Source organism: Sus scrofa, chromosome 13, assembly GCF_000003025.6.
Source record: "Sus scrofa isolate TJ Tabasco breed Duroc chromosome 13, Sscrofa11.1, whole genome shotgun sequence".
In the NCBI taxonomy this organism is placed as follows: Eukaryota; Metazoa; Chordata; class Mammalia; order Artiodactyla; family Suidae; genus Sus; species Sus scrofa.
The window spans coordinates 182,133,273-183,286,705 of record NC_010455.5 but is presented as its reverse complement, the minus strand read 5'-3'; the positions used below and the strand labels follow the sequence as shown (position 1 = coordinate 183,286,705).

Below are 1,153,433 nucleotides of genomic sequence, written 5' to 3'. Positions count from 1 at the left end.
TGTTAACCCACAAATCATTAGCAGCCAAAACATCTAATCATTAGCAATTAATAAAATTAAAGTGATAGAAAAACAGTTAAAAGATGTCAACCAGCATTTTACAAATACATCCCTTATATAAGCTATAAAGATTTGTGTGAAGATGCTCAAACTCATTAGCTATTAGGAAAATTAAAATTAAAATTAAAATCTCAATTATAGACAATTTAGCCTTTGGCAGAATGGTAAAAAATGTAGAGGCCGAATAACTGTCAGAAGACATGTTTCTGCAATATTTTCTTAGCCTCTTTGTTTCTATTTTCTATGCTGAAAACTCCATCTTGTCCTGATTTACTTTACCCCATATTCCTGCTGGAAAAACAGTCACAGTGCTGGTAAGTAACTTAAGCTTAAGAACAAAGACCAAAAAGCATAAGTTATTCATGTGGACAACTGAATGAGGAAATAATGCGTTGGTCTAGGTATGCGGACCTGTGCAGATAGGCATGCCGTTTGCACAGGATGATATGTCCTCTAAAGAATAAGAGGAAGATGAGCCTCATGGCCCCAAGTGGTTTATGAGTGGTCATTAGCAGGATATGCATTAGCAAGGAGAAGCAAGGTGCAAACCTAGGCAGCTGGGTTGCCCCAGATAGGCACAGAGTCTATCTGTGACTATCTGGGCAAAAGCACAATGGTGATTCTCTAGATGCTATGCATAGATAGCTAACACCAAGCTTCCTCAATGCTAATGATTGTTAAAGGTCAGAGTAAAAGCTTAACCATCTACCAGCTATGTGACTTTTAAAATAATAATTAAAAAAACTATGTCCTGCACCTATAGCCCCCTCCTCACTTAACATAATCCTAAAGAGCACAATAAAAGCAATGTGGTTTCTTGAGGCAGGGCTCTTGGTCCCTGAGACTTTGAGTCCCCTGGTTCCCACATTTAATTAAGATAAATGTCTCTGTGTCTTGTTTTATGTTAATTTTTTCCTTAAGTTTCACATCACCCATTCTGCAGCCCTCACCTGCTGAGCTGGTCTCCGCAAATAACAACAAGGGTAAATTATGGTCTGGAGGCCCTATAGTTCATCTTCTAGAATGGAGGAGTTCATTCACAGAAATAATCTGGTAAACAATTTGGCATTTTCTGTAACATGGAGTATGTGAGTACTTTCACACAGCAATTTATAAATTATCATGAGTCATAATAAGATTTATCATGGCAGAATTGTTTGTAAATGCCAACATTCGTCAATTTTCAATCAAAAGTAGAATAGATAATTTGAGTTATTCATACAACTGTATGAGTACTATACAAGAACTGGACTGTGGCCACATGCATAAACAGAGATAACTACTACAATATAATATTGAGAAAGAAAAAGCAAGTTGGATAAGGGTTCACACAGTGTAATACCAGTTACTTATGAAAAGACAATCAAATAAGTATTTGCAAAGCTAGAGTGGAAAGCAAACTAAGAGTAAATAGAATATTCAGAAGTATGGATAACTCTAGGAGTTAGGCTTGGGATGCAATCATGGAGATGTTTCAAAAGTATCATAATACTTTGTATCTAAAACTATGTGATGATATAGAGTTATTTATTTATATTTTTCAAAAGTTCTCTGTTCATTTTCCATGTTGGGTATGTATGAAAAATATCGTAATAAGCATAGAGCAAAAGTAAACTAGCAACGTGTTGTAATTTTACAATCCCATACAATTCAGAAAGCCAAATATCTTAAGCAAAATGTAGAAGAGATAAGAAAATGTTCCTTTACACTGAAGATCAAAGATAGGAGGGATAATCAGTAACTGATTTATCAAGAAAACAAGATTCTTAGATCAGTCTTTTCTTCAAATGTGGAAATGAATCATTCCATAGCAGATACTGGTGATGTCAGTGAAATTTTATATCCCATAGCTATAGCTAAATTAGAAACAATCTCTCTTAAGGGTCCTTCTTAATCTGAAAAAGTATTTATTTATTTATTTATTTATTTATTTATTTATTTATTTATTTTTAGGGCCACACCCCCGCATAAGGAGGTTCCCTGCCTAGGGGTCTAATGGGAGCTATGGCAGCCAGCCTATGCCAGAGCCACAGCAGTGAGGGATCTGAGCCACATCTGTGACCTACACCACAGATTATGGCAGTGCCAGATCCTTAATCCACTGAGCGAGACCAAGGATCGAACCCACAACCTCATTTTTCCTAGTCGGTTTCATTTCCGCTGCACCACGACAGGAACTCCCAAGAAAGAAAGTCTTTAAATCATTTTCAGAAAGAAGGCAGTTTAAGAAAGAGGAATAGAAAAGTTTTTAAAAGTAGCACAGAAACAATCAATTAAAGTTTTATGCTTTGGGACCCAAAGAATTTCTCATGACCTACTATAGGTGACAGTAATAATAATAATAACTAGACCTCTATCCCTCTGGTAACTTCTTCAAGATGAGTGCCACCTAAAATATATGAGAACTTAGGTCTGCCATGTTAAATTTTTTAAATGTTATTCATTTGTTATACTGATATTGTTACAATGTGAATAGATGATCAGAGATTGGCCTGGACCAGATCACAGACAGCTTTGAAATAATGTCAAGTATATTTTTTTTTAAGGACACTGCAAAAGCTTCTTTAAAAGTTTGAGGCATGAGATACCATGGGCAGTCTTATAATTCATGGCTCCATCGAAGGTAAGTTGAAGAGGAATTTGCTAGCCATAGGCCAGCAAGAAATTAGGTTGGCCTGATCTAAGATGGTGGCAGTGGGCTAGAGAATTGCACAAATTCAAGAAATATTCAGAGAGTCAACTTGAGAAGACTTGGTCATTGACTATCTCTGTATGAAAAAATTTAAGAGTCAAAGAATATTCCAAGAATAATACTAGTTTATGTGACTAGGTTGACTAGTCATAGACTGCCTCAGATTGTGTGAAGAAGAGGAAATACCTTATTTTTAATATGTGGAGTATGAAGTGTCTAATGAAACATCTTTGTGGAAATATACAGAAAATAGTTAAGCATCTGGAAATAGAAAGGAGAATTATTGAAAATGAGAAATAAATATGGACCTCATCAGACTCTGAATTGTGTAACCACTGAAATTGATAAGATTGCTAAGGAAGAGAGTCTGGAGTGGGAAGAAAAGAGGATGAGATAGAGCCTGGAGACCAGCTTTTAGGGTGGGATAAGAGAAGCCTGAAATGATGAAGGGAGCACCAAACACTTCTGAAGGTAATTAACATATCCAGGTTAGAATATATTAAAGAGGAAGAAAGTATCAGATGTTTTCAGCAACTAAGCACAATTCTTATAATTCTATAATTTTTCCAGCAAAGAAGAAGAAATCTCAATGGAATGATGGGTTGTGAGTGGTTGAAATGAGCTGAAAATAAATGCAATATAAGCAGAACTTTCTGAGTATACAGAACTTTCATTTAAAATAATTCTTTGCAATTCCTGTTGTGACTCAGCAGATTAAGAACACAATATAGTGCCTGCGAGGATGTGGGTTCAAACCCCCAGCCTCATTCAATGGGTTAAGGATCCAGCATTGCTGCAAGCCACAATGTAGGTCTCAGATGTGGTTTGCATCTGGTGTTGCTGTGGCTGTGGTGTAGGTGGCAGCTGCAGCTAAGATTCTACCCTTAGCGTGGGAAATCCCATATGGAGCAGGTGAGGCCATAAAATGAAAAAAATAAAATAAAATAATATAAAAATAACTGTCTTCAAGAGAAAAGGGAATTTTGTCCTTCCTTAAGTCTTTGATTCAGAGGCCAGAAATTTAACCAATATTTTACCCTGAGATATTTGGGAAACTTTGAGTAAGAGACGGGAAAATAATTTGTAATGGACACAAAGTAGACTTCAGTATTTTTATACCAATCATTTATTTCACATTTCCTTTTAGCCCAAATGATTGGTTTGGAAGAAACAAATGTACTTGAGCTAGCTGTAGTCATTATCACATTAAAGCGTGTGAGAGTATTAAAATGTGAGTATAAAATAATTATTAAAAATAATTGTGCATACGACTTATATTTGTTGAGAATTTTGCAGTTTAATAGGACTACACAATAACAATTTTAGCAATATTTCAAACTGTATGCAGGCTTGGTTTGTGCCTCAGTAATACATTTTTGGGTAATACATTTATTCCCAAGCTCTTTTGGGTGGATTTTTATGTTCTTGCCTTGCCATGTAGTAGTTCATCTCAGTAAAAGTGACTTCACTTAAAACTGCATATTATTTTATAGATTTAAAAAGTGTTCTATTAGACATGCTAGGTAATTTTCAATAGATAAATGTGAGGAAATATTTGAGTGGTGATGATGAAGTTGAGGTTATTTTTCATGTTTCATGCCCTGAGTGCTTGTTTGCACAGTGAGGATTTTTCTATGTTTGTAGAGATTAATTTTTCAGCACAGAGGCTTTAGGGCAGTATTTTCTTGAACAAATCACTTCTAAAATTGAGAAATTCCTCCCCAGGTATATTTTAGTTCAACATGTGTGCATATGCCAATGATTGGCTGAAATCATCAATAACTACAGAGAGAGACCCTGGAGGAAATGTTAAACATATTCACTTCAAGATATAAATAACAATAGCAAACAAGGTACACCTGACCAATTCTTCACTCAAGAAGTGACTTATATGTAGCTTATTAGGAAGCAAAATATTGACTTCTATGCTATTCCATCATTCAGCTGGTTACACAGTTTAGATTTTTCAAGTATACATAGCTCAACAGAGCCTATATTTACTTAGGCCTCTGGTAAATTATGTAAGTAGTTAAAGATAAAATACTTTTTTTAAGGTGAAACTATTTTTAATTTTTGGTCTGCTAAAAACTGTTAGAAATATTTAGAAAATACTGTTCGATAAGGACAAATACTAGGTTATCTGTGTCCCATGCCCTCAAACAGAGGTAATCACCAAAACAGTGGATGATATTTTATTGGGTACATGTTTAATTATTTCAACAGCTTTATTTCAGCATTTTCTTATTTGTACATATGTGTGATATACATGTTTATGTAAAACATATGTATGCCTTACAAGGATACCATAAAGAAGGCAACATTTTGTAATTTGTTTTAGTATTTATTGTTATTTATTTTTTATTTTTTGCTTTTTAGGGCCACACCCAAGGCATATGGAAGTTCCCAGGCTAGGGGTTGAATCAGACCTACAGCTGCAAGCCTATGCCACAGCCACAGCAATGCCAGATCCAAGCCACCTCTGCAACATACACCACAGCTCACGGCAATGCTGGATCCTTAACCCACTGTGTAAGGCCAGGGATCAAACCCACATCCTCAAAGATACTACTCAGATTCCTTTCCACTGAGCCACCATAGGAACTCCCTATATTGTTACCTTAAAGAAAATAATAAGTATATTTTTCTAAAAAATAAACTAAAGCTAATAGAGTTGACCTTTGGATGATGTAGGGTTAGCAACACTGACACTCCCTGCAATCAAAGATCTACACATAATTTATAGTCAGCCCTCTGTCCTGGGATTCACCCAACTGCAGATTGTGTAGTTCTGTAACATTTACTATTGAAAAAAATCCACATTTATGTAGACCTATGTATTTTGAACTCATGTTGTTCAAGGGTCAACTGTATTAGGTTTTATTTTATCTGGATTCAGTAATACCAATAGGGAATTAGATACTACTATATTAGTGGATGGTAATACCATGATTAAAACTTTAAAAAATTTTTTAAAGCACTTTATTTTATTTTTTCTTTTTAGGGCTGCACCTGTGGCATTTGAAAGTTCCCAGGCTAGGGATTGAATCAGAGCTGCAGCTACCAGTCTACACCACAGCCCCAGCCATATCTGTGACCTACGCCAAAGCTTGTGGCAATACCAGATCCTTAAGCCACTGAGTAAAGCCAGGGATCAAACCCACATTCTAATGGATACTAGTCAGATTCTTAACCCATTAAACCACAACTCCTAAAAATGTTTTTATAGCTTGTGATTTTAAGGTACACAACATTTTGAGTGAAATAACATTTTCTTTCAAATAATGTGAGCATTTTATCAACCTCTGAGTAGATATCACTTGGTAGAACAATCCTGTATGCATTCTGTATACAAAGCAGTAGTGAAATATCACTCTAGCTGCTTAACAGTAATGGAAAATTATTATTTTATATTTTATTAATTAATAAAATACTATTAACTATGACATTAAAATGTTCCATGCTTCAGTCACTGCCCAACCTTCTAAGAACCTAGTCTTTTGTATTTGACAATGGTTAACTTGCTCAGATTATTCACAAATAAAATTCAAAACAGATATCATGGAAGGAGGCAAAATTGGTGGATTTTTCTCAAAATGATGGTTTAAGTACCTGGCCTTTGAAAGTCAAATTTTTGTCTGTTTTTTTTTTGTTTGTTTAATTCTGCTCAAAGTTCACACTCATTTTGGGGCTCTTTGTCCTCCATTCATTCCCTCCTTTGATGCTTATCCACAAAGAATATACCATGCAGTATTTGGAATATACTTAGATTAAACAATTCTTCATTCTGTATTTGAAATTTAAATGTAACTGTTCATCTTATATTTTATCTGGCAATCCTCCCCACAACCCACAATGAAGGAGCTTAAGAAATGGCTTCTCAGAGACATTATCATTTAAAACAAAGTCATAAGCATAAATCAAGAATTGAGGAAGGGCAAGTAGAAAGGGAAAAATGTCTAGATGGATGGCCTTAAGTTAGAGAAAGCATTGCATGTTTCTATACCTGAAATATGTTTGTAGTTTCTGTAACACGGATTGTGAGGCAAGGGTGCAGTAGAAAGATGTCAAGGGAGAAATCAAGATCTACAATATGCAAAGGCATCTTAAAGAAAAAAGAGTGGAAGAATAGCTAAGCTTATTAAAAAAGAGAGAATGAGAGAGGAGAAAGAGAAAGAAAGATAGACAGTATGGAGATACTTTAAAAAACTATGCATAGAACTATCATATGACCCAGAAGTCCAGACAAAACTTTCCTTAAAAAAGACACATGCACCCCCATGTTCACTGCAGCACTATTCACAATAGCCAAGACATGAAAACAACCCAATGTCCATTAACAGATGATTGGATTAGGAAGATGTGGTATATATACACAATGGAATACCTCTCAGCCATTAAAAAAGAATGAAATAATGCCATTTGCAGCAACATGGATGGAACTAGAGACTCTCATACTGGGTGAAGTCAGAAAGAGAAAGCCAAATACAATATGGAGTGGATTAGCAGTGAGATCCTGCTGTGTAGCACTGGAAACTATGTCTAGTCACTTACGACGGAGCATGATAATGTGAGAAAAAAGAATGTACACATATATGTGTAACTGGGTCACCATGCTGTATAGCAGGGAAAAAAAATAATATATTGGGGAAATAAAAAGAGAGAGAGAGAGAAAGGTAGAGACCTATAGCTAGAGGTGGTATTTCTCAATGTTCATTTGAAAACCATAGTTTACAATTTGTGTATGGGCCATTCTGTGTTAGGTCTCCTAAGAATATGGGTGCAAGATTTCATTTTCTTAAAGAATAAGTAAAGGATGAGGGATGCTGATGTTGAAATAGTAAGTAAAAGTACCTCAAAAAGTTTGTTTCTTCACTTAATTATTTGTATTAATGAAATTGTTTTCAAATTAACACATATATCCTCTCAGTGAATAAGTCTCATTCATGGTCTCCCATCAACCGGGTGACTAGAATTCCAGTTGCTTTCCATGATACTTTAAGAAAATAGGCTGCCTTTTAGTATGACAAACTGAAATTTTTTTTCGTGTTAAAAAACAAAAGAGTATTTGTACATCAGGCAGGGGCCATATTAAGGTGAAGTTATTCACAAATTTTAAATCTGTAGCAATATAGATTTATTTGAGCCATTTGCAGCAACATGAATGCAACTAAAGTTTCTCATACTAAGTAAGTCGAAAAAGAAAGACAAATACCATGTTATCACTTATATGTAGAATCTAAAATATTGCACAAATGTATCTATCTACAAAACGGAAACAGATTTACAGACATGGGGAACAGTCTTGGGGTTTCCTGGGGGAGGGAGAAAGTGGGATGGACTGGGAGTTTGGGGTTAACTGGTGCAAACTATGACATTTAGAATGGATAAGCAATGAGATCCTACTATACAGAACAAGGAACTATGTCCAATTTTTTGTAATAGAACACGAAGGAAGATAGTATGAGAAAAAGAACTATATATATATGTATGACTGGGTCTTTATGCTCTTTGGCAGAAATTTACACAACACTGTAAGTCAAGTAGACTCCTATTAAAAAAAGAGAGAGAATACAAATTTATCATCAGTTTGGGATAAGAATCTTGGGTTTTTTTGCATGTGTATTTGTGTGCCTAATTTAGACAAATGATGTAAATGTTATATGTGGGCTTTAGATAAATAAATTGCTATTGTTTTTCATTAAAATGATTTTGACAAACCTAGGTTCTTTAATGGAATCTACAATGAGCAGCAAATATTTTGCAAAGAACCTTCCAACTGAAAAAGAAGGGTGTTCCTTACGGTACTATAAGATTTTCTCTTGTAAATACTGATGCATCATTCTTTTCCTAATATAATAGTAGCTAGGTCCTATGTTAGTTAGATTTTGATTTACATAGAAAAGCAGAAGTAAAAATGGCAGTACAGCATATGCAATTCAGTTTGCACATTTGTTTTTATTAAATGTTTGATAGTTTTTCCTGATCAGGGAAAGACAAAATCATTTTATAGTCTAGTTTTGTTTGTATTTTGTATTCTCTTAAGCATTTTAACATTGGAAGTGCTTAGATCATAAATGTTGACTTCCTCCTTGTGTCAATATTGTATCTAATAAAATAGACTTTCCTGGCAACAGCAACAAAAAAAATCTAGAACTCATTAAAACAAATGAGCAAAACTTATTGAGCTACTCTTTGTGGCAGAACACTCTACCTGGTCCAAAAAAACAACAACAAAAAAAAGTCTTATCCAGTCTGAGAAAAGGTAAGGGAAGTTGATGACCAACTCCATGAGACATCCTGATTTTTAGCAAAGAAGTTTAATGAAATTGGCATTTATATTCTTAAGAATTATTAGTTAATTAAATCAGGAAGATTATGTGAACCTTTTTAGAAATTATATGAAAAGACATGATTGAAATTAAGTGGGAAATGTCTATTTCAAGAGTTTTTTTTTTTTTTTTTTTTTTTTTTTGCTTTTTAAGGCCACACCTGCAGTATATGGAAGTTCCCAGGCTAGGGGTTGAATTGGATCTGCAGTTGTCTGCCTACACCAGAGCTCAGAGTGACACTAGATCCTTAACCCACTGAGCAAGGCCAGGGATTGAACCTGTATCCTCCTGGATACTAGTCAGGTTCCTTACCACTGAGCCATGATGGGAATTCCTCAAGAGATTTTGAGAGTAATAATTGTCTAGACTTTTAAAGCAGTTACAAATTCCAAACAAGAGGTAAAATTTGAGGATCAGAGATGGATATCAAATATCAGCTATTATTAGTGAAACAGTACAGAATATGTCATAAACATGAGTCCTGTTAGGCTTCAAAATGACCTTCTCTGCCCCACTCCCTTAATTTTACTCATTCTGAGTGACAGAATAATCTGTACCCCTCCACACTGCGGTAAAGAGAGTTCATGTTTGAGCTCTGAACCCTGAAGTAGGTGATCCCATGCATGCTCAGTCCCCTCTCCCAAATAAAATAAATAGTCCTTTAGGAAAGAGTGAGTGGTGAGTGAGTGATGTGTAGACAAAGAATGGAAATGGTTTTCCCATACTTTCCTTCCTAAAGGGTAAACCCACAATGGCATGCTCAACTGTCCCAATAAAAATAAAAACAAAAAAGTTTGCTGTAGGTGTTCCCGCCCTAGCTCAGTGGTTAATGAATCGACTAGGAACCATGAGGTTGAGGGTTCGATCCCTGGCTTTGCTCAGTGGGTTAAGGATCCAGCGTTGCCGTGAGCTGTGGTGTGGGTCACAGATGCGGCTCAGATCCCGAGTTGCTGTGGCTGTGGTGTAGGCCAGCAGCTACAGCTCCGATTCGACCCGGAGCCTGGGAACCTCCATGTGCTGCAGAAGCGGCCCTAGAAAAAGGCAAAAAGACACACAAAAAAGTTTGGAGTTCCTGTCGTGATGCAGTGGTTAACAAATCTGACTAGGAACCATGAGGTTGTGGGTTCGATCCCTGGCTTTGCTCAGTGGGTTAAGGATTCAGCATTGCGGTGAGCTGTGGTGTAGTTTGCAGACACGGCTGGGATCCCGTGTTGCTGGGACTGTGGTGTAGGCTGGCAGCTACAGCTGCAATTCGACCCCTAGCCTGGGAACCTCCATATGCCACGGGAGCTGCCCTGGAAAAAGGCAAAAAAAGACAAAAAAAAAGGAAGTTTGCTGTGCACATCGCTAACCTTTAGAGACTTCTAGAAGGCTTGCTGATCCTCTAAAACATTAGAGGTTTACCAGAAGTCTCATTATCACCTTATTTGATGTTTAACCATTGTCTACATAATACTGTATTCCCTCAAGAATACAGAAGATTTAAGCCATGTGACCACTAACAATATTTGTTAATCAAGGGATTAAAATTTTTATTTAGGATCATCGAAATTGTATGTTTCAAATTATTTTATTAATTTGAAGAATAATTAATTTTATTAAAATAAACACACAATCTAGTACTTGCATGGGGTTATAGTTGCCAGACATTGTTCTCTCTTCTTTCCTTGACTATGTACTCATTCAGACACAGAAGACTGAATATTTTATAGGTCTCTTCAAAAGCACATTGACTGTTTTGGGAAATGGCACAATTTTTATTGATAATCCTTGATTCTGCTCATTTCTAAGTACTCTGCCCAGCAGATATTCCTGGATTTGCATTTTAGTGAGAACATGTCACCCGGTTATGGAAGCTTGGATGGAAATACCAGGAGTTTAAAGTTTGGGGAAAGGGTTTCCCAAATCCCAAGTGGTCTGGCCTATGAAATAGGAAACAGAATAGTGAGCAATAATGGAGATGTTACTGCAATATGTTTGCTCTTTTTAAGATCATTCCTCTTTACCTAGGAAATGCTTAGGTCTTCTGCCCCTTATAGGCATAGAAAATTTTTCATAGATTTAAAGAAAAATACAACTAAGATTTCCATGCACTTTTATGCTGCACAAATTTTATTCCTCTAAGCAGCTTTCAGCCAAAAGGCATGCATTCCATTCCTCAGTGATAAATTTCTACTCCACTGCCTTCAGCTAGTATTAGGGATGCTCTTTCTAAATTGGATACAGAGCTCAGTTATCAGAATCCCCAGATGTACAAAGCCCTTGAAAAATGATGAGAACCAGGGAAAAGGTTGCAGGAATTGACTCCTTCTCTGACTGGCTAATGAGTCTGGCTTCCAAATTCCTGAGAATGCCAAGCTTATTATACACTGCTCATTTAACTTTTCTCTACAATCATCATCCACCAGGAATTGCCATAATTCAGGTATTTTTTCATGTTTTTATTTCTAATAGTTATTAATTATGTTGCTAATAATCACAAAAAAATATATTTCATTTTGGACATTTTCATCCTTGGTTTATAAAACCAATGAGTACACCCAGGGCAGGATTTTAAAATAAATAAGCAATTTATTGCTTGCTATGTCTGTTGATGCTGAAGTATTTGTATGGTGTTGCTGAAAGTAAAGTCTTCAAAAGCTGGACAAAAGTATGTTTGTTTAGAATAATATATCAGTAAAAATTCTCTGTCTGTTGCTCCTATTTTTCCAAACATGATTTTTGTTAAATAAATTTTATTGGAGTATAGTTGACCTGGAAAATTGTGTTAGTTTCAGTGTACAGCAAAGTAAACCAGTTATACATATACATATATCTATTCTTTTTCAGATTATTTTCCCAGGTAGGTTATTTCACAGTGTTGAGTAGATGACCCTGTGCCAAAAAGTAGGTCCTAGTTATCTATCTATTTTATATATAGTAGTGTGTGTATGCCAATCCCAATCCCTAATTTATCCCACATTTCCCCTTTGGTAGCCATGAATTTGGTTTCAAAGTCTTTGAACCTCTTGCTGTTTTGTGAGCTCTTTTCTATCATTCTTTGTTAGATTCCACACATTAGTGATCTCATATGATATTCAAATGTAACACAGATGGAGCCAAGCTAGAGTGAGCCATGGTCCTAATGTATTGTGACTTCCCTAGTCTCTTCTTTCTATAATTTCTCCCTCAAGTGTACTTCAGATCATGTCCCCTTTCTGTCTCCTAAAATCACATTGTTTTAATGATTGTTTAACTATATTGAATAGGAAAGTGGATACAACTTTTCTCTTTTTTGCATATTGTCTGTTTATTTTTGTCAGCACAAAATTTCATAGTTTATGCCCCTCTCATGATTTTTACAATATTTTCCTAATCTTAATGCATCACTCTGGGACATTCTTCCCACCACCATCACTCCACCGCCCATACATTACACAGACCTTCTTGAAAGTCTTTTCTTGCTTTTCATGACACCAAATTGTCCTGGTTCTTCTCATACTCCTGCACTAATCACAATCTTGGCAAAAACCCCTGGCATGTTTTAAGGGGATAATAGAGAATAATTTAGCTATAAGGTCATGAAAAATACTGGGTAAAAAAGCTGGGAATGATAAGAAACTTACATGTCCCTCTTGTTCCCCACCAGTGTCTAGTGTCAGCTGGGGCAATAAGGTGAATAACTACCCACCTGATGTGAAAAGTCAAGGAAGGAATGCTACAAAAATAAAATTCCCTGTCCTCATTCTTCCCTCTCCATCTGATCCCCATTGGCTAAAGCCAAAAGGAAGGTAGAGGGTAAAAGAGTCCCCGTGAGGATTCAATTTTTAAGAGTGAATGAGTGTGTTGTTAAAAATTAAACTGATACATTAAGCATAAACTCATTCTCAGAGTTTGGTCCTGTGCATAAGGCAATGTGAAGCTGGATGCAAAGTGCACATGGAGGAACAAATAGAAAATATTCCGTTCAGTTTCTCTGCTCATCTCCCCAACTCCCCAAGGGTTCTTTTTCATATATGTATTCCTAGACTTTAATACCCAGAAATATTTCCCTGGCAAACTTGTCACCTAATTCTATCTGTACTACAGTGACTTAGATAGTTCACAGATGCCATCATATTTTGCAATGATCTTCAGACAATTTTTTTCCTGAGGTAAAAATAAGGAGGAAACAATAGAAAAAAATTTCAGTCAAAAGGAAGGAGATAAAATTAATGAGCAACTATCTGCACAATTGCATATTATTCTAAGATGTAGATTAAAACATACTTTATTTAGAAATTCCTTGATATTTTATATTTGAATATACACTGTGTTTATATGTTTATTTGTTTCTTTTTCATTTTTTGGAGTCATTATGGAAAACATAGCAATAAATACCCTTATACACAAAGCCTCAAATAAAAGTGAATTAAGCTACAAGAGATAGAGTCATAGAATATATTTGGTAGTTAAAAACATATATATATATATATATATGCCTTTCTAATTTTAGTATGTTTCTAAATGCTTTCAAAAGTTTAAAACCACTCACATTATTCATCCTACATAACTGAAACTCTATCTTTTCACCAACATCTCCTCATTTCCCCTAATCTCTAGCCCCTAGCAACACCATTCTACTCTTTGTTTTTATGAGTTTGACTTTTTTTAGATTCCACATACCTATGAGTGACACCATAGAATATTTACCTTTCTGTGTCTTTCTTATTTCTTTTAATATAAAGTCCTCCAATTTCATCTATGTTGGCTCAAAGGCAGGATTCTCTTCTTTTATAAAGCTAAATAACATTCTATTACATATATATATATATCTACACACCACATTTTTATTATCCATTCACCCAAACACTCACTATGCTTTCACTTGTAATAATAAACATAAAATTAAATCTATGTTTTCAGTACTCAACATAACTGATGTTTTATAGTAAATACTGGTTTTCAAGGAAATTCTATAGTTGTATTTTCTTTTATTTTTTCAAGAACTGAAATATTTGGCAAATGTAACTGTGCTAATGTTCCAAATAACAATGAAGTTTCAGTAATTTTGAAATATTTGTGCCCAGTAATTGACTTCTTGAAGTTGCATCTTTTTATATTATAATTAATATTCTCTAGTTTTTCTTCTTCTTTTGGAATTGCACAGTGTCAATGACCTGTGCTCAATTTTCTATTTCTCTGTTCATCTTTCTTCTTCACATATTAGAGATTTTAATACTATCATATGTTGTGAATAATTTTCTTTCTTTCCATTTTGTCTTTCAACCACTTCATGAAAGTTTTTTTTAACTATGTATAGATTTAGAGCCTGACCACTTTGATTCAAAATTTTCTCTCCCCCTTATTAGCCATGTGACCTTAAGAAAATTATTTAAGTTTTATGTATTTCAGTGACTTCAACTTTGATTAAAATATTTTGTCTTATTATACTTTCATCATGAGAATTAAAAATTACGATGTTAAAAGAACATTAAATTTGTTAAACAGGATAAATTAGATTGAATTTTCCTAGATTCGTGTAAATAATTTCATATTCCAAATAGTTATGTAGAAAAGTTATCATTCCAAAGTTACTTTATTTCAAATGACTTGGAAAGTACTCACTTCATTACAGTAAAGTTTGAAGTAGAAAGTATAAAGGAAAAAGGCAACCCATAAGCTGCTTTCTAAACATTACATGAGTAGTTAAAATAATTTGTAAGAGATGACAATAATTATAGTAATAATTGTTATAATTATTACATAAGATCAAAATTTTATTGTCATGATTATGTCACATTTACCTCTATATTCTCTAATTTCTGCTTAAATATAAGTGTAAAATCAATTAACTAATAACTAGTTTAGTGTTTTTGTCCTTAATTGCAACAAATACCAATATGGTCAAAATAGCTAAATTTAATTATCATTTAATTATCAGTTATTAAATGTACTTGTAATGTTTTCATAAACAGCATACAGACATAATATCACAAAAAAAGCACAGCAAACCATTGGAACTAAGTATATTTAAATTGCTATTTCGTATCATTATAAAGAATAGAACTTAAATATATGCAAAACACGAGCAAATTGGATAAAAAAAAGGCAGTGTCTCTAATATAGTAGGAAGAGAAAAAAGACAAACACATAAGTTCAGTGTAATCAGTTCTAATAAAGTCAGAGTGACTGTGGGTAGCACTTTGATTCTCCGGCTGGTTATGATCTTTGCATATTTTTTCACCTGATAAATAAAAATTTAAAGGGAAACCAGCCAATGATCAACTAGGATTTTTTAAAAATTGCAAATTCCTGTGTCGGAAACACAAACCTTGATAAATCAAGTAACATCCATCTAGAGCAGGGCTTCTCAACTTCAGCACTACTGAAAATGTTGGTCAAACAATATCATTTGGAGAGGCTTCCCAGTGAATATGGGAATGAATATATGGCCATATATATGACCCCCACCTTCTAGATGCTAACAGAACATCCAACAACCCCTATGAGAAGAAAAACTATCTCCAGATATTGCTAAATGTCCTCTGGGGAAAATCGCATCCTTTGTGATTAATTAAGGTAGACGATAGAGTTTTGTCATACTAAACAAAAACTTAGAATGAAAAGTATGACCTAATTCTATTAAATCAGAGGTTACTTACATAATTTATGCTATTATTTGCAGATTACTGAAAGTTAAAGCCAGAATGTCTTACTTCCTGGCATTGCTTTTAAAAAAATCTTATTAAATTTCAAAGGAATTATTGATTTTTAAATCTTGCTCTCTTGAATCTACATATTTGAGAGCTACTCTGGCTAGTTACAACATGATACACTTAGGAAAAAAATCATGTTCTGAAAATTTGAGGCAAGACTTTGTTTTAGCTTAAAAATGAGTGGTTATCAATGTTAATTATTCTAACACTGTAATTTGAAATACCTCTTTAAGGAAATAATAAATTATAATTTCACAAAACATAAAATAAACTTAAAGAAAAATGGTACCCATTTAAATAAAATTATTTGATTGTATTCACTGGATTTATTTTGGGTGGTAATGTATACTTTTCCTCTGAGACATGTTTTATTCCCAGAACTCTCCAAAGGGCCATATTCTTTCTCTTTTTATGTTTCATGTCATTCTTCCTCAGAGGACAAAAATGTGACTTCCTTAATCGGTAGGAAGGAACTGAGCCTGAGAAGACCAGCCCCTTCTCTCTCTGTATTCCTACCAGCAAGCATTGACTTTCTTCCTAAGAACATGAAATCTACAGAGTCAGGGGATAGATCCATGATTATCCAGCTGTGTAAATGACTGGCTGGATCTGTAACCAGTTCAGGGGTAACATATTTATAAGCAGAGACGTCCACCCAGAAAAAAAAAGCCAAAATTTCTGTCTCCATCTACTTGACATCTGTGTCTATCAATTGATGTTTGAATAGTAAACAGAGTGCTCTTTATTAAATTTCAAATGATTCTGATAAATCTTTTCATCTTAATAGAAGATACTGGATGGAAAACAGTCTTTTGTATTTTTCTTAATTTAAGGATCTAAAAAACAAGATTGCTTATTGGAGATAAGTGAAAATAACTTTTATATCGGTGTATCTTTGTGGGACTTAGAATTATGATCATTCAAGTAACAATGTGATAATATATGCTTTTATATTAAAATGAGTTATTTTTAATTTTTTTACCTTTTTTTAATATCTTTAGGGCCACACCTGTGACATATGGAAGTTCCCAGGCTTAGGGTTTGAATTGAAACTGTAGCTGCTGGCCTATGCCACAGCCACAGCAATGCTAGATCCAAGCCTCATCTGCAACTTACACCACAGCTCACGGCCATGCCGGATCCTTATAAAATAGGTTATTGTTTTAAATCAAGACAATTGCATATCAGCAATTATAAATCTTGCAGGCTGTTTTTAATAACAAATTTTCCATACAATTAAGCCTTTATTAGTTGAAATAAAAAAGAGGAAATACATATTTAGAATTCCATTGTCTTAGCTAATCAGTTCAAATAATACAAGCCTGAAACTCTTTGTGTTATAAAGTCATGTTTGTAGTTTGCATTTAATTTTACTGTCTTTTGGTATTTCCTTTATAATGACTATTAGTTGGTCGTTTTGTGGATAGAATAATAATAGCAATAATATTGACAATAAGAGCAGCTATGATGCCTTTACAGTGAGCTGGTCACAGCTGCACTCACTGAAATTCTATTTGCTCATTTAATATTTGCAGCAACCCTATGAAGTGAGTAGTGGAGTGATCTACACAAGATAACAGAGGCATTGAGAAAACATTGATAATCTAAACCTAGAACTATAAAGAAATGTGCTTCTCATCCAAAATAAAAGTATGCAAAACAAGATGGCAATGTGCTTAACTGTCTAATGGCCACAGACACAGATGAAATTATGCATTTCTTTGTTATAATTAAAAGCAAGCATTACTAAACAGAGTAAAAACCCTTCAGTCCTTCTAGTTGGAGGAGAAAACCACATAGTTCATGGCATCTTGCTGGCTTCCTACTCTTCATTAGCACAAAGTTACTTTTCTCTCCCTTTTTTATTAAGTGAAAGATGTGCTTGGGCTTTGCTGTCAGACACACTTAGATGAATTTATCACATCCCAGCCCCAGAATTATCCCTTACACGAATTTAAAGAAAACCAGTAGCTGAAAGATTTTAGTCTTGCAATTATGAAGACTTCAATTCTTTTCTCATGTTTACAAGTAGTAACTAATTGAAAATAGGGAATTTAAAATCTATCTGTGATAGTAAATGTGCATATTCATTGAAACTAAGAAAGTTTTTAATTAAAAGGAACTGCAATTTCCTGGAGAACATACAGACTAACTCTTCCTCCACATTATTAAATAGATGTGAATAATAGTTTATTACCAGTATAATTCAGCTTTTACACTTCTTCCCAAAGGAAAAGTTGTAAAAATGACAATTTTCATACCAACTAGCATATCATCAAGCTAAAACCACATTGAGAACTGGATTGAAACTATGATACAAAAATTATAAACTACAGTATTCATTCATATGTATTATCAAAACAATCCAAATTGATTTCTATACCATATTGATGTTAAGATGAATTCAAACTGTCCTTTAAATTTTTTCCCAGTAAAGATAAATTTATCTAATTTTTCACTATTTATCTCAAATTTGGTTGCATGAAGAAAAACATCCCAAACAGAAAGCAGAGTGTGCCTTAGTAACTATTTAAAGAAGACATATTCATATTAAATGGAGAATAAGTTTGACTAAGTTAATCATATTATGAATCAAAAATTGTGGATGTAATTATCTGCAGCCAAACTTTCTCCAATATCTACTTCTTCAAATCTTATTTAACAAAGAAATATTTTGGTTTAATAAAAGTAGTTATTACTAGCAGTTGTATTTGTAAAATCAGAAGCACGTACCTGCCATGCACTATCCCAAAAGCAGAGTGTCATGCATTATTCAAAGCATTTTACACAGTGTGTATGTGTGTGTGTGTGAGTGTGTTTAATTTAAAGTAACCATCTAAACAAGGTATTACTCTTTTATTTCCTGAACACCTGAAATTATTCTATTCCCTGAAGACTGGGAAATAACTGATATCTAAAGTTCAACCTGTTCAGCTCCACATCTGTATCTAAAGCTACTCACTGAACTTCATGGGCCATTGACTAGTAAACAAATCTAACTGGTATCCATGAGGATGCGGGTATCCAGAGTTGCGATGAGCTGTGAGTGTGGTGTAAGTCTAACACGGCTTGGATCCTGCATTGATGTGGCCATGTTGTAGGCTGGCAGCTGTAGCTCTGATTGGATAACTAGCCTGGGAGCATCCATATGGCCGAAAAGAAAAAAAAAACAAAAACAAAAAACTGTGAACAAACCAATTCATAATGGCCTTCTCAGCTGTGATTAATTTTGGAATTGCACTTCTTGGATGTATGTAAATGAGATGGAGTATCCCCCTTATTTCTATTCTTTTCTCATTTTGCCCCTTTGAGTTCACTAATTCTGTTATACTAACCAGAACTACATAAGAAATGAGGACTTGGGCAGCCATGGACAGAGTCTTGCTGACTGTCTGAAAATGTACGAGTAAATATCTAGAAACTTGGAATTTAAACACTCAGTTTGTGTGGAACATATTTCTTATGTGTTCTGTCTTAGTGAGTAGTGCACAAAGTAAGGACTAAATGATTTAAAAAAAAAAAGTGAATCTCTTTTTATTTTTTTTTATTTTTTTTTTTATTTTTCTATTTTTTATTTTTTTGTCTTTTTGTCTTTTTTTTTCTTTGTTGTTGTTGTTGTTGCTATTTCTTAGGCCGCTCCCGCGGCATATGGAGGTTCCCAGGCTAGGGGTTGAATCGGAGCTGTAGCCACTGGCCTACGCCAGAGCCACAGCAACGCGGGATCCGAGCCGCGTCTGCAACCTACACCGCGGCTCACGGCAACGCCGGATCGTTAACCCACTAAACAAGGGCAGGGACCGAACCCGCAACCTCATGGTTCCTAGTCGGATTCGTTAACCACTGCGCCACGACGGGAACTCCATGAATCTCTTTTTAATATCCGGTCCTGCCCTGGCTTTTTTATTTACACAGATTCAAGAGGCCTTTCATGCTGAGCAAGAATGAACTGATTCCACCAAAGCTACAAAGGAAAGAGCCAGCATTCAGAAGAAAAATATTATAACCTTGTGGACAAAAGTTTCACCATGTCTCTGTCTTGCTGTGGAATTCTAACTCCATCCAATATTTATTTTTAGTAGGTATGACTCCCAGGTCTCAAAACCAGGTGTGCAAAAATATCTTCTGTCTTTATCTTCCAAAAGTCAAATAGATTTCAACTTGGCAGCCTTATCTTGCTGGAGTCACAGAAAATTTGGGGGGTGGGGGGTGGAGGTGGGTGCTTTCTCTCTCAGCCTAGGATTTTCTGCAGTTGTGTGATTTGTAAAGCTCTAAGGCATTTGAAGAGAAGGCCTTCTTGCTATTTGTCATCCAATATCATAATGATAACTGGATTTTCCTCCTTGGCATATTTTCAACATTGCCACTTCCATCCTGCTTCTGGGCTATTCTCAGGACTCTAAATCTTTAGATTCTGGCTATGATTCTACTTCCAAGAAAAGCACATACCTCTCTCTTTCAGAGGCCTTGTCATTTCTTGGGAACTTGCAGGAACCAGCACTACTCCTTTAGGACCTCATCCTCTTTTTTCCAGCTTGGAGTCATATCTGCATAATACATGTGAAACCCCTACAATGAGAAACAGATAATTAAAAAGGTTTATGTGGATGTCTAAAACATTTCCCAGCTACATTTTATAATTACTATAAAACATTTATTTTCCTTTCAAATGGTTTTCAAGATGATTGGACTGAGATTTCTTCTTCTTCCTTTTTGCTTTTCTTGAGAGCTGCACTTTTGGCAGATGGGAGTTCTCAGGCTAGGGGTCAAATCAGAGCTGCAGCCACTGGCCTACACCACAGCCACAGCAATGCCATATCCAAGCTGCATCTGTGACCTTCACCAGAGCTCAAGGCAATGCCAGATCTTTAACCCACTGATTGAGGTCAGGGATGGATCCCATATCTTCCTGGATACCAGTCAGGTTTATTACCACTGAGCCACAATGGGAACTCCCACACTGAAATTTCTATGGTAAGTCAAATTTTCTGTAAAGGAAAAGTTTACCCGTATTGTATGCCTGCGTATTTGGGGCATGCCTGGTTTGGGGCAGATATTAAGACTGGCTATATCCTTACTGGTAAAAAATAGAATCAAAATACTAATGAAAGTGATTGGTGTTGATATAAACTATTTGAGGAGTGTTATGGACTAAATGTTTGTGTTTTCCCAAAATGCATATACTGAAATCTAGTCCCCAATGTAATGGTATTTGGAAGGAATGCCTTTGGGATATATTAGGTTTTGAGGGTAGTCCCCTCCTAAATGGGGTTAGTGCCCTTATCAGAAGAGGCCAATTGTTATATCTTCCTCTTTCTACCATTTCAGGATATAGTGAGAAATTGGCTGTCTGCAACCTGGAAGAGGGCTCTCACCAGAAACCAACCATACTGGCATCCTGATCTCAGGCTTCCATCCTTCCAAACTATGAGAAATAAATTTCTGTTATTTATACACTCCTAAGTCTATGGTTTTCCATTATTACATCCAAAAAAAAAAAAATGAAGACAGAGAACATACATTTTATTTAGATCAAAAAGGAAGTGGAGAGAGAGGAAAAGTCTGCACAATTATCAAATTTCTTTCAGCTATCAGCCATATATTGTGTGAACTATAATAATTCAGGATTAACTCCAAAATTTCATCACCTAAATCTTCAGATTTATGCTGTTTACTTTTGACTATTTTGTACCTTATAGTTAGAAAAGTATTTAGCCACATGTTGACTTTCAGGAATCTGTCAGGCAATAGCTTTTACACTGCCAGCCAGAAGGGTAAAACCTTTCTAGACGAACATTGGAGAAAAATTCTTCCCACTTGCACACATCTGTCCCTCCTTTTTATGAGGCTTTTGTCTTGCTTACATGAAAATTAATAGAGGGAAACCTCACTAAAATGGAGTTCAAAGGCCAGAAAAGGGAGCTCTCAGGCACATACTACTCCACATTAATACAGACCCCAAGGGGAAGAGGCATACTATGTATCTCCAGCAAGAAGTGACACTACTTAATACTGCCAGCCTAGCTGGAGGAAGATAGTATCCTTGCCTGACAACAGCTCAGCCAATCGGACTGTCACTATTCAGCCAATGAAGAGCCATTGTATTTCAAACTCTTGGTTTCCTCCAATTGACTTTCAGTTTATAACAGCCCCTTCCAGCTTCCCTATCTCCTCTATAGAAGAGTTTTCTCTCCAGTGTTTTACTTGGTTTAAATGGGGCTACCCAGAGTTGCATGTCCCAAATTGTAAATCTTTGCTGTTCCTGAATAAATCAATTTTGCTAGTTAAACAACAACGATAGCTGTTTTACTGTTTTCAGTTAACATCTAGAATGCTTTTAGCTCACTCTTTTTAGAATTCAGAGTTTTGCTTATATAAACTTGCAAGGACTTTCTGGAGAGGAGGATCTAAAATTAACCATATCCACAGACTAAAAAGGGGTTGCAAACCCTAACTTAGCTATTCAGAATTTTTCCATGTGAGGTTATAAACTGTTGTAAAGTAGAAGATGCGATTTTGGAGCTGGTAGAATTAAAGGAAATGGTAAGAAGAAATGGTATGAGAAAGATTAAAAAAAATGTTTTGTTTTTTTTTTTAATTTGCCATCTGGGTAGTCAGAGGCCATTTGAAATTTCAAAGGACTTGTTTTTATCTGAATTTCTATTTCATTTACTGTATTATTTCTTAGAATACTATATATATATACACACACCTATATAATTTTGCTACTTCCTTGGATAAATCTTATTCTCTTAGAAAATTAAATATGTTGGATAAATGGATCCAGACTTAACAATTAATTATTGGGTAAAATTCCTCCATGACAAGGTTTTTTGTCTACCTTTCCACTCTCACCTCACAGGAGAAAGAATCCCATCTTTAACATTACACGCTAAAAGAAAACAAGATTCTTGTAACTTTATACACAGCAGTACCATGCCTCTCATGTATCTATTCCATTTCTTCTTCCTAGAATGCCCTCTAGCTCCATCTTTCCCCTACTTCAAGCTTGAGTCTATTCATCCATCCTTCAGCTGCCAGAAAAGGTGATATTTCTCTGTGGCAGAGACCTTGAGTTGCTTCACTACATCGGCTAGCTGTAAAGAGATGCATAACTAGTCATGAGGCATGGTATTGGAAGATAGAAAACTAATGTCCTTTATATCTAAAAAAAAATGCTAAAAATGTTCCTTCAGATGTCTTAGAACATAAACCATGTATTGACCAAGGCCACAGTGTTTGAAAAAATGGCAGGAAATATTCAGAATATTGGAGTGTGTAGGCTGCTCTTGGGTACTGTGAAAAAAGCACTACATGAGAGAAGATACTTTTGATCTAAAGCAAAGGGAGATTGAGATACAAGAGCTTTGATAAAGAAAGCATTCTAAGTTGTCTGAACACCCTGTATATGGAGACTACATAGCAAGGTCGAAAAAGTTATGAGTTTCAAGTAGTCTTAGCAGGAAATAAGATTTAAGCCTATGAAACCCTCGAGTCTGGTAAAAGAGATTGGATTAAGGTTCTGTCCTTTAATCCCAGCCCATGGTTTTAGATGGCTTCAAGACCAAGAGGGACCTAGGAGATAAGGTGACCAGCCATGTCATCTTGCCCAGGATGGAGGGAGAGCCTGGGAGGCAACTTTTCCATTTAAAATCAGGCCAGCCTTGGCAAATGAGAGGGAACTAAAAATCCTATGCCATGAGCCAACAGGTTAGTTGATGGCTTCCTAATCCCTGGATTGCAGCTAAGGTTGTGTAATTCTAACATCAGAGCTGGCAAAGCATATCTCTGATACCTTAGCTCCTTGACTGTAACAGAAGTAAAAAAAAAACTTCTCTTGGTAAACCAGTTCTGAGTTGTTCTCTGGGAGTTGGTCTCGGAGAACCAACTTCCCCAGGTGCCACTGTCCAGTTTAATGTCAGGAGTCACGTGGAATTTTTGAGCACTTGAAATGTGGGTATTCCAAATTCAGACATACTATAAATGTAAAATACATGACAAATTTCAAAGAACTACAAAACAAGAATGTGAAATACATCATTCACATTTTTATATTGATTACATGTTGAAATAAATATTTTTGGTATACTGAGTTAAATACAAGAAACTAATGTTACCTATTCTTTTTATGCTTTAATGCAGTGACTAGACAATTCAAAATTTTATATGTGGCAAAATGTGCATTTCTATTGAACGACACTGCCCTAGACATTCTAAAGATTGTTTTTCAGTGCACAATCTCCTATTAAATTCTAAAATTTCTTTCTTTGCAATAGACAACTTTACACATGCTCTCTTAGAAAGGAGAAAAGCTATTTATCTCATTTAAAATCTGAAAATCCTTTCTTAAGCTTCTTCAAAGGAAATATAAATTGGAAAGAAATTCATTTCCAGTTTGAAAAAAAATAATTCTTAAAATATTATGCCAGTCATATCTCATTGCCTAAAATGTAAATAAAATGCCTCCATAGACGTAAAATTAAAATACACAGATTTTCAATACATATGTGAGTTCTGAAACCTCCTCGTAGGCTAAATAAATTACATAAATTAGTACTGTTAATTACTCTCCAAAGGGCAATGTCAAAATGATGGATGGATAATTCCAATTATTGAATGTTCTCTCTCAAGCATAGAAGAATAAATTTGATCAATACAACCAGAGTGATTTTTTGATGTACCAACGTTTTCATCAATATTTTTCTCTGGTCTTTTCCTTCTCTCTAAGGTTCCTTCTTATGATAACAATTAAAATAAATAGCTCACCATAATCTGCTAGCTGTTAAACTAGATTTTGGAATAATCTTCATAAAAAAAGAATGAACAGGTAATATCAATAATTGACATCATATTTATTCTACTATCATTATCCACAGCCTTTTTTCCTATTCATTCAACTCTTTCTTGTCTTTTAAGCACAGGAAACCACAAATAAAATGTTTGAACATAACAAATATGGATTAACTCTTTGCTTTTTCTGTATTTCTCAGAGAAATTTTTCAATCACTATTTCCTGAATACATTGCTTACCTTTTTAGGGAAGAGAATTTATGATCTTTAACTACTGAAAAAAAATCATGATACTAATGAATAACAAGTGGAAAAAAAAGGAGTTATCAGGTTTCTGGCTGGCTGGGAGAGGACGGGTACCCTAAGTGACAGCAGGGAAAATAAGAACTGACATATTTTCTCATAGTTGTGTAAACCCAAGTGTCTTAAACTAAGAAAATATAGCTCCAAAATTAAAACCAATGTGCAACATACTAACGAGGTAGTAACTCGGTCCAGAAGCTATGATGGCAATTATGAGTGATATATCTAGATGAAAAACCAATTCCAAAAAAATTTAATCATCATGGAAGCAGCAAGAGAGATGATTTGCAACATTCCATGAGATATTCTTGATTGGTAACTGGATTAAAGAATTATCTTTGCATTAAATCCCTGAAATTTTATTTGGAGGCATAAAGGGTGGTGTGAAATATTGCACTAGAAGATTGAAGAAACTTGAATAAAACAGGCAGGTTTTTACTAAGAGATGTCAAAAGGAAAAACTTCTGTTTCTCTTCTTTACTCTTCAGGCCACTCAGAGAACACTTCTTTTCTGATACTTCTATTGGGTTTATTTATTTACTTATTTCCTCATACCAAGCAATTCTTTGATTCCAGCTGGGTGTTCTGCAATTGAATTTAGTTCTGACACTATCTACATGGGGTTGGCATCAGATCCCATGCTTTAAGGGCAAACCCCCTTAAAGACTATCCACCCCACTACGCTCACTGGTTCATACTTCAGATGCCAATCTTGTGATGGCACTTACCCAGGCTGTTACCTGTGTGTCTCACAACTAAATGTAAATTAAAAGTTCCAGGACCTCCTCACTGGGTTCAATTACTTTGCTAGAGCTTCTCACAGATCTCAGGAAAACAGTTGACTTACTTGATTACCAGTTACTACAAAAGGATGTAACTCAGGAAGAGTTAGATGGAGAAGATGCACAAGGTATGTGGGAAAAGATTCCATGTCCTCTGCAGGCACACTACCCTCACAGCACTTCCAAGTGTTCATCAAGCCAGAAACTCTCTGAACCACACCTTAGTCCAGAAGCTTTATTGTGTAGGTATGTGTGATGAAGTCACTGGCCATTAGTGATTAAGTCAATCTCCAGCTGCTCCCCTCTCTCTGGAGGTCAGATGTGGGGCGAGGCTGAAAGTTTTTACCCTCTAATCATATGGCTGTTTCCCCTAGCAGAGTCTCTATCCTAAGAGAATTTGCCAAAGCCACCTCATTAACATAAATTCAAGTAGGGATGAAAAGGGCTTGCTATGAATAACAAAAGGCACCTTCATCTCTCTTATCACTTAGGAAATTCCAAGGGTCTAGGGAGATCTGTGCCAAGAAACAAGACTAAAAAAAAATATGTAGTCCATTCATCACTATAAATCACAGTATCACAGTCTGTCAGATGTGCAAAGCTGAAGAAAGCAGGAAAAGAATAGCGGTAGAAAGTAGAAGGAAGTTTAGACAAAGAAAGAAACTATAGCAAAGCTAATTATCTCATTGTCTTATATGAGTAAGTGCAGGAAGGAAGACTCTAAAAAGCAAGAGAACATCTTCTCTAGTATTAATGTAGTTTTCACATAATTCTTTGTAAAAATATATCAATTTATTAATTCAAGTCATGTTCGTTGAGCTTCTGTCATTGACCTCCCCCCACCACATTCATCTTAATGTTCTGGGGAATAAAATAATTCTGAGATAATTCCTGCCCTCTAGGAGCCTATGCTTTTATTGACTCACATTCAAAGAAACCACCATTTGTGCTCAGTTGTTAATTATTCATTTCCCTTGAGTAATTACTTATTTCAATTTCCCTATTTGTTTGGTTTAACGTCATGAAGTATTTGCTTGCTTTCAGCCCTTTTAAAATCTGCAGGATTGCACCAAATTGGGCCATGTCTAATGATGATAATGTGAAGGTCCTTATGTACTTCTGACTTGGTATTTGATTTTTCTCACCCAGCCTGTTGGTTCTAAGTTAGCACTAACTCTGTGTAAGTTAACTTCCTAAAAACTGTGAAATTTTGTTTAACTTGGCAATAGGCTAAACATATGAAGACACTTTACTATTTATATTTCAAATTAGATCCATCCTTCCTTCCTGTCTTCTGTCTTCCTTTCTTCCTTCTATTTAACTTTTAGAGGCTAATTCCACTTAGTTAGTTGATAAAATTAATGTAGGTTTTTAATGATAAAAAGAATCACATAAATGGTTTAAGTTAATAAACAGTAGTCCATTGATTGACAGTTGATTAGATAATGGCAAACATGTTTCTAATTTGGAGTAGTTTTTCATGTACAGTGTTAAAGATCCATTATCATTAGAGAATTTTTTTAAATTTTTCTTCTGAAATCTGATGACTGTTGATATTGCAGTCAAATGTTCTACCACTGAGCTATATCCCCTCTGCTTGACTGTTGATATTGTGTTGAACTTTGAATACACAATATTCCACTGAAACTCCTTTTTCTCTTTGACATACATACTTTCAAACATACACACAGAGACACACAACTTTTACAGTCTTCAGGAAATTCTACTCCTTTCTCTGAGTACTGAAAAACTGAATGATTTATGAACTCACTTTTGAGTAGTATTTTTTTCTTCCGACATCTACTGTGACGGAAAACTTTTTTTTTTTAGAATTAAAGTCTAAGATTTCTGACAAAATGTGAGATATTTTAAAATCATTTTTAGAAATTCTAGACCAAACTCTCTGTATGTGAAATTAATGAAGCTATTTGACTATTTGAAAGAATGTTTCCTCTAAATATTATATGTTTCTTTAGAGAAATAGAAATATTCTGTTGCCCTATTTGATCTTTTAAAGCATATTCTCTATGGCCCAATTGATTTCTCAAGATCCTTTCTTTTTTACAAGGATATGTCAGCTCTCAAGTGTCCACTACTTCTTTTTGTCTGATGTGGCCTCTTTAAAACCCACAAGCATGCTTGGGTTATCAGATCTACTTTAAAATGCTGCCATTCATCCCTTCAATTTAATGCTTGCTCAGGAGGAGCTGCTGTATTGACTAAAGGCTATGCCACAATGCAGCCTGGAAAATGAGAAAAGAAAGAAAGGCTAAGTATGAAGGCACATCAATAGGGCATTAGACCTAATGATGTTTTATACAGTCAGTCAACCACAGAAAAGAATAATCAGAGTTATTTATTCAGAGATATTTATTCATTTAGTCTTTTAAGCATTTGCTATTCTTTTCCCCCTTGAAAATGATGTGCAGTGATTAGTTTTCATCAAAGCACGCATTTTCTCTCTTAAAAATTAAAACATGTCCTACTCTAAAGAATAGAAAGCAAGAATAAATATGTAGATTTTGCCTTGTACAATGGATTCTTATTAAACAGAAAATAAATAGATGGAGGCCATTCTTGCTGGCAGATAATATTTTTGTGTTATATATTGACTGAGGAGGAATGAAATTGTGGTCCCTTTTCAATGTTCTACTGAATGGGTCTACTTTGTACTCATTAGCACATAGTTAAGTCTCAGAGCAGTAAAACTTGTATGTAATTTACAGTCAGCTGAGTAAACTACTATTGCTATTCTGTTGGTATTAGAAAATCATTTAACTTCCTTAAAAAAAGAGAGTTACATAATTAAAATTAGGAAAAAGAAAGGGGAGGGGAGGAAGAAAGAATGAAGGAAAGGAAGGAGGGGAGAAAAGAAGGAAGAAGGGATGGGAGAAAAGAAGGAAAGAAAAAAGGTTACCACTAGAAACCAGTGGTTTAGTGGAAAGGCCATGGAGTCTTCACTCAGGTCTGAATAATTTGTCTACTGTTCCCTGGGAGGACAATCTGAGAAAAGACACTTTCTTGTGCACTTTATATCATAGAAGGAATTTGCAGAAATAATTACATCAAAACATTGTTGTGAAGAACACAAAAAAAGATAATATGTCACATGTATTATAAGAAAGAGAATGTACATAAATGTATGACTAGGTCACTTAGCAGAAATTTGTGCAAGGTTGTAAGTCAACCATAATTTAAAAAATAATAAAATTTAAATGTGTGTATATGTACACGCACACACACAAACTGCTTATAAAGTATAAATTGCTGGGCAGGGACTCTCAATCACTGTTTCCAGAAAATACAGGTATCCTGTAAGCCAAGGTGGGTTATTCTCACTGAAATATTTTCCCAATTTTCAGAAGTAGCAATAAATATAATATTTTCCATTTTTAGCTTTTAAGTTATTTTTCCTACACTGTTGACAATTGCTACCGCTACCCAAGTAAATGACCAACTAATAGAATGCTTTGAAATTGACAGACTTAGAGCACACCACAACATTCTTTCCTACTATAAATAAATTGAAATTACAAAAACAATATAAGAAATGGTTTAACTTATTGCTGATGTTCTATGAGTATGGGCTGTACTGGAGCAGGAATCCTCCACTTGCTTCAGGAGCACACACACACACACAGAAATATACAGATGCACATACACATTTTAATACAAGGATAAAGTTAAACTTATAACTAGCAAAGGAAACATCAATGCAAGAGACAAAGAATGAATTCAAAATCATAAATCTCAAGAAGTGCTAAAGTCTAGGAACTCAGAAGGGAAGCAGAGATATATGCACAAGGTTAAGATTAAAACTTGGAGTATGCAGTTTAAAGCCTGCAGGGAAGAACTTGTGTAATGCTTGGAATAATGAAACAAAGCTACCTCAAATGGTAGAAAGTCTCCAAGGATGAGAAAAAAAAAAAAAAAAAAAGCAAAAAAAACCCTCTTCAAATAAGTTTAGAAAATCAGTAAGCATATTTGTCGTACATCCTCCAAAGAAGGGAAATCAGGGGAAAAAATGTCTGCAAGAATTAGGAAATGCTGGGAGTTCCCATAGCGACTCAATGGAAATGAATCTGACTAGCATCCATGAGGACACAGATGTGATCTCCTGCCTCACTCATTGGGTTAAGGATCCAGTGTGCCATGAGCTGTGGTGTAGGTCCCAGACACAGCTCAGATCTGGTGTTGCTGTGGCTGTAGCATATGTTGGCAGCTGTAGCTCTGATTCAACCCCTACCCTGGGGACCTCCATATGTTGTAGGTGTGGCCCTAAAAAGCCAAAAAAACAACAAAAACAAAAACAAAAAAGAATTAGAGAATACCTCTGAGTTGCCCCATAGGTGTGTGACCAGAATTGATGAGACTCCAGTTATAACAGAATTGTAATACATATGGAATTTATTTTTGATTATGATGAGACTTAGTGGATCCTATTTTTTTCGGCACATTTAGTCAGTTTGGCACCCCAGGTTAGGGGTTAAATCAGAGCTGCAGCTGCCAACCTATACCACAGCCATGCAGGATCCCAGCCACATCTGTGACTTACACCACAGCTCAGAGGAATGCTGGACCCTTAACCCACTGATTGAGGCTAGGGATAGAATCCACATCCTCATGGATACTGATCATCTTCACAACCCGCTGAGCCACAATGGGAATTCCAGCACCACAATTTTTTAAATCAGGTAACTTTTCTAAATAGAATGGAAATAGTTACTGAAATATATTATATTCCCTTTTTTCTCATTTATACTGGAAACTATTCCTGAGTTCTTACCTGTCTTCCATTTCTTTATTTAATTCTGTTCTCTTAACTTGTTATACTGATTATAGTGAACTTATAGTGCATTCTAGTATCTATAAATGAGTTTTCGGTTTATTCCTTTGGAGAACTATCTTTGTTGGACATTGTTCTTTATCTTCTTTTAGATCATTTTATTGGAATTAAAAACTCACATTTTCATTGGAATTACATTTCAATTATATTTTGTTTGTTAGAGAATTAGTATTTTTATTATATTAATTCTTCCCATCAAAGAACAAGGAATGTCTTTCCATTTGTTCAATTCGTACTTTGCATCTTTATCTTTTAAAACATTTCTCAACACTTTTGAGAACAAAATATTTTCCCTTTTCCAACTCTCAGTGTGTTTTTGCTGATATAAAGACAAGCTATGAGATGTCTATGTCTGTTTTAAAGACATCTTAATAAGTTTAATTCTTAATTCTATTAGGCAATTACTAGGATCTCTCAGAACTCCTGTGTATATATATAATTACATGATGAACATGAGATGATTTTATTCCTTTTTATATTACAAAATATAGAAAAACGTATTTTATCTTTACCTGCGTTTCCTCTGACTTCTGGAAAAAATATAATACAATTAAGCTGACATTAAGCAAAGGACTCATTTTTCAGACTTTATGAAAATTGTTTCAGAAGTTTGCTGTTTAGAATAAATCCTCCTATTGGTTTTGGCAAATTATGTGTACTTCTAAAGCTTTCTTTTATTTATAATTTTTATTTTAAAAGATTGTCAAATTTGATCAAATGTCTTTTATCATCAATTAATTTGATCATTTTCTTTTTCACTTTATTTTTGTATATTATATTAATGAATATACTGCATTTAAAAAATTCAGCCTCATAATCTCTGCTTTGTCAAACGAATAGTTTTGAGATGTTGAATGACTATTCAGTACTACGTGACAATATTTTATTTAGAATTTTCAAAATATGTATATTTTTTATGTATACTCAATAGTTATCATCTTTTGGTTACTTGATTTTAAAATATTTTCTCCCAGTTTTGGCTTATGTTTTCAATTTGCTTCATTGTCTGTGCCACTTAAATATGAAATAGTCAAAATTATTGGTCTTCTATTTTATGGATTATGCTTTTGTCTTCTTTCTTTTTTTTTTTTTTTTGTCTTTTGTCTTTTTTGTTGTTGTTGTTTTTGCTATTTCTGGGGCTGCTCCCGCGGCATATGGAGGTTCCCAGGCTAGGGGTTGAATCGGAGCTGTAGCCACCAGCCTACGCCAGAGCCACAGCAACGCGGGATCTGAGCCGCGTCTGCAACCTACACCACAGCTCAGGGCAACGCCGGATCGTTAACCCACTGACCAAGGGCAGGGATCGAACCCGCAACCTCATGGTTCCTAGTCGAATTTGTTAACCACTGCGCCACAACGGGAACTCCCTTTTGTCTTCTTTCAAACTTTCCCATACATCCAAAATATTTCTCATCAATATCTAGAAATATGACTTGAATAATAGTTTTATTTTTAATTTTTTTCACTGGAATATTTTTAAACTGACATGGAGAAATTTCCGTCACCATAGTTAGCCCTTTCATAAATATGTTCTAACTTTGCACTTATTCAAGTGTTCATGTCTTTTAATAAATTTTGTTATTTTTTTTCAAAATCAGAAAATATGATATATTCCTAGGTACCTTGTATGTAATGAGATGTTTGATAAGAAATTGGTTCACACAATTATGGAGGCTGGGAAATACAATATCTTCAGTGTGGACATCAAGCTGGAGGTTCAGGAGAGCTGGTGTTGCAGATGGAGTCTGAAGGCAGTATACTGAAGAATTTCCTCTCTCTTGTTTTGGAAGGCAAGGTGTTTCTTCTACTCAGGCCTTCAACTGACTGAATGAGGCCCACCCACAATGGAAAGGACAATCTGTTTACTCCGAGCCCACTGATTAATTTCTTCAAAATTCCCTCCAAATTAACATATAAAATTAACCATCACAATGAATAAAATTTTAATTATTTTTCTAATGCTTCTCTTTTTGTACTTAAGATTGCTAATATGCCCAGCAAATTTTTAAAATTTCTAAACAGTCCTAGTAGTTTGAAGATTGTCCTGGACTCTTTTTTATGAAGACAAACATAATTTTATGAAAATAAGAACACTTTTTCTTTTCAGTTTTGTATTATTTTTCTCTTTCTGGGAAACTAAAGAATACTTCCAAAAACTTTTGAATAAAATATATGATCATAGGAATTCTTAACTAGTACCTGAACTTAAATTTTACTATTAGGTTTACTATGTGCAATAAAATTTTCATTCTATTTCATTTTGTATATGCATGGGAATGTACACAATAGATATGTATACCTATGTGTATGTGTGCCAGAATGCAATTTCCTCAAGAAACCTCCCATGCTATGCTATATCTAAACCTTGTACACCAAATTGATCAGGTAAAGAAAGAAAAAAGGGCTGATTGTACTTCTATACAATATTAGAGTCTCTCTTTTTTACCTTTACACTTAACATTTATGTCTATTAGAATTACAAATATGTCTGGGACTGTTTCTATTATTTTTTTTTAATTTACTATACATTTTCATTATCATTCTAATCCCAGTTTTCTGCTTCATCTTATACTAATCAATTTGTTTTATTTTCCTTGAAGTTCTTTCTATGAATTTAAAAACTCATATATACTGTTTTATTGCTATAAGTAAGAAAAAATAGTTGAGATACAATTTAACAAGAGTGAAACAGATTTTTAAGATTATAGTCTAATGAGTTTTGATAGCCACACCATGTTACCAAAATTCCAATCAACATATAGAACACTGAGTTCCCTCACGCCCTCCTTCACTGGATTCCACCATCCATAGGCAACCATTGTTTAGATTTGTGCCACCATAAGATAATTTTTCTTTCCCTTGTATTTAATTTAAATTGTAATCAACAGGTTGTTGGACTGTTTGGGGCCTGACTTCTTTTCCTGGGGCAGTTGTACTGATCATGGCTGGCAACAGTCATACATTTGCAGGATGGCTGATCTTCACTGGTCCTTGCTAGGGTAACTCAGCTGCAGTGACTGCTCCAAATGCCTCTCATCCTCCTAACGGAACCTCTGGGATAGTCTCATCATGTTATCCTGAAAAAAAGGCACAGGAAGGTAAAAAAGACATAAAATCTCTTAAGTACAGTAATCAAAACCAGTACTTAATCCTTTCTGCCTAAGCAGGCCAAAATTGAGGACCTGAAGTCAAGAAATGTGAAATACATTTCATAGCTATACTGACAACTGCAGTCACTGAAGGATATCAGCAGCAAAATGTTGGCCAATGATGAATGTGCTAGAGTCTACCCTCTTGGCAATGCATGGGTTCTTAACACTTGCAAAATATGATCATTCCATTCCAGGATCCCAAAAGTTTTGTTCAATCATTATATCAATCTCTTGATCCAGAAATATATGAAATGAAGGCAAGTGACCTGTTTCTATTTTTAAGAAGCACACAGTGGGAGAGCATGGAAAGAGGTGCAATAAATAATCCCATTTGGAAAGAAGAAGAATAAAAAGCATATAGCAGTCACAGAATCATAGGACGGCTGAAATCTTTCTGGGAAAATACTGCTGATTTACAAGAAGTCAGCAGTTGAGCTGAGGGTGATTTGCTTTCCGAAGATTTGACAATGACTAGAGACATCTTTGACTGTCTAAAGTGAGACGTGTATGCTGCAAATATACAGTGTGTGGAGGACAGGGATGTTGCTAAACATCCTATAGTGAATAGAATATTTGCCCTCAACAAAAACTTACCCACCCCAAAATATCAATTGTGCTAAGGGTAAGAAACTCCACCCTCTACCAAATAATGATTCTTTATTAAGCCACTCTTCACCTCCCTGAAGATAACTACCTATCCATTGTTCTTCTTGGCTCTTGGTTCTATCCCCTCATAAGTATTTCTATTACTCTCACCCTCTGGCCATTTCTAAAGAGGACATTGTAACATAAACGCTTCTTAGCAGATAAGCAAATTTCTCAGGCTACTTAATGTGGAAAGCGGAGGTCTACAGATCATTTTACATTTTGACTATTCTGAGTTTCCTTTATGCCAGGCTGGCAGTACTTCTAACAATACAGCTGATTTCAATATTTTATATATTAAGTTCAATACACTTCATGTGATAAATGTCAAACTCACCAGGCTTAACATTCTTAAATATATAAAAATTATAATTTACTATCCTAATTGGTAGTATTTGGACAATATAACTGTATTTTTTTTTTTTTTTTCCTATTTAAGGCCTCGCCTGTAGCATATGGAAGTTTCCAGCCAGGGGTTGAATTGGAGCTGCAGTGGAGCCTATGCCACAGCCACAGCAACATGGTATCCAAGCTGCATCTGTGACCTATACCACAGCTTGCAGCAATGCTGGATCCTTAACCCACTAAGCAAGGCCAGGGATTGAACCTGCATCCTCAGGAACATTATGTAAGATTCTTAACCTGCTGAGCCACAATGAGGACTCCATATTTTAAGTCAAATAAAAATTTTTGGAAAGGAATCACACACACATGTATATCATATATCATTTATGATATCTATCTATCTATCTATCTAGATATCTTATGAGTACCCTTCTAGAAAAGTGTTAATATATTAAAAAGGCCAAAAAGAATCCCTCTTATATTTAAAACTTGTAAAAGTTTTATTAAAAAAAAAAGGAGTTCCTGTTGTGGCTCAGTGGTTGACGAATCTGCCTAGGAACCATGAGGTTCAGGTTCAATCCCTGGCCTTGCTCAGTGGGGTTAAGGATCTGGTGTTGCCATGAGCTGTGGTGTAGGTTGCTGACGTGGCTTGGATCCCGCATTGCTGTGGCCGTGGCCTAGTGGCTACAGCTCCAATTGGACCCCTAGCCTGGGAACCTCCATATGCCACAGGAGTGGCCCTAGAAAAGGCACAAAGACCAAAAAAAAAAAAAAGACAAAAAAAAAGAAAAAAACATGTATAGCGTAATCATCTGTTTGGATTACGGAGACTGCAAAATGTTTAATGTGCCTGTTATCTTATGGTGGGAATGGAGTCAATATCCTCACAGAGGTGGACTTTATCTCATCTGACAGAGAAAGATAGTAGGGGTATTGATTAGAAGAAGAGCTTGGGGGAGTGACATTTACAGTACAATAGATCAAGTTTAATGAGAGGGCTTACTACTTATCAATAGAAGGCTTAACCTTATCCCCAAATTAGTGAGGCAGTATTGTGCAAAATAATTTAAAGTAGATTAAATGATTTATCGACTACACATAAATGTCTGGAAGAAGATAAACATTAGTTTCCTCCCGATGTAGAATTGTTTTCAGGGTTTTGAACACATTTCTCTGTGCTTTTATCTTTCATACACTGTGAGGTTAAAAAAAATAAAACTGAAGTAAATTTTATTGTTATGTTAAAACTGAATTTTAATTTTAGGATAAAATACATCACAAACTGTACATCCATTTCTTAGATATGATATTAAAACGTGTTCCACAAGGAGTTCATCTTATATATTGTTGGAAAATTTGACAGAATAAATATATTTCAGAAAAACATTTTGAATATTGAGATGTAAGAAAATAAAATAACTAGCAAGGTGATTGTTCCTCTATACCCATTGTATTTGCAGATAATTCAAGTACAATCATTCTAGGCTTACATAGCCTCCAAATTAAAGAAAATTGGTAAAACCAATATCTCTCTTATCCAATCACTAAAATAACTTTAAAAATGGAATTATAGATAAAGATGAGTTCCAACTAGAGCAAAACCATTCAAATTTTAAATAAAATTAATATGCAAATAAGCTTCATCCTCAGTTATAGAAAGTATATAATTTCTTCCAGCGTAGTTTACATTAATCCAGATTACATGTTTTTAAAAAAACAAATTCCCTATTTCACATCCTTTTAAACATTCCTAACTCTCCCTAAGGCTGTAGAGGAAAACATTATCAGCCTCATTTGCAGTTCTGTAAATTAGGAGGAACTGACCTGTATTTGTAGAGTAGAGGCCTGAGCTCGGGAAACTAACTCACTAACTTTCTAACTCTAGGTCCTCAGTATCTCATTTCCCCTGCTAACAAGTTTTGTTTATTTTAATTTTTATTGAAAAAAAAATTACGCATAGAAAAATGCAAAGATCTTAACTGTAAAATGTGATGACTTGGCAAATATAATAAATATCCAAATAAAGGAATAAATTTTACTACTCCAGAAATTTCCTTCATTGTTCTTTCTAGTCTATACCCACCCCCTCATTTAGGCCAACTTTGTTCTGGTTTCCATCATCACAGACAAGTTTGTCAGGTTTTGAATCTTATCAAATTGGATCACACAGTATGCACAATTTTGGGTCTGGTTTATTATTCAACGATCAATCCAAATGGTTTCAAGTAGCAACTGTTTATCTTTTCTATTGATAGATTGATTCCTATTGTATAAATGCACTATTGTTTGTTTAGCAAAGTATGGACATTTCAATTGTTTTCAGTTTTGTCAATAACGTAGGTATCATTAAATGTTTGTATAATCATTTGTGGACCTATGATTAATTTTTGATGAGAAATTAACAGGTCATAAGATTTACGTTTTGCTTTTAAAGAAACTACAAAACTTTTTTCCAATGTGGCTACATTTCCACAAGCAACATAGAATAGTTTGATGGCTCCATAGCATTGCCAGTGGTTGATATTGTCTAGCCATTATAGTAGGTGTATAGTGGTATTTCATTTTGGTTTTTATTTGCATTATTGTAATAACTAATGATGCGGTGAATTTTTTCATGCATGTTGCTTTTATTGTTATTGTTTGCATTTACTCATCTTCCTTTGTAAAATATTCGTTCAATTATTTTACCCACTTTTTAATGTGTTCTTTATGTTTTTATTATTGAGTTAAACATTTATTTATGGATTCTTGATAGAAGTCCTTTTTCAGATATATATTTTGTAAACATTTTCTCATAGAAAGTGACTTTCCAATTCATTTTTTAATGCATAAAAATTCCATGTAGGTTAAAGAAGAGTTTATCAATTGTCTTTTTATGATTATTGCTATTTATTATCTGTTTAAAACATCAAAATGTTAAAGATATCTTGCTAAACTGTATTTGCAAGACTTATAGATTTAAATTTTTCATTAAATTCTATAATTTATCTTCATTCTTATCATGTGAGGTAATGGTCCAAAACATTATTAGCTAGATTGATATATGATAACTAAACATGTATACACACATACATGTTTACTTATTAAATTATTACAAATATATTCAATTGCTTCAGTAGCATTTGTTAAAGTGACTTTCCACTCCTCATTAAATTGAGTTTATTGAAGAGTGATTTGACTATGTAAGTTAGGATCTATTTCCAAGACCTCTTTTGTAATTGTATTTTCCATTTATATATACATGGATTCATCATGTATTTTTAATTTCCCTAAGAATATTTTATGATCATTTTATAATTGTCAGCATAGAAATTTACCAAATGATTTTTAAAAGTTATACTAAGAATTAATTTACTGATGCCTTTTTCTAATTTTACTTTTTTTTGTTTGGTTTTTGTCTTTTTAGGGCCGCACCCGTGGCATATGGAGGTTCCCAGGCTAGGGGTCAAATAGGAGCTATACACAACAGCCAAACTTAATGCGGGATCTGAGCCATGTCTGCCAGACACCACAGCTCTTGGCAATGCCGGATCCTTAACCCACTAAGAGAGACCAGGGATCGAACCCGTGTCCTGGACACTAGTCAGATTTGTTAACCACTGAGCCAAGACAGGAACTCCTAATTTTAGTTTTTCTTTATGCATTGACAATGTCTAGAAATACAGATGATTTAAAAATTTTTCCTTTTTTCTTCTGTATCTTGCTACATCTACTAGTTCTAGCTTTAATTTATGTGTATATTTAAAAGGTGTGTTTTTTTTTTTACATTTAAAACCATGTCTGCAAATTAAGACAATTTTACTTCTTTCTTTTCAATTGTCATGTCTTTTATTTATTTTTTTGCCTTCCTAGACTGAATAAGACTTGTACTATTTAATAGTGAATAGAATTGATGCATATAGTCATTTTGTTTCCAATCCGAGGGCTGATAGATAGTATTTCGTGTTTCACCATTAACTATGATATCAACTGTAAGCTTTTCATAAATACATTTATTTTCTTAGTTTTTTAGTTTTTATCATGCATGTTGATGTTTGTGAGATGTTTTTACTGCCTGAATTGATAGATTGTTTAGATTCTTCTATTCTCACAATAACAACCTAATACCAATCTGCTCTCCAAAAGAATCCACACCAAGTCATGATGCATTATCATATTTTTATATATTGTTGGATCCCATTGATCTTTTGTTTTCTTTTCTTTTTCTTTTTACAGTGTCTTTATACATTTTTTAGATCAGGGATACAATGTTTCACAAAAATGGCTGGAAAGTCATCCTCCTTCTATATGTTCTGGGAGACTTTCATAGAGTTGGTACTATTTTTTCATTGTTAAGTTTGATAAATTCCTAAGCAAAATCATATGGGCCTGTGTATTTCTTTGTGAGAAAATTTTTAGATACAAAATCATGTTTTTAACAGATAGAGAGTTCTCCAAATTTTATTTTTCTTTACCTGTTTGTTTTAATTTGTTAATCTTAGAGAAATTCTCAATTTTATCCTTTATCAAATGTATAAGCATTAAGTTGATCACAATACTTTTATTATCCTTTTAATATCTTAGCAGAGCAGAAGAGAAAGGATAGTCTTTTCAGTAAATAGTTCTGAAACAACTGGATATCGCAATGGGAAAATGAATGTTGACTCCTACTACAAATCATGCACAATAATCATGAAGAGGAGCCTATTCCTTAATTTAACAGGTAAAATACTAAAGCATTTCAAAGAAACAACTTTATGTCCAAAGAGTAAGGTAAAGATTTCTTAAACAGAATACACATGAAGCCATAAGTATAAAATCAAAGATTGAAAAAGTAGACTTTATTAAAATTAAAAATTTCAGTTTATCAAAAGATTCCATTAAGGGAGTAAAAAGAGAAAACTCCAAAATGGTAGAAAATATTCATAAAACAATCTTACAAAGAGCTCACGTCCACAATATCTAAAGAACTTTATTAAACCAAAAAGAAAAAAAAATCAGTCAACCAAACTAAAGCAAATTGGAAAAGTTTTAATCAGGCACTTCTCAAAATAGAATATACAAAGGGCCAATAAATTCCTGAGATAATGCTCGAAATCAAAGAAATGTAACTGACAACCAAGATGGAATAGAGGTATAAAGTCACCAGAATGGGTAAAATGACAAGAAGAATTGAAACCACTATTCGCTAGAAAGGATGTGTGGTCACAAACGATTGGCCACCAGTGGTGGAATGTTTATTGTTATAACCACTTGGGAAAATATCTGACATTATGTACTGACACTAAGTTTAAACTTAACTTATAAAGCAATGTTTCCAGGTATATAATGAAGAGAAATAAGTGCATTTTTCCACCAATACAAGTACAAAAATGTTTATAACAGCATGGTTTATAATTTCTCTAAGTGACAATAATACAAACATCCATTAGCAGTACAGTGGATTAAAATTGTTTGGTATTTTCACATAATGAAATGTGACACAACCACACAGCAGTACAAATGAACTACTTCTATACACAACAGTGTAGGTTATTCTCACCAGCTATATGATTCCATTTCAAGAAATTAAAAAATGGGCAACATTAATTGGTAATAGAAGTTTTAATAGTGGTTGCTTCAAGTTGGGGATAGTTATTAAAGGCTCAAGTTTGGGAAGAATGATCAAGGTCTTCTGTGATGTTGAAAACATAATATCTTTATCTCGGGGGTAATTAAATTCACACAATCACACACATAGACATATGTATACACATATGAGCTATCAAGACTTCTGCATTTGATGTCTAGAATTATTTTCATCAATAAAAATTACTGGAAAATAAAATGCTTTAAAATGGAATATAAAGGACTTTATACAATGGAATATCAAGGATTTTATGTAATAGAATTATTTGCATAATTGCTGATAGAATAAAAGTTGGTTCAAGTACTCTGAAAAACAATGACACCAAATTCAATAAAAGATATTCCAGCCCTAATCAGCAATTCCAGGTTAATCTCAGTGAAACGCCGATTCAAATACACTAGGATGCATATATAATAATGATCAGTAATCATTATAAAAAATATTAAAAATGACAGAGATGATTGCATGCCTCTGAGTGAACACTGTGAGAAATAACAGTTAAGTTCATTAGCACTTGTCTGACGCTGGATATGTTTCATAGTTCCGTAACTAACATATAAATAAAAAACTGTATTTCTTTGCTGAAATATGGTTTAACACTGGCACATTTATTGAACGCAGTCACAATGACAGCAGAGAGAATGAGTGATGTTGATCTGATTATCTCATTATATGCATATCATGTGTGAAGGGAAGCAGAATGCTCATTTTCCTAGTTATTAATCCAGATCAACTAAGAAAACTGGAGAATGCAAAAGTCTTACATTTTCTTTAGTGGTTGAAATTGATGAAATATATGTGTGGAGAATCAAGAGCTTTTGTGGAATTTTTATTCAAAGGCTGTGCTCAGCTTCTTTATAAGAAAAAGGAACAAAGTCAATTAAAGACAAGCACTTGTTGGAAGAACTAAAACAACTCTTTTGAGAATCACGAGGGTGATTAAAAACATTGGCAAGTACATAGATAAATTATAGGAGAAAATGAAGTTATGAATGCTGTACTTGATAGCTTAGTATATCAGTGGAAATTTTTCTGGTTTCCTCCATACACAGGTGTTTTTATCTGTTTCTTAGCATTCAGAAATCCAGGTTGCCTTCTCATTAAGCTGTTTCTCTGTTCCTGGCTGACTCTCCACGGGCTCTTTCTCTATCCCAAGGTTGCAGTCTGCCTTAGTTCTCACAGTACTTATTTCCATCTACTCTCTTCTAAAGCTTGTCAGGAAAAACTGAAGGTGGAGTATATGAGTATATTCACCCCCATGTTTCTTTTTTTGTGAACATTAAAGTAAGCTCCTAAGCTCTTTGTTATTTAATGAGAAAAGCTCCTAATTACAGTAGGAATATCTCCAATGAAAAGGAAAGAACATGTCTTAGCTTGGGTTGTTATATCAAAAATATCATAGATTAAATGGCTTAAACAACAAATGTTTGTTTCTTTTTAAATTTTTTCCCCTGGTTCTCTTTCTTTTATTTATTTATTTATTTTTATTTTTATTTAGTTGAAGTATAGTTGATTCACAATGTTGTGTTAATTTCTACCGTATAGAAAAGTGATTCAGTTATACATTCTTTCTTTAATATTCTGTTTCATTATGGTTTATCATAGGACATTGAATATAGTTTTCTATGCTATACGATAGGACCTTGTTATTGATTCCCTCCATGTATAAAACCTTACAGCCGCTAATTCTAACCTCCCACTCCATCCCTCCTCCACCTTTTGTTACTCATAGTTACAGAGGCTGAGAAGCCCAAGATCAAGGTGCTGGCAGATGTAGTTCCTGGTAAGAAAGCTCTTCCTGACTTTCAGCCTTCTAGCTACATTTTCTCATGACAGAAAAGAGGGAGAGAGGAAAGTGAGAGAGAGAACTCTGGTCTCTCTTCCTCTTCTTTTAAGGACACAAATCCCATTATGGGGTTTCTACCCTTATCGCCTCATTTATACGTAATTATTTCCCAAAGACCCCACCTCTAAATACCATCACATTGAGGATGAGGGATTCAACGTATGAATTTAGGGGAGACATAAACATTCAGTCTATAATAGCACACAAATTCTAGGCATATTTACATGTAATAGTAATCTATTCCTCATCCAGATTCTTGACTTTTTCTCATAAGGATCTGGAAACTTCACCCAACACTATTGCCACTTGTCCCCTGCTTCCCTAGTATTCAATTATTCTCATTACTTTTAGCTTTCACAACCAATGCTAAAAGCTCCCACTGTCATTTCTCTTCTACAGACAAGAACAACAATGGAACCCTTCAAGGAAATGGAAATACACTAACAAATTTATTTTTAATAGTCATCAAGAAAGATGTGTCTCCCGGAAATTCCCAGAATAGGTGAGCAGATCTTACATGGTAAATACTTTCAAACATTTCAATCTCTCTAAAACTGTGCATCTACTCATCTACAGCACACCAAGCCAATCTGGAGTTTCATCTTAATTTAGTGTCTTAGTTAGCTTTGGATCTATGTTTTAGTTAACCAACCAAACTGTTAGAGCCCTTCTAACACTTCATTCTGTGACATTAATACAAAATCTCTGCCTGACCTAACTTTATGTTCTTTCCACCACCATCCATCACTCACCTACATTAATATCCATTCCCTACAACTCAGCCATAAAAAAGAAGGAAATAATGCCATTTGCACCAATATGGATGGAAGTAGAGACTCTCATACTAAGTGCAGTCAGAAAGAGAAAGATACCATGTGATACCACTTATATCTGGAATTGAATATATAGTACAAATGAGCCTTTCCACAGAAAAGAAACTTATGGACTTAAAGAACAGACTTGTGGTTGCCAAGGTGGAGGGAGTGGGATGGACTGGAAACCTGGGGTTAATAGATGCAAACTATTACATTTGTAATGGAAGAGCAATGAGATCCTGCTATATAGCACTGGGAACTATATCTGGTCACTTGTGATGGAGCATGATAATGTGAGAAAAATAATGTATATACATATATACACACATACATATATATGTATATATTCTGGGTCAGAATGGGTCACTTTGCTGTACAGTATAAAATTGACAGAACACTGTAAACCAACTATAATGGAAAAATAAAATTCATTAAATAAAATATCCACTCCCACACATGAGCTCAGGATTTCCATATGTATAAATTGGAAGAATCTTGTAGTTGTTTTGGAGTGTAATGTATCTCCTTATGGATCACACTGTCTACTTCACAGCCAGTGTCTTGTTACATATCCTGAACAAAAGAAGGCTAGTAGAGGTGGGTTTTGAGAAAAACCATACTGTTTTGGACATCCTGTTGTGGCACAGCAGAAACGAATCCGACTAGTAACCGTGGGGTTGCGGTTTTGATCCCTGGCCTCGCTCTGTGGGGTAAGAATCCAGCATTGCCATGAGCTACGGTGTAGGTTGCAGACGTGGATTGGATCCTGCATCACTGTGGCTATGGGGTAGGCCGAGCAGCCAAAGCTCTGATTCTGTCCCTAGCCTGGGAACCTCCATATGCTGTGGGTGCAGCCCTAAAAAGCAACAAAACAAAACTAAAACAAACAGTACTGTTTTGAAAGGCACCTACCTTAGGAGAGGTCTTTATACCCTCCTCAGGCTAAACAGGATTAATCTCTACAGATGGAGATGAACACAATGTTTCTCCTGCAATAAGATTCAGTAGAATTTAAGGGTTCAATGTCTCTACTTCATCAGAACCAAATGTCCCATTTCAATATCCAGGACCCCATTCCTTCTCAGCCAATACCCTCATTTTAACACCAGTGAGATTGGGAACTCAATTTGTGTTGTTTCTCAATTGTAGGATGAAGCTCTGGGTTTTGCTTACAGTAATCTCAGCTCTGCAGCTACGGGATAAAAGGTTTTCTTTCAGAGCAGACATAGAAAATTTTCAGGTCTTTTATGATTTATGCAGAACTCAAGATTGGAGTTTGAATCCCTGAGCTGATCTTCTCCTTTCCCTCCTACAACCAGTGAAGTTCAGAACAATCTATCAATCTCATTATACTCCCAGTTTGACAAAAATGTTCTGAGGTGTCAAATATATGGTTACACAGAAACTTGCCTCTTAGAAGTCTTTGATTAAGAGTATCCAACAAAATGATATTTTATGTGTCTCTGTTGCTTGACTTCAAGCCTTGGCCATCAGAACTGTCTCTACTACTAGAAGAAAGTTATTGATTCCTTTAAATCTAATCAGATTAAAGAATCAGTCCCAGAAACCTAAGAACCAGTCCTCCAAAGTCATCATGAAGATTCTTTTCCTTTAGAACTACTCTTGGTAACAAAATCTATATTTATTTAGTCAGAGTTCTCTGAAGAAACAAATTAGAAACAGACGGAAAGACATAGAGACACAGAGAGACATACAGAAAAAGAGAGTAATTTATTCTAAGGAATTGCCTCAAGTGACTATGATTGTGAGAGCTGGCAATTCTGAAATCCATAGGGTAGGTTAGGCCCTGAAACTCAGACAGTGTTTCTGTTACAGTCTTGAGGTAGTATTCTTTCCTCATAATACCTCAATCTTTGCTCATAAGGCCTTGAATGAGGTCCAGCCATATTTTAGAGGGTAACCTGCTTTGCTTGAAGTCTTTCGATCATCAGTATTTTATTTATATCAATTTTATCAAAGTATAGTTGACTTACACTGTTGTGTTAGTTTCAGGTGCCCAGCAAAGTGAATCAGTTATACATATACGTATATCCATTCATTCATACTCTTTTCCATATAGTTATTACAGAGTATTGAGTAGATTTCCCTGTGCTATACATCAGGTCCTTGTTATTATCTATTTTATACATAGTAGTGTGTTTATGTCAATCCCCGATTCCTAATTTATCCTTCCTCAGCTACCTTTCCCCTTTAGTAACCATTAGTTTAATTTCAAAATCTGTAAGTCTGTTTCTGTTTTATAAATAAGTTCTTTTGTACCATTTTAAACTAGATTCTGTATACAAGTGATATCATATGATATACGTCTTTGTCTGACTTACTTCACTTAGTATGAAAATCTCTAAGTCCATCCATGTTGCTGCAAATGGCACCATCTAATCAGACAGTTACCTCTGGACTAGTAGTTTGACCTATCAACTGAGGGCACACTAGCCTAACCAAGTTCACACAGAAAATTAACCATCATAATGTACAAAACATTCAATAAGAATGTCTGTTCCTGTCTTTTTTAACAGTAATTCTTAAATTTAGAGACATGTCATGAGACATGTTTCTACAATATTTTCTTAGCTTCTTTGCTAAAAACTCCATCTTGTCCTGCTTTACTTTACCCTATATTCCTGCTTAAAACACAGTCCTAGTGCTGGTAAATGACTTAAGCTTAAGAACAAAGACCTAAAAACACAAGTTATTCATATAGTCAGCTGAATGAGGACATAATATGTTGGTCTAGGCACTCCGGACTTGTGCAGATTGGCCCGCCTTTGCACAGAATGATATGTCCTCTTAAGAATAAGAGAAAAAGGAATCTCATGTTCCCCAGGGGCTTATGAGGGGTCATTAGCAGAATATACACTAGCAAAGAGAACCAAGGTGCAAACCTAGGTTGCCCCAGATAGGCATGCCTTTGCTGAAGAACAGTGATGATTCTCTAAAAGCTATGCATAGATAGCTAACACCAAACTTCCTCGAATGCTAATGATTGTTAAATCCCTAAAGGTCAGAGTAAAAGCTTAACCATCTACCAGCTATGTGACTTTTAAAATAATAAAAGAACATTTAAAATAATAATAAAAAAAATCTATATCCTGTACCTATAGCCCCCTCCTCACTTGACATAATCCTAAAGAGCACAATAAAAGCAGTGTGATTTCTTGAGGCAGGGTTCTTGGTCCTTGAGACCTTGAGTCCCCTGGTTCCCACCTTTAATTAAGATAAGTGTCTCTGTGTCTTGTTTTATGTTAACTTTCTCCTTAAGTCTCCCAGCACCCATTCTTCAGCCCTCACCCGCTGAGCGGGTCTTGGCAGTTTATAATTTTGCATTTGAAAATATTTTAACGATTTTATATTTATAAAAAACCCTTTCTTTGATTCTCTACTATAAACCCTATTAAAGTTGTATCCTTTTCCTCACCTTTCCCAATAATCATACCATCACCCACATTTAGCACATATTAAGAGCTTTCATTTATCTTTGTTTTTTATATATGTTTCACTTTTTCACTGTTTTATTTATTACTCTTAAATAATCCTCTTTGACACACAGCAATTGCATGCAGCCATCCAGGTTTCCCAGCAATACTTGCTGAAAAGACTGTCTTTTTCCCATTTTATTCTCTTGCCTCCTTTGTCAAAGATTAATTGACTATGGGTGTCTGGGTTTATTTCCTGGTTCTCTATTCTGTTCCTTTGGTCTGTATGTCTGTTTTGGTACCAGTACCACACTGTCTTGATGACTGTGGCTTTGTAATAGTGCCTGAAGTCTGGGAGAATTATGCCTCCTGCTTGGTCTTTGATCCTCAGAATTGCTTTGGCAATTCTGGGTCTTTTGTAGTTCCACATAAATTTTTGGATTGTTTGTTCTAGTTCTATGAAAAATGTCGTGGGTAATTTGATAGGGTTTGCATTGACTCTGTAGATTTCTTTGAGTAGTATGGCCATTTTTACAATATTAATTTTTCCAACCCAGAAGCATGGAATATCTTTCCATTTCTTTAATTTCCTTGATTAATGTTTTATAGTTCGTGGCATATAAGTTCTTAACCTCTTTGGTCAGGTGTATTCCCAGGTATATGATTTTTGGGGGTTCAATTTTAAAAGGTATTGTATATTTGTATTCCTTTTCTAATATTTCATTGTTTGTATACAGGAATGTGATTTCTGAATATTAATCTTATATACTGCTACTTTACAGAATTTGTTGGTCAGTCCAAGCAGTTTTGGGGTTGAGTCCTTAGGTTTTCTATGTATAGTATCATGTCATCTGCATACAGTGACAGTTTTACCTCTTCTCTTTCCATTTGGATGCCTTTGATTTCTTTTGTTTGTCTGATTGCTGTTGCTAGGACTTCCAAAACTATGTTGAATAACATAGTGGTGAGAGTGGACATCCTGGTCTTGTTCCAGATTTTAGTGTGAAGGCTTTCAGCTTTTCTCCATTGAATATTATATTTGCTATGGGTTTGTCCTAAATGGCTTTGATTATGTTAAGGTATGTTCCCCTATACCCACTTTGGTAAGAGTTTTTATCATGAATGGATGTTGGACTTTGTCAAATGCTTTTTCTGCATCTATTGAGATATTCATGTGGTTTTTGACTTTTCTTTTGTTAGTATGGTATATGACATTGATTTGCGTATATTGAACCACCCTTGTGCATCTGGGATGAATCCCACCTAGTGGTGGTGTATGATCTTTTTTATATGTTGTTGGATTTGGATGGCTATAATTTTGTTGAGAATTTTTGTGACTATATTCATCAAAATATCAGCCCATAGTTTTCTTTTTTGGTGGTATCTTTGTCTGGTTTTGGAATAGGGTGATGGTGGCAACATAGAATGTCTTTGGAAGTGTTCCTTCTTCTTCAGCCTTTTGAAAAAGCTTAAGGAGGATGGGTATAAGTTCCTCTTTGAAACTAGAACACACCCTCACCCCATGCACAAAAATAAACTCAAAATAGCTTAAAGACTTAAATATAAGACAAGATACCATCAAACTCCTGGAAGAGAACATAGGCAAAACATTCTCTGACAACAACCTTATGAATATTTTCTTAGGTAAGTCTCTCAAAGCAACAGAAATAAGAGCAAAAATAAACCAAGGGGACCTAATCAAACTGACAAGCTTTTGCACAACAAAGGAAAACAAAAAGACAACTTACAGAATGGGAGAGAATAGTTTCAAATGATGCAACCGACAAGGGCTTAATCTCTAGGATATACAAACAACTTATAGAACTCAACAGCAAAAAAAGCCAACAACCCAATGGCAAAATGGGCAAAAGACCTGAAGAGACATTTTTCCAAGGAAGATATACAGAAGCCCAACAAGGACATGAAAAAAAAATGCTGAACATCTCTGATTATTAGAGAAACACAAATCAAAACTACCACAAGATACCACCTCACACCAGTCAGAATGGCCATCATTAAGAAGTCCACAAATAACAAATGCTGGAGGGGTTGTGGAGAAAAGGGAACCCTCCTGCACTGTTGGTGGGAATGTAAGCTCATACAACCATGATGGAGGTTAATATGGAGATACCTTAGAAATATATACATAGAACTACCACATGATGCAGCAATCCCACTCTTGGGCATATATCCAGACAAAGCTTTCCTTAAAAAACTCAAATGCACCCGCATGTTCATTGAAGCTCTATTCACAATAGCTAAGACATGGAAAAAACCCAAATGTCCATCAACAGATGACTGGATTAGGAAGAAGTGGTATATATAACAATGGAATACTACTCAGCCATAAAAAAGAATGAAATAATGCCATTTTCAGCAACATGGATAGAAGTAGAGACTCTCATCCTGAGTGAAGTAAGTAAGAAAGAGAAAGACAAACACCATATGGTGTTACTTATATCTGGAATCTAATATAAGGCACAAATGAACCTTTCCACAGAAAAGAAAATCACGAACTTAGAGAATAGACTTGTGGTTGCCAACAGGAGGGGGAGGGAGTGGGGTGGTTAGGGAGCTTGGGGTTAATAGATACAAACTATTGCCTTTGGAATGGATTAGCAATGAGGTCCTGCGGTGTAGCACTGGGAACTATGTCTAGTCACTTATGATGGAGTATGATAATGTGTGAAAATAGAATGTGTACATGTATGTGTAACTGTGTCACCATGCTGTACAATAGAAAAAAAATGTATTGGGGAAATAGCTATTAAAAAATAAATAAATAGATAAACAGCAATTGCAATGAGGCAGTCAGCAAACTAATTTTACTTGCTAGCTACTTACCAAACATATCTGCTCCCATTTTGAGTTAGACAAATGATTTCCACATTGTCAGAGCATATACAATTTATGATACATTTTTTAGATCAGCAATTACTCTTTTGACCTGGAGTTCACACTTTTATAACATTCTCAAGGAGGCTGTTGCAAAGAATATTCACTCTCCTGTGTGTTCAAAATGTGGTTTTTGTTTTCAAACTTCAAAGTCAATTTACCTTTCCACACACTTCCTTTCCTATAGTATCTTATAGATTTTCTATACTTTCTCTTCAGGGTAAAATGTGATTGTGGCTGTCATAATTTTTCATTATAAAATGCTGATCATATATATGTTACCATATAAACTGGAAGAGTTCTAAGAGTAAAATGGGACTATGTAATGGAATAATAATTCTATTGAGATCATAGACATAAAAATCAAGATTACTGAAATTTTGTCCAGTGACAAATGTGATTTATTATTACATAGTCTCAGGAAAAATCCATAGATATTTGAGAAAAAGAGACAGAAAGTGAAAGTGAGATATTTGAAAAAGCCCACATAGAGTGTAGCTCAATCCTCCAAAGATGCTCTGTGGAAAGTTTGACCAAAACCTTAGATTAAAGGTAAGGAGCTTGGAGTCTTTATACCTCCATGAATGTTTATGATTGGCAAATAGCTGATTTCGGGAGGACAAAACTTCAGAGACAATTGCTGTTCTCTTCTTGTGCAGACAAATCAGGTCCTGTCTACCTGTGTATAGTGATCTGATAGAGTTGCTGATGGGAATGGAAACATATATGGAGTCTTAATGCAAACAAATGATAAATGGTCTGGATAGAATATGAATGAAGCACTAACAAGATGCTATCTTCTAATTTGGGGGGGACTCTTCATAAATCTCTCAAGTCTTCAAATTGTAGTTAGTTACAATTTCTGGGGGCAGGGGAGGGTTAATTACAAGGAAAGAGATAGTGGCAAGAAATACAATTTCCACTGATGCAATTGTTCTCTAGGACATATTCAATGTTTTCATTGTCTTTTTCTTCCATGTGTTCTTGTGTGTTTGTGTGTGCATGTTAATGCATTCTGTAAGATAAGGATTTTCCCCTACTACCTGCAAGCATGTTTATGTTTGTTCCAGGACAAGTTGTTAAAAATAGAATTCCCATCCTGGCTAGGTCGTTAACAAATCCGACTAGGAACCATGAGGTTGCAGGTTTGATCCTTGGCCGGTTGAGGATCCGGTGTGGCCATGAGCTGTGGTGCAGGTCAGAGACGCAGTTCAGATCCCGCCGTTGCTGTGGCTCTGGCATAGACTGGAAGCTACAGCGCCAATTAAACCCCTAGAAAATACAAAAAGACAAAACTAACTAACTAAGTAACTAAATAAATAAATAAATACGTTACCATTTTCTGGCACTTCCCATTGTGGCATGGTGGAAATGAATCCAACTAGTATCCATGAGGATGCAGGTTCCATCCCTGGCTTCATTCAGTGGGTCAGGGATCCAGAATTGCCAAGAGCTCTGGGGGCAGTAGGTCTCAGACATAGCTCAGATCCCACAGGTTGTGGCTATGGCTGTATGTTCGTTGCTCTAGCTCCACTTGGATCCTGGCCTGGGAAGTTCCATATGCCATAGGTGTGGCCCTAAAAACAATAACAAAAATCTCTATTTTCTTATTGAATAATTATGACAATAGTGTCAAAAATTAAAAATATCACTCAGAACCTATTTCTGGATTTTCTCTTCTTTTCCATTATTTATATGTCCATTTGCCCACAAATTTAAGTGTCCACCTATGCCATACTGCCTTGAAGACTGATGGCTAAAAAGACGATCTAGTGAATCTTGAAATAAAAAGTTACCGCTCCTCTGGTTTTGTTCTTTAATCATTTTGGATGAAATAAGTTATTTGAGTTTTTATATAAAATTTTATTTTTTTGTCTTTTTTTTTAGGACCACACCTGGGGCATTATATAAAATTAGCTTGATAATTTTTGCAAGGAACACTGTTAGGATTTTGATTGTGTTTGCATTGAATCTGTATATCAGTTTGGGGGGAATTAATATCATATCCTCCTCCAAATCTATGAGCTTGCTGTAAGTTTTAATTTGGTTATACACTTCTCTCAGCAAAGTTGTGAAGGTATCAGTGAACAGATATACCATATATTATGCTAAATTTATTCCTAAATGTTAATATTTTTAATGTTGTACCTTGTATGATTTTTTTTTTCTTTTCATATTGTGTGGGCTAGAACTTCTACACAATATTGAATTACAATTGTTAGAATGGGGGTCTCTGTCTTGAGCCAGAATTTAGAGGGAAGGAATTCTCTTTCTATGATCAATACCATGCCTTCGTGACCTGTGCAGTCACACAGGGACCTTCACTCAGCAGGGCCTTTAATGCTCTTCTGTCACTGCCTTGAAATTTTTCCTTTTTTTTTTTTTTTGTCTTTTTGCCTTTTTAGGACTGCACTCACAGCATATGGAGGTTCTCAGACTAGGGGTTAAATCAGAGCTGTAGCTGGAGGTCTACAGCACAGCCACAGCAACATAGGATCTGAGCTGCATCTGTAACCTATACCACAGCTCACGGCAATGCCAGATTCCCCAGCTCACTGAGCGAGGCCAGGGATTGAACCTGCATCCTCATGGATGCTAGTCAGGTTCATTAATTGCTGGGCCATGACAGGAACTCCTAGAAATTCTTACTAATTTAATCTTTATATTTGTTTTTTATAAGTTGAGCTCTACTCAGACACAGGAACATGAGAGCAAGCAGAGGAGATGTGTATTACATGAGTCCACTGTTCCTCATTGCTTTATTCACTGTTTTATATCATGTTTGCAGTATCTCAGGAGCACAGAATTCCCATGGACCCACAATATAGTCAGCCTTTTTGATCGAGTATTTTTTAATTTCATTTTCATTTCTGCTGTTAACTACTCAACTATAATTATCTTATGGTTATTTTGGTGCTCACAATATGCATCCTTACATTATTAGTTTGCTTTCACATAATATAGTACCACATAAGCATTTTACCATGTCCTGACAATAGTTTAAAAGCAAAAGGAACTTCTATATTGGTAATCATTATTCCTCTTTGTACATCTTAGTTTCCATCTGATAGCATTTGCTTTCCTTGAAGAACTTTAATATTTCATCTAGTTTAGTTTAGTTGGTGACAAATTCTCCCAACTTTTTGTCTGTAAAATATATTTATCTTACTTTGATTTATTATGAATATTTTACTTGGTATAAAATTCTGTATCGACTGTTAATCCTCTTCCTTCCACACTTTAAAAATATTCTATTGTCTAGAAGCTTTCAACATTTTTAGAGGGAAATCCATGAATATTGATATCTTTGATCTTCTATTCACTGAATAACCCTGCACTCTAGGTAAAGGTGGTTTGTAGTTTATAGCAGCCTGAGATATGTAAAGGCTCATCCCTTCTCCTTTAACTATGCAACATCTTAGCTCCGATACTATACTCTTCATATTTTCTCCAAAATTTCACTATCCAATACATTTTTAAATTTTCCCTCTATACTGGATCTTTATTATCAGCCCATAAATACATCATTGTATCTATACTCTTTAAAAAAATGTTCTCTTAATTCCAATTCTACCCTCAGCTACTGCTCTGTTGCTTTTTAATTTCTTTTTACAGGAACATACTTTGAAATAGTGGTTTATACCAAAATTTCTTACTGTCCCTTTATCTCTTGAACCCCCTTTATTAATCTTTCATCATCTCCCCACCACAGTCCTTTTATGAAGTTGCCAATTAATTTCCCATTGTTATATTTAATGATTAATACTCTCTCTTTAACCTGACCTATCAATAGCATATAGCATATTTATTGTGCTAACATAACACAGTAGTATGTATCAACACATTATTAATATTTATATGTCCAAAGAGCATAATACATCCCCTCTTTCTTGGAAGAAAGTTTTCATTTGGCTTCCAGTCATCTATTTTTATCTGAATTCTATTCTTTAGTTTTCTACACTGGTTTAGCCCCATTTTCTGACCTGTAAGTATACAGCACTATTATTCAGTGAATTAGTGTTGGATACCACAGAACTAAGTCTTTGGTATTCTTTTTTTCTCAAGCCATAAAACCCCCATTTGATCTCATGTAATTATATGGCTTTAATCATTGTCTGTATGCCAAGTGGATTGTTACATCCAGGGCAGACCTCTCTGTTGAACTGCAGCTATGTAAATCCAACTAACTACAAGGTTTAACACAAATTTGATGTCTATTAATTTGTAACATTGTAATGCATAGACAGTATAATGAGTAATGTTTAGCCCTGTATCTAAAAGCCAAACTGGACTACTTCATATACTATTTGTATAAATTGTTTAACCATTGCTTTACATATATATAAATATATATGTAACTATATATATATCCCAAGATAAATTAAATTTAATAGATTTCTCTAGAAATGTGAAAAGGGGTTTACTATTTTATATACACATATATTCGCATATACATTTATATTAATATATACTCATATATAGCATATGCAATATATTTATCCCATGTGCTATTATATGATGTATTCATGAATATAAGTATTTATACACTTGTATATATATTTACATATTTTCATATATAAAAGTATATGCATATATATTATATGTACACACATAATTATTCATATTTCAGTGGGTTCTAATAATTGGATATATCCTTTTATAGAATTAATCCCAACACAGAAGGAGAAATGCTTGCATTCTTTTTCCTTGTCATACAATGGAAGGAAGATTAGGACAGGAAAAGTTACAAATGACCTCAATGCTGAAATAGCATGTATATGAAAACAAGCGGATTATAAACTTGTAATACCATAATAAGTAAAATGTATACTTTTTAATGACCATTAGCCCTAAAAATTGTTTCACTTTCAAGCAGTTGTCTATATTTGTATAATTACATCCTCCAGAATTTGAAATTTGACTAATGAAATGTCTATATCTCACAAAAAAAGAGCAATTTCAATTTTATGAATTAAAGTGCATCACAAATGCACTTTAGGCCTGAACATCTTTCCATAAAGCTCATGAATGACGCTTCACTGGCCAAAAATAATGATCTCTGTTTCATGAGAAAATTGTGATGACTTTACTATAACATGTAGATTTTGGGGGTCATTTTAAAGAATTTTAAGCATCTGAGAAAAGATGTAGCCAACTAGTTACACATGGTGAGAAATAGTAGTCCTCTGTTAAAATTAACAGGATTATTCTAAAAACTTGGAAACTGACTCATCACCAACAACTTACAATGAAAAACTCTCTATAATTGTACTTTTTTTTTAGTTTCCTAGCAACATATCCAAACTATAACAGTGAATTAAAGTAAAATACATTTTAATTCTGCCTAGCACAGAAACTGTTCCTCTAGAATATACCTGGAATTGTGAGAAGATATGGCTTTTCAGTATTACATTTTTGTACTGTGGTGACAGGTATGTCATAGACCTCTGAAGGAAATTAGAAAAACAAGCATTAAAATTATTTTCTTCCTGTACTAAATCCATTGAGTATTGTGTATATGCTTCACTAATAAATTTTAAGCTGTGTATTCAAACGGATAGCTCCGTTACTCCTATATGTTAACTGTTGTCTCTTGAAATAATTACTATTTAGGTTTTTTAAGTATTCATTAAATGTCTGCCAAATTACTTAAAAATCATAATAGACATTTAATGGGTGCTTTAAAACCAAAATAGAAATTACATTTGATTATAAGTAAATGTAAGTTTATAAAGCTATCATTATATGTCTATTAAGACCATTTAACTTAAGTGTTACATAATTAGAGAAGAGCTAGGATTTTAATTGCACATTTGCAAACTGCTAGCTTGCTTTGCTAAATATTCATTTTATCCACAGAAGAAGAGTGTGAGTGAGGTATGAAGATTTTGCCATTTTTTTTTCCTTAAACAATCTGTGGGACTGGGTGATCTAACAATCATATATCACATGCAGTAATTAGGCCAAATGCAAAAAAAAAAAAAAACAACAGAGAGATTTATACTCTGTGGGACTGGGTGATCTAACAATCACATATCACATGCAGTAATGAGGCCAAATGCAAAAAAAAAAAAAAAAAAAAAGACAGAGAGATTTATATTGAACATATATCTTCAAAAGTAGGGTACATTTCACTTATGTGAAAATAAAAGCTCTTGATGGGCCAAGAGATATTTCTTTTATCGCCTTTCAGATAACTGATTAATACTAGTCCTGCAACCAAATAGCTGAGATAGAAAATAATTGGTATCAAACCATAATTTAGCACTCACTGTCTAGGTCCTGGAAAGTACATCCCCAGTTGCCAATAAAAAAGCATAATTTCCCATTAATTACCTCCCTAAGCAGTTGCTTGTTATCACAGAAGTTAAGTGGGAATTAAAAGAGAGACTAAATTACACTTTTATGCCTTGAAGTGCCAACTCATCTTGAAGTCAAGATTAGTATACAAAATGCAAAGAGAGAAAGATTGTAATTTGGTTGCAGGTTCAATTCAGGAGATAAATAAAGTGCCTCCAACAGCAGGCTTTTAGAGGCACTAAAACTCCTTTCGCAAAGGTATCCACTTTTAGTTCTTCAGTATATCTCCATTAGACACCTGAGGTTGCCTCTTGTAAACGTGAAGAAGAAAACATTCTGCTGAGAGGGAGTTTATTTATATATCATTTCTTTTCTGAATGTTTTTTTCTTCCGGAAACATTTGCATTTAAACAAGCTTTTGATTTCTTTGGAATCCATCCGCCTACACTTACCCTATTTTTTACCCCTGAAGAAACATCACCTGTGAAGTGTGTTGTAAATACTGTTGCTACTTCATTTTCTTAACATTTTTCAGATCTACTTAAACTCATGGTATAGCTTGACCCATTTAACCTGGAACATGGAGGTCGGATTTTTCAGTCTTTCCATGTGTTCTTAGTTATTAAAGGTAACCTGACTGAGATAGTAGAATTCCTAACCCATTTTCTATCTTTGGATCCATTTTTAGGAAAACTAACAAAGGTGAAAAGAGCTTAGACCAAAGGCTATTATAAACCTGAATTTTCATGGCAACCCGCTGGGTTTTCACCATCCCAGCAGATCTTAACAAGTCCTCTACTTTTTCTGGTTTTTCTTTTTGGCTATCTTCTCATTAAAAAAAAAAAAAAAAAAATATTTAAAAATAAAGTAAAACATTTAGGGCCAATTTACTACTTATTTTTATCTTCAACCATTGGTTGGGAATAGTCGTAAGGTCACATTTGGTGAGTTCTGTTAAGCTTCCTGTGCGTTAGACTTGGTGAAGTTCAATATTCAAAAGGATAAATTTTTCTGTGGAAAATAATTTGAATTTGTTGTTTGTTTGTTTGTTTGTTTTGTCTTTTTGTCCTTTTAGGGCCGCACCTGAGGCATATGGAGGTTTCCGGGTCAGGGGTTGGAGCTACAGCTGCCGGCCTACACCACAGCCACAGCAGTGTGGGCTCTGAGCCATGTCTGTGACCTACACCACACCTCACAGCAACACCAGATCCTCAATCCACTGAGCAAGGCCAGGGATCGAACCCACAACCTCATGGTTCCTAATCAGATTTGTTTCCATTGTGCCAGGACAGGAACTCTTATTGCTAATATTTTTAAATGAAACTTTATAATAAACTCTAGATCCCTTTGAATTGTTCAATACAGGGAAATTAAGTAACAGTCAACTCTGCATAAGAATTTGAGTCAGTTTGTCTACTAGGCAGAGTGTCAAAGTCACATCATTCCTACTATCACTTCAATGACAATGAGTCTGCAAGTTGTCATTTGCAATTACACTTGCACTATTGTTCAGTTTACAGAGATCATTTCATTTATGTACACAGCTCTTTCTTCCCTCGAGGTATCCTCACTTTGATAACTGCCTTAAGTGATAATCTCTCCTATGCTGAGTTCAGAAACCTATTTGCCATGAAACAGAAGCTTCCTATAACTTGTACCAGCTTCCAGGAAGGGGCGGATGTTATCATGTGTTCCTATAAAATTTGAGTGAATTTGAATGTAATAAAATTTGAATGAATAAGATATCTTCATAGGCTTTTTTTTTGATAAAGACTGAATAATATGTAGGCTTCAGTCCTCACAAAACCTGGATCCATGCTGTCTGTGTGAAAATGAAATTCTAATCAGTTATACATAGAATGGAGTAAAAATTTCTAATGACAGCTTTTTAAACAAATCTCCCAGGAAACCGTCTTTGATAAAGCTGATAAATTAACAACATGATGTTTTCATGGAAGAATTTGAAGAACAATAAAATGAAGGTATCCTTTGTTCATAGGACATGTTATTTCTTACTGCAGACATAAAAAGGTTAGCCTTGACTTCCTTGTCACTAACAAGTCAGAAATAAGGTCTCATAGAAATTAATCATTAGGTTTGGGTATGAAAGTAAAATTCTAATGAATCTGGGATAGATGCATTCAGTTTCCACTTTTATCTGACTTCCATTAGAATTAGTTTTTGTGAACACAGTTTGGTAGGCAACTGAGTTTAAAGCAGATAGATGTTTGCGTTTTTTTTAAGCTACAGGAGGGGATGAGTGAAGGGAGATATCTATATAAAGCTAAACAGCATCGTTCAGCCCAGTCAGTTTTAGAAATGATTTTTTAGCAGTTACTGATATTCACTCCTATAATGATTCAAAGATATTCATTCCTTTTGAAGCAGAGCATTGATATTTCCGTGGTGTTGAAAAACAAGCTGTAAAAGAAAGAACTGAGGATGAAGTTAAATAACTGAGAAACTTGCTTTATATTAAGTACTTTTAAACTTCTTCATTATAACATATATAGAGGGAAGTACAAAATAATGTATGGCTCATTGATTTATCATAAAGTTCACACACTATATGTAACTGCCATATAGTTCAAAAGGTGGAACTTACTGGTTCCTAGAGGCCCACTTCCTGCCCCTTTGGAATTCTCCTTTGCCCATGGTAGCCACCATGCTGACTTAACAGCATGGAATTCTTTTTGCTTATTTGAACTTCATTGAAGTTGAATTATAGCACTGTGTATTTGGGGGGTATGACTACAACAAACAGTCTTGCATATATGCACTTTCTTATACATGTAATTTGGGTGCACATATGAGGATTCTTGTAAAGAACATATATATTTTAGTTATTCTAGTGGAGATATGGTATTAAAATGAACTTCTATAATTACTAATAAAATTGATTCCATTGCCAGGTTTTTTAAGCATTTGAAATATAATATTTTGTATGTGACCATTAGTTCTTTATAGCCCATTTTCACTTAGCATTGCCTATCTTTTGAAATGATTTTGAAATAATTTTAAATTTACAAAATAATTTCAAAAAGGGTACAGAAGAGGGAGTTTCCTTACACCTTTCCCTCAACTTTCCCCCAAATTAGTATGTGATATAATCATAGTATGTTTATCAAAACTAAGAAATTAATATTTATATAATAATATTAACTATGAAGCAAATGTTATTCAGTTGTCAGGAGTTTTCCCACTAATGAATATTTAATTCTCTACCAATGATTCATGAATTGTGCAGTTTTCAATGCAATTGGTAGAAACAGGTCCTATCTCCTGTTCTGTAGGAGCCATGGGTACTGTTCTCTGTCACCCTTTCAAGTGTTTCTCCTCCTTCACCCATCCCAGCCTTGAGTAGTTTTCCCACATACAGGTCATGATCTGTATTCCCCTGAATACTTTAGGTGACTCCTTACCTAGCTCCAGTGTTCCTCTATCTCTCTACCCTTCACCCTTCATCCTCAATCATTCATATATTCTCTCTCTCTCTTTCAATATACCTTTGATAAATTCACAGCGCCAGTATTCGGCTTTGTGAACTCCAGCCACTGCTGTCTCTCTTATGTCTCAGCTTTAGGTCTCAAACTCAGGACATCTTCTAAGTTCTGTCTTTGTTCCACCTTCTTGAAAGTGTACTAGAAACACTATCAAGGCAGTAACACAGTAATCACAGGGTTCCACTCATTTCTTTCCTGTTTCTCAAAATCATTGTGTCCAGTTGACTGACACCCAATGTCTTAAAAACTGATTTAACATATACTTTGTAATTGATTAGAAGAAATATAAATCTATTTCCTGTTCCACCATCTTGGCTAGAAGCAGAATGTCATTATCTCTTAATTGAGATCTCTTTTATTATTGGAATATTCAATTGAGTAAATATTTTGAAAATGAAACTTTAGCTTTTCTCTGAAAATATCAGTTGAAGAGTATGGTAGTTCTTATTTTGGGTAAATAAAATTTGATGAAGATCTACAGATGGGATACTGATTGTCACTCAGTTAGATATGTTAAATTCAGGTATCTATTAGTACGATGGAACAATTTTAAACCACATTAATTTTTCTGAAAAGGCTTTCTGAAAATTGTGATGGTTTAGCTAAAATTTGAAGGGTATTTAAAAGTGAACCAGACAAAGAAAAGAGACCAATAAATTAAGTTGAGAGAATAGCATATAAGATTTATATAGTACATTTGATAAGAGACTATTACAAGTAGTTTAATAGAATTGCAATAATAAATATCCAGAAAACGGCGACAGAGAATGCTTCAGGTATGCAAATAAGCTAGTTAAAAACATCAGTAGAGAAGATAAATTCATTGTTGGACAGAGAGTATGTACACATTTAAAATCTCATCCAGGAGTTCCTGTTGTGGCTCAGTGGTTAACGAATACGACTAGGAACCATGAGGTTGCGGGTTCTATCCCTGGCCTCACTCAGTGGGTTAAGGATCCGGCGTTGCTGTGAGCTGTAGTGTATGTCCACAGACATGGCTTGGATCCTGCGTTGCGGTGGCTCAGGTGTAGGCTGGCAGCTACAGCTCTGATTTGACCCCTGGCCTGGGAACCTACGTATGCCACCAGTGTGGCCCTAGAAAAGACCAAAAAAAAAATCTCATCCAGCTCTGCTTCACCCTTCATGTTAATTTATCTGATTGAATTACATCCGATAAGTACTCCTGGACTATTGTCATTCAAATACTTTTCTATATAAGCTAATATATTTATCCTAAGAAACACTGAAAAGTTTCTTGGCCCTTAAATATAGAGAACATTGTGTTCTATACCCTTAATGAAGAACATAGGAAAGCCCACATTTTTCCTAAATATTAGAGGAAGAAAGTTTAGCATAAGTAGATGTTTTAGTGTCAAGGTATTTAGGTATGTACTTCATTGAATTCTCTGGGAATTACCTGCTTTAAGTCTTTAAAAAGCAAAATGAAGAAGAGGGGAGGGAGTGGAATGGACTCGAATCTGGGGTTAATAGATGCAAACTATTGCCTTTGGAATGGATAAGCAATGAGATCCTGCTGTATAGCACTGGGAACTGTATCTAGTCACTTATGATGGAGGATAATGTGAGGAAAAGAATGTATATTCATGTATGTGACTGGGTCACTTTGCTGTACAGTAGAAAACTTACCGAACACTATAAACCAGCTATAACAGAAAAATAAAATAAAATAAAATAAAACAATATAAAATAATGTTCACTCAAAAAAAAGAGTTAACTGAAAGAAAATTTTTAAAAATAAAAAGTAAAATGAGTAAGAAGTTGTAATGTATTAGTGGTTTTAGTACAATCTAAAATTTAAAGAAATAAAATCATTGAATTTCCCCTCAGATGTTTTCAACCATCTTCCAGTAATTTAATTGCTTTATTTTAAGTTGATTACTGTTTATTTTTTAAACCCATGAGCTCATTTTGCATGTCTCCACAAATGGGAATTGATTGCACTATTCAGGAATCATTTTAAAGTGATAAGTCTAGTATTATTTATCATGATCTTAGTTTTTATAACTTCTTTAAAGATAGCCTAGGTTAGGAACATGACTTCTGACAGTTATACTTGAATTGACACAAAGAATACAAGACATTTACTTTTATAGTGAATTGTGCAACGTTTCCTTTTAACATATCAACTCCTCTCTTTAATACTGTAATTTATCCATCAGATCCAGTTCATAAGAAGAAAAATAAGTTTTACATAAAACTACAGTGGGGTTTAAAATTCACTTGTTGAATATATCTATATTTTAAAGGAGGATAAGAAAATATAGATTTGGAATATAAAATTAAGTCTCATTGCTAGTGATAATTGCTGATAAAGAGGTAATGTGTGTGTGTGTGTGTAGTGCTGTTGTTTTGCTATTCTTCACCACACCTCTGCCACATTTTAAAATATCATCACCGGAGTTCCTGTCATGGCGCTGCAGAAATGAATCCGACTAGGAACCATGAGGTTGCAGGTTCGATCCCTGGCCTCGCTCAGTTGGGTTAAGGATTTGGCGTTGCTGTGAGCTGTGGTGCAAGTTGGCAGCAACAGCTCTGATTAGATTCCCAGCCCAGGAACCTCTATATGCCACAGGTGCGGCCCTAAGAAAGACAAAAGACAAAAATATATATATATATATCATTGCCAAATAAAAGTAATGAAAAAAGAGCAAGAAAACTATGTGAAAATTTTGGATAGAATTGTCTTCTGAATCATGGACTCAGTTGTTCTCTTAAATCTCATTGTGACTTGGTCATATTCAGAAATGTAGTAGGAAGGACAGCAACACCAGCCTACATTTCTTGTCATATACCTTTTGTGATTCTGTGATCCTTCTCAATGTCCAATTTTCCAGACAAAATGGTTTCTGGGACTTTTAAATTAGAAATTCAAATCTATTTATAGATTACTTGAAAAGGAATCCCTAGTCACAGATACATCCTGATATATTAGTCACTTTTGCTGGTATAACAAATATACTCCCCAAATCTACATCTAACAATAAACATTTATTTCTTGATTATATGACTTAAAGATAGTTGGTCAATGCTGCTATCCTTCAGGCCATGGTCAACAGCGTGCTATTCCAAATAGCCTCTCACCCTGGGACAAAAGTTTTAAAAGCAGTTCTTATGAACTTACCTGAAAATTACTGTGCAATTCTTTATTTAGAATACCAAGAAAATCATAGCATTACTTTTGTGGTATTCCTGTTAAAAATGCACAATAAATTTATGAACAAACACAAGATATTGAGGAATATTCTATAAAATACCTCGTCAATTTTCTTCAAAAGCTTCAATAGCATTAAAAAACAAACAGAAAACGGACTGGGAAACTATTTTAGATCAAAGGAGACTACAAAGAAATAATGATTGAATGCAATGTGTGAGCCTGGGCTGAATATTGCTCTAAAAAAGAACATCGTTTGGGCAAATGCTAAATTTTGAATAAGACTGGTAGAGTTGAGAATGTTTTTATGTCATTGTGAATGTCCCAGTTTTGATCACTTTGCTGTGACTATTAACATTGTTAACATTTGGGAAGCCCTATGCAGTGCATTTGGAAATTCTTTGTACTGCCTCTACTTTGTATACATTCTTTTGTGTGCATATTGAATTATTTCAATATGGAAATTCAAATAGAAAAAAAAGAGCTAAAAAGTGAACTATTCCAATATAAACTGAAGCTACAAAAGGAGACCATATCCAGAGACATTGGGTTATTCTTGTGGCATATTCCTGAAAGCACCAGTTACGGTGCTGACAATTTTGCTAACGCCTCGGGACATGGCTACAACCTGCTCATTCCTTATTCTGCCGACTTTTCTCTTCCACTTCAGTGTCTTATATACTCTCATACTTCTTATCTTTTGTGTTAAGTTGCAATCTAGAATTTTAAAGCCATACTTGCAAGGCTGACAGTTATCACAGTCAGTTCTGTCTGACTTAAGAAGACAGTTTATTCTCAATGCAGAAGGAGTATCTTTCATATATTCCTGTATTTTATCCTTCTTTCAATCATAACTAATTTTGTTAGTTAAAATAACCTAAGGTAAAAAAAAAATTTTCAAGATTAAATATGATACATTCACTCTCTACCATTAAAGTAACATTTCCAGTGTGTATATACATACTGTAAAGAAAGGTATTTGCCATGAACAAAATGCTACTTAGAGAGCAATGCCAAATGCCTCTTTATTACGATACAGTTTTCAAAGGTTTTGCTTACTGCATTAGCTTTAAGTTGAACTCTGAGCTACAGAAGGACTTACAGATGTTAGAAATATTATAATTGTTTCTCCTTCTAACAATCTTGGTAGTACAGGGCACGGATTGCAGTTTTACAATCATCAGTGACCCCATTCATGTTGTTACTCAGCCATCTTCAAATCTTTAGCTTTCACTCGGTGGTCCAAAGTGACTGCTTTAATGCTAGTCACCATGATAGTATCCTAGATTTCAGGAAAACATGCATAAGAAAAGAAGGTTACTCCTTTATAGAAATTGCTTACATAATATCTGTTTGTGTCCCATTAGCCAAAAATTAACTATAGGGTTACAGACATAAATGAAGGAGCATGGAAGGGCAGTCTATTTGGAGCAGCCAGATATATGTGATCTATTATTCTATAAAAGTAGCACAGATATTGGGCAACAGCTAGTGATTTTGTAAAAATTACTTAATGGATAAATAGAAAGGAAAAAGTACCTGTAAACTATCCAGATAAGAGCCTCTATTTCACAGATAATTTCAAATAATTTCCTACTTAAAATGTTGCATAACAATAGCCATTCCTTTTATATAAAATGGCAAATTATTGTCACTTACTGATAGTGTTTTAATCATCTCTCTGCTTAAGATGTTTATTCACTTAAAATATAAATCAGTAAAACAATTAAAAATAAGTATTGTCTTCCATAATTTTGGAACTTAACACAGTCCTAAGGACAGAAAAACAGTTATTATAAACATTTGACTAACCATTGAATGTGTCCAAAATGTATTGTGCTGAACACATTTATTCAGGACTCTTATTTGTAGAACATTGTGCATGTATCATATTTATCCTACCCTTTCGTCTCTTGGACACCTTCTCAGTATCTGCCATAGAAATATGTCATTATAGACTTTAATTGCAAGCATTTTATAGCTACTGCCAACAGAAGGGTAAAAAGATTAATCACTTGTGCACTTAGTGAACATACTAGGGCCTTTTAAATATTTCAGTCTTGTTCATATTTCCAAAAGGTTCATTTGAATGCAGAGAAGCACATTTTGATTGACTACCTTTCCCATTATTTTGGTGGTCAAACTAAAAGCCAAGACATTTATCAACAAGGAGAAAAACCCACTTGGAATACAGCCACCAGGAAGTAACACCATGGACTAAATTAGCAGTTTTATTTGAAAGACTTGCATTGTTTTATATAAAATGGCAAAGAGATATCCTATATTAAGTAAGATAAACCTCTATTTTTCCAAAATGACACAGATATATATGTTTAGAAATAAAAGCTGTGAGGGCATTAGAGGATGCTGTGTACTTTTAAGATGTCCTAGACAAAAGTGCAATTCAACTTTCTATCAAAAGTTGAATTGAGCAGTAAGCAGAACTTTCAGTAGATATGAGAAAAAATTGTTCTGTGCTCAATTCTCTGCTGGCATCTCTGACCTCTGGTTAACTTTTATGCTTTCAATTTAACTTTGTTCTGGAACATTTTTTCCTACACTACTTAAAGTACTTTGTTACTCTGGAGGGAAAAAATTGTATTAGCAGAAGCAATGGCTGTCTGTCCATGATACTACTTTGAGAATCTTAGTCAAAGCCTGACAACTAGTCTTAGATGCTTCCCATTTATTTATTTATTTACTTGCTCTTTTTTTTTTTTTTTTTTTTTGGCCATGTCATGACATGCAGAAGTTCGCAGGGTCCTTAATCGGCTGCACTGCCAGAGAACTCCTGATTCCTGCCATTTAAAATAGATTAGGATTTCATTTTTGCAATGTCCGGTCATGCTAAATCATGCTTGTTAGCTTGCTGAATGGAATAGATTGAATAGTTTACAACACTGATTGACCTCTGACTGGGAAATGCTATCCTATGAATAGAGGAAACAATCAAATGACAATCAGGCATAAATCGTACCTCTCTGGATCACACTGTCATACTCACCATATGGTAAAACCTCTACATTTTTAGCATTGCTGTTCCGAGTAACACCTGAGAAAAAAGGACACCAAAATTTCAAATAGCACCTCAGATTATCTAGCCTCATTCCCACAGAGCTTTGGTGATTCTTTAATGCTTATTACACACCCATATTTAGAAAGACAGCATCAATTTTAGCCAAGAGTATCTGAATATATATGTATTAAGAATTCAAGATAGTTTATCACTCTATTAGTTTATATAAGTGTAGTCACAATTGTATTAATGCATTATTGCTGCCATAACAAATTACTACAAATTTAGTAGCTTAAAACATCAAATGTATTATCTTTCATGTTTGTAGGTCAGAAATACAACATGGATCTCACTGGGGTAAAATCAAGGTTGTAGCAGACCTGTGTTTCTTTCTGGAGGTTCTAGAGGAGGATCCATTTCCTTTCCTCTTCCAGCTTCTAGAATTTGCTTGCGTTCCTTCATTCCTGGAACACTCTTTCCACCTTCAAGTCATCCACATTACAATGGTCTCTGACAATTATTCCTCTTTTGCATCTCCCTCTTACCATAATTGGGAAAGTTCCTCCTTTTTTAAGGACTCACATAACTTGATTGGTCCACCCAAATAATTCAGGTTGATCTGCCTTTCTCCAGGTCCATAACCTTAGTCATATCTGCAAATTCCTTTATGCCATCCATGTAACGTAATATAGTAACAGGTATTAGAGATTAGGATATAGTCATCCTGAAGAAGTATCATTATTCTACCTGTCACAGAAAAAAAAATACAATCATTATGCATCTAAGATAAAGACTGAGTAAAGTGGATTTCTCTCCCATATGTACACGGGTATCATCCAATACTTTGAGAGTCATAAATGAACATAAAGGTGAAGGATGGATGAATTTATTCCCACTCCTTAAACTGGGACATCCATCTTCTCCCAACCCTGGGTATTGGTGGTCCTATTTCTTAAGCTTTTGAACTCAAACTGAGATTTGCAAAGTTGGCTCCCCTGGTTCTCAGGCCTTCATCTTTGGACTGGAGCTACACTGCTGCTTTCCTAAGTCTACAGTTTGCAGGTGGTAGGATGATTATAGGAATTTGCACTTTCTGCAATCAAGTGAGACAATCCTTCATAATAAATCTCTTTCTATATGCCTATCTCTCTATATATAGATATCCTGCTGAATCTGTTTCTCTGGATAACCCTGACAAATAAACTCTTTAATAGGCAACATACTAAGCAATAGAGATATAGCAAAACATAGCAGACTGTCTGCTCTCTTGGCACTCTAAGTTTAATTTTCAGTATCTCCTAGCATGGTCTGTTTACAATGCAACTAGAGAGACCCCAAGAAGAATATCATTGATATGATGGAGAAGAAAATACAGTCATCCCTCCATATACTTAGGTTTTACATTCACAAATTTAACCAACACAAATTTAAAAAATTTGGAAAAAATGTTCCAGAAAATTCTGAAAAGCAAAACTTGAAATTGCCGCTTGTCAACAATAATTTACAGAGCATATCTGTTGTATTTACAATTATTTACATAACATTTACATTGGATCAGTTATTATAAATAATCTACACATGATTAGAAGTATCTGTGGGAACCAATCCCGAGGCCTAGTGCATGGTCCAAGTTGAACAAAAATACGTCTATACCATACAATCCCCAAATTCAGAGGAGTAGAACAAATCAACTAATACTTAGACTAATACCCTTATGGAAAGCAAAGTTAGTTAACTTATGGAACAATGATTGCTTATAGGATTTATGTTCCTCATCATATGTAATTTCTTATTTAAATTTATTTAAGAATAATATCACAAAGTTTAAAAATATTTAAGGTTAATATAAATTTTAAGAATCTCATATTAGCTGTTTGGTTCATACTTGTTTTTTCTTATTTTTTTCCTTCTTTTTTTTTTTTATCTGTAAAATTCTCTGCTAATAGGGACTTCTATTTCTGCCCAAAATGAAGAGAACTGGGCCAAAATTACCTTCCTGCCTGAAACAACAACAAAAATGAGCAAAACACATCAAACAGCCTTTTTTAAGGAAATTATCAATTCACAAGAAGATATGACTTTAAAATAGCTGATCCCACCAAGTACTGATGAACATGTGAAGGAACTGTAATTTTCGTACGCTGCTAATGGGAATATAAAATAGCACAACCACTTTGGAAAACCTTTTGGAAGATTCTTTTAAAGCTGTATCTACCATATCACACAGCCATTCCATTCCTTAGCATTTATCTGACAGACATGAAAGCATATGCTGTACAAAGAGTTGAAATGGATGTTCACAGCACCATTATGTATTATAGCCCCAAATGAAAATGACTCAAGTTTCTATCAACAAGTGAAGACATAAACATATTATAACATAATTATAAAAGAGTGCACTACACATCGGGGGGAAAAAAGAATTATATAACGTACTATAATATGAATGTGTCTCAAATGATTACTCTGAGTAAAAGAAACCAGTCCAAAAAAAAGATCTATACTGTTCGATTCCATTTGTATAAAAATCATAGAAAATTAGAACTAATCCAAGTGACAAAACGCTGACCAGTGACTGGCTGAGGTCAAGGGGGCATGGAATGGAGATAGGCAAGAATGAAAGATTACTTAGCGACACACAAATTTCTGCAGGTGACGGGCATCTCATATTAATTATCTTGAGATTGCAGGATATTTCCATAGGAGTAAAAATCCGTAGAATATCTTCAAATTGACATTTAAACACATGAATTCTATTTCTATGCCAGTTGCATCTCAATCCAAACCAATAAAAATCCTGGTAATAAATGATACATAGATGTCTCACTTAGGAAGCAGGATGCTTTTATATGATCTTGAATGAAATATTAACTGTAAAAGTACTTGCTCTCTACAGTAAAAAACACATTTTGCTTTAGGCAAATAAGCTTTGTGTAGGTGATGTCTTGAATTTCCATTGACTGTTTTAGGATGCTACGCAGAATTTTAAAATTGTCAGTAGACTATAGGTAAAATACTTAATAGTTCCTTGGCTGAAATCTCTAGTGAATGTTGAGAGCAGAAAAGTATATATTGCACTTTTTTTATTCCAGAGACAGTTATATTTTGATGATGAGTGAGGTGTATATTTAGAAGTCTATGGGACTCCATAGAATTTTTCAGTTTAGGGTTTCAATCCAATGACTCAAATTTATTTTTCCAAGGAGACATTTGCAATTGGCCATTTCTACACACTGACATAAGAACTTGGAAATTCATGTATTTATGAATTTCGGAAAGAATTAACTAGATATATAATTTCAGAAAGTATATTATTTTGTATTTTCTAACAACAAAATTTGAATGGACTTTTGGAACTGCTTATTTAAAAAGTAACACACAGTTGCATAGTTTATTTCATATAAACTATTATAAATACATGGACATAATGTAAAATAATACAAAAAGTATATTTTAAACACAAGGGAAGTTCTCTGAAGTATAGTATTTCCAGTGTTTGAAATTTACCAAGTTGTATTGACAAATATCACTAAAAATCTCACCTTCTTAGTTACAAATTAACAGAAGTACTCATAAAATAATAACCACATACACTTAGATATTAAGTACTCCTCAAAAATATTGAAAAAAGGTTCAAAACAACATATTCTAAGTCTCTGGAATTCTATAAAATCTACATAGGTAGAATCTTTTTCCAATTTCACCATAGTTTCATACATATGTGTGAAAGGTTTACTTCAAATTTTAACAAGTTCTATTGGAATCAAAATAAGTTTTGAAAAAAGAAAAGAATACTGTTTATTTTGCAACTATTTTCTAAAGTGGACCTAACCTCTGCATATAAAAATGACTTATCTAATTGAATACATTATTTACATCAAATATCCACTATTTTGAAGGACTTAGATAAACCCTTATCTAATGAAAGATAGACATACATAAAGCAAATTGGAATATAACATGAAGACTATATACAATGCATGTCTTCAGTAAAAATGAAATATTGATGTACTTGTAACCAAATATATATGGAAAAATCGTGGTGGAGTGCCCAGAGGAAAGAATACTTGAATCAAAACAGAGAATGAATAAAAGCTTTTCAAGCAACCCACCATAAGTATGATATCCTGGAAAGACATCAAGAATTGCCTACGGCTCCCTCAGAGATGAGGAATGGTGAAACAGACATTGGGAGAAAGAGAAGGTCGAGGAGGAGACTCACCAGGCTAAAGGTTCATGGTGAGATTGCAAATTACATATAAGATTTTAGATTCTTATCTCACATACTAAGAGAAATTATGGGAATAAGCGGGAAAATATCATAATCATATTAATGCCCAGTCATATTCCAAAGTCTGAGAGATGAGTGTGACAGAACTAGAATATGTGAAATTGAACTAAAGTGTGCTTGCTGGCAAGGAAATCTGTGAGAAAGAAGTTGAGATTGACACATCACACTACTACATATAACACAGACAATCAGCAAGGACCTACTGTACAGCATGGGGAAATCTACTCAAGAATCCGTAATAGCCTATATAGGTGTGTGTATAACTGAATCACTTTGCTATACACCAGAAATTAACACAACATTGTCAATCAACTACACCTCAATATAAAATAAAAATTAAATTAATTTGAAAAATAGAGAAAACATGGGAATCTAATGCGAGAAAGTAGAAATGAGAATGTGAATAATGAATAGTTGCGGGGGATACTAGCAGAAGAACATTTTGGAATGCAAATGTGGAAACTTAACAAGCAGGGATTTGGAAGAAAATTGAGATTTCCTGTTTCTTGAAACAGGAGAAATGGTGGTTTTATTCTGAGGAATAGAATTGGAAAGGGTTATCAGTTAGAAAAAGTAAGAAATTATTAGGTTAAATTTTAAGCTTACAGACTTTAAAGTGTTAAAAACCTAAAATAAGGATGAGGGAGAATGATGAGGATTTGGGGAAACAGCTCCAATAAATGAGTTTAAGGCACAAAATTACATTGCTCATACAGAATATGCAGAATAAGGAAACATCTAAGTACAAGTCTTATAGAAGGCTAGAGATTACAGGGTACGTTTTGATGTCTGGTTTTGCATGATGAAGGAAGAAGTCAGTAGGTGGATTGAAGGCATATGAAATTGAGCCATACCCCCAGGGAAAGGGCAGAAGACCAAGTCTCATATCAAGTAAGTGGAAAAGAGGGAAGCTTTCCTTTGAGACTGGCAGAAAGGAGGCATGCCAAGGTGCCAGTGCAAATATTTGTCAGGGGAGGATTAAAGAAAGTCCGTCCTGATAAATTTCATTTTCCTGTAGAAAGGAAAGGTAAATGTGAAGAGACAGCATTCAAACTATACGCTTTAATAACACAGACATTGTAAATAGTTGCTGAAGGTAGTAAGATAGGAGACTTTCCAGAAACATGTAACAGAATGATCTGGCAATGTTGAAGACTCAGGAAAGGTCATAATTTTCATATATTTAATGACAAATGTATCTATAATGCTATCATTATCTTCAGTAGCACTTAGCTATTTAGTTGTGAGGTTTTGAAAGACAGACATTTGCTGGAGCAGGGCAGGGGGCAATGGAACCACATCTTCATGGACAGGAAAACTTTATTTGGACATGTCATCTACCATACTATCTTCACCAGCGTCCAAGTGCCATCCATTCCTTGTTATATACGAGACATCACCTCCTCATCTTTTCATGAGTTTCCTGCTATAACTGAATTAAGACCCATTGCCTACCTCTACTCGAAGGATGACCAGCTTTAAAATCACAGCAGTTCCCTCTTCATGAAAAATATTTCCCCAAATATTCCAAGATTGTCTGAGCCTCTCTTTGAAATGTTGCACATAAAATCAATACTTATATTTAGTTTCTTAACTGTTCTCACTGGTTTAATTTATGTTGGTCTTGTGGCATAATTCAATGTCAATGCCCAGGTATTTGTCTTTGATTGTAAGTCTTCAAGTTCTTTTAACTATAAATATTACATATGAACAAAATAAAAATTTATTAAAATTATTGATTCAATGTAAACTTTTTCCTGGTAAGTAAAATAGACTGAGGATCAGTAGAATTTTTCTTAAAACACAACATCGTAAATATTTTCATTTCTGTGGGTCAAATGTCTCCTTTGCAAATATGCAACTAGCCATTGCAGTGTGAAAATACTCATAAACAATACATAAACTAACAGGCTTGGCTGTATTCCAGTAAAACTTTATTTATGGATATACATATTGGCCTTTCAGATATATTTGTCAAGATATATTATTCTTCTTTTGATTACTTTCCAAGCATTGAAAAATGCAGAAAAAAAAGAAAAGAAAAAAAAATGTTCTTGTGTGTGAATCATACAAAAACAGACTGCAGGTGACACTTGGCCTATGAGCTATAGTTAAGTGATTCATGCTATCGATCAAAATTGCTAATGTACAAAGGTTTTTCACCTGCTAAGCAGTAAATCCTTATATGTGTTTGAGATCCAATTTTTTGTTTTCAATTTTAAAACTAAAACATAGCTTAAGTATTTTTCAGTCTTTGGTTTATGAGGCAACAGCATGGGTGCCCTGGCACATGAGTATTGAGGCATAAGTCTTACCTGTTCTGAGTCTAAGGCAGGTTATGTGATATCTCCAATCCTCAGTATCCTCAATCATGTCATAACACGTAGCTATCTAAGAGGGTTCCTGTGAACATTCAATAAGTTAGTAATGAATCATTTTGTGTAGCTGAATGTCTACACATAATAATAATAAAATTAATAAATATTAGCTTTTAAAACACTTGGTATTATTCAACTTTTTTCCCAAAAGATTAAAACGGCATTGCTAAGAAATATCTTTCACCACTTATTTAGCTATAGAATTCATGCTAAAAAATAGACTTCCCGAATTTAAAAATCAATGCTTCACCTCACTCCACAATAAGAAGGAATTCATGAGTTTAGCTCTAAATGAAATATTAAGTTGTCATAAAATATAAAATATCTTTGGCTTCACTGCATTCCAGAAAAATACCATTTGCTTTGGATTTTTTTGTTTATTTTGTTTTGGTGGGTTTTTTTTGGGGGGAGGGCAGTTGAGACATGCTACTACTCAGCACACAGAAAGTCCTAGATTTAGTAAATCCATCTCAGGCAGAAAAAAGCCGAAATATATTTGGTCTGGCTAGAGAAAATGAAAAGATAAGAACTTTAATTTTCAGTATTAAATATAGTAAAACCCTAACTTTTAGAAGATTAAATATTTGTTTCCCATTAAACCTTAAGTAATAATATAGACACTAAAGTAATTGTGTTATAAAATCTCTTTTAAATTATTTTGATTAATTAAAGTGATTTATAAGAAATGAATTGCCTCAAGTTCTTTTCATTAAAAGGTGATAGATCTTCATATAGATTCTAGAAAAGTAGATAGGTAAAGATAGTTAATAGAGAGTCTTAATAAAGGCATCAGACTATGTAGTCAGATATAAATATTTGGTAAAGTTAACTTTACAACTGGTAATATTAGCATGTATTCTGTAGTTCTCAAATCTTATGTCTGGGAAAACATGTCTTTATATAAATACTTAAATTTGTTTTAAGTAAAGAGAAAACAAAGCAGTCATGGGAAATAACATATTGCGTTTAATATGATGCTGAGCTCTGTCACTGACTATATCTGTCACTGAATTATGAAATGTTAGAAATAATGTCAAGGAACTTGGCATATAAAATTTTGATATAAACTACTCAAGACACAAACATAAATGATGTTTTTTCAGTGATGCCAAAATACACAAACCAGGGAGTATCTGATACTGTAATTTTAAATTGAAGAAGTAGGAAAAATATGTTCAAGTCTGTAGCTGATTCTGTATAAATAAATCATATTTCTATGAATAATCTTATGGACAGATCATTTTATGTAGCATAAAATATAAAAAGACAGTTTGAAGGGTTTGTATCTATTTTATAAAACATCCTTCTTGCCAAATCTGTGCAGTTACTCACTTTTTAAATCATCTGTAATAAAAGTTGTATATATTCCAAGGAAGCATATATGACCTCGGACCTTCCTACCTCAACATAGTTGAACAGAGGTGAGAGGAGACCGATGGCTGCTGTACAGTCAAAAACCATGATTTTGCTAAAAGGAAGATAAAAAAACTGAGGAGAAAAGCAATCATTTTTCCTTTAGCAACTGGACAATGTCAGATCTAGGACTAAAACTCAGATCCTACAATTTCACACTACATAAGCTTCTTTTTTGAAATATTCTGCTTAAAGTAGATAAATGTATTATGGGTTCTCAATGGGCATCACGAACATGGCCACATTGTGTTGTTAAGAGGTCTAGAGAAACCAGGGGTTGAGAAGAGTTAGGAGAAGAAATGCGTTCCACAGTTGGGCCCATAGCTACTGAACCAAGAGTAAGAAAGTAGAGATATTTTTATGGTAACATGTTTCAAAATGCATCAAAATTTACCACATGCAAACTCACAATAAATGTGTTTTAAATTCATATTAAAAGATGAGTGAATAGATGCTACAGGATCACCTCACAAAAGAGCACCATCTACCTCCTGATAAATTACTTTCATAGGTTCCAAAGATATTACTATGAAAATCACTGAAAATACTCCAATGCTCCCCCATCATTGCAAATGTTAATGCAGGAAGATCTAAAGATCTGCATTTAATATGGATGACAAGATTTGGTTAGATCAATAGCTACTGAAAAGTGACTTTACCTTTCATTGTGTGCTTACTTGATTCACTTTTAAAATTAGATCTGAGCTATTTACACAAGGTCATCATTTTCACAAAATCAGTTTCAAAAAGCAAGTTAGACTTGCTTTCATCTGAAGCAGATTCAAGTGAGACTTCTCCTAGGAACCAGTTAAAATAGAAGTTTATCTTCAGTGACAGTTGACAATAATTTCCCATGGGGAGGTACCAGCCATGTGGTTACATGCCAAGGGAATTAGAAAACTCACATAATTTTAATATGGTAAGAAAGACATGTTCTGCCAGTAACTGTGGGATAATAAGCTTCTGAGGGTTCATGTTAAACACTACTTTTAACTCTTGTTCTTTGACTTTGAAGAAAACAAATCAGAAAGTAAAACCCCTTTATGGAAGAGCACAGACAAAAATCAAAGAGGTTCTGATATTCAAGCGATAAGAGTAAAACGGTCAGGTTGAGACCTGTACTGCCGTGATGAGGTGGTCAAAGAAAACACAGTCACATGTGAACATACAGTGAACTGTTTTGTTTATTTGTATACTGAACCACAAAGTAAAAATATTACCCTCAGTGTGTATCTATCTGTCCATCCATTAGAGCAAATGTGAAAATACTGGAGAAATGTCTACATCTTTATTTGCAGTTAATTTAATTTCATAATTTCTTTGTTGTGCATGATTTATAATGTTCAAAGCCAAGCAGTATATATGCATGTGCACACACCCAATCATATAAAAAGGCATTAACTAGTAATTGTTTTTCAGATATAGTAATTGATCACAAATACTCAGACACTCTGGCTTTAGAAGTAAAATGTGAAGCTTTCCCTAGGGTGTAGGAAATGTAGGAGTTCTAAAAAGCTAAATAGGAGTTTCCATTGTGGCTTAGTGGGTTAAGGACCCAACGTTGTCTCTGAGGATGTGGGTTCCATCCCTGGCCTCGCTAAGTGGGTTAAGGATCTGGCTTTGCCATAGCTGTGGCATAGGTTGCAGAAGCATCTTGGAGCTGACACTGCTGTGGTGATAGTGTAGGCCTCAGCTGCAGCTCCAATTTGATCCCTAGCCTGGGAATTTCCATATGCTGCAGGTGTTGCCATAGAAAGGAAAAAAAAAAATCTATAAAAATAAATAAATAAATAAATGCAAAAAGCTAAATAAATAGAGCCCAGGAAATAGGCTTCTGCACAGAATAAGGCCTTGACGGGACATAAGCTCCAACAAGTGAAAGGTAAAGCCAGATTTTTTTCCAAAATAGATGAGAAATTCATTTCATAGCAAGATGCCGTTAGAAGTAAACCACAGAACAATAGAGTAAATTTACGGCAAAGAAATAGCAGCTTCTGAACCAGCACAAGAGAAAAACTAGTACATGGTGTACAGATCCAACATAAATGCAGAAAAAAGCTCTTACCAGCCTCTCTCAAGATAATTCAAAATGAAGTGCAAAGCTGAATGCAGAAATACAGCATAGTGGTTAAGAACTCCTTGTAAACAGAAAAATGGGCTGCATATTTCAGTTCTCTCTCTTACTGACTGAGACCTCAAATTTTTCACAAAATCTCTCTCAATATCTCAGCATGAGTCCTTACATCTGTGAAGTGGGTATGTTTCTGGTTTTTTATAAAGATGTAATAAAATAATGGGTGTGATGTGTTTAGCTCATTGCCTGAGATATTGCACGTGCTCAATAGAGTAGCCGGTAGGAGCAGTAGATTTACTGAAACACATACACAGCTACATCTGTTGTCAGAAATGATCGAGATGAAAAATAAGAGAAAAGGCAAAAATACATTTGAAAAATTAAGATGTCTACAGGATCAAGTTTAGGAAAGCTACCTGATATCAAGTAATCCATCACTAGTACAGTGGGTTGAATGGTAGTCCCTTAACAAATATTTGTCCACATTATAATTCCCAGAACCAATGTATGTAATTTTATTTGGGAAAAAATAAAAGCTTTTGGTGGATGCATTTAAGTTAAATATCTCAAGATGAGATAATCCTGGGTTATCCACTAAACCCAAGTGTCCTTAGAGAGACACACAAAGAAAGACAGAGGAGAAGACCATGTGAAGGAGAAATTCATGACTGGAGTTTTTCAGCCACAAGCCAAAGAACATACAGGGCCACTTGAAGCTGAAAGAGGCACGGAGAGAAAGCCACCCTAGAGCCTCTAATGGGATTACACCATCCAGAACTGTGAGAGAATAAATTTCTGTTGTTTTATATTACCAAGTTTGTGGTGATTTGTTATGGCAGCCTTAGGATACTAATAAAATTGCTGAAAAAAAAATAAAGAATTAGTAGTTAAAAGAGAAGATGGGACATTGCAAATATTAATACATTTATCAAGCAAGTGTGCTTGCTCTGCATAAAAACTGTTAGGACCCATAGAGGGTACAAAGATGAATAGCTCTTAGTAATTAGAAATATTTGAGACACAGGTAATTCTGGAAGAATTTTGTTTTTTTAAACTTTTTTTTTCCTTTAACTTTTTTTTCTGGACTTTTTTTTTTAAATCTCATTCTTAGTAGAGATACACATAAAGTAAAAATCTCATTCTTAGTGAAGATACACATTATTAAAGTAAAAATGTTGAGTAGAAATACATATTATTAAAGTAAAAAGATAGCAGAGATACACATTATTAAAGTAAAAATTAAGAGTTCTGTAGGGATGAAAACCTGCCTTCTACCCTTTGGGGCTCATTGTCTGGGAGCATATGAATTAAATAAATTAAAGATAGATTAACAGAAGGCATATGATTTTTGTTGATATTCACATGCGTTGAGTGTTCACAGAAAATTGAAACTCAAAAAAGTGGTTAGACATGAGGGCCTCTATGTATCTTAACAAAGGAAAAATTGCTTGGGCTTCAAAAACCTATAAACAGGTGAAGCAACTAGGAACCGTGTGAATAAACTAAAATAAACTAATGGAAGTTAAGGGTTACTTAGCAATGTTTGTGCAATCATCTTTTCCCAACTCTTTTTCCACTGATGAGTCACTCTCTTCCTCCAGGTAAGGGAGACAGGAACACATTCAAAGAGGAAAATTGTGCTGCCTTCACAAAGGAAAACTATGCCCATGTTTTAAGCAGAAAAGGGAAGGTCGGAGAACTCTTGCTGCCTCTTCTCATTCTCAATTGCTTTCAAGCTCAAAATAATCCTCGGTTAAGTGGCATATTTTGAGGTGGCATATTCTGGACCCTTTCAGTCTTAAACACTATCATACTCAAATTTTGTTGTCCATGGAGAAATTAACCAAGTATATAAATATGCATACATTTGCTACCATGGTTTATAAAATTGCTATTATTATTCACTAATTATGATGAAAAACTATGGCTTCCCAGGCGTCTAAGGTAACAATGGTATTTAAAGTTATGGGCAACACTCAAACTGGCACCTGTCTGAATGAAGCTTGCCCACTGCTTCACTCTTCTGTTGCCTTATAACCTTGTCTCACATTTGCATAGCTCATTGTAATACGAGATGTAATGAATCTGGCAAAGAAATCATTTACATTTTCATTGTGTTTTTCTCATATTTAGTTTTCATTTATTGCCTTATGCACTCAACTATAATTTTTGTTGTTACAAGGTTTAAATGCCAGAAACCAGATAAGTGATAAACAAGTTGGCACAAGATTATCATTTTCTCTAGAAAGATATTCCTTAAAAATATTCCCTAGATGTTTAGGCAGCAGATGGTATCTAATAAGTTAAATTCCGATGGCAGTCATGAGTGAACGATGATTAAATTTTAAATCAAATTATGTTCTCCGAAGTATCTTGATATCTCGCTTTATTCGTTAATTGCACTCTGAATTGTTCAAGTCTTAGAAGTAATCAATGCTATTCCAAGTGTCTAAATTTAGTATGAAATGTTCATTTGGAAGCTTTTACAGATAATCTGGAAGGAATAGATTTATAAAATTCTGTTTACTATTTCATTTAAACTATATTGAGCTCTTCCTATGTGTCGAGCTCTGAGGCAGGTGAAAAGGATAAATAATACATGATTCTTTCTACAGGAAATAGCTAATCTAACAAGAAGGACTAAAATATAAGGACATAGGATCTCAGAACATGAGGAACAAATAGTCATTGAACAAAGACAGAGGTGAAATATATCTAGGGGTAGGTCAGAAATTGATCATGGAAGGTGAGTAGGAATTACTGGGCAGACAAAGCAAGCACAGACATTTAAGGCAATGAGAATTCCAAAAGCCTTATCGGAACTGCAGAATAGCTAAACTTGAACATGAGCAAGCTGCTCTTCTTAGCAAGCATAACCTAACATTTGCTATACACTTACTATAATGTGAAGATGTGGAGGCACTAGTGTTTTCACACATTATTTATGGGTATACAAAATGGGATGGTCACTTTTTAATTCAGTTGACAGTTTCTTAAAAAGTTAAATCTATGCCCAAAATATATCTAGCCATTCAAATCCTTGGTACTCACCCAAAGAAATGAGAACATATATCAAAGCATAGACTTTTATACAAACACAAAAGACTTATTTGTAATAGTCTGAAACTGGAAACACCTCAGATGTCCCTCTAGGTGGATGGATAAACAAATTTTGGAATATTCATACAATGGAATACTACTCAGTAATAAAAGCAACATGCCTGTCACACACACAGCAACATGGATAAATCTCAAAACAGTCATGCAGAATCAAAGAAAAATAGCACCTATTATATGATTTAATTTATATAAAATTATGGGGAATCCTAGCTAATCAGTTTTGAAAGATGTTGCTCAATTTTTGCCTGGGAATAATATGAGAATTCACAAAATTGGGTGAGAAAAATAGATCACAAAGAAGCACTAGGACTGTTTATAGACCTAGTGGATCTGTTCATTGTCTTGATTACGGTGGTGGTTTCATACATATATAAATTTGTCAGTATACCTCAAATTTTCACATTAAATATATGCACTTAATTTTATATAAATCATACCATAATAAAGTCAAAATAAATACTCAAAAGTTGACAGCAGGAAGAGAAATTTACAAATCTATGAACTTATTTATACATTATGAAAAATTCTCTGTAATTGAAAAAAAAGAAACAGACAAAAATCAGTAAGGAAATAGAAGACTTGAAACATTGTGCCTAACAAAACTTTAATTCACATGCATATAACAATGCAAGTAACTGATAGAACACATATTTATTGAATTTATTACAATAAAAACTTGAGGATGGGGTAATAATGCAGTAAAAATACATCTGATACGATTCAAATAATACAATATATGGCATCTAACTATAGTGGCATTAAGCTAAAATAAATAATCAGTTAATAACTAAAAAATCCTCAATTGTTTGGAAGTTCAGCAGCACACATCTAAGCTTACCTTGGGTCAAAGAAAATATCCTAATGGAAACTATAAAAAGCTTTTATTTAAATAATGGGAAAATAATATAAAACAAAACTTATAGGATGCACTTTATGTTTACTAGGAAATTTGCAATTCTAAATTTATATATTAAAAAATGAAGGAGTTCCCATTGTGGCTCAGTGGGTTAAGGACCCAACATTGTCTCTGTGAGGATGTGGATTCATTCTTTGGCCTCAATCAGTAGGTTAAGGATCCAGCATTGCCACAAGCTACAATGTAGGTTAAAGATGTGGCTCAGGAGTTCCCATCGTGGCGCAGTGGTTAACGAATCCGACTAAGAACCATGAGGTTGTGGGTTCAATCCCTGGCCTTGCTCAGTGGGTTAAGGATCCGGCGTTGCTGTGATCTGTGGTGTAGGTTGCAGATGCAGCTTGGATCCCGCGTTGCTGTGGCTGTGGCGTAGGCCGGTGGCTCAGGCTCCGATTCGACCCCTAGCCTGGGAACCTCCATATGCCGCAGAAGCGGCCCTAGAAAAGGCAAAAAGACCAAAAAAAAAAAAAAAAAAAAAAGTGGCTCAGATCCAATGTTGTGGCTATGGTATAGGCTGTAACTGAAGCTCCGATTACGATTAGACCCCTAGCCTGAGAATTTCCATATGCTACAGATGTGGCTATAAAAAGGGGGGAGGGGAATGAAGAATACCTGACAGTGATATAAGCATCAATATCAAATATAAAATAAAAACAGCTAACTTAACAAAAAAAGAAATAAAAGCAAGCTACTATGATAGAAAACAAAGGAAATTAGGGATATGAAAATACAGTATAAGTAATTTAAAAAGTCTAAAAGCTGATTATTTGGGGGAAAAAAAAAAACCCTAATATCTCAGTATGTATTTCACTGAAAATAGACCTTAGTACAAGAACTGTTATGCAAGATAGTGTATTTGGGAAGTTATCCCAAGAAACAGGGAATAGGGTACTAGACATTGAAACAGGGAATAGGGTACTAGACATTGAAAGAGAAAGTGGGAAAATCAATATAAAGAGTATATTATCAAGTTAATCATCATTATGTTCAAATAAGTTTCAAGGCTGTTTATATTTATCAGTGCTTCTCAGGATCTTTGACTAGAAGATTGAAAATATATATTTATTCATAAGGCTTTCATCGCTTATGTTTGCGAGTTCCCTAGGGTCAAGCCATCCCAAGTATATGTATCTCTCAATAGTCTCCTTCCTTAAGCTCATACATCAGCATTGTAAAAAATACTGAAAGAATAAGGAAAAGTGTAATTGAGGGCTTGAGTAAGACACAGCAGAAAGTGAATTGAAGAATGAAGGTTTACTGTAGATATGGAGATGAAGCCAACTAAAACACATTAATAAACTTGCCACATTGATCAAGAAAAAATTATCACAAATGACTAATATCAGAAATAAAAAGGTAAATAATTTCAGAGCAGATAGATTTTAAAAACATAAGATATTGTAAATAACTATATGCCAATAAACTCTTTAAAATTGACATGGAAAGTAATACAAAATCCAGACGATTTATATTACCAATATGCAAATGTATACTGTACAGTAGTTAATACGTACATGTATATGCACGAAGATGGAGAAATAAACCAAAAAAACCCATTTACCTCATACATATAACCCTGTAGTGTTGTGAATAAAGAAACTTCGTTTGAATTAATGGTGATAGCTCAATAATATATACATAAGGGGGAAAAAGGCATCTTGAACTCTACCACATACTTTTATTTTCAGATCAATAGTTTTGTTTAAATTCAAAAAGACAAACAATAAAGACATTAGGCTAAAATATTAGAGTTTATCTTCAGACTTATAGAAAAGATTTCTTAAACAAGACAAAAAAGATTAAAAACAAAACAAAAAAAACCACTGATCATATAGGAAACTTTGATGAACTTGAATACAATTGATTAAGAACATTGGAGTTCCCCTTGTGGCTCAGTGGAGATGAATCTGACTAGCATCCATGAAAAGGCAGGTTCAATCCCTGGCCTTGTTCAGTGGGTTAAGGACCTGGTGTTGCCATGAGCTGTGGTACAATTCAAAAATTCAGCTTGGATCTGGCATTACTGTGTCTGTGGTGTAGGCCAGCAGCTCCAATTTGACCCCTAGCCTGGGAACCTTCACATGCCATGGGCACAGCCCTAAAAAGACAAAAAAAAAAAAAAAAAAAAGAATTGCTAACAAAAAGATATTTTAGGAGTTCCCATCATCACACAACAGAAATGAATCCAACTAGGAACCAAGAGGTTGGTTCAATGCCTGGCCTCGCTCAGTGGCTTAAGGATCCAGCATTACTATGAGCTGTGGTATAGTTCACAGATGCTACTCCAGTACCAAAAATGCTATCCAAATTATCAATATTTGTTTAAAAATGATTCTCAAGAAAGGAAAATCTGTTCTATTTTTATTCAGTATGATACTAAAGAACCTAGCAAGTTAGATAAGAGAAGGAAAATGAAACAATTGAAAATAACTTAAAAATAAGAATTTTAAAAGAAGTAATTCTATCACTATTTTGTAGACGTTATTATATACACAAATAATTTACAAGAATATAATTACTTATGAGATTTTATGAGTACCTTTAGCAATATCGATTGCCATTAGGTTAATATACAAAAAAAAAAAAAAAAGTCAGTCTATGCTCACGAAAAAATAGAAAATAGGAAGTTCCCAGGCTAGGGGTCAAATTGGAGCTGTAGCTGCCAGCCTATGCCACAGTCACATCAGCGCCAGATCCTTAACCCACTGAGAGAGGCCAGAGATCAAACCCGCATCCTCATGGATGATAGTTAGGTTTGTTACCATTGAGCCACAGTGGAAAACACCCAGCAATCCCACTCTTGGGCATATATCTGGACAAAACTTTCCTTAAAAAAGACACATGCACCTGCATGTTCATTGCAGCTCTATTCACAATAGCCAAGACATGTAAACAACCCAAATGTCCACTGATAAATGATTAGATTAGGAAGATGTGGTATATATACACAATGGAATACTACTTGGCCATAAAGAAGAACAAAATAATGCCATTTGCAGCAACATGGATGGAACTAGAGAATCTCATACTGAGTGAAATGAGCCAGAAAGACAAAGATAAATACCATATGATATCACTTATAACTGGAATCTAATATCCAGCACAAATGAACATCTCCTCAGAAAAGAAAATCATGGACTTGGAGAAGAGACTTGTGGTTGCCAAGGGGTAAGGGGAGGGAGTGGGAGGGACTGGGAGCTTGGGGTTAATAGATACAAACCATTGCCTTTGAAATGGATTAGCAATGGGATCCCACTGTGTAGCACTGGGAACTTTGTCTAGTCACTTATGATGGAATACTAAATGTGAGAAAAAGGAATGTATACATGTATGTGTAACTGGGCCACCATGCTGTACAGTAGAAAAAAATATATAAATAAATGATAAAAAATTTTTTGAATGGTATTATCTACAAAAAATGTTGAAACCACCTAAAGTTTAGGAATAAATCTAGCAATGTTTGTGTATTAGCTCCCACACAAAAAAACTATATTAAATGAAATAAGTGCACTATATTAATATACTGGAAGATTCTATCCTGCAATGATGTCAATTATTCTAAAATAGATCTATAATTCAATGAAATCCCAATCCAAATTCCAGAAGTTTTTGGTTTAATATATGTTAGTTCTATATTAGATATGAAAATAGAAATTGCTAAGAATAATCAAAAAAATTGGACCCTGAATTGAAATTCTTTGCTAATCCTGAATTAATTCATCTTTGCAGGAGAACTATCTGGCAGTCTATTTGTTTTAGGTCTGCATTCTACAACTCTATACATCACCTAGCATAATACTGGGCATTTAGCAGGCAAAATGTTTCACTTTTATTCCATTATCTTCAAGGGTTATATTAATGGTCACAGTAAATGTGGAAGGCAAATTTTAAGCAATGTATTCACTCTTGCTTATTACCTAGGTTTGAAGGCTTATATTTTTCCATTTAAATGGATTTATAATTATATGTATAATCAGAATTTCTTGTTGGAACTTAAACCCAATATAGATTTTGATATAACTCTAAACATCTACATGAAAATAAATACCAGCAATTGTGAAAGAGATTTCCTAGTGGTTGATAACATACTTTATCTCTTTGTTCTAGAGTCATTGAAATTACTGACATAACTTTCAAGTATATATTCCAAACCATAGGTTTATGTTGTAAAGTGCATGCTTAGGAGAATAAGGTAGATATGTCTATCATTTCTGATAAGAAATATCAATTGTCACTTCAAAAGTCACATTTATAAATTTCAACACTCTAATACAAGTCCTCTTGTGTTTGAGGTGACAGAGTATTAGCAGATCAGTTAATTTCATCCAAAAACCCTGCAGCCCAATTCCTCAGTGAAAGTAAGTATCATAAGACTTTAGGAGAACTAAAGGCAACAGGATTATATAGACAAGAATATGAAAGATATGAAATAGCCAATCTAAAAAGAATTTTCAGACATTAAAATCTCTTCTACATGACAACGCAGACAGGGGATTATATATATATATATAGAGAGAGAGTTTTCCCTTGGTATCTTTGGGGGATTTGTTCCAGGTCTCCAGTAAACACCAAAACCTGCAGATGCTCAAGTTCCTTAAATAAAATGTATATAATTATGAACATTCTTTCACATATTTTAAATCATGTCTGGATTACTTATAATACCTAATAGAATGTAAATGTCATGTAAATAGTTGTACATACAATGTAAATGCTGTGTGAAAAGTCATCAGAGCAAGGCAAATTTAAGTTTTGTTTCTGGAATTTCTGGAATTCGTTTTCAAATATTTTCAAACCTTGGTTGATTGAGTCTGAATATAAAACCTGAGAATATGGAGAGGTGATTATACACACACACACACACACACACACACACACACACATATGTAGCCAGGAATGGTATAATTTATAATTTAGCTTTTCTCTAAGCAATGAGTGGCAGTCAGATTGTGTGTATATATTTTGGATATTAACCACTTGTCAGATACAATGTGTAAATATTTTTTCCTCTTCTGTGGGTTGTCTTTTCATTTTGTTGATAGTTTCCTTTTCTGCGCAGAGCTTTTTAGTTTCACATAGTCCTATTTGATGGGATTCTTAATCCTAAAGCATAATAACAACTGTAAATAATCACTTTATTTTATTTTATCCACATCACTCATCAACTAAGACCTCCAGTTTTTGTGTTACTGTTTTTGTTTTGTTTTCTTTTTGTTGTCTTTGTCTGTTTATTTGTGTTCTTTTTGTTGTCTTTGTCTGTTTATTTGTGTTCTAGACTGCTAAATTGAGAGAGCATGTGCTACAGGTTATTGGCTCTGTGCAACACTGCATGAGATCTGGGGAGACCCTTTTGTTATTTCTTTCTTGAATCAGTTTCAGTCTCCTTTGGTGGATTTAATCACTTCTTGGCACTCTGTATTAATTGTGACAGCTGTTTCTCTTTTGCGTTTCTCTGTTAAGATTATGACTTTATAAGAATTTAATGCTTTGTAAAAATGTCTGATGAACAGATTGATATGTGACTTCACAGTAGTTTATAAAAACATATTATGCAAAATTTTCCATAGGTTGATTCATTTCTTATGTAATCATGCCACTCTACTGCTATATGGAAAATCTTTATACTATCTGCTAACATGGAAAACTTTTGTTACCCATTGATATGTAGGAAGCTTTTATGTTACCCATTAGCTAAAAGAAAATGTTAATTTCTAGAAAGTTTTTTTCTTCCTCCTTAGTAAATCTGTTATAGAATTATATAAAAACAAGGAATTAAAAATCGGTCATATTTATAGAGTCCATGTTATTTTCTATAAGGTAAAACCTCACTAAATTTTACTGCTAGAAGAAAAGGAACTTCTACCATAGGAAAAAGCAGAAAATTTTCACACTTTTTAACAAAAATTTAGTTTTTAGTATAATGGGTATCAATTTTTTTTAAATTGAAAATTTGCCTAAAACAAGACTAAAATGGATATGCTCAGAAAAAGAAAAATAAAGCTGTTCTCAGCTGCAATTTTAAGCAAAATGTTAAAAAACAAAAATGATTTAAAATAATAAATATAAACTTTAATTCCAAAAATATAGGTGTAATACAATAACTTGACTATGAAGAAAAAGCTTAGGAGAATGTAAGTCAAAATATATATGCATTAGAAAAAAAAGCACAATGACATGTTCTTTAAACTAATTTGTCTAAAAAAATTAGACAAACCACTATCAAATTCAAGCAAGAGAAAACACAGAATTCATAAAAAAGAAACTGATAACTATAAAAACAATATACTAAGATAACATAGCATTATAGCCTTGAAAGGAAGAAAGAAATATTGAGAGAACTGTACCTTCACAATGCATTGCAAAGACTGTTAAAGAATAACTAACTGTCATGAAAGGTATGCAATTAATACTTTGTTTGTTTGTTTTGTTTTACATCTTCTTTCTTTCTTTTTTCTTCCTTTCTTTTTTTTTTTTTCTTTTTTTCTTTTCTGGCTGCCCCTTGGCATTGGGAGTTCCTGGACCAGGGATCAGATCTAAGGCAAGCTCCAAACTACCCCACAGCTCTGGCAACTCTAGATCCCTAACCCACTGTGCCAGGCCAGGGATTGAACCTGCTTCCCAGCACTCCGGGATGTGGCCAATCCTATTGTGGCACAGCAGGAACTCCTGGTTTACATTTTCTATCAGGCAATCACATAAAAATAAATATCCAAATGATCTTAAGAATGTAAAGAACATTTGGAAAACTTCCCAGGTCATTTTATTAGGTTATCAAAATCTTAACTCCAAAACCTTATAAAATAGCTCCAAATGAAAAAACACTGCACAATATTTTTTTTTTAAAATGTATCTTGTGTGGTAGATAATGTTATCCTTAACAAAGATGATTTATTCCAGAAACAAAAAGTAGTTATATAGAAAACTATTTCTGAAGTGCATCACACTAATTACTAAAAAACAAAGTCAAATAGGTAAAACATCACAAGAAGAAAAATATAAGGCTTTTTTCAAAAATTCAACATCAGTTTCGTATATGTTAACTTATTACGTGGGAAAAATGTCATTTCTTTATAAGATATTGAGAAAGCATCATTGTTAATCAAAGAGATTAAAATATCCATAAAAAATTTTAAATATCCAGACATTTACTTAAGAATAGATGTGTATGAAGAACTGAATAAAGAACTGAAATAAAGGAACAAAAATAGGAGTTCCTGTCATGGCGCAGTGGTTAATGAATCCGGCTAGGAACCATGAGGTTTCCAGTTCAATCCCTGGCCTTTTCAGTGGGTTAAGGATCCGGCGTTGCCATGAGCTGTGGTGTAGGTCACAGATGCGGCTCGGATCCCATGTTGCTGTGGCTCTGGCGTAGGCCGGTGGCTACAGCTCCGATTCGACCCCTAGCCTGGGAACCTTCATATGCCACGGGAGCAGCTCTAGAAAAGGCAAAAAGACAAAAAAAAAAAAAAAAAAAAAGGAGCAAAAATAAATCTTAAATAAACAAAGAGAAGCACCAGGTTGGATGGCAATTGTCAGTAATCCAAAATTCATCTATAAGTTTATCTTCCACCAAAATAAATTCTAAATGAAGAAAAATATAATTTAAGGTAATCATTAAGGCCCATGATGGAATAAAAGGATTAGACAGAACTTCTCCTATAAACAACAACAACAAAAAAACCTGCAAAACATTTGAAACAACTGATCTTCAATATTGTACACCAGCCACATAATGCTAGGATTCCTAGGAAAGAAAAATCAGTGAGGAGACCCCGGTGTTATTTCAGCCTTCTGCCTGCAGGTAATTAATGGTCTGCAAGTACAGGGAAACTGCACAAAGCTAGGGAAATAAGGAAAGAAGAGTTGGAAAACTCATAATTCCCAGAGCTTGCACAGGATGGGAGACATTTGAGCTCAAATCAGTGAAGAGTGAACGTACTATAGTGCTTTTTCCCCAATAAAGAATTTTCTCGTTTCTTTCTTTTTTTAGTGTCTTCTCATTTATTTATTTTGATTCAGTTCACACAATTTGAATTTGCCTCCGTGGCTTAGAGATTCAGATAATTTAACTTGCCACCATCATCTGTGAACAAACTGACGGAAAAGAAAAAAAATCCCAAACACTTTCCACTGGAATATTGTTTCTTTGTTAAATAAAACATTTCCTCTTTCTAATGATGGCCATTTAGATAGTTCCTTTGTTATAAAAGTCCATATATCAGGGCAAAAGCCTAGGTTTATATTCATGATGAGGATAAAGAAGACCAAAATTCAGCTTTGTGTCTGCATGCATGTCTTCCTGTTAGTGTAAGTGCTGAAACTAGCCACTCTGCCACTGAATTCATGAAGAGTATATTGGCTTTTTAAAAGTACTATGTAGCCCCATAATGTAACTTTAGTAAAGATAAAAAGGCTCTGTGAATATTGACTTTCAAAAGTGCTCAAGATTTAAAGTGAAAAATGAAGTTTGAAGTTCCCATTGTGGTTCAATGGTAACAAATCTGATTAGCATCCATGAGGATGCAGGTTTGATCCCTGGCTCCGCTCAGCTCAGTGGGTTAAGGATCTGGCATTGCCATGAGCTATAGTGTAGGTCACAGATACATCTCAGATTTAGCATTGCTGTGGCTGTGGCTATGGGCCAGCAGCTGTAGCTCCCATTTGGCCCATAGCCTGGGAATTTCCATGCCATAGGTGTGGCCCTAAAAAGCAAAAAAAAAGAAGAAATATGGGATATAAAAATAGCATCTTTAACATGAAACCAAATGTGGGATAAACTATATTTTAATATTTATACCCCCAAATACTAACAGATGGAAGATTTTATGGGATGATAACTTTTTTCCTCATGCACCCCTATTTCTTTTTAGATTTTATATTATATACATATAATTATTTTCATATTTATTATATAAAAAATTTTCAGTAGTACACTACCATTATTGGTTTACATCATCTTCTTATTACAACAACCAAGTGAATCGCATACTTATAACAAACCTCTTCTCTCTCTTCCCATAATTATCCATTTAATGAATCTATTCTTTAATCATTAAGCATTATGTTTTTTTAGCTATTATGGCATCTCAATGCATAGCAACATTCCTATCAGGGAAAAACAGAGAAGCCCTATTTGATACATGTAGGTATAGGGGTGTATACGTGTGTGTGTGCACACACGAGTTAATATTAGGGGATTTATAAGCCAAATGGGATGTGAAGGACCAAGAGCCCTTAAAGAAGGAATTATGATGGGATAAGCATACATTTTGCTATAATTTTCCTCAAGAGATTTTCCTATACTCCCCAGAGATGGGGTAGGAGTTGAGAATGTAGTGGTCCTGAACACAAGGCTACAGCTAAGTGACAGAGAATCATTAGAAAATTGGGAATTTCATGGGACTTGGGAGAGACAAATTGAACCTTAGAACTGTGGAGACAGCCAGAATTTGGGAAGGTGAATTGTGTCCTTTCAATATTAATATATTGAAGTCTTAACCATCCACACCTCAGAATAGACTATTTGGAGATAGGGTCCTAAAAGAAGTATTTAAGGTGAAATAAGGTACATGGGTGGGCCGTAATCCAACATGACTAGTATCCTCCATAGGGGAAAAGGAGATCAGGACAGATACACAGAGAAGACCACATGAAGACACTGGAAACCAGGTGGAAAAAATTCTATTAAAACAATAACCCAGGCTTGAATGACCCTTTGGCTCAAATGACAAAAAAGTGATGCATCACTTCTTTTGTGCCTATGCAGAGTAAAGTGAACTCTCCATGGTGGGACATGACATTATCCATTTCCTCCATAGAGTGTTAGCCATGTAAACAGTTATTTCCAGTCATATGGAGGGGAAAAAAAGACACAAAAAATTTAGACCCTAGAAATTTTGGAGAGATGGCTCAGATTGTCATTGTCAGAAAATGAGGCACATGAACACAGGGAGTTCTTGACAAGGCTCTTTATTTCTGCAGAAGGGCACGGGTACTCAAAAAGCACGTGCAAAGAAGAAAAGACCCTCCCTACTTATCCCTAATGCAGGTGATGTACCTGTCCCCTTCCCATTGGTCAGGTCAGGGTGCATATTCTTCTTGGTTGGCTAATTTGAAACAAACTGTTACTGGGAGAAGAGGGAACGAGAAGGGGACTCACAGGAAGGCATTTCAGCTGAAACCAGAGCAAAATGGAGTAACCAAGATTTCCTTTGATAGAAAAGACATTACATTACTTTCCACAATTCCCCCCCCTTTCATTTTTTATCAAATATTCTTTTCTTCGAACTCTGAGCATGGTTTGGCTCTCATGCTCCATTGTGCCCATCAGGAGTACATTGGCTTGGTGGGGAAGGGTTCCAGTTGCTTTGTTAGGGCAGTTTCTATTAATCTTTGAATAAGTCCCCTGGTACAAGGAATTATACAACATGCAGCTAAGACAGCCTTTTGTCCCTCCTAAAATGTTAGGGGGTGGGGCTGAAAGTTCTAATCCACTAAATCTAGTTGTAGTTACTGGGGACCAGCTTTACACTGAAGGTATCTAGACCTCACCTCAGAGTTACCTTATTAGCATAAGTTACCTTATTAGCATAAATTACCTTATTAGAACAAGGAATTTAAAGGCAGTCCTTATGCATAACAAAAGATAATCCTATCACTCAGAAAATTCCAAGGATTTTAGGAGATCTGTGCCAGGGAACTAAGAATAAATATCAAATATACTTTTAAGTTTATCACATTTCTGGCCTGAACACCTGAAAAGATAGATTTGTTATTGATTGAAAATAGAAAAAATTCAGGTAGCTTAGTTTTGAAAGGAAACAATGATTTAGTTTTTAACAGATTAAATTTGAAATGTCAATTTGTTAGCAACAATAACAACAACAACAACAACAACAACAAAAAAGACAAAAGACAAAAAAATAAATAAAATAAAATAAAAAATGAAATGTCAATTTGTTTTCCAAGAGGAGATGTTGAAGTGGTTATATCTAGAGCCATAAATTGAATTAAAATTTGATGAAATATTGCCACAATCATTAACAAATTGCAATAATATATTTATTTAAAATAAGCTCATACTAATAAATAAGAAAAAGACCAACATTACAATAGAAACATAATATAAATTTGCTATGCCAATAATTACAAAAGAAACAAAAAAGCCTGTTGAATAACACATTACTTAATATGTCAAATTAGTGTTAAAATTGGCAAAAGTGGGACAATTACAATAATAAACCGTTGATGAGATACGTGTAGTGTCATTGGTTATACTAGTATACATTATCTGGAAAGGAACTCAGTATGCGTTATGGCAGCTACCCAGCAGCCCTGTGCCACAGCGTATCAGCTCTGTGGCTGTGGCGTACTAGCTCCAGCAGCTCTGTGGCTGCAGTGCAACCAAGCAAGCACTCAGAGTTGGAGAAGTCAGGTTTATTACGCAGGTGGGCTCAGAGGAGATGGATCTCCAGAGTCTGAGCCCTAAAGAAGGGTTTCACAGGCTTTTATGGGCTACCTCTTCTGGGTCCATGCTTGGCTAGTTGGACCGGAGTGACGTCAGGCAAAGTAGTAGATGCGGAAACAAATTTACAGAAGCAGACGTGTGGGGTTGGGGTGGTTGGGGCAGTTGACTAGACTTTGCTTAGTCATCATGGCCGGGGTCTCTCCTTTCTACATTTTTATTGGGATATTTTCTCTTACATATGGAAGACCCAAAATAGATTCATTCACATCTATATAATAATTTGTTTTATACTTTTATTCTAAGAAAAAAAAGAATTTTATAGGAAATACATTTGGAGTGTTATGATTTGTTTTTGTGTTTTGTTTTGTTCTTCCTTCTAAATGAATTGAAAGAAACTATAATTATCTTCAGTACAAGAACATGTCTTAATCCTTTTTTTCTTTGCTTGGTATTCATTAACTCTTGTCTAAATCAATTTGAATTTACTAAAAGCCTATGCTCTAAATACAGTGGTTGGAATAAATAAATGCTTCCTAGGGCCATGGTAACATATTATCGCAAACTCACTCAGAAGCTTGAAAAAACAAGTTTATTCTCTCACAGTTCAGAAGCTCAGAAGTCTAAAATGCTATTATCAGTGGGTTTGGTTCCTTATAAGTTTCTGAGACAAACTGTCCCACACATCTCTTAAAAGATTAGCTGAAGCTTATTAGATTTTTAAAAATTTATTTAAGGGGTTCCCATTGTGGATCAGTGATAATGAACCCCACTAGTGTTACTGGAAAGATGTTACCAGAATTTGGGTTCTTGTTCATGAAGTGAAAGGATGAACTTCACAAATGCACAGGCATCAAGCAAGCCAAAGTCTTTATTACAGGAAAGCAAATAGCTCCCAGCACAGACACCAGAAGCAGAGGAAGAGACCCCCTATCTATTGTTCTATGGAGGTTTTTATCTCTTAAAGACAGGAGTAATAACCTGCGGTCCAGATATCAGTTCTTTATTCCCCTTGGCTTTGCCCAGTTTACCTATATCAGTCCTTGTCCAACAGCGGTCTCAGAGGTGGATATAACCCATACATTTAATGGTTCCTTTGTTCATCTCTTCCATAGACAGGGAGTCATCATTCCACTCATTCCTTTTCTATCAGTTGAGGAGTGGGTTAGAGATTAACATCCATCTGGAATCTGGAAGTAAAACAGATATATTCCCTGTAGTAAACAAAGCCAGTGGAGATGTTACTCCCTGGAACTCTTAAATCACAAATGTTAATCAATGACCATATCAAAGAATATATCAAAGCCCGAGTTCCTATGCTAACTACCTAAATTATTATTCTGCCTCATTAGTATCCATGAGGATGCAGGTTCAATCCCTGGCCTCGCTCAGTGGGTTAAGGATCCGGCATTGCCATAAGCTATGGTGTAGGTCACAGATGCAGCTCAGATCTGGCATTGCTATAGCTGTGGTGTAAGCCAGCAGCTGTAGCTCCAATTTGCTCCCTAGCCTGGGATCTGCCATATGCCATGGGTGTGGCCCTAAAAAGACAAAAACATTTAAATTTTTTTTTAAATAATAGTTTATTTGAGCAAAAATCTTTCTATCAGGCAATTCCAAAACCAGAAGTAATTAGGGGATTTCCACCAAAAGGAGTTAGGGGCAAGGCATTTATAGTGAAATCACAAAAGCAACACAAGGAAATTATTTGATCAACAATAGCTCAAGTGGCTACCTTCTTTGGGAAAGCATAGTTGACCTTTGTGTGTGGGTGTTTTTAGGTTTTGATTTCTTAACCTTAAGGCATTTACAGGCTTAGGTTTTGGTTTGCTTATCTAGGCTACTAAGGCCTTAGAGCTACCTCAGTCTCCTAGTCTTTTTATTTAATTTTACATTTCTCTCCTAGGTTTTGGTAGTTGCAGGCAATCCTTGGCAATCTTAGTTTGCAGATGCATCACCTCAACCCCTGTCTCAGATTTTGCATGGTATTCTCTTTGTGTGTGACTTCACATGGCCTTCTTATAAGCATTCTAGTCATTGAATTTAAGCCCCATTGAAATCCAATATGACCTTTTCATAACCTAATTATTTACACATGCAAAGACCCTATTTCCAAAGAGGGCCACATTCTTATTTATTTTAATTACTTAAATAATTTTATTACATTTATAGGTGTACAACAGTCATCACAACCAAATTTTACATTTCAATCCCAAACCCTCAGTGTATCCCCCCACCCCCTAACCTGTCTCATTTGGAAACCAAAAGTTTTTCAAAGCCTGTGAGTCAGTGTCTGTTCTGTAAAGAAGTTCATTGTGTCCTTTTTTAGATTACACATGTAAATGATAGCATATGATGTTGGTGTCTCATTGTCTGACTGACTTCACTTAGCATGATAATTTCTATGTCCATCCATGTTGCTGCAAATGCCGTAATTTCTTTCCTTTTAATGGCTAAGTAGTATTCAATTGTGTATATATACACCACATCTTCTTCATCCACTCCATCAATGGGCACTTAGGTTGCTTCCATGTCTTGGCTATTGCATATAGTGCTGCAATGAAAATATTTGCAAATGAATCGACTGACAAGGGATTAATCTCCAAAATTTATAAACACCACCTACAGCTCAATACCAAAAAAACAAACAACCCCATCAAAAAATGGGCAGAAGATCTAAACAGACAATTCTCCAAAGAAGACATACAGGTGGCCAAAAAGACACATGAAAAGATGATCACCATCACTCATCATTAGAGAGATGCAAGTCAAAACCACTTATGAGGTACCATCTTAATACCAAACAGAATGGCCATCATCAAAAGGTCTACAAACAATAAATGCTGAAGAGGGTGTGGAGAAGAAGGAACCGTATTACACTGTTGGTGGGAATGTAAATTGGTGCAACCACTGTGGAAAACAATATGGAGATTCCTCAGAAAACTAAATACAGAACTACTCTTTGATCCAGCATGTACTCCATTGTTCAAAGAGGATCACATTCAGAAGCTCCAGATGGACATAAATTTTAAGGGTACACTATATAAACCAGTAGACAATGTAAGTATATATTAATATAGATAATGTGGTTTATTGCACATTTAAGATAGGAAATTAGTGACATGACGTTGTCCTTCTCTGTCCCATTATTTATTCTATAAAGTGACATTTTATAAGCCTAAGTACATGTTTATTATAAATCTTATTTATAAAAACCACTCAGTGGATCTGAGTGCAATTTATTGTTGGGAGTTTTCAATCATCAAAATCCAAGATGTCTGTTAGTCAATTCAGAAAATGCTGATTTGGGAGTTCTCATCATGGCTCAGTGGATAACAAACTTGACCAGTATCCATGAGGACACAGGTTTGATCCCTGGCCTTTTCAGTGGGTTAAGAATCTGGCATTGCCTTGAGCTGTGGTGTAGATTACAGATGCAGCTCTGATCTTATGTTGCTGTGGCTGTGAGATAGGCCAGAAGCTGCAGCTTCAATTCAGCCCCTAGCCTGGGAACCTTCATATGCCATGGGTGTGGCCCTAAGAGGATGAAAGAAAGAAAGAGAGAGAGAGAGAGAGAAAGAGAGAGAGAAAGAAAGAAAGAAAGAGAGAAAGAGAGAGAGAGAAAGAGAGAAAGAGAGAAAGAAAGCAAGAAAGCAAGCAAGCAAGCAAGAAAGAAAGAAAGAGAAAATGCTGATTTGTTTAATCATCTGGCAAGGTGTTATGTCATCTATATATTCGTTCTCATGAACAACTACTCAATTTTATTTTGTAATCCAGATTTGAAATTGAGAATTTATCAAGATTATAAAACTTAATGGTAGACAAATATGATTTATTTTTACAAATGTGGTTATTTACTTTGAAACAAGTCTCAAGTTAAAGAAACAATTTTTTTTTTGATTCTTATGTCTTACTTTCAAAACTTTATTCATAGGGACAGATATTATTATTTTTTTAAAACATTTAACTCATTAAACAGGGTATCTCTAAGATAACTGCTTAGGAAAATAGCTTTGTTTTTGTGCTAATCTTCAGTTATTTCTGGACTCCAGAAAATTAATGAAGTATTAAAATAAATTGACTTATATGTTTTTTCTAGTCTCTGTAGTAATTTAGTTTATTCCTCATGTATATACAATATGTCATATTATCAGAGATTTAACTCCACAACTACAATCTTTTCGGGGTTTTAATTATTTTAAATAATTTTTGTTTTCAAACTGCTATTTATATAGTAATATGAAAAATTTGTTATTAAGTTATTTTAGAGTACTCTAAGTATTTCTGCAGAGATGATTCTCACTTAAATTCTAGGCCCATATGAATAGAAAATTAGCCTATTCATTTACCATTCTGAATGGATAGGAAATTAGTATAATAATATTTCTAGTTTATTGGAGATAGAGGAACATTGATTAGCTGGGCCAAGTCCTTTTTGTATTCAAATATAATATCCCTGTAGTTGTTTTGCACAGTTGTTTAGCTATTAGGTGTGATAGTAACATTTGCTATGTTAGGTGCCATACATGCCTATTTTCGTGGGTCAGTGCAGGTATATAACTAATATTCCTAAGTAAGCATTAGTCATGTTTCCACCTTCATTCTAAAAAATGTCATGGTTTGGACAATAAATTCCATGACTACCTAGTGATAATGTATATTTTCCTTTGCCCATAATTATATGCCAAGAACTATTCCTTTCACATCTGGAGGGATGAATCCATAATGAATTCTGTTTACCAAAAAGAATCCTGAGTTATAGTTCATGGTAAACTACATCTTCATCCATTTCTGTCAAAAAGTACAAATTCCAAACTAGTTACTTGAGTAATACTAAAGAGAAATGCATTTTATCCAACTAAAATGTCAATCCAATTCAATATCTTTTTAAATTTAAGAATAACTATTGCCTATTGATAACATAAACAAGAACAATTACATTATAAATACTTTGTATTTTAAAAATGTTCCTTCTAAGTGTCTCTCAAACTCACACACTACTACTACTGATTCCATCTGAGCCACCATAATTTTATCTGGAATACAGGACACACTACTAGTCTTTCGGCATCCATTATAGGCTTCCTCAAGCTTGTCCTTTCTGCTGCAATTAGAGTTAATTTCAAGATGAAATCTGATGATGTTGTGTTTCTTCTATACTGCACCCTACCCATGTCATATATTCCATCCCATTACTCTTCGTAATGAACAATTGATTCTTAGTAGTTTCCAAGTTCCACCTGATTCCATGCTTACCAACTCTCCAACTTTGTGTACCATACTATTCCTGCTGTCTGCTGTCCAACACTCCAGACTTCCTGCAGATGCTTGAGTTGTCATGCTGTGTTTTATCTTTCTCTTTATACATGCATTTGCCTAAACGTACATCTACTCAACACCTATTTAATCACCTCCAACCTATAGCTTATGTAATTGCTTTTATCCAGGTTCAACTCAATCCCTAAGAGAAGAACCTCCTGATCAGACAATACTGGATAGCCCTGGAGACTCATTTACTGCCCTCTTTTTGGTAATTGTACTAAAAGCTGATTCAGTTGACCTAAAAAATCTGTAGGGAGACACTGAGGCATTGGCTGATTTTGATGTATCTTGCATCAAGGATGTGCCCTAGTAAGAAGAATCTAGTGTGGGATGCATATTTTGGGCCTTGGGATGCTGTTTCTTGGCCTGGAAATTCCTTGACCTGTGACTTGTGTCTAGGTGTTCCTCTTCCCCCCTGAGCTACAGTATGTAACCAGGTTTGGGGTTTGGGGGTGAGGTTTATTCTCAGATTCAGAGTAATCTAGACTGATTTCCTTTCTACTATGCCTCAGCCAGAATGCTCACAAAACATCAGTTTTTGGCCTAGGCTGTGGAATAATGAGAATTCAGAGCACTCTCATTACTACTACTCTGCTTGCAAGTTTCCCCTAATATTCCTTAGATTACACCTGTAAATTATGGTACAAAAGTTGTGTGTCCAAGTTGCTTTCATCTATTTTGCATCCTCATGTCACTCGTCTTTATGTCATTTACTATAATATCAATTGCTGCATATGAGCAATTGTTTGATCAATGTCTGTCATCTTGATTTAATCTGTGTTCTATGAGGGACTGAAGACAGAGATTGTTTTATTCTGTTTTACTTGTAACACAAATTTCTGGCACTCTGCCTAGTACGTAGTAAATATTAATAAATACTCTTAAATGAACAAAATACTTGATAAATCATTTACCCCAATGTAATGGATGATGTAATAGATATTTGCGGATGAGATGACATTTCAACGTCTCTCAAGTTATCCTACAACAGTGATAAATTATTTGCTTCTGGCAAGAAAAAGGACAGGATTAAGCACTAGTTATATGAACTTTTTCTAATAAACTGATGTGACATAGATCATTTAAATTATCTAATTTATCAAGTAGAGCTATAAAGGAAGAGAAATGATGCAATATTTGTCTTTATTTGAGAGAGTGGCAATGGCATGAGTGAGAATATTAATGAATGATTTTAAGATATTTCAAAGAAAGAAGATGAGGGAAGCTTATATTTAAATACCACCACATCATAGACTCCATAAGGAATTCTTTGTATGGATTCTCCAAGTTATTTAAGTACCTATTCCAATAGGGCCTCAATGGATATTTATGGATTTATGTATCAATGAATAATGGCAGTTTAGAGGTAAGGTATTTTTAAGAAATCTAAAATGTTTGCATTTACTATATAAAAATGTTCCTGTTTTAAACTGATGCTGAAATGATGAGACATAGAAGTTATGGCATGATAAAATTTATTTTGATAGCCTTGCTATATATTAGAAATATATTGGCTATATAATAGTCAAAAGTCTGCAAGTATGAGTTTCTACACATTTCGCAAAATGGTTATTTATGTTATTGTAAGACCTTTATGTTCCTTTGAATTTATTAATCAACCATTAAATATTCTTGTTGCTTCAGTCAACCTCCTTTTTATCAAAGTGATTATATATGGAATAATATTATATTATGTCATAATTTATAATGTTGATAATGTAGAATATACGTGAAATGTTCAAACTCCTTATTAACCAGAGAGATATAAATTAAAACCAAAGAGAGATGCCTCAACCTATCTACAGAGTATCTAAAACATGAGTTGAAGTGCTTTATGTTGTTGACAAAGTAGAGTCCTAGAAATTTGCATATAGTGTTGAGCATAATATATACTGATACGTCCACTGTTATAAACTCTTTGGTAATATTACTAAAAACTGGACTATGATGTTTACAGCAACATTTATTTTGGGCAAATTTATTCTTGGTCAACAAGTGGCCTAGTGTTTTATTTGGAAATAAGGGCTGATTACAGCCTGAGTAATTCCTCCTGTTTAAGGCCACTGAGAAAATTTTTATAGCTGATGAAATAGATTCAAGAAAGTGGAAATATGATGACCTAAGCTAGCATAGTGTAATACAGTGAAATATAATCAAGGGATTTAAATTTCTAACAACACATGAACTTGGCCATTTCCGAATCTGTCTCATACACAGAATGTTTTTGGTCTGCAACATTTTTATTATTTTTTTTATTTTTTGGCCAATTTTTCACTTAGTTGTATATTCATCTTCAGCTATCTTGTGCTAGTTTTGTCAAAAGAAAACAAATGTGTCAACATCATAACTCCTGTGCTAGATTATACATGCCTTTGAATCCTGGATTCCAAAGAAGAGGTTGTGTAGAGATGCTGTTGTGCCACAGTCATACTCCTCAAGACCTATCATTTCCAAGCATTCCAGATCCACTAGCAACTTTGCCTGAGGTGTTCCTCTGGCCACAAAAGTTGGCCATCCATGCCTGTGTGTACTGCAAGTTGACAATGTGGGGCAATTAACACCCCCTTGGGGCAGCCCTCAGAAAAGTGTTGGTGAATAAATACCAAACTTATTTGTCCTTCAGGTCAGGAAATTCTGACACTTGTGTTCTATACTATCCCCTAGGTTTCCCCAGTGGAATTAGTTTCTAGTTGCCCCAAGTGGTAACTTGCTTAATAATGTATCCTTACTGTTAACATTTCTTTCTCTTTCTTATTTATACCTCCCTACCAGTGTTTCCTAGGATTACTTACCTCCCAAATAAAGTAATTACTCCTGAATTATTTTCTCAAGCAGTGCTTGTGTAAAACAAAAACTAAGATAGATAGGGTCTTTTTATTTTAAGACAGGATTTCAATTTTTTTTTTTTTTACTGAGGTATACTTGATTTATAATGTTTTATTAGTTTCTTCTGTATAGCAAAGTTATTCAGTTATATATATATGTATGTATAATCTTTAGTATATTCTTTTCCATTATGGTTTACCACAGGATATTAAATATAGTTCATATGTTATACAGTAGGACCTTGTTTTTTATCCATTCTACTTGTAGGAGTTTTTATCTACCAGCCTCAACCCCCAGCCCATCCCTATCTCATCCCTCTGCCCCTTGGCAACCACGAGTCTGTTCTCTATGTCTCTTAGGTTTCTGTTTCATAGATAGGTTCATTTGTGTCATATTTTATATTCCACATATAAGTTTTATCATATGGTATTTGTCTTTCTCTTTCTGACTTCACTTAGTGTGATAATCTCTAGGTCCACCCATGTTGCTGCAAATGGCATTATTTCATTATTTTTTAAGGCTGAGTAGTATTCCATGGTATGTATGTACCACATCTTCTTAATCCATTCATCTGTTGATGGACATTTATGTAGTTTCCATGTCTTGGTTATTGTGCATAGTATTGCAATAAATATAGGGGTGCATGTATTTTTTTGAATTTTGTCTGGACATGTGCCCAGGAATGGGATGGATGGATCATATGGTAGTTCTTTTTTTTTAGTTTTTTGAGGAGCCTTCATACTGTTTACCATAGTGGCTGCATCAACTTACATCCCCACCAATAGTGTAGGAGGGTGCCCACTTCTCCATTCTCTCTCAAGCATTTGTTATTTGTAGACTTTATAATGATGGCCATTCTGACCCATGTGAGGTGGTTATTTCTTTGCAGTTTTGATTTACATTTCTGTAATAGTTAGCAATTTTGAACATCTTTTCATGGCCACCTGTATGTTTTCTTTAGAAAAAAAATTTTCTTGACTTTTTATTTCTTGATTCTTGGCTATTAAAAAAATAACCCAGTAGAATATGTATATATAAATTCATAGGCCCTAGCAAGATGTAATTGTACTAACTTTATAGATATTTCTTCTGAAGTGATTCACCAGTATCATATTTGGATTTCTGAAATTAGGTTTTGCTTCCCAGAACTCTGAAATGATGTTAAAGTTAGAGATAGTCTTGTAGAGACTGTCTAGTAAGAAAAACTTCAAAGCAAAATTGTTGGTTATATTATTTTTTATTGCCTATAATTTTATGTTGTCAGTGAGTCAAGTAACCTCCTAAATATCCTCATGATTGTTTTGTTTTTTATATGAACATTCTCCAAGTTTGTCATTTGTTTGGTTTGGTTTGTCCCTCATATTCCTTAAGGTAAAAAATAAGGATTCAGGCCAATTTGAATATGTTTTGTGATATATTTTTTATCTGCTTTAAATTCCTTTGAACATTATTGTCATATTTTGAGGGTTATGAAGACAGCTGTAAAGATGTTTTAAAAAAAGAAAATCACTGATCTGTTTTCCTGCCCTTTCTAAGAAATGTTTTCCTCTGTCAGTGGCAATGGAAACAGGCAATTTCCCTTTAAAAAAATTAAACAAAAAAATTCCTTTGTAACTGTAAATACTAGCTCCTCTGAGAGTTAGGCAATCCTACAAAAAGGAAATAACATGCAAGCACTTGAAAATATTCATATAAATTTAGCTAGGGATATAGAATGAATCATGAATCTCATTAGGAGAAGCCAAGGGCTGTTCTCATTAACGGAATCATCTTAGTTGCCCCCTTGTGAATTGATAGATAGGACATCTAAAACCACAGTCTTGAGCAATTTGGATAGACTGGGGGGAGCCTTTGCTTCTTAATGTGATTTATCATATTTATCATTATTTTCCTTATGTAAGGCGTAGGACATGCAAACAAGATGGTGGAGAACCTGAGAGGGAAAGAGAGAACACCTGGGGTTTGAAACAGATTTATCTGCACTTAAACTAGGATTTGGGGCTAGTAAATTTGAGGCATTTCAAAGGAGATAGCAATTTTTGTTTTATTTAGATTTTTAATAAGCATGTGGACTCAGAAGATAAGTAAAAAGAATGTAAGTTGCTTCCTAGACCACAAAACCAGTCAATATATGTTTCCTTTGAGATCTTATAGTAATTTTTATAGAAATTCTCCTTTTACTTATATTTGGTCCACATATCTTGTAATTCTCATTATATTAGTACCAAAAATGCTTTCTGTTAGCATGAGAGCCGAGTATCACTTCAGAAGAAATTTTATCTCTGCAAGCCTTTAGCAGGATGTTCCTGGTTAAGAATACATTCAGGAAAAAGAGCCCAGGATATGTGAGCCATGGTTCCCTGGAAAATGTTTCATAAGCTTTGCAAATCCCTGGACTTATAATTGAAGAGTTTTCATAATTTAAACATGCTCAGTTGGAAAACACTGCAGGAAAATGACTGGGCTGAGGAATTTCATGAATAATTTGAAGAAATAGTATTATGAGTTTATTTTGGGAAAAGTTAAACAAATTTATGGTAAAGACTGCCATGAGATTTTCATATTTTTTTCTTATCCCATATCTTTGGTAGTCAATTATGGGCAAAGAAGGAGTTGGGGAATGAGGGAAAATAGTGCCACATTGTATAGGTACTGTTCTTTCCATTATAAAGGAACGGCCAAGAACAAATTCTCAGCATTAACAAAAATGATTAAGGGAAAATTGTTAGTACATTGAAATTTACTGGTACTTGGAGATAATAAGAAGCACTCCAACATAAAAGGGGCAGAAATTTCTATGCTTTTACTATAAGGGAGTGGAAGATTTACAGTAATAACTTTACATAATAATTTGTAGCTATTAAAATAAAACAGTTTTAGGTATTGATACTGAATATATTTAAATATTTCAGAATAAATTTAATTTGAGTCTATAAAACAAATACACTTAATCTTCATATGGAGCAGCCCCACTGACTAGCTATGTAATTTTCACTTTTTAAAAGAATGTCTATTTTGATACTAAAGAATCTTTAAAATTCATAAAATACATTTCTTCATTAAGTTACAACATTGAGTACTGTTACTGAACTCATAATTCTAAATAAAAATGAAAATAAAAAACCTCTTATCTGATAAAGCTATGCCAAACTTAACCAATATGAATATTTGAAACTTTTAGTGATTAAATTTGATTCTTTATTATATCATTTTTCCTGCTTGTATACACACACATAGATGCACAGAGAAGTACTGTATGGTTATTGACTTGCATCATTACTCTCTGATTTATTCAGTTATTTTTAATTTGGACTCCTTTCCCTTGTCCTTTTCACAGCGGCACCTGTGGAACATGGAAGTTCCCATGCTAGGGGTTGAGTTGGGGCTGCAGGTGAGGCCTGCACCACAGCCATGGCAACACCAGATCCAAGCTGCATTTGCAACCTACGCTGCAGCTTTCAGCAACACTGGATGCTTAACCCACTGAGTGAGGTCAGGGACCAAACCTGCATCTTCACTGAGACTATGTCAGGTCCTTAATCCACTGAGCTACAATAGGAGCTCTGATATTCTTAAGTATAGTGTTCCTATGCCTTTAACAGGAGACTGCCTTGTTTACATATTCCCCAGATTGCATTGTAATGATACACATTGATATTTAGTCAAGAAGTGCACTTTTATGTGCCGTATTCAGTAATAGGCAACCTTTATATAATTTTTTTTTAAAGAGTGAGTTCCCTTGTGACTCAGCAGGTTAAGGACCTGTGTAATGAATGCTACTTGGAATCTTCTTTTTCTTTCTTTTTGACTGCACTTGCAGCCTATGGAAGTTCCTAAGACAGGCTATTTGGAATTTTGAAAAAAAAAAAATTTTTTTATTTGAAAAGACTCAGTGTAGATGTGTTATTTCTTTTTTATTGAAGTATGGTTGATGTACAATATTATATGTCACGATGTACAATACAGTGATTCACAATATTAAAAAGTTATACTCCATGAATAGTTATTATAAAATATCAACTATATTCCCTGTGTTGTACAATATATTCTTATAGCTTAATGAATATCATAGTTTGTACCTCTTTTATTGAAGTTTCATGACGTTTTAAAAATCAGAAGTAAATAGAAGCATGAACCAAATTATTTTCTTTCATTGAATTTGCATGTATTAGAAGGTATAAAGTGTAGTCCCATTTTCCTAACTTTGCAATTGAAATCACATATTCTTAAACTGATTGAGGGAAAATATTGTCTTACAAATCTAGCTAACCAAACTCCCATAGGTTTCTTTTCTTAAAAACAAAAGGAACTAATTGTCCAAATACCTTCAACATATCAAAATTTTGAGATTTACTTCTAAAGTCCAGAATGGGTCCCAAATGCTGCTTGACATATAGAAACACATTTCTCCAAATCCAGCTGCTTACTTGAAAGAAAGAAAACAGATCATATGACGTTTTTTTTTTTTTTATCTGGTTCTTACAAGGATGCATTCTCTCTTAAAGGTCAAATGCCTGGAGCAACTTGGTTTCTGGTCAATAGGAATTGCTCTGTAAAGTATAAAGGGCAAATGGGCTACCCGAAATGAGCAGCCCCATTTGATTGCCAGCTGTGATGTGGATATGCGCTAATTGAAAAACAAAGACTGCAGAAGCTGAGCTCATTTTTCTCACTCAAGATCTGCTGTTGAGACAGCATCTGGCCCTTATCACTCCAGTAAGGTAGATCCACAATCTGCTTAGGAAATTCACAGTAGCTATTGACTTATAACTCTATGGTGAAGCAAAATTTAGCACAATTTTATCTGAGATTGGATACATTGAGATGCACATTTTTTTGTCTCTTCCTTTTTGTTTAAATTGTTAACCTTTTAAAAAATGGTCAAAGATTTTGGCCAACTCTGAATATCAAATGTAATATGAATGGGAATTATTTTCTATTTGATTTAAAAAGAAAATCTCAAATAGTACATTTGAACTCCAACTCAAGAATAATCAAGAGTGTAAGTATACACAAATATTCAGATAATTTTCTAGAAATACATATTTCTTAAGCATTAGATACCCAACCATAGGGGAAAATGTGATAAAAACTTTTATTTCCTTTAGGAAATTCTTATGATGTTTTAATATCTTTTGTTCTAAGTAATCATAGGTTCATGATTATTTAAATGGTTCTATTTCAGAGTGCTGGAGGCTAATATAAATATAAACTCAATAAAGAAAGTTTTATTAAACTTCCATATTATGTCTATTTAGAAATACTCATTGAATTCTCAAAATACAATTCGAAAAGGAGAATCAAGGAAAATAGGCTTTTCTGATTCCTTTATACTTCATTTTGTGATATGATTGAAAGCCATGAAAATGGGTAATCAACATCTAACAAGGTATTTTTTAAGAAATCAAAAAAGGAAAGAAAAATTTGAAACCGAGAGCACTATTGGCTTGAACCTAGCCAGAACCCAGATTGAGACTTGAACCCATAGTTTTTAAATTAGGGTCACTCATCCGGCATCTGGACTTAACTGAGGTTTTGGTTCTTTGGGCCTCCTCTCAGAAGAAATTCAGCAAGAGACAAAGTGATAGGCAAAAACCAAATTTTTAAGATAGGATGCTTGTGAGAAATGCAAGGGAGCAGGCTAGGAGACTCCTTCCCAAGATTAGGTGGGCTACAGTTTTATAGTCTAAGGGGAGTGGGGGTGGGAAAGACTGCTTCTTCCTTTTTCCTCAAGTAGTAGCTCCTCCATGGTATCCTGGTATCCGGTAAGAGAGTATTTAACCCTGAAGGTCAGATTAGGACTGTCATGGTGCTTATTCAAATCAGCAGAAGTGTGGTCCTTAAAATCCTGCCCTTGGTCTGAACCTGAATGCAGGCTTCACCCCATCCCCCACCCAATGACTTGAGCCGAATCTTGTCCCTCCACTAGTCAAGCAAGCCTGCCTTCCTCTGACGGTTTCTTGACCAGTTATTAACTTATGATGATCTCCCAAATTCAGGGTTCCCTCTCTATTATGGTCCCTTAATGGAACTTCTGCAACTACCTGTGTAACTATCCTACTCCATCCCTATCAAATTTATCATACTTGGTTAATTCATTAAAATACTAAATCCTGTCTCTGAACTGTACCCTAAATCAATGTCCATCTCATTTGCTGCCACCTGATATTCAGAAATCAGACTTAAAATTAAATATTGGTAGATTTTTTTTGAAATTTAGAAAAAATTTTTTAAATTATCATGAGGCTTGGTATTTCTACCACTTTTGAAATTAAATGCCTTAAATGTAGTATATATTTTATGTTATTTGAGAAAATCCATCAAATAGCCTTGCTTAGATAGGCGAACCAATTAGGGCATTTGACTTAATTATTTACAGCTTGAGGTAAGAAAACAAAGTGCAACTATAAATGGAACTTTCTAAGAAATCAAAATACATTTCTTAACATAGAATGTTACAGAAATACTATTCAAATAATTCATTATTTTACTTATTTGTCTTTTTATATGGATAAACTTTTCACCTAGAGATGAATCTCTTGACATCAAGCACTTTAATTGTTTTGGTAAGAAATGAAATTTCACTGAGTCCACAGTATAATCTGGGGCCAAATGCAAAACATATTAGTTAAAAGAAATCATGGAAATTTCTTTAGATCAGTCCCTCTTAGAACTTTTAATAAAGTGCATGATAAGTAAACCCATGAGATAAGCATGCAATAAGAAGTTTCCTAAGTTTACCTGAGAATAGAAAGTTTTTCCACCTATCAAGATACCTTATTAACATCATGTGGTTTTGACATTTAACACAGCACAATTTTAGTTACTGAAGCCTACTGTATGTGGGAAAACATCTTTCTTTTGTCTCTTAATCATATTCATACATTCCAGACTCTAAGACCCTGTTTTGACTCTTCTCCTCACTTTCTTTGATCTGTCCATATTTGAACTATATTCCAGCTTGACCGTAATTTGCATTTGGTCTTAATTTTAACCTATGTATTAAATATTATTATTAAAATTTATTATATATAAAATGTAAATGTGTATACAAAATGTGTATGTCTATACACATATATAATACATATATATTAATTGAAGTAAGTCAGATTAAAGGAAGACAGATATCAAAAATGAGAGATCATTAATATTTGGATTCTAATAAAAATGATGCAAAGGAAGTTATAAAGCAGAAACAGACTCAAATATTTTGTAACAAAATTTATGGTTACCAAAAGGGAAACTTGGAGGGGGGGATAAATTAGAGGATTGGGTTAACTTATACACATTACTACATATAAAAATAGATGGATAACAAGGACCTATTGCATCACATAAGGAAATCTACTCAATGCTATGTAATAACCTATATGGGAAAAGAATCTGAAAAGGATCAGATATATGTATACATGTAACTGATTTACTTTGCTATGTTCCTGAAACTAACACAACTTTGTAAGTCAACTTATTCCAATAAAATTTATTTAAAAATAGAATAAAAATAAACTGATACACATAGAAGTAGATCTTGTAGGAGCTGAATAGTCATGTAAAACATGAGACAAAGCCTAGAAAAATAAATTGTCATACAATGTAAGTGCTAAAATATTGCTTTGAGATTACATGTACCTATGCCCTTATTTTATAAACGAGTTCTATATGTGAGGCCAGGAAAGTTTAGGTATCTTAACCTTACATGGCAACACATTTATTTTATTATAGATAAAATATGTCAGGTGTTTTTGAAATGAAAACTAGTGGTGTTAATTTACCGGTGTAAACTCTAAACTGAGTTTGAATTTAGGATTACAATTAACATAAGAATACTATTATGTATGTGACTGGGGCAGATAAGGACAACGGTGATGATGAAGATACATTTTTACCAGAGCTTAATGTCTTTTCCCACTCATGAAATGATATTTTTATGGTACTGTAGTAATTTGCCTTTTGCAAAACTTCACGGCCATATGAGAAACTTAAAAGCCTTGCACATATTCTTGACAAGGTAGCAATTTAGTATCACAGTGGATCTGTAAAGGCAGAGGATTGAATAGGGAAAGAAATGAGGAGGTGTGAGAGTCACAATGCGGGAGAATCTGACTCACCGTGAAGCAGATTCACTGTACTGAAAGGATGAGGCCTAAGCCAATCCTTCCCGGCGTGTGCTGACATGATGACATGCCTTATTTCATGCTCCATTGAGAGAGAATGCAGGAGTTCAGCGTTAATGTTCATTGTCACTTTGCTCTCTCCTGCTGATATCAGAGCCTTCATTACTGGGTGTAAGTGCACTGCAGCATGCAAAGTAATATTCTGTGGGTCATATTTTCCTCTGTCATTATCTAGCCTCTAAAATGGGTGCACAGTTTTGCTACACAAGTTCACAACTGCTTTCCCATACTTCAAAAAATGTTTGAAAATTGGCAATAAATATGTGCAAAATAACTTCTTCCAGATATTCAAGTGCTGTGCATCGGTCAAATATTGCCAATATCAATGAATGAAATTTTTGCAATGAGACGCATAGTATAGTATAAAGTGACTGGTTGAAGCATAGGTCAAGACGCAAGACCTGGGCCTATTAAATATTGCACCTTTGGAAAGCAAGTTTTCTGCCTCCAAGTCTACCACCTCTAAATTGCAATAGCAATGCTTCTCCTAAAGAATTATCCTAAGGATTGGACATAATGAATGTTAAAGGCTTTTACACTGTCACATGGTAGGTATAACTAAAGAGTGTCTAACAGATTTACCAGTTGGGGCTCAATTAGAAATACAGAACCCATTTGAGTGGTGTAGAATGGTAGACTCACTACAGGGATTAGAATTAACTGTTGTGAGATTGATGGAGGTGAAATTCTAGTTAATGGCTCTAAGATTGGGAACACTAGAAGCATTATGAGAGAGAGAAAGGGAAAACTGGATTCCTTAAGCTCAAGTTGGAATTCACAAAGACAAGCTAGATTTTTAACTTATTTATCACCACTCGAAAACCTTGTAGGAGAAAATGGTACCCTTTGTCATAAAACAGCATCCACATGGCCTAGGACTTGGAGAAGAGACACGATTTGGTGGCAGCTGGAGGAGTTCCTGGCCCAGCTGCTACCATACTCCACCAAGCTAAATCAGCAGGCCAGCAACAACGTGTGCAAGCTGTAGTGGTGCCCCATGCCCTAGGCTGACTGCCGGTGCCTGCTGGCTGCAACCTTGCTGCTATCTTCTGAATCTCATGCATTTTCTTTTGTGTCCTATTCTAATCCCCAAACCATTCAGAGAAGAGTGTACTAATAGATCTAATTCTGGTGTCACTAAGTTGACAGTACAAAAATACTCTAAAAAGATAGGCTATGCTGTTTTGTTGTAATGGTTCCCAAACCTCAAAGGCTTAAGTCAACAAAAGTTTCTTATGAAAGTCATATGTTCAGAATGACACTGTGGTATCTCTGTCCTGTATCCTGTTTTCTGGACCCAGTCTGATAAAGCTGCCTCTAATTGGAACTTGATATTCATCATGGCAGAAGAAATATGAAACAATGCACTCGCTCATAAAGCTTTTGTGCGGAGGTGACATATTTTATTCCTCTTTACTAGCCATTGGTCAAAACAAGTCACAAAGGCCAAGTCTGATGTCAGCGATGCCAGGGAAATACAACCCTCCTTCAGGAAAAGTCTCCCACTGTCAACTTTTGTTATTTTTATTTTTGGCTGCAACAGTGGCATACGGAAGTTCCCAGGCCATGGAACAAACCCCCCCGGGCCACCGCAGATCCTTAACCTGCTGCATAGCTGCATGAAAAATATTTGATGCAATCTTTGTTCTGTATGCAAGTATACCCACAGACTTTCCAAGGAAGACCACAGAAAATGTACTTTAGTTATAGCATAATACTTAAATCCAGGTCTCTGTAAATTTTCTGGCTCCAGAGACCTTGCCAACAAAACAAAGCAAAATATAACAAAAAAATGAAGAATACAAACATAAAATCTACACAAATTATTTATGCCCCCTATACCTCATATATTATGGCAGACAAGGAAGAGAATAAACATGATAAGATGAGAAAAATAAAGATAAAGTAAGAATGGAAAGAATAGCACATTCACCACATCATGGCTGTTCTGAAGTTACAAAAGGGAAAATAGTAATTTTCACTATTAGCCTAGTTCTTTTTGCTGAGAGAAGTTCCCTTATTTGCAGTGTTCTAGTAGACACAGCTTCACCCTAAAGGTGAACATTCTCTGTCCACTGTCTTTTCAAGAGGACATGGGCAATATGTCCTCCTTAGTGGCTGAGCAATTTTCAAAGCCTTCCTCGGGCCAGAAGAAAGTCGGCAGTTCAGGGATAATTTCAGGGTTAGAACACTCAGACTTTCAGTCCAGGCTGGTGGGTTCCTGCAGAACAAACTCTGAAAACTTAGCTGCTTCTTCACTTGCTTTTTATCAATGCCAGGAGGCATATCCACAAATTGTTTTGGCTCTTTACACATTTTTGTGGACATTTTGAGACTTTTCATCTGCTGTCCAAGAGCCATGTATTTAATTTCTTTTCACCAAATCATTTCATTCAACTGAAAGACTTTGTTCCATACTGCCTGCCAACCAGACTATTAATTTGGTCTTTGATACAAAGCTGAGATTTATTTAGCCTTGTCACTCAAATATTCTCTCAATTTTATATTTTAATGTTTACAATTGATAGGAAGTTACCCCAAGGTCCCTGAATTTCTGGACCAACTTTTATTGGAATTCAGTTTTTCATGAGTCTATCACTTTTTGCACACCTCATGAGGGAGATACTGATTGCCCTTTATCTCTCCTTATTTTCTCAAGGATGTTCAAATAGCTAACTGCCTTCAAAGTTACTGTGTCTTCCCTCTGGAGCAAAGTGTAGATACACTTATTGTCCAGGATAATGAAGATGAAGTCTCCTCAAGGGCAAAGGACACATATGTTTACTGTCTATCATAAAATATTTGTGTTTCCTGAGCTCAGAGCTCCTCTCCTGTAATGCAACCCCTTGAATGTACTGATGCCATCTGGCCCTCTTCCCAGCACCCTCTGAGATTTGAGGCTCAGCAAACTGGCACAAAATCCTAACATTCTGGCTTTGACTACTTGTATAAGTTTGTCTCTGACCGAGAAGTCTCATGTTTCCTACCAAGAGCCACCCCTAAAAGCCTGTCAGATTAGCTAATTAGCTTGCAAATAGTATCAAATAATATGTAATCTCAGACTCCCCCCACCTTTTTTTTTTTTTTTTGATTTTTGGGGCTACACCTTCAAGCATATAGAGATTCCCAGGCTAGGGGTCAATTCAGAGCTGTAGCTGCCAGCCTATGCCACAGCCACAGCAATGCAGGGTCCAAGCTGCATCTGTGACTGACACCATAGCTCAGGGCAATGTTGGATCATTAACCCACTGAGAAAAGCCAGGGGTCAAACCCACATCATCATGGATACTAGTCAGGTTTGTTAGCACACACCCACAATGGGAACTCCTCCTTTTCTTTCTTAATAGTCCCCTGTTATTTCTGTTTGTAAGCTGGACATTATTTTAGTAAAGTCATCTGTTAAGAATTTTCTTGCCAGAAGTAGCCAGTAAAAACAAAGTACTTTACTAATATTTGTTTTTCAGTTTCTTATAAAGTTTGTCCAGTATATTGTTACCTTTTAAATTGTCACAAGTTTTTAACCAAATGACTCACAGTGGATTATGCACTTTCTGTCACCCAATTAGTTCTCTGGCTCCTAAACCAACGTCGTACTTTCTTTTTGTTATTGTCATTACATCAGAGATCCACCTCCAGTACTACCAGTTTCCTTATTTACGGAGTTAAGTTCTCATTTCACCATCCATTTTGCATCTACTAGAAAGTCTTAACATTTAAATTTCTATTTAAGATCTTCATTATTGTGTGTATATCCTATTTTAAATGACATTTTAGTGGGATTATAAAAGGGGAGAGATGATGAACACATTTTTTATAAAGTTTTGTCTTTATGAAACTTCTATCCTCCTCTCAAAAAACTATTCTGGTGCAGGATTCTTGGCTTGACTAGCATTGCTGAAAAGAAAGGAGGATAATGTCTAACGTATAAACATTTTATATTTTACTGTAATTCTCCAGTAGCAATTTTAGATTCAACTCTAATTATAGATAGCTCTGAACTTTTATGAAACTATACTAAGTAGCTCTTAGTAGCAAATAAATTCTAGTATTTGCATGATGCAATACTAATCTCTCTTGGTTACTTGAAATTGTATATTTTCAACTAGGAATTCACATTATTTCATTTTCCATTTAGCTGTACATATTCCATTCATTAAAAGTTTACTTGTCATTTCATAATTTATTTTAATTATAAATTCAAACCTTGTCTGAATGATGCAATTATAAAAATCACTTCAGTTAGTCCAAGCATTCCCAAATATAAATGCAATTATGAAATAAAAACTGAACTAGGCAAAACTATTGACTGTAAGGTCAAAAGAAAGAAACTTAGATTTAGTGCCAGCAACTTCTAAACCTCATTTTCTGTCATGTTTATACTGTAATATATGAATGTATACGTATATGTGCGTGTGAATATTTTACAATATTAAATAATTCTATTCATTTTATAAACAACTAAACTGTAGTTATATATTTTATTCAGCAAAACAGCTTTCTCTCTTCAAGTAGATTCTTTTAATATGGAGAAATAAGTACTAGTTATTTTCATTAAATTAAAGTAGAGGAATATAGACTGATAAACTGCATTATAGCATTAAAATTGATTAAAAGGGAAGAATGGTCACTTGTATTTTAAAAATCATTTAAACATGAATCCCAGTCATGACTCAGAGGTTAATGAACCTGACTAGTATCCATGAGGATGCAGAGTCAATCCATGGCCTCACTCAGTGAGTTAAGGATCTGGCATTGCCATGAGTTTTGGTGTAGGCCGAAGATGCAGCTCCAACCTGGCATTGCTGTAGCTTTTGGTGTAGGCTGGCGGCTACAGTTCTGATTTGATCCCTGGCCCTAACCTTGATGTGCCATGGGTACAGCCCCAAAAAACAAAAAAAAAGTTAAAAATCATTTACGTATACATCTTATATCTTAAGATATCTGTCAGTAATATTTGATTTTCTAAAAATGGTAGAAATGAACAAATCTGTCAATAATATTTGATTCTCTAAAAATGGTAGAAATCAGCAAATGGTACTGATTTTCTCATTTTTCTTTTTTTCAGATTTTTATAATAATTTTTATTCTTTCCATTGTAGCTGGTTCATGAGCTTGACACTCAAAGAAATACTTGCTTTTTCTTTGTATACAAATTGTATCACATGGCTAATTATCATTACTAGTTATTAACTCTACTTGCCTGAAACTTCCAGATCATGCTTCAAGCTGCTTTACCCACAAAGAAAAGTAACTCTCCAAATATTGATTGAATTTATGATATGTCCAGCTTTGTATGACTACAGAATTTCTTTCTTCCCACTGTCAAAATCTTAGATTCTTATACTAAAAGTAAATGTTTAATATTATCTGGCCAACCTCTTTTTAATTCTCCTGATGAAAGCAACACTAAGAAAATAATTTCCCAGTTAAAGTGAGAGCACGTATCTTCCTACAAGCTCTTCATCCCCTGTCAAACTTCCTCTAGGACTTTTTACCTTGTATTATTCATCATTTGAAAGTGAGCAGGAGGCTTAACTCTTCCAGACTTCAAGCAATATTACAAAGCCACAGTCACCAAAACAGTGTGGTACTGGTACCAAAAGAGACAGACAGACCAATGGAACAGAATAGAGAACCCAAAAACAAACCCTGACACCTATGGTCAATTAATCTTTGGCAAAGGAGACAAGAACATAAAATGGGGAAAAGAAGGTCTATTCAGCAAGCATTACTGGGAAACCTGAACAGCTGCATGCAAATCAATGAAACTAGAACACACCCTCACACCATGAACACAAATAAACTCAAAGTGGTTGAAAGACTTAAATATAAGACAAGACACCATCAAACTCCTGGAAGACAACATAGGCAAAACATTCTCTGACATCAACTGCATGAATATTTTCTCAGGCCAGTCTCCCAAAGCAACAGAAATAAGAGCAAAAATAAACCAAGGGACCTAATCAAACTGACAAGCTTTGGCACAACAAAGGAAACCAAAAAGAAAACAAAAAGACAGCTTACAGAATGGGAGAAAATAGTTTCAAATGATGCAATGGACAAGGGCTTAATCTCTAGCATATACAAGCAACTTATACAACTCAACACCAAAAAAGCCAATAACACAATGGAAAAATGGGAAAAAGACCTGAATAGACAATTCTCCAAGGAAGATATACAGATGGCCAACAAGCACATGAAAAAATGCTCAACATCCCTGATTATTAGAGAAACGCGAATCAAAACTACCATGACGTAACACCTCACACCAGTAAGAATGGCCATTATTAATAAGTCCACAAATAACAAGTGCTGGAGGGGCTGTGGAGAAAAGGGAACCCTCCTGCACTGTTGGTGGGAATGTAAGCTGATACAGCCACTATGGAGAACAGTATGGAGGTACCTTCGAAATCTATACATAGAACTACCACATGACCCATCAATCCCACTCTTGGACATATATCCAGACAAAACTTTCCTTAAAAAAGACACATGCACCCTCATGTTCATTGCAGCACTATTCACAATAGCCAAGACATAGAAATGTCCATCAACAGAGGATTGGATTAGGAATATGTGGTATAGATACACAATGGAATACTACTCAGCCATAAAAAAGAACGACATAATGCCACTTGCAGCAACATGGATGGAACTAGAGACTCTCATACTGAGTGAAAGTAAGTCAGAAAGAGAAAGACAAATACCATGTGATATCATTTACATCTGGAATCTAATATATGACACAAATGAAACTTTCCACAGAAAAGAAAACCATGGACTTGGAGAATAGACTTGTGGCTGCCTGGGGGGATAGGGAGGGAGTGGGAGGGATCAGGAGCTTGGGGTTAACAGATGCAAACTATTGCTCTTGGAATGGATTTACGATGAGATCCTGCTGTGTAGCATTGAGAACTATGTGTAGATACTTACATCGCAACACAACAATGGGAGAAAAAATTATGTATACATGTATGTGTAACTTGGTCCACATGTTGTACAGTGGAAAAATAAATAAAAATATATAAAAAAAGAAAGTGAGGATCATCAGAGAAACCCCTTCAGCGTAGAAGATCATCTTATATCACACATCAACTCCAGAAATTGTTTCTAATAAGTAAAGCTAATAATATCCACTGATTTTGTTGTAAATTTCCTGTTACAGGTCCCCTCCAAGGCCCACCTTCTAGAGAGAGGACCAGAAGAGAGGAGGTAAATGGAATTCCTTATATTCCTGTCTAATTTTCACCTCCAAGGACTGGGAATGTGGAAGTATATTCCTTCTTAATGGTCCATGCTAAGGCCACCTCTCAAAAAACTAAGAAGCTTATGCACAGAGCACTAAGTGTGCCAGCATTTGCCTTTTCTTATTTCAGAACTCCCACTGCTTACAAGACTTCAAACTGTTGCACATTGCTAACAGCTTTTTTTCTTTATTTTTCTCCCTGCAAGATCTGTCTGACCTATACACTGTCTCCTGAATGTACTGGCTTCTTTGATTTCTACAAGCTAAACTCAACACCTTCCCTTTCTACTGAGAGGCATTATAGGAAGAGTGATTAAAGAGATTCTAGAGCTAGCAAATGTAGGTCCTAATCCCATTTTTAGCAAATATGGGCTGTTTAAACTTTCCTCTGTTTCCTTATTCATAAAATGGAGAAAAATTATAAACTTAACCCCTAAGGGTTGGTGTGAGAACTGAGTGGCTGAATATAAAGTATTTAGAAAATTTGCTGAGGTTCAAAGTCAACAATGTAAAAGTTTAATGCATATTAAATTTTCTATAAAATAGTTCCAGTAATTTCTCCCTATGCCCAATAATTCCAACTTGAACATCTACATTTTCTCTCTTCTGCAATTTTTATATTATGAAAGTCTTTCTTCCTGACCCTGTAATATAACCTGGTTAGTTGTCCATTTTCAGAATCAGAAATTCACTAGGGTACAGTTTATTCAGGCTGAAATTATTCATGTTAAAACTGAAGCAAATGTTTGCTATTAGTTGGTAAAGATAAAAATTAAAACTTAAGAGAATGAAGAGCATGACATAATTAATTAAGGAAATACAGTTTTTCTGACTTAAGCTGCAAAGAATCATTAGGAAATAAATGGCCATGTGCTACCAGTTCAAATGAAGAAATCCTCTAATGGGTTATTTTATTTATTATATTTTTAAAATTTATCCGGAAGTCTCACTTATACTTTAAACTTCATGAACTTCTCACTCTCTTCATATTACCATAGCTGTTGTGACAGTTCTAGGAACTTTTTTTTTTAAGAAAGCAATTGCCACTTCTATTTATTTAGTTCTGGACTGTCTTCTTAAGATTGAGTCAACACTATTTTTATTTGGAATAATTTTGTGTCTCCCACAGTAAGGGAAATGTATAATATTTAAATCAATCAAGTCAGTCTTTTCAATATCAACGTTTGTATTTTAGAATAGTTTTATTTGTCCCCATTTATTCAATAGATGTTATTGTACATGCTATGTACCAGAGTTTGTTCTGGGTCCTGGGGACAGGAATAAGATTGAATGTGTTTCTAATTCAGAGAATGGATGACCTAGTAAGCACAGGAAGTTAAAATGTAAAAAATAAATGAAAATGAATTAGTGTGGCTAAGACTGTAATACAGATCTATACAAATATGTTGAAATAATAACTTTATAGAGGGAAATTGGGGAAGCCATTACTCAAAAAGTGTCACTTGAGCTGAGATTTGTCTATTTTCTATTTCCTAATCATTTATTTTTTACATATATTTTATAATTAAAAAAATCAATGGCGAACCACTCTAAAAACAGTCTATTTAAGAAAATAAAATCAATGGCTTTCTTTATAAGCATTATATTCCTAAGTGAAGAGATCGTTTTATTCAGCAAGATCTTCATCTTAGACTGGAAGTGGTAAATTCCGGGGCTCCCACCGTTTTAATTAATCACTTTCCAAAAGAAACAAATTGTATTTGATTTTTTCTTTCATGTCAGGAAATGTAGATAAGTCTTCATTATGCTTTCTACAGCCTTCACATCTCTGGTTCAGACTGGCTTCTTCTGTTCTTCTTCTGTTTCGTGCTTTCACTTAGTCCCTGGCATAGAATGAAAGCCATCAGCACTCCTTCCTAAAGCTTAGACTTTACATACATATCCCAATGCTGACTTTCTATCTTCATCTGTAAGCCTTCATTCCCATCAATCAAAGTCAAATTAGGGTCTGTAGACAAGAGATAGTGGATTGCACTCATATACAAATTCACAGTCAGTCTAAAAAGGAGCATATTTTGAAGTGTCTATGAAATAGATTTCTCTCCCTTGCCTCCAGTGGTTTAAGAGCCTCAAAATCAGGACTATGTCTTTTCTGCATTAATTTTCCTTGATGCATTTCTACATTCTCCATACCTAGTGTTGTGAATACCCATTAACACTAAGTTATATTCAGTGATGACCATGATGACAGCACTCCAAATGTCCTCAGAAAGTATTTGAACTATCTGAAGTTATTCTCTTACTGAATCCAGTTACATAAATACAAACTTATTTTAAATAGCCTTGGTTTTATGTATTGAAATTGTGATCGAGTCTCACTATCATGAAATCTGCATACCTTTATGCTTATCAGCCCATTACTGCATTTGATCAGATGCACTATATCAATAAATATGGATAATTTATACAAATTAAAAACAAATCAAGTGAATTTTTTGAACTCTTATCATATTGTACTTTTTAAAGAATAATCCATGAATCCGATGGAATCAAATTGCTCAAACATTTTCTATATTTTCACACATATTGTAGGACTTTGATTGATAGAAGTTTGAATACCTTCAAAATAGATTGAGCATTGTTTCCACTCATTTCTTAACACAATGGCAATCTTATGCTAGGGGAAGGTGGGTTTTTTCAAGAATATATAATAGCTATGGCTAAAATGAATAACCTGGAGTTCCCGTCGTGGCGCAGAGGTTAACGAATCCGACTAGGAACCACGAGGTTGCAGGTTCGATCCCTGCCCTTACTCAGTGGGTTAACGATCCGGCGTTGCCGTGAACTGTGGTGTAGGTTGCAGACGCGGCTCGGATCCCACGTTGCTGTGGCTCTGGCGTAGGCTGGTGGCTATAGCTCCGATTGGACCCCTAGCCTGGGAACCTCCATATGCCGCAGGAGCGGCCCAAGAAAAGGCAAAAAAAAAATAAATAAATAAAATAAAATAAAATAAAATGAATAACCTAAAGTGTTGTGCTTCATTTTTAATGTGTATATATCATTTTGAATGACATGCTTATTACTAAGGTTTCACAAATCTTTTTTCCCAAATATTATTTTGTGTTTATTATTTCTCAGAAGTACACAGCCTTAATCTTGGAAGGGCCATTGCAGTGTTCTAATAATAAAACTGTGGAAAGTTACAATAACTGGAGATGAGTCTATGGTTATTATTTGAATAGCAAATAAGAAACATGAAAAAATTGATTTTATTTGGCTCTTTGTTAAAATTCCCTTACATATTATTTCTGGAAAAAAATATTAAATGATTGATTCTTGCTTATCATTTTTGAAAAGGAAATTCTTAACTTTATTTCCTGATAAGCAATACAAAGTAAAACATAATATAAATGCTAGGGAAAAAATTACACTTGAGCATGGGATCGAAAGTCTAAGAAATACACACACAACACAGGAATTGCACATATTAAACTACAATTTGCTCACCATCTCTTTTTTAAGCTCATAAATTATATGCAGAAATCCAAACTCAGTATTTTGTTTACATATCTGGGATCCATAAAGCAACCAAGAAAAACGCAGTATTTAAGTGTCTATATTTCTAATATAACTTAGTTTTCAAAATTATTTCACTGCCTTTTTTACATAAGACAAAAGCTTTTTGGAAGAGCCACGATTATGGGACCCATATGCATTGCTTTTATGAGGCTGTGGGTGTAGAACTGACAAACACTCGGCAAACAGATGGCTAACCCTCTGAATGACATTATTCATGTTAAACAAAATGGCTTTTTGACGATCATAATGTAGCACCTGCTCTGGCGTTCTTCTTCTAAGGGCAGAGGAAATATGGGATTTGGTGAGACTGTCAAATGCAGTCTCAGGCTTATGTTTGCTGATGGCCTTTTAAGAAAGGGAATTGCTAATCAATTAGCCACAGCTCCTTATTTTGTAATGTTCATCACAAAGCTGGAATAAAATTTTATTTGTCAAATGATGCATAATATATTTGCTGATATCAATGAACAACAGGACTTTATGTATATATAAACCTTACGGAACAATTTTTTTTACCCAATGCACTAAAAAGCTAAACTGAATCAGTTACTACTAAAATTTTTAAGGAATAAACAAATACATATCACAATATTTAAATTCATCATTATATATTTGGTATTAATTTCAAATATCTCATCATTATATTTCACTATGTGTACTAGATGATTTTTACAAATCTAAATTTTTCATTACGAAAATATTCTTTGGATTAAATTATTTTCCCTCTACTTATTATAGAACTACATTTCTGAAGAGTCCCTTCAATTTACAAGTGTTCCCAATGAAATGTAAATCTATTTACTCAGAATTCATTATCAGTGGTCAATGAAATAAAGTTGGTCTCCACCCAAGATTTTATTTCTCTACACTAATTGATGTTTATTCTGACAGCATATTTTCATAGTTAATTTTCTCAAATTCTTTAATCATCATAGGACTGGCTACTCTACTAGTCCGTATTATCACTCAGATATATGGCTGCACCGTATATCTGCACCATCATGATCAATAATACTTCAGAAGGAAGAATTGTCATCAAAAACTTTGAAACTACTACTGTCACCAAAGGCTGAGTAAATTGACTAACACTAAGTATATCATTTATGTGCAGAACATAAAATAATTGCTAATCCAGTTTGAGTGCTTTCCTAAAAATGTAATTTTCACTTAAAAAATTATACTTGATGCACTTGCTTACTTCCGTAAACTATAGGCTATCAATAATTAACATAAATAAATTGTATTTTTGCTATTATATTGGTAATGCAAAGTTTATTTCATGATGTATTTTCCAAATGAAAAAGTATCCACTGAGCTTAGAAAGGTATTAGATTATGTGGTTTTTTTGCTTTTATACCTAGACCCATCGTAACATTTGAAGCCATATTTTGATATTCTATAAATAAGTGAAAATGTCAAAATGAGAAAAAAATAGTACTGAAAGTTACAGAAATTACTCACTTTAATAGAACTGTACATTTGTTTAAACTTAATTTCTAAAATAAAGACGAATTCTTAAGCATGTTTGTCTGCCTTGGGCAAAACAAAAATGTTACTTTCACATTCTAAAAGACTAAAAAGATGGAGGGTGAGTCATTCATAGTCCAGCTAAGATGAGGATTGGCCTATTTGTGATTGAGTGACAAAACTAAGAAAATGTTGAATGTCACTGAAATTCTATTGATGTTCTTCATCTCCTGTCCTTTAGGAAATTGATTTTCCAGTACCATTTACTTGCAGAACCTCAAAAAATTACCCATTTAGTTTAAGGGTGACTTCCTAAAAAAAAAAAAAAAAAGAGCTTTTCATTTAAAATTTTATAAAAATCATAATATTTGTGAGGAGTTATAAATAATATCTTGAAATTTAAGATTGGGGATGTTGGGGTGGATAGCACCTGCTCTAGGCAAACAGTTAAGAGTTTACTTAAATGCTTTGCTTTTATAAATAAAAAATTTATGGCTATCTAATATTGTAAGAAATAAAGAAAGAATGAGTACTTTTTTGACATATTCTGTAAAGTTTCCATGAAAATCTTAAATCAGGTAAATTAGAAAATATTTTGCTATTTTATATCTATATCTACAGCCACAGCTACATCTATACGTATATTTATTCAGATGTTTCTTGATACATAAGATACACTTCCGTTGACCTAGCTTCCTATGGAAAGTATAAACATCAGTGTATGTGTCTACTCAAATAACAAAGTTTTGAATTGAACAATGTGGAAGTGACCACAAATGAAAATCACTGTGGTTTGTAATTGATTGCAGATGCAAGTGGGCTTAAGCCCAATTTGGCTAATACATGCTCAAAACATTAACATAATTTTGGAAATTTTCAATCAACATTTCTTTGTGTTGGTCAGTGTTTTCTAAAAAAAAAAAAAAAAAAAAAAAAAAAAAAATTGAGTCCTACTTCACTAGTCTTGTGTTCTTTTTTAGGCAAAACTCTGTGTTGTGTCATTTTATTTACATTTTATTTAGTTCTGTTCTAAGATTTGAGATTTCATTAGTTATAAGTCCTACCTCCTTCTAGATTGATGATCAGAGCACATAGATGTACCTTTAATTTCCAATGCTTAAGATAATCTAAATTTTCCATGAAGATATCAAACTCTGTTTTAAACAAAAGCATTATCTCAAAAATATAGAAATGAGATTCCTTAAAATAGCATGTTTCCAAAAAGTGAGGTTATTCTTTAGAATGTATTTTTTGCCAGTATCAGTTAATACCATGGTAACCAGATGTGTATACATATATTTTTCTCAGCTATCTGACTTATAATATTTTTTGCTCTTTGGAAACATCTCAATTCATTTCCATATTCAGAGGAGTTATTTTGCTCCTTAAGATCTATGTTGCAAGCATTTCTTTTGTCTTTGTTTTCTGGGGGGTACAGTTTTTTTAATTAATTTTAACTTTCACCTTCCCTTAGCCTACTGATAAGCAAAACATTTAACTCTTCAAAAATATTGGAATTTGTACTCTTCAAGACTTTAAGCTCAGTGTCTAAAATATTCAAGTTGGTTTAGTTTATTCCTCCTTTTTTGATTAGGAATTTAGTTTAGATATCAAATAATATCAGACATAACACTACCAAAGACAAATACCCTTTATCAGATAGATCCTTGGCCATTGCCTTTACTTATAGTGTTTGAAATTATATTTTTATAACCTTTTTTAAAAATTGTATAAGTAAAATTTTAGAAGTAAAAATACTTTCACAAAGTCCAAACATGTGACAGCTGCTCTATCTCTTTCCTCCACTAATTTTGTAACTGTATTGAAATCTGTCAAGTGAGTCTGGAATGATTGATTCTTTAAATCTCATACTATTAATCGTGCCTTTATGTCCTTGACATTCATAACATTTATTTTAATATAAGCATATCTAATTATGAGAGAAAATTTATAAAAATGTGTTTTATGATACTGTTTCCCTGACTCTATTTACAATTCTTTACCTTTGTATTATTATACTGATTCTTCAGTAAAGGATTCAGAAGTTTCATATATTTGTAATTGTGTTAGCCAGTTATCACAACCTACATAATTAACAAAAGGATTGGAGCATTGGTTTATAATCCAGAATATCTAATGCTCCTAAATGATTTTACATGTAATTTTAATATTTCTATACATTTATAATAAGAACTTTACCATGAAATTTAGCATTAATCTTCATTCCTTAGTCTTCTCCATTTCCCACGTATATACTGTCTCAAACGTTTCTCTACTGTTTTCAGCTTTCTATATTCCTGAAACTACAATCATAGTTCAAATAATCATCATCTCTTGAAGTACAAAAAACACCCTGAATTGGCTTTTTCACCTCCTTTCTTGCTTCTCCATTACAATTAATTTCCTGCATAACATTCAGAATGATTAAACAATGCAAAGCAAAACAAAATGAAATAAACAGGAAAGGCATGAGTTGGGTCAGGTCAATGGCCTGTAAAGAGTGTTTTATTGACTTCCCTTTTTCTTTTTTTTCTTTTTTTTTTTTAATTAATTAATTTATTTATTTATTTGTCTTTTTGCTATCTCTTGGCCCGCTCCCGTGGCATATGGAGGTTCCCATGTTAGGGGTCGAATCGGAGCTGTACCCGCCGGCCTACGCCAGAGCCACAGCAACGCGGTATCCTAGCCGCGTCTGCAACCTACACCACAGCTCACGGCAATGCCGGATCGTTAACCCACTGAGCAAGGGCAGGGACCGAACCTACAACCTCATGGTTCCTAGTCGGATTCGTTAAGCACTGCGCCACGACAGGAACTCCTGACTTCCCTTTTTCTTCAGAGCCCTCCATTATCTATCCTAAATGTGTCTTAACCCTTATCTTGAACTACTCTACCCACAATATACATGCAGTTGTCTGCCCCTTGCACATGCAATGATTATCATTTAAAGCAAATGATAATCATTGCATGTGCTTTTCTCTATATTTGCAGTACATTGGCTTGATTTTTACTGTTTATTCATTTCTCAATTTAGGTGAGATTTCATGTCTCAGCACCTTGACAGGTGGTATAACACTGTGGTTATGGAACCAGATTACCTACAGTCTAATACAAGTTTAATCCTTCATTACCAGCATGGCCTTGGGCAGTTCATTCCATCTTTGTATTGCATTTTGCTCACTTGCAAAATGCAACTAATAACATCCCCCACTTCAGAGATTTGTGAAAAGGAATAATAACCTAATACATGTAAAGCACTTAAAAGACTGTATAGTATATTTTAAGCATTTAAGTCAATTATTAGAGTATCATCTTAATAAAATGTCCTTGATGTCTCCAATAGTAATATAATAATAATAATAATAATAATAATAATAATAAAAAGTATAGCAACCTCTTCAATACAATAATTTGCTAAGTTTCAGGGACAGTCCTCTGTAATTAGATTCTTTCTGTTAGTCTCTATCTCAACAATGATTTTTTTTAAATCATGTTAAAATTGTAAATATGTCTTTATCTACTTATGTGTGTATAATCTATGCAGTCCACTAAACTCTAAGCTCCAGGCAAGTAAATACTATGTCTGTTTTGCTTATCATAGTATAATTAGCTTCTATAACAGCCTAAAATAGAGACCAATAACTATTTTTGAATGAATTAATGCTACCACTGACAGAATTGAATTTCTTTGAGCACACAAGTTGGGCAAGCTTCTGAGACTAAACTGAGAAGCCCTGTTCATGATAAGAAAGGCAGTCTATATATATGTGTGTGACTGGGTCACTTTGCTGTACAGTAGACATTGACAAAACACTCTAAACCAACTATAATGGAAAAAACAAAAATCATTTTAAAAAGTAAATAAAGAAAAAGAAAAAGAAAGGCAATCTATGAACCAAATAGAAATGGCTAAAGAAAACAATATGGCAGGAGGCTCTCAGTAACACTTGAACATTCAGACAAAACAGCAACAAGTAGATTTAGTGAGAGGATCCAATAGGAATGATGGTGGATGAGTGGAGGTACTGTGGGAGACATCGGTCAGTATAAAGTAGGTAGAATACAGGTAGTACCTAAGTAGAGGTTCTCTGTCAATCACAAGTGTGGATATCTGATCATTTGAGCTGTTTGGTTTTGGGTCAGGTAAAGCACTCACAAGGAATCAGCCACAGACAAACCAGTTAGGAATTTGTATACCAGGTAGAAATTTTGCCATAAAAAGTGAAATAAAAGCTTATAGCTTAAAATATATTGTGATGATAGCATAACAATGACCAATGCAATCGAAGTCTTCTATATTTCTAAATAGTCATTGAATTTTTTTTCTTTTTAAATTTTCTTACGTCCTCATCAAGGGATATTTATTTAGGGATTTTTTTTGGGGGGGGGTATAAACTATACTAGCATTCTGGAAAGGAAATCAGACAAACTTTCCTTCTAAAATGAATGCAGTTACAATTAATGTGTATTTTGCATGATGATTTCATTGTGCTCCACTTTGTCTTTGATTTTCTCATTCCACTTAAATCATTGTAGCAATTTTTCTTTGCTCTGCCTCCTCTGCCAAACAGCTGATCTTATTTGAATTAAAAAATGCAGCTGTCTTCATCAATCTTTCATGATATATATGGATTTAAAAAATAAATGTCTAAGTACAAAAACTCATGACATTATTCAGCTTATGAGCTAATTCAAGTTCTGTTTGTCATGATGTAGCTGTTTCCATTCCTATGCAAATTCTGCTTTGTTCTGAACATTGACATTTTCCCCCATTTCACAGTTGGCAGAATCAAAACACAGACTAAAACATTGCAAGTAAACTCCCATTATATTAATATAAAAGCTCAAATCATCCTAATTATAACTATTAATATAATTAATCTACAAAAAAATGCTAATGTCATTGTTAGTTTGTGTGACATATCAATCATTTCAAATTACATACATATTTCTTTTTTGGCAATGATTTTTATTTTTTCCATTATAGCTGGTTTACAGGGTTCTGTCAATTTTCTACTATACAGCAAAGTAACCACATTGCCCATAAGGTATTAAAGATGAAATTTTAAATAATTAAGCTAATATTTGACATTCATTTTCTTCACAGATTTGAAAATTATTTTGGAACTAGAATATCTGAAATAGAATGTTTATTATTCTTTTTATACTGGAATCACATGTGAAGTTAGGAAGGAATGGAATTATTTTCTAGAATCAGTTCATTATATTTTATATTGCTGACAAGTTATTTTCAAAATAATGTACATCTAGATGAAAAAAATATTATTATACATTTGCAACTTGCAAACAGTACTGAATTTGTGAAGAAATACCTGCCTTGAGCATGTTCTTATTTTCAAGCTTCTAAACTAATCAGAATATGCCATTTTGTTAAGATCACAGCCCTCTCCTCTCTAAATGCATTCAATCATATCATTAATGCATATTAAATTAGCGTTAACCTTGTCTCCACTACATACGATTTTATAAAGAATGATATTCCTATCTGTCAACTAATGGCACCAATAAACTTCACTGCAGTGACATAATTAATAGACTATAATATTTAAGAAGGTGACATTTCTCATTTTTTTCGAACTCTCAACTTGGAATTTGAAAGCAATAAATTACTGGTATCAAGATTTTAATCCAGAGTAGTATCTAGTTGGCAGTTAACTGAAACAGCTTTCTTTCCCTTAACAGCAATGAAATAGAAAGGACTAATTACTCCTTTTATAGGTGCAATTGGAACCCAAGACTCTAGAGACAGCGTGAGCCATAAACCACTGATATGGTCTATTTCACCATCTGCCCCTCAAAACACAATGCTACCAAAACAACAAACAAAAGTCTCAATCATGAAATATATATATATAGATAATTTCCTAGCTTTTAAATAACATTTACATTATTCCAAGTTTTGAAATTGTTCATTAAAATTCTCTAGTGCCACTGAGTAGTTAAAACAGATATCCTTTTAAAAAATCACACTTTTAGTTCATATATATATTTTTAGATGAGGACCTTTAAAACTATATATTTAATAAGTCATAACCCTGCTGTAGAACTTTTAAAAAATATTTTAAAATATCTTTTAAAATGATTTTTTCCTAAGAACATTTACTTTAGCTGAATAATTAATATTATCTCAGCCATAAAAAAGAATGAAATAATTCCATTTGCAGCAACATGGATGGACCTAGATATTATCATACTAAGTGAAGTAAGTCAGAGAAAAATGAATACCGCATACTATCACATATGTATGGAATTTTAAAAAGGGTACAAATGAACTTACAGACACAGACTCACAGAGTTTGAAAACAAACTTATGGCTACCAAAGGGGAAGGGTTGTGGGGGAAGAGGGATGGATTAGGGTTTGAGACTGGCAAAGGCACATTTTTGCATATGGAATGGATGATCAAGAGAGATCCACTCTACAGCAGATATTATTTAATATTTAAGATATTATTTAATACTATACTATTTAAGCTAGTAGCAGAGGGAAGCCTATTCAGTGTTCTGTGATAACTTGTATACAAATGTATATGTGTATAACTGTGGCTGAGTCACTTTACTGTACATCAGAAATTAACACAACCTTGTAAATCAACTATACTTCATCAAAATTAAATTTTTCAAAATATTGTCTCTTCCCAAATCAGACCATTTAGAATGATTCTTTAGTATTTTTGATACATTATGCTCTTCAAAATAGAAGCCGAACTTGATAGTCAAAAGTGCATTCCTGTGTTGAGATATTCATCATCTTCAAACAAGATAATTTTAAATATATCCACAAACACAAGAATAAATATTATGAAATAATTCTCAAATGTGATGTGCCATTTAATGATTTCTGATATTACATATAAAATCACATTCAATTTGAAACCGCACAAGTTTTCAACATAACCTTTGAACAAAACTGAATTTAGCTAAAAAGACAGTTTTTTTCCTACTTAATTTGGGTCAGGAGCATGTAAAATAAGATTACACAAGGATAGGGTCTATGAATCTCTAAAATATCTTAAATAGTTCATTTTAAATTTCAAATTGGTGTGGCACCCTACTTAAAAATTTAATGGGAAGACTCCTTTCATCGTATGAAGCTACATTTTTCCAGAATCTAGTCATAATTTTGAAAATTAACATTAATTAAAAAAACACCATGCTACAAGATTCCCAGAAAATCCCTCCTCTATACTATTTCAAATATAAAAAATATATTCATTTATCATTCAGCAGAAATAATCTGACCTATATTTTACTTAAGTGAAATTAGACGCAGCACATTTATTGGAAGTCATGTTATCAGTTAGCTGAGCATGTTGAAATAGTCACCATTTTATATATGTTATATTATCACTGGATGAATGAATGTATATTCTTTTTTTTTTCCAAATTATACCATCCTGTCAACAAAGAGAAAGTCCAGAGTACCTGTTAGGATCTCTCTGAATTGCTGGAGACTTGACTTGGATTATTTAGCCCTGCTCTCTGGCCAGGTTTTTAATTAGGCATTGATATTCTCAGTGAGAAGAAAATAAAAATCCTGCTGTTTCTATTATGCCTACCAAATATTAGAGATGAGGAATTTTTTTTTTTTTTTTTGAGATGAAGAACTTTTAAAAGGAGCAGGAAATAGAAAAGAAATAGGAAGAATAAAATAGTAGGAAGAGTAGGAGGAGGAGGTGCAGACCTGGCTCACATCTAGGCAACACTGACCAAGTCACATGAACCATTTCACCAAAAGACAGCATCTGTGCCTATCTGAGATCACATTTTCCTAGGATAGGAATGGAGCTGTTTTCAAAACATACCGGCAAAGTTTTATTGTGATTATATTTGTGGTTTGACTCAACTTTAGATTCTAAAAAGCATCTTCTATCTTCCAAATATTAATTTCTCAAAAATAAAATTAAGTAATACTTCTTATAGAAACAAAGTCTCATATTAAAAAATACCACTTATAAGTGGAATAAAAAATATGGCACAAATGAACCTATCCACAAAACAGAAAGAGTCTTAACAGACAAATAGAACAAACTTGTGGTTGCCAAGGGGGAGGGGGAGGGAATGCTATGGACTGGGAGTTTGGAGTCAGTAGAAGATGCAAACTACTACTGCTGTATATCCCAAGAAAATATCTAATTTCTTGGGATAGACCATGATGGAAGATAGTAAAGAAAAAAATATATATGGAAGGGTCACTTTGCTGGGCCACTTTGCTGTACAACAGAAATTGGCATAATACTGTAAATCAACTATATTTTAATTAAAAAACTGAAAAAAAAGAAAAAGAACAATAGAGTGCCATAAACGTGGGTCACTTTGCTGTACAACAGAAATTGGCATAATACTGTAAATCAACTATATTTTAATTAAAAAACTGAAAAAAAAGAAAAAGAACAATAAAGTGCCATAACGTATGGAGAAAAACTTAAAAATGAAAAATAAAAGCTATATTCAATGCAGTGAAAGTCATGATTTACAGTATTTGAAACTGAAAACAAAATTAGAAGTTTACACACAATTGAGGACCTACTTTTATGACTTCCTTTTAGTAATTTTACTATCTCTGTTTCAACACCAAAATGGAGAATTCACAATATTTTGCCACAGCAGACCCCTCCAATTCAGATATATCTTTGTTAGAAGAATTGAATTTTTCTCCCTCTAACTCTTTCTAATTGCAACTCAAAGGCATGATTTGTGTTTAAACACCATTATAAATTAATAAATGTAATTTTTCCACACAATGATTTTTTTTGTGTATTGGAATATGACCATGAAGTTTATACCTTCCACCCAACTCTCACATGAATTCTTGACATTAATCACTCAATATGTCAAATGTTGGGCATAAACAGGCAATATTTTCTACCAATTCATCAATCAGAATATTCATATCCAGATGTGCTTCCTTTTGTTAACCTGCTATTTAAACTGTTCCATTTGGAGTTCCCGTGGTGGCTCAGTGGTTAACGAATCCGACTAGGAACCATGACGTTGTGGGTTGGATCCCTGGCCTCCCTCAGTAGGTTAAGGATCCAGCATTGCTGTGAGCTGTGGTGTAGGTCGCAGATGCAGCTCAGATCCCAAGTTGCTGTGGCTCTGACGTAGGCCTGCAGATACAGCTCTGATTACCTCTAGCCTGGGAATCTTCAAATGCCACAGGTGCGGCCCTTGAAAAAGATAAAAAAAAAATTAAAAATAAAAAAAATAAACTGTTCCAATTATACTCTAACTATGGCATAATTCTAGGCACAGTAGTTTTATTAATACTGAATACTGCTTTAAGCATTATCATATCACTGAACTAAGTGAGTTTTTTATAAGCAAAGTAATTAATTTTTTTTTGCTTTTTAGGGCCGCATCCACAGCATATGGAGGTTCCTAGGCTAGGGGTCAAATCAGAGCTGTAGCTGCTGGCCTACGCCACAGCCAGAGCAACATGGGATCTGAACCCCATCTGTGACCTACACCACAGCTCACGGCAACACCAGATCCCCAACCCACTGAGCGAAGCTAGGGATCCAACCCACAACCTCATGGTTCCTAGTCAGATTCATTTCCTCTGTGCCATGATGGGAACTCCAATTAATTTTTTTTTACATATTTAGCTATTTAGATAACATATATCCCTGTATTTTACTTGTTACTTGGGGTTGTTTTGGGATGCATAGTCATAATGTTTACAAGTGCACTTGTTAAATTGTCAAAGATAGCTTTCAGTACACTATTTTTTTCAAAAACACTAATTCTGCCACCTTATATTTTTCTAAGCATCCCATGTTCATGCTATGTTTGATTTTGATAAATATGCCATCAATATCTTCATTCCATCATTAATTTATGAACTGTTGTAAAGAACAAAGTTGAGAGTGGAGCCTTGTAGCATAAGACTGAAAACTGTCAAAAAGCATCAATAAGCACTGTTTTCTCACTGCCACAGTAAAAACACACATCTCTGATTTAAATTATCCCATATTTTTCCTTTTGAACCTAAACACATTATGAAAAATTTAATCAGATGATTGACCAACGGGGACCTGCTATATAGTACAAAAAACTCTACCCAATATTCTGTGATAATCTATGCAGGAAAATAATCTCTGAAAGAGAATAGAGGTATGTACATGTATAACTGAATCACTTTGTTGTACAGCAGAAATTATCACAAAGTTGTAAATCGACTATACTTCAATAAAATTTTAAAAAATGAAAGAAATCAAAACTGTCATTTAAAAAAATTGCCTTCCTAAAATGTTAATACACAGTTTTTATGCCCTTCTCTGTACCTATCAACTTATTATATCATAGACTTTATTGACACAAAAAAAAGTCCCACAGTTAGGTCTATTTTTTGACTGAAGTAACAGAAGTCTGAACAAAATTAAACAAAAATAAATGAAATTATTTTAAGGGTAGTGGAATGTATTATGGACTCTTATTCAAGATCTTGAGAATAAAACTGGAGAACTAGGTCTTCCAGGAAAAGAAGGGTGTCATTTAATTCTTTTTTTGGCTTGTCTCTGCACATTTTCTCCATCTTCACAACTTGCCCCCTATCTAAATGCCAAGACAAGACAACACAAAGCACACAAAATGTACATATTTCAGTGCATTTATAAAAAAAATAATTTTCTTTCACTAATTCCAGGTTTCAAATTCCCAGAAAAGAATCTGCAAATTATCCTGGGAGCCAATCATTAAACTATTATCGAATGGAAGGATAGGGTCTCGCAAAGAAATAATGGCTAGTTGAGACTTGTTCAATATCTCTCCCCTAAACCAATAACCAATAACGTGCAAAATTATCAGTTCTTATACTAACAATGTAAGTAGCAGCATGGTGAATCCTCTGAAAGTTAAGGAGGGAGAGATTCTCTAAATATGTTTGGAAAGGAAGTTGAGACATTTGGTTAAATTTTTTAGTAAAACCAACTATTTGGCGTCCACATATATACTTTTTTCTTCCAAGTATGAAAGTAACGAAATACTATCAGCTATCAGAATCAACTATCTTCTGTACAATTATAAACCAAGCCAATTCTTGACCAGCTCTAACATATAGAAATTGTGCCATAAATTCTCTCTTTTCTATCACTAGAGACTATTTATGTAGTATCTGGTCCTGTTCTGGTCCTGGTCTGCGTTAATCAGGGCTTTAAGGATTTTTTCTTCTGTGACAGCAACCTAACATAAACTTGAAATCCATTGGCACCATCAAATAAAAATTCAAAGAAGAATGGTTTAGAAAAAGTGACACCCAGATGCTCAAATAACACCCTCAGCAATATGTCTTCCTCTGCCTTTTATATTCAATGTTTTCATTACCAAGCCCACACAGGAGCAAAACTAACCATGAAAATACTCCAGACTAGCATGGTACCAGTTTGCCATCTTTAGTTTAAAAAAAAAAAAAAGTGTCCCTCTCTTCTGATTTTACCACTAAAATTATGAGACTGAATTTGGCTTTGTCCAAAACATGCTTTACTGTGATTACCTTTGTGGTCGGCCCAACCCAAGAAATGGACTGCCTGTGAAGCACTTTGTAAGGGAATCACCAAAAACAATAGCTGGATTTTGTAGTCCCAGAAAAGGATGGGGGAGGGGCTATAGATATAGCCACCTACCAATACAAAATCTGGCAAGCTTTTGTGGAAGAGACAAAGGAGAGTTTTACCTCTTCAATACATCTAGCAGTGATGCCTTTGCCTCTGAGCCAGTCTTTCTGGTTAATATTCAAAACTCTTCTAATTTTGCTTTAATGTTTCACACTGTGTGAACTTCCTGATCATTTTAAACATGCCCATAGCACCTAAAAGGGAAAGGAGCAAAGTACTATAAATTGCTCACTAGTTAAGATTAAGATTATCCTTCTGGGCTACTGCTGTAGAACTGATTTGACCCACAAAAAGAATGAGCATCAGTTGGTTATTTTCTTCTTTGCAAGTGGAGTAATGTCTGTTGTAATGTCTTTGCAAGTGTTATTAATGTCTGTTATGCCAGTGGGGTAATGGGTGTACTTTCTTGAGAAAAGAAATCATCAGCACGAGAGAGAGAGAGAAAGGGAGAGAGAGAGAAAGAGTGTTTCTAAGATACCATCCTTGAGAAGATGATAAAGAGTAGAATCTGTCCCAAACGAAGGTAAGTGTTGATCTTAAGAAAGAGCCAAGATAGTTCATCCAGGGAAAGAGAGTGGGAAAAATATATTGCATAGATTCAATTCATTGGGAAGATGTGAATATAGAAGGTTTCTTAAGCAACCTCCTCTGTATATTTTGCTTTTCTCAGTGTAAAAGGAAGCAAAATCATCAGATGTGATGATTTGGGGTAGGGTTGGAGGTTTAGAAATAGGAACAACAAAGTAGTTGTCTAGAAGACTAGAAGAATGTCTGCTGCAGGGAAATGCAATACCAAAAACAGGAGCCACTATGGTCCACCTGACATAAACAGTCAGCAAGGTAAAGTGAAGCCAGATAGCATTTTCATCTATATAGAAATAAATCGAGTTAGATTTTTGTCCAACATAAAAGAAAGAATAGAATGAGAGTTAAAGATTCAACTATAGCATTTATAGATGAATTCTGTGGTTTAACCTGTATGAGGAAAACAGGAGAGAACAAGTCTCAATGAAAATGTAGCAGAATCATTGAACTGTAGGTACAGAGTGAGTTTGAAAGATGGGGTATTGCAGAAAATGGTCTGGAAAGACAGGAGGTGGTGTTCAGAGAATGAATGCATGAACAGATACCGGGGCTGGGAAAGAGTTGTAGTTAATGCTGACAGCAATGCTCAGGCCAGTGTAAGAACAGGGGATGGACTGATGGGGATTAGAAAGCAATGCATGGAAGAAAAGTCAAGACATTGAGAATCCAAGTGATCCAAAGGATCACTGACGTGGAGTTATAAAATGGGAACTGTAAATTAGGAGATAGATGGCAGTGACTTAGGTTAAAAAATCAAGCCATGGGGTGTGTTTGTTAATGGGGTGTGATGACTAGGAAATGGGGCAATAACTGCAACAGAAGTTTGGGCCTGATGACTTGAGATTTAAAGCAGGAAGGAAGAAGAAAGACCTGCATGTTCAAGGAGAGATAATTTTTCTTTCTTTTAAAGACCTATGGTATAAGAATGTGGGAGGAAAAACACCACCACTTAAGAGCACTTGAAGGCAAGTGGGGTTCTCAGCAGAGCCAAAATTCTCTTAGAGCAAAATGTTCAATAGATATATAACATAATATGTATTAATTATCATCTGCATTTTTGAAATAGTAGGTTTGGGAATGATCTCATTTTGGATGGGTTTAGTGCATTTTATAGGAGAAAAAAACTCATTTTTACAAAGTAGATTCAAAGTCTATCAGAATGAAGGAGAAATGTAGGCATTAGCATCTAGGCTTATAAAAACATCTTTTTGTAATGATGTGTTTTGACATTTTCGAAAAATAAATTGCTCAAATTTCTCAACTGTTTTTTGTTACCTTTCAATTAAGGAATTCAAAAAGTAATTGAATAGACAGCAGGGAATAGAAATGAAATCTCACATAGACCCATCCTCAGTCCTCTGTGGTAGGGGTGGGAATAAATTAAAATGCTTATGAAATCTTAGATCTGAATGTTAACTTACAACACTTGAACTTATAATCATTATGCTTTCATAAAGAGGGGGGATTCAAAACTTATCATGTATTTTCTCTCTTTTGATTTCACCAATGAATACAGTTTGCTGAATAATTCAGAATAATCACTATCACTTTCTGTTTTTGTCTAGTTTAAATATAGACACTAACTTTTCTGAAATAAGCATCTCTTTATCTTTGGTCACATTGGTAAATGGCATTAAATATGAATATAGGAGTTCCCGTCGTGGCGCAGTGGTTAACGAATCCGACTAGGAACCATGAGGTTGCAGGTTCGATCCCTGCCCTTGCTCAGTGGGTTAACGATCCGGTGTTGCTGTGAACTGTGGTGTAGGTCCCAGACGCGGCTCGGATCCCGAGTTGCTGCGGCTCTGGTGTAGGCCGGTGGCTACAGCTCCGATTCAATTCCTAGCCTGGGAACCTCCATATGCCGCGGGAGCAGTCCAAGAAATGGCAAAAAGACAAAAAAAAAAAAAAAAAAAAAAATATATATATATATATATATATGAATGTAATGTATTTAGTAAATACCAAAGTTTAGAGAAATCGAGGCCAATATAAATTAATATTAACAGAATTACTTTGGCTAGCTTATATTTGTCTAAAAAAAACTAAACAAAATTAGCTATTTAGCAATACACTCAAGAAATGAATTTAATTATTTATTTTCCTACACAGATTATTGAACCATGCTATTATCTGCTTTTTATAAACAAGATTTTTTTAGGTTAAATAAGATACTTCTGCAAGACATTGACATGCAACTCTCTTTCCTTTAGACTAAGCACTTAGTGACCCATTTAACTATCTGAAAATTTCTTAAACAACTTGCTGTAAAAAATAGATAAATAATGGTCTCTGTGCATTAGCCTTGCAGAGAGGTTATGTTAGAGACGAACCAAATTAGAATTGAAAAAATACAGAATATAATAGCTTCTCTATGATCGTAAATGGATGGCAGTACTTACCTGTCTAGAAACTGAATCAATCAACTTGAGCGTGTTTGAAATTGTGAATGTTGTTCCCTTCAGTGTGGCCTCAGCACTTTTTTCAGGTTTTAGCATTGACATTTCTGACTCAGAGTTATTTAGCTCTAATTCTTGTTTTCAGTAAGAAATAAACACAAGAAAAAAATAACTTCATGGGCATCCAAATTAATTCAGTTACTCATTGTGTAAGGAAGTCTTTGTGGAATGTTTCTTGTAGATTTTTAAATTTTTTCAGAAAAATCCAATATGAGATCAATTCAGTAATTGTATACTGAGTGTCAGTTTTATTCGAGTCACAAGATACAGCAGGATAGCAAAAAGTCTATGGAAACATACTTGTGCTGTAAAAGAGTTGACAATCCCTCCCAGGAGATAAGAAATGCTTAAGTGTGATTCTTCTATCAGAAGAAATGCTTAAGTGTTATTTATCTGTGTGTTTAATTACTTGGTGCCTTTTGTATGCATGTTTCACTCATATCTCATCCTAGAATTTTGAGAGCAGGAGCAATTTCTGTTTCTTCTTTATTTCTTCCACAGCACTTAAAACTATGTCTTGCATACAAAGTGATAAATATTTGCCTTATGAATAGTTCAATACATATTTCAATGAATGAATGATGATAGAGTTTGAATTTCCCCAAGAAGCACATTGTGAGATAAAAGTAACTCACAGAGGATTTATTGGGGAAATTGGTAGGATTAACATCTATGGAAAAAAAGGGCAGGAAGCAGGATTAGGCACGGAGAGGAGTTGTTCTGTGATATAAACTCAAGGAAGTTCTCCACAGTTGATCTATAAGGAATCTTTCAAAGTGATCTGCATTTGGAGAAATTGGGCTGCTTTTCCTATTCATTTTTAATCAGTCATTGCTGTTGGTTTCCAGGAATGGAATGTGCTCTTGGGAGAGGCTCTGCTTCTTGAATAAAGCAATCTTATCATATCATTTTTTTTGCATATTTAAAGTTTTTTGTGGTAGATTTGATTTACAAGGTTGTGATAATTTCTGCTGTACAACAAAGTGATTCAATTATACATATACGCACTTCCATTCTCTTTCTGATGCTTTTCCCACATAGATTATGGTAGAATATTGGTTAGAGTTCTCTGTGCTATATAGCAGGTCCCTGTTGGCCAATCATTCCTTATACCACAGTGTGCTTATATCAATCCTAAAACCCTAGTCCATCCCACCCTCCCCTACTTGTCCTCTGTGGTAACTTTAAAGTTTTTCAAAGTCTGTGAGTCTGTTTCTATTCTGCCAATAAGATCATTTGATAAAGCATCAGATAAAGCAATCCTTAAAGCTGGATGACATCTGAGGACTGTCTACAGTCCCACTTCCAGAATCTGAAATAATGAAAATACTGAATGGGGCTCTAGGTGGTTCATTCATTTATCTCAAAATAATAAAAGATATCTTAGGTTCATGTCTTTAGCACACTCACAGGTATGCAAAGTGTTATGGAGAGTTAAAGGAAAGAAAAGTAGTATAGGGATGGGAATACTAAGAAAGTCTTCATGGGTCTTTAGTCACTCGATCTATATACATTACATTTGCCTATTGAATGACAAACATTAATCCAATGGGTAGATATCACAGAGAGAATGTTTTGATTAAGTTAATATCATGAGCCAAGGGGCAAAAGTGGGAATGAGAAGGAAAATCAAGAAAAGAATAGCTTAGTTGCTTTTTAAAGACTTTTTAGGGTGAAATAGTTCATATGAATAAGGGTTAAATAATAGAAATAAATGATTTCAGATTTATTCATCTCCCTTTTGTTTCGATTCTCTCATTATTTTAATGGAATAACAGTTGTATTGTATTTGTTTCTTTACAATAAGTTTGAGGTCAATAGACCATAAGTAGTAAACAAATTCCATGTGAGAATGGTAGTAATCAGATTAAATTGTTAGAGAACACTGGTGCCACTAGGAGAATAGTAACATCAGAATCTGAGTTCCAGGTCATATTTTCCAAAGGTCACTCTTTTACCTGAGGTTGCAACTGCTTCCAGCTCTGAGAGTTCTGGGAACTGTTGGATACTCTAGGACCAGAACTGAACCAAGACTTTGCAATACAGTAAGTCCAGGCCAAGCCTGATTCTGATAAGAATTTGATTCGTAGGAGATTCCGTCGTGGCGCAGTGCTTAACGAATCCGACCAGGAACCATGAGGTTGTGGGTTCGATCCCTGCCCTTGCTCAATGGGTTAAGGATCCGACGTTGCCCTGAGCTGTGGTGTAGGTTGCAGACGCGGCTCGTACCCAGCGTTGCTGTGGCTCTGGTGTAGACTGGCGGCTACAGCTCCCATTCGACCCCTAGACTGGGAACCTCCATATGCCGCAGGAGAGGCCCAAGAAATAGCAAAAAGACAAAAAAAAAAAAAAAAAAGAATTTGATTCCTAGATCTAAGTGTTCTAAAAATTTCTATATGTAAATATACCTCCCCTACTTGTTATGCCAGGTTCCTGCTCACAATTTAAGTCTTTTCTTCAATCCTTATTTTTATCTGAGCATCTTTACTCCTTACAAGTTTTCCAAATTTTCCTGATTTCTCATACCTTCTTTTGTGGGGATCCTTATAGCTTGGCAATATTTTTTCAGCTCAAATGGATCTTGACTTCAAAGTCCAAAATAGCTTCTTGGCTAAAAGAAGCAAGTAGGTGGAAGAGATTAAAATGACTCACATCCTTTTTAAATGGAGAAGGCAGCCCCATGTAAATAAATCCCCTTTATTTTTATTAATATGACTCCTTTACCATTTTCTAAATGCACTATTCTTCCTCTCCTCCATGCTTTCTCCTGAGCTATTTCTTTAACCACAAAACAAGCCAAAATTGGCCCTGTCCTGATTCTAACAAGATACTGAATTGTTTTTAAGAGACAATAGGACAAAACTACAAATCATACTGCTGAAGCATGGACAGAGGAGAAAACTGACCACAAGTAACAATCAGAATGAAAGTCCCACCCCCACCCCAAGGACCCAAGACATGACTGAAACCTGAAGGCAGAAACCTTTTCAGAAGCAAGAGTTCTGCTATCCAAGAAAATCCATTGCTGAAGCTCCTTCACCTTTCACTTTACCATAAATGGCCAATTTCCAAAGTTCTCCCATCACAACCTGTCCCCCTAACATTTCCACATACCAATCCCTCTCCCTTAACTCCCAGTTGGGGAGACAGATTTGAGAGTACAGCCTCCTGTCTCCTTATCATTGACCTTGCAATAAAGCTCTTTCTTTTCTCAAAAGCTGGTAGCATACTATTGGCTTCTATGCACCTTGGGCAGCAAACCCTTGCTTTGGAATATTTCCTCTACCAAAAGCTTTTCTCCATTCACCTGCCAGCTTCTCATTCCTTATATACTTTTTCATTCCTTCAGACTTAACTTTGATGGAGTCTCCTTTTGAGCATTTTACCTTATATCTCAGGGTTAAGCTTCCTTTCTACCTGGTTGGGAATAATACTCTATCAGCAGAGGAAGGCAACTTCATATAAACACATTTCTACAGCAGTATCTATAATACCATCTTTGATTGCCTGAGACACTAGTATACAAATCTGTGAATTAAAATTTTTTTGAACTGAATTCATACTTTAATTATGGTTTAAGATAGAGAAAATCTACCACTTTCCCACCCAACCCCAGGCCCCTCTGCTGAAGGGAACTTATGGTCACAGGCTGTACCATAAAGAAACAGCCCAGGATTTTACATACTACTTAAGATCTAGGATTGCATGTTGAATTAACTTCTGTGTTTGCACCAAATATCTTCCATGTCATGACTCTATCACAGTATGCATTGTCAAGGACATTCACATATGATAAGGTGGTTGCAAAGTACAGATCTGAGGGATTCAAATCTATCAGGTGAGATAATGCTCAGATGCCTGGAACACAGAGGCAAAGAAGGAAAGATATTGCCCTAGTAGAAAACAGTAGAAACAATGTTAACATACATAGAGAAGAACTTGCTGTTGGTTTGTGTGCACTAGACTTTCACCTTTAATTTTTGCTTGATAACAAATATGCCTTCATGGTTAAGTTCTTTATATGTGCTATCTTTGCTCAGGCTAAACATACTGTTTTTCACTGGCTAGGTTCATGGGCAGGCCCTGTTCCTCACTGTCTCTATTAACTTGTTTTGGCTCAGACATACTCTTCTGGTCTGGATAGAATGTCCTGGTGTCCAATTTTTGGGTGATGGAGAGGTTGTCTTATTCTGGCTCTCAGTCATGCTGAAGATGTGGAGGCTCAACCCAGTGCAGATCTTTGAGGGTGACATCAGTAGTTCTGCGGTTTCTCTGGTGACTCTGATGAGTGGACTCATGAGGCAGATTGGTGCAAACACCACCAACCTCCTTGAGGGCAGTTGAATTCTGTTTACCATTGTATCACCCAAAGCTAGGAATATGCCTTGGTGATCATAGGTGTTACATTACCTGGTAACTGAGTGATAAAATTTGAGGCTAAATAAAAACAAAAAGAAAATATGTTCACTGTGGACCAAGCTGAGTTTGAAATGAGGCAAATGATCATTTTGGTGTCATTTAGCAACCTTTTGAAAATACAGGTCTGTAGCTTGGTGAAAAGTTGGTAAAAGAGACTCACATTTGCAAGACATCTGCCTAGGTGAGATAGGGAGGGTAGGTGAAATTGCAGAGGCAGAAAATAGAGAAGGACCCTTTGTCTGCTCAGACCTTTATAATGGGCTTAATTGCAATAAGTATCCTGATCTTTGATTTTTCTTCTGCTATGTTCTTGCCTCTTCATGGTTCTTTTCCTTTTGTCCATATTTTACTTAATATATACAATAGGTAACATACATTCCTATATTTCTGGGATAAAGCAGGATAAGAAATGAAGCAAAAATTCAGAAAAGACAGGGACTGTCATTGAGTGATTCAATAGAAGGACTAAGATTGGATCAAGAGGAAGAAACAAGTTTCAAAAAGTAGGAACCACGGGGACATCTGAGAAAAAGAAGTGAAGAGAGAGCATGGAATTTTATCTTCAGAGTTATTGTGACTAGGGAGAGCAGCCTTAGTGCACTGGTGGGGGGTGAGTCATGGCAATGAGACAGAATGAAGCTATTCTGAGACAAAAGACTGGTAGCAAGTGTGTGTTTGTAGTCACCACCCTGTGCAACTGAATTCATGTTTTCTAAATTTGTCCAGACTTGAAGCATGCTTGATCTTAAACTGTGGGCAGAGCTGAGCCTGTGGGCAAGGGTCAAATGATAAGAGCAGACATACCAGGTACTAAAGCCAAAGAATTTAATTCATGGCCTTGGTCTCCCCAGGAAACAGTTTTGCTTTCTATCTGTAGCAAACTATTACCTTCACTCCTGGGAGCTATCTTGATACACAACGTAAATGTAAAAAATCTATTGAAAATATAACTCAAAGAACATGTACTTTTGATGTAGAGTTGGCTCTGTGACCTCAAAGTCCTGTCAATGCCCTTAACAGGAGCCCTTTTCTGGCAAGTTGCTTTTTGGGTTCATTCAAAATGTTCGTTTTCTTTATTAAGAGTCATGTTCTTGTCTGGTTATGCATTTAATAGCTTGACCTCTTTCATGAATCTGGCTCTGATAATAGTTCTGCAGCCATAAATAAGAGTTTTTTCTTTCTAAAGTACTTTTGTCTGTAAATTATGAATATTTTATTTTCATTTTATGTAATGTAAATGTAGTGCAAGTTCAACCAAATATTTCTATATAAGTTAGTAGCCTTGGTTAGCCAAGTCCACAAGTTACATGATGATAATGCCTTTGTTTTTGTTCCTTAAAAAATAGTCCCTAAGAGAAGTGATTTTGTGCTGAGTTTATTTGGGAGATAGTCCAGAAGCATGGTGAGAGAGCAGGAAAGTGAGATTGGTAAGAAGTGATAACCAATAAAGGATATGTTAATGACCATTATACACACATTAACAACTGCAGGAACCAGGGTTTAATGTCAATGAGTAACTGTGTTGAAAATATTACAGAATATGGCTGAGTATATTTAGTTGGTTATTCACCAGCATTTACCCTCATTGTTTGAAAGTTGCTACTTTAATTATTAGCCCCTCAGCACTTCCAAACTGTCCTGCAGGCAGGTTGATCTTGCTATATAGCCAGAAAAAACTATCAAACAGAGAGATATAGGTACATAATGTAGGAAGTTATTGCATATAGTGAAACTCTATGAAATTCACAGTTATCTTCGAGGCTGAACTAAGGGGATTTGAGTGAAGAATCTAGCATATCTTAGGTTCATCCTGCAATCTATACCTTGCACCATTTAGACATTAAATCCACTTATCACTTCATTGTTTCTTCAAGGTAAGAGATGGTCATGATTCCCAAGAAAATAAGATCTGCCACAAAAGAGGTAGTAAAGCTATAGAGTTTAACATGACCGTCAATTATAAAAACATAACTAATATTCAGTCTTACATCTAGCAATTCTTTCAGTTTCTTCATATGTACCAAGCACCTCTACTCATCTAGATTGCTTGATCAGTAAAGTGACATAGATCTAGGACATAAAATGCGAGAGTAAGGATTGAGTTCTAGGTTACCGGGTCCTTGTTAGGCCCTGGTTGTTATAACTTTCTATACACTCTTATCCCTGGACATAGGGATCTCATGAAACAGTCAAATACCTTGTATCACAGATGTACTCTTCTGTATTTCCATTATGTAAGAGCACTGCTAGTTCCCTATAATAATCAATGTCAAAAATCACAAGCATGATAATAACATGCATGTAAACTTTTTATCTAAAACTCCAATTTGTCAACATGAAAAGGGCACAAAGGTCAGTGGGCAGTCAGTCACTGTTATATGTTAAAGGAAAATCATACTATGTTCTCTGATAGCATATAGTCCACTAAATGCCTCCTTTGGAACATGATCTTCTTGGGACTTCCTCTCTGTCTTGGACGTAAAACTGATCATGCTCCTGCAGCCAGAGAAAGCTCTCAGGTAAAAACATATTTTTATAAGGTTGGAAACCACCGGCCTAGGTAGTAGCTGTCCCGCAAAGCTGAGGTACTAAGGAAGAGAGGCAGGTATTGGCTGCTAAAGACTGCTATTATGAGTATCCCTACTGGCAATATCTCTTCCCCTGGGAGACAAAGTATCTGATTGTATTGTAAATGATAACCATGGACTTTATAATAAGATGGTAATAAATTATATTGAGGAAGGTAAATGTGGTACCTTCAGTGACCAGAACTCGATGGATCTAAGGACAGGGAGAAGGAGCATTAAGGGAGGGGCTAGAGGTAACTGATGATGGAGAGACCTCTGTAGCTCTGTGACTCAGCCTTGGTGCTAGCCAGACTCAGATTGTGAGCCCAGATATGCTATAACTGCTTACAGGTTTTCTTACAAGACGAAGAGTCTCATGGGAGGAATTTAGTGAACATGGCTTTTGTTTTCTCCTGGAATCAATGGTTAGGAAGAAGTCTTTCTTTTGATTTTAATTCTGGGTCAGTGACTTGGTGCCAGAGATAAAATAGTTTCCAGTACATTTCACTTGACTCCTCCTCAACCTCCTCCTCCCTCGTCCCATAGATGGCCTAAAGTCAGCTACAGTTGTTCAATGCAGTGGCTTATGATCATTGAATAACAATATAATATTTGTATTTTTATTTTGAAGTTTTTTATTTGTTTTACTTTTTAGAAAATTAATTAAAATATAGTTGATGTACTATGTCAATTTCTGCTGTACAGCTAAGTTGACCCAGTCAACACACACACACACCCCTACATTCTTTCTCTCATACTATCTTCCATCATGTTCTATCACAGGAGACTGGAAATACTTCCCTGTGCTATAAAGTAGGACCTCATTTATTATCCATTCTAAACATAATAGTTTGCATCTACTAAACCTAAATTCCCAATCTATCCCATTTCCTTCCATCTCCCCCTTGGCAACCACAAGTCTGTTCTCCAGTCTGTGAGTCTGTTTCTGTTCTGTAGATAGGTTCATTTGTGCCACATTTTAGATTCCACATATAAGTGATATCATATGGTATTTGTCTCTCTCTTTCTGACTTACTTCACTTAGTGTGATAATCTTTAAGTCCATCCATGTTGCTGCAAATGGCATTATTTCAGTCCCTTTTAGTATTCAATTGTGTATATGCACGACATCTTCTTAATCCATTCATCTATCAATGGACATTTAGGTTGTTTCCATGTCTTGGCTATTGTGAATAATGCTTCTATGAAGTTTGAAGCTCTTATGTACAAACACATAGGGTATATATCTATAAAGAAAGAGGGTGTCAAAACTGATCCCCGAGTAACCCATTAGAACATTATTTTGCAGTGGTAATTACCTAATACAATTTGAGTTTGTTGAAGACTGTTTCTCTTTATTAATAATGTAAACATAATCTCCATTAGCTATTGAGCTGGATAAATAAAGAAAACTAAACTCCACTTGTTCAAACCCGGTATTTATTAGAAACTCTTAACAAGAAGGGGTAGAAATGGCATTCTTACTTACATGTAAAAACTAGACTAGAGGATTAAATGTTAATTATTATCATGTTCCCCGCTATCCCTTTCCACTTACACCCAGGATAACCAAGGTGATTTTCCTCTTTCTCTTTCTTCTCTCAAAATCTCTCTCTCTCAATTTTGGCAGGTTTATCTGAGCCTTAGATTTTGGATCTATAGTCTCCTGAACCTCTTGTAATCTCTAACAACAAAGAGTAGTCCAGCCAAAGTTTATGGTACCATACTGACATAAACATAGAACTACAAGAATGTTTTGGTATTTTTTACTCTCATTTGAAGAAGCTTGTATATTTATAAACATGGCTGTAAATTGTCTATTATCAGAAAGCAGACCTTAATTATTTTTTATATTTGTGCTCCTGTGTTTTAGGTGATCTTGGAAACATGAAGAGCAAACAATCTAAATATTTATTTTTTTCTGAAGCTTTCAAATGCAATTACAAAGAAAGTAAATAATTGTTTTTTCATCTCTGGTGATTATAATACACAGTTGTATTTTTTTTATTTTTATAATTCCAAATGCATGTTATCTCTTTACCAGGGAATAAACTAGTTGATATTAAAGCTCTTGAACTACATAATAATATAAGCTTTTGAAATTGGTATCAAACACAAGTTAATGAACAACTCAACATTCTAAGAAAGCTATTGTGATTTGTTTAAATTGCTAAGTAAAATTAATTAACTTCCAAATTGTATCCTGGGATATAAGAGATGTTACTGTTCCTATTTCCTCTTAAAAATTCTCAGGATTTATATAAGAGAGCAGAAACATTCATTTCCCCCAAATGATTATTTTCATTAATTTTAGAATATTTTTATAAACTTTTAAATTGTCAACTTTATTTCATAATATTTGTGGAACATTTCTTGCCTTATTGCCTTTTCCCAAGTTTGACGACCAAGCTGTAGTGTCTATGATGTTTCACATTTTCAATCTACCTACATTTTCACTTTCCTTTAAGGCGTACCTAGTTCAAATGACAGTGACTGAACTATGCATTCCCAATTATCCAAGTGAACTAGGATCTGTATAGGAATAAAAAAATAATAATAAACATGACAATAGGAGTCTGAATAAGCTGGGTTAAAATCTTAAGTTTGACATTTTCTAGTCTTATCATTGTGAGATTTTAATAAAATAAATAAGATCATAGAAAGTGCCTGGAATCATACTTAAAAAAAAAATGATCACATATTTCTCTGAACTCATGTAGTTTTCTGTATCTTTTTATTACTTAAAAAGTAACAGGAGTTCCTGTCATGGCTCAGTGGAAACAAATCTAACATTCAAGAGGACACAGGTTTGATCCCTAGCCTTGCTCAGTGGGTTAAGGATCCATGAGCTGTGGTATAGGTAAGAGATGCAGCTCAGATCTGGCATTGCTGTGGCTGTGGCATAGGCCAGCAGCTACAGCTCTGATTTGACCCCTAGCCTGGGAACCTCCATATGCCATGGGTGCAGCCCTAAAAAAAAAAAAAAAAAAAAAAAAAAAAAAAGATAATAGCCTACTCATTTGTTTGTTTTGTTTTGTTTTTTGGGGTTTTTTTTGTCAGTATGAGGTTTGTATTTTTTTTTTCTGCTGTACAGCATGGAGACCAAGTTACACAGATATGTATAAATAATTTATCCTCCCACTGTTGTGTTGTGATGTACTCATTTGATAATATGCATTTTTCTTTTTTCTTATTTTTAATATATTTATTTTTAATAGTTTATTGGATTATAGTTGACTTACAATGTATTTGTTTCAGGTGTACAGCAAAATAAATCTGCCATACACACACACACACACACACACACACACACACACACACACATACCCATTCTTTTTCCCATATAGGTTATTACAAACTATTGAGTAGATTTACCTAAGCTATACAGTAGGTTGCTATTAATCATCTATTCTATATAGTAATGTATATATGTTACTCCCATCCTCCCAATTCCTCCCTCCCTCTCACAGTTTTCACTATAGTAACCATCAATTTGTTTTCAAAATCTGTTTCTGTTCCATAAACAAGCTCCTCTGCATCATTTTTTATTAGATTCCACATATAAGTGGTATATTATGAAATTTATCTTTGACTTACTTCACTTAGTATGATAATATCTAAGTCCATCCATGTTGCTGCAAATGGCATTATTTCATTCTTTTTATGGCTGAATAATATTCCATTGTATATATGTATCACATCTGCTTTATCCTTTCCTCTGTAGATGGACATTTAGGAGAACCCATAGAATGGGAGATAATCTTTGCAAATGACATAATCTACAAGAGATTAATCTCCTAAATATACAAACATCCCATTAAGCTTTATATCAAAAAAAATACAATCAAAAATGGTCAGAAGTTCTAGATATTTCTCCAAATAAGATAGACAGATGTTAATATGTCTTTTCAAGCCTACAAGACTGATATCCAAGAAAGGAGAAAAAAAGCAGTCAGGGAGGGAGGGAGGAAGCATAGGAGGAAAGATTTTTAAAGTAAGGGAAAAGAAAGAAATGAAGAAAAGAAAGTATTCAGGAAAGAGAAGAGGAAAAACAAATGAAAAGATCTGAAGGAGACCAAAGTGGTCCATCTATTAACCTCTGTTCTCTCAACTGCAGCCTCCTCTCCCTTCTACCCTCTGCTTTGTGATCCTAGGACTGGCACCTGACAAACCACATCTCTGCCAAGAGATCTTCCTGATGGGAGGCTGCAAAGCTGGAAGAGGAGGTGGTGGGCTCCCTCTTGTTTGCTTCAGAGTTTCACCCTAGGGATGTTTCCCCCCTCAGCAGCCACAGGGACTCCCTGTGACAGCAGCTGAATCCATTTTGCAGTTTTGTCAGCATTTACAGAATCTACTCATCCTGCTTCCTTAGCATCTGCCAAATAGCCACATCAGGACCATTCCTCTGAAGTCTGTGCTTCATGCCAATAATTCCAGGATCTTCGTTTTGTTCTTCCAGTAGCATAGGATGATAGCTACTTCCTGCCATTGCTGCCTGTGTGATAACCTTATAGTTCTTATCTGGAGAAACAAAAAGCTTAAAAAGTCACCCAGTTAACAATTTTGTATGAGGTTAACAACTGCATATATCAAGTTCTATCTGGTAAAGTAACTGATACAATTTTTGTCTCCTGACTTGACTCTGACAGATGCACAAAAGGAGAAAGAGAAAAATAAGATAATATTTATTTTATGCCTAATAGATGTCAAACACATTGCGAAGCACTTCAGATGTTTATCTCATTTTAAATCACATATGAATTATGCAGAAAAGAATATGTCTGACAATCATAGAAGCTGAGTAACCTGCCCAAGTTACATAGCCTGAAAGTGAGAATACAGAGATTCTTGCCATGGAATGTTTTTAAAAATAAAATGTCCACCTTCATTCAATATTAATTTAATATTATAACTTCTATTTACATTATCTTGAAAGCAATATATACTTAAGAAACACCTGTGGATAATAATAATGTAATATAAATTGTGACAGTTATTCACAGGTATTTATTTTTAATGCTTTTTGTGTATAAATTTATCTATTCCTCACAATATTTCTAGGATGTTGGCACTTGAATAAATCTTAATTTATGCCCTATTGCTTAGTTTTCTTTTGTATTTATAGTTCTTTCTAACACAAAAGTGGACTTTGACAAAATGGTGTGGCCTGTGATGGAAAGGATTCAGATGGGAAAATGTGAATGATGTCTTAATATTAAAGTAGTATAAAACTGGTATATGTTAAATATCACTGTTTATTTAAAAGGAATAATATGAAGCTGTGCTTAAGAGACACCTTGAAAGCACTGGGGTCAAGAAGCCTGAACAAAACAATGTTTTAAAATATATTCCTTTCTATAATGGTTAATTTTATGTGTCATCTTAACTAGCTGTCAGGTTCCAGACTAAATATTATTTCTGGGTGTGCCTATGAGGGCTTGTGAAGATGCTTACTCATAAGATTAGCCTTGGAATCTGTGTACTGAGTAAGTACCTTGCCCTCCTCATGATGGGTGGGCATCACCCAGTCTGTCGAGGGCTTAAATAGAACAAAAGTCAGAGGAAGGAGGAACTTGCCCCCCTTTTTATTGCCTCAGTGATCAGCTGTGACAGTTTATCTTGCCTCAGTGATCAGCTGTGACAGTTTATCTCATCTTTTCCAACCTTTAGGTCCTCAGCCTCAAAATGAATTGTGTTCTATTCTATTCGGATTCACTCCAGCTCTTCTGGGTCTCCATTTATCAGAGGGCAGGTGATTGGACTTCTCAGGCTTTATCATTGTGTGACCCAGTTTCTCATAAGAAATCCCCCACTACATTGGCTTGTTTCTCTATAGAACTCTGATTAAAACACCTTTTTTTTAAATTCACTATATAGCTATTCAATGAGTTCTGCTATGTGTCAGGCCCTAAATTCAGTCCTGGAGATTTGAACCATGATAGATTGAATTTGGATCTTCACCCTTCCCTGTAGCCTTGCCCTCTTCCAAGTGATTTAACAACTTTTCTCACAAAGGAACGTGTTTCCCTGTCTCTTGATGTGATTTTGTTTGGCCAGTAGGCTATCAGTAAAGATGAAACAACAACAGGCTTACAGCATTGGGCTTGTTCTCTTTGTTCACTGCCAGGTGCTTGAAGAAGAACCACCTTGCTGAGCTCTGGCTACATCATCCAACAAGTTAATATTTGAGCCAGCCCAGCTTAGATAAAAAGGCTAAGCCAATTCTCAGAAGCTTCAGGGGAAAAAAAAATCATTTTTACATACCACTGTGAGATTTTGTAGCTATTTGTATTTCTGCAACAGCTGTCTGATACAGATGCATAAAATATAGTTTGTGGCCTGCAGTGATTCATGTTGAAGTGGTTACAATGACATAAACACAAATAATGCTGTTTGATTAGGACAAGAAGACAGGTATTCAAAAAAGGACTCTCTGAACACATATGTGGAGAAACAAACACAGATTGTCTTCAGCGTTGTTATCAGACACTTGGTCATGTGCATACACTTATAAATTCAAAGATGAGTGTTCTTAACTGATAATTTGACATTTCAGTTCAGTATTTAGAGAAGTAATATGAAAATGTAATTTTAAAATAATCATGGAGGTGTCTGCAGACCTTGCTAGTTGCCTACCCATTTTCCATTCTCCTTTCCTTCTCATACGAAGGCAAACTAAATCTACTAGCAAAGCTGGGCAAAGATGTCATCACCCAGACAGACTGCAGGTTGGTGTGGCCATTTAACATAGAGTCAGAGTAATGCACTGTAAACAGAAGGGATGTATTTGACTTTCAGGAGGCTCCTGAAAGAAAGCCTACTCAGTTAAGAGCTTTTCTGCCATTGTCCCCATCCTGTTGTATTAAGATACAGACCTGCTATGCTGGTAGCCATCTTGGAGCTTGAGTTGACTTGATGGTGGATATTGCATTGATAATGGCAGCATAGAAAAAAAATAGAAGAATCTTGGCTCCTTTCAGAGGTGGAAAGCCCTATAACATTTCTCTCTGACACTTTCTTTTAAGTGTCTTTTGCTCACTCTTATCTTGAACTTTTTAACATTTTCAGCATGTGCAGAGTGTCTATCCCTAAGAAATTATAATGCAGGTGAAATTTTTCCTGAAAATAAAGGTGAGGATGCAAAACGATGTTTAATTCATATTTTAACTCCAAAAGGCATGTGGAAAAGTTTTATTTTCTTTTCCTACTTTTGGTAGTGAGGACAGGAATGTCCCCATGCTTCCCTTTCTGTACCTTCTGTAGCACTTCTGAATCTGCTAATGCTGTGCTTCATCTGCATTCTTCCTGCTAATACGGTCAGTCAGGAAGGATCTGAAATATTCATTCATTTATACAGGGCATATCCATTATTTATAACATTTCACCGTGTCACGTACTTCAGGTCTATATCCTTTGGGCAATGCTGAAAACTTAAAGTAAAAAAATGAATATCAAATATTGGATTTTTTAAAATATTCAACTTAATGGTCAGAATATCATACCATCTAAAACTTTTGGCATTTTCTGCAAAAATGCGTCCTCATTATGACTATTATTCTCTATTTCTTGAATAAATACTCATTCATTAAAAATGAAAGTTTGGATCACTGACCTGATAGATGAATTTTGTTTTGATGAATGTCAAGACTGGACCAAATCACCAACTTTATAACTCTTAAGGGCAATTATAAATATTCATGTGAAAATAAAAACAGAATGAATAAAAGTTCATCCCTTTACGACCAAGTAGGGCAGTTTCCATCACTGACTGGAACTTAACCTGTTTGTCTCATCAGCATTCCTTTTCATTGTTATATCCTCCCACAGTGATTGTGAATATTTGCAGGTCTCAGCTAAGAAAAAATATCATTATTCTGCAAAATTCCTGCCTTACTATTTTTGAGAGGATAAACATCTTGTTATTCCATCCTATGTGAAAAACCCTCTATTTGTATCTTAAAACTTCCTTTTGTATGATTTTTATTAAGTTTTGACATTTATGTTTATATTTTATTTTTAATTCACCTTTGTATATAGTGTGAGGTATAGAATGAAGTTTATTTTTTTTTTTGCCTGTGGATATCTAGTGGGTTTGTCATAATTGTTGAAATGACTACGCTAACTCCACTAAATTACTTTTATACCTCTTTCTGAAAATCATTTGTATAAATATAGATATAAATATATTTCTGGATTTTTCTATTCTGTTACATTGATCTGTATCTCCATATTAACAGTAAAAATACACCGTCTTTATTACTGTGGCTTTATGATAAGTCTTAAAGTCAGGTAATATTTGTTCCTCAACTTTGTTATTCTTTTGCTTGGCTCCTGTAGGTACTTTGACTTTCCATATAAATTTTAGAATCAATTTTCTAATTTCTACCAAAACTTGAGATTTTAGCTATAATTTTGTTGAATCTATAAGGAAAAATTGTGAAGAATTTACATCTTAAAGGTATTGAGACCCATGAACATGGTATATCTCTCTATTCGTTTAGGTTTTCTTTAACTTATCTTAGCAATATTATGCAGTTCTCATCAGTTCTCAGGGAACAGGTATTTCACATCTTTTATCAATTTCATTCCTAAATATTTTATACTCATTGTATTAGAAATGATTTTTTAATTTCTAGTATTTGGTTGCTAGTGTGTAGAACTTAATTAATATTCTCCTTTATTAGTTCCAATAAATTTTGAAAATAGATTCCTTTAGAGTTTCTACCTAGATTGCCTTGTCATCTATAAATAGAGACAATTTTTCTTCTTTCTAATTTTTTGGCCTAATTTCACTGCCAAAAATCTCAAGTTCAATACTAAGGAGAAATAGTGAAAGTGGATATCCTTATTTTGTTGTTTAGCATTGATGAAAAAGCAGTCAGACTTTCACCACTAAGCTGATATTACCTATAGATCTGTTCCTTTAGCAGGTAAAGGAATTTACCTTCTACTCCTGGCTAGCTGAAAGTTTTTAGCAAGAATAGATGTTGAGGAGTTCCCATCGTGGCTCAGGGGAAAAGAATCTGATTAGCATCCATGAGGACGCAGGTTCGACACCTGGCCTTGCTCAGTGGATTAAGGATCCTGCATTGCTAAGAGGTGAAGTGTAGGCTGAAGACAAGGGTCGGATCCTGCATTGCTGTGGCTGTGACGTAGGCCAGCAATTACAGATCCAATTTGACCCCTAGCCTGGGAACCTCCATATGTCGCGGGTGTGGCCTTAAAATAAATGAAAACAAAATGAAAAAAATGAAAACAAAATGAAAAAAAAAGAACAGATGTTGGATTTTGTTAATTAAAAAAAGAGGCAAAGGATTTGAATGGACACTTCACCAAAGAATATATGTAGATAATAAATACACCTATGAAAATATGCTGAATGTCATTGGCCATTAAAAATGCAAAGTAAAACAGCTATGAAATACTGTTACACAACTATTAGAATGGCTTAAATCAAAAACGTTGATCATACCAAGTATTTTGTGAAAATGAGAAGGAACTAGAACTCTTATATGCTGCTGTTGAGAATGTAAAATGACAAAGTCACTGTTTGGAAACAGTGTGGCAATTTCTTAACAAAATAAATATACATCTCCACTTATGAGTCATCCCTTCTGTTCTAGGTATTTATTCAGAAGAAATAAAAGCATATGCACACAAAATGACATATAAACATATTCTGTTAGGAGCTTTGTTTGTAATAATTAAAACTGTAAGTGCCTCTAATGTCCATCAACAGATCAGTGGTTAAACACATGGTGGTATATACGTACAGTAGAATATTATTCACCAATCAAATGGAAAGAGCGGTTGACAATTCCTGGCTCACTCTCGAAATAATTTTTACAAAATGCCAACTAATGTATAGTGAACAAAACTAGATAAGTGGTTTCCTGAAAATGGTGGGAGGGTAGGCAATAAGGAATGACTTGGAAGGGGCCTAAAGAGGCTTTATTGATGGATATGTTGAGTACTTTGATTGTGGTGATGGCTTCACAAGTATATCTATAGACCATAACATCAAATTATGCTTTTTTTTTTTTTTTTTTTTTTTGTCACACCTGTGGCATGTGGAAGTTCCTGAGAAGCAAACCCATACCGTATCAATGACCCAAGCTGCTGAAGTGACAATGCTGGATCCTTAACTCACTGTGCCACAAGAGAACTCTGAAATTATACATTTTTAATCCCTGCAGTTTAATGGAAGTCAATAAATATTGTGGAATATTTATTCCACAAATAAAGCTGATGTGTAGAAAAAGGAAGCGTCAAATTTACAAATTTAAAAAAATATATTTATTGTCAAATTATGAGTTACATAGATGCTTGTCGTAAGTAGGACAGACATTATTGTTTTTATAACAATTTGACAATCCTTTAATATCTCCTCTAGGTAGTAATATTATTGAATAAGTTTTTTTTCCTTTTCTTTTTAGGGCTGCACCTGTAGCATATGGAAAGTCCCAGGCTAGGGGGCAAATTGGAGCTGCTAGCCTATGACACAGCCACAGCCACAGCAACGTGGAATCTGAGCTGCCTCTGTGACCTATAGCACTGCTCATGACAAAGCCGAATCCCTAACCCACTGAGCAAAGCTGGGGATTGAACCCACATCCTCATGGATACCAGTCAGGTTCGTTACCACTGAGCCACAATGGGAATGACTTGAATAGATTTTCTTAATGTGTTAAATAATTTAGTATTTATAACTGTACCAGGAAACACTCTATATTGGTTTCTTATAGACCAGACTAGCAAATTAATAGCAACCATTTGTTGGTGATTGGGAACAGTTTGATGTTTCCTATACTGTGTAGTGTGCTGTTCACTAGAAATATTCATTGACCATGTTCTAGTTATCACACCCATCTACTCACCAGTAAAGTGCATTCCCTTCCAGATATATGGACAAGAAATATTTGTCAAATTGTGCATTTTATTCTTATTGTATATAATATTTTATTAACATTAGGTGTTATTTTAAACATCAAAACGGCAACTTAGTTGACAAACCAGCATCAAGTATAAGATGTTCCACTGATACCTCCTTAGAATATACATGTGGGTGAGCAATGTAGATGGTGCTACTATGACTGTTTGGTTCATTTCTGGAAGATAATTAAATTAGTCATAATAACGCCTACTATAAAATAACAGAGAAATTGGTGGATATTTAGAGGGAAAATATTGGAAATAGTTCTTCGGACTTCTTTCCCTTATTTAAAATACAGATATCTGATTAAATGTATTTTCTTTCATGTCCCTCTTATCTCTTATCCCCAAGGCAGCTGCAATTTGAAAGAATAAAATATTAAAATTTGGAGAAAAAAAATTGAGGATAGTGTAATGTGTTAACTTCATGTGTCAGCTTGACTGGCCTAACATATGCTCAGACATTTGGTCAAACAGTATTCAGGGTGTGTCTGAGATGGTGTTTCTAGATGACATTACCATTTCTGTTTGTTGACTTGAAACAAATAGATGCCAGATATTTCTCCAGCAAAGATGGGTTATTTTGGAATCAGCAGAAAATGCAATTTGGGGTCTACAATTATTGGCAGTCATGTGCAAATGTCCAAAACGCAAGGAAAAGAGAACACTTTTATAGAGGGAAAAAGGAATTTGGAAGGGCTATAGTAATTAGAATCCATGGCTTTTTTTGGATGAGTCCTTGACAACAAAGGGGAAGAAGTCTTTCTTTTTCCTGTTAGGCTCTGCTATTGTCACAGGGTGAGAGAGTCCTCCTTCTGGTCTTCCAACTCTATTTAATTGAGGTTTCTGTTTATTTTTTTAATATATATATATATTCCCCCCCTTAATCATCTTTCTATGAAAGCACTGCATATCAAGAGTTAGTCTTCTAGTTTTAGCAGTTTTTTGACCCTCAGTGCCAGGAAGGACCTTTCCTGTGTGTAATATCGCATGTTAGAGGGAAAATTCACATATTGGAAACCTACTAAGGTTACATCCAAGTAACAAGAAGAGCAGGACAGGGAACTCTCAGGCACTCTTTTATGAAGTCCATATGTTATCAAGATAATAGACACAGGAGATCATCTGAAGCATCAAGCCATCATCAAAGGTTTAGTGACAAACTTCCAACAAGCCTGGTCCAGATATCTTGAGAAAGCTGTATCATAAGATGTCATCTCCTTCAATTTTAGGAACACGTTATTTTCAGATTAGCATATGATGTGTAGGTGCAGTTACTGTTAGACATTTTCTTTAGGTTTGTCATGTCAATCCAATAGTCTATTCCTTGGAGTTTTATGGTATAAGGGATGGTTAGTGGTACTTGATGGAGACCATACCACTGAGGCTCAAGAGAGTCTTTCTGGAGGTGTCTTTTCTAATAGATGAAATCTCTAGATGGCAAGATGTGACGCTTAAGGTCTTCTCCTGACGGTGTACTGTGCAAAGGAAAACCTGGTTATTTTTGATAGAAGCAATTATACATTTTCAATGTTGGAGTATCCCTCTTTTTATTAGTTGTGAGTCAGAAGAAGCATGAGACAAGTGCATTGGGTATTCTGTGGCTATCTCAAAGGGTGAGAGTTTATGAGTTCCAAAAGGAGTGGATTTGAGATTTAGAAGGCCCTATAGCAAAACTTTTGGCCAAAGTATTTAGAAGGCCTCTACAGATATTGCCAACTGGGTCTTATTAATGCTGTTGGTGTGTTCAACTAAATAAAAGATTGAGGGTTGTAAGCACAGTGAAAGTGTTATGAAACTAACCAAAAACCACAGATTTTCTGGAGAACATGGTCAGTAAAATGGTTTCAAATTGAGATAACTATGAAGTTCAAGAAAGTTCACCAGGGAGAAATAATCTTTTCCTAAAGGACTTTTGCCACAGAATAGGCAGTAGCCTGCCTTCAAAGAAAAGCTTCAGTTCAGTGTGAAAATATATAGACCATGACTAAAATATATCTATACCCATTAGACAAGAGAAATTGTATGAAATCAACTTGACAGACCTCAAATTATCCATTAGGTGGTTTAAAATGTCCAGCAGCTGTACAAATAGGTTTCCTGGGCTGTACGTTGGACAAGTGGGAGAAGTTCAGTCGGCACTTTTTGCAGCCTTGTCATTTTTTTCCCACAAATATGAATTCATGAAGGCTATCATTTGTCAATAGACCAATGGTTTAATGCATTTGGTGAGGAGTGGGGATTTTAGAGTCTCTGATAGGACTGGGTTGTTGTTTGTTCCAAACCACAGTTCCTCTGTGTGTGTGTGTGTGTGTGTGTGTGTGTGTGTGTGTGTGTATTAAATGAACAATTGCTTAATTTCCTGTCTTTTTTACTTTTTTTCCCTTTTCTGAGGCTAATATTTAGACTTCTATTGCCAATTTTTCTAAATTATAATTTGGGGAAATATCTCTTTGGACACTACAGAATTTTGGCTCCTGTTTGTCCCTTGAAGGGAAAAATTCCTTGCAGAATTATCAGAAAAGTGATTTCCGCTAAACTCTAGAGTGTCAAGTTAGATATTCTGGGATCTTAATAATAACTAAAGTGGCAGGCAAAAGTATTGTATTCAATAGTTTCTGAACATAAAGGCCCTTTTTAATTATATTTCCATTGAAAATAAGAAAGAATGTTCCCAGCATTCTAAAACCATGAGCTACTTCAAAAGCATGTCTGCTATCAGTATAAATAATGAAAATTTTGTCCTTAGCCAAAGTACAAGCCCATGTGAGAGCATACGTTTCAACCTGTTGGGCCAAAGGAGCCATAGGTAAATATGCTGACTCAACAACATCAAAAACAGTTATAAGAGCATAACCAGCACAGTATTTGCCACTGTCACTTTAAATAAGAAGAATCAGTGAACCATGAAGGACCAGTATTACTCAATGGGATTTTTCTGTAGATCATTGCATTTCGTCAGGCAGTGGTCCATCGACACTAAGCAGTCATGAAGGGCTTCATCAGTGACAGGGGGGAGATGAGTAGGTGGGTTAAGCTTATTACAATGTAAAGGAATTATGTCAGGGGAAGCAAACAAAACGACTTCGGAGGAGGCGAGGTGGCTGGCTGAGAAATGTTGAGTGTGACGAGAATTCAAGAGTGCATCTACTGATGAGATACAAAAATGATTAAAGGGGGTCCCACAATGGTTTTTTCAGGAGGCTTAACCAAAAGGGAAGTGGAAACAATGGCTCTAAGGTGGCGGGGTGTGGGGTGAGTATCCTCATGCCATAGGGCCAGTTGCAGGCTATAATACCCTATAGACCAATCAGTGCTGGCCCTCATGTTTTTGTGTGAGGCCCCTAAGGATATTTATTTTTAATATGCAAAAGGAAAAGGGGAATCTGATAATTGGATGTTCAAGGGCATGTGGTTTCATCAAAATTTTTTAAGGTGTTGAAGACTATGTTGTCTGGTTCTTCCCATAAAATTGGGTTGGATTTGTTATTATTGAGTAGAATACGGAGAGGTTCAATTTTAAATGTAGAGGTTATTGCTAAAAATTCAATTTTAGCAATAACCAACTATCCCAAGGAAGCCCCACAATTGGCACTTAGGTTTGGGTTTGGGAACTTAGGACACTATGAAGTCTATCTGGATCTAAGTGTAGCCCTTGTTCTGACATCAGATGTCCTAAACACCAAACCTGAGTTTTGGCAAATTACAATTTTTCTTTGGAGACCTTATGTCCCTTTAAGGCTAAAATCTTCAGCAAGTGGGCATTCTTTTCCTGTGAGGAAGCTCAAAATGGAAAGCAAAGAAGCAAATCATCCACATACTGCAACAGAGAAGAAACTCTAGGGAACTTTATATCAACCAGATCAGCCTTCAGGAGTTGGGAGAAATAAGAAAGGACTTACACTGTAACTCTGAAGCATTATCATTGAGGTGAATTGTTTTTCTTCCTAAGGGAAGGGGAAAAGGTATTACCTATCTTCATTGATGGAATACTGAAAAATGCACAGCATAAATCAATTACAGTAAGGAATTTACTTTCAGTGGGAGTAAATATTAGTAATATATGAGAAATAAAAGCACATCAAGAGATAACAATGTGGTTTATTGCTTGGTGGTCCTGGACAAACCCTTGCCCTCAGCACTTAGGTTTTCTCACATATAAATTGGGAATGTTACAGGGGCTGGTATGAGGAATAAGGAGGCTTTGATCCTTGTCTTTGATGTCTTAAAGGGCTTCTGTACTTGTAGCAGGTTGATGAATAATGAGAAGAAGTTTTGAGGAGTCTGTTTGAGTCTTGACGGGAGGTACATTGTGAATTTTGCCAAAATCATTTAGAGATTTTTCCCATAATGAAAGTGATAGCTGATTCAGTAGTGTTTCCAGAATCAGCTCTAGCACCTTGAGAGACAAAATAAATAAAGGATGCCAAATTGTCACTTCACTCACTCGATTAGTTACATTGATGACTACTGTTCATTTGCCAATTTCTAGAATTTTTTTCCTCTTTTGGGAGAAAGATATTCCAGCATAATACTTCCCTGAGATATCTCGACCTACTAAATGGACAAAGGCAGAGTAACTAAGGAGAAAGGGATGTCTATTTCTCAAAGGGCCTAAACAAAAGGAAGTAAGTTGAGAGATAGGATCCTCTTGAAGTTCATCAGAGATCCCTATTATCTGAGCTGTTTTAGCAACCAGAGACATGGACTGTTATATAGCAATGAGGTTGAGCACCAAGAGTATGGCACTGTCGTCAGTTGAGACTGGAAGAGATTTATCTCCAATCTGGAGAGAGATGTTTCTCCAAGCCAATTAAGAGGGAGGACTGGAAAAAGCTCCTGTAGTTCCTCAGAGCCCCATTATTGAGAATTAGGAGATGGTGGAAAGGCTAGTTTGAGGGCTGACTGCTTATTTGTAACAATCTCTTTTCCAATGTCCTGGCTCTTTGCAATAACAGCAGAAACTGTGAGGATTTGGTTTAATTTAGGAGCCTTCATTTGCTGGAGTTGAAGATTTAGAATTTTGATTGTATCTCTTGGAGGTGGTTCATCCTCTGACAGACTGGTAGTTTGCCAGTTAACTAAACCTGGAGTGGATATGCTTTCCCATTCCTTCTTGGTCCTTTTTATACCAGAAGGGAAAGGTCTGAGTTCAGTCCATTAGTAAATACAGAGTTAAAATCTAGTTGGGCGGAGTCAACATCTCGTGGAAGACCAGGATTTCCTTTAAAAACTATCCAAAGTTGACAGTAAGAGTCAATAGTAGGGTCATCAAATTTTCCTATGCAAATCAGAATGTCATTACAATCACAATCAACAGGCATTGAAAAAGCCTTAGACATTGCGTACCGAAGTTGCTTAGTGATTGCCTGAATTTGATCATATAAGTTAGTGCACTGGTTTCAAGGTTGTAATTCTAGAGACCTTTCAGTATTTTCCCAATCAGAAGTTTTCATTCAGTGCTGGTCCTGGCATTCACCAAGAAGCAAATAAACTAGTTGACATAAATCAGAAAAACTATGTTATTAAGTTAAATAACTATGTTAAATTCCTCAGCAAATGTGTGAGCATTTTCAATTGCTTTGGATAAACTTTTGAATATCTTTCACAATTCAGCTTTGGTCCAGGGAGTCTAAGAAATGAAAGGTTTAGCCTCTGGATCCCCAGAAGACTTAATTTTCAAGGGACAGGTTCTGATAAATTCAGAGGAAAAGAGAGCGAGGAGAATTTCAGAGAAAAGGGGACTTTTAGTGGGAGAACTAGTGCGGATTATTTGAAGGTATAGTGGGGGTGTAGGTACTTTAGAAGGGAAGGGGTAAGATGGCACCAGAGTTGGAGCCTGAGACAAAGAAACTAAGGAAGAAGAGCCTGAGGTTCGGGAGCCATATTTTTTTTCTTAAACGTTTGGGTGTTTGTCTGTTTTGTTTTGTTTTGTTTTCTGTCTCAGTTAATCTTAAAATCTTACTTTGAAGAAAGGCAATTTTAGTCTTCTGATAATGTGTGGAAACCTCAAAATATCAGTGGAAATAAACATTCTACACTTCTGGAAAGTTTTGAACTACTGTAGTCTGATTCAGTTTTAAGGAAATCAAGTTTGAGGTTTTCACAAGTTAGCTGTAATGGCCATTGATATTCTAAGTTGGCTTGTCAAGTCATCTCATTTTAGTTAGAAATGTTTAAGAAGAAGGACCTCAATTTTTTTTTTTTTGTCTTTTTGTCTTTTTGTCTTTTCTAGGGCTGCTTCCCGCAGCATATGGAGGTTCCCAAGCTAGGGGTCGAATCAGAGCTGTAGCCGCCGGCCTGTGCCACAGCCACAGTAACCCCAGATCCAAGCCGTGTCTGCAACCTACACCACAGCTCACAGCAACACCAGATCCTTAACCCACTGAGCAAGGCCAGGGATCAAACCTCATGGTTCCTAGTTGAATTCGTTAACCACTGTACCACGACAGGAACTCCAGACCTCAATTTTTAAACCAAAAATTGTGCAGAGTATCTGTGAGGTATGCACCTTCAAAATACTTAGATAACTTGTATCCCATTTTCTAGAGGTTTTTCCTCTAGGGCAGAGAACAATTTTCAAACAGTTTAAAAAGCTTATAACACAGTGGCTCAATTCAAATAGCTTGCAAGCCACTCCCAGCCTGTCTTGAGATAGTTTGGTCTCAGAGGAGCCATGGCAAAGGCTTTTTTTTTTTTTTTTTTAAACTAGTCTCCAGAAGATAGCTTTCCAAAGAGTAGGCCAAAGGTTGAAAATCTGGTACTGTTCAGAGAAACAACACTTGTTCACAAAGAAATGGGTCTGAGGCTAGACAGCTTCAGGAGAAGCAGCCCCTGTTCTGATGGGAACAGGCCAGAGGGCTAGCCAGTTTCAGGGAAACAGTGTGATCATAAAATCAGATTCAAGAACCAAATGAGACCTCACATACAAAACAAGGCTTTAACCAGGAATGAAAAACCTATAAATGGATCCCCAGTAAAGGCTGGAGAGCTTCAAACACCAGGAGTAAATGAGCTTGAATGCAGGAGAAAGATCCATCTCCAAATGGTAGGGTCAGTGAGAAAAACAGTGAGTGACAATGGGCTCAAGTGTGGGTATCAGAACTTTTTGCTTGCCAGCCCAGAATATGAGGGGTCTTTTCTGATCCTTGTACAGGCTTTCAAAACATTGGCATGAAACAAATAGATTGCCAGATAGTTCTCCAGCAAAGAAGGATTTATTTGGGATCAGTAGAGAATTGTAATGTATGATCAGCAAGCATGGTGCGACACATATAAGTCCCCACAGAGAAAGGGAAGAAGAATGCTTTTATAAAGGGGAAAAAAAAATGGGAGGAGGACTACAGTAAACAAAGAGTCCATGGCTTTTCATTAGCTGAGTCTTCAACAGGAAAGAAAAGGAGTCTTTCTCCTTCCTGCTGGGCTCTGCTATTGTCTCAGGGTGTGAGAGCTCCCCCTTCTGGTCTCCTGACTATTTAATTGAACTTACTCTTTATTATTTTTTTACAAATTGATGGAGTAAAACAGACCCTCTCTAATACAAGTAGGCTTGGTCGAAGGATTGAGTGACCTTCCAGAGAGTAAAGGGAACTCTCCTTTACTCCCGCCTACCTTACCTCCTACCTGACTACCTTCAAGGTGGAACATGGGTTTATTGATGCCTTTGGCCTGAAACTGAAACAGGCTCTTTCTGAGCCTCGAGCCTACTGACATTTGAACTGGAGCTACAGTATGGGCCCCTTGGGCTCCAGCTTGCTGGCTCCTGATCTTGGGACTTGTCAGCCTGCACAATCTTCTGAATCAATTCCTTATAATGAATCTCTTTAAATATTTCTTATAGCATACATGTTCTCTTGGTTCTGTTTCTCTACAGAGTCTTGAGTAATACAGAATTTGGTACCAAGAATGGTTCAAGAGGAACAGAATTTTAAGGATAAGTTTTCTAAATTGGTTCTAGGGTTTCTGGAATTGGATTTCAAATCTTATTAGATTTAAAGAAACAAATGACTGTATTTCCAGTAGCAACAAAAGAACACTGATAGTCCATGGCATGATCTAGCAATGGAGGCAGACAAAGTGTCACTGGATAATCCTAATTTACTTTTTGTAAGAAGCAAGGGGCTGGGTAACTCTGTATTTGATACTTTTAAATATTTTTCTGCTATTAATGAATGTAATGAGATGAGTTGGTAGCTCCTAATGTCAATGGACAAAATAGGGAAGGAAATGGATGAGAATAGGAAGTTTAATTCCAAGGTCAAGGGCCACATGAGGACCTGAGAGCTTCTATGTATGCCCTGAAAGATACTCTTCTCCTAAAGCCACAGGACTAAGATTGTTGAAAACCTAACCCAGAATTTCACCCTGGCAGTGGGTGAACTTCAAGGCAAATTAAATTCCCAACCTCACATGTCTACTGTTAATGTGAGGGCATTACTTGGTAAAGAATGAGATCCTATAAGTTGGAAAGTGTATTTGTGGGACAACCCCAATAAAGCCGGGACTATCGAGCCCCTAAATTCTGATGAGTTGTCATTGCTCATGGAATAGCTCCCCCCCGACTCCCAGTGGAACCAGCTGCAAACCCCCAATGGAAGTGCCTCTCCACCTTGTCTGAAAGAATTAATGCTCCATTCCTTGAGGAAAATGTAAAGGCCTCCCCAAGGGCAGTTGTCCTACAGAACAATGCAGATTCTCCTTGGGACCCAGCCTGCCTCCCAGCCACCTTTGCTTCTAGGTCTATAGTTAGACTCAAGTCCCAACAGGCCCCTAAAAGAGAGGAACAGAGCGTAACATGTAAGGAGGTTCACTAACACATTCAAAGAAGTACTTGAATTTTTAATTCACACAGGCAGGAGTCTGGGGAACAAGTCTGGAATGGAACCGTATGGGATAATGTTGGAGAAATTATAAAGTTGGACTTTATATTGATACGGGCTCACTCAGATTCTATATTTAAAATTTCAGCTTGGGAGCTAGAAATAATTCTAAGGGGGTTTGTCTGCCCGAATCTTAGATCAACAAGTGGCCCACAGGGAATGAGTTAGAAATGTTGAACCTACCTTGATTTCATAGAGAAGAAGGGACTCAAAGCCATAGCAGCATTGGAATGTTGGAGTAGATTTACCATTTAAAAACTGCTCACCCACACTGGGAAGGTCCAAAAGATACAACTTTCATCACAACTGTGAGGCATGCATGAATAAACTCTGTGATCCCTCTTTTTTGTAGGCAGACTGTGGTCACTGAATTGGGAAACCTAAATGCAAGGGCTAGTAATTGACCCTCAAGTGGGAAGGATGAAGTGTCATCATCAAACACCAAAGAAAAGGTGGATGTGGTTCCTGTAAATAGACCACAGTGTGAACACAGTAGTCAGAACTGTCTGACTCACAGACACCTGTGACATTGGCTAGTAGTCACAGTGTTCCTAGAAGTGAAACAGGTAGGAAGTCCATTACAATGTTACTGGATCTGTCAAAGCAGAAAAGTCGTAGAACAAGTGAACAGAAGCCTAGGCTGAATCAAAAACAGAGTTCTGAGCTAGCTGACAGACCCAGAAATCTCTGAATGAAGAGAAGCCTGGGCCGCCTTGAGGAGGGCCCCTGGTTCACTACAAAAAAAATGTCATTTATCTTTCTTCCATCTTTCTTCAAAGGGACCCATGATCTTTGCCAGGGTTAGTATGACTGGGGAAAAGGAAATAGACTTTGGGGGACACTGGCTCTGAACTGACAGTAATACCAGGAGACCCAAAAACCACTGTTGTGTACCAGACAGAGCAGGGACTTGTGGAAGTCTGGTGATCAATGGAGTTTTAGCCTAAGTCTGTGGTTACAACCTCAGTTCTGGAATGCATAATTGGATTAGATATACTCATAAGCTGGCTTTGTCCCCTGACATGTGAACTGGTAGGAAAGGCCAAGTGGAAGCCACTTTAACTGTCTCTATCTCAAAAACTAATTAAGCCACAAGCAATTCTGAAGGGATTTCAGAGGTTATTGCCACCATCGAGGATTTAAAGGATGCAAGCATGTGATTCCTACCACATCCACACTGAACTTGCTTATTTGGCCTATGCAGAAAACTGATGGATCTTGGAAAATAACAGTGCATCATCATAACTTTTACCAGGTTATGACTCCAATTGCACCTGCTGTACCTGATGATATTTCATTGCTTGAGAAAATTAATGTATCCCCTGTTTCCTGGAATGCTGCTATTGACCTGGAAAAATTTTTTTTTCCTCTATCCATGTCAATAGGACTACCAGAAGCAGTTTTTTTATAGCTGGCAAGGCCACCAATACAACTCACCTGTCCTGCCTCATAAGTCTATCAACTCTCCAGTTCTATATCATAATTTAGTTCCCAGAGATCATCATCACTTCCCTTCTGCAAAGAATCACGGTTGATTTATTACATTGATGACATTATGCTGAATGGACTTTGTGAATAGGAAGTAAATACTACACCACCCCTAATGGTAAGATATTTGCCTGTTGGAGCATAGGGAAAAAAATATGACAAAAATTCAGGGATCTATCTTAGTGAAACTTCTAGGAGTTCAGTGGTGTGAAGTATGTTAAAATATCCCTTATAAGGTGAAAGATAAATTCTGGCATCTAGCCTCTCCTATAGCCAAAAAAGAGGCATACAACCTAAAGGATCTCTTTTGATTTTAAAAGCAACACATTCCTCATTTGGGTGTATTATTCTGGTCTATTGGATCAATAATCCCCAAATTTGCTAGTTTTGAGTGAGGCCCAGAATGAGAGCAGGCTCCTTGATAGGCTCAGGCTGCTGTGCAAGCTGCCCTGCTGCTTGGTCGATAGGATCCAGCAGACCTAATGGTGCTTGAAATGGTAGTAGAAGGTAGAGATGCTGTTTGGAGACTTCTGCAGGTGCCTATAGGTGAGTCATAATCCAGGCCCATAGCATTTTGGAGCAAAGCCCTGCTACCCTCTGTGAATAATTACTATCCTTTTGTAAAACAATTCTTGGCCCGCTACTGGGCAAGAGTAGAGACTGAACATGTAACCGTGGGCTGCCAAGTTGCCCTGACAGCTACCTATCATGAACTAGGTATCATCTGACCCACTCAGCCATAAATTCTGGCAGGCACAGATGTACTCCATCTTTGAATGGAAGTGGTCTGTACATGATCAGAATTGAGCTAGCCGAAGGCATGAGGAAGTTAAGTGAAGATGTGATCCCCCGGCTATACTGCTTTCTCCCAGGCTGCGACCTTTGGCCTCAAAAAAAAAAAAAAAAAAAAACTAATCTAGGATTAGTTAACAGAGAAAATGAAGAATTGGTCCTGGTTTCCAGATGTTTCTGCTTGATAGGCAGGTACCACCTTAAAGTAGGTAACTTCAGCACTGCAGACCTTTTCTGAGACATTCATGAGGGACAGTGGTGAAGGGAAATCCTCCCAATGGGCAGAACGTAGAGCAGTTCACAAAGATGTTCACTTTGCTTGGAAAGAGAAATGGCCAGTCCTAAGATTACATACTGACCCATGAGCTGTGGCCAGTGATTTTCTGGATGGTCAGGTGTTTGGAAAGAATGTGATTGGAAGATTGGTAACAAGGAAATGTAGAGAAGAGGTATGGGGTTGGCCTATCTGAATGGAAAGAAAACATGAAAATATGTGTGTCCTATGTGAATGACTGTCAAAAAGAGCATTTTGATAATCAAGTGGATAGAATGACCCATTCTGTGGACACCAGTCAGCGTTTCTCCTCAGCCATTCCTATCATCATCCAATGGTCTCAAGAACAAAGTGTCCATGGTGGCAGAGGTGGAGGTTATACATGCATTGGGCAACATGAACATCCACTCACTGGGGCCAACCTGAATTCAACCACAATCGAGTGCCCAATATGCCAGCAGCAGAGTCCAATGCTGAATCCTCAATATGGCACCATGCCTCGGGGTGGTCAGCCAACTATGTGGTGGCAGGTTGATTATATTTGACAGCTTCTATCTAGGAATGGGCAATGTTTTACTCTTACTAGGAGAGATACTCCGCGTACTAATTTACCTTCCCTGTAAGCAATTCTGTCAAAACTCATCTGTGGACTTTCATAATACCTTACCCATCATCCTGATATTTTATACAGCAATGTTTCTGATGAAGGAATTTACTTCACAGCAAATTACCTTTACTTTTACCTTCCCCTTTGAGTCAGGAGTTAGTGCATATATATCATGTATGGGCTCATAATCATGAAATTCGCTGGTATTACTTTTTTCCATAATAGAATGGTAGAATGGCTTTCTGAAGACTTAGTCATAGGACCAGCTCAGTGGCAATATTTTGCCAGGTTAGTGTAAGTTTCTCCAAAAGGCGACATATGCTCTGAATTAGCATCCAATATACAGTACTGGTTCTTCCATAGGCAGGACTAATGGATCCAGGAAGAAAGAAGTGGAAATGAGAATGGCATCAGTTACTTTTACCTCTAGTGATAGTCTCTAGCAAAATGTTTGCTACTTGTTACAATGATCTTATGCTCTGCAGTCCTAGAGGTTTTAGTTCCAAAAGAAGGAATATTTTCACTAGAAGGTACATTAATGTTTCCATTAAACTGAAAGTTAAGACTATTGCTCAGCTACCTTGGGCTCCTGGTGCCTCCAAATCAACAGGCAAAGAAGGGAGTTAATATGCTGTCTGGCCTGAATGACCCTTACTACCAAGGGAAAATTGGAAAACTATTCTACAGTGGAAGTTAAAAAAAAGGAAAAAAAATTCTTCTAAAATATAGTTTTTTAGGCCATTTCTTAGTATTACTATGTTTTGTAATGATGGTCAATGCAAAAATACATTCAATAAAGGCAGGACTACTAATGGCTCTGACTCATCAGGGAATTCAGAAATAAAGATTTGGGTCATTCCACTTGGCAGAGAACCACCACAAGCTGAGGTGCTTGCTGAAAGCAGAGGGAATACAGAATGAATGATAGAAAAATTTAGTCATAAACATCAGCTTTGAGTACACAACCATTACAGAAATAAGGACCTCCTTATGACTATGATGAAGGATGTGTGTGTGTGTGCATGTAGAAAAGATCTTTTTTTTTATACCACTCATATACTCTTATTACGCAACATGAGATGTATTGATTTTATATCATAGTATTTAAGTGTTGTCAATTCTAATCATAGTATTTGTTATGGGAAATCAAGAAAAGTAAACATCACTCAAGAGCTTCACCTTCCCCTCTGGATTTAGTGCCTTTTTTTTTTTTTTTTTTTTTTTTTTTTTGTCTTTTTCTTTTTAGGGCCGCACCCAAGGCATATGGAGGTTCCCAGGCTAGGGGTTGAATCAGAGCTGTAGCCGCTGGCCTGCATCACAGCCACAGAAACATGGGATCTGAGTCGTGTCTGCAACCTACACCATAGCTCATGGCAACGCCAGATCCTTAACACACTGAGCGAGGCCAAGGATTGAATCTGAGTCCTCATAGATGCTAGTCGGGTTCATTAGCCCCTGAGCCACAAGGGGAACGTCTAGTGCCTTTTTTGATTGTAGGCAACACAGCTGTATCATGTTAGGTAGAATTATGACCTTGTTATTGTCTTTCTTGGAAATTAAGTATGGTTTAAGGAGATGCATATGGGTGCCAGTTTGACAAGGGGCGGGCTTATGATGGTAAATTTGTGTCAGCTTGACAGGTCCCCTAGGGTACTCAGACATTTAGCCAGACATTGTTCTAGGTGGGTCTGTGAAGGTTAATCTTTGGATGAGATTAACATTTGAATTAGTGGAATGAGTAGAATGATTGTTCTCGACAGTATTGATGGACATCATCTAATCTAATGAGGGTCTGAATAAAATAAAAAGACCGACCATCCAGAGGGTAAAAGAATTTCTTCCTGCCTGACTACCCTCAAGCTGGGACATTGCTTTTTACCTCCCAATGTACTCAAACTAAAACCTTCACTCTTCCTGAATCTTGAGCCTACCAGCCTTTGGACTAGAAATACAGTATTAGCTCTCCTTGTCTTCAGCTTGCAGATGCATATCTTGGGATTTGCAGGCCTCCACAATCACATGAGTGAATTCTTTAATATTCTCTCTCTCTCTCTCCCTCCTTCTCATCTATTTATTCTCTTTCTGTGGAGGACCCTGACCAATACAAACAAGGATAATAGGTAATATTTCATGTTTTTCTTGAAATCCTTCCGGCTTGTTCATCAATGTTTGTAAAGTTTTCTTTCTCTAGTGAGAATTGCACAAGACATTAAATCAATTAAGTTCTATATGCTGAGATGTTGATAGGGATTCATTGGCCATCCCACTATACGTTAAAGGGGTTGACCGAATCATATGAATGTGGCAAAATGCAATCGTTTATAAAACGAGAATTCTCAGATCTTCTTTGTGAAGGGCCATGGTAAATTTCCCAAATGCGATGAATTACTCACTCTAATCATAAATGTGAATTTGGCAAATGACTACCAGAATTAATCCCTCCACTTCTCTTTGGCCTCAGAAATCTTAAAATTAATGGGGATTGATTGAGTAGGAACTGAGGCCATGCTAAAAATTGTTAATACAAATGTGATGTCAAGGTAACTCGGTAGCAAGGATGTCTCAGATAATACCCATTCCTTTGCCCAAATTTCAGTGCCCTCTGTCCTTTTCTGTGAACAATACACACTAACATTCAGTCACTTTATTGTTCTGGTCTATATTTTAAGTAACTCCCCGAAAGAACTCTTTGGTCTTTTGTTCAAGACTAAGTGCTCTGGTGATTGGTATTATATAACTACCTTGGGAATGGAGCATTATCTCTCACATTGTGAAGCTCTGCCATCCTTCACTCTATTAGCTGTTGTAAAAGTCTGATGAAATCCTGAGCTTATTATCACATATACACAAAAAGTCTCTTAGCTTTTAGATTCCTTTCTATACATTCCCTGGGTGATGCATAGGTTTAAATGACTCAATTTCCTATTCCCCACATTTTGAAGCACTGAAAATATAACCCAGTTGGCAGGGGTTGGAAACAAGAGTGAACAATTTTAAGTGAATTTTTTTCCCTTCTCCCTCAGATTGTATGATTATACTACAATGCTTCAAAAAGAAAGTGAGAACTGGAAGTAAAAAGTTGATTAAAAGAAAAGTGAGTAGAAAATGAACTCTCAACAAAGAATCTCTAAATAATAAAAAGACTTTTTTTTTTTTAAAGGGTGCTCTTCTTTCTACATCTTTCCATGACAACTTCTGTCCAGATCTTCAAAGAGTGAATTTTCATATGGCTATAACTTTGTATGTATATGTATATTATTTGAAACTTTACATAGTAAAACTCTTGCTAAAAATGTATATTTCCATTGTACTTATAAAGTCACTTAAATTTAGGGTGATATAATAAACCCTATCTTTTAAGGGGATTTTATGATAAACCTTGACAAAATGGGTTATTATGCATATTTTATGTTTTATATATTCCAGTTGACCTAACAATTTTAATTGGTATGATAAAATTTGCCAATGATTTTGAAATAACATTAAGATGTTGTTGTGTTTGTTTTCACCAGATATTTCTCATCCAGCCATGATGCATTTAGAAGACAGGAACCATGTCATCCTGCTTGAGATACATCATTAAACTTGACACTGTGTAGAGCCAGGCTGTCAGCAATGTTATTTGACAATGGCAATTCAAATTATCACAGCAATGAAAATTGTCATACAAAAGTAGTAGGTGTTCTCAGAGAAGTTGATAAAGTACTGCCTGTCAGCATTTACTCAAATCATATATTGTTAACTTTATTAATACAACTTGTAGAAGTCTTTTCAGAATTGACCTCTGTCAGTGATGGTCACTGTTTTATTTTCAGTCTTTTATTAGAGAGTGTATTCTCCATTCAGAAAACAGTGGTATAAATACTTAAAGAATAAAACAACTGAGGGGAAATAACCTAGTGTTTTAAATTAATTTGACCTTTCAAAATATTTTTAAATGCCCAGCTCACAGAGGATTTGACCTTTGTCATTTCCCAAGGACGTTGTGTGAACTGACAATTAAGCTTATTAGTAAAATTAATTGTAGCTTTGCAATGGGGGAAAAGAATAACTTTACATGGTTTATGTTGGGTGGATTAAGCCTAACTATAAATTCTTTATATATCATGGGTACACAGATGTTTTATAAAATTAATTGAAACCACATACATAATTTCCAGGCAATAAACCTTCACATCTTTGTGTTAAAGCAGTATTAATGTATCACATTCTCGTGCCAAGGATAAGAAGCCAAAAAGAAAATAGGAAAGTAATCATTTCTGGAAAGGTAATCAATATGTGTCTACATTTACTCAATTGTTATCTAAAACAAGATGGGTTCAAGATCTATTAGTTGCTGGAGTCATTACATTGCACACCTCTTTTTTCTTAAGTATAGTTAGAAAACATCCATCTGGCTTGCAGGGTAGCCACACACATGCTGAAATGAACTCAGCTAAGGAATCCAATCAGTTCTCAAGAGCATATTAGGGATGATAGAACTCTAGTTGTGATTTCTCTCAGGCTCCAATTCTCTTTAAAAAAAAATCACACATGCAGTTTTTTAATATTGCATGAGGATTTTAAAAAATCAGAATTTAATGAACATGTCAACCAAGCATTTTGCTTTTGAATCAGAGAGAAAAGCTGTGCCACTAATGAAAATTACAAAAGTGTTGACTGATGTGTTTTTGTTGTAAACAAATTGCAGCATTAACAGAAAGGTTAACAGGAAAGAAAGTGCTATAAGATGGTGCTTATTCACCAGCCTGTCGTAAGATTACAAATGATTGTTCTTTGAGGGCAGACAGCAATCAGTCAGTGGAAAATTATGTGACTATTATGAGTGATTCTCAATTGTACTTTTAAGCTTAAGGCCTAAAATGATGAAAATGTTTCCTAGGATTAACAAGTCTTGCTAAGGTGAACTTTAAGAAATGGAAGGTGGAAGAAAAGCAGATGGATTATCTCCCTGAAGACACTTTCTCACTAAAGGTTAAAGAGTTTATGAATTTAAGACATTTTTTAATGATATTTATAATTTTGCATCAATTTCCCATGAAAGAAAGATATACATAAAGATAGATATATACATATATTTCTCCAACTACATACATATACATATATTTGAGTTTTTCTTTAAGTGTGGTAGTTCTCCTAAAATTTCAGATATTGTGTATATAAATACATTGAATATATGAGTATATATCATGTTATAAATTAACATATTAATTCTATTTCAAGTGAGATCTGAACCATCTCATATTAAGAAATGTCCATCAACAGATGAATGGATTAAGATGTGGTACATATACACAACGGAATACTACTTTGCCTAACAAAGAACTAAATAATGCCATTTGCAGCAGCATGGATGCAACTAGAGATTCTGTTACTAAGTGAAGTAAGTCAGAAAGAGAAAAACAAATACAATTTGATATGACTTATATGGATAATCTAAAATAGGGCACAAATGATCCTATCTACAAAACAGAAACAGATCATGGACATGGAGAAGAGACTTCTGGTTGCCATGGGGGAGGAGGAGGGAAGTGGGATGGACGGGGAGTTTGAGGTTGGTAGATGCAAACTATTACATTTAGAATGGATAAGCAATGAGGTCCTACTGTACAGCACAGGAAAATATTCAGTCTCTTGGAATTGAACATGATGGAAGATAATATGAGAAAAAGAAAGTATGTATGTATACAACTGGGTCACTATGTAAAGCAGACATTGACACAATGCTGTAAATCAACTATTCTCTAAAAAAATTTTAAAAAGAAAAGTAAATAGCCTACTACTGAGTACTCAGTATTTTTTGTGACCCTGATAGAATTCATTTAGCACTTATGGTTCTAAAAGAATTTCCATCTTTCAGCTTATTCTTCTACTCTCCTTATAACTCATTGGTTCACTTTCTTGATTACCTAAACCCCAGACTGCAGGACGTACACAGTACACACTTCCTTAATGAGAAGCCAGTTTTTTTGTTTTATTTTTACTTTTTTGTTGGGTTCTTTTTGGGTCCTCATATTTTATATTCCCGTGATATTCTATTCTAACGGTTTATTTTAAGAAATTTGTAAATAAAGTCATCAAAATGTAAAAGTACAGAACACTAAGAATTATTTAGAATCATTCTGTGGAAAATCACGTGACTATTACAAGTGATTTCAAAAAACTCAACTTTGAAAATGATGAGTAGCAATTTAAACAACATATAAATATTCGAGAGTTTCCAATAAGAAAAAAAGAAAAATATTCAACACTGTATGCAACATCTGCCCAATAACTGGATTTTAAAATGTCATTATTAAAAAATACCAATTTAAACATTGGAAAAGAATAAATGTTCAACCTGGTCAAAAGGAGGATATAATCTATTAGTTAGATTCACAGAATGAAGAGTAGGAATGTGAATGCCAATCTCTTTGGTAATGAGTTTTTGGATGAATTATTTAATTTTCTTAAATGGAAAAAAATCCCATTTCTTTATGATAATTTCGTCAGCAAATATTGAATCAATTTTAATACTGATTAATTAAACTGAAGTTTTTAACATACTTTAGACATTGTTTTCAGAATTGTATGTTACTGTCTTGCTTGATTTGAAAAAAATAATATTTGAAATTATTTGGAATGTTCACTCAACATTATTTTCAATTAAGAAAAACAAAGTAGTCTATTAAGAAGTTATATCAAAGATAAAGGGAATTTTCACAAAACTGTTTTTCTTGAAATAGTTTTTGGTAATAGATTCTGAGCATGCTTTCTGCTGTATGCCTGATACCTCCATTAGAATGTGTTGACCCTTGATGCTGGGATTATAACGAAATTTTGAATTTTGTGTGACTATCAGTAATAAACATTTTATCAAAACAACCAGAACCTCCCATTACATAGAAGATAATGAATGGTTCCTACAACAACTTTATAGATGGATATAGTATGCCCTAGGTGTCCATTCATAGATCATAAATCAAACATCATGGGTTATGTGTGACCTAATTTTTTTTGAAATGCCCTTATGTCTTTTAAATGGAGTCATGATAGACAGGGCTGTGTAAAATATTAAATAAGGAGAGAAATGGTGAATGAATCAGGTTGCAGTTAAGTAAAATTCTTATAATAATCAGAGTAATATTAATAATAATGCTTGTCCTTACATGCAGCAAAGACTCTGGAAAAAAAAACTTAATAGTTGGGATAACATGAGCGTATCCTCTGGTTATAAACCCTACATTCTGATCCATCCACATACTCCTCTCAGGAATAAGGGAACACACTTCCAAATAATGTTGACTTTGAGTGTAAGAAATTCTCCTATGCATTTATATCTGTAGTCTGCTAAAGAAACTGCAGACTTGAATAATTCAAGACTGGCTTAGGACAATTTTTCGACACATAGAGAAGAATCTGAACATGGCTTTAGAATCTTCCTTAAACTAATACAATAGTATTCACCGGGCCAAAAGAACCCCAGGTGAAATAAAGTAATAGACAAAACACCAGTACAGTATGTATGTAAATGGTGTAGTTGTTTTTAATTTTGTAATTTTTTTCTTTAAAAAAAAAACCCATCTAGAATGGTATATCTACTGTGAATCAATGAGGCATAGTTGAATTTCTGGATTTCTCAGGGAGAGAGATGGTTTGGATAATGAACTATAAAAGTATATATAATTGAGCTATTGGCAGTATGTAATGTTTTAGCATAATGTAGAAATTCTCATTGTGCTACTGGTAAATGGGAAGATTCTTTTCAGTGTATAGGCAATAAAAATTTTGGCTATCCAAATTTGTAGACAATAAAACAGATAGCTTCTTTTCCTTTAACTTTTTTTTTTATTTTTAAGACATAATGTCAGGAGATAAAAGAATTTAAAAAGAAATATGTTAAAGACAAAAAGAAGAACAGTGGAAATTATAAATGACCAACCAAGTGAAGATACTGATAATAGAAGGAAGTCAGTTATTAACAAGAAAAAGCAGAAAAATAAAAATTGATATCCCCTTAATTCAAGAAATCAGTACCTTTGATAAATTTTGTTGGATTGAGGGTAAAGTATGATGCAGCTAGTTGACCTGGTGTTTAGGAGCTTTAGAAATACTTCTGAGCAATATTCTATGTATCCTAACTAAAGTTGGATTAAACACTAAAGAGTGGGTAAGATGGAGTTCCCATCATAGCGCAGCAGAAACAAATCTGACTAGGAACCAAGAGGCTGTGGGTTCGATCCCTGGCCTTGCTCAGTGGGTTAAAGATCCAGCGTTTCTGTGAGCTATGGGGTAGGTTGAAGACTCAGCTCGGATCCCGAGTTGCTGTGGCTCTGGTGTAGGCTGGCAGCAACAGCTTCGATTAGACCCCTAGCCTGGGAACCTCTATATGCCACAGGTGCAGCCCTAAAAGGTTAAAAGACAAAAAAAAAAAAAAAAATGGGAAAGATATTTCATTTTTCATATATAATCGATAGTCCATCTGTTATTGACTACTACCATGCATATGAAGTAGTTTATTTATTGCCCTCTAAAGAGTATGGTAATTTTTTAAAACATATTGTTTTTGAATATATTAGTGTAGTCATGAGTAATGGAAATTTATGTTTGCATTAATCAACAGAATTCGGTGCATTGTGAAACTGTGCCCCTTTGAAGATAATCAATTGTCTCTAGAGAAAAAGAGCCTAGATATCTCTCTGTGGTTTAAAAATATTAAAAATTTAGAAAACATTTCTACTCTAAATGTAAGTATGGATTCTCCTAGATCTTAATTGGTCTGGGTTTTGATGGGGGGTGGCGACATGGAAACAACCATGTTGCTGTCCAGGTTTACATGTACTCACACCACTCCGGGAACCAGTGCTTTTTTGGTCTGTATGGATTACCACACCAGCCTCCTGTCTCTCTCTGAACAATGCATATGTCAGCATCCCTGTTTGCTTTCCTGCAGAGTTGATTCTATTACAACTTCCAGTCTATCAGACACATTTGTGGGTATTGGAACTTTCATAGGCACTTCTTCCCATGAAGTTCCTGGATTCCGTTCAAAAGGGGACATTGAAAAAATAAATGTTTACATTATGTCAAAGATTTCTGGTAATTAGTGAGGACTATGGCTGCCAAGAGCAAAGAGAATTTAAGAGGGTAGAGGAATACATATTCAGAATACATAGATAAGAGGTAAAGTGATACTACCTCTGATTCAACCAAAATATACTTCTATAGATTTACATTGATTCTTTCATTATTTATGGAGCTTTAATAATTTTTTTATTATTTTGTTTTTAAAGTACATTTTTATTAAGGTATAGTTAATTTTTGATGTTCTGTCAATTTTTGCTGTAAAGTGACCCAGTCATATATATGTGTATATAATACATATATATAAGTATATATGTATATATATTTTTCTTGTATTATCTTCCATCATGTTTTATCACACGTGATTAGATATACTTCCCTGTGCTATTCATTAGGACTTCCTTGCTTATCTATTCTAAATGTAATAGTTTGCATCTACTAACCCCAAACTCCCACTCCATCCCCTTTCCCTTCCATGACTATGAGTCTGTTTCTGTTCTCTAGGTTCATTTGTGCCACATTTTAGATTCCACATTTAAGTTATATGTACCACATCTTGTTAATCCATTCATCTGTCAATAGACATTTAGGTTGTTTTCATGTCTTGGCTACTGTGAATACTGCTGCCATGAACATACGGATGCATCTTTTTGAATTATATTTTTGTCCAGATGTATGCCCAGGAGTGGGATTGCTGAATCATAAGAAGCTGTAGTAAGCCTTGACTGAGAAGAGTAATATTACTCTATTACCAAATTCTTTTAGAAATTCTCCTAAATAGATAAAATTATTCCTGAAAATACACTGTTTCTTGTACTAATTGTAATTTTACTGGTTCAATTCTGGATGGTAATATTTTTAAAAAATTGACAATTTATGACAATTTTGTAGAATTTTTTTTTCTAATTGGAGAGATATGGGACTGAATCAAAATCCTAGAAGTACTTTGGCTCTAAGTTAAAAGTTCTTTGTGGCTTAGGGGAATTGAGGATGCAGAATTTGAGTAAAATTGAACTTTATAGCCTAATTTCCACCTTCAGCTTTCTGTAACACTAACATTGACTATCTTCAATTAATTACTTGAAGCATTCCCCTTCATTTTCTATGTCATAACAGATTCTAATTTTTCTTCTACCTTTTAAACTCTTTCATTTTCTCTCCTCTGCTCATTTTATTCCAACTGTTTATGAATTTTTATGGTATTCAAGGTTTTATACTTGCCTTCTTTATTATTCTTAACACAAATAATCTCAGCAGTTTCAAACACACCATCTTCCACCTGCCCCTTGCATGATATTTGTGGTTAAATCTCTATGTAGGGTCATTTTAAGAGCTTCATGCAAAAATATTCAATAGCCTTTTTTTATTGCACTTGAGTGTCCCAAACCCTTTTGCAAAATCAAAATGTTCAACAGTCAACCCATCGTCTTTTTTTTTCCATGTTTCATACCATACACTCCCACCTCACAGGGAAAGATCTAAGCTTGAATTCTGATTCTGCTACTTAAAGATTTCTCTATGCTTTCAAATGTTTCTCCATAGCACCAAGAAAATAATGCCTATATCATAGCATGTTTTGAAATGAGACCATATTTTGAATGAATCAAAGCTGAGATTCGATAGTTATTAAATTATTTGTAGTAATAATGCTGTTAGTATTGTTAATAAGCTCCCAAATCCACCCAGTTATAGTAGCAGAATTATTGTGGTTTAGTGGACTCTTCCAAAGTCCCAGCATGACAAATCTCATGAAATATTGACATGCCGCTTACTAGAGAGCAATAGAAATCAAAATTGTTTTGAATGTCTAATTTAAGATTATTTAGGAGTTCTCTGGTGGCTCAAGGAGTTAAGGATCCACTGTTGTCACTGCTGTGGCTTAAGTCACTGTTGTGGCACAAGTTCGACCCCTGGCCCAGGAACTTTCACATGCTGTAAACAAAGCCAATAAATAAAAAAATAAAACTGTTAATGGATAGTATAAATAAAATACATCTTAATCATAATCATCTAATACAGCCTATTACTTCTCTTTCCATTTATTATTTTTATTTGTAATAACTGTGATATTTTACTTAGAGTATTATCATATTGTACAAAGAATTGTGTAGAGGAGGCGGCAATATTCTGTTTTAAAAATCACACTGTGGCAACTATAAAAGCTGGAAAAAAAAGAAAAAGAAAAAGAGATATAAAAGCATTGGAGAGGTACTAAGGTTACAAGGGCTTAAAGAGGAGAAAAGTCAAGCTCTTAGAAAGACAAGAATCCCCTGGATATTGGACCAATGTTCTTAGTTCTCCACATTAGGTTATTTGTCAGTCCCAAAGCTGTGGATAATAGGATGAGAAATTGAACAGAAATATTGGATATTTTATAGTGCTGGGCAGATAAAAGTTGCGGCTGAGGATCTACAAAGAATGAAGGACGCTGTCAAGTAACACAGACTTTCAATTGTGCATAAAGCTTAGGAGTAAGTTAAACAGATTATTAGATTTATTTATTAGATTAATTAATAGATTAATAAAAACAAGAAATAAAGTCCAGATAAATATCTGATGATACAACCACAATCTGACAGATTGAACCAAAACAATCCTCTATGAAGGAAAATATTATACAAGGTATTAAGATATATCTATAATTTTTCACATAAAATGTTTATTATTCAATTTAAAAGTGCACAAACATAAAAACTGGCCAAAAATAACAACAAAAAAAAACCTGGAATATAAAATATTCCACAGGAGATCCATATATTGAAGATATTTTTGTAGACAGTAGAATAAATCTGATGTGTATGTGCAAGAAAATAACATAAACTTGGTGAATCAGGACAGAGAAATGGAAACTTTAAAAAAATCAAATGAAACTTTCTATTGAAAAATAAAATAAATGAATTTTATAATTCTTTTAAACTGCCAAGTCTAAGTTATCTATAACTCTTTAAAGTTTAAAGGAGAATGAATAAAAATCTCTAGGTAAAAGATAAAAATAAAGAAAAAAGATGTTACATACATGGAAAGCAATGAAGGGGTCTAACAGGTTAGTAATTGAATTCCCTGAAAGGGAGAAAAGAGTGAATGCGGCAAAAGCAATATAGAAAAGAAAATGACAAAAACTATCTCAAAATTGATAAAAGACATCCAACCAGTTTTTTTTTATTATAGTTGATTTATGGTATTGTGTCAATTTCTGCTGTAGAGTGACCCAGTTTTATACATTATGTGCATTCATTTCTTCATACTATCTTCCATCATGTTCTATCCCAAGTGATGGTATGTCATTTCCCCGGCTGTACAGTAGGACCTCATTGCCTATCCATTCTAAATATAATAATTTGCATCTACCAACCCCAAACTCCCCATCTACCTCACTTCCTCCCCTCTCCCTCTTGGCAACCACAAGTCTGTTTTTATATCCCTGAGTCTGTTTCTGTTTTGTAGATGACACAAACAGATGGAAAGACATCAAGCCACAATTTGAAAAATTAAATTTCAAAGCAAATTAATATGAATAAAATTTGTACTGGGCATAATTTATATATTGCTATTGAAAATGAAAGACAGAGAAAACACACTAAAAGCATCCAGAGCAAAAATGATTACCACTCAAAACTTAGAAATGTAAGCCACAGTTAGACTGACAGCTAAGACCTCAAAAAGAAAAAGAGAAAAAGCAAGTTAAAGAAGCAATTAAAAAAAAAAAAGAAAAGAAAGAAAGCCTGGAGTTCCCATTCTGACTCAGCGGAAACAAATCCGACTAGGAACATGAGGTTGCAGGTTTGACCCCTGGCCTTGCTCAGTGGGTTAAGGATCTGGTGTTGCTGTGAGCTGTGGTATAGGTCGAAGATGTGGCTTGTGGCTCGGATCTGGTGTTGCTGTGGCTGTGGAGTATGCCAGCAGCTATGGCTCTGGTTGGACACCTAGCCTGAGAATCTCCATATGCTGTGGGGCCTTAAAAATACAAAAGACAAGAAAAAAGAAAAAAAAAAAAAAGAAACAATGAAGAAGCCACATAAGTGTTGAAAAATATCTTCTAAATGCTAAGATAAAAATAATTGATGAGTTCCCGTCATGGCTCAGTGGCTAACTAATCTGACTAGGAACCACGAGGTTGTGGGTTCAATCCCTGGCCTCGCTCAGTGGGTTAAGGATCCAGCGTTGTCATGAGCTGTGGTGTAGGTTGCAAACTCGGCTTGGATCCTATGTTGCTGTGGCTCTGGTGTAGGCTGGCAGCCACAGCACCAATTCAACCCCTAGCCTGGGACCCTCCATGTGCAGCAGTGTGGCCATAAAAAAAGACAAAAAGACCAAAAAAAAAAAAAAAATCCACAACTAGATTCCATCATATCCACAAGAGAAGAGCTAACCTTAAAAGCCAAGTACACAAATGCTTATGGAAAACATACATAGGTAGGCAGATACATAAATAGTAAGAATGCAGATATACAGTGTGTTAGCGATGATGTGGAACAAAACATTAACTTACAAATATGGCTTGTAAAAGAAAAATTTATTACAAACTATTGTGGAGGTATCCAGCAAAGCTGAACATCCTCTTAGATGTAAAACTGTACTCAATACAAATACTTGCATGTAATACAGAAACATGTAAAACATGTTCAATACATTTTGTTCCTAATGGCTACAAGCTGGCAACAAGTTAAATGTTTATAAGAAGTAATGTAAATGGGGTGGAAACAATCTTGGCTTCCTTGGAGTTCCTGTCCTGGCTCAGCAGGAAACAAACCTGACTAGTATTCATGCATGAGGACTGGGATCCAGCGTTGCTGTGAGCTGTGGCGTAGACTGGCAACTGTAGCTCCAATTTTCCCCCTAGTCTGGGAAATTCCATATGCCACATGACAGCCCTAAAAAGCAAAATATGTGTGTGTGTGTGTGTGTGTGTGTGTGTGTAATTTGGAGATGGGGTCTTTAAAAAGATAATTGAGTTAAAATAAATTCATTTGGGTGAACCTAAGCCAATATGACGTGTTGTTGCAGAAACCGCAAAAACCGTGGCAATGAAAGGAGACAAACAGCACTCGGAGATATGGAAAAGCAAGGTTTATTCAGCACCGGTGCAGGCTCAGAGGAGTCACCTCCAGAGTCTGAGCACCAGGTCTTTGTTCTCAGTAACTTTTATACACTACAAGGTCTTGATTTTCCCATGTAAGCATCCCGGACCTCCCCCATCCCCAAGCAGACAGTGTTCCTCCCTATGAAACTGAGCAAGCAAAGTTACAGAAGCAGAACTGATAAGCAATGCTGGGTACCTGATTAGCAGGGCTGCTGGCTTGGACAGGGAGCACACAGTTGTTACATTATTACAAGAAGGGTGGTATAGTGACGAGCATAGCTGAAAAGGCCTGCAGCTGCCTTCTGAGCCAAGGGGGGATGTTCTTTGGTTAAAACTCTATTTCAGTGTGTCCTTAGAAGAAAAGGAAATTACGACACAGACACACAGATGAGGACCATGCGAAGGGTGAAGATAGTCCTCTACAAGCCAAAGAGAGAGGCCTCAGAAGCAAAGTAACCCTGCCAACCCCTTGATATCAGGTTTCTAGTCTCCAGAACTGTGAGGAAATAAATAACTATGGTTTAAGCCACTCAGTCTATGGTGTATTTTCACAGTAGCTCTAGCAATCTAATACACAATCCAATTAAGATATAAGCAAAAATCTTCTCATCAATGAAAATATGAAGAAGGCAAATATGCATATGAGAAAATGATCATCATTTATTATTAGTTTATTGCTAATTAAATAAGATATGCAAATAATATCATTAAAATAAGATATTATTATTAGTTTATTGCTAATTAAAATAATAAGTCCTATACAACTAGTAAGAAGACCAAAATCCAAAACCCTGACACCACTAATTGCTGTCAAGGATGTGAATAAACAGGAACTCTCATTTGTTGGTGGTGGAAATGCAAAATGGCAGCCCACTTGGGAAGAACTTTGGGATTTTCTTGAAAATAGTCTTACTGTACACTACAAAACTTGTGCTTCAAGGTATTTATTTAACTGATTTGAAAGCTTATCCTCACATGAAAACGTGCATGTGAATATTTGGAGTAATTTTATTCATAATAGCTTAAAACCCAAAGCAACAAAGATGTTCTTCAAAGAAGTCATGATACATCTATCCAATGTATATTATTCAGCAGTTAAAAGAAATGAACTGGTCTACCAGAGGAAGACGTGATTGAATTGTTAATGAATACTGTTGAGTGAAAAAAGTTCACATAGTGTATAATTCCAATTATATGACACTCCGAAAAAGACAAATTTGTAGAGATGGTAGTTGTGAGGGTTTCAGATAAGGGGGATGCATTATAGATGAAACACTGATGATGTTTTTTTCTTTAGAGTGGTGAAACTATTTTGTATGATACCATAATAATGGATACCTGACACCCATAAAATTTTAATTGCACAAAAACTGACCTAATAATATAGTCAAATTGAACAAATAATAATTTAGGATAACAAGGGGTCCTGGGATGGAATGGTAATGTCATAAAACTAACTATATTACAAATGTATAAAAAATCTTATTGAAAGTGAGAAAGAATGAAGTGCTAAGTAACTATTAATGAGTAGTCTGCTGGCTGTGTACCCTTAACCAGGATAAGGGTTATTAGTAATTACTTAGCCAGTTTACATGATATGAATTACAGTCATTCGCTTTCTTGAGCACATGTGTCAAGCAGATGGAGTTGTACAACTTAGAATAGATTTACAAGGAGATCCTGCTGAATAGCATTGAGAACTATGTCTAGATACTCATGTTGCAACAGAAGAAAGGGTGGGAGAAAAACTGTAATTGTAATGTATACATGTAAGGATAACCTGACCCCCTTGCTGTACAGTGGGAAAATAAAAATTAAAAAAACAAACAAACAAACAAAAAAAGCATTGTGCTAGGTACACAAAATATGCCCAACAAGTATAAGTTATAATGCTTTCCATCTAATATTTTATAATGTAGTTGAGGGAGAAAATATATATAATTGAAATAACAAGGAATTGTAACATATATTAAAACTTTCACTTAAATGTAAAATGATCAGGATTTTACATGTTCAAAGAAAGAAGACTAGTTTGTTAGGATCGTTGTATAGTAATCCTAAATATCATGTGTTTGGGATCAATAGGAGCAAACGTATTGGAAAAATAGTGATGTTTAGTTTGAGACAGAAGACCAGTTAGGTGAAGAAGCTTTAAATGCCATTGAAAGGTGTATAAAATTTCTCTGAGAAGCAAGGGAAACATAAATATCATTGAGCAGTAAAACAGTGCAAAAAATATTGAGACTTAGAACAGACTGAAAAAGAGGGAGGTGCTATGGCCTGAATGTTTGTGCCTCTCAAAATTTTTATGTTGAAAATCTAACACCCAAAGTGTTGATATTAGGCAGTAAGGCCTTTAGAATTTGGTTTGATAGTGAGGGCAGAATTCTCTTGAATGGGAATTAATTAAGCCTATAAACAAGACTTCAGAGAGACCCCTTGCTCTTTCCACTACATAAGGACACAATGAGAAATCTAATTCAGGAGTTCCCATCATGGCTCAGCAGTAACAAACCCAACTAGTATCCATGAGGATGCAGGTTCAATCCCTGGCCTCATTCAGTGGGTTAAGGATCCAGCATTGCTGCAAGCAGGGACGGAGTTTGCAGAGGCAGCTCATATCTGGTGTTGCTGTGGCTGTGGTATAAGTTGGCAGCTGCTGCTCTGATTTGGCCCCTAGTCTGGGAACTTCCATATGCCATTGGTGCAGCCCTAAAAGCCAGGAAGGAAGGAAGGAAGGAAGGAAGGAAGGAAGGAAGGAAGGAAGGAAGGAAGGAAGGAAGGAGGAAAGAAAGAAAGAAAGAAAGAAAGAAAGAAAGAAAGAAAGAAAGAAAGAAAGAAAGAAAGAAAGAAAGAAAGGAGGGAGGGAGGGGAGAGAGGAAGGAAGGAAGGAAGGGAAGAAAGAAAGAAAGGAAGAAAGAAAGGAAGAAAGAAAGAAAGGAAGAAAGAAAGGAAGAAAAGAAGAAAGGAAGAGAAATAAAAGACAAAACAGGACTAATTCAAAGAGCCCCCATCCACCATGATGCCAAATGATCTCAGATTTCTAGCCTCCAAAACTTTAAGAAATAAATTTCTGTTGTTTATAAGCACACAGTCTGTGACATTGTGTTATAGCAGCCTGGATAGACCAGAATAGAACAGTAACCTGGTAAAAGATAATGTTGTAATTTATAACAAGTTGAGAAGTAGGAAGAAGAATGACATCAACAAAAATCATGGTAATTACTACCAGTTACTAAGATATTCTAAAAACTGCCTTATGGCTATAAAAAGGAGTCTAGGTGAAAGGAGATTTGCAAATGAAAATATATTTGAAAAAAAGTAATGATACAAAAAACTTTAAAGAGAATATCATTATCTCATTATATATGAATATGACATGGTTTTTATGCATATATATGTATATGAAACCAGAAATAAAGAAGATTTTAGTCCCCTCTTAAACATAATATTTTTGAGCTATGTCCCACTTGAGAAGTACTAGCTGCTTCTCAAAGATAAACTGTCACAGAGCCAGAAAAATAAGAAAGACAGCAGTGTTGGGTTAGATATGACCAGTAAAATGCTCACTGCCAAATAAAACTCTTGCTTGTATTAGCATAAGGTTCAAAGAGCACTGGAGTTCAAAACATAAAGCTGAAATGAATACAATCAAACCCACAGTTAGGGAGTTCCCTGGTGGCCTAGCCATTAAGGATTTGGCACTGTCACTGATGTGGCTCTCTGATTTCAATAGCTGAATTCAGTTTCTGGCCAGGGAATTTCTGCATGCCATGGACAGAGCCAAAAAAAACAAACAAACAAACAAAAAAACAAAAACCAACAACTCAATGAGATATCAAATTACACCTGTCAGAATGGCTGTTATCAAAAAGAAAATAAATAATTGGTATTGCTAAGGATGTGGAGAAAAATGAGCCTTCATCCACTGTTGGAAGGACTATAAATTGGTGCAATATTACTGTGTAAAATAGTATGTAAGTTCCTCAAAAAATTAAAAATAGAACTACCATATAATCCAGCAATTCCACGTCTGGCTGATGAATTTGATAATAATATATGTATACCCTATGTTCATTACAGTATTAATCAAGACAGCCAAGGTAAGGAAGCAGCTTACATGTCTGTGAATAGATGAATGGATAAGGAGGAGTGGTATATATATTCCAGTGAGTAATATTCCATTACATTATTCAGCTATAACAAAGAATGCTATCTTGCCACTTGTGGCAATGTGGGCAAACCTAGAGGGTATTATACCAAGTGAGGTAAGTCAAACAGAAAGGGACAAATATGATATAATTTCACTCATATGTGAAATCTAAAAAAAAGAGAAACAAAACAAATATACAAATGTTAACAAAACAAATAGACACATAGATTCAGAGGAACAAACTGGGTGGTCCCCAGAGTGTTCAAGGGTGGTAGGATGAGTGAAATAGATGAAGGAGATTAAGAGGTACAAATTTCCAGTTATAAAAATGCATCAACAGGGCTGAAATGTACAGCATGGGAAATATAGTCAAAAATATTAAAATAAATACAAAAACACATAAATATATAAATATATAAAGTTACAGGTGTCTGAAAGTGGAGACAGTTGGGTATATATTTTGGTATAATTTAGAGGCAGAATGTGACATTTGAATTATGTTATTCCTGTCTTTGCTTATCCAGCATCCAGAAAAGAGTTTTTTCTAAGAGATCCAAGTTACTCCTTCAGTTGTACAACAATTGATCCTACAATCTGTTCTTTATGTTCCTTCATAATGCATTAAACACATTGAAAAACATTGAAAACTTGCTTTTGTCCAGCAGAACAACCACATAATGTTTATATCTTGCCCCCACAGATATATGGATTTTTATGGCGCCAGCATGTAAAAATCTAGGGTGGTTTCTTTTTCTTTTTTTTTTTAAGACAAAAAAAATACTTATTTATTTTTTGTTATTTTTTCCATTATAGTTGGTTTACAGTGTTCTGTCAATTTCTACTGCAGAGCAAAATGACCCAGTCACACATACATATATACATTCTTTTTCTCACATTATCCTCCATGATGTTCCATCATAAATGACTAAATACGGTTCCCAGTGCTATACAGCAGGATCTCATTTCTTATCCATTCCAAAAACATAAGTGCGCATCTATCAACCCCAGATTTCCTGTCCACCCCCACTCTCTCCCCCTCCACCTTGGCAACCACAAGTCCCCAAGTGCATGGATTTCTTTTCTGTGCAAAGGCATATTAGATTTGTGCTGTATATTAGATTCTAGATATAAGTTATATTGTATGGTATTTGTCTTTCTCTTTCTGACTTACTTCACTTAGCATGAGTCTCTAGTTCCATCCATGTTGCTGCAAATGGCATTATTTCGTTCTTTTCTATGGCTTAGTAGTATTCTATCATGTATATGTACCACACTTTCTTAATTTAATCATCTGTTGATAGACATTTAGGATGTTTCCATGTCTTGGCTGTTGTGAATAGTGCTGCAATGAATATGCGGGTGCATGTGTTTTTCCAAGATAAGTTTTGTCTGGATATATGCCTAAGAGTGGGGTTGCTGGGTCATAAAGTAGTTCTATATTTAGTTTTATAAGGTACCTCCATACTGTTTTCCATAGTGGTTGTACCAATTTACATTCCCATAGGGTGGTTTTAATATACATGAAATAGATGTGTTGTGAATATGTACTAAAATATTACACCTGCTTTTTCTCCTGTGACTTACTATTCCTTCAAAAACGCTTTTGTTAATGTACCATTCAGAATACAACATTTGAAACTCCAGAAACACAGGGGTTCTAATCCTACCATGTAAGAATAGGACACTGAATTTACAATTAAGTTCAGACGAGGACCTGGAAAAAAAGGAAAATGTAAGAATGATAATAACGAAGTAGCATACAGATGTAAAGAAGGCTCCTTGAGGTTTCTCAAAATCTGCATATTTGTAAGATGCTATGATTGTGGAACACATTTTTCAGGATGTCTCCCTGTACTCTGTACATGTCATTTTAACTTAAGAATAGTTTTAATAAACATTTCATCATGGTTATCACTGAAAAAAGCCAGGTAATTATGCTGATCACATGGAATTCTAAATATGAATTTATGAATTGATAAGTATTGACTGTTGATTCTCTCTCCTAGAAAAGAACATAAACACTGTTAAAATACTGAATATAGTAAAAGATAAGAAAAATAATTTGTAAAGTGATGGTAGAGGAAATGTCACTGAGATCACCTGAAATGAGTGATTAAAACTTTAGAAACAGCATGTCTAGGCCCCAAGATTCAGATACCATCTGTAAAGAGGGTAATCATATTAAATGAGGTTGATTATGCCCAAATATATTGCTGGGCCTGTCCACTACCTCGGAACTCAAATAAAACTTAGGAAGATGATCAAAACGTTTGTGTCACAACAGTAAGTTTGTTCATTTCATTTCACTTCTTGAATATTATTTAACAGATAAGATGATAATTCCAAAGAAAGAAATGCCATTACTTGATTCATATTACCATTAATGACATTAACATTTCCTTAATAATTTGAGCTCATTATTGACTATCACGTCAACTTATACCAGCTGAATTGAACCATTTTATGTCCTTTGATGAATAGTTAATCATCTAAAATCTTTCATTTTCATTTTACACCAAAAATTACTTCAAACTACTACAGAGCTCATTCAAACATTATACATCTTTAAAATGATACAGTATTTGAAACATGGCACATAATATATCTATTACATTCAGTATAAAGTTGTACATTTTTATGATTTGCAATTAATTTTAAAATAACTACCACTGTGTACTTAAAAATGTTTCACCAAAAAGAAACTAAAGGTACAGAGCAGATAAAACATATTTTTCCTTTGAAATGGAAAAATGTTATATATCAAGCTCTGCTTTTAGTCTTATCTTGGTTTTAAATTTTGCTGAAGAGAAAAGAAAGAAGATATACATGGACAAAAGATGTAACTTTTTAAATCTCATTTCTTCCCTGTGTCAGATTTATCATTCACATGAAAGCTTTCTTTTCATTTATTTTTATATTTTTAACAAACTTGTTAACCCATTAATGGAATCAATGTATTTTTGAATCACAAACACCAAAGAAGATAGAAATGTAAGCACACCATAATGAGAATTATAATTTGGTGCTAATTTTAGGTGTTTAAGAGCAAATCATAAGAAAGTCATTAAAGAATAAAATGTACCCTCCAGTTACAGTTTAAAACTGCCCAGATTGTTTGTACAGTTTTGAGAAAAGTTGACAATGTTCCTATGATTAGGAGCTTTTGGTTAGAAAAAAAAAAAAATAGGAGCAAATTAATTCTTAAAGCTTTCCAGAGAACTGCTATTGTTAGCAATATGTGTATTCCTGCCAAAACACGGATGGTGTGAATCATCCTGTGTAATGACTGATGTTTCGCTTTGGCAGTCAGATATCATCCAGCCTGAAAGAGGAAGCAGTGAAGTCCTTGACAGTGACAGCTGTGTTTCTGTATAGAATACTGTGAAGTTGGAAGGTATGAGTCAGACAATATGAAACAGACCTACTCAATGTTAGAATCCTTTTCTTTATGACATAAGGGTTTTCAGATTTTGGAGAATGAAGCTCAGCTCAAAGAAACACTTTTGAAGTATGTATTGTTATTCCTCATTTTTTTGTTTTAATTTACAATGTTGTGGTAATTTCTGCTGTACAAGAAAGTGCTTCAGGTATCCATGTACACACATCTATTTGTACTTGTTTGTTTGTTTCTTGCTTTTGTCTTTTCAGGGCTGCACCCACAGCACATGGGGGTTCCCAGGCTAGGGGTCAAATCAGAGCTGTAGCCACTGTTCTACACCACAGCCACAGCCATGCCAGATCCGAGCCGTGTCTGCGAACTATACCACAGTTTACGGCAACACCGGATCCTCAACCCACTGAGCAAGGCCAGGGGTCGAATCTGTGTCCTCATGGATGCTACTCAGATTCATTTCCACTGAGCCACAAGGGGAACTCCTGTACTTGTTTTTAGGTAGATAGATGATAGATAGATAGATAGATAATTTAGACTAGGCAAAAAATAACCAGTAACAGAAAAGGCTTAATCTAATACCACTAATTGTTTCCTTTCTAGAAATGTGAAACCCTTATAAAAACATTATGTTTTGCTTCAAAACTTAGCATGGTAACTATGAGAAGAAGAAGAAAAAAAACACAAAAATGACAGTAAAAGGATAAGTTCAATATTTTGGGAAATCATAGTTTATCACATATATTTTAATCTTTTTTTTTTTTTTCTTTTTTGCCATTTCTTGTACTGCTCCCACAGCATATGGAGGTTCCCAGGCTAGGGGTCTAATCAGAGCTATAGCTGCCAGCCTACGCCAGAACCACAGCAACGCGGGATCCGAGCCGCATCTGCGACCTACACCACAGCTCACGGCAATGCCAGATCCTTAACCCACTGAGCAAGGGCAGGAATTGAACCCACAACCTCATGGTTCCTAGTCGGATTCATTAACCACTGCGCCATGACAGGAACTCCCATATATTTTAATCTTTCTTGAGGTTCTGTGGCAAATTAACAAAGGCCCTTGTATATGAGGCAGATGGTAGGTATCTGAAGCTCTTCTCAGAGATGGGAAATAATACCAAGTGTTTTCATTTTAAAGTAAACATTATTATAAATTATTTGTGTTATACATGTACTAATGTTTTAAAATCTGACAGGAATTTCTAATGATCCCAGTAACAAAATCTTGTAAACTCAAAGTGATTATTGATTCAAAATAAAGTATTTTAAATAAAGACAAATACTAGAAAATATAATCTAAGAATGTATTGACTATAGTTTTCATCTGAGTCAAAATGAAAAGGTTTTACTAAAAGTTTGCATTCTTCTTCAACACTTATTCCAAAAGCAAATAAAATCAATATTTATCTTGTAATATTCGTTGGCTTTGGTAAAAGACCAGTGACACACACACAGCACAGAACCAATAAGTTTTGAGTTAGCAGGAACAAGAGTTTAATATTCACTTCTAGAGGTTATGCGGACTTAATTGCTTCATAGGGGTTTTATTTATTTATTTATTTTAGAAAATAAAACTTTTAATTGCTTTGTAATTGGCACAGATGGCATATTTCAAACTCACTTTTATTTAATAGGCTCTGAAATATCACACTATAACTTTGATTGAAACAGCATAGGAATCAAAATTGCTTAAGTTTTATGGAATTACCTTCAGCAGCAGCCTCATGTTCTGGAATTTGTTTCATGATGAAAATTAAAACAAAAATCCGTCTAGAAACAATGATCCAGACTAAAGTCATCTATTGGGACTACCTGGGAATTGTGTTTTTTGGGTTTTAAAGAGCTTGCTACTCTATGAATAATCAAGATTTGCAAAATTCTGGCTTAAAAATATGGCCAGGAGGGAAGGCTATAAATGTGCCTAAAAAGTGCTTACAGAAACAGGAACCTTAAAGCCAGGCCTTGTTGAAACTGAAAGGCTGAACTGACTTTGAAGAATTCTTTCGTTCCTGGAGAACTATGAGATTCACTGGTCTTTGAAGAGAAACCGCCACCACAAGGCCCACAGTGGTGGAGAAATCATATCATTTGACGTCCATCACCTCAGGGCTGGGGTGGGGAGGAATCTCAAAGTCCTGCCTCTCGAGGAGGATGCTAGAAAGCCCCAAGGCCCACTTATGTAGTTACCCTTAATTTTCAGGGTCGACACCACAGGGTGGCCAATCACACATCTCATCAGCCACAAAATGGGTTTGGAGGATTGACCTGAGGCAATTTTGAAGTTACCTATACTGCTATTTCAGAGTAGAGACTAACGTTTCCTGGGTGGGGTAGAAACTGAGGGTAAGGGTTTTATGTATCTTACTAACTTTGTCCTCTCAGATAATTGTATGAAAGAGAAATTAAATCCCATGATAAAAAAATATTTGAATGATATGATGTTGAGGGGATTTAGTGTAAACCAAAATGAGTTTTAAACTCTATTTCCAAAAAAGTTACTAAATAATGGACTTAAAAAAGAGACAGTCATTTCAAGAGAAGACCTCAAATTATTATTTAAAAGTGGCTTCAGACCACAAATCAACACATTTCATACAGAATGCAACATATTTGCCCAAGTGATTCATTCACTTGTATTTTCAATTACCTGCTGTGAAATGGAATAAATACTTGTCTCCTCCTTTCTTTTCATAAGGTTTGTCACTGATTCTAGAATTTTCCCCTGCCTCAGAATCACCTGCAAGACTTAAAAGATTTCTGGTACTACACCCAGAGGTTCTGATTCAGTAGCCCATATTTCAACAATTTCTGGGCCATCAGTGGCCATCACCCTGGTCAGCCATAGCTCTAGAGTAATGACTGAAACACCCTGTAGGATAGGAATTTTAAAAGGAAAAAAGTGGGGAAGGGAGTATTTCAAAATGAAGCAGGTTCCACCTGAACCAGTTCCCACCAGCCAAAAGTAGAACGATTAGAGCAACAAAATAGTTTTGGATTTTAACCCAAAATATAAACTAAACACTAGTGCTAGCAAATCTATATTGAGATGAGTAATTATATAAGTAAATAATTGAAGGAAAATAGACAAAATGGTACAGAATTCCAAGTCATTTATGTAGACACTCCTCCCTCAGGGAGATGGAGCATAACTCCCCATCTTTAAGTATGGTCTGTACATAGTGACTTTCTGCCAAAGAGGACAGGGTGAAAAAGAAGAACTTCACAGTAGAAAACCTGCCAAACACTATCTCAGTCCAGTAATCAATGTTAACATGATGTCATTTTGACAATATGTATCCTTGATATAATGTGGTGAAAAAGTCACTTTACTCTGTGATCTTCGTCTCAAAAATCCCGTAACTCCACTCTAATCATAAGAAAAAATAGGACAAATTTCAACTGCAGACATTTTAAAAACTAACTGAATCCTCAAAGTTGTCAAGGTCAAGCTGTCATCCAAAACAAGGAAAGTCAAGAAACTGAAAACAGCTAAGATCAACTTGAGAAATAAAGGCATAATGTATATGAGGGTTTCTTTTTTTTGGCCTTTTGTTTTGTTTTGTTTTTTTGCTTTTTAGGACCACACCCATGACATATGAAGGTTCCCAGGCTAGGGGTTGAATCAGAGTTACAACTGCTGGCCTATGTCATAGCAACCCTGATCCCAGAAACATCTGCAACCTATACCACAGTTCACAGCAATGCCAGATGCTTAACCCACTGAGCGAGGCCAGGAATCAAACCTGCCTCCTCATGGATACTAGTCAGATTCATTTCCACTGAGCCACAACAGGAACTCCTACATGTGGTATCTTGAATAAAATTCTAGAGTACTGAAAGGACATTAAGTAAAAACTAAGGAAATGTGAATAAAATATGGATTTTAACAAATAACATGTCTATAATTAATTGTGAAATTAATTGTGACCAATGTGTTCTAGTAATGTTAACGTATAAACAATAGGGGAAAATGATTAAAGGGTATATGGAAGCTTTGTACTAGCTTTACAACTTCTCCATAATTCTAAAAATATTATCAAATAAAAAGTGAATTACAAATAAAAAAATAAGGAGTGAGGATGGACATGGTTAAGCAATTAGGAGACTGGGAGAAATAGGTTAGCATGTTTATTGCCTTTTTGGTTTTTTGTAGAGTTTCTAGATACACAAACACATACAGACATAGACACACTAGAACAGAGAAAGAAAAGAGAGAGAGAGAGAGTAGGGGAGGGTGAGTCTCATTGAATTATGTTAATGGATTTTTAGCTGTTTCCCAAAATTATTTTTCTTTTCACTTAGATATTCAAAATTTTCCCATAGAATCCATGCTTTTTAAAGCAACTGATGCCCCCAGGGTTCAAGGAGTGGGACGTGAAGCTGATGTGCCTGGAGTCTAAGACAATTAATTAGCTGGATTTCATCATCGGAGCCACAGATACTGACAAGTATAAGATCTAATTCAGCAAATCAGTCTGAACAAAACTAGTACTGAAGGCTTCTTGGGAAGAAAAATCTACCGAGTATATAGTAGACAGACATGAAATCTAGAATGACTTTTGCAAAATACCCAACATAATGGAGTTCAGCTTTTGATAAAACTAATGAAAAAGGGAAGAAGGAAGAAAGAAGGAAAAAAAAAGAGAAAAGAGGGAGAGAGGGAGGGACAGAAAGAGGAAGGAGAAAGAAATAGAAAGAAAAGAAAGATGAGAGAAAGAAAGGGTAAGGAAGGGAGGAAGGGAGGGAAGGAGGAAAGAAGGGCAAGCAACGGAATTATTAATAATAAGTTATTGATAATATTGCATTGCTTAAACCAAACCAACCAGAAACTTCTCTATCTCCAGACTTTGCAGATACCTAGGCTACTAAATTTATCTTATACTTTACATAAATTTGAGTTAAAGTTTCTATTACTTGTGACTGGAAACATTATAATTTATAAAAATGTGAATATATATTTCACAATAAACACAGATCAACTTAACATATTTTAATATGCATACAATAATTTGAAGTGTATTTTTAAAGAACAAGTGATATAGCATCTACCTAATCTAAGTAATACACACATTAAATTTCATTTGCACTAAAATGTGGAAATACACTTGTTATGGAAATGTTGTGATTATTAATAGATTTGATTTGCTGTGCTGCAAATAAATATATATTATATTTCATCTTCCTATTTCTCCTTAAGTTTTCAGTGAAAAATGTCAAACTTTGGCATTGAATTGTTAGTCATTTAACTCTATTGTTTTGAGAAAATTCAAAATCATTTTAAATGTTGTGATAATATTCTTAAAACTAATTTCATAATTTACAAAATAGTGACCAAATCATTTACTAAATTATTTTGTAAAGATTGGAGTTCCTGTCGTGGCTCAGTGGCTAACGAGCCTGACTAGCATCCATGAGGACATGGGTTCGATCCCTGGCCTCGCTCAGTGGGTTAAGAATCTGGTATTGCTGTGAGCTGTGGTGTAGGTGGCACACATGGCTCAGATCCTGCATTGCTATGGCCGTGGCCTAGGCTGGCGGCTACAGATCAGATTCGACTCCTAGCCTGGGAACCTTCCTCCATATGCTGCCAGCGAGGCCCTAAAAGACAAAAAGACAAAAAAATATATATATATTATTTTGTAAAGATAACCAAATTCTATTTAAAAATAGAAGCTTTTCCCAATTAGCCTCAGGATCCAGAAACCAGGGGAAGGCTTAATATTTTCAAATGGCAAGGGCAACAGCATAACAGAAGATTCAGCAGTGTGCCTAAGATGACATATTGAATGATGGGAAGTGTTCTGTTGTGAGAAAATATCCTCTAACAGGTATCATTAACTTAGGATATTTCAAGGAGGCCTGCTGTAAGTTGGGAACCTTGGGGAAAAGCACACTGATGCAAATCAGTCCCTGAAGACAATGGATTTAATTAAACTTCAGGTAAAAATGTCCCTTAAATAAAGTGCAGGCAAAGGCTAAGTGAAATCAAAGTTAAGTTGCTGAAATGAACACTTAGGTTCATGCAGAATATTGCCAAATATCTTTCTTCGAAAAATATTTAGAAGTATAAAATGCCTACGAGTCCCTAGGATTGCTGGAAAATATATCCTTTGTATGCACCCTCACTGGGTGGAAAGCAGGAAATAGCAGCAAGGCTGGATGTACCTCCTTCTCCAGCGTAAGACAGAATCAGAAGCAATGGCTCTCCTTGTCTGATTGCCTCAGTCATGGTGCTTTGGGAGGCATATCTGTTTCTTTCATCAGAAGAGTTAGGCACAGTTTATCAGTGGCTGGCACGGAGATCTATGCCATGACTTAGAGGGTTCCAAAGCTCCAGAGAATTCTTTGTCTCTCTGCATCGAGTTCCTATTTGGAACTGCAAAAAAAGCAAAATGATATAGCTGTTCATTTTTCATTTCATTTTCCTGCTTCAATTCAGATTCCAGCATCCCAAGTACAGTCTGACGATTTTGGCAAGGACTTAAGGTATTTCTTAACGTGGACAAAGGTGTAACACCGTGTCTCTTAGAATAATATTGGCTTTGCCCATCACCTCCTTACCTTTTCTTGAACAGAGACACTAATAACAGAATACAAAAGCTTAACAAATTAGCCCTCTCTACAGTCTCATAGAGTTTTAAAAAAAAATTAAATGAAACCACATTTTGGCTATTTTAATCATGACTCAATTTATGCAGCCAAGAAATTTAGGGCTCTTCAGTTTAATCCTTTCACTGAAAATATTATGAAAAGTGCGACTTGATCAATTACTTACCACTTGACCTTGAAGTCTTAATTATCAAATTCTTTAGTGTCAGTTCTGAGAATGATGAGGTTTTACCAATCATTTTTTAATTCCCATTACCACAATATTTTTATGGAATAAATAATAATTTAGGCTATCTCTTATTTTATTGATTTGCATTCTTTTTACACATACAGATTATACAGTATCTATGAAATATTAAAGATATCACTCAGATATAACAAATAGCTACAAACGAATGACCATTTATTTTACTGGAAGAAGTTCCATGTGTTACAGCAGTTAGCTGTAACACTGGTTTAATAGACTCCCCAAATAAGCTTTTCTTTAATACATGTTTTAAAACACCAAAAACACCAAAACACATTTTTAAAACACCAAATTGTTGGCTAATTTTTAGAAGTAGGAGAATGTGAAAAAGGAAGTGACAAAAGCCACCTCCTTACTATTCTAAGTTACAGCCCTCAGAAAATTACAGTGGCATCTCTGAGTCAAACTGAACAGAAATCTATTGACTACTGAAGTTTACGAGCTTTTGCACCAAATATTCTAGGTATGGGATGGCTCTCTGTTTTCATTTTCTTTATCAATTTGGTGGCATTTCAGAGAGTGAACATGCCATATTCACTGATTTTCCATATAATATTAAAAATACTTTTACAAGTGCTACCTTCCTTCCTCTCTGACCTTCTCTCCACCCAGATGACCAACTCCCTCTTAATCTTCACAGATAAAATTCCTCCTAGAATTTGTACACGTAGGTTCATGTGTGTATATGCTTATGCACTATATATACCCCATTGATGTGTTTTGTCTATAGCAGGAATGCCTTAGGGAATAAGACTCTTGGTCTGCTGTATTTTCCTTTCTTTTCTTTCCTGAAAAAAAATTTATATATATATGTGAGTGAGTGTGTGTGTGTGTGTGTGCCTTCTTTTCCCTGATCTTATTATGGCTAACATGTAGCAGTGCTTTGAGGAGGGATTTAAATGTAGGCAATTTCTTTGGAATGGGGTCAAACTTGGAAGGACTCTATTGATTTAGTGTCCTCAAATTTTTGTAACTAGCTTGCACTTGGATTTTTCTTTGGTGGGGGGAGGGTGTGCATTTATCTAAATAGTTTAAAACAGCATTCGGACAGCAAACAAAGTGTTTGACTTTAAAGCTAATAGAGACATTTTTCTTCTGAGGGAAAATCTGAAACCTCCCTAGAAGCTACCCTTGGCATCTCTATTATTTAGATCATAAAGCAGTGTAAACTCTGGGCTGGCAGTGATCACGCTGACCTGTGAGCCCCATTCACTCTTCTTTCATGAACAGGAGATGATCTTTCTGTCCTGGCCTCACAGGGAAAGACCCTGCAGCTTTCTGACCTTGCTTACACTTGAGGGACAGCCTGTCTTTGGCTGCTGTGAAAGATAACTGCATTCCCTTAAGGCCCTCTGGTCTCTGTCATATGCAGTATGACCCATGTTAATATGTGGCAGTGTTAACATTGATTTCCCCTCCTTGTGGATTTAGTTCTGCCCATGTCAGATATAGATAAAAATTATTATATATACTGAACTTACCTAGTAACAAACACCACAACTAGATTTCAGATGTATAAAAATAAGAGCTTAGAAAGAGTAGTTGCTTCCATGTTAGGGTTAGCTCTACCGCTCAAAACTTGACTCATAAATATGTTGTGAATACATAGCAAATACATCTGAATTTACCTTGAAAATGTATTGAGAAAATTGTCTAAGAAATTCTGTGTGTTTCATGGTCCATGAGTGCCCTCCACAGGGTGCAATGCAGACTTTTTATTAGTGTTGTGTCTGTTTAATTTTCTTGAGTGTTCTGTCTCGGATCATTTCTGTATTAGGGAAAACTCATAAAGGCTTGAAAAGAAATTAAATTCCTTGATCTAATTTAGTGAAGGTTTAATCATTTAAGTTAGGAAGCAAAATGTCAATGCCAGACTAACCCTCACTCCCACTGTACATCATCCTGTTGCATCCAATTGCTTGATAAGGAGCTTCTGAAAAATGCTATTTTGCTTCTTAAACAACAGGTAATGGATTTTTAATAGTTTTTTCTTCAGCTGTTCTTTCTGTAGGAAATTGAGTTAAGAGCGCAAATGTTGGCAATTACTCTTGCACTCTGTGGCATTTGTTTGGAACTACTACTTAATAAATCTACTCAGCATTTACATTTTTCTAGACCATTCATTCTAATCCCTCTGCTTAGTTTCCTCAACAAATAGAGAGACCTCCTGACTCTTTCATGGGAATACTGTGTGATAATATTTAAGCAAGTGATAGCAAATATTCAGCTACACTCATATTCGCTCATTTTGTAGACTAATACTTTGATATGGAGAAAAAAATCACTTACATCTTTCAAATAAATAAATAGAAGGAATATACGAAGTCCACATTAGAGGGTGATTCCTTCTAAACAAATAATCACTGCTCCATCAGTTCCTAAGAGACAGCCTTGGAGAACATGAACTGAGAAACATTAGGCAAACCAAAACAAAGAACTCAATGTTTGCGTCAAAATGGCTCCCTTAAAATAATCACTAAAAGTGCATTGCCATTTTAGGAATAGGTGCTGAACTATAACAACCATATTCTCCTAAATATTAAAGGAAAGGAAGGCTTGTTAGCAACACAAGTGTTGGGCTGACATAACATGTTGAATATTAGACAACCCAGTATACTCCCACTCTTCCCAGCACAGTCCGTGGTCTGACCAAGCCTAAAGACCAGCAATGCTGAGGCTCCTACAAACTCAGATTTTTCCCTGAGTCCTTGACCATACATGCTCCTTTCACAGCCAAAGCCACAAATGCCATGTAAAGGCTGGGAGTGGTTTGAGCAATATACTTCAATTTAAAAAAAAAAAAAAAAAAAAAAAAAAAACAGAAAACACACACACATTTGCTTGATACTGAAGCTTATTATCTTGGCCATAAACTTCATTTTCTAATTATAGGAAAAGCAAAGACAAATAAATATAAGAAGGCTGACCTGAGCTCAGCCATGACGAGTATATCATTTAGAACATCTTCAAAAAGACAACCTAAGAATTATGTGTTTTAGTTAATTTCATGACTGCCAGAATCAATCTATAAGTGAATTTTAAGAAATTTGAGGAGTTCCCATTGTGGGTCAGTGAGATACGAACATGAAAAATATCCATGAGGATGCAGGTTCAATCCCTGGCCTTCCTCGGTGGGCTAAGGATCCGTCATTGCCGTGAGCTGTGGTGTAGGTTGCAGATGCAGCTCGGATCCTGTGTTGCTGTGGTTGCAGTGTAGGCCAGCAGCTGCAGCTCCAATTCAACCCCCAGCTTGGGAATTTCCATATGCTTCAGGTGTAGCCCTAAAAAAAGAAAAAAAAAAGAAATTTTGAGGAGGTTAGCTGTATCCCATAAGTAGTTTTAATGGAAGAGAGCACACTGAGAAGATACAAGGGCCCAGGCTGCTTCTGTCTTGCAGCTACCCCATCAGGAACAGTGAGCTTTCAAGGTTACTGCAGGTGAGAAAGCGGATGATTTTTAAGAACAAGACCTGGAGGTGGCTTACATCACCTCTGCCTACCAACTCAGCCAGGAACACCCCATACTGAGTGCAGGCAGGTATAGTAAGGATGAGGATCTTTCCACAGGAGGAGGAAAGAGTATGGTGCCTGTATAACCTTGTATCTGTCCCACTGCCCTCTATAGGGTAGATACCTAAGTACAATCTAAGTACATTGCTTTCACTTTGGGCCAATTTCTCTAGTATTACATAAATCATCTTTGTTTTACTTGGCACACTCAATATCTTTAAATTTCTCAATATTTTATAATACAAGCTCTTAAGTTTAAAAAAAAAAGATTACCTTTCCTTTGTCTTCCCATTTCAAAACCATTTATCTAATAGGTCTGTATTTTTAGGTTATTTCTAAAGAAGCAAAGCTTTGGGGAAAAATATTGATGTTCAATTTGGGACACTAGGTAGAAAAGTTATGAATAAGCCATTTAGGGTGCATGCTGGGAATTGAAATTCAGAGCTTTACCCCAATTTTACAAAGATGAGCTAAAGCAAAAGAAATCCTTGTCGATTTAATAGAGAAATCATCATCAGAGAAAATTCTGTTACCTTTGAGCTTTGCTGCAAAGCATGTTTATTGCTTGATTAAGTATTAATACGATTAGAGGTCATGCTCTTTGGTAAAATCCCATCAGTAACACACAGTAAAGTGAAAAAACATTCAGCATCAGCATTACTTGTAATACATTTAGAACTATATGACTAACAGTTAAAAATTTTAAATCGAGTTTACTTGCACATAGAAATCATAGACCAGACATGGCCATACTATAGTAATGCCAAGGGGAGATTTAATATGCAAGAGATTTTTAAAAAAGGAAGAGTTTCATTCTCTAACAGCCCAGACAGTGGAAAACCATATTTCAAGACCAAGCAGATCAAATTGCAGTTAAGTAAGGACCTGTGTCTGTATTAACTAATCGACCATTATGATGATAGAGACTAATTAGATAGGGTTGAATGGTAGCCTCTCACACACTGGTAAGAAGAGCAATCCAAAGACCTGACTCCGAAATGTGAATACAGATAAATGACTGAGGTTCTCGGTACCTCCATTTCTCTATGTACACATCAGGATAATCACTACCTCTTCTTGACAGTTTTAGGATATTTTTAAAAAAGAATTCCACTCAAAGTGAGGGAAGGTTCAAATGGGAATATGGAAAAGATCAATAATGTCCAAGCAGCATAAAGAAGTTTTGTCTATGGTAGCACTCACATTTTCCATAAATACTGAAATATAAACTTATCAACATTGAATTATTAGTTAAAAACATGTTATACTATTGAGATAAGCTGACAAGTAAGACCTGTTTCTAGCTTAGTGTTTATGCAGTAAAGACATACGGTGATCCATTTTATTGCTACTATTAAAAAGGTCTCTAATCTATATTACATGCAGTCAACTTATTTTTTTAATAAAATTTTCTGCTTGAACAACCACCCTTTGAATTCTTTTGAGGAATTTGTATCCTGATATCTTAATTCGATTGCATGTATTTTCAAAGGAGATAGCCGGAATCCAGGATCACAGACTATTAACTCTTTAAACTTATTTTTTACTCATTATGGTCTAAGTTTAAAATAGCCAGAAGGTTAAATCACAAACAATTTTAATCCAGTCACCCTCTTAAAAACTGGTAATTTTTTTTTTTTTTTTTTTTTTTTTTTTGCTTCATAAGCTTAAATACAAAGCATTGTAGAAAACAATGCCTCCTATTTTAGTTGTATTTCAAATCTATGGGAGTTCCCGTCATGGCGCAGCAGAAACGAATCCGACTAGGAACCATGAGGTTGCAGGTTCGGTCCCTGGCCTCGCTCAGTGGGTCAAGGATCCGGTGTTGTCGTGAGCTGTGGTGTAGGTTGCAGATGCGGCTTGGATCTGGGGTTACTGTGGCTGTGGCACAGGCCGGAGGCTACAGCTCTGATTAGACCCCTAGCCTGGGAACCTCCATATGCCGTGGGTGCGGCATTAAAAGGACAAAAGACACACACACACACAAAAAAGAATATCAAATCTAATGGGTATGAATGGAATGGAGATGATACATATGGTTACTTGAGAAATATGATAAAACTCCACTCCTGGTGTTCCCACAAATAAGAATCTGAGAATTAAATGAATAAGATAAGCCTCTGTGTTAAAACAAGATCTAATTCAATTAACATTGATACCCTTTTCTGAATTGCATAAGGGAACACTGTATTTCACACAGAAATTCTGTATCATACATACATCATACAGGAATAATTTATTTTAAACCTTTAGCATGCTACTCTTTCAAAGATGGTCCATGATTCCACAAAAGATCTGATTGACAGCCTTAAAGGCCCCTCGCTTACGTGTATCAATAACACAGGCATTCACTGTGCAAATTTCTCCACAAACCCGGCATTTATGTGGGAACTATACACATCCCGAACTGATGACAACAGGGTATTTGTTGCACTTGGTTTCCAGGGAAACAACACTTGACAGGATCCCTACTTCTGCTGCTCCATGCGAAGCTGCCTTAGAATCGCCTTCAAAGAGCCGTTGTCTCCATCTGTGAGCTTGAGGTAAAGTGCTGTGATGGCAGCTGCTAATGAGCTGACTTGCCTCCATCAGGGCAGCCCTAAATTTATTTCTGCTGTCCCCCCAGGGAACTGTCAACCAGGAATATGAGGGAGAGGAGAAGAAACGATTGCCCCTTTCCAGAAGCAAGGCACTCTCTTGAACACACTGGCTAATTTGATAGTTACAACAAAGGATGGGAAAAGAATCCATGTACATTTGCTGGTACTGCGATGTCAGCTAAGCGTTTGCTTCCTAAGTTTTCCAGCGGCAGCTTCATCCTACCACGCTCTTTGCATGTGCCCGTGACTTTTCATTTTGTCAGTTGTGCTTATTCCTAATTGCAGATTTCACAGGGGGTCCCCTTTCTGGGGGCCTGTGTTCCCTTGCTCCTAACCAGCAATGAATGCAAAGAATTTTAACAGAAGCCTCTGGAAATATAAAAACATAGGTTTGCTATCACTAGTTAATTGTGTGTGTGCTGGTAACATTTATTAATTTAATATTAATTAATATTTATTAATTGGGCACTGCAATAGAGTATTAATGGCAGGGATCCTCTGTTCACAGAGTCATATACCAGAGCCATCGCTGTGAAGCAGAGTTACAGTAAGTTGGGCTAAGAAGGTCTGATTCTGAGGGACAATTAGATAAATTCTGCTGATATTGGAGTAAATCGGTGAGTGAGTGTACACTTCTGGTTTCATACTTTGGGGACTGTTATATTCCATTGGGAGGTTCATTTCAACATGATAATATAAGTAAAGGACAATAAAATTATTACTAAAGACACTTCAGTAGATGCAGTATTGTGCAAGAGAGAATTGATCAAAGTGAGACCACTGACTGAATTTACAGAAGGTGAAACAATCAGTATCCTTTGAATTGTACCCTCATTTACACATCAGCTATGACTCATCTAGCTGGACTTAATGTCTTTCACAGAACAATACATAATCTTGTTGGCGAGGGAAGTACTACTTAATTAGGAGAAAAGTGATGGTGAGGTTTAGATCATTTAGGATTCCAGAAATATTTCACTTGTTAAGGAAAGTACATCGATATAAGACCATAAAGGGTGTGCAGGAGATAATGTGAGAGTTATGTGTATGTATGAATGTGTGTATGTGCACATACACACTTAGTGTGGAATTTTTAGGTTCAGAACACTGTTTCAGTAAAATTATACTAAGTAAAGGATATGTATTTCCAATATAACTGTAACTCTCATGACAGCATAGCTAGGACTGTAGCTGATGGAAATAGAAGCAGCTATGGGAATGTATTTGAAAGTCAAGTGGAAAGGTTACTTGAATAAGAATCCCCGCCCCTCCCCCAAAAAAGCTAATGTATGGATGGAAAACAAAAAACATGAAAAGAGAAAAATATCCAACAAATGCCATTTTTTACTTTTCCCCCTTCCAAAATTTGTATTTCCCCCCAAATATCAGTGTAGCATTGAGAGAACAAATTGCAGGTTTTCCTTAAAAGAAGATACAAAGAAGTCCAATGAGCACACAACTGAGGACCTGACAAAGACAGCAGAATCACTGATGGTTTTTCAAACAATTAAGGCTAATGCCTTAAAGAGAGGTTCTTCTGAGTGGACTACTCAAATTTCTCAAGAAAAACAGAACTAATAGGATAGATGATAGATAGATAGATAGATAGATGATAGATAGATAGATAGATGATAGATAGAGAGGGAGATAGATGATAGATAGAGAGAGAGATAGGCAGATATATATAGAAATAGAGATGTATTATGAGGAATTGGCTCATGGGATTATGGAGGCCGAGATGCCCCATGATCCGCCAACGGCAAGCTCGGGACCCAGGAAAGACAGTGGTGTGATTTCAGTCTAATTCCAAAGGTCTGAGAATCAGAGATGGGGCTGATGGTACAAATCTCAGTTCAAGGTCAGGAGAAAAACCAATGTCCCACTTTGTGCAAGCAGGCAAAAAGCAAAAGGGGCTAATTCTTCCCTCCTCTGCCTTTTTGTTTTATTCAAGCCCTCAAAGGCCTGGATGGTGCCCATCCACACTGGTGGGGGCAGGGGGACAACAAATCAGTCATCTCATCTGGAAACATCTACCCAGATACACCCAGAAATAATGTTTCATTTTGTACCCTATGGTAGTATAATATTGACAAATAAAATAACCATCACCCTGAGGAAAACATAAGAACTTGCTCTGTCTTCTAAATGGAAAAAATAACAGATACACATAAAAGGAATTGTGGAGAAATGGGCATTTTGAACCTCCGTGAGAACTATTACATAGATCCTGGTCATCTTATTCAATAGACAGTAATCAATAGCTATCATCTTCCCTCTCCTCTGCACATCACTCTTTCCTCCACTTCTTTCTCAAAGATGCTTATTTTCCTGGACAGAAAATTAGTTCTGCCCCAGCACCTTTTTTGCTCTTTCTTATCTGAATCTTTTTTCTTTACAGTTACACTTCCATTCAACAATGTATAATCATGGAGGAAATCAACCTTGTACCTATTGAGCCAACTTCTCAAAGGAAAGTGAGTAAACAATCTGTTTCTAGTGTGTGTTGTAAATAAATCAGGTATGATGCCTCTCAGTTAAGTCTTGCTGGAAAAGAACACTCAAGAATCTTCTCTGATTACTCTGCAAAGGGGAGGAGAATATGGTCTAACATATGCACAGATGTGAATCTTGGTACCAGGGAACATTGAAACCACCATATTAATTACTGACTAGATGTTTGCCATTAAGTAAATTTCCAGTCAGATAATTCTTTCATAAAAATATCTGTTCCATGCATCTATTATTCCCAAAAATCCTATGAGAGTCTAATTGGTCATTTATATCCTCCAGTAAAAACACACCTAGGAAATTTCTTTAAGGGTAAACCATCCTGGATTTCCCATCGTGGCTCAGTGGTTAACAAATCCAACTAGCATCCACAAGGACACAGGTTCAATTCCTGGCCTTGCTCAATGGGTTAAGGATCCGGCATTGCTGTGAGCTGTAGTGTAGGTCACAGACACGGCTCAGATCTTAAGATGCTATGGCTGTGGTGTAGGCCAGTGGCTACAGCTCCAGTTCGACTCCTAGCCTGGGAACCCTGCTATGGCACAGGTGTGGTCCTAAAAAGCAAAAAATTAAAAATTAAAAAAAAGAATAAACTATCCCTGCTGTTATTTAAGTATTTGTTTGTATCTACACTGAAACTTAAGTAAAAATAAACATATCAATGGTAACCTCTGATCCATTTTTAATATCCAAAGAAATAAGAACCAGAAGACAGCTTGAAAATGATTTCTAAAAAGAAAACCAAGAGTAATATGACATTAGCCACAACATACAGTAAATAGCTCTGTCTATGGAAATTACTCTTTTGTGTTTCTTTATTTATTTATTTTCTGAAAATGCCTGTATTCAAAAGCAGATAAGTTTCCAAGAACTAGGAGTACCTCTTGCTTTTTGACATTCTTTTATTTTCCTGAGGAGTCAAGCAATAAGTTTCACTAGACTCAAAAATATCCTCCATGATCAATAAATGCCAATAGTTGTGAAAGCCTTATCTGCCACCTTTCAAGCTGGTTAGCATAGTTCTGGATGTGACTGGATGACCTCGCTTCCCCCCTGGAGTTTACTGGAATCTCCAGTGGCCTGGTTCCTCTCTCTCTGTACTCCACTCAAGGCCACTCCATTTCTACTACCTCAACGCTTTCTAAGTGGTGAATAAGAGATTAAATCTAACTGCAGATTCATTCTTGTACTCTTTGATTTCACCAGATGAAAGTTTTAAAAATTGAGAAATTTTATATATGCTCAGTTTCCAGCTACTTTTTTTATCATTTATATATATATGTGTGTATATATATATATACACACATATATATACATATATATATATATTTTTTTGTACTGTACAGCATGGTGACCCAGTTACACATACATGTATACATTTCTTTTTCTCACATTGCACGTTCCATCATAAGTGACTAGACAGAGTTCCCAGTGCTACACAGCAGGACCCTTTGCTAATCCATCCTGAAGGCAATATTCTGTATCTATTTACCCCAAGCTCCCAGTCCCTCCCACTCCTGCTCCTTCCCCCTTGGCAACCACAAGTCTATTCTCAAAGTCCATGATGTTCTTTTCTGTGGAAAGGTTCCTTTGTGCCATATATTAGATTCCAGATATGTGATATTATATGCTATTTGTCTTTCTCTTTCTGACTTACTATATGCAGATGACATGATACTATATATGAAAACCCAAAGGACTCAACTCAAAAACTACTTGAACTGATCAACAAATTCTGCAAAGTAGCAGGATATAAGATTACAATTCAGAAATCAGTCACATTTCTGTATACTAACAATGAAACTTTAGAAAAGGAATACAGAAATACAATACCTTTTAAATTGCACCCCCAAAAATCAAATACCTGGGAATACACCTGACCAAGGAGGTAGAAGACTTATATACTGAGAACTATAAAACATTAATCAATGAAATTAAAGAAGATGTAAAGAAATGGAAAGATATTCCATGATTCTGGGTTGGAAAAATTAATATTGTAAAAATGGCCATACTACCCAAAGCAATCTATAGATTCAATGCAATCCCTATCAAATTACCCATGACATTTTTCACAGAATTAGAAAAATCAATCCAAAAATTTTTATGGAACCACAAAAGACCCAGAATTGCCAAAACAATTCTGAAAACAAAAACCAAGCAGGAGATGTCTCTCTCCCAGACTTCAGGCAATATTACAAAACCACAGTCATCAAGACAGTATGGTACTGGTACCAAAAGAGACAGACAGACCAATGGAAACAAACCCAGACACCTATGGTCAATTAATCTTTGACAAAGGAGGCAAGAGCATAAAACAAGGAAAAGACAGTCTTTTTCAGCAAATATTGCTGGGAAACCTGGACAGCTGCATGCAAATCAATGAAACTAGAACATACCCTCACACCATAGACACAAATAAACTCAAAACGGCTTGAAGACTTAAATATAAGACAAGACACCATCAAACTCCTGGAAAAACACTCTCTGACATCAACCTTATGAATATTTTCTCAGGTCAGTCTCCCAAAGCAACAGAAATAAAAGCAAAAGTAAACCAAAGGAACCTAACCAAACTGACAAGCTTTTGCACAGCAAAGGAAAGCAAAAAGAAAACAAAAAGACAATTTACAGAATGGAATAAAATTGTTTCAAATGATGCAATTGACAAGCATCTAATATCTAAAATATACAGTTACTTTTTAAATAAGTTAAGACGGAATAGCAATACTGAATCTGTCTGGAGATGAGGATCTCTTTACATTAAAACTTTACTCATTAATTCAATGAAATCCCCATCACTACCTGTGGTCCAGTACCCATCCTGGTTCAGCAAAATGAGTCACCTTAATGGCCTCTTAAGACTTTTCAATTTGGGACTCTTAAAGGTCTTTGTGTTTTCTTGTCTTTTTGTTTGTTTCTGTTTTTGTCTTTTTATGGCTGCACCAGCAGCATATGGAAGTTCCGAGGCTAGGGGTCCAATCAGAGCTGTAGCCACTGCCCTACACCACGGCCATAGCAACTGGAGACGAGAGCTGCATCTGCGACCTACACAACAGTTCATGGCAACGCCGGATCCCTAACTCACTGAGCAAGGTCAGGGATCATACCTGCATTTTCATGGATACTAGTCAGATTCATTTCTGCTGAGGCACAATGGGAACTCCTTCTTAAAGGTGTTGATCCAATTTTTTTCTTAAGCTTGTAGATAAATTAATGATCTTCACCTTTTAAAATTTTTGTGTATCTGGAGTATTGCACACACTATTTTATCATCTCAAATTTGCTTTAGTTCTCTAAATATCTAAGTTAAGCCTGGCATGTATGTGGGAAAAACCTAAACAGGTCACTGGGGAAGCAACCATTCTAGTGAATATGATAGAATTCTGTTTGAGTTTGTCTTTTCAGCAAACCCATTTCTAATATATAATAAACAGTTGAGATGAAACTATGGGGACAAAAGGAAAGTAGTAAAATCGGGGCTGGAGAAAATAAGTAAACCAATCATTGAAAACTGAAAAAAAAAAATTTAAAGTTTGCTTTAAATCTGTGTTACAAGAAGCTTTTTTAAAAAAATTATATTTCTCAGAAATGATAGGATAAAAGCATTGCTCTAAATTGCTAAAAATACATATCTTTAAATACTAAAGAGAAAATATCAAATGTTGCCACAAATGCATATGTTTCTATAATCTTCAGTACTTACAGAGCAAAAGACTTGGAGGAAGTCAAAATAGCAATGGAAAATTAGCACATTATGGGGAACAGTTCTGTTCTATCTGCCCTGGATCTCTACTTTCTCACTGTCCCCACATGGTTTTATGAAAAGAAAAGGAGGCAAAGTCTCTAAAGTCTCTTTTTAGGGCACTAATCCCACCACGAGGGCACATTCTCACAGCTTAATTACTTCCCCAAACCCCATCTCCAAATACCATTAAAATGGTCTGTGGTATTAGGTTATCAACATATGAACTTTGGAGGACATGCAGTTCAAAACACTGGGTCAAAGGGTATTCACAGTTTACATTTTGATAGTTACTGCAAAATTACTTCTAAGGTATAATGTGGCCATTAAAGGAAAGAAATACCGGCATTTGACAGCAACATGAATGGACCTAGAAATTATCGTGTTAAGTGAAGTTAGTCAGTGAGACACCAACATCATATGCCATCACTTACATATGGAATCTAAGAAAAGGACACAATGGAGTTCCCGTCGTGGCGCAGTGGTTAACAAATCCGACTAGGAACCATGAGGTTGCGGGTTCAGTCCCTGCCCTTGCTCAGTGGGTTAACGATCCCGCGTTGCCGTGAGCTGTGGTGTAGGTTGCAGACAAGGCTCGGATCCCGCGTTGCTGTGGCTCTGGCGTAGGCCAGTGGCTACCGCTCCGATTCGACCCCTAGCCTGGGAACCTCCATATGCCGCGGGTGCAGCCCAAAGAAATAGCAAAAAGACAAAAAAAAAAAAAAAGAAAAGCACACAATGAACTTCTTTGCAGAACAGACACTGACTCACAGACTTTGAAAAATTTATGGTTTCCAAATGAGACAGGTTGTGGGGTCAGGGGATGTGCTGGGGGTTTGGGATGGAAATGCTATAAAATTGGGTTGTAAAGATCATTGTACAACTGTAAGTGTAATAAAAAAGGGGAAAAAAAGAATGCCACCATGCAAAAAAAAAAAAAAAAAAAAAGAAGGTATAATGTGGATTTCCACATCCATCAATAATAGACTAAGGAATGCATATTTCCTAATATTTTATTTATCAATAAGATTTTAACTCAGATTTCACTTTCTTAGGAGATCGTACGCTGACCACCTTTACCAAAATGAATACTTCTCATTGGTTATGGCTTAAGGGTCCAGCATGCTTATTCTTCTCAGGAATTGTACATTTATTTCTGAGATCATGTGATTGTGTCTTCTCATCTGAATTCTGTTTCATAAACCTAGAGGGGGTTGTTTTCCTTGTTTGTTTACCCCTTCACTGTTGAATCTCTGGGCCCTAATACAGCACTGGTACATAGTAGGTATTCAACAAATATTTGCTTAGTGACATCTTTTGAGTGAATAAATATAGAAGTTAATTCCTTAGTTATTGCTAAAGTTGTACAGCTTTGACTCTAGTCATCATTTTGGATCTTCTCTAATTCGTACTCTACTTTGTCTATAATCTTTACATAAAAAGACAGCCAAAGTGGTTGTTTCAAATTACTTTAGAAATAAGACAGGATATAAATTAAGCAAATAATGATCAATAAAATATTAACATGCTTGGCAAATTCCAACATGCACAGCAACTCAATTATCTCTCTTACTGTAGATACCATGTTATTGATGAGGTTTGGTATTTATAACATTTTAGAAACAAACTCATTGTTGACTTGTATGGCATTTAGAGTTTTTTCAAAATCTAAGTCTTTTTAAACCATTCTTTGATGTTGCACTTGGTTGAATAGGACTTTCCGTTTATCACTATCAAATGTTACCCTATTAAATTCATCTTACAGATCCAACATGTCAAAATGTTTTAGGAACTTGATGATGAATACAAAATCTAGGGTCCAGAGTGCTCTGGTCTTCTGAAAGAAGCTCATTCTGCATTAATTTTAGGACTTTGCCTGTCAGTATGAATAGGAGGCTAAATTAAGCTGCAAATATGGCCATTTGTACAAATATGGCTATTGTACCATGCATGTGTTTTTCCACAACTTTTATCAAATTGTTCTTTGTACAATAACCACTATACCCATCCCTTTTTTGCCCCCTTCTCTATTTGACTGAGTAAAGGAAATGCATCTTATGCATGCATGCCTGAAAATATTTATTTTAACTGTAATTTATGGAATAAGACACAGAATTGGAAAACAGAAAGTCACAGTTCTATCAAGGCAGCAGACACAAAAATCATCATGAAACAATTGCAAAATGCAATTATAGCAATGAGCAAAGAATATACCAAGTGTTAAATTGGGTTGAAATAATCCTGTCTGCCCACCTCCTCAATTGTTTTTAGTCCTGAATTCCCAGAATAGCAAATGGTGGTATGGAGTCCAGAGTCAATCAACCTTTTCATCACCCTGTCCCAAGCTCTTCATAGATATCTCCTCACCCAAAGAGAGGTATCCATGTATCATATTATATTACCACACTATATTATGCATACCCTATCCTATTATTTGATTAGTATTTGGGGAGACAATTGATGTCCTGCATAGTTCTCACTGTAATCCTATTTCAGCTAAAATTAGCTCTTCTTGTCTAGACCTTAGAAATATGTAAGATTCCACAAGAAATCTACAAGAAAATTTTATTAAACTTTCCACTTTCCACTATCTGTTTTTTTTTTTTTTTACTGTAAAATCTAAGAATTCATCACAAAGGACAATGGAATTATTGTAAAAAGGTATATATGTGCCCCTGTTGCATAAGACCTTGAAAGAGAAAATGATTGTGGTATATTGAGATCATCACTGAACAAATATCTGCTAAGAATCTGCCACATGTTTGTTACTGTACCCAATGTAACACAAAAAGAAGAGCTCTTGCCCATGGAAAATAAAGTATAAAGGCAGATCTATATATTTATTTGTTCGTCTGACAAGCATTTATACTATACATTAAGCATTAAACTGAGTTCTGGAGAAACATAACATACGTACTTTGTCCTTAATAAAAAATGTAAATTTAATGGGAGGAACAGACCCAGAAGCACAATGACATTGTGTTTTACATGCAGAGCCAGAAATGTGTACAGGGTTTTATAGAAACAGAGAAGAAGCACTCAGCCTATTTGCAGCACCAAGTTAATCTGAAGATCTGTAGTGTCAGGAAAATCGTCTCAAAGGGACCCTTGAGCTGAGTTTCAAACACTGGATTCTTTAGTCCTGCTAATAGTTGTTGAAAGGGCATTCCCTGCAGAGGGGCAAAGTGACCGATGGAAAAGAAGAGAGAAAATCCTAGAATCAAGAAGACCAATTGAGGAAAGCAGAGCAAGAATTCTAGGAAAATACAATGTTGCCTTAATAAGGACAAGCAATAGAGATATGGAAAGGAATGAAGAGGTTCTAAATATTTCCAGATGTTTTGGTTAAGGATAAGAGTGAGAGAGGAAGAGGACTGAAGGATAATTCCCATGTTTCCAGGTTGATTGGCCAGGTGAATGGTGATTCCCAAACAGAATTTCCAGCACAGTAGGGTAATTGGTTGAAATTTAGCAGACTTTATTATTCCCTAAACTCTCAGAATGGTAAGTATGGCTTGGGATATATGAATCCTTCAACAAGTCTACACAAGTTTTGAGAAATCTGCTACATTTCTTCAGATGCATGTTACATCTTTTCATGTCCTATGAATTGTATAGTATGGGGAAAGTTTAGGAAGAAACTCCTTGGAGAATTTAGACACAAATAATAATGATCCCTCTCCTAAATATCATGCCATAATAAATCTTTTAGAAAAGAAACACTAGTGGTATTTGCTCTGTTACTGGATCCATATTGCTAAGATACATATGTGTGTAGTGGAATCAAGATTTATTTTATCTGTAATTAAGTCTAAAATAGTTCTGTCTTAAGATAGTTACATAGTTTTAACTCCTAGGAAAAAAATCCATTATAATAGTTCACATTTGGGACTTTAAGGATATTATATATAATATTTTATTATAATAAAATACATTCTAATAGTTAACACATCACAATGAGATTTGTTGGTGATTCTTCGCCCTGATGGAGAAATAATAGCAAATATACCTGAAATCTCATGAGCATCCAATATAAAACATCTATCATAACCCTAAATAAGTCCACTATCAAGCTTATTCTTTCCTATTCATTTAATACCTCCACAATTGTTCCCATAACCCAGGATTAAAAACCTTGGCATCATCATTAACTACTGCTCCATTGGGACTTGGGGGAAAATCTTTTTCTGAAGGAGGATGATGAGTTAGGGTTAGTCTAGGCCCAGCAAGACTTGATGAAGATAAGGTACAGGAGTTCAGGCAGGCCATCTACACATGTCAACATATCCTACACCAAGTTGGAGAAGGCAATTTAACACTAAAGTAAGCAGTATTTGATCAACAGCACTCTAGGTACAGGAGGTCAGAGCATAGTAGTCAATCAGCTAGACAGGCAGTTGGTGGATCAAAAGTACACAGGTAGGGAATTCCTAGAAAAAAAATGCTGGGTGAATGAAAGGCTGAGCAGGTAGCCAGGAATCAGAAAATTCAAAGGAAGCAAAGGTCAGAGGGTCTGCAACCAGATCAGCACAAGAATGAGGACATTTGACAGGCAGGACATCTCCCCAGAAGTGTACCAGTCATGATCAAACAAAACCAGCAGTCTTACTGCTCTGCTGTTTGTAAATTACAGGATAGTTCAGACTTTCAATATCTGGCTTTTCAAGATAGAAAAAAGTAAAAGCCTATAAAGCTAAATGACGAAAACAGATTTAGTTAGAACATTGATCAGCATGATCTAGTATTGAAACTCTTTTCAGGATTACCAGAAGGTTCAGTTTGCTTTTCATTTGTTATTTGATTTAAATCGGCACATTGACAAACCAGTCTTAAGGCAAACTGTGATTCACACATTAGAACCCAGATTTTTACTCAGCAATGAATATCAGGAAGATTGTGAGGCAGCCAAAATTACCTTTGGTGCCCCTATTTTTTTTTCTTTTTTTTTAGTGTCATCTCATCTCTTACAACATAAAGATGACTGAAGAGATCCTGGTTTTTATTGATTGACTTGTCCCATATATAATTTCAAAATAGATTTGAGATAGCTAAGAATATCTCCATCTGAACCCATAGTGAAACATAGCTCTTCAGGCTTATAAAAAGTTACTATCACAGGTATCACACCAAGGCTATTGCTTCAGCCTGCATCCTCGGCCCTATCCCCTCTTCCTCCTCTCACATTTGTCCTTCAATTATTCTCTCTTTAGTTTGGATCTGCATTTTCTTCTTTCTTTTTCCTCTTTGGCTGCAAGTATGCAATCTACTTATCTAAATAGTTTAACACAATATTTTCTAAGTGTTAGAACACAATATTTTCCAAGTATTATAGCACAATATTTCCTAAATGTTATATTATTTCCTAATTTTATCACATAATATTTAAACCTAATAGTAACCCTTTGATCATAATTTGCTATTTGACTTCATTTCAATACCTGTATTCTCAAACAATGACTTACTCTAACATATATCTCCCCTTCTTTCTATTCTAACCCATTGACATCTTCTCTCTCCATCACTCTGATGAAATGACACTTTCCAATACGGCACTAACCTTTTCTTAATTACTTAACTCCATGATATTTTCCCCAGCCTGTTTGACCTATTTTGAGAGTTAACTTCAGAGAATCCCTCATTCAGTGCTTCTGATTAATTGATCTCTCCTACACATGTCTAAGATAATCATTTTGGATATTTCAATAGTGACTATTCTTTCTCTGACCATTAAATTCACATTTTAGCCTTTAATCCCCTATTTCCTTTTTTCTCTTTCATTCAAAAATGTATCCCCTCCTTCTGATTAAGTCTGTATTTCTAAATATAACTATTAAATCTATACTGATACTCTAACTCCTTTCTGCAGTTCTGCCCTGCATGCTGAGGAGAATCATTATATTTCATTAATGAAAGACTTTTTAACATATCTAAATAGGTTTTTCTGTCTTTTCTCCTCAGTACAAATGCACTTCCTCTTCCTTTGGTTTCATGTCCTCTGGGCTTAAATTCTCATGACTGCTTCTCAACTTCTCTTCCTTCTGAGACCTCCACATTTAATCAACCCAAACCCATACCATTCCTAATTTCTAAGTCACTTCTATTTTAGTCCTTTCTTTTTTATGCTCATGACACTGTCCTAATTAAGGCTTATACCATTTCAAGTTTGTTCTGTGAAACAGACTTCCGCAAAGTTCTTCTCTCCTAAAGTTTCTCACTGTAAGAATCTATCTTGCAAGCAGATTAATCTTTCTAAACACTGCTTTGATCATGCCACATATCTGATTCCAATACTTTGGATCAGATCAAAGCATCTCAACCTGGAATTCAAATTAACATACAATGTATCCTAAATGTATCTTCTAGATTCTCCCAACTACTCCTCCCTACCCTTACCCACCAAAACAGACAGAGTTATATACTGACTGGCATATGTGTATGTCTGGACCATCCAGATCTCTGAGTCTTCTCATGTTTTAAAATCTTTGCCACCTATCTGATTTGTTTTCTCCGATTTCAGGACCAAGTTCAAATTCAACCCTCTCCATAGAGTAGTTTACTCCAACCCACAATGACCTCCTAAATTCTGTTTAAATAGCACTGAGCATATTTTTCACACAAAATTAGGAAATATGTTCCATTTTAACATGTATGTTGTGTCTCCACAACTCTATTTCAAATATTTACTTAAGAGAATGTATTTCTATATTAGCCATTCATTTTTAGTTCATAGTACGCACAGTACGCTTTTCTATGATAATCTATGTGGAAAAAGAATGAGAAAGAATGGATAAGTGTATATGTATGACTGGGTCACTTTGTTGTACAGCAGAATTGTCACATTAACTAGACTTCAATAAAACAAAAAAAATCCCCCCAAAATAAATAAAAGATCATAATATTTATTAATAAAATATAAAGACCAATTTCATTTTCTCTCTAAATGTATACATTATACATATGTACATAACTCATTATTTAATCATGAATAATTCTTTCTTTCAACTTTATGGAAAAAAATAAACCTTCATTTCCATTTTTGCCTCTGTGTGTACACATACATACATACATTTCACTCAATAATTCCATTGAGATTTAGACAAGCAAAGACATTCTGCATTTAAATTTCTTTCTTTTTAAGTTGGTGATTATATTACCTGTCTTTACTCTCTCACTTTAGGATATAAACATGAATATATACCGTGTTATGAATGTTTACTGTGGATGTATAAATACATAATAGCACCTCAAAGGAAAGCCAGTCTGTGTAAATAAGTTATTATTACCATTATTATCTGACATTATGAGGAATAGAAATCTTTACAATAAATATGTAACAGGACTTACCTAAGCAAAACTACTGTAGAGTTACATAAATCTCTTTTTCTTTACATAATTTTTTCCTAAATGTACATCTCAAAGACTAGTAAGATTAGTTTGAAGGAAATGCAAATTTAACGGCTCAGCGTTCTCAAATTGTTGGATAAATAATACTAACTGTAACAAGTTCAGTTTTCTGCCTTTAGAACATTTCATTTCACAATCCAAACTTGTAAGACTGAACCCCTACGTTTTAAATCCTCAGTATTTATTATGGTCACACGCTGGTTTGATATAGAGCCGCAGTGCCCCCTAGTGGCTACTTTCTTTTCAGAGGCTGCATACGTTTTTATTTCCTTAAATAATTTAAACCGTTGTTTTTTTTCAAATATTTAAGTTTCTTTAATGTAGACATCAAATTTGTAGAATTTTTCTGAAAACTTTCCAACCAAACCAGCTTCGATTTCACGCTAAATATGACTAAAAATTTAATAGACATATGAAAATTTGAGGCAGCTTCTAAAAACATTATTATGTATTTTATCTATGAAAAAAATTTAATGTAAAATGGCTATGGGACTGGCTAAAGGGGACCTGCTGTATAGAACAGGAAATTCTGCCCAATATACCATGATAACCTATATTGGGAAAGAATCTGAAAAAGAATTGTGTATATATGTATAACTGAATCACTTTGTTGTATAGCAGAAATTATCACAACATTGTACACCAACATACTTAAATAAAACTTTAAAAAATAAAAAAAAAATGGCTAAGGGGACCATGAGGAAAAGGAACAGCCTGATAATAAGTTCAAATATTTACCTCTGCCCATTACTAAGTTTCCCAGAATACATAAAGATGTTCAAACAATAATTCTCTTCCCATGGCTTATATACCTACGAAAATGAGCAGATGTCTGTTTGCAGTTTAATTCGGTTAAATAAATATTTATCAAATATCAGTTAGTGCTGGGTGGTGAAGATACACTAATAAATGTGCTGCCAGTCACAAACAGCATTTCTCCAGCTCTTGTTTTATGAAAATAATATCCCATAGTCATTTCATTAGGTTCTTAGATACCAATAATCTTCCTAGTTTTAAAAATTGAACTACTAGACTGCAGAAAGTTTAAAATGTGTCCAAGTACATTTTGAATACCACAAGCAGAATCCTGGTAGGCATTTAGCATTTAAATCTTAGAATATCTTGTAAGAATTTATAAAATATGTAGTTTATATACACATGTGCACATATAGTTTAATCAAAAACATGAAAAATAATTCCATAAGAGGTAAGATTTTTAAAGCTTCCAGGCCAAGGCTATAATTTTAAGATTATACAAACTTACGTCGTTTTCATTAACTCCTCAATTATTTAAAAAAAAGAGTTGATAAATACTTTATTATTCTTGGATTACATACACACAATGGAATATTACTCAGCCATTATAAAAAATGAAAAGGCCATTTGCAGCAACATGGATGGACCTAGAGATTATCATACTAAGCGAAGTAAATCAAAAAGAGAAGGACAGGGAGTTCCTGTTGTGGCTCAGTAGAAATGAAACCAACAAGTATGCATGAGGATGCAGGTTCCATTCCTGGCCTCGCTCAGTGGGTTAAAGGAGGCAGCGTTGCCATGAGCTGTAATTTAGGTCATAGATGCATCTAGGATTTGGTGTTGCTGCACCTATGGCATAAACTGGCAGCCTGAGAACTTCCATAGGCCACAAGTGTGGCCCTAAAAAGCAAAAATAAATAAATAAATAAAAATAAGTGAGAAAGAGAGAGAGAAAGATAAATACCATATGGTATCACTTACATATGGAATCTAAACTATGACACAAATGAATTTATCTATGAAACCGAAACAGGCTCGCAAATATAGAGAACAGACTTGTGGTTGCCAAGAAGAAGGGGATGCAGAAGAGGGGTGGATTAGGAGTCTGGGATTAGCAGATGCAGACTATTATATGCAGAATGGATAAACAACAAGGTCCTACTGTGTAGCCCAGGAAACTATGCTCAATATCCTGTAATAAGCCATAAAGGAAAAGAATATGAAAAAGAATCCATATGCACACATACGCACACGTATAAAACTGAATCACTTTGCTGTTCACCAGTAACTAACAACACTGAATCAACTATATACCTCAATGTAAAATAAAGAAAGACTTTATTGTTCCAGACTGATTTTGCTAATGCAGTCAAACAAAGTAGCTACAAGTGATTTCCATAAATAATGTTGAAATTTCATTTGTGCAGAGTATCTTTCATTTGTCTCTTTAGACCCACTCTCTACCCTTCCAAGCTTTGCTCTGAGAGCTAGCAGGCTGACAGGCATGCCCTGCAAAAGTGATCTCCAGCCTTCCTGTGACTCCCAGGAGATGAACAAAGAGAAGGAAGAATTCCCTTCCCATCAGCCCTTCCCCTAGGGCTTCACTTTTTCTCTTTACCAGCCCTCACCGCTCCCATCAGGTAGGCCTATCCACAAGGTCTTCTCTGTCTCTGGGTTCATGCAACTGTTTCTTCTCATTCCACACCTCACCTTACCAAGAGCACTGATACTGACTGAATTGTGCCCCCCATAGTCATATGTTGAATACCTATAACTCCCACCATGTAGAAGGTGACAGTATTTGAAACAAGAGCCTGGTTAAAGAGGTGATTGAATTAAAATGAAGTTGTTAGGGTGGGCCCTGATCCAATCTTCCTGATGACCTTCTAAGAAGAGGAAATCAGCATAAGACAAGAGAAACACCAGGAATGCATTGGCAGTAGGAAAGGCCTCTGAAGACACAGTGGAAAGGTAATCATCTGCAAGCCAAGCAGAGATCCTCAGGAAAAACCAACCCTGCCAGCACTTTGAACTTGGACTTCTATCCTCCAAAACTGTGAGAACTGAGATTTCTGTTGGTTAAACCCCTCAGTCATGATTAAGCCCCTTCAGTATTTTGTCATGGCAACCACGGCAAACAAATACCAGCAACCACATCAAACTACCATGTGCAAGCTTCCTTACACCCTGATCATATTTCTAAAGTTGTCATTGTGTCACATTGTCTTGAACACCCTATTCCAGTCATATAGTTCCTAACTGATTCACCCTCTGCGTATTAGACCTGGAGTTTTTAAGGTAATAGGAATGATAGGGTATTAGTTTCCTAGGGTAGTGCTAGTGTCCAGAAGTCTGAAATCAAGATGTCAACAGGGCTTTTCTCCTTCTGGGGGTTCATCCATCCTTGCCTCTTCCACTTTCTAATGGCTCCGTTGTTTCCTTAGGGTACATCACTCCTATAATGCCTGTTTTCACCTGACCTTCCCCTCTGTGCCTTCCCTTCCCTTCTCTCTTCTAAGCACATTTGCCTTTGGATTGAAGGCCCACCCTCAATCATCCAGGATATTCTCATTTCAAGATTCTTAAACAAATTGTATACATAAAGATCTTTTTCCTAAGAAAGGTCACCTTTAGAGACTCCAGGTGAAATTTCATCTGGAGGACTACCACTCAACTTATTACATATTCAAAAATGAATCAAAAAAGGAACTTAATATGGTCTCATCTGATGTCTTTTATGCAGTGTAGAATCTCTCCTGAGAAGAATAATGAAGTATTATTATTTGAAAGCATAGGATCCCATTGAATTCATAGAAACATAGAGATTGCTACAATGTCCATACATGACCTTCTTAACCCAAAATAAGGCACAAGAGTACTTGACCACAGGAAAATGTTAACTAAAAGAATTTTAATAAATAGTATTTAACACATTTTAACAATTATATAAGAAGCCATAGTTATTTCAGTCCTATTGACTTACTCATGGAGGGTTTTTTATACCTTCTATTTAAGACATTGCCTTTTCAATTAAAAAAAAGCAATAATGGTTCTTCAGAATCAATATTATAAATCAGAAAATAACAAGAATTAAATTTAGAAGATACTTAATGTAATCATTTTTTTTACCCATGAGAATGTCAAATCTTTATTCATAAAGGCTTTTAATCTTGGCATGGGCTTCATGCTCAAATTCCACACCATGCGTTAACTCTTTCACATTAACTATCTTATTGGGTTTTTTTGATTTTGATTTTGGTCAGTTGGGAAAAAAAGAACATTCGTAACTATTCTCTTCATAAAAAAAATCGATGATGTCTAAAGGGACATATTTAAACTCACAGGTCAACACTGAACTCTTAAAGCTTTAGTTGGTCAATTATGGACAGAGAAATGTATCCCTGGGCGGTTTTCATCTTTTTATTCTTTTAAAAGAAATCAAAACATTATTTCTATTAAGAATTTCTCCTCTAAAGGAGTCCTATCAGATTTTCAAATATCATGTGGTAAAGAAAGATTTTTTTTTTTTTTTCTTTTTAGGGCCATACCAGTGGCACATGGAGGTTCCCAGGCTAGAGGTCAAATTGGCGCTGTAGCCACTGACCTATGCTACAGCCATAGCAACACCATATTCAAGCCACGTGACCTATTCCACAGCTCTTGGTAATGCCACATCCTTAACCCACTGAGCAAGGCCAGGGCTCGAACCTGTGTCCTCACAAATTCTAGTCAGATTTGTTTCCACTGAGCCGCGATAGGCACTCTGAGAAAGAAAGATTGTTTTAAAACCTAATCATAGTATTTAAGGAACCCATTGTGCACCGGTTAGTAGTTTCTAAAATTTCTAATCTACAATGTTTATGACAGAAAAATGACAACTATAAAGCATTCTTCTTTATCTCTGTTTCCTCTTTCTCTAGAATATCATGCCCAACTTACCCTCCTCCATTTTCAAAGTGGGGAGAAAAGAGAATGTTATTCTGTAATCACTAAAATGTTTATTTTACATAAGATTTGAATCATCAAATCTTTAAATGTTAAATGCATCAGCTTTAACATTTCAATCAGACATAATCTTTCACATCATGGTTATTTTGAAAAGAATAGATTTGGCAGTTTGTCAGGAATAGTTAGTATTGCTTTATGATCACCTGACTATGTGTAATTATAATACAAGTCCTTCAAATAAAATCATCTTTTATCAATTTAAAAGCTTTAGAAGATAGTAAATTTTATGGAGTCATTACAAAAAGTAATGAGTTTAAGATATTTTTGTTTTATTTATGTGAGTTCTCAAAAATTTTCCTTCCTCCCCAGGAGAGTGAGACTCCAGCATGAAGCCAGTTTTATGTCTGATGCCTCAAGAAATGACCAGGCAGAAAGAAAAAAAGCCAAAAGAAATCAAAGCATTCCCTCTTGGGAGGCAGTTAATATTTGGCTTCTATCTGATTCATACACAGATTCAGATATTTCTATTACATTCATATTCATCAAAATGCTGGAAACTGATGAAAATGTTGAATACTCCTTGAGTATTTCCACAGGAGGCTGTAATCCACATCAGGCATTGTGGTGCAGTTACTTTTCATGCTTCATGTGACTCCTGGCTCACTAGGAAGATGCCATATGGAGATGGAGTCATTAAATTCTTCACAACTGGACATGTGAGTTAACATCTTTATTTCTTTACACTTTACTTACAAAGAAATACATCTGTTTAAGGAATTATTACTAAAGATTCAAAAGCACAAAGATCTTTGTATGCGATCATCTATGTAGTAAGAGTGATAGATGCTATCTTTTGTATCAAAACCAAGACTATGTGGACAGCCATGGAAGTCATCAATACATGGAAAAGTCAAGGATGTGGAAGACATGAATCAAATGGGATGCCTTTCATATTCTCTGTTATTTAGGGAGTTGAACTTTGCCATAGGAAAAGTACAGAAAATATTAATTTGTGGAGGCATAAAATAAGTTGTGCTAAATATCTAAAGATTCCACATCAAAATTATGTGTATCTAGCTTCTCCCCATTGGACTTTGCAAATTCCTGGTAGGAAAATTTCAACTTAACTGTAATGGTGAAACTCAGGACAATGCACACATTTCACAAAATTATAAGGGAATATCTAGGTCCATAACTTCTACATTGTTTCACCACACCCTGTGAAGACTGCAAAGAGCTTGCTACCTTTTTTCCCCAAAAAGCCTGCTACTGGCTATCGATACTCATTGTCCTCCAACCCTCCAATCAAAATTAACAAGTTCCTTCTTTTTGTTCCCACTTTCTTTGTCATAACAAATAATTTTAACCTTGAGATAATTGTATACTTCTCAGTGTATCTTTGTAGCCCTAACCCTTAGCACAGTGCCTAACACACTATAAATACTTGATACATTTTGCTGAATTGCTAATCAGTCTAACCGTATTGAAACTGGTAATTTGCTTTTAACCACATGCAGCCCATAAGCAATTTTTGGACCTTGGGCAAGCAACTCATTCATTCTAGAGTAAGCTTTTAACCGCAAATTAATTGTTTTAACCAGAACTAAAATACTTTGGGCCTGAGGTTAGAGCACCACAATTTAAAACGTAAAGGAGTAGCCTTAAAATTTCAAACTAAATAGAATCTTGGTCTTTGGAAGAAAGGATTCAAGACAGAATATTTTGTCCTCAAAACCCCAGAGAACATTGATATATCAATATCTTTATTATGGGTGCTTAAAATCAAATGCCCTAACAATCACTATAATCAGCAGCTATACATGCATTAGTTAGCACCACATTGAAGGCTAATTGGTTTGGGGAAAAAAACATTTGATCATAACTTCTGAATGTATATGACATATAATGATTAGCAGAATAAACTTAGTGCACAATTTCTTCCCACTGTTTAGCTGTACTTATTATGGCTGCCTACCTCCCTGCCTCCAGCAACATCCATGTCTCTCGAGCTCCTAAAACCCTTTACTTTCCATTTGCTGCTTGCCTCACTGCCTGCAGCTGTATTAATAGATCCCAGAAGAATTTGTTGCCATCAATTACTGTGGAGGTTGTAGTCACAGTCTACGACAATCAGCACTACTGCAAGCAGACCGAACAAAAATAAATAAATAAATAAATAAATAAATAAATACAGCTCAGCTCATGAGTCAGTGCAATTAAGATACTGAAATATGAGAAGAGAAACATAAAAGTCACCTCCACTTTACAAGACGGATTGATACCTAAGTTGTTGCTAGACACAGAGTATAAGAATGATTTCTAGAATGATCAATGCACTTAGGCTTAGTTAAATTTTCAGAGTGGGACTAAATAGTAATAATGAAAAGTGTACAACATTGGAAAACCAGACAAATTGCAAGTCCTTAATTGTGACTCCCCTGAGTTTTATTCTTAGAAGGTTTGTTTTCCTCTTAGGAATCTCATTAAATGTTTACTCCTACTATCATAAATTATTTGTGAAATAAAAAATGCCATGACTGATCAATCTTACGGTGTTGCTAAGATTTGAATAACAGTCCTAGGAAAAAAAAATAATACTTTTACATGTTTTTATTATTGTAATTACTTACGATGTTATATGCACTTCCAAAGTTGTAAAAGCAGAAGAAAACCCGGAAATCACACAACTACATCAATTCATTAATGAAGAAACTGAAATATTTTACCTCTGTAACAAGGGAAAATTAGAGCCAATTGTAATATTCTATTTAATACTAACTATAACCTGCCTATCTCTTCCTAAATACCTCTGGTTGCCTTAAATTTTGTCTCTCAATGGCAACCATCTGGTTCATGAAGTGTTAAAATTTGCATTAACTAAATTGTCTTTAATAAATTTTTTTTGTCTTTTTTTTTTTTTTTGGAGGGGGACTGCACTCGGGGCGTATGCAGATTCCCAAGCTGGGGGTCAAATCAGAACTGTAGCTGCCAGCCACAGCCACAGCCACAGCCACAGCCACAGCAATGCCAGGATCTGAGTTTCCTCTAAGACCTACACCAGAGATCACAGCAACACCAGATCCTTAACCCACTGACGAGGCCAGGGATCAAACCCGTGTCCTCACGGATACTAGTTGGGTTTGTTAACTGCTGAGCCACAATGGGAACTCCATTTTTTAAAAAACAATTTATACAAAATACTGTGGGATGGTCCTTTTGGATCATACTACATATATTCTTCTTCTTCTTTTTTTTTTTTTTTTTTTTTTGACCATGCCTTGTAGCAGCTTGATGTGGGATCTCAGTTACCACATCAGGGATTGAACTCAGGCCACAGCAACGAAAGCTACAAATCCTAACTACTAGACCATCAAGTAACTTCCAAAGTATTTTCTTCTTTACCTTGATTAATAACTGTTTATCTGTCAATACTTCACTTTGTGACTTTGTTCACCCTTTTTATTGACATATAATTGAATATACCATTATATTAGTTTCAGTTGTATAACATAATGATTTGATATATTTATGTATTGTGAAATGGTTACTGTAATAAAGTCTAGTTAACATCCATTACCATACATCATTACAATATTTTTTTCTTCTTTTGATGGGAATATTTACAATCTACTCAACTTTTTCATTTTAAAGATAAAGTTTTTATAAAAATGCATTCTGTTACTGTGTAACTCTGGGCAAGTCTTTTGTCTTCCTTAAACATTAATTCCTTTGTTTTTAAAATATTGGTAATACCTCATAATTTCCACATAAATGAAATAAGATAATCTATTTTAGTGGCTTTCCTGGAACAAAATAAGACCTCACTATGTTACCCTGTAACATTTAATACTACTACAAGTAGTAGTTTAAAAACTCTGGTCCAAGCCTAGAAACAGATGGCTTCGCTGGTGACTTATTTAAGATATCTAGAGAGAAAAAAATACAAATAAACTCTCCTAGTGTTTTTGCAAGAATTTCCAGAGTTATGAAAACTAGCATGATCTTGAGATAAATAACTGAAAAAGATGTGACAAGAAAGGAAAACTGTAGATTTAACTCATAAACAAAAAATTATAAAATATGGCACAGCAGTATAGACAAAAGATGATAAATTATGACAAAGCATGGTTTATTTCAGGAATTCAAGGAAAATTAATATTCATTAATCAATTAATACTATTCACAATGTTAATAGACTAAAGGAGAAAAACTATATAAGTATTTTGATAGGTGCTAAAAAATCTTTTGACAAAAATTCTGTACTCCCTGATGATTAAAAACAAACAAAACAAATCTAAAAACAGCAAAGCAGGAATAGTGTGGAATTTCTTTAACCTGATAAATAGTACCTACAAAAGACCTATAGCTAAGATTATACTTGATGAGCTTTTCCCATTGACAAGAATGACATTTTATCCTATATTATAGTGAAGGTTTTAGTGGTTTATAATACAGAAAGAAAAAAATACAGAAAGATTCAAATAAGGAGAAATAAAACTGTCATTATTCAGAGATGAAATGATTCTGTGGATAGAAGATCTAGTAATTTAGCAAATGTACTGGATACAAATCAATATAAAAAAACAATTTCATTGATTTTGTTTACTAACTACAAACATATGAAAACTGAATTTTTTAAAGATACCATTTATATCAGCAACAACACACCAAAAACATTATATACAATTTTAACAAAATATGTATAAAAACTCTATATTAAAACAAGAAGAAAGAAAGAAAGAAAAAGAAAGAAAGAAAGAAAGAAAGAAAGAAAGAAAGAAAGAAAGAAAGAAAGAAAGAAAGAAAATAAGAAAGAAAGAAAGAAAGGAAGAAAAAGAAAGAAACAATATATTGGAACACTCAGTATGATAAAGGTGTCAGCTCTTCCCTAATCTGATATGCAACCCCAACTAAAAATATTTTATTCATGAGAAAATGGCAATCTAGTTCTAAAATTCACAAATTAATGCAGAGGGCTGAACATAGGCAAGATAATCTTGAAGAATAAGAACAAAAACAGAAACATGCACACTACACCCTCAGAAATTTTATAAACTTATAGTAACTAAGATGGCATGATGATGATTGGTACTGGGTAATTATAGTAGAAAACAGATTATGAAAACAGAATATAGACTACAGAAATATACCAATGTATGTAATCGCTTTATTTATAGCAAGCACCTTGTGATATAGTGAGGAAAGTTTATTTTTTTCCATAAATGGTGTTGGGTCAATTGGAAATCCAAATGGAAAAACATTATATCTTGATCCCTATGTATATCATATTTTATATACAAATATTCCACATAGTTTGTATATCTAAATATATAAAGCATATGAATGAATAAATAAATAATAAATAGAAAAATAAACAAATATAAACATTTTTCTGTACAGAAGAGAGAAGGTTAAACTTAGAAGTAGGTTTGTAACCCATTTTCTCACTTTGCTGGGGACACTTGAGAAATAAAGAAATAGTCTGGTAAAATCCTTTTGCAGTTATGCCACTACACAGATGTACTGGTTAAGGAATTGCAAAAACCTCTCATATTCAATCCAAACCAGAACGAGTCTGAACGCAAGAGATGAAGAGTATTTGGGGTGTAGCACTGACAGTCTTGGACCTCCCCAAAGCCTAGCCATGTCATTTGCCATTACCTACATCCTCTGAAATCATTAGTAATTTGGTTCTGGGTATGATTTTTTTTTTATAAATTATATTGTATCTGAAATGACATCTTGAACTTTTTGTAGGCAAAGATTTCTTAGTTCAGCAGATAGCAAATCCTTTCCAAGAATAGACAAACGCACTATGTTTAGTCACATAATCAGATACTACACAGAAAGAGAATGAATAATCTACAACCATATGCAATGATATGAATAATATGACAAAAGTAACTTTCTGAGAAAAAAAAGGGAGAAAAGATAAAAAAAAAGTCATATGTACTATACTTCCAATTATGTAAAGTTATAAATCAAGCATTAGTTAACAGAACTAGTTAATCTTTGGAATTAAATGTCAGAATATTGTTTATCTTCAAGAATTAGTTACTGGATGTGGATACAAGAGAAGCTGCAGAATGCTGGTAACATTTTCTCTGTTGGATTCTGGTTACCTGAGTGTGATTACCTTGTGAAAATCCATCAAGGTATTCATGTTGATTTGTGCATTTTGGAGGGGGTATAAATGTCACGCTCCAATTTTTTTTTAAGATTTTTTTAAAAAATCTAGAAAAGCGGAGGAGTTCTCATCATGGCTCAGCAGAAACAAATCTTACTAGCATCCATAAGGACACAGGTTTGATCCCTGCGGTGAGCTGTGGTGTGGGTCGAAGATGTGGCTTGGATCCCACATTGCTGTGGCTGTGGTGTAGGCCAGCAGCTATAGTTCCGATTAGACTCCTAGCCTGGCAAGCTCCATGTGCCACAGGTATAGCCCTAAAAAGACAAAAAATAAAAAAATCTAGAAAAATTAGGTGAGTTGTCAATGATCACACAAGTGCTTTAAGACAATAGGCTGTAATAACATCAAGGTCTTGTCCTACAATATTAATGATGTTAAGTATGAATAGCATACACATATTACACAAATTCACATATCTTTAGTGAAAGTTTATATTTGCAACTTTCTAATAATTTTGGTGGGTTTGCAAACAAAAAAATATTGTGATATATAGATAGATAGATAGATAAATAGATAGATAGACAGACCTTTAAAAGTGAAAAAAAAAAAAAAATACACAGAACACCTTTAAAGACTTGCCCGAGGTCTCAAAAATACCATGATGTAGAAAATGTTAAAACCAAAACTCTGACATTAGGACCAAAGGGCTGAATCATAAGCAGTTGCTAAACATCAGAGTACAATCTATTTTACTTGAGAAATAGCCCAAGGTACAGAGAACATAACTGCTAAATGTTTGAAAAAGTAATAAATAACTGTGACAAGACTACCTCTGTTTTTCCCTGCTTGAAAATCACATTTTGCCTGCAGTGAAGTGTGCTTTGAGTAAAATTAAAAGAAGTACAGAAAAATATAGAGAAAAAAATCTTTTTAAGAATTATAAAGGAAGAGTACCCTTCATGGCTCAGTGGTTGATGAACCTGACTGGGATCCATGAGGATGTGTGTTCGATCCCTGGCCTCTCAGTGGGTTAAGGATCCAGCATTGCCATGAGCTCTGGTGTAGATCACAGATGTGGCTCAGATCCCGAGTTGCTGTGGCCGTGGTGTAGGCCAGCAGCTACAGCTCTGATTTGACCCCTAGCCTGGGAACATCCATGTGCTGTGGGTGAAGCTCTAAAATGCCCCCCCCCAAAAAAAGAATTATAAAGGAAATTAAATGTTACAAATAAAATATTAATAAATGTGGTAGGGAGTGTAGAAATTTTATATAGTAAAAGTTAAAGGTAAAGTTGGGGATTTCTATGATTAAAGCTTATCTGGGTAATATAGATTCCCACGGTACTAGCCATAGCTGTTTGGAAAGAATGAACTTTTTGCTATTTGAGGCCCAAGACTTTAGATATTATCTAAAAATGTATGCAGAGATAAAAGTACTTTAGTTTAGGTTAAAATAAATTATTAATGAGAAAGAGGTATTTAAGTTGATTTAGGAAAGAATAACACCCTGTAGAACAATATTGTATCTTGAAATGTCAAATGGGAATAAAGGGCTAAGTATTCATCCCTGAAGGAATACAAATATAATTCATAAAATTCCAGGCCAGATTTTAAATATTTCTTGATATTTGGAAATGCTTACTTTATGTATTTATTTATTTAGCATTTGGACTTCATAGGAATAGTAAGAGAAACAAGAAAGAAATACACTGAGGCACAAAACATTTAAACAATCTTCATTCTGGGCCTTTAAATAAATTTCCACTGAAATATATTCCTCAGAGTTCAAAGTTGTATCTTTTGTTGTGTACACACTTCAACCAAAATTACAGCTACAAAAAAAAAAATTAGAAGAAATACAAAATTGAATAAAATTAGGAGGTATGATTTGCAAATATCTTCTCCCATTAGGTATGTTATCTATTTGTTTTGTTGATTTGTTTGTTTGTTTGTTTTTATGTGCAGAAGCTTTTTTGTTTGATGTAGCATGATTTTTTTCTTTTTGCTTTTGCTTGCCTTATCTGAAGAACCATATTCAGAAAGATATTGCTAAGACCCATGAAAGAGCATAGAATCTACATTTTCTTCCAGGAGTTTTATGGTTTCAGGTCTTACATTCAAGTCTTTAACCCATTTTGAGTTGATTTTTTTGTATGGTGTGAGATAGTGGTCTACTTCAGTCTTTTGCTTTTGGCTGTTCAGTTTTCCCAACACAATTTATTGAAGAGACTCTCCTTTCTTCATTGCATGTTTTTTTTTTTGTTGTTGTTGTTATTTTCAAATCATATCTGATAAGGGGTAATATCCAAAAATATATAAACTACTCATACAACTCAACAACAAAACAAAGCACTAAAAATAAAAATAAAGAAGAGGAAGAAGGGTCTAATAGACATTTTTTCAAAGACATGTGGTTAGAATGGCTTTTTTTTCTTCACTTTTTAAGGCCACACCTGAGGCATATGGAAGGCCCAGGCTAGGGGACAAATCCAAGCTAGGGGACAAATCCAAGCTGCTGGCCTACACCATAGCCACAGAAATGCAGGATCTGAGCCACATCTGTGATCTACACCACAGCCCACAGAAAGGCCAGGCATCGAATCCACATCCTAATGGATCCTAGTCCGGTTCATTACCAATGAACTACGATGGGAACTTCAAGAATGGCTATTCTCAAAAAGGCAAAAAATAGCAAACGTTGGAGGAGATGTGGGGAAAAGAAAGCCCTTATACACTGTTGGTGGTAATGTAAATTGGTAAAGCCACTGTGGAAAACAACGTGGAGATTTCTCAAAAAATTATGAATAGAACTACTATGATCCAGATATTCCACTATTCTATCTTTGAATATTTATCTTAAGAATACAAAAAATACTGATTCAAAAAGAGATAGGCACCCCTATGTTGATTGCGTATTATTTACAATAGCCAAGATATGGAAATAATCTAAGTACCCATCAACAGATGAACAGATAAAAAAAGATGTGTGTATGTGTATACACACATATAGATATATATGCAATAGAAAACTACTTAGACATAAAAAATGAAACCTTGCTATTTGGAACAATATGAACAGATTTAAATGTATTATGGTAAGAGAAATAAGTCAGAAAATGGAAAACACCATATGATTTCAATTATACGAGTAAAAGGGGTCAAATTTATGGTGATGGATGGAAACTAAAGTTTTGGTGGTGAGCATGCTGCAATATACAAAAAGTCAAAATATAATATTTTACATGTGAAACAAACAATGTTACAAACCAAAGTTACCTCAATAAATAAAATTAGGAGAAAACTAACATTTTTAATAATACATGCTTATTTGAAAATACATTGAGATAACTATTCCTAGAAGTATAAAAAATATTGATTTAAATACAAATTTCTTGTAATCAAATTCATAAATGTGTCATCAAAATCAGTATTCAAATTGGATAACTGTTGGTTAAACTCAGTTTATCAGTTATTTACATTATAATTCAAATTAATTAACATTAATAATAGAAAGTGAATAAAATAAATTAAAATAATATTTTAGTTTAAATACATTCACAACAACGTGCTAATATATAAAATGACTGAAATAAGCTATCATAGATAAAATTACAACACTATTATTATTTCCAAAGCAAAGGAAATTCAAATAATAATTAATTGTATGACAAAAATTGTTAGTATTCATTTATATCTGAAGAAAAATGTTATATTTATGAAACACATTTTCTCAGAGTTTGTTTTTATATTTTCTTTTTTTCCCCCTGTGCATTTGATTAGATATGTTAAGATTAATTCATGCTGAAACCAAATCTGCCTTGTGGGTTATATATTTGATTAGATATTTGTTTGGTTTTGTCTGCCTATTATTGTTATCCAATGTTTTTGGAAGGTTAAATTAAAATAAGAGAAAAAAGTAAGAGAAAACAAAGATAAAAAAGAAAGGGCTTTACCAATAGAACTAACTGTGTATAGGACTATAAAAATGTCAATGATTAAGACTTTGTTTTATCTCAAGATTAAAATATTTATTTTCTGATCTATCTTCTTTAGTTTTGCTTTTGACAAGTTGATAATTTGAGTCCAAAGTTTATCAGACAATGTCCCCTGGCCCTGACATGAAGCATGAATCAGCAAAAGAACATCAATGAGCAACATACATTTTTATACAAATCAAAATTATGTGTAAACATAATAAATCATATCTTTCTTCTTGATTTGTTAGGAAAAAACAGAGTATAATAACATCTCTATAACCTAGTAAACTTGATTGGGGACTTTTATATATTATTTTATTTTATCCTCACAAAATTAATGCTATCAATGTCAATATTTTGTACATGAACAAAACAGAATCTCAGAACAGTCAAGAAAAGAGACTGAAATCATTTGACTACTAATCAAATGAGAGAGGAACAGTTAGCAAAACTACTTTATACACAAGAAAGAAAAGCCTCAGAAAGGTTAAGTAATATCCAGAGGCCACAGCTATCAAATGGTAGAGCCAGGACTCAAATCCTGACATGTCAGTTGACCCTGGAATTCACTACAAGGTCAGTATCTGCAGATTCTGCATCCGTGGATTCAACCTACTGCAGATCATGTACCATGTTTAGGTTCCATGATTGTTGAATCCAAGAATATGGAGGGCCAACTATGAGGCTTAAGTATCTGTGGATTTTGGTTCAGAGGAGGTCCTGGAACCAATTCCCAGGGGATACTGAGGGACAATTATATATTAATCATTACTCTGTGCTTCCTCCCTCATAGATCTCTGTTTCAAACTTGATCCCAGGACTATATTAAGACTCAATTAAGTTCTATTAATGGGATTATTGATGACTCATAATGATAATTAGATCAGGTGATGTCTTCTGGTTCTTTCCTTATGCTATCTTTTTCATAAGAGTCTTGTCATTTTAGGAATAATGGCTGGATAGGTAACCTCCACTGACCTTTAGTAATAAAGCAAGAGCACATGAAAATGAGGTAAGAGTTAATATTTTTTATCCTGTTCACTTGCTTTGAGTTTAGTTTTAATGAAGCAGATTCATGAATTTAAATCCCATTTGCATCACATAAATTTTTAAAATTTAATAGCTACCTATTGCCCTCTCAGATCCAAGCTAGTATTTTTTTTCCGACAAATAAAGAAGGCTGGTCACAAGGGAGGTAGCATAGAGATGACCCCTCATCATCACACTGGCAAAACAACTGAAGTGCCTCCATTGATGATGTCCAGTTATTTCATCTTTCCTTAAAACCTACACATGTAGGTCTTGGCAAAATTCAATCCTAGTTTAAGAAAATATACATGGTTTCAAACTTTTGTAAATGTGTAGTTGATATGACATAACCTGGCCTGGTTAGACTGTAAATTAAAATCTCCTGGAGATGCTATTTTAAAAGGCTATTATCAACTTAAAGCATCACTCAAGAGTCAGAAAGACCTGTAAATGCCTATAGATGAGTTGGGCTGAGAAGTTCTTCAGGATGTGATAAAAACAGTATAGTCCTTCCTGCACAAATTGGGAGGGTGGCCACCACGTATTATGCTGAGCAGTTGAAAGAACTGGAGAAATTCAGTGGGAGATAATTCAGAGAAAACTGATATTGGATTAGTTTGCTAGGGCTGCCATCACAAAATACCGCAGAATGGGTGGCTTAACCAAAATTTACTTACTCACAGGTCCGGAGGCTAGAAGTCTATAATCGAGGGATAGAAAGGTTTGTTACCCTTGGCAGCCTCACTCCTTGGCCTGCAGATAGCTGTCTTCTCCGTGTCCTACATGGTCATCTCCTTGTGCATGGTCGTCTCCCTTGTGTTCCAGTTTCCTCTTATACAAGGACATCAGTCATATTGGAGCAGGGCCCAACTTAAAGGCCTCATTTTACCTTAGTCAGCTGTTTAAAAATCCTATATCCAAATAAGGTTACATTCTGAGGTAATGGGGGTAAGTAACTTTGACACATGAATTTGTGGGAAACATAAGTCAGCTCATAATAGAAGCCTTCCAGTAGTTGAAAAACTCATTTTAGTTAGGTTTTTAAATGTTCTTTTAAGCCTCGAAAGTGATACTGACCGTGAGAAAAAAATTACCATAATTGCATTTGTGACTCAAAAACTTTCCACCTGAATAATCTTCCCTGTCAGGTCATTAACAAAATTTGATCACCAGATACTTGGCAACCTTCCATAGAGCTGTCTTCTCTAAAAGGAAATTCTGACTTGCTTGTCAACACTATCATTTCCTAAGAATTGGTGAATTCTGAAGAGACCACACATGCCATTAAAAATCAGGGTATAGGAGTTCCCTTGTAGCTTGGTGGGTTAAGGATCTGATGTTGTCACTGCTGTGGCTCTGGTTATAGCTGTGGCATGGGTTTGATCCCTGGCTCAGGAACTTCCACATGCTGCGAGCATGGCCAAAAGTAATAATAATCAGGTTATAAATGTTTTATATTTTTTTGTATAAATGTATGTACATGTATATATAGATGTGTGTGTGTTTCAAGCAACAGAAACTTCAAATTTAAGGGTCAATGATATATAAGAGCATTACACACAGAGAAATCAAGCATAAGATTGAAGCTTAACTATTCACAATAGCCAGGACATGGAAACAACCCAAATGTCCATCGACAGATGATTGGATTCGGAAGATATGGTACATATACACAATGGAATACTACTCAGCCATAAAAAAGAATGACATAATGCCATTTGCAGCAACATGGATGGAACTAGAGAATCTCATACTGAGCGAAATGAGCCAGAAAGACAAAGACAAATACCATATGATATCACTTATAACTGGAATCTAATATCCAGCACAAATGAACATCTCCTCAGAAAAGAAAATCATGGACTTGGAGAAGAGACTTGTGACTGCCTGATGGGAGGGGGAGAGAGTGGGAGGGATCGGGAGCTTGGGCTTATCAGACACAACTTAGAATAGATTTACAAGGAGATCCTGCTGAATAGCATTGAGAACTATGTCCAGACACTCATGTTGCAACAGAACAAAGGGTGGGGAAAAAAATATAATTGTAGTGTATGCATGTAAGGATAACTTGATCCCCTTGCTGTACAGTGGAAAAATAAAAAAAATAAATTAATTTAAAAAAAAAAGATTGAAGCTTATATATATAGCAGTAATTTTACAGAAGAGAAACCTGACAAAAATCCACACTAACCAAAGTTTGGCCAATGGGGATCTACTGTATAACACAGAGAACTCTACCCAACATTCTGTGATAATGTATGTGGGAAAAGAACCTGAAAGACAATGGACTGTACACATGTATAACTGAATCACTCTTTGTATAGCAGAAATTGCATAACATTGTAAATCAACTATACTTGAATAAAACTTTAAAAATAAAATAAAATGATAACATCACCAATAATTTTTTGTCAAAGGCCTGTCTTCCTTCATGCTAGGAGGTCATTTTATATCTGTGCCATTCTTTCCAAAAACCCATAAACTCAGGCTAATCATGAGGACCACATCATACACACACAAATATGGGGTTATTGTGTACCATCCCTTGTCAATATTCCTCAAATTTGATAAGGAAACCAAGAAAGACAATGAAAATCTCACAGACTAGAGGAGGTTGGAGACGCATGATATCTAGATGCCTGTGGTATCCTGGAGTGGATTCTGAAACAGAGAGGGCATTTGTGGAAAAAGTGGTGAGATTCAAGTAAAGCCTGAAGGTTAGTTAAAGTCATGCGCTGATGTTGACTTCTTAGTTGGTAAAATGTACCACCGTTAGATAAGGTGATATTGGAGGAAAATGGTTGAGGGGTACTATAGAATTCTCTGTATTACTTTAGTCACCTTTTCTGAAAAGATTATTTTTTTTTCTAAATAAAAAGCTATTTTAAAAATTCTGATGCCTAGAAAATAGGTTATAGAAGGATTAAGCTTAATGCAGGGGAAGCTTTGTATAACCCAGATGAGAGCTCATGAGATTGGATTGAGGCAGTGAGGGCAGAGGGCTGAAAACAATTAATTCGAAAGTTAAGTGCTGGAAAGGACATAACATAAGTGATATTATTTTTTTGGTATTTCCAAAAGCCACATTATTTATTTTTTTCTTTTTTTTTTCTTTTGTCTTTTCAGGGCCGCACCTGCAGTATATGGAGGTTCACAGGCTAGAGACCAAATCAGAGCTGTAGCCTCTGGCCTATGCTACAGCCATGGCAATGTGGGATCCAAGCTGCATCTGCTCACAGCAATGCCAGATCCTTAGCCCACTGAGTGAGGCCAGGGATCAAACCTGCAACCTCATGGTTCCTAGTTGGATTCATTTCCACTCGCCACAACAGGAAATTCCACATTGATTTTTCAAGCTCCTGCATCACGTGGTTAATATATATGGAATTCATTTTGGAAAAAATATCATTAGCCTTTCCATAATCATAAATAGAAATTTTAACATCCTCTATAAATACAACTGTATTCATGAACCCATGTAAAGCATCAGATAACCCCTATGAATTCCATTCTTCCTGAACAACTTTATAGATTAGAATGGATATTACTTAATTTTACCACTCAAATCATTCACTATTATCCTGGAAAGAAGATCCCTCCCTAATGATGGATGGTAACTGTGTGTCTCCCCCTTCTTAAGCATGGAATTGGAGTGTAAATCAGTCTAAGAATGGACATGGACTCTAGACCTAAGCTAAGCAATCTAAAACATTACTATCGTAAGGATAATGAGACTCAGAAAGGTGACCTGCATATAGTTTACAGTTTTTAATCATACTCTTAGGGAAAGGAAAGTAAAACTTATATTCTCCTTAGACTTGCACTTTAATAAATGAAGTCCTGGAACTCATAGAAACCAAATGTCATGATTCAAGTCAGCATGGAAAGGAAGAGATCAAGAGAGACCAGCTACAACTATATCACTTGCCTTTCTCAATCAGACCCTATAAGACCTGAATTATGTGATTCATTTTTCTTCTCTTTTTCTACCCATGCTAGTTTAATTTTCATATTAGTTACTTGAAACCAAAAGCCCTAAAGTTTACAAAATACATCTGATAATTCTATCATTTTTATGCACTCTGTGCTTATAGATTTGATGGCCTTTTATGACTTCTAATTGTTAATTCAAATCACAGGAAAAATGAAGAACTGCCCAGGGTCAGTGAGAATTCTAAGGTGAATGATTAGAAACCTTACATCCAGCCTCAGGGAGTGAGTCATGGAATGGTGTTAGTCATTGCTTCTTAAACATCAGAATACATTAAAATGATCTAAAGAGCTTGGTAATCCTATGCAGTCTCCAATGCCAGACTTTGGGCAAGACTGGTTTGGTACCTGAGAGTTTGGATTTGTAACTAATACCTATAGATAACACTTTGAGAACCACTGGTATAAGCATATAATATTCACATGTGGCCTGCATTACTCTCTTTAACTAAGGGCTTTCCAGGAACATTTTCCACTGTTTTAACAAAGAGTATAATTGAGCCATCATTTTTTTTGGTCTTTTTCTTCCATTGTTGGACATTGTGATGAGAGATGTGATGCCTGGCACAGCCACGTGAGACTCAAGAGAAAAAGCCAAGAGAGTTACCAAGGTATCTACCCAAAGCCCTGACCAGCCCTGGGACTGACTTCTTTCAGAGCTCTTGATAGAAACAAGCAAATCAGCGTCATTATCATCACCTAAACCTTAGTCACTCTGTTACTTTTAGCCAAAAGTTCTATTGGAGATGCATATAAATGGTCTATTGTAATTGACATGGAAAGCATTCTCTGGCTGTAAGTTGTTTTAGTGTGGCAACATTTTGCTTTAGATTTTGTAAACCCACAACAGAGAGCACAATTTCCTGAACACAATAGATGCTCAATAAATATTGCTGATTTTCTGACAAATGACAGCAATAGTTTGACTTCAGTCTAAAATAGCTTTGTTTTTTAAACATGAAAAAGGTTTTCATAAATTTTTTTTCTATCCTTCCCATTAAACAAACACGGCAAAAATCACTTATCTTTTTTTGATATTATATTTCATTTTCCCTTTTAAGAATATTTTCCATTGCAAGGATACATTTGTGTACAACAGACCTAAAATAGTTTAATATGGGGAAAAATCTGGGATGGCAGTTTGAAGTCATAAAATAATGCATACTAAAAATATGGAGCAAATGTATCTTTTCATGTCAAAGAACATTTATTAATGCCACCTAGAAGGACATCATTTCTCAGGATATTCTAAGGCCCTAAGTTAGCCATTAATGGAGAAGAATACTAAGAAATACGATTCAGATAAAATAGTTTTATGGCATACAATTTTTTTTCATATATTATTTCTTCATGCTTTGCGAATGTTCCTATAATTCAGACTTACACATATTACATCAAACGCTTTCTTGGCTTCTTTGCAACACAGTAAAATACAATTCTCATTAATACTTAACTTACCATAATCTGCATCACCAAGGCTTTTGTAATTAATGTAGCATTTCTGGTTCTGTCAATAAAATTAAATCTTATATTTAATAGATGTAGATCATAATTTTATGTGAGCAAATAAAATCTGTACAAAGTCCAAAAGCGATCTTGTTTTTTTAAAAAGCCAAAAGTTCAAACTATTACAAGCTGTAAGTCAAAGCAATTGCTCCCTTGTTTGCAGTACATAGGCTTTATCTCAAAAATTATAGCACTTGCTGCTAGCAACTGATAAAGTTAACAGTTTTCAGCCTAATAACACTGCTATCATTATTCAAAATAATTTATAATTTATTCATTATCACTTATTCAAAATAAATGAAATAAAAATCAGCATTTTTAAAAATTAAAATCCCTTTTTACCTCCATTTTGAAGTGATTGGGAGGAAAATTATATTTTAAGTATAAAAATATATTGATTCCCATTCACTGTTTTTGGTTCTTTTTTTTCACAACAGCAAATATTCTAAAGATAGACTTTTATTTTAGCTTCAAGTTTTGGAAGTTTTTAACACTTCCATTAATAGAAATAATAAATTTGGAATTGGCATTTATACATGACTCAAACCAAATTTTTAAAAAATGGCTGACCTTTCTATTGGACTATTACATGAGTCCATAATAATTTATACCCATTATCGGAAAACAAAGCACAACAATACATTTAGGTCTCAGAGCCCTTAGAAATAATGTTACTCTTACAAGGGTCAGTATGAGAGGGATATTCACATGGAGACACTCTATCATTGTCTCACATCTTCCTAGTCCAGTTACTACATAGTCTCATCCTACTCACACGAAGAAGGTATCTCCGGTGAGGCTGCTAAATTCATCATGATTCCAATTCTGTGAGAGTGAGTACTCAAGCTGAGATTTGGGCACCATGACCCTTGCTCCTCTAACACAGAAGATGAAGGTACATTCATGTCTTAGAGTAGGCTAATCTGACCCCCCCATCCCACAAAATAGAAAATTGGAATGGAGAATCGTGAATCTTAATACTGTTAAAATCTAATAACATCTTTTTTTCTCATTATGGAGAGTCTTTGAAGTAATTTTTGCTAACTCTGAAAGTTCCCTCACCCCTGACCTTTCTAGAGGTTGGCTAATTAGTTCTTCCTAGCTTCTCTGTAAAATTCTTTTTGTTGATCATGATAGCCAGTTCACATACCATATGTGATATCCACAGCAAAAAGGTATACCTTTCTTCATATTACTGCTTACAAACTTATCCATGTGCCTCTATTGATATATGGATAAATGGATAGATAGATAGATAGATAGATAGATAGATAGATAGATAGATAGGGTTATCAGTGTCAACAAGACTATATATATAGATATCCATATATCTCTATATGAATATATTTGCTGTATATGAAACAAAGGGTTACAGTGAACTTGAGAATTGCCCCTTTGAAAGGAAAGTCTCTGACCACTTTGAATAGCTTAATGGCCACTGACTTATGACCTCTCTTTAATGCCATTTTTCTGTACCAATAGACTCAACTGCATAACAATGGACTTTGACCAACATAGCACAAATTCTTAATAGCAATCTATGTGGAATATCAAGGAAAAAGTAGATAGTAAATTATACCAATAAAATCAGATTTTCTGTTCATTAACGGAAAAAAATACATTAACAAGGAGGTTGCCATAATTTACAAAAAATGGCCTTACTGGGAGTTCCCACTGTGACTAAGCAGAAACAAATCTGACTAACATCTATGAGGACGCAGGTTCTATCCTGGCCTCACTCAGTGGGTTAAGGATCCGTGGGTGCTGTGAGCTGTGTAGAGATTGCAGATGTGGCTTGGATCCCATGTTGCTATGGCATAGGCCAACAGCTATAGCTTTGAATCGATCCCTAGCCTGGGGTCAGATATGTGTGGGTGTGGCTCTAAAATGACAAAGACAAAATTACCTTACACAATAATTAATTATAATATGCTTAGAATGAGGAGAAAATTAAGAATGGATATTCTCAGGGTGTGAAATGAGTGGTAAAATAAGTTGTACAATTGACTTTTTTTTTATTAGAAAGAATAATTGTCTTTTTTGGTTCTCTGGAGCTGCTATAAGAATCTTTCCTAGATAAAGATTGATTTATTCAAAATATTTATGTGAAGAACAGATAACCTGAAGAGGAATTAAAACAAACAAACATACACACAAACACACTCATATCCATTTAGAACAGATATAATAAAAAAAGTAGTGACAATAAAAACAAAAATAAGCCAATGGGACCTAAGTAAACTCAAAAGCTTTTACACAGCAAAGGAAACAAAAACAAATGAACAACAAAAACAACCACAAAAAAACGAAAAGACAACCCACAAAATGGGAGAAAATCTGATCTGCAAATGATACAATCCACAAGGGCCTAATCTCCAAAATATACAAACGACTCATACAACTCCACAACAAAAAACAAACAACCCAGTCAAAAAACGGCCAGATCACCTAAAGAGACATTTTTCCAAAGACATATAGCCAATAGGCAAATGAAAAGATGCTCAACATCACTAAATATTAGAGAAATGCAAATCAAAATTACAATGAGGAACCACTGGTCAGATGATGGCCATTATTAACAAGGCCAGCAAATAACAAATGCTGGAAAGGGTAGGAAGAAAAGGGAACCCTCCTTCACTGTTGTCGGGATTATAAACTGGTACCACTACAATGGAAAAACAGGAGGTTCCTCAGGAAACTCCATATAGAAACTCCCATATGACCCAACAATCCCACTCCAGGGCATCTAGCAAAATTTCCGTTCAAAAATATCATGCACCCTTATGTTCACTGAAGCACTATTCACAACAGCCAAGACTTGGCAACAACCTAAATACCCAGAAACAGATGAATGGATTAAGAAGATGTGGTACATATATACTGTGGAAATTACTTAGCCATAAAAAATAAAATAATGGCATTTGCAGCAACATGGATGGACCCAGAGATTATCTAAGTGAAGTAAGTCAGAAAGAAAAAGACAAATAACATATGATAGCATTTATATGTGGAATCTAGAATATGGCACAAATGAAACTATTTACAAAACAGAAACAGACTCACAGATATGGAGAACAGGCTTGTGGTTGCCAAGGGGGAGAGAGTGGAATGGATAAGGAGTTTGGGGTTGGTAGATGTAAGTCATTGCATTTAGAATGGATAAGCAATGAGGTCCTACTCTATCACACAGGGAAATATATCCAATATATATATATGACTAGGTCACTATGCTATACAACAGAAACTATCAAAACAGTGTAAGTAAATTACACTTTAAAAAAAGGGGGGGTAGTGAAAAAGAGTACAAGATTGTTATTCTTTTTTTTTCTTTTTTTTCCTTTTTTTGTCTTTTGTCCTTTTAGGGCCGCACCAGCAGCATATGGAGGTTCTCAGAGCTGTTGCTACTGGCCTATGCCAGAGCCACAGCAATGCCAGATCTGAGCCATATCTGTGGCGTACACCACAGCTCACAGCAAGGCCACATATTTAAACCACTGAGTTAGGCCAGTTTTCAAACCCACAACCTCATGGTTCCTAGTTGGATTTGTTTCCGCTTCACCACAATAGGAACACCCCAGATTGTTATTCTTAAAAAAGGAGAAGAAAATTGTGCCTATATGGATACAGCCTGCAGACTTAATAAATGTAAGGGCAAATTTAGGAGTCATAATCACAAAATGCACATTTTATAAAATAACATTCTGCTCACCAACCTTAGCTAACTTCTCAAGTTAAACCATGATTTTCCTTCCCTGGTAAATGACCTCTCTTGTGTTTTATATGGATAACTACTCAAAGGTAAAGAGAAACTTGTATTCTGATAAATCTACTCCGGCTTAAAGAACTTCTTTTTTTTTTTTTTTTTTTTTTTTTTTTTGTCTTTTTGCCATTTCTTGGGCCACTCCTGCAGCATGTGGAGATTCCCAGGCTAGGGTTCCAATCGGAGCTGTAGCCACCAGCCTATGCCAGAGCCACAGCAACGCGGGATCCGAGCCCTGTCTGCAACCTACACCACAGATCACAGCACCACCAGATCCTTAACCCACTGAGCAAGGCCAGGGATCGAACCCGCAACCCCATGGTTCTTAGTCGGATTCATTAATCACTGAGCCACGATGGGAACTCCCAGAGCTTCTATTTTTTTTTTTTTTTTGTCTTTTGTCTTTTCGTCTTTTGTTGTTGTTGTTGTTGTTGTTGCTATTTCTTGGGCCGCTCCCGCGGCATATGGAGGTTCCCAGGCTAGGGGTTGAATCGGAGCTGTAGCCCCCGGCCTACGCCAGAGCCACAGAAACGCGGGATCCGAGCCGCGTCTGCAACCTACACCACAGCTCACGGCAACGCCGGATCGTTAACCCACTGAGCAAGGGCAGGGACCGAACCCTCAACCTCATGGTTCCTAGTCGGATTCGTTAACCACTGCGCCACGACCGGAACTCCCCAGAGCTTCTATTTTGATGCAGCACCAACAATTCAGCTTTAGAGAAGAGTGTTTATTTCCATTTAACTCCTTTATTACTCTCTCCCTGGAGACTTCAAAATTTGGTCTAGAGCTACTCCTTGAACAGATTCCTGATCTAGCACTTAGAAGTGATTGCACTAAGATTTTATTTGGAAACAGACAACATTCATCTCATTGTACTTATCACTGTAATCACATGCATTGTTAAAGGAGTATTATTACCAATCTTACTTGCTATCATTGTGCCCTCTTGCTGAAATGCCTATCTAGAACTCACATTTGTTCTAGAACTCACATTTTCAGTGAGTAAAGTAATTCTAGTGTAGGTTTTCTTATTGGCCCAACTAATGCATTCCCATTTGTTGATCTTAATTAACATTTATGCAATTTCTTTTCCATTTCCCATGGAATTACTGTATGTAAAATTTTGTATATTATTCTTATTGTGCCTCTGGGCATATTTCCAGTTCTACTTCCCGTCATGAGTTGTTTTATTGTTGGTCTCATTTCTTGCCTTTTTTTTATGCTTTTGCCATTTATTTAAATTCATCAAACACTTATTTCAGAGCCTCGTGAAATTATTTTGAGATATGTTACTTGAATATGATGAAACTCATGCAAACACGGCCAATTAGATGATTACATGTATATCACTGGCTTTAAATTTTTCTACTGACTGTCTGAGATGAGTTCCACATATTAAAAGAAATAAGGTCATCTCCAGAACATAACCCATATATATTCATTTTCAGGTTAGTTTCTATTAGAATGTGATATATTAACTATGAAACATTAATCACTTCTATTTCCAGTCTCTTTTTCACTGAGAGAAAATATTTGTTTAACAATATGAAAATAAAATTACAGGCAATCACACAAATGATGTTATTTGTGTAATAATTATTTCTTAATATTCAGAGAATCTAAATTTTCCACCTTGATAGTTATTTCCTTATTGAATGATAGCTTCTCTCAAAGTAACTTCTGATTGAAGCAATAGTATCTTCAGAAAAAAGCTAAATTGTTCTCTCTCTCTCTAGGAGTTTTATTTTACTTCCCGTTTTGTCAGTTTTCTTCAGCCACATTTAAGCAGTAGGACACTGCCCACATTGCCTGCCTTTGCTCTCACCCCAGCAGGTTGACCTCAGTGACTGTGTTGTCTTGTTGACCTCCTTCATGTTACTTATTTAATTTAATTCCCCTGTCTGTTTTTCCACATGTGGCCACACTGGAACACCCTTCTTGGCTTCTGCCTTGCAGAGAGAGAGACCTCAAAAATGCACCAGAACAACTTACATTGATATCCCAAGTACATGGACATGGGGATTTTTCACACTCCAAGGGATTTCCCCCTTTGAGTGACTAACTTTGGTTGCAAAAGTCTCAATAAAGATTATCATTAAGTTTTCAAACATATGCATATGCATTATCTGTAGGACATTTGTTTGAGACTATCTATCCCATATGCATATTCATTGGCATATGTTTATTTCTGCACTCTGTGTTTGCTAGCTTGAGCAAACATTACTTGGCCCTTAAGAACCATGAAAAACACAACATTATGCTGTTTTTCTTTCAAAATTTAAAGGCTGAGAAAATTGCAGTCACTACAGCATTTACAGAGACAAACAGAGATTTAGACCATTTATTTTTATTTGGTTGTGCAAAGTGTTAAAAGAAACACATCTCAAATAATCAAGAGAGTGGTGACTAATTAGGGGAATTATTTATGTTAACACAATAGCAGCATAGATACTATAGATGAGGGGAAACCTATAACTACTTCACAGATATGAGATTACAAACTCACAAATAGAATAATAAATAACTTTTTTCTTGTTCAAAAATATCCTAATTTCTTTCTCTTAGGAGGTAATGTGCAAACTTGATACACATATTATCTATTGAATTACAGACTATTGAAATCCAACATTTCTACCCTTGATAGTGAGAAAAAAATGAATTCCATATCTGCTAGTTCATTCTGGAATATGTCCCACTATAGAAAATGGTATCCATGTACTTTCTTCCCAAGTAAGAGAAATTTAAGAAATCTTAAAGACAATGATCCTAAATTTTACAATCTTTCTGACCTTTCTACTTCCAGACTAATCTTTTTTAAAAATACAACATTGATTTTCCAGAAAAGCATTCTGTGGGTAGTTAGTATCTATTAGTGGAAAAGCCTTATCTTATATATTTCAAGTTTTTTTGATACTGAATTTTGAGACTCTCTGGCTTTGTTTTTCACATTGTTGAGTATTCGAGATAAGATTATTCACCTTTTGTCTCCCATTCTTTCATATTTCTTTCCTCTCTTCCTAATGCCTTCTTGATACAATAAAGTTTATCAATATCAGTAACTACATGCAAAAAAAAGGGAAAATAAAGAATCTGGGCAACTCAAGTGAGATGTATGTGAAATCAATGAGTAGACTTGTCAATATAAATTTGCATTATAAATGAATTTTAAAACTTTAACCTATTCTTATACTGCTTGTTTTATACACATTTATCACCTTCTAGAGTATCACAGAGAAATATAGGTCAGTGTAATTTAGGTGTAGAAGCACCAAATGGTAATATTAAAATTTGTAATTCTTCGCCACTTTCTACAGTATTCTTAAAATTTTATAAGAACAACCACACTCTTAAGATTGCATCCTAATTTTTGGTTTTGTATATTGGAAGGGAATATATAAGACCAAGTACCAGGATCTGGAATTGTGTGAAGAAAGGAATAGCTAAAAATGACTTCAATTCCCAAAGAAAAAGGAAATGAAAGAAACAGAGATCAAGTAATGTGGGTGCTTTACTATCTCTTCCTTTGGAAGAAGATGCAAAATACTCCCCAACTAATCTTCATTTTGTTCCAGAAAATAGAGCTATGACTCTAGTAGATTTCTTCAGCTTAAAATTTACTAAAACACTCGGCTGCCTTTTCTTTGTTTTAGGCCCAAGTATATAATAAAGTAAAATGTAGTTAGGACAATTTATCAAGTTTACTAAAAGCTAACAATGATTCTAGTTCCATTTTACTTTTCATGGTAATTGAGAAAATTCAGAATCATTTCACTTATTGTAACGTAAAAAAATAAAGTTGTCTTTAATAGAGATATAAAGGACTATAGAGTATATAGGACTATACTGCATTTGCAGAGAGTGTATACAGTATTTAGTCTGAGTTAGTCCTGTGACTGACAAAAACAAAACTAATTACTTAAAATTTTACTACATACTTGTGTTTCAATTTCCACATGATTACAGAACAGAGTTTATAAGAGACTCTCAAATTAATTCTTCCCATTAAATAACATCAAACCCCCACAAAAATCTATCTTAATATATGTTTCTTGTGTTATATACTTCCTGTTGTGGTCTGTATGTGGTTTGAAAAAGAATTTCCAGACTCGGAGCAGGGTGAAGAGAAAGATGAGTTTATCGAGACAAGAAATGCTTCTAGTGAGTGGCCTAGCTTCCTGATGATCACGGAGGGCAGACCCCAAGCCTGAGTTCTTCATCTATTTTTATAGCCCAAGAACAAAAGAGAGAGGAAAAATCTTATGGTACATTCGCTGATTGGTTGGGGACATATCTTTCCTATAGGGTCAGGGAAAGGGTCAAGCTATATACCTTTCCTTATATGGTCAGGAGCTACATAGGCCAGGTTGCTCGGGAGGGGCTCAAGAACTTTATAACAATTGCAATGGGGCACAAAGAGCAAAAAAGTTCTGGTCATTTTTATCCTGGAAACATCGTATCCCAAGACTCTTTGAGTTTATCATGTTGGAGAAACCTTGGAGTCCCACAATTTCTCCCTTCCTTATATCAAGGTTTTAAGTATTGTAAGTAACACTATAAAAATAGTTTTTGAGGAACAAGAAAACATAGACCCAGATGGAATTACATAGTGACTTTTTTACACAGGATCTAAGATCTTAACAAAAATTTAAAAGCTAAGTATAAAATTTAATGTTTGTATCTCCTAACAAATAACAAATATTTCTAGTTTATCCAAGTGATTCTTTATTTATGATAGAAAAAATGCTACCTCAAGGCCTAGCATGACAAACTGAATTCCAGGGAAATTCCAAAATTTAAGCTATCAAATTGTATAGTTAATTTGAGACTGGAAAGTATAAGCCATCACCTCTCAATATATGAAGACTAAAAATTTAGGCATTCAAACACTTAAGAAGGAAGTGACCTCCTTCTTTTATTATAAACATTTATTTACATCCAAAGGAATTCCATAATCATACCTGCCCTTCTCCTGCCTCCAAACAGTAGTTGAAAAATAAAAGGAAACTGCTGGAAATGCAGCTGTAGTGAAAGCTGTGTTCATTAGTCAGGTGGACCCAAGAGCCAAGGCTTTCAACAGCCAGCTGCAATTGCTTTTTCCTCTGGCATTGATGTTAAAGCATGCAAATTTTATTAGCATGCAGAATGATTTCTCTTCCATTCAGAGAAGGTCATAACTTAAGACTTGAATACTCCATATTTTATTTTTCTTTTCCAAACTGAAAGTTATTACCAGGACACATTTATTGAACCTAACAGGGTTCAGATTGGGTCTGTGAAAGGTAAAGTTACATATGGTACCACCTGGAGGTCTTAGAGAGAGTAAATTAAAAGGCAAGGACCTAAGTACACATAAAAGCACACAAAGCTCAGTTACTCATTTATTGTTAGGGGTAATAAAATGAAACGTAGAATGTGAGTAAAGAAAAAAATTACCCTCTTATAAAGAAGTTCTTATATTTTTCAAGCTTTGCATCATTTCTCAATTTGTAAATTAAATATGACTTATAAACATATATAACATAAAAGTTCTTAGAATAATTGATAAAGCAGATGAAAAATAGGCAAAACTCCCATGGATTATCTTTTATTACAAGGACTAGATATTTCCCTGTTTTTTTCTGATCTGTATATACACCAAAAATTAAAGGTCCGGAGAGATTTGGGAAGCAAGCCAGTAACAAATAGTGCAGCCAATGAACAAGAGAAAGATCTCTGTCATTAACCAGCAATTTCATAGCAATTACTTGTCAATCTGGATTGGCTGGCCTACTCCCATAATGAAAATAAAACAATTGTTTGTTTTTCCAGGTTTCTTTAGGTATGATTGACAAATAAGAATCATACTTTTAGTTTGTATAACATGATGTTTTGGGGTTTTATCATGGTGTATAATGTGATAATTTAATATACGTTTCCTTTTTGAAATGATTACCACAATCAATTAATACATTCGTTACTTCACATAGTTAACCTGTGTATGTGATGTGTGTTTGAAAGAATAATTTATATTTATTCTCTTATTCAATTTTAAGTATATGATAGGGTATGATTAACAACAATCACCATGCTGTATATTATATCCTTAGAATTTATTCATCTTACAACTGAAAATTTATATCCTTGTACCAATATCTCCTAATCTCTTCCACTGTCCAACTCCCTACAACCCACCATTCTAATCTCTGGATCCGAGTTTCACTTTTTTACATTCTGCACATAAATGAGATATTAGAGTGTCTGTCTTTCTGTGTCAGTCTTATTTCACTTCCCATAGTGTCCTCCAGATCCATTTATGTTGTTGCAAATGACAGGATTCCCTTTTTTTGTTTCTTTCTTTGTTTGTTTGAATAATATTCCAGTGTATGTGTATGTGTGTGTATATATGTGTGTGTGTGTATATATATATATGTATCACATTGTATGTGTATGTGTGTATATATATATATGTGTGTGTATATATATATATATCTCACATTGTATGCGTATGTGTGTGTGTGTGTGTGTGTGTGTGTGTGTGTGTATCACTGAAAGGCCAGTATGATTGAAAATGTGCTCAACATCACTAATCATCAGGGAAATACAAATCAAAAGGACAGTGAGGTATCACTTTATACCTGTTAAGATGGCTTCTGTTTTAAGAAAACTAAAATTACAGAAACTCTGGATTAAAATACTTTCCTTTTTCTGGGATTATAAAACCATATCGTCCCTTTCTTTTTAATTATCTTATCTTCTTAGAACCATTTATTGGTAGCATTTGCAGAGTAGTGTTATGAAATAGTATCTTCAACATACTGTCATCCTCACAATACAAATTATTTTTTTCTTTTTGCAGCTGCTCCTATCGCATATGGAAGTTCCCAGGCTAGTGGTCACATTGGAGCCACAGCCACCAGCCTACACCACAGCCACAGCAATGTCAGATCCTAGAGGCATCTGCAACCTACACCACAGTTCTCCACAACCTTAACCCACTGATTGAGGCCAGGGATCAAACCCACATCCTCATGGATACTCGTCAGAGTTCTTAACTTGCTGAGGCACAATTGGCACTGCCACAATACAAAACTTAGGTCTTTGGCTTCTGGTTCTGCTGAACCCCACCTTCCTCTTCATATGGACACAAGTCTTCTCCCTTATGATTGAAACTGTATTTCTCAGGTTCAAGAAATCTACTGTTTCCTACTCTTCTACTCTCCTCTAAAACATTTTTCAAGAAAAGAAAAAAAGCCTTTAAACACTCTGGTAAATTAACTATTTTGTATTACAGTAATTAATGGTGAATTATTCTACATTGTATTTGCATCTCAACATCAGATTCATCAAGGTTGATTACTCATCAGTTTCATTTTTGGCCTTACATTTTAGCTCCAAGATAGAAAATGAGGTATTTGTTTTTCTTTAATCTGAGGTTTTTCAGTGCCCTACAAGCTGTGATTTTTTTTTGTTTTTTTTTTTTTTTTTTAGGCAAGGATTTCTTTTTAACTGAAAGTTAAAAAGTTTGTTTTCTATTATTCTTTTTAACTGAAAGCCATTTCAATATATCAAGTTTTTTTGTTTGTTTGTTTGTTTGTTTGTTTGTTTTTTCTTGCTTGCATCTCTCATTTCCATTTTCCTTGGACCAAGTTCAAATTCTCAACATCTTAAAAGGGTGTTTTAAAAAAATTCTGCCCAGATTGTTTCAAAATTTTATTTTAAGAATGTGTGAGACAACAGTCAAAGACTACAGTGTTCTTTCTATTCTTTCCTCGTGTATATGGCCATTTACAAAACACAGCAGTTACTTTGTGTCTAATAGTCATTTTCCTTACGAAATGGATTCCTTTCTGGGTATAACATTCCCCCCTCAGGTGAGAGACTGTATTAGAATGTCATGGATAAAACTACGATTCCAAACAAAAATTACGAGTCCATATCACACTGTCATAGAGCAAAGGTTTATAGAAACAAATACTATAATTTATTATAATTCACCACACTATGCTTTGTATTGTTATTGCACATAATCATGAATAATATTTTAATACAACTTTTAATCTTCTTTCAAGACTTCATTTCTCAAAAGCCCAATTAACTACAGCAGTCTGTGACCTTGAGTGCTGGCAATTTTGCCTCTTTTCAGAATGGAAATGTATTTTCTTTGTGTTATCAATGCTGTACAACCTTAGTTGTGACTCCCTATCACTTGAATGTATACAATTGTATTAGGAAGAATAAATTCAAGTCATATCAGAATTATAAACAAAAAGAGAATCAGGTGAAATAACTCTCAAAAGAAAAACTTAACCTTTAAATTTTAATATATTTGATCAAGGCAATTTTTCATAGGAATTTTATACAATTTTTAAAATAATTTAATAAATAAAGCTATGGAAAGACATTCCTCTTCCCAGAAAGGAAGGTTATGCTTATTTTATAACACATGGTAATGAATTCCAAACAACCCCAGTATCCAAAGGTAATCAGTAACTTTAAAAGGGCACTGAAAATAAATTCATGTCAAGTTATGACAAACACACTACAGTAAATAATTAAAAGGAGGGGAGGGGGTATGAATGACACATTATTGTAAAAAAGAGAAACTAAAATTTGTAAGACAAATTTTATTTCATAAGGTATTTCATAAAATTTTGCTTAAAACCTAAAATACATGTTATTTCTGAGAATGGAATCTGCATTATGAAATGTTGATTTCCTTCCTCTGAAAAGGGAGATGGTGAAGATTTTAGTTTTTCCTAATGTCTAGCTGTTATTAAAAATCCAAGATACATAAGGTATATTAATATTTTTTCTTGAGATAACATTTTTATCATTATGTAAGTTTCATATGTACAAATTGTATTTCAACTTCTGTATACACTATAGCATGCTCACTACTGAAAGTTTAGTTTCCATCCAACATTATACAGTTGACCCCACTTTACCCACCTTACCTTTCTCCCTTCTTCCTCCTGGTAACCACTATTCTAGCTTACTTTTGTTTGGCTCAATTTGGGTTTTTGTTTGTTTATATTCCATATACGAATGTAATCATACAGTATTTGCCTTTCTCCACCTGGCTTATTTCACTTGGGTCTAAATGGCAATATTTCATCTTTTAATGGCTGAATAGTTTTCCATTGTACATATATATACTGAATCTTCTTTATCCATTCATCTGTTAATGAACATTTAGATTGCTTCCATATCTTGGATATTAAAAGTAATACTGCAGGAGCTCCCATCTTGGCTCAGTGGCTAACGAATCCGACTAGGCACCATGATGTTGTGGGTTCAATCCCTGGCCTTGCACAGTGGGTTAAGGATCTGGTGTTGCTGTGAACTGTGGTGTAGGTCGCAGACATGGCTCAGATCTGTTGTTGCTGTGGCTGTGACGTAGGCTGGAGGCTACAGCTCTGATTAGACCCCTAGTCTGGGAGCCTCCATGTGCCATAGGAGTGGCCCTAGAAAAGGCAAAAAGATAAAAAAAAAAAAAAGTAATACTGCAATGAACAAAGGGGTGCATATATCTGTTCAAATTAGTGGTTTTGTTCTTCAGATAAATACCTCTGAAAACTTCTGTTAAGCAAGAAGGAATTCTGCAGTACATAGCCTTCAGACTTGAACAGAAACATACATGTTGAGCTTCTAGCTTGGTATCTCTCCTTGCAGATTTGGGGCTTGTCATTCTCCTTAATTATATGAGTAAATTCCTTAAACTCTCACATCTTCTCCCTCTGTGTACATTCTATTGGTTCCACTTTCTGGAAAAGATGATTAATACATAGTTTAAATAAATTGTTGAATAATTTAAGTAAAATGTTTTAAGTGCTATTACCGGGGCTTATTCAAAGCACCATTGAATTCATTTGCTAAACATAATAAAAAACAAAAATCATATGTTCCTGTCAATAGAAAGAGGAGAAATACAAGACAAAATTAAACAATTTATGATAAAAATTCTCAGCTAATTTAATTTGATTAATTGTATCTATGAGAAACCTGCTGCTACACCATATTTAATGGTGAAGTATTAAACTCATTCTTGTTTTGATTGAATCAAAACAAGGACATCTTATCCGACAAATTTTTTTCAACATTGTGTTGGTGGTCCAATCCAATGCAATTAGGCGAGAAAAAGAAAAACAAAAGATAAATATCAGTAAGTAGTAAAATTATATCTATTCCAGGCAACATAATAAAAAAAGAAATCTATCAATAAACTATGGCAGTAATAGTGAATTTTTAGGAGTCACAGAAGAAAAAGTCAAATTAAAAAATCAATTATATTCATTTATGCTATCAACAATGTAATTTTTAAGAATCCACATACAAATAACTTCAAATAAAATTCTTAGAAATCAATTTTATTTATTACATGTAAGACCTCCAAACTGAAAATTATAAAACATCTCTGAGCTAATTTATGACAACCTAAATAAAGAGGTGCACCATGCTTATAGATTAGAAAAATCCATGTTTCATTGTTCATTCCCCCCGACTGATATGTTCAAAAACAAATCTCTCCAAAAGTCCAACAAATTTTAAATAGAAATTGGCAAGCTGACTGTAAAATTTATATAGAAATTAAAAATACCAAAAATATTGAAAACAGAACAATACTTTGGCAGGATTTACACTATTCAACATGTATATTTGCTTTAAAGCTACAGTAATCAAGAGATGAGCTATTAGCTTAAGGATAGATATATAGACAACTAAAATATATTGGCATACCCAGAAATAGATGCATACTTATAAAATCAATTTTTGATAATGTTTTAAATTCATTAGGGAAAAATACATTTCAACAAATCATGCTGAAAAATGTATATCCATATAGAAAAAAGCAAACATGACCTCATATACACTATCTACTTCACATCATACACACATTAAAAAGACATATTATTGATATAAACATAAATGATAAACTATAAAGGTACTAGAAGAAAATTAAGAGAACATCCTTACTACCTGAGTAAGAGAAAGAAGTGTGACAAAAATTCAACAAAGGGAAAAAATGATGAATTTGACTTGGTGAAATTATAAATAGTACAACTTTCCATTATAAGATATGTTTTTCAGGAAGTTCCCCTATGGCTCACTGGGTTAAGGATCTGCCATCCCCACAGGCCTGGTACAGACTGCAGCATGGATTCAATTTCCTCGTGCTGTGGGTGTGACCAAAAAAAAAGGATAATGCTTTCTGCCTCAGAAAGTTCACAACTATTCATAGTATTTTTGGCACCTGTTTCAGTCTGCTTTTTTCTCCACAAAGTTTATTTTGAGGGAAAAAAAAAAAACCAAAAATATGGTCTAGTAGGGTTCAGTTTCTTCTATACTATTATAGAGATGATATTTAGAGATCACCCTTAACCCCTTATTTGGCTATGAAATACATTGCTTTTGCAGTAAGATGTTAATTTTGAGGCTTCCTATTCTTAGGTACAGGTTCACCTCTCACTAGTTTAGCTATTGCCACATGTCAGAAATTTCCTCAGTGGAGATATTTTTTCAACCACTTTGTAAAAACAGCCCCAAACTCTTCTGAACTCTACTCTGACATTTATTAAAAGGTATCCAGCTGCCGTTATTCAACTTAATATATTTATTTTAATCATCTTGAAATATCAAAGTTCCAACAAATTTTGCTACCATCTGTATTCAATATTTGAGTCAAATGTCTAAAACTTCCCAACCTGAACTTCAGAACCAAAAGTAGACTTTGTCAATGTTTTTCCAGCTATACCACTCTCAGTTTTACTGTTGGGAATGCCTAAGCACTCCACCCCCCCCATTTTTTTCCCCACGAGATTCCAATAGTCACTCCAAATAGTGGCTAAATTAGCTAAATGACAAAATAAGAGTGGGGGAATAGCTTAATATTAATCCTCCTTAACCTGCCATTCTAAGGACTACCTTAATACAAAGCTATTGAAAAATAGGTTTATTTGTTTCTGGTTGGTCTCAAAGTAGGATCATCTCCCAGTCTGGATAAACTCCTTAACAAAGAAGATTATTCTTCATGTAAGGAGATCTAACACGGTACTGTGATCACTTCTCTAGAATCAAGTGTTCTTTTTTTTTTTTTTTTTTTTTTTTTTTTTTTTTTTTTGCTATTTCTTTGGGGCCGCTCCCACGGCATATGGAGGTTCCCAGGCTAGGGGTTGAATCGGAGCTGTAGCCACCGGCCTACGCCAGAGCCACAGTAACGCGGGATCCGAGCCGCGTCTGCAACCTACACCACAGCTCACGGCAACGCCGGATCGTTAACCCACTGAGCAAGGGCAGGGACCGAACCCGCAACCTCATGGTTCCTAGTCGGATTCGTTAACCACTGCGCCACGACAGGAACTCCTAGAATCAAGTGTTCTAATTTCTGGGCCCCTAAACTGAGATGGCTACACAAGGTTAGGTTCTATCAATTATGGCCTCATCCACTGAAAAAGATTAAGTCATGTTTTGGTGGTTTTAACCCACTGGCATTAGAAGTTGTCACCCTACATTAATGATCTTTCAGCCCCAGAAGTAGAAGTCTTAATCTTTTGCCTGCTTATGATCAAATTCTTCCCATTAGAAGTGAGCACCTATTTCTTTTTAGCCCAAATGTTCTATCTTCTTTGCTGAAACTAACTTTTGTACATAAGGATTCTAAACTTTTGCAGTTATTAATGACTAGTTTAAGATTGTTACTTTCAAAAATAAAACAATGTCAAGCTTGTTATCCTAAACCTCCAGGGCAAGATAATCACAGAGAGAAAGTAAAGCAATCTCCCGAACATGAGATACTATACCACCTAAGGTTCTTAATCAGCACCCATTCCTAATTAAGTGGAGACATAAAAATTTGCTTACATGTGCCTGCTTGGAGGCAGAACTTTATTTCTCCCAAGTGAGTTAGGGTAAGAGAGAAACATACATGTCTCCAATAATGTTCTAGTGGAGGAAAAAGCAGCCAAATATTCTAAAACTAACATCATCCACATGCTCACTTTCCTTCTCCTTGTATAAGCCTGTATGAAAAACCACTGTGATAGCAGACCACACAGATTGAGCACTTGATACAAACACCATGCTTGGCAAGTGACATGCAATGTTCTCAATGCTTTCAACAATCCTGTGAAATAGTTACAATTACTCTACTTTCACAGTGAGGAAACAGGCTTAAATGAGTTAGGTACTTTACTTAAGGTCATGCAGTAAAGGACACAGAACATATTCACGCGCACATCAGTCTGATTCCACAACCCACTTTCTTTATCACAGCACTGCATTTCCTAAATATTATGGATGGGCTACAATATAAAAAAAATTATTTTGAGTCTTTACCTAATTCAGGCTCCATAAATACCTTAATGTGTGGAACAATATGTCTTACACTAAAAGGTGTTACTTATCCTTTGAAATAACTACTTCACATCTTTTTCTTTATATTTTATTGGCATATAGATGACTCACAATGTTGTGTTAGCTTCAGGTGTACAGCAAAGCGAATCAGCCATACATGTACATATACATCCATTCTTTTTCAGATTTGTTCCCCATATACACTGTTAGTGTGAACTGTGTGCCCAACACACAGTGAGGCCATACAAACTGAAACACTGGAGTTTAGAGCAAAGAAAGTTTTCCTGCAGAGCCATGCAAGGAGACAGTGGCTCCTGCCTCCAAAATATCCCAAAACCTCAGAACCAAAATTGCAAAGCATTTTTAAAGGCAAGGTGAGGGAAGGGTGTAGTTGGTTGTTGCAAAATTCTTGGAATAGAAATCCTTTGTTCCTGTAGCTTTCCATAGAAGTCAGGTTATAATGTCCTTGTAAACTTCAACAAGATACATGTTACACTTCAGAGAGGAGCTAAAGCAGAGGATATGGGGGGATGGTCTGCTCCCAGGAAGACCCCATAGGGTCCTGCTCCATTACAATCTCTCACAGAGTATTGAATAGATTTCCCCAAGCTACATAGTAGGTCCTTGTTACCAACTGATTTTGTATATAGTAGACTCACCTCTTTTTTAAAGAGAAGAATATAAACCTCTGGGAAAATCTCTATTAATTTTGAAGAGTATGTATCAGGACAGGATGATATGTTTATTCCGAGTATAAACTTTGCTCACTCATATTAGCAGCAGTAGCACTATTTATGCATTAAATTATTCATGTATAATTTAAATTCATGAATAATATCCAGCTCTAATTAACTATTCTAATCAGCTCTGCAGTAAGAATCTTGCTAAATATTTGTACTGTTTCCCCATGCTATTTTTTAAAAGATTATCTTAATTTAGTGGTTTGAGTATCATACTGGAATATAGGAAGCTAGATAGCTCTCTTCAGCTCTGTTAGTAAACTCTTAAAACAGGAGTGTTCAATTTAAATATTATACACACTGAAAAATGTAACTCACAAAAATATGTGGACTTTATGTAAATATATGTTTTAATAAAGTGTATTCTAAATAAAAATTTTAATGGTTAATTTAAAAATTCTAGGAGTTTCTGTTGTGCCTCAGCAAGTTATGGACTGACTGGTATCCACGAGGATGTGGGCACAATTCCTGGCCCTACTCAGTGGGTTGAGGAGCTGATGTTGCTGTGAGCTGCATGGTAGGTCGCAGATGTGGCTCAGATCTGGTGTTGCTGTGGCTGCAGTGTGGGCCAGCAGCTGCAGCTCCAATTCAACCCCCAGCCCAGGAACTTCCATATGCCAGAGATATAACAACCTCCCCCCCAAAAAAAATCCTACTTGAATAATAAAAATAAATTTGCCCGTACTTCTTTTGTGGTGCAGTGGGTTAAGGATCTGGCGTTGTCATTGCAGCAGCTTGGGTTGCTGCTTTGGCACAGTTTCAGTTCCTGTCCTGGGAACTTCTGCATGCTGCAGGTGCAGCCAAATAAATGAATAGATGAATAAATAAATAATAAATAAATAAATTTGCCTAACCGGTGGTTCAATGACACTGTGATGTTGGACAATCATTCTATTTTAGGATTTGGAAATGAATGCTGAAGTTTTAAGGAATCTCCTGGAAGAGAAATTTAATCCCTGAATGACCTGTATATATTTTACTGACTAGTTAAATTCCCTTCTTGTGGGCTCTTTAAAGTTATCTATTAAATAATTCTATATTATCTCTTCAAAATGTAATTGCAATAATTTCATTTCTTTGAAGAAAAATAATTATTTCAGTTTCCTAATTAAAGGATTTACTTCCCATGTTAATTATATTCATTCAGTTTTACTCAAGGAATTCATTTTACTTTAAATAATTTGCAAGAGGATTGGTTTATTCATTTTAAGTAATCTACAAGTAGCCAGATCTTAAGGCATCTGTGGAAACCAAATCAAATTGTACCTAGATTGTTATTTAATAGTATGCAAGGAGAGACATTTCACTTTTACTCCCTTTTGGACTTGTTTCATCTTCTCAGTTATTAAAATTGGTAACAATTGTTTGTTATTCTTTATCTTTTCATATATTTTATACTGTCAAATAATTACAATTTCCATCCCCCGCCCCCAATCACTGATTTTCACTGTTGCTTTCTGACATAAAGCAGAGTCTTTTGCTGAGGAATTTCAGAAAATCTTCTCTCCCTTAGCACAGGACTAAAGGATGAGCAGCCATTTCCCTTGCAAAGGGAAAATGTTCAAACGTGAATTTTAATAAATGAATAATTTGAAGGTCTGGGAAGCTTAATAGGGATTTAGAAACAAATTCTGGATATTTCTGGCAAGTGGAGGTCATGACTTCACTAGCTCAATTGTTTTCTAACTATGGATATATTTTGCATGTAACTCAAATATTGATAAGGAAATATTTAGAACCTATTTAATATCTTTCCATGAAGGACTATAATTACATGCTTGACAATAATGGAGCTTTATCAAATCATTAAAATTAATCTTATCTGCTCCTAAAAAGAGCCATGTATTTTCATATTAAAATGGTTTTAAGGATAAAGAAAATATTCTATCCTAAATGAAGAATTGAATTATTTGTAATTCCAACTGAAGGGGAAAAGTCTAATCAGGATAAAAATGTATAACATTAACAATGAAAAAAATAACGATTTCAACATCTAACAAGTTTTTCTAGTAAATTGTTTTAAGAATGCCCAAATTTTAAATTAAGGTTGACTTTAAAAGTATGACTATCCTCTTTGGAAGTTTGTAAAGTTAATTGAGTACTTTATATGACTTGTCTCCATTACAGAATAAAAAGCTTCAAATATTCCAATATTAAATTTCCAATACTCATATTTTTACCTTGGAAAATTAGGTCTCAAGAACTAAAGATAAGTATGAAAATGCTTTCTGTTGGCTCGTAGTATCAACTCTATATTGAAATTTTTATCAATTAATTCACTTTTATCTGTGTTCCTATTCAATAACACAACAGTCAAAATCAAAATACCCTATTGAATTTTAATGCTGTGTTATATGTGCCTTCTGTGTGGGTGTGTGTGTGTGTTTGAGTTGCAAGAGAATAATCTAAGCATGTTATCTCTACTTCTCGTACTCATGAATGCTAATTTAAACAAACCATGCTTAGGAAATTGTAGATCCAAAAAATCCTACTGCATGGTGTAAGGCTTAAGCAAGTTGCTAACCCGTATAGGCTCTATGTCCTTGGAGGTGCCACCATTAACATTAGCTCATTTAATGCTAGCTGATCTCTCTCCAAGAGCCACCAAGTAGAAGGCAGTCTTTCTATCCTGATCTGGTTTCTAAGAAGTCCAGAGGGAGTTTTTGTCTCAAGTAAAATCATAGCAAATATATTTTTTAATTCAATTGCATCCGTTGGAAGCAAAAATCCCAGTGAGAGAATAAAATCACAACAAGGAGAATAATTGCTTTGTGCATGCCATGTGGGTGAACCTTGACATTAGATTGACAGTAATGATTGCCTTGAAAGTCATCTGAGCCAAAACATACAGCCTGTTTTTCTGTTTTCATCTTGTACTGCTGTATAAACACTGAACCTTTCCACCTGGGGAGTATACAAACAGAGTGGAAAAAAAAAAGAAAAAGTGAAATTTAATAATAAGAAAATATGCTGGTATCCAAAAAAGCACAAGTTCGGTTATCAATTTTTTTGTAATTGCAGAAAACTATTGAAAGAAATACAAACTAGAGCCCAGGTGATCATATAGGGCTCTTCTATACTGGAGCCCCAAGTTAGTTTGAACCTCCAATGCCACATATTAGGAAACCAAGATTTATACACCCTTGTAAAAATATTGCCTTTCATTTTGGGAGACATACATTTAAATAGATGTGCACAGTTGCAGTTTAACACAATATCATGACACCATCTTATAAAAGAGATGTGGCAGACAAGTCTATGACCAATCCACTAAAATAAAAATGGACATTAAATTCAGTAAGGCTTTTTTGGTGAACTGTTTGAATTTAAAATAACTTTGGAACAACTGATAAACTGATAGTAGTGTTTGGCACATTCTTTCATCTTACCCTTTTCATGTTCATGACAGGACTTTTATTAAGAAATGCCTTTTTACATTGGTCCAAACTCACAGAGAACTGAAGAACTGTCTCATAATAAAATTCCTAACAAAATCACTACTTCTGAGGTGAAAAATAAAGCCTTCAGTGTTAAAAAAAAAAAAGGTCATTCTTTTGCATAAATTTAATAGAGCACCACATTGTAATATTGTGCCAGTGTTTAATTGTGGATTATTTTAAAATGAGTAGGATAAAAATAATCAGCCAGTTTGTAATGAATATCATGCGTAACTATAGAATTTATTAACCAGGTCCAAATATTAAAACATTTCCCTTGCTTTGTTATTGTTTACTGTGTGTACATGGACTAAATATTTATATTCCAAGTCTGTATTTACCTCTGTTTCACTGACAGATGTAATAACTTCCAGTATTTTATTTGAAAAGGCTGGAATTTATATATACACATGGCAATCAAACCCCTGAGGCTAACGCCAGGAGAATACTGACATTTAAGGCTGCTGTGGATTTTTTCCCAGCAGAAGGAGCCTTTAACTGGGTCATGGCCCAAAGGTATTGAACTTCTTCCCTTGCTGACAGCTATTTACCAGAGCACAGTCGAGTAAAGGAAGAAGAGGATTAAGGAGCTCCAATTGATCAGAAAATAGCATTCAACATTGAAAACTGTCTCTACTCCCAGGACTCAGCTTTTGAAAATCTTTTAGTGATACCATTGTCAAGGGATGACATAATCACAGAATGAAGTAAGAAGATTTAAAATTTCTAAGCAGACAAAAATGCATTGAGAGTCTAAGTTTTAAGTGCTTGTAGGAAATAGCCATGTGAAACTGAATCACAGGGAATAGTCATTGATCCTTTCAAACTGTGACAAAACATTTCCGAAGAATATACGTCCTTGCATTACACAACCCCAGATGGAACAGAATGTAAGGAAAACACATGAAATAATGGAATATGGATTTTATTTAATTTGAAATAATTCATACAAGCAAAAATAAAAGTGAATTTAAAATGATTTTCATTAACCTGAAAATGAAAGTGTATTGTGTATAAAAGAATGCAAAAGTTGTATTGAAAGAGTTATGTTCTGCGGGTATTTATTCCTGGGGAGTTTCCACCCAACCAATTGCTACAAGTTGAAAGACTTACGGAAAAGGTAGTTTATGGAAAACTAAAGAATACTTCTTTTAAGAAAAAAAAAAAAACTGGGTTGAATCTTATAAATAATACAAAAATTTTTTTTTTTTATTTTCTAAGGGTTATTATTACATTTTGCATGGATTTGTCTTTGTTTTGGAAGAGAAGATTGGTGAGTTTCCTGGGTCACCTCAGAGTGAAGACATTGCCCATCGAAGCTTGTGTAAAATGTCTGAGAGTCATTCAAGGATTTCAGTGAAGGGCTAGGCACTCCTTTATTGCTCAGATACTCAAAATTTTGAAACTTGTGTTTGAAGAAGTGACAATAATAAGTGGTAGGCATTGAGTGTTAGTCATGTGCCAGGGACTCTTCTAAACACTTTACATAAATTAACTCAATTACAGTCATAGAGACCTATGGAAGGAGGCTCAGTGAGTGACACCATTTTATAGAGGAGGAAACCGTAGTACATAAAAGTTCAATCATTTGACCAAAGTCACACAGTCAGTAAGTGGCAACATCAGGAATTGAAATCAAGAATGTTAACTCTTAAAATGGCACAACATTGTAAATCGACTATAATTTTTTAAAAAGCAAGCAAAGGAACAAAAGAAAAAAAAAGTTAACTCTTGGTTACACAAGAGAAAAGGAGAATATTTGTAGAACTTGTAGTGCTCCTGAAGCTAGAAGACACAGATACATCTGTACAAGTCACCCCAACTCTGAGCTACTTCCTATCTATGAAATTGAAACCAATCAGAATCCTATGGGGCCTTCCAGCTCAGATCCTGCATTGCTATGATGTAGGCCAGCAGGTTGAGCTCTGATTCAACACCTACCCTGGGAAATTCCATTTGCCCCAGGTGCAGCCCCAAAGAGCAAGAACAAACCAGCAAAAAAAAAAAAAAAAAAAAAAAAAAAATCAAAGTACGTTAAGAGACTCAGAAGACAGTGGACCATTTTGGGAGATTGTATTAAAAAGCATCTTCTTGGATAACCCAGGACCAATAAAATCAGAATCTCTGGTGATGGGTCTGGACATAATTTGTTTTTAAATTTAACTTTAACAAAATGCCCAGATGATTCTCATAACACATAAAATTTGAAAATCACCGTGTTTTTTAAAATAAGATACAGTCTATGTTCTCAGCTCCTAAAATATACACAGTAGGCAATCTCAGTAAATATGTTAGATAAAATAAATTATAAAAGAATAAATCAGTGTGTCAACAAATCCTTTTCTCCACAAATCAATAACAAATAAAAGCAAGATAGTTGGAGTTCCTCTTGTGGCTCAGTAGCAAAAAACCCAACTAGTATTCATGAGGCTGTGTGTTTGATCTCTGGTCAACACTCAGCAGTAACAAACCCAACTGGTATTCATGAGGCTGTGTGTTTGATCTCTGGTCCTACTCAGTGGGTTAAGGACCAGCATCACAGACACCGCTCAGATCCTGTGTGGCTGTGGCTATGGCATAGGCTGGCAGCTGCAGCTCCTGATCAGTCCCTAGCCTATGAACTTCCATATGCCACAGGTGTGGCCCTAAAAAGCCAAAAAGTAAAATGAAAAATAACAAATAAATAAAACTAGTGTTTTAAAATATATATATAGATATTCCATAGTGGACACTCCATGCATGTGTATTAAATCACACTGGCCTTCTTGGTTTCCTTCCTCTCTCATTTTGCCTCACCTATTCCACCACTGTGACAATCACTCTTGCACACAGTTCTAGGATTTATAGAGTACAAATGTGAAAGAGTTTGGATTTTTTTTTTTTTAATGTAGGTAGGTGCTTTGAAAAATAAAAGAAAAATCTCCTGTGGGGATTATATATGTCCAAAGCATCACAATTAGTGTTTTTAGAATTAAACAAAGAGAAGTAAAATACAACTTTCCTCCTTTTTGAAGATAAAAATACCATAATTTTTACTTCCAACTTTCTCAATCAACTGTGTTCCTCCTGTTCTTTTAATTTCTCCAATATTTCCCAAAGTTGCATTTACATATAAACTAAGAATCCCAGTACAGAAATTTCACATGACCCTTGGTGGCGTCTTTAGGCCTTTGTAACAAAAGGATAGTTACCTTACCTGTAATATTATATACTTATGTATTTTTATATGAATATTTATTACCTCATTGAAAGGATCATTAGAGAAAGCCTCATGTCTATAGTTATCTGTAGTTTTTCTAAAAGCAATTGGGTTAATTATATGAAAAATGTTGTATAACAGTGAGGAAATACAAATTTGAAAGGCCAACCATGGAAAAACTGTTTAGATAATGAGTTTGACCCTCAGAGGTGATTCTGCTTGTACCAGATGGATTGACTAATGATGGTCTCCGCCCTACCTGCGCAGACCAGCACCTGATCATGAGGACTTTCCTTGATTGGACTGTAAGTTTAGAATCATTGTCTTTATTCAGGCTGCTATAAATAGCAAAACACTCTAATTTAGGGGACTTATAAAACAACAGAAATTTATTTCTCACAGTGCTGGAGGCTGGAAAAGGCAACATCAAGGCATGTACAGATTGTGTCTGGAGAAAGCCCCTTCCTGGCTCACGGGTTGCTCTCTTTCCCTGTGTCCTCACATGGCAGAAGGGGGAGGGAGCTCTTCGGAGTCCCTCTTACAAAATACTCATTGTATGCATGAGGGATCCACCCTTGTGACATCACCATTTTCCAAAGGCCACACCTTCACATGCTGACAGGTCAGGGAACCGGTTCAACACATGAGTTTAAGGTGGACCCAAACATCAGGTTTACAGCAGGAAGTTATTTAAAGCAAGTAATGCTCTTTTGAAATTTTGTTTTAACCTGCTTTTAAAACAAGTCTTATCTACAAGTTCCAGGCTTAAGTGGTAGAATTTAGCGTTAAAAAGCAGCTCTGCTTGAGACCAGATTGGATGGAAAGAGCAGAAATTTATGTTAAGAGGAAATTAGTCAAAGGAGAAGGAGACTCAGGGGACAAATGGAGACTTTTCCCATATTTCTACTAGAAGTTTCTGAACTTTATTTTAGAAAGATAACAACAGTTTCCTGAGATCAAGTCTTGTGTGTGGTTTTTGTTCCAGCTAGCTTTAGTTCTTTTTGGCTCTTCTCCTGTTCTCTTTCCTCATTTTTTTCTCTACTCTTGTTTAATTAGGGTTAACTAGCTAATTCATTTATTTTTAAATGAGAGCTGCAATGTTTATTTCAGATTCTCTCTCTTTTGCTCTTTTTTGCAACACCCACAGCAGGTGGAATTTCCTGGGGCCAGGAATTAAACCTGTGCTGCAGCAGCAACCACAGCCACAGCTGTGAAAATACAGGAGCTTTAACCTACTAGTCCATCAGAGAACTTCCTGCTAATTTATTTTTAATTGTGAATATCTTAATATATATAGATGAAAAGTCCACAGAGAGCCTTGGGAGGGGGAGGGGAATACACAAGGCCAATGTGTGTTTTTTGTTTTGTTTTGTTTTCTTTTAAGGCCAATGTAATTGAACTTCATTTTTACTAATGTATAGAGTCACCTGTTTCCTCTAACCTGGTGCTCAATTAACTTCTTTCATAAGAGCTTTCAGTGACTAACTGTATTTGTCATCTCCAAAGTTGATTGTTTTCAGGCTACACAGAAGTTACAAATCAGAAATGTGCTAAAATATATTCTATTTTTGCGCTTATTTTATTCACTCAGAACACTATCTGTGTGAACCCCAGAATGAAATAGTCATGATAAACTTGGTGATAAAAAGTTTGATTTCAGTTTAGGAGGAATTACCATCAACTACCTGGATAGAAAAATAAACAGTACTATTTTGAATTCTTACTCAACCAGGTGAATAACTGAGAGTGCTTCCATGAGTTGTCCCAAACTCATTCTAATAAGAAATGTGACTTTTAGGGCCATGGTGTTTGGCCTTGTGTGATGGAGGTGAGTTTCCTCTCCCAAGGTTGCCTAAGGGAATTGTGTATCATTAAAGAAAATCCAGCACTGATGACTTTGAATAATTTCTTTGAAAGTATAAATATCTATGTTATAGCTTAATTTCCCTTTGGAATAAAAGTTTGATAGAGTAAATGAAATATATATATAAGGAGAAAAAAAAGCACAGAGCGCATTCATTTGGTTCACGTAAATAGTCATGTGATGCCAGAATGTTTCATTAATAATCTGGTAGCAGATACATCAAGTGCATCCACTTCAAGGGCTAAGGAGGGGCAAAGAAGGATAAATATCAGTCTTGAAAAAGAGCCTTAGTTGATAGAGAGAGCAGAGAAGATGTGGGAATACTTTTTTTAAATGAAATTTGTTGTTGTTGTTGTTGTTGTTGTTGTTATTGTTGCTATTTCTTGGGCCGCTCCCGCGGCATATGGAGGTTCCCAGGCTAGGGGTTGAATCGGAGCTGTAGCCACCGGCCTACGCCAGAGCCACAGAAACGCGGGATCCGAGCCGCGTCTGCAACCTACACCACAGCTCACAGCAACGCCGGATCATTAACCCACTGAGCAAGGGCAGGGATCGAACCCGCAACCTCATGGTTCCTAGTCGGATTCGTTAACCACTGCGCCACGACGGGAACTCCTTAAATGAAATTAATAAAAATAACACTTGAGATAATTAAGAGAGAAGAGCTCCTGGGTAAAATTTAAACTGTATCATTGGAGAGATAGGTATTATAACAGCAGAAAAGACAATGGTAGTGAAGTTAAGAATACAGGAAGAGAAGGATAAAATGAATAGGAAATTGGGTCAAACCAAGAAAGAATTTGTTCACCAGAGGGGGGATTTAATAAAAATCAATGTGTCCCAAACCTGACAATGTTTATAATTCTTACTTTTTTGCAAGAATCTCCTGAATGTTCAATTGTTCAAATAGTTCACCTTAGCTATTGCTTTTGGGAAGTGGCTCAATCATTTCACAATATTGAAATAATTTTCTTTGGGCAGAAAAAAAAATTATTATCAATCATTATACTACACTGATTTCCTTTTTAATCAGATCTTGAAAGAATGGAAGAAAATACATTATAATGAATGCCTAGCTAACATTCATATGAATAGGTCATGATAAGAATTTAACAAAGCATTATTTGCAGTTTTAAAATACACAATTGTGCAAAATGCATGAACAATCTAATTACTTAAAAATTGAGGTGATTTCAATTTTTATTAAAAAAAACTTCAAATTTCAAATTTAAAAACCCATGTCCAGGCTTCTCATATACACCAGATCTATGAAGTTGGCAAGGAAATGGAAGTTCTAGCACTCATAATCTCAATGCTTTCTCCTTTCAGGTTATACAGCCTTTTTTTTTTTTTTCTTTCTTTCTTTCTTTTTAGGGCCACACCTGTGGCATATGGAATTTCCCAAGTTAGGAGTCAAATTGGAGCTGCAGCTGGAGGCCTACTCCTCATGACAGCAGTGCAGGATCCAAGCTGCATCTGCAACCTACACTTCAGCTTGTAGCAGTACCAGATCCTTAACCCAGTGATCAAGGCAAGGGATCAAACCTGCATCCTTAGGGACATTAGTCAGGTTCTTAACTCACTGAGCCACAAGGGGAGCTCCTAAACACAGACTTTTTGTACTGTATTGTAGTTTTGTCTAAGTTAAGTCCATATAGGTAAGATTTTTCTATAACTTTCCCTAAGTACTCTGCCTAGGAATCCAGCAATCCCATGCTGTTTAATTACAGAACTATAACTCCCTGCCCCCCTCACAACTATCCCACATGAAAATATTCCTTGCTCTTTAAGTCATTATCTCAGATCTTTATTCTCTGTTCTCAAGTGGTTTCTAGCTTTGGACAAACCTCGCTGAAATGGGTTGCGCAGCCATCCACTCAGAACATTTTACACTTTAATAGAATATTTAAAGAGGATATCCAGTCTCTCCTCATGCCATTATTTGCTGACTAAATCTAACTAGTCTGTTCCTGTCCATCTATAAATCTAGTTTAATATATGCCTCTCTTTAACCTGCCTTCCCATTATTGATTGTTGCTACTTTGATCATGATGCTTTTATAAGTTCTAATGTCTAGAATAACTCACCTCCTTTCAAAACCCTGTTTCTCTAAGAAAAGATGATAAATGCTATTTGAATTGGAAAAATAATACAGTAAGTGTGAAAAATCTCAGCTATATATTTTATACGCTGATGACTCTAATACTTAAATGTTTTTTTATTAAAATAAAAAACTCAGTCACTATTTTTATCTGATATCCTTCCAAAAATTTATTACATATGCTGAAAAAAAGACTGCTTCAAAGAAAGAATGAAGACAGCTGAAAAATAGGTGTTCCTGCCTTGTTGCCATCAACGAAACTGTTCCATTGCTGACTAGCTCTGGATACATCTTTTAAATTCTCTGAATTACTTTCTCCATCAATAATATGATCACAGAAATCATTGCTTCCTTTAACATGGAGATATTAGCATAATTACATTAATTTTCAAATGTAATGAACTATTTCAATGCAAAGCATTATAACAAAAAAGGCCATTTGTAAGGGGTAACTTTGTAAAAGCAAATACAGAGGTGAATATGTGTAAGTAACCTCGAATGGCCAGCAGTAACTCCTGAGGCTCATATAAGAGATTTTATCTGGAATTGGATATAAAGGGAGAATTGACTTTTTAGAGCAGGATTGTTTTCAACATTGTTTAACCATAAGAAAAAAGATTTATAAGAAAGAATGCAGAACAGAGATTAATTAAAAGATTTCAAAGAAAACCATATGGATTAAGGGGTTTCATGACTTCAAGAAAGAACAAATGAATGATCTACAACATTCTGCATTAAAGCATTCTTTTGTGATGATTTGAAGCTGTTAATTGAATCTAGCTCAGTGTTCTCCTCATGGTGAAATTTCAAGTTCCTTTAAATGATGACTGCAGAAAGAAACATAAGTTGATGTGCATCCATGCCTGATACAGAGATTTTCTGCTGTAGATTTATTTTCTAGGCCAGTGCTCACAGTGGCAATTTTCAATCCAAATCACCCAAATTTCCACAAAATTTATAAATAAATGCATTCATGCATACACACATATTTTGCATATAATTAGAGTGTGATTCGTTATTAGATCATTGTTGCTTCTGTTAACATCCCTACTGTGGCTCAAAACCAGACTTACAGGAAGAATTTGGCAGTCATTTATAGTACGCAGTGATAGGAAGCTCTTTGAAAAAGACAGCAAAAAGCACCGTACAAATTGAAGCAATATTTAAGGTTGTTGCTTAATGGCTTTATCTTGTAGTTTACCATTTGCTGGTATAAGGGATGATCTGAAGAGGAACGAACAATTATGTTTACCTTTCCTCGAGTAATTGTAATTTTTGGATTTTTATCTGAGGAAAGTGAATAAAATGGTGGACAGATTTTTACAATTATTCAAAATGAGAGAAAAGTTAATTATAAAATTTGTGCAAAATTCCAGAACAAATGACTAATCGCAAGATTTTCTGACAATGTGTAAAGTTAACACCTGTAACAAGAAGATACATCTAAATATATTTGGCCCTTACCAAAATCTAAAGTGATGGGATAGGCTAAAACTTCAATTTTTGGGGGGGTTGGAGGGTGCCGCACTAGTAGCATACAGGAGTTCCTAGGCTAGGAGTTAAATTGGAGCTAGACCTGCTCACCTACACCACAGCCACAGCAACACTGGATCTAAGCTGCATCCATAACCTACACCACAGCTCACAGCAATGCAGGATCCTTAACCCACTTAGCAAGGCCAGGGATTGAACCCGTGTCCTCATGAATACTAGTTGGGTCTGTTACCGCTGAGCCACAATGGGAACTCCTAAAACTTTTCTCTTTTTAAGTAAAATGATGAGGCAGAAATTCCAGAACATTAATCAAAGAGTTTCTCCTGCTCCTTTATTTTCAACACTAGCATGGACAGCATGTGGATAGCATCAAACTAGCTTCATTCCACAGTTCTTGAAATTTCTTTTGCTTCATCAGTCAGGGTGGGTCAGGACACTCCTCCCCATCGGTTGGGATATTGGATGGCTTTAAAATTAAAATGATTAGGGGTGGGAATAACATATACACACTAATATATAAAATAGATGATTAATGTGAATCTACAGTATAGCACAGGAAAACCTACTCGATACTTTGTAATAACTTATATGGGAAAAAAGAATGAATATATTTATATGTATGGCTGAGTCCCTTTGTTGTACACCTGAAACTAATACAACATTGTCAATCAGCTATAGTCCAATAAAATTAAATGTAAATAATTAAAAGGAGAGACATCCTAGCAGTGATAAGGTCCAACAATGTCTCCGTCACCCCACTGAAGGCAGCTCTCGTGGATAGGACCCTTGCTGTTATTTGATATGAACATTAAAAAAAGTAAATTTGTACACTTTCTGAACTGAGATTGTCACCAGGTCATTTTACCTTTTACATGTTTGATTTCTTGCCATAGTAAGAATTTCATCTTTCTGAAAAAGGATACAGAAATCTTTGTGTGTCTTACTTATAAGATAATGTCATAAATAAGTACCCCATCTTTTTTCTAAAGGAAAAATTATGTGATGATTAATGAGTATAAAATTCTAAAAGAAAATTGGCTATCTCTCATAAAACCTAAGATGCCCTGATGTATCAGTTTCCTAGAAATGCCATAACAAAGTACCACAAAGTAGGTGATTAAAACAACAGAAATTTATCCTCTTCCAGTTCTGAAGGCTGGAAGTCCAAAATCCAGGTGTCAGCCAGGCTGTATTCTTCCCAAACCCTTGAGGAGAGGACCCCTCCTGGCTTCTTCCAGCTTCCAACAGTGCTGTCCCTTGGCTTGTGATAGTATCACACCGGCCTCTTTCTTTGTCTTCACATCATATTTTCCCTGTGTCTCCATGTCCTTTGTTATAAGAACACCAATTGTACTATATTAGGGGCCTGCCTACACCAGTATGATTTCATTAGAACCTTCTATCTACAATGTAATGACCATATTTCCAAATAAGGTCCTATTCTGAGGTATTGGAGGTTAAGAGTTCATATCTTTTTAGAGGTGACGCAGTTCAACCCAAAACATGACACAAAACTGAGAACTCATCATGTTCATTAGATTACTAAATATTAGATAATTAGATTGGAAGACTGATGAAGGCATAGTGTCTCCAATTAGTAAAAGAGTTCAGAGAAGTCTTAGCAGAGGAGGAAAAAAAAAAAAAAAAACTTCGGGGATCTAGGTAGGAAAGAGAAGTGGAGGAGACGATAACTCGAGACTGGAAGAATACTTTATAATAAGGTGTGAGGTCAGCAAAAAGCAAAATATATCCAGGAAACTACAAGTTACTCAGAATTAACATTAGAAATAAGTGGCAGGAGCTTAAGCTTAAGATAAATATAAGAACTCTATTAAAATCATTTTTTTTTTTATTTTCCCACTGTACAGCAAGGGGATCAAGTTATCCTTGCATGTATACATTACAATTACATTTTTTTTCCCTACCCTTTGTTGCAACATGAGTATCTAGACAAAGTTCTCAATGCTACTCAGCAGAATCTCCTTGTAAATCTATTCTAAGTTGTGTCTGATAAGCCCAAGCTCCCAATCCCTCCCACTCCCTCCCCCTCCCATCAGGCAGCCACAAGTCTCTTCTCCAAGTCCATGATTTTCTTTTCTGAGGAGATGTTCATTTGTGCTGGATATTACATTCCAGTTATAAGTGATATCATATGGTATTTGTCTTTGTCTTTCTGGCTCGTTTCACTCAGGATGAGATTCTCTAGTTCCATCCATGTTGCTGCAAATGGCATTATGTCATTCTTTTTTATGGCTGAGTAGTATTCCATTGTGTATATGTACCATATCTTCCAAATCCAACCATCTGTCGATGGACATTTGGGTTATTTCCATGTCCTGGCTATTGTGAATAGTGCTGCAATGAACATGCGGGTGCATGTGTCTCTTTTCAGTAGAGTTTTGTCCGGATAGATGCCCAAGAGTGGGATTGCGGGGTCATATGGAAGTTCTATGTATAGATTTCTAAGGTATCTCCAAACTGTTCTCCATAGTGGCTGTACCAGTTTACATTCCCACCAACAGTGCAGGAGGGTTCCCTTTTCTCCACAACCCCTCCAACACTTATTTGTGGACTTATTAATGATGGCCATTCTGACTGGTGTGAGGTGGTATCTCATGGTTGTTTCGTTTTGCATTTCTCTTATAATCAGCGATGTTGAGCATTTTTTCATGTGTTTGTTGGCCATCTGTATACTTTCCTTGGAGAACAGTCTATTCAGGTCTTTTGCCCATTTTTCCATTGATTGATTGGCTTTGATGGTGGAAGAGTAGGGGCACACGCTCCCCCTCTCCCACAAACACAACAAAAAAAAACACATCTACAGGATAAATGACTCACACAGAACAGCAACCAATCGCTGGCAGAAGAACCTAAACTCCAATAAGGGCAAGAAGTTCGTGACATTACTAGGTAAAACAAGAAAAAAGAGGAGAGTGAGAGAAGGTGAATCCGAGCTGGAAGGGAGCTCTGGAAAGGGAACTGAGGAGGAGAAAGGGATCCTGAACCCTGGAAAGTCACCTACTGGGGTAAAGATCAAACGAATCAGAGGAATCTCCAGATGCAGAGAAGAGTGTAGCAGTAAGTTGGAGTTCTGAGAAGCAGATGGAGAACCGAACGGACCATCTGAACTAAGGGCACACTCACCAAAAATTGAGACGCCTGGGTGGGGGCTGGGCACCAAGACCTGGGCTCCAGAGGTTAGTCCCCGGGAAAGGGCTAGGGGGGCGGGGTGGAGCGGAGACTGCTTGGGAGGTCTAGAAACCAGTCTGTCAAGTTTGACGGGGCAGAGACTGCCTGGGAGACTAGAAAACAAAGCTGGGGCAGAGACTGCCTGGGAGACTAGAAAACAAAGCTGTCCCAGAGGAAGGGAGCAATACTCTAGGGGCAGGGAAGTGGAAAGCCACATCAGAGGGAACCTGGGAGAAGAGCCTGGTCTGCGCCTGTGCTGGGGAGGGGAGAGAAGGGGTGGGTCCCCATAGAATACTCCCCATGCCTATTAAAATCATTTGAATCATATTCCAAAATTTTTAACTTACTTTTAAATGCAAAGGGAAATCATTAACACTAACACATTTTAAACAGTGGAAATAAAAGTCACCTTTACAATGTTGAAACCCAATCTTGTGGAAGTGCCAAAAGAGAACTGAAAAGTATGTTTATTAAAGGTTCAGAAAATATTCTCTAGAAATAATGTAGGCATGCAATAACTAGTGTAAATTGTGTAAAATCTATGGTCTCTATAGAGGAAGAACTACAAAAATATATAGAAACTGCAGTAAGTTTTATATATATATATAATATATATATAGCTGATTTTTATATTAATTATTCAAATTATCCAACAATGGCTCAGATTGCCTCATAGGGTGAAAACTTAAGTATATTTTGGAATATTTTCTAATTAAAAAATAAAGAAATATGTACAGAGTAATTTTAATTCAGGATGGTGATTTGAATCAATTGGTTTTCCTCTCCTTGAATAGTGACTTTGAAAAGACAAAAAAAAAAAAAAAGAAAAGAAAAGAAATGAAAGAAACAGGGATAAATTCCAAAACCTTTGCTTGAAAAGGATGTGATCAAGGGAAAGAACCATAAAAACATATACATGATATTGTTAATATGAGACTCTGTTGAGGACTATGTCAACCTGATTTAAATTTTGCATGTGCTGAGGAAAGCCTATCTGGGTATAAAGAACACAGGATTTTTATCATAATCTGAGTCAGGCCAGGATAGACAATAATATCTTAGTGTACACCAGCTCTTAGGGCATTTTCAGCCAGGATGGAGCACACAGCGGGTATACAACACTTTGTCTCTCTTTACTAGACATCTCCTTGGCAAAGAAAGGAACCCACCTGGACAGTTTTCTTGTAAACATATGAATTACAAATCAATGATTGGTCTCACTACTGGAGAGTCCCATCCTATGGACTATTTTGAAATGGATTGTTCGGTTGTAAGACTGTATCTGGCAAACAAATCTGGTATCTATGGACTTACATAGCGCAGTTGCTTAGAAAGGGTCACACAAGTTATATAACTTATAAGAATCAAATGGAGATGTTTCCAGACCAAAAGAACTTTGGTGCAAGTGGTGTGGCTGCATACATTATTAGAGATTTCATATCTTAATGTGGATCAATTTTTCTGATGCAGCTAGAAAGAACTACAGGAGCTACACTGGTGGTCTTGGACCTCTCCCTGACTTTCCTGTGCCTCCCAATTACTTGTATCCTTGAAATTATTAGGGAACCTTGAAACTAGGTAAGATCACAAATGCATATGAGGCTGGTTTTGACAGTCCAATAATTTGTGTTATCTCTCCAGCACACAGAGCAGCAGATTCTGACAGTTGCAGTCATCTTTCATTTGATAATGTATGGCATAAATGAAGTGAGGACGCTGTCAGAGATGGCTCTTAATTAAGACACATCAATTGGACAAGCCGAAAAATACCCAGGTGTTTGAGCTACTACAGCAGAGATCAAGAATGAAACTAATTGGATTTCCCATTGTGGCTCAGCAGCTTGAGAACCCAGCCATGTATCTGTGAGGATGGGGGTTCAACCCCTCGCCTTGCTCACTGGGTTAAGGATCTGGCATTGCTATAAGCCACAGTGTAGATGTGGCTCAGGTCCAGTGTGGCTGTGGCTGTGGCATAGGCCAGCGGCTACAGCTCCTGTTCAACCCCAAGCCTTGGGAATGTCCGTATGCCACATGTGGGGCCATTTAAAAAAAGAAAAGAAAAGAAAAGAAAGAAAAAGAACTGAGAACTTAAAACTGAATCTTTCTTCTCCACTTAAATTTGAATCTTCCTTCTAGGTCATCACCAGTGCTATTTCTGGCTACCCAAATCATAACTAGATCTTACCCAAAGGAAAAAATAATTTCCTTTTCTGTTTTAACTGCAACTAAATATTTTGAACAGAGACCCATACCTCCTCTGAGAGAAACTATTTAAACCATCAATATCAGAATAATATGGAACCTCCTTCAAGCAAATAGGAAAAACAGTCACTACTTATGGCATATGATATTATTCACTAGCATGGGTACACATATAACAAATGGCTTAACTTGTAACCTCAAATTTTAGTGCCTCCTTTTTTAGAGAAAAAAAAAAAGTACTAAAAACTGCAGCTTTTACAACCACAGATAACACTAATGCTGTGTAAAGTTGATGAGCGCTAAGGTACATCAGTCAGTGACAGGGGACAAAAGAGGATTTTTTTTTTTTTTCTTTCTGTGCCTATGGCATTAGAAGTTCCCAAGCCAGGGGTCAAACTGGAGCCACAGCAGTGACCTGAGCCACAGCATTGACAGCACTGAATACTTTACCTGCTGTGTCACCAGGGAACTTCATAACAGGATGACTTATAAACTGAGAACACCCAATTCCACATATGCGTATTTTAATTACTTGCATTTGTGTTCTGGTAAACTAAAACCATTTAAATCAAAAATGATTTGAGCAAAAAAACATAACTGTCTTTAAATATTTAATGAATGTGAGAGATATCAAGGTGTTCATGATAGCAAAGTCTGTTGGATGATTTTAGGAAGAAAACTAAGTGACACTACAAGTACAAAGCAAGTGATCTCAACTTAACAAAACTACCTTGGCAACCTGGCTCATTTAGGCAGGATCTCATTAGGAGACATGCCAGTGATTCAAAAGCAAAACAAAAGATCCTTAGAACTGAAGAATCAATGTAAATCTCCCACTAAATGGTACAAGAGAAAATATTTTAACTAGGAAATAAGAATGAAATGCCCACCCTCCTTGACTGATAGCAGTGGTCTTGGATTCATATTAACAAGGTTCATAAAGCACAATAAATGTCACACCATATCAGATTGATTTCCTTTCAAGAAAGGATCCAGGACAGGTCGCACAGCATAAATAGTGACAGCTAGCAGAGGTCATGTGACTCCCAGGCACAGAAAGCAACATTTCTAAATCTAAATTTCATATTTATTTTAATAGGGAAATTTTAGAATATCTATTGAATGTATTATTTTCACAAAGAAAGATTTGAATAAGCACATTTATTAGGCCAATTTGATGGTAAAATATAAATCCCCAGACACATTTTGGTGAAATGTTTTTGAACTATAAAGATATGCGAAGAAAGGACATAACAAAGTTACCACAGAAAAAGCACATTTGCTTTGATCCTGAATTTGCCAAAATCTGCTCTTGGATAAGACAAAGGAGTTAAATCCAGAGCAACTAGTGCCCCATATCTATGATATTTCCTTGAGAGAAAACAAACCTGTGAATGGAAATGTTCTGTCTTTGATGGGTCAGCCTTTAGGGAAGTGGTGCACCACTGGGGCAACTCTGCTCTCAGTTGTAAACTAATAATAAATGACTTGTTTTTAACTAAAGTCCTCTCCCAGGTGCAACTGAAACAAATAATCCAAAAGGGGAGTCTACCTGCATCAGAACAGCTGCTTAATGGTATAAAAAGGTAAGGATTTTCTTTTCCAATCTATAGCAACTTGACTTTATTTTCTTAAATATCATGACAAGTGGGATGGGGAAAGTGGAAAAGAGGTAGGTCAAGGGTTAGACTCACCATGTTGCTTTGTTGAGAACTGTGCCTATTGCCACACTGATCAAAACTGGCATCCTGTTGGCAAAGAAGGGGACAGAATTTTGATTATTTTAGACATGGACTGTCACAGACACAGGTGAGCAAGTGGCAGGCAGGGGGTAGAATCCATCCTCAAAGGACAGCTGCCATGTAACCTGCTAATTTGATGCTTAGAACCAGTCTTTTTCTCTGTAAGAACAAACTAACCAACCAGCAAAACCAAGTTGCTCTGAAAGGGGTTCCAATAACATCATATTTATCACAAACACAAACTCCAAGAAGGATTAATCCACTCTAAACCAGGCATGGTAAGGGGTAGGAATGAGGAAGGGGGAAATTTTTTTGTCATATTTTGTTTCATAACATTTAACTTTAAAAGTTGTTTGGGTTGTCCTTTTATTGCATTCATAAAAGAGCTCATATTATGACATGTACATAAGCTAGGAAAATAGAAATACATTATCATTATGCTATTAATTGGTCAACAATTTGGCAACACATTTTCCCACATCCTTATTTTCAAATTTTGTCAATGAAAATGTGCGATTTTATAATGATAGACATCTTTGGTAAGAAGGACATGATGTAAGCTGAGTTCTGCAGACCTTAATAACAGCACACATTTTATCGAGATTACCCATTTATCATTTATTTTATTGTTTTAATAAAACCAAGAAATAGAAAGTTTTCTAGTCAGAGAGCAGAAGTCATCTAACTCAACTCCTCCCGGAGCCTCTTACCACACATCACAACATTACACAGGAGATCACAGCTCTGTGGCCAATCATCTCCCCTAGTCTGAATTCTAAATCTGCTAAGTACTTGCTAAGTGACGATGGATGAGTGAATTAACTTCTCTATTCCTTGGTATCCTCCTCCATATAAAGGGAGTAATATTTATTTCTACCTTGTAGAATATATACGAGGATTAAATGAGGTTAAATCTGTCAAGTGTAACAACCTAGGGTATCTGTCACCTGTCTCTATGTATGTGTGTGTGTTTATATTATACATAGCAGCTAAATAAGAGTTTGTAAAATAAAGCAATTGTGGGTTCTTGAAGCTAGGAAGGAAAACAAAGACATCATTGCAGAAAAAAGTACATAGAGCAAAACAGGTTTTGTGCGAATATTAGGGAGGGAATAAATATATGAATAAAAACAGAGATTTTTTTTTTTAGCATGTGTTTCATTCACAGCACTGACTCTGGTATGGGCCAAAAATCAATGTTAATGTCTTTCTCTTTTTCCACCAAATAATATATTCTTGTTATGTTCCATTCAGTTTATCAAAAGTTTTTGACTCCAAATCTGCTTGAAGCTCAGTATACTGATGTATCCAAATCATCAAAACATCCAAGAGAAATGTGTACAAGTATATTTGGAAGATATTTTGTCTTTTTTTTTTTTTTTTTTGTCTTTTTAGGGCCATACCCTTGGCATATGGAAGTTCCTAGGCTAGGGGTTGAATCAGAGCTGTAGCTACCAGCCACAGCATGAGACAAGAGCAGAGTCTGCAGCCTACACCACAGCTCACAACAATGCCCGATCCTTAACCCACTGAGCAAGATCAGGGATTGAACCTGGGTCCTCATGGATGCTAGTCAGATTCATTTCCGCTGAGCCACGACGGGAATTCCTACAAGATATTTTTAAACTTTTTTTTATTTTCCTGAACATGGAATAGAATAAGGCAAAACAGTTTTCTGTTAAGATAATATTATCACAACACTTGCAAACTTGAGATGTTCTTATTTGCATATACATTTAATTTTTAGATGATTTTATCTATGTAACTGTATAAGTAGTTACTAAAGATTAAGTTGTAACTTATGATTCACATACCATGGAAGACAGTGACAGAAACAGACACACACCAGGAGAAACCAAAAGAAAAATAACTTCTCCAACATTAGGGATCTTTTAGGCACTGGCAGGAGCCTTTGCTCAATGAAGATTTACATTACGGGTCTTTCTTTTTACCCTCTATTTTTAAAGTATTTTTAAAGAGTGTAAGAAATATTGCAATCTATGCAGAACTTATTTAAGCAGCATTGAAAGGCAAGACAGCAGATAAGTTTTTAAAACCTACTATCCATAATTTTAAATTCAGATTTGACTGTGGAGTCCATCTACCAGGCAGATTTGCTGATTGCAACAAAACTTGGAAAGCCAATCAATACGAATGAAAATTTCAATAAGAATACTTTTCTGCTGATGTGCAGTTACTTTTCTAGTTTCCCTAAAGAGATTTTAGTGTGGACATTCGAAAGACCTCTTCCTTTATTTTGGCTTCTTTGTGAATAGACATTATTCTGTATTGTATTAGTCATGCCATGTTAGGGATTTTTTTTCCCTTGAAATCTCTGTCATTTCCTTTTTTTTCTTTAACATTCTATTAAGGCTCATTTGTTTAATTTCTTCATCCTTTCTACTGCTGTATTTATATCAAGAAAACATAAACAGCATGCAACTTCAAAAGTCATTCTTGTTTTTCTGTATGTCTTTGTCTAGCTGTTGGTTCCCCAGCATTTTTTCTAACCATTGGCTTATAACTTTTCACAAAGCATGGTGCATTCATGTGTACAGTTCTTTTTGCCCCTACTGCTCCTTTTGTCAGTTCTTTGCATGAACCTGCAGAGTTGGCATTACTTAGCTCTGCCTCTGAATCAAACCTATCAGGGACTTGCTTATTCTGTGCTTCTTATTTTAAGCAAAACAGCATCATGGGTTTTATGAATCAAAAGTCTAATGAGCCCATCTGTCATATTTTGCAAGAATGCCACAGTGAATCAGTTTTTCTGACTTTAACTAGCACTGGGAAATTACTACATGTAAATAGACTCAATGAGATATTAAAACAAGAGTCTTGCACAAAGGAATGTCTGTATAGTTTCTCTACAATGTTTGTCTGGGCTTAGGGCTCTGTTAGGCAATTGAGAGAAGTCTAGGCACTAGAGTTTAAGCAAGATGTTCAGGATGTGAAATGGGTGAAAAGGACTATGAAAGAGCTGGAAAATAGAATCTCTGTCAAGTTAGCAGAGATTATGAGATTTAGAAATCATTGCTGAGCTAAATGGAAGCCTAAAGAATGAAAACAAGGCCTCAAATAACACAATGAAACAGTCGGTGAAGAAGGTTTAAAATACTTGCTTTAGAGGTAGAAATATAATGGCTTTCCATCTGATAACTTGTGAGGGACCCCCTTTCCACAAAATTATTTAGGCAAACTCTTGATACCTGGATGAAATGATTTCTTCTTTAACTAAAGCACACCTGAATCTTCCTTTTTGTTTTGCTTTGCAATAATGCTTACATAAATTTTTTAAGGAGGGAGAAAATGAAGATGAAGATAAGGATTATACAGACCATTGCTAAATGATCATAATGTCCCTACATATACAGCTATAATCTGTTAATATTTGGGACATTTTTCTTTTATCAAGAATTAATCTCTTTGTTTTACAGACATATATATCAGTAAAGGTTATATTAGGGAAGGAGAACCGCTGAGAAATATGGAATAAGAAATTCATCTGGGGGATTAGATGCTCCACAATTGTGAAAGAATGAAAAAAGGAAAGATCAGAAAAGGTACAGTTGGAAGATCAAGAAAAGTCAGTAAAGGAATCATGGACAAGAGTTCATGAAATCTAGAGAAGATTGTTACCTCTGCATTTGGGAATGGGCAGCTATAGAGCAGCAGGGTGGGTGATTATGAACAAAATCTGTACCTAAAGTGAGAAAAAAAGACAAAGAAATAAGAACACATGAGGACAAACCTAAACCCACAAGGATAAACTGAAACTCGTACCTATCATTCACTGCTTTTCTTATTGCTTCTGTGAACTAAAAAAATGCCACCTGCCATATGAGTACACAAAAGATGGCACAGCCATCAAGCTATCCCATTATAGCTGCCCCAATAGTGAGCCCTGAAATAATTCAGAATGGAGACAGGATCCCCACCACCACTCCATCTAGCGGTCAGCCTCTACAGTCACCCCAGATGGTGCACCCTGAGGAGATTCAAGATAAGAAAATACAAGATACTGGCTCCAGATAGCTGAGGTGCATATAAAAGGAATGATTTCATTGAGCCCTGACTCTTGCATTTTCCCATGAGTAGAAAAGCTCTAACTTCCTTAACTTGAGATGTCTGGTTTTCTGTAATTAATAACAATCTTTTGATGCCCAACTATGTGTTGTTTGTTGCAAAAACTATACATCCTGCACCCCCATTACCTCTCTGTAGCAGTCCCTCAGAGCTATCTGAGATGCTATGCTATGTCCTGGGCTTAGAGCCTCAGTTTTGCCCACCAAATAAAATGTAACCCTCATCTTTTAGGTTGTGTTTTGTTTTTGTTTTTGTTTTTTTCAGTCAACACTTCTCACACAACTTGTAGCCTTAAGTGACCTGCCTGAGTGACCTGCAGAAGCTGAGGCTCTTCACCTTGACACTGCCTGGGAGCCTGAACACAACTTAAAGAATCAGAAGTTAACTTTGTGCTGGCTGCAGCCCCATGTTAGTGAAATGGGCTAGAAGTTCAGCAATAATGTGGTGCCTGGAGAGGTGACACCAAACTCCTAATTTACTAGTACTCTTCCACATCCACCTTCCACATCTTGCTAATTTCTTTTGTGGCCACCTAGCCTAGAACCATACATAGAAGGTCATTTGCAAAATAAATTTAATTTACCTAAATTGACTCATGTAAAACTGCTAAGTTTTGTGTTTAGACATAGACTACTTGAGTCCATTTCCTGAAACTGGTGTTAATTGTCCCTAATACCTTATGCTAGTAACTTAAATATTCTGTGCCTCATTTTCCATATTTCTCAAGTGGAAATAACAGTAGAACCTAACCCACAGTGTTATAATAAGAATTAAATAAATAAATACAGGTAAATTTGCTGGAATTACTATAGCATAGTAAATGACCATTAAATGTAAGTAATTATCTTTGTATGTTTTATCTCATTTTACCCTATTTTCAAAATAATCTCATGAAATAAAGTCTTTGGATCTGTTCCCAAGTTACCTGTTTCTTCTCTGAATTAGAACATACAGTGATTTTTAAAAGCCATAGTATAACAAAATATCAAGACTCCAAGGGTTTCACCTTCCCTTTATTGTCTATTAAAGGTAATACATTGCTTTCAGCCCTCTGCCTGAAGGAAGAAACACCAATAGTCTGAGAAGTCTTTTGCTCAAAGCTGGCACTGTAATTTCCAGTGGACATAACTGAAGGGATGTGTCAACAATAATTTTTCTTAGATCAGTGAAGGCTGAACTTAAAACATGATGAAACCTACTTACAGTCTCCATGAGACTTAATCCATTATCTTTCTGAGAAAAATTTTATATCAAAAAATGCTACCCAGGCCTTAAACAAAGGAGCAAACTATCCTATAAATTGATTAAGAAAAGTACATGTGATACAGTAGGAACACAATCCCCAAACAAAGGCATGGAAATTGCGTATGTTACCTGTTTTTCTTTAACGAAAATGTGTAGTTATCTTACAAAAAACATGCTGACCTCTGATATGCTTAGACTAAAACACTAGATAGAAGTTTATTAGAATCGTAAGAAAGGGAAAATTGTCATCTGATCAGGCATAAGAATAGCGGGGGGAGGGAGTGGGATGGACTGGGAGTTTGGGGTTAGTAGATGCAAACTATTGCATGTGGGGTAGATAAGCAATGCGGTCCTGCTGTATAGCACAGGGAATTATGTCTAGTCACTTGTGATGGAAAATGATGGAGGATAATGTGAGAAAAAGAATATATGGAGTTCCCATAATGGTTCAGGGGAAGGAATCTGTCTAGCATCCATGAGGACTCAGGTTTGATCCCTGTCTCACTCAGTGGGTTAAGGATCAGGTGTTGCTGTGAGTCGTGATATAGGTCACAGACATGGCTCAGATCCCACGTTACTATGGCTGTGGCGTATGCAGGCAACTACAGCTGGAACTTAATCCCTAGCCTGGAAATCTCCAGATGCTGCAGGTGTAGCCCTAAAAAGACAAAAGACAAAAAAAAAAGAGAGAGAGAGAGAGAGTATATATATATGACTGGGTCACCTTGCTGTACAGCAGAAATTGACAGAACATTGTAAATCAACTATAATAAGAAATTTTTTTTTAAAAAAAAGAATACCTGGTCTCAAAGGAGAACTTTTTTGAAATTTTCCTTTAATAGATAATTATTATACTCATGATATTGATGAGGAAACTGACATTCAGGGAAATTAAGTGAAAACTCTCCACAGTTTTCAGTTAGTAACAAGATTTAAATGAAGGAAGTAGGACTCAAAGTCAATATTTTTCACAAAGCAATGTCTTCCCTTCACAATCAGACCATGACCAAGGTCTTGGAACATAAAATTCCAGATTCTTCTACACAAAGACCAAGAGCCTATTTAAAATGTTTAATATATTACCTATTCTTACATCACTGCAGGTCATATTAATCCTATGTTAATGCTATTTCCCGAGATTAGTATAAACATTCTCAAAAAAAAAAAAAAAAAAGAGTTCCCATTGTGACTCAGCAGGTTAAGAACCTGACTGGTATCCATGAGGATGTAGGTTCAATTCCCGGCCTCACTCAATGGGTTAAGGATCCTAAATTGCTGCAAGCTGTGGTGCAAACTGTAGTGTAGTTCACAGATACAGCTCAGATCTGAGTTGCTGTGGCTATGGTGTAGGCCGGCAGATTCAGTTCTGATTCAACCCCTAGCCTGGGAACTTCTGTATGCCACAGGTGCACCCCTAGAAAGAAAGAAAAAAAGAAAAAAATTCTCAATATTAGCTGTCATTAGTATGTTGTGTTTCCCAGTATTGGTGGTGTAGTATTGAGTAGTATAGTGGTGCCAAGTCACACATTTAAAAATCACAGTTAATGGAGTTCCCATCGTGGTGCAGTGGTTAACGAATCCGACTAGGGACCATGAGGTTGCGGGTTCGTCCCTGCCCTTGCTCAGTGGGTTAAGGATCCGGCATTGCCATGAGCTGTGGTGTAGGTTGCAGATGAGGCTCAGATCCTGCATTGCTGTGGCTCTGGCGTAGGCTGGCAGCTACAGCTGCAATTAGACCCCTAGCCTGGGAACCTCCATATGCTGCGGGAGCGGCCCAAGAAATAGCATAAAGACAAACAAACAAACAAAAATTTTAAATAAATAAATAAAAATCACAGTTAAAATGAGAATTTTTGAGTTTCTCCCCAAGCTTATTCTCTGAAAAGTCTGTGCTTTTTAGGACCTTAATGTGCATATAATTCACCTGGGTATCTTGTTACACTAGAGATTCTGGGTAAATAATTCTGGTGAGATTCTGCATATCTAACTAGCTTCCAAACGATGCTCAGAGACTAAACTTTGAATGGTAAAGATATAACCTCTTCATATCCCTCTCTAGAAACCTCTTGGGGCAGAAAGAAAGCCTATGCACCAGGAAACTCTTTGATTATATATTGCTGGGACTCACTGCAGTAATGTCTCTAATGTAACTAAGACCCAAGTGACAGGAGTTCCCATCATGGCTCAGTGGTTAACAAACCTGACCAGCATCCATGAGGACCCAGGTTTGATCCCTGGCCTCTCTAAGTGGGTTAAGGATCCAGCATTGCAGATCTTTAGTGTAGATCGAAGACATGGCTCAGATCCTCCATTGCTGTGGCTGTGGTGTAGGTTGGCAGCTGTAGCTCTGAATCAGCCCCTATCCTGGGAACCTCCATATGCCATGGGTGTGACCCTAAAAAAACAAAAGATAAAAATTAAAAAAAAAAAAAGACCCAATGACATCTGTTTCGTCATCCTTTGGCAATGTCTTCCTCACTGCCCAAGCCTGGCCACACTATTTGTACTTAATAGGAAATCAAAGATTAAAACTTGTTTCATACAGCAGTAAGATCAAGCATACTTGTTCTATGTTACATATCTTAATCCAGGGTACTATCATAAAGAATGACAAAAATCAGTAAATCAAATTGCTAATTGTTTGAGTTAATTTATGGGTTTTATTATGTGCAAGGTCCTCCTAGTGATTGATTTGATTCTCACCACAACCCATGAATTCTTATTATACCTTTTCAATGTTGAAGATCTTTTTTTAAATCATTACAGAAAGAGCAAATTCAATTGAGTTTGTATTCTATCCAAGCACAAAGGCCTTCCCCAGCTACCCTTTTAAGAAAGAAAGAGATTATAGCAAAGCCAGATAATAGTGTTAAGGACTAAATCTTAGCTTCTCCAAATTTTGTATGTTGAAATCCTATCTCCCACTGCAATGGTATTAGGAGGTGGAAACCTTTGAGGGATGATTAGGTAAAGACCTGAACTCTAATGAATAAGATTAGTGCTTTTAGAAAAAGAGACCACAGAATTCCCTCTCTGGTCAAGGGGATTGGTGTCTCTGGAGCACTGGGACACAGGTTCTGATCCCTGGGCCCAGTGCAGTAGGTTAAGGATCCAGTGTTGCCACAACTACAGTGTAGGCCTCAACTGCAGCTCAGATCTGATCCCTGACTCAGAAACTCCATATGCCACAGGGTGGCCAAAAAATAACAAATAAATCAATAAATAATAAAATTTAAAGAGACCCCAGATTTCTCTCTTGCCTCTTCTGCCACCTAAGGATACCATGAGAAAATAGCCAACTGCAACCAGAAGAGGGCTCTCAACATAACCTGATCAAACTGACACCCTGATCTCAGACTTCAGACCTCAGAACTGTCTGAAATAAATGTCTACTGTTTATAAGGCACCCAGTCTGGGGTATTCTGTTGGAGCAGCCTTAAATAAAGCAAATGGTGACATTAGAAATGCTGTTTAAGTTTACTCTTCCCGTAGACTCAACCACGTTAAAGCTAGCTAACACTATCCCAGGCAAACAAATCACTGTAAAAGTGCAGAAGTGAAAACTTGAGGAATTCGGTTGTTTAAGACAATGTCATTGGAAAAATCAAGAAGGGAACTTTAGATTTTTCACTTCTAGTCTGGGAAAGAATAGCCCTCTGCATTTGCATATACATGCCTCCACTATTACTATATTGAGTCAGGATAGGCTAAGTTCTGCTGCATTTGAAAATGACTCTCAGGTCTCAGTGACACAAAACACATCCATTTCTTGCCCATGTTGTGCACCATTTGTTTGTCAGCTATGACTCTGCTTCATATTATCTTCATTTTGTTGTTTGGGTTGACAGAGCAGCCCTATCTGGGAAATGGCACTTCTCATAGCAGAGGGGAAAAATAATGACTTGTTTTTTTACCCACATTTCATGAGTCCAAAAAATCACAACATGACAAGATGTATTTTCTATCTTCCAGGAGGAACACAGCAAGGGTCATGGTCAATTCTGATATAGGTGGAGCAGAGAAGGATACATTTGAACTAAGGTAGTATAAATAGTATCTTTTAAATGATACTGTCTTCTATAATTACAAATGGTCTGAATTTTGTCACTTTGGCATAGCTCTAGCATAGCATGTACTCAATAAATAGCCAAAGCCAGCCCATTTTCTGCCCCTGGTGATTCTAATTTCAACAATATTTCCAGCAGAGATTGGCCAAGTTTATTTGGAAGTACTTAAATGAGAGTATCCTCTCCTGTAAAATAAGAATAACTATAATTATTTGTTTTAATTATTAAGGAGGTGCCATTTTCCCTGTATCAGCAAGAGGTCACATATATAGCAATTCCTCAGGCACAGAAAGATTGATTCAAGCTTAAAGTTATTGCTCACCTATCTATAAATACAGACAGATAATTCCACTCTCACAAAAATGTGGCCACTGTCATTTCTACCTATATTACTGTAAAATCCTTCAGAGTCTGCCTGACTGGCTGCAGAATCACATTCTCATCCCAGTGGCCTCTATAGATAAAAATGATAAAATGTACAGAAAAGGCCTCAGGACACTTTTCAGAATCAGGCACTTAACTCCCTCATGTATAATCCACAGAAGCAGGGTATCTCTTAGATCCTCTGTTTTGGATAATGTCTGCCAGCTGGTACCAAACAGTAAAGAAATAAATGGATGAAATGAAACCAGAGGGGATGGTGTGTTTGGGAGAGATGGAAAGAAGGTTTCACTTCTGTGTTAATTGGTCATAACTGAGAGAACAAATGAATAACACTTTCAACTAAAAAAATACAACTTGAAAGGTAAGAGTTAAGTTTTATTTGGGGTGAGTTTAGGACATAAGCCCAGGAGACAAACCTCAGAGGGCCCTGCAGAGGGGGGAGTAGTATGAACAAAAGATTTACAGAGAAGCGTATTCACAGAAGATTTATAGAAAACCAGTTTCTATGGGAAGACATAAAGATCTGGGCTAACTGGAATCACTCCCTTGATGTGCTTTCCTAAGTTCCCTCAGGGCTCACTAGCCAACTCTTGGGACTGGCTGTTCTCACAGATGACGCCTCTTGTTTTGTCCACTAACTGTAGCTCAGGAGGCAGTATTTCAGATACCTCTCCAAAAAGGAAAGGGAAATATCAAGACATATCCCAAAGGTAAAGGGTGAGGTGCATGCAGCCGTGCACACATTTTACAGAAATTCGCTGCTGGTCTCATGAAAGTCACTACTAATCACAGCTATCAGTCATCATTAATGGAGTTTAGTATTTTTCTAGATATGAGGAAAACAAGAATTGGGGTCAAAAAATCTCCAAAAAATATCTCATTATCTGAAGACCTGTACTTTCAGTTTTCCCAGAGCACAGAGTGCCTCATTTCTGGCCTCCACTCTGAGCTTCTTTCAGGGGGTGCTGTGGGTTGGCAGCTGCATTAGAGGTGATGGCAAGGGCTAAACTTCAGTTCAAAAGACCTTTAGTTACCTTTAGATTGAAGAGACCAGGATGCAGAGTGACTGTTTTTCTTAAATTGCTAGGCAAGCAATTTAATGTATGTGTTTGTTTTTGTATCAATGTGCATGTGATTCTGAGTATCTGTGTATATGCGTATGTGTATCTGTGCTTATGTGTGTGACTGCCATGTGAGTCTGTGTTAACATGTGTGGAGGGTGCATTTCTGACTGACACGTAGAGATGCTTATGATAATGATAGGGATGGAATAGGCACAGGTGGTTGTAGGAGTCCCAATAAAGGATCATAGATAAAGAGGAAAACCTAGGGGATGTTGGAAGATCACTGTAAGTTAACAAATTGCTCAAAAAAGCCATCAGAACAAGGCAGGCTTTCTTGACTAGTGGAGGCAGGAGAATTGCCTCAGGTTATTTGGTTGGGGATGGGATGAGGCCTGCATTCAAATTCAGACCAAGGTCAGGGGTTTGAGGACACCCTTCTGCTGATTTGAGGACACCCTTCTGCTGATTTGAATACACATCTTATTAGATACTAAGGAGGAGCTACCACTCCCTGAAAGGAAGAGGCAATCTTTTCTGACCCTCCCTCCCCTTAGATAATAAAACTATAGCCCAATGGATCCTCAGGGCAGCGTGTCTGTGCCTGCCTTCTTGCATCTCTCACAAGCATCTGATCTTAATAAATCTACTTCTTGCCTATCACTTTGTCTCTCGCTGAATTCCTTCTATGTGGAGACATGAAGAACCTGAACCTCAATGAGTCCAGACACAGGGTGAGTGATTCTAATTTAAAACCATGGGTTTAAGTCCCAATCTGGCTTTAGGCTGGGTTTGAGTCTGGCACATGCGTTCAAGTCCCATTTGGGTTTGGGCTGGGTTCAAGTCCTGGCATGTGGGTTCAAGTCCCAATCTGGGTATAAGCTGGGTTCAAGTCCTGACACGTTGGTTCAAGTCCCAGTCTGTGTTCTGGCCAGGTTCAGACCATTAGTGCTGTCAGTTTCAATAACAACATTCTCCTCATTATTCCCAATGTAGAGCAATTCACATTAAGATTAGTTCCCGATGATCTACGCAGATCATTTCACTGAAGAGTTTATTTTCTGGATCAGAAACACCTGAGGCTACAGACATCTGAGGGGGTTAGGGCCTATTTTTATCCCAGGATGGTTGAGGTTTTATTTAACTGAATTGCAAATGTTGTCAGAACTCAGCCTCTGCTCACTGGTGCCCAATAGAAATGCAGAGACATTTAGGGGGCAAAGGAGAAAAATATAGCTTTATTGCTTTGCCAGGCAAAGAAGCATAACAGCAGACTCATGCTTCAAAGACTGTGCCCCCTTATGATAGACTGGGAGGTGGTTTTATAATTCTGGGAGGAAAAAGGGGGCCACAGATAAGGACTAGGACAGAGGCAAGCCTGCATTGTTTTCAAAGCTGGTATTCAGTGGTTTGGTGGTCTTTCTGGAATAAAGAATGCTTCACTCACATCTTCCGTTTGTTGGGGCTTTAATTCTGCAGAAGAACTCAAAGATATTGCTATTTCTCTTTCTTGGGGAGGGACCAGGACCCTGTCCCAAGACTGCCCTATTGTTTCTTGACTTCTCCTCGCTGGTCTTTGCATCCCCTACTTTCCCTGATTAGGAACAGTTTGAACCTGTCCTTTGAAAGTTGCGGAAGGTCATGAAGGCTGAAATTTATTCCCTAAAAATAAGAAATTGAGGACACAGACAGTCTTGTGTGTCCAGGAGCCCACAGGGTCCTGCTTGGTTTCATGAACATAACAAACCTTGTTCAGTATAGACACTAACTTAGGTAGTAGGAAATTTAAAATGTTTCAAAAATCGCTTTTAAGTAATCTTCTGCTATTGGAAGGAAATGTATTAGCCATTTTAAGTGCATACTTGAATTGCATATTTTAATTATGTAACTATGTTTGGGAATCTCTCTGCAGCATCTCTGTTTGTTCTTTATCTCCAGAGATCTCAATCAGGTTGTCATTGCACCTGTTCACTTGCTCTGGCAGAACCTTTTACATAAAGGAGACAAAAGGATTCTGTAAAGGGTTGGGATGGCTTATCATTGCTTTCCTACCTTCACATGGTGAAGAATTTTTTTATTGAATTTTAAGACTATATTTTTGATGAAAAGGGGTAAAAAAAAATTAAAACAGAAGTGTCAAATAACTAGTAATTGGGCTACATGTCCAAATCTTGAAACTACTTTTTGAGGCATTTTATGTAAAATTTGGTGAAATGTTTCAATAAAATGATGTCTTATTATGGTTTATTCTATATACACTCACTTTAAATGATACCTCATGTGAAATCATTAACTTAACAAAATGTAAATTGATATGATGATCATTTGATCATTATCTTCAAAGAAATGAAAAACTGATTGTCATGGCTTATGTCAAATTAATCTTGTATGAGCAGGCTTTGTCTTCAGAACTAATGTCTTAAAATCCCATTAAGGAATTCCCTTTTGGCACAACTGGTTAAGGATTCTGCATTGTCATTGCAGCAGCTTGGATTGCTGCTATGGTACAGGTTTCAATCCCTGGCCCAAGAACTTCCACTTGCTGTGGGCACAGCCAAAAAAAAAAAAAACATTTTTTAAACATTATTAAGGCAAAATAAAGATTATAGAAAATGTTTCCACAATAGATAAATACATTCAAAGTATCAGCAGGATATAAATGTGTATATTCTTGAATGAATGAGCTTATCATGTCCAATAGCAGGAGATAAAAAAATCAAAAGCTCTGGATATTTTAAAGTAAAAAAACAACAAGATATTTTTAACATGATTTAATATGCTCCAAATAGTTTGTGACTTTATCAAAGGTTCTCACACTTTGGCTAAATATTAGGACTTTGCAAACTAAAGAATATAATCTCTTTGTTAATGGTATAGATAAATCATTAGAGACACAATGCCCTTTAGTCACCATTGCAAACCAGGAAGATGTCAAACCGGGCTCTCAAAACAATTGCCTTTTATGAGCAGTATGTGCACACATTTCCATGGTCCAAAAGAGATTTAGGATTATCTGAATTTTAATCCAAGATATCTTGGAAAAGTTAAGGTTATAATGGGGTATAAGTACTGAAAAATCATAAGTTATAAAAACATTTTAAAAATTAAGAAAAAACACAAATATATATGACATATTAATTCATATTCCAGTGACAGTCTATTAAGAACTAATACATTCCTACACTGAAATACTCATGGAAAAGAAAAATGTCATTAAGATATCATAATTAGGAGTTCCACTGTGGTGCAGTGGGTTAAGAATCTGACTTCAGTGCTCCGTGTGCTGAGGAGACATGGGTTAGATCCTTGCTCATGCAGCAGAGTAAAGAGACCAATACTGCCCCAACTGCAGCTCAAATGCTGTGGGTGCAGCCATAAAAAATAAACATAATAATTAAAGAATTTTTACTTTCAAATAAGCATGTAAGCACTTTCTAAAGATATTTTTTAAATCTTTTTAAAGTGCATCATGAATTATATTTAAATTTCTCATCAAAATGTGTAGTTACAGTTTACTGTAAAAATGAGATAAAGGCTAATTAAATAAAATGGATGTTTGTTTTCTTCTCACATATTATGCAGATATAAAGGGCCAGAGCTTGGGGTTTGGCTCTGCCACTTTAAATTAGCTTCCAAGGAGTTCCCGCCATGGCTCTGTGGTTAATGCACCCAACTAGGGTCCATTAGGATGCTGGTTCAATTCCTGGTCTTGTTCAGTGGGTTAAGGGGCCAGCGTTGCGGTGGCTGTGGTGTGGCCATCAGCTGTAGCTCCAATGTGACCCCTAGCTTGGGAACCTCCATATGCTGCAGGTGCAGCCCTAAAAAGCAAAATAAATAAATAAATAAAATTTAAAAAACAAAATTAGCTTCCAAGTTGCTGCTTTTCCCCATTTTATAGCCTTTAGGAGGAAAGAAGAAAATTCCAGCAAGGCTCCTCAAAGAGATGACCCAGAGTAGCACATATAACTTTCTTTCATACGCTATCCTCCTGAAATTAATCACATCCCCAGGGCGATGTCAAATGTGACTTTTGGGGTTGAGCAACACAGGACAAGGACATATGGAAAGTTGCTGACCAAGAATTGACTACTGTGTCTACTTGTGTCAATCCCTGCCCTTGGCAGGGGCAGTTGCAACATTTATCTAGACATGAGACATGGAGAAGAGAGACCACTCCTTTGCCACACTCCTCCCCCACACCTCGTTCCCACCATGTTTTTCCCATCACCAGCCCTTTATAAGCAGAAGGCCTCCTCACAATTGATGCTCAGCTCATCTGTTTCGGATGCCTTAATCTCTCTTGTTTTATGACTCGGCCTTGTCCATTCCTCCCTTAGCAAACCTAATATTTTGATGCCAAAATCCGGGAGGGAATGGCGAAGGGACAGGTTGGCGGTCGGAGATGTCCAAACCCCCTGGGTTTGCAACTTAGCAGCAGGCAGCGGCAGCTCATCATGGGGAAACCTCCAGCTCCCACCCACGTTTGGGTTCCTGACTTAATAAACTCCTTCCCCTGAACCGTCTGGAGCCCAGCCAGGGAGGAATGCTGAACCAGAAACGTCGCCTTTCCATCACCAACTCTGCATCCAACACAGGCCTTTTAATTCTCAGGTGAGTAATTGCCACCTTCTTTCAGGTCTTTTGTCCCTCAAGACTCCTCAGTCACTGGGCCCTGGTTCCCCTGATCTGGGGACACCCACATCAGAGCACGACCCTCTCAGATCCACTACTCAGACCTCGGGGATGCCCAGCCTGAGTAGTGGCACCCCCATAGACGGTCCCTTACTTCCTCTCCTTTCCCTCTTAGTCCTTTCCTTTCCTTCTCACCATGGGGAACATTTCCTCTACTTCTCAGCAAAACACCTGTCTCAGCTGTTGAAACTTAACAAACCTAACAGTGATCACATCTAAACTTGAAGGAGGCTATTGTTGGTGGCCCACAGGTAAAACTTGGGGAATTCCAACATTAAAAGGACAAAGGAATAATGAAAACAGGGAAAGAGTGATCTTCACCACAAATATATCTATATAAATTTTTTTCTTGGTTTTACACAATCTCTCCAATGATCTAACATAGGAATTCTCAGCAAACATATATATCCTGCTTACTTCCTCATGTCTTACCAATGTCACCAAACTCATGTCTCTATCATAGGATTTTTGTCATCCTAAAACGATGACTTAACAACAAAGCTACATTTCTGGTTACAGTGCATTTATTTTATTTGTAATGTTATTAGTCCCATATCTTAGCAGTAACAGCAAAAAATATTCACTAAGCCATAATTCTTGGTACAGTACATGATATAAGCAAAAGCTCACTACAAACCTGGCCACTTTAACCTAGGGACTTATAGTCATAAAGAAGTAAATAAAATTCATATGAAGAAGCTAGGTATTCACCTAGTAAAAAATATTACCACAGGGATTTTGAGGGGTGATAGCTAAAAAGCCACAGTCAAAAAAATGAAGTGCAAAATTTTACATGGGAATTTTGAGGCCTGGATCAAGACCAGAAGCTTCAGTTTCCTTAACTAGATGATCTCTTAATTGGCTCTTATCTTTATTCTTTCTGTTAGGAGAAAAAAAAAAAAAAATACAATGAGCTTTCTAGAACGGTTTTAATGACAAGACAGTAAAAACCACTTTAGCAAGTTGATGGGGAAAACCTGTTCTGTGGGAAAAGTAAAGCTTGATGTAAGACTTTGGTGATGATAGCAGGACAATTAGATAAAAAAGCACTGAGAAAATTTGACAAGTAGGCTGACTCCATTTCAGTATCAAAAAAAAACTTTTGACCTCCAGGTACTAAGATGATTAAAGTTAAAAAGTAACATGGTGAGAAGATAAATCCAGCTTGAGCTACAGATGTGGCCGCCACAACAATATCAAATCATGGGGTTGTGAATTGGTTAGGATTCTGGAGACATGGGGGGTTTCTTTGAAAATGACCTAAACTAGCAGCTGATAGGGAAGAACATGCTGATATTTTTTCAAAGCTCCCTACTAACCAACTAAGATGCTATAAAAAGTGTGGTAACCCCTACTAGGAAAAACCAATCTCTCCCAGCCTAGCTCATTTTTCTTTCCTGAAATACAAGTCTATTTTTGAATACTGCCATGAATAGAGTTCTCTTTGGGAACAGTTAAGTGCTATGCAGTTCAGCATGTTCTGGTATAATACCTTTGATTCAAAAGTTTCATAATCCACTTTATAGACAAAAGTGGATTAGGTAGATAATGCTTGAACTTTCATATGGCAAGGTAAGAAGCCACATGTGGAGCAGGAACAAAGGATGAGGAACTGGGAAGCAGAATTTGCATTAGCAAATGGAAAATAAATATGGTTTCAGTGTGGTCAGACAAGAGAAGGATAAAAAGAAGCTGCAATGAAAATGAAAGGTCAATGAAAGATATGAAGGAAGTGGACTTCAGAAAATGTTTTAAAAGGCATTGTCTCACATAGGTGATTTTTAGAGGAATCTCTGAAATAAACCTGGGAAATAAATCTGGGAAGCAAAGACTTATTAATGTGAAAAAATATGAATCATATACTTTCCTTTGGAAGGGAACGATTAAAATCATAAACTCAGGAAATTTTAGGAGTGAGAAGTGATTTTAAGATCAATGACTTTGTTCTCCAGATGAGAAAACTGAAGCTCAAAAAAAGGTTTAGTGTAATGCCCCAGGCTGCATAGTAAGGGCCCATGTCTATATGAAAAGTGGATCTACTATCTATAGAGCTAGTGCATTTTCCACAATATCACATCACCTTTTTCAAATGGCAAATACCTTTTTTTAGCAATTCAAAGAGTGCAGTTTTGTAATTTAAACAGAATATTTCAGTATGTAACTTCTTTAAGGGATTTCTTTATCAACCTAAAAAGTAGTAGAGGAATTCAACTCTTGATCCACCTCTTTGATCAAACTGTTAAGACACAAGAGATTACTATTGATCAATGATTTTTACTCTTTCCATTTTCAGTTTACATGTGTGTATCCTTTCACAAAACAGTATTCAGCTGAAAACACTGTCCATAAATTAATTCATTTTTTGTACTTGGACTTTTTCAGAGCCAGGAAGTTTTCATATGACCTCTAATTTTTAGGTATAGTTTTAATTGGATAAAATTGATACAGTCTTTAGAGTGGAAACTACACTGAGTGGACTTTTGGATAATGTCTGAATTGAAGCTGAAGCTTAAAACATCCTTCTCTAGAACCTAATTAAATGAGTTAAAGACTAGTTATAAGCTACTCAAAAACTTACCAGCAGCACCCAAAAAAAGAGGGGGGGGGAGCAAAACTAAAACAAAACCCACCAAAATTCATGGTATAAATTTTTTCCAATAGTGTCAAAAATTGGCCTTTGTCCACTGGTGCTGGATAAAAATGCAGAGGTAAGAATTTTGGGTAGAGGAGAAAAAAATGGTTTTTATTGCTTTGCCAGGCAAAAGATACCACAGCAGGCTAATGTCTTAAACACTGTGTCCTCCACTGGGAAGAATTGCAGGGAGTTTTATAGTAAAAAAGGAGGAAAATGGGGTTTCAGATAAGAATCAGGGTTGAGGGCAAATATGTATCCCCCTTTCTTTGGGGGAATCTTTAGTCATCCGAATTGGTGTCATGAGATCTCAGCATGATCATGGTGTTCTCCTGGGTTATCATATCTCAATTTTTCCAAAAGTAAAAATATTTGCCATAATTGCATATTGAACAGAGATTAGGGCAATAGGAAAGTCCAAAAAAAATCATGTGTTTTTATAAGCACAGGCAATTGTGTTCAGGGTGCCTAAGTTCACAGGTTGTGTTTAGGATGCAATTAAACCAGGGAGAAGCACAAAGAAGAACTCTAAGCTATTCAATTTTAAACTTAAAGAAGCATTAGGAATATAACTTCTCCTAGGTATGTGATGTACCTGCATCAATAGCAAGAATATTCTGAGGCTGAACATGGTCTTTTTTCTATTAGTTGCCTACACACACTCTCCTCCCAACCAGTATTGCTAAAAAGAACACAAAAAGTTCTAATTTATATTAATATCTTGCAATTTGTAGAAAAGCAGGTGAAAGTGATGAGTCAGCAGCCTGAGAAAAAGAAAATACATCAGGGCTGGTGACTCCTAGTAGCCAGTGACTGCTAGGCCATCTCAGTGGAGACCTGAGGAAACCATAGGTCCTTGTGATTGAGATAGATAGACAGATCTCAAAAAAAATTTGTTTTTGCTACTCATCAACTTGTAGGAAATAGTACGCAGCAGAGTGGAACCTCATACACATTTACAAACAGAATAAGCCCCCACATTAGTACAGAGGAATCTTAGTACAGATTTTTTGCCAAATTGTAGAAGAGAGAAAGAAATATGAACTGTCATACAAAGTGAATATGCAACCTCACAGGAGCCTACTCTCCTACTCAACACCTTCTCCAATGCCTCTCCCCCATTTACAGAAAATAAAAAAGCAAATCCTATGCATTACTCAAACTGTCGTTCATTCAAAAGAATGGAAAACTCACTCACTTTATGGGAAAACCATGGGAAAGAGCCTAAATAGGACTATGTGAAGGAGGAACCAATTAAAAAAAAAATATCATGGCAGCTATGCAAACATACCTCCAAAGGAAGAAGACTAAGAAAAGTGAGAAGAGAATAGTACATAAAATATTTCCCCAATAAACCTGATTCTAGAAGCAAATTCAACCAAAGGAAAGTTTTCTACATTACCATTTATTATAAAATAAGTTAATAAAAAAAATTTCAAGATAATAAGACAGATTAAAAGGAAAGATTAAGAAAACCAAGTGCAATCTAAATCAATAGTGTTATAAAAAATATCAGTAAATTAGAAGCAGCAGAGAACAAAAAACATAGTTGAACATCATATATAATTAAAATGTAAGAAGGAGTTAACAAACATCGTAACAATTAGAAATGTATAAAGAAATGACAGTAAAGACAAATCAATGGGACCTAACCAAACTCAAAAGCTTTGGCACAGCAAAGGAAACCATTAAAAAAAAAAAAAAAAAAAGACAACCCAAAGAATGGGAGAAATCCTTTGCCAGTGAGGCAACAGACAAGGAACTAATCTCCAAAATATAGAAACAATTCATGCAACTCAACAACAACAACAAAAAAAAAATTGAAAAATGGGCAGAAGACCTAAATAGATATTGCCCCAAAGACATGTGGATGACCAACAAGAACATGAAAAATATACTATATCACTAATTATTAGAGAAAAGGAAATGAAAACTGCAGTGTGGTGCCACCTCACAGCAGTCAGAATGGCCATCATTAACTATTTAACAACATGCTGGAGACAGTGTGGAGGAAAAGGCACCCTCCCACTGTTGGTGGGATTGTAAATTGTTACAACCATCATGGAAAACATTATGGAGGCACCTCAGGAAACTGAATATAGAACTACCATATGATAGAGCAATTCCACTGCTGGTCATATAGCTGGACAAAATTTTCATTGAAAAATATACATGCACCCCTAAGTTCATAGCTGTACTGTTCACAGTAGCCAAGATATGGAAACAACCTAAATGTCCATCAACAGATGATTGGATTAAGAACCTGTGGTACATATATATACAATGGAATATTACTCAGCCATAAAAAGGCAAACTAATGCCATTTGCAGCAACATGGATGCATCTAGAGACTCTTATACTAAGTGAAATAAGCCAGAAAGAAAAAGACAAATACCATATGATATCACTTATTTGTGGAATCTAAAATATGAAATAGATGATCCTGTCTAAAAATAACAAAAAAACAGAAACATTATGGCCAAGAAGTACAGACTTGGGTTCCCAGGGGCAGAGTGGGGGAGGGAGTGGGATAGATGGGCATTTTGAAGGTTTTGGAGTTGCAAACTGTTATACTTGGAATGGATGGGTAATGGGATTGTACAGTACAGGGAAATGTGTGTGATTGGCTCAATTTGTTGTACACAGAACTTTAAGTATTGTAAATCAACTATAATAATACTAAAATTTTTAAAAATGGCTAAGAGATTAAAACCTAAAATATTGGAGTCCAACCCCAGGAAGAGGTCTAGTAAATTGAACAACAAAAATTCAAAATTTTAATGTTCATTTTTAGATGAAGGGAAACTGAAAAAGTTACACAACATTCCAAGAAAATTCAATTCAGAATAATCAATGCCAACTTATCTTCTATTGGATCTCAGGTATGAAAAAGAAATTCTCCAGGTATTCAAGCAGATATAAAACATGACACATATGAAAGCAAGATACAGAATTAGCTTTAGAAATTTTCACAATTATGTTCTGTGTAAAAGAAAAGTGTTAGAAAAATATCTTCAGAATTCTAAGAAAAAAATACTTATTTGCCCATGCATATAATCCCTAGAAAATTATCATTCAAGTATAAAAGAAAGAGGAAGATGTCTCATATATGAATAAACTCAAGGATTATAGAATCCACAGCCCTAAAAATAACAAACACACAAAATCTGATTGACAGGGATGCACATGTCAACAAAAGATGAATGGATCAGTTTTAAAAGAGGACTAGTTTAATACTTAGTGCCAGAGAATAGCAGAGTAATATCTGCAAGATTTTGAGGAAAAGATGAGGCATCAAACTTTAACATGCAGTTAAATTTTTCTTCAAGTGTCAAAACAATAAGAAATATTTAGTAAGCAATCTCTGGGATTATAGTATCTAAGGATCCTCATTGACAAAGATGTTTAATAGTATTTAGGAATTCCTGCTGTGGTGCAGTGGGTTAAAGGATCCATGTTGCCATAGCTGTGGTGTAGGTCTCAGTTGTAGCTCAGATTCAAGCTCTGGCCTGGGAACTAAGAGAGAGTATTTATTAGAGAGAGTATTTAAAGACCTACCTCCTCCTCTTTTTTCTTTTTTCTTTTTTTTTTTAACCCCATAAGATGTTGAATTTCTTTTGATTTTTCTTGGAGGATGTTCCATGTGCACTTAAAAAGAAGGAAAGAATGTGTATTCTCCCAAAATGCTCTATCAATCTATCTGCTAGTAGGCCAGGCCAGGGTTTGAGTACAAATTGTTCCTTTGTGTAAAAGTTTGTTTACTATTTCCAGGATGGTAGACAGCCAAAGTTCAAACGTTGTCTACATGTGTATAATATGATTAAAAATAGTACAATATTTTCCCTATTGATAGGCACAATTTTCTCTCTATTTTGTGGGGCTTAAAATAGAAATAGTGTTGTAATGAATAGAGTCTCATTGTCTGCTTGTGTTAGAGTTTCTCTAGGATATTTAGTTAGAAGACAAATATGGGGATCAGATGGCATGTGCATATTTAATTTTGCTAAATAACTTCCAAATTACTCTTCAATATGATTTTTTGAATTTTCTTCCTCACAAGTGAAGAATGCCACTGCTTAGTAATACTAAAGGATGTTCATTGTTGCTAGTATATTGGGTAATAATATTTCATTTTTTAAATTTTAATTGGAATTCTATAATTACTACTGAAGTTGACTATCTACTAAAATTGAGCAGTTAAAGACATTTGTGTGTTCATGTTTTATTTCTTTATTGTTCAATTTTGTGTTTTTGTTAATCATCTACTGTTTATCTTTTATATGTTAATTAGTAGAAATCCTTCATGTATTCTGCAAAATGTTTTTTAGTTGTAAATTATAATTGTCCTTCCTACCTGTACTCTCTTGTTAATCTCCACACCGTGATGGTGGCTTTCTGTGAATGTTCTGTGCACACACAAGGCAAGTTGAAAATACAATAGTTATAGCCCTGGAAACTAATCCCTATGAGTGAGTAAGGCTATTTGGTTAAAAAAAAATCCCTGCTTCCTTTCCTATTAATTTTAACCCTGAGGGTTTTTCTCTCTGTCTCAAACAATCCTCATCAGGATTATATCCCTGAAACTATGGTGGTTTCCAGCTAGATTATATAGCTTTCATTGGCTTTATTGCCCTATTTTCACTTCCCAACTACTCTCATGTATTTTCCTTAGATGACCTTCTAAATTTGAGGAACTCATACAAAAATATTTGTCAGTTCTGTTTTGCTATAGCCAGACTAAAACATACACAGGATAAATAGAAAAGAAAGGAATAAAAGGAAATAATCTACTGAACTTTTACTTTCTTTGTGATAGCTCTTGTTTGAAAATAGTGTTATCATTGGCTAAATCTATCAATATTCTCCCTCTTACTTCATCCTTTTATTTTTTAATATTTTTAAAAAACTCTTGAAATATCCTGTATGAGAAAGATATCTTTCAACATTTTCTTCAAAAATTTTCTGTATATTTAATTCTCATGGAATTTCTTTTGCTTTATGGTGTGAGATAAGGATCTAATTTTATTCATCCTGAGATGAAAAACTCACTGACCCAGCATCATTCACTGAAAAGCCATCCTTTCTTCACTTACTGATAACACTTTCCTCCTTTTTATTTTTTTAACATTTTCATTTTTTTAGTAAAGTATAGTTGATTTACAATGTCAGTTTCTGTAGTATAGCAAAGTGACTCAGTATATATATATGTACATTCATTTTCTCGTATTATCTTCCATCATGTTCTATCCCAAGAGATTGGATATGGTTCCTGTTCTATACAGTAGGACATCACTGTTTATCCATTCTAAATGTAATAATTTGCATCTGCAACCCCAAATTATCATTCTATTCATAACACTGTCCTTTTGATATATGCAGTTTCCATATATAAATCAAGTTGTTTGAGAAATCTTTATTATTTCCCTGACATATTTTTCTACCTCTAAGCTAATATCACTCACTGTTTATTATCACAACTGTATAATGTTATCTAATACGGCAAGTTCCATTTTATTTTAGTAACTTCTTAAATTTCAAAACATATGATTTTCCTCTTTCACATTAACCTGTTTGTTTTATTTTATTCTGTCCTTCATAAATAGGTGGATTTTTTTTAAAGAAAAGCTATTATTCTACACATTTATTTGATCATATTAAGCATAATTACTAAAACATGTAATTGGAGGTGAATTTGTAAAGTGAACACTGATTTCATTTCTAAACCTAAGTATATAATTTTTTCTTTTTTAATTCAACTAATTTTATTATATTTATACTTTACAGCCATTATCACAACCTAATTTTAAAATATTTCCGTCCCAAATTCCCGGTCCACCCCCCCCAACCCCCAGCCTGTCCCCTTTGGTAACCACAATTTTTCAAAGTATATGAGTCTGTTTCTCTTCTGCAAATAAGTTCATTTTTATCCTTTTTTTTTTTTGATTCCATGTATAGATGATAGCATATGGTGTTTGTGTCTCTTGGTCTAACTAACTTATCATGGTAATTTCTAGGTCCATCCATGTTGCTGCAAATGCCATTATTTCATTATTTTTAATGGCTGAGTAATCCATTATGTATATGTACCACATCTTCTTTATCCACTCCTCTGTCGATGGACATTTAGGTTGCTTCCATATCTTGGCTGTTGTATATAGTGATGCAGTGAACATTGGGTTACATGTATCTTTTCAAGTCATGGTTTCCTCTGGATACATGCCCAGGATTGGGATTGCTGGATCACGTGATAATTATATTTTTAGTTTTTTGAGGAATCTCCATACTGTTTTCTGTAGTTATTGCACCAATATACATTCCCACCAACAGTGTGGGAGGGTTCCCTTTTCTCCACACCCTCTCCATCATTTACTCTTTGAAGACTTTTTGATGATAGCCATTCTGGCTGGTGTAATGTGGTACCTCTTAGTACTTTTGATTTGCATTTGTCTAATAATTAGTGATGTTGAATATCTTTTTATGTGTTTTTTTTTTTTTGCCATCTGAATGTCTTCTTTGGAGAATTGTCTGTGTAGATATTTTTCCTATTTTTGATTGGGTTGTTTGTTTGTTTGCTATTGAGCTTCATAAGGTGTTTATATATTTTGAAGATTAAGCCCTTGTCAGTTGTTTCTTTTGCAAATAGTTTCTCCAATTCTGTGGGTTGTATTTTCATTTTGTTTAGGGTTTTCTTTGCTGTGCAAAAACTTTTAAGTTTAACAAAGTCCCACTTGTTTATTTTTGTTTTTATTGTCATTGCTCTAGGAGGTTAATCTGAGAACATGCTGTGGTTTATGTCAGAGAATGTTCAGCCTGTTTTCCTCTGAGAGTTTTATAGTATGTGGTCTTATATTTAGGTCTTTAATCTATTTCATGCTTATTTTCTGTATTGCATCAAAGAGTGTTCTAACTTCATTCTTTTATATGTAGCTGTCCAGTTTTCCCAGAAGCACTTATTGAAGGGATTGTCTTTTTTCCATTGTATATTCTTGCCTCCTTCATCATAGATAAGTTTACCATAGGTGTGTGGGTTTATTTCTGGGCTTTCTCCTGTTCCACTGATCTGTATTTCTGTTTTTGTGTCAGTACCATGCTGTTTTTTGATGGCTATAGCTTTGTTGTATAGTCTGAAGGCATGGTGCCTGATTCCTTCAGCTCCATTTTTCTTTCTCAGGATTGCTTTGGCTATTAAGGGTCTTTTGTGTTTCCAAACAAACTTTAAAATATTTTGTTCTAGTTCTGTGAAAAATTCAATTGGCAATTTGATAGGGATTGCATTAAATCTATAGTTTGCTTTGGGTAGTATAGTCATTTTGACAATATTGATTCTTCCAATCCAAGAGCATGGTATATCTTTCCATCTGGTTGTGTCATCCTTGATTTCTCTCATCAGTGTCTTATAGTTTTCAGAGTTCAGTTCTTTTGTCTCTTTAGGTAGGTTTATTCCTAGGTTTTTTTTGTTATTGTTTTGTTTTGTTTTTTGTTTTTTTGATATGATGGTAAATGGGATTGTTTCCCTAATTTATGTTCTGATCTTTCATTGGTAGCATATAGAAATGCAGTTGATTTCTGTGTATTAATTTTGTACCCTGCAACTTTACCAGATTCATTGATGAGCTCTAGCAGTTTTCTAGTAGCATCTTTCGGATTTTCTATGTATAGTATTGTGTCTTCTGCAAACAGTGATGGTTTTACTTCTTTCTTTCTGATTGGGATTGATTTTCTTTCTTTTTCTTCTCATTGTCATGGCTAGGACTTCCCAAACTATGTTGAATCTAAGTGATGAGAGCATACATCCTTGACTTGTTCCTGATCTTACTGGGAATTCTTTCAGCTTTTCTTTCACTCATTTATTTGAGCATATTAGGCATGATTACTTAAAACATTTAATTGGAGATGGATTTACAATGTGAATGCTGATTTCATTTCTGAACATAAGTATATAATTTTTGATTTTCAATCTTTGCTTTTTTTTTTTTTTTTTTTTTTTTTTGGCTGTGCCAACAGTCTGTGGAAATTCTGGGGCCAGGGACCAAACCCACACCACAGCATCAACCCTAGCTAGAGCAATGATAACACATGATCCTTAACCTGCTGCATCACAAGGAAATGCAATCTTATATTTAATATATTTATTACCCTGTGCTTGGAGCAGAGCATATGAATTCATTTTACTATCTTCTCCTTCCCTTATATAAAGTCAAAATAAATGTAACAAAGCTCTTTTCAATTTTATGAAAGCAATTGCATCTGCATCAGCTATAATGAAGAAAACAATAATTGTTCTTCCATATTCTTGGCTCCCCAGAGTCAAGGGTCCCTGTTCAGGTTCCAGTTGTATGGAGGGCCTGACATATTATTAGAATCATTTCCTAGAATACAAAATGAAGCTTTCTCAACTCTGTCAGTGGTATTCTCATTTCATATGTATTTTAAAGTATTTAAGAATACAGCTAGTATTGGAGTGCCCATCGTGGTGAAGTGGTTAACGAATCTGACTAGGAACCATGAGGTTGTGGGTTCAATCCCTGGCTTTGCTCAGTGTGTTAACAATCTAGCATTGCCGCGAGCTATAGTATAGGTTGCAGATGTGGCTCAGATCCCACGTTGCTGTGACTCTGGCATAGGCCAGTGGCTACAATTCCAATTCGACCCCTAGCCTGGGAACCTCCACATGCCACGGGAGCGGCCCTAGAAAAGGCAAAAAGACAACAACAACAACAAAAAAGAATACAGCTAGTATTAATTCAGTTAATTAAAAAATATAAATCTATCCCATGACATACATTTATTTATATCTACTTTTTATCAGCAAGGATTTCACAGAGCATCATGCAGTTTTTTCAAGAATAAAGAAAAATAAACAAAAGTGGCCATTGCTTATTATAGCCAATTATAACATGGCCACCATTTCAGCTCATTAAGGGCTCCTGATCTAGAACTTCTTTATATCTGGCCCATCGTTTTACTTGCCAGAACAAAAGGCAAATTGGTTTACTTAGAACAGGTTTTGTTTTATGGATTAATTTTGAATTCTAAGCTCATTGTTATTTAAAATGTGGAAGTCTCAATGCCGAACTGTACTTTAATTATCAGAGAACAGTCTCTGTTTCCCCATAACCACAGTTATGAGTGTGATTATCTCAACTTGTCCTCTTGGTATTATTGGCATGTTGAAAGAGATAAAGTTCAGGGCAAGCGATTAATGTCTTCCCCACCCAGAATACTTCCTTAAAGTAGAAAAAAAATGCTTAATTCCTCTCATAGCAGCTACTCCTATTCATTGATAACTGCATGAGGTCATAAAACGTAGGCATATGATGCCTTAAGTGGACTTTCCTTTAGGTTAGATCAATACTACCTTACATTGCATGACTTCACATGGTGATATAATAAAGATTACAAAACTAGAGATTGTTTCAGTAAGAAATAGGTATATGAAAGTGAGATTGTGCTAGGGTGGAAAGAGAGATGTATGTATTAATATATATGTCAGACTTTTTTTATATGTGTGCGTGTGCATAAAAGTTATCTTTAGAATGCCTACACCTACATAAAAAAGAAAAAAATGTCTTAATAATGACCTGAGTCAGAGGGTAGAAGGTTGATCTGTTAGAAACCCTCTACAAATACCACATGCATGTGCCAATGATTAATTTGACTACCATGAATTTCATATTTTTTCTACCAGTTCTCAAAATGATAAAGTGTCACTTTTGTTTACAGCTTGCATTTAATTTTACTCACCTTAACAAGTGGCTTGTTCAGCTGATAAACATTTACAACTCTAAGCATCTCCTTACTCACTAATATCTTCTTAAAGATTAACTGCACTTTTAAAGCTGCTTAATATATGGAGATGTAATTGCCAAAGGAACATATACAACTCTTACACAGACCAGTAAGACTAGGAGAGACTTGTTGTTGACAAACTTTCTTTGGAAACTTGAGGGCTTCTGCTCTTCAGTCAGTGCAGGCGTATGCTCTCTCAAAGATCTTAGAGTAGGAAACCTTCAAATACTAAACATGGGGTCAAAGCGAATTATCCCTTCAAGGCATCGTTCTCTCAGCACCTATGAAGTCATGTTTACAGCCCTCTTTGCCATATTGATGGTTCTCTGTGCTGGATTAATTGCAGTGTCCTGGTTGACAATCAAGGGATCAGAAAAAGGTAAGTCACACAGAGTTGGCTCTTGAGGGTGCTGTCAAATGAATGTACACTCTTTCATCTCCAGAATCCTGCCAGCATATTGTATTCATTGCTGTGCTTTCATGACAAGATATTTATATTGCATTCAGATGCTTCCCTGTAGTTCACCTCATGGAATTTTTTTAAGTTGGTATATAATTTGGAATTCAGAACTGAAACATAAGACTAAGTTTTTAAAATAAAAAATAAGCTTCTCAGTTTCAATATATTAAAAAAGTAGGTTCATACCTGTGGGTCTGTTCTGCAAGAATTTAAAACATAAACATATTCAAACATTGTTCACTATAGAAACAGATAAATAGGTCAAATTAAAGAAAAAAGATCGCTTATTTCTGGAGCATTATATCTTCATTTTTGTATTAGTACAACAATTTTAATTGCAACAATATAAGGGAAATTGGATGTAATCGTGAACTTATAAAGATCTCAAGCTGCCTAAGTAGCAATATGTGATTGACAGAAATAAGAAAAAGTAACTATTATTTAGAAGTAACTTACTTATAACAACTGCTTTTCAAAGATCTTCAAATATATTCTCTTGTTACAACAAACCTGTAAATTGTTATTGTTACCCTCATTTTATAGGTGAAAAATCAGAGACAGAAAATTTAAGTAACTTATTTGAATTTGTAGCATTACTACATAGTGCAAACTAGACAATCCAACTTTAGAACTTTGCTCTTATTTATCATTTATTCATATACAAGATAACTTCAAATAACAGCATAGCAAAAGTCTGAGTATCAGATTTCTTTTTTCTTTTTCTTTTCTTTTTTGGCCACATTCACAGTATATGGAAGTTCCTGGGCCAGGGACCCAACCCAAGCCAGAGCTGTAACCTATGCCATAGCTGTAGAAATGCCAGATCCTTAACCCATTGTACCACAGCAGAAACTCTTGGATTTATTTTTTCTGAGAAAATTTTCACATTTTTTAAAAGGATAAACTACATATGGTATATTAATTCCTTCCGAAAACTCACAGGACAAAACTCTTTACTGTGAGTGATTTGGGTTTTACCAAGAAAAGTCTCAGCCTTTGAGTTAGATTTTTCCTTTCTAAGTTTGAAATAGAATGTTATAAATATGATTTAGAATTTTATAAAATAATTTTAGTACAATCCCTGGTTTATTTAACTATTGTGGATGTATACAAGGTATATATTTTAGAGAGAAAGAAGGCTTGTTGATATTTTATGCAATTATATGAACAATTAAATTATAGAGGTTCTGAGACTTTTAGAAAAGGGCTTTGGTTTTACTTAAATGATGTGAACAACTTTAAAGATATGTAATCATTTGGAACTTGATTATACCCTTTGGTTCTCAATAAAATACAAAAATTATTTTACCAGTAAAGTAAAAAATAAATGTAAATATGATTTAATTGTGAATTGAATATAAAAAGGGATTTGAGCTAAGTCTATAAATAGAACACTAGAGGACATAAGGCATACTAGTTTTTATACACACTTTTTTTTCCCTTTTTTTGGTCTTTTTAGGGTGGCACCCATGGCAAATGGAGGTTCCCAGGACAGGGGTCCAGTCTGAGTTGTAGCCACCAACCTACGTTTCAGTCATAGCCATGCGGGATCCCAGGCGCATCTGCAAGCCACACCACAGCTCACAGCAATGCAGGATCCTTACCCCACTGAGCGAGGCCAGGGATCAAACCCACATCCTCATGGATGCTAGTTGGGTTCGTTAACTGCTGAGCCACTACGGGAACTCCATTTTTTATTTATTTATTTTTATTTTTATTTTTGTTACACACTTTTCTTTAGTACTCTATTACTTTTTATTGGAAATCATTTTAGACTTAAAAAATTGCAAAATTTGTAGTTATTTTATAACCTTAGTCCAGCTTCTCTTATCTATTCTATACATCATAAAATCTTCCAACCAAGAAATTAAAATTGATACAATTTTATTCGAATTTCACCAGTTTTTCCGCTGATATCTTTTACAAGTTCAGGATTCAGTACAGAGTCCTACATAGGATTTTGTTTTCATATTCCTTAGTCTCCTCCAATCCATGACAGTTCCTCAGCCATCCCTTGTCTTTCACTTTTAAATATGCAAACCTAAATATAATTTCAAGTTTTTTAAAAAAGCAAATGAAATAGTATAAATATGTTATATCAACTATGTAATAATTACTATTTAGGCTAAGTGCAATTTTTTGTTTAAAATATTCTAGGACTTCCCGTGTGGCTCACAACATAACTACTCGGTGTTGCTTCTCCAGTGGCTGTGGCTCGACCCCTGCCTTGGAATATCCATATGCCACAGGTGCAGCCACAAAAATATAAAATAAAATATTCTAATATTGCTTCTGGACCAGGAGGTTTGTTTCAATATATGACAAATCTTGGGTTCTGAAGGCAGCCAAACCAATTTGTCCAAATTCCAAATATTTTTTTTTTGGTATTTTTTTAATTGTTATTTCCCCAATACATTTTTTTTCTACTGTACAGCATGGTGACCCAGTTACACCTACATGTATACATTTTTTTTTTTCTCACACTATCATGCTCCATCGTAAGTGACTAGACATAGTTCCCAGGGCTACCCAGCAGGATCTCATTGCTATTTCATTCCAAAAGCAATAGTTTGCATCTATTAACCCCAAGCTCCCAATCCATCCCACTCCCTCCCCCTCCCCCTTGGCAACCACAAGTCTGTTCTCCAAGTCCATGATTTTCACTTTTATCATCTTGGGAAATTTCTCAGTGACCTATGCCTGAATTTCCCTATCTGGGAAAAGAAGAAATTAACATCTCACACCAGGTCAATGTATCATTATTACTACATTTACTAGTGATTTCATCATTGTGTGAGTTTCACCTAGATCCATTCATTTTAAATATAAATTGATATCAAAGGAAATATTCTGACAATGGGATTGTACTGGACTTAATGGCACACTTTACTACCCATGTTTGTATTCAATTTGTTAGCTTTTTTAACAACACTTTTTCATATTGTGATAATACATTTTCTGCAGCATTCTCAATAACTTCTTCCATGATGAGTCTCCACCTAATGGCAAAAGGTCACACATGCCAATTTTATAATTATTGGAATGAAAGAAGTAGCTTCAAAGCTATGTTTCAAAGTAACATACACACTGAAATCTTCACAGCAATCCACATGAAGAAAATCAGCAGTGTCCCTGAAAACTAGGTGTTCAAGAAGTATTTGAAAGCAACTACAAAACTTTTAATGGTCCATTTCTCCCCATGCTTCCCTGAATCAGTTCCCATAATTGGTAGAAGTTGATCATTCCTGAATCTTGCAACAGGAATCTCAATAACAAACAAAAACCCCACAAAATTGAAAGTGTAGAGTGTTGGTTAGACTTCAAAGAAAAGAAAGAAATAATTTTTAATTGCATAACAAACTAGATAGCTAAAAAAATTAAAAATTTTATTTTTACTTTTTAAGTAGCTGATGATGAAACATGAAGATGGCGAAGAAAAAACTCCAGGGCCAACACATCAAGCAAGAACTTCTTTTTTATTTTCCCACTGTACAGCAAGGGGGTCAGGTTATCCTTACATGTATACATTGCAATTACAGTTTTTCCCCCACCCTTTCTTTTGTTGCAACATGAGTATCTAGACATAGTTCTCAATGCTATTCAGCAGAATCTCCTTGTAAATCTATTCTAGGTTGTGTCTGATAAGCCCAAGCTCCCAATTCCTCCCACTCCCTCCCCCTCCCATCAGGCAACCACAAGTCTATTTTCCAAGTCCATGATTTTCTTTTCTGAGGAGATATTCATTTGTGCTGGATATTAGATTCCAGTTATAAGTGATATCCTATGGTATTTGTCTTTGTCTTTCTGGCTCATTTCATTCAGTATGAGATTCTCTAGTTCCATCCATGTTGCTGCAAATGGCATTATGTCATTCTTTTTTAATGGCTGAGTAGTATTCCATTGTGTATATATACCACCTCTTCCAAATCCAATCATCTGTGGATGGACATTTGGGTTGTTTCCATGTCCTGGCTATTGTGAATAGTGCTGCAATGAACATGCGGGTGCAAGTGTCTCTTTTAAGTAGAGCTTTGTCTGGATAGATGCCCAAGAGTGGGATAAGCAAGAACTTCTATGTCTTAACTGGAATGTGAATATTTCCTCTTATTCATAATTCACATTTTTGGTGTTTTGTTTCCCATTAATTGAACTAGATGCAGCACTTGGAAAAAGTCACGAAGCCAGAGGGACAATGAAAATAACTTCTGGAGTTACATATAATCCTAATTTGCAAGACAAACTTTCAGTGGATTTCAAAGTTCTTGCTTTTGACATTCAGCAAATGGTAGGAGAACTTCTATTTTCAACTAGTTTAAAATTTCGTAACATAGCTTGAAATTTTACTTCTTGACAAAAGATATATAGATCCTGTCCTCTTTGAAAAAATTAGTTCATAAATGTAATATGCTCAGGAGACTTAAATGTTTGAGACCCATCATCACAGAGCAGGAAATTGCCCCCAAGATGGTTCTAAGAATATAAAGATTACTTTGTTTAAATTTTTAAACAAACAAAAAAAAATCTTTAATTTACCTTTTTTAAACTGTTTCTTTTTTAGATAGGTGAGATCTTTCAATCAAGTAATCTTAAAAATGAATATAAAAATTCAAGAGTTCTGCAATTTGAGTAAGTATAACTCAAAATTTTTCTCTAGAAATGAAGCACAGGATCACAAAGTAGTGATTTTTTTTTTTTTTTTGCTAATATTTGTAAATGCTTGTTACTATTTTTAGGAGAAAATGGAACATTTAAAATTTTTAATGTTTTTTGGGAGGATTGAGAAAAGTAGCATGGTATAAACATTTGTTACTTGCAGCAAACAATAATAATAACCATAGATAATTGACTCATGTTCTCTCTCCTGAGTGCAAAATCTTACAGACACATGGAGAAGGCTGAGGTTGATTGTATACAGATGCCTAGGGGTCTGAAGTTTAAACTGTATCATATGGGATCCACAGGGGACTCCGGGTCATTGGACACTGTAAAGAGCCTCACTTTATACAAAGACTAATCTCCTATCTCAGATCTGAAACAACTGAATCAGAATGCCCAGCACCAAAGATGCTCTCTACATAGTCTTCACAAGTGTCCTGACATTAGTAAAGGAGTCATTTGTTCTTAGTGACCAAATAGAAGTAGGGGGGGTCAAATCAAAGGGAAAGTGATCATATTCAGAAAAACAATGACAGAAGGTCAAAAGGGATTAGTTCATGATAAGTTGGAAACTTTAGGCCTTGCCATTTCTTTTGGAACAAAACATATCCACCCAGTGGAAGTCATAATGGAAAAAAACAAACAAACAAACAAACAAAAAAAAACAGGAGTTCCCACTGTGGCACCACTGGTTAAGGACCTGGTGTTGTCTCTGAGGCAGCACAGTGGTTTATCCCTGGCTTGGGAACTTCCATATGCCTGGAGTGTAGCTGAGAAAAAAAAAAAAAAAGGAAAAAAAAGGCACAAAGCTTCATCATTTTACAGCTCCCCAGCCCCCACAATTTAGAAATCTGTTTCTCTCTTTCTCATCTACTTCTCTATCTACATTTACCATTCTTTATCCCACTGCATATTCATGATACTTAGTCTCGGTACCCAGCCAACCCTACTCCCATCTCCAGTCACCATTCCTTTCCACAACACAGATTTCCACTCCCTTTTCTGGGCTTAATATTTTTGGTGGGCTCTTTCATTGGCCTGATTTTAGAGCTGGAAGGAGATATGTGGACTCTCAGGAAGGGTTATTATGATGATGATTATTTGTTTGTATGTTTTTCTCGAAGGGCTGTTTTTAAAATATTTATTCAGTGTTTTTTCTGTGAAGGTAAAACCATGCATGCAAGATTTAATTTCACTTGAAGCTATTTATCCACTCTGAAGTGAGTGGAACCAATTTCTCTTTTCCAGTTTTAGAGAGGATTAAGTGTGGAGATCTATGTTAAATCATCACTTTGAATTCAGTTCTTAAAGTTTTAGAGCTACCCCAGGTAACTTCTTGCCTTCCTGCACAGTGAAATCCACACAAAGTCCATTATCTAGAGCAGAGTGTATTAGGATAGTTTCACTAATGGAGGTTTTTGTCTTCTCATGTTTACAGCATGCTGGGTAACTGTTTTTACCAGATTGGGAAAATTTGCTGAATATACTTCTATTTAAGGTCTTGGTGGTTTATCAAAAACCCTAGCATTTTCTTGGATTTTTATTAAGTAATCTTATCTTTCTCAAGATGGTTAAAATCAGTATATTTGAAACTGTAAATTATTTGTGTTAAGGAATTATTTCCTTCCCTTCCTCTAAAGTACCCAGGAGACCAATATAGTACCTAAACCTTGATACATATTTTACAATGATTCTCAAGGAACACGCTTCATTAGCGTAGAGATACATTTACCTAGTTATAGCTGAACTACCTTTAAGTCAGAAATGAATTTTTAAAAGATGCATTGAAGAGGAATTTCACGAAAAATTTCCATAAGATAAATGTCCATAAATACTTTGGGAGACTGAGAAGGATAAGAAATTCAGAAGCAGGAATGAAAGTAACAAGCAAATATGTAGGTTTACTTTAAACAAGCATATATAAAATGATAGGTTCCACTCGGGAAAAAAGTGGCAGACTCTTAATTAGCATTTATTTTCATTTTAAACCCCAATTGATCAACTCCAGAAATAGAATAACTATTGTTCTCAACTAACAATAACCACACTAACTGCCAAAAAAAAAAAAAAAAATCTAAAAATCCTTTAAAATACCTAGTTCCTTTTATGTTTCTGATTTTAATGAAGCTCACATCCCATCCTTACGTATATGGTCAAATTATAGCACTCATGATACTAAACTTAGTCATTAACCTATCTCTTCTTCCTTTTAAAAATCTTTAATGTCAACTCTTGCCCCTCTGCTAAATTCTTTGTGTGTGTGTGTGTGTGTGTGTGTGTGTGTGTGTGTGTTAGAGCCATTCTGCTGGCAAGCAAATGGTTTACCCTCCTCTGGGAACACTTTCTATTATTCAGTTTTGTGGAAAGTGCTTTGAATCAAAGACCATTTAGCACTTGATTCTTTTAATAAAGTGCTGTTTACCCTTTGTGGCAATATGAAGCTTCTTTTGCCCTTTGAACACAAATGAGTCACAAAGTTAGTAAAGGAAAGACTTTTCTTTACTCAGCAACCCTGGAGGTTATCAATATCATTAAGGAAAATAAGAGATAAGAAACATTTGATTTATTGCACACAGGCTCTCTGTATAATGATAGGATTTATCTGCTTTAAAAAATGATTCAGATAGTCCACTAGAACAAGTACTTTGAAATGAAAATGGCCATTGTTTCTTTTTTTTTTCCTAACAGAATAATCCTTATTACCTTAACAAATAACTTTAATCTCACAGCAGTGATAGAGATCATTATTAAACCACTAAAATAACAGTTTTAGCTTTCTTATTGGGTGAAACACAAATGTTTATTGTGGTTTTCCTGATTTCTACAGTATATCTCTCTTATCTCAGCATTTACATTGTATTAAAAAAAAACGATTTTAAAGACTCCAACTCTATGTGGATGTAGGATATGTAACTTCTGTCCTTGTATAAATTATTAAATGCAATATATAATTCACAACTAAGAAAACACATCTTTCATACAAAGATGTTTTATGCTTGAAGATGAGCTAATCCAATTACTTTCAACTCAGTGAAGGAAAATTCCAAATTTGTTTCCTCTCTACCAAAAGTAGCTTGCCTCTTCTACTTCCTATCTTAAGTAAACTAAAAGCAAGTGTTCAGTCAAATGAAATGTATGGAAGTTACAAAAGGAGAAAAATCCAATTTAATCAGAAATAAAACTATCTGCTGTGTAACAAGGATGAGGTGAAGAATGGGAATTGAAGACAGAGAAAGTAATGGATGTTGTTCACTCTCATTTTATTTTAAATACACTTAACTCTGTCCATTTAAGAATTTGGGGAGTGAGGGCGGTTAAGGAGACAAGAAAAAGAAGAGGAAGAGGAGGTGGAGAAGGAAGGAGAATGAAGAATGAGAAGAGAAGGCAAGGGGGAGAGGGGGAGGAAAAGGAGAGAAGCTTCTATCTCTCCAAAGTATGGAGGAAATAAAACATCCGTTCCATCACCCCCAAAATTCCAACCAGTGATTTTCTGCATCTCTTTGGGTATAAAGCTCTAGTAACAATGCAAGATAATAAAAACCCAGGCCTGCCTCTAGGTAAATGTATTGAATTCTCTTTCCCGTTGACAAATAGTTCATAATGGTGTTGACAGCAGTGGTGCGTAGGGTGACAGGGTGATGACTATATAAAAACGCATCTGGGAAACAGAGGTTCTGAGTTTTATTCCTCTCTCTGATACTAATAAGCTATGTAACACTAGGCAAAGTTACCTATGTTACTCTGCATCTCAATATCCTATTGCTGAAAGTACAATGCTGGCCAACATCAGAGGCAAAAAATAGAATCATCTCCCTTTTCTCGAGTTTTTGTCTAAATAAATACAGGATGAAGTCTGAGAATTTTATGGCGTTAGGATTTGTTTTTTAAATTGCAGTTTACAGAACATGACTAAAAGTGCCTTCAAGTGTAAGAGTTTCTCATCTGACAGCACAAGGAATCTAGAGGCTGCTATAAAAGTTAGTTCAGTTTTACAATGTCAGTGACATAATCAAGAATTTGGGTGTTTTCATTCTTTCATTATGCTGTCTTTAGCTTATCAAGTATAGTTTGCCTCGTGGTCCCAAGATAGATATGACAGTTCCAGCAATCACATGTAGATATAATATTCAACAAAAAAAGAATAGTAGTCCACTGTGAGCCTTTTTTATTAAATAAAAGTTTTCCAGAAGTTTCCCATCAGTGTCCTCTCAATTCCACTGATCTAGACACATGCCCATGGATAAAATCACCTTTGACATGAGGAATGGTTGGGGAAGCCATGAGAAAATGAAGATTTATTCTCAAAAAAATTAGGGCCTGGCCTGCATGGAAAAATTAATAAGTGTGGAGGTGTAGATAAAAACAGTGTCTGTGACAAAATCTGTTTTTATCAGGAACAACAAGTAATTCCATGTGTGAATAAATTTGGGGAACCCAGAACTAAATCGTTATAAGATTTGGTTGCTGTGATTTAATCAAATGACTGAAAGTTAAAACATTCTAATGTTTATAAATAGTATATTTAATAGAGGTGAAATGTGCAATTGCTCATCAGAGTATCCTTTTCACATCAGTAGTGAAAAGCTAGCTTCATATAAAGAAATCACTTCTGCTAAACTACGAACCTAAGCAGTAGCACAGAAACTAAAAAGGAATAGATTACCATGTGGAAATGCCAACCTACTGTGATCGTTCAGGAACATTTTGACACTATATATAATCCTCGGAAGAAAAAAAAATACATTCATTATAAGTTCTGTCAAGACAGACATATAGACAGACACATAAGGAACTCTTTAGGAGTTGACGAAGTCCTTTAAGAAACTCATTAACTTCTAGATAATACAAGAATATGAATGTAAATGCCTAAATTTCAGAACCAGAAACATACTATGCAAAATTTAGCCTCTTTATTCTGCCTCTTAAGGATCCAAGTAAACTCTGAGTATCCCCAGCTTACTGAGAGGTACAGAATAAAGACCAGATCCTAAAATCACAGTAGAAAGTAGAAAAGTAGATAGAAGAGCAAAAAACTTTCAAATATCCCCACTGCACCAAAAATATATTCAGTTTTATGATTCTTTAAACTTTAAATCACCAGTGAAGAAATCTTTTAAAATTCATGTTTAAGCGCAAGAGATGAAGAAAAAAAAGATGACTTGGGCCTTATAACTGAATTCTAACATTATGGTTAGAGATGAGTAAGCAAGATAATACTAACCCTTTACCATGAGACTGAATATTTGATAAATCCCCAATAATCCACTTATGTTTGTCTTCTTTATACAGCTTGAAATCAGGGTATATTTCAACATTTTTTATTAAGAATAGAGAAGAAAAAATAGATATAAATTAGTTGCTATAAGCTTGCTATCAGGCCCTCATAAACTGTATAGAAACATTTTCTCTGAAATCATTGAAACAACTTTAGAATTCTTCCAAGAAGCCGTCTGTGAAAAATTATAAATCCACACTCTTCATTTTCTCAAACAGAAGAATAAATGTCTTGATATCATGTGATTTTGTCTAATTTGACACAAGTGACTCTGGTGTGGCCTAGGGATCATTGTGCTAACGTGGAACTCAGAAAAATCAGGTTCTAATTCTGGATATGCCTTTGTGTTCTCGGAGAAACATTTAATCTTTTAATTTCTTTTTCTTCCACCTATGCAATAAAAATAATATTTGACATGACCTACCACTATAGGTGCAATAAGGATTGACAAGGGGATAACTGGAGAATTTCAGACATTTTACCTACATCAAACACAAATGATTTGAAGAAGGCTGACTTTTTTTTCTCATATCATTTTTTGCTTTGCAGAAATGGCAGTGTTATAGTCATATTTGACCTTCTCTTTGCCCAGTGGGTGTCAGATGAAAATATAAAAGAAGAATTAATTCAAGGCATTGAAGCAAATAAATCCAGCCAACTAGTCGCATTCCATATTGATGTGAATAGCATTGATATCACAGGTATCTGTGAATATTATTTGATTTTTTTTGAATCATTAAGCTATAAAATTAAAATTCAGGCTATGTACCGGGGAAGCCCTGGGATCACCCTGTGCTTTAAGAATCTGTCTTATTAACTGATGTTACACATCTACATATGGAAAGTGAAATCTGGAGAAACTGTATTTCAAGAAAAATATCAGAAAAAGTTTGTAAAATATCAAACGGTTCTGAAAATTTGGGCATGCATATGTTTGTGGGTTTGATCACATTTTTGGCATTGGCCAAGCACACCCTGCTTTTCCAGGAACACTTCATCAGAAAGTGACACTCATTACTTTCTGATAGTGTCATAGAATTACTAGATTACAAAGTCAAGTCCAGGCTCTAATTGAAGATTTAAGGAGAGAAAATAAAAGAGGGGATAATGATTTTGATTCATCCCAGTTACTTACTGATAAAAAAAAATAACTATTTTTAAAATGATGCATAATTTTAAAGATAAAAATAAATGAAAGGGGAAGAGATACAAGTCATCAAAAATAAGACAGTGATGTCTATCAATGTTAGGTTATTCTAAATTTTTCATTCAAGTTATCTTCCATTCGATTTAATTCAACAAACATTTATGCTGTGTCCTATTTTGTTTGAAAACAATAGTAATTTGTCACCCATCCAGATCCACAATCTCATGTCTGTACATTTTGAGGCTAAATATGTTTTGGAATTCAGAAATTTTTAGATATTGGAAAGCGAATCAATAAGTAAATATCCACATCAAGTAGAACAAAGGCAAAATTTATTTATTTACAATTTTTTTTATTTAGAATGAAGGGTTTTGTTTTGTTTGGCTGTGCCTGCAGCATGTGGAAATTCCCAGGCTAGGAATCAAACCTGTGCCATAGCAACAACCTGAGCTGCTGCAGTGACAACACCAGATCCTTAACCCACTGTGCCACAAGGGAACTCCAAGACAAACTTTAAATAGCCTACTGCTAGTTCAAATAATTTTGCATCAGAATGAGATCAGTGAGTATAGATTTGCCTCTAAATCAATTGTTTAAACATGCATATTTTGGGTGTTTTGAGTTTTTTTGGGGAGGGAGGGTTGGTTGGTTGGTTGGTTTTTGGCTGAGCCTATGGTATGCAGAAGTTCCCAAGCCAGGGGCCAAACCCTCACTAAAACAGTGACCCGAACCACAGCAGTGACAACACTGGATCCTTAACCCACTTTGCCACCAGAGAACATTATGTGTTTCCTTTTTTGATTTTGTAATAGTGGGTATGAAATTGCCAGCTTCTAGTTGCTTTACTGTACAACACAGATTCATCAAGCACAGTTTTCTCTTTCACTAAGCTTTCTGCTCTATACTATTTTGCTCAGTGAATGGAGAGCCACAGTTCTTAAGTGTCTCTTCTATTGATGGTTTGGTCCCTTCTGTCACAGCTGCTGGAACATACACAGTTTTGGATCTTTGCCTAATTCAAATGAGCTAAATATTACTTCTTACTAGTTAGAGCAGGTGTTTTTTCTATCACCATATTTAATACTCACACCAATGCTATTAAGAGTATTTTACTACCCTCATTTTACATATAAGAACACGTACCTAACATGTTGGTCAAGTGCCTTAAATCACAGAGCTATTTAGAGTTGGATTAAGGATTCTGACCCAGATGGACTTGCTCTGAGACTTTATACCAGAATTTGTTTTATCATGGTTTTGCCTTTGAACAATGTTGATTATTTTTTCAATAGTCAATTTTCTTCCAGCTAGATGTGTTTTCTTGCTATCTTTATTTAAATGGGCATAAGTTTCTGAAGGTCTGCTATGGCAAATGAATTGACAGGTGTGCTGAAACAATTTCATGACTTCCTACAGTTGCGCTATTTGGGAGAGGGGAGCTTATGGTTTTAAAAACTTTTGTTTATTCCCTAAAATCATATCCTTTGAGCTAGCTTAGAATAAGTATTATAAATGCAATAAATTATATCACAATATCAAGTCAAGAATATCTCTGCAATTTGAAGTTACATTAAACTTGTTGAACTGTGTTAAAACACATTTATAAGCCTAATACCAAGCTTAATTTTAGGTATTTAAGTTAAATATTCACTGGCATCATGTCAATTTTCAAATTTATTACATTTTAAAACTAATAAATTCATAGACACCTTGGATTTTTATATAGTATACTGTCTAATCAAGCATAATCCAAAAAGTGTCTTCTTTATGAAAAAATCTTATAAAATGTACTTTGTTATCTTCTTGATTGATATTCTACCATATATCATTTATGAGACTGCTATAGATATTTTAGAAAGAAGACAATGTAGTAATGAATACTGTAATAAACAGTCTATCTAGAAGAAGATAGACCTCAACTCATTTACCATAAATATTGTTTCGAATAAAAACAAACGTATTAGATCAGGGTTTTTCGTAAGATATGCTTTGGTTTATTTTTTACATAGCTGTCATTATGTTTTTAAAAATATTAAACATGTTAAAGGGTGAGGATAATAGCTTGTTTTTAATCTTTTATGTGGAAAACACTTTATACTTAAACTGTTTTTAGTTCCCAGTAGATATTACTTTATGAAAGATTAGAGTCCATTTGTTTTGGTGTAAGACTATTGATTCTAGGTCTGATGAGATCTGGTGTGTTATATTTTTTCTCTTAAATGTAAATTATTCTTATATAACTATAATGAATAGGTATCTTTTTTAAAGGGGTAAAATAAAGCAAACAATTGCACAAGTAAATTTTATAGATGGAATATATAGAGATGCTGGAAATCTGTCAAATGTATCACAATCAAATAATGGTTAAGTAATTAAATAAATGGGTACATTCAGGATGAGACAGAGTGGAATGGGAACTCTAAAAAATCATATGCCCTTTGAATGAATATTCAAACTGTACTTGATGTTCTATAATACATATTTTTTTACTGTGAGGACTAGCTTCTAATCAACTTTATTTCAGAGTCTTTGGAGAATTACTCTACAACAAGCCCTTCAACAACTTCAGGTCAGTATTTACGGCCTTTTAAAATATATACTTTTGACACTATGAAACTTTATGACATTAGGGAAAGTTTCAGTTTTCTTTTTTTCTGATAGCTCTTTCTGAGACATTTAGTTTTCATATCGAAATGTTCAAAAGCGTACATTTGGCTAGGAATAATGTAGTTCATAATATTTCAGAGTTTATAATGCCTAGTTATATATGTAATGATATACATTTCCTATTTCAATTCTCCTTTCATATTTTGAACTCTATGTACATACGTATGCATGTATGATGTGTATGTGTGAGAGAAATCTCAAAATATGGCTCTGATCATGCAGCCTTGGAAATGAAATATATTTGTAAGGTCACTAGGAATGAGGAAAAGTGTTTAAAAGACAATGAAATGATAACTTTCAAGATGTATTGCACTCTTTGGAAAGGATAATCTAAGGTTTGATATTAACTTTGTTCTATTCCAGCATCTTCTTCACCCTATCTTTCTAACCACAATTTGTCACTACTGCTCATAAAATTTAGAACTTCACTTTGTCTTATGAGGATCATACCTACTATCAAAAGAGTGCTTAGAGGAATTATCAATAATTTTAGAATTAACCTGATTTATCTTAAAATGTAAAAGCATTCTGTTGTAGAAAAATCATATAAATAAGTCAGGGATCTGAACACTAAGTCTGCCTCTGCCAACTACTAGAATCATTGGGCACTTCACCTTTGAAAATCTGCTTCCCATAAATTGTGAATAATAAATTTTTTTCTGAATATTTCAGAAGTCCTCCCAAATATCAAATTTATATAAACATACTTTTAAATTGTAAATTGCGGAGTTCCCGTTGTGGCGCAGTGGTTAACGAATCCGACTAGGAACCATAAGGTTGCAGGTTCGGTCCCTGCCCTTGCTCAGTGGGTTAACGATGATCCGGCGTTGCCGTGAGCTGTGGTGTAGGTCACAGACGCGGCTCGGATCCCGCGTTGCTGTGGCTCTGGCGTAGGCCGGCGGCTACAGCTCCGATTCAACCCCTAGCCTGGGAACCTCCATATGCCGCGGGAGCGGCCCAAGAAATAGCAACAACAACAACAAAAGACAAAAAAATAAATAAATAAATAAAATAAATTGTAAATTGCTTTAAAACAATAAAGATACTTATTTTGGTATTATCTATAATCATAACCATTTTTATGATATTTGAAAAATCTATTTTTTAAAGTATCTACTTGGACCAGGTACCATATTTTACAAATATTCTCTCATTTAATTCTCAGAATAATTCGGTAAAGAGGTGTTTTTTTTCCTACTTAAAGTAAATAAGTAATAAGGAATGTCCCTAGAGTCACACAGCTATTAATTGTCAAAGTCAGGAATTAAAAGTAATTCCTTTGTACTCTAAAGCCCATTGTCTAGGTGTCTCTCAAGCTTGTATTTCAAATAACACCACATTAACATAGAAAATTTAAGTCCACAGCCATTATGAAGTTAATGAATTCTTATTTTTAGTTATTGATAACTGAAAAACATCATCTTAAAAAAAAAATAAAAGATGGAGTTCCTATTGTGCTCAGCAGGTTAAGAACCCAACACAGTATCTGTGAGTATGAGGGTTCAATACCTGGCCTCACTCTGTGAGTTAAGAATAACAGTTAAGGATCCACTGTTACCACAAGCTGCAGCATAGGTGGCACATGCAGCTTGGATGGCAGAGGCAACTTGGATCCAGTGTTGCTGTGGCTATGCCATAGCCCTCAGCTGCAGCTCCAATTCAACGCCTAGCCTGGAAACTTCCATGTGCTGCAGATGCAGCGGTATGAAAAAAAAAAAAAAAGATGACTTACAATCTAAAAACCTCTCCTCTACAATTCTAAAAATCAATAAAAACATAAATGATTTATTTTTAGATCCAGGTACAAATGATATCTTCTTAATAAATACTAATAACTCATAATAATTTTTAAAACTCTCAAGTAAAATATTAAAAGAAGGAATTCTTAAGAAACAGTTTAAAATGTAATTGTTATTTTAATGTCATTTATTTTTACAGACAAGCTGACAACCAGCAGTCCTCCAGCAACCCCAGGTCAGTTTTAATAGTATTTCTCAATAGTAAAATAATAATAATAATATTTATCTTATTTTTTAAAAGTTTCCACTAAAATTTCATTTTGGGCTCTGGCAAATTCTCTGATAATACAAGTTGATAGTATCCATATTTAATAAATAGGAAAACTAGAGCAGGTAAATTTATAGTTTTAGTCTAAAATTTAACCGAAAGGTAACATTATCTTTGGGGCTAATTAATGCTTGGATTACCTGACCTCACTCCAGTCCTCCATCTTATTATCTATTACTGTGAATGCTGCAACCACAATCAAAATGTTCTCCATGATTTTCTTTTCTATGGACTTGAAGAAGAGACTTGTGGTTGCCGAGGGGGAGGGGGTGGGGGGGATTGGGAGCTTGGAGTTAATAGATGTGTCCTATTGCCTTTGGAGTGGATTAGCAGTGAGATCCTGCTGTGTGGCACTGGGAACTATGTCTAGTCACTTATGATGGAGCCTAATAATGTAATAAAAAAGAGTGTATACATGTATGTGTAACTGGGACACCTTGCTGTAGAGTAGAAAATTGACAGGACACTGTAAACCAGCTACAATGGAAAAAATAAAAATCATTATAAAAAAGAAAATTATAATACAAAAAAATATTTTCCAGAAAGGATGCAGGTTTCAACAGATGTAAGGAATTTTTTTCTTTAATTGTTCTCTCTGCACATGTGATATTGTATTGCTCTCTCTTGACATTGTATGGTTGCCAAATCAGTACGGAAATAGCCTTGGATTCACTGATTCAACAATTTTTCATTACGTTCCTACATTGTCAGACTTCTCATATGCATCTTTGAAGTGACAATTTCTCTGGATTCCTAGTAATTATCTACTGTGCTGGTGAACTAAAGTGTCTTCTCTGGTCCTAACTTAATCTTCATGGTAAATGGTCTGGATGTGTACCTAATTCCTTTAAGGCAATTTTGTATAGAGTTTCAGCTCCTAAAATAATACTGCCATTGTTGTATTACTGGAATGTATAGCAAATGTTATATATACATAACAGGAGAGAGCATTTAGGAAATTTCACATACTCTCTGGACAAGACAATAATTTTGGATAAAATGGTTGGCATGATGTTTGAAAAGCACAGTGATATGAGAATCATTCATCAAAATGCTTTAACATTTTTAACAAATTATCATACCTCTAAACTCATAGAGGTCTTTTATGGTAGGATAAGCCTGCCTGGTTTTTTCAGGTGTTACCCATATTGCAGCACAACATACTGAAAAACAAAACTGCTCTTCAGACCAGTGAAAAACTATTTACAACATCTAAAATCACCTTTCAACACAGTTTTTGAAAAAATGTTTTTAGGATGGCTTCCTTTAACTAAAAATAAATGGAAAAAATAATTTTAATATATTTAGAGAAATTTATTTCTAAAAACTTTAAAAGTTAGCAACAAATATCTAAACTAGTGCTCTGTTTTCTATTTATCTGTCTGTTTATTGATTCATTGAGTGATTCATATAACCCACAGTTATTGAAGACATCTTAGGTAGATAAGATGCCCTAAGAGAAATATTTGGAATGACTTAGGGAAAAAAAAAATCTGTGTAAAGCAAGAAATCCTGGGACTAAAAACAGGTTTTTCCTCCTTGTCATCCTGAAAATAAACTCACCAAAAACATAAGAAATGACTTAACTATATGCCCAGTTCCTGCAAGACATTTGGTCCTGTCCAAAACATCCATAAGACATGTGTTCACAACAAAAAGCCCTTGATAATTTGGCATGGACCAAATATGCTCATGTGTATTCTATTTATTTTATTTTATTTACTTTTTTTTGCGGGGGGGCCACACCTGTGGCATATGGAAGTTTCCAGTCTAGGGGTCAAATCAGAACTGCAGTTGCCAGCCTACACCACGGACATAGCAATGCAGGATCCAAGCTGCATCTGTGACCTACACCATAGCTCACAGAAACACCAGATCCATAACCCACTGAGGAAAGCCAGTGATCAAACCCTTATCTTTGTGGGTATTAATCAGGTTCTTAACCCACTGAGCCACAATTGGAACTCCCACACATTTTAAATAGAACCATATTTCAAGAACCTTTTGGTATGGAGTAAATGACTTAAGAACCAAATGTCTTATGGACCAAAATATCTAATGGATGTCTTATGGATGTTTTGAGCAGGACCAAATGTCTGCTAACAGCCCAGTTTCCTCTGGCCAAAGGAGACAGTGAATGGGGAACAGAGAGCTTGAGGCTAACACTCAACCCATAATTTTCTCTCTCGGGAGTAGAATAGAAATCTCCTTCCCTATATGTAAACTGTCGGAATGGGATAAGTACACATTTAGTCCCATCTTTTATACTTTATGTAAGCATTTGATAATCAAAATGAAGACCAAAATATAACATACAGTTCTCAAACATTGAAAAGGCATGGGTGAATTCCACCATTAACTTATCCCACCAGTTATTCTACACATCAAGTTTGGCAAGCTACCAAGTCTTCTTGAACTTTGTATTTATTATCTGAAAGGCCAGGATTAAAATGTGTACCTTAATGGTCTTGAAGAAAGATAATACAGATACTAACCAATGACTGACACAAAGAGGAGACACAACCAATGTTAGATCCTTTCTCCTTTAACCCTTCTGACTTAAACAGGAAAAAAAAAAAAAAAAACCAGTTGGATACTTAAAAAAAATGAAAAGACTTCAAAAACTAAACTAAGGTTCAGACAAGATGATTGTATTCAGCAATGCTCATTTTAATTTTTGCCCCCAAACCTCCAATTCTGAGGTTTTCTTATTATTAGAGAATGTATTGAATTATTTTAATCAAGCCTCAAAGAATTGTAATAAGTAGATGTAAAAATATCACATTCCCTCTTTTATAGGATCCATGAGTCCCAATCATCTTTTCCATTTATTCCTCTCATACGGTGAAATACTATAGATTCATAGAGAGGAACAAGGCAATTAAACTTGAAAACTGCAGTTTCCAAGCAGTTCAGAATTTATTATGAATATGCCTTTCAGGGATGTTAAGTTTATTCTCATTTTTATATGCCTGGAAGACAGACTTTGAGAAAAATCAACAAATGCACGCATCATATACCTGGCGTTAGTACTATTATAAATTTTGCCAAAGAGAACTTTTGTATGAGAGCGGGTACAAAGTCCAGGAGGATTATGTTCTATTGTTGCACTGCCTTTGTTGCCAATTACCGTAAAGTTTTACTAACCCATTTGGAACACTAAGGGGAGAGATGGGAACTAAGGTTGCATTACACCGATTGATTTCTGGCTGCTACAGTGTGTCGAAAGGGGCTCTTTTGGGCCATTGTTCATATGCTTGAAGGGTTTCTAGAATACAGCTCGTTCTAGTCTTTTGTTGCTTACTGTGTAGGCAATGATTGCAGAAAAAAAAAAAGTTTCACTATCTTGGGCTTTCTCAATCTCAAACAAAATGCAGTCTTGCTACAGTTCCACTATGTGGAGGAGTTTGGGGATTGAACAAAAAGAACTGCCTGAGTTAGTGAAGAATGTGAAATTGGGTCAAGAAAAGCTAAAGCAGAATTATCCTTCTTTTGAATTACTTGCCCCAGGACTAAGACACAGGCACTGTAATTGACACCAAATATATTTTGACTTTTAAGTATTTTTTTTTCCTTTGCATGTGAGAGAACTATATGTGTGTGTGTGTGTGTGTGTGTGTGTGTGTGTGTGTGTATAGAGAGAGAGGGCACTCTCCTCTAATTTAAGATGTTCCTGTGTATATGATATCAGAAGTATTTTTTTTTTTTGTCTTAGTGTCACATGCACGGCATATGGAAGTTCCCAGACAAAGAGTCAAATCAGACCTGCAGCTGCCAGCCTGTGCCACAGTCACAGCAACTCAGGATCCAAGCTGAGTCTATGACCTACACTACAGCCCACAGCAATGCTGGCTTCTTAACCCACTGAGCAAGGCTGGGGATCGAACCTGTATCCTCATGGATACAAGTCAGGCTCGTTACCACTGAGCCACAACAGGAACTCCGATCTCAGAACTATTAAAGTGTCTTTCCACTAATTTCATTTAAATCAACCAGCTATAATCTTGCTAAAAAGATTAAATTTGTTCTATCAAAGTAAATGAGAATTTCTGTAAGGTGATATCTCTTTTTTTAACATAGTATAGTGAAATGAACATGGTCTCTCAAAGCAGGCGTAAATGGATTCAGATTCTGATTCCATTACTAAGTAAGCTCTTAAACCTTGGGTTTAATTTGTCTCAGCTTTGGCCACCAAGTATTATTACCCCTATTTAAATAATATGGAAGGAGTTCCCACTGGGCAGGTTAAGAATTCATTGTCTCTCCAGCAATGTGGGTTTGATCCCTAACCTGGTGCAGTAGGTTAAGAATCTGTCACTGCTGCAGCTGTGGTGTAGACTGAAGCTGAAGCTGGGATTCAATCCCTTGCCCAGGAACTTCCGTATATGCTGTGAGTATGGTCAAAAAGAATGGGGGAAGTAAAAATCTGAGATTTCCAAAATATGATTTTCAAATTATTATCTTGAATGTAACATTTTTTGTAACTGATTTGAGACAGAAAATAACGGATTTCAGTCTTCTTATCCTCCACAATGCTTAGCACAATGCCTGCATAAAGTAGGGGCAAGAGATTCCTCACCCTAAATCACTGGAAAGTGTTGTGACTGTGACTCTCTCTGAAGTAATCACATTTGAGTGTCTACTGAATCCTTCCTGATACCAATATAAATATGTAATTAAGGAGTTCCCATTGTGGCTCAGTGGAAAAGAATCTGACTAGTATCCATAAGGACACAGCTTTGATCCCTGGCCTCGTTCAGTAGTTTAAGGATCTGCTGTTGCCATGAGCTGTGGTGTAGGTCACAGGAACAGCTCGGATCTGGGGTTGCTGTGGCTGTGGTGTAGGCCAGCAGCTGCAGCTCTGATTTGACCCCTAGCCTGGGAGCTTCCATATGCCACGAGTGTGGCCCTCAAAAGGCAAAATAAATAAATAAATAAAGCCCTCCATTTATAGAACTACAAATAATACTGATTTACTGGTAGGTTTTCATAATATGCTAAATAATTAATATCTGAAAGTAATATGTCATATAGATATAAAATATGCCAGTCTTTTCCCAGTCAGTAAAATAGTAAAATAATATTCAGACAATTTGATCAGCTTCTAATAAACAGAAACAATTATTATTCTCTGCACACATTTTTTTCCTAAGTAGAATTTCTTAACTCCTTTGCTAAAAATCCCTTATTGAGAAGTACAGTACAGATTTCTTAGAAAAGGAGAAATATTATAGCAAAAATTAAGGAATAAAATCACAAACTAGGAGTTCCCATTGTGACCTAGCTGGTTAAGAACTTGACATAGTGTCCATGAGGATACAGGTTTGATCCCTGGCTTCATTCAGTGAGTTAAGGATCCAGTGTTGCCACAAGCTGTGGTGCCCAGTCCTTGGTGTGCCCATATCACTTTTTTTCTACCTCATTTTAAAAAATAATTAGCTAATGAATCAGTGTCCCACAACACTCCAAGCTCTGTGGGAACAGAGTCTCTGCCTTACTCATCCTTTTATCTTTATCCCTTAAAAAATCCATGACACAAATAAGTAGAAAATAAATACTTGTAGAGAGAATTAATGATCATTAATGAGATCAAAAATCCCAAGTGGTGTCACTCGCCAGTGTGATTTTGAGGTTCAGTCTATAAAGTTTAATGAGCAACAGACAAAGATGTGAAGCATCAGACACAGCAGTTCCTGTGGGAAGCATGAGATCAGACAGAATTATAATCTTCCTAGTTATATCCCAAAATCTATTCTTCTAGATGCTGAATACTTAAAATGCTACTAACTTCTGTTAAAATGAGACATAGAGTTTCTAGACTAATGCACTTTTTCCTCATTTATCAAGTATTTGTGGAATGCTATCAACACTATGCCTTTCATAGATTAGGGACTCAATAATTAAGGACTCTCTTGATGAGTATGTTACATATATCTTATAATATGTATATAACCTTATTCAGTAACATTTTTATCATTTTAAAATTCTCTGAAATGGGAGTATTTTGTAATTTGGGAATGGCTTGGGGCTTCATCCCATTCTTTTTTTTTTTTTTTTTTTTCCTTGTCTCTTTAAGGCTGCACCCTTGGCATATGGAGGTTCCCAGGGGAGGTGCTGAATCAGAGCTGCAGCTTCTGGCCTGCATACACAGCAACATAGAATCCAAGCTGCCTCTGCGACCAAAGTATACCACAGCTCAGGGCAATGCCAGGTCCTTAACCTCCTGAGCAAGGCCAGGGATCGAACCTGCATCCTCATGGATGCTAGTCAGATTCATTTCCGCTGAGCCATGACAGGAACTCCCATCCCATTCTATTTTAAATGTTAGGTGATCCATGGATTTCCCAATGGTTTATATCCATTTTAATTATAGCCAATTACAGAAGTCCAGTTAGTTGTACATACACTCAGCAACCCTGTACCTAATGTTCCTAATTAAATATTATTTTAGCAGACTTATTGACAGAAGGATTCATCTTTCCCCAATTAATTTCTTGGAGAATAAAGAGAAGTTTCAGAATCAAATATGTATTTAAAAGCCAGCAGATGGCAGTGAAGTGCTGGTTTTAAGATTAAGAACAATAACCAAAAAAATGCTATTGAGCTTAAAGATTTTCCAAAAACTTTAAACCATCGTTGTTATTCTCATTGTAGATAAAAAATATTGAAATTCTCACATTGCTCAGAAAAATAAAAACATACTAGTTTATCTAGTGGGCATGTTTTTTTTAGAACTGCACCTAAAATTTGCAAGTCAATTTTTAGAAGTACAATGTGTGTCTCAGTCCATCTCTATATTTAGAAATGTGGAAGAGGACCAGGTGAAGGGCAGGACAGATTGGGAACAAATTTGATCAGCTCCTGGCCAGAGTGTGGCACAGAACCCCTCAGGGGCACATTTGCATCTTTCCCCCTAAGTACCTCTGACCCAAGAAGGAAGGAGACATTGAACAGAAATAACTATTGGGTTTCTCATGCTCAAGGCACTGGCAATTTGAAGTGTTTTATTTCACAATATAATGGCTTTTGTTGACAAATTTTACTCTGCAGAATGCAAGCCTTAACTTCAGTCAGTCTGTTTTCAAATAATCAGTTTATAAGTAAACGAAGTGGCTACCAGACACTGCAGATGATGTGTATACATTCCAATAAATTGCCCCACAAAACAGATAAAAACAACCTACCAGGTAAATACTGGGGGCCTGATGTCCAAACTGTAGTATTGTCTCATCAAGGTTAAAATCCACAAAGTAAATGTTTAACATCAATGAAGAAATATGTATCATTTCTTCAAAATTGAAAATTCTAAGTTTTTCTAAATAGCCAGTTAATTGAGATAAATATCTCTTTTGGAAATTGAAATACATGCTTCAAAGTAAGTGTATACTTACCTAAATAACCAAAAATACGTAATATCCAAACACTGTACATATTTCATTGATTGGAAATTAAATCTACCATGCAGAAAACTTATAGATTCAATCTTTTTTTAAAGGAAATGTCTCTATAGAGTGCCTACCTGGTTCAAGGCCATGTGCCGATGCGCTTAAGTGTATAGCAGTTGATTTATTTTGTGATGGAGAATTAAACTGTCCAGATGGTTCGGATGAAGACAGTAAAATTTGTGGTAAGTAATGTTTCCCCTCCTTTTTCCCCCCTTCTTTTTCATCCTCTCTCACTGTGTACACACACACACACACACACCCACCCTCAGGTACCAGACACACACACACACACACACACACACACACACACACCCTCAGGTACCAGAAACTATTGGATAATGACATATCTCAATAGCCATGTTTCTAATTTAATATAAAATCAAAGAAAAGTTAATATATCCTAAACTATCATATGATATTAGGCATATTAATTAATTAAAAAGAATTTCATTTGAAGCTACAGAAAGAATGCTATGGTTAACAATGTCTGGGGGAGGACACCATGCTGTACAGTAGAAAAAAAAATTGGGGAAATAACAGTTCAAAAAATCTCAAACAAAAAGCAAAAAATGTCTGGGGGAAGAGAGTGGCATTATTTTTCATCGCTTATTAAAAACCATTATGGATTCAAATGCTTTTCCACCATCCTATCTTAATATTGGTCATTTTATTTTTGCATTTTAATAGTCTCTGACTCAGCAATCATCACTCCTTAATTTTGATCATTGCCTGTATTCACCTTTTGGCAAAGAAACAAAAGACATATTAAAGGGATACTTGAGTTGTAGTCCTGTGAATAAGGGAAATCAGTTATGAACAAAATCTTCATGTCTGAAGAATAAAATATCTGCATTTCTTTGTAAATTTTGGTATCTGTTTTAATAAAAAATTACTACTATTATTATTATTGTTTTGCCATAGTAGTTAACATTTAAGTTGTTGTTACTACATGCCAAACACGGCTCTAACTGATTCAAACATATTTACTCTTCGGCTTATTTCTTTGTTTCATAGCTGGGTAATATGTACATGAAAGATGAGCACACAAATGGAAACACAGATTGGTTACCAATGTGAAGAACTATTTGAATAATCCTAACCTATAATTTGTTCTTGAAAAAATAAACAGGAATCAAATAATTTTTTTGGTGTAGTTTATAGTCAGTTTAAAAATTGACCATGAGCACAGTCAGTTCCTGAAATGTATAAAGGCTATAGTTAAAATTTGCCACACTTTGTTCCTCATTACACTTTGCTCTTCTTGCTTAATATTAATTAAAGATGAATGCTCCAATACCAAAGTTTAAAATATTACTTATCTACTCAGTATATACTTGAAAAGACAGGCAGTTGGTCTGTTTCCCAGTACCAACTCAAAAACCAGCAACTTGACTAAAGAGGTTTCTGCTAAGCAATCCCATTTCAAATGTTCTTGGATAAAATTCAAACTTCAAAGTTTAACTACATACTTTGAAGTGCACTCAGAGCATATTGAAAGAAAGTGCAGGATACAGAATATTTTTTAATCTATTTTATATAACTAAGTTACTCAAAGAAGAAAGCAACATCCTTTTTTTGCTAAGGCTTTCAGGCAGTTTTCAAAACCTTTTCAGAAAGAATATGATACAAGTGTGCCATCATGAGGTAATAAAGGTGATGTTGATTCATATTTCAAAAATAATGTGTATCCAAGTGAGACACATACTTTTAAGCCTATATAATGATGATCAATAACTTTAAATGGTGGTGGATATGGGAATATATAAGATGAATAAGCAGAAAATGAAGCACACCCACTATGCATTCTCTGTCATGGAGTTTATATTTTTCCTAATAAATTAGTATCCAGGTACATTGGAAAATAACCATAGAAATATCCCATGTGTGACACCTTGTCCTGAAATAAGCTATAAAGCCATGAGTTATTATTTTGCATCACTATAAACTCATGACAAGAACCTCAGTATCAGAACTGAATTCTCTAAATTTGCTTTAAAGACAAATCAAACTGCATTATTACTTTTCAATATGGAAGTTTTTCTTAAACTGAAACATATCAATTCAATACCATTTCACTAAATTTTTAAAGCCTCTAGATCCTCATGTTCCATTTTTCTTGACTCTCTTCATTATTTGCATTTTAAAGTTAGCATTATATCTGTTTTTGAAAAACAAGTTAAAGTTTTTGTGGCACAAGAAAGGGGACAAATCAATCACTCTGTCCATCTAGGATTTTCAGGCATATAAGTTGTTTCATTCATTATTTAATGATGGTGAGTACTTCACTTCAACACCTCGAACTTCTAGTAGCATAATTTCTACATGAAAGCCCTGTCCATCAATCTGCATTCACTGAAAAATTATTTTAAGAGAATTCTCTATATAAAATTGACCTTTGTGCTCTCTTTTTTTCTCTTTTTTTCCTTTCCAGCTGTGAGCTCTAATTCTAGATTATGTTATTAATAGAGTCATATTAATGTTGACTTCCTCACACAGCTTCCTTTTTTAGTCTTTAGTTATTTAGGTTTGCACAACTTATAGCTGACTATAGCGGAACCAAGATTTCTTTAAACTGTTTTTCTCTTCTGATAGAATTGCATCAGCAAAAAAGTTCACTTTTTAGCTGACCTGTGAGAAGAAAAAATGCTGACTCACAGACTTTAGGCCAATGTTCAGACCTATTTGGAGGTTGGCAAGTGTCTCCATAGATTGTCTGCGTGCCTCAAATGTATGTGTACAACAGACCTGGGTGGATAGTCAGAGATTGTGTGTGAGTTCTGTGTCCTGGAGAATTCAAAGCTCTGACCAAACATGCAACCAGTAAATGTTTAGCCAGCAGAGGGCGCTCTCAGTGGGTCCTAAGAACATCAATGTGAAATTACCATTACAGGCAATTTCTGGCAGTGCAATAGAATAGCTGATATTATTTGACAGCTCATTTATCCCTTTCTCTGATGCTACATTGAAAAGCACTTTCTAATCTAACAAATTATAATCCTGAACCCCCAGTAATCCTACTTAGCCATGGCTAGGTTATATCTGTTTTTCTCAAAGTCTATCCTGCTTCGTTGTCTTATGTAAAATTAGGTTCTTCAGAAACACCCTGAAATTAAATGAAGGTATGAAAAAATCCCCTAGCACAAGCCTGTATCTTGGAAATTATAACAAGCTAAATGCCTATCAACGGATGAATGGATTAAGATGTGGTACATGTACAGTGGAATAGTACTCAGCCATAAGAAATATAATAATGGCATTTGCAGCAACATGGATGCAACTAGAGATTCTCATACTAAGTGAAGTCAGAAAGAGAAAAACAAATACCATATGGCATCACTTACATGTGGAATCTAAAACCGATCTTGCTTTTTTTCCCCTTTTCACTCTCTTTTTTTGGCTTCCTCCTGTTTGTTGTGAAGTGCTAGTCCAAACATAATTTATATTCTAATTTCAAAAACCCTGAACACGATGAAATTCTTTTTTTTTAATTTCCTGTTTCTTCATTCATTTACAATCTCTCTCTCTCTCTCTCTCTCTCTCTCTCTCTTTCTCTCTCACAAACACACACAGCCTGCTTTTCAGCTCAAAGAGTGGGTGATATCATTATGATAGCTCTATATATTGCAGTATTAGGTTAATATTAGGTATTAGATAAGACTACTTGCTTCAAATCATCACTTATAAGTTGGGAGAGCTTATTTTAGTTACTTAACCCCTCTGTACTCTCAGTTTCCCCACTGGAAACTTCATAATTTTGTGGTGAAAAGGACATGAATACATATAAATGACCTTAGAGCAGTGCTGGCACACAATAAATGCTCCACTGATGCTAGCAGGTGTATTTTAGGGCTGGTAGGATTGATTGCCCTTCCTCAGCGGGTTCCTAAATGGCATAGTTTAAATATAGACTATTTACCCTAGCAGTGGACATTCTTGCCCTGCCTGTAATCTTGGAATCCACATATTTCTTGACAAATTGTGATTAAAAACTTCATATATCACTTAAAATACAAAGCAGACACAATTCTTTTATGGTTATTGAAGCTAAGGAATTCATTTATTTTCTGTGGTTTGTGATGTGCAGAGAGTTGAGAGTAAAGAAGGAGTTTTTGGTTTTGGGTTTTTTGTTTTTTTTTTTTTACAACTAGAAAATGATTTAGCTCTGCATTAACATGTTTTACTATTTATCTTCAAATCATACAAATTAGCTTTAATTGTCCTTTTTGCTCAAGTATTAAAAGTGATGCATTTCTCCCAACAAGCCACAATTTTTTCTTTCATTTCCTGAAGTCTGTGATATTGTGTTATTATCTTTTCTGTCCTTAGTTTGTTCTTTTCTATTTGTCCCCCTCTGGGAATCAGCCTCTAATAGTCCAACACAAATTCAATGCAGTTAATTCCTAGGGCATAATCCAATGCATTTCATTCCTATGCCATTGTACTTAAATAGACTTTGAATCTTGAAATGTATTTACCTTTTTTTAACAACTTTATCTTATATGCCTTTTAAAAATATATACCAAAAGTAGCAAAAAAACAGCCAAAATGTGAGATATTTTTAAGCAAGATTTCTACGTGCTTTTCAATTTCTTTCTGCTGTTCATCATATGAAATATTTGATGTCATATAATAGCTTATATTTTATAATGTGACAGAATCACTGTATAATGTTACAATGAGGTTTTCCTTCTATCAGTGTAGGATTAGATTATTCTAGCACTCAGATTCCAAGAGCAGCAATTTGACTTTGATAAATTTCCTCTGGCATATGAGGAGTTAACAATGTATCAAGAGAAAAAGGACGTATTCCATGAGTCATTGCTTTAGAATACGCTATTAACAGAAATAACATCATAGAAAATAACTTAGGGAAAACTAAGTATTATGAAAATTGAATAAATTTTATTTTTAATACATACTATATTTGGCAAATATAAGATAAAAAGCTATAGGTTATACCTCCTGGTTCATGCTTGCAAGAAGATTTTACTCTAATTCGAAGTGACCCAGATATAAATTAAGATGACTAATAATGGATGACATTAAAGAGAAGTACATGAACTAAATGTGCTATAAGATTTAAAAGAGAAAATGAATTGTTATGGGAAGGAAAAATATATTCGGGATTAGTGAATGAAAATACTGAGCTAAATTGTGAGTCTATGCAAAAAGGAGCAAAAGTAATGAAGTTTAAAAGCTGTGTTCAGGCCGTTTATACCCATATGTATCATTTGCCTGGCTGTATTCTGAACATTTTTATGAAGGCAAATCATTTAGTGCATGTAGCTGAAATTCAGCCTAGCTCCAATTTAATGGAGAAAATAAAACAATAACAACAAATAATAGTTTTTGTTTAAATTGGAAGTTTATAATTCAGGTATATTTGTTTTCTTACAAATATGAAAAAATATACTAAAACAACTTAGCTCTGGGTATGTAGAACTAGAATGTTTTTCTAAAGAACTCTATGATGGGGTGAGTAAGAGTATTTGAAAATAGCTAATAGATTTAAAACATGAGATCTGATCTACTTCCATTTGACTGTTTCAGTTTTGTGAAATAGCCTCGTATAGATTTAGTCCTGAGTATTCTAAAAAGTTCATTAGCCAACTTGACTCCCATTTCATTTGAGAATCCTTTCCCAGACTGTTTTTATCTCACATTAATTGCCATTTTTTCACAGCCACGGCTTGTGATGGAAAATTTTTACTGACTGAATCTTCTGGGTCCTTCGATGCTGCACAGTATCCAAAGCTTTCTGAAGCAAGTGTTGTTTGCCAGTGGATTATACGGTAACACACCATCTTCTATTTCATGTTCTTAACTCCAATGCAGTAAGTCTTAACCATCCTTAACAATGTATTTATTGGAGGGATAATTGTTTTCATTAACTATGGAGCAAAGCCTTCCCAACTGATACCCTGTTCAAGAAGTTTCTGTTTCATTCTTAACCTTTTAAGAAGAAATTTTGCCCTATGAACAATAAATGGGGCCATCTCATTGGACTCTGTGGCAAGTTTTCTTTTCCCTATGGTTGACACAAATTAGATGTCAAAATGAACAGCACACCTATATGTCTGTGTATCACAAGAAACTGCGTTTCACTCAGCTTCATCCTGGCTACAGAATAGTTCTTTTCTCATTGTGCTTGCATCTATATGGAAATCCCCCGTGGGACATAATAGTTGAATAATAGTTCAATTGCCATACATTTGACCTCAAGTCTTAGGTTAGTTGACTAATCCAATCATGATGATCAAAACAATCAAACTTCTGATAACTGATCTGTCTTAATATTTGCCTAAGCATTTTTTCACAGAGGAATAGTACCTCACATTTCTCTCAGATATTCCAAGGGGAAGTCATTTGTACTCCAAGAAATATTGGAATAAACTCATTGCAATTTTTTTGTAAAGAGTATAGGACTTCTCATGGCCTTAAATAAGTTAAGATGTGAGTAAATCTTCCCCAAAATATACAGTTGACCCTTGAACAACAGGAAAGTTAGGGGAGCCTTAACCCATGCAGTCAAAATCCACTTACAGTTGGCCCTCTGTTCTACATATCCCCCATCCACAATTTGCGTAGTGCTGTAGTATGCATTTATTGGAAAAAGTCTGCATATAAGTGGACCCAGACACTTCAAGCCAGTATGTTTGAGTCAATCATATATTTCCTACTAAGCCACTGAACATTTTCCCCCACAAAGCATTCAGCACAAGTACCCAAAGTAGAATTCACTTTGAGAAATGCATTCTAGTTAGTTTATTTCTCTTAACAGCTGGATGGGATTATGGTTCCCCAGTCTGACCCACCATATAATTATTTTAATCTTTGCAATGACTCACTGGAAAATGGGGAATTAATGTAACAGCTGATTTAAAAAGGTTAAAAGAGAGAGCCTCAGGTTCTTGCCAAACAAATGATAGGAAATGGCCCTGTAAAGATTCATAAGAGTTATTTTCCTGTGTAGACATATTCCAGAGACGAGATGAGGTATGAAGAGAAGATTGTTCTAAACACATTTACTTGGCATTATTCAGGGAACAAAGAACATCCTGTTCTGTTTAAATAATTTCTGTTTTGGAGCTCAGTCTCATGTAAGCTATGTGCTATAACTAGGAGCCCAATTTCCCCTTTTTTTTTCATGCTGTAAACAACATGTTACTTGTGTACAAAAGATAATGTTTTGTATTAAAAAAAAGGAAGTTCTAAGTCGTTCTTGTCAAGTGAAAAATCAAAAACTTAGAGGGTATTATTTCTAATATAATCACATCATATTTAACAAGAAACATTTATAAATATCTATTAGCATTGCTCATAAATAAGTAAAATGAAAAATGGTCTATTCTTAACCTAAAATGTCAGCAGAAAGTCTTAGAAATATCTGAAATTAGTTCCTTTGAAAATGGAAAGGAAATGAATTCTAAGTGATCTGCATTCCTAACTGCACAATGATTTCTTCCTGTAATCTTTGGTTTTTTAATGATGTTTATTTTTTTCCATTATAGTTGGTTTACAGTGTTCTGTCAATTTCTACTGCACAGCAAAGTGACCCAGTCATACATATACATACATTCTTTTTCTCACATTATTCTCCAATATGTTCCATCATAAGTAACTAGATGGAATTTTATTAATACCAAATAATAATAATTTAATTGTTAAATCCTCTTCTTAGTAAAGCCAGTTCAAATCTACAAGGGGGTCTTATAATCAGAGCACAGTAAACACAGCACAGCAATAAAAATTTATGTAATAATTTATGTAATCACATTATGTTAATTAAAGATTTGTAGGGTTCCATTCTTTTTGCTTCCTTTTCCATTGCTTATTGTTTAAATCTATTTCAAAAAATCCATAATTTATATAGGAATGATTTTTAAAACCTATGGAACCTAAAATATTATCCTAAATACTGTACTTCATGATAAAATTATGATTTAATTAATTGTATAAATAATCTAAGTATTTTTTCTTCTCAAAACCAATTACCACATTAGAGATGCATTGTACCTAATGATTCATTTTTCCCAATGGTGATCAAAGTGATATGAGGACAAGCTTAGAAGACAAAGCAACTAATGTAGAAATGGTTAATATGCAATTAAACTATATTTTGGAGTTCATTAAGACCACGTATAGCAGTGTCAGTGATTAAGAATGTGAGCACTGGAGACTAAGTGTTTAAATCTGGCTTCTTCAGATTCAAGATGTGTGATCTCAGGCAAATGACTAAATCTCTTAGACTCAATATTTCTCCGTCTATAGGATTCAGTATCTCTACAGCAGCCAAAGTCATTATTAAATGTAATAATGAATGTAAACACTTAGTACTATATTAAGTGCTCAATAAAAATGAGTTCTAAAAGAGTAGCTATTGAAATAAAAATATAAACTATATAAATAACATTTAGAAAAGTACCCTTTCCATTCAAAAATTCAGGACATAACCATGTGTAATATTATAAAAACATCAGATACAGTATCCTCTGATTAAACTCAACTTTAAAAATGCCTTTGGCTTCTTGCAAGTAAGTTGGCTTTTCTGAATCAGAAGAAGCTAGAAAACCATAGGCACTTGTTTCTTTCTTCCATTTTCAATTACTATTTTGAAAAAGTAAAGGGTTTCTGAACACAAAGTTTCCTGGAGACCTTCTCTCATACTCTCACAATCCTTAATTTAATAGTTTGAAAACAACATCACTTGTAGGGAAAAAAAAAATCTTGCCTGGAGACCCCAAAACTTTCATTAAAAGAACAGAAGTCATCCCTGAAGGCTGCTTATTTCTTCTTCCCCTGTCTTCAGGTTTGATGCTGGATTCCCAAAGGTCTCACTAGCAGCCTCCCCTAAAGGGACCCCTAAAGAGACCTAACAGAGGTGGAATTTTTGGAAACAGCTGTCACCATCTGCTCTAAGCTCCTTCTTGCAGTCTGAGCGGAAGATCTCCTGCTCCTTCCAAATGATCTCCTCCCACCCCTAACAACCTCCTGTGATTACTAAATACATCTGAGAATAACCTTTCTTGCATATACACATCTTTCTCCAGTGGCCCTCAAACCTGAGAGCACAGCACTACCACACTTGAAGTATTTAAAACTATACATCCCCAAGTCTACTCCAGAACCACTGAATCTGATAATCCAGGGCTGAGGTCCACATACCAATAATTTTTAAAAACAACTCACTGTTGTTCTAACTTCCCCTCCTTGGCAGTGAACACGAATGAGATAAAAAAAAACACCTGGGTTTCTGCTTAGATGTCTTTTAATATTGTCCTGCTAGTCGATGCCATATCAGTGGTGTCAACCCCAAACCTTGAAGACTAAACTCCAGCCTTGAACTCCAGCTCTTTACCAAGAACCTAATATAGTGTTTGCCAAACCTAAGCTCTTTCCCCAGATGGATGTTTTCTGACAATAAAATTTAGAGTTTCAAATTAACTAGATTTATGATGAATGTCCCCAATATCCTAATTGACCAAGGTACTACTGAAAACTTAACAAAATCCAAGCTTGCCATGCCCTTGGCCAGGAGCCCTTATTCATTCAGCAGCCTCCACAGCCAGTCTCTGAAGCCACATATCTTCTCAGTCTTCTTGACTTTGGAGACTAGACCTCTGTCTATTACCTGCACTTTCAATATTCATCCAGCCTCAGAATTATCACCCATGCTCTGCTTTATTGTTCTGCCTTTTTTCTTTCTGAGTTCAATGGAACAAAATACTCAAGAATAATTCACATTTCTGATCCTACACTTCAGTGAGACCATGAAGTTATAAATAGATGTTGCCCTAGACACCTTTCCCTGAATTTCTGAAAATTAAAATTTGAATACTTTTCCTACTGCTGAGTAGATCAACTTTCAGGGTTGATTATTTTGGTCATCATAATGATTGGATTGGTCAATCATATTAAGAGCTTGGAGGTCAAATATATAGCAACTGATCCAACTTTCATTTAAGGTTTAACAAAAAGGATATATGGAGAGGATATTCCCATCTCTTAATCTGCCATGACTAAATCACACCAGAGGTGATTTTTCATACAGATGCTGGCATAATGAGAAAAGAATTGATCGGTAGCAAAGAAACCTCAGCTTTCCTCCTCCATAGATATATTGATTTAACAATGAAATGTGAACCAAAAAAAAAAAAAATTATGAGAATTCCAGAATCCAATTAAGAAGTTGCATACCTCAGGTGAGCACAAAGCCAAGAAGAGCTGCACTAAAATGGCCAAAATAACCATTCTCTTGAGAAAGAGAACAAAGCCTCACACTTCCTGATTTCAAAATATATTACAAAGCTACAATAATCAATACAGGTATAGTATCAGCATAAAAATAGACATGTAGACCAATGGAACTGAATAAAGAGCCCAGAAATAATCCCACACATGTACAGTCAAATTATGTTTGACCAAGATGCCAAAACTTTGCAATGAGGAAACAATAGCCTCTTCAAATGGTATTGGTAAAACTAGATATTCAGCTGCAGAATAAAGTTGGACCCTTATCTTATACTGTACACAAAAATCAACTCAAAATGAATCAAAAGTTTAAACATAAGACTTAAAATTATAAAACTCATAGAAGAAAACAGAAGGAAAGATTCATAACATTGATCTTTGCAAGGATTTCCTGGATTTGAAAATGAAAGCACAGGCAGCAAAAGCACAAATCAACAAGCAGCAGTACATTGCATGAAAAACCTTCAATACATCAAAGGAAGCAGTAGAATGAAAAAGCAACATATGGCATGGCGGAAAATATTTGCAAACCATAAATATGATATGGAATTATATTCAAAATATATAAGAAACTCTTACAAAGCTCAATAGCTAAATAAACCATATGAAAAGTGGGCAAAGGACTCAAATAGATATTTCTCCAAAAAAGGAATACAAATGGTCAACAGGCATTGCGCAACATTAATAATCATCAGGGAAATGTAAATCAAAATCAGTATGGCCATTACACACACACACACACACAAATTCAGAACATTACAAATGTTGATGAGGATTTGGAGAAATTGGAACACTTGTTTACTATTAATTAGAATGCAAAATGGTATAGTTGCTATGGAAAACAGTCTGCAGGCTCCCTAAAAACGTAAAAATAGAACCACCTATGATCTAGCAATCCCATTTTTAGGTATTTATACAAAAGAATTGAAATCAAGATCTCTAAGTGATACATACTCCTATGTTTATTGCTGCATTATTCACAATATCCAAGAGGTGGAAACAACCTAAACGTTCATAACAGATGAATGGATAAAGAAAGTGTGGTCTCAGTATATCATGGAATATTAAAAGAAAGAAATCCTAACTTACGCAACAACATGGTTGCACCTTGAGGACATTATGCTAAGTGAAACAAGCCAGTCATGGAAGGACAAATACTGCATGATTTTACTTATATGAAGCCTTTTTCTTATATGAATACCTTAGAATTCAAATTCATAGACACCAAAAGTAGAATGGTGTTTGCCCGGGCCTGGGAGAGAAAAAATGGGGAATTCTTGTTCAATGGGTAATGAGTTTTCATCAAGCAAGTTGAAAGTTCTAGAGAGCTACAATACAATATTGTGCTTATAGTTAAAAATACTGTTCTATGCCTTTAAAAATTTAAGAATGTTTATATTGGAGTCTCCATCATGGCTCAGCAGTTAACAAACCCAACTAGCAGCCATGAGGGAACAGTTCGATCCCTGGCCTAGTTCAGTGGGTTGAGGATCCAGCATTGCCATGAGCTGTGGTGTAGATCGCAGACATGGCTTGGATCTAGCATTGCTGTGGCTCTGATGTAGGCTGGTGGCTACAAGTCTGATTGGACCCCTAGCCTGGGAACCTCAATATGCTGCAGGTGTGGCACTAAAAAGACCAAAAAAAAAAAAGTGTTTATATCATGTTACATATTTTTATCATAATTAGGAAAATACGTTCAAATTCTAGAATGCATTTAGTTGTGCTGACTATTAAGAATGTAATAATCTATTTTTGTTTATAATTCAGTGTAAACCAAGGACTTTCCATTGAACTGAACTTCAGTTATTTTAATACATATTCTATGGATGTATTAAATATTTATGAAGGTGTGGGTTCAAGCAAGATTTTAAGAGGTAAGTTAAGACAAATATACAGTCCATTATCAAAATGAAAATATGTGGAAACTTTTGGAGTGATGTGTTTTCTCTTTGATTTTGAACTTGTACCTTAAGTTACTGAAAGGGAAAAAGAAAACCTGGTCCTCATTATGAAAATTAATAATTTAGTGTGTAATCAATCTTCATAGTAATAAAATAGATATTGTTTCACATGATCCTCTTCTAATTTATTTTTTAACAATCATGTGAAATTCCACTATGCTTTAAGTATTACTTCCCATTAAGCAAAATTCAAACAAACCCTAGAACCGACAATTTTTCTTCAACATTGAATCTCTTTTATTCTATTTTCAACATGCACTATGCTTCTCAGTCTCTTGGAGGACTGTTGCTAATAAAGTGGGTAAAACAATGACTAGGCCAGCATAGGCTCAGTAAGTGGTATGCGTGGATGGTATTGTCATCAAGTAACAATTTGTCATGATGACACCAATGGAAGCTGAGAAAGGGCAGAGAATGCTCTAATAATATACGTGTGACTAACTCACTTTATTCCATCTTATTCCCAAATGCAGAGACCTATTAATGGTACCCACAAAAAGTAGGAGTGAAATTCCAGGAGGAAATAAAAGAGGGATGAAGAAGAAAACGTGGAAGTGGAGTCTAGTGGAGTCTAGTTTTCCTCACACTTTGGAGGAATAGTCAAGCACAGAGCTAAGATGAAGTTACAAGTGACACCCATTATTAAAATTTATATAAACGCTGCATTTTAATAATTTTGGATTTAAGTTGCAATTGTGGATAATGAACAGTGGATTCCATCTAATAAGAGTTTTGAATGACATTGATTTGAGAAATATTTAAGCATATGATAATAATACACACTTCTTATTGGGTGCTTTTAATATGACATTCATCATACGGAGTACTCCATGTGGATATTTTTATTTAATTTTTCAATAAACATGCAAACTCTCCACTACGGGAGAGGAAAATGAAGACTAAGAAGTGAAATGACAAGTCCATACAAGCAGCTAGTGTTAGAAATCAGACCCAAAATCTGATTTCAAACACAATGAATTTATTCACTGTGCTTTAAAAGCTCTGAGTACAAATAGAATAATGAGTATACATAAAACAGATGAACTCATGGTAGGTCACATTTGGCTTAAATGAATGGGCTAGACATCTCATAATCTACTTATTTCTATAGTTGATAAATCTAGTTCCTTAAAATTATGTCAGCATAAATATTTACACACCTGGACAAATAAGCCAGTTCATATAAATTTCCCTGAGGGCTAGTGTGATATTAATAATAAATTTTAGCTTACTCTGATCATTTGCAATATGCAAAGTAATGTTCTCAGCACTTTAACTCAAGAAATGCTCCCCCAAACCATATTATGTAGATGCTATTATAATTTTTATTTTACAGATGATACAAACTGAATTCATAGAGGTTGACTGCCCCAAAGCGATAGATATGAATTAGCCTCATGTTCCCTTCTCTTCAAATACCACTTGTCTGAATGCTATTTTGTTTGTTTGTTTGTTTGTTTTTAGGGATACATCCGTGACGTATGGAAGTTCCCATGCTAAGGGTCGAATCTGAGCTGCAGCCACCAGTCTACACCACAGACACAGTAATGTCCAGATCCAAGTCTCATCTGTGACCTACACCGTAGCTCACAGCAATGCCGAATCCTTAATGCACTCAGCTGAGGCCAGGGATTGAACCCTCATCCTCATGGATACTAATTGGGTTTGTGATCCTTGACCCTCAACTGGGACTTCTGAATGCTATTTATACTTATTTATTTTCATATAACGCAATCATCAGAAACAGGTAACTAAATCTCAGTCATTAGGTATAGTGATGTGAATCATGCATAAATAATCGTAAAAAGGCAAAAACTGCATAAATGAACTAAATAGACAAAAAATAATTAAATAGAGTTGTTTAATTTTTAAGGTCTTTTTGAAATACAAAGTTTTGTGTTAAATATTTTAACTTAAAAAATATTAGAAATGACATTGGCTATTAAAATTACATGTTTAAATTTAAATATAATACCTTTTTTAAAGACAGCTAAAAAATTCTTACCCTAGCATCTAGCACATGCCTGATATATGGTAAAACTCAGTATTTGTTGATCTAAATTTAAACTGACAGGTTTATATATCATGCTATTACAGTCTATAATTAATGGAGATCAATAACATTTCTTACAAAACTAAAGTTATTTTGTTTTGTCATAATGCTGATGCTTTCTTTTTTATATAATGATTTTTATTTTTTCCATTATAGCTGGTTTACAGTGCTCTGTCAATTTTCTACTGTACAGCAAGCTGACCCAGTCACACATACATGTATACATTCTTTTTTCTCACATTATCATGCTCCATCATAAGTGACTAGATATAGTTCCCAGTGCTATACAGCAGGATCTCATTACTAATCCATTCCAAAGGCAATAGTTTGCATCTATTAACCCCAAATTCCCAATGCATCCCACTCTCTCTCCCTCCCCCTTGGCAACCACAAGTCTTTTCTCCATGTCCATGATTTTCCTTTCTGTGGATAAGTTCATTTGTGCCATATATTAGATTCCAGATATAAGTGATATCATATGGTATTTGTCTTCCTGAACTTCACTTAGTATGAGAGTCTCTGGATCCATCCATGTTGCTGCAAATGGCATTATGGTGGTCTTTTATATGGCTGAGTAGTATTCCATTGTGTGTATATATACCACATCTTCTTAATCCAATCATCTGTTGATGGACATTTAGGTTGTTTCCATGTCTTGGTTATTGTGAATAATGCTGCAGCGAACACACCGGTGCATGTGTCTTTTTCAAGGAAAGTTTTGTCTGGATATATGCCCAAGAGTGGGATTGCTGGGTCATTTGGAAGTTCTATGTATATTTTTCTAAGGTACCACCATACTGTTTTCCATAGTGGTTGTACAGCTTACATTCCCACCAACAGTGCCAGAGGGTTCGCTTTTCTCCACACCCTCTCCAGCATTTGTTATTTGATGGCCATTCTGACTGGTGTGAGGTGGTAACTTATGGTAGTTTTGATTTACATTTCTCTAATAATCAGTGATGTTGAGCATTTCTTCATGTGCTTGTTGGCCATTTGTATATCTTCCCTGGAGAAATCTCTATTCTGGTCTTTTGCCCATTTTTCAATTGGGTTATTGGCTTTTTTGCTGTTGAGCTGTGTATAAATTGCTTGTATATTTTAGAGATTAAGCCCTTGTCCGTTGCATCCTTTGAAACTATTTTCTCCAATTCTGTAAGTTGTCTTTTTGGGTTGTTGCTTTTTTTTTTTTATGGTTTCCTTTGCTGTGCAAAAGCTTGTCAGTTTGATTAGGTCCCAGAGGTTTATTTTTGTTTTTATTTCTGTTGCTTTGAGAGACTGACCTGATAAAACATTTGCAAAGTTGATGAAAGACAGTGTTTTGCCTATGTTCTCTTCTAGGAGTTTGATGGTGTCTTGTCTTACATTTAAGTCCTTAAGCCATTTTGAGTTTATTTTTGTGCATGGTATAAGGGTGTATTCCAGTTTCATTGATTTACATGTGGCTGTCCAGGTTTCCCAGCACTACTTGCTGAAAAGATTCTTTTTCCCATTTTATATTCTTGACTCCTTTGTCAAAGATTAATTGACCATATGTGTCTGGGCTCTTTCTTCTATTTCATTTGTCTGTATGTCTGTTTTTGTACTAGTACCACACTGTCTTGATGACTGTGGCTTTGTAATATTGCCTAAAGTCTGGAAGAGTTATGCCTACTGCTTGGTTTTTGTTCCTCAGGATTGCTTTGGCAATTCTGGGTCTTTTGTGGTTCCGTATAAATTTTTGGATTGTTTGTTCTAGTTCTCTGAATAATGTCATGGGTAATTTGAAGGTATTGCACTGAATCTGTAGATTGCTTTGGGTAGTATGGCCATTTTTACAATAATAATTTTTCCAACCCAGGAGCATGGAATATCTTTCCATTTCTTTGCATCCTCTTTAATTTCCTTGATTAATGTTTTATAGTTCTCAGCGTATACATCTTTCACCTCCTTGGTCAGGTGTATTCCAAGGTATTTGATATTTTTGGGTGCATTTTTTTAATTTTATTTTTGCTTTTTAGAGCCACACCCATGGCATATGGAGGTTTCCAGGGTAGGGGTCTAATTGGATCTGTTGCTGCCAGCCTACACCACAGCCACAGCAATGCTAGATCCAAGCCACATCTGCAATCTACACCGTAGCTCACGGCAATGCCAGATCCTTAACCCACTGTGCAAGGCCAGGGATCAAACCCATAACCTCGTGGGTCCTAGTCGGATTCATTAACCACTGAGCCACAACAGGAACTCCTATGGCCTTCATTTTAAAGTCTATTTTGTCTGATATGAGTGTTGCAATGTCCTGTCTTGTCCATTGGCGTGAAATATCTTTTCCCATCTCCTCACTTTCAGTTTATATGTGTCCTTTGCCCTAAGGTGAGTCTCTTGCAGATAGCAGATTGAAGGTTTTTGCTTTTTTATCCAGTCTGCCACTCTGTGTCTTTTGATTTAAGCATTCAGTCCATTGACATTTAAGGTAATTATTGATAGATATGTATTTATTGCCATTTTAAACTTGTTTTCCAGTTGATTCTATGTTTCTCCTTTCTTTCTTCCTTTCTTTTTTTTTTTTGGTTGGATGATTTTCCATTTATTTTATGCTTAAGTACTTTTCTTTTTAATTTTTGTGATTATAATGTTTGTTTTTAATTTGTGGTTGCCCTGTTTTTTAAGGATGTTAACCCCTTCCTTTGTCTGCTTGCTTTAGCCTGATAGTCATATAGGCTCAAACATATTATTAAAAAAAAAGAATCTATATTTTCTTACTTTCCTTCCCCATATTATGTGATTTTGAAGTCTTTTTTTAACATCTTAATGTTTGTCCTTTTTTGTTCCTTGTGTTTATCATTGCTTTTACGGTAGCTGTTTTTGTTTTTGTTTTTGTTTTTCCTCTTTTAGATCTGTATGCTGGCTCATTTAAGTGATTGCTTTCCAATTGTTGTTTCCTCCATCCTATTTCTTTTTTTTATTTAGATAAGCTCTTTCAGTATTTGTTTTAGAATGGGTTTAGTATTGCTGTATTCTTTTAGCTTTAGTTTGTTGGAGAAATTGTTTATTTCCCCTGCTTTTTAAATGATATTCTTGCTGGATAAAGTATTCTAGGCTACTTTTTTTTTTCTTTTAGAACTTTAAATATATCTTGCCACTCCCTCTGGCCTATACCATTTCTGTTTCTGTAGAGAAATCAACTGATAGTCTTATGGTGGTTCCCTTACAATTGACACTTTGTTTTTCTCTCACTGCCTTTAGAATCCTCTCTTTATCTGACTTTTGCCATTTTTATTATAATATGTCTTGGTGTAGGCCTATTTGGGTTCAACTTGTTTGGGGCCCTCTGTGCTTCCTATATCTCGATATCAGCTTCATTTAGATTTGGAAAGTTTTCAAACATACTTTCTTCAAATATATTTTCAATCACCTTTTTTTTTTCTACTCCTTCTGGAATTCCTATTTTGCGTAGATTGGCCCACTTTGTATTATCCCATAGATTTCTTATATTGCTTTTGTGTTTTTTCATTTGGTTTTCTGTCTTCTTTCCTGATTGGGTGATTTCCATTATTCCATCTTCCAAGTCACTAATTCTTCCTCTGTATTATTCATTCTGCTCTTTAGTGCCTTTAGCTCGGTTTGCATCTCTGCAAATGAATTTTCTAATTTTTCTATGTTTCTCCTTATGTTTTCTAATTCCTTTCTAAAGGAATCTGCATTGCTGTTCTTATACACTCTTAATTCCTTGATATTCAGCCTTAATTCCTTCAGTATTTTCACTATCTCCTTTTTTAACTCAATGTCTTTCAGACTGCAGAGGTCTTTCATTTTTTGCTGCTTCATGTGAATTCTGTTCCTTTAACTAGGTATCATTTCTGAGCTTCATCTTGCTTATGTTTTGCTTTTTCTGTGAGTTTAGGGAAGCCAAACTATAGTCTTAAATGGCTGCTTCTATGCAAGAACATCCCTTTTTATTTTGTGGGGGTTACTATTTATTTTTGGTGTGGGAGTTTGAATATTTGTTGTCTCTTTCTTTGGTGTGAGCAGGCTGTTATGCCCAGGGTGCTGACTGTGTTTCCAGAGAGAAGGAGGCAATGGGTAGGGCTAGTAGTCAGTGCCTGGTTGCTGGGCTCTTAATAGCAGCAAGGTCCTGCAGGAAGGTGACATAGCCTACTCCTAGCTGCAGGGCCCTGGGAAGTGGTAATGAGCCTTAGGCAGATTTACAAGGTTCCCAGAGCATTTGGCAGTGGCAGCAGTAGGGTGCGTGAGTTCCCAGAGGAGTAAAAGGAAAAACAGGTAGTATTCGATGGCAGTGCCCTTCTCTGAGGTTATTGGAGCCACAAGTGGAGCCTGTTCAGGGACTCCTAGTGGTAGCATGCCATGCCCACCTCTGGAGTCAGGATTAACTCTGGTAGTTTGCCCCTGCCACCTGCAGATTGTGCAAGAAGCACGCTGTCTCACTTAGCCCTCACATGAGGTACTGCACAGGCTGCTCCTAGTTGCAGGACCCTGGGAAGTGACAGAGATCAAGTGTATGGGTACTGCCCAGAGCATTTGGCCATGGCAGCAGCAGGGTCAGTGTGCTCCCAGGGGTGCAAAAGCAATAACAGATGATGTTCTGTCACAATGCCCTCCTCTGTGGTGCCCTTGTGGTAATGGGGGCCGCAGGCAGTGTCTGCTCAGGGACCCCTAGTGATGGCTGGTCATGCCCACCTCTGCAGTCAGTTATAACTGCAATGATTTTCCCCCGCCACCTGTAGACCATGCAAGAAGCACCTTGTCCCGCTTAGCCCCCACAGGAGGTGCTGCACCAGCTGCTTCTAGTTGTAGGTTGCTAGGAAGGGACAGTGATCAAGTGTCTGGGCACTGTCCAGAGCATTTGGCAGTTGCAGCAGCAGGGCAGGTGTGCTCCCAGGGGAGCAAGAGCAATAACATGTGGTGTTCCGTCACAATGTCCTCCTCTGTGGTGCCCTCTGAGGTGGCTGGGGCTGCAAGTGATTTTTTTTTTTCAGGTATCCCCAGTGTTGGACAGCCATGCCCACCTCTGGAGTCAGAGATAACTGTAGTGGTTTGCCCCCACCACCTGCAGACCACAGAAGGAACCAGTCCCACTTAGCCTGTGCAGGAGTTGCTGCACCAGCTGCTCCTAGTTGTAGGGTCTTTGGAAGGGACAATGATCAAGTGTATGGGTGCTGCCCAGAGTGTGGCAGTGGCACCTTCAGGGCAGGTGTGTTCCCAGGGGGTGAGATCAATAATGTGTGGGGCTTTGTTGCAGGGCCCTCTTTTTTTTTTTTTTTTTTTTTTTGGCAACCCCTGAGGTGACTAGGGTCGCAGGTGGAGCCTACTCACAGGCCCCCATGGTGGCAGGCCACACCTTCCTCTGGCCTCTGAGATGACTGCCACAGTCCATCCCTGCCACCTGTAGATCACACAAGAGGCACCATGTCAAACTTAATTTTCATACTTTCAATCCCACCTTTTCTCTAAACATTTTAGCAAGTTTCTTCTTGTGAGAGATGTGTAAAAATTTATTTTCATTAAATTACAATTCAGAATGCATCTCTCAAACAATGTAATTACCTCATGGAAAATATGGATATTTTAGTTACATCAGAGAAAATAAGATTATCTAAACAAATTATTTTTAAAAGTGTTTAGTACCAAAAAAAAAATCATTCTTATATTCTTGATTGGGGTAAGTCAATGTAAAAAAAATTCTAAAGGCATTTTTTCAGTTATTTTTATATACAGTCTAAGTGATAAAAATTTTCAGAGGAAGATGGGCATTTCATAAAGACAGATGATATATAGAGTGCAGTAGGGTCTTTTCCAAATAAATATGGGAATTCATGTGAATCAGAATAGATTAACAGGATAGTTCAAAAATGTTTTAAGCTGCAGTGATGAAGTTATAATCTTTGATTCATTGGTGGTAAAAAAAATCATCACTACTGGGTATGGAAGTGGTAGAAGTCAATAAATTTGTTCCTTTAATACTTTATTAAAAATACATAGATATTTTAATGCATCTTCTAAGAAAAAGAACAAAAACAGTCTGTGTGAGTATGCTGAAACCAATTACAAGTTGCCAAGCACAGAAAATGCATTTTTGCAAGTGTAGCTGTTACCTCTGCACATCCTAAGTGCTTAGCTGTTATTCCATCCCCAAAGGACAAAGGATTGTTAACAACATATCCCAAATATCAGGGCTTGACAGTTAAGGCCGTGTTTTTAAAACTGAATCACAAAAGTGTGCATAGACATAGCTGAAGATATGTAATAAAGTGGATTCTCCTGAATTGTCAACTTATCCTTCAACAAAAGTAATCATATTAAAGACAGAAATTAAATAATATATGCAAACATTTTTCACAGTAAGTTTGTATTTCTGAAGCATATTAATGAATCTCAGGACTAACTAGATTAACTAGACTAGTTCAATAACATTTCCACAGTATGGGAATCTAACACATCACAACAATAAAGGGTACCACTGCACCAGTAACCATATTCAGATCCTACCAGAAGCCATTGCACCCCCCCCCAAAAAAAAAAAAAAAAAAAAAAAAACTCCACTGCTATGGAAAAGCAAGCAAGAAAGAGAGGCAGGTAGGTTTGAAGCAAAGTTTCTAGAATATTCACATCCTTTCAGCAACCAGGTGTTTTTGGACTACAAAGATTTTCAATATGAGAACCATTTGAGTTAGACACTTACATATGCCAGTGGAAGGAGTCTAAATAAAGAAATTTCATGAGAAAATACTGAAAGGATAACAAACAGTGTTGCTGGGGAAAAAAATTAAGAAATGAATCAAAACTTAGTCATGATTTTTTTCCATTAGATTTTGTTGGTATCATGTTTGTGCCACATTTTTTCAATAATTTCTATGTGATAAGCACAGAGTTTTTCAGTAGTTTTTGAAAGTATCTTTCTTTGGAACTCAGTAACAGTGGTGCTTTGTCTTCAATCTGCAGGCCTGATACCTTTCATAAGCTTAAATCTGATGCCCAGTTCAAACTGTCAAACTAAAATGTGAAACCATTGTTTCCTATCCTTTTTTTTTTTTTCACTATTACTCCCACTAAGGAACACTTTAGACTTTTTTTCCTAATTGTCCCCCCATGAAATTTTAATATTTTAAATATTCGGCATACTTGTTTATGGTACTGTATGACTATCTGAGCTTTATACATTTAAAAATTAAATTTCTTTGCTGCTAAGAACAATTTTTTACCCACTAGGAGGAAATATCACCCTCTTTGAGAATGTATGTGCTAAATAATATATTTTTATAGAAACAAATGCTATATAACAATGCAAATCGGAGTTCCCGTCGTGGCGCAGTGGTTAATGAATCCGACTAGGAACCATGAGGTTGCGGGTTCGGTCCCTGCCCTTGCTCAGTGGGTTAACGATCCGGCGTTGCCGTGAGCTGTGGTGTAGATCGCAGACGCGGCTCGGATCCCGTGTTGCTGTGGCTCTGGCGTAGGCCGGTGGCTACAGCTCCGATTCAACCCCTAGCCTGGGAACCTCCATATGCCGCGGGAGCGGCCCAAGAAATAGCAACAACAACAACAACAAAAGACAAAAAGACAAAAAAGACAAAAAAAAAAAAAAAAAAATGCAAATCATCAAATGAGTACTTATTATATCCCAAGCAGTATAGTAACCCTTGAGAATCAAAAATCTAAAAAGCTAACAACTTTTGTAGCAAGAATCAAGATGAATAAGTAATAAAATCAATATAACAGTTTATGGAAACAATCCTTAAATTGCCTAGGATTATTTTGAGATCCTACAATTCCATGGCTAGAGAGTCAAAGAATTACTCTTTGTGAGTATACAATTTTTGTGATGGAGGTTAGCCCCTGTTAGTGTGGCACTGGAAATACCTGACAGAATCAAACTCTTTTGCTTCAAAACTGTTTAACTTGTGTATTTCTTGGAACTTTTTCAGTAAAGTAATGCATCTCTTTTTATCTGTTTATAGTGTATTTAATAAAAAAATATAGTTTTTAAAGCCACATATATATATATAATTTGAAACATTATTATTATAGGAAAAGATACATTTTAGTTAAAATAAATTAATAATAGCACTAATGCTTTTAGTTAACCAAGTAGGATCATATAAAAAGATTGCTACATCAATGGATGGATGGATGGATGTTTGGATCAATAAATCGATGAATAGATATATAACAGTCATTCATTTTTTTTTATAGCTTCTCTCTGGTTAATGAACCCTGGAACAATTAGGATTTTTTCCAATCAAGTTACTGTCACCTTTCTTATAGAATCTGATGAAAATGATTATATTGGTTTTAATGCAACATATACTGCATTTAACAGCACAGAGCTTAATAGTAAGTACTGTTTATTTTTTAGTCTTTGAATCTTCATACACTTTAATACTATAATGGAATTTTTAAAGTAGAAAGTCCTAAAATTTTAGAACAGGATCATTATCTGTTCCATATGCAAGTTCTTTAATGAATAACTCTTACGTATACCTCTCTCTACTTGATACTTGGAAAGAAATGAGATCACTTTCTTCAAAGAAAATCACTCACATCCTTCAAAACAAACTGATTAGTTTGAGAAAAATTATAAACCAATAGGAAAATTCAAAAAAAATACTGCAAGTATTCAAAGTAAAAAAAAAAATCATGAAACTAATTGTAAGAATATTCAATTTTTTTACAACTGTAAGAATTGTAAAATCAACAATTTTGACCTGAGTATTAAATTTAATAAGTAAATGGGGGGGGAGTGAAAAATTGGGAAGAAACTTTATGTGAAAAGCCAACAGAGGTAAGACATAAAAAATAAAGAATAGTAAGATCAAGACACTTGTCTTTGCTAAAGCCCTTTTTGGGTATGAGACATATTAACACAGCAAAGAGCTGTTTTTTCTTTTTAACCGAATGGAATTAAATAGTTAAAATGCATTTTAAAAATATTTTTTGCATACCATTTAATTACAAACTATGAATTTATATTATTTTCAATTCAATGTGTTACAATTAGTCCTATTGTGAACTAAATTTTAACTGATTTTTTTTTTAAACTCACAGATGATGAGAAAATCAACTGTAATTTTGAAGATGGCTTTTGCTTCTGGATCCAGGATCTAAATGATGATAATGAATGGGAAAGAATTCAGGGGACCACCTTTCCTCCCTTTACTGGACCAAATTTTGACCACACTTTTGGCAATGCTTCAGGTATAATTTATATTTAGTTCATAAACAAAAGAGACGTATTGTGTATTGTTCTTCAGTTCAAAGTGAGCAGGGTTTTTTTTGTTGTTTTTTTGTTTGTTTGTTTGTTTGTTTTTTATTTTCCCACTGTACAGCAAGGGGGTCAGGTTATCCTTACATGTATACATTACAATTACATTTTTTCCCCCACCCTTTCTTCTGTTGCAACATGAGTATCTAGACAAAGTTCTCAATGCTATTCAGCAGGATCTCCTTGTAAATCTATTCTAAGTTGTGTCTGATAAGCCCAAGCTCCCGATCCCTCCCATTCCCTCCACCTCCCATCAGGCAGCCACAGGTCTCTTCTCCAAGTCCATGATTTTCTTTTCTGAGATGTTCATTTGTGCTGGATATTAGATTCCAGTTATAAGTGATATCATATGGTATTTGTCTTTGTCTTTCTGGCTCATTTCACTCAGGATGAGATTCTCTAGTTCCATCCATGTTGCTGCAAATGGCATTATGTCATTCTTTTTATGGCTGAGTAGTATTCCATTGTGTATATGTACCATATCTTCCAAATCCAATCATCTGTCGATGGACATTTGGGTTGTTTCCATGTCCTGGCTATTGTGAATAGTGCTGCAATGAACATGCGGGTGCACGTGTCTCTTTTAAGTAGAGCTTTGTCCGGATAGATGCCCAAGAGTGGGATTGCGGGGTCATATGGAAGTTCTATGTATAGATTTCTAAGGTATCTCCAAACTGTTCTCCATAGTGGCTATACCAGTTTACATTCCCACCAACAGTGCAGGAGGGTTCCCTTTTCTCCACAGCCCCTCCAGCACTTGTTATTTGTGGATTTATTAATGATGGCCATTCTGACTGGTGTGAGGTGGTATCTCATGGTAGTTTTGATTTGCATTTCTCTTATAATCAGCGATGTTGAACATTTTTTCATGTGTTTGCTGGCCATCTGTATATCTTCTTTGGAGAAATGTCTATTCAGGTCTTTTGCCCATTTTTCCATTGATTGGTTTTTTTGCTGTTGGGTTGTATAAGTTGTTTATATATTCTAGAGATTAAGCCCTTGTCAGTTGCATCATTTGAAACTGTTTTCTCCCATTCTGTAAGTTGCAAAGTGAGCAGTTTTTTAAATGCAAGACAGTCTTTCCAGATTTTATTTTTTAAATCATAGACAAATAAATTAATTTAAAGAAATATGATAATAAAATAGGGAAGTAAAAGCATTTCAAAAAATATATTCTTTTACCCTATATATTCACAAAACGTTGAAAAGTACAAAGAGGTCATTAAAGACAAAGAGACTTGGGTTGGCACCATAGATTTGCCATTTACTGTTAACTAAGCAAACTTGTGGGAGGTAATTAGCTTTTCTGAACTTTGGTCTACTCTGCCTCAATTTCATTTTCTAATTGTTTGTTGCAAGTATATAGAAATACAATTGACTTTGCATATTGACCTTGTACCCTGCAGCCTTGCTGAGACGGTTTATTAACTCTATTAGTTATTTTAAGGATTATTTAGAATTTTCAATAGATCAAGATGATACACAATGAAGTTCCCATTGTGGCTCAGTGGGTTAAGAACCCAACATAATGTCCTTGAGAATGCAGGTTCAGTCCCTGGGCTCATTCTATGGGTTAAGGATCCAGCATTACTGCAAGCTGCAGTGTATGTCACAGATGCAGCTTGGACCTGATGTTACCATGGTGGCTATGGTGTAGGCCAGTAGCTGCAGCTCTGAGTTGACCCCTAGCCCAGGAACTTCCATATATAACAGGTGCAGCCATAAAAAGAAAAAAAAAAAAAGTCCTTACCATCTTGAATTACAGATAAAGAGGCAGGACTATGTCTTCTTATCTTGCTTAGTCTGTCAGGGCTGTTATAACAGAATACCACAGACTGATTGTTTTAAACAACTAACATCTATTTGTCACAGTTCTGGCAGCTGGAAGCTTTTCTTTCCCTTAAACATCAAATCACCTCTTTTGTTTTTCCTATCACATGGCATTATATCTGCTTTCTCATTTGTTTCTTTCTACCATGTTGTTCTCTTTGGGAGCAGGAGCCTTTTTCATTTTTGAATTGCTGGTGCATTCACAGTGTTGCATGGTTCTGATGAGAGCCCTCCTTCTGGCTCATTTACATCTGCCCTCTTGCTGTATCCTCACACAGCAGAAAGGAAGAGAACATGAGAGAGTGTTCCCTCCTGTGTCTTCTTATAAGACCACTAATCTACACTCATAACCTATTTATCTCCGAAACACACCATCTCCAAAATCAGCACCTTGGGGATTGGATTATTGTTTCAATATATGAATCTTACAGGTGGGGGAAGACACACAACCATTCAGTCCATAGTAGAAAAACTATGGAAGAACTGGTTCTAAAGCATGGTCCTAAGGGAATGGTTGTGTCTTATAAGTCTATTTCTCACTTGAATGTGATATCAGAAGTGGATTTGTTTTTTTTGTTTGTTTGTTTGTCTTTTTAGGGCCACACCCATAGCATATGGAAGTTCCCAGGCTAGGGGTCAAATCAGAGCTATACCTGCTGGCCTATACTCCAGCCACAGCAACTCAGGATCCGAGCCACCTCTGCAGCCTACACCACAGCTCATGGCAATGCCAGATGCTTAATCCACTGAGCAAGGCCAGGGATCAAACCCAAGTCCTCAGGGATACTAGTTTGGTTCATTACTGCTGAGCCATGATGGGAACTCCCCAGACTTGGATTTCAGGTGGAAACATTAACATTGAGATAGTATTATTTAGCTAAGAAGACCACAACTCGCGGGGAATTATCAGGAGCTAAGGAACTCAGAGTGGGAAGATCGCCCAGACAAATCTTGGAAGCGTGTATTCATAACACCAAATATAATCAAATTACAATCTAGAAGTAGTATGGCTCTTACAAACTAAGGAAAATTACAAAAAGCACAGAATAGAAATTTATGCAGTTAGGTAATTTTCTTAGACAAAATCGATCCTATAATATTTCTTGTTACTGATTGAGAATTCAATTCAAAAAACACATGGAAAGCTTCCTCTAACCAGGCATGATTCTAGGCATTGAGGGCACAGATCACATATCACCATTTAACAATCTTTCCAGAACTTCCAAGTTAAAATCGTCCTTTCCCTTAAACATCAAATCACCTCTTTTGTTTTTCCTGTCACATGGCATTACATCTTCTTTCTCATTTGTTTCTTTCTACCATGTTGTTCTCTTTGGGAGCAGGAGCCTTTTTCATTTTTGAATTGCTAGTGTATTCTCAGTGCCTGAATCTAACTACCATGTAAAAGTATTTTTAAATATATAAATGAATGTCTACAACTTTGACTCAATAAGTAATTTCAGAATGAGTGAATTACTGACTAAATAAAATTGCTTATAACAAAAATAGCCTGAGCCCATGTGCATTATAATTTATTAACAGCCACTTATATTACGAAGATCAATATTCTTGTTTTTATAACCTGAAAAGGAAATGGCTGATTTAAAGTCATTTGTGAATGACATCTAGTAAGAGTACATTAAAAAGCTATTCTTCTCATGGTAGAAATGTATCTGACCAATCCTGGTTCCTTAGACAGCATATCCCCAGGATAACAAAGCACACACAGTTCATCATACTACTTCAACTTGAAAGTATTTTTAATACTGTTTCCTTAAGATGTCTCTGAAAGTCGCATCCAATGTATTCATTCACTCTTTTATTTAAGTAGTGTTTTTTTCAGCCCCAGGCCCTATTCAAGGCACTCAGAATGTATCTGTGAATAAAATAAACCAGATTTTCTGCTCTTGTGGAACACATCCTCTAGCAAATAAAGAAAAACAGAAAATAAGCAATGTGTATGACAAGTAGTTAGATGTTGGAGGTCTGCTTAATATGAATGAATACTTTGGGAAAATGCAGAGCTTGGTAAGCCAGTGCAGAGGGCAGGTGTTGAGGTGCTGTTGCAAATTAAAATAGAGTGATCAGGTCGGGTCTCATTGAAAAAGTGACATTTGAATCAAAACTTTAGGAACTGGGAGTTCCTGCCATGGTGCAATGGGATTGGCAGTGTCTCTGCAGCCCTGGGATGCAGGTTCAAACCCCAGCCCAGCACAGTGGCTTAAGGATCCTATTGCTGCAATTGCATCCTAGGTCCCAACTACAGCTCAGATCTGATCCCTGCCCCAGGAACTCCATATGCAATGGGGCAGCCAAGAAGGAAAAAAAACAACTATACAGCAGAAATTGTCACAACATTGTAAATCAACTATAACTGAAAAAATTTTAAGGAACTGAAGGTCTTAGCTGTATAGATTAATCCAGGCAGGGGAAACAAACAGATCAAATGCTCTAAAGGAAGCATGCCTGACCTGTTTGAAGAAAAGCCAGGAGGCCGTCATGGCTGAAATGGAATAGCGATAGAAGGGTCCACATGATAACGGGTCTTCTATAGTTTGACTGTTTTCCCTCCAGTGAAATGAGGAGCTATTGAAGTTTCTTAAATGTTAGAGTCATAGAATTCACCCTGACTGGTAGAATAGTTTATGGGAGGGCAAGAATGTTGTCAGGGAGACCAGTGAAAGGCTATAATCTAATCCAGAAAAGAGGCTATAGGACTCATAGAATGGGAGAAAATGTGGTGAGATCAGATTCTGGATATAATCTGAAAGCAAGGTTAACAGGATCCCACTAAATGAGTTGCCAGAGTGGACCAATGGACAAAAAACATGCTCTGCATAGATGCCAGTCCCATTAGACCTACATGTTTAATACTGAAAAGTATGGCATGCACAGTCTCACACATGCTTAATCTTCTTTGAATAAATGATTTTCTAGAACATGAACCTCTATGGATAAATTAGTAATCTGCACAAAGACTAACCCCTAAGAGATAATCACCCCAACCCTCTAAAGAATCCTGACCTAAAACTGTCAAAAAATTTCATCAATTTTTTTCCTTAACTGTAATAAAAAAAAAAAAATGGACAAGACTAGTTAGAGGAAAGTGCAAAATGCATTTATATCTATTGACTATGACAGATAGCTTTTATGTACTTGAAATCTTTGATGTTCAAATTATCATTTTCTACTTTTATGTCATCATAATAAGATAAAATAATCCCACTGATATTTGAAGAACATATAAGTCCATTCCAGGAGAAAAATGGTTTCAGCTTGCCAACAGATTAAATAACGAAAGAAATAAGATGAAACTGACCAAAGTGAAACAGGTTGAATGTCAGGTAGAGGTTTTAAATAGTTGGGTTGGAAATGGAGTCTCAGGAGAAAGTCGTGTAGCAGGAGTTATTTAAAATGAGAGGAGTCAGAGCAGTTCAGAGCCCACCAGAGGCAGCGTTGTAATGAGAACAGATGAGAGGCCTTAATAAGGCCTTCCTTCCCAACTCTCATACCAGTGATTTCATAATCTACCAGTCATTCCCCCCCAAGGGGCATTTTTCTTCCAGCCAGCTTTTTTATGTGTCAGAACATCCTGCCTTGGAAATGGAAGAGAATTAAATCTCTCCCGCTGTTCCTCTTATCTATGCAGGGTCTTTTTTTTTTTTTTTTTTTTTTTTTTTGGTTCTTTGCCTTCACTTTAAATGACAGGAAAGTCTAAATGAAACAGATAAACTTTGAATTAGCATTGCTTTAGGGAAGAACATCTAAGCCCCTTAACTTTCCGAGTCCTTCTGAAGAACTTTCTCCTGGTGGAGCACCTGTCCTAAATCTCCGTATCATCAATGTTCAGCTTCTCTGTAGCTCTTAGAAACAAAGGGAGGTGATGAAGATGGTGGTGCTGATACAGGGCAGCAACTTAGGGTGCTGGGAATTGGCCTGTTTGTTCAGAACATTCAGAGAAAATGAGGTTAATAAGATGTGAAAACTTCAGAAACAGAGGGGTTACAACAGAGTTAGACAAGCCACTGAAAGCTTTTTTTGGTTGGCCTTTCTCACTGAAATCATAATTTGTCCAATACCTGGGGGTGAGCACATTGTAATAGTAAAGATCGTTAAAATAGAGACCCCGAAGTCTAGGTTTACAGTGGATCTCTGCCATTTAGACAAAGTCTGTCTTTACTATCTCATTTCTCTCATCTGGAAAGTGGGTCGATGATAATAGAACCTAATTTTGGAGGCAGGTTATGAACATTAAATTATTATGTTTAAGAAAAAGTTGGAAAAATATGACATTAAAAATGCTATATAAATGTTAGGTATTCTAACTGTGTTCCTTTCATGCCAGAGATGTGTTCAATAGACACAAATTTGCTGTGGTACTGTTCTAAATAGTTTGCTGGGGAAGAAAACAGTTACATAGCTCAATTTTCAAAAGTATATTAAGTCTTTGGGAAATGTGCATTTTATTTAGCCTATAAACCTATTCTAAATAAGTATGACTTTAGTGGCAGAGTTCCCATTGTGGCTCAGTAGTTAATGAGTCCAACCAGTATCCATGAGGACACAGGTTCTGCCACTGGCCCTGCTCATTGAGTTAAGAATACAGTGTTGCTGTGAGCTATGGTGTAGGTTGTACACATGGCTTAGATCCGGAGTTGCTGTGGCTGTAGCACATAGGCCAGCAGCTATAGCTCCAATTTGACCCTTAGCCCAGGAACTTTCATATGCTGCAGGTGCGGCTCTGAAAAGAAAAGGAAAAAAAAAAAAAAAAAAAAAAAAAAACCCACAAACTTGTATTGTCCTTATTTCATCTTTCCTGTGATATTGAATTTTAGAAAATAGTATTATTTTTAATATTGATAGAATCTGACAAAATTTACACCATTCTCCAAAACTTTCAATATGTAGTTACTAGATTCAATTGATTTTAAATGCACCAACTCACAAAGTGATTCATATAAGCTCATTTTCTTCTTGAGAGGGACTGCCAAACTTCCAGAAAGTTCTACTCTCTCTCCAGTTTCTTCTCTCTATCAGCATCAGCACATATCCAGCACTTTTTTTCTCTCCCATTGGGATATTGTATGGGGTTAGGTTCAATTCACAGAGAAATAAGCAGAAAAAAAGGGATAGATGGAAATTGTAAGAAAAACCTAATGGCTCACAAAAAAAGGCCCACTGTGTGCTTAGTTTACAAAATGTTCTGGATTTTAAGCTGACCCTGAGGTTAATTCCAAGAGCCTTCAAAGCTATTTCAAGAAAATTGAAGGATTTGAAAACAAATTGTCATTTAACCATATGATTTTCATATGGTTATGAAAAAAAAATCTATTTAATCATTTCTTTTGTGTAGTACTTTAATAAATTTAAAAATAAAGCCAGTCAAACCGATGAACATGAATATATTAAATAATATTTAGCTAATTCCTATAGAGAATCAAAAGTGTACCAAGTGTCTTTCTTTTGTCCAAATTTCTAGCAAGCTTTTTAAAATCACATATGAACATATATATAAAACAACAGAATATACTGACAACAGAGAAGTACAAGTGCATCTGAGAGGGTCACATCTAACTGGGAAGACCAAGAAGGTTTACTGAAGGAGATGGTAATTTTATTAAAAAAAAAAAAAATTAGTAGGATTTTGACAGCTTCAGTTATAAGGGGAATAAGGACAGGAAAACAGGAAGAAAAGAAGAAAAAAAGAGCCCAAGAGTTATAAAATTTCTGAGTGTTGGAAAATTAAAATAATTGATTTTTGTAGACATGCTGCATGTAAATACATGAATAACAAGAACTATGTTTAGAAAATGAAGTTGTAGCACAGAGACGTCAAACATTGCATATAATTTGTACTTGGTTTAATAGGAAGCAAAGAGATGGTGAAAGATGTTGAATAAGGGACTGTATGCTCAGGCCACTCAAGGTGGCAGTTCCCTGTACGTCTTCTGCCCTGCCAGCACCTGTTTTACCTGCGCCCTATGCACTGACCTTCCTACAGACTTGCCCCATGCCTCAGCTGGTGATTGTTCATATCAAAGGGGAGGTAAGAGGCGTGCCCCTCCAGGGTCTCCCTGGTAACTAATGAGAAAGACCTGAAGTCAATTCCTCCCAGCCTGGCAATACTCTCTCAGCTCTGGAGGAAGGCGGCCGCCACGTCCTGCAAGCCGTCCTCCGGGTGGTGGGATGTAGCTCCAGAACCTTGCTTTAGACGTGTAAGCTCCTACTATCCCTTAAACCGCTAATGTCTCTATCGCTGACTGTGGGCACTTTCTTTGGTTTTAAAGCTGGGTCTTGCCTGTGGAATGCAGCCCAACAATGGGCAGAGCTAGTCAGGAGACGGAGGAAACTCCCCCGAGCGCCAAGTTATGGGAGTGGAAAGTTTGTGGGGCCTGAAAATTGTAGGGCTAATCCTGGGGTAGCTGTCCACTGGTATGGGGGGCCCCTTTGCTGGCTGTCTTTGATGACTGGGAGCAGCCAAGAGCTCTGGAAACAATGGCCTCTAAAGGCTCTGCTCGCCTATCAGTACAGGTGAACCTTTTGTAATTGATTAAACTAGATATCTAGAAGGAACTGGTATTTCTGGAGAGTTTGAGAAGTAAGTGCTCTACCTAAGCTCTCTGGAACTTTCATATTTTGTGATTCCTAAAAGAGAAAAGAGCTTTTAGGTAAACTCCATAGAAAAAACTATGTTTTGGGAACATCTATCTAAAATAGTCTCTCCAGACTTTGGTAACTTGAGAGAGTGTCGACTCCTAACCACTAGGATCCTAACCCAGGGAGCATCAGATTTTGGTAACTTGAAATTAAGTGAAATGAAGAGAATTTAGGGAATTCTCTTGTGGTTCAGTGGGTTAAGTCTCTAGTGTTGTCACTGCAGTGGCACAGGTTCGATCTCTGGCCCAGGAACTTCCACATGCCACAGGTGTGGTAAAAAAAGAAAAAAAAAAAAAAAAAAACTGACTATCTGGGTCATTTCAAACAGGATAAAATATTTGAACATTAATTGCTGGGCAGGTCTAAGTATACCGACCTTTGCCTTCTTAGGAGAGGAAGACTGAAGCATTTAAGTATTCCAACCAGGAAATGCTGGTATGACAAAGAGTTTACTATTACTTGCTTCTTGGTTTTTTTCTGGAGATGGTTTTTTTAAAGACTTAAGACTATAATCAGTCATAATTCTAGTTATTGTAACCAAGTTTCTCTGTCAATTACATTGTGATCAGGTATTTTACTGTGCCTTTTAAGTCTTTTGTGTTTTACAGACAATTTTTGTTGTGCCATGATGCTTTTGATAGAACTAGTTTCCTCAGTCCCTGTCTTGCCATAGCAAAGCACTGGAACGGCAGACGTTTTACAGATTTACTAAAGCAAAAGTACATTTTCAGAGAGGGACAGCTCACACATCTGCAGGTTAAAAAGAGAGGCCTGACTCCCTTCACAGGTGTTTTTATATCCACATGATAGGGACCTGAGTGGAGACCCAGTTTTACTGCCCCAGCCCCCTACACCATACATAAGGGCTGAGCATTGTTTGATCTCTGTGTGGGGCATATTTGATCTTCTCATTAGTTTCAGGCAGAATACCTTATTTGCATGGGGAACAGGTTATACAGAGAAGGTGTGAGGAATGGGTGACATTCCTTCCCTGTGGTAAGGAAGTGAGCAGCCCAGGCTGGTCAAAGTGGGGGAAGGGGCATTACAATGAGACAAAGCCAGAGGCTTTTGGGTTTAATCTTCTTGAAGGGGACTTGAGGCCTATAACACTTTTTGAAAAGTGCTTTATCTTCAATAAAATTCATAAGAAGGACTTTTTGGCAATAAGAAGTCTCTGATAAATTTCAGATTATTCTGCTTAACAGAGTAAGAAATTAAAAATCCTAATAGAAGACCTGATGACTTCATAAAAAGTTAACAAAAGGGATTGGTTACTGAGTGACCTGGTGAATATGGTTATAATTTTTATGGGTTTTGATGGAATATTACTGGTTTTGATATGCGTTTTCCAGATATGGGGAAGCTCTTCCTCTCGAGTTAGTTATAACATAACAGCAATTTGGTAAACTACACCTGCGGATAGAATTGAATTTTTCTTTTCTCTCTACCTGGTTCCTCATGTATTGGAGATTCTTGGGTTCTGAGCACCTTATCAGGGGAATGGAAAAGACTTTCCCCTGGCATATTCAAGAAACTCTATATTTTGGGGACCTCTGGAAGAAAATGCTACTGAAGTGGAGCCTTAGGTCAGGCCTTTGACATGGCTTTCCTGATATTGAGAGGCCTTTTGGAAATTCACTCTGAGACTCCTGAGAAATTACACCAGTTTGGAGGTGTTTATATAACCAATTGACCAGACTTTTTTTGCAAACAAATTAGTCTTCAATTGGCTGTGTTTGGTGGAGATGAGAGTAATTTTAGAACAGTATTATGTTTCTGTGGATGTTAAATTCTAGTTCTACTATTTGGGGTCTAGATTTACAAAAGTCATCATGTTAGCCATATTTTTCCCTGATATTCAGGAAGGGAAGCAAAATTATCTAATGGAGTCGTTAGAGTCTAACTCATGAGTGTGATGCTGCTTTTTTGTAAGTCTGTTGCTAAAAGCCCATGTACAATTCTTATGGGACGGTTGGGTATAAGGGATAAAATGTATGGCCTATAAAGTGTTTCTCTATTAACATACCCTGAGCCTGTTGACAAGATCTGATTAGTTTTCCTCCAACATGAATGACTAGATGAATAAATGAGGCCTAGCACAGAGGGACATGTCTGAACCCCAGCATTTTGGAACAAATACTTTGATCGCCAGTGCTTTCTATTGAAAGATTTATAATCGAAAGGAGAAATTTTGGGAATATCTGAGAAGTCAAAAGGCTCATACCTGGTTTAACTTAAATTTTACCAACCAGAGCAGCCTGTTTTGTGGCCTTTAAGACATGCATTGTACATCTGCTTTGGCCATTGAGGAAGGGAATATTTTTGAAATTCAGAATAGAGCAGCTGTGGTTCCAACATCTAAGGTAAAACTAGGTGGCCGTTGTAGACATGATTTTAGACATGTTCCTGTATTATTGAAAAGTTGAGTTTTCTGAACTGTATTGCAAACGAAGACAAAAACCACAGGCAAGTGTGGTATTATTTCAGAATGCTTGTATTTTACTCAGGTGTCACAGTCTCCCCTGTGCTGTGCCTGTTAGGTGTATAATAGTTTGTCCCTAGTCTGCGTGAAGGGAATCTATTCAAGGACTGAGCAGCCACAGTGGCCTTGTTGTGAAATGAATCTACAGCAAGATGCCATTGTCCCTCTCCTCTGGACTTCCATGAAAAATCCACCCAGCTACTGTGACTATATGGGAACAATTGACAATGAGGGGAAAGACTCTCACCACCTTCCTGTCTCACATGCCAATACAGCAGAAGGACCCCCCCGTTAGAAAACATTACTGTGTATCTGGCTGCCCATGAATCACCCCCTACCCTGGGCTATACTGTGTCGCGTGGACAAGGTTGTCTTCTGGACACACAAGACCAACTAGAGAGATTAACTGGGTTTTGTTGTTATTGTTGTTGTCATTTGGAAAGTCCCAATGGGTCTACCCCTAATGGCAGACCTGTACTGTGACTGCTGACTCCTGACTAGGCCATCAGAATGCCTCTTTTAGAGCCAGAACCTGCCCTCCCTGAGGGTGGCTCTGGGTTTGTGAAAACCAGGGGTGGCTTACTTGCTGTATGTATCACAGTTGTGGTATCTGATTGCAGTGCCACCTACATACCTAACCTCAGAGATATTGCAGAAGAAGGGCTGACCAAGATTGTAAGGGTCCTACAGGGTATGGAGGGGTGGAGTATATGGTCAGGCCACTGAAGGTGTCTGTTGTCTAGCTCTCTGTACATCTTCTGCCCCACCAGCACCTGCTTCACCTACACCTTATGCATGTGACTAACCTTTCCACAGACTTGCCCCAAGTCCCAGCTGGTGATTGTTCTTATCAAAAGGGAGGTATGGGGTGTGCCCCTCTAGGGTTTCCCTGGTAACTAATGAGTCAACCAGAAGTCAATTCCCCCTATAATTGGTAATCTCCCTTTCCCTTTGGGAGTGAAGATTGCTGCTGGCTCTGCACATGGTGGGGTATTGCTCTAGGGCCTTGCTTCAAACACATAAGCTTCCCCATCCATTAAAGCATTGATGTCTCTGTCGCTGACTCTAGGCTCTTTCTTTGGTCTTAAAGTTAAGCAAGTACAGGCCTTGTAGGCCAGTAGGGTACAGCCCAATTGAGATAAATCATATTCTGTAGAAGAAAGCATTATTAAACAACGTGAGTGATGAAGAATTCTCACAGAGAGTTAGAGCACTCTATGAGACACACCTGAAATAGTGACAATGATGGGATGACTTAGTCCCAGGTGTTATAGTGTTCCTACTCCTCCCCCTGGTAAAATATTCCAGCGTAAATATTGTGTGGACTTCCAGCTTTTATACTCTGAGTTGATTCAAGAGCTACTGAATGTACAACTAACTGAAAGATTATCAAATGAAGAAGCACACTGAAATTTGGCCACATTAAAATTATTGAAAGGAAAAAGGATTGATAGTCTTCAGAAGACTTAGGAGAGCCATAATAGTGGCCTTTACATATTTGTGGAGCTACCATAAATTCATCTTATTCTTAATGAGCCCAGGAGGCAAAATTAGAAGCAATAGGTGTGCAATAACTTTTAAAAAAGAAAAGAATATTCTAAGCATGTTGAAATGGAATGAACTGTCTTGAAATGTAGTGATTCCTGCTGGAGCTGACATATGTTAAACAGAGGTCAAGGGAACCCTGTAGGCAAAATGCTGTGGATGACATTTAAGGGCATTTGGGTAGTTGGACTAAGTAAAATATAATGCCAAATATAATTCCATACTTTCTAAATTTATAATTTTATGAAGAATTTCCTTCATCTTATTTTTTAAAACTCAATAAACTTTGGTTATAGTTGTGCAATGATCATCATAACCCAATTTGATGGTATTTTCTATCCCAAACCCCCAGCCCATCCTCCTCCTGCCACCCGCCCTGCAACCTGTCTGCTTTGGTAACCATAAGTTTTTCAAAGTCCACAAGTCAATATCTGTTCTGCAAAGACGTTCATTGTATCCTTTTTTTAGATTCCACATATCAGTGAGAGCATGTGTTTGTGTGTCACTGTCTGAATAACTTCACTTAGCATGATAATTTCTAGGTCCATCCATGTTGCTGCAAATGCCATTATTTTATTGCTTTTATAGTACGTTGTGCATATGTACTACATATTCTTTACCCATTCCTCTGTTGATGGACATTTAGGTTGCTTCCATGACTTGGCTGTTTGCATAGTGCTGCAATGAACATTGGGGTACTTGTACCTTTTTGAATCATGGTTTTCTCCAGATAGAGGCCCAGAATGTGATTGCTGGATCAAATGGCAATTCTATTTTTAGTTTTTTGAGGAATCTCCACCCAGTTTTCCATAGTGGTTGCATCAATTTACGTTCCCACCAACAGTATAAGAGAGTTCCCTTTTCTCCACACCCTCTCCAGCATTTATTGTTTGTAGACTTTTTGGTGATGGCCATTCTGACTAGTGTAAGGTAGTATCTCATAGTAGTTTTGATTTGCATTTCTCCAATAAATAGTGATGTTGAATATCTTTTCATGAGTTTTTTTGGCCATCTCTGTGTCTTCTATGGAGAAATGTCTATTTATATCTTCTGCCCATTTTTTGATGGGGTGGTTTGTTTTTTTGGTATTGAGCGGTAGGAAGTGTTTGTATATTTTGGAGATTAATCACTTGTCAATCATTTCGTTTGCAGATATTTTTCTCCCACCCTGTGAGTTGTCTTTTCATTTTGCTTAGGGTTTCCTTTCCTGTGCAAAAACTTTTAAGTTTAACTGAGTCCCACTTGTTTATTTTTATTGTCATTACTCTAGGAGGTAGATCTGGGAAGATTTGCTGTGGTTTATGTCAGAGAGAGTTCAGCCTTAGAGTGTTTTCCTCTAAGAGTTTTATAGTATCCAATCTTACATTTAGGTCTTTGATCCATTTTGAATTTATTTTTGTGTTTGGTGTTAGGAGGGTTCTAATTTCATTCTTTTACACATGTAGCTGTCCAATTTTCTCAGCACCACTTTTTGAAGGGACTGTCTTTTCTCCATTGTATATTCTTGCCTCCTTTGTTGTAGATAAGTTGACTGTAGGTGCACAGGTTTAATTCTGGTTTTCTATCCTGTTCTGCAAATCTATATTTCTGGTTTTGTGTTAGCACCATACTGTTTTAATGACTGTAGCTTTGTAGTATAGTTGAGTCCAGCTCTACTTTTCTTTCTCAGAAAGGCTTTGGCTATTCAGGGTCTTTAGTGCTTCCAAACAAACTTTAAAATATTTTGTTCGAGTTCTGCAAAATATGTCCTTAGTAATTTGATAGGGATTACATTGAATATGTAGATTGCCTTGGGTGGTATAGTCACTTTGACAATATTGATTCTTCCAATCCAAGAGCATGGTATGTCTTTCCGTCTATTTGTGTCATCTTTGATTTCTTTCATCAGCTTCTTATAGTTTTCAGAAAGTAGGTCTTTTGTCTCTTTGAGTAGGTATATTCCTAGGTATTTTATTCTTTTTGATGAGATTGTAAATGGATTGTTTTCTAATTTCTCTTCCTGATCTTTCATTGTTAGCATATAGAAATGCAGTTGATTTCTGTGTATTAATTTTGTATCCTGAAACTTTACCAAATTCATTGATGAACTCTAACAGTTTTCTGGTAGCATCTTAGGATTTTCTTGGTATGGCATCATGTCATCTGCAAATAGTAATAGACTTATTTCTTTGTTTCCAATTTGGATTCCTTTTAACCCTTTTTCTTCTATTATTGCTGTGGCTAGGACTTCCAAAACTATGTTGAATAGTAGGGGCAGAATGGACATCCTTGTCTTGTTTCTAATCTTAGCAGGAATTCTTTCAGCTTTTCACCATTGAGAATAATATTACCTGTGGTTTTGTCATATAATGGCCTTTATTATGTTGAGGTAGGTTCTCTATGCCCACTTTCTAGAGGGTTTTTATCAGAAATGTGTGTTGAATTCTGTCAAAAACATTTTCTGCATCTATTGAAAGGATCCTATGGTTTTTATTCTGCAGTTTGTTAATGTGGTTTATCACACTGATTTATTTGTGGATATTGAACAATCCTTGCATTCCCAGGGATGAATCCTGATAGATCATGGTGTACAATCCTTTTAATGTGTTGCTGTATTCAGTTTGCTGGTATTTTGTTGAGGATTTTTGCATCTATGTTCATCAATGATATTGGGCTATAATTTTTTTCTTGTGGTATCTTTGTCTGGTTTGGTAACAGGATGATGGTGACCTCATAGAATGATTTTGGGAGTGTTCCTTTCTCTGCAATTTTTGGGAAGAGTTTCAGAAGGATAGATGTTAGCTCTTCTTTAAATGTTTGATAGAATTTGCCTGTGAAGCCGTCTGGTCCTGGACTTTTGTTTATTGGAACCTTTTAAATCACAGTTTCAATTTCAGTACTTGTGATTTGTCCATTCAACTTTTTTATTTCGTCTTGGTTTAGTCTTAGAAGATTGTACATTTCTAAGAGTCTGTCGATTTCTTCTAGGTTGTCCATTTTATTGTCATATAGTTGCTTAGAGTAGTCCTTATGATCCTTTATATTTCTGTCATGTCTGTTGTAATTTCTCCTTTTTCATTTCTAATAGAGTCCTCTTTTTTTTCTTGATGAGTCTGGCTAAGGGTTTGTCAATTTTGTTGATCTTTTCAAAAAACCAGCTTTTAATTTCATTTATCTTTTTTATGGTTTTCTTTGTTTCATTGATTACTGCTCTGATATTTATGATTCCTTATGCTAACTTTGGGTTTTGTCTGTTCTTATATCTCTAGTCACTTTACGTGTAGGGTCTAGTTGTTTGAGTTTTTCCTTGTTTACTGAGGTAGGCTTGTATTGCTGTAAACTTCCCTCTTAAAACTGCTTTTGCTGTATCCCATAGGTTTTTGGATTGTTATGTCATTGTTGTCATTTGCTTCTAGGTATTTTTTAATTTCCTCTTTGATAATGATCCATTTGTTGTTTCGTAGCCTATTTTTTAGTATCCACATGTTTGTCTTCTGGAGTAGGATATCTTTCTTTGATAGTTTGCAGTCTATTTGATTGAAGGTCATTCAGCAGTTTGTTATAATGTTGTTGCTTTTATGAGAAAAGGTGAGCTCCAGTCCTTCTACTCTGCCATCTTAATCCTGTCTCCCTTCATCTTCTAATTTGTTAAATAAAGAACTTAGCTGTCTCATAGGAATAATTAATATGTTATATTATTTTACTTTATTCTGAAATACAGAATTCTGTATGGTCTTTCATATGGTGCATTATTTATTTATTTACTTTTATTTTGCTTTAGAGGACTTCAAAGGTACACCATGTAGACGTTCCCAGGCTAGGGGTCAAATCAGAGCTACAGCTAGTGGTCTTTGCCACAGCCACAGCCACATCCACAGCCACGCTGGATCTGAGCTGTGTCTGTGACCTACATCACAGATCATGGCAATGCCAGAGCCTTAACACATGAACGAATCAAACCCACATCCTCATGAATACTAGTTGGGTTCACTTCCACTGAGCCCACAATGGGAACTCCATGTATTTTGTTTTTTTAAATTTATTTACACAAAATTCATAAGGTACTATTGTCCGTATAATTAATTGTGTTTTATCTAAAAACAATGATACAAAGCTCATGACACCTTGATCAGACTGCAACCCCCAAGTAAATTATTGTTTAATGAATAAATAGATTCAAAATATTTCTAGTTATAACTAATTGTTTGTGAACATGGCCAAACATAAATAGGAGCATGATGTATGTTTATGTTATATAATTGTAGCTAACTGTGTTTCTGAATAGGCTAGCCATTTCAGTACTTATTTGTGCCTTTAAGTGGTATTTTAATTATTTCTTCCCTAACTATATATACTAACTATATTCTTTTTTTTTTTTTTTTTTTTTTTTTTGTCTTTTTGCCATTTCTTGGGCCGCTCTCGCGGCATATGGAGGTTCCCAGGCTAGGGGTCTATCGGAGCTGTAGCCACCAGCCTACGCCAGAGCCACAGCAACGCGGGATCCGAGCCGCGTCTGCGACCTACACCACAGCTCACGGCAACGCCGGATCGTTAACCCACTGAGCAAGGGCAGGGATCGAACCCGCAACCTCATGGTTCCTAGTCGGATTCGTTAACCACTGCGCCACCATGGGAACTCCCCTAACTATATTCTAAGCAACTCCAAAGGGACTCAGACTTGGGCATTTATTTATCTATTTATTGTCTTTTTAGGGTTGCATAAGCGGCACATGGAGGTTCCCAGGCTAGGGGGCAAGTCAGAGCTATAGACTCTGGCCTACGCCACAGCCACAATAATATGGGATCCAAGCCATGTCTGCGATTTACACCACAGCTCACGGCAATGCCAGATCTTTAACCCACTGAGTAAGGCCAGGGATCGAACCTGCGTCCTCATGGATACTAGTCAGATTCGTTTACACTGAGCCATGATGGGAACTCCAGAGTTGGGCATTTAGAGAGTGGATCCTGGAACATGTCTTCTGTATCCATCCTGCCTTTTAATTGGGTTGAAATATTGAAGCGCTAACTAACCACACAGCTAGAATAAATGTTCACAAAGTATCACAGCATTATATAAGGTACAAGTGGTGTGGTAATGATATAACATATTAAATGCACATTCATTTCTAGTTTACATTTCACAATCTAAATCTAATATGTGTGTGTATGTTACATTTACTAAGATATTTTATCATTTCCCTGGATAAAATATTCATTCTGAATAATTTTTGCCTCACTATCCTTAATATGCACTGATATATCTATTGGCTGTTCTGCTAGCATTTTTCTTCATGACATTACTCCATATGTTATAAACTAATAGGTTTTAATTTTAAACACAGCATTGACTATAAAATTTATATATAAAAGAAATTTGTGGTTCGAATGATACTATCAAGAAATTTTCAAAATAACTCACAGAATAGGATAAAATATTTGAAAATCTTATATCTGGTGATGGAATATTATCCAAAATATAGAATGAACCCTTAGAACTCAATAATAGAGACAAAAAATGGCCAAAGGATTTGAACGCTTCCCCAAAGAAGATATATGAATGGCCAGTAAGGACATAAAAACATTCTCAACATCACTGAATTAAATACCATTAAATCGGTTTTTAAATACATGCAAATAAAAACTACAATTAGTTTCTTTGCACATCTACAGAGATGGTTAGCTTATAATGATTTACACTGCTGGTGGGAATGCAAAATGGAAAACAGTTCCTTGAAAGGTTAAACACAGAGTCTAACATGATTAATACCATTAAATACATGACCCAGCAATTCTGTTCCTTGGTACATCCTCAAGAGAAATGAAAATGATCATCCTCACAAAAACATGTTTACAGTGACATTACTCAAAATATCCAAAGAAGCAGAAACAACCTAAATGTCCTCCACCTGAAGAAAGGATACATTTTAAAATGTGATCTATACCTACAGTAGAATGTTATCCCACCATAAAAGGTCATGAAGTGCTAGGAATGCTGAAACTGGGCTAAACCTTGAAAACACCAAGTGGAAGAAGTCATTCCCAAAAGACCATATGTTGTGTGGTTTCATTTATATGAATTATTCAAATAGTCAAGTCTAGAAGTTTAAAGTGGATTAGTGGTTGTAAGAGTCTGGAGGAAGGGGGGATGCTTGAAATTAGGCATGCTTTTTTTTTTTTTGGCATTTCTTGGGCCGCTCCCGCAGCATATGGAGGTTCCCAGCCTAGGGGTCGAATCGGAGCTGTAGCCACCAGCCTATGCCAGAGGCACAGCAATGCAGGATCCGAGCCGCATCTGCAACCTACACCACAGCTCATGGCAACGCCGGATCGTTACCCCACTGAGCAAGGGCAGGGATCGAACCCACAACCTCATGGTTCCTAGTCGGATTCGTTAACCCCTGCGCCACGACGGGAACTCCTAGGCATGCTTTTGAAAAGCATGAAAATGTCCTTAAAAAGGTTTGAAAGCACAAGAGAGAAGATGAATGATTTCAAATAAACACTAAATTTCAGCATTTCATTTTAGAAATTACATTCCAATAAAATTAAATGTATCTAATATTTATATAATAATTTGGTCCATTTTTCCTGTTTTCTGTGATAACACATGAGCTGCAAACTAAAAAAAAATTAAATTTGCCTTAGAAAATGTTCAAAAGGTCTTACCCCAGCAACTCTTCCCACACTTCAAATGACTCAAATCATTGGTTGGGATAATGAATTCCAGACCAGTAAGCACTTTATGCAGTGGCTTGAGCTATTTAGAAAGCTTTTAGGTAGATTAACATGCTTGCTGCTCCTCTGTGATCTGACTAGTTATCATTCAGAGGAATATGGAAGATGCAACTATTATAAAACCAGGTAACTTCTTATTTAGAGAAACATAGTATAGTTAGTGGAATAAAAAATTGACCGTCTCAGAAACACTTAATGTTACCTTCAAATTTCTATTTAAGTACTTGCCCATAACATGAATTTGTCCAGCGTATCTAAATACCTTCTTGGGCTGACTATCTCTAAAGGAGTGACTTAATCAAAACATTAATAAATTGGAAGTAAAGTTGTCATTGGCCATGATAATATGATGAAACACTCATGGGCTCATAGTAAGTCAGAGTCTGATACGTTTTGTGCTCCAGTTCAAGGCTCTGGTTATATAAATTGGGAGGTCCAGAGTTAAGTGATTTTCTTAACAATTTATTGTGGAAATTGCCTTCTGGATTCTAGTCTGTTATCCCTTTTCTTTCTTTTTTTTTTTTTTTTTTTTTTTTTTTTGTCTTTTTGCTATTTCTTGGGCCGCTCCCGTGGCATATGGAGGTTCCCAGGCTAGGGGTCGAATCGGAGCTGTAGCCACTGGCCTACACCAGAGCCACAGCAACGCGGGATCCGAGCCGCGTCTGCAACCTACACCACAGCTCATGGCAACGCCAGATCGTTACCCCACCGGGCAAGGCCAGGGACTGAACCGGCAACCTCATGGTTCCTAGTTGGATTCGTTAACCACTGCTCCACGACAAGAACTCCTGTTGTCCCTTTTCTACCTACCTGAATGTCTCCTCATAGTTTCATCTTAAAGTTGTGCTTTTCTGCTTATGAATAATATAGCTTATACAATGAAAATGCTAATACTTAAGTGAAGTAAAAACTTGTGTGTTGTTTTTACAGGATTTTACATTTCCACCCCAACTGGACCAGGAGGGAGACAAGAAAGAGTAGGACTTTTAAGCCTCCCTTTAGAACCCACTTTAGAACCAGTCTGCCTTAGTTTCTGGTATGTTATTTGCATATGTTAACTAATGTCTTATTTAATGGGTAACATTGTTTTTCTTAAGTTGCCAGGCTCAAATTTTACTATTGTCCCCAATTGTTGTTTCATTTTTAAATTGTTTTATTGTTTATAGCAGTCACATTTGAATTAGCAGAACTGTTCCCATGATAGGGCAGAGACCTGCCATTAAAGGAAAAAAAAATCAGTGAAGATTTTCAAAAAGCTTGAGGGAGAGAAGTACCACAGTAACTAACGCAAGGCTCCAATCTCAGACAAAGGTGCCAAAGTGTGTGAAAAGGTAGGAACAAAGGATCCTCCAGTGGTAGCTGACCTCAGACCACTGCTATTTCTGAAGGGGAATTTCTTAATATGCTTGGTTATCAGATCACTTATAATACACACATAAATGGAGTATGGTGACACTTCTGCAAAATAAATTCTACAAATTTCTGGGCAGATTCTACAAATCACATTGGTGATAAATGGTTGCTGAATTATGATTCTGCAAAAGTAACCTCATAAATGGACATCCAGGGAAATTTACAACCAGAAAAATTCTTAGGCTGAAAAATAAATGGCCACACATACAAAACCTACACACCATGAATTAAAATGGAGCCATCATAGGCCTGCTGAAAGAACCAAAGAAGGAAAGCTTATTCAAACAGAAAATCCTTATCTTTCTCTTCAGCCAGATATTAGCAGGCTCTGTTACCTCTTTTTCTTTTTTTCTTTTTTTGTCTTTTAGAGCCTCACCCGTGGTACACGGAGGTTCTCAGGCTAGGGAATCGGAGCTGCAGCCACTGGTCTACACCATAGCCACTGTAATGCCAGATCCAAGCCATGTCTGTGATCTACACCACAGCTCACAGCAGCACTGGATCCTTAACGCACTGAGCAAGGCCAGAGATCGAATCTGCGTCCTCATGGATTCTAGTCAGATTTGCTTCCACTGAGCTATATCAGAAACTCCTCTGTTCCCTGTAGCTGCCTTCCGTTGCTCCAAGTTCTTCTCAGATTTTCCCTGAGAATCTTTTTCTTCTCTTGTATTTTCTTTAACCTATAGAACTCTTCTCGCTCTCATCCAACCCTGTGACGCTATAATCGAGGGTGCATTCAATCTGGGGAATGATGACATGTTCAATGACATTTACACACCTGTTGGTTATCTTAATAGCTTCATCCAAAGTAACAAAAGTCTGCAGCAAATCTGGTTCCTCCGCTAGTTTTACTGCTTTGGCATAATCCTTCTTCAGTTTAGCCAACTGTTCGCCACCTTTGGCTAAAGCAGTCAGCTAATAACTGTCAGTTCCTTCATGATTATGTTCAAATACTGGCAAGGTAACACTGCTATGTTATCTTCTTTGCTCTAATCTTCATTTGGGCTTTATTTATATCTTGGATAACTGTGGTGTTGAAGTCCCTGCTGTGAACTTGGCCTCAGCAAGTGAAAAAGCAGCTTCTCTCATCACTTCACCCATCAGCATTTTAGTCTCTATTATCTTCTTAAGGATCAGTGGAAATCAAAGGGTTAAGGCATCAGAGTTTTTTCTTCCGAGCTTTTGACCTGTCTGCTCCTTTTAACTGAGCTTTCATGATGATCTGTGCCATTCTCAAGAGAAAGATTTCAATTCAGTCTTTGCCCGACATTCTAACAATGACTGTTCAGCTCAGCTCCCTGGCCAGGCAACTATAGCAGCTCCAGAGTCTTTCTCTTGGTATTGTCCCAAATTTTAATGCATTAGCCGTTAACTTTTTCAATTGATAAAGTGGCAAAATGCCAAGAAACTCCCTCCTTTTCTCTAGCAACTTCCTTACCCAAGGGAAAAGGAGATATTTAAGTAAAGGATTTAGAAGAACCTGAATATATACATATATATTCTAATGTGCGAATCCATCCATTTTCACTTGTTTCCAAACTAGGTATTATATGTATGGTGAAAACGTCTATAAATTAAGCATTAATATCAGCAATGACCAAAACATGGAGAAGATAATTTTCCAAAAGGAAGGAAATTATGGAGAAAATTGGAACTATGGACAAGTAACATTAAATGAAACAGTGGAATTTAAGGTTGGCAAAATATTTTATAATTGTGTGTATTATAAAAATGGTGATACAATTATAATTTATGGTGATGTGGTGATACTTTCTCTACTTTCCTAACCTTCCTCCTTTTTTTTCCCCTTTGAGTCCCACTATTTTTATTCATTAACTATTAAAAACTACTCATTGAGGAATGATTTACTGCTTGAAGTCCTTATAACGAGCCATAAAATTCATAGAAATTTTCAAGATATTTCAGCTTTCTTCAGCAACTTTATGACACAAGCCAACAGCATCTTCCTATGTCTTCTGTCCAACTAGGTCTTCTAACTTTTCACAAACATCACCTGGATCAGCCCTGCACTTTTCTAGGGTATCATCTTTTCCTGTTAAAACATCCATACCCACCGGTATCCATCCACCCTGCCCCACTCTGACTTAATTACCATATATTTCCTTTAGAAACAAATTTTATGAGCTGTATCATTGGGAAGTCTCTGCTCATTTATTCCACATTAGGGTGAATTAATTTTTCGCCTAACAGCCTAATGTGTTCTCTTCCTAAGGGTGTTTGAATTTTTTAAAAAGGCTAATATAAGCTGATAGTTTGACCAGATTAACAGTGCTTTAGTTGGGTAATTTCAGGCAAGAGAGTATAACTTCCAGAAGATGTACATTTGGACAGACATCGTCATTCGTGGAGCTTCAGTGCTTTGCTGTTATGTGATCAAAGGCAGGCAGTAATCAATGCCCTCATCTGTATTCCTCCCATCTCTTTTTTTTCCCCTTTCTTTCCTTTTTCCTTACCCTCTTTATTTTGATTCTATATTCATTCTGTAAAGTTTTCATCCCCATCTTTGTTTTCTGATAATTCAAGAAAGGGTAAAGAAAAATGGAACATCAAGGGAACAAGGAGATGGTAGAAGTAGGAGGTACGTATTGCAGTGACCAAATCTGGCTCAACTTACAGAGCACTTTTTAAAAGTAATAAAACTGCACCACCTTTTCAAAGTCAGCTCATCAAACAGACTGAGAGCACCAAATTCTACAAATATTTACACCTTGCTTTGTCACTTTGTTCTGAAATCTCGAGCAAGTTACTTTAGTCTCTTTGAGACTCAGTTTGTGCCTACATGAAAGGGAGACAACACTTCTTGTTTGGAATCATCTTTACCATGAAGTAGGTAGAATTACCAAGTGAGTGAATGGATACTCTACAGTAGTGTTGGCTCGGATCCCACGTTGCTGTGGCTGTGGTGTAGGCTGGCAGCTACAGCTCTGATTGGGCCCCTAGCCTGGGAACCTCCATATGCCGCAGGAGCGGCCCTAGAAAAGGAAAAAAAAAAAAAAAAAAAAGACCAAAAAAAAAAAAATACATGTAGTCTTTAAGACGCTAATGTATTTCCTCTGAGTAGAAGACCTTTCTCCCAAGTCTAGCCTGTGTCCTTTAGGCACCATCTTCACAATATATCCCACACCAGCCTGAGTGAATTGTCACCAGTACCAGCTGGCCCTGAATAGCTGTATTGTATTTTCATGTTTCCTTCTTTCATCTAAATTATCTGATTGGTGTGTCTTCTCTTTGGCACTTGTATGCTCCAAGAAGGCAGACGGCTTTTTAATATTATTAAGGAAAGAAGCTAGAAAAAGTTTGCTCTTCTCTGCCAGATGATAAGTGTATATAAGACAGAGTGCAACAGGGTATGACAATATCAGGAGAGAAAGACAAAATGGAGACAAACTGTTGACAGTGTTGCCTAACAAAGAAGACACTAATGAAAATTTAGACTAGTGTAAGCATGTCATTAGGGAGTTAGGCTCAGCTGAATGACCTTAAGAAACAATATTTCAATATTATGTGGGCATGGCCTTGAGAGAATACTGTGGCACCAGAAGAATCAAGTCAGAAAAAATTAAATTGGAATTGTTTTATATGCTCCTCTGAATTACAGGTTGCTTTTAATGCATTTAAAAACCAGTTTCTGAGTGATATAGCTTTGGATGACATTAGCCTAACATATGGGATTTGCAATGTGAGTCTTTATCCAGAACCAACTTTGGTCCCAACTTCTCCGCCAGAACTTCCTAGTAAGTAACTTTAACATGTATTTCTTCTAATTAAGTTATTAATATTTTCAGGTAGATCATTCTACACCTTTTTAAAAAATTATCTTGCCCTAGTATTATTTTTTCACTAAAAATCAAAAACTTTAACATACAAGTAAAATGGAAGCTAGTCTAACATGTGATATACAAATCCAAAATGAAATCACTGTTATGTGTCATATTTATGGTCATTTTAGTACATTTTGATTTTTGAAAATAGTAAGGGTACTGATTTCCTTTTCTTTTTCCATTTAATACAAACTAATGCTGTATTGGCATGTAGCATGGCCTATGTATAGTCTTTTGAGAAGAAGCCTTAGGATTCTTGCAGCTGAAAAATTTAATAGTAATGATTGGGTCTGGACTTTGAATATACAGTCCTAGATCATACATAAGACTTTTGTCCTGAAATAGTGACAAGGATTTTGATGCCATATGGGATCTTTTATTTCAAGTGAACAAAATAGAGCCGAGGTCTACCTGTGCTCTTAACTCAAATTGGAAATATGACATTTCAAAAGCAGAAGGTACATTATCAGCCATCAATGTCAAAGGAGATAATCTCTGAATACCAATTTCAGATTGTGGGATCTGACCAAAAACAAATGAATATGTATATTATATGTGTGTATAAATATGATAAATGATATCAAACATCTCTCTATTGGGATGTTTTCATTACATTGTAGTTTTGATACAAAAACATCCCTTTTGCCTTTGAATTATGTGGCTGGAAGCTCATCCAGCTCTACAGTTTTGATTGTGTTGAACTTCATAGATGTTTTTGTTCTGTCATAAAAGATAGCACTTTTTCCATCTCCCCTTTTGTGCCAAGCACACTTGAAATTCTGCCCATGCTCACGTTAGCAAATCTGTTGGTAATTTACCCAAATTTGATTTTACTTCCAAAATTATGTATTTTCATGCTTCTAATCTTTATGTTAAAAAACTCAGGCTTTTCGGATGAATGGCTTTAACAACTTAAAAGCTTTAAAGACAAATGGCTGGTGTTACAGAATATATTAAAAATGAGCAGTCATTAAGAGAGAGGAGAATAATCACGTGGTCATACTCGTCCCATGCCACCATATTGCATGTGCTCTTACATCCCACCTCAACTCTACTCTACACTTACCATTGTGTGTATTAACATATTTAGGTACATGTATGAGTTATACATAAATTAATATTTTGAACATTCGTTCAAATTTTATAAATATCCGCTATATAACAAAGTGCTGCACAAGAAATGTAAGATGGAGCAATAACCACTGATACATGAAAAATATATGATCTATGTTATATTTATTTATATATTAATAAACATTAAAAGCAGTATTGAACTATGTGTCCCTAAAAGTCATTAAATGAGAGAATTAAGTGATAATGGACTTTGGAGAAGAGAGTGTGAGTTGGAAAAGGCTCTAAAGTATTAAGACTAAGAGACAGAATAACACTCCTAAAATTGAAACAAAAGCAGAAAAGTACCATGCAATAATATTGGATACAAAATTGTGGCAAGAAGTTTTCTTGACACCAAACTCTGGATCTAATTCACCTTTGCTTCACCAGTGTCTGACTGGTTCTTCACCTCACATAAATAGATCATCAAAAAATATTATTACGTACAAACTAAGCCTGCCTTCTCTCCCTCCCTCTCTCCCTCTCTATCTTTGCTATATATATATATTTTTGTCAACACATACATTTTTGCCAAACAATATTTTGATAATCAGAACTCAAGCTTGAAAATGATGGTGGGGCTAGGGATGGAGAAAATACCAAAATTAATGCAATAGTATAGGTTTCACAGCATCGTTTAATAATAATTGTCTCACTTCATTGTGTATTGGTGTCCATATCCTTCCAGTCTATGTATAAAATATTTTATGCAAAAATTATAATCATTAAAATCACTCCTAGTTTATAAATAATTGCTATGGATACTAGATACCAAGAACAAACTTCTTGCTCTTTTGATATTGCAGTCATTTAAGAGAATAGATTATCTTCGTATTCCTTTCTGCCAGCATATTCCTCTATTCATCAATAAGTGGTCAAGCAGAAAAAATTTCTGATAAAAGTAACACAATTTTGGGGTTCTCATTGTGGCGCAGAGGTTGGCGGGTCCGACTGGGAACCATGGGGTTGCGGGTTCGATCCCTGGCCTTGCTCGGTGGGTTGGGGACCCAGCATTGCAGTGAGCTATGGTGTGGGTTGCAGACTCGGCTCGGATCCTGTGTTGCTCTGGCTCTGGTGTAGGCCGGCGGCTGCAGCTTCAGGTAGACCCCTGGCCTGGGGGCCTCCATATGCCACGGGAACGACCCTAGAAAAGCCAAATGACCAAAAAAAAAGAAAATTTTATTGACTTGGTATTTTTAAAAGTAGCAAAATTTCATCATTATGTAAAAAATTTTGAGATACCTTTAGTACATAAAATCATACTAAATAAAACTTTAAATGTGATTTTCCATATTAAAACTTTGTCTAACCTCTATGGGACATCCTCATATCTATTCCAATCGGAAAGAGAAAAAGATAATACCTCAGTTCAAGGAAGCATGATATTCCTGCATATTTTCACAATAGGGAAATTATAACGGTAGAATAACCCATCTGATTTAAAAATATAAACTTCAGAATTTGTCCAGAGTATATTTGTTCCAGTTTCCAAATGGTTCGCTTCAGGGCAATAGTTAGCACAGCAGAAAATGTTAATTACCATCAAATGCGTTCTGAACAATTTCATTCTAATGCCATTTGCAATTGGTTCAGTGAAATACGTGTTTGAGCAGAGCTTTTCTGGTTCCACATCACTGATTTGTTTAAGCAGAAACAAAAGGAAACCATGGCTGACTGGCTAATAGCCTTTTCTTTGGCTCTTATAGAGCTTTTAAATAAGAAAATAATCCCAGTCAAGTAACTGACTGGCAAAGGCCAGTTATCCCTGTTGTTCCTAGGGATCCAGGTTGTGCCTAGTTTGGGGAAATGTAAGTTCAATTTTCCTAATTGCAGGGGTTCTTTCATTTTGTGATTTTAATCACTTGCTGCTGCATCTGGTCTATGATTTTGCCCTGTGACCTTAGCAAAAGAATTTAAACATGGGGATTGTGTTGAGAACACTTTTTAAAAAGTCAACATTCCATTACACAAACATAATGCCAATTTGCAACACTATCGGGATGATTCATGACAAGTACCTACTAAATAGTTTTATTTTTGAATATACTTATTCTATGTTTCAGCCTATGACTTATTTCTGGGCTGTTAAAACTTATTGGGGCGGCAGGGGTGACTTAATGGACTGGGGGGGGGAGACAAGGTAGTTTTAGCTATTATAATAGTCACTTGTTATTTCTACACTTTTGCTCTATTTGACCATTATTAGGCCATTTTCCATTTACAAACACAAAACAAAAGTTAATTTGGAAAGTTTCATAGGGTCATATTGTACTTAGAGCTAAAAAATATTTAACTTTAGTTACTCATGTAAGAATGAGTCGGTACCTATTTAACTCTCTTGAAAGTGATGGCCATGTTCCAATAGAGCCGTTTGTCTCATATCATTTTGGCTTGATATTCAGACCCTTAGCAAATTCCATATTAACTGCATATTATCTTATATCTGGGTGTTTGGGGCTATTCAATTTTGTTTTCATCTTTTTATGTTTGAAACAGCCAACTCTTAGATCTCTTAGTGGCTAGATTACTGTTAATTATAAATAAATTATAAACCACAGGGAATAAAAATTGAACTTTACTGTGACAAAATTAATAAAATTATATCATGGCTAGTCACTATAACCTGTTAATGGAAGTTAAATTTTGATGAACCAAAACCCCAAATTTTCTTTTTATATTACAACCTAGGCATTTCAAATGTCTATAGTACTATAGATACTATCTATTACAGTAATAATAAAAAATAATTGCGGACTTTTGGAGTTCCCATTGTTAATCAGTGGGTTAAGAACCCAACATAATATTCGTGAGGAAGCTGGTTTGATCCCTGGCCTCGCTCAAGTGGGTTAAGGATCCGGTGTTGCCATAAGCTGCAGTGTAGATTGCAAATGCAGCTTGGATCTGTTATTGCTGTGGCACAGGCCTGCAGCTGCAGCTCCAATTCCTCCCCTTAGCACAGGAACTTCCATGTGCAGCAGGTGAAGCTGTAAAAAGAAAAAAATAATAATTATTATGGATCTTTTAAATTAGCCTCTTTTAATATATTCAAACATCAGTGTGTGGTATTATTTCTTAAACTTCACCTCTTATTTCCATCACATAATAGTACCAATTAGAAACCTGCTGTTATCATCTTTATTTCTTGTTTTAAATATCTTGTCATAAATAATTTTAATTTCAACCCTCTTGCAGTAAGTAAAAGCTGGACTCCTTTCCATCCTACAGTAAATGCCTCACAGTGATGCATATCTCATTTATGTCAAAAGTTTAAACTCAGATTAAAAATGATATGCCTTAAGGAAAATATCTATCCCTGACAGCCACTTTGCAAAATCCTGCATGTTATTTTCATGCTGCATGTTATTTTCATACTGCATGTGGTGGAAATCTCTATAGGCATAGTAAGAAATTAATCAGAATACAAATCTTTGAGAGAACAGCTCTAAGCAAATGAAAAATGGAAGAGTTTAACAACTGTAAATGGATAGAGGTCCCTGTACCAAGCAGGTTATTTAACTCTCATTCTCTGGGTGGAGGTGGATTATTAAATGACACAGCAGGACTGTGACTTCCAGAATTAGATTTCAGGAGTGTTTGGCTCCTCCATTAAGAAGCACATGCTACATCTCCACTATGGCAACACCAACATTAAAATAAATTGGGTCATCATGTTTAGAATGCCTGAAAGTGCTTTTGCCAATTCCTTATAGTCAATCATATACAGAGAGTAACTGATATACAAGGTCAAGGATCAGAAATTCTGATGAATTATTTGGTATAAAATTATATTTGAAATGTATTTCAACAAGTACTTCTTAAGTATTTTATTATTTTTAAGGTTTTTTGTTTTTTGGGTTTTTTTTTTTTTTTGTCTTTTTGTGTTTTTTAGAGCTGCACCCGCCACATACGGAGGTTCCCAGGCTAGGGGTCTAATCGGAGCTATAGCTGCCAGCCTACACCAGAGCCACAGCAGTGCCAGAGCCGTGTCTGAGACCTACACCACAGCTTAGGGCAACTCCAGATCCTTAACCCACTGAGCAAGGCCAGGGATCGAACCACAACCTCATGGTTCCTAGTTGGATTCTTTCCACTGCGCCACAAGGAGAACTCCTTTGTAAGGTATTTTAGAGGGATGGATTTTCCATGATTTCTATTCAGTAGAGAAATGCTAGGTCAACTGCTTGCCTGAACAGACTTAACAGACTTTTTTTTTTTGGGGGGGGAGGTCTAAAATTATCTAGTTTAATAACTATCAACATCGGAATGGTAATACATTATAGTACAAAACCTGTATGTACAGTTGCACATAAAAAAGATCCTTTGTGAGGAGCAATTTTCAACAGATCTGACAAACATCAAGAGTCATTCCTTTGGCAGGTGGTTAAAAAGAGAAATGGAAATTTCCAAGACGTCCCTCTCCTCCCTCTCCATCTTAGTTTTGGTTGTATGTTCGTATCTACTCATCTACGTGTAATATACATCAAGTGTTTAGAGAGGTGAACATTTAGTACATTCTCCAAATTGTTGATTATTTACTCTATAAGGAGTATTTTTTTCCATTATAGTTGATTTACAGTGTTCTGTCAATTTCTACTACACAGCAAAGTGACCCAGTCGTGTGTGTGTGTGTGTATAAAATGTTTTTCTCCAATTATCCTCCATCATGTTCCATCACAAGTGACTAGATATAGTTCCCTGTGCTATACAGCAGGAACTCATTGCTTATCCTATATGAGGAGTATTTGATTTTGAAACTTTCCTATTCCTTGAAGAGAAAATGGAATGATATTTAAACAACAGCACCCCCACTGACCACACTGGCCTTGGGTAAATTTACGGAGTAGGAGGAGTTGGCTTTCCCCAGTCTCCAGTCTGCCACGTTATTTTGTCCCTATAGTTACACCCTCCTGCCCCATTAGTTCCCTTGAGGACTGAAGGAAGATTCAAAGCACTTAGAAATACTAAAATTACATGCATTGTAACGATATGGGAATTGACAGGTTGTAGCAGCTCCTTCTTCAGAAATCTTTGCAAGATAATGAGTCACACAATCAAGAAGAAGATTCACCTGGAAGGAACAGCTGCTATAGGAGCTTGCAATTCTTTCACCCTTTTCCAGTGGAGAACCTTCCCTTGTTCCACATTATCATTCTTTCCTTGGTTCCAGTGTCTTCTCCAGCATCCTGTGTACACTGTTTTCTTCCTTCTAGATCCAGCCGTCATTGACCTTGCTTGTTAGTGCTTTCATTCATATTCCCTTCTGTCCTCCTCCTTGTCATATCAAGTATATATCACACACCCACCAAGTGCCACTTACTGAGTCCCAGTCTAAACCCAGCCTATGGCTTGGATCAGATGGTTGAAATGATTCCTGTTTAATCAACCCAGTAGGAGACAGTAACATACTATGAGATCAACTTGAGGCTAACTTGGTTGAAGTCTTGACTTTGATACTAAGTGAATGTGCACAGCCATTAGCAAGTAGCAGAAAGCCTTCAATGCCCAGATTGTCCATTTAAAATTGAAAAGTGTTAGTAATTACCTAATCCACAAGGATACATTGAAAACATTGAAAACCAGTATCGAGTATGCCAGGTAATGTGTTGGCACTTTACATAAATTATGTCTGATTTTTACAAAGACCTGGAAAACTTCTAATATATATTTTATGTATGAGAAGACTCAGGCTCAAAAAGACAACTAATTCAGAATGACAATTTTCATCCACTAGCTCCAACATATTTTTCTTTTTATACACCACCTTGTTCCCCAGATTAGATAATGTGCATGAAAATTTTGCAAACAATACAGTTTTTTAAGAGGTTTTATATTCTTTTAAGCACTTATGGTTCTGGACAAGCATGGCTCACGTGGGCGTATAAGAGGGACCAAGCCCTGTCACCTTACCTAACAGGATACGTTGGCAATGACACTGCTTTGAGCCACAGCTGTGCATGTGATAAAACCCAAATCTAGGAAATCACTACATACAACTTTGGAGGATTCACATGAATTGAAAGAAAAGTCTTCATAAATGAGGCAGATGAAATATAAAAGAGGGAATGAAGAAGAGGGTATGACTAAAGGTTCTGCTGTAGGTGTGGAGACAGTTAATTTTCCCTCCTGTGACTGATTTCTATATTATTAGGAGTAAATAATTTCACTATCATTTGCCTTTAATAATAGGAAAAATGTGTACCTACCTCAGTTTTCTATATTCTTCTAATTAGGTTACTTTTAAATGTAAGGTGGTAATAAAAAATAAGATAGAACTGGGATGCTTAAAGTAGTTGACAAATGTTTACATTACTGTAGAATTTTCTTCTAATAAGATAAATATAAAGTAGATTAAGGATTTCATAAAGTTAATCTGCCTACTTGAGGATCATACTCTTAACTGGCAGATCTGTGCTTTATTTTTTCCCAAGTTTGCATTAAGGTCAGTCTCAAGTTGACTCCTGGACAGTGTAGGGCAATTATTTAACAAGTAGAGATTTTGTCTCCCTTTCCTAGCAGTTAAATGCCTCAATACAATATACAGTATGGTGGAGCTTCCTCTCTATTGGAAAAAAATAAATAAATAATGGGAAAAAAAGAAAGAAAAAAAAAAAAAAGAAATGGCAAGAGTAGTGATTTATCAGCCCTTCTCATAAGAGAGTGGCAGGTATAAGATTCGTTCTATTATGAATATTCTTTTTTCGCCCTGCATCAGGGAGTTAATACCTTATTTCATGAAACCTGCTTATGAAAGATACCCATTAATGGAATTCCCGTTTTGGCACAGCGGAAACGAATCCAACTAGGAACCATGAGGTTGCGGGCTCAATCGCTGGCCTCACTCACTGGGTTAAGGATCCAGCATTGCCATGAGCTGTGGTGTATGTCTCAGACATGGCTGGGATCTGGCATTGCTGTGGCTCTGGTGTAGGCCGGCGGCTCCTGCTCCGATTAGACCCCTAGCCTGGGAACCTCCATATGCCATTGGTGGGGCCCTAAAAAAAAAGAAAAGAAAAAAATGCTCATCAAAATGATTTCCTAGCCCAAATAATTTTGAAAAATGCCAAACACTATTATGTCTTCTCAGAGAATCACAAAGAATATAAGATTATTTAAGGTTTTGAGAAGTTCTTCAATAAGGAGACCTGTTTACCTATATCTTTCCCTTGCTTAAATAACAAGTTTTTCCCTTACACAAACCCTAATGTATCTGTCAAAACTAGTATTCCAAGAAATTTAATGGAAATTTGTTGGCACGTAGTATTAAGTCTCTGAAATAAACATTATGTTACTGATGATTTTTTATTGCTTTCCTTTTCAGCGGACTGTGGAGGACCTTTTGAACTGTGGGAGCCAAATACAACTTTCACTTCTATGAACTTTCCAAACAACTACCCCAATCAGGCTTTCTGTGAGTCATTTCTTTTCCAGGCCACAAGAAATAAATGTATTTATCAAAGTTAGTCTCCCCTTAACTCAGGAAAGTAGATTATAAATTTGCCATATTTGGATACAACTACCACATCTATGAGATTGCTTAATATAATGATAACAAGAATAACAATTAATTACTAATTTTTTAGCATTCATTTTATACCAGTCACAGTACTAGTGCCTAACATATGTTATTTTAGTCATTTCTCACAATAATTCTTTGACCCAGGTGATACTATTATAATTCTCAAATTTAAAAGTTGAATAAGGAGTTCCCGTCGTGGCGCAGTGGTTAACAAATCCAACTAGGAACCATGAGGTTGCAGGTTCGATCCCTGCCCTTGCTCAGTGGGTTAACGATCCGGCGTTGCCGTGAGCTGTGGTGTAGGTTGCAGACGCAGCTCGGATCTTGTGGTGCTGTGGCTCTGGCGTAGGCCGGTGGCTACAGCTCCCATTTGACCCCTAGCCTGGGAACCTCCATATGCCGCTGGAGCAGCCCAAGAAATAGCAAATAGACAAAAAAAAAAAAAAAAAAAAGTTGCATAAAACCAGTAAGTGAAAAGGGCAGCCTTACTTCAAATTCCACTATCCTTGACTATACATATAATGTCAATAGTGGATATAACAAGTTTGCAGTTCTATGGAATAAAGTCAGTGAACAGTATAAAAACCTAAGTGCCAGCTGTGACATTCACATCTTTTGTAAATGTAGACTCGAGTCAATAAAGCAGACGGCTAGAGTAATGTGATTAGATTCCCATATAAAAGATCAGTGTGCTGTACAGCAGAAATTAACACAACACTGTAAATCAACTATACTCTAAAAAAAGGGAAAAAAAGATGAGTATAATAAGGAAGTTCACTAGAAAATTCTAAGTCTAGAGCGAAGTATAGACTAGGATGCTAAAATTATATAAAGCTTATCTCTAGATCATGAGTCCTAAATAGAGAAGTTCATTAGAGCTGCATACTGATTGTATTAAAGACACAGATTCTGCAGGCCATCCCACCAGATTCCGTCCCTGGAGTTGTGGGAAACAGATATGTTCTTCCCCTGCCTTCCATGGCCTCACCTAGTTAGCACCCATCTAAGTAGAAACTTCCACCAATGAAAACACCCCAGTGATGGTGAAAAATGTGTTGATAGAAAATGTCCACTTTTCTTCCTTCAGATGATCCAGAGAGATAAGTATCACTTTTACAGGATAACAGAGTCACTATTATAGGGAGATATCTGATTCAAAAAAAGAAACCTCCATTAATCTAATTTGACTCGTATGGGAACCAGAGATTATCATCTCCACTGCACACTGAAAATATCTTTTTAAATATATTATCTATACAAAGCAGTGATCTAAAAATTGGTGAAACGTTGAAAGAACAATTTGGAGAAACTTATTAAATGTATTGATTTATTCAACAAATATTTATTGAGTCCTTTATTTGTTAGGCACTGAAGTAAGTTAGGAAGAAACAAACATAATGCAGTCTAGATAAGGATTCAGATAAGTTGTCAGGCATCACAAAATGTCTAAGATACTGCTGTAGCAAGGGAAAAGCAGGAGGCTGTGGAGGCCATGAGGGGAACTTAACATACAAAAGTTTGGAGTTAAAAGACTGACTTTTTCTCAACTCTCCAAGGTAAATTATATAAGGATAAAAATGAAACTGAGGTGTGAATGTATTTCACTCCATGTTAAGTAGTTTGGCTTTTATTCTGAGAGCACCGAGGAGACTTTAAATGGTCCACTGGAAAACAGTGATGAAGTTTGCATCTTAGATGGATCCACCAGGCAGTAGGATCAGTGATGGATGGCAAAAGAGCCATCATCATCACTTATGAGATGAAAAATCAGATAGTGGCAATGGAGACTTAGAAGTTAATGGGATTCCAGAGATGTAGGAGGCAGTCCTGGCAGGCCTTGGTGATTGATTGAATGTGGTAGGAGAGGGGAGCTCAGGGAAGATGTGGAGTTTTCTGGTGGAGACAACTATAAGAGCATGATTAGTGGTACCATTCACCTAGATAGGAGGACTAAAAGAATGAATTGGGAAAATCGGTAATTGTATGTTCCCTTTATTACATGTTGAACTTGAGATACGTATATCCAGACACAGTAAATGACTGGAGACATGGACCTACCTCTCAAAAAAAGTATAAAAATGAAAGACGTGGAGTCATTACCATTGTCAATAAAATGCCCTTCTTAAGAGTGTGTGACAACACTTAACACAGAATAAGTCGAGAGCCTAGAACAGAATCTACAGACTAAATCATTTAAAGAATAAATGAAGAACAAGGAGTGTTTATACTAAGGCTAGTAATTTTGTTTTTGTTTTGTTTCAAAAGAACTACCATCATGTGACACATATAAATAATGGCAACACTTAAAGAAATAGTAAAGTTTAGTTGCTCAACAAATTGCCTTTTAATCACCCCATTTTCCTCTAAATTTAATCATGGAAAATAAAGTAAATGGAAATAGACTTCATATCATTTGATATTCATAAATCTTAGATTGTAGAAGTAAAGGCTATTTGCAAGCTTTGATTAAAGAATTACATTTTAAATGAAATAAAACATTCAATTACAGTAAATTATTTCATATTTAATTGAAATCTTACTATATATATTCTGGAATAGGCAAGATATTTCTTCACACACATGAACAGCTAGGAATATTGGTTTTCATAAAATAAAATCTTTGAAGTGATTTGGAATTCTCAAGAGACTGTAGTTTTTAAGAGAAATCAAAAGAAGTTTGTTTAAGTGTTGCTATTTATTACTTTTAAGGTGTTTGGAATTTAAATGCTCAAAAGGGAAAAAATATACAGCTTCATTTTGAAGAATTTGACTTGGAAAACATTGCAGATGTAGTTGAAATCAGAGATGGGGAAGAAGATGACTCATTGCTCTTGGGTAAGTCTCCAATTGAAATATTGAGAAGGTTATATAGCTCAAGACTTTGGACTGATGGAGAGAGCATTTCTCAATTAATGCAGTCACTCCTTTTATAACTAGCAAAATGAAAATGCAACAGTAGAGTACCATGTCAAATTTCATATGGCACATCCAATAAGGGGAGTGTTTCCAGTGGTGACAGAAGAATACTCTTCTCAAGCATTCTTGGTAAACCAGGATTGATAGTTTTGAGTCAGCACTTCCTACCAGCTGCTATTAACTCACTACAATAAGCATTACACCCAAGAGAATGAAAACTAAGAACATCCATTTTGCAGTTTTCTATGCATTATGTGTATAATGTATGTCCAAAGGTAGCTATTAAATAGGTTTTATTTCACTTCAAACTATGGGAAGAAATATGTTATGCAACATTTCTAAATTATTTTTATTTTGTGTTTCATTATTGCTTTGTCTCTATTACTAGTTGCTTCTATGTAAGTATCTGAGAATGATTCAAAAATTGACTAATTGATTTTTCCCTATCAATCATTATTTTTTTTAATAAATGGGAAGGTTATGATTATAGAGAAAACTGTTATACCTAGATCATAAAATATATGTTAGCAGAACAAAATTTTATCAGGTAAAATAGCTAATATCTTATTTAATTACTGCCAACTTTTAGGAAAGAAGTACCTCTTGATAATTAATCTAGGAAACTGGGAGTTCCCATTGTGGCTCAGTGGAAACAAATCTGAGTAGCATCCATGAGGAAGCAGAGTCTACCCCTGGCCTCTCTCAGGGTGTGAAGTATCTGGCTTTGCCTTGAGCTCTGGTTGTAGGCAGCAGATGTGGTTTGGATCTGGCATTGTTGTGGCTGTGGTATAGGCCAGGGGCTACAGCTCCTATTCAACCACTAACCTAGAAACTCCATATGCCTCAGGTGGGGCCCTAAAAAGACAATAAATAAATAAATAAACTATGAAAATGCATGAAAGTTCAACTGGTATGCAGAAAAAACACACTTGACAAGTAAAAGTATCTAACGGTGTTTTATTTTTTAACTTTTTAAAAAAATTTTGGCCATGCCCGAGGCATTCATAAGTTCCTGGACCAGGAATCAAACCTGTGCCACAGCCATGACAATGCCTAATACTTAACCAGCGAGGCCACCAGGGAACTCTATCAAATTATGCTTTAGACCTTTTTAACCATTTCCTATAAAATCTGGCCAGATAACTATGCAATCACGTGGACACTGCAACCAATGGATAGAGATTCCAGAGGGCACTTTCCATAGCAGTGAAGGAGCAGGGTGGTAGAGAGGGTATCCCACCCATACTAATCCATCACTCATTATGTAAGGTTCCTCAGCAAAATCCCACAAAGTTGTAGAGTACAAGTTTGCTGGGAGAGGATTTTTGAGAGCCACACACAGAACAAAAAAACAATGAAAATCTCAGTGGGGTGAGAGCCCCATGGTAGCAAGAACTCAGGAGCTTCAAATTTGATTTTATATGGTTACAAACACATTTTGAGTAAGTTTTCCATTTTCAGTTGACATTGTCTTTCTAATAAAAATTTTGGTGTTCTCATGATCTAAGGAAAATCAATTTTTATCATTTTGCCTTTAGTATTTCCACCAATCATTGAAAAGTAAATAAGAATTCCACAAGGAAACATAGTTTTCAAATTTGCTGGCAAGAAGTTCTTTTGAAACAGAATCACTCTCAAGGATTCCAGTATATAAAATATTTAATAAAATGAATGTATTTTTGAATTAAGCCTTTATTTTTTAATGAAAACTATTTTATTGTTTAGGAAACCCTCAAAGCCCAGAGAATAGAGGGAAACAAATTGAAAACCAGCATTTGGCTTTATGTTATCTGCCTCTAAGTAATTCATTTTTCAGATTAAGTTAAAGATTCAATTTATTAAAAATGTCAAATAAACTTGGACATTTTATTTATTAAAGGAGACTATAATCTCCATTATTTTATAAATGTCTTTCCAAGAAGGCAAATTATCATTTTTCTGGTATAATATGAGTTTGAACAGTAGTGGTGCTAAGCCAATGTTATGAATAATTCATCATTCAACTATAGAGCCACAGAAACATTAATACTAGGAAAAGTTAACGGAACAGTTGGCTTACCTAGAAGCAGTGTCTAAAATGTCAAAGAATATACACATATATTTACATGTAGCTGCTTCTTGAGCAAACCCTGCTGCATGTTGCAAACCTCCAGAAGAAGGACTAAGAAAAAAGAAATATTTCCTTTGGAGTCAAAGGATCTTCTCACTGACTATCCCATTTTCCTTTGGAACAGCTGTGTACACAGGGCCTGGTCCAGTAGAAGATGTGTTCTCAACCACCAACAGAATGACTGTGCTTTTTATCACTAATGATGCATTGACAAAAGGGGGATTTAAAGCAAATTTCACAACTGGCTATCACTTGGGGATTCCAGGTCAGTGCTCTCCGGATCACATGCTTCCTTGTACCTTTTGAAGAAAAGCAATAGAAGCATGCAGGGTTAAATTTTAAGGTTTGCAGTCTAGTACGTTCATTCATTCATTCATTCTTCCTCAGCGTAAAGGAGATTGTCCTCCTTCCTTTACACCTATTTAACCACTAACTGACTTGATTCAGAGCAGGAATCCACACTATTTTTTTCAGTAGACCTATTTGCACTCTCTGGAGTGTAAAGAGTTGTGCATTTTGTTCACTGAAGAGGGCCATTTTAAACTGTAAAGGGAAGTTCCTGGCAGTGTGAGGAAGGAGGCTTATCTGTCAGGTTCCCTCTGCCAAAAATATTGTTAGGGAATGGCAGGGAGGCAGGCAAGTGAACTGTTGGGATGCCAACAACATCCAATTAAAAAATTAACATCATTAGCTTCTTGGAGACAAGCAGTGTAAAGGCACTGCCATGAAGGGTGAAAGAATCTGATGCTAATATCTGTAGGATACACAACCTCCTTACCCTATATTTTTCATTATATCCATAACATAATCAGCAGAGAACCAAGATTGTGACCTGCCTCCTCATCATGGAGATTATATATATAATATATAATATGCTTATATTATATATATATGTAATTCTACAGGTAATTTTTATAGCTCTCAGCACCCCTTCTTGGGCTAGGGTTTCTTTAAATACTTCTCTCCCACAGCTTGGTAGTTCTCTTTAGGTATAAATAGGTCAAGAAGACAGATTACACATGGCTCCCTACATCTGTGTTTCTCTTCATGGGAGATTGTCATCAGTTTGTCTTTAACTAGAATGTCTAAAAAAGAGGTAGGTTTGGAGCATAGATCTTCATCTGACTTGATGTCTAATCCCTGATTCATCTGCATAAATATCAGTTTCTCCATTTGCAACTGGCCTAAACCTCAGACTCCATCCCAGAAGAACATATGCTTTCAGCTTAACTGCAAATACGGAAGTTGACCTATGGTTTATCTACCCTTTGGCCCTGAAAATAAGTCCTAACAGTTATTCCTGTCCAAGCTGCTTAGGGGGGAGTAAACGACTATCCTGACCTTCTGAATTTTGTGGATTTTGTGGTTGGTTTAAGAAAATATTACTTAGGATTTATAAGCAACATTGACATTAATCAATCAAAAAATAAATTAGTGAAGTAAATAAAAATATGAAGGGCTATGAAATATATGCAGCACAAAAGAAAACAAAAATTCTGAGAACAGAAAATTAGAATTTATTGATTCATCTATTTATTGATTTATATATGTAAATAAAGTATTAAATATAGATAGATGTGGTGTGTACAAAATAAAACTTAGAAGATAATTAAATCACTGCCTTGCAAAATATTAATTGAGACAATTTTGAGACCCCCATTGTAAAACTGAGTCACTCGATTCCACCCCTATTATCCTCTTTGGACAGAGGAATTTCTTGTTGAAATTCTACCAGAACCAGCTATTTTTTTCTTTTTTTTTTTCTTTTTTTTAATTTTAATTTTTATTTATTTTTTTACAGAATAAAATACATACATTTAAACACAATTACATTCACACAGATTATTATATCATGGATCTTAAGAAACAGATTAAGTGACTCCCTCTGGAGAAGAGGAATGGAAAATATGCTGAGACAAATAGGAAATTTATTCTATTCTTTATCCCATTTTGTATGGCTTTCATCCTTACTATTTAGTATTATCTATTACATTTCAATTTTTCTTTAACAATAAGCATTATATTAAAATTGTTATATTATGCAACTAAAATTTATAAAGAAGAAAGCCTTATATACCATTAAATATTTTATATAGCATAATAAAAAGAATAACTTAACTGGTAAGAATAACAAAAATAATACACCCTCTGAAAATAAGTAAAATATAAAATGCATAAATTGGTTAAAAAACGCTGTAACTATATAAATATGTCCTCACAATTTGTTACATCTTATTGATTCTTCAACATAGGCATTACACCATTCTAGGTGATGTGATAAACAAGACATTATAGACCTTACATTTTACCATGGAGAGAAATGGTTATTAATAATACAATTGTAGAACCATATTATTTAATTGTACAGTTTCATTATTTAATTATAATTATCATAAATTCTTTGGAGAGGAAATCAGAATCAGATGTAAGAAGACTTCAGCATTCCAAGAATGATGTCAAATGACTCCCTTTATGGTGGATTATGCACTTATTTACTATGAGATATATTTCTTCTCCGGAGAGTCCTTGTTTGTGTATCAATTGTAGATTTTTGGTCTGCAGTCATTCTGAAGTTTTGATATGAGTCTATATGTATATGAGATTGTTTTAAGTTGGTGTTCTCTTAATTGCAAGTTCACCTCCAGTGTCCTGCATTTATACCCACCTCTTCTCATGATTTCTGATTTTGGTGGTATAATTGTGCATGGATGATTTCATATCTTTACTGTATATGTACCTTTACTGGTGAGCCTTGTCATTTATGCAGTTTTTGTTTCCTGTTGCTGTCTTTTCTGCCTAGAGAAGTTCCTTTCATATTTGTTGTAAGGCTGGTTTAGTGTTGCTGAACTCTCTCAACTTTTGCTTATCTGTGAAGGTTTTGATTTCTCCTTCAAATCTGAATGAGAGCCTTGCTGGGTAAAGTAATCTTGGTTGGAGGTTTTTTCCTTTCATCACGTTAAGTATATCATGCCACTCCCTTCTGGCCTGCAGAGTTTCTGCTGAGAAATCTGCCGATAACCTTATTGGGGTTCCCTTGTATGTTACTTGTTTCTTTTCCCTAGCTGCTTTCAAGATTTTCTCTTTGTCTTTAATCTTGGTCAGTTTGATTAATATGTGTCTTAGTGTATTCCTCCTTGGGTTTATTTTATATGGTACTTGTTGTGCTTCCTGGATTTGAGTGAGTGGCTCCTTTCCCATGTTAGGGAAGTTTTCGGCTATTATCTCTTAGAATATTTTTTCTGTCCCCTTCTCTCCCTCTTCTCCTTCTGGCACCCCTATAATACAGATGTTGGTGTGTTTCATGTTGTCCCAGAGTTCTCTGAGACTCTCTTCATTTGTTTTCAATCTTTTTTCTCTTTTCTGTTCTGTATCCATAATTTCCACTAATCTGTCCTCCACCTCACTTATTCGTTCTTCTGCCTCCTGTATTCTGCTGTTACCTGCTTCTACTGAGTTTTTTATTTCAGTTATTGTACTTTGCATTGCTTCCTGGTTAAGTTTTATATCTTGAAACTCTTTGGTCAGTGTTTCCTGTAAGTTATCCATCTTTGCCTCCAGTTTATTTCCAATGTCTTGATCATCTTCAGCATCAACAATCTAAAGTCTTTTTCCTGGAGACTGAGAATCTCCTCATCACTTAGCTGATTTTCTGGGGTTTTTCCTTTCTCTCTCATCTGAGTTATAGTTCTTTGTCTTTTCATTTTTATAGGTTTTTGGTGTGGTGACCTTTTTACAGATAATAGGGTTGTAGCCTCTCTTACTTCTGGTGTCTGCCCCCCTTGTGGCTGAAGTCAGTATGGGGGCTTGCTGTAGGCTTCCTGATGGGAGGGGCTGATGCCCTCCACTGGTAGGTGGAGCTGATTCTAATCCCTCTGGTGGGTGGGGCTTAGTCTTTGGATGGGATTAGAAGCAGCTGTGTGCCTGAGGGGTCTTTAGGTAGCCTGTTTACTGAGGGGTGGGGCTGTGATCCCACCAGGATTGTTGTTTGCCCTGGGGCTTCTCAGCACTGACTGATGGGTGGGGCCAGATTTTCCCAAAATTGACCACCTCCAGAAAAAGGCACAGGCTGCTGAATATTCCTGAGAGCTTTGCTTCCAATGTCCTTCCCTCGCAACAAGCCACATTCACCCTTGTTTTCCCAGGATGTCCTCCAAGAACTGTAGTCAGGTTTGACCCAGATTCCTATGGAGACCTGGCTCTGCCCTGGGACCCAGTGCACGTGAAAGTCCATGTGCGCCTTTTAAGAATGGGGTCTCCGTTTCCCCCAGTCCCGTGGAGCTCCTGCATACAAGCCCCACTGACCTTCAATGCCAGGTGCTGCAGAGGCTCTTTCTCCAAGTGCCAGATCCCCAGGGTTTGATAGGGGCTCAGAACTCTCATTCCTGTAGGTGAGTCTCTGTGAACCAGTTAGTTTTCAGTCTATGGAGCTTCCCACCCAAGAGGTATGGGGTTGTTTATGTAGTGAAATCACCCCTCCTACCTCTTGATGTGGCCTCCTCCTCCTCTTCTGGAGTAGGGTATCTTTTTTAAGGTTTCCAGTCCATTTGGGTGGAGGTTGCTCAGCCTTTAGTTGTGAATTTTTCCCAGTTATTTTTTTCTGACTTAATTGGATGTTTCTATTAATAGCGTAAACTGCACAAGTGTTTTTGTTTTGGTTTAGTATTTTGGCCAATTGCACATTTATTCAAAAACTCTAGCACCAAAATACCACATTTTCATGAAATGCTGTACAAAAGCAGCATCCCGAATGCAAAAACAATAGTTAGGAGTTCCTGTCGTGGCGAAGTGGTTAACAAATCCGACTGGGAACCATGAGGTTGTGGTTCGATCCCTGGCCTTGCTCAGTGGGTTAAGGATCCTGGCATTGCTGTGAGCTGTGGTGTAGGTTGCAGATGTGGCTCGGATCCTGTGTTGCTGTGGCTCTGGTGTAGGCCGGCGGCTACTGCCCTGATTCGACCCCTAGCCTGGGAACCTCCATATGCCATGGGAGCAGCCCAAGAAATGGCAAAAAGTTGAAAAAAAAAAAAAAAAAAAAGAATAAGATAAATATATTGAGGATTTGGAAAAATTGTATAGGCAATTTCTATTCAAGATAAAAGCCAAAAGAACATATCTATGGCTTCCGACATAAGGTAGATATGAGATTTAAGGCATAGGTGTTGTTTATATTTTTGGCCCTAGATTTCAGTCACTATGATTATGTTACTTAGGCAATAAATCATTTAGAGAAAATTCCCTCCATTGAAGCTGGATTGGAGTCTTCCATGACCATCACTGTGTGGTAAATATGTCAGGAATGTGGTTTCACATTCCTCTTGGCCCCAGACAGATGGTGCCGGTGGGGAGGAAAAGGAGTGATTGAGACATCAGCACAGTCTTCCCCCACAGAGATCTTTACATCAAAAGGCTGAAAAGCAATTACAGAAACAGGGAATTGGCAGTGGAAGAGAATCATGCTGGTAATGGAGAGAGAGATTAGGCACACATATCTGTTTATATTGGTGCTCGGCTTCACTGGTCATTTTGGGGAAAAAATGTATAAAAAGCACATCATAAATTTACAGCATGTATGTCCTTCATTGGTCTTCCGAGATGTTTTGGGGATACCTTCCAAAACATTCAATTGAAGTATGAAACAGTTATATAACATAGGTTTGTATCTCCTTTCATTATCCGATTTTTCACATTTTACCTACATTAGACTGTATGAAATATAGATATATTAAGGTCATTCTCCTCCTATAACTGCCCCCTCATTGCTCTCTTCTGAATCTCAGAATCTTAATTTTGAATTCAACAGTGCTTAACTAGCAACTGTTGAAGTGGCATCTGATTACATTTAAGGGGTTTCAAGCCCTCCCCGGATTGTGTGGCATGTGCCTTAGAGAAAAACTCAGTTCCATTTAAAATCAAGCATATGTTGACAAAATGAGGCAGGGCTACTGGAGACTTCATAACAAGGAAACAGGGAAATTCAATTCTTAGCAACATTTCTTTTGCCCTCTCTCACCATGAGTATAAAATGTTTGGAAATAAGACATCAGAGGCTACAGACAGTTAAACTTTTGTATTAAAGACCTCTTAATGAAGCTGAACTGCTATATGGTCCAAAGAATCAGAATCTAGTCCATGCATGTAAAGGAAAATTTTGAGTTTATTCGTACTTCTCAGAATTTGTCATTTCTATTTCAGTTTAGCAACAATACAATAGTGTTTTGCCCCACTCAGCATTTTTTCATCCAATGCATGCGTCTTATGGAAATAGGTTAATTTTTCTAGGTCCATAGGGTATAACCATAACAGCATGGCTAAAGCACAAGTGAATTACTATTTTCAGATATTTACATGTTTCCATTCATATTTTTATTCAGATAATTAAATTTTTATTCAAAGGATTATGCTTTTCCAATTAAATATAGCCTATATAACTTGTAAAAAAGTAAAATTATTAATAAATTTATGATTAAATTATCAGCATTGAAAACTCATTTTTACATAATTATTTTAACAAACTATGAAAACAAAGTAATGGGATAATGTAAAAATAATTAGTGGTAACTAACATTCTAATAAGTATATTCAGGTATTTGATTATGGATACTTTATTAGGCTGTCAACATTTAAAGTAAATATAATATAGTAAAATATAGATTTAAATAGAATATATAAATATAAATATATGTAAATATAAATACCAGTTTTAAGCATTCCTGTTTTCTGAATGAAAATTAATACTAGACAGATTGAAATATAAAGTCAGTTAAAACATTAATGCTTGCCTGTAGAATATGTAGCTGTTTTTGCCTGTTTATCCTCTCACTAATCTAGTTAAAAAATATGTATTTGTGAAATAAATTGATAACCACATTAACAAGACTTTCCCTAATATTATTATATTTGATACATGTAACCTATTCTCACCAGATAAAGATTTGTAGAAACAACCGGCCCAACATTACCTACCTTAAAAAAAAAAAAATTTAAAGTAACTTAAATTTGTGTTGAAAAAATACAGACTTTAACAAAGTTTAGAATACTGTATACACTTATGTTGGAGAATGATAGCATGAGAAAAAAGAATGTATACATGTATGTGTAACTGGGTCACCATGCCATGCAGTGGAGAATAGAAAAAAATAGAAATCATCATATATAAAAAAATACTGTATACAGATAGCTCCAACTATTGTAGTAAGATACCCAGAGGAAAGCCTTGAGTATGATTTCTTGTGTTATCTGGAGGGTAAAGTTGCACAATGAGAAAACAGAAGTAAGAATTTTAACTCAAAAATGATGATTTTTTTGGTTACTATTTTTATTTTTTATTGAAGTATACTGGATTTACACTGCTGTGCCAATTTCTCTTGTACAGCAAAGTGACTTAGTCATACATATATATCCATTATTTTTTTACTATTATTTTCCATCATGATCTATCCCAGGATATTGAATAGATTTCCCTGTGCTATACAATAGGACCCTACTATTTATTCAATATTAATGCAATAGTTTGCATCTACTAATCTCAAATTCCCAGTCCATCTTACTCTCTCTCCCTTCCTTTAGCAACCACAAGTCTGTTTTCTGTGTCTGTGAGTCTATTTCTATTTTGTAGATAGGCTCATTTGCACCATGTTTTAGATTCCCACATATAAGTGATATCATAGGGTATTTTTCTTTCTCTTTCTGCCTTAACTTCACTTAATATGATAATCTCTAGTTGCATCAGTGTTGCTACAAATGGCATTATTTTCATTCCTTTTTATTGCTGAGTAGTATTCCATTTTATGTATCAAGCACATCTTTTTTTTCATTTTTTAAAGTTTTAATTGAGGTGTAGTTGATTTACAAGTTTGTGATAATTTCTCCTATTAAACAAAGTGATTTGGTTATACATGTACACACATCCATCCTCTTTCAGATTCTTTTCCCACATAGATTATCACAGAATATTGGGTAGTTATTTGTGCTGTACAGCAGGTCTCTTTGGCCAGTCATTCCATATACTTCAGTGTGTGTATACCAATCCCCAGTCAATCTCCCTGCCCCCACATGTCCCCTTAGGTAACCATAAATTTTTCAAAGTCTGTGGGTCTGTTTCTGTTCTGCAAAGAGTTTGTTTGTATCCTTTTTTTAGATTCCATATAAGTGATGTCATATGATATTCGTCTTTCACTGTTTGACTAACTTCACTTAGTATGATAACCTAAGATCCCTCCATCTTGCTGCAAATGGCATTAGTTCATTCTTTTAATGGCTGACTAATATTCCATTTTATATATGTACCATGCCTTTATCCATTTCTCTGTCAACAGACATTTAGGTTGCTTCCATTCTTAGCTTTTGTAAATAGTAATGCAATAAACATTTGAGTGCATGTACCTTTGTGAATTATGGTTTCCTCCAGACACATGCCCAGGAGTGGGATTGCTAGATCATACGGTAGTTGTATTTTTAGTTATGTGAGGAACGTCCATGCTGTTTTCTGTAATGGCTGCAACAATCAACATTCCCACCAATAATATAACTGGGTTCCCTTTCCTCCACATGCTCTCCATAATTTATTGTTTGTAGACTTTTTGGTGATGGCCATTGTAGCCAGTGCAACATGATACCTCATAGTAATTTTGATTTGCATTTCTCTAAAAATTAGCAATGTCATGCACCTTTTCATATTTTTTGGCCATCTATTTGTCTTCTTTGGAGAAATATCTATTTAGATCTTCTGCCCATTTTTTGATTGGGTATTTTTTTTTTATTGAACTGCAGGAGTTGTTTGTATATTTTGGAGATTAATCCTTTGTCAGTTGCTTCATTTGCAAATATTTTCTCCCATTCTATGAGTTATCTTTTCATTTTTTATGGTTTCATTTGCTGTGTAAAACTTAAGTTTATTTAACTCCCATTTTTTTATTTTTGTTGTTATTTTCATTACTCTAGGAGGTGGATCTGAGAAGATACTGCTATGGTTCATGTTGGAGTGTTTGGCCTATGTTTTCCTCTAAGAGTTTTATAGCATTTGGTCTTATATTTAGGTCTTTAGTCCATTTTGAGTTTATTTTTGTGTGTGGTGTTATTAAAGAGTTCTAACTTCATTATTTTGCATGTAGCTATCTAGTTTTCCCAACCACCACCACTCAGTGAAGAGACTGTTGTGTCTCCATTGGATATTCATACCTCCTTTGTCATAGATTAGTTGACCACAAGTGCATGAGTATATTTCTGGGCTTTTTATCCTATTTTATTTATCTATATTTCTGGTTTTGTGCCAGTAAGATACTGTTTTGATGCCTGTAACTTTGTAGTATAATCTGAAGTCAGGGAGCCCGAGTCCTCCAGTTCCATTTTTTCTTTCTTAGGATTGCCTAGTTTATTTGATCTTTTTTTCCCAAGGCCACACCCACGGCATCTGGAAGTTCCCAGGCTAGGGGTCAAATCAGAGCTATAGCTGCCAGCAAACACCACAGCCACAGCAAATGCAGGATTCAAGCCGCATCTGTGAACTATACCATGGCTCACAGCCATGCCAGATCCTTAACCCACTGAGTGAGGCCAGGGATGATACCTGCATCCTCATGGTTCCTTGTTGGATTCATTAACCACTGAGCCATGAAGGAAACAACCTAGTCTGTTTGATCTTTTATGCTTCCATACAAATTTTTAAATATTTTGTTCAAGTTCTGTGAAAAGTGCAATTGGTAATTTGATAGGGATTGTGTTGAATCTGTAGATTGCCTTGGGTAGTATACCCACTTTGAAAACACTGATTCTTCCAATTCAGCAGTATGCTGTATCTTTCCATCTGTTTGTGTCCTCTTTGATTTCTTTGATCAGTGACTTACAGTTTTCAGAGTACAGGTCTTTTGTCTCTTTAGGTAGGTTTATGCCTAGGTATTTTAGTCTTTTTGAATGTAATGGTAAATGGAATCGTTTCCTTAATTTCTTTTTCTGATCTTTCATTGTTATTATATAGAAATGCAAGAGATTTCTGTGTTTTATTTTTGTATGCTGCAACTTTACCAGATTCATTGAAGAGCTCTAACAGTTTTCTGGTAGTGTCTTTAGGATTTTCTTTTCTTTTTTTTTTTAATTTCTTTTTTTTCCCACTGTACAGAATGGGGGCCAAGTTACACTTACTTGTATACATTTTTTTCCACCCTTTGTTCTGTTGCAATATAAGTATCTAGACATAGTTCTCAATGCTACTCAGCAGGATCTCATTGTAAATCCATTCCAAGATGTATCCGATAACTCCAAGCTCCCGATCCCTCCCACTCCCTCCCTCTCCCCCCGCAGAAGCCACAAGTCTATTCTTCACGTCCATGATTTTCTTTTCTGTGGAAATGTTCATTTGTGCTGGATATTAGATTCCAGTTATAAGTGATATCATATGGTATTTGTCTTTCTTATTTCACTCAGTGTGAGAGTCTCTAGTTCCATCCATGTTGCTATAAATGGCCTTATGTCTTTCTTTTTTATAGCTGAGTAGTACTCCATTGTGTATCTATACCAAAGCTTCCTAATCCAATCATCTGTCTATGGACATTTGGGTTGTTTCCATGTCTTGGCTATTGTGAATAGTGCTGCAATGAACATGCGGGTGCATGTGTATTTTTCAAGGAAACTCTTGTCCGGATATATGCCCAAGAGTAGGATTGCAGGGTCATATGGAAGTTCTATGTATAGATTTCTAAGGTATCTCCAAACTGTTCTCCATAGTGGCTATACCAGTTTACATTCCCACCAGCAGTGCAGGAGGGTTCCCTTTTCTCCACACCTCCTCCAGCATTTGTTATTTGTGGACTTATTAATGATGGCCATTCTGACTGGTATGAGGTGGTATCTCATGGTAGTTTTGATTTGCATTTATCTTATAATCAGCGATGTTGAGCATTTTTTCATGTGTTTGCTGGCCATCTGTATATCTTCTTTGGATAAATGTCTATTCAGGTCTTTTGCCCATTTTTCCATTGATTGATTGGCTTTTTTGCTGTTGCGTTGTATAAGCTGTTTATGTATTCTAGAGATTAAGCCCTTGTCAGTTGCATCATTTGAAACTATTTTCTCCCATTCTGTATGTTGTCTTTTTGTTTTCTTTTTGGTTGCCTTTGCTGTGCAAAAGCTTTTCAGTTTGATGAGGTCCCATGGGTTTATTTTTGCTCTAATTTCTATTGCTTTGGGAGTCTGACCTGAGAAAATATTCATGATGTTGATGTCAGAGAGTGTTTTGCCTATGTTTTCTTCTGGGAGTTTGATGGTGTCTTGTCTTCTATTTAGGTCTTTCAGCCATTTTGAGTTTATTTTTGTGCATGATGTGAAGGTGTGTTCTAATTTCATTGCTTTGCATGCAGCTGTCCAGGTTTCCCAGCAATGCTTGCTGAATAGACTTTCTTCTTCCCATTTTATGTTCTTGCCTCCCTTGTCAAAGATTAATTGACCATAGGTGTCAGGATTTATTTCCGGATTCTCTATTCTGTTCCATTGGTCTGTCTGTCTGTTTTGATACCAGTACCACACTGTTCTGATGACTGTGGCTTTGTAAAATTGCTTGACGTCTGGGAGAGTTATGCCCCCTGCTTGGTTTTTGTTTCTCAGGATTGCTTTGGCAATCCTGGGTCTTTTGTGGTTCCATATAATTTTTTGGATTGTTTGTTCTAGTTCTGTGAAAAATGTCATGGGTAGTTTGATAGGGATTGCATTGAATCTGTAGATTGCTTTGGGTAGTATGGCCATTTTTACAATATTGATTTTTCCAATACATGAACATGGAATATCTTTCCATTTCTTTACATCTTCTTTAATTTCCTCGATTAATATTTTATAGTTCTTAGCATATAAGTCCTTTACCTCCTTGGTCAGGTGTATTTCGAGGTATTTGATTTTTGGGGGTGCAGTTTAAAAGGTATTGTATTTTTGTGTTCCTTTTCTAATACTTCATTGTTGGTATATAGAAATGTAACTGATTTCTGAGTTGTAATCTTATATCCTGCTGCTTTGCTGAATTTATTAATCAGTTCAGGTAGTTTTGGGGTTGAGTCCTTAGGGTTTTCTATGTATAGTATCATGTCATCTGCATACAGTGACAGTTTTATCTCTTCTCTTCCTATTTGGATGCCTTTTATTTCTTTTGTTTGTCTAATTGCTGTCACTAGGACTTCCAAAACTATGTTGAATAGCAGTGGTAAGAGTGGGAATCCCTGTCTTGTTCCAGATTTGAGTGAGAATGCTTTCAGTTTTTCTCCATTGAGTATTATATTTGCTGTGGGTTGGTCATAAATGGCTTTGATTATGTTAAGGAATGTTCCCTCTATACCCACTTTGGTGAGTGTCTTGATCATGAATGGATGTTGGACTTTGTCAAATGCTTTTTCTGCATCTGTTGAGATGATCATATGGTTTTTGACTTTTCTTTTGTTCATGTGGTGTATGAGCTTGATTGATTTGCATATGTTGAACCATCCTTGTGAATCTTGGATGAACCCTACCTGATCATGATGTATGATCTTTTTGATATGTTGTTGGATTCGGTTGGCTAAAATTTTGTTGAGAATTTTTGGATTTTCTAGGTATAGTATCATGTCACCTGCAAACAATAATAGACTTACTTCTTCATTTCCAATTTGGATTCCTTTTATTTCTTTTTCTTCTCTGACTGCTGTGTCTAGGACTTCCAAAACTACATTGAATAACAGTGGTGAGAGTGTATATCCTTGTCTTGTTCATCATCTTAGGAATTCTTTCAGCTTTTCATCATTGAGAATGATGTTAGCCATTGTCATATATAGCCTTTATTATGTTGAGGTAGGTTTCCTCTCTGCCCACTTTCTGGAGGGTTTCTACGGAAATGGGTGTTGAATTTTGTCAAAAGCTTTTCCTGCATCTATTGAGATGACCATATTGTTTTTATTCTTCAGTTTGATAATGTGGTTTATCACGCTGATTGATTTGCTGATATTGAAAAAAATCCATACATCCCTGGGACAAATCTCACTTAATCATCATGTATGATCCTTTTACTGTGTTGCTGGATTTCATTTGCTAGTATTTTTTTGAGGATTTTGCACCTATGTTCATCAGTGGTATTGGCCTATAATGTTCTTTTTCATGTAGTGTCTTTGAATTGGTATTGGGGTGATTGTGGCTTCATAGAATGAGTTTCGGAGTGTTCCTTCCTCTGAAATTTTTTGGACAAATTTCAGAAGAATAGGTGTTAACTCTTCTCTAAATGTTTGATAGAATTAGCCTGTGAAGCCATCTGGTCCTGGACTTGAATTTGTTGGAAGTTTTTAAATCACAGTTTCAATTTCAGTACTTGTGACTGGTCTGTTCATATTTACTATTTCTTCCTGGTTTAGTCTTGGAATATTGTACCTTTCTAAGAATTTCCATTTCTTCTACATTGTCCATTTTATTGCCATACATTTGCTTATAGTAGTGTCTTATGATCCTTTATATTTCTGTTATGTCTGTTGTAACTTCTCCTTTCCCATTTCTAATTTCATTAATTTGAATCCTCTCCCTTTTTTTGTTGATGAGTCTGCCTAAAAGTTTATCAATTCTGTCGATCTTTTCAAAGAACCAGCTTTTAGTTCATTGATCTTTTCTATTGCTTTCTTCATTTCTATTTCACTTATATATGTTCTTATCCTTATGATTTCTTTCCTGCTACTAATTCTGGGTTTTGTTTGTTCTTCTTTCTTTAGTTGCTTAAGTATAAGGTTAGCTTGTTTATTGAGGATTTTTCTTATTTCCTGAGGTAGACTTGTATGCCCTAAACTTCCCTCTTAGAACTGTTTCTGCTGTATCCCATAGGTTTTGGATCCTTGTGTCTTCATTGTCATTTTTCTCTAGGCATTTTTAATTTCCCCCATTGATTTCTTCAGTGATCCATTGGTTGTTTAGTAGCATATTGTTTAGTCTCCACATGTTTGTTGTTTTGAATTTTTTTTTTTGTCATTGATTTCTAGTCTTGGAGTGTTGTAGTCAGAAAAGTTGCTTGATATGATTTCAGTTTTCTTAAATTTACTGAGGCTTAAATTTGTGACCCAGAATGTGATCTATCCTAGAGAATGTTCCATGTGCACTTGAGAAGAATATGTATTCTGCTGCTTTGGGATGGAATATTCTATTAAATATCCATTAAGTCCATCTGGTCTAATGCATCATTTAAGACCTGTGTTTCCCTGTTGATTTTCTGTCTGGATGATCTGTCCATTGCTGTAAATTGAGCGTTAAAATTCCCCCATTATTGTGTTATCGTCAATTTCTCCTTAAGGCTGTTAGCAGTTGCCTTATATGTTGAGGTACTCCTATGTTAGGTGCATATATATTTACAATTTTTATATCTTCTTGGGTTGAGCCTTTGATCATTATGTAATATCTGTCTTTGTCTCCTGTAACCATCTTTATTTTAAAGTTTATTTTGTCCGACATGAGTATTGCTAGTCCAGATTTCTTTTCTTTTCCTTTGCATGAAAAATCTTCTTCCATCCTCTCACTTTCAGTTTGTATGTGTCCCTAGAAGTTTGTATGTCTCTTATAGACAGGATTTTCCAAAATGGCATCCTCCAGGGAAGCTCATGCCAATGAAAATTCTTGGGACCTCTCCCTCCAGTGTTCTTCCCCCACATCAAGCTGCAGCCACCCACTGCTTTCCCAAGGGGCCCTCAAAGACCTGCAGTAGATCTGACCCAGATTCTTATGGAGCCCCTGCTTGGCTCTGGGGCCCAGTGCAACCCTGCATGCACTGTCCATGAATGGATTCTCTATTTCGTCCAATCCTGTGGAGGTCCTTCTCACAAGTCCTGCTGGCTCTTGATGCCAAATGCTCCAGGGGCTCCTCCTCCCAATGCTAGATCCCCAGGTTGGGGAAGCTAACGTGGGTTTTAGAACTCTCACTCCTATGGGAGAGTCTCTGTTATATAGTTATTTTCCAGTCTGTGGGTCACCCACCTGGTGGGAATGGGATTGTTTATATCACTAAAGTGCTCCTCCTACCGTCTCAATATGGCTTCTCTGTCTTTGGGCGTAGTATATGTTTTTTGGAAGTTTCTGGTTTATTTTGTTGATAGTTGTTTAGAAGTTAGTTGTAATTTTGCAATTTTCATGAGAAAAGGTGAGGTTAAGACCTTATAATCTGCCATCTTGTCCTAATCTCCACATCTTCTTAATCCATTCATCTGTCCATGGACATTTAGATGGTTTCCATTTCTTGACTATTGTGAATAATGCTTCTATGAAGAATGGGGTGCATATATCTTTTTGAGTTACAATTTTCTCCAGATATGTGCCAAGAAACTGGATTGCTGGATCCTATGACAGTTCTATATTTAGTTTTTGAAAGAGCCTCCATACAGTTCTTCATTGTGATTGTACCAGATACATTCCCACCAACAGTGTAAGAGGGTTCCCTTTTCTCTACACTGTCTCTAGAATTTGTTATATTTATAATATTTGTATATTTATTAATAATAGCCATTCTGATTGGTGTGAGGTGGTACCTCATTGTAGTTTTGATCTGCATTTCTCTGATAATTAGCAGTGTTGAGCATCTTTCCATATGCCTACTGGCTATCCATATATCTTCTTTGGAGAAATGCTGACTATTTAGGTCTTATGCCCATTTTCTGATTGTGTTATTTTTGCTGTTGTTGTGGAGTTTGTGAATTTTTTGTATATTTTGGGGGTTAAGCCCTTGTTGGTTGCATCATTTGCAAATATTTTCTGCCATTCCACAGGCTTTTTTTAATTGTCTCCTTTGCTGTGCAAAAGCTTGTAAGTTTAATTAGGTCACTTTGGTTTATTTTTGTTTTCATTTCTATTGCCTGGGGAGACTGATCTAAGAAAACATTTGTATAGTTTATGGCAGAGAATGTTTTGCCTATGTATTCTTCTAGTAGTTTTATGGCATCATGTCTTAGGTTTAAGTATTTAAACCATTTTGAGGTATTTTTGTTTTTGGTTTGCATGGTTTGAACATGTATTCTAGTTTCATTGATTTACAGGCAGCTGACCAGTTTTCCCAGCACCACTTGCTGAAGAGACTTTTTTCTCATTTTATGTTCTTATCTCCTTTGCCAAAGATTAATTGACCATTGGTGTCTGAGTTTATTTCTGGGCTCTCTGTTCTGTTCCATTAGTCTGTATATCTGTTTTTGTATCAGTACTACACTGTCTTGATTACTGTAGCTTTGTAATATTGCCTGAAGTCTTAGGAAAGTTATGCCTCCTGCTTGGTTTTTGTTCCTCAGGGTTGCTTTGGCAATTCTGGATCTTTTATGGTTCTATGTAAATTTTTGAATTATTCTAGTTCTTTGAAAAATGTGGGTAATTTTATAGGGATTGCATTGAATCTGTAGATTGCTTTGGGTACTATGGACATTTTAACAATATTAATTCTTCCAATCCAAGAGTGTGGGATATCTTTCCATTGCTTTGAATCATCTTTAACTTTCTTGATTAATGTTTTATAGTTCTTGGCATATAAGTCTTTCACCTTGTTGGTCAGTTTTACTCCTGGGTATTTTATTTTAGGAGTGTGGTTTTAAGTGATACTGTATTTTTATATTCCTTTTCTATTATTTCATTGTTAGTATATAGAAATGAAACTGATTTCTGAATGTTAATCTTTTATCCTGCTACTTTGCTGAATTTATTTATCTGATCAAGTAGTTTTTGTGTGGAGTCCTTAGGGTTTTCTATATATAGTATCATATCATCTGCATGATACTATATATAGCGACAATTTTGCCTCTTCTCTTCCAATTTGGATACCTTTTATTTCTTTTTTTTTTTTTTTTTTCTGATTGTTGTGGCTAGGACTTCCAGTTCTATTTTGAATGAAGTGGTGAGAGTAGGCATCCTTGTCTTGTTCCAGATTTTAGCAGGAAGGCTTCCAGCTTTTCTCCTTTGAGTATTATATTGGCAGTGGGTTTGTCATAAATGGCTTTTATTATGTTGAGTTATGTTCCCTCTATACACACTTTGGTAAGAGCTTTTATCATGAATGGATGTTAGATTTTGACAAATGCTTTTATTGAATCTTTTGAGATGATTATATGGTTTTTGACTTTTCTTCTGTTAATATGGTGTATAACATCGCTTGATTTGTGTATGTTGAACCATTCTTGTGAACTTGGGATACGTCCCACATGGTCGAGGTATATGACCTTTTTAATGTGTTGTTGGAGTAACAAAAATTTTGATTTTTAAGTGTTATTTTTGCTGTTAAGGATAAAATTTATTCTTCTTTCAATGTATTCATATTGGTATATTTAAGTACTGTTAATTTTTTTTAAATTTACTTTCATGATATATCTGAAATATTAAGTAGTATTCTTATTTGATAGTCAAAGAAATTGAGTCTACAAAAGATTCATTTACTTGCCCAAGTTCAAAAATAAATAAAAATATAATGACCAAATAGCAGATCAAACCAAGCTCATGTGATTGCAGAGCTTATGTTTAACTACCATTCAAATTCAAATAAATTTTACTTAATAATTCATAGAATCAATTTTTGTATCAATAGGGTTACCCTTACCCAATCAACTGCCTAATTTAGAAATGCATGTCTTAAAACAATACTTTTTAACATTTCTTTATGTTGTATCAACTTATTACTTAGGTTTATACTCATTTTTGAGGCATAACACCCATTTTAACATAATTTACAGAACATTTAACAAATATCTACAGATTTCCTTCATTGTGCCAGGTATTATGTCAAATCTTAGGCATATGAAGATGAATAAATAAGGCATATGGATATTACAGCTAGTAAACTGAATATTCAATTTAAAGAATGAACTGAAAAAGCTTTATTTTTCCTCTACTTTATTTCAAATATCTCTTTTTTCTCTGAGATATTTAAGGCTGTTACCTTCAATTTTCCAGGTTTTTTTTGGGGGGGGGTATGAAATTTTCTTAACTGGGTAATTAAGATTGATTTTTATGTATTAAAATGTGTAGTCAAATACAGCATCAAAACTTTAATATCATCTAATTCAAAGCTTTTTTTTAAATCTCCCATCTCAGTCACAAATTTTGGCCCAAACTTAAGGCAGAAGAGGGTGGAAATATTTTTTAAGGTATTTTCTACTTTCTTTCCCTTACATCTTCCCAAGTATTGGAAGAGAAACAGATAAGAAGAATATACCATCCCTATAGTTTTCTTTTGGCTAACAGTGGCTCCTGGCCAAATGCTAACTCCTTTGTGGGATATAATTGTGTGTTCTTTGGTATATTCCTCTCCCTCGCCCCAGGACCACTGCACTGTAGGCATGGCTAGGACATCCCTTAACCTTAACCTTTATGATCTTTTATAACACTCTTATCTCCTAATCCCCACCCCAGGCTCTATTCCTACACTTCTTTGTGCTGGAACCAGCTTGTCTTAACAGGCAGATGTCACTCAATTATTTTCTCAGTGTCAGTGTGGCCAAAAGGAAATTCACGCACTGTTCCACATATGGAGAAAACGCATACTGCCGCCCTCTCTCCTAGATCTAACTGCCACCAAGGAAAATTTTCAGCCAAATATCTGGCTTCTAAATTCATTACACAGGAAGTGGATACTAATATTATTTAAATAGCTATGTGCCCAAAAACTTTAGGAAACTAAAGTCACCATGTCCCATAAGCTTTTTCAATATTTTTCAGTTTAGTCTGGTTATTTTTCATAAAGTGTATCATGAAATTAACCTATTGGTTTGGGGCCTGCATTCCTGTTGTGGAACAGAATGTCTGGAATGGAATAAAATGAAATTAGATGGAATGTAATGGATGGGAGAGAATAGAATAGAAAGAATAGAACAAAATAAAAATAATTTTAATTTAGTTGCATACACACACACATACATACACATTAGGGTGTGCCCTAGAATATAGTTTAAAATATATTTCTTATTTTGATCACTGTTGAAAAAAAATCTGAAAGCCCTTGCACTAGTCCCATATAAGCACCAGCCCTATGACTGTGCAGTGTAATAAATTTTCATCTGGGGAATGAGACGGCCTCCCTTCTTCAAGGCAACCCAGTATGAATTGGTCACCTTTGGGCATCCCTCACTTTGTTTGCTGTATGGGCACCTTACTCCCATCCTCTACATGAAAACACTCTTCTCTAAGATCCCTATTTAGTCTTTTTTTTTTTTTTTTAAGAAAAACTCTATTACACACACACACACACACACACACACACATATACATACATATATATGTCTAAAACTCTAATTCATAGATAGATACTTTTATATATCTGGAATGATAGATAGAAATTGATAGTTGCTAGACTAGTTTTTTTTTTGTTTGTTTGTTTGTTTTTTTTAGTAAGCATAGTATGGCTATATTTAGTATCTTTCTTTAGAATGTAAGAGTATTTATCAATGCTTGCAGGTTATGGTCTACAACCTGTATTCTAAAACAACAGAAATGATTCCTTTCATTATAAATTGAGACAGTCTCTATGGAAATGCATACCCTTTGTTTTTGAAAACATTTTGGCTTGAATTGTGTCTTCTTGAAAGCAGTATAATAGTTTGTGATTAATATTCACTAATAGCTTTTAAATTAAATCTTTCCTGTTCCTTGTTTTTTCACATGCTTTTGCTTCTCCATTATGATGGTCCATACACCAGGTAGGAGAAAAAACATTAAGCCTCTCCACAAGGGATCATCCTTTCCCTTCTCAGGGGATCCGAATCCCAGGTGGCCCCTACCAGAGATTCCAGTATCAGCATGTAGTTCCTAAGCCACAATCAGGAAACACCCTGAGCGAGGTAAACCTCTCTCTTCCAGTGAGGTGAGGCCTCACCCACTGGAAAAACTCTTTAAAATTAAACAAACATTTCCAGGAAACACAGTCCTCACTCACTTTTAAACAATGAGTATTTCAAGTAAATGTTTGTTTTTTTTTTTTAATTTTTTGTCTCTTTTTGTCTTTTTTAGGGCCCATACCCATGGCATATGGAGGTTTCCAGGCTAGAGGTTGACTTGGAACTGTGGCTGTTGGCCTACACCACAGTCACAGCAATGCAGGATCCAAGCTGCATCTGTGACCTACACCACAGCTCATGGCAATGCCGGATCCTTAACCCAATGAACAAGGCCAGGGATCAAACCTGCATCCTCATAGATGCTAGTCAGATTTGTTTCCACTGAGCCACGAAAGGAATTCCCCAAGTAACTTCTTTCTGCGCAACTCAAACTCTGGAAACAACCACCACCTACCTCCAGATCTACTCAGTTCCTTCCTTGTCCATCCTCTTCATTTTCCTTTTGTTTCTTCATGTCCAAGCACATTCCTAGGACTCCAACCCAGCTTTTCTTATTCATAGCTCCATCCCTATTTCCTTTCAAATGACCACGATTGCAGTTTCCCTCTCTTTAGACTACTTTTTCCCACCTGACCATGCTTTAATTAAGCCCAGGTTCCAGTTGTCTAACTTTGATCCCATCAAAAGGCAATTTCCACATTTCTGTGTAATAAAGTTTTGGAGGTGTCACTTGAATAGCAAAACCAAGAGCTCTCCCTATGCTTGTGTAACATTCCAGTGGTTGTCCCTTGTATGTCCATTTGGGTTGGAGGAATTTATTGAAGAGAGACTCACAGAGATGCTGTGGGAAGAAGGTATCCAAAACCTCACAGCCATCTTTTGGAACTGCCCTAACCTCTGCTGCAAAGGAGATACTTAAGGTTTTATTCATACACTTCTCAAAACATATCTCTTGCTTTGACAGGACTATTGAAGAAGAATTCTGAGCAATTGTGTTATGGTATTCATATCAAAGCCAGCTTCACCATGCACTGTGGCAAAGAATGGATGTTTAAAGATTCAGAAGTGGGATGGGTACTCCAGAATTGTCTGGCTGTCATTTCTTTATCCTATACAATATGTATTTTTCCCCATAGAGCCCTGCAAGGAAGACAATTTTCAGTGTGAGAATGGAGAATGTGTCCTGCTAGTAAATCTCTGTGATGGTTTTTCACACTGTAAGGATGGTTCAGATGAAGCACATTGCGGTATGTTTTATTTTTAGGAAAATACTTTTTTTTTAATACCAAAGAAAAATTTTATTAAAGTATAGATTACTGGTTATATTTAAATAGATGAGAAAAGACCAACATGAAAAGGCATTCTCACACAACTGATTTCTAACCTTAATACATTAAAAATACAAAATGATGATCATTGGTTTTAGGTAAGTATTTTTTAATCAATTTCACCTCTACATTTGAATCTTAGAAATGTAAAAGGAAGATTATGACTATATTTTTAGGACAAATTTTGGCTCTTGTTTTCCTGGTAATTTTAGAATCCCTATTTCTATTCTTGTTAGAATAAAATTTAATATGTAACCCTCATTTCTATTTGTTTAAATTTGACTACATTTAATAACCTTAGGACGTATTTACCATCTTCGGGTAAAAAGTTTAAAGTACTATAGAGAGACAACTTCCCAGACACACCAGGCACGCTAGCAACCCTATTAACTGTAATACTCTATATATTTCCTGCAGGCAGAGGCACCTTCAAGCTCATTTATAACTGACTTTCTTATTAGACTTGGCCCTTTGCATTGCTGATTCCTCAAAGAATCTGCTCTTCCTCCTGCCTTGAGTTTTTTGTCCAGACCCACTGCAGATATCTATAAATTTATGAGTAAAGGTTTTTTCCTCTGTCCTCCTTTGATTTCAAAGAAAATGTTTAATGCTGTTTATGATGTGCCATGCCCTGTAACTAAGTGCTCTAAAATGATCTTAACATAAGTAGAATTAACTCTATTTTATTCCTGAGAAAGTTGAGGCTTAGAGAAGTTACATGGCTGCCGAAGATGATACTCCTAGTAAGGGCTAGAGATGTGTTTTCAGCCTACATCTATCTAATTCTAAAGTCAATGCTTTTACTCTGTTTACAACAGGAAAGAACATGTAAACGGTAACATTCACTTACAGTATTGCAAAATGGTGTTTGGGAGTAAAACTATGGTGACATTTTATCTGTTAGATAGACTATCTTTGGTTGGCCCACTCCAGCCTACCCACCAATGGCCTTAAACTCTATCCGAAACGGTTGTAAGATGGAAGGGAAGATGATAGTAACCAAATAGCAAAAAATATAAACCAAATAGCCCACAGAAAATAGTTTCTGGAGAAAGAAGTAGGGGGAAAAAATGCCTCAAGTTATTCTTGAACTTGAGTTTTCCTTCTTTTAGAGACTAAGTTTATAAGATATGCTCTTCAAAAGAGCTTTATTTTCTGTTTATTTGCTATATTGATGTGCAGTGAACTTGCATAGCTCTGCCCTTTCCATTTTTACTGTGATAGGAAAGAACAAAAATAGGTCCAACAAATTAATCTTTCTCAACTTAAGACTTCCAGTATACTCCTAAGAAAGATTACATACAATCAGTCTCTGAACTGTAAATGTTAAGAACATTGCATGTTTAGTTTAGAGTCCATCATTTAGTTTTATCAACTTAGGTCAAAATTACTCTGGATCTGATTTAATCTCTTTAGTGCGATTTTTAAATGGCACGGCAAACAACAGTGGTTTGGTGCAGTTCAGAATCCAGAGCATATGGCACACAGCTTGTGCTGAGAACTGGACCACCCAGACTTCAGATGATGTGTGTCAGCTGCTGGGACTAGGGTAAGTAATTCAACTCAGCTCTCTTTTAAATGATTCTTAAGATTTTCTATGGCTTTCAAGATGGGTTTATTAAGAAATATAATATTTATGGAAGTTATGAATTTAGAAAATACCCATGATCAAAAGGAAGAAAGTAAATATCTTGCTTGATCTTGTTCTCCAAAAATAACCACAGTTAATAGCCTTTTTATACATGTTTCATAAATATAAGTATAAAGAAATATTATAAAGTCATACAAAATACTATTATTAGGCTCTGTTTTATAGCCTACTTTTGCATGAACATTTCTCATGTAATTAAATATTTTCTATAGATTATCATTTTTAAGAAAAGGAAATATTCCATTTTATGCTATATTATACATAATCACAAGGGTAAGGCAGAGAACATACTTTTGCTGTATCTTTGTGACATTTATAATAGTTCTTTAGAAAATCTGTAGCAGTATATCATGAGAAAGATTATGCAAAATTGCAAGATTTAATTCAAGTGATCATTTCACATTAATGACTCACAAAAATGTATTATTCCTCCCAGTTTAATATCATAATATTAAATTTTACATCAAATAACATATATCAAATTAACTTATACATCAAGTATGTAAGTTCACCATATTCATTTTTTACCTTCCTATCAGTCTCAAAAGTGATGAGGTGAAAAATGGTAATGATTTGCTTCTTTTAAATTAAATAATCTTTCAACTCTAATTCACCCTTCTGATCCTGTGGTATTTGTAATTTGGGAGATTCAACCACATTGGGTCATCTATGGTTATTTATCACTTATATTATTTACCAGGTTGGCCTGTCGTATTAAACTATGAAGCCTGTAAATGTAAGAACTATGTCTATTTTTTCCATTATTGCATTAGTAATATCTAGACTCATTCTTGTCTCAAAATATATGTGTTAAATAAGCATTTGTTGAAGCAATAAGTTATTATATAAATGCATTTGTAAATATAAATATATCTAGCTAACTAAATGTATGCCGAAAGTATATATTTGCCAGTTATAAATTGCTATAATTCCCTTTCTGTCTTATATTGGTGAATGATTTTCTAATTTCTTTTAAAAGATTGCATAAAGTTACAAAGGATAATAATTTTAAGCCCATATTCACACATACCTCCAGCATTTTGAAGCTTTTTCAACAGTTTCTTTTAAACTCAAATGTAATTGATAGTTTTCCTTATAAGGGACCCACCTTTCTTTCCTTTCTTCCTCCCTCCCTCTTTCTTTTTCTGCCACCCCACAGCATATGCAGTTCCTAGATGAGAGATCAAATCCAAGCCACAGTTGCAACCTGCACCCACATCTGTGGCAATCCCCCATCCTTAACCTACTGTGTAGGGACAGGAATTGAACCTGTGTCCCAGTGGTCCAGAGACACCACCAATCCCACTGCACCACAGCAGGAGCTCCAAGGGGCACTTCGTTCTGACTAATAATTCATAGAGCAGAGTCTTCATGCTATACACCATTTTTTAAAATTTATTCCAAAATGTTTATTTTTTAACCCAAAATATATTTTCCACTAGAAATAACAGTACAATGGTTAGGTCCTGATGTAGCCCATAATAGCTGTTTAGTTTCTAGGAGACTTCAAGTGTTTTGTTGATTACTAATGCCAAGACAGTGCATAAGCACCACATCCAGATATTTTACAACAGGAAAATGTGTTGATATCCCAGCCAGAATGTCAGAAATGCTTCATGCAGTTAGATTGAGTGCTTTCAACTCCCTTTGCCCCTTGAACTGCTATTCATTCAGAATGGAAACACCCCAGCTCCAAGTCCATCCAAGTCATGTCAGCCTCATGAGCAATTACTATCAAGTTGAAAGGGAGGATGTGAGTTTTATCTTCCGCTATGTAAATAATCATCAATTTGGTTTATGTGCATTATCAGGAAACCTCCTTCACTTTGTATATATTTATCCCTTTTATTATACATTATAGTTTGTGTTCTAATAAAAACCATTTCAACGTGGGAGGGTTTGAGATGTAGAGTCTTGGAGGAGGGTAGGTGAGGGGGAATAATGGCTTTTTTGATGAAGAATCTGCAAAACATTGAAATGGACAGTTGTTTATCCTCACTCAAGTAAAGCACTGGATACATCGCACTGATTCTAGGTCCCTACTTTAATGTCGATTTTATTTTTTTTTTAATTTTTTGCTTTTCAGGGACATACCTGTGGCATAGGGAAGTTCCCAGTTCTAGGGGTTGAATCAGAGCTGCAGCTGCTGGCCTACACCACAGACAAAACAATGTAGGATCCAAGCCACGTCTGCAACCTCCACCACAGCTCATGACAATGCTAGGTCCCTAACCCACTGAGCAAGGCCAAGGATTGAACCCATATCCTTATTAGATTCTAGTTGGATTCATAAACTGCTGAGCCGCAATGGGAACTCCAGTGTTGATTTTAGTTCAATAGCGAGTTCATCCAGATGAGTCCCTAGGAAGTCATTTGATTCCACTACTAAACTTGCCAGTATGCTGAGGAGCTATTTTATAGACTCAGGAACTGAGTAAAGGATAGGCATAGGTGATTAGTCACTTGACCTTGTGTCCACAATTGATGAAGTCAAATGCCCTGGATGGACAATTGGGCTTTTGCCTCACAGTACCTTGTGTTCCAATTCATCACCTTTCTAAGTAAGCATCATTCTATGATTAGAAACATAGGCGTTCTTTCCATTGTGGTTTATGAATCTTAACTATAGTGTTTCCTCAAGGATATGTTGGGGTTAAGAAAAATCATTTACGGTGATCAAAGTGATTACCACCTTTGGCAGAAATATTTTTAATACATTTGAATAAGATATGTTGGGTGATAGCAAAATGCTGATTCCTTCTGTTGTATGAGAAAATGTATTGGAAAGGAGACATGTATCTATATTACTTTTTAGCAGTTGCTAATATAAATACACTGTTTTGATTTGTCTCTGATCAGATATCTAAGCATGAGCAACAATACTGTGCCTGGCCTTTGGATGAATAAGATATAGTTTTTGCTTTAAATGCTTCTGTGGTGGAGATAGACACATAAATAGATAATTGCAATATAACATGATAAATACAATGTGCTATAGGAGAACCTATACTTAATTTGGGCATGTCAGGGGAAGCTTCCTAGAAAATGGCCTGAACTGTGTGGATGACAGCCAATTCCACATCACTGTACACTATCTATTTACACATTTTTCCCCCTGGCCAGATTTTACTCTCTAGTTCACTGACCTCATTTCTTATGAATCACAGCCCTTCCAGATGGTGATAGGGACAAAGAACTAGATTTTTTTACTGTGTATAAAGCAAGTAATACATCCCACCACCTTGGATAAATATTTTTGATGAAGGTCAGACACTTGTTTTCTTCAGAAATGAGTCAGGTAATCTCTGCAAAGACTTTAATCTTTGAGCCTGCACTTATTAAATAGTCTCCATAGTGTTTTAATAATTGAAAGAAAGTTATAGCCTTAATGAGAAGTTGTCTAGACTGTGCCTGGTAACAAAAGAAAACCTAGCGTGTTTAAAATGATGTGTTCGGTACAGTGGAAAGTAATTTAGGAGTCAATTTATTAAAGAGGCGCTGTACTCTCTCAAGATTATTTATGCAGATAGGGTACAAAATGCAATTCCCCACAGATTCTAGTATATCATATGAGGCAGATTTCATCAGCCTTCCCTTTTTTTAAATGAAACATTTTCATTCCCTGCCATTGATAGCATGCATAAGTAAAAAGTACTTTGAATAACATTTTCATGTCTCTGATCAAGGTATGAAAGAAAACATTTTATACTGATACAAGGATAAATGCTAAAAAAAAAAAAAAGCCAAAAAACCTTAGAGTAGTGATTTTTAAAATGTTCTTTCCAAAGAAAGCACACTAGCCTGTTACTAACCCAGTAAATGAACTATGCAGTTGATTTGCCCTGCTAAGCATTGGAAGCGAGAAGTCATCAGGTCTGCACAGATATACAAAGTTTAGGAAATACTAATGTCTTAAAAATAGTCATGTGTATCTGTATCTCCATGAGGCAGCCCTTGGAGGGGCTAGTGTTAATTCTCCAAGCCCCAAACTGTCTGGGGGGTGGGGGGATGTGCTTGGGCTGTGGGATAGAAATCCTGTAAAATCAGATTGTTATGATTATTATACAACTACAGATGTGATAAATTCATTTGAGTAATAAAAAAAAAATGCTAAAAAAAAAAATTCTCCAAGCCCATGATAGTCCTAGGCTAGAAACCTCCAGCTGAAATGTCAGAAATCATCAAGTTGAGCCTCTCATTCTGAAATCCAAAATAAGTGGAATTATTTCACTGTTCTTCCATTTCAGAGGTGTTTTGAGAATGTTGGAGGGGTGAGGGGTAAAATTTTGTTTAATTAGCCTTCCAAATAATTAGAGCATAATGATTTCCTGTATAAGCACCACAACAACTTTATATTTAAAATTTAGCACTAATTTTCCTGGAAAACTGAAAAAAGAACCTGGGCTTCATATTAGGTTAAGAAATTGGTGGACAAATAATGCTCTGTTCTTGTGCCTATTTTCTGGAAGTGCCCCTAAATTTTCCACTGTGTAGGAAAAGCCTTAACACAAAGCAATAACAAAGATTAGATAGAGAAATTAGTAGAAAAACTGTAACTGCTCTCTTCAACTTGAAATTATTTTTTTTATTTGCTAACTTGGTATAAAAAAATAATTTTAAAAAAATGTAAGTCCTCAAATGCAGGAGAGTGACAAGCCAGTGCCATTTCCATTTTCAATTCCCAGTGGTTATAGAAATTATAGAAGAAACGTTCTTTACTTTCCAAAGTATGAGTCATTTTCAATTAAAATAAATAGTATTTTCTGTTATTTTAAATTTACAAGTTCAACACTAAAGGAAATTTTAATTTTATTCCTAGCTATGTTCCTAGGGTGGGATGGTTAGGCCATACATGGGTGGGTAGGGGGAGCTATGAGCAAGCTGGTGAAAAGAAATTTTAATTTAGTTTAACTGACCAAGCTAAAAAGCTCACCATTTGCCTGGATTACAACTTATAACTCTGATTTGCTGATTTAGAATTGGAAATGCATTCATTAACAATAAGGGAAGAGAAAATAATCAATAGTAAATGATAGCAATGGTATAACTTTCTAAGACTAGACTTGAACAGGCTTATTATCTAACAGGGGTGAGGAAAACACAGTGGACTAGGTAATTACATCTGCTGTGAGCAAGGGAGTGAAAACAAGAATAGCACAGACCTGAAATCCAAGAGCTAGATCATCAGCTCCCTAACCTGGAGCTAGAATGGCTTAGTTGTGGTCCCAGACATTTGGATGCACAGTGGTATAGCTCAGTGGTTCCTGTGTGTGATTTTAGAACCAAATGAGCAGCATCTGCAACACCTGGGGTGTGGGTACAGAGAGACATGATGTGGGACCTCACCTCAGACCCATTCATCCCAAAGTCTAGAGCAGGACCCTCCAGGTGATCCTTAAACTCGGTGAAGTTTGAGAACCATGATTTAGGGCAGGTGTCCTTAAACTTCTCTTGTGTGTCATGGATGCTTTTGGCCATTTGGTGAAACTTACCAACCACCCCCCCCCTTTTTTTTTCTTTTCTTTTTTTTAATCTTTTTAGGGCCATGCCTGCAGCATATGAAGATTCCCAGGCTAGGGGTCAAAAAATGCCGGCCCACACTACAGCTCACAGGCAACGCTGATCCTTAACCCACTGAGCTAGGACAGGGATCAAACCTGCGTGTGCATGGATGCTAGTCAGATTCGTTTCTGCTGAGCCACGATGGGAATTCCCTGGCTTCTTAAGTTCACATTCTTAAGTGCATAAAGTAAAATACACACAATTACAAACGTATGAACTTCTTCTTAATCATTCCTAATTTTTCCCACTAAGTATTTGAAGATGTTGGGAATTAAGGAGCTCTTTTGTGTGAAATGGCTCTTATTTGTATTAATACAATTTAGGGGTAAATCTCTTTGACTTTAATTCTTATTTTGATTTACACTCTAAGAGTTATTTTATAGTCCAGAAAGATTCATGTGGCAAGGAAATTACTGAGAATGTAATTTTTCACATAAAGGGTTAAGAAAACCTTTTTTGGTACATTGTAAATCATCTACCAAGATGTTTTCTGCAACAGAGCTATTTATAAAAATCAGTTACAGATTTGGGGTTTTGTGGGAGGTTTTTTGTTTTGGGTTTTTTTTTTTTTCACTTAAATTTTGTTACATTAAAAACAAGAGACTATGGTTTTCCTCCAACTGAAATATCCTTCACCATTCCCTAAATCTTGTTGTTTGGGGAGGGGAAGAGAAGCTTCTGTATCCTAAATACAGAAGCAGATAAGGATAGGAGAAACTTCGACTTCCTGGGTTAATAACAAAATGTTTCTTGTTGATTCTACTTCCCTTTTAAAAAATATTTCCAACCAACCTGTAAATAATGCTATACATTGCATGAGCTCAAGGATAATTTTGAATAAAATTGGCAAAATCCAGTGGCATAACATACTCTCTTCCTCTTTTCCTATAATTCTACCTTCCTCTTTCTCTTTTACTTTTTATTTTTTCTTCTTTCTCACGTCTTTATTCCTCTCCTTTTTTCCCTCCCTTATTTCTTGTCATTCTCTCTTCTTTACTCTCTTTTCAAAAGAAACTGAGATGATTTATAACAGAGTATATGCAGTAAGACTAATAGAATAGTAGATGCAAATAAAATCCAAAGAAATAAGGAGGCAAATTGATAAAACATACAAGGTCAGCATCATCATTAATATTTGTGTTGGAGATTCTTGGAAACCCATGCAAAAAGGAAAACATTAAAAATTGCCTAACTTTAATTATGATAAATTTATTATTTATTATTAAGATATTTACTAAGATATTTATTAAGATAAATAATATCAGTTCCATAGGGAAGACAGATTTCTTCTGATGCTAAGTTCTAGAGGAAATTTTGCATGTATGACTTTATATAATGTAAAAGTATCAATATAGACATATTCATATATATATATATACACACATGCATTGAGAAAAACTTTACAGTAAACGTGGAGGTGTATCTCATATGCCTCTAATTTAAAAATAAACAAACTCCAATGATTGAGAAAATAATGTTACAAATGAGTCCAGGATAAACTTCAAGGGATTAAGATCATTTTATCCAAGATACTGTCCACAGAGATCTTATCTCTGACAATCGAAGTATCACTTCTCTCAGCCATATGTTGGTAGATGCCAGGAGTTTGTTTGCTTTCTAATACCATTATATCTTTAGGATAACCAAGTACAACTACCGGACTGACCCCATCAATTTCATTCTTGCTCTTAATACAGTAGCTTGCGCAAAGGGGAAAATTGATGTGGTGAGGATGATTTTTTTTAATCGGCACTTTTTTTTCCCATGTGTCACAAACTTTTGAGTTGAGGCGAGAAAACTTAAAATTAAGCTTACCTGTCTGATAAGAGGTATCATAGTGCCAGGTGAGTTCTGGTTGTCTTGCTCCCAGTGTGGTAAGTGAGTAAGCAATTGTGGCTGAAATGCGTCCCATCCCGTTCAGTCATGGTGTTTACGGAACTGCCCACATGTCTTGACTCTCCTAGTGGAATGTTTTGCCATCCTTTGCCTCAAACCCCTTTCATTGACCAGTCCCATGCCTATTAAAATTCTCTCCCACATTCTGTCCTGCCAAAGCAATCCCTTTCTTTCTCTCCAGTATGAAATGGAAGACCCATCTTTCTCCAAAACCCTTTTCAGACTAATCCTAGCTGGCTCCATTCATTACTTAAACCTTTAAAGGTGTGAAATGAGCTACAGTGCCTGGCTGCAGCATTTGCAACATTTGTTATTATTCTTTGCAGCTTTAGTGTGTCAAAAACCTTAAAACATCCCTACCTAAGCTCCTGCTTCAGGGTAGAATTCTTATCAGAGCACATACAGTGCGAGGAGCGAGACAAAACTGAGGAAACTTAAGCAGGACCTAAGAAGAGAGGCGGATTTAATACTGTGCAAGACGCCTTGGGATAGCCTTTCTCTCTAGAATTCCTGAGTATATTTTTATACTCTATATATGACCTCAAAAATAATGGTGGGTTGCATTTGGATGCTTCTTTTCTCACGTAGAATAAGGTACCCCTAAAGCCAGGGGAGCCCTTTGAGGGTGTATAACCTATAAAAATGGTAATAGAGGCTTAGAAATAGGCAGGAGGCATTAGCGTGGCATCAAGGTGATGCTATAATGGGGTATTTTAATGTGATACCAAACTGAAGATTTCAAACAGCTATGCAAATGTGTTTGAAGTTATCTAAATCTGCACAGCTGGAACACTTTCAGGATTTAAAAAATTGCAAACTCCAGTCAGAATCTTGACGGAATACTCTCTAAAAATGAACAACTTGTTCTCTTGCGGGAAAAGGAAACTGAGGCAGGGAGTGACTCCCTTGCATCCTTTGAATACACAAGTGAATATACCATAATCTCAACAGTTCAATTGACTTGACCTATGGTTGCCAACCTTTTATTTTGGCAAGAACAGTTGAAATATATCTTTATTGCCTCCATCATTTCTTAAACAATTTGTCATTAACTCCTTCTGTCGCTTATGTTCTGTTTACTGTGAATACATGCTGGAAGCAATTGTGTTCAGTCTGAAAAGGTGAGTTCAGTTTGGCAGGATTTGAAATGCAGGTATCTGTCACAAAACCAGATTTTCATATCCAACCCTAACAACTGGAAATGTTTATTATGAGCTGATGATCTCTATGGAGGTTGCTGCTATCAATATTTACAATAGGGGAACTCCTATTGGTGCAAGTGGAAATGAATCTGACTAGGAACCATTAGGCTGCAGGTTTGATCCCTGGCCTTGCTCAGTGGGTTAAGGATCCAGCATTGCCATGAGCTGTGGTGTAGGTCGCAGATGTGGCTCAGATCCTGCATTGCTGTGGCTGTGGCACAGGCTGGCAGCTGTAGCTCCAATTAGACCCCTAGCCTGGGAACGTCCATATGCTGCAGGTGTGGCCCTAAAAAAAAAAAAAAAAAAAATTACACTAACAAAAAAAAAGTCAATTATGTGATTACTTTAGAAGTTTTTCCCAAAAGAATATTTTAGCCAGTTATTCTGAATCTATCTTCACTATTAACTGTGGTCTTTTCTCATGTACAGTTTGAGGCCACAAGTGTAGAGAACAATCTTAGGTCATAAGCTATATATGTGTCTTTTTTACCACGTGCATACATAATCTCAATTTTTGTTCAGCTAGATGGTGAAAAACATCACTATGAACAGCCCTTGAGAACCCCAGGGTAGAATATTTAGCATTTACCAAATATTTTTTATTCTTAAAGCTTTGCTTCTAGTCTTCCTGTCTCCTAGAACAGGCTTTTGTTAAAAATTTAACTGCCTATCCCATCATAGCACTATGCCTGTGGTAGGCATGTAATAAAAACTGATACTAGATTAAAAACTGATTTATAAAAAAAACTTCTCAATATATTTTTTTTTAATTTTATTTGTCTGAACTTTTCTTTTGAATTTCCAAGGAAATGAATGCCTCCCCTCAGGATCTGTCTTAAAAAGACGGCTAAGCAACAGACTGAAAACAGCTAGAGATGATGGAAGTCTTAAATTCACAACTGGACATATTAATGAATTACTCCTCTAGATGTTGCCCCATGTAGTCATGAGTGCTGTCAAATGACAAAACTGAGACAATTTAATGATGAGTTCGGTATCCTTTATTCACACAAAAACAATCCAGGACTTGAGGGAGGACAGCGCCTCACAAGCCCTGGAGCACTGTTCCTGCAGAATCGGGGGCGAGAGTGAGTGTTCTAGAGCATTAGAAGCAGCAAGGAGGGGGGAGGGTACTCTTGGCTAGACGGTCAGGGGTTGCCTTAGAAGGCTAACAGGTAAGCGAACTGAACTTTTGTTGGAGGATTGCAACTGACATCTTTGAGACTTTGACAGGGAAGCCATTCCTATAGTGTAGGCTGACTTAGGTTTAGATTTGTGATGTGGGCCAGGCCATGATTTGTAGTCTCCCTTTTGTAGGGCCTGACATAGGATTTAGCTTTATCAGTACCATAAATAGATTGCTTATCAGATGACTGGATGTCACTTTGGAAGCCTAAGAGCGGACCCCTGAGCAAGAATTTATTTGGCTGTGAGAGTGGTTCACTGACTAGCAGGTGTCAGAAACACCTGAAGGGCTTGTAACAGGGATCAGCCCTGGACCCCACTCTTGAGTCTTCTGAATGGTGGATGGATCTGGAATAGGGCTGGGAAATTTGCAACTAGCCCCTGTTAAGGCTAATGGTGCTTGTCTGGGCAACACTAGTGGAAATCCTCCATCATGGAGAGTCAGGAACATGGATAACTACCTGGAAAAACATCTAACACACATAGGTATTTGGCACAGTAAGAATACAGAGAACATGACCCAAAGCAATAAAAGAAGACAGACATCGGAAAGGGTGACTGGAGGTAACTAGGATTTACCAACTCTTGCCTCGCAGCAAAGAAGTGCACTAACCATTTAATTTCAGTGCTGCTTCTGGAGCCTGCAGGCAAGATCAACACAACTAGAACCTTTTCAAGTTGGATAGGAGTCCTTGATAGTCTTAAGTCAGGGCTAGTGTTGATAAATTATACCAGAAGCTGCACCCGTGGTAAAAGTCAAAGTCTTCTGAAATCAATTTTGATTCATATCCTGTCTTCCCTAAATGCATAGGTCCTTAGCCAAAAGATTCCTTCGTGGTAAAGTCCTTCCTGATCTAGGGTATCCCTGACCTTCTACACCCTCTGCTACCCTTTGAGTTTTTTTTTTTTTTTTAATCAAAGTGTAGTTAATGTACAATATTCTATTAGTTGCAGGTGTACAGCATAATTATTCAATATTTTTATAAATTACACACTGCTGGGGAGGAAAAAAATTTCCTCTACCCTTCGACAGATTCTTCTGGCTGGCTAAGAATTAAATTCACTTTATTAGACAGATTAACAGACAGGTTGTACCTCTTAATCTCTCACCTGTTTCACCCCTCCATCCATCCCTTCCTTTCCCTCTGTCATTTCTTTGTTCTCTATACCTGTGAGTCTGTTTCTGTTTTATTATTTTTGCTCCTTATTTTGTTTTTTGAGATTCCATGTATAAGTGAAAACACCCAGCATTTGTCTTTTTCCTTGACTTATTTCACTTAGCATAATACCCTCTAGGTCTATCCATTTTGTTACAAATGGCAAGATTTTGTTCTTGTTTATGGCTGAGTGGTATTTCATATATATCTATGTATCTAGTTGTACATTGACATCTTTATCCATTTATCTGCTGATGGACACCTAGGTTGCTTCCATATCTTGGCTGTTGAATAATGCTGCAATGAACATTGGTTTTCAACTATGTTTTCAAATTAGTGTTTTTACTTTATTTGGGTGTCTTTATGCTTGTTTTGTTTTCTGAGCTATAACAAATACATTTTATGTAAGTACTTAAACAATTCTTCCCATGCAGTTGGAATAGCTTAATCTTTAACAATAATAGTAGCCATACTCGTTTTCCCTTCGTAAATCCATTTCAGATTTATTTTTTTTAATGGCCATACCTACAGCATATGGAAGTTTCCGGGCTAGGGTTCAAACTGGAGCTGCAGCTGCAGTCCTATACCACAGCTGTGGCAACACCAGATCCAAGCCACATCTGCAACCTACACCCATCTTGCAGCAATGCCAGATCCTTCACCCACTGAGTAAGGCCAGTGATCAAACCCACATACTCATGGATGCTGTGTCAGGTTCTTATCACACTGAGTCACAGTGGGAACTCGCATTTCAGATTTCATTGAAGGAATGGTCATTGATTTGTGGGCTTGAGTTACTTTTATCTGTTTATAAAATGAAAGTGCAAGATGCTAAATTCTGGGATGTTCAAGTACAGGCTCCATTGTTCCAGATCTCTGTTCAGTGTGTGAAAGTTACCAGACACTTTCAGTTTCTTTTTTTTTTTTTTTTTTTTTTTTGTCATTTTTTTGCCTTTTCTAGGGCCGCTTTTGCGGCATATGGATGTTTCCAGGCTACGGGTCTAATCAGAGCTGTAGCCACGGGCCTACACCAGAGCCACAGCAACACAGGATCCGAGCCCCCTCTGCGACAAACACCAAAGCTCATGGCAATGCCGGATCCTTAACCCACTGAGCAAGGCCAGGGATCAAACCTGCAACCTCACTGTTCCTAGTCGTATCAGTTAACCACTGAGCCACAACGGGAACTCCACTTTCAGTTTCTTTAAGGTGTTGTCTTGCCTGAAGAAGAGAGAAAATACCCTCAACTTTCTGATCATAACAGCCATGAGTGTTCCTTGGAAATTTCCTCTAATCCACATACAGAAAAGGGTCAGCGTTAACTATAGTCTGGGAAGACTGTGGACCTTCTTTTGAAGAGGGAGTGGGTGGGTCCTTTGTGATACTCCAAAAGATAGGAACCATACCATCGCCCTTCCAGCAAGGAGGACATGGCAGGAATCAGGATGTTTTCAACCTAAAGGCATTATTTTATATGAAGATTAAAATCTGGAACAAATAAAAGGCAGGAAAAAGAAAATGAGAAGCTAAAAGTTTCAGGTTATGCCTAGGAAAGAGACGATAATCAAAAGAAATTTTCAATGAAGACTCACAGTTGAGAGAATGGATTTAACACATTTTCAGGAATAAGAAAGACCAGCGACTTTTATCTTTTGTCATGTGGAGGTCTCTCTTTCTCTACCCCACTGTGGCTCATCAGTTGACACTTGGAGGTCCAGGGTACATACTCCCTTGTTTAGAGCAATAACATAGCTTCTGGCTTTAAATTGGGGCAGTGAGGCTTTGAATTGAATGAAATATCAAGAACAAAGCAACATTTGAAAAGGTAAACTTTGAAGATCTCCTTCTTCTAGGTTGTTCTTTGGCAAAGTGCATTTTTTAAAAGATGAATTACACTCAGAAAAAAGTTTAATAAGTTGTGGGGTGGCAATTCTGTGTTGTCATTATAATTGATCATTATGGGAATTATTGGACAACACAGAAGAGTCAAAAAATCAGATGAGGAGTTCCCACTATGGCACAATGGGTTAAGGCTCCAACTGCAGTGGCTCGGGTCACTGTGGAGCCATGGGTTCCATGCCTAGCCAGGCACAATGGGTTAAAGGATCCAGTGTTGCTGCAGCTGTAGCATAGATTGCACCTGTGTCTCGGATTCAATCACTGGCCCAGGAACTTCCATATGCTGCAAGTGTGGTCATAAAAAAAAAAAAAAATTCATATGATGATGTATGCACTGATTTTAACCCTGATAAATAGTATGTATGAGCAGACAAACAAGAACTAGGGGCAAAAAATAAAATTACATTTTGTCATTATGGATAACTCCTACTGATTTGTACCATTGTTTAGATATCAAAGTATTTGATGTTTAATGTTAAAATGTTACTCTGGAATTTCATAATTTATTTCAATGTTCACAGCATTTATACTATAAATTTAGTTTATGGTTTTTGTTCATGTTTTTGTGTCATCTGTATGTTTTTCTCTAGGACTGGAAACTCATCCATGCCATTCTTTTCTAGTGGAGGTGGACCATTTGTAAAATTAAACACAGCACCTAATGGCAGCTTAATACTAACAGCAAGGTGGGTCCCAAAATGTTTCCTTTGACTGGTTATCCACAAATCAGAAAGAAGATAGATTCTGAAGACAGTCAGATTTTAATATCACAACACGCTAGCCACATACTGTTGAAATTGTGGTGAAATTGAAATTGTGTGTGAAATTGAGATTACTTGGACTTGATTGTCCAAGTAATCTCAAACAGTTTCGAACTGATCCTATCCCATAATACTACCTAATCCTCATAATCATATATGGTAAGATGATCAAATGAGGTTTCGTAATGTAATTATCTGGCACACTGATAGAGTTTTAATAAGTTTGATTTCCATGTCCTTTTAATCCTTATTCTTGGATTTATAAATCCTTATTCTTTAGTTTCCCATAGAAGGAAACTGTGAGAGTTGGGATAAATAGGTCCAGTGTGGCTCAGACTAAAAGAATGACATAATTAGCCATCATCAAAAAAAGGGAGTCATGACATTCTTTTCTCTAGCACGTAGAACATGGATATTAAATGAAAGAGTCCAGGCTTCTAGGTGGTGCCAGCCTGCATTTTCTCTTCTGCTCTTCAACATTAGGTTCAATTTTACACGTTTTACTGCTGTTTTAAGAAGCCGCATCCTTCCTGTATTCAAAAATCTGTTTTACCTTAAATTATGTCATTTCTCCCGTTTGAGTATTCATGATAATTTTCATTGAACTTGGCTTCTGAATTTTACAGTTTCATTGCCGTGGGTGGAAGTTCATTTCAAGAAGAAGCTGTAACTACAGACAGAGATTTAAGATATCATTGCCCGGTGCATTAGATTGTAGTCTTTTCCTTAACATACTTAATGGCGAAAAGTGAAATTATATAATCTTTCCGCTGTTTGTGAGCTCAACCAGTAAAATGAACTATTAAAGGAGTATTTTTAGTACCAAAGTACTTTGTAGCTGAATATTTCCCAAGAATGTTTGTGGAGCCTTGAGTAGTATTATTAGTCTCATCAGGGGTGAAACAAAGCATCTGCAAGTGAGAAAGCTGTCTTCTAGATTTCCTTTCTGTTAGGCATGACTAGATTTGCATTACTGCTGCAGACCTAGAGCAGTTTGTATATTGAGAATGTCTCTTATTTATATTCTACAGATATTTAAGAAAGTTAGAAAAAAAGGAGGTGTCTCCATTGTGGATCAGCCGTAACAACCCCATTAGTATCTATAAGGATGTGGGTTCAATCCCTGGCCTTGCTCAGTGGATTAAGAATCCAATGTTGCTATGAACTGTGGTGTAGGTCACAGACATGGCTTGGATCTGATGTTGCTGTGGCTCTGGTGTAGGCCAACAGTTGCAGCTCTGATTTGACCCCTAGCCTGGAAACTTCCGTATGCCACAGAGGTGGCCCCAAAAAAGCAAAAAAAAAAAAAAAAAAAGGAAAAATTATATAAAATGTTTTCATCGTAATTCTATGCATGTTTAAAATAAGAACTAGTTTGTTCATGCTTATCAAGAAAATGCCAGTATCATCACACACTAAAATATCTGTACTGAATGTATGTTCATGTTACTTGAAAGAGACACCATTTACAGACAAAAATACTTGAAATTTTCATCACATCTGTAAGCCAGGATTTTTTTTTTTTCCCCCCTTAGGGCTGCATCAGAGGCATATAGAAATTCCTGGGCTAGGGATCAAATCAGAGCTGTAGCTGCCGGCCTATATCACAGCCACAGCAACACAGGATCTGAACCACTTCTGCAGCCTATACCTCAGCTCACTGCAGCGCCGGATCCTTAACCCACTGAGCAAAGCCAGAGATCAAACCCACATCCTCATGGATACTAGTTGGGTTCATTACCACTGATCTACAACAGGAGCTCCAAGCCGGTGTGTTCTTAATCTCTCCCTTGATTAGCCACATTATACTGGCTTGACAGGAAATTGGCCATATGTGCATTTGTTTGTTTAGTTTGTTTTTTAATGTATTTATTTATTGTAGAAATAAGTTTATTGCCCCATGAAAATAGGTGCTTTTTAAAACACCCTTTTATTGCACTAGTGGTTGCAATAAAAAATAACGGGGGATGATTCTTCCAACTATGAAGATCTACTAACCTTGATCCCCAGTTTTTTCTCCTATTGCGAGGCATGTGCATAACTAGACTATGATTTCCCACCACCGAGAAAAGGCCACTCAACCAGCAATCTGTCTTGATGTAACTGGAAACATACAATTTATTCTGCTGTCAGTACTAGGCTTCTCTTTCCTCCAGTGCTTTGTCTAGTAGTTCTAGACATCAAAAAAAATTGACATAATGTGTTTGGATTGACAATGCGTTCTAGGCATAGTGCTAGATACCGGCTATAAAGCACCATCAACACTTTATTGGATGCTTTATCATGTGACAGACACTGTGGTGGGGATATTATAATACTACAGAGGTTATTTCCAGTCCAGGCCAAAGCTCTGCGACTTAGGTAGCATTGCTTCACTAAAAGGATGAGGAAACAGGCCTGGGTTAAGTGATTCAGACAAGTTCACAAAGCTGGAAGAGTGTGTTATCTTTTAAGTTCCCCTCAGCAGCAGCTCACTTGAAATAACAGTTCCAGAAATGATAAAGAAAGTAAAAAGGCCACATCATTGGGCAAATATTGGGAGAGAAGTTAGTTCATTCTATTAATACAGTAGATATAAACCCAACCATTTATATCCCAATATTGCCCCACTGGGCTGGGAGAAAGACACAGGATCATGGCATTGCCTTTTTGCCCACACAGGGAGCTAACCTTGTTCAGACCCTTGACCAAAGGCTAGGAGAGTAGTTTTGTTTTTTTCTCTAATCTAACTGCACCTGGACAAATGAACTCACTGCTCATTTGGGCCAGCGGTGAAGCAGCTTTACTGCTCTTGACTGAGATGCTGCATATTGTGTTTGTGTAGGAAAATTTCAATTAACCAAAACACATGGAGAATGAAGACCTAGGCTCAGTTTAATTTTCTGGTTACCTATAAAGTTAACTCAGAACTTTCCTGGGCTTACTAAAAAGAAATGTATCCATCTTATCCATACACAGAGTATTAAGCGTTGTTTAACACTTAAGAATGATAAACCACTTGGAATATGGGTTTTCACTGATGAGCATTGCAAATGTAGAATGTTTGGATGAAACTTAAGAGGATGTTGGGAAGCATCCTGGCAACTACTTCTCTTTTAACCATGGGTGGATAACAGGAGAAGAATTTTTTTTTTTTTTGTCTTTATAGGGCCACCCCTGCAGCATATGGATGTTCCCAGACTAGGGGTCCAATCGGAGCTACACCTGCCGGCCACAGCCACAGCCACTCCAGGTCCAAGCTGAGTCTGCAACCTACACCACAGCTCACAGCAACACCAGATCCTTAACCCACTGAGTGAGGCCAGGGATCAAACCTGCAACCTCATGGTTCCTAGGAGGATTTGTTTCTGCTGCACCACGATGGGAACTCCTAGAAGAATTAACTGAGGCTTCTTTGGGGGAATCATGAATGCATATCGATATATCTATACCTGGATAGATATACATACATGCACATTGTTTATTAAAATATAAATATATTTCCTTATATTTCAATTGCATATGTCTAGTCTAAAGGATATGTCAGACAACATGAATGCACTTCATTTCAAATAAATATAATCATGTATGTTCCAGAAACACTGAATTGTTTTGATTTTACTTATGATCTTGATCTTTGATCATACATATGTTCTCTGCACTTATGATTTTGGGTCATGTTTTGTGGGTTTTTTTGGTTTGTTGTTCCCTAAAATTTCAGGCACCTAAACAACGTGCACAATAGATGTTGTTAAATGTATATATGGAAACTGGTAGTATGTATGCATGCGTAAAGCAATGTATATAGTAGCTACATCAGGATAGTGTGGGAAGTACTTTAATTCCTTGTGTTATACTGGCCTCTAGTGGCTAATACGTATAACGCATTTTAAAACAATTTTCAAATTTTTCTTGAAAATAGAATTCTTGGCTTTGAAAAGAGTTGGTACCCAAATATTTAAACAAGTAGTTGATCTTGTAAATTATTTATGCTTGCACTTTATCTTATATTTGCTTATTTATGTGTCTTCTTCCCTTGAAATCAGGACCCATGATTTATTCATCATTGAATTCCCTGAAGTCCATAGCCTCTCACATAGTGTTAGGTACTGAACCATTGTGTCATTAGCAATACTGAGGTAGACTCTGGATTATGCGATGTGAAATCCAAGGTTGGTTCACACAAACTAACAGTAGCTACCATTTATTCACTATTCATTGTGTTTAATGCACAATAATAATTCTATTGCAAATAATCCCTGACTTCTCACAAAATTCCAGTAAAGTACTATTGCCTCCATTTTACAGATGTTAAAACTGAGTCTCAGGGACATTGAGAGACTTATCCAAAACCACATGAAGAGTGAGTGGTAGGGTTTAGGATGTGAACTCAGCTTTATTTGTCTTCAAGTGGAGGCTTTTTCTGCTGTGCATTTCAGGTTCCTGCCTTTTAGATATGACACATATAAAAACCCATTTGACTAAAGGAAAAAAATAGGATAACCTACAGTATGTTTTGCTTTAAAGCATTATGTACACAACTTTTGAAATACAATTGTTCTTCTCTTACAGTGAACAGTGCTTTGAGGATTCACTGATTTTGTTACAGTGTAACTATAAATGTAAGTAAATCTTTCCTGCTGTTCTTCAAGCCTTCTATTTAAAATTCTGTTTAGAATTACTGTGTCACCTGAAGTTATTTGGTAGTGATCCATTCAATTTTCATGATCAGAGGAAATCCACCAAAATAAAATAGATGCTCTTTCTTCAATTATCTTAATAGCGTGTGGAAAAAAACAGGTGGCTCAAGAAGTCAGTCCAAAGATTGTTGGAGGAAATGATTCCAGAGAAGGAGCCTGGCCCTGGGTTGTTGCTCTGTATTACAACGGCCAACTGCTCTGCGGAGCTTCCCTCGTCAGCAGGGACTGGCTGGTGTCCGCTGCCCACTGCGTCTATGGGTGAGTGTGACGTCACGGTGGCCCTTTCCCAACAAGGTGACCCCAGCAGACATTGTGCATCCCATTTCTGGCAGCTTCCCCAAACCCTCCCAGCAGGGAACTATTCTCCCTCTTCATAACATTATAAATGTTCCCGTCATTTTCCAATTAAAATCATAAAAATGAAGAAAGCATAATTAAAATTCCTTCTTCATTAAATACTGGCATCAAGTGTTATGTTTCCTACATACATAAAAACTGAAATTTCCACCCATTCAGAAGGTAAGCATTTTTTATGGTGTAAAATTAGTTTTTAATCTATAAATTGTGCTGGTTATCAACCAATTAGGATGATATTTATTGTCAGCATCAAAAATGCATGTATAGATAACCCTCGAGTTACAAATTTTAAAAAGTATGCCTTTTGAAATTCATGCATAAGCATTTTGTTGTGAGTTAGCATAAAAAGTGCTTCCTTAGTTCTTGAGTCAGATCCATTTCAGTGCTAACTAAAACTTAGAACTCATATCACCATCTCAGATTCTTTTTTTTACGGTATAATATGACCAAAAACATGCTGAATTTCAGGATTTTTCTTCTCCCTCTAGAACAGCCATTCCTAAAGCAGTACTACAGGAGAAACTAGAGTGGGTACAGGGGCAGGAAGAAAACATGAGTATTCTTAAGCCCAAGAATATGTTCATTCCTTCTGCCTGAAAGAAGGCATCTCCATAGGTAATCATAACCCAGTGCTTCTAAGTTAGGTCATAAAAAGAGGTGACATCCTCATAAAGATCCATAAGCCCTCATAGGAGTGATTTCCTGCCCCTAATTTTGTAGAAGAGGCCTCTAGGGAATGGCCTTACCTGTGAGTATTAGAATCAGCCTCTAGCACCCAGAATTTCTAAGAAGCCTGTGTGTGGGCACAGAATGGAAGATGCAGCTGTAGTTAATCAGGTTAAAAGACTAACCCTGTACAAAAACAGACATTAAAATTTCTCGTATAAATGGAGACAAACTGTCAGCCACCCCTCGTGGTCAGTATTGTTTGGGAGAGAGAGAAGGCCAGAGAGGACGAGTATTGAAGGACTGAGTCTGCACCTAATTGCCCATCATACCAGAGTGAGGGTAAATGGAAATTCCTCATCCTAGGAAGCTGGAGATGAGGGCATTCAGCTACATCCCAGCTGGGCCAATTGCCTGGGCTCTAAAAGGACTGTCCAAGGTCCTGCGCATCTGCATCTATAGCTCTGATTCTGTGCATTACACCCTGTATCTGGGTGACGAGACTAAAGCCTCCTATATCTATAATGCGCCTTCCTGGCTTTGCTGCCTCTTGAGAATTATAATCTGTTTTCAACAAATGTATCATAACAAATGTCTACAGCGGTCAGTCCCTCCCCCTGTGCTAAACATGATTTTAACCATTAGCAATATATACTCTATGTCTTGGGCATGTCACAGATGGGTAACCTATGTCCTAACTGTGTTACCGGTAAAAGGTACCTTGAGCTAAAAATTCAGTGTTTTCTTTTGCACATAGGTAGATCTTAGTAAGACAGCCACCTCCGGTATCAACCTTAGATTTGGTAAATTAGTCCATCTGATATTCTTGCAGAACATGTGCTTTCTCAATGTCAGCCAGGCTTGCAGTAATATTAGTGACATCTTTCAATTATCTGCCTCACTGATGCACTTATTGTAGGTCAAAGATGCCAATAACATATCTTTTTGAACCAATATACGAAGGAAATAGAAAAACACTTTCATCTAATATAAACACATGTTCCATCACAGAGGACATAAAAGGTCTTTTCACACAGTTCCAATCTGAACAAAAGCAAACAAATGTAAGCTATAATAGAATTCTGATGCATTTAAACTTTTCCTTACCAGTCTTGCCTTTTGTTCTCCTTAGCCATTCCGTGGTATTATTTCTTATTTTTCCAGCTACCCGGAGTTTTCTTGTTTTCCTTTATGTCTCTAACCAAGAAAGTTTCTAATGTTATTTCAGATAGTTTTGTCAAACAATATTCTTGCAAGTATGCTAATGCTGCTTATTTTTTTGTCTTCTTAAAATGCTGTGTAGCAAAAAGCATAATTTCCTAATGAAAATAACTGAGATCAAGAAACATATTGAAACCATACTATACAATGACCTGACCTCAATGTAAATCTGCTCCATGTGTTTTCACCTGTAGGTGGTTAGATGGTTTAATTGGACAGCTCTTCTCTGTTAACTTTCATATTATCTGCACTCCCTTCCTATCCCTCTGCCTCAGTGTGCCTGGATGTCACTGCATTTCCCTGTGACTGTTCTTTCTCTCTGTTACTGACTTGTTTTCTTTTCCAACCTTAAAAGAGATATTGGGAAAGTATGGGCCAACTGTGCTGTAGTTTAAAGACAAGGTTAACTTCATACCAGAGATCAAGATTTTGATCCCACCTATGTTATTGACCTTATGTGACTTTGTATCTCCGGGTTTCAGGATCCTCATCTGTAGGGTGTCTATAGAATAGCTACCTCTTAGGAGGAGTGTCAGGCCAAATTAAGGACACGTCCATGCTTTTGCACACTGTGAATTATAGAAATAGGCAATCATATTTTTATTTTCCTCTGTTCAGGAAAGGTTGGGAAAGGAGGGCCTAAGTCTTGCTCGGGAGACATTCAACACTTTTATTTCCTAAGTAATTTCTACTGATGTAATTTCAAACATGCACAAAAACTGCAAATCATAATACAGAGAGTTCCTGTGTGCCTTCACCAAGATTCACCAGTTATTTACGTTTTATGCAATGAAAACTTTATCATTCTTTTTTTTTTAATCAGAGTATAGTTGCTTTACAATGTTGTGTTAGTTTCAGGTGTACAGCAAAGTGCTTCAGTTTTATATATATATATATATATATACACACATCTTTTATATATATATATATATACACATCTTTTATATATATATATATATATATATATATACACATCTTTATTCTTAGGTTCTTTTCCTATAGAGGTTATTATAGAATATTGACTAGATTTCCCTGTGCTGTATCGTAGGTCCTTATTGGTTATCTATTTTATATATAGTAGTGTGTGTATATGTTAATCCCAAACTCCTAATTTATCCCCCCCCCCTTCCCCTTTGGTAACCATAAATTTGTTTTCAAAGTCTGTGAGTCTGTTTCTGTTTTGTAAGTTCATTTGTATCATTTTTATTTTACTTTATTTTTGTCTTTTTAGGGCTGCACGCACAGCACATGGAGGTTCCCAGACTAGGGGTCAAATTGGAGCTGTAGGGACTGGCCTATGCCACAGCCACAGCAATACCAAATCCGAGCTGTGTCTGTGACCTACACCACAGTTCACAGCAACACCGGATGCTTAACCCACTGAGCAAGGCCCAGGATCAAACCTGCATCCTCATGGATGCTGGTCAGGTTCCTTTCCACAGAGCCACAGTGGGAACTCCCTGTATCGTTTTTAAATTAGATTCCTCATATAAGTGATATCATATGGTATTTGTCCATCTCTGATTTACTTAACTTATGATAATCTCTAGGTTCATCCACGTTGCTGCAAATGGCATTATTTCATTCTTTTTTATGGTTGAGTAGTTGTCCATTGTATATATGTACTACATCTTCTTCACCCATTTCTTAATTGATGAACTCTTGGGTTGCTTCCATGTCTTGGCTATTGTAAATAGTGCTGCTATGAACATTGGGGTGCATGTATCTTTTTAAATTATAGTTTTGTCTGGGTATGTGCCAAGGAGTGGGTTTGTTAGATCATACAGTAGTTCTATGTTTAGTTTTTTGAGGAAACTCCATAGTGTTTTGCATAGTGATCTTACCAATTTACATTCTCACCAACCATGTAGGAGGGTTCTCCATATCCTCTCCAGCATTTTTTTTTTTTGAGGATGACCATTCTGACTGGTTGTGTGTGAGGTGGGACCTCGCTATAGTTTTGATTTGCATTTCTCTAAAAGTCAGTAATGTCAGGCATATTTGCATGTGTTTTTTGGCCATTTGTATGTATTCTTTGGAGAAATGTCTTTAGATCTTCTGCCCAATTTTTGCTTGGGTTGTTTGTTTTTTGATATTAAGTTGAAAGAGCTGTTGTGTATTTTGAAGATTAATCCCTTATCAGCATCATTTGCAAATATTTTCTCCCATCCTGTAGTTTGTCTTTTTGTTTTGTTATGGTTTCCTTTGCTGTGCAGAAACTTTTAAGTTTAATTAGATCTCACTGTTTTTTGGGTTTTTTTTTACTCTAGGAGGTGGATCTGAGAAGATTTTGCTGTGGTTTATGTCAGAGAGTGTTTGACCTATGTTTTCCACTAAGAATTTTATAGTATCCGTTCTTATATTTAAGTCTTTAATCCATTTTGAGTTTATTCTGTGTATGGTATTAGAGAGTGTCCTAATTTCATTCTTTTTCATGTAGCTGTTCAGTTTTCCCAGTCAGCACCACTTAGTGAAGAAACTGTCTTTTATCCATTGTATATTCTTGCCTCCTTTGTCATATATTAGTTTACCACAGGTGTGTGGGTTTAATTCCAGGCTTTCTATACTGTTCTACTTATCTATATTTCTGGGGGTTTTGCCACTGCCATATTATTTTGATGACTGTAGCTTTGTATTATTGTCTGACGTCAGGGAGCCTGATTCCTCCAGCTGCATTTTTATCAAGATTTCTTTGGCTGTTTGGAGTCTTTCATGTTTCCATACATTTTTTTTTATTTTTTTGTTCTAATTCTGTAAAAAATACCATTGGTAATTTGATAGGGATTGAATTGAATATGTAGATTGCCTTGGGTAGTATAAGCATCTTGACAATATTAATTCTTCCAATCCAAGAGGCTGAGATATCTCTCTATCTGTGTCATCTTTGATTTCTTTCATCAGTGTGTTACAGTTTTCAAAGTACAATTCTTTTGCCTCTTTAGGTAGATTTATTCTTAGGTATTTTTGTTTGTTTTTATTATAGTTGATTTATCAGTGTTCTATTTTTTTTGCCTTTTTTTTAGTATTTTATTCTTTTTGATGTGATGGTAAATGGTATTGTTTCCTTAATTTCCCTTTTTGATATTTCCTTGTTAGTGTATAGAAATGCAATAGATATCTATGTTAATTTTGTGTCCTGCAACTTTATCACATTCATTGATGAGCTCTAGCACTTTTCTGATAGCATCTTTATGATTTTCTGTATATAGTATCATGTAATCTGCAAACATTGACAGTTTTAGTTCTTCTCTTCCAATGTGAATCCATTTTCTTTCTTTCTCTTCTCCAATAGCTGGACTAGGACTTCCAAAACTATGTTGAATAATAATAATGAAAATGACCCTCCTTGTCTTGTTCCTAATTTTATAAGAAATGCTTTCAGTTTTTCACCATTGCATATGATGTTAACTGTGGATTTGTCATATTATTATGTTGAGGTAGGTTCCCTCTATGCCCCCTTTCCAGAGAGTTTTTACCATAAATGGATATTGAATTTTGTTAAAAGCTTTTTCTGTATCTATTGAGATGATCATATGGTTTTTATTCTTCAGTTTGTTAATGTGGTTTATCACATTGACTGATTTGTGGATATTGAAGAATCCTTGCATCCCTGGGATAAATCCCACATGATCATGGTGTATGATCCTTTTAATATATTGTTGCATTCTGTTTGTTAGTATTTTGTTGAAGTTTTTTGCATCTATGTTCATCAGTGATTCTGGCCTGTAGTTTTCTTTCGTGTGTGGTATCTGTCTTGGTTCTGGTATCAGGGTAATGATAGCCTCATAGAATGAGCTTAAAAGTGTTCCTTCCTCTGAAAATTTTTTGGAAGAGTTTCAGAAGTATAGATATTAACTTTTCTCTAAATTTTTGGTAGAATTTGCATGTGAAGCCATCTGGTCCTGGAAACATTTTTTCTTTCTTTCTTTCTTTCTTTCTTTCTTTCTTTCTTTCTTTCTTTCTTTCTTTCTTTCTTTCTTTCTTTTTCTTTCTTTTTCTTTCTTTCAGAACTATTAAAATCACAGTTTCAATTTCAGTACTTGTGATTGGTCCATTCATATTTTCCATTTCTTCCTGTCTTAGCATTCTTTAATTCCCTCCAAGTTGGAGAAATATTCATTTTCTGAATCATTTGATAGTGGTTTGACATTGTGCCTGTTTACCCTGTTTTGTTTTTTTGTTTGTTTGTTGTTTTGTTTTGTTTTTTGTTTGGTTTTTTTACTAAGAACAAGGATGTTTTCACATATAATCACAGAGAACCAAGGAAAATTAACATTAATGCAGTACAATTATCTAATATAATATGTATTCATTTTTGTCAGTTGCACCAAATATGCCCTTGATAGCATTTGTGGTTTGCTTGTATGTTTTCCACCCAACTAATTTAGGATAATACACTGCATTTTATTGCTAGGCCTCTTTCATTTTCTATAATCTCAAAAAGTTTTCTGTCAGCCTTGCTATCTTTCTGTCTTTCTCTGCATCTCTGTCTTCTTTGTCTTAGATTTTTTTAATACAAGCAAGTTATTTTATAGAAAGTCTTCGTATTTGGGGAAATCCTTCAAGCTTGCTCCCTTATTGGTCTTGCTATATCCCCATTCTTTGAAAACTTCTTTATTTTCTTGCAAAATAAGATGTTCCAGGTTCATCTTATTCTTCCCCTGCCCTTACCCTCAAATCAAAATTTTTTGTAAAAAACCCCAAATCTATTTAGCTATTTTAGTTCCTTCAGTTCCTTCTATATTTTAAAAAACTTTGTAGCTGCTTGGTATGTCCTGCTTTTAAACCATCTCAGTGCATGTAACTCTACACCTATAAATATGAACTCAAAATGATAGATCCAATTCAAAATACGAGGGGGTACATTCTAGTCCTTTCTCCTTTCATATTTGTAACTCTTATCTCTAATAATGAGAAACCTTATTTGTGTTAGTCACAAAATGTTATGGATTTGCTCAAGCTTAGAACACAAAAGTAATTTGAGAATTGTTAGCTCATACCACTGTGTAAAGCAAATTTAACAACCAGGGTTTAATATTTGTTTTTCATTTTTTCTCTCACATATTGCAAAATGCATAACCTTAAGTGTACAATTTGGTGAGTTTGAAAATGCATGTGCTTATGTAACCTAACTTTCATTAAGACCTAAAACATTTCCATCACCTGGAAATTCCTCTCATGCCTATTCCCTATCATCACCATCTCTGAAGTGGATCCCAAAAAGGGCCACAATTCAGATTCTTGGGTGGGCCAGTCATTTATAAATTTATAGTCTGGATCACATTTATAGAATGGACATATGTCAATGATGAAATTATCCAGAGGAGTTTCTTGCCAATCTTCCTTTCTCTAATTTGCTCTTCAGAGGAGACCAAATACATCATATGAATCACTTCATTTCTTATTAAAACAGTTTCTTGAAACAGTGTTAACATTTCTGAAAAGATAATTTCATAATGAAGTGTTTGAGGCAAGAAATACTCTTTTTATTTTAGTGATAATTTAACAAATAGAGCTTATAAAACCCTGTAAACCAACTTTTTAAACAGTTAAATTTTGACTATAAAATAACATTAATTTATTGCAATTACAATTTAAAATTTGGATTTATTTATTTTTAGGGCCACACCTGCAGCCTATGGAAGTTCCTAGGCTAGGGGTCAAATTGGAGCTGCAGCTGCTGGCCTATGCCACAGCAATGCTAGATCTGAGCCACATCTGCAACCTATACTGCAGCTTGCAAAAAAAATGCTAGATCCTTAACCCACTGAATGAGGCCAGGTCTTGAACCTACATCCTCATGGATACTGTGGCAGGTTCTTAACCTGCTGAGCCACAATGGAAACCCCCCAAATTTGGATTCTTTTTAATACCTCAAATACTTTAAGTTGGTCTAGGATACAGAATCTACACAAATGGAATATTTTAAAAATCATTTCTACTTAAATCTACTTTTAAAAAAACTATCATGGGAGTTCCCATTGTGGCTCAGTGGTTAACGAATCTGACTAGGAACCATGAGGTTGCAGGTTCGATCCCTGCCTCACTCAGTGGGTTAGGGATCTGGCGATGCCATGAGCTGTAGTGTAGGTTACAGATGTGGCTCGGATCCTGCATTGCTGTGGCTCTGGTGTAGGCTGGCGGCTACAGCTCCAATTCGACCCCTAGCCTGGGAACCTCCATATGCCATGGGAGCGGCCCAAAAAATGGCAAAAAGACAAAATAAATAAATAAAATAAAATAAAAAACTATCATGTATTAAAGTAATTTACCTATTTATGCACCTATTCCTATGGTTTAGTAGACCAGCTAATGATATACTGTCTCCTTCAGGATGCAGAAATACTGTAATTCTTTTTCAAGATTATAGTAATTTTTACAGATCAAAAAAGAGCAGGAGTTCCTTTGTGGTGCCGTATGATAAGGATCTTGCATTGTTGCTGCAGTGGCTCTGGTCATTGCTGTAGTTCAGGTTTAATCCCTGGCCTGGGGATGTCCACATTGCCATGGCTGGCATGGCCAAAGAAAATATTAAAAATAAACTAATAATAATAATAAAATGGAAGAGCGTGAAATCCAGGAGAGATTTCAAGATTAGTTTGGTGACTTAGTGATTTTTGGTTATGGCATAGATCTTGATTCCTTTTCTAAGGGATTTCAAGCTTGAGCTGCTAGTCATCTTTTTGATAGCTAAAAATTTCTTAGTTTCACCAGAATTTTTTAGATTTATCCCTTTCTCATACATTTTTACCAATTTCCAATCTGTTATCACCACCTTAAAATTACATATTCTTTAAGTCTCCCTTGGCCCATATTATATAGCCCATTTCCTTGACATTATCCTATTAGCACTATATATATAGCAACACCAGATCCTTAACCCACTGAGCAGGGCCAGGGATCAAACTCACATCCTTATGGATACTAGTTGGATTCGTTACCACTGAGCCACAATGGGAACTCCTATTAGCACTATTTTTAATATCATACTTCTTATTAGCATATATCTTATTATAATTATTAGTCCACTGAGAAGTTTTATTTCCTAGAAGTTTCAGTATCGTATCTCTGAAGTTATTATCTACTTTGAGAACTAATTCATGAACTTGAATCACATGATCATGCCCTCTTTTTCCTTATTTCTTGTGTGTAGCCACTTGTGCTTATATGGCTTAATATATAACTGGCCTTTCTTTGCCTGGCTGTTATGTGTGATAACTGGTTATACTCAATCTTTCTGGCTCTGGGATTGCCTCTTGTTTTTCATATATTCATTTAGTTAATAAGCACTTATCTTGTGCCAAGCATTGTTCCAAGTTTGGGGGATAATAGTGCTCTATAGACCAGCAAAGTCTTTGCCCTAATAAGGCTCATATGACAAACCAGGGCAGAAAAACAAATCTCAAGAAGCCCTGCTATTACTGTTGACCAGAAAGTGATTGGCAGAGGGGCAGAAACAAGATAGCATGTGTAAGCAAGACCAGATTCTAGGCCCTGGTGAGGATTCATTTGGCCATGGTATATGGGATATGAGACACTTCGGAAGGCTGAAGAGTGGCATATCTAATCAGGTGTCTATGTGGGGATTTGACTACTGGGAGGAGCAAGAGTGAAACTGGAGAGACCAGTTAGAACCAATGGTGGCCCTAAGATTATGACTGAGGAAGCTAGACACATGTATGATCTCATTAGTAATGCTTAGAGTCATCTGAATTCACTAGTGATCACCGATAAAGAGTAAGGAAGGAGAAGAACCAAGGGTTTGGTTTGATCAACAGGATGTGTTGATACCATTTATTGAAATGAGGAAAATGGGAAGAAGCAGGATTAGAAAGGGAATAAGAGTTTTGATTTTTTATATTAAATTTGAGACTCTCTGCCAGAATCCAAGTGATATTTATTGGCCAATGGGCAAGTGGGTGTGTGAATCTAAAGTTTGAAGGAAAAGTCAAGAATTAAAACACAAATTTGGAAATTTTCAGCATGTCTCTGGTATTTAAAGTTGTGGCGTTGGATAAGATCACCTGTGGAATTAGTGTTAATGAAGGAGAGGAGGCAGTAGGAAAAATTCTAGAGAATTCTAAGTATTTGGATTTTTGAGAAGAAGAAAAAGATCCGGGGAAAAATTACGGAAAAGCAGAGAGTGAAATGAAAGGAAAATCACAAGCACATGGGAAGTCCTGGAAGTCAGGAAAGGAGCTCAAAGATGATTGCTGAAGTTTCTAGAAATAATCCACTGGGTAAGATAATGCTGAGGATTATTTGACTTACTCCTGGTTCCCTGTAATTCTCTTTTTAAAACAGATCTCTAATTAATAGATGAACTAAAAATACCAACATGTATGAAACATCCCTATTCATGAAAAAGAATAATAACTGAATGCAACTTCACTGTTCACCCTCCTTTTACAGTACAACTACCTTTTACACACTACTTTTTTCTTTTGAGTTTCATTATGGACTCATGGCCCTTCATTAATGATTTATTTTATTAACTAGGTAATAATCATTATGATTATTATTTATGATCATTATGCAATGTTTAAATTGCTGAAGCCAGCCAATGTTAACCCACTTAATCTGGCTCCTTCATTCTTTTAAAATTACCCCTGATTTTCTTGAAAATTTCCTTATTCTCTGACATCACAACATTTCAGAGGCATTCTAATTTTCACTTGCCTTTAAAAATCAGAGATGGCTACTATTTTAGGAGTACTTTTCCATTCATTCACTGGGGAATGATAATAGAGACCAAAATTGCTATGTCCAGGGTAAACATTGGGCCTGGCAGTGAGCAAACCTCCTGAGGTTGCTTTATGCCATGTAATGGTAGAACATAGAAAATTTCAATTTATGGTATGGGTTCCCCTTGATTTTTTTTTTCCTTTTAGCATATTGTATTGCTCCATCATAATTGCCTTACCACATTTACTTCCTTTTACAATGAAAATCCCACTTGCAAACAGGTAGCCTCATGTTCAAAGAAGTGAATGTATTTGTACCCCAGCATACAGCAACATAATAGAGAGGGGCAGCATCTATGGAGCACCTATATGTGGCAAGAACTGCACTAGTCATTGAGGTTACAGAAGTCAGGAACACATCTATTTCCTTTCAAACTTCCTTTCTTTTGCTACTAACAAAAACGCTTTGCTCAGAGAAGGCAAAAGTGAAATGTAGCAGAAATTCAGTCAACCTTCCCTAAATTAAAGGTACCCTATTTCTACCTCTGCTGGATTGTGATGTGCCTTTCCAATGGGGTTATGTCTTGTTCCCATCCCCATCTGTCTTCTGTCTTATAGCTTTCCCTTGCTGCTTTGTTTTTTTGTTTGTTTTTGTTTTGTTTCTTTGGAATTTTTTTTTAATTTTACTGTAGTTGATTTACAATGTTCTGTCAATTTCTGCTGTTCCGTAAAGTGACCCAGTTATGCATATGTGCATTGTTTTTCTAACATTATCCTCTGTCATGTTCCATCATAACTTATTAGGTATAGTTCCCTGTGCTATACAGCAGAATCCCATTGTTTATTCATTCCATATGCTGTAGTTTGCATCTACTAACCCCAAACTCCCAGTCCATCCAACTCCCTCCTCCTTCCCTTGCCAACCACAAGTTTGTTCCCAATGTCCATGAGTTTGTTTCTTTTCTGTAGATAGGTTCATTTGTGCCATATATCAGATTCTAGATATAAGTAATATCACATGGTATTTGTCTTTCTCTTTCTGACTTACTTCACTTAGTATGAGTCTCTAGTTGCATCCATGTTGCTGCAAATGGCATTATTTTGTTCTTTTATGGCTGAGTAGTATTCCATTGTGTATATGTACCATATCTTCTTAATGCATTCATCTTTCTGTGGGCATTTAGGTTGTTTTCATGTCTTGGCTGATGTGAATAGTGCTACAATGAACATGGTGATGCATTATTTTTTAATGAAAATTTTGTCCAGATGTATGCCCAAGAGTGGAATTGCTGGATCATATGGAGGTTCTGTATTAAGTTTTCTGAGGCACCTCCATAGTGTTTTCCATAATGGCGGTACTAGTTTACATCCCTATCAACAGTGAAGGAGTGTTCTCTTTTCTCCATACCCTCTCCAGTATTTGTTATTTGTAGACTTATTAATGATAGCCATTATGACTAGTGTGAAGTGGTACCTCATTGCAGTTTTGACTTGCATTTCTCTAATAATTAGTGATGTGGAACATTTTTTCATGTGCCTGTTGGCCATCTGTATTTCCTCTTTGCAGAAATGTCTATTCAGGTTATCTGCCCATTTTTCAGTTGTGCTATTTGTTTTTGTTCTTGTCTTTTTGCTGTTGAGTTGTATGAGTTGTTTATATATTTTGGAGATTAAGACCTTGTCAGTTGCATCATTTGAAACTATTTTCTACAATTCTGTATGTTATCTTTTTGGGGTTTTTTTTATGGTTGTCTTTGCTGTGCAAAAGCTTGTAATTGATTAGGTCCCATTGGTTCATTTTCATTTTTATTTCTATTTCTTGGGAGACTGATCTAAGAAAACATTTGTACAGTTGTACTCTCTTTTTCCCATTTTGTATTCTTGCCTCCTTTGTCAAAGATTAATTGACTGTTGGTGTCTGGGTTTATTTTTGGGCTCTCTATTCTGTTGCATTGGTCTGTATGTCTGTTTTGGTACCAGTACCACACTGTCTTGATTATAGTAGCTTTGTAATATTGTCTGAAGTCTGGGAGAGTTATGCTTCCCACTTAGTTTTTGTTCCTCAGGATTGCCTTGGCGATTATGGGTCTTTTATGGTTCCATGTAAATTCTTGGATTGTTTGTTCTAGTTCTGTGAAAAATGTCATGGGTAATTTGATAGAAATTGAATTGAAATATTAGATTGCTTTGGGTAGTGTGGCCATTTTAACAATACTAATTCTTCTGATCTAGGAGCATGGAAGAGATTTCTATTTATTTGAATCCTCTTTAATTTCCTTGATTAATGTTTTATAGTTCTCAGAATATAAGTCTTTCACCTCCTTGGTCAGGTTTATTCCTAGGTATTTAATTTGGAGGGGTGCAATTTTAAAAGGTGTTATATTTTTATATTCCTTTCTAATATTTCATTTTTAGTATACAGAAATGCAACCAATTCCTGAATGTTAATCTTGTATCTTGCTACTTTGTTAAATTCATCAATCAGTTCAGGTAGTTTTTGTATGGAGACCTTATATTTAGTATCATGTCATCTGTATATAGTGACAATTTTAACTCTTCTCTTCCAATTTGGATAGCTTTTATTTCTTTTGTTTGTCTGATTGCTGTGGCTAGGACGTCTAATAAATGCTGAATAAAAATGTTGAGAGTGGGCATCCTTGTCTTGTTCCAGATTTTAGCAGAAAGCTTTCAGCTTTTCTCCATTGAATATTATATTGGATATGGGTTTGTCATAAATGGCTTTTATTATGTTAAGGTGTATTCCCTCTATACATACTTTGCTAAGAGTTTTTATCATGGATGAATGTTGGACTTTGTCAAATGCATCTTCTGCATCTATTGAGATGATCATGTGGTTTTTGATTTTTCTTTTGTATAAATGTGGTGTGTATACATAGATGGATTTGTGTATGTTGAACCATCCTTGTGAACTTGGGATGAATCCCACTCGGTCATGCTCTATGATCATTTTTATATATTGTTGGATTCAACTGGATAAAATTTGAGGGGAATTTTTATGTCCATATTCATCAAAGATATTGGCCTACAATTTTCTTTTTTGGTAGTATCTTTATCTGGTTTTGGTATTAGGGTAATGGTGGCTTCATAGAATGTCTTTGGGAATGTTCCTTCTTCAGCCTTTTAGAAAAGTTTAAGAAGAATGGCTATAATTTCTTCTTTTTATGTTTGGCAGAATTTTCCCATGAAGCCATCTGTTCAGGGACTTTTGTTTGTAGGAAGTGCTTTTTATTACAAATTCAATTTCAACAGTGATTGGTCTGTTCAATTGATCTATTTCTTCTTGATTCAGTTTTGGAGGGCTATATGTCTCTCTAAAGTTGTCCATTTCTTCTAGGTTGTAAAATTTGTTGGCATATAATTGCTCATAGTATTCTCTTACTTTTTTTGTATTTCTGAAGTATATGTTGAGATTTCTCCTTTTTCATTTCTTATTTTGTTTGAGTTCTTTCTCTCTTCTTCTTGGTGAGTCTGGCCAGAGGTTTATCAATTTTGTTTACCCTTTCAAAGAATAAGCTTTTTTGGTTTTATTGGGTTTTTTTCTATTTTTTTAAGTCTCTATTTTGTTGATTTCCTCTCTGATCTTTTTTTAAATTCAATGAACTTTATTGCATTTATATTTATACAATGATCATCCCAACCCAGTTTAACAGAATTCTCATCCCAAACCCCCAGCCCATCCACTCCACCCCCCAACCTGTCTCCTATGGAAATCATAAGTTTTTCAAAGTCTGTGCATCAGTCTGTTCTGCAAAGAAGTTCATTGTATCCTTTTTTTAGATTCCGCATATAAGTGATAGCATATGATGTTGGTGTCTCACTGTCTATTTTAACTTAGCATGATGGTTTCTAGGTCCATCCATGTTGCTAAAGATGCCAGTATTTAATTCCTTTTAATGGCTGGGTAATATTCCATTGGGTATATTTACCACATCTTCTCTTTTCACTTCTCTGTCAATGGACATTTAGGTTGCTGCCATGTCTTGGCCATTGTATATAGTGATGCAGTGAACATAGGAGTACATGTATCTTTTTGAATCATGGTTTTCTCTGGGTAAATGCCCAGGAATAGGATTGCTGGATCAAATAGCAATTCTAGTTTTAGTTTTTTGGGGGATCTCCATACTGTTTTCCACAGTGGTTGCACCAATTTACATTCCCACCAACAGTGTGATAGGGATCCTTTTTGTCCACACCCTCTCCAGCCTTTATTGTTTGTAGACTTTTTGATGATAGCCATTCTGGCTAGTGTAAGGTGTTACCTCATAGCACTTTTTATTTGCATTTCTCTAATAATTATTGATGTTGAACATCTTTTCTTTTGTTTTCTGGCCATCTGTATGTCTTCTTTGTCCTCCCTGATCTTTATGATTTCCTTCCTTCAGCTGAATTTAGGTTTTGGTTTTTCTTCTTTTTCTAATTCTTTTAGGTGGTGGATTAATTTGTCTATTTAAGATTTTTTTTCTTTTCTAAGGAAGGACTCTTGCTATGAGCTTCCTTCTAAGTACTGCTTTTGCAGCATCCCATAGATTTTGAATAGTTATTTTTCCATTATTATTTGTCTTAAGGTATTTTTTTAAATTTCCCTTTTGATTTACTCATCAACCAATTGGTTTTTTAGTAGCATGTTGTTTAGTCTCCACATAGCCATTTTTTTTCCTCATTTCTTTTCTTGTGGTTCATTTCTAGTTTCAGGCCATCATTGTCAGAGAAGATACTTGAAATAATTTCTATACTTTTAAGTTTGTTGAGGTTAGTTTTGTGCCCCAGTATTTTGTCAATCCTTAAGAGTGTTTCGTGTGCACTTGAGAATAATGTATACTCTGACTTTTTTCAATGCAATGTCCTGAAAATGTCAATGAAATATAACTTCTCTATTCTGTCATTTAGAATCTCTGTTGCCTTATTGAATTTTTTGTCTAGAGGATCTATCCATTGATGTGAGTGGGGTGTTAAAGTCTCCTACCATGATTATATTCCCATAAATTTCTCCTTTTATGTCTGTTAGTATTTGTTATATGTACCTGGCTGCTCCTATATTAGGAGCATATATATTGACTAGTGTAATATGCTCTTTTAATTCTTCCTTTTATCATTATATTTAATTTTTTAATTTTTAATATTTAAATTTTTGCATCCTTCTTTGTCTTTCTTCATGGCCTTCATTTTAAAGTCTATTTTGTCTATATGAGTATTGCAACTCCCACTTTCCTGTCTTTTCCATTTGCATGAAATATCTTTTTCCATCCCCTCACTTTCAATTTATCTTTGTCTTTTGCCCTAAGGTGAGTCTCTTATAGCTAACATATTGTAGGCTCTTGTTTTTATATCCACCCTGTCACTCTGTGTTTTTTGATTGGAGCATTCAGCCCATTGACATTTAAGGTAACTATTGATAAATACGTATTTATTGCCATTTTAAAGCCTGTTTTGCAGTTGATTCTATGTTCCTCCTTTCTTAATTTTTTTTTTTTTTTTGGTGTGTGTTGGATGATTTCCTTTTATTTTATGCCTGTGTCCTCTTCTTTTTAGATTTTGGGAATGCATTGTTTTTGGTTTTTTTTGTTTGTTTGTGGTTGCCCTCTTTTTCAAGCATATTACCCACTTCCTCTATCTGCTTGCTTTAGCCCAATAGGCATATAGGCTGAAACACATTCTTAAGAAAAAGTCTAGATTTTCTTACTTTCCTTCCCCACATTTTATGATTTTGATCTCCTTTTTTTTTAAAAAATATATTCATGTTTATCTTTTTGCTGTTCCTTGTGTTTATCATTGTTTTTAAAGTTTTACAGGTTTTTTTTCTCTTATTTCTACATACTGGCTTATTTAAGTGATTACTTTACAGCCATGATTTCTTCCATCCTATTTCTTCTTACTTCTTTTTTACTTAGATGAGCCCTTTCAGTATTTCTTTCAAAATGGGTTTAGTATTTCCATACTATTTTAGTTTTGTTTGTTGGAGAAATTCTTTATTTCTCCTTCTATTTTAAATGATTTTTTTTCTGGGTATAGTATCCTAGGCTGCAATTTTTTCCCTTTTAGAACTTTGAATATATCTTTCCCCTCTCTTCTGACATATAGTGTTTCTGTAGAGAAATCAGCTGATAGCCTTATGGAGGTTCCCTATAATTAACTCTTTGTTCTTCTCTTGCTACCTTTAGAATCCTCTCTTTAACTTTTGCCATTTTTAGTATGTGCTGGCTGTGGGCCTGTTTGAGTTCAACTTGTTTGGGGCCCTCTGTGCATCCTGTGTCCTGATATCTGTTTCCTTTGGATTTAGAAAGCTTTCAGACATAATTTCTTCAAATATATTTTCATTCCACTTTTTCTTCTCCATATTATTTGTAGATAGGCCCACTTTATATTATCCCACAGATCTCATATTGCTTTCATGTGTTTTCATTTGGTTTTCTATCTGCTGTCCTGATTGTGTGATTTCCATTATTCTGTCTTCCACATCACTAATTTGTTCTTCTGCATTATTCATTTTGTACTTCATTGCCTTTAACTCAGCTTGCATTTCTGCAAATGAATTTTCTAATTTTTCTTGTTTCCTCCTTATATTTTCTAGTTCCTTTCTCAAGTAATCTACATTACTGTTGATATTTGTTCTTAATTCCTTGATGTTCAGCCTTAATTCCTTCAGTATTTTCATTATCTCCTTTTTGAACTTTGTGTCTATTAGAGTGCAGAGGTCTGTTTCATTGTTTCCACCTTCAGGTGAATTCTCCTCTTCTTTTAACTGGGAATGGTTCCTGAGTTTCTTCATTTTGCTTATATTTTTCTCATTCTATGAGTTTAGAGAAAACAACCATGGTAGTCTTGGAGGGCTATTTGTATGCAAGAGTACCCCTGGGTATTTTGTGAGGGCTTGCTATTTATTTTTGGTGTGAGTGCTGCTTTTTGTTTGGATGCTTGCTGTCTGTTTCCTCAGTGTGTGCAGGCTGTTATCCCCTTGATAGGGTGCTGTGCATGCTTCTAGGGAAATGGAGGCAATGGGCAGGACTAGTAGCCAGTGCCTGGTTGCTGGGCCCGTGAGAGTGGCAAGAACCTGCAGGAAGGTGGCACAGGCTGCTCATAGTTTCAGGGCCCTGGGAAGTGGCACTGCCCCTCAAGCAGGTTTAGGCAGTGCCCAGAGCATTTGGCAGTGGCAAAGGCAGGGTGTGTGCATTGCCAAGAGAGTGAGAGTGACAACCAGTGGTGTTCTATTGCATTGTCCTCCTCTGTGCTGATGTCTGAGCTGACTGGGCCACGGGTAGTGCCTGTTCATGGACCCCAAGTGGTGGCAGGTCATGCCCACCTCTGGAGTCAAAGATAACTGTGACCCTGCCACATGTAGACCACACAAGAAGTGCCTGTAGCCAGCCCGAGGGCTGTCACCTGTAGCCCATGCAAGTGGTGCCTGGCCGACTGTAGCTTCACCATCCAATAGTCAGTGTATGCACAGAGAAAGATATTGCTATGGTGGTCCACCCCTCATCATTTTGCCCTCCCCAACAATGGTGCCTTACTTCTCCTGTGGGGCCAGACCTCCTCCTGGGTTCCATTGGCTGTGGCACTCAAATCCCCAGCCTTGGCGCAGCACGCCCTAGCTCCCTCAGGCTATCTCCACACTGCCAACCCTAGTCCTCTCCCCATAACTGACCCTCCAGAGCCTGAGTCTCAGTGCCCAACCCCTGCCCAAGCATCTCAGGCTGTGTTGTCCTGAGGCAGTAGTACCAATGGGCTTTGAGCTCTCTACTTTGCCTTCCTTAGTCCAGTTGCTGTGCTTTTCTGTGAGGCTTTGAGTTCCCTCCATCTCAGCTGATCTCCAATCAGTTAGGTGGCTCCCCAGGATATGTGTTCCTTTCCTCTTTCACAGCTCTTTCTCAGGAGTGCTGGTCCCATCCTGATTCCCTTTTCTCTCTCTCTCTTTTTTCCCTTTTGTTCTACCTAGTTATGTGGAGTGTTTCTTGCCCTTTTGTGAGTTTTAAGGTCTCCTGCCAGTGTTCAGAAGATGTTCTGTGTGAATTGCTCTATGTGTAGACTTTTTTTTTTTTTTGATGTTTTTTTGAGAGAAGGTGAGTGCCATATCTTATTCCTCTGTCATCCTGTTCCCACCTCAAGGTGATTTGCAACAGGAATTCAAATCAGATTCTTTGAAACAAGAATGTTTTTGTTTTGTTTTTTGTCTTTTTAGGGGGCACCTGCAGCATATGGAGTTTTACAGGCTACGGGTTGAATGGGAGCTATACCCGCAAGTCTATGCCACAGCAACACCGGATCCAAGCTGCATCTTTGACCTACACTACAGCTCATGGCAACACTGGATCCTTAACCCACTGAGCAAGGCCAGGGATTGAACCTGTATCCTCATGGATGCTAATCAGATTTGTTTCCTCTGAGCCACGACGGGAATTCTGAAACAAGAATATTTTTAAAACATAAGTCCCCTATCTTCATCTGCAATGATTTCTCTGAAGGCTTTCTTCTTCTATTAGTTAAAAATTTTGTACTGCTCAGTATCCCAGCAGTGATTATAAAGTACAGATTCTTGGGTCCCATGCCAACCTTCCAAATTAGAATCCCTGGAGGTAGAAATTAGAAATATGAATTTTTATCAAATTTCTTAATTCATAAAATTTAAGTACCATTGGCTATGACTTCCATATTATCAAGTTTTTGTCCTCTCAAAGAAGGATGTAGACCTTCTAGTGGTGCTTGTGCTAGTGTTGAACTCATGGTGAGGAAGTTAATTACATACACACAGAAAAATATATGGAGTAGGACTTGGGAGAGAAATGCAAATGATCCATGTTGGAGAGATATTTCCTTTCCATAGTGCTACTTACAGATGGGAGACAATTAAAAACATGAGAAAGAGGCTATATTCCATGTAGCACGGTAACAATTTCAGATATCAGTAAGAACATATCTGAGTGACATTGTTATAAATCATATTAAACTAGTAGCTTGAAACATGTATGTTCAGTCTTCACAGTTTGTAATTCATGTGTATTGGTTTTCTTTCAAAACTCTAAATAATGAGAGGAAATGGTGATTATTAAACTTGGCATTCCCTATGACTCTCTTATACCAGTAATTTATGGTTCCCAGATGGAGTACAGTACTTACAAAAGAGATAATTTGGGAGTTTAGCTACTGAACTTCATTATTTTATCATTGATTTAAATCTGTAGCAAACAAACTGCATACAGCACTCTAAAATTAAGTAATTTTTTTCTGACAATCAAATATGTAGAAAGCATTTAAGGAGATAATCCTATCATTTTTTAAAGTAAATGTATTCTATTAACTTCAAAATAGACTATAATGAGCTCATACTCCCTTTGACAAACTTTAATAGTTACTATTTTAAATATTATGCCATTAATATGGTTAGTATTTATAATTTAATATGTACAGGCTAATACAATGCATTGTTAAATAATGCACAATATAATGTGAATAAATATAATGACATGTAAAGTAGGAAAAATGTGGCAATTTTAAGATTGACTTTTGTAAATATTGAGTAAATATGTACATTAAACAGTTAAATAAACACAATTCTTTAAAAAGATTAACAACCTATTACCTAACAGGCATGCTAATCATGTGCCAACCATAACCAGCTCAGCTTTAGGAAACTACCTAAGCACTGTTAGAGAAAGAAGCTGAGATAGGACACCAAGGAGGAGATTTCAGCCTATCCTTTCTCCCTGAGCAGGTCAAGGAAGGCAGGGGAGTCCCAAGGGACAGTAGGAGTGGGGACGGCCAGAGCGTCTGAAATTATCCTTGTGTCCAGCTTGGCCTGATTCCTCTGACCTGGAAACGAGAAAGTGAGAAGGCCTTTTGACAATCAAACAGGGCCTCTACAGCACATAACGTCCTCCTGGCCCAGCACCTGGGAAGTTAAGGAGCTGCCACCAACCACTAGGAGCAGAGACACCCTCCCCTACCTGGGCCCAGATAACCCAATGGCAGCGCATGTCTCCCTCTCAGCCTCTAATCCTGCCCCTGGGTTCTCAGCCCTGCCCATAGGTACTTGGGGCTCCCCAGTATCCTGGCACAAGGGCAGTGACTAAAATCAGTCGCAGGTCATTTCTCTGCCCCACTGTTTTAAAGGTCAGCACCCAATTTGTTCTAGCTGCAAAATCCGTAGCACTGTGGTAAGGATGAAATGAGATGATAGTCAAAGTCCTTGGCAGTACACTTGGCATAGAGTAGCTTCTCCATAAATGGGAGCTGTCCTATTGCTATAAAGAACTTAAATTTCCTCAGATTTTAATGCAGTGTGGTCATCAGTGGATGCTTACTGGATGCCTAGGCATTCATTGGTTTTACTGATAATTGCTGCTTCATCAAATAATCATTTGGGAAATATAACAAAGTAGTAAATACATAGCTAAAAAGATAAACAGATGGACTTGGATAACATCATGCCCTTTATAGATTTGTCGGTGACTTGGATTTTAACATTTGAAATACCACATTAAACTAGGCATTTGTAACTATTGAAAATTACATCACTGGCTCTATTATAATTGCAGCTATTCAATTATGACTTCTGTGAATATTGGGTCAGTTGGTTTAATTCCAGCTGTTAACTGGTAATTTCTTGGTACCAAGATGTTGTAGACCAGTAGCACATTCAGGAGTCCCTATATACTTTCAAATTATAATACATGACACAATTTAATCTGCCTATAATCCAGATGTTATCTTTTACCAGTATATTATCAGTGGTCTGCGTTGTATATGAAAAATGATTCAAGTTCACCTTGTATGGAAACTACTTAAGTTCATAATAGGTTTTATTCCTTATCTTAACTCCACGTGCATTCAGTGGCTCCCTAAACAGGAGATGTTGCTGAATCTCCTTCCATCATTACCATAGCTGCTGTGGTTGGCAGTGGAAACCATGGACCAAGATGCAGTCACCACACTGGAATGTGATCTAAAGCAGTGGTTTTCAAACATGGCTGTACATTACCATCAACATGGAGATTTAATTTTAAAATGAATTTTTTAAAAATGCCCCTCTCTACCCCAGATCCATAAAATCAGAGCTAGGGAAGGGGGAGCAAGTAATAATAGTATTATTACTTAAAAGCACTCCAGGTTATTCTCATGGGACTGAGGTTGAGAATCACAGTCCAAAACTAGAGACTGAGAAATGATTTAAAATATGTGATAGACATTAGCAGGAATTAAGGCTTCCTCTATGATCTGATCAGAAAAACAAAAATGAAAATATTTTTCAAGAAAAATTTTCCAGAGTTCAAGGATATTTGAGGATGGGAACACGTAGGTCTGAAATACCTACTTTGAAGATCTCTAGAAAGTAACTATAGTGGATGGACAGTTTTGTATACTTCTTTTTCATCACCTTTAGGAGAAATTTAGAGCCATCTAAATGGAAAGCAATCCTAGGCCTTCACATGACATCGAATCTGACTTCTCCACAAATAGTAACTCGTTTGATCGATGAAATTGTCATAAACCCACATTACAACAGACGGAGAAAGGACAGTGACATCGCCATGATGCATCTTGAATTTAAAGTGAACTACACAGGTAAGAGAAATGAGTTTTAGTCATCTCATCTGCCCGAATTTATTCAAAATTAGATTTGAAATATTAGTACCAGTGCATTAATAGTCCATAAAAGTTGTTATAGAAATCATTATAATTCAAGTGGAATTGGAGAATGGAGAAAAATAAATTACCTTCATCAAGGTGCTTAAGTCCAACTTTCTAGAAAATTGATCAGTAGATGAAAACTCTGAGTGCTTTATAACAGATGACTCAAAGGAGCAGCCCAGAGAAAATAAGCCATGTTCTACTGCACGCCTTCCATGTTTCTCATGTAAAAGGAAGGTAGGTCCACCCACAAAGGCCAGAGGAGGACAAACTGAGAGACAAGTTCAAAGAGCAGAGTGGATGAGAATGGCCTCCCATAAAGGAGCGTCAGTAATGTTAATAAAACCTAGATAAGGTGCAAGAAATCACCTAAGGGAATCCCCAAGGGCTCTGTTCAACACCAGCCTTTACTCTGAAGATTTTCCAAGAGCAACACTCCCCCTGCCCCTGCCCTTCTCCTCCAACCCTACCCGCCCCCTTCCACCATGCTTCTGCTGAATTCTGTCTCCACATGGCACAGGTGCACTTAGCAAAGTCAGTGACCAATGCTAATGCCTCCATAAAAGCCCTGGAAAACAGTCACCTAAAAGCTTTTTTAATGTGAAGATAATTGGGGAAAGTCAAAAAAGCCTCAGAACATTTGCCCAAGTTTTCCTTAATTGACCCTAAAAACCATGTTTTTCACAGAACTGGTACCACATTCTATTAAGTACTGTGGTTCTTTAAAACTTAAATATAAATGACTAATTCCAGAATGCAGACAGATGTTATAACAGAATATTTAGGAGACAATGTAGAAAGCCATCAGTGTTACCTAATCTACTGTCAAAGGGCTGCGCTGCCATGCTGCTTTCCCCTGAGACTGACGTCTAAAAAATATGTCCAGTTAGGAAAAAACAAAAACACAAATTTCTGGAGTTCTCTTGTGGTACAGCAGGTTATGGACTGGTGTTAGCACTGCACGAACTTGGGTCACTTATGGGATATGGGTTCCATCCCTAGCCCAGGAACTTCCACGTGCTGCAGGCGTGGCCAAAACAACCAACCAACCACACACACACAAACACAAACCTTTTTTTAGATGAAATGTTGAAAATGATTTTAAATTTTTAGAAATGCATGTTATGTTTGTTCTCATTTTTGTTTTCCTTCAATTTTCTAGATTACATACAACCTATTTGTTTACCAGAAGAAAATCAAGTTTTTCCTCCAGGAAGAATTTGTTCTATTGCTGGCTGGGGGAAGGTTATATATCAAGGTATAGTATCAGACTCAAAAAATAAAGAAGAAAACACTCATAGAAAGCATGCTATTACTCTAACCTGTCTGTCCTGTAAATAATTTCATCATTTTTAAAACTTATAACAGTTTTCTGCATTATCTCTTAAAAGCACTGTCAGGCTTATATTTGTATGTTGGGTATATACTTAAAAAATTTTTTTGCAAATAGTTTAGCATGTTATAAAACTATAATTCTGATTGGAGGGAAATTCAAACATCACCCAAACTCATTATCTAATTTTAGTATTGTAAACACTAAAAGATATATCTATTGAAATGAATGTAACCAAAGGCTACAACACTGTATTTACTTAAAGCATATGGATAAAATTTCATCAAAATAAAGTCTCATCAAAAGCCAAATTAGAGAGTTCCCACTGTGGCACAGTGGAAACAAATCTGACTAGTATCCATGAGGGATGTGGGTTCAGTCCCTGGCCTCACTCAGGGATCTGGCATTGCTGTGAGCTGTGGTGTAGGGTCACAGACACGTCTCGGATCTGGCATTGCAATGGTGTAGGCCAGCAGCTGCAGCTCTGATTCGACCCCTAGCTTGGGAACTTCCATAGGCCGTGGATGTGGCCCCAAAAAGAAAAAAAAAATCCAAATTACTAGCTGTTACATTTCCCAAATCAATATAAAACTATTTTTATTTATCATAGACGTGTTTCACACTCTCCATATGAGAAGGGAATCAGTTTCAACATGCTGATTTTGCCTACTGACAAGACTGAAATATGGCATGAATCTGACATTAAATAATATAAATTAGTATTACCATTGATTCATTATTTACTAGAATGTTTTCCAAAGAAAAGATACATATTAAAAATAACCAATTTTTTTTTTAAAAAAACGCATTCTAGTACTTCATATCCTACACATGTAGCTGCAAGATTCACTGGTTTCAAAATTCCCAATAGGAGTTATTCCATCTAGGAGAGAGTTTGATCACTCATTAATAGTTAAAAAAGAAAAGCACTGTTTGGTGAGAGAACCTGGTCCCTGGAGGCACAACAGGTCATAGCCATGATATTAAAAAAATCTTAATAGCATTTAAGATGAAAAGGCACAAGGTCCTGTGGAGAGATACAGGAAGCAAAAGATTCACAGCAAAATACCCTTTTTTCTTGTAAAAGAGAGCATAAAGTCTACGTCAGTCCCTTGCCTGATGATTCCGACAAAGGTTCTCCACAGCAGTTACGTTATGTTGCTGAAATGCTTCATTTCTGCTGCCCATAAAGTATATTGAAGTCAAATACTGTGTAGTCTTCTATTTCCTCCACTTGAAAAATGGCATGACTTATTAAATTTGAAATCTAAAGAGTAAAAAATGATTCTTAGATATTTTCTCTATCAGACTTCAAGCTAAGACATTTATGACCACAGTGTACTCTTCAAAAACAAATTATCCACTAACAAAATTTAAGATTCTGTATTCCATAGGAAATTATTATTTTTTTTAAAGAGTTGAGTAAACTTGCTCACATTTGCTCATTGTTACCAAAGATATCCATTTAATTGATTTAGGAAAAGTCTCTAAGAGTAGTGTGGAGCCAAGAAGAAATCTGCATCTGAGATCAATTTCATTTAGGAATAAACAGATCACATTTACTACTTTCTGGGTAATGGCAATTTCAGTCAATTTTATGACCCCCCCCCCAGTTTTTCCCTTTGAGTATATTAATACTAATTAATTTTCTAGCAAGGTCATGAACATATTGCTCACTAAGAAGAAATAAAGTGATATTAGTTAAGGCACTTGGTAAACTTAAAATAACTTTGCTGACATTTTTATGTGGGTTTTTGTGTATGTACATATGTATATTCTCAATTATCCTCATAGCAACTCACATTGACAGATATTAAATGTAAGAATACTACTAAAGTTCTTTTTTTTTAACCAGAGGTTTATCATATACCCAACCAATTTTTTATTCTTTGACAAGCAGCAAAATTGCCTTTGATTTTTATTATAAAACTAAGTCTACCAGCCCATCCTCAATCTTCATAGAAAAAATGACAATAAAAGGCTGAAAATTCACCTCCATCTTAAGCTCTCTACTTCACTTTTTAAACCTAAAGTCCATTGTCAAACTTTAAAAGTCATCCAGCCACTGAAGTAACTCGCACCACCTGGCAAGAGCTCCCAATTTTATGTTCGCTGTCATACTGGTACCTTGAAATTGATCAGAGTTGAAGTGTTTATAAACAGGCAAATTGGCACACAATACACATTTGGGATTTGTTTTTATTTCTTGAAAGCCAGTTAATAAACATTTACCAACATACCACTGGATTATATGTACATTGCTTTGCACCAAAATTACACACACACACAGCTTGTTTCTTTTCTTTTTAGCATGGGGATTCAACTTAGCTGGAAATGAGGTCACATATATTTTTGCAACAACACTGGCTGTCAAATGTACTACTTATTTCAACTTTCTGCCTCTCTTGAGAAACCAAATAGAATTGCTAATTATTAGAAAGTGCTTATCATGTACCTTTTCTGGAGCACTAGACACCTTTTTTTGAAAAAAAAAATCTCTTGGGATTAGTATTTCAGTAAACAGATTCATGCTTCCAGTAGATGAGTCATTTTGTAAAAAGCATGGAAGCATATACTGCTACTAAATGCCTTCTTTTTCTTCACCTGCATATGGATGACAAGCTGATTGCCCTTAGACCAGGGCACAGTTCCTTGGAGCTTTGTCTCTGCTCAATGGGCACCTGCTTACTCACAGAGTATCACAAAGGAGCTGAATGCCAGAAGGGAGCTCCTCTTCAGGTGCCAGATGAAAGGCACTTCTGGTTTTCTGAGCCTTTGCTAATTTCCATGAATAAAACTCTTTGTGTTGGTGGGCTTTTTCCCCCCCCATAAGCAATGCTGTAACCATTTAACATTACTGAAAATACCCAAGGACTGTCTAGTCCAATCCACCATTAGCCTGTTAGCCCCTGGGAACTAAAGAAGTGCTTTACTGTTACCCATTTGGCAAAATCCACAGATGGGCTTTATTGTGTGCTTTAAAGTACAAGGTTTATCATTTAGTTCCATTATATGTGTACACAGTACTCAATAATGAGCAAGAACTGTTGAAATAAATAAGACTGATGGTGGCTCATTCAATGAGGCATGTAGATCACTTCTGACTGGCTGGCTGCATTGTGCATTTTGAACAGGTTCTCCTGCAGACATACTGCAAGAAGCTGATGTTCCCCTTCTATCAAATGAGAAATGCCAACAGCAGATGCCAGAATATAACATTACTGAAAATATGATGTGTGCAGGCTATGAAGAAGGAGGGATAGATTCTTGTCAGGTAAATATGTGCACCTAATCACCCTCTGTTTCCAGAAAGCATACGGGATCATTTAATCCCTCTGCAGTGATGAGGGAGTGTACAATCATGAGGATCTCAACTGCATTTCTTCTTTTACAAACTGTGACTTTTCACTTTTATTTGTGGCGTATTTGCCTACTACTCTTGGGTAGACCTGAAATTAGAAACAAAACTAATTTTTACCAACAGGAGTTACACATCAAATGCCTTAAGAGACAAGGCATAAATGATGTCAGACTGATGTCAGACTCTCGGGTAGAATATCAGTAGTGGGCCTGGGGGTGAGCTAGTGTGTACCTCAGCTAGGAGCATTTTCAGACTTCCACTTCTTTAAAATAACCCTGTCCAAAACAAAAAACAGGTCTGTGGCCCAATGCGGCCTGTACTCCCTCTAATTCTCAACCCTCATCTAGAGTATGGTCCAGGTGTCCAGTGACCCAAAATAATTTCTGGATGAAAACCAACCTGGATGGCCTGCAATACATTTGAAGTATCCCAGCTTTTGACTTGTATGAAAACTCTTTCCCAGACACTAACCCTCATGGAAGATTAAAACATCTGGCCACCTAGAAATAATGCACCCATCTATCAGCTCCATGAAGTCTGCATACACCCCACAAATAAAAAAGTAGAATTATAATTTTCAGGTACAATATGGAAAAGTCATGAAAGCATGGATTCTGTGTTTAAACTACTTATTGACCCTTGCTTTAACACTTAGTGAGACTGGGCAAGTCACTAAGGTATTATCGAAAGGTTCGAAAGAGGTATCATATGTGAGGCATTAAGTATGCACTCGAAAATATTAGCAATTTTTATTGCAAGACTTTGTAAATTTTCTGGCATGTTTTCTGTATTTGAGAATTAATAAAATATTAATGCATTAACATCCATTGGATTAAACCTGGTAGCAGTACTAAGCAAATGAATAATTTACGGATGAGGAAGTAGCAATTTATACTGTAGGAAAATAGCTTCATTTTGTTAAAGTGGAAACAACTTGTTACAGATATTAACACATATGTCATAATGATTTGATACAAGACTTTCTAAACAGACACTTAAGCCAACATTTCATGGTATGTTAAATGTTCAGCTTAGTTTTACACTTATTCTGCTTTGATGAACACTTGCAAATTTAAGACAAATAGGATAGCATCCTTGTTTAAAATTTATCTCTGATCTTATACTTTCCTTTCAAAATGAAAAGTGTGCTAAAGGTAAGATATATTGCCACTTAGAGGGAGATTTATAGAATTATTGTTCAGGAGGGAAATCAGCTGTACAACTTCAATTAGAGTTAATGGGGGTTGTGTGGCATTCGCCTCATGCACTAGGTAGAAAATATGACTACTGATGCTATCAGTGTTAGGGTTCCATTAAGCTAGTAACTCATTCCAGATCCCTGAAATCTTATATTTGGCTCTAATTTCTAGAGAGTCTTAAGTATGTTATTCATTAGCAAGTAAGAAAGCTCCCACACAAGGCAATATCTTGTATAATATAATGTTATCATGATTGAGTAATCAGTAGTCTAGAGAGTTACATGATTTTTTCTTTGGTCAACTTTAATATTGTGTTAAACAGGACTGATAAAAAATGAGTACATTATTTAAAATTGCCATGTTATTATTGATACATCATTTGCATAAGTTCTTTGAGGCACTATTTTTTCCCCTATAGTGAGGGTGAATTTACCTCATCAGTCACACGTTCTTGAATTACCTTCTGCCTTCCCAAAGGCTTGTGCTTGCTAGGCAGTTATTTGGGTTTTAAGGCAACACAAGTGGCTGTAGAAAGTCCTCTCACTATAAATATACTACGTGGATGACACCGACGAACAAATCCATTTGCTAACTATTCCAAGCCTTATTCTATATATACCACTGTTTTTCCAACCATGGCCTCCAGTCCAGCAGATCAGCATCACCTGAATACTTGTTAGAGATGCAAGTTCCTGGCCCTGCCAGAAAGCCACTGAATCAGAAACTCTTAGAGCCGGCAGCCCAGCAGTGTGTGTGTGAGAGTAATCCTGCAGGTGATTCAGAGCAGCCTAAGGTTTAAGACCCACTACTCTAAACAAAAATGTTTTCCAACCCTTCCAATCAGATACTCATAAAAAGTAGGCAGTGATTTTTTTTTCCTTTACAAATATAGCATCCAAGTGGAAACATACATTTTATGTTAATATTTTACGTTCTGGACATTCACTCATGTTTTTGAAGTACTTAACACATCTCTGAGATAATGGAAGAAATATGCTCATTGAACAAATCAGAAAATGAAGGCAAAGAGAAGTGACAGGATAGAACTGCAATGGTGTAGTTACATGATGGGAAGGGACGGACCAGATGTAGGTCTCTCCACCAGACAGACCACCCAGCTGTTTGGCCACAAGCCACTGGGAGATTCTTTGAATAACTGATATGAGCCAGGGTATGCTGGGTAATTCAGAATCCTCGTCCATGTAATTAATGTCTGGATTCTATTGTCTGTTAAAGAATTATTTTAGAAGATATGAAGAAAACCAAATGACTCCCTTTAAAAATACCCAAACATTGGAGGGTTATTTTTTACTAATTTCTAAGTCACACATAACTTTAAACCAGTATTTATTCTTACCTTGGATTGAAACTGTTCCATAAAGATTTCTGAACCCATGTTATGGACTAAGGGCATGGGATGCAGAAATAAAAAATCACAGTGTCTGCCTTTAAACAGCTTGAACATATTCGAATATCTAGGAAAGAAGGGACCTATGGTTTCCACTGCAATTTATGCTCCTCTGTACCCAGGAGAGAAAGGGTGATTTTCCAGACCATATTTTTTTTCCCTTAAATAGAGGTCCCGAAGATAATAATCAAGCAAAAAAAATCACTTATGATAATTTTAAACTAAGGCTTGGGTGAAAGTCTATTGCACCAGTAATTTCAACCCAAGTACACAAGGCTTTAAGTTCGTTCATATATATAAAAAGATTAAAAATTTTCACCATGTGGAAAAACATTTGTCAATTCTCTCTCATTAAATAATACTATACATTTGCATTACACAGAAATAATCATGGGTAAATAAAATTATGTAATTAGGAATCTAATATTTTTTAAAAATTAAAAGCATTTCATCAGTTAAAATCTAATGAAAACACATGTGCCTGTCACTAGAAACTATATCAGAAATATGCCTATTTCACTTGAAATTTTTTTTTCAAGTCTTGTGCTATGGAAAAAAAAAATTAATGCTCCCCAAGAGAACTAAAATTAACTTTATGTGTGAGTTTTTAGTTATTCTAAAGCACATAATGTGGAATAATTGCCTTTTCCACAAAGCCCTGCATAATACTTAGGCCATATCTCCTTTGATAATATATATTTTGGTTGGAGATCTGATGTTGCTGTCACTGTGGCATAAGTCAGCAGCTGCAGCTCCAATTCAACCCCTAACCTGGGAGTTTCCCATATGCCATGGGTGTGGCCCTAAAAAAAAAGCAAAAAATGAAAACAAAAAACATATAAATTCTTTTTAGTCATCTTTATCACTCTGTGTCCTTACTAAGCAATGCAGGGTTCTCATGTTTGATGTAGAGTGATGGGGAAAATATATACAAATGACTTGCAACTTAATATTTTTGATCTTCCGTTTTAATTTATTTGCTAAAACAATTACATATATTTATATCAACTGGCCACCCATCTACAATTTTCTTTTGCACTCTGCTCTTTAGGGGGATTCAGGAGGACCACTAATGTGCCTTGAAAACAACAGATGGCTCCTGGCTGGTGTGACATCATTTGGATACCAGTGTGCACTGCCTAATCGCCCAGGGGTGTACGCCCGGGTCCCGAAGTTCACAGAGTGGATACAGAGTTTTCTCCATTAGAGTTTCCTAAAGAAATGATGAAAATCAGGCAGTTTTCCCATTCCACTTTTAAGAAGCATGGAAATTGAGAGATTTGAAAAAAAGTGTCTCTAAAAGCCTTTACTCTTACCTATGCTACTGAAATGCTGGGAGAAAAAATATATCATACAAAGTAACTTGTAATTTTGATTTTTTGTCAATGGCTGTTCTTTCAGAGACATCATTATTTCCTTTGTTTCTAATCATTTTTATCATCTCTTAAAGGAATGTTATTTTAAAGCATATACTATTAAAGTTTAAGCAAAACTAGGAAAAGTTGAAATAAACTGTTTTGCATAAATTATGTTACTGTTTGAAATAAACTACTGTAAATAATTCCAGCTTAGATCCCTATTGTCAGAATCTCATTTGTCTTCCTACTTTGCTATCCAAATGCATTTCCATCCATCTTGAGCCCATCCTTAATATCTTCCCCATTTACAAAACATGTTTATTGTTAGCTCAGGTCACAAACCTGGACTAAATTGATTTCACACTCCTCTCAAGCCACAAGCAAACACAAATCAATATATCACCCTTGTATCAAAATAAAAGCTACATTAACTAATACTGTAATTTTTTATTGGATCTTTTTTTTTAACCTGGATTATTCATACTGTTTCTTTCAAGCTAGTATTTTTTAGGTTTCCAGAAAGTAATCAGACATATCAAAGAAATACAACTATTACAAATGTGTGTGTGTTTTTTTTCTGGATAGATGTGTTATAGCGGAAATTTCTAACATTGCAAAACTTATTTAGACACAGATGAATTGCCCATTAGAAGGCCGAAAATGTGGAATAAATGAATTTGCTTCACCGCTTTAATCTCTTGGCTCATTTCCAAAGTAAGTGCAAATTTGAGTTTAGCTTACTACTCAACCAACATCTGCTGATTTACTGGGCAAGATAAAATTTATAGAAATTAATGCAAACGTATACATACCCATTCATTCTTACACAGGTCTATATGATCCAAAGTAATAGAAGCAGGGGTAAGATTTAAAGCAGTTTGAAAGAAGGGGATCAGTTTAAATCGGCCTTATGGAAGAAAGGAGGCTTGGGCTGCCCTGAGAGGGGTGGTTGTTACTGATGTCATGAAGAGGCATCGGGACCCACCGTGTAGGTGGGAGTGATCCTGATAGTTCGGGGAGAAGGGAGAGTAGGTGATCATGAGTTGTCCCACCAAAATGCTCGCTCTGGGGACTGACCAGAGAAGGGAAGACAGTACCATATACAGATGACTGAGGGCCACAGATTCCTAGTATTTATTCTTAGGACAGACAGGACACCATCAAACTCCTAGAAGAAAACATAGGCAAAACACTCTCTGACAGCAACATCATGAATATTTTCTCAGGTCAGTCTCCCAAAGCAATAGAAATAAGAGCAAAAATAAACCCATGGGACCTCATCAAACTGAAAAGCTTTTGCACAGCAAAGGAAACCCAAAAGAAAATAAAAAGACAACATACAGAATGGGAGAAAATAGTTTCAAATGATGCAACCTACAAGGGCTTAATCTCTAGAATACATAAACAACTTATACAACCCAACAGCAAAAAACCAATCAATCAATGGAAAATGGGCAAAAGACCTGAATAGACTGTTCTCCAAGGAAGATATAGAGGGCCAGAAACACATGAAAAAATGCTCAACATCACTGATCATAAGAGAAATGCAAATCAAAACAACCATGAGATACCACCTCACACCAGTCAGAATGGCCATCATTAATAAGTCCACAAATAAGTGCTGGAGGGGTTGTGGAGAAAAGGGAACCCTCCTGTACCGTTGGTGGGAATGTAAACTGGTACAGTCACTATGGAGAACAGTTTGGAGATACCTTAGAAATCTATACATAGAACTTCCATATGACCCCACAATCCCGCTCTTGGGCATCTATCCGGACAAAACTCTACTTAAAAGAGACACATGTACCCACATGTTCATTGCAGTGCTATTCAGAATAGCCAGGACATGGAAACAACCCAAATGTCCATCAACAGATGATTGGATTAGGAAGATGTGGTATATATACACAATGGAATACTACTCAGCCATAAAAAAGGATGACATAATGCCATTTGCAGCAACATGGATGGAACTAGAGAATCTCATCCTGAGTGAAATGAGCCAGAAAGACAAAGACAAATACCATATGATATCACTTATAATTGGAATCTAATATCCAGCACAAATGAGCATCTCCACAGAAAAGAAAATCATGGACTTGGAAAATAGACTTGTGGCTGCCTGATGGGAGAGGGAGGGAGTGGCAGGGATCGGGAGCTTGGGCTTATCAGACACAACTTAGAATAGATTTACAAGGAGATCCTGCTGAAAATAGCATTGAGAACTATGTCTAGATACTCATATTGCAACAGAACAAAGGGAGGGGGAAAAATGTATACATTTAAGGATAACTTGATCCCCTTGCTGTACAGTGGGAAAATTAAAAAAAAAAAAAGATTCTAAAATTAAAAAAAAAAGAAAGAAATTGGGAATCCCTAAATACGCTATTCTTTTTAAGACCATACCAATGACTTGTTCCTAATAGGAAAGATGGAGCAGCAGTAGGCATGTTTTTTGATTTTGTTTCCTGAATATCATTCCACAATTCTTCTGCATTTCAAAACACTTACTGGAATTATGTTCTGAGGAGTTCCATTGTGGCTCAGCAGTAACAAACCCAACTAGTATCCAAGAGGACGTAGGTTCAATCCCTGGCCTTGCTAAGTGGGTTAAGGATCCGGCATTGCTGTGAGCTGTGGTGTAGGTCACAGACACAGCTCAGATCCTGTGTGGCTGTGGCTGTGGCTGTGGCTGTGGCTGTGGTGCAGGCTGGCAGCTTCAGCTTCAATTTGACCCCTAGGCCTGGGAACTTCCATATGCCATGGGTGTGGCCCTAAAAAGCAGAAAAAAAAATTATGTTCTGAAAATACAAATATAACAGATATACCATATAGTCCCTTTTATTTTCCAAAGGTCAGCTTACGAAACCCTTAGCACAGTTTCTACTATCTTCTAATAAGAGAGGCGTTCACTGTCCCACCCCTAGTTATGTATGGGGGGTGGGGTTAGTAATTGATACTGGAAGAGAAATCCAGGCCTGGATCAAGATAAAAGGCAAAATCAAGGCCCTTCCCCATTGCTTTGCCCTCCCGACCCACAGCTGTTGTAGCCATGGATGGCACAGACAATGGGGAAAGCCTAGTCTCCCTCCATGGAGTCCTGACTAAAGGGGGAGATGCATGGCAGGAGCTGGGAGGGAAGAGGTGGATCCCAGCAGCTGGTCCCCTTTTCCGTCCCGCAAGCTGGGTAGCCAAGAAAAGAAAGCGGGTGCTGTGGGCAGATCTAAGCTTAGAACGCAGCTGCCCATTTTCTTAGTCTCTGAGCAGCTGAAAGGAACTGATGCCCACTAATTTCTATTCTGTCTCTTAATTTTGCCAACCAAGCAGACTTGTGAATTGCCTTAATGAAAGCACTCTATTATCAAACTGAAAGAGGAGGTCTAAAACATTCTCTAACCGTAACTTCCATTCTTCCCACACTTCCACAGCAACTTGTTCCCATGCATTGTTGCCAACACATCTGTATTTGGTTCACTTAAAAGAGATTTAGACAACACCAATGATCATTCTTCAGAAACAGGAACTTTTTATTTGGTTAAAAGGAGAACAGAGGCATTTGAAGACCAGACTCAGTTACAACTCTCTCTTGAGAAGAAGGAGCCACAAGCATTGTAGAAACTAGAAGATAGGACAGATGTGCCTCCATTTCCTCTCCTAGCCAAACCCTGGACAACGAACACATGATCACTGATGCCCTCCAACCCATCTTCACACGAATTCAGTTTCTTTCCTTGCTGAAAAGTCAGTACGCTGTGCTTAACTCCATGCCAGTAGTGACCACTCAACTAGTCCCAACTGTAAAACCCTCCTATATGCTGATAGAGGCTCAACAGAGCTAGGAAAGACCTGAGGCAAACTTTGCAGATATCTGCCTTCAGGACCAGTCCCAGACTCCAAACGATCATCTTTGTTTTGTGGGCAAGGGAGGGACCAAATCAATTCCAGAACCCTCGGCTACTTGTGGTCATATAGGCAACACGTAAAGACATCTGATTTATATTGTGTATGCCACTGGTTTTGTTCTAGATTGAGTATATTATTGTTTATACAGCTATTAACAAAGTCATTACAAAATCTGTTAAATTTTAAATTCAAAATAATTGTAAGGCACATGTCTTGCACAACTGAAATTAGACAATTCTTGCCTCCAAGTAAAATATTTGAGTAGATTTATACCACGGTTAATGAAGTAACTTCTGATTTCTGAAGAGACTTCCTAAACATAGTCTGACCCAAAGGAAAGAAACAAAAACAGGATGAGCCATTTCTAGAAGAGAAACTTTTTTCTGTGGCGACGTATTTATGTGTGTGTGAATTCAGTTGACAGTGATAAATTTCTTTAATCAAAACAGCATGTCTTGAAAAATGAAACACCATAAAAATAAATACTAGAACAGTCCATTTTTATCAAACACTTATGTAAAGGAAAATATTTTTGCACACTGTAAACTTCAATGGCATTTACATTATCTTAACTAGATTACATCTTATGAAAGGTGAAAGAGACAAAAATAACTGCTCCCAATGCACATACTTCCCTGGTGTGTTGATAGGAATTTTATCTGCATGGTCCATCCCATTTACTTGAAGTTTGGGTGCATCCTTTAGCAAAATAAGCATGTCTCACTCCATTATTAGCACAGCATATTTTATAAATGAAATAACAAACATATAAAAATTATTTTAATATTTGCCTCAAGGGGGAGCTTACAGTTCAACTTGCAGATCCTTTGAGATTTCAAGCCATTCCAAGCTAAGGTTCTGATGCCATTCCGTATTCAGGTCCAGAATTACAAAACTCTATTTTCTGTTCTGGAGCCAAGTCAATGAAGTTTTATACTTCCATGCCACTTTCTTTTCTGGTGCTTTTTGAAATCCACAGTGTGGACTGATTTGGGCTAGTTTTTGTTCTTCCTTTACTGAAAAACAGAAGAAGTAGTAAGTAAAATGTCTGAGACTTCTTATCAAAACAGGTAGGTCTTGGTCCAACAGGGTATTGGTCAGACCTATTATGAAAGAGTCTTTTCTTCTCTCACCAGCATATCTTTTCAACCCTACAAAAAAATGCTAGATTATTCCAGTATGTGAAGATGGTAGGCAGTTCATTCATTTGAAATAGTGAAAAAACAGTTTTTTCTCTGACCTTCATAGTTTGGAATGCAGACACACACACACAGGCCTGATACAGTATTGAAATTTTAATTGTAATCGCCAATAGATCTTCATTTTCTTTGATCAGGTGATTTTTATAATTTTGCTTTTTCAATGATGTATTTAATGCCAAATCATCAACATAGTGCTTTTGTCCTAAGTTTTCCCCTCCTCCCATTAGTTTTTCTGTCCTATAGTTAAGTTACTTAATCCCTGAGAGTTAAATTTTGCTTCAGTCTCTGAAACCAATGCAGTTCATCAAAGCAGACTCAGGCCTGATAATTTAGGAGTTCCTCTAAATCTCAGATCACACTTCACCCTGGCCTATACCTTGGGCTGTGACATCTTCTAATTCTCTCCATGAAATGGCTACTTTCAGGCTCCTGCAAAAGTGACTTTTCCTGAGTGTACTGCACTCATCCTCTTCCAGATCCTTATCAAGATCTAGATTCTCTCTGGTCTAGTTTCCTGGGAATGAGCCCTTACCTGGATCACCTGTCCCCATTTACTATGTTCTGTTCTTCCTTTCTCCTGCAGAATCCCCTCCAACAGCATCTGCCCCCACCCCCCAGGCATCCCATCCCATTCACTATCCATCTATCAAACAGGGAAGAATTCCTTCCAAGAAAGGAAAGAAGGCATCCTAAACAAGCCTAAGCAGTACAGTTTTATAATATTACTTAATTGACTTCAATTTAACTGTGAATTTATAACTAATAAATTATTATATTTAAATAATTTTTTGGAGATTTGCATCCAAGTAAGTAAGATGAGTGTATCTCTTATCTCTGAAGTCATCTAACATGAGTGGAAAAGAAGCCAAGGAGAGTTTAGGAAAAACATGAAATTTTCTACATGGTTAAAACGAAGAGGGTGGTTAAGTTATTAATGTGGCTTTTGTGTGGCATTAGTACTTATTTAAGAGTTAACCACAAGTTAAGGAAACAAGACTTCTTATTTTGAACATGACATGGAATGATAGAAACCATTATGTGTACCAGATTGGAATTTAAACTTTCTGCAAGGCACTCAGGTGATAATGGAGTTGAGTCTTTGATGAAGTTTCTCCTTGCTTTCCTGGAAGAAAGGAAAAGGGGAGGATCTAAGAGAGAATAAAGTAAGAACTAACAGTTAATTCTGGCTTTCGGGAAGGGCTCTATGTTGGTTTATTTTCTCCCTCGGAGAATTTCACACCAGCAACAATTTTACAGGTCCTCAAAATATAAAAACCTGGGAGACTTGAGAAAGAGCATAATCTCTACAATAACACACTATTTAGAAGGAAAACAAACTTTGGATAAAACTCAGCTACTGGCACTTTAGTGATTTTAATTTAACTTATTTATTTTCAGGCTGCACCTGTGGCATATAGAAGTTCCCAGGCTAGGCGACATATAGGAGCTGTAGCTGCTGGCCAAGCCACAGCACAAACCAGATCCGAGCCACATTTGTGACCTACACCAGAGTTCAAGGCAACACCAGATCCTTAACTCACTGAGTAAGGCCAGGGATCGAACCCACATCCTCATGGATACTAGTCAGGTTAGTTTCTGCTGAGCCACAATAGGAACTCTAGTAATTTTAATTATAGAAATGAGAAGGTCTACATAATTTTTTTCAAATCATTTTTTTCACACTGATTTCTTATTTACAGCTTTTCCTCAACAGTTTGGCTGGGTTATGGAGGGATGTAGAGCAAATCTCCCCCCCACCCCCGACTTCATTGTTTTTCATAATGACAAATTATCTCTCCATCTCTAGCCTTAGGAATTAAGAGCAGAAATTAGATATTTACAATTGTCTTTATTCTGCATAAAATATTGAAAAGTACTTTTAAATGAAAGCCAAGAGGACACAATGTATAGTATTAATTTGCCAGACTTTATTATTCAGTATGTCTCATTTAAACACCCAGTAAATCACAAGTCTGATTATTTAAATGTATATGAACCATTTAGAGTATATATCTGTTTAATTTTTTGGGGAGGGGTTAAAAAAATAAACTATCAGAATATAGTGACCTAGAATTCTGAGGCTTTTTACTTAGTGGATTCTTAGTGGATTTCAGGAAAAGAAGAAGACGAAGTAAAGTTAAAAGAGAAAAATAACTTACTTGCAAATCCTTCCCTTATGGAAGCATTCCTTGATTGGTTTTTGTTTAAAACATTCTGATAAAACATTCTGATAAAAATGCCTAGTTTATTCTAGCAAGTATTCATTAATTTAAATCCACCATCTTTTCCTTTTGATACATATTTTTACTTCATATATTAATATTTTGGTTCTATTGGCAAAGTTGACACATATGAAAAAATCTCACCTCTAACTCAAGGGTATGAGGAAACAGATATAAAAGAATACTCTGAAGAATCCTGTTGTTAAGATATATGATTTTATCTCAAGGTGCCTGCTAAAACATAACCCATTTTTACCACTGTACTATATGTCCTATACTTATAAGATCCTTTGGAAATAAAGCAGAAGTCTGTTACTTGAAATTTTGGAAAGGTACTACAAAGTGCATCTACAAAAATCAAGACTTGCGTACAACCTGAGGTTGAGATTGAAAGGTTTAGTATTAATGATTATACTTAATATACAAGAGAGAGTATAATGTAGTTGCATATGTTTTTTTTTTGTTTTGTTTTGTTTTTTTTTGTCTTTTGTCTTTTGTTGTTGTTGTTGTTGTTGTTGCTATTTCTTGGGCCGCTCCCGTGGCATATGGAGGTTCCCAGGCTAGGGGTTGAATCGGAGCTGTAGCCACCGGCCTACACCAGAGCCACAGCAACGTGGGATCCGAGCCGCGTCTGCAACCTACACCACAGCTCACGACAACGCCGGATCATTAACCCACTGAGCAAGGGCAGGGACCGAACCCGCAACCTCATGGTTCCTAGTCGGATTCGTTAACCACTGCGCCACGACGGGAACTCCGCATATGTTTTTTGTAAGCTTATAAACACTCTCATTTCAGAACCACCACACACTAAGCTATGAGACCCAAGGCTTACTCTGTACCTGTTTAAGCCACCATCTTCTCCACTAAAAAACAGAAACAGAAGGATACCTACTTCCTCTGGCTTATGAGGATTAAATGAGAGAATTCATAATCTTATAATTGAGGTATATTATCTTAGATTGTATATACTGAATTTGAACTGACAGACATGAAAATCAGAACTTTAAGGCAAATTAAAAATATAATTTTATACTAAATTTTTAAAGAGTTCTGAAAACCTGTTCAGAGCTTTTCAAGTTCTCTCTGCATATATGAATTATTTACCTTTTATGCAACATCTGGAAACAGCAGGTTCCAAAGGCAACCAGTATCAATAAGAGCAGGGGGATTGTTGGTATAATGACATAGATTAGATTGGGAATTATTCCTATAAAAGTAAAACAGTCTTAATGTAAAGAGACAGGTGAGGCAGGATTCTAACATTAAATTTGTATAAAAACTTTCTCCAAAGTTAAGCCAAAATGATTTATTATCAGTAAACATATCCCAAGCATCTTCCAAAAATACTGAATAATTTATTCGTGTTTGGTTAGAAATTAAAAACAAAATCACAATGCATGGCTACCATGCTCCAATTAAGTGTCCATATTTCTAAAACTATTATTAAATTTACAATTCAGACAGGGATTAGTTTTCATAACATATTAATAATCCTGGCTATCTCCCTTCATTAATCCTTCTCAGTTATTACTTAGAAAAACAAGCACTGGTTATTAAAGAATAGTCATGATTAAAATAATTGTTGATTTATTGAATATGTGATTATCTCAATTTATAAGCTCAGTGCCATGATAATATGAATGACTCTCTGGGATTAAACCAAAATATGTAAATATTAAATGATGATAGAGTCATAACCTAGAGAGAGAAGATCCCAGAAGCATAAACATTTAAATTCTAAAATGAATCTTTTTTAATCCTGTTTCATATTTGATAATATTAAGTATTATTGGTAAAATAAAAAACTGTCACACTAAAGTCCCACACAACCTCAAATGACTTTATGAAACAATTTTCAATGACATAAGAGGGAAAATATTCCTAATGTAATTATTTACTGATTTAATTATATTTACATGTTCTGAATGACTTTAAAATCAGACACATGAAAATTAAAAGTATGTAGGTGTAATATCATGCCCATAAAAGAAAAGTAAATTGGAAGACCATACACTGAGCTTGCAAATTGAAAGCCATCGTCATAATTAATCTAAATAATTCTGATCAAAGGGGACAGGACTTAGATCAAACTGTTCATTTTACTGCACATCACTTTGTTAACAGAAGAAGAAAAATGAACCCAGGTACAGTGATGGGGTATTTTGCAGATAATCTGCTTTGTTTTCTTTCATTCTTTAGGCTCCCAATAGGTGATGTCAAGCATCGTAAGGATTTAGGAAATTTCTTTTCCTTTTCAAAAGACCTTCACGATCCTTTATATATAAGAGTAGAGAAAAAAGAAAATATATCCTACTTTTTCATGGATTTTTGGATCACCAGTGGAAAGAATTTGAGCCTTTGGGTCTTTGGCTGAATCAACGCAAAGTAACTAGTAGAAATAAATATATCTGTCCAATTGGCACAGGGCCGTGATAAAACAAGCCCCTAACGAAACTCAGAGCAGTTTTTGACTAACATAAATTTGCACTGGGGTTACATTTTGCATCTTTTGCAGACAATAGGGTGCTGGAGGCACTGAGTTGAAAGCTCATTGTATGGCTACTATCACCAACCCTCTGTTGAGTGATGTCACTTTGGTATCTTGAAATTAGCCAGGGTGGGAGTATTCAGAGCAAACGCAAAATCTACAAATTAGGCTTTTTTAAACCCACCCTACCCTAGTCAATCCCTTAACATTTGCCAGTACCCCACTATAGCCCACTGAATGCACCAATTTACATCATTACACGTATATATTGGGGAAGTTCTTTGTGGAATCATGTTTCCACATTGAATCTTAGTTTGGTACTATATATGTGCACTTCGGCGAAAACAGAAAGAAAACAACATAGGTTTTTCTATTCAAAAACTAGCTTAGCCTCATTTGTTCTGACCTAGTCCTAAAGTAAATTTTCATAGGCCTATATTTAGTGCACTATTTCACCAAGCAACGAGAAAAGTTGGGGCCAATGTAAAGTTTTAAAAGCACATTTTCTGCTCTTGTTAGGTGAGTTAAAGACACGTGAACCAATTACCTGCTTCAGTAACAACCACATTTTGATGAGTGTCTCCGGGTTGATTTGTAAAATAAGTCTTTTCTACGGGAGCTGTTGGATAAATCTCTGTAAATAATAAAGACCATTATCATATGTAATGATAAACAAATGCAAATGTAAAAGCAAAAGTTTATTAGAAAACAATATAAACATATTTTTGATTATGAACATTTCACAGCTAATTCTATATCGAATTTAAATTCATATGAAATTAACTATAAGGCCAACATTTAGTTATCTTTGATAACATTTAGTTATCTTTCAAAGACTCCACTTGGTGAGTCTTTGAACTTTGGATCCAGTGGGTGAATCCCTGTGACCCCCAACCTGCATTTAGAATCCAGAATATCTGTGCTGACTATCACCTACCACAGGCAATGACGACAAAGGAGGTACAAAAGCAGGCAAAGATAAGCAAGAATCGGTGAGCATTAGAATGTGAGACACTGGACATCCCTTCGTGGCTCAGTGGTTAACGAACCCAGTTAGGATATTTGAGGTTGCAGGTTCAATCCCTGGCCTTGCTCAGTGGGTTAAGGATCTGGTGTTGCCTTGAACTGTGGTATAGGTCACAGATGTGGCTCCAATCACACAATGTTGTGGCTGTGGTGTAGGCCAGCAGCTACATCTCCGATTGGACCCCTAGCCTGGGAACATCCACATGCAGCAGGTGTGGCCCTAAAAAGCAAAAGAAAAAAAATAATAATGTGAAACACTAACTGCAATTCAAAAACCAGCATAATTTCTTTTTGACTATTGGTGTTTTATTCATTTATTTATTTTGTTTTTTCAGGGCCGCACCTGTGGCATATGGAAGTTCCCAGGCTAGAGTCAGACCAGAGCTATGGGTGCCAGCCTCCACCAAGGTCAAAGCAACACAGGATCCGAGCCACGTCTGTGAGCTATACCACAGTCAGAGCAACACCAGATTCCCAACCCACTGAGCAAGGCCAGGGATCGAATCAGCGTCCTTATGAATACTGGTCAGAATTGTTTCCACTGCGCCACAACAGGAACTCCTCAGTGTATAATTTAGATTTCTTCTCGCAGTAATAAAAAGCAGATGACTGTATATGACTGCACTCAGAACTGATGATTCATGTAAAAATGTTCTTAAGCATATTTCTGTCCCATACAAATGCCATCCTCAGATCTGTTTTCCAATAGTGTCTACTTCTTCAAAAAATAATCATAAATTAAGGCTTGGGATTTATTTCTTTGCCTGATTGTATGAAGCAAGATTTCCTTAGTTGTCATATACTTGAAAAATGTTGAAATCTCTTACATGATCTAGTACTGCTCTTTCGCCCAATTTTCTTTTTCTAGGACACTATTTGTTAATAGTACAGTGAAAATAAATAGAATTACTATGAAAATACCCTTTAAATTTGTTCTCATTCATTCCAAAAATAGAATTCTATTTTTGTCAATTTAGAGAAAAGAAAAAACACATGCAGCATCTTACATTAGTTTCAAAACATTAAGCCATTTTGTAAGGTGATGTTTACTATTCTAATTGAGCTACACAGTCTCTATTCATTGGAAGCTTAATTATCCATCAGCCCATGATAATATTTATTATTCTTATATGCATATTTTACCCTGACCCTTTTCTTCCCCTAGACTTTAGACACAGACCTACCCTATACTCATTTTTCTACAGAATTTAGGTCTTCCATGCCTCCAAGCACTCAACTGGTATTTGCTGAACAAATAATACAGATATTACATAAATGATGAACTGAGAACTGGTTATCTTTAAAATATTTTAACAAACTTTAAATTAATGCAATTGTGATGAAGTAATAAAATTTTAGAAACACTCTCCTACATATTATTTTTAATGCCTAAGAACAAAAGTGATTTTATTGTGATTTTAATAAATATAAACATTAGGTTGAGAAATATCCCCTTAAAAATGTCTTTGGATAATATTGATAGACCCAAAGAACAGATACTCAACTTACAAGACAGTAAAGAAAAACATGGTGGAGAAGAGAGTGAGAAAATCTGGAAGTGATTTATTCAGTTTCTGTAGAGCTAGGTTAATTTTTTACCACTTTGGATAGCATTTGTCATGCTGTTAGATGGTATGCAGGAGGAAGAGACGAAGTTCAAATCACATGGAACTTTTGATATAAATGAAGAATAAAGTTCAAAATAACTAGTGTTATAAAAAAAAAAAAAAAAAAAAAAAAAAAAAAAAAAAAAAAAAAAAAAAAAAAAAAAAAAAAAAAAAAAAAAAAAAAAAAAAAAAAAAAAAAAAAAAAAATAACTAGTGTTATAATCCCCTAACCTCCAAAAATCTAACTACTCACGACCAAAGCAGCACTGACTATACAAGCAAAGAATTTAATCAAATCAATATTCTTCATAAATAAGACACTAAGATCAAGAAGGTGAACTACATAGAAAATCAATAAAAATGAAAATATTTAAAGTAAAATGAAGTACAAAAATTCTGAGTACATTAATAAGACTAATTGTAGAAGTATACATGGGTTTCAAAAACAATAAATGCACAAGAGAATCTAGTTCAAAAACTATAGGTATCTGAAGATTTAAGTAGAATATAGAAGATAAAGGAAAAAATAATGTTATGCCTAAAATGCTCTTCCATCTGAGTTCCCTTGTGGTACAGTGGCTTATAGATCCAGCAGTGTCAATGCAGTGGCTTGGGTCATTGCCATGGCACAGGTTTGGTTGCTGGCCTAGGAACTTCCATATGCCACAGGTGTGGCTGAAAAAAGAAAAGAAAAATAAATAAAATGCTCTTCCAGAAGTAACATAAACCTGTATTACTTAATACAAACTAAATAATGAAGATTCTGGGGGTGACAGTGCCATGAATAATGTGGTATGATAGAAAATAAATTGATGTATGAAGGGTCACTTAAAGCTCCAAATAAGACAATATTGTTTTAAGAATACCCTATAATATACTTATATATATAATATACCCTATAATATAATTTAATAGGTTCAAGCACATAATGTCACAGAGTTAAAATACCAGAGAATTTCAACTTTATATTTTTCTAAGGAAAAAAATCAAGACAAAAGAACCTAAACGCATAAAAGATTTAGCTTTGCAAAGGCTTGTAGGAGGGTACTGATGGAATTAGCAACCAAGGGGTTTAAAGAATAAACTCACCAGGGATAAAGAAAGTAGGCTAATATACTCAAGAGCAGGATAAATATAAGAGAAGGGTAAATCTAATCCAAATAATCCCTTGTGCTTTACAGTCTTATGAGAAAAAGGATCATGTAATTTCAAGAGAATAATGGAAATAGCAGTACTTGATTATAACTGCCTTCCATGAAGACACGGTATGAAGTCAAGCAGACAGCCCTTGGAAGAGTTCAAATGAAGTTTCCAAACACTGAGGCAAGGAAAACAGCAAAAAAACAAAGCAAAAAAATCCAGAACAAAAAACGCTTAAAGCCTAAGTATCTAATTTGACCTTAGATGATTAAAAAGATGAGTTTGCATGGTTCTGAATAATCTCTCTTTTGGTCAAATGTCAATGCAGTTGAGCTGTCCTATTCAGTGTTGTTCAAATTTACTATTTCAACAGGAAAGCCCACTAGCCATAGCTCGAGTCAATGCAATCTTCCCATGTGCTGCAAATGGTAAGAAGTTGAAGACTTCAACCAAAAGCAAACTAAGGAGGCATATTCCAAAGAATGAGGGCTACAGAAAGAACATGGCACATGTCCCTATTTTTTTGCTTCATGGTGCAGTCTGACTTTCACTGGAAGCATAAGCCAAGTAACACGCCATGAAATGATAAGCTCACATCCCAGGAGAATGTTCCCTTAAATTCACCAGGAAATCATCTGAAGAACTATTGATCAGATGTGTAAATCCATAGGTGTTTTGGTGACTTGTATCTACCTCACACACACTATACTAAATGTTTAAATATGTTTTAAAAGATATTTATTCTTCATAAAATCTGTTTACACAATCACTATTTGGCCTTGACATTAGAAATCATTCTCTTCTCTCAAAGGCACCTCTTCCAAAAGTTTCTAGTTACCCCTTCTATTTAACTCACTGGATGGTTTGCTCTATAGCCTGGTGTGCTTCAATGCTCTCTGTGTCATTGAGCTGCAAAGTAATTCCATGTTTCACAGCAGAAAAACAAAAAGAGCCCCAAGTAGTGAAGGTTTAAGAGAAAACTTAAGATAAACAAACATGCACAAAACCTGCTTGTACAGACTTACACTGCTCCCCACCTGGTTCATACTTGCAGATGTAATTGTGCTTCATATTGCATCTGTCATCATTCCACTGGTAAAGGTAGGGACCTCCAAGGCCGGGGTTGGCTGTTGGCTGATGATACATCACAACACACTTTTCACTTCCGCAGGAAGGCTCATCAGTATACCAGTTTCTGCAAATACAGAGTGGCAGGAACATGTCTCAGTGACTTCCCTGTTCCGTTCTGACATCCTCTACAGGTAACAGAAAGCTCCTTTTTGTCCTCTGCCCTCTACCAGTCCCTCAGAGAACACCAGGCTTCTCAGGATCCCTACTCACCGGTACTGGGAACTGCTTCCATCAGACCACTGGTAGAGATCTGGGCAGGCACCAGACGTGTGCCCCTCTCCATTTCTCCAGAGCCCGATCCAGAAATCCCCATCGGAAATCCCTGTTCCTGGCTTTGACAGGTTTTGCAGCATGCTTTCTATCAACTTCTGTTCTGCTTCATTCTCAAGGCTGAGAAGGGCACCATCCTCGCTCTCACAAGCCTGGCGTGCTTCCTGGAAGCTCACGCGGCTGGACAGCTCATGGAAGTAGGCCATCTTGTAGCAGGGATGCTTGACATCAGCAAAACATACCTTCTGGCCTGAAAAAAAGGTGCCCATGTATTGATTATCTGAGCTATATTCATGATACTACTTACTGCAAATTAAAGTGAAAGAACTAGTCAAAACAGTCTGCCAGAATGCTTCTCCCACCAAACCATCACGTTAAGTTTCTATTTTCTAGTTATTACTTTCAATTTGTAATACAAGCAAACTGATACCCTATAAGTGTGTAATATAAACTTTTAAACATAACACTTCAAAGAAAATTTTGTAAAGATATGATTATCTAGCTTAGATTTTATAAACTGATACCCATAGCAAGTGAAAGTAGCTAAAGAAATGGCAGATATATGGAGTAAAAGAAGCAAAAAGACCAAAATTATAAAAGAATAATAATCCATAAAGGAATTTAATTATTAAAATAAGTAAAAAAAAACCTAATTATTTTTTATTTATATATCTGGCCACACCCACAACATGTGGACGTTCCTGGGCCAGGGATCGAACTCAAGCTTCAGCAGTTACAACACTGGATCCTTAACTGCTAGGCCACTAGGGAATCCATTATCTTTTTAAAATCTTTACTTTTTAATTTTACTGGGGTATAGTTCATCTACAATGTTGTGTTAGCTTTAGATTCACAGCAAAGTACACCAATTAGACATATACATATATCTTATTTTTTCCCATATAGGTTAATACAATACAACATGTCCCTGTTTCTTATCTACCCTATATACAGTGGTGTGCATGTGCCAACCCCATCAAAAACAATTTTATAGAAGGTATCATGAAGGGAATGAATTTAAGTAATTTTAAATAAAGTGGCAAATTCAAGGTGTAAATATTTTATTGTATACATCTGAAAGCAAATACATTAGAATTGAAAATTAATGGACATCAGAATGAAAGTAAGCTAATAATAAACAATTTATTACTAGAATATTGTAGTAGAAGTAACAAGTTAACCTTCTCAAGTACTCTAGAATACTCAGAATTTGTAGGGGAACCTTAAAATGAAATTTTTATTTTCACTTGTAGTTTAAAAGGTTTTTTATATGTTATAGCATTCAGTTTAACCATCTATCCTGATCTCTATTAATGATTTTAAAGTCACTATATATATAGAAAATAAATTTGAGTCAATATATTGGATAGGGGAGTTCTCTGATGGCCTAGTGGGTTAAGGCACCTTTGTTTTCACCACTGTGGCTCAGGTTGCCACTGTGACGCAGGTTTGATCCCTGGCCCAGGAACTTTCAAATGCTGTAGGTATGGCAAAAATGGGGGGGGGGGTGAACCTGAAATAAGTGTTGCAACTCTCATTTAAAAATAAATATCTATTAGTACCATAAAGGAAGCTTAAGATAATTTTTGAGACCTCTTAATGGAATATCACCTTTTATCAGGCTTTGTTGCTGTGACATTACTATACTTCTGCTCTGACAACATCCATGAAGACAAATATATAGGCAGCAAAAGTTTTATATAAAATATCTCTCAAAATTGAACTTTGCATACCTCTACAGAATGAGTATTCATAATTACTTAGTGACTAAACACAAAAACGAATGATCAAAAAACTGGGTCACAGTAAAGCCATGAACACAAGGATATTACAGTGTACAGGATTCAGCTAACTCTACCAGCAATGGAATTCCCATCATTTTATCATTTACAACACCTCTTTTTACCACCAAATGTGTATGGCAAGATTATAGACACAATCTTCAGAACAGTCATGCTGTGTGTTTTGTTTTTCATTAGCTTCTTTGGTTCACCTCTTGCCTCTACTGTCAACTTTAAAAACTGCCATGGATCCTTTTCTGTCACTATTCCTTATCCCCAACCTGCTGTCTGTAGCCTCCACTACCCTTTTAATCTGACTTCAGCCGGAGGTTTGGCCTTTGAAAAATAGACTATCAGGTATTTTACATAAAATTAAGGCAAATTTCTTTATGCCATGATATTAAGGCATAGCTTTACTGCTTGAGATTCTTATTCTTGTTGGGATTGAAGACTTTTTTCACCATGTCTTTAATTGTGTAGCTGATCAAGAAACTTTGTCAGTAGCAGAGGGCTAGAGGTATAACAGAATTTAAACACTGGCTAAAAAATTAAGCATCCAAGCTTTATACTCTTATAATTACAGTATATCACACTGAGCCAGCATGGGTATCACATCCATTCTCCCCAGAATCGGCAATTAATGACCTATGATGACACTTAGAGCCACGAGGGAGCAGAAATCAGCAGAAGGACATTAACCTCACAACAGTGTTTGAGTGACAGTCATTCAATAACTTGACACAAGCTGAGAACAGCCAACTAATAACCTAGCACTTCCTGCAATGAAAGCAAGATGGCCAGTTGTCCTCTGTGTCTCATTAACTGTGATCTGGACCCAGGAGCAACACACTGAATAATAAGAACAAATTAACAGATTGCCCCAACTAATTGTTAATGAAAAATAACATGTGTGTATGAATGACCACGGGAAACTGGAATTAAAGGGCCATCAAGAGGACAAATCAGTCTGAAATGAATATTCCTGGAGAGATGATCATGGGAGTCCCAGTGGTTGACCCCAATACTATTACTATTTTTAAAAATTTCTCCTAATTTATTAGGGTTTGTGATGACTTCATTATTTAAAATGATTGCTCCTGGCAATACTCTAGCAAGGCCATTAAGCCTAGTGATTTTTATGCCTGTATTTTTTAAAGCAAGCTTTGTTTCCATTTTCATTTTTTCCACCTCTTACATATTTCTAAGTCGCAAAATATATCTGAACTGCATTCCTTTGAATTTTCAATTTGTTCAATTTTCATTCCAAGAACTTAGCCTTCAATTTGATTCCAGTGCTTTTGAAATATTAAACTTGTCCAATGAAACTGTTTTGCAAGACAACAGAAAGAAGCCAAATTAAAAAAAAAAAAAAAAAAAAAACAGATTAGCCAGAAATGTTAATGAGTAAAAATATTTATGTCATGAAGCCAGCACAAGCTCAGAGAATGCCTAGGTGTGATTTATATGCTAAAAGTCTCTGTTCATTATCATTGACATACTAAAAAAATAAATGCAGCACAGATTTATTATCTACAGTGGGGCTATAAGAATGATGATGAAAATTAACTTATTTATAAAATTAAAACAGCACTTCTAATTAAATGCATAAGAGAGCTTTAAGTCTCTTGTGGAAATTTCCTAAAACCACTGTTAGGTATTTGGAATGTCAATCTGTAGATAAATGTCAGTCTGTAGAGAAATAATAAAAATAATAATTAAAGAAAAATCTACACACAGGATTATATTGAAAATAATTAAGAACTAATACTGCACGAGCCTTGGACAACAGCCAGCCCTGGCACTCTCTTTGACAGATATTTCCTCTTTGGTTGTGGATGATGGAAGGGTCCAGGGGTCCTGGATGAGGGGTGGAGACTATGGGGGCTGCACAGCAAGGGGACTCTCAGAGGATCAGGACAGTGGCCAGTTAGCAGCTATGGTCATTAACTCCAAAGTGTATTTTCTGACTATCAGCTGTGTCCACACATTTTAAACTCAAAAATCACTAGAGGTTCAGATCTAGTGAGGCGGTTTTAAGGAAATTATAACCACACTGCAGTTTTTTTTATGGTATCTATATATCAAATCAGTTAAAGCTGACTCTGTGAATTTCCTTACATTCAATTCTATTTTACTATTGATTTCCACCTTATTGTGCAACTATGGTCCAAGGTGCAGCAAAAGCAGCAGAAGCAGCAGCTACTGAGCTGCTCACCACCACTGCAGCTGATCACATTAGGCAGCAGAGTAGTGGAACTCCCAACAGCTGGGAAACAAATGTTGCCCTAATTGCCAGAAAAGTTCCATTATTACGGATCTTCTGGAAGCAACTTTCCCACTTCTGTAAAGGCTAATCTTCTTAGGGAACCATTAGCATTACTCCCTCTCATTCTATGAGATCACACAGAATTTCCCTTTCTCTTACTTTTAAAGATTATATTCAGATAAAAGCTTCCATTGACTACTTTGAACAGTAGGAATCTAGTCTTCCATCCACTGCATCTATCTCCACTAGTATGACTAGTCTTCTATCTCCTATTCTACTGCCCATAAAATATTCAGATAAATATTCAGATAACCATATAGCAGTTTTTATTGTTCTAAGGCTACTTTGATACTGTCTAACAATGATTTACTAAGCATTTCCTAGCGTCTGTAGTGAGAAACTTCTCTTGATTGTCGGCTTATTTAAAGAGAGAAAGACCTTCCATCTAGGATTCTACACCTCTGGTTTCATACATACATACACACCCTTACACACAACCACATATATACACATGCACTTTTATGTAGAGATAATTCTCAGTATTGTCTACTAAAATAAACATTCCTATCATCTTCACAGCCAAAATTCTGCTACTCTTTCCATGAATAGACAATTCTTTTTTCTGACATGCAAATTCCTTTAGAGCTAAATATTAGCAGAGTTTTACATGTTTTAGCAATAATATAAAAGTGGGGCCAAACTTGTGTAAAGAAACTTTCATGAGTTTACTTTTTTCTTTCTGAATAGAAAGGATCTACACTTTGGTTTTGTTTTGCTTATGTTTATTACCTTTTTTGAGAGGGAATCCTCATCTAGTTATTTTTCTTACACTTTAAACTATAATCACAAATTATCAACATTACATTAGTATTGACTTTATACCACAGTTTTTATTAAAAACATGGAAGGCATATTATGAACCCCTATTTTCAGTTATGATCTACCCCTATTGCTCAATTATGCAAAGAAAAAAATCAAGTTGTACAAAATAGGACCCACATGATAAATCTTCAAACCAAATTGACTGAACTTTGGACATTTTACTAGAATCCCACAAAATCATTTGTTTTTCATAATTTTTTCTGATTCCACTCAAAAGCAAAGTAATCAGTATGCTGAAACTACACCATGCAAATGTGACATGACTTCCAACAAAAGTGCAAAAACTTTTGAACTAAGAAAGGGAATGCTATTGATCACAGGTGTTCTGCTTTCAGTGTTCAATATAGCACTAAATTTTTAAGGCCTTTTCATTATAAAAATGTTTTATTATAATAAACTATATTTTTGCAACAAAGATTTTATCATGTAACTAATCACATGGTGCACTATTAAGATCATGCTGGAATTCGTTTTCCTTTCTTGAACAACCCAAACTATAGTCTTGGGTCATTGTTTGGATGATGGTGGCATCTGCAAGCCCTGCCCCTCCTCCTCAGAGACATAGCACAAGCTTTCTGAGAAGGGGGTGAAATTTCCTTTTATTTTTTTAAATCCAGTATTTAAAATCAAGATCTAAATAATAAATTTTAAACCAAGTAACTAGACAAGTTAAGAATTCAAGCAGTCATTCAATCAATGACGGCTAGCTTGGAATTCCAGTGTTATATTTGAACTGTGGGTACACTGGGGACCATGTTTAAAATTTCCTGGTCTCAGTTTCCTTACCCCAAAACTGAGAGTGTTAAGGAGTCTTAAAGACATAATGATAACAACAGTACGGCCTGATGTTTATCAATAGTTAAGTGTGTAGGAATTCACTGCTAGCACAACCCATGCCTTTGGATAAATTAGGAAAGATGATCTCTCCTGGCAATACAGGCCTCCCAGCCTGAAAAAGTTGCATTCCCTCTAGATGGTGTCAGTCAGCTCCAGACACCACTGGGAATACTGGGCCGAGTGCCCCCTCATAGCTTGTGTCTATGACACAACCTGCATGACTGTGTTTGAACCCCTCTAACCCCACAACAACCCTATGATAAAGGTACTTTCATCCCATGTTAAACAATGAGGCAAGGGATGCATGGATAAGGTAAATAATTTGCCAAATTCACACAGTTCATAAGTGGCAAAAGGTTTAGAACCACGCAGTCTGGCTCCATTCTTCACACGTGTCCCCAGCATTTCAACGCTGCCTCCGTGTAGGTCTCAAATATAATATTTGTCTAAGGTGAAAGAATTCATGAATAAAGGGACTGATGGATAGGGACATTATTAATATGACCTATGCTATCATTTTTAGCATTGATTTGTATGCTTACTGGATGGCTAACATAGGCGAGGGGTTGTACGTTGAGAGTTTCTTTCTAAACATAATGTAGATTTTCTTTTACTGAACATTTAAACATAAGATAAATATGGAAACATCTCTCATTTTCAGACTCTGTATGTACATAATGATATTTCATCTAGACCTTTTATTTTCCAAATAAAACAAAGTCCAAACTGAACTTTTTCCCAAGTTCAAGGAGTACAACTTTAGTCAAGTTGTCAGATTGTGTAATGTCATCAGCAATATGTTAAAACAGTGAAAGAAACAGTCTTGCCTGGTATTGGTGTGCATCCATCCACCTGTGTGCAAAGTACCTAATACAGAAGACTAAGACTTAGAAAGAGTAAAACTGTTAGTCAGACCATCAGTGAGTTTTCCACTTTGGAGAGCTTTATATAATACTGTTCCCCCTGTAATGCTAATGTATCAGACACTGCCATATTCAAGAAAAAGAGGTATAAAAACAAAACCATAAAGTGATGAAAAACAGCAGTTAAGGATTAATGGCTATGATGAATGTGTAGTATATTAAATGACTGGTAATAAGATTAATTTGTTCCTTTCTTGCCCAAGAGATACTTAAAGTAATTGAATGTTTGAAAACTGCACTGTCATCACTTTATGCTTTTGATGATGTCATGGAATGGTACCACAGGCTGGAATAGCTCAGCAGGTTTTTATTTTTTATTTTTTTTTAATTTTGTATCTCCCTTGGTATTATATTAATCTATAGGCTACCGGTCACCACCCATGATTTTGCAGTATGCTGTGGCTTTGAAGGAGGAGTCTCTAAATAAAATGTTTGACAATTTCAATAAGTTCAAATAAATATGTATTAAAGTATTCTGCAAAAAAAATACGGCAGTACCATAAAATATATTTAATGAACTCTGTGCATAAACAGGTTGATGGATCACTGCAGTGTGCACTAAAAAGAGAAAGTAAAAGCACACCCACATTACTGCAAAACACTTCAAATGCTTAAAAACATCCACATGCTCTTCAAACATACCTTCCCATCTTAGGGACTGGAATTTAGAACTCTTCTTTTTCCTACATATCCATATCCTCCAAAGTAAAATCCTCTTACCTTTGTCATAACGAAGGTGTCATTACCCACTAGTCACTTCACAATTTAAATGACTGCAGGCCCCAGGGATATCCTCCACACATCTGTGTGCAGCAACAAACCAGCACAAGTCTAAGACTTTAAAAGCAGCCCCCAGGTTAGAATCATCAACTTACTAAATACTCTTGGATCATTTTCCTTATGGGTATATATTTTCATTGCATACTCATGAATCAAAATAAGCATAGGCAATAAATTATTAAAATACTTTTATCGATAGATGCTATTAAATATTACAGGCAGATTATGATGATGTCTGAAATGTTATTCTCATTAAAACATTTTCGCTTAATTTACCAATAATACCTCGACTTTTAAAAGGGTGGTATATTTTAGAGTATTAGAAAGTGTCTTAATGAATATGGTAAGGTACTAAAATGAGAATTTCTGTAAGCATTTATTTTGTGAGTTTCTGTCTTTTTTTCTAAGGTCAGTGATTATTGTGGTTTACTATGAAGAAATTATAAACGGGTGTACTGATATCTGATAATTAGAAAAATGTATTCCACATATTATAAGTAGGTTCCCAATAATGCTCCAAAGAGCTTATTTCAACTGACAGCTGAGTAGAATTTTGGCAAATGGTCCCTAATGGCATCAAAAGTTGATGCACTGCAAAACACTTCAAATGCTTAAAAATATCCACATTTATCCACTTATCCACAATTTTATCCTAACCCTAGCCCTAATCAACCCTAATTTCAAAATATCAGGCTTTAGACTGCTCTTATATTCATGCCATTAGGACTGAAATACAGATTTGTAAAAATGAGTCTTCAAACAATAAAAATCACAAATCAATTTATAATGGTTAGATTTCATTCTTTATAATGCAAATTTGTATGGCCAAAGACAATTAAATTATTTACAAGAAAAACGTAACTGAGTAACTGTTTTAATATCAAGTAAATATCATCATTTATGTTAAATCAAATAGATCATGTTCATTTAATTAGAAATTTTCCAGATGTCACCTGCAAGATGCCTATAAATACTTAATAGGAAAACACAGCAAAAGGTTTGCAACAACTTATGCAATGATAGAACAAAAGATAAAATTTTCATCAACAATTTTGCAAGTTCTGTTTTATTTTGTATTTTTTTTCTCTCTTGCAAAATTTAAGGCATAAGACAATATACCAAATGGATACATTTAAGTCAGTGAAATGTTTCTACTGTATAAAAAACACCTTATGCTCTGCTGTTCATTCATTTGCAAGAATAATTTGGATAGACACAAGACAGTCAGAGATGTAATTCACACATTCAGATGGGTTTGGATGAAGAACTTCTTTTTGGAAGCTAAAACTGAGGAAAAGGGAGTTAATTCTATGGCTTTTGTAACCTCCTTATTTGATACTGTAAAGTTTTCATTTTGTAAATGAATAATAAGCCTGAAAAAAATCTAAGCAGCATGCATTTCCAAGTGACATTTCACAATGTAATTAATTTGAGCGTCTCCCTGGGGCCAAAAAGTTAGTGGAAAGGGATTGATAACCAGACATTGAAGGATTTTATTTAGAAGATGTAGAACAGCACATATTGCTGAGGGGAAAATCAGTAACAATTAAGCTTAATATGCCAGCTTCTAAAGGTCTGGCTTCACCACTGATTAAGCTGCTGTCATCTGTCATCTACCTCTACCTTTAGTGACACCTGTTACACAGATGCCCAGAATGTGAAAAGGAATTTGTGCTTTTTACATTAAAAAAAAAAATTCCTACACTTAAAGCACACGTGCACATACGTTCAACAAGTATTTATTGCAACACTAATTAGCATCACAAGACATTTCCATAAGGGTAGCTGTGGTCAATTTTCCTGTAAGGCACTATTCATTCATCCTAGACATTTAAGAATGTTCCCCCCCCCCCCAGGAGACCCTCCCAATAAGGGAGGGTGAATGCCATATAAATTGTTCAATAATAGGAGAGAGAAAATCGAAGAAAAGAAAAAGTCAAAGCAAAGGCTAGGGAAGCTTGCCAATTCTGCTCCATTTCCCTCGCACTGACTTGTCCGACCTAACTGGACACCTATTGTGTGCACAGACCTGCAATGATTACCATATACACCTCTGCCCAACTTCATCTTCTGAGAAGTCCCCAACTTGGAACGAGGTGTGTAAAGGAAAGTCCCCTGGTCTTTGTCAGCCCTCCTGAGAACAAAGGCTGTGTGCCCGGTGTCAGTGAGCCGCCCACAGGGAATAGGAATGCCCTCAGAAATCATTCCGGTGAACCCCCTGCGGGCGGGGACCCAAGTGGAGCCAGGCCAGCAGGGGGTGGCTTTTCTGCAGTGGTTCTTCTGTCTCAGGGCTCCCTCCACCTCCGTGGTACCACACCCCTTCTGCAGGCACCAGCCCTGCCCTGTGGCCAACTCTTACAAAGAAAGTGGAAATTAGTCCTAGAAAACGCTGTACTTGCTCAGGATGAAGCGGAGCTCGCTTCGCGGCTACTAAACAGGCACTTAAAAAAAAAAAAAAAAAAAAAAAGAAAGAAAGAAAAGAAAAGAAAAGAACTTTTTGCTCTATGGGACTAGGGAGAAAGCAGAACACAGACAATTTCCCCCCATTTCCTCCGGCCCCCTATCTACCCTGCACCGGTTTTCACCCCTCCTCCCCTCAGAGCCTCCACCCCAAGGCAGGCTGCCCCAACCACTCTCCCTGGCGCCCCCCTTGGCTCCGGCACTCCGCTCGGCGGGCGGTCCGGGACTCACCGCTGACCACCCGGCGGCCGAAGGCTCCGTGGCCGCAGAGCAGCGCAGCGCCCAGCAGCAGAGAGATCACGCGGCTCATCGCGGTGGGGCGGTAGTGGCAGCAGCAGCAGGTGTGGTGTGGAGCAAAGGTGGCCTCTGCTTGCCGCGCAGCCGGGGTTCTAACCCCACAGCCTCCCTGCCTCCTGGCGGGCCCTACTCAGGCCGCCCGAACCCAGCTGCCCGCCCCCCTGCACGCATCGCCTCTGGCTGGTGCTGGCGCCCTGGTGCCGCGCGCGGATGTGCTGGGCTAGAGCGCACAACCCTGCTAGTTTCAGGAGAGGCAACAGAAGTTAGGGGTCCGATGTCTCTCCCGGGGATGAAGAGGGAGAGCAGGAGCTTGGGTTTGGACCACACCACCCCCTTTGCTCCTCTCAGCCTCTGGCTAATGAGGAACTGAGCTCATGTGCCCTGGTCGTGACTCCCACAGCAGCAGCGGCTCTGCACTGGAGGCGCCGTCTTATATACCCACATCCCGTGGTTCCAACCCCTCGCTAGTAATAATTTTTAACTACTTCGTCTCTCCTGCCACGCTGAGCATCCTGGCCCCTCCCTTAAAAACTGGAGCCACTTTGAAAACAGTCCAGTCAGCAGCCCCACCTCCTCCTGGTCTCCTCTTTCCATTCCCTAGCAGACTCGATACTCATTTGTGTAAAATGTGATAGCTTTGCTATTAAACTCTGGCAAAAGTTGGATCCATTTGGTTTTCTCAAAGATTAATGTCCATGGGGATGCCAAGTTGTGGGGCCTTTCTTTTTTGTGTTAAATTGCTTGATCATATGTATTGCTAGATGCAGGGCACTAGCCACTATTTAAGATGGATTGGCGGAGTGGGAGCCAAAACCAGCTCAGTGAATTATATAATGTGGCAGGTTTTTCCCCACCTAGGTTCTGCAATTAGATTACTTCCAAGCAGGTTGTTTGACTAAATTGCCACCGGAGTAAATTGAAGAGAATATTTGAAGCATAGTTTTTCCAACTGATTTCATTTTCAGTATTTTGTAGCTCCAGAGAAAAACATTAACACAAAATAAATTTTCTGAATAGTTGGGAATTTCCTGGATATAAAGGGACATATTTCTTCGTGATCATCTATCCGTGACCTATGGTTTACATTAGAAGTAAACTGATCTAAAACCTACAAAGGTGCTTTTCCATAGCGTGACTTGGTCTTTATTATAACAGCCCCCACAAGAGTATTGACAAGTTCACGATACTTTCATCTATGTCTAGTCCATGATAGGAACCCTGAGGATGCTTTCATAGTGAGCTTCAGTAGAATTGGTATTTTGCCATTGCAATGCTTTAAATGTACCCAGATTTGTTAAAAAAAAAAAAAAAAAAGTCCTTTGGTTTTAATGGGTGGTACATTTACCTGTAACACCTCCTTGTCTTTGGTCTTCATAAACCACAAGTACACCCTAAACATTTGTTGGACTGTTTTCTTGGAAAAGAATGTCAATCTTGCTATAGTAAAGTCTTAAAGAATAAGGAATTTTAACAATTAAAAATATTTTAAAGATTATTATGTCCACCCTACTCCAAAAGGAGAATTCCAAAATAATTATGCCTATCATTTCATTTTCCTTATATAGCTATAAAAATATTAACATATTCCAGGGTCATGGGCAATTAATAAATCATGTAAAAGACATGGATTTTGTGAGTTCCACTGTTAGCTAAAGGTCCAAAGGAAACAGGCATTGCTGGGACTTTGAATGGAAAGTATAAATCCCCAAAGCAGTGGAGATATATGAGGCTCAGCCCTACAAATCATGTCAAAGAGCATCACTGGGTGTGGCTGTCATCAGAAAGTTGCTCCAGCGGCTCCCAGCTCAGTGTGGAGGAAGAAATGTAATAATGACTGTGTGTGTAATAGTGGGAGGATGAATGAGTGCAAAGGGTAGCATGGAGGGCTGAGGAATTAGGTCTTTTTGCAGGAATTCTCTAGCTGCCTCCAGTTTGAGTGTGATGGTCCTCATTGACTAAGGACCTGAGACTGCTCCAAGCCCCTTCAGAACTGGGTAGGACTTTGAATGGGAGCTCCTTTCTCTTTTCATGTCATCTTACCTCCAGATACCTGTGTGACTCAGAGCTATCATGGAAAGGTCCCTGATTGGGAAAGAATGCCAGTGGATTATAAAATAAGCATAGGGTATAATTTTCTACATATGGATGACCTCCCTCCCGAATGGTTCTAATGCCTAAAAAGCCGGCAAGTCCTTGAAGTCATTATTGGCGAGGGGTGCCCGATGGTTTTCCTACTTCAGAAAATTCAAAATATATTAGTAACCATATCCTCAATAAGGTTTCAAAAGCTTCCTAGGATAGTTCTTATTTCTAGGTTAGGATTATATCAGTTTAGGTTGGCCACACCCATTAATTAGGGCTACTCAACAGCTATACTGGTAGCTGTTTGACTGATCAGCACAACAATTAGTAAACACTCTTTTTAGATATGTTTTTAAGGAGACCAGCTGATAAGACCAGGTTTTTTCCTTTGTTCTTCCATCATTAAAAAAATGGATGGATCCTCATTAAATTCAGAGAGCACGTTTTGGGTAGTCATAGAATATCAGTGACACTTGATTTTCTCTTTGAAGAGCATGCAGCAGAGGGTCTCTTTTTTTTTTAATAGTAGAAGACAAAATTTTCAACAACATTTCCTTTTAAAAATGTTATAAAGTTATTGGAATTTATGGAAAAACAACAGATATTAATTTTTTAAACAAATTACTACCATTGTTGTTCCCTGTGGATATGCACAAACATATCGCAAGAGACAAATGACTTTCTCACAGCAAATACATTTTAGTTCCAGAAGTTTAACTGCTTTTGGATCAGTCAGGAGCTGAGGACTCCCTCCAAAACCACCAAGAGAACCCAAAGTTAAATAAAGAATGTTTGTTCATGTGTAGAACTGGGCTTTCAGATTCCCTGAAAGCAAAGAGTTGACAAGACCATGTGGCTGGCAAATCAGGAGAGAAGTATGTTGTAAGTTAAGATTCTTTGTCCAGTTTAAAAAAAAATCCAATGAGAACTTCAAACTGATTAGGCTAAGGAGTTCATCATTGATTCAACAACCCAAAACATTATCTCTCCCGGTCACTAAACAGAAAGGTGATCTCAGTAAGAGTGATTCCAAAGACATCTCAGGCATGAGTCAAATACTCAGTCTCCCGAAGCTCTGAAGCATTAATTGAACAACAACATTAGGAGTCCGAAGTCTTGAAAAGTGACATCAGGGCCCTTAATAGTACACTATGGGATCTGTATGCCCCAAATATTCAATGTACTCCTTCATTCTCCCTATTCCTGCTCAAATGTCTGTGATCCCAGTGAGCATTTGTTTTGTATGTCCATTAATAAGCCTCTAGGACAGACAGTCTGAATTCCAGGCACTGATTTGCATTCAGTGGCTTCTCACTTGGGCAACTCTATATAGAGACTTCAGCCTCAATCACAGCAGGGTACATCATGTGTGTTCCTGAACAGAATGTGACAAATGTGGTTCTCTCATTCAGTTTGGGCTGCTATAACAAAGCACCATAGATGGGTGGTTATAATCCACAGAAATTTAGTTCTCGCAGTTCTCAAGGCTTCCGCATGGTCAGCTTCTAGAGTGGGCACTCTTCTGGGTTTCCGACTGCCAAATTCTGGTTAGGCTCTCACATGAAGGAAAGACGGCCAAAGAGCTCCCTGGGGTCTCTTTGATTTGGACACTGGTGTCATTCAGGAGGGCCCCACTTTCAGACCTAATAACCGCTCCAAGGTCCCACCCCCAAATACTATCACATTGGGGATATAATTTCAACATGTGAATTTGGAGAAGGATACAAACTTTCAGTCCATGGCAATGGGCTACAAAGGGGATTTATTTAGAATTATTACAACTTTATATTAATGTAGTTATTGGAATCTGAACATAACTAATTTATTCATTCTATGAATAAACAGAATTTATTTATTCTATTATTATTCTATTATTCTACAAATAGAAATTTGTTCTATTATTCTATTATTATTAAATTAAAAAAGTGATTATTTAAAGATGGTAAATGATTCTCCTGAGGACTCTCAATAACACTGCCAGGATATAATAAAATATTTGAAAGTGGGAAAAAAAAAACTGTTAGAATAGAACTGCTTCAGCAGCAGGCAAAAACTGTTTCTTCCCTTTTTTCCCCCCCTAAATAATGGTTAGCTGTCACCTCCAGGAAGAGACCACTGAATCCAAAGTGTTTCCTTTCAATTCCTCAGAGGTGACACCTTGGCATCTGTGCAGGCCTGTAACTGGCTCAGATGCAGGGATGAGCAATTGGTCAAATTCCCCCCAGACTGACTTGTTCTTGTCAAAAGCATGTCCGTGCTATGGAACCATGACCTGCCTCCTTGAGAGCCTGGTTCAACTCTTCCTCATAAGCCCAGGAGAAGCCAGTCTTTATGGAGCTATCTTAGGAGCTTCATTGCTCACAATGCTGTTTGAAATTAAATTAGATACACTCCAAAAACCTGCCTTCCTAGCATTTAAAGTTTAAATTTAGGAACTACTGAGTCTGCCATGTGTTTTGACCATTCAGGCGGTGAGTGTAAAAACATTTATGGAACTCAATTACTAAAAGTATATGTTATCAGCTCTGAAGAATCATATGAATTTATGTGAATATATAATTAAATATAAACTTAGTAAATTAAAATTTCCTTTTAGTGCTTCTTTATTAATTGAAAGCAATGCACTTGGTACCACTATTATCCATCTAGCATGGGCCAATACTTTTTATTCTAATCTTGGCTAAATACCGCATCTGGTCCTAACATACGTTAATACTAACAAGCAAAACTGAGCTAATTAAGCCAAAGAAAGTATGAGCTAAACTCATCTTTGATTCAGGTGTCTGGCCTGAAATATCCTGGTATGTAATTGACAAACTCTTCATTGACTATTGTAATATGGAAAAATTACTTGGCCGGCAGAACCATTAATCCAAATTTGTAGTTAATATGAACTTGGGCAAATTTCTTTTTTTTTTTTTTTTTTTTTTTTTTTTGGTTTTCACTGTATATCGTTGAAGCTCTGTGCCTCCTGACTAAATGGCATTCCACCCCAAGACTATTTCATAAGTTTTTCAAATCTTAATCTTTGTGTGCACTAAGAATTATCTCCAGCCAGAATAAGTCATAATATATATAAATACGTATACATGCACACTAATTTTCCAGATGTTTACAGATACAAGTTTAATTTTAAATGTCAGTAAATTCATAAAACTTTTTTCCATCTATTTTTGATCAATTATTTACTTAAAGAACAATTGTTATAATGTGGGGGCATGAAAAATATGTTTGTTAAAAATAAGATTTATAGTCAGAGAGGGTGGGAATCATTAAATTAAACAATTTCTAAAGTCTTTTTCAGATTTATTTATTTTTTGTCTTTTAGGGCCACACCCACGGCATATGGAGTTTCCCAGGCTAGGGCTCCATTTGGAGCTGTAGCCGCTGGCCTGCCCCAGAGCCACAGCAATGCAGGATTCGAGCCGCATCTGTGACCTACGCCACAGCCCAAGCAGTGCCAGATCCTTAACCCACTGATCAAGGCCAGGGATTGAACCCGCTGCGTCCTCATGGATGCTAGCAGGGTTAGTTAACCACTGAGCCATGACAGGAACTCCTTTTTCAGCTTTATAATTTTCTCTCTCTCTTATGTTAGGAAAATCTAACACTTTTCTGCCTTCATTTTTTTCCTTTTTTTCTCCCTCCCCCCCTTCTCCCCCTCTTTCTATGAAAAAGACAATGTCAATTTATAATGAATGGTTACACTCTCTTATTTGATTTCCAAGTTAATCAGAAGATAGGAGCCCTGGAAAATTTTCCATGATCCTTTGAGTAACAGATCGATATATCGCAGATGCTACACAAATGGAAAGTCCAAACAAAGCAAAATAAACCTGAGTGCCAAGTTAGTGAAAGAAAATCCAACTAAGAGACCATAAAACCATAAATGAATATTTGATGAGCCCAGATTTTTTTCTATGAAAAGTGCTCCATTTTACTTAAAAGGAAAGTATAATAGAGGAATAGCTACAAACCTAGAAAATACAAAATATGCCTTTATTGTATTCACAAATATTCAGTGTTTCTCCAAATATACCACATGACTAGAAAACAATGGTGTCAGAGCAGTCATAATAGCAATAAGCTGGGTTATGTGGAATGACATATAGAGAGAATTTGGGGGCAAAACAAAGGTATTAGGACAAAAAATCAATTTAAATGTCCTTCTGGAGATATATCTGTCACTTCAGTATTTGTTCATACACAGTTTCTTAGGGTAAAGGCTTATGTGCCAAATGCATGTGTATACTGCAACACAGCAAAATGGAAATTTTGGGAAAGGAACATACCGTCAGGTAATATAGCTATCAGCATCCATAAAAGTTTCTTTATCCTCTAGACTATGCTTTCTAAAATGTATACAAGCTATCATTTATTTGTAATAAAGTCTAAATATTCTGCATTGTAAAGAAACCCTTTTAAAATAAACCTGGACAGAAAGGGGAAAAAAGGCAAAAGTACATTTCTACTGTCAAATCCCTTACAGCAGAAAAAAATAAACTGACCACATTATATAAGGAATTGATGCTTAATATTTCTCTCCAAAGAGTGGACACAAAGATTCATAAGGCAGCCTTAATTTTCAAGAGCTTTTAAGAACATCAGAGAGGAAAGAAATCACCATGAATCTATTAGCTAAGTACCTTCTATTTTTCTTCTAACAGGAAGGAGTCATTGAATCTGATACTAATTTTTTTTAAATGCTTTAGATTTTTAAAGATTTGTGAAGTCAAATAATACAATAATCGCAAAAAGATATAAAGTTCTTTATATAAAACTGGGATGATCGTTGTGGAATCAGTCAGGTCCATCTGCACTGGGGCTCATTAGCATGTAACTCCAATGACTTTGAAAAAAATAAATACAGTGGAAGGCAGAGGTAAGCCTGGGTATCTTCATCGCCTAATTATCCCCCCCTCCACACACCGACATCAACCCCTCCCTAAACACAGTACTTCATATGGCTTACTCTCCCAAGCCGAAGGCCACTAGAATGCTGGGGTCTTCTCCCAGATTCTACACTGATTTCTCTAACCCAAGTAAATAGTTCAGGGGGCTAAGATGCTCTTTATGATGATCATAAAATAAGTGAGGAAAATATTCTTCTCTTTCTGCCTAGATCTGCAGAAAGACCTTCCTTGACCACAGAATCCAAGTCCACCACTGCTTATCTCTCTCCCAGTTTATTTCCGACTGCACTGGTTATTCATTCAACATACATTTAATGAACATATATTAATTTTTCTGTTAAAATTGGGGGTATCCTTATTCAGTTATTTAATGTTTGTCTGTCACTACTAGATTATAAATTCTGAGCTGGTTTCTACCAATAGGTACCTGATAAATATGTATTAGGTAAATAGATCAAAGAAGGAATGAATCTCTGCATTATGTTTTGTTTTGTTTTTAACTGTCACCTGAAGCCAGATATTGGAACTTCTCCATTTTCCTTGTCTGCTCACAGGAATGAGGGTGGTGGGGGTGGGGGAGACCTTGGATAGTGGCATTCGGCATAGAAAGGACAATCTCCTCTCCTCCATATTACCTCAACCCCTTGTCAGAGGTGAAAGGATGCTTCTGCAATTCTGAAGAACCCTTCAAAGCCTTATGTTCCTTTACTGATACTGAAGGATGTTAGACTTGCAAAGAGAAAGGTTTTCTACATCACTTACATTCAAGAATCTTGGTAAATTAGTACAACCACTACAGAGAATAGTATGGAGGGTCCTTAAAAAAACTAAAAATAGAGCTACCATATGTTCCAACAATTCTACTCCTGGGCATATATCTAGAGAAAACAATAATTTGAAAAGATGCATGTACCCCAGTGTTCATTGCAGTGCTAACTATAATAGCAAAGGTAATGGAAGCAACCTAAATGTCCATTGACAGAGGCATGGATAAAGAAGATGGGGTATACATCCACAATGGAATATTACTCAGCCATAAACAAGAATGAAATAATGCCATATGCAGCCACATGTATTGACCTTAAGATTATCATATTAAGTGATGTAAGTCTAACAGAGAAAGACAAATATCTTGTTATTACTTACATGTAAAATCTTCAAAAAATGATACAAATGAACTTATTTACAAAACAGAAAGACTCACAGGCCTTGAAAACGAACTTATTACTAAAGGGAGAAAGTGGGGGAAGGGATAAATTAGGAGTTTGGGGTTAACATATACACATTACTATACATAAAAGATAACAAGGACTTACTACATAGCACAGAGAACTCTACTCAATATTCTCTAATAACCTAGGTGGGAAAAGAATCTGAAAAAGAAAAGATATATGTATACGCATAGCTGAATCACTTTTTTGTACATCTGAAACATGATATTGTAAATCAACTATACTCCAACATAAAATAAAAATTAAAAAATTATCTTAGTTTAAACCTTTCCTCCCTATTCTGTAGAAATTGCAGAGTCCCCCATTTTAGCTATAGGTATTTTTTGTGAGAGAGTATGAACATGAATCCAAAATTCAGATGTATCTTCCTAGACGGTGATGTTAGAGACTGAATTTTGTTTTTCCATCTTCACATAGCTATGTCCTCCTGTTAAGTAATGTCTTCCATGAATCTTGTGACCACACATCCTGATTTGCCTGGCAAAAGTTCTCCTTTACCTGGAACAATACCTGTCTACACCTTGATGGCTATCACCTACTAAATGAAGCTTATTTTTTTAATTTCCAGAAAAAAGATTTTCCTGCTCTGATTTTTTAAAAATATTATGTGACATTTCTTCTCCAATAGTTAGTTGGGTACATTATGTCTTTTTGTGTAGACACATCAATCTCTTTTAGGGGAAGATTAAATGTGATAAAATATCCTATATCCCAGCACTAGGAATTCATAAATGTTGACTTCAATTAAGAGTTTTCAAAAACTTACAGATTAAAATTATGGAATAATATTTTACCTATCTGAATGTTAATATAAAATATTACTATTTGTATATATTGTTATACATTGTTCACTATGTGAATATAAGCTACTGAAGATATCTTAAAAATATCAATAGAAAATATGCAGTTATTGTTCAAACGGTTATTTGGAGATCATGCCAAAATTATTAGAATGTAAAATTTATTTATCAAATTGTTGTGACCATTGAATTATAAAACTACCTATTCTTTTGCTAAGCCCCACAACTGCAATTTCTAGTGTGGTATTGAGGTAAAATCCAAAAAGAAACAGAAAGCACCAAAAACCAAGTGGCCATGATGACCATGCTTCCTTCCAAAGAAATCTTAGCAAGACATTTTGTGGAACACTTAGCGTTTACAAAACACACTTTGAAAACCAGAGTTTCAATCAATAAACAACTATCACATCCTGAATGAAGGGTCAAAATGTTCAGAATCTACCAAAAGCAAACAAAGCTCAAACAGATGAAAAAAAAGGCTTTTGAGATTCAGAAAAAATGGAGTGTTGACACATTTGATAACCAGCATATGATGCAAATATAACTGGGAATTCTAAATCGATATGATTTTAAGGGAGAAAATCCCCTTAAAATTTTTGAACCCTTGAGAATTTCACATTTCTCCCTGGATTTATAAAAATTAAAAAAGATTATCATCTAGCTAAATATGAACTATTTGTCTTTTCTGTTTCACCTTTAATGTCCTAGTTTCCAATTGCTGTTCTAAGTTGTCATAGCAACAAAATGCTATTTTCAATAAATTTCAGTAGAAAACCTGTGCAGAACACCTAATTTATTATAAGTGGAATGTATTTACTTGGTTGCAGTATGACAGATTTTTTTACTTTTTTAAAGAATTATTGGATCATATTATTCCTGATGACTACTACTTCTTAAAACTTTTATGACATAAAGTAACTTCTACAGTTCATAGACCCTAATAGGAATGACTTCAGTGCATACATACCTGTAGTCAATCCAAAGAGTTGACTGGAATTTAGGTTTCATCTTCCCCTACCCCAGTACACTCAATTATCCTATATATCAACATGTTGTTTGAAATATAGATTTCTCATACATTATTTTAATGTCTTAATTTGCTTCCACTATATATATGCACACACATATACACATATACTTGTAGAAAACATAAGACAACTCTTAGAAGAAAAAATTTATCCATAATGCCACCACCAAAAACTGCTATTTCAAAAATAAACAGGTTTTTACATATTCTATTGCACAAAAGCTTTCAATTACATACTGCCCAACAGAATAAAATTTGAATTCCTTTGTCTTGCATCCGAAGTCTTTGAAAAGTTGACCCTCTTTACTTTTCTAGATTCATTTCCACTTCCTACTTTCACAAATCAGCCAGCACCAACAACCAGGTGGCTGACAGTCTCTACATTTTCTCACCTCAATGCACACTTCTACAATATTTCCCACCTTTCCATGACTGTCTCTTTTGCTATAGCTATCAAAACCACTGGCTCTTCTTTTGTCAAAAAGCACCATCTCAGATCATTCTCTTGCCCTTCCCAAATGGATAAAACTTACTCATCTTGTCCTTGAATAAAATCTACCTTGTAGAATGTTTCACATTGTCAATTTTCACAAGTTATCTCCTTATGTGTATGTATTTTACTTTCTCAACTGGAAGGTAAGTGCCTTCAGAAACTGCACCATGTTTAGTGTGTCTTTTTTCCAACCCAGTAACAATGTTGTCTGTTTCATTTACTATAAGAGCCTTCAGAGCAGAAGTCATGTTCCAGATCCTTCCTGCCTTCCAGTGACATGCTTTGACAATTCACTTTGCACCTCTGCCTTATCAGACATATAAGAACACTGTGCAGATTAAAGACAAAGGGATGTATTGTCCACTGCTCTTCTTTTAACTGTATTATCTTCTTTTATCCCAGATATTGTATCATCGTTACAAACAGCCACTTATTTCATCAGTCATCTATCAAAGGAGACCTGAGTGTACACTCAAAACGTACATAAGGAAAGTTGTAAAAAAAATGGGTTCAGAGCTAGGAAACAATACCAGAAATCCAAGTGTTTCTTTTTGCTTGACTACCAGCCATGCCACCTTGATAAGACAGGAGGAAACATTCTACACTCTTATGTCCTTTTCCTACACACCTAAGGAAGTCACCTGATGTCCTTCCAGAAACATGATTATGTTACCAAGTATGCCCTGTGGAGAACAGTCTGCATTCATCTGGCTAACACCCACTTTCCACTCTCAGGGCAACTCTGACAGCAATCAGAGGGTAAAAGTAGAGCATCTGAATGAGGAATATGAGTTTTCACACAAGTAGCTTATTTATTGTCATTAAAGTTAAAAATAAATGTGATTTGCTTCTTGCACTTATATTAATGCACACAGTCAACCAAGAGCCTTGGGCATTGCAAATTTCTTTATCTGAGCATTTTAAAAAGTTAAGCCTTATTGATTCATTGTATGAATAATATAATTTGGAATCTCATTCTCTGATATATCACCAAAGAATTAAAATATCATGCATTCTGCATTATGTGTTTTTTTGGAAATTGTGGTCAGACCATAGACAGTATTTATTGACTTAAACTTTTAAACCTTGATAGATTTATTATTTTAAGTCACAGTGTAGAGTAATAAATAATACAATTTTGAATATGAAATCTTCTCATTGGCACTTTAGGAGAGCAGAAAAAGGAATGCATAATGGCTTACCAGAAGTAGCATAACCATTGTGAGCTAAGGCCAAATTATCTTAGTAAAAAATATACGTACATGATCCAAAATATTTGGTTTGGTATTTTAGTTAAATATTAGCTGGACTGTTAAAGATAAAGTCAGGTCTTCATAACAGATAATGTTATTGGAGTCTATCAATCTTTCTTAGGAGGAGAATAACAATAATATCAGTTTATAGTTATTGCATTCAGAACAGCACTATTCTAAAAGGTTCGCATATGTTAACCCACTGCATCCTCACAAAAGTCTTATGACACCCTTGTTGTCCCCATTTTGAAGATAAAGAAACTGAGGCACCAGGATGCTAAGTAACTTGCCCAAGGATTTACACAGCTAAAAGATGACATCTGGGATTTATCTCAGGCAGTCAGGCTATAAAATATGTGCTTTTTAAAAAGTTTTTAAAATTAAATATTATATTTGTCTTTCTCCTTCTGACTTACTTCACTTAGTATGAGAATCTCTAGTTACATCTACATGGCCACAAATGGTATTATTTTGTTCTTTTTCATGGCTGAGTAGTATTCCATCGTATATATGTACCATATCTTCTTAATCCATTCATCTGTCAGTAGACATTTAGACTGTTTCCATGTCTTGGCTATTGTGAATAGTGCTGCTATGAACATAGGAGTCCATGTATCTTTTTGAATTGTAATTTTGTCTGGATATATGCCCAGGAGTTGGACTGGTGGATCATATGATAGTTCTATATTTACTTGTCTGAGGAACTTCCACACTATTCTCCATAATGTTTTACCAATTTATAGAATATGTGCTCTCTACACAACATCAAACAAATCACCTCTCAAGAATAAGCCCTCATGAGCACTACATATGGAAAGCTTAGAACCTCCCCTAGCCACTGTTTCCCAAGACAGTAGACTTTTTTTCCATTCCACATATCTAATCCTCTACCCATACCATGGCCATTCACCAACTCTAGTTAAAAGTAAGCCAAAAGCAAGCCAGTGTTTCCCAAGGATGATATAGATGGCTTTTGGTGAAATTTTCAAAACTTTTAATAGTTATATATTTACTTTTATGTGCATTCAGAAATCAACATAATTAGCACATCAAAAATAAGACATTACTACTTGAACTAGGCTGAACAAAATAGTGAATAATTTAGATCATTTTAAAGAAAAAAATATTAAGTAAGTAATAGGACAAATGGGGCCGAAATTTTGGAGATGGGAATTTTCTGAACATTCACCTCAGTGGTGCTTTCTTCTGAGAGCTAAATCTCCAGATAAACCAGCCCTGGAGTGTCTCAGTTAAACTCAGGCAGAATTATTCTAGCGGTGTCTCCTTTGCCACCATTTTCTTATATGAAACTTTGAGCTCTCTTGTGTCACAACCACGCATGGTCACCCAGGCAGTCATACCCATTATTTAGTGGTGATCATTCCAAATAGAAGCCTAACTAGAACCCAGTGAGGCTCACGTCTCTTTTATTTTCAGAACAGCTAGCCAGGCCTTTCTGGGGAGGCCTAAGGAGCAAACAAGGATAAACATGAATAGAGATGGAAAGGAAAAGGGAATTGTAACAGTTGGGAGACCAAAAAGGGAAGGCACCTGTTCTGTGCTGAGCGGTTTCTTAAGCATTGTACCAACCAGCTAGCTTACTCTCCAAATAACTCCCAAATGAGGGCACCGTAGTCCCTCTTTTACAGATAAAGATACCAAAGCCCACAAAGCAAGCAGGATGTGGCACCAGGCTCTTTGCTTCTGAAGTTGGAGAACTGCACTGTACTGTGCAGTAGAGACTAAAGAAGGGAAACAATACCTAGAGGATGAAATGAAGCTGAAAGAGACCTTGAAAAGGTAAATCTCAAATCCTCTCTCTAGTAGATTAAAAATTAAAATAAGGCCAAGCCAAATGATCATGCACCCAGACCTGGATATGGATATTCAAATGGCCAGTTCAGTGTTCCCTCTAGCACCCTTTTCGGAATGGCTTGGGTATTGGCTGGAAGGAGGAACTGAAGACGATGCTTAAATTAAGTCAAATGGAAGGAAGTCCTGCTATGCCAAGTCACAGAGTCAGTACGCGCCCAATGGCCGGCAGCCACGGAAACAATTTCTGCTGAATGCGTTATAAAATAAATAGATTCCTGCGGGTAACTCTCCAAGCAGTGTCATTTTATGATGTTGGAACCAAAAATATTGAGCACTTTAGCAGACTGACAGGGTGAGGAGTTAACCATTACCTCATCAAAATCTTTATTAGAAGTACTGCTACTTTATGGTAACACTGATTGGTGCTTTTTAAATTTTAAAAGTTGAGTAAATTTGTGTCTTCAAAGACACTACAACAGACATTCTCCCCACTGAACTACCAAATCACCAACCAAAGGACCATTTTTGTCCTCATATTCCCCAAATGTCTTGCCCACGGTTGAGGATATTATAAATGTTTACTGAACTGAATCAAATGTGTTATAAAGGTTGAAACACCTGTGCAGAAATAAATGAAGATCCTCTAAATGTAAGTGAAAGAAAAAGCATAAAATAAAAAAAGCATTTGTATTTCTAACAGTTTGTATTTATCTTCTTTTATTGCTACCTTTTGAGAACATCATTAACATAAAAATCATTTTGGTCAATTATGATGAAAATTATGCCAAAATTATAACTCTGCTACTCAATGATTCATAGTCATGTTTTACCTTCTTGATTGGTATTTTAATACATAATGCTGCTATCAAGAGGCATATTAACCCACCTTGTAACTCCAGTCTTCTTTGACCAAACTTCTATTTATAAAATGATACTAGACAAACTTTGTTAATTTCTTTGCCTTTATGAGTATTTACCCTACTTTGTCTTCTAACATTTTATAATTATAAAGCCATATTATCGAGAGTCAATGAGCATCAGAGATAATGAAATCCAAGTCATCACAAGCCTAAATACTTGAAATTCTATTTAGCTTTTATTTCCTTTTTTCCCTTTTGTAGCCATCACAAAAATGAAAGGCTATTTCATTTAAAAGGTCACAATTTCACAACAAGGAACTAATAATGCTAATTTTGTAGCCCTGAGCCCCTCATTATAAATAATCTTTTCAAGGTAATAAAGCAAACAACTGTCTGTGGCCTACAATATGAGTGATTTTTGTTTTGCCCTTTTTTTTTGGTATGTTCTACTCCTTTACAGCTCTTTTCTCTGCAAGTAATTTTCTAGCAAAGCCAGTTTTGGTGAAACTAGAACTGTGAAGATCCTGAATGGCATTGAGGAAATTACCCAAGGGAACAAAGGAGAATATTGTAAAGGTAATAGCTTCCTCTCAGGATAAGTTTAGAATTTCTTCCCCCCTAAAGTCCACACCATTTCATTTGGCTATAGCACACCTGATCACTGAGATAGACTGTACTATTTTACAAATATTTACTCTCTACTCACATCTTCTATGACAGAAGTAAAATTACCCATTTAATTGATTTCGCAGTTTTTGGCCACATGACTTACTTTGGCCAACAGAATGAGAGATGTGACAAGCCAAATACAATAAAAACTTCTACTGTGCATGGCCAGTGTCTCTTGCTCTTTTGCACTTTAGCTCTTTCCACAAGGAAAGATCTCTTGCAGGTGGCAACTGCTCCTTCAACCTGGGTTGCAGGATAACAGACATGTGGCACCAACCTGATCCTCTGTGACAATAATAGAAGGAAGCTCCCACAGCCAACCCACAGGACCATTTGTGGGAATTAACTGTAGGTTGTTGTAAGTTACCAGCATGCTTTTATCCATTGTTATATACTGTCAGCATAGCAAAAACAAACTAATACAGAAATTGATACCAAAAGTGGGTTGCCTGAAGGAAAATGTAAAATCTGTGACATTGGTTTTGGGACCAGGTATGGGTAGCGAGGAAACTACACATTTTTAGATTATCCTGTTCTATTCACCATGGAATGGTTGGGGTCAGAGAGGGGTAGCTATCATGTAGAGATTATCCCAAGATTCTCAACTTCAAGTCTGATTCCATAAAAGCATACATCTTTGAGAAGAGAAAGACATTTTCACTGGCATCTGGGTGAATGTATTTTGTGGGTAAAGAAAGGAAAGTTAATGTTTATTATCCAAAGAACGAATTATGAGTAGATTGTATAATTACACTTCTTCCTACCCCACCACTGAAGGAGTACATGTACCTTTCTGTTCTATTGACATTTGCCTGGATTAGGTGGTTGGCCTTGACCAAAGGAATATGATGGCAGATGAAATACTCAGAGGCTTTAAATGTGCTTATGTGTTTTGGTTTGGCTTCTTTTCTATTCCTTTCTGCCATGAGAAGAATATGTGCTAGGGAGTTCCCACTGTGGTGCAGTGGGTTAATGAATCAGTTTGTCTCTACAGAGGCGCTGATTTGATTCCCCAGCCTGGCACAGTGGGTTAAGGATCTGGTATTGCTGCAGCTGTGGTATAGGTTACAACTCCGCCCAGATTTGATCCCTGGCCCTGAAACTTCCATACGCCGTGAGTGTGGCCAAAAAATAAAAAAAAAATTAAAAATAAAAAAATATTGGTAGTTAGCTAATGTTTACTCAAGCTACACCCTGGAGTGACAGATATACTAGACAGACCTAAGTGTACCTGGAGCCAAGAGAAGAGATGCCTGCTAGCAGACCTGTGAGTAAGGAAAAAATGCTTTTTGATGTGAGCCATGGAAGTATTGGGGTTGTTATATGATATAATCACAGAAAATCTGACTAATATCACAATAATGTGTCAGTGATCTACACACATGAGAAAACAAAAGTGACATTTCCCCCAATCTTGCTTACACCCCCTTTTCATAGGCGTAATTTTTACATTTTTATTTGTTGTTCTGCTTCATCATGCTAAAAAAACAAAAACAAAAAAAACACACACACTTATTCCGGTGTCTGTTTCAGACACTGAAAGGTCAACCTTGAAGTCAACCTTGCTATTCCCCTAAATAAATTTCACAGACCTTTAATCTGAGAGAATTTGTCTTTTATGATATATTAGGAAGGTGCTGCTTTAGCCATTGCTTTCATTTGGTGATCTAAAACACAAAATTTTTGTGATTGCATCTAGCAGCAACCTCATTAATTACCCTATATATGTTTTATCTCATGATATCAATGTTTTTAGTTGAAATGAAGCACCTTCTGTTTTACAATAATCCTAAAGCTCACTGATCAAAACTCAAGAGAAAAAAATCTTTGACAAACCAAGTAATTTAAATGAAAGAAGTCAGGCACAGTAGATATTAGGATTTGAAGATTTAAGAATCCTCTTCTAGCTGTTTACAGAATTAGCAAGAGGATTAGGTTGGCCCGTGAGCACCTTTTCATGCCAAAATAGACACGAGGGAACTGAAAACACAGCTGGGATACTTGGATTATGTGTGTGACAACCCCTCGAGGAACTGCCAGCCAGATGCCCACAGAAAAGCCAGCATTCCTTGTACAGCAGAGACATGAAACTAATGATGCGTTCCATGATGCAGCCACTGAGATAAAACCATCTGTTGGTTTATTCGCCCACCATTTTGTCACTATAGATGAACATTAAGAAAAAAAACATGGCACAAAAAACAATTTACATGGGAGGTTTGGGGTATGGAGACACTCCCTAATGACTATACACATCTATAAATTTGAAACTGCCGATCACTGTGCTGTCTTAGGTTGCACCGTCTACACATTACATCTGTGACCCCAGCAGGATGAAAAATTAAAATTAAACTATTGGCTGCAGTAAGCCATCAGAATAATTAATCAGTATAAAATGCTGATGTGCCCCATAAGAAGCCTTGAGAAAAGTCAATCAGATTCATATCAGGAGTTTTTCAGAATCATGAACAAATAGCATTGCCCTACAGAATGGCTATGTTTGATCTTATCAAATGAAAAGATGAAAAACTGAAAAATCAGAAGTCCAATCATAGCCACCCTATTCTGAGGGCTCACAGAGTAGTAAGACTCTTAATAGTCACTTCAACACAAAAGCCTGGTGTTTTAGAAAGCTAGAAATTTCCATCACAAAGCAATATTTTAACCTACCTTTAGTTTTGCAAATGTATCTACCCAACAAAGCATTGTAGAGACTTGTAAATTTTCCAGTTAATCTATACTATAAATGAATAATAACACTTCCTAAATCATTACAATTTAGAAAATATTTTATATAATTTTATAGGCATACCTCAGAGATATGGCAGGTGCAGTTCCGGACCACCACAATAAAGCAAATATCACAATAAAATGAGTCACATGGATCTTTTGGTTTCCCTGTGCATATAAAAATTATATTCACACTACACTGTAGTTTATTAAGTGTGCAAGGACATGATGTATCAAAAAACAATGTACATACCTTAATTAAAAAATACTTTGCTGCTAAAAAAAAAAAATGCTAACCATCATGACCTTCAGGGAGTCAGAGTGGTAACATCAAAGACCACTGATCACAGATCACCATAACAAATGTAATAATGACAATGTTTGAAATACTGCATCAAGAATTATCAAAATGTGGGAGTTCCCGTTGTAGCGGAAACGAATCTGACTAGGAACAACAAGGTTGCGGGTTCAATCCCTGGCCTCGCTCAGTGGGTTAAGGATCCAGCGTTGTCGTGAGCTGTGGTGTAGGTTGCAGACACAGCTTGGATCTGGTGTTGCTGTGGCATAGGCTGGCAGCAACAGCTCCAATTAGACTCCTAGCCAGGGAACCTCCATATGCTGTGGGTGCAGCCCTAAAATGACAAAAAAAAAAAAAAAAAAAAGAATTACCAAAATGTGACACAGAGACATGAAGTGAGCAAATGCTGTTGGAAAAATGGTGCTGATAGACACTTAATGCATTGTTGCCACAAACCTTCAATTTGTAAAAAAACAAAGAACAATAAAGTAAGGTACGGTTGTATATTTGATTCTATTAACCATCCAATGTGTTAGATACTATCATCTGTGTTTAAGCATGAGATCTCTGAGACAAGGAGAGAGATACATCCCTTTCTTCCTGCCCCATCACAGAGCTGGTTCTAAAAGTGAAGAAATGGTTTTTGTTTTGTTTTGCTTATTTGTTTTTATGGCTGCAGGCTATCAGTGGAATCAGAGTTGTAGCTGCCGGCCTATGCCACAGCAACACAGGATCCCGAGATGCCTCTGCAACGTATACCACAGCTTTTCAGCAAAGATCCTTAACCCACTGAGCAAGGCCAGGGATCAAACCCACCTTCTCACAGACACTATGTTGGGTTCTTAACCAGCTGAGCCACAATGGGAACTCCAAGAGGTGGTTTCATTTACTGGTTAAATTATCGTAATTTCCCTCTTCATATAAGTATTACACTGATGAAAGTTAAATATTCACTACATACATATAAATATGCTGTCAACGTTTTCAATAATTTCAAACTAACTTTCTAATGTAAATATCAGATATGGGAAATCTCGACATTGTTCATATTAAGAACCTTGATTTCATAGCAAAATTATTTGACACAACACCTTTAGAAATTTTTATATTACTTAAGGCAACTATTTTCTTTAAAATCTGTTTGGCAGAAGATGCAGATAAATAAAGTTGACGGACTTAAGATTTTAAAAGCTTTAAGATCAACAGGATGAACCTTTTCTGAGATATAACTATAAATTTTTTTCTCTCCAGGAAAAAAAAAAACATACTTTTACTGCTTTAAAATAGACTTTAAGCAACTACTTTAAATATATGAGTCCATGTATTTGTTTTATTATAAATGACAGGAAACATGAAAATTCCAGAGGTCTATAAGAAAAATCAATTTATACCAAAAAAACCAAGATATTATAGCAACACTTCAATGAGTCTTGCTAAGAGACAGGAAGAGTATCTTCTGTTTAGTATAGAAAATGCAAAACATTTCCTTTCAATTGCAACTCAATTCATCTATAACTTACAATAATGAATCCATCCCTCGGAACTCTGGGAGAAATGAGCAATTCATCTTCCCATGCATGAAGGGGAAGAATCTTTGTGAAAATGATGTGCCTCAGTTCTTTCTCCAAAGTTGGCAGCCCTCACACTCATTAAAAAGATGTACTTACAGGGTGGCAAAGTTGACTTTTGGCTCCTGTCCCACATCCCTTAGATCCCTCCTACATAGCCCCCTCCTGCCTTTTCCTCTGAATGTGCTAGATTCTCTTGCTAACAGTATCATCCCTCCAGATGGAATGTATTGTCTATGTGTGTCCATTTACTTTATATGGGTCTTGAGGATAAATGCTCTAAATTGTAAAGAATTAATATCTTAGAGTCATCGTATGCCTGTCTGTCACTATTTGCTTTTCATTAACATGAAATCAAAGGTATTTACTATGAAGTGTAATCCTGTTGCAATTTTCCCCCCGGTTTTTCTGGTTTTCACTCATCTCACCAAAAAGCATTATTCTTATTAGCCTCGTGCTCTTTCAGCCATATTTTAAGCATATACAAGAAAAATATAGAATCTATCTTCTTCACTAGAATTTTTTCTCAAATAACTGAATAACATATAAATGTTTATGTTGCCTTTTTAAAAAATTCACAACATGAGTTCCTGTTGTGGCTCAGTGGTTGACGAATCCAGCTAGGAACCATGAGGTTGTGGGTTCGATCCCTGGCCTTGCTCAGTGGGATAAGGATCCGACGTTGCCCTGAGCTCTGGTGTAAGTTGCAGATGCGGCTCAGATACCGAGTTGCTGTGGCTGTGGCGTAGGCCGGTGGCTACAGCTCCAATAAGACCGCTAGCCTGGGAACCTCCATGTGCCACGGGAGCAGCCCTAGAAAAAAGCCAAAAAAAAAAAAATTCACAACATATTCTGAAGATTTTGTTTGCATTCAGCTATAATGAGATTTTTCTTTCAAATTGTTAAACTATGCTTCACTTGTATTAACAATATAAGGTCTGTATGTCTCTAACAATAGTTTAAATGTTGAATAGAACAATACCTAATCAAAGGAATGCGAGTCAAAACTGCAATGAGGTATCATCTCACACCAGTCAGAATGGCCACCATCAAAATGTCTACAAATAATAAATGTTGGAGAGGGTGTGGAGAAAAGAGAACATTCCTGTTGGTGAGAATGTAAATTGGTAAAACCGCTATAGAGGACTGTATGGAGAGTCCTTAAAAAACAAAATGTAGAACTATCATATGGTCCATTAATTCCACTCCTGGGCATCCATCTGGAGAAAATCTTAATTCAAAAAGATATATGCACCCCAATTTTCACAGGGGTGCTATTTACAAGAGCCAAGACATGGGGGGGGGTATTATTCAGCCATAAAAAAAAAAATGAGATAATGCCATCTTCAGCAACATGGATAGACCTAGAGATAATTGTACTAAGTGAAGTCAGACCGAGGAAGGCAAATATCATATGATATCATTTATACGTGGAATTAAAAAAAATAGAAATGCTGTACAGTAGAAAATTGACAGAACACTGGAACCAACCAGCTACAATGGAAACAAGTAAAAATCATTATATACTAAAAAAAAGATAGAAATGAACTTATTTACAAAACAGAAATAGATTCACAGATATAGAAAACAAACTTAGAGTTACCAAAGGGGAAGGGAGAGAGGGATAAATTGGAAGTAGGGGATTAACAGATGCACACTACATATAACATAAACAATAAGGATTTACTGTATAGCACAGGAAACTGTACCTTATAATAAACTATAATGAATAGAATCAAAAATATATATATATATGCATATATATAGATAACAAAATCACTTGGCTGTACACCTGAAACTAATAATACTGTAAATCAACTGTAAATCAACTGTACTTCAATTTTTAAAAAAGAATAATATCTAACCAAATTACATAATCTGTCTAATAGAAATTTTTCCTCTGGTGGGCAAAGTGAGGTGACATCTACAATAAGCAATTGCCCTTAAATACAAGGCCAGTAGTAAACAAAAGAACTAGCTCTATTTTTTTTAAGAATGACATTTTAAGTGAACATGTGTAGTAAACAAAAGAACTAGCTCTATTTTTTTAAGAATGACAACATTCAGTAGTAAACAAAAGAACTAGCTCTATTTTTTTTAAGAATGACAACATTTTAAGTGAACGTGTGTTTAACTCAAATGAAATATATCACCTCTTAATTGCATACTTAGGATTATTACTCAAATAACAACTATTTTATGTAATCTCACAATTCATAAAATGAGCATGTGTGTGGGTATATAAAAATTTTCCAATCTAGCAGAAATATCAGCCCTATAATGTAAAGAACACTGGACTGCAGTTCTATTCAAGCCTTTTTAAAATGTAAAATTCGCGAATTACAACATGAGTTCAGAAAAGTAAGCAAATCATAAAGTCCAATCTATGCATTTTTACAAAGTGAACATAACTATATAACAGCATCCTAACAAAGAAATTTCTATCAGCACCCTGAAGATGCCCTCATGAAAAGAACAGGCAGAATGGGAGAACAACTTATCTTTCATGAGACGTTGAAGAAAAATTCTGAAAGTATGAACTCCAACACCTTACTCCCTCACTGTATATAGCAAGTCTATGATCTCCTACCTTCTCAATTTTTAAATAAAATGCTCTTAATATACTTCATGTTTGAAATCACAGGAACGTGCAGGTTTGAAGAGTAGGGCATACTCAAGAAGGGCACAAGAGTCCAAGTTATTAATCCTAAGAGAATAAAAAAAAAATCCCATCCTAATTAGGGTTTAGAATTTAAATCTTAGAGATTAGGGTCTAAAATGGAGACCCAGGAAGTGTCAGGGTTTCTAGTGAGTACCAGCTCAGCATCTTTTGAACATAAGGCAATTATAACAATTGTTAAATACAACAATAAAAAGGGCTAAGCATTACTGTGATAGAAACTAAAACTATTCTAGACATTTTATAGGACTATCTCTTTCACTCTTCAAATCAACTCTACGAGGTATGTGTTAATTATCATCCTTATGTTCTTTTCGGCCATGCCCCCAGCATGTGAAAATTCCCAGACCAGGGATCAAACCCACACCCCAGCAGCAACCTGAGCCACAGCAGTGACAAAGCTAGATCCTTAACCTACTGTGTCACAAAGGAACTCCTTATTATCCCTGTTCTAAAGATGAGCAAAGTAAGGTAGAAAAGAGCTAAAGTGATAAAAGCAATTTGGAATGGGTCATCCAGGTTGAAAGTGTTAGAGGCAGGGTTTAAAAACCAGCCAGTCTGATTTCCAGGACAGCAGTGGCTCAGAACAATTTTCTGAAAGAAATCTGAGGAATCTAGAGCCAGCTTGGCAAGAAGCAGTGGTGCATGCATGTGAGGGACCTTTGATATTTAGGCAGCAGTGTACACTAGCTCTAGGCACTGGAACTCAGGAAACTCAAGTCCGAACTAGTGTTCAGAGTTCCAAGGAGATTTAACACAGAGTTGGGGTCTTCATCAGCCATTCCTCTGTGATCTCCTGATGATCTCCTATTAGAGGTCTCCAAACATGAGTCAGTTTTCCTCCAGCAGTTGGTATTCTCTCAGTCACCCTCTAACATTGACCTCTTGGTAATGATAGGCTTCTTTTAGTTTTATGACCCTTTCCACTGAGGTATTATTTGTACAAGGCTCACATACATGGTCTTTCTTAAGAAAAGAGTTCTTTTTTTCCACCACGGTCACATCTGTAGCATACAGAAATTCTCAGGGTAGCAGACTAGGGGTTGAATTGGAGTTGCAGCTACTGGCTTAGGCCACAGCCACAGTAATGCAGGATCCAAGCCCCATCTACAACCTACACCAGAGTCATAGCAACACTGGATTCTTAACCCAATGAGGGAGGCCAGGGATTAACCCACATCCTCATGGATACTAGTCAGGTTCTTAACCTGTTGAGCCACAATGGGAAGTCCTAACTTTTTATATTAATAATATACATATATGTTAATATGTATCATTTTAATGGCTTTAGATAACAAAAGTTTATTTTATGATCATAGAATCCAATGTGGGTAGACTTTATCTTCTAGTTATGCCATCTGGCATTGGTGATTACCATGGAAAACTGATAGAAAAATGGAAGAGGCACACATGAGAACTGCCTCAGCTTACAGGCTGTAAGTCCTAATTGCACAGGAAGCTGAGAAACAGTGACACACAAGGTATTTTGGTGAACGCTATGGGTCCACCACACACAGCTTACTTTTTCAGAAGTCAGACATATTCCTGTTGCCTTTCCTTGTTCTGGATTATTGATTTGGGAATTCTGTTTACCCAATTATGAGTCTCAGATTTCACCAGCTAATTCTTCTGGGAAGACTCCAAGTCAGTTACATAAGCTGTATTTCTGATGGGGAATGCTATGGTGGCCCAGCATGGACATGACCCTCTTAAAAAAAAGAAAATAGTAACTTAATGTCAAGCCTAATTAATTTAATTTTCTTACCCAAGGGGAAAAAAATACTATGATTTTCTCTTGGGGCCAGTGATAGCACTTTATAGATATTGGAGATAAAACATTCTAGAACACATAGGGAGTTCTCTTTGTGGTTCAGTGGGTTACAAACCCAACTAGTATCCATGAGGATGCAGGTTTGATCCCTGGCCTTGCTCACTGGGTTAAGGGTCTGGCATTGCTATGGCTGTGCTGTATGCCAGCAGCTGCAGCTTCAATTCAACCCCTAGCCTGGGAACTTCCATACGCTGTGGTGCAGCCCTAAAAAAGACGAAATAAAATTCTAGAAAATATAGTGATTGAACTCTTTGGATCAATAGCTTTGGCTCTAAATTTCCATGATTTTACCGGTTATCGCTCTCCAATTTCTAATCATTTCCACCACTTGTGTGATTACAAATCTAGCCATTGGCTCTTTTCACTTTTTAAATTTTTTCTATTTAAGTCTTCTTCAAATGAAATATTACAGTAGTTTCATATCAATAATATAGAACTTTACTGGCCATGAGCCTCTTGGCATTCCTGTATTTATGGTGTTCTTAGAAGTTTTATCTTGCCTGGTTGTACTCAGAATTCATTGTTTGACTCCATTTGCAAAGCTGAATAATATTAAAAATCTCTCTGTTAATTGCTAAATGAAGTTTAACAGTTTCACACAGAGGACCATACAATTCCATCCTCCCCATGCAGAGACCAATTTAATTGAGACTTGAAGAGATGTTCCCAGGTATAGAACAAGACTAGATATAGTTTTCCAGATGTATGCTTCTTCAGGATTTTTCAGATAGCCCCCCTAACGTGCTTTATTGAGGTCTATGCAGTCTTTTTTTTTTTTTTTTTTGTCTTTTTAGGGCCATAGCTGCAACATACGAAGGTTCCCAGTCTAGGAGTCGAATTAGAGCTGCAGCTGCCAGCCACAGCCACAGCCACAGCCACACCACACTGTATCTGAGCTGCATCTGTGACCTACACTGCAGTTCATGACAATGCTGGATCCTTAACCCATGGAGTGAGGCCAGGGATCTTACCTGCATCCTCACACATACTAGGTGGGTTCTTAACCCACTGGGCCATGACAGGAATTCCCAAGGTCTGTGTAGTCTTGATCCAGAGATTTCCTGATAAATAAGGGTTTGATGACAGTAAAGGCTCCAAGATTCTAGGACCAACCAAATTTGGGGGTATAACCTACAGAAGGAAACCTAAACCAGATGGTAAATTCAAGAATTGGCCTCTGGGCATATTTACATTGTGGTATATTGAATGGTCAGTGGAGACCTGCCAATATTCTGTGATAATCTATACAGGAAAAGAATCTGAAAAAGCATGGACGTGTGTACATGTGTAAATCAATCACTTTGTTGTACAGCAGAAATTATTACAACATTGTAAATCAACTATACTTCAATAAATTTTTTTTTAAATTAAAAAAAATGCTCTCTGAATCAAGATGATTGGGAACCAAACTGAATATGCTAAATACTAGACTAAAAAGAACATGGATTCTTTCAGGTTTAAGTAAAATATACATATACATTTATACCCTAAATATGCATACACTCTCTCTCTCTCTCTCTCTCTCTTTAGGGTTAGGGTTAGTGGTTAGGGTGTATATGTATATTTATATACATAACCAAAAGCAAAGAAACTCTAGTTGCCCAATGTAACTGGGAAGTCAAGAACTTGCACTAAATCTGAGCATGGCTAGATGAAGGGACTCAAAGGATAGGAAAGCCATGCCACTCAATCTCTGCTTTCTGCTTGACCTATTTTTAGATGTTTCTCTCTACATGATACCAATGCCTGCGATCCTAATTGCTCCTGCAATCATGGTGGCAAAGACCAATTTCCCCATCTTACAAGGAGGGGTTGGTGGATAGAAGGGTTGGCTCTACCCCAACTGAGCAAGTTTATTTTGGAATGATAAGAGTTTCCCATCAGAGGTGACTCAAAGAACAATATTTTTCCTTGTATTGGTGGAAATGAAAGGATATAAGTCTGAGCTCTCTCTTTGATCCATGAATTACCTAGCATGAGCCCAAGCCTGGAGAGAAGAGTCGGGCAAGATACCTCCAGATCATGGACAGCAATGTCAAACCACAGCACCGTCTTTGCCAAAATCATGTTTTAATGTTTCAGGATGATAGTGGTTGTTTTATTACGACTATCTTTGCTTATCTTTTCCTGGTTAGGATTTTAACTTACCGCCTTTATCCTTTTGGATTCTACATTTTACCTCTTATTGTACATATGTTGCTAATTTTACATTCTTGTTATTTCCATAAAGTATGAACCAAACAATATTGTTACAACAGGGGCATATCTGAGGTTGTTCTACTCTGTAAATCAGAGACATTCGGTAACCGTCTCATGTGTGATACCAGCCAAAGTTCATTGAGTTGGCTCTAGAGAGATTCCTCTAGGAACTAATGATGCTGAAAAGAGTACCTGGCAAATTTTAGATGTTTAATACATTGGTACTGAGTCTTCCTTAAATTAAAAATAGAGTTTCTATATGATTCCGTAATCCCACTCCTGCAGAGAAAACTCTAATTCAAAAAGATACATGTTCTCCAATGTTCATTGCACTCTTTAAATAGCCAAGACATGGAAGCAACCTAAGTGTCCATCAACAGAGGAATGGATAAAGAAGGTGTGGTATATATACACAATGAAATATTACTCAGCCATAAAAAAGAATGAAATATTGCCATTTGCAACAACATAGATGGATCTAGAGATTACTACATTCAGTGAAGTAAGTCAGAGAAAGACAAAATTATATATCACTTATATGCTGCATCTATAAAAATGATACCAATGAGCTTATTTACAAAAACAGAACTAGATTCACAGACATAGCAAACAAACTTATGGTTACCAAAGGGGATAGCAGTAAGGTGGGAAGAGAGATAAATTAGGGTTTGGGATTAAAATACACACTACTATACATAACAAACATATACAAACAACATATACAAACAATAAGGACCTATACATATATGTATACATATATGTATATATGTATATACATATACAAACAACAAGGACCTACTGAATAACACAGGAACTATATTCAATATCTTGTAATAACTTATAATGGAAAAGAATCCGAAAATAAATACGTATACATTTGAATCACTTTGCTGTACATCTGAAACACAACACTGCAAAGTAACTATACTTCAATTAAAAAATGGTTAAAAAATACATATTGAGTCAATGATAAGTGATCCATCAAGTCAGATTTAGAATTTGTGTAGATATCACATAACTTGATTGAAAAGGCATTAATTAATGAACACTATATGCTAACCACTTTGCTAGGTGTTATTCCTATCCATCCTAAACAGACATTCTAACTGGAAAAATAAGGAAATAGAACCATAGCGATAAATAAGTACTTCTTAGTCTTAAAGTACCAGAGAGGGTAGAGAAGGGTGTGATTCATTATGATGAACAGACATAGTAAAGCTTTAAAAATGGGGTGGCTTTTTAACACTCCCTTAATGGATAAAATTATAAAGTAAAAAAGGGAGAATCCTGGCTAATGTAATAATACAGGTCATAATTCAAACTAAAGTTTAAGGAAATCGAATATGCAGAGAAAATAGGTGATGATAAAGTTAGCACTTAAAAGTTAACACTCTAAATGTATTAGATCCATAGATTTAAAAAAATAAATTCAGAGACTGTAGCCTCATTGAAATTTTTAGGAGAGATTTGTAATAGCTCCCCATATATTTTAAAATTTCTAGCTTGAACCCTTCCAGTAGAGAAAGAATAACTAGATGACAAGGATCTCTTCTCCGCTCAGTTTTCTCGATCTGGCTCACTGTTTTCAGTGGTGGGAATACTGCCCTACAGAAACCCTGACAATGGGCATTTCCCACTGTCTGGGCTTAGTTCTTGTTCCAGTACCTCAGTTTTATAGAAAAAAAAAATCCTTATATCAGCATAGTTAAGTAAAACCTCCATTGGCCTTTGCCAGGTGGCTTTTTAGATGCACACCTATAATTACATCAGATGCCCATGGATTCTTAGCATCTGGGCTTGTTTACCCCACCCATGTTCATATTTATACTTAGTTTCAGCTGGGCTTTCTTCACACCTAAACATCCTCCCAGCACTTCCATTTCTTTTGCTTTCCTATGAATTTCTTCTACCTCTAAGTTAAGTCCACTAAATGACTGCTATCATGCTGAGATACCTAAACCCTGTTGGTTGCAATAACAGAGAAGTGTTCTGTGTGGCCCAACACAGGCAAAAAGGAGAGGTGAACAATAATAGCATTTGCTGTTTGATTGGTATAACTAAGACAAAATGATCAGTCCCTTTGGACATTTTGTTTGGATCCTAGATCAGAAGAGATTGCTTTTTCTGCCGCCTTAGAAATTACAGGCATTTTGACCACGCTTATAATCATTTCATAAACAATAAGCAGTCTGTACGGATATAAGCCTTACAGATATTAAAGGCTGAACATCTACCAATTGCAATCTGAAGCAGCGAGGCTGGCTAAATTTTAAGAGTGCCTCAAAAGATGTACCTTCGATCAGAACATTACTCACAATTCCAGTAACACATGCCAAAAGAAGACTTTTTCATGTATCAGAAATTGGACCCAGATAATTTGCTTGACATCACCTAACAACTTAGAAAACAAACAAATCATTGCATATCTGTTAGTATTTCCTGAATGATGAATGCAATCAATATAAGTGATTGCTCTTTAAATGAGAACACCATCACTGCTTCCAACTAATGTGATAGTCTTAGAAGCTTTTTGCTTCTATCTTGGTTTGTATGTCTAGCTAAGATAAACATAGTATTTATACATCTCACTGTGGGATCATTAGCAATTTTCCTCTGGAGACAAAATTTTTAAATGTGATATTGTCATAAGAGAATATCAACATATAACTTATGTGCAAGTAAAGAATAAAATAGATGAATGAAAACTATTCTCATTTTAAGAGAATACTGACAGAAATCGTTCCACAAATTCATTTCTTGATCAAGTTTCTTATTAAAGTCCAATATTTATCTTCACATTTTGATTTTGTACTATTTTAACAATAGTTTACATATAAGTTTTAAATTTATCTAAGACGTGGTTATAGCTGTGACTTTATGAATTTTTAGTTTAATTCATTTTTAGTTCCAGTGAAAACATGCAAAGGCTCATTAAATTTAAATAATAGAGAACAAAACTGAGTGCATGTTTGCACTACTTTAAATTTACAGTCTTTAAAAATAAGAATCCTCTTATTCGGGTTTAAAACTAAGCTTAAATTTGTCTAGATTGTCATGATCAAAAGCAACCCTGTCAAAATGTGATGTATCGTTCAATACTCATATCTAAAACCAAAAAGAGTCTCTTATTGATCTATTGACTTCTGAGGGCAATTATGGTGGTTTCAGACATTAAAATTGTTATTAACTACAATATTGTTTGGGCAGTGGCAAAGCCATACTATTAGTTAATGTTCAGACTGATATTGATTGTTGTTTTTCGACAATAAATATAAACTTACTAGACACTAGTGTTCAACTATTTCTTTTCTGACAGCTGTGGAACTACCAAAAAGAGAATCAAAACGTGTGCTGCATGAACAACCCCATACCTGAAATAAAATTAACTACTGCTTTATTTATGGCCATATAGGACTCCATATATGCCTCTAATGGAACACATTTTGCATAGTATTTATTTTTGTACACAAATTCTAAGTACTTAAAATTCCAGTGGATAACTTAACAGGAAGGCTCTCAAATATTCATCATGGAATAAATAGTTTCAAATGAATGAACTTATGATAGACAGATTTCAATGAGCAACAAGTCTAGAGAGGTACACTCAATGTAACAATGGGTAACAGTTGAAATGTTCTAGATCAGTGCTGTTCAATATAGGAACCACTGACCACATGAGACAATCACATACTTGATATGTGGCTACTACCACTGAATTTTATATTTTTATTTTGTTTTAAAATTAAATCAAACTACAAAGAGACATATAGTCACAGTAGATACTGTACTGGATAGCACATTTCTAGAGGTTCTTTAAGGAATAAACTTTGGCAACCTTTCAAAAGCATAGATTTTTTTAAATAAATGTCAGGAAATCAGAAGTCTGAAGTGGGAGCTCAACTAAAGATTTCCCTATAGCTATGAGACAGATGTGGTAGTCAAGTTTTCATTGATAAAGACCAAAAAACATCAAATTTCTAAATAAGGAATGAGAATATGTTCAACAACCAGATCAAAACACTCTAAAAAAAGTTTTGCTGCTGTGATGACTTACTGAGACCCAGAGCAAAAATCAGCTGAAGCAGACATATTAAAAAAGTGAAATTAAATGCAAGAGTGATAGCCAATAGAGTTGGTTACTAAAAAATCAGTGACTATTATCAGCATTCATTCATCTTGAAGTATGCACGTCTTAGGTATGAATTTCCAGAATTCTTGGTGCTAACTCGCAGTGCACCAAGACCAGGTACCATACCTCCAGATTTCAACTGGATCTGTTTAGAGTCTGATGCTAATGTTTTTCCTTTGGACTCATTATTTGGCCACTGATTGCTTTCAATTTGACTGACGTTCCTCTAGGTTAAGTAATTCATTCAACAAATACTTATAGTTGTCACCTCACCTACTTGCTGTTTAGTGTCCCAGGTACTTAGCTCCAGATCTGAACAAAGGAGACCAAAATCCCCTCCTTCCTAGAGCTTAGAGTAGAGGAATACAGGAAATGAACAAACTGTGTAATCAAAATCCATCATACACTAGTGGACAGCAAGTACTATGGAACAAACTAAAGTAAGAATAGCGGGATGGAGAGAGAGGGAGAATGGGGGGAAGAGGGGGAAAACAAGAGAGAGAGTTTGTGTTTAGGATATAAGGCAGCAAGCCCTGTGAATATTTAAAGGAAGAGTATTTCAGATAGGGGTAAGAATGGGATGGGGAGTGGGAATCTTTGAGGCTGAGCAAGAAAAATGTATAGCTAGAACAAAATGCAATAAAAGGAGGCAGATCAGAGGGGTAATAAGAGCTAGAGTGTAGACTTTAACATTTACTCTGAATGATGCGGAAAATTTCTAAAGAAGTAACATAACCTTTGATAGGGTTAATCTGCCATCTGACTACTGTGCTAAGACAAAACTGAAAGTGGGGAAGGGGAAAAGCAAAGACATCAAGTTCAGGAGCTGAGAATTAAGAGACTTTGAAGTGGCTCAGGTAAGAAATGGTGATGGCTTGAACCAAGGCGGTTGGTATGGAGGTGGTGAGAAGTGATCCATTTCTAGATATGGTTTTAAGGTACATCTAAGGGATTCTATGGACTGGATGGATCCAGAACATCAAATGTGAGATGTGAGATGAGAGAAAGAGATTTGAAAAAGAGGAGTCGAGATTTTTCATCTAAAAAACTGAATGACTGGAATGGTATTTACTGAGATGGAGGGAACTGGAAAGTAGGGATTTGGGGGTTAAAAATTAGGAGCTAAATTCTGAATTTGGTTGATTTCTTAGACATCTGTGTGTATTCATTGATACTAAAAAGTCCATAGAGTTCAAAGAAAAGGATGGAACTACTGATATAAATTTGGGAGTTGTCAACATCTAAACTCTGTGTGAAACACAGAGATATTACGGAAGATTACCAGGAGCAGAGAGGAATCAAACATTTGTAGTAAGTGCAGAAATGTTGATGATGAAGATGGGGGCAAATGGTATTTCCTAGAAAAGCCATGAACCCTAAGGGTGGAGAAAAAGGGAGACACCACTACTGCTTATTGGCATCTCAGAGTATCAGAGAGCAACAGGTAAAGATGACCCTGAATTTTTCAAAGAGGAAAAATATTGCATAATATTTTCATAATATATGTTCAAATTCAAAACATATCGTCATTAAATGGAAAAACCTGGATTTTTAAAATGTTTTACTACAAAGGTTTGAATATAAACATTGGTAAAAATTTAAAACTCTTAGTATTTGGAAAATCTACTCTGAGACATATACTTTTACCACTCCAAAAACTGGCCAAAAAAGGGAAAAAAATGCAAAAAGAATTAATTGTTCATACCTGTAAGGGAAAAGAGAAGGAAAATATTTTAATAGTTCTATATATTTTGTTCAATGGAAAGACTATCACTGTTACTACATAAAGCAGTCCAAACTCTAGTGTTTCATGTTTTGAAATTCACTCAAAGGTGTTGTGTTTTTCCAGGTACTGTTTCTCAGAATAAGAAAACTGCAATGGGAAAAGTGCCCTATGTTTTATGTTAAAAATAAACTAAATACCATGAAATGGCAGAATCTGACATTTAATGTGGTTGGAATACGTCTGGAAGTATGAATATTATCACCATAATTTATTTACCTATTCTCCAGATAACTGCAGTTCTCATCTTAAAATAATCTTATAGGAATATGGTATGATTTAGAGTCAAGAATCCATAATGATGTCTCAATAGTTTCTGGCATGATGCCAGTTTCTATGCATTTCTTTTCCATTTCAATAGCTACAACATTTTTTTTTAAGTATACAGAATCTTAATTGGTAAACTGCAGAGGTGCCTTGAGATTTTTATCCTAAAGTTTTTAAAAATTGATTTCCAAAGACAGCATTTAAAAAGAGACAATGTTTAATTTTTTCTTTTAGTGAGTGGATTTTTTCAACATTTTTATTTCAGTCACTGACATCTCCCATAGTTATTTTAAGAGTATTAAAAATGTGTAATAGTAGACTTTGATTACTTTGTTACTTTTAAGAAATATCTTTTGGCCACATCCATGACATTCAGAAGTTCCTGGGCCAGGAATCAAACCAATGCCATAGGAGAGACTTGAGCCACAGCAGTGACAACAGTGGATTCTTAACCTACTGAGCCACTAGGGAACACCAAGAAACACTTTTATTGAGTCCATTTTCTCAGCTTATGAAAAAACATGAGATATTAAATAAAACCATGATAAGTTATATTGGGTTACATTGCATGCAGATACTCTAAGTTTTGAACCAGTTGTTTTCAAGACAGTATTTTTCTATGAGGGCGTCTATGAAGAACGGGATCCACAAGTTAATACTTTATAAGTATCATTCACAGTCATAACCTTTCTATGGTTCCAGATACATAGGTTATCTAAAATATGAGACTGCCTTTAACTGAAATTATATCAACTTACTGACTAAATTAAATACTTTTTTAACTAAACATCTTATGCTGAGCAGAGCACAGTAGTAATGTGTGCCTTTTACTAATATAAAATAGTTATGTATTATTTACTATTTATCTGGTAATCAAAACCTTCCAAAATATGTGGCAGATGAGAGAAAGTAATTTTTAAAAATTCTTAAAGGAAAAATTTTGAAAATCCTTTATAACTTCACTTATAAAAAGGAAATTGAATGTTATCTAAAAAAACCTTGAAATTATAAATCCATAATGTTTTTCAGGTCAATTTAAATACAACTTAGAATGAAAAGTGAAATATTAAAGTAAATTATATAACTTATTTTTTTAGCATACATTTTTACTTGTAAATTTTTGGCAATCACTTAAGACTATTATAGAACTTTATTTAAAATTTGATTGAAAAGAAAGATCAGTGGTCTCAGCTGACTCTTTTCTCCTATGTCAAAAAACTAACAGATACTCAAGTAGCTCTTAAACTTGGCATCTGTCTCCTCTCTTTCCCTCAGATCACCAAAATTATAACTGAGAAAAGATCCTCACAGGATCCTCTCAGATTTAAGTGAAATAAAATTAGTGAACTCAAATATCATCAAATAATATAACTGAATAATTTTGATAGTTTTAAAATTGTTTTGATCTAAACATCCAAAACTTACTGAATTTAATGACTGGATTCATATTTGCCATCTAAAATATTATTTTTGATTTATATTGGCTGACCTTCTCTAACAATGGTTTTTTTAAATGAACATCCCTTTTAAATTATTCAAGTTAATCACTGACAATGAATGATAAGCTAGCTTTAGTAGACATAGACACATGCAGAATATTTATTGTGTATGTTAAATTGTACAGGACATTATACTTTTAAGACCAAGATGCAGAAAGATGAAAATCTGACTTAACTCTATTGAAAACCAACTGACTTTTCTATCAGAATCAGTCCATTCTGTCAAAAGACTTATATAAAATTACTAAGAAACACAAAACATGCAAATAAGGGCTAATTCTGTTTTTCAAACTTCACATTTTTCATCTACATTATCAGTGAATCAGTTTAACTTAAAATGTATTAAATAAACTATTTCACAATATAATCTTCCATTTTTTCAGAAATTATTAGAATAAAACTAATTTTTAACAATGAAAAGCTATATATCATAGGAGCTTTATAAACTTTAATAAGAATTGTTTATAGGAGGTTGGATCAAGATGGCAGAAGAGGAGTTCCTGTCGTTTCTCAGTGGTTAACGAATCCACTAGGGACCATGAGGTTGCGGATTCAATCCATGGCCTTGCTCAGTGGGTTAAGGATCTGGCATTGCCATGAGCTGTGGTGTAGGTTGCAGATGTGGCTTGGATCCTGCGTTGCTGTGGCTCTGGTGTAGACCATCAGCTATGGCTCCACTTCAACCCCTAGCCTGGGAACTTCCATATGCCATGGGAGTGCCCCAAGAAATGGCAAAAAGACAAAAAAAAAAAAAAAAAAAAAAAAAAAAAAAAAAAAAAAAAAGGACGGCAGAGGAATAAGATGTGGTTCTCACATTCTCAAACAAACAAATAAAAAACCATCTACATGTAGAACAATTTGCACAGAACATCTAGTAAACACTGGCAGAAGACAAACCTCCCAAAAGGGAAAAAACCCTCCAAATAACTAGGCAGAACAACAGGGGGGAGTAAAAGAGAGGGAGAGAGAAAGGAATCAGGATGGGACTAGCACTCCTGAGAGGGATCTGTGAAAGAGAAAAGGAACCCACACCCTGGCAAGACACCTATCTGAGGGGGAGATCAGCTAAGATGGAGAGACCTCAAAGGCTCAGAGAAAAGCACAGCAGCTGGACTGAGGAGAGCAAAGCAGAGAAAGCTGCACAATTAGTACCACCTCCCAGGACACCACAGCCAGAGATGCTGAGGAGGAGGCTGAGTGCTGAGACTCAGGCTCCTGAGGGCCCTGCAACTAGGAGCAGCCTGTGCCACCTTCCTGCAGGTCCTTGCCACTCTCACGGGCCCAGCAACCAGGCACTGGCTACTAGCCCTGCCCATTGCCTCCATCTCCCTGGAAGCATGCACAGCACCCTAACAAGGGGATAACAGCCTGCACACACTGAGGAAAGAGACAGCAAGCATCCAAACAAAAAGCAGCACTCATGCCAAAAATAAATAGTAAGCCCTCACAAAATACCCAGGGGTACTCTTGCATACAAATAGCCCTCCAAGACCACCATGGTTGTTTTCTCTAAACTCATAGAATGAGAAAAATATAAGCAAAATGAAGAAACTCAGGAACCATTCCCAGTTAAAAGAAGAGGAGAATTCTCCTGAAGGAGCAAACAATGAAACAGACCTCTGCAGTCTAATAGACACAAAGTTCAAAAAGGAGATAGTGAAAATACTGAAGGAATTAAGGCTGAATATCAAGGAATTAAGAACAGATATCAACAGTAATGTAGATTACTTGAGAAAGGAACTAGAAAAGATAAGGAAGAGGCAAGAAAAATTAGAAAATTCATTTTCAGAGACACAAGCTGAGTTAAAGGTAGCGAAGAGCAGAGTGAATAATGCAGAGGAATGAGTCAGTGACATGGAAGATAGAATAACGGCAATCACCCAATCAGGACAGCATAAAGAAAACCAAATGAAAACACATGAAAGCAATATGAGATCTATGGGATAATATAAAGTGGGCCTATCTAAAAATAATATGGATTCCAGAAGGAGAAGAAAAAGAAAGGGGGATGAAAACATATTTGAAGAAATTATGTCTGGAAACTTTCCAAATCTAAAGGAAAAAGATATCAAGATACAGAAAGCACAGAATGCTCCAAACAAGTTGAACCCAAACAGGCCCATATCAAGACATATTACGATATAGCAAAAGTTAAAGATAAAGAGAGGATACTAAAGGTAGCAAGAGAAAAACAAAAAGCTAATTATAGGGAACCTCCATAAGGCTATCAGCTGATTTCTCTACAGAAACACTATGGGCCAGAAGAGAGTGGCAAGATATATTCAAAATTATAGAAGGTGAAAATGTGCAGCCTAGAATACTCTACCCAGCAAGAATATTATTTAAAATAGAAGAAGAAATAACTAATTTCTCCAACAAATGAAAACTAAAATAGTATAGCAATAGCAAAACCACTCTAAAAGAAATACTGAAAGGGCTCATCTAAATAAAAAAGAAGTAAGAAGAAAAAGGATGGAAGAAATCACAACTGGAAAGCAATAACTTAATTAAGCCAGTATACAGATCTAAAAGAAAAAAAAAAAAAAAACCTACTGTAAAAGCAATGACTAACAAAAGGAATGGTAAAAGGATACACATGAAGATGTTAAAAAAAAAAAAAAAAAGAGAGACATCCAAACAATAAAATGTGGAGAAGGAAAGTAATAAAATCTAGACTATTTCTTTTTTTTTTTTTTTTTTTTTTTTGGTAGAATGTGTTTGAGCCTATATGACTATCAGGATAAAGCAAGCAGATATAGGAGGAAGGTTTGACATATTTGAAAAACAGGGCAACAGCAAATCAAAACCAAACAATATAATCACAAAAACTAAAAAGAAGAGGACACAGCATAAAATAAAAGGAAATCATCACACCAAAAAGAAGAAAGGAAGAAAGGAGAAACATAGAATCAACTGAAAAACAAAGTTTAAAATCACAATAAGCACATACTTATGAATAATTTCCTAGAGTTCCCATTATGGCAGAGCAGAAGTGAATCCAACTAGATAGAAACCATGAGGTTGGAGATGGGATTGAGATGGTGGAATAGAAGAACTGGAGCTCAAATTCTCTTCTAAAAACAACAAAATTTACAACTATATGCTGAGAAATCTTCAACCAAATGGACCAGAAACCTTCAAAAAGATATCCTACTCCAGAAGGCCAAGTGGAGGCCACATCAATAGGTAGGAGAGGCAATTATGTGATACAAGCAACCCCATACATCCCGGGTGGGAAGCCCCACAGATTGGAAAGTAACTGATGCACAAAGACGCAACTATAGGAGTGAGACTTCTGAGCCCCATATCAAACTCCCAAGTGTGGGGATCTGGCACTGGAAGAAAGAGCCCCTGGAGAATCTGGCATTGAAGGCCAGTGGAGCTTGTGTGCAGGAGCTCCGTTGGACTGGGGGAAATGGAGACCCCATTCTTAAAAGGTGCACATGGACTTTCACATGCACTGGGTCCCAGGGTAAAGCAGTCTCCATTGGAATCTGGGTCAAACCTGAGAGCAGTACTTGGAGGATCTCCTGGGAAAACAGGGGTGAATATGTGGCTTATTGTGGAGGAAGAACATTGGAAGCAAAGCTCTTGGGAGTATTTGGCAGTGTGCCTTTCTCTGGAGGTGGCCATTTTGGGAAAATCTGGCCCCACCTGTCAGTCAGCATTGAGAAGCCCCAGGGCAAACAACTATCCAAGTGGGATCACAGCCCTGCCCATCAGTAAACAGTTGCCTAAAGTCCTCCCATGCACACAGCCACCTCTAATCCCATCCAGAGACTAAGCCCCACCCACCAGAGGGATTAGAATCACCTCCACATACCAGAGACAAAGCCCCACCCACCAGAGGGATTAGAATCGGCTTCACCTACCAGTGGGCAGGCATCAGCCCCTCCCATCAGGAAGCCTACAGCAAGCCCCTGTACCAACTTCAGCCACAAGGGGGAGGGGCAGACACCAGAAGTAAGAGAGGTTACAACTCTATTATCTATTAAAAGGTCACCATGCCAAAAACCTATAAAAATGAAAAGACAGAACTATAAGACAGATAAGGGAGGAAAAAAAAAAAAAAAAAAAAAACAGAAAATCAGCTAAGTGATGAGGAGATTCTTAGCCTCCAGGAAAAAAAACTTTAGACTGTTGATGCTGAAGAAGATGAAAGACATTGGAAATAAACTGGAGGCAAAGATGGATAACTTACAGGGAACACTGAGCAAAGAGATACAAGATATAAAACTTAAACAAGACGAGATGAAACTACAATAACTGAAATAAAAAATTTACTAGAAGCAGCTAACAGCAGAATACAGAAGGCAGAAGAATGAATAAGCAAGGTCAAGGACAGATTAGTGGAAATTACGGATGCAGAACAGAAAAGAGAAAAAAGACTGAAAACAAATGAAGAGAGTCTGAGAGAACTCTGGGACAATGTTAAGCACACCAACATCCATATTACAGGGGTGCCAGAAGGAGAAGAGAGAGACGACAGAAAAAATATTCCAAGAGATAATAGCTGAAAACTTCCCTAACATGGGAAAGGAACCACTCACTCAAATCCAGGAAGCACAAGTACCATATAAAATAAACCCAAGGAGAAATACACCAAGACAGATATTAATCAAACTGACCAAAATTAAAGTCAAAGAGAAAATCTTGAAAGCAGCTAGGGAAAAGAAACAAATAACATACAAGGGAATCCCAATAAAGTTATTGGGAGATTTTTCAGCAGAAACTCTGCAGGCCAGAAGGGAGTGGCAGGACATATTTAACATGATGAAAGGGAAAAAACCTCCTACCAAATTGCTTTACCCAGCAAGGCTCTCATTCAGATTTGAAGGAGAAATAGTTTCACAGATAAGCAAAAGCTAAGAGAATTCAGCAACACTAAACCAGCTTCACAACAAATACTAAAAGAATTTCTCCAAGCAGAAAAGGCCGCAACCCAAAACAAAAATACCAGAAATGACAAGGCTCACCAGTAATGGTATATATACAGTAACGATACAAAATCATCCATGCACAATTATGCCACCAAAATCAAAAATCATGAGGAGGGTTCAAATGCAGCACAATGGAGATGAACTTGCAATTAAGAAACCAACAACTTAAAACAATTTCATATACACATAGACTCTTATATAAAAACATCGGAATAACTGCAAACCAAAAATCTACAATTGATACACAAACAAATAAGAAAAATCAACTCAAATACAACACTAAAGATAGTCATCACACCACAAGAGGAGAGAACTAGAGAAGAAGGAAGAGAAAAGAGCAACAAAACAAATCCAAAGCAATTAATAAAGTGGCAATAAGAACATACATATCAATAATTACCTTAAATGTTAATGGACCAAACAACCCAACCAAAAGACATAGACTGGCTGAATGGATACAAAAACAAGACCCATATATATGCTGTCTTCAAGAGACCCACTTCACTTCTAGGGACAAACACAAAGTGAAAGTGAGAGGATAGAAGAAAATATTCCATGCAAACGGGAAACAAAAGAAAGCTGGAGTAGCAATACTCATGAGAAGATGAGATAGAAATGATGAACAGACCAGTCATAAGTACTGAAATTGAAACTGTGATTTAAAACCTTCCCACAAACAAAATCCAGGACCAGATGGCTTCACAGGCAAATTCTATCAAACATTTAGAGAAGAGATAATACCTATCCCTCTGAAACTATTACAAAAAATTACAGAAGAAAGGATACTTCCAAACTCATTTTATGAGGCCACCATCATCCTGATACCAAAACCAGACAAAGATACCACAAAAAAAGGAAAACTACAGGCCAATTTCATTGATGAACATAGATGCAAAAATCCTCAACAAAATACTAGCAAACTGCATCCAACAATACATTAAAAGGATTGTACATCATGATCAAGTGGGATTTATCCCAGGGATGCAAGGGTTCTTCAATATCCACAAATCAATCAGTGGGATACACCACATTAACAAACTGAAGAATAAAAATCATATGGTCCTCTCAATGGATGCAGAAAAAGCCTTTAACAAAATCCAACATCCATTTCTGAAAAAAAAAACCCTTCAGAAAGTGGGCATAACGGGAACCTACCTCAACATAATAAAGGTAATATATGACAAACCACAGATAACAACATTCTCAATGGTGAAAAGCTGAAAGAATTCCTGCTGAGATCAGGAACAAGACAAGGATGTCTGCTCTCACCACTCCTATTCAACATAATTTTGGAAGTTCTAGCCACAGCAATCAGAGAAGTAAAAGAAATAAAAGGAATCCAAACTGGAAAGGAAGAATAAAACTATCACTTTTTGCAGATGACATGATACTATATCTAAGGAATCCTAAAGACTCTACCAGAAAACTGTTAGAGCTCATCCATGAATTTGGCAAAGTCGCAGGATACAAAATTAATACATAGAAATCGACATGTCTATACACCAACAATGAAAGATCAGAAAGAGAAATTAGGGAAGAAATCCCACTTATCATCACATCCAAAAGAATAAGATACTTAAGAGTAAACCTACCTAAAAAGACAAAAGACCTGTACTCTGAAAACTATTTGACACTGATGAAAGAAATCAAAGATGACACAAACAGATGGAGAGACATACCATGCTCTTGGATTGGAAGAGTCAATATTATCAAAATAACTATACTACCCAAGGAAATCTACATATTCAATGCAGTCCCTATCAAATTACCAAGGACAGTTTTCACAGAACTCGAACCAAATATTTTAAAGTTTGTTTGGAAGCACAAAAGACCCAGAATAGCCAAAGACATCCTGAAAAAGAGAAATGGAGCTGGAGGCATCAGGCCCCCTGACTTGAGACGATACTACAAAGCTACAGTCAACAAAACCATATGGTACTGGCATGAAAACAGAAATATAGATCAATTTAACAGGATAGAAAGCCCAGAATTAAACTCATGCACCTACAGCCAACTAATCTATGACAAAGGAGGCAAGAATATACAATGGAGAAAGAACAGCTTGTTCAATAAGTGGTGCTGAGAAAACTGGATGGCCACATGGAGAAGAATGAAATTAGAACACTTCCTAATACCCTACACAAAAATAAACTCAAAATAGATTAAAGACCTGGATATACGACCAGACACTATAAAACTCTTAGAGGAAAACATAGGCTAAATAATCTCTGATGTAAACGACTGCAACATCTTCTCAGATCCACCTCTTAGAGTAATGACAGTAAAAACAAAAATTTAAAAAATGGGACCTAATTAAACTTCAAAGTTTCTGCACAACAACGGAAACCCTAAATAAAACAAAAAGACAACCCACCGAATGGGAGAAAATCTTTGCCAACAATCCGACTGACAAGGGATTAATCTCCAAAATTTATAAACACCTTCTGCAGCTCAATACCAAAAAAACAAACAACCCCATCAAAAAAAATGGGCAGAAGATCTAAACAGACAGTTCTCCAAAGAATACATACAGATGGCTAAAAAAACACATGAAAAGGTGTTCAGCATCACTCATTATTAGAGAGAAGCAAATCAAAATCACTATGAGATACCACCTTACACCAGCCAGAATGGCCATCATCAAAAAGTCTACAAACAATAAGTGCTAGAGAGGGTTTGGAGAAAAAGGAACCCTATTACACTGTTGATGGGAATGTAAACTGGTGCAACCACTGTGGAAAACAGTATGGAGATTCCTCAGAAAGCTAAAAATAGAACTACCATTTGATCCAGCAATCCCACTCCTGGGCATCTATCCAGAGAAAACCAAGACTCGCAAAGACCCATGTACTCTGATGTCATTGCAGCACTATTTTCAATAGCCAAGACATGGAAACCACCTAAATATCCATTGACAGAGGAGAGTATCAAGAAGATGTAGTACACAAAGGAATATTACTCAGTCATTAAAAGGAACGAAATACCGGCATTTTTAGCAACATGGATGGACCTAGAAATTACCATGCTAATTCAAGTCAGCCATAAAATGAGACACCAACATCAAATGCTTTCACTGACATGTGGAATCTGAGAAAAGGACAGAATGAACTTCTTTGCAGAACAGATACTGACTCACAGATTTTGAAAAATTTATGGTTTCCAAAGGAGACAATTTGGGGGCTGAAGGGATGCCCTGGGGTTGTGTGATGGAAATCCCATAAGTCTGGATTGTGATGATCATTGTATAACTATATGTGTAATAAATACATTGGAAAAAAAAAAAGTTACCATGAGGTTGCAGGTTCGATCCCTGGCCTCGCTTAGTGGGTTAAGAATCCAGTGTTGCCATGAGCTGCAGTGTAGGTCACAGACGCAGCTCAGATCCTGTGTTGCTGTGGCTGTGGTGTAGACCAGTGGCTACAGGTCCAATTCAACCTCTAGCCTGGGAACATCCATATGCCATGGGTGTAGCCCCCCCAAAAAATAATAATATTAATAATAATTTCCTTAAATGTCAATGGATTGAATACTCCAATCAAAATACTAAAATGGGGGACTGGATTGAAAAAAAAAAGGCCTACAATATGCTGCCTACAAGAGACTTACTTTAAGGCAAATGACACATATAGATTGAAAATGAGGGCATGGAAAAAGATATTTCATGCGAACGGACAAGACAGGAAAGCAGAAGTTCCTATACGCATATCAGACAAAATAGACTTTAAAACTAAGGCCATGAAGAAAGACAAAGGACACCAGTAAATGACAAAAGCTCCACTCAAGAAGAAGATATTACATTCATCAATATATATGCCCCTAATATATGCCCCAAATACAAAGAACAAATACTAACAGACATAAAGGAGGAAATTGATGGGACTACAGTAATAATAGGAGACTTTAACACCCCACTTATATCAATGGACAGATCTTCTGGACAGAAAACCAGTAAGACAACAGAGATACTAAATGACACAAAAGAAAAGTTAGACTTCATTGACATTTTCAGGACATTATATCCAAAAAAAAAATCAGAATATACATTCTTTACAAGTGCACATAGAACATTCTCAAGGATTGACCACATACTGGGGCACAAAACTAACCTCAACAAGTTTAAGAATATAGAAATTATTTCAAGTTTCTTCTCTGACCACAGTGGCATTAAATTAGAGGTCAACCACAGGGAAAGAAATGAGAAAAGATGGTCTACATGGAGACTAAACAACATGTTACTAAAAAACTAATGGGTCAATGTAGGAAATCAAAAGGGAAATTAAAAAATGCCTTGAGACAAATGATAATGAAAACAAAACCATTAAAAATCTATGGGATGCCTCAAAAGCAGTTTTTAGAGGGAAGTTCATAGCATTCAGGCCCTTCTCAGAAAAGAAGAAAAATCTCAAACTGACAACTTACAAAAAGAAGAAGTAACAAAACCTAAAGTTAGCAGAAGGAAAGAAATCCTAAAGATTAGAGAGGAAATCAATAAAATAGAGTTTCAAAAAAACAATAGAAAAAAAATCAATTAAACCAAGAGCTGATTCTTAGAAAGGGTAAACAAAATTGACAAACCTCTGGCCAGACTCACCAAGAAGAGAGAAAAAAAACAAATACATAAAATTATAAATGAAAAAGAAGAAATCTCAATGGATACTACAGAATACAAAAAAAAATAAATAAGTGAATACTATGAACAATTATATGCCAACAAATTTGACAACCTAGAAGAAATGGACAACTTTCTAGAGACATACAGTCTGCCAAAACTGAATCAAGAAGAAATAGATCAATTGAACAGACTGATCACTAGAAATGAAATTGAATTTGTAATAAAAAACACTCCCTACAAACAAAAGTCCAGGGCCAATTCTACCAAACATTCAAACAACTTATATCCATCCTTCTTAAACTTTTACAAAAGGTTGAAGAAGAAGGAATACTCCCAAAGACACTCTATGAAGCCTCCACTACCCCAATACTAAACCAAAGATACTACCAAAAAAGAAAATTATAGGTCAGTATCTTAGATGACTAGAGATGCAAAAATTGTCAACAAAATTTTGGCCAACTGAATCCAACAACATGTAAAAAAGATCACATACCACGATGAAGTGGGATTCATATGAAGTTCATAAGGATGGTTAAACATACACAAATCAATCTACATCATATACCACATTAACAAAAGAAAAGTCAAAAAACACATGACCATCTCAATAGATGCAGAAAAAGCACCTGACAGAATCCAACATCCATACATCCATTCATGATAACAACTCTTACCAAAGCAAGTATAGTGGGAAGATACCATAACAAAATAAAAGCCATTTACAACAAACCCACATACAATATAATACCCAATGGAGAAAAGCTGAAAGCCTTCCCACCAAAATCTGGAACAAGACAAGAATGCCTACTCTCACCACTTTTATTCAACATAGTGTTAGAAGTCCTAGCCACAGCAATCCAACAAACAAAAGAAATAAAAGGTATCCAAGCTGGAAGAGAAGAGGTAAAATCATCACTCTATGCAGATGACGTGATACTTTATATAGAAAACCCTCAGGTCTCCACACAAAAACTACTTGAACTGATCAATGAATTCAGCAAAGCAGCAGGAGACAAGATAAACTTCAGAAATCTATTGCATTTCTCTATACTAACAATGAAGTATTATAAAATGAATAAAAAATACAATATCTTTTAAAATCACACCCCAAAACATTAAAAACCTAGGAATAAACCAGACCAAGGAGGTGAAAAACATATATGCCAAGAATTAAAAAACATTAATCATAGAAATTAAAGAGGATTCAAATAAATGGAAAGATATTCCATGCTCCTGGGTTGGAAGAATTAATATCAAAATGGCCATACCTCCCAAAGCAATCTGCAGATTCAATGCAATCCCTATCAAATTACTCATGACATTTTCCAAAGAACTAGAACAAGCAATCCAAAAATTTATATGGAACAATAAAAGACCCAGAATTGCCAAAGCAACCCTGAGGAACAAAAACCAAGCAGGAGGCATAACTCTCCTAGATTTCAGCCAATATTACAAAGCCACAGTAATCAAGGCAGTGTGGAACTGGTACCAAAAGAGACATACAGATCAATGAAACAGAATAGAGAGCCCAGAAATAAAGGCAGACACCAATGGTCAATTAATCTTTAACAAAGGAAGCAAGAATACAAAAGGGGGAAAAGACAGTCTCTTCAGTAAGTGGTGCTGTCCAAACTCGACAGGTGCATGTAAATCAGTGAAACTAGAACACACCCTTACACCATGCAAAAAAATAAATAAATAAACTCAAAGTGGCTTAGAGACTTATACATAATACAAGACACTATAAAACTTCTAGAAGAGAACATCAGCAAAACATCCTCTGACATCAACCATACAAATGTTTTCTTAGGTCAGTCTCCCAAAGCAGTAGAAATAAAAATAAAATAAAGGAATGGGACCTAATCAAATTTACAAGCCTTTGCACAGCAAATGAAACCATAAAAAAAGAGACACCTGTGGAATGGAAGAAAATAGTTGCAAATGATGCAACTGACAAGGGCTTAATCTCCAAAATATAACTCATTGCAACTCAAAAAAAAAAAAAATTTCATTCAACCCAATTGAATAATGAGAAGACCTGAATAGACATTTCTCCAAATAAGACAGAAAGATGGCCAACAGGCACGTGAAAAAATGCTCAACATCATTAATTATTAGAGAAATGCAAATCAACACTACAATTAGGTACCACCTCACGCCAGTCAGAATGGCCATCATTACTAAGTCTACAAATAACAAATGCTAGAGAGGATGTGGAGAAAAGGGAACCCTCCTTCACTGTTGGTGGGAATGTAAATTGTTACAATCACTATGGAAAACCGTATTGAGGTACCTCAGAAAATTAAATATAGAACTACCATATGATCTAGAAATCCCACTCCCGGGCATACATCTGAACAAAACTTTCATTGAAAAAGATACAGGCACCCATATGGTTACTGCAGCACTATTTACAATAGCCAAGACATGGAAACAACCTAAATGTCCATCAACAGATAAATGGATTAAGAAGCTATGGTACATATACACAAGGGAATATTACTCAGCCATATAAAAGAACAAAATAATGCCATTTGCAGCAACATGGATGGAATTAGAGATTCATACTAAGTGAAGTCAGAAAAAGAAAAATACCATGATATCACTTATATCTAGAATATATAACACAAATGATCCTATGTACAAAAAATAAACAAATTCATGGACATAGAGAACAGACTTGTGGTGCAAAGAGGAAAGTGGAGGGAGTGGATGGACTTGCCATTTGAGGTCAGTAGATGCAAACTATAGCATTTGAAGTGGATCACCAATGAGACCCTGCTGTATAGCACTATATATCTAATCTTTTGTGATGTAACATGGTGGAGGATCACTGAGAAAAAAATGTATATATGTATAACTGGGTCACTGTGCTTACAGTAGAAATTGACAGAACATTGTAAATTAACTATAATAACATTTTTTTAAAAATTGTTTATAAAATATAAAATTCATCAAAATGTTATTCTGCCTTTCTCTGGCATATAAAAAAGGAGGTACAGCATATAATTTAAGGAAATAATTGGATAAAAAGACCCTTAAGTGAAAAACTTGAGAATGGGCACAATCTCTAAATTACAAATGATTTTCTGCATTTAAAGAATTGAGCTTTTAGAATATGGATAAAGTCAAAAAAATTATTAGTTGTTCACTATCAAATTAGAAATAGTTCCTGTCCTAGTTTAATGTGTCAAGGAAAGAAAATCCTTTTCAAAATAAGTGTCTGTGAAATTCTTGGTTGTTTGAATCCTTAGATAAGGAAGTTCACAAAGTCAGCTCATCTTCTGGCCTTCAAACTAGAAGACTGCTGTTATTAAATTAGCATTAAATTAATAAGCAATGTACCCTTTGGGGAGCTAGGTTCAAATATAATAAGGCTAAATTTTGATTACTTTTTCCAAATCAAGTAAATTATTTTGTACCATAGGAGTTTATTGAAATAAAAATTTATATGAACATTTCAGCAATTCCCTCTTTATTAAATCCAAGCATTGCAATTTTTAAGCATTAACATATTTACAGTCATGAAATAAGGAATGACTGCCAATACCAAAAGATCACTGACCTTACTGATAGTTAAGTTTTAAACTCAGTCTCAGTAAACTGATTGTATGGTTCCTAATATAGTGTTACTGAGAATCAGATATTAAGCAGATATCACTCAGCAGGTATCAAAAACGCTCTGCATTTGTTTGCTAGGGCTTTCTTAAATTACCTCATATTAGGTGACTTAAAGCAGTAGAAATGTTTTCTCTGACAGTCCTGGAGCCTTGAAGTCTGAAATCAAAGCATTGGCAGAACCATGTTCTCTCTGAAGGCTCTAGAGAATAGTCCTTCCTGCCTCTTCCAGCTTCAGGCAGCTCCCAGCCATCCCTGGCATTCTTGGACTTAGAGCTGCATCATTCCAAATCTCTGTCTCTGTCTTTGCATAGCTGTCCCCATCCCCGTCTCTGTGTGTGTACTCTCTCCCCATATAAGAACACCAGTTACTGGATTTAGGGTCCACTTCAAGATCCTTAATTAAATCTACAGACTTTTCAAATAAGATCATATTCATAGAAACTAGGAATTAGAATTTAAATGTATCTTTCTGGGTTATACAATTCAATAAACCATAGCCTCTAAGTAATTACACTAAAAATTTTGAATTGGTTCATTCCTTCTTCTAAGAATTGTTAAGATTTTGCTAAACATATCAATATATAACCAGTTTTAGTATGTTAGAAATGAGATGGGGTATATAAAGAGGAAGAGTGGTTATCTTTGTTTGTAATTACTTGTCTTCACCTTAATCTCTGAAATAATTACATTTCTAATAGGATAAAAAGAAAAGTTATCTGACCCTGACTGATAAAAGTACATTCCTCATGAAAGAAACAAAAAAGAACAAGTACAACTATTCTGTGTTAAGGTTACTACTTTGACGTACAGCTTACTTGGAAGTTCAATTTCATTGATTATTGAATTCATTTCTACTCTATACATTTGTCAGTATAATTCTTTAGTTGTAATTATATCTACCATTTTGGGATATATGAATTAATTTTATTGTCTTAATGGTATTATAACTATGGATATTGAAAAGGTTTGTTTGTTTTTCTTTAATATCCTGAATCAGGAGTTCCCACTGTGGTACAGCAGGCAGGTTCCATCCCCAGCCCAGGGTAATTGTAACTATTTTCCTTGAATTTTCCTTTTTTATGTATATATTTACCTACATACACATGACAGTGTGGTTTGAGTTGAAATATTAAATGCATTTCTCACTGCGTGTAGTTGATAAAACAAGATGTGAAAAACCCTGAACTATTTTGTCCTCTACCCATTCACTTTTAAAGGATATCTTGGTTGCATCCTTTAAGCAACAAAGCTTCTATAATTCATGTGCACATTTTCGTGTGGATTATAAGTCTTCAGCTTATTTCCACAGTATGTAGGAGCTAGATTGCTGGATCCCATGATAAACTTTTGTAAGAAACTGCCAAAGTGTCTTGTAAAGTGGCTGCACAGTTTTACGTTCCCACCAGCAATGAATGAGAGTTCCTGTTGCTCTGCATTCTTGCCAGCATTTAGAATTGCCAGCTTTTTGGATGTTAACCATTGGAGAGTTTGGCTCAATGTTGATTTGGGTTTTTTTTTGTTTTGTTTTGTTTTGTTTTGTTTTGACTGCATCTTCACACAACATATGGAAGTTCCTAGGCCAGGGATCAAATCCAAGCTGCAGCTGTGACCTATGCCATAGCAGCGGCAATGCCAGATCCTTAACCCACTACCCATGCCGGTATTTTCTATTCAGCCACATTTTATTTAAAAAAAAAAAATCCACAAAATTGTTGCAACTTATAAAACTGATTTCATAACCAGTAAAAAAAAAAAAATGAATAGGTAAACTGTGACATAGCCATACAATGATATATTATTCAACAATAAAAAGAAACATGCTATTAAGACATGAAAGGACATGGAGGAAAATTAAAAGGATACTGCTAAGAAAAAAAATATGAAAGGGCTACATACTATATGATTCCAAACATATAACATTGTATTAAAGGTGACTCTATGTTGACAGTAGAAAAATCAGTGATTACCAGAGCTTCAGAGTAGGAGGGGAGGGATCAATAGGTAGAGCACATGGATTTTTAAGGCAATCAAACTGCGCTACATGATACCATCAATGGGAACGTATATTATACATTTGCCTAAAACCATAGAATTACTAATACAGAGTGAACACTAATGTAAACACTAGAATTTAGTTAATAATGTATCAATATTGGTTAAGAAATGTACCATATGTTACTATGAGAAACTGTGGGGAGAGGAAATATATGGGAAAGAAACACTCTGTACTCAACTTTCAGCTAATATAAAACTTTTAAAAGTTAAAATTTATTCATAAAAAAATCAAATTATGTTTCTTTTTATCCCAAGTCAAGTTTGACTGAAACAATGCAGCCCTTGAGAGTTATCTAGGATTACCTTCCTGACCCATGATGCCTGGTTTATGAGCAATCATTCTATTTTCCTCTTTTGTATACTTTCTGGAGCTCTGTTACAATGCTATCTAAAAGCCAGCAAATAAATCAAACCTGAATTTGAGAACTAAATCTCTAAATGTAAACTTATTAGCATTTTAGATTTTCTATCCAGCAGGAAATTAGTTAATCAATTTATTTTAATTATTTGGCCTGTAGGATCTCTCTCAAAATCTCTAAAATAGTATTAGACAGGGGCTGAAAATTTCATTTTAAAAAAGCCATTTCCTATTAATTCTATAATATTTTATATTCAATAACAATAGTATGTGTTAAATGACAGCATCAATACCCTAATAGACACTTAATTTTTCATTTCCTGTGTCTCTTTGGTCCTTCATAAGGCAGAGCTATCCAATGCCACAGAATATACCTTTCCCCTTTTGGCAATTTTATTACTGAACTTATTTGAAGGTTTCCATGTTTGTGTAATAATACATGACAAATTAATATTAGGAGCACATCATGGAGCCACACAGAAAAAAAAAATTGTATCTTCAAGAATATGTTTTTTATCCTTGCACAATACTACCACAAACACCCCCCAAATTTTTAAAGTGCAAAACATCAAGAAAACCTGTTTTGGAGTATGGAGATTTGGTTTGTTTTCTATGGGGACAAATTATGCCAAACAACAAATTCAAATGATATTAACTAAGTTTATTATGGTTTCTATGAAGTTATATTATTTTAAATATCTATAATGCTGCCTTCTGCTTTTAAACACTACATAAAACTTTACAACATATATAGTAGAATTTGATATATAAAGGGGGAGATAGTACAAATAGTTGATAGAAATAATTTAACCTTGTTGCAACCTTTACATGATCTTCTGTGGAATGAAGCATAAAATCTTGTTTTTGATTTCTCATTTCCCCAAGATTAATAGAATGTAAAGGATCCAGAAACTATTATATCTACCTAGGGAATATGGAAGTTTTTTGTACAATATACTACATAGCATCTAACTGAAAATCTAATTAAGTAGAACTGTAGATGGTAGAGGAATTTACGTGCTTTCAATTCCCTGTGTTCTTTGCTGACCTGTAGATAAATTTCAGCTTGCTATCTTCAGATAATAAAGTCCACTAACAACAATGGCTTTTCATTAAGTAAATGCCCTGTGATTGTCAACTCAACTGTGTGCCTCTCTCCTTAATGTGGACCCAAAATGCTTAGGTAAGTTTAAACTATCATGAAATATTTATTTGGTTGCATTTGTGAATTATATAGTACTCATGTGAATAATTGTGAAGTAGATGCAGTTTCCCTTTCAGCTTTTATGTTTGTGTTTCCTTCCTCCCATTTGATGGTCCTTTGCCCAGGTGGCTTTTGCCCCATTGTCATTTTCTTGGCTTCCAGGGAACTCATGTTGTGGCTATTCTGTATGGCACCCAGTTTTCTATAAAGTTGGGGATTTTCCCAAGATACTTTAGCAAGGGCATGAGCTCTCAGCAAGCACTGATGGTCCCAGGGTGTAGGCTGCTCCAGCCTTCCAATAACATAGACCTATTGATGCTAAGCAGGCATGAGGCAAAGATTAAAAATATATATATATAAAAAAACTACTAGTTATAGGAAATTATCAGGATTATATAGGCAACATAAAGATACTTCCCTAATTAAGTTACTTCTTATGTTGTCTCGATCTATCTTTAATGACAACAAATGAACTTTGCAGGAGCTAAATTTGGATTCCTACTGTTTGTCCATAAGCTCAAAGATTCCCTATACCACATGGTCTCACTTTGTCTCTAAATAGTCTTAGAATACATGAGAAAGCAGACTTCCGAAGGATACAGCCTTGTCAGACTTAATCAGTTCCTTGGAAAGAGATAGTAAAAACAGCCAGTGTGTACAAAACTAAAAGTGCTCATAAAAGAGATGGCCAAAGCTTTCCTATTATATGCATCCCACATTCATTCCGGTACTGGGGTTCTGGAAACAAAATATTTAAGGAAAAACTTAAATAAGGAGTGTTACTTTGGTTTTTTTATCATGCTAAAAAAATGACAAACAAAGGAATCTCAAATAAGACCTGTGTTGGGGGTTGCTAGTACTGTACATTTTAAACTTTGCAGAGAGACTACATTTTTTTCCAAAAGCTCTTTTCTCAGAGAGAAGGTAATATCCATAGGTGGGCCAAATCTAAATATGGTAGATCCACAGTGCCAAAATTAACTTGTCCCAGTAGAGTTCGAGTTCATTTTCAACCTTCGGGTTAAGGACAATTGGCAGCAAATTCTATCCTGGCAAAAACAATACCAAGAAGCTATCCTCAGACACCACTGAGTCTAGGTTTCATTTGCCAGGCCCATTTGGTGCTTACATCAAGCTACATACTCCATCTTAACTTTTAGTAGTGATAAAGTTGATGTGGTTCATATGGTTTTTACTCTTTTTTGAATTTATCAGTTTTTAAATCCCAGTGAAGAAAAAACACAATAGTTGATAACCTCGAAGATCCTAATATTTGCACTCAGTCTAACATCTTGAAACATATCTCCTGATAGTTATGTTTTAATTGGAGCAGTTATTATTTTATTCCCCCAAAATGTATTACTAAACAACACCATCACAAATCATCGTGGGAATAATACATACCTCTCAGATCATCATCTCCCTGGGTAATGTTTTCCTGACGAATGTCTTTTATATTTTTAACATCCAAATTTCATAGAATGTTAATTTTTCTTGATGCATGTTGATCAGCTGATGTCTACATAAAAGTAGTCTATAATTTTGTCCCCAAAACTCAACAAAATGGTACATGGGAAAAGTCTTGAATTACAACCAGATAAAGGTAAGAGGACATCAGCAGAACTATGTATAGACATTTTGAAAAGGATGCCAACTATTAACATTGGCCAAGTATGTCTGAGATATCCCTGGAGCTGAAGGAGGCATCAATGCCTGATGGATCATAAAGATGGACTGGGAGGTCCTTAATTACCTCTATGGTCTGATTACTCCCAATCTGCAATCTCTATCCATTATCACTTTTGAATGTTAACCCACATATACAGTTCCTGATGAACATTTCCATTTAAATGTTCAATGTGTCCAACGATTCAATGTTTTCTTTCAAAAGTCTGCCTATATTCTTTAGCTCAGGAACTGTTCCACCATCCACCGTGATGTCCAAATAAGAATAAATTTTACTCATATCTCACTGAAACGCCTATAAGTCATTAAATCTCATTGGGGAAATTTCCATAACTCTAATTAAGTCCATCAAGTTCTCTCTCCACTGTTTCTAACCTTACTGAGGTTGCCAAGATCTTCTGGACCATCATCCAGTGGACCAACTGCCTTATTTCTGGCAGATCTTAAATAGGCTATTCACACTGTATTGAGAACACTTCTAAAATATAAATATAATCATGCTAATCCTCAGCTTAAAACTAGTCAATGAGTAAAACCTCATTTCCCTAAAAAATTTTCTAGGAACACTTTAATCACATGCCCTTTCATTCTCTGTTCAACTATACGGAATGTTAGTTCCCTAGTGCTCTTTTGCATCTAGACCTCTGCACCACAAGATTATACAAGCTGAAATATTGTTCCAACACCTCCACTTTTTTCTTCACCTAACTACTCCTACTAATCTTTTACAGCTCTAATGATATAGGCTTTGTGTCAGGAAGTCTTCTTTGGCATTAAACATCAAGCCAGGTATTCCATGTGTTCCATAATACCTGGCACTTAGCCCTCTTTGCCTCTTACTACTTTGAACTGTAATGGAATAATAGTGGTGTGAACCTTTTACTAGCTACAAACACAATCCTTGCAGAGACCCTGTCCTTGTTATATTGCCAATGTTTGGTGCAGGTCTTAACACATAACAAGTGTTCAATCTATACGTCCTAAAAATATTGAGGAAGACTAAGAGGAAAGTCTTAGTCACTTCCAGAAACATGGACATTGACAATGAAGACAGACAATAATTATTTTAGCTTAGAAATATATTGAGATTAAAGAAGTAGAACTAGAATTCCCGAGGGAACATTTTGATAGAGATTTGGCAATATAAAATTGAGCTTCTGATTATAGGTATAGGTTTTAGCCACACAAATGTTGGTGACAACTGAAGTGCTAAAAGAAAACTAGGTTGTTGGTATAAAAAACAACAAATATTGGTAAGAAATGATGAAAGTGTTTAAAGGACTAAGAAATAAACATTTCTTTCGGCTTTCTGTTAATACAGTGGAGGTTAGTAGACATTTGTTCGCTTTGCTAACTAGCCTAAAAAACCAGCTGATATAAAGTATCACTGTTTAATACCAGCTTTTTTTCCCTCAGAATAATAAAGTACAAAAAAATCCAGAGATGCCTTTTTTTTAATGCTTTTTAGGGCCACACCTGTGGTATTCGGAGGTTCCCAAGCTAGGGGTCTAATTGGAGCTATGGCTGCTGGCCTAAGCCATAGCCACAGCAACACCAGATCCAAGCTGTGTCTGCAACCTACATACAGCACAGCTCATGGTGATGCCAGATCCTTTAACCCACTGAGCAAGGCCAGGGATCAAATCTTTGTCCTCAGATTCACTTCTGCTATGCCACAACAGGAACTCTCAGAGATGCTTTGATTAAAATTTAGTATCTATTTTGATGTAAATAAAGGAATAGTTAATAGTATATATTTAAGCATGTTAAAAGAGTATCTTTAAGATGCCAGAAAATTTTACGAATTTCCTTTAAGGGATCTTTGGGAAAACTGAAGCAGTTAGTCACAAAAGAATAAGGAAATTATTGAATAGGAAGAAAGCATAAAATCATGTTTTTATTGACAATATTTAATGGGCATAGGTTTATAAGAACATTATTTTTTTCAATTTAGTTTCACACTGTTTTCAGTAAATGGGCAAAAACAGAGTGAAAATATTTCTCCAAATAATTACACTTTCCCAAATGGATTCATATTGATTTGTGAAAGCTTCTCCTCTCCCTCAAAATGATATTTGTCATTTACACATGCCAATCACCATGTTTAGTTAATTGTAATACGGTGATACTATAGAAAATGGAAATAAATATTTCCAGTTGAAGCCATGAGTTCTTGAAAATCTTTCACATCAAAAAGGAGAAAATATGTCCTAATATTTAGAAATGTTCTTGGGAGTTCCCGTCATGATGCGGCAGAAATGAATCCAATTAGGAATCCATGAGGTTGTGGGTTCAATCCCTGGCCTCACTCAGTAGGTTAAGGATCCTTGAGCTGGTGTAGGTTGCAGACAAGGCTCAGATCCTGCGTTGCTGTGACTGTGGTGTAGGCCAGAAGCTGTAGCTCCAATTCGACCCCTAGCCTGGGAACCTCCATGTGCTGCAAGAGAGGCCCTAAAAAGCAAAAAGCAAAAGGAAAAAAAAAATAGAAAATGTTCTCTTTTCCTTAATCTTATTAATTTTTATAGCAATAGCACGAGTTGTTTGAGATATAGTTTGTAATAAAATATAAGAAAGTATCATTTGAGCTAATTAGAAAATTTCAACACATCAAAGATTAGTAACAGGCATATTTTTGCTATTACCATACAATTTTTTTCATCCCCAGGTTATGCAGAGATTGAGGGAGATACCTAGCAATTAAGACACTGGCAGACCAAAATACAATTCACCAATCCGCTATGGAATGCACATTTCTAGAGCTGGAAAGGGCTTGATCATTATTCAAATCCAACATCCTCATATTACACATTGAGAAACTAAAGTGACAAGGATACACATACAATCTGTATACGTCATACAATACTTACCATGCTCAGAAAAATCACCACATGCTTCCAACCTTCTCCTCAGAACCTAGCTGGAGGAGAGATGATATGCCAGTCACTGCCAAGCTCTATTTTTTTTAGTGTGGCCAGTAATAAATATTCTTTAAATACTTTTCTATTCCAGACACTACTATTGGCTGAAGTTCAGTGGTGAATATCACAGATTATAGACAATATTCCCATTTTCATTGTCTTCTATTGTAAGAGACCAAAAGTAAATCAGAATCATAACAACAAATGCAGTATAGAATCAGTCATCCCTTGGTGTCCATACTGGATTGGTTTTAGGACTCACATGGATAGCCAAATCTTCAGAGCTCCAGTTCCTTTTATAAAAGGGCATTCTATTTGCATATAACCTATGCACATCCTCCTGTACATATTAAATTATCTCTGGATTACTTATAATATGTAATACAATATAAGTTATATGCAGGTAGGTATAAATACAATTTAAATACTACGTAAATAGTTGCTACTGCACAGCAAATTCAAACTTTGCCTTTTGGAAAGTTCTGGATTTTTTTTCTATATTTCTGATCTATAATTGGTTGAATCTGAGGATGCAGACTCTGCAGATACAGTGGACTTACTGTACACATGTTGGATATAATTATATAATAAATGATATTAAAATATCATACATAGAATTGAAATAGAAGGATATAATAAAGAATATCTTACTGGTTACTTTAAATTAGGGCTTGGGGGAATCCTCTGTGATAGGTGACATCAACGTATGATTTGAGAAACAAGAGAGAGCGAGGTGTGAGAAGATCAAAGGGAAAGGTTCCAGGAAAATGAGACAGGTAGTGCAGAGGCACTAAACTGGGGGCGAACTTGGCTCTTTCAGGGAACATAAAAGGAGGCCAATGTCCCTGAAGATCAAGGGTCGGGGAAATCATATGAGATAAAGTCATAGATGGGGCAGGGGATGAATCACACAGGGCTTGGGGGTACAGCATTTTATTTTTCATGTAATGGAAAACTATTGAATCATCTTAATTTGGGGAGGGAAGTAGGGGGAGCAATATGATAATCTGATTTGAGATTCTGAAAGTTCGAGTGAGAAGAATGGACATGCAGATGGCAAAAGTGAAAGCAGGAAGACTAGTTAGGCTATTTGGTTAATAATGGTAATCACGGCAAGAAATAGTCATGGTTTGCGCAAGGCAGTAGCAGTGAGGATGGCAGTAAGTGTGTGCAGATTCGGGATACAATTCAGAAATAGGTTGGGTTGGATTGGACTTGCTTTACTGAATGGCAAAAACAAAATGAGGAAAAGAGATTGCAACTTGGAAGTCTGACAAATGGCACCCTGATCTATCTAACCAGCGGGGGCAGGTGGGGGTGTGGGGGGTGAATCTAAGGAGCAGCTTTCTAGAGTGAGAAAGAAAACCTTTATCAGTTGGTCTGAATATCAAATTCCTTTCTCAGAAAACTGAGGAAGTTTGGGGCCATTTTAAGTCTTGATCAATTAATTTACTAGCTGAATGAAAAACTAGGACATTACCAAGGCTGTTGTATACCAATTACTGTTCATTGCTTTAAGCGGGATAAACCTGATCTGTCTAGATATACTTTTCACAAGATTTTTACTCTGGAGAAGCTCAAAGAACACTTCATTTCTTAGGAAACCCCTGTAATCTCTCATATTAACATAATCAGTAAGGAGTTATAATAAGCCAATAATTAAATGCATTAGTTTGGCCAACAACCTTCTTTTTGTGTGGTTATCTTCCCCTCAGGATAATATTATTTTGTTTTGTATTTTTTCTAGTTTTGAAAAATAACTGACACATCACTGTATATGTTTAAGGTACACAACATGATGGTTTGATTGACATATTGTGAAATGACAACCTGATGGTTTGATGACATATTGTGAAATGACTACCACAATAGGTTGGTTAATATCCATCATCTCATAGCAACACAACAAAATTTCTCCTTAAGATAGTAGGCCCTAAGAGTTCTCATCATATTTTTCCAATGTTAACTATAGTGAGCATGTTATACACTACATCCCTAGTATTTATCTTATAACTGAAAGTTTGTGCCTTTTGACCAATTTCCTATCCCCCACTTGGTCTTCACAAGTGCAGTCTTTTTTCTATGAGGTATTTTTTAAAATTAGATTCTAAATGAATTTGTATTTATGACTTATTTTATTTAGCATAAAGGTCCATCCCTGTTGTCCTAAAGAGTAAGATTTCCTTATCTTGATGGATGAATAATATTCCATCATACACATGAACTACAACTTCTTTATCCATTAACCCATCAATGGACATTTAGGTCATTTCTGTGTCTATCTTTTAATGAAAGAAATTTACATCTTTAAATATGAAAAGTTGTGTGTAGTTTAGTTGATGTTGCTGCTATTGATTTGAGTTTTTGCTAACTTTGAGTTAGTATTTTTATTTCTTTTGTATATACCCCATTAGTGGAATTGCTAGATTATATGGTAGTTCTACTTTTAATTTTTTGAAGAATCTCTGAATTGTTTTCCATTGTCTCTGGACCAATTTATAATCCCAGCAACAGTGCACAAAGATTCCCTTTTCTCCACATCCAAACCAACATTTTGGCCATTCATAATGATATCAATTCTAATACAAGTTGGTATTTAGATTTTTCTCTAGTTTTTATTCATGCTTGATTTTTTTTAACTTTATCAAGGAGGCCTAACAGTCTTATCACAAATTTCTACTGTATGAGATGTTAATAAGTTATACTATGTAGTCCAGGAGTAGTTCTCCAAATTTAGAGTAAAGTGGCTTTAAAGTTAGCTTCTATTAAAAAATAATTGGAGATACCTTGTGACTTTTGAAGCTAATCTCTTTTCAGAAGTTTTAAAAACTCATAAGGGCAGCAACATCTTAAATGAAAACAAGAGTACTTTTCTAAAGGTAGTCAGTAGATTTAATTTTAACAAAGATAGAAAATTGATTTTATAACTTTTTTACATATATAAAGTCTCACTGACCATGTCAAAAAATAAAGTTACTTAAAGTTCTCCTGTGGCATGGCAGGTAAAAGATCCAGTATTGCTGCAGCTGTCACACGGGTCATAACAATGGCGTGGGTTCAATCCCTGGCCCTAGATCTTCCACATGCTGTGCGTGAGGTAAAAAAAAAAAAAAAAAAAAAAAAAAAAAGACAAAAACAAAATCCCCTCCAAAACAAAACAAGTTATTGAAGCCTTAAGCTGAAGAAGTACAAACAAAAATACAGCTACCTCTTTTTATGCAAGACTTAAAAAAAATTCTTGATAAGTGATACATCAGGTTCAAATATAAGACTGACCAGTTACACAAATGCATTTGGTTCTTTTTGTTTCTAGGGCTGCAACTGTGGCATATGGAAGTTTCCAGGCTAAGGGCCTAATCAGAGCTGCAGTGTCAGCCTATGCCACAGCCATAGCAATGCAGGATCTGAGTTGCATCTGTGTCCTACACTGCAGCTTGTAGGAACGCTGGGTCTTGAGCCCACTGAGTGAGACCAAGGATCAAATCCACATCTTCAGGGATACTAGCCCTGTGCTTAACCTGCTGAACCACAATGAGAACTCCAGTTTCTTGATCTTTTAACATTAGGCTATACTACCATAAAAAAGATGCTATGTTTGACACCAAAAAATAAAGATAGAAAGTTACATCTTTAATGTGAAAGTTGTGCTTGCTTTGTTGTTGCTGCTGCTGCAGATTTGAGTTTTTGCTGCCTCAATAGTCATTTGGGGTCAAACTTTAGCTAAACACACATATTTCTTTTTCAGCTGAAATGAGATAATTTCCTTCTTTGTTCGTAATTCTCATAGAACATGAAAACTCTTGCTCATTTGTGTAACAAGTTGGAAACTGCAGCAAAATGTTTATTGCTTTCCTGTGAATGACTGGATATCCTTCTTCACAAAAATCCAGAACTTGTCTGGAAGTGGATTGGTGAATCTCGCACTGAGTTATGATCAGGTTTTGGTTCTTCCTTTCTTTCAGAGAAGAAGTTTCCAAGCCAAGCAGAAGAGGTAGAGAAAGGGCCTCCCCTGTCACATACTTGTGTTGAAAGGGAGACTAATGGTCAGTATTCAACAGTTCTCTCAAGTAGTTTCAATGACACTTGACATTAGCCTTTTCTCAGTTCTTGCCTTCCTCTTGGCTCAAGTGCAAGCAGCAGTGGAAACATCAAGATTTGTTTGCATGGTGATTTTCACAATGTTTTCATTTCTCTTTTTAACCTCTTAAATTTTTAATAAGTTAATTTTTTAAGTTTTAAAAATACAGTATTGACTATAGAGATAATGTTTTTCAGTAGATGTCTAGAACTTACTCATTTTGCATAGTGGAGACTTTATGCCTGCTGATTATATCTCCCAATTTCTTCTTCCTCCCCTCCCAGCCCCTGGCAACCGTAATTCCACCCTGATTCTGAGTTTAACCATTTTAGAATAGAATATATAAGTAGAGTATGCAGTCTTTGGGGACTTGTTTATTTCACATAGGAACTCTTAAAACTTAAATAACCTGATTAAAAAATAAACTAGACTTGACTACACATTTCACTAAGGAGCTCATACAAAGGGCCAATAGGTAAATGGAAAGATGCTAAACCTCAGTAATCAGAGGAATGCAAATCAAAACCACAATAAGAAAACATCTCAGGGAATTCCTGTCCTGGCTCAGTGGTAATGAACCTGTTTAGTGATTAGTATCTATGAGGATGTGGATTTGATTCCCAGCCTTGCTCAGCGGTAGGGGATCAGCGTTGCTGTGGCTGTGGTATAGGTCTGCAGCCATAGCTCTGATAGATTTGACCCCTGTCCTGAGAATTTCCATAAGCCACAGGAATGGCCCTTTAAAAGAAAAAGAAAAGAAAACATCTCATACCTGTTCCTATGGCTATTACTAGTTTTCTTTTAAGGGAAAGAACAGAACACTGCCACTTGAGGTGAAAACATTTCTCCAAGGCCTTGCGGAGACCTGGCAAATGATACATATGATGAAAAGTGTTTACTGAGTAGTCTGGTTTGTAGAGCCATTTTTCATCTTCAAAGCATTCTGCAAAATCTAACCTATTTTTTGGAAAATCCTTCCACAATTTATCTGTCATAGCTCTGCCTCTACGAAGACAAATTCCTGTCATGCCAGGACATTTAGTCTAGGTCTCTAGTTTGTAACTAATGAGTGATAAGAAAATTAATAAAGCTTACCATTTAATAAAGTTAATTCTGTACTATCTAGAACTCTATTTCATCTCTAAGAGTTTTCACATGAGCACTCTGAAAGAAACAAAATGTTGTGATTGCATTGGAATTTTTTTTTTTTTTTTTTTACTATAGAGGCAAACCTTTTATGGAACCAGTATTGATGGGCCACCATCAGCACTGAACCAACTATAGATTCTTCAAAACAGGCCTTTTGTTTCCAGATAAAAGACAAAATTAAGTAAATCTTAGGTTAGTAATATCAGGCAACTCTCTTCAGCAGAAAAGTTACTGAATTTCACTATCATATTATAAATCTTACAAATACTGCAACATGACAATTATTGGTAAAAACCTTCTGACTCATCAACCTGAATATAAAATGCATCTTTTATCAGTGGATTACAAAAAATCTCTTTAGCCTTTTGTGACTTGACATAACATTATGCGTAATAGTGGAACCTTCTCATTGCTCTACTGCATCTTTCCCTAGCATTTCACTCCATATAAAATTTTACAACTACCATTAAGCAGATTATCACCAACAGCATGACTTTTCCTTTTCTGAGAAATCAGTTCCACTTCTGCTACTAAATACCATGCTTCCTAAGCCCTTTTTCTGAGACATTTTTTTTTTCTCTTTCCTTTTTATGGCTGCACCTGCAACATGTGGAAGTTCCCAGGCTAGGAGTTGAATCAGAGCTGCAGCTGCCAGCCACAGCCACGTGGGATCTGAGCCACATCTAAGATTTTTACCACAGCTCACAGTGACTCCAGATCCTTAACCCACTAAATGAGGCCAGGGATCAAACCTGAGTCTTCATGGATACTAGTCAGGTATGTAACCCACTGAGCTACAACAGGAACTCCCAAGATTTTCTTTAAACAAAAGTTTTACTCCATGTTGAGGTTCCAATAACCATTTAAAATAATCAGCACCTTTACTTGTCAAATAACTGGGATTTGTAATGAGTGTCTCTTCAGTCCTATAGAAGTCATTGATCGATCTGTCAATTTTTTGTCACAAAGTGCAATGTGACATTTTGGATGACCAGTCAGTAAACACCTATTGATAAGTGGCTTTTGCTTTCATCATAAAGGACTTATGTTGTACTCCTTGTTGCACTAGTACAGAGACATGACTCATAAGATTCTATGAACATATAAAACCAGAATCTTATTCTCTTATCTCATATCTTATCTTTAAAACTACTACATTGGATCACCAGATGTATTTGTAAAATGACAAAGCCAATGAAATGTTAGGCAGAAAGGCATAATAAGTAAATGAGCAAATCACCAAATATATAATAAAACTTTACAACAAATAATTTCTAACTTGCATAGTCCATGTTTTGCAATGTTACAAAAAGAAAAAAGAAAAAGAAAGAAACTATAGGCCCAAGGAGCAGCCACTTAATTCCAGGACAGAAAATCAGCCATTAAACACAGCTTCTAGGTTTTTGAGTGGAGTAAGTCCCAGCTCTTGGGTTCTGTCCCAAGATTTCACACTGGGAATAGCTATTAGTTTAGTCTGCAGTTTCACATTTGTTTGGATGCTTCCCCAGATTCCCTGCTGGGAACTGTTGATGTTTACAAGCTAGAGTGGGACTGGTTCTGACTTAAAAACTGGACTGGGTCTGGGACTGGACTAGGTCTAATTTTAAAACTAGACTGGGTCTGATTTAGGCTGAATTGGGTCCAGTGAGAGGCCTTAGGTGAATAAAAAAATTTTTAAAGGGGATTCTTTATATCCAAAGAGTTAGAGTGCCACCTTCCTACACACTTTCTTATTTTCTGTCTGAATACTGTGATCACAGAGGCTGCAGATACTTACAAAAATGGCATTATCTTACTAAGCTTGTTTTGTTTCCTGAGAGCTTGGTTTGGTAGCTGTCAGGTTGCAGTCTCCAAAATATGGACGAACAGAACTGTAAGTTGCACCCCATGTGCAGCTAGATGTGGCTAGACAGGTTGAACGCTACTTGCAGCTGGGGACCAACCAAAATGCTGCCAGCCCTCACAAAAATTACAGTGGCCATTATGGCGACTATTCCAAATGTAAGATTTAAGAAATGCACATAAAAGCAAGAGCGCCAATCAAACAGAATACTAACAAATAGAATGGGATACTTATTTTAATTAGTATGCAGAAGCCTCCAAAATACATTATTGAAAGATTTCAAAGGCTAACAAAAAGTTAAAAAGAAGAAAAAAGGTACCTAAAACAAAAGCTAAAATCCAACTATTTGAGGAACTGGAAACTGTCTTACAAATCTTTGCATAACATAGAAGTTCAAAGTTCACCTGTACCCCCCACCTTTTTTTTTTTTTTTTTTTTTTTTTTTTTGCCAGCCATCGAACCTCACCTATTTTTCTCATAGTGCTCGAAAAGGCAAAGACAGAGAAACAGAATTGTTCGGCAATTCACCTGTACTTTTGTGATATAGATTTCCCAACCCCATCTTCTGTAGAACCTAATAGCAATTCTTTAAATGCCAACTTTGGGGAGAAGTTTCTCATTAGAAGACAAAAATAAAAGAGGTATTTAGAAATTGGGCTAATGAGAAGTCTTACACATCTCCACAAATATTAGTAACTGCAAAGTCTCTAGGTCTACCTACATGTTTGTATGTGTGTCCATATATGCATGTTGTAGATATGTGATGTTTTTCTACCTCCAGACTATTGCCAAAATTAATTTGTAGAAAAAGCTTTATTTAGTTGGTTTGAAGGCAAGCTCTTGTAAGGACTGATCATTCTAAAATTCTCAGAACTATAACAGAAAACTAATCCAAATGTTCTTCAAGTTCACATGATCTGAGAAAATCTTCAATAACTCAAGTTCATTAGTTTAATTAAAAACATATGTCAAAGTTATCAACATTGATTATAATGCAGATAAACTTTTATTCTACCTGGTTTACTAGTCACATTTATATTATCCATTGTAAAATTTGTCAAATAATAACAATTTAGAATGATGGCTAATTTTGTCTACTGTCTCAAGTTTTTGTGGATAATCTAGATTGTTGGGAGTAAATGATTTAGGTGTAAGTAGGATAAGAGTTTATAGATAAAACTTCTTGGTAACAATTATATTTAATGGTATGTGTACTCAAAAACAGCTTCCAAAATCTTTCTGGTAACGAAAATCAGTTACCAAAGTAACTAGTACATTGTAGCTACTAAGTTAAATTATATGATAGAAATTTACTAAATAGTCATTTTCAAATAATGAAATATTTATTACTGATCATAGGTTTAACACCTTTTGGCTACCTATTGCAAAAAAAATAAAGATAAATCTGGGTCTATTAGTAAACATGTTTTGTGTTATACTGAATGATTATACTTTGAAGAAGCACACTTCCAGAGATTAATAAATTTGCCAATCTAAAAAAAATAATGACATGTGGTTCACAGTTGTTGGTTTAAGGCATTAAGGTTTCTAAATGATACAGTCAATTTCCTTGGTCCCTGTCTCACCGGAGCAAAGCATCGGAACAGTACACATTTTACAAATTTGTTAAAGCAAAAGTACATCATTCTCAGAGAGGGGGAGAGAGAACTCATGTGTGCAGAAGTTAAAAAAGGGCCGACTCACTCTGCAATAGTCTTTATATCCCACAATGCAGACCTGAGTGGAGATCCAACTTGATCTTCCGATTGGTCTTGGGGAGATACCTGATGTGCACGGGGAACAGGTTATATAGGCAGGGTGAGGAATGGGCAACCTTCCTTTCTCTAGCAGGGAGTGAGCAGCCCAGGTGGGTCAAGGTGGGGAAAAGGGCATTAAAATGAGTATGGCCCAAGGCTTTGGGTTTAATCTCCTTAAAAAGAACTTGAAGCCTATAACATAAGGTTTAAAAATTCTAATTAATATATATATATTAAAGCTACTAGAAATAAGGTAAACAACTTTGTATGCCAGAAAAGCAGGATATGTTTTTTTGGTTAAGAAAAGAAATGAGGTATGGAGATAAGTTCTTGTTAAAGGGAATGAGAGTAATTTCATCTCAACTAAAACTTTTAATTATTTGAGAATAGGAAGGAAGAAAATAAAGGACAAACTATGGACAAAAATTTGGGAAAAAAGAAAAAGAGAAGGAATCTTGTCTAATCAAGTTGACTAAACCTGAATTGTTACTGTGGGCGTTTTAAGACAGCTTTAATATCAATAGCGTACTTATGTAAAACCAGAATTTAACTTTCTTTCATTTGCTAAAAGAACAAAGCTTTATGAGATAAGGTGATCTTCTCTTGGTAAGAGATTAAAAAGTAAAGAAAATCTTTCATAAAGTAATATGCCAAGAAAACGAATTCTGTGTTTTATCAAAATAATTGTGTTTATTGGGTCTTTGATGACTGAAATATAGCACCATTGACATTTTAAAAAAAGCTAAGTTTTCCTCAAAACTATGTCACATGAAATTGCTGTCATCAAAATTAAGGTTCACACCAAAAGAGCTGAACCTTAATATCAGGAAAATGCCCTAAATGTCTTTCATGCAAAAAGAGCAGCAATAGAATCTATAAAGATTGTGGCACATTTGGATGAATTCCATTCTGCTTCTACTAAAAATAACTCCCCATTGCCATATTTTTGCCATCTTGATGTCCTTATAACATGCCAACAATCTACTCCTGGCTCAGAGAAATTAAGATGGGTAAACAATGACTAAATTATACAGAGTTCTAGGAACCCTAACAGCCAACTTGGGTCTTTCCCAGCTCCCTGAAAAACCCCATTTTCAGTCTTTGCATTCCTTCACCCACCAAAGTGCATTAAAGTAAAACTATTTTTGTCCCTAGAGGCCTCCGACCTCCCTACTCTGGACCCTTTAAATACTTCATTCAACTGCCATTTAGCATGAGTTATTAATACACTCTTGTTATTGCATAAATGTTTTCAGAATGGCTTAAATTCTTCCCCTGCTCTGAGGCAGATTCCCACACCATGGCAAAGAAACTGTTAGAAAAATATGTCTTCAATTTTAGCTATACCTTTTACAATATCTAGTGATCTAGGCACACACTTCACTGGGCAAATCATATGGGCCTTAATGAAAACTTGCAAACTTCTTGGAACTCTCTGTTCCTATCACCTTCAATCATCAGTCAAGGTCAATAGAATGGATCCTGAATTCTTCCAATTTAATCAGATTTCTGGCTACAAATCACCAAACTAATATTTCCAATTTCCTCCCACCTTTCTGATTTGGAAGCACTGAGAACAAAGACTGCCCTTCAATCTCCTTAGAAGGAACCTACCAGGTTCTTCTCACTACCAAAATGGTGGTCAAATTTGAGAGAGATTTAAACCTTGGAAATGCATCTTATAACTAAAGAAGAACCCATGTGACATCTAGTCCTATACAAATGCTGGAGAACTCTGAATCAAATTGATGAGGAAGAGGAGTAGCTGACATCAAGGTAGACAGCTTCTACCCAAGACAACAAATTAATAGAACTTCATAAAGATGAAACCTTTCTACTTTTTCTTTCCTTTACTCTGGCATTGACCTGGAAGGATAACTCCCTCAACTGTATCTTCTAGGTCATTCTGTAGGGGTAACTTTCTGGTTTGCTGGATTTGTCAAAGATTTTGATCATTCTGTAACCGTCTGGATGGAGCAGACTTGCCCCCACCTAAGCAGAGATCTCACCAGCAGCCCCTATCTTTACAAGGCAATTAGGATGACTTTATTTCAGGCTAGGAGTTTTTCTCCTCATATTCACTGACAGACTCTTGGATTGAATTGGGTATGTAACAATCCCTATGAATAGATCTGTTTTCTGGTTAGGAAAAAATACAAATGAGAATACGACCAGAAGCCTCTCCTTAACTCTTGAGGATACTTGCAGATTCCATTGCTAAGCCATTACCTGCCCAGCAAAAATTCTTAGATACTCTGGCCAAGGTTATACTTGCTAACAGGATAGACCTTGATTATCTTTTAGTTGGGCAAAGAGGTATCTGCCCTGTGGCCAATACTACCTGCTGTACCTGAATGAACACTTCTAAGGGAGTTGAAAATCAGTTATGTAAAATCACTGAGCAAGCCCCTTGGCTTCAAAGCCTTCTTTTAATGAGGGCTTTCTTTGATAGTTTGGGTCTTGGGGACCATGACTTCAAAGTGTGCTCCAAACATTGGGAATTTTCTCTCTTATCATCTCTGTGGTACATTTTATTCTCTAAGAAGTTTTAGCTGCATGTTCTCAGCTTTCAACCACTAAGCAAATGATCTCCCTAAGAACCATCAGAAAAGAAACAAAGAATGACCCATCTAAGGATTATATTTGACCTGTGAATGTCACAGGAATTAAGGAAAAAACCATGCTCTGTGCATACAACAAAGATCAACAAAGCTGGGAAAACTACTGTGTGATAGGTAAGAATGATGCTAATGCCTCAAATTTTTTATCACATCTCTCAGGAAGAGAATTTGATAAAGAGGGGGATTAAAAAAAGAAGAAGAGAAAAAAACTGGAGTTCCCATTGTGGCACAGTGGCAACAAGTCTGACTAGTAACCATGAGATTGCAGGTTCGATCCCTGGCCTCTCTCAGTGGGTTAGGGATCCGGCGTTGCTGTGAGCTGTAGTGTAGGTCACAGAGGTGGCTTGGATCCTGCGTTGCTGTTGCTGTGGTGTAGGCTAGCAGCTACAGCTCAAATTCGACCCCTAACGTGGGAACCTCCATATGCCATGGGTGCAGCCTTAAGAAAGCAAAAAGAAGAAGAAGAGAAAGTAACTACAGACCCAAGTGGAACCACTTGCCCCCAGGATAGCAAGCAAACCAAGACTTAATTGCAGTTTTGCCCTCTCCCGAGTGGAATTTCTGGAATTTTTTGATCAGCACTAGTAAGGTAACCTTGCCTGAAACAATCCTTTCTTTTGCTAATAATGATCTTGTGCCACTTTGTTTCAATAAAAACCTTCCATTTTGTACAGCTCCTCAGAGTGCCTTTCTATGTACTATTTGAGATTCTGCTTCATTCATGAATAGTTGAATAAAGCCAACTCGACCTTTAAATTTACATGGCTGAATTTCCTTTTTTAAACACAATATTTCTAATACAAAGTGGTGGCTGGAGGCTGAGGCAGGTAAGTTATGAAGCAAAAAAAAAAAAAAAAAATCCTTCTTTAGAATGTCCTTCCAATTTTCTATTCTACCCAAAGTTTATTTTCTTTTTCTACTTTTTAAATTACTCAATGAATTTTATTACATTTAGAGTTGTACAACAATCATCACAACCAAATTTTATAGCAAAGTTTACTTCTTTTAGTCAGCATGCAGTGCATAAGGATAGACTGTGCCAAGTAATTCATGAGTGATAGTCTGATACCAGTTTATCTCCACTGTATTCAGTGCTACCAATTATCAATAGCCTCCCCAATCTTGTGTCAAAGAATGAGAATAAACAAGATTAAATGAGAATGGTCCCCTGTGCACTGTCATACAGGACAAAGAGCACTAATAAACATGCTCATGTCCACCACAAGTACTGTCATCACATGGCATGCTCAACTTAAACAATTTTTTAGATCTTTCTTATAAAAATCCCAAGTTTCTGTGAAGAATCAAAGACCTAATTTTTTTTAATTTATAAACCTGAAATTTCTGGATTTATAGAATATAACTACACTGAGCATAGAAAGGCAGTCACACCAGCAAGTATAAACACTGACTGCCCATAACTCAATGTCTTCCCTAAGTAGCTTTTAAATAATGGAGGTAGTGCTCAGTCTTTCCAAAACCAAAGTATCAATGTATCTACTTAGAAAAGAATATTTAGGAAGCTGCCTAATGATGCTATGGAGGCATTCCAGATATCAATGTGGCATCTAGTACTGCTTTATTCTTCTATCAATTCTTAATCTTCAATAAAGGTTGGTTTCAAGTAAGATTTATATTTTGTTTGAATCACATTGACAACTAAGCCATTTGTGATAATGTAAGGAGAAATAAAATATTTTGTTTTTCTTAAGTTTAAAGTGCTCATTAAACAATCATGTAGAAATATCAAATAGGCATATGGATTAGCAAGCCTGGAGTTTCAGTGGAAGTCTAGCTATTACACACACACACACACACACACACACATATATATACACATATATATATTCAGGATAACAAATAATATCTATAGGCTAATGAAAATGAAACAAAACAGAGGAAGAAATTAGGGGTGGAATTCTAGCTATATATATTTTTTTTCAGTATCTAAATATTTATATGTGTATTTATAAACATGAGAATAAATGAAATAACATAAGGGAGTCAAGTCTAAGAATTAAGCCTGCAGTATTAAAATATTTTAAAGATGAAATGAAAGATCAAAATAAACCTAAATGCAGTGACCAGTGAAAAAGTCAGTTTAGGATATCATGAAATCCGAGAAAAAAACATGTGTTCCAAAGAAGGAAAATGGTCCCATTTGAACTAAAGCTGCCAAGACAGAGGAGTAGGGTGAGGCATTATTGTAGAGAGGTTAACATATGTGATTCCAAGAAAGAGGAGTATGTTAGATTTAGAATCATAAGCAACCCTGACAAGAGCAATCTTAGTGTAGGGTTGGAGTCACTCCATTAATTTAAGGAGGTATGTTAAGGAAATGGAAAAAATGAGACTTCAGGCAAAGGAGGTATCTTTAAGACACAGGATAACAAATCATATCTATAGGCTGATGAAAATGAAACAAAACAGAGGAAGAAACTAAGGGTGTAAGGATGGCACTGGTTCCTAGGGAGTTCCCATTTATTTTTTGAGCCAATAAATTCCTTTATTGCTTCAATGAGTTCCGTTCTTGTATCTTATAATGAATAAGCCTCACTGAAACAAGCCCCCACCAGGGTTATTTGGAAGTCAAGATCTGTTGAGAAAAGAGAAGTTACTTCTGGAATTTCCCTAAATAAGAGAAAAGTGACTCCACCAAGAAGAAAGTTTTTGAGTATTTGCCAATTCAGAATGATAATTGGGCTGGACATTTTCTGTAAGTGACAGACAACTGGTTCCCATTTATCCATAGCTCTCTGACATAAATGGCTTCCAAGTTGTGCCTAAGGAATCTGGACACTATCCACTGGGCTTTAGAAATCTTGATGATATTCCTTGTCCTCAGTTTGCACAGAAGGATGGTAGCTCACCCATGCCCTCGATGTACTGAAAATCAGAGTCTTAATTTGGGGACTTCCAAACTTTGTAGAGGTTTCTCTCTCCCCATATAGTGTTTTCTATTAAGCAGTACACAACCTTGATGACTTAAAGTTGGACCAGATTCAGTTCAACTCAAAACAAATAGTATTTTCTTTTTAGTTTTATTAGCTTATACACTTAGGTAGTATGGAGAAGAGAAAATTCATATCAAATACATATTTTTAAACCAATTCCTGGTTGAGACTTTGTAAAAGTGAAACTAAATGTTTATCCCCACACCTTCTTTCAATCCCTCAAAATGTTCTTTAATAAATAGGCATTCTAACTTGATTTTTTCCAATTAAATTTCTGTTTGAATTTTACTTAGTACTAAACTGACAATCTTAATATATATTCTGTGTTTCAAAATAAAAGGCAAAATTCTGGTTCAAGATGGCAGTATAGGAAGACCCTGAACTCACCTCTTCCTAAAAACATGCTGAATGTAAACCTACATATAGAGTACTCCCTCCTGAAAAGTAACTGAGGGCTGATGGGATAGCTTCTGCACAACAAACAATAGAGGGACCACATAGAGATGGGTAGGAGAGATGGGGACATGGTATTGACAAAAACCCCATCCCTGACACAGCAAGCTGCATAGGGAGGGATATCACTCAGTGGTTCACATGCATACTACCTGCCCAGGGGCTCACAAAACAAGCAAAACCACCACCACCAAAAAAAAAAAAAAAAAAAAAAAAAAAAAAAAAAAAAAAAAAAAACCAACAGTTTAAAGGGCACCTATACTATATGCGAAAAAAATCCACTTACTAACTCAAGGTATCTGCCAAATAAGCAGGAATTGCTGCAACTCTCTCCAGAGTTAGAGGCAACAGAGAACACCATTTGGGGAGTTTCCCTCCACCTTGATATCACAGGTAGGGACCTATTTCAGACACACAGGTTGGGGCCAAGACATCCCACCCTAGCACATCCCAGGTCCCTGGTCCATATCAACTACCACTGTCCTCCCAAGGCAGCCTTGGCATGGCCCACCCCAGGATGCCCTCAGCCCAAGCCTGCTCCAGTTCCAATCATTACACCTGGATGGCCCTGGTGTGGTACATCCTGGGACCTCCCCCTTCCACCCCACATCTGCTCCAGGTCCAGCCAACCAGCACACAGTCTAACACAGGGGACACTCTTACATAAGGCCATACCTTCAAGACCAGGAGAGGTATCTGTTTTACATAATTCATAGAAACAAAGAAAGTCAAATGAAATGAGGAATCATATGCATATGCTGCAAATAAAGAAGGCAAAACCCTGGGGAAAAGAGGGTTTTGCAATGGAGATAAATAACCTGATTAAGAGTTCAAAGTAATAGTTATGAACATGTTAACTGAACTTAGGAGAAAAAAAGGAGAAACACAAGGAGGACTTCAAAAAGAATTAGAAAATCATAAAAAAGAACCAGAGCTTAAGAATACGATAACTAAAATGAGAACTACACTAGAAGAACCAACAGTAGATTAGATGATTCAGAAGAACAGATCAGTGACCTAGAAGAATAGAGGAAATATCCCCAATCAGAACAGGGGGAAAAAAGAATTTTAAAAATGAGCAGAGTTTAAGGGACTTCTGAGACATCAGGTGTAGCAATACTCACACTATAGGGGTCTTAGAAAGAGAAAAGACAGAAAGGGGAACCAATTTTTTTCAAAGAAATAATGCCTGAAAACCTATCCTGGAGAAGGAAAGAGATATCCAGGTAGAAGAAGCAGAAAGTTCCAAACAAAAATGAACCTGAAGAGATGGACAAGAAATACCATAATTAAAATTTCAAAAGTTAAGAGAATTTTAAAGGCAGTAAAAGAAAAACAATAGTTACATAAGAAGGAAACCCTATACAACTATCTACTGGTTTTTTTAGCAGAAACTTCTGCAGGCCAGAAGGGTGGTATAATTTATTTAAGTGATGAATACAAAAAAAAACTTATAACCAAGAATACTCTAATTGGCAAGGTTATCATTCATAATTGAAGGAGAGAGAGAGATTTCTCCAGACAGACAAAAACTAATGCAGTTCATCACTACTAAAGCAGCATTAAAAGAAATGTTAAAGGGTCTTCTTTAAGCAAAAAAAAAAAGAAAAGGGTATAACTAAAAATAAGAAAGTGTATGGAAGAAAAAATTCTCACTGGTAAAGGCAAATACATAGTAAACACAGTAGATCAGCCATTTAAAAAGCTAGTATAACTCAAGACAAAAGTAATAAAATCTACTATAATATAATGAGTAGTTAAAGGATACACAAAATAAAAATATATAAAATACAACATCCAAAACATAAAAATGAGGGAGGGAGTAAAAATGCAGTGCTTTTATAATGCATGAAATAAACTGCTAAATAGATCTATCCATAGATTTATCTCATGGTAACTACAGAATAACTTACAATAATTATACCAAAGAAAGTTAAAAGGGATCCAAATACTAAAAAAACAAACAAACAAACAAAAAAACAAAAACAAAACCCACAAGGGGGGGAAGACTAGGGAAGAAGAAAGGAAGGGAAAAGAAGGACAGAAATAACCCCCAGTTAACAAAATGGTCATTAAGTACAACCTATCTTGAATCATTTTAAATGTCAATGAACCAAATACTCAAATCAAAAAACAGGGTGGCTGAATGAATAGAAAAGTCAAGACCTATCTATATGCTGCCTAGAAGAAACTCACTTCAAATATGAAGATGTACACAGACTGAAAGTGAAGGGATGGAAAAGGATATCCCATGCAAATGGAAACAAAGAAAGCTGGGAGTAGCAACAATCCTATCAGACAAAACAGACTTAGAGAACAAAGTCCTGAAACACTGATAGATAAAGGACATTCCACAATGTATACATCACTCAGACAGAAAATCAGTAAGGAAACACTGGCCTTGAATGATGCATTTGATCAGATAAGACTTAATACATAAAGAATATTTCATTTCCAAACTGTAAAATATACATTCTTTTCAAATGTGTATGGAACTTCTCCAAGATAGATCACATGCTAGGCCACAAAATAAATTTATTGACGTAAAACTGGCATTGTATCAAGCATCTTGTCTGACCACAAAAGGTATTTAACTAGAAACCAATTACAAGAAGAAAACTGGAGGAAAAAAAAAAAAAAAAAAACCACATGGAGACTAAACAACATATACTAAAAAATCAAAATGTCAAAGAAACCTAAGAGGAAAACAAACAAACAAAATGAGACAAAAATGAAAACACTTTTCAAAATCTATGGGATACACTAAAGCAATTCTAAGAGGGAGGTTCGTAACATTATAGGCCTATCTCAAAAAAATTAAAAAAAAACCTTCAAGTAATCTAGCATTACATCTAAAGGATCTAAAGGGGAAAGGCAAAAGTTAGTAGAAGGAAGGGAATAAATATCTGACTAGATATAAATGAAATAGAGACCAAAAAAAAAAAATCAATAGAAAAGATCAATGAAACCAAGAGCTGGTTCTTTGAAAAGATAAAACTGATAAAGCTTTGGTCAGACTCAAATGAAATAAGTTACAACAGATACCTCAGAAATATAATCATAAGAAATTACAAGTACATGCCAATAAGTACATGCCAACAAATTGATAATCTAAAGAAACAAATAAATTCCCTAGAAACATAGTTTTCCAAGACAGAATCAGGAAGAAAGAGAAAATCTGAACTGACCAATTACTAGTAACAAAATTAATTCAGTAATCAAAAAACTCCCAGCAGACAGAAGTCCAGGATCAAAGGCTTCATAGGGGAATTCTCTCAAAAATTTAACAGTTAATACCTATTCTCAAACTATTCCCCCAAAAGTGAAGAAGGAACAATTTCAAACTCATTCTATGCAGCCAGCATTACTTTGATACCAAAACCAGATAAAAACACCACAAAAAAAGAAGAAAATTACAGGCCAGTGTCCTGATCAGCATGGATGTAAAAATCCTCAACAAAATATTAGCAAGCCAAATTAAAAAGATATTAAAGGGACTATATACCATGATTAAATGAAATTCCAGAGATGCAAGGATGATTCAACATCCACAAATTAGCCAGTGTCATACACTTGACAAAATAAAGGATAAAAATCATATCAATAGATGCAGAAAAAGTCTTTGACAAAATTTGACATCAATTTACAATAAAACTTCTCAAAAGCCTTTGACAAAATTCAACATCCATTGATGGCAAAACTTCTCAAAGCAGAAGGAACATACCTCAACATAATAAAGGCCTTATATGACAAAACCCACAACTAACATTATACTCAGTAGTGAAAGCTGAAAGCTTCTCCTATAAGATCCAGAACAAATCAAGCATACCCACACTCACTTTTTTTTTTAAATGGCTACACCTGCAGCATATGGAAGTTCCTGGACTATGGGTCAAATAAGAGCGGCAGCTGAATCCAACACCACAGCCAAAGCCACACCACATCAGAACTGCAGCTTGCAGCAACACTGGGTCCTTAACTCACTAAACCAGTCCAGTGACCGAACCTTCATCCTCACAGAAGGATGAAGTCCTTAATCCACTGAGCCACAATGGAAACTCCAACACTCACTTGTATTCAACATAGTACTAAAAGTCCTAGCCACAGACAAGAGAGTGATAAAAGGCATCCAAATTGGAAAGGAAGGAGTAAAACTTGATTTGCAGATGGCATGATAATTATATATAGAAAACCTAGACTCTACCAAAAAACTATTTGAATAAGTTAAATCAATAAGGTGGCAGGATACAAAATCAATATACAGAAATCTGTTGCATTTCTATATACTACTAATGAAATATCAGAAATTAAGGGAAAAAATCACATGACCATTGAATCAAAAAAAATAAAATACCTGGGAATAATTTTAACCAAGGAAGAGAAAAATCTATATCCTGAAAACTAACACACTGAAAAAAGAAGATAAAAATAAATGTAAAGATAAAACCATGCTCATGGACTGGAGAGATATTGTTAAAATGTCCATATTACCAAAGAAATCTACAGGTCCAGTGCAATGTCTATCAAAGTATCCATGCCATTTTTTACAAAACTGGAACAAATAATCCTGAAATTGGTATGGATCTACAAAAAACCCATAATAGTCAACAGAATCATGAAGAAGAATAAAGCTGGAGGTATCCCATTCCCTAATTTCAAACAATATTACAAAGATATAGTAATTAAAACTGCATGGTACCAGTACAAAAATAGACATGTAGATCAATGGAACTGAAGAGAGCACCCAGAAATAAACCTGTGCTTATATTGCCAATTAATCTATGACAAAGGGGGCAAGAACACAGGATAGAGAAAAGAGTCTCTTCAAAAAACAATATTGGGAAAACTGGGCAACAACATGCAAAAGAATATAACTAGACCATCTTACACCATAAACAAAAAGAAACTCAAGATGAATTGAAGACTTAACCATAAGACCTGAAACCATAGAACTCCTAGAAGAAAATAAACTCTTTGACAACAGTCTTAGAGTTTATATTTTATATAGATCTAATTTCATTTATCTATCTCCTCAAGCAAGGGCAACAAAAGCATAAACAAATGGGACTATATCAAACTAAAAAACTTTTGCACAGCAAAGGAAACCATCAACAAAACAAAAACGCAGTCTGCTGAATGTGAGAAGATATTTGCAAATGATATGTCTGATAAGGGATTAATATTCAAAACATATAAGGAACTTATACAACTCTACAAAAACTTCAAACAATCCAATTAAAAAAAGGGCTGAGGACCTGAATAGACACTCATCCAAAGAAAGCATACCTGTGACCAACAGACACATGAAAAAATAGTAAAACTCGCTAATTCGTCAGGGAGATGCAAATCAAAACCATAATGAGATATTATCTTCCATCAAGCATGGCAATTATCAAAAAATAACATGTTGGTGATTATTGTGGAGAAAAGGAAACTTTTGGGCACTGTTGATAGAAATGCAAATTGGTTCAGCCACTATGGAAAACAGTATGAAGTTTCTTCAAAAAATTAAAAATAGAACTACCTACCATTTGATCTAGCAATTTTACTTCTGGGTATTTTTCCAGGGAAAACAAAGTCTGATATGCACACTATGCTTATTGGAGCATTATTTACAATATCCAGGATATGAAAGCAACCTACATGCCTAATGATATATGAATGGATTAAAGAGATGTGGTAAACATACATACAGTGAAATATTCCTCAGCCATAAATAAAGAATGAAATCTTGCCATTTGCAACAACGTGGCTGGGCATAGAGTGTTATTATATAAGTGAAATATGTCAGACAGAGAAAGACAATTACCATGTGATTTTATTTATGTGGAATCTAAAAAACAAATGAACAAACACAACAAAATACAAACAGACTCACAGATATAGAAAACAAACTGATGGTTTCCAGAGAGAAGGGGGATGGGCAAAATAAGTGAAGGGGATTCAGTACAAACTTCCAGTTATACAAGCCACAGGGCTGAAATGTACAACATGGGGAATACAGTCAAAATATTACAGTAACTTTGATGTGGTGATCATTTTGTAATGTTTAAAAATATCAAATCACTCTCGTACACCTGAAACTAATATAATAATGTAAGTCAATTATACTGCAATTAAAAAAGTAAATCAGATTTCAAACTCAGCAGATATATATTTACGTAAAAGAAACTTTCCATCACTATAATTAGTTACATCTGCAGAAAGTTCTTCCAGTTGCTTTTTAAATCAAGACCCCTCCCCTTTCCCTTAAAATCAAACTGCTGTATTTTTGAGGTTTCCTTTTGTGATATTTTTAGCAAAAAATGAGGGAAAAGTATATAAAATTATATAGAGTGTATCATTAGAAAGTAAGTGAATTTCAAATATGGATAATTCACATCATTTAATATCATTTGAGTCCAAAGAAGAATGATAGCTTTGGGAATGTAAACCTTTAATATCATGCTTCTTGAGAGATTTTCTTGTTTTTTGTTAGGCCATGGGAAATGTGTTTTTCTGGGTAAAAGAGAAACAGGCTTTCAAAAAGTTAGGGCTTTGCTGTTGCAAAATAAAATTTATGTTCAGATGACACAAGTCACCACGACATCCAAATAAGTTAAAAAAAAATTCCTAATGTTGAATACAAGTTCCTGGCCTATTCTGTAGCCACTTCCCTTAGTTAACATAATATATAAACCAAAAGCACACCCTTCCTAAATGATTTCTCTGTTAACGTTAGTGAATATAGTAGAATTATGACCTTGTATGTTACAAGTACTATTTCTATCAGCAAAGGGAGGAATATAAGAAAAAAACTGTTTCCCTTTTTTTTGTGGCTCTAAGGAACTTACATCATTGTGCTTTTAGAAAATAGCAAGTAATAGGAGAAAATATAGAAGAAATAAAGTCAGCAGTGTTTCTTGGACATCAAAGATATCAGAGTTGGTTTCAAGAAGAACTAGAATATCCCTCCCTCCTTCCATCTTTCCCGATATTGTACTTTATTTTTACTATTTTTCTGTACTGAGTCAACATAGTAAAAGATGGTTATGCCATAATTCCTAATTGGTAAAATTTATCCCAAATAACAGCTGGGATCCTTGGATTCAGTTCCTTCTTTTTAGGGCTGCACTTGTGGCATATGCAAGTTCCTGGGCTAGGGGCAGAAATCAGAGCTGCAGGGCTGGCTTATACCACAGCAACGCCAAATCTGAGCCACCTCTCAACCTACACTGCAGCTTGCAAGCAACGCTGGATCCTTAAGTTGAGCGAGGCTAGGGATCAAACCCGCATCCTCATGGATACTATTCAGGTTCTTAACTCACTGAGCCACAATGGGAATTCCCCCTGGGATCCAGTTTTAAATTCCTGGGCAAGGACATGATTTGGCAGAGCTCAGATCAACCCTAACCCAATCTCCAATCATCACAAAACAATAAGATGACAGATATAACATGTATTTTAGGAAGCACCTCAAAAAACTTTACAAAGTATGGAGAAAGGTGAAAAGCACTCTTAGAAAAAGGGACCTCAAAACTATCTACTCAAAATACTTCTTTAAAAGTAATATAACGGTTGTCCTCTTTTTCAAAAGCCTTTGGATAATGGCTTTTATATTTAATCAGCATGGCAATTTCATATTTTCTGTACTTAGATCATATTTGATAGAGGTTGTTAGCCCTCAGAACTGTAGCATCAAGAAACTACTCTCTTGGCTTACTTCCATATACCTTGGCTCAAACTAACTCTTGTGGTATAAACGTGGACAGAGTAGGTCGCAGGCAAGGCAGGACTCAGAATACTTCAGCTTCACTGGATCCATAGAAAAGAGTGGCCAGGGATATTGTTTTGTATTAAATAGTGAATGATGCAGCCCTAGGAATGATAAATGCACTTGCTTTTACTTTGGAATCAGTTTATATAAAATTGATTAAACGTGTGTGAATGTCCATTTTCTACTTAGGTCTTTCCATGAGTGCATTTTTCACTAGGACCTTTTAAGATATAGAACATAAATCATGGAAAACAAGGTATACCTGAAACAGAGAATTCAGAGATTCTTAATGAAACAACCACTCAGTGTCCCTTGTAGACTTGTTATGGCTGCAGAGAAAGCACAGACCTTGGAGCCAGTTAGACCTGTTTCTTGGGTCCTGTCATCTGCCTCACCTTATCCTTTGAGACAGCCATGGGTAATATCCTTAAGTTATCTAAATGTCAGTTCTTTATTCATCAGGAATTTCAAGGTAGTGTTCAAAGTGGCGTCCATGTCAATTAAAATTGATAATTGCATTTTGCTAAGAGGAATGCAAAATAGTGCAGCTGCTTTAGAAAGAGTCTCGCACCTTATCAAAAGGTTAAATGTAGAGCTAACATACGACCCATCAAGTCTACCCCTACAACATAAACCTAAAGAACTGGAAAAATACACTTCAAAAAATGTGTGCCTGAATGTTCATAGCAGCATTATTAATAGTCAAAAATGGAAATAACCTATATATCTGTTAGCTGATAAGTGGATAAACAATGTGATAGTCATGCAATGGAATATTATTCAGCAATAAAAAAGAATAAGGTATTGATAATGGATGAGACTAAGTGAAAGAAGCCTATGGATTATCCTAAGTGACAGAATTCAATCACAAAAGACTGTATGTTAATGATTCTCTTTATACAAAATGTTCAGAGTAGACAATTCTGTAGGCAGAATGTAGATTAGCAGTTGCCAGGGGAGAATGGGAAGTGACAAATAATAGGTATAGGTTGTCTTTCTGGTGTGAGGAAATGTCCTAAAATTACAAATTGGGTTGGTGATTGCATAACTTAAACATTAAATGGCACATTTAAATGGGTTAAGTTTTATGTTACACAAATTATGTTTTAGTAAAATTCTTTTTAAGAGTGATATAATGTGGCCATCACTAAAAAGTCCACAAATAACAAACGGTGGAAAGGGTGTGGAGAAAAGGGAACACTCCTATGCTGTTGATGGTAATATAAGTTGGTGCAACCACAATGGAAAATAGTATGGAGGTACCTCAAAAAAATAAAAATATCATGTGATCCAGCAATCCCACTCCTGGGAATATATCCAGACAAAACTATAATTCAAAAGATACATGCACCCCTATGTTCATACCAGCACTATTCACAATAGCCAAGATACAGAAACAACCTAAATGGCCATCAAAAGATGAATGGATTAAGATATGGTACATACATGCAATAGAATAGTGGCCATTAAAAAGAATGAAACAATGCCATTTGCAGCAACATGGATGCAACTAGAAGGCATACTAAGTCATAAGTGGAAAGACAAATACCATATAATATCACTTACACACGGAATCTAAAATATGGTAGAAATGAACCTAGCTATAGAACAGAGGCAGACTCACAGACATGGAGAAAGAATTGTGGTTGCCAAGGGGCAAAGGAGAAGTAGTGGAATGGACTGGGAGTTTGGGGTTAGTAGATGCAAACTATTACATTTAGAAAATATAAACAACAAGTCCTACTGAATAGCACAGGGGACTATATCCAATGTTCTGGGATAGACCATGATGGAAAGAATATAAAAAAGAATGTATAATACATGTATGACTGAGACACTTTGCTGTACAGCAGAAATTGGCATAACATTGTAAGACAACTGTATGTTAATAAAATTTTTAAAGTGATAATGTACGAAATATATATATATTTATAATTCATTTGTGCCAGGATAAAATTTTTTATCCCCCCCCCTTTCTTTAGGGCCACATCCATGGCATATGGAAGCTCCCAGGCTAGAGGTCAAATTGAAGCTACAGCTGCTGGCCTATATACAGCCACAGCAACACAGGATAAGCTGTGTCTGAGACCTATACCACACCTCATGGCAACATCAAACTGAGTGAGGCCAGGGATTGAACCTGTATGCTCATGGATACTAGTCAGATTTTGTTTCTGCTGCACCATAATAGGAACTTCAGGATAGATTATAATATATATAATCTTTCCCTTCATATTTCAAGTCATATTAACTTCACCTTGCCTTAGAATAAATAGGAATAGGAAGACAATAAATGATTCTCTAAGTACTAGTAATATTAAGAATACTATTAATAAAATAGCTATGAATTGTAACTTACTATGTATTAGCCACTGGGCTAAGCATTTTGTACTTAATATTCTTGGAGTTCTCATCGTGGTGCAGCAGAAATGAATCCAACTAGGAACCATGAGGTTGCGGGTTCAATCCCTGGCCCTGCTCAGTGGGTTAAGGAGCCAGCATTGCCATGAGCTGTGGTGTAGGCTGCAGATGCAGCTTGGATACTGCGTTGCTATGCCTGTGGCATAGGCCCACAGCTGTAGCTGCGATTGGACCCGTAGCCTGGGAACCTCCATATGCTGTGGGTTTGGCCCTAAAAGAAAGCAAAAATATATATATTCTTCATAATTATGAGAGCTAAGTACTCTTAATTCATTTGACATATAAATTGAGGCTCAGAAAGTATTGGTTCATTGCCCCAACTTGTAAGTCTAGTAAGCAGAGTAGATAAACCCAATTCTAACTGATTCTACTACAGCTGGTTTACAGTGTTCTGTCAATTTTCTACTGTATAGCATGGTGACCCAGTTACTGGGAACTATGTCTAGTCACTTATGATGGAGCATAGGTCAAACTCTTGAACAATATACTGACTCCTCTCCAGTGGCCTGTAGATATGTGTAACTGCTTTTAAAACATACCATTTAATCATACATTTATAATCCCCCGCAACTTTAGGTGAATTCACTAAACCAGACTGACTGCTTCTTTCTGTAAATTTTCAGTACCTCTGAGATACCTTGAGAGAATTTATTTAGCTCTCTTCTGAGCTAAATATTGTAATGTTGTGCATACTCTTAATTACCGATCAATTTGTACAAACCAGTTCCATATCAACAGGCTTAGCAGCACCCCTTCACAATGATGATAATGAAGTCTGGCTGTGCATCCCTAACAGAACTTCCTTCAGCACCAACTGGGTTGCTAACCACTGGGATCCTGAGTAATGCAGAAAGCCTCAGTGACATTGATAGGCATCTTTCCCTGATAATACTGTGTAGGCAAATTAATAATCGCATATTAATGCACTGTCAGAAGATCATATGAAGTTACTTCTATTTTGCACTGCGGATTCTTTATATATTAATAGGAAAGATACAGTCTCACAAAGTGGAGCTTTGTCCTAAAATGTTCCCAAAAATAGAAATTAATGTTCACCAAAATGCTAACTATAAATTACCTATTTTTTTTTACATGTAACATCTTCATCTCTTTTAATCCCTTAAACAATCCTACAAACCAGGTACTACCATTACCCTCTTTTTACAGATGTGGAACAATGGGGTAGAGGGAAATAGCAGAGCCTGGGTATCGGTCAGCCTAAGCTTACGCCTATTATCTCTTAACCATTATTCTGCAGTGACTCCAAATGTTAAAATCAATTTCAGTTAAAATCCTTAAACAATGTCACCATAAAAATACACATACAAGAAGGTTCTATGATGTCTAAGAAAACAATTAAAATTTCAGTGTTGGGATTTGTGACTTATTTATTCATTTATTTTTACCATAGTCAATTGGGAAAAACTAAAACACCATGATGAATGAACTATGTCCTGGGTTTTAAACAAATTACAAACATATAATCATATAGATTAGTTTTGGGTACAAACCATAGCTAGTTTTGTCTGAGTGCCTTTGTCCCATTTTTATTTTTTTTAACATTGTTCTATATTCAATTGATGATTATAAAAATTAAGGGCTAGTGTTAAATTAATTGACCTTTATATTTCAAATTTCACTAACTGAGTAGCTGGGGCCCCACTAAGACCTTTATTTTATCATATCAATGTTTTAAATTTATCTTTGAATGCTTTTAGACAGGTCATGAATTCTTCATGTATATTCCCTATTAGCCTACAAATGGCTCTGATGATATTAGTCCAAAATGCGTTTATTATGTTAGTTCAGAATGCAGCCCTAACCATGCAGATCCCTGTTTAAATCAAGGAGGGGAAGGAGGGAGGATGCCATCCACACAGAATATTTTCAGACATTTTGATTCATTTGTAAAATATATAAGTATTTTCTGATATTGCTAGTGTAAAGAGTTGGCTCTTAGTTATCTCCTAAGTCCTTTGTGAAGTAGAAGGAAAATGAGAGCAGAGGGAAAAGAAATACTATTATCACACCTAATTGATCCCTACATAGTAAACAAGAACAAGATAGCCAAGATAAAATGAAGTCCTCTTGATTTATTAGTCCCCAAAAGCTATTCTTAGGTTAAACTTAAGGGTAATAAAATTATCCTGACTCTAGACTGATAGGAATAAGGAGGCAAAGGCAAGTGTCTGCCAGTCTGGAGTAGGCAGAAATTCTGAAGTTACAGCCATAAAACTGGATTGGGTTGGTCCTTAGAAATCTGAAACCATAAACCAAGAGGCCAAACTGAATCCATTCAAATGGTGAATATAATAGCAGAAATGACTTCAAGGTGGCATTCTGAAAACCAAAGTAATTAAGAAAAAAAAATCAATGAACTGGCAAAAATTTGGAAGTTAAGAATAGAGACAGATAATGAGCCAAAATGGGTCAAGAGGCCAGTAGAACAGATAGAGAGCAAAGTAGAAGCCTGGCTAAGATTTTTGCCAAGCAGCTGGGCATTCCTGTACATCCTCAAAACCAATTGGGGTTTTCTACTCAAGACCCTGAGTTTGAGGTTTCAATTGTTCAAAAGCAGTATCTAAGGATGGCTCTATGTGTTTGGTGGTGATAAGGGCTCTTTTTATTCAATTCTTATCAAGGAATGGTTTTGGAAGACTGGCAATAAGTCAGACAGGTTTTCAGAAGACATTATTGACCCTAAACTGGTATAATCCACAGTCAACTCATATAATATGTATCTTAAAGCTGAAACTCAACAGTAACAAAAATAATTAAGATAACCAAAATATGTTCCAAAATACCTTACAAAATTACAGTTATGAGCAGGATAAACTGGTGATAATAAAAATTAAAGCTTATGAAATTTGTGGCTATTAAAGGGGAAAAATAGAAAAGATAAAGCAAACTATTGCAAAGCATGAAGTAGTACCTGTATTTGCCATTGCTAACTTCTCGCATCACTAAAACAAAGGCAATTTTAAGAGAGTGTTGTAGAGAATAGATTATCCAATAGCTTTGTAAGAATAATTTGTGTCCAGGATATAGTTATAAGATTTCTACTACAAAGTATAATTTGAATTATTTTATAAAACTATGAATTTGTGGCTTTACAGTAAACAATTAGTTCTATCTCTAAGCTTATTATTACCAACCATAAGCTTGATGACTGAGACTTATTCCTAGCCAATTTCTCAGGGTTTGTATCTATTACGCCTATTGAATAGGGAATGAAAGTATTGAAAAAATATTATTCCAGTGCTCTTGTTAAAAATAAATATTTCCATTTAGGTCCAAGTAAGTAGATTTCTCAAAAATTAGCAAATTTGTTCATAAAGTGACATTCTAAACCAATTGAATAAACTCAACTTTTCCTGGAAATGTACTATACATAATTCTATACATAATTTACTGTTAATGCAGCACTCTAAACCAGTTGAATAAACAGTTAAAATAACTTAAATTATAAATTAGATTACTGATACAATATTAAATAATTTTTAAAGTCAGCAAAATTGTGGTAGTTCTACCTAGGGAAACAACTTACTGACTATATTGGCCTCATTTTGTTTATGTATGTTGGCACATTTTCTGGCTTTATGAGGCATCCATGAGGTATCTGAGCATTTCAGTTTTAAGTCAAATAATTTTTGTGAAGTAGGTTAATACTAAATTGTCATGGATTCCGTTGAGATAAGGTCAAAATACAACTTTGTAAAATTTGCAAGGGAAGAATTATGCTGAAATAAATTCAGGAAAAATAAAAGCAAATGAGAAACATTTGTATCACAGGAAGTGCTAGACTGTGAAGAAGGATCTAGATTAATCTCAGCTCCTCAGCTTTTTTGCTACTTCAAAATTTTAGACAATTTACACAATCTTTTTCATCCTCAGTTTATTTAACTGAAAAATTGGTTTAATAACACCTGCCTTGCCAGTTTGCTAAGAGCATTTACAATAATATGTAAAAATCCCTTAGCAAGGCATCTAGTACACTCTAAAAACTATAGAAATTGGTTCTTGCTAATATTTATATAATTATCATACTTTAAAATTTTGTTAAGTACAACAATTTCTGACTTAAATTCTATTAATTGTAATATATTGTTATTAACATCTAAATTCTCTTATTCTCCCTGGTAGGTAGGTACTGAATCTTTTTCCAATTTTAACTCTATTTCTTCCAGGCTTGCCTAATAAAAGCCTTTCTTTAAACTTCAATGCCCTTTTATTGTGTGTATCTTATAATATTAACATGCACATATCTTAACACCAATGATTTTTACCTTTATTAGTTAAATTTTCTGCTTTAATTAGAAAATAAGTTTGGTGCTGTGCTCCCAACCCCTGTGTTAGGCTCAGTGGAGACAAAGGAAACAATGTCTGTATTTTCGGGGTTTATAGTCTAGTTTGGGATTCACATGTTAACATGATGGGCTATGCAGCCGTTCGGTACGCCAAGACACTATATAAAAGTTACAGCTATAGCTTTTTTCCTGAACTATGTGACAGGCTAAAATGAAATTACTTAAGAATTTGTTCCAAGTAACAAATTAGAAAGATGAAGCTGAAAATCAGGACACCATTAAAAAACAGCAAAATTCTGCAATCTGCTCAATGCGGAATGAAGTAAGAAAGGAATAAACAGTAAAAAAAAAAAAAAGAAAGAAAGAAAGAAAAAAAAAGCAATTAAGGGATTGTGACTCAATATACACTTATTTTAAACTAAGTCGATGCCGCCTTATGGCTTAGTCACAGATGTTAGCATGCTAAGAATTAACTCCAGCTTCCTGTTGGGGAATTAATGCCCTTCTATTAATAGTTCCCAACCCCTCTAACAGATACCTATCTTATTTGACTTAGTGGAACCCAACTTCTAAATTCATTCCCCAAACCTATTTCCCCTACCGTGTTGATGAGTTATTACACATTACATAGCTCAAAACTCTGGAAATAACTGATTCCTTCTAGTCCATTATTCCCTCACAACCTGTAACTAAAAAGTTTTTGCTTTCTTTCTGCAAAGAATGTTGCATTTATTTCCCTCCTTTTGCTTGTGTTCCTTGTCTTGTGGGTCACACACTCATCACATCTTCATCACCCTAATTCTTATCCCTGCTTCCAATCTTTTTTTTCCCTCCTTTACCCAGCGCAAGTATAATTTCCCTACATCGCAGCTCTTATCATAACATTCCTCCATTTCAGTAAACTCTTTTTTGTCTCCCAATTGCCAACAAAGTTTAATCTATTTAGCCTAATTTTTTAAAATATTTGTTTCAAGCACACTTTTCTGCAATCCTTATTAATTTTTAGAAAGAATACTGCCTTTTCTTGATCTCACTGACAAGAGATGGCATCCAATGGAGTTCTCAAAAATTCAAATAAAAACTTACTCTACTTTGAAAGAGTGATATTGGTCAGCCAAAGGAAGCTACGGTCCATTCCATTATACCTGTCTTAGAAAAAGGGTAAGTAATGAAAGTTTATGCACATATTTTTAATCTCCTGTTCACAGAAACAATTTAACTATAGTATAAGGCATACACAATGATCATGAAATTCCACCCTGTTTTACTAGACTCTAGTGTTTGATTTTGTGAGAAGAATATAACTGATAGACCATATTATGTTCTTAGCATTATCCCTCATCATGGATCTGAGTAGCTGACCTCACAGCCTCCAGGCTTTCTTCATCTTTCTAGCTTCTTATATTCCTTTGCCTGCACTTCCTCTTCTGATCTCCAAATACTTTTGTTTCTCCCCTTTCAGTCCTTGATCCTCTTTATATACTCTTTCTAGGTGATCTCAATTATTCATATCAGTTTAAATATAACCCATATTCTATTATTTCCCAATTTTTTCTCTATATTCATATTCTTTTGAGCTTGAAATACATAATTCAACTACCTAATGGATATCTCTGTATGGAAGTCTAAAAAAATTTAGCAAAATTAACATTATCTAAGACTGAACTTTTGATTCCTACCTCCACCACCAAAAGGTGTTTCTCCCTCTACCACTTTGATATCTTTTTTAGGGTTGGTTTGTTTTTGTTTTTGTTTTGTTTTGTTTTTGTCTTTTTAGGGACACACCCTTGGCATATGGAGGTTCCCAGGCTAGAGGTCCAACCAGATCCAGCCCCCCCACAGCCACGCCAGATCCGAGCCATGTCTGCAACCTACACCACAGCTCATGGCAACACCAGATCCTTAACCCACTGGTAGAGGGCAGGGATTGAACCCGAGTCCTCATGGATGCTAGTTAGATTCCTTTCCGCTGAGCCACAACAGGAACTCCTACCTTTTCTTAGCTTTTTTAACAAGCCAGCGTCTTTGATGCCTTAATCATCTTCACCATGTTTAAAGTTCTCTGCCAGCTATTCTCTGGTTCTTTCTTAAGATAGGATAGTTTTAATGTTACCTCCTCAAAGAGGTCTTTCCTGATAAAGGAAGTCACTTTTTCTCTGAGAGTCTATCTCAGTACTCGTTTCACAGAATTTTATACAAGTTTAAATATTTCCTTTACCTGTTGCTTTTTGTCTGTCTCCTTTATCTGATTATAAATTATTATAAATTGATTATAAATTATCTGATTATAAATTCCTTGAGGGCAAGGACTTTATCTTTCCTGTTCAATCATCTAGCTCCAGTGTCTTGCACAGTACCTCATACAAATTAATATCTCTGAAAATATTTGCTAAGTAAATAAATAGATGCAAAAAAAATACAGCACTAAACAACTGGATAAGATATCACTATAAGTGAGAATTCCCCCACCAGCAACTTAAAATTGTATCTGTATTGCATTTAGGAAACCTCAGTATATAAAAGTAGAAAAGTCACATTATAATGTGATTGTCTTAACAAAAGGTAACTATTTCATACAATACTCACTTTGTCTTAAGTGCTTTATAGATATTAACTACCTGGTCCTCTCTATACACTTATGGGATAGCAGCTGATAACACATGTGCTTTACAAATAAATAAACTGAGGGGCAGGTTTATGTCTTGCCCAAAGTCACACAGTTAAAAGTAGAAAATCAGGATTTGAGCACTGGTACTCCAGCTGCAGCATCCACATGCTAAACCACAATAATTTTGCCAAAATGACTATATCTAGGCATCTCTAGATATCTAGTATTTTAAATGTAGCTTCACCTAAAAAAAAAAAAATGCAAAGTGCAAGTAGGCCTTCATGATGACATCTGTGGTACAAAATGCAGGACAACTGTATCCCTGTCCAGGCCTAAAGCTCTGCCAGGTTAGAACATGGGTGTATTTTTTTCCTCATTGGCTTAAGTGAACTTGTTGTGGTCCAGTCCTTTCTAATTAGAACAAGCCATTTCATCATCTAACATTTTTTTGCACAATCATTTATTCATCCATTAGTTATCTACAAAAGCCCTGTCAGCAAAAATTGTATCTTCAAAAAATGACATGAAAAGCTTATAAACTTGGCCTTAAATATGAAAGTTAATGGCCAAGAGCAACTGTGTTTCATAATCCAATGTAGTTCTTAAAGTATAAGAATTATTGATGCCGTAAAATTCATTTAATAGAACTTTAGCATTCAGATTCAAGGAAAACTAGTAGACATTAAATCCAATCTTGAAATAGCACTTTAGCTAAAATAAAAAACTTAATTTCAAGAAATAATTCCTTTGGAGTTACATACATATAATTTTCAAATACAATTACCATATCTAGTGTTGCACTGTTTTTTAAAAGAAGGATTTCTTTATCAAAATGTGAATGAAAATAAACATCACGATTCTGAAAGGCTCAGCATATACATCTTGTATCTGTCTTAAGAAAAATTGTTTAGAAGTACTACAAATGGTTAGAATTTTCTGTGGCAAGTTATTTAGGCATTCCATTTTATGAACTATTGACAGTTTCCTTTATAATTTTTACTTTATCAGGGATAAACAGCAGTATTGTAAGTATCTTATAAACAAGTGAAAGTAGGGCTAAACATATACATTTCAATTGCCATTCAGTTAACATAAGTCTAACTATAAATCCTATACTTATGTCTGAAAAGGATTCCATCATGATATAAAGCTCATCCTACATAATACACCCAGAGAAAATTACTCACTTGTGGAAAGTGTGATATTAGCTATATATATATACTTTCTCATACTTTTATCAAGAAAATTGTTTCTAGGAGTTCCCATTGTGGCTCAGCGGTTAAGGACCTGATTAGTCTCCATGAGGATGCAGGTTCAATCTTTGACCTCATTCAGTGGGTACAGGATCTGGCATTCCCACAAAGTGTGACATAGGTCACAGATGCGACTCTGATCTGGTGTTGCTATGGTTGTGGCATAGGCCTCAGCTGCAGTTCTGCTTTGACCCCTAGCCTGAGAACTTCCATATACCATATAAGAAAAAAAAGAAAAAGTGTTTCTACCAGAAGAATTCCAGTACAGAGTTATGAACATAGACTACTAAGAGTAGCATGGGATTAGCCACCTGTGTAAATTACAGTTCTCAACATTAGCAAGCCCTGCAAGGACAACACTCCCAAAACTTGCTCTTGTTACCCCAGGCATTAGATTTTGGAATTAATCAGTTGGAATCCACTCAGTCTGCTACCACTGTGCAATAAGGCCTAAAGCCATTGTTATGAAAACACAAATACAAATTGAAAATTACCAAACTAGTTAATGAAAAAATGAGAATTTTTAGAGTTTACTGTGTGTGGTAGACAATCCTATGATTATCCACGAATATCATCCTTCTCATGAGTGTATACAGGACCTGTAACTTGCTTCTAAAGAACAGAATTATAGGAGTTCCCATCATGGCTCAGTGGTTAACGAATCCAACTAGGAACCATGAGGTTGTGGGTTTGATCCCTGGCCTTGCTCAGTGGGTTAAGGATCTGACATTGCCATGAGCTGTGGTGTAGGTTGCAGATGTGGCTCAGATCCCGCATTGCTGTGGCTCTGGTGTAGTCCGGTGGCTACAGCTCCGATTAGACCCCTAGCCTGGGAACCTCCATATGCCACAGGAGTGGCCCTAGAAAAGGCAAAAAGACAAAAAATAAATAAAAATAAAATAAAGAACAGAATATAGCAAAGCTAACAGGATATTACTCCTCTGATTATATTACCTTATGGCAAAGAAAAAGGGATTTGGCAGATGTAATTAAGGTCTCTAATCAACTGAATTAACAGTTAGTCAAAAAGGAAAGGGGAAGTTATTATCCTGAGTGGGACTACTCCAGCAAGTAAGCTTTCTGACAGTGGGTCTGGAGTTTATGGCCATAAGAAGTCAAAGAAGCAAACCACATTGTGAACTGCCTATGGAGAGGGTAGCCTTAGGAGCTAAGAACCTCAGCCTTACAGCTACCATGCACTCAAACCTGTCATCAATCAGTGAGTCTAGGAGAGGACCATAGTTCTATTTGAGAAGCAACCCAAGATGACATCTTGATTTTGGCCTTGAGAGGCTAAGCAGAGGACCTTGCTGATCAGTGCTCAAACTTCAGACCTACAAAACGGCAACGTAATAAATGGGTATTGCTTTAAGCTATGAAAGCTGTGGTTATTATGCAGCAAAGAAAATATACTAGAATCAGGACTTTTAGAATGGAGGAAGAAGTACATCTGAGCATCTACTCCTCCGTAAAAGCAATAAAAGCACTGACAAAGATTCTCAAAATCATCTTTCAGAACTCTGGGAAATCACCAAAGACTTACACCAATCTCAGTACTGTTTATTCCTGGAAAATAGTTGAATCTCTAAGAACAGCTGGGTTAGTCACTTGTTAACTACATTATCCCATCACCTTCTCCCCACCTCTGCATTGGTCTTGGAAAAAAAATGAGCTTTACAACTAAGATAACTAGGAAAATTGCTAGATGAGCATTCACTGGATGGGACAAAACAAGTTTAGAACTGTTTTGAGCCAAAAACCCCATTCCCAGAGAATTATTCGACTTACATGGTTACTCCATGAAAACCTAAACTCATAGGACTTGTCTTTATTTGACCCAATTTAGAACTCTCCCACTGCAAACAACTTTTCTCCCAGGTTTTTTGACATAAAAAAAAAATCAGTTGCAATTTTTTAATACTACACTTGCTTGAGGCAGGAATAACAATGGAAGCATACAAGAAGCTTAATATGGGGGATGGAGGGAGAGCTTAAAAGGAAATGTGGGAAGAGATGCCTGCAGGGAAATTTGGAAAACTGACATACTCCTGAGATTCTAGAAGGTCTGGAAAATGTGGTATTGCTAAATAAAGGCCTGAGAAGCCCTTAATCTCCTGTAGTTTACCTTGACAAAATGGACAAATATCTAGAAAGACACAAAGTACTAAAAAAACTGACTCAAAGAGAAACATCTGAATTGACCTATAACAAGACACTAAATTAGTAACCAAAAAATTCTAAGACAGGCCTTGATGGCTTCACTAATAAATCCTGTCAAACATTTAAAGTATTAACAGTTGTTCACAAACTCTTGCAAAAAAATTGAAGACAGGACACCCAGCTTACTTCATGAAGCCAGTCTTCCCAAAATTCCAATACCAGAGATATCATAAGAAAACTACAAACCAATATCCTTTATGAATATAGACACACATTCTCGAAGTGCAATAAACTGAATCCAGCAACATATAAAAAGAATTAGAAAAATGGCTAAGTGAGGATAACAACAAAGTCCTACTATATAGCACCAGAAACTATATTCAATGTCCTGTGATAAACCATAATGGAAAAGGATATTTAAAAAATAGAATGAATTTAAATACATATGTGTTTAACTGAATCACTTTGCTATACAGCAAAAATTAACACAACACTGTAAATAAATTATACTTCAATTTAAAAATTTTTAAAAATGACAAGTTGAGATTTATGCCAAGAATACAAGGTTGATTCACCATATGAAATCAGAATATAACTTAACAGGGAAAGAGTCTTTTTAATAAGTAGTGCTTGGACAACTGGATATCCACAAAAAAATGAAGTTGGACCCCAACCTTACATGGTATTAAAAAGTTAAGAGACCATAGGGCTAAATATTAAGACCCAAAACTATAGAACTCTTTGCATAAAATACGTGCATCATTTTTGTGACCTTGGAATAATGTTTCTCAAACATAACACAAAAGAAAAGAAACAGGTAAAATTGTGATTCTCAATATTGAAAAGCACTGTGATTCAAAGGGCAACATCAAAAATGTATAAGACAACTCATGGGATCAAGGAAATATTTGCAATTCATATTATCTGATAAGGAACTGCTATTCAGAATATATAAAGAACTCTTACAGTTCAACAACAAAAGACAACCAAACTTTAAAATGGGCAAATGATTTGAACAGACATTTCCCTTAAGACAACAAACGAATGGCCAATATGCACACGAAAAGATGTTTACTATCATAAGTCATTAGGGAAATGCAAATCAGGATGTCAATGAGATGCCTTTTTGCCACACTAGAATGGGTAAGATAAAAAGAGAGACAATTACCAGTGTTGACAACTCAAGCTTTGGAGCAAGAAAGCTTGAATTCAAATACAAGGGCTGGAGTTCCAGTTATGGCTCAGCAGTAAAGAACTTGACTAGTATCCATGAAGACACAGGTTTGATCCCTGGACCTACTCCAGTGTTGCCATGAGCTGCCGTGTAGGTCGCAGACATGGCTGAGATTTGGCATTGCTGCAGCTGTTGTGTAGGCCAGCAGTTGCAGTTCTGATTCAACCCCTAGCATGAGAACTTCCATGTGATTCAGGTGCTGCCCTAAAAACAAAACAAAACAAGCAAACAAACAGGAAAAAACAAACAAATGCAAAGCTTGCTATCCACTAACAACCATGACCACAGACTAGTGGTTCAGCATTTCTGATCTCAGGCTTCCATTCTTATTGGCAAAATGTAAGTAGTAACCTACACACCTAAGAGGCTTGTTTTAAGGTTAATTCAAGTAAAAAGAATAAACAGATAAAAGTTTTTAAATGGGGGAAGTATATTAAAAAAAACTTTGAAAGTTGTAATCAAAACATGTTACAAAATACTTTCCCCCTTCCTCCTCTCAAAAAAAAAAAAAAAAAAACAGAACAAAACCCACAAAACATGAAATCAGATATGAGAATGGTAAGTTACTATTTTAAAATTTTAAAGAATTCTAATATTGATCTTTTATCTATGTACAACTACATTTGAAAAGGTAATAACATGAATTATCAAATTAATCCTGGAATTAAAAAAAAACAAAGTTGTTTTATCAGAGAAGAAACTGGGGGAAAAGTTACCAATTTTTAAATTTTAAAAGGGAATAATCTAGTTCCTCCATCTGCCCCCTAACCCTCAAAAAAAGCCCTGAAATTATTAGGCTTAAATATTTTCATACACACACTTTAGCAAACATTCATGGCTCAGAAAATTCTACTGCTATTTAAATCACTCAAAACTAAGATGGGAAATTGTTCACAGTACTAGCATAGAATTAATCCTAACACTGACAGCACCATATAAGATCTCTGGGATCAATCTTATTAATAATGATGTAAATTCCTAATAAAATTATTGTAAATAGAATTCAGTAACACAAGTGAGGTCATTTTGGGACTAGCAGGATAAAATATTTGAAAGTCTATTCATACAACATCGAATAATACTAAATCAAAGGAAGAGGCCTATTATGAGACAGGTCTAGATCACCTTCACATTATACAGACCTACACATCTCAAAATCAGAGTCAGCATCATGTTTAATGGAGGATAAACATTCTGCAGTAGGCAGAATTCTAAGACTGACCTTAAACTTCTACTCCCTTAATATGCATGTCTTGTGTAATTTCCTTTCACCGAATGTGGGCAGAACCTGTAAACATGGTATCACCAAGTGATTCATTCCCTTGATTATGTTATGTTACCTGCCACAGGATTTTGCATGTATAATTAAGGCTACTGATCAGTTGATTCTGAGCTCATAGAAAGAGAATCCTTCAAGTGGCTTGTTCTAATCATGTGAGCCCTAACAGCTCCTAAAACCTGCCTGGGAAAAAATATATATATATCTGAAGCCTGAAAGGATGGGTATGTGGGTGGGGAGGTGTGGTCCCAAGTGCTGAGAGCTGCCACCAGTGGCCCACCAGAAATAAAACAGGAGTTGTCAGTCCTGTAACCACCAAAAACTGATTTCTATCAACAATCATGTGAGCTAAAGAGGCTTTCCAGTTCCAGGAAGGATGCAGCGTGGCTTAATAACTTAATTTCAGCCTTGGGTAACACTGAGCAGAGAATCAAGCTAAACTGAGTCCAGATTTCTGAGTCACAGAAACCATAAGATAAAAATTTAAGTCTGTGATAACTTGTAATACAGATTAAAAACCAATACACACCCTCATTAAAGTTCACCAAAAATTCCAACTTAACTTCCTACTTAACATTCACCTTGAAGTAGCGTAGTAGGTAGCATTCTAAAAAAGAAAAAAAAAAAGAAATAAGAAGCTCACGGTAGTAATTTTAATCCCATATACTTTTCCAGGATTTTCTCATTCCTTCATCAAGGGGTGAAGATACTTCCCATCCCTGAAACTTGGTAGGTTTTTGTGCTTCTCTTGGTGAATACTGAAGTGACACTGTGTGAATTCTGAGGGTAAGTCCTAGAAGGCAGCTTGGCTTTCACTGGTTCTCTCCCTCTTGGGACATGGAGTCTTGGAAACCAGCCAAATGTTGCCAAGAGGCCTACTGTCCAGACTTGTAGCCATGAGTAAAGCAGAGATGAGGTGTCCTTGCCAACTATTGCCCAAAGTGCAGATTTGTGAGCAAATAAGTGTTACTGCTGCTTTAAGTTAAATTGAGGGTTTTTTTTTTTTTAATGCAGTGATACCAGAATAAAAGATAAAAATCTTTTAAAGATTGAAAGGAGGCAAAATTATATTTGAAATGATGATCTGGCTTGTTTCTGTAGAGATGCCAGTTTGATCCAGGCCTGGCCCGTGAGTTATGGATTTGGTGTTGTTTCGGCTGTGGCATAGGCTGAAGCTCCTGATTTGATCCCTGGCCAGGAACGTCCATACACGACAGATGCAGCCAAAATAAAAAATAATAAATAAACTGAAAATCAAACATAAAATACTTAAAGTGGGCTTTGTAGTAGCTAATTTTATGTGTCAAGAGGTTAATAATGACTTGTGTGAGTGCAGCAGTTCTTAGCAGGGCTGATTCCCACCACCCCCAGATGACAAATGTCAGTATCTGGGGACATTCTGTGTTCACAACTGAAGGAGTGCTACTCACACCTAGTGGATAAAACTCAGGGATACTGTTAAACATCTTTAAATACACAGGACAATCTCCACAATAAAGAATTACTTGGAACAAGATAGCAACTGAACTAAGCTGGAGAAAACACTAGGATAGTAACATGGCAATGGAAGAGAATGGGCATCTTCAAGGTACAGTCATCCCCCAGCGTCTGACAATGATTGCCCGCCCCCCTGCCCCCACCTGAAGGATATCCAAATCCACAGATGCTCAAGTCCCTTATATACAACAGCTTAGTACAGGGCACCCTCCATGTGCATGGATCTGCAAGCTAGGAACACAGAGGGCCAACAGCATATACCAGAGGTAGAATTAACAGAATTGCTTATGAGAGATGATGGAAAGAAAGAAACAGCCTGGCTGTTTGGTTTGACTATCCCAATAGATGGTGGTACCCTTACTGAGAGAGGGACAACTGGGGAACAAACATGTCTGTGTTTGGAGTATGCAACAGTTTTGTTTTAGCCAATTTAGGTTTGAGGTGCCTATTATAAATCCAAGTATAGATGGCAATCCAACAAATCCAAGTCGGATAGACAAGTTTGGAACTCCTGGAAGACCGAGACCAATGATATACACTTAGAATCCTTAGAATATTTCTCATTCAATCCCCAACAATCTTATGACATCAGTGTCATTTCTCATCCAACAGCTGAGTAAACAGAGGCTCAGGGAGAAGTTAAATCATAGAGTTGGTGATTGCTAAGCCTTTCATCTGAAACCAAATTTGTCTAATTCTAAAGCCTTTGCTTTTAAACCACGCAGGAAAAAAAAAAAAAAAAAAAAAAAAAAACTGAAGTGACTAATACCAGCCAAAAGAACTTGACTTCTAAGTTGTCTAGATAGCAAAAGTACAGAATGAAGACTGTTTTCAGGTATCAGATTCCTGACTTCTGACTGTGGCCTAGGTCCTACTAATATTGCAGGCATTTTTAAGTGCCACAGCATTTTTTGCGCTTGCTTCAGATTGAATTCCTGGCTTCATGCTTGCAATCAAAGTATCTTAATTAAATCTCTCCTGTAGATTTGAATTTACTTGCCATCTGGAATGCAGGAGCAGTTCAGAGACTTTTAACTTAATTGGGGTGCAAGCCCTTTCGTTTGGCCCCCATGCTGTTTGGCAGCACTGGTCCCTTTGCCTCCATCTGGGACATGCTTCCCTTCAGACTGCAGTCAGCAAAATGAGACATCAGGAAAAGTGCTGATGCCTAAACCACTGCAAGCCCAAACCACTTAATTAATATACAGGTTTAATGCATTTGGTAATTAAAATTTAATTCTTTAAAGATATACAATAGAAACAACTCTTTTGCAAGCATTTAATCCATTGTGCTGCTAAGAGTAAAGTTGAAAAGGGAATTGAAATGGGGCTGCTCCTCCTTTTTAACCATCAATCACACCCAGATCAGTAAAAACGATTGCACGTGCTTTGCCCTGGCTGATTGATCCTCACTCTTGCCAAGTATTCAGCCTTCTCTTTTAGACAGACAGCTCTTTTATCACAGAATACTTGTGAATACAGAGAAGCCCCTAAAAAAATACGGTTTATCACTGAAGTAAAAAACACTTCAAGAAATTTAAGCTAACTCCCCAAACAAGCAAACAAAAAATTCGGCATCAGGTTTTAAGTTAGCAGATGATTTTATCCTCCTGAGACTCTTAGGTTTAAGTAGTCTAGAAAGAGGGCTCATAATATATCCCATTTGTATTAAAAAAAAAAAAAATTCCAGTACCTATTTGCTAAGGAAATGCAGAGCCTAATGGAATTTTGGTTCCCAGCTATATCCTGCTCAAAACAAAAAATATTTCCCTGTCAAGCAAATTTGAGAAATACTGCCTTTCATATTCATTCTCTAGGAGACACACAATTCACGTTAGCATTTTAAAGCTCTTTAAAAAAATCCTTCAGTGTAACTAAGAACAAGGAAAGTGCCTTGCTTTGTTCAATCTAATATTTCTAAGCCATGGAACCCCTAAAAAGTGACACTCATTAAGATCCTACAGAAATAATATTCCAAGAAATATGTTTGGAGAAACACTTGATTGTTCCCTCCAAAATTCTGACATTTATTCATTTAGGAAAGCCATTCAAGTTAAGACCTTACTTTAGCTGCCTCATAATAATTCATCAATTCAATAAATATTTACTTACATACATGTACTGAAAGTCATATACAAAAATTTTCACAGCAGTACTAATTGCAATGGCCCCAAATCATAAACACTCCAATATCCCTCAACATAAATATATAGCAATGAATATGAATGAATTGCTGATACACATGACCATATGAACAAACCATGTGAACATAATATTGGGTCAGAGAAGACACAGATCACATCACATTAAGTATACAATTCTATTTACTTAAAGCATAACAGCAGGTGTTATGGGTGGAACTGTGCCCTCTACCCCCATTCCTAATGAAGTCCTAACCTCCATTATCTCAGAATGTGATCTTATTGGTCAATAGGGTCATTGAAGATGTAATTAAGATGGTGCCATACTGGATTAGCATGGGCCCCTAATCCAATAGAACTAGTGTCCTTATGCAAGTGGACACAGACATACACACAGGGAGAGGGCCACATGAAGATGAAGGCAGAGATTGGGGTTATGTGCCTACAAGCCAAAGAATACCAAAGATGGCCAGCAACCCACCAGAAGCTGGGGGAGAGGCATGGACACATCCTCCCACACCCCTACACAAAGACCAAACCCTACAGACACCTTGAGCTTGAATCCCTAGCGTCCAGAACTGTGAGACAATAAATTTCTGTTGTCTAAGCCACCCAGTTTGTGGTAATTTTTTATTACAGTCCTAGCAAACCAATACAATAGCCAAAACCGATTCATGGCATTAGAAGTCAGGAGAGTGCCAATCTTTGGGACAGGAGAATGGGGGAGGCAGTAGTGATTCAGAGGCTGAGAGGGGAAGGGCGGTGGTGTGCTTTGGAGAGCTGATAATATCTTCATCTCAGTGGTAGTTACTGGTTACATGTGTAGGTCACCTCATTAAAGCTCAACCGGCTGTACACTTACGATTTGTGTACTCTTCAGGTGTAAGCTATATTTCAATAAATTTTTTGAAGAACTGTTTACCAGTGAATACAGTCCTATACTTGAGGGAAGTTCAGCCTGGAGATACAGACAAGGCAAAAGGAAATTACAGTGGAAAAAGCAATGATGTGAAGGGTTCAGCACAAGTGCAGCAGAAGCACACCCAGTCTTGGGGGAGTAGGGGTCGGCAAGAGATAAAGCTCCCAGAGGAAGTGAATTCCAGGAAACAGGGGCTTGAAGGACAAGTACCAACTGTAAAATGAAGCAGTGCAAAATATGTTCCAGTCAGAGCAGAGAACATGTCATGGGGGAAAAGGGTAAAAGCAAAAAAGTAGGTAGGAGAAAGCACGATTCATGTAAGGAACTATAAGCTCCATTGGCTGAAGCAAAGTGGAGGTGTGTGTGGAATGAGAATGAATGAGATCCTGCTGTGTAGCACTGGGAACTATATCTAGTCACTTATGATTTAGCATGATAATGTGAGAAAAAAAATGTATACATGTACGTGTAACTGGGTCACCATGCTGTACAGTAGAAAAAAAATTGTATTGGGCAATAACAATTAAAAGAAAAAGAATGAAAGAAAAAGAAAATGAGCAATAGCTGTGAAATGGAGACTTTGGAAGAAGCCATAAGCTTTGGAGGCATGAATACGACTTAATTGGAAGTCAGAGGGTTTTGAATATTGTTTCTTCATATATTAAAAAAAATGACATCATTTGATTAAAAGATGCCCTCCCCTTTGCCAGAAGGCAGCGAGCTCTGCAAATCTAGAAAAGGATTCTTTGTTCCGCTAATCAGTGTTATTCTTTCATAAAGAAAATAAGGACCAAAGACAGGTTGTGTATTTTACACTTTTGAAAAGGAGTCATCAACTTTCATCCAGAAAATAATTCACACGTCAGATCTAAGAGCACTGAAGTTAACTGCACTGCCTCTGAGATCTTGACCTCCAGCCTGCTAGCAGGTGGCCCTATGTGGATCTCTCTAGACTTTCCTTTCCTCATCTGTGAACTGGAAAAAATAACTCCTTTTTCTTAGGGTTGCTGAAACGATAAAAAGAGACATACAAACAAAACACCTGTATTGGTTTCCTATTGCTGCAGTACCAGATGACAACAAAGTTAACTGCTTAAATAAATGCCAAGTTTTTCTATCTTACAGATCTGTAGGTGCAAACTCTAAAGAGGCCCCACCTTGGGCTAAAAGCAGGGTGTCAGCAGGGATATTTTCCTTACTGGAGACTCTAGGGAAGAATCCATCTCCTTACCTTGTCCAGCTTCAAGATGCTGCCCCTGTTCCTTGGTTCATGGCTCCAGACCTCCATCTTCAAAGCCAGCCATGGCGAGCCAAGGCTTCCCCACACAGCCATGCATCTAGCCTCTGACTACAGCTGGGAAAGGGGAGCCCTTTTTAAAGATGCATGTGATTAGGTTGGGCCCACCTGGATAACACCAGCTCATAGTCCTTAATCTCAATCACATGTGCAAAGCCCCTTTTAACATTTAAAGTAACAGATTCCTAGGTTTCAAGAATTATGACATGGATCTTTTGGGTTCATGTCCTACTACAATACTGAACACAATGCCTAAATAAAGGAAGCTCTCAAATATTGGCCTTGTTTTTAAATTTTCAACTGTTTTTATTTTTCCTATTTTATTCAGACATAAATGACATACAACACTGTAAAAGTTCTTTAATTTTTTCTTTTGCTTTTTTAAGGCCACACTCATGGCATATGGAAGTTTCCAGGCTAGGGGTCGAATTGCAGCTGCAGCAGCCAGCCTATACCACAGCCACAGCAATGCTAGATCCAAGCCACATCTTTGACCTATGCTATTGCTTGCAGCAATGCTGGATTCTTAACCCACTGAGCAAGGCCTGGGATCAAACCTGCATCTTCATGGATACTAGTTGGCTTCTTAACCTGCTGAGCCACAACGAGAATTCCTATAAATTCATTTTTTAAACAATCAGGTTGGGGTTAACAATCAAGCCATTGGTATAGAAATTTACTCTGATAATATTTGAGGTTATCCTATAAAACTAAGGGTTTTCATCATCTTATAAGGCTTCTTTTGAAAAAAAAAATCTTGAAATAGCAGACAACCTTAAATAGTGATGGAAGGAAAAAAAAAATAGTTTCTAATGAAATCATCACCATTTCCAACCTCACATGCCAGTCTTCTTAGGACAGGAAAGCACCCCTCCACCCCCAAAACACCAACAAAGATTCAGCACAAAATGTCAATAGCACCACAGCTGAGAAAGTCTGGTGTAGGGCAAGAAAACCTTTAGAGCATGTTTAAACACATCTGTTTGGCAGAGAATTAACTGGCATATATGTGGGGCTTCCCTGACCTCTACCCACGAGATCCCAGTGGCACCCCTGCCTCACCCACAGTTGAAACAAACAAAACTATCTCTAGACCTTGGCAAGTGTCCTCTGGGAGTCACAACTGCCTGCAGTAGAAAGCCACTGCTCTGAACTAAAATATACAAACCCTCTGGGTAATGGAGTCACATTTAAGAAACAGCACTAACAACAAAAGCCAGAACACACTGCCAAAATGTTTGTAAAAATGAATTTACCTTTGTTATATGCTATATTTCATTTGCCTAGATGCATAATACACTAATAAAATTGAAGAGTAAACACATATTCTGATGCTTGCTTTTCTTAAAATGTCCTTTTCTCAGCAATATTGCCTGTGTATGTAGGTAGTGAATAGAAAATGTAAATGGAAGATGCAGGTGCAAAGTAACACAAGAGAGTCAGTCTTCTAATTAAGCCTTTTGAATAATCTGTACTTCTGTCTTACACTGAATGAACACCAATAAGGCCCTTTTATACACGGCACCTTCTGTTGCCCCTTTTAAAGCTGCAGGCACCTTGAAGGTTAGATAAAGAAAGTACGAGTGATTGAATGGTATTCAAGATTGAAAGAAAGAAAATGTCCTACACAAAACCTATTGTAGGTGAGACTCTGAATGTTTTCCTCTTTCATGAAGTAGAATAATTGTCTTCCACTTTCACTCCCACCACTCAAGAATGGCTTACTTCTAGTATCTCAAGATGTTCCACTAATGACGAACACCTGAATTTTCAAAAAAAACAAAAAAACAAAAACTCTCAGAGTCTTATGTGACTGGAATAAATCCTCAACTAAAACATACTGTTAAAACCATCTTAATTTTTCTACTAATTGCCCAATTTGTTTTCGGCTTTTCTTTCTTTTTTTTTTTTTCACTTCTTTTCTAGAATAGATTCATTTTCAATTTTCCAATCCACATTAATCATATGCACTTATTTTAGTAATATAATCTTTAAAAATGAGAAGAGCAGAAAGTGTGAGGTAATAAAATAATTTTATTAATTTTATGCCTAAATTCAACAAACAAAAAAGTATATAGATTATGACTAGTAAATATCAAATTTAAATAATACATTCTGAAACTTAGCAAAATAATGTTACTATAAACCAAGCCTGCAGTACCAGGTCTAGCCAATATAACATACAACTATAAAAGACCTGTGTACACATTGGACTTTATCCAGTAATTACTGTAGATGATGAGATAGTTTGGAATATAACATTTTTTATTCACACGTTATGGCCCAAATGAGAATATCTGCCCAAATGCATTATGGGCAGGCCATCTGCTGTTTGTCCAACAACCTGCCTGAATACCAAAAAAAAAAAAAATATATATATATATATATGGAGTTTTTAATAGAATATTTCTATAATGTTACCAATAAACTGAATAATCATAAAAGTATCATTGAATTGTTCAATTGAACATTTGTTCTTTTCATGACTATTCTTAGAATATATCATTTCATTTCTTTTTTGACCACGCATCAAGATTTCTCTCAATAGTTCCCAAATGTATAATGGCAGGTAAGCAAGACAGACTGTAGCTAGGAAGACACTCTCATTTGGATAGTTAATATGCATACCATAAACACTGTGACAGATTGCACTTTCAAAAATAGCTGCAACCTATCTTCCAGTTCACACCCCCTTGTTTTTACAATATGACCTTGGCGCTCCTCCAATTGAGAAATGTTGCCTACGTCCAACCCCCTTGAAGAGGAGCAGGTGTGTGGCTAACTTTTAACCAACAGAAGCGGTGTCAGTGATGGGAGTGGACCACGTGGTTTCTAAGGCAGCTTCCACCACATTCACTGAAACACTGTACTTGGAACCTTTAACTTGCATTCACGCAGCCATGGTTGTAAGGAAGTCATGCCACTCAGAGAGGCCCAGGATAGCACACCTGCTGGCCATGTTAGGTTTTGGGTCCTGCCAGCCCAGAGGCAACCTGTGAGTGAACAAGCCATCACACAATACTATGCCCCAGGCATCAAGTTACACTCCTTCCCAGCTGTTCAGTCTTCCAGCTGAGGCCTCAGACACTGTGGAGCAGACACAGGTCATCTGTACTGTGCCTTTCAGAAATTCCTGACCCACAGAAGTCATAAGCACCTAAAAGCTTGGTTATACCACTAAGTTTGGGCTGGTTTGTTTCACAGCAATGGTCACCAGAAGAAATGGGCTAGCCATGAGCACACATATTTTAATCTGCAGATATTGAATTTAATAAGAACAACAACAACAAAAATCTATGGGTAGTATTAAATTTTATTGATACTACACTGACTCAGAAAGTCAACTTTAAAATCAGGTCCCCACAAAATCCACTCTACCAGTTACGTGGGAGCTTATTTTTATTTTATTAAAATTATTGTTAATAAATAATAAAAATGTTAAACCCTAAACTTGCAGGCCAATGCTAATTTTTAATTGCAGCTACTTTTTGTCAAAGATGAATTCATTGAAAATAAGCTGGCTTTTAGTGTGCCTTTTTACCCAAAGTTTTCATCAGATCTTTTAGGTAGAGTGAGTCACTTGAGTTTCCAAGAGTCCAAGGTCAAAAGAAATACGTTAGGCCATATTTCAACAGAGAATCTCCCAGTTGTTCTCCAAGTATCTAACACTACAGACAGTTCAGCAGTAGTAGCACTTGGCCTCTAACTTGACTGTAAAAGTATTCCAAGTTCATAATGCCTTTAAATTACTTGGTTCCAGGATTTCCTTTTAGTGCACTGATGACCCTGAGACTCTAAAGCTATTTAGTAGTATAAGTGGCCTTAGTCTGGCATTGCTTAGCAATTTAAGCTGGGCTCAAAAGGACTAGAATTGAATCAGCAGGCTCCTCCAAGATTGAAATACTGAAGTCTTAAAAGCTTGGTTTGAAAGAACAAGTCTAGTCAAGATCATTGTTTCCATGGCTACTTTCCTAGTGCTGATAACCTAAATGAGAGCTGGCTGCAGAAAAATACTTAATAACTAACTTCCTGACTAAAGTGTTCCACGGGTAACATAGTTTAGCTGAACTCAGTGGCCCTGTATTATTTATACCACCAGTTTTCTCTAAAACTTCAAAGAGCTTCCCTTGTGTTTCAACATATGTAAATCCAAACTATTCCTAGGGGACATCTTGAGTGTGGATGCCACTACCTCCAGTTGAGGGAAAACGTCAGCAGGTGATGGGAAGAACATTTTCTGTTCTGGCTCACGTTGCATGGTGCAAGAAGTTCAACTAGAATAACACTGACCTCTTGCCCCACCCTATCACTCCTTCCTTTCCAGAGGAGAATATGGAAGCAACTTGGCTGGGGTTGAGGATGGTCATTGTATCCACAAAGAACATAAATTCTGAGTTTCTCCATGCCATTGGGTTTCCAAGGACAAGTTCTCCTAAGGGGAGACTGGAGTCTTGGCAAACTTAGTAACTATGACTGACTAAGTCTGACTTATTAGCCTGTGTCTTGTTAGGTGGTATTTTATTCCCTCCAACCTGACTTTTTTCCTCTCATTTGGGTCCAAATTCTGGTACAGAATAGGGGTATTATAAATAGTCCCTCTACTGTTAACAGGATGAACCAAAATGTCAGTCTAATCTCTATTACAGGTAAATTCACAGCACAGATTTGTTCAATTCTCTCAATTCCCTCATTCCCTAGCATTAATCCTGGGTTGTCCTTTAGATCACAGCTCTGTCCAGGTGAAGTCTGGGTGTATGCCCACCACTACCATTTTAGTCTGCTTCTTAGATCTTTCCCAAACACAATCTCTGCAACTCTCCATCATAACATCTGATATAACCTTGACTTCTTCTCCCACCAAATTTAAGGAATTAGAGAGCAGTAAACACATCATTCTCATTTTGTCGACTCCACATTTAATGCAGAATATTAAACATAGAAGGCACACCAAAAACACTTGTTAAGTAATTTTAGGTATGAAGAATGTGATAGGCAGAATTCTAAAGATGCCTCCCCGAGTTCCCTTCTCTTAGTTTTTCATTCAAACACTAACCTAACTACTGGTATGAAGGGACTTTGTAGACAGAATTAAGATTACTAATCAGCCAACTTTAAAATAGAGAAATTATGAGCTCCCATTGTGGCTCAGTGGGTTAAGAACCTGACACAGTGTCCGTGAGGATGCAGGTCCAATTCCTGGCCTCACTCAGTGGGCTAAGGATCTGGCATTGCTGAAAGGTGCAGCGTAGGTCACAGATGTGGCTCAGATCTGGCATTCCTGGGGCTGTGGCATAGGCCAGCAGCTGCAGCTCTGATTGGACCCTTAGCCTGGGAACTTCACATGCTGCAGGTGTGGCTCTAAAAAGAAAAAAGAGAGAGAACTTATCTTGGATTTACCCTGATGGATCCAATAAAGTCACATGACCCCTTCAAAGAAGGCAGATGAATCAGAGATATACAGCAGAAGAGGGAGGGAGAAGAGATATGAGGCAAAAGGGTCAGTCGAAGAGATCTGAAGCATGAGAATCTCACCTGCCATTGTGGGTTGAATATGGAGGAAGGTGGCCATGAGCCAAAGAATCTGGCAGCTTGCAAAAGCTGAGAATGACCCCAGCCAACAGCCAACAGCCAACAAGGAAATGGGGGCCTCACTCCTACACTCATGTGGAACAGAATTCCACCAAGATCTAAATGAACTTGGAAGAGGATTTATCTCCAGAACCTCCAGAAAGAAGTCAGCCCTGCTGACACCTGAATTTTGGTTGTGTGAAACCCAGAGCAGAGAACCAGCTAGGCCAAGCTGTGCCTGGACTTCTGGTCTACTGAACCATTAGATAATAAATTGCTTGGGCTTTTTAAGCTGATAATTTGTGGTAATTTGTTATTGCGGTGATAGAAAACTCAAAGGTATTATTCCATATAATAATTGATCAGTTCTATATGTGTTGCTACGTTCAAGGAGACACTTAAGATAAACATAGAAATCTCCAAGGAATGTCAAGACCATGCTCTAGCTCCAAAGCATGGCTTATTCTTGCTGATGGCACTAGCTATTTACCCTTTCTGCTTCTTTTTTTTTTTTTTTTTTTTTTTTTTTTTTTTTTTTTTTTGGTGTTTGTGTGTTTTTGTCTTTTTAGAGCCACACCCATGGCATATGAAAGTTCCCAGGCTAAGGTTGAATTGGAGCTGTAACTGCTAGCCTAATCCACAGCCACAGAAAACAGGATCCAAGCTGCATCTTGACCTACACTGCAGTTCATGACAAAGCCAGGTCCTTAACCTACTGAGCGAGGGCCAGGGATCAAACCTGAATCTTCATGGATACTAGTTGGTTTCATTACCACTGAGCCACGACAGGAGAATACCCTCTCCAATTCCTATCAGAAAAGGAATCTCAGAGTTCCCGTTGTGGTGCAGTGGAAATGAATATGAATAGTATCCATGAGGATGTGGGTTCAATCCCTGGCCTCACTCGGTGGGTCAGGGATCTGGCATTGCTGTGAGCTGTCTTGTAGGTCACATTCTTGGCTTGGATCCTGTGTTTCTATGACTGTGGTGTAGGCTGGCAGCTGTAGCTCCGATTTGACCCCTAGCCTGGGAACTTCCATATGTCACAGGTGTGGCCCTAAAAAGAAAAAAAGAAAAAGAAAAGGAATCTCATAATCATTGTAGCAACTTGAATGTATTAGGCAGAATTCTAAGATGATCCCCAAGAGTTTGGCCTCCGAGTACATACCCTCCTCTTGAATGTAGGTGGGACCCATGAATATGATGGAACAGTTGCTCTCAATTCTGTTAAGGTGTATATAGTCCATCATAGCAGATTAAAGTGGGATTTTCCTGCTGGCTTTGAAGAAATAAGCTGCCATGTTTTGAGAGGGCCACATGGCTAGGACCTGAGGGACGGAGGGCTCCATGAACTGACAGCAACCACTGATCTATAGCCAGCGGTTAAATAGGGGTTTCAGTTTCACCACTGCAAGGAACAGAATTCTCCCAACAGAGTTTGGAAAAGGACTCCAACTCCAAATGAGAATCCAGAGGTGGCGTATGTGCTGACTTGAGTCTAGTGATACCCTAGGAGAGGACTCACTTGAGCAGCATAACTCAGAACTGAGAGATAGTAAATGGGTGTGCTTTAAGCTGCAAATTTTGTGGAGGTAATTAATTATACAACCATATAAAAACTAATATAGATCTGCTCATTTAATCCAAGCCTATCATTTTGTAAACAATACTATAGACGGTATTCACCCTACAAAGGCAACACTGCTGCTAAATTGTAGAGCTGGGATTAAAAGCCAGCTTTTGTTTTTGTGGTTCCAAGAATTATACAACTATTACCTTGTTGAATGGATTATTTATGTATTCCAAACCAATCTACCACCAATTTTATTCAACTTCATCAAAACATTTACTGCACTATGATACTGATAAGTTCTGTACACATGTTCACACACACATAATTATATACGTGCTGTCTTATCCCAGGGAGCCACCTTCTTATCAAAGGACAACTTATTAGAGTGCCGCTTAGGACACAGTGGTATTAACTTTACAAGACAGGTTCAATTCTCCTCCAAGAACTTTAATTTTGGCTATGTGTAACTGATTTTATATTCACATTGCCATGTAAATTGTCACATAGAAGTTTGAGACTCTCTTGCCTATTTAGACTTCGTAGGATTAAAAGAGTTCAGAATAATCGAAAGATTAGACTAGACCTCAGGTACTGGCCATAAGCAAAAGGAGCATCTTCATGTAGATAGAGCTGGGAGAACCATTCTCTTAAAAAAAAAAAAAAAAAAAAAACACCTCAGAGTTCTTGTTGCGGCTCAATAGTTAACAAATCTGACTAGCATCCAGGAGGACGAAGGTTCGATCCCTGGCCTCGCTCAGTGGATTAAGGAACTGGCATTGCTGTGAGCTGTGGTGTAGTTGCAGACAGGCTCGGATCCTGCATTGCTGTGGCTGTGGTGTAGGCCGGGGGCTACAGCTCCAATTTGACCCCTAGCCTGGATCCATATGCCGTGGGTGCGGCCCTAAAAAAAGCCAAAAAAAAAAAATCGACTTTCCTGTAAATGTTTGATAGCTATGTTTCTGAGCACTATGACATCTATTGGTTTGAACACTGGTGCCACAAGAGCAACTGTGCAGGCATCTCAGGGACAGTCGTCCATTGGCGTCGGGATTCAAGAGTATATATATGAGGAAAATCCATTTACTGTGAGACTCTTTCCTGAGACTGACCATGACGGCCAATTATTGCCAGATGGAATAGCAATAAAAAAAGACAGGAAAACAATTCATCTGAAAGCAAGGTTTTCCTTTTCTTGTCTTCCCTTCAAGTGTCATTAAAGTTGAAACCAAAATCTGACTCTCCTGGTTATGTTTTACTTTCACAAATCAGGAAGAAATTAAACATGACAGAGAAACAAATTCAAACAGAATGTTCAGCAAGGGGGAAAAAATCTCTAATTAGAAAGCAGGAAGGCCAGTTATTAAGGGCAAAACCACTCACTCCAAGCAAAAGGGCTTGCCTTTAAAAAATTTATTTAAAAGCAATTTAGCTGTCTTTATTCCATGATTAACAGGTGGAAAAGGGAGCTCCATCTGAACTTTTTTCCTTTGACTGCCAAAATTTGAGCTATGATGTAAACTGGGGCATGTCTGAAATAAATTTCCATTTGAATGTTAATAAGTGGAAAGACAAAGCTAGTTCTGGGTTAATAAAAAGTTCTCCAATGTCAGCAACTAAACTGCTTAATTGTTAAGAAATTTTAAGATATAATGAAACGTGTATATGGTATATAGTAATGTATCTTGAACAAGGAAGGAATTGTGGGAAAGGAAATTCACATAAATATGAAACTTGGAGGCTGGTCTGTGTGGCTTCACACACCGTAAATGACTGTACATATTTTCCATTTAAAGAATACTGTACACATGTGCATAAGTACAATAAACCCTTTGAAAATCTATAAAGTCTCCAAAAACTCTCCAAATTTTTAATTAAATTTTATTCTATCATCTCTCTTAAATCTTATAAAACATTTTTCTATATGTATAAAAAGTATATTAAGTTGCAGTGCTACATTCCCTCCATGACCTTAAAAGAAATGTTATTTTGCAAGATCATTTTGCACTGTTATCATTAAAGAAGATAGCTTTTTAAGGTCCTTAAACAGGTTTCTCATGAGACTTTTAACTAGGTTTCCAGATCCATAAAGTTTTATCTTTGCTGAGAGTTTTGGTGGCTTATGAAACAAACTAAAAATATCCATTCTCAAATATTAAAATATTAAAATCTCTACCAAGAAAAAATGGTGCCAATGTGTGTCACAGAGTTGGGGATGTAACTGATGAGTTGCTTAAAGTCAGCATAAATCATCACTATTATCGTCATGTGATAGCTGATGTGACAGAGTCAAATGGTCATGATGTGGTTGCCTCAGGAACCTGCATCCCTGTGTGACCCTTTCCTACAAAAGAGTTACCAGAAGGCCCCAAGAGATTTCCCTTTGTTTCACTATTGGGAAATGGAATATAGACCTATCCTAAACCAATTATTGGCAAAAGGAGACCCTTGCTGGTTTAAACCATTCATAACCCATCACCTGAACGTGAGGGAGGTATCCATGTCTCTACACATGTGCTCACCATCTTATACCGAAACAAACTAGGTTTCACAAGGAAGCATGAAGATAGGTTCATTTGTGCTACATTTTAGATTCCATATATAAGTGATATCATATGGTATTTGACTTTCTCTTTCTTACTTCAGACTCAGAGACATAGGAAAAAAACTCATGGTTGCCAGGAGGTAGGGAGGAGGAGTGGGATGGGCTGAGTGTTTGGGGTTAGTAGATGCAAACTATTACATATAGAATGGATAAGCAATGAGGTCCTGCTGTACGCACAGGGAACTATATCCATTCTCTTGGGATAGAGCATGACAGATAATATGAGAAAAAGAATTTGCATATATATATATATATATATATAATATATATATATATACGTGTGTGTGTGTATACATATATAGATATATATATGACTAGGCCACCTTTCTATATAGAAGAAATTGGTGCAACATTGTAAATCAACCATACTTTAATTTTCAAAAAAAGGAAGTGTTAAGAAAGAAGCTATGGGATAGGCCCAGTGTCATCAAACTACAGGCACACTCATTTGTTTATGCATTGTCTATGGCTCTTTTCGTGTGACAGCAGCACAGTTAAGTAGATGGGACAGGACGATATGGATACAAAACCTAAAATATTTCCTACATGGCCCTTTGTAGAAAAAGTTTTCCAGTCCCTGGAATTCTCCTGTGATACAATGGGTTAAGGATCTGGCATTGTCCCTGCCATGGCCCAGGTCACTGCTGTGGTGTGGGTTTAATCCCTGGTCCGGGAACTTCCACATGCCATGGGTGCAGCCAAGCAAATGAGATCCTGCTGTACAGCACAGTGAACTATATCCAATCACTTGTGATGGAAAATGATGGAGGATAATGTGAGAAAAAGAATATGTATATACATGTATAACTGGGTCACTTTGCTCTATAGCAGAAATTGACAGAACATTGTAAATCAACTACAATAAAAAAAACAAAAAAATTTTAAAGTCTGCCAATTTCTGGGGTAAGGTAATAAGGAAATCAATACTGTCTTCCACAATTTACGTGACAAAGACCAAAAAGTTCTAAAACTCCCTCCCGTAATTGCAACAAGGGAATAATGGAGATGATGTCTATATACCCAGAGAAAGAAAACTCACTGCTTTAAAATCTTTTTATGTCGTAGATTTAGCCAGCTGTCGCATGCTGAACAGAGACAAGGCTTAGGAATGTAACTGGGATAGAGACGACCTAGAAAACAGTAGTACAAGCAGCTTTCAGAGAGGAGAAGGGTGCTACCTACCTCAGGCATGTGGAAGAATCTAGCTACTTCCAAAATGACCACGAGTTTTCCAGAGACGAGCCTGTCTAGTCTGCAGAACAGACCATGCCTCTTTTCTGTACCCTGGTAACCAAACTGAAACATTATCCTAGGTGTACTCTTCCAAGGGATTTTTAAGCTCAAATACAGGAGTAAAAAGAACTCAAACAAACATTAAAACCTGTCTAGCAAGACTGCCCCCAAAGGATAGTAACATATTTAAAACACATGAAAACTCTTTTCCAAGGGTCAGAACGTGAAGCTCCTTTCCCTTCGCCAAGTAGAATACAGAAGGCCAAGAAGCTGAAACTCTAAGTATCAGAAAAGGATTGGAAAAAATAAGTCATTTCGCTCCCTCTTCCAACAACCCCAAATACTAGCAATTAGAAAGAAAGAGGCAGACATTTCAGGTTTGAGCAAAATAATGAGTCAGAAATGCTAAGAAAAAACTTTTAATTTTTTAAAAGTTAAAAAGCTGCAAATAATTTTGATGGAGTCAATAAAAAGAGTGGAGTGCATTCTAAGACATTCTTCTTTACAGTATTTGATCGAAGAGGATAAGAAGGTTAGGTTAACTGTTCCTCTTGATTTAAGAGATCAGACAGGTTAAGTGAACAGTGTGTGGGCCAGTGCAATAGTGAAACACTGTCCCCATCTTTTAAACTTTTCCCAATGTGCACAGAATCCTTTCTCGATGTTCACAGTCACCTTGACTCCTACAGACACAAGTGAGGACCTGGTAAGAGGCATGAGAGAGTCGGTGCACATGTGTGTGTATATGTACATGTATGTAAATTTTTTTCTCAATCATCAATAAAATCATCACAATGTGAAAGGAAAATTAACCATCATCTGGTTTCTTTGATCAATAAACACTCTCAAACCAGATTCTCAGTCTCCAATCTGAAAGCTTCTGAGATTATTTGTGAAGTCTTAGAAACACAATGACATACTTCTCAAAATTTGGCTGAACTCCAGGCTTGCTTTCTTGAACATATCAATTCTGAATGAAATAGTCTACCGTCTCGTTATAATAGGTCCCTGTTATTCTGTACTATAGAGCCAAACTTTAAGAAAAAAACAACTTTTTTTGGAGTTTCTGCCCTGGCACAGTGGATTAAGAATCCAACTGCAGTGGCTTGGGTCGCTGTGGAGGTGCAGGTTCTATCTTTAGCCCGGCGCAGTGGGTTAAAGGATTCGGCATTGCCACAGCTGAAGCTGTGGCTCAGATTCAATCCCTGGCCTGGGAACTCCCATATGTTGTGGGTGCAGCCATAAAATTTTAAAAAGAAAAAAAGAAAAACCAATATTTGGATGTCTGTCACAATTTTTTCACATACAGTTTTTGTTTTTGTTTTTTGTCTTTTTTGCCATTTCTTGGGCTGCTCCCACGGTATATGGAAATTCCCAGGCTAGGGGTCCAATTGGAGCTGTAGCCGCTGGCCTACACCACAGCCACAGCCATGCGGGATCCGAGCCGTGTCTGTGACCTACACCACAGCTCATGGTAACGCTGGATCCTTAACCCACTGAGCAAGGCCAGGGATTGAACCCACAACCTCATCATTCCTAGTCGGGTTCGTTAACCACTGAGCCATGACAGGAACTCCCGCACATACAGTTTTAACATGATCTCAACATCATATTGAATGCTGCTTTCTAATCAACAGTATTACAGAAGTATTCTATCTACTTCATTGAGTTAAATGTTTTCCCTTAGTCCACAAAATGTATAATGTATGTATAGCAAAAAAGTAGGTTTTTAATAAGATAAAGATTGCTTTCTAAGTGATTGTTGTTATTGCAAAAATAACTGAATTTAAAAAAAAATTGTCACTTACAATTAACATACAAAAAATGTATCCTCAAAGCTTCAAAGTTGTGTTTTTTCATTTAAAAAATAGAGTTTTGAAATTTTACTTTGTTATACCCAGAGGTGAGATTGCTGGATCATACTGCAGTTCTGTTTTTAATTTTTTGAAAAACCTTCATATTGTTTTCTATACCACTATTGTACCAGTTCACAGTCCCACCAACAATGCATCAGGGTTCCCTTTTCTCCACACCCTCTCCAGCATTCATTACCTCTTGTCTTTTTGATAATAGCCATTGTAACATATTTAGAGTGATATCTCATTGTGGTTTTGATTTTCATCTTCCTGATGATTGGTGATGTTGAGCAGCCTTTCATGTACCTGTTGGCAATTTGTATGTCCTCCCATTCAGGTACTCTGTCCATTATCCAATAAATAGACATAAATGTATGTATGTATATGTATATATATGGATACATATGTGTGTGTTTGTATATATATATATATATATTCTTTCTGAATATACTTTCTTTCTCTAAGGCTTTTTATGTTTTCTATTACAGAATTCCTCAGTATGCACTTCTTTCTAAATTTGCTTGCCCTCCCCCCCAATTCAATAATATTATAGAAAGAAAAATAAAAACATCATACACTGGAGGAAAAAAGTTACATTTTCTTCCTCATTTCTAGAAAAGAAAGCAGTAAGAAGAAAATTAAACATTTTAAATTATACGACCTAATGCAGATATCTAAAATATGCTTTCTAGCAAATTTGTTTGTTGTATAATGACCAATGTAAGTGGGATTCCCATGGCATATGAGTGAATGTAAATCACCTGAAGTTAAGCACTTACTGAAATTGTTTTATCTGGTGAGAACTAGGAATCACTGCAAGTGACATAGACACAGATTTGAAGTGAACCAACTTCCATGTAAACGTGGCCTTAAGGTTAGTGTATGTGGAATAAAGACTGATAACTGGAACAAACCGTACTAATTCTCCTAATGGGGAAATAAAGTTCTTCTATTGTTTTACATTAACATAATATTCTACATAGCTTTTTAGTTCACTAAGCTAAAAGGTTTACAGAAAAAATTTCTATACATGATGCAATGCAATATAATAATCAAATATGAAGAACTATCTTCTCAGATATCAAACAAATCTGGTGTAATTCCTTTTACTGTAAACAATCACATGAATTTAAAAGAAAGCGTATGATATCACTTATGTATGGAATCTAACATAAGACACAAAGGAACCTTGCCACGGAAAATAAAAGCATGGACTTGCAGAACAGACTTGCGGTTGCCAAGGGGGAGGGGGAGGTAGTGGGGTGATTGGGGAGCTTGTGGTTAACAGATACAAACTACTGCCTTTGGAATGGATTAGCAATGAGATTCTGCTAATCAGGGAAGCACTGAGAACTATGTCTAGTCACTTATGATGGAGCATGACAATGTGAGAAAATAGAATGTGTACATGTATGTGTAACTGGGTCACCATGCTGTACAGTAGAAAAAAATGTATTGGGGAAACAACAATTAAAAAATAATAAATCTTCACAGGAAAAAAAAAAAAAGAAAGCAAAGTTTCTGTTGAACATATATACCTTTCCTCAGCTATTCTTGTTCAGTCAGCGATAACATTATTGACCAGACCCAAGTATTCCAACTCTAAGTAAATATCTTTTAGACAGATCCGAGCAATTTACTAGCGCAGTCCTGCAAGTTCTGACAATATTGGTTATGTTGTTGTTTCAATATAATCATTTAGGTTTTGTTAGAAAATTAATGGTATTAAAATATCACATTATAAAAAAAGTGGAGAGGAGGAAATATTAATTATTTGAATAGATGTTGAATATATGAGTTTGCAAAAGGCTAATCTAATATCCATAAGAAGAAAGTAATCTTTCATAAATTAGCATGTTATCATTAAAAAAACTTTAAGTTGCCTAAATACCCAAATAAATACACATTGAATATGCTGAATACACAAATACACACACTATTATATAGCATTTAATATGTTCCAGACACTATAGAATGTGATTTACATATTTTAAATCATATTATCACAAAAAAAACCCTAGGTAGTAGGAGCTGTTATTATTCCCATCTTACAGATAAAGAAACTAAGTTTAAGTAACTTACTGAAAGTTACACAGCTAATATTGGGGAAACTGTGATTCAAACTCAGGCCTTCTTGCTCCAGAATTCATGCCCTTTACCAACACAATTTTGAGACAATACATTTGCAATAGTGCCTATTTCAGAAACAAATAGGGGAATTCATCTCTCTAAACAGGACTTCCAGTCATAATAATTAAAATTACGAGAACTTTCTATTATTTTGTTGAAGATGTTAGACAAACGAATTGAGATAAATTGAATACTGGAGAAAAGTAAGGAAGACCAAATTAATACATGCATTTCATCTGAATACATACATGGCTTTAGCCTCCTTCCTCTTGACTATTCAATATGCATGGAGTAACTTAGGTGTACTTAACCTGGAGAAGGTGCTCCAAGCACTTAGTTCCTTGACAATATTATATTTATGTAACTATCAATTTATTTACAAAGTGTTTTCCCTAGGGTTTACCGGAAGTCAATCAATTCTAGTCTTTGAAAGAGAACAAAAGGACGAAATGGAAAAAAATGAGTAAATTAATTGGATATATTAGAATGGCTGAATTATCTTGTTTTAGTGGACTCTTATCAGCTCACTTATATTTCCTCTGTTCTAAAATATATTTATACTTGGTATCTAAAACCTCAAGAATTTCTATTTGAGCAACTCTAACATAGAAATACGCAAAGCACTTAAGTATTCTGAAACCATCAAATGCAAAGTAGACCCTGGTCCATCAGCCAGCTGTGTTTACCACATACTGATCTAGGCATTCAGCCAGCGATCGTCTGCATATATTTGTCAGAAAATCGTATAACACCTGATGATCTTGTAGCAGATCTGCATACACATTTAATAAGAAAAGAACACTGAACTCCAGAGAACTCCAGATTTGGAAATCCTTGATATATAAAATGGGATGGTGGAAAGTTGAGAAAGAAGAGAAGGCAGTGGACACACAGTGGCCTCATGGGATGCTCCATGGTGGATTTACCATGTTCTGCAATCTGGCCTTTAATTTTTCAAGGCTAGAAACTGGGATTTAATACTGTACCTAGGAGTTTCCATCATGGCGCAGCAGAAATGAATCCGACTAGGAACCATGAGGTTTGGGATTCGATCCTTGGCCTCGCTCGGTGGGTTAAGGATCTGGCATTGCCGTGAGCTATGGTGTAGACTGGCGGCTACAGATCCAATTGGACCCCTAGCCTGGGAATCTCCACATGCCTTGAGTGTAGCTCTAAAAAGACAGAAAAAAAAAAAAAAAAAAAAGAGTGGTGTTAAACTGGTAATGGCCTGAGCTACTTGATAAAAACAAAATGACTTTGAAGGCCCACACTCTTTTCTAATACTGTATCTAGGAATGAGTGATAAAATTATGCTAGCTAAATCCTTACCAAAAAAAGATATATAGTTAAGAATATCAACTTATTAATTTGTAGTGGAGGATACCACTTCTAAGGTCCACATTTCCTCCAATATTTTTAGCCAAATAATTGGATCTAGTGAGGTTGACTGATGGCACAGAATTAAACCCAAGGCCAAGGACTGACATGATGAACATTTTGCATGGGTCATGATGAGGTCTAAAAAAATATATCTCCCCACAGCAAAAAAAAAAAAAAAAAAAAAAAAAAAAAAAAAAACTCACTAAACTCATGAGTGAACAGAGTTCCCCAAATGTCATCTCTCTGTCCCTGGACAATCCTTAATCTGAAAGACCAAAATGTGCTTCTCTTGAAGCAGTTTCTACTCAATATTCTGTAGTGACCTAAATGGGAAAAGAATCTGAAAAGGAGTGGATATATGTATACGTTATGTATAACTGATTCCCTTTGCTGTATACCTGAAATTAACACATCATTGTAAGTCAAAAATACTCCAAAAGAACCTTCTCTGTAAAATCCATTTTTTCTTTAACTATACTTTTCTAAGTAGGTCTAGGGCATATGATTTCTACTCTCAATAGATTTTCTTGTTTTATTTTGTTTTATTCTCAAAAAGCAAATGTTTCTCCAATTTCTTTGGAGGCTCCTTCTTATAACCCTCATTATTCACTCTCCATTACATGGTTTGATCAAAATACAAGGCTGAAGAATTCAAGTTTTTAGGATAAGCCCAGGTCAATTCATTATAAATTAGTAATACTGGGACAATGGTCATCAAAACCCAGATCAATTTATAGATCAGTAACACCTGGGCAACTGACTTTTAGGCTAGTCAGAAACAATGCAGTTTTTTGAAATGTGTCTTTATTCCCATCCTCAAAGAGTTTGTTTCTCTGGCTTATATTTCTCTTGCTGATCTAAAAACATATGAGTTCCCCCCAACAACACATTACCATTTTTGTTTTTCTTTCTACTGTTTCTCAAGGGGAATCTCCTTCAAATTTTGCCACCAATATTTTGGAAGGTGAATTACAAATCTCTATTTCAAGCAGTAACTTCTCTCAGCATTTCAAAATATCTAGATCACATGGAAAGCACACTGTTATCTCCAACTTTCAATTTCCAACATAAACTCATCATCTCTCCACATTACTAATCTTTTCACTTTACTAAGGGATGGCAAGAAACGAATTATAGTCCTCTCAGTAACTGCAGGAAATTGGTTCCAGGCCCCCCCTGAATACTAAAAGCCATGTGTTCTCAGTCTCATAGTGAGCCCTCCCTATCCACAGGTTCTGAATCCACATATTCAATCAACCTCGAATCCCAGTATGGAGCTTGCAATCTGCAGTTGATTGAATCCATGAATGTGGAACCTATAGATATAGGGGACCAACTTTATATTTATTGGAAAAAATCCAGGTGTAAGTGGACCCACGCATTGCCAACCTTGTGTTCAAGGGTCAACTATTTTCATATTATCCAAGCAGAGTCCTACCTGATTCTATTTGCTTGCTTGATCTATTTTTTATGCTTTTCTTGTACTTGGGAATGTTCAGATCCCAGAACAAGCAGTAAGCCACTGTGGAAAGAGCACCGAAGTAATATTCAGCTTTTAGGCTTCCTACCTTCCCCTCCACTTGTATGGAATGGATCTACAGGGGCTCTTCATATAATTGTATGAGCTACCAGGAAAAGGAATTACCAGCAAACCACCAGCAAAGTCAGACAGTAGTGCATTTGAAAGGTTCTATTTTGCCACATATAAAATTATAAACATATAGAAAGGGCTTCAGTCTTGAGTTTACCACTGTCCTCTCCATAAATATTATAGGACTTTTAAACTTTATAAATTATCAAGTTTACCCTCCCATTTTGTAAGAAAGTGACTGAGGTTTAAAGAGGTTAAATAAATTGTCCAAGAGTCAAGGAGCTAATTATCCATGTCTTCAAATTCTTCAATCGTTTTAATCTCTCCATTTACCCTCAGATCCTAAAGAGTATTCTAAAAAAGCAGTCTCCAAAAAGATGCTTTCTTCCAAGAAATCAGGCCATTTTTATTAAATTCGTCTGGGAAGTCAGGGAAAAGGGAGACAGTTCCTAACACTTTGTTTCTGTGAATTCAAGTGGCAGGAAATGGAACAGTACAATGAGATAAAGAGCAGGAAAGAGATTGGGACAAATAATTCAGTTAGATAGCAGAGCCCTTTTGAGCACCATAATCCATATGATAGTTCCTTATTTCTTCCAAGTATTTAGAGTCATTCAACACTGGTACAGTTTCCCAGCCCCAGCCCCATCTTTTTTCCACTATTTTACATTACAATATTCTTTTAAAAATTAGGTAATAAATATTACTAACAGAAAACAATGCATCATATATACAGCAAGCATTAAATGTATAGCCTGGAATACACATTGGGATTTCTTAGATGTTTTTAGCTACAAAACTCATTGCCATTATCTGTAACCATTGATGTTTTATTTAGTTTTCTAAATGGGTCTACAAAACCTCAGGGTACCAGAAAGTAGTTCCCAAGGATTGCACTGCACACAGTGAATCTTGAATGCAGCCAAGAGGTCATGGTCTTGGCTCAGGTTCTGCTTCCAGATTCCTTGTGCTGTGAACTTTCGTGTCTCATATTCCAGTAGTAAATGTTATACCACATAACTCCATGATACCACCCCAAAGCAGAGGAGCTGTACCACTTTCATTGATAACTGCCATTTGTTTTCTCATTTTCTATCTTTTTTTTTTTGAGGGGGGGTAAAGAGGGGAATAAAATCAATTTCCCTTTCAATAGGTTCTCCAAAGGCTTGTCATCCTACTAAGTCAGTCCTCCATTGAGACTTTATATCCTATCCTTATATCACAGTCTTATTATGGTTTTAATTTCTGGTGAAAATAAAATTCCTACCTGCACTAGTGAATATCAAATTCAGCTACGTTTACATAAGAAATAACTGTCAAGTGACTATAATAGGCACAGTTTTTATTTGGGTATAAATGCACATATATGAGATTCATATATTTATTCATAGGTTTACACACACACACACACACATACACACACACCAGCTTGACTGCAGCATAATTATCTTCCATGAAATAACATGAAAGGGAGTAAAACAAACAATTACAGAAACTATTTGTTAGCTTTTTCATTTCTACTGCACAGAAGTCCATCCATGACTGTATCTGCCATGAGAGCCCTGCTCAAAGAAATGAGGCATCAGCTCCTATTTGATATATTCCTAGGTTTTGGCTGAGAGCATTTCATCAGAGATGAACTGCACCTAATGCAATCACCAGAATTAAAGCAGTTAGGAGAATGTGACTCCCTGCCAAGAAACTCTCCCGTATTGTGCTCTCTTGTTCACTTGCTATTCCAGAAAGTATGTAACTAGTACTAATAAGTTGCTGGCTGCAGTTCCAGAAAGAACAGCAGGAATAAAAATGCTGACTTCAGTACATTTGTCCTCACTTTACAATCCAAGAAATTCTCACTGATTGATCTACAAGGCAACGCATCCATCCATTCCATTACTCTTCTCTCCAAGAGCCTTTTAGGAACTTGCAAAATCAATGTAATTCTGTAAATAAAATGAATCTCCATCAATGTGACTATAAATATGATAACAGAAAAAGTTGTCATATTTTAACTGACCATGGGGAGGGTAATTCTAACATGATCTATTTTTACTTCAGGAAAATAATGTAATTACTATAAAAATAATAAGGCATTATATTAATTAAATCTTCTTAAGATTCCATATTTTAAGTTAGAGATGAATCAAAACATTTACCTGATTTTGGCTTATATGTCATTAAATTCTACATATGTATAGATGTGGAATAAATTACATTAATGGATATTTTTCAGTACAAAATAAAATAAGGGACACTTCTTTCAATTGTTTATAATTCTGGAATTTTATAAAGAAAAAGATGATTTAGATTATAAATTATTGTAACATATAGGAAAGTAATCTATTTTAATGATGAAGTTTGTTTTGTTTTGTTTTGTTTTTTAAGGGCTGCATGTGCAGCATATGGAAGTTTCCAGGCTAGGGGTAGAATCAGAGCTACAGACGCCAGCCTATGTCACAGCCACAACAATGCCAGATCCAAGCTGCATCTGCAACCTATACCACAGCTTGGGGCAATGCCAGATCTCTCACTCACTCAGTGGGGCCAGTGATGGAACCCGCATCCTCATGTATACTAGTCCAGTTTGTTTCTGCTGAGCCACAACTGTAACTCCTAATGATGAAGTTTTGCAACAAAATGCTTTTTCATACGAAAGGCAAAAGCGAGCCTGACAACACATCTTTTCATTTGCGTGTAATTTTTCAGACAAAATGATTTTTCTTAGCATTTTTTAAATTAACTTCCCAAAGACAAATTGAATTTTTGAGATTTTTGTTTAGCAAGAAAATATTCTTATTGCAGATAAAGATAAAAATACACACTATGTATCTTTATCTTTATACATGTGTGTATAATAGAGCTAGATAGGCATACACATGAGTCATAATGGAAAAGAAATGAACCATTTCTCCTAGAAAGGCTAGAATTTCCAAGTACACAAGAAAGGGACATACACACACACAAACACATAAATTCATGCATAGCTATATATTATTACTGATCATTTTTAAAAAATTAATTGTGCTTATACTTTTCAGGCAAAGGCAGCATTTATTTCAGAGGTGGATGAAAACTTCATTTTGGAAGGTTATTAATGGACCATTTTAAATTTACAAAGTTAGTCCTGAGGCCTAGTATACAACAAAAGTTGAAAGTAAAAATTGTCCTGCAAAATGAAGATTTGGGGTTTGAGAAAGGCAATTTAAGAAAAGTTAGAAAGAAGATCTTGCAAATTCGGTAGATTACTAGAGAAAGGCACCTGTTGCAAAGTGGTTTAGGTAGGGAAACATGAGAAAATATAAGATATTTAACACGTTCTGGTTGGAATTGCTGGTAGGTAATTTTCATTCATTATCTTGAATCTTTCATTTTAAAAAATGCTAATAATGATAGCTGTTTCTAGTTGATTTCTTTATAGAGCGGGTATAGTGAAGAAAACGGGTGCAGAGAAAAGAGCAATCACAGAAGTGATGATAGAGAGATAAATAAATAAGAATACAGTAGAAGGACTTCAGAATTAGAAGTGGCTGGACAATTAAATTCCTTGCAAATTCTCAGAAATGATGAAGAAAGTGCTGGTTGCATGCTGTACATAAGCAGTGGATTTAAGCTATTTTAAGTGGATATCAGAGGAAGATTTAAGGATACTCAGGATACTCCCCAAACATGTGTCTTTCATCTTTAGTATGAGTTACAGATATCAAGCACAAAATGCAGCTGTATTGTGCTCTCTTGATGATTTACTGTAATACAAATTTAAAACGAGATGAGCAAAAATATTTTTTTTTTCTGTATCTCCCCGTAAGTAGCATTTGGACTTCAAATTAGTCACTTCTAATCAGATTATCACACTGAGAGAGATTGTAAAATGTTCTTGTCTTAGCTCTGGCCGCTATAATACAGTATCATAGACTGGGTGGCTTAAACAGTAAACATTTATTTCTCCTAGTTCTAGAGACTAGAAAGCTCAAGATTAGGCTGCTGGCATGGTCTGGGTCTGGTGAGTGCTTTCTTCCTACCTTGTAGATAGATGGCTGTCTTCTTCCTGTGTCCTCATGTGGCAAAGAGAGTAATTAAGCTCTCTGCTCTCTCTTATCAAGATGTTAAGCCCATCATAAGGTCTCTACAATCAGAAGCTCATCTAAACTTGATCACCTCTTAAAGGCCCACCTCCAAGTACCAACACACTGGAGGGTGGGGTTTCAAAACATGAATTTGAGGGAGACAAGTTTAGTCCATAGCAGTGGCTCAAAAAACTGCTTATACATCATATGTATATGTATATGTATACACACATATGAATATACAGGAAGATATAATTTTTAATTGAGAGTATGTGCTTCTCTGTAAATTTACTCTGTAAACAGTCTGTTCTACACAGCTTACACTTTATATGCTTTCTATCCCAGCATATACAGGTGCACAAACACACAGATACACATACACACTTGCAAACACAGGATAAGCTACTAAGTGAAAATGTAACTTGCAGCAAAATAATTATTTCCCTGGGGATAGTGTCCAGGTCCATATAAAATACTCAGAGGTGAATTCTTTCGGGGAGCTGATTAGCATCCATCCAAGAGATGATGCTCCCCAATGCCACTATGTGTGATACATGGGAAGTGTTTTGAAAGAGGATATAACAGTGCACTTAGTGTTCAAGCTCTTTCTGAGTCAACTTTATAATGGTGTTCAATTATTTTGAGAAAAACATTGACACTGCCCAGAAAATGAAAGATAATACTCAATAAGAATAGAAGTGAATCCTAATTCCAAATCAAAATATTTTAACATTGCACTTTTCATTTCTTTTATTCCATAATATTGGAGAATTAAGAGTTGATCAACAAACTTATAGCACAGGGAAATCTACTAAATACTGTGTAATAATCTGTTCGAGAAAAGAATCCGAAAAGGAATGGATATATATATATAAAACCAACTCACTTTGCTGTACACCTAAAACTAACACAATATTGTAAGTCAACTATACTCTAATAAAGTTTAATTCTAAAAAAGAGTTGATGAGGTCCCATTGTAACGCAGTGGTAAAGAATCTGACTGGTATCCATGAGGACATGGATACCCCTGGCCTTGCTCAGTGGGTTAATGAACCGGTTTTGCTGCAGCGCTGTACGTCATAGATGTGGCTCGGATCCCACATTGCTGTGGCTATGGTGTAGCCAAGCGGCTACAGCTCTGTTTTGACCCCTACCCTGGGAACTTCCATATGCCTCAGGTGTGACCCTAAAAAAAGACCAAAAAAAAATGGTGATTGTATTTGTGTGAGTAAAGCTAGTGTACAAAGAAAATATGATTTAAGGCAGTAATGGTATTTTAGAAACTCTTATTCACTGACTAATTCATTCAGCAAATACTTAATTGAATACCTACTATGTTTTCAGTACTTTACCAGGCACAAGGAAGACAAAGTAAGTCATACCTGTTTCAAACAGTATCTGATCTTAGTGAGAGATGACCTGCCTTAACAGAGCAGTATGATGTACTATGATAGAAGTAAGAATGGACTGCTGTGATATTTCATGGAAGACTGCAAGCAAGAAAAGGCTTCCAAGAATGAAAGTCTTGACGTAAGAGAAGGAATTGGGTAGGTGGAGTAGGAGACAAATGGACAAAATTCAAGAGAAACATAGTCTATGCACCGGAGATGGAAGGAGATAACTGGGTACAGTGCTGGGGGTCACTCCTTATTTCAACAAATGCAGCTCTGTTTCTGTTTTACTGAATTTCATTTAACATTGTATTTTAGTGAATTTTCATGAAAATAAAAAAGATCAAGAGCCTGTAATAAGGAACTGTTAGGAGTTTGAAATAGCTAGAACTGAGAAGGCATGTGTGAAAATGGTAGAAAATTAAATTAACAGGATTGGCAAAGAACAAATTGTAAACTTGATTAAATAAGAACCTAAGCATAATGGGATGAAAGGGAACTTTCCTCTTATATAAGGATATAGGACTCTAATCAGAACTGGCACCATCACACCTCAGTAGGAAAAAGCGAGAGAGAGAATTATTTACTTACACTAAGTACGGTTTTTCTTATAATGTAAGCACAGCTGGGGCGGGTCAAGAAAAAACAAAATTCTTCTTATTCAAAATAATGATAAGATATCTATCATTTCAAACAGAACGAGATCAAAGTCAGGCTAGTAAGAAAAAACATACTTTCTTAATTTTTTTTTCCATAAAAACTTTCCCCTTGATGTGATACATTTACATCTAGGTAACCTGATAAAGACTACAGTCTCTAGTGGCAGACGGAACTGAAATTAATGCCACTTCCCATCTCCTACTCTGAATGGGTCTCCCCCAAATTCTTGTGTTGAAATCCTAACAACAGAGTGTGAAGGTACTAGAAGGTGGGGCCTTTGGGGGCGAGATTAGGTCATGAGGGCAAGCCTCCTGAATGGGATTAATGCTCTGATGAAGAAGCGCCTTGCCCCCTTCAGACAGGTGAGGACAAAGCAAAAAGGTGGCCATCTGTGGACCTGGAAGCAGGCCTTCACCATACACTTGATCTTGGGCTTCCCAGACTCCAGAACTGGGAGAAATAAATTTCTGTTGTTCATAAGCCATCCAACCTAACATATTTTTATAACAGCCTGGAAGGACAAAGACACCATCCTCGGCCCCTTATAATTTGATCAGAAGAGAAATCCATTAGCATTTGGCTGAATATTACATGCCATCCAATTTTCCAAGACTTAAAGTGGAATCTCTCCTCTTGTGAGAGAAGGCAAGTATCTTGAGGGAGCAAATAAGAGCCTCAGCATCTTAGTCTGCAAAATGTTTTTACTTTCATAACACAGAAAACTACAAAGTCTATACCACATCTATGTTTGTTCCTCAGCGCATGCACTAACATTCTGAGAGCAGCAATGTTGGCTATATTACCTATACTGTAGTCCAAGTGTTCTTTTTCTGAAGGAAATGAGAAAGACAAGGTGGCCCAAGGAAGTATGATAGACTTAGACACACAACAGAAGTGGGGTATCCGCCTTGCTAAACTACCTCCACGTTTCACTGGGTAAATTATAAAGTGAAGTCACCACCGTTTACCAGCATTAACCTACGAGCAAGAGCCATAAGATGACATGGAAGAGATCATCTAATATAAAAACAGTAAGATCAGGAAAAGAAATACAGGCATATCTAAATTACAAAAGAACAGTAACCTCATCATGAAGATGCTAGAGAACCACCTAAGATTTATGTAGAAGAATATTATATATATGTATATAATGTGAGAGCGTTTTATGTCCTCTTCCTCCATATAGTCCATTATGTAGAACATTATATGTGTGTGTGTGTGTGTGTGTGTGAGAGAGAGAGTGAGAGAAAGAGAGAGAGAAAGAGAGCATTATATGTCCTCTTCCCCCATATAGTCCTACACATCAATATATATAAAATTGTGTACCTTGCTTAGAAAGCTTATTTTCATTGCCAAAGTCTCAGATATCTCTCTATATATAGACAGATGATAGATACATAATCCATATAGATGAGATGGTAGTAAAGATATATTCAAGAGCCGTGAAGAGTCTGAGATTTTTAACCTCCTTGCAAACTAATTTATCGTGACAGTTTTATTATGCTGGCAGAAGATGCGAAACTCTGCATCAGAGACAAAGGACATTATTACTCACAGCACAAGAGGCAGCATGAGCTTCATTTTCACACAGGTTTCTACTGGCATAAAGCCTAGGTGAGGAGCCTTGAGCCACCACTGAGTTTATAAAACCCTGATTTTATAAAGGGGACTGCAAGCAAACCTGCCCAATCTCTGTCTTGGAAGAAGATATCATTTATATTATCCTGACAGTAAACTTACCTGTTTCCTACCCCAAGGAAATTCTGGTTGTTATACAAACTTCCTGTAAAGACTGTCCAGAATAAAAGCTTATATAAAATACTCGTAAACAAAAGAGACAGATGATTAATTATGTATATGTATGTGCATTTCCTTTTAAATCATAATTTTTAATGTTTAATTCTTTAATCCATATGAACTTTAAGGTCTCAGAAGACATTTTTTGTTACCTACAGCAAAGCATTTCTAAATAAAACAGAGAAGTGGACTATTCAAGTTACATAGTTACATATCTGTTTGGCATGGAAAGAAGACCAGAATAATGGAGATCAAACAGCTGGCAGCAGGTACCTATAGAGAGGTGTACAGAAGTGAAAGTATTCAAAGGGCTTTCATGTTGTTTTAAGTGTCTATATCGTTTGCCTCTTATACAAAGAAAACATAGATTACTTAAGTAGGTATTAGCTTTTTCTAGGTGATGCTGAGGTCACAAAGAATCTCAAACTATCCATATACAACAACAGTAAATCTTTATTTCTAACTCAATTATGCTGGGTTCACTATGGTTCTGCTCTACATTCCAGAAGATAAACTGAAAAAATATCAGCTACCTATAACACACATTTCTCATCGCAAAGAAAAAAGAGCAACCCGAAAGCCACAAAATGATCCTTAAATTTTCTGCATAGGCCTGGCATATATCTCTTTTTCTTACATTTCATTGGCAAAGCAAAGACCACAAGTAAAGTCAGTGAGGCAGCGTTATTTCATTTATTTTCGGGGAAGGTTAGAAAAATGATTAGGAGCAATAATAAAATAATACTACATGCGACTTTTAAAAAAATAAAAGGTAACTTTTAAATCCAACTAGGAACCATTAGGTTGAGGGTTCGATCCCTGGCTTCGAGCAGTGGGTAAAGGATCTGGCATTGCCATGAGCTGTGGTGTAGGCTGCAGATGCAGCTTGGATCCTGCATTGCTGTGGCTGTGCCGTAGGCTGGCAGCTGTAGCTCTGATTTGACCCCGAGCCTGGGAACCTCCATATACCAAGGGTGTGGCCCTAAAAAGCAAAAAATAAATAAATAAATAAATAAAATATTTTTTAAAACCATTGCAATTCTCACTTAAAATAAAAACTGAAAAAATATAGAATAGTGAAAGAATAAAAGAAAGAAAAAGGGAGGGAATAAGTGAAAAAAGAAGGAAGGAAGGCGTTCCCATCATGGCTCAGGGGAAACAATTCTGACTAACATCCATGAGGGTGCAGGTTCGATCCCTGGCCTCACTCAGTGGGTTAAGGATCCGGTGTTGCCATAGCTTTGGTGTAGGTTGCAGATGCAGTTTGGCTCTGGTGTTGATGTGGCTGTGGCACAGGCCAGCGGCTACAGCTCTGATTTGACCCCTAGCCTGGGAACCTCATATGCTGAGGGTTCGGCCCTAAAGAAGACAAAAAAAAAAAAAAAAAAAGAAGGGAAGGAGGGAGGAGATTTAGTTACTGTGTTGGTAATAAGGTAGAGGTCCACCAGACTAGAGACAGAGAGACCACCTCCAGGGCTCATGCTATCATCTCTACAAAAAAATGAAAAACTGCTGGGAGGAATATCCAGTAATGATAAAGGACTTGTGCTATGACCTTCATTATTATTAAAGAAACAGTACATCTAAGATAATTTTTAAAACAAATGATGATGGAAAGATAAAATATTAAACATTTTAGTTATAGGATAAAAGTAACTGCGCACTTTGTTATTAAAGGTAAATTTTCTGTGAGAAAATTCAATTATTTCTCCAAAGCCAACATATTAGCACTTTCAACATCCTAATTTATTGTTACGCTAAATACAAGGATTATAAACTGTGATGCATACGAAAGTTAAAAGAATAGATTTATATTGGCATGATTCAAATAATTTGTGGTATTGTTATCTATGAAACAAATGTTGCTACCTCATTATTTTAGGATATTGTTATGGACTGAAGGTCTGTGTCCTTCTCATATTCATATATTGAAGCCCTAGCTCCCAGTGTTGGTATTTGGAGATGGGACCTTGGGAGATAGTTAGGTCAGGAGGGCAGGGCCTTGGTCTGATGAAATAAGTGCCCTTAAAAGAAGAGACAAAAGGAGTTCCCATTGTGGCTCAGCGGGTTAAGAACCCAAAGAGTATCCATGAGAATGTGAGCTTGATCCCTGGCTTCACTCAGTGGGTTAAGGATCCAGTGTTGCCTCAAGCTACAGCATAGGTCTCAGATGTGACTTGGATCTGGCATTGCTGTGGCTGTGGTGTAGGCCAGCAGCTGCTTAGCCTTGAAACTTCCATATGCCACAGGTACAGCCCCAAATAGAGAAGAAAAAAAAAGAGAGAGAGAGAAGAGACACAAAAGAGCTGACCCCACCATATGAGCATAGAGTAAGAAGGTGGATATGTGAGTCACCATCAGAACTTGACCATGATGGTACCCTGATCTCAGATTTCAGCCTACATAACTGTGAGAAAACAAATTGCTATAATATAAGGCATTCAGTCTATGGTATTTTGTTAGGGCAGCCCAAACTGACTAAGATTTGTCAACAAAACAAGTAGGAGTACAGACACAGAGCAAAAACAACTTAAAAAACGTCCAAAGTGTTTCAATTTAATATGAAAGAATTCAACAGGTATATAAATAATTGGAATAAATAACACTTTTTTGGGGATCCAAGCTTCTCTGGGACTCGAGTACTATCTATCTAGCCAAATAATGCAAAAAGCATTTGTCAAACTGTAATGTTTAGATAACATCATATATCTTTTTACAATTTGATCTTATGCTTCTCTCAGCTAATTTGAAGAATAGATTTTAAAAAAATAGATTTGTTAAAGCCTTTTACTACAACCAACACAGCATGGTTCCTTCTGCTACTCTCCACTGACTGTTGAGTGAATGAATGATTCCATTTTTACTTGAAGGTAGACTGTAAGCCCCCATGAGAAAGTCTTGTCACCCCCTCAGCTCCTGGATGGACTTTCCATAATGCTTTTCCCTTTATACCCTATTTAAAGTATAGAAACACCTCATGGTGTTACAATGTCCATTTCCCTAGTTAAAAGCTGCTGGAGTAATGCACAAAGGTAAAGAGAAGATGGGAGAAGTCTTAGACCAGCAATCTGTGTGCATGACAGTGAGCACTAGGAATAATAATAAAAACAATAATTAACATTTATTGAGCACTTCCTGTATGCCAGGCATGGCATTAAGAATTCCATAATAATTACCTGATTTAATTAAAATAAACTTTTGACAAAGATACTGTCCCTATTACTACTTCACAAATGAGGAAACTGAAGCTCAAGGAATTTAAGTAAATATCTGGTTTATTTACTACCCATCACAGACATGATCACATTAAACAAACCAACAATGGAAAAGAAATTAAGATTAATCTGTAATTAAGACACAGATACCAATTTGCTCTCTATTCTATCTCCTTGCTTCAGTTAAAAAAAAATCTGTGTGTAGAAAAAAATTCCTTGGCTTTCCAAAATATGTTTGGTTAAAAAGATCTCTGCCATAGCAATACAGGCTCTTTTAGGATCACAGACACACACACACACACACACACACACACACACACACACACACACACACAATACCAGAGTTTCATTTATTACCCAACATGATGTATTTATTTTTTGCCTTGAAATTGCCAGGCATGCATCAGTCACATTCCAGGAACATCACACCATTTCTGTATTATCAGAAATGTATCCAAATGTGATTTCCCCAAAGATAAGTGGCCCATAGGGAGAGTTTGATGAATGGCCTCCTGCAAAGGATTTTAATGGATTTTTACTTCTGCCTAAGCTACTTTAGTTGAGGCTCTGTTGAAGGTAAGGCAATGCCAGATGACCTGTTAGGTCCTTTCCAAGACTCAAGCTCTATTACAGAGATGCTAATATTCTGAAGAACTCAAGAACCTTCACCATCTATTATATCTATTATTCAAATTCATGGAATTTCCTCTGGTACTGTTGCATAACATTTTCCTTTTAATACATTAAATTATTCAATTCATTTCCATTTTTCTCCAGCCCACCCCCAGCCCCCTTTAATACCATGCATTCTGAATAAATGCTGCCAGAAGGAATAACTCTTACAAATTAATAGTGCTTGTCATAGAAAATGCCTATTTAGTACTGGAATAACAGAGCAATAAACCAAAAGCAATTCCATAAAGTAATGGTGCATGTCTTAAAAAACAAAACAAAACAACAACAACAAAAAAAACCTGGCCTTTCTCAGGTTTTTAGGGAGGATTTTTGTTTGGAGTTTCTTTTTTTTTTTTTTTTTTTCCATTTTAGGGCTGAACTTGTGGCATATGGAAGTTCCCAGGCCAGGGGTCAAATCAGAGCTGCAGCTGCTGGCAAGAGCCCCAGCCACACCCATGTGGGATCCAAGTCACGTCTGCAACCTACGCTGCAGCTCGGGACAACACTGGATCCCTAACCCACCAAGTGAGGCCAAGGATCGAACCGCATTCTCATGGATATTAACCAGGTTTGTTACTGCTGAGATACACGAGAACTCCCCATATGTTAAATGTTTATTGGCTAACTCCCACTAGAATATATGACCATGCAGAGTGGGATCTTCTTTTAAAACTCTTTTATTATATGAAATTTTAAACATATGCAGAAGTAGACAAAGTGGTACAATGTATCCCTGCCACAAATATTCATTTCCAGTGTCAACTATTATCAACTCATGGCTACTTTCTACATCTAAACCCATATAGTCTACCTAACCCTGGATTATTTTGAAGTAGATCCTGGACTACCTAATTTCATCTGTAAATAATTTTCCATGTACCTCTATAAGATAGAGACTCTATAATATATACAATTGCAATGGTACTCTCACATCTAAACAAAATTAACAGTGATATCTTAATGCCATCAACTATCAAACCAGGGTTCTAAATTCACTTGTGTCACTTATTTTTTAAAATGTGTGTTTGAATTAAGATCCAAATAAGTATCATTACTTAAAAAAGAAATATAAAAATCTGAGACACACAAAGAAAACTTGATCCAACACAAAGGAGCTAGGTTCTGTGGGACAAGATCTTCAGAATAAATGACAAAGAATAATCCGACACCATTTGTTGAAGTATGAGAATTTACTTATGTGTAGAATTTACAACAGTCCCTTAGAAGATAATTACCAAAAAAAAAAAAAAAAAAAGTGAGGAGTTCCCGTTGGCGCACAGTGGAAATGAATCTGACTAGGAACCATGAAGCTGCGGGTTCGATCCCTGGCCTCACTCAGTGGGTTAAGGATCCAGCGTTGCTGGGAGCTGTGATATAGGTCAAAGACGCTGCTCGGATCTAGTGTTGCTGTAGCTCTGGCATAGGCTGGCAGCTACAGCTCAGATGGACCCCTAGCCTGGGAACCTCCATATGCCGTGGGTGCCGCCCTAAAAAAAAAAAAAAAAAAAAAAAAGAATATTATTACCTAACCAAAGATAAGGATAGGAGTGGTGATAAGGCAAAAGCCTCAAAGCATCATAAGGAAACGTGAGTGGTCTTTTTATTTTATTTATTTATTTATTTTTGTCTTTTTTTTTTTTTTTTTTTTTTTTTTTTGCTTTTTCTTTGGGCCGCTCCCGCGGCTTATGGAGGTTCCCAGGCTAGGGGTCTAATCGGAGCTGTAGCCACTGGCCTACCCAGAGCCACAGCAACGCGGGATCCGACGCGTCTGCAACCTACACCACAGCTCACGGCAACACTGGATCGTTAACCCACTGAACAAGGGCAGGGACCGAACCCGCAACTTCATGGTTCCTAGTCGGATTCGTTAACCACTGCGCCACAACGGGAACTTCGTGAGTGGTCTTTTTAAAACAAATTCCTTGGCTTGTTTGTTCAGGGAGGGGGTGAGCAGAAGAGGCAAGCTGCTGACTCCAGTTCCCTTCATTGAGTATGGATGGTGTAACTGAGTCACAAATTGCAGACAGTCAGAGTTCACTATCAGGCTGTTGTACTGCTGAATCTGACCAGTTTCCAAGAATCTTGGCCCTACCTGCATGATAACTTAAAACCACCTCTACCTTCCTGACTCTGGGTAATATAGAAGGCAAGCTCAAAGCTGAGAGATTTTCTTTGTTAAAACACATTATAATTGCTTGATAGCAATTGCTTTCTTACACCTCTTAAAAGTTTCCACTCTTCTCCAAACGAGATCAAAAAATCGTCAGAGTTCCCGTCGTGGCACAGCAGAAAAGAACCCAACTAGGAACCCTGAGGTTGTGGGTTCGATCCCTGGCCTTGCTCATGAGTTAAGGATCCAGCATTGCTGTGAGCTGTGGTGTAGGTCACAGATGTGGTTTGGATCCTGCATGGCTGTGGCTGTGGCCCGCAGCTGTAGCTCCATTTGACCCCTAGCCTGGGAACCTCCAAATGCCACAGCCCTACTAAGCAGAAAAAAAAAAAAAAATGATAAACAAATTGTCAATAACCACACAAATAGACTCTGACATCATTCGTCATTAGGGAGGAGTAAAGAAAAACCTCAATGTGATGCTATTTCACACCCACTAGGATAATTATAATCAAAAAGACAAGTATTGGAGTTTACGTCGTGGCTCAGTGGTTAACAAATCTGACTAGGATCCATGAGGTTGCAGGTTCGATACCTGGCCTCACTCAGTGGGTTAAGGTTCTGGTGTTGCCAAGAGCTGTGGTGTAGGTCGCAGACGTGGCTCAGATCCTGTGCTGCTGTGGCTCTTGCCTAGGCCGGCAGCTACAGCTCCGATTAGACCCCTAGCCTGGGAACCTCCATATGCCACTGGTGTGGCCCTAGAAAAGGCAAAAAGACAAATAAAAAAAAAAATGCATTAAGGATTTAGAGACACTGAAATCCTCTTAAATTGCTGATGGAAATGTGAGATGGTGTAGCCGCTTTGGAAAATATTTTGGTAGTTCTTCAAAAAGTTGTACAGAGAGTTATCATATGACCCAACAATTTCACTCCTGGTTATATATCCAAGAGAACTGAAAAAACTTCCACACAAATGTTTATAGCAGCATTATTCACAGTAACTGAAAAGTGAAAACACCCTAATGTCTACCAACTGGTAACAGGTAAACAAAATGTGGTCTATTCATACAATGAAATATTATTTAGCCATTAAAAGGAATGATGTACTAATAGATGTGTGAATATGCACATTGATAAATCTTTAATATATTTTGCTAAGTGAAATAAGCCAGACACAAAAAGTTACATGTGTATGATTCCATTTACATGAATGCCCAGAAGAGGCAAATCCAGAGAGGTAGAAAGAAGATTAGAGCTTGTCAGGAGCTGTGGGAATGGGAGATGAGGAGTGACAGCTAATGAGTAAAGGTTTTCTTTTGGGAGTGATAAAAATGTGCTGCAACTAAATAGTGATGGTGGTTGATCAAGTTTGTAAATATGCTAAAAAACATTCAATTGTCCACTTTAAAAGAGTTAATTTTATGCTATGTAAATTATATCTCTTTTTTTTTTTTTTTTTTTTTTTGCCTTTTCTAGGGCCGTACCCAGTACATGGAGGTTTCCAGGCTAGGGGTCCAATCGGAGCTGTAGCCGCCAGCCTATGCCAGAGCCACAGCCACACCAGATCCGAGCCATGTCTGCAACCTACCCCACAGCTCATGGCAATGCCGGATCCTCAACCCACTGAGCAAGGCCAGGGATCAAATCCACAACCTCATGGTTCCTAGTCAGATTCGTCAACCACTGAGCCACGACGGGAACTCCTCTCATTTTTTAAAGTACTTAAACCTAAAATGATTATGCCATTCCTACATTAGTACAATTTTCAAGGAACAATAAACCAGACTCCAACATAATTTGAAAAGATTTAACATATCATAAAGGAAGCATGGTGCTTATATGAGAGTATGTGTTCATAGACGAAAACTGACATAGAAATATTAACACAGAAATATTAACAAGCATTGTGTCTGGGTGATAGAATTGTGGGCGAATTTTATTTTCTTTTTCCTTTTTTTGTGTGTATTTTCTAAATTTTCTACAGTGAGTCAGAAAAAAAAACATGTTTTAAAAATAAAACAAAAACAAAACTTTGAATTTATTGTTGAGTTCTCTAGAGTTCTTTATATAGAAGAGATGTTATATAAGGATACTAACTTGGAACTAGTAGATAAATAAGTCCTAAAGATCTAATACATGGTGCAGGGATTACAGACATCAAAAATGTATTGAAAACTTTAAACCTGCTAAAGACTAGATCTTAATTATTCCCACCAATAGAAGAAATGATAATTATGTGATGAGATAGAAGTTTTATGAAGTTATACAATGGCAATCACACTGCAATATAAATATATCAAATCGATATATTGTGCACCTTAAGTTTACACAATGTTATATGTTAATGATACATAAATAAAGTTCACTGTTCATACTAATGTTCAGTCATTTTTCTTTTTGCTTTTTTTTTTTTAGGGCTGCACCCATGGCATATGGAATTTTCCCGGGGAGGAGTCGAATCAGAGCTGCAGCTGCTCACCTACACCACAGCCACAGCAACATGGGATCCAAGCCACGTCTGCAAACTACACCACAGCTCATGGCAATACCAGATCCTTAACTCACTGAGCGAGGCCAGGGATCAAACCTGCATCCTCATGGATACTAGTCAGATTTGTTTCTGCTGAGCCACAATGGGAACTCTCAGTCATTTTTCTTGAATAAGTGTTCTTTGGATTGTTATAAGACTTTGGTTAATTTCCAAATTCTGAAAGAGTTGATTTTGTCCAATTATGCCAATGTTCTCATTGCTTTTAGGTTTTATTCCATTATTCTAGAAGTGCTTCTCCAAGGTTCCTTTTTAGTTCTTTTATGACCGCCAATTCTCATTATGTATAAAACATTGTCTTGAGTATTTTTTTATATTTTGTTGTGTTTTACTATCTGTTACCATTCAAAGATATTGCATTATTATTGACTATATTCCCCATACTATAAATTTGTACCCAAGACTCATTTGTTTTATAACTGGAAGTTTGTACCGCTTAATTTCCCTCAACTATTTCTCTCATCCCCTTAATCCCCTCCTTCTGGGAACTGTTTGTTCTCTGAATCTTTGATTCTGTTTCTGTTTTGTAATGTTTGCTAATTTGTTTTTTTTAGATGCCATACACAAATGAAATTATACAGGATTTGTCTTTCCCTGTCTGCCTCATTATACTTAACATAATACCCTCTAGTTCCATCCATGTTGTCACAAATAGCAAGCTTTCTCTTTTATGGCTATTTAATATTCCATCATATATAATATACATATATATGTATATTACATATGTGTGTGTATGTATATATATATATATATATATACATACACATACCACATCTTATCTATCCATTCCTTTACCAATGGAAAATTAGGTTGTTTCCAAATCTTGACTAAAATAAATAATACTGTAATGAACAGGGGTGCATATATTTTTTCAAAATGTTTTGTTTTCTTTGGATAAATACCCAGGAGTAGAATTGATGGAATGAATGGTAATTCTATTTTTAATTTTTTTGTGGAAAATCCATACTGTTTTCCATTGTGGCTGCACGAATTTATAGGCCCACCAACAGAGCATGAGGGTTCCCTTTCTCCACACCCACACCAACACTCATTATTCGTTTTCTTTTTCATAGTAGCCATTTGACAGATATAAGGTGATATCTCTTTATGGTTTTCATTTGCATTCCCTGATGATTAGTTGTGCATATTTTCACATGCCTATTAGCTATGTGTGTATCTTCTTGGGAAAAATGTCTGTTCAAGTCCTCAGTCCATTTTTTAATGAGGTTGGTTTTTTAATGTTGAATTGTATGAGTTCTTTGTATATTTTGGACATTAACTCTTTATCAGACATACTGTTTACAAATATCTTCTCCCATTCAGTAGGCAGTCTTTTCATTTTGCCAGTAGTCTCCTTCACTGTGCAAAAGATTTTTAGTTTAATTTAGCCCTATTTATTTATTTTTGTCTTTATTCCTTCTCAGAGGACAAATATCCCCCCAAAAAATTGCTAAAACTGATATCAAAGACTATGCCTATGCTTTCTTCCAGTTTAATGGCTCCAAGTTTTATATTTAAGTATTAATCCACTGATTTTATTTTTGTATATACTAGGAGAAAGTAGTCCAGTCTGATTCTTTTGCACTTAGTTGTTCAGTTTTCCCAACACCATTTATTGAAGAGGCTTTCTTTTTTCCATTTTATATTCTTGCCTCCTTTGTCATAGATTGACCATATAAGTGTGGGGGTTTTTTTCTGGCCATCACTCTTTTTTTCCTATTCCATTGCTCTGTGTGTCTGTTTTTGTGCTAGTACCATACGATTTGGGTTACTGTAGCTTTGTGATACAGTTTGAAATCAAGCAGCATGATGCCTCTGGCTTTTTTCTTCTTCCTCAAGATTGTTTTGGCTATTCAGGGTCTTTTGTCTGTCTATACAAACATTCTTCATGCTTGATCACATGCTAGGCCACAAACAAGCTTCAGTAAATTTAAGAAGATTGATATCATACCAAGCATCTTTTCTAACCACAATGCTATCACACTGGAAATCAACTGCAAGGAAAAAAATGCAAACAACAGAAATACGTGAAGGCTAAGCAATATGCTACTCAGCAACAAATGGGTCGCTAAAGAAACCAAAGAGGAAATCAAAAAATACCTGGAGACAAATGAAAATGAAAACACAAGATTCAAAGCCTGTGGAATGCAGAAAGCAGTTTTAAGAGAGCAGTTTATAGCAATACAAGCTAGCACAAAAAAAAAAAAAAAAATAGACAAATCTCAAATTTAAAAAAGACTTAACCTCACCCCTAAAGGAACTGGAAATTGAAGAGCTAATAAACCCAAAGTTAGTAAAGGAAAGAAATAATGAAGGTCAGGGCAGAAAGAAATGAAACAGAGACTGAAAAAAAAAACTATAGAAAAAAGCAATAAAACTAAGGGCTGATTCTTCAAAAAGATAAACAAATTGATAAACCTTTACCAATACTCACAAAAAATGAGAGGGCCCAAATAAACAAAATCAGAAATAAAAAAGAGGTTAAAACCTACACCACAGAAATGCAGAGGATCATAAGAGATTACTATGAATGACTATACAATAATAAAAAAGATAGCCTAGAATAAATGGATAAGTTCCTAGAAATGTACAGTTTCCCAAGACTGAATCAAGAAGAAACAGAAAAATGAAAAGCCCAATTACCACTAATGAAATTGAATCAGTAATTAAAAAAAAAACTCCCAGCAAAAAAAAGTCAAAGACCAGATGTATTCACAGGTGAATTCCACCAAACATTTAGAGAAAAGTTAATGTCTATCCTTCTCAAACTATTCTAAAACAATTGCAGAGGAAGGAATGCTTTCAAACTTATTCTAGAAAGCCAGCATCACCCTGATAACAAGAACAGACATCAACTCCACCAAAAAAAAGAGAATATTATAGGCCAATATGACTGATGAACATAGATGCAAAAATTCTTGACAAAAATATTAGCAAATGAGATCCTACTGTAATTTTTAATTTGCAATTCCCTCATTTAAAAAAACAAGTTTATCATATTTTTATTAGGTTGAAAGCTATTTGCATTTTTTCTGTAAATGATCTGTTTTACATCTAATCATTTTTTAATGAAGCTACTAGCATTTTTCTTCTCTTTTGAAAAAAGTTCTTTACATAAATCACAATTTCTTTTTAAATTATGTTATTTGTTCTTTGTTTTTGGTGTCCTTTTCCATGCAAAAAAAAAAAAAAAAAAAAGCATTCTTTTCTTTTTTTTTTTTTTTTTTTTTTTTTGTTTTGTTGTTTTGCTATTTTTGGCGCTCCGCATATAGTTCCAGCTAGGAATTGAATCGAGCTGTACCACGCTACGCAGACACAGCAACGGGATCCGAGCCGTCTGAATACACACAGCTCACGGCAACACCGATCGTTAACCATGAGCAAGGAGGACCGAACCACAACCTCATGGTTCCTAGTCGGATTCGTTAACCACTGCGCCACGACGGGAACGCCATTCTTTTCAATTATCAAATTTATCAGTATTTTTCCTTAATGCCTCTAGATATTAAGTTACAGTAAGGAAAGTCTCTTCGCTCTTTTAGGTTACAGATGTATTCACTTATATTTCTCTCTAGTTATTATATAGCTTTATGTTTTATATTTGACTCTGATTCCTTTGGCATTTATCTGTTAATGGTGTAAGAAATGAATGAGAGTACTGTTCTATGATATATATATTTATATATAAATGTATTCCAAGTACCCAGAGCAAGTAAATAGCCCCTCTTAGGGGTTCTGAAAATATTCACTGACTAAGTGAATAAAAAGGAAGTTAGAAATAAACATTCCTTTAACAACTAAAACATGCTTTAAACATAGGCTATTTCAGTAAATCCTTATAACAGCCCTCTAAGGTGCTTATTGTTTGCTCTTTTTTTATCACTAAAGGGGAAACCAGTTCAGAGCAATCAGGCACTTGGTTCAAGACTGCACCACTAATAAGTGGTAGGGCTGCAAACCAGTATGCCATTCTTGATCTGTATGCCTCACTACCAATGCATGTACATGGATGTTCACTGCAGGGCAGTGTGCTTTTCAAGATCCTAGATCTGGATTTAAACATATTTATAGGCTCTAACCTTTTCTCTACCACTTTCTAGTTCTGGCCAATTTATTTAACTCCCTAGGTCTTGGGTGTTTTTTCTTGTTTGTTTTTAATCTATGATAATTGTTCCCACTTCATAAATTTATTATGAGAACTAAATGAGAAAAGCATGCAAAAGTCTTAGATCATGGTACATGTAAGTGCTTGGTAAATATTGGCCATTATTATTTATTCATAATGCTATCCACTTCTCTTTTCCATCATTCTTCTACTGTTCGATCACCAAATGTCCAAAACATCTTCAAAAGGTTTGGTTATGTGCAAAGCAGTATAATTTTTTTCTATGTGTGCTTTCAGGTGTATTAGCTTTCCAACATCCTTCTTGATAGTGTTCACTTAAAATTCTTACCATTAAGGGACTCCCGTTGTGGCTCACTTCAGCAGGTTAAGAACCCACATAGCATCTGTGAGGATGTGGGTTCAATCCCTGGCCTCACTCAGTGGGTTAAGGATCAGGCGTTGCCACAAGCTGTGGCATAGGTTGCAGATTCAGCTATAATCCAGTGTTGCTGTGGCTGTGGCACAAGCCAGTAGCTGTGGCTCTGATTTAACCCCTAGCCTGGAAACTTCCACATGTTGCAGGTGTTGCCATTAAAAAAAATTCTCACCATGAAACAGTTAGAATTTTTTAAAATCTTAGAATTCTAACCTACTAGTGGATTAGTACCAAGGTAGCTATCTTGATTTTGAAAAGACATAGTTAAAATACATTGTGCACAAGGGACCAGACAAGTTTATGGTATCAGCTGGATGCCATGATTGACTCTCAGGGGACAGATGCAAGAGGGGCATGTTTCCCAATATAAAGTTAGCAGTGACATATCGAGTTGTCCAAAGTGCTGGGCAGCAGCATGCTAGGGAAGGGTCAAAGAGAGCACCTGGACTGGGGAGCAAAGGGGCATCACATTACCTATCTGATCTCCTCTTATTCACCCCCTTTATGAAGGATGGATTCCAGCCTGAGGAGAATGGGGTTGGCCAAACACAGGAAACCTGACCCTGGACAGCAGTTTACTCATCACATGCACTTACAGCTCAGAGGGAGGAAGACACTGCATGATATGGACGGTCATACGGGATTGCACCCAGGAGCAGAGTGAATGACCATGGATTGCAGGAGGCAGGCTTTGTATCAAGTATCAAGACAGTGAGTTGACCACCCCCCCCCCCCCCAGTTCCTGTGGGAGGATATAATTGGCTTGTTCAAATAATTTCATAGGTTGGCAGGGAACTGAAACCTACTACTGGAGGATAAGCAGGAACTGGGCCTGTTTTCCTTAAGGAGGAAGCTTGTTTGGCTAGAAGACCTCATCCCACAGGAGCAGAGTGGTAGTGGTGAGGGACCTACAGTTTGGTGAGACCTCCTAAGGTCCCTAAACAGGAAGGTAGCACACAATACTGACCTGCAATTAATTATAGGCCTTATAGTATCCAGTAAGGGTGGGTGTCTGGAGTGAAGAACACCTGGAAAAGCTCCTGATGCAGGTCTTTAATTCATCTTCTGCTTAAGTCCACCCTGCCTGTGATACATCCTCATAAGTAGTCTTGTGCATGAAAGACTTTAGCTCTTAATGTGTTGCTCCATCAGGTGTCATAGATGACAGAAATCTTCAACGTGGGAAACCATTGTTATCTCAGTAATCTCATACAGAAACCAAAGCAACCATCCAAAGACAGATATGGATTCTGTCGCATGTAACGAATCGACTAGAACCATGATTTTCCTTTTTATTTACATCCGTTCCTGACTGTTATTCAGACGGCTATCGTTGTGTTCTGGTACTATGTACATCGAAACCTACTGGAACCATATCCAAAAAAAAAAAAAAAAAAAAAAAAAAAAAAAAAAAAAATAAAAACAAACAAACTGACATAAATAAAATAACCATGACAGAGGATATGTTGTTTTACATCAAACAATACCTATAAAATAAATAATGAGGAGTTCCCGCCGTGGTGCAACAGAAACAAATCCGACTAGTATCCATGAGGATGCGGGTTTGATCCCTGGCTTTGCTCAGTGGGTCGGGATCTGGCATTGCCATGAGCTGTGGTGTAGGTCACAGACACAGCTTGGATCCTGCATTGCTGTGGCTGTGATGTAGGCCAGTAGGTGTAGTTCTGATTCGACCCCTGGCCTGGTAACCTCCATATGCTGTGGGTGTGGCCCTAAAAAAAAAAAAAAAGAAGGAATAATGAAACCACTTTAAACTGACAGACACCATAAACTTGGTAAATGAATAAGCCTCTAATGGGAACATCACTGTTAGAGATGACAGGAAATGCACATTTACTTGATGAATGTGTTTCGTAAATAACCAGTCATTAGCTTTAAGAGTGTTTTAATTTATACAAAACATCTATTTTTTAAACCATCCCCATTCACTCAGGTAAAACTATTTCCTTTTCTTCTCTCTCTCTCTTCTCCTTCTTTTTTTTTTTTTTTTTTTTTTTTTTTTTAAGGGCCTCACTTGTGGTATATGGAAGTTCCCAGGCTACTGGTCAAATCGGAGCTGCAGCTGTCGGACACAACCACAGCCACAGCCACATCCATGGTCATGCGGGACTGGAGCTACTTCTGCAACCTATTCAGCAGCTTGCAGCAACACTGGATCCTTAACCCACTGAGCAAGGCCAGGGACTGAACTCACATCCTCATGGATACTAGCTCGGTTCATAACCTGCTGAGCCACAATGGGAATTCCAGGGTAAGACTATTTTCAATGGTGTTTGACTCTTTGGTGATATTACCTCTACAATCACACTGACAACAGTATGTTTCTCTGGCATTGACGGGGCCCATTAAAATGCAAAAAAAAAAAGAGAGAGCAGAAATGTGTTGGTGAGTTTTTTGATAGTTATTGTGTTGTTGAACTTTGGCACGGCCTTTTAATTAGCCATTTGAGCTCACAGAGGATTTCTTCCAGAAAATGGTACCACAATATGCTACCTTTCTGTTTAAATTGTTCCAATTAATTATCCTCCTTCAGTAGAAAACTCATCTTTTATAAGAATTTAATGCAATATATGGACCTTGTCCAGTGACTGTAAGAAAGCATATATAATTTTAAAAGATTTTAAAAGAATATATGCTCATTGGTAGTTTTGAAGGCATCTCATCTTACATATATTATTTTTTATAAAACAAATCAACAAAAACTGGAAAAATAGGATCATTTCAATAGAAATAGTTTAGGCATTTAGAACTTCATAATTACTTTATGCACCATAAAATTAATTTTTTAAGAATGGAGATTAAAACTAATTATTTTTGAAAATTTAAGATGACAGTTGTTCTTTAAGGGCTATAATTCACCGGGGTAACACAAGCATTCATTTGTTTAATATAGACAAATGATTGATTGACAAATAGAGCATTTACTAAGTGCCTGACACTGATGATAAAAATCTACGTTTATGAAATTCACAGTTTGGAGGATGGTAGGCAAGGACAATAAATGAGAAAAACGTTAACTATTCACCAGCACTAGGCAGTTATTAAAATTAGGTGATAACATTAAACAGTGCGCTACTTTAGACTGGATGGTCAAAAGACCATACTGAAAAGTAGCATTTAATCTTAGTTCTGAATATCAAGAAAAGGGCATACACATTAGAAAGAAGAGCATTCCAGTATGATGGCACTAAGGCAGAAATTGATTGAAGTGTGGTACACAGGAAATTAGAGGAGTAATGTTAGGCACAATCTAGATGAGAGTGATAAACCAAGGCAAGGAATGGATTTTATTCTCACTGGGATGGGTGGTGATTAGAGGGTTAAAAACAAGGGTGCCATGATCACTCTGGATCTACAAAGAGAAAGGATTGTTAAGGCTGAAAGAGTCAAAGCAGGCACACCCGTGATAAAGTTGTGTCCAAAGAATTAGGTATGTGATTATGACAGATATGGAGGAATCAAAAATAATTGCCCTAAGTCTTTTGGGGAGATACGCACTATTGAAATAAGGAAGATGAGTGAGAAGCAGGTTCAGGGGAACAGGAAAGAGTTTGGACCATGCTATATTTGCAATGCCTCTTATCTAAATGAAAATGTCAAATAACCAGTTCGTTCTATCAGTCCAAGATTCTAAGTACTGAGGGACTAGAGTCATCTTCCCAAAGGTGGTACTTAAAAGCATGCAGATGGATGAGATTGCCGAGAGAGGCTATGGCCAGGGCTCTGGACAGCAGCCTGGGAAATGTTGATGTTTATTTGAGAGAAGGAACCACCAAAGGCAGAAAAGCTCTGTTGGGGCTCCTTGGTGTCCAACACATTAACCACCTCCTGTTCATTCTGAAATGCTGAACACCAAAGCACTCCTGCCTAATAATATAAGATCTCTCTACATTATATATATATACACATGTGTGTGTGTGTGTGTGTATTCCCTTTCACTGAAAAAATAATTCCTTCTACCTTCAGATGTTAGTACTGCACCATTTTATTCTTGCCTTAACATCTTTGATTTTATATTTTAAAAATAAATAACAAAATCATTGTTTGATTAAAAAAATAACCACCTTATGTGGGTCCTTTCCTACTACCTTTCAGCCCGGCCTTGAGGTGTGGAACAGAAAGCAGATCAGCAGTTGACTGGGGACTAGGTAGAGCAGAGGTGGGAGGAAAGGATTACAAAAGATGTGAGGAAATTTTGAGAATGATGGATATGTTCATTATCCTGAGAGTGGGGATGCTAACATGAGTGTATGCTTACATCCAGGTTTATCAAGTTGCACACACTAAACATATGCCACTTATATTATGCTTCAAAAAGGCTATTTTTTAATAGTCATGGAATTTAAAAAAGTATACAAAAAGAAAGGGGGAGAGCAAAATTTAGGAGTTAAAACTGGTGTGGTTTGGTAACTGATTAATGAAGCAGGTGAAGCTGACGCTCCCGTCTTGCTTGGAGAACCAGGGTGTGGAGGGGACACAGGTTTGAAGTGCAAGATGTGTGTGAAGACATTCTGAAAACTGAGGGAAAAAGTACCAATAATAGTAATAAGTGCTTCTTTTTCTTGATGCTGGACATATAACTGCATTTTTATTTTATTTTATATAACCTCACATGAGCGCTATCTTATCAAATTTTAAGGGTAAAATAATGACCAGAGATGTACAGCAGATCCCTAGAGTTGATTCATTTTGCATAACGGAAATGATACATGTTGGTTAGTAAGTCACCATTTCAGTCTCCCCCAGCCCCATCATGCCACTCTTTGATGTTATGAATTTTTGTTTTGGTTTGTTTGGTTTTTTGTTTGTTTTTTTTTTTTGCTTTTTAGGGCCACGCCCATGGCATATGGAAGTTCCCAGGCTAGGGGTCCAATCAGAGCTACAGCTGCCGGCCTACACCACAGCCACAGCAACATCAGATCCAAGCTGCATCTGCAGCCTATACCACAGCTCACGGCAATGCCAGATCCTTAACCCACTCAGTGAGGCCAGGGATCGAACCTGCAACCTCATGGTTCCTAGTTGGATTCATTTCTGCTGCGCCATGATGGGAATTCCTGATTTCATGAATTTTATGAATTTGACTAATTTGGATACCTCCTATAAGTAAATCATGAGTATTTGTCCTTCTGTGGTTGGCTTATCTCATTTAACATAATACCATAAGGTTTATCTAAGTATGGTTAACTGTCCTTTCAAGACAGTTAGCAAAGCTATGAAAGAAAGCATACAATCAATAACTGAGCAGAGGCACAGATGAGTGCTGGGGAATTCAAAGTGAGCTGTTCTGCTATTGAGTGATAATAGAAGCCTGTTCATTCTTCCTGAGTTAATTATTTAGAAAAGAATTGTCGGTCTCATGCAGGCACAGTGTCAAGTTAATTACATGAAATATAAGGCCCATTTAAGTTGCATTTGTTAACATTCTAGTGTTGGTGATCTCTTTATACTTTTACTGGAAGAGTGATTTATGATTAGCAAAATGGTGGATAAGGCTAATTTATAACAGAAGTTAATATCTTTTAGAATAAAGTCTTGATAATAAGATTTTTGACAAACATGGGAGGACATTAATTAGTGTTTTTGAGGAAGGACCACTATTGAATAATCTGTCTTATTATCCTCTACCTTTGAGTTATTTGTATTCATTTCATTCAAAATACCAGCCTATTAAGGATGGGATGCTTGTCTCATTTCTGCATCTCTCAGAACACCTTAAACAGAGCTCTGAAGGAGTTGATGCTCAATAAATATTTATGAATGGACTAGGATGGATGTCCTCTTATCGAAAGCAACTCATGCAGCTTGTCAGTTAATAAAAATTTCAATTAAAGTTGGAAGTCATTAACATAGAAATATGCATATGCTTCAAACATTGTATTTTAATTTAAAAACAGGTAAGTACACACTAATGCCCAGTTTTTTAATGTAGACACAAGGTCTTGCACCCCTGTTGTCTTTATGTATAATCCACCATAACACACATACTACGTGATTTCAGCTTTCAGTTTCTTTAAAATTGGAGTGAAAACTTAAAGACTCCTATGAAGCAAGCCAAATGCAGAATTAGAATTTTCTCTCAATTTTGTAAGGTTTCTTGTTTAAAGCTAAAATAACATGATGGGAGTTCACGTCATGGTGGAGTGGAAACGAATCCGACCAGTATCCATGAGGATGCGGGTTCGATCCCTGGCCTCGCTCAGTGGGTCAGTGATGCAGTGTTGCTGTGAGCTGTGGTGTAGGTCACAGACACAGCTGGGATCCTATGTTGCTGTGGCCATGGCAAAGACCAGCAGCTGTAGCTCCAATTTGACTCCTAGCCTGGGAACTTCCATATGCCACAGGTGTGGCCCTAAAAAAACAAACAACAACAACAAAAAAAAAAAAAAAAAAAAAACAACCAAAAAAAAACCCAGCAATTTCTAATGATCCAGGGCCTGATGTTCATCTCAGATGTCTCTCTCCAACTCCTCTTTCCTAAAAATTTGGGCTTGATTAGATCCCTTAGTCTATCAGGTGAATTAATCTATCTTTCAATCCCAACAGAAAAAAAAAAAAAGAGAAAGGACCCAATCTTGAATTAATCTAGAATTGAGGTGGTATTAATCTGAACCATAAGGATGGCAATAAAACAAAGATAAGTGAACAGATTATAGAGCTACTTAGAAGACAGATTCAACAGAACTTGGTGATTGGATGGAAGTAGAGATCAGGGAGCCGGGATTCAATTTAGGCAATTGCGTTGTATGTTTGTACTATTAAATGAGAAAGGGATGGGTGGGGGGGACAGCAGAGAAATAGGTTTAAAGGACACAATGACTTTAATGTAAATTTGGATATCCACACGAAGGCACCATATGGGTCATATCTAAGGAGAAAACTAGTTCATATAAGGCACTGACATACACTTGGTAATTGAAGCCATGAGAATTCAGAATCATTATGCAAGAAAAGGTTCCATTAAATATAGAAATGAGTTCTTTGTAAACGAGGGACTGTTAGCAGAGGATGCTTCTTCTACTGGCATACTCCATAAATAATATACGCAAAAAATAAACAAAAAAAAAAAAAAAAAAAAAAAAAAAAAAAAAAAAAAAATAAATAAACCAAAATTTAAGTAATAGAAGAAGATGAATACATAAAATATTCTTAAGGGGAAAGGCTAGAACATTAGGAGAAATGTAAAAGAATCCAAAGGATTAAGAGCATCTCAAAGACAGTGGTCAAGAATGTCCAATTCCACTGAAAGGATCCACTGGATTCAACTAGCACATCACTGACCACTTTTCAAGAGCAGTTAGAGTGGAGTGGACTCATCTACCAATTCTAGGTCCTATGGGGGTGTAGAAGATGAAACAGTCTATATTTGAGAGAGGAGGATAAGTATTCTCAATGTAGGACCAGACTCAAGTTTGGGACGAGAAAAAACAATCAAAGAAACAGGGAATATGCCTTTCTTATGGACCAGAAGCAATATAGGGCAGAATGGAAAAGTTTGTGCAGAATAGGAGGTTAAGTCATGGGGAAGAAGGCAGATGGGAACAGCACCGTGGGAGAAGGTGAATCAGGGGTTATAATTTTGAGAAATGAAAAAGAGTGACATATAAGAAAGACTTCTGTGTTTTGCTGTCTATGAGTTTTCCAAATGAAGAAGTGCTAGGGAAAGTCAAATGGATAACAGTGTGGAAAAAGGAAAGAAGGGTAAAGAAATTCTCTGGAGTTATGGAGTAAGTCTGCCATAACCTGGTTGGGAATTCTGCTTAGGGGATTCTAGTGCAGGCAAGTGAACTAGCAATGAAACTATTTTGCACCTGACTTATGGTTACCAAAGGGGACAGGGTGGGGGGAAGGATAGACTGGGGGGTTTGGATTGGCATATGCACACTGAGCTGCATGGAATGATTGGCCAATGGGGACCTGCTATATAGCACAGGGAAATCTACCCAATATTCTGTGATAATCTATGTGGGAAAAGAATCTGAAAGAGAATGGATGTGTGTACATGTAAACCTAAACCACTTGGTTGTACAACAGAGATTATCACAACATTGTAAATCAACTACACGTCAATAAAACTTTAAAAAATGAAAAAAAGAAAGAAATCAGCAGCCTTTGATGACAGAGAAGATGCTCTACAGTCGGGATCTTGACTATTTGCACAAGACTCCAGAAAGAGGCTTTTAATTTCAGGATTCTGGCACAAAGTCTCCTGAGGAATAGCAATTGGTCTTTCCTGAGCTCTTTCAATTGTTCCCTAAATGTTCTGACTCACCTTCATCTCCTATAATCCATTCTCTACAAGTCTTCTGTTAATCTTTCCATAATATAAATATGATCGTGTCCGTACAAACCATACCATAACTTAGTGCCTTAAAATAACAATATTTATTTCACTTAGGAGGCCTTGGGAAGCATTTGGACTGGGTTAAGCCTGGCAGGTCTTCTGCTGGCCTCAGCAGGACTCACTCAAATATGTGCTGCCAGCTGGGCACTGATGGTTTCACTTGCACAACTGGCAGCTGTCACCAGCTCTATGTTGGTCTTGTGTGGAATCACTGGAACAACTGGCTCCTCTTCTTGCAGATCAACTAATGGAATCCCTACTGTACCTTCCATACCTAGGTCAGACATCACTTCTTTGTGAAACCTTAACTGCATAATAGGTATTTATACCGAACCTCAGGGCTTCCACGAGCCATTACACATTCCTCTAATAACAATTATTTCAATGTATTATCATTATTATCATATGTGCACATGTTCTCACCAGACGGTTAAAGGAAAAGACTTCATCTTTTCATTCCTTTGAACTACATTGTGCTTGTCTGCATCAAAAAAGGACTCAATAAATACATTATGGGTGAAGGAAGATCTGACTATGTGGTCTCTTTCACATCCTTGAAGATTCAGAAGGACTGGTGGTATGGAGAGAGCTTTGCTTAGTGTCACTCCCAGAGTGAGTATAAATTCCCCTCTAGTGCTGAACAGATCACTGCTTTTGGTGGCAGCCAAGGAATCTGCAGGGTAAGGAATAGGCTGATCTAAACTATATTAAGGAGTAGTTCCCGTTGTGGCACAGTGGTTAACGAATCCGACTAGGAACCATGAGGTTTCGGTTCGATCCCTGCCCTTGCTCAGTGGGTTAACAATCCGGCGTTGCTGTGAGCTGTGGTGTAGGTCGCAGATGCGGCTCGGATCCCGCATTGCTGTGGCTCTGGAGCAGGCTGGCAGCTACAGCTCCGATTAGACCCCTAGCCTGGGAACCTCCATATGCCGTGGGAGCGGCCCAAGAAATGGCAAAAAGACAAAAAATAAAAATAAAAAATAAATTAAAATAAAAATTATATTAGGAACAAAAGAGCAGTTTCTTTATAGTCATAAATGTAGATTAATTGCTTTCCTTGAAATTAAGTTGTAGTATAAATAAATAACTGATGAAGAATGACCTTCCAGAGGACTGAAGGTATGTTATAAACTATCACATACTCCACAAAAGCAAAGGTGTTAAAAAAAAAAATGCCATGCCACTTTGTGATTAAAGGATCTAAACCAGACTCCGCAGCTTAAGAAGAATGATATCAACCTATCTTTTTGTAATGGTTGAGAAAACTGATATCATAACTGATGACATGAAATAACAGGGAAGTTAGCTCTTCTGTAAGGAAAATCTGCACCACTAAATACTAGTAGGCTCACCACGGCTCCAGCCAACAACCTTATCTTTGTGATTCATGGCCCATATAAACAACTAACAAAAAGAATATCTGGATAAATATATGTAACTTCCCAATGAATACAGGAAGTTAGTTGAAACTGCCAAAGTAAAGTAGAAATGTGAATTGAATGTGTATCAGCTTGCCTGCCTCTAGCTCCAGGTGTCTGAATTCAGCATGAAAAGGTCTACAGTCTAACATGTGAAAGTCTCTTTCTGCAAATGGGAATCCTTTGTGAGTTACTATAAAGAGTCTCTAGGAACTAGTTATGCCCTGTTGCAACCTATTCATTCCTTGATAGATCTCTCACTCACAGAAAGGGCAGGTGAGTGCTAGCTCAATACTGGTCTGTAATTCTAATTCTAGCACATTATACTTGAATCATACCTAGCATGGCAGCTCTCCAAGCTTGAATCTAAATGAGATGCAAACTTTTCTTGGGATGTTTCTGGAGAACTTATGGGGCAGGACAAGAGAGCTCCCAGGGGGCTTATGCAGAAGAACAAATCCTGAAGGAAGGAGCCAGGCACAATGAGTCTACTTCAATATAGAAAGGCAATCAAAACCAAAAGCCCTGGTCATCAGAAGAGAGGGACCATCTAAGGCACACCGAAATCTGTTACCTGCTTCTGTCCTACACTCTCGTTCTCTGTGTCTCATGACCAATACTTATGAAATGAGGAATTTTAAATTAGTCCAAATACCAATGAACCAACAAGTGATTCCCCCACCTCCATTCTAAAGCATGGTACTAAAAGACAACCTGTTTTACAGTTTTGTGTCACCAAGACCCTAACCTTCAGTGAAGGTGCCTAGCAGGACTCAACTCTAGCTATTGGCTGGAATGGGTGTGATGGCTGGTCCCTCTCTCCAAAAGGCTTTTTCCAAGTACAGCAGCTGTGGCCCAAAAAGGAGCATTTCAGAAAGTAAAAGCAGAAATTACAGATCTCTTATGGCCCAGTATCAGACAGACACTATACAACATAACCTATGCTGCATTCGTGGTGAAAACAAGTCACAGAACCAACTTAGAATCAAGGGGAAGGGATCAGAATAACATTTCAATGCAAAGTGCAACAAAGAATTCATGTATATCTTACAATGTAAAACACCCCCTGGAGACTCCTTTAAGTATGTGAAAATCTCTTTATATGAAGTGAATGACTTACATTAGAAAGAAGAAGTCAGTGGAACTGGATTATTAATGTTACTATAAACCTATCTGTAGCTAGTTAAGCCTGAGAAAATTCAAAAAATAGCAAAGCTACTTTTAACATAGCTTGACAGTTGCTTTACCGAAACTATTCAAATAAAGTATGCATAACACCCCTAGTGCCCATTGCATTTGGCTCAGTGCCCATCCTCAGCATCATACTCTCAGCCCAGAACCTACCTGTAAAGCACCTGATATTCATTTCCTTGCTGACTTTGCAGATAACCATGGTCTTTGCCTCCCTCCTTTCATGCAATAACTCCATTCCTTCTGACCAAGGGGAAAAACCACCTTGAGTACTGACTGTTCTAGTCCTCTGGCCTTTTACTTTTTGGATTTTGAGCTTTTTCCAGTTACCCTACCTTGGGTCACCCAGGAACAGAATGCTCATTTTACCTTTCCCCTTCATGACTTTCATTCCTTCTCTATCACTCAGAGTCTTTTTTGCATGCAACAGAAAAAAAGCTCTTGTTGACCTAAATATTTTTTAAAAATTTAAAGCATATGTTGCAGCCTTGAACATAGAGATTGGCTGAATCTCTAAAAACGTGGGGGAAAAAAAAACAGGTATGGAAAATGATAGGAATAAATGATTTGAAGCTGTAGCCAGAACCATAGCCAAAGTCACGCCAAAAAGTAAGTCCTCTAAAATCTTAACACCAACCTGGAACACTTGATGTCATTTCTGGATCACTGCCACAGATGCTCCTGGAAACCCGATTTCATTGCTACTGCTGTTGAAGCTCATAACTACCAAAATGGAATCTCCATTCTTTTCACTTCCTTGAGTCATTAGTTACCCATGCAACCCATGCGACTGCATCTAACAGGTCAAGCCTACATCAAATGTTCCTAGTGTAGCTAGAGGAAGGATTTAGACCACTAGGTATCTGATTCTCAGCTTCTGTGGAGGGAGTAAGTGATGCTCTGCCTTCTACCATGACTCATGAGGTAGACAATTCCCAAATATAACAAGGAAGACTGAGATGATTTACAGGGAAAAAAAATATTACTATAATTCATCCCTTAGACTGCACAATATCCACATACAACCGTCTTCAAATTTTTAAGGTTAAAAAAAATGCTGCTACAAAATTAATGCTATAATTATCCCCTGTGTGCTGAAAACACCTACAACTCTTATTTAAGGAGGGATGATCCATATTTTAAACAACATTCTGCTTTAAGTCCTGGCTCTCTTACAACTATAGGTCTGCCATGATTCTATTTCAATACTCTGTGACATGTGTACTAAACTGTAATTTTAGCAACCACCAAACTACCTAATAAAAAAACACAGAAAGAAAAAGGAAAACACACGTGTATACACACAAACACACACACACACACACCAGTATCACAAAGAAAATGTGGGAGAAAACTACAGTCTTGTTTCTATAGCTATTCATAAAGGTTTCTTTATTTTTATGACTATCTTTTCCCCCTTATAACTTTTTCCCATCAGCTAGTTGTTAGTTTTACCAATGGAGTGACCAAATTCTAATTTATAATGGGCTCTGTTGGAACAGCATTAAATTAGACCATTTGTTAAGGCAGTACTAGATATCAGGTGAGTTCTATAGACTTTCCATCCTTTAATGTATATCACCTGTTATTATCCTTGATGGTCGAGATCAATCATTAGAGCCAGTATCATAGCCCTCCTTTTTGATTGATAATCCAGTGGCTTGGAAAAAAAATGGCTAAGTAGAAGTTTTATCTTCTAAGTCAACACAAAACTTGCTATGCCTCTTGATAGAAATATTTCTCCCTTGAGTATAAACACCTCTGCACGGAGTTCCTGTCGTGGCGCAGTGGTTAGCGAATCCGACTAGGAACCATGAGGTTGCGGGTTCGATCCCTGCCCTTGCTCAGTGGGTTGGGGATCCAGCGTTGCCGTGAGCTGTGGTGTAGGTCACAGACGCGGCTTGGATCCTGTGTTGCTCTGGCTCTGGTGTAGGCTGGCAGCTGCAGCTCTGATTGGACCCCTAGCCTGGGAGCCTTCATGTGCTGCAGGAGCGGCCCAAGAAATGGCAAAAAAAAAAAAAAAAAAAAAAAAAAAAAACCACCTCTGCACTAGCAGAGCATAGTGTTTTAGATACAGGAAAGGCAATATTTCCAGCCATAATCCAATGTCACTGAGAACATGGGACTCCCAATTTCATCCACTAGTTCCTCAATTCATGACAGACACAATGCCCTGTATTAGTTGCTGGTTAAGAGCATCAATGAATCCTAGAGGACAATATCCTAAGTATGCAACTGTGACCTCTTAGAGACATGGTAATAATTGAACCATTCTCCCATTCTGCAAGGTCAACAGCTAGTTGATCATGGAGCATGTGGTAAAAATCCATGAATCTGATGGACACTGTCCAGTAAATTGAGTTCATTGGTCAGGAGAAAGACTGTATGAAACTTAATGATACCATAAAAAGAAATCAGTAGGTTCATGATTTGGCAAATGCATAAAAAGCAGGGCAAGGAAATCCCAGAGCAGAATAACTATTCTATATAGCAGAAGCATCTAAAATAATTAACCTGTAATAATATTTCTACCTGAGGGTCTTATTTTCCACATGCTTATCAATAGTTTTCTCCCCTAGGGGATTTCTGGTGATCTTCCATGTGGAATCCAATAGCCTGACATCCAAACACATATTCATTACACATTTTACTTCTTTTTTCATTCTTCCCCTGATATCCTTAACTTCACCACCAAACTATTAGCCATGGCCCAGGAAGAAATACAGTAACTCACCTCAGGCCATGTCTCTGTCCATGGGCAACAGGGTGTTTTGGTCCAGGCAGGTCCTGCCCAGTGGGAAGATTTTCTTTCTCATTTTCCTTAAAGCAAAACATGAAGTCAGCTATCATACCGCAACAGTACATTTCCATCACATTAGACCCACTTTTCCTAAAAACCCTTCATGAGGCTGAAGATAGAAATTGAGGGAGATACCTCAGAAAACTAAATATAGAACCCCATATGACCCAGCAATCCCACTCTTGGGCATATATCTGACAAAACTTTCCTAGAAAAAGACACACGCACCCATATTTTCATTGCAGCACTATTCACAATAGCCAAGACATGGAAACATCCTAAATGTTCCAACAGATGAAAGGATTAAAAAGATGTGGTATACATACCCAATCAAAGGCCTTTGAGCTACCTAGCAACTGAACAAGGACCCTTGAAGAAGGCTAGGAGCCTTAAACTCTGTTAGTACTGTTATGTTATTGGAGGTTCTATCTTCAAAGGTTTATATTTATTCAAAGGCTCTGGTGTGTGAACTAACTTAGGTATGGAAATTGGACATAGATCTATGACTATGAAAATATGAATCAGGTCAGACTTCCATTCACCAGATTTGGAGATTTCCCAGTTATACAAATCAAATAAGAACTTTATACGTTTCTCATCCATTTTAGTCCTAGGAACCCGTGATTAATTTGGCAATACCAAAGATCCCAGCTGAACTAATCATTGTTATCATCAGGCAGACCTTGCAGACTAGTACAATAACCTTTGACCCTAGAAGTTAGATATGGCTAGTTGGAAACTGCTATTTTGGGTCCTGTTATCTCCATGGAAGTCAGAGAACCTATTTCAATGGCAAAGTTTTCATTATTTCTGTCTTAGAACAGCTACAAAAGTGATTTTCAAGAATGCTTGTAGTCACTCAAAGCCTTGGTAAAAGAAGCATATTCTGGGCTTTCTTAGGGTACATAATCTGGGGATGGGTGGAAAAGTTACACATAATTAATATCCCCAATACCCCATTTTCGTAAGTCATTGAATTCGCTATATCCTCTCTCTACATTAATTCTCACATTAAAGTATCAATACATGGATCCTACCCATTGACAGTCAATGTAATTGACCTGGGTTGGTTTGAGCATTACTATTTTCCAAACATTCTCGAGGATTCTAATGTAAAACCAGAATCAAGAACCACTGCCACCATTTCCCTGTGGGTCCATAGCCTGCAAGCACTCTTGATAGTAAGTTCCATAATGATCAGGATTCTTAATTCAAGCAATTACATCCAATTCTTATTTAAGCAAAGATATATAGTGGAATGATAATCAAGTAAGTCCTAGAATTGCAGGGAACATTAGAGAACCTGGCCTGGAAAAAGGCACAGACAGTAAGTCAGGCATCAGGCAGGGTTAAGGTAACATCCTACAACAAAACCAGTCTGGTGTGTACACCACAGCTTGCTAAATGATGGCTGGCCATGAGAACTAGAGGCTGCTGCCCTACTCTCTGTTGCCCTTGTTCTATCCTCGATAGTGCTGGATCATGATCCTTCACACGAGGCAACCATGATCAGTTAAGCTTACATCACAGTCATGGGCTTAGATCGTGGGGTCAGGGGCTTAGACCCCTTCTTGCCCAGCAGGCTGAGAGAGGGAATATCTGTCCTTTTCAACTTCTTAATTGCACATACCCTCTGAATCTCACCAAGATCCAAGGTCAATAACCCCCAAAACATCAAAACAAGGTTCAGCTCCTAGGCAGCCAAAAAAATAACAGATATTTCCCATCACAGAATAACACCATACTGAAACATATCAGTTATATAGTATCCTTAGGGAGAGAAAAACTCTGCAAGTAGGAAATCTTGAAACTTGTACTTTATATGTGACACATGTTTAATGTTAATTGTAAAGGTTAAAAATCTTTCTAAAACAGATTATACATTCTCTTATACTTATAGGTGACACAGAACAAAATTTAAACTTCTGTTACTAAAATCATTAGGAACAGTACTTGATAACTTAGCATATAAAAAAATAGTTACTTGGATTGTGGGTAAACTTCTTTTATTCTGTTAAAAATTCCAAGAATGTTAGAGCTGTGGTGTCTGGTGCTTTACACTTTTTCTTCCCCTTTGCTTCTAGGTTCTTCAACTATGTCTTTTTAGTAACTCTACTGTCTTCTAATTTTTTTCTTTTTCTTTCTAAGCTGCTCTAGCCTGGAAAAACAAGTACTCTGAGAAGTGGCCTATAAGTTAAAGATTGTACATGGTCTGAGTCTCAGGGATTTCTGTGACTAAAGTACATAAATTCACTCAACTATTTTGAATGCTCAGGAGGCAGTAGAGCTTACTTCAGTGGTTCCCAGGTATCCTAGTGACATTGAGAAATAAAATCTCCAGATGCACAAAGAAGAGAAGAGAATTTTCTTTGGTAAGGCTCTATGAGAGCCATTTTAAAGACACAATCTCATTGGACCTTCACAACAACTCTTTGGGGGTAGGTTTTACAACAGGGAAAAGCTGAGACTGGCAGACACCATGATAGATTAAGAGGTAGAGCTTATTCCCCTTCCTCTTGAATTTTAATTGTACTTTGTGTCTCCCTTGATGAAAAGAATGTGCAGAAAGGATGTTCTGGAACTTCTAAAGCAGAGTCACAAGAAGGCTTGCAGTTCCTACCTGGGTCCATTGGGATGTTAACTCTGAGAAAAGCTAGCTTCCATGTAAGGAGTTTAACACCCTTGAGACAAATATGCTGAAAATTCAGGCACTGGCATGCTCTTCCACAGCCCTAGCTAAGCCCAACCTTCTAGCCATTTCCAATTTGGTGCCAGATATGCCCAAGCAGCCAACTTGCCTGCTCCCCCATAGCAACCCATCTACCACATGAATACGACTGAGAAACAGCCAGTGCTACATGGAGCTTAAGGAAGTGCCAGCTATGCCCACTCAAATTCCTGACGCACAAAATCATAAGGTATAACAAAATTGTTGTTTTAAGCCACTTGGTTTCTGGGTAGTTTTTTTACCCAGCAATAGATAACCAGAAAAGACATTAAATAAATCAATTAGTTCCTTTAGCTAACATGTGCAAATCAGGAGTCAAGCACAGATTGTTTTAACACCCCTAAATTCATAGTGGCACCAGTGAGAGACTAGTATATTTATACTTTGAAACTATTTATTTTTTAGATAGACAAGATAATATCACTTCATTATTTCAATATCTTTATTTTTATAAAGTTTTAAAAAGTCACACTTTCTCACAATATCTTTCATCCTTACAACCATACTTTGAAATAAATCTTAATATTTCTATTTTGTAAAAGAGGCTACAAACAAATGAAACTATATCTAATTTGAGTTCTCTGACTTCAAAAGGGACACTCTTACATTAAGACAAAATACTTTTTCATCTATTCCAAACTTAGTCCTTTATAATGAAACTTTTAAAGACAAAAATCATCTATCATCAGTTTGGATTCCAGTGGAGGGCTTAGTGTTATTACCATCTTTGTGCCAAAATAAAACTTCAGGATGAGAAAGCAGAAATTTATGCCAGGGAAATTAATTCTGTTACCTTCACTTCCAATTCTTACTTGAAGTTTTATAGTATTCCATTTACTAATGTTGTCCCTCCCTGTAGTAAATAATTCTATCTTGCTACTCAGCAGAGAAATCCAGATTCTATCAGCAAAATGTTCATTAGCCCCTTAAATGTTAAAGTGAAGTGGCTGGTGGCAGTAGGCATTGATATTAACATTAAGTTCCATCCTTTCCAATTAAAATGTTATATTCCTCTTCCTGATTATTTTTCTTCACCCTAGGTGATCTCTCAGGTTCATTTTTATGACTGGTCCTACTTGCCTAAAAATTATGAAATCAATAAATGAGTTAGACAATACAGAGAAATAAGTAAGCTTCACACTATAGCTTACACTTTTTTAGTGAGTTTCTTTAAACATCCATTTTTAAAGATATCATTAATTGCCTTAAGACCTTTTCAAAATTGAGCAAAAGAATACCTTCTAAATAAACTAGGATAAAAATCAGCTTCCATTTGCACTTGTTTTCTTATAGATGATGGAATGGTAGATGTTGCCTACTGTCCCCTCCAGTTCCACCCTGTGATATTGATGTAGCTCACAAATATACTTAGTCTCCTTGTACACTTATTTATTTATCTGATTTTTTTTGTCTTTTTATGGCTGCACCTGCGGCATAGGGAGGCTCCCAGGCTAGGGGTCCAATTGGAGCTATAGCTGCCAGCCAAAACCACAGCCTCAGCAATGCAGCATCTGAGCCGTGTCTGCGACCTATACCACAGTTTCTGGCAACGCCAGATCCTTAACCCACTGAGCAAGGCCAGGGATCAAACCCACATCTTCATGGATACTAGTCAGATTCATTAACCATAAGTCACAATGGAAACTCCCTCCTTGTACACTTAAATCCAACCTAGGCTTAAAAACATCCAGTACCCCATAGTAACTTACTGTGAAGAGCTGATCAAGAAAATATTCAGGAAAAGGGACATGACACAGAATCCTGAAATGGTGAGGAAAAAAAAAAATGTTGGGCATTACTTTGGGTGACTGACAAGGATAAAAACCCAGAAGTTGTAAAGAATGATCTCCCTAGAATGGGAAGGTTTGAGTGAATGAAGTTTTACCCCAAGGGTATAGATTAGGAAAATGAGAACAGATGTAAAATGTAAGTTGCAAAGCAGCTATCCATCTCCTGTGATATTGAGCTTACACTCAAATATCTATCCTGGCAAGATCTGCTAAATTATATAACATTCATCAGTATTAATTCTTGGACCTGAGTAATCAACAGTTACTCAGCTTTAATTGGAAATTTTGTCTTTAAATTTTCCTTCTTTTTTCATCCTTATTAAGTTTTGGACAACTTCATCTACTTCAATTTGATAAATACTTTTCAAAACCGATTTGGACTATGACCAAGCAAATATAGACTTCATTATGGAAAACAAATGTGGATTTCTCTCATTTTTCCACGACTGCTACACAGTAATTTCATTAATGCTCCTAACCCAGATGAGAAACTGTCTTATATACTCACAGACATCAGCAAAAAAATTGTGGCAAATGGAAAGAGACAGTGGTGTTGAAAATGTAGCCATTTGGCTTCATTTCTTTTTTTTCTGTTTTTCAGCATTGACATATTTTTGGTTGTTATGATGATGTATTTCAAATTCAGATCAGTCACCCTTTTTAACTACAAAAATATTCAAAATCTACCTTCTAGCTATTTGGACATTAAAAGTAAATCCCTACATATATAATATAGAAATAAGAAAATAGAAAAAAAAAGATGGAGGGTGAATATTAAGACATTAAGGGAATTCTCATAAAGAAAAACGAAAACACCTTCAAGGCCAGAATAAAGTTTGTGTTGTTTAAAACCTATACAAAAAATACATAGCTATCTCAAACCCAATATCCTCAATCTACTGCTGAGTAAATGGAGGTGTTAAAACACTCATTAACTTTCCTAAAATCAAAGAATTGGAGAAAAAAATCTTAAGACTACTATTTCTATATAAGATGGAATTCTCAAGACAAAAGAATTTTCTCAAATACAGTATATAGGTACTTTCACAGATTATTTGTATGTATATGCAGCGGGCTTAGGCAAAATCTTAATTAAGTCCTGGTTGACTCTTTTCAGGTTTTTCTATTTTACTGTTGTATTTATCAATATGCATGAGATTAAAATGTTAAATGACTTATATCCCACTCCCACTCATCCAGCTTCATCCCTCCATAGGCAACATGTTCAAACTGCTTGATTTTGGAGTTCAAATGTCATTGAATCTCTAAATAATATACTTACACTAATATTAATTTATCAATGTTAGATATACATGAAATTACTACTATACAAGAAAATGTTTTAGCTCTTATACAAACCATACACCCACCACCCATTCCCCTCTATTCCCTATGCTAACCTCCTGGTACAATTATATTTCTACCTTCAGTTCCTCTATTATATTTATGTTTCTTATTGTTTACTGTGTCAGCTGCACACAGTTTCTCCCAGCTCCGTACTTGTGAAGATATCACTTGTGGTCATTCCTTCATTCATGTTTTCCCTCCACCTTCAATATCAGGTATCTACACTTCAAACATTTAAAGTTATAAGGATGATAATGTGTCCTTCCACCACCTTCTCTATAGGTTGATCTAATATGTTCCATACAAAAAAACAGCACTTACAGAGAAGAGATTAAGATGGCGGAATAGAAGGACTAGAGTTCAACTTCTCTCCTAAAAACAACAAAATCACAACCAAATGCTGAGAATCTTCAACGAAATTTACTGGAAACTTTCAAAAAGATATCCTACTCCAGAAGACAAAGAGGATGCCACATCAAGAGGTAGGAGGGGTGATTATGCCATATAAGCAACCCGATACCTCCCGGGTGGGAAGCCCCATGGACTGGAGCGTAACTATCACAGAGACTCACCTACAGGAGTGAAAGTTCTGAGCCCCACGTAAAGTCCCCATACCTGGGGATCTGGCATTAGGAGAAAGAGCCCCCAGAGCATCTGACATTGAAGGCCAGTGGGGCTTGTGAACAGGAGCTCCATGAGACTTGGGGGAACGGAGACCCCATTCTTAAAAGGCACACACAGATTTCACGTGCACTGAATTCCAGGGCAAAGCAAGGTCTCCATAGGAATCTGGGAGTTTTTGGAGGATCTCCTGGGAAAACAGGGGGTGACTGTGGCTTGTTGGGGGGAAGGGCATTGGAAGCAAAGCTCTTGGGAATATTTATCAGCATATGTTTCTCTGGAGGTGGACATTTTGGGAAAATCTGGCCCCACCTGTCAGTCAGCATTGAGAAGCCCCAGGCCAAACAACAATCTAGGTGGAATCACAGACCCACCCACAGGCTGCCTAAAGACTACCCAGGCCCACAGCTGCCTCTAATCTTACCCAGAGATGAAGCCTCACCCACCAGAGGGATAGGAATCAGCTCCACATACCAGTGGGCAGGCATCAGTCCCTCCCATCAGGAAGCCTACAGCAAGCCCCTGTACCAATTTCAGCCACAAGGGGAACAGACACCAGAAGTAAGAGAGGCTACAACTCTATTATCTATAAAAAGGTCGCCATGCTAAAAACCTATAAAAATGGAAAGACAGAGAACTATAACTCAGATAAGGGAGAAAGAAAAACCCCCCCAAAATTCAGCTAAGTGATCAGGAGATTCTCAGCCTCCAGGAAAAAAGACTTTAGACTGATGATGCTGAAGATAATGCAAGACATTTGAAATAAGCTGGAGGCAAAGATGGATAATTTACAGGAAACACTGAGCAAAGAGATACAAGATATAAAACTTAAGCAAGAAGAGATGCAACATACAATAACTGAAATAAAAAAGTCATTAGAAGCAGCCAACAGCAGAATACAGGAGGCAGAAGAACAAATATGCAAGGTCGAAGACAGATTAGTGGAAATCATGGATGCAGAATAGAATAGAGAAAAAAGATTGAAAAGAAATGAAGGGTCTCAGAGAACTCTGGGACAATGGTAAGCGCACCAATATCTGTATTATGGGGGTATTGGAAGGAGAAGAGAGAGAGAAAGGGATAGAAAAAATTTTCAAAGAGATAATAGCCAAAAACGTCACTAACATGGGAAAGGAACCACTCACTCAAATCCAGGAAGCACAACGAGTACCATATAAAACAAACTGAAGGAAAAACATCCTGAGACACATATTAATAAAACTGACCAAAATTAAAGACAAAGAGAAAATCTTGAAAGCAACTAGGGAAAAGAAACAAGTAACATACAAGGGAACCCCAATAAGGTTATCAGCAGATTTTTCACCAGAAACTCTGCAGGCCAGAAGGGAGTGGCATGATATACTTAACGTGATGAAAGGGAAAAGCCTCCAACCAAGATTACTTTACCCAGCATGGCTCTCATTCAGATTTGAAGGAGAAATCAAATCTTCACAGATAAACAAAAGCTGAAAGAATTCAGCAACACTAAACCAGCCTTACAACAAATACTAAAGGAACTTCTCTAGGCAGAAAAGAAAAGGCCACAACCAGAAACAAAAATACCACAAATGACAAGGCTTACCAGGAAAGGCATATATACAGTAAAGATACGAAATCATCCATGCACAATTATGCCACTGAAACCAGAAATCATGAGGAGAGGAGGGTTCAAATGCAGCACAATGGAGATGAACTTGCAATTAAGAAACCAACAACTTAAAACAATCTCGTATATATATGTAGACTCACATATAAAACTTTAGAGTAACTGCAAACCAAAAATCTACAATTGATACACAAACAAGTAAGAAAAATCAACTCAAATCACTAAAGATAGTCATCACACCACAAGAGGAGAGAACAAGAAAAGAAGGGAAGAAAAAAAGAGCAACAAAAACAAATCCAAAGCAATTAATAAAGTGGCAATAAGAACATACATATGAAAAATTACCTTAAATGTTAATGGACTAAACAACCCAACCAAAAGGCATAGACTGGCTGAATGGATACAAAAACAAGACCCATATATGTGCTGTCTTCAAGAGACCCACTTCACTTTTAGGGACACATACAAATGGAAAGTGAGAGGATAGAAGAGAATATTCCATGCAAACGGGAATCAAAAGAAAGCTGGAGTAGCAATACTCATATCAGACAAAATAGAAATGAAGAATATCTTAAGAGACAAGGAAGGTCACTACCTAATGATCAAAGGATCAATCCATGAAGAAGATATAACAATTTAAATATCTACACACCCAACATAGGTTCCCCACAATATATAAGGCAACTGCTAACAACCTTAAAAGGACAAATCGACAATAACACAATCATAGTGGGGGACTTTAACTTACAGCAAGGGACAGATCATCCAGGCAGAAAATCAATAAGGAAACACAGGCCCTAAAGGAAGCATTAGACCAGATGGACTTAATAGATATTTATAGGACATTCCATCCAGAAGCACCAGAATACACATTCTTCTCAAGTGCACATGGAACATTCTCTAAGATTGACCACATCCTGGGCTACAAATCAAGCCTCAGTAACTTTAAGAAAATGGAAATCACATCAAGCATCTTTTCCAACCACAATGCTATATGACTGGAAATCAACAACAAGGAAAAAAAACTGCAAAAAACACAAACATGTGGAGCCTAAACACCATGCTACTAAACAACCAATGGATCACTGAAGAAATCAAAGAGGAAATGAAAAAAATATCTAGAAGGAAATTACACTCCAAAACCTATGGGATACAGCAAAAGCCATTCTAAGAGGAAAGTTTATAGCAATACGAAAGCCCACCTCAGGAAACAAGAAAAGCTCAAATAAACAAGCTAACTTACACTAAAGCAGCTAGAGGGAGAAGAACGGACAAGACCTAAAGTTAGTAGAAGGAAAGAAATCATAAAGGTCAGAGCAGAAATCAACGAAACAGAAATGAATAAAACCATAGAAAAGATCAACGAAATGAAAAGCTGGTTCTTTGAAAAGATCAACAAAATTGATAAACCCCTAGCCAGACCTATCAAGAAAAAAAGAGAGAGGACTCAAATCAATAAAATTAGAAATGAAAAAGGATAAGAAGCAATGGACATGACAGAAATACAAAGGATCATAAGAGACTACTATATGCAACTATATGTGAATAAAGCAAGCGGAAAACCCAATTTACAATCTTCCAAGACTAAACCAAGATGAAATAGAAAAGATGAATGGACCAATCACAAGGACTGAAATTGAAACTGCGATTAAAAAACTTCCCACAAACAAAAGTCCAGGACCAGATGGCTTCACAGGCGAATTCTTTCAAACATTTAGAGAAGAGCTAACACCTATCCTTCTGAAACTATTCCAAAAAACTGCAGAGGAAGGGACACACCCAAACTCATTCTATCAGGCCACCATCACCCTGATACCAAAATCACACAAAGACACCACAAAAAGAAAATTACAGGCCAATTTCATTAATGAGCATAGATGCAAAAATCCTCAACAAACTACTAGCAATCTGCATCCAACATTACATTAAAAAGATTGTACATCATGATCAAGTGGGATTTATCCCAGGGATGCAAGGATTCTTCAATATCTGCAAATCCATCAGTGTGATACACCACATTAACAAACTGAAGAAGAAAAACCATATGATCCTCTCCATAGATGCAGAAAAAGCCTTTGACAAAATCCAACACCCATTTCTGATAAAAAAAAAAAAACCCTTCAGAAAGTGGGCACAGAGGGAACCTACCTCAACATAAGAAAAGCCATATATGACAAACCCAAAGCTAACACCATTGTCAATGGTGAAAAGCTGAAAGAATTCCCGCTGAGATCAGGAACAAGACGAGGATGTCTGCTCTCACCACTACTCTTCAACATAGTTTTGGAAGTCCTGGCCATGGCAATCAGAGAAGTAAAAGAAATAAAAGGAATCCAAATTGGAACGGAAGAAGTAAAACTATCCCTTTTTGCAGATGACATGATACTATACCTAGAGAATCCTGAAGACGCTACCAAGAAACTGTTAGAGCTCATCCATGAATTTGGCAAAGTCACAGGACACAAAATTAATACACAGAAAGCAACTGCATTTCTATATACTAACAATGAAAGATCAGAGAGCAAAATTAGGGAAAGAATCCCATTTACCATCACATCCAAAAGAATGAAATACCTAGGAGTAAACCTACCTAAAAAGATAAAAGACCTGTACTCTGAAAACTATTTGACAGTGATGAAAGAAATCAAAGATGCCACAAGCCGATGGAAAGACATACCATGCTCTTGGATTGGAAGAGTCAAAATTATCAAAATGACTATACTACCCAAGGCAATCTACAGATTCAATGCAGACCCTATCAAATTACCAAGGACAGTTTTCACAGAACTCAAACCCAATATTTTAAAGTATGTTTGGAAGCACAAAAGACCCAGAATGGCCAGAGACATCCTAAAAAGGAGAAATGGAGCTGGAGGCATCAGGCTCCCTGACTTGAGACAATACTGCAAAGCTACAGTCTTCAAAACCATATGGTACTGGCTCAAGGACAGAGATATAGATCAGTGGAACAGGATGAAAAGCCCAGAATTAAACCCATGCACCTACAGTCAACTCATCTATGACAAAGGAGGCAAGAATATACCATGGAGAAAAGACAGCCTGTTCAGTAACTGGTGCTGGGAAACCTGGACAGCCACATGTAAAAGAATGAAATTAGAACACTTCCTAACACCCTACACAAAAATAAACTTCAAATGGATCAAAGACCTGGATATAAGATCAGACACTATAAAACTCTTAGAGGAAAACATAAGCCAAACACTCTCTGATATAAATGACAGCAACATCTCCTCAGATCCACCTCTTAGAGTAATGACAGCAAAAACAGAAATAAAAAATCGCACTTCATTAAACTTAAAAGTTTCTGCACAGCAAAGGAAACCCAAAACAAAACGAAAAAATAACCCACAGAATGGGAGAAAATATTTGCAAATGAATCGACTGACAATGGATTAATCTCCAAAATTTATAAACACCTTCTGCAGTTCAATACCAAAAAAATAAAAATAAACCATCAAAAAATGGGCATATTTAAACAGACAATGCCAAAAAAACACATGAAAAGATGTTCAACATGACTCATTATTAGAGAAATTCAAATCAAAACCACTATGAGGTACCACTTTATACCAGCCAGAATGGCCATCATCAAAAAGTTTATAAACAATAAGTGCTAGAGAGGGTGTGGAGAAAAAGGAACCCTCTTACACTGTTGGTGGGAATGTAAATTGGTGCAACCACTGTGGAAAACAGTGTGGAGATTCCCCAGAAAACTAAATTAGAACTACCATTTGATCCAGCAATCCAACTCCTGCACATCTATTCAGAGAAAGCCATGACACAAAAAGACACATGGACTCCAGTGTCCATTGCAGCACTATATACAATAGCCAAGACATGGAAACAACCTAAATGTCCATTGACAGAGGAGTGGATAAAGAAGAGGTGGTACAGATACACATGAACTATTACTCAGCCATTAAAAGGAACAGAATACCAGCATTTTTAGCAACATGGCTGGACCTAGAAATTACCATGCTAAGTGAAGTCAGTCAGAAAATGAGACACCACCATCAAATGCTATCACTTACATGTGGAATCTGAAAAAAAGGACACAATGAACTTCTTTGCAGAACAGATTCTGACTTACAGACTTTGAAAAACTTATGCTTTCCAAAGAGAGAGGTTGGGGGGTGGGGGCATGCTGGGAGTTTGGGATAGAATATAAAATTGGGTTGTGATAATCATTGTACAACTATAAATGTAATAAATTCATTGAGTAATAAAAAAACAGCACTTACATTATTCAGACCACATAAATATTTTTCACTTATGTTTACATAGGATGCAATTACTGCCCTCTCTTATATCAACATTTTTTAACTTTTCCTGGAATCTATAATTGTCTTTATTATTTTCTTTTTTTTTTTTTTTTTTTTTTTTTTGTCTTTTTTTAGGGCTGCACCCATGGCATACAGAAGTTCCCAGGCTAGGGGTCGAATAAGAGCTATAGCCACTGGCCTACACCACAGCCACAGCAACATGTAATCCGAGCCATGTCTGCGACCTACACCACAGCTCACTGCAACCCTGGATCCTTAACCCACTGAGCAAGGCTAGGGATTGAACCTGCATCCATTTGCATGCCAGTTGGGTTCGTTAACTGCTTAGCCATGACAGGCACTCCTATTATTTTCTTTTATTCTCTGCCTTTTTCATGTCCTTGGTTTATCCACAGTCTAGCATGAGTACTGAATCTGTGCAATGCACATCTCCATATGGCTACATCCTGGAGTTCTCCATTCTCCTGTCCCAATCAAGTAAAACCTTCTCTCGTTACTGAAAACTCATCTGAAATCATATGACGATTTCCTATCATTGCTCTTCAGTGCTGGATCTAAATTAAAGTCCTGGATCACATGCATCTTTCTTAATTTATGCCCTCACTTTAAGCATATTCCAAAGTATCTATCAAATAAATGATAGGAAGAATTGTTTTCTGAATCACATGAAATACATGTCTATGTATTTAATAGTTTGATGAATACATATGTTTTTGGGTTGAAAACATTTTCCATTTGAACTTCGCAATTGTCTTCCAGCAGCCAGCATTACTGGTAAGAGTTCTGATTCAAGATAATTTTGACCACTTATTGGTGACTTTTGGAAACATTTAGGATTATCTCTTTATCTTTCTCTTTTGAAATTTCACAACAATATATCCAGAATTCTTTTCATCTTTCCATCATGCTTAGTATTAGCAGGTCTTCAAAAAAATAGAAATGTTATGTCCCTTCTTAGTCCCAAGAATTATAGTATACATTGTTTTTAATATATTATAATATGCCTTGGTCTTCAATGGTTTTTTAAACTCCTGAATTGATACTCTTTATCTTTTATCTTCCTTGTCATATTTTCTTTCCCCCTTTTTCATTTTCCCTGTGATAGACTTTCTCCACTTTATTTCAAAGCCTTTTGCGTCTGTCATTTCCACACAGTTCTTATGTTAGGGATATAATATCCTTTCAAGTGTTTTGAAGTTCTTAACTATACACACTTTTTTTGAAGTTATGGTCTATTGCCTGAAATTCCTTTATCCCCCTTGGGACGATTTTTGAGTTTAATAATCAATTCAAGTTGTAAGTGATGTAAACTGTCACATTTATAGGCAAGCAGAGGTTATAATTAGTCTGTTTACACTGATGGTGTCATTATCTAATGTTTAACTGTCCATTCTGATTGGTCATCATCTTTGTTGTATCATTAGTTAAGTATTTCATTATTTAGTCTTGGTGTAGGACTAGTGTCATTTTTTTTATCTTACAATCACTTCATCTGCAACCCTCTTCCACTGCAGAACTTTCCATAAATATTTACATTGTAAACTTCCTGTACTCTAGCTCATTAAGATAAATTCATCCATCTGATTTCTAATTGCAGTCAATGTGTTTAAATATCCTGATAATTTTCCTCTTTATAGCAACATGGATACAACTGGAGATTCTCATACTAAGTGAAGTAATTCAAAAAGAGAAAGACAAATACCATATATTACTTATATATGGAATCTAAACTATGGCACAAATGAACCTCTCTATGAAGCAGAAACAGATTTATGGACGTGGAGAACAGACCTGTGGTTGCCAAGGGGGAGGGAATGGAGAGTGAGAGGGCCTGGGAGTTTGAGGGTAGTAGATGCAAACTGTTAGGACATTTAGAATGGATAGGAAACAAGGACCTACTATATAGCACAGAGAAGTATATCCAATCTCCTAGGATAGACCATGGTGGAAAAGGATATGAAAAGAATGTGTGCACATATATATATATAAAACTAAATCACTTTGCTGTATAGCACAAATTGACACAACACTGTAAAACTCTATTTTAATAAAAAAGAAATATCTTGCTAGCCTTCCTCTTATTCTACTTACTGTTGTAAACTTAAAAGCTTCTTATATGTTTATCATAATTTTAATGGAATCCCAGAAAGAAAGGATATGTTTCACATAGGTTTAATCTGTAGCCTTGGAGTAGAAATTAAAAATTATTTAATAATCTAGAAAAAAATTATAGTTTGATAGAGATAGGGCAAATTATAAAATAAATTTGTGTTAAATTTTATAAAATAAAAAAATTAAAAATTCCAGTGGTGCTTTTATATTTCAGATGCCATGACAAACACAAATGGTTAGAGAAAAGTTTATAACATAAATGATTCCACGACTAACATAATTTAAGGCAGTATTAAATGTAAGAAAATATTCTCTGCTCTCATTCAGAAATATGAACAAAAAGAGAAACTTAACTTCTAACAAAGTTTTAAAGTGTATAATGGAACAAGGATATAATGAATCTGATGAAACCAAAGGTATCTATATATTTTTAAATGATAGAAATAAATGGAAGATAAAGCTAAGGAGATGAGAGTATAACAGGGAAAAGAAATAGGCAACAGTAAGGACAGAATGAACAAAATAATTGAAAAAGGAACATCAAGTCACCCATCAGCTGGAGGAGGGACTACGGAAAGTGATGGTGAGAGACAAGTTTGGTGAAATAAGTTAGGGCCATGTTGCGGAAGGCTATGCTTCCAAACCGGAGTTTGTGGGAAACCATGGGGATATGCAGCCAATTTGCAAGATGTTCACATACTCCTTGGAATATACTCCTGGAGCATCAAGGTTAGCAATGTCATGGTAATAATTTAAAATAAATAATAATAATAAATAAATAATTTAAAATGCTATTGCAATATAATGACTTTTAACAATTTTAATACAAAATATGAAATACCAAAGACATTTTATGTGTGGAGCCGGCCATTGCATTCTCTTGAGAATTTTTCTCCACTTTCTTCAGTAGTTAGAGGTATAATGGTAGGGAATTTTAAAAATTGTCCCTATAGTTTTATTCTAATGAATAGACCATATGTATCTAAGTGGTATGATCATAACAGTGCTTTAGTTTGTCCAATCTGGAAGCAGGCTAAAAGATGAAGGGAACACAGGGTAGGTTTGAGGTTCTGGGACCTTTGGGAGGCTAAAACTAGCCTAAGCTAAAAAATAATAAAAGTTCAAGTAGAACAGTATGAATGGGAACAAAAATGTAAAAAACAAATTCATTATAGATAGTGACTCTATCAAACTTGGCATATGACTACCTTTGGGGACTCAGGAAAAAGTCTGAATAATACATTAGATATCATGGTGCCACTGATGGGATTACAGGAAGAGGTTTGTAAAGTCTGGTTTGGATTGGAGCTGATACTGCATAGGAATTTAACATTATGGTTTCTTGGGTTTGTAAGATTTATAATATTCAGAGAAACAAATGAAAGTATATTTAGGAAGATACTTTGTGTTAGGAGAAATGAGTGACTATTTTTTGTAAGGTGATTCCTTCAGTGATTTGCCAATTAACCTCAGAACTAGCAGCTCTGAACACTGTAGGAAGAATAGATGAGCACCTATGGAAGACGAAGCACAGATCAACAGCAGATGCTTAGAGCACAGTTGAAGATGGGAAGGAGGGTGTAGTGGGGATGATTAGCCCTTCCCAGGGCCTACTGCAAGGAACCAGCTGGAAGCAGAGTAAATAAATCAGAGCTCTCAGCAAGTGAACAAATCTATGAGGTAATATATGAAATTAGAGTATTTACACATAGAGGTCAGTCATGCTTCATTGCAGTAATCCAAATATTTAAATCACCTCCAAGAGTCTATTATTTCCCCATACTTATTTCATCCTGGGTATCACCAGTGGAAGAAATTTCTATTTATTCAATACCTAAAATGTCTTTTGAATAAGACTCACATGGTACAAACATAGGAATGTAAGTTTAGCTTGAAAAATAATGTGTCAGTGGGATTCAAAGGAAAAAAAAAATCTGAAATAAGAATCAGCCGATACAGCTTTTTTTCTAACCTTCCAAGAACTAGCTGTGACTTTTGACAAAATGGATGTTTGCCTTCATTCACTCATTTAACGATGACTAACAGAGTGCCTACTCCCTCTGCTCCAAGCTCTAAAATTTTGCGACACATCAATGAAAGCAAATACTCCAGCTCTCATGGAAACTGTATTCTTGCAGCAGATACAGAAATAAAAGGTGAATGTAATATAGAAGTAAATTTATTATGTTAAACCATGATAAGTGATGTGGGGAAAAAAAATTAAAAGTAGAGCAGAATCGCCGGAGGCCAGCTCCGGCGGCCAGGGAGCATGCACTTCCCAATCGGAGAGGGACACGCGTCGGCGAATGTACAATTACGGAGACAGCCTCTTTGTCCCTTCATTCAGGGCGCTGGACTGCTCAAACTTTATTGGCAACAGTGGTTGATTACATAGACAGTTTTTCACTGCAGATTACATCACAGTGTTAAAAGTACATTGGTTAACTATTACATGGTATAGCAGCTATGCATCCTGTTTTAAGATCTCTATCTTAACTAAACTTAGTGAGTACTTTGAAGAGGCCATAAAACACAAGAATTTAGCATTTACAAACTTTGTAGACTGGTGTTTATCTTCAAAGCGTTATGGCAGGGAAATAGTGTGAGTAAACATAAACCAACTTAATTAAACTAGCTATCACTAAAAAGCTTTTAAAAACAAAGACAAAACTCACAGTTAGGTTTTTTGGATAAGATATGGCTAACTTCTATGGACCTCATTAAAATCCTAACTCTAAAGTTACTATAGTTAATAGATAAACACTATGTTTTAACTAAGTTGGATTTAAATAGGGGAAAAGTCCTTCAGGATGAAATTTTTATTATACTATTGTTGTAATTTTGTTAAGTCACAATTCACCATAGGACAATAAGAATGGGAAATAAGAATAATAAGTAAATAATCAGGAAAGACTGAGAAAAACTGAGTAACAAATAAAACAGCAGGAAAGACTAGGTCACCCGAGAACCAATCCATGTTCTTCAGTGCAAACATGGAAATTGCTTTTCCAGGAAAGCCTTAATTCTTCTCCATCAACATCAAAGTGAGAGCTGTGTACCTGAGGCCTGCCCTCGACTTGTACCGTGCAGGCAGGCTTTCATCCTGACCAGAGGCCCACCTTCAGCATGCACCGTTCAGGTGACCTTTTTTCCTGACCAAAAGCCCACCTTCGGCTTGTACCGTTCGGGTGGGCTCCCTTTCTTGGTTGAGAACCTGCCTTCAGGTTTTTCTGCCATCAGGCAAGTTCCTTTTTTTGAGTCCCTGCATTTTCTCGGCTCTCCGCACAGAATAAAGGAAATAGTGAGTGCCAGAGCTGAGGAAGAAGTGTTGATGTTTAGAATGGTCAGGATAGGCCCTATTTCAAAGTCAACATCTGAGCAGAAACTTGAAGAAGTTAGCCATGAGGATAACTGGGAGGTGGGAGTTTGTGTGTTCGGAGAAAAGGGAATGCTATTTTCATATTACCCATACGACCTAGCTTAGCAGCACAAAGATCATCAAATTGTAATATATATTTGTTTAGCACAAATAAATACGGAATTATTTAATTAGTCTCTCTATGCCTCAGTTTTCTTATCTACAAGATGAAGGAACTGAACCAGACCTAGGGTTATCTAAGTCAGAATAACAAGGGTTAAGAAGTGATGCTATTAAAGAGACCATGTATAAAGTTCCTAACATAGGAAGTACTTTGGCCCATTCATAAAACAGAGAAAAGGCCAGTTTTGCTGATGCAGGAAGAACTATTGTGTCAGATAAGATCAAAATGGAAATAAGGTCCAAGATCAGTGTTTTGCAATAATAGTTGGTGTTGAATTTAACTTATCAAGTCAACATCTATGTTTTTATAAACAAATTGATTATGTTGGATAAAATGATAAAATAATACATGTAATAAGGTAAATTTTGTTTTCTGAAGCATCTGTTTCACCTATGTGTGTTAGTGTTTCTATGCTTAATTAGTCACTACATAAAGATTTCTTTGAAGGAATACAATAAAAAGTTGGACAGATCATTCAGGGCCTTAAAAATGATGTTAACTTGTACAAAGTATAACACAAACGAGATGTCTAGACTTACTCAGGGTAGTAAAGAAAACAAACCTTGTAGTTGTGAGTAGATGTATTTATGCACACCATAAGACAGAAACTCCTGGAGTTCCTATTGTGGCTCAGAAGTAACAAACCTGACTAGTATACATGAGGATGCAGGTTTGATCCCTGGCCTCACTCAGTGGGTTAAGAATCCAGGATTGAGCTGTGCTTTAGGTAGTAGACACAGCTCAGATGTGGCACCGCTGTGACTGTGGCAAAGACCAGCAGCTACAGCTCTGATTCATACACCACAGGCTCGGCCTTTTAAAAAAAAAAAAGAGAACTTCATAACAGCTTCATCAGCTCATGAGATTGGCCTTCCATGACTGGCAGCTGAATGGTGATCTGTCAGAGATGCTGTGGAAGGATTCTTGCCTACCTTTAGGACATGGGCCTTAATGAGCAGGGCTTTGCATCAGGGCTTGGAGTATAAAATGATCCATGATGTCTTTCCTCATCAGCTCAAGATTAAATTTAGCTTTAACTCATGTACCTAAAAAAAAAAAAAAAAAAAAGTAAACCACCAAGGGAAAATATAAAAAAGTTCAAAGGCACGTAAGCTCACTCGAGTCAGAGTGAATCAAGGAAAGCTTAATAAGGAAAAGGGAGTCTTCGCTAAATCTTAAGGTGGATGTGGCCATGCCTAGTTGGGAAAAAAAGAGAGTAACCATTGAAGAGGAATGTGTATGATTTGGGATAAGCAGGCGCAACCTGTATGGATAAACTCATTTGGCAGATTACTGAAGACAGAGACCTGACTGAGGCCTGGCGCGTTGTAAATGAGGAAACCAAAATTGGGCCAGATTTTGGTAGACATTATCTTAAAGCGCTGACTAGATGAAATAATGGGCTCAGGAAAATTATTAGGATATATGTGTCCATTTACATTAGAGAATCTGCAAGAGAAAACTGAATGTATACATAAAGGGTGTCAGTCAAGGTGTCATCAGGAAAAAAGAAAACACTTCAGATATTTTGATCAAGAAGGAATCAAAAACAATGGATTTGTTATTTGCAAAACTCCTGGAAAGGCTACAAGAGTGCAGCTGGGGGGAAAAAAAGTGGCATAAACTCTCCGGTTGACTGGCTTTCAAGGGGTTGAACACTTCAGGACTTGGAGGTAACCTAAACCTATGATAGAACTGCTTATAGCACCAGGAGGGACAACCAGAGGCCACTGAAAACCTCCCATCTGTCAAACCCACACATTTGCCTACTACAGGTAAAGGAGCAATGATATGACTTTGGCTTCATTTCTGCTTTCCAAGTCTCACACTAATGTCTCTTTATGGGACAGTCAGAAGCTGAACATTGCTGGTAAAGGATGCTGGGAAGAGTAGTCCCTGACTTGTTAAGCCCACTGCCATGAAGAGAGCATAGAAATGGGTAGGAATGAAGGCTTGTTAAAAACACATACACACATACACTCAGCCCCTGGTCCCTGCAAATGCCTCAGCTCTCCATTCTCTCTTGGTCCCAGTAGATGCATCAATTCTCCATTCTTTCTTTAAGGCTCTTCAAATCTCTTCTCCTCTTCTCCTGCCCCACAATCAACAGTATTTTTAACCTAGACTTTGAATAGAAAGCCTTTCTCTTAAGTCATCATGAAGGCTTCCACATTCTTTTCTTAAGCAGGAGTAGAATAATTATTTCTCTGCGTTCTTTTTTATCCTTAGACAATAAACACTGAAAATTCTACTAACAGAACGTGGAAGAAAAAGAGGAAGAAAGAAATTTCAGGGGAAACTTTCAATGCTGTTTGAAAAAGTTTATCCCACCACGAACTAGGCATTTTCTTTTCCTCCTTAGGTGCTTGAAGCAATTAGTCAAGTGAAATAAAAATTTATAATTTTGAAAGGGGAAAACACATCTGTTTCTGTTTCATCTACTAAAGAGTAGATAACAGCAATGCTTCAATATGTACGTTATTATCTCATATACATTCCTACTTTTTAAATATCTTAAAAAGAAACTTACATAAATAAAGACTACTTAATGTTCTTCAGAACAGCAAACACAAGCAAGGTAGAAGAGTCCAACTCAGAAATTCTTAGTTTGAAGAGCACTCCAACAATGAAATGATAACTGCTTACAATCTGTGCTATTAAGTTTTGCTCATGTGGCAAATGACTTGTCTAAGATGGAAGTTATTTAGTAATTATTTCTCATTATTCTAATAGGCATGCACACAGCCATTTAAGATTTCTTTCCAGGGATGATTCCATAAAGGCTGACTGGCAAATGAGAGCTTTCTCATCACTCAATCATTTGGAAAAGAGTGGCTATTTTCTGTATAATCAATTCCATCAGCCATTATGATCATCAATAGCCCAGCAATTCACTGAGCAGTAATCAGTTATATTTGTTTGTTTCAGGCACTGAAATACTCAGAGTATTTTTTCCCCAACATTTTGATTCATATATCAGTTTAACTCTATGTTTAAGTGATATGAAATTAAAATTTTATCATAAGAAAACAAAGTGAGATTCTGTTAAATATATGAAATTTATTTTTAATTCCTTATTCTTTAAAAACGCAGGTTATCACCTCAATAAACTGCATCAAGATGTTTAATCTACACATAATCTGCAAATAATACAGTATATGATGTGTTATATGAGTGAATTAAATAATCAAAGATGACAACCACTGATAAATACATTATGTATTGGGAGTGTCTGAATTTAGGAGGTAAACCAAGTCAAATACATCCTCAGATAAAGACCTATTTTTATCTTTAGACATTTTTTTCTAAATAAAAAAATACAGATTTAGGAAGGAATGAGTTGAAGTCATAATGTGAATATTACACTTTTTAATTTTGGTAAATAATGCTGCTTGAATAAGCATTAGAGTTCATGTGGTAAAAAGATAAAGAAAATGTTTCTGGTTTAAGGTGAATAATTTAAAGAAGAAAAAAGTCATAGAGTCTTCCTGAAAGTTTAAATCAATTTAATACAATCATTGGAAGTACAAAAAGCCTTCATGCCATGCCATATATTACAGATGCAAAAGATGGATGATGATTAAAGATAATCATTCAAGAAGACTCCTATTGATGCATTTATTAAGGTAAAACTACAATCTGAAACCAATTCAAAATGCAACCAATTTCACCTGCTCCTGAATTTTTTATTCACCTTATGGATGTCATTTTTTAAACTGGTTGCTTGGCATTACTCTCAGATTTTCACCTTAATTTTACTTTAAAAACCTTTAGGCTGGAAATAACCTTGTAGTCCAGATCAAAGTCACTAATGTTCTGTCTATTTCAAAAAATTGTTCCAATGGCGTGGTATTAATAATAGATACTTCATTATCAACAGAAACCAAAGTTGCAGTAAATGAGATGTGTCACAAAGCTGCATTGAGATGGTTTGTAATCGTTCCCTTCCCAAAAGTAATTCCTTATCGAATGTTATTGTTACTGAAGAGGTTATACACTGATAAGAAGTCTTCCAAAGGCTTAGCCTTTATAGGTCAATATACAAAATTTAATAATAAATGAGACATCAAAATACATGGGGATATTAACACTTTAAAATGCCATTATAATGAACTCTAATATAGTTTGAAATTAAAAGACCACTAAATGTAAAAATAAAACTTTTGTGGGAGTTCCCGTCGTGGTGCAGTGGTTAACGAATCTGACTAGGAACCAAGAGGTTGTGGGTTCGGTCCCTGCCCTTGCTCAGTGGGTTAAGGATCCAGCGTTGCCATGAGCTGTGGTGTAGGTCGCAGACGTAGCTCGGATCCTGCGTTGCTGTGGCTCTGGCGTAGGCTGGCAGCTACAGCTCCGATTCGACCCCTAGCCTGGGAACCTCCATATGCTGCGGGAGTGCCCCAAGAAATGGCAAAAAGACAAAAAAATAAAATAAAATAAAATAAAATAAAATAAAATAAAATAAAACTTTCATATAAGTGTATCTGGTGTGAGAGGCTTTCCGCCCTCAGGGAGGTGGCAGGCTATGACTCTTGATATACAGAAGCTGGAATTCCATTTACAAGGTTACATTCATGTATTTGTCTGGACAATAAGTAATGATTTTTTTTTCCCTACACATGGATTTTCTTTCCTGATTTTTTTAACCTTAGGTAAACATTTCTTTGTCTCTTAAGAAAATACCTGCAGAATTGTTACTAGGCATGCACCAGATTGGTGCCATCTTTATAACTGTAAATTTATTCTCATTGAAATAACTTACAAATATCAAATTCCACATTATTGAAATTTCCACATTCAGCATAACCTCTAACACTCTTTCAATTCATTTCTGCTACAGTTTTTCTCCTTAGTCCCCACCTGAAATCTGGAGCCCTTAATTAGATAAAATAATAAAGGGTTTGGAGCAGGACAAGTTTCATCCATGTAACTGTCATTCCTGTCCTAAAAAAAAGTATTTCCTGCCATAATTTCAAATGATGACCTGTGTCATTTAAGGTCTGTCACTAAGTACATTGTGACAGAAATTATATTGCAGCTATAAGTAGAGCTTGTAATTAATCAGAGGTCTTTAATGTTGCTTTGCAATCAACATTACATCTTTTTTGTTGCTAATTTACTGTGAATATTTTGAGAACTAGAAACTTTAAAGTCTGCTAGCAGCTGAATACTTAGTATATAGTTCTGTAATTCAGTTAAACTATTTTAAAAATAGGTTTGTATAAACAGGTTACTCTAACCTTCTATGAAAGAACTGAAAGAACTTTCTTTATAAAACCCATAACAAAGTTTTTACAACCTGTTGAAACATTAACTGAGACAAAAAAAAAGCAGTCCTTATATTTGAAGAGGATTGTGACATACGTAATATATATTGGTGAAAAAAGATAACTTATTTTGGATATTAAATATTACATATAAATGTAGGCATGTATGATTTACTACTAAATGAAATAGCAATGTATATTCCAAAGGCAAGGTCTCTGTTCACTTTTTACTTGGCAAAAAATCCATCCACACCTCAGAGTCTAGGGAACAGAGAAAAGTCACAAACTGCCATTGATACAGGCAGTTACTAAAGCAGTTTGAGCCAAGAAGATCTAAATGGACATTTCTCCAAAGAAGACATACAGATGGCCAACAGGCACATAAAAAGATGCCCATCATCACTAATTATTAGAGAAATGCAAATCAAAAAACTACAGTGAGGTACCACCTCACACCCATTAGAATGGTCATCATTAAAAAGTCTACAAACAACAAATGCTGGGGAAGCTGTGGAGAAAACAGAACCCTCTTACACTGTTGGCGGGAGTGTAAACTGGTGTAGCCATTAGAGCATATATCCAGACAAAACTATAATTTGAAAAGATGCACACAGCCCTATGCTCCTTAGCAGCACTATTCACAATAGCCAAGACATGGAAACAGCCTAAATATTCATAGATAGATTAATAGATAAAGAAGATGTGAGATATATATATATATATATATTACTCAGCTATAAAAATAATGAATATAAAAACAACTCATACAACTCAACAATAAAAAAGCAAATAACCCAACTGAAAAATGGGCCGAAGACCTAAATGGACATTTCTCCAAAGGAGATATATGGATGGCCAAAAGGCACATGAAAAGATGCTCAACATCACTAATTACTAGAGAAATGCAAATCAAAACTACAATGAGGTACCCCCTCACACCACTCAGAATGGCCCTCAGTAATAATCTACAAATAACAAGGGCTGGGAGGCTGTGAAGAAAAGGGAATCCTCCTATATAGTTGGTGGGAATGTAAGTTAGTAAAACCACTATGGAAAACAGCATATAGGTTCCTCAGAAAACTAAATATAGAACTACCATATGATCCAGCAATCCCACTCTCAGGCATATACCTGGACAAAACTATAATTCAAAAAGATACATGCACCCATAATAGAAGCACTATTCACAATAGCCAAAACATGGAAACAACTAAACGTCCATCCACAGATGAATGGATTAAAAAGATGTGGTACAGATATACAGTAGAATACTACTCAGCCACAAAAAGAATGAAATAATGCCATCTGCAATAACATGGAGGCAACTATGGACTCTCATCCTAAATGAAGTCAGAAAGACAAATACCATGTGATATCACTATTATGTGGACTCTAAAATGTGGCACAAATGAGCCTACCTACAAAACAGAAACATACTCACAGACATAGAGAACAGACTTGTGGTTGCCAAGGTGGGAGTGGGGGGGAAGAGGGAGGGAGATGGACTGAGAGTTTGGAGTAGTAGATGCAAACTACTACATTTAGAATGGATAAGCTGTGAGGTCCTATTGTATAGCATAGGGAACCATGTTTAATCTCTTGGGATAGACCATGATGGAAGATAATATAAGAAAAAGTAATGTGTATGTATGTATGTATTACTGGGTCATTCTCCTATACAGCAGAAATTGAAACAATATTGTATATCGACTATACTTTAATTTTTAAAGATGTTTAAAAAAAGAATGAAATAATGACATTTGCAGCTACATGGATGGACTTAGAGATTATCATCCTAAGTGAAGTCATACAGAGAAGACAAATACCATATGATATTACTTATATGTGGAATCTAATATATGACACAAATTAACTTATCCATGAAACAGAAACAGACTCACAGACATAAAGAACAGACTCGTGGTTATCAAGGAGGACGTAGAATGGGGGAGAACTTGATTGGTAGTTTGGGATTAGCAGATGCAATACTATTATATATAAAATAAACAACAAGGTCCTACTGTATAGTACAGAGAACTATATTCAATATCCTGCAATAAACTATAATGGAAAAGAATGTGAAAAGAATATATATGTATAAAAAAGAGTTTTGACACGTAAGTGAAATAAATACATTTTTAGGAAGATCACTCAGGCAACCGTGTAAAAGGTAGAACTGAAGGAATGAGCACAGAAGCAGAGAAACCAACTAAGGAGCTGTAGTTACAGTCCAGAATAAGACGTAATGGGTTCAACTAAAACAGAGGTGGGGAGTTCCCGTCGTGGCGCAGTGGTTAACGAATCCGACTAGGAACCATGAGGTTGCGGGTTTGGTCCCTGCCCTTGTTCAGTGGGTTAACGATCCAGTGTTGCCGTGAGCTGTGGTGTAGGTCGCAGACGTGGCTCGGATCCCGCGTTGCTGTGGCTCTGGTGTAGGCCAGCGGCTACAGCTCCGATTTGACCCCTAGCCTGGGAACCTCCATATGCCGCGGGAGTGGCCCAAAGAAATAGCAAAAAGACCAAAAAAAAAAAAAAAAAGAAGTGGGCAAGAGGAGTTACAATTGAAAAAAAAAATTATTCAAGAAAAAACAACATGGTTTTAATAACTTACTACTGAGTGGGGAGAAAGGTTCAACTAAAGACTGCAATTGTACTACTTTGGAATAAGTACTGATATCATTTACTGAGAAATGCAGAAAAAGAACATCATCAAAGAAAAGGGGAAAAAAAGGTTCTATTTTGAACATACCAAGTGAGTTGCCTTGATTACTTAAAGAGAGAGAGAGTTAAAGGTCTCTGGGGTACAAATGGTAGCTGAAGGACACGTTTCTTGGGTTGGGAGACAGTTCCCCTAGGTCTCTCATGTTTTTGTGTGTCTTGGAAGCAGAAGTACAGAGAACCTTTGTTCTGGACTATCTTTTCAAGGATGTTTGTGTAGTTAATAACCTTAGAAGACAGAGTTAGTGTCTCCCACCAGAGCACAGAGAGGTTTAGCTCCTGTCCAGTATAGGCAAGAAAATGTCTTCCTGCAGGATGAAGATCAGGCCAACTCTATAGCCCATTACACAACACTTGGTTTCTCTAAGTTTAGGATTCCTCTTCCATAATCCAACTCACAGAGTGACCTTTGTGTCCCACTGTGGGAATTAGGGCTCATAGAATGGTAAAAATACTGGTTCCCTGGGCACTGCTAGTGTTCTCAGTAAAAAGACTCTCTGTCTCTGACCTGAGAGTTGCATGAAACTGTGGCAGGTTAGCTTGTAAGTAAAGTAAAATCTGATATTTCACAGTTCTTGACAACTGGAAAACCTCCATTTTAAGGGTTTAAAATGAAAGAAATTGCCTCATAATTTTGAAAAGGTCCAGCCAACTAGGAAGAAGGAAATAGCACTTTCTTTCTAGAGAAAAGGGAATTTTCAAAGTTTTCAACAATGCTGAGATGTCAATACGATGAGGACTTCGAAAGGTCAATTCAATGTGTTCAACAAGAACACTTTCAAGGTGGAATAGGTACAAGAACAGCACATTGTGGATGGAGGAATAAAGTTTACAGAAGGATATAGTGAGAGCAGATTGAAACATATATTTGCAGAAATTGACAGAACATTATAAATCAACTATACTTTAATTTTTTTAATTAATTTTTTTAAAAACATATTAATTAAAGAAGTTTGGGGAGTTCCCATCATGGTTCAGTGGTAGCAAATCCTACTAGTATCCGTGAGGATGAGGGTTCAATCCCTGGCTTTGCTCAGTGGGTTAAGGATCCAGCATTGCTGTGAGCTGCAGTGGAGGTTGCAGATGTGGCTCAGATCTGGCATTGCTGTCACTGTGGTGTAGGCTGGCAACTATAGCTCTGATTTGACCCTTAGCCTGAGAACGTCCATATGCCACAGGCGCAGCCCTGAAAAGACAAATAATAATAATAATAATAGTAAATAAAGAAGTTTGGTCTCAGAGTTCCCACTGTGGCACAGTGGGTTAGGAATCCTACTGCAGTGGCTAAGGTCGCTGCAGAGCAGCAAGTTCAGTCTCTGGCCCAGCACAATGGGTTTAAGGATCCAGTGTTGCCACAGCTGTGGCACAGGTTGCAGCTGCTGCTTAGATTCGATCCCTGGCCTGGCCCAGGAACTTCCATATGCTGTGGGTGTGGCATTAAAAAAAAAAAAAAAGTTTGGTCTCAAATAGAAGTTTGGTGTTGGTGTTGAATAGAAGTAAACATTTAGGGCCATAGTTTGAAGAGAGGGTAGTTAATAAAAAGGATTTTTGTTGTGTGTTATTTTTTTTAACAGGAGAAAAAAATAAAAAAGAAAAACCCTGTACATAGATGAAAAGAGAGAGACTGAGGACTGAGAGGAAGGAGAAATGAAATAGATCAAGAATTAAGAGTAAGAAAAGATGGAAATGAAATTTGTAAAAATCTCCTCAGCAACTCTTTAAGGATGAAGAAAGAGGCCATCACAAATGAGCTCTCTGTCTAGACTGTTCACCGAGAATACAGCAGGTCGTACAAAAGAGAGAAGTGGAAAATTATTTGGAATTGCAGCATTCAGAGAATCTTATTGGAAATAACACATGATAAAAAATGAGGCTTTATGATTCAGAAATCCACATTTCTCAAGTATGAAGAAAAAAAAGAGGCCACATCTAGTGTGTATGTTTTTCTAGGGCTGCTGGGTGGGTGGCTTAAACAACAAAAATATATTGTCTCATGGTTCTGGAGGCTGGTAGTCCTAGATCAAGGTATAGGTAGGGTCAGTTCTCTCTGAGGGCTGTGAGGGAGAATCTGTTTAATGTTTCTCCCTTAATGCCTGGTACTTTGCTGGCAATCTGTGTTGTTCCTTCACTAGCAGAATCATCATCTTGATCTCGTTCTTATTCCATACATGGTGTTCTGCCGGTGTGCACATCTGGGTCTAAATTTCCCCTTTATATGGATCCATGTCATATTGCTTTAAGATCCATCCTAATGACCTCATCCTAACTTGACTACATCTACAAAGATCCTATTTTCCAACAAGGTCGCATTATGAGATACTGGGGCTTAGGATTTCAACATATCTTTTGGGAGAGAAGACAATTCAACCCATAGCAAAGTTTATACTCATCTTTCAAGGACAAGTCTTCCCCCACTAACTCAGCTATCTCTCTACAGTACCTAAAAGTGATACCAACACATGTTAAGGTGAGTTCCCACAAGGAGCCCCTCATCCCATCTGGCATGAAACATATCTCACTAAGTATCTTCTGTGCCTCCGTATTTGCTTACTAGGGCAGTCATAACAAATAACCACAGACTGGGTGACTTAAACAATAGAAATTTATTTTCTCAGAGTTACGGATGCCAGAGTCCAAGATCAAGGTGTCAGCAATGTGGTTTCTCGTGAGACCTCTCCTTGGCTTGCAGATGGCCTCCCTCTTGCTGCCTCTTCCCACCATCATCTCTCTGTGCCTGCATGGCCCTGCTCTCTGAACATCCAAATTTCCTCTTATTTTAAGGATACCAGTCAGACTGAATTAGGGCCCACCCTAATGTCCTCTTTTTAATTACCTGTTTAAAGGCCCTATTTCTAAATAAGGTCATATTCATTCATTATTATTAAAAACTTACGACTTGGAAGAAGGCATAACTTGGCCCATAACAGCCCCCCTAAATTCCCAGAAAAAAAATGTGGTAACAAGAACTCAAGCATACTTCTGCTCGAGTAATGGCCGGGACTTTTTTTTTCCCCTACATGATTGTCTCTATCCCCCTTTCAAGGTCCACTCCACAAAGTTGTTTTGAAATCTCTTATTCATGGAGAAAGTGGAATGTGCTCTATCACCAGTTACCAGTCCCTAGGGAGGGTCATTCTAACCTATAGCATCGTATGAGAAAAAAAAATGCAGAAATAAAACATGCAAATATTAATTAAACTGTAGTCAGACTTTCCCTTATTGTGGTTTAAGAATCAAATACAAATCTATGTAATTAAGAGAAAGAAAACTGGTAGAGTTCCTCTTAGAACTGAACAATTTCTGGCCTGAAAATCCTTATTTACAGGAAAAGAAACGTTGCATATTTATGAAATAGGATTAGAAATCAAGTACATAATTTCCTAGCTTTTTAATAACCTGAAATAAAATACGTAACCTTACATTTCACAGAAGATGTAATTTAGTAGCATAAATCATGAGTTGAGGGCACGAAAAAAGAAATTCCAACTTTCCAAGTTAATTTAACTAACCCAGTTTTAGAGCCAGCAATCAATACCAAAATCCTGCATAACTTCCCTAACACTATAGATTTATATACAGGGTGGTTATTTACAACAAATATTTGCCTTTCCAATTTTCTGATGAAGTAGCTAAATTGGATTAGGTTGCTTATGTTAAATACCTATGCATCATTATCAACTGTTAGCTTCTTCCTTCTCAAATGTGCCATCACAGCATTCATATTAAAAATTTTTAATGCATTTCCTAATACCGCAAACAATTATTCAAAATTTCACTTAAGCTCTTCTTGCCAAGAAAAAATAAAGTGCCTTAATGTCTCATATTCTATCAAATTTGTCTCCAATATTGCATTCAATGAGCACCTCTGAATGATAAATGTTCACTGGCTTTGCTAAAACTGATGTTTTCCTCCTAAACTTCTTAAAAATTTTAATGGAATATCTGTCTGCCTGGTTCTTTTCTCAAGCTTCATCAGCAACTTGATTACAGGCTCAAGGAGTGCAATGCTTTGGTTAAAATCCTTCACGTCTTATTAAATAACACTCTCCTCATCAGGAAAGAAATAACACTGTGACACAAAATTTCAGTCTCCAAACATCTATGGCATTCTCAATTCTTAGACATCCCTGAGAACTAGGCACACTATGTATTAGTCATAGAGGGCCATGTCTTTTGTCCATTCATTTATTCACTAAAGTCACTCCTTTGTCATACAATTTTTTAGAGTGTGTTATGAGCCAAGTATTTCATTAGAGCTTAAAGATACAAAGATAAAAGAAAAGGTCTATGCCCTCAGGTGGTTTATAGTGCTTTATAACATCCATTCCAATGCAGGACTGATGATTGTGAATTAAATCACAAAGAGAATCTGGGTGATTGTGCATACATAGTGTGTGTGTGTACATGCGTGCGCATGGGGTTGGGGGGGGCGCCCCTGTATTTACAGAAAAAGATTCTGGGAGTTCCCCTTGTGATGCAGCGGAGATGAATCCGACTAGTATCCATGAGGATGTGGGTTCAACCCCTGGCCTTGCTCGGTGGGTTCAGGATCTGGAGTTGTCATGAGCTGTGGTGTAGGTCACAGACATGGCTTGGATCCCACATTGCTTTGTCTGTGGCGTAGGCCAGCAGCTGTAGCTCTGATTTGACCCCCAGCTTAGGAACTTCCATATACCACAGCTGCAGCCGTAAAAAACAAAAAATTTAAATTTAAATTTAAAAAAATAAAGAAAAAGATTCGGTAAGATTACCATGATATATTAGTGGGTACAAGCATCGATCCTTTTCATGATGCCTACTCATAAAAGCCATACTTCAACTGGTCATAGCAACCACCATTTTCAGGAGCATGAGCTGTATGAGTCACAAATCATCTCCTCCACCCAACACACAACAGTGTGATAACTGCTAGCACCATATTTACAAATCATTTGAAGCCATTCTTCCATTTGTGTTATTAGCAATATTCTTGCTTATTCTGCCTTCACTTAATTTACTTAACTATAAACAACTACAGAAATTAATGAGGCAGACATTCATTACACATGTTTAATTTTAATTCATTTTTAGAAATTTTATCAAAAACTATCAAATTCCTAGCATATGTCAAGCATTTGTTGGGCACTGAGAATAAATTAAATTAATAAGTAAAAAATGACAGAGGTCCAGCATTCTTGGAGCTCTCATGCGGAGATGGGGATTATTTAACTACAGCACAATTTAAAATGAATAGTAATTGTGATAAGTGCTGACAAAGAATGGCACTTAAAGGAACCTCTGACCCAGGGCAGGAGGCCAGTGAAGCTTCTTAGAAAAGGTGAAGATTGATCTACAGTCTCAGGAAGAGTACAAATGAGGTGAAGGAGAGCTTGAAGAGGGGGAGAGGAGGAGATGAGCTAGAAAGAGGGAACAACCTTTAATGAGAAGCAGCCAATCACATGAGGAATAGAGTAGATGGAGAATAGAAAGTAGGAGTGAGAAATATGAAAAAGATGAGATGCGGAGGAGAATGGATGCCAGGCTATGCTTGGACCTGGATACCATGTTCAAAATGTTGGTCTTTATCCTAAGAGCAATGGGAATCCATTCATTAAAGTATTTTTTTTTTTTTGAACCAGGTATTTTTTATTGCTGTTGTCTTTTTTGCCATTTCTTGTCCCGCTCCCATGGCATATGGGGTCCAATAGGAACTGTAACTGCCGGTCTACACCAGAGCCACATCAACACAGGATCCGAGCCGCGTCTGCGACCTACACCACAGCTCATGGCAACTCCGGATCCCCAACCCACTGAGCAAGGCCAGGGATCGAACCTGCAACCTCATGGTTCCTAGTCAGATTCGTTAACCACTGAGCCACGACGGGAACTCCTTGAACCAGGTATTTTATCGTGGTATGCTTGACATACAAAAATCTCTACAATTTAATGTATGCAACTTGATAAGTTTAGAGATAACTATACACCCATGAAAACTTCACCGTGGTCAATGCCAACAACATATCTATCAACTCCAAAAGTTTCCCTCTGACCTCTTTATGTTTTTTGTGATAGGAACACTTAACATAAGATCTACTTTTTATCAAGATTTTAAGCATAAGACATTATTGTAAACTATAAGCACTAGGCAATCCAACTCATCTCTAGGACTTATTCATCTCACATAACTGAAATTTTGTACCCTTTGAGCAAGTACCACGCCCCCGCCCCCACCCCCACCGCGCAGGCTCTGGAAACTGCTTTCATGAGTGACTATTTTAGATTCCTTATGCAAGTGTGATCATGCGGTATCTGTCCCTGTGTGGCTGGCTTCTTTCACTTGGCATGATGTCCTCCGGGATCTATACTGTCACGAGTGGCAGAAACGAATCTGCTTCTTCAAGTGCTTTTTTTTTTTTTAAGTAATGTTCTTTACCTAATTCCTTGATGGTATAAAAAAGAACTCTTTAAATGTTTACAAATTGCAAATCTAAATACATTTTAACTCACTCTTACATTTAACCAAATAAAACCTAAAATCGTCATAAAATGTTCATTTGCTTAAGAATAGTTGTGGCTACCGTTCTTTTTTCTCAGATACTATGAGCCTGGGTGGGATTCTTGCAAACCACCTATTTTCACCCCAAGGCACATGATCAATTCTCTCTTAATTATTTCTCCCAGAGAAAAATCTGTATACAAATAGGGACAGTCTGTTTTAAATTAATTGATGTCAAGCTGTTCATCTGCAATATATCCTCAGTAAATAGATGAAAGAAAAGGCAGGCGGTAAAGTGTGGCAGTATGCTTACTGAATCCTAATGACAAGTTTTTCTCCCACGGAAACATCCTTCTAGCACTTTCAGCCATTTCCTCTGCTCTTTTCTCTCTAAACGCTGAGTCCACCAGCGGCTCCTCTATAGTGATTCTCTTACTTAGCTCCTCGGGATTCATGAATAGTAAACACAGCTGGACTGTCAGCAAAGGTCTAATCTGGAAACCATCTCTATCATCTCTCTTGTAAACTCTTTTGGATCCACACTAATTCCAGCTTCAGTTCTTTGAAGTGATGTTCCATTTCAGCCATGATTTTTTGGAACTTTCATCAAACCAGACATATCCTGCTGTTTTGTCACTCTTTTTTTTTTTTTTTGAGATTTTCTGAAATTGTAATCATAATTCCATACATCACAAGGTAGTTCTGTTTTTTTACCAAATCAGAACAAGTGATGGTTTTCCATCGGGATTTGGTTCTTCTTTCCTTGCTCTAAAGGAGGATTATCCTTTTAAAGTATACTTTTTCTGAATCAAAATTAACCCCAAATTCAGATGAAAATCTGGACTGCTGCTTGTTATTTATTTTCTAATGTTTAAGCTTTGTGCTATAGGGAGCTCCCATTGTGGTGCAGTGGAAATCAATCTGACTAATATTCATGAGAATGTGGGTTCAATCCCTGGCCTCGCTCAGTGGGTCAGGGATCTGGCATTACCATGAGCTGTGGCGTAGCTCACAGATGAGGCTCAGATCCTGAGTTGCTGTGGCTGTGGTGTAGGCCAGCAGCTGAAGCTCTGAATCAACCCCTAGGCTGGGAACTTCCATGTGCCTCGGGTATGGCCCTGAAGAGCAAAAAGCAAAAAGCAAAGCAAAACGAAATAAAACAAAAAACTTTGTGCTATAGATTTCCCCTGCTACCCGAAAATAGAGCTTTCCTATGAAACCTTTTATAAGACGAAATGGCATAAAAGGAAGACACAATCATCTTAAGACACATTTCATTAACATATGCACAAAATAAATCACAAACACTCATAGACAGTTCAAAGTTATGTTGCCTTGATGCTAAGATGCTGAGTGTAGTTCACAGGGCAGCAGCTTGGTGGCGCCACTCTCACTGCTCAGACTGTGCACTGCCTCTAATGGCTGACTGCAAAACAAATGCTGAATGTTATTTTCGTTTTTCTCCTTTTTTCATAAAAGCAATAGTCCTCTTAAAATTGCTTTCAGTTAATGAAAATATGTACTAATGTAGGTCCTTCATAAAAGCAAAGTGGCATACAGAAATTTTTTGAAAAGCATGGCATACTTGTTTTTGATAAGTTTTCCTTGTCACTGACCTCATATGCTAACACTTTTATGGTTGAGAGTCTTCATCTTTTTACATCCTTCCTCTTTTTTCCTCTTGTTCCAATGCCAACAACACTTTCTTTGTTTTCTATCAACACTCAATTCAGGGTTAATGTCAGTTGCAAACAAATATTGTTACATGGCATATTTTTCATGAGTCTATAGTCAATAGCTTCTTTTAATCATTATTTCTGCTAAACACAATATTTTCATCATTTTCATTGCTTCAGATATCTGGTTTGTATAAATACTGAGACCCAATAAAACAAAATCACCTTTATCCCGGTCTTGACAAGTTTTGACACAGTTATTAGCAGAGTTCAGTGTCCCATTCAAAATCTACATCTTTTAGGCATTCATCATCTTCACTGATACCTACTGTGAATTCATTTCCATCATCATTATCATTGCTGCCCCTAACACAACTGTGGAAAGTCTTTTGTTTATACTCCTGCTTTCATCCCATTTACTTCCACAACTACAACTGTGTGAGCTAAAGATTTCATTATAATTTCAAGACCCATATAAGACAGCTTTAACATAATTTTGCCATCTTGAGAGTTTGATTGTTTTTAAGAAACTAATTATTAAGTCTACCCTACTGACATTGACAAGGACTACCCCATTGAGAAATACTCCATCCATTTCTTTTCTGTCACCTATTATTCATTATTCTCTTCATCTAAACCCAACAATGCTGCTTTGTTACTTCCTTATGAAACTTACATTCTTTCTTACATTTTGACTTACATATACTTGTACTTCTAATATTTCCTGTGACTTTCCATTGAAAGAATTACCAGCAAAATCATAATGAATTTTCTTTAGTATGAAACTCAGTTATGGAAGTTGTTTACTACCTCTTTTGGTCACTTGACACTGGAGTAGATAAACTATGATCTGCCTCTACCTATGTACCTTTCAGGTGAGTCCTGGGAACCCAGACATTGGGGCTTGTTTGACTGTTTCAGAGTTTCTCCATTAACAAATAGGGGAATCTATAGCACAAAAAAAGTTTGACTCTGTTTCAGAGTTTCTCCATTAACAAATAGTTCAGTCAACTTAAGTAATGAATTCTGCTTTTTCTTTTAGTTTAAAGGGGTAAGATATGTTATTGTTTCCGTGATTCAGCATTACTTAGATCTTCAGATTGGCATACCTTCCTGCTTTGGGTTAATCTATATTCACACTCGTGGTGATTCAATCTGTGGCAGAATCCTTCCGTGAGAAGAATCCAGTTGCCACATCTTAGTCTTGGACTGCCATGGTGATCTGACGGCACAGTATCTGATCTCCAGGCTCCTGGCTTCCTGAAGTGTCACTATGCTTTATGAAAATATTCAATTACTTTAAAATTTAAAACCATCACCTTGTTTACAAAAGAGAGAACTGGTTGGAAGGTGACAAGAATGGACACAATGAGATTAGTTAGGAGACTACCAAATCAACAAAACAATCGGGCCTTGAAAAGGCCATGTTTGAGATGGAAAAGAAAAAATGTAGGTAGGTTTAAGAAACATTAAGAATGTAAAAGACAATGTGATGATGGATGGAATATAGGGCACAGAGAAGAGAGAAATGTCAAGAATGAATCCCGGAGTTCTGACTCTGCCTGTAGGATAAAGATAACCAGATGCATCAGTCTGCTCGTGCTCGCATATCAAAATGCCACAAGCACATATCGGGTGCTTAAACAACAGAAATCTACTTTCTCACTGTTACAACAGCTAGAAATCCATGATTAAGGCTCCTCAAAATTTACTTTCTGGTGAGAGCCTCCTTCCTGGCTTTTAGACAGCCTCCATGCTACTGTTTGCTCATGGAGCCTTTCCTCTGCACACAGAGAGACAGAGAAACACAGAGAGAGACATAAAGAGAGCTCTTTGCTGTCTCTTCTTATAAGAACACTAATCCCATCTGGGTCAGGAACCTACCCTTACGACCACACTTAACCTTAAATACTGCCTTAGGGGCCCATCTCCAAATATGGCCACACTAGGGGACTAGAACTCAACGGAATGACTTTATATGACACATACATTCATTCCATAACACCAGGTCAGAGATGTAATGCTGTGAGTTGTTCTCATATAGGTGGTGACTGAACAAGAAAAACTGATAAGACTACCTTGGGAGAGTATAAAGCATGGAAGAAATTCAACCAACCCTTTATATATTGATACATAGAGACATTATAAACTAATGAATGGCTATGGGAGGATTACCTTGCAAAGTAAGCAATGAATAAACTGTGATAACAAAGGTAATAAAAATCCTAAGCCAGGAATCAAAGGGAAGAGAATGTCAGGTGCTCACGAAAAGACAAGGGGTATAACTGGCAAATATCTACTTTTTATTTAGTGACTTAGAAGTGACCTTAGCTAGAGATATTTCAGAAAAGAGTTAGGGCTGGAAGATGGATGGGGAGGGGGAGTTGAAAACAAAGGGGGAAAAAAAGGAGACCTTTAACTGTAAAATAGGTAACATACAGAGGAAGAAGGCTTTGAGGAGTTAGATAGGATTTTTTTAATAGAAGAGACAAATTTATTTTAAAGATGGTGGTATAGGAAGAGTACAGAAGATTTTAGGGCAGTAAAACTATTCTATATATGCTATAATTATAGATAGGTGTCATTATACATTTGTCAAAACCCATAGAATCTATAATACCAAGAGTGAGCCTTAATGTAAACTATGGATTTTTGGTGATAAAAGCATGTCCATGTAGTCACACTGATTATAAAAAATGTACCACTCTGGTGCAGGCTTGATGGTAGGGGAGGCTATGCATGTGTAGATTAAGGGGATATATGGGATTTCTTTCTGTACTTTCCGTACTTTCCACTCAATTTCGCTATGAACTTACAAGTGCTCTAAAAAATAAAGTCTATGAAGAAAAAGATAAGAATTATCTACTTGAAAAAGTGAAAGGGAGAGAGAGAGGATTAAATGTACATGAGAAAGAGGGTGTGACATTTTATGGAAAATAGGAGAATTAAATACTCTGAATACTGAAGGCAGAAAATCCCAGCCATCTTTCCCCACTCTGTTGCAGAATGTTGGAAGCTTGATCTTATCCTCAAGGATGAGATTAGAAGAGGATTTTCTGGAGATTATGATTAGTCCAAGAAGTAATACCTGAAGATACAAACAGGAGAGTTCCTTAATACATGATTCTTCCAAATCATCCTAGAGTAAAGCTCCCTTCTTTTATACTTAGAACTTCCAATCTGCTTCTTTTTCTAAATCATGAGCAAGGCTTATAAAATGAAAGAAAGCCAAGAAACTGGGGGAAAAAAAAAACATGAAAGCTATAAAATAACTATTATGAATATCTTCAAAAAATTTGAAAAGATACTGCATTTATGGAACATGATTTTAAAAAACAGTAACACAAAAGAAAAACACAACAGCACAGATGGGAGATTAAGACTGAGGAAACCTCCTAGTAGGAAAATAAAAAGATAAAGAGATGAAAAAAAGAAGAAAAAAGAGAGGACAGTGTATGATGCTTAACATTTGGAAAAGAAAAAAAAATCCATAAAGAAGTAACAGGAACTCATTAATGACAGAATTCAAGAAAGACATTTACATTTGAAGGACATGAGTTTTTGGAGTACAATGCCTCATGAAATAACACTCCTCATTCCAAAAGAGGAATGACAATAGTCCTATGCCAAGACACATCACTATAAAGTTTCAGAACACTAAGGACAAAGAAAGAGTCTGCAAACTTTTAAAAGACTGATTGATTGATAGACAGATTAAATGGGACCTACATGAACAAAACGGAAGGAATAAACCACGATGTCAGTTATCCAACTGGCGGAAAGAGCAACACCCCACTTGAGAGGATATGATACAAGGGATAGAAAGAGGGCTGTCTTTATGCCACCATCGTGCTTTCTTTCTAACTCACACACTGGTCAGGTAATTCTAATCCAGAATTCTGCAGTGCCATCACCATGTTCCGTAAAATCCCTCATCTTAGTGGGTTCTGCTACAATGGAACAGCGCAAGACTGTGCAGGAAGAGCGGGCAGCCTATTATACTACACAGCTTTAGACATGGATAATGTGCAGGGCCACGTTAATAATGACGTGGTCACAAGCTATCAAAAAAATGGAAAAAATTCTTTAGAGTGTGCTTCTGGCTTGGATTTTGATATTCTACTAGAATATTTTCTCTGTCACACCCCCAGTTGTTATGGTTTTCCCCTTTTCTGATCTCCCTCTCTCTCTCAATCTCTCTCTGTCTCTCTCTCTCTCTACATCTATACACACATATATACACACACATATATATACACATTTATACACATTTTCATCATATATGTAAATAAATCACAATATATACCATATATGTATAAGACATATATGCATGATTTGATATGTAATACATAATATATGTGATCATAAATTATACAAATCTGTCATATAATCATCCATATGATACTGAATCACATGTGTGTATAAGTGTGATATAATGTGTGATTTATATCAATGCAAAGATATGGAACAGAGATGAGAGAGATAGAGATACATCTGTGATGAGAGTGTATAGCTATGAGCATGGTTATCTTAGTACAGGCTGATTTTTCTTTTTTGTGCTTTTCAGTTCTTCAAAGTACAAAAACTCTGCAGTCTATTACCTTCTGTGCAATTCCTTACCTGCTCTTTATGTGTCACTCTACTTCTTTCGAATGAAGCCAAAGGAAAAATTTCCAAAACAAATATTAAGAAACAGATAGATATAGGCACACAGATTTTCTATCTTTCTCCAAAAATGTGCCACTTTTGACTTGCCTTTGTATCCCGATATAGTCCATAACCAAATGGATGTTCAGCTCTGTCTGAAATAGTAGTCTCATATGCGATGAAGTCACAATAAAATTTTGGTCCTTCCAGCCACCACAAATTAATAAGTGTCAGAACAGGTCAGCATTTTAATGAAAACCAAACAAAACTATTTCGGCTACTTCTGGCACTGGCTCTTCTATAGGCAAGAAAATATCTTCTGAGGTCAATGCAGAACTGCAACGTTGGCATTTCAATAAACAGTACTTTAGGTTAGGAGTGCCAACATCAGTGATGTAAAGATCCTATGGTTCTTTGGCAAGAGAAAAAATATCTCCCCTTTCTTATTTGCCAAACTTTATATTATTACATCTTTCTTCTTCCACTATATTTAGCTGTTTTTAAAGTCTTCATTCCCTTTCCTAAACTTTTGAGCAGCATTGTTCTGATGCAGCTCGTGCATTTAACTCCTTCAGAGTGAGTCTCCTCTTGCATTCACTATCGACAGACTGCGTCACTTCCATGTTATATATATAATCCATAACAAGCTTGGGCTTAAAAACTGCTACATCAACCATGAAAATGAATATTTAACTTGAGTTGCATGCAGTGTACCTAATGAGAAATTTAACATATTCTGCAATGTTCTTCTTGTTTCCTCAATATTTGAAAATCTATTTATACATGGATTAAAGAAATGTAAGTATTATTTGCAAGGGTCTAAAACTCTGATCAGCTTAAATTTGTCACTCAGAGCAATCACATTGAAAAGAATGGTAACAAAATCAAAAGTGTCAAATCTAATTCATGTGTTTCATGGAGCATCTCTCAAAATATTGGCCAGAGATATTTCCCTTATCCCAACAATGGTGACAAAAATGTCTGATATGAGGGAGAATGAGATCTGTGCTAAATGGGAAAGAACGAATCAATGCTAGTCAAAAGGTGCCAGCATATTTTCATGGAAGCACAAGCACAGTCTCTTTCAAACCTGGTCCATCCTTCCTAGCAAATTTTTTTATATCTGCAGTAAAGATTTATTTGGTAAGCGATTTCAGATCCAGCTAGCACTTCTAACAAAGTACAAACTTAGTTCTTTTAACAAAGGAACTGTCCAAGTCTTTTATATACCAAAGTCTATAAAATGCAACACTGTGAGTTAAAAGGCACTAGCCTTGAAGTCAGAATCCTTGGGTTTTAGCCCTAGTGCTTCCACTAACCAGCTATGGGCTGGGCACATTTCACCTATTTGGAGCTTAGTTTCCTCATCTATAACATGAAGAAATTGGAAAAAAAAAATCATTAAGTTTTTTTTTATAACACCCTATAGAGTTAACTACTACTCTTAGAAAAACAGCTTAAATATGTGCACTACTGAGTATCACTATCCTTATGTGGATAAACGAAGATTAGCTTTAGTATGTACAAACACCAAGATGTCTACTAATCTACTCAGCAATGAACGCCTCCTGGTAAAGTATACTTTATTCCCAAGAACAATTTAAACAATGAAAATAGAATCCTTCCTGCCAAGTAAACTTCTAGAGAAGCTGACAGTGACAGAATAAAGTGCTTTTTCCTATCTTTAGAATCATATTATACTCTTTATCATGTATATCAGATGCTTTATTATTACATATGCTTAGACTCTCAAGTAGATATTTTATGCATATTAGATTCTAGTTTATTTTCCTGGCCACTATTTTTAATCCTTAGTTATTTTCAAAATTAAGAAACATTTGAAAATAACAAAAATTCCTGTCTTAATTAATTGAAACATAGAGTTCTTTTAGGCCCTGACAGGATTAAGCCAAATAATTTATTTTCTTCATCAACGGAAAACTTTTTAATCATCCTACTCTCTGCCTAGAGCATTAAATATTTAAGAAACTGTTAACACAAAGTCTTTACTATATCACTAAAGCTAGCGCAGCCAAGTACTCTTAGAATCTCTGCCATACAATTTGCAAAGTCATGCTAAAATCATTTTGGTTGGCACTTTCATTTAAGTTCTGAAATACATTTCTATTGCACTTTTAAAATCTAGCATGACATTCTTTGGTTTCAAATAATTTGACATTGCCCCTCCAAGACTTTTTAAATAATAGCGCCATCAAATTAGATAGGAACACAAAGATGAAACCCTTTGACTTAGTCTGGAATCTATGTCATGTATAAATGTCCAGTAGCTAATGTACCATATAGGAAAAAAAAAAAAAAAAGACAAAGCTATACCTAACCCTTTAGTCAAACCTTCATTTGAAAGCAACTTATTTAAGTTCACAGATACCATTTTAATTCTGAACTACCAGTGACTGTTAATAAATGGATATAATATTTACTCCAACTTCAAATACTTTTTTCTGCTTTCATAACATGTTTCTACTTGATCAACTCTGTGACCATTCTAGGATAACCTAATAAGCACCTCAATCTCCAGGTCTCCAGGAAGGGGTAATGGGAGGGGAAGCTGGACCTATCTCCTCCTCTTCCTCTGTGGCTCTTCTACCCTCCTGAGCCCACTGCTGATCTTTTCTTTCTTCCTATGACATAGCTCTGCCTTCCTTCCTCACCCTCTCTGCCCCATCCCCAAAATATCCCTTAGATCTTCGACCATCCCAAGTGTTTGAGGTTCTAATGTTGAGGCATCAGCTACAGAAGCCATGCCAAATTGTGGCAGTGTCTTCCACCTGAAACATCAGTGTTTTGTGCTTAGTTTAGTAAAACAGGCACTCAAAATTCAAGTTGAAATTCAGAATTTATATGTTTAAAATTCTTCTTTACAAAAAATGAAATCTTTTATGAAATGGGAAAAGATGAGCACACCTAAATTCTTAGAGCTCAACACCCTCCTCAAGCCAAAGTCCCAGTGTAGATCTTTTCCCCTCAATCTCCTCCTTCACTGCGACTGTGAACATCTATCTACTCAGCTATTCACACCTGGGAGTCATTCTTCGTTCTACTCTCTCCTTACTCTGCACAACCAACTTATCTGCAAGGCTTGTAATCTCTACCCTTCAGATATATGTTGGCTCTATCTATTTCACTCATCTGCACTGCTATTACCTTCATCCAATCCACCATCACTATGGACAGCTTCCTGCCTTTAAATGGGTTCCCTCTGTCTACTCTAACCCTTCCACACCACAGCACCCAGGGTAAGGTTTTTTTAAAACAGAGATCTTGTCTTCCTTAAACATGTTCAGGGTTTCACACTGCAAATCAGATAAAACCAAAACTCCTTCCTGAGGCCTCCAAGGCCATACAAATCCAAACAACTGATGGCCTTCCATCCAATCTTATTTCACAACCTTTTATTCATTATGCTCCAACCACCCTGACCCCCTTTCAGTTTTGTAAAAACAGCCCCTCACGTTTCAAAGAAAATACCCTTTCATGGATGCTCTGCCTGAGGATCCCACCTAGGCAGGTTTCCCACCCCTCCTTCTCCCACCCCACCCCGCTGATCTTCATCACATGCTCTTTTTCTTACTTTTATAGCATTTATCATCAATTAATATGCAGCTCTTTGTTTGCTTATGTCCTAATTGACTCTCCCTCCACTAAACTGCTAGCTTCATGAGGGTAGAGCCCCTTCCCTCCCCTCTCTCTCCCCGCCATCTCTATTGTATCATCTGTGCTTTGCTCAGTGGTGATTCCTAGTAGGGACTCAACAAACATTGGGAAATGTGTGAATTACACTGGTGTTATGGGCTAACTTGTGTCTCCCCAAAACTCATATGCTGAAGTCCTAACTCCCTGTTCCTCAGTATGTTGAGAGAGAAGGTCTTTAAGGAGGTGATTAAGTTACAATAATGCCGGAAGGGTGGGTATTAATCCAATCTGGTTTCCTTATAAGAAGAGGAAATTTAAACACAAAAAAGAGACACTAGAGATATATACACACACAGAGAGACCCATATGAGGGCATATCAGGAAGGCAGCCAGCTGCAAGCCATAGAGAAAGGCCTCAGAAGAAATCAAATCTTCCAACACCTTGACACTGGACTGAAGAAAATTAATTTCTGTTCTTTGAGCCATCCAGTTTGTGATATTTTGTTCTGGTAGCCCTAGCAAACTAATAGAAATATAAATCACATTATATTCCTAAGTAGTATTGCTATGTGTTTAAGTCATGTTTGATCTTGAATTCATAGTTACAGCAGAGGACATCATGAGTTCCAGATTTGTTCATTATCTAGTCAATCTAGTTAATAAAGGCAAAAAAATACTAAAAATTTTCAAGTTTGACAAACTTCTAAAATTTTTCACAATGATTTGTCAAAGACGTTTATTTTTATCTGCATAAGTAACAACTTTGACTTATGTTAGGCTTCTGTAACATATTCAGGTCAGCTTCACCTGTTAGTTGTTGACAGATTATTCAAATGCATCACCATCAGCCATTATCAAAGCTAAAGCTTACAGACTATGCTCTGTCGACACTGTGAATGGACTATGCAAGAACAATATAGGTGATAAAAATTCTTCCCAAACAGAAAATAGTAATTTTATGTAGTTCTGTAATTGTGTTCATCTCAATTTTCAAGTCTGAAATGAATAAGGAATAATTGAGTTCTTTAAACTCAACTTAAAATCATTAGAAACTAACTTTTTTTCAAACTTTTAAAGTCCTGAACACAAATCTATAGTCAGTATGTTTCTATAGACCTAAAACTGGCCATGCAGAGTAGGTTGCATTTCTGCTCGCTACTCTAAAGATGGATGTCAAACAGAGGTGTTACAAACAGTAACTACCATGAAGTACAAAATGAATCCAGAAAAACACTTTTCAGGCTAAAGTGTCATCAATATGTCTGGGCAGTTCTGATGCCTGTAATTACTCCTCATTTGAAAGTATTATTCTATCACTTGGCATGCCATTCATTTTGAAGTTCAAAGATTATAGACAGAGTTTGTCACAGATTTAATATGGTTATATACAAATCCTGCCAATTTTTTGCCCATAGGGTTTAATGGGTTTCAGAATTTTTGTCTCTCTTTTTGTTTTCATTTGGCATTACATTTTTCAGCTCTATTATCTCCCACTCTTAGGTATAGGGTTTTTCTAAATTCATGAATGTGAAGACAATGTACCAAACAAGATGTGCCTACAAAAGTCATGGATCTTCACCTGCACACCTACTTCTTCTCCACCTCTCTCTCTCTCTCTCTCTCTCTCTTCTATCCAAATTCCCTCAGTCAGGAATTATCTAATTTTACAAAGGAAACACCGTTTTTGAACACACAGAATCCCATATTATTTTCACAACAATTTTAGAATCAAATCAATGTCAAGAAACCTTTTCAAGTTCCTTGAGAACTTCTACTTCTCCTATTAGGAAGTTCAGGGGAAAAAAATTTAAACTCCATTATTATTGAAAGAAGTAAATCAATTCTTCCTTTTTTTCTGAGGAAGACAGGTTTTAAGTTTGGCTTCTTTCACCTGGCCACCTCTTTCACCATTAACTCCTTCCTCCATGAACAGCTTCCATAAAGTCAAGTGCAACAAACCCACTGACAGCTCACAAGCACAGAACACAGGTGGTGTTCCTAAAGTCCTGAATGGTTGAGAGGAAAAGGTGTAAAGATTTCCTGTAGACTGTGGAGATATAGTACTACCAATACAATGAAAGAGGGGGTGGCTATTTTCCTAAGATTGATGGTTAGAGCTGTAGAACCCAGCCACATCTTTTTAAAGAATGGCCTCTTGTCCTCGCTACTCAAATTGTGTTGCCTCATACATTTTTGTCATATTCACCTTCCACCAAAGTGCTTTAGGTCAGACCAGGTGGCATGATGCCTAAGTTGGTAGCTCTTCCTCGAGTTTCTCTTTGTAATATGTTTGTTTCCTCTGCAAGGAGATCAGCTCCCCATGCTCTTAGTAGACATAATGGCTGAGACTAATTCCAGCCAAACTGAGACCAAAAGGACCATAAGAGGTAGCACTTTGGCCTTTCCCAGTATTCTTGGGTTTACATTTACTATAATGTGAACGTAGGAATGGCCAGGGGTGTATTCCTTCCTGCTATGGTTGCTATTTTTCCCAGGCAAAAATAACTCAAGCCACTTAAAGTATTAGTATATAAACTTAGAAGCCACAGAAAGGAGTTGAATTTATTTTAATAATTTAAAAATTCCATTTTTAATATAAAAATACAAACTCAAACTGTGAGAGGGCAAGGGGACACCATATTCAATGCTATGGCTTCCAGACACTGCATCCTTCATTTTACATTAAATAATCTCTCTCACAATTATCACTGCCAGGCCTCCTATATATCACCTATCACCATGGCATCAAAGTAGTGCGGTTAATCTAATTAGGTGATATTCAATTACCTCTGTTAGGGAAAAAAAGATATACTTTCTCTTTCTGCCAGAGCCATTATTGATTAAATGGAAAAGGGTTAGAAAGAGCATCTATAAACCCAGATTTTCAGGCTTCTTGAGCCAAGATTAAAGTAGAGTTTGGGCAAAAAGTTGATTCCTGCATTTTCTCTAGTTGGTGGATAGTACACTCAAGCAAATCCCAAAGTTCAGGGAATTGCTTGTTTGAGTACAAGTTAGCTCCAAACTTATAATTACAGTCTCGGAACTGTGGATTGGTGAAAAATAACAAATATGGAGACATAAAAATTAGCTCTTGGAACCTTGTCCTTAAAGAATCTTAGTCTGTTCTAATAATAAATGAAGGCAAGAACTAATTACTGCAGTGATAGCAGTTGCGGAGTGATGTCCTCAAGAGATAAAATGGTTATCCTGCGAGAACTAAACTAAGAAAATCAAGTCATCATTAAATGTTAAAAGACATGTTCAGTTTTGAGCAATATATAGGTGCAATTAATCAGGCTTTTAGCATACATTATTTCAATTTATGCTGCCTAAATAATATCTGCATTTGGATTTTTAAACCTTAATTATGTCATAAGGGAACTCCTGATTTCCATTCTCAACCTCTACTAGTGATTTCCATTTCAGTAAGCAGCTTTACCAGTACCCACTTAATTGTAATAATGTCTCAGAAGTCATCATCTTTGATTTCTCTCATCCAATCCATTACCAGGTCCTGACATTTCTACCTCAAAATATATCTCAGTTTGGTACCCTTGTTCCATCTCTGGCACAACCATACTAATCTGGGCTACAATCATCTCAGTTGGTCAACTACTGTAGTCTCCCCATTTTACTTTTTCCAACTGACAGCCCATTTTGCACTATGGTGTAAATATAGACCAAATGATGGGTACCAAATGATACTCATCCACCAGTGGCTTCCCCAACTACAATAAAATCCCAGCTCCTTTCTGTGGTTTATCCAGTCCTAGAGAATCTGACTTCTGTCTGCTTCTCTAATCTCCTCTGCCTTGCTCACTTGGTGACTTCCTTTCTGTTTTTCAAAAAATGCCAGATGTATTACTTTCCTGAGACTGTCATAATAACATGCCATAAACTGGGTATCTAATGCAACAGAATTCTATTCTCTCACAGTTTTAGAGGCAAGAGGCTCAAGCCAAGTTGTGAGCAGTCCATGCTTCCTGTGAAGGCTCTAGGAAACATTCTTCCCTTGTCTCCTTCCAACTCTGATGGTTCCAGGTAGTCCTTGGCTTCTGGTGACTTAACTCCAATATCTGTCTCTGCCTTCACATGGACTTCCCATGGCCTTCCCATCCTTGTCTGTCTTCTCCTCTTCTGTCTATTATAGGTAGACTTTATACCGGATTCAGGGCCCACACAGTTCCAGGATGATCTCATCTCAAGATCTTAACTTGATTACATGTGCAAAGACTCTTCTTCTAAATAAGGTCATATTCATGGGTTCTAGGGCAAGATCATATCTTTTTGGAGGCCACCATTCAACCCTTGTTCTGGGTTCAACCCTCATCAAGGGTTTTTCATTTTTAGGGCTTTTGTAATTCTTTTTTTATTGAATTATAGTTGATGTCCACTATTATATTACTTTCAGATATACAGTATGGTGTTTTACAGATTATACACCATTGGAAGCTGTCACCAGACGATGTATATAATTTTCTGTGCTATATAAAATATCCCATGCTTATCTATTTACACATAGTAGTTTGTATCTTTTAATCCCACACCTCTATTTTGTCCATCCCTCCCTTCCCTCTCCCCTTTGGTAACCACTGGACTGTTTTCTATATCTTTGAGTCTCCTTCTGTTTTGCATATATACTCATTTGCATTATTTTTTGGATTCCACATACGACTGATATCATAAAGTATCTGCCTTTCTCTGTCTGACTTATTCACTAATATAGTATCCTCTAGGTCCACCAACATTGTTGCAATTGGCAGACTTTCATTCTTTTTCATTCTTTTTTATAGCTGAATAATATTCTATTATAGATATATTATGGAATATATATACACACATACACGTATCATCTTTGTCCATTTGAGTGTTGATGGGCATTTGACCATGCAATTCTCACTATCCTTACTCTGTCTTTCCCTGGCCATCCTAATCAAAATATCCCCTTCTCATTGCTCTTTTCCCCATCACCCTTTTTATTCTCATCACAACATCCCTCTCAATCTGGGAGGTTTATCCCCTTTTATTCTTATTGTCTGTCTCCTGCTCTCAAACAAAATCTCCATAAGGGAATAAAATCTCTGTTTCTTACTCACTGCTGAGTCCCTGGCACCTAGCCTAGTGCCCAACATGTAATAGATGCTCAGTAAATGTTTATTAAATATATACAGTCCTCACAACTCTGTGAAGAAGGGTGAAATTAGCCACCTGAGAAATACACATGTGAATAGCCTAAGTCAAATCAAAATCTATCAAGAGGATCAGGACACAATCTAAAATATGACTAAGTTACTACCTATATGAAAAAATATCTAATCAACTATTTACAATCTATCTAAAGAAGAAAAAGTATTTTTTTCCCTACTGTGTATAGAAAGAACATAATCTACTTGAAATCCAGAAAGTGAGAAGCACTAAAACAGGAAAATAATAGCATGTTTCCAGAGTGAGATAGAATTCTCTCTTGAGAATCACAGTGGGTCAGAACTGGTACATAACTTGTGTGGCCCAGTGCAAAATGAAAATGCAGAGCTACTAGTCATAAGGGCAGGAAATGTGTCATAGAGGTACAAAAAACTTAAACTTTTCGTTTTTTCTGTAGTTTCTCTGTCAACTGTCATGGTATTCTTTATTTTTAAGGTCCTTATATGTGAGGAAAAATTAATATTATAAAATTGATATGACTAGCATGAATTTTTACTATTTAACTTGATATTATCCATTATTTTTTAATTTATTTTACTTGCAAAATTTTCTTACATTTATAATTCTACAACTATCACCACAACCAAACATTATAGTATTTCCATCCCAAACCATCAGTATACCTCCACCACCCCTCAACCTGTCTCATTTGGAAACCATAAGTTTTTCAAAGTCTGTGAGTCTGTATCTGTTCTGCAAAGAAGTTCATTCTGTCCTTTTGTCAGATTCCACGAGTAAGTGATAGCATTTGATGGTGGTGTCTCATGGTCTGACTGACTTCACTTAGCATGATAATTTCTAGGTCCAGCCATGTTGCTACAAATGACATTATTTCTTTCCTTTTAATGGCTGAATAGTATTCCATTGTGCATCTGTACCACCTCTTCTTTATCCACTCCTCTGTCAATGGACATTTAGGTTGTTTCCATGTCTTGGCTATTGTATATAGTGCTGCAATGGACACTGGAGTCCATGTGTCTTTTTGAGTCATGGTTTTCTATGGATAGATGCTCAGGAGTGGGATTGTTGGATCAAACAGTAGTTCTTTTTTTCGTTTTCTGAGGAACCTCCACACTGTTTTCCACAGTGGTTGCACCAATTTACATTCCCACCAACAGTGTAAGAGTTCCTTTTTCTGCACACCCTCTCTAGCACTTCATGTTTATAAACTTTTTGATGACGGCCATTCTGGCCGGTGTAAGGTGGTACCTCATAGTGGTTTTGATTTACATTTCTCTAATAATGAGTGATGTTGAATATATTTTCATCTGTTTTTTTTAGCCATCTGTATATCTTCTTTGGAGAACTCTTGGTTTAGATCTTCTGCCCATTTTTTGATGGGTTGTTTGGTTTTTTGGTATTGAGCAATAGGAGGTGTTTATAAATTTTGGAGATGAATCCCTTGTCAGTCGATTCATTTGCAAATATTTTCTCCCATTCTGTAGGCTGTCTTTTCGTTTTGTTTAAGGTTTCCTTTGCTGTGCAGAAACTTTTGAGTTTAATGAAGTCCCATTTGTTTATTTTTGTTTTTACTGTCATTACTCTAGGAGGTGAATCTGAGAAGATGTTTGGCCTATGTTTATGTCAGAGAGTGTTTGGCCTATGTTTTCCTCTAAGAGTTTTATAGTGTCTGGTCTTTAATCCATTTCGAGTTTATTTTTGTGTAGGGTGTTAGGAAGTGTTCTAATTTCATTCTTTTACATGTGGCTGTCCAGGTTTCCCAGCACCAGTTACTGAACAGGCTGTCTTTTCTCCACGGTATATTCTTGCCTCCTTTGTCATAGACGAGTTGACTGTAGGTGCATGGGTTTAATTCTGGGCTTTCTATCTTGTTCCACCAATCTATATCTCTGTCCTTGAGCCAGTACCATATGGTTTTGAAGACTAGCTTTGCAGTATCGTCTCAAGTCAGGGAGCCTGATGCCTCCGGCTCCATTTCTCCTCTTTAGGATGTCTTTGGCTATTCTGGGTCTTTTGTGCTTCCAAACATACTTTAAAATATTGGGTTTGAGTTCTGTGAAAACTGTCCTTGGTAATTTGATAGGGTCTGCATTGAATCCGTAGATTGCCTTGGGTAGTATAGTCATTTTGATAATTTTGACTCTTCCAATCCAAGAGCATGGTATGTCTTTCCATCGGCTTGTGGCGTCTTTGATTTCTTTCATCACTGTCAAATAGTTTTCAGAGTACAGGTCTTTTGTCTTTTTAGGTAGGTTTACTCCTAGGTATTTTATTCTTTTGGATGTGATGGTAAACGGGATTCTTTCCCTAATTTCGCTCTCTGATCTTTCATTGTTAGTATATAGAAATGCAGTTGATTTCTGTGTATTAATTTTGTGTCCTGTGACTTTGCCAAATTCATGGATGAGCTCTAACAGTTTCCTGGTAGCGTCTTCAGGATTCTCTAGGTATAGTATCATGTCATCTGCAAAAAGGGATAGTTTTACTTCTTCCGTTCCAATTTGGATTCCTTTTATTTCTTTTACTTCTCTGATTGCCATGGCCAGGACTTCCAAAACTATGTTGAAGAGTAGTGGTGAGAGCAGACATCCTCGTCTTGTTCCTGATCTCAGTGGGAATTCTTTCAGCTTTTCACCATTGACAATGGTGTTAGCTTTGGGTTTGTCATATATGGCTTTTCTTATGTTGAGGTAGGTTCCCTCTGTGCCCACTTTCTGAAGGGTTTTTTATCAGAAATGGGTGCTGGATTTTGTCAAAGGCTTTTTCTGCATCTATGGCGAGGATCATATGGTTTTTCTTCTTCAGTTTGTTAATGTGGTGTATGGCACTGATGGATTTGCAGATATTGAAGAATCCTTGCATCTCTGGGATAAATCCCACTTGATCATGATGTACAATCCTTTTAGTGTACTGTTGGATGTGGTTACTAGTATTTTGTTGAGGATTTTTGCATCTATGTTCATCAGTGAAATTGGCCTGTAGTTTTCTTTTTTTTTTTCTTTGGTATCTTTGTTTGGTTTTGTTATCAGGGTGATGGTCCAACATTAGTTTTAAATGCCAATACAAGAGCATTTAATTTGTATATTAAATCATCAAAATTATATAATTTGTATTTTGGAGCTCATACATGCATATGTATTTCATTCTTACCAGAAAACTGGAAATAGCACAAAACTAACTTAATTATTTTTATTTTACTTCTTAAAACATGCACATTTGACCAACACTTCTTACCTCTGGCTTATTGATGAGTAAAATAGCACTTTTAAAGAAAGGAATTATAGATTACTCTATTTCTCCTTTTATTTTTTTAATTTTTTATTATAGTTTATTTACAATGTTATGTCAATTTTCTGCTGTACAGCAAAATGACTCAGCCATACTATCTTTTTCCTTTTATGTCCTTTTCATCCTAAGTGGTTGGCTAATATAGGGGAGTAACATGAGAAAGAAGGAATATAATAGGGTTCCTCTGTCATTTGTATTTCTCATAACCCCACTGTCTTCTTCCTGCATTCTAAGCAAATTCTGGCCAGAATGGAAAGCATGGCCTCTAGGGCAGTCAGCACTCTGCTTCAGTACAAGTAACAAACTTTGCATCTCTCTGAACTCCCACAAACAGAAGTCCACTGGAATTCTGCACTCATGGAGCATTTTGAACACAATATCAGAATGGAGTGGTGGAATTCCCATCATGGATCAGTAGAAGCAAATCTGACTAGCATCCATGAGGATGCAGGTTCAATCCCTGGCCTTGCTGACTGGGTTAAGGACCCAGATTTACTGTGAGCTGTGGTGTAGGTAGCAGATGTGGTTAAGATCAGGTGCTGCTGTGGCTGTGGTGTAGGCCAACAGCCACAGCTCTGATTTGACCCTTAGCTCTGGGAACCTGCATATGCCACAGGTGTGGCTCAAAAAAAAAAAAAAAAAAAAAAAAAAGAAGATTGGAGTGGCAAGAAACAGCAAACAGCAAACACACATATTGCATGCACCTCCTCAGCACACAGACATGTTCCATTGTCCCATCAGATTTCACTTATGAAACATAAGTTCAAAGACAACCTTATTAAGAATGTCAAGACTGTAACAGCAGACAACCAAACCAAAGGTGGGTCCCTTCCAAGTGTGAGCTCCCTGGGTGTGACTATACAAGTCAGGTGACCTTGAAGTCTGCCCTGCAATAAGTAGTCTGTTATTCTAGGCCAGTCTACTCCTGCAGTGGAAATGGATTCATCTGGTAATCGTCTCAGGGACCTGAATCATTAAGAGGATACAACCAACTTCCCCTGCTCTACACCTATGATGCAATCTCACAATTGTAATTTGCCATCCCATATGGACTTTTTCCCAAGGAGCAAAGAGTAATTTATTCACTCAGAAGTTAAATTACTCACTATAATTTAATACTGTAATTTTGGTGTATGCATAAGACTAGCACGAATTTAATTAAGAAAGAAAATGGCCAGAACCTGATCATCTCTAAATAATTGCCAAAATCAAGTTTTCTGGACCAATAAAGATAAATGATCAAGGTTGACAAATACATCATAAATTCAACAGTGTTGCACATTCGCATCCAATCACCCTAGATCCATATCTCCATTATTTTACCTTGTACTCAAGAGAATTTTTCTCTTAAAATATTTTACATGGAACCTTACTAGTATCAAATATTAGTAATGGCATATGATGCTCATTCTAAGCCAAATGTTTAATTTATTGATAAACTATTGGAGCTACGGAATAAAGAGAGGATTACCCAGCTGTGATTTAGATGGCCTGAATTAAACCCAGATCTGCTTCATACCAGCTGGGAAGTTCTTCATTTGCAGAAGGGGAATTTTGGGACAAATAATCCTTAAGATCCCTTTCTGATTTAGAATTCCATGACTCTGTAGTACCTGAGAAACACACACACACACACACACACACACACAGAGCATGTGCAATTATCCCCACAGTCCTGAAGCATGATACCTCCTACACATCTAGCGAGCCCCAAAGATGAGGACATATCAATCAAATGGGTGATATCAGAGGAAAGTGGTTAAAATAGGGCAATTCATCTGAGACCTGAATAATAAATGTGTAGTTACATGTGTGCCATGCTCTGAAATCTCTTTTTGGGAAACAAAGTAAATATTTCTTTCTAAATAAAAACTAAAATATTTAAAATAGAAAATACGCCAAGATGCTTTTCAACAGGGATGTTTGTGGATTTTTCTAAATTTTAGATGGAATGTTAAATGTATACTTGACCCCCAAACCTGTAGGACTGTGATAGTGTGACTAATATCTTAGGCAAGAATGAGAAGAAGCAATATTTTTCTACTTTTCAAAATTTTGCCTAAGATTGGGGTTTTTTGTTTGTTTGTTTTTTGTTTTTTAATCTTTGGCTTCCCATCTTACCAAATCTGAACCACATAAGAAGCTTTCTCTTACATAGTTATCACTAATCTGAGTGGAGAGATTTTATATTGCCTCCCTTGACAGAGAAAAACACATGTGTAAGAAAAGAAAATGTGCCACTACAGTAGACCTAACTGAGTCCTTCCTCTGAAAGGAAATTATGAATCATTAATAAAGTCATTTAATTTCTGTAAGCCTTAGCTTACTCTTTTTTTTTTTTTTTTTTTTTGTCTTTTTGCCATTTCTTGGGCCGCTCCCGAGGCATATGGAGGTTCCCAGGCTAGGGGTCTAATTGAAGCTGTAGCTGCCAGCCTACGCCAGAGCCACAGCAACGCGGGATCCGAGCTGCGTCTGCAACCCACACCACAGCTCACGGCAACGCCAGATTGTTAACCCACTGAGCAAGGGCAGGGATCGAACCCGCAACCTCGTGGTTCCTAGTCGGATTCGCTAACCACTGTGCCACGACGGGAACTCCAGCTTACTCATTTTTAAAAGAAAAAAGACTGGACTAAATGACTCAGTTATTTAATTGAATTTATTCTACTGAGTCTATTCTAAAATTCTAAGAATCTACAAGTTTCTAGTTTATATTTTCTATCATTTTCAATTTTTGATTGATGATTTATTCTTAAACTTAAATTTTTATGATCATAAACATGCATGTGCATGACTTGGATCTTAAGTAAAATTTAACCCAAGTATATTCATATTCCAGTAAGTAATAAGATGGTGGTTTATCAAATAGAATTTCATTTCCAAAATAACAATTGATATTGTTTTTTGAGTACTTTACATTAGGTACTGATATGCTTTTAATACTCAAGATCTATTTTGACATAGACATTATCGCCATTCTGCAAGTGAGAAAAGCAAGGCTTAGAGAAGTTAACTAGGATATTGGAAACAAGACAGCAGAGTAGAAGGACCCTGAACTAACCTCCTCTCATGAGAACACCAAAATCACACTAACTGCTGAACAACCATCGATAAAAACGCCTAGAACCTACCAAAAAAGACATTCTACATCCAAAGACATAGAGAAGTTGAGTGATGTACCCATGGCCCCAGAGTCAACCACTGGGGGTGTCAGAATTCCAACACCATCACTCTGTATCCACAGGCCAATTTTTTTTTTTTTTTTTTTTTTTTTTTTTTTTGCTGTTTAGGGCCACACCTGCAGCATATGGAAGTTCCGAAGCTAGGGGTTGAATCAGAGCTACAGCTGCCGGCCCACACCACAGCCAGCCACAGCAATGCCAGATCCAAGCCACGTCTGAGACCTACACCACAGCCCGTGGCAATGCCAGATCCTTAACCCACTGAGTGAGGCCAGGGATCAATCCCACATCCTCATAGATATTAGTCAGGTTGGTAACCAGCTGAATCCAATGGGAAATACTCCAAGGGCCATTCTGGTAATTGAGTCAAGATTATGTCTCCCGGGGAGGAGGATGGGGGGACCTGGGGGGAACAGTTCTCTGGTAACATAGTGGTTTAGGGATCCATAGTTGTCACTGCAGCAGCTCAGGTCAATGTTGTAGTGCAGGTTTGATCCCTAGCCCAGGAACCTCCACATGATGTGGGCACAGCCAAAAAGAAAAAAAAACTAAAACAAAAAGATTATGCCTTCTGTATATGTCTATTACAACCAACAGCAACAAATGAATAAAATGACTTTCTAATCACAGGTTGAACAAAATTAATGTAAGGATACAGATTTTTAGCCTGTAAAGGAAAATGATATAATTTTTAAAGACTGCAGTCAGCAGTTTCTCTTTTAATAAAAATGGGAGGAGGAAATAATCACAGATAAAGCAAGGTTAAAAGCATCTGAAACTCAAATCATATGACAAAAGTGGATTGTAAAGCTTGGTTCTTTTTTCCTGCTTTAAAGTGAATCTAAAACATGTAACTAAGTTTAGTAGGCAGTTTATTACCAACATATTCATGTGAGGAGGAAAAGTGAGGAAATAAAGAGAAATCATTCATTAAATGTTCTCTGATTAAAGTACATCATGTCCCTTCTATACCACTTGTAACTACAAAAGAAAGTTGTATTTGAAATAAAGGGTTCTTTGGCTAACATTCAGGATACACTGAAATAAAATACTCCTAATTAATAAAATGGTATGAGATTTGATTGCCTATAACAGTCTTTTTATGGAAAAAAATAATAATACTCTGAAGCTTAGGAGAAGTAGTGTGAAATATACCTGTAAACCACTAAGACGCCTTTTGTTATGAAACTCTCAAATACTGATGCAGCCCTAATATCAGCAAACATATCATTTTATTGCAGATATCCAAGGCCCATAGCAATTCTAATTCATAGAAAATTAATTAGTATAACCTCACCATAAATCTCAACAGTATTAGCTAAAATCCCAATTTTGTAATCACTTTTCCTTAAAGCCAAAAATACTAATTAAAATTGATTTTTTGCCTGTGCTTTGGTAAACGGCTGCCAGTTAATGGCTTTCAGTTGTAATGCAGATCTTTACTTAAATTAATTTCATATGTTGTCTACTTCCTTTTAATAAAGATAATAAAATGTGAAAGGATAAGAGATGAGGGTGCAGAAAAAGGCATTTCGTATGCATGACAAAGAGTGAAATATAAATTCTGGGGCTTTTGGAGTTCTCTTGTGGTGCAGTGGGTTAAGGATCCAGTGGCTCGGGTGGCTGCTGTGGTGCAGGGTCCAGTCCCTGGGATGGCCAAAAAAAAAAAAAAAAAAAACCATTCTGGAACTTAGGCTAATGCTAGCATAACCACGCTCCTTTATAAGCAGTTTTTTGTTTTTGGAGTTTTGGTTTTTTGTGTTTTTTTTTTTGCTTTTGAGGGCCACACGAATGGCATACAGAGATTCCCAGGCTAGGGGTCAAATCGAGCTGTAACTGCCAGCCTTTGCCACATCCACATCAATGCTGGACTCAAGTGGCGTCTACCACTTACACCACAGCTTATGACAACACCAGATCCTTAACCCAATGAAACAGGCCAGGGATTGAAACCATGTCCTGATTGAAACTAGTTAGATTCGTCACCCAATGAGCCACAATGGGAACTCCTGTAAGCAGGTTTGTTTTTTTTTTTTGTTTTTTCCTTTTTTCTTTTTTATATACATATTACATGATGAATTTATTACAATTATAGTGGAACAATGACCCTCACAACCCAATTTTATAACATTTCCATCCCAAACCCACAGCATCACCTCACCCCACAAGCTCTCTCCTATGGAAAGCATAACTTTTTCAAAGTCTGTGAGTCGGTATCTGTTCTGCAAAGAAGTTCATTCTGTCCTTTTGTCAGATTCCACGAGTAAGTGATAGCATTTGATGGTGGTGTCTCATGGTCTGACTGACTTCACTTAGCATGATAATTTCTAGGTCCAGCCATGTTGCTACAAATGCCATTATTTCTTTCCTTTTAATGGCTGAATAGTATTCCATTGTGCATCTGTACCACCTCTTCTTTATCCACTCCTCTGTCAATGGACATTTAGGTTGTTTCCATGTCTTGGCTACTGTATATAGTGCTGCAATAGACACTGGAGTCCATGTGTCTTTTTGAGTCATGGTTTTCTATGGATAGATGCTCAGGAGTGGGATTGCTGGATCAAACGGTAGTTCTTTTTTTCGTTTTCTGAGGAATCTCCACACTGTTTTTCACAGTGGTTGCACAAATTTACATTCCCACCAACAGTGTAAGAGGGTTCCTTTTTCTCCACACCCTCTCTAGCACTTATTGTTTGTAGACATTTTAATGATGGCCATTCTAGCAGGTATAAAGTGGTACCTCATAGTGGTTTTGATTTGCATTTCTCTAATAATGAGTGATGATGAATATATTTTCATCTGTTTTTTTGGCCATCTGTATATCTTCTTTGGAGAACTCTTGGTTTAGATCTTCTGCCCATTTGTTGATGGGTTGTTTGTTTTTTTGGTATTGAGCAATAGGAGGTGTTTATAAACTTTGGAGATGAATCCCTTGTCAGTCGATTCATTTGCAAATATTTTCTCCCATTCTGTAGGCTGTCTTTTCGTTTTGTTTAAGGTTTCCTTTGCTGTGCAGAAACTTTTGAGTTTAATGAAGTCCCATTTGTTTATTTTTGTTTTTACTGTCATTACTCTAAGAGGTGGATCTGAGAAGATGTTTGGCCTATGTTTATGTCAGAGAGTGTTTGGCCTATGTTTTCCTCTAAGAGTTTTATAGTGTCTGGTCTTTGATCCATTTCGAGTTTATTTTTGTGTAGGGTGTTAGGAAGTGTTCTAATTTCATTCTTTTACATGTGGCTGTCCAGGTTTCCCAGCACCAGTTACTGAACAGGCTGTCTTTTCTCCATGGTATATTTTGCCTCCTTTGTCATAGATGAGTTGACTGTAGGTGCATGGGTTTAATTCTGGGCTTTTCATCCTGTTCCACTGATCTATATCTCTGTCCTTGAGCCAGTACCATATGGTTTTGAAGACTAGCTTTGCAGTATCGTCTCAAGTCAGGGAGCCTGATGCCTCCGGCTCCATTTCTCCTCTTTAGGATGTCTTTGGCTATTCTGGGTCTTTTGTGCTTCCAAACATACTTTAAAATATTGGGTTTGAGTTCTGTGAAAACTGTCCTTGGTAATTTGATAGGGTCTGCATTGAATCCGTAGATTGCCTTGGGTAGTATAGTCATTTTGATAATTTTGACTCTTCCAATCCAAGAGCATGGTATGTCTTTCCATCGGCTTGTGGCATCTTTGATTTCTTTCATCACTGTCAAATAGTTTTCAGAGTACAGGTCTTTTGTCTTTTTAGGTAGGTTTACTCCTAGGTATTTCATTCTTTTGGATGTGATGGTAAATGGGATTTCTTCCCTAATTTCGCTCTCTGATCTTTCATTGTTAGTATATAGAAATGCAGTTGATTTCTGTGTATTAATTTTGTGTCCTGCGACTTTGCCAAATTCATGGATGAGCTCTAACAGTTTCCTGGTAGCGTCTTCAGGATTCTCTAGGTATAGATCATGTCATCTGCAAAAAGGGATAGTTTTACTTCTTCCATTCCAATTTGGATTCCTTTTATTTCTTTTACTTCTCTGATTGCCATGGCCAGGACTTCCACAACTATGTTGAAGAGTAGTGGTGAGAGCAGACATCCTCGTCTTGTTCCTGATCTCAGCGGGAATTCTTTCAGCTTTTCACCATTGACAATGGTGTTAGCTTTGGGTTTGTCATATATGGCTTTTCTTATGTTGAGGTAGGTTCCCTCTGTGCCCATTTTCTGAAGGGTTTTTATCAGAAATGGATGTTGGATTTTGTCAGAGGCTTTTTCTGCATCTATGGAGAGGATCATATGGTTTTTCTTCTTCAGTTTGTTAATGTGGTGTATCACACTGATGGATTTGCAGATATTGAAGAATCCTTGCATCTCTGGGATAAATCCCACTTGATCATGATGTACAATCATTTTATTGTATTTTTGGATGTGGTTTGCTAGTATTTTGTTGAGGATTTTTGCATCTATGTTCATCAATGAAATTGGCCTATAGTTTTCTTTTTTTTTTTTTTTTTGGTATCTTTGCCTGGTTTTGATATAGGGTGATGGTGGTCTCATAGAATGAGTTTGGGTGTGTCGCTTCCTCTGCAGTTTTTTGGAACAGTTTCAGAAAGATAGGTGTTAGCTCTTCTCTAAATGTTTGAAAGAATTCGCCTGTGAAGCCATCTGGTCCTAGACTTTTGTTTGTGGGAAGGTTTTAAATCACAGTTTCAATCTCAGTACTTATGACTGGTCTGTTCATCATTTCTATTTCATCTTGATTTAGTCTTGGAAGATTGTACTCTTCTAAGAATTTGTCCATTTCTTCTGGGTTTTCCACTTTATTGGTGTATAGTTGCATATAGTAATGTCTTATGACCCTTCATATTTCTGTGATGTCCATTGTTAACTTCTCCATTTTCATTTGTAATTTGATTGCTTTGAGTCCTCTTTTTTTTTTTTTTTTTTTTTTGAGAAGTCTGACTAAGGGTTTATCAATTCTGTTGATCTTTTCAAAGAACCAGCTCTTAGTGTCATTGATCATTTCTATGGTTTTCTTCGTTTCTATTTCATTGATTTCTGCTCTGATCTTTATGATTTCTTTCCTTCTACTAACTTTACGTCTTGTCTGTTCTTCTCTCTCGAGCTGCTTTAGATGTAAAGTTAGCTTGTTTATTTGAGCTTTTCTTGTTTCCTTAGGTAGGGTTGTATTGCTATAAACTTCCCTCTTAGAACGGCTTTTGCTGCATCCCATAAGTTTTGGAGTGTCATATCTTTGCTGTCATTTGCTTCCAGGTTTTTCTTAATTTCCTCTTTGATTTCTTCAGTGATCCATTGGTTGTTTAGTAGCATGGTGTTTAGGCTCCACATGTTTGTGTTTTTTGCAGTTTTTTTCTTGTTGTTGATTTCCAGTTGTATAGCGTTGTGGTTGGAAAAGATGCTTGATAGGATTTCCATTTTCTTAAAGTTACTGAGGCTTGATTTGTAGCCCAGGATGTGGTCAATCTTAGAGAATGTTCCATGTGCACTTGAGAAGAATGTGTATTCTGGTGCTTTTGGATGGAATGTCCTATAAATATCTATTAAGTCCATCTGGTCTAATGCTTCATTCAGGGCCTGTGTTTCCTTATTGATTTTCTGCCTGGATGATCTGTTCATTGCTGTAAGTGGGGTGTTAAAGTCCCCACTATGATTGTGTTATTGTTGATTTCTCCTTTTAAGGTTGTTAGCAGTTGCCTTATATATTATGGGGAACCTATGTTGGGTGTGTAGATATTTAAAATTTTTATATTTTCTTCATGGATTGATCCTTTGATCATTAGGTAGTGACCTTTCTTGTCCCTTAAAATATTCATTTCAAGTTCTATTTTGTCTGATATGAGTATTGCTACTCCAGCTTTCTTTTGATTCCCATTTGCATGGAATCTTTTCTTCTATCCTCTCACTTTTAATTTGTATGTGTCCCTAAAAGTGAAGTGGGTCTCTTGAAGACAGCATATATATGGATCTTGTTTTTGGATCCATTCAGCCAGTCTATGTCTTTTGGGTGGGTTGTTTAGTCCATTAACATTTAAGGTAATTATTGATATGTATGTTCTTATTGCCTTTTTATTAATTGATTTGGATTTTTTTATTGCTCTTTTTTCTTCCCCTCTTCTCTTGTTCTCTCCTCTTGTGGTGTGATGAATATCTTTAGTGTTGTATTTGAGTTGATTTTTCTTATTTGTTTGTGTATCAGTTGTAGATTTTTGGTTTGCAGTTACTCTAAAGTTTTATATGTGAGTCTACATATATATACGAGATTGTTTTAAGTTGTTGGTTTCTTAATTGCAAGTTCATCTCCATTGTGCTGCATTTGAACCCTCCTCTTCTCATGATTTCAGTGGCATAATTGTGCATGAATGATTCTGTATCTTTACGGTATATATACCTTTACTGGTGAGCCTTGTCATTTGTGGTATTTTTGTTTCTGACTGCGGCCTTCTCTTTTCTGCCTAGAGAAGTTCTTTTAGTATTTGTTGTAAAGCTGGTTTAGTGTTGCTGAATTCTTTTAGCTTTTTCTTATCTGTGAAGATTTGATTTCTCCTTCAAATCTGAATGAGAGCCTTGCTGGGTAAAGTAAGCTTGGTTGGAGGCTTTTTCCTTTCATCACGTTAAATATATCATGCCACTCCCTTCTGGCCTGCAGAGTTTCTGGTGAAAAATCTGCTGATAACCATATTGGGGTTCCCTTGTATGTCATCTGTTTCTTTTCCCTAGCTGCTTTCAAGATTTTCTCTTTGTCTTTAATTTTGGTCAGTTTGATTAATATGTGTCTCAGGATGTTTTTTCTTCAGTTTGTTTTATATGGTACATGTGCTTCCTGGATTTGAGTGAGGGGTTCCTTTCTCATATTAGGGAAGTTTTTGGCTACTATCTCTTAGAATACTTTTTCTATCCCTTTCTCTCTCTCTTCTCTTTCCCCTATAATACAGATGTTGGTGCATTTAACATTGTCCCAGAGTTCTCTGAGACCCTTCATTTCTTTTCAATTTTTTTTCTCTTTTCTATTCAGCATCCGTAATTTCCACTAATCTGTCCTCCACCTCACTTATTCATTCTTCTGACTCCTATATTCTGCTGTTGGCTGCTTCTAATGACTTTTTTATTTCAGTTATTGTATGTTGCATCTCTTCTTGCTTAAGTTTTATATCTTGTATCTCTTTGCTCAGTGTTCCCTGTAAATTAGCCATCTTTGCCTCCAGTTTATTTCCAGTGTCTTGCATCATCTTCAGCATCATCAGTCTAAAGTCTTTTTCCTGGAGGCTGAGAATCTACTGGTCACTTAGCTGATTTTCTGGGGATTTTTCTTTCTCCCTTATCTGAGTTATAGTTCTCTGTCTTTCCAATTTTATAGGTTTTTGGCATGGTGACCTTTTTATAGATAATAGAGTTGTAGTCTCTCTTACTTCTGGTGTCTGTTCCCCTTGTGGCTGAAGTTGGTACAGGGGCTTGCTGTAGGCTTCCTGATGGAAGTGACTGGTGCCTGCCCACTGGTAGGTGGAGCTGATTCCTATCCCTCTGGTGGGTGAGGCTTCATCTCTGGGTGAGATTAGAGGTAGATGTGTGCTTGGGGGGTCTTTAGGTAGCCTGTTTACTGATGGGAGGGGCTGTGATTCCACCTGAATTGTTGTTTGGCCTGGGGCTTCTCAGCACTGATGGCTGGGGCCAGATTTTCCCAAAATGGCCACCTCTAGAGAAATGTATGCTGATAAATATTCCCAAGAGCTTTGCTTCTAATGCCCTTCCCCCACAACAAGCCACGGTCACTCCCCTCTTTTCCCAGGAGATCCTCCAAGTACCACAGTCATGTCTGACCCAGTTTCCTATAGAGACTTTGCTTTGGCCTGGGATTCAGTGCATGTGAAATCTGTGTGAGCTTTTTAAGAATGGGGTCTCTGTTTCCCCCAGTCTCATGGAGCTCCCATTCCCAAGCCCCACTGGCCTTCAATGTCAGATGCTCTGGGGGCTCTTTCTCCCAGTGCCAGATCGCCGGGAGTGGGGACTTGATGTGGGGCTCAGAACTTTCACTCCTGTAGGTGAGTCTCTGTGATATAGTTACTTTCCAGTCTGTGGGGCTTCCCACCCAGGAGGTATGGGATTGCTTATATCACATAATCTCCCCTCCTACCTCTTGATGTGGCATCCTCTTTGTCTTCTGGAGTAGGATATCTTTTTGAAAGTTTCCAGGCCATTTGGTTGAAGAGTGCTCAGCATTTGGTTGTGATTTTGTTGTTTTTAGGAGAGAAGTTGAACTCCAGTCCTTCTATTCCACCATCTTAATTTCCTCCTGTAAGCAGGTTTTAAAACATCTTATTTAGGGAGTTCCTATTGTGGTGCAGTGGAAAAATATCTAACTAGGAACCATGAGGTTGTGGGTTTTATCCCTGGCCTCACTCAGAGGGTTAAGGATCCAGTATTGCCTTGAGCTGTGGTGTAGGTTACAGACATGGCACAGATCTGGCATTGCTATGGCTCTGGCATAGGCCGGCAACTGTAGCTCCGATTAGACCCCTAGCCTGAGAACCTCCATATGCTGTAGGTGCCACCCTAAAAAGACAAAAAGAAAAAAAATTTTATTTCATAAGCAAAAATAAACTAGGCTCAACATATAAGTGATATGAATTCACTATTATAAGCTGTTTGAATGATTAACATATTTCTTTTTAAAGGAATTTTCTGAGTAAAGTCATATCCTTACTTGTATGATGTATACATTTGTAAAAAAAAAAAAAATTACATTGCTTGGCCCATGTTTGTAGAATCATTTGGAAGCAATCAAGAATATTTTCCTTTTCATTAGAGCTAAATAGAAAAATAACAAACCATAAATCTCTTAACAGTTAATCCACAAAGACTTTAACTGTTCTTTTAACTTTTTAATTAATTTAAAAATTGATATGTTGCCAAAGCTGAGTTCTGGGGACTACAGGATGGGAGAGATGGGGATGAGGGTTTGTGTTTTCCCAGTAAGTAATGAGGTGTAGTAAGTCACTTATAGTCAGGTTCTCTGAGGAGCCAAAACTTAGAACCAGGAGCCACATGGGCAAAATCAAGTCTAGAGTTCCATGGATACAGAACAGAGAAATTGGCCAACATTTCTGGATTTAGACCAAGCAAATGGGAAAAGCTATAACAGAAATCCCAAATAAGAAGGCCAGGTTCAAGGTTCTAGGAAACAAGATTCTAAAAGCCAATAAGCACAGGCACAGATCCATTTTAATTACTATTTTTCTAATTACTCAATGAATTTCATTACATTTATAGTTGTACAACAATCACCACAACCCAATTTTATAGTATTTCCATTTTAATTACTATATTTGTCTTTAATAAAAAGTGATTATAAAATTAAGATTGAATCTTAAAATCTTTGATTAAATTCTAAGCTATGTAAGAGGTACCAATGGGCAGGGAGCAGAATCTATATATAGTGTTCAGATTCAGAGACCTGCATGGAACCTGTATCATTTTCTACTCTGTAACCATAGAACCTTTACTCCTTACTCCAACCTTCACCTCTAACCATTGTTACTACAGATATACTTTCTATCCCACTCTCATACAGAAGCAAATACATTTCTTAAGATATTAGGAGGATAGCAATCTTAAACAAATATACTCTATGAGTTAATAAATAATAGTTGTAAATCTCTCAGGTTCATTTGCAATGTGTTTACACAAAGGAATTATTTAGTACACCCTTGAGGTTAGGGCAGCATAAACCCCAGCCATTATGAATCCTCAGAATCAGAATTATCACTATACCAAATTGCTGCCATCCTTAAATGGAATAAAATATGACTGAATGTTTCAGTTTGGAACATGAATTCATAACAAGGAGGTCATCTGCGGCTTCCCATAGGCTTGCCCAGGTATTTTCTGATGATCTCTCTATCCAAGTATATTTTGTTCACATAACAGGGTCATATTTTAGATTCTGATTTCTAAGCATCACTAACAGATTATTCAAAAGTTCTACATGTAAGATAATACGAAGAGGGGATTGATGATTACCATTAGATTATTTGTTAGACATTCCCAATATCTAAAATTCCCCCAAGCTTATACCATTAAGTCATTTTACATTCATTTTAATGATATAGAAACTAGCCAAAAATATCCAGTGTCTATTAAATTGTTCTTTGCCACTCTACTCTGAAGTGTGTGTCTTCAGTAATTTTCTAAGCAATGTCCCAACAGTGTAAATAACTTAGTGATTGCTGGCAGGTATTTTGCCACTTATTTGAAGTAGTCATCAAACATAAAAAGAGATTCTCTTAAACTGGGTTTGAGCAATGTAGCATAAGAAACACATATTTTTATCACTGGAAATAGAACATAACCAGCAAAATAACAATTCAGTGAAATATAAAGTTTTAAACTCCATTATATAGAGTTCAATTAAAACTGCAATATCCAATGGGCTTCCTAAAATTGACTAAAGGAGCACTCACAATAAATTTATCATGATTACCACTTTCCTTGAGTTTGCAATTTTTATTGATCATTCAAATAACTGAAGTTAATTTATAGTTTATTTTTGTTTGATTTAGATATGAGGTATATATTCCAAACTCTAGGATGTTTGAGAATATCTTTCTGTTGCTCAAAAACATAAAAGATAACTTGGTCAGACATAGAAGCAACTTAAATGTCCATTGACAGAGGAATGGCTAAAGAAGATGTACATATATACAATGGAATATTATTCAGCCATAATCAGAAAGAAATAATGGCATTTGCAGCAAAAAGGATGTTCCTAGATATTGCGAGACATGTTTCTACAATATTTTCTTAGCCTCTTTGCTTCTATTTTCTATGATGAAAACTCCATCTTGTCCTTCTTTAATTTACCCCATATTCCTGCTGGAAAAACAGTTGCAGTGCTGGTAAATGACTTAAGCTTAAGAACAAAGACCTAAAGGCATAAGTTACTCATATGGTCAGATGAATGAAAAGGTAATGTGTTGGTCTAGGCATGCCCGACCTGTAGAGATAGGCAAGCCTTTGCACAGCATGATATGTCCTCTAAAGAATAAGCAGAAGATGAGCTTCATGGCCCCAAGGGGTTTATGAGAGGTCGTTAGCAGGATATGCATTAGCAAGGAGATCCGAATGCAAACCTAGGCACCCTGGGTTGCTGCAGATAGGCATGCCCTCTGCAGAAGCACAATGGTGATTCTCTAAAATGCTATGCATAAATAGCTGACGCCAAGCTTCCTCAATGCTAAATGATTGTTAAGGCCTAAAGGTCAGAATAAAAGCTTAATCAGCTACCAGCTATGTGTTAAAATAATTAAAAAAAACCTATGTCCTGCACCTACAATCCCCTCCTCACTTGACTTAATCCTAAAGAGCACAATAAAAGCAGTGTGGTTTCTTGAGGCAGAGCTCTTGGTCCCTGAGACCTTAAGTCCCCCAGTTCCCAGCTTTAATTAAGATAAATGTCTCTGTGACTTGTTTTATGTTAACTTTTTCCTTAAAGTTTTACAGCACCCATTCTTCAGCCCTAACCTGCTGAGCTGGTCTCAGCATCTAGAGGTTAAATGAAGTAAGTCAGACAGAGAAAAATGAATAACATATGATCACACTTACATGTGTAATCTAAATAATAATACAAATGAACTAATTTACAAAACAGAAACAGACTCACAGTCTTCAAAAACAAGCTTATGGTTACCAAAGGGGAAAGGTGGGGAAGGGATGGATTGGAAGTTTGGGATTGGCATATGCACACTACTGTATATGGAATGAATGGTCAATGGGGACCTGCTGCATAGCACAGGAAACTCTACTCAATATTCTGTGATAGCCTTTATGGGAAAAGAATCTGAAAAATAATGGACATATGGGAGTTCCCTTCGTGGCTCAGCAGTTAACAAACCCGTCTAGGATCCATGAGGATGCAGGTTCAATCCTTGGCCTCACTCAGTAGGTTAAGGATCCGGTGTTGCCATGAGCTGTGGTGTAGGTCACAGATGCGACTCAGATCCTGTATTGCTATGGCTGTGGCACAGGCCAGCAGCTATAGCTCCGATTGGACCCCTAGCCTGGGAACCTCCATATGCCATAAGTATGGCCCTAAAAAATAAAAAAAAAATATATATATATATATACACACACACACACATACATATATATGTGTGTATAAATATATATACACATATACATATATATATGTATAATTGAATTACCTTGTTGTACAGCAGAAATTAACACAACATTGTAAATCAATTCTATTTCACTAAAACTTTAAAAAACGAAAAAACAAAAACAAAAGAAAACTCGGCTTGGAGTTCCCATCGTGGCGCAGTGGTTAACGAATCCAACTAGGAACCATGAGGTTGCGGGTTCGATCCCTGGCCTTTCTCAGTGGGTTAAGGAGCTGGCATTGCCGTGAGCTGTGATGCAGGTTGCAGACGCAGCTCAGATCCCGTGTTGCTGTGACTGTGGCGTAGGCCAGCAGCTACAGCTCCAATTAGACCCCTAGCCTGGAAACCTCCACATGCTGCGGGTGAGGCCCTAGAAAAGGCAAAAAGACCAAAAAAAAAAGAAAAAAAAAAGAAAAGAAAGAAAGATAACTTGGCTAAATGAAAAATTTAGCATTTCAAGTTTTCCCTCTCAAAATTCTATCACTTTTAACGCTATTTTTACTTTAACATTTAATACTCAGAATTGTGAGGTTAAAAATTTTTTTTGTCCTTTTGGAAACAAACTAATAACTTTTCCCCAAAGACATAGGTACCAGATACTCTTTTCTTTGGGGGTAGGGGGTGGAAATGCACCCTTAGCATATGGAAGTTCCCAGGCTAGGAGTCAAATCAGAGCTACTCTACAGCTGCCCTACTGGCCTACACCACAGCCACAGCAATGCAGGATCTGAGGCTCATCTGCAACCTACACCGCAGCTCAGGGCAATCCCAGATCCTTAACCCTCTGAGCAAGGCCAGGGATCAAACCTGTGTCCTCATGGCTACTAGTTGGGTTATTACCTCTGAGCCACAATGGGAACTCCCCATATGCTCTTCTGATTTTTGTTTTGAAAAATTTTGTAAGGCTGTTTCTAGATGTAAACTTGTGTCACTAATTTTGTATAAATGAAAAGGAAAAGTCTCAATCTCTACTAATTTTTTTCTATTTTCCACACTTAAGACACTGGTTTTTCCTGCTATGTGTTCTAATGGTTATGTCATATATCCTACCATTATCAGGCATTCTACATGTTTTCTCCCATATGTCTTTACACACTCATATTTTTTTGCCTCTACTTTTTTTCCCTCCAGTCACAGAGAAAGCACCAACAAATGATGCTCCCCATCACTGATTTAATTCTTCCACGGTATCAGTTGTGCTCTTCACTACACCCTAAAAATCCTCATTGTCTCTCCCACCATCTTACCTTTCCACCTCAACCTCTATTCTCCTAATAAGTTTTTGTTTCTCTTTAATATAGGAGAGATCTCCTTAGTACTTGAAAAGATGATAGTGTTCTAATATTTTTGTTCTGACTCCCACTATGAATCATTTTAAAAGAACGTTCTTCCTCTAACATTTGAAAATATGCTTTTTATCCATTTTAAAGTACATTTGAGAGTGCCCTCATTTATAATATCTAATCCTACTAATAATTTTTTTTCTTTTTTGGCCACTCCATATGCCCACAGCATATAAGTTCCCTGGACCAGGGATCAGATCTACACCACTGCAGGTGAGGCAATGCTGGATTCTTAACCCACTGTGCCATGCTGGGGATTGAATCCACATCCCAGTGCTGCAGAGACACCACTGATCCCATTGCACCACAGCAGGAACTCTTAAATATTTTCATAATTAAAATCTTCTAAAAGTCAGAGTATATAGGTTTTTACTTGGCCCTGCTCTCTATTTACTTGGGTGTCAATTAAATCTCCCTCCCTCCAAGACACAGGATAGCTTGATGCATACAATTCCTAAGTATCAGTATACTTTACTGCAGGTACTGATACATTAATTCAATGTAGGTACACTGGGGTTAAAGTAGGGTTCTTTATTATTCCCTCTCTCTGATACTCTGAACAGATGTTAAATATGAAGATCTAAAATCTACAGAAAACAATGCTACCAGGTTCTCATTGCCTTTGTTGAAAACATCAACCTTTTAGAATATCGTCATCCCAAAATGTCCTGTCTTTTGATTTTCTGAAATGTGTGGTCTTTGCATAGATGAAATATTGACACGGATTGAATATAGGAAAACAATTTGTTCACAAATAGTAAAATATTTACAATAAAAAGAAACCTATCCAGGATCCTGGCTAATATTAAAGTTCTAATTATTTTAGGGGAATTTTGTGGAAGTTATCTTTTTCCCTGCCAAATCAAATAATGTTACTGTTACCAAGGACCAAGGAAAGGAATATTTATAATCTCAAGGAACACATATCAATTAGAAAAGTTTTGCAACACTACCTTAAATTTTTACTCAAGATAACACATAACAGGACTTCTGTTTCCAATCAAGATGGAAAAAGGGATTATGATTCCTAACAAGGAAAAACAAACAAACTAAGCACTATAATTACCTTACCTTTTTGGCTCAACAGAGATTTCAGACCACAGTTCAGGGTGAGGGAACACAAGCAGAGCCCAGAGGTCTCTCTGACATGAACAGATAGGATAAGTGTGCAAGGACGCCAAAAATGTCTAGAGTTTAAAGGGCAGAGCACCAGAGGGTAGAAACCGTCACAGAGAAAGCGCTTCCAAAATACGCCAAGAATCCATCTTGAGTCTTCAGACACACACATGTTAGCAAACTACTCAAAGCCAGAAAAAAAAAAAAAACACCAAAAGGACCATAGGTAATATTCTTCACAACTCACATAGGGCCACCAATAGTGTGTGCTATCACTTACCCAGACTGAAAAAATTTCACAATTCACAAGCCATAAGAGTGCTCAAAAAGGTATCACCTCAGTAATGGGGCAAAATTAATCTAGGACTATAGACTACTCTCTCCACCTAAATAAAGCTAAAGGCAAGCCTCTAAATGTCAAACAGTTTCCATGTAACTTAACTGCAGCTTAGGAAAAGAACTCAAGAATATTTACAGGAATAAAAAATAACCAACACCTAAGAAGAAAAAATACATTATGTCTGGCAACCAATCAATAATTTCCAGACATGAAAAGGAGGAAAATATGACCCAAAATGATAAAAAGAAATTCATCAGTAAAAACAAATCAGAAATGTCAGATGTCTTTAGTAGATAAAGACATTAAAATATGAACATAATTACATTATATATATTCAAGGTGATAGAGATAAGATTATTTTAAGTAATATTAAAGATTTTGAAAGCCCCAAACTTAATTTCTGAAATAAAAACTTCAATGTCTGAGATAAAAAATTAACTAAATTAATGGCAAATTAGATAATTGAAGGAGGGAAGATTAGTGAATTTGAAGACATACTAGAAACTACCTAACAGGAAACATAAAACAAACAAAAAAGACTGAAAAAGGGTATTAACATAGCATTAGTAAACTGTGAAACAACTTCAGGCAGAAACTTATGTTTAATTGCAATTTCCAAAAGAGAGAAATAGTTGGGGTAAACAGAAAAAATATTTAAATAGTGGCTAACTTCCAGAATCCAGTGTCACATGTAAGAAGCCTGGAAGTTGCCACTGTGCCCAAATAACAAACAAAAATTGAAAAATTAGGAGTTCCCATCATGGCACAGAAGAAATGAATCCAACTAGGAGTCATGAGGTCACAGGATCTATCCCTGGCCCTGCTCAGTGGGTTATGGATCAGGCATTGCTGTGAGCTGTGGTATAGGTCACAGACGTGGCTTAGATCTTATGTTGCTGTGGCTATGATGTAGGCTGGCAGCTGTAGCTCCAACTGGACTCCTTACCTGGGAACATCCATATGCCACAGCTGTGGCCCAAAAAGCAAAAAAAAAAAAAAAAAAATTGAAAAATTAATAACTCTTCTTAGATCTGTAAAAGAAGTGAGGTCACAGGGCAAACTGCTGCCCCCAAACTGGAGAGACAAACAAATGGATACAGAAAATCACAATACACTATAAAAGAAACTTCTAAGGGAACCAGTGCCAGGATAAGAAAACTTATCCTAAAATGTAATTGACAAATTGCTGGAGGTTGAATGTGGACAAGTCTGAGAGTTAAAACTCCAGGAGGACTCAGTCAGAGGAAAGTAAAACTTTGTGAGTTTTAACTCCAGGAGATCAGCAAGGTTTTTCTCACAGTAAATATTGGGGGGGGGGGGGAATCCCCTCATGCTTCCAGCAGGGAAAGGGGGAAAAGGAACTATGGTGAAATACACCAGGGCACTCTGTTTTTATTAACAAGTTCTTCCCTCAGCAGAAACTAGTTAACTAGAACCTACTCCGCTGGGGTTTTATCAGAGCCTGATTGACCTGGAGGAGGAGAAAAACCCAATTCCAGCTTACTCTGGCTATCCTATTCCACCTAAGAGGAGAGAAAAAAATAAGAAACATTTTTGAAGACATGGTACCCTAAATTTTTTCAAAAATTATTGATCCTGAAAGCTCAATAAACTCCAAGTACAAGAAATCTCAAGGAACCATACCAAAGTAGATCATAACCAAACTGCTTAAAATCAGTTATAAAGAGGAAATCTGTGATGGTCAATTTAAGGTGTCAACCTGACTGGGCTACAGAGTACCCAAATTAAACATTATCTCTGGATGTGTCTGTGAGGCTGTTTCCAAATGAGATTAGCATTTGAATCAGGGCATTCAGTAGATGGCCCTGCCTAAAGTGAGTGGGCATCATTTAATCTGTTGAGGGCCTGAACAGAACAAAAAGCAGGGGGAAGAAGACTCCCTTCTCATCTGCCTGTGTTAACTGCGACACTGATCTCCTGTCCTTGGTCTGGGACTTACACCAACAGTAACTCACTTGATTCTCAGGCCTTCAGTCTCAGACTAGAATCTCAATCACCAGCTTTCCTGGGTCTCTAGCTTGCAGATGGCAAATCACAGAACTTCTCAGCCACCATAAACATATGAACCAATTAGTTATAATACATATAATTCCTTTTATAGACATATATATACATTTATATGTTTCTTTCCCTGTTCCTCTGGAGAACACTAATAAAAAATCTTGAAAGCATCCAGAGAAAAAAAGGACACATTGTATATACAGAGATATACAATATAAGAATGATGGTATATTTCTCAAAAAAAAATGGAAGTAGAAAAACATATTTAAAATATGGAAAGAAGAAAACTGCCAACCTAGAATTCTATAGCAAGCAAAAATATCTTTCAGAACAAAGTCCTTCAAAAAGAAAGAAAATAATACTAAATAGAAAAAATGGGTCTATACAAGGAAATGAAGAGCACAGAAAATAATGTACATGGAACAAATATAAGGATAATATAAAACAAAAGTAATTTTTTTTAGCCCTGTCAGTAAAAATCTCTCTCCCTATGATATTGCAAAGGTCCAAGCAGAACTTAAGGTTTTTCCCTCTTTATCCTAATGTGGGGGGAGGGATGGGGAAAAAATGGCTTATCTAAAGACAATGTTACTCTCATCTGAGATGACCTACTGTTGTACAGCAACCAGGTCTCTCAATTGCTTGAACAGTGAGCTAACTAATACCATTTCTCCCCTTCTAGAGCCAAAGAGACTATCCCTAAACTCTGATTCTTATATTACCAGTGGCTTTCTAGGGCCTAGAGGAAGAATTTCAACTTCTTTGAAATCTCCAAATATACCTAGGTAATGGGCTGCAAAGTTTCCCAGACAATTTATGTAAATAGCTAGCTTCTAAATCCAGACTTCCTGATGACCCAGGGGTCTGTTTGTGCACCCATTAACAATGCTTCTCTCACAACTGCCCTATAAGAAGGCAGAGTGACAGGAAAATGGAGACACTTCATGCTAATATGAATCTACTAGATGGCCTAGGACCCAGTATTATCTCCATGGAAATGCAGGTACCACATGCCTCTGCCCCTCTTGCTGTCCTGGACTTGTAGGCTTCCCTGGTCAAGCCTGAACCTTAACCCTGAATGACATTGTGGAAGTCTTTGCAAGCAAGCCCTGATTGATACATGACAAGTGGTGGTGACTATAATAGGACTCAACTTAACCAAAACTATTACATCTTTTATACCCAAGAGGATTTATAGTAATCATATCAATCACCACTCAAGCTAGATGACTTGGTGCACAGAAAGGAGTACCTCCTATGTTCTTTAACAAAGATCTTTCATGACATAGAGAAGGAAATGAAATCCAGAAACATTTTATGCTTTCCTAATATTACCATTATTATAAATTATGGGCCTTATTTCATAAGAATAGTACACAGGCTAACTATACTGTGCCTTCCTAGTGACAGTTTTTAAATGTGTGCATTCCCAGAAGGAAGCACAGTCAGACTGCAAATGACAGGAGGCAGACAATGGGCATGCCTGCCGAGTCACTGTTAGGATAACCAAAATAGGGGTTCTTAGTACAGTTTCATAGACCTTACAATCGGTGGACATTTCTCTCAGATTATGGAATTAGGTTGACTCTTAAAATTATTTTATGGTTCTGTGGGTTTTCTTCTTTCAGTGTTTTATAGATATTTTTGTGAGCATATAAGAGAGATTATGTCAACAGACCTTAAGCTGTATATTATTTTAAATGAGACATCTTTGAGCCAACCTTTGTGTATGGGGTCTTGATTCTCTTCCTTTGTCTGAGTTCTTTCCCAGGATATTCTCAGGATCCCTTGGGTGAATATATTCTTGATGGCTCTATCTGACCAGTCCTTTAGAAGTAGAGAGTTTATGTAAAAGAACTTTGATAACTACAAATACAAATGGATTATCACTCCTATATTTACCCTGCTGCGAGTGAACAACTATGTTTGAACCATCCTCAAAGCCACAGTGATTTGTTCCCTGTAGGCTGAGATTATAGGACTGTTACCTAGTGGCATTTTGTCATAAATAAATCTACACATTGATTATTAAAGTTTCAAAAAATTTTTAATAAGGGATACTAGAGGAGAGGTCAAGAAAACAAGACAGTGATGGCAGAGAAATAGGTGTGCCTTTGAAAAATGATAATTTTCCAATCATGAATATTAACAAATCATTGGGTCATGAAATCAATTGTTCGGTCATAATCAGAGTTGATCTAATGCTTATTTCTTTCTTTTCTTTTTTTTTTTTTAGGGCTGCACCCATGGCATGTGTAAGTTCCCAGGCTAGGGGTCGAATTGGAGCTATAGCTGCCAGTCTACACCACAGCCACATCAATGCCAGATCTGAGCTCCATCTGAGGCCTACACCACAGCTAATGGCAATGCTGGATCCTTAACCCACTGAGCAAGGCCAGAGATCAAACCGACATCCTCATGGATACTAGTCAGATTTGTTACCACTGAGCCACAACAGGAACTCTGAATGCTTATTTCTACTGATGGGTGATTGGCAAAAGCCAATTTCCTAAAATGTGATTTTAGTTTGGGTTCTTTTTCTGCTTCTTCCTTAAACACTGGCATGGCTACAAAAATCAAATATTTTACATATATTTCTCTAATCTCTAAAAATTATTCACTGAATTTCCTATAAGATGATTTACATCAACCTAGTTTACTATTTTCAGTGGCTGTATGTTACTTCCTAATATGGATGTAGGATCATTTGATTCTTTACCTATTTGGGTAGTTGATTTTTTTCCAGTTTTGTGACAAATAATCCCATGAAAAACATCCTAAATGTGCCATTAACTACTATGATTTTGTTTCCTGGGACTTGATCTCAATAAATGGCAGTACCCTTCCCAGGGTTTACAAACCAACATCTGAATTCACTTCATAACATTCTCATATCTTGTTTTAGCCCTGTTTTACTTTCGAAACAGCTTAATGAATCTTCAAAATGATTTATGACCTTTTTTTTTTTTTTTTCAGAATCTGGGTGTACCAACCTGGGTTCTCAGTTACAAACAAAAGAAATCAAGCTGGGTATCAAATCAATAATGTCCAATTGGAAAGTATGTCAGTCACCAACACAACTGAGAGAAAGCTGGAATACGAGACTCAGAACAGGGGAAGAATGCGTCCAAGCTTCACCATGGGACCGTTTTGTGAAAAGACCTCTGACGCTACACTATCCACCAGAGTTTGATATTCAACACTGAGGCTTGATACTATTTAACTATAACTCTTAAGTCTATGACCGTACCTAAAGATTTCAAAGCTGAAGTAGAGAAGCCATTTGCATGAGCCTAGGGCACAGGCCATCTCACTAGCCACTGGGGATCAGTCAAAAGGACTCCATGTCCCACTCAGTTCTCCATAAAGCAAGCAAAGAAAGCCTCCTACCCATTTTCAGATATCTCTCAAATATATTTGAGTCTACAACTTGCACTACCCAGGATCCATTTACAAACTTCTTTCCATATTTGCCAAATTCCAAAACAAAAATTTTAATGACACAATCCATCTTTACCTGGTATAGTCACAAAAGGGCTCCCCTCCTCCGAAAGCCTTACAAGTTACATTATCTAGATTGTAATTATCCTCCCTATACTTTTTCACTATTTTATCTGGATATTCTACAACCAGCAAACTAAATTGTAAATTTTAACACAATCAACTTCCTGTCAATTAAAATAGGAAAATAAAATGACAAAAAAATTGAAAAAATAATTCAACTAACTAAATATTCAAAACAGAATGAAGGAGAAAATAGAGGCATAGGCTACAGTCTTCAATTCTGTAACTGATGATGTGACTGACTATAACCAGGATTTATGAGTGTCCTTCTCCACTGTGTACTCTATACTCTTTGCCTTAAAACAGTGCCTCTTCTAATCAAGATTCTTTACTAGTGAGATTTCTCAAGCTTTTAATACTAAGGAAAGAGAATCTTTATTGATCATCTTTGCCATGGTAACAACTTCCAAATCAGAACTTTGGAAGAATGAATATGTGTTTTTCCATCAGGTTACATGAAAGTTGTAAGTCAGCTGTCAGTTGGTTCCAGGATGAACATCTGTTCCATATCTTTTCTTACTCTTGTACTCGTGTTGGAGAAGCCATCATCCATCCCTTTCCTGACCCATGTATTATTCTGACCTTAGTTCACCCACATTTCCCTTCTTAGTATCCAGTTAAGCTTTCACCCTCATCTCTCAAATGAAGCAGCTCTCGTTAAGCAGGGACAGGGCTAGAGTGAGATAAGTAAGGCAATAAAATTTTGTACCTTGTGTTGAATTCAAGAGGCAATAAAAATTCACCTATGAGGATAAATAATGTTCAGGCAATATTTTAAAATCAAAATTAATGCTAAAGGTCACAAGGAACTTATCAAATGTTTAAATAAAGACAGGTTCAATATTATGGATGTTTCCTTTTGCACCAGTCTCCAATATGGCTCAGCATGGTACTGCTACCAATTCTATCATTATTTAAAATGTGAAAATTGTATTCATTGTGAATTTTGCATTAATTTTGATTTTTTTAATATTATACTAAGATATCATTGAATTGAATTAAAATACTGAGATTTTTGGCACCCAAGGCAAGTACCTCACTTCCCTTACCCTAGTCCTCACACTGTTACTAAGGTCACCGTGAGACTGATATTGCTGAAACCAGTGGCTCAATTCTCAGGTCTCATTTTACTTGACCTGTGAGCAACATTTGACATGGCCAATCACTGCCTTTTTGAAAAAAATCCTACATGTAGCTTCTGGGACACAACCCTGTCAGATCTCCTAGCTCACCGAGCATGCCTTCTTTGTGTCCTTTGTTAATTCCTCCACATTCTTTTCACACTGGAGGGCCCAGGTCTCTATTCTCAGACCTCTTCATTTTTTTCTACTCACTTCCCAGGTATCTAATTGAGTTCCAGAGCTTTAAAAAATGGTTTCAATTTAAAAATTCATATTTATATATTGTCTTGTTCCATTCCAGCTGCTATAATAAAATTCCATAGGTTGGATGGCCACTTTTAAACAACAGAATTTTGTTTCTCATAGTTCTAGAGGCTGGGAAATCTGAGGTCAGGATGTTAGCATGATGGGGTTCTGGTGAAAGGCCTCAACCAGGCTGCTGTCTTCCCACTCATCACATGATGGAAGGGACTAGGAAGCCCTCCAGGGTCTCTTCTATAAACGGACTAATCTCAGTCACATGGGTACCCACCCTCACGACCTAAGCACGCCCCAGATGTCTTACCTCCTAATGCTATCACCTTGGAGGTTATGGTTTTAACATATGAATCAGGGAGGACACAAACATTCAGACCATAGCACCCTGAAGTCCAAACTAGCACATCCAACTGCCCCTTGGTCACCACCTTGTTCCCCTGCTTGCTTGCTCTCAGATTCATTCTCTGCCTTTTTCTGTTCCCTTCCATTCTGGCTTCCAGATCATTCAGCCAATGGATGGCACTGGCAGAAGCCTGGAGGGCAGGAGTAAAATACAAGCCAGATTATTTCTACTCCCTCACTCTGTTTCCTGTGGGATCTCAAGCAACGAGTGTTACTCTTCCATTGCCTCTGCTCCAGCTGCACTGCCCCTGCACCCACTGGGAAATTCCCATCTTGGCTCTATATCCACAAGGGCTTAATTTTTTCCCCATTTTAACTGAGAAATGATTGTCATGTATCACTATATAGGTTTAAAGTATACAGCATGATGATTTGATTTACATGTAATGTAAAATGATTATCAGCTTCTCATATAGGTGCAATAGGAAAAAAAGAAAAAAGGAAAAAAACTCACCTTGTGATAAGAACTCATAATATTTACTCTCTAAACGACTTTCCTGTATGCCATGGTTTTTTATTCTGGAAATGTTACTTCTTTAAAGGTTCCTACAGCCCAGAGAGTGCTAGCCTTTTCCTTCTGTGGCTAATCTCAGGTCAAAAACCTTGATTCATCTCCTTCTCTTACACCAAAAATTCAAGCCATCAACAATCTGGCTTTACTTTAAATATGTATCCAGAGTGTGCTTATTTCTCACTATCTCCCACTACTATCAACCTGCTCGAAGACACAATCACCTCTCATCTCAGTCACGGCAATGTGAATCTCCTAAACTGCATCCTCTTTTCCACCGAGTGTATTCATTATGCATCAGCCACAATGGTCCTTTTAAAAGATAATAGTCACACGTCTGCATAAAATTATCTGTTTCCCAGCACACTCAAAGATGGCCTGCATGCCCATTATAATCTGCTATCTCTATCTATCCCTAGTCCCACCTCATTCATTATGCCTCAGCTACTTGGAACACCTGAAAATTCAGGTCACTGCTTTTATAGTCTTTGCACTGCTTCCTTATACTTGGAACTTTTTTCTCCCAGATATTTTATGGCGTGCTTCCTCTCATCAGGTCTCTTTTGGTACAGTTCAACCTAATGCCCATGTTAAGGTACAATGCCCCATCCTCTGACCTCTCCTATTTCCCTTGACTATTTTAACTTTTTGTATGAAATTCACTAGCATTTGATATGTGATGTATTCAATCACATATCAGTCTCCCCCTTCTATGATGTTAGCTCAAGAGGACAGGAACTAGTTTTTTGTTCACTGCTACAGATTCAGCACCTTGAGAAATGACTGATACAGAGCAGGCACTCAATAGCCATTTTTGAATGAGTGAATGAGTGAAGAACATCATGTTATACTATCAGCTTAAGATAACTGCTTTCCAGTCCTATCAGCATAATGTAATCAATATAGAGAAACTTCATGTTGATGGAACCCTGGGTCAAATTTTGAAGATGTCACGGTAGCTGTTTAAAGCCCTTTATCTTCGCTCAGTGGAATAAATGGAATAAGAAAAATTGTATTCAGATATATAATTGCATGGCAGGTGTCAGGGTATGTTGATTTGCTCCAGTAAGGAGATCATATTTGAAACACCAGCTGTGATTGAAGTAACCACCTGTCGTTTTCTAGAACTAATTTATCTTCAGCACCAGCCATATTGTAAAGATAAATGAGGCTGGAGAATAAAATCCACTGCCCACACCTTTCAAGTATTTGATTGTGGCACTAACCTCTGTTCTTCCTCAGTCATACACTATTGCTTGGGTCAAAATTCTATTTATCAGCTAACTCCAAGTGCCTACACGGACTGGCAGTCTGCCATAGCTCTGTGAATCCCTACAAATCAGTGTCCATTTACAGGCATTGTCAACTAATCATAAAAATGGCATAGTTGTAATAGCAAGTGGAAACAGGGAAATTTGGAGAATCCTAGAATGAAGATTTACACTGTGTGTTTGCTTCCTCTCAAAGGAATTTTAAATCCTCTTCAGTCATAGACACTGGGTCACTGGACCGATTCATTTGACAATTAGGTAAAGGGGTATACATTGTCTAAATGTGATTCATCGGGTCTCAGTTCAAATCAAGCAGGATCTTACTGAACTTCCCTGCTACCTCATAGAGGATGAAGGTAAGTCATTCTGACACTACACCAATTTTGTTACACATTTTGCCAGGGATGCTAAAGAAAGGCTCCTTGGCCTCTGTTTCTTCAGAATCCAACTATCCCACTGCAATCAAGGAAAGAGTTTCACCTCCAACATTTTACCATGTGCCCGACATACAAACGATAACCTCAAAAGCCTCTTTCCAAGGCAATGGCATTTTTCTCACAAAATTATTTTTCAAGGTCTTGGTAAATAAAGTATATTCTGAGCCACATTAGATCATATCAGATAACTTCATCCCATCATTCAAGTCACCAGAAGTCTCTGAACTTCTTCTCCAGTATTACCAAGACATTTCTGGTATCTCTCTTTCACTAGGTATGGGCCACCATGAAGTACAGGTTTCAGTCTGTACTCGAAAGCTCACAAAGCAAACAATTAAAACCATTTTCGGAGTAGAAATGAGGAAAGCTATCATAGAATCTCCCATAGATTAAACACTTATGACATCTTTAGAGAAAAAGAGAATAACTTTTTCATAAGAGGGAGGAAAGGCCTGCATTAGTTGGTATGGACTGTTTTTCAGAGTTGGCAGCTTAAGCTTTAGCAAAGGCTTCACATCATCCTAGATACTACCACCCCAATTCTCCGTTTCCAGACTTTCCTGTAAGAGATATCATGAATCAGAAAATCAACTAATGTAATACTTTAGTAACTAATTGGATCAAAATATGGATTCAGCTCCTGACTAACTCAATCCTATGGCTCCAAAAGGTTAGTCAATCTTTGGCAAAGTCACAGAACATCAATGCCTTGAGCTAAGAATCTCAGCACTGAAACTTGTCATTCTACTTCTTTGATCTTTCCAGTACTGTTAAAAAAAAAAGCCACCCTACCTCATAGTTCTTGACTTCTTTATACCCCTCCTATTTTTCTAAGGTAAGAGACATTGAATTTCCCAAACATTTGCCTTCAAAAGATACTTTATTATAATTGACCACAGGTAAAATTTTAAATAACCGTATCACTACAGTTAAATAACTGTATACAATGAATTTCCAGATCATTTTTCCAGAATCTTAAGAAGATTCTCATTGCCTTCAGTCCCTACTATATCAGATTTAATCTATTTCCACTCCTGCTAACAATTTCTGTATTCTTGGTTACAAACAATAGGATCCTATTCTGGGGAGTGGGCAAGATGGCAGAGCTCATTTCCTCCCATGGGCACACCAAAATTACAACTATCTACAGAGCAACTATCAAAAAGAAGGACATGAAGACTAGCACAAAATATTTTCCACAACTAAAGATATAAAGAAGGAACCACAATGAGATGGGCAGGAAGGGCAGAGACATGGAATAGCCAAGACCCACACCCCAGGGTTGACGACCCACAAACAGAAGCAAGAAGCAAGGGATCTAACAAGCCCCACATTGGGCTCCCAGCGCACAGATTCTGCAATAGGAAGCTCCCAGAATGTCTGGCTTTGAGAGCAGTGGGACTTGCACATGGGAGAGGCAGAGGGCAGGAGGAAACAGAGACTTCATTTTCAAAGGGCACATGAAAAATCTCATATACTCTGAAGTCCACAGAGGCAGTAATTCAAACAGAGCCTGGGTCAGACGTACTCATTGTTCTTAGAGAGGCTCTGAAAGAAGCAGGAGGCCCTTGGGACTCTGCCTGTAGACATAGATGCTGGCAGCAGCCATTCTGGGGAGATAGTTCTATCACGAGAACACTGGTATTAGCAAGCATCATTTTGGAATCCTCCCTCTAGCTTATTAGTGTTGGAACCCAGCCCTACCCCTTAGCTGGTTGGCATTAGTCTAAGACCCCACAGGCAGAGCAGCCAGTTGTGAGGGGATCTGCCACCCACCAGCAGGTTGGGACCAGCACCAGGCCTCCCAAGCCCCAGATGTGCCCACTATCAGGCCAGCACCAGCACTAGGATTCCCAGGCCCTACAGCAAACTGCCCAGGACCTGGCTCCACTTACCAGCAGGCCAGAACCAGCTCTGGGACTCCTGGGCCCACATCCAGCCATACCAGGACCTGGCCTACCCCCCAGAAGCTGGCAACCTTCACATGAGGTAAGGCCTGGCAAACCACCAGGCCTGAGATCAGTTCAACCTAACAAAGCACCCATATAGTCACCCCACCACAAAAGAAGGGCCTATTCAGTCTACATGAGGCACTTCTAGGTCATACAGCTCTGATGACTAGAGAGGAATGTGCTGCCAGGCCCATAACTCCTACATAAGGCCACTTCTTCAACATGGAGATGTGTAACTAACTTACCTAAAACACACAAATAAACAGAGAATTGGACAAAATGAAGTGACAAAGGAACATATTTCAAATGAAGGAATAAGATAAAACTCCAGAAGAAGTACTAAGCAAATTGAACATGAGCTACCTACCCAGTACAGATTCCAAGGCAATGACGATAAAGGTGCTCAATGAACTTGGGAGAAGAAGGGATGAATATAGTGAAAGACTTAACAAAGGGTCAGAAAATATAAAGAAAAACCAAACAGAGCTGAAGAATATGATTACTAAACAAAAAATACACTAAATCAACTGTAGATTAGATGATACAGAGGAATGATCCAGCAAACTGGGAGGACAAAGTAGTAGAAATCACCCAAGCTGAAGAGAATAAAGAAAAAGGATTTTTAAAACGAGGATAGTCTGGAGTTCCCACTGTGGCTCAGTGGTAACAAACCCGACTAGTATACACTGAGGACGTAGTTTGATCCCTGGCCTCACTCAGTGAGTTAAACCATCTGGTGTTGCCATGAGCTGTGGTTAAGTCAGCAGTTACAGCTCCAATTCGACCTCTACCTAGGAAATTCCATATGCCATGGGTGCAGCCCTAAGAAGACAAAAAAGGTGGGGGGGGATAGTTTAAGAGACATCTGAAACAATATAGAGCATATTAAAGTTTGCATTATAGGGGGTACTAGAAGAAGGACAGAAGGTGCAGCAAACATATCTGAATATACAATAGCTGAAAACTTTCCTAACCTGGTAAAGGAAATAGATGTCCTGGCCAAGGAGCACAGAGAGTCCCAAACAAGATCTACACAAAGAGCTACACATCAAGCCACACTGTAATTAAAAGGGCAAAAATTAAAGATAATGGGAGAATACTAAAGGCAGCAAGAGAAATGCAACCAGTTACGTACAAAAAATACCCATTAGACTGTCAAATAACTTTTCAGCACAAACTTTGCTGGCCAGAAGAGAGTGGTATGATATGATCAAATAGACAAAAGGAAAATAAAAAAATCACAACCAAGAATACTCTACCCAAGGGAGTTTGCTTGTGGCACAGTGGGTTAAGGATTCAGTGTTGTCCCTGCAGCAGCTCAGGCCACTGCTGTGATAGGGGTTTCAGTCCTGGGCTGGGAAATTCCACATACCATGGGTGCGGCCAAAAAAAAGAATATTCTACCCAACAAAGCTATTCAGATTTGAAGGAGAGAATTTTTTATTAAAGATAAGCAAAAGCTAAAAGAGTTCAGCACCACTACGCCAGCTTTAGAGGAAATGTTAAAAAGACTTCTCTAAGTGGAAAAGAAAAGGCCACAATTAGAAATTTGAAAATCATAAAAGGAAAAATATCATTAGTAAAGGCAAATATACATTAAACAGATCAACCACTTATAAAACTAGTAGAAAGATTAAAAGACAAAAAATAGTAAAATTATCCACAGTCACAGTAAGTAGTTAAGAGATACACAAAAAGATGCAAAACATGTTGTCAAAAACATTAAACTTGGGAGGAGAGGCAAGTAAAAATACAGAGCTATTAGAATGTGTTCAAATTTTAAAGATCATTAATTTAAAATAATCACACACATGCACACACATATTCTTCATGGTAACCACACACACACAAAAGAGAAAGGAATCCAAACAAAACACTAAGAATAATCATCAATCATAAGGGAAGAGAGCAAAACAAGAGAAAAAAAAAAAACTACAAAAACAGCCCCAAAACAATTAACAAAATAGCAATTAGTGTATCTATCAATAATTACTTTAAATGTAAATGAATTAAATGCTCCTATTAAAAGACACAGAGAGGTTGAATGGATACAAAAACAAGACCCATCCATATGTAGTCTACAAGAGACTCACTTCAGATCTGAAGACATGCATAGCCTGAGAATGAGTGAGGGGACAAAAAAAAAGGTACTCCATGAAAATGGAAACAAAAGGTAAGCTGGAATAATAACACTTATATCAGACAAGATAGACTTGAAAATGAAGACCGCAAGAAGAGACAAAAAAAGGACATTACATAGTGATAAAGGGAACAATCCAGCTAGAAAAGATAGCAACTGTGAATATATGTATGGCCCCAACAGAGGAAAACCTCAATAAAGAGAGCAAATACTAACAAATATAAAGAAAGAAATTGACAGTAACACAACATTGACTCGAACACCCCACTTACATCAATAGAAACAGAATAATTTTAAGGAAACACTAGCCTTAAAAGACATATTAGATAAGAGGGCTTAAGAGATACATACATAGAACATTTCATCCGAAAGCAGTATAACAGATATTCTCTTCAAGTGTACATAGGACATCTTCCAGGATAGATCACATGCAAGACCACAGCATGAAATTTGAGAAGACTGAAATCATATCACATCTTTTCCAACCACAACACTACAAGAGTATAATAATCTACAGTTAAAAAAAAAAAAAAAAAAAAAAAAAACACAAAACATGTGGAGGCTAAACATATGCTACTAGACAAGAAATGGGTCACTAAAGAAATCAAAGAATAAATAAAAAAATAACTGGAGACAAACAAAAACACAATGATCCAAAAATCTATGTGATATAGCATAAGTGGTTCTAAGAGAGACATTTATAGTGATATAAGACTACCTCTGGAAATAAGAAAAAAATCTCAATCAACCTTACACTTAAGGAACTGGGAAAAAAAAGAATGAACAAAAGCCAAAGTCAGTAGAAGAAAGAAATCATAAATATCAGTGCAGGAATAAATGAAATAGAGACTTAAAAAACAATAGAGGAGTTCCCGTCGTGGCGCAGCGGTTAACGAATCCGACTAGGAACCATGAGGTTGCGGGTTCGATCCCTGCCCCTGCTCAGTGGGTTAACGATCCGGCGTTGCCGTGAGCTGTGGTGTAGGTTGCAGACTCGGCTCGGATCCCAAGTTGCTGTGGCTCTGGCGTAGGCCAGCGGCTACAGCTCCGATTCGACCCCTAGCCTGGGAACCTCCATATGCCACGAAAGTGGCCCAAAAAAATAGCAAAAAGACAAAAAAAAAAATAAAAAAAATAAAAAACAATAGAAAATATGAATGAAACTTAGAGACGGTTGTTTGAAAAGATGAACAAATTGATAAACCTTTAGCCAGACTCATCAAGAAAAAACGAAAGAGGACCCAAATAGATAAAATCAGATGAAAAGGAGAAATTACAACTGATACTAAAGAAATAAAAAGGATCATAAAAAATTACTACAAACAATTTTACACCAATAAAATGAACAACCCAGAAGAAATGGATAAATTCCTAGAAATGTGCAATCTCCCAAAATTAATCAGGAAGAAATGGAAAATATGAACAGACCAATGATAAGCAATGAAATTAAATTAGTAATTTAAAAACTCACAGCAAACAAAAACATAGGGCCAGACAGCTTCAAAGGTTAATTCTATCAAATATTTAAAGAGGAATTAACACTCATCCATCTCAAACTATTCCAAAATTTGAAAAGGAAGGAATGCTTCCAAACTCATTCTATGAAGACAGCATTAGTCTGATACAAAACCAGAGAGGAGTTCCCGTCATGGCTCAGCAGAAACAAATCTGACTAGCATCCATGAGGATGCAGGTTCGATCCTTGGCCTCACTCGGTAGGTTAAGGATCCAGCATTAGCATGAGCTTGGTGTAGGTTGCAAAGGTGGTTTGGATCCAGCATTGCTATGGCTGTGGTATAGGCCAGCAGCTACAGCTCCAATTGGACCCCTCGCCTGGAAACCTCCATATGCTGTTGTGTGGCCCTAAAAAGATAAAAGACAAAAAAACAAAAAACACAAACCAAAACCAGACAAAACTACCACAAATATAGCAAACTACAAGCCAATATTCTTGATGAATATAGATACAGAAATCCTCAAAAAAAAATATATTAGCAAACCAAATTAAATAGTACAGTAAAAGAATAATACATCATGATCAAGTGAGATTTATACCAAGGATGCAAGGGTGGTATAATATCCACAAATAAATCAATATCACATTGACAAACTGAAGGATAAAAACCATATGATCATCTCAATAGATTCAGGAAAATGTTTTGATAAAATTCAAAATCAATTTATCATAAAGTCTCTCAAAAAAGTAGATATAAAAGGAAATATACTTCAACATCATAAAGACCATATATGACAAATCTACTACCCAGCAAAGAAAAGCAGAATGCATTTCTGCTAAGATCAGGAACAAGACAAGAATGCCCACTCTCACCCCTTCTATTTATATAGTATATGAAGTCCTAGATAAGAAAAAGAGATAAATGGCATTCACTGGAAAGAAGTAAAAGTGTCACTGTTTTCAAATGATGTGATACTATTTATAGAGAATCCTAAAGACCACCAAAAAACTCTTAGAACTAATACATGAATTTACTAAGTTGCGGGACACAAAATTAACATACATAAATCTGTTTCATTTCTATACACTAACAGCAAACTATCATGAAAAGAAATTTTTTAAAAATCCCATTTATAATTGCACCAAAAAGAATAAAATACCTATGAATGAACCCACCAGGAGGTAAAAGACATACCTGGAAAGCTATAAGACACTTATGAAAGAAATTGAAGATGACATAGACAAATGGAAAGACAAAGCTATTCATGGGCTAGAAGAATTAATAGTGTTAAAATTAACACACCACTCAAGTAAATCTACAGATTCAATGCAGTTCCTATCATAACAGCACAAAACTAGAATGAATGATCCTAAAATTTGTCTGGATACAAAAAAGGCCCTGAATAGACAAAACAATCTTGAGAAAGAGAAAAAAATGTGCAAGTTTCATACTCCCTGATTTCAAACTATATTGAAAGCTATAGTAATCAAGATTATAGTAGTAGCACAAAAACACATAGACCAAGGAAACAGAAAAGAGAGCCCAGAAATAAACCCAAACTTATGTTGTCAATTAATATATGACAATGGAGGAAAGAATATACAATGGGGAAAAGATTTCCTCTTCAATAAATTGTGTTGGGAAATCTAGAGAGCTACAGGCAAAAGAATCAAACTGGGCACCTTTCTCATACCATATACATAAGTAAACTCAAAATGGATTAAATACTTTAATGTAAGACCTGAAACTATAAAACTCCTGGAGGAAAACATTTGCACTATGCTCTCTGACACCAGTCTTACTGATATTTTTAATATTATGTTTTTTAATATATCTCTGAAGTCAAAGCAAGTAAAAGCAAAGATAAACGAATGGGACCACATCAAACTAAAAAGATTCTGCACAGTGAGTGAAATTATCAACAAATGAAAAGGCAGCCTATTGACAGTGAGAAAATATTTGCAAACAATATATCCAATAAGTAGTTAACACCCAAAATGTACAAAGAACTCATACAACTCAACATAAAAATAAATAAGCAAACAAACAATTCATTTAAAAATGGGTAGAGACCTGAACAGACATTTTTCCAAAGAAGACACTTAGATGGCCAAGATGCATAGTTACCACTAGTCATCAGACAAATGCAAATCAAAGCCACAATAAGAGATCATTTCACACCTGTCAGAGTGGCTATTATCAAAAAGAGACAATAGAAACAAGTATTGGCAAACAGTGGAGAAGACAGAACCCCTTGTGTACTTTGATGGGAATGTAAATTGGTGCATACTATAGAAAATGGTATGGAGGTTCCTCAAAAAATTAAAAATACAACCACCATACAATACAATTTCAATTCTGGCTATTTTTCCAAAGAAAATGAAAACACTAACTTGAAAAGACATATGTGGAATACCCGTCTTTGCACAGCGGAAATGAATCCAACTAGGAACCATGAGGTTATGGGTTTGATTCCTGGCTTCACTCAGTAGGTTAAGGATCTGGCATTGCTGTGAGCTGTGGTGTAGGTCATAGATGTGGCTCAGATCTGGTGTTGCTGTGGCTGTGGCATAGGCTGGCAGCTGCAGCTCTGATTAGACCCCTAGCCTGGAAACCTCTATATGCCATAGGTATGGCCCTAAAAAGACAAAAAAAAAAAGAAAAAAAATACATGTGTACCCCATGTTCATTGCACCATTATATGCAATCGTCAAGACACAGAAGTGCCTATTGGTAAATTAATGGGTAAAGAGGATGTGGAATATTACTCAGCCATTAAAAAAAAGAATTAAATCTTTCCATTTGCAACAACATGGATAGACGTACAGGGTATTATGCTAAGTGAAGTAAGACAGAGAAAGACAAATACCATATAATTTCACTTACATACGAAATCTAAAAAAACAAAACAAATGAACAAGTATAACAAAACAGAAACAGAGTCTCATATAAAGAGAACAAAGAGTAGTTTCTAGAGGGAAGAGGGTATGGAGGGATGAGTGAAATAGGTGAGGGAAATTAAGAGTTACAAAATAAATGGGTCCCAGATTAAAATGTACCATGTAGGGAGTATAGTCAATAATAAAGTATTTGTATGGTGACACTTAGTAACTAGACTAACCATGGTAATCCATGGTTATAACCATGGTGTAATGTACAGAAATACTGAAACAGTATGCTGTGCACCAGGAACTAACATAATATCGTAGGTCAACTGTACTTCAACAACAAACTCATAGAAAAAAAATAAAATTTGTTTTTATAAGAGGTGGGGGGTAGGAAGAGAGGAAACTGGATGAAAGTGGTCAAAAGGTACAAACTTCCAGTTATAAGATAAATAGATAAATAAGTACTCGGGATATCATGTACTGCATGATTAATGTAATTAACACTTCCATATGTTATATATGAAAGTTGTTTAAAGAGTAAATCCTAAGATTTCTCACCACAAGGAAAAAAATTTTTTCTATTTCTTTAATGTTGTATCTATATGAAATGAAGGATGGTCCCTAAATTTACTCTGGTAATCATCTCATGATATTTGTAAGTCAAATCGTGCTGTATGCTTTAAATTTTTATGGTGTTGCATGTCAACTATACCTCAATAGACCTGGAAGAAAAAAAGAAAACTATTCTGGTTAACATGATCAGAAAAGGGATTTTCTAGAAGGATATTGTGTTAGCTATGTATTGCTGCATAAGATATTATTTGAAATTCAGCACTTGAAAACAATAAACAGTTTTTATGGGTTTATATCACAGTTAATATGGGTCAGGACACTAGGCATGGTTTAGCTGGGTGATACTGGCTGAGGGCCTACCAAGAGGCTATCATCTATGTCTAGACTGGTGCTTTAGTCCTTTTAAAGTTCACCTGGAAGATCTGCTTCCTAGCCCATTCACATGAGTATTGGCAAACCTCAGGTTCTTGCTAGTTTTCAACTAGAGATATTAATTCCTTGCTATGTGGATCTCTCTACAGCAAGAGAGCAATAAAGAGTACACCCAACATAGAAGCCACAATCTCTTTGTAGCCTAATCTCAGAAGTGACACCTCATCGCTTTTGCCATCTTCTGTTAGAAGTGAGTCATTAGGTCCAACACAGTCATGAGGTCCAATCACTCAAGGGGAGAAGATTACTCAAATGAACATGAATCACCAGGTCATGGATCACTGGGGCCCCAACGTCTCACAAATTTACAAGAAGGCTGTAGAGCCTGCTCAGAAAGCCCCAGGATCTAGGAAAGCTAACAGGCAAGAACATAGCTAGGTCACACCTAAGGAACAGTGTGACTGTCATGCCATCACTGGACACTTGGTGTTGTCCTCACTGGCACTACTGTACTCCTGGACTTTGACTCCTGTGATGATTAATTTTCTGTGTCAACCTGACTGAGCTAAGGGATGCCCATACAGCTGGTAAGACACTATTTCTAGGTGTGTCTGTGAGGGTGTTTGTAGAAGAGATTAACATTTGAATCAGTAGACTAGGTAAAGAAGATGGCTCTCACCAATGCAGGAGGCATTATTCAATCTGTCGAGGGCCTGAACAGAAAAAGTAGAGGAAAGGCCCTCAGATATCAGACCTCCTGGCTCTCATGCTTTTGGATTCAGAATGAATCACACCCACCATTTCCTGGTTCTCCAGTTTACAGATGGCAGATCCCAGGACTTCTCAGCTTCCATAAACACGTGAGCCAATCCCCACAGTAAATCTTCATATTAAATATAAATAAATTCTTCATAATAAATCACACATATATGAAGATTTATATATCCCCTATTGGGTTTTTTTCCTAAGGAATATTGACTTATATAACTCTATTATTGCCACTAACTTAAAAATCTTTTATTTTTTGGCCATGCCCCTGGTATGTTGAAGTTCTGGAACCAGGGATCAAACCTGTGCCATAGCTATAACCCGAGCCATGGCAATGACAATGCCAAATCCTTAATTGACTGTGCCACCAGGGAACTCCAAAAAAATTATTTTAACTAATTATGAGATTCAGTGACATGGCATTGAACATTCATTTGCCTGAGCCTAAGTCACTTACCTGAGTCCTAGCAGATAGGGTATTGAGAGAGGAATGTATGCCCCCTCTGATCCCTTGTGGGAGGAGAAGCTATTTGAGATTCTCTCTATATGGGGAGTTTCAGATTCAAGATAACCATAAATAAATAGTCAGATATATAAAGACCTAGCTAGATTCATAGGTACATAAAATGTCTCATTTAATAATACAAAGTCTCCTGAATTGTTGCATTTTTGCTTATGAAAGAAAGTAAAGGTTATTACTATGATTAAAATTCCAAAACATGTGTTCAGCCACATCTCTCTATATTCAGTGGAACTCAGTTCCTTCTTCAATTTCTAAAAAGTTTAAAATATACACAGAATGTCTTAATCTGTCTCTATAGCAGATTCAAACAAAGTCAGATATGTTGTCAAACAAAATTATTTGGCTGCCAACATAGTGTGACTGTAAGACCAAAATTTAAGGTGCAAATTCCTACAACCCCCTCCCCAGTAACTCTGTTGAACCCATGCCTCCAGTTTATGAATTATTACCACTCTTTTTTTTTTTTCGTCTTTTATCTTCTTAGGGCTACACCCACAGCCTGTGGAGGTTCCCAGGCTAGGAGTCAAATAGGAGCTGTAGCCACCAGCCTATGCCACAGCTATAGCATAGGCTGTGGGATCCGAGCCACATCTGAGAACTACACCACAGCTCACGGCAAAGCCAGATCCTTAACCCACTGAGAAAGGCTAGGGATTGAACCTGCATCTTCATGGATACTAGTCGGGTTCCTTAACCACTGAACCACAACAGGAACTCCACTGAGCCACACCAGAAACTCCCCACTCATTTTATTTGAAGTTGAGATCCCTATAAATACTTCTATATCTTCAGCTCATTTCTTTTGATGAGGAAGTGAAAGTGACATCTCAGCTCATTTCTTTTGATGAGGAAGGAATTAAAGAGGACATAAGCAGGCTTTAAAAAGTTAAGGAAAGTGACAAAGGGAAGAAGGCATAATGGAAGACATTATGCACTTACCCACTTAATTTTTCATGTCTGGTTCTAAATATGGTCTGATTTAGAAAAATAAAAAGAGACTGAATTTACAAAATTCCCTTTCATTTTTATCATCAAAAAATATGTCAGCTATTTTATCTCAGATGATAAAGAATATATGTGTCTATAAAGGGGGACTGAGCTAAGTGACTTTGAAATTATTTATTAAACAATATTCAACAAATATTGATTGGGCATATATTATAGTGGTAACTACCCAGGCACTGGGGATAGAGTAGTTGAGAAGACAAGTCTAGGTCTTGATCTTATGAAGCTTATACATAAAAAGAGATAATAAGTAATATAGGTGATAGATGGATAGAAAAAAGTCTTAAAAGGAAATAAGATGTTGTGATGAAGAACAACAGAGAAGAGAGGTAGCTAATTTAGACAGACGACATCTAAGTTAAGACCTGAAATGTGAAATTACTTTCATTATTTATTTTTTTATTGATATGGATTAGAGGAGCTGAAATGACTCAGTCACAAAAAAGTATAGAATTGAGATCAAGTTAGGAAAGAACAAGACAGTGGAAAATATTAAAAGGCAGCATACTTTACATAAATGTTTGCCTTCCAGCACTCATTTCAAGATGAAATTCTCATTACCTAAGTTATCGAACATCTAAAAATCATACCAAAATTTAGGTAATTCAGACGCAATTCTTCTATGTAATTATAGAGCAATACTATCATCGATAATAATTTGCACTATGCTTTCTTACAATGATTCCAAATCATTTAGGGTTGAGCCAACTTAGTTTAATTATTGCTATAAAAAGCTACTGACAAAGCATGCTATTTCTGGAAAAGAATGTTTAAAGGTATTATTTGTACTTGAGTTTTCTTTGTCGAAGCAGAATTAAAGAGGCAAATTTTGTGAGATTCAATTTTAAACCTTGTGCACTTCTAGAACTGTAATTTTGAAATTTGTCAAAAAAAAAAAACCCAATTGTGTTTAATCTTTTGATGATAAAATGTCTTATAGGCTCCTCGAAGTTAGCAAACCACGTCTTCCACAATGCCGTGCTCATAGCTGGTACACAATAAATGCTTACTCAAGACTGATTTAAAGGAATCAGATGGATTCCATTTATGTAAAACATCCTTTGATTCCTTTAATCAGTGTAACACAAAAGAAGAAACAATTTTCATGTGTGAAGAAAGCAAAGGAGTGCATTTTTTGGAATGTTAATGAATACAATAGAGAAAAGTCACATTTGTTATAACCCTTCCATAAAGTGGAGCTGTAATCATGCATCTGTTCCATCTGCCATCAATTAGTTTGATGAAAACAGGCTAACAGTGCAGTAGTGATTAGCAGGAAAGATTGAATTCACTTCAGTTTTAATTACAAATCTTTGCCCTTAAAGTGGTATTGGCTTGAAAGAACCCCTACTGTTGCCTTGTTTCTCCTCCACAGTTGATGTGCATTTTATGATTTCACTTTGAAATTATTAATGCGTTTTATTTGGTACTTATTTCTAACTACAGACTTTATACACAAATGTTACTGATATGCCCATATGCCCAAATAAGCATAACTAAGTCTATTCAAATCTTACTTATCCAAGTACAAATGATCTTTAGTAGCAAATGTGGCATCTATTACATGTCAAGAACTCTGAAGTTTACATATTTGTCACTCGAATTATTTGGTTCATTCACTGACTGATTCATTCAGCAAATATTAATTTAGTGCCTATTATGTCCTAGGCACTGATATAGATAATTAGGATACATAAGTGAACAAAAGAAACAAAAACCTCTGAACTCACAGAAACTATATTATAGTGAGTGGAAATAAATCCACAATAAATGGGCTGAACTGTGTCCAGCAAAAATTCATATTTTGAAGTTCTAATCTCTAGTACCTCCACACAAAATCATACTGGGGATAAGGTCTTTAAAGGGGTCATTAAGTTAAAGTGAGGTCTTCGGGGTGGGCCCTAATTCTCAATGACTGGTATCCTTATAGAACAAAGAAATTTGAACATGGACAGGCACACAGAGAAAAGATCATGTGAAGACCGAGAGAAGGCAGTCAGTCATCTACAAGTAATGAGAGAGGCCTCAGAATGAAATCAACTCTGTCAACCACTTGATCTCAGGCTTCTAGCCTCCAGAACTGTGAGAAAATACATTTCCTCTGGTTTAGCCAACCGTTCTGTGGTATTTTGATGTGGCAGCCCCAGCAACTAATACACCAATCAACAAAACAAAGCATAAAGAAGGAAGTTGTTTGATAATTACAAAGGTATACATGCTAAAACAAAACTAGAACAATAAAAAAGAAGTAGGGGGACTTTCATTTACTTCCATTTCTGAGAAAAATCACTATAAAGTATGAATACTCAGCAATCTTAAAAAATAAGACCACAGCCAGAGGGGTTTTTTGATAAGGGGAGAGAACTGTTTTCATAAATCTCTACCAATTATCTTTCTTCTATCTTTCTTCCCTTGTTATAGCAATACGGCAAAATTTGATATTTACAAGGAATCATTCTTGAATCCACCCCTCTTTCCATGCCTCACAGCCAATCCACCAAAAAGTTTTATCAGTTCTATCTTTAAAATTTGTAATATTTTTTAGAAGATACATAAGTATCTACATTTAAATATTATATTTTTATGGAGTTCGTGTCGTGGCACAGTGGTTAACGAATCCGACTAGGAACCATGAAGTTTCAGGTTCGACCCCTGGCCTTACTCAGTGGGTTAAGGATCTGGTGTTGCCGTGAGCTGTGGTGTAGGTCGCAGACACAGCTCAGATCCTAGCAATTAGACCTCTAGCCTGGGAACCTCCACATGCTGGGGGTGCGGCCCCAGAAAAGGCAAAAAGACCAAAAAAAGATAACTTGGCTAAATGAAAAATTTAACGAATCCAACTAGGAACCATGAGGTTGTGGGTTCAATCCCTGGCCTTGCTCGGTGGGTTAAGCTTCTGGCGTTGCCGTGAGCTGTGTTGTGGGGCGCAGACATGGCTCGGATCCCGTGTTGCTGTGGCTCTGGCATAGGCCAGTGGCTACAGCTCCAATTAGACCCCTAGTCTGGGAACCTCCATATGCCGCAGGAGCAGCCCTAGAAAAGGCAAAAAGACCAAAAATAAATAAATAAAAATAAAAAATAAATTTAAAAATAAATATTGTATTTTTATTATGCTTTGAGTCCAAAACTCAGTATTTTTTGACTTTATATGGAAGAAATTACAGACAACACAGACATTTTAAAAACTGTGAGAAGTTTTTTTTTTCCTTCAATTCTAGAAGTAGAAACTTAAACTTTCTTGTGGGCAGAATACTTTGAGCTCTAGGAAATAACATTTTGCTGGGCAGACTTAGTCAAGAAAATGCAAGCCACAAGATGGATACCTTCCCTGTTCTTGAGCTTTGACAAGACATTAGTCAAGTAATGCAAATGCATATAGTTTGGCCTTATGAAGTATTCTATTTAATAGTTCCTGTCATGGCTCAGTGGAAAAGAGTCTGACTAGTATCCATAAGGACGGAGGTTCAATCCCTGGCCTCACTCAGTGGGTTAAAGATCTGGCATTGCCGTGAGCAGTGGTGTAGATCGCAGATGCGGCTTGGATCAACGTTGCTGTGGCTGTGGTATAGGCCAGAAGCTACAGCTCCAATTCAACCCCTAGCCTGAGAGCCTCCATATGCTGTGGGTGTGGCCCTAAAAAGACAAAAAAAAATAATGTAAAATTCTCTGGGTCAGTGAGTGATGGGCAGTGCAGAAAGTATGACTGAAGAAAGTATGCAATTCCATCATCTTCCATGGGTTAGCCAAGGCAGTACCACGGCATTGCAGCTCTGCATAGACTTTTCCTAGAGCATAATTTTCAATAAAATAGAACTTCCAAAGATTGGCAAAATGCTTAATGATATCATCAAAGAATGAGGTAAGGAGTGATTCAGTAGATTTGGCCAGTACACAATCCTCCTCCCCCACCATAAAGAGATGCACCTTTTTCCAGTTCCAGAAAACAGTCATCCATAGACTTGCCATCTTCAGAATTACCTCTATTCAATTAGGCATGGAAGCAAAGGAGCAAAATGTCCTTTTTGAGGACATCCTCAGATCTGTTCACAAATCAAGCAGAATTTCATTACCCTCCATTTTTATGTGTCTCACCTGTACAGTCTTAAATAAACCAGTTTGGAAACTTGAATTCATCTGAACTTCTAAGTCTCATAGAATTCATCAGGACTCATTGGTTGTGTCTGTCCCTACTTTTTCTCTATCATTACAAATGAAGCCATGATTTTATTATCATGGTGAGATATATTTCCAAAATACATTCTAAGCATGTATATTTTGAATTTCTTCATTGGCAACTTAGTTAATTGGGAAAAAATCAATTGAGATAGTTTTAGGTGAAAATACAGCAAAAACAGTCATATAAGAGTGTCTGGCCAACAGTTTCAGGATAGTGAACAAATATATCCTGAAGATTGTAGGGCATCCAAAATTATTCTCATGGGGCAGAAAATTATCTCCTGCCTTCTCCTTTACCATAGCTAATCATTAGTTTTTCATGCTTTGAAAAGCAGACATTTTTTTGCCTTTTCAACTCCTTTCCAAGGCATGTTTATATTACACGACGATTCTTTCCAGGAAAGTCATTTGTATATTGTTTTATTGATCCTCACAGCCTCAGTCTGAGAAAGAGCGATGGAATGTAAAAATATTTACATTTTATAGATCATGACTATTAAGGTCATATAAGGGGTACAGGTAATTCCTGTCTTAAACCCTATATCCTCTGACTCTCCTCTATCAATGTAATTAATTAAGGAGAGACAACATGCTAGGGCATATCTGCCAAAGATGATCCAATGAACAAGACTGGAAGAGTGTCAGATGCTATACCCACCCCGGCCAGCTCTGCCTTTATAGATAGAAGTTAAAGCAGATGCACAGCCAAGACCTTCACACATTTTGACCCTTGGTTGCTCTTCATTCCTGATTGGGTTCATGGCTCCACACACTGGCATCCTTTTTGTTACCCAAGCTCAGCTCTGTCCTGACCCACGCTTTTCCCACCCTTGCCTGCTACCATCTCCTCTGGGTGGCCTGCATCCTGTAGGTTACCAGCTGGAACTGGCTCCTGTAAATAACATCCCTCTCAATCCAGTACATACCACAACCAACTGGCCACCCAGTTGTTCACAGCAGCCTGGATTTCACACCACCTCCCCTTGGGAGCAGCTCCAGCTGGGGAATCTCTTTGTAGTGAGCCAGCCCAGCTGGTTCCAGCCAGTTGCTGCAGTTAAGCAGTCAGCCCACCTATATTCTGACATAGACCAAACCCAAGAATACTAGTGAAGTGGCTAGGTTCTCTCTTTCAGTGTTCCCAACAACAGAGACTCTGAGAGGTTAATTGCTCAGGTTCCCTTTGAACCTGATTTCTTTATTCCAAGTTCAATGCTTTCTCCACCTTTCCACAGAGATATGCCTGGGTAAGCAGGATTGATGAAGGAGGGCACATATTAAGGTGTTAATGTCTATTGTCTAAATGCCTAACTGAAGATTTAATAGGAATTATTTGACAGCTATTTAGAGCAAGAATGGGGCCATGGCTAGCACTAGAGCAGCTAGTAACACTTAAAAACAAGATCATGCTTATTAGGAGTTCTCTTGCAGCTCAGCAGGTTAAGGACCTGGCATTGTCATTGCAGCAGCTTGGGTCACTGCCATGGCATGTGTTCAATGCCTGGCCCAGAAACCTCCACATGCTGTGGGTGCAGCCCCCCTGCCAAAAAAAAAACCATGTGTACTATTAGAGAGCTTAGAACAAGACATAACACCTAAGACTCAAGTCACACAAATTTGAATTGAATTTAGAAAAGCATTTCTAGGCAAAAATAATGAAGCAATCAGTAAAATTATGGGGGAGAGGGGCAGGTCTTTCAAAAGCCAACTACTCTGGCTATTTAAAATTAACAGGAAATCTGGAACTGAAAAAAATCAGATTCCCTCATGTACACTTTTATGCTTAAAAACTTTCCATTTGATTAACTTCCAGATGTCCAAATAGAGATGTAGTCATCAAGGACTGTGGAAAGTCAAAAATGACCCCCTACAAGATACTCACATCAAATCCCTGGAGCGTGTGAATGTTACCTTTTTTGGAGAAAGGTCTCTTTTGCAGATGTAATTAAGTGAAGAATCGTGAGATGAAATCATCCTGGATTGTGTAGATGTGTCCTAAAAGTGTTCTTAAAAAAGAAAGGCAGAGGAAATTTGAAACAGATGAAAGATGTCAATGTGTCCACAGAGGCCACAATTAGAGTAATGCAACCACAAGCCAAGGAATGCCTGGAGCTACCAGTAGCTGGAAGACACAAGGAATAAAACCTCCCCCAGAGAAGTCAAAGGAAAGACAGCCCTGCCAACACCATGATTTCAGACTTCTGGCCTCCAGAACTATGAAAGAATAATTTCTATTGTTTTACATCACCAAGTTGGTGGTTATTTGTTGCAGCATCCGCAGCAAAATAATACAGAAAACCTTGACAGAAACGCATTTGTATTAGTCACTTTAGGTTGCTATAACATAATACCATAGTCTGAGCAGCATAACCAAGAGACACAGCAAGTTCAAGATCAAAGTGTTGGCAGATTTGGTTCCTGGTGACAGCCCTCTTCTGTCTTGCAGACAGCTGTCTTCTCACTGTGTTTTCACATGGCACACACACACACACACACACACACACACAGAGGAAGGGGGCTCTCTGGGGTCTCTTCCTTTTTTTCCATTTTTTAAAGTTTTACTGAGGTATAGCTGATTTACATTTTGATAATTTCTGCTGCACAACAAAGTGATTCAGTTATACATGTGCATACATCCATTTTCTTTCAGATTCTTTTCCCACATAGATTATCACAGAATACTGGGTAGAGTTCTCTGAGCTATCAGCAGGTCCCATTAGCCAGTCATTCCATATACCTCAGTGTGCATATGCCAATCCCAAACCCCCATCTATCCCTCCCACCCCCCGACCTGTCCCCTTTGGCAATCATAAGTTGTTTCAAAGTCTGTGAGTCTGTTTCTGTTCTGCGAATAAATTTATTTGTATCCTTTTTTTCTTATAAGGGCACTAATCCCATCATGACGGCCCTGCCACCATGAGCTCATCTAAAGTTAATATCCTTTCATAAGTCTCATCTCCAGATATCATTACATTTAGCAGTTAGGGCTGCAACATATGAATTCGGGTGGGGGTGGGGAGACAACAATTCAGCTCACAGCACTCATCCAGCGGTGTTTCAAGAACTCAGATCCTTCAGGGGGATGAGTTCTTCTCCTTCCTTCAAATCAAACACTGCCCCGCTACTTAACACTCACAAAGGGTGGCTGTGTATTCTTTCCTATGAGGTAGTGAGGAGAGCATAGAGACTTAGCATACATTCTCTGAAATTCATTCACTCATTCAACAAGCTATATAAGACAAATATTAAGCAACTTTTAGTTGACATGACTGGGGATCAAGGTGGAGAAATAGATGGATATTTCATTTTACATACAATCTAGAATTTGGGGCCCTTCTATCTAGAGTGACATGGTCTGTTTCACTCCAGCAGAGCAAGGAGAGTAAACCTCAAGTTACCTTTTCTCATCTGAAAGGAAACTGACCACTGGACAAGGTGAACTAAAGTTGGAATCCAAAAACAAGTAGCCTGGAGTGTGAGCGCAGTAAACGCAATTTGTAATGCATATATCTGGCGTACTGGAACCAAAATGAGGAATCTCTTGATTGTCACTTAGTTCCAAAGATACCATGCTCTTCTGATTTTCCCCTTACCTTTCTGGCTGCTGCTTTTCAGTCTCATTTGCTTGAACTTCCTCTTCTGGTTGACCTCTAAATATCAGTACTTCCCTGGGTTCAGTACTCTTGTCTCTTCTAATTACATTCAGACCTAATCAAAGTCATCTAAAGCCATGGTATTAAATGCTTCCTGTATGATGACAAACTCCAAACAGATATCTCTAGCCCACCTCTTGACATTCCAATAAAGGTCTATGGTGGAGAAGCTGTGTGTCAAAAATAACAAATCCAAAACAGTCCTGTACATTCCTCACCCCCCAGCTCACTTCTTCAGTCTTCCCCATTTCATTAAAATGCACCTTCATTCAGCCAAATGCTCAGCCAAAAATCTAGGAGTCATCCTCAAATCCATCCCTCTTTCTATGCTTCACAGCCAATCCACCAAAAAGTTTCATCAGTTGCATCTTTAAAATATGTTCCACATCTGACCACATTCCATTATTTCCGGCACTGCCAAACTAGTCTATGTTGTCGTCATTCTTACCAGGATTATTTCAGTAACATGCCAACTCATCAGCTCCCTTTTTCTTCTCTTGGTCTCTTAGCTTCTACTTTTCACACAGAAGGTAGGATGAGATTTTAAAACAAACATCATACTAAGTTTATGCTCAAACTCCTCAGAGGCTTTCTCTCTACACATAAAAAACCTCAATACCTTTACAGTATCCAATAATGCCATGCATATTCTAAGGTCTAGTACCTCAGACCACATCTCTAATCTCTTTGCCTAAAATACTCTTATCTCAGATATTTGTATCACTCATTCCATTCAAGCCTATGACCTTTTTTTCATCTTTTTAATGGCCTTACCCACAGCATGTGGAAGTTCCCGGGCCAGGAAACTATATCTGAGCCACAGCTGCAACCTATGCCATGGATATGGCAGTGCTGGATCCTTTAAAACCTACTTCACTGGGCTGGAATGGAACCCATACCTCCACAGTAACCCAAGCCACTGCAGCTGGATTCTTAACCCACTACACCATGGCAGGAACGCTGAGAGGCTTTTTTGATCAGTGTTTAACCTAGCTTTCCCTTCATCATTCACTAACTCATCATCTTGCTTCACTGTTTTGAGTGTTGAGTATTGCTATCTATTTATTCATTGGTTATTTATAATCTGTCTCCCCCACTAGAATATAAACTCCATGAGGTCAACAATTTTGTCTGTTTTATTCACTGCTGTATTTCCAACATTTAAAACAGCATGAAGCACTCAACAAATATTTAATGATTGAATGATGTCCCCTCCTGCTGCCATGACAAAACACTTAGAGTAGGTGGCTTAAACAAATTTATTTTCTCATAGTTCTTGCGTATAGAAGGCCAAAATCAAGATTCTAACTGATTTGTGTTTTGGTGAGACTGCTCTTCCTGGCTTGAAGACAGTTGCCTTCTCCATATGTCCTCTCATGGTCTTTCCTTGGTTATGTACATAGTGGGAGAGAAAGAGAGGGAGGAAGGGACAGAAGCCTCTTTGGCAGCTCTTCTTATAAAGATACTAATCCTATCAGACCAGGGCCTCATCCTTAGGACCTCACTTAACTGTACTTCCTTAAAAGCCCCACATCCAAAATTAGCCCCCTGATAAGTTAGGGCTTCAACATAAGGAATTTTGGAAGGACACATTCAGTCCACAACAAATGAAGTAAGAACAAACAACTAACACTGAAGAATATAAACCAATATTCCATGCTAAGAAGAACTGAAGAGTTTAAAGTATAAAATTTAAATTTTTTAAATCTCTCAAAATGAGAAAGGTTAGGATTAGAGGGTTGGCTTCATGCCTTATCACACATTACTTATATAAATGATGGATGATGATTAAAGATAAATGTTTAGGTAGATTACATTCGATACGTGTGTTAGGATATGACTGCAATTTGAAAGCACTTAGAAAGTTGAAAAAAAACTGACTAGTGCTTGTAGCTATCAGTCAGCCACAGTGCCTGTATCTTTCTCTTTATTCCTTGAACTAGATCCTTTTCTTTAATTTTGGTTAGCAAATTCAGGAGCTTCCTGAGTGAAATCTGAAAATGGCCCCTGTATGCAGAGGGTACAGAAAGACAGAAGAAAAAGGCAGATTACTCCAGATTGTTAGGTGAACTTACATATGAGGCTGGTCTTGGGCAGCTGCAAAACAAGTAGATGTCTGTGCTTACCTGCCAGAATCTGAAAAATTTATACAGAGGGTTCAGTCATGTAAGCAGTCCATATGGACTCAACAACACATTACTCTCCCAAAGCTATGTCCTTAAAATGGCTCCTCAAATGGGAACAGTGGGCTGAAAGTACATTCCAAGGACAGGCGAGAGAGTGAGGAGCTTCTAGTTGCCTGCGTCCAGCTTTGGGTCATGTTCTCTGGATGACCTCCTTCAACACCTAGACTACAATTTTTCATGTTAATTTTACTAAAATGATGCAGAACACTTTATTTTAATGCAGAACACAGAATTTTACTAAAGCAGTGTATATAGTACACATCTAGTATTCAGTATACGATATAAACCATATACAGTATATATCCGAGATGCCATATACTCTAGAACATATACCAGCAACCCACTCTATTTCTGAAAGTCAGTACTTGTTTGAGCCACACAGACAATTTCAAAACTGCTTCTTGAAGGGGGAGGGGAGAAAAGAAATGTTGGGTTTCAACAGAAGACTATCTAATCGTTCACAATTATTCATTATCTCCCTTTCCAGAAAGATTATCCAGTCCCACCCGTTTCCACATAACTAACCAGTGCTTTCTATGGAAAGAGAAGAATTCCCTGTCTCATTAACTGTGGACTTGGCCATAACATTTTGGCCAATGGAATATGGGTGATTAAGAAATACACCATGCACAAGCAGAAGCTTTTAGAGCATCATGAGATCCCCTAGCTCTACTGCTCTTTCTCTCTGCTTCAAGAATAGGCAAGTCCCCCATAGGGGCTGCTTCCTCAATCCATGGCCCTAAATGAGAAGACATATGGAACAAAACCACAGCCAACTCATATATGGAACATCCATGAGAAATAAACTCTTATTTATAAGCCAGTGAGATTCAGACATTGTTAGTTACTACAGAAAAGCTAATTATGGAGAAGAGACTTGTGGCTGCCTGATGGGAAGGGAAGGGAGTGGGAGGGATCGGGAGCTTGGGCTTATCAGACACAACTTAGAATAGATTTACAAGGAGATCCTGCTGAATAGCATTGAGAACTATGTCTAGATACTCATGTTGCAACAGAAGAAAGGGTGGGGGAAAAACTGTAATTGTAATGTATACATGTAAGGATAACCTGACCCCCTTGCTGTACAGTGGGAAAATTTAAAAAAATATTAAAAAAAGAAAAAAAAAGAAAAGCTAATTAATACATCAGTGAAATCACAAGAAACAAAGATAAAAACAAAAAGATTTTCACTTTTGTAATATTAACCTTGCATTCCCCACATATCTGTTTCTATAACAGCAATACTACCTTTGACTAACCTCCACTATTACCCATATTTCTGTCTGCTTTGAACATAGTCTAAAAACACTTGGCTTACAATAATAATGAAAATAACTAGCATTTTTGACTGTTTATTATGCAAGAAACATGGCTTTAAGAACTTCAGATCATATCATTTCTTCCTTACAACAGCTCTACAAAGATCTTTTTGTTTGTTTGTTTTTTGTTTGTTTGTTTAGTGCTACACCCATGGCATATGGAGGTTCCCAGGCTAGGGGTTGAATCGGAGCTGAAGCCACCAGCCTATGCCACAGGCATAGCAACACTGGATCCGAGCTGCGTCTGTGACCTACACCACAGCTCATGGCAACACGGGATCCTTAACCCACTGAGCAAGGGCAGGGATCTAACCTGCATCCTCATGGATGCTAGTTGGGTTCATTGACTGCTGAGCCATGACAGGAACTCCCAAAGAATCATCTTAATATACACTGTCATATAACAGAATTGATACTTAAAATGCTTTAAGCAACTTCTCTTAGGTCATGCAACTAACAAGTGGTAGAATTAGGACTAGACAGGTGGGTTATGAAAGAGTACAATAGATTGGCCAAGCAAGGTATTTGACCCATACACTGACCCTCACAAGAAATCTGAGTATTTACCATAACTACAACCCCCTCTTGAACCAATTATAAGCATTTCCTAACGTGAGTCTCCTTGTTCTATTTCACAAAACTATTCCACCCTGATTCTCAACAACCACACAAAACATGAGTTCTTCACCACAACACAGCCACCTTGATCACACTTTTTTGAACCAGGATCTGTGCCTCAGTTAAGGGTAATGTTCTCAATACTGGCTAAAAGCCTACAAGGTGGCCTGAGTTGAGAGATCTCTTCAGTAGGACTAATCTGAGCTAGTTGTTGACTAACTGAGCTCATCACATCTTCTCTCTTGGAGAGCTGGAAAGTGAGATGGTCAAAAGGAGACCCAAGCAGAACGATGAGGAGAAGTATCATGGAAGATGGAAGACTATTTGGGAAGATTGTTGATTGGATTCCCAACTGTAAAACAAAAGCCTCCTAATTTGCATCAAAATTCCACCACTTGAATTTTTTTCTTTACTTGTAGCTTGGGGAACAGATATGATTGGCAAAGATTGTCCATTTCATTAAGCGAACTTCCCAGGAATTACACATTTCAACACACAAACCTTACTTTCACACAATGCTTTCAATGTTCACACACTGTACCCCCACTTAGTGCTGCTGTTAGGAAAGAGAACAAGCCTGCCCATTTAATCAGCTCTCAATAATATGATATCATTAAGACCAAAGGTTACCAGTTACCAGGGCAAATGCTCAGCATGTTGCACAGGAGAGAGAACATAGGGGTTAAGAAGAGTATCTCCCCTCTTTGAGGTGGAAACCACCAGCATGTGCCTATAGAGCCTGGATATATGTTTGAAGCAAACTCCTTTGTCTCCATCCCCAAAAGCCAGAGATGGAGATTCAGTTCAGTGAATTGCCTTACAGTCCTGTTAAGAAACAGATGATTGGTATCCATGATACTGGTGTACCACTTAGCATCTGGGTGGTAAACAACAGAGGAAACAGAAAAGTATTCCTTCAACTCTTCGCAATTAGTTAGCATCTTAACAATTCCATCAAAGTAGCAGGAAGCATCCCTAATTTTGGCAAGGACCTAAACTGGAAGTATCAAGGAGTCCTGAGACCATAGGAAAGGCCGCTGAAGCAGTGATAGAGGCTAGCTGACCAAATTGGCAGCACTTTAAGTCAAAAATTCTTAGGGATGACCACACTAGAACCGCCTTTGAATGATCAGCACAACTAAAGCTATTTTACCCTAAATAATCTCTCAATTTGGGTTCCCCCAGAGCAGACACTGAAATAAGGATTTGAGGATTTGAATGAAAGTAGTTTATTTGAGAGATAATCCTAAAACACACAAGTCACAGGACTGAAAACATGAGAGAGAGCAGGTAGAAAGCCAGTACTTTCTTGATCAGGTCACCTCTGCTGGCAAGTCATTGGAAAATTCAAATAGCATAAGGCATTTCAAAACTAATTAGATTCCCAGAGAACTGGTCCCTGGTATCCAGGCCCTGACTCCAAGACAGTTACCAACAAGCTTTTACACTAAAATTATAGCCTGAATACCATACTCAACATATCATTCAACAATTTATTTACTCATTTACTCATCCATTTACTACCCAACCACAGCCCCACCACAGCCACATTTGTAACTGTAATTAAGGTTGTACAATAACTCAAATGGACAATTTTTAGTTATCAATCCTGTAGCATGGTTACCTGATAGTATCCTTTTCTATCTCTTCTGGGTGTTTTTTTGTAGTGACTAACCTTTAGGGCTTCTCACAGTAGGAGGCAAAAAATGAATGTAATGTAAGACACATAACAACAGAGAGTACATAGACCTGAACTTTAAAAAATCTCTGTTTTATTGACAACACTTCTTCCTAATAACTAGTAAGCTTGGACCAGTCCATTAAGCCCCTTAGGCCTCAATTTTCTCAAATGTACAATTACCTGCTCAATTAGAGTAGGATAGTTAAGCTATTCTATAATCCTATGTGCATTAACAAAGATGACACGGGTTCTTTGAGATTATTTAAAGAGATATTCTTTAAAATTTTTCAGCAGACAAGGGATAGACTCAGGAATGCATTAGAAAGATTAGAGTATCATATGGGCAGAGAGAAAGTCATGGGCTACTGCAGTAATCTAAGGGTAAAAGAAGGGCCTGACATGACGATTGTCAGTAGAAATTAAGAGACAGGGTCTTTATTAAAGGGAAAATGTTTGTGATGACAAATGAAAGCAAAGAAGCAGAAGCACGATGTCATTTAGTTTAGGTGTCTGGGAGACACTCACACCAGCTCAGTGCCCAGACAACACCACCAGCATCCCAATGCCCAGCCACCAACCCTTGATCCTATCAGTATCCTGTAAGTCTTTACCATGTCAAAACAGAAGAGATGTAACATGAATAAACTTCAAATAGAGAATTAAATGTACTGATTAGATTAAATACATCACTTTCCTTCAACTTAATCAGAATATTAAAGATACACCTAATCCAATCTCTTGGGATAGAACATGATGGAAGCTAATATGAGAAAAAAATGTTTGTATGTGTATGCCTGGGTCATTTTGCTGCACAGCAGAAATTGGCCAGCTATGTGTAAATCATTGTAAATCAACTACACTTCAATAAAGAATGAACATATAAAATAAAGAGCAATAAGCAAGAGAAAATTACAAAGCCCGGTTCAGATTTGAAGATGGTGAGAACATGATTTGCATTCAATGAAGGTTAGTATCACTTAATTTCTTATAGAATTATCAACAAATAGTTAAATTCAAATCTATTTTAAGGTGACAGTTACATTTTCCTTCCTTCAAATAGAAGGAGCAAATTAGAGGGCAATTTCATAGATAAAGGAATCCACATAGATCATCCTTTTTCTAAGCGATAATAGAAGACAGAGGTTGGGAGGGAATATAAATACAAAAACAGCAATTTTCCTTGTTACTCATCCATTCCATATAGAGCACAGGGAAATCTATTCATACTCTGTAGCGATCTTATGGAAAAAGAATCTGAAAAGGAATGGATATATGAATATACATAACTGATTCACTTTGCTATACAAATGAAACTAACACAACGTTGTAAGTCAACTATTCCTAATAATTTTTTAAATAAATTTTAAAAATTTAGAAAAGGACAGATAAATAAATAAATAAATAAATAAATAAATAAAATGGATTAAGAGATTAAAAAAAAGAAACACCTGGAATGATGTCCGTCTCATAGTGGACACTTGGTATTTGCTGACTGACCTGGTCCCATTTGCAGTCTTCTCTGAAGAAGAAACAGGAATACCCAGAGAAGCCCTGTCAAACAAGCATGAGAACAGAATACTACTCTGAAGTACAGGACAGCTATGAAATACGCAAAATCTCCCTTGGCAAACCGCTTCACTAAAATATCATTGTCTTTCACTACCATCAATAGCTAAGAGAAGGAAGGACAATAACATCTTCCTATTACCTGAGCTTTAAAACTTTCTGACACCTACTAAAAGAGTTGATGATTTATTCATAGCAAAATGGTAAAGCTAAGGACTAAGTTTCAGCTTGAGAGTACAAAAACCACAGACTCCTTTAAAAATAAAAATACTGCCTTTCAGAAAGAGCTGTAGCAGACTTTAACCATTTGGGACAAATTCTCTCTTTATTAGTGAGAAAGGGAAACTTTTGGTAAAAGAACATAACAGCTATTCCAAATTATATTTTTATATTATTCCCCAAAAAACCAATGGTAGAAAATATCCTTTTCCATCACCTGAATATTTAAAACCCAAACTCCCAATTTTGCTTTAAAATACCCATTTATGCTTTCTTTTCTTGCCTTGCTATCCACTCAGAATGGGTACTGATTACAACCAACTATTTACTGAACCTATTTCCAAGAGAAACAATGGGGAAAAGTAGAGTGTTATTTTACATTTTTTCTCAACCACATTACCTGGCGAAAATACTATTTGCCCTGAGTTAGTATTTAACATGATCATTAAAATTTGGAGAAAATATATAATGTCATGTTTCTCCCTGTTTATTTACCTTTACCATCACACACTTGCCGCAGTACAGAGCAAATATGGAAATTGGTAGCATCACATACAACATACATAACACATCTGGGAAATTCCCTTTAAATATTTTGCCATACTAAAAATCCAACTAACTTCAAAGAGCACTTTGGTTGAAACATTCGAATAAACGCTTGAGTCATTATGTCTTCTAAGAACATCAGAAAGTGGTCCTTGTTAATACTTACACTGTCAAAGAGGAATTTAGCTTCCTGAAAACTAGACTAAATTGTTATGTTTTTCATTTCGCCTTGCTTAAATAAACAGAGCTGTCAAAATACGATGGATCTTTCATAATGATAGTGCTAAAGAGCTTAAGTGGAAACATTCAAAAATCTCAAAAATTTTAGGCTTCCTTTAAAAGCAAGTTTGTTTTAAGTGTTTTGTTTCTGTCTCCCTCAGTAGCTGGCATTTGAATGCTTTATTTTTTCCAGTTATAACCCATGCATGATTCGCATAACCCTACCTGTAGGAGAAAGAGACAGTACAAACAAACTGTATTTGTGGAAATGTGGAGACCTGACTAAATAAAAACAGATTTTTAAAAAGAAGATGTAGAAGGCTGGGATTTTGAGGAGGAATCAATGGGAACATCATGAAGAGTTTAAATATGGGACACAGATGAAGAAGCACATAAGCTGCAGTGGTAATTTGTCAAGAGTTCCGCTATAGATCCTCACCAGATGAAACTTCTCCAGTTACTTGTGGGAATGTGTGACCCACCAGGTGAATTCCCTGAGTTACACCACTTTTCTTTTCAACAAGTCTCACTATGGACAGTCCAAGTTCTCCGTAAAGAATTTGAACATGGCAGTGATTTCCAAACAATGTAGATCATGTCTGCGTGTCTGGCTAGACTTACCTGCCCCATGTCCAGACCTTCAGCCTGTGACTTTTTCGTTTTCTTGTTTTTTGGTTCCTTTTTGAAAAGTAAACCAGCAAAAAATTCCAATACATCACAAATTTCAATTAGGTTGTACATCATTAAGAGCACATTTGGAGCCTTTAAATTATAGGTTATTTTTCACATTCTTCTCATTTTATGCTTTATTACTTAACTGAATTATATGATCTGTATAATTTACATTTTAGAGTCCAACTAATTGTGCTCACTAGGCATAGAGTAGTCATTCCTCAACCCTAGGTTTGTACTTTGAGGTGAAAAAAAAAAAATGCATTTGTTTTATTTGAATGTTGGTTTGTTTTAAAATTAAATATCTCCAAGCACAAGTTCAAAGTGAAGGAGACAAGAGGAAAAAATCATCTTACACATATTTCAACCCCTACAATTTTTTGTTTTTCAGTTTAAAACATATGAACAAATAACGACCACTGGACCTAAACTATTCAACTGAAAGGAACTGTATTCATGAAGAAAATCACGAACAGAGTTTGGACTCAATTGTCTATAATAGAAAAAAATGAGAAGGCAATGCTTCAGAGTAGCAAAAATCAGAAAATCAATGTACCAAATAGTTGGCTGATATTTTTCTTTTACTCATCACAGAATTCTATGTAGTGAGTATGTCTGAAACCTAATATTGTCTTAAAGTAAATATGTCTGAAACCCAATATTGTCTTAAAGTAGGTTTCTTTATTTCCAAAACATTAGTAACCAGAGCATATTTCTGGAATATTTCATCTACTTTAATGACCTTTTCAAAGAGTAACCAGACTAGGCTAATTTTGATTCATTTATCTGGAACCAATATGCCAACAGAGTATCATAAAATAAAATATGATTTAGCCATCCCTATCATTATAAAAATTGAAACAATTTACACAGGGGAAATTGTGAGACTTAAATAGTAAATGTTTCCCAACTTAACGTGTTATAATACCTTTAGCAAAGCATCTTTCACTGGAATAATAATTCCCTATGATTCTTTTCTTCATTTTCTTCAAAACAAATGCACTTATTAAAACTACACAGTGTAATAATAGATTTGTGTGTGGATTTGACCTTTAAAATTTGAGAAACTATCCCACTGTTCTCTCACTGATCAGTTTTCAACTGTTCCAAGCTCCATTATTAGGATTTTTCTTGAGCCAATATTGACCCAAAATATAAATAGTGACACAATTCCTACTTGGAACGTACAGGAACTCTACAAATATAAAACCTCTAATAAGTTCTACGTTTGATGCCACCATATCTTTCGTATAGACTGAAAAACTTCAAGGAAGTTTCTTCACCAATATAACCTCTGTCACATGGTTCATTTATTTGCTATATCTTGTCTCCAGAGAACAAATAGTGGGTTCAATTTAAGGAGTTTCCTGGGTTTTCTTAGGAACTGTGGAATGCTTCAGGTAACAAGGCATTAGTGTGTGCAATCAATAAATGTCAATATTTTCTCACATCAACATTTCTGAAACATTAATCACAATACATGCACCTAACTGGAAGTCATTCCTGCAGATTTGAAACCAGATTTGATTAGCATTTATGAAAATCAGTACAAATAATAGTCTATCAGCTTGATGAGAGTCTTTTATCTCAAGTACGTTGTTCTCTATCTAGCTCATCAAGTATACAGTAAGTGCATATTGGATAAATGTAGAAAACATTTCCTTGGTTAAAAATACATTTTCCACAACAGATAACATATTTGAATTGTCAGCTCTTAGAAAAATAGTTATTCAAAAAGGCTACAATGAGGCTTCAGCCCACCCCCAGATTAGCACGCTTTTTTCTTTTTCTTTTTTTTAGGGCCACGCCTGCAGCATATGGAGGTTCCAAGGCTAGGGGTTCAGTTGGACTTGTAGCCACCAGCCTATGCCAGAGCCACAGCAAGTCGGGACCTGAGCGGTATCTGCGACCTACACCACAGCTCATGGCAATGCCAGATCCTTAACGCACAGAGCAAGGTGAGGGATCAAACCCGAGTCCTTATGGATGCTAGTTGGGTTCATTAACCACTGAGCCATGACAGGAACTCCAGATTAGCTCACTTCTTATTCTATGATGCCTGACCATGATTGGTAACTTGACCCTTTAGACAACTACATCACATTTATCCTCTTTTTTTTCTTGAATTAGGTTTTTTGGTTGTTTTTTTTTTCCCAGTTCAACTCAAGAAATACTCTTTGGAAATCTACTATAGATTTGGAAAGCTGCTATAGATATTTCTTGAATATTTTGATTTTTCAATCCCAATACATCAATAAAAAATAGTTGTGTTTAATGATGCCACTGAACCCCAAGTTAGGGGGAAAAAAAGCTCTTTGTCATACAGTGATAGGCTCACAGGTTGCATGTGTCACATTAAGCCAAGAATTGTTAGTCGCTAGCCACTTTCGAAGTGTCAGACTGAAGACACTAAGCTGCTTAAGTGCTTCACTTAGCAGCCAAATTGCAAAAGGATGGCAGAGTGGACGGGGGCAACATGACAGTTCTGCCTCTGGTTTCCTGGTAGTGAAGTTTTAAGTACTGGGAAGAGTTACCATGGATGTGCATCAAACCATTACAGGATCGCTTCTCAGCCTTTTGGCTAAGATCAAGTGCAGACCATTATAGGAAACAGTTCTCCATAAAAAGATAACCCATCGCGAGGTGGTCTAGGGGTAGTCTTACCATTTTAGCTTGATAAAGCACTAGCTCTGATTCTAAGATCAAAAAATAATAACATTCTGCACAATAATAATTCATCATTTTTAGCACTGAGTGACTTACTAAACCTAAATGTCAGTATAGATATAACTGAATTCCTATTGATTTGTTTGTTCCTCATGCTTCTGAATAGGAGGAGAGGTATAACACCAGCAACAGAAGTGGCAGTAACATATGTGAGAAGCCTATGCTGGTTCCTCTCTGAGGCAAGAGCACAGGTATAGGGGGGTTCCATATTTCCTAGGGAGGATGTGGATCAGTCAGCTCCTACAAGAGCCCAGCCCTTCAAACAGGGGCCAGTGACAGTCATGCTACTCAAGGTGCCTCAGAAAGATGAGACATAATTTACATAAAAATGCTTATGATCTAGAGGAATGTATGGTCATTTGCTCTCTCCTGAAGCTAATGTTGTCTCCAGATAACTTTTACAGGAACATTTTTAGATCTGTGGATTATAACCAACTCACAGAAATTCCTAAACAAAGCTATTTAAAATTGCCTTTTAAATATTCCTTACTAGCACAGAGTGAAATTTGGGGCCTCGACTTTTTCAAGAAAACCCTTTCATAGCACTTACACACTAGGCACAGTCTAAAGTGCCTCATAAACACTGCCTCCTTTAATAAACATAATGCCCCCAGGAGTTAGGTAACATTATTGCTATTCCCATTTTACAAATAAAGAAACTGTGGCAAGAAGAGTGAATATACACTTGCTTAAGTCATGCTACAAGGAAATGGCACAGTTAAAATCCAGCTGATCTGGTCCCAGAGTCCAGGCTCATAAATGGTTTGCTATGCACCCATCCTAGCTGATTCTTTTTTTTTTTTTAATTACACAAATGAATTTATCACATCTGTAGTTGTATAATGATCATAACAATCTGATTTCACAGGATTTCCATCCCACAGCCGAAGCACATCCCCTCACCCCCCAAACTGTCTCCTCAAAGACCATAAGTTTTTCAATGTCTGTGAGCCAGCATCTGTTCTGCAAAGAAGTTCAGTCTGTCCTTTTTTCAGATTCCACATGTCAGTGAAAGCATTTGATGTCGGTGTCTCATTGTACTAGCTGATTCCTTTTTAACAAACGGCATTTGCACCTGTATTCAAATCCACACTCTGCCACCTGGCACCTGCTTGACAAAATCATTCACTTCCTCTGTCTGTAAAATGGGAATAACATGGCCTGCTCAAATGAAATAGACTGAAGTAAAGCTCAGTTCAGCCTAGTGTCTGGTACCCAGCAGGCATAGCCACAACCAGATGCTGCTAGTTCTATCACATCATTGCCAAGAGTGATGGCAGGATATCTTCACACAGATAAAAACAATATTAACTACTATGTTTAGGACCTCTAATATATTTTTTGAAAATTCATTATTTCATTTAATCTTTGCAAAAATGCTGCAAAGAAAAGATGATTCCTGGGAGTTCCCGTCGTGGCTCAGTGATCAATGAATCTGACTAGGAACCATAAGGTTGCAGGTTCGATCCCTGGCCTTGCTCAGTGGGTTAAGGATTCGGCGTTGCCGTGAGCTGTGGTGTAGGTCACAGACACGGCTTGGGTCCTGTGTTGCTGTGGCTCTGGCATGGGCTGGTGGCTATATCTCTGATTAGACCCCTAGCCTAGGAACCTCCATGTGCTGCAGATGCGGCCCTAGAAAAGACAAAAAGACCAAAAAAAAAAAAAAAAAGATTCCCATTTCTTATATCAAAAATATATGACATCAAAATTGAGTAATAAACCTGGGAACTCATATCAATACAGAGTGAGTTAGATTTTTTGAAAAATAGAAAAAAAAAAAGAGTCAGGAGACAGCAAAGTGACTGCTTCTATATGTGTGAGTAAATGGGTTTTAAAATAAACAGGAGTTCCCATGTGGCTCAGTGGTAACGAACCCCACTAGTATTTATGAGGATGTGGGTTCAATCCTGGCTTTGCTAAACGGTTTAAGGATCCAGCGTTGCCGTGAACTGTGGTGTAGGCCGCAGATGCAGCTCTAATTAGACCCCTAGCCTAGGAACTGCCATGTGTCACAGGTGTGGCCCTAAAAAGATAAAATTAACTAATTAATTAATTAATTAAACAAACAATGAAGGTATTAGTGGTAAAGATTTAATTGTCCTCATTTGACCTGATTCTTTTCAATTCAGTTCAAATGATTGTATGTTTTATTTCCTAGAAGCCACGGGTATATATTTCATGCACATCAACAAGCATAACATCAACATCATTCTATTTTAATCATCCCAAGAGTATTTCTGCTGTAACTGTTTTTTTTTTTAAATCCTTGAGGAAGATTTAATGCAGTAGAAGTAAGTATACTAAAACATACTGATTTAGACCTCTTGACACCACTCATAGAGTAGAAGCTAAAACCTTCTTTCTTTTAAAAACCAATTTACATATTATTCTTGATTGCAAGAGCATGTTGTTTGTTCCATTGTCCATTAAACATGATAAGTAATTAAAAATATACAATCAGGAGTTCCCACCGAGGCACAGTGGCTTAAGAATCTGACTAGAGCATCTCCAGTCACTGCAGAGGTGCAAGTTCAATCCCCAATCAAGCACAGTGGGTTAAAGGGTCTGGCATTGCCACAGGTGCAGTGTAGGTTGCACCTGCAGCTTGGATTCAACACTTGGCCCGGAACTTCCATATGCCGTGGGTGTGCCCATAAAACAAACAAACAAAAAATACAATCAAATGTCTCAAGCTAGTAAAACTACATAAAAATAGAAGATTTTTACTAACTTGTCTTTTCTCAGGACAATATTGTATTGCATAGGTTCAGCTATTAAAACCTTTATTTATTCTTTTTTTTCAGGATATAGCCTGTTTTTTTTAATTTTCAATACTTTTATTTTTCCTATTATAGTTGATTTACAATGTTCTGTCAATTTCTGCTATACAGCAAAATGTATATATATATATGCATATATATATATATACACACACATTATTTTTCTCACATCCTCCATCATGTTCCATCACAAGTGACTATAGTTCCCTGAGCTATACAGCAGGATCTCATTGCTTATCCACTCCAAATACAATATTTATACATTATTTTTCCAAGAAAAAAAGCAAACAAATGAAACAGTAAAGTCTGTACTCCTCCATAAGGGAAAATAAAAATTCTGCCCTGCATTTTGAGTTATATATAGAATAGCTACTATCCATCCCTTCAATATACTATTAAATGAACGTGTATTTTAAATGAAATAACACATGTAAAGTGCCTAATGGTCTGCTCACCACTTAGAAAGAAATCAATCGACTTTCATTTTTAATATTATGCTTTATATCATTATACATTATTTTTCTGAAGTCTTTATGATATGCCAATGTAGAGAGTATAAAAAACTCTTTATTTCAGGTGAAAAAGATCTTTACTACAAGGTTTGTCACTGCATTTTATCTGACATTTGAAGAAAGCTTGGTTTGCACTGAACAGCAATCTGCCAACATCAAGGTTGAAAAGAGAAATGCATCAGAAGTTAGATGAAGTTAATGAAGGTAAACACGCAGGGCTTTGGGGGGGGGTTGTTGTTGTTGTTGTTTTCCTTTTTTGCTTTTTAAGGCCACACCCATGGCTTATGGAGGTTCCCAGGCTAGGGGTCGATTCAGAGCCGCAGCCATAGCAACGCAGGATCAGAGCCGTGTCTGCAACCTACACCACAGCTCACAGCAATGCCAGATCCTTAATCCACTGAGCAAGGCCAGGAATCGAACCTGCAACCTCATGGTTACTAGTCAGATTCATTTCTGCTGCGCCAGGGCTTTTGATTTTAACAGCACTCCATCCCCAGCCAAAGAGTGTGCAATATACTGAATGTGTCCTCCTCAAATTCCTACCTTATAAAATCTTAACCATCCATGTGATGATATCAGGGCATGAGGACGGTGCCCTCCCGAATGGGATTAGAAGAGACTCAGAGAGTTCTCTCTCTTTCCTTCTGTATGTAAGAATGTATGTGTGACTGGGTCACTTGCTGCACAGTAGAAAATTGACAGAACACTGTAAACCAGCTATAATGGAAAAAATAAAATTATTATTAAAAAAAAAAGAAGAATACAATGTGGAAATGGCTGACCACATCTTGAAAAAGGACCTTTTAGGAACCTAACTAACTATGCTGGTATGCTGATCTTGGCTTCCAGTCTCCAGAACTGTGAAAAACACATTCCTGTTGTTGATAAGCCTCCAAGTCTATGGTACTTCATTAACAGCAGCTCAGATTAAGACAGTGTGTTGATCCTAATGACACTGGGGTCTTTGATCCCCAGAAGGCCTCTCTGTTCACCAATGTATATTTCTGTGGTCTCTATAAGTAACTTCTAGTGTAAGAGAGGATGTCTTCTACCCAACAGGGTGTCCATTGTTGGCATGTTGGATCCAGGGTCAAGGTGAGTCCCTTTCCTGAGGAGTTAAAATACCCACGATAAGTTCATGGAGAACCTGGTTCAAGGTTACTTGTAGATATCCTGCTTCAGAATCAGAATTTCATATACTTCATATGTTTTAGCGCAGCTGGCTTGCTATTCAAAGCCACCATGTAAGGAATGGCTGAAAATTGCAAGTAAAAATTTAAAAAATAAAGAAAAGTATGAAATATTAAAAGTATATAACAAAGTTAAAGAGAAAACTGAAGGAAATTAGAGCTAAACTCTTCTTGACATCTTTTAGAGTGGGATTTTATCCATTAAGAATTATTTCCATATGTGCTTTAGGAGTAGCATGGAATGATAATCTTAAGGAAGAATAAAGAGCTCGGGTCAGTATTAAGTTTTAATTATTTACTTCATATTAACCTGACAGGTCTAGAAAACAAGTGGGTAGAATCATAAACTGATCTGTTATTATACTCATGAAAATAGACTATCTCCAGATATTTTCTATAAAAGTGACCTATTTTATAATTATAAATTTGCTTTTGCTGTTCTTTTGCGAAGAAGTGATAACAGGATTGTGGGAAATAATCAATGGGAAGATGAGGCCAATTTCATGGCATAAATCTTCTCCCTTCCCTACCTAGGTCTTTTTAACAACTCATGAAGAACGAACATATCACAGTAAAATATACTGCAACTGGAGGACTAAATGTATTTGCTGGCAGCAGAAACATGTGTCTGTTCAACAGTCCCTCAGTAATCCTTAGCATGATGGATCTGAATAAGCCATTATAGCTTTAACTGGTAAATGAGGCATGTCATTACACTGTATTTATAACAAAAAGAAAGACATCCTTACGGACCATTTGCCTAGAGCTTCACGGGCTCTTTAAACACATCTCCAGGAAAGTTCCCTGTGTATGCAGCAAGGCCAATAAAACTGGATCCTGGCATGTTATCAAATTGTTGTCAAAATTCCCTCCAGTGGAGTTCCCGTTGTGGCTTAGCAATAACAAACCCAACTAGGATCCATGAGGATGCAGGTTCAATCCCTGGTTAAGGATCTGGCATTGCCGTGAGTGTGGTGGTTGCACATGTGCCTCGGATCTGGCGTTACTGTGGTGTAGGCCAGAAGCTGCAGCTCCAATTGACCCCTAGCTTGGGAACCTCCATATGCCGCATGCGAAGCCCTTAAAAAAAAAAAAAAAATTCCCAGAAGTGAGTGGCCCTCGTTCTCAAACACTCTGACTCCTTTGACTACACATGCCCTCTGGTTTTCAGTTCTGCTGGCATCAAATCACTCAGCTGTTTATTTTTACTCTGCCCTCCCTTACCCTGCATTTGTTCAGTGGTCTCTGGTCACAAGCCCTGTACCTCCACACCACCTTCCGTGTCAGATAGCAGCCCATGCCCACTGCTTCCAAATAGCCTCTCATTTCCTATCTGGCCTAATCCTGGGCTCTGACTCCACCATACACTGGATTATTATTATTTTAGCTCATTTCAGTGTTTCCTGTTTAAAAACCAAAGTGAAACACAAGAGTATGTTAAAGCAATCTTCAGGATCAGGTTGCAGTCTATTTTTGAGGAAGTTCAATTTTCAAAGCTGAAACCTGTCTCCGAAGGAAAAAAAAAGCTGTTCTGAGAGCAAAGTTTGGATTTTGAACTTTCTCCCTTGTTATTTTTTATAATTAATATGAGTATCTGTCACAGTGCTATTGGCAGAACCACATTTCCCTCTCTTGCCCACGAGACCTCTTTAATAATTTATTGTTGGTGTGGGGATGCTAAGGAAGCCAGTCCTCCATAGAATGAGGAGAAAGATTTTACAGAAAGTCAGGTGAACCTTTTTCTTATTCCCCGAGGAAGCTTTTAACATTCACAAGAGACAAAGAGCTAATGTGTTTTTCTTATTCGAATGATACCATGGCAAAAATACAGATTAAAAAAAAAAAAGTGAATTCCTGGAACAAGAGACACAAATGGGAGTAGTAATAAGTAGCTAATTAGATATCTGGCCCAGTTAAGTAACATATAGTTCATGTAGGAATTTCAAGAAACCAAAAAAGAGCACTCCCCATCCCCAAATGCCTAAAAACTATATCCTATTCTGGTTTTATTATAGTCACAGATTTCCTACAGGCCACGGGACAGGTCTGTGAAACTCTTCTACACATTTAGCAAACACCTCATTAAGTGTCAACTTGTGGGTATGTTAGGAAGACCATAAGACAGACGAATGTTAAAATAAGGCTCAAATATTATAACTGAGGCCTTAAATCAAAAATATCAATTAATCAAAGATGATATTATATACCAATTATACTTTAATAAAATATACATATACATGGAAACATACAAATTATTGTCATGATCCGAATAGAGTTGCTAGACCAATGAAATACAACAATATTCGAAAAGGAGAGAGTCAAAACCCAACTTTGCAACTTCTATCTCAGCACCCCCTTTAAGTGTTTTAAGAGGCCAAAACCAGATATTTGAAAAACCTGTTGTGAAAAAAAACTGTTGGAATGCTATGGCTGTTTTTCTCTCACCTGCTATGAAGGAGAGGAGAGAGGGTTTCTCTCCCCCACCTGAGCATGATGAAACAAATTCCAAAGGCCCATTTGGAGAGGCTGATATATAGCTCCCAAAAAGGCCAGCTGGAGATGGACCATCCTTATAAGAAACTGCAGGGCGAGATCTCTGGCTGAGGGGAGGTCTGTAAAGATCCTACAATCCATTTTCCACCTGCCCAGCCCAAAGAATGCTGATGGCAGGACTGACTAATCAAGTAAAACCTTTCCTGCTCCCTTCCTTTGCATGATCCTGGTGGAGCCAGAACACAAAGAGCAAGAAAAAGGAGAGGAAGAGCCTATGGCAGGAGAAGGAGAAGCTGGTCATGCCCACCCCCTCCTGAGGTTCTGGACTGCAGCAGACCTCCCCTGGAGAATGGAAGAAGCTTCAACTTTGAACAAAATTGCTTGATTACTACACATATCTAGACATACCAATGATTGAAAGGAGATTATTTGCATGACTAAAGTGACCTGAGATTTTCTCCAGGACAACAGAATAACTGGTCCCAGAGGATGAATTTGAAGATGGAAAACAAAATTAAAGTTGCTTTACAATTGATGCTGGCAGTCTCATCTGTTCAATACACTGGTTATAAAAATAATTCCTCATGTTTTTCTCTCAGAATAAAATGTGTGTTCATCTACATGTCAAGGAAATGGTTTTACTTTAAGTTTTGTTTGTTTTGTTTTTAGGGCTGCACCTGCAGCATATGGAAGTTCCCAGGTTAGGGGTCAAATGAGAGCTACAGCTGCTGGCCTACACCACAGCCACAGCAACGCCAGATCCTAACCCACTGAGTGAAGCCAGGGATCAATTCTTCGATCTCATGGATACTAGTCGGGTTTGTTTCTGATGAGCCACAACAGGAACTCTGTAAGTTGACTTTTTAAAGTAATATATATTAGGCTAATAAAAATTCTCTATTCAAACCATTATTTAATTTTTTTTTTTTTTTTTTTTTTTTTTTTTGCCATTTCTTGGGCCGCTCCCGCGGCACATGGAGGTTCCCAGGCTAGGGGTCCAATCAGAGCTGCAGCCACCAGCGCACGCCAGAGCCACAGCGATGCAGGATCCGAGCCGAGTCTGCAACCTACACCACAGCTCACAGCAACACCGGATCGTTAACCCACTGAGCAAGAGCAGGGACCGAACCCGCAACCTCATGGTTCCTAGTCGGATTCGTTAACCACTGCTCCACGACGGGAACTCCCCATTATTTAATTTTTAAATTCCTCTAGAATAATAAAGTAGGAGTCATAAATTCAGTTTTCAGGTCCTCAGAAGTCTCATCCAAGGAGTATGTGAATTTCCTCCAAAAATTCTACAAAAGTAGTCAGTTGATTAAATACTCCAGGTTCATGACTTTGTGAAGCAATTTCAGTCTTTGCTGGAGAGTGTTTATTATTAAAAAGTCCTTCATTATATGAAAGATAAAGTCTAAGCCCTACACTGTATTCTTTGCTTATCAAAAATACACCTATCCTTCAATTCCCAATTCAAATCTCTCTGGGATGCTTTCCCTGCTCTCTGAGGGTTGATTTGATTTCCTGCTGTGTGCCTTAGTTCCTTATGGCATACCACTTAATACACCATGTTTCCTGTCTTGGATAATGTCACTGCCTCCTCCTCTAGACTTAGCAGCTGTTTTTTGCTAATCCACTGTACCAGGTCACACAGAGGATTCCAAGACAGTCAGATGTGGTTCCTGCCTTCATGTTGCATTGAGTCCACATGATAAAACATGAACATAGATAACCTTAACATAAGCTAGAAGGTGCCTAAAGTAGGTTCAGATTCCAGAAGAAACGTTATTGTTTTTTTCTTGTTTGCTGGAGTTTGCGTTCTGTCGTAGCCTCATTTTTCCTAGGCTTTAGACTATACTAAAAATGTAGAGTACTTTAAATTCTATACTTTACCTTACCAACAATTTACATTTGATCTTATCAAAAAGGAATTTTTTTTTCTGGCTCGAGGCAGAGTAACCAAATCAGATGCCACATGACATATACAAAGAATAACAAGTCATGTAGTTCAACAGAAGCTCTGGATCCATGGGTGAGATAATCAGGTGATCATGCTGAAGAGGTAGGCATAGCCAGAATACAGAAGACCTTGAACCCGAAATGTACTGGATACTTCCACCTCATTTGGAGGTCTGCCACATACATGGCCCCACTTCTCACTTTGGAACTTGAAAAATTGATTCCTTCGCCTGATGTTTCAACAATTAGGCCAAAGGCATGAAACCCATTCTTGGCTGGTCAAGTGTTCTCCAGTGAGCCCTGAATATCGAGGGAGTGACCCAAGTGGAGAACCACAGTTAGAAATAATAGAGATGATGGTGACAGCAGAGCCAGGAGCCCAGGTGCACAACAGCTGGGATTGTTATCTAGTATTATTTAGGGATGTGATATCCTCAAGGACACCACATTTAAAATGTGTTAACTCTATATTCAATTGATATTTCTAGAATCGAACATGCTTAAATTCAGCACTGAAAATCACCTAAAGTATTTGAAACTAGACTGGAAATGTTAGTATATAGTATATAAAAATATAACTAAATGTGTTTACATATCAGCATGTTAGCTGAAGGCAAATGTCTCATTTTTTTATGCAGGAAAAAAGAGACACAAAAGATCTATATAGCAGAGTTGGTAGAAAAATATATTCAGCTTTCAAGAATAAAACTTACAGGGATACTTACTGTGCCTTTTCCCAAGCATTGCAGGTAAGCGTGGACAGAGAGAGACAGAGACAGAGATGAAATAGAGAGACAAAGAGACAGACAGAGAGAAAGGGAAGAGGAGTACATATTTTTATTTTATACATTTTATTTTTATATTAAATGTTATAACATATATTACATTTATATGTTAATAAAACATATATAATATGGTTGTTTGACTATAATTAAAATCAAAATCGACTATAGGTAACAATGGCGTTTTGTGAAGAATTTTAGGAAGCCTGAAACTTCCCAAAGTCCCATGTACGAGGACTGTTATTCTCTTCAGCAAAGACAACATGGGAGTCCCAAAGAGCTCAGTAGGAAACAAAGGTCTTATTAAATTTTAATCTGCACTCTGTCTCTTGCTATGCTTACCAAGAAGAATCAAAAAGCTTCCAGAAATGTTTATCTCTACCTCCAAGTTCCTCTTTAATTCTTCATGAATGGAACCGTAATTAACGAGCTTGTAAAATACTCACTGTTTAGTCCATGGCACCTATTCGTTTTTGAAAAATGGAATGTACTTACTGGGGTTGTAAATAACCTCAAAAGCCTTGAATTAATTGACCCACCATGGGCTCTTCTGTAAAGTGAAAAGAGTTTGGCTCTTTCACTGCAGGATGATATAAAGTAAAATGAACTCAGCCCAATTCAAATCCAAACACATGGCACTGCTTGGTTTTTGTTTTATTATATTTTAGTTTTTCGACATTAAAATAAGATCATATAAATACCCAGTCAAATATAAATCTTGTCAAGTGTTAAATATCTGGCCATGTGTTCCTCAGAGTTTTAGAGCATTTTAAGTAAGTTTAGTCTATGTGCACATGTGTGGCGGTAGGAAGGAACTCCTTAAATATTCCTAGTCTCTTAGATAAAAGTATAGGATTTTAGAGTTGGGAGAAACTCAATGTCCTCTTCATCAACACTTCATTTTACAGATGAGGCCCAAACAGAAATGAGTGATTTCATCAAATTCCCACCACAGGGCCCTAAGAGAGCCAGGAGAGATTTTCAGGAAATGATCTTCCCATTAGAGTATGCTGTGTCTAATCTGTGCCTCCATCTTGCTCTTGGATGTAAAACCAAGACGTCAAATAGTTTCCAAGTCCTTCAAAATATTCAAGCAAAAACAACGTTTCTAACATAGAAAGTCAAGGACTGATAATCCCATCCATACTACTTTACTTTTTTTTTTATTACTCAGTGAATTTTATTTACATTTATAGCTGTACATGAATGCTATTTTACTTTCAAATTCTTCCTCTTTTCAATTCCAATAGGTATTCAGCATGTATTATTTTTCCCCAGTTTTTACTTACATATTAGTTCTCCAATGTATATTTGCTGATGAACCATCACAAGGCCTGGGTTAAAACCTCCCATAGGAAATAATAGCTACTAAGCCAACTAGCTATGTCCAGGTAGAGGGGGCAGGCCCGATGCCTGTGCAGTCAGTGGAATTTGAATGTCACGCTGTATCAGCAAACTTAGCAAGATCCATGACTTCCTGCATATGAGCTCTTCCTAAAAACACCAAATGTTTCATTTTTCTCATGACTTCATACACTTAAGGTAAGGCAAAACTTAATGCTTTCTGCAACTCTTACAAATTTTCATCCTCTACACTGTGCCAATAATACTGTTTTATAATTATATTTTACATTATGCTTTTTTTTTTAGGGATTTGGAGGCAAATAAATGACTTCCTTTGAGGCCAGATGCCTTGTATTCACATCAAAAGTTTTGCCCCTGTGCATTCTCCCCCGACCAAGTCGTGTCTTTCTCAGAATCATGAAGCAGGGGACGGGTTATAAGTGTAATGTCAGATGGCTTACGATTTGTTTTAATAACCGGCAGTGGGATGCTTGTTATTCACATTAAACACATAATAGACAAAGCAGGTGGTGCAGTTCTTGTTCCTTATGGATCATAAGAGACTGAAATATAATGATGTTGTATTCTATAGTGCGTTTCCCCTCAAGCTCTCTCTCCAGAATCAAAGAAAATTTGTGTGACTGTAATTTAAAATACTGTCTGGGTAGCTCTTTGCTTTTTTATTAAGTCAGTGTTAGAAGAAAACCGATTATGAATACATATTACTTTTTAAATGTTCTCCCTTGGCAGGGGTCTGGATAGATGCTCTGGTTACCTAGGAGATGAAGACAAAACGAAAATTGATTGACTTATCAAATTCATTGTGAGCTGAGCTTCAAGTGGCAGCTGTGTGTGCTGCACACGAAATGTAGCTGCTTGGAAGTGATTTTTTTTTATTTGTCACATCAGTAATAATGCCATATAGATTACTAGGTAGAATAAAGTGACTATATTTTATTAGAAAGTGCAGCATTGAATGATTATCCTAAAGATTACAGTTGGGAAAGATATTTTTAAAAAGTAATTCTGGCATGGATGTTTGTTTTAATGTGTCATTAAAAATGATTGCACTGGTGACAGTAGAATTCTATATGTGGTAGGAGCCCTGCCGCTGGCTTGCTTTTCAATAATAATAACCCTGCCTTCTGTTGGCTGAGATTGGGTTAGTGGGAAGGAAACTTAATGGATCTTACTGTAAAAGCAGCTATAACCTCTATCCCCTCTATTTCTCTATTCGTCATGCAGTTTTTCTATCCAATTAGGCACAACAAGCTACAGACAAAAAAAAAAAGTTTCATTTTCTGAGCCATCCTAACTTTTCATAAAGATCTTTCTTTCTTTAAAAGAGCACACCTCTCCCTCCAACTTTGTCATTTTGTGATATTCCCTTATTACCCACAGTCCTCTAACCAACCACCCCACTATTAGACCTGCTATGTCTGGTAATGGTCAGCATCTTGCTCTTATAATCCAGATAGAAATAATCTGCAAATTAAATGGTGCTAGGTGATAATAGTCTAAGGAGTTATTCCTCTAAGAGTTATTTTCATTGTGTGGAAGACAGAGCCTTAAACCAAAAGAACAGACCTCTAATGGTAGAAGGCATCCTCTTGGGAAGACAAATGGTCATAGGAACTTTCCTTTTTGTTCCTCAATTCACACCCTGTAGTCACCATAAAATTGCAACATGTGAGCCAGAACAATTTATCTCAGGAACTAATTGAAAACTGGACCAAGAAAAGAAGGAAAAACAACTGGAATTCTCCCTCTCTCACTGTAGAAATGCCATTCTCCCATGACCGTGGGATTCTATGAGAATTTCCAGAAAATGCAGGCATTGCCAGGGTTGCTACCAATTGGTGAAACTGAACAGGTAAACAGCAAATTCCAGAGTGATATGAGTGGTAGAGTTGAGGAGTAGATAATGCTGCAAAGAGCAATTGTTCATAAAGTAATGCTCTGGATATAATTTTAAAAGTCTGCTTAAAAGGCAATAAAGTAAAATGCTAGGTTTAAGGAAAGATAAATACAAACTGCTGATGGACATAAAAGAAGAGTTGAAAGATGTGGTTCTAACCATGTTTCCATATAGGAAATGATTATAGTGTACATATCGGTTTTCTCCAAATTAATCTATAAATTTAATGCAATCCCAATCAAAATCTAAATGAGAGTTTTGCTTTGAAACTAGATTATAGGACTCAATTACATTTCAAAATTTGTGAAAACAAAGCCCAATAATAAGAAATTTTCTCTATTAGATATATTTATATACATAAAGTTATAATAAGCAGTGCCAAACTTGACAATTTAATAATAGAAAGGATAGACTCAATACATGTAAGGATCTATTAAGTGATACTGAAACTATTTCAAATTCATGAAAAATTGATGTGAAAGTAAATAAATCATATATTCTAAGCAGAAATATTTATAGTCATACTTCTACCCTTATACCAAAATAAATTAAAATCAAGTATAAATGGGGAAAAAACTATAAACTAGAAGAAAATCTAAGAGTCTACTGACATAAATTTAGGGTGGGGAAAGCTTTTTTATAAATTATATAAGGAGTTCTCGTCATGGCTCAGTGGTTAACGATTCCGACTAGGAACTATGAGGTTGCAGGTTCAATCCCTGGCCTTGCTCAATGGGTTAACGATCCAGTGTTGCCGTGAGCTGTGGTGTAGGTCGCAGACGTGGCTCGGATCCCGCGTTGCTGTGTGTCTGGTATAGGCCGGCAGGCTACAGCTCTGAATAGACCCCTAGCCTCGGAACCTCCATATGCCGAGGGAAGCAGCCCTAGAAAAAGGCAAAAAGCCAAAAAAATAAATAAATAAATAAATAAATTATATAAACGGCAAAAACTATGAAGAAAAAGACTAATACAATTACATAAAAATTAAATTTGGGGGAGTTCCCTTTGTGGCTCAGCAGGTTACAAGCCCAACTAGTAATCATAAGGATGTGTGTTTGATCCCTGGTCTCGTTAGTGGGTTGACGATCTGGTGTTGCTGTAGTTGTGGTATAGGCTGGCAGCTTGGCAGCTGCAGCTCTGATTCAACCCCTAGCCTGGAAACTTCTACATGCTGCAGGTGTGGCCCAAAAAAGCAAAAAAAAAAAAAAAAAAAAAAAATTTAAAATTGAAAAAAATAAATAAATAAATTCCCATGACAGAAGCAAACATTAAAAAGTGCTACTACATCACACTAAACAGTTTCTGCACAGCAAAATAAAAATGCAACCTACAGAGTAGGAGAAAATACCTGCAAACCATATATATGATAAGGGTTAATATCCAAAATACATAAGGAATTCATACAACTCAATGCAAAAAATAAAGAAATAAATAACCTGATTTAAAAGTGGGCTAATGGAGTTCCCGTCGTGGCACAGTGGTTAACGAATCTGACTAGGAACCATGAGGTTGCGGGTTTGGTCCCTGGCCTTGCTCAGTGGGTTAAGGATCCAGCGTTGCCGTGAGCTGTGGTGTAGGTCGAAAACGTGGCTCAGATCCCGCATTGCTGTGGTTCTGGTGTAGGTCGGTGGCTACAGCTCTGATTCAACCCCTAGCCTGGGAAACTCCATATGCCACTGGAGTGGTCCAAGAAATGGCAAAAGGACAAAAAAAAAAAAAAAAAAAAAAAAAAAAGTGGGCTAAGGATCTCAATAGTCATTTAGTCATTTCTCCAAAGACAAACAAATGGCTCACAGGTATACAACATCACTTATCATCAGGGAAATGCAAATCAAAACCACAATGAGATATCACCACACACTTGCTAGGATGTCTATCATCAAAAAAACAAGAAATAACAAATGTTGGCAAGGGTGTGGAGGAAAGGAAATCTTTGTGCCTTGCTGGTGGAGATGGAAATTGGCACGGCCACTCTGGAAACAATATGGAGGGGTCTCAAAAATTAATACTAGAACTCCCATATGATCCAAAAACCACACTTCTGGGAATATATCCAAAGGAAATGAAATCATATCTCAAAGAGATAGCTTTACTCTCATGTGCACTGCAACATTCACAATAAGTCAAGATATGTAAGCAACCTAACTGTGCATAAGTGGAAAATGTGCTCTATGGATACATAGGATGGAGTCTAGACGTAGATGGATATAGAGAGCAAGACACTTAGCAATTGTTCATCAAGTAATACTCTTGATATAATGCGGAAAGATGGCTAAAAAGGCAATAAAGTAAAATGCTGGGTTTATGGGAAGAAAAATATAAGATTTATACATATATATACATGATTTCACTCTAAAAGAGAAAGAAATCCTGCTATTTGGAAAACATGGATAAAATTGGAGGGCATTATGCTAAGTGAAGTAAGGCAGACAGAGAAAGACAAATACTGTATGATATCAATTACATGTGAAATCTTAAAAATAAAATGGGGAGAGATTGGGAAAAGGGTACAAACTTTCAGTTATAAGATGAGTAAGTTCTGAGAATCTAATTTCCAGCATTGGTGACTATGGTTAAATAGTATTCTACTGCACACCCAAAATCTTAAGCATTCTCACCCAAAGAAAATTATGTGCTGATGTCTTTTTTTCTTTAGTTTAGGGCCGCACCCTCGGCATATGTCAGTTCCCAGGCTAAGGTCCAATTGGAGCTGCAGCTGCTGGCCTACACCACAGCCACAGAAACAACAGTTCTGAGCCACATCTTCAATCTACACCACAGCTCATGGCAACACCAGATCCTTAAAGCACTGAGCAAGGTCAGGGATCAAACCCTCATCCTCATGGTTACTAGTCAGGTTTGTCATCACTGAGCCAAAATGGGAACTCCTTGATGTCTTAATCAAATTGATTTCATTGTGAGAATCACTTCTTAATGTATACATATATATAATCATATTTTACATGTTAACCATATTACAATTTTATTTATAAATTACACATTTATAAAGTTAGAAGAGAAAAAGATAAAACACACGAGAAATTAATTAAGAAAACTAGGAAAAAATATTCATATTTAAAAAGCAAACAATGAACTGGAAAATATTCTAATATATATAATTTTTTGTTTTTATGACCACACCCATGGCATATGGAAGTTCCTGGGCTTGGGTCAATTCAGAGCTGCAGCTAAGACCTTTGCCCAACCACAGCAACACCAAATCCAAGCCGCACCTGTGACTTACACCACAGCTTGCAGCAACACCAAATCCATTTTTTTTTTTTTTTGGTCTTTTTAGGGCCTCATCGACAGCATATGGAAGTTCCCAGGCCAGGGGTCGAATCAGAGCTGGCCTATGCCATAGCCATAGCAACTCTGGATCCAAGCCACATCTGAGACCTACACCACAGCTCATAGCAATGCCAGACCCTTAACCCACTGAGCAAGACCAGGGAGTGAACCTGTATCCTCATGGATGCTAGTCAGATTTGTTTCCACTGAGCCACAATGGGAACTCCAACACCAGATCCTTAATCCACTGAGTGAGGCCAGGAATCAAACCTGAATCCTCACAGACACTGTGTCAGCTTCTTAACCCACTGAGCCACAACAGAACTCCTAATTATATGTTTTGATAAAGGGTTAATATCATTTCTATATAAAAAGATCTTATAAAGTATATTTTTAGAATTCTGATTTTAAAAATTGGGCAAATATAATAAGGCAGCAGTTCATAAAATATGAAATAGAAATTGGCACTGAATATGTAAAATAAGCCAATCAGTAGTAAGGAAATACCAATTAAGCAAAAATTAAGATATTATGTTTTATCTGTTTGAATATCAAAGATTAAAAAAATGACAAAATGCAGTTTGAGTAATGCTGTAGGGAAATGAGCTATCTCAAGCAATGTAGAAATGCTATAAACAAGTACAGTAATTCTGGAGAAAATTTTTAAATTTTTGCTGAAAATTTTAAATATATATATCACCTAACTAGAAAATACCCTTTTTAGAAATTCATCCCAAATATATAACCGGACAAATTTATAAGATACATATATGACATATTTCTTAAAGCAATCATAAACAGTGTAAAAGAAAAATTATGTTAATACCCCCCAAATGGAGACTTTGTTAAATGATATATAATACATTAACACAATGTAATATTATAAAGCCGCCACAGGAGTTAATACCAATTTTATGGTTATAGCCATGGAAAGATATTTATGACCTATTTGAGGTTAAATATAAAGCAGGTTAAATGGCACTTTTTGCAGACATAAAAAAAAATTAAAAATTCATATGGAACCACCAAGGACACCAAATAGCTGAATCAATCTTGAGAATAAAGAACAAAGCCAGTAAACCAACTATAATGGAAAAAATAAAAATCATTTTAAAAAAAAGGAAAAAAAAGAACAAAGCTGAAAGCATCACACTTCCTGCTTTCAAAATATATTACAAAGCTATGGTAGTCAAAACAATATGATATAGGCACAAAGACAGATATATAGTCAGTGGAACAGAATAGCAAGCCCCAAAATAAACCTATACATTTGGGATCAACTGATCTTCGATAAAGATGCCAAAAATACACAATAGGTAAATGATAGTCTCTTCAACAAACAGTGTTAGAAAAACTGAATATCCACAAGCAAAGGGATGAAATTAAACCCTTCTTTTACACCACACAAAAAAACCAACTCAAAGTAGATTAAACTTAAACATAAGACCTGAAACTGTAAAATTCTTAGAATAAACATGGGGAAAAAGCTTCATGACATTGATTTTTACAGTGACTTCTTTGATGTGACATCAAAAAGCACAGGCAAAAAAAAACACAGACAACAAAAGTAAAAGTAGACAAATGGGATTACATCAAACTAAATAGCTTCTACGCAGCAGAGGAAGCAATCAATGAAATGAGAAGACAACCAATGGAATGGGAGAAATGTCTGCAAATCCTATATCTGATAAAAGGTTAATTTCCAAGAAATATGAGGAACTCCTACAACTCAAGAACAAAAAATCAAATTACCCAGTTTAAAAATGGACAAAGGAATTGGACATTTTTCCAAAGAAGATATACATATGGCAAAAAAGTGAAAAGATACACAACATCACTAATATTCAGGAAAATGCAAATCAAAACCTTCATGTGATATCACCTCACACATGTTAGGATGGTTATTATCAAAAATACAAGATGGTGAGTTACCCTTGTGGCTCAGCGGCAACAAATCTGACTAGTATCCACAAGGACATGGGTTCGATCCCTGGCCTCACTCAGTGTGGTTAAGGATCCGGCATTGCCGCAAGCTGTGGCATTGGCACAGACACGGCTCGGATCTGGAGTTGCTATGGCTGTGACATAGGCCAGCAGCTGCAGCTCTAATTCGACCCCTAGCCTGGGAATATCCATATGCCACATGTCTAGCCCTAAAAAGAAAAAAAAAAAAAAAAAAGAGAGAGAGAGAGACAGCAAATGTCAATGAGGATGCGGAGAAATTGGAATGTTGGTGGTGGGAATGCAAATGGCACAGCCACCATGGAAAACATCACGGAAGTTCCTCAAAAAACTGAAAACAAGAGCTCCTGCTGCAGTGTCTGAAGAATCTGACTGAAGCAGCTCAGGTCGCTGAAGAGGTGCAGTGCATGTTCAGTCCCTGGCCCCTCACAGTGGGTCAAGGGATCCAGCATTACACAAAGCTCTAGAGATCTGCTGCAAACACTGCCTCAAGTTAACAATGTTGTATTGTACACTTAAATATTTGTTAAGAGACTAGATCTCCCAGGGAGTGTTCTTACTACAGGTTTTTAAAATAATAAAATATTATAATTTTTTTTAAATGTTAAGTAAAAAGAAAATAACTAAAAATATAGTAGATTAGAAAGAATATGTATTATGTTAAAATTTATACAAGTATATAAATTAGAGTACATATGTGAAAGGATATTATGATTACATTTAAGTTAAAATGTATATTAAAATATATGCGATGGTATTTTATATGTGTATGCTTTACATGTAAACAGTAAGGGGTTAGGAGTTCCCATCGTGGCACAGTGGTTAACGAATCCGACTAGGAACCATGAGGTTGCGGGTTCGGTCCCTGCCCTTGCTCAGTGGGTTAACAATCTGGCATTGCCGTGAGCTGTGGTGTAGGCTGCAGACGCAGCTCAGATCCCACACTGCTGTGGCTCTGGCGTAGGCTGGTGGCTACAGCTCTGATTAAACCCCCAGCCTGGGAACTTCTATATGCCACAGAAGTGGCCCTAGCAAAAAGACAAAAAACAAAAAAACAAAAAAATAGTAAGGGGTTAGATTGCAGATGACTTTTGTTTTCTTTGTAATTCTTATGTTTAATTTTGTTTTAAAAATTTTCAAAAAGCATGTAGAATATTTATAATCAGAAAAGTAATTAATAAAATCTTCCTATAATAAAATCATCCCTTAGGGGAATAAAAATGAGGTTTCCTTTTAGTCTGCATATACATTCCAGTTGCTATGTATCTACTTCGGCTTAAAAGTTGAGAAACTTTATAGTGTTCACACCACAAAGCAAACTCAGTCCTTCTCTACTAAACCTTTTGCTTTCTTTATAAAATCTTCACTTATGGAAATCATTTTAGATACCTACAAAGAAAACTTTATAAATACCTATAGAACACAAATCAAATTTTTAGTAAAGAATCTGAGTGGCCTAGGCTGTATGCTCTCCACCACTCACAAACCAATTCAGAGATCCAGCTCTTCTTTTTTTTTTTGTCTTTTTGCCATCTCTTGGGCCGCTCTGGTCTAATCAGAGCTGTAGCCACCAGTCTACACCAGAGCCACAGCAATGTGGGATCCGAGCCACGTCTGCAACCTACACCACAGCTCATGGCAACGCCAGATTGTTAACCCACTGAGCAAGGCCAGGGATCGAACCCGCAACCTCATGGTTGCCAGTCAGATTCGTTAACCACTGTGCCACGACGGGAACTCCAGATCCAGCTTTTCTTGGAGAGAGTAAACATTGCCAGTAAACACTCCAACACTTCGGACAAAGCTGATTTGAAAGAAAAAAAAAAATAGTTCAGCATATGTGTTGGAAACTCAAGAAGTGAATTCTTCATTTGTTTCGCCCTCTGATGTGATGTGGAACTACCAAAAAGTCTTTCTAAAGTAAGATGGTGAAAACACCTTCATATCATCTAGCTTGGGAGATATGCCATTATTAAATTTGCAGAATTAGAAAAATCTCTGCAAAGACTAGTAATAAAAGCCCCCAAAGAAATATTTAGACCTATGTCACATCTGTTTTTATAATTTGGCTTTTATACATTTTTATTTAATTTTTCCTTTTTCCAAAGTTAGTTCTCATGCTAGTAAATAATAAACCATTATGTGATATATTATTAATTCTCCATTCTTTTAGCCTTTACTAATATTCTTCTACTCAGAGGGAAAAAAAAATACATTGCACATAGGTTAAGTTGCTTAGCCATTCAGAAAAAGGTGTCTAGCCCTGAATTACACCCATGAGTCTCTCTCTACCTCCCCAGCAACACGTACTTTTCTCAGACTCACAGCATTGTAGAGACATAATTTTATAAATGTTTGATTTACTGTTTCCCTTCCTTTTCCCCAGAGCTCAGTTGACTGTTATTTCTGTTGGCTTCTCTAGGTGCCTTGGGACAACTGACATTTGAAAGACTTAACCTGAGCCCCACAAGTTACAAGGACCTGGAGACCCCGGCTGTCACTTCTGTTTCCATGGAAACTCAAATCAGATTGCCAAAAATGTGGTTAGTCACTTAAAAAAACATATTATTTTTAAATATAAAAAATATTGCCCACCGCCATCACGTTATTTGAAACAGTGCTTTGTTGAAAGCTGTTTTCTTGTTTTTAAGGATTAAATACCTGTTTCCATGGTAACAGATGAATAAACTACGAAGATAGAGCTGAGATCTCAAAGTTCCTTCTGGCAGCACCTACAGGCTCAGAGCCTATTGTGCCTCAGGAAGCCACTGGACCTTAAATGTGGTTTATTAAACAATAATGAAGAACTACTTTGTTTCTATATGTATATGTTTCCTATAGATGGAATACATAGTTAAATATAGTGACAGGAGGAATTTTTTTATTAATGACAATAATAACTACTGTTTATTAACTGTCTACAGTGGAATTGGAAATGTGCGGGATACTTAAATGATCTCCAGTCCTCAGAATTATTGTCTCCATCTTTCATGGAAGGTTATAGGGGTACTAGCAAGGGAGGGAGCTGTGATTTAAACTCAGATCTGTCCTGCTTTGGGGCCAGGGCTCTTCTCCTATCCTTTTCAAGGTGAAGCATGGGACAGAGATGAAACAGTCTATCCCTATCCTCACTGCCAACACTGCACACACAGTCACATACCCACAGAGCATGTGGCTGATTCAATGCACATACAGTGAATGAGGTGAGAGGAAATCAGACTTCATAGATATGTTTAAGCGCTGCTGGCTCCTTCTCCATCCAGGTCATAAAAAATAAATAAATAAATAAATAAATAATGGCCAAGTGCCCCTGTAGCCCAAAAATGGAACTTAATCTCGCAAGCCTGCAAAATTCTGGTGGAATTTAAGGAAATATACTTTTCCTCTTCACACCTCACCTTCTCCCCACCAACCCCAACCTAGCATATAACTAAACAATGTCTAGGGTATAGACTTTGTACATAACATAGGTATCCTTATTTAAATGATTGAAAAACTCCTTTTAATCTTAACCAAAAAATGAAAATATGAGTCAATTCAAATGACTGCAGCAGGAATTGAATTGATATATTATTTTACCCTGTGACAATATTTTTCTGATTTACTTGAGTGTTTATTTCTACTCTGTAATCAAAGGCATAGGGAACCACACATTCTTCAGAAAATTAGGCAGGGACAGTAGTGGTCATTTATGTCTTATTCTAAATTAATTCTGTCAGAGTTAAAAATAAACTCCCAAAAGCTCTAAGGACATACTTAGTAGAAACTGGATCCATTTCAACATAAAACAGCTGTCTTCCACATTTTTTCTCAGGCGAAATGTAAATGGAAACCTGATACAACATATTTTGTCTCCGGGCAAAATGAAATGAATGATTTTAATGTCAGTGCAAGAAAAAAGGACAGGGCAGTTCCCCAAAGAGCAACTCAGGGCTCGCTTTTAATTTATGTCAGTATTTTCCTGTTGAAGTAGAAGAAACCATGGAATAGAATTTTTTTTTTTTTTTTTTTTTTTTTTTGAGGAGCAGAGCTGAGGCATATCTGGCATTACAGTCACACACTGTTTAACCCTGAACTACTTGGACACTTTGAAATGGGGTAAAGTTATTTCCAATTTAAAGAGCTTAGAAAACATGGCATCAAAGGCCAAAGTGACATTTCCTTTAAGGTTCCAATTTCAGTGTTTCTTAAAATCACAAGTACTTTTCCAAAAGACCAAATACTCTGAAAAATAAAACAAAACATAATTCCTCAAGGGAAAAAAAAAAGTGATTTTTCAAAAAAAAAATATAAGTTGCCATTTGTAACTCATTACTGCCAACAATCTGCTCCATCAATTTTCAGATCTTTAGGAGTGATACTTAGAATTTCCAAACCTCTATGCTCAGCCATAATGTTAATCACCACAGTAATCCAAATGAAATTATAATAAACCCAAACTGTGTAGTAATCAAAGAAAATGTATTCAAAATGGATAAGCAAAAAAATTTCAAAACCTATACTTAATTACACTTGCAACATTATAAATTATAATTAAGAAATCAAAGCAAAGCCAGCCTTCACCAAAAACGAAAGATAAATAAACCCTCAACTATAGCTCTGTATATTTATTTACCTATAAATTTCAACTAAGCAGGAAAACTATCATTAAACAGAGAATCCTGTACTTTAGCAAATTTTACCTTAAAAAAAAAGGTCAAGAATTCCCTTAAATACACCTTTAAACTGAGAAAAGTTTCTCCATCTTCTTCTTCTCTTCCGTCTATGGTAGGCAATAGCCTCCCCAAAATGTCCATGACCTAATCCTTGGAACCTACAAATATATTACATTCCATGACAAAAAGGCCTTTGCAGATACAATTAAGGCTTTAAATTAAAAAAAAAAAATTACCCTGAATTATCTTGGTCTGCCCTATCTAATCTTATGAGCTCTACAAAGCAGAGAAGTTTTCTAGCTGGAAAAAAATGAGGAAGGTAAAGGAAATTCCAAGCATGAGGATTCAATACACTGTTGGTAGTTCTGAGATGCATCTATTGCTGTTACTGGCAGATGCCAAATGGCCAGAGTATAAAGTATTAAAAGGAGACTTACTTCACTCAATATGAGAGTCTCTAGTTCCATCCATGTTGCTGTAAATGGAATTATTTTTTTCTTTTTTATGGCTGAGTAGTATTCCATTGTGTATATATACCATATCTTCCTATTCAATCATCTGTCAATGGACATTTGTTGTTTCCATGTCTTGGCTATTGCCCAGGAGGAGGGGGAGGGAATAGGATGGATTGGGATCTTGGGGTTAACAGATGCAAACTATTGCTTTTGGAATAGATTAACAGTGAGATCCTGCTGTGTAGCACTGAGAACTATGTCTAGATACTTACAACGGAGCAGGACAATGGGAGAAAAATATATGGATACATGTATGTGTAACTGGGTCCCCATGCTGTACAGAGGAAAAAAAAATTGTGTTGGGAAAATAACAATAAAAAAAAATAAATAAATAAATTTTTTTAAAAAAAGTATTAAAGGGAGAAAACGGTAAGCCATGTTCTTTAATCTCCTCAAACTTCAGTTTCCTCATCTATAAACTGGAGAGAATCCTAGTTCCCTGACAGGCTGAGGAATGAAGAAAGGGTGTAGAAAATGGAAAAACATGTAGAAAATGCTTAACCCATCTCAGTCCCCTCTTGAACAGTCTCCTGTAAAGCTTTCTGGAGGTTGCAATCTCAAGTTCAAGAAACACTATTTCAACTACTCATCTGTAGGTGGCTGCACAGAGCAATGAAAGCTTGACAAAGCTGACAAATTGATTTAAATCTTCCTGAATAGCATTTCTGAGAACAGCCCCATAGAAGTCAGACCTGATGTCACACAAGCACTAACTAGCTTCCCAATGGCTCAGATGAAAGGGGATGTTCTTATTATCCTTATAAAAGAGAGTATGTCAAAAAAAAAAAAAAAAAAGTATAAAGAACAAAAGGAGTAATTAAGGACAAGAGCTTAGTAGTAAAAGTTTAACAAATGTAGATAATCTGCCTAATTTTAATGTACATTGACAATCTCATAGCTAAAGAACTGGTAGGAAACAGCTACCAGTAACTTTTGAACTTGGTGAATTGATTGAACTTGGTGAATTGATTATCACATACGTTGATTAATGGGAGAATTGATTTTCTGAGATCTGGCCAGCTTCTCACTAGCATATGAAAGGCACATAAATATATGCTGAATGAATGGTGAATATTGGTATCATGTTTGGCCTTAAATTTATCTTTGAAATACCGGGAATAATACATTGTTATGGTTAAAATAAATAGGATCCGTTATCTACCCACCCCTTTTCCAGATTTCTAACCAAAACATAAAAACTTAAAAAACAATAAGGGAAATTTTACTTTCAATCTAAAATCCTGACAGTTTTGTCAAATAACCTAAGTCAATCGCTTGCAGAAACTTTAGATGATAAAATACATGGTCTCTGTGAAAATATAACTAATTACCTTAAGTTTAAGAATCATTCACAGTTCAAAGTTATTTTAAAATTTGTACTAGTTTCATAAATAGTCAAAATATTTGTTGACTTGATTGCTTAGGGTTCTAATAAGGAAGGGAAATACTGAGGGTCCTTTGTGTCACTTGAATTTATTAATAACCAATCATAATTCAACATGAGAATCATAAGATTCTTGGATGTTGGAGCAAGGGAGTCATGTGAGTGTGGGAAGAGAAGACTTCATTGAGGAAATGACACGAAGATAACACCAGCCCTTAAATATGGAGCTTCCCAGTAAATACTGAGGGAGGAGCGTTCCTGGCAGAATATTGCAAAAGGAACACTGGATTCAAGGCCTTGAGGTCAGGCAAACTAGAGTGCGTTTGAGGAACTGAAAAGTGGCCAGTGTGCCAAGAATGTGATGTAGGAAGGAAAAAAATTATAGTGTAGGAATGATAGCATGTAAGAAATTAGGCAGGAGTCAGCCACTGCAAGGTTTTGACCGACATTTTAAAACTATTAGATGTTTTTCCTAAGTACAGTGGAAAGCCTAGGTTTGGGTATATGTATTTCTTCTAAATTTTTCTTTCAGTTTATATTCCTATTTTAATTACCTTGTTGTTTATTTTTAAGAGTGGGTATAAATTTTTAAGAATAATAACATCATCTCAACATATACTCCATATTAAGTAATATGAAGAAAATGTCTCTGGTCTTTCTAAATGCAACTTCAAATGGCTGTCTTGAATGATTAATAAAATAGATCTTCTCTCTGCATTAAAAGGATTTTGGCTGCCTCAGCAGTAGCTTCTCCATAAAATCGTTTGATATTTGGCAATCCCCATCTCCTGATGAAATTATTCTTCTACATTTATTGACTCATTAATGAACCTTTTGATAATGATTAAAGATGTTTTGTTTTGCAAGGAATTATCCCTTTTGATGTACAAAATAATCTTCAAACATCTACCATACAATGTAAGTTAACCTCAATTCTAAGACTTTAAAACCAATGTTCAGAAAGACAATTTTAACAAACAAAAAAATTTTATCAATTTTTAAAATTTTTTTTAAATTTATTTCCTTTCCAGTGGATGGCCTAAGTAGAAAATATTGATATCATTTCAATAAATTACATTTATACTAAAAATTCTACAGACCATGGAGGCATTCAACTGACTTGATTCTTGACTAGGTTATTTATTACAAATGTTATTCTGATCCATCTTATCTGTCTGGGGTCATTGTTGTTTTTGTTTCACAAAACATTATTTTTCAAAGACTTTCAGAAAACTCACAATGGTATGAGGTGAGTGGGAAAGTATAAGGCAGCCAAAATGGGAATAAGGAATACCTATTCCCAAAGGAATCTCACTGTAGGGCAAAGGAACAGATAGGGCATTGTTACTTCTCATTACATTTGTTAAATATGGATTTGATCTGAATCTACCCTACATACATTTCCCCAACCCATCACTTAACTAGATCTCTTTAGGACTAGATGTTGACAAGAAGCAAAGAGGAAGGGGAGGAGAGTGGGCACAGAGAGAAGAGAGTCTCTAACTCCTAAGTACTGCTTTGTCCAGGATATACTTTAGTAACTTAGTAAGACGTTTGTGCATTTCTTGGGACAGCATCCTTAAAAGATGCCTAATAATGAGATCTTAAGTTTCTGGATAAGTACCAATAATGCCACGGGACAGGCATGTCTTGGTCTTAAGTGAGTGGATTAGCATTCAAGAAAAAGCCTTGTTCTCTTTCAGGAAGCCATTATTCTCTACATCATTTGTGAAATGGACAGTAGCATCCCACACACCTATGTTATTACAGTAAATGTTGAGGTTTGAAAGAATTCCTGTCTTCCCCTGCTGATTTTGGAACAAACTGCGAAGTAAGACAGAGGAGACAGAGAGAAATGAAAATGCTGGCTTTACTTTTACAAGCTGATTGGAAAATGTGAATTTAGTACTGTGGTCAAAAGGCTTCCTGTCTTTCCTGCTCCCACACTACCACCGCCTCTACAGACACATATACACTTTACACTTGAGGAAATTCACCAAAGAAAATTCTGTATCTGGAGGACAGATACATTTATCTAAAATTAGTCACTCACTCTGACCTAGGGCAATGTGAGAAGGAAAGGAGAGTTGATCCCCAGGGTCCAATAGAGAAAACAGCCTCAGATGCATTTATCAATTAAGAATCTCGCTCTCACATATTGGAATGAACAGCGGGTGGGCAAGAGGCCAGGAGTGTTTCTCTAGCAGAAGTTCTTCTACAGGAAAACACACAGCAAATGGAAAGGTGGTTAAACCCATCTGAGACCCAAACAGTAGATCCCAAGAATTCTTTAGATATTAAAATTAAGGAACCACAGGTTACACCCATCTTTAGGACATCAAAGTTCATAATCTAGATGTAATATCATATGAACACCTCAAAGAATTCTCCTAGGTATTGTACATCATTGTTTAAATACCATACCAGAGAGTTCGGGCTATAGTGCAGTAGGTTAAGAATCTGGCTGCAGCAGTTTGGGTCCCTGCAGGGGCATGGGTTTGATCCCTAGACCAGTGCAGTGGGTTAAAGGATCCAGCATTGCAACAGCTGAAGCATAGGTCAAAGCTATGGCTCAGAATCAATCCCTGGCCTGGGACCTTCCACATGCCATGGTAGGGCCATAAAGTGAAAACAAACACACAAAAACCATACCAGAGGTTCCCTAATGGTTCATTAGGTTAAGGATCCAGCACTTTCACCACTTTGACTCCAGTCGCTGCTGTAGTATAGGTTCAATCCCATGCCTGGGAACTTCTGCATGCCAAAGGCACAGCCAAAAACAAACTAATTAATTAATTAATTAACCCACAGCAAATATAATACTCAATGGAGAAAAGCTGAAAGCCTTCCCACTAAAATATGGAACAAGACAAGGATGCCCACTCTCATCACTTGTACTCAACATAGTACTGGAAGTCTTAGACACAGCAATCAAACAAAAGAAATAAAAGGTATCCAAATGGGAAGGGAAGAGCTAAAACTGTCACTGTATGCAGATGACATGATATTATACATAGAAAATCCTAAGGACTCACCCAAAAACGACTCGAACTGATCAACAAATTCAGCAAAGTAGCAGGACATAAGATTAACATTCAGAAATCAGTCACATTTCTGTATACTAACAATGAAATATTAGAAACGGAATACAAAAATACAATACCTTTTAAAATTGCACCCCCCAAAAATCAAATACCTGGGAAAACACCTGACCAAGGAAGTAAAGGACTTATATGCCAAGAACTATAAAATATTCATCAAGGAAACTAAAGAGGATTCAAAGAAATGGAAAGATATTCCACGCTCCTGGGTTGGAAAAATTAATATTGTAAAAATGGCCATACTACCCAAAGCAATCTGCAGATTCAATACAATCCCTATCAAATTACCCATCACATTCTCACAGAACTAGAACAAACAATCCAAAAATTTATATGGAACCACAAAAGACCCAGAATCACCAAAGCAATCCTGAGGAACAAAAACCAAGCAGGAGGCATAACTCTCCCAGACTTCAGGCAATATTACAAAGCCACAGTCAAGACAGTGTGGTACTGGTACCAAAACAGACAGACAGACCAATGGAACAGAATAGAAAACCCAGACACCTACAGTCAATTAATCTTTGACAAAGGGGGCAAGAACATAAAATGAGAAAAAGACAGTCTTTTCAGCAAGTATTGCTGGGAAATCTGGACAGTAGCATACAAATCAATGAAACTAGAACACACGCTCACGCCATGCACAAAAATAAACTCAAAATGACCTAAAGACTTAAAAGTAAGACAAGACACCATCAAACTCCTGGACGAGAACATAAGCAAAACATTCTTTGACATCAACCCTACAAATGTTTTCTCAGGTCAGTCTCCCAAAGCAACAGAAATAAGAGTAAAAATAAACCAATGGGACCTAATCAAACTGACAAGCTTTTGCACAGCAAAGGAAGCCAAAAAGAAAACAAAAAGACAGCTTACAGAATGGGAGTAAATACTTTCAAAGGGTGCAACTGACAAGGGCTTAATCTCTAGTATATACAAACAGTTTATACAATTCAATAGCAAAAAAGCCAACAACCCAATGGAAAAATGGGCAAAAGACCTGAATAGACATTTTTCCAAGGAAAATGTACAGATGGGCAACAAGCACATGAAAAAATACTCAACATCACTGATTATTAGAGAAATGCAAATCAAAGCTACCACAAGATACCACCTCACACCAGTCAGAATGGCCATCACTGACAAGTCCACAAATAACAAATGCTGGAGAGGGTGTGAAGAAAAGGGAACCCTCTTGCACTGTTGGTGGGAATGTAATTTGGTTACAACCACTACGGAAAACAGTGTGGAGGTACCTCAGAAAACTAAATATAGAATTCCCATATGACCCAGCAATCCCACTCTTGGGCATATATCCAGACAAAACTTTCCTTAAAAAAGACGTATGCACCCGCATGTTCATTGCAGCACTATTCACAATAACCAAGACATGGAAATGTCCATTGACAGAAGACTGGATTAGGAAGATGTTGTATAGATACACAATGTAATACTACTCAGCCATAAAAAAGAAAGACATAAGGCCATTTAGAGCAACATGGATGGAACTAGAGACTCTCACACTGAGTGAAATAAGAAAGAGAAAGACAAATACCAGATGATATCACTTATATCTGGAATCTAATATATGGCACAAATGAACCTCTCCACAGAAAAGAAAATCATGGATTTGGAGAACAGACTTGTGGTTGCCAAGGGGGAGGGGGAGGTAGTGGGGTGGATTGGGAGCTTTGGGTTAATGGATGCAAACTATTTCCTTTGGAATGGATAAGCAATGAGATCCTGCTGTGTAGCACTGGGACATATGTCTAGTCACTTATGATAAAGCATGATAATGTGAGAAAATAGAAAGTGTACATGTATGTGTAACTGGGTCATCATGTACAGTAGGAAAAAAAAATGTATTGGGGAACTAATTTAAAAAAAAAAAAAAAGCACATGTTCCCAAAAGACCTGAGCAAAAGACAGAATGGCCTCTAAAGGGTTCTGAGACCAAGTCCAATGTGGGGGTGCAGGGGAAGGGAGTCCCCACACCAAGCAATTTTCCAACACCATTGGGTGTCCTACAAATACAACTCAATTCTGACACTATCTACCCAGAGATTGCATCATATCCTACAGGCTCAGTCCCACGAAGCTGACCACTGCCCGCCTTCAGATGCCAGTCAAAAGTCCAGATCATCACCTGTGCTCCTGGCCACTACAGAGGTTCCCACAACCCACTTCTGGGGTTTGATTAATTTGTGAGTAGCTCACAGAACTTAGGAAACTACTTACAAGATGACCAGTTTATTACAAAGGATATTAAAGTATGTGAATTAACAGCCAATGAAGAGATACATAGAGCAAGGTATGTAGAAAGGGGACACAGGCCTTCCATAGTTTGATCTTGCCACTATCCCCTAATCCCCATATATTCACCAACCTAGAAGACCTCCAAATCCTGTCCTTTTGGGGTTTTATGAAGGCTTCCTTACATAGGCACAACTGATTTAAATCATTTGCCACTGGTGATTCAAGTCAACCTTCAGCCCCTCTCCCCTTCCTGGAAATCAAAGCCTAGGACCAAAAGTTCCAACTCTAATCCTGGTTGGTTCCCCATTCTTAGGTAACCTCGGGGACTTTCCAAAAGTTACCTCGTTAACATAACAAAAGACATCTTTATCTCTCTCCTCTCAGGAAATCCCAAGGGTTTTATGAACTCTGTCCCAGAAATAGGACAAGGAATAAATATATATTTATTATATATCACAATATCGCAACCTCATGATGGAGAAATTTAGCAATCACTGGTGTGTATGGAGATTTTCAGGAAAATGCCTTCAACTGTGCAGGACAAACAACATTTTAATATAGTCCATTGGCCCACTCATGGGTTCTGAAGGGACCTGGACTAAACTATGGAGTTAAGTGACCATCTAATTTATGTCAAGCAACAAGGTAGGCTTGGTCCTTCTGTGAGTCTGCCTTTCAAAGAAAAGGCGACTGTTGGGCCTGTAGGAGGTACACAGCAAACATTCCTTGAATATTTGAATATTAATTGATTAATTGATTTACTGACCCTGGACTGCTAGAAATATGTCTCAGAAAGATTCTAGTTTCAGGAAGAATGAATCTTTCAACTTCTTTTTCCTTCTCTCTTCCCCAAATCAACTGTACATCTCCTGTTGAAAGGAGGGCTATGCGCACAAGTAGCACTAACATTGTTAATGAGCAGAAGGCATTTTGAAGAACACAGTGGAACCTACTGGACCCATTCAATTCAGTGAATCTTGGAGCTGAGTCCCTAATTGCATAAGAAAACCCAGACTCCTAGGAAGAAACTGTGATGAGAAATCAGCAGGAAAAAGTAAACACACTCTGAAGCTAGAATTAAGATACCTTACTTATTCTTCAATAAGTGATGCTGGGAAAACTGGACAGCCACATGGAAAAAAATGAAATTAGAACACTCCCTAACAACATACACAAAAATAAACTCGAAATGGATTAAAGACCTAGATATAAGACCAGACACTATAAAACTCTTAGAGGAAAACATAGGCCAAACACTCTCCAACAAAAACGACAGCAACATCTTCTCAGATCCACCTCTTAGAGTAATGACAGTAAAAACAAAAACAAACAAATGGGATCAAAGAGAGAATATTATAGGGTGCGCTAGGAAGAGAGAATTTTTTATGTAAGGAAAAGTAAAAGGATATGATTTCCTTTGGTCATTAGGTACATAGATGCTGAAAAAAGACTCTCTGGTATCACTAACAAGTGCACTGCACTACGAGTGTCCTAGTTCAACTTTTCAACATAAATACCTCAATAGTTGGAGAAATAAAACTTCCATGATCAAAAGAAGCTATAGTTATTTTCCAGCCACATAAAGAAGCTTTTTCTCACTATTGAAGCAAAAGGGGCTTCTTTGGGACTTTTTGCATCATCAGACACTGGAGCAGATGTAAATAAGCAGCAACAGAGGTCCAGGTATGGGTAATTCCAAGGAGTTACTAAAAAATTATCTGATCTAAGGAATTGTTAGGTTTGCCGAGGGAGGAACGTGCAAGGCCAGGGTGGTAAAGCAAGAGAGATTTATTAAGGCATCAGAGGGGTATGGGCTGAGCTCAAGATGGTGCCAGCTCTAAGTGTGAGGAGTGCTAGACTTATAAAGGATCTGTGGCAGGAATCTGTGGCTGGATAGAGTTCATGCAAGGAACTTGTGGCAGGAATGGCCAAGAAGGAAGAGAGGAAGGTCAAGGGAGGGGTAGGGGGTCTAGTCCCATGACAGAGGGAAGTTAATCCTTATAGGTTAATCTAGGCCAGTGTTTCTTGCTGCCCATCCTGAGCATCCACATACCAGGGAGAGGGTGTAGATCTTACACCAGTCTGTACCCATGTCCACAGCAGGTCTCTAAGGTGAACAGCCACATTTGGGGGTTGGTGGGGGTCTGTCTCCAATCTCCTGGGAACCTATCAGGAATTACCTTACTTGAGGCCTTTTTCTCCTCTCAATGAGTGAATTATCCTGACTCTACAAAAGATGCTGGGAAAAGTCTGCAAGACAATTCTGGAGTTATAGATACATAAGGAAAACAATGAATGAGCAAGGCAATCAATTCAGAACCTTGCTTCTTGATTATAATCCATGCCTTTAGTACTTTTCCTATGGTTGAAGAGACCTGAGAAATAAAAGCTAAATAAGTGAGGATTCAACCACCTTCCATATGAATAGGTCAATAAAAAAGCCTTTTTAAACTCTAAGAAATATTTGGAAGTATGGAGTTCCCTTTGTGGCGCAGTAGAAACGAATCCGACTAGGAACGATGAGGTTGTGGGTTTGATCCTAGAATTCTCTCAGTGGGTTAAGGATCCAGCATTGCCGTGAGCTGTGGTGTAGGTCGAAGACGCGGTTTGGATCCAGCGTTGCTGTGGATGTGGTGTAGGCTGGCAGCTGTAGCTTCAATTCAACCCTTAGCCTGGGAACCTCCATATGCTGTGGGTGTGGCCCTTAAAAAAAGAGAAAAAATATATATTTTTTTCCATATATATATGGAAGTAAATACTTTTTCCATCTTCCCACCCATGATAAGCCAGCTCTTGGGTACTCCTTCAAATTCCTCTTCTTCTCAGTGATACCCCTGTGGCTCTAATTTGTGTGAACTGGAGATTAGCACTTGCCATCTGCTTCTACATAGCTTGAAGCATGAGCCACTGCAGCTGCCAACCCTCGACACCCCCGGAAAAGAGCTCAGGGTGAGATCAGGAGTGAGCGACTCTGTGCTCTGGGAAAATTGGCAGAACAGGCCTTAAGATAGTTAAGAGATTTTTAGGAGAAGACTGTATGAGCCCAATTCTTGCATCTTCTTGTATGTAGAAAAGCACTAAAATCCTTCCTGGTGACATTGACTCCTCATGTCTAGCAGCAACCTTCTGTAAAAATGTATGCTGATTGCATGTACCTCCCCTTCACCAAAATCACATGTATACTGACACCCCATGTCCACTTCCTGGGCTATAGTTCTCATTTTCCCCAAATAAAACTTAACTTTTTAACTTTTAGGTTGCACCTATTTTTAAGTCAACATTTACAACTGCATTTCTACAATTACTGCCAAGACTAAACAACATTTTCTTCAGAGTCCCCTAAATTTAATTCAGACCAGAGTCATGAGCCTACTTCTTAAGTACATTGCTGAGACCATGAGTGTAATTTCACCATCATTTCTTACCAAATCAGGGCCTGATAGATAACTACAGACATGCAAATAGGAATTCCATAAAACACATAGAATATTAAAATGTTTAAGAAATTATAGTTTAGGAGTTCCTGTTGTGGCTCAGCAGTAATGAACCCAACTAGTATCCATGAGGACACAGGTTTGATCCCTAGCCTCGCTCAGTGGGTTAAGGATCTGGCATTGCTGTGAGCTGTAGTATAGGTCACAGACACGAGACAGCTTGGATCCCATGTTACTGTGGCTGTGGTGTAGGCCAGAAGCTGCAGCTCCAATTTGACCCCTAACCTGGGAACTTCCATGTGCCGCAGGTGCAGTCCTAAAAAGCAAAAAAAAAAAAAAAAAAAGAAAGAAATTATATTTTAATAATGATGCATACAAGAACTATGAATCCCCATATTGTGTCAGAAGTATAATCAATCCAGTTCAGTTTTTAATGCAAAAACCAGTCTCCTAAGTGTTTTTTTTTTGGGGGGGGGGTCCTTTTTTGGAAGGAGTGGCATGTGGAAGTTCCTGGCCTAAGATCAAATCAATGCCAGACAGCGACCCAAGCTGCTGCAGTGACAATGGCAGATCCTCAACCTGCTGCCCCACAAGAGAACTCCATTGTTTTATTTCGATTCGCCTTGTTTTGCTTTGCCTTGTTTTGTTTTAATCTGAGCTTCTCTTGAAAGCCATGTATAGCTGTCATTCAATAGAATAGTTAAATAATTTTAAATTTGAGATATCTTGGTCATTTAACTCAATTTTCTTCTTTTTGTAACAAGGTGACCCTGGGTCTTTCATGCATTCATTTTTTTTTTTTTTTTTTTTTTTTTTTTTTTTTTTTTTTTTTTTTTCTCCCTCTATTACTGTTCTTTTTTAATTCTGTTTTTTTTTTTTTTTTTTTTTTTTTTTTTTAATGTGGCACCTCTCATTACACCACTATGCTAGGCACTGAGATACAGTGTAATAAGATGTGGGCCTGTGTTCAAGAAACTCAAAATAAAGCAGAAGAAAGGATGCACAATCATGTGTAAGTTAAGAATTTTAAAAACTGCATCAGGAAAGTCTAAACAATGTGAAACAGGAGGCCAAAGGAAACAGCAGTTTGTTGTGATGGAGGAGGGAGTGACAGAGGTGAATCTCAAGACTGAATAATCCATCAATCAAAATTCATGAATAATAAGGACAATGATAGAAGGAGGAGGAGGAGGGACAGGGAGGGAAAGAGGGAGAGGAATAGAGAGGAGAAGATGGAAAAGGAGAAGGTGAAGGAGAAAAGGAGGCAGGAAGCAAAGACAAAGCACCTGTAGTGAAATAGAAAGAGATGGCTGGACTACATAATGTGTGAAGAGATGAAATCAAGGAGAGGGACCCAGCATATGGTGAGTGATAAATCTGAAAGCACTGAGCTTGAATTTGTTCAGCCCACCACTGGAAGACTTGGAGGTTTATAAAGGAGAGAGTGACAGGATTCCTCATTCTGCATTTTAGGAGAAACTTGCATGACTGGAGCCTGAATTGTAGGTTTTGAGGAGAAAGGGGGTCTACATAAGATCATCCCTAAGTTATGACAATTACAATGTAAGGGGGGAATTCACAGTTTTAGGATGTTATGTAGATGTACTTCCCAGATGAAATTAAAATGTAAACCTCATTATTCTAAGATTAGTCTTCTCTGAGGTATGAATCTAAATGAAACAGAAATTTTCAAACTGTTGTTTACCAATTGTTTCCAGATGTTCTTGGCTTCTGTTTTATTTACTGGCATGTAACAAGGGAAGTGCTACATCGGACAAGGGGAAGCCAGCAATTGTGGACCTAACACATCTCTGGCACCACAGCTCATGGTAAAAATGGCAGTTGGCAGCTATCTAGTTAACTTAATCAAAGTAGGTCAAGCAAACCTGAAACAGATCCCACAAACCAAAAGTTCTCTAAGATATCCAGACAGACAGTGATTGTGTTAGGCAGGTTACAGGATGAAGCTGCAAATGATGATAGATATTCACTGAGAGTTAAACCAGGTAGTCTTTGTCTGGAAAATAATCCTCAGTCTGTTGGAAACAAAGAGCTCAAAATAAACCTTTTTAAAACAAACATGGGAGCTCTCTCGTGTTTCAGTGGTTAAAAATCCGACTAGCATCCATGGGACACAGGTTAGATCTCTGGCCTTGCTCAGTGGGTTAAGGATCCGGCATTGCCGTGAGCTGTGGTGCAGGTCGCAGACACAGCTCAGATCCTGAATTGCTGTGGCTGTGGGGTAGGCCGGCAGCTACAACTCCAATTTGACCCCTAGCCTGGGAACCTCCACATGCTACGGGTGTGGCCCTAAAAAGCAAAAAATAAAAATTAAAAATTAAAAAAAATGAAACAAACACGGAAACAGACTGGAACTAATTCTTATATAAAAGACAATACTACCACAAATAAGGATACCCACTCACTCTGAAAAAAGAAAATCATTCCTTTCTACAGCACAGCTACCAAGTCACTTCCTTTGAACTCCCTAATAGAGCAAATTGTTGGCTTTTATTTTTTTTAACTGAAATACATTAATTCTCTTTGGTTGGGGCATGTTCATGTATGCATTTTAACTATGCATATGTGCGTAGTGTATGTGTGTTCTACAGATATTGTTTCTGCACTTTTAATTTCCTTTTATTCTGCTTGGATAAATGTCATGGATTTTTGCAGGTCATTCACATGTAAAATATGAAACACCTGTACCTATCATTCTCAAAATGAGATGGATTGGACATAGAAAAGACAATTTTTTTATTTTATTTCAACTTCAAAGGTAGCTTTTCTCTCTTGAAGAAATTTCAAAATATAAATGTTATGTTAATGTGTGTAATCTCTGATTTAACAAGTCTCTTGATTAAACATGTTCACAGTCAAAGGCGAATAACAGGGTGTGACTGTGCCCTCTGAATACAGTGTCCCATAACTTTGTAGGTTTGTGATTTTTTGGCAAGTTATTTCTGTTGATGGGAGAATAAAAGCTATTAACGGATTAAGTATAAAGTGACTTCATTTTAGCCAAATGTCTTGATTTTTCTGGGGCTTTTCTCTAGGCATTTAATGCAAAAGGTCATTAATGGATGAAAGGTAGGAGGAACATAAAGAAGTAGTATGGTGGCACTTCAGCTATATTTTAGAGAGAGGCTGTACAAAAATGCAGCAGCCAGAGGCAGAGAAGAAAGAGGAGAAAGAAGTCTCTTTTTCTGGTCAGAAAGATGATGACTGTGATGTGATTCTTCCAGAATTTTCCCAACCTGGTATTTCTCTATGTAAGTACCAGTAAGTTCCATTTGACAAATAGATTAGCAAATTAGAATAGTTTTTACCTAACTCAATTTGGAGATATAATCTCTAAAATAAATAGCCTGGATGCCTAGAATGGCATCAGTGGTACATCCAGCTGAATGAAAGAATGAATGTTGGAGTTACCATCATGGTCAGCAGTAACAAACCCAAATAGGGTCCATGAGGATTCGGGATCAATCCCTGGCCTTGCTCAGTGGGTTAAGGATCCTGTGTTGCTGTGAGTTGTGGTATAGGTCACAGACGCTCAGATCTTGTGTCACTGTGGCTGTGGCATAGGCCAGCATCTACAGCTCTGATTTAGCCACTAGCCTGGGAACTTCCACATGCCACAGGTGCGACCCTAAAAAGAAAAAAAAAAAAATGAAGGAAGGAAGGAAACCCCTTTGTCAATACTTTTCAGGAGGACAAGATGACTACCTTTCCATGAAGGATGTGTTACTTCTTAACAATTCTTATTGCAGTTAGTAACCGCTTTCTATATTGTGATAAATGAAATTTATTTTCTCAAAGCTTTCTGTATTTCAGGGGAAAAATACTACTTTATAAGCTGGGCTTCCCTCCAGTTTTTCCGAAAGTTTCCTTTTAGTGGTTCTCTCTAGCAATAAAATAGCTCCCATGACCAGGTATAGATATTATGCATAATTACTTACAGATGGCCAGTAAGCCACCCCACCACAGACAGCACAGACAAACTCTCAGGGTCAGCTTGCCCACCTGCATCAAACCTCTACAAGTGAACTCTAGAGAATCCATGTTTCAGAATCACTGCCCAAATCCACCTTCCGCTCATAAGAAAACGGCTTTCAGATCAAAAATGGGAATAAATTAAAACTCTGACCTCTCATCCAGAGCAATGAAAGGGAATTGATTATAACCTCAATTCTTCACACTGGAGAACAAAAGTTCAATTTATGAGGAAAAAAAAAAAAGCTATTTAGCTACTTATGCGATTCAAAGTACAAAGAAACACAAGCTTTTAGGTTACGTATAGGTTATACCTTTGAGAGATGATAAATGTTCTTGATTGCTCATTTTTTAGAAAGATACAAAGAAAACGCAAGGTATTTTCTGCTTTCTCATGCCCTTAAAAATAGGTCCCTGTACACTTACCCTTTGATCTCTGGGGTAATCCAGCCCCACATTTGGAAGACCCTGAATTTATTGGTGTGGTTTGATCTACCCAGGACCTGGAAACTTCCTAGAAACTTCTGTTCGTGGAATTGAATTTGTCTTACTTCCAATTCTTTTTAACAGTTCCAGCTCTTTTGATGTGGTCACATTAAAGACTGAAGAAGGAACAATGAAAACCTTCAGGAAAGCAAACACTGGTCCCTTTTTTCTTCTTCAAATAAGTCCATTCACTGTTGTCCATTCTTTTTATGAGCTTTCATATACCGAGAATTTATTACCCAAAGCTTGTTTATATTTGGGAAGCACTGTGTTACCATCCATTTGTCTTCCCTGAGCAAAAACCATAGTAGCAATATAATCCCATCCCTAAGACATATTTTAAAGGTTTTGTTTAAGGGGTGTGTTTGTAGCCTGCTCACCAGAGACAGCTCTTCGGTGTAAAAATCACAGCATAAGAACTATGAAGAGTCAGTAAATCAGACTTCTCTTTGCTCAGAAGCAGGCATAAGTATCAGCTGGGGATAAGTAAGTTAAATGATATTCTTCCCTAGTCACTACTTCATTTACTGATCTTGTTTGAATACTTGCCCACAACATTTTCCCAGGACACCTCTGAAAGGATTTTAAATAAGGATGCTTTTCCTCGAGCCATCTGGCGGCTTCCTGGAAAGCAACAGCGCATGATGTCCCTACTCACAGAGATTGATTAGATTTGCAGAGGAAGTTTCCAAAGCTGGTCATTTACAACAAGATGCTCACTGCGGGCCAAAGTTGCTCTCAGGTAGCTCCAGCAGAAGTCATACAAATACGAGCAATCAGCAGTCTGCACTTTGAAGGTGATGAGCTCAATGCTCAGACATAAGGAAGTAGTAAAAAGTACAGGCTACAATAAACACTGAAGTCTTACACGAAAGGAAAGAGGCAAAAGAATTTTTCCCAAAGGTGAGCACTCAGTTACAGTGTGCTGTTCACCCAACAAGCATTTACGGAGCACTTATAACATAGCAGACATTATTAGTACCAGGAATACAGGATGACAAAGGCACAATCCTTGCGCTCCAGAAGTTCAAGATCTTGTAAAGGAGAAAGCCACTTAAGCAAGTATATTGAAGGTTAATTGAAAGGTTATTGAAATAATACCTGAGGAAAACGTGAAAGATGAAGGTCTGAATTAATCCCAGTGAGAAATAAATCCAGCAAAAAAGAGAGTACAAACTTAAGAGATATAAACAAATACTGTTTCTTAAAGACTAACTGGATGTGGGAGGTGTGGAGAGAAAAGCATTCTAGTTTGGGAAACTGAGTGGGAAAGCAGGAGGAATACAGCAGAGAGAAGGCGCAGGAGAGATGCAGACTGGAGAGTCATCGGTGCGTCAGCGTGGGTTAAAGCCAGGCAAGGAGATAACAATGTATTCTGCTGTAAGAAAAGGAAAAGACCAAGAACAGATTCTTGGTTTTAGGAGAAAACAGTAAGAGAATCTGGTGAAGGAGATTCAGAAGGAACAGTTGGTGAGAAAGGAGACTAAAACACAGTGGCACTAAAAATGCCAGAAAAAGTTTCAAAATAGGGAGCAGTCAGTTGTATCAAATGTCTCAAAAAGTTAAGATGGAGACTGAATAATATTTCTGGGATGTAAACATGAGGAAAACGTTACTGAGCTTGGCCAGAGCAGTCAACAGAGCCTCGAAAACAAAATCTCATGTTGGGCAAATTGGTGTTTGAGAAGTCATTGAATCTATCATCCCACAAAACCTTAACTGAAGAACTAACAAATTACATTGGCTGAGAAACTGAAATATTTACTTATTCAGTGATTAGTCTCGGCTTGTACACCAAAAAATTCAGGCCATCTATAAAGAAATGTTTTTGTCAACTTGCCTGCAATATTCTAAATCCAATAAGCTTAGACACCAGTAGGACTGCTGTGCAGTCTTAGGAAGACCCTGTTGCCATCATTAACCTTTTGTTTGCAGTATCATGGAGAAGTCTAGAGTATCCCCCATGGGAGGGGCTGGGGCTCCGGGTTGAAGAGGATGGCGTGGAGAGGATTTTTACCGACAGTGTAGAACAGATCAGTAGTTTACCAACCTATAAGGCCATGTCAATATGTATGCAGTGATTATCAACCTTCAGATAACGAATAAGCAAGCTGATCACATCGATAATTTCAACCTGAAATGATTAGCTTTTTAATCTTAGAGTGGTAGGTGGTAACATATTTTTTCAATCCACTTGTGTATCCTGCATTCAAGTGATACATGCTTAATATATTTTGCATTGCTTTAGAACACAATATGTTTAGACAAGGGGAGATCTAAAACAGGAGAAAGGTCAGCCCTTGGACCCTAAATGCCATTCAGGGAACTGAACTGTGCCCAGCTAAAACAACTGGCAATAACTATGAACATCTAAGCAATAGCATGATAATGAGAAAAAATAAATTTAATATAAATCCTGGCGAGGCCAAACTCAAGGGAGTGATCCAGATGGCCTATTATTGAGGGAAGTCTTTGAGAGGTGAGACTTGTGCTGAAAAATAGGGTATTAATTGAAATACTTCCTTTGTAAATACAACTGAAACTCTTTACTAGTCCTTTCTAGTCACATTTTATCACAAAGTCAACAGGAGTAAAAACTTCAGTCACCTGGTACCGTCAAACAAGCCCTTGACTCAGCAGACCAGAATCCCAGGCTTTTGTATGTGATCCTTATGGTGACACCCTGGAGAAGCAATCTGCTTTTCTTCTTTTTTAAACCTCAACTAGCCTTATATGTAAAAGGACTCTTTGGATCACCTGTTTTCTTTTTTTTTTTTTTTTTTTTTTTGGTCTTTTGAGGGCCACACCTTCACCATATGGAGGTTCCCAGGCTAGGGGTCCAATCAGAGCTATAGCTGGCAGCCTACGCCAGAGCCATAGCAACACCAGATCCAAGCCGCATCTGTGACCTTACCACAGCTCACAGCAATGCCAGATTCTTAACCCAATGAGCGAGGCCAGGGATTGAACCCACGTCCTCTTGGATGCCAGTAGGGTTCGCTAACCGCTGAGCCACGACGGGAACTCCGGATTGCCTGTTTTCTAATACCTCCTCCAGTTCCAGGAGTCTGACCTTCCAATTCTAAGATTCTTGGTCCTCTCTGGTTGAAGAACAAAGGCAGCATTAGCACAGAGTAACCTGCGTGTTTGAACCACCAAAGAGTAGATCAAAAGCAAGAATTAGGTGCAGGGATCTGACAACAGCATCTTGAAGAGCAGATGCATCAGATATGCACATTCAACACTGCTACACCATACAACACAGGATGGGCTTCTCACCGCTCTTCACCCCATAATTATCTGTTCCCTTATCCTCTCCTCACTCTTCACCAATCATGAAGTCAGTGCTGATACCACTGAAGTTTTTAATAATACTTTAGAGCACAGCCACTATTATCTTTAAAAGGGCAATAATTCCATTTCAATTTCCTGAGAATTCTATGATTACAATGAATATATTTGTTATAACACTGAATCACCTTTCTTACTGAAAATACCATATTAAAATAACATCCAAGCTGTCCCAAGCATGGAAATGTAGGAAAATAATTTTCTCTCCCTTTCCTGGTAAGACCTACTTACATTCTCTAAATTATAAACATAAAAGCCAAGAGACTCCGATCACAGGCTGTTAACTTTTGGAAATTAAAAGAGGGAAATGAGATATTTCATATGAGTGTGTTAAACTTATATTCTTTACAATAACATATTTTTGTCTTAGTTGTAATAAATACTATAATCTATGATTCTTTACACTTTATTTACTTCATCTTCATATGACAGATGAGAATCTTCTCAAGTTAATACTCATGATCAAAATCTATGATTTTTATCAAAAGTTAAAGGTATAGAATTTTCTGAAGATCTTTTCTGAATTTCAAATGGCTCACTGTTTTAGAAAAGGGATTTCCTTAAACATTATCAAACATCTATGTAGACACTGAGAAGTGCTAAAGAAATGTTAAGACCAAAAACACAGTGAACCTAGTAAAGTTGCCTGGGAAACCTCAAAGATACACCCATTTTCCACTTGAACAATGGATTCACCATTGTTCTATTTTTCTTTCATAGCCTGGCCCTGATGACTTCCAAGGGCACAGTCAGAAAGATGCAGGAGGTTTGGGATCCCTGATACCCAAAGTTAAAAGCTGAAAGCAGAAATATTTCATAGCAATAGCTTTCATCTCAAAGGCCAACTTTTGTGAACTATGTACCTCCCCCCTCCCCAGCTTCTTAAAAAAACTAGCTAATTCTTTATTTCCTTTGAATGAGGGTTATTGCATCCTTAATATAGAAGGAGTGAGTGTTTTCAAGGAGAGAGAAAACATCCACAGAATAGAGTAGTGTCAGCCAGAAGAGACAAGGAACTCAGGATAAATGCCTCAATCTTGCACCAAAACAGAAGGAACACAATGAACCACTCTAGGCCAAGAAAAGACTTCAGGCTTGACACTGAAAGGCCCATGTATAGTTCCCCTACATTCAGAGAGTGGACTGAATTTTCCGGCTTATAATCAAAGGCCTAGTGCTAAGTAAACCTGCTTTTATTATAATGTTCTTTCCCTATATTTATTTCCAGCAAGCTTAGACAGAAAAAGCATCTTAGACTTTTACTTTCTCACTAACTTCCACTAAGATACAACCTTAATTTTGGTTTTACAATCTTCTTATTTGTATCCCTTTGGCTCTGGACTGGGTGTTTATTCCTAAAAGAGTCTGACAGTAACAGATGAGCATCTGAGTTTCAATAGTTTTCAAAGCTGGCTCTGCACATAGACAACTGAACAAATACTTTTGAAGATAATGTTATTGGAAGAATAAAATAAGAAAGTAGTAGGATACCAGGATGTATTAACAGGGATGTAACTTGCCAAGAGTCAGGAAGCAATCTTCCACTTCTTGGCAATGGTCTCATCCTCACAGAATACTGTGTCCAGTGTTTGCCTTGTAGTTTAAAATAAATATGAAGAAATTTAAAAGGGGCTAGAGGAGAACAAAAAAAGTAAAATACACCAAAGGAAAAAAATGAAAAGTATTTATTTGGAGAAAAGATTAAAGACACCAAGATTGTTTAATCTGGAAAAGAAAAGCCTGGGGCAGGGGGTGGGGGGGTTAAAGTGTCACAGTGAGTAGAAAATCAACCAAATTATTCAGCATCTTGAGCAAAAAAAAAGAGAGAGAATGAACTAAAATTAGAGTAAAAGCAAGAGAGCATAGTTAAGCATAAAAGACTCTTGGCCTTGACATTGGAACTCTCAAGGATACTGCCAAAAAAAGTTGTGAAATTTCTTGGAAACATCAATAACAATCTGTACTAATTGATGAAGGCATTTCTCCAGCACAAGAAAAACATTAAATCAGATAACTTCTTGAAGTCCCAGTCCTGAGGCATATTTATATGAAATTAACCATTTAAAAATTAAGGTCAGATCAAAATTCACAAGCCCCAAAAAAATCTTGTTCATAAATAGTATTTAGGTCTCTGACACCTCCAAATTTTATTTGATTAAATTTAATAAGCCGGAAGTTTGTGCTAAAAGTTTTTTTTATTATTATTATTTCTATAGCGTGTCTTTGTCTCTTCCTTTGCCTCAGAGTTTCTTCTTAGTCATTACGATCTTTTACGCTCCTGAGATTAAGAAAAGAAGATAAGGACATTCTGGTTTATAGAATATGAGATATCCAAATTGACTTCCTGGTCAAGGCTTATATTAAAAAAGTAAAAAATAAACCATCTCCCATTTCTGCAATTCCTGATCCCTTTCCAGATGGATTTGCTTGACCATAGCCTACCCCATGTGGTTTCCTAAGGCCCAAAGGAACAAAATGTGGAAGAGAAAAGAGAGAGAATGAAAGATGTGAGAATGAGATCAGGTAGTATAAGACAGAGAAAAGAGAGAGAATGAAAGATGTGAGAATGAGATCAGGTAGTATAAGACAAGAAGAGTAAGAAACTTGAACTTTATTTTGTGAGGTGGGAGAATTTTGAAGCATTTTAGGTAGAAAAATCTAAATAATCCAATGTTTATTTTATTGAAATCATTCTGAAACTGTAGATAATGGAAGAGAATGAAATGAGACCAGATGTGCGATATGATGATGATTTAAACACAGTAGTGGCAATCAAGGTGGAACATGTCAAATGGTTCCTGAGATATTTAAGAGCCATAGTGATTAATTAGAGGAAACCTAGGGTTGGTGAATGAGAGAAGAATCAGGGACAACTCTCAGGTATCTGATCTAAAGAAAGATTGGATGGATAGAGGTACTTCTTTTCCAACTCCCTCACTCCAAGACTGAAACCTCCAAGGGTACAGATGAGAAGATTCCCTGTCAGGTATATGAACTCCTCAAAATCTTTTTCTTCTTGGATCAAAGCCATTGGTATTCAATTGAACAAACAGTTGGATTGCTTTTAACGTATTTCTGAAGATTTGCTGAGACATCCTTGTTTAATCCTCAAAATGTACTTGACAAATGTCATACCTGACAAATGCCCCATAAGTTATTTGACAAATGAAGTACTGGAGACACCAAACCACAGAATTAGTGATTGAGCATGCAAGCCTGGAATTCAAATGCCCTGACTTTGCTTCACAACACTTTGGATTTTTGTAAAAATCCTACACCCAAAACTCAAGGGATGTTTTTCCGAGGACAAATTAAAACTTCAACTACTCTGAATCTTACATGCAATAGCAAATCCACTCATGATATGATTTCCAGGTTTATTTGGCAACTCTAAGATAAGCTGCTCTGGTGGTTTCCGCATTAGCACTCCCCTGGCGATGGTATAAGAGTCGTCATGCAGAGTTTTAATTGAATCTGCCTAACTCTCTCCTGGAGATTAAAGATAAGTGTTTCCAAGAGGAAAGAAAAATAATAGAACAGAAGAGCTTAAAGTCAGGTTGTAAGACTTCAAGAGAAAGGAGTAGAACAATAATTTAGCACTTACATCTATGACAATAATAGCACAAACTCTACTAAAGAAACACTTAAAGGGTTTCTTCTTAGGAAAAGTTCCTCAGAGATGGACAACAGGAGGTCAAGAGTAGCCTTTTATTCATTCAATGAATGCCATCTACAGCTATGAAATGAATCTAGGAATAGTATTATTTAATCCCATGACTTTAGGCAGGTAAGGTTGTTTAAGGTTGAAAAAAAATCATAATTTTTTTATTTTTTGGCTTTTTAGGGACACACCCACGGCATATGGAGGTTACCAGGCTAGGGGTCGAATCTGAGCTGTAGCCACCAGCCTACACCACAGACACAGCAATGTGGGATCCGAGCCATGTCTGCAACTTACACTACAGCTCATGGAAACACCAAATCCTCAACCCACTGAGTGAGGTCAGGGATCAAACCCGCAACTTCATGGTTACTAGTTGGATTCCCTTCTGCCGTGCCACAACGGGAACTCCCATAATTATTTTTAAACTGGCCATTTTGATTCAAGTGGTCAAGGTGGTAGACTGCAAATTTCTTAAAAGAGAATTGATTGCTCTTTTGTTTAAAGTATCTCCATAACACATTAACTTACTGCAATTTCTGAGTGAGTGAAATGGAGACAAAACATATTTTACCCATAATTCTTAACTAGAATTTTTTCTCCAAACACATATATAATATTTACACTTGCAACTGAAAAGTCAAGGATTTGACACAATTAGGTTATACTTCCAGAATATATATGCTTTTACACTTCTTACCCAGACAATTCAATCTGGAAAATTTCTTCAGTCAAATATATAATCCAGCATGACTCTACAACTTTCTAGAAATTGGGTTCTAAAGTCAGCTCAATTACAACCCACAGAATGGGAGAAAATATTTGTAAATAACTCAACTGACAAGGGATTAATCTCCAAAATTTATAAACACCTCCTACAGCTCAATACCAAAAAAAAAACAAACAACCCCATCAAAAAATGGGCAGAAGATCTAAACAGACAATTCTCCAAAGAAGACATATGGATGGCCAAAAAACATATGAAAATATGTTCAACATCACTCATTATTAGAGGAATGCAAATCAAAACCACACCTTACACTGGCAAGAATGGCCATCATCAAAAAGTCTACAAACAATAAGTGCTACAGAGGGTGTGGAGAAAAAGGAACCCTCTTACACTCTTGGTGGGAATGTAAATTGGTGCAACCACTGTGGAAAACAGTATGGAGATTCCTAGAAAACTAAATTAGAACTACCATTTGATCCAGCAATCCCACTCCTGGGCATCTATCCAGAGAAAACCATGACTCACAGAGACACATGGACTCCAATGTTCAGTGCAGCAATATATACAATAGCCAAGACATGGAAACAACCTAAATGTCCATCAACAGAGGAGTGGATAAAGAAGATATGGTACAGATACACAATGGACTATTACTCAGCCATTAATAGGAAAGAAATAATGGGATTTGTAGCAACATGGATGGACCTAGAAACTATCATGCTGAGTGAAGTCAGTCAGACAATGAGACACCACCATCAAATGCCATCACTTACATGTGGAATCTGAAAACAGGACACAACGAACTACTTTTCAGAACAGATACTGACTCACAGACTTTGAAAAACTTATGGTTTCCAAATGAGACAGGTTGGGGGATAGGGGATGCACTGAGGGTTTGGTATGGAAATGCTGTAAAAATGTGGTTGTGATGATTGTTGTACACCTATAAATGTAATAAAATTCCTTAAGTAATAAAAAAAGAAGAAAAAAGTGATGGAGAACAGCAAATTCCCCCACCCCTAACTTATCCCCCAAGTTTTTAAGACAATGGTTATTTACCCCTAAATTTAATAAATGTCATTTCTCTCAGAAAATCAAATCAAATAAAATAAATCAGCTCAATTACATTTGAGAACTGGAAATCCATTTCCTTCTAAAAATTATTCACAAAAAGAAACAAAAATTAGATTGCTTCAAGCAGCTTCATGCCTCCAGAATGTTAATATTGCAACCACTGTTAACACCATACTCAGGGTTTATAAAACTGGTGAATCAGCTCTCAATTAGAAGAAGTAATGAAAGTCATCAAATTGTTACATGGTTGGATATTCTAAGCCCATATCCAAATCCAAATTTAGCAACCCAGAGAGTAATATGAAGCATTTTTTTTTCTTTTTAGGGCTGAAACTGCAGTATACGGAAGTTCCCAGGCTAGGGGTCGAATGGGAGCTGCAGCTGCCTGCCTACGTACATCATGGCCACAGCAATGCCTGATCTGAGCCGCATCTGCAACCTACACCACAGCTCACAACAATGCTGGATCCCTAACCCACGGAGCAAGGCCAGGGATGGAACATATGTCCTCATGGATTCTGTCAGGTTTGTTTCCACTGAGCCGCAACAGGAACTCCTGAAGCATTTTTTTAAATCACATAATAGTAATATAATAATCTATGAGTGATTTCTCCACATTCACACCCAATAATACATTCCCAAAGAAATGCTTTCCATAGTCTCTACTAAACACATAATAAGCACTTCTTATGCTGTAGTGTTACAGGTATTCCTCAAGAAACAAGAAAAATCTTAAATAAACAACCAAAATTATCACCTAAAACAATTAGGAAAAGAAGAACAAATCAAGCCCAAGTCATCAGAAAGAAGTAAATAATAAAAATCAGAGAGAAAATAAATAAAATAGAGATCAAAAAAAACAATAGAAAAGATCAATAAGACCAAGAGCTGTTTTTTTTTTTCCAAAGAACAACAAAATTGATAAAACTTTTTTTTTTTTTTTGTCTTTTTCGGACCACATCTGCGGCATATGGAGGTTCCCAGGCTAGGAGTTGAACTGGAGTTGTAGCCACTGGCCTACGCCACAGCCATAGCAACGTGGGATCTGAGCCACACCTGCGACCTACACCACAGCTCACGGCAATGCCAGATCATTAACCCACTGAGCAAGGCCAGGGATTGAACCTGCGTCATCATGAATGCTAGTCAGATTTGTTTCCACTGAGCCACGACGGGAACTACAATTGCTAACTTTTAAGCCAGGCTCACCACTAAGAAAAAGAGAAGACCCAAATAAACAAAATAAGAAGTGAAAGAAGAGAAATAACAACCGATACCCAGAGATACAAGAAATCTTAAGAAATACTATGAACAGTTATATGCCAACAAATTGTATAATCTAGACGAAATGTATAAATTTCTAGAAATATATAATCTGCCAAGACTAAATCAAGAAGAAATAGACAATTTGAATAGACTGATCACTATTAGTAAAATGAATTTTTAATTATTAAAAAAAAACTCCCAACAAACAAAAATCTAGGACTACATGGCTTCACAGGGGAAATCTACCAAACACATATAAAGAAGAGCTAATTCTTATTGTCTCAACCTATTCCCAAAAATTGAGGAGGACAAAATACTCCCAAAAACTAAAAATATAACTACCATATGATCCAGCAATCCCACTACTGTGTATACATATTAAAAAAATGAAAACAATAATTCAAAAAGATATATGCACTCCAATGTTCATAGCAGCATAATTTACAACTGCCTAAATATGGAAGCAACCTAAGAGTCTATCAACAAATGAATGGATAAAGAAGATGGGTATATAAGTATACAATGAAATACTACCAGATCATTTTTTTAAAAAGAATGAAATTTAGTCATTTTTACAAAAATATGGATGGACTTGGAGGGCATTATGCTATGTAAAATAAGTCAGCCAGAGGACAAATACTGTATGACATCCCTTATATGTGGAATCTAAAAAATACAACAAACTAGTGAATATAACAATAAAGGAACAGACTTAGAAAAAATCTACTGGTTATCAGTGGGGAGAGGGAAGCAGAGAGGGGCAATATAGGGCAGGGGTTAAGAGGTACGAGCTATTACAAATAAAATAAGCTATAAGGAAGTGTTGTATAACACAGGGAATACAGCCAATGTTTATTTATTGATTCTTTTTTTTTTTTATGGTTGTACCTGTGGCATATCGGAGTTCCCAGGCTACGAGTCAAACTGGAGCTACAGCTGAAGGCCTACTCCATAGCCACAGCAATGCCAGATCCAAGTTGCATCTGTGACCTATGACACAGCTTGCAGCAATGCTGGATCCTTAAACCACTGAGTGAGGCCAGGATAGAACCCACATCCTCACAGACCCTCTGTCAGGTTCTCAACCTGCTGAGCTATAGTGGAAACTCCCTAGCCCATGTTTTATAATAATTATAAATGTCGTATAACCTTCAAAAATATGAATCACTATATTGTACACCTGTAACTTATATAATATTGTACATCAATTATACTTCAATTAAAAAAAAATTCAGAGTTCCCACCCAGGACACTGAACACTCCTGAGAGAAGACAGAGAGCTATTCAGACTTGGCACTTGGCAAACTCCTGGAGGTGAATTTCAAACGAGCCCTCTGTATTCAGCTATCCTGTAACCACAGCCAGGTTTGGTCCTTTCAGTGGTTAGTTCAAAACCTCTTAGCTCTGCTCTCTCCTTCCTTCTCCCTTAGGAGAGGACTTCTCCTCCATGAATGGAAATGAAGGCACTGGGGCCAAGGTCCTGTCTTACATTAATTCCTGTCATCTTAGTGGCCTATCTATCTCTCCGTCTATCCTTCCTTTCCATAATTATACTGGAAGGCATCTGCCTTCCCCTCTCCAAAAATTACTCCTCCATGTACATTCTAGGTCACACCCCTTCCTAATTTCTATAGATTCTGAATCCCATATTTATCAACCATTTCCTCTATACCTTTTCCACACTGCTGGATTCCTACACTTTCCATGATTCCAAATATGCAAATACATAACTTAACTTTAAAACAAAACAATAAAACAAAAACTCTCTATTGACTTCTATTGAAGAAGGTCACCTTTCCAGTGCTATGAAATTTCTTTGAACCACCAAATTTTTCAAAGTGATTGCTCCCTGATAGCTATTTTTCTTTATCCCACCTTACAACATCTTTAACTCCTTAGAAAGGATTTGAGTTTCTCCCTTTTCTATCTTTCAGATCCACTTCCCACATTTACTTCACTGTTCCTGATAAATGATTTATTCTCCCAAACCAAAACCATTAAAGCCATCTTTGCTAGTTTCTTCTAAATTTTTGTACCTCACAATTCATCAGTCACCAAGTCCTGCCAATTCTTCTTTGACACTGACTTTTAGATACATTCTTTGTTCTTCATTGTCTAGTTCCCTAAATATTTACGCTTGGGATACCGAAACTGCCTAAAAGCTGGTTATATAAACTAGGAAATGTTGAGTCAATAAATGATCCCACAATCTTCATTGCTAATGGTAGAAGAGTTTATTTCAAGTTTAAGATATGAGTAGTGGGGCCCTCTGCTTCATGCTTCTCCACCTTGCGATTCAAGGTGATGAAGCAGTACGTGTCAAAAAAATTTCCAGTCTCACAGCAAAAAGAAAAGAGAACACAAAGGCAAACCACAATTCATCTCTGGAAGTTTCTGCTTGGGAGTGGCACTCAGCACTTTTTATTGCTCCCAAATAGTACATTCCCTATGTCTTCATGCGCTCATTGCCATCTCCCACCCAACCCCGACTGCAGTCCCATTGCAAAATTGACAGACCCTTCAACATTCTCAGAAAATATTTCCTTGTATACATCAAAACACTCCAGATCCCTCTCCAATAAGCCCTTCTCTAATTATTGTCAGTGCTACACATCTTAGAGATTTAACATATCAGTATACAATGCTAGTACAGGTGGTTGGTTTGAACATTAATTGCATCTATATATCTTATCTCTCCAACTATACAGTATATATCTTGTGATCAAGAATAATTTCTTTATAATTGCCATTTAAGTTTTTGATTTTTGCTTATTTCCAAACAATCATGAATGTCTCTGATAGAAAACAATTTGTAATTTCTCTAAGGCACACCATGAGACAGTCATGCCTCTAATTTGAGTGAGCTTGATGAGGAATATAGAGTAAATACAGAGCAATGAAAGGTAAGTATGGTTAAGAGTGTCGGTTCTAGAAACAGATTGCCTGGGTTCAAATCCATTGCTCCACCACTCACAAACTGGGTGACTAACTTCCACATGCCATGTGCAGAGCCACCCAAAAAAATTAAAAAATAAAATAAAGTAAAATAAAATTGACTGGCACCTATTAAGCCCTCAATAAAGATTAGTGTTGTCACTGTTACTGTTAGTGGCAGTCTGCAATCTCAATACAGCTTTGTTATTTTCTACTGTCATGACCACCAAGAATAAAGTATATGACCTGGGCATATATCTAGAGGAAAAATAATTCAAAAAGATACATGTATTGCAGCACTATTTATAATAGCCAAGACACTGGAAGCAACCTAAATGTTCATCAATAGATGAATGGATAAAGATGTGGAACACACACATGCACATATACACCATGGAATATTACTCAGACATAAAAAAGAATGAACTAATGTCATTTGCAGCAATGTGGATGGATGTAGAGATTACACTAAGTGAAGCAAGCCAAACATAGAAAGACATGATATTGCTTATATGTGGAATCTTAAAAAAAAAAAAAATGATTCAAATTTTTTAAACTAGCATTGGTTTACAATGTTGTGCAAATTTCTGCTGTATAGCAGAGTGACCCAGTCATACCTATATATATACATTCCCTTTCTTACATTATCTTCCATCCTGGCCTATTTCAAGAAACTAGATATAGTTCCTTGTGCTACACAGTAGGATTTCCTTGTCTATCAATTCTAAATGTAATAGTTTGCATCTACTACCCCAAACTCACAGTCCATCCTACTCCCTTGCTCCTCCCCCTTGGCAACGGTGAGTCGGTTCTCTATGTTTGAGTCTGTTTCTGTTTTGTAGATAGGAACCTTTGTGCCACATTTTCTTTTTTTTTTTTCTCTTGTCTTTTGAGAGCTGCACCCGCGGCATATGGAGGTTCCCAGGTTAGGGGTTGAATTGGAGCTACAGCTGCCGGCCTACGCCACAGCCACAGCAATACCAGATCTGAGCCGCGTCTGTGACCTACGCCACAGCTCACGGCAATGCCGGATCCTTAACCCACTGAGCGAGGCCAGGGATCGAACCTGCAACCTCATGGTTCCTAGTCAGATTTGCTTCTGCTGTGCCATGACAGGAACTCCTGTGCCATATTTTCTGACACCAGATTTGCAAGTACTGCTAGAGAGTATGAATTTCCTCATATACTTTATTTTTTTATCTTTCTTAAAATTTATTTTCCAACAATTCATGTTTTTCTTATATAGTTAATTTATTTTAAATAGAAGTATATTCGTTTACAGAAAAAAGATTCATTTCTTTTGATGATAATTAAAGTGGAAAATAGGATATTCAGTGATAGGAGAAAACAAAAAGAAAAGATCCTATAAATTTTGCTATTCAACATCACAGACAGTATAGATAATATGAGGATATTTATGAAGAAAATGCTATAATGATAAAAATTAAAAGTGGTCAAATAGTATATTCTTGTTTGGAGTTAGAAAAGCAGAAAGTGACACACTTTGAGATACTCTAAGGAAAAAAAATCAAGTTGTTCTTGCAATGGCTTGGATATAAAATGACACAAGGAGTTCCCATCGTGACACATCAGAAAGGAATCTGACTAGGAACCAGGCAGTTATGGATTCGATCCCTGGCCTCACTGGGTGGGTTAAGGATCCAGCACTGCCGTGAGCTGTGGTGTAAACTGCAGACATGGCTCAGATCCCGCGTTGCTATGGTGTAGGCCAGCAGCTACAGCTCCGATTAGACCCCTAGCCTGGGAACCTCCATGTGCCACAGGTGAGGCCCTAAAAAAGTAAATAAATAAATAAATAAGGGATACAGGAAAACAGCCTTGTGATTGAGAATAAACCCAAGCTTAAACCATTTATGAAAACGATCTCTACTGACCATCTGGAAGAATGAGAGAACAAGGGCTGGGGGTGGTGGGGGTAGGCGGGAAGCAAGGTAGGTGTGGGGAGTGAGTGAACTGGGTGTTAACAAAACAGCTCCCCACTGTCATTTACCAAATTCTGTTAAGTGTTGAAATATCTCTAACTCCAGAGCTTCGTTACTTTTCCTGTTCTCAGAATTTTGTGGTATATTTCCATCCATGTACTCTATTTTATTTTAACTTATTCGTTCTTTTCTATAAGAAAAGAACTTCTAAAATGTCATTAGAATGGTGAATTTGCAACTTCAAGTGAAATCTAGTTTAGAATTGATAAATCGTTAGTGATAATATTCGCATCATGAAAGTACACAATTTCAACCTAGCAAAGATAATAGTTTGATGTCTAAAAATATCCTGTGCCTGTTTCTGCAACACACATTCATTTAAAAAAAAAAAATGTTGCTGCTGTAGTGAATTTCCATTTGCAAGAAATAAAATGTTCTTCTACTAAATGTATTGGCTTTCTGTTAAAGGGTATGTTTCTTTCCAGCAAACCACTAGTGTTTGATGTCAGAAATAGTTCTTTAGTGAAAAAAATAAAACTGTACCATCACTGGATCTCATCTTTCATTTTAAGTGGATTTCTTGTGACCATGATATATATACAGGATCCAAGTTAGAATCTATCACTAATACCATCTTAGTATGGAAATTGAGACAAATTTGTTATTTCTAAGCCTACTTCCTTAAAATATATCGTAATAAAGGTTTGAAAATATAACTCAGCACAGTCACTGTAACATTCAAAAGTAAACAGTCCCACTGTCCTTTATCCACCCAAATATTCCTCCTCCTCTTGTTACTCCGCAGGCTCTTGGTAGTTTCCACAGCAATGGAGGTAGAGAGAGGTACATTTCTGGAAGCATGACTATCCTTTATCTTCCAACTCAACAATGTTATAGTTCATCTTTTTCTATAACTTCAGTTGCCAAAATCTTTCTATTATGGGCCCAAAATCACTTCTCCAACCTTAGCCCTATTACCCAATTTGCAATTTTCTCCAGTTTGTTTTCTGACTGTGTGGTGCTCACCACTTTTCCACCTCTATACAAGCAGTTCTTCCTAGCACACCCTCTCTTTCTCTCTGCACCTGCACTCTAGGAGTCCGATCAAGGCCGCCTTTCTGTGTGTAGCCTTCCCTGGGGTCTTGAACTTGTGTTGACCTCCCCTTCTTCAGAACACTTTTAATCCTGGAGCGTGCCACTCACTCATTTGCATTAGTAATCTATACCTTTCACAGTTACCCATGTTTTCATGTGTGCTAGTCTTGGGGCTCCAGGGAGATTATAAATTCACTGAAGACTGCATTATGGTTCACTCTTCTTTTTATACTGTATAGTACATTTCAATACAGGACTAACACAGGGACTTGCAAAGAATATATGTTCAAGAAGTATGAAGGTCAATCTTATAACACTATAAAGAGTTGAAGAATGAGAACCCTAAAATTCAAACTTTAAATTCATTCAGGTGGCCACCACACTATTGAACCTTTTTTTGCCCCATACTCAACCTATTCAATATAATGAAATGAAGAATCATAAAATACTTTTGCCTGAATCATCTACCTGTACTATTTCTATTAACAATAAGTTAAATTTTACCCTATCAAAGTTGGCATCGCAAAAAAAAAAAGGAAGAGAATTTCTATTCTGTACTTTGGACAGATGGAAGAGTAGCTACATCTTTCATTTACCCTTTGAGGTCTTCCTTCATTTAATATTTAATGAAAGCCTACTCTATACAAAGGATAAACCTGCTAAGGACCAGAATGCTACCATTCTATAAACCATTCCTTTATGCCTTGAAAATCTTCTAATCTCTACCAATGCTCTATTAAATGTGAATACACTGGAAGGCAGAAACATTTTGAGGCACTGTTAGGTAACACCTTTACCAGGATCACCTTCTGAGTGTAAGAATGGTGCCTGGAGAGCCAGAAACAGAAAAAGTACTAAAAGATGTGGTAAGCAGTAGTGATAAGCCTCATCCATAATCTGGTCTAGAAAACAACCAAATTCCCTTCGACAGAGCTGGGCTGGGATGTGTTCAACTCTCTCCCATTTCCCTGTTTTCCTGGGGCCAATTTTTAATTTTTCTTCACTCTGGGACATAAATTTTGTGAGGGTTTTTCCTACCTGAGATAGATCAGAGAAAAAAAGGCAATTTCCAAAAGATCCTCTTAACAGTCAAGCACAACCATGGTCAGGTCACACATCAAGTAATTCTGGTGCAGGGAGTGGGTTGAGGGTGGGGGAGGAAGCTCTTCTTTGTTATTCACAGCAGTTTACTTAACATTTGGCCTTCTTTAAACAATGCATTCAGAGACCCCAAGCAAGTGTAGTTCCTCTATCTAATCTAAAATGAAAAAGGAGATTTTTTTCATTTCACAAAGGAAAGGCCAGACTTCCATAAAATGCCAATACAAATATCAGCACATGTTATGTTTAATTAGTCGGACTAATATGAATGATCAGGTCAGGGATTGTCTGTGAACCAGATTTTTAAGATTTTCATCCCTGATCTTTGAGAACTGAGCTGTGCAGTTTTGCTGCCCTCTTGAGGAGAGTCAAGATTCACTACATCTACTAACTAGACACTGGTGTTCTTGTTGGATGTTTATCGAAACTGATTAACTGATTATATTAATCAAGTCAGAAATTAAAATAGTAATTATTGCAATTCAAAACATCTTCTAAACATCTCAAAGGATTAATAATAATTGCTACCAACATTAAACTTGCAAATTAACCAAAACAAGTTACTGAGTCTACTATTTGCCCTTTATGGACAAGTAACAGCATAATCATTGCCCACTTATAGTCATGAATTCCTTGTACAAAATGCACCAAAAAATAACCTCAAAAGAAAAGTTGTTCAAATTCATTATAAATAAATGAATCCCTTTATTTGCAAGTGAATTTGAAACTTGTGGACATTTTGCTGGAAATGTTGTTTCTACTATTTAAATGCTTCTTCCAGTTCACAACAGTACAGGAGCAAATCACGCATCAGTAGTTCCCAGTTTTTTATTCAACAGAATTTATTCAGAGCTTTCTATGCACTCTTTCTGAATTATGCCAAAGGTCAATTGAGAAACTGATGAATTATTTAATTCTCTTCTGCTGCTCTGATTCTCCTCCAATGCTTCAAGCATGTGACCGAATTTATACAGAGCATGAAAAGTCAGCTATCACAGTACTGGCCTCAGTGCCTTCATCCCTCCTCCTTCGCCACCTGAACAATCAAACCATTAATATATATTAAGAACTTTCTTCCTTCATAGTCTGAAAGTTCTAAAAACGAAGAACTGGGAGTCAACTTCCAGGTTTTCTGCCACAGTCCCTACTCTGAACACATGTTGAACGGCACCAAGTAACCACAAGAGGTCGCATGAGGGCTTCACCAGGGACACCCCCTCTGCAGAATCCATGAAACAGCCCCAGGACTGTCCTCAGTGCTTTGCTTTCCTCTTACTTTCACCCCATCCAGGTACCTAGTGTCACCCCCTTTCAGTCTGGTTGTCCAAATCTCCCAACAATACTCCAGGGATCCTAGTGTTTAGGGTCCAGGCTATTCTTTGTATAATCCCTATCCCCAGACTATCTCAATCCTGAATCCCTATTATAGCTAGAACCTGCTTGATAAGGTGGTATCAAATTATATTGACTAACTCAGAACATGGGCATCATGAGTGATAACTAGTGGAAGTCTTCGTTTTCTTTCTTTTTTTTTTTTTTTTACTTTTTAGGGCTGCACCTGCAGCATACGGAAGTTCCTGGGCTAGGGGTCCAATGGGAGCTGCAGCTTCCAGCCTACACCACAGCACAGCAACACGGGATCTGAGGCATGTCTGTGACCTATATCACAGCTCACCGCAACACTGGATCCCCAACCCATTGGACAAGGCCAGGGATTGAACCCGCATCCTCATGGATACTAGTGGGATTTGTTTCCACTGCGCCACTAGAGGAACTCCCCTTATGCAGCATTTTAACAGAGCTAAATGAGGAAGATTTTCTTGGCAATATAGAAGAATGGTTAAGGGTACACCTGATTGATTTATAAGGTGAACATGATGGTGTACAAAAAATATTTTTTTAAAAAAGACTTTTTAATTTGCTCTCTGGACTCATTAATGTCCACTCTGGGCAAAATAACAAACAAATATTATTGCCTTGCTTTTCCCATTTTTTGTTTTGTTTTGTTTTGTTTTTTTGGCCTTGCTCAGCTAAAGTCCTCCAGTCTCATTCAAAATTTTAAAAGTCAAGTCTGGTCCAGTCTAATCACATAACTGAAACTTTTTCATTTCAAGTGATAACTTCCCCCCTTTCAGGCCTGTGGTATGTAACTAGGATGAAGTTGGCTTCCTTTCTCTTCCTTGCTCACCCACCTCTTGCTAGATCAGGCCCAGGTTATAGCTATGATCCTGTTTTACTGCCCTCTGGTCTCCAAGGCTGATTCTTTTCTAAAGGCACTTAGGGGCAGGCCCTCAGAGACCTTCTCATGAAGGTACATTAACTGCCTCTCTTCCAGCAGACCCTTACTATTCTCTTACTATGTAATAGTAAGCAGAACACTTACTATTTCCCCCCTCCGCCCCTGGATTTCTGCCTGTCCAGGGCTCTCATGCTTTCCTTCATCACTCACAGCAATACTCTAGGACAGGATGCAATATGTTTCCTGTGGGGTAACCTTGAACCCAGAGGGACAGTAGGCATGAACGAGCTGGCAGGTTAAATTTCCTTTCCAATCCCTCCCCCTTTTTATTTTTGCTTTTTTTAGGGCCGCACCCATGGCATATGGAGGTTCCCAAGCTAAGCGTCCAATCAGAGCTCTATAGCCACCAGCCTATGCCACAGCCACAGCAACACGGGATCCAAGCCACATCTGCGAACTACACCACAGCTCACGACAACACCGGATCCTTAACCCACTGAGCGAGGCCAGGGATAAAACCCACAACTTCATGGTTCCTAGTTGGGTTCATTTCCGCTGTACCACAACAGGAACTCCCCTCCAATCCCCCTTCTGATGGATGGATTATTCTAAGGCACACTTTTTCCTTAGAGCAATGGAGCAGTGGCCAACTTGGTATATCACCTTGAATTTGCTTCTTATCCTTCTCTGTCTCACATCTTTCCTTCTCTCTTGCTGCACTGGGATGTGCCTCCTAGTTAAGCATTATCACCTCAACTTTGCCTAAGACGCTTTCCTTTTTAATTGGACCTGAAGTAGAAAACCAGAAAGAGCATTATTCATTATATTTCACGAGTTTTCTTTTTTTATGGAGTGAATCCAAATAATCAATCAATTTTGATTGTATCTGGAGTTTCACTGAGATAATTTGGTAAGGCACTAAACAGTTTATTACTAATCACAGTATGATTAATTTAGGCATCTTCTGCATAACCACTGCACCAACCTAACCCAGATCAACATAATCTCTTGCCTAGACTTGAACCACAAATTCCTAACTGGTCTCCCTGAGTCTAATGTTTACTGCTCTGACCCATTCTCCTTACTGCTGCCAGAGTGACTGCATTAGGATACACTAACTGCCTTGGCACCTCTGTTAAAGAGGCATCTCTCACCTTTAGACTCCTCAGACATGAGTTAAAACAAGACTTCCTCTATCTCTCAAACTCCACAAGGTTCAAGCATTTCTTTTCTTACTCCCTTCTCTTCCAAAAAGAAGGAGAGGAAGAACAGGACACCAACAAAATTCTCCAGGGAATTCCTGACTCTCAGCTTAATGAACAACCCCAAAATCCAAAAGCTTAACATAACATATGCTTATCTCTCATACATGTCACAGTTCAATGAGAGATGGAAGTGGGATGAAGGCTTTCTTCCATCTAGTCTTTCAGGGACCCAGCTTCCTTCCATTGAGTGGCTCCTTCATCCCCCAGGATTTACAATCCTACTCCAGATCCTCTGTCTCCCACCTGACAAGAAGCAACAAAAGCAGGCATGGAGATGACAGGATTAAGGCCCAGTCTGTGAAGGGCACACATCACTTCTGCCTAACATACCCTACCATGGTCAATTTTATAAGTCAATTTTCATGGTGTTTCTGAATGAGTTTGACATTGAAATCAGTAAACTCTGAGAAAAGCAGTTTGCCCTCCATAATGTGGGTGGGCCCCACCAATCAGTTGAAGGTGTGAATAAAACAAAAAGAGCAGTCTTAATGAGCAAGGGAGAATTCTCCAGCTGACTGCCTTCAGATTTCATCTGTGCCATCAGCTCCCCTGTGTCTCCAGCCTGCTAGCCCTCATTGCAGATTTTGGACTCATCAGCCTCAATAATCATTTGAGACAATTCCTCAAAATCAGTCTCTCTCTTCCCCCCCCTCTCTCTACACACACACACACACACACACACACACACACACACACATTCTGGTAGTTCTGTTTCTCTGGATAACCCTGACTAATACACTAATACATTCCCTTGGCCAGAATCCAGGCCCCTAACTGCAAAGGAGCTTGAAAATGTAGGTTGGTAGGGTGCCCAGGAAGAAAAGAAAAAGAAAAGTCTGTTTCAGCACTTTCTGAAACAGACATCTGATCATATAACTTCCCTGGGTTAAAGGAGACTTTCCATTGCCCTTGGAACAATATCCAAACTCATTACCAAATCCCAGGTTCTCCAAATTCTTATCTTTTTCAACATCTCCAGTTGAGCCTCTGACCCTCTCCCACTGTGTACTCTGATGAATTTCAACTGATGGGAATCACCCTCTACAGACCCCAGGTCTTCCTTATACATTATTAACAACAATAGCTAAAACCTATTGAGCACTTACCATCTTCCAAGCACTGTCCCCTAAAAATTAAATGCATTTCTCATTTAATTCTAATAACCTCTGTGAGGAATTACTACAAGCACTTTACAAACAGAAAAATTATCACATAGAGAACTTAGGTAGTTCAGCCAAGGTCAGGTAGCAAGTAAATAGTGACAAAAGGATTCGAATTCTTCATCTAACTTGAAAGCCTCCTTCACTTCCAGTTTCTCTTTACCATAACCTACTACCATTAACTCCACTATCTATCTAATACCTGATCATCCTTAGGATATCAGTTGAATTCTCTCTTCTTTCAGAGCAATTTATGACTCCATAGCCTTCATCGGGTCTAGCTGCTAAAGCTCTCAAGGGGCCCCTGATCTCCCCTGTGTTAGCACATTTATTGTAACTATTTGTATAACTGTCCATCATCTCCCTTAAAGTTTAAGTTCAGGATGGCAGAAGTAGACACACATACACACCAGAGAGCAATGACAAAATATTTCTATTACAATATTAACAAAAAGAGAAAGAAAATATGCAGTGTACTAAATATCTTTCATTTGCCCCTTTAGATCCACTCTTTACCCTTTGTCTCAGTTCAGGCTGTTATAACAAAAAAGCATAAACTGAGTGGCTTATAAATAATAGTAATCTATTTTTCAACAGTTCTGGAGGCTGGAAGCCTGAGATGATGGTGGCCCCATGGTCAGGTTCCGGTGAGAGCCCTCTTCTGGGTTGTAGACTGATTTCTTGTTACCCTCACATGGCAGAAGCAGGGCTAGAGGGCTTTCCAGGATCCCTTTTATAAGGCCACTAATCCCTTATAATATCCACCCCATGATCTGGTTAACTCATAAAGGCCCCACATCTTAATACCATCACACTGAGAGTTAGGATTTCAACATATGAATTTTAGGAAGACAAACATTTAGTTTATTGCATTCCAGCCCTGGCTTGCAAAATTCCTGTCCTTCTCACATTCAAAATACATTCATTCCATTCCCCTCCCCAAACTGAAACGTCTTAACTCATTCCGGCATCAACTCCAAAAGTCTAAAGCCCAAAGTCTCATCTAGAATTCATCTAAATCAGATATAAGTGAGACTCATATTGAAGCAAAACTCTTCCCCAGCTATAAACCAATGAAATCAAGCAAGTCATGTGCTTCTAAAATACAATGGTAGAACTGGCATAGAACAGACATTCCCATTTCAAATGGAGGAAAAGGAAAGAAGGAAGGAGTGATGGGCCCTAAGAAAGTCCAACACCTAACAAGGCAAAGTGCATGAGACCTTAAGACCCTTCAGAATAATCCTCTTCAGCTCCATGGTCTGTCCTTCAATCCCACTAGGACATTTCCATCTTCTGGAGCCACTGGAGTGTCAATCTCACCCAACAGCTTGAAGGGCACTTCCCATCTGCTTCTCTCTGCAGTGGCTCCTCCTTGCCATGGTTCTCTGTCAGGATGGGGCTCACACCCCCAGGACTCCACTGGGCTTTTATCCCTCTCTTTGAAATCAAGGTGAATATAGTCCTATCCCCTGGGACCAAGCATTCTGGGCCTGTGCTGGGAGCAGCAACTCTAATGATCTTCTGAGTTGCCTTCAAGGTTCTTCCTCCTTTGTCCTGAAGAATAGCATATGTTTGCAGTCGAACAGTCCTATAGTCCAGGCCTGTAGGATCTAAGAAGTCTGAGGGTCTTCCCTCATGGTGTCCCATTTTTTTCCACTTTAGGTCCAGCTGGCAATTTTTCTGGTAGTATAATCCCATCTCTATTCTTGACTTTTGTTGAGATGGTTGACTAATTCCATGGTTCACATCCATTAGCATTCTCTCCTAAACACACGTTCTTATCTTTTGTGATACAGATAGGCTGAGCATTTTCTAAGTCTTCAAGCTCTGGTTCCTTTTTTCTATCCTCAAAACACTTCTACCTCATCCATTCTACTATAAGGAGTCAGGAGGAACCATGCTTTCCTTTAATATTTTCTTAGAAATCTCTTCAGCTAAATATCCAATCTCATCACTGGCAAGTTCTATCTTCCACAAAAGACAAGAACACAAACACAATTCAGTCCAATTTTTTTGCCACTTTATAACAAAGGTCACCTTTTCTCCAGTTTCCAATATATATTCCTCATTTCCATCTGAGGACTTATAGAAATGGCCTTTACTGCCCAACATTTATACCAACATTCCGTCCATGACTAATCAGGCATTTTCTCAGAAGAAGAAAGGTTTCTCTTCAGCTCTCTTCTTTCTGAAATCTCATCAGAATCACCTTGAAAAGTCCATTTGAAAAATAAAAAATAAAAATCCATTCACAGCAATCTTGTTTCTTCTAGCATCCATCTCAAACCTCGTCCAGCCTCTACCCATTGCTTAGTTTCAATTACAGTTTTGGAGGCCACGCCCACAGCATGCCAGGGCCAGGAATCGAACCCATGCCACAGCAGTGACTTGAGCCATAGCAGTGACAATGCTGGATCCTTAATCTCTAGGCCAGACAACTCCCTCCATCTCATTTTTAGGTGTTTATTACTGCAGAATTCCCACTTCTTGGTGCCAATTTCTGTCTTAGTCCAGGGAGATACAGCAAAGTACCACAGACTTGGTATTTATAAACAACATACATTTATTTCTCAGAGTTTTAGAAACTGGAAGTCTAAGATCAGGGAACCAACATGGCTGGGGTCTGATGAGGACCCTTTTCTATGTTACGTACTGCCAACTTTTCCTTGTATCATCACATGGCGGAAAGATGGGTCTCTTTCGTAAAGGCACTAATCCAGTTTACGAGGGCTCCATCCTCATGACCTAATTATCTCCAAAAGGATCCACATCCTAATACCATCACATTGGGGTTAGGATTTCAACCTCTGTTTGGGAGGGTGAGGCACAAACATTCAGTCCATTGCACCCCTCTCTACTCTGTGTCCAAGGAAGAGGACGTCTGTGGGCCATGTCAATGGTCTTCCTTGCCCTCTAGCTTCTGTTGAATTTGTCTAATGAAAGGGCATGGAAGGTAGAAAGAGAGTAAGAGAAGAGCAAGGTGGAGGTATTTGCTCCTTGATTTTGCTGTCCTTCTACATATGGCCATGGCTCCTATATAGCAGTCCTCTCCTATAAGTGGCCTCTCCAATATCTGGTGATCATTCCTTCCCCACTTTTGCTACTCTCTACTGTCACTAACCTTAGGATATTTCACTGTCTCTTGTTTTCTTAACCCTTCCCCACACTTTTGAAAACAGTTTTTCATTAAATTCTCCTCCATTACTCCACTTGAATATTTGCTATCCCTTTCTCGCCAGGACCCTGACTAATACACACAGCAGGAAATGTAATAAGAAATGTGCAAAATTTGTACACAGCAGCTTTAAAACCCTAATAATGGACACAAAAATAGTCAAGAAAAATATAAAAGCATACCCATCTTGAACAGGAGAAAACAACATAATAAAAGTGCAAATCTCCATTAGTTACTCCATACTTCTAAACTGATTCTAATAAAAAATACTGGTGATACTTAATAAAGAAGCCAAACTCAAAGTTTATATTAAAATATAAAAAGCAAAAATAAACAGGAAAATTCTGAAAAAAAAAAAGAGTACCATGGAAGAACCACCTCTACAGATTATAAATTACAAAGGCTACAATATTAAGAATACTCTTAATTTTAAGAATATTTTTAAATCAAATCTGCTCAAGAACTGAAATAAAAAAGAAAGTTCAAATACAGACCTAAACATATAAAACAATTTAGTATGTCATAAATGTGTTTTAAATCAGCTTAAAAAGATGAATTTTTCAATAAATGATCAGGGGACAAGCCAAACACTGACTGAAAAAAGTAAGCTTCCTTCTTTTTTTTTTTTCCTTTTCCCTTTTTTTCCCCTCTTTTTATGGCTGCACCCACTTCATACACAACTTCCTGGGCTGGGGGTCTAATCCAAGCTGCAGCAATAGGCCTACGCCACAGCCACAGAAACCCCAGATTCAAGCCGCATCTATGGCCTACGCCACAGCTTGCAGCAATGCTGGATCTTTAACCCACTGAGCAAGGCCAGGGATCAAACCCATATCCTCACAGACACTATGTCAGGTTCTTAACCCACTGAGCTACAACGGGCAATCCTCTTCTCTTTTTTAATTTTCTTTTTCTTTTTTATAGATGTACTGAGGAATAACGGAGAGAAAAAAAAAGTGTACCTATTTAATGTATACAATTTTATGAGTTTGAAAATATGTGTACAACTGTGAGATCACCACTATGATCAAGGTAATAAACATATCTAACCCCTCCAAAAGTTTCCTTGTGTCTCTTTAGCTTTCTCTGCTTTTAAATTTCGTTTGGGGACAGGGGAGTAGAAGACTTAAGTATGAAATCCATCCTTTTAAATTCTTTAAGTGCACAATACTCTTTTGTTAACTACAGGTACTATGCTGTACAGTAGATCTTCAGAACTTATTCAGCTTGTATAACTGTGATTTTATGCCGACTGAACAACAACGCCCCCTTTTCTCTTCTCTCGTCCCCTGGCAACCACCATTTTTCTCCTTCTATAAATCTGACTATTTTAGACACCACATGTAAGTGGAATCATGCAGTATTCGTCCTTAGGTGACTGATTTATTTCACTTAGCCTGATGGCTCTCAGGTCCATCCATGTTGTCGCAAATGAAAATATTTCCTCCTTTTTTAAAGACTGACTGATATTCCGTTGTATGTACACACACCACATTTTCTTTATTTGTTCATTTATTGATGGACATCTGGATTGTTTCCAGATCTTAGCTATTGCGAACAGCCACAGTGAACTCGAGTACTAAAATCTCCTTGAGATTATGATTTCAATTCTTTTGGATACAAACCCAGAAGTGGGATTACTGAATCATACAGGAGTTCTGTTTTTAATTTTTTGAGGAAGTTCCATACTATTTCATTTTCTTTCTTTCTTTTCTTTTTTTTTCTTTTTTTTTTTTTTTTTTTTTGGTCTTTTCAGTACCATACCCACATCACTTGGGAGTTCCCAGGCTAGGGGTCAAATAAGAGCTATAGCTGCCAGCCCCTGCCACAGCCACAGGAACGTGGGATCCGAACTGCATCTGCAGCCCACACTACAGCTCACTGCCACACCAGATCCCTAACCCACTGGGCAAGGCCAGGAACTGAACCCACGTCCCCATGGATACCAGTGGGGTTCGTTACCACTGAGCCACGATGGGAACTTCCCTATTCTCCTTTTCTTAATCTCAGCTAACTTCGGCTTCCTACCCCTTTTTCCTGAGGTTGTGTTTGGATTCTGTGGCACCTAAGCATCAAAAAAAGATCATCTGACCCTGTGTGTCATCTGAGCCTAACGGTATACACTGGCATGTCCACTGCCTCCATCTGATGATTCGTGCAGGTAGGGAACATTGAGATATGCCTCATCCCTGTCTCCAGGGCCCATGTAGGTCCAACACAATCTCTGCTGCTACTAGGAGACTCCTGAGGGTTAACACCTCTTCTACATCAGTACCATACTGGGATACAGGACATCGGTGTGACAGTCTAAGATGCCGTATTTTTTCTAAAATACGGAACCTTCAGAGAATGGCTGTGCTGAGTGCTCTTTTAGTGGCCCCATATATGTATATCTTTAATGGTCAAAGTATTATTAGGGTCTAAGTTTATAGAGATCAAAAATGGGCAGCATAGTACTTAAGTCAGAGTCCCATCAAGAAACAGAAACAGATAGGATCTGACCATCTCTCCAAGGCTCGTCCTAAGAAGCAAGATAGAAAGAGGCAATCACAGAGTCTATAAATCAATTGGAAATGCCACTATCTGCCTGAAGAAGATCTACCCCGCTCTTATCCCCAGCTCCGCCGTTTTTATTTTCTTGGGGTCTTAGCATTTCAGAAAAGAAAAGCCAGGGAGAGAATGGAAACCAATTAGATTTTACCAAACCTTCACCTTCCATGTTCTTATCCAATCAATGAGCACAGAACAGCACATCTGCTTGAAGAGAGAAAAGGACAAAAGGGTGAAGACAAATATGGTGGGGGGCGGGGTGGGATTTCAAAAATCTTCTCACCCAGGAAAACCTGGAACCACAGCAAACATCATCAAACAGCAGGAGCCACAAAGGAGATGGAGCCACTTCTGAAAATACCACCTGGGGCAAAGACATAGAGGGAAAATGCCCCATTTCCTGGTGTATTTCTCTTCCCCTCACACCCTTGTTACTTATCTTGCCTTCTCTCTGTAGCCTTACTCTTGCCCTGCAGCCCTGGCCTTTAACCTGCTCCCCTTTCTGGACTTGGCTCAGGTGGCCCTCATATCCCAGCATCTGCAGTGCTTCCTACCATTACAGTTCCCAGCCCATCTGTGCAGCACCTGCAGTTCAGCTCAAGATCTTGCTGAGTGGGGTTTCTGATACTTACAAATGAGAGTTCTGATCCAGTTCATAAACAGTCATGTGATCTGTCATCTGTTCATAAATCTTACATTTTTTGCCTAAGAATAATGATTTTCTTTTCTTTTACTTCCTCATTTTCTATTCATTTTCATCACCAGTACTATCTGTTGACATTCTCTTTGGAATGGTTGTTCATTAAGAAACATAATTTTAATATTTCATCAGATACTATGTTCATGAGAACAAGTAAAAATAAAACCACTCCTGTGAACTAGAAATGCTGCACAATCTTTCTAGACCTCAGAAAAAAAGAAAACACACTGGCGAGCTAGGGAAAGGAACATTAGTGCACCCGATCGTGAGGCCTCAGGACACTAGACCTGGCAGTCTGGCACAGTTGAGCACACATACAGGTTTTCAGCCAGACAGACATGTGATCATTTTAAGCCTCATTTTCTTCATTTGTAAATGGCTGTCATCTATTAAGACCAGTTTTCTTTGAGATGCGTGTTGCTTTTCTGATTCAAGGTTGTTGATCCACTCAGGCTGCTGGCAGGTCATTTGACTGTAAATGCAAGACCCTTCAAAACTGGCCCTTATTCAATCACTTCCATGCCCCTTCCAAGTTGCGCAGAAATCAATGATCTGCAATCCCCTATCACTCTGGGTTCTGGGTCAGTGGTTAGGGTTGTCTGAGATACATTACCACTTCTGCCCTTGCACACAGAGAAATTGCTGTACCCCTCCCCATGGCACACCGAGACCAGCAGGAGCCCTGGGAGGTTGACTGAGCCCATCTTCCTGGACACATCACACCACAGGTTTTACCCCTGATGTGTAATTTCAAAGATGCCCAGTCCTTGGTAGTCCATCTCCTTTCCCACGGAGGCTCAGGTCCAGAGGGTGCTGATAAATGTTTAACCACCAGCTCTCCGGCGTGGGGTGGAAGAGCATTTGCCAAGTTCCAGAGAGGAATCTGCCAGGGCTGATTTCAAGTGAGCTGTGTGATACCAACAAGCTCACAGAGCTCCTACAAAGGTGACCACTGGCTCTCAGAAGCCTGGGCAAGGCAGACCCAGCATACTGTGGTGCAGATTTCAGAGCCCTTCAGCCTATCCAAGATTTCTCCCATGCTAGAGTTGAGGAAGGCAAAAAACAAGTGCTAGACCCCTGTTTTCAGTGACAGCCTCATATCTAATCTCCTGTTTGCCTTTTCACTTTCTTTAGTCTTTGGCCCAGAGAATCTGGAGAAGAAAAAAACAACCTTTTATCTAATCTTCCACATCCATTGATTCCTGGAAATAGAAACAGATTAGCCAAGAATTGACTTCTTTTGTAATCTGATTTATCCGTGTTGACCCTTCCCTACAGCAAGGTAGGCAGAATACCTAACAGTTGAAATGGAGGAAACTGGGTTTAGAAAATTTTAAAGGAAAAAGTTTTTTATATCTTAATACATATTATTTCACCTCATAATCAAAATAATCTCCAAAAGATAAATGAAATAATGATCTCTTATTTAAGAATTTATAATTTCCTTGCTCATGTTGACGTGAAACAGACTGCCAGATTTTTCTTCAGCAAAGATGGGTTTATTCCAGATCAGCAAAAGAATTGCAATTCCAGGTCTACAACCATGGTGAGCCACATGCAAGTCCCCACATGGCACGGGAAATTTAAAGAGGGAGAAAGAAAGTTGGGAGGGCTGGAGTAAACAAATAATCCATGGTTTTCATTGGCTGAGTCCTTGCCAGGAAAGAAGAGAAAAACTCCCTCTTCCAGTCTCCTGACTCTATGTAACAGTTTAGTAATGTTTTTGCAATTGACACAGATTTACTGCATGCTAGTACAAGCTTATTAACTGTAAGTGTCTGTGCTAGCAACTAAATATATAAAGATGAGTAAGGCTGGCTAATCTTGAGGAGTTCACAAATCTCACAGATATAGTCTCTAACAAGAGTACTGATTAAATTTATATATATATATGTATGTACATATACACACACACACTTACATATGCACACATACCCCATATAGTTTATTATAAACCATATATATAAATAAACTACATGCATGCCATGTAGTAAATACATATTTATATTATATATATATAGATATATATGGTGTATATAAATGTGGGTGTTAAAAGCAAATGAAAACGAAAAACAGTAATAAAATGATTTATCATGAAAATAACTTCTATAGAGTGGAGGAGAGCTCTATACTCAGGAAGGGGCTTCTAGAGGCTAGCATTTGTTCTTACGTTGAGGTTCCTTGATTTGTAACTATACATCTATAGCTTTATGCCCTTTTTATTATGTTACTTTCTTATTTTAAATGTCCCCCCAAGCAATTTTGCTACTTGACTATGTCAACAATTTTTCTGTTCATACCTCATATTTTCAGTCCTATAAGCATGATCTTTTTCTAGGTTTCCCAAGCAAGTTAAGACTTTTTTTGGTTTGGGGAGGGGTTGCCTTTTTTAGGGCCACACATGCAGCACACGGAGGGTCCCAGACTAGGGGTCAAATTGGAGCTGTAGCTACCCGCCTACACCACAGCCAGAGCAATGTGAGATCGATCCAAGCCACATCCACTACCTACACCTCAGCTCAGGGTAAGGCTGGATCCTTAACCCACCAGGGGAGGCCAGGGATCAAACCTGCATCTTCACAGATACTAGTCACATTTGTTAGCACTGAGTCACAATGGGAACTCCAAGTTGAGAGTTTTTAATATTCCTCAGGAAATAGATTTTAGAGACAATATCTGAGGTTTTGGTTTTTTGTTTTTTTTTTTTTTTTTTCTAACAGCTATCTACATTTAGCCCTCATTTTCTTTTCTAAATAGAAATGACTATGTTTTATCCTTCTCACCAGTAGGATACTAAGTTAAATTGTGCTGGGATCAGTGTTCATGATGGCCCAACCTTGAACAAAAAGGTACTTTCTCAGAGAGTTTCCATCATGGTGCAGCAGAAATGAATCTGACTAGGAATCATGAAGTTGCAAGTTCACCCCTGGCCTCGCTCAGTGGGTTAAGGATCCGGCGTTGCCGTGAGCTGTGGTGTAGGTCACAGACACGGCTCGGATCTGGCATTGCTATGGCTCTGGCATAGGCCAGCAGCAATAGCTCTGATTGCACCCCTAGCCTGGGAACCTCCATATGCCATGTGTGCAGCCCTAAAAAGACAAAAAAAAAAAAAGGGTACTTTCTTGGAATTCCCTAGTGGTTCAGTAGGTTAAGGATCCAGCATTTTCACTGCTATAGCTCAGGTTGCTGCTGTGGCATGAGTTCAATCCCTAGCCCCAGAACTTCTGCATGCCTTAAGCACAACCAAAAAAAAACCAGTATGAATTCTTGTGGATGAATTTTCAAAAACTCTAGGGTTTGTGAAACCACCAGTACACTCAAAGTAAGCAAGATCCTGGTTTTCCACAGGACAAGAACCAGGGCTGGGATCTCAATTCAGATCTATGAATAGAGGAAGCTTGGACCATCAAGGACAGTCAGTGACCCAAAGAATCACAGTACAGGGCAAGGATATTCCATAAACTACAAGGGAGCAAGAAAAGGGAAATCTGCAAAAAACATCTTAAGGCCTCAGATCAGAGAGCATCGCCTATATGTTCCAAAGGCATAAATCAGATTCCTGACTCACATTCTTACTAATTGTGTGACCTGAAGCAACTTACTCCACCTCTGAGACTGCTTCCTTGATTGTAATAAAGGGAATAATAACAATAACTACTTGAGTAATTTTTATAGGACTATGATAATGTATGTTGAGTGCTTGGTACGTTAAGGGTACATGATTACAACAATACATTCATTTTAACAAAATTATACAGTAAAACAATTTGGATGTTTTAGATTTATCTCTTAGTACTTTACTGTGGAAACTCTCCAGAAGCCAGAAGTTTCTTATCCAGAAACAGATGTTTTGTGCAGAACTTAAGGTTGTCTAAAAGAAACAAGCAATTATAACCAACTGACAGATTCCATTTAGAACATACCAGCTTCAATATTTATGTCAATAAAAATAATTTAGCATAAAAATATTATTTTTAAATTGCTCTGAGTGCACACTCTAACATATATTTCCAGGAGCTCCCGTTGTGGCACAACAGAAACGAATCCGACTACGAAACCATGAGGTTGCAGGCTCAATCCCTGGCCTTGCTCAGTGGGTTAAGGACCCATGAGCTGTGAGGCAGGTCGCAGATGCGGCTCAGATCTGGCATTGCTGTGGCTGTGGCATAGGCCAGTGACTACAGCTCTGACTGGGCCCCTAGCCTGGGAACCTCCATATGCCGCAGGTGAGGCCCTAGAAAGACAAAAAGGAAAAAAATAAATAAATAAAAAATAACATATATTTCTAAAAATCCACAGAAGTACTCAAGCCACATGTATGGAAGACAATAAGGGAACTTTTTACATTCTACTCTTCTGCCTATGCTTTGAGGTCTCAGGCCTTCAGCAAAGCTTTTAAAACAGCCTCTCAGAAAAAGCTCCACATCTTATAAGGACAGTAGAGAGGTCACAGAGCCATCAATTAAGTGACAAAAACTGGATCTCAGAAAACTTTCCCTCAATCCTTGAGGCTAAACAACTTCACTCTCTCGACAGTTAGCGTATCCGGACTCCATGGATTTTGCTACCTAATTTTCCAATATAATGGTGGGGGGAGAATTTTAAACTCCTGACAATTCATCCCTGACTCATACATTCTCAGCTAAGAAACTGCCCGGGGCAGTTCCATTCTTCACTCTCCCCATATAAATGAGAAATTTGATTTCCTTCACCACAACAACCTTTTTTCTGCCTTCCTTGTTCCCTTCCGCCCACTCCACCGACACTTTTTCCACCCAGCCCCCAAGCATTAGCTCCAGGGATTTCCTCAAATCCCACGTTTTCACACTGTATTTGGAATTCCACGTGATTCTAATGCAAGAAAATGATGAACATCTCATCCCATTACTATCACAGCCTGATGACCCCGCTTCCCATGTATTTACCTTAGTAATAAACCAAATAATGCCCTAATTTAAAAAAAAAATCCTCTTCATCAATCAATCAACAAACGCTATTTCATGACCCCAATTAATCAATCAATCATTGACCAATCAACAACTGCTGCTGCTGGCCCGTTCTACGGTTCTTACTATTTTACTTAATCTCCCCTCTTTGCCCCTCAGTCCTAACTCATTTCTCCTTAACGCAACCACCCCCCCCAGAAGGATGCCCACCCCGACCCCACAACAACCTGTGTGGAGTAGATTTCTCCCTAGACCGCGTCAATACTCCGTCACACCACCATTTAGTTGTTTCTTAATCCTTCTCCCAACAGAACTGTGTAATGTCTCTTGTTTAGTGTGAAAGCTTTTGGTTTATAATCCCGAAAGATATTTTGAGCCTCACAGGGGCAGGACCTTGTCTGCCTGGTCCATTTCTTTGTCTCAGCACCAAGCCCAGTCCTGCCAAAAGCAGTGAAGGGTCAGGATGGGTGCAGGGGGATAAATTAGGAGTTTGAGATAAACATATGCACACTACTATATATAAAATGGATAACCAACAAGGACCTACCATGTAACACAGGGAACTACGTTCAATATCTTATAAGAACCTATAATAGAAGAGAATGTAAAAAAGAATATATCTTTATACATGCATATATAACTGAATCACTTTGCTGTACACCTGAAACTAACACAACATTATAAGTCAACTATATTTCAATAAAAATGTTTAAAAACCACTCTTACAAAAGGGCAATGGAGATGTTCACGCTTGTCTGTGAATTATGATGACCAAATGGCATTGGTTCTTAACTTTGTGTATTACAAGCCTGGAAAATGTGTACAGACCGTCCCCTTTGATGTCATATTGTCTGCTCATCCATGGAAATAACTTTCTTGACTATTCTCATAATAAATTCAAATGTTTAAACAAAAACAGAGAAGGGTCTAAGATGTTATCCTACTTGCAAGCCAGTAAGTTAGCCCACACAATTTCACTGATGCTGATAAAAGACAAGACTCTGGATCAGAAATGAAGGACAGTTTATTAATCACAGTAATAGCAGTAGCCAGAGAATTGGCACTTGTGACCCAGTTCCCAAGCTCGAGTCCTACAGGCTGACACTAAAAGGGCCAAATGATACCTGCAAACACACACACTTGGGTTGTGGTACAAAACAGGAACTCTGAGTGTAGAGAATTCAAACATGTTATAGTGGGCACTGGGGGTGACTGCCCTGCACTCCAGATGGGAACACGAGCTCTATCTTCCAAAGCCACTCACTGCATGAACATCCATGAAAGGATATTCTGTGACAAAGCACAGTCAGTGCCTCTCACGTAAGATGTGCAGGAACACAAGAGGCCCATGAAAAACTGTCTGCCAACAAGTAGAAGATCAGAAAAATATTTGTTGGTTGAATGAATAAATGAACTAGAGACCTAATCCAGCAGAAACAGCGGAATTCAAAATAGAAAATAGGAGTTCCCATTGTGGCTCAGCAGTAATGAACCTGACTAGTCCATGAGGATGTGGGTTCTATCCCTGGCCTCACTCAGTGAGTTAGGATCCATGGTTGCCAAGAGTTTCGGTGTAGATCGAAGACTTGGCTCGGATCCTGCGTTGCTGTGGCTGTGTACAGGCCAGCAGCTATAGCTCCAATTTGACCCTAGCCTGGGAACTTCCATATCCTGCAGGTATGGCCCTAAAAACCAAAAAAAAGAAAAAGAAAAAGAAAGAAAAAAATAAATAAGTAAAGAATAATTTTTTTAAAAAATAAAGTAATAAAGTAAAATAGAAAGTCTCCTTTTTTCATTCCCAAAGACATCTGCTTACCCCAGTGGGCAAAGGTTTAACAACTAACTCTTGGTTTGATAGCATTTCTCAATTTTCTTGGTAAAAATATTCCCACTATGACCAACTACAAGCAACTAATGTCACTGACTACAAAGTAGTCAGAGACTCACAAGCAGAATACTGTTATCTAGTATTTTCACCGCACAAATACAAAACAGATAAATCATGGCAATAGGTGATTTTACTATTAGTATTGTAATAATGTAAAATCATAGTAAAAATAATTAAGGATTGATGAGTTTTGAGCATACATTCCCATAGTTTTTAAAACAATTTATTTGAAGTTTATATGGTTTAATTTTTAATAATGTCTTTGTGTAACAACTGACTCACGAAATTCTTGAAAATCTGACACTTGGCTCTTGTGAGTGGGCACAATGGAGCTCCCATACACCACAGCCCATACTATTGTTCTCTCCCTTCCCGCCCTGACTGTGATGTCACTCTGGGGCCCCGCAGCTCCATTCGGTACCTTAGTTCCAGATTTTGTTCTCCTAGTGTGGGCTGTATAAAGGTATGTCTAGTCTTCTATTTGAATGTTTCTAAAGTTCCTTTCTAACTTTGGAAGTCCAAATGCATCTTTTATTTACTTCTTTATTTATTTACTGAAAACATTTTTATTATCATTGGTTTACAATGCTCTGTCAATTTCTGCTGTTCCTCAAGGCTGAGCTCTGCCTCCTTCCTTTACCACCCCTATCTGGCTCCATTCTGAAATAGAAGGAGGGATTGAGATGGACTGTAATTTGCGGGTTAGTAGATGCAAACTATTACATTTCGAATAGATAAGCAATGAGGTCCTGCTGTACAGCACAAGGAACTATATCCTATCACTTGCGATAGTACATAATAGAAGATAATATGAGAAAAAGAATATGGTTCACTTTGTTCTGCAGCAGAAATTGACAGAACATTGTAAACCAATGATAATAAAAATGTTTTCAGTAAATAAATAAAGAAGTAAATAAAAGACGCATTTGGACTTCCAAAGTTAGAAAGGAACTTTAGAAACATTCAAATAGAAGACTAGATATATCTTTATATACTTTTGATTTATTGATCTATATCCACCAGAGGGCAGCAAAAAATTTTATATGTGAATAACATATACTCAATACAGAAACCGAGAGCAAACCTGTATCATTACTTGCTAAATATTTCTATTAAACAATTGGAGTCCTAGACAGCAATATTTCTTCAAGCTTAAATAAATAGGAGACTTTATTTCTCAAGACTAAAAAAAAAAGCAAGAATGTATGGCTATTCCTATTTATTTTTTGAGAATTTCAATATTATGAAGAAATAACTTCATAAGTCTCAAATTTCACTTTTTACTTCAAAGCTTCAGTGCAGTGGTCCCCTTTATCCATAGTTTTGCTTTCCATGCTTTTAGTTACCTTCACTCGACTGCAACTGGAAAACATTAAGCGGAAAATTCTAGAAATAAACAATTCATAAGTATTAAATTGTAGCTATCCTGTGAAGCATGATGAAATCCCTCACCAGCCCACCCGGGATGTGCATCATCCTTTTGTCCAGTGTATTTACACTTTATACACTACCTGCCCACTCGTATAAGAAAAAACATACTATACACATGACTTGGCACCACCCACGGTTTCAGGCATCCACTGGAGGTCTGGGATATGCCAGAGACGAGGGGGGACCACAGTATTAGCTTTCTTAGTAGTTGACTCTCTAGTTGGTTACTCACCGATCCACTTAACCCAGGTTATTTGAACACATCTCATATTCAAAATATTGCTCTAGCAATCCCCACTTCTGAGGCATAACTTGAATACAAAATGATTGCCTGCCTGTATCAGTCGAGAGTTTTCCAGAGAAATAGAACCAAGAGGAGACACATATGTGTATAAAGAGATTGACTTTAATGAACTGGTTCATGCAATTGTGGAGGCTAGAAGTCTGAAACCTGTAGGGAAGGCTGGCAGGTTGGAAAGTCAGGCAGGAGTTGATGCTGCAGTCTTTTACTCTAGGAAGCCTCAGCTTTTGCTCTTAAGCCCTTCAAGCGACTGGGTGAGGCCCATCCACATGATCAAGGTTAATGCCCTTTACATAAAATAAGCTGACCGTAGATATTAAGCACATTGACAAAATACCTTAAACAACACCTAGTTTAGAGTTTAATTAAATATCTGGTTTATAACAGCCTAGCCTGGCTTACCCATAAAACTAACCACTGCATTGCTCCAAAACATTTCCCCCATGCAAGCGTCATGTCCCAAAAATGCCATCCTTAGAAAACCATACTTTGAGGCATGGATTGCTCTTTCCAGAAATCATCTTCTAAGTGTATCTCCTTGGTAGGTTAATACACCTGCTTAGACACTACTACGTGTCTGCCAGGTTATCACACACGTGTCTCCAGGCAGAAGAAAATCTGTGGCATTCTGAAGGCACTGGGTAGCAGGAGGTTCTGATATGCTAAAAGGGAAGCCGTGATTACCAGCAACAACCACCAACATTCTAACTTTACATACAGTTTTCCCTCCCTAAGAGCTGGTATTTTGGGTATATTGTAAGAAACCACATTTTTCTTCTTTTTAGAAACTGTGTCTACCTTGTAATCCAGCAAAAAACTAACTACAGCACAACACTTCATGCTAACTTTTCAATGTGCTCTGCAAAGCTTCATTTCAAAATGCTTTGCTTATTGTACTTCAATAAAAAGATTCACAAAAAAGAATGGACAACCTGACTCCACCGATGAGGAAACATGAGACAAACTCCAAATGAAAATCATTCTAGTAAAAAGGGAAGAATGTGTTCTTTAAAATTGTCAACATCATAAAAAACAAGTTAAAGGCAAAAATTAAAGGATACTAAAGAGATATGACAAATAAAATCAGTACATCACACTAAATTGGATGCTGTATTAAAGAGAAAAAAAAACTGCTATGAAGGACAGTGGTCAATTCACAGACTGGAATGCTGTGCAGCCAAAAACAAAAACAAACAAAAAATTAAAAAGGTGGATATGGTCTAGTATCCCCAGACTGAAATAAGCATTCTAAACAAAGGATTAATTTCTAGGTTCTGTTCCTCTGGGCCCCCAGTGCAGACAGCTGTTTTCAGGTAGCGTCTTCCCAGCCCAGCCATCTACAACAACCTTTAACTCTAGAATTTTGTGAAAATAAAAACACTCATTTATATGGAAAGGATCTGTATTGTAAAAGTTTAAAAGGACAATATTTTACTATATAGTTTACTACTTGCAATATAAATCATAATTATATACTGAATGCAAATAACAAATGGCATACAGAGAATTTTAATAATTTTCAATATTTTCCTCAATAAGCCTTGGGTGAAAATCCTTAGTCAAGGATGATTAAGAAAATCATCACTAATGGGGTTCAATCCAGGCCAAATTTCTCTTGTCTTCTGCTCATCCAATTTCTGCATCCCTTCTGTTGAAAGCTACACACTGTTTGTGGTTCTACAGACATGCACCACAAGTCACTTCCTCCTAGCAAAATCGTTATTCTGACTATCTGCTCACAGACTTGCTCAATGTTCCCTTTGATATCTGCTCTTTATAGTTATGCTGTGAACATGGGTGTTTTCACTTCTCTCCACTGTACTTACACAATGCCATCTGCCACTTGTCTCTGTTTTGAGCCATCTGTGTCCCATGGAGGGTGTCCACTGTGGGTATACTCTATGTTCAGGTGATGGAGAGGGCTCTATTTTCCTTGCATTTGAAGAGGAAGAAAGCTACTTAATGAGAGCAGAGTTGAAAAGACATCCCCTTCTGGGAATTCGCAGGGATGCCATGCTTACTGCCACTGAAATAGCATCAACATTCAACCCAGAAGTTGCAGCTCTAGAGTATTTAACTCTATTATGCTCAAGATCAAATAGGCAACATTAGCATGTGTTATGTTTTTCGATGTTTCTATGGCCAACCTAGCAAAGTATCAAGGGGAAAAAAATTACTTCCCAAAATGCATATAAAAACTAGATCACCTTGAAACAAATGATAATGAAGACACAACCTCTCAAAATCTATGGGATGCTGCGAAAGCAGTGCTCAGAGGGAAATTTATAGCAATACAGGTCTTTCTCAAAAAAGAAGAAAGATCCCAAATTGACAACTTAACCCTCCACCTAAATGAATTAGAAAAAGAAGAACAAAAAAGTCCTAAAGTCAGCAGAAGGAAGGAAATTATGAAGATCAAAGAAGAAATCAATAAAATAGAGACTCAAAAAACAAGAGAGAAAATTAATAAAACCAAGAGCTGGTTCTTTGAAAAGGTGAACAAAATTGAAAAACCCCTGGCCAGACTCACTAAAAAGAGGAGAGAAAGAACCCAAATAACCAAAATTATAAATGAAAAAGGAGAAATCACAATGGATACAGCAGAAATACAAAAAACCCTAAGAGAATACTATGAACAACTATACGGCAACAAGTTTGACAATCTGGAAGAAATGGACAATTTTCTAGAATCTTACAGCCTGCCAAAACTAAATCAAGAAGAAACAGACCAACTGAATAGACCGATCACTAGAAATGAAATTGAAGAGGTCATAAAATCACTCCCTACAAATAAAAGTCCAGGACCAGATGGCTTCACAGGTGAATTCTATCAAACATATAAAGAGGAATTGGTGCCCATCCTCCTGAAACTCTTTCAAAAGGTTGAAGAAGAAGGAATACTCCCAAAGACATTCTATGATGCCACCATCACCCTCATTCCAAAACCAGACAGAGATACCACCAAGAAAGAAAACTATCGGCCAATATCATTGATGAATATAGACGCAAAAATTCTCAACAAAATCTTAGCCAACTGAATCCAACAACATACCAAAAAAATTATACACCATGACCAGGTTGGGTTCATCCCAGGTTCACAAGGATGGTTCAACATACGCAAATCAATCAGCATCATACACCACATTAACAAAAAAAAAAAAAGTCAAAAATCATATGATCATCTCAATAGACGCAGAAAAAGCATTTGACAAAGTCCAACATCCATTCATGATCAAGACCCTCGCCAAAGTGGGTATAGAGGGAACATTCCTGAATATCATCAAAGCCATTTATGATAAACCCACAGCAAATATAATCCTCAATGGGGAAAAACTGAAAGCCTTCTCACTCAAATCTGGAACAAGACAGGGATGCCCACTCTCACCACTGCTCTTCAACATAGTTTTGGAAGTCCTGGCCACAGCAATTAGACAAACAAAAGAAATAAAAGGCATCCATATAGGAAGAGAAGAGATAAAACTGTCACTGTATGCAGATGACATGATACTAAACATAGAAAACCCTAAGGACTCAACCCCAAAACTACCTGAACTGATTAATAAATTCAGCAAAGTGGCAGGATATAAGATTAACATTCAGAAGTCAGTTGCATTTCTGTATACCAGCAATGAAACATTAGAAAAGGAATACAAAAATACGATACCTTTTAAAATTGTACCTCACAAAATCAAATACCTCGGAATACACCTGACCAAGGAGGTAAAGGACCTATATGCCGAGAACTACAAAACTTTAATCAAAGAAATCAAAGAAGATGTAAAGAAATGGAAAGATATTCCATGTTCCTGGATTGGGAAAATCAATATTGTAAAAATGGCCATACTACCCAAAGCAATCTACAGATTCAATGCAATCCCTATCAAACTACCCATGACATTTTTCACAGAACTACAACAAACAATCCAAAAATTTATATGGAACAACAAAAGACCCAGAATCGCCAAAGCAATCCTGAGAAACAAAAACCAAGCAGGAGGCATAACTCTCCCAGACTTCAAGAAATACTACAAAGCCACAGTCATCAAAACGGTGTGGTTGGAGTTCCCGTCATGGCGCAGTGGTTAACAAATCCGACCAGGAACCATGAGGTTGCGGGTTCGGTCCCTGCCCTTGCTCAGTGGGTTAACGATCCGGCGTTGCCGTGAGCTGTGGTGTAGGTTGCAGACGCGGCTCGGATCCCACGTTGCTGTGGCTCTGGCGTAGGCCGGTGGCTACAGCTCCGATTTGACCCCTAGCCTGGGAACCTCCATATGCTGTGGGAGCAGCCCAAGAAATAGCTAAAAAGACCAAAAAAAAAAAAAAAAAGAAAGAAAAAAAAAAAACAGTGTGGTACTGGTATCAAAACAGACAGACAGACCGATGGAACAGAATAGAGAATCCGGAAATAAACCCTGACACCTATGGTCAATTAATCTTTGACAAGGGAGGCAAGAACATAAAACGGGAAAAGGAAAGTCTATTCAGCAAGCATTGCTGGGAAACCTGGACAGCTGCATGCAAAGCAATGAAATTAGAACACACCCTCACACCATGCACAAAAATAAACTCCAAATGGCTGAAAGACTTAAATATACGACAGGGCACCATCAAACTCCTAAAAGAAAACATAGGCAAAATACTCTCTGACATCAACATCATGAATATTTTCTCAGGTCAGTCTCCCAAAGCAATAGAAATTAGAGCAAAAATAAACCCATGGGACCTCATCAAACTGAAAAGCTTTTGCACAGCAAAGGAAACCCAAAAGAAAACAAAAAGACAACTTACAGAACGGGAGAAAACAGTTTCAAATGATGCAACTGACAAGGGCTTAATCTCTAGAATATATAAACAACTTATACAACCCAACAGCAAAAAAACCAATCAATCAATGGAAAAATGGGCAAAAGACCTGAATAGACATTTCTCCAAAGAAGATATACAGATGGCCAACAAACACATGAAAAAATGCTCAACATCGCTGATTATAAGAGAAATGCAAATCAAAACTACCATGAGATATCACCTCACACCAGTCAGAATGGTCATCATTAATAAATCCACAAATAACAAGTGCTGGAGGGGCTGCGGAGAAAAGGGAACCCTCCTGCACTGCTGGTGGGAATGTAAACTGGTACAGCCACTATGGAGAACAGTCTGGAGATACCTTAGAAATCTATACATAGACCTTCCATATGACCCCGCAATCCCACTCTTGGGCATCTATCCGGACAAAGCTCTACTTAAAAGAGACACATGCACCCGCATGTTCATTGCAGCACTATTCACAATAGCCAGGACATGGAAACAACCCAAATGTCCATCACAGATGATTGGCTTTGGAAGAAGTGGTATATATACTCAATGGAATACTACTCAGCCATAAAAAAGAATGACATAATGCCATTTGCAGCAACATGGATGGAACTAGAGAATCTCATCCTGAGTGAAATGAGCCAGAAAGACAAAGACAAATACCATATGATATCACTTATAACTGGAATCTAATATCCAGCACAAATGAACATCTCAGAAAAGAAAATCATGGACTTGGAGAAGAGACTTGTGGCTGCCTGATGGGAGGGGGAAGGAGTGGGAGGGATCGGGAGCTTGGGCTTATCAGACACAACTTAGAATAGATTTACAAGGAGATCCTGCTGAGTAGCATTGAGAACTTTGTCTAGATACTCATGTTGCAACAGAAGAAAGGGTGGGGGAAAAAATGTAATTGTAATGTATACATTTAAGGATAACCTGACCCCCTTGCTGTACAGTGGGAAAATAAAAATATATATATATAAAAAAAAAACTAGATCAGTGGTCATTGCAGGATACCAGCTATTTCAGAGGAGAATTTGATTCTACACTTATCAGTTTGATGTTTCTGCTTTCTCCTATTTTTCAGCTGAAATATCTTAGCTTTCTTCCTTGAAGGAAAGAAACATTTCATACTTACATAAACTGTGTTTATAATGTTCCTATAATAACTACTATGTGTTTGGCCTCAACTATAAGAGTTCACAGTACTCTTTCACCTGAGAACACTCCATGCCATCACATTCTGATGTGAAAAGAATCATGGTACATGCATGACAGATGCACTTCCCGCTCACTTATCTCTAGTTCATGGTTTGGTACATTTTCTAACTATAATCCATTAATTCAGTCAGTTACTACACAACCCCACTGAAGTCAAGGCCATGGAGTTCAATTTAACATGGGCCAGCTGTGGATTCACTCTAGTAACAAGCACACTAAAACTTTCATCTTGATTCACCCTCCTACAACACATGTCAAGGGTCATGGGTGAAACCAGAGAGGATACTCATCATGACTATCTGAAAAACAACTCCTAATGCATGTCCGGATAAAGGTCAAAAGCACCAACTTCTACAAGAAGTATGATGTGCCTTAACTGGTTTACAAATCTTATAGGTAGCTACGATAAAAAGAGCCTTTCTTACATACACTTATGTTGAGCTGGAACAGTCAGATGTTTCTCCAGCAAAGATGAGTTTTATTTGGATTCGAAGAGTATTGCAGTTCAGGATCTGCCATCAAGGTGAAGCACATGCAAGTCTCCACACAGCAAGGGAAGAAAAGGAAGTCGTAAGGGATGGCCACAGTAAACAAATAATCCATAGCTTTTCATTGGCTGAATCTTGCCAAGAAAGAATAGTCTTTCTTCTTCCTGTTGGGCTCTGCTATCATCTCAGGGCATGAGAGCCCCCCCTTCTAGTCTCCCAAATCTATTTAATTGAGATTTCTTTCTTTCTTTTTTTTTTTTTGTCTTTTTTTGTCTTTTTGTCTTTTTTGTTGTTGCTATTTCTTGGGCCGCTCCCGCAGCATATGGAGGTTCCCAGGCTAGGGGTCCAATCGGAGCTGTAGCCACCGGCCTACGCCAGAGCCACAGCAACTCGGGATCCGAGCCACGTTTGCAACCTACACCACAGCTCACGGCAACGCCGGATCGTTAACCCACTGAGCAAGGGCAGGGACCGAACCCGCAACCTCATGGTTCCTAGTCGGATTCGTTAACCACTGCGCCACGACGGGAACTCCGAGATTTCTATTTATTAGTTTTTCACACTTACAGTATCAAATTTTCAAAGGATATACACAGGCTTTTGACTATGGTAAATGAGTTTAAATTATCATTTAATAATATATTATATGATAACAATCATGTTGCAAAATGAGCTATAATTACAATTCATCATTCAAATATAGAAATTCAGCTCACTTGACACCACCTAAGCAAGATCAATACTGCATTTCTCACTGACTTTATTGTCACCTTTGTTAAAACCTGACAAGTGCAATAGAATATACACTCAAGAATTCAGCAAATGTGTAGTCAGGATTTTGTCTTGGAGTAACCGACATTAAGTTTCATCTGCCCTTTTGATCAAGGATCCCCCTACTTTTTTTTTTTTTTTTTTTTTTGTCTTTTGTCCTTTTAGGGCCACACTAGCAGCATATGGAGGATCCCAGGCTAGGGGTCTAATTGGAGCTATTGATGCTGGCCTACACCAGAGCCACAGCAACACCAGATCTGAGCTGCATCTGTGACCTACACCACAGCTCACACCAACACCGGATCCTTAACCCTCTGAGTAAGGCCAGGGATCAAACCTGCAACCTCATGGTTCCTAGTTGGATCCGTTTCCACTGCACCATGATGGGAACTCCTGCTTATTTTTTTTTATTAAGAACAATTTCATTATTCTCCTGGTGGGCAACAAATGTATTATTTTAATTTGACAAGTGTAATTTTTTTAATTAGTCGATTTACAGTGTTGTGTCCATTTCTGCTGTATAGCATAGTGACCCAGTCATTCATACACACACACACACACACACACACACACACACACACACACACACACACATATATACACATTATTTTCCTCATACTACCTTCCACAATGTTCTATCCCAAGAGACTGGATATAGTTCCCTGTGCTGTACAGCAGGACCTCATTGCTTTTCCATTCTAAGTGTACTATTTTGTTCTTTTTATGGCTGAGTAGTATTTCATTGTATATATGTATCACATCTTCTTAATCCATTCATCAGTCAACAGACATTTATGTTGTTTCCATGTCTTGGATATTGTGAATAGTGCTGCAATGAACATAGGGGTACATGTATCTTTTTGAATGAAAGTTTCGAAGGATCGCTCTGCTTTTGAAAATCTAAAGGAGTTCCTGCTGTGGCACAGTGGGTTAAGGATCTGGTGTTATCTCTGTGGCGACACAGGTTCAATCCCTGGCCCTGAACAGTAGGTTAAGGATCCAGCATTGCCGCAGCTGTGGCGTAGGTTACAGCTGTGGCTTGGAGTCATCCTTGGCCCAGGAATTTCCAAATGCCACAGATGCAGCCAAAAAAAAAAAAAAACAAACCCTATTTAAGTTTCTAACATAACCATGGTGTTCTACACCTATAGATAACATGATGAGTATCACACACGATCCATTATATTGGTCAGAGTTCTCCAAAGAAACAGAATCAAAAGGATACATGTACATATAAAGAGATCTATCTAAGAAACTGGCTCACACGTCTATGGAGGCCAGAAGCCCCAAGACTTGCAATCAGCAAGACCCAGGAGAGCCAATGGTATAAGTTCCAATCCGGCAGCCTCCATATCCAGGAGAAACTAGGCAGCCTCCAAATCCAGGAGAAGTCAATATTTCAGTTTATGTATGAAGGCAGGAAAAGACCAATGCCCCAGCAGTCAGGTAGGAGTTCCTCTTACTAAACCTTTTCAATTATTTGGATGAGGCCCACCCACCTTAGGGAATCCACTGATTCAAATGTTAATCTCATCCATAAACACCCTCATAGACACACCCAGAGTAACACTGGACCAAAGGTTTGGGCATGCTAGTGACCCAGGCAATTTAACACACAGTATTAACCATCACACCTATAATACGCAAAAAGCCTATCATATAGGGAAGAAATAAGACAAACACAATAAACACTGGTAAACAATAACAAATGGGGAGTTCCCGTCGTGGCATAGTGGTTAACAAATCCGACTAGGAACCATGAGGTTGTGGGTTCGGTCCCTGCCCTTGCTCAGTGGGTTGACGATCTGGCGTTGCCGTGAGCTGTGGTGTAAGTCGCAGACGCAGCTCGGATCCCGCGTTGCTGTGGCTCTGGCGTAGGCCAGCGGCTACAGCTCCGATTAGACCCCTAGCCTGGGAACCTCCATATGCCGCAGAAGCGGCCCAAAGAAATAGCAAAAAGACAAAAAAAAAAAACAAAAACAAATGATATAGAATTGAAAGTTAATGCCTACAACTGCTATAGGACTTTAGAAAGGGAATAATCAGAGAATTCCTGATTAACTAATTGTCGCAAAACATGTTTCTACAATATTTTCTTAGCCTCTTTGCTAAAAACTCCATCTTGTCCTGCTTTCTTTATCCCATCTTCCTGCTTGAAAAAACAGTCACAGTGCTGGTAAACGACTTAAGCTTAAGAACAAAGACCTGGGAGTTCCTGTCGTGGCACAGTGGTTAACAAATCCGACTAGGAACCATGAGGTTGCGGGTTCAATCCCTGCCCTTGCTCAGTGGGTTAACGATCCGGTGTTGCCGTGAGCTGTGGTGTAGGTCGCAGACGCTGCTCGGATCCTGCGTTGCTGTGGCTCTGGCATAGGCTGGCAGCTACAGCTCCGATTAGACCCCTAGCCTGGGAACATCCATATGCCCTGGGAGCGGCCCAAGAAATGGCAAAAAGACAAAAAAAAAAAAAAAAAAAAAAAAAAAAAAAAAAAAAAAACAAAGACCTAAAGGCATAAGCTATTCTTACGGTCAGCTGAATGAGGACATAATGCTTGGTCTAGGCACGCCTTTTGTACAAGCATGATATGTCCTCTAAAGAATAAGAGAAAGAGGAACCTCATGGCCAAGTGGTTTATGAGCAGTTTTTAGCAGAATATGCATTAGCAAATAGAACTGAGGTGCCAACCTAGGCAGGCCTGGTTGCCACAAATAGGCATGCCCTTTGGGGAAGCACAGGGAGGATTCTCTGGAATGCTATGCATAGACAGCTAACTCAAATGCTAATGACTGTTATGTGCCTAAAGGTCAGAGTAAAAGCTTAACCTACCAGCTAAGTGGCTTTTAAAATATTAAAAGAACTTATAAAATAGTAAACAAACCCTATACCCTCCACCTACAGCCCCTCCTCACTTGACATCATCCTAAAGAGCACAGTAAAAGCAGTGTGGTTTCTTGAGGCAGTGCTCTTGGTCCCTGAGACCTAGAGGCCCCCTGTTCCCACCTTTACTTAAGATAAATGTCTCTGTGTCTTGTTTTATGTTAACTTTTTTCCTTAAGTTTCACAGCATCTGTTCTTCAGCCCCATCCTGCTGAGCTGGTCTTAGCAACTAATTATATAAAAAATATGTTTTCAATTGTCTACAGATAATTACATCCAAAGAATTAAAAGGTAAATAAAAGGTTGATTGTTCAAAAAATAAAATACTGGGAGTTTCTGTCGTGGCTCAGCAGAAACAAATCCAACTAGGAACCACGAGTTCGAGAGTTCGATCCCTGGCCTCGCTCATTGGGTTAAGGATCTGGCATTGCCATGAGCTGTGGTATAGGTCACAGACATGGCTCGGATCTGGCGTTGCTGTGGCTCTGGTGTAGGCCGATGGCTACAGTTCCGATTCAACCCCTAGCCTGGGAACCTCCATATGCCATGGATGCAGCCCTAAAAAAATTAAGTGAGTAATAAAAATAAAATACTTAAAATGACTTAAAAATGAGAAAAAAAAACTTCAAGCACAGACATGAGAAAGAAAAATAACAGACTGCTTCAGCATTTTTCCTATATAAATCTTGATTCCATTTTATATCTCCATGTGAAAGATTGCTTTAGCTGAGAGAAAATGGCTTTTGATGTCACATTTTCCCAAAACACCTGCTGGTCTTAAGGTTTTAGTAAATAATTCAGCCTGCTGGGAATTCTTAGGTTATAATTTTTATATTCATAGCTCCTCAAAATCTTTTAGAGGTCTTCAGCAGAAGGGGAGAAGCAAGTGATGCTAAGCTAAATGATCTCTGAAAGTACCAGATATTATTCACTGTCTTGGTTTACTACCCACTATCCACCAGATGCTATTCTTTCACAGGTAGTATTTTAACAGAAGAGATACAAAGAATTATCTCCATGAGAAATAACTGGATACATTACATTACATGGTAATTCCACTGGACAACTTTAACAGCAGTTTTATTGGAAACTAACAACAGATTATTATGCGAAAGTTGACAGTATCTTTCTCATCTTTCTTAAAGATATCAGTACCAAATGGCATCAGAGTCATTGAAGTGTCTATAGTTGAAAATCTATCACCTTTCTTCAACTTAGGCTTCAGTAATTCTATATCAACTCTCTAATCTGACATAACCAGTTTTCTGACATAACCAGTTAGCTGACTGAATTCCCCCCTTTCCACCAACAAGAAAGCAAAATCTACTTCATTTTTTTTGATTCTCCCAACTGTCTTATGACAATGATCTTCTGAATGGTCCCTCTCTTTTCAGGGGTCAGACAGATCTTGAAATTTTTCTATAATTCTAGAACAGCCTTTCTCAATTGTGGAAGGTGAGACATGAGCAGATGGAAGTGAGCATCCTTATCCCCATGACAAATATTTGTTATACAGAAGATCCTGGAGTTCCAGTGGCCCAAGATGAAGAGCTGGGGAGTCTTGGTGTTGAGAGATTTGAAGGATCTAGTAATGAGAGAATAAGCCCATAGAACACCACACAAATGGGAGGGATAACAGACTTTAAGAAGGGATCCCAGCAGGAAAACCAAGTGGAGGAGGTAGGGTTTCCTATACCTTAGTGGACACCAAACAAAGTCAACCAAGCACTGGATAAGCTAATCACTCCCCAGCAGAGACCAGCAAGAACAGAGAAAGTTGACCAACACCAGAAAGCTGTCTCCACACGGCATCAAACCAATCTTCTTTTAGAACAAACATGTTGTCTTGGGGAAAAGGAGGGAAAGGGAAGACCCTATAAGAAGTGTAGGGAGGAGTTCCCGTCGTGGCGCAGTGGTTAACGAATCCGACTAGGAACCAGGAGGTTGCGGGTTCGGTCCCTGTGCTTGCTCAGTGGGTTAACGATCCGGCGTTGCCGTGAGCTGTGGTGTAGGTTGCAGACGCGGCTCGGATCCCGAGTTGCTGTGGCTCTGGCGTAGGCCTGTGGCTACAGCTCCGATTCAACCCCTAGCCTGGGAACCTCCATATGCCGTGGGAGCAGCCCAAGAAATAGCAAAAAGACAAAAAAAAAAAAAAAAAGAAGTGTAGGGAAAGAATTCTGATTGGAAGTTTGAAACTTTCAACTGATGGAATATTTTATCATACCACCTGTCTTAAACACTAATCAAAAAGAATCAATCAATCAATCACAAAGAAAATTTTGTTAAACCAGAAGAGATTGAGTTATCTCACAGGCAAGATAAGTATTTGCTACCACATTCATCCTCCCACTAGCAGCAGAACTGAGCCATCCAAAATTAGATAAGATCAATTACAACAAATTTTTAAAAAGCTGGTTATTTTGTGCAGATTTGTACTACAGTGTAAAATTTAGCCCCCAAATGCAGAAATGAATAAAATGTAGTTCACATCTTCTTTGAACCCACTCTTTACAGGGGAAAATTCCATAAGAACATGGTGTCATAAATAGAAAAACAGGTAAGTATAAGGACAAAGTTAGCACAAAGGAGAGAATGACAAAATGCATATGGAAGCTAGGAAGAGCATAAGAAAAGACTTCCTAGAAAACTGTTGGGTTTTGGAGGATGAATATGAGTTCATCATTCATTGTGGAGAGTCCCCTGCAGGTAAAAAGAACAGTAAGTCAAAGACACAGAGGGAGTTCCCACTGTGGCTCAGTGGAAATCAATCTGTGTAGAATCCATGAGGATGCAGGTTCAATCCCTGGCCGTGCTCAGTGGTTAAGGATCTGGTATTGCCATGAGCTGTGCTATCTGGCTTAGATCTGGCATTGCTGTGACTGTGGTGTAGGCCAGTGCTTACAGCTCCAATTTGACCCCTAGCCTGGGAACCTCCATATGCCATGGGTACAGCCCTAAAAAATAAGAAGAAGAAGAAGATACAAAAATCAGAAGAGTCAAGAGTGTTCAGTCTTAAATGGAGCATAGTAGAGAAAAGTTATCTCCAAAGAGAATTTCACTCTCTGGTAACTAATGTTATACCTTAGAGGACAGACACTACCTTTGTTTCAAGATGTCTAACCTTTATTATTAAACAGAAAATATTTAATAATGTAATCAATGTAAAGGAAAAAAATGCAGTATTGTTCAGCCACCAAAAGCGAGATTATTGTTCTTGTCCTCAATCCAGAAAGCTGACTCCAGATGGTTACAAATAAACTTATTTCTAGGATGTAAAAACTGTTTTCATTCTTTCCAATCTCAAGATCTTTAGTAATTCTCAGCTTTAAAGAACTATATATCTTCATACAGGAATTACCAGATGTCATTAACTAAATGTTTTGAAGTGTCTTTCTAAAACAATTATTAGAATTTGTTATCATAATAATTTTGTGTCATATTGACAGTAATGGGTATTTTTAGAGCCATCATCTTCTATATTCTTTATAATTCTTGCTCAAAGATTATTATGCACAATTTCTTCAAGTGTTGTCTTACAAACAACTCATGTTTCAAATGATCTCAATACAATTTTTTAATAGAACGTTTTTGGGATGTTTTCAGTGCAGAGCAGAAAGTGCACACAGCTTCCACCTCCCCCCTGTCCTCACACAGGCACAGCCTCTCCCACCATCAACATGCTCACCAGAGTGTGCATTTGTTATAATCTACGAACCTACACTGACATAGCATTATTGCCCAAAATCTGCAGTTTACATTAGGATTTACTCTTGGTTTTGTACATTCCGTGGGTTCAGACAAATACATGTATCCACCATTATAGCATCATACAGAGTATTTTCACTGACCTAAAAATCCTCTGGGTTCTGCCTATTCACCCCGAACATCTCCTTAATTCTGGCAACTACTGATCTTTTTATTCCCTCCATTTTTTATCTTTTCCACAAGGTCATATAGTTGGAATTAAAAAGCACGCAGCCTTTTCATATTGGCTTCTTTTACTTAGCAATATATATTTAAGATTCCTCCATGTATTTTCATGGCTTATCTTTTTCCCTGAATTATATTCCACAGTTTATCTTTCACTTATAAAGGATATTGTGGTTGTTTCAAAGTTTTAGCAATTATGAATAAGGCTGCCATAAATATGTATGGACAGGCTTTTGTGTGAGCACATAAATATTCCCTATTTGGTTTTAATGATTTTTCTTATTAAAGTATGGTTGATTTATAGTATTATATTAGTTTCAGGTGTACAACATAGTGATTCAATATTTTTTATATATTGCACTCCATTTAAACTTATAATAAAATATTTGATATAGCCTCTGGGCTGTACAATGTATCCTCAGGAGTAACTTAATTTATACATAATAATCTGTATCTCTTAATCCTCTAGGCCTGTCTTTCCCGCTGCCCCCTTCCTTCTCTTCAACGGTACCACGGGTTTGTTCTCGATGTATGTGAATGTGTTTCTGTTTTGCTGTATTCATTTATTTTTTAGATTCCACATATAATTGATAACATACAGTATTTGTCTTTCTCTGACTTATTTCACTGAGCGTCATACCCCTCTAGGTCCATCCATGTTGGTACAAATGGTAAAATTTCATTTGTTTTTATGGTTGAGTATTTTGGAGTGTGTGTGTGTATAAAACACACACTTAATTCATTCATCTGCTAATGGGTACTTAGGTCGCTCCCATACCTTGGCTGTCATAATGTTTAATATGTATATTAATATATACTGTTATGGCTGTTAGAATGTTTAATATACAATATATTAAGATATGATGTTTAAAGTATAATAATGCTGCTATGAACACTGGGTTATGTGCATCTTTCTGAATCAGTAATTTCATTTTCTTCAGATCATAACTAGGAGTGGAATTGTTGGACCATATGGTAGCTGGTTCTATCTTTGGTTTTTTAAGGGAACTGCATACTGTTTTCCACACTGGCTGCACCAACTTACATCCCCACCAACAGAGTACAAGGGTTCCCCTTTCTCCACATCTTCTCCAACATTTGTTATGTGTAGAACTTTTTGATAATGACCATTCTGACAGGTGTGTCTATTTCTTCCTGATTCAGTCTTGGAAGATCTATGTTCTAGGAATTTATCCTTTTCTTCTAGGCTATCCAATTTATTGGCATATAACTATTTATACTATTCCTTTCTGGTTTTTTTTTTGGGGGGGGTTGTATGTCTGTGATATTGGTTGTTACTTTTCCTCTTTCATTCCTTATTTATTTGGGTCCTCTTTTTTTACTTGATGAGTCTGGCTAAAGGCTTATCAATTTTATCTTTTCAAAAAATCAGCTCTTGGTTTCATTGATCTTTTCTATAGTTTTTTTTTTCCCTCTATTTTATTTATTTTCTCTCTGTTCTTTATTATTTCTTTCTCTCTACTGACTTTGGTTTTTGTTTGTTCTTTTTCTCGTTCCTCTAAATAGTAGGTTAGGTTGTTTACTTGAGATTTTCTTGTTTCTTGAGGTAGGCCTGTCTTGCTATAAACTTTTCTCTTAAAACTGCTTTTGCTGCGCCCATAGATTTTGGAAAGTTGTGTTTTTATTTTCCCTTGTCTCAAGGTATTTGCTGATTTCCTCTTTGATATTTTTACTGACCCATTGGTTTTTAAGTAGCATGTTTTTAGTCTCCGTGTGTTTCGTTTTTCCCATTTTTCTTCCTGTAATTGATTTCTAGTTTCACACTCGTCTTGGGAAACCAGCCAGAGCTCCAGGCAGTTTCAGTTTCCTATCTCCGCTTTGTTTGGGCTGTAAGCAAGCATGTGCACGCTCTTCATAAGCAGAGTTGTTTTCTTACAGCCCCACTGTCAGCCCCAGTGGTTTTCAAACTAGGGGGAAAGGAGACTCATCCTCCCAGTGTTGGACCCCAGGGCTGGGGTGACCAATATGTGCTTCGAACCACTCACTCCCCAGAGAGTATCGCCACACTTGTCTAACCCTCCTCCTCCCAGGGGCCCAGGTCCTGACCTGATGCTTCTCTTCCCTCCCTACCAAATTCTGTACGGATGTGTTTTATAGCCCTTGTTGTATAACAGCCTTTCTGTTGGTCTCCAGTTGATTTTTAGTGTGAATTTCTCTACTTGTAGATGTATTTTTGACGTGTCTATGGGGTAAAATGAGCTCCATGTCCTCTTACTCCACCATCTTGATCTCTTTACTCAACTGTATTTTTATTAGTTATATTTATTAGTTATAATTAGAATTCAAGATAAGGCTGAAGGATACAATCTTGATTTCTTAGGAAAAGATGCACTTTTAGACTGTGGCCAAGACTGTGAGCACTGGTCTTTAGATACACAGCAATGACCTGAAGGATTCTAGGAAGGTCCACTTGTCCAAATATATATTTCATCTACTTGCCCGAGTGCCAAGGATGCTCTACTGAAAATTCACAGCCTTAAATTCTAAAAATTTGTTAACCATAGTTAATCCTGTAGTAAAGCACAAATATCCTGTGATGACTAACAAAGAATAGCTTTCAGCATTTCCAATAGCATGTTTGATGCATGAGAGGAATCCCTTGCTCAAATAAGGTTGAAAAGTACTAAACATTATTTTTCTTTCTTAGTGAGTCACAATATATATATTAGCATATGTAAAGCTGTGAAAAGACCAACAATTAGAAACAAATCTTTAAATTTTTTAAAACGCAGCAATTCTAAAACTCAGTCGATATTGAGACTCTTCTAGCTGTTAGGAGAATTAATAACATCAAGCTGAAAGCAAGACATCAAAAATTAAACAAAAAAAGGGACAATGGAACTGGAGTCAGAAAGGAGTGCTCAGCTGACTAAGAGAGTACCGACTATGAGAATGGACACTTCCCAAGGAGTAACTGAGTGTTTTCAATCTTTTTCCTTGAATGGTGCTAAGGATGATCCGGACCTTCTGTCAATACAGTTCACTTGATCCAGACAGCTTTTTATTTTATTGGAGGTAGGTCCTTGCAAAAATCACTTCCATTAGGACGCATTTTAAGATATATCACTATTATCTCGGGGTTCCCGTGGTGGCGCAGTGGTTAACGAATCCGACTAGGAACCATGAGGTTGCGGGTTCGGTCCCTGCCCTTGCTCAGTGGGTTAAGGATCCGGCGTTGCCGTGAGCTGTGGTGTAGGTTGCAGACGCGGCTTGGATCCCGCGTTGCTGTGGCTCTGGCGTAGGCCAGTGGCTACAGCTCCGATTCAACTCCTAGCCTGGGAACCTCCATATGCCGCGGGAGCGGCCCAAGAAATAGCAACAACAACAAAAGACAAAAAAAGACAAAAAGAAAAAAAAAAAACTAAAAAGATATATCACTATTATCTAAAGACAAAACAAGAGACAGTCATATGGAGGAAGTCAAAAACACTGTCTAGTATTTCACTCAGCGGCCTTTAGATAAAGCACCACATTGAAAATTCTTTTCAGAACTTAGTTCTAATAACAGTTTTGTCTTCCCTAAGGAACTGAGATACATCCCCATTTCCAAAAAAGAGTATTAGGTCTTTCTACTTGCTCTGATTACCAGGAAACCCAAAGTTAAATGTCAAAGAAAATATAACATTCGCATAGCCTTTGGGGCCTGGATATCCAGGATCTCCTTCCTATTCTTACTGATGCCACCTCCAGTCATGACTCTCTATTTTTCATTCCCTTTAGCTTATTATCTGTGCTTGTTATAAACTGCCTGAAGTCCACTTGGGAATATGAGAGTGGACAGGTGAGGAGATGACTAGCTCCTGCAAGGTCTATATGGAGTACAACACCAATAATTTACATGAGACCTAGAATATTGTTAATGCCTAATAATTTTTAATATTTTTAAGTGAAAAGTATTCCCACATAATATCTGCCCCATCAGGGTATTCAGGAAGATGTGTTTCTTACTGAAAGGTATGTCAAGAATACTAAGCATGAATTAGGCTGCCGGGTTCCACCAGTGCTTAGACTGAAGGAATTATATTAGGGGCTAAGGAGTAACCCTGGAAGGGTAGTGAGGACACAATGGGAATAAGCCAGAGAGCCTGACAGGTAATGGCCAAGGGAGACTCCCCTGTGGATCTGCATAGGATTTAGCATGAGTTTACCTCTTCTGCTGAAAACAGGTTGATCTGTCAATAGGACAAAGTTAGGATAAGGCATGACTTACAGGGGAGTATACACACACAGCGCTAATGCGTTTGGGTGAGGGGGCATGAATATGAAGGAGAAACCCAATATTATCTGAATTATCAATATATCTGAATATATTATTAATATTATCTGAATACAAAATGTGTTTTGTAATGAGGAAAAATTACAGGACAAGCATTTGTGTTCCAAAAGACTCAGAAGCATGTCAGCATATATAGTTAGTTGATTGGTCAAGTCATAGAAACCACATTTGATTACAGCTCCTAAATAACAGTGTTAAATTTATTATACAGTAATAACCTCAACCACAAGTATTTTAATGTTATAACTTGGGGGTTAAAAGCCCCCTCTCTCACTTCTGAGAGATGAGTGGGCAGAAAGTAAGAATATCAGAATTTATAGAGTTAGAGAAGCTGTAACGGGAGCACTGATTCTGATTATGGTTTTCCAAATGCACAATCATGGCCTGGTCTGAAGGGCTCCCTATCTGTACTTTGTAGGGTAACCACTCCGAGGTAATTACTAGAGAAGGGGTAGCACTACTCTTGTATAAATTTCCCAGGGGAAACTACATTGATTGATTCATTCCAACAAAAGCAGATTTCTATTGTCCTGCCACTGCAGCTAGGGGCATACAAAGTCAAGCAAAACATGGACCCTGCCCTAAAGGGGTGAGTTAAGGGTCCCAAGGTTCTGACTTTTTTCTTGTAAGTTGACCTTTAGCCTCTTTCAAAATCCTTGCCCTTCTGAGGTAGGGAGAAGGTGATGCATGCAGCTAATAGGAGTGTTGCACTCTTAATAAGCACTCTTGCTTGGGCCTTTTATTTCCCTTGAATTTGCTCTGAGACCTGAACTGAGGAGCCCTGACAGCCCACCACGCCTTCTTGATATACCACTGCCAACAATTCTGTGCTGTTTGGGATTAATCAGAGAGTAGGGGTAAGAGCAGGAGGGAGAATGCTTGCCTTTCTAAATAGGGATTTTTTCAAGAACCTCTGGTTCTCAAGGGCACTGGGTCTCCTAACCTCTCCTTGCCCTCTAATGTCATACTTATTTCTCTCCTCCCATATAGAACAATATTTCATTAAGCTAGTTCCACCCTCACCATCTTTGTTTCTTCATCTCCCATCCACTCCTGTGCTCACTGCCCTCCTCACCCCTCCAAAACCACCTCACTAACATCCACATTGCTTCCATGTCAAGAAATCTGAATCCTCTTACTTGAGTTCTCAATTACATTCAACACATCTGGCTACATCCTCTTCTTAAAACCCTCTTGTTCTTTGACCTCTGTTAAACTAGACTCTCTTGGGTTTCTTTTTCTCTCCTATTCGCTAGCCACTTCTAGAATGTTCTTCTGGTTTCTCTTCTCATGGTACCTCCTCCATCTTTACTTGACAATTATACATGGGATTTCCTCGGGAAAGAATTCCAGACACTCTTTCAACCTCACCTCCATTCTTACACAGGACCAGGAGGTGAATGGGAATGGCACCTACTGGAGGTATGCATCCTGTGTGGATTTATGTGGGGATGATTTCACCCACCCTCAGAGCTCCAACTAGCACTTTGTTCCAATAACTCCAACTTTGTATTTCCAACTGATAGCTTCCTTATAATATGTGTCTACCACCTAACCAACATCTATCATTTGTATATTTTATAGGCACCTCATTAATTAATACAGTCAAAACTGAACTTAAGACCTGTTATTCCTACAGTATTCTATCTCACAGACAGAAGCCTATAAGCTTTCTTCAATACATACTCCTCATATCCAATCACCAACTAAAGGCTGCCAATTCTACCTTCTAAATACATCTTGAGCCACATCCACTTTTCACCCCAAGGCCACCATCATAGGCCAAGTCTCCAAATGAACCCTCAGCTGGACTATTATGACATCTTCAAAATGATCTTCTTGAATCACTTCCTGCCTTCCACCAGTCTATTTTCCACATGACAACTACAGTGTGTTTTTGTAAGTATGTAACCATCATGAATCCCATACAGTCAGAGACTTCAAGTGTGTGGAGATGTAACATCCTTATAGGTCTCTAAAAATCAGCCTACTTCTAAAGCCCCATATCTACTTAAAAGTGGAAAACTGAATCTTGAAAACTCAAGGTACACTACATCATCTGGGACAAATACTCCAATTCAACCACTTCAAGATTCTCCCCAGGATTCTCCAAACTGTGTTCCTTTCCCCTGAGGATGGTCTATGCTCTGGGATGATTACATATTTTCCTGGCCTTGGGAAAGTGAGGTAAAATGTAACTCTTCCATAATCATCCATTATCCAAGATTTACCTTATTGTGACGGATCCCCGCCAACCAAGTTCCCTCTTCTTCCATAGCTTCTGATAGCCAACTCACTGGTAATAACAATAACAACAACAACTGGTTTTAATTCTAAGTCCTCTAAATATACCAATTCATTTAATCTATAACAGTTTGGATCTATCATCTCTTAGCACTCTGTGCCCCCTCTCCCCCTTAAGAAACTGCATGAGCGTGCTGAACTCTCTTAACTCCCTTAAACGCAGTCGGCCCAACATCTCACTTGACCACTGCTCTTCTGTCACTCCAGGCTGTGGTGGGCACAAGCCTTCTCGATGACAACTGTAGTCTCCCCTTGCTACTCACAGGAAAGCAAGACACAGAGGCCTTCTGCTCTTAGGTTCATTATATAGGTCAGACATTCCTATAATTTCCCAACACCATCCCCATCAAGATTTAAAACTTGAGAGGAAGAAGGGTACCTCAACCCTTTCTCAGAAAAACCAAACCAGCCGTTAATACTCCTGCTCCATTATCTCCATTCTGGGCTCCACTCTCCTGCCAAAAGTGTTAAAAGAAAACCTCTTCTCTGTATGTCAGAGGAATCTGGCTTTGAATCTTCTCTCTTATTTATGAATAAATCTGATGCACTCTTTCTTCAGGCTCTGAACATTGATGATAAAAATCCTGCTTTGGGAGTTCCCATCGTGGCACAGCGGAAACGAATCCAACTAGGAACCATGAGGTTGTGGGTTCGATCTCTGGCCTCAATCAGTGGGTTAAGGATCTGGCATTGCTGTGAGCTGTGGTGTAGACTGCAGATGAGGCTTGGATCCTGCAAGGTATCAAATCAACACACTGTATACCTTGATACCTTGACACCTGCTGTGGCTGTGGCGTAGGCCTGCAGCTGTAGCTCCAATTAGACCCGTAGCCTGGGAGCCTCCATATGCCACAGGTGCAGCCCTAAAAAGCAAAATTAATTAATTAATTAATTAATTTTAAAAATCCAGCTTTGGGGAGAATCAGAAAAACTTTTTCTGGCTTAAGAATTAAGCTTGTCATTGAAAACTTAAGCTTTTAACTATACCTCAGTAAAGCTGAAGAAAAGTAAATTTAGGCTTTTAGTTTCTTATCACTGCTATAGATTTCAAATAATCAATTGACTTCTTTTTTTAGGCTGAACCTGCTCTTCCTCTTAGGTACTGGATGCCACTGCCTGAAATGGTAAAGACTGTGGAACACTGAGGTGGAAAAAAGTGTGAGAAAGACAGAAAAGAAAATAATGGACTTGGAGAATAGACTTATGGTTGCCAAGGGGGAGGGAGAGGGAGTGGGGTGGATTAGGAGCTTGGGGTTAACAGATGCAAACTACTGTCTTTAGAATGGATTAGAATGAGATCCTACTGTGTAGCACTGGGAACTATGTCTAGTCACTAATGATGGAGCATGATAATGTGAGAAAATAGAATGTGTACATCTATGTGTAACTGGGTCACCACGCTGTACAGCAGGAAAAAAAAATTATATTGGGGAGATAACAATTAAAAAAAAAGAAGATATGGCACATATATGCAATGGAATACTACTCAGCCATTCAAATGAATGAAATAATAATAAAAAAAAGTGTGAGAAAGGAAAAAAAAAACTCAGTTTTTAAAAACTTCCAAATTTTATATTGAGATAAATGCAAATATGGTTGATTAAGCATTTATCCCAAGACACACATGCCCTCTTGAAACTGTTTCTCTTTTTTTTTTTTAATTGAGAGAGAACTGACATACAACACTGCATAAGTTTAAGGTATACAATGTGTTGATCTGATACCTTTATACCTGCATTATGATTACTATCACTGAGTTAGCTAACACTCTGCCACATCACATAATTATTTCATTTGTGTGACAGTATCGCTAGTCTCTTAGCAATTTTGAAAGTTTATAATACACTATCACTGACTGTAATCACTTTGCCATGTGTTAGATCTCCAGGACTTACATTTACTAGTTTCAAGTTCATACCATTAAACAACATCTCCACAATTTCCCACCCCCTAAGCCCCTAGAAACTATCATTCTACTCTGTTTTTTCTAAATTAAGATTTTTTTATTATTTATTTATTTATCTATTTTGCTTTTTAGAGCCACACCTGTGGCATATGGAGATTCCCAGGCTAGGGGTCTAATCGGAGCTGCAGCTGCTGGCCTACTCCACAGCCACAGCAATAGGGGATCTGAGTCCCATTTGAGCCCCATCTGAGCTCATGGCAACGCTGGATCCTTAACACACTGAGCAAGGCCAGGGATCAAACCTGCATCTGCATGGATCCCAGTCAGGCTCATTAACCACTGAGCCACAAAGGGAACTCCATAAGTTCAGGTTTTATAAGGAGACTTTTAATTGATGCATAACTTACAGAAGAGCCAACAAAGCATGAATGTACAGCTTGATGAATTTTCACCAAGTGAACACATACCCTTGCAACAGCCACAGATCAGGAAGTAAAACATTAATAACCCACCTATACCCTCAAAAGAAACTACCATACTGATTTCCACCACTATCCATTAACTTTTCCAGTTTTTGAACTTCATATTAATGGAATCACATACTGTGTGTATGTTTAGGTTCTTTCATTCAAAATTACATGCATGAGATTCATTCTACAGTGTTGCACCTGGCAGTAGCTTAGTCACTGTCATTCCTTCGTAGATTTTCATTGCATGACTACATCACTATTTATCCACTCTACTGTTGATGAACGTTTTGGTTGTGCAGTTTACAACACTACTGTGAACGAGCTGCTAAGAACATTCACATGCATGCCTTGTGGTACACATATTGTATGCATTTCTGTTGGTATACACCTAGCAACAGTATTACTAATTCATCTTATGTGTTTCGCTATAGAATAGATATTGCCAATTTTTTGAAATGACTCTCATTAGTAACTTCGATGACTCCAATTGCTCCACATTTTCATCTCCACTTAGAATTGGCAGTCTTCTTGATTACAGCTATTCTCATGAGCGTATGGTGGTATCTTGTGTTAAAAATTTTATCTTGTGTTAAAATTTGCATTTCATTCAGGGACTTGTTGTACACCACAAAGTACTCAACCTAATATTCTGTAATAACCTATATGTGAAAAGAATCTGAAAAAGAATGGATATGTGTATGTGTATAACTGAATCACTTTGTTGTATAGCAGAAACTATCACAACATTGTAAATCAACTCTTACTTCAATAAAACTTTAAAAAATGAGAAAAAAAAATGAATTTCCCTGAGGGCTTCATGTGACTGCTGGCTATTTGTTTTGCCCACCCAAGTAACTGAAAATTCTACTAAAATGTCATAGTGTAGAAAAGGGGTAGTTTACAAAAAGAGAAAAAAAGGAAAGGAGGCAGACAAAAGAACTGTAAACTGGTCATTGCATATGATCACCATTTCTCTTGAAACAGGGGATAAATACGAGCCATTAATTCTTGCATGAACTAGCTCCTCCCTACCCTGCTAGGTATGTCACATACTGCTCCCCCCTCTTTCTTATGTTCTACATGTTGATATCTCAACTCAAATGCATCAAATTCTCCCCAGATCCTGAGCCTCTGCTCATGCTGAACTGCTATACCGTCTGTCATACTTTTGTCTCGATTTCTAACCACCTCCTCTCACTTATCTCCTTATTAGGTCTTAGCGAAAATACCACTTACTCAGGGAAGCTTTTTCCAAACTAGCTGTAATCATCATCTTTCAAGCTCCAACAGACTTTTCATTTGTATCATTCATAATGGAGGTAAATTCTATTTAACACATGAATACCTTACACCCTAAGCTCTATGAAGAAAGAGACTAGGCCTGGAATGTTCATGGCAGGATTATTAGCCACAGTACAATACCTGGTCCGTGGGAAGCCCAGTAATCCTATTTTATTTTTGGTTAACTCAGTAATTGCCCAGTCTAACGTTTCTTCCTTGCCTTTAGCAGACATTTCTCCCTCAGAGGTTGGTGTCAGCAGTCTCCACCTTAGCTTGGCGGTTCTCTCTCCCTACCCTCCATCCAAAGGCAAACTCATCTATTCCCATGGATTTAATGAGCTGTACGCTATGGCTTAAAAATAAATTTCTTCCACCCCGATTACAAGCTTCAGATTTTTATATCTGATTGCTTACTAAGTATTTCCAACTGGGCGTTATGCAGACACTTCAAACTCGGCATGTTCCAACTGAGCTCGTCTTTTCCCCACTCCTCCACTCCCACCCCCACCTGTTCCTCCTACTCTTACATTTATGATTTCAGTTAATGGGACCATCATCCACCGGTTGCCTAATGCAGAAATCTCGTAGTCATCCTGAACTCCTTCCTGTCTACCCACATCTTTTCATTCACTAACTTATCATTCCTCCCACGTGGCTCTATAATCCTCCTTCCCATCCCTACTACTGTTGCCTAATCAGGTTTCTATTCTTCCCTACCTTGACTACTAAAATAGCCTCCTAATAATTCTTTTTATCTCAATTTTGCCCTCCTTTGAAGTTTTCCCTGGATAGTAGCCTGAATGACGTACCCAAAATTCAATTTGACTATGGTGTTTCCATGCTTAAAAACTCTTTCAAGGCTTTCCATAGCCTTCTTACTGAGTTAACACACTAGATCCTTTATAACTTGACTCTTCATTTAATTTTTCACTGCTACTTTCTATTTTACCTTCAACTAATCCCAACTACTTTTAATTCTATTAAACAGTGATACTGCCTTTATCCTTAGCATCCCTTATGGTGTCCCCAACCCTGAAATGTCCCTTAGCTCTTACCTATCCTTCTGGGAACATCTCTTCCAGGAAGCCCACACCTCTGGTTTGGATTGAATCTATCTCACCTCTCCCACAACCCCCAACAAACTTCTTATTATTCCCACACAACTTGAGACTAGCTATTTATAGTCTGTCTCCTCCCCTAAGTAGTCAAATCCTTGAGAACTGACCCAATATAAAAATGGCTATGGCACTGACATTTTTGTGATCATTTTGAATCTCTCTGACAGAGCCCTTTATCTATTTTACTCTTTTTTTCCTGCATTCTGTTGAATTCCAATTTTATTTCTGGTGACAATGTGCCCAGCTCAGTGATGACATGTCCCAATCTCCCTTGCCAAGGCAGAAGACCAATGCTATGTAAAAACTCATTGCTAGCTTTCTGGAAACCGCTTTTAAAGAAGCTAACTCAAGGAGTACCCATCGTGGCTCAGTGGCTAACAAACCCAACCTAGTATCCATGAGGATGGAAGTTTGATCCCTGGCCTCGCTCAGTGGGTTAAGGATCCGGTGTTGCCGTGAGCTATGGTGTAAATCACAGACACAGGTCCGATTCTGTGTTGCTGTGGCTGTGGTGTAGGCCAGTGGCTACAGCTCCAATTCAACCCCTAGCCTGGGAACCTCTATATGCTTTGGGTGTGGCCCTAAAAAGACCAAAAAAAAAAAAAAGATAAAGAGGCTAACTCAATTGGAGAAAAGATGCTTTTGTCATTTATTCCTCCCCTTCTTTTGCCTGAAACATGTTCACAATGTCTAGAGTTCCAGAAGACATTGTGTGTCCTTGAAGATGCAAATCCATGCTGTAAAGACGGGAATCCAGTAACCTGGAGCTTTCATACAAGCCTAAGACAGCATTCTTTTAGACTTCTGTTACATGAAAGACTATGACCTGTATTTTGTTTAGCCTGTGTCTTTGTTACCAGAAGCTTAGTGCAATAATGGCTACTATTTCAGAATAAAAGTTTCTTCTTAAATGATGCAACTGAAAATTAAAAATAATCATGAAGAAAGTGCTTAACTGAGATCATCTAGGATGAACATACTTCTCTTTCTAAATGCATTGCTCTATTCAATTTCATCCAGAAACTGGCAGACAGGGTGACTTTTAATAGATAGTGAACTACTTCGTTTTTCCAACTGTTATTTAACTCTCTGACTTGTCACTTCAGTAGAGGTGGAGTTACATGAGTAACTTTACTCTTATTCACAGCTAGCAGCGATTACAGGGGTTTCACAATACCAAATTAAGAAATAAGGGCAGAATAATTTGAGTTATTTGACGGATTTTCAACCAAAATAACATTAATAAACCATTACGTATTTACATGTATCTATGTGTATGCATAGATAGAAATCTTTACGCAGATAGCAAAAATAAATTATTACTTTTTTACTTAGTGTCTCCATTTATCAAGTATAAAATAAAACAATGAAAACAATAACATACTATATACACCCAAATTTCAAACATACATTGGATTCCTTGTCCCCAACTTAACAGGTATTATACCATGTGTTTTTAAGGATTTACTCACCTTTTGATCCTGTTCCCCCCCTCATGGCAACCACAGGCCATTTTCACACCATCCTGACTCAGTTTAAACAGTATTCAGTTACTATTCTGGCAACATGTGGCCTCTCCTCCAGGCATTTAAGGCTAATTTTTCAACAACCATCAGTGCCCATTTTCTGAGTGGCTTTGAACCACTCAGAGTCTGTGTCACCAGCTGTTTCTATGTCACTCTTTAGAGCTCTTCCCTCCCAGTGGATGGTCATTCACTGTTGGCAATTTCTTCTGCTACTCATTCACTTCTGAGACATTTAAAGTCTGTGTAAAGTCTGTGTTTTGTCTTGATCCAGTGGACAAAACATTTTGCTTTGTTTTGTTTTTAAGGATAAATGATACAATTTGAGATTAGATATTTTTAGACTGTAAATACAATATCTTGACACTGATGTTTTGCACTTAATTAGTGCATGTTTTTAATAACATAAGCATGTGTCCAAGGTTCATTCACTCATTGACTTACTAATATTAAGCATCTGCTATGTGCTTAGCACAGTGCTGGGTCATAGGTACTATGGTATTACACTGATTATCACAGAAATGAATTTACAACTACAAAACGAGATTAGTGCTGGAAGGAAAGGAATATGGTTCTATGAGTCTGCTAATCACAGATTAGCTTATTTCAGACCGAGCTACCAAGTAATCTAAGAAAACGGAATTTTAAAAAAACCATTTGTCCATTCATCTGTCGATGGACACCCAAGTGGCTACCATGTCATGGCTATTGTAAATAGTGTTGCAATGAACACTGGGATGCATGTATCTTTTCAAATTATGGTTTCCTCCATATAGATGCCCAGGAGTGGGACTGCAGGATCATACAGCTCTAGTTTTCATTTTTTAAGGAAATTCCATACTGTTCACATGAATGGATACAGAAGATGTGGTAGACATATACAATGGAATATTACTCAACCATTAAAAAAAAAGAATGAAATAATGCCTTTTGCAGCAACATGGATGGGGATTATCATACTGAGTGAAGTAAGTCAGAAAATGACAAATATCATATGACATCACTTATATGTGGAATCTTAAAAATGATAGAAATGAATGTACATACAAGACAGAAATAGACCCGTCTACATGGAAAATAAACATATGGTCACCAAAGGGGAAAGAGGGGGAGGGATTAAATCAGGAGTTTTGTGTTAGCATATACACACTACTATTATAAAATAGATAACCAACAAAGATCTGCTATATTAGCACAGGAAAATATACTCAATATTTTATAATAATCTTTAAGGGAAAAGAATCTAAAAAAGAACATTTACATATGTATGTATAACTGAATAACTGTGCTATACACCCAAAACTAACACAACATTGTAAATTAACTGTACATCAATTTTTATTTGAATATGTCATAAATCTACTAAAACTATGAGAACTTATGGGGCTAAAATCCAAGAGAGGAGGAAAGTGTAGGGAGGTGAAGCTGACAGTCAGAGAGACTTTTCCTCTTAGGGCATTTGCTAATTCTCAGTGGAGGTTCAGAAAATGAGCAGAGCTTCCTAATGTCTCATGGGGCAAGGGAACAAAAGCTGAAGTTCAGGGCCCACAAAGAAAGGGGGGTCCCTTTTCACAAAGATGGCACTGAAGGCAAAGAAGGAAGCCCCTGCCCCTCCCAAAGCTGAAGCCAAAGCAAAGGCTTTGAAGGCCAAGAGAGAGTATTGAAAGGCAACCACAGCCACAAAAAAAAAAAAAAAAAGAAAAGAAAAGAAAAGAAAAGATCTGGATGTCACCTACCTTCCAACAGCTTAAAACACTGTGGCTCAGGAGGCAGCCCAAATATTCTCAGAAGAGCACCCCTATGAGAAACAAGCTTGACCACTATGCCAGCATCAAGTTCCCCCTCACCACCAAGTCAGCCATGAAGAAGAGAGAAGACAGCACGCTTGTATTCACTGTGGATGTCAAGTCCAACAAGCATCAGATTAAACAGGTTGTAAAGAAACTCTATGACATTGAAATGGCTAAGTACAACACTCTGATCAGGCCTGATGGAGAGAAGGCATATGTTCGACCTGGCACCTGACTATGATGTTCGGATGTTGCTAACAAAATTGGGATCATCTAGCAGAGTCCAGCTGGCTAATTCTAAACATAAAAGTCTTCACTAAAAAAAAAAAAAAATCTAATTAAAAAATTTAAAAAAAGAAAGGGAGGTCTTGAGCAACTCCAAGGCTTTCTGTTAAGAAGGGACAGCACTCGTGATATCCTTTCTACATGATTCATTCATGGAGCACCTTCAACCAGTATTCCAGATAGCCATGGCTCTTCAATGAATGGATGGCTCAAAATTTTGGCCCTGATGTATCTGAGCCATGGACGCTTCTGCTTATAAAGGGTTGCTTAAGCCTTTTATTAAATAGCACCAGTGAACATGGCAGTACTGGGAGAAAATTCTACCTTCATTCTATCCATGCTGCTCCCTGGGGCAACTGTGTAGTAAAACCTTTCGCAGGATTAATCAATTACTTATTTTTTGTCTACCTAGCCAGTGGCATGAGGAAACAAATGGCTGAGAGGCAGTCTAAGCTTCAGGTTTAATGGAATGATTCCTATATCCCAGGTGGAAACATCCCACTACTCAATACAAAAATATTCAAAGTAAACCTGGAAGAATGGAGTGGGAGGTAAAATATTTGGAAGTAGGTTATTAAGTACAATACAGAGGAGCTCCACTCTCATGTTCATTCTATTATCTCCAAACCCATATATTCCATCCATGAGAGACATAATACCATATATTAATCCTTGGCTAAAAAAGATATTACAAGGCAGTCTGCTACTTGCAGGGTATTGTATCTCAGCTATCCTGTATTCAAGACTCCAGTCAGACCACAGATGTTTCTAGGCCCTGAGACCACTCAACCACTTTTTGCCCCACTTCCTTCCCTGTAAAATAAACCATCCTTGCTCAGAAGAATGTTGGCTAGAATACTATAATAGTTTATAAAGTAATCAGTCCATGAATAGTGGTACTGAAAGAAAAAAAAAACTGGGAGGAAAAGCAAATTAAAATTTGAAATGTCACAGTCCCCTCCATGATGGAAGGCATCCAGCTGCCCCGCCTCCAGGGTGTGATATTACATTTCAGTTCAAGGTTGGTGGTTGTTGCTGGGAAGTGCAGCCAAGTTAGATCTTTGAGAAGAAGTCCATGTTTTAATATCTGTCACCATATCCACTTTGATCAAGCTTGGGGAAAAGGCAGGACAGCATAAATAGAGTGAGTTATCTGGTCCACCTGATAACTAAAAGCCTATCCACAGTGGCCTTTTGTTGGTCATTCACATAGGCTACATTTAGTCATACCTTGGAACCTCATTCAAAGAGGTTCAGTCATATATGTCTCCTCTCAAACTCTTTGTGATCAATCTTACAATTCTCTTTCTTTTCAGTCCTTACCAATCTCATTGTATCATTCGCCACTGCCCATCAATCAGTCAGCATAGATACCTCCCTCAGGCTTTCTACTAGCAAAATGAACAAGAAGACAAATTGTTTGAAATTAGGTCCACTGGGAGGATTTTCTTTTTCCACTGTCTTACAGGGCCACTTCTAAAGGAGGAAAAGAAGTTGCAGAGATCTATTCCTGATTGGGGCTAATGTATGCAGACCCATTTTTAACCAGACTCAAATGATTTCCTCTTTAGTCAACTTCTGAAGTAGTTCTCCCATGAGAGTGGACTGTAATACTGCAGGAGGAGATGAGGTGAGTTAATGAAACTCCTTATGCAACTTATTTCTTCCTTTGCACTTGGATTAGACCCAATCCTGGATATATCACTACTTGCTGGTGGAGGACTTCAGGCTGTGTCCAATGTCAGTGTTGGTTTCTAATCCTTCCCTACTTATTTTACAACCTTCTATTCTTCATCTTATGGGTAAGGAATATTCCAAACTGCCTCAATTGCTTCTGACCTCCTATTTTTTTTCTTTTTACAGCTGCACCTGAACATAGGGAAGTTACCGGATGAGGGATAGAATCAGAGCTGCAGCTGCAGTCTATGCCACAGCCAAGGCAACTCCAGATCCAAGCTGCATTGTGACCTATGTATGCCACAGCTTGCAATAATGTCAGATCCTTAACCCACTGAGTGAGGCCAGGGATAGAACCTGCATTCTCACAGAGACCACGTCAGGTCTTTAACCCACTAAGCCACAATGGGAACTCCATCATCCTACTTTTCTTAGTATCACCTTGGCTCACCGCACTTCAGTTACTTACTCTCTTCCTCCAACAAGCCAGTCATGTTCATGACCTTTGCCCTTCATGTTCTTTCTGCCTAGAATATTCTTGCCCTGGAAATGCACAAGCTCCTTCAACACCTCCTTCAAGCTGTGTGGTGCCAACAATACATTCTCAGTGACATGTTCCCTGGCAATTCTTTTTTAAAGTTAAACCCTTCCCCACCCAAGGAATCTTAATTTATCCTGATTTACTTTTCTCTTTAAACAGATCACCTTCCTAGCACACTGTATGCTTCAATTTATTTGTTTATTCTGTTTTCTTCTACTAGAATACTGGTTAGAGGAGGGAACTTTCATCTGCCTAGCTTAATGCTATGTATCCAGTGCCTAGAAAACTATGTGAACATAATGGATATTCAATAAATATTTTATGGAGTGGGTAAGCAATGAGATCCTTCTATACAGCATAGGGAACTATATCTACTCACTTGTGATGGAATATAATGGAGGATAATGTGAGAAAAAGAATGTATATATATGCATTACTGGGTTACTTTACTGTACGGCAGAAATTGACAGAACACTATAAATCAATTATATTTTTAAAATGTTTTAATAACCACCTTGAGGCAAATAGCATAACTTTTATACAGAAAAAAGTAAATATTTTAATAAATGAATGAGTGAATGAGTCTTATCCCCCTCAAAGTCCTAATAAATTTTAAATTTTGTTTCAGAGTATTCTAATGGATCAAAAACAAACTGGATTGTTAATTGAATATGTCTGATCTTACTCACTTGCATTTAGTTATATGTCAGAAAACCCCCCAATTTATTTTCTCCTCCTTTTTTTCCCCTACACTCTTCTAATCTACATGTATTATAAAATAATGTTGAGTGAGGAGAAGACAGTTCAGTTTGTTCTTCTTTCCCAGCATCTGCTGGTTTTTAGAATAATAATGCCACTGGTTGTTTCTGATTCAAACACAGTATGAGGCTTTGTTTCTTACAAGTCAACCAAGCAAGCAAACAATTAGAATTACTCCCAGCTGGAAGAGGCACATTGAATCCAGAATCTCACTGAATGTCCCCATCATGCTAAAATCAGCAAGATCTAAAACCATCATTTCTCCTTTCGGCTTGCTTCTACATAATCCATGCATCTGCATGCATACATGCATGTGCACACATAAAATTCTTATTTAAATTAATAAAGTTTTGCACTTTTTTGTGGGAATTCTTTCACCTCAGAGATTTGCTTTTACACTGGTTCTCAAAGTACGCTGGGATCTGACAATAGCTAAAGCTCTGGAACAAAGAGGGGGGTAAGTGTGGGACAGAAGAATTGGCTTCCCTGAGCCAGATAAATCCCTTAGATGGGTCTATTAAAGGATTTGTTAAGGGTCTGTAAGCAAAGAGGAAAGTGTACCATCAGAGAAAGACGGAGGGCTGCTTTGCTGGCAACAAAACTCAGTGGAGACTTAAAAGTTCCGCCCATATAACAAAATCTCCATCCTCAGCATCCTACTTCTTCCTTTTCAATGCCAAAACTCTACATTAGACACATGACAAGGCCTTAAATTAAACTGAAACTGAATTTAGACAACCCACAGGCTCATGTGTGTGTGTGTGTTTTGGCTCTCTCAACCCAGTGGCTGCAAGAAATGTGATGTTTCTTTTGCAGAGTCATAAAAAGCCACTGATTCTCAATGCGTGCTTTTAGCAGGAAATTGTACCACTGGCATTAGTGAATTTATTTCTGTAAGCTTTGTGGAAACTTTAACAGCAAATAGTATACGCCACAATTCTTACATGGCTCTTCCTACAGGTCTCTAGCAGAATTTAACTTGTCCCCTCCCCTAACAAAAAGTCATCCTACAATTAGTTCTATATTACAAGGTGAATAATTTAATATATTGCATCACCCCTGCAAGCCAGACTTTACAAGCGACTCACTGCTTACTACCAAGAATTTTCACTACCTTTATCTGTCAGTTAGCTATTGGTGCAATAATGCTGCATAACAAAACTAGATGGCTCACTATAATCACTTGTTCTTGTACCTTCAGGTTGGTAGAAGTTGGCTAGCTTGAGCTCAGTTGGATCTTCAAGATGTTCTACATACACCCCATTCTCCTTGGACCACCAGGCTACCTGGGGCATCTTTTTCTAATAATGATGGCAGAAATGAAAGAAGGCAGACAACCATTAAACAAATGAACACACCTCAAACCTTTTTTCACATTTTGTCCATCAACATCCCACTAGCCAAAGCAAGTCACATGGCCAAACCTACCATCAATGAGGTTCCACATCATCAGATTCAACCAGCTATGGATGGTATATTATTATAGTACCCATTCATTTTTTTAAATCCAAACATAAGTGACCTATGCAGTTCAAACTCTTGTTGTTCAAGGGTCAGCTGTATGTCAATGATCATAGCAGGAGTATTCATAATAGTAAAAAAGTGGACACAACCCAATTGACTATCAACTATTGAATGGGTAAAGCATGGTAAACTCATACAATAGGATGTAATTTGGAAATCAAAAGGAATGAAGTACATACTACATGTATGAACCTTGAAAACATTATTCTAAATGAAAGAAGCCAGTCACAAAGGGCCACATGTTGCATGACTCAATTTATATGAAATGTCCACAATAAGCAAATCTATAGAGGCAGTGGTTGCCTAGGGATGGGAGCAGGGGGAAGAAAAACTTGGTAGGGAATAAAACTAAGAGGCATGGGCTTTTTTTTTTTTTCAGGTGATGATAATGTTCTAAAATTGATTACAGTGAATATTGCACAACTCTGTAAATATACCAAAAGCCATTAAATAGTACACTTCAAATGGTTCGATTGTATGCTATGAATTATATCTCAACAATACTATCCAAAATTTAAAAATAAAATAAAACAAATAATGAAATAAAATTTTAAAAAATAAAAAGAGAGTTCCAAAGTTTGAGTTCAGGAGCCATCAGACATTTGGGGATTTACAATGCTTATTAGAATTCCAAGAGGAAATTTTGAGTAGGGGGCTGGGTATGTGAATTTTGAAATGAGGAGAAAGGTCTGGGCTTGAAAGGTAAATGTGAAAAGTCCTTAGTATATAGATAGTATTTAAAACCATGGTATTAGGTGAGATCACCTAGAAAGTTAGTATAAAAAAATGTAAAGATCTGAGGCTGAGTCCGGGGCACAGCTGTATTAAAGGCTGGGGTATATAGAGGGACCAGAGCACAGGGCAGAGAATAAAGGATCCCAAAAGGAGGAGTCAGTAAAATAGAATAGAACCAAGAATACGGGTCCTAAAAGTCAAGTGAAGGAAGTATTTAAAGGAAGAGGGATCATCTGCCAACAGCTCTAGTAAGATGAAAACTAAGAGCAAGCATCAGTTTTAGCTATGTGAAAGTCAGTAGCAATTCTACAAGAGCTGTTCTATAGGAGTCATGAGAAGGAAGCCCTGATTAGAAAAATAGGAGATGAGCAAATTGAAGATAACAAGTAGACAGAACCACTGAGGAGATTTGCTTTCCACAGAAGCAGGAAAATGACCCAGTAACTAACATGAAACAGAGTCTGGAAAATTTTTTCTCCCTAAGATAGGAGAAATAATAGCATTTTATAAGCTCATGAAAATGAGCAGGCAGCAGAGAAAAGATGATTTCACAGAAGAGAGAAGCCAACTGCTGATGAGCAGTCCTTGAACATGCAAGAGGGAATGGCAACTGGTGAGCCAGTGGAAGGGACGGGCCTTAACCAAGGGTGTGGCCAGTTCATCTACAGTAATTAAAAACAGAAAAGGGAACCCTCCTGCACTGTTGGTGGGAATGTAAGCTGGTACAGCCACTATGGAGGCCAGTATGGAGGTATCTTAGAAATCTATACATAGAACTACCATATGACCCAGCAATCCCACTCTTGGGCATATATCCAGACAAAGCTTTCCTTATAAAAGACACATGCACCCGCCTGCTCATTGCAGCACTATTCACAATAGCCAAGAGCTGGAAACAACCCAAATGTCCATCGACAGACAATTGGATTAGGAAGATGTGGCATATATATACACAATGGAATACTACTCAGCCATAAAAAAGAACAACATAATGTCATCTGCAGCACCATGGATGGAACTAGAGACTCTCAACCTGAGTGAAATTTCAGAAAGAGAAAGACAAATACCATATGATATCACTTATAACTGTAATCTAATATACAGCACAAATGAACCTTTCTGCAGAAAAGAAAATCATAGACTTGTGGCTGCCCGGAGGGAGAGGGAGAGAGTGGGAGGGATTGGGAGCTTGGGATTAACAGATGCAAACTACTGCTCTTGGAATGGATTTACAATGAGATCCTGCTGTATAGCATTGAGAACTATGTCTAGATACTTACATGGTGACACAACAATAGGAGGAAAGAGTATGTATACGCATATGTGTAACTTGTTCCTCATGCTGTACAATGGAAAAAATAAATAAATAAAAATTATTAAAAATAAATAAAAACAGAATATATGGGCACAGAGCATGTGGGTGGACGAGGCAGTACAAGCACATGGAAACTGACTTCTGGTGGCTTTTCTTATCCCAGTAAAATAGAAAAGATCTCAGCAGAGTTTGAGGATGGGGGAGGAAACCTGAAGAAGAGAGAAGAAAAAGAAAATGGTCCTTGGACAATGGACAAATGGAGAACTAGTGAAGTACAGTATCATTGCCAGACAGTTATCAAGTGACCACCTGTGGTTAATACTCATGCATTAAGAGTGATACCAGTCAGCAAGGAGGTGTTTTACTCCAGACCTGTTCAGTCATTTGGGGGCAGGTCCTGCCTAATAAATGAGAGCTGGCTTCAACCAGCACTGGGATTAACAAAATTGGGAAATGCCCACAACTTTGTAAAAGAAAGAAAGACAGCAGATTTTATAGAGTGTGTGATTATAGCACTTCCATAGGAAAAAAAAAAAACAGACTGAAAGAAAATGTTTATGTTGGGCATGATTGTACAGGCAGTTTTAATTTCTTATATATTCGCTATATTTTGTTTTGCAAAAATCAAAGCTCAATTTATCATAAACTGATATTTGAGACTATCCCATATAATCAAAGGCAGGAAGTAGGGCCAGGTCTTATAAGAAATTTAAATTTTAAAGCAAAAAAAAATTATTATTATTATTTCTGCCTCTGCTCTCACACTCTCAATGAGTACAAGCATCTTATGCTTCCTTCTAGGTATCAGAATCACTCCCTTGATTCCCGCTGCCTGTGGATCCAATGCACAGGATTCCAGTGTGGCTGCTTTTACTTTAGCCCATAGTTCCAGAGACCACCATCACCTAACTGAGTCTTCGTCTTCCCTCAGATATATAAGAGGCAAGCTGATTGGCTCAGCTTGAATTAGGGTTCCAATTTGTTTGGCTCCACCAGCCAGAAACAGCAAGAGAGGTAACTCCAATGAAACAGGCCAAGCAGGACCCCAAATATATCTCTAAAAAAGCACATAAGACTTTAATAAGAAGAACAAACACTTTAAAACACTTACATGGAAGAGATCAAAAGAGGCAAAAAAATATTAAAAACTTCATTTTCCCCTCTTTTTGTCAAACATCCCTTCTCTGTTTTAGGCAGGTTCTTTTTCATCACCATAAAGTCTAAAAGCTTCTATTGAATGCCTATTAGCACCAAGTGCCATGTCCTTCACTGCAGAGAATGAGTCTGACAGGCATAAAATTGTATTTAACAGTAAAATTTAATTTTTTGAAGAAAACACTAAGAACCGGGAATGTATCCTCAACTACAAAATGGAACTGTTGATAACATCAAAAATTCTGAAGTTTCCCTCACTTCATCAGTGTTTTCCTGCATGTTATTAGACTTGAATGTTAGATGAAAGGTGAAAAAGGCAGGATAAAACTGAAATGCAAGGTCTATTGGTGGCCTTCTATTCTAAAGTTATTTTTAGTTGCACGAATTGCCGATGATACAAGTTTATGTATATAAAATTTCAGCAAATACAGAAACATAGAGAGTTAGAGAAAAGGTTCCTCTGCCGTCCCCCTCTCATCCCTGAGGACCCCCATTTCCACAGCCCCCTGCAGAGGAAGGCAGTTTAAACTGTACACGCTCAACTGTTTTTCTAGGTTAGTTTTGTTACTATTTTTTTCTTAAGCCTTTTCTTTTTCATTTTTAAATGTGCCTTTCTTTCTTTATGCTGATGACTTCCTGTCAGTATTCCTGGTAAGTTATACTCCAGTGGCCTTGCATCCAGGTTCTATAAAGACATTTTTAATAATATCCCAACAATCTAATCTCTGAAAGCTCTCATATTTCACCTGCTTTTTTTAAAAGCAGACATTTTATGGACTGGCAAAGCAATCATTTGGAAGCATACATCTCTGAAGCCATAATCATTTTATAATTTGTTCTGCCTAGCAAACAACCACAGCCAATCTTCCAAGAGGACAATCCTTTAAACCAAATCTCTAACATTAAAGCAGCTTATGGCTATTTCAGATAATGGGAGCTGTCCAGAGTGTGATCTGTTCAGTCTCTTCCATTTAGGGAGGATCTGTTGTACTAATAATGACTTGAAAATGAACTCTGCACTAGAAATTTAGCACTGAATAATGGAAATAAGTGAGCTTACAACATTTATTGGAAATTTCTTTCTGAAGGTCAGAGAACGTATCAAGCACAATAGCAAATGTGCATTCTTTAAATAGTATATCATGTTCCTGAGACTCTGGTGTAAAGTTGACTGTGCTATCCTTTAAAAAAAAAAAAAAAAAAAAAAAAAAAAAAAAAAAAAAAAAAAACTGGTTTAAAGAGATTTCAATCAAAAACTCCTTTGTTAAATTTGTCTAAATTTCTGAAATAATAAGATGCATAGAGGAAAAAATTTCTAGAGATTTCCCTTGAAAAAAGGATAATCATCACCTTTGTGATCCCTGTTATAAGTCATATATGTATAGAAACTTTTTTTTCTTTTTGTCTTTTTGCCATTTCTTGGGCCACTCCCATGGCATATGGACTTCCCAGGCTAGGGGTCCAATTGGAGCTGTAGCCGCCGGCCTGCGCCAGAGCCACAGCAACGCAGGATCCGAGCCGCGTCTGCAACCTACACCACAGCTCACAGCAATGCCGGATCCTTAACCCACTGAGCAAGGGCAGGAACCGAACCCGCAACCTCATAGTTCCTAGTCGGATTCGTTAACCACTGCGCCACAACAGGAACTCCTAGAAACACATTTTATCACTTAAAATCTATGTCACCTTGAACAGGAAACAAATTTGTCTGATTCTTGTTTTTCTCCTTCTTAAACTGGAAATAATAATGTCTAGTTTGCAAGTATTGTGTAATGTGTGCATAGCAGAGGCTTTGCCGTGTGCCTGGTCTATCATTGATTCCAATTCCAACTCATGGTAGATAATTCCCATGCTTACAGCAAAACTCTACCCAAGTACATGTATTATCTCTCAGCTTTTCTGCCTCAGGACTTATTCTGAAGATATAAAATTTTTCAGCATTCTGAGAACAGTCTAGAAACATGGGGCAGTTAACAACCAGAGGAGCAACCCTCAATCAATGGGAGTCAGTGGACAAATGCCTGTCTTCTATTTTTGAAGGGACAATTCTCAAGCCAATTCTACCCAGTTCTTTGGAGGGTACTCAGTAGAATTGAGCATCAGCTGCCTATAGCAATACTGGCTCAATAATGCACCCTTAATTGGCTTCCTGGAATCATCTCTCTAAGGGATTACCTTCTTCCAAATGCTTACCTCAGACTCTGCTTTTGGGGGGAAAACAAACTACAGGGCTTTTAATAGTATAAGCACATGGTATACGGTTAGTATATGATGGTTCCCTTCCATCTCTTCATAAAGGCCATTCACTCTACTGATTAATCAGTGTTCCAATCCTTATCAAAGCCTTACTCTTGGCAAAATAATGCTTTAGATACAGCTATCCAATATGGTAACCACTAGCAACACATGGCTACTGAGGCCTTGAACATGGCTAGTCCAAATTAAGAGGTGCTAGCAGTGTAAGCTCAACAGACTTTGAAAATTTAGGGGATAGAAGTATGTAAACTATCTTCATAATTTTATACAGATTAGTTGCAATCGTAATATCTTAAATACATCAGGTTAAATAAAATATATTATTAACATTAACTTCACTTGTTTGTTTTTAGTTTCTCTAATGTAGCTACTAAAATTTTTTAAATTACATCAGTAATTCAGCCTGGCTGAGATAGAAAAATGCATAGAAACATGAAATCTATCGAAGTAATAAGCACTCCCACTGCTTCTTGTTGGTCACAGTTCTTATCATTAAGAACCTTTCCGTCTGAGTGAATGAAACTTTTGCCTATTTCCCAGTGTCTGGAACACAGTAAGCACTCTCAGTGTTTTCTCCTGCACAAATGAATTACAGATTTCATTACAGGAAGAAATGGGAGGTGAATTTTATAAAATGAGTTGGTGTCAGATTATACAGGATGTCAATGTAATTTATTTCAGATGCGATACAACACCATTGAAGGTTCTTATACTATTTATTAGACATATTCATATGGAATCAGTATACAAAAATAGGAGTGAAACCAGAGCCTAGCTGGCAGGCTATTGAAAAGCGCTAGTTATGTTGAGTAGAAAGGGGTAGCCATGCCATGGCAATAGACCAGAATCAGCTCATAAGATAAAATTAGGAAGATGCCAGAACCTGATTTGTTCTGGGTAGAAAAGGAAAAGAGGTTGTAATGTTTTCATATATCAAGTGACAAAATGATGAACTGAAGTGAGTGTGTGGATACTTAATGTAATTGTTTTTAAGTGATCAGTGTCTTCACTGCAATATGAAATTCATTAAAAATCCATGTTCTGGAGTTCCCATCATGGCACAGTGGAACTGAAGCCAACTAGGAACCATGAGGTTGCAGGTTCGATCCCTGGCCTCGATCAGTGAGTTAAGGATCCAGTGTTGCCATGAGCTGTGGTGTAGGTCCAGACGCGGCTCGGATCCTGCATTGCTATGGCTGTGGAGTGGGCCGGCAGCTGTAGTTCCAATTGGACCCCTAGCCTGGGAACCTCCATATGCCTCAGGGTGAGGCCCTAAAAAGCAAATGTTCTGTAATTTCTATTATTTAAAAAAAAAAAAAGGTGCCCCAAGAATTTTCCCTCACTCTATTCATTCTGAGATATTTCTGAACTCAGGAAAAGAAAACTTACTGTAAAATAGCAGAAAAGAATGTCATATTCTTTACTTTCAGCTTTAAAAAGCAGTGTTCTAGGACAGCGAAGACATTGCAAAAGAACTCACGGAGAAATACTATATCCTTCCTCTCCACTCAAGAAAATAAGAGTCTTCTGAATATGATGAGAAGAAGTCATAGAAAGGTTATGTGCACATGCCAGGAGGACTGGAACAGGACCCTCTCTCCCAGGAGGGTTGCTTGGGAGGCAGAAGGTTAGAGAAAAGTGTAGTGTCTTGGATCTAGCACTTCAACTTGGTACCCGAGCATCAGAGCAAAAATGGTGGCATGAACCATAATGACATCCAATCAACAATTAGACATGGCTGAGTGTGACATCAGGGGGAAAAAAAAGAGGCTTTGATGACAACTTTGATTCTACCTTACACTCACCACTGAGAAGTGGACAAATAAACTTTCTGCACTTCCCCAAGCCCGACTCAGATGTTAGTTGAAGGAAAGAGCTGAGGGCCAAAAGGGCTTAAAATTGTAATTCAAACGTCAGTGTGAATCATGCAACTGAAGTTTTTACAACTGCCAAGATTTCAGGTGACCTCTGGGAAGAGTGACAAATACTATGACCACTAAAGAGCAGATACTCTCCCTCCCTGACTTCCCACCCCAACCTCTGTTCTGTCATTACCATAAATAAGCCTTGGAATGGGAGTGTCACCCTAAAGAGGAGCAGAGGAAGGTAAAATCCACGGACACAATTTTAAACTTGACTGAAAAAAGCATGACAAAGACTGAGTTCACCCGGAAATGACTAGATATAGTTTCATAGCATCAGGAGGAAAAGGGTATATAATAGAAACTAAATGCAATAATGGGCAAATAAAATGTTACCTGTCTGGCATATATATATATGATTTTAGGGCCCGTGAAAATTATATTTACAGCAGGTATAAAGGCGTTTATTGCATTCTTAAGAGAATAAAGAGCACTCTTTGGGGAACTATAACATATTTTATAAGAAACCAAAATAATTCATTGACTGAAATGCTTCAACAACAAATTGAAATTAACAAAGTGAATGGCTATTTTCCTCATGTCTGGCCTTCCCTCTGAGGCTTGGTATGATTCTAATTTAATGCTGGGTTTGGATCACTGAGGGTCACTAGCCAATATTCTGATTCAGTACAGGACATTTCAAAGATCTGTCCATTCTAAAGTCTAAAGGATTCCAAAAAATGCATGTGGTATTAAAGTTGACCTGATAATTAGATAAACTCTCAAGCAGTGGTTCTCAGTAGGGACGATGAGGGAGAAGCAGCAGGTTGCTGGGGGGTGGGGGGGACAGGGGTTGCTCCCCATAGGACAACTGGAAAGGTCTAGAGATAGTTTTGGTTATCACAACTGCGGGTGCTGCTGTGAGCAACTAGTGGGTAAAGGTCAAAGGTGCTGCTAAACATCCTACAATGCCCAGACAGTCCCTATAACAATCAACAACCAAAAACGTCAACAATGCCAAGGTTGAGAGGCCTGCTCTAGAGGGGAGTTAGAAGCCTAATCCCGCTGAGAATCCTGGCAGCCTCATGACATTGACCTATCACTTTGAATTGCTAATATAGAACATTTAGTATACACAGGATCTTTGGTTCTGGGGAGAGTTTGGATAGAATTTCTAGAACAGTTACCAAATATACTTTTTATTTCATTTTATTCTTTTTTTAGAGCCGCAGGTATAGCAGAAGGAAGTTCCAAGGCTAGGGGTCGAATTGGAGCTACAGCTGCCAGTCCACACCACAGCCACAGCAATACCAGATCTGAGCCACATCTGCGACCTATACCACAGCAACACCAGATCCCTAACCCACTGAGTGGGGCCAGAAATCAAACCCACATCCTCATAGATACTAATCATGTTCATTTCCACTGAGCCACAACAGGAACTACAAATACATTTTATTTTAAAGGGCTCCTGATGATGATAATAATAAAATTCAGTTCATCTTAGTTCAAGTTACAGTTTAGCTCAATAAAGACACACATAACAATCTACTCATCTGTCTATTTTAGACTCTATATTCTGGGCATTTAAATATTGAGATGGGGAAGAACAGAAAAGAGGGAAAGGAAGAAGTCTTTAAGAAAAAAAGGTAATATTATTGTTTCTATTATACTAGGAAACTAATTACTAGGTCATTTAGTAATATTAGCTTGGAAAAATATAAACTTCAGATTTTAAAATGATCATTAGATTATTTTAAGAAATATTTTAACCTCTAAATAAAAAGTACAGTCTTTAAATATTTTTCATTCCTCCTTTAATTGTAGAATTCAATTAATCAATCAATCAATAAACTCATCTCCCTCAATTTTAGTAATCTATTCTTGAATAATTCTATATAAAAACACTTACTATGACCCTAATTGCCATGATTTAAAATGGAAAAAAATTATCTACATTTGTAAACCAAAAACCCACAGCCAATTTTCTAAAACTCAGTAAAAAATACTCCTAAATGATTAACCATCATGTTAGAACACAAGGTTCTTTTTTTTTTTTTTTTTTTTTTTTGTCTTTTTGCCATTTCTTGGGCCGCTCCCGCGGCATATGGAGGTTCTCAGGCTAGGGGTCTAATCGAAGCTGTAGCCACCAGCCTACGCCAGAGCCACAGCAACGCGGGATCCGAGCCGCGTCTGCAACCTACACCACAGCTCACAGCAATGCCAGATTGTTAACCCACTGAGCAAGGGCAGGGATCGAACCCGCAACCTCATGGCTCCTAGTCAGATTCGCTAACCACTGCGCCACGACGGGAACTCCAGGACATAAGGTTCTTAAAACATTACTTCCCAACAAACGATAATGAACAAATCACTATGACTAATAGTTAAGCAATATACTGAACATCTCCTCTCTGATGCCTCAAGAGCTTTTCAACAGATGAATCTGCTATTGTGGCTGAAATAACTGAAAAAGTTTCCTATGCGTTGTTTCTTTGGAAATATTTTGTTGACTTTTCATTTCACTGATAACTAACAGTGCTATGTACTTTTTCACGTACTTACAGGGTATTTGCATGTCTTCCTTTATTAAACGTCTCTTCAAGTATCTAGCTATTTCTTTTATTCAATAGTGTGTATTTTTACCATTGAGATATATGAGTTACTTATATATTCTGGGTACAAGTCTTTTGTCAAATATATGTAATGTGAATATTTTTTCCCAGTTTGTAGTTTGCTTTTCATTTTTTTAGGTATCTTTCAAAGAGCAGAAACTTTTAATTTTAATGAATCCAATTATGTAATTGTTTCTTTTATAGTTAGTGATTTATATAAGAAATCTTTACCTACCTCAAGGTCATAAAGATATTCTCATGTTTCTTTCTTCTAGAAGCTTTACCCATAGTAGAATGGCTAAGAATAAAGGTTGACAACACCTAGTGTAGATGAGAATGCAGAACAACCAGATCTTTCATAAATTGCTGATGAGAGTGCAAAATGGCACAAGCACTTTGGAAAACTGCTTAGTGTGTTAAGATGTTAAGTGTATTCCTCCTCTGTGACCCAGCAATGCTACTCTAGGTATTTGACTCAAGAGAATTGAAAATATGTCCATCTAAAGTTTGTATTAAAATGCCTATAGTGGCCATATTCATAATAGATTAAAACTGGAAGCCACACAACTGTTCAAAAAGAAGTAGCAGAAAAACAAACTGTAGTATATGCATACAATGATAAATGAACTACTGCTGCAAACAATAATATAGATGAGTCACAAAAACATGATGAGTAAAAAAGAAGCCAGAAACAAAAGAGGTAATACTTTTATCGTTCCTTTCATATGAAGTTCAAAACTGGTAAAAACTAATTGATACTGATAATGTTTGCACTAGGTATAGCAAAACAAAAGATTGAACAAGAAGGAGTATGAGGGAATTTTCTAAGGTGATGGCAATGTTATATATATATACACATATTGTTTTTTAGGGCCACACCTGCAGCACATGGAAGTTCCCAGGCTAGGGGTCGACTCAGAACTGCAGCTGCTTGCCTGCACCGCAGCCACAGCAACACGGGATCCCAGCTGCGTCTGCGAGCTACACCACAGCTCACAGAAACATAGGATCCTTAACCCAGTAAGTGAGGCCAGGAATCAAACCTGCGTCCTCATGGATACTAGTTGAGTTTGCTACCACTGAGCCACAACGGGAACTCTGGCAATGTTTTATATTTTGACAATGATATGGATTATCGTTGGGTGATTTTTTTTTATTGAATTGTACATTTAAATACATATGCATTTCACCACACGTAAATTACACGTCAAAAAATACACATCCTATTGCATTTTACAAGCTAAATATAAATTTCTCCTAAATATACACAGCTAAGATCTACACACTTTATGACGTTTGGTATTAAAAGTCACAGGCATTCTGAGAGAAAAAATGTTAAATGAGGAGAAATCCTGTTAGGATATGCCTGTATTTCCTATAGTCATGGGGAGATCTGTCCTCACCTGTGCCCTGTGAGATGTAAGTAGAGAGTCAGATTATGCGCTGAAGGTTGTTTCACTCTGGATTACAACATTTAACTCAGCGGGAATTCCCAACAGTGGGGCTGTGTTCTCTACTACGTTTGATCTGTATTCCTGGGCAAGTGCCAAGAGTTAATTCAATCTCTACCTAAAGCTGTAAATACAAAATATGTTATAAAAGGATTTTACTTATCAAATAACAAGGCTGGAAAATATTTTTGTTAGCTGGAAAATTAAATGTAACCTACTCCATCTTTTTAGGGGCCAGAGTAAGTGTACGCTTGATCAGTGACCAAGATCTGCTAAGCTTCTTAGTCTTAATAGCACAGAAGAGACTGTGAATAAAGCCTTAACAAAACTTTTTGTCCTTTATGAACAAACTTGACTTGGTTAACTTGACAGCACTGTCTCCCTGGAAACTTGAAAAAGGTAGCATGGAAATGGTACTACTAGACAAACACTTCTTATGATAAAAAAGGACAAAATGCATCTGGCAGGAGAGAAACTATATACGAGCTTTAAGAACTATGGGAAAGCAAAGTTTTGGGCTCCCTATGTGTGATGACTCTCAAAACTAGGCAGGCCTCTCACAGGGACTCTGGAATTTATGCCTCAAACATCATTATAAGAAATATTTGTTTCTATTTGAGACATGAGGCTTTCAAGCCAAGTTGGACCACATGTAGGTATCTCATCTCCTTTCACCTGAAATGTCACCTTGGAAGCAGAAATTGGTCCGAGGCTGCTGCAAGAAGTCTCAAAAGGGGTACTCAATGATGCCCTTCGAGCAAGTTTTATTTTCTGCCTATGTTACTCCAATTCAATCTGATGCCAAGTACACCCCGTGGAAGTCTTGCAAGCCAGAATTTTCACAGACCCCCTGGTAGGCATTATAATAACTCAGTATACAATACAGGGTACCATATACGGAATGGTAGTGAATAAACATATCTTTCATGACTGATGGGAAATTCACTGCTGTTAGACTCATTCTTATCACTGTCCCATGAATATGTCACTCTTCAATGCCACAATTTAGACAAGCATCTGTTCCTATACAATAGTAGGAATGTCATTAACATAAAATAATGCATGAAACACTTTGATGGCCTCTGAAGGAAGGCATTATAAAAATCAAAATATGCTTTGGTACAGGGATAGTCACTAGCTTTATTTCCCCAGATGTTTTTCACAATATTCTATTTTTTTGTTTTCCTCTAGGATATATACATAAATAGTTCCTCTTTGTAAAATAACAAGTTTATGTGCACCAAAAATGAAAATTATAATTTCTCCCCTACGTCTGGTTAACTGCACTTTGCCATTATATATCAGAAAGCAAAAGCAAACACACGGGAAGAGTCAAATGCCATTAGAGAAGTAGGTGACCAGAGCATAGACAGGACAAAATGGAAATTCTCAAACTACTCAAAGGTATTTGACACAAACTGAGCCAGCAAGGAGCTCTGACCACAAACTTTCAATAAACCAAACTAAGAACTAAGAGTAGCTCCTGAACAGTTTCCATAAGCACATAAATTAATCCACCTGTTAATTCTATCAGAAATCAGGGTACTACTCCAAGTTACTACCTTTTCATGAGTTTGCTATATAAGCTCTTTTCCTATATAAACTGTCAATGAGCCCAGCATAAAATGTAAGCCAATGAACCTCATATTATGATGCACTTTGAGAGACTAAGACTCATCCTGAGCATACATGAATTTGTTATTTGAACTTTAATTATGAAAAAGACCTAGATATAGTCATCTTCTTCTACTGATTTCTGGATATAAAGCCCACATCCTCATTTGGCAGATAACATTACCATTTGCACATACTGAATGATGTTGAAAAAAAAATGGTTCAATGTATCCATGACTAGACAGCTAGTTCAGGATAATAGGGCTACAGGGCTTTTTTGTCCCATTTTATTTTTGGGGAAAAAAATTATAGTTTTTCATAGAATTAAACTGAAATATTTAACAATCTGAAACTACTTTATTTTCTAGGCATACACACAAATTTTACCAACAGCCTAAGCAAAGTACTGAAGCTGCCACAAGTTGACCAACACATCTAACAAATTGATCTAACACATTCCATTCTCCTGGATGTTTAAGGAGGACCTATAAGCAGAAATGGAGGAAAAAGAAGCAAACTAACACACCTTATTCCTTAACCCTATAATCTTCTCCACCAATGAGATAATGTCTAAATAGACAGGAAATAATAAAGCCAAATTGCCTTTATTGGTGCCACTCCTGTGACAACAGAAAAGCGCCTCTCTCAAATGGTGACTGAGGCAAATCTAAGATTGGTATAGTGATTCAATTATGTCATATGGGTTGGGTTCTTTCTATTTTGCCACTCCTCCAACCTCACTATGTTAGCAATGTCTGCCTTCATGGGCACAAGACGGCTGCTTACACTTCACCATCACATCAACACAAGAGTAAAGGGGAGCCAAAACCAAAAGGAAGAGGGTGAGCTTTATTTCCAGAGGTTTTTCCATTCTACCACACTTTTGCTTACCTCTCACTAGCCACCTGTCCTTGTTAAACTAGACGAAGAAGAACTGAAACTTGTCCTTGTTGAACTAGATGAAGAAGAATGGAATTTCCATAACTGGCACAGAAGAGATTTCTATGGCTAGAAAACAGAGAACAGAGATGCGCCCTTCCTGCACTGTTCTACCAAATGAACAAAATGATGATTCTGTTTACATTGAAGAGTTGGAAATGGCTGTAACCCACAGTGTTTGCACAGTGCATTAACAGCATGATACACATAGCAGATCCTGAAAAGTCAGCACACGCTCAAATTATTCATTTATTCATTCAACAAATATTTGGGAGGTACAATACTCTATCTTTAAAATGCATAAAATAAAATATAACTTTCAAACCTCATGGAATTTATATGCTAAATGAGGAAGAGAAACAACAATAAGTATGATATATATATATATACATATATATATATATATACACATATATGAAGGTGATGAATTTTTTTAAAGATCAGAGAAGGCCTCCTGAGGACATGATAATGATTAAATGTTGCCTTCCCAGCTCAGCCTAATTTTTCAGATGGCCTCAAGACAGCTGCCAGTAAAACAAAAGAACATTTCAGAGGAAGATCAAGAAAGCAAAAACTGAAGTACTGTATATAATATAGCCAGAAAAACTGGGGGCTGTGCTTACAGATATTGGGAGCAAGTAAACTAGGAGCTTACTAAGATTGTTGGTAAAGAATCTATGAGCCACGAAGAATAACAGATAAGGAATATCCTTCTAGAGAGTAGAGCAGGGGACCACAGGGAGCAATGGACAGGACTTTCAGAAGCAGGATCCAATCAAGGAACTTTCTGCACTTTTAGAGCAGAGGGCTTTGAGACCTGCCCGGGTCATCACCATCAGTGCTACAGACCAGTGACAGCTGTGGCTCTCATTCTTCCCTTGCCTGAATAGGAGTTTTAATTTTCTGACCCACCCTGATCTACCTGAGTTACAACTGAACGAAAAGACGAAGTATGAACCAGGACTCATTGGATTTGAGCTGGATACAGTAACCAGATGGAACTTTGAGTTGTCTCCCTCAGGAGAGGCAAGAGCATGCTCTATGTGTCTTGCATGGAGAACCAATGAATGTGAGAAGAATATGCTTAAAAACCTGGCAGCCAGAGTCACAGGCTATGGGAGAGATAGCCAATATTCATCCACCCCTCATTCCTGGCACATAATTAGGTTACATTTCCCAGTCTCCCTTGCAGATCTATGTAACCATGTGACTAAAATCTCGGCTATGATATGCAAGTAGATGAGATATGTTCCTGCCTCTTCAGGATTCAGGTCTCTAAAAGAGGCATACCCTGTCCACACTGTTCCCCTTTCTACTGGCCGAAACCCAAAGTGGTGAACAAGCCTTGAGCTGCTGACAAGGTCCCAGAGGATAAAAAAAGTTGCAAGTTGACAATATGGAAGAATTCAGGTCCCTGAATGTGGAAAAGAGCTGCTATCAACCTGAGGCACCCTTGATTATTCCGTGAGGGAGAAATAACCTTCCTGTTCATTAAGTCACTGATATTGTAAGCCTATTTTTTACAACAACTTAGTGTACCCTAACACAGAAATTTAACTTCCTGGCTAATGTAGAAATTATCTTCTATATAGGCTAAGATGGCAAAAAAGAATATAATACACTTTAGAAAACTTTTATCTTAGTTTGGGCTGTTATTACAGAATACCATAAATAAGGTGGCTTATAAACAACACAAATTTATTTCTGGAGACTGGACGTCAAAGATTAAGGCACTGCAGTGTCTGGTGAGATCTTACTTCCTGGTTCACAGACACCCACCTTTTCAGAGTCCTCATAGGGAAGGGAGCTCTCTAAGATTTCTTTTACAAGGGCACTAATCCTATTCATGAGGGCTCCACCCTTATAACCAAATCACTTCCCAAAGCCCTGCCTTCAAATAACATTACATTGATGGTTAAGATGTCAATATATGGATTTGGGGAGAACATAAACATTCAGTTTATGGAGTTTTCTTTCAAAATAGCTAAATTTCTTTAAGTTTTAAAAACTATCATTTTCTAGTTATCTTTAAAAAACTGTGATGGGATACATCTTTTCCTACAGATTATAGAAAAGCGAATCATTATTACACTTAACATATAAAATTTAGCAGAATAACGAAAAAAAAAAAAAAACAAAGATATTTGCCAGTGTGGTACTTAGACATCTTTATGTGGTATAGCAATTAAAATGAAAATATATTTCAATGCCATTAAAAACTCAATTCCAAAAGACATTATTTAATGCCTGTCTCTTGTGCTAGATGTTAATTCCTCAAGAGTAGGGACTCTATTGCTCCCTACTATATAACTAAGACCCAGAACAGCACCTTAAATACAGATATCATTTAATTTAAAAATTGTTGATTGAATAAATAAATAAATGATTGAATTAGTAAAAAAAGTATTGAAAATTTTTAATTAGTTTGAATTTCTGTGGAAAAGTAACATATTAGTATAAATTCAAAAAAATGTATTCTTTTTCATTTATCATTAATGCTATCACTTCCCATCAACAAACCTCTCTGAGTTAAAGAAAATTCTGAAAATTTTAAATTCTGAAATTTAAAATATTCTACGTCTAAATCAACAGGCTGGTGTTCCCGTCGTGGCACAGTGGTTAATAAATCTGACTAGGAACCATGAGGTTGTGGGTTTGATCCCCGGCCTTGCTCAGTGAGTTAACGATCCAGCGTTGCCATAAGCTGTGGTGTAGGTTGCAGATGCGGCTCAGATCCCACGTTGCTGTGGCTCTGGTATAGGCTGGCAGCTACAGCTCCAGTTAGACCCCTAGCCTGGGAACTTCCATATGCTGCAGGAGCAGCCCTAGAAAAGACAAAAAGAAAAAAAAAATTAAAAATAATAATAAAAAAATTAAAAAAAGATCAACAGGCTCATCAATAGTTAATTCAGAAATATTTAAATTTCTAGTTTGAGTATTCCACACCTAGACAGCTGATATTTGTACTGTGAAATATAAGAACAAACCTCTGGTACAATATTATAGACTCTTTTCTAACTTCAGACATCAATCCCAAACTTTCTTTTTATCACCTTGAATTTAACAGCAAGAATTGTGCACATTACTAAAGACTAGATTTGACCCACAGTGGAAACAAAAAAAAAAAAAATCAATAGCTTGGTAGTTAACTCCCAATCTCCTCCCAGCAACACCAACAGTGAATTTATCCACAGACTGGAAATAGGTTTGGTTTGTTCTGCTTGCACAACAGGACAATGGATCAGCAGACAGCTTACCCATAATGTCAGCATTACTGAAACCACAGGTGGTAAATCTCTTTAATGCAAATATTTGTAGCCCAAACTTTTCAAAGGGATGCCTGTCTAAGCTTAAAAGGACCCATAATTTTAAGAGAGCCATTTTCATCAGAGTTAAGGATTCCATTGGAGCAGCACTAAACTTGGTCTAGAATCCTATAAATATTAGAGTTTTAGAAAATGGATCAACAGCACTGATCCTGCCACAGTGTACAATTTGAGTGTAAAGCAAAAAGAATTATAAAACCATCAATTTTGGCTTTCTTGATTACTAAAAATAAATTAGATATTTTATTTCGAATAGATTCTTTAACCCAGCATTAAATCTAAGATTGAAAATTTAGTCTTCAGTTTTTAATAACCGATTTTAATTTTTTTTTTTAATGTCTTTTCTAGGGCTGCACTAGCAGCATATGGAAGTTCCCAGGCTAGGGGTCTAATTGGAGCTGTAGCTGCCGGCCTATGCCAGAGCCACAGCAACATGGGATCTGAGCCGCGTCTGCAACCTACACCACAGCTCATGGCAACACCAGATCCTTAACCCACTGAGCGAGGCCAGGGATCGAACCCACAACCTCATGGTTCCTAGTCAGATTCGTTAACCACTGAGCCACGACAGGAACTCCCCAATTTTAATTTTAATACAGGATTCATTCTCTCAACATATTTACTCAAGAAATATTTATTCACAGAGATTCCCTGTTGCCTATTCTAATACCCTTTGTCCCTGTTTTTTCTTTTTTGTCCACCCTGCAGCATATGGAGCTCCCAGGTCAGCGATCAGATCCAAGCTGCAGCTGTAGCAACACCAGATCCTTTAACCCACAGTGCCGGGCTGGGGATTCCAACCTGCATCATGGCACTGCAGAGACCTCAGCTGATCTCGTTGCACCACAGCAGGAATTCTGTCTCTATTTTTATTTTTATTATTATTATTGTTTGTTTGTTTTTAGGATCCTACCTGGGCATATGGAAGTTCCCAGATTAGGTGTCAAATCAGAGCAGCAGCTGCTGGCCCATGCCACAGCCACAGCAACGCCAGATCCTTTAACCTGCTGAGTGAGGCCAGAGATCGAACCTATGTCCTCATGGATACCAATCAGGTTCATTATTGCTGAGCCACAAGGAGAACTCCTCAGTCTTTATTTTAGAAGCCCTGATTTTTAGCTGGGCGTATGGATGCTGAATTAAAAATCTGATCTCAATTCTTCCTTTCAGCTAGGCTCTTACCGCTGAAAGAGTGGGGGTTAACCAGAAACATTCTGTAGCAGCTACTGAGAAATATCCTGAGTAAACAGCTGGTATATATTCCTAGCTCTGTCTTCCCATCTTCCTCTACCCTGCTGTTTAAAATCTGTTTCTAAGGAAAGGGGCTATCGCTTGCACCAAAAGTTGAGCTCATATTCCAGAAAGCAGAAAGCTAGAAGCAGCATCATTCCTGAGGACTTTGTGGGTGAGAGACACCACACTTGCCCTAGACTGCCCATCTCCAGACTTTAATGCCAGAGAAAAAATAAAGTCCTATCTTTTAAAATCACTTACATTGGGGGATTTTACACTACTGCAGTGAAACCCAATCCTGATAACAAGCACAATTTGTAAAGTAAGTGTTGAAATACAGATGAGTAAAGCAGGGTTCCTTGCATACAATCAGCTTAAATTCTACCAATGAAAACTGAGATATAAAGAACACCAAAGTGACTTATGATAGTTTTTGCCTGTTAGTTATATTTTTAAAGCAACTCCCTTCTTCTGGTAACAACAACCACTCTTCTTCAGAGAAATTCTTCTCCCATATCATGATATCAAATTTTAATTCCTGTAGCCCCTTGCCAGAGCCAACCTGTTATTTGGGGAAGGAGGGGGAGGGAGGAGAAGTGGGAATGTCCTCTAACTCTGGCCCATTAAACTGCTAGCTACTGTAATTGATACAGGAATGAGCATATGAATTCAACTTGGCCATTTAGAAGCCTTCTGTATTAACAACTATCACTACATTATGTTGCACAAAAGAAAGAATCTACAACTCAGTGCTTACAACAACAAGCATCTATGATGGGTCTACAGGTCAGCTGGGCCTCCTTAGCTTTAGGCTACAGACTGGACCCAGCTCTTCTTCACATGTTTCTCATCCTCCTTGGTCCAGCAGCTATCAGGGTTAACATCTCTTAGTGATGTATGGCAGAGGCACAAGAAGCCAAGCTAAACCACACGATCACTTTTAAGGCCTCTGCTCATGTCATGTGATTAATATTCCTTTGGGGTGGGGAAATATATTCTGTCCACCACGGTGAACTATGAGGTCACTTGGCAGAGAGAGGGTACAAAGAAGTGGAAAAAAATTGTGCAATAGATTATGCACATATCTGGAGTTTGAGGCACCCTTAGGGTTGCGACACTAGAAGGCTCTAAGCCTAGGGCTGCATGTGCCAATCTTTTAGGCTAAATGGATGAAGCACATCTCCAACAGCAGAAAATGAATTAACACATGAAGAGAAGCAAAAACAGCAGAGGTAAGGGATGGCTGGACAGATACACTAAGTACTGAATCCTTTAAAATGGGAACATGTCAGAAAAAAACACCAAGAATATCAGTGGCATGAACAATAGCTGTGAGATTCAGAAAAGCAAGAAGATATTAGAGAAATTTTTCTAGCAATCATTGATTAGAATGATGAGTAAGGGTCACTTTCACCGCAACAGACATAAAAATGATTTTCAGAAAAGAAAATTATGTAAACTCTCTAGCAGTCATTGTTGGTTTATCTACCTGATTTCTTTTCCTTGCCTTCTGTCCTAGAGGCTGAGAAAACTAAATACTCACTTTTCTAAAATCCATTGTTGCCATATACACTGATTAGATATAAGCAGAAATCTGCTGGAGTCTCTCAAGAAATCTTTTCCTTCCTTACAAAAGTGAAAGAGGCTGCTTTCCCTCCCACTTCTCCCTACCTCTTCTATTTCTACCTCTTGCCTGGAAGACAATATATGTGTTGCCTAAATGTAGAGCAGCCATTCTGCTCTTGAGAGGGGAAAGCCAGAATAGCTGCAGAGAGGGTAGTCCTCACACAATGCACCAGTGTAGCTGAAACTGGCTTCTGTACACCAGCACCAATTAAGTCTCAGAAACAGAGTTTTAGGTGAAGCAGAAATAATAGCTTTATTGCTTTGCCAGGCAAAGGAGGCCAGAGCAGGCTAATGCCTCAAAACGGTGTCCTCACTTGAGAAGGGATAGCAAGAGGTTTTATAGGTTTAGCTCAAAAAAACCCCAGGGCTTGGAGTTCCTGTCGTGGCACAGTGATTAACAAATCCGCCTAGGAACCATGAGGTTGCGGGTTCGATCCCTGCCCTTGCTCAGCGGGTTAACGATCTGGCGTTGCCGTGAGCTGTGGTGTAGGTTGCAGACGCGGTTCGGATCCTGCGTTGCTGTGGCTCTGGCATAGGCTGGTGGCTACAGCTCTGATTCGACCCCTAGCCTGGGAACCTCCATATGCCGTGGGAGCGGCCCAAGAAATGGCAAAAAGACAGAAAAAAAAAAAAGAAAGAAAAAAACCCAACAACAACAAAAAACCCAGGGCTGTTGAAAAGGATTAGGGTTGCCAGCATTCTTCTCCCTCCATAGAGATTTCAAAGTTATCAAGGTCTGAGTCAGGTGGTCCGGGGATGGTTTCTGGTGGTCTTTGGGATTATTGCACCTTGACCTTCTCTCTGCAGCGAAGAGAGCTCACAAAAGGAAGAGTGTGTTAGGAACTGTCTTAAAGGAAATGAAAACACCAGGTGCACTACAACTCTAGAAATTAACCATTAGTAAAAGAAAGCAATTAAACAAGGAAGAAATCATTTATGAAAAGCAGGTTAGAGTAAGTTAGTGGGCCAAGGAAGGGCATGACGTAATGGAGACTGTTTTAACTAGTTTTTAGCTGTAACAATATTTCCTAATCATTAACTCCTGAGTCAGCCTTTTGAGACTGAGGAGAGGCCTGAGAGGCTAAAGATAAAGCCTTTCACTTCAAAACACAAGGACTCAGGGGTTTGTGCGGGGCTTCACCAGAGAACACTGCCAGCAGCTGGTTCCTCTGATCTTGTTTGGTGAAACAAATAAAACCTTACTTGATTCAGAAACTGTTAATCAGATTTTCTGTTACTTGCATCTGAAAGGATTCCTAATTGATTTAAGCCTAAAGTGAAGATAATGTCTGTCTCAGGTCAAGAACCAATTGTATAACTAAACTTTGTATATCACCTTATAGTTTCTAGCACATTTTTGCACACCTTACTGAGTTACTAAATTAGAAAGGATTGCAATTAATTAAAGATAAAATCCTTGACTATCCAAGCAAATAAAAGTTAGGTTTTTCAAATAAGACAGTAAACTGGAAAGCCCATTGTAACTGTCTACTAAATGCTAAACAGATATATGTATTACTGTTATGAGAAAGCCATGATAAATTTTTGAGAAGGAGAGTTCACCTGTGTTCATTTCATAATGGACTGTGAAAGATGAATTGAAAAAAACTAGATCAGAAGCAAAGAGACCTGGGAAGAAGCTCTTGTTTGATGAATGAAGGATTCACTGACAAAATAACAAGAGATTCAAGCCAGGATGAAGTAAGGAGTACCAGAATAGCTCTTCAAAGTTAGAACACAGGGCCAAATACATGAAATATCTATTTTCAGATACTGAAACACAGGCAGAGCAAAAACGTGATCCCCCAAACACAAAGAAACAAATGAGATGAGCCCTGGTTTTATGACTAGGGAGATATTTTCAGACCATAGTCCCCAAAGGAAATCCAAGAAAAGTTGGACTGAGGAGACAAAGATTGAGCTTGGGGAGTATGAGATGTCTGCAATCTGCAATCATAAGTTCTAGAAAGGAAGAACTATACATAGAAGGTTTCAGAATATGCTTTAAGTCTTCACCTGAAACCTAAGCTGTGTGTGTACATGGTGAAGCTCCAAGAAGCTGAGCAAAAATTAATTACCAAGGAAATATTCTGAAGAACTACTGGTACTCCCAAGGAAAGTATCATTTGAGTTTTACCCAACTAGAGTATAGAAACTTCATTGAAGACCTGTGACATACAATAGAAAGCCTATGCCACTCCTTAAGGAGAGGACTAGAAAATTCTTTTAACAAAAGGATAGTCTAGACTCTCACAACGTTTAATAAGCCATCAGAGTCAACACCCTCCCGAAACAAAGCCCAAAACTCTTTAAAAATCCAGACATTCAATGTACTAGTTTTATAATGCTGATATAACAAATTAATACAAATTTAATGGCTTAAAACAATACCATTAATTATCTCACAGTTATTATCTCCTTAAGTAAGAAATTCATGTTCAATGTTATTTTAATCTTCCATGTAGAATTTCACAAGGCTAAAACCAAGGTGTTGGCAGGGTATTGGAATGAATTTCCAAACCTATTCAGTGCTTTGGCTGAATTCAGTTTCTTGCAGTGTTAGGACTGAAGTTCCCCTTATATCTGCAAAATTTCTTTTGCTATGTTACTTACATATCCTCACTATGTGAACATCTTTGGGAAGCTATTCTGACTACCACACTCAACAAAGTCACTTTAAAATGTTCAGTATCCAATCAAAGCATATCACATTAGAAGCAAGAAAATATGACTCATACCCAGGAGGGGGAAAAAAAATCTGTTAATAGAAACAGGCAGCACATTAATATAAAAACAGAGGAGGTAAAAATTTTAAAATGAGAAAAAATACATATGAAAACACTAATCACAGAGAGCAGGAGATTAATGTCAGTGAACGTAGATTTCAGGAGAATAATACCAGAGATAAAAAGCTGTATAGTGATAAAAGGGTCAAATCATCAAGAAGACAAAACAGTCCTAACAATGCAAAATGGAACGACCACTTGGGAAAGCAGTTTGGCAATTTCTTTTAAAAGTAGGTGTACACTTACCATATGACTCAGCAATTCCACTCCTAGGTATTTACCTAAGAGAAAGAAAATATAAACAAACAAAAAGTTTTACATTAGTATTTATAGCAACTTTATAGTAGTCCCTAAACTAGAAACAATTCAAGCATGCATAAACAATTAAGTGAATACATAAACAAACTGTGGAATATCATCCAGCAATAAAAAAGGAAGTACTATTACAAAACATCATTGTGAATCTCAAAAACACGCTGACTGAAAACAGTCAATCACAAAAGAACACATACTGTTTAATTCCATGTACATAAAGTTCTAGAGCAAGTAAACTTGCCTTTAGTGACATAAATTAGATCAGATATTGGGAGGGACCTTGACTGAGAAGGGGGATAGGGAAATTTGGGGTTGTGGAAATTTTCTCTATCTTTTTTTTTCCTTTTTAGGGCCGCACTTGCAGCATATGCAAGTTCCCAGGCTAGGAGTGGAACTGGAGCTGCAGCTGCTGGCCTACACCATAGGCACAACAATGCCAGATCCAATCTGCAACCTACACTGCATTTCACCACAGCTGGCAGCAACAAGAGTACTAACCCACTGAGCGGAGCCAGGGATGGAAACCGCATGGTCATGAATATAATCGGGTTTGTTACTGCTGAGCAGCAACAGGTACTCCAGAAATATTCTATATCTTGATTGTGGTGCCGGATATACTATTGTATACATTTGACAAAACTCTGGGACTGTATTTTTTTAACTTTATACATCGCGGTATAACTTACAGAAATAAAATTTTCCTGTTTTAAAAGTAAAAATAAAAAACAAGCTAAGAAGGAAAATTAAAGGGATAATTTTAAATAAATTTTAAGGGGAGTTCCCATTGTGGTGCAGCAGAAATGAATTCGACTGGTAACCATGAGGTTGCCGGTTGGATCCCTGGCCTCCCTCAGTGGGTTAAGGATCCAGTGTTGCCGTGAGCTGCAGTGTAGGTCACAGATGTGGTTCGGATCCTGTGTTGCTGTGGCTGTGGTGTAGGCGGGCAGCTGTAACTTCAATTCGCCCCCTCGCCTGGGAACCTCCATATGTCTTGGGTGCGGCTATAAAAAGCAGAAAAAAAAAATTAAATTTTAAGGGAAATTAAAAGGGTAAATGCCACAGAAAGAGATAACCTTAAGAAATGAAGACTTGCTCCATACAAGGAAACTGATTTTAGAAAGCACTTTCAACGAAAAGATGAGTAGAATCCAAAATACAAGATATTTTAGTCATATTGATCTAGAATGTGAAATTCAAATAGAAAACACACACACTATTCTATTTCAATTACATCGTCTCAAACAAATGTACACAGGAATCAAGACCTGGGAATCCTGTTAAAATGCAGGTTCTGATCAGAAGTCTTGGCTGAGACTTGATCGTCTACATTTCTAACAAGATACCAGGAAAGTGAGGCCATTGAGGCTGGTTCATTTCCTACACTTTATGTAGCAAGAACACAGATCACTTCTCTTAGTCACTGATGGTTTACATCAAATGCAAATTTGATCTAGAAATTCTCAAGATCTGTAGAATCCATTCCTACCACCAATCACATGTAGGTTAACATCCTAATCCCCTTCCTCTGTGTTAGTGTATCCGATACAGTGTAACCAATACAGAGCATTTGTGATGCTCTGGAAAATAACCATCGGCAGCCTTGTGTTCAAGTCCCAGCTGTTTCTAACCAACTGATAATCTGGTAGTCATTTTTCGGATGCCAAAAAAAAAAAAAAAAGAGAGAGAGAGAGAGAGAGAACTCTTCTCTTTTCTCTTCTCTAGACTGAAGTTTACAATAGAAAATGTAAGTGAAAGTATTACATGAATTATAATCTTTAAAAAATAAGAATGGCATAAAATGTCAAGCCAAGCCGGAAAAGATCTTAAGTGCCACAGTTTTTTTAAATGAGAGGTGGGGCTCCGGGATTATCCTCGTGGGCGTACAAAGAATGAGCCGTATTTCAGGGGAGGGGCGCCCCATTTCTATAACAATCTGTAAAAAAAATAAGGTTCTGAATTTGAAATTATCTCCAAATTATGAAACCTGAAACATGAACTCTTCCCTCATTAGATACTTCAACTGGTACATAACTGAAAGTTCAGCGACACTATTTTGCTCCAGTCTACCGATGTCACACAAAGTTCTACCCGCATCTCAGTCCCTCGCTCGCATACACTCGCCTCTTTTCTGCCCCCGCCCCCCGCGGCCCCCGCCCGGGGGCAGCAGTTTCCACTACGCGAAAAGGGGGAGGTGGTAACGGACTCCTCTATCTACTTGCCTCGAGGAGGGGGCGTGTGAGGAGCCACCTTCCGCAGAACGGTAAGGGACCTGAGCCCAGAGACCCAGAAGCAGGAGAAAATCCGAGTTGAGAACTCGGCGTCGGTGCAGCAGGGGGGCGGGGGGCAGCCGGCGCTGCTGAGCTAGCGCGCAGCTCTCCTCTGGGCCGCGCCGCCCCTCCATCCCCCCCAGAGCCTCGGAGGGATGGCACCGGCGGGAGGGGGCGGGGCCGGTGCGCGGCCGTCTTCGCTGCCGCTGCCGCCCGCGCTGCGGCCGGAAACAATAGTGGAAGAGTCCGAGCCGCGCGGATCGGCTGCGGCGGCGCGCGAGGCTGGACGGTAAAGACCCCGCTGCCCTGACCCCGACCCGCCTGCGCCCGGGTCCCCGGCCCCGCGGTCCCGCCGCCTTTGCACTCTGAGCTCCGTGGACCCTGGCGCTATTCCGCGCCTGGCGCCAGGGCGGACGGTCAAAGAGACGTCCGGGGACCGCGGCACCCCGAGGGTCAGCCGCTTGCCCCCAACCCCAGAGACCGGGAGGGAACCCGGCTCCCCGAGGCGCCCAGTCTGGGCGGACTGGCTGCGGTGGCCCTCGAACGCTTTCTCCCTGAGTGGGATGAAGCCCGGGGCGAAGGGACACGGCAGTCCCGTCCCGTCTGCCAGGCTCCGGGACCCTTGGCCTGGCCTGGCCACCCCGCCTCCGGCCGTGCCAAGCAGCACAGCGGAGCCGCTGCCGGGCCTTCCGTGTGGATGCTTTGGACACAGGCGGGACCCACTCCCCAGTGTTCGCTTTTCCACGTGCATTTTCCTGCCTCGGATCTCAGGATAGGAAACCTCGCCACGCCGAGCTAGCGAAACGCATCTCAGGTTCCCACAACGAAGTTAGCGAAGCAGTGTCCCGAGCGGATTGTTCTCCCTACGTTTAACAGGGTGAAGTAGGTTGCGGACCCTGAGAGCTGCATAGGCCTCTCTACTAAGCTCTTTCTTTCTGTGCCTCGTCCGCGATGGGGTGGGGGCGGACTAGAATACCTGAAAACTGCTTTCTGGCAGATATCCTCAATCAAAAACAGGACCAAGAAAGGTACTTAGGCATAGTGTGACTTAATAAAAGTGAAATATTTAAGTACAAGTATGGCGATGTTTGATGGGGCTGTTGTATTAGATAAATTGAGCAGCGTCCTCTCTTCCTAGAAGTTCCTGATGTTGCTGTAATGGCGAGTTCTTGAAATTGTGTAACTTTCCTTTTTTGTTTCTTAATAGGGACACTATGAACGAAGAGGAGCAGTTTGTAAACATTGATTTGAATGATGACAACATTTGCAGTGTTTGTAAACTGGGAACAGATAAAGAAACACTCTCCTTCTGCCACGTTTGTTTTGAACTAAATATTGATGGTAAGGATACAGTATAGATTCATTTTATGGCATGACCTTTACAGAACTACTTTATGCTGAACTAGTTATAAGGTTAAACTAAAGTTTCTTGAATGGTTGGAAATTTTGTCACGTATGTAGTGTGGAGATCTGTTAAAGATAAGGGTTTCTGGAAATGAAGCTGAAGTTAACACAGCTGTGAATTTAAGAGAAACCTTTTTTTTTTTTTTTTAACTCCCACAGTATTAATCACAGTTTCGATAATGTAAAAATGAAGTATGAGTATTGATTGGTAAACTTTACCGGTTTGGGAGCTTAAGTTGTCAGATTTTAACAAACTCTGTGAATGTGTGTTTTAATATTAAGAACTAAGGTAACCAAACATATTGATAGGCAAGTGTAATTTTATTCTTTCGGCCTAACATGCTAGTACTTAATTGAGGTGAACTAGAACTTTTTTTCCCCAGAGCTATCTTATCTGGAAAACATTTAAAAAAATTTAGATAACCTCTTTTATACACACTTTTAATAATTTTTAAGCTAAAAAAGCCTTTAAAATTTCTTCAGAGTATATGGAAAAGAGTTCTATAAGTAATTTTTTAAAAAATCTCTATTACTGAAAATATTCGTTTGAGTTGGTGTACAGTTGATGTTCCTATGGATAGCCATAGTTTGTCCCTAAGAAATGCGTGGGATATGTTCTTGATGTTGCTGTGGTAAATTCTAATTTTTAAATATTTATGAGTCACACTAAGAAGAATCTTACTATTCTGGCAATAGAAAAAGTTTGCCTGCCATTTGAATTTTGAATTGTAACATTTCAGTAGAGAGATTTTGTTAGACCTTTAATTTTCATTATCTTGTTCTATTTATTAAGTAGGAGATATCAAATGTTCTTTCAGCCAAAGAAAAAAAAATAGGATTATCTACCTTGAGATTTCTATATTAGGACTTGTTTTTCAGAAATTGTTGTAGGTACCAAATTAATATATTTAGAATCTTGGTAGTAAAAGTCAAAATTATAACTATCAGTAGACTACTAAAACATGTAGAGTTAATTATATGACATTCGTTTTCCATTTAAAATCATATTGGCTATGACAGTTTTGCCATTGTACTGAGAAGAATTAGAGTTGCTAAACATGGTAATGGATGCAAGATCATGGATTTCCCATGGGTTGTGTAGAATACGTATAGCTTTGTCTTTAGTAAATGTAGTAACTAATTTCAAAGGGATGACGTAATACGATTCTTCTGTAGCATTTAAATTACTGTGTCCTTAATCATGCTAGAGTGTAAGATCTAAATGCACATTCTTTAGAAAAAGAGTTGGCCCTATATATTCTTTTACAATGTAAATTTAAATTTTAGGTGGGCAAAGGCATTAAAAATGACCCAGTGCAAACCTGTATTTACATTGAGGGAAACATGACAACCAGGTAGCTGGTAGTTGGACTGTTCAAGGTTGTCTAGTGGTGATGCAAGCTGTTGTTATGTGCCAGACACAGAACTAAGCCCTTACATGGATTATCTTATTCAACTCAAAATAGCTCTGGAATGGCTACTGTTTTAAAGTTGATGAAGCTTCACCTTCAAGACTTAAAAAATGTACTTTGAAGTTGCACAGCAATAAATAACAGTGCTAGGCTTTGAAGCCTGGCAATCTAGTTCTAGTATATTTGATTTTAATTCCATTGATCTACAGTCAATAGTTATTTTATTTGATAGGGCTAATATTAGAAACCTGTTTTCCTGAATCCTAATTGCTGTTCTTGATACACAGTTGGCCAACTTTTCCTAACCAGTGCTTCCTGCTAAATCATCATTAGTGGTGTTCATACTGTGATAGAATTTTTCTGCAAAAAACTGAACTTTCATATTTGCTTCTCTAGCCTTTTTTTTTTTAAATGCCTTTTAACTGGTTCTTCATCATTATGTAGAGAAGATACAAATAGTCCTCAAGTACCATCCTTATAAATATTTCATCTCTGATAATGTCTATCTCAACATATAAGCTTGTTATAAGTCCTACATTGTTGAAATAACAGTTGTCTTTAACTTAAAAAACAAAAATAATTCCCAATTTGAATTAGAACTGTTTCCCTTTATCCTCTACATACAAAGTTTCATATTTTTAATGCCAATTAGACCTTTTATAAGAAAAATTATTTTAAATTTTCTTCTCAATTTATCTGAAGTCAATTCTCATAAGTGTAATAATACATTTCATATTTACTACAATGATGAGCTTATGCATTGTAACCATTTTAATATCATAAGATTATTTTTTAAAACTTTAGAAATTTTAGGGTAAAGTGAGAAATGAGAATTCCACAAAATTTCCATTTTTATATCAGTACATGGTTTTTAAAAATCAATTTTAAAAAGTGACAATAAAGTAATCACATAACTGAAAAATAAAAAGGTATATTCTTTGTCTATGTCAGTAAACCATTTTATTTTATTATTCAAATGAATTTATCACATCTCTAGTTGTATAATGATCATAACACTCTAATTTCAAAGGAGTAAACCATTTTAAATGTTTTTGAAGTTTACTTTCCCCTACCAAATTCTTAGTGCCAGTCAGTAAATGTTAGCTAAGAGGAACTTCTAAAAATATGACATTTAACTTTACTAGTTTGAGATAACTTTTTTGTGGATGGTAATGTTGCTGTTGCTTGGTTTCTTAGCTTACAAATTTCTATGTTTGCTCTAAAGCCTTTTATTCTTTTTTCAGCTAAGCTAGTTAAACATTCTTTTGAATTTTTAAGCTAGTTTTGAGACCACAGTTAGGCTGGTTTTGAATCCACACATCTGTAGTATTGTTGCTTATGTCAGATCAAAACCGGTCTAAGCAAATGTGGCTTATGTCAAATCAAAACTCATCTATTCAGAGTGTTTAAAATTACACATGCTTATGTTTATAAAATGTGAAGATGAAAGAGAAATAACAAAAGACAGTCAGTCTTGTAGGAGAGATTTCATATTCTGAACATGACTCTAAAATTTGCCCTTTTTGTGTGTGACTTAATTTTACTTAAAAGGAAATGAGTACCTACATTTTATACACTTCCAAGCCATAGATGGTATATACTTCAAGGACTTAAGAAACGCACTTTAAGGAGATTGATGTGGGGTGGGGGTAGGGAGTCACCTGTAATTCACTGTTAGAATTACTCATCTACTTCTAGGATTAGGAGATGGATGCCTAAACTTAATACTTATGACCTGTCCTTGGCTCTAAGACACTATAAACTTTTTATTCATGTATGATCAAATACACTAATATATACATCATAGTTGGTGGTGCTAAAATCTCTAAAGTTATTTACTATCATTCCCTAGGCTATTAAGACTGAGAGGAAGGTAGCCCAGGGTGGTCAGGAGCCAGATGAAAATTAACTGTGATATAACAAAGTCAGAAATGAAACTAAAGCTGGGGGATGGAGGAGAGATCTAGGGCTCCAGTCATTTACTTCATATTATCAGTTTTTATTTTATGCCAAAATACTGTGCAAATAATTAGTATTTTTATCTTCCTCTAATATTTGACTTCCTTTCTTTTCTGTAGAGAGAAACTTTTTTATAAAACAGGATCAATCCCTTTTATGCCAAAAGTTTTCAGTGTATAGCTGATCTTGCTAGCTGATTAGTAAGCATTTCTCACGCATTTCTCATTTCTCATGCCTGGACTATAATCCATCTCACTTCATTCTCCTTTGTTGAACTTTCCAGGAACTTTTCTAGAAACAGACCCAAATTCAGATCTGTGGTAATCTTTCCAGCAAGGAAAATTGTAGTCATTTTCTCTTGGTTAAGGCACTGGTAAGCCCAATCAATGCTACTTTTAATCTGTTCTTCCTTGATTCTCTGTGTCTTTGACCGAAACACTGTTCACATGGTTAGTAGTCAGGGAGCAGTTTGAATCTCAATATTAAATCCCTGATTTAGCTTGGAGGTCAAGACTAGTTATTAACTACTCCATCTGTCAACTCTTCCTCTGTCCTGCTTCTGGCATACCACCATCTTTCCACCTACGTAAAGGCCCACCAAGTTACTTGTGATAAGAAGGCTGTAAACTGCTAACTCATCCGGCATTAACCTCTTTCGCTTGTTTTCCATAACTGCAAATATCTTGCCTTGCTATTAACTAAAATAGCACTTTTAAATATAACACCTAATGTGACTTTGAACTTTGGCTTGGCTGTCTTTTGATATACCTAGAAATACAGATACAAAGTTAATTTTTTTTCTTTAACTGCCTTTTTTTTTTTTTTTTGGTTGTCTTTTCTAGGGCCGCACCCTCGGCATGTGGAGGTTCCCAGGAGGTTCCCAGGCTAGAGGTCTAATCGGAGCTGAACTGAGTCTGCGACCTGCACCACAGCTCTCACGGCAATGCCAGATCCTTAACCCCCTGATCGAGGCCAGGGATCTAACCCACAACCTCATGGTTCCTAGTCAGATTTGTTAACCACTGAGCCATGATGGGAACTTCTTTAACTGCCTTTTATTGTCACTTTAAATAAATTCAAACAGTTTTTAAATGGCTCCAGGAGTTCCCTTCATGGCTCAGTGGTTAATGAGCCCAACTAGGATCCATGAGGATGCAGGTTTGATCCCTAGCCTCGCTCAGTGCGTTAAGGATTCAGCATTGCTGTGAGCAGTGGTGTAATTCACAGACATGGCTCGGATCCGAAGTTGCTGTGGTTGTGGTGTAGGCCAGCAGCTGTAGCCCTGAATCAACCTCTAGCCTGGGAACTTCTATATGCTACCGTTGCAGCCCTAAAAAGCAAAAAAATAAAATAAAATGGCTCTGATAGTAAAACGTCATTTATTTGGACAAGAGTAGGGACAGATGGAAGTGAATTGTAGGTTTAATTGGTGATAAATTTAGAGAATTTTTTAAATAAATGAGACTGTATTAAAAACAACTGGTATTTGTGACTTAACTAGCAACCCATATCTGAGGAGCCAGTTTCCAGATTCTTGCCCCTGCCCTAAGTATGATGGCCTCTTTTTTTTTCTCCCTTTAACTTTGTTAAGCTTTCTAATTCTAAAGTCTAGGATGAATTTAAAATTTAAATCATACACGAATTTCAATTAGATAAATCCAGTAGGAATTAGGTCTGGCTATATGCAATAGGATATATAAATAATAATGATGAAGTAAAACAGAACGGATATTTATATGTCTCATTAAAAGTTTAGTCTGGGTGCAGTTGGTTGTTGCTGCAGTGGCTCAGGTTGCTACTGTGGTATGGGTTCAGTCCCTGGCCCTGGAATTTCTGCATGCTCTGTGTACAGCCAAAAAGCAAAAGAGAAGTTGAGTCTGGAATTGGTATGGTGGCTCTGTGATCAGAAGGACTCAGGCTGCTTCTGTTTTTCTAATCCACTTTGCTTATCACATACTTGCCATTGTTGAAATCATCATATGAATTAAGGTGGCTGCTGGAACTCCAGCCTTTGCTTCTTTATTCTCAGAAAGGAAAGGAATCTGACAAAAAGTGCATGTTAGCATTCTCTCCTGTATCTGAAAAAGAGCAGTTCCTAAAGTCCTACCCAACAATTTCATATACATTTCACTAACCATTCAAGAAAACCTGCTCCAAATAAAATCTGTGTTTTACAAAGAAAGAGACAAAGGATACTGAATAGATAACTAGCAAAATTGGTCATAGAAAGGCCTTTCTAGTAATTAAAGTTTACACCGCATTGAAGACAAAACTATCTGAGTTAGAACTGACACCAACAAGGGATGCTCTGGTGATTCTTTCTAACCCAGGAGTTTGAAATGGAAGGGACTTTAACAAAACAAGGCATTGTATTGTGAAGACAGGCATGCAGCCAGATCTCGTGTGGATTTGTTGCCAGAAAGTTATAAGAATTTTCAAATTTCTGACCCATCTCGGTACATAAAACATAATGATTAATCCTGCTGCTCATTCTAGATATGTTAGATATTGTAAACTTAGAAAAAGTCCTCTCTGCTTTCTCCCAGCCTCTATTCATGATGGACTAACAATGGTAATTCCACCTTCCTTGTATCTTTGCTGAATACATCTGCCACTGCTCCCCTTTTAGGCATGTGGGCCCTGGACTCAGACCTGACCTTGAATCTAACCCCACCACTTCCTAATTGGGTGTTCTTGGTAAAATACTTAAGTTTATTGTGTCATACTTGTTCTCAAATGTTACCAGTAAGAGCAAGTTTTGTATTTTAATTTCTTAATCCTGAAATTATTGTTTCAGAATATAATTCAAAGGTTCAACTCCCATTGTTGCCATTTGTTCCAAGACTACTTGGCAGTATAAGCCGCAAAGCTCAGATCTCTTTCCTCTTGATGCTCAGAATGAAGGTGCAGAGTAATTGTCTCATGGTAATTAGGAGCACAGGTTCCTAATTCTGTGCCGATGAGGACCTGAAACTCCAAGTGGAGGCACACACTCCAGAACCTGACCAGCTGGATTCAAATCCCCATTTACTAGCTGTGCAACCATGGACAGAGTACTTTTGTGTATTATTATTCCATCAATTCAACTAGAGGAATATTCCTATCTAAGTTTTAAATAGGAAATGAGTGATATTTATTTTTTTCCTATTCAATGATACGGTATATGGCTAAAATGCCTATAGATGTGATTAGAATGGTTGGAAACCCTTACTTTACAAACTGAATTCTAAACGTAATGGAGCATTTATCATAGCTAAAGTTTATAAAGGTCTCCCATCAGGACTAAGGTAGTAGTATCCCCACTCAACTGTGTGAAAGGAAGGCCCTGAGGTTAAGTAAAGTTGCCCTGAAATCATGTAGATAGTAAGTGATACAGAGGGATTCAGATCAGGTCTCTGTCAGAGCACTTATCACCACTATGAGAAATGGACATTTCTCTGTTTGACTTTTGCCATATTCTAAGTTTTAAATTATGGACCAGTCCCTCTATGTTGGTGGCATTCACTTACTGGCTAGTCCTGATAATCTTTGTAGTGTCTTTTTTTTTTTTTTTTTTTTTTAATGTTAGCATGTTTATCCTAGACCTTCCAATTGTCCTGTCTGGGCTTCTCTGACCATTTCAGTGCTGATAACTTAAAAGGTAGCAGATCTCCTCCTCCTACCTCCTTCTCCCCACCCCCAAGCAACACATCAGTATATGCAACTAATTTGTAAACATCTTCACTCGTATGGCCCATAAATACTTCAAACGACATGTCTAAAGTTAAACTATTTTTCCTATGTAACCTATATCTCTTTTCAAAGTGAATGAACAAATAAGTAAGCAAATTCCCCCTCCAACAATACAACCAAAACTGTTGGGGTTGAAATTTAAAAAAAAAAAAAAAAAAAAAAAGGAATTCCTGTCATGGCTCTGTGCTAACCAAACTGATTAGTATCCATGAGGACGCAGATTTGATACCTGGCCTCGATCGGTGGGTTAAAGATCCAGCATTGCCATGACCTGTGGTGCAGGCTGGCAGCTACAGTTCTGATTCGACCCCTAGCCTGAACTTCCATATGCCACAGGTGCAGCCCTAAAAAGACAAAAAGCAAAAATGTTGGGGTTAGGAGTGAACTATGGAGAAGGTAGACTTACATGCCTGGCTAACCTATAGGCACCACAGAAAGAACCTTCTCAAAGCAGCCTCCCTCCCTGTCACTGCTCCTTCCCCCACCACCACCTCTGTCAACCCCAAATTCTTTTCCTCATAGCATTCCTTTTTCTCGTGACACTTGCCATAATTTATTAATAAGGATTTGCTTATGTGTTCATTTAATGTGCTCCCCCTTCCCTATCTTATCTCCACAAGGACATGGATTAGAGTCTGGTTTATTTCCTAGGGTAAAATCAGCAGTAACACAGGGACCGGCAAGAAGTAACAAATGAGTGTTTGATGAGTGAATCAGTCTAAAAGAGACTTTAGACAACTGTCCTAACTTTATCTTTTTCTCCTAAATTTGCCCACAATGAAATTATTCTGCTATTTTTCTGCCCTTTCACAGAATTTCTTGAGATCTTTCTGGAACCTACTAAAAGTTTTGTGAGTCTTAGGAACAGAAGAACTTTGGATCATTTTCCAAAGAAAAATGTAGCAAATAATACTGACAGTGATACCTGGTTATCCTTTTCAATTAGTAGAAAACAGACATAATATTTTTCTCCAGACACAGAGCAAGACATTTTGAACAGGACCGTCCGTGTTCAGCATAGAAGTTTCTATGTTGAATTACACACTGCAGCTCTTATTATTTTGAACACCTCAGCATAGTGGTGTTTGTTCACAGTGATGACCCCAAAGCATTTGATCCAGAATGTTTTTAAATCAGTGGTTTAAAGTCAAAAACAAAGAAGCAGAAGCAGAATATACAACCCAGAATACCTTATTAATAGAAACATCATAATTATAAATAATTTGTTATAATAGATAAAAATGACATTCTGATTCAGATTCATAAGTCATTCCTTCCAAAATGTTGACAGAGATGAAAAGAAATGTTTTACGAGATATATGGACACAAATTAAATCTAGATTGAAAATCTTTTAATACTTAGGTCAAAAATAATCTATTTTCAGTAAAGGGATACACTTGATTGAAATAATTTACAATAACTGTTACTGGAGAGTTGATCAAAAGAAATCAGCTGTCCAGAAATAAAGGGTAATTTTTCTGTTACATGCAAAGTAATACTGCCCTGTGAAGAAAGAAAACAAAATAAGTTCCTCTCTCTACTCTGGAAGATGTAAAATATCACTCTCTAGTTGGGAGAAGCTAGTTCAACTGTCAGATACTTAAGGGATTCACACTTATAGGTAAGTGATTTATCTAAATAAGAGTTAATATTGTTTGTCAGGTTTTGTATGTTTTACATATATTATTCTGTTCTTACAACTGTATGGAGTAGATGATAGGTTATCTCAATTTGATGAATGAGGGAAATAAGTAGAGAGTCGGGAGCACAGCATGGAAGTCCAAACCTAAAGTCTCAGATTCCAGAAAGTCCAACTGCCTCAATCATTTCTGCTCCAAAGGAAAATTACATGAACTCTTAAGAATTTAGGAAATATTAAGTAACTTTTAGGCAAAGTTACAGATGAATTACACAAATGGGAATGTTCAAGCAAGGAACAGAATTTGTGTCCATCCCAAGAAATGCTTTTTTAAGTTATTTCTACCTATGATATTATTTGATTAATATACATTCAGTGAAATATCCAAAAATAAACATTTCTGATGACTGAAGGGAATGGGGTGATACAATCTCCATATAGATTGTAATCTAAACAAATGATCTGTCAAGAAAATACAGTCTATAAAACTCTTGGATTAGATGGTGATCAGAGAGGAGGAAAGAATTAGAAAGAAGAGACACACAGTAACAGTCTGGCTAGTTCTGCCTGGAAGGGACAGGGAACTTGAGGTGTAGACAGACACTTATTACAGAATCATGCACATGTATCAGCTGGTGATGAGGTAGTGGTTCTAACACTGCTCTGAATCCTTCCAGCCATCCAGGTAGTGGAGGCTAACATACTTACCCTGATCATTTTCTTCTCAAGAGGGAATGGGGTTCTAAGTAAGTGAAGGCAGACTGTACAAACAAAAGTGAAAATGTCAGCACCTATTCTGGAACTGCACCCCCTCTTCCTTTTGCTCATCCACCCTGGTAGCTGAGCTTGGAACAACTTTATAGAGAGAAGAAACAGGTGGTAAGACACCATAATTATATATTTATAGCACTTTAAATGTTGCTTTTACAGAACCTTAATCTTCACATTATAAAGAAAATTAACATTAAGTGTGAATTTCAAATGTAATACATGAGAAATGTATAAATGATTGAAATCAAAGTAGTTAAGTAACATTGCAGAATTATCAAAATGTTATCAATTATGGTTCTAGTTAGAATGGTTTTAAATTATTTTAATCCACTTTGTCACACCATCTGTTAGGATTTTGATAAAGGCAATAAACCCATTAAAAACTGAGCCTTGGATTTATAGTATATAACAGTGTCTGTTTACAAATTTTAAACTCTCTCTGTTAGCTTTTTGGCATTACCCTCTCAACTGTATAACAGTAAGGCAAAATAGTGCTTTGTGTGTACCCATCAAAATCTGAATTTCAAAATTAAAGCTCTGTTCATAGCAATTTTTAAACACATTTTTTTCAGTAAATATTAATTGAGCCACTACTATATGCCAGAAATTGTTCTAGTAGCTAAAGGTAGTTAAACAAACATGAATCCCTGCCATTGTGAAGGTTACATGAGAAGATGGGACAATGGAATAAATAAAGTTAGATGGTATATTGAAAGGCAATATAGGATTATTTACCTTTTATGAAGTATAAATTCAATTACTGATTCATTCTTCTATGTATTATTTAAAATGCACACTTAGTGTTCATCATTTCCTATCAATGTAGAGGTTAAATTTAATAGACAGTAAAAGTACCTTTGGACTCCTGAAGTGATATACAAGTATACTTTAATGACATCTTTTATAGCTAAGATTCACAGTAACTGGTGGAATATTATCTACAATGAATTTAGTGAATGACAATTGCTAGTCTGTTTTGAAAACGGTGCCCATGTATGGAAGTTTGGTGGTATTGGAGGGGAAGTGTTTCAAAATTAACATGAAGTACTCTTTTATATTAAGTATCCTTTATAATCTTGACCATTTTACTTTGGCTCAGCAAATTTAATATATCAACAGTCAAGTTTCAGTTCAATATCAATCAACATTTTGGCTATATTTCTATTACAAAGTAGAATAAATACACTATAATAAAATATAACTCCTGTATAATATATCAAACAGTTCTCCAAAAAACTTCAGTTTTAGATTGCCAATGTATTTATTGACCAAATGAAAGTAAGTATCTGGGGAAAGAAATGAGAGTATCACAATTCCCAGTTGAGACTAATTATTGAACAATTTCATGCTTCTTACAGCCTGTCTCTGTTTTCTGCCACCCACTCTTCATTTATTAATCCTCTCTTCCATCATCTTAGCCACCTATAGTTATCTTCTCTGTAACCTGGCATAGTGACCAAAAAGATGATTAGAATGGCAGAAATATTCTTGTCTCCCACATTTAAAAGAAGAGAAAAAAAAGCAAGGGAAAAAGCTGCTTTCCTCTCTTTGCCTTAAGCCGTAGTTCTTGAAAGAGCAGTTTTCATTCGAGGTTGCCTCTGTCTCTACTCCCAACTTATTCTTCAGTGCTTCTATAATTTGCCTCCTCCTTCGCTTTCACCAGTGACTTCCTAGTTGTCAACACAATAAATAGTTTCATGTTCTTGCCATTTTTGAAATCTGACATTTAACATCTCCCTCTTTGTTGAAATACTGAGCTCCCTGGGTTCTGTAATAAAATAGGTCTGGCCTCTTATTTCTGCCCTCTTTTCTTCTTCCTAGGTCTGTTGCCTATTACGGGTCTCTGAAATTCTAGTGTTTCACTGAATTCTGTCCTTATTTTTTATTTCCCTCTCATATTGCACTCATCTGTTTCTTTCACTGCATTGGCTTCACTTCTGTAAACTGATGGAACTTCACAAACATATCACAGGCCATATCTTTTAAGCACTAGACCTATATATCCAAATGCCTGCTGGACCACTTCATTTAGATATTATTCTACAGGTGTCTTGAATTTAAGTTTCTTGAACTAAATTTATCTCCATATTTCCATATACACATGCATTTTTATTTCCTTCATTTTTGATTCACATGGAATTCTGGGACCCATACTCCAGAGATTTTTATTTCAGTAGTTGATTCTAAGAATTTGCATTTTAGCAAGAATCCCAGCTGACTCTTATGCAGGTGGTCTCAGGTCCAACCTTTTAAAACTGTCTGTAGTGAATGAATGGTTCCAGTTTCTTCAGGACTTTCCATGTAACGTTATGTAGATGCAGGGATCAATTATTGCCAGAATCTTACCTAACCTCTGCTTTTCAAGCTGTGTGTCCTAGCAGGAATGGTTTTTCAGTTTGCAAAGGCGCATTGGCCTGTGGACTTGTGGCAACCCTGTTCCCTCACTACTTCCTACCCACCCACCCACCCTCTCCATTCTGTCTGGCTCTGCGACCTATTGATTCATCCCAGTCTGTTCCAGACTTTGATTCCCACTGCTACACCTTTGACCAGGCCTTATTCCTTGTTACCAGTTCCACCTCAAGACCCACTTAATCAATTTCATGGAGTTTATCTCCCTTTCCCCATCACTGTCCCACACCGCTAGTTCTCTTAGTATCGCCAGAAAGGTCTTGAAAGTGCAAATCTGATCATGCCATTCATTTTCTTATAACTCTTCATTTATTCCTTACCGTTTTCTTCAGGTTAGGCTGTTAACTCCCTAACATGTCACATAAGACAGTTCTTGACCAGGTATCTGCCTAACTGGCTGCTCATCAGTCATCACCCCTTCAAAGATACTCTACAAGCCAGTTAGTCATTCGTGCCCCCACCCCTTGTTTCTCCCCTTTCTTTCTCACTTCTGTACTTTTGCTTATCTAGTTGCCTCTGTCCTAAACATCAGTGACTTCTTCCTCCTAAGTGTGCAACTCCTTAACCTTAGGAGTACATGTATTAAATAGAGGTGATGATAAATTACACCATTGCCCGTGTTCACGGAGCTGCTGTGAGGACTGCAAATGATGAGTATAGGAGCTCTTTGGTAAATACAGTATGTGATGGAAATGTTAGTTTTGATTTAAATTGAAATATAGAAGTGGTTTGGTTTTTATCTCATCTGAAAAGATGAAATTCTGCTGAAAAGATTGCTGTCATTTGTTTGTCTTTTGAACAGCTCCTCCTTTGCCAAAATAATTCAATGTTTATGTATATTGAGCAGGTTTGAATTTCTCTTGGGATTCTTAACTCACTGCACCACAGCAGAAACTCCCATAAGTTTACCTTTTTATGGTTTAATTTTCAGCACATTTTTCCGCTTTAACCACCATAGTTTCCCTCATATATTAGCTGCCCAGAAAATCCTTTCACTACAGTTCTTTGCTTTGTTTTGTTTCAGCAAAATGAATTGTGTTTACTTATCAGTGTCTTTTTTTTTTTTTTTTTTTTTTTTTTCCCTTGCTCCCTCTGAAGAGTCTTTGGGTCTCCAACAAGAATTGCCAGATAAAACTATATTGTGGTTATAATATTATTTTGGAGGAGAGGGACTTCTTTCATTGAAGGTTAAATACTTTTCTTTGCTAGATACATTGTCAGCCTAAGGAAATTCTCCATCTTAAAAAAAAATGCAGAATATTGGGATATTTTAGGTATGTATGTCTTATAACATTTCAGTATTGCATTAGAATCTTTTTTGTTTACTTCATTGGCACACACAGAACAATACTTAAAGCCTGACTTGTCTTGGACTGAGGAACAACACTGTATTCCTTCCTAAACCAAAATATTTAATGTTTTAGATTTTCACTATTTAAAATGATAAAAGATTTTCTTTCTCTCATAATAAAGTTTCCTTTTTTCCTTGAAAAAGCAAACTTATGCCTATTAGAGAAAAATCAAAATATAGGAATCAAAAAGAATATTAAGATTTATAATCTCATCTATCTGCCAATAATCTCAGTATTTTTGGTAAGTTTATTTTCTAAATTTGTTTCAGTGGCTATCACATTTTTAAATTTATAATGTTTTGCAAAGTAATTCAGTCATACATACAGAATGGTTTACAATTGCTAACCCCAAACTCCCAATCCATCCTTTTCCCTTCCCTCTCCCCCTTGGACACCATAAGTCTGTTCTCTGTGTCTGTTTTTATTTTGTAGATAAGTTCATTTGTGTCATATCTTAGATTCTGCATATAAGTGATATATGGCTTTTGTTTTTCTGACTTCAGTTAGTATGATAATTTCTAGGCGCATCCATATATGTATGTGATATTACCTATATGCATATACACACACATCCCACATCTCCTTTATCCATTTCTCTGTTGACATTTAGGTTTTTACCATGTCTTGGCTAGTGCTGCTATAAACATAGGGGTTCAGGTATCTTTTTGAATTACAGGTTTGTCCAGATATATGCCTAGGAGTGGGATTTCTGGATCATATGGCAGTTCTATTTTCAGCTTTTTGTTTTGTCTTTTTAGAGCTGCACCCGCGGCACAAGGAGGTTCCCAGGCTAGGGGTTGAATCGGAGCTACAGCTGCCGGCCTACGCCAGAGCCACAGCAACATGGGATCCGAGCCCATCTGCGACCTACACCACAGTGCCTGGCAACACTGAATCCTTAATCCACTGAGCAAGGCCAGGGATCAAACCTGCAACCTCATGGTTCCTAGTCAGACTTGCTTCTGCTGTGCCACGAGGGGAACTCCTGTTTTTAGGTTTTTTTGAGGAACCTCCATGCCATTTTCCATAGCAGCTGCATCAACTTATATTCCCATGAACAGTGTAGGAGGGTTCCCTTTTCTCCACAGTCTTCCCTGAATTTGTTATTTATACACTTTTTGATGATGGCCATTCTATCAGTGTGAGGTAGTAGGTACCTTGTTATAGTTGTGATTTGTGTTTCTCTGATAATTAGCAATGTTCAGCACCTTTTCGTGTGCCTGTTAGCCATCTGTATGTCTTCTTTAGAGAAATGTCTATTTAGGTCTTCTGCTTATTTTTTGATTTGGGTTTTTTGTTTTTGTTTTTGGAAATTAAGCCCTTATCAGTTGCATTATGTTTTTCTAAATTATTTTCTGCAGTAGGATTTATACATGTATGTGGTAAATTTGTTTAAAAATTAGATCAGGCTATATATACCATCTATAACCAGTCTCTTTATTAAATATATCAGATGTATCGTTCTTATGTCAATAAGTAAAATTCTACCACGATGATATTTTTTTTAAAGGTTGCACTGCATTAGACCTTAATTTTAAGAACTAGTTCATCATGGAAAGATTTTATTATACATTAGCTCTCCAAACCCTTTGTTCATATCAAAGTTTTTTTTACTCTAGAATTGCTATGATGCAGTTATAATAACATAGTCATAATATTTCTATTTTAGTGTTTTGCAGTATGGTTCATCAGTTGCTGCTTTTTCAGGCTTTAATTTTTCTTATCAAATGGTTGGTGAGTTTGTAGTGATTATTCCCCATCAATCTTAATTTTTACCACTTACTTACCTATAGTAGTAACTGAATTATAAATGCCTTCAAATTCACTCTGTAAAGCATGAATGTAAGGCATAGACAACTAGATTTTCAGAAACAGTGATTCAAATGTATGCAAAGAAGTTGAGATGCAAAACATGTTTTAGGAGTTCCCACTGTGATTCAGTAAGATCAGCAGTGTTTCTTCAGCACCAGAATGCTGGTTTGATCCCCTGGCCTGGCACAGTGGGTTAAAGAATCCAGCGTTGCCATAAACCGCAGCATAGGTTGAAACTGTGACTCCGATCTGATCCCTGGCCTGGAAACTCCATATTCTGTGGGACGGCCAAAAAATAAGTAAAAACAAAAAAATAATGATGTTTTATAAATAGCTGTAGGGCATCTTTTCATTCTGTTTTTCTTATTTGTGAGTAAGTAAATAAAAGTTAGAACCTTAACTGGGCAGACAAGCAGTTCAGGAGATAAAGGGCTAAGTTCTTAAGGCTATCACATTTTTTGCTTTTGAAGCCATACATTTCCTTTGTCTTAATGGTGTACCTCTCCTCTTTCATTCGGTGTTATTATGAAGGACTATTTCTCCCGGCCAGCTTTTGTTTAGGTAATGTGTATCTTTTTAACCTTACCTATTTTTAGGAAAGTTTTTTCCCCCCTGCAAACTAGTGTCTCCATATGTATGCCACATAAGTGGGTATTTAAAACTTAGTCATGTTTTAGTTATTTTGGGTAGCTTTTTAGGAGTCTAATGATAACTTTATGCACACACAAAAAATTTTTAAATGTCAGTACATTCGGTTAGAACTATTTAGGAGAAAAACAGAACAAGTAGAGGGTTACTTGGGTCAGTTGGACTACTGAATTAAATTTTTTAAAATATAACTCAATTCTGTGTGCCACTTAAAAATTAAAGTCTAAATATGATATGTTTTAATGTGCTAGAAAAACAAATTTAGCTTTTTATATGTGTGGCTGCCGTGAGCTTGGTATCCTGAATATGAATAGCTTCCATTTGTGTTCTTTTTCCAAGTACCCTTTTATTTCATCAGTTACCTATGGACAGCCTGCCATGTCCAATTTGGTAAACTAGCCACAACATGGTTATTTAAATTTAAGTTAATTAAAATAGAGGCAAACTATTGCCTTTGGAATGGATAAGCAATGGGATGCTGCTGTATAGCACTGGGGGCTATATCTAGTCACTTATGATGGAGCATGATAATGTGAGAAAAAGAATGCATATATATACATGTGACTGGGTCACTTTGCTGTACAGTAGAAAATTGACAGAACACTGTAAACCAGCTATAATGGAAAAAATAAAAATCATTAAAAAATAAGTTAATTAAAATTAAAACTTTAGTTCCTCTGTCGTCCCAACTGCATTTGAGATGCTCAGTAGCCGTGTGTGGCTATTGTATAGCACAGACTAAGGACATGTCCATCTTCTTGGAGTTCTATTGGACATTTCTGGTTAAAACAGGTAGTTAAATTTGAGAGTAGAATTGAGTGCGGATTGTTATTTTTTATTAATGCCCTGTTAGTAATAAACAGCTGTTATGTAGGTGTGTTTCCCCAATTTCCCAAGTGTTATAGAAAAAGTAAAATTCACTGAGAAAGGCTTTCTTCTTGACACATGACTTGCAATTTATATATCCATCAATACAAGAACTCTATTCTCCTGGGCTACTTTGGATATTTGAGGTTGAGATTTATCTTTTAACATCATCTCTCTCTTCGCTGACTGAAATTTGCCCTTATAACTCATTTATTGGATTAAAGCTGCTTTAACTAACTGCTTAATCCTTCTCTTTAGCACACACAAGAACTTTAAAATGGAATACACATCTCTTAAGCTGAAATCTGCTGTCTAAAGACCACCTGTTGGTATATCTTTAAGGCAGTGATTCTCAAAATGTGGAAAAGCAAGTTGCTGAATCCATCTGTGTACTGGCTTGGTACAGTTGCCAATAATTCCATCTGCTTTTGATGCAGAGATAAGCAGTTACCTATTTTAAATAAATAGTAGGTTGGGTATTGGATCATGGCAGACTCTGAGTGGCGTTGAGGGGGAGGGGAACGGGCACTGTTTATCACAGTACTCACTAAGGCACATAAGACAACTCATAAAATTTAACAAGAGGAAGGAAGGAGGTGCTCCAGCTATCCATCCTTGCCTTCTCAGCTTCAATCTAATCTACCTTTCATCAGTGACAGGATAGACAATCCAAGCATCCTCTCACTGAGTGGCTATGACTAGCAGTAGGTATAATGGTAGTAACTCTTCTTGAATCATGGCATGGCTGCTGCTGCTAGATCATCAAATGCAGAGTAGCCTGGTCACAGTGAGTGTCACAGCATCATTGGGACAACTGTTATTTACACAGAAGCAGTCCAGACCTATATCATCACAGTCTTCATGTCATGTAAAAATCAGTAACCAACGTGGCTGTGGAGCTTGCTAGGTCACAAGTGTACCTGCACACTCAAACGGAATGATAAAAACTGAATTGAAGAGCACTTGCCCAATTTTCTGATGGCCGATGCTTCTCATTACCAGCCAGTTGCTATTAGATCTTGGTAATTCTGGTTTTAAGAAAAACCAAGAAATTGGAAGTTGTACGTGGATCTCATTTAAAAAAAAAAAAAAAAATGTAGGCTAAACAGAACTTGCTGCAGTACGGATCCAGACTTCACACTGTGGGCATGCCACCTCTACTTATAGAACTTTCCCTCTTTTCCTTTTATCAGAAATGAGAATCTGATCCTCATGAACAAAGACATAGTATCTCAATCCTTTCATTCTTGGTACAGCAAAATTTAGCTCTTCTCCCATTTTTACAATTAACACTTGCTTAGAGAAGCACATAAACATGGCTTAACATGGGCAGCACATAAATGTGTAGGTGCTTATTCTCCCTTTCCTAGCAACCAAGACAAGATCATCATAAAAACAAAACACCTTAACTCTTGGAAAATTATTTATGCTGGGCAAAATGTGAGCCTCCATAAAAAAGATTTTGAAGCAGTACTGTGTAAACTGTTGCACAAATGTTGGTCATGTCTGAAGGCAGTGTGCTTAAAATTTCCTCACAGCCTGTTAACAACCTGGAACTTAAATTATAACTAAATTTTCTTGCCTTATTTAAAAATTAAGAAAGAACACACAAACCCACCATTTGGAAAACCAATAGTGCCAGTTCTCTTTTTTTTAACATTAGAATACTAAAGTTGAAGCACTTACTCTTAGAGCTTTCCAGTCTCCTTATGATATGATAATATGTATTACAGCTTTGCATCCAGCTATTGGTTGAATTATATTTACCTATGGAATACCAAATTATATGAAGCCAGTCCTTTGGGAAATAAAATAGTCAAATTCAAGAGGAAGGATAATTGGCACAGTAGACATTCATGAGGCAGTTGGACGATATGATTCAAGAATGTGTAAAGTTAGTTCCCATCGGCACAGCAGAAACAAATCCGACTAGGAACCATGAGGTTTCAGGTTTGATCCCTCGCCTTGCTTAGTGGATTAAGGATCCGGCGTTGCTGTGAGCAGACGCAGCTCTGATCTGGCCTGGCTGTGGCTGTGGCCAGCAGCTGTAGCTCCAGTTAGACCCCTAGCCTGGGAATCTCCACATGCTGTGGGTGCGGCCCTAAAAAGACAAAAAACAAACAAAAAAAAAGAATGTGTGCAGTTAAAAGCCATATAGCATCCGTGTAGTTGGCTAAAAGATGATGCTATTTGACAGGATCAGCTGGGCATCAGCAAATGATTGCTTAGCTTACCTAATTACCACCAAATCATAAATAAGATCTTCAAGAGGCCAGGGGTGAAAGCAGCGGGAGATGGGACATGTGATAGAACTTGTTAAGTATTCTGGGTTTTGAGACTTTTTTTTTAGTGCCATGTGGAGTATTGTCACATGAGAGGAATATCAAATATATGCATGGAAATATCTTTATTTCAAATGTGTAACAGTGATAGGTAGAAAGGAAAATTTATATTTGAATGGCTTTTGCTCTTTTATGGGTTTAACCAAGTTTTCTTAAAGCAAATTGATCCTAAAGAGGAATTTAAAGAATAGAACTGGGGATGGCATGCCAGATGGGTTAGTGGGAAGGTTTTCAAAGTATGTGAGAATGGCATAACAAAATCAGAAATGAAATGAAAGTGGGAAAAGACTTTAAAAAAAAAAAAACTATTAAACAGAAACAGCTTTTCTTTTTAAAATACAGCTGCCCATATACAAATACACTGCCTATATAGATTTCTAAACAGCATCTATCCAGAAGAAACTATTACACACTTTAAAAAAGGCCAACAAGCACATGAAAAAATGCTCAACATCCCTGATTATTAGAGAAATACAAAACTACCATGCGATACCACCTCACACCAATCAGATTGGCCATCATTAATAAATCCACAAATAACAAGTGCTGGAGAGGGTGTGGAGAAAAGGGAACCCCCCTGCACTGTTGGTGGGAATGTAAATTGGTACAACACTATGGAGAACAGTATGGAGGTATCTTAGAAATCTATACATAGAACTACCATATGATCCAGCAGTCCCACTCTTGAGTATATATCCAGACAAAACTTTCCTTTAAAAAGACACATGCACCCTGCCTGCTCATTGCAGCACTATTCACAATAGCCAAGAGCTGGAAACAACCCAAATGTCCATCAACAGACAATTGGATTAGGAAGATGTGGTATAGATACACAATGGAATACTACTCAGCCATAAAAAAGAATGAAATAATGCCATTTGCAGCAACATGGATGGAACTAGAGACTCATACTGAGTGAAATAAGTCAAAGAGAAAGACAAATACCATATGACATCACTCATATCTGGTATCTAATATACAGCACAAATGAACCTTTCCACAGAAAAGAAAATTACGGACTTGGAGAATAGACTTGTGGTTGCCCTGGGGGAGGGGAAGGGATTGGGAAGAATTGGGAGCTTAGGCTCAATGGATGCAAACTATTGCTCTTGGAATGGATTAACAATGAGATCCTGCTGTGTAGCACTGAGAACTATTGTCTAGATGCTTACAATGCAGCATGACAATGGGAGAAAAAATTATGTATACAAGTATATGTAACTGGGTCCCCATGCTGTACAGTGGGGGAAAAAAAGGTGTTGGGGGAAATAACAATAAAAAATAAATTTAGAAAAAATGTTTCCCCATGCTGTACAGTGGGGGAGAAAAAAAAGTGTGTTGGAAATAAAAATAAAAAATAAATTTAGAAAAAATGTTTCCCCATGCTGTACAGTGGGGGAGAAAAAAAGTATGTTGGGGGGAAATAACAATAAAAAATAAATTTAGAAAAAATGTTAGCAAATATAGTTGCCAAGTAAGGTCTTAGTTCTCTAATAATCATGAACTGAAGACACAAAGTTACATGGACATACTGGGGTATGTCAGTTTTCACAGTAGTTAGAATGTCAACTGCATTGGCCCTCCCAAATTTTTATTAGGAAGTTGTACTGCAGTTTTAGTTGAACTGGTTTGGAAATTACTTATAACTCAGGTCCTCAAAAATATCAACTCATTTAATTGCATTTAGATTCATTCCCTTTCCAAAGCTGCTGAACAAATTAGTGCTTAGAGCTGTTTACACTTGTAAATGCAATTAAAATTGTAAAGTCTATTTTGAAACTCACTGGGACCTCTGATAATAGCAGTGGTTGTATCTCATATTAATTCGAACCGATGAGATAGAAAAAAACAATCACTTGAGTTTATAAAATGACACATGTTGTTGATACAAATTAAGTGAACTACTCTCTTTTCTAGATTAAAAACTATTTCGTTCAAGTATATGAAGTAATCAATGTATTATAGTTTTCGAATTTTTTGTTTCCTCTGCTACTGCATGGGATATCTTAAACTATGTTTATAAAACAAATATTTTCAAATTGAAATTAAATTTTTAGTGTGCTAAAGAAATTTACAGGTACAGACCTGGATGAATGAGTTATAGTTAACATAAAACAGCCTTGTTGTATATTCACTGTATGTATAGTTCTATTAAAAATACGTAACTGAGTAGGAATTCATGTTTGGCATATTGAATGGTGCCACAAGAATGCCATCTCTGTGTCAGTATCACTCATCAGTTATTGGGACTGATGACACATTAAACTAAACATAGGAGTAGCTTCACTGGAAGATACCTTTAATAAACCTCTGAGAGCCTGACAAAAGTACACATCCTGGAGTTCCCACTGAGGCACAACGGGATCGGGGGTATCCCGGGAGTGCTGGGACACAAGTTTGATCCCTGGCCCTGCACAGTGGGTTAAGGTTCCAACGCTGCCGCAGCTGTGGCCTAGGTGGCAACCACAGCTCGAATTTCATCCCTGGCCTGGAAACTCTATATGCCGTAAGGTGGCTGGAAAAGAAAGGGAACATCCTTAGGTACCTTGCTAGGATGGGCAAAACTTCATTGCAGTAGATCTCAAATAATAATTGGTAGTAATAAGTGTTTTAATATCATTTTAGTTATCCTTTATTCATTTAGTTTTTGTTATAGTACTCTATGTGCCAGGCACTATGACAGTGAAGATGCACATAAAGCAGTTTGGTCCCCTTTCTCACAGAACTTAGCTTTTAGCAGGAGATAAAGGCCAGTGGAGAAGCAATTGTAAAATCTGGTGGGATTAACTCAGGTGTTACTGGTTAGAAAAGGCTCTTGGAGGAAGTGAGGACCAGATAGGAGATAATGATGAAGATCCAGATACAGGGTGAAAGAACTTAAGATGTTTTGCTGCTAGATTTCAGAGGGGTATCTATTAAGACAGACAGTAAAACATGTGGAAGGAGGGTGCAGGGAGGACCTGTCAAGAAGCACACCCAGGTTTCTTCCTTGAGCGGTTGGTGGTCACTGCCAGACTTAGGAAGAGGATTGGGTTTGGGGATTGGGTGTTAAGAATGGAGGAAGAAGAGTTTCGTTTAGGCAGAGTGAGTTTTAAGGTACCAGGCTGTGGGACAGCTAAGTAGAAATACTCCCTACATTCAGAACTCTTCTTGCCATGGCACTTTTTTATTGTCCTTTTAGGGGATTTTTCACCTAAATGTCTGAAATTTTTTTTATTTAGGTATTTTCACAGTAAAGTGAACACTGTAGTTCTCTGATTTGCTGTTCATCTCAGCAGATTACCAATAGGCATATAGTCATGTGCTTACTGGGTTCCAAGCATTCATCTGAGGATTTAAGTAAAAGCTAAAAGAAAAAATTATTCCTGGAGAACAGAAAGTTATGTTCTTTGACTTACTAAGAAGCAATGTTAAGTTAAAAAAAAAAAAAAACTTTAAAAGCCTACATTATTCTTCAGATAAACATCTATTATATTGTCATTGAAGCTCTGGGGTGCCTCAGGAAATCCGTTCCATGTAATTTTTTACCCTTTTTAATACAATTTCTGAACAGTCCAAATTTTTAGAAATCCAAAAGAAAATTTAACAGCAAAAAATAATGACTTTCTGTAGTCTAGTTTAGAACTCTTTTTCTGTGCTGAAGAATTTCCTTTCATATAAAGTAATTTACAGTGTTTAGGTTCAACTAAATCATTCCTGCATGGATTAGTGCTGTGGCCACAGACCAAGTGAGAATGAGACCACTTACTGTTTCAGGGATTGGCTAGCCATCTGTTGGCAGCGAGACTTGAGAGAGTTTATAGAGAAGCAGGTAAGGAAACTAATGAATTTTCCAAAGTTAGTAAAGTAAGCAAGCTCCAGGTTCTCTCTGCCTAACAGTATTAGAATCAAACAGCAGAATAGAGATATTTCTTATTTGGTCTATAATGGGTACTACCTTTTTATCTTAATTATGATACAACATATACATAATAACAAACTTGGAATAATTTTATTCTAATCAAGGTTTGTGAACTTCCTTTTTATGCTAACTTACCAGGTTTTGAATGTGTACACCATGTTGTCAAGTAGAACTTTGAGGTTTTGCACTTAAATATTTTAATTTTGCTGGAAATTTGACCTAGCCAGGCAATAACTGGTAAGATATATATGTATATGTGTGTATACACACACACACACACACACAACTGTAATACAGTTACCAAATGGATACATAAAATGTGTTTGAAATTCTGCTTGATTTCAGTTTTTGCGCTCAGTGGAAGAAACAAGGCTGAGATAGTTGAGTTTACCGTGTAAGAGCAGTTGTTCATGACCACGTCCACTGTTAGTGTTTAGGAGCTGTGCTTCCGTTGCTTCCTTAGGGGGGGAACTGACAGCCCATTTAGCACTGGTTTTGGCAGTCTCAGCAGGACTCATCATTGGCTGATGTTACATCATTTTCGAACAAATTAATATTTGCAAGCACTTTTGTACCTGATTTAATACAAAGTACAAATACCTCATTTTCTTAGTGTTAGCCAGAGTTTGAGTTCTGTTAAAATTGTTACAACTTCAATTTTTAAAACAAGTGATGAATGCAGAATGTAATTTTTTCTAATGCATCAGCTAAAACTTTTTTTTTCCTAATTTAGTACCTGAGTGGCTTTCCACTTACTCTGTTTTCAAACCTAAGCAGATGTAGACTGGTTCTGGCAGGCATTAATTTTCAGTTCCGCATCTTTTTTTTTTTTTTTTTTTTTTTTTTTGTCTCTTAGGGCATATGGAGGTTCCCAGGCTAGGGGTCGAATCAGAGCTGTACCCACTGGCCTACGCCACAGCAACACAGGATCCAAGCCATACTGCGGCCTGCACCACAGCTCACAGCAACGCGGGATCCTTCTCCCACTGAGCAAGGCCAGGGATCGAACCTACAACCTCATGGTTACTAGTCAGGTTCCCTTATTCACCTTCAATATAAAGCACTGCTGTTTGACTTTACATAACTTTAAACTTATGAAAATGTATGAATGTACTCTATATTTCAAAGTGTGTTATCTATTTGAAAATGTATTCTATATTAAAAAAAAAAATCGAGACAGTAAACTCTACCAAAAGTTGGGAGATAAAAAGGCATAATAACAAAAAAATTTTTTTAAAAAGGTAAAATATAATAACATATCCATTATTTTTGGTGTCTGATGAACACTTGTGAGTTGAAGAATTATACTGGCTATTATATCTTGGTACATTGAATTTGTTGCTGTATGAAAAATAATTGTGTGTAATGCATTTCTTCTAGAGATAAAATTATCTTGGAGTTCCCATCATGGCTCAGTGGTTAACGAATCCGACTAGGAACCATGAGGTTGCGGGTTCGATCCCTGGCCTTGCTCAGTGGGTTAAGGATCCAGCATTGCTGTGAGCTGTGGTGTAGGTCGCAGACTTGGCTCAGATCCCGCGTTGCTGTGGCTCTGGCATGGGCTGGCAGCAGTAGCTCCAATTAGACCCCTAACCTGAGAACCTCCATATGCTGCAGGAGGCCCCAGAAAAGGCAAAAAGACAAAAAAAAAAAAAAAAAGAGAGAGAGAGAGAGAGATAAAATTATCTTGACAAAGTTTTAGTATCAACCAAATGTGAAAACATTTTAGATGCTTTTATTACTTTAAAAAAATCAATGAATTTGAGGCTTTATTAATGTGTATGTTTCTGGCTCTGGTTTATCTTTCCCTAATAAAAACATAATAATTTGAGACTATGATTTACTGTGTTTTTATTAGAAAAAAATTGTCAAGCACTTCTCTAATTGAACCTATAACAGAAATTTTTTGCATATGTGTACTTCAGGGGATAAGTGAAGAAAGCACTATTTTTAATATAAAGACCAAGATTCTGTAAATGTAAGTTGCTGGTTCTGTAGTATTTTTTATATCGTGCAATAACATTCCTCTGGACTAAGGTTGAAGTTGAACTATTAAGTCCTTAGAAAGGCTTTACTATTCATAATAATTTAGTATTACTGAATATATAGTTAAATTGAAGCATAAATTGTTAGGCCATATTTTATATTTTTAACATCAACATTCTTTAGTATTTTCCCCCTAACTTACAAATTATCAGTGACTCTTATTTTACTAAAACTTTGGGTTTTTTTTTTTTTTTTTTTAAGATTTGTATTTTCTCTGTTTTTTGGCCACACCTGGGGCATGTGTAAATTCCCAGGCCAGGTATCAAACCAAAGCCACAGTGGTGATGATGCTGAGTCCTTAATCACTAGACTACCAGGGAATTCCAAGATGTGTATTTCTTAATGCAACTTATAAAAAACAAAATTGTCTCAAGTCTTCTGTTTCCTTTTTTTTCTTTAGGAATACCAAAATCTAATCTCTTGCACACCAAATCGTTAAGGGGCCACAAAGACTGCTTTGAAAAATACCATTTGATTGCAAATCAGGATTGTCCTCGATCTAAGCTTTCAAAAAGTACTTATGAAGAAGTTAAAACCATTTTAAGTAAGAAGATAAACTGGATTGTACAGTATGCACAAAATAAGGATCTGGATTCAGACTCTGAATGTTCTAAAAATCCCCAGCGTCACCTGTTTAATTTCAGGCATAAGTCAGATAAAAAGTTACTCCCACAGTTTGACTCCCAAGTTCCAAAGTATTCTGCAAAGTGGGTAGATGGAAGTGCAGGTGGTCTGGCAAACTGTACACAGAGAATATTGGAACAAGGGGAAAATGCAGACTTTGGGCTTGCTGTGTTACAAGATTCAAGTACCACTCTGTGCCACAATGGTGTATTGTGGCCTCATAGTCAAAACCAGGAACAGAAAAAAGAAAAGACAATCTCTAACCCAGAGGCTAACGTCCAGACCCAGCATCCACATTACAGCAGAGAGGAATGTAAGTAAAATGGGGAAATGTAAAGGTTGGAATTTTGTTGGATTTTTTCGTTTTATATATGTGATGTTTCAAGAATTTTGCTGAATTATAGATTTGATAAATACAGTATTTAAATGAAAGATTCACCTTAGCAAAAATGAGATATCTTAATACCCTCAGTTCTTTGGAATATTCCTCAGGATGTCCTAAAGCATTAGAATTCTGCAGTCCCACCATTTATTTTGCCATTTTAAATTATTAATGGGATGGAATCAACAAAAAGTGAATTAGGAAGTTCAGGGTTCATGTAGTTTAAAAGTACAGCATCAAACCATTGACAAACACACACTGTCAAGTTGCTAATCCCTACAAGACTAATTGGGGGTGGCATTTCGAAAGCAAAAATCTGACATTTACTAAAGGCCAGAGGTAATGTGTGCACTTAGACAAGGTGACTCATTCAGTCTGCATCAGTTTCTACAAAAACTCACAGAAGCTGAGATAATTTTAATTAACTTAAAATCAAGTGATCTTAGAGCTAGAAGGGCCCTTGGGTATATTTGTTGAGAATTCATTGATTCTACATATGAATTATGTAAGGTTCTACAGGGAGATAAACAAACTGATTTTTCAAACTATTTCCATAGTTCTTTAGTATTTTTCAAGCTGCAGATTGTGGAGCATGTAGTACTCAAGCAAAATCAACTTGATGGGTAGTGACTAGCACTTTTTAAAAACTGAAACAGCATGGGAAAGATACAAAGTATTTTTCAGTGAACTTTCTGTTCCAGATGGAGGTAGACTGGCAGAGATGTAAAACATGTTTTTTACTGTGGCTTGTGGTCAGGTTTTGAAAACTCAACACTATAGTTCATGAATCCTAGGATCCTGCTGAACATTATGTTGGGAGATAATGCAAGTAATTTTTTTTAATAGGATATTGTTTTGGTGGTATAGACAACTTATTTTCCCAGATTGCCATGGTAATAATATATTTTCATGTTTCAGTGAATTCAATGACTCTTAGTGAGGTAAAGCAACTGAATGCAGAGCTCCGACAGCAAATACAAGGTAAAGATTCAGTGTCAGTGCTTTTTATATGTGCAACTTTTGATACAGAAAATCCCCTATTAGCTTCATCTGCATTTAAATTTAGAAATGGGATTAGAACTTATTAGAGTTTTCCTGAGCAAAAAGAATAAGAAAACAGCTTCTTAATGAACAGCAGGTCAAATGGGTTTCTCTTTTTTAGGTGAAAACAAACTACAACTTAATCTCTGCATCTTACTAACACATTTTTGACCACCTACTACTGTGCCAGGCATTGTACAGATGTGCTCCATAGCCGTTCTCTGAGGCAGCTGGCATCGGCCCTATTTTTATTATTATTAAAAATTTCAAACACAAAACTAGTGAGAATAGTACAGTGAAACCCTTAACCTGTCTTCCCCACTTTCAACCGTTATCAAATGCTTAGCTAATTTTCCTTCATCTCTGGTTGCAGCCTTCTCCTCGCCCCACCCCACCTTTAGCATTGATTATTTTGAAACAAAGCCCAGACAACATACTGTTTTGACCATAAATAGTTTAGGATTTACTCTAAAGGAGATAACATTTTTTAGGCAATCACAACTTCACTATCACACCTTAAAAAAAATAAATGGCTGGTAATCTGTTAACATCATCAAATAGGATGCTAACACAAACAGCAGTTAGTGTTCAGATTTCCCAGGCATCTCTTCCTTTTTATTTCCCCCTACAATTGATTCCCCTATAGGGGAGGAAACTATGCTTCAGAAACATTAAGTTGTTTACAGTTGCAGTAGTAACATATTAAGTATTCTAACCCCTGTCTTTTTAACTCCAAAGCTAGTGGTTGTTCTTGACCACAGTCTATCGGAATAATAAAATTATAATAGTAATAGCAACTTAAATTTATCAAGTACTTATTCGGTGTTAAGTACTTTACAAGTATGATGTTATCTAATCCTCATGATAACCCTGTGAGGTGCTTACTTCCATTATCAAGGTTTTACATAGAAAATTAAAGACATAGAGTAAATTAAAACATAATAAGTTACTTGCCTGAGACTCATAAGAGTCAAAACCAATGGTTCAAAAATCCAAGTAGTCTGATTCCCATGCCTCTTAGAGGAGATTTCAGACCTGGATACTAATGAGTACTTCACTGTCCGTAAGCATATTAGATGTTGACTGAGCCTATTTATCTATTCAGATTTCTCAGAAAAGTGTCTCAGATGTAGTTGTAACTGCCATTTCTGCTGTGCATCTCTATAGTCATCGCTTATGACTCTCAAGTTTCATTTAATGGAGAAGAGGAGAAATACAATATTTCAGTTGGCTATGCAAAGCATACAGCTTCTTGGGGTCATCAGAACACAACTGTTTCCTTGGTTTCAAACTACTTTCATTGCAAACATTCGCCCTGTACATTCATTTCAGTTATGGCACTTAAAATATAAATCATAGGATTAGCCTGCTGTGTACTAAAAATGGAACTACTTTTTTAATCTTTACAGAAGTCTTTGAAGAGTTAGCCCACCAAGTGCAAGAAAAAGATTCTTTGGCCTCACAGCTCCATGTCCGCCACATTGCAATCGAACAGCTTCTTAAGAACTCTTCCAAGTTACCATGTCTGCAAGTGGGACGAACGGGAATGAAGTTACATCTACCCATAAACAACTGAACTCAGTTTACACTTATTTCCTATGCCCTGCCATTTTTTGATCAGTTAGGCATGCACAGTTTGAAGCTGAAGAAGGTTATGGTCAGTTATTTTATGGTCATTAAATTTGTGAAGCTTAAGACAACATTTAACATCTTTGTCAAATAAAGCAGATCTTAACTCTAGTCTTCTAGGGTTAATCATTTTGGTTCATTTGGGAAATGTTTTTTTCCCATAATTACTAAATGGCCCTAATTTTTACCACATGTGACTACTTAAATATACTGTTACAGTGTGATTTTATTAAACATATTCTAATGTAATTCACCTGTCAAAACAATAGACAGTTTACAGAGTTCTTAGATTAGTGTGAACTACTAAAGATAATTTTTAAGAGGGAAATGGAATTCATAATACCACCTCTTATTTATTATGAGCAATATTTTAATATGAAAATTTTATATATAAAAAATGCTATTTTAGGTACCTTTTCATTCTCTTTATAAATGTGTATTTGAGTGGTTCTGTATATTATATTTACACTTTCATGTGTGAATATGTTGCCCATATTTCAGATCACTGCATTTTATTCTCTTAATACACTGTTTTTACAACTATTATCTTGTTTTCCAAAGATAAATGTATTTAAGCATAGAAATCTATCTAGTTGAATTGTTTTGACTTCTGGTAACTCTTTGGAAAGAGGAATTAATAACTTTTTAAAGAATGCAGGAAAATAGAAGATATTTTTTTCTAACAAAGGCAGTTACGAGTTAGTTCAGGAAGAAAATGCTAATCTAGTTTTTATATGTCAGCTTGTCTCTGGAAGTAAAAGCCTATTCTACATCATTATTACTTTCCTTTTAATGACTTTGATGTTTTAGAATTTGGACAGTTTTAGTCAAGCCTCACTTCCAAGTCAAATGTAATATCTATCTTCAAATAGAATATGCCATGAAATTGTTGTCCTGTCTTTGAGAAGAATTAAAATGATTTAGTGTGCCACTCTGGATAAAAGTTCAAGAATCCTTCAGCTGTCCAAATTCTGCTGTCAACATCGTTGAAAGTTGTGCCCAAAGAAAGCATTGTGAGATATTTTCCTAAACTGTAGAATCTAAAGGAAAAGAGAAGATTACTTGACACAACAAAACAAAACTCTAATCCAAAAAAATAAGCCCATTTATAAGAGGATATTCTTATTAGTTGCCTGTTATGTTTCCAAAGAGTTCTGAAACTCATAGTTTGTCTCACAGGTAAATAATAGGTTTTCAAATAATGTATTATAGTAAAAGCTACAACCAATGCAGAATTAAAATGGGCTCTAAATTCTGTTTTCAACTGGTGCTTAGAATGTATTTATGAGGTAGGATCCTTTGCTTAATAGAAACTACGGAAAAGCCCTTTAACTTGGCAGTTTCATGCCTAAAGAAAGGTATGAATGATTTCTGCCTTACATTTGGCTCTGGCCCTGGCTTGGGTCAGATTTTGGTCTTAAACACAAAGATTATTTGGCTAAGCAAAGAAACACCTCAATCTAGTAGAGGACAGCTTTTTATGATGCTAAAATGTGTATGTTAAATTTGCCTCAGGATATTAATTGATATTTCACTAATTTTGTTTTGCTTTTTTTGAAATATAATTGCTTTTTGGAGGAGCTTTTGAAAGATGCTTTCAATTTCTCTCAATTGAGTCATCCAAAATGAATTTAAAATCCAGGGAGTGGGGATGCATTGCCTTAGTTTTGATAAGCTTTAAATTTAATGTGTGCAATATCAAAATGTCTATAAATTTATAGATTGAATAAAGATACTTCCTGATGATACTGGTAAGTATCTCAGTGCTTCATTCCTGTGATCACATTTTCAAATTTGACTTTACTTTTTTTTTTGTCATAACTCATTAAGAATGTTACCAGCCAGTGTGCTTGCATACATTTGTGCTTCTATTTAAATCACTTAGGGACAGTCATAAAAGTTTGGGATATGTTGCATTTGATACACGTAGTAGCTTGTTTCTAGAATATGAGCCATATGGTGCAGTCTCAAATACAACAGTCTTACCCAAAGCAAGTATTTGCTTGTTTCTTAAAGAGTTTCTGGCAAATATGTAGCTTTACTAATGAGTTTGGCACAATTGGATGGGATCGTATACGTACCAAGGTCTTAACTGGGGATTCTGATTTATTCCATTTAGATATTTCTACTTAAGCTCTTCAAAGGAAAGGTGCTCTTAAAAAATATCTGCGGTGCTGGTACTCGCACTAGAACCTAGTTTGGATGGATATTCTAGTAAAAAAATTTTGAAAAAAATATTTTGCACAGCAGTTTATCTAAAATTTGGTGATCTTATATTTCTATGTCAGTTTTCTTGAATATGCAATATTGTATATGCTAAAATAAGAATAAAGGATAGAGTCGAGTTCTACCTTGAGAGGACATGAAATACCACAAATATTGATTACCATACTTGGCTATTTTTCTGTACAGTTGTTTGTATCCTTTGAGGAAGTTTAGAAGAAAATCTCACACATACCTTCAGTTTCAAAATGGCAAAAGAGAGACTGCTAATCAGCCATTACTAACATTTTCATAGCTCAAATGATTAAGGGGAATGAAACAAGACTAATTTTTTTTTCACTTTAGATTTCATAATTAGACAAGTTGAACTAAGAAATCAGTTTCGAGTGGAAAGTAATTTTGACCACACAAGATTATTTAAATATTTAAAATCCTCTAGCCCTTTAAATTAAGCTAAAAATCTGTTTACTTTAGGATTATGATCCTTTAATCCCAGCACTTAATGTCCAGATTAGTCCTTTTTTTAAGGCATGCACGTGTAAAATAATGCACCAATAATAGATGATGCATGCAAGCGGCAGGATAGTGTTTTGTGCCATTATGTAGTTCCTTACACACAGTGCGGAGCAAAGAAATGTTACTAGTTTTTCAAATCATGTGTTCATTTTGTCACAAAGTATTCATTTTCATATACATTTGAGGATTATTTTTAAATAAATTCATGTTAGAAAGTGATTTCAGAAATATAGACAAAATATATTCTATTTTCTTACTGGCACCTTGACAGGCATCTTGAGATTTCTCGAGTTTTTTCATTTTACCATATTCCTTACCACTGAAAATGGTTTAAAGTGAGTTCTTTTTTGTTTGTATTTATTTATTTTTTTTTTTACTTCGGTGTTTACACTGTTGAGGATTATCAGCTTTTGCTGGGTTTTTTTTTTTTTAATTGATTTTTAGGGATCGATGTGTCTGTGCTAATGTTTATCAATTTTTGTTTTATTTTAAAAGAAATCTACCTGTGTTATTAATGTTGTAAAATGTAATACAAAATGTATATGCTCAAAACTTCAGTAGGAACTTTTAAAGAATAAATTATTTGTGTAGCTTAATAGGAGGTTTGGGTCAGTAATCATAAAATTACGGTTACGTGACATGAAAACTTTCAAGTGGTACAATGTAGAGTTCTTGTAGTGTTATTTTTATGCTAAAGTAAGATATTTGAGTATTTTTAAGTACTTAATAAAAAATGTACTACTCTGCAAATTTTTTTAAATATCTTTTGTTCAGACGTGGCTAAAAAACCCGACTATTTCACTTTGACATTTCATTGCATTTTCAACTTTAGGTTGGTGGAAATAATAATTTGGGGAAATTTGTGGAGGTGGGGAGGGAGAGAGTTTATTTACCAGAATAATAAGGTAATGTGGCTCTGGCACAAGTAAAGCTATCTTGGAGGAGGGCTATAATACTGTGCTTGGAATAACAAGGTTCTGTCCAGCGTCCAGCAACGCATTCACTTCATCCTTTTCTAGTTGCCCTTATTATTGTAGTCTAACCTATTAAGCAACTTGGTCACCTTGCTATGAACTCTATCAGCAATCTCTGGCATTAAGATTTCTTTAACATCTAGTTTGTAACTCTCCCTTTTCCTATTCTTTTTAGTTTATAAGAGTCCAAATTAAGAGTTCCCGTCGTGGCTCAGCAGCATTGAACCCGACTAGTATCCATGAGGACTTGGGTCCAATCCCCGGCCTTGCTCAGTGGGTTAAGGATCCAGCATTGCTGTGAGCTGTGGTGTGGGTTGCAGACAGGGCTCGGATCCCGTGCTGCTCTGGCTGTGGTGTAGGCCGGAAGCTACAGTTCAGATTGGACCCCCTAGCCTGGGAACCTCACATGCCACAGGTGCAACCCTAAAAAGACCAAAAAAAAAAAAAAAAAATCCAAATTATCAATACTTTTCAATGATACTGAATTAGTCCATGATTTTAACCTTATCAAATTAAAACATTAAAAAATCATGAAGATGAGTATTGCCCTCCACCCTCCCCTCAAAAAAGTGTTCATTAAACTTAACTACACAGAAAGGAAAGGGTGTATTTCTTCTTTCGAACATGTGTAGAATGTTTATTTCCATTCTACTACCTCCAAAAGAGGCATTTTAGAAAGTGTTCTGTAGTGACATACTAAATGCCATTCATACTATTATAATTTGTGTGTGTTAACCTTGCTTAATTTGAATAGAAATGCATACAATTGTGCTAAGATCTTTAAGAAAAGAAAATGAAGCTATAGTGATGAAAATCAAAGAAGTTTATTTAGCTTGGCTGTTGAACTTTGTTTTTAGAACTGCAATAATTTATATATTTGTATTGCTCTGCTTTGGAACCATTATGCTTGTCTACTATTTTTAATTTTACAACAATAAAATAAATATTTTATTATCTGTTAGCTTCAGTGGATTTTTTTAACTCTCCTTATATTTTTTTTTAAATGACTGGCCTAAATGAAAAGTTTTTGTTTTTCAGGCTTAGGGAGTCTGTTCTTAGAATTGCTATCTAATAATTTCTTAATTTTTTGTGAGAATCTTTTTCTTGATAGTTAATATTCTCTCTGCCCCATGCTTTCTAGATGTCTATGCAACTTTTTAATTCGAGTGTACTTTACATACAATAAAGACACAGATGTTAAGTGTTGTCTGAGTTTTACCAAGTGTATACAACTGTATAATCATCCTCTCCCCCAACCCCTTTCTGATCTCATCACTCCCCAGTTCCCTTCCACTCTGCTCTTCTGAACTCCATCACCATAATTTGCATTTGCCTGCCTTAGAATTTGACAGAATTATCCTACAGGATGTATTCATTTGCCTCTGGCTTTTTTCACACAACCGGCTGCTTTGAGATTCATCTATATTAGTGCAAGGATCAGTAAGTAGTTCATTCCCTCTTTTTTAGCTGACTAGTCTTCTGTTGTATATATTACAATTTGTTTATTCATGTGTTGATGGACATTTGAGTTGTTTCCAGTTTAGGGCTATAGGAATAAAGCTGTTGTGAATATTTTTAAATTGGCCTTTAAAAGGATATTAAAAATAGAAATTAAAATATTCAAGGAGTTCTCATAGTGGTTCAGTGGAAACAAATCCAACTAGGAACGATGAAGTTGGAGGTTTGATCCCTGGCCTCACTCAGTGGGTTAAGGATCTGGCGTTGCTGTGAGCTGTGGTGTAGGTCACAGACTCAGCTCGGGTCTGGTGTTTCTGTGGCTATGGCGTAGGCTGGTGGCAACAGCTCTGATTAGACCTGTGGCCTGGGAACCTCCATATGCCTTGGGTGCGACCCTAAAAAGACAAAAAAGAAAAAATATTCAAGATTCCTTGTGGTTAGCATTATGAATCTGAACATTAAATTACCATTTTTCCCACAAATGATTTTTAAAGTAATTTATATACCTTGTGGTAATAATTTTACATTAAGAAACAAAGACAGTTGTGCAAGAGATCAGAGGCAGATTACAAAATCAGGGATGTTTGAGAATGGAAACATTTTATGGGTTGCTAAGAGAATATTGAAAGTCTCTTCAAAGCCTAACAGTCTAAGTCAGATTACTGTTTTATGAAAGAAGCACTGAAGACTGAGAATCTGTTTTGGAGAAAGTACTGGAAAGAATGTCAGACCACAAATGAAATTGTTCTCCTGTTTAGCTTTAACTACTCCTTGATGTTAAGGGAAACTCCTCACTTAAACTTCTCTAAGCCTGAATTCACTACGCTTTGTAGGTAGTAAAATGTAAGCCTACTGCTGCTTCATCACCTTTGTTCCTGCCCAGATTCTGAGCCTCCCTGAGAATTTTCAGGAGTTCTGTGGCACAGCAGGTTAAGGATCTTGTATTGTCACTGGGGTGGCCTGGATTGCTGTTGTGGTGCAGGCTTGATCCCTGGCCTGAGAACTTCTGCATGCCTCTGGAACAGCCAAAAAAATAATTTTCAAACACTTGTATGATTGTTCGCCCTCATTTTTTTTTTTTTTTTTTTTTTTTTTTTGTTTGTTTTTTTTTTTTTTGGCTATCTCCCAGCACATGGAGTTCCCAAGCCAGGGATCAGATCAAAGCCACAGTTGCAACCTAAGCTGCAGTTGCAGCAACACACTTAACCCACTGTGCCGAGCCAGGTATCAAGCCTGCGTCCCAGGGCTCCCAAGATACTGCCAATCCCATTGTGCCACAGCAGGACTCCACATTTGTCCTCATTTTTAAATGTCATTATAGGACCCAGAATCTTTTGCAGGTGTCTTAGGGACTGGCAAGTAGGTGTGAATATGTTGGATAGAAAGGAGAGCTGCCACAGCTTTTATATCATTTCTATACTGGTATTCTAAATTATGCGTTAAAGAATTTTAACAGGTTTTATCTTTGGAATCTGATCTAGATGTCTTAGGTCCCTTCTAAAATTCCATTCCATCAGTGGATTTTTGCCTTTTGGGGGGTGGGAAAGGTGTGCTCTGCATCTGAATCCTGTTCCAGTGTTCAAATGTCACAGGCCACTTTTACCTGTGGAAGCAAAAACTTAACCCAACTTCCTTGCATCTGGGACACTCCACCCTAACTGGTGAAACAGCTGGGTAGGGAAGGATTCAAGCTGAGAGCAGCAGCATCTACCTACCAGTAGGGGAACCATCTGGTATCTCACACCCAGTGAGGGCAACAGTAGCCATTGCTCTGTGTGAATTTGGCCATGAACCTAGTACACAATCACCTTCGCTGCTGCCTGGTTTTCAAGCTTCCTGGGCGATCTCTAGACATTGAAAATTTCTTTCTAGCCTAAATCAATCAGTTACCTTCTGTGGCTTGTAACTGAGAGCCTGTTATACCTCACTTCATCCATGAATCCATGGCCAGTACTGTCCCATTCTGAGATCCTACAAAATTGGTTTCTAGAATGAAACTACTGCGAGTTCCCTCAACTATCCCTCGGGACTACTTGGTCCACCTGCTGGGTCAGCAGAAACTAATGAAAAGACTTTGAAAAAAAAAAATTAAAGCTTTTGGTAACATTGATGTCAGTTTTCCTGTTAAAAAAAGTTCATTGTTCCCAGGTGGGGTGACTGGAGCACGTCTCACTGCTCTCCACTAATTACTGACCACGATCACAGTTTGTACCCACCAGGACTTTGGAGGAAGTGATTGAATACAAACAGTGATGATCATAACTTCAGCTATGGCTTGACCTCTGATCTCCCTGATGATACTAAATCCACACACCCCACTCTCCACACACCCCACTCTCCACAACACCTCTGTGACTACTTCAGGCCTTTGATGATTTGCATTTGTTCTGTCTCTGTTTCTCCTCCAAACCAGTGGTTCTCTAACTTTGAGTTTCAGGAAGCATACATCACATGGCTGCACCTCCAGAGCTTCTGAATCAATAGGTCAGAAGTGGGACCTAAGAATTTCATCTATCAGAGTCTCAAGAGATGCTGCTCATGCTGGTCTACACAGGACTTTGCAAACCACTGGTCCAAACCATCCACTGCCTCAGGGTTTACTTCCCAAAAGATGTGGTATTTCTTCTTCCTTGCTCAGACTTTTCTATATTACTACTGCCTAGAGAACAAAAAGCAATCCCCACAGCTCAGCATTAAAAGCCTTCACCATTTGGCTCCCACCTATACACCACTTTAATTATTCCATCGAATTGAGATTGTATTCCAGGAACTCTTAACAAGGCCTGTAGGCTTCGGGGCTAGGGGACATAAAAGCCAATAGGGCTTTATTGGCCAACTGAAAAGGATTCTGCCCAAGGATTAAATAAATAAGAGTTGAAAAAGGTCCAAAGGTCCACTGTGTTTAACAACCAGGAATTCAATTAGAACAGTTTCAATGGACCTATGGGACCAAAAGTAGATGGCAATGAACTGGAGTGTGAGTAGGGAAGTAGGGGATTGGATTTGGGGTATGAGCTCTAGAAAGTTTAACCATAAAGTTGAGGAAGTTAGGATTGTGTGTCTAAGGTTGCTTTCAAGTTGGGAAGTAGTTAAACATGAATAAATACTGAGAAGACAGATTTAGTGGAAAGGCTGGGATGGAGAGGTAGCAATAAAGGAGTAACATACTGAAGAGGCAGAACAGTCTAGCACACCTAAAATGAATTGTCCTTGAAGAGGTCTAGGTTCATCTCAGGCTTATGCCATTGGAGAGAATGCAAAACTGCAGATGAAAGTATTTGAGGGCGATTCATTGGAGAGTAACTTCAGAGAGTACCTGTTTTTAATTTCTTTGAGATAAAAGGAAAAGATGATGGGGTCTGCCCAAGGGAAGTGATAATAGTGCTAAATACCTGCTTCTCGAGGTACCTGGCTATAGCAGGGATGGTTGCCAGACTTTTTAAATGAGATAGAGATTGGTTGAATTTCTCTAAATTTGCATTCAGATTTTGTTGCTATAAATACACACAGAGAGGGAGTGTTTTTGTAATTGGAGAAAACTAAATTGAAAGCACTACTGAACATAGAACCTGGACCTAAGATAAATTAGTGGTTCACAAAACCCTACTCAATAGATTAAATTTCAAGTGTGGGAAAAATGAAAAATTGAAAAGCTCCTCTAACTAGTATAGAAGAAACAAAATGAATTCTGTAGCTTTAACTTAAGCAATAATTTCCAAGAAATTATTTTCATTTGTCCACTCAGTAATTGGTCCTAAAGGCAAGAGCGGACTAAGACTGATTTGAAGGCTAAGACCTTATAGATCAGTTAGTATCAAGCTTCAGCAGAAGGAAGTGGGGAAATGTGAAACCTAGATAAAAGGAGGTTTACAGAGGCTCTCAGTATGCACAAGGTGGAAGAAAGCCAAGACACAGCTAAACACAAGAGTTTCAGATCTGTGACTTATTTTATAATGATTTTTATTTTTTTTCCATTATAACTGGCTTACAGTGTTCTGTCAATTTTCTACTGTACAGCGGGATGACCCAGTCACACATACATGTATACATTTTTTTTCTCACACTATCAGACTCCATTATAAGTGACTAGATATTGTTCCAAGTGCTATACAGCAGGGATCTCATTACTCGTCTACTCCAAAGGCAATATTTTGCATCTATTAACCCCAAATTCCCAGTCCATCCCACTCCCTCCCCCTCCCCCCTGGCAACCACAAGTCTATTCTCCAAGTCCATGATTTTTTCTGTGGAAAGGTTCATTTTTGCCATATATTAGATTCCAGATGTAAGTGATATCACATGGTATTTTTTTTCTCTTTCTGACTTACTTTCACTCAGTATGAGAGTCTCTAGTTCCATCCATGTTGCTGCAAATGGCATTATGTTGTTTTTTTTATGGCTGAGTAGTATTCCATTGTGTATCTATACAACATCTTCCTAATCCAGTCTTCTGTCAATGGACATTTCCATGTCTTGGCTATTGTGAATAGTGCTGCAATGAACATGAGGGTGCATGTGTCTTTTTAAAGGAAAGTTTGTCTGGATATATGCCCAAGAGTGGGATTGCTGGGTCATGTGGTAGTTCTAGGTATAGATTTCGAAGGTACCTCCATACTGTTCTCCATAGTGGTTATACCAGCTTACATTCCCACCAACAGTGCAGGGGAGTTCCCTTTTCTCCACACCCTCTCCAGCACTTGTTATTTATGGACTTATTAATGATGGTCATTCTTACTGGTGTGAGGTGGTATCGCATGGTAGTTTTGATTTGTGTTTCTCTAATAATTAGTGATGTTGAGCATTTTTTCATGTGCTTGTTGACCATCTGTATATCTTCCTTGGAGAACTGTCTATTCAGGTCTTTTGCCAATTTTTCCATTGGGTTGTTGGCTTTTTTTGCTGTTGAATTGCGTAAGTTGTTTGTATATTTTAGAGATTAAGCCTTGTCAGTTGCATCATTTGAAACTATTTTCTCCCATTCCGTAGGTTGTCTTTTGGGGTTTGGTTTTTTTTAATGGTTTCCTTTGCTATGTATAAGCTTGTCAATTCGATTAGGTCCCATTGGTTTATTTTTGCTTTGATTTCTGTTGCTTTGGGAGACTGACCTGAGAAAACATTTGTAAGGTTGATGTCAGAGAATGTTTTGCCTATGCTCTCTTCCAGGAGTTTGATGGTGTCTTATGTCTAATTTTGAGTTTATTTTTGTGCATGGTGTGAGGGTGTGTTCTACTTTCATTGATTTACATGCAGCTGTCCAGGTTTCCCAGCACCCCTTGCTGAAAAGACTGTCTTTTTCCCATTTTATATTCTTGCCTCCTTTGTCGAAGATTAATTGACCGTAGGTGTCTGGGTTTATTTCTGGGTTCTCTATTCTGTTTCATTGGTCTGTATGTCTGTTTTGGTGCCAGTACCACACTGTTTTGATGACTGTGGCTTTGTAATATTGCCTGAAGTCTGGGAAGTTATGCCTCCTGCTTGGTTTTTGTTCTCAGGATTGCTTTGGCAATGCTGGGTCTTTTGTGCTTCCATATAAATTTTTGGATTGTTTGTTCTAGTTCTGTGAAGAATGTCATAGGTAATTTAATAAGTATTGCAATGAATCTGTAGACTGCTTTGGGTAGTATGGCCATTTTTACAATATTAATTTTTCTAACCCAGGAGCATGGAATATCTTTCCATTTCTTTGAATCCTCTTTAATTTCCTTGATGAGTTTTTTATAGTTCTCAGCATATAAGTCCTTTACCTCCTTGGTCAGGTGTATTCTCAGGTATTTGATTTTTGGGGGTGCAAATTTAAAAGGTATTGTATTTTTGTATTCCTTTTCTAATATTTCATTGTTAGTATACAGAAATGTGACTGATTTCTGAATGTTAATCTTATATCTTGATATTTTGCTGAATTGTTGATCAGTTCAAGTAGTTTTTGGGTTGAGTCCTTAGGGTTTTCTATATATAGTATCATGTCATCTGCACAGAGTGACAATTTTACCTCTTCTCTTCCAATTTGGATACCTTTTATTTCTTTTGTTTGTCTGATTGCTGTGGCTAGGACTTCCAATACTATGTTGAGTACAAGGGGTGAGAGTGGGCATCCTTGTCTTGTTCCATATTTTAGTGGGAAGGCTTTCAACTTTTCTCCATTGAGTATTATATTTGCTGTGGGTTGGTCATAAATGGCTTTTATTATGTTAAGGTATATTCCCTCTACACCCACTTTGGTAAGAGTTTTTATCATGAATGGATGTTGGACTTTGTCAAATGCTTTTTCTGCATCTATTGAGATGATCGTGTGGTTTTTTACTTTTATCAATGTGGTGTATGACGTTTGATTTGCATATGTAGCACCATCCTTGTGAACCTGGGATGAATCCCACCAGATCTGTAACTTCAAAGAAAATATATGTAAAAGGAGAAGGGCTTTCTGCGGGAGTTAACTAAAATGAAAGTGATGAAGGCAGAAGAGGAAGTCATAATGAGCAAGGCTATTATTGCTAAACTGAAATTGAGGAACTTGGGTTCCAACCCTTCTCCATCACCCCTGGGCTCCACTGCACCTCTTTAAGCCTCTGCTATCTCGCTTGTCAAAAGTGGAAATAAATTTGGTGATCTTTAGGGAACTTCCAGCTCTCACACTCTTATGAGGATAATAAATGTTAAGAAACCTGTGATGAAAAATATCCTCAGCCTGTGCATAAATAGCACACCTGAGCTGAAAGGACATAAAGGAAGTGTGGTTTCATTAAGAAGAAACTGTGAAGTGTTTTATAGCAAGATATTTCTATGATCATCTGTAACAAAAAAGAAAAGATGGCAGAATGAAGATGGCTCATAAACAACTCCATGATTCTCTACACACTGATTGTAAAAAGAAAAAAAGAACTGTAAGTCTTTAACTCATTACTTTGCCACATTCTTTTATCAGTGAAAAATATTTTGGGAGACTGTTATCTTAAGACTAAAAGTGGGATGGTTCTCCCACATAACCAGGAGCTGGGTCACCTACAGCACATCTCCTAAAGACTGGCTCAGACATTTCCACTTGTTCACAGAAAATGAAAAATGTAAAGGCAGTATAGTAAGCTATTTGGTAGGACATAGCTTCTTCAGTCAATAGAACTGTCCTTTATTCTGAGATTACATCTTTCCTATTATGGGAGTAGAAAGCTGCGCTTTCCTTCATGAGGTGAGGATGACAGTAGATGGTAGGTAGGTTTTCATTTTTATTTACCTGTTTGGAGTCCTTATTTGGTAAAACTTGAAACTACAATCTTATGTTGGTGCATCACTCAGGGTTCTTCAGAGAAACAAAACCAACAGGGATAGGTAGGTAGGTATGTAAATAGATAGACAGAGATGGGATAGGAGAGGGGTTGACTGATTTCAGAGAATTGGTTCAGACAATTATGGAGGTTGGAGAGTCCAAAATTTGCAGGGCAGGCCGGAAATTCTAGCAAGAGTTAATGTTGCAGTCTTGAGCCTAACAGCAGTCTAGAGGCAGAATCTCTTCCCCTTCAGGAACACTTGGTCTTTTTTCTTAAGGCCTTCGACTGATTGGATGAGGCCCACCCACATTAAGGCAATCATGGAGAGTAATCTGCTTTATACAAAGTCTATTGATTTGAATATTAATCACATCCAAAAAACATTTTCACAGCAGTATCTAGACTTGTACTGACCAAACAAGTGGGCAGAAAGCCTAGTCAGGTAGTCACACAAGTGTGACACATTACAGTGCATTACTATTTTTATTTTAATATTCCATGAATTGAATAAATCTGGAAACCATGTATCTGGCATTATCCCAACTAGGCAGCTGCCTCTAAACAGTACTACCTCAAACCCCTCAGCTCAGGTCTCTCTGGTTTCCAGAAAAGGAAATGTACTCAGGAAGTTCTAATACTATTTTGAAATTTTCCAGATCATCTAAGAGGAACAGCTTTTCATTATTTCTTTTTTTTTTTTTCCTAGGAAAATTATACTTTTATTTTTGGTGGAAGATAACCAAGTATTTTTCTTTTTTGTAAGATTTTTATTTTTTCTATTATACTTGAATTACAATGTTCTGTCAATTTCTGCTGTACAGCAAAGTAACCCAGTCATACTCACACACACACACACACACTCTCTCTCTCTCTCCTCTCCTCTCTAATCCTTCATGTAAAAAAGGACAATTAACTAATTCTTTTTTCCCTCTTAATCTGGTGTCAGTCTTAAATTATCTGAAGTACAAAAAATAAAAGATGTACATAGCCCCTAGTAGATTCAACCCACAACAGTTTTAGACAAATCACTCAAGGTTTTAGGAGACTGAATGTTTGGTTTGTACCTCTCTTACTCTCCTTGCTCTCTGCTCCCTCGACCTCATAAATAAATCTCAGAGAGCTACTCTGCCTCAGATAAAGATATCACTCCATTCCAAACACCACCAGCCCAATAGGTACACTGCATTCTTGAAATAAATGTACACAGTCCTAGGTAGGAGAAAGCTCTAGAGTGCCCCACAACTGACCGCATAAATAACTAACTTGCTGACTGGCTTTGAGGAGTCGGCTCCTTTTGTCCCAATCAGACAGCTCAGAGACTAGGAAAGGCAGTATCTGGGTCCCCTGCTGAGTTTCTCCCACTGTTGTGGCCAAGCTGCTTCTCACAAAAGCACCAGAAAATGTGGAGGCCTTGACACTGCTGTCCTACGGAGAGCACAGATCAGGGGAGCTTCCCTCACTTAACAGAAAAGGCTGGGGGTGGGGGTGAATTGAACTAGTGACATGCAAAACCACATTTCCTCTGCTTCCTCCACCTCTTCTCTTCTCCATACCTGTGCAAACAAAGTCCAAGCCAACAGACATCATGTCTTGAGGGCTCCACTGCTATTCATCAGAGTACGGACAGAATCTCTGTGTTGTCCCAGATCAACACGGATGGGGCTCACCTCTGAGAACAAAACGAACCGGCATGTGAGATACATAAATATCACAGGAGACCCCTAAATATGTGGCACTTTTAAGAGTCTCACGCTTTTGATTTGTCCTTGTTTTGTTTTATTTTATAAGGATGCTTTTCTTCAAATCAAACAAAAAGAACAACTAAGCTATAACATGAAAGGTGAGCTGCTGCTGCCACTCAACATAAAAGGCAATGGAGATTGAGAAAAGGAACCCTCCTTCACTGTTGGTGGGAATGTAAACTGGTACAATCACTATGGAAAACAGTATGGAGGTACCTCAGAAAACTAAATATAGAACTACCATATGATCCAGCAATCCCACTCCTGGGCATCTATCCAGACAAAACTTCATTCAAAAAGATACATGCACCCCTATGTTCATCACAGCTTATTCATGACAACCAAGACATGGAAACAACCTAAATATCCATCAACAGATGAACAGATTAAGAAGATGGTTTACATATATACAATGGGTACATATATACTACTCAGCCATTAAAAAAGAACAAAATAATGCCATTTGCTGCAACATGGATGCAACTAGAGATTCTCATACTAAGCGAAGTCAGAAAGAGATCTGAAATATGCACAAATGATCCTATCTACAAAAGAAAGGTGGTTCATGGCCATGTAGAGCAGACTTATGGTTGCCAAGGGGGAGGAGGGAGGGAGTGGGATAGAGGGGAGTTTGGTTGGTGGATGCAAACTAACATTTGGAATGGATGGGCAATGGGGTCCTACTGTACAGCACAGGGAACTGTGGGAACTGTGTATGATTGGGTCACTTTGCTGTATAACAGAAATTGAAATATTATAAATCAACTACACTTAAGTTTAAAAAAAGAAAGAAAGAAAGACAGTGGAGATTATCACAGCAACCTGCTTCGCATTCCTCTCGGTGACTATCCCCCAAGTTCCCCGAGACTGTCACCAGGAGCCCTGGAGCAGCTCTTGAGTGATCCACAAAGTGCCAGTTAGAAACTGCTGGTCTAGTCTCACCCCCTTGGATGGCCTAATGGCTTAAGAAACTTCCAAACATTCTACAGTTCTTATCAGCCACAGAGGCAGAGACTGAACCCCAAATCTCCTGACTCCATTTCCAAAGCGGCAAAGATATGCTACCTCCTCCATTAGGGCTCCTATTTTCTATTTATATAACACAAGATCTTCTGTCTAAAGGACTTGTAGCATATTTCTCCACAGTCGGGGGCGGCGGTGGGGGGTGGGGGTGGCCAGCCATAGAAACAGCCAGTGAAAGAAAACAGAGGGAAAAGAAAAGACAGGATATGTTTTCCCTGCTAAGTAAAGCAAGGCTTAGTCCAAACCAGGACCCTGCTAGTGAATCCAGAGGGTCCCTTAAACGTCCTCATTCTAGAAGGATAGGCTATGTGAACATTTTCCAACAGAACCTGAAGACAGCAAGTGATTTTCTTACATCAAAAACTCAGTTTGGAGAGTTTCCTAGTGGTCTAGTGGTTAGGCCTCAGCACTTTTACCGCTGAAGCCAGGGTTCAATCCCTGGACTGGGAATTGAGATCACACACCAAGGCGTTGTATGCCACAGCCAACAAACAAAGACCTGGTTTCATCAAAACTCATTCCTAGGAAATGTCAAAGCTTATAAATGCACTTTGCCTAATCTAGGGGGGGGGGAAAGGGAAACCTAGACTCCACTGCTCCTAATTCTTCAAAGCAGAGGTGCTAAAGTCACACATTATTACAGCCATATGTCCAAGGGACTGTGCACAGTGTGGGTGGGATTTCCTTTTCAACAGAAGGAAATGGCAACAGTGTGGACAAAGCCCCAAATGCCCACATTATATTAATTTCTTTTGCAGAAATGACATATTTCTGTACCATACCCTAGAACCAATGAGAAGAAGCTAATAACATGGGCAATGTTAGCAAAGAAGCTCATTATGAAGCCAAATTCCAACCTCATGCCTAGGTGAACTTGAAAGCGAAACCTAGTTAGCTACAAAGAAACTGTACAACAAGATCTGAAACTGTTAGTTAAATAACCCTCCTCTTAGTCATTACCGGTAACAACGCTCATTAGAAGTAAAAGGAGGACCTATCTGATGACCCGCCACTTGAGACTGCTGGAAAGCAAGAATTAGTGTCTGCAGTAGCCTGCAGCTTGGCCACATGTCTGGATATGCTGAGTTCTGCTGATCAGTCAACTTCAGCAAAATCTCATTACTGGTGATGCTAGAAATAGCACCAGCAAAATGACCTAAGAAAATGCACAAAGTTTGTGTTGCCCTTTATCCTTTCTTTCTGGAACAATTCAGTCCAAGAGCTATTAGGTGGGACATAGAAGACTGGTATCCACAGGGGTGTAGGGGGGTGGGGCTGCAGGTGTGGGGTGTCAGAGTTGGAGCAGGTGTGTGTGTGTGTGTGTGTGTGTGTGTGTGTGGTACAGGGGTGCTTATGTGGGCTGTCAGACTGCCAGAGGCATAAGGAGGATGACCATAGGGGCATCAGGAGAGATAAGGGCCTGGATGTGAAGTGTCAGAGCCTTACCAGGCTGAAGAGGGCATCTGTAGGGGGAAGAGCAGCAACGTAAAATTGGTTATAAACACAGAGATTTACCAGATAAGTAAATATACTAAGGATTAGGAGAGCCTGGTTTCTCATTCCTAAAGAAGTTACAAGTTGAAAAGGGAGAAAACTAGAATGAACCCTATGGATCTGACTGGAATTGAAGATAATGGGGTAAACTCATTATTTTAAGAGAGAGAGAGACGAATATAGATGCATACACATGTAAATGCACCTATGTGTGCTTGCCCACTGAGAGGGTGGGTCCTAGAGAGTGACCCCATACAAAAACAGGGGGTATCACCTAGAAAACAAATCTTATTTCTTAAGCCATTCTCGGCTAAGTCAGTACCCCTTAGGGAAATGATTGACTTTAGGGCTGAGGCAGGGAAAGAATGAGTCCTTTTGTCCCCAGAAAGTGCTAAAAAAAAAAAAAAAAAAAAAAATGTGGACATGTCAAAAGAACAGAGAAGCTATGGTGAAGGGGCTCTTATGGCCAAATGTGAGACAATTTAACTATCAAAATAATTAGTGAATCATTTGAATAGGAAAATACCGTCCATAATGATTTTGTCATGAGAGATGGGGAGAGTTATATCATCTTAAATTACCTCCCCCTAAATTTTTTTTGTCTTTTCAGGCCCACACCTATGGCATATGGAGGCTCCCAGGCTATGGGTTGAATTGGAGCTGTAGCCACCAGCCTACGCCAGAGGCACAGCAACACCAGATCCAAACAAATGTCTGCAACCTACACCACAGCTCATGGCAACACTGGATCCTCAACCCAATGAGAGAGGCCAGAGATCTAATCTGTACCCTTATGGATGCCTATCAGATTTATTTTCCACTGACCCATGATGAGAACTCCTTTTACTTACAAAAGAAAAGAAGAAAAACTTTAATGCTCCATTTTAATCAAGTGATAAAGTGATGTCAAGGAATGAGGCATGAAACTGCTCTTTTCCATAAGAAAATACAATTAATTTTTTAATAATATAAATATATAACTGTGATAAAAATATTAAATTGGAAAATTTAATAAAAAATCTTATCTGTTATTCCTGGGTCTTATTCACTGAAAACTAGAAAATAAACAACAAATATTATAAATTAAGATTATTCAGGAGTTCACGTCGTGGCGCAGTGGTTAATGAATCCGACTAGGAACCATGAGGTTGTGGGTTTGATCCCTGGACTTGCTCGCGTTGCCGTGAGCTGTGGTGTAGGTTGCAGATGTGGCTCGGATCCCGTGTTGCTGTGGCTCTGACGTAGGCCGGCGGCTACAGCTCCAATTAGACCCCTAGCCTGGGAACCTCCATATGCGGAGGGAGCAGCCCAAGAAATGGCAAAAAGACTATTCAGAGTTCCCTGGTGGCTCAGAAGCTTAAAGATCAGATACTATCACTGCTGTGGCTCTGGTTACTGCTGTGGCTTGTGTTCAATCCCTGATGCAGGAAATTTCGTATGTTGCAAGTGCAGCCAAATATAATTAATTAATTAACTAAGACTATTCAATAATAACATATTTGAAAAAGTATTTGAGGCCAAAAAAAAATATGAAAAAAATTTACAAAGAAAAAAAATCGTCCAATGGCTCTCATCACAAATCTGGATCCTTAGAATTTCAAATGCTACCAATTTAAAAGACATAATTCCAAAAGTTTAGTGAATACTATTATTAGTTATTTTTGGTAATAAAATACTATCTAACTTTTTGTATAGTCTTACTGAAGGCCAGAATTGTTCTTAGTGCTTTATGCCCATTATCATGTTTAAGTTTCACAATTTCTCGATGAGGAAGGTACAATTATTATCCCTATCCTACAGATGAGGAAACTGAGGTACAGCGCATTTAAGAGCCTAAGCCCATGTGACACAGAGTGGTGTACTCAGGGAGTTTAACTCTTGTGCCTATATATTTAATCATTACACTGACAGTTTAAATCCTAAACTCTAACCATTTTAGTTCTATTCCTCCTTTAATCCGTCATCTAAGATCTATTAATATTGTCCCTCAAAACATCTCTAGGAGCTATCTCTGCCACCATGACTATCTCAACGTTAATTCTAACCCTGCTATTTAATGCCTTGGTATTGTGAAAACTTCTAATTCTTCTCTGTTATGCATTGAATGTTCATGTCCCCCAAAATTTGTTATATTGAAGCCCTTACTTTTAACATTTAGTATTTAGGTTTAGATGAGGTCAAGAAAATGGGGCCCATGATGGGATCAGTGTCTTTACAGGAAGAGGAAGTGAGATCAAAGAATTTTCCTTCTCCCTCTCCTCCTCCCTATCTCTCTCTGCCTTGTGAAGTCACAGTAAGAAGGCAGTCTTCTGCAAGCCAGAAAGAGAGCCCTCACCAGGAACCAAATGGCCAATAAATGATCTTGATCTTTCCAGCCTCCAGAACTTTGAGAAGTAAATATGTATCTCTCTGTCTCTTTGGCTGTTTCTGGAATGCTCTGCCCCTAATCTCTCTCCAGAAATTTCTTTTTACCTTTTAAGTCTAACTCTAAGTGTCCAATCCTCTGAAAAGGTTTCTCTAAATCTCTGTGCTCCCATTATACTTTGCTTATAGCCCTGTTTTGGCAAGTGTTTATTTAGAGCAAGTCTCCATCAAAGACTGAAAATGCCCTAGGGACAAGGACAGTATCTCCTTGTCTTTGTATCCTGATCCCTTGCACACGGACTCTAAGTTAGTAGACACTCATTAAATTAATGTTGAGGGAATGAATTGAATCTATGAATATATTCTTTCCAAATTTTGATGATCATTAACTTTGGCTGGAGTAGTAGATAATTTTAACAAGTAGAGGTTTATTTTAGCGACAATCTTGCTTATCTAATTTCCTAACATTGCAAATTTCCAGCAGTGCCACATCCAGTGCACTGATCAACTATCAAACTGAAGGATGGCTTGTCATTACTTTGCAATGAGTCACTTGCCTGGGGAAAAGTACATGTCACACATTTACATTTTGGCCTTAAGGTAAAAGCACTTTTTTGTTTTCTGAATGGGAGCAAGAGTCTTGAAGACTAAAAAGGTAAGTCTAACTCTGATTGTTGTCAGTGATGAAAATCTAGTATCACTATAAAAATGTACAGTTTGGGGAGGAAAGTTGCTGGTCTTGGGCTGATATTTGTGACAATGATTAGTACTGATGAGTTACAAACTCCAAAGTCCCACACAAATGACTTGTACAGAACTTGTAACAAGCTATTTGGCCAAAAATATTTCTTTAAGGGGGTTTTTGACTGCTAACTATGTAACTGCTGACCTTAAAACTTCCACTAGAAGGGGGCGTTCTCTTTTGGTGCAGCCAGTTAAGGATCCAGTGTTGTCCCTGCAGTAGAGAGGGTCACTGCTGTGGTGAGGGTTTGATCACTAGCCCAGAATTTCCGCATGCTGTGGGTACAGCCAAAACAAATAAATAAAAGACTTCCACTAGAAGAAAAGGCCCAACATATATATGAAAGGTCACCCTGTGGCAAGGTGGTGAGAGTGATGGCTAAGGAGAGATCACTCAGGAGGCACCTACAATAGTCTAAATGAAGGAGACAAAGACATTTCTTTCAAGTACCGTCTGTACTATATTTGAATTACAGACTGCCATATCTAGAGACACACATGCACAAACAGGTACTTGCAGTGTCTGTGTTTACCAGCATAGTGTAATAGTGTAGCACATTTGAACTTGCATATCATGTCCTTTTTTTTTTTTTTTGGTCCTGCACTCAGAGTTTATGGAAGTTCCTGGGCCAGGGATTGAACCTGTGCCTCAGAGGTGACCCAAGCTGCTGCAGAGACAATGCCAGATCCTTAACCCACTGTGCCACAGGAGGAACCCCCAGATCATGTTCTTTTCTGGGTAAAGTAATATAAAAGAAAGATCACTAGGCTAAAATCAGGATATCTAACCAGCAGAACTTGGAATAAATGATAATAACAAATAATAATCACAATGAGTGATATAAGAATCTCTAATGATTTACCTATGTTAAGTGGACTAGTCCTTTTTATAAGCAGTGGGTACTATTACTTTTCAGACAGGAAGCTGAGGCACAACAAGACTGAACTGACCCCATCACATAGAGTTGTATATTGTGAAGCTGAGATTTGAGACCAGGTATTCTGGCTGTTTAACAGGATCTTAGCCACTGGTGCTAATATTTAGTAATTCTAGTATCTATTTACAAACTGTATGGCTCTTACTACCTATGATTTGTCCCATTTGTCTGGGTTCCAAGCATCAGGAGATCTGCCTCCAAACAGCTTTCATGCTAAAGAGTTTCTGTGTGAGAGGAGAAAGTATACATTCCAATAGTCTTGTAATATTAATTAAATGGACTATATCATAGATGATTTTTAGTTTAAAAAGTAGGAAACAAATAAAAGATGCTGTCTCTTCAACCATCATTCAAATGCCTATTCATAAAATTATCTTTAGGTAATAAAAACTCCCATTTTTAACAGGCACATAAACAGACACCTCCTATAATTCACCTCCTAAATTCTACACCCATCACCTCCTGCATTCGCTTCAATCCCACAAAGTGAAAACACTTCTCTTAAAAAATAGAAAGTAAGAATCACTGTAGATTTCCCCCTTCTGGGACCTAAGAGTGTTTTCTCTGGAAAACCTCGAGAAGCACTATTCAACTCAATCATAACCCTGGCAATATTACATTGGCTGATACTAACAAGACCAATAAACGTTGAGAATTTAAACCAAGTGAGAGCCTTTGGGTGTGCTGGATGAGACAGGCCCCTAGGAGGTTTGCAGTGCTTGAGCATCTAGCAACCTGACCTCAGCAAAAATGTGTGGTAAACTTGATTTGCCATATAATTTCCCAGCTCCACTTCCACCAAGATTAAACTTCAGGATTTCATTTCCTTACCCAGAGCTGGGACATACCTGACTGTAGCTGTTTCTCAGTCTGCCAGTTTTATGGGAGCAGTGAACTAGAGTATATTGTGTTATTAAACCATAACCAGGCAGTAAATTACAGGGAGGAAAACAAAAGCAAATTCTGCTGGGCTGAGTGTTTTTTTGTTGTTTTTTAAAGTGAATGACTCTACCTTAGTCTGAATGAGCAAATAGTACAATGTTTCTTAGGAATTTGTTATCATCCTCCATCTTTATTTTGTTTTTAGTTTAGCAACAGAAGTAATATTTAAAAGAAACGGTTTCCACATGGGAGAAGATAAGCTAAGAGGTCACTGGTGCCCTAGCATTTGTGACAGTTATCAAGTAACCCTCTTTCAGTAACTTCTAGAGTTTTGCTTTTGAATCTGTGGATAAACAGGCAGGGGAGAGAATCAAATTCAAATATTTCAACCTTCTCAGCTTTCCTTGATCCTCTGAGTATTGGCAGCAGCATCTTTTGCTCATGGAGTTCAAATTTTTAGGGAGAGTCAATGGCAAAAGGAGACAGAACAATGCCATAAAATAAACAAAAACCGGCATATGGAGGTTCCCAGGCTAGGGGTCAAATCAGAGCTACAGCTGCGGGCCTACACCAGAGCCACAGCAATGCCAGATCTGAGCCGTGTCTGTGACCTACACCACAGCTCACGGCAATGCCAGATCCTTAACCCACTGAGTGAGACCAGGGATTGAATCCGCAACCTCATGGTTCCTGGTCGGATTCGTTTCCACTGAGCCATGACTGGAACTCCCATCAAACATATTTCTACCTCATTTTTCAAACAACTCCCACACCCAGAGGCAGAGTAGAATCTGGGAAATAAAGGCCACTGCACCTTTGCACAAAATAGCAAATCACAAAATTCAACATCTTCAATATTCACTGCTTCCTTCAGTAATGACACAAGCAATACCAAAGAATCATTATTAAACACTACCTGTGTTACACTATAAAAGCAAAAAAAAAAAAAAAAAAAAAAAGAGCCACATGTGGGATGTTTTCCACCTATGCACACCAATGCCCCATTATTTGAAACAACAAACAACCCTGAGGGAATAAAACTGAAGTGACATCATCATGCATCATAGGATGGATTTTCTTTTCTTTTTTTTTTTTTTTCTTGCTTTGTATGGCCACATGTGGCTCATATGGAAGTTCCCAGACTACGGGTCCAATCAGAGCTACAGCTGCCAGCCACAGGATCCGAGCCGCGTCTGTGACCTACACCAAAACTTGAGGCAACGTGGGATCTTTAAAACCTACTTAGCAAGGCTAGAGATAGAACCTGCATCCTCTTGGATACTAGGTGGGTTTGTAATCCACTGAGCCACAACCGGAACTCCTAATGTTTTAATTTGGTAGACAGAGAACTGAGGTCCTAAGAATTTGCTGTCCTTCTCAAGCCCACAAAGCTTCAAAGTTTCTGTTGCAGCGATTTTGAGAACAAAGAGAGTTGTTCAAAGTCAAAACTGCCCATAGCAGGAGCTCTGGATCTTTGAGAGCTTCCCCCTTTTTGTTAACAAGGTCTCAAGGATTGGGAGGATTAATCTTCATACCTTATTTTTAAAAAGAAAATTCAAGTTAAAATATTTCCTAAAACTAATACAAGTCATAAAAGTCTGAAATGTTACATAGTTTCTTTGGAAACAGGTTTCCTTTCACTGTCTGGAGTGAGAGTTGGGAAAGCTGTTTGAATTACAAAGGACCATCAGCACAAATTTCATCAGAAGACAAGGGATTTTTATTAGAAATTCCAGAGGTCTCCATGTTTCAAAGATGATTAACTTTTAATATTTCTCAGAAAACTAATTAGCTCTTGCTGAAGAAGTTTCTGTTAAAAACACGTTTTTTTCAAGGACCTTTTTTAAAAAAGAAAGTGGAGGAAATAGAAGAAACCAGTATATGGGGGTGGTAAAGACAGAAATTATGCTCCTTAATAAAAATATTAAAGAGCAGTCTGCTCACCACAACAAGAAGAACCATGTAGTCAAAACAGTTATGCCTTGGCATGAAGAACAGGCTTGTGGTTGCTGAGGGGGAGGGAGTGGGACGGATTGGAGTTTGGGGTTGGCAGATGCAAACTATTACATTTAGAATGGATAAGCCATAAGGTCCTGCTGTACAGCATAGGGAACTACATCCAATCTCTTGCGACAGACCATGATGGAAGATGAGAAAAAGAATGTGTGTGTGTGCATGCATGTGTGTGCACTCGCATGTGCGCATGTGCATGCCTGGGTCACTTTTCTGTACAGCGAAAATTGACACAACAGTGTACATCAACTATACTTTAATAAAAAAAATATCTGTGGGAAATGGTTTGAGTGATGTTATGTCAACATGATAGAATACGCTATAGCCATTAAAATAATTGTACTATTATAAACAAACAAAAAACAGGGAGTTCCCATCTTGACTCAGCAGAAACAAATCTGAATAGCATCCATGAGGACGCAGGCTGGATCCCTGGCCTTGCTCAGTGGGTTAAGGATCCAGCCTTGCTGGGAGCAGGTGAGGCCCAGATCTGGCATTGCCATGAGCTGTGGTATAGGCCAGCAGTTACAGCTCTGATTTGATCCCCTAGCCTGGGAACCTCCATAAGCCACGGGAGTGGCTGTAAAGAGACAAAAGACAAAAAAAAAAAAAAAAAAAAAAGTTATGTCTTAGAATGGGAGATAGCTGAGTGCCTGAGATTAAAAAATAGGAGCATATAGAAACAAGTGCCACTCTTCATGGACTTTTAGGCCACCTCTTAAATCCTAGCACAGTGGTCCCCACTTATCCATGGTTCATTTTCCATGGTCTCTTTCCGTGGACTCGGTCAACCACAGTCCATAAATATTAAATGGAAAATTCCAGAAATAAACAACGTGTAAGTTTTAAACAGCAGCCCCCTTCCAAGTAGCGCGATGAACTCTCTCCTGATCCCGCTCCCTCCCACCAGGGATTTGAGTCACCCTTGCCCCATCTTGGTTATCAGATGGATTGTTACAATATCACAGTGCTCGTGCTTGAGGAACACTTTTACCTATAACAGCCCCAAAGTGCAAATTAGTGATGCTAGCAATTTGGATATGCAGAGGGAAGCCATAAAGTGCTTCCTTTAAGTGAAATGGTGAAAAGTTCTCAACTTAAGGAAAGAAAAGAACTGCTAAGATCTACAATAAGAAGGAATCTTCTACCTATGAAACTGTGTAGACGGAAAAAAATTCATGTTGATGTTTTCCTGTCACACTCCCAACTACAAAAGTTATAGCCATAGTGCATAAGTACTTTGTTAAAATGGAAAGGCATTACATTTGTACAATGATACATTGTGAGAGAGAGAGACCTCATTCACATAATGTTTATTACAGTATATTGTTAGAATTGTTCTGTTTTATTATTGTTGTTACTTTCTTACTGTGCTTAATTTATAAATGAAACTTTATCATAGGTATGTATGTATAGGAAAAGACATTGTCTATATAGGGAGCAGTACTATCTGTGGCATCCACTGAGAGTCTTGGAACCTGTCCCCCACAGATGAGGTGGGACTGATGTATCTATTTTTTTTTTTTTGGTCTTTTTGTCTTTTTAGGAACGCACCCGAGGCATTTGAGGTTCCCAGGCTAGGGGGTCGAATCAGAGCTACAGCTGCTAGCCTATGCCACATCCATAACGACTCGGGATCATAGCCATGTCTGCAACCTATACCACAGCTCATGGCAACACCAGATCCTTAACCCACAGAGCGAGGCCAAGGATCGAACCAGTGTCTTCATGGATGCTAGTTGGATTTGTGAACCACTGAGCCACAATGGGAACTGATGTATCTTAATATGGTAGCCCTGGAAGGAACTTTAGAGACTCTTCCATTCCAACCGACATTCTTAGAAAAATTTAACTTCTGGAAAGCCCATCCAGCACTTCCAGAAACATTCCTCAGGTGCACTTTGCTTTCTGAACTCTATCTTAACTCCCTAGGCAGAGAGAGGGGGCTCCTTTCCTAAGCTCACAGAGCCCTACTTCCATCCATTACCATTTTGGCACATGCCACAACCATGTATTATTTCTTTACATGCCCATGAGCACCAGTTGATAAGAAAGTAAGAATTACTACTTATGTAAATTTGTGTATTAAGATCCTCTGTACTTGCATGAAAAGATGCTCAACAGCACTAATTATGAGGGAAACACAAGTTAAAACCATAATGAGGTATCACCTCACACCTGTTAAAATAGCTATACTCAAAAAGGCAAGAAAAAGGAGATCCACTGTGGTTCAAGCGGGTTACAAACCCGACTACTCTCCATGAGGACTCAGGTTCGATCCCTGGCCTCACTCAGTAGGTTAAGGATCCAGTGTTGCCATGAGCTATGGTGTAGGTTGCAGACGTGGCTGATCTGGTGCTGCTGTGGCTGTGAAGTAGGCCAGCAGCTACAGCTCCGATTCAATCCCTGGCCTGGGAACCTCCACATGCTGTGGGTGTGGCCCTGAAAAGACCAAAAAAAAATTTTTTTTTTTGGATACATACTCCAAGAAAGTGTTTCATTATAACAAGAAAAATCTCATAATAAAATAAATCTTGACAAAACCTTAACTCACAACCCAAACATGTGCCAAAATTGGCTTTTTTTTTTTTTTTTTTTGCCTTTTCTAGGGCTGCACCTGCGGCATATGGAGGTTCTCAGGCTAGGGATCTAATCGGAACTGTAGTTGCCGACCTACGCCAGAGCCACAGCAATGCAGGATCCGAGCCGAGTCTGCGACCTACACCACAGCTCATGGCAACACCGGATCCTCAACCCACTGAGCAAGGCCAGGGATCGAACCTGCAACCTCATGGTTCCTAGTTGGATTTGTTAACCACTGAGCCATGATAGTAACTCCTATTTTCTTTTTTAATACTTAAATAATAGCACTATGCTGGAAGAGAATTTGAAGATTCAGAGAAAATGCCAAAAACAATCCTCTTCAATTTTTCAACATAATTGTACTTCCCTTTGTCTGGGGGTCTAGTGCTGTGCTGGGAACAAGGACATCAAGACAGATGAGACAGATCCTGGCTCCCAAGGAGCTGACCATCTAGTAGACACTTAATGGAAAACACAGGCATTCCTTTAATTTTTTTTAATAAATGCAATTTCTGCCAAGAAAAAAAATTCCCACAGAAAAATAACATACATAGTATTTTTCTTAAGGAAAAGGAAAAAGATGGAATAAAGGAAAAAAACAGCATCAACTCTTAAGTTCTGATGAGCCCTGCAGGGGGGCTGCTGCTCTCAGCCAGCCAGGACCTTCTCAGAGCTCATCACTGCCCTATGGGGGTGGCAGTTGGTGGTGTCCTTGGCTTTCTTAGACCATCATAGTCCATATAACCTAAGGGACATGGCAACCCTTCACTGCTCTGTTCCAAGGGAAAAAAGAGCCACACCATAGCAACATGGAGTGAAAAAAGGGCCAGGAAAGTCTACTCTAACACCAGCCTTCTGCTCCACCATCTTCACCTGCATCTTTCATCTCTTCTCACCTCACCCATCTCTCTCCCTGGTATTTCCTTTCTCTTCCAGAAATGGTTGGAAGCCCTTGCATGGCCAAGGTTAAGACCAACTTTGTGGACATGAGACCTGGGCACTCAGAACAGCCCCCCACTTGCTCTCTCCTCTGCTGTGATCATCTTAAAATTCTACACAATTTTTGCTTTTTAGGGCTGCATCTGTGGCATATGGAGGTTCCCAGGCCAGGGGCTGAATTGGAGCTGCAGCTGCCAGCCTATGCCACAGCCACAGTAACACTAGATCTGAGCCACATCTGCAAACTGCACCGCAGTTCATAGCGATGGAGGATCCTTAACCCACTGAGTGAGCCAGGGATCAAACCCTCATCCTCATGGCTACTAGTGGGGTTCATTACTGCTGAGCCACAATGGGAACTCTTACATAATTTTTTAATCAAAGGATCCCTGATATTCATTTTGCACTGATCCCACAAATTATGTTCTTATGACCTCATTCTTTTGAAATCTAGGCAATAGGACTGTAACAGAGAGGAACAAACCTGACTTCCTATAGCCTAAAATATACATAATAGCCTAAAATATACATTCTCAAGGCTCTGCCTCCCAGGCTTGACCTCTAAAGGTATAATTAAAAGTTGTAGAGCAGAAAATAATTGTCTTGCTGGAGTTTTATAGGAACTTTGTTATCAAACCTACATGGACACCTGTAAGAACAAAGGATTCCAGTACCAAGGAGTTTGCAACAGCTAGCCATATCCCCTCCCCTTTTAGTATAAAAGGAGACTGAAATATAATTCAGGTAAGATGGTTCTTTGAGACACTAGCACACCATCTTCTCAGTCTGATGGCTTTCCAAATAAAGTCGTGATTCCTTGCCCCAACACCTCGTCTCTTAATTTACTGGCCTGTTATGCAGCGAGCAGTAGGAGCTTGGACTCAGTAACAAGCCCATAGGTTCCCTGTCAGCATGGCCTGACCTCTTTTTGCTGAATGCCTTCCCAGGACTTACTGAAATCTAAACAGTGATTGACCTTCAAGTGCTTCTGTCCTTTTTATGGGAGTTAAGGACTGTAGCAAAAGGATTTCTTTGGATTCCCTCACAGGCTCAAGGGAGCAACAATTTCCAAACAATGACAGTCAGGATGGTTGGTTATCAGTCACAGCCCATGGACACAGTGGCACAGTGAAAACTGTTTCTGAGTCTCTGAAACATCCTCCTGGGTGAACACATCAGGGCTAATTGGACAAAAGTAACAGAGGCATGATTATGTTAGTACACTGTTACTACACTCACACCAGTACGATAGCTTTTTACAAGGGGGTCTCAAAATCTAGCGCCTGAACCTGCAGCATCAGCATCGCCTGGGAATTTATTAGAAATATACAATCTCAGACCCACTGAATCAAATCTGGGGGAGGGGAGCCGCAATCAAGTTTAAGAAATCTATCCAGGTGATCCTGATAGCATTGAAAACTACTGGCTCACTAGAAATGGAGGAAATAATATATCTTCTGACTGCAAATATAGCATCAATTACGAAAAATGTCCTCCACCATTTAATTTATAGGAGGAAGTTTACACTTTTTCATTCATCTCCTTCAATCATAATTGCTTTAATGGATATGCTAAATACATTTGTGTGTGTGTGTGTGTGTGTGTGTGTGTATGGCAGACTCACTCCCCTTCAAGTGAGTCTGGCAATGCAGTGGATATTAGGATAATGGTTTGTGTCATAAAGGGGCTTATAATCCATTGCAGGGGACGATGAGAGGCAAATTCATAAACATAAATAGCTCTGCCCAGAATGCTGGTGAGAAATTCGAGAAAGTGCAGCATGCATTTGGCCAAGAGATTACATAGTTTGTTGGGGCAGGGTTAGGGAAAATTGAATGAATGCACACAGCAGCTAGAATTTTAATGTGTAGTAAATGGGGAAGAGAATCTTCCAGGTCCACAAAAAACATCCAGACATGGGGTGGAAAAGAATAGAGTGTTTCCAGAGGAGCATCTAATTCCATTACATTAGAATGTAAAGGATTAATCTGAGAGAAAACAAAACAAAGCAAAACAAAACAGAATACTAGTGCAGGAGTGACTTTTGGAGGGTGGGCCCTGAGAGCAAGGTGGAGTTCTGGCTTCTGAGGAGAGTGAGAGCCCGTGTCTAGAGGTGTGCCATAGAGATGAGCGGAAGCACCTTGCAGAGAAGTTCCTTGGAGATGTCTCAGCCACATCTCCATCATGAGATGCCCCGAAAAGCTCTATGAGACTCTATTTTGACAAAGATAAAAACATATTTGTCCCTTTATTTCACAGGTAAGATGAGATGAGCAAAGCCATTTGGAAACAGAGCTACATTGCTGGTGAAATGAGATGTTTCTTTGAGACTTTTGCCAACATGCAAAGGACACTGTTTTTAATTTGCCTTTTTATTCTCTCACATCAGAATACTTCATGAGGACTGGGAATTTTTTTTTTTAAGTCAAGAGTAATTTGTAGTTTGGAAAGTTGTCCAGGGCAAGGCTATGTTTAAGCTTCTACTTTTAGACACCAAGGTTCTAGCTCATCCGTCTCCACTCCCAGCTCCTGCATGATGCTGTGGATGGACTAATCAGCAGCCACAGGCCTCTTTAAATCCAAGGTGAGAGACATTTGTGACAACGTGATAGGCCCAGGGGCAAGTGGACTATCATTTATTAGCTACCTTTCTAGTTATTTCTGTCTGTTTTGTTACACTCACTCTTCCAGGCTTTTCTAAGCCTAAGCAAAGAAATATGGGCAAATAAATTATGACGAGCCAGTTAATTTAAAATACACATATATATGTACATGCACACACACACACACACATATAAGCTTGGAAAAAAAAATTTTTTTTTTTTTTGTCTTTTTAGGGCTGCACTTGCAGCATATGGAGGCTCCCAGGCTAGGGGTCCAATCGGAGCTGGAGTCACCAGCCTACACCACAGCCACAGCAATGCCAGATCCAAGCCATGTCTGCAACCTACACCACAGCTCAGGGCAACGCCGGATCCTCAACCCACTGAGCAGGGCCAGGGATCAAACCCACAACCTCATGGTTCCCAGTCGGATTTGTTTCCGCTGAGCCACAACGGGAACTTTTATCTCCTGAATGTTAGTTCTTGTGGGCAAAGACCACCCTGGTTAATTCTGAACAGCACACAAATGGCGTATTTGATGCTTTGAGGGCCTCATTTTAAGAAGCAATACTAAAATAGTTTGGGGAATGTAAATGAGTATTACTTCTATGAAAGCACATTGGCAATGCCATCAAAATTTAAAGTACATATAAAATGTGAGCCAAAGTTCCACTTCTATCTCACAGGCAAATCAAAAAGGCAAATTGGCTCTGTACAAGGTCATTCAATAAAATACTGTTTGTATTAGTTTTTTTTTTTTTTTTTTTTTTTGTCTTTTGTCTAGGGCCGCTCCTGCGGCATATGGAGGTTCCCAGGTTAGGGGTCGAATCAGAGCTGTAGCCACCAGCCTACACCAGAGCCACAGCAATGCAGGATCCGAGCCGCGTCTGCAACCTACACTACAGCTCACGGCAATGCCGGATCCTTAACCCACTGAGCAAGGGCAGGGATCGAACCCGCAACCTCATGGTTCCTAGTCGGATTCGTTAACCACTGCACCATGATGGGAACTCCTATATTAGTATTTTTTAAAAGGATTAGAAACAATCAAAATTACCATGAATAGGGAACTGGCTAAATAAAGTATGGCCATTGAATGCTTGTCAACAATAGCAAAAAATGGGAAATTGCTTTATGTACTGATAAAGAGAAAGCTCTAACATATAGCTGTATTGACAAATGGGAAAGATAGCACAGTGTTATCAGTATATTACCACAAAATTTTTTAAAGAATATATATATATATACATATATTTGTTTATACAAAAAACATGGATACAAAAGAAACATAACATTGGCAACTTACAAAGAAAGTTTCAGCACATGGGACCAAGAGACTTTTTATTGCATATCCTTTTGTTCCTTTTGAGTTTAGAGCTGTGTGGATGTACTACCAATTTAAAAAATAAGTGAAGTAAAGTAAGAATTCTAAATAGGTTTATAAAATAAATAACTAAATTATTAACCTGAAAAAAATTATATTTTTTCTTAAAATAATCATTCTAAAAGACGGTCAGTTTTGAAGCTCTTTGTTCTAGAAACTCAATGAAACTTCTCCACTCTAAAAATAAAATATATGTATCTATCCTGCTAAGAAAAACAGGATGAACCAAGTATCCTTCTTTGTCCCTACCCCAAAGAGCCAAGGCCAAAGAGATGAACCAAGGAGGAAAACATCACTGGAATAGCAATCATGAAAAAGGAGGACAATATGTGAAAATGTGAAAGGGGAAGCTACATCAAGCCCAGTATTTATTTTGATTTTCCTTGTTTTAGAAAAACATGTCAATGGACTTAGCAAATTATATGCCGCACAAAAATGCAATGTCCATAAAATTAAACCAATTGCTCAGTAAAAATTAACTAGTCACTCACTCAGAGAACACACAAAGTTCAGTAATGGAACCAAGAGACATGACACGTGACCTCAAAAGAACACACCATGCCAAGTAATGAAGACCCAACAGTCGCCTTACAGCAGTTACTGTTATTCGCACTGCTGTTATCTATAATATCTTTAAATGTAGGCAAAATCATAATTACAAAACATAATTGAGTACAAGCCATTGTACCAGGGACCAAAAAGCAATGGAATCTAGATCTGCATCCCTGCCATCATCTGTTTAAGTTAAGGATGGATTTCAGATCACCTGAGGAAAGGAAGCGCTGCATATTTTTCAAGCTGTCCTTCATAAATATCACTTTTCTTAGTGGGCTTTTGCAGCTCACTGAGTGGCTGTGAATTTAATGTTATACTTCCTGACAAGTGCCTGGAGACATTCTCAGGTGCTGCTGTTAAGACAGAATGATGGGTTTTAATCATCAGCAAAGTTAGTACTGAATTAACATCTTTTAACACAAGCTGAAGTGTGTTCCCATCCCATGTGGACATAGAAGATCTAGCTACTTCTGCAGAGAGGTGAGCTGATAAGAAGGTCAAGATTCCCTTAAGAACATTTTAGGCCCACTCCAACACATGCATGAATGAAGGACTGATGCTCAAAACTTGACCAAAGTTTAATTTTTTGTTGTTGTTGTTAAATGGCTGCACCAGCAGCATATGGAAGTTCCCAGGCCAGCTGTTACCTACACTGCAGCTGCAGCAATGACAAATCATTTAACCTGCTGTGCCGGGCCTGGGATCAAATCTGCACCTCTGCAGACTGCAGTTGGATTCTTAACCCACTGCAGTTGGATTCTTAACCCACTGCGCCATGGTGGGAACTCCCAAAGTTTAATATTTTTGCCTGAAAAAGATAAAGATATGTATTATCAAAAGTTCATCTTAGTCATTTTTTAAAGCCAGAAATGCAACCAGAGAACATTTAAATTTGAGTAAATGGCTTCATGGTAAAAGATCGAAAATAAACTGGTTGGAGTTCCTGGCATGGCTCAGTGGAAATGAATCCGACTGGCATCCATGAGGACGCAAGTTCGATTTCTGGTCTCGCTCAATGGGTTAAGGATCTGGCATTGCTGTGGCTGTGGTGTAGGCCAGCAGCTATAGCTTCGATTCAACCCCTAGCCTGGGAACCTCCATATGCAAAAAAAAGACATAAATTTTTTTTAAAAATTACCAAAAAAACTTTAACAAAAAAACCATTACTGGGGGAAAGGGGAGGGAGTGGGAGGAATTGGGAACTTGGGGTTAACGGATGCAAAACTATTGCTTTTGGAATGGATTAACAATGAGATCCTGCTGTGTAGCACTGAGAACTATGTCTAGATACTTACATGGGAGCATGACAATGGGAGAAAAAATTATGTATACATGTATGTGTAACTAGGTCCCCATGCTGTACAGTGGGGGGAAAAAAGTGTTGGGGTAATAACAATAAAAATTAAATTAAAAAATAAAAAAATAGGAGTTCCCGTCGTGGTGCAGTGGTTAACGAATCCAACTAGGAACCATGAGGTTGCAGGTTCGGTCCCTGGCCTTGCTCAGTGGGTTAAGGATCTGGCATTTCCTTGAGCTGTGGTGTAGGTTACAGACGCGGCTCGGATCCTGCGTTGCTGTGGCTCTGGCGTAGGCTGGAGGCTACGGCTCCGATTTGACCCCTAGCCTGGGAACCTCCATATGCCGCGGGAGTGGCCCAAGAATAGCAAAAAGACAAAAAAAAAATTTTTTTAATTAAAAAAAATAAATAAATTTTAAAGAGGTAAAAAAATAAATAAATCAATTAAATAATGTGTATATATGTATATATGTATACATATATATAACTGAATCATTGGCTGTACAGCAGAAATTAATACATTGTAAGTAAATTATAATTCAATAAAATAAAATTTTACCAAAAAAAATCATTATTAACAATGTGATTCCATCTGATTAAATTAAGAAAGTAATTTATCATATTTGGTAAAAGGGCAGCCTTTTTATTAAATTATATATATGTTAACTAAATGAAAGTATCATCTAAATCATATGCCTGTTCCCTTCTTGATACACTGCAAGTCTGAGCTTCCCCGATAAACATTCAATAAAAAGGCTTTAGACCTAAGGGCTACTGGCCATTTAAATAATTAGATATAGAAATGTTTTAGAAAAAGATAGGCATTTATGATTTTTAATTGACTTTTTTTCAGCTTTGATTCAAAGCAGACTCAATTATGGTCTAATTTGCATATGCTTAATAGAGATTCTGTTTTTAAAATTTTTAATTGTTACTTAAAATAGCAATAAATCTGTTTGGTTAAAAATACCTATAAAAATCTACACTGAGCAATCTCCTTCCCACTCATTCTTACTTGCCCCAGCTGGCACCCTCTTTCCAGTAAGGTAATCACATTTATTTGATTAATCCTGATAATTTTATTATGATTTTGTAGGAGGAGGGAGAGGAAGCTGTGAAGGGGGAGAGGGAAAGGGAGAGAAATGAAAATTGACTTTATTAATGCAAATACGTATGTTACTTTCCATCCATTTTACATAAATGGCAGGTAGTATACCATACAAATTATTCTACATCTTTTTTGTATTGTATATTTTGAAGATAATTATATAACAGTACATAAAAAATTTCCTCATTCTTTTTGTAGTTGCATAATATTTTATTGTTTCCAACTTTTTGCTATTACAAAATAATGCTTCAGTGAGTAACTATGTACATGTATCATTCTAAATACGTGCAAGTATTTCTGTAGAATAAAATGTTCGAACTGGAATTGCTAACTCCAGGAGTATGTTATGAATATGTTCTTCTTGAAGATGTTGTCCAGTTATATTCCAATAGGGGTTCTGACAAGTTATAGCCCCACCAGCAATTTTTTAGAGTGCCAATTTTTCTGCAGTTGTGTGTAATCAAACTTGGCTTTTTGTCCATCCCACAGGTAAAAATGACAAGCAGTTCTGATCTATATTCCTTATGTTACAAGGGAGATACACATCTTTTTCAGATATTTGAGACCCATGTATATTTTCTTCTTGGTGAACTATCGATACATATCCTTATTTATTTTCATTGTTTTTTTCTAATCTGTTGAAATATTTTCTATCTTAGGGACATTAGATCTTTGTCTACAATAAATTTCAAATGCCTTTATGAATTTGTCATTGTCTTGCTTTTGCTTAAAGCCTTTTTTGTTTTTGATTCTCTGTTTTGTCACACATAAGCTTTGATTATGTGTGAACTTATCGATCTTCATTTAAGACTTCTGGATATTGGAGTCAGTCAAAAAGATCTTTCCTTGTTTTCTTCTAGTACATTTATGGCTTTCTCTTTTTTTAATTTTTGGTTAAGAATTTTTTCTGGTGCACATTGTGAGCTTTGAGTTCTATTTAAAATTTTTTTCCCAGATGGCTACCCAGTTGTCTCACCAGCATAAATTAAACAGCTTATCTTTTCCCTGTTGATCTAAATTGTCATCTTTAATCCTCTTAGGTATTTTGGTCTATTTTTAGATATTCTATTCTGTGACTTGGTCTATTTATTCATGAGCCAAGTAATACTGTTAAATGTTAAGGTTTTATAATATATTTCAATCAAGGATCAATCCTCCTGTATTGCTCTTCACTTTTATAGTTTTCCTGGCTGTTTTTGCCTATTTACTTTTTTTTTTTTTTTTTTTGTCTTTTTGCTTTTTCTAGGGCTGTTCCCACGGCATGTGGAGGTTCCCAGGCTAGGGGTCGAATAGGAGCTATAGCCACCAGCCTATGCCAGAGTGACAGCAATGCAGGATCCGAGCAGCGTCTGCAACCTACACCACAGCTCAAGTCAACGCCGGATCCTCAACCCACTGAGCAAGGCCAGGGATCGAACCCACAACCTCATGGTTCCTAGTCAGATTCGTTAACCACTGCGTCATGACGGGAACTCCAACTATTTACTTTTTAAAATGAACTTTTTTACTTTTTAAAAATTATTTTTAAAAAATCATTATTTATTGTAGTAATGGGATTAAAGAAATATGTGTAATTCTTTACATAATGTTGAGTTTTTTTCTCATACTAAAAAGAAGCATACCTGTCCTTCTGATCAATTTTTCTTTTATGTCCTTCAGAGGTTTAAAAAATTTTCTATCTTTAGTTTTTGTCCATTTCCGGTTAAGATAATTCCTAGGTATTCCATAACTTTTGTTGCTATTGTAAACAAGATCATCCCTTAAAGGCTGTTGACACTGTTAAGGACAAATACAAATTGAAAGTACGAGGTTTAATTCTCCCTGTTGAAAATAGGCAAGAGATTTATTTCCTTCCTCCTTTCTTAGAGCATTTACTTTAGAAACTTGTAATTGGAAGTACTTTTTCTCTTTGAAGTGTATAAAAATTCTTTTGTGAACTAGATAACCTTTTGTCAGCTTTTTGACCCAGGAATGAGTTTCTCAAGAACCTGGGTCAAAAAGCTTCCACGTAAACATTCAAAGATAGCACCCTATCTCCAAGTTTCAGCAGGAAGGTAGGAGTCTAACTTTAGCTGATCTGGCTTCAAGTTGTAAAACTACCTTTTAACACAGATATGATAATTTGTTTTTCCTTTTTATAAAGCCAACTAACACAGATGAGCACTTTAATTACCAGGGAAATGTAGGATGAATTATGTGAAATGAAATGGTGCTATCAAGTCTTCAGACTTGAGAAGAACTTGTATGTAATGGGTTGTATCTGCTTGGCTATGGGGGTGAAAGGTAGGATTTCTCTCCATTTTTTGCAATTTCTTATCAGATTGCCTAGGATGGGTATCACATTCTGATTTAATGTTTATTCAACAATACAAGTATTTTCTTTCCTTTTGTGTAGTGGATTTCTGGATCAGGAGAAGGTTTTGTTTGTTTGTTTGTTTGTTTGCTTTTGCCTTTTTTTAAGGCCCAGCATGTGGGAGTATGGAAGTTCCCAGGCTAGGGGTCAAATTGGAGCTATAGGGGCAGGCCTACACCACAGCAATGCAGGATCCAATCTGTGTCTGCAATCTACACCACAGCTCATAGCAACACTGGATCTTTAACCCACTAAGCGAGGCCAGGGATCCAACCCACATCCTCATGGATCCTAGTCAGGTTTGTTACTGCTGAGCCACAATGGGAACTCCCAAGATTTTGCTTTTAATTATATTTTCCCAACACTCAATTGGAAGTTGTGCCCTCTCTTCTCCTCTTTCATACTTAGGCATGTTGGCAGAAGCTGCCACTGCTATCTTGGACCAGGCAGGTGACCTTGCAAATGAAAGCCATCCTAGAATGGCTAACTGTGGTTGAGAAAAATGATAGGAGGAACCGTCATCTCTGATGACTACTGAACCACTGTACCCGGCCTGAGCTGCCTATGTTTAGACTTCTCTTATATACAGAGAAATAAAAGTCTCTTATTTCAGCCACTGTTATTTTGGTTTTTCTTTTAAACAAGGCTGAAACTTATTCTAACTGATACACTGCCAAAAAGAGTAACTCCAGATAAAATATAGCCAAATCAGCTTTCTTATTTAAGCATCCCCTAACATTTAACTGGCTTTTTGCTTACATGCGTGTAAGTCAACTTACTTAGCTATCAAGACATACATTTTGTAACCAGTTTTTTATTTTTTGTCTTTTTAGGGCAGCACCTGAAGCATATGGAGGTTCCTAGCCTAGGTATCAAATTGGAGCTATAGCCGTTGGCCTACACCACAGTCACAGCAACGCAGGATCCGAACAGTGCCTGCAACCTACACCACAGTTCACGGCAATGCTGGATCCTTAACCCACTGAGCAAGGCCAAGTCTCAAACCTGCATCCTCATGGATACTAGTCAGATTCATTTCCGCTGAGCCACGATGGGAACTCCCTTTTTTGGTAATTTTTAATTGTCCACTATTTGGCCACTCCTATTTACTATCTACCCGGGGTAACTTCTTTGAGATTTTAAATTACATGTAAAGTAGGAGAGAGCATAAATGAGACCCTGTTGGAAAGCAGCTCAGCATCTACAAAATGCTGACAGTTGACCTAATTATCGTATTTGATAAAAAAGTCTTTTAAAAGCTGAGCTTCCACAGCATCACTCTCATAATTTATAATTCAGGTATTGCCTGGATTACTAGATCTGTCATCTTTCCATGAAAATTTTTTTATACTCAAGTTTTTGTTTTTTAAGTCAGTGCAAAGCTTCATATGAAAAATGTGAATGTCATCGGGAGCCTGTGCAGGGATCAAACAGGATGGTCTATGTGGCTTAAAAATAAATTAGAGAAAGTCACCCAGAAGCAAAACTTCCCTGTTTTTAGGAAGCATTAGAGTAGTCTTCCTTAGTTAAGTAAATAACTTAAGGATGAATAAGCCTGGGGTGGGTAAAGGGCGAAAAAGAAGCTGTTGTTTTTCAAAGAAGATTTTATTGTTCAAGAAAACAGCAGGTAGCAAAGCTGTCACTTTGAAGAAAATGAGTCTTTTTACATAAAGAATCCTGAGCCCCTGGGAGAGATGGTTTCAATAGTCCCAAATCTGCTCCCAGATCCTTGATGTTAGGAAAACTCTGGGTCAACTAGGGTGGCCCTGGAGACAGTAACCTGAAGAGGAGGGTCAGTCTGACTGAGGACCTAGGATTTGAGAAGCAACTGGATGGACGTAGTTGTTGGAGGAGGGGGAAGCTCTGGTTTGAGTACAGCGTGCAGCTGAGGAATCTGGCTTCAATAGTTGTGTCTGGAAAACAAGTACTTAAGCCTGTGAGTAAGTACCAAGAGAACTTTGTCAACCAACTGTGACCTCAGTCTCTGATGGTGTTTGGAAATTCTGGTATTTGCAAATATGACCAACCTGGCTGGAGTCCTTAAACAATTGAGTTCTTAAGAAGGAAGTTCTAGATCTCTTCTTATTCAAGGGCAAATGGGTACTGGAGACATTAACTGAACAACTAAGAGGGAAAGCCATCTGCCCCTAGTTTTGAGGTAGCAATGCATGTTTGGAAACATCTTGTGTGAATTTATGAAATTTTGTATTTTATATCAGCACACTTACATCACTCACTCAACTGACTGTGGTTCTTTGTTTCCCAGGTAGTGAGGAAGGCTCAAATTCAAATGCCTTCAGGTTTGAAGTGGCTAAAACAACTGTATCACATTAACAAGGAATACTTGTGACCACAGCAAACTGAAGGGTATGTTTTTTACTTAAGGGAATCCAATTCAGGGATATTTAAAAATATGAGCTGATTAAGAAAAAAATATAACACTGTAGGTTGAATTCAGCTCCTCAACTGTCACTTTGATACTCTCCCACTTGGGGGAAGCTAGAACCTATCCTGATTTACTCAGACCTGTCTTTGTTCCACCAAGGTCACCATGGAAGACTTAAAGGCTCCTATAAAGAATAGCCAACACCTTACTGAGCCACAACTCAGCTTCAAGCTCGAGATCCTAAAGACTCAGAGATGACGAAGACAAGTGCTCAACGAGGAACCAGATGCAGTTTTGATACTGTCACTACAATTTGTTCAGCTTCCTGTCTCCTGTCCCTTCTTTCATCACAGTTATGTCTCTGTAACTTTGTTAGAGAAACAAATTTTAGCATTCCTTAAAGGTTTTTATGCAGCATTTATGAGATTCATTTCTTTGATTGTATTAGAAACCTGTCCACTTTTTACCAGATCTTGCCTATCCATATCTCCCCTTTGTTCCCCCCTCCACTGCAGCCTCTGAACACCCACAAACCCTGGCTGACATCCCTGACAGTGCCTTCTGCACTACGCACCCAGCAGAGTTCCTGGTGCACTGTGTGCTTTTTGTGTGCTAAACGATTTCAACTGAGTTCTATTGGCCTGGAATTCTGGTTAATATTCTTGATCTTTCTCTTTGTGAGTCTCTTGATATGGACCTGAATCTTTGAACATTAAACCCAAGATTCAGAGACCTAGTTTCCTGGTCTCTGAACCTTGCCTTCTCTCTGGTTTGATGTGACATTTTGACTTTTTCCTTTCTATAAACAGAGTGCCCTTTACCCTTCTCTCTCCCATGAACAGATCTTTATGCACTAAGATGCAATTTCTTTTCTGCACTCTCAGCTCCTCAAGCTTGTAGTTTTTCCTAGTTCTTTTCAGTTTGTCCCATCTTCTTGTGACTTATAATTCCTCTGATAACTTCTTCTTTTTTTTTTTTTTTTTGTCTTTTCTTTGGGCCACTCCTGCGGCATATGGAGGTTCCCAGGCTAGGGGTCTAATCAGAGCTGTAGTCGCCGGCCTACACCAGAGCCATAGCAATGCAGGATCCGAGCCATGTCTGCAACCTGCACCACAGCTCACAGCAACGCCGGATCTTTAACCTACTGAGCAAGGGCAGGGATCGAACCTGCAACCTCATGGTTTCTAGTCGGGTTCATTAACCACTGTGCCACGACAGGAACTCCTCCCCTGATAACATCTTAAAGTATCTTTCTGTAAAGCTTCTTTTAGTAAGGCAAGAAATTTCGAGTATAAAAGTGAAAAGAAGTAATTTATGCACTAGAGGTCTCATCTTTAGAGAAAACTTAATCCCCATCATCCATTAAAAATGGTGAAGCATCAACAGGAAGATTTTTGTCTATAGAATGAAAGTCTTTCCTATATCTAGCGTATTTACCCTACTCTGTTCCCCTATTTCTAGTCCTCAAATTATCTGCTTTTCAACAAAGATATCCATGTGATTATATGGGTATGCAATAGATCATTTTTGGCCACTTAATCACTTAATTCTTACTTTAAAAGCTGCTCTCTATTTTCTATAAAGATTTATTTCCCATATGATTTCCATTCTGAGTTTTTCACTTTCATTAATGAAATCTATCCTTATTCTTGTAGCCACAGGACCTTTCTAACCACTTGTCATTCAGTTTAACCAATACAAGCACTTTTTTTTCCTTTTCACCCACTTATTTCTCACACAATTCCCAAAGGCACAGTGTTGCTAGACAACATTTTCTTTAGAAGTAATGTTTTTAAAACATAAATAACCTACTAAAACAGCAAATACTTCTAAATCTATTTTCTAAATGTATGTTAAATATTAGGGGTAAAAAAGAAAAGTCAAACTCAAAATTATCCCCAGTCATTTTTGATTTCACATATTTCATATCCTCATCCTTTGATGAAACTCTAGAATTACAACACTCTGAAAATATGGGACAAAGTCCACTCTCAGAGGACAGTCAATTGAGCCTTGTTGTTCACTTTTGATTTGACTGCTATCGTATGCCTATAATAAGACTATTTCGATTGCATCAAAAGTGAAACATTTCTTAAAAATCACAATTCATTTTGTTCCTAAGTGAATATAAACAGTATATGAATATGAGTAGTGCTGGAAGCCCAGGCCATGCCAGTTTTTCCCACATCAACATCCTCCCCTTCACCCAAGTCCATTGTTTAACTTACTTTCCATATAACTATTATTATGTGATGATTTGGTTCCCAGGCTAAAGGGAAACCCTATTCAACTCTTTCGTGGAGGAATTCTACCATAGGAAATCCTAAGGGAAAACATATTATAATGCCAGTTTGGACCATACCAAATACATCCATATTCCCAGAGCTATAAAATTCAACTCTGCTTTGGCATCAAGAAGAAAGGAGTGACAAGATGAGTTAGTGCTGCCAGGGGGGGCTAAGGAAGCAGCGAGGTGGCAGGCATGTGGAGGACTGAATATAAGCAACCACAAGGTTTGGTCAGCTGGCTCAACCGAGTAAGGAAGTTCCTGACATCAGGGAGAGAAGGGAACGCCAACACTGCTACAAAACAGGAAGTTACATAAAGGCTGTTTATAGAATGCATGTTCTTAAGCAAGAGGTATACCTCGGTTTAACCTTAAATGCTTATTATGAAATATTTTGGGACTTTCCTGAGAAAATTGCAGTCGCTCACTATTGCCAGAAAATGCCTTGTAGCCTGGCACCATGGGCATTTGCCCAGCTTTTTGTGGCTGCCACCCAAAACTGGTGACCGCAGAGTCAACATTAAATATAAGCTAAAATTAAATTACTTCCATTCTTTTTTTATGTAGTGTTGCTGAACGAGGATATTTTTTAGCTGTGATTTTTTATTCGTGAGGAGGACGGCGTGTCACATCATAGTAAGTCAACCATAGATAGACAGGATGAAAATACCAAGACACTCTCGGGTGTTTTTCCACCATCCGCTAGGTTCAGTTGGGATAAAATACAGGATCTCCAGTGACATAACCCAAAAAGCAGATATAAATGCCCTTTATCTCTCAATGTAAATAGAGATGACAGATATTTGTGAATTGTGTTCAACAGCTTCCAAAGAACAGCATCTAAATTTCTAGCTACAAAAGCAAAATTTTCAGGATTAAACGTTAAGGTCTTTATAACTGAAATCTGAAAACTATTTCTCTAGGAATAACAAAGGAAAAACCACAGAATGTTTTCAAAGGGAGGAAGACTGTGCTCAACACTCACAAAAATGAAGGCTGAGGAAGAATACTGCAAGGACATGTTAAAAGCTGAACAGAGAAGTATTTAATAGAGATAGATCAGTGATTCAGAACCTTTTAGGAACTGCTACCTACAATCCACAATTATGTTTGTTGCTTCATGCTATAGTCCATGCTTCGGAAGCATGAAACCCCTCCCACAGTTGTTATAGTTGACTATATTCAGTATCAGTTTCAGAGTACAACAATGTATGCAGGAATGAAACAAAACCAAGGCTGTTCTCTGCAGTGATTTTTCTGTGAGCAATCCCAGGTCTGCTTAACTTTCTAGGTGAGCATTGTAACATATTCAACTATACCAACTAGTTCTTCCAACAGTATGTGGCTCCCACCATAGGAAAGGAAGAAAAGAAACTTAAACTCTGAGCATGTCAAGGAGAAACGTTCCCACAGGTTGTAGTTATTTTAAAGCACCGTGTGAACAGTTATAAATTTAATATTTGTATGGTACATTTGCACTAAGGTATTAAACCCTTCCAGAATTTACATGCCAAATTTGTGCAAGTCAGGTAAATCTTCTACTCCTCTGTGATGTGGCCCATGAGGGGGGTGAAGATGTATGCTTCTTTGAAATGGCTCAGAAATTTACTCATTTCAAAATACAAACATGACTACAAACAATCACAAAAGATGGTGGTTTATTAAAGAGGAAGTTGAAGTTTCTTTGGACACATAGTAGACACCCAATCTGAACTAATAGGAGAAGAGGGTCAGGGAGAGTTTCCTGGGGGTGAAGAGCGGCATGGAATCCTAAAGAATGAGAAAGAAGGCATTTGGACCCTTCTTTGTGTGAAGGCCTTGGGAAGAGAGGCCAAAGGCAGGAGATATTCTAGGGACTGAGAGAAACAACTGCAGTATCAAGTGGTGGAGAGAGAGATGGGAAGGACAAGGAGGAAAAGCAGCAAGAGAGACGATGAGTAAGAACAAGGTGGAAATGCCAAAGAGCTGGCTGGGTAGATCAGGTTTTGCAGGGCTAGAGCTGTTATCAGTTGTTTCAAGAATTTTGTTTTCCTCAGGGGGAAAATAAATAAGCCACTTAAAAACTTAACACAGGTGGGAGTTCCTGTCGTGGCGTGGTTGTTAACGAATCCGACTAGGAACCATGAGGTTGCGGGTTCGGTCCCTGCCCTTGCTCAGTGGGTTAACGATCCGGCGTTGACGTGAGCTGTGTTGTAGGTTGCAGCCGCGGCTCAGATCCCAAGTTGCTGTGGCTCTGGCATAGGCTGGTGGCTACAGCTCCGATTCGACCCCTAGCCTGGGAACCTCCATATGCCGTGGGAGTGGCCCAAGAAATAGCAAAAAGACAAAAAAAAAAAAAAAAAAAAAAACTTAACACAGGTGGAACTGTTACAAGGAGAATTATGTCTCAGAAATATCATTCTAGCTGCATTGGAGATTATGCATTAGCCCACAAGAAAGATGGTGGTGGAGTGTCAGACTAGAGAAGTGGTAATGTTGGATTTTTTTTTTTTTTTTTTTTTTTTGTCTTTTTGCCTTTTTCTAGAGCCGCACCCGCGGCATATGGAGGTTCTCAGGCTAGGGGTCTAATCGGAGCCACAGCTGCTGGCCTACACCAGAGCCACAGCAACGCCAGATCCAAGCTGTGTCTGCGACCTACACCACAGCTCATGGCCATGCCAGATCCTTAACCCACTGAGCAAGGCCAGGGATCGAACCCACAACCTCGTGGTCCCTAGTCAGATTCGTTAACCACTGCACCATGACAGGAACTCCAAAAAAATAGTTTTATAATTCTAATGCCATTCGAAATGGATACTTTTACTTGAAATATTAAAAACAATATTGCCCAGCAGGTACTTGCCCAGGACTTGCTCGACTTAAAAAGTAAATATACAAAGAAATATGTAGGTTAATTCCTGTCCTACTCGAAATATTGTTTTCCCATTTTGTGGTATCTGAGTAGTCAGACAATAGGTCACCATCCAAGGAAAGAATTTATCTTCTCTGTTTATCCAGATTTTTCCTCAAGATTCTGAATTCATGATCTTTTCTTCTATCTTACCTATAATTGGCATTTGCCTTTGTAATCTTCTCTTCCTTTCTTCTTCCCTCCTTCCCTTCCGACCTCTATCACGCAAAAAAAAAAAAAAAAAATCCTTCTCAATGTGCTGAAGGGTGTCAGTTGTGGCCTAGGGCTGTCAATCAATAACAGCTTTTCTAAAATAGACTATATTCTGTTCAAGTTTACTAGATGCCCACTGCATCAAGTTCCAGATTCATAACTCAGTGCTGTACAGACATCTTTCCAGGATGAATGGAATGGACAGTAAAAGGGCAACTTGAGCCCATTCAGAGGTACAAGGTGAAAGAAAGGAGGATGAATACATTCTTGCCATTCCCCAAAGTTACGTCATAGAGCTAATCCACAAAATTCACTTCTACTGCAGAAGGATGCTGTCTACAACAGCAGTTAGAGCTGAGGAAGCCATCAAATTGGAAGAGGGGGGTTATTCAGTCCTTCTTTCTCTTTTTTTTTTCTCTCATCCTTTTCTATCCTGCATTATCTTTTTCACTAAAAATAAAATCCCCCAAACGATCACGACAGTGTAATGATGAAAACAACATCAGACAAACCCACATAGAGGACCCTTCTAAAAACACCCAGCCAGCACTCCTCAAAACTCTTAAGGTCATGAAAAATAAGGAAAGACTGAGAAAATGTTCACATGGGAGAGACTAGGGGATGTGGTGTTGTCTCCTGGGTGGAATGGTGGAAGAGAAAAAAGGACATTAGTGGAAAACTAGTGAAATCCAAATAAAATCTGGATTTATAGTAATGAACCAATACTGATTTCATGGTTTTATCAAATGTGTCAGGAAATGGAAAATGTGAATATTAAGGCAGATCAGCTGTGCATTTTTCTTGGAGGCTCATTAACTTACATATAATATTTAAATTCCAAAAAACCTGAATTTGATCCTGGAGATAAAAGGTCAAATGAATAGTTTTTCTCAGGTCACACGGCAATTGGCAAAATGAGCCACACAGCACAGAACAGCTGAGTTCTTTTCAGCTGTCTGTCTAGTACTGCACAGATTAAGGCAGATCAGCTGAAGGTATATAGGAATTCTGTGCTTACTTTGCTAATTTTTGGTTAATCTAATTTTAATCCAAAATAAAAAATTTTTAAGGGTCACACCGTGGCTGCACGTGGAGATTCTCAGGCTAGGGGCGGAATCAGAGCTGCAGCCGCCAGCCTCCACCACAGCCACAGCAACACCAGATCTGAGCCAAGTCTGGGAACTATACCACAGCTCACAGCAACACCGGATCCTTAACCCACTGATAGAGACAAGGGATCAAACCTGCATCCTCATGGATCCTAGTCAGATTCATTTCCACTGAGCCATGATGGGAACTCCCAAAATAAAAAGTTTATTTAAAAAAATAAAAGCTTCATCTCATTTTCTTCCCTCTTAAAGCAGTAATACCCAAATATAAATAACATTTTCTATTATATAATGTGTTCCTTTCTGTCCTACATTATTTACTACTCAGAGCAGCCACACATGTGGCCAGGTTTGGTATTATGGTCCCCATTTTACATGCAAGGAAATGGATAAAAGGTTTAAGAGGTGGTGATTTGCCCATCGTTCCCTGTTTGTTAGGGTACACGCAAAGCTGTTTTTTACAAGAAGACCTCAAACATACAGCAGCTCAAAAAAATTTTTAAAAAAAACTTTAAAAATGAGATATAAGAATGCATATGTATGTATAACTGGGTCAGCAGAAATTGCCAGAACACTGTAAATCAACTGCAATAAAATTTTAATTAAAAAAAATTTTTTTAGGAGTTCCTGTCGTGGCTCAGTGGTTAACAAATCCAACTAGGAACCATGAGGTTGCAGGTTCGATCCCTGGCCTTGCTCAGTGGGTTAAGGATCCAGCGTTGCTGTGGCTGTGGTGTAGGCCAACGGCTCCAGCTCAGATTAGACCCCTAGCCTGGGAACCTCCATATGCCATGGGTTCGGCCCTAAAAAAGGCATAAAGACAAAAAAAAAAATTTAAAAGTAATAAATTGACATTTAACATTATGTAAGTTTAAGATGTACAGTTCAATTTGATACATTTATATACATGTGGCAATATGATTACCAACATGGAGTTATCTAATAATTCTTTCCCCCAAAAGTTTATTTCTCTGGTCTCTCAGTCAGTGGGGACTGAGGACCCAGGCTTCTTCTGTCTTATTATTCCTTGGGTTTTTTTTTTTTTTTTTTTTTTGTCTTTTGTCTTTTGTCTTTTGTTGTTGTTGTTGCTATTTCTTGGGCCGCTCCAGTGGCATATGGAAGTTCCCAAGGCTAGGGGTCGAATCGGAGCTGCAGCCGCTGCAGCCGCCAGCCTACGCCAGAGCCACAGCAACGCGGGATGCGAGCCGCGTCTGCAGCCTACACCACAGCTCACGGCAACGCCGGATCATTAACCCACTGAGCAAGGGCAGGGATCGAACCCGCAACCTCATGGTTCCTAGTCGGATTTGTTAACCACTGCGCCACGACGGGAACTCCTCCTTGGGTTTTTGACCTTGGCAGGTGCATGCAGGCTCATTAATGCCGTATCAGTATTCCAGCCCAGGGAAAAGAGGGAAAAAAAGGAAGGGGTGGGCAGGGAACTCCTTCTGGTTAATAACATAAGGAACTACCCACATCATTTTTACTTGCAACCTATTGGCCAACACTTAGTCTTACAGCTACATCCAACCTATATGTGGTTCATGTGAGAGGCTATAACTGAGGGACTAAAAGGATGAAAAACGGAGGGACAATTAACCAAATGGCACAATCACACTGGGCTTCTTAAAAGTGGGAAGGGGACTTTAATCAAGAATTTCTGATCTCAAGTTTGCTACTCCTGTTGCCTGCTGAATATACATTTGCACTCTCTATTCATCTCATATAAAAGGAAAACAAATAATAAATTCAGTCAATTTTTTTTTTTTTCTTTTTTGGCCACCCCATGACCTATGGAGTTCCCAAGCCCAGGGATCAGATCTGAGCCACAGTTGGGACCTACGCCTCAGCTGTGGCAATGCCAGGTCCTTGAACCCACTGTACTGGGCCAGGGATTGAACCTGCATCCTGGTGCTGCAAAGACGCCACCAATTCCATTGTGCCACCGCAGGAATTCCTGTTTTACTTTTTAATATTATTTTTATAACTAAATACACCACTTAATAAAACTGTTAGCTTATTAGTCATTTCCTTCTGGGTCACAACCATCTGATGTTTATATATTTTGTTTGTTCATTTATTTATTTATTTATTGTCTTTAAAGGGCCACACCAGTGGCATATGGAGATTCCCAGGCTAGGGGTCAAATCGGAGCTGCAGCTGCCAGCCTACACCACAGCCACAGCAATGCAGGATCCTTAACCCACTGGGCAAGGCCAGGGAACAAACCTGCATCTTCATGGAAACTAGTCAGATTCATTTCCACTGAGCCATGACAGGAACTCCTGTTCCATCAACTTAAAGGTGTTTGTGTTTTCTAAAATGTTTGTCCAGTGCAGAACTGTCTTTTACTTTCTCTTAAACCTAGAGAAAGACTAAAGTTCTAGAGAGACAGCTGAAAAGAACTCAGCTGTTCTGTGCTGTGTGACTCATTTTGCCAACTGCCGTGTGACCTGAGAAAAACTATTCATTTGACCTTTTATCTCCAGGATCAAATTCAGGTTTTGTGGAACTTAAATATTATATGTAAGTTAATCAGCCTCCAAGAAAATGCACAATCACTAATTCAAAATTAAGTATGAAAGTTAGTACTTTATAGTGAGAAATGAAATCTTAACAAAAAATTATAAAAGCTCACAAATAGGAGTTCCCGTCGTGGCGCAGTGGTTAACGAATCCGACTAGGAACCATGAGGTTGCGGGTTCGGTCCCTGCCCTTGCTCAGTGGGTTAATGATCCGGCGTTGCCGTGAGCTGTGGTGTAGGTTGCAGACACGGCTCGATCCTGCGTTGCTGTGGCTCTGGTGTAGGCTGGTGGCTACAGCTCTGATTGGACCCCTAGCCTGGGAACCTCCATATGCCGCAGGAGCGGCCCAAGAAATAGCAAAAAGACAAAAAAAAAAAAAAAGTAAATAAAAGCTCACAAATAAAATAAATATCACAGAATCCTGAAAAATAAGGCATTTTTATGCCATCTTACATGCCACTATAATACTTTCCCCTTACAGTTTTGGTTGTATACTCTGACAATGTTTCCATGTAAAGACAATTTTGTAATATTTTTCTAAAGGGGAAAAAGATTTTTTTTCTAGTATGATTAATTGAATTTTGTCTTTCTGTCATTGATAGTTGGGAACCATTCTAAGAAAGTAATTTCCTGTCATGGCTCAGTAGTAATGAACGTGACTAGTATCCATGAGGATGCAGGTTCAATCCCTGGCCTTGCTCAGTGGGTTAAGGATCCAGCAGTGCCATGAGCTGTGTTGGAGGTCGCAGATGCAGCTTGGATCCAGCGTTGCTGTGGCTGTGGTGTAGACCCCTAGCCTGAGAACTTCAATATGCCATGGGTACAGCCCTAAAAAGCCAAAAAAACAAAAAAACAAACAAAACAAAACAAAAAAACAGGTAATTTCACACTTATTTGTACTATTTCTATTGATTTTGCCTTACAAGCACAGCAATTATAATAAATTCTGTTTTGTGGGATTCCCATCTAAAAGACGAGGGGAAATGGTGTGCATATAATTACATGTGCTACGTTTCCAAGTATATTCCTGGCAGGAGGAAATCTAACAACTGAATTCTCTCTGCTTATGATTTTTTTTGCAATGTTTGTATTTTATAATTTTAAGACATTTTTTAGAGTATCTTTAGATTTACAATGAAATTGAAAGGCATGTACAGAGATTCTCATATACTCCATGTCTCCCATTATCAAACATCACTCCCCAGAATGCTATATTTTCAGTAAGAATAAACATATATTAACACAGCTTAATCAACCGAAGACCAGTTTACCTTGGGTTCACTCTAATTGTTGTATGCTCCATGGGTTTGGACAAATGTGTAATGACATATACCCATCATTATAATATCATACGGAGTATTTTTACTGCCCTAAAACTCTTCTGTGTTCTCTGACTAATCACTTCTTCCTTCCCCATTTCCCAAACCTCTTGCAACAACTGATCTTTTTACTGTCTCCATTTTTTGCTTTTTTCAAGAATGCCACAGTTGGAATCAAACAGCATGTAGCCTTTTCAGATTGGCTTTTTTCATTTAGGAATATGCATTTAAGATTCCTCCATATCTTTCATGGTCTGCTTATATTTTTACACATCAGATGACCGGAAACATTTCTCCCAAAGTAGCTTCTACTACCCTTCATTTCAAACCTTCTTTCTTCACTACTGTCTGCTGGAGCTGGAGCTGGCAACTGGGTCCGGGGAGAGGCGCCATGTCTTGAAAGCCTCTCCCACCTCAGGACAGCTAGCAATAATTCCACCACACCTGGCAGTGACCTAGAACCTTCTAATATACTCCACCACACCCCATCTGAGTGCATCTTCACCTCAATTTCCCTCAGCTAGTTGCCATAAACACCCCAGTGTCATCCAAGACAAGGCGAAGCATGATGGAGAAGTCAGTCAGAAAGGAAGGGGGGAGCAGTAATCTGAACAGGATGGTTTCTCTTGCAAAGTTTGCAGAAATATGTGACAACGAGTCACATTATCAGGGCCCCTCCCAGAACCTTGGAAGGAGTCTGTGCTGGTGAAGCTCCCTGAAGCTTAAGCTTTACAATAATCTGCTTCCTTTTTCTCACATGTAAAATAGGGTAATACTGGCCTAGCTTATTGAAAGGGTTGAGTGGGGAAGATTCACATAAATCTAAATGAAAGACTCCTGGAAAGGAGACACATGTACACTTGACACAGGAACTTTGTGGAGGATTTGCCCCCAAAACTATCATCCCAGTGACTGTAAGAATGAATAGCTTTCTGGCTTAGTTCCATCTTTACTTGCTTGCTTTCTCTTTTATCCTTCCTTTTACATATAATTCTGGTATCTCTTTCCCCTACTTTCCATATATTTTGTTCATTTTTTCCATGTTTTATTTCCTGCTTTTTCTGTTCCCTTTTTTAAAAATCTCCCTCAAGCCCCTCTTCTCCCCCTAACATCCAAGTCCTGTGTTTTGTGCCTTATGTAGCCACAGAGCTGCCCCCTTAGCTTTTTCCAAGCTGCTGTCCATATCTTTAAACCCCACGGACGTGAGGAGAGCCATCAATCTAGGAGAGACAGGCAGCCATGTGACACCTCACTCTCCAGATGGGGTTTCAGGGTGACCCTGTCTGATCACCAGGCTCCACTTATGAAATACAGCCTCGGATGAAATTCATGGCAGGAAAAGTCCCTGCACGACGTGGTTCAACAGCATGATGGATGGGCCGGCAATGACTGATAGCTCCTCTCTTGCCCTTAGACCATGAATTTTGGTTCAAGAGTTTCCTCCAGCAGGGCCCGAGTTGTCCCAGAGATAACAACACTCAGCCTGGGGCTGGGCTCTGGACTTATTGCTTGTTTAAGGATATCGCTCACCCTCGTTACTCAGCAAAGCAAATTACTACTGACGATGTAAGGTCTTAGTCCATTTCCACGGTTTTTAAATTAAACAGATGGCTTGGCATATGGATCAAGATTCCTAACACTGTAAAAGAAAAAAAAATGCTCTTCTAAAGTATGGACAAAACATGGAATTAAAGTAAAAGGGAAGATTTATATATAGAACCTTAATAATCCCCCTTGTCATCTGTTCATTCTTTTGGGGAAATAACTATTACATCTCACTATAATCTTAATCCTGCATAGTTGCTTTTAACAAAAAAAAAATACATGACACTTTTTTAGTATTAGGAAATGAATCTGAAATCTGAATATGAAAAAAAAATTGGGTGACTTTAATGTGCCTGCTAACACTGTCTCATTAATCCTCCTAGTGCTTCTGAAAGATGTATGGAATGTATTTTTATCTCCATTTTACAGAACGTGAAACCGAGATATCCCAAAGCTCTTTAACATACTTAGGATCACATAGTGGCTCAGAATATGGTCAGAAATAAAAGCCAGCTTTTCTAACAAGAAGGGCTCTGACAATTAATCAGAAACACAGCAAGTCTGCTCTTTGATGACTAGAAAATTTCATCTGAAGCCAGATAAAAATTTGAGTAGGAATGAAGTTGTCACAGCTGGTGATTATATTGTACCTTAAGGAGATTTTTCAGTCCAAAAACCTGTAATATAACATGTAGACCCTTCTTAGATTTGGTACAACGAAATACATCCCCCAAAAATCTTATAAAGAAAACCTTATTCTACCTCCTTATCTCATTGATAAAATTCAAAAGTCATTCCTACGGAAAATAGAATCCATAGATCCCAGTGGAAAAAGAAGTTGCAGTGCATAGTGCAAGGTATGTTAAGAAAACAGTGGAGCATCTAAGAAATTGGACTCAGTTATCTTCTAAGGCTTCAGGTTCCTAGTCTTGGAACAAACACTGCAAAATATGAATAATAATAGCTACATCTTCATGGGAAAGATGTGGCACAAAATTACCCTTTATATCCCCAGGACTTGGTTTAGCCTTATTTAATGTGTAATTATTGACTGTGAAGGGGGAGGATATGTAAATAAGCAATGATATTCAAATGGGCTGCTAGTGCTCTGCCCAATGTATTTCCATCTGTGGATGATACCAATGTGCCTGAGTATTTCAAGTTCTTCCCACCACCTAACACATTTCCAGCCAAGAGAATCCTTCCTTAAATTTCAACAAAAAGAACTTCTCATCTCTATGAATACCCATATTTTATATTTGTAACCACCATCCCATCCCTTTAATTGAACAGATAATCACTAAATCAGTGGTTTTCCAAATGCATTGAGCATAATAATCACCTGGGGTGCACGTTAAACTTAGATTCTCTGGCCTCTATCAATTTTGATTCAGATGGGAAGGCAGAATTCAGCATTTAAACAAGAACTCCAGGGGGGATTTTGATACTCTTAAAGAAAAGAGTATAATGGCTCTATTCCAGAGATAGAGAAATGGAGGTTTAGAAAAGATTATTGCCCAAGGCAATGCATTCATTCCATCATTCAGTCATTTGAAAAATACTTATTTTGAGTATAGATACTCAGACGCTATAGGTTCATGCAAAACTGAAACCTGGCCTAGTCCCCATTCCATTGCTATTTCTACTCTGCCTGCAGCCAGATGGCATGGATGTTCCAAACCACACAAGACTGGCTGGGGGTGGACTCAGGAATGGCTTCACAGAGCAGAGTTGGAAAGAATTTTAGCCATCAACATAAAGAGAAAGGAACTGAGCCAGCAAAGATACTCACAATGGTATAATGGCTCAGGTCCGGAAGCTCAAGTTGCAGTCAGAGGACAGATGAGTGAGGCAGAGAAAGCACAAGGGTGATATGGCTCAGGAACCCCACTCGGCATATTTCAGGAGACCTCAAAGCCTCATCTTGTGTATCTCTTGGGTGGTTCTCATTGGTACATTGAGGTTTGCTGGGATTCCCACTGGGAACAGGAGAATCCTACCAGCAGTGGCCCGAGCCCCCCTTAGCCATGTACCCTTGAGTCTCTAGTATCAGCAGCCTTGTTTTGAGCACCTCTCTTCCCCCAGGCTTTCCAAAAGAAAGAACCTCTTTCTCACGAATGACTTACGGATGCAAAAAGTACTGAGAACTATGTCTAGTCACTTATGATGGAGGATGATAATGGGAGAAAAAAGAACATATGCATGTATGTGTAACTGGGGCACCATGTTGTACAGTAGAAAAAAAAATTTTATTGGGGAAATAACAATTAAAAAAGAAAGATAGGGAATGAGATGGAAAGATAGGGAATGCGATGCAAAAACTAGATAAGAAGTATAAATATGACCTGGGTTAAGTCCTCAGGATGTAGAGACCTCATGAGGGGAAGAGAAACAGTAATCAAGATGCAGAAGCATGGAGTGATTTCTCAGGGCCCTTTGGTTCTCAGCCTGGGCATATTAGTATTGCCTAGAAGCTTTTTACAGAATCCCCATGCCTCAGTACCCCACATGGCTAATGGAGTCAGGAGTTCCAAGGTGGAGTCCAGATATCAGTACATCTTAAAAGCTCACCAGGTGTTGTTAGTATGCATCCAAGGTTGCAAACCACCGATTTAATAAGGCAGAGCTTGAGGATAACAAATGCAATGTCATTGTGCTAGAGCCAATGAATCAAGAGGCTTTAAACAGAATGATTTCAACCCATGACTACGATGTCTAGCATGAAAGGCCTAAGTAATCCAAGGAATGGGTTAAGGTGTGAGCCAACCAATCAGAGGCTGACACCTAGCTCTTGCCTGTGGAGGACCTGCATAGTAAGCAACGTGTGCAAGGCTAGAGAAATTGACTTTATACATGAAAAAAATATATCTATTATTATCTCTATTTTTCAAATAAGAAAACTGAGTCATGCACTGGTAAAACTGCCCAAAGTTCTTAATAAAGCAGTTGCTCCCCAATAAATAAATGATTATCAAGTCAAACTGATTTTGATACAGGCAGTGGTATATATTTGGTTGAATTATAGGACATTGTCATTTTTATAGGTTATAGTTGACTACAGGCAATTTCAATGGCTTATCCTAATACAGTCCCATTTAATCTTGTCCTTAGGCTGTTTCTTACTCAATTGTTGCCGCTCACATATTTATAAAGTCTAAAGAAATATCTTGGCCTGATCTTCCTCTAAAGCCTTCTTCTAAATACCGATTCAATCATATCAGAATTGGAGTTCCCATTGTGGTGCAGTGGAAAAGAATCCGACTAGCAACCATGAGGTTGCAGTTTTGAGCCATGGCCTCGCTCAAGTGGGTTAAGGATCTGGCGTTGCCATGAGCTGTGGTGTAGGTGACAGATGCAGCTCAGATACTGCGTTGCTATGGCTGTAGCACAGGCCAGCAGCTACAGCTCCAATTTACCCAAAGCCTGGGAACCTCCATATGCCGTAGGTGTGGCCCCAAAAAGCAAAAAAATGAACAAACAAGAAAAACAAACCAGAATTGTCTACATTCATATATCAACTTGTCTTTCTATTTGTCTTATATCAGCAATTAGTTCCACTTGATAAAGAGTATAAACCAAAGGAAGCAGAGTAAATAAATGACTCTCCCTGACAGCAAAATCAGACTAATAAACTTTTTATAGGGCTGTTAACCTTAGTAGGAAGAACTGAGATTGACCAGGCAGCTTCCAGGTTTCTGCGAGAACAAGGGCAAACTTAACAGAAACAAAGCCTGTGAACTTAATCTCTAATAAAATCTGAGAAGAGGGAATTCCCATCATGGCTCAGTGGTAACAAACCTGACTAGTATCCATGAGGATAGGGGTTTGATCCCTGGCCTCACTAAGTGGGTTAAGGATGCAGTGTTGCTGTGAACCGTGGTATAGGTTCAGATGCAGCTCAGATCCTGTGTTGCAGTGGCTGTGATGTAGGCCAGCATCTGCAGCTCTGATTCGCCTCCTGGCCTGGGAATTTCCATATGCCACATATGTGGCCCTAAAAAAATCAATCAATCAATCAGAGAAGAGCAAACTTTTCTCCCCTTGAGAATGTTCTGGATATCGGAATACCCTAGAAAAAACTTTGCTGGCACTAATATCAGTTCAATAAGTGAGACTATGCCAAGGAAAGTTTAATTTGATTGTCATCCTACTTCCTCTGTACTCCATCACAGGGTCCCATTTTTTAGTCGGCCTCACCAGATTGCTTTGAGGAAGTGCCATGAGACCAAGACCACCTCTGCCTTAATCAGCTCTCAGTTCTCAGTGCCTGCCACAACAGTACATGGCATGAGGCAAAGGTAGACAAGTATTTTGGAAAGAGTACATTTACAAAAGCAGGAGTTGTGGTCACAAGACAAACAATGGCTGGTTTTCTAATCCCAACTTGATGTTAACTAGCTACATGACACTGGATGAGTCATTTAAATTCTTGGGACCTCCCTTTTCCTCATGAGTAAAAGAGGGGATTACGATGGAATCCCTCTTCACCTCCATAATTCCAGTGCCCGGAAGAGTGTGATGGGGCTGACCTTGTACATAGCACAGTTCATATTTCCACACTCTTTCCCTCGTCTGTTTGTGGGTCCTCTCTATACTCACCCCGGATCACAGCAGAGAAGGGCAGGGAGAGCAAATTATGAACCAAATTACAAAGAATTTTCAGGCGACCTCTCCAGGCATCTGAGTCATCCTGACCACAGGAGATTTTATAATAACAAGGCTCACAGGGACAAAGCCTCGGTATGCAGAAGTTAGATTCTTTGGGCATTGTCTGATTTGATATCAGAATTATTTCTCAATCATATTTCCTTCCATGAGGTCCATGTTTTTCTTGCAGTTCAGTGAAGACTCTTTTTCTCTCTCATTTTAAAAACAATTGAAATTTTTCTGTGAAAAGCATTATATAGTCTCCTTTCTCCCCAGCGAAAGGAGACTATATAATGGCATCTTCTTAGCAAGGTCAGACTTATAGAGCTCTCTGTCCTTGAGAAATATATCTACCAAGAAGTAAATGACACATGTCCTAGGATTTTGCTCTACTTTGAAAGAGGGAAGGGACCCCAAAAAGCACTGCTTTTAACCCTCTATTTCACGACATTTTCATACTCCTTTTTACAAGGTTATAGGTGGGATTAAAAAGACTATACTTTAAGGAAGAGGGGAAAAGGGGGGAAATACAGAGAAAAAGATCTGGCACTCTCCATATTTACATATCTAATCAAATCTGGCACTCTCCATATGTACTCATTTAATAGAAAAAAGGCTTTGAACTCCAAATACACATCCCTATACTTGTCCGCATAGGTAACATAAAGAGGTCTTAGATGCTTAATTTCTTAATGAAGTTTAACAACATATTTAAATTGTTAATATTTTGGGGAACATTCAGTTGTAGCATTTATGAAACAACTGTGAAGGAAAGATCAGTGTTCTGGTCAGAGACTGAGAATATCGCATTCCTGATGCTCCTGTGATTTACTGCTGTGTCATAGAGCAATTCAAACCTTAGCAGCTCAAAGCAATATTCATTTTATGATATCTTAAGATCAGGAAATTTAGGCAGGACTCAGATCGGTAATTCTTCTACTCCCAATGGCACTGGTTGAGGTTGCTCAGGATGTTTGCCTGGTGAATGGGTTGAGTGGAGGGTCCACTGTGGCTTCCTGCTCATGTCTGGCACCCAGACAGGGGTGCCTGCTGCTGAGGCCACCGGCCAGCATGCCTATTCTGGCCTCTCCAGCATGTGATCTCAAATAGCTATACTTACATGGTTTGCTGCTCTTGGGAGAAGTTTTCTAAAAACCAGGAGCTGGAACCTGCCAGTTTCTCAAGGGTTGGGCTAGGCAGCTGGTACAATATCACTTTTGCCATTTTCTCCTGGTCAGAGCAGTCACACATTTTCAAGGCAAAGGGATATAGACAACTCCCCCCACCCAAATCTCTTGATAGAAGAGTCAAAGAACTCAGGGTCCTCTTTAAGGTACCATATCTGAAAAGGTCCTTCTAAGGCAACACTTCATGGGACACCCACATCTGCAACTGGGCAAGTCAAAATAGGCTGCTGAGAACTACCCAAGAAAAAGCACAAGAACTTTGAGGTACCACCTCACACCTGTCAGAATGCCCATCATTAATAAGTCTACAAATAACAAATGCTGGAGAGGGTGTGGAGAAAAGGGAACCCTCCTTCACTGTTGCTGGGAATGTAAATTGGTTACAACCACTATGGAAAACAGTATGGAGGTACCTCAGAAAACTAAATATAGAACTCCCATATGACCCAGCAATCCCACACTTGGGCATATAGCCAGACAAAACTTTCCTTGAAAAAGACACATGCACCCACATGTTCATTGCAGCACTATTCACAACAGCCAAGACATGGAAACAACCTAAATGTCCATCGATAAATGATTAGATTAAGAAGATGTAGTATATATACACAATAGAATACTACTCAGCCATAAAAAGGAACAAAATAATACCATTTGCAGCAACATGGATGGAACTAGAGACTCTCGTACCAAGTAAAATAAGTCAGAAAGAGAAAGACAAATACCATATGATATCAGTTATAACTGGAATCTAATATATGGCACAAATGAACCTTTCCACAGAAAAGAAATTCATGGACTTGGAGAACAGACTTGGGCTTGCCAAGGGGAGGGAGTGGGTATCAGGGGTTAATAGATGCAAACTGCTGCCTTTGGAATGGATAAGCAATGAGATCCTGCTGTATAGCTCTGGGAACTATATCTAGTCACTTATGATGGGAGATGATAATGTGAGAAAAAGAACATATATATGTATGTGTGACTGGGTCTCTTTGCTGTACTGTAGAAAATTGACAGAACACTATAAACCAGCTATAATGGAAAAAATAAAAATCATTTTAAAAATTAAAAATTAAAAAAATTTAAAGGTGAAAAAAAAGCACAAGAGCTCAGCCAGAAAAGAGGAGTGGGGGGAGTTCCTGCTGTAAAGCAACAGGATTGGCAGCATCTAGGGAGTGCTGGCAGACAGGTTCAACCCCAGGCCTAGCACAGTGGATTAAGGATCTGGCATGCCACAGCTGTGGCTTAGGTCACAACTGAGGCTTTGATCTGATCCCTGGGAACTCCATATGCCATGGAGCAGCCAAAAAGAAAAAAAAGAAGAAAGAGTGGGAAGCACTGAACCCAGAGCCAGGATGGAGAATGTGAAGAGAAAGAGGGTGCAGTGTAATCAGAAATCATTGGTTTAATGACACTCGTTCTAGAGACAGGAGCCCTTGTGAGGAGAGAGGACAAGCAGCGTTGGGCATGGATGATTAAGACAGGAATATGTGCAATACTAGGAAATATTGTCATCCTCTGATGCCTCTGGTGAAGAAACTGAGGCCACAATTCTTTTTAGAAAACAAGGACTCTGAAAAGTGGAAAGACTGTATAAAACAAGAGTTACAATCTTTAGAGATTTGTTAAAAATGATGAAAGCCTTCCTACATGGGAACTTAACTTCAATATGCTCTGGGGAAACTCTAACAAATTTTTACACACTTTTCCCCTTCTGAGTGAAGTGGATGTGTGTGAGCCACCCAGATTGCCCTTTAAAATAAGGTACTCATTCTCCCATCCACTGCAAGTGCTGGAAGCTGATCCAGATTTCTCATTTGAGCTTCTCCCTAGAAATCACTCTAGTCTGAAAAGACCCACATTGTCCAATGGCAATGCCCATCTAATTACTGGTCCTTCTATAGGATTGGCTGATGCTTTATTGATGGTGACTTTACAGTTCAAACCTTCCCTCTGTGCAATCTTACCTCCTCTCCTCATAAGAGTTGAACTCAAGCACCCTTACCAGTAAGTTTCTGAACTCAAAGTTCCACCTCAGAGTTTGTTCCCTGGGAAACTCAACCATAAATATAGAAGCAATTGGGGCAGCAACAATGATGAAAGGAGTCTATGTGTGTGCTTTGGAAGCCCTGGGAGCAACTGGGTTAGACTGAACAAGCCATGCAGGGCACTTCCAGTTACACTGCCCCCATCAGGAAATCCTCAGAATGGCAACCACATGGCCAAGGGAAAGGGCTCTGAATGCCTCCTGGAGGTGAACTTTGTTCTCTACTCCATTAACCCATATGCTAGAAAACTGGCTCTGTGAGAAAAAAAGTCCCTGATTTTTAGGCTTTGCCAATATCTGTGGTGTAAGTGCTCCTACCCTGGCTGATTTCAAGCTATAACTATTTAACAGCTGGGCTCATCAAATTCCTAAATATTTCACAATCAGCTCTTAGGGACCAGTAAGAGCCACCTCTAGTGTATCAACGCATGTGAGTAAATTGTTCTGCTCAGATCTGCTTGGACCAGCATGGGCACCAAACTCTCAGCTTATCTGGTATAAGCCTGTCAGTGACCTAGGCTTGTTGTGGCATGAGAATCAGAAAAGGTTCATAGTGAATAAGCAAAGCAGTCGAATGCTCTCTGGGTGGATTTGAACATACATAGAGAATATGAGCAGTGGACACCAGAGAGTAAAAGCTAAGAAGGCAGATGCAGGGGTGCCACAGGGACCAGGAAGTGGGGAGAACTATGAGCAAGCAGTTGGTCATGAGAGATAACTGAATAGTGACAAGAACAGAAACTGAAAGACACTCCATGTGATGCAGAGATAGGAAGAGTTGCTGAGTGGTCTTAGAGATGGGGCCATATGGCAGAGAGACAGCTGACATGGCACCTCCCAAGCTGCATTAAACCCCAGATAGCAATATAGGATGCTGCTGTCTGAGGGTATTACCTACCTAGCTGAGGACATCTCCATCTTCCTTATTTTCACTTACTTTCTTACAATAATCCCTGTTATTTGGAGCAATCAGAGCGAATTGCTATTGCTTGCAAAGACACTAGTTTATTAACCCTAGGTCACCGTCTGAGCTGAACATCCAGCCATAAGGCAAAAATCATTTCAGAGTGTGTACAAAATGTTGTTGACATCATCAGAAGCAACTCAAAATAAAGACAGCAGAATCCCTGTGACAATATGGGAAAGACAAAGCCATTTTCTTCTGAGGGTCTAAACATCCATCAAGGCAGCATGATTAAGTCACTTCTTTGTCCACCAGTCAAAGAAAAGACTGTCAGGGACTTAAGTATCACTCCTTATTCATTCAACAAATATTTAATGAATTTCTATTCTGAGAGCCCCATACTGTGTGGGACTCCGGGGATACAATGGTAATCAGAAACAGACAGACTCTCCATCATAGAGCCTATAGTCTAGTGGAGAAGAGGAATATTTGATCAAGAGATGTCCATAGGAAACAGAGAACTCAACTGTGCCAAATGCTAAGAAGCAGAGTCACGTGGTTCCAGGAGACTTAATGGAGGGGCTGAGGTGATTTGACTTAGATGAGCAGATTACAGAAGCCCGTGAAAAGTGACAATGAATTAAGATCTGAACAAGGTGTTGAAGTGAAGAGAGAAGGGGAGAGTATTGAGGAAAGCCAGGAACAACATGTGCAGAAGCATGTGCAAAGGGAACCTGGGGACCAACAAACCTTTGGATTTGAAGCAGGGTCTTGGACCAGCAGCACCCATAGGCTGGTTAGAAATGCAGAATCTCTGGCCCCATCCCAGATTTGCTTAATGAGAACCTGTATTTTAGCAAGATTCCCATGGTATTTGTACACTTTTTTTTTTTTTTTAATTTGGGAGGCTAAAAGACAAGTGTTGCTGGACTTAAGAAAGTGGGAGGTGGGGCATGGTGTGAGCCCAGGCCGGACAGGCAGGGGAGCCCAGGGCCTAGCACTTCATCAGCCATGTTTAGGATTTGGCCTTATTCTAAAAGTGCTGGGAAGTCATGAAGTGTTTTATGTATGTGTGTGATGGGGGAAGTGGAGGGAATTTAGTTGCAATGCAGAAACTTATTAGACAGGAGTAGCATTAAATGTGATTTGTAGAATTCCCATCTTGGCACATCAGAAATGAATCCGACCAGGAACCATGAGGTTGTGGGTTCGATCCCTAGCCTCACTCAGTGGGTTGGGGATCCGGTGTTGCCACGAGCTATGATGTAGGTTGCAGACGCAGCTCGGATCTGGCATTGCTGTGGCTGTGGTGTAGGCTGGCAGCAACAGCTCCGACTCAACCCCTAGCCTGGGAACTCCATATGCCGTGGGTGCAGCCCTGAAAAGACAAGACAAAAAAAAAAAAATATATATATATATATACATATATATATATATATATATAATTTGCAATTGGAAGGTGATTACTATGATTCAAGCTAGAGACTGTGGGCGTTTGGTGTCCAGAAATGGAGGTGGAGTTGGAAAGAAGTAAATGGATCTGAAAAAAATAATCAGGAAATAGAGTCAATAAGACATGATGATGGTTTGGATTTGGGAAGGGGGGTGGTGATAAAATATAGGATACTTTCAGGTTTACATAAGTGATTTTCATGATTATGTTGATTTTTACCTTCATATTCAGAGTGCCAATAGTTATGCTGAGCAGGTACCCAGTATTTATTGAATGAACAAATGATTGAACTGAATCAAAAGTGTGCGGTTGGAGTTCCCGTCGAGGTTCAGTGGTTAACGAATCCAACCAGGAACTATGAGGTTATGGGTTCAATCCCTGGACTTACGAGTTGTGGTGTAGGTTGCAGAAGCAGCTCAGATCCCACGTTGCTGGGGCTCTGGTGTAGGCGGGCGGCTCCAGCTCAGATTAGACCCCTAGCCTGGGAACCTCCATATACCACAGAAGTGGCCCTAGAAAAGGCAAAAAGACAAAAAAAGAAAAAGGAAAAAAAAAGAAAGAAAGAAAGTGTGAGGTATTGCTTTAGGGAGAAGACCATCAGTTTGGCTTTAGAATTGTTGAGGATGGTGGTGGGTCGAATTGTGTACCTGCCAAAAGAGATGTTAAAATCCTAACCTCAAGCACCCATTGTGAATGTGACTTAATTTGAAAATAGAGTCTTTGCAGTTAAGATGAAGTTGTACTGGATGAGGGAAGGTGCTAAATCTAATGCCTGGTGTCCTTGTAAGGAGGGGAAGATTTGAAGACATAGACACACATGGGGGAAGGACAGTCGTGTGAAGATGGAGGTAGAAAGCTGAACTGATGCATCTATCTATAAGCCATGAATGCTGATTGCCAACAATTACCAGAACCCAGAAGAGAGGGGTTTGGAGCAGATTCTCCCTCAAAGCTTCCAGAAAGAATCAACCCTGCGAACACCTTGATTTCAGACATCTAGCTTCCAGATCTGTGAGGGGATAAAATTCTGTTGCCTTAAGCATCTCAGTTTGTGGTATTTTGTTATGGCAACCCTAAGAAACTAAAACAGAAATGCTTGTCTGATATCCAAGAAGAAATGTTTATGTAGTTTGAAATCTGGATCTGAAACAGAGCAATCACCCTAATGAAGGCCCTTAGCTAGAACCTGCTATTATTAAAATAAACACTTCTGATAATATTCCTCTTAACCATTGTGCCCTAGGAAATATGGGTACTCAAGCTTTGTTGAAAATAACATCTTTGAATCTAAGTACCCCTGTGGAAGTATGAGAGTTGAGAAAAGGCATATTCAAAAGGAAAGGAAGTGTTAAAAAGAAAATAAGAAATGGTAGAGAGCATTGAGAAAGTTTGTCCCACAGGAGTGCTCCAACTTCAGCTTCAAGGGACAGAGGGTACTTTTCTTCTGTTTGGCATTCATGCATTTTCCAACTATGTGACTACAGTAATTGCCCAGAAGTCTCTTGGAGATTTTCTAATCCAGTCATCACTTTTTAAGAAGGGATGGGAGATAACCTTTCTGAGTATTTCCTGGGATGAAAGCACTGTTATCAATTCTTTGTGATTCTAAAGGTCATCCTCATTCATTATGGGTCAGTTTACTTTCCATGTATCAGAGATCAAATTGTTGCAAAAGGCTCATCATCAATGCTGTGCTACACCTAGTGCCCCCTCCAGTGTACCTGGGCCTTGAGCCTGACAAGACTGAGAACTTGGACTGCTCAAGGATGATGATCTCATTGTTCATCCTTCCTAGGTTTCTCTGGGTTTCTGTGCATGATGGGTAGCCCATTCCCCTCCAGAGCCAGCCAAGAGGGATTACCCAAGCCTGGTTCCAGGGAGTGTTTGGCTTTGAGCAGGATTATGAATTAATATGAGCCACTAGAGAGCAAGGAACAACAAAGATGTTTCACATACAGATAGTTTCAAGTGATTTGTGCTTTAAGAGTTCACATATAGTTTGGCTATCCAGGACCTGAAACCACATCTTCATAGGTAAAATGCATAGGTGATGCTAAGGGGTTCAAAGAGTTCAGCCAAACTCAATGAATTCAACTATACCTGATAAATGATTATGGCATGAAACTCTGTCCAGAGCTCTCCCTTGGAATTCCTGGAACACACAGACCTGATGGCCAAATCAAAGAGGCCTCTCCTTTTTCCCCCTGGTCCTATTCCTACCCACCTTCTTCACAAGCAGAAGTAAATATTTCCACAAATACAAGCCAAATAAAACTGAAACCCTGTAAGCAATACACAGAGATGGGCTTGTGTAGTAGACAGCTCCAAGTGACCAGGAAAAGCGGTCAAGGATTCTCTCTCCTGCTGAATTCTTACCTCTTTCATGGGCTCCTCTTACTACCACCAACTGCTTGACTAAACTACATAGATCCTCTCTGCAGACCTAGGCATGAACCAAAACCTTCCCCTGGCAAAGAAAGGAAGATAAATGTTTCTAAAAAGAACTTTAACAACAACAAAAACAAAACTACAAGAAAGTGCAAAAAGCATAAGTGTTCAATGTACATGTCACAGCCCAAGCGGCCTGTGGATTGGAGAGCAGACAGATATGAATACCTAGGAAGTAGCTGTCACTTATTTGTCCAGGATGCAGTGCAAGTGCTATCACTGCCTTGCTCTTTCCCCAGCTGAGGAGGGTGAAGCTGCTGTCCCTGCTCCGAGGGCTTGCTCCTGAGCCTGTGCTTGCCATGAGCTGGCTCAGGCAGGCTCACTAAAGTAAAAGACTTTCAGGTGGATGGGAGTGGACGGAAGAGAGGAGTAAACAACTTAGGACTTTGATGTCTACTCTGATAAGACTCTGATGCCTATTCCCAAGCCAATTAAGGGAGTGATGAGAGTTTTGGGAGTTGGGAGCCAACTCTGGCAACAGGGCTACACTTTGGCCTTCCTCTTTATAGGGCTGGTTGTGCAGCCAGTCTTTTTCTTATCTGTTTATATTGGGAGTGGGAGGGGAAAGGAAGCGAGAATCTCAGGCAGATTCCCCCTCAGGCAGTGCGAGCATGGCTCCTGCCTTTGAGGTATGTAGGCCTTTTCCTGGGAGATGATGAAGGGACCAGATTCTTTAGTCAGGAGCAGGGGTGATGACTTTGAAAACTTTGCCTGGTTGCAGTTCCTCAGCTCAATTTTGATCTGCACTGGGGAATAAATGTGAACCTGTGGGGGACTGAGTACAAAGATAACAAAAGTTAGTGAAGACAAATTGTCTTAACTACTCTCCACCTATTTCCTGCACACAATGTCCATGATGACTTAAGAGGAATGATACCCTCAGAAGGGAGAGGGAGAGGGAAAAGAAATGAGGTAAGTAGAGGGGAGAGAAAAGAAGGAGGAGGAGGAGAAGCAGAGGAAAGGAGAGAAGAGGGGATAAAGAGAAGAAAGGGAGACAGAAGGGAGGAAGGTAGAAGAGAATGAGGTGGTTGAACAGGAAAATAATGAGGCTCTAACAGCTAATATTGACTCCCACGTGGCATCCCCAGACCCTGGATCTCCTGCTCTGCAGACAAAGTCTCTGATGATTATCTCTCAGTACAGCTTTTGCCTTACCATATTCCATAGTCAGAAAAAAGGACATTACTTAATCACAGCTTCCCTTCTGATATGTCTCAGAATTAACGCAGCCTCCCAGGACAGGGCTTGGTGACCAAGTAAGAAGAGCTATACTCCATAGCTGCCTGTTTGCTATGATTCTTTGCTGTTAAACAAGCCCTGAGCTTAGTATCATTTGTTTATCTACCAAACATTTTGATCCAGCTGTGGGCTCCTTTCTGACTCTCCTCTTTTCTGACAGATTATTTTCCTAATGCTCTAGCTCCTTCTTCTAAACCTGCCATCACTCACTCCTAATCAGAGGAATAGAGTCTCTATCCTTCCCCCATCCAGTTCTTGCCTTGCCCCTGTTAGCTACCCTGCTGTCTTGGGTGCCCAAAATATAAACAGAATCCTCAACAAAATTCTAATAAACAAAATCCAACAATACATTAAAAGGTTATACACCATGACCAAGTGAGATTTATCCCTGGGATGCAAGGATGGCTCAACTTTGAAAATCAATGAATACATCACATTAACTGAACAAAGATGAAAAAAATCACATGATTATCTCAATTAATTCAGAAAATGCATGATAAAATTCAGCACCCTTTCATGATAAAAACACTCAACAAACTAGGAATGGGAGGAAATTACCTCAAAATAATGCAGGCTGTATATGAAAAGCCCACAACTAACATCATTACTCAACAGCAAAAAAAAAGAAAAGAAAAGCTTTTCCTCTAAGATCAGGAATAAGACAATGATGCCCACTCTCACCATTTTTATTTAACAGTACTGGAAATCCTAGCCAGAACAATTAGGCAAGAAGAAGAAGTAAAATTCACCTAATTTGAAAAAGAAGTAGAATCGTCTGTTGGCAAATAACATGATCTTACACATAGAAAATGCTACAGATAAACACACACAGACATACACACAAATCTATTAAAAATAATAAATTCAGCAAAGTTATAGGATTATGAAATCAACATGAAAAAATCAGTTGCATTTTTATATACTAACAACAAACTATCCAAAAAAATCTCATTTAAAATAGCATAAAAAAACATAAAATATTTTAGGATAATCTTAACCAAGGAAATGAGAGACATATACTGAAGACTACAAAACACTGCTGAAAGAAATAAAGATACAAATAAAGGGAAATACATTCCATATTCATTGATAGGAAGACTTACTATTGTTTAAATGACCATACTATCTAAAGTGGTCTGCATATTTAATGGAATCCCTATAAAAATCCTACTGATTTTTGTTTTGTTTTGTTTGCTTTTTTGGGCTGCACCTGTGGCATATGGAGGTTCCCAGGCTAGGAATTACAGCTGCCACCTACACCATAGCCACAGCAACGCAAGATCCAAGCCACGTCTGCGACCTACGGCACAGCTCATGGCAACCAACACCAGATCCTTAACCCACTGAGTGAGGCCAGGGATCGAACCTACAACCTCATGGGTCCTAGTGATGGGAACTCTCTGATAGTTTTTGTAGAAATAGAAGAAAATGCTAAAATTCATTTGGAATCTCAAAATACTCCAAATAGCCAAAACAATCCTGAGAAAAAACAAAGCTGGAGGCCCCACATTCCTGATGTAAAAACATACAGGAGCTACTGCTGTGGCACAGTAGGTTAAGAATCCAACTGCAGTAGTTCCCATTGTGGCTCAACAGGTTAAGAACCCAACATAGTCTTCATAAAGATGTAAGTTTGATCCCTGGCCTTGCTCAGCAGGTTAAGGATCCAATCTGTAGGTCAGAGATATGGCTTCGACCAGTGTTGCTGTGCTGTGGCTGTGGTGTAGGCCTGTACCTGCAACTCCAATTCATCCCCTAGCCTGAGCAGTTTAAAAAAATAAATAAATAAAATAAAATAAAAAAGGAATCTGACTGCAGTGGCTCAAGTCACTGTGGAGGTGCACGTCTGATCCCTAGCCCAGTACAGTGGTTAAAGGATCTGGCATTGCCACAGCTGCAGCATAGGTCACATCTGTGGCTCAGATTCAGTCCCTGACCCAGGAACTTCCCTATGATGCAGGTGTGGCCATAAAAATATTATAAAGCTTTAGTAATCAAAATAGTATGTTAATGGCATAAAAAGAAACATATCCACCAATGAACAGAATAGAACGCCTATAAATAAACCCTGATGCATAAAATCAAATGATCTCACTTCCTGTTATATATCCAACAGGATCTCAAAGAGATATTTGCATACCCATGTTCACTGCAGCATTAAACACAATGTCCAAGAAGTGGAAGCAACCTAAATGTCCACCAACAAATGAGAGGATAAAGAAAAAATATGTACACATACACACACACACCCAGGAATATAGGCAATCATTAAAAAGAAGGAAATCCTGGCATACACTATAATATGTATAAACCCTGAGGACACTGTGCTAAGTGAAATAAGCTGGTCAAAAAAAAACAGATACTGAATGATTCCACTTACGTGAGAGGTACCTAATATAGAAAAACTCATAGAAACAGAAAACAGAATGTGGTCACCAGAAGCTGGGGGAAGAGAGAAATGAATAATTGCTGTTCAATGGGTAGAGTTTCAGTTTTGCAAGGTGAAAAAGTTCTAGAGATCTGTAGAACAAAAATATGCATATAGTTAGCACTACAGTACTATACACTTAAGAATGGTAAAGATATGGGAGTTCCCATCATGGCTCAGTGGTTAACAAATCTGACTAGCATTCACGGGGACAAAGGTTCGATCCCTGGCCTTGGTCTCCAGCGTTGCCGTTGCCGTTGTCGTGAGCTGTGATGTAGGTCAGAGACGCGGCTCGGATCTGGTGTTGCTGTGGCTATGGCATAGGCCACCAGCTACAGCTCCGATTTGACCCGTAGCCTGGGAACCTCCATATGCCACAGGTACGGCCATAAAAAGAAAAAAAAAATGGTCAAGATAGTAAATTTTACATTATGTGTTCTTTACTACTGTTTCAAAAAATGTGAAACAAACCCAAGTGTCCATAAACAGATGAATGGATAAACAAATTGTGATATGTCCATGCAAGGAATTCAGCCATAAAAATTAATGGAGTACATGTTCCAACCTGGATGAACCTCTAAAAGTACTGTGCTAAGTGAAAGAAGTTGAATGCAAAAAGCTACATGTTGTATGATTTTTTTGTAGAAAATATGCAGAATAGGTTAATTCATAGAGATATTAAACAAACAAGTGGTTGCTAGGCAACAGGATAAGGGAAGAATGGAGAATAACTTCTTAGTGGATATGGGGGTTTTCTTTCGCAATGTTGAAAAATTTTAGAACTAGATATAGGTGGCGGTTACATAATACTGTAATAAATGCCATTGAATTGTTCACTTTAAAATAGTTAATTATAGGCATTCCCATTGTGGCTCAGCAGTATAAGAACCTGACATAGGGTCTGTGAGGATGCGGGTTTGATCCCTGGCCTCACTTGGTGGCTTAAGGATCCAGCATTGCTGTGAACTGTGGTGAAGGCCAGCAGCTGCAGCTCTAATTCGACCCCTAGCCCTAGAACTTCCATATGCCACAGGTGTGGCTGAAAAAAATAAAATAAAATAAAATAAATAATAATTACATGTTAGTGAATTTCACCTTAATAAAAATTAAAACATTAGATATTATTTTTAACATTAAATATAAATAAAACATTATATATTAATTCATACACAAAGCTCTTAGACCAACTTCTTACTAACTGGATTAAATGAGACAATTGGGACCACCCACTATAAATCTCTTGATTTTAATCCCATAGCCTTGAATGCAAACATGTGGGCATCCACACTTTTACTTACCGCATTTCATGCTAAGAGAATGAGGCATCCTTGTATAAAGCTAACTCCTCAAATCCCTTCATTTTTTCTTCTAAGCTTGCACTCTTCCAACTTCCCCTTTTCTCTTAAATGTTCAATCCCTTCCTTTCTATTTTTTTCTCCTCTTTAGCCTATAAATAATCCCCTGTCTCTCCCACCCTAAAAACACATTTTACTAACCTTATACTGCTCCCTATAATTTGCCTGCTTCCATTCTCTGCCAAGTTTTTCAGAGAGCAGCCAACATTCACATCCTGCTTCAATTTGCCTTCCCGAGGTCCACAATGCCTCCACACCGTCAAATCTAAGGAATATTTAAGTCTTTACTGTATGATTACTGATTCCTTTGATTTCTCGCCATGCTTCCTTGTTGATACTATCTCCATCTACTCTTCAAATATTCTTGTTCCCCAGGGCTCATTTCCAGCCCACTCATGCTGCACACTCTCTGTGTAATTTCGTTCACTCTTGTGGTTTTAACAACCAGCTATGTGAAGATGACGAGTCTCTGATATGCACCTCTGACTGAAACTTCTCCCAAAGCTTCAGACACATAAAACCACTTTCTTACTCATCATTTCCACTTAGGGTTCCAAGGAAACCTCAGACTTGGCATGTCTAAAATAATACACCAACTCTCAAACAGATCTTTCTCCTTCTATAGCACCAACAGCCACCCAATTAGCTAGGCCAAAAACCTGAAATTTACCATTAAACCTTTAAAATGCCTCATTCTCCTCTCGATGTATTTTAGAAATCACCTAATTCTGCTAATTATGCCTCAAATATTTCTCAGAGTTGTGGATCAGATGATGAGGCACTCCCTGCCTAAAATTCTCCAATGGCTTTTCATTGAACTTGGCCTAAAATGAAAACTCCAAGGCCCCACACAAGCTGCTCTCCTTCCTCTCCACCCACATCACCTACAGCTTGGCCCCCCTGTTAGTGGGCTGAAGCCACCTTGTGGTTTTTTGCGTTCTTCAAACAGGCAAGCTTGTTCCTATCTCCAGGTTGTGTCACTTGAGGTTTCCTCTTCCTGGAAATGTTTCCTGCCAGCTCTTTGCATGGCTTGCTCTTTTCTTATACCTACTTCTCAACAAAAAGCCATCTCTGAGAGCCCTGACCCAGCTCCATGACTCAACAAGTGGACCCTCACAGACACAACACCACTTTTATTTTTTGCATGGCACTCATTACTGTTTGAATCATCTGATATGTACATTTCCTTATTGTTTGTCTCCTTAACTGAGATAAGCACTCATCATTTTGGAAATCTTGTTTGTTTCACTTGTGTTGGGCCCACCTCCCCTACTAAAATTTAAATTTTACAAGAGCTGAGACGTTGTATATATCTGAGATAGCCATTCCAGCCCCGCTTCTGGCAGGTCATGAGTTCCTCTCTCACCCTCCAGGCTCAATACTGATGATGTCCCAGCCAGCTTGATGCCTAGTCTTGACTGCAATATGACAAAGAGAGAGAAAGACAAAAAAATTATCTCCATTCACCCTCTGAGAAAAGTCTGGAGCTCCCCATTTCTGAGTGGTGCTAAAAGTACCTTAGTCCTTCCAATGGTAGCACCATGTCCACATAAATGCTTCATGATTCAATGTGTATTAGGCATCTTCTACATGTTTTGTGTTATGTGAAGGATTGCGTGGGTTACACTGCTGAATTCAGCAGTATCTCTGGCCTTCCAGAGCTCGTAGTTTTATCAGAGAAGACACACAAGCCACTGCAACATCTTAGATTATCTGAGACAACTCCAATTGCTGGATTCCATGTTGTGGTTTGTGACTTAGACTATCTTGACCTTGTAACTATAAACTTAAGATGATAAATACCAGCAATATGAACAAAGTTCTTTGGGAGCATGAAAAAAGCAATTCACTCTGCTGGTAGAATAGGGAAACTTCACAACAGATCAGTTCATTGGATCTTGATGTAACTATGGGTTATTTCCAACTCAGGAAGATGGAAAACAACATTCAAAGCAAAGTGGAAAATATGAGAAAATGCACAGAAGTGAATGGGATCGAGTACTAGGGAAGAGAGCAAGAAGGGCAAAAAACCCCACTAAGGTGACTACTACAGAATGATGACAGCTTGGTAGTTGGAGCTTTGAAGGTCATGGTGAGGAATATTAATTTTTCCCCCTTTAATTCACTGGTTCCCCACACCTGAGCTGGACTGACTACAAAAGAATTACCTGGAAAACTTGTTAAAATATATATTCTTGGGAGTCAGACCTGGATAATCTGATTCAGACAATTTAGAATGGATATCTGGACTATTCCTGAGAAATTCAGAGGATGAGCTCAGGTTAGGAAGCATGACTGTGGAGACCAGAAGAAGCCTGTCTTAGTCTTGCCCCACTGGCCCTTACCAAGATCTAAAATTGGTCAGTTGAGCCTCGGAGATTTCTGAACAGGAGAGGAAGCAGATTGGTTACCCCATATCCATCAGAGTGAGCCCTGGGTCTCATCCTGCTATTCTATCCATCACCTGTGTGCTTGGGTACTCAATGACCACTGGGCCTCCAGCTCAGCTCCAGCTGCAAGGGCTTCTGTCTCAATGTCCTCACCAGCAATCCAGTTTTCCTGTAGGTTCCAGGCTCCTGGAAAAATCCCAGTGTTACTTGGTTGGGGCCTGACAACCTGCCTAACATAAACACTTCCTCCAGGGATGGACCATTAGTAAAGGTCTCACTCCAAAGCAAAGAGAATCCCAGAGAGACTTGTCCTCATCAGGCTCATCAGAGTTGTAGCAAACAAAAGTTTTAGCAGAAGCATGACATAACTGGGTCTGTGTTTCAGGAAGATGGACTACCAAAAATAGGGAGAAACATTTAGGAGACTGCAGTAATAGTTTAAAGGGAGACAGTGAAGAACTGTGCAAAATGGCCAAGAAAATGAAAAGTAGGAGACTGTGAACTTGGTCACAGAGTAGAAGCAGAGAGAGCAAAAGCAGAGACGATGCCAGGGCTTCCAGTTTTATAAAGCGATGTTTTAGCTGCATTAGCCATTTACTTCTATTTCACTTGTTACCTATTTTTTAAATCTTACTCAAAGTTTTCATTGCATGGGGAAGCATCATTATTAAATGATATCACAGTGTGTTGCAGCTCATTTATAAAAAAACACTGTAGCTACCACCGTGTTGAAAGCCTTCCGCCTGGCTGGAACTAATTTTCTCCACCACAAATATCAAAAGTGCCTGGAAATGTACAAAGCAATCATTTTTATCTATCAAAAGTAATGCTATTATTTTGACCCCACAGTAATTCCTTGAGATGTTATTTTAGAAAAATTTTAAAAGTATTAATATTTTATTTTAGTTAGATTGGGGCAGCCACTATGGAAAACAGTATGAAGGTTCCTCAAAAAACTAAAAATAGTTACCATATGATCCAGCAATCCTGCTACTGGCCATATACTCAGGGGGAAAAAAAAAACCCTATAATTTTAAAAGATACATGCACCCCTATGTATATAGCAGCACTATTTACAATAGCCAAGACATGAAAACAACCTAAACGTCCATTGACAGATGGATAAAGAAGATATGGTACATGTATGCAATGAAATACTATTCACCCTTTAAAAAGAATGAAATAATACCACTTGCAGCAATATGAATGGACCTAGACATAATCATACTAAGTAAAGGAAATCAAAGACAAATAATATATGATATCACTTACATGTGGAATCTAAAAAAATGACAGAAATCAACATATCTATGAAATAAAAACAAACTCACAGATATAGAGAACAGACTTGTTATTGCCAAGGGTGGGGGCTGGGGAAGGGAAGGATTGGGAGTTTGGGATTAGCTGAGGCAAACTATTATACATAGGCTGGAGGAATAGAAGGTCCGACTGAGCATAACTGAGTTACTTTGCTGTACAGCATAAATTAACGCCACATTGTAAATCAACTATACTTCAATAAAAAAAAAAAAAAAAGTTTATCTCAGAGAGGACACTCTGCATTCAAGACTGCTAATCTGAAAATAAAATTAGTGACAGCTTACTCATCTTTTTGTTTCCATTTATTTTTCACATGAATATTTCAGCTTTACCTAACAATTTTACTTCTGACTAATTTGAACATATGTGCATTGCTTTAGTATTTGACTTAAAGAGGATTTTTCTGGTAAAAATAATGCAAAGTCACGTTTTGTTTTCAGAATATTTATTTCTCCTGAGATTCTGAGAGATGTGCATAGATTTAAAGGGATAACTTAAAATTTAGACTTACTCTCGGGCCTAAGAAGTATCATTTAAGAATAGAGCTATTGTCCTAAAAATAACACTCTAATATAATATCCCAATGTTGTCCAGTTGCCATATCTTGATTCACTGAAAGATTTATAGTTGTCTCCTTTACTCTGCTTGAAGTTGCTAAGCAGAAGCAGTAGAGAAATTCAGCAGTAAACATACTTTTGTAGGATTCTTCATTCCTGATTTAGCTAATGCCCAACTCTCAAAATAGAAAACAACAAGCCCCTCGGGTTTTACTTGCAAATAAACTTAAATGCTGAGTTCACCAACTCCTGAAATTCAGATGTGCCTTCCTGACTCCTCCGTCACATCTGCCACAACTGCTGGAAAAGCCACCCCCATGGACCTGCGTGCTTAAACTCTTCCTTTAAGCAGAATTTTATTTTTCCCTGGCTTTCTTCTTTCCACAAAATAATGGAACAGTTGCCAAACTCCACTCCTCTTCTGCTCCACAAATGTTTCTACCATGGAGGTAGAAATTTTCCTCCTTGATGAGTTCATGTTGGCCGTATATATTCAGGAAGGAGGAACAACTCTCTTCCCAAAGAGCAGATGAATAATTGCTTAGTTAGAAGAATGTTCCAGGCCAGAGGAAGGGAGTAGTCAGCTCCTTCCTCAGAATCACATCCCTTGCCAAAGAACAATTGGAGGCTGCCCCCTGATTTTCCACACTTCAGATTCAGAGGGAAGGATGTCCTGATTTGTTAAGATAAACCAGAGAAAAAAAGAAAAATAAAGGAGCAGCAGGTGTGGCCTAATTCACTGCGCCTGAGCTTCTGACAAAGAAGCAAAACCCCCCTATACCAGCATGTAAGGACAGAGCTCAACTGCAGCAGAAATTTGAAACTGAAAGCCAAGTTACCAGCCCTGACTTTGGAATTGCCTTAAGCCAATTTGCAAAGAAAATCAGTGCAGGCCAGGGCTTGATGGGGTGTCTGAGGACTTGATGTCTCCCTTCTTTGGCTTTTCCCCAACGGGTGTTGATAAATAGAGATGATATGACCTAAGCCAGAATTCTCAGGAGATTCAAAAAGAAATGGTCCTGTGGAGCAAAACTAAGCTTATGTATTTTTTTTTTCCTTTTTAGTATCACCGTATGGAAGTTCCCGGGCTAGGGGTCAAATGAGAGTTGCAGCCACACCAATGTGGATCCAAGCTGTGTGTGCAACCTACACCACAGCTCACAGCAAGGCCGGATCCTTAAACCACTAAGCAAAGCCAGGGATTGAACCCATGTCCTCATGGACACTGTGTCAGGTTCTTAACCTGCTGAGCCACAACAGAAACTCCTTGTCTTTTTAAAAATGCTTTCACTGTCAGTAAACTTCAGTGTGGTGAGTAGAGCAGTAGCAAATCAAACTACTTTGTCCCCATGAAGAATGAGCAGAGAGGATGTAAAAGAGCCAAAAGCATCTGATGTGAAAGCCACATCAGATTTTCAGTCCTTCCACAGGGGCAAATGTTGGCTCCTTGTTACAGGTATCATAACCAAAGCTCGGAAGTGTTACATTGCTAGCTCTGGGTCAAACAGCTAATAAAAGAGAGAGCCTGAATTTAAACCCAGCACAGCCAAACTTCAAACCTGGGGTCAGTCTTTTGTCCTAGTGATTCCCAAATGCTGGTCCCTGAGCTGATGCTAGCCCGAAGCTGAGAAGACCCACCTGGGCAGCATGGTCAAAATGCCTGGCCCACAGGCTCTAGAAGATCTAATTCAATAGGTCTGGAATGAGACTTAAGAACCTGTGTTTTTAAAAAATGTCCTTGACATTTTTTTCATAGCAAAACCTGGGAACCATTTCAGTATATACTCTTCTAAGCATTTTTTTTCCCCCAGCAGTTAATTAATTGATTAGTGAAAATCTTAGCTCAACTCCCAAATCAAAGTATAACACACCTGTCACTCAGAGAATGTAGCTGATATTTCTATGAACTGTGAAATATATTTTCAAAATATTTGAAGTTCCAGTGGTCCTTTAGAAAACGTCCTTGACCCTGGACTTAGGACGTGCTTCTTTATGTTCAGAAAATGAGGCTGCATCACTGAGACTAAGTGTGACCCACAATTCTCTTGCTGCAAAACTCCTAGTTTCCTGCAGGGTTCAAGATTTTCCTTACTTCTGGGTGGCTTTGAGTGCCAGGAATGCTGGGACTGGGTACAAATGCCTGGTCTCTTAGATGTTTTTGATTTACTGACCCTTCAGAGCTGCATTTGTTTTTGACATGGGCTGAGCATCTGTTTTGATCAATTTTCTAAAGTATGCTTTTTCCTAAGATTTTTTTTTTCTTTTTTTCTTTTAGAGCCACATCCACAGCATATGGAATTTCCAGGGTTAGGGGTCAAATTTGAGCTGCGGCTACCGGCCTACACTAGAGCCACAGCAACTTGGCATCTGAGCTGCATCTGGGACCTATACCCAAGCTCACGGCAACCCCAGATCCTTAACCCACTGAGCAAGGCCAAGGATCAAACCAGCATCCTCATGGATACTTGTTGGGTTCTTAAATAAGCTGCAGGGAAACTCCCCTAAGATAGTTTGTATTTTGGCTTCTCTCCAAGGACACTGCTGAGCCTCTCTTGAGATCTGAGGTGAAGCTTTTAACATCTTCTTGCCTTCCAGTTGGGGGTTCTGGGTGCACCCCAATGTCCAGATCTCCAAGGCTTATTTGTCCTCACTCACCCTTCTCTGTGAAGTCCACAGCTAGACTTAAGTGGGTAAGGCGAAATGTGATCCAGGGGCCAAATCCAGCCTGGCATCTGTTTTTGGAAATAACATTTTACTGGAATACAACCAGGCCCATTCATCTGCTTGTCTATGGCTGCTCTCATGGTACAGTAGCAAAACTGAGTAGCCAGACACAGACAGAGACCATATGGCCTGCAAAGCCAGAAGTATTTACTTTCTGGTCCTTGACAAAAAAAGTTTGCCCATCCCTGGACTAAAGGAACATTTCAGTGAGAATATTTATAGATTTTCCTCTGATAGAAAAATACCACATACACTTCCAGGATCACCCTGAAACACGTATGCTGTGAGAATTTTTTCATTTGCTTTATTTTGCTTAATTTTTAATCCTTAGTTTTATGTCACAACATACATATTCTTTTTTCAATCTCATGTTTGAATTTCACTGGTTTATTAAGGAGGCAAAAATTAAGGTCTAAAAAATGATGGACATTCCTTTCAATAAATACTTCTTGTTTTTTTGTTTGTTTGTTTGTTTTGTCCCTTGTCTTTTTAGGGCTGCACCCACAGCATATGGAGGTTCCCAGGCTAGGGGTCTAATCGGAGCTGTAGCTGCCAGCCTATACCACAGCCACAGCAACTCAGGATCTGAGCCTGATCTGCAACCTAAACCACAGTTCATGGCAATGCTGGATCCTTAACCCACTGAGTGAGGCCAGGGATCAAAACTGTAACCTCATGGTTCCTAGTCAGATTCATTTCTGCTGAGCCACGACAGGAACTCCAATAAACCCTATTTTTAAAATATATGATGAATCATCTAGTTACATATGTAAGGGGAAAGGGTAGAAGATTATTTGAATCTCTGTTAATTTGTCATAATTTTCTCCACTTTACTCCATTTTCTAAAATGAACCCCAATTTCACCAATTTGCAAACTGTATTGCCAACAAAAGGAAATTATATATATATATATTTTTTTTTTTCTTTGTCTTTTTAAGGCCACACCTGCAGCATACAGCAGTTCCCAGACTAAGGGTCAAATCAGAGCTACAGCTGCCGGCCTACACCACAGCCACAGCAATGCCAGATCCTTTAACCCACTGAGCAAGGCCAGGGATCAAACCCAAAACCTCACAGATACTAGTCAGATTCATTTCTGCTGCACCACAATGGGAACTCCAGGAAACAATATATTTAAAAATTTTTTCCCAAAACACCTTGATAATTGGTGATGGTACAAATTATACATCTAATAAAATATTAGCCCAGGAAAATAAATTTTTAGAAAAAAAACTCATTCCTTTCTATGAAAATAAGAAATAATGTGCCTTTAAAAACCTTACTGCTCTTTTCAAATCTAGGAAAGTTACTAGTAAAACTCTTCCAGATTTGATATTTAGTAATTATAGAAAAGCAACTGGCTTTGTACCTGAAATCTTTCCTTCAATTATGCTCCCTTGGCCTGCCAAGTTATTGGTATTTAAAAGTACCAGTGTGCCCTCTTGTGGCACACTACAGTTACTGTTCTTTTCTAGTACTAATTTAGAAGTTTGGTGTAGACTCACTAAATTTTATGTAAGTTATTTTACAAAAGACCACTCTATCTTGCATTTCATCTTGGATTGGTTCTTACAGAACAGTAGTCAACTCTATATGCTAGGACTTGCAGAATAAACTGATAAAATTACCCTTGACTGTAATGACATTACCCTTGACTATAACGTCACTGTCTGACACCCACCCTGATTACCCAAGAATATAGGTAATAAGTCTACCATCCATTTTTGGTCTATAGGGCTTTCTTGTAGGAGGGAAAAACAAAGTCTAACATTTTCTTATCTTGCATGTCAGACTTTAACAAAGAACTTCTACCTACTTTGCTTTCCAATTTGAGGATGTGAACATATGTAAGTGTGTGTGTGTGTGTGTGTGTGTGTGTGTGTGTATATTTTTTTTCTTTTTGTCTTTTTGCTATTTCTTGGGCCGCTCCTGCGGCATATGGAGGTTCCCAGGCTAGGGGTCAAATCGGAGCCATAGCCACCGGCCTACGCCAGAGCCACAGCAATGCTGGATCCGAGCCACGTCTGCAACCTACACCACAGCTCACAGCAACGCCGGATCGTTAACCCACTGAGCAAGGGCAGGGACCGAACCCGCAACCTTATGGTTCCTAGTCAGATTCGTTAACCACTGCGCCACGACGGGAACTCCAAGTGTGTATATTTTTATCAAAGAGCACATGAAAATTCCCCTACAAGGAAGAGCAAACAGTTTTATCTCACTTTCTAGTTGCCTCCTTTCAAGGGGAGCTTTGGTTCCCTGTTCTGGATGTTTGACTTTGTGAATTCACTGATTTAGGCTATAGTTCAATCAAGCCCATGGATCCCCTAGGTTATATTTTGGGACTTGTGAGACCATAATACCTTCTGGTATCATGGTCATATTGTATTATTGTCATACCATATGGTCATACCATAAGGTATTGTGGTCAAAATACCCATAATATCTCCGCTGAACTGCTTGGGATTTTTTTTGCTTTTGTTTTGTACTGTTTTTAGTAATGGAGTTCCCGCAACTTACTAGCTTAACTGGGATCCCTTGAGCAAGTTACTTTAATGCTCTCAGCCGTAACGCTTCATCTATGAAATGGAGAGATTAATAATGACAGTTTCATAAAGCTGTCATGAGGATGAAACACAAAAATGAATATTAAAGTACCTTGCTCAGGCTAGGCACACCGGGAGAGATTAATAAGTGTTACAGTCAGCATTTCTATTAGGTTTCTAAACATATCCTAACACTATGATTTCTTTCTTTTTTTTTTTTAATGTCACTGGAAGAATGGCTGCATTGCTGCCACCAGAGATTTATGTATGTATTTATTTATTTATTTAGGGTGGGCTTTTTAGGACCGCACCTGCGGCATATGGAGGTTTCCAGGCCAGGGGTTGAATCGGAACTACAGCCACCGGCCTGCACCACAGCCACAGTAATACCAGATTTGAGTCGCGTCTTCGACCTACACTACAACACATGGCAACGCTGGATCCTTAACCCACTGAGCAAGGCCAGGGATTGAACCCACAACCTCATGGTTCCTAGCTGGATTAGGTTCCACTGTGCCATGATGGGAACTCCTGTGATTTCTTAATGTCTCCCCCTCCTTTTGCCACTTTCAATTTTCTAGTATATTTTTGGTCTGTTTTATTCAACTGTTTGTTTTCTAATATTTTCTTTTTCCTTATGGCAATGGAAAAACTAGCTTTAAAAGTGTGGGTTCTTGTTTCAGAACCCTGAATTTCAGTTGACTTACTTCTCTACACCACAGCCACAGCAACGCCACATCTGAACCTGATCTGCAACCTACACCATAGCTCGTGGCAATGCTGGATCCTTAACCCACTGAGCGAGGCCAGGGATGGAACCTGTAACCTCATGGTTCATAGTTGGAAGACTGCCCTAGAGAGCCAATACCTAGAAATGGAAATAGTGGAACATCACTGTACTACTCAGGCATGAATCCTCCCACACCCTTCTTATTGGAGAGCTGAAACAGATCTCCTGATAAGATGTTTTAGAAGTATGAAGAACAATATAAGTACTTACTGTTTGTTTTTTTTCAGTGGTCGGATGGTTATTTTGCATTTATCCAGAAATTTCTGATGAAAGTAAAACAGCTTCCACATCATGGATCTGTTTTTAGAAGAACAGACACAACATCGTTGGATGGAACAGATGCTCCAACTATTGAGGGTATTTTTTTTTGTCCATAGCTTCATCAAACATCAAAAGTAAAAAAAATAAAAAATAAAAAAAAGAGAGAGAGAGAAATAAGGAATTCCCTTCATGGCGCAGCAGAAACGAATCCAACTAGGAACCATGAGGTTGTGAGTTCGATCCCTGGCCTCACTAAGTGGGTAAAGGATCTGGTGTTGCCCTGAGCTGTGGTGTAGGCCGCAGACGCAGCTCAGATCCTACTTAGCTGTGGCTGTGGCGTAGGCTGGCAGCCGTAACTCTGATTCAGCCCCTAGCCTGGGAACCTCCAAATGCCCACAAATGCTGTTTTAGGATGTGGCCCTAAAAAACAAAAACAAAAAACAAAAACAAACCAAAAAAAATCAAAAGTAACTTTCTAGATCAGCTCTAGTTGAAAAGTACTTATTTTGGAATCCCCATTTTTGTTTCCCTAGCAATGATATGACATCATGTCAAGGTTCTTACACTCAAAGACAGGCCTAAATGGGCTTCTTGAGTCCTCTTGTATGACTTATAACTGGAGGTTTTTCAATCTCTTTATTAGATGTAGCAAGAGCAAAATACGAGAGAGGGAGAGAGGTAGGGAGATGATTTCAAATAGATAACTCCACATAAGATTTAATAAAGAGAATTTTACCTATACCCACTTTGGTATCCACAACTCTTACCTGTTACCTAGGAATTAAATGTTGAGTTGCAAAGTATCATCACTATAGTAACTAGAAGTCACTGGAATGTTGAAAATGTGGGAAGATGTTAAATTTAGATCAAAGTGAGTATATGTCACATTATCAATCCTATTCCCGCAGGAGCTAATTTTCTTCAACAGATCATCCTTCTATACCACATGAGAGGCTCTTTTCTCTCTTTTGTGCCAATTTTCAAAATCATTTAAATTAGCAAAAATGTTTTTGGTTTTCAGAAATAATCATTTTCATTTTTTTCAAACTGTGGTTTAAAATAACTGTGTCCCAATGCTGTTTAGCTTTCCCTGGATGATAAATAGTACAAATGTCTTGCGTGTTCTGGGTATACACTTTTAAGTAATCCTTTTTTTTAACATCAGAAATGCATCTGACCTGCCTTGTGACTGTTTGCTGTGAACCATCCAAAGCTGGCATGTTGTAAGATTTTAGTGCTTTTTGTAGAATTAACTTTCCTACTTGCATATAAACAGCCTCAGACTACCCAAGTTAGATTGAACAGTTGATGACATTTATATTTTCCCAGGCATCAGAAAGGAGAATTCAATCCCACAAAATTAAATGCCTTTAGGAGAAAAAAAAAGAGGATATCTGACATTAAAGACAGAAATATTTTTCGTCTCTGTTTAAGTGTTCCCAAACTCCAGACAGTCTTTTTTATTTTTTACTTCTTCTCCATTCCTTTTCTCTCCTGGCTCTCTGAATTATAATTAGGAACCTAGAGGATGAATTTGATTTTCACTCGTGCCATTTTTTGTAATATACGAAGTCTGATGGAGGACTGTTCTGCTTCTTCACAAATGGTTGACTCTGCTTCTTTGGTGTTCTTGACACACATCTGGGTTGGTGGGGAGGGGTGCTGGCAATTGTCTCAGCAACAGGAAACTCCCGAAGGAGGGCTGTGTTCCAAGTCATGCAAAAACATGTGTTGCTAGTTACCTGTCTTGCTTTGTCCATTTCCCATTGTTGTCTAAAAATAACACCCACTGGTGACCCACTTTTTACTAAAACTTTCTAAAGAAGTTGACCTCACTTCGATTGCATCTCTGCATGTGCCAAGGGAAGGGCTATATTTTGGAAGACTGTATTTTGCATCCCACCAGACCCCTTGATATAGCAGGACTTCCATGGGTCTGGACTGAGGGGAGGATGAGAGGTGTAAGTGTTCTCCTGGTTCAACGTGACCAGCTGGATACAGTTCACAACAATCAAAATAGACGCCTGGCTTCTGCCCGAAAGTCTGAGGAGCATGAGGCACAGTTTATTACCAAAAGAAACAGTCCTACCAGGAACTAGTCCAGACACACAGAGAGTGCAGAGGATGTCCAGAGCTAAAATATCTATCATGCCTGACAGTCCTTGCAGAGTCTGACTTGAGTGGGAGCCTGGGAATCCTTTTCCTCTGCAGTTTCCTTTCTCTCCCCATGTCCCCAAGATACCTAGCCCTATCCTGGGGGTGCTAGTCAATCTGGAGAGTGAAGTAAGTAGTGGGATTCCTTGAGGCCATGATGACCATTTCTTCTAGATAATTCAACCTCTGTTATACTTGCCTTCTTCCTCATAAGAAGAGGCTAAGGCATTTAAGCATCTTCTGTCTCTCTCTCTCACTCTCTTTTTTTTTTTTTTTTTTTTTTTTTTTTTGGTCTTTTTAGAGCTGCACCCAAGACACATGGAAGTACTCAGGCTAGGGGTCGAATTGGAGCTGTGGCCACAGCCACAGCCTCGCAAAATCCAAGCCACGTCTGCAACCCACACCACAGCTCACAGCAACACCCGATCCTAAACCCACTGAGCAAGGCCCGGGATCAAACCCGAGTTCTCATGGATGCTAGTTGAGTTCGTTACCCACTGAGCCATCATGGAAACTCCCATTTCAGCATCTTCTGATTGGAGCATTTAAAATAAAGATAAACCCTTGTCCTTAGATGTTTAATGTGCTTAAAATTTCTTTCACTTGAGTCTGTATTACAAAATCCCCTATCTGAAGAAACAACGAAGTTCCCTTGTGGCACAGAAGGTTAAGGATCCAACATTGCCACAGCTGCAGTGTAGGTTCGATCACTGGACCAGAGAACTTGCACAAGCTGTGGTTGCTGCCCTCCCCCACAAAAAAAAGAGTAAACAAGAAAGAAAAGATTTTTTTAATTGAAAGAAAGATGTCTATTCAAGAAGTTCAAACATAAATGAATGTCTTCTTTGAACTAAGAATTGCAATAGGTTCTGGGAATATAGAAATGATAATTTATAGGCACCATTTCAGTGTTTATGGATTCAGAATTTTTTTTTTTTTTTGTCTTTTTGCCTTTTCTAGGGCCACTTCTGTGGCACATGGAGTTTCTCAGGCTTGGGGTCTAATCGGAGCTATAGCTGCTGGCCTGCGCCAGAACCAGAGCAACACGGGATCCAAGCCACATCTGCGAACTACACCACAACTCACTGTAATGCCAGATCCTTAACCCACTGAGAGAGACAAGGGACTGAACCTGCATCTTTATGGACTCTAGTAGGATTTGTTAACCGCTGAGTCACGAGGGAACTCCCAAAAGCAGTTCTAAGAGGAAGGTTTATAGCAATACAAGCCTACCTCAGGAAACAAGAAAAAGCTCAAATAAACAACGTAACTTTACATCTAAAGCAGCTAGAGAGAGAAGAACAGATAAGACCTAAAGTTAGTAGAAGGAAAGAAATCATAAAGATCAGAGCAGAAATCAATGAAATAGAAAGAAAACCATAGAAAAGATCAATGACACTAAAAGCTGGTTCTTTGAAAAGATCAACAAAATTGATAAACCCTTAGCCAGACTTATCAAGAAAAAAAAAAGAGAGAGGACTCAAATCAATAAAATTACAAATGAAAGAGGAGAAGTAACAATGGACATCATAGAAATACAAAGGATCATAAGAGACTACTATATGCAACTACATGCCAATAAAATGGAAACCTAGAAGAAATGGACAAATTCTTAGAAAAGTACAATCTTCCAAGACTAAACCAAGATGAAATAGAAAAGATGAATGGACCAATCAGAAGTACTGAAATTGAAACTGTGATTTTAAACTTGCAACAAATAAAAGTTCAGGACAAGACGGCTTCACAGGTGAATTCTATCAAACATTTAGAGAAGAACTAACACCTATCCTGCTGAAACTATTCCAAAAAATTGCAGAGGAAGAGATACTCCCAAACTCATTCTATGAGGCCACCATCATCCTGATACCAAGACCAGACAAAGATGTCACAAAAAAGAAAATTACAGGCCAATTTCACTGATGAACATCAATGCAAAAATCTTCAACAAAATACTAGCAATCTGCATCCAACAATACAATAAAAGGATTGTACATCATGATCAAGTGGGATTTATCCTAGGGTTCCAAGGATTCTTCAATATCTGCAAATCAATTAGTGTGACAAACTGAAAATAAACCATGTGATCCTCTCAATAGATGCAGAAAAAGCCTCTGACAAAATCCAGCACTCATTTCTGATAAAAACCCTTCAGAAAGTGGGCATAGCAAGAACCTACCTCAACATAATAAAGGCCATATATGACAAACCCACAGCTAACAACATTCTCAATGGTGAAAAGCTGAAAGAATTCCCCCTGAGATCAGGAACAAGACAAGGATGTCTCCTCTCGCCACTGATCAACATAGTTTTGGAAGTCCTAGCCACAGCAATCAGAGAAGTAAAAGAAATAAAAGGAATCCAAATTGGAAAGGAAGAAGTAAAACTATCACTTTTTGCAGATGACATGATACTATACCTATAGAATCCTGAAGACTCTACCAGAAAACTGTTAGGGGTCATCAATGAATTTGGCAAAGTCACAGGATACAAAATTAATACACAGAAATCAACTGCATTTCTATATACTAACAATGAAAGATCATAAAGAGAAATTAGGAAAGCAATCCCATTTACCATTGCATCAAAAAGAATACAATACTTAGGAATAAACCTACTTAAAGAGACAAAAGCCCTGTAGTCTGAAAACTATAAGATGCTGATGAAAGAAATCAAAGATGACACAAATAGATGGAAAGACATACCATGTTCTTGGATTGGAAGAGTCAATATTATCAAAATGACTATACTACTTAAGGCAATCTACAGATTCAATGCAATCCCTATCAAATTACCAAAGATATTTTTCACAGAATTCGAACAAAATATTTCAAAGTTTGGAAGCACAAAAGACCCAGAATAGCTAAAGACATCCTGAAAAAGAGAAATGGAGCTGGAGGAATCAGGCTCCTGGACTTCAGACTATACTACAAAGCTACAGTCAAAAAAAAACATGGTACTGGTTCAAAGACAGAAATGTAGATTATGGAACAGAATAGAAAAACCAGAATTAAACACATGCACCTACAGTCAACTCATCTATGACAAAGGAGGCAAGGATATACAATGGAAAAAAGACAGCCCCTTCAACACGTGGTGCTGGGAAAACTGGACAGCCACGTTTTCACATAATGAAATTGGAACACTTCCTAACACCCTACACAAAAATAAACTCGAAATGGATTAAAGACCTAGATATAAGACAAGATACTATAAAACTCTTAGAGGCCAAACACTCTCTGATGCAAATGACAGCAACATCTTTTCAGATCCACTTCTTAGAGTAATGACAATAAAAACAAAAATAAACAAATGGGACTTCATTAAACTTAAAAGTTTCTTCACAGCAAAGGCAACCCTAAACAAAATGAAAAGACAACCCACAGAATGGGAGATAATATTTGCAAATGAATTGACTGACAAGGATTAATCTCCAAAATTTACAGACACTTCCTACAGCTCAATACCAAAAAAACAAACAACCCCATCAAAAAATGGGCAGAAGATCTAAACAGACAATTCTCCAAAGAAGACATATGGATGGCCAAAAAACACATGAGATGTTCAACATCACTCATTATGGGAGAAATGCAAATCAAAACCACTATGAGCTACCACCTTACACCAGCCAGAATGGCCATCATCAAAAAGTTATAACAAGAAGTGCTAGAGAGGGTGTGGAGAAAAAGGAACCCTCTTACACTCTTGGTGGAATTATAAACTGGTGCAACCACTGTGGAAAACAGTGTGGAGATTCCTCAGAAAACTAAAAATAGAACTCTAACATTTGATCCAGCAATCCCACTCCTGGGCATCTATCCAGAAAAAACCATGACTCACAAAGACACATGGACACCAATGTTCATTGCAGCACTATATACAATAGCCAAGACATGGAAACAACCTAAATGTCCATCAACAGAGGAGTGGATAAAGAAGATGTGTTACAGATACACAGTGGAGTATTACTCAGCCACTGAAAGGAAAGAAATACCGGCATTTGCAGATACATGAATGGACCTAGAAATTATCATGCTAAGTAAGTCAGTCAGACAATGAGACACCAACATCAAATGCTGTATCACTTATATATGGAATCTAAAAAAAGGACACAATGAACTTCGCAGAACAGTTACTGACTCACAGACTTTGAAAAATGTATGATTTCCAATTAAGACAGGTTGGTTGCAGGGGGGATGCACTGAGGGTTTGGGATATAAATGCTGTAAAAATTTGGTTTTGATGATTGTTGTACACCTATAAATGTAATAAAATTCATTAAGTAATTAAAAATAGAATAACAGCTTTTCTGCAATTAAAAGTTTAAAGAAAAAACACTGAGATGAGTAGAAGGGGCAAAGACACAACCTCATTAAGATCCATATCTCTGGTGGGCAACCCCACAGCAGAAGGGGATATCACAAACTTGGAGGGTTTGGGTCTAACATTGGGCACCCCAGGCCTCAGAACTGGCACCAGGAATAAGAATTTCTTTAACAGGTTTTGAAAATCCACTTATGACCAGGAGAGCTGGTTTGTGTATGTTAAATCATTACTGCTTCTCAAGTTAAACCATGCTTGTCATGTATAATTATTTTAATGTGATGTTGAATAAATTTGCAATATGTCTGAGAAAAAAAAAAGATTCTCTCTTTGACTAAACTTTGGTCAGGTTGGTTTTTTTCTCCCTTTATTTTTAGTTGTTAGTTTTTAAACCAAAATTATTGATAAGGTAGCCCAATAAGATAGAGTCTGTTACAACATCATTCTCTAATCAAACAGAAAATTTTATATACTTACACATGAGAAATTCTTTAATAAATGACTGGATTTATATTGTTTAATGACTAATTCTTGGGCATTTATGGGGTTTTTTCCCCCAGTCTTGTTGAGATATAATTGACTTATAGCATTGTATATGTTTGAGGTATAAAGCATAAGGATTTACATCATCATGAAATGATCCCATGATGTTTAGTGAACATCCATCATTTCAATAGATACAAAATTAAAGAAATAGAAAAAAAATTTCTTTGTGATAAGAACTCAGGATTTACTGTAAGTTTAATGTATAATGTACATCAGTATTAATGATATTTATCATGTTGCACATTACATCCCTAGTACTTACTTGTTTTATAACTCAAAGTTTGACCTTTTGACTGTCCCTCCAATTCCCCCTCTTCCCAACCACCAACTTTGGTAACCACAAATTTGATCTTTTTTCCAGGAGTTTGTTTCTGAAGCATAATTGACAACAATACTCTGTTAGTATGTGGACACAACCTAGTGATCTGATACTTCTATCCATAGAAAAATGATCACCATGGTAAGACTACTTACCATCTGTCATCATACAAAGATATATTGACTACATTGCCCACACTGTATATTTCATACCCAAGACTCATTTATTTTGTAACTGAAAGTTTGTACCTCTTACTCTCTCTCACCTATTTCTCTCCTCCCCCTGCCCCCAGGAAACCAACACTTTGTTCTCTGTATTTATGACTCTGCTTCTGTTTAGTTATGTTTGTTCATTTGTTTTTTTTTTTAGATTCCACATACAACTGTAATCATGCAGTATTTGTCTCTGAGTTTTTATTCCTTTCTTACTTTTTTGCTCTCTTCCCTTGTGATTTGATGACTATCTTTAGCGTTATGTTTGGATTTTTGCGTGTATCTATTATAAGAGTTTTGATTTGTGGTTACCATGAGGTTTATATATAACTATATATAACATATAACTATATATATATGATTATTTTAAGTTTCTGATCTCTTAAGTTCAAACATATTTTAACAATCCTGCACTTTTACTACCCCCCATGTTTACTGGGGTTTTTTTTTTTTTTTTTTACATATTTTACATCTTTTTGTGTATCTCAACTATTTTTTGTAGATATAGACAAGTTTACTACTTTTAACATTCCTATTGGCCTTATAAGTGGCTGATCTATTACTTTTATTGTGTATTTTCCTTTACCAATGAGACCTTTCCTTTTACAATTTTCAGATTTTTAGTTGTGGCCTTTTCTTTTTGCTTGGAGAAGTCCTTTTAACACTTCTTGTAAAGCAGGTTTGGTGGTGCTAAATTCAGATTTTGCTTCCCTGTAAAATTTTTGCTCTCTTCTTCAAATATGAATGATTGCTTGGTAGAATATCCTTGGTTGTAGTTTTTTCTTTTTCATCACTTTAAATATATCATGCCACTCCCCTCTTTTCTGCAGAGTTTCTGCTGAAAAATCAGCTGATGACCTTATGGGAGTTCCTTTGTATATAATATGTTGCTTTTCCCTTGCTGCTTTTAATATTCTCTTTATCTTTTCTTTTGTCATTTTAATTCCAGTGTGCCTTACTGTGGTACTCTTTGGGCTGATCCTGTTTGGGACTCTGTGCTTCCTTTCTCAAGTTAGGAAAGTTTTCAGCCTATGTCTTCAAATATGTTCTCTGCCCCTTTATCTCTCTCTCTTCTCCTTCAGGGACCCCTATCGTATGTATGTTAATATGTTCAGCATTGACCCAGAATTCTCTTAAACTGTCCTCATTTCTTTTCATTCTTTTTTCTGTTCAGCTTCAGTGATTTCCACTACTCAAAAGACAATTTTCTGTCTGCCATTGCACTCTGTCTTCCATTGCACTGATCTGCTCTTCTGTATTATCTAATCTACTGTTGATTCCTTCTAGTGCATTTTTTATTTCAGTCATTGTATACTTCAGCTCTTTTTGATTCTTCTTTACATCTTCTAATTCTTTGTTAAACTTCTTATTGTGTTCATCTATTCTTCTCTCAAGTTCATTGAGCATATTTATGATCATTTTCTTGAACTTTTTATCAGGTAGATTATCTCCATTTCATTTAGTTCTTCTGGGTTTTATCTTGTTCCTTCATTTGGAACATATCTGTCATCTCTCAATTTGCCTAATTTGCCTTATTTATTTATTTTTAAATTTTCTGGCCACACCCATAGCATATGGAAGTTCCCAGGCTAGGGATGAATTTGAACCATAGCCGTGACCTCTGCTGCAGCTATGACAATGCCAGATCCTTTTAAGCCACTGCACTAGGCCAGGGATCAAACCTGCACTCCACAGCAATCCAAGCCACTGCAGTCAGATTCTTAGTCCAGTGCACCACAGCAAGAACTCTGCCATTTTTATTTCTATGTACTTGGAAGGTTGAGTTTCCCGATCCTGGAGAAGTAGGCTTATGTAGGAGATGTCCTATGTGTCCCAGCAATACACTCCCATCTGGTCACCAGAGCTATATGCTCCAGAGGTGCCCTCTGTGTGGGCTGCAATAGTGCTTCTACTGTGGGACTAATTACCATGGGTGTGCTGCTAGGTGGGGCTGGACCTCAGCCAGGTTGGTCACTAGGCCCTGCCTTGTGTGGAAACTGTTCGATCATTGGTGGATGGGCTGAATCATGAGATGGCTAACTGCAGAGCCCAGGGTAGGTCCTGGTTCTAGTGCTGGCTCACTGGTGAGCAGACGAGGTACCAGCACAGCTAGCTGCAGGGCTGGAGATCCTGGAGCTGGTGTAAGTGGTGTTCGTCCAGTGGTAGGTGGAGCCAGATCCTGGGGCAGTCTGCTAGTTTTCAGGTCATTCTTATCTATAGTTGCTCTGTATATAGTTGTAATTTGGGAGTGCCCATGGGAGGAGGTGAGCTCAGAGTCTTTCTACTCTGCCATTGTACCCACTTCCTGGCCAGACCCTTCTGAGTTCCACTTTACAAACTAGGCCTGACCTTGTGCTTCCATGTCCTCCCTAGTAGAATTCTACTAGGTTCTAGTGAAAGTTCTACTAGTCTGTTTAGCCAGATTCCCCATCCTCAATATCCGATCATCCACAATAACTGCTCGGGTTCCTCTTCCTTTGCCTTCCAGGTGATATCTGATCAACCTTGCCTGCCTTTAGCAAAAATCCTATTATATCAGTTTAGAACCCTCCCTTACCTATAAAGTTTCTTCTTGGTAAACTTCCATCCCACTGACCCTCCCCCCCCGAACCCTGCTTCTTGGCTACAAATTCCCATCTTTCTTTATATTTTGAGACCTTACTACAAAACCCCATTGTAATGGTCCCTATATCTTTTGTAATAGTCTCCTTGAATAAAGTCTGCCTTATCATTCTTCAACAAATGTCATCAATAATTTTCTCTTTACTAGATGTCAACACATGAATTTGAAGGGGAGGCGACACACAATTCAGCTGATAATACAGGGTTTTAAAACTTTTGAGAAGGTATGATAAGAAAGCTCCACCTATGAGTTTCTCCTTCAGGAAAAAGAGAGAGAGAGAGAGGAGATTCCAGGTTTTCTTGGATCTCTATTGGAGGACATGAATTGGTTGGGGCAACCTGGAGCTCGGTACTAGATAGTAAGGAGAAGAGTTCCTGTTGTGGCACAGCAGAAACAAATCCAACTAGGAACCATGAGGTTGCAGGTTTGATCCCTGGCCTCGCTCAGTGGGTTAAGGATCTGGCCTTGCCGTGAGGTGTGGTGTAGGTCACAGACACGGCTCGGATCTGACATTGCTGTGGCTGTAGTGTAGGCCAGCAGCTGTAGCTCTGATTGGACCCCTAGCCTTAGAACCTCCATATGCCGTGGGTGCAGCTCTAACGAGAGAAAAAAAAAAAAGGGAAGTAAGGAAAGAGAATGAATCAAAGTGGCTGTCATCCTTTAGGATGACATTTCCATGTGGTTTAGGAAAAATAAACCTAAGGGAAAAACAAAAATCAACCAATGCTGTGACATTTAGCTACATGTATCTCATGGCTACTGGAACTCCCACTCCTATTTCATCATCAAGGAATCATTTTTACAATTCTTACCAGTTATTAACCATCTACTAGTTCAGTCCAGCAGAGATATTAAGAGCCCTAGAGTCAGACAACCTTGCTTTTGAGTCTCAGCTATACCAATGTGCCCTTGAATAATTCAACTTTTCTGCACCTCATTTTCTTATCTGGAAAATTTGAATAATGACTGCATCTTCCTCAGAAAGCCCTGGTGAGGATTATATGAGATAGTAAAGATTATTATTATTTAATATTAATACTAATGTAACCAGGGACTATATATAGTATTTTAGATATTTTATCTGCTATTTATTTATTTATTTTTAGGGCCATACCCACAGCATACAAAGGTTCCAACGCTGGGGTCAAATTGGAGCTGCAACCACTGGCCTATGCCACAGCCATAGCAACACCAGATCTGAGCCACAACTGCAACCTATACCAGAGCTCACAGCAATGCCAGACCCTTAACCCACTGAGTGAGGCCAGGAATCAAACCTATATCCTCATGGATACTAGTCAGATTCATTTCTGCTGAGCCACGATAGGAACTTCCTGCTTTTTTATTTTAGGAGGGACACATCTTAGCCCCTAAAAATACCCAAAATAGTTGAAATCAGGCTCTCAGAGAGAGATTTGTACACCTATGTTCACAGTAGCATTTTTCACAATAGCCAAAGTGTGAGAGCAATCCAAGTGTCCCTCAACAGATGAACAGATAGATAAAATGGGGTATAAACATACGGCGGAATATTATTCAGATCTAAAAAAGAAATAAATTCTGATATATGCTATAACATGGATGAACCATGGGAACATTATGCTAAATGGATTAAAACAGTCACAAAAAGACAAATACTATATGATTCTTCTTATATAAGTCACCTATAAAATTCATAGAAACAGAAAGTTAAAGGGTGGTTGCCAGGGGCTGGGCAAGGGAGGAATGAGGAGTTAGTGTTTAATGGGTAAGAATTTCAGAATTTGCAAGATGAAATAGTTTTGAGATGGGTTGCACAGCAATGTGAATGTACTTAACACTACTGGATTGTACACTTAAAATGGGTAAGATGGTAAATTCATGGTATCTATATTTATATAAATTTTAAATCAAAAAATTACATAGATGTATACATATGTTATACTATCATTAATTTCCTTGTTTTGGTAATGTGTTATATTTATGTAAGACATAACCATGTAGGGACACAGGGTGAAAGGTACAGGGACCTTTCTGTATTATATTTGCAATTTACTGTGAATCTAGAATTCAAAGAAAAACTTTTTTTTCAATTATATTCTTGAGTTCAAAAAAAATAAGGAAGTTAGAATCTGCCAATTCAGTCTCTTGGACGAAGATATCAAAACTTCATGGAGTCAAAGATTAAAGTGTCTTAACCACAGCCGCCTATGGGGAAGCTTTTCTTTTTTCTTTTTGTAGGGCCGCACCCATGGCACATGGAGGTTCCTGGGCTAGGGGTCTAATCAGAGCTGTTGCTGCCAGCCTACACCAGAGCTGCAGCAACGCCAGATCCAAGCATAGTCTGCAAACTACACCACACCTACACCGGACCCTTAACCCACTGAGTAAGGCCAGGGATCAAACCTGCAACCTCATGGTTCCTAGTCGGATTCGTTTCCACTGCACCATGACGGGAACTCCTGGGGGTAACTTTGATTGGAAAGAAGCTCACAAGCTGGGACCCAGCAGGACCAAGTAACTCATGTAACTGACACCAACCCAGGACCCTTGCACTCTTTAATCAATAGAAATTGCTAAGAGGCCAGACGAGAATTTCAGGCAAGGCTTTGTTGAGGCTCCTGCTGTAGTACAACGGAGCAAAAATCAGAGTCTATTTTTAATCTCCTACAAAAATCCTGTGATGTATATATCATCATCTTCAGTCTCCTAGTATCCTACCTATCCCTGCTATCACTGAGGACAATTTACATGAGGTTCATAAAAGCTTTACTTCCCACAACTGATGGAAAGTGTGGCTTCAAGATCACTTCCTTCCTCTCTTCTTTGGATGGTGCATTTACCCTGTGCAGAGCTGATCTCCTGGCAGAGTTCCTATGACAACCTCTCTCTGGGATAATTCTCTGCTCTTTTTGCTACCAAAAAAAAAAAAAAAAATCATGAAATAAAAGCTTACATAAAGGGTTTTGTTAATGGGAAATCTTTTGTTAATGGGGGAATCTCAGAAAGGAGCTGTGATGCTACATCAACCAAGCAGTAAATTACCTAAACTGTTTTTGTTTAAATGTTAAAGCCCCATATACACTCACTCTCTCCAGCACAATATCTGGGAACATGTACAATTAGATGTCATAGCTACTAGTATAATGCAAAGCAAAGGAGCAGTTTCATTCTGATGTTGGATCTTTTTAAAAATCTTTTTCTAATGGTTCAGTTTTTATTGTCTGTTGCAATTTGCTTTATAATACCACAATATGCAAACATTTGGAACTCTGTGTGTACAAGTTCATCTAGACCCTAGGGATCAATGAGCCTAATATAATTAACATCCTAAGAATTGGCCAGTTGGCATTCAAAAGTATTTTTGTCAAAATCCACATGAGAAGTTTTATTATTTAGCAGGTTAGAAAGGATTTCTAATTGTCTAAATTAGTACAGTTTAAACCATGCAGTTGTTAGAAGTTGGGCATCTCAACATTTGTAGAAACAAGGTATAAATAAATACTTGTGCAGGCCAACGGTTCATACCAGGGGGACAGTTGGTATGGCCCTTGGCCCTTCCCATCAGTGGACAATCCTGTTATCTGATCTGAGCCCCCCTTACATCAGAACACACCTGTCTTCACCTTGGAGAAACCCTTTTGTAAAGGTCCTGGTCATTGTGTCAAGGGTTGAAATTAAAAATATTAGAAGCAAACAGAATTTGTAGGATTGCTTTATCCTGCTTGGTAACCAATGTTTGTCTACTCAGAATAGTATGGTCTAAAATGTGCTTTTGCTATAACTGCCTTGTAGAAAGGTGGTAGGTGGGAAACGTAGAGCTGACACCCCCTCTAATTACTGAAGAGTTCTGATGAATTCTAAAATTAACTGACATTCATGCAACAGTAAACTGGACTAATTTGGAAATTCTCATACTCTATTCTTCAACACATTCCTCATAATCTGTACACCTGAATTTCCCGTCACAAAGGCACTGGTTTTCATTGACAGGCTCATTGGTCTTTATACGAGTGCAGTCTACTGATCAGAATATCATTTTCAGGCAACATAGAAATGCTCTGGTTTCCATAACCACCATTTAGGTAGTGAGTCATGAATCCTCACATTAATTCCATGATACTTTTTTTTTTCCCATTTAAGTAGACTTTAATTTTTAGAGAAGTTTTGGAAGGTACTATGATTTCCCCTTACCCCCTGTCCTCACACACAAGCACAGCCTCCCCTACTATCAACTCCCCGCACCGCAGTGGTACATTTGCCACAAGTAATGAACATACATTGACACATCATTATCACCCAAAGTCCATAGGTTGTTATTGGGGTTTCATTCTTGATTGTGTGTATTCCACAGGTTTTGACAAACATATAATGACATGCATCCACCATGATAGTAAATGGTTGCATTCATATAGAATGGTTTCAATGACCTAAAAGTCTTCTGTGTTCCACCTGGTCAGGCATCCCTCCCCCCACTCCCCGGCAACCACCATTTTTTTACTGTCTTCATACTTTTGCCTTTTCCAGAAAGTCACAGTATGTAGCCTTCTCAGTCTGGCTTCTTTCACTTAGTAATATGCATTTAAGTTTTCTCCATGTCTTTTTATGGCTCACTAACTCATTTCATCTTAAGGCTGAATAATACTCCCTTGTCTGCACATACCACAGTTTGTTTATCCTTTCACCTACTGAAGGACATCTTGGTTGTTCCCAGGGTTTGGCAACTATGAATAAAGTCGCTATAAACATTCATGTGCAGGTTTTCTGTAAATAAAAGTTTTCAGCTCCTTCAGGTAACCACTAAGAGGTATGCTGCTGGATCATATGCTAAGGGTATGTTTAGTGTTGTAAGAGACTGCCAATTGTCTTCCATAAGTGACTGTACCATTTCACATTCCTACCAGTAATGAATGAGAGTTCCTGTTGCTCCACATCCCTGCCCGCATTTGATGTTGTCAGTGCTCTGGCTTTTGGCCACCCATGCCAGTAGGTCTGTAGTGGTAGTCATTATTGTCTTAATTTATATTTCCCTAATGACATGTGAAGTATAACATCTTTTCGTATTCTTATTTGCCATTTATATATCTTTGGTGTGGTATCTTTCAGGTCTTTTGCCAATTTTTTAATCAGGTTGTTAGTTTTCTTACTGTTGGTTTTTAAAAGTTATTTTGAATAACAATCCTTTATCAGGCGTGTCTTTTTGCAAAGATTTTCTCTGGTCTGTGGCTTGTGTTTTTTTTTTTTTTTTTTTTTTTTTTTTTGCTTTTTAGGGCAGAACATAAAGCATTGGAGGTTCCCAGGCTAGAGGCTGAATCAGAGCTGCAACTGCCAGCCTACGCCACAGCCACAGCAATGCCAAATCCAAGCCATGTCTGCAACCTACACCACAGCTCACGGCAACGCTGGATCCTTAACCTACTGAGCGAAGCCAGGGATCAAATCCATATCCTCATGGATTCTACTCCGGTTCATTACCGCTGAGCCACGAAAGGAACTCCCTTATTATTTTTTTGACCAGACTCATTTTTTAATGCAGTGAAAATATGCATATTTGCCTGTTCACTGGACATATTCATTTATTTGCTCTTTCATTCATTCAGCAAGCATTTTTTTAAGCACTTGCTAAGTAGGAGGCGCTGTGCTAGGCCTGGACAAGGCAGCAGTAGTAACGAAAAAAGGCAAGGGGTTGCATTTGCCTCTAAACCCTAACAGCTCATATTTTAAATCCTTGAGCTTGTATTCATACCTTTTATGATTTGTCCTCTGAAATATTTCCTCTCCTATTTTCAGAGACTTCCCTGATTACTCACCTTATCATGGCAGATAATCTCACCTAACTAGTCTCATTTTTCAATCAGGTTTTCCCCCTTCCAATTCCTCCTCTGCATGGGTGATAGTTATCCTTATAAAATTTAGATACAATGAGGTCATATTTTTGGTTTAAAAAAATGCATGATCTATAGCTATAATGGGTATCAGTTTAATTCTCTAACACTGGAGTGCAAGAAACACCTTCTCTTAACTTCTCTAAAATAGTTAAATTATGCTGTCAGTGAGAAACTTAATTTCAGACTCTTTGTTGGGTTCCTTCCTTCCACCAAGGATCTCTGGAAATATAGAGTGGTCTCATCACAGAATAGTCAAGAATGGGCCCTCTGGTCTTAGTTTACAAGGCTCGCTTTGATCGTCACCTTGATTGTACCCAGGGAGTTCTTTGAAAGTGGTCGTGCCAAGCCTAGCCCTTTAGAAATGTTTGGTTTCTGCCCACCAATACAAAAGCCTCTGAGAGAAGAAAAAACAAAAGCCTTCTTTGGTGAAAGAAGGTGAAACTATATAAAACAAGAAAAAACAAACACCAATTACTATTTCAAATTATCCTTTCTCTTAGAGAGAATCCAAACTCCTCACTATGGATACAAGGTATATCTATACTTCCCAGTTTCACCTTGCCCCACAATGTGCTGGAGCCAGTTTACATCAGCTCAGGAGAGCCTGGGCTAGATTTTCAGGAATGTTGCAAGCTGATTATTAAACATAGCTACTATTAAAAATTAAATGACATAAATATCACTCTCTCCCCCATCCGATCTCTCTAGAGAGCCCTTCTATCCCCCCTGAACTCCTAGATCATCTTGTGAATACTTGCATTACAAACACACATGACATAATTCCTAATTGTTGTTTTCACTAAAATATCCCTCAGGCTATAAGCTTTTTCATTCATACTTGTCTTCCTTGCTCTTAGCAGGGGGCTTGGCACATAACAAGTGAGAAAATGACTCTTGGAAGTTAAAACTTATTTCCTTCCTGGTATCTTGGGATCACCCCTCTACACAGCAGCACTCATATTTCCTAAATCAAGTTTTACATGCCTAGGAGCCTGGCATAATGTTACCACAGGAAAAGCTTGGTTTTCCTCCAAAAAAGATGCAATTTTCATTTTCCAAGGTTTTTACTCTGGGGGAGGGTTAAAATGCTAAGTATAAGCAGTAAAGAAACAAAAAAGTCCTTTAACAATTCCCTGAGATACAGAAAGAAAATTGATAGTCTCAGCACCTTATCATAATGTCCTGTGGTACAAGAGCCTGCAATGGAAAGGCTATGCAGCTGGTGGGTAAATCAGTGCAGGGCTCTCTTTAGCCCAACTGATACTTTGGAGGCAGAGAGCAGATAATGGTAAAAACTGTGGAAACAGCTGGTGGTCACAGCATCGTCAGGCTAATTGGTGGATGGACAAAAGAGCCAGGAGAAGTTGCTCATTGAATATGTATACTTGGGAAACATCCTTTAGAAAAGAATGCCATGAACATTCTGGAAGGTTGATATCTGAAACGTATCAATCTGGGAAAAAAACAAAGATTGAAAACCATTGATTTTAGATTGTGCAACCCCAAGTACAGAACTGCTTGACCTAATTTCTGATTCCACAAACAGCTTTGCGGAAATAGTTATTGCTTTGCCCTAGTCTTCCCAGAACGAGAACCAAACGTCCCTGAGGACACCACATGACACCACTACCCCACCAACGAGCTGGCACGGGCAAAGATGTAGGCTATTTGCAGAGAGCACGCCGCCTCTGCTCTGAGTGGGCAGTAAACTACCAGGGAGATGCGCGTGCTGCCTGCCTGGAGACAGTGTTGCTAGGTGCCTCTGAAGTAGTGCGACCAAGAGGTGTGCATTATTTCCCCCACACTTCTTATTTTACACAGTGACAGTTGTATCCTGGAAACAAAAGGAAAGAATAGTGTCTGTGATGTTAGAAGTAATGGGCAGCCAAGTGCCCTCTGGGGCAGAAGGAGCAGGGCTGAGGCTTTTATCAAAAGCAGGAGAAAAAAGTAATGTGATTTGGTTTCACCATAATTGCTTAAGCAGCCTGGGTGAGAACTAATTATGAGTTCATCTGGCTCCAGAGAAACCCCACCTCTTCCCTTCTCCAGGAGGGTACAAAAATATCAGCATTGCGTCACCAGAAATCACTCCCATTGGTGGCCTTTCTTAAGGAAAGTGGCATGCTCTGTCTCTCCAAAGCCACTGGAATCTGAATAGACCCAGGAATTTATATCTTTCCAAGGCAAATAAAATATTCCTGGAATTTACTTGTCACTTGAAAGCTCATAGAGTCCTCACTCATTATTATGTCATAGAGGAAGTGTTTCAAAAATGGGGGAGTGATGAAATGCAGAGAGGGAAATGAAGGAACAAGTTATGGGCCTTACGTCACTGTAACAGCCCTGCCACTGTTAGACTCAGGGAAGGTCCTGGGTTTCACAACAACGCTGTTCATTGATGCTGTCTTGATGCTTCAGGGCTCTCGCTGCACTCCAATGGCCCTTAAGAGATAAGGACCTTGGCTCAGAAAGTGGGTCACCTAATTCTCAAGAGCAGAGCTAACATTGGAAGTCAATAGGCTAAGACTTGAATTCACCTAGGTTAGCAGTTTACAATTCTATATGCAAGCAAAGTAATGCTGCCATAATGTGATTATGTGGTATCTATGTGAGCTGAGAATGAGGCACGTCAATATACAGTAATGGAAAGAACATGGGTTCGAATTCTGGGTTCAAATTCTAATGCTGATGGGTACTAGCTGTACATAAGTTATTTGCCTTCTGTGAGTGTCAGATTCAACTGAGTAATGAGGTAAAATGATTAGTTCCTTTGCAGGATCTACGTAAGGATGAGAAATAATATCTAAAGGGCCTACACTGAACTTGTAACAGAGGATATACAAGGTAAATGGTATCACAGGTCACAATTCTGTCTCCCTTGATGAAAAAGCCTAATCGTAGTGCCTTTGCATGTGTAGAACTGTGGGAGTTGCAGAGACATACCACACATGACTTTTGCCTTCTGAACCATCACAGGTTTACTTAGATGGGAAGGAGAGTGGGGGCAGAAGGGGTGGAAAGACTATCTGAAGCAAGTAGCAACAAATCAGCACTATAAAATTCGATACTACAGATCTTCCTCAAATATGATGGGGCTAAGTTCCAATAAACCCTTTATAATTTGAAAATATTGTTGGCAAAAATGCATTTAATACACCTAACCTACTGAACATCATAGCTTAGCCTATCCCTGCCTTAACATGCTCAGAACACTTACATTAGCCTAGAGTTGGGGAAAATCATCTAACATAAAACTTATTTTGTAATAAAGTGTTGAAGAGCTCATGTACTTTATTGACTACTGTACTAAAAGTGAGAAACAGAAGGTTGACTAAATGGTTCTTTGTGTATCTGTTGTTTACCCTTGTAATCATGTGGCTGATTGGGAGCTGTGGCTTTACTGCAGCAGCCTGGCATTTGGAGAGAGTGTTGTACTGCATATAGCTAGCCCCGGAAAAGGATCAAAATTCAAAACTTAGAGTTTCTACTGAATGCATACCACTTTCACACTCAAAGTTGAAAAGTCATAAGTTGAGAAGTTCCTAATGTGGCACAATGGGTTAAGAATCCAACTGCAGTGGCTTGGGTCACTGCAGAGGCATGGATTTAATTCCCACCCCAACGCAATGAGTTAAAAGATCTGGCATTGGCACAGCTGCAGATTCAACTCCTGGCCTGGGAACCTCCATGTGCCACAGGTGCGGCCATAAAAAGAAAAAAAGAAAAAGAAAAAAAATCATGAGTTGGACTATTAGGGACCATCTGTAAATTCTGTGGTGCAAATTCAAGGCAGGGTAGGAGTACAGGGGGAAAAGGAAGAACAACGAAGGTGGAACAATAATGTCAGCCACTTGAACAGAAAAACAAACCCAAATGGGATTTACTGTAGCTGTGTGTGGTTTAGGCCGGCAACTGTAGCTCCAATTTCAACCCCTAGCCTGGAAACTTCCATATGCCGCAGGTGCAGCCCTAAAAAGCAAAATAAATAATTAATTAATTAAATAAAATAAAATAAAATAAAGGGACAAATTTTTAAGTCAGAGAAAACAGTTCTGGGAGTTCCTGTCATGGCACAGTGGTTAACAAATCCGACTAGGAATCATGAGGTTGCAGGTTTGATCCCTGGCATTGCTTAGTGGGTTAAGGATCCAGCATTGCCGTGAGCTGTGGTGTAGGTCACAGACACGGCACGGATCTGGCGTTGCTGTGGCTCTGGCATAGGCCAGCAGCTGTAGCTCTGATTGGACCCCTAGCCTGGGAACCTCCATATGCTGCAAATGCAGCCCTGAAAAGACAAAAAAGGCAAAAAAAAAGAAAAAGAAAAAAGAAAACAGTTGTGAATAATAACTGTTTTCACAGGGAAAAGTAATCATAATTATATAAATCAATGTATTCTATAAGGCGTAGCTTTGAATACCATTAACATGAACCTAATAATGCAATCTTTTTGCTCTGACCCAAGTTATCAAATAACTATTCTAGAAAGATGGGGAGCAAAAAAGAATGCATTGTTAAGGTGGGTGAAGGTATGAAAACTAAAAAAATCATCTAAAATGGGATATATTAATAGACAATGACCGAAACAAAAAAACCAAGAATGGAAATATCAGCATATCATTTAGAAAAAAATATCATATACCCAAGGAAAAACAAATGAAAGAGTTGAAAGTGGTGCTTCTGGGTGTTGGGGCTCAAGGTGGACTGCTCCCAAACTTGCTATCATGGAATGTTGATTATTTTGAATTAAGGTCACTTGGGAAACAACTAGTGAAAAAAATGGTATTAAAAATCATTCTGGGAGTTCCCATCGTGGCGCAGTGGTTAACGAATCCGACTAGGAACCATGAGGTTGCGGGTTCAGTCCCTGCACTTGCTCAGTGGGTTAATGATCCAGCGTTGCCGTGAGCTGTGGTATAGGTTGCAGACGCAGCTCAGATCCCGCGTTGCTGTGGCTCTGGTGTAGGCCAGTGGCTACAGCTCCGATTCGACCCCTAGCCTGGGAACCTCCATATGCCGCGGGAGTGGCCCAAGAAATAGCAAAAAGACAAAAAAAAATTCTGACTCCTCTCTGTCCCACTGAAGTGTGAAATAAATTTCCTGTGTGAAGGTACCTATCCTATGCTAGGGGAGAGAAAGCATCCTTATCACCAGATTAGGGAATTCAAGGGTAAGAAAGATGTATAAACAAACTTCGTTACTTTTTAATGAGTTTGTTACCTCAAGCATAAGCCCCTTTGTTTTATAAAATCTTCCCAAACAATTGCTTCTTTGTCTAAAAATGATATACAAACAGCTTTGGTCACTTCAGAGGTCCTGTTTCATTCTTTTCTTTTCTTTTTGTTTTTGTTTTTGCCACTCCTGCAACATGTGGAAGTTCCCAGGCCAGGGATTGAATCCACACCATAGCAGCCACCCTGGGCCACTGAACTGACAATGCCAGATCCTTAACCCACTGTGCCACAAGGGAACTCCCAGCCCTATTTCTATGAGACCTCTATACCAATAATTTAATTTTTTTTCTCCTCTTAATCTATCTTGTGTCAATTTAATTATTAGACCAACCAAAAGAACTGAAGAAAGGTAGGGGGAAACTTTCTCCCTCCTCAATAGTTGGCATAGTCAACAGGATATTGGCTGAACCCCACTCCCCAACACACACTTCGAAGCTACTGTAGCTAAGCGATCTTGGAACCTCTGACAAAGGCTGGCAGAAGGTAAGAGTTCTTAACACAAAAGCTTCCTGAATTTCTGCCTGAAAAATCCAATGGAAGGGAAAGTGGTAAGAACCCTTTTTCTCTCTTTTAAAATTTAGATTAACAGGAGAAAATATTTGTGGAACTTGTTTCTTGGACACAAGAACACTGGTAAATTTGCTAACGAGTATTGATCGTTTTCCTTCCCAAAATGGTCACTGTTTTGTTTCATTTTTGTTTGTTTTGGGGTTTTTTTGGCCACACCCATGGTATGCAGAAGTACCTGGGCCAGTGATCAAACCCAAACCACAGCAGTGACCCAAGCCAATACAATGATAACACTGGGTCCTTAACCCACTGCACTACGAGGGAACTCCCACTATTTTTCTTTGTGTTTGTCTTCTGTGTCATTTGTCATAAGGAAGAAAAATCATAGGGCAGAATGAGGGAATAACCCCTAGAAGCCTGCTATTCAAGCCGGCTTCACAGACTCAAGTTCACAGTTCTCACCAGATCGGATTCTGTTCATACAAACTTTCCTGTGAGTCCCCCATGTAATAAAACCAGATGAGGTTTTCCTCCCAGCTTTTTCTATGTCCTGAGAGCTTGGCATTGTCACCAATGAAGATATTCTCTCTGGTCTCTGCCATCCAGCGGGTGTACTTACTGGGGTGCACTTTGGTGACTAAAAAACTAGACTAGGGTTCTGAGACACAGAGTCACAAACAGCACTTTCTTTGTCTAGCCATGTCAGTTCTCTGGGGAATTTGCCATAAGGGCTCCCAATCCATACAGGGCCTTTGATATCTCAACCTTTGCTGCTTTGTTAGTGCTGAAAAAAATCCCATTCTAGTAGTGCCTGCTGGTGTCACAGATTAGCAAATTTGTAATTGGAATGGTTTCACATTCTCAAGGGAAACCAGAGATACCAGTTTCACTACACCATTCTTACCACCTTGTTACTTTCTTACACTAACTCTGGGAAATTTCTGGATCTTTCAAGGGCTGTATACTGTGAGAGAGTTCTTGTGTCTCTGATTAAGCCAAAAAAAGGCTTACTGTTTTGAAAATGATTCTTTTTTTTTTGGTCTGCACCCACGGCATATGGAGGTTCCCAGGCTAGGGGTCGAATTGGAGCTACAGCTGCCAGCCTACACCACAGCCACAGCAACACAGGATCCGAGCCCTGTCTACAACCTACATCACAGGTCACGGCAATGCTAGATCCTTAACCCACTGATCAAGCCCAGGGACTGAACCTTCGTCCTCATGGATACTGGTCAGGTTCCTTACACTGAGCCACAGTGGGAACTCCTGAAAGTAATTCTGTGTGTGATCAAACTGTAAGATTTAATGAATTTGTAAAAAGGGTTTTAAAAGTAATATCAATAGGGTACTTACGGAAAACTGAAACTTAATTTACTTTAATATGCTAGAAGGACAAAGTTTGCTTGGGTTATCGCTGTGCTCCTGATAAGAGATTATAGAAGGTTTTCTTTACCTTTCAAAGTCATCTGCCTCAAAATAAAACAAACAAGGATTTTACGTTTTATGCAGAATAATTTCCTGTGTTTACTATCTTCATTAGGCCCTTGATTACTTAAGTAAACTGACCTTTCCAATATTAAAAGACCTAAGGCTTTTTACAACTATTTAACTTTCTGTATTAGCCTGCAAAGTCTTTGTCACTATGGTTAAATGAATAAGAAGTGTTGTTTCACAGACGTCCTATTTGACCAAGTGCTTTAAAACCTTTTGATATTTTTGACAAAATTTCCCCAAATCAAATTGTAAATAAAGTCTTATTGACCTGTAAATAATTTGGGTTTTTTTTTTTTTTTTTTTTTGCAGGCCCTTGGAACAACTGAAGAGATTTGTTTTATCTGCTTATAAAAGAGAGATATTGAACTAATTAAGCTTATTTGGTATTTGCATTACATAGGAAGCATTGTCAAATAAGTGATGCTAGGGAGTTCCTGTTGTGGCTCAATGAGTTATGAACTCAACTAGTATCCATGAGGATTTGGGTTTGATCCCTGGCCTCACTCAGTGAGTTAAGGATCTGGCATAGCCTGGACCTGTGATGTAGGTCACAAACGCAGCTCAGACCCCACATTTCTGTGGCTGTGACATAGGCTGAAGCTGTAGCTCTGATTAGACCCCTAGCCTGGGAACTTCCATATGCCACAGGTGCAGCCCTAAAAAAAAGCACACACAGGAGACGGGATTAAGATGGCAGAATAGAAGAACTGGAGCTCAACTTCTCTCCTAAAAACAACAAAATTCAAAACTAAAGACTGAGCAATCTCCACCCAAATGGACCAGAAACCCATATTCTACTCCAGAAGAAAAAGAGGCGGCCACATCCACAGGTAGGAGGGGTGATTTCGTGATATAAACAACCCCATACCTCCCAGGTGAGAAGCTCCACAGACTGAAAACTAACTGGCTCACAGAGACTCACCTACAGGAGTGAGAGTTCTGAGTGCCATATCAAACCCTCACATGCTGGGATCTGTCTACTGGGAGAAAGAGCCCCTGGAGCATCTGGCATGAAAGGCCAGCAGGGCTTGTGCGCAGGAGCTCCACAGAACTGGGGGAAACGGAGACCCCATTCTTAAAAGGCGCACACAGACTTTCATGTGCACTAGGTCCCAGGGCAGAGCGAGGTCTCCACAGGAACCTAGGTCAAACCTGACTGCAGTTCTTGGAGGACATCCTGGGAAAACAGGGGTGAATGTGGCTTGTTGTGAGGGAAGGACATTGAAGGCAAAGCTCTTGGGAATATTCAGCAGTTGCCTTTCTCTGGAGGTGGCCATTTGGGAAAATCTGGCCCCACCCGTCAGTCAGTGCTGAGAAGCCCCAGGGCAAACAACAATCCAGGTGGGATCACAGCCCCACCCCTCAGTAAACAGGCTACCTAAAGAGCCTCAGGCACACAGCAGCCCCTAATCCCATCCAGAGACTAAGCCTCACCCACCAGAGGGATTAGAATTGGCTCCACCTACCAGTGGGCAGGCATCAGTCCCTCCCATCAGGAAGCCTACAGCAAGCCCCCCATATCGACTTCAGCCACAAGGGGGACAGACAACAGAAGTAAGAGAGGCTACAACTCTATTATCTGTAAGAAGGTCACCACACCAAAAACCTATAAAAATGAAAAGACAGAGAACTATAACTCAGATGAGGGAGAAAGAAAAATCCCCAGAAAATCAGCTAAGCCATGAGAAGACTATCAGCCTCCAGGAAAAAGACTTTAGACTGTCGATGCTAAAGATGATGCAAGACGTTGGAAATAAACTGGAGGCAAAGATGGATAACTTACAGGAGACACTAACCAAAGAGATACAAGATATAAAACTTAAACAAGAAGAGATGCAAAATACAAAACTGAAATAAAAAACTCACTAGAAGCAGCTAACAGCAGAATATAGGAGGGAGAAGAATGAATAAGCGAGGTGGAGGACAGATTAGAAGAAATTACAGATGCAGAACAGAAAAGAGAAAAAAGATTGAAAACAAATGAAGAGAGTCTCAAAGAACTCTGGGACAACATTAAACGCACCAACATCTGTATTATAGGGGTGCCAGAAGGAGAAGTGAGAGAAAAGGGGACAGAAAAAATGTTTCAAGAGATAATAGCCGAAAATTTCCCTAACATGGGAAAGGAACCACTCACTCAAATCCAGGAGGCACAACGAGTACCATATAAAATAAACCTAAGGAGGAACACACCGAGACACATACTAATCAAACTGACCAAAATTAAAGACAAAGAGAAAATCTTGAAAGCAGCTAGGGAAAAGAAACAAGTAACATACAAGGGAACCCCAATAAGGTTATCGGCAGATTTTTCAGCAGTAACTCTGCAGGCCAGAAGGGAGTGAGTGGCATGATATACTTAATGTGATGAAAGGAAAAAACCTCCAACCAAGAATACTCTACCCAGCAAGGCTCTCATTCAGATTTGAAGGAGAAATAAAAACCTTCTCAGATAAGCAAAAGCTGAGAGAATTCAGCAACACTAAACCAGCCTTACAACAAATACTAAAGGAACTTCTCTAGGCAGGAAAGAAAAGATCAGCAACAGGAAACAAAAATTCCACAAATGACAAGACTCACCAGTAAAGGTATATATACAGTATAATACAAATCATCCATGCACAATTATACCATCAAAATCAGAAATCATGAGAAGAGGTGGGTACAAATGCGGGACACCGGAGATGAACCTGCAATTAAGAGAACAACAACTTAAAACAATCTCATATACATATAGACTCTTATATCAAAACTTCAGAATAACTGCAAACCAAAAATCTACAATTGATTCACAAACAAGGAATCTCTGGAGAAGAAATATATCTCATAGTAAATAAGTGCATAATCCACCATGAAGGGGGTCATTTGACATCATTTTTGGAATGCTGAAGTCTTCTTAGATCAGATTCTGATTTCCTCTCCATCAAAGAATTTATGATAATTATAATTAAATAATACCACTGTACAATTAAAAAATACAGTTCTACAATTGTATTATTAATAACCATTTCTCTCCATGGTACAATGTAAAGTCTATAATGTCTTGTTTATCACATCACCTAGAATGGTGTAATGCCTTTATTGAAGAATCAATGAGATGGAACAAATTGTGAAGACATTTTTATATAGTTACACTGTTTTTTAACCAACTTATGCATTTTATATTTTACTTATTTTCAGAGGGTGTATTATTTTTGTTATGCTTACCAGTTATTCTTTTTACTATGCTATATAAAATATTTAATGGTATATAAGGCTTTCTTCTTCATAAATTTTAGTTGCATAATATAACAATTTAATATAACGCTAATTTTTAAAGAAAAATTGAAATGTAATAGATAAAACTAAGTAGTAAAGATGAAAGCCATAAAATTGGGATAAAGTATAGAATAAATTTCCTATTTGTCTCAGCATATTTTCCATTCCACTTCTCCAGTGGGAGTCACTTAATCTGTTTCTTAAGATCCATGTTATAATAATCTGTGTGAATGTAATTGTGTGTAAATGTATGTATTTTATTCTGTAAAAAAAATAAAAAATAAAAAAATAATAAAAATTTTTAAAAATAAATTTAAAAAAAAGCACACAAAAAAATGATGATAAACCCTCTTAGGTTACATTATATACATGTATATATATGTGTGTGTGCATATATAGTGTATAAATTTTATTAATGTAAATTTCTAGAAATTATATTAATTTCCTAAAATTTGGATATATCCTGATATAATGTTATCAGTCATAATTCTAGTATTCTCTTGTATGTCACAAATCACAGAAATAACCAAATTTGCTTGTCAATTATATTGTAAAGGACTCTCAAGATCTTCATTCATGGCCATTTTTAATTCTTTCATCATTTAGGCAGTTAATATTTTACTCAGATACCTTTATAAATATTTCCTGTAGATGTGTTTCATCTTCAAAGAAATTCATGGAAAATAATCCAACAAATACTCTAGAATGCAATTTCTGATAACTTTTAAATTATGCAATTGAACTAGGTAAAAATTTACAGAACTCCAATGGAAAAAAAAAATGGTTTCACAAAAATTTCTAACAAACGATCAAGATTAGCAAAAATTACATGGGATAGAATGAACTGAGGAAGATAATTATAATTTTTATGATTTTTTTCACTTGAAATATTGCTAATTTTTAAAAATGTTTCTCCATATTTAAGAAAAATTTTTTCTCTTTTCTCTTAATTTGGTTAATTGTACTTTTGTAAGTAGAATAGAAACATTTATCTTTTTTCTCCCTGACTGATCCCTCCAGAATTCAAAAACTCATCATGATTATTCTTATTTTCATGGCAATATAGTTATTTCCATAAGTTCAATAAGAATCTGTTCTACTTGTAACAGGCTAACAAATAGGAAACATTAGTTGTATTGGCAAGGCTTTAGCTGAAATTTCGCATATGAGAATAGCATAGACTCAGATATGACCAGTCAGCTTCAAGAAATTAAGACTGACTTTTTGGAGCCAATAACATCCTTTGGAAAATCAGCCTGGTACCTTCCACACAGGGTTCCCAGTAACCTTACCAGGTGTGCAAGGAAGATCACCTCCTGGCAGGCCCAGGAACTTCAGGATGTTTGGGAACTTAGAGAAAAGAGGAATTTGCCCAAATCTATTTTTCAGATGAAGTCTGATGGCAAATATTTTGCTTGGCTTCCTAGTCTTGAGAAGCTATCAACAGTTCAATCTGAAAATTCCTTATGAAAAGTTAGAGCAAGCAGACTTAAAAAAAAAAAAAAAACCTAGATAATCACTAACTATTCCTGTTGAACTCATATCCAGACTTATTTTGCAAACAAATTAATCTTAAAATTGAATTTTTTCTTTCTGATAAGATAAAAATTGATTTGTTTTTTCTTTCTGAGCTACCCAATATGCATATGCATTTCCCAGGCCAGGGATCAGACACAAGCTGCATGTGCAACCTATGCCACAGCTAGCAATGCTGAATCCCTTACTTAACCCACTGAGCCAGGCCAGGTGTTGAACCTATGTCCTGGCACTGCAGAGATGCCGCCCATTCCCCTGCACCATAGAAGGAACTCCAAAAATGAAAGTGCTTTTAGAGAGAAAAATTATGTTTAAGTAGAAAGTATAAAACACACTATGGAACAGATTTTAGTTCTATTAATTGTCTCTGAAATTTTGTTTTCTATTTATAAACTGGATGAAACCTTCAATTCTTCTAGTATCCTCCCATATTTGGCTACAACTCTTTTTTTTTCTTTTTTTTTTTCTTTTTGGTCTTTTTAGGGCCATACCTGCAGCATATGGAGGTTCCCAGACCCATTGGCCTATACCACAGCCATAGCAACGCCAGTTCCAAGCCGTGTCTGCAACCTACACCACAGCTCACGGCAACACCGGATCTTTAACCCACTGAGCAAGACCAGGGATCGAACCCTCGCCCTCATGGATGTGAGTCGGGTTCATGCACCATTGGGCCACCACTCGAACTCTGACTACAACTCTTGAAACAGATTTCCAATTTTTTTCCCCCACCCTTTTGACTTGGAATCATTCAGAACTAAGATTGGCTTTTTTCCTGAAGCCCTGCAAATTGAAGCCAGAAGACTTGATGTAAACTTCAGAGAAATCACCATAATTGCTCATATTTAAGCAATCTTCTTCATGCCTGTTGGTACACAGGTCACTTAGAAATTTTGCCTGAACATCCAATAACATCATCAGAGACATTTAAACTGCAAAAATGTTTCAACCCCGATGTCTAGAAATCTTGACTAGCTGCCCCTGGACTCAGAAAGTCATTTATAGTGGGCTCCAATTATTCTTTATTTCTATATTTTCCACCGAGACAACTTGTATTAAATACCTGATTGCTTGTGGAATGTAGAACTGACTTTGAGAGCCCACCTGCATCACTACCTCTTGAAATGAATTAAACTAAACTGACCAATCTCAGGACTAAGAAACCAATTCTGGGAGTTCCCACTGTAGCTCAGCAGTAACAAACCCAAGTAGCATCCAGGAGGATGTAGGTTTGATCCCTGGCTTTCTGTCAGTGGGTTAAGGATCCAGCATTGCCATGAGCTGTGATGTAGGTCATAGATGTGGCTCGGATCTGAAACTGCTGTGGCTGTGGTGTAGACTGGCAGCTGTAGCTTGGATTTGCCCCCTAGCCTGGGAACTTCCATATGCCACAGGTACGGCCTTAAACAAATTTGAAAAGAAAAGAAACCAATTCAATGAAATAATAGAGCAATCTCTGAGCTCAGCTTTTATTAATATGTGTGAAATTTCCAGGGAAGTTTCAAAGGAGGGAACTGTTGGGACACAGGGGAAGCCACCCAAATATGCCAAAGGGACGTATTAATTATTTCAAATTAAAATTACTTGAGAAGGGAGTTCCCATTTGGCTCAGCAGAAACAAATCCAACTAGTATCCATGAGGATACAGGTTCGATCCCTGGCCTTGCTTGTGGGTTAAGGATCCAATGTTGCCATGAGCTGTGGTATAGATCAAAGATGCATCTTGGATTGCAGGTTGCTGTAGCCATAGTGTAGGCCAGCAGCTGCAGCTTCAATTTGACTCCTAGCCTGGGAACTTCCATATGACGCAAGTGTGGCCCTAAAAAGCAAATAATAATAATAATAAAATTACTTGAGAAATAGCTGGAAAAAAATGATGTTTAAAAAAAAACTTCTGACCCTGCCCCCTCACCCTTGAAAGTGGGAAATAAATCTCTCATGTAAAGGTAGTATCTTTATATTAGGAGGATAGAAAGCATCCTTATTATCAGAGTTAGATAATTCAAGGCTAAGAAAATTGTATGTCCTATTTTTGTTACTTCTTCATTAGTCCGCTTCTCCAAACACAAGCCTCTTTGTTTTGTTAAATTTTCAAAAATAATTGTTTCCTCTGTGTAAAAATGATATATAAACATCCTGCTTTAGTCAATTTGGGGGTCCTATTTTTATGAGACTTCCACATGTATAAATTAGTTTTTTCCTCCAATTAACCTCTTTGTTTGTTTGTCTTTTTAGAGCTGCACTCAAGGCGTATGGAAGTTCCCAGGCTAGGGGTCGAATCAGAGCTGCAGCTGCCAGCCTACATCACAGCCACAGCAACACAACATCTGAACTGCATCTGCACCTGTGCCACAGCTTGCATCATTGAAGGATCGTTAAGCCACTGTGCAAGGCCAGGGATCAAATCCACATCCTCACAGACATTATGTTGGGCTGTTAACCCTCTGAGCCACAACGGAACTCCTCCAGTTAATCTTTTGTCAACTTAATTATTAGATCAGCAAAAGAACTCAAGAAAGTTAGAAGGGAAACTTTCCCCTTCCCTGACATGGGTGAAGAGAAATAGATGAAAGAGACCAAGTTTTTTTTTTTTAATTTTTATTTTTTGCACCTTCCTATTGAGTTATTTTATTCTTTAAATATTGAGCACTTTGATTTAAAAAAAAAAAAAAAAAAAAAAAAAAAAGCCTGCTATGGTGCAATGGGATCAGCAGCGTATCTGGAGCACTGGGATGCAGGTTTGATCCCCAGCCTGGCACAATGGGTTAAGGATCTGGAGTTGCCACAGCTGCAGCATAGGTTGCAACTGTAACTCAGATATGATCCCCAGCCCAGGAACTCCATATGTCTTGCAGCAGCCAAATTAATTAAGTTTTAAAAAGAGAGAAAAAGGTACGGGGGAAAAAATCCAAACTAGTGGTCCAAATGTTGTATGAATAACTACTTGTGTCTGGGGGAAATTTTCCAATGATAGCATCAAATACACAAATTCTTTTCACCCCTGGTGTTGCCATCTCTACTAAGCTTCCCATAGGTTTTCTGTTTTATGTCATGATTACTGCCTCCAAAGTCTTCTATTCAGTTTCCCTAGGTCTCCTTCCATGTTTCACCTGCATTTCTTGCTTAGAAATATGAACCTACTACTTCTAGATAGTTCTGTATATTTAACCTGCATCTCTAATAGAACAAAGCTTTTGAAAACTAGAAGTATGCGTTGTACTTCTGAAAACCTAGCACCTAATTCCATTCTTGCAACTGGATGGATACACATAAATATTTTTGAGTAATTATTTATTGAATACATATTATGTGATACAGTCACTTTATACATGTCATCTAATTTAATGCTAAAATAACTCTGCAAAAGGGGGTTGGTTGATAATTGTCATTTTACAGATGAAGTGGGGAAAAGAGAAAGGGCATTAAAAACTGCACCATAACCTGAGTGTTAGATACTTCACATTACTTCATCTTGTTTAAATCAAATTGAGTGGCTTAAAGAATTAACAGGAAATTCCATTTCAGTCATTTCTAGACTACCCTCCTCCACTCCCATTTCCAGGTGATACAAAGGTTGGGGTGGGACTGTCTTTTGCAATCCAAAATATTGAAAGGGAAAGCTTGTGGTCCCCCCTGGTTCCTAGTAATATGCTCATCATCCAGGCCACATGGATAAGCTTGAACAAGGGTTTCTGTCATCTCCATTCCTGAGATCATGAGTCCTAAAGGCCTTCCTCCCTAGCATCCTGTAGGAACCCACACTCTGGGAGTTAACAAGCAGGACCTGGGTAAGCACACCTCCTCCCTCTGACTGTCTCAAGGGACTGCTGCCTGTAGTCAGTTCTATCTCCATGCCCAGCACTCCCCAAAAGCCATTATCTTTCTTCTCTTTTTGCTGGGTGAGGGAGTATAATTCCATCAATGAGTCTAATCTTCCAAAACAACACCCTGCCCCCCAGAAAGAATGAAGTTACCCTCTGGCAACATCTGCTTTCCATTCAGCAATCCAAGGCCCCTGGGGCAAAGGAACACAATGGCTTGGCTACTTTCTTCTAATGGGAAGGGAAAAAAAACCTCTAGCAGTGAAAACAAAGTGCAATGTTTTTTTATTATAGAGGAAAAAAATCCTGCCTCCAATATAAATACACATATACATATATAATATGAATATAGAGAAGTATTTATATAATTATATTTATTAACGGTTGACCAAATACCTGTTTGTAAAAAAGATTTTCACTATAAAAGCAGGAACTTTTACTACAATGACCTATCTTATCCTCTAGTTTTCTACTATTGCCTTTGAACCACATTCCAAACCCAGGGAAAAAACATGTTTATAAAACTGCAAAGGTCAAGGCCAGTAATGGAAATTGATTTTACATGCTCAGTGGAGTGTTTTTAAGACCATGGAACAGTCTAAGGGAAAAGAAATCTATTTAATTACTCGACGGTCTTTTGTAGTCCATTAAAAAGGCTCCACAATTGTCTACCTCTCCCGAACCAACTTAACATAAATCCCTCCCATTAAAGAAGCACTTAGAAATTGCACAGAACATGCCCTTCTGAAGAGATGAAAACTCCAGAGGATGAACTCAAACTGAGAATAATGATTACTACATGAAGACAACCTGCTTCCTTTCAATGTTTTTAATGAAGCAGAAATTTTTACTCCAAGCTCCTGTCCAATACCTGAGTATCTGGTACCTTTGAACTTGTATTTTTCTCCCTTCACTCTCTGTTTGATGAGATGATGGAGAAGAAATCAATAGCCTTTCCTCCAGGAACAATTATGGTGCATTTCTGCCTTTATTCTTTTTGAATTTCAGTCTATCACGGTCCATATTAAAATCTTTTTTCCCCATGTTTGAAAGCAAATACATGATAATTTGAAATATGCTTTTACTGTTATTAGCAATTAACTGGTTTAAAATTCTTACCACTTTAGATAGGAAATAAAGAAGAATAAAATGGTATGTAGATTAGATTTAAGGAGCTCTGTACCTGAATAACTCCTTGGTTATAGAAGAAAGTGTGCTTTTCTTGACAGGTTAGTGCTCAAAGGACTCTCCTGGGACAACTCTCCTCCAGCTAGGGAGGTCAGGCTGCAAGTCGTTCTAAAGATCATTCTGTTCATTAGATCATTAATTTAATTAATTCAATTTAATTAAGGTTCTTGAATAAGTGTATAGTCAATTTCAGAGTATTGTCTGAAATTTTAGTAGTCTTTCTATAAAGCCATAATTAATTATGCATTAACTATATAGTAGCTACTCTAGGACAGTAACTTGGAAACCATGATTAATGATTTGTTCTACCACTACCGGTTTGAAACAAAATTATATTCAGATTGATTTATAGTGCCCTCTCCCCATACTGATGAGACTTCACTATATCATAACAGTTATGTCAAGGTAGGTATTCATCTAAGGCTACTCCTATCTTCTTGTCTTAACTGAAATTTACTTTCACCTGATTCCTTCTCCTGTAGCCTGATTCAGTGACAGTGGCTTCCATCAACTAACCTAAACCAGCAAGAGATTTGCCCTTTTTTTTTTGGCTTTTTAGGGCCATTCCTGTGGCATATGGAAGTTCCCAGGTTAGGGGTCGAAGCAAGCTATATAGCCACCACCTGCCTACACCACAGCAACAACCACACCAGATCTGAGCTGCATCTGCGACCTACACCACAGCTCATTGCAACACCAGATCCTTAACCCACTGAGCAAGCCCAGGGATCGAACCTGTATCTTCATGGTTACTAGTCAGGTTCGTTTCCACTGAGCCACGATGGGAACTTCCAAGATTTGCCATTTTTCTTCTTCCAACTACAGTTTTCACCTTTTTTCTTTTAACAAACTTCAATGATTTCTACAGCTCTTTTGAAATTCATATTATCTGTATATATGAGACCCAATTCAGCCAATTATCCAAAACCTTCTACTAGGTTTTGAATTACTAGGCAAGTCTTATTCTCCATCTATTAAAGGCTAATAAATAGGAACACAAACTACATCCATGCACTAACTCCTGGAACTTATAAATGCTACAGTATTTGGAAAAGAATTTGATGACATTAAGAATTTGGAGATGATATTGTCCTAGGTCACTGGGGTGAGTCTTTTTTTTTTTATTTTTCTTTTTAGGGTCACACCTTTTTGGGGGGGGCATATGGAGGTTCCCAGGCTAGGGGTCCCATTGGAGCTACAGCTGCCAGCCTACACTACAGCCACAGCAACAGAGAGATCCGAGCCACGTCTGCAACATACACCACAGCTCACAGCAATGCCAGATCCTTAACCCACTGAGAAAGGCCAAGGATCAAACCTGTAACCTCATGGTTCCTAGCAGGATTCGTTTCCACTGCACCAAGACGGGAACTCCTGGGGTGAGTCTTAAGTGCTGTCACAGGTGTCCTTATGAGAGAGAAGCAGAGGGAGATTTGAAACACATGCAAAGGAGAAGACAATGTGAAGATAGAGAGATTTGGAGGTGCTGGCCTCCAATTTGGAAGTTTGGAGTGGTGCAGCCACAAGCCAAGGAATGCCAGTAGTTATCAGAAGTCGGAAGAGAAAACGAACCTATTCTCCCTTAGAACCTCTGGATTAGGCATAGCTCTGCCTATACCAGGATTTCAGCCTAGTGGTACTGATTATGGACTTCTGGCCTCCAGAACTGAGACAGAATAAATTTCTGTTCCTTTAAGCCAACAAGTGTGTGGCATTACAGAGCCATAGGAAACTAGTGCACTATCCAATTATTTACTTTCTTTCTTTAAGATTTGGTCATCTATATAGTGCCAAGAGGTCATATAGTAATCAAAAATTTTAAATATTACCAAAATGTTGAGATAGAGATTTCAAAGTGTCTTTTGGATTAGGCAATTGGGAAGTCTTTAGTAACCACAAGAAAAATAGTTTCAATATGGAGGTAGGGGTGACAATCCATATCCAGTTTCCATCCAGTAGATTGAGCAGTGAATGGCAAGTCAGAAAGATGCAATCAGTAAGGCTAGACCTGAATTTCAAAATTCATGTTTGTACTCAATTGATGCTTTAGGCACAGAGCCTAGGGCCCACAAAAATGCTTTAATTTCTTTTGGAAATGGATGAAAAAATTAACTTTCTGGCCAAAGAAAATGTTTTAATACATATATTAATATATTTTTCTTTATACAATTGTAAAATATAAATGTAAAATCTTTTTTTTTCTTTTTTTGGGGCCGTACCCATGGCATATGGAAGTTCTCAGGCTAGAGATCACATCAGAGTGCAGCTGCTCACCTATACCACAGCCACAGCAACACAGGATCCGAGCTGCATCTGCAACCCACACCGCAGCTCATGGCAATGCAAGATCCCTGACCCACTGAGTAAGGCCAGGGATTGAACCCACATCCCCATGGATATTAGTCAGATTCGTTTTCCCTGTGCCACAATGGGAACTTCCCCAAATCATTTTTTTTATGGTGGGGGGTGGGTGGGCATGAAGGCAAAAATGCATAGAGCTTATGAAAATCATTATGTGGTCCTGCCTAGGAGAGACAGATAATATAAGAAAGGAGATGTCAAAGTGGCAACTAAAGAATGTCACTTGTCATCTGGTTCTACAAGAATTAAGTTATTAGCTACTGCAGTCATTGACCTTCAACACACCCTGAAAAGAATTCAGGGCAGAAATTAGGTATGAGGAACTTTGTGCTCTGGGAAAAAAGAATAGGCCTTCTGCTAACTAGATATTTTCAGGGAAAAAATTTATGAACCCCTATTCTTATATTTTCCCATAGTTAGAAAAGCACTAAAATCATTAACAGAGACTAAGAATAACCTTAGTCTATTTCTATTTCTCGTGACTAAGAATAACCTTCTACCAAAATGTGGGTTTGATTGCATGTACCCCCTCCTCCAAAACCACATCTATGTGCTGATCACCCCCTTACCTCTTTGGAGAAATTCCTCAGAGTAATCCAAGAGGCTGTCTTTCAAGCTATAGTCTCCAAATAAAACTGAAACTCACAATTCTCACACTGAATTTTTATTTCACTTGACAAAGATCAGAGATCTTCATGAAACTATTATGATTTTATAGTCAAATTAAGAGAGCAAAAGACCTAGAAGACGAGATTTTTATGAGGAAGTGGAAAGTGAGAGTCTTAAATTTTCTAAAATAGAGAAGGGTCTCACAGGTGATGAGAAGCTTTGGGATGTGATAGCAAAAGATGGAAGGGAGATAGCTGTTGTAGCAAAGGAGATCAAAGACCATGGTAGTAGAAGGATGAGAAGGTCATTAATGCTGAAGTGGTCCACAATGGGGGCAGAAGTTAGAAAGACTAGGATTCTACATGGATCAAAAAAGTATGTATAAAAATAAACAAAGGAGTTCTCCTGTGGCACAGCAGGTTAAGGATCTGGTGTTGTCACTGCAGTAGCTTGGGTAACTGCTGAGGTGCAGGTTTGATCCCTGGCCATGGGCATGGCCAAAAAGAAAAAACAAAAACGTAAAAACTAAGTACTATAAGAAACAGGAAATTTTGTTTCTCAGCTGACAATTATTAACAAATTCACATTAAGAAGAATTTTGAGAAGTTCCTTAAAGTTTTATAATAGTTAAATATATTTTTATTTTATTTATTTATTTTTGCCTTTTTTTTTTTTTAGGGCCACACCTGTGGCAAATGGAGGTTCCCAGGCTAGGGGTTGAATCGAGCTGTGGCTGCTGGCCTACACCACAGCCACAGCAACACAGGATCCTTAACCCACTGAGTGAGGCCAGGGATTGAATCTGCATGCTCATGGATGCTAGTCAGATTCGTTAACTGCTGAGCCACAGCAGGAACTCCATAAAATATATTTTAGTATTCTTTTCTGCCAAAATGAATGTGAATTTCTTTCTTTTTGTATTTAATTGATGTAACTTACATATAACATTACATTAGTTTCAGTTGTACATCATAATGATTTGATGTTTGTATATAGCAAAATGATCACCACAGTAAGTCTAGTTAACATCTGTCACCAGACATAGTTTTTCTGCAAATTCAACTCAGTTCTGACACTATGTACCTGGAGGTAGCACAAAATTCCACAGATTAGAGGTTCAGTCCCACAAGAGTGCCTACCACTTCAGATGCCAATCAAAAGTTCAATTTGTTACCTGTGCTTCTGACCTATTAGCTAAAAACCAGAGGTTCCCACACCCCATCCTTAGTTTGCTTAATTTTCTAGAGCAGTTCACAGAATTTAGTAAGCCCATTTACTCACTAGATTACAAGTTTATTACAAAGGATATTAAAGGATACAATCAATAGCTAGGTGAAGAGATACTTACGGTGAGGTCCTAAACAAAGGAACTTCTGTCTTCCTGGAGTTTGTGATCCAGCATCGTGGCACATGGAAGAGTTCTGTTTCACCAGCCTAGAATTTCTATAAACCCCCCTCCTTCTGGATTATTATGGAGTCTGCATTACATAGGCATGATTAAATCATTGGTCACTGATGATTAATTTAACCTCCAGCACCCCCATCTCTCCCCTCCCTGGAGGTTAGGGGATAGGACTGAAAGTCACAACCATCTATGACATGGTTGGTTCTCTTGGCAACTGGCTCCCTTCCTTAGGTGTGAACTAAAAGCCATCTCATTAACATAACAAAAGACACCTTTTATCACTTAGAAAATTCCAAGAATTTTGGCTCTTTGCCAAAAAACAGGACTGATATCAAAATATATATTTTTATTATAAATCATAATATCACAATAGGCAAAGGAGATGGTCAAAAAGTCACAGGAAAGGAGATATAGTGTTAAATATTTGAAAAGATGCTCATTCTCACTTAAAGGAAGAAAATCACAAATTTTAATTTCAATGAAATATTTTTCAATTATCAAATTGGCAAAGGTTAAAAAATGAATAAAATATGGTACTGGCAAGAATCATGGTAAACTGACTCACACATAACTAACTGATGGGTGTGTACATCAGCACACAGCCTATGGCGAGCAATGTTATCAATATCTACCACAATTTTTTAAAAGCAAATAATTTTGACCCACCAATCACTTCTAGGAACAGATGCTACAAATAAGTTGCAAATATAAAAGGTGACAAAGGTAAAATGTTATTTAGAGCAGCCTCCTTTGCAATGGTAGAGACTTTTAAAAGGTAAATGTGTATATGCCTGATAGAAAATTAAAAGATTTTGGAGTTCCCATTGTGGTGCAGAGGAAACAAATCTGACTAAGAACCATGAGGTTGCAGGTTTGATCCCTAGCCTCCCTCAGTGGGTTAAGGATCCGGCATTGCTGTGAGCTGTGGTGTAGGTCACAGACGTAGCTCGGGTCTAGCATTGCTGTGGTTGTGGCATAGGCCAGCAGCAAGAACTCCCATTAGACCCCTAGCCTGGAAACCTCCATATGCTGTGGGTGCAGCCCTTAAAAAAAAAAAAAGACAAAAGACAAAAAAAAATTAAAATATTCTGTGTACCTATAAATAATTACTTTAAATGTCAATGGGCTAAATACATTAATCAAAAGACATTGGGTGGTGGAGTGGATAAAAAAAAAAACAAGACATATCTACATGATGCTTACAATTGACTCACTTCAGAACTAAAGACACACACAAACTGAAAGTGAAGATATGAATAAAGATATCTCATATGAATGAAAACAGCAAGAAACTGGGGGTAGTAATACTCATATCATACAAAACAGACTTTAGAACAGCAGTCTATAACAAAAGACAAAGAAGGGCATAAATAATGATAAAGGGATCAATACAAGAAGAGGATATTACACTGCTTAACATAGATGCGCTAATACAGAAGCACCTAAATATATAAAGCAAATATTAACAGACATAAAAAGAGAAATTGTCAAGAATAAAATAATAGTAGGGGACTTTAACAGCTAACTTATATCAATGGACAGAAAATGAATGATGCAATATACCATTTGAAATTAAAAAGATATCTATGGGACCTTCCATCCCAAAGCAGCATAATAAACATTTTTTACAAGTATACATGGAACATTCTCCAGGATAGATCACATGTGAGGCCATAAAACAATTCCCAACAAGTTTAAGAGGATAGAAATTATATCAAGCATTTTTTCCAACCACAACAGTATTAAACTAGAAATCAATTATAGGAAGAAAATGGGAAAAGGACAAACACTAGAGACTAAATAATATGCTACTAAAAACCCAATTGGTTGGAGTTCCCTGGTGGCCTAGCGGTTAAGGATTTGATGTTGTCACTGCTGTGGCTTGGGTTTGATCCCTGGCCTGGGAAATTCCACATGCTGCAGGCATGGCCAAAAAAACAAAAAGAAAACCAACAAGTCAATGAAGACATCAAAGAGGAAATCAGAAAATACCTTAAGACAAATGAAAATGGAAACACAACTTTCTAAAATGTATGGGATGCAGGAAAAATAGTTCTAAGAGATAAGTTTCTAGTGATACAGGCCTTTCCCAAGAAACATAAAAAATTTCAAATAAACAACCCAACCCCCCATCTAAAGGAATTAAAAAGAAGAACAAAGCCCAAAGTGAGAAGAAGAAAGTAAATAATAAAAATCAGAGATGAAATAAATAAAACGGGGGGGGGGGAACCACAATAGAAGAGCTCAGTGAAACCAAGAACTGTTTTTTTGAAAAGATAAACAAATGAATAACCATTATCCAGGTTCATCAAGAAAAGAAAGAGAACCAAAATAAAATAAGAAATGAAAGAGGAGAAATAACCACAGATACCACAGAGATACAAAAAAAAAAAAAATCATAAGAGAATACCATGAACAGTTTTATGCCAACAATTGCACAACCTAGAAGAAATGGACAAATTTCTAGAAACGTATGACCTTCCAAAATGGAATAAGGAAGAAACAGATCATCTAAACAGACTAATCACTAGCAGTAAAACTGAATTTTTAACTTAAAAAGCTCCCAGGAACCACAAGTCCAGGACTGGGTGGCCTCACAGAAGAATTTTATCAAACACATAAAGAAGCGATAATACCTATCCTTCTCAAACTATTCCAGAAAGTTGAAGAGGGGGAAACACTTCCAAATTCATTGTAGAGGGCCACCATTACCTACTACCAAAACCAGACAAAGACACTACCAAAAATGAAAATTATAGCTAATATCTCTGAAGAATATAAATGTAAAAATCTTCAACAAAATATTAGCAAATGAATTCAGCAATATATAAAAATGACCATACATCATGATCAAGTGGGATTTATTCCAGGTATGCAAGGATGGTTCAGTATCTGCAAATCAATTAATGTGATATACCACATTAATAAAAGGAAAGATAGAAATCATATGGTCACATCAATAGACACAGAAAAAGCATTTGACAAAATTCAACATTCATTAATGACAAAAACTCTCATCAAACTTGGTTTAGAAGGAATGTTTCAACATAATAAAGGCCATTTATGACAAACCCACAGCTAATATCATACTCAATGATGAAAAGCTGAAAGCTTTTCCTCTAAAATCAGGAAAAGGATAAGGATCCCCACTCTAACCACTTCTATATAACACAGTATGGCAGTCCTGGCCACGGCAATCATACAAAGAAAAAAATAAATAAGAGGAATTCAAACGGGATGGGAAGAAGAAAAACTGTCACTATTTGCAGATAACATGATACTATACAGAGAAAACCCTAAAGTCTCCACCAAAATACTATTAGAACTAATAAATGAATTTAGTAAAGTTTCAGGATACAGAAATCTGTTGCTTTTCTATACATTAGCAAAGAAATATCATAAAAAGAAACTAAGGAAACAATCACATCAAAAAGAATAAAATATCCAGGAATAAACTTAACTAAGGAGGTGAAAATCCTATACTCTGAAAACTATAGAACACTGAAGAAGAAATTTGAAAATGATACTAAAAAATGGAGAGATATACTATGTTTTTGGATTCAAAGAATAGTGTAAAAATGTTTATACTATCCAAAGTAGTATACAGATTTAATGTACTTCACTATCAAAATGCCCATGACATTTTTAACAGAACTAGAACAAATAAAATAATCCTAAAATTTATATGGAACCATGAAAGAACCCAAATCACCAAAAGTAATCCCAAGAAAAAAAGAATGAAGCTGGAGGTATAACACCCCAAGACTTCAGACTATACTACAAAGCTACAATAATCAAAACAGTATGGGAGTTCCCGTCATGGCTCAGTGGTTAATGAACCCGACTAGGAAGCATGAGGTTGTGGGTTTGATCCCTGGCCTTGCTCAGTGGGTTAAGGATCTGGAGTTGCCATGAGCTGTGGTGTAGGTTGCAGATGCGGCTCAGATCCCGCATCGCTTTGGCTCTGGTGTAGGCCAGCAGCTACAGCTCCAATTCAACACCTAACCTGGGAACCTCCATATGCCACAGGAACAGCCCTATAAAAGGCAAAAAGACAAAAACAAAAAGAAAAAAACAGTATGGTACTGGTGCAAAAACAGGAACATAGATCAATGGTACAGAAGAGAGAACCCAGAAATAAACCCATGCACTTATGGTCAATTAACCTACAACAAAGAAGGCAAGAATATACAGTGGAGAAATGATAGTTTCTTCAATAAATACTGTTGGAAAAACTGAGCACTTCCATGTAAAGGAATGAGATTAAAACTTTTCCTCACACTATAAACAAAAATAAAATCAAAATGGATTAAAAACTTAAATGTAAGACTAGAAACCATAAAACTCCTGGAAGAGAACATAGGTAGAACATGCTTTGACATAAGTCACAACAGTATTTTTTTAATTATCTCATAAGGGAAAAGAAATAAAAGGAAAAATAAAAGAAAAATGAAGCTGGAGGAATCAGGCTCCCTGACTTCAGACTATGCTACAAAGATACAGTCATCAAAACCATATGGTACTGGTTCAAAGACAGAAATGTAGGTTACGGAACAGGATAGAAAACCCAGAATTAAACCCATGCACCTACAGTCAATTCATCTATGACAAAGGAGACAAGAATATACCATGGAGAAAAGACAGCCCCTTCAACACGTGGTGCTGGGAAAATTGGACAGCCATATGTAAAAGAATGAAATAAGAACACTTCCTGAGAACTATGTCTAGATACTCATGTTGCAACAGAAGAAAGGATGGGGGAAAAACTGTAATTGTAATGTATACATGTAAGGATAACCTGACCCCCTTGCTGTACAGTGGGAAAATAAAATAAAAAAAAAAAAGAACACTTCCTAACACCATACACAAAAATAAACTCAAAATGGAGCAAAGACCTAAATATAAGACCAGATACTATAAAACTCTTAGAAGAAAACATAGGCCAAACACTCTCTGTCATAAACCACAGCAATATCTTCTCAGATCCACCTCCTGGAGTATTGACAATAAAAACAAAAATAAACAAATGGGACTTCATTAAACTTAAAAATTCCTAAAGAAAACGAAGACAATCCACAGAATGGGAGAAAATATTTGCACATGAATCGACTGACAAGGGATTAATCTCCAAAATTTATAAACACCTCCTACAGCTCAACACCAAAAATAAATAAATAAATGGGCAGAAGATCTAGACAGACAATTCTCCAAAGAAGACATATGGATGGCCAAAAAACACATGAAAAGATGTTCAACATCACTCATTATTAGAGAAATGCAAATCAAAACTACTATAGCTACCACCTTACACCAGCCAGAATGGCCATCATCAAAAAGTCTACACACAGTAAGTGCTAGAGAGGGTATGGAGAAAAGGGAACCCATTTACACTGTTGGTTGGAATGTAAATTGGTGCAACCACTGTGGATAACAGTATGGAGAATCCTCAGAAAACTAAAGACAGAATTACCATTTGATCCAGCAATCCCACCCCTCTGTATTTATCCGGAAAAAACCATGACTCGAAAAGACACATGTACTCCAATGTTTATTGCAGGACTATATACAATAGCCAAGACATGGAAACAACCTAAATGTCCATCTACGGAGGAGTGGATCAAGATGTGGTACGTATACACAACGGAATATTACTCAGTCATTAAAAGGAATGAAATAACAGCATTTTTAGCAACATGGTTGGACCTAGAAATTATCACACTAAGTCACTCAGACAGTGAGATACCAACATCGTATGCTATTACTTACATGTGAAATCTAAAAAAGGACACAACGAACTTCTTTGCAGAACAGATACTGACTCACAGTAAGACTTTGAAAAACTTGCAATTCCCAAAGGATACAGGATGGGGGGGTGGGGGGATTGACTGGGGGTTTGGGATGGAAATGCTACAAAATTGGGTTGTGATGATCGTTGTACAACTAATAAAATTCACTGAGTAATAAAAAATGCTCAACATCATTAATCATCAGAGACATGCAAATCAAATAAAAAATGAGATATTACCTCACATCTGTCAAAATGGCTGTCATCAAAAAGTCCACAAATAACAAATGTTGACTAGGATGTGGAAAAAAAAGGAATCCTAGTACACTGTTGGTGGGAATTTAAATTGGTATAGCCACTGTGGAAAATATTACAGAGGTTCCTCAAAAAACTAAAAACAGAACTACCATATGCTCCAGCAACTCCATGGCTATGTATATATCCAAAAAATTAAAAACACTAATTCAAAAAGAAACATGCACCCCAATATTCATAGCAGCATTATTTATAGCAGCCAAGATATGGAAGCAACCTAAGTGCCCATAAACAGCTGAATGGAAAAAGAAGATGTAATACATATATACAGTGGAACATTAGCCATAAAAAAGAATGAAATTCTGCCATTTTCAGGAATGTGGTGGACTTAGGGATTATTACGCCAATGAAATAAGTCAGACAGAAAAAGACAAATAGTCTGTGTTACCACTTATATGTGTAATTTAAAAAATAAAACAAATTTGTATAAGTAAACAGAAACAGACTCACAGGGACAAGTGGGGGGAGGGTCAAGATAGGGCTATGGAAATAAGATATACAAACTACTATGTATAAAATGAATAATCACCAATGGTATATTACAAAGTACATGGAGGAGTTCCTGTTCTGCACAGCAGAAATGAATTTGACTAGTATCCAGGATGTGGGTTTGACCCCTGGCCTCACTCAGTGGATCAGGGATCCAGTATTGCCATGAGTTGTGGTGTAGGTCAAGATTCAGGTTGGATCTGGTGTTGCTGTGGCTGTGGTGTAGGCTGGCAGCTGTAGCTCTGACTCGACTCCTAGCCTGGGAAATTGGCCCTAAAAAGCAAAATAAATAAATAAATAAATAAAGTAAAGGGAAATATAACCATTTTTTATAATAATTGTAAATGGAGTATAATCTATAAAAATATTGAATCACTATGTTGTACACTTGAAACTAATACAGTATTGAAGTCAACTATACTTCAATTTAAAATAAAAATGAAATATTTTGTTAAGCAAAAAAATGAAAGGGTTCAGAACACAATATTATCCTTCTTTTTAGTGTATTTCTAATAACAAATATTTATATATAAATTTGCATGTATATTCACACTTATATGTATATGATTACATTTTCATAAAATATCTCAGGAAGGATGTCCAAAAATTGATGATAATAGTTGCTTCCAAAGAGGGGTACTGAAAACCATGGAGAGAAATTTTTTTAAACCTTTTTTTTTGTTGTCTTTTTAGGGATGCACCCATGGAGGTTCCCAGGCTAGGGTCAAATCAGAGCTGTAGCTGCTGGCCTACACCACAGCCACAGCAACACCAGATCCGAGCTGCATCTGCGACCACCACAGCTCATGGCAATGCCAGACCCTTAACCCACTGAGAGACGCCAGGGATTGAACCTGCATCCTCATGGATACTAGTCAGATTCATTCTGCTGACCCATACAGGAAATCCTTTTTTCACATTTTTAAAATGAAGAACCACTTGTCAGAGTCCTCAGTAATCATGGAAGTGACCCAATTACTTGAGGTAGGTAGTGGGTTGTATATCACACAACTCAAAGAAAGAGGGCTTTTTGGATGATTGGAGAGTCAAGGTTTAGAAGTTACAATGAAGGTCTGAGTGAGTATCACTTTCTGGATCAGAGATACAAATGAAGAAAGAATGGCTAGCATCCGTAAAGAAAGCTGCCTGAGAAGTGATGACGTCAAGGAAAAGCCAAGTTTACATTAGGACAAGAACACAGTGAGTTCCGAGAAGAGATTGAGGATGTTGTGGAGAATAGAATAAGATTTCCAGAGAGCAATAGAAAGGGTTGTGAGAGAGGTCAGCAGTGGGAAGAAATGAGATGACTCAGAGGAAAAAAAATGCACAGAGCCTGAAGGAGAAGAAAATAAGAAATGCCTGAAGAGCCTACAATCTAGACCTGAGGATAACAGCACATGAAAGGAATTAACAGCTTACAAGGTTCTATGGTTTCATCAGTGTCAATTAGGGAAAAAACCCTAAGTGACCCAATGGTGTCCTGGTGACCCAGACTGTAAGTGCTGAGATTAGCACTGGCTAGAACCCATGTGTCCTCAACTATTTTGCTATGACATTTATTCAACAGACTCTTTGCAAAGTTTCCCTAATAGAAATCCAGTAAAAAATTATTTCTGTGCAGCCACAGAATTCAACCCTAAGTAGTATCGGCCACCCACATGGAGGGCCTTTCCCCTCAATCTCACCATCAACCTGAAATTTCACTTTCTGATCTATTTTTTCAACATTCCCAATCATTCACTATAACTGAACTTATATGTAGAATCTAAAAATAAAGCAAAACTCATGGAAACAGAGTAGACTGGTGATTGCCAAGGATGGGAGTTGAAAGGTGAGTGGGCGAAGCTGGTCAAAAGATACAGACTTCCAATTATAAAATGAATAAGTTCTAGGGATCTAATGTGCAGTATGGTGACTATAGTTAATGATACTGTACTGTAGACATGAAAGTTAAGAGAACTTAAAACTTCTTATCACACACCAAAAAAAAAAAAGTAGCAATACAAGATGACAGATGCATTAACAATCTTATTTATGAATGTGGTAATCATTTCACATCATATGTGAATATCAAATCATCACTTTGTACACCTTAAACTTACATAATGCTATATCTCAATGAAGCTGGAAAAATTCATCTAGCATGCTTTTAAAACAACAACAAAAATCCAGACATCTAAGTCACACCTCCCAATATGATTTAATTATTCTAAGATGGGGACCAAGAATATTTTTATAAACTTCCCAGGCAATTCTATGCATAGCCAAGGTTGAAAGCTAATTTACTTCAACATTTTTGTTATAAAGGTGAAGGAACTAAGGGAGATTGTCCAGGATCTACGAACCAGAACATGAAAGTAGGGCAAGAACCCAAGTCGCCTGGCTCCAAGTCTAGTACTCATTCCCCTGCATCACATTCCTTTGACCCACACTTCTGTCTTCTCTCTCAGCTTCACCTGGCTCTTACCCAACCTTAAGGCAACAATTACAAATATCAAAATGTGACCAGCATAACCCTCACATGGACCCACATGTTCAGCTGCCAACATCGTGGAAGCCCAGCCTCTACTTCTGTTCCATTGTGCACTGTTGTTCCACATTGCTTGAGAAAGTTGCTGAATGGTGCCAGTTGGTCCACTGCATATTCATGCTATCTAACCTCGACATGTCCTCATTCTGTTTGGCCTTCCTTATTTTACTCTTATTATTCCTTGTCATGGCTCCCAGAGAGGGTACTCCAAATCTTTTCTGTGCTCCTTGAGTCACCTGCCTTAGCTCTGCACCCCCTCTCAGCAGATAAAACCATCTGACATTAATGGTGTCTATTTCCCCAGCTTCTCCTCTGCCAGAAATCACCTCTACACTTTCAACTCTTCTTTTTTCAAGTCTAACTTTTGCCTGTGATTGGATTCAGCACCCCCTGCTTTTTTCTCTAGTACATGTTCTGTCTCCCCCTCTTTGTCCAGTCAGGCATTTCTTCTCTACTGCTTCTTCCCTCTCAGCCTAAAAATGGAGAAGTTTTTCCCATCCTAAAAGCAAAGCTTCCTTTACAATTACAGCTCTATTAAAGCTACTAATCACCACCTATTTTTTTCTTTCTCTGCTTAATTTTTCTATTGGATGGTTCACAATCACTGCCCCAGGGTTTCTTTTCTTTTTTGATCTTTTTAGGGCCACACCCAGGCTAGTGGTCCAATCGGAGCCACAGCTGCTGACCTACACCACAGCCACAGCAACTCAGGATCCAAGCCACATCTGTGACCTACACCACAGCTCATGGTAATGCCAGATCCTTAACCCACTGAGCAAGGCAGGGATCAAACCTGTGTTTTCATGGATACTAGTCAGATTCATTTCTGCTGAGCCATGATGAGAACTCCTGCCTTAGTGTTTCTACCTCCTCTCTGCAATGGGACTTCCAACACCCATCTGCTGAAACCAGCTCTTATTTATATATGCTGGATTACTTGTCCAAATTAAGCCTCATTCAGTGTTGTTGCACAAAGGAGCCCTCTCTTTTTAATTTTTCTTCCTTCTTTTATTACATTACATCATTGCATTCTCAATTTTATTTTCTGTCTCTCTCTTTCCCTCTCTGCCTCTGTCTCTTCTGGCTCTGAATTTTCTGACTGTACCTCAGTATCTCAAGCTATGGCCATGGACTAGCAATACTGTGTGACCTGGGAACTTGTCACAAATACAGCCTCTCAGGCCCCACCTCAGACCTACTGAATCAGAGTCTGTAGTTCAATAACGTGGCCAGGTGATTCCTATACATGGTAAAGTGCCAGAAGCACTGCTCTAAGGTTCTGCCCTTGGCCATTTTCTCTAATATACATTCACTCTATTCTTTTGGGGGGGGGGAGCTCACCTGCAGCATCTGAGTTCCCAGGCTAGGGGTTGAATCAGAGCTATAGCTGCTGGCCTACGCCACAGCCATAGCAACGCAGGATCCAAGCCACGTCAGCAACCTACACTGCAGCTCACAGCAACACCGGATCCTTAACCCACTGAGTGAGGCCAGGATTAAACCTGCATCCTTATGAATACTAGTCAGGTTCATTACCACTGAGCCACAACACGAAATCCACATTTACTCTATTCTTGATCTGATCCCAAACTCCAAGAAACCATTCTAAACAAAAATCCCCAAATCTATTCCTCTGACCCTGAGTTCCTTCTATCCTCTACACCATGCTCCCATGTTCAAAAAGCTGTTTAAGGAGTTCCTGCCATAGCTTAGTGGTTATTGAACCTAACTAGCATTCATGAGGACTCGGATTCCATTCCTGGCCTCACTCAGTGGGTTAAAAGCATCCGGAGTTGCCGTGGCTGTGATATAGCCAACAGCTACAACTCCAATTGGACCCCTAGCCTGGGAACCTCCATATGCTGCAGGTGCAGCCCTAAAAACACCAAAAGACCAAAAAATAAAAATAAAAATAAAGCTATTTAACATCTGCTATGGGTTTTTAATGGACAGTGTTTCATGTTCGAAGAAGTCAATCCTGTCTATCAAAAACTCTTCTTTCTTCCCCATATCAATAAATAAACACTTTCCCAGGTATCTGGGGTTATTAATATTTTTATTGTTGTTTGCTTCATTCCTTTCTCTCTGCAACCGACACACAATATAGCATGTAATTTTAATTGGTTCCACCTCTTAAGTGTTTTCACATTTCTATTATTTAACAAAGAAGGATAGATGGACAGATGATAGATTGGTAAAGAGATAATCACTTATTATGAGTTATGAACCAGGTATTCTTCTAAGAGCTTTACAAACAAAACTCACGTAAACTTGCCTTTGCTGGACTGTAGTATCTAATTATCTTGCCCTCTTTTAGACTCTGGTAATTTTTTTTTACTTAAACCTCTGTTACTGCCCAGCTGCTTTGGTCTCCTGCTTATTTATACACTCTCCTTAATCAGGGACCATATGATGACAATCCTAACTAACCTCTGTGTAGTGCTTTATAGTTTACAAAGTAAAATCATCTTCTTTAACCCTCACAAGAAAAACAAAACAAAACTGGGAGCCTGCTGTTATACTTCCATTTTACAAGTAAGTGAAATGAGATGGTAAGTATCTACATGATTTGTTCAAAACCACCAGCAGCTGACCTCTTACACTTACCCTGTGCAGCTGTCTTTTCCTAAAGTACAAATAGAGCTTCCTTTCAACACAAAATGAAACAATGTTGATGTTTTATCACCTACAGAGTGATGCGACCCACCTTACCAGTTTTAACTCTCTTACACCCTATTCTACAATTACTCACTATTCCCAGAATGTTCTACTGCTTTCTCAATTCTGCTTCTGTTTACTGTTCTCACCACCTGCAGTGCCCTTCTTCCCATCACCACCCAACAAAGCTATCCCCAGCATGGGCCTCATTCCCCATGAACCCCTTCCCTATCACCTATGACAAGCCAAATGAATGCATGCTTTCTCTCTTTTAACAAATTATTTAGAGCCTGGTGAATCAAAGCACCACTTCTAGAGTCCAAGCCCCTGGGTTCTAGCTCTGATTGTGGCCATGAGCTTCAGTTCCCATTAGTGAAGTAACAATGGTAACAGTCCCCAGCTCATCGGGTTCTAAGGAAATACCAAGCACAGGATTAGACACAGATATACAGCAGTGACCAAACTGATAAGGTGTCTACAGAATATAACGTTTCATTTAGAGGGGAAAAAATTAAAAATAAATGAGTAAAAATAAATGTTGATATTTAATTGTCACCAGCAATAAAAATAGTACCTGGGTAATAAAACGAAGTCTAACCCTTTTCTCTTCCTTGGCGCTTCGTCTAGTGTCACTTGCCAACAGCGGCCACGTGCAGAGGCCTCACCCCGGCCCTTCAGACCAGAGTTCCCAGTGCAAAAAACAGCTGCTCCAACACCGCTCCTCAGGACGCTGCGCAGAAGCCCACCGGGCACTCAATTCAAGATGGCGGCGGGCCGAGCGCAGAGACGTTCAATCGGCTCCGTGATCTGGAGCCTGAGCAGTGCAGCTGTGCTGCCCCATGAGCACCCACCCCGCCCCCCACCTGCCAATTGAGGAAAGCCTATAAAGCAGCCCCGCCCACAGCCTGTCTGGGTGAGCCGGCGTTCTAGAGCAGGAGCTTCTGCCTGTCCATTCTCTGATCAGAGATGAAAGCTTTCCTTTGCATCTGACCAAACTTGATATGCTTCTATTGGCTTGAAACCACCCCTTGCAACTCCCCAACCCTCCACCTCCCCCCACCACACCAGGCAGAAGGACCCTTGCTGGGGACAAACTGGGAGGGTCAGCAACGTAGTGTCTTAGCTAATTACCTATTTAAAGTTCCCCTAAGAAGGTGGAACGTGAGCAGGGCTGATCCATTCAAAGTGTTGGAGGGGAGTTCCCTTTGTGGTGCAGCAGAAATGAATCCAACTAGAATCCATGAGGATGCGGGTTCTCTGGCCCTGCTCTGTGGGTCAGGTAGGGGATGCAGCCTTGCTGTGAGCTGTGGTGTAGGTTGCAGATGCAGCTTGGATCTAGCGTGGCTGTGGCTGTGGCATAGCCAGCAGTTGTAGCTCCCATTCAGTCCCTTGCCTGGGAACTTCCATATGCTGAGGGACCGGCCCTAAAAAGCAAAAAAAAGTGAAACAAAGTGCTGGAGGGAGGAAGAGTGCTTGTACAGAGGACTAGAAAAATTAAGGAAATTGAAATATTTGCAGAACTGACATGTCCTGTAGCAGAAGCACAGCAGTGAAGGGGAGAAGAAAATGAGATGAAATTAGAGAGAGAAATCAGATGCATAAACAATGGTACAAAGATTTTTATTATATTTGAGGTATGGGAAGAATTGAAACATTTTAAGTGGAAAACAACATTGTCCAGTTTTAGGTTTATTTTTTTATTTTATATATTTATTTGGCTTTTTAGGGCCGAACCTGAGGCATGTGGAAGTTGCCAGGCTAGAGATTGAATAGGTGCTGTAGCTGCTGGCCCACACCACAGCCATAGCGATGCAGAATCCAAGCCAGTATGCAACTTACATCAGAGCATGCTGCAATGCCAGATCCTTAACCCACTGAGCGAGGCCAGTGACCAAACCTGCACCCTCATGGATACTAGCTGGGTTCATTATTGCTGAGCCACAACTGGAACTCCCAGTTTTAGTTTTTAAAACGCTTAAGGCAGAGGTGGGAAAGGAGGTAGACAGGCAAAGAAAGAAAGGAAAGAAAGAAAAACAAGAAATGAATTTTGATGTTTGTAGAAATGAAACAACCATGTTCATATATTAGCACAGGGGCAGGTAAACACCTACTGGCAAATTTTATCTTCCAGAGGTCCCAGAACCTATATATCCCACCCTACATGCTCTTCCTGCAATATGACGTTGGGATTCTACTGTCAGAGGTAAAGTCTAGGTCCCTTCCCCTGAACTGGGGTGGGTCTCTGACTACAGCAGTAGTGATACTATGTGACTGCCAAGGCTAAGTCATTAAAAAAAAGACAATAGAGTTTTGTCACTGAAACCCATCCACCATGCTATGAGGAAGCCAAGCTACTACATGAAAGAACCACATGAAGTGTTCCAGCCACTGCTCAGTGAGACACCAGGTAACAGCTAGAACCAACTTCTAGACACTTGAATAAATGAGCCTTCAGATGATTCTAGCCTTCAGCTTTGAGCCACCCCAAGTGATCTGGAGTAAAGCGGAGAGAACCTGTCCCTGCCAAACCCATTTTGTTCATGGGGATTTGTGAACAAATTAAATGTTGTCATTATTTTTAGTCACTAGATCTTGGAGTGATTGGTTGCATAGTATTAGAAAAATGAAGCAGGTTTAGTATTATCATGTCTGCTAATTGCCTCTCCAAGAGCCTCTCTTGCCTTCCTTTTTTGAAGCAGAATCCTGACTTTCTTTGGAGCAGTAAAACAACCAATGATAAGAATTTATTTCCCTAGCTATCTTGCAGCTAAGAGTTGACATGTGATTCATTTCTAAATGATGAAATGTAAGTGGACATTTACTGGTTAGGCTTCCAGGAAAGCTTTTGTATTCCCAACAAAAAGGGACAGAGTCGGTTAATAGGTACCTTTTCCCCCCATTTTCCCACCTTATTGTCCAGAACTTGAATATAATACCTGGAACCATCTTACAACAATAAAGATAAAAGTCCAGCTGCAAGGGCATGCAACTGTTCAGAGCCCTCAACTGTGGGTTCATATTCCACTGTCATCTTGAATTTCTTAATGTTTGTATGCCCTCCCCCCACCAATTTTCATTTTGCACGGAGCCCACCAATTGTAGAGTCAGTCCTAGTCCCACACTAACCACAGCTGGAAGTTAGAAGCAGCCAATGTCCTTGAAGGCTTACTGAAATAGAAGAGCAAATTTCTCTCCTTGATGCCGCTTGTTAACATGAAGAAAAGAAGCCCTTTCCTTGCCTAAATCACTGCCGTAGAACTCAGTGTTGAGGATTCCCTCTTCAGCACTCACCTCTGCTTTCTTAGATTAGATACAACTGTGTAGCCACCTTTCCCTTGTTAGACTACAGGAATCTGCATAAGAGCTGAGGCATTTCTTACTGATCTGTGTGTTCTCTCTGGGGTTCACAACAGAGCTTTCATTCTTGAGTGTCTCCTAAGTTGAGGCACCATGTTAAAGACAGGACTTTGCCTCAGACACATAAAGATGTTGTTCCATACAATGCATTAATTAAAGTATAGCACTAACACAGCTTTAGGGAGAGTCAATAAACATTTGATAAATGTAACTGTGAACAATTACTAACTATACCCTCAGGATTGCCATCAGTCCAAGAATGGCACTTTGGTATGTGTGTGTGTTGCGGGGGGTTGGGAGGGGTGTTTTGTTTCGTTTTTAGGGCCGCACCCGAGGCATATGGAGGTTCCCTAGCTAGAGGTCTAATCGTAGCTACAGCTGCCAGCCTAAGCCACAGCCACAGCAACGCCAGATCCGCCAGATCCGAGCCATGTCTACAACCTACACCACAGCTCACGGCAACGCCAGATCCTTAACTCACCAAATGAGGCCAGGGATCATATCCACAACCTCATGGTTCCTCATTGGATTCATTTCCACTGTGCCATGACGGGAACTCCTGATATGTGGTTTTGTCCAACAGTTTTATTACACCTCTCTATAGCTTGATTAGGAAATCAGATGCTTAATTTTTTCCAGGTTTGGGGACAATATAACTAGGCTTCCATATCCATGGGATACACATACACAGACTCAACCAACCATGGATCAAAAATACTTGAAGGAGTTCCCATTGTGGCTTAGAGGGCTCAGAACCCGATATAGTATCTGTCAGAATGTGGGTTTGATTCCTGGCCTCGCTCAGTGGCTTAAGGATCCAGTGTTGCCAGAACCTGTGGTATAGGTTGCAAACACGGCTTCGATCCCATGTGCTATGGCTGTGGTGTAGGCTGGTAGCTGTAGCTCTGATTTGACCCCTAGCTCCAGAACTTCCATATGCCACAGGTGTGGCTGCAAAAAGGAAAAAAAAAAAAAAAAAAAAAAAACTTTAAAGAAAATTCCAGAAAATTCCAAAAAACAAAACTTAAATTTGCTCTGTGCCAGCAAATATTTACATGGCATTTTTATTATATTAGTAACATAAGTAACCTAGAGATGATTTAAAACATAAGGAGGAAAAAACTATTATTTGCAAATACTCAGGCAAGGACTTGAGTATCTGCAGCTTTTGGTATTTGGTCCTGGAATGATTTCCTCTGCCTGGGGTTTTTAGGGCACTGTGACTATTCTTTCTAACACTGTAATGATGGATACACTTGCCAAAACCCATAGAATGGACAACACCATGAGTGAACCCTAAGGTTCATCAGGACCTTTGGGTATAATGATGTGTCATTAATAGTCACAAAGTACCACCACTTTTGTGGAGATGTTGATACTGGGTGAGGCTGGGGAGAGCTGGGAGCATACAAGGAATCTCTGTACTTTCTACTCAGTTTTGCTGTGAACTTAAAACTGCTCTAAAAAACTAAGGTGCTTAAAAGATAAAAATAGGAGTTCCCTTGTGGTACAGTGGGTTAAGGATCTGACCTGTCACTGTAGGGCTTGGGTCACTGCTGTGGTGCAGTTTTGATCTCTAGCCTGAGAATTTCCACATGCCATGGGGTGGCCAAAAATAAATAAAGTATATTAAAAAGAAAAATTACTAAAAGATATTCTCTATAGTCATAATGTATCAAGTATAATTTATAAAGTTATTTCTTTCCTTTGAAAAACTTATGGTTTCCAAATGAGATAGGTTGGGGAGTGGGGATGCACTGAGGGTTTGGGATGGAAATGCTGTAAAATTTGGTTGTTGTGATTGTTGTCCACCTATAAATGTAATAAAATTCATTAAGTAGTTAAAAAATATATTTCTTTCCTTTTGGGGTTCTCGTGCTAGATTTGGCTTGTGTTGTATTCTTTTATTTTTTACCATGGGCAGATTACATATTACCTTAGCAATGAGTTAGCTGAGAGGCAGTCAGGCAAAAGGCTTCATTGAAGCCCTTCCTTTGAAGTCAGACAACTGGGCCATATGAGTTTGGGTCTGTGTGACACCTCTAACCCTCAGTTTCCTCCTTTGGAAAACTGGAATGGCAACAGTTACTGTGTTTATAGGGTTGTTTTGAGGAGGAATAAATGAGGAGATTTAAGGTACCTCATACATACTGTGTGCTGAATAAATATTAGTACATTGGACTGTTATTGATTCTGGCTATTCATAATCCACTCCCTCTAAGTTTGGTAAACACAACCCAATTTCCCCTCAGAGAAGTACTTCTGCCAATCTCAGACCACATGGTTTTGTTGACGCTGGCCCCACTGAACTCCAGGTGGTACACTGGACACAGGCCAGAGCCAATCAGCTCACCACATCCCCAAGCCAGGCCAATTCATTCAGGGATGGGCAAACAACCCAACTCAGGACAAGAATACAAACTTCTGGACAGAGGCAGGCACTCTTTTCTAGTGGCCTTAAGGTTGAGAAAATGTGAAGTCTGAGGCTGCTATAGCTCTGTTTAACATTTCAAGAAGAGAGGATGTCTAAGAATGGTGCAAGAAAGAAGAGAAGAGAGACTGGAGAGAAACAGGACCGCAACAGGCATCCCCGTGCCTATGACTTTCAGTTACGTGATCAGATAACATCCCTCTTTACTTCAGCCAATGTAGGTTGAGTTTTCTGTCCAAAAGAGTTGTAACGACTCAGCTGTTATTACTCATGAAAGTGTTACTGAAAGGATGATGTACATCGAAATTTAAGAACATAATTGAGATGTAATATTTTAATTACTCAAAATCATGCCAATCTGACAATTACTTCTGCAGTCTGCATATTACTTCAGAAAAAGAGAAGGGAATTTCCTCAATCTGATAAGAGGCACATATGCAAATCCTATAGCTGTGCTGTGTAAATGGTGAAAGACTGAACACATCCTTCCTAAGATGGGGAACAAGACAAAGATGTCCACTCTCATCATTTCTACTTAGCATTGCACTGGAGGTTCTAACACTACAATAAGGTAAGAAAAGAAATAAAAGCAAACAGATCGGAAAGAAAGAAGCAAATCCCTGTTTATTCACAAACAATAGATCATCTATATAAAAAATTCTATAGAATCTGCAAATAGGCTACTAGAATAGAACTGAATTTAGTAAGATGGCAAGTTTTAAAGTCAATGTAAAAAAACAATTGCATTTCTATATATTAGCAATGAACAATCAGATATCGAAATTAAAAAAAATTTTTTTGTCTTTTTAGGGCTGCACCCTTTGCATATGGAGGTTCCCAGGCTAGGGGTCAAATCAGAGCTGTAGCCGCTGGCCTACACCATAGCCACAGCAATGCAGGATCCAAGCCACATCTGTGACCTATACCACAGCTCACATCGACACTGGATCCTTAACCCACTGAGTGAGGCCAGGGATCGAACCTATGTCCTTACAGATACTAGTCGGGTTTGTTAACCATTGAGCCACAATGGGAACTCCTGAAGTTAAATGTTACTGTTTAGAATGGCATCAAAATACGAAATGCTTAATAATAAATTTGAAAAAAAAAGTTTATGACTCATACACTAAAAATTACAAACATTGCTGAAAAAAATTAAAGACAAGTAAATGAAGAGAAACTGTGTTTATAGATTAGAAGACTCTATATTATTAAGATGTCAATTTTCTCCAAAATGATCTGGATATAGATTCAAGGCATCCTAGTCAAAATCCCAGCAGGCTACTTTCTAGAAGCAGCAAGCTGCTTTTAAACTTTACATGAAAATGCAAAAAGATCAGAGTAGCTGAAACAACTTGGGGGAAAAAAAGAACAAAGTTACAGGACATTGTGAGTTTTTAAAAGTACTTTTTAGGAAGTCATTTCTAGGAGTATAATTATCAGATAAAAGGTAGAAATATCTCTAAGAAAAACAATCTTATTAAAATAAATTTTACAGATCAAAATTATTTCAGACTTGCAATATTTCAAAAGTAAATTAGTTGTCATGAGCTTGCACTTCAGACCTGGTAAGAAGGAAATGGGATAGGGTGAGGGTGTGACAAGTGAAGTGTATGATAGACAAGGGAAAAAAATCAGGTTTACTAAATAAATTAATATAGTGGTAAATTTACTAATAAGTTTTAAAAGTACCCTATTATATAGAAGATGTTTATAATTATTTGATGCTTACTAATTACTCTTTAATCCAGCAAAGAGTAACAACACCAATTTTTAGAAGCTTCAGAAAATGCACTGAATGGGGAATCTGCCAACCTAAAACATTAGTCCTGGGTCTATCACTTATCAGCCCTTGGGCAGGTCACTTTACTTCCCTGGGTCTTAGCCTTGATGTTTTCAAAAGGAAGCTATTGAAGGAAACAATTTCTAAGAGCCCTTTCCCGATCTATTATAAAAATTCCATTTAGACCTTTCTGTGTTCTTCTTCCAGTGTTGTAACTTTTTTTTTTCTTTCTTGGCCTTTGATGCAGCTGCAGCAACACTGCAGCCTTTAACCCACTGCACTGGGCCGGGCATCGAACCTGCATCCTGGCACGGCAGAGATGCTGCCAATCCCATTGTACCATAGTGGGAACCCCTCCGGTATTATTACAGTTTGAGATAATTTCCTTTCTTCTCTGTAGACTCCAACTCCTTGTAATTTACATATTTTTATTATAGAATATCACTCTGGGATTGTTGTGGTTGTGTTTAAGAAATTAGAAGCTATGAAATGGTTTTCCCTTTCACCATCCAGGAACAGTAAAGAAGGCATTTAGCATGTTTCCATTATTTACTATGAGTACTTCTATTTTTTCTTTCTATTTTTTCTCTAATATGTAGTCTTTGACATATTACATGCCTGAAATACCACTGTCATTTCTCTCTACTGGTCTTTAGAGAAAGCTAGAGTATTGGAGGATACCCGAGTAAACTAACAAAGGTTCCAGATTCTAAATAAAAATAACTACTTCAAGTTCACCATCTGACTTTTCTTTAGCTACATCTGAAAATCTCATTCTGAAATTTTTCCAAGTCTGATTCCTGACTTATTGGAACAGCTATCATGCTTATAAGGAAGGATCTTAGTTGAAAAAGAGCGCTATTCAGGCTATCTCTATTTATTTTTTCTTTTCTTTTTATGACCACACCTGCAGCAAGTGGAAGTTACCAGACTAGGAACTAGTAATCAGAACTGCAACAGCAGGCCTGTGCCATAGCAACACTGAATCCAAGCAGCATTTACACCCATAATGCAACCTGCAGCAATGCCAGATCCTTGATCCACTGAGTGAAGCTAGGGATTGAACCTGCATCTTCACAGAAACAACATCTATCAGAGCCACAGTGGGAACTTCCAGGGTATCTCTTTTTAGTATATAAAGCAAGAATTTTAAAAAGATTTGCCATATGAAAAAAAATTTGTGAAGTCTTAAAAAGTTCTTTGTCTTTCAGCTGTGATAGAACAAGGTAACCCTACTTATTCTACCCTAAACAGGTCCCAGCTGGCAGAGCCTACCGTATATGGCTCTGCTATTATGTAGAGTTAAAGAGAAATGAAATCTCTCCTCTGAAGATCATACCCCTGGGTACATGAAATTTTCCTTCCTATCCTGTTCAATTTATTCCAGAATAAGCTTTTGGCCGAAAAGACCCACTAATCTTTACCAATGCGTGTGAGGCCATTCCGAGATATGTTTCATATAGTTAAAGAAAATTCCAGATGTGGTCTCATGGTATACAGTTACCTGAGTACAGGTATAAAGAAGTAGACTTAAATTTTAGGACCATCTTAACTATGGCTCTAGCCAAAATCTAAACTCCCTCCTTTAAACCCTTCATATTTATAGATACAGGCTTTGGCCCAAGTCTCTTCCTTTCAGTTTAAGTAGAAATAAAACCGCTAATGACCAACCAAACTGCCAACTTGGCTTGTGTCTCCTAAATGTCACCCTTTGAAAGCCTAGACCAGTTTGTCCTAATCTCCTTTTAGCTGAGCCTCCACATCGATATGCAAGTTGTTATTCTGCTAACTTTCCTTTTCTGTTTCTTTAATAATTCTTCCCATCCTTGATCTTTCCTAAGGTTGTTAACTCACATTGTATTCTCTTCAATTTCCCTCTGAATCCTTAAATTTTGTATTTCATAAACTTTTAATCTCAGGCCCCAATTTTAACGTACAGACCATAAGGTCCTTCACTCTTGAAGAGATGTGTGAATTTTGTCAACTCCAAATGGGCCATTCTTAATCTTTTGCTATGTGGTACTTACTGAAACTGGAAATAAATAAGTAAATAAATAAGTTATTTATACCCAAATCCTCAAACATGTTTTTTGTTTGTTTGTTTTTTGTCTTTTTAGAGCCCATCCCACAGCACATGGAGGTTCCCAGGCTAGGGGTCAAATTGGAGCTGTAGCTGCCGGCCTACACCACAGCCACCGCAAGGCCAGATCCGAGCCGAATCTGCACCTACATCACAGCTCACGGCAAAGCCAGATCCTTAACCCACTGAGCAAGGCCAGGGATCGAACCCACAACCTCATGGTTCCTAGTGGGATTTGTTAACCACTGAGCCACGACAGGAACTCCAATTCCTTAAATCTTTACACACACACACACACACACACACACACACACACACACACACACACACACACCCTATTAGTTCTGTTCCTCTGGGGAGCTCTAATTAATATAGAGACCATATCTTATGTTTTTCTAAGAGCCCAGAACCAGAACAGTGTCTAACAAAGAGATGTTTCTTTTAAAGATTCACTAAATGAATTGATATTTTAATACAGTGTTTTTATTATCTCCTAAGTGTAAGACTTAGATTTGATTATTTTTTTTTATTTATTTTTGAAAAAGGAAAATTTTCTCTTCCCAAAGTTTCTACATTGATATGAGAAAAGGTGAATTCTTTTCTTTCTGAAAACGGCAACTAAAAAAAAAAAAAAAAAAGGAAACTACTGATGTAGACCAAAATTCAACTAGTTTCCATATTGTACTGATCCATTCTTTAAATTTGGTCACATTTATTTTTTTAAATTAATCTGGGTCTTAATTTCTTGTCATGGACCACGAAATTGGCATCTTTCAAGTGTCTCCCTGGCCTTTCATCCCTCTCATGCTCAGGAGCAAGTACAGGTTAATCTGCTTTTTAACTGCTTTTATCTTATTCCATAATTTTCAGCAGGTCTCCACTGTCTACCTCCTTTTTCTAGCATTCAGAGTTGCTCACAATGTGATGTCAATCTACATTTTTGGGCCTGTCATTGATCCCACAATCAAATCTTCCATCTCTTTGCTACACACTAAGTTTACTCCAGTACATAAAATGCCTTCTCCCTTACTCTTACCTAGTCCAAATTTTCTCATGAAATACTGGGAAAGCACTAGTTCTGGAATTAGAAACTTTCGGTTCTATAGGAGTTCCCTGGTGGATTAGTGGTTAGGATTCACCACTTTCACTGCTGCAGCCCAGGTTCAATCCATGGTCTGGGAACTGAGATCCCACATCAAGCCACTGCACACCACGGCCACCACCTGCCTCCACACACTGCAAAAAAAAAGAAAGAAAGCAAGCTTTGGTTCTAATCTTTTCCAATCCCACAGTGTTGAGTGACGGAGGGCAATTGAGTCAAAAAACTTACTGGGAAATAAATTTCCTTAGCTGTATGATAATGAGGCAAGACAAGAGGATCCTAAGTTCTTTCATAATTAAAAAAAAAAATGCTATGATTTCGTTACCTTTCGGGACAGCTCTGTTGTTGATTCAACAATCAGTACTTGAGTATCTCTTATGAGCAATAAACACCTGTTCCATGAACCCAACCCGAGCACTCTCATCCCATCCCTAATAGCTGGGCTTGCTGACCCAAGTGGACTTATTGCCTATGCCATTCATTTGACATAGTATTTTTATGCATTATCTTAAATATAGTATTAGCTCTTTAATAGCAAGGACTTAGGCTTCTGCATATCCTTGACAGATAAAGTTCTAAAACTTTGAAGACTGTAACCTGAGAAACTTGTGAAAAATGCCAATTCCAGGAGTTCCTGTCATAGCTCAACAGGTTAAGAACCTGACTAGTATCCATGAGGATGCAAGTTCAATCCCTGGACTTTGTCATTGGGTTAAGGATCTGGCATTATCGCAACGTTTGGTGTAGGTCGAAGATGTGGCCTGTATCTGATGTTGCCGTGGCTGTGGTTCTGATTCAGCCCCTAGCTTGGGAACTTCCATGGCCCTAAAAAGAAAAAAAAAAAAAAAGCTGGAGTTCCCATCATGGCTCAGTGGAAACGAATCTGACTAGGAACCATGAGGACTCAGGTTCAATCCCTGGCCTCACTCAGTGGGTTAAAGATCCAGCATTGCTGTGAGCTGTGGTGTAGGTCACAGACGCAACTCGGATCCCATGTTGCTGTGACTGTGGCATAGGCCAGCAGCTATAGCTCCTGTTCGACTCTAGCCTGGAAACCTCCACATGCTGAGGATGCGGCCCTAAAAAGACAAAAAAAAAAAAAAAAAAAAAAAAAAAAGGTGATTCCCAAGCCTCCTAACCACCTCTTTCCAATTCTGACTCCGTAATTGATAAAATGCATTGTAATAAGCATACCCTTCCATGTCCTGTGATTCTGACTCAGGTCGTCCAGGGAGCACATTTTGAGAAAATAACTGCTCATATATGTTGCATATAGCACATCCTCTTGTGCTTGGGTTTGAAAAAATATTTTTTGAAAATCTGTTTTAACTGAGAAGGATGGGTATACTTGTACTGACACAGATCTTAAAGTAGAAAATGGCTCAGGAGGAGGGAAAACTAAAATATTCTGCCCGGAGTTCCTGTCATGGCTCAGTGGTTAACAAATCTGACTGGAACCATGAGGTTGCGGGCTCGATCCCTGGCCTTGCTCAGTGGGTTAAGGATCTGGTGTTGCGGTGAGCTGTGGTGTAGGTTGCAGACGTGGCTCGGATCTTGCGTTGTTGTGGCTGAGGTGGAGGCCGATGGCTACAGCTCCGATTAGACTCCTAGCCTGGGAGCCTCCATATGCCACAGGTACAGCCCTAGAAAAGACAAAATGACAAAAAAATAAATAAAATAAAATATTCTGTCCATGTTATCAAAAACACTACCCAAGAGGAAAGAAAGAAAAGGAGAAAATGCATAAGAAACCAAAGAGACGGCACAAGGTACTGCCTGATGATCAGCTACAAATAAAAAAGACACTGGCTGAAACCCTTAACAGTAGTGAAGTGACGAGCTGTCAAGATGAGGTGATACTTCTCAAGTGGCTCTTTAGCTAAGTTCAGGGAGAGTGTTCAGATCTCTGCTCAGCTGCAGATGGAGACAGCAGCAAAACCTTCAAAATTTCATTTTGTGTTCATTCTTTGCTCCAAGCAAAGCAACCTTAAACTTAAAAAACAACAAACATCACAGAGGCGGGGGTGGTTAAAGAAAAAGAAGGAATGGTAACTTTGAGAGGATTCATATGTCTGATTGTGGAGTCACTTACATACTGTCAAACATCTTTCAGAAAATATTTAAAAGAAAAGAAGCATCAAGAATTTGCAAATGAGGAGTTCCCATTGTGGCTCAGTGGGTTGAGAACCTGACATAGTCTCCATGAGGATGTGGGTTTGATCCCTGGCCTCACTCAGTGGATTAAGGATCTGGTGTTGCTGCAAGTTGCAGTGTAGTTCTCAGATGCAGATCAGATTTGGTGTTTCCATGGCTGTGGTATAGACCTGCAGCTGCAGCGCCAATTTGACCCCTGGCCCAGGAACTTCCATATGCCTTAGGTGTGGGTGTAAGAAGGAAAAAAAAAAAAAAGAACTGGCATATGAGATATATCCTGATTTTGAAATCAGAAAAAAATGGATTCTGAAAACTATAGACTTGAGCTCTTTTGAGATTTTAAGACAGATTATTTAAAAATCTTTTCTGCTCTTAGAAATGGAAGAGATGAAAACTTTGAACTAGTTTAGGTACAACAAGGTCATGAATGCCAAGTTCCTTGTTCTCTTTTATGATAGATGGGGAGATGCTATAGAACTTACAATTAATGATTTCAGGAGGGCATTTGACAAACTAATGATATTCTTATGAATAATATTTTTTTTAAAGTTGGTCATTAGGTCAATTCAGAGTGAGTTGACTAATTTTTCTCAGACATGATTAATGGAGTGAGGCCTCTGGGGCTTTTTTAGTGATTTCCATTAATTCAACAAATATTATTGGACATTTTCCCATGTTCCAGGAACTGCTGCAGGTAGCAGGAATCCAATGGTGAGTAAATCCAAGTTCCTGATTGCAAAGAACTTGGTAGAGGGAGACAAATAACAGATAAGTAAACAAATATATTCTACGTCAGGGAATGGAGAGAGAAAGAAAAAGAAAAATCAGGTTAAAGGGGAAAAAACAAGGAGGGGTTTCTTTTAAAGGCTGGTCAGAGAGGCTGATAGGATCTGGTGATAACAGATCTTTCAGAAACCTGAAATAAGTAATGGAATGAGCTGTGTAATTATCCAAGAGAAGAATATTCCTGGTGGCAGGACAGCAAGCATGTGAGCCCTGAGATGGAAGCATGCTTGGCCAAGAGACTCTGTTAGGCAGAATGACGGCCCCCCAAAGATGTCCATGTCTTAATTCCCAGAATTTGTGAATTTGCTATATGACATGGGAAAGGAAATTTGCAGATGGAATTAAGTTCAAGACCTCAAAAGAGATTACCCTGGATTATTCACCTAATCACACAAGCCCTTAAAGGCAGAGAACTTTCTCTGGCTGCAGCAAGAGAGATTAGGCAGAAAAGGAAATCAGAGCGATTCCAAGTGTAAGAATAACATCACACACTGTTGCTATCTCTGTGATGCAGGGTCCCCTGAGCAAGGACCAGAGAGAGGCCTCAGGAAGCTAAGAGCAGCCTTTAACTGACAGCCAGCTAGAAACAAAGACCTCAGTCCTACAAACATAGAGCACAAGATTCTTCCAACAACCAGAACAACGAGCTGAACCAACACAACTTCTAACCTGCAGAATTGTGAAATAATAAATTTGTCTTTTTGTTGTTGTTGTTGTTGTTGTTGTTGTTGTTGCTATTTCTTGGGCCGCTCCCGCGGCATATGGAGGTTCCCAGGCTAGGGGCTGAATCGGAGCTATAGCCACCGGCCTACACCAGAGCCACAGCAACGCGGGATCCGAGCCAAGTCTGCAACCTACACCACAGCTCACGGCAACGCCGGATTGTTAACCCACTGAGCAAGGGCAGGGATCGAACCCGCAACCTCATGGTTCCTAGTCGGATTCGTTAACCACTGCGCCACGACGGGAACTCCTGAAATAATAAATTTGTACGGTTTTACTTTCACTGAAAAAGATATATGCACCTGTATGTTCATTGCAGAATTATTTGCAATAGCCAAGAAACAACCTAAATGTCCATCAACAGATGAATGGATTAAGACGTTGTGGTATATATACACAATGGAATATTACTCAGCTATAAAAAAGAACAAAATAATGCCATTTACAGCAACATGGATAAAACTAGATACTCTCACACTGAGTGAAGTAAGTCAGAAGGAGACAAATACCATATGATATAACATATCTGGAATGTAATACATGGCACAAATGAAACTTTCCAAAGAAAAGAAACTCATGGACTTTAAGAACAGACTGCGGTTGCCAAGGGGGAGGGGGAGGGAGTGGGATGTACTTGGAACTGGGGTTAATAGATGAAAACTATTAATTTTGGAGTGGATAAGCAATGAGATCCTGCTGTACAGGGACCTGTATGGAACACGATGAGGATAATGTGAGAAAAAGAAATTACATACACACACACACACATATATACATATACATATATATGACTGGGTCACTTTGCTGTATAGTAGAAATTGACAGAACATTGTAAATCAACCATATTGAAAAAAATAAAAATCATAAAAAAATTTGTATTGTTTTAAACTGCTAAATCTGTGACAATTTGTGGTCTTCTATTATGGAAGCAGTAGAAAACTAACAGACCATGACAATGGATTAAAATGAGGGGGCGGTGGAGTGTAGAGGGAGATGAAACAAGGAGATAGGAAGGGTGAGTTGGAAGAAGACAGTAGATGAGGGGGCTTTGAAGACCAATGTAAGGCCTTTGTCTTTTACTGTGGGTGAAATGGGGTGTCAGTGGAGGTTTGGAGCAGGCATAACCTAATCAAACTTGTGTTATAAAAGGATCACTTTGAACTACCATGTATAAGAATACAGTGAGACAGATGTTGAAATAGTTCACGCAACAGTACAAACTTGGGGAAATTGTAAGAGAGAATCTGGTCAGATTCTGGGTACATTAGACTGAATTATATAAAATTGTCATTTGACACGGCTCGGATCCTGCGTTGCTGTGGCTCTGGCACAGGCCGGCAGCTACAGCTCCAATTAGACCCCTAGCCTGGGAACCTCCATATGCCGCAGGAGCGGCCCAAGAAATAGCAAAAAAAAAAAAAAAAAATTGTCATTTGAGGGGGTCAAAAAGAGTAGGAAACCAAGAGGGGTCAGGAGGATTAGCTCATAGATTGCCTGTGGCCTCCTTGGGAGACAGGAATCATTGTTGACTCCAAAACCACTGGCCCAGAGTTCCTGTTGTGGCTCAGCGGGTTAAGAACCAGACCAATCTTTGTGAGGACACAGGTTCGATCCCTGGCCTTGCTCAGTGGGTTAAGGATCTGGTGTTGTGGCAAGCTGCAGTATAGGGTACAGATGCTGCTCAGATTTGGTGTTGATCTGGCTGTGTCGTAGGCTGTGCAAAAAACAAAATCATTGGCCTGAGCCAAGAGTGGAAGAATGGAACTGAGATAACAAACGATGCAGGAGGAGCAAGTCTAGTGGGGATCAGGGACCAAGGACAGAGAAGAGTTCAGCTGGGGACATATTTTGTATGAAACGCCCATCAGACTCCAAGTGAAGATGTTCATTAAGCTGTTCTAGAGCCCAGAGGCTTGTCTGGAGCTGGACCTGTTAATTAGGGAGTCCTCTCATGTCAACGGAGTTCAAAGCTTTAAGATGACGAGTTCAAGCAGCACAGAAAATGGTGTAAAGAAAGAAGAATGGAGTTTCCTGGCTTACCCTTTTTGAAAATCTCTCCAAATTGTATTTTTTTTTCTGATTGGTAAATACAAATATATGAATAATCCCACAAACTCAAATATTTTATATTTAGTTATGCATTTAATTAATTACCTGTCTTAAAAATAATAAAAATTGAATAAAATCTGTACTATCACAGAAAATCCAACATAAAGAGTCTTCACTTGGAGTTCCCGTCATGGCTCAGTAGTTAATGAATCTGACTAGGAACCATGAGGTTGAAGGTTCGATCCCTGGCCTTGCTCAGTGGGTTAAGGATCTGGTGTTGCCATGAGCTGTGGTGTAGGTCACAGACGTGGCTCGGATCCCGTTGCTGTGGCTCTGGTACAGGCCGGCAGCTACAGTTTCAATTAGACCCCTAGCCTGGGAACCTCCATATGCCCCAGGAGGGGCCCTAGAAAAGGCAAAAAGACAAAAAAAAAAAAAAAAAAAAAAAGAGTCTTCACTTAATTTTAGTTAGGTCTTCCAAATTAAATACTGGTCATAGACTTGAAAAAGCCCAGTAAAATCAGCATAAGCTACATACCCATATCAAAAGACTAGTAAATTTTATTATCCTGTTGCTCTGAGAAACTTTAACATCCCAGATTTATGTATGATTTTATATAGCATTTATGCTAAACATCTGGTGAACTGGATTATTTTTCAATTCATTCTGGTACCTCAACACTAAGAACTCAGTATTTATGGAGTTCGCATTGTGGCTTACCAGGTTAAGAACCTGATGAGTATCCATGAAGATTTGGGTGCAATCCCTGGCCTCACACAGTGGATTAAGGATCTGTCATTGCCAAAAGTTGTCACTTTGGTGGATAATGCAACTCAGATCTGGCATTGCTGTGGCTGTGGTGTAGGCAAAAATAATAATAATAATTCAGTATTTACATGTCTGCAATTAAAAACAAAAACAAAACAGAAAATTACCAACCCAGCAATTTTGTTATACTCTCTGTTTCCTTCCACACAGACTGTCTCCATTGTGTCAGTCGTTGCTCATGATATGGGTCATAGCTGGTTTAATACTCTCACCAAATTTCCTTCTGGTATTAAAAAGGTATTTGTGGAGTCTCTGGTGGCTCAGTGGATTATGGATCTGACATTGTCACTGCTATGGCTCTGGGTACTACTGTGGCATGGCTCTGATCCCTGGCCTGGGAACTTCTGCATGCTGTGGGTGTGGCAAAAAGAAAAGAAGTACTTGTGAACATTTCAGGCTAGTGTAAAAACACTAAAAAAAACCCAAACAAAACAATTTTGTCATAAATTTTTCTTTTTGTATCATGACTCTCTCATTCTCTATTATTCCCTCTCTTAAAGAGAGATAGTTTTATTTATACTCATATGTTATATAAATATCTAGCTACATGTATTACAAATATATATCTAAAATTATATCTATAAATATCTCATGTATATAAAACTTTCTGTATCACAAAGAGTTGTTGAAACCTTCCTACAAGATAGAAAAAAGCCTGACCTGCTGCAATTATCTAAAGCACCTAAGTACTCCTATAAGCTCAATTACAAAATGTTTTTGCCAACCACATCACAAACAATTATTAATGTACTAACTTTAGTTCCATGTTTTGAGCTTCTCCCAGGCTGGGTGTGGGGCGGGCACATGATCTTTATGGGAACTTCTCCTTGGATCATATGCTGACAAAGCAGATTTTTAAAGCTTACCCATAATCACCCTAATTAAGCCATCAAATGTCAGGACTTGCTGTGTAAATTTGATTAACTCTAGCTGTCTCTGTGGTGTAACTGATGTTGCCGCATTAAAGGAGTAACTTTGCCTCGGAAGCAATTTCCTTAGGCTTATGGCCTCTCCCTCTCCACCTGCCTGTACTTTGCAATGCTGCCCTCCAAGTCTGTGAAACTTCCTTTCAGCTGGAACCCCAAAAACATCCAACCCCTTTTATATATGTGCATCACCAGTACGTTTATACCTTTTTGCGGCACTTAATTTATAATGCAACTTGTAAAATGTAGATTGTTCACGTCTCTATCTTCCACTAGATTGTGCGCAACTTACTTGTTTATCTTTCGCCTCTCTCTAGTGGACCCCCGTCCCCAATATTTGACATCATTAAGCAGAAGAGGGCACCTGAAAATCAACATCCAAGCTTCCCTCTTCTATCCCCACCCTTCCGACCACTACACAATTGACTGAAAAGAGCAAAGAAAATAAAAACAAGGGAATTTGTTTTCTTATTGAAAGTATATGTTACATTGTTCGCTAAGGGATTTATAATTTTAAACGTACTTACCGTAATGCCTTTGAGGACATACTATTGAATGAAGGTTGTTGTGATAGTTAATCTTAGGTGTCAACTTGACTATAGTGTCCAGTTGTTTGGTCAAACACTAGTCTAGATGATGCCGTGACTGGTATTTTGCAGATGTGATGAACATTTGCAAGCAATGGATTTGGGAGTTCCTGCTATGGCTCAGTGGGTTAAGGATCCAATGTTGCTGCAGCTGTGGTTATGATGCAGCTCTGGCTTGGATTTGATCCCTGGCCTGGGAACTTCCATATGCCATGGGTGTGCCCAAAAAAGAAAAAAAAATCAGTGCATTTTAAGTAAAGGAGATTATTATGCTCAATGATGTGGGTGGGCCTCAATCAGTTGAAGGCCTTAAGAGCAAAAAATGAGGTTTCCCAGAGTAGAAGGAATACTTTTCCTTCCTCAAGACTATAACAAAAAAATCCCCCCTATGGATTCTGGATTCAAGACTGCAACTTCAACTCCTGCATGAGTTTCCAGCCTGTCATCCTGCCCTAAAGATTTCAGACTTGCCAGCTCCCACAACTACATGAGCCAATTCCTTAAAACAAATTTCTTTCACCATCTATGTATCTTCTTGATTCTGTTGTGCTTCTTTCAAGCATTTCTTTCCTTTACAATACTTCCATAAATGTTGTTTCACTAAATGAATTTAATTATTTACACTCAATTTTGTTACACTGAATAAGGATGGGAATTTATATACTACTTACTAATAGAAGTCTGTTTCTCGGCTAGTCTGAAGAACAAGAGTATTGCCAAAGGAACCCAACCCAATAAAGAATCTGAGAAGTTTAATCACACCATTTTCATCCAAAAAAGATGGGCTATAGCTGTGGCAGGAAGGAGGGTTTTAAGAACTAATGCAGGAGTTCCTGCTCTGGCATAGCAAGTTAAGCACCTGACTAGTATCCATGAGAATGTGGGTTTGATCCCTGGACTCACTCAGTGGGTTAAGGATCCGGCGTTGCTGTGAGCTGCAACATAGGTCACAAATGCAGCTCAGATCCCAAGTTGCTGTGGCTGTGGTGTAGGGCAGCAGCTGTAGCTCTGATTCAATTCGACACCTAGCCTAGGAATTTCCATATGCCACAACTGAGGCCCTAAAAAGAAAAAGAAAAAAAAAAAAAAAAAAGAGGGAATGTAGTAATGCAACTCAGAATAAGAGGCTGGTATGCCCAGTTTCCATTGCTTCATTCATCAAGAGAGTTTGTGTTGTGATTCTTGAAGTCAGTTTTATTGCCATGATGTAATGGAGAAAATAATGAAGATTACAAATTTTCTTTATGTTTATTTTTTTAAAACCACCGCAAGTTTATGGGTATTTAAGAAGCTGAAGCAAGGAAAGTAGATTCAATTTCTTTTAATTCAGCCAAATGGTAAAGTCCTGGAAATTTCTGAAGAAATATATAGAAGTGTTTTTAGAATTAAAAGGTTTTAAATCCCACTTGGTAGACCTCCAATGGCCCTCAAAGGCTGCACAACTTCCCTGATGTTGTGTGACAGAACTCTGTCCACTATAAAAGTGATGGTTTTGTATTCAGATTCAGGATTGACATGTGAATTGAAAAAGAGTAGATGAGAGTGTTTTCAATGCTGAACTTCTCTGAGTTCAAAGGAATAACATATTTGAAAGAGTTACAGAGTTACTTAGTGAAAAATAAGTTCTGATTTTGGAAGCTATTCATAGATTTTGGCGATTGTGTGTTGTGGTCTCTGAGACTTTGGGATACTACCACAAGATGTGTGTGATTGGCTTGTTTTCAAAAGAAACAGCTTGTGCTAAAAGCAAACTACACCTATTAACACACAATCATAGTGATAACGTTGAAAAGAAATTAGCTGTGAAAGGGAAAATACATATTAATGTGTAATTGAATCAACTCTGTTCCTCTCTTCCAACCTCCTAAAGACGAGGGTCCTGACTTGAGACCAACTCCTTTGGGTTTTTGTGATTCTGAATCAGGAGGAAAGCAAGCTAGGGCAAAAGATCTAATGCACACAGCCATGGTTGGAGAAGAGCAGGGTATTTTGAAAGGCAGGCATACAAGCATCTACCTTGTGTGAGAACAGTGAATGAAGAGAAAGGTATTTAAGATATGTTTGTTATTTATCTGCTTTGAAGTGTTCAGAGGATGAGCTTTTTTGGAGGGTTTTTTTTGGGGGGGGTCTTTTTAGGGTCACACCCATGGCATATGGATGTTCCCAGGCTGGGGGTTGAATTGGAGCTGCAGCCGCTGGCCACAGCCACAGCAACACCAGGTCCAAGCCTCATCTTCGACCACAGCTCAAGGCAACACCAGATCCTTAACCCACTAAGCTAGGCCAGGGATGGAACCTGTGTCCTCATGGATACTAGTCAGATTAGTTTCCACTGCCCATGATGGGAACTCCCAGACCATGAGAATTTTTAAAAAGTTACTTTGGGAGTTCCCGTGGTGGCACAGTGGAAATGAATCTGACTAGGAACCATGAGGTTGTGGGTTTGATCCCTGGCCTTGCTCAGTTGCCTTGAGCTGTGGTGTAGGTCACAGAAACGGCTAGGATTTGGCATTGCTGTGGCTCTAGCACAGGCCAGCAGCAACAGCTCCAAGTGGACCCCTGGCCTAGGAACCTCCATATGCCTCAGGTGCAGCCCTAAAAAAAAACAAAGGGCAAAAGACAAAAAAAAGTTATTTTGAAATTAGCTATCAGGTATTTGCCTGTGTGTTTTGAACATAGTACTGCTCTAAGACTGGACCATGTGGATGACAGACTTATAAACATCATACAAAATACTAATCTATATTATGGAAATTCTGCACAAGTCACTTTATGTTAAAATATTATCTCTCACAAGGAGAAAATGTTAAATAAAAGGGAATGCACTTCAAAAAAAAAAAAGCTATAGAAATTTATGCACAAATTCTGAGTAATGTTTGTCACTGCCTAGCTATTTTATGATATTGTAGAGAGAAAAACCTTCATCAATAAAATAACCTGAGAATGAAAACATCTTCATACCTCCTAGAATAGACTAGGGTGTATGTACCAGTATCTTCTTTAAACTGACCAGTAAAGTTTATTGTACTGTTTTGGGAATTGAACATTTTTTTTTTACCACCAAAAAAACTGACATTTTGAATTATAAAGAGGCTCTACTCACCGTTAGTAGTAAAAATTTAAAATATTCATAGAATGGGGCCAAAAACATGCTCCCAGACCTAGGGGGCAGTGAAATATCTGGTCAATGTATAACTTGAACAGTCAGTTCTTGAGTAATTTACAATACGTTTTGGCTAGAAACAGTGAAGGCTAGCACTCTTTTTAATTTTTAAAAAATAGTAGAAATATTTTGTATTTTTCTGGCTTGTTTGATGTATTAAAGTGCTTTCACAAAACCAATAACGCGGTGCCAACTCAATATAAAAAATTGGAAAGATATTTCTCCTTTTCTTCAGAAAGTTAATGTACCTATTCCATCTTTGTATTTACTCAGAGATTAAGCTTTATCTGGAAGTCCTTGACTAGAAGTCTGGGAAACAACGCTTGGACTTTGAACGTGTCATTCAGCCGACATCCCTGGAGCCCCTCCTTTGTTTAAGACACGGTACTCAGTGCCAGGCTGGGACACAACAGTCCACAGGAGGCACTCGCTGCACTGAGGGAGCCACCTGCCCGAACTGTGAAGGGCCCAACTAGGACTTCTAAACAAACTGAAATATCACAGGGCGCCTGCATCGTTGACGTGCTCGTCATCATCACAGCAAAGAAGAAGGTCTGTCCACAAAAACAGTCTCCCTTCCGTCTAATGGCCCAGCACCCTCCAACCCGCCCAGAAACCCCGGGTCTGGAGAGATGGACCGCTACAGAGGAGGGTCTAGCACTCGCCCTCCCAGCCTTAGGGTGTCAGGGTGCAAGGTAACAAGGAGAAACGAGAGGTGGAAGCAGAGGCCCAGGCAGCCGAGGGGAAGGGGCTCATGCGACCCCTCGAGGCGCTGCAGCAGGTAGGGCGGGTTGCCTAGGGACCGCTCGGCCCTCAGCTCCAGGGCAACCCGAGGAGGAAAGCTCCCGACGCCGGGAACCTAGCCGTCGGACTGAGCGTCTGCGCCGCGAGTTATACAGCCGAAGAGTGCGTCGCTGTCCGCCCCGCGTCTCGGGGGCGGGGCCTCAGCCAAGCTCCGCCTCCTGCCTCTCCCCCCAGGAGCGCGAGCCGGTCCCGCGCAGCGCCAAGCCTTTCCCGGGTCATCGCCCCTCCCCTCTTCCGGGCCGCGAGCCCCCCGCGCGCCGCTTCAGAACCGCGCTCGTTCGCTCGCGCGCGCCCGCCCTCACTGCGCGCGCTCCGCCGCCCGACGACGCGGGAGCAGCACGCGCCGGACTAGGCTCGCTGCGCTCCCTGTCGCCCTGCGCCTGCCGGCTAAGGCGGCGTCCTCGATTCTCGGTCCGGAGACGGTCAGGCAGCCAAATCTGTAGTCCGAGAGCGGCGGCGGCGGCGGCAGCAGCATTGGTGAGGAGACCGGGCCGGGTGGAGGCGGATATGGGGGGGGCTGAGGGCATCGGGAGGAGGGTGGTCCGGGCGCCCTTGCGGCCACGTCGAAGGCTCGCGGGCGGGCGGCGCGCGGGGGAACCGGGAGGAGCGCGGGATCGAACCGGTTTACATGGGCTCCGGTCCGGCGCGAAGGAAGGGCTGGGGACTGAGGGGGGGGCAGCCCGCAAGGACCCTCAGCGGCATCGCGACGGAGGAGACGCCGTCTCGAGGCTCCTGCCACGTTTCCACCGCGCGTTACCTTCCGCACGGGGTGGGCGACAGCCCGGCGCCTTCCCACCCCACCCCCCTTCCGTGTCCGTGGGTTTTCTGGAGCCGCGACTCGGGTTGCTGTCAGAGGGGTCGCGCCTGAGGGGAGCCCGGTCCTCGAACCCAGGGCCATCGGAGGCTCCGGAGCCTGCTGGGGGCGGCGAGCCCCGCCAGGCCGTTCGGGGGGAGGAAGGGGACGAGGCTCCCGGGGCCCTGGCCCTGAACTCGGGGAAAACCGCGATTGCAGAAGTTGGACGCGCTGCAGGCCCTTCTTCCAGGAGTGGGTAGAGATGCTTGATGCCTACTCACCTATCACTCTCCAAGCCCAAGCGGGGTGCCGAGCGACCGGCTCTGATGGGTCACACACCCCAACTCCCGGCCCCGGGGGAGTCCCAGCTCCCGGGGTCCAGAGCCCGCCTGGTATCGCCGCGGAGGCCGGGCAAAGGCTCATCACCCCCTAACCCTCCTCCCGCCCCCCTGCCCCGGGGCCAGGTCCCTGCTTTCTCCACCTTGGCAACGTCTGTCACGCGGGGCACTTGCTTCTAGAAACGGTCGCGAATAGCTTTTCGTGACAAGGGAGGGAAAAGTACAAAGTTATAAACTCCTGGAAGGCAGGGCTTGGTTTTCCTTTGGGTTCTCTGCGCGCCGCCGGGAGCAGAGGAGCCTGTGGAACAAAGTAGAACTTGAGGAGCAGCCGCCGTGGTGACTACGTCCCAGGATGACGTCACCGTGCGATATTTAAAATGGGAGCTTTTCGCTCCGAGTGTGGGCGGAGAAATTGAGGCTACTTAACTCCTGGCGCCTGAGGTCTTCATGGCCCTCCTTGCTTCTGGTTTCTCTCTCCCTGACTTTATAACTCTCCCCTCTAGAAGTACCCCTTGGGTCCTCCTAGAACATTGACTAGTGGGGGTGGGTTAAATTGTCAGCTATTCCAGGCATCATTCCTTCAAACTGAAGGGGAAAAAAAAAAGTAATTCCATATGACTCATCTTGTGTTACAACCAAAAGCAACCACTAAGTGGTTCTTTCCGTCCTTTCTTCCTTTTATTCTTTGATATGAAACGGGGTTGGGGGGGAGGAACAAAACCCGAAACTCAGTTATGTAGAACATAGTTGGTGAGTTTAATGATGGAGGAGAATGAGCTAGTTAGGAATTGAATACATTTCTTTAGTGTGGTTCCTTGTTTTCTTTGGTGGGGTGGAGGCTAATGTAGTTCCATCAGCAACTTTCATCCTAAACCATATATTAAATTGCAGTGGGTTTTCTTTTCCATCATAAAGTGGTAGAGTATAAATATAGCTTTATAAGTGGAAATGGCTGACTTTTTTCAAGAGGAAGCTGCACAGCAGTTGTTGAGGCCTGGGGTTGTGTGCAGCTCAGTACCTGGTGCCTCGTAGCTGGCTACAGAAGGTGGATTTGGCATTCTAGTGTTCCAGGAGGAAGGTTTGGGTATCTTCCCATCTAGGATCAGGATGGCTGTGGCTGCCAGCACACCTCTCAAATAACATATAGAATTTATTTCACACTGAGATCCCTTGTTTGAGTTTTCACAAGGAGTATGCAGGAATCATGCAAAAAGACTTTAAGAGCGGGTTTGAGAAAAGGAAGCTAACAGAGTCCGCTTTATTTTTTAGATGTGGAAGAACACAAACAGTATGCTAGGTTAGTCATTTTTTTACACCAAACATAGCAGGGGCTGTATATCTTTAATAATTGGCCCTGAAAAGGTGATGTTGCTTAGTAAATGCAGCATCTGAATAACTCCAAGTTACTTACAGCAGCCAAATGAATGAGCTCATCGTGTAAAGACAGAATATACATCGAAACAATCCCAGTACGGGTTTTTGCCTTTATGGATTAATCAATGATAAATCAGATCTGACATTTAAAGAGTCCTTCTTGAGGCAGTTCCAAAATGCAGCTGAATCTGTGATTATTTCTTTTAGTTTGATTTTCTGTGGATGACCCTGAGTTTTTATATTTTGATAGTGTGGGGCTTTTTAAATCATATTTTTTAGGTAACTATATCACTGTTCCTGAAAGAATGCTTACAGAAACTCGATATTGGAATTTTTTCTTTGTGTATAATACCTTTATTGAAGTATAATTCACATTCTGTACAGTACACTCATTTAAAATGTATAGTTTTTTGGGAGTTCCCATTGTGGAAATGAATCTGACTAGGAACCATGAGGTTCCAGGTTCGATCCCTAGCCTTGTTCAGTAGGTTAAGGACCTACACCATATGCTGTGGTGTAGGTCAAAGACGCAGCTCCCATCCTGCTTTGCTGTGGCTTTGGTGTAGACTGGCAGCTCTAGCTCCAATTCAGCCCCTAGCCTGGGAACCTCCATATGCGGTATGTGCAGCTCTAACAAGCAAAAAAAAAAAAAAAAAAAAAAAAAAATTAAATTAAAAAAATAAAATGTATAGTTTTGGGGGGTTTTAGTATACCACAGAGTTGTACAACCATCATCACAGTTTGAGGACATTTTCATTACCTCAAAAGGAAATCTTACACTCACTGACATCACTCCTCCTTTCCCCCCATCCTCCTTCCCCCTAGGCCACTAATCTACTTTCTGTTTATATAGATTTGCCTGTTCTGCATATTCTATACAATTAGAATCATCAATATTTGGACTTTCGGCTTCTTTCCCATAGCACAGTGTATTCAGGTTTCATACATGTCGTAGCACGTATCTGTACATCATTTCCTCTTGTTGCTGAATAATATATCACACTTTATTTGTCCATACATCAGTTGATCAGCATTTATTTTGTTTCTACTTTTTGGTTTTTATGAATAATGCTGCTATGGACATTTGTGTACAAGTTTTTGTGTGAACACATGGTTTCATTTCTCTTGGGTATAGAGCTAGGACCTAGTAGAATTGCTGGGTTCTGTGAGAGCTATATATCTAACCTTTTTAGGAACTGCTAAACTGTTTTCTCTAGTGGCTCTATAGTGGATTTTAAAGTGGACTTTTTTTATGTTTCAAAGTACAAGTTATTGGAGTTCCTGCTGTGGCACAGTGGGATAAGAAGAATCTGACTTCAGCAGCTCTGGTTGCTGCAAAGGTGCAGGTTCATTCAGTCCTTGGCCAGGTACCATGTGTTAAAGGATCTGGCGTTGCCACAGCCACATCATAGGTTGCTTAGGTCACAGCTATGGCTCAGATTCAATCCTCGGCCTGGGAATTTCCATATGCCATGGGTGTGGCCATTAAAACAAACCAGAATAAGTACAAATTAATTTCATAGAATTTTATTTATTTCTCTATGTATGTATTTTAAAAATTTTTTTTAGGACCGTACCTGCAGCATATGGAAGTTCCCAGGCTAGGGGTTGAATTAGACCTGTAGCTGCTGGCCTGCACCACAGCCACAGCAACTTGGGATCCAGGCCACATCTACAACCTACACCACAGCTCACACAATGCCGAATCCTTAACACACTGAACGAGGCCAGGTATCGAACCCTCATCCTCATGGATCCTAGTTGGGTTCATCACCACTGAGCTATGACGGGAACTCCTATCTCACAGAATTTTAAACTTGAATTATTGTAGCTAAATAGTCACACATTTAGTAAAAACTACATAGTAGTATCATTGTAGTGCTTCTCTTTGAGTGATAGCTCTGATTTTATTTAGTTAATAGCAATTTGGTGTGCTCTCTTTGGTGAACTTGTTTATATAGCTAAGTGATAAGATTCTTATACAGTATTTTATAATAAGGTCTTCATGGCATAAATTAGTGACTGTTACTCCAGATATGAACCAATGAAACACAAGATAAAATTGGAAGGAGAAGTGGGGGCTGTAAAGGAGGGATATTTCTCAGAACTTTATCTTCCAGTTTTGATGTTTTGAGTTTTTTTGAGAAAAACTATTTTATCTTTGCAGAGAAATATGAAGAACGAAATTGCTGCTGTAGTCTTCTTTTTCACAAGGCTAGTTCGAAAACATGATAAGTTGAAAAAAGAAGCAGTTGAAAGGTTTGCTGAGAAATTGACTCTAATACTTCAAGAAAAATATAAAAATCACTGGTATCCGGAAAAACCATCAAAAGGACAGGCCTACAGGTAAAGGATAAGCTTGGACAGTTGGATTGGATGAAGTAAAGAGCTCCTCAGATAAGTGGCAGGACAGGACTGAAGGGTATCCATTCCATGCCATTCACATTTTATCTACAAAATACGGAACTCTGAGGTGTCTTGGTATTTCTTCCTTCTTCATTTTAAAATACAGGTATTTGTTGTTGGGGTCAACAACAAATGAGGCCAGTACTGTAGGCTCATGGGAGTTAGTCTTGTGGTTATGGTGTAGCTCCTGAGTGTGTTTCTTTATGTATCACAGGTAGTTGAGGGTTTTCACAAGTCTAGAGACCCCCCCAAAAACTATCATTTAAAAGAGGGCATTTATAAGAGTTGAGGCAAATTAGTTCCTTGTATCTAAAGTAAATTACATGTAACATATTTTCGGTAAAAATAAGTTTTTTTGGCAAATGAGAACTAAGATTGTTAAATACCTAATATATTCTTGACTCAGGAATAATTTCATATGTACTATGCATAATTCATTGTGATGGAAACCAGTGTAACTATTTTATAGATAAAGGTAACTTACCTATGATTCACAACTGGTAAATATTAGCTCTGGGATTTGAACTCAGGTCTGACGGACCCTAAATTTATTTTTTTTTAATGTTTTTTTATTCGGACCCCAAATTCTTATGAGCCTTCTCTACACCACAGTCCGACCACTGCCTTGTCTCTGAGAGTGAAGGCAGTTCTCACTGCTAGCTATCTTTTGTACCCGGGTTTATAAGTTAACATTTACAGCTTAAAGAAGAGCAGGCTCCTGCAGAACATGTCCTGGCATGTTTGCTCACTCCTTAGTATTTATGTGACTACTTGGGAACCTGAGTTGAGAATGTTCTGCTAAACTCAGCTGTGAAACTATGCCCTATTTGTGGATGTGACCAAAAAAATAGAAGTGCAACAATAGTGAGTATCAAAAAATATGTAAATTTTTATTTATGCCTATTGCTGCCCCAAAGATTCCTCCACAAATCAGTGCTTCACAGGAGTTCCCATGATGGCGCAGTGGAAATGAATCCTACTAGGAACCATGAGGTTGCAGGTTCGATCCCTGACCTTGCTCAGTGGGTTAAGGATCTGGCGTTGCTGTGAGCTGTGGTGTAGGTTGCAGGCATGGCTCAGATCTGGCATTGCTGTGGTTGTAGCTGTGGTGTACGTGGTATAGGGTGGTTGCTACAGATCCCATTAGACCCCTAGCCTGGGAACCTCTATGTACAGCGGTGGGCCCTAAAAAGCAAAAAAAAAAAAAAAAAAAAAAAACTCAAATCAGTGCTTCACAGCAAAAAGAACTTCCTTTCAGTCACTGAGCTCTTACAAGTGTAAAACTATTCACAGAGTTTACATGGGAGGTAAAAATATGATTTGTTTAGTTCTCATTTGCTAAAAGCCAGGTGAGCATGTGATCTGTTGAAAAGAAGAATCAAAGTAATTGATGTGTTTTCCTTGTCATTTTTATCCAGAGAAGTTTCTTAGTGTATTGGAAAATGTGGTGAGTGAAAATAGAAATGTGATGTTCTATCTAAAGCAGACTCGAGTTATTACTTTATCCTCTCACTTGATTCTCTGAATTTTTTTCTGCACATCTTCATTTCTGATAGAGTGAACAGCTTTTGTGAATTAGAACTGTTGAGGCTTTTTACACTGATGTAATTGACATTGGGTGAAGGCTTTCAAAAGTGCCAAGCCACCATACTATTACTGAAAAAGAAGACACTGTCAAGTAAATGCTTAAAGGTCAGACAGTGTACAATTTCATTTCCATTAATTCTAAAAACTTGAGGAAAAAAGTTAGCCAAACAGGATTAAATTGGCATGTGGTCAGAAGTATCATTATTGAGTCATTTTGAAGCTGTCTTTGAAGTAGAAAACTATTAGAGTGAATGTTGGGTCATTACTATTATAAAAATGAATAGACTGTAGGATTAACCAGAGTTAGTAGTAGTCTCTTAAGTCCATATAGTAGGTTGGACGTGTTCTTTTTCTTCTAAAGTTTTTATAAATTAGTATGTAAGGGCAATTTGGCAATATTGTCAAGATTTTTGAAAAATATTCATAGTCTTTGAAAAGTAAATCTAAAATCTATTCTAAAAGCATAATCAGAAATGCAGACAAATATGTATGAATATGTATGTTTCTTACACTTTAAAATTGCAAAAAATTGGAAAGCACTACACTGTCAACATTAAGTAACTGATAGACTATTTTTATGCAATTTTTAAAATCTTGTTTTTGAAGAGTGGTTAATGGGTAAGTAGTCACAGTATCTAGAGTAAAAAAAAAAAGCATAAAATATGCAAATTTTGTTGAAGCAATCTCTAAGCATCTATATTTACATATTTTTTAAAGCTTAGAGCCTACATCTCCCTCACTGTAGACAAAAACACATATATCTGTGATTTATCTCCTTAGGCCTAACTGCTTTTGATCCTGGGGCACAATGGGACTTTTGAATCAACCTACACAAGTTAGAGTCTGTAACATGGGACCATCTTATAGAAAGGGACAAAAAGTTTAAAATCATTTTTTTTTAATTCAGAATTTGCTAAATTGTTAATGGTAATGTTAAGACCTATGCAGGCATAATAGGGTGTTGTAGCTAACTCAGGATCTTGTGAAAATTTAAAAAATTAACACAGGCATGACTTGTTTTATTGTGCTTTATGAACATCACAGATACTTTTTTTACAGATTGAAGAGTTTGTGCAACCATGCATTGAGCAAGTCTGTCAGCACAATTTTTGCCAACATTTGCTCACTTTGTGTCTATTTTGGTAATTTTTACTATATTTCAAGCTTTTTCATTATTATTTGTTATGGTGATCTATGATCAGTGATCTTTGACACTACTATTGCAAAATAGTGATCTTTGATATTACTCGCTGAAGGCTGAGATGGTGGTTAGCATTTTTTGGCAATAAAGCATTTTTTAATTAAGGTATGTACATTGCTACTTAGACATGTTATTGCACACTTAATAGACTACAGTGTAGTATAAACATAACTTTTATGTATACTGGGAAACCAAAAAACTTGTGTGGCTAGCTTTATTGTGGCACTTGCCTTATTCTTATGTCTGGAACCAAACCTGCAATACCCAAGATATGCCTGTACCTGTAAAGCATTTTAAGAGACTCTCGATTGCATAGTAAGTTTTCAGAAAAGGTTATTATTATTTAGAAATATATATTAGTTGTAACCTAATGAGAATTTTTTCACTGTTTTAAATGAAAATTGACATCAATTAATAAAACAATTTTTAAAAATTTAGGTAGTGCATTCTGTTGATGTTACTGTATTTAGTAGTATAATCAATATTTGTCAATTAGCTTATATTTTCCATATTTTAAAGCTTTGGGTCTGAAGAAAAAGAAAAATGACAATCTATTCTCTTGATTGATTTCTTAGTTGTAGGCAGTAAATGTTTTTCTTGTAGCTAACACTTTTGTGTGTAAGCAGAACACTTATTTAACAGGTATTTTTGCATTCATACTGAGAGCTGTCTTTGAGCATTCCCTTAGGTAGCTGTTATTATTTCCTAGGTTTTTAAAAAAAAATGAAACAAAATCTATTGGTTTAGAAATTTTTTTCACTCATTTTGACAGCTATTAAGAAAAAAAAGAAAACCCTTGAATAACAGAAAGTAAATTAAATAAGCCAATAAAACTTTTGGATTTTATTTTAATCTTAAGTGTGATGAATGGTTCTGTGTCTTTGTGTATTTGGAGAACCATTATAGGTAAGGCAAAAGATACCCTTCTTAACACTTACTTTATTATCTGAAATATATAAGCAAGGTAATGACAGGTCAAACCTTGTCACAAGAATTTTTTTTTTTTTTTGTCTTTTTGCTATTTCTTGGGCCGCTCCCGCGGCACATGGAGGTTCCCAGGCTAGGGGTCAAATCAGAGCTGTAACCGCCGGCCTACGCCAGAGCCACAGCAACGTGGGGATCCTAGCCACGTCTGCAACCTACACCACAGCTCACGGCAACGCCGGATCGTTAACCCACTGAGCAAGAGCAGGGACCGAACCCGCGACCTCATGGTTCCTAGTCGGATTCGTTAACCACTGCGCCACAATGGGAACTCCAAGAATTTCTAAATATTACTTGAAACATTAGTTGAGGTCTTTTGTTAGTTGGCAGTTTTGTCATAATAGAAATTTGGCCTATTAAAACTTTTACCTTCAAAGCTGTAAATAATTTCATGCAACTTTCTTGCTCCTTGCTAATTTAATGTACATGGGAGGTTGAGTAGTTTCTGTGTGAAGTGAGGTAAAGCCAGTTCTAGTGAATTCCCTGTGCTCACATAGGGTGCCCTCTTCCTTCAACCAGGGTGCGTAGCCTTGATGGTGTTTCTTCTCCTTTGCCTTTCCCCTCTTCACATTTGTTAGCTATTTAGGAGAGGTATTCCTAGATTCTCTGCAAGGGTTTATTTTATTTTTTAAATTCATTTTGGCAAATACTAATAGATATAACCAGGTTTCTGATAAAAATTTATTTAAAGCTGTTAACATCACTCCACTTTGTTGTAGATGCATTCGGGTCAATAAGTTTCAGAGAGTTGATCCTGATGTCCTGAAAGCCTGTGAGAACAGCTGCATCTTATACAGTGATCTGGGCTTGCCAAAGGAACTTACTCTGTGGGTGGACCCCTGTGAGGTGTGCTGTCGGTGAGTTCTTGAGTTGAGTGCTGAACTCATTACCATGCTGGAACTGATTTTATGAAATCCTCTCAGGTACTGCCTGCACACGTGTATCTTTATGGTCAGGAGCTGGTCATCTGGCTTTCTCAGATGTGAATTTTGTAAAGTATTCTTCTGGAGGTAATAGTGAGAGACTGATTACCTTCCTGTTTCATAGCTAAAGAAATTCAAAAACTGATAGAGTAGGATTTTTTTAAGAGCTTTACCAAGAAGTTTATTATAAAATTAAGATACTTAGGACTCTCTATAGGTCATTTATTATCTTTCATTGGCGGTGCCCTTATCTTTCCCCTTTTCTAATTAAGAAAGGCACTGATCCCAAATAATACTAGGTAATAATTCTTGGTTAATCTGTGTCTATTTGTTTTTACTCTTGCCTACCTCTCCCTTTCCCCTTTTGGTTTTTAAGTGGCTGAGTGATATTTTCATAATGGAAATTATTTCTCAACCAATGAGCAGAATTATAAAAGGTTAGTGTTAGGTATGAAATCTCATAGAACTTCATTCATTCTAAACGAACATGACATTCTGCTTTCAGGTAGTACAGAGTGTGTTTTGTGCTATAATATGTACAAATTTGCAGTGGTTGGACAAAGGAGAAAGTTACTCCCTCTACTGGAGTATCCATGGAGGATCGTTTTCAGAACCTTCTCTCCCCCTCACACACACCCAGAACCACAAACCTTATATACTCAAGTCCTTTATATAAAATGGTGTAGTATTTGCATATAATGTATGCACAGCCTCCCATATACTTTAAGTCATCTCTAGATTATTTACAATACAATGTAAGTGCTATGTAAATAGCATTGAATTGAAAAAAATTCAAGTTTTGATTTTAGGAACTTTCTGGATTTCCCTTCCCCACCCCCAAATTATTTTGATCTCTGGTTAGTTGAATGCACAGATGAAGATCCCATGGATACAGAGGGCTGACTGTATTGAGTAGGTGATACTTGAACTGTATAGGGAATGATGAGTTGCATTGACTGGATGAAAAGTTAGGAAGGACATTGCCAGGCAGGAATCAAAGAATGAACAGATTTATTGGAAGTCCCTGCAGGTGACTTCCTACAGCTGTCCCTTCAGGGTATTTCTCTTTTGTTTAGAGGTATATAGTTCACTCATTGATTGCAGAGGTGCTTTTTGATTCAGCCCTAATGTGTTCCAAAGGTGGTCATAACCTTTGACTTGATTTCCCAACAATGAAAGTGGAAGTGAAGACATGTTTTTGCAAAAATACATGGTTATTCTGAAGCAATTTTCTGGACCACCTTGGAGCTTCCTGACGTATAAGCTGATGGCTTATAAGCTTATTGCTTTGGGAAACCAGGGTGGGTAGTAAATTCTCCAGCACTTTCTCAGAAAACGAAAGAACAAGATATCTCAAGTTTTAGTCTAAGAAGTTGAAGACTTAGATTTTGAGACTAATTAAGAACTGTAACTTTAGGCCAGGGTCACACTTTGTAGACTTTGACCACTGAACCTTGAAGTGTACAAGAAATAGGTGCCAAAAAGTTATCATATTGAATTACTTTTTTTTTTTTTAGGGCCACACCCCAGGCATATGGAAGTTCCCAGGCTAGGGGTCTAATCAGAGCTGTTGCTGCCGGCCTATTCCAGAGGGATCCGAGCCTCATCTATGACCTACACCACAGCTCACGGCAACGCTGGATCCTTAACCCACTGATCGAGGCCAGGGATCAAACCCGCAACCTCATTGGTCCTAGTTGAATTTGTTTCTGCTGCGCCACGACGGGAACTCCCTGAATTACTTTTTTAATATTATTTTTATTTTTTCCATTATAGCTGGTTTACAGTGTGCTTTTTTATGAGGCCCACACTTTGATCCTGATTGACTTATGTAATTCACAGTAAAGTTAGTTGTGTAGATTTTTAGCCCACAAAAAAATTAAGCTGTATTTGAAAGGGGATTGTTCATAGTGCAGTTGGCCTTCTGTATCCAAGGGTTCTACATCCAACTTTAGTTCAAAAATATTTAGAAGGAAAAAATTCAAGAAAGTTCCAAAAAGGAAAACTTGAATTTTTTCAATTCAAGTTAACTATTTACATAGCATTTACATTGTATTTACAAGTATTTACATAACATTTCATCGTATTAGATATTATAAGTAATTTGGAGACTATTTAAACTGTATTGGAGGGTGTGGTGGTGTATGCAAATACCATGCCATTTTATTTAAGGTATTAAGGTATTTTATTTAATGCCATTTTATTTAAGGTATTAGAGCATTCATAGATTCCCAGTGGGGAAGGAGGCGTCCTGGAACCAATCCCCCAATACTGTAATCATAAAACTACCAAAAAAAAGTCATAGTCCGACAAAGAGGCAAGAACAGAAAAGCTAAAGAGTTGACCCAAATGTATCATCACACCATCAAATAATGAATATTTAATACAGCAATCTTAAATCATTAGGGCAAATTTTTCTGTATCCAAGGATGTTTAAGAAGTCAAGTATAAAAATATTTTCAACATATTTATTTTAAATACTTAAGCTAAATCTTGGCACCTGAAGATAAAAGCTTTAGTTATGTGCACATTCTACTTAAGTGGATATTTCATTACTTGACGATGCCAGTTAATGAAAAATAAGTCTTTGCTGTCAATAGCCTTCTAATTTTATATTTGATCAAAAATTAGAGTTCCATTGTGGCTTAGCAGTAACAACCCAATTAGTATCCATGAGGGTGTGGTGTGGGTTTGATCCCTGGCCTCACTGTGGGTTAAGGATCCAGTATTGCCATGAGCTCTGATGTAGGTCACAGATGCAGCTTGGATCCCGTTGTGGCTGTGGTGTAGGCTGGCAGCTACAGCTCTGATTTGACCCCTAGCCTGGGGACTTCCATATGCCAAGGGTGTGGCCCTAAAATGACCAAAGAAAAAAAAATTGACTATGATGTGATTTTTTTTTTTCACAGCTAACAGAGATTACCAGAGTATGGGTGCTCATTCAATGATGTTAGAACCCTAGAAAGAAAAATATTTTAGTAATTGGATAGTGGTGATTACTATAAATTAATAGAGGAGATGTTTTTTTTTAGTGCATTTGGACCAAAACTGGAAATATTCTGAAATTTAAAGCTGATCTGTAATTGAATATGTACCTGAGTCTTTAAAAATAACAACTTATTGGTATGTAAGAGACTAACTACAGTTATGAGAAAAAAAATTGAAATGTAATCAAAGAGAACATTCTTCATAGTCATAGTTATTCCATGGATAAATATTGGAAGAGTGCAAAGTGTTATTTAGTTAGAAAAGTTATCACCAATATTTGAGAAGATACTGAATAGATAACAGATCTTTCCTATAAGAAGGCCTGCAAATAACTTGCAGCTTTGTTATCTACTCAATATTCTACACTTCTTTTTTTTTTCTTATTTGTAATTCCTATAATCCTTTCTCTTCCTGATAAAGAGTATTAGATACTATTGATTGGTTTCAAATTAATTCACTTGGCCTTAATGTTCTAGCAGTGTGTCATTATAAATTTAAAAGTTGTCCATTACTAATTCCGAGGAATTAACTGCATATTCTAATGTTACAGTAATATAGTAAGCAGCTTCACTTACCAAAATACTACTAACGGGAAAATGCAGAACGTAATTGAACTTGGATATTGAAGAAATCTGAGTTAATAAAGCCGATCCTTCAATTATTAGATATCTGCCCTTGATTTATGTTTCTCTTTCTATAGAGGCAGGGATTTTTTTTTCCCCCCTTAATTTTCTGCCTTTCGATTTTGTTTGAATTTTGACTCCATTAATGGGCAAAACTGAAGTTAGGCCTAAGCCTGTTGTTAATATTGCTGGCAGTAACATATGAATTAACTTTTGATTATCAGAATTTTTTTTAATCTTTGAACCTAGAGAGGACCAAGGGATAAATTTCCATTACTACAACCCAAGGCTAAGTCATCTTGAAATTACAGTACATGAATTCTGTGTTGTGAAGAATTTACCCAATTGTTCAGCCATCTTCTGCTGAGAGGAATCACCAGCTGAAAACCAATCATTATCCAGCTAGCTCCAGTCTCCTCATCCTGCAGATAGGAAACTAAGGCTTAGAGAGATTAAATAACTTGTGCCTGTTCACAGGCAGCACCAGAACCATAAACAACTCCTTTTATGAGACAGACTGAAAAAGAATAGAAAAAGGAATGTACCATATTTAGATTGCATTTATGGCCCTATCCAGCCCATAAGAATGGAAGACAGCACAGTTGAAAGAAATAGAACTCACCTATGAGACTACTTGATTTCCATTTAAACTTTCAAAGGCTTTGCTGCAGTTAAGCCTTTTACTTCATTGTAGATATCCTGATTCATAAATAATTTGAGACAAGAGTTAATGCTGGAAGTGAAATTAATTGGCATCATAGACAATTAACCCTATTTTTAAATTGAAGTTGTTTTATGTTTCTTAAGCTTAGAATCACTTTAATTACATGTTGTGTAAGAACTGCTTTACAATTCATTTCCTTTGTCCTAACACTTAACTGGAAATTGCTTCATAGTGTTTATGTTGTGCAACCTATTTGAATGGATTTGTGGGTTTCTCCTTTGTCCTCTCAATGAAAACTTCTAGTTTTACTGTGTGTTACTCTATTTTCCCTCATTGCAGAATTTATTTTCCTTTTTTCTAGTAACCAACAGCCAAAGTTACATATTCTAACAATTATTTTTCTTAGATCAAGACTTTTAAAATGTTTTGGAAGGATATAAAGGTTTATCTTAAAAATTAAGATGAAAGGTGAGCACTTACTATGAGTCTCTATGAAATGAGCAGTATAATTCAAGCAAAATCCCTTTATTTTCCTCTACAGTAGTTTTGTCTTGCTTTTTTCTCCTTAAGCCTCAACAGTTGCCTCAGTTCTCATTTTTGTCAGTGTGGATCTAGGAAACACAGGCTCCTTTTTTATTTAATCATGGCAAAAGTAAATCACATAGGGAATGTCTAGTTGATTTGTGGCTTGAATTACTGGGATCTATAATACACTGTCAGTTTAAAATACATTAGAAAGTTTTACTGTATGACCAGTTTCAATGGTACATACAAAAATGTAATCAAAACAATGAATTTCTCTTTGATATCTTTAACCAACTCTTTTGGTTAGGTGGCAGTAGAAAAGAAAATTAGAAGAGAATGAGGTCACTTTTTATTTGTACTTTAATAGAACAGAAGTAGAAAATTGTGGCCTGCCTCTTGACATGGAGCCAGGTTAGGATACTGTATGTGTAGAATCAAGTCCTGGGAGGGTTCCTTCCTTGCCTGGAACTAATGGCATGTCTAGACGTGTTCATTTGTTTTTATGGATATTTCTTACTTTGTTGATGTGACTTCAAAGTCTATAAGTTTTTTGTTGTTGCTATTAGGTATGGAGAGAAAAACAATGCATTCATCGTTGCCAGCTTTGAAAATGAGGAGGAGAATAAGGATGAAATTTCCAAGAAAGTTACCAGGGCCCTTGATAAGGTTACCTCTGATTATCATTCAGGATCCTCTTCTTCAGATGAAGAAACAAGTAAGGAAGTAGAAGTGAAACCCAATTCGGTGACTGCGACCCCTAGCCCTGTGTACCAGGTAACTGTGAAGTGGTTTCATATTGAAGGTCACGAACAGGGCTTGCAAGGTCTTTCTGGGGTGGTCCTGTTCATATTGCTTGCCCAAGGGTTCTGATTTTAGATTCTGGATCACAATTCTTGCCTTTCCACACTAAGGGGAAGCTACTTCTCTGAGATTAAAATAGGCACCCTAAGTCATTTTATCCAAGATCAGCTTTACTACTTGATAAATATATTTCAGAGTTCCTGGCACAGCAGAAACGAATCCATCTAGTATCCATGAGGATGTGGGTTTGATCCCTGGCCTTTCTTGAGTGGGTCAGGGATTTGACGTTGCCGTGAGCTGTGGTGTAGGTTGCAGATGAGGCTCAGATCCCAATTTGCTTTGGCTGTGGTGTAGGCCAGCAGCTCTAGTTCCTATTCAACGCCTAGCCTGGGAACTTCCATATGCCACAGGTGCGACCCTAAAAAGCAAAAAGAAAAAAGATAAGTATATTTCAAAAATAATAGAAAAAATCATGATGATAAAACATTCTTGATGTTATAAAAATTCTATCATTAAAAAAAATAGCTACTCGGAATTCCTGTTGTGGTACAGCAGAAACGAATCCAACTAGTATTCATGAGGACACAGGTTCCATCCCTGGCCCAACTCAGTGGGTTAAGGATCTGGTGTTGCCGTGAGCTGTGGTGTAGGCCAGCAGCTGCAGCTCCAATTCGACCCCTAGCCCGGAAATATCCATATGCTGCATGTGCAGCTGTAAAATGCAAAAAAAGAAAGAAAGAAAAGTAGCCACTCTTTTTTTTTTTTTGTAGTCTTTAATACTTGCAATTTGTACCTTTGAGTTTTAACTTTCATGCTGTTCTCTCCCTTTCTATGATTAAAGAAAAACTCACTAAATTACTTATTTTTTCACTGATGCCAAAACAATATCCCTTTATTTGCTTTAACATTTAAAGAGTTATGTAGGAGTTCCTGTTGTGGTGCAGTGGGAATGAATCCGACTAGGAATGAGGTTGGGGGTTCAATCCCTGGCCTCACTCAGTGGATTAAGGATCCCACGTTGCTGTGGCTGTGGCATAGGCTGATTAATAGACCCCTAGCCTGGGAACCTCCACATGCCGCTAGTACAGCCCTAAAAAGGCAAAAAAAAAAAAAAAAAAAAAATTTAAATTAAAAATAAAGAGTCATGTAGCTACCATGCATGCACTTAGATTTGTATACTTATTATTTATACCACACATACCAAAGAACATTTAATATACTTTAAAAATTCTTAACATGACGGTACTATTCAACAGGAAATACTTTTTTTTTGAGCCGTGCCCAAAATGCAGAAGTTAGCAGGGCAGGGATCAAACCCACCATACAGCAGTGACCCAACAAGCCACAGCAGTATCAACAATGGATCCTTAACCCACTGTGCTACCAGGGAACTCCAGGAAAATATTTTAAGTAAAAAAATTTGGGGAGTTCCCGTTGTGGCGCAGTGGTTAACGAATCCGGCTAGGAACCATGAGGTTGCGGGTTCAATCCCTGCTTTGTTCAGTGGGTTAAGGATCTGGCGTTGCCGTGAGCTGTGGTGTGAGTCGCAGACCCAGCTCGGATTCCATGTTGCTGTGGTTCTGGTTTAGGCCAGTGGCTACAGCTCCGATTAGACTCCTAGCCTGGGACTCTCCATATGCTGCAGGAGTGGCCCTAGAAAAGGCAAAAAGACAAAACAAACAAAAAAACAAAGGTCATTATGTATTGATATGAATGTCTCTGAGATGTATTTATCAAGTGCAAAAAGCAATGTACAGAATTGTGTGGGTTTTTTAAAATATGCATATAGCTGTATACTCAGGTATATTCATAGACTATCTCTAATTTTGTCCCTTTTGGATTTTCTGTCATGACTACAGTGCTATTATATAGAATATAAATTTTAAAATGCCCATGCCAAGAGCATACTAGAAATGAGAGAACAATGAAACTCATAGAGTATAGCGTTCTGAGCAGACAGGTCTGAAACTGCTGATAACATTTTGAATAATGTGAACTTGTTGTCCCACTTGATTTATGGGATAACCTAAGACAACATCTTAGATTTATTAGAAAATGTTGAACTGGCTACATTAGAATTACCTGCAGAGTGTTGTCAAAATACCTGGCTTCTATTCCTAAGATTTTGTTAATATTGTTTAGTAGACCAAAGCTGGGTCGTGAAAGTATTTAATAGCTTCTTAGGTGATTCTATAGCCAGCTGTGGAAACTAAGGGTCTTTATGAGCTTCCTTCATTCTGTGTTTTAATCTTTTCTGGTTGTTTTAAAGTGCTGTGTTTGAGTTTATTCATATTCATTCATTTAGAAAACTTTGATTGATCACCTATTATATTTGAGGTTTTTAACGTAACTGAAGGACTGTCCCTTAGACCTACTCTTAGGGTCGTGGGTGAGTGATTTTGTTTTTCTTTAATGAGTAATATGGAAGGTCACCTAGTTTTTATATAACATGTAATTAATTTTTCCTTTGAATTAACTTACAATTTTCTCTTCCCTACAGATTTCAGAACTGATATTCCCACCTCTTCCAATGTGGCACCCTTTGCCCAGAAAAAAGCCAGGAATGTACCGAGGAAATGGTCATCAAAATCACTACCCTCCTCCTGTTCCATTTGGTTATCCAAATCAGGGAAGGAAGAATAAACCATATCGCCCAATTCCAGTAACATGGGTACCTCCTCCTGGAATGCATTGTGACCGGAATCACTGGATTAATCCTCACATGTTAGCACCCCACTAGCTGCTTTTGATTCTGTTGGTGTCATGTTGAGAGAAGGTAGAATAAGCCTGACATATTAAAAAGTTCTTACTCAAAGTAGTAAAGTTAGATGGGCCAAACCATCAAACTTATTTTTATAGAGAAGTTATTGAAAATAATCTTTCCTAAAAGATATATATGCACTTTAGATATATTGATATAGTTTGAGAAACTTTATTAAAGTTAGTCAAGTGCCTGAGTTTTTAATATTGGACTTGAGTATTTATATATTGTGCATCAACTCTGTTGGATATGAGAACACTGTAGGAGTGGGCAATATGTTCTAGCACCTTTGAGCATTTACTCTATGGAGAGTATGTAAGTTATTTATACACAAGGAAATCTATTTTATGTCATTGTTTAGAATTGCGTGAAATCATGTAGTTGCAAATAAAAAGTAGTTTGAGGCATGACAATGTCTGCTTCTCTTCTATGCATAAAGAAGGGAGAACAAAGGGGATATTCTACTTCTATGTATTTAATTAAATATTTACCAAAGAAAAAACCAAGTAACAGTTACCATTTTTCTTTAAAAAAATTAACCTTTTTTTTTTTGGCCTTTTTTTTTAGGGCCACACCCACGGCATATTGAAGTTCCCAGGCTAGGGTTTGAATCAGAGCTGCAGTTGTTGGCCTCTGCCACAGCCACATGGGATCTGAGCTAGGTCTGCAACCTACACCACAGCTCACAGCAGTACTGGATCCTTAACCCACTAAGCAAGGCGGCAGGGATTGAACCCACATCCTCATGGATACTAGTCGGATTTGTTTCTGCTGCATAATAATGGGAACTCCTAAAAAATTAACTTTTATTAACCATACCATTCCCAAAGACAGTAGTATAAAAATATTCATATAAAAATCTATAATTTGTTAGTAGTAGCTAATTAAAAATACAAATACAAATACAATGAAACCTCTTGCAACTATCAAAGTCATTGTACACAGGATTCTCCTAAGAATCCAGCCTGTACAAATTTTGGTATGACACCTGACTGCTGCTCTACTCTGCTTGTGCTTTTCTTCAGTATGTTAGCCTTCATTAGAAGTCTAAAATACAACTATATGGTATAGTCCTTCAGATTCTTCAGTAGTCTTTCATATTTATACCACTGTAATGCCATCAGTCTTGAACTACATACTTGAACTACAAAAAGATTTAAGTATTTTGATTTTTTCCCCAAAAAATATATTTTAAAAACCTAAGATCAATGTTTTCCCAATACCTACATCTTTAAATTTCTATTCTGACTCATCCTATCAGAAAAATCAAAGCTTGCTTAATAAATTGGATGGCCTGGGCTGTTCTAGATATTCCTGCTGTCCTGTTTTCTGATAAGTTGTTGTTGAAGTATAGACTACCAGCAAAGTGCATAAATCCTAAGGATACATAGCTCTCAAAGGTTTGAAAGTATATAGAATTTAAAATGTTTGCAACCTCAACAGAAAACTTATTTTTAAACCTTAGAGACCTTTAAAGTTATTATACTCTTTGATAAGCCATATGCCGTTTTTAACGTAGTCCTAAATCATAATAGCAACTTTTTTTCCTGAAATACATAGTATGTATTCAAACAAGCATATTTCCCTAGGGGTAACTAGCATCACAATGGAGACCAGGGTTTGCGGGGAGGCGGGGGGGGGGGGGATTGTTTTTGGCCATACCTGTAGCATGTGGAAGTTCCTGGGCCAGGGATCAAACTCATGCTACAGTTGCGACCTGCACTAGAGCTGCAGCAACACTGGGTCCTTAACCTGCTGTGCCACAAGGGAAATTAGTGTTATTTTAAGTTTGAAAAAAAAAATTATTACTGTCCCCTTTATAGGTCCTAGGGAGTTTTGCGTGATAATGGCGGATTTGTGGGCAAGTTGTAAAGGTCGCAAGTTTCAGGTATTTTTATCATGGAGATGGCAGATGGCATTTGTTGTTTGCTCATGTTGTATTTATAAGCTTATTGGGAAAATTGGAATCATAAAAGCCATACTGTTAAGGAGAATATTTTTGGTACATGCCTAGTAACCAGACCTTTCCACATCAGACTACTATAAAATCTCCTGAATTTCTTATTAGTCGTGACAACTAAAGGGAAGTATTAGGGAAAATACTGACTACACATTAGAAGAATTACCTCTAAAAGATGCTGCCCTTTATAAACTATCTACCCTATTTTGAAAAGAGGCTAATAACTTGATAGCCATTTTACTTGCAATGTAAGTCAAACTGCAATAGAACATACAGCCGAATTGATTGAGGATTGAGATGACAAAGCAAACTACCATTCATTGGTCAAGGGGAAAGATCACATACAGAAAATCTTAGTGGAGCACCCTCTGTGGCACAATGGGATTGGTGTCCTCTGGGAAGCACCGGGTTGCAGGTTCCATCCCTGGCCCAGCACAATGGGTTAAGGATCCAGCGATGACACAGCTGTGGCTTAGAGCACAGCTATGGCTTCAATCTGATCTCTGGCCTGGTAATTCCACATGCCATGGGTCGGCCAAAAATGGAGGGGAAAAATTAGTAAGGCTCAAGTTATTAGTAAGGGCTCAAGTTTATCGCAGGACTTAACTCTTTTTCTTAGTATCAAATATTTGCTGATTTACATGGTGTACATGTTCTCAGGTATCCTCTGGAGTTTGTATCCCAGCTGTGAAGCAGTAACATTGTAAGGCTCTAAGGGAAACAACAGCCCTGCATTACAGATGGAGCTTTATGGCACGGACTCTAGAGAATATAGGTGTTAAGTATTTCTAGCCTAGCTAGAGGTTTAATGACTAACTTCTGTACACAATTTTGATGTCATGACTGGTGAGTGAACTTCACTGGGAATTAAAGATTTTGCCAATCATAAGATTAAAAAATGCCCGATGCTGGTGAGAGTATGGGGAAGTAGTCACTCATGTCATGTTATTTGGGCCACACCCACAGCATTTGCAAGTCCCAGGGCCAGGGATAACCCAACTCACAGTAGTTGGATCCTTAATCCACTGAGCCACCAGGGAACTCCCAGACTTAAACTTTTTGAAGGGCAATTAAAAATGTAAATGTGCAGAGTTCCCATCGAGGCGCAGTGGTTACCGAATCCGACTAGGAACCATGAGGTTGTGGGTTCGGTCCCTGCCCTTGCTCAGTGGGTTAACGATCCGGCGTTGCCGTGAGCTGTGGTGTAGGCTGCAGACACTGCTCGGATCCCGCGTTACTGTGGCTCTGGCGTAAGCCGGTGGCTGCAGCTCCAATTCAACCCCTAGCCTGGGAACCTCCATATGCCTCGGGAGTGGCCCAAGAAATAGCAAAAAAAGACAAAAAAAAAAAAAAAAAAAGTAAATGTGCATACCCTAGCAACTATACTTTTAGAAATTTATCTAAAGAAATACTCAAACAAAGGGGTCATTATTTATGTGAAACTGCTCATTCCAAAATTGTCGTAAATGGCAAAAATAACAAAAACCCAAGAGATGAACAGTTAAATAAAATTTGAACATCTATTCAAGAAAATACTGTGGAGGAGTTCCTGTCGTGGTGCAGTGGTTAACGAATCTGACTAGGAACCATGAGGTTGCAGGTTCGATCCCTGCCCTTGCTCAGTGGGTTAACGATCCGGCGTTGCCGTGAGCTGTGGTGTAGGTTGCAGACGCGGCTCGGATCCTGCGTTGCTGTGGCTCTGGCGTAGGCTGGCAGCTACAGCTCCGATTAGACCCCTAGCCTGGGAACCTCCATATGCCGCAGGAGCGGCCCAAGAAATGGCAAAAAGACAAAAAAAAAAAGAAAAAAAAATACTGTGGAAAATATCATGTAGCCACAAACAAAAGTAGATCAGTTTGTAATGACATGGATTAAAATGTTGCAAGTTAGAGAATATTGCAAGTAGGGGGAGAAAAATGTTAAATCTCGTATGTTGCCAATATTGTCTGAAAAAACAAACACCAAATTGTTAACAGTACTTAAATATTCTTAGAGGCAGGGGAAGGGCAGATACAGAGAACTCAGTCTCTAGATATTTACATTGACCATTATTTAACTTTTAAGTAGAGAAGTAAAAGGACAAATATTTTTTAAAAAGCACTCAAGTTTAGTGGATTTATTTTTAGCAAGTACAAATGAATATACATCACTGATAATCAAATTGCATATATGTTTCATGGACAATCTAGTACATTTCTGAATTAAACCACTGCAATGTGGTCAGAAAATTTTGCTGATCATGTTGTGTCTAGAAGGGAATACTCAAAATAAATGCTTGTAATAGAGTGGTAGTATTACATAAGTCTCCAGTGTTTGCAATGGTGTATATGAATTTGTGAGAGAATATGTTAACTAGTACTTTGTGGGAGAAAAGTCCCTATTATTAAGAAAGAGTATTAACAGCAAGATCCTACTACATATAGCACAGGGAACTATATTCAATATCTTATAACCAACCTTGATGGAAAAGAATATGGGAAAACTATACATGTATAACTGAATCACTTTGCTATACACTAGAAAATAATACGATATTGTAAATAAGCTGTATTTCAATGAACTAAAAATTTTTTAAAATATTAAATACCTGGAAATAAACTTTAACAGAAAGTAATCCCATAAAATAATGTGTAAGAATTTGCCATAAGTATAAAGTAACTGACTAGAATATACCATATTTCTAAATTAACTCAATATTACAAAAAAACATACTTTTCAATTAATACATAAAGTTAATATAAATCATAATTAAAATCCCAATGAAAGAAAATTGTTTTGCATGTGGAAATTCCTGAGCCAGGGATCGAACCTGCGCCACAGCAGTGACCAAACCAGTGCAATGATGCCAGATCCTTAACTCACTGTATCACAAGAGAACTCTCTGATGAAATTTTAATGGAACTTGGAAATCTGATCTTAAATTTACATAGAAGAACAATTCAATAACTTTAATTTTTTAAAGAATGGGCAGGTGATGATCATTGTACAACTATAAATGTAATAAAATTCACTGAGTAATTTAAAAAAAATTAAAAGAATGGACAGGAGTTCCTCTTATGTAAGTTATCAATACATACTCTATAACATAGGAGGAGTTCCCATCGTGGCGCAGCAGATATGAATCCGACTAGGAACCATGATGTTGCGGGTTTGATCCCTGCCCTCGCTCAACAGGTAAGGGATCCAGCATTGCTGTGAGCTGTGGTGTAGGTCACAGATGCCGCTCTGATCCCTTGTTGCTGTGGCTATGTTTATAGCCTGGCAGCTATAGCACCGATTTGACCCCTAGCCTGGGAACTTCCATATGCTGAGGGTGTAGCCCTAAAAAGCAAACAAAAAAACATTTATTGTGTTTACATAAAGGGATGAAGGGTGAAAACAGATACAAAAAAATGAAGACAATACAACCCACCTAGATTTATCACAGGATATTATTAACCATTTTAGTTCATATAAATGTATAGATGTATAAAGCATCTAGCAAAATGGAATTCCACCTCCCATTCTATGATAAACCTATGTGTGTTCTAGAATTGTCCTCACCTTATATATGAGGAAACTGAATATTCAGGTTGTCCCAGGTGAGCTAAAACTAGCAGGGCTTCATATCCAGGCAGTGTGACTTCTGGACACATACTTTTTTTACGAGCACGATAGAGCTGGAAAGATGGACCAAACTGCTTATAATGATAACCCTTAAACAGTTAATAATAGTATGTAAGCATTATTGTTTGTCAATTAGGAAGCAATAGGATCGTATTTTGGTTAATTCTCTTAGACTGGATTTCAATGAAAAATAAATCACTATAAAAGTTATTCACCACAAGAGGGCATCAGATACTCTTCCAGATGGCGAGCTGAAGGTTATAATTATATCTCCCTTCTCCATGAAAAGTATTAGTGGTTATAGTTTAAATCACTGCATTTTCCTATGTACCTCCATATAGAAATGCCATTGGTAATGGAGAATATAATTAAGTGTGCCATAGTTATTATACACCACAAAACATTTATTATTTTTGTTAATAAAAATATGTATAGTTCATTTGGGAATATAAAAAAACCTTTTAAAAGCACAGAGAAAAAGATCATTAAATTACCTATAATCCTTTCAGCAGAGATAACCACTTACTATTTTAGTGGATAGGGGATGTTTAAAAGAGATTTTACTTTAAATATTCCCATACTGTTATGAAATATATTCACTTTATCGTCTCACAATTTTAAAAAAGTGGAACATTTATTTCATTGTTTTTTTCCTAAAACATGATTTATTTTTTGTCTTTTTCGAGTTGCTTTCACGGCATGTGGAGGTTCCCAGGCTAGGGGTCTAATCGGAGCTGTAGCCACTGGCCTATGCCACAGCCACAGCCACTCCAAATCTGAGCCACATCTGCAACCTACACGGCAATGCCAGGTCCTCAACCCACTGAGTGAGGCAAGGGATCGAACCTGCATCCTCATGGTTGCTAGTCAGATTCATTTTCACTGAGCCACAAAGGGAATTCCTAAAACACTTTTTTTTAATAGTTTCATGGTATTCATATTCATGTGCCTTAATTGGTTCACCCAATCTTTATCATTAGATATTAAGCTATAGATCTCCTTTGGAAATGAATTTTCAGTCAAATACCTAAACATATACCTCCTTTGTTGGGAGTGAGTTGGGTGGAGGGTATTCCTCTCAAATCAGAAATAAGCAGGAAAACTGATCTTCGAACTGCCAATTTTTTGAATTTACATGTAGAAAATTTATAAATGATAATTTTTAAGTCAAATTAATAAGAAAAGCTGTAAAAAAATCAACGAAAAAACAAAAAGATTGTTTCACTAAATTAAAAAAATTGTTTTCATCTTATTGCTCATCCATCAAACACTGATAAAAAAAAGTGAAGTAAATTTTACTGATTAAAAATTGGAGTGTATTCAAAATTTTAAAACTGTCTAAAGTGATTGCAACATGAAGAAAATTTAAACCAGTTTTTTTCATCTGAGTTAGCGTAAATGAAATCTGGCTATTTCATGTTTACTAATATTGCTCAGTGATAACACATCATATGTAAAATCTGGTATTGATAGCTAATAAGATCCTTTGGTAAATAATTTTTTTTTTTTTTTTTTGGTCTTTTTTGTTGTTGTTGCTATTTCTTGGGCCGCTTCCGTGGCATATGGAGGTTCCCAGGCTAGGGGTTGAATCGGAGCTGTAGCCACCGGCCTACGCCAGAGCCACAGCAACGCGGGATCCAAGCCTCGTCTGCAACCTACACCACAGCTCACGGCAACGCCGGATCGTTAACCCACTGAGCAAGGGCAGGGACCGAACCCGCAACCTCATGGTTCCTAGTCGGATTCGTTAACCACTGCGCCACGACGGGAACTCCCTTTGGTAAATAATTTTGAAAATACCATTTGTGATGCTTGATAGTCACTGTGAAATCTTGTAGGGAATATACAAAAATTTAAAATATAAGGCCTGACGTAGGGATTTGGCATGCAGGTTCACCACAAAATCCCTCTCCCTAACAGAATTAGGAGTGCCAGTAAAAACATTTAAGTAGTATGGAGTTCCCCTCGTGGCTCAGTGGTTAACGAACCCAACGAGGATCCACAAGGACTCGGGTTTGATCCCTGGCCTCGATCAGTGGGTTAAGGGTCCAGTATTGCCACGAGTTGTGGTGCAGGTCACAGATGCGGCTCAGATCCCATGTCACTTGGCTGTGGTGTAGGCTGGAGGCTACAGCTCCGATTTGACCCCTACCCTGGAAACTTCCATATGCCGACTGCGGCCCTAAAAAACAGAAAAAAAAAAAAAAAAAAAGTTTAAATAGGAAACTATTAAAGATGATATCTATTTTTGAAGCATTTTAACTGTCTTTCGTTCGTTTTTAGGGCCACACCCATAGCACATAGAGATTCCCAGACTAGGAGTCGAATCAGAGCTACAGCTGCCAACCTGTGCCACAGCCACAGCAATGCCAGATCCCAGCCGAATCCATGACCTACACCACAGCTCACAGCAACACCAGATCCTTAACCCACTGAGCGAGGCCAGGGATTGAACCCACAACCTCATGGTTCCTAGTTGGATTCGTTTCTGCTGCGCCACGTCAGGAATTCCTTAAATGTTTAAAATATATCAATATACTTTCAGGGACTAGATTTTTTTTTCTTCTTGTGTGCTTTTTAGGGCCCCCCCTTGCGGCACATGGAAGTTCCCGGCTAGGGTCCAGTCTGAGCTACAGCTGCCAGCCTATGCCAGAGCCACAGCAATGCCAGATCTGAGCCACATCTGCAACCTACACCACAGCTCACGGGAACGTCAGGCACCAGATTTTTGATATAGAGTTAAGAACTTTCTTAGAATGTGACCTTATTGCTAGGAGTTACCTGGATTTTTTTCTTCTCCATAACCTACATCCTTAATATACAGATACTAAGTTTGCTTTTTTTGCAGTCAAGTGAAAACACTATTTTCAAAGCAATGCCAGCAGAATCATTTCCTCAGATATGGTGTCTTCATTCTCTCTAGTACAATCGATAATATACAATTTAATTATGAAATCAGCAACACAACAAGCATACATAGGCTTAGTAGTGAACAAGGCAATCACAGCCCACGGGGCCTCTATGGGCAGTGTGCTCTGCCTGGGACCACGATTAGGAGGGAACAGGGCCAGCCCAGGCCAATCTGTTTCCCTTGCAGGGCCTCCTCCCTGGCTGGTGTTGGGAGGAGAGTAGGAGGAGAGAGAACCACATCCCCTACCTCTTTCCTTCTTTCCTTTCATATCATTCTCTCAGGGCAGGACCGCCAAAGACTCAAGGTTCCTAGAAAGACTAGCCCAGGAATCAGGAGACCTGGATTTCATTCCTAACCGTGTGGCCTTGGGAAATCAAAACCTTTCTGAATCTTGACTTTTTTTCATAAAATGATATCAAACTACATAACATAGCCTATGGAATATCTTGGGGGCTTTCTTTGGTTTTCACCAAATGTGACCTACTCTGTAAGTTGTCTTCGCTTAACGCTAAATTATCATAATTCTTTTGCCCATAATATTGCAAAACTAAAAAAATTACAAAACCACAAAAACCAGACCTACATAAAACATGTTAGTAAAGCCCTGCTGGCTACTACACAGCACATCTTTGCCCTGTCCTGAATGTAACAGATGGTATCTTTCAGTCCAAAAGACATTGATTAGATTTCCTTTTATGTAATTATTTAATTTTACTTTCTGTTCTTTTGTTTCCGGGAACACATAAAATGTCTTTTGGTCAGTAGATCAAAAGCCTAGTGGAGGCTAAATGCTGATAGACTGTGATTTTCCAAAAGGTTGAAAATCTTGGTCACTGGTATGGTAGCTGCCCCCTGGTCTATAGTTTCACTTTCCACAGTTTCATTTATCCCACCCAACCACGCATGGTCCCAACAATTTTCCGTTTAATATTATTGTTATGAATAAACAATTCATAAGTTTTAAACTGCACACTGTTCTGAGCAGTGCAATGAAATATTGCACCATCCTGCTCCGTCTGTCCTGCTGGGGATGTGAATTATCCCTTTGTCCAGTGTATCCTGCCTGTTAGCCACTGCGTGGCCCTCCCAGTCATCAGATGGTACATTCATGTCGAAGTAACCCTTACTTTACTTAATAATGGTCCTAGAGCGCAAGGGAAGTGATGCTGGCAATTCAAACATGCTCAAGAGAAGCTTCCTTGAAGTGAAAAAATAAAAGTTCTCGACTAATAAGTAAAAAAAAAAAAAAATTGTGAGGTTTCGAAGATCTGTGATAAGAATGAATCTTCTATCCATGAAATTGTTAAGAGGGCAAAAAATTTGTGCTGGTCACATTTCAAACTGCAAAATTTATGGTCACGGTGCATGGTATTAAGTGTTTAATTAATGGAAAAGTATATTTGTCAAATAAGATATTTTAAGACCACATTCATACAACTTTTTTTTTTTGCTTTTTTAGGGCCATACATGCAGCATATGGAAGTTCCCAGGGCTAGGGATACAACTGGAGCTATAGCTGCCAGCGTATACCACAGCCATAGCAATACCAGATCCGAGCCCTGTCTGAAACCTACACCACAGCCACAGCAACGCTGGATCCTTAACCCACTGAGCGAGGCCAGGGATCGAACCCGCATCCTCATAGATACTAGTCAGGTTCATTACTGATGAGCCAAAATGGGAACTCCCCATATTCACGTAACTTTTATCACAGCTTATTGTTATAATTGTTCTGCTTTATTGTTACTGATCTCTTACTGTGCCTAATTTATAACGGAAACTATCATAGGAATATATGCACAGGAGAAACCTGCAGTTTTAAGCATCCACTGGAGTCTTAGAAGGTATCCCCACCCCTAGATAAAGGGAGAACCACTGTATCTTCCCCAGAACACTGTCTACTCTCAGAATTGCAAGGTCATTCTACTGTCCTCTAGAAATGTTCTGTTGACAGTTCTGGGACTCCGTGAGGAAAAATGTCCTACTTAGCAACATGAAAAGAGCACAGTGCCAGTAGCCAACACTGAACGTGGAATAGTGTGTGACAGCTGACCTACCAAGTGACCAAAACATCTTCTTTTTCAAATGCAAGATAACTCATTTTCTCTTTTAATAGCTTGTGCTGATTCCATAAAACTGCTCTGGGCCCAGAAGCATGAAGAGAGCAAAGATAAATTATGAAGAGACACACTGTGACGGGGACACTTGTGGTAATGGCTTGATATGAACATAGCCAGAACATGTTATTATTATCAACAAAGATTACTGAGAATCTGGGAGTTCCCGTTGTGGTGCAGTGGAAACGAATTCGACTTGGAACCATGAGGGTATTAGTTTGATCCCTGGCCTTGCTCAGTGGGCTAAGGATCCAGCGTTGCCGTGAGCCATGGCATAGGTTGCAGATGCCGCTCGGATCTGGTGTTGCTGTGGCTCTGGCGTAGGCTGGCAGCTATAGCTCTGATTGGACCCCTAGCCTGGGAACCTCTATATGCCGCGGGAGCGGCCCTAAAAAGACCAGAAGGGAAAAAAAAAAAAAGATTACTGGGAATCTATTAAGTACTGAACATTTAGATCTAAAGATGCTCTGCATCTGAGCTGTCTGACGTCTGCTCAGTGGAAGGCAACGGACATGAAGACAGGTAACCTCAGCCTCCTCTGAGGTACAATTTCAAGAAGGGAGAATCAGGAGTTCCTGTTGTGGCTCAGTGGTTAACGAACATGACTAGCATCCATGAGGACACAGGTTTGATCCCTGGCCTTGTTCAGTGGGTCAGGGATCCGGCATTGCCATGAGCTATGGTATAGGTCGCAGACATGGCTTGGATCCTGTGTTGCTGTGGCTGTGGCATAGGCCAGCAGATGTAGCTCTGGTTGGACCCCTAGCCTGGGAACTTCCATATGGCATAGATAGGACCATAAAAAGCAAAACAGGAGTTCCTGTCATGGCTCAGTGGTTAATGAGGTATCCATGAGGATGTGGGTTCAATCCCTGGCCTTGCTCAGCAGGTTAAGGATCCAGCATTGCTGTGAGCTGTGGTGTAGGTTGCAGACATGGCTTGGATCCTTCATTGCTGTGGCTGTGGTGTAGGCTAGCAGCTACAACTCTGATTAGACCCCTATCGTGGGAGCCTCCATATGCCATGGGTGCAGCCCTAAAAAGACAAAAAAAAAAAAAAAAAAAAAAAAAGAAGGGAGAATCAGGTTGAACCAGGAAAACAGTTTCCTAAGGATTAGGATTACATGGTCAAGGACTTCTTATTGTGGCTCAGTGGTAATGAACCCAACCAGTATCCAGGAGGACTTGGGTTCAATCCCTGGTCTCGCTCAGTGGGTTAAGAATCCGGAGTTGCCATTAGCTGTGATGTAGGTTGCAGATGTGGCTTGGATCTGGCATTGCTGTGGCTGTGGCATAGGCCAGCAGCTGCAGCTCCAATTCAACCCCTAGCCTGGGAACTTCCATATGCCAAGAGTACAGCCTAAAAAGAATAAATAAATAAATAAATATTTTTAAAAAGGATTACATGGTCAGAAAAGGGTAAGACCATAAACAGGGTCCAAGAAAAAGGAAACCTGACAAAATGAATAGCAGAAGAGTAATATAAAGGAAAAATGGTATTGGGGAAATAACAATTTAAAAAAAAAATAAAAATAAAAACCTATAAATGATAAAAAAAATAATGGGTATTAAAGCTATTTGAAAAATAAATAAATAAAATTAAAATAAAAAAAAAAAAGGAAAAATAGGCAACCCTCCCAGGGAATGACCTCACCTACTTCTCAGAGAAAAGTGAGATCACCTAGTTATATCCCATCCACACAGCCACAAACCTATTAAATCTGCCCCCAACCCCTGACCTGCCTCCTCAAATTCTGGAGATGTCCTCCTTGACCTCTTCAAGTTAATCCTTCAGCCTTCTGTGTGGGCTCCTTCCTCTTTCCAGGCCCCTTCTCCATGGTTGAAGAGCACAGGAAGGTTAGCCTGTCCATAGGAACAAGCCAACCTTTGTCCAAGTCCAGTTACTGTTTCCTCTCGCTTCTTCCCCTTCATGGCCAAGAATCCTGAAAGAAGAGTCCAATGTAGTTTTCAAGTTGTGTCTTATGAATCAGATGGCTCAAGAGCTGGTGGGGATCTCATAGGGAAATGGGCAATAACCATGTCATCTTTTATATAATTTGGACTCTGTAGGATTTTAGCTGGATGAGGCATGGTTTTGTACACCAACTGTATGAATTCATCTTCCTTAGCTCTCATTCACGCTCCAGTCCACGGAACTAAGGGCTGGCACAACCATTCCACCAGAACTGGTCTGTCTTCATGAGTGACGGTTCATTCCCAGAATTGTTTTTCAGTCTTCTGTGCCCTAGGGGATGGACTCAGGTCCGCTTCACAGGCATACTTTCCTGAGTGATGTCACCCTCGGTAGATTTAACACACATAAGCCTTTGGTTTAAAAGGGCCAGAACTTTTTCTCCTTATCAGGTTCCTCAAATTGTGGTTTAGAGATCACTGCATCCATAAAATGTAGCTTGTGAAATGGTCTATGTGTAATAAACAACAATGACTTCACTTAAATTTCACAACAATTTGCTCTAACGACTTACTATTTCAATACCTGTGCTCAAAAGAATGGGGAAAAATACTAGGAATGCAATATTACATACAACAGAGAATTAAAAACAACCTCTAGGCCCCAAAATAAGAGAAATGAATTATGGGATATCAACTTAATGAAACATCATGTAGCTATTAAAATGGATATAAATACTTCTATCAACAGCTGAAGTATACATACAAATATGACACAACAGCAAGCTGAAAAGAGAAACAGAACAGAAAGGCTTCTGGTAGTGATGTCATCTGGGTGAAATTTTTTGTGGCCAGTCCCATGGCATACGGAAGTTCTTGGCCGGTGCCCCAGCAGCAACCCAAGCCACTGCAGTGACAATGCTGGGATCCTTAACCCGCTGCCCCACAAGAAAACTCCTTGGGTGACATATTTTTAAATCCATTTACTGTTGTTACAATTTGTCTAAACAAGGAAATAGTTTTTCAAAACATTCCACCATCAAGTCAGATAAAATCAAATTGAAGAGATGCAATGAGTTAATCATATTTTGGTATGGACATGTCTTCACTACTTTCCATTACTGGTAAATACTTCTATATAACACATGGAATAATCCCACACATTATAGCTGTACATGTTCTAAACTTTTAGGGATAATCTAAACATAAAGCAAATTTAATTGTACGTAATATAATGGTGCTACTTTTGATGGAACAGTAACAGAATCACTGTTCCCTTCTTCATGCTGAATGAGTACCACACCACTAAGCCTCTACTTCCAAAAGACTCTATAAACCCCAAAGACAGGATACCCATGGGTCTGATTGTCCAATCTGAGACACTTCCTCGAGTGAAAGGGTTGTTGCTATTTGTTAATTACAGTGAGATTAACAGGCATAAGACAGAGCTGTCTTGGGAAAACTGGGATATAGTCACCTAATCCTATAAAATATGAGGCAAATATTACTAATAGAACACAGTAACAGCAACGATGATAATTACAACCAATGCTCACAGAGCACTGACAGGTGCCAGCCCACGTGCCTGACATTAGTATCATTCCCAGAGCAAATCCATTGGGCAGGTCCATTATCCTCATTTTATTGTTAAGGAAAAGTATAGAGGTTAAGTGGTTTGTCTAAGGCCATCCAGACAGAACCAGGCAAGGTGTCTCGCAAACTCACCTTACAGGGTTACCCTGTCCAAACCCCCCGCTGTACACACATCGACACTGAGTACATGTAATACCAAACTAAAATGTGTTCAATCAACGGATCTCTGATGGGTATTTTTCTCTCCTACCAAAGCAGCAATCCCCTAAAAAGTAAAAATCTAAATTTGAGGAACAGAAACTCTTCAAAATACCAGAAAAGTCTTCTCAACAGGAATAGAAAGATGGGGTCAAACAGTTCTTCCAAAGTTTCCAGGAATAATGTCTCTCCATTGGCTGACAGCACTGGACTCCCATGTCAACCCTTTACACACACACACACACACCACACACACACACACACACACACACACACTTTTCCCCTTCATTTTCTTACTTCCTATTTAGGTGAACTTCCCTTTATGGGCACTCATCTTTATCTGTATCACTTCCTTAGTAATTGCCAATGTTTTCATGATCATGACGTTCCCACCTTCTATTTCCAGCCCAGTTCTCACATTCTAGATGCATTTCCAACATTTCCATTAATATATACAATAAACTTCTCAAGCTCAACATGTTCAACACTGAACTCCTTAGCTTAACTTTCAAACATTAAATATCAGGGCTCCAATCTCTACTTTTATTTCTTTGTCATGATCTATTCTTGTGTTTTTAAAAATCTGTCTTAAAACTTCTGACTGTTAAATTTTTTTATCTCTAGGCCTGAGCTTTCTATTGAGGTCTAGGTTTATGATTCACCTGCTTATTATCATCCTTCAAAGATTGTAATAAATTCTAATAGAAACAGGACTTAATGTCTTAATTTCCCATTTAGTTGCTCCAATCAAAAATCTAGTTTTGGAGTTCCTGCTGTGGCTCAATGGAGTTGGCAGCATCACTGTGGCACTGGGACACAGGTACAATCCCCAGCCCAGCACAGTGTGTTAAGGATCCAGTGTTGCCACAGCTGCAATGTAGGTCTCAACTGTGGCTTGGATCTAATCCTTGGCTCAGGAACTTCCTGTGGGGACGTGGGGATGGACAAAAATAAAACAAAACAAAACAAAACACAAACCTAATATATCCTTATACCCCATGACTAATCCATTCCCATTCACTATTACCTTTTTAAAATAAATACTCAGGAAATTTTTTTTTTTTTTTTTTTTTTTTTTGTCTTTTTGCTATTTCTTTGGGCCACTTCTGCGGCATATGGAGGTTCCCAGGCGAGGGGTCTAATTGGAGCTGTAGCCTCCAGCCTACACCAGAGCCACAGCAACGCGGGATCCGAGCCAAGTCTGCAACCTACACCACAGCTCACGGCAACGCCGGATCCTTAACCTACTGAGCAAGGGCAGGGACCAAACCCACAACCTCATGGTCCCTAGTCGGATTCGTTAACCACCGCGCCACGATGGGAACTCCCCCCAAAAAATTTTTAAATAAAGTGAGTATTCAGGATAATATCTCTATTCCTCCCTCTCTCTCTCAGACACACACACAGAAAGTACACGTATAGAGCATTTCTAGAAAGATAATACAAATGACTGTATATGCAAAACAGAAACAGACTCACAGATATAGAAAGGAAACTTATAGTTATCAGTGGGGAGAGGGAAGTGGGGGAGGAACAGGGGGATGAAATTAATAGGTACCAACTACTGTTATACAGCACGTGGAATTACAGCCATTATTTTGTAGTGACTTCTTTTTTTTGGCTCTTAAGGACCAAGTTCACAGCACACAGAAGTTCCCAGGCTAGGGGTCGAATTGGAGCTATAGCTGCCAGCCTACACCACAGCCACAATAAAGCCAGATCCAAGCCTCATCTGTGACATACATCACAGCTCACGGCAATGCTGGATCCCCAACACACTGAGCAAGGCCAGAGATGGAACCCAAAAGCTCTTGGTTACTAGTTGGATTTGTTTCCTGCTGCGCCACAATGGAAACTCCTGTAGTAACTTTTAATGGAGTATAATCTATAAAAATATTGTACCAATCTGTTGTACACCTGAAATTAATACTGTAAATCAACCAACTATACTTAAAAAACAAACAAACAAACAAACATGGAGTTCCCATCATGGATCAGTAGTTAACAAACCCGACTAGCATCCATGAGGACAAGGGTACCATCCCTGGCCTTGCTCAGTGGGTTAAGGACCCAGTGTTGCTGTGAGCCGTGATGTAGGCCTGCAGCTGTAGCTCCCAAAGGACCCCTAGCCTGGGAACCTCCATATGCTAAGGCTGCAGCCCTAAAAAGCCAAACCAAAACAGAATAACCCTATCATCACCTTGATCGCAGACTCTGACCCTGCAGAACTGTGAGACAGTAAATTTCTGCTAAGCCACTCCATTTGTGTACTTTGTTATGGCAGCCCTAGCAAACTGATACAATTATACACAGAAATTAATTGTAAACATAAATGACTAGTCTTTTCAGGAGACTAATCATTTTAAAAGACTTGAAATCTCACTTTTTAAAAATTAAAAGCTCCTAAGATACGGTGTTTTAGTTACCTAGGTAGGTCTCCCTAATTATAATATCAAGAAATATCATTAGTATATTCAAATTAGAAATGACACCTAAGCATGTAACTTTTTTGGCATCACTAAAGGTGTGCTTAAATATTTCTCAAAATTTGCGATACCCAAAAACAAACATTCTACCACAAGTGGCTTAGCATGGAAACAGGTTGTCAGCACAGGGTTTAGAAGTTCCCAGAGTTCCCATTGCGGCGAAGCAGAAATGAATCCGATTAGGAACCATGAGGTTGGGGATTGATCCCTGGCCTTGCTCAGTGGGTTAAGGATCTGGTGTTGCCATGAGCTGTGGTGTAGGTTGCAGATGCGCCTCGGATCCTGTGTTGCTATGGCTGTTGGTGGAGGCTGGCAGCTGTAGCTCCGACTGGACCCCTAGGCTGGGAACCTCCATATGCTGGGGGTGCAGCCCTAAAAAAGCAAAAACAAACAAACAAACAAAACAATTCAGAGGTTCCCAAGTTTGGTTATTATTGAAATAACCTGGGACAGAAACAAGGCCACTGACCTTACCTCAAATCTACTTAGAATCTCTGAGGAGGGTTTTAGAAACTTATTTCTCTAATGCTTCTCCACTTCTCCAGGTTTGAATAATTTTTAGGTTTTGCAGTTGGTTGGTGGCTCAGGAGGTTAAGGATTCATCATTGTCACTGCTGTGATGCTGGTTCCATCCTTGGGCCAGGAACTTCCACATGTCACAGGCATGGCCAAAATTAAGTTTGACCTACTGAGTCAGGTCAGCCCCATTTTTATTTGTGCAAGTAAACTTTTTTTTTGTCTTTTTTTTTTGGTCATTCTTTTTAGGGCTGCACCCGCAGCACACGGAGGTTTCCAGGCTAGGGGTCCAATCAGAGCTGTTGATGCCATCCTGCACGAGAGCCACAGCAACGCAGGATCCAAGCTGTGTCTGCTACCTATACCACAGCTCACGGCAACGCTGGATCCTTAACCCACTGAGCGAGGCTAGGGATAGAACCAACAACCTCCATGGTTCCTAGTCAGATTCGTTTCTGCTGCGCTACAACGGGAACTCCATGTGCAAGTTAACTTTTAAGCCCTTCGCACGTTTCCCCTCTCACCACCTGGACTCACTCACCCTCTTTCTCTTGGTATCACTTTCTTGGAAGAAACCAGTCCAGCTGTCTTGTTGAACACATGACACATACTTGACAAATGCAGACTTGTTCCTAATGCCCACAGTTCCCTTTCTGAGCAATCTGCAAGTCAAAATTAGAATCTGGAGATAAAGGTGGATAAACCAGCTTCAAGCTGGTCAAGGGGTATATTAAGCATGTTAAATAACGAAAAGGCAAAGGTTTTGTGCCATAAAGACCCATTCTGGCAATACCAAGGGCCTAGATGCACTTCTAATTTAACTTGAGTGAGGGGCAGGGGTGTGAACAGGAAAAATGACTCCAAGGAGAGGGTGTGCACTGACACTGGTCAGGGAAACAAGGAGGGTCCCTCTCTAGGCAGGGAAGTCGCATTTTCACAGAGGTATGAAACCAGCTCTGGAGGACGGCTAATATCACAAAGGGGCACCTTGAGGTGTGGAGCAAACAAACCACAGAGAAATGGAATGGTCATGAGAGACCTTTTGTATCAGGGTAAGGTGATGTTTAAAAAAAAAAAAAACCTTACTGTACTTGAGTGTTGGGACTCAGTTGACAGAGATGGGGACTATCTTTTCATTAATGAAACTGAAGGTCTTTGTTTGTTTGCTTGGTTGCTTTGGAAGCACACACCGAGTTCCCATGCCAGGGGTTGAATCTGAGCCACAGCTGCATCAATACCAGGTCATTTAACCCATTGTGCCGGGCTGGGGATCTAAACCCCAAGAACCCACACCTCTGCATTCTTATCCACTGTGCCACAGCAGGAACTCTTAACGTGCTTTTTCTTTTCTTTTCGCTTTTTAGGGCCGCACCTGTGGCATACAGAAGTTCCCAGGCTAGGCACAGAATCAGAGCTGCAGCTGCAGGCCTATGCTGCAGCAACGGCAACCCTCAATCTGAGCCTTGTCTATAATCTACACCACAGCTCATGGCAACACTGGATCCTTAACCCACTAAGTAAGGCCAGGGATCAAACCTGCAACTTCATGGATACTAGCTGGGTTTGTTTCTGATGAGCCACAACGGCAAAGCCCTGATGTGGTTTTAAAATAAATAAAATAAAATGTATTCACATCTTAAGACAATCAATCCACTAGGACTGTGGACAATGAAGGACCTGGGGAAAGACCAGGCAAGACCATGATGGCTTCTAGAGTCTCGCTGGGGGCTACATCAGGTTTTACCTCTGTAATTCCCTGAATCTTCTCCTACCTCTCTCATTCTCCATCAGAGTTAGCATTTCTATAGCTCAGCAGTGAAACGAGAGGCATACGTATCAAGGACCTAGTCTGAAATTTATTTTTCAATTCTTCATTAATTCCTGAAATTGTTTTTTTCATTCTACAAATAGTTATGGGAGTTGCCACTATGGCTCAGCGGTAATGAACCCAACCAGCAACCATAAGGATATGGGTTCAATCCCTGGCCTCAATCTGTGGGTCAGGGGTCCAGCCAGGAGTTGCAGTGCAGGTCACAGATGCAGCTCAGATGTGGCACAGGCCAGCTAGCTGCAGGCCTGATTCAACAGCTTGCCTGGGAACTTCCATACGCCACAAGTGTGAGCTTAAAAAAATAAATAATACGATGAAAATATAAATAGTTATAAAATTTAGAAAAATTACTTAAGCAACAGGGAGTTTCCGATATGACTCAGCGGTAACAAACCTGACCAGTATACATGAGGATGAGCATTCTAAGGACCTGGCACTGCCATGGGCTGTGGTGTAGATCACAGCAGAGGCTCAGATCTGGTGTTGCTGCAGCTGTGGCATAGGCTGGCAGCTGCAGCTCTGAATTGACCCCTAGCCTGGGGACTTTCATATGCCTCGGGTTTGGCCCTAAGGAAAAAAAAAAAAAGTTATTTGAGTAACAAAACAAATCCTGGTGTTCCCGTCGTGGTGCTGTAGAAGTGAATCAGACTAGGAACCATGAGGTTGCAGGTTCAACCCCTGGCCTCAATCAGTGGATTAAGGATCTGGCACGGCCATGAGCTGTGGTGTAAGTCGCTGACATGGCTCGGATCCTTCGTTGCTGTGGCATAGGCTGGCAGCTGTGGCTTCGATTCAACCTCTAGCCTGGGAACCTCAATATGCCGAGGGTGAGGCCCTAAAACACACAAAAAAACCCCCCAAAGAACAACAACAACAACAAAATCTCGTTTGATCTACACTTCAGGAATCAGAAATACCAAAAGGAAAAAAGAACTGAACTGAGTTCCTAGAAATGGCTTTCTGATCTTGTCACTGCTGACTTTACTAAATTTAGAACTTACATTTATTTACCCCTTAGACCTAAATCTTGACCATTTTTACCTAACGATAGAGTATTTTAGGAGTTCCCGTAGTGGCGCAGGGGAAATGATCTGACTAGGAAGCATGAGGTTGCGGGTTTGATCCCTGACCCTGCTCAGTTAAGCATCCGGCGTCGCAGATGCGGCTCAGATTTGGCGTTGCTGTGGCTCTGGCGTAGGCCAGCAGCTACAGCTCCAATTAGACCCCTAGCCTGGGAACCTCCATATGCCACGGGTGCGGCCCTAGAAAAGGCAAAAAGACAAAAAAAAAATAGTAATAATAAAGTATTTTGTATTCAATTTTGGCTCAATTTCATCAGTTTTGCCATTTGGTACTTAATTAACCAGAAATATGATCTGGCCTTTAGAGCTGCAAGATTCAAATATGATCTAAATTAAAGGCATTAAATTATACTTAGTAGTTTCACTTAGCCTTATTTTTAATCTTGATTCTCTGAAAATCCGTGTATCACTCACTATTGGCATCCCAGACACCATGGATAAATGCAAAGAATTTTCATCATTCCATCTCTTTAAAACTTTTCAACATCCCCTGTGATGTAGGTATTTTTAATCTCTATTTTAAGCACTGGGAAACTGAAGCTAAGTAAAAGATATGGTAACAAGTGGTATTCAGACTATGCTGTTCTTTTAACCTCCAAATAGAAAACTTCACATTAGTATAAATCACTGGTTCTCAGTGGGGGAGGGGACTTTGCTACCCACCCCAGTGGCTACTGACAGGCTGGGGATATTTTTCATTGGCACTTCTGGGGGAGGGAGGGAAAGAGCTACTGGCACCTAGCAGGGAAAGGACAGCGATGCTACAAGCATCCTGCAGTACACAGGATGGTCCCTCATAACCAAGCATTATGCATCCCAAAATGTTGAAAAATTATAAACAAAATATTTCTTAAAATACCTTCTTACGAAAATAAAAAGTATCACTACCCTATCCTGTTTTTTTCTGAAATCAATATTTAGACTCAATGAAAACAGCTTTAAACCAAACTAGATGTTTCTGAACTTAATGTGTACATGTATGCACAGTTTACATGCATCTGAAAAACTCTAGTCCATACTGTAAATTGTGAAATGATCATAGAACTTTGGAGATTTCAACCCCAAATATATTATGTTGTATACAGTTAAAGAGATGCACAGGACTGGGGAAATATGTCTGACATATTTTCATTGATGTGTGTGGCTATTTTAATTTTTACTTTGTTTAACAAAAGATGCAAAGGAGAGGTGAAAAGGAAACCCAGCTCAGGAAAGCAGAGAAAACAGCACACTGAAGCTTTACAGACATTTTTTACCCCCCAAAGGCACAATGATGCCACACCGTGAGGCAGAGAACTGCTTTCTTGATTTTATTTTAAAAGTACACAAGGTCACAAAACCAGAGCGAGTTTTTGGTTCTTTTAAGCCAAATTTTGTTCTTACAAATTTCAAAATCTGCACCATCGGATATTTAAACCAGAAGCTTGAAATACAAAGGTTCATTTTTTAAATTGACACTATCAATTCTGTACTTGTGCATGTGAAGTGTCAAAATATTTCTCCTCAGTAGGATGAGTGTATTTGTCACAAAAATTCAGAGTTAGAGAATAAGTGAATTAGTGAATTGTGGTTCTCTCAACAATTGTGTCACTAGATAAGTTAGTAGAAAACACAGCATTCTTCCTTGGAGCTTTTAGTGTTCAGGATCAAAACCAAACCCGACTGATATTAACCATACTCTGAAATTACAAAATAAAGTATTTTATAAAACTGGATTTTAATTAACAGTAAGAAGCCAAATGTAGCACTTAACTTGCTGGTGTTACCATCCAGAAGATAAACAGAACCACAATTCACCAATTTATTTATTATTCTTTCCTACTTCTATTAACATTTATAAGTAGAACCTGTGCTCAGTTATGGACCATTTCAGTGTCAAACGAGTTAAAAAAAAAAAAAATCCAACTACAGAACATGTTGCCTTTATTGAAAGAATAGCCAAAGACATTTGAAATATTAAAACTTACCCAGAACATTTATACTACTAAACACAGGAAATATTATAAAGATATATGTACATATATATATATATAATATATAATTTCACAAGCCACTAAAAAGTTTAAAGTGTGCTAACGTTTTCTACAAACTACTCCTTACAAGACACATCAAAGCATTAACCACAAAAAATATGGACTTTTTCTGTGCACACTAGAATAAGGCATCTGAAAGCCCTAAACACTGTGGAGATGAAGAGAGATTAGAAAAAAAGGTTAAACATTCACAAATAACTTCAAATTTACATGCTGCACACCCACAAAAAGAGACAGAGAATAGTTATTTTAAGAAGCCATACATTACAGAATTTGATCTCCAACATCATGCAATGAGTTTAAAAATATTTAATCAAAAGGTTTACTTGCCCCTTCACTTGCTCCAAATCTCCAGAACTCAATCCTAAAAATTATCTTTTAAATAAAAACCATGTATTAATTCATACCAATAATCTAATTGTGTTTCTTGAATTAACCTCCCCCTAATAGCCACGCTCAGGCTGCGTTTCCATTACAACTCCATGGTAGATTGCCCAAATTTCAAAGAAGTTATTTGCCTGGAATAACTAGCTAGTGTAATCAATAAAGTTTTTTTTTGTTTTTTTTTTTGCATTCTAACAGGGAAATATTGATAAGATTGCCAATAAGAAAAAAGAACACCTGTCATCTACATATTAAAAGCATAGAATTGCATCCTCTATGATATCATTTCTTTTACAGTTTTCCTGCATAACTCAAAAGAATGTGGTGTCGGTGTCAAGTCTCTTAGGTATAAAGTGGAATGGAACAGTTTTACTTTGAAGAGTCAGTGCTGTCCTTGACTGATGTTTGACTCTAATGGAAACGTTTAACAATTTTTTGTTGAACTGCTTGATAATTACCAATAGAAATTCCAGAACAAATATTTGATCTCTAGTTCAAAGTAAATTATTAGGTAGAATTGTCTGGGAAATTACCAGCAGTATCTCACTTTTGGATTAGCTGAAATTTACAACGAGTAGCTGGAGACATAAACCTAAAACTGAAGTCTGTCCTCTAAACCCAACCACATCCAATAGTGTCTTCAGGTCACACAGTGGCTTTTTCCGAGCTTGTTTTTCAGGTTGTAGGTGGTATCGACCTGAACTGGAAGGAAGCACCTCTGGGAGATTCTGATGTCCTTACAGTCAAATCCTAGACTAACTACCAAGTCTAGGGGAGGAAAGCCTTACACATGTCCACTTTTCATAGTAATTTCTACTTAGATTGACAGCATGATCTTCATTATACGAAAATGGGAAATAGGGAGGACCAAAAATGTTTTATTATTAATGTTCGTGATCTTATTTATTCTTAAAATATCTTATAAATTGTATTCATATAAAACAGACTGGGAATCCAGTATTCAAAAATAGTTATTGTTATAAAATCAGAAACACAAAGAGTGTAGGGGATGTCGAAATTGTAGAAACATGACAAGTAACATAATCAGTTAACTTGCATCCAAAGAGAACAGAAAAGAAGAGGCAAGTGTAAGGATAGAAAGGTATCACAGTGATGCATTTTTAGGAACAGTACCTTCACCTCTAAGCACCTTTCAGGTGATAGCTAGCTCATAGGCACCAGAAATTCATCATAAAAACTGAATTACCCAAAAGGCACAGATGAAAATGTTAACACAAGCATAAAAGCAAATTTTATGTAACATTAAAAACCTATTCCAAAAATGTCAAACTATACACTAATTCACTATACATTCAGCTTACGTTTACCATTAAAAAGTGTATACATACTCTGCCTAATCATAAATTCATGCCAACATTAATTTATAATGTAGCATTTACCACCACAGCACCCAAAGAGATGAACAGAAACCAACTCCCTACTGAAATCTAGGGAAAAGGTTTTAGAGCTAATGAAATAATTTATTGCAAACCTTATGTACTATAAAGAAACTGATGGCTCATTCTACTATATGCTATATATCCACGCTTCCTCACAATCTTAAGGGAAATACAATAAATTCACTTTCATCTACTAAGACAGCATTCAATACATTTGGCAGGTAGGAGTATTCCTTTTACGCCTTCTCCTTTCATTTCTTCTTTCCTTTTTTTTTTTTTTTTTAAGATTAAGTCACTTCCACAAAACTAAGACAAACTTTTCAAAGCTCAACTTGATTTTCTGCAACTACACAAGACGTGTTGGCCATACAATAGCAACGGTACATCCTCCCAAGTCTGAAATACAGAACTGATGGAGGACACTTACTAGTTTAGGGTGTATTTCATCATTCTAAGTTTATGAAGACAATATCCTCCAGGAACAGCATTCAAGATGGCAAATTTAAGAGTATATTCCTAGAACATATACTATGCAACACCATCACAAAAACAAAAACCCTCCCCCACCCCAAACCCCCACTAAATCAGGGGTAAATTTTTTTTTTAATTTAGAACCAATAATTAGGGAGTTACAGATATTCTATAACTGTCAGATAATAAATGAGTTATACTTTTTTCTTACTAGAAAAATATAGCCTAAAGTGGAGGGCCAGCATTTGGTTGAGAACTGCAAAACACTACACATCCTTGACAGCAAATCAGGGTTCTGAAGACCTGCACAGGCCTCAAGGCATCAAGACACTCGGCAACAAAGTCCACCCTCACTATTGCACCACTACTACCATCACTACATGTAGCTGACAGCAAATTTTCCAAATGGACCAGACAGATGCTCCTTTATTTTAGCATAAAAAAGGAGCTTACTACGTCCCTGCTGCCCAGAGCAACCTATCAATTAAGCACTTAAGTCATTTCATAGACAAGGTTTATGAATGACTCAGAACGAGTGGTTTCTAGAACACTGTAGTGTTTTCTACTTATTAGAGATACTTTAAACACATTTAGAGTTTTCACTGAAGCAAAAACAAGAACCAACATAAATGTATGTGACTATTTTTGTCATGAATCTTTCTGTACCAATTTGGGGGCAGGGGAATTACAGGGTCATAAATTAATTGAAAAAGGCAACCTAAAAGTAATGGTAGAAACTATAAAGTACCACTTTCAGATGATTCAAGTATCAGCTTGGTATGCATGTAAGTTCACCAATTTCTTTCTTCACCTATGACTTCACACTCAAAGTGCTACATCTGACTGAAGTATTGATACCCAGAACCCTATAAAATCAAGCTCTTAAAGGATATATTACTTAGAAGGTGAATTTGTCCTTAGAACTTTCTTTAATGCCTTTACTATTTCAATATAACTGCACAAAACCTGGAGTTTTTACCGTTTCTGGTGAACTTCTTTTTGATATATTTTGAGGCTGGTAGCAAAATTCAGAACAGAATAGGTGTTGATACTTTGAGAAGAGAAAAGGAACATGGAGAGCACAGATGAAGGTACAGAGGCTCTATACTATGGACCCGTCCTTGCTCTGGGCTGGAATCATCACAGGCACCGCTCCCATCCGGCTGAGATTAGGGGCAGCTACCTTAGCGAGCGGGAGAGTTGGACTCTGAGGAGCGCGTTCAAAGTCTTCGCTTGGTACCTGGTTATACTGAGTCTTGGAATAGCCTTCCATGTTGGAAGGAGACATGGATCCCAGGGACGAGTGGTTGCTGCCGAGGTAGCTTCTGGCAGTGGACGTTCTGCTCTTCGGAGGAGGCACGTCTTCCCTAGAAAGATCACAATACGCGCTCAAAGACCAAGTTTCTAGAAACCTACAATCATGTAAGCTATGAATCATGGGGGGAAAGGAAGATCTTCTATTTAAGCACTAAGCATATAAAAGTGTACGTGAGGAAGTTCCCTGGTGGCTCAGTGGGATCAGGACCCAATATTGTCACTACCATGGCACAGGTTCGATCCCAGGCCCCAGAACATCTGCATGCAATGCGTGAACCACCCCCAGACCCTTGAAAAAAAGAAGGGTGTGTGACACACAAAAAGCAAGCACAATAAGGTGTGATGTTGTGAACTACGTATCTATCTCAAATTTATCATTTACAGAGTTTATACCTTCACACATAATAATGTGATTGTTATAAAAGTACATAGTTCCAGGAGTTCCCATTGTGGCTCAGTGGTTAACGAATCTGACTAAGAACCATGAGGTTTCGGGTTTGATCCCTGGCCTTGCTCAGTGGGTTAAGGATCAGGCATTGCCATGAGCTGTGGTGTAGGTCACAGACGAGGTTCGGATCCCAAGTTGCTGTGGCTGAGGCATAGGCCAGTGGCTGCGACTCCAATTAGACCCCTAGCCTGGGAACCTCCATATGCTGCCGGTGCGGCCCTGGAAAAGGCAAAAAGACAAAAAAAATTAAAAAATTAAAAGTACATAGTTCCATAATGCTGTGTTACAAAGAACAAACCTCAAATGTTTTCATATTCTAGTATCACAGACAAAGATAATCTGGTCAGAGTCATGTAATAACACTTAATAGTCGATAAAGCAACATCTACAGATATTTCTATCAAAAAAAAAAAAAGAACAAGGTAAAATATCTTTTTTATTATGAAAGTTACTCATCTAAGACTTCAGCTGAAAACTTTGAGCAGATTTAAGTTTGAAAAAAGTGAGAATTAGGCATAAGAATTTTCATACCACGCACTGACATGGAATATATATGAGTCACTTCTGGTGCATTTTAAAATACAAATGTCCAGATCCTAGACCCATCAAATGTCAATTTCCTGGGTGTCAGTTTGACCCTCTGTTGTTATTTTTACAAGTTCTATAATCCAATCCAATGTGCATTTCTAGTTAAGATTTACCAGAATCTTAAAATATTTAGAAAAATATTTTAGAATATTTAAAAAAATAATATCACATTACCATAGAATTATTAACTACCCGTGTCACTTGATACAATCAGATTTTTTATTTGAAACCTCAACAATTCATTTTTGAAAATTTCATGCCTGTACTCTAGTGGGAGAAGGCAGAGAGTCTGGAGATAAGCATTTTGCAGTGGTTCTTACAAGTAAGTCTCAAAATGGGGAAGGAGGCACAGTGGAGGTTGGCTAGAGCTGCACATTTGAAATTGAAAGTATAAGCTTTCCAGTACATTAAGGAAAAGAGAAGAAGCTTTCATCCAATTCTCATAGGGGCAAATGCTTCAGATGATTATGAGAACTAACACCTTAAAGACATAATACATTTAGTATACATCAGTCAACTCCTCTGCCACTTAATTACCTGATATCATGATGCACTTCTTTTTCGTATTTTTCTTCTCTGCGCTTTTTATGACAGCAAAACACAATAAGACCAATGAGCACTAGAGCAAGCAAAACTCCTATAACAGCTCCTGCAATTGTTCCAGCTCTATTTGAAGCTAGAATTAAAAAAAGAATGGTTGAAAAAATTTTTCATCTAGTCACATTGCAGGTAATGATACACAATGACAGATTGATTTCATTGAATTTGTCTCTTGATTTAAGAGACAAATCAGTTAGCTTTTTCCGGTCTGAAGGAAAATCCACTAAAACAACTTTCTTCTGAACTGTGTACTCTATTTCAAGGATAAAAACAATAAACCACACTGAAAGATTTTAATACTCACAATCTTAGCTGGCATTTAAGAATTTCTAAATAGCTTATACTTACTTACATTGGCTAAATATAGTACAAGAGTTGATCTGACAACTCTTGCCTTAAGGTCAGTAGAGTAATGAAGGTTTTTATTAATAAAATGTCATACCTTTTTCCTTTCCATGACTTAGACAAGCTAATAACCAAACCACAGAGTGCTCTGCTCAAAGTTAGCACCCCCCTGCCCTTAATACACACTTGCTGATTGTAGCCAAGGAGGCTGTATCAAGATAATGAAACACATCTTCACAACAGTGAACAGACACTTACGAGGAACCACATCCAGGCGAAGCAGGCATTGATCAGAGCCCACTCTGTTTTTCACGGTACAGCTGTATGTCCCAGAGTATTCAGTAGAGGCATTTTTTACAGATATAACAGGTGAAGTCATTTCTATGGGCAGAAAGAGGAGGGTGAGGGAATGAAATCTATTTTTACAGTCACACATTGCTGAGTTTTTAAGCAAACTCCACTTGGTCAATACGTAAAAAACTGAAGCTGGATACAGAGCAAACTCGACAAGGCACAGGCAAGTCTCCAGAATGCAAACAACTGTGCGTCTAGTTCATTCACGTCAAAGCCAAAGTAATCATGACCCCTTCGGCTAGGCACAGTCTCTGCTGAAGCACAGCCACACCGATGACAAAAAATATTCCACAGCACAGAGGCTCTTTAGGGGCAGCAGCAAGATATGCAAAATCTATTTCATCCCTCCAGACAGAAGAAACACATAAAAGAAAGGTAGAAGAGGTCATATGATTTGGCCTCTTGGTTTTGAAAAAATAAACTGAGGTGGGAAGAAATCCTACCTAAGATCAGGGTGAGGAGGGTGGGAGGAGGGTGGAGCATGGTTATCAGTTTGAATAACAGGTCAATTATAACAAGCAGAGGAGTGGTCAGACCTAACCAATTTGGGAGTTCCCACTGTGGCTCAGCAGAAACAAATCTGACTAGGATCCATGAGAACGCAGGTTTGATCCCTGGCCTCACTCAGTGGGTTAAAGATCCAGCGTTGCCATAAGCTGTTGTGTAGGTTGCAGACGCGGCTTGGATCTGGCGTTGCTGCGGCTGTGGTGTAGGCCGGCAGCTAGGCAGCTACGGCTCCAATTCAACCCCTAGCCTGGGAAACCTCCATATGCCGTGGGTGTGCCCAAAAAATAATGGATTTAACCAGTTTGAATCTTTCTGGGTAGCTTCACATAGGTGTTTTGTTTTATAGACATGCCAGGGGTAAATAACCTTATCTTCGACATGAATCCAGGCAAAACACTCAAGATCCAACTCCTGTGGTGACAATGAACTTAAGACAATGAACAGTTTCCATCAATATACCAATTGTAACATCCTCAAGGCTGATCATTATAAAAATATCTCTTCATTAATACCACATGACACTAAGCTGTCATTATGAAACACTAATTCTCATGGAGTACTGATTGCTCTGTCCAGAAAAGGGAAGGTATTTAGGGATTTTAAAATCTACACATACTTGCACAAACCGTTCAAACTGTATAATCAGCAGTACCTGCTAACCACAAGGTGGGCAGCTTCTGTGAATTGGACAATTTCTGCCATTCATATAGTAATGGGAGTGAACCTTCTTTTGGTTCACATTTTAGTTTAAAGTCATTTCCAATTTCTTCTGATCCATCAACATAACATCTTGTACCTGAAGGCTTAACTGAGAAAAGAAAATAAATTACAAATTTATACAAGAGAATGGAATGTACGTTTGTAACAACTAAACACACAGCATGCCGCACAAGCACTGAGTCAGTATCAGGTGGTCCTGGGGTCGGCGGGCACAAGACTGAAAGCCTACAATTGGTTGGCAACATCAGTTTACTCAGCTTTATCCAGCACAAAACAGGCAAGAATGAGCTCAGGCAAGCAGCCACTGCAGGAGGCGGCCAGGCAGCATCTCAGCGCGGCTCTGTGCCCCTCCATTCCGTGGGGCACGACTGAAGAAAGCAAGGATGACTCGGGCTGGGCTACTTCAGACCCGAGGAAGCTTCCCCCTCCACTCCTGACCTATTCCTCTACTTGGACCTTGACACGCAGCGTAGCTCTCAGGGAGCACGTGGCCTTCTGGGCGTGTGCAGTGTCACATCCCTCTGCAACTGTTAACAGTCAGGGGGCTTATGATAAATAATAATGCTGGTAAGAGGGACAAGTCACTTAGTGCAGGAAGGACCAATTAACATTCCACATTTTCAGCAACCCCAAACCATCCAGGGAGCAGAGTTCTAAAGAGGCAGACCTGAGGTTATATTCCAGGTTTCTCTGGGTAACTGTTTAGAGCCACCACCAACCCCACGACCTGCAACCCACCTCGACCCTAGGTTAACACCTTGGCATTTCATTCGCTTTTCCTGACTTGCATTAAGAGATAACATACACACTGTAAAATGAACACATTCTACCCACACAGGCTGATCACTTTCCACACACGCTTGTTAAAGCACCACTCCAACCCTCTCCCAAGCAAGTTCCCTCGTGCTGGCTGCAGCGGCTCCCCCTCCAGTCCTGGTGCCAGACAGCCACTGATCAAATCTCTATTGTTATAGATTAGTTCTTCTTGAGTCATATAAATGGAATAACACAGTGCATGATTTTGCTTCTTTTACTCATTGTAAGGCTTCTAAGATTGCTCCAATTGATCCATGTCATTGTACAGATATCAGTAGTTTGTTCTTTTTTACTGCCGAGTTGTAACCCACTGATTATAACCTAAGTTTGCTGGTTCATGCGTGTATTGATGAACACTGCTGTTCCATTTGGGGGCTACGGCTAAAGCCTAGTAGCTAAGTTGACTGGGAGCAGTGCGTAGTCTGTAAAATTCAGGCTGACCAGTGAGGAAGGCATTGGGGAAGCCGAGGAGTGTCACTGGACCAGGGAGAGGGACTCTGAAGGGTTCCGAGAAGAGTCTGAAAGAGGCAGAGATCAGTTCTGAATCTGAGGCAGGATTCAAAGAAGGGGGGATTACAGTGGGGATGAGGGGCATTTAGCACCCCGAGCCCCTCTGTAAAGATGAGCAGTGCAAAGTGGGTCTGGCAGCTGGAGTGGGAGACAGCAGTACCCAGAGCTGATAATGCTCCAAGACCTTGGAAGAACATTCCCTAGAAAGCCTGTAACTGGCTCAATCCGCATGTCCTCCCAGTCTGATAAATGGCAAGGCTGCTTTTTCCTTCCTTGTTCTGACTTAACTTTCATTCTTTCCAGTCCTAGATGGGCTTTTATTCTTTCACTACGAAGAATGAATGTGAATGGGCTTTACAGTGTTGCACTGTTATGAACACCACTGCTTGAATACTCCTATAAATATTGGTATGGTTTCCTTTGTCACATAAAGTAAGTGGATGTTTAGCTCCCTAAGTGTCAAAACTCTTTTCCAAATCTGGCCGAAAGGGTTTGTCATATCCAGTGCAGCATCTTTAACTAAGGTTGTCAATCATGATCTTATTTCTTCACACATTTCTTGATAATTTGGATTTCTCCCCTTCATCTGTTACTACTGGTACCTTTTTCTTGGTGTGTGTCTTTTTAGGGGCACACCCTCGGCATAAGGAGGTTCCCAGGCTAGGGGTTGTGTAGGAACTATACGCTGGCCTTCACCACGTCTGCGACCCACACCACAGCTCACGGCAACGCTGGATCCTTAACTCACTGAGTGAGTCCAGGGATTGAACCTGCACTGCGTCCTCATGGATACTACTCAGATTCGTTTCCGCTGAGCCACGATGGGAACTCCCACTACTGGTACTTTTTAATAAGGATCAACAGATGGATTCACCTGTGTTGTTGACTTTGCTAAGCAAATCTGTTTCTTTTTAAGATTGATCATATTGCCCTGGAGATTACATTAGTTGGGTTTTAAATCAGTTTTGTACATTATTTCATGCTCTGAGTCTTCAATGAAATGAGCTACATTCTCCATTTCTTCAAACTACCAATAAATCCTTTATTACATAAACTAGCAGTGAGGTATTGAAGCAATGCTTTGGACATCAAACATCTACTGGCGGTACAGCATTCTGACCTTAACCCTCATCTTTTCCACTGAAAATGCCCCTTTCCCATATACCAAAGATATTCCATAATGGGCAGTTACTGAAGGTGGCTGCTCAGGAAACTCAGGGTCCCAGTGAGTTTGAGATTTCAATATATTCCTTCCTCAACAGAACAAGATTTTACCAACACTGGTTCTGAGTGTTGCTTAGGAGTGAGGAGAAAGTGAAAGTCTTTTAAAGGCCAACCTCAACCACTGTAACATGGGGAAGATTAACTCCTGATCCATGGCATTGTGCTGGATTGCAAGAAAGATAAAACCACAAGGGAACACAGATAAAGTCTTCCCATGGAATGTTTCTTTGGTCTGGTGTTCAGGGATACCTGGCCATTGTCCTCAGAGCATTGCCCTCTTGATCTTTAGCAGAGCCACTAAACTGTCCTTCTCAGTTAAGGGTACACGACCATCAACTTGTACTTGGTCGGTGTCCCACCAATTCAATAACGCTCCTTCTCAGTTAAGGGTACACGACCATCAACTTGTACTTGGTCGGTGTCCCACCAATTCAATAACGCTGTGCTCCATACGTACTGCACCATCATCCCTCCACATCAGGGCCTCATTAACAAAGGGACAGGACACCATGGTCCCTCTGACATTAACTGGAGGAGACTCAGGAGACATAAATGCAGGGTGGACCCTAGACTTGATCCCAGCACAAAAGAGCATTAATGGAAAGCTGTGAAATTCAAATTAGGCCTCCAGTTTAGTTAACAGTATTGTCCCAACATTAACTTTTTGGTTTGGGTAATTATACAATGATTTTGCAAAATGTAAACATCAGGAGGAATGAGATAATGGATATACTGTCAAGAATCTTCTGGTAGTTTTGCAACTTGTCTATAGAACTAAAATTATTTCAGAATAAAAAGTGGGGGAAAAAATTGCAATGTTGACCGAGTCACCACACACACTGTTGTCCTGTGTTCTGGGGATGTGGGTGTGGTCTGAGTGCACCCTGAACACCTAGGAAAATTAGCTGCACCCACTCTCCTGTGCAAACAAACCCTGTCTTACACCGAAAGGTCTCAACAACAGGCTTTTTTCACAGGAGGTGCTGGTAATATGTGGCCACCATATTAACCCGATATCAGTTCCCTTTGCTATCCTCACCCCCTTTCATCTTCTTTACTGAGCTGCATGCACATGTACATCTGGTGGAGCTGCAGGAGCACGAGGGGCCCAAGCAATGGAGCAAGTGATAGCAGCACATCACCCCTCACCCCCAGGCAGGTAACAGTCGGTCACCCTGGTCCCCAGATGCATGGCACCCATAGCTCACTGAAAGAGCTTTCATTCCTGTGAACACCACGGTGGCATCTTCAGATTTCCCACAAGCCTATCAAAGTATCAGGCAGGGTCTCTAACGGTGAACCAAGTGAAAGCGCCACTGGACTGCCCCTCAGTCTAGTCCCTAGAGGGCACTTTATTTAATTTTTTCTCCAGATTATCTAAACAGGATTTTCAGAGAAAAAAAAAAAAAGAACAAATTAAGTTTCTGTCCAGCTTAAATTTTCAAGAAAAATTTCTGGTATGTTCTCCAGAATGAGAAACTCATCTGAAAACATGAGAGAGAGACAGAAAGAAATTCTCCTCCAGCTCTCTCCTCAAGACAGCCTCACCAGCTCAGGGTATTAGTCATCCCCACTTCCCTTCAGGAACCACTTCCCCCTCTCTCCCTCCTCTTACCCCTCATCAATCCCTCCCTCCCTCCTTGGTTTGAATTCAGGGCTTGCTTGGCCATGCTGATCCCCCACAGAGCTAACAAAAGGAGTTTACTGTGTCAGTGCTTCCCACACAGGCAGGCTGAGGTGTGAGGTTTAATGTAAAAAGCCTTTCCTTCTGCCCAAACAGTCATGGCTGCTGCCTCAAGTGTGCCTGGCCAGAGGCTGATTCTACAGATCACACTCTCACACACACACACACACCCTGTCTGCACCTCTTCCGGGAGCATGGGCCAACTGCATTCCTCCCAGCGTACCAGCCCCAAACAGGGATTTCATAATAATTAATCCTGATAAACACATATAATCCACTGGTACATCAAGAACCAGTTAAAATTCCATATATACCATAATTCAATGCTTCCGGAGAGTAGTGTTTTAAAAAGATATAGTCAGGGTTATAATTCCATGTATGCCTGGGTCTGGGATAAGAGTTCAGACAAATCATTAAGTTTTACCTGCTTTCACCTTCACGAGAAGAAAGTTGACTCCACGTTGCTGAATGTAGACACAAAAGGCTAGAATTTCTAATGTGCCTTTTCCTGGTTCCTTGCTCAGGTTCACTTGCTTTTGTACCAAAGGAAATATTGTGAATGAGTGCCGCTCAGCTTGGAGTGCCTTTCACCAGGACCCCTTTGGGCACCCCCTCAATCATGTTGTCAGAAGACTGTCATACCAACTAAGATAACCCTTCAAGTTGCCATTGGGGTGCACAAAAAAAAAAAAAAAATCGGCATTCTTGTTCCCAGTATCTACCTGCTCTGATGTTCATTCTTCAGAAGAGAATGACACTTAGAATGAGCCTGGAACCCAACACACTGAACCCCTAATCAGCTGTCTGAAACAGAAGGGGTGAAGTAAAAGCTGATGTGGGGGAGACCTGTCCAGATGAGTTCTCTCCAGGGGTATGGTAGGCAATGCCAGCAATCAGCATTTCCCACATAAAGTGGGTCCCCAAGTATCCCCCAAACCTGACACCTTGGGCCTCAGGGGGATTTACTTGTACAGATCAGTGCTAGACAGCTGTGATCTTCTACACAGTAGCCATGGTAACTCTGGGTAAAGCCTACCACAGTAACACTTTACCAGTGTACTTATGGACAATGCCTTTCAGGGTTTCTCAATCTGCAGGGGTTAAGAGTGCTTGTACATGACCATGGAATCTAGAGAAGGATAATAACCGTGCAGTCTTTGTTTGCAAAGCAGTTCATACTTTTATTTCCTTCTTAACGCTCCTGGAGAGCTACATCCTAGCGACCATCCGTCCAATCGCTTCACTTTAAGGGTGAAAAGCTGTGATGCTAAGGTTTGAGAGCAGCAGATCCTAACCACCAGACCACTGGGGAGCATCAGGAAAGTTAAAAGACTACGAGGGCTAATGGCCTTACCCCAATTCGATATTCCCTCTGCCACATTCCATCTCCTCTGCTCTAAACACTCCAATTATTCACCATAGAAACCTCATTTATTCAATGGGAAATGCAGTATGAAACACCTTAAAGCAGGAGTTCCCATCGTGGCTCAGTGGTTAGTGAACCCGACTAGCACCCATGAGGACATGGGTTCGATCCCTGACCTTGCTTGGTGGGTTGGAGATCGAGTTGCCATGAGCTGCAGTGTAGGTTTCAGATGTGGCTCAGATCCAGCATTGCTGTGGCTCTGGAATAGGCATGCAGCTACAGTTCCGATCAATCCCTAGCCTGGGAACCTCCCTATGCTGCGGGTACACACCCTCCCCCCAAGAAAAGAAAAAACTTAAAGCATATGTAACAATTTTGAACTGAGACAACATAGAGATTTAATAATTATTTTTATATTTCAAAAATGTAGGCTGAAGAGTTCCCATTGTGGCTCAACAAGTTAAGAAAACAACTGGCATCCATGAGGATGTGGGTTCAGATCCCTGGCCTCTCTCAGTGGGTTGAGGATCCAGCATTGCCACAAGCTGCAGTAGGTCACTGATGTGGCTAGGATCTGGAGTTGCTGTGATTGTGGCATAGGCCAGCAGGTGCAGCTCCAATTTGACTGCTAGCCTGGGAACTTCCATAAGCCACAAGTGTGGCTACAGAAAGAAAAAGAAAAAAGAAAAAAAATGTAGGCTGAAGCCCATTTTGAAATGAGGTGGTTCTATTTAATTCTCAGGGAAAACCTGAAGACAATGAGAAATGACTGGATCCCCTAACTCCTGGCTAAGGGTTCTTCTCCCATATCACAGAATGCCTTTATTTCCTTTCAAACTCTTGCATAAATTTCACAAAAGTGGTCACTTATTTTTTCATTTTTTAAATTTCTTTTTGCTTTTTAGGGCCACACTTGTGGCATAGGGAAGTTCCCAAGCTAGGGATTGAATTGGAGCTACAGCTGCCAGCCTACACCACAGCCACAGCAACAACTGATCCGAGCCGCGTCTGTGACCTACACCACCGCTCACGGCAATGCCAGATCCTTAACCCACTGATCGAGGCCAGGGATCAAACCCACAGCCTCATGGTTCCTAGCCAGATTTGTTTCCACCATGCCACGACGGTCACTTATTTTTTCCTACTCCCCAAATTTGCTACCTTTATATTTTATCCTATTTGAAGACATTGGAATTAACATCAAATGTTTACAATAATTCTTCTAAAAAACTAAGCTTTGTCTCACATAAATGTCACTACTATGGTACTGTGACCACTCACCCAATTAACAAGAAACGTTAACACAAATAACTTACGAAGAACTGTCAGCTGAATCTTCTTATTTCCAACACCAGGAGCCTTTTTCACTTTGCACTGATATGTGCCAATATCTGACAACTGTAGATTTGTTACATTTATTGATGCATCACCAGATTTGAGATCATTACTTGTAAAATGTACTCGTCCTTTCAGATCTTGGTAGTAGTCGTCATAAATTTTGTCTCCAGAATATAAAATAATCTGAAAGAAAACCAAAATAAGATAAGGAAAAAACAAACAAGCAAGAGCCCCTCATTAAAGGAGCTCTGAATACACCACGGTACTGTGTGGAAACAAATCTGACTAGTATTCATGAGGACACAGGTTCGATTCCTGGCCTCATTCAGTGGGTTAAGGATCTGGCATTACCATGAGCTGTGGTGTAGGCCACCAGCCTCAGCCCCAATTCACCCCCTAGCCTGGGAACCTCCACATGTCATGGGTGCAAGCCCTAAAAAGACAAAAAAAAGAAAATGGAAAGAGACTAGTATGATCCATAAGTATGGTCACACACTGTCAGTTTAAATGGCAAAACTAAGACTCCCATGATTTAAGTAATACAGCCCTCCAGCAGAGAGCCATTTGGTGAGATTGGACGGAGCATGGATTTGTGAATTCTTAGACAACACTCTATTTCTCAGCTGCCTCAGAGGATGCAGTATGTCATTCAATCACATAAAATCAGGTACAAACCACCACAACTCTCCAGAAAGGGCTTATGCTAATGAACCTGTAGAATTGAAACATACACACACACACACAGAGACAACAGGGGTTTTATGTGGCTCACTGGGTTAAGGATCCAATGTTGTCGCCGCAACAGCCTGGGTTGTTGCTATAGCATGGGTTCAATCCCTGGCCTGGGAACTTCCGAGGTCAAAAAAATAAATATTTCTAAGAAGACAGTATTTTTGTCTTAATATACTAAGTTGAGGGCACTTAATGTTCTAGACTCTGACAGATAAAATCATAAACCTGTTTAGATATGTGTGCCCAGCCAGGTTAACAAAACCCTTCGATTAACATTTGCTTACTAAGAACAAAGACCCTTCCTAACTCCAGAGTTTGCCGAACCACCGTTACAGGCTTTGATGGAAGTAACTAAAGACTAGATTTAGAGAAGAATTCTGTTAAACTTGACTCAGAAAAGTTAATCATCTCCAACTATGACTAATACTGATTTAACACATTTAATGATTTTTCATTCATTAATGAAATCCTCCCTTCTAGTCATCTGAGAGCCAAAGGGCAAAGAGTACTAGTACCAAACTCAAATAATAATCAGAAAACCCAACCACAGCCAACATCCTGGAAATAATCTTTTATCTGAGATGTTTATTATGAACCGTAAGATCAGAATCAGTGCCATCTGTAGGAATTTCTCCAGGGCATGGACTCAGGTTCTCCTATTACCACCTCCCCTATGTGCTGACCCACGCCTAATTCACTACAGACTCTTTACTTACACATTGAAAGTGCCTGCACTGAGGAAGCACTCAATACTAGTTTGCTACGTAAATAAAAGAAGCAGTTGAAGGGTCCACAGCTGACTTACTCTGTAAACACAAGCCATCACTTTATTTGCTCCATTTTCTCCCCACACTCGCTTGTCAACAGCAACACTGAAAACTCCTCAAATGAGACTGTGTCTCCTCCTCTGTATTAAACTATGGGCTCCCTTGTGGCAAAAAGCCAAAGTTCAATCCATTGTGCTTTCAATCCCTCGTTTTGCCACATATACACTTTAGTCATCTTTCAAGGAGGGCCTGACAAATGTGTCCCCACAGCCAGCCATTTTTGTAAACTATCTTAGTATTTTCCCATGAAAACAATCTTATAAACAGAAATTAGGAAATGGGGAAGTAACATTTACTAGGCAATTCTGAGTGCACATTTAACCTTTAACCTGAGGAAAGCAGTGGCTGTCACAGATCAGCTCTCCCAGAATCACACAGCTGAGATGCAAACCAGATCCGTTTGGCCTGGCACTATATGCTGACTTTACAAACATTGCTGTAGGATTACAGGCTTGCAAAACGTCGATGCATACAATAATTCAGAGAATTCTTATCCAAATCCTGACAGGTACGTGTACTTGTTCCTGTTTTACACATGAGGGAACAGAAGCTTATGAAACACGGAAGGCAGTACACGATAGTGCAAAGACCCCCCCAGTTTGTCTGTTGCCAGCTGGGCGTGTTCCTTCACATCCATAAGCCTCAATTTCCTCCTCCTCACATGTATGATTCTCATTCTGGGGTGTTTCAAGGCTTAAATAAGTATATGTAGTTAAAGTATGTAAACCACCACCCAGCATACAGTAAATGAACAGTACATGGTAGCTGTCTGCTGACGAAAGGGACCACACAGGGAATGAGGATGGAAATCCCTCCAGCCCAGTCCCCCACTGCACTGCCTGCTTCCTTAAAAATATCGAAATAAAGATTTAGCTAGCACTATAATAATGTAGCCGAAATTCGATATAAGCTCCTCTTCTGTATCAATCTCTCCCTAACCCTTCTTTTAGTCTTGTTTTACTGTGTTTTAGGTTAGAGTTTAGGTTTTTAACCCAGAAATGGACACTTAAGCCCAATTCATGATTTCACACTCATCTCATATGTCCTGTAAGCAGCAAGACTCAGCCTCCCACTCAGCGCAGAGGTCCTTGGGTTCTCCTTCCATGAATGGAAGCATGAGGCTACAGGGCACACTGTACTTCTTGATCCCAAGAGACACCTTGTCACAGGGCTTCATCCATGAGTCCTAAGCCAGAAGTGCTTAAGACCCTGCTTTCCATTCATGCATCTTAATCATGGAACCAGAGTCCTGGACTCTAAAGGGGGATGGGCACTGATGGGCCAGGGAGTGAGGGGTGGGCAGGACCTGAGCTAGAAGCCTGGCACTGCTTCTTCACTGGAATGAGGAGCAAGATGGGAGTGGACAGGGTATCTGGGCTGAGTAGATAGGATGAGTCAGGCTCAATTTATTCTGCTTAGGGGGAGAGAAGGAAGTTCTAGTACCAGACTCAAGACAGGTACATTCTTGGAGGGAGTGGCCCCCATCATTTACAGCTTGGGAAAGCACCTTAAATTTTTCCATCAAATACATCATGCAGAGACTGCCTGTATTTGCCAAAAAGTTAAGTACCTAGCTGCACTGAGACAGTCATCCCTTCTTTAATATGGACCGTAAGTAAAAATAAAATTTCCCTTCCATATAGATTTATTATAATATTCCCCTCCAAATGTTTGAACTCGTTTTTCTCTCCTTGGCCTAATATAATTTACTAATTAACATTGGTTTTTTTTTTTTTTGGTCTTTTTGTCTTTTCTAGGGCCGCACCTGTGGCACATGGAGATTCCCAGGCTAGGGGTCCAACTGCAGCTGTAGATGCTGGTCTATGCCACAGCCACAGCAATGTGGGATCCGAGCCGTGTCTCCAACCCACACTACAGCTCATGGCAGAGCCAGATCCTTAACCCACTGAGCAAGGCCAGGGATTGAACCCGCAACCTCATGGTTCCTAGTCGGACTTCGTTAACCCCTGAGCCATGATGGGAACTCCAACATTGATTGTTTTTTAATCAAATATGTCAGATGAATCTAATATGAAGCATTCTAAATTAAGTTAAATATTCTGGTACCATTAAAAGGTAAAGTGCAGAGTTCCTGCTGGGCACAGTGTGTTAAGAATCTGACTTGGGTTCCCAATTTGATCCCTGGCCTGGCACAGTGGTTGCCCGAGCTGAGAGACACAGGTCGATCCCTGACCCAGGAACTTTCATATGCCATCGGTGCCACAAGAAGAAAAAGAAAAAGGCAAAGTGTGAAGTACATATTTGGAGATGAGGTTGAAACCATGCCCCATAGGGTTAACAAAAAACTGGTTACAACAAAAAGTCTTTGAGCTTGTCTTACAGAAGCACATATAACAGCTTGTTAAGTAAAATGCCTCTACTTGTACCCTGCCTTCACTGACCAAGTTTGCCTTAATTATTTTTGACTCCTGTCCAGTTTAAGCTAGCTAAGTTGGGACCACTGACCTTAAAACTGAGTCTAGGCAGGTGTCCAGTGAATGACCTTTTGATGTCAGTGGGCTGAAAACTCCACCCTCAGATCATGCTAAGTGCCTCCATTTCTGAACATGCATCTCATTAAAAAGCATGGAACTCAGACCACCAGGGGAACTCCCCAAATATTTTCAATCCCTGTGCACAGCAATTACTTCGCCTTTCCCCATGCCTAAGACCACCTGCTTCTTTATTTCCTAAGTATCTCAAGCCCTAGTCCCAGGGGAGGCAGATGTGAGATCTGTTCTATGTCCTCACCTGGCTGTCTTGTGAATAACTCTGAGTTTCTCGTCTTGCTGCATGTTGGGCAAAGGTACCTAGTTAGGTAACAAGGTTACAGGGCAATTTTTATCCTTTGTGCTACTTTTGGCTTTCTAAGTTTTCTACATTAGGCTCTTATTTCTTTGTAATTGTATCCATGGGGGGTTGGTTCCAGGACGTCCTCCCTTTCCCTCTCCCCTTCTCAGATGCCAAAGTCCACAGACGCTCAGGTCCCTTGTCCGTCACATAAGATGGTGTACTTGCGTATACAACCCCATGTAGCCTCCCATACACGTTACATCATCTCTAGATGATTTATAATACCTAATACAATGTAAATGTTATGTAAACCATTAATGGCATGTGGGAAATTCAAGTTTCACTTTAAGGAATTTTCTGCAAATTTTTTTTCCAAATATTTTATTTATTTATTTATTTTTGGCCTCACCTGCAGTTGCAGAAGTTCTTGACTCAGGAATCAAAACCCTTGTCACACCATGGCAGCAACCTGAGCCATAGCAGCAGCAACACCAGACTCTTAACCCACTGAGCCAGCAGGGGAACTCCCCAAATATTTTCAATCCACAATCGGTTGAATTCACAGTTGCAAAATCCGCAGATACGGTGGGCCAACTGGTATTTGCTTTCTAAGAAATTCACTGCACACAGAGTTCCTGTTGTGGTGCAGTGGTTAACGAATCCAACTACGAACCATGAGGTTGCAGGTTCAGTCCCTGGCCTTGCTCAATGGGCTAAGGATCCGGTGTTGCCGTGAGCTGTGGTGTGGGTTGCAGACGCAGCTTGGATCCCGTGTTGCTGTGGCTCTGGCATAGGCCGGCAGCTGTTACAGCTCCGATTAGACCCCTAGCCTGGGAACCTCTATATGCCTCGGGAGCGGCCCTAGAAATGGAAAAAAGACAAAAAAAAAAAAAAAAAAGACAAAAAAAGAAAGAAATTCATTGTACAGGACATTTAATTTGAAAAAATACAGAAAACAGACTCTGTAATAGTATGCACCTACATCACACTGTTAGACCTGACCTTACATTGATAATAGCATCCTTGTGTGAAACTTAAAAATTCAATTCGACCTAACTTTTCACCAAGCCTCGTTCACTCACTGTCTGCTAACACCTCAATGATATTTCTGCCACACTGTCATGCCGGCTGTATATACCCCTCCCCTCCTCCCTGACTTAAACACATTTCCAAATCCAGCTTTTCATGATGTTCACAAGGTCGTCTTCTTCCCTGCAGCCTTCTCTAAGAAGTCTAGTGACCTTTTCTTCTTCTGAAATCATAGGTCACTCATCCATTTTACTCCGTTACATATGTGGCCTTCCTTTCTACCAAAGGGACTGCCTTCCTCACCTAGACCATAAGCCTAAGAAGTCTAGGACTTTTTCATAGCTCCCCACATCCCCCACCTATGTGCTCAGCACAGTGACAGGCACCTGTTCCCCAACATCTGCTGAGTGAGCGGCACTTACCACTTGATCCACCTTCTGATTATCAGCTGGTGACAGCAGCCACTCGATGTCCAGCGGCCCCTGGTCTTCTGGACCCAGGGTAAATCTGCATGGCAAATAGGCAGTTTCCCCTTTGGCCTTTTCAATCATCTGTTCAGGAGTAGTGATACTCAAACTTCTGGTGAGATCTAGAAAATGAAACATGTACATGGACTGAACCCCTGCTCTCAGGCTGGCAGCACACTCAGCACAGCTCAGCTGGTCAGAGGCAGTGCAGGATGCAGTACAAACTGGATTTTTATTTGGGACCAGAACAATGAAATTCCAACTCAGCCGTCCCCAGGTTTTAGGTCTGTGCCTCTGTAGAAATGGAATGACAGTATTACCATCCATCTTATTCAATACAATTTCCTTTCAGAGCCCTGGCAACTTCCCAACATTGTGTGGAATACCAGCATTCTTATATGAAATATATAAAATATAAGAACCTAGTAGAGGATTTCTATTATCCAAGCAGATGTTTAAAACTGAACCTGGCTTGGAGTTCCTGATATGGCTCAGCGGTATTGTTTCACTGCTGAGGCACAGGTTTGTTCCCTGGCCTGGTGCAGTGGGTTAAGGTACAGCAGCTGTGGCACAGGTCGCAGCTATGGGTGTGGCAAAAAAAAAAAAAAAAACACTGAACCTGGATAGAGTCTCTGGAAGGTAAGTTATGTCCTACTAATCCAAGGCCAAGCCACATTAATTCACACTTGCCGTGGTGCCAGGAACACACTGCAAACTTCCATCAGTGGGGCATATGCTGATGAACTGACATGTTTTCTGCCAAGGCTTCAATTCCAAATTTTTATTAATTTGATTCTGTATCTTTTATTGAATGCTTAAAAATATTTCTAAGCAATAAATTTTGATGACAATTCAAAAAGACAGGAAACACTGTCAATTTATGTATTTTTATTTTTTTTAATGCCCCACCTGCAGAACATGGAAGTTCCTAGGCCAGGGGTGGAATCAGAGCTGCAGCTTAGGCCTATGCCACAGTCACAGCAACACTGGATCTGAGCTGCATCTGTGACTTACACCACAGCTTATGGCATCACATTCTTAACCACTGAGCAATGCTAGGGATCAAATCCAAATCCTCATCCTTACCCCAATAAGCCACAAATGAGAACTCCTATTTACATATTTTAAAATGTCCCCAAAAGTTGACCTCAATATTATCTTTAAGGCATATCTTATTGTTTATCCCTTCCGATTTATTTCCCTTTTGAAAAATAGTCAGATATATTTATACCAGTTTTTAAAAGACATCTTAAAATTCCTAACTTATTCTCAAGTTCTATGAAATTTCCATTTAGATCACATTTAAAGAGAGAATTAATGCTGAATGACATTTAAAAACACTATAAAAGCAAAAATAGATGTCCTGAGCCCCAAACGAAAATTCCAATGTAGTTCTTCCAACTAAGTTCGTGAGAGAGATGGCTTAAACCCACTGCAACTCTGTAAGAATTGGAAAAAAAAAAAAAAAAAAAAGTCTCCTCCTTGGGACTAAGGGTTTCCTACAACAAAACTAGTATTTTATATGCAAAGAAAACAGATATAAACTGTGAGCAAAATGATGCTATTTCTTACCTAAGAGAAAAAAGTAACAAGTTTAATCATCAATTCACATATAAAAGTAGGTCTGTTCACTATTTATGTCTTAAGAGGTTGCAGTTTGAAGAGCCAATAGCTTATATTAAATGCAAATTTAGTCTGTAAATGAACTACCACACAAAAGCTTCTTCTTCTTTTTTTTTTTTTTTTTTTTTGTCTTTTTAGGGCTGCACTTGAAGTATATGAAAGTTCCCAGGCTAGGGGTTGAATCAGAGCTGTAGCTGCTGGCCTGCACCACACCTTACACCACAGCCACAGCCACAGCAACACAGGATCCACAATGCATCTGCAACCTACACCTCAGCTCTTGGCAATGCTGGATCCTTCACTTACTGAGCAGGGCCAGGATCAAACACGCCTGGATAGTAGTCAGGTTCATTACTGCTAATCCACAATGGTAACTCCACAAAACCTTTTCTTTTCTTTTTTTTACCATTTACATTATAAAAGTTTGCAAACACTGGCCTGTCATTGTATGTTTTCCTTATGATCACCCAAGATTTTCTTATGTGTAACACCTGCAGATCTGAAGTTTCAAATGAACATGCTGTTTTCCATTTATCGCCCTGCCTTTTGGACTTCTATAGCACCCAACCCTGACCTTCAGGGCTGAGTGATGACTGAAAGAAGCCCAAAACACTAAGATTAGGATACATGGGGCCTGCCTCTCTTCCCCCCACTTCCCATCCCACTTACTCACACTATAAAAATAAACACAGAGCAAAATTAAAAGGAAAGCCAGTTCTAATTATCCATATGATGATTTTGACGCTGGTTTTCAAATGATAAATTCCAATGGAACAAACCAAAACAAAGAATTATATTATTAGTCATCACATGATCCTTTCCATTAGCCCTTACACGTGGACTATCAGTGGTAGTAAAATGTTAATAGAGTTGAAGCCAATATTGAGAATGAAATTTGAGACCACTTATATTCAGGCACCATCCTAAACTTTTATCACATTTAAGTACACTCAGCACATAGCAAATTACAACTGGACACAGACTCTGCATATCCTCCTCTAAATCAGAGGCTGACCAGCTTTGGCCACCAAAAGAATGTAGCCTGAGAGCTGCTGTGCCAGTTCCAAGGTTAGGCTTCAAGAGGTGCTGCTGCTTCTCTCACTCCAGTCCTCAAGGACCCCAGCTGTCTGTCACCATGTGAACCACACAAGAGAGAACTGAGGCATCTGACCAACAGCTACCAGTACCCAACATGCAGCCACCCTAGAACACTAGCCCAGTCCACACCAGCTACCTGCAGCCCCAGGAATGAGCCTAGACAGGATCATGAACACATGAGTTTGTTTTAAGCCTCTAAAGTTTGGGTGGTTTTATTAAACAACAAAGATCGATGCTACACCATCCAAAACCACTGCATCTGCCCAAATGGACTACTTACCACCCCCACTTAAGTGCATACTACTGCAATCTCCATTTCATGTCCACATTTTTATTTTAAATGGTATGATTTGATATTTATATATATATAATTATATAATTGCAACTATTGCTCTTAATATTCAATCACCTGGAAGTTCACTCATGGCTCAGTGGGGCTAAGGATCTGATGTTTTCACTGCTGTGGCTCTGGTTACAGCTGTGGTGAGAGTTTGATCCCTGATCCCAAAACTTCCAAAGGCTGAGGATGCAGCCAAAAATAAACACATTAAGTTAAAAAATAAATATTCTGAGTAAATGCTTCTAAAAATTTTTAGAGCCCACCTATGGCATACAGAAGTTCCCAGGCTATGGGTAGAATTGGAGCTGCAGGAGTTCCCATCGTGGCATAGCAGAAACGAATCCAACTAGGAACCATGAAGTTTCGGGTTTAATCCCTGGCCTCGATCAGTGGGTTAAGGATCCAGTGGTGCCATGAGCTGTGGTGTAGGTCAGATGTAGCTCGGATCCTGCATTGCTATGGCTGTGGCACAGGCTGGCAGCTGTAGCTCTGATTCAACTCCTAGCCTGGGAACCTCCATATGCCACAAATGTGGCCCTAAAAAGCAAAAAAAAAAAAAAAAAAAAAAGGAGCTGCAGCTGCAGGCCTGTGCTACAGCCACACCAGATCTGAGCCATACCTGCAGCCGAAACTGCAGCTTGTGGCAATGCCAGATCCTTAACTGACTGAGCAAGGTCAGGGATCGAACCCACATTCTCACAGAGACAACATGGGGTCCTTAACCTGCTGAGCCACAACTTTTATTTTATTTTCATTATTTTTATTTTTACAGTGAATCAATACCTTCTATAGTTTCTAATAAACTCAGTTCCATTCCTATCTAATTCACTAAGGCATTCTTCCACCTCTCTAGCCTACAATGATTTTTCTGTCTTCCTAGGAGTGCTCACAGAACTTTACTTTCCTCTATCTGTATCACCTATTTGGCACTCCACATATACTATCTTTTTTTTCCCTTTTATAAACTTTTATCATGAAGTTAACTCAGGTAGGCACCATGGTTTTTGTCACATCTTCTATTACTGATGAGCTTATTTTCTTCCCATACTACCTTGGGGTTTTTTTGGTCCTTTTGTCTTTTTTGGAGGTCGCACCCACAGCATATGGAGGTTCCCAGGCTAGGGGTTGAATCAGAGCTGTAGCCACCAGCCTATACCACAGCCACAGCAACGCTAGATCTGAGCCGCATCTGAGACCTACACCACAGCTCACGGCAATGCCGGATCCTTAACCCACTGAGCGAGGCCAGGGATTGAACTCACAACCTCATGGTTCCTAGTCGGATACGTTTTCACTGTGCCATGACGGGAAGTCCACTACCTTATATTTTTAAATGATTTTTTTTTTCTTTTTGGTTGCATCCTCGGCACGTGGAAATTCCAGGGCCATGGATTGACCTGTGCTACATCTGTGACAACGCCAGATCCTAACTGGCTGTGCTACCAGGAAACTCCTTAAATCAATTGTTAAAATGCATGCCCTGCTTCGCCATTAAATCATTAGCTCCATTAGGGTCAGAAGAAATTGTGGGTACCTTTATCTTGTTATGCTTCCTTGCAGATTAGTACAAAAAGAATTGGTGACTGGATTATAAGTTTGGTCAATTTCAGAAAAGTTGAAGAAAAGCATTAATTTACCAGAAGGTCCTGCTACTTGAAGTCTCCTGTCTATCGATACTACAATTGCTGCTGGCATTTAATTTGTCTAGGTATGAATACCATACATATGAGGAAAGATAACATGCAAGTACAGTCCAAAATGAGAATTCCATTCCAAAATAAATCAAGACACAGACCAAAAATATGGAGGCAAGAACAGATAAGTGAGAATGAAAACTTGCTATAAAAAACAATGAAAACTTCCTGGTTACTCATCTTCTGTTTTTTATTTTATCAAAATCAAGTGAAAAGTTAAGAATCAGTTAGACATCTAAATGAGTAAAAGTTCAAATCCTAATTGGAGATACTACAGTCATTGTAATAAAATGTAACTTTGTCTTTGTAACAGTATCATCCATTCTTTCTTGATACATAAAAATTAATTTTAAAAGAGTATCTTATAAAAGAGTTACATGTGTATAAACATGATCTGGATAGGAGTTCCCCATGTGGTTCAGCACTAATGAACCCAAGTAGTAACCTTGAGGACTCGGGTTCAATCCCTGGCCTCACTCAATGGGTTAAGGGTCCAGTGTTGCATTGAGCTGTGGTATAAGCCACAAATTCGGTTTGGATCTGGCATTGCTGTGACTGTGGAGTAAGGATGGCGGCTACAGCTTTGACTTGACCCCTAGCCTGGGAACCTCCATATGCTGTGGGTGTAGCCCTAAAAAGACAAAACAAAAAACAAAAAACACTTTTAAATGGCTTTCAGTATTTCTTTTTCCAAAAATATTCAAAACACTGAACTTCTCTTCATTGAACTGCATTCTTCATTCTTCATTGTGTTGCAGGAGAAATGAATTAAAACCTCAAGATGGTACAAAACAGTTATTGGGTTTCCTAGCAACACTGAAGGGGCCTCTCTGCTCAGAGGCATAGTTTTTCAAGTGTTGATGTATGCAACAGTCACAAATTGTAAAAGACAAAAGGCAGGCACTTGGTTTCATGCAGTGTCTCTGGATATTTTTTCTTAATACTGCACACTGCTATTTATGCAGCAAACTGAGTGATCACTTCACTTGCAAACTACTTGCAGGTTCAAACGTGGTTTCAAAATTAAATCAAATAACAAAGCTTCTTATAATTTTATTCCAACTTCTATTCAGAGTGGGATGAAATGCACAGTACATTATCAACCACAAGTATTTGAAGAGTTCTGTTAATAAGTGCTCGGCACTGGATTATGTAAATAAACTAATCAAATCACATCCCATTTTGGCAGTGACTAAAATAACATCTCCCAGTTTTCTGCTTCTTTTTCTAATCTCCAAATTCCAAGTCACTTGAGTCTGCAGGGCCCCTCTTCTACCCAGGCTGACTTCTATCTGAGCATGAAAATGACACAGGATCATCAGAGTTGTTTTTAGTTTTTATTTGTCTTCTTCTGTGAAGATCTTAGATCGTTTCTACCCTCAGAATGGAGCAGCATTGGAGGTAATGGGAGGCACTACTGGAGAAGGCAGGCAATGTTTGGAACTGATAACCTGCTGTATTTAATTTCAAGTTTAGCCACATGTTGGGGGGGGGTGATGGGCTGAGGTTTGGGATGGAAATGTTGTAAAATTAGATTGTGATGATGGTTGTACAACTATAATAAAACTCACAGAGTTGTTTTCTGCCCCTGGATGCTGCCGAGTAAGCATCTTTATATCCTCCTCCCCACTACCGTCATGTCTAAGTCAGAGTCTCCCAAAGATCCCGAACAGCTGCAGAAGCTCTTCATCGGAGGTTTGAGCTTTGAAACAACTGATGAGAGTCTGAGGAGCCATTGTGAGCAATGGGGAATGCTCAGACTGTGTGGTAAGGAGGGACCCAAACATCAAGCGCCCCAGAGGCTTCGGGTTTGTCACGTATGCCATTGTGGAGGAGGTGGATGCAGCCATGAATGCAAGCTGCACAAGTTGGATGGAAGAGTTGTGGAACCAAAGAGGGTCTTCTCAAGAGAAGATTCTCAAAGACCTGGTGCCCACTTAACTGTGGAAAAGATTTTTGTGGGTGGCATTAAAGAAGACACTCAAGAACATCACCTAAGAGAGTATTTTGAAGAGTATGGGAAAATTGAAGTGACTGAAATCATGACTGACCGAGCAGTGGCAGAAAGAGAGGTTTTGCTTTTGTAACCTTTGATGACCATGACTCTGCAGACAAGACTGTCGTTCAGAAATACCACACTATGACTGGCCAAAACTGTGAAGTGAGGAGAGCCCTATCCAAGCAAAAGATGGCTAGTGCTTCATCCAGCCAAAGAGGTCAAAGTGGTTCTGGAAACTTTGGTGGTGGTCAAGGAGGTGGTTTTGGTGGAAATGACAACTTTGGTCGTGGGGGAAACTTCAGTGGTCCAGGTGGCTTTGGTGGCAGTCGTGGTGGTGGATATGGTGGCAGTGGGGATGGCTATAATGGATTTGGTAATGACAGAAGCAATTCTGGAGGTGGCAGAAGCTACAATGATTTTGGCAATTACAACAATCAATCTTCAAATCTTGGACCCATGAAAGGAGGACATTTTGGAGGCAGAAGTTCTGGCCGCTCTGGTGGTGGAGGCCAATATTTTGCCAAACCACAAAACCAAGGTGGCTATGGCGGTTCCAGCAGCAGTAGTAGCTATGGCAGTGGCAGAAGGTTTTAATTATTACTGCCAGGAAACAAAGCTTAGCAGGAGAGGAGAGCCAGAAGTGACAGGGAAGCTACAGGTTACAACAGATTTGTGAACTCAGCCAAGCACAATGGTGGCAGGGTCGAGCTGCTATAAAGAAGACATGTTTTAGACAATACTCGTGTATGGGCAAAAAAAACTCGAGGACTGTATTTGTCACTAATTGTATAACAGGTTATTTTAGTTTCTGTTCCGTGGAAAGCGTAAAGCATTCCAACAAAGGGTTTTAATGTAGTGTTTTTTTTTTTTTTTTTTTGCACCCATGCTGTTGATTGCTAAATGTAATAGTCTGATCATGACGCTGAATAAATGTGTCTTTTTTTAAATGTGCTGTGTAAAGTTAGTCTACTCTGAAGCCATTTTGGTAAATTACCCCAATAGTGTGAAGTCAGAATACCTTCAGGGTGATGCCAGGTACCATTCGAAATTTGCAAGCTGCTTGGGTGGAGAAGTCCTTGTCTTCAGAAACCTTGGTATAGCTGAACTGACAGTTAACTATGTTGTAACCTGGAGTTTACCCTTAAAAGGGCCACCCAAGCAAAGTCATGGAGGTTTTTTTTTTGTTTTTTTGGTTTTTTTGGTTATTAATAAGATTGCTGGCACATCCTAAGCAATATATCTAAACTGAATTATGGTACCAGACAAAGTTATAGATGGGAATGAAATTTGTGTATCATCTATTATGTATAATCAATAAATGATTTAATACGCTCTTGGAAAAAAAAATTCATAGAGTTTAAAAAAAAAAAAAAAGAGTGTAGCTACATGTTAACCTAGATGGTCTTCAGCTATCTTTCCCTCCTGTCAATCTTAAAAATCATAGTTGGAACATGCTCGTGAAACTTTATGGTTGAGTTAAACACGCACACACACACAGTAAATGTGTGAGAATTTTCAGTAATGTTTTCACTGAGGAAAGTGTAAAAGACAAATATAGAGAGCTATATGAAGAAAAACATAAATCTAACTATATTAAAATTCTATGTTAAAAATAATCACCATTTAGCTTTTAACAAAACTTGCTGAATGAAGGAAGGTTTTCTACTCTTCCATCACTGAGGAAATCAGACCAAAGGAACAGTCCGAAATATGTTTTCCTTGTATTTACCTATATACGAACAAGATGCTAAATATGGAGTCTGACCTAAGGTGGCACATGCACAGGGATCTTGAAGAATTCAAGCAATGACAGGTGAGGAGTTTTCACCTGGGTAGAGAGGGGCTCCTACACAAACTAGAACTAAGCAATCAACAAAGCCTTGTTACAGCAGACAGGAGCAATTTGGATGCCTGAGGTAAGCAGGTCACAATTCTGGGATGCACTGGGGAAAGCACAGGCAAAGCCAAGCTCCCAGGCCCAAGTACCTTCATATGAGAACAGAAACAGAAAAAAGGTAAGCTGAGCAAGTGTCCAAAACTGACTGCACTAGTTCCTATTGTGGCGGAGTGGAAACGAATCCAACTAGGAATGATGGGGTTGCAGGTTCAATCCCTGGCCTCGCTCAGTGGGTTAAGGATCTGGCATTGCCATGAGCTGTGGTGTAGGTTGCAGATGGCTTGGATCTGGTGTTGCTGTGGCTGTGGCCAGGGGCTGTAGCTCTGATTCAACCCCTAGCCTGGAGACCTCCATATGCCCCGAGTACGGCCCTAAAACGCAAAAAAGAAAGAAAGAAAGAAAGAAAGAAAAGAAAAGAAACTGACTGTGGCACATGTGGAGGGTGGCTGAGTCCAACTTACAGTTAACACAGTAGAAGGCCTGTGAGATGTAAACGTGCACACCCACTGAGGAACTGAGGCTGAACTCACAAGACCTAACACAAGCAAGGACTCTGTAATAGGGAGACATCCTAAGATAACCCCAATGTCCAACAAAAGGCAGCATATCTGAAACAACCTAGACATCTAGTAACTGGGGGGGAAATTAGGGAAGCTCATCTACCTGAGACAAAGAATGAAGGCAAACACCACTAGACCACAACCAGCTCCCTCTAGCAAAAAGACCTTACTAAAATATGGCTTTGGTGTAGTAATATTGATTCTTGCTTACATTAATGGAAGTCTGACTAAATATTGTCACCTCCAGGTTTAATTCTATTTACCTGATGGCAAAGATAGTCATCTAATCAAATCAGACCTTTCAAAAAGAAAATGACCTTTAACATACACATTTAATAATAAATATACAGGAGTTCCCGTCATAGCTCAGTGGTTAATGAAGCTGACTAGCATCCATGAGGATGTAGGTTTGACCCCTGGTCTTGCTCAGTGGGTTAAGGATCTGGCATTGCCCTGAGCTGTGGTGTGGGTCGCAGACACAGCTTAGATCCTACATTGCTGTGGCTGTGGTATAGGCCAGCAGCTACAGCTCCAATTCAACTCCTAGCCTGAGAACCTCCATATGCTATGGGTGTGGCCCTAAAAAAAAAAGCAAAAAACAATAAATATACAAATATAATAATAATATTCGGGGGGGGCAGCTATACTATGGACTGAAACGTGTCCCACCAAAACCCTTGGGAAGCCCCAACCACTCCCCTCATGTGATTGTGTTGGAGATAGGTTCTTTAAGGAGGTGATTATGTTAAATGAAGTCATAGGGTGGAGCCCTAATTTGCTAAGAACTGGTACTTCCTTAAGGTAACTTTACTGTCATGATTTATAAGAAAAAGGAGTTCCCTATGGCTCAGTGGGCTAAGAATCCAACGTTATCACTGTAGCAGCTCAGTTTACTGCTCCAGCATGGGTGCAATCCTTCTGGCCTGGAAACTTGGTTGTGGCCAAAACACACACACACACACACACACACACACACACACACACACACACACACACACGGGTCTGTGTCTCAGTTCCTGGCATAGAGCTCGAAAAGTGATTTTTTTTTAAGTGTCTTTCATTATGTTAATGAAGTGAGTTTTCAAAAACCCCTAAGTAACCTAAGGATGGGCTGGCTAATTTCCAGGGGAAGCAAACCTGTGATGGGCGTGCAACTTCCAACTGCACCCCCATCCCCACCCCTGGGCTGCGGTGGGGGCGGTTGGAGATTAATTCGCCTGCAGCCACTGCCTTTATAATGATGCCTCTATAAAAACCCAAAAGGACAGTGTCAGGACAGGAGAGCTTCTGGGTGAGTGAACACGTGGAGATAGATGCAGGGTGAGTGGTGTGCTCAGAGAGCATGGAGGCACCAAGCCTTTCCTCATACCTTGCCCTGTGCACCTCTTCCATTGGGTTGCATGTTCTGTTATAATAAACTAATGATCTAGCGAGATGTTTCCCTGAGTTCTGTGAGCTGTTGTAGTAAACTAATCAAGCCTAAGGAGAGTGGATGGTAGGAACCTCAGGCCTACAGAGGGTTGGTCAGAAGCACAAGTGACAACATGAACTTGCAACTTGCATCTGAAGTCCAGGTGTGGGTGGCAGTCCTGTGGGACTGACCTTTATTAACCTGTGGGATCTAACACTATGCCCAGGCAGATGGTGTTACAACACCACACTGGTGTCAAATAATTACTTGGTGGTATGAAAAATAAAGAAAAACAAACAACCCACACACAACAGGATTGGTATCAGAATTAAAATGCCCCAAATCCAACCATTTTTATCCACATCCAGGCCACCACTACCATATCTCTCCCATAGGTTAAGCCCGATATCTTCCCTGCATCCAAGCTTACCTCATTCTAACCATCTCCATACTTTACCACTTCACCTAGAGTGTTCTCTATACCACTGGTTTTTAAATGATATCACTGCCTTGTCTGAAAACCTCTGGTGGCCCCATACTGATTCAGACACGTTGTTCTCTTTCAAGGCCCTTTATGACCAGGCCCTTCTCCACCTTTGGTTTCTCAGCACCGTACCCCTCCTCCACCAGAGGGGGCCTTGGCCAGTTCTCCATCCCTGCTCCCCACTGAGCACCCTGCCTTCCTCCCTGCTCCATCCCACCTCTTAGACTTATACTCTTATTACTTTGGTCTCAGTTCAGGCACTTCCCAGAAGGCATTCTTTGTGTCCAATTACAGGTTCAATCTGATGTACTCCTCTCAACTGGTAAGGCTCCATCATAAACACTTATCCTGCTTGACTGAAGTTGCTGCTTTACTGTGTGTCCTTCCTACCCTACATCCTCAGTGAATATTTCACGTTTGATTTAGAAACCAAAGCTTCTTATTATCAATGATTTCCTTTAGCATAGCAAAATTTCTGGTTCTCAGCTTGGAAAAAAGGTGGGCGGGGTGGGGTGGAGAAAAGTTCAGAGGCCCAAGTAGTACCTTTGTGTCACAGAAGGGAAACTGAGGATCTACCGGAAATGAAAGATGTTTCATCTCAAAATAGTGGAGAAAGGAGTTCCTGCTGTTGTGCATGGGTTAAGAATCCAACTGCAGTGGCCTGGGTCACCACTGAGGTATGGGTTTGATTTCCAGCCTGGCACAGTGGGTTAAAAGATCCAGCATTGCCACAGTTGTGACTCAGAGTCACCTCCTAGGCCCGGAACTTCCATACTCCCAGATGCCACAGGTGTGACCAGTAAAAAAAAGTGGAGGAAAATTAACAACATGTAATGAAACTAAAAGTAGGTGAAAATAAGTTAAGATCTTTATCTATTAAAAATACAACCATAACAGTCATTGCGTAACAGTCATTTCCTGTCTCCAGTCATCGAAGGAAATCAAAGAAATCAGAGGAAGCACCACGGGGGGAAGCGGTGAGTTACCTGCACATTTCCCTTGTCTCGAAGGCCCACTTTCTCCCTTGCTCCACTTTCTCCAGTCATTCACCTCTTACCTATGGCCTCCTCCAAGTTTCCCTAGATCCCCATAGGTAGTATTAATTGCTTCCTCCTCTCAATTACACCACCCTTCCTCTACTGAAGGTAGCTGTTTACACTCCCTACCCTTAAGCCTGTGCTTTTACTTGTGTGAGAGGGTCCCAGGGTTTCATCTCTGGAGGGCATGTTCCAATTCTTATCCAACAAGCCCCCAGGCGGAACTGCTCAGTTCAAGTGGAGGGCAGGCGCTACAAGAAGAGGGATGGTGCAGGAGCTATTTGAAAGAGGAGTGGTGATAGAACAGAGGACCATAAAACCTTTCAGGGAAAGTATGGGAAGGAAGGCCATGAGAAGACGGTCATCCAGGGAAGGAAAGGAAAGGAACAATGAAGCCCCTGGAGATGGACACAGAGGAGCTGAGCAAACCTGGTCAAATGCTAATAGGAGCAAAGACGAACGCTTATTCCTTTAATAGTCACATTACAAAAAAAGTTATCAAATGTGGTAAGAAATTAACGTGAATGTATGTAACATTTCACACAGTTATATTAACATGAAAGAAATATAACAATAAAAAGCTTTTTTGTAAATATTCTAAGATCACAACTAAGAATGAAGAAAAGTTGCTTTTCTTTTTCAACTATTTCTAGAACATAAAACAAGATGAGAAATATATTACATACCAATGTGTAATTTCTCAAAATATGTTGAGAAATTCCAAAGATATTAAAAGTAAAAACTAGGAATAAAAATAAGAATAATTTAGGAGTTCTCTTGTGGCACAGCAGGTTAAGGAGCTGGCATTGTCACTGCAGTGGCTCCAGTCACTGTTGTGGTGCCAGTTTGATCCCTGGCCTGGGAATTTCCACAAAAGTTTTACATACTTCTTTGGTTTCTTGAAAAAGGGTATGTTATGATAATCTTAATACCAGCTGTTATAAAGAACTTATTTGATATTGACTTTTGTAAGAAATATCAAAGAATGTCATAGAGGTTACCATTTTATTTATTTTTTTTTATTTTTTGCTTTTTAGGGCCACACCTGCAGCATACAGAAGTTCCCAGGCTAGGAGTCTAATCAGAGCTACAGCTGCCAGCCTAACACCATAGCCACAGCAATGCCAGATCCGAGCTGCATCTGTGACCTACACCACAGCTCACAGCAACGCAGGATCCTAACCCACTGAGTGAGGCCAGGGATGGAACCTGCAACCTCATGGTTCCTAGTTGGATTTGTTTCCGCTGTGCCGCGACAGGAACTCCAAGGTTACTATTTTAAATGGAGAAGACATTCAATTGAATTGTTGAGTTCAGACCATAAAATTCAGGAACCACATTATATAAAAACACAGTAACATTCAAAAATTATTCATTAGAACAATGTTAAAAAGTAAACTAGGCAAATCAGGAATTGATTGGGCCAAGTATAATTTCGTTGTGTGTGTTTGATAACAAGCACTACCAATGTCTAGGTTAGCAGGTAAGTCACTGGGATTCTTTAAACTGTTTAAAGTGTTGCAAAAATTCAACCACCAATCTATTTAGACTGTTTCTTTGACCCTAACTCCAATCCGCCAATTTCCTTCTCACCAGGGAGTTGTTTGGGGATTAGAACTCTTTAAAAATCACCTATGTACTAAGTGTTCCTTTCTAGAAAGGAGAAAGAAAAACACTTTAAATATGTTAACACTAGTTAATTGGTCTAACTAGGCCTTTAAATATTGCTGGAGCAGAGAAGAAAACACAGAAAGGTAAAATTATACTCTGCTGTCTAGGAGTTTTAGTTGTTTAATTCTCATTTGCATTACTCAGTACAATAAGTTAATATATAATTAGAGCTAAGAAAATAATACTTTGCATCAGATAAGTTAGTAACAATGAGAAATGACATTAAGGGTATTTATTTGCTTTTCTATGCTTTTTTAAAAAATATTAATTTCCAGCTCCCCACCCCCAGTGATAAATCAAAAAACAAACAGCCAGGAAATAAACTGAGATGGATGGAAATGCGGAAATCATCATCATACCAATAAACAGTTATTAACAGTGACTGAGTACCTATTATGTGCCAGGCAATTTTTCAAAATATTTCATACATATTAACTCTTTCAATTCTCTTGACAACTCTGAGGGAAGTACTAATATTATCCTGATTTTACAATAAACAGTCACCGAGAGGTATCTAAGCTACTTAGGGAGCAAGATGCAAATCTAGGCAGACTGGCTCTGGAGCCACATTTGCTCTCCAAGTACAGGTCCACCAGGAAACACTCCTAGACACAGATTTCGCTTCAAAAATCACTGTAAAATAGCACAGTGAGTTTGTTATTAGACCCCAATCCAGTCACCACAGTGGAGGAGGGTTCAGAATTTATGCTATTCCTCTTCTACACTAGATTTCTAAGAAAACAGCATTTTAGGTAGCGCATGGTTCAGGTGTTTGGATGAACCCTTTTTTTTTTAATCTGGTTTTTTTTTTTTTGTCTTTTGGGGGGGCTACACCCCCAGCATATGGAGGTTCCCAGGCTAGGGATCAAATTGGAGCTGTAGCCGCTGGCCTCCACCACAGCAACGTCAGATCTGAGCCACATCTGCGACCTACACCACAGCTCAGGGCAATGCTGGATCCTTAATCCACTGAGTGAGGCCAGAGTCCACGAGGGTACTAGTCAGATTCGGTTTCCACTGAGCCATGATGGGAACTCCTGGATGGATCTTTTCTTAAACGGAAATACACACCAGGCCAGGATTTGTTGTCAAGTTTGTCACACACACAAAAAAAACTCTATCACTTTAGAATGTTGCTTCTCTAGGACTCAAATATAAACTAAGGGTATTGAACTAAATTATCTATTTCAGATGTAAATACGTCCTAATTTTAGAACATCAATCAAGCAACCAACAAGAAGCCTTCCCCTGACATCCAATCCCCTCCCCTTTCTGCTCAGCTCAAAGGTGAAGGCAGCAACTGTTCTGAGTTCACCAAATGCAGACGTTTCTGAAACATCAGCAGACTGAATTATGGAAGCAGTTCTGCTCATGACAGCATGGGCTCTAAAGTCAGGTCTGGGTTCAAATTCAAACTGAGCTTACCAAATGCTTAGCCACAGGCAAGCTTCTAGTCTTTTAATGTATCAGTGTTTTCTTTTTTAAAATGGGAATTAATAGTACCAATGCTTACTGCTTTGTAGGGATTAAACAAAATAATGCATGTAAAGCTCTTAAAACTGTTGCAGCACAACCTGGTGTCATTCTTTCAATGAACAGTATCCAGGAGTTCCCGTCATGGTTCAGTGGTTAAAAAATCCGACCAGCAACCATGAGGTTTCGGGTTTGATTCCTGGCCTTGCTCAGTGGGATAAGGATCCGGCGTGAGCTGTGGTGTAAGTTACAGATGAAGCTCGGATCTGGCGTGGCTGTGGCTGTGGTGTAGGCCGGCGGCCACAGCTCCGATTGGATCTCTAGCCTGGGAACCTCCATATGCCACAGGTGCAGTCCCAAAAAAGATAAAAACAAACAAACAAACAAACAAACAAAAAACAGTATCCAGTATGACAATTCACTGCCATCTTATAAGCCTGTTGTCTCTACTAGGATATAAACTTGTATAGCGTTGGGAAGGTGTAATTTTTATCCCTGACATTTTGCAGTGCTTTTCATATACAAAGAATGCAAAATCCATCATGTAAATAAATGATACTGACGTGCACCTACTAGGTTTGGCAATCAGAACCTCATTGGTGACATGGACCAAGTCTAATTAAGCTAAGAGTTTGCAGTGGGATATTTCTAACTACAGAGGTTGAGGTTATGTGAGTAGCAACAGAAATAAATGACTGCTGTTCTGAGCAACATGGCTCTCAAGAGTAAGAGAAAAATAGAGTGAGATGTGTCAAGGAAAGGTTATTTTGAAATAAGTGAGAAATCTAGAGTATAAGTTAAAAGAAAGGAGCAAATAAAACAGGAAAGGTTAAAATACATATAACAGAACATTCAGAGACTGAAGGATCAAGACCCTGGGAAAGAATGAGACCTAGAAAACAGGGGATGAGATATCTATAAATAAGATTCCAGGGAGGCACCAAGGGCTGGTACAGTTCAGGATAAATCTCCACACTGAGTGAGGTCTAAGAAATTAAGGGAATTTTACCCGACAGCCTCTATTTTCTGTGAAAAACGAGGCATAGAGCATTTACTTAGAATAAAAGAGCAGATACTATGTGGGTAGAGGGGTTTTTGGAGACTGGTTCAAGTCTGAAATATGGGAAAAGGAATGAGGAACGGGAAAAGCAGCACAGAGGACTGCTGAATGGCCCCACATGCCCAAGGGAGAGGAGCTGATCGCTGATGGAGCTGAGCAAAGATATATGGTTTATCACACCATTTTTTTCTAGTTTTATATTTTAAATTTTCCATAATAAAAATGTTTCAAAGAGAAAACTACAGTAATGTGGCACTACACACCCACTAGAGCAGCCAAAATGAAAAAAAGGCTATAATGAAGATGTGGGGCAACTCTCACACTACACTGATGGGAGTGTCAACTGGTACAAATAACTTTGGAAAACGTTCAGCTGTACCACCTAAACTGAACAGATGTCTCATCTATGGGAACCCCAGAAACTCCAACCACTGTTGAAGACCTGCAAGCACATGTGCCCTAAAACACAAGCCTGAGGATGACATAGCAGCACTTTTCACAACAGTAGAAATTGGAAGAAAAAATGTCTATCAACAGTAGGATGGGCAAACCAACTGTGGTACAGTAACACAACAGAATACCACACAGCAATGCAATTGAATAAACCCGAGCTACGCAGCAGGAATGATTTTACAAACACAGTAATAAGCAAAAGTTAGACAAAAAACAAACTGTATAATTCCATTTATATAGTGTTAACACGCATCTGTCCTGTTAGAAAACAGGAGACAGAAGGAAGTGACTGCAGGAGTCACGAGGCGACTTCTGAATTGTGGATTATGTTCTATTTCCCAATCTGGGTGAACCACTGCATAATATGTCAGCTTTGTGATAGTGATCTCACCTGTACCCTGATAAATAATGCCCTAAACTGCATGCTTTTCTATGTATGAGTTCATATTTCAAATAAAAGGTTTATCTAAAAATGAATTTTAGGAATTCCCATTGTGGCACAGCAGAAACTAATCCAACTAGGAACCATGAGGTTGTGGATTCGATCCCAGGCCTCGCTGAGTGGGTTAAGGGATCCAGCGTTGCTGTGAGCTGTGGTGTAGGTTGAAGATTCGGCTTGGATCCTGCGTTGCTGTGGCTATAGGGCAGGCCGGCAGTTATAGCTCTGATTTGACCCCTAGCCTGGGAACCTCCATATGCGCCAGATGCGGCCCTAAAAAGCAAAAAAAAAAAAAAGAAAAAGAAATAAAAATAAAAATGAATTTTAAAAGATGGAGTTCTCCGTATGCCAAAGGTACGGCCCTAAAAAGACAAAGACAAGGGAGTTCCCGTCGTGGCTCAGTGGTTAACGAATCCCACTAGGAAACATGAGGTTGCGGGTTCGGTCCCTGGCCTTGCTCAGTGAGTTAAGGATCTGGTGTTGCCGTGAGTTGTGGTGTAAGTTGCAGACGCAGCTTGGATCCTGAGTTGCCGTGGCTCTGGCGCAGGCCGGCAGCTACAGCTCCGATTAGACCCCTAGCCTGGGAACCTCCATATGCCGTGAGAGCAGCCTGAGAAATGGCCAAAAAAAAAAAAAAAAAAAAAAAAAAAAACTAGCCAAATTGGGCAATAAGAACAGTCTCCCCAATGCACACAAGCTATGCCCCACAGTCTACAAGCACAGAAACCAGCCTGCAGATTGATCCACATCAGGGATGGGAGCTAAAATATGACCATGGAAGCAGCTAAGAGTAGCGAAGAAATTCTGGTTTTAAAGTAACCAGAAGACCAGAAGTGGAGTGGAAGGAGGGAAAGGCGCAAGATATCACTGACAGCAAGAAGGTGTGAGAAAGCTGGGAAACAATGACAAAAGTTCAAGATTTCAGAGAAAGAACTAAGTATAAGGAAAGGGCTACCTAAGTAAAATGGAGAGAAAATCAGTGTATTTGAGAGGTCAAGGAACTGTGGTCCAACAATGTTAGAAAAGTGCATTGCAGAAGGAAAATCCTAAAATGCCAAGACAATGTTGTTACCGGGGTGGGGAGGGGGGGAAATGAGGTAAGGCATTTCTTGGTCAAGGTGGAAAGGCAACTGAAGTCTGTCATCGGCAGGGGGCAGGAGTCTCAAGGGCCGAAGGGTTAGTACCCAAGGGGAAGGGGAAGATGGTGGGGAGAAGCCAGGGCGTCCCCAAGAGCATGATCAGAACACTGTACAGCTTTCACATCACATAGCACATCTGCCAGGATCCGTATTCTGCTCTGCTGAGTATCTGAGAACGAACAGAGAGTAAGTGCCAGACTCCCTCCTCCAGGCTAAAACTTGCCAAGGGCACTGAAACGGTGTCTTCCTAATGTCTCCTGAAGCACCTATTACAACGCCTTGCCCACGTATACGTATTATATTGACCTGCCCCCCCCCCAAAACTTTTCCCACAGGGACTGAGGTTCTGTTTGAGAAATTTTTTTTTTAATTTATATTTTATTGGTATTTCCCCCAACGCACTTTTTTTTCCCCCACTGTACAGCATGGGGACCCAGTTACACATACATGTATACATAATTTTTCCCCCATTGTCGTGCTTCGTTGTAAGTATCTAGACATAGTTCTCAGTGCTACACGGCAGGATCTCATTGTTAATCCATTCCAAGAGCAAGAGTTTGCCTCCGTTAACCTCAAGCTCCCAATCCCTCCCCCTCCCTTCCCCTCCCCCTGTTTGAGAAATTTAATATATAACTTACAAGTCAGGTACTGGGAAAGTATATAGTGTAAAACCAAATGGAAGAGTTAAGGCTGTGAACTTGCACGTAGATTTTCCGTATCTGCTGACTCGGATTGTGACCCTCCCTCCCCTCAGGCACAGACACACTCACCTCAGGAAAGCATCCAAATTTCATTTCTGGTTAAAATTAAGTCTAAGTCTTCTTTCTTTCTTTTTTTCAATCTATGTAGCACATTACCTCCCCTATGTTCTCTAACACAGAGAACGCTAATTTCAGAATTCTCTGGCAAAACATATGCAAATAGGGCATTTTGCATTATGGGTAAAGCAGATTCGTTGCCATGGTGAATATTTTCATCACCTTCACAGAATACTATGTATTGCTCCATTTTAAGAAATCTGCCTTTGCCTCCTTGCTCATGAAAACCTCAGCCTCGCTCCTACTTTGATTAACAGGAAATAGGAAAAGTGCTTGGCAAAAACAACAAAGCAAACTCAAGTCAAGTGTCTTATAAAGATGAAATCACAGAATATAAGAAAGCACAGAGAGCGATACAAGTAAATAATGTTATCTAGTCACAGAAAACCCTGAATAAAGAAAAGGCTGGCGTTCCCGTGGTGGCACAGTGGTTAATGAATCCGACTGGGAACCATGAGGTTGCGGGTTCGATCCCTGCCCTTGCTCAGTGGGTTGACGATCCGGCGTTGCCGTGAGCTGTGATGTGGGTCGCAGACGTGTCTCGGATTCTGCGTTGCTGTGGCTCTGGCGTAGGCTGGCAGCTACAGCTCCGATTAGACCCCTAGCCTGGGAACCTCCATGTGCTGTGGGAGCAGCCCAAGAAATGGCAAAAAGACAAAAAAAAAAAAAGGCTATTTACAATTAAAAAACAGACAAACAAATCCCTTCTGTAAGTATGTCTAACTTGATTGCCTCAATCTTTGCCATTATCTCCCTTTTAATATCCCAAAATGAATTCAAATTTCCCTACCAACCATTACCAGGGACCACTCACTTCTCACTTCCTATCTCTCCATAAATGCATTTATTTTCCTCATAGGCAGGTTAAAAATATTATTTTTTGTCCTTATATGTCCATATATTTGTTTTTCCTGCCTTATACCTAAAATGTAAATGCATATATTGGAGTTCCCATCGTGGCTCAGTGGTTAACGAATCCGACTAGGAACCATGAGGTTGCAGATTCGATCCCTGGCCTTGCTCAGTGGGTTAAGGATCCAGTGTTGCCATGAGCTGTGGTGTAGGTTGCAGACTTGGCTCGGATTCTGAGTTGCTGTGGCTCTGGTGTAGGCTAGTGGGTACAGCTCCAATTTGACCCCTAGCCTGGGAACCTCCATATGCCGCAGGAGCGGCCCTAGAAATGGCAAAAAGACAACAACAACAATAAAAAAAAAAAAAAAGAAAAAAAGAAGGAAGGAAGAAAGAAAAAGTAACTTATTTAACTTGCTGCCAACAGGAATACTATGTGATACAAATAGGTAAAAATCTCCTGAGAGGAATTCCAAAGATACTTTCCATTTGACAAAGTTGTTTTGATGGCACACCACACCCATGCTTTCACAGTTCTGTTCTGTGGAACTTATGGTGGAAGGTAACTGGAACTCAAGCTCCAAGTTCAGGACCTGTGCTGACCAATAGGGTATCTGCTAGCCAAAAAACAGCTACTGAGCACGTGAAATGGGGCTACTGCAAACTGAGATGTGCAGTAGGGTAAAATACTGACCAGATTTTGAAGGCTTGGTATGAAAAAAAATTTTAATCTTATTGATGTTCAATTTGACCACATATGGAATATTTTGCATATACTGGGTTAAACAAAATACATTCAAATTAATTTAACCTTTTCCTCTTCCCTTTTATAGAGGACCACCAAAAAATTTTAAATGACATATGTGGCTTGCATTATATTCCTACTAGGACAGCACCGTCTGGACCAATGCCATAATTTACTGGACTTAGGCCTGAGTTTTATGACTTGATTCCTATAAATAAAAATAGAATGTGTCCTTCCTACCTGTAGGCTGTCAGAAGAGTGGAATCAAATGAGATGCGTGTGAAACGGTCCTGTAACAGGGCAAGATCACTTTTCTACAACCAGCTCATTCTAAAAGTATCAGATTTCACATTATACAACCAAGTAGGCTAAAGAATCTTCTCAATTCTTACTGTAGAACTATCCAGGGCACAAAACACTTGAAAGTTTTTTGTCTGGTCCATTAAGAAAACCCCCATGGGAACTGTCTGGTATTCTAGGGTTCAAAGCACTCTTCACAGGGCAATCTGAGAGACTGAGGAGGGTCAGATAGAGTCACTCTAACAATTCAACAAAGATGGGGCTCAACACACTTGATTTCACTGTATCTGCCTATTCTTTGAGATTCCTTGAGAGCATTTTTATCTGTGCAGACAAACCATCCTTCCTTTGGAGAAACCTATAAAACTCACAAAGAACACATAGCTACGCTGTGAGAAAGTTAAAAACAAGCATGATTAGTTTTTGAAATCTAAACAGTTTTATTTCTTAGAAGTAAATGAAGGAGTTCCCGTTGTGGCTCAGCGGAAACAAATCTGACTAGTATCCATAATGACTCAGGTACGATCCCTGGCCTCACTCAGTGGGTTAAGGATCCAGCGTTGCAGTGAGCTGTGGTGTAGGTCACAGAAAAGGGTCAGATCCTGTGCTGCTGTGGCTGTGGTGTAGGCCGGCAACTGTAGCTCCAATTCAACCCCTAGCCCGAGAACTTTCACATGCCACACCTGCAGCCCTAAAAAGAAGGGGAAAAAAAAAAAGTAAATAAAATCAGTTAAGTCCCATTCCAACTTAAACAATATCTTTGAAAAAATGAACATGACTTAATAGTCTCCAAAGAAATCTGCATTGTCTCAGTCTGTATAAAAACATTGATTAATCTACTAATCCTTTTTTCTTGTGAACTATCGAAGAACAAACTGAACCATGCCAGTGATTTCCCACCTACCCTAAAAGCATACTACCTCTCTCTCTTATCCTACACCTTCCCTTTGTCAAGAGAGCAGGCAATAGTCTTTTCTTCTTCTAGCACCCTGCCAATTAAAATAAATTGCAAACACTGCTGAGTCAAACTAAGGCCTTTAAGGCTTAAACTTTAATTGGCTAACTCATTATTAGAAACCAGGAAGGGTGAGTCACTGAGGGGAGGGAAAGCCTACAGAAAAGACCAGAGGCAAAACACAAAAGGGATCAAATCCCTTTAAGTCACCATTTTGCGACTGAGTACAAAAACATTTTCAACTTCCTTCCCGTTTTCATGTACACGGAGATAGTAATGGATTCAACAAATGAACAAATTGCAAAGAATACCAATAATAGAGCCCTAAGAGATCACCAAACCAAGAACGACCAGCTTCTAGAACAGATCACTCCACTGTGCCAAGGTGACATTCTCCCATCCCCCTCTCACTCCGCCAGTTGTTTTCAGTCCCTCGGAGAAATAAGTAGAGAATAAAGCAAGGGGCCAGAGCCAGGCAAAGTTACTGCTCTTTACTTCTCTGTAGCATCACACTCTTAACAGAAACCAATCTAATTCCAAAACCAATGAATTATTCCTGAACATTAGTTTTGTTTTCTTTTTTCTTTGTTTTTTTAGGGCCGCACCCATGGCATATGGAAGTTCCCAGGCTAGGGGTCGAATCAGAGCTGCTGTAGCCAACTGCCTACGCCACAGACATAGCAATGCTAGATTGGAACTATCTCTGCGACTTACTCCATAGCTCATGGCAACGCCGGATCCTTAATCCACTGAGCGAGGCCAGGAAACGAACCTGAATCCTCATGGATGCTAGTCAAATTTGTTTCTGCTGAGCCATGACAGGAACTCCAAGATTTGTTTTCTTTGAAAATGCAAGGTAGGAGTTCCCTTCATGGCTCAGCAGTTAACGAACCCAACTAGGATCCATGAGGATGAGGGTTCCATCTCTGTCCTTGCTCAGTGGGTTAAGGATCCGGCACTGCCGTGAGCTGTGGTGTATGTACATCAAGGATGGGGCTCGGATCCCTTGTTGCTGTGGCTGTGGCTGGCAGGTGTAGCTCTGATTCGACCACTAGCCTGGGAATTTCTATATGCTGAGGGTGTGGCCCTAAAAAGCAAATAAATAAAACAGATGCAAGATACTGTACAGTGGAAACTGGCACAACAGTGTAAATCAACTATATTTTAATTAAAAGATACAAGGCAGGTGAAAGACAGTAAGACAAAGCCATAGGCTCATTTTTTTAGATAATTTTAGATTACTTTTCAGGTGACTTTAATAATAATTATTAAATTATTTTAAAGTTCACACCCATTATTTGCTGGCCACCAAAAGAAGCAAATCAAAACTCCCAGTCTCAAGTCTCGCCTTAATTTAGTTACACCTGATAAAGATTTCGTATGATAGAGGAAAGGCGGAAATGAAGGGAGTGGGGAGAACAGGCAGCAAACAGGAGATTAAAATGAGCCTGGAGTTGTGATACAAATCCACTCCAACACTGAACACAGGCCAGAGCTGACACACAAAGCTAGCCTGGCAGGACACTAAGCCCAGCCCTGCTCACCTCTTCAACCATATAGCTATTCTTGGTCTTCAAATGCTCTTTCCCCTCCAAGTCTTTTCTCAAGCCAATAAACAAATCCCTGCCTGGCACATCTTTCCCCTCCCCATTTATTCACTCACTTAATGAGAGGCTAATTATGAAGATATTTCAATCATCTTAAGAGATGATGGTGAATACCTCAGTGGATTAAGAATCCAACTGCAGCGGCTCAGGTCACCGCAAAGGTGCAGTGGGTTAAAGGATCCAGTATTGCTGCAGCTAATATGGCTCAGATTCTATCCAGGAACTTCCATATACTTCCAGTGTGGCCATAAAATTAAAAAAAAAAAAAAAAAAAAAAAAAAAAGAGGAGTTCCCGGTGTGGTGCAGTGGAAAACAAATCCGACTAGGAACCATGAGGTTTCGGGGTTTGATCCCTGGCCTCGCTCAATGGGTTAAGGATTCAGTATTGCCATGAGCTGTGGTGTAGGTTGCAGACGCCTCTCAGATCCGGCGTGGCTGTGGCTCAGGCTGGCAGCTACAGCTCCAATTAGACCCCTAGCTTGGGAATCTCCATATGCCACAGGTGCAGCCTTGAAAAGACAAAAGCCAAAAAGAAGAGACAGAGAGATGATGGTATTAACTTGAACAATGAATTGTGACTGGAGGGATACAAGTCGATGTAAGCTGGTGAGAATAGGAAAAGTCAAGTAAGGTACCCAGATTTCTGCCTGGGCATTTCGGTGGCTGAAAATGCCATTTAATGTTAGATGGAGCAGTGATGTGGAGACAAGTTCAATTGGTGGTGCCTGGAGGGAGTCTAAGCAGAGCTGTCAAGTGAGTGATTTGACATTATGGGCAAAGTGTTGGGAAAATGAGACTAGAAACAGACTGTAAGGACATAAATGGCAACTGAAGCCAGAAACAAGTACTGGGAGGAAAAGTGGGCACACAAAGGAAAATGAGCAGCTCAAGAGGGAAAGAGAGTAGTCAATAGAGCCATTTTTGTGAGACATTTAAAAGGTTAAAGGTGAGACATATTAAAGGTGTGACATGTCCACTGGATGCAGTCAAGGTGGCCACCACAGTTTAATAGGAGTAGAGAGAAGTGAAAAGATTGCAAAGGGTGGAAGAATGCGTGGACATGAAGGAAAATAATGGAGTTAGCAAATGCAGGCAACTCCTTTTAAGAAATCTGGTGGAGGAAGAGGAGAGACAGGACAGTGCTGAAGGAGGGATAAAAGGGCTGAAGACATGTCAGGAAGGATACTCAAGTTTTAAGCTTTTTTAAGTTGATGATATCCCTATATAAGAGATGGGATAGGAGAGTGACACTCCTGGGAAAGGTTTCAGAGTCCAGGAATGAGTGTAAAGAGGAATACATTGTTTTAAGGAAGAATGATTTTTGGGGGGGGGGGAGGGGGGTCTTTTTGCCTTTTCTAGGGCCACTCCCACAGCATATGGAGATTCCCAGCTAGGGGTCTAATCGGAGCTGTAGCCGCCGGCCTATGCCAGAGCCACAGCAACGCAGAATCCAAGCCGAGTCTGAAATCTACACCACAACTCACAGCAACGCCGGATCCTTAACCCACTGAGCAAGGCCAGGGATCTAACCCGCAACCTCATGGTTCCTAGTCAGATTCACTAACCACTGAGTCACGATGGGAACTCCATGGAAGAATGATTATGTGAACAAGGTTCTAAAACTGGATAGTTAGAGTTACAGACAAACAAGGACCTACTGTATAGCAAGGGGAACTATAGTCAGTATCTTATAATAACCTATAATGGAAAGGAATGTGAAAAAATATACATACAGAGAGAACTAAATCACTGCTATACACCTGAAATATGATATATCAATTAACCTTCAGTAAACACACACACACACATTAGTTCTTATCTGCTGGCTTCTACCTTCTCCCCTGGAATTACTGCAACACACAGTGCTAAACAAATTTCAAGTGCAAAGTACACTTTTCATTCTCTACTTACCTGATGCCTACTCCTCAATCTATTAAAATCTAGCTTTACTCTCAATACGGGAACTGTCCTAAGTCTGAAATCAATAACCTCCTGAATGGGAGTTCCCACTGGGGCTCAGTGGGTTAAGACTGACGCAAGTTCAATCCCTGGCCCCACTCAGTGGAGCCAGTGTTACCACAAGCTGCAGCATAGATTGCAGATGCAGCTTGGGTCTGTGTTGTGGTGGCTGTGGCATAGGCCTGCAACTGCAGCTTTGATTCATCCCCTGGCCCAGGGAACTTCCATTTGCTGCAGGTGCAGCCATGGAAAACAAAACAAAAAAACCCCTGCCGAATGTTCTCAACAATCTCCTCATGTAAGACCACTGGCCTCATTGCTTCATCACTTTGTGGAACACTCTGATCCTCTAGTCCTCCTACAGTCCCTATCACTCCTTACTGCTCCCAGGCTCCTCACCTCCTGCCTACTTATTGGATGTTGATATTCCCTAGCACATCGCACCTTCTCTTCTGGTCCTACCTGCTGTTCCTGGTTAAACTTACACAGATGCCACCTATCAGCAGGGATTCTCAATTCCGTATCACCCATCCTTGCCTCTCTCCTGAGATCCCATCCTTGGCTTAAGTCTTCCTACTGGATATCTTTTACCTCCATCTCCCCTCAGGCACTGCAAATACAATCTGTTCAAACTTAAGCTCACTGTCATCTTCCTAAAACCTGCTTCTTCTCTTTTCTTTATGCCCTGTAGGTTAGTGACATAATTACTCACTCAAGCCAGAACTCTTACTGCTTCCAACTTCTTCTTGCCATTCAACCAACCAGATACCAGGTCCCACAACTTTCCTGATCAAAGAGGAAGCCCAGCACCACTCTGCTGTACTTTGACAGGGACTGCTTGTGTCCAGATCACCCCAGATGGATTCCTGTGTTAGCTCTATTGGTTCCACCTGCCTCCAGAACTGAGGCAGAGATCTGCACCACTCAAGAGAATAAGCCTTATTATAAGTGTATAACCTCACTTCTTTAACCCCTTCACAAGCTTCTTAATGTCACTCTTGTGGGGGGGGGGGACCAACACCTTACTTCATGGAGATCATCTCTTAAGCTCTTGACAGTCTCTATGTCTTTGCTCACCCAAAGTGTAGTCAGCAGTGACATCATGTGGAACCTGTTAAAATGCAAAATCTCAAGCTCCACACTTCCTTATAATGACTCAAGTGCACATCAAAAAGAGACAGAAGTAAAAAAAAAAAAAAAAAAAAAAAAAAAGAGTTCCCATCGTGGCTGAGCAGAAACAAATCTGACTAGCATCCATGAGGATGTGGGTTCAACCCCCAGCCTCGCCCAGTGGGTTAAGGATCTGGCATTGCCTTGAGCTGTGGTGTAGGTCGCAGACAAGGTTAGGATCTGAAAAGCTGTGGCTGTGGTGTAGGCCAACAGCTACAGCTCTGATTTGACCCCTAGCCTGGGAACCTCCACATGCCTCAAGTGCAGCCCAGAAAGCAAAAACAAAAAAAAAAAAAAAAAAAAAAAAAGAGAGAGAGAGAGAGCGACATTAGTGCTAGTTAGATGTCTTATCTGCCCTGAACACTTCAACTCCCAAGACACACCCTATCTGCTGGGATGTTCTATGGAATCTTTCACAGTCTGCAAAATCTTGTGCTAACCACTGCAGGGGCATCTAGCACAGGCACAGTAGACAGCTGGCCATAAATATTTGAATGACTGGATCATTTTATCAATTGGTTAATGCTAAGTTCAGTTGAGGGCCGGCAGAGTCTGAGGTATGCAAGTGCATTTATGTGGAATGCTGTGTTAGGCAGTTGGAAATAGTGGCCCACAATTCAAGGGAGAGCTAAGATGACAACATTTTAAGTCACTAGCAACCACTTGGAGATTACAGTGATGGGTAGATGAAGTCACCTGGGTTTAAGGCAAAGCTGGAAAAAAGGACTATGGGTCAAATCATGGGGAAGGGTGACACTTAAGGGACCATTATAGAAGGCAGCAAAGGGCAGGTTAACAGAGTGGGTAAGAACCGAAATGGGTGTCAAGGAGCTCCAAAAAAATAAATGGACTTGGCATGAGGTTACTGATACCTTTGGCAGCTGAAGCAGGGGGGTGGGACAGAATAATGCAGTCAGAGATAAAACAGAGGCTTAACTTCTTTAGGCTAACAATGGAATGAAATAAGGCTAGTGGATTAATCACCAGCAGAGGACCATCTTTACTGGACAAAGGGGAGAGAAAGGGATGGAACTCATTCGAGCTCTATCATATACATAGGCCTGGCAGCAGAGAGGCTGAAAGCGTTACATCACGCGACATTTGCTCAACACGTGCTATCTGCCAAGTGCCACAAGCTAACATTGCCACTGTAACAATGAACACAGGTAGTGTCCCTGCTCTCTGATCTAGTGCAGTGAGACATAATGGGTAATTTTATGGAAACCCCACAATAGCTAGGGTAAGGAGCTAATGTAGGGTGGGGTTTGCCGTGAAGAAGCAACTTTGTGCTGGTGGTGGTATAATAGGAGAGGCATATGGAGAGGATAAAATTCACATCTAATAATCTTCATTTATTATTCCAGGTAAAGCAGGAGTTCCCGTCGTAGCTCAGTGGTTAACGAATCCGACTAGGAACCATGAGGTTGCAGGTTCGGTCCCTGCCCTTGCTCAGTGGGTTAACGATCTGGCGTTGCCGAGAGCTGTGGTGTAGGTTGCAGACGCGGCTCGGATCCCGCGTTGCTGTGGCTCTGGCGTAGGCTGGTGGCTACAGCTCCGATTTGACCCCTAGCCTGGGAACCTCCATATGCCGCAGGAGAGGCCCAAGAAATAGCAAAAAAGACAAAAAAAAAAAAAAAAGAAAAAGAAAAAATCATTCCAGGTAAAGCAGAACAATACACTTAGGGAGTTCCTATTGTAGGGAAGCAGAAACAAATCCGACTAGTATCCACAAGGATGCAGATTCGATCCCTGGCCTCTCTCAGTGGGTTGGGGACCCAGCATTACTGTGATGGTGTAGGTCAGACACAGCTTGGATCCTGTGTTGCTGTGGCTGTGGTGTAGGCTGGCTGCTGTAGCTCTGATTCAACCCCTAGCCTTGGAACTTCCATATGCTGCGGGTGTGGCCCTAAAAAGCATAAATAGGAGTTCCCTTCGTGGCTCAGCAATTAATGAACCTGACTAGTATCCACGAGGATGTGGGTTCAGATCCCTGGCCTCGCTCAATGGGGTAAGGATCTGGTGTTGCCATGAGCCGTGGTATAGGTCACAGATGTGGCTTGGACCCCACGTTGCTGTGGCTGTGCCATAGGCTGGCAGCTGTAGCTTCTGATTTGACCCCTAGCCTGGGAACATCCATACACTGCGGGTGTGGCCTCAAAAAGTAAAAAAATCATCATCATAATTAAATAAACAAACAATAAAGACCTCTAGTGGGATCCCTGTCCTTGACACAACTGAGGCACACAAAGAGGACAGGGGCCTGCCACCACTAAAACAGCTAACAAGTGGTCGGGAGACCAGAATTACTTTTTTTAGTTTCACTCATGTTGACAATGTGAAAAGCAGCAGAACCCCAAACTTTAACACTGTCACCCCTAGGTGCTACTGCTGGGTCATGGGCCACATTAGCTTACAACACCAGTCTAAGTCTGAATCCTCGTGTTCTCAGAGTGCCTGAAAATATTCAACTAAGATCAAGAAATAAATATAACAAGTCAACAAATAACAAATGCTGGAGAGGGTGTGGAGAAAAGTAAAGCCTCCTACACTATTGCTGGGAACATAAACTGGTACAACCACTCTGGAAAACAGTAGGGAGGTACCTCAGAAAACTAAATATAGAACTATCATATGATCCAGCAATCCCACTACTGGGCATATATCCAAACAAAACTTTCATTGGAAAAGACTCATGCATCCTTATGTTCACTGCAGCACTACTCACAATAGCCAAGACATGGAAATAACCTAAATGTCTATTGACAGATGAATGGATCAAGAAGATGTGGTATATACACACAATGGAATACTACTCATTCATAAAAAAGAACAAAATGCGAGTTGCACCAACATGGATGGAACTAGAGACTCTCATACTAAGTGAAGTAAGTCAGAAAGAGAAAAACAAATACCATGTGATATCACTTACATCTGGAAGCTATATACGGCACAAATGAACCTTTCTGCAGAAAAGAAACAAACTCATGGACTTGGAGAAGAGACTTGTTGCTGAGGGGGAGGGACTGGGATGGATTAGGAGTTTGGGGTTAGTAGATGCAAACGATTGCACTTGGAGTGGATAAGCAATAAGATCCCGCTGATTAGCACAAGGAACTATATCTTGTCACTTGTGATGGAACACGATGGAGGATAGTGTGAGAAAAAGAATGTATATATATATACATATATGTATGTGTATAACTGGGTCACTTTGCTGTACAGCAGAAATTGACAGAATAATGTAAATCGACTACAATAGAAATAATAAAAACCTCAAAAAATTTTTTAAATAAAAATAAAGGGCTAATAATAAGAGCCTTCAGTTCTTGGCACACAGTCAAACCAACAGCAGGTTCATAATAAATGACAGATTAACCAGTGATACAAATTTAGGATGTTGATTAGAGGTAATCAAAGAAGACAGTGGCTGCTCTAGAGGCAGAACAGCACAGCAATGATAAGAAGAAGGGGATTCAGGAGGAAATGTGTGACCTGGGCAAGTTACATAACCACTTTGTGCCTCAGTTTTCCCACTTGCACAGCAGGGATCATTACAGAACATACCATCTAGGGTTACCAGGTCCATTAAATGAGTATATGTAAAGCCCTTAGAACAGTGCCTGGCATTTAATAAACTGCTTTACTTTTACTACTGCTACTGCTCCATCACCACTGCCACCACTATTACTGATGGTATGACTTGCTACTAAATAGGCAATAAAAATGCATCAAAAAGAATTCTGTCAGGGTTCCAATTGTACAATCAATCATGTTATCACTCAAAACTGAGTTCATGGCAATAGACTTCTAAAATATGAAGTATCTTGGAGTTCCCATCAGGGTGCAGCAGAAAAGAATCCGACTAGGAGCCATGAGGTTGTAGGTTAGATCCCTTGCCTCACTCAGTGGGTTAAGGATCCAGCGTTGCCCTGAGCTGTGGTGTAGGTCACTGACGGCAGCTCGGATCTTGCGTTGTTGTGGTGGTGGTGTAGGCCGGTGGCTACAGCTCTGATTAGACTCCTAGCCTGGGAACCTCCATATGCCACAGGTGCGGCCCTAAAAAAAGGACAAAAATAAAATATGAAGTATCTGTAGAAATACTCAAAGCTCCACATCAGTTGCAGTTTTTGAGTTGTTTCCTAATAGTTGTTTACTTGAAGACAATAGTCCTTTAAAGAGATGTTCACCGTACCCAGAAGTACAATTTATAAGCAGGATGACGCTACATGTATCAAAATATTGATTGTGAGATTGAGATTGTGCCTATCAAAGTGAGGCATCCTGAAAAAATTAAATCCAGACAATTATCCTGATATCCCTGGGGGAAAAAAAAAAAATTCCTCTATATGGTTTAGCTTCTTCCACTTCTGTTTAGATATAGGCTAAAACATTTTTTTTTCACACAGAGGCCACAATGGTCTCAACTTCTACTTCAGTGTAGCCCTTGACCAAAAAAAAGGTGGGACAGTATCATGTAAAATGTTACTGACCCTTCATCTTTTTTTTTTGTCTTTTTGCCATTTCGTGGGCCGCTCCTGCGGCATATGGAGGTTCCCAGGCTAGGGGTCGAAGCTGTAGCCGCCAGCCTACACCAGAGCCACAGCAACTCAGGATCTGAGCCATGTCTGCAACCTACACCACAGCTCAAGGCAACTCGGATCCCCAACCCACTGAGCAAGACCAGGGGTCGAACCCGCAACCTCATGGTTCCTAGTCGGATTCGTTAACCACTGAGCCACGACAGGAACTCCCGACCCCTCATCTTTAGGGGAAGCTTTGGAAATTTCAGCCCGGCCTAAATGATATGTATTAAAAAGGTGGAGGTAGTGCTATAGACCCAGATAGAAGATTAGACTTGTTAATAGAATGTTGATCCCAGGAGTAATGCTCACAGCTGTGGCATCCAACAATGGAATTAACATTTCAACAGGAAGCAGAGAGCCAGCCTAATAGAAAGGGCTACTCGACTCCGCTTTAGAGTGCTTAAAAATATCCTACTGGAGGCTACACAAAATGTGCCTCCTAGGGTTCCACCTATGCAATTTTTTTGTTGGTTTAAAGGATTTTGGGGATCTAAAATTCGACAAGTGATTACTTGGACAAAACAAGATCAGTTCTTTTTTAAGCAGTCAATGATTACGCCTTCTACTGGTCCAGGCATTTTTAAAAAGCCTATTTTTCCCTCCCCAGAAAGAGGCAGTCGAATGCGTGTTTGGCGAATCCTTTCGGAATTACCCTGAGCACATCATCCCATCTTATGATCAAAATGAATCAAATCATTACATACTCAAAACCAAGGTTAGTAATTTCTCCTCTGCACTTTACCCAATGGGAGGAGAAATCAATACTGCATTTTTGCAGGAACCTACTTCTGATTTTCCACGGTCTACTTCGTCGAGTTACCGTCTAGTTAACAGCTCATGCCTGGGCTCGCCTCTTCTATGAGATCAAGAATGCTCAAGCTACAGTTCGTTCATCGCCTCTTTCCTAGAGGTAGCCTGGACGATCCAAGGCACTGAAAAGCCCGGTGTCCATTTAATCATGGCGTTTGTAATTCAGCCTCCCCGCTTAGACTGCTCGACACCTGAAAACTCACCGCCCAAGGCTTTTGAAGTCGGCTAACCCTGGACACACTCGACACCACGGCTAAGAGAAAGGGTAAGAGCAAAGAAAGCAAAGCCCGCACCCACCGCAAAGAACAGTCTGGCAGAGACGCCAGGCGCACCCAGCACGCCGCGCCCACCCACCGGCGCCCGGGGAGACTCCCCACCGCCACCCTCAAGCCGGGGCTCGGTCAGCTCGCTCCAACTCCCCCGCACCAGGCACCCCACGCCACCTCAGGGCTCCCTTCCCAGCCGCCCCACCTTCGCAGCTCGCGAGCCCGGCCGCTCAAAATCATCCCAATGCAATTCCGCGCGTACCGCCACGGCTGCCGCAGCCCCCAAATCGCTCCCGCCCCCTCCCCCACGCCTCATTGTTCCCGGGTGACCGCAGGCAGCGAACGCCCCAGGGCTGGCCAGGCAATGAGGACCCGAGGGACCGAATTGCCCCCACTCACCCGCGACTCCACACAGGAGCACGAAGCGCAGCAGAAGCGCCATGGTGGCGGCCCGGCCGTGGGCGACGACTGCAGGTAGGCGGCTCTAAACCCGGTCTCAGTCACCCGGCTCCTCGCGCGCTCCCGACTGGCTGACGGCGGCGGCACCTCGCAGCCTGGTCCCACCCCGCCCTCGCTCGGCAGGTGAAACACGTCACTTCCGGTAGTGGCGAAGCCCCTCGGCGCGCGCGGTCCCCGCCGGGCGCGTGGGGTTGCCACGGCAACCGGGAGCCCCTCACTGGCTGCCCTTGGGGACACTCCCCAGAAAGGAACTCCCGGCCGGCGGAGCTCCCGCGTTGAGGTGCGCCAGCGGCCACTGGCCCCAAGCCTGAACCGGGATCTCCGTCTCAATGCCTTCAGTTAAATCGGGTTTGTGCACGTGGGTCCGGCCAGCTGGTCTCCCCAGAAGACTAAAACTGCGGTAGCGCCCTTGCCTCAAGACATCGCACCGGACCCTGAAGGGCAGCTAAAGCGGGCAGCCGCGTCCGCACTAACCCTCCCCTCCCCTCGGGGTAGTAGGGGTGGGGGCCTCCGGCCAGCCACGCCTCCTACCTCTGGAGCTTTGCTGCTGGGGCGGGCTCTCCCACCTAAGGTTCCAGATAAAGGAAGCCAACTGGGCAGCCCCTCGCATTTGTACCCATCTCGTTGAGACGACTAGGCTGCTGAAGAAGGCTACGGAAGGCTTTTCCGCATCCCCAGTATTGCTTAACCTCCTAAATTGCGGCTATGGAATTGGAAAATACCCGGATTGGGTTTCCTCCTTTGTATTTAAAGGTTATTCCAGCCCTGAAATTGGCCAACAAAGACTAGAGAGCTTGAAAATTGGGGGTTAGCAGGGACGGTTAATGTCCTGGGGCGGGGCGGGGGGGTAGAGCTGGGGGAGTCAGGCAATTGAAGAACTTGAATATGCCAGAATCTTCCTGACTTTTCTGTCACCTGGTGCCCTCCATACTTGTTCTGTCATTTTGCTGCTTATTCTTGGTTGCTCTTTCCAGATAACGTTTATTTATAACTGCTGAGAGACTTTAGTGTTTCCAAGAGTTCCTTATTAGGAGTCAATTAGAGGAGGGAGGCAGTGGATTGGGGTGGGTAAACACTTGCGCTCCGGAATGGGGCAGTAACTGGGCAAGTAACTTCGAAGTAGCACCCACCTCAAAGGTAGCTATGAAGGTTAGATGAGATAATGCACAAAAGAATGCTTGGCACTGTGCCTGGCACATAGTAAGTGCTCAGTAAAGTGGAAGCTAATAAAAAATAATATTGGAAAATTCTTGTTAGTTATTGAACCAGCAAAGAAAATAAACTAGTTATCAAGAAGACCAAAGTTGCCCTACTGCAGTTTAGCCTGGTGGTTTGTAACCCTGCAGATCAGAATTTCTGGAGAAATTATATGAAATGCCAAGACCTCCAGCAATTCTGATTTAATTTGTCTGCAGTAGAATCCTGGCTCATCTCAGGAGAGTCCTGATTACCCTCTAGGAACTATTAGGTAAGAAAACAGGAATTCTATTGGATGTAACTGAAGGGGTTCCCCCTGTGGTGCAAAGGGATCCCGGGTGTTTCTGGCTGGGAGGCAGTTTCCATACTCAGCCCAGCACAATGGGTTAAGGATCCAGCAGCTGTAGTGTAGGTGGCAACTGCAGCTGGAATCTGATCCCTGGCCTGGGAACTCCATATGCCGCCTGGGGCAGTCAAAAAATAAAAATAAAATATTTGGAACTGAAAATTTTGTGCAATGAAATCAGAAAATGTTGGGGTTTTTTGTTTGTTTGTTTGTTTTGTCTTTTTGCCATTTCTTGGGCTGCTCCTGCAGCATATGGAGGTTCCCAGGCTAGGGGTCGAATTGGAGCTGTAGCCACTGGCCTATGCCAGAGCCACACCAACATGGGATCCAAGCCGCGTCTGCAACCTACTCCAGAGCTCACGGCAATGCCGGATCCCTAACCCAC

The 1,153,433-nt window shown here is 37.4% G+C and overlaps 5 protein-coding genes and 2 pseudogenes across 15 annotated transcripts; 4 read left to right on the top strand and 3 right to left on the bottom strand.

Annotated features, from left to right (window-relative positions):
* Nucleotides 285,972-456,884, top strand: TMPRSS15 (transmembrane protease, serine 15). 2 transcript variants are annotated; one of them, XM_021068532.1, is made up of 26 exons: nt 285,972-286,229; nt 303,346-303,476; nt 303,750-303,817; nt 309,672-309,823; nt 312,794-312,838; nt 314,875-314,910; nt 322,499-322,630; nt 328,132-328,240; nt 334,470-334,576; nt 344,907-345,047; nt 345,759-345,908; nt 366,137-366,242; nt 368,163-368,313; nt 370,239-370,374; nt 378,893-378,982; nt 381,800-381,925; nt 384,241-384,381; nt 405,028-405,138; nt 406,636-406,768; nt 420,362-420,457; nt 425,084-425,133; nt 425,295-425,469; nt 447,535-447,716; nt 448,945-449,040; nt 452,250-452,389; nt 456,135-456,884. In XM_021068532.1, exons 2-26 carry the CDS (start codon nt 303,384-303,386, stop codon nt 456,288-456,290), a joined length of 2,922 nt encoding a protein of 973 aa, XP_020924191.1. In that variant the 5' UTR covers nt 285,972-286,229; nt 303,346-303,383; the 3' UTR covers nt 456,291-456,884.
* Nucleotides 367,109-367,889, bottom strand: LOC102163461 (annotated as a pseudogene).
* On the bottom strand, nt 456,909-877,593 carry CHODL (chondrolectin). Of its 8 annotated transcripts, XM_021070837.1 has the most exons (11): nt 877,427-877,593; nt 875,139-875,173; nt 652,599-652,712; nt 633,551-633,636; nt 537,131-537,180; nt 471,374-471,683; nt 471,070-471,227; nt 466,807-466,893; nt 464,876-464,978; nt 462,591-462,669; nt 459,945-461,495 (listed from the first exon to the last, which is right to left on the bottom strand). In XM_021070837.1, exons 6-11 carry the CDS (start codon nt 471,637-471,639, stop codon nt 461,490-461,492), a joined length of 699 nt encoding a protein of 232 aa, XP_020926496.1. In that variant the 5' UTR covers nt 471,640-471,683; nt 537,131-537,180; nt 633,551-633,636; nt 652,599-652,712; nt 875,139-875,173; nt 877,427-877,593; the 3' UTR covers nt 459,945-461,489. The 8 variants fall into 8 exon arrangements, with proteins under 8 accessions (XP_013836667.1, XP_020926495.1, XP_003483391.1 ...); XM_013981213.2 differs by lacking the exon at nt 462,591-462,669 and having other exon boundaries at nt 456,909-461,360; nt 877,427-877,586; XM_005654076.3 differs by lacking the exons at nt 537,131-537,180; nt 633,551-633,636; nt 652,599-652,712; nt 875,139-875,173; nt 877,427-877,593 and adding an exon at nt 481,594-482,084 and having other exon boundaries at nt 459,945-461,360.
* C13H21orf91 (chromosome 13 C21orf91 homolog) lies at nt 877,644-912,119 on the top strand. Its single transcript, XM_003483342.4, has 5 exons — nt 877,644-877,763; nt 878,682-878,815; nt 904,173-904,709; nt 905,697-905,759; nt 907,229-912,119. Exons 2-5 carry the CDS (start codon nt 878,689-878,691, stop codon nt 907,393-907,395), a joined length of 894 nt encoding a protein of 297 aa, XP_003483390.1. The 5' UTR covers nt 877,644-877,763; nt 878,682-878,688; the 3' UTR covers nt 907,396-912,119.
* On the top strand, nt 1,058,080-1,076,856 carry BTG3 (BTG anti-proliferation factor 3). 2 transcript variants are annotated; one of them, XM_021068172.1, is made up of 5 exons: nt 1,058,080-1,058,223; nt 1,063,148-1,063,326; nt 1,067,878-1,068,015; nt 1,073,448-1,073,655; nt 1,076,183-1,076,856. In XM_021068172.1, exons 2-5 carry the CDS (start codon nt 1,063,154-1,063,156, stop codon nt 1,076,420-1,076,422), a joined length of 759 nt encoding a protein of 252 aa, XP_020923831.1. In that variant the 5' UTR covers nt 1,058,080-1,058,223; nt 1,063,148-1,063,153; the 3' UTR covers nt 1,076,423-1,076,856. The 2 variants fall into 2 exon arrangements, with proteins under 2 accessions (XP_020923831.1, NP_001090986.1); NM_001097517.1 differs by lacking the exon at nt 1,058,080-1,058,223 and adding an exon at nt 1,058,708-1,058,952 and having other exon boundaries at nt 1,076,183-1,076,851.
* CXADR (CXADR, Ig-like cell adhesion molecule) lies at nt 1,100,729-1,152,290 on the bottom strand. 2 transcript variants are annotated; one of them, XM_013982543.2, is made up of 7 exons: nt 1,151,446-1,152,290; nt 1,118,562-1,118,728; nt 1,112,737-1,112,941; nt 1,105,753-1,105,908; nt 1,104,498-1,104,620; nt 1,103,832-1,103,970; nt 1,100,729-1,102,308 (listed from the first exon to the last, which is right to left on the bottom strand). In XM_013982543.2, the coding sequence occupies exons 1-7, from the start codon at nt 1,151,486-1,151,488 to the stop codon at nt 1,102,044-1,102,046; spliced, it is 1,098 nt and encodes a 365-aa protein (XP_013837997.1). In that variant the 5' UTR covers nt 1,151,489-1,152,290; the 3' UTR covers nt 1,100,729-1,102,043. The 2 variants fall into 2 exon arrangements, with proteins under 2 accessions (XP_013837997.1, XP_020926492.1); XM_021070833.1 differs by lacking the exon at nt 1,151,446-1,152,290 and adding an exon at nt 1,137,755-1,138,973.
* Nucleotides 1,124,386-1,126,556, top strand: LOC110256464 (annotated as a pseudogene).

What these genes read in the sequence shown, in the direction of transcription:
- TMPRSS15 (XM_021068532.1), top strand. Translation starts at nt 303,384, where the DNA reads ATGAAAATAACTTCTGGAGTTACATATAATCCTAATTTGCAAGACAAA. An exon ending in TTCAGATGAAGCACATTGCG is followed by an intron (nt 405,139 to 406,635) that starts GTATGTTTTATT and finishes TAATCTCTTTAG; the next exon opens with TGCGATTTTTAAATGGCACG. An exon ending in GGGGAAGGTTATATATCAAG is followed by an intron (nt 449,041 to 452,249) that starts GTATAGTATCAG and finishes CATTTTGAACAG; the next exon opens with GTTCTCCTGCAGACATACTG.
- CHODL (XM_021070834.1), bottom strand. Translation starts at nt 481,672, where the DNA reads ATGAGCCGCGTGATCTCTCTGCTGCTGGGCGCTGCGCTGCTCTGCGGC. An exon ending in CGGCCGCCGGGTGGTCAGCG is followed by an intron (nt 471,684 to 481,593) that starts GTGAGTCCCGGA and finishes CCTTTTTTTCAG; the next exon opens with GCCAGAAGGTATGTTTTGCT. An exon ending in TTCCAGATGTTGCATAAAAG is followed by an intron (nt 462,670 to 464,875) that starts GTAAATAATTCA and finishes CCTTTCTTCCAG; the next exon opens with GAAAGCAAGGAGAAACTTCA.
- C13H21orf91 (XM_003483342.4), top strand. Translation starts at nt 878,689, where the DNA reads ATGAACGAAGAGGAGCAGTTTGTAAACATTGATTTGAATGATGACAAC. An exon ending in ACATTACAGCAGAGAGGAAT is followed by an intron (nt 904,710 to 905,696) that starts GTAAGTAAAATG and finishes TTCATGTTTCAG; the next exon opens with TGAATTCAATGACTCTTAGT. An exon ending in GCTCCGACAGCAAATACAAG is followed by an intron (nt 905,760 to 907,228) that starts GTAAAGATTCAG and finishes TAATCTTTACAG; the next exon opens with AAGTCTTTGAAGAGTTAGCC.
- BTG3 (XM_021068172.1), top strand. Translation starts at nt 1,063,154, where the DNA reads ATGAAGAACGAAATTGCTGCTGTAGTCTTCTTTTTCACAAGGCTAGTT. An exon ending in TCAAAAGGACAGGCCTACAG is followed by an intron (nt 1,063,327 to 1,067,877) that starts GTAAAGGATAAG and finishes ACTTTGTTGTAG; the next exon opens with ATGCATTCGGGTCAATAAGT. An exon ending in CCCTGTGAGGTGTGCTGTCG is followed by an intron (nt 1,068,016 to 1,073,447) that starts GTGAGTTCTTGA and finishes TGTTGCTATTAG; the next exon opens with GTATGGAGAGAAAAACAATG.
- CXADR (XM_013982543.2), bottom strand. Translation starts at nt 1,151,488, where the DNA reads ATGGCGCTTCTGCTGCGCTTCGTGCTCCTGTGTGGAGTCGCGG. An exon ending in GATTCAGCTGACAGTTCTTC is followed by an intron (nt 1,105,909 to 1,112,736) that starts GTAAGTTATTTG and finishes TTCTTTTCTCAG; the next exon opens with TTAAGCCTTCAGGTACAAGA. An exon ending in GAAGTGCATCATGATATCAG is followed by an intron (nt 1,102,309 to 1,103,831) that starts GTAATTAAGTGG and finishes TGATCTTTCTAG; the next exon opens with GGAAGACGTGCCTCCTCCGA.